Source organism: Anoplolepis gracilipes, chromosome 3 (assembly GCF_047496725.1).
Source record: "Anoplolepis gracilipes chromosome 3, ASM4749672v1, whole genome shotgun sequence".
NCBI classification, from domain to species: domain Eukaryota; kingdom Metazoa; phylum Arthropoda; class Insecta; order Hymenoptera; family Formicidae; genus Anoplolepis; species Anoplolepis gracilipes.
Window position 1 is genome coordinate 4000593 of NC_132972.1, and position 1153433 is coordinate 5154025.

Consider the following 1153433-nt stretch of genomic DNA (forward strand, 5'->3'; position numbering starts at 1 on the left):
ACTGAATCACATATTAAAATCTCAAATAATTGAAAGCTTATACATACACACACCACAGAAAGATTACAGATATTTAGTTTCAATGTAATTATATAAATAATAAGATAATTAAATTCAAAATTTTATTGATATAAAAATTAGTCTGTACTTTATATCTTTAAACAATAAAAAGATGATTTTTATTTATTTGGACATTTATCTGTGCGATTTCTAAACAATTAGTTTAATATATTTGTATTCAAATAACATATTACAAATTTATTATAATTCAAAATTTGTCATATCGTTTTTTGAACTTTTTAAAAGACTATCTAATAGTTTTCACATCATTAGTTTTTATTAATATTAATTCAATAAATTTTAGTTAAATAATATTTGAAAATATAACGAATTATTTTTTAATGAATAAAATTCTGCAAATTTTAAAATAATTGTTCGTAACATTATCATTAGTTTTCAGAAATATTCACTAATTTTCCTCAAGACTTATAGTATTCAATTATATTTTATTATGAAAATTCTGATTTATATTAAAATAGATTCAGTAATTATTTAATTATTTTCATGCATTTTCAATAAATTTATTATAATTTTAACAGAATATTTTCATCAGGAATATAAATTAATAATTTGCCTCAATATGTAATATAATAAACAGAATTAACATTAAGAATATTACATAAATATATATATATTTTTGCAAAAAAAAATAAAAACAAATTTTTTTTGTATAGTAAGATATAAGATAAATTTTTTAATTTAAATTTAATATTTCGACAATTCTTTTTATGTAAACTGTTTCAATAATTTTTTATTTGAAAGATCTTTTACTTATACATATTATCGATGAGTTAAGTTTTCTATTTTCTTTTGCACGATAGTTGAAATATTGTATGGCATTTTTCTTTTGCATTTCCATTTTTACTAGATTACTATAAAATTGTAAAAAAATGGAGAATTGAATCGTTCGCAGCACGCGCGTCGTTCGTTTATTCGATAATCGCGACTAAAGTACGAAGAGCACAGAGCTCTCTTACATTATTCCTCGCTGAAATGATATTTTCATATAGTATTACGACGAAAAAGAAGTAAAGAAGCGCAACATATAGTGTATATATAGAAACACTACATGAGCACTCGTATCTCTTTGTCGCGAGGAAATTTTGCAAATTTTTTTTCAAAGTTATTACTTAAATAGCTATAAAAGATTATTTAAAAAATTCTTTTCTTTTTTTTATGATATACAAATGGCATATATATACATATATATACTACTTATATGCATGTGTACATACATGTATGTGTCCAGGCGGACTAATTGTGATAATCGACCGCCTCGCGAAATGGAGATACCGGTCGCTCCGAGATTGTTTCAATCATTTGTGGAAACGTCGTAAAATCGCAGAAAGACGAAAGAAAGCCGGTGGCTGCCGCCGTTCAAAACGTCGTTCGTGTCTTGGAAGATATTGCTCCTTGTACGCATGTAACGATTAATTCCGCACATTCTGTCGACATGATTGTTTCATCTTGCCTCTCCATAGAAGATATCGTAAATATGTGCTAATCACCTGACAAGTTTGTGGCCACGAAGATGCTCTGAAAGGTATTATTTTTCGTCCTTTATGAATGTTTTAACTGCATTTCATCTTTCGTTTGTCTTTAGAATCCTATCACAAACATTAAAATACTTCTCAAAACCGACTTATCGGGTTGATTAATTTTAATTATATTATTATTTAATTTTTTTACTTCCTTTTTAAGATAAAAATTTAGAAAATAATAATAAAAAAAATTGATAATAAAATAAAAAATTGAATGAAACAAAATAATGTAGTTGAATAAAATTAACTAGTAACAATTGATATCTAAAATATTTTTTTATATAATCAGAAATTATATATAAAACTTGACTTATTAATGAGAATATACAGTGACATAAACTTACGATCGATTACATTTGAATTTTATTTAAAATTATCAAAATCTGTATAATTGATATTACTAACGTAAAGTTACACATATATATACATACATATATATATATATATATATATATATATATATATATGTATGTAATTTTACATTAGTAATATCAAATCGATATGCAATTGTACAATTATATGCTTATAGCAAGTTATGAAAATAATTATAATAACATTAGAACGTTACATTTATTTTAATTAACACCAATTTTACAAATCTTGTAATAATGTCTAGGCATGTTAATTTTAATAATTGATATTGATTATTTTTTAATTTTCCAATTTTGGTCTACTTTGTACTCTTGTATCGTCGAGCCTTTAGTCATATCCGTGGCCATAAACCGCATGTTCCAGAGATCAACATGAATTATAATACGGACCTTGGGCCTATTAGCCTAGGGATACTTGTCCATACTATAAGACTTAACTAAACGATGAGATACTTCATACAGTAAACGTTGTATATTATTTGACGTTAAGAAACATTAGGGGTAACAGCTCCTGTATTTCTCAGACATCGTATTCTTTCTGTGTTTAATTCGACGACATTGTAAACGCGTGATCACCCTGTTAAAAAACCAAGAAAGTTTATTGACTATAAGCGAATAGAATATGTGTATTTCATTTTAATTGTCGTGTGTTGGGAAGGTAGTTTTAATTAGACGAAAAAAATTGAGAATTATCAAATAGGGCAAATATCACTGCGGTTCCAGTGATATTCCAGTTAATACTTCAATTTTTCTGAAATTCCTTGGTTTCGTCTAGATTTTATGTTTCCTACCAATGAAAGAAAATAAATTCGTTTTTTAGCTTGCTTTTTGCATTTTAGGAGAAATGCGTATAAATTCATAATTTTGGAAAAGGAAAGAAAAAAAAAGAAATATAGAAAAATTGTATGTATATATTACACATGTTATAGGAAGTAAAAAAAGTATAGCTGAAAAGATTAACGTAATATCTCATACATTGTTAATTGAAAAAAAGTGATATTTTTAAAATTAATTGAAAAAAGTGATATTTTTTAAAATTAATTAAAAAAAAATGATATTTGTCGGTATTTTTAATATTGAAAAATGTTGCATGGAACATTAATATTGATATAATTTGATTTGATATTTATTAATAATTATTGCCAACGATATTTGTCAATAATTTAAGATATCGATAAATACTGATAACACAATATATGATTTAATTATTATTTTTTTTCTTTTTCGCTGTATCTTCCGTCAAATCAGTATTGTGTAATATAATCATCAGAATACGTGAAAATGACACGTTATTCGCTATTTTTCACCTTCTTTTCCATATTTTTCTCGATTTTTTCTCAACTTCCCTTTTGTTATTATTAATTTGTGAAATTATCATATCCTTCTTGCCAAAAGAAATTGTTCATGTAACATCCTATTTATTGTAAACATGTTGTATCGGTTATGCTAGTATTTGTCACCGGTCACGAAAAAAAGTCTCGAAAAAGCATTGATTTTTTTATATGTATATATATATATATAATTTACAGGTTTACTGCCGCTACTTCTTTTATCTATACTTTGAACAGTGCAGAATCTTGATTTCTACCGATTTTTCATTAATTAATTAAGTTTATTATTAGAATGTAACATTTTAATGAGTAAATGTTAAAAGAATTTAGCAGATTAAATTATCCAAATAAAAAAAGAGATAAAATATGATTATTCTTTAAATAATCTCAAATAACTTTTATTTGAATTTATAAAGCTTTATTTAATATTTAATTACCAAAATATATTAATTTTGAAAATTTAGATTTGAAGAAATACAATTTTGAAAATTAAATAGTTGTAAGTGCAAGAAATACATAAATCTTATAAAATTGGATTTAATCAAAGCTATTTTTTCAAAAAGATCAAGTTAGTCAAAGATTAGGAGGGCAAAAAGAGTGATAATCAGTGTGTATGCATATGTATGTGTGTGTATATATGCGTGTGTATGTATGTTCGTATATACCGTTTAGATATTTTATAAAAAAAAAACGTGCATCGATGTCTGGGAATACAGCAACTGCTTACGGGAGAGCTAAAGCGTTGGATCAGCAAGACTTAGGGCATTATACTACAAAGAGTATTATCATGCCCAACCCTTTAATATTTAAGTGCGAGTGAGAGTCTATCGAGCAAAAGAATGATAGGAAAAAAAGAAATCTAACGAAAAAGAAAAAAAAAGAAAAAAAAAACGCAAAAAACGCGCCTCTCGTTTGTGGGTTCAACTTTGTGTACATATTGTACGAAAAGTTTAATAATAACTATGTTGAAAGTACTAGTCCTGTCTTTGTATAATTCCGTGTTATATATTCGTGCTCATGAAGGCCGCAAGCAGCGTCGCCGCTTCATTTTGTCAAATTATGAGGAAGTGAACAAAAGTTTTTCGCATTTCTTCTCTTCCATTATTTCTCGCATTTACTGGCAATATTGAGTATAAACAGGTACGTCTTAAACGGTAATTGTCTCTTTATAAAAATACGAGAATATTACATTGCTCAATGTTAAAGTGTAACTTTATACAAGCTTAATTTTTTTAAGATCATTTGTACACTAAAAATCTCTGAGTTAATATAATTTTAATTTAACATTGTAATTTTTATAAGCAGAAAAAAGAAATTTTATATAAATTTCTATGTGTAATAGAGCATTTTTAAAAATAATATCTCAAAATTTTGATTTTATTACACTTAAAATATTAATTTTTTTTTTCAAACATTGATTTATTTTAATTGCAAACATAACATTGTGAAAACAATGCAACGTCATGGAATTGTTTTAGGATATGTTGCTTCAGATATACTGTTATTTAGTATATATATGATCATATTAGTCATGATGTTACGTAGTCTTGTTGCATTTAATTAATTAGCTGGTATAACTAGATTAAATTTATTTTTATGCAAATTACGTCTATATTAGCGTAACTTTTTTCGCGTAGTTCTTTCTTCGCATTTTTATAAGAAATATTCATACATATGTATCGCGTATATACACTTTCACTTCCTTTTAATCGAAATGAATGGATCGGCGTGCGTCCCTTGTTGCAATTAAGTATATACCGCAAAGGGCACGAGAAAAGATGCAAACGTTTAACCCAGAAACGACGGTCGAGAAGAGGAGTAAAAAAAGCCGGATTGGCTAGAGAGAGAAAAAGATACTTTTTCAATGAGTGAGTCAAAAAAGTTACCAATTTCTACCTACGTTTAGAGAAGAAGTATGTTTTTATTATCTCGTTTATCTTCGATTATATTCCTTTTGTAATTGAGATTTCAGCACCATTGCGTAAATGTCGTTTCGTCGGGAACCGAGTGTCGCCCTTTCGCCGATATCGAAAACATGTCTTGTCGATAATAATTTTGTGATAAATTGCTTCAATATGGCGCGAATCTTGCTGCCGATACATGCTTAACGTGCTTTTCGTCGCAACTCTTTTTCTACCGCGCAGCCAAGATGAAGCACACTGATAAAAGTCAATTATGCTATTATATACATTATGTTTGATAAAAATTATAATATAATATTTCGCCTCTTTCTGCTTTCGATGAATACAAAATTTCGTACATCTTTCTAAATCAAGCACTTTTCGATGTTTTGTATATATAGATTTAATAGTAGAAACGCGGAGTATACGCGAATCATAAGACTGACAAAGATCGTAGATTTCGGTACGTTGATAAAAAATCGTGTTATTTAACTTGGAATTTTAATCAAATTCTACACGATTTCTTTTTAAGAAACATTTCAATTATCAATTTTTTCGATACGTTGGACTTTACGCATACCAATAAATTCACTCATTACATTATGTAATAACTATTCAAATTCCATTATTATATTACAAAATTTTCGTATATATAATATGATTTACATAATAAGCAGCAGTTTAGATTGATCAAAAAATTATTACAAATTATATTAGAAATAAAAAAATTATAATAAATGAAAACAAACGTAGAGACGAGAAAAGTATATGTAATTCCGCTAGGATAGACAAGCACATAACGTAATTCGACCAATTTGATCGAGGGCTTTCGATTTCAGACGAAACAGACCAAATTTCACGCATGGTGCATGCGCGAACCCCCCTGTATTTTTATGAATAAATAAGATATTTAAAGAAGAAAAAAGAGAGAAGTAAATCTGAAGTCTGTTTGGAGATGCCTTTCATAGGGATTATAAATGTAGATAATATATTATACATAATGAACATAAATACGCTATATTATTATATATAAATATATATATATATATAAATATAGTAAGTAAATAGAATTATTATATATATATATGATGAAAATAATATTATTACGAGTAAATATATATATATATATAAACTGATTAAAGATTAATAAAAAAATAAAACTCGTCCGCCGTTTAATCATATGTATCTCATATCCACTCTCTCCTACATATTGTTCCTTTTATTTCATTTGTAGTGTTGATTTGTACTTGTTTTCTGTATTACAGTCACTTACATACACATATCAGGAATATTACTGACAATGGAGTCAAGTGCGATTTTACACGCATTTTTATTACAGACGTTCTTCATTACATTAACATAACAAAGTCTATACTTTCAAGGTACATGATGATCGTTTTAAAATGATGTCTACCTGTGAGATCTTTAAGGATTATGCGCAGTGTTCAAGCTCCCGCACGGAGCACATTAAGCTAAATTAGTCTTCGTTATTTTATTTTTATCTTGCAAATTGTCTTTATTTGTTCTCTCTCGCGAGCTTGCCGATTATCAGTATCGAGTCGTCGCAAGCGCTTGGACACTTCGATAAGATTAAAGCGATCACAGACAGAGGCATTTCGGAAGAGGAAACGCCGCGAACACCCTGATAATTGATACAAAGGCTAATACTTTTCAGGATTTCTAAGATACCTGTATCGCACATAGGGCGTTCCCGTCGTTGCGATTCCATTTCACGACTCGGAGGCTGCAAATGTAGCGAGTCGAGTTTGTAACGCAAGCTCCGTGTCTCATTTCGTTCTCTCGGGGGTACGCTCGTTATCTAATAATGTAATATATTATTTGTGTAAAACATTGCATAATTCATATATTGCAATAAATGTATTAGATAGGTAGATAATATCTTGCGCGCGTGATGTAAAATACCTAAAAGGGGAGTAGGGGTATAGTAAAATTGTAAAACGTAAACATCTCTCGTAGAAAAGTTTCGTGAAAAAAGAAAACATTTACTCCAAATACAATAAGCAAGAAGCTTGTGGGAATAGAACGTTAAAAGAGAATGATAAAAAGAAATTTTTTTCGTACGCGTTCTCGTATTAAGCTCTGATATTTGCATGACTCTTCGTCCTTATGTTAGTTCGTCTATGATTATCTGTCAGTAAGAAAGCATTTATACTTCTAGTAGACCGTCATGTTATAGTTCTGAAGGCACTCTGTTCAAAAGTTTATTATATTTCTTAAAATAATGGGTCTTCACAAAACCACATGGTGTGACAAGGAGAGTCGTTATAAACATCGACATGACCATTGCACACGCCTCCTTTGATCTATATCACAAAATTCAAAATAGAGTAGTCTCAACTTGACAGCCAGTGTCACAATGCCAATGCCATATTTGTCGGGTCTGTGATCGATTAGGAATTATCGTGAGCTAGCAAAAATCGATGGTCAGAATTCAGGCTTATGATACGCAATGGCCGGTGCATTCCATTAATTATGTCATATCAATATCGTATTATTATATTACACAAACGCTTATTAATTTAGAGGCACATTGCAAGGGTCTCGGTTTTTTTTCCTTTTTATAGTTGCTCCCTACATTAATGAACTTATGACAATTAGCTAATTACGATTATTTAGTACGACAGCGATTTGGCATACAATATTGGAAATTCTGTACAGATTCGGAGAATACAATAGTATTTGAAAATATTACTTTGTACATATATATATTTATATATATATAGAGAAAAGTGCGGTGAGAACAAATGGTGGATATATATATATTTTTTTTTTGAAAAAAGAATATCAATGTATGTATTTCGACATACTTTACGGATAATATTGAGCTTGGAATTTCTTAAAATTAAGCGTAAAAAATGTCATGTGCATAAAAATAATAAGAGAAACCTCTACAGATAGTACAATGATCCGAATGTCCTTACCTAGGTAGGGAACTTTGACTCTATCGCTACATGCTATTTGTACCTCGGCGAAAAAGCCGAATTTACGATTCTGCTACTAAGAACACTGATTGCGCGTCTAGAAGAAAAAAAGAACTGCACGCAGCACACACAGTACCTAAACCAGAAACAGATCATTTACATATTCAGGAAGACCTTAACAGTACTATATATGCTCACGCTTTAATAAACCTGAATTCTACGCACGATTGCAATCAAAGAAGCATTCACTGTACTCAGAGAGTGTACTTTGCCGGAATGTTTGAATTTCTCTCTTTTTCTTTTTTTATTTAATCGTTTGTACACAGCACTGGACTATTTATGATTCGAGTTCATAAATTATTTGAAAGCTCTTAGTCTTTTGAATATTAAAGTCCAGGATGCTGCTCTGAGATATGAATGCTCTATTGGATGTACACAGTAGACAGCAAAAGCGTCTAGACCACAGAATGTTCACATTTGCTCTGGTGCAAAATATTGTTTCTTTTTTCTCGAACTACAAAAATCAGGCTGATGCAATGGCAGATACTATGTATATATATAAAAGTTAGCTTTATAACATGTAAAACCTGATAAAGTTCTTAAAAAATCTAAAGAACATTCCCTGAACAAGAGCAATCACACGACAATTCAGTCCTCTAAGTATCGCATTTCGATCGTAGAACGCATCAAACAATTTTTTGTTCTTTTTTGTTTTCTTATTAAGGGAATCAAAATTCTAGAGTAATATGTATAATCGGCCTGATATATTTTATCGTTCCGTCATAGTACCAGCCTGGGTCCGATTAATCTAGTCATGTGATTCCGTACAGTCTAGACACAGACACTTCTCTCCTGCATCCGTACAAATGAGCCACTAAGTTAGATCACAAAAAGTACGGTGTGGGCGTTAGAGGTGGGATTACTCTTTCGGAATCAGGCACTGCCTGGAACAGCACGGGTGTTCTCTGATCCACTGTTGTGAACTGCATGATACTAGCTACGTTACCGCATCGGTAACAATAATTTGGAGCTGACCACACTGTGACGAGTTTATCATTAAACATGTACCTATAACCTATCAGAGATAAAAAATAACATATTACTTGTATATATTTTTTTATGTTCATAGAAAGTATAATACAATAAATATAATAAACAATAAATATAATAAATATTAAATAAAATATTGGGAGACCAAAAAACATACCTTCTTGAACTAGTTGGTGTGCCCTACAGATGAGTTTAAGATCGTTTACTTCCATGAACATGTAAGTCACTTTACTGCCAAATAACCAACCTGCACCACGCGGGCTTACTGTCCATGTTTCTACATCTTCTGGATCAGACCAGACCAAATCACAGAAAGCACCTATAATGCAATTAAGTAAAAAAATTCAATATTGTTTAATAGAAATAATTTGTTTAGTAATGTAATATTCAGAAAGATGTAGAATATCAAATATTATTTTATATAAATAATTTATTTTTTAATTATATTATTATATACCTTTGTGTGGAATCTCTTGATTCCTTTCAATCGTTCTAATTTGATCTAGTGTTCTAATTGCTGGAGATAATCCACCATGTACACAAAGAACCTGTTCATCAATTAACTGAAACAAAATATTTCATTTAAGTAATATATAGGAAATTGTAAAATTTTGAAAAAAATCTTTTATAGAAATACTTACGGCAGCAACTGTGAGCAAGTCAAATACCCTACAACAGTACTTCCATGCATTAGCATTACCATACTTGTTTTGACATTCATCTATAACAGATAAAAAAAAAAAAAAAAAAAAAACAATAAAATCAGAACTCTCAGTACAAGCAAGCGTAAAAAAATAATAGAATTATTGTGCTTACCGTAAAATCCATAAACATGCGTGATTTGTCTAGATTCATGATTACCACGAAGTAGTGTTATCCTATCGGACCATTTAGCTTTAAGTGTAAGTAGCCGAGTAAACGTTTCTAAACTGTAATAGCCCCGATCGACAAAATCTCCCAGGAATATATAATTTGTATCTGGTACAGGACCACCGTTGCGAAACAGTTCCTCTAAATCATAAAACTGCAACAAGACAAACAACTGTAAGCAACTTGAGGTATGTAAGTGAGCCATGAAAACTATACAGAGAATTATAAAGTTGGAAATAATATATCAGAGAAATGAAAGAGAATAACGATACTGGATACGTTGATATTTCATATAATTCCTAAAGATTTAAATAAAAATCAATTCTATTTATCTGGATGGACAGTGAATGTTCCAATCTTAATCCTTACTCTATACTGTTGTTTTTTGACACTTTCTAATCGTACAGGTGGGTCAGCGTATTTTCGAGAGCTTTATTAACAAGTAAAAGTGTTTTAAAAAATCTGAAAAAATGTAGGCACCTCCTTTGATTCTTCTACATAAAGACTAGAATAATAAATTTGAAAAATAATTTGCTTAAGCATGCTTAATTTTACGATTATTCGTTTTCGAGAAATTGGCGCTATTAAAAAACTCACGGACAACAAAAATAAGCCACCAGTACGGAATAAGGGTTTAGGTTAGGGCATATATTCATTACCTGACCATGGATATCGCCGCATACCGTCACCGGGGTGGACACAGGCTGGATGTTAGACTCCTCCAGCAACAGATCACATACCATGTCACAGAGTTTCTGTCGGCAAAATTGTAAAAATTAACGACGATTATCGTCACATTTGGGGGGGAAAGACAAGGTGAACGACACGGACGTGATCGGGCGAGTAACCTAATCGCGCGACCGAATTAAATCGCACGGGGAAACGAAAATCGACCAGCAGCACGCGTGTTCGCTTTACCTTGAGGTCATACTCGGGCAAGTATTTGCATTCCTTCGCGATCTCTATCCATTTATCGATGTCTGACATTTTGGATTCGCACTGTAAGAAAATACTGATCGCGCCCCCATAGAGCTATATACATCCGTCGTCTGTACGCGCCCAATGCTATAGGAATTCGTACAGGGAGCAGGGAGATGACGGAAGCGCTCGACGGTTAAAAAATCGTGCGGATACTCATCGAAGCTCGATGGCTCTTAACATGAAGACGCGCTTGAAGGTCTGTTCCTGTTAGATGTATTTTTTGCATTTACATTGCGAATAAAGTCTATTCTTTATAGCTGAACCAGCTGCACTAATTTAGAGTTTATCTTTCTTTTTCCAATGTGAAGGGACAGATAAATTCTGAAGCAGCTAGTTCAGCTACAAACAACAAATCTATAATTGCGAATATGACAGAAGGCGTCTGGAATGCTTTCATTTCCGGTTGAAACATTTTCAAAATCGGAAGCATCGTATCTAGATATTCACGCATCATGACTGTTGAATCGACAATTTTATAATAAATAGTTTGACAGCTCTGTCTGCTTTTATTACGATAAAATATCAAGCTAAAAGAACGTGACATAATTTTTTTCATCTTGAATAATATTGTAAAATTTTTTTAAATCCTGTCACTGTATTATTGTTATATATTATTATCGCGCATGCGAAAAATCTGGTTCGACCAATGTATTATTAGAAAGAACAAACTTGTTCCATATAAAAGTACAATACATATAGGAACAAAGCATATATATACAATATGTGACTATATATATAATAGACTTCTATACTCGACCTCGAATCAATCGATACCACACCGTTTCGGGGATGATCCACTTTCTCTATTTATACCTCGCAGAAAAAAAAAAAGCAAAAGGTGAGAAGAGATAATAATTCGATTTTCACTTTCGTCGCGGCAGGGATTTCGCCGCGTGATTTTGAAAATCTCGCGGGCGTCGTGATAGAGGTCTGTTCATTTTACGTGCATCGTGTAAAGATACATAGACATATCTGCTCGAAACGAAATTACAAGCAAGTATATATATATATATATATATATATACATACATACATGCATATATATATTCAGGCGTAGTCGAAAGGAAAAAAAAGAAAAGAGAAAAGGAACGAAAGCTGAAAAGAAGCTTTAGCTCCGAAATGAACAATAGACATATTCATTCGCGTAGAGAAAGCCATCAGCTGATACCGCGGTATCGATTGTCATCCTCTCCTCTTCATCGGAAGTGAACGTCGCTTGTCGAATTTCCGTCGCGCGCGCGCGAACAATACATACGTGGGAGACGCGCGACTGGTAAAAAGGTCAGAGCGTCGACGGACGATATGGATTTTATCTCGTGGCCGCGAAAGTGGGTCACAACAGTGACGGCTTGTGCGCACGCTTCGATTATCGATTGAATTTCTCTCTCTCTCTCTCTCTCTCTTTCTCTCTCTCGGCAGCCGCTGCGAGAGTCAGTCAGTCGTCGTCGCGTTCGACCGTTCCGATCTGTCATTTATGCGCGGCGCCAGTACGAGTACGTACTAGTACGGTGCTGCTACTCGTTTCTGCGGGCGAGCTTTAAAATTCTCCTACTTTACACGCGCGTAAATCGTAAATACGCACGTCGTATCGCGCTAAACGCTTCGTCGTACGCGACGAGAGCGAGAGACCGATGCGAGATCGCGCGATTTGTGTCGCCGCCGCCCTCGCGGGGAAGATGCGGTGAAGTGGGCAAGCAGAAGCAGGCAGGCAGGCAAGCGTGCGCGAGCAGTCTTCGTGGAAATCGGCCATCTTGCTTAGTGTACGGTTAGACCCCGTAACGGACGGCCACTCGCCTCCGTCAGCCACCCTTTCCCAGGGCGGTCGTACGTGTGTGCAGGCAGTGCCGGAGGAGCCAACAGTAGCAGCATCGTCATCGTCATCGGGGCAGCTCTAGGTGGTGGTGTCGCGATCGCAGCGGAATCACAACATAGTTGTGGAGAGGAAAAAAAGAAAGAGTGTGTGTGTATATGTGTCTCGGGGCGCCCTAGCGTGCGTGTACGAGTTAGCAGTGTAATAACGCGGCTTACGCGACTCGGACAGCAGGATGGCGGGCAACACGGGTATGGAACAATTGATCCCGATCGTGAACAAGCTTCAGGATGCGTTCACGCAGCTCGGCGTGCATATGCAGCTCGATCTGCCGCAGATCGCGGTGGTGGGCGGCCAAAGCGCGGGCAAGAGTTCCGTGCTCGAGAACTTCGTCGGCAAGTGAGTATCGCAAAGCTAACGTTGTAACGTATTCCCTCTTTCCCTTCCCTCCCCGCTGACAGTTTCTCTGAGTATCCTCCTCCCTTTGCAGCCTTGATCAATCGAACGAAAATAAATTGCACGAAATCTTTTGTACGACGATAAAAAGATCAAAATAATATCTCTCTCCTTATCTCTTCATTTGGTAGATAAAAATGATCAAACAATCAATCAATCAATGATCGTTGTTTTTTCCCTCCTCCAAGTCTGTCTTCAGTTTCTGCATTTTTTTTTCTTTCTAAATTTTAAATGTATCTATAGTTTTATTTCGAATGTAAAAAAAGTGGAAGAGATAAAAAAAATTCTTTTACTTTGATTTCGTGCTGACGTCGATACGTAAGTCCTAGGCGTGGCGAAACACGCGGGACTTTTCGATTTTTTGACGTTGTCGTCATCGTTCGATTAATATTAAAGTTTAACGATGACGACGACGACGACGACGACGAGGACGAGGACTGTTTGACAGTTGTCGCCTCATGCGTCATTCTCTCCGTGCAAAGCGTGGATGGAACGCGAACGGAGCGAGTGAATTTGCGACGTCAGAACGCCCACAGGACGACCTGTCAAATGTCTTCTCGTTACTGGAGTACTTTAGAAGAGCGTCCGTTCATGCGCAAAACCGGCAAGACGGTTTTACACTCTTATAGTCTCTCGTCATTCACGCTCTACATTATAATGTTCTGATTAAACGAAGAAGTCAAAATTATGTACATACACGTAAAATGTTAATTTTGACAAAACTTATTATTAGTATAAACAATAACAACTAGAAGCAAATAATTTAAAAAACAAGGCTTTTAAAATTTTATTTGTTATATTTAATTTTTTATTTCAAATATCTATATTTAATATTTATTAAATGATTCTTGAGATACTTTTATGAAATTGATTTGTTATCACATTGTTAAATTAAATTGTACATGTATTGTCTTTTTAAAAAATTCGGAAATTAATTTTAATTTATAGTAATAAAGCTAGAAATAAAAAACTTGGAGGAGGAATATATATTACAAATAATTTCTGATAGATAACAATATATACAATAGATTACAAGACAAATACTTATGCATATTTTTATCAGAGAGAATGAAAATATTATGACATTAATGATTAGGATCTGCATTTTAGGTTCATGTATGTTATTTTACATTTTAAAATAATTATAACTAATTGCGACAATCCATTGTTTTTAAACAGCACTTAGCATACATTATATATATTTTCTTGTAAAAAAAAATATGAATGTTAATTATGACCAATTATAACAATGAGTACTTCTCTCCCAGAGACTTCTTGCCCAGAGGTTCTGGCATTGTGACAAGGAGACCACTCATCTTACAGTTGATTAACAGCCCAACTGGTGAGTCGTAATAAATAAGACTGATTATGTCATTTTTCATGTATCTTTTGATATTTAATAAACACAAAAATTATCTTAGATATGTTTGACCATATCCTTGGAATATCTTGTGTGCTGTGTTATTACTTCTAAGGATATACATATGGGAAAATTTAAAAATTATAGTCTTTATGAGCTCATAATATCATCTTGTTAACCTATTGACTCAAATACTTGCGACAAATATTTTTCTTTTAAGTAAGGTAGATGCTTAATGCATTATACACTATATGTTATCCTCCGTTTAACCTTTGTTGAAAAAAGTTTTAATGCACTATATGTGACATATTTATTATATTTTATAAATAAATTTATAAAAAACAATTATTGATTTTTACCATTTTACTATTGCATAAAGTAGAATTAATAAAAGTTGCTCTATCTTTTGAACTTTGTCATTAAATTATCACACTTTCTGTATCATACTTCCGGAGCCTAAAATTAAGATAAGACACACAAGCATCTCCAAACGTAACAAAAATAAAGGATACGAAATATTATGTTATTCTCAATATTTTTTTTATTTATTCTTTTTAGTACATAATAAGAATAAATAATTATAAAAATTAAATTAAATGATTTTTTCTTATATTATAGAACATGCAGAGTTTTTGCATTGCAAAGGTAAGAAGTTTATAGATTTTGACGAAGTGCGAAAAGAAATTGAAGCTGAAACAGACAGAGTGACTGGAAGTAATAAAGGCATCTCTAATATACCTATTAATCTTAGAGTATATTCACCCAATGGTAAGCATAACAAAGAAACATGTTAAATAGAAAAATAATAATTGTTATTTAATGACATATTTTTATTTTTTTACAGTCTTAAATTTAACATTAATTGATTTACCTGGACTTACAAAAGTACCGATCGGAGATCAGCCAGCAGATATAGAGAGCCAAATTAAAGGCATGATATTTCAGTTTATCAAACGTGAAAATTGTCTTATATTGGCAGTTACACCAGCCAACACTGATTTAGCCAATAGCGATGCTCTTAAACTCGCTAAGGAAGTGGATCCACAAGGTATTTAATCAGTATAACAGCGTTGTTACTAATATTTCTTTGAACTGAATATTAATTTAATATACAATTTAAAAACTTCAAGGTGTACGTACAATTGGTGTCATTACTAAATTGGATCTTATGGACGATGGTACTGATGCAAGAGATATTTTGGAAAATAAATTATTACCATTGAGAAGAGGTTATATTGGTGTTGTTAATAGAAGTCAGAAAGATATAGAAGGACGAAAGGATATTAAAAATGCTTTAGCTGCTGAGCGAAAATTCTTCCTCAGGTATGCAAACAGTTATAAAAATAATTTCCAGGAATGATTTTTTTTTTTGACAATACATAACTTATGTTTTATTTTTTAGTCATCCATCTTATCGTCACCTAGCAGACAGGTTGGGTACGCCATATTTGCAGAGAGTTTTGAATCAGCAGTTAACAAATCATATCAGGGATACCTTGCCAGCTCTAAGAGATAGATTACAAAAGCAGCTATTAACGTTAGAAAAGGATGTCGAGCAGTATAAACATTTCAGACCTGATGATCCTGCAATCAAAACGAAGGCTATGTTACAGTAAGTGAATTTAGAATTTTATAGTATGCTTACAATTTACAGTTATTCAATGCTCATCTTCCATTCATAAAATGTGTGTTGTAAAAATCATAGATACACATCTTATAGCAGAATATATCACACATACATCTACATGTTTGTAAAGTTAAAATTCTTTCAATGAATATGTGCATTATATTTCATATTTTCATCACAAAATAACAATTGTACAAATAAAATCATAGTTTTTGTTTCATCTTTTCTTACTCCTTATACTTTCTATTTTGTGGGTAGAGTGTCTTGAAGTTTTAGATCATTTGCCTTTTATTTTTCAGATCAATTCAAATGTATATGTAGGTATCCTTGTTTCCTCTTTTAGTTTCCTCTAACAAAAATAGTGTGTCACACATTTGCATGCAAACTTTTTAATTAATTTTAGTTAATTAAAGAATTACGATTGTTGTGCAAATACTTAGTTTAATAATTAAGAGGCAACTTTGCATTACATTATTCTGCTACAAGAAAATTAACAAATATAAAATTACTAACAAATATATATATATATATATATATATATATATATATATATTTTTAACACATAATATATGTATCTTTCTGGAAAATATACTACATATTTACTTTCAATTTATAAATTTTGACACCTCAATAACAAATATTTCAAATGTGTTTTGTGAATGGTAGATAACATCGAGGCTCTCTACCCATGTAATTAATATTATTTTATGACAGGTTATATTACACAAATTAATAGAAAGATATTTTTAAGGATGATACAGCAACTTCAGTCAGATTTCGAAAGGACTATAGAAGGCTCAGGTTCTGCACAAATTAATACTAATGAACTCAGTGGTGGCGCGAAAATTAACAGACTTTTCCACGAGCGTTTCCCATTCGAAATTGTTAAAATGGAATTTGACGAGAAAGAACTAAGGAGAGAAATTGCTTTTGCCATTAGAAACATACATGGTGAGTTTTTTTTAGTAAGCTTCATCTAATTTTGCATTACAAATTTTACAGATATAAAATTACTAATAAAATTTTAACAATTCAGGTATCAGGGTAGGATTATTCACCCCAGATATGGCTTTTGAGGCAATAGTCAAAAAGCAAATAAATAGACTTAAAGAACCAAGTCTTAAATGTGTAGATTTAGTCGTGCAAGAACTTAGTAATGTTGTACGCATTTGTACAGATAGGGTAAGTTTCAAAATGTAGTAATAAAAATAGTAAAAAATAATATAACAATGTTATATTATTTTGTGTTATATTAAACTCAAATGGTGAAACATGAGTTTCATCAATTATGCATTTTTTATATACCATGGCTGTGTAAAATTACAGATGTCGCGTTATCCTAGACTAAGGGAAGAGACAGAACGTATCATAACGACGCACGTCAGGCAGCGCGAACAAATGTGTAAAGAGCAGTTGATTTTGTTGGTTGATTGCGAGCTCGCATACATGAATACTAATCATGAAGATTTCATCGGATTTGCAAAGTAAGTAATCATTAAACATTTCAATGTTTTTTTATGTGTTATCTTATAGATTTAACTATTATTTTCAGAGATAAAAATAGTCAGAAATTTTTAGTTTACTTAAGTTGGTACATCTAGTTCCTACATGTCATTTTTGTTACACTTATGTGTGCTTGCTGCTATATTTTTTTATTTCTATTAAGTTAATATAGCCACTGAATAGCAAGAGATTTTATGTACAATGTTGTTATAGTATTTAGGCGAACTTGTGTATGTTTTAAAAGACTGCTTTAGTTGAAAAGATTAGCAATATATGAATTCACGTGTATTGCATATTCTAAAAAGTTTTTCACAAAAAGTTTTTAATATTTTGCATATATTATATATAACGTATTTCTATATCTTATTTATATAATATAATAACAGATACTTTTTTAGAAGATACATTTGTTTTTGATAAAGTTTGGAAATGCAGTTGGAAATCCTATATACTGAAAAGTCATTTAATAATTGATGTGTAGTAAAAGTTTGTTTATAATTTTAAAATACATATGTTAAAGTAGTTTTAGACTCGAAGCAGTGAAATAATATAGAGCATGCTTAATGCTTATTAAAGAGTAGAGATAATTATAAAGATAATTTGTTTGTATGAATCTATAAAAAAATCAAGACTTTAACATGGTTGCAAAATATAATAGAAAGACGTACTACACGTGATTATCAAATTTTTTGCTTGCCATTATTTTTTTATTCAAGATATCAGCGCATATACTTTCACAGTCAGTGCATGTCTCGCTAAAAATCAATTCACATAGTAATCTTTGACCACAGCCACATTTTTAATTCATCCTTCTTTTAAAATTAAAAGTCACTTTAGAATTTGATAAGCAATTATTTACCTAGTGTTATTTTTATTCAGTCTACACTCATATGACACTGCTAAAATCATACATAAGTATATGCTAAGCTAATCTCTTCTCCATACATTTGTCTTTACTACATGTTTACCTTAATTTCTATTACTTATCTATTCTATGACTAACACAACTTGACAAAATTTCGTCTTATTTATTCTGCTTATAGATAAAAACTTTTAATTAAGTATTATATTACTTTCAGTGTTATCTCTAAAGTTGAATAGAATTAAAGTTATATATTTAAAATTTACATGAAACAGTTAACTGTTTACAAAAAAATTCTGTTAAACAAAACAATGCTAACCATTTATGTTAAAGAAATAGTTTCATACATTATCAAAAAGAAAGAATTGCATTTGCACATGTTACATTCTTAGCTCAATTGATTTTTATTATTGTGGCTATATAGCGGTATTTTTTTAATATATTCTTTCTTATTTTTATTTTTTATTTAAAAATAATATCTTTAGAAAACATAAATAAAATTGTGAATAATTATGCTAGATATTTATATATATAATGTGTACAGTTTATATTAATAATTTATATAAACATTATAATAGAGGTAAAAATAGGCTTTCTTTACATATAGAATCGATAATGATGTTGCTGAAAATTACATGCATAAATGTCATTGTAAATTTTCTTAATTTTATTTTTATAATATCATTAGGGACAAGGCACATACAAATTCTTATCGAAATAAATATCTTTTCAGTTCTTGTTTTCTTTTATATGTATGTAACATATATATAAAATCTTAATACAAATCATTAAAAAATTGTAATGCCCAATTATATGATATTTAACTTATAATTTGTAACCTTATTTAGATAATGTGTAGCTTTAAGATTATGTGCCTTACTCTAATCAAAATAATATCACCATATATTTTTCTTTTTTCATTATTAACTCTTCTTCGAATTTCACAATTAAAGAAATGATTTAATTATATCGGCAGCGCTGCAGCCAGTAGCCATAATGCAAGGTAAGAATATTATAGTACATTCCAACAAAGATTTACACTACATTTTTATTCTTTTTTTTATTTTCACGCTTTTTTTTCTTATGCTTATTCTTTTTTTAATATCTCGTTGCTGCCATGTTAAGTTGAAATATTAACATACTATAAGCCCTAAATTTTAGTAGTCTTTAGCTTGACATTGTGTTTACCTAATTTGTTTTGAGAATATTAAAACATAAGTATATGATATATATATATATATATATATATATATATATATATATATACATATATATATGTGTGTGTGTGTATTTTTTTATATCCATATGTTTATAATTTTATAATTTAAATTGTTAAATTAATTTTTAAATGCCGTAGTTAATTAGTATTTAAAATAAAAATTTATATAAATTGCTATATAATGCAAAACTAATTTTTAGTTGATTTTCTTTGAAATTTCTTAGAATCATGTTTTTACACGATTTGTTGAAATTTTTTTTGAACTTTAGATTTACGTTCTTTTTTACAATAATTTTGACACAGTCTGACAAGAAATTCTTATACTATAATTTGTAGATGTACTATTGAATTCAGCATATTATTGAAAATTTTGCATAATATTAATATTGTGATGTACTGTTGTGTATATATATTTATTTGAATATCTGTTTTTTATTTTTAATTTTTTTAATATGAATCTGTTATTGTGTGAATTTATTTTTTTCATTCGAAATTGTAACTTGCTTTAAATCCAGTCAAGAGAAGTATTTTTTGTTTTTTGAGTTGCGCATCAGAAAATTAGGATTCTTACAAACAAAATAATTTCTCAACTCATATCTGTATATCATTCACAAAATTGTTAAACTATATTAAACTGTATTTCATACAGCAACATCAAGCCTTAATTTTATAATATATAGTTTTTTGCAATGGATGTAATATGCGCTTCTGCAATTCTTTTGCACCACAGTGTCGAAAATTATTGCAGTGTTGTCTAAGTGATAGCTATACTGCACGTATTTGTGACATGCTAATGATGTTTATGCAATTATACAACAAATATGTGCTTAGAAATTTTTTGAAGCTATATGAAGATATGCATGAAGCAAAAGTGGCAAAACACGTACACAATGATTCTATGATATATTTTATATTAATTCTAAAGTAAAGATTTTTTTCTTGAAATAGTTGTATAAATATACATTAGTTTTTGTAGGTAAAGGCACAAAGTACTGTCCACCTTTATTCTATATATTATTGTTTCTTTATTATAAAATAAAAAAAAATTATCGATTTTAATAGTACAAATATATAATCGAAAGTTTGATAACACATAAGCTATTTTATATTAAGCGAACATTATTTTCTTTATGCGATATATATTTATTTGAAATATGGATGCTAGGATACTTATTCGCTGTTTTCTTTTATTTATTATAACCGACTAATGTAAGATTTGATAGCAATTCTTGCAGTTGGGTATATAAAATTTCTTATCTGGCATTTCATTATACACTGTTATTTATGTTACAGTGCACAGCAATCGTCGGAAAACTCTGTTAAATCTGGACGGCATACATTAGGCAACCAAGTAATTCGCAAAGGCTACATGTGCATACATAATCTTGGTATTATGAAGGGCGGTTCGAGAGATTACTGGTTTGTTTTAACATCAGAGAGTATCTCCTGGTTCAAGGATGAAGAAGTAAATATCAATATCATAATTATGTAATCGGTTAAATTTGATATTTAAAAAATTCTAATATTGTAAACTACAGAAAAGAGAATTATTCATATATTGACATTTAAGAGCGATGTGTAACTCGTGATATTTCTATGTATGAAGGAACGTGAAAAGAAGTACATGCTGCCTTTGGATGGACTGAAACTGCGTGATCTGGAACAAGGTTTTATGTCACGACGTCATTTATTCGCATTATTCAATCCGGAAGGAAGAAACGTATATAAGGACTACAAACAATTGGAGTTGAGTTGCGAAACTCAAGATGATGTTGATTCCTGGAAGGCCTCTTTCCTGAGGGCTGGTGTATATCCTGAAAAATCAACAGAACAAGCGAATGGTGAAGGAGAGGTGAGTTTATTCACTAGAATACATATTATTGATTAGGATACAATTAAATAATATCTGCTTTTATAAAAGATGATTTATCAGTTTATTTATTAAGTCTTTATTTATTAGTCTTACATCAGTTTACTTATTAAAGAGAGATAGAAATGGAAATATTTATTTAAATTAATTTTATGCACAAATTTTCATATTTTGTTAAAAATAATAATATGTTTTATATTTTAATTATATGACAATAGTTTATTATATTATTTATTAGAATCTATTTTAATTTATTTTAGGATAAGCAGAGGGTGAGTTAATAAAAGTATTAGAGATGGAAATTTTGTTTTCGATTTATTAACTGTGTGATGATTTGAATATTGTTGAAAACAATTAACAAAAAGATAATTGCTTTGAAAAAAATAATTTTGACCATTTTTCTTGAACTTTTTAAAATTTTATATATGCCGATAATTTGTTTATAACATTATTTAATATGTGACTATAATATAAAATAATTATATTTTACATAAATATACAATTTTCATTGCTTTTTGAACATTGTTAGTTATATTTGCAATGCTTGTGTAGAAGAGGGGACTGTATCTTTCAGTTTATATCTATAATCTTTTCCAAAATAAAATATTAATAACTTTTTTTATATTGGATGCATAATAGTAATCATGTTCTTTTTGTCTCATATTTGAATCAACTAAAAAGGAAGGATATGAGGTTTGTACAATCGTGTTTTCAAAAATTATATAGCACACGACACTTACATGAGCATTGGACACCTCCAACCAAGCACATTATTGCAGAAAATATTAACAACATTATAAAACAAAACATATTACTTTGCATTTTGATAACATTTTTAGATTGATCAATATTTTTCATTTTAGTGTAATATTTTGGCAGTACTACGAGTGCTACTTTATACATGACTTTAATCGTTGGATATTTGAAAGCAACTTAATCGAAACAAGTTTTTAAACAATTTTATTTTTGTTCTTTTAGGGTGGACAAGAGAGTCAATCATCAATGGATCCTCAATTGGAGCGTCAAGTGGAAACTATCAGGAATTTAGTAGATTCTTACATGAAGATTGTTACAAAAACTACTCGTGATCTGGTTCCAAAGACAATTATGCTTCTCATCATTAATAACGCTAAGGACTTTATTAATGGGGAATTGTTGGCGCATCTTTATGCGAGTGGTGATCAGGTAAAATGTTGATACAATACATTTTGACCTTACATTATAGTTTATTGCAGAATAGTTCTTTCGTTTTAAGAATTTTACAAATTAATCCTTCCTCCATTGATCCTTTCCCCTAGTCAACAAAAAGTGAAATAAATACCTTGAAGATATTTAGTGACCCTGTAATCGTAAGTGTCTTTATCCTTTCCATCCCATTCCTTTATTTTAATTTTAGAAAACCGTGTATAATCGATGTTTTTCATCTTTCAAACAAGTATACATATAGTCTTATGTTTATATATATATATATATATATATATATAAAATATTCTTTTATTTTTATATACCTTTACAGTTATCTGAAAGAAATACTCATGATGTGTAATTACAGTCTTCCATGATGGAAGAATCTCCTGAAGAGGCGCAGAAACGGGAAGAGATGTTACGCATGTATCATGCATGCAAAGAGGCTCTTCGTATCATCGGAGATGTTTCCATGGCCACTGTTTCAACTCCAGTACCACCACCTGTAAAGAACGATTGGCTGGCATCTGGCGAGAATCCAAGGTAACCTTTATGTTATTCCTAACACGGTTTATCGCGCATTTTACTAATTTTTCATTTTTGCATTTTGTACCGTCTGCTTTGCCATACATTTGAACACGGTTGAAACAGTCTTGGGTAAGATTCTTTACATATGTGTGATGTATTTATCTTTATTTTTTCTTAACTAACAATATCATAAAAAACATCACATGCATGCTTTTTTATTATGTCTTATAAAAATATTAAACTAGAAAGAGATTATAAAATGTCGTTAGAATTTAATTAATTTATATTGATATTTTAATTTAATATATTTTACAACTATTTTTATATCTTTACTTAGTGATATCCAAAGATATAGACTCTATGTTACATTTATTCAAAAAGAGTGTGTATGATAATTTATATATATATATATATATAGAGAGAGAGAGAGAGATTTTAACTTTGTTTTTATTCAATTAAAATTTTCTTAAAGGAATTCAAAACGAATAATGCAAAAATTAATTAAAACATACTATACATTTTAGATTATCCCCACCATCTCCTGGTGGTCCAAGACGTGGAGTGACACAGCCACCACCTCTTTCTAGCTCACGAGCACCACCACCAGTACCTGCAGGCGGTCGACCAGCACCAGCCATTCCTAATAGACCTGGCCCGGGTGGACCACCACCAGCTCGAGCTAACCCTGGCCTACCTCCACCTATGATACCATCGTGAGTACACATTATATAATTCGTATAAAACTAATTTAAAATTTTTAATTCTCTAATAATATATATATATATATATATACACACACATATATATATATCACCAAAAAGATTTTAATTAAATCTTATATCGCGATTTTATTATCTTATCACAATTCTAATGCTAAACTATGCACACAACGAATCGCACAATAATATCTTTGTAATATGGTGTTTTGTGTTCGAACTTTTATAATGATGCAATAATGTGACATGAAAATGGTACCATTTTACACAGTTGTGAAATACAATTTGCTTTCTCGAACATCTCTCGCCCGTCTATATTAAACAGTAGCTTGTGTGTCTGGGGCTTGGGTGCTAACTTCACTTTCTATTGCAGGCGCCGACAATAAGTCTTCGCACTAACTCGCCTATTCGCTACTAATCAATACCGTATCCGTATATTGCATTATATATATATATATATCTATCTATATATATATAATCTATATATATATATATAGTCAGTGTATATTTTACACAAAACACTTATTTCCTCATGTTATTGTCTGTCTGCATTACACTACAGAGATTATAAGGTCGATGTTAATTAAGTAGGGGTGTGAAAATTATATGAGGATTATTATTCCAATCGTACAAGTCCCACTTTTACGTTTTCGGAATTTAATTGAGCTTCCAAGTGCCGAACAATTCCTCTAGTACATTTCACCTGCGTTATATGACAATGACGTAATTTTTATTCAGTCCTAATAATTCAATAATAGATTAAGAATATAGAGAAAGAAAATATATATATGTAAAGTAATTCTCTGTTTTTATTCTTTATATAATATTGTGTCTCTATCATTTAGCATTTATATTTCGTTCAAAGTGTAATAATTTTAGTGTATAATTCATGTATATATACATATTATTCTATGTATATTATCTCTCGCACGGAGATCAACACACCCCTAAATTGTAGTTATATTTTAGCGCAATACAGCACATAAAACCTGTGCAATATTAAATATTTCTGAAGGTACAATTTTCTTGTTCGTAGACAATGAAGATATAACATATATAGTCGAGTCACACATGTTTAATTGTAAATTACTTCAAGAAGCTGTATATCATACATGTATATATCGTTGAAAATATTATTAAATAAAGGACTTTGTGTTCTTACGGCAGATAGATAACCGTTTATTTTACTTATACTAACAGCATGACATTTCGATAAAATGTAATTAAATATAAAAAAAATATTGGTTGCGTGTCTTCGGAATTTAAATTAGTTATCTACCAATTATTCCATTGACATATATTTCGTGTAATATTAAAGATTACGATATACATATATCCTATTTCATACGATTTCAAAGCTTCTCTTTTATCACTTAAATGTTTTATATGAAGCATAACACCAATTCGAAACTTGTCAATTACTATTTATGGACGAATATGTCGGTGCCTGCATTATATTTTATCAAAAGAAAAAAAATAGTGGCATATATATAATTGTAAACGTATTTATAAACGGGAACTAAGGTGAATTTAGTCTGACACTTTATAAAAGCTGTCTTTGAATATTGAACGAATATCGTGTTGCTATTATAAAACGTTTTTATAACTACTGTTACAAAACTATATATATCCCTTTTCCTCATTAATGTTACTTTATCTCGCATTTAAAAAAAAACATTCTGCACGCTTTCCTATAGGAAATGCGCATTATAAGTTTAATATTTATAGCAATATAATGTATGAAATTAAAACAAATTGTGTAAGAGTGAGATCTGTAGTCAAAGCTGGGTATCCGTGGTGTGTTTAGTCGAGGGGGTGGTCTACAGCAGAGGATCACGCAAGCTGCGACACAGGCTGCGACGCAGGCCGCCGTGCACGAGCTGATGGATGCGTTCAAGATCAAGTAAATAGATATCCACCATTGAATTTCGAGTTGTATCCCTCTAACGATATAATATATATTTATATATATGAGTATTCATTTAAGTTGTGTGCGCAGTAGATGGTAGACTGTTCAGGGTTGAGAATGAACTAATTCCAGTGTTTCCTCTACTTTAAGTAGATCTTTATTAACGAAATTCCACAGAGAATAATCTACTAATTTGGTCCCTTTACGTCTTTTACACATCTTTCTTTCTGTCTTGCATGATATTTCATAAATTTTATTAACAGTTATGCCTTTGGTATTAAATTTGTGCACACACATGTGTGTACATATTTGTTTATTTGCATATTTGTATAGGAGAAATAATTCTACAATCTGTATATTATAGGATAAATATATATCTATTATAGGAACGAATATACTTATATTTAAGCATTCTACACTTTTATCTAGCAATATTCTATATTACCTTAAATGTTCTTAGAAGATTTAATTATGGTAATTTTCAAAGTCACTAATTGAGCAATAAAAATACGTTTAACGCCTCAGAACAGGAATCAAAGTGTAATGATCAGGAAATGTTACAAAGTAAAATATATACACATATATACATATATGTAAAAAAAGAAGATAAAAATTGAGTCGAATGTGGAGATTAATACAGTTAATTTTATTATTATTTTTCACATCATGTAAAAGTATGGAAGCTTGCACGTAGTCTCGTTAATGAATCTAGAGCAGAATATCATGAATTTCCTTCTAAAACAATGTATTTTGCATCCAGTGAATCTATCCTGGAAAGTCTACCAGAACCCGATAATGTGATCGATAGTAGCTTCATATTGATTGTAAAGAATATTCCCATCGTCGAAGAGCGAGTCTGATATAAATATTGTGGTATGATCATGTTTGAATTGCATCTGATATTTGAATTATGAATATTGAGGGAAATGTCGAACGCGTCGTCGGCGATAATGAGTTAGATGAGAAAATGTCATGCTGTTGGGAAAGTAGCTAAAACTCACACGCAAATATATATCCAGCTTGTTTAAAAGAAAGCTTCTTTGAAAAAAGTACTGTACTACACAGAATCTCATAAAATCTCTCTGTTTCTCTCTATTTCCTATAAACGTTTGTTACTTTTTTTTATATAGCCATTAAAAAAAATATATATATATATGCGCCATATATAAGGAAATTATATAAGAGGAAAGAAAAATATTACGTAATTCTTATGATATATAATCAAGAAAAAAATGTGCTCAGACATAGGATGTGATATAGCGTAGAATGCTTCGAGGATTTTGCATGAAAATCCGGAATCACGAAATTCTCTCTATCTCCCTCCCCCCTCCTTTTGCCTCTCCTCTTTTCTCCCTGTTTTCCTTTTTCCCTTTTTCCTATCCACTTCTGCCTTTATCCCTTATCTCTTTCTCAATAGTTTAAACTAATGGTAACTGCACTTATCGAGAATAATAGTGAACATAATATCACATACAGTGTGTATAATGAGTGTACATCACATTTGATAGGCACATTCAGGAGCGATGTTATATATTTTATATAATTTATAGTTATTTCTCCCGAAGCTCTCTCCCTGATCATGCTTGCGATTTAACTATGTATGTATATAAGATGAATTTTTCGTAAATAAGAATATTTTCGCGTATTCGCAAAGAAACGACGTGCTTCAAAGTTTGTATAGTACACACAGTTCTTGAAAAATTGTCATGTGCGAAAAAAAAGAGCATATTAAACAATATGACACAACATTATAAGCTCATTATATAAAAATTCGCATTATGCTTGGAAATTTTTGCTAAGCTAGATTGTACTATACATGAGGCGACATGTGTACTCAATTTCAAGTATGTTTGCGCAGTGATTCGGAAGAAACTTAAAGGCGTTAATCGAAGTGCAATTAAAAAGAAAAGAAGATATTTTTCGTTACAATATATAGAACGTCGTCTCCTTGAATAGATAATAAATTTAGAAAAACAATGTCGGCAGAAGACTTGTATTCTCCGTGTCATTGCGCTATTCTAACTAACAATCACGAATCTAATAACGATTCAGAAAGAGCAGAAATGTAGTCACAAATAATATACTATTGTAATATGAGACATATTTCTCATTTTAAATTATTAAAAATTATTTTAATATTTAGAAGGCCTAATGAAATTCCTTGCAGCCAACATACATTTATTTCTAATTTATTTTAACTCGTAATAAAAAATAAAATATATTTCTTTAATTATACACATTTTTGGCTATTGTATGTTCAAATTTTCCCATTAACTTTGAAACTTTATCGCTCTTTCTTTGAAGCACGTCGGACTAATCACATCTGGTTTTATGTACTATGGACAAGGATATTATCAGCTCATGGTTTAGACGATTAATAAAGTCTCGAGAGATAATCAATATCACGTGTTGCATTTGACGCAGAAAGAATAAAGAATATTAAAGGAAAAATTTCCGCGTGCAGCCACAAATGGTATGCTGTTGTAATGTTATTGTACAGTATAACTTGTATACAGAGAGACGTGCGTGTATACTGATTCTTTGAAGCAATGTCAGAAATAATCGAACCCGTCGAGGTATTAGAGAATAATAAACCTTTAATGTGGTTATAAAAATATTATTAAAATCATCGCTATATATATATAATATTATATTATAAGATTATATATCTGTAGATTTGTATAGCGATGCATCCATACTCGGTAGACTATGAAAGATATTGTCTTAATTTATAAAGTAGTCATTTTTGTGAGTTGTTAAGACATGACAATGAGACAAGAACAAACATGAGCCTTTTTACAAGCTTTTCGATCGGGCATATCACATGTTGCACCGAATATTATTAACCAAAATATTCAAAGCTCTCTCGATTTAGCCCCATATGAATATTCCACCTTCTGGTAGAATGTATTCTGTCTATATTTTTAAAAGAAAAAAAAAAACAGGCTCTGGATCACACACACTTACATAACAAATACACACATCAAATCCTTGGAAGTTATAGAATCTATATACATGTATATATATATATATATAATATATATATATATATATATAATATATATATATATATATATAATATATATATATATATATATATATATACTATATATATATATATATATAATATATATAAACATATTATCTGTTAGTCTCTAGAATAATATATTTAAAATATAAAAAAAATCTACGTTCTTTGTGTGGCCAGAGCGAGGAGAGAAATGCTTGTTTCACGCGTCCGTGTTTGCACCTGTAGTAATTCTCGTTAAATCGTAATATTGTGAAAATTAATATATTAAATGCATCTGGGGCATGAGACGATTTGGTGGAATATCGACCTCAAGTCTTACAACGAAGAATAACATAATAATTTTGTTTAGCGAACTTATCTAATAAATATAGTTTGAAACATATACATGATCCAATTAAATAGTTTAATAGTTTTCAATACATTTATTTCCCATTGTTTTATTTCAATTGTTTTATTTTACGTTACAATCGTGAAAATGTTAAGGCCTGCCGTTTAATTATAGACAAATTGCGTCGAGTCGGCGAATATGTCAACTTCTATCTATTGTTTACAAAATGGAAGAATGTTACACAACAAAAAAAATACAACACACACGCCTTTTATTCAATGCATTTTATACATATATGCTTCCATTTAAAGCCTTATATGTCCACTATAGTTACGCTTAATCTCATGTAAAGCTAATACCGAGTAAGTATGTAATTCTATTGTACACTACGGGCTGAGAATCTCCAAATCGCCGCGCTTATATAATATTATAAAAAAAAAATATTTAAAAAAAGCAGAGAGCACACAGACGATAATCTTTCAGTCAAATAGTGAATATCATGGGTTTGCTGCCGATGTTTTGATATTCCGGAGGATTTTGGCATAAGAAGACAAGATAATTTTCACATAAAAATCTTTAAGAGAAAGATTGATAAGGTTACATATATGATTTAACAAATTTTTGCTACAACAATTCTTTAATTATTTTCACCAGAATATATAATAATAATTTAAAACTGCGCTAAAGACATATCTTTCCTCTATTTCTATCTATTGTGCCAAAATCCTTTGATTGTACGCGGGCAAAGTATCCTCCAATTAAATAACATTAAGCCCTTGATAAGCAAAACCTCGCGATGGAAACCCATACAGCAAAATCACTATGTACTTCTAACTCCAGATATTGAACAGCATAGTTCTCGTCGATAAATACAAACACTATGTACATCGCCCTTGTTAATTTTTATACCATATATTGATTTTTATAGCGATTTTTATTCAAACCGCTCTAAATCCGACCAAGAAATCAGAATTATATTCTGGAATAAATTTCTCCTTGAGATATTGTTAAAAATTATAATAATATTGGAGGGTTACTTGATTAAGTTCTGCGGTACATCTCCCTAAAGATACGTTGTAATATTGCGCCATGTGCGCGTAAGAGAGGAACACACACTGTTTTACTGCAATATAAATGTGTATATAGGAAGTAACATGTTATAGAATATATCTCTACATGTATATATGTATACATATGCGTACACATACGCGTACATATATATGTATATATACATGCGTACGTACGTGAAAAATAAGATTACAATGAAAAAAACGTTGCCCTTACGAACGATCGAAGACGCATTTCCGTCGAATTTTTATCGCGAAATAATCTGTTAAATAATCTCTTTTCTCATTAAAAATATGCATTTAATATGTCTTCCATATATATATTGAATAATAACATTGAAATGATAAAAATGATAAAACTGAACCTGAACTGAAATTATCAAATTGATCAGAACTGATGAATGTGTTCTCCCCGTACACGGGGATGCGTATTCGCGTTCTGTGTATTTTTTTCAGTAAATATTCAGTAAATTGAACCTCGTATCCGTGTGACTTTTTAATATGCTTTCTCCTTTATATGTATTCAGGATTACGTTGCCGAGGAAATACTATCGATGATTATAATTGTGTTCGTACAAGACCTTGTCAAAATTGACTTTTTATTCATTGAAGGCCATGTAATTTTAATACGCAAAATATTATTTAAATCACAATTGTTTTTGTTTCTAAAAATTTCAGATTATAAATTATTTTGGATTAAATTATTGGCACAAGACAGTAATCTTCCTGAAATTTTTAATATACTTAAAAATTAGAAACATATTTAGAGAATAAATTGAGAAATTGAAAAGAGTATTATTTGCTATTAAAATTATTTTGTTTGTATGAAAAATAAAATATCATTGATCATTAACGACTTAAAAAAAACACATTGATTCTATGAAATAAATCATATTTTATTTTTTCCTTTAAATATCCAGAGCTATTGACGGTATTGAAAATATGACATGTATTTTATTTATACCTTTTTGTTTATTTTAGTCAATTTATCTTTTGTACAAGATGGTAATAATGCAATCGAATGTTTCTTTACTATATTTTTGCATGCGTTTTGTCACTAAAGCTTAAGCATGTTGTGTAAATCACTTATATTTCTTTTTAATCCAAACTATTATTGAAATTTATGCTATTTTAATATTTCATAAATTTATTATATATATACATTATATATTTTTATCTCTTATTTCTCCATTCATATTATTTATAATCTCTTTTAGACTAGATGTGATTAATTCTGTTCAACTTTGTTATACTATAATCTTATTTCAATAAAATTTTAACAATTAATTAGATCAAAAAAAAAAAGAATGATGATATTTCAATGTTCTTAAGTAACAAAGTTTTTACATGTCTAATTTTATTTTCTCTCTTTGACATCTAATTATTAAAAAATTGGCATTATACTATTATTCAGATTACTTTCTCATTATATCATGTATTCTGTTCTTTTTTAATAATAATTAAAATATTAACATTAATTAAAGTATTTTTTATTTAATATTAATTAAAATATTTAAATTTTAGTATATTTTGCTGAAGAGAGATAGAAAATTTATACAATCAGATACTGAATTTTTTAAACTTCTTTGTTTACGTATTGATTTCGTGTATTTTTCCATTCAATGATTGTTTCCCCGCGTGCTTCCGTTTTGAATTTCATGTGCACACATCCAACACTTAATATCTGTCTATGTTGTAGGCGTCCCGTACCCAATATTCCTCCCCGAATTCCCGACAGACCATTCTCCGGCCGACTAAACTGAGCTAGTCCGACAGCAGCGGCATACGAGACAATACCTCGTGTACCTGTGACAATCCAAGACAGCATCAGGAGAGATCTTGTTCGAATGACCGATGACAAGCTACGACGAAAGATGGCAGGAGAAATCCCCCATTTTCGCGATGAAGACAAGAAGTTCTCCTAAAATCAATATTTCGTCCTATGATCTCAACGGCCTCGACATCAAGTTGTTGACGTTTGCCGATAGAGACTAGGATTAGAATCGAAGAGGAACTATTCACGCAGAGAGAAGGAGGAAGCAAGGCTGTGTTATATGAATACTAAAGAAGAAAGAGGGACCAAGAAACGAACTAGAGGCAGAAAAACGGCTCGTCTGTTTCTCGATGGTCAGGACAGCCAGAGGGATCCCATCAGTCACTTCTTCAATCGTTTTCTCTGATAAATACTTTGTTTTCTACCTTTATTTATATACAACTAGGATTCGCGATAGATTATGTTTAATTCTAAGTATTAACACTGCGTGCTCTCGATATGCGCCAGGTATCTTTTTTTTTTTTTTTTTTTTTTTAAGGACAACTTTGTTCGAGATGGCAGTAGAGATCTTACGACAAGAAGGACAATCCAGATGTTCTTATCGATCTTTTTTCTTCAACGATTTAAAAAATTATTTAAAATCACGCTATCAGTATTAAGAATGAGTTTATTAGCTATTAATTATTTATAACGAGAGTAATAATAGTGTGAGTCTAGTTTTTCGAGGAATAAATCGAAGGTGCAGTATTACTGTATAATTTAATTTTGATTAAGAATGATCATGAAATTGCCAAATGAATAATATTAATTTCTGATAGATATTTTTTACAAATATTTCCTCTTTTCAGTCTGCGATATATCTATATTCGATATATCGTATCCTTCTTATCGTAAGTTTTGTGGTGGAAGTATTGTAAAAACGATTCTTTCGCGTATGAGACGAGTATAGGCAACCCAATTACCTCGATTGTGAAAGAGCTAATTAGAACAGAAGGACTAAGTCACGTTTCGCAGGGAAAAAAAACCGGGGAATTTTCTATCGAATACGATATCAGCATTCCAGAGAACGTTGAGATTTTGCAATTGTACAAATTAACGCAAAAATATAAATTATTGTGATCAATGTATTATTGATAAAACATCTTTTATTTTATATAATAATAATGTTATCTCTAGGCATCTTTTGCGACGAACAACAAAGGATATGGCTATCACTGGTACGTAAAAGATAAAAAAAAGTTAATATTTATTTTGAATGATTATAGAGGTTTTTTTTCTTTATCGATGCATGCACAGTTTTATTTTTACGTATCTTTTTATAATTATTTTTGCATATGCATTCTTGCATTGCTTTAATATTAATAAATAATTTTAATAAATTGTACTATATGAAAAATTTGTATTTGTGTGCATATATATATATATATATATATATATATATATATATATCATACATATATGAATAGGTGTATATATAGCATTTTTTCTGTTTAGAGAGTCATATCGATATACGGAATTATTAAAATATTAATTTGTTACGATATTCAAACTCGCCAAATTCACGGTAATATAAAAGTTATCGTAATAAATTATAATGATATTTATTTAATCAAAATTAATATTGTGCCTATTTCATACAATAATTGGAATAGAAATATAACATGGCTGAAGCCAACATGTCAAATATTGAAAATGCTTTTCCAAAATTTCCACTTACTATTCCTTCGCGTTGTTCTCCCAAATTATCCTGTACTGATTATATACGTCCGAAATATATATTTGACATGTCATCACGTCCCTACGGATCTGCCATTCAATTTCAACTTACGTATACTTGTGACAGGTATGTTACACAAACTGATTTCTATACATTTTATATGAAGCGGATTAACCGACGGTTGCATTAAAATTCCAACAATTTTACTTCATACAGAGAGATAATATTTAAAATTAAATTAGACTGTGAGATTACATTATGTGAGATACATAAAATTATTGATTTATCTATCTTTTATAGAGCCACTTATTCGCCTTGCTACTTTCCTGTAATACCACGTTGTCGTCTTCCTGAGAAATCAAAATCAAAGAAAGTAACTTGTTGTTGTCTCAAGTGGTTTGATTGTACTGGAAATCCAGTTCCAAAATTACGATAATTGCGCGTAGCTTTATGAATTAATTTACATCAAGAGTGAATAAACAATCTATTATTATTTTACCTATTATCATTAGAAAGAATGAAAAAGAACAAAGGCAATCCACATAAAACATTTCAAAATAATGATTAACTAAAAGAGTATGAAAAAATTATTTTAAGACTTTGACGAAACCTTGAAAAAATTATTTTATGGGTTATTATAATATCCAGTGGAAAGAAATATGGATAATTTCAGTTTTCTGAAACAAAAGATTGTCGATCGATTAGACAGAACTATTAGATATTTACAAATATATTGGCAAAATGTAACGTAAAATTTACAAGCTCATTATAAATCCAATTTAGTTTTATGTGCTAAAAATTTCTTCTACCTTAATCTATTTTCTGGAAAAGAGAGGAATATGTTTTGTTACAAAGAGGAGAAGCAACCGAGTACTTTGCCTCCGCCTTGTCATCATCGCAAACAGATACCATTTCGTTGTCCAAGCTATGGTTGTTTGCCTCTCAAATCAAGACTAGCCAGACCTAAATATTGTTTTCCAGCTTCATGTCCGCCATTGGTATAAGTAACATAAAGCATTTGTACAGACAAATATTTAATGTGTAAAAAAATTCTCGTTGACACGCAAACGAAACACATAAATCAAAATATGAAGAGAATAATTAATAAAGATAAAATAAATAAGATAGAAAAATAATTTTCTGTTTTACAATTTTAATTATAGCAATGATTTATTTGTGAATGCTTATTTCTGCATTTATTCGAATGACAAAAAAATGCGTTATAAAATTATACAATTATACAACTTTAATAGAATTTTTTTTACAATATTATCTATATTACAATAGATCTAATTTTGTAGATATGCAGACCAAGACCAAAACGCTCGTCACCACCTACTATATGCATTGCTGCACCCTGCCCACAACCATCAGATCCAAAATCATATCGCCCTTCATCAGCGCCAAAAATATTGCCACCCCCTTCTAGCGTTCGATTTTGCATTCGTTATACGAACGAAGGATCAAGGTACTACCCTTGCTACTATTCCAATTTACAAAAATGTCCTAACAGTCTCTGTTAGAATTACTTGTCGCATATTTAATAAGACAGAAAAAAATAAGAATATGATAATAAAACAAACTTTATCATCATAAATTTGTGTTACAATTTTTGTGCCGAGTAACATTTTACTTTACAATTATCACATCTTGATTAAGTATGTTATGACAAAATATTAAATATTTTTAGCATAAATAAAAAAGTTATTCCTTTGATTTATATCATAAATCTATAATGATATAAATATAATAATATAGAAAATAATATGTTGTCCAAAAACTGTTCGGGAAAGTTTTATTCAATTAAAACAAAATTTTAAAAAATATATGAAATTTAATGATGTAAAATTCACAGAATTTATTAAAAAGCAAATCATTTAATCAACTTGTCATTTTGTCAACTTGTAATTTTTGTTTCAATTTATTGGAATATTTATTGGAGTAACATTTCGTTGAGAGAGAACACATATAGTTTGATAAATCGTTTTACACAAACCGTAAGTGTCGTTTAGTAAATCGCTTAACAAGAAATTCTATCGAAATTAGTTTGTATCCAGCGTTAATGAGTTTTACAACTAATACTCCAAGTTTCAAGTTTCACACCGTTCCAATTACGTAAACGTTATTCTCTTATATATACATGAATTAGTTAATGTAACTTCCTACGTTGCGACATAGCAGGCTTAATTTTCCATGACTGTATAATTATTAAAATATTTTTACGATATTTCTTCCACGAAGCATACAGATTGATTTATTTTTATCGTATACTAATAATATTAGGTACAAAATTGTAAGTTAACACTTAAAAAGTTTTACGCACCAGCATTTCGTGCAAACTTTTATCTAACATTTTATGCTAATCTCGATTGATTTTTTAACTTTATAATTCACGTATTTTAATTCTAATGCATTTTGTGGTAGATTAATATAAACAAACATTAATTTTAGTCTTGCAGAAAAAGTCCAATCTAAATTTTTTCATACATACAAATGTAAAATTACTATTTATATTAAAGAAAAAGATTAAAAAATGACTGTACATAATCACTGTATTTAAATCAATATATTTAGAAATTGTACATATACATCTTGAAAACATAACGGTTGCACTTAATATAATACATATTTATAATAAATTTTAAGCGTAAAAAAATTTACCTTAAAATATTTGCATAAATTAAATTATTCATCAGCAAATATTAAACCACCAAAAAAGCATATACTGTAGATGAAAAAAAATTAATTAGTAAGATAATTAACAGTCAATTTAATCGAGAGATCTCAATTTGAAAAATCCATTGAAAGATCAACCGAATGGAGACCTGTCACACAACGAGCTAACGACTGAAAAACGCACAGTACAAATCCAGTACACAAAAAGTGAACAATTCAGATGCATTACAGGCGAACCGCGCATAGCACACGCAAAAGTCCTCTACACAACTCCAATCGGAAATCCTCTTCTGCCGTGTCAGTATCGCGGTGACGGGGGTTGTACAGAACTATATACGGGGTGTACGACGAAGCGTCGCTTACGGGCAATTTGTTTGGCCAGCGTGTGCGCGACCGTTAAGCCGATTAACGCAATCACGCGCGGAGGGCAGATCGGGATCGATGGCGAACATCGTTCGTTTCGTATAATACCCGCATTATCTGTCATTAGGCGCGAGAGTCGGCCAGCGATTTTACATCGGATCCTCGATGGCTCTGTTTTATTCGTTTCTGTCTCGACGACGCGGTCAACATACATTTTACATCTATCGCTGGGTGGACTTTTTTTTCTTTCTCCCTTTCCTTTTTATCACCCTCTACCTTCGAGTTCTACCTAAAAAATTCTGTCAATGCTGAATCCGCGCGGTAGTGTGGACCATGACAGCGCATTACAGACTGAATGGAGTGCTTTTGTGCGGTTCGGATTTCGCAGGCACGCACGTGTGCTTATCGGTTATAAAATGGAAAATGAATGGCCGAGGGGAATCTTGGTCGTTGCGTTATTTTATTTCTTACAACGAGATCCTTTGTCCTCGGGTTTCTCCAATTATTGGCAATCGCGCGCGCGTACGTTTTGACTGCGTCGCGCATAAAATATAATATTTGATTACGAAATTTTGTGTCGCCTAGATTCATGAGATAGTTGCGAGAATCTTCGAAACAAGAAAGGACAAAAATGATTTGCCACGTGATGCGTTCTTTTTTTTATTATAAATTTTATAATTATTCAAAAGTGAAAAGTCTTTATTTGTATTATAACTCGTCAAATTCATCATGTTTTCACAATTTATATCAGTACTGTAAAACAAATGATTAATATTGAATACCGAAATATTTTATTTAAACACAATAATAGATTAAATACATTGTTTTGAATTGTCAGAAGATTAAAGAATACATTCTTTACGATTTGGGAATTTTTTTCGTTATCTAAATTCTCGAACAAAAAAAACGCAATTTTTCTGGCGTTCGTAATAGAACTTCTGGATTGGGTAGAAGCGAAAAAGGCACGTAGATGTACGTCATTGCAACGACGGGGTAAACGATGTTGCGTTGTCAACGAAAGGTAGATAACCATCAGGCGGAAAACCCGGCGGAATCGCATTAACAATAAGTGCATTAAAGTGAGAGTTCTTCGAGCCATGTTAAAGGGGAGATGGAATGAGGGAAGGCCGAAAAGGATATAGGAGAGGATGAGGACGCCGAAAAAGTGCGGGACCCAATTATTCAGCCAAATGGGAAGGATACGTTATTTTCCGGACGAGCCGGTTCCCTCCTGCACGTCCTTGCTATGTCACACAGCATATCCTGTCCCGAAAAAAAGAGCCTTTGAAGTGCGTTAGTTTCCGTGAGTACGCTAACTACGTAAAATGTCAAAGCGTTTAGGCGGGAAAGCGTAGAAACCAAAGTTATCAGATAATAATTAGATCTTTAGTATTCTTGTCCGTTGTAAACCTACTTCTTTTCGCAAGAAATTAAATTTAGGAAAACTATAAACAAACCCATGTACGTGTATTAATAATGCGATAGCCTATAATATTGATAATAATGGTCCAAATATCAGTAATATTAAAAGTAATTTTAAAATTGTAATTTTAGAAAGTTTCTTTTATAATATTACATGTTTATATGTGTAAGATAAATTTTTATATAACAATATATTTTGTTAAAAATATATTTGAAATATTTTATGACTAAGAATTTTGTTTATTTTTTTGTTTGAACGAAAAGTTAATTGTAATTATGAATTTAAATACTAATTATACATGTTTCATTCTAGATATATATATATATATATCTAGGAGGCTTTTCTATAAGTAGAAAAATATTTAAAATCCACATTTTACAAATACCTACAAATTTTACTAATTTTTCAGTGAAATTTTATTTCATAATTAATAGGCTAAAACGGAGAAACAAAAGATAAGATTTTTTGAAAATCTTTGACATATTTTATTGAAATACTTCACTGAAATACTCACTGCATTTCCGTAAAATTTTGTGTTAGTGCTTTATTTAGTAACATTTTCATTGATTTATTTTAAGACAGTAAGGAAATTTTTTAACTTACATAATTTTTAACTTAGACACGATTTTCACAGTAGAATCGAGAAAATTTTGTGAGAAACTCAGTTACATGTGTTCCCTTTAAATACATATGTTCTTGTATGTATGTAAATGAAAGAACTTGCGGTAAAAATACATACGATCAGTAAAGAAAGTTACGTGGACGTTCTTATTCTTCTTGAAATTCAAGTCCATTGAGTGGACAAGCGATGCATGGAGAAACGCGAACAAAATACAAGATAAAAGAATATACGAAAGAAAGATACGAATTTATTTTTGCGGTTTTTTTTTCAATACAATAATATAATACATAATATTTTGACTTTTTAACATAAATGCAATAATTTTTATTATGATTGGTATAATTTTATATAATTTTTTTTTCTTATTTGTTAAAATTTAATGGTTATTTTAATGAAGTTTGTAAATTTAGATTTGTACTTGTAAATCTGAATATAAAGCGCAATACGCATATTTCTTTTAATATATTTGCACAATGTGTTTAAATAAATTATTTAATTTTTTTAGATAGAAAATCTCATGTTTATATGATGTTAAAAGCGGCTTTACAAGAGTGTTTATTAAAATTTTGGATAGTTAGATTTTTAATTACATAAAAAATTAATTAATTAATTAAAATTAATAAACAAAATTAATTTCAACAGTTCCTCTTTGTCGAAATTTACATTATTACTAATAAAGTATTTCAGAGTTATTATAATTTCCGAGTTAATAAGCAGTCAAAATGCGATATTTGATATAAATTTGTCATAAATTATACTTTTTATTTAATCATGCTGTAAAATGATAATATCACATGGATAAGACTTTTTAATAATAAGTGAAACTTTTCACGAAATATTTAATGAGAATATAAATAGCATTAATACAGTCCGTTTATAATTTCACAAAGAAAGATAATCTTGTAAGCATAACTACACATTTCCATAATATTTAATACACATTATATAATTTTTATAAAAATACGGATTACACTTTTAAATAAAGGAGTATTATAGTTTGATCGTCCGTTTTTTTGGAAATTTATAAACAAAAATTATAAACTTAACATATCTGGCGTTTTACATGCATATTTAGGCATATGTTTTAAATAATACTCAAAATTTTTATAAGTAATTTTATTGAAAATTAAAAAAATTTTTAATTGATTGTGCCGTTTTCAAAAATTGTTTTTGTCGATTATATACATTCCGACCATCTAAATCATCTGAAATTTAAAAAAACCAAAGCTCATTTTAATATTTATGAGTGTCGTGTTAAAAATGAATAAGCAAACTGTTTATATATCTTCTTAATTAGGTTATGTAATTGAACATATATATATATATATATACGGAGAAAATATAATAAAAATTACAATATAATTTTTTTAAACCGTGGAACATACTAATATATAAGAGAAAACACATAATATTTTAACCCAATAATATTATGTATATACATATAATATTTTACAAAGAATTATTGTTATTATTTAAATATTTTGGTGCACAAATAAATAATGCATAATCATTAACAAACAATAAAATAGATGCATAATTTAACATTTTTGTAGTAATAAATATTTTATAATGTCGTTATATTTTAGATTTACAATAAATGTGTAAAAGGAAATATATTTTTCAATGTTATTTGTACCGTAAAATTTTCTTTATATATAACGTATTTATAAATAAAATTTATAAATAAAAAACATTAATATATTTATAAATAAAAACATAACTAAAAATAATAAATAAAAATTTTATTTTTAAAAATTTAATAATAATATTTCTGTTTGATATTGAATACTGTTATTTTCAGTGATCAATCACGTTTAATTCGGATATTTTCGAAATTTCGTAATTTTATTCATATAGGAAACTATATGTGTGACTAATTCTTTCTCTTTCTCTCTCTTTCTTTCTTTCTTGAAAAACAGAATTCAAACCATAAGGGATTAAATTGCAGAAGATTATAAGTCCCTAAGACTAAGTTTGTACGTGAAGTAACACCTCTAACGGTATGAATTTCTAAGGCAGCCAGTACTGCACGAAAGCTGAGCATTCAAGCAGATGGCTTCCTTGCGAAACGAGCGAATCTCAAAGGATTAAGTAATTAAAGCTGTAATTAAATTCATTATCCTCCTAATCTTCCCGGTAAAATAATTAAATTTAGCATCTAATTCAGTATAATTTTAAGTATTGAAATAAATATCTGTAAATATTGACACAACATAATACATATAATGTAAGCGATATTTCTAATATTATTTTTTATTCGTTGAATATAATTTTTACAACTATTAAAACAAATATTAATATAATTATAAACTCTTTACATTCACAGTTTCCTTAATAAACGGTCGACAATTTTTGTATCTGTTTAGAACTTAATCCTGGTAAAAGTGAAGCTTTGATCGTATACTGATGTGAATAAGTTGAATAAAAATATGTATAATTATTGCAAAGCAATCACATGTTTTATTCTACTTTTTCACAAATATAAATTAAGTTTATATATTATTTATCCTTCGTTTAATTAATTTCCCAATAGATAAAGAAATATTGAATAAAATTTCGTCGAGAAGCTTGTACATTCGAGACAATTCAGCTTAAAGATACATTTGATACGTTTCGAGAAACACAATTATGCTCTTCGAGCAATGTCCCGAGGCGCCGAGACGCATTTCTTGCGTTGCGAAAGCTCGTCTCCGACGATGTCCCGAGACGATGTAACGTCTTTACGAGAGAAATCGGAGGACGAAGGTAGAGGCGAAAGAATACACCTACCTGTCGATTTTCCGGACGGACGTTCAACAACGAGTTATACTTTGCGCGACGCTTTCGATCCACGTGGGAGTCGCAGAGTGTTCCAGAAATCGACAGAGAAGCTACCAGACTCACTCGCGAAGACTGCCATCCACTTTCGTTGCTTTAGCCACGTTTATCGATGGCAAATCGTTCGTTGATTCGCGTAGTAAGATTTCTGTCGCGAGGCCGGAAGAGAAGCGTCACCTCAGTTGCACACACTGTCGACATTTTACATGGCACATGGAAGAATTTCTACCAAGACGTAAATTAGATCGACAGATTTCGAGCGAGGATGTCTCGCTCGATGTTAGGCGATTCACGTTCGTTGTCGCGAAGCGAGTTGGTGTGAATGAAAAATGTAGCTGTCGAATTTTGCATCGCAATGCTCGTGATTTTAAAAATTTGCGAGCTCATTTTATCAAAGACGAAGTTTCAGTCTCAAATTTTAAGTCAAATAAATGAAAAATTTGAAATTAATTGAAGCCAGAGCAATTGGTGATATAGGGTGCATTAATATAAGATAGAAATTCTTCAACACTACGTCATATTTTATATCTATAATATATTTTTACATTGTGTGTATGTACGTAACATTTATTATAATTAGATTAAATAATTATATAAAATATACATGTGTCACCTGCTTTTAAAACTTAAACAAGTCCTAATTATTATATTTTTCCTTCTCTTTCTTTCTGTTGAAATTAATAGCAATAATATATTAATTTTTCATACATAATTCTTTAAAAATATGTTAATTACAACAATCATTTAGAATTAGCATATATAATTATGCCGTGTTTCACACTATCCAAATGTTTACATCTATGTCGCTCTTGGTATCTTCTCTTTAATAGTATAAAGCAGTGCGGTAGTTACTCAAGTAGATACGCAGTTGGCAAGCAAGTCTCTCATGTGGTTGAGCAAACTGTATTGTCTTGTTCCGTTTCCAAGGCCACGCATGCCGGATAGACAGGGTGGCAAAATGGAATTTAATCGACAATGCGTGAAGATATATTACCTGCAATCTCAATTACGCGGAAAATGCAAATTTAATATATATCGGCTGTCGCAGGTCTTTGTAAATGAGATCCTCCGGAATCCCTCGAGATAGTTGGGATTCTCAGGGAACTACGACAGTATCGAATCACTTAGTAAAAGTAACGCGAATAATGCTGCGTATGTTTTGACATTTCTCATCTGTTTGGACAAATTATTTGATTTTTTATTATTTATTGAAATTATTCATTATTTAATAATATATATATATATGTGTGTAACAAGAATCCCCTTTTTCTTCATAAATTTTTAATCTTGATTGATCTATTTTCTTAAATTAAAAATTCGTAATTTATTAATAATTATCATGAATACATAATTTATCTTGAATTTTCGATTGTCCAAATGTAAATTAAATGTCACGCGATATTATTCCGAGATTAAGCGCGCGTTGTGATTCGCGTTGCAATATGCAAAATCATTCCTTTTTGTAATGCGCATTGGGAATATCAAAGGGCTGATTTTCTTTTCAAATGAAAATTTGTACAACGCTTTATCCGATATGGCGTATCGCCATTTAAGGGACGCTTCATTAAATCCCGGGATCCCTCTCGAGAGTTGACGGACAGCAGAAGGGGTTCCTAGAGGGAAGGAAGGAAGGGAGGACTTTTCAAAGGACAGGTCTCGTTAAGGCGACGCAGCATTATAATGCCTCGCGCTTGTCACTAATGCTGACAGGCACGCGGCTGCTCATCGGCGTATTATATCGCGTTCTCATGACGATATGACGAACGTCATTAGGGTGCCGAGGCTCTTATACTTAATAAACTGCAAATCGCGTTCACGCGCGCGCATGCTTTGGAACTTAAATTAACCGTTCGTAAATTCCTCGATAAATAAGCGATACAAATAAAGCCATTGTATTCAGATAATCAAATTAGAACTAATTACACATGAGTTACGTGTATGATATTTTTTATAAAAAAATTATGGTAATAAATAAAGCCCTACATTTTATATTATTATTATAATTAATACATTTTTAATTTACACTATCGTCATTTCTTTTAAATTTTATATTTCATCTCTCTTGTAAAATGTACAGAATCTTATGCACTATTTTAAGTTTTCGATGGCTCTGCTCATACGTAATATAGGTAATAGTCTAAATATTTCTCACACCATACGAAGCCTATACATATCAGACACGCGATGTGCAACGTCTCAAGCTTGTGCAACAGCCAGCATTATAAAGTAAAGTTTATCTTAGCGCTCTACGACTATGTTGCCTAACAAGTAATTAATTAAAACTGGATACCCGCAACCTGCACAAGCAGATTGCAAATATTTATCAGTAATTAGCTTCAAAGTATTCGTCAGAGGAATTCACCCGTCTCGCTGCCATATTGCGTTCCCTTTCGGAGAGGAGGTATTTGCAACGTAATTAGCCTTGCGAAGTCTCTCAATGCGTTCACCCCTGTAGCATCGTACTCTCCTTGTAGATAGAACAGGTCGAACTCTCATGAAGACGTATAATTTACTCATTTACTATCGTGTTACATAGTACTAAGTAATCAATAATTAATATGCTCACATAAGGTTATAATTGTATTTGTATTACATCAGAGAACAATAAGTAGATCGATCGAAAAGAATGGAACTAGTAATGGAATACAGTTACATATTTATTCTGATGGTTTCTATAACATATCGATGATAAATTATTGTAGGAAGAATATACTCGATAAGAGAGAGAGAGAGAGAGAGAGAGAGAGAGAGTTTTATTTAAATGTATATCTTATGATTAAAACGAAAAAATAATATCGACAATAAATACGCATATTAAATTTTTCCTATATTTAAATAGCAATTAAAAAAATATATAAAGAAAATATATATTTATTTTCTTAAAACACAATATAAAGAAATATATATTTTATCCAAGTTTCAAGTTTCGGTTCACATGTGAGTATAAATTAATCTTAATACATACTAACAAGATAAATAACCGCTAATATGCACGGAGTTCCGAGACAATGCGAGAAATGTAATTAGCGGCAGGAAATCCTTTAGCCTTACGATTTACCAGGGCGAATATGGGCGAATATGGGCAAGAGATCCTGGTTAGTCGACGTTACGAGAGGGACGTTTGGTTCTACGCGAAACCGGCCGGATAAATTGACTCCGTCGAGTTTCGTGGATCCAATTCCGGCAGAGCGGAATCTTGCTGCCGGCCGATTAGGTTTCACTTCCACCGCGATTCCCTTTACACGTAATTTACCCTCGAGCGACCGGCGTCCGCAAAATATACACCTGCTGTGTTCTTCCCGACCCAACAGATTTTTAAGCGAGCCGCGGGCGTCGAATCTCGCGTCGCGCATTTTTATATTATTTTACGGATATAATACTCGGCGATTTCGATGCTCTAAGCGAGCGTGTTAACGTTCGACTGAAGCAACGCGAGTGCTCGTGTATTTGTTATCGTCAAAGCTCAGGCAGTGTGTACGGCAAACTTGAAAGGAGAAAAAATAAAAGCGAATGTATTGGATGCATGCTTTAAAAACATTAAATTTCACTAGGTAGAATGAAAACATTAAACGAAGTGATAAAATAATTTAATGTCAAATTAAATTTATGGCAAATATTTAATGTAGATAATTTAATGTCAATAGTATTATTATATGAAGCAAATAATATCAAGAATCAGATCTTATTAATTTTAACGTTGTACGCATATATAATAAGGCATGAATGATAAGATTATCGTAAACTCAAATGATTATTCTACGCGCGATTTTCAACTCCCCATTTTAAAAAGCAACTTCTACGAAATTTATTCTTCTAATACGTTTCTCACACTCATGCCTTTTGCAGAGCTGTACTTTTAAAAGAAGAAATAGACCTTACGCGAGCATTGATTGAAACTTTTTCCCAGCGACTAACCGCGTCGATAATTCGTTTGTAGTTTTATTCGCAAAGGGACAGATGTACTCGCACGATATTGGGTCTTATTGTTAGCTGAAATTTTATTGTGTATAGAATACAATAAAAGATGCTTTTCAATAAAGAATTCACGCGTATATAAAAAAATCGTAAAGTAAAATATAACGCAAGCATACATATATGTATACTCATATGATGTGCATAAAAAAAGACATCGACGCCCCGGATGTGACTCGATGTTCGCCTCTTCTATAGGCGGCATAAATACCGATCCCTTTTCACGCCTTGTCGTATACGGGATGTTTTAAAGAGGTATATGAGTACTCTTTTGTTCCACGCACTTTAGTTACGCCTTCATGTGCCGACAAACGAAGAAATGCGGAAGTGCAGCTGCATATGAATAGTCGATATTCTCATTCTGTTTTCTTTCTAAAGCGGATTAACACTAGCGTACTTCGTTAGACGCACACACATGTGCGTATTCTTTCTGCTATTATACAGGGTATTGAAAAAAAGGGTACGGTTAAAGGGAAAAGTCTTTCGATTTATTTATAACATGATTAATAAACAGGAGTTAAGTAACCATTCTTGAGATATTTTCATTTTTCTACTTTTATCAAATTGGAGTTAATTTTTATTATAATTTAAGCAAAAAATAACATTAATGTTTTTTGTTTTACCTTATTAGGAAAAGATGCTCAAAGTGATCTTTCATATCTATGCGGACGCAGCATCTTCGTAAAAAGGAATTTCGTGCTCTTTCAAATACACCTGATTTTATCCTTACTGTGACGCAGGTTTTTTGTATGATATTGCATGAAGTATTCATGTGAATATAGGTAAATTAAATTAACAAATAAACTTGCAAATATTTCAAAATCATTTATTATTTGCGCGTCCTATTGTTAAACTTTTTGATTTATTTTAGAATATACTAAATTCTATTAAAATATTTTACCCTTTTTCTCCAACACTCTATATTATATTCATCATTATAATTTAGATAATAAAGCATTAAGTATTTTATATATAATTACAGAGTATATTTTTTATCACGTCTACATTTGTGTATTCATTATTTTTTATCATGCAATTATAAATTGTCTTAAAAATGATAAGTAATTTTTTTAATATTCTCGAAGAAAATACATTTTTTATGCCTTTTATCGTACATATTCGCGCGATCGAGAACTGGAGGAGCGAAGCTCACATTACCAGCTTCATCATAAAACTTCGCAATCCTTGCGATCGAAACGCGATTTGAGAAGTTTAGCGGGGACGTCATTCGTTGCAAAAGGCGTAAGGTCGGGCATAAAAAGGGCCGTCCTATACGCATGAAACGAAGTACCTAGTTATCGAAGTCATTAACAAGCAGCGGGATAAGTTTTATTGTCGCTGATTCTTCTTCGCGTTACATTTCACAGCGCAGTGTTTAGAAGTAATTTCGGCTTATGACGATAACCTGAAATCAGCCATCTTCCTTCTTACTCTAATTTAATGTAGCAAATAGATTACAAAAATAAAAATATTAAAAAGAGTTTTGAAAAAATTAAGATTAAATGAAACCAGTGTTATAATTTATAAGCGAGCAATAAAAAATAAAATCTATCACAGCATTTGTAAAAAGATTGTTGAAAAATAAGAAAAATATTAGTAAGAATTATCTTGAGAGCTTTTTTATTTAATTAAATAATTTCAAAAATATTATTTAAAAAAATTCTTTTAGATTTTCCCTGATTTTATCCCTTGGCTCCTAAGCTGTTATGTTCCTTTCTTCCCTTTCGCCATGTCTTTTCTCATCGTTGTTTCCCTACCTTCCTCTGTCTAACTTCAAACACCCGCGTCTCATCGCACGTGCACACCCGTGGCGTCTCCTCTTGTAGTTTACGCGCGGCTCGTTTATCTTCGAGTAGTTTACCAGTCTTGAGAAAGTTTCAACGGGGGAGGTTCGGGCCGGAGGAGTTTCGCCGTGGACCGCGTAGATAGTTTTGCCTCGAACGGGTTGTATCGGGGATGCGGCTCGCGCGACGCCTCGAATTCTTAAGTCGCACCCCGCGATATATTAGGGTGGTGCGTAAGTTCTATAATTGCCACGCCATAATAACAGAGCCCCGATGTTATTAACACCTGAATATGCTACCTCATAAATCTTGGCAATATGATTCATATTATGAGGTATATATATATATATTTTTTTTTTTTCAAATAATATATACACATACATTTCCTTTTCCTTCAATATTTTAAAATAAAAATCGCACATATTCTGTTACTCGTCATTCAAAAAATTCAGAATATGTTGTTTGAGAGAATTATATTAAATCACTTATAGTATTATAAAAATAATAAGTAATATTATTATTGTTTCTACAAAATATCCTGTACCTTAAAAACTTGTTTTTTTATGAGATGTTTTCGTCTATCATTCGTCGATTATGGCCTTTTCAACACAAATAATTCATTTATATTCTACGGCGGAGCATATGTAATCACGAACATATTCACGATCGCATATTTGCATCTGATTACATGACGAGAGAAACGACTTGATAGATTTCTTTGAGAAGTTCGAACTCCAGACGATCGACCGACCATTTAACCCGCGGTGTGACATTTTCTCTAGCTTCGTCGAATAATCCTGTGGCATGGGTTTCTTCGTCGATAAAAGTGATGCGCTCCTCGTAAAGACTCGATACCGGAGAAAGAGAAGCCTAAATATATCTACTACCACTTTTGAGATGGGAGGGTGACGCTACCCTACCGATACACCAGTGTCGAGTTGCATACACATACATACACACAGACACAAACACACAAACACACATACACACAGCACACATACACACGCATGTACATATGGTACGTAAGTTCCAAGAAGTCGACCACCTTGAGTCAACGGCGCAAACAATCCTCTCATTCTCCGGTATCGCTCGATGCAGTCCCTCGGGAGCTGGTTAGAGACAAAGGCGGAAATAAATCGCAGTCCACAATGGCTTTCCTTGCTCGTTTTCCCCGCACCGTTCTTCGCCACTTACAACAATGCTCTCTCGCCGATGATCACGACGACTCGTTCCTTGGCGTTTGTACATTCGCATTGCGTCCCGGACAACTCGTTGCCAAATGTGTGGAACGATATTATCGATTTGTCGTAATATTCTCAATTTTTTATTATTAGCGCAAATTGAAAGTAATAGAGTTGGTTACATTAATTACATTTTTTCTCTATTTACAACATCAGTGTTATAATTCAAATTAAATAAAAAAATTAATCGAGTTTATTAAATTAATAATAAAAATTTAAATTATAAATTAAAGTTTATATTTGGAAATTAACCCTCAAACTGAACACGTGGGTTTTTCGTGTCCGTGCCATTTTTAATCTATTGTTTTAAAAAAATATTAATAAAAGCTCGAGGTTGGAAACTTATCGAAAAAAAAGTTTGTGTCAAAAGGGACTTATAACTGAAAGGACAATTTAAACAGTTCATTCAGTGCAAAGTGCTGGCGAATCTAAATCTGAAGCGGACACAAAAAAAACATGTTCAGTTTGAGGGTTAATAATAAAATTAATAATAATGAATGTAATAATTTTTAGACTAAATTATGTCTTTCTTTATTAAAATTAAAAAATTTAGTTTAATTTGTACACAGAGATTTTATTAATTTTAAAAATGTTATTAATTTAATTAATACATGTGTATGGTGTAATGGGAGATGGACAATAATCTTTCGTGTCTAAGATTAATGTATTTCTAAAAATAAAATTATTCTATAAATATAATTATGCGTATCAATTAATAAAATAAAATAATTAACTTTATTGTGAATGCTGACAAAATTGCAAAAAATGCTGATACGTCAAATATAGAAGCACGCAATAAAATTATGAAACTATGTGTGCGATTGCAAACACACACACGCACACACGAAATTAGTTTCCAACCTTTCCGTTCATATCACTCGTTCACTGTCATGCGGCGAGAAATACAACTGTAATATAGGTATCGAGACTCGGACTCTGCGACAGTAATATATTACGACGCGGCGCTTTATCGTCATGGATTAGGTTTTCATAGGCAGTAACGTGAAATATCTCAAGCTTCTTTACTGGTGCACGGCCAATACTAAAAGCTCTATTTCTGTAGCAACCAATGGCAGTATTTTCTCTTATAGACTGTCTCTCGACTCTGTTACGCGAAACAATAATTCACGACATTCTACTGCGTCTATCAAGTATAATATTATAGGTATTTATTTGTAACATTTGACTAAGATTTCTATCATATAGTGCAATTATACAGTACAATTTCACATTTATTTTATTTTATATCAATCTAATATGCGTACAAGTAGAAATAATTAATAAGACATTATTGATATGTTTAAATAATAATCACACGTTTCTTTAATTATTGTGTTTTTTTAACAATTTCGGAGTTGATCTTTGTTTTTAAAAAGTCTAGATAATATTGATTTAAATTTTATAACAAACGTTTGTTATTTACTTCCTTAAAACTTAATTTGTCAAATCATCGATATTTAAAAGTATCTTTGTAACTACATATTGTTATAGAAAATCATTTCATCAAATTTTTATTAAAAAAATGTACTTGGTAGACTAGACAGCAAACTAATAATAAGATGATACTTTTGTATCTTGCAAATATAAATAATTTTCAGATTTTTTTCGACGCATTATGCGGTCGGCAAATCAATTTTCGACGCGTCGATGTTCATATTTAGTAGATTCTCACGAGAAATTCGGCGCGAGAGCATTTGGGGGAGCGAGCCGGACCATTACATTGCTGCGTTTTTGTGCATCGTTCGCATTTTCCGCCGGACGTTTTATGAAACGGAAGCCTACCAAATTGCGTGAAACGTCGAAGGGAGATTTACAATTTCACAATCGCACGCCGCGTTGAGAATGAAAATCATTGCGTCCGTCATCGCGGGACGTTGGTGACCCACGCACACGTTAATGTACATACAAACGGGTTGAGGCATTGAATCACCAGGTAAACGCATTACGCATTCGCCAAACAACTCGGTCATCGTAAATTGTATCTCCAGTGGTCGCCCGCTCATAACTTATCTCGGTTCTATTCACGTCGCTTCTCCTAAATGCAAACGGTTTACGGTATTATAGAATCGCAAATTTAGATCGAAAAGATTACCGGATCTTACCAACTGATCATCTCTTGAAGTGACTTTATAATTTTGATTCTGCGCCAACAGCAAAACGACTTCTCTTTCTCGTATATCAGTTTTATTGCTTTTGAAGAGTGATTTCGTCGGTGCAAAGCACGAATGTCTGTGTTCTATAGAAAGTGTAGCATATTTGGAATACCAGTTTTATTTTATTATAGTTCTGGAATCAAATTTATGCTTCTTCATGAAATTCAAAGCACTCTTTTGATAGACAAACGAATAATTTATTATAAAAAAGGGAAATTTAACAGATTTTTTATTTTTAGAAAATCAGAATCAAAAACTTACAGCTAAATGATTAAAATTTAAAAGTCCGTCATTTGGAATAGTGTATTTCAAATTACAATAATATTTTTCACTTTTACGTCATCACTAAAGGCGCCTTTCGCAAAAGAAATACATAGCATTTGGATTATTTGGCTGAAAAATTCCAACAGTTAATTACTCAGAGCATATGTTACATAAAATACGTTACATATATTATATACATTACATTAGCATCATCTTACATATTCTAAATTTAGAAATACACCCTTTTATGTCAAATCCAAATAAAAAAAAATACGTTATAAATCACAAAAATTAGAGGCAATTGTCAAAATTAATCTATACATAATGAACTAATTAATGCATAAACTTTATAAAAATTACTTGGTATTAAAACAATAATAAAAAAGGATTTAAAACTTATCAAAAAATGTTGATTTGAACTTGCACGAACTTGCTAGAGCATAATAAAATATTAACACTGCTGGCGGCATTTTTAGATATTTTCTTATATAAATTTCTATCTAATTCCAATATTTGTTGACAAATGGTACTATGACAACATCAATTTTTCACGGTATTCTAAATTATCAAGAGTATCTCAAATATACTGCACTTCCTATACTATTTTTTTCATTTGAAACATCGGAGATATTTGTTTTTCGAGATATTTGAATAAAATAGATATAACTAAAACAAATTTATATCGTAAATCTAAATTTCATCAAATTCTTAAAAAAGTTGATTAAAAATGGTAATAATAAAAAATAACAGTCAAATAATTTTTACAGCACATTTTATAGCAAATAATTTTTCTTATATAATACATACATATATCAGATGTAAAAATATTATAAAGAAATAAAAGTAAAAAAAATTTTACAACTATGAAAGATCATATTATTTTTATATTTTATATTTCGAAGAAAAAAGAAAGAAGATTGGATATGTTAAAGAAAATTTCTATTTTTTTGTTTTATCGTAAAGAATGAGCAAACCTGTAGCCGAAGGATGGGACAATGTTTAAAATTGATAAATCAAAATGTGTCAGTTCCCTTTACGGCGATGTTCTCGGGCGATATAAGATTTGCTAAATCCGAAGCAGATATTGAGAGATTTATCATATCACTTTTTTATCGTTATCTAAAAGAACATATAGATTTGCTCAGTAATTATGTTATTAGGTTTTTTTTTATAGAAAATCGATGTAATATATTGGTTCGAAAAGACACAATCTTTTTACTCACTTTTATATTTTACCTTATGCATTTATTGCCAGTACATATACCTTACATTATAATTTAATTATTACCGTTTATTTGTAGAGCAGAATTTTCGTTTAAGATTTTGATCGAACAGTGAGGAAAAGAGAGAACATCTCTTCTTAAATTTCCAATAACTTCATCGGCTATCGCTTCCAGTTATTCCGAAACGAGATCGTTCGAATATCGAAGAGGGGGGGGGAGGGAGGGGGAGAGCAACTCTACGGATTCTAACCCGTCAAACCATCTCGTTGTTAGGGACTGTGGCCTTATCTTCCACGAGATATAACCAGCGAGCATTCGACGGGACAATCTCATTACTGGCAGGCCATTATCTGCGAGCCTGTCGGGTAATTTAATATAAACGCACTAATTGGAAAACTCCGTCTTGGACGCGCCTCGAACTACAGTGCGCGTGCTGATACGGTCGAGCAAAATCTGTTGTTAAAGAGCACAACAACAGGAAATATATATCTTCCGAATATTAATTGGATCATCTCTCTTTCTTTCCCTCTCTCTTCCTGTTTTTTTTCTGTCTGTTTTTCTTATTTGTATAACAGTATGTTTAAAATTGAAGAGGCAGACTTGATAAAATTTTACTATACCTTAGAGATATACACACTGCCATGTTTATGTCTGCTATAATATTAGTGATGTAATATAGATTTTTATGTGGAAATACATTTCGTCGATAAAGATAAAATTTATATGAAATTTATTTATATTATTCAATACTCTGAGATTCTTATCATTATCCGTGACGTTGACAAGTCTAACATGAAATAAAACATGACATATAACTGACTGAAATTTATGATATGAAATTACGTAAATAAAAGATAAAAGAAAGAATAAAAGATGTTTCTTTATTTATTTAAAATATCTACATTCAATACCAATCTACATTCGACAATCTACATTAAACATAAAATCATAGCAAATATAAAAAAGCTACGTAATCTCAAACTTTACAGTATATTTTCGTAAATAAAGCGTAAACTACAGTTTGTAAAATGGAAGAGAAATTTTAAGGCATGCTATTATTAAGGCTGATGGCTACTAATTGCTCTCCCAGACGGATGTAATGTTGTGAAGGAGGGTAAAGGTGAAATTTCCTTATAGCTTCTCATACTTATCATTAAATTTCCGATATCCTGATATATTAACGATAGAGTAATATTACACAGTTTGCTGTACGATAATACAAATTGCAAATACTTAAGTAGAGAGTAAGATTTAATTTGTTAAACGCAATATGCAAATTCAGGAAATGATGCTGACCAAACAGGGGAAACCATACGAGGAATGACCATCCGTGACGTTGCCGCGCAATTTTCATCAAACCTCGAGAGCGGTTGTGGAGCTTCAACAAAATGAAACGTAAATATTGGCTGAGCTGCTCCAGTAGGCCAACTTAAAACTCTCTCGCCGGTCCATCCTCGTATTAATAAAGATGAGCGCATACCGTACACCAGGCACATCGTACCAACTTTCTGAAGCTCCAACTTGTGCGAGCCGTTGAAGCGCCAACGACGCAGTGCAGATTTCGAAGTGGCCGTCTTAGCTTTATGCGTTTGACCCGGTTTCGCTTTTATTTTCGTTGAAATAAGGCAGTCGCTATTACGAATTTAATAATGTCAAAATAATTTAATTCTTTGAAACAGGAAAATTTATTTGTTTGTAATATCGTTTGATATAGATGCTTGAATAATGAAAGTTTTTGTATTTATATTATTAATAGTATATATAGAATGTTTCAGGATCATTGCACCATCTAATGACAAATTTTTGAGATCATTTGGAGATGATTTTTCCTCAACAAAAATGTTAAAGCACCAATAATTTCCATTACGGGAATATATATATAATTTATATATATAAATATATATATATATATATATATATACATATATATACATATATAGGGTGTCCCAAAGTCACTACACCAGCTGCTAATGACAAATTCTTGAGATCATTTGGCAATATTTTTTGGAACAATTTTTCCTCAAAGAAAATGTCAAGAAAAATCATCATTTTTGCAAGTTTTCAATTAAAATTCTACTAAAGCAAACTCTATTTGAAATTAACGGAAGAAAGTAGTTTTGGTAATCTTCAAACTCTCCATAAAGTTTAATTTGCGAAAAGCTGCGGAAATTATATATATTATATATTCCCGTAATGGAAATTATTGGTGCTTCAATATTTTTGCTGAGGAAAAATCATTTCCAAATGATCTCAAAAATTTGTCATTAGATGGTGCAATGATCCTGAAACATTCTATATATATTATTAATAATATAAATACAAAAACTTTCATATATATATATATATATATATATATATATATATATATAAAATCAGATCTCTCATATTTATTTTGACAAACAACCTAAATTAAATGATAAAGAAATAGTAATTAAAATTTCAAAAAAATTATATTTAATATTTATAACAATACCGAAATTTAATTATATATAATAATAATTTAATATTTAATAAATTAATTTTTATATATTAAAATTGTAAATTAATATAAATAATTAATATAAATTAAAATCATATAAATTTATATTATATTCTTGTTAAACATTTTCTCATAACTACTCTGTTCGTAGCTATCATCTTATAATCTCAGTGGAAACGTTTCGTAGTCAGGGAAGTCAATTAATTAATGCATGCACAAACCGTCGCGCACGATTTCTGAGCATGGTGACTAAACTCAGCTACTGATTTCTTGAGTACACAGTAAACAGAGATGAGGGAGTAGTTCGGGTTAACCGCTGAGTAATTGCACTTTAACCAAGTTAAATCGTACTCCCGTTATTATCGCGAAGTCGAGATGTTACGCGGCGAGTCTAACCCGATCAAAGTAGTTCGCCGAAGCTCTGTTCAGGATTTCTATAGAATTGATTTCTATAGAGACTTGTAGCGATGTATAACAAAATTATATGTATATCAAGGAACTTATCACTTTATATTGAAAATATATAATCTTCTCAAATAACAAATCATATTTAAATATATATTTTATAACCATTGTTTATTTCTCATTTATTAGATGCATTTATTAGTAATCTGAAAACTTGCATCAAGACAATATATTTTTAAAAATAAATAGATTATTATTTCTTTAAAAGATAAAATATCTCTGAAAAAGCTCAATTAATTCTGAGAAAAATGCAAACTTAAAAAAAGAAGTTTTTCTCAGACAAGATGAAAAATAACAATTATCATTCTGAATGTCGGATAGTTTGGAAATTTTTCCTATTAATCGCAGAAAAAAAAGTTGCAGACGACTTTCAAAAATCTCGTTACGTCAATACGAAGTCGGGGTCTACAGTCTACAGTCTACAGTCGATCTACTTATGTACGGTTTATCAGTTGTTACGCGGCTGTCCGGTATAAACAGTTGCTTTATCGAACGCTTATCGCAGAGTCCATTATAATGCTCCGGCTTATTGCACGCTACGAGAAATACAGTAAGCTTCAACTGATTTGCATAATAGCCTTGTACTGTATCGCCCAGAAAATTCTCTGAATCTAACGATGCATACGATCCAGAGATTACTCGAGAAAATATGCACTCGCGCTACGACCGATTTCATTAAACGGATTTCAATTATCGTAACAATGCTATATGTAACGGAATATCGATATGTGCTTTTTGCAATTGTAAATCGGATGTGAATCGTATCATTTAATTCTCTGAAAAAGGATATTCTACGTAAGATTTCATTTATCGATAACCAACTTTTTAATTCAGAAATAATATACGCTATTTACGAATTATATCTTATACATATACATATACTTAATAGTAATAGAATATTGATGATTCACTTTACTTGATTTAGATAGAGTGCGTACGCGTGCGTATTATCAAATGTAGAATTTGATTACTCTGCAGAAATCGTTGTAATTATTTAAAAACATTGTATACAACGTCAACGATGACAGTGCCAATGTCAGCGTGAAATGTTTACTTCAACCAGGAAATCGGTCATAAAAAGGCGGGATCGGCCATTCGATTCGGTGTTGCGAATGGCTATAACGTCTCCATTTCCGCGCGTTTACATTTAAATCGGCGCATTAGCGACTGCAATTTCATTCCAATTTACAACTTCACAATCCCCGGTACGGATTTGGCGGATGAGTCCTTCACACCCGCGATATATTGGAGCACGCGGCTGTGTATGTGCGTGCACAAAATGAAACGAAGTGTTCGGTGACAAAAGTACGAATTTCCGCCGGTAATTGAGCAACTTCTCGCGTGTATACATTCGTGATATTAATTGTCGGTTTGTCATATTCAACTGAGTATTCTATGAGTAACTATATACGTTCAAAATATTATTTTCGTACGTGTTTGAAAATATATATGTGCTTGAAAATAGATAATTGTCTCACATAATACAATATTATTTTACATGAAGTCAAAATTTTTTTAAATATTAGAAATGCATATGTATAGATAAAAAAAATTAAATATATATATATATATATATATATATATATATATATATATATATATATATATAACAGATGTACATGTTTATTGATTATAGCTGTAATGGTGAGTGAAACGTCGTCTTTTAGTTCGTGAAGGACTTATTGTTGAAAGGTTCGCGAACTTCAACTCTCTCTGAAGATGTTACAGAAGTGAAGATAAGAAAAGTCAGAGAGGAAGAACTGTACATTTTCTATATAATGATTACATAATACAGACAAAGATAGAAAGAAAAAGAAAAGAGAAAGAGAGAGAGAGAGAGGGGGGGGGGGAAGAAGGAGAAAGAAAGAAAGAGAGCAATGGCAAAGTGGAGACACGAATAAAATGCAAATGGTTATTACTTGATCCTTGGACAGACGAATACGAAGTAGACCGAAAGGTACTCTTCGAACGACGGTTTACTATCTATTACCGGACGACGATGGAGAGATGACAGTGCTTGCGCAATTACTCGTCGACTGTTTGACGATCTACTCGAGGGCAGAAAGACGGACAGAGGAGATTGTTTAAAATATTTGTTGAAATGTCCTCCAAAGCGAGTGCACTTCTTTCTCAATTCAAGCAAGACAAATTAGAATTTCGAGTCCATCACATCACAATTCTCGCTACGACATTAATGAATAATTATAAGTGACATTCTATCGATTGCAGATAAAAAGAAAAATTCTTTGTACATTTCTAACAAAGCATATCATTGCGTCATAAATTGTCCGGATACTGCAATATATTAACATATTTTATTATTATATAAATTGCATATATTCTTTAGAAACATTGTTATTAATAAATGGTATCAAATAAATAATAAATCAAGAGAGATAATTGTTGCAACAAATGCACATTATGTAAATAAAAAAATCTTTATAATAGTACAATATTGACAAGACAGAGAAGGAAAAGTTTACATTTCTATTTTCATATGGATGTACAAATATTTTTCTAATGACAATTATTACAACAAACAGGTTAAAATATACAGGGGTTTACTTTTTCAAATTTTAACAAGTATACAAATTTTCTTAGAGATATAAAAACTCACTGTGAAAAAAGACGGGAGATATTTTTCGTAAAGGTATCATATAAAGATAACGAGAAGCGAGAAAGAGTTGGATTAATATCAAGATTTAAGGTGTGAGGTAGATCTTTCTCGTTGCGGCGCTGGCAACAATAATAAGCGTAGCGCACGTGTGCACAAAAGCTCTACAAATATTTGTCGGAGTTTGGTAAGACTCTCGAGACATCTTCCCGTCTTGGAGGAAACGCTGGAGTGTCACAACGGTGCAGTCGCTAGAGACGACACCTTCGTGTTTTCTCTCCGTAAGAAATTCTTATCCCCTTTTTCTTTCTTTCCTATTCGCACTTTTTTTCGAAAAATTCCTTGAAGATATTCACAGCTCGTTATTGTTCTCTCAAAATAAACAATCGTTACATTATAAACTTGTAATTCTCACGTATTATATGTTTTAACTTTTCTCTCTTTAATTAAATATCATATAAAAATATGTTATCTCATTTTGTAGAATATTATTGTAATATATTTAATTATTATGTATTTATTGTATTTTAATTCTTATATGTTATAATAATAGCCACACACATGAAGGTATAAATATACTTTTGTACTTTTTAGTGCAGTAATAGGGTAAACTAGGGTATGATGGCCACAAACTGTAATTTTTTCAATAATTGCTACATAGTGTGCTTTTTTAGTCATTATCAAAGATAATCGATATTTATAGTAGTTTATGTTCATACATTATTATATATAATAAATATACGATATTGTGAATCTTACATCATATTTTTAATTTTTTTGACTACCTGCAAAGTTTTTCATTTGTCCACTAAAAACTGTTATAACGTCGAATAAATTACAGTTAAGCTGTCGTAATCGACGTTAGACATATTATAAAGATATGTAAATTGTTATATGACTTATAATTTTTTTCTCGTTTTCACTATTTTTTTTTATAAATATTATGACCATCTTTCCGTCCCTATGGTCATTTTTTCCTTAAAAGTTGGGTAAGATGGCCAATGCTTATGTTGTACTATTTTGATAATATAAAATTTCTATTAAATATTTTTCTTTTAATTTAGATAATATTACGTAACTTAAGCTTCAGTGAAGATAATATGTCAAACATTACAAAAAAATAAAAATAAAAGTATGTTTTTTCCATTTTAAAAAACTATGACCATCTTACCCGAGTTTACCCTAAGTATTTAAAAAAATTGTAGTGACTAAAATAGGATATACATTGTTATTGTATTTTTATATTTTTTTAAAGATATAATCAGATTTTTCATTTTTTTTAGAGATACAAATATTGTCTCAGTTTAGATATTGTGATATTCATATTTGTGTTATATAATCCTTTGAATATATATTCATATTCTATCTTTTTATATATTTCTCTTAAACAGAGTAAACAGAGTATGCAGGTTTAAGAGCATTGATGATTGAAATTCCTGAACGCAAGCTTGTAGCACGTAACGCAATATGTGGTAAAGAGGTTCGTCGTTTAAACAGATAGTACATAATATACCTGAAAAATGCAATAAACATCACAGAAGATGGGAATATACACGAGTATATAATAGAAGACTTATTAGCAAAATATGTTCGAAAAATCATTATCGTGTGATATAAACTTTGTAAAATTTTCATTTTTCTTTCCATACATCCATTTGACAATAGGTTTCTGTAATATTTTACTAACTTGTGTCAAATGATAGTAATAATTTCTTTGTAATTAAACATTATTCAGTAAAATTATGTTTATGAGTAATTATTACTTTGTAAATTATGAAAGCAATCGCAAACACATTACATGTAAACGGAGATACAATTAGTCACAAAATCTGAATTTCCAATAGTTTTGAAATTGAAAACTATTAACAAACCAATATATGTATGTGTACGTGTTAACGAATATGTACTCTCGATTAAAATAAAAGGGCAATTGAAATAAATATTACTATAAATTCTTTTCTCTTTAGCTGCATAAAAATCTAAAGCGTAGAACCAAATTGCTCCGGCTTTATATGTAAAAACTACGAGAATTACGATATACATGTCGATTATTCGAGCGCTTTTCATGATTTTGGCTTCCAACGAATAAAATTAGTAAAAAATGATGTGTATGAAGCCATCAGTGCAATTAATTTGGAATTACGTTTATGGAATATTTTGTATATTCGTAATTCTCGTGTCTCATCACGCACGATGTATGCGTGCTCGCTATCGACGTTGTTCGATTCACTCTTTCACAACGACACGCTGCTACATAGTCACACAGTTTGTGAACTCGCGCGATTATTTTGCAATCGCTAATGACACGCCGACCGATGATGGCATTACATTAAAATGCATGTATAACCGCGTCCGTAAGCGGCTTACGACACGCGCACATCTCGCTCCACGTCTATATTTAATCGGTGCTTACTACCACATGATCGTGCACCGCCTAATGAAGTCGAAACTGTAAGAGGATCATCGGGTGACCGTACATAGTAAAATTTATGCATCTGCGAAATGTTTTCGGCAGTTTTGACAAAAGACATTGAAATAAATAAAAAAGCTCGACTCGGTTATTATCATGAATTTCTTTTTGTAATTTTAGTATCTCGCATTATGTTGCATTTTTTCACGCGGAAAGTCAATAAAAAGAAAATAAATAATTGCTTGTTATTATTCAATTGTCAACAATATATTCTACATCAAATATCTGATTTTGTAATTAAATTCAGAATATTTATCTATTATCTCAAATTTTTAAAATACTGCAAAATATGTATAACATCAATATTGTACCTACATTGCACATTAATATTTCTATACTGAATTTTCATTAAACTTTAACTTAATTTTCGAATACGATGAACAACGTTTGCACGGTTAAATCGACATAGATTATTAATGACTCATGTAACTCACAGTACAGCTGGATGATACGTGTAACATCAATGCATAATAATAACATTAATAATCACAATAATTATAAGAATTGTAATGGTAATGATAATAACATAATAGAATTATTAATAGTATGATGTTTGCTAGAACATATAATGTGTTTCTACTCAACAGGAGATATTACAATTAAAATCATTTTAATTTATTAATTTATTTATCCTAGAATTTATAAATGTACACGCAATATTGGTAATAGTATTATTATAATTCTGAGTTTAATTACACACTATAGTGTAAAATATATTGCACCTAAACTTATAGAATCGATTGTTATTTTCTAAATTCATCAAAATATTTGCTAGAATGAAATGTAGTGTAAAACAAAGTGAATTTTATTTTTTTTTAAAGACCGTCTTTATTAAATTCTACAATATTTACAATTAATTCTTTATGAGTATATTATAGAAATGGTGTTGCATATGTTGTAAAAACGATAACGTTAAAATCCAAAAGCGCGTTAAGAGACCAAGAACTAATTATTTACCATGCAAAAGCAAAATGTTTTGGTCTTTCACAACTTTATAATGTAATTTTAAAATAAAATTCATGTTTCATAAGTATTTTCAACGAATAAAATTAATATTCTTAATGCTCTGTCTCTTACTTTCATTCCAGTCAGACATTTAATTTTGCGAACCGATAATAAAGATTTCTCGAAATTTACTTTCACGAAAGTGGTGACATTGTATAATGACTTTTGAATGGCGCTATAAAAATCTCCTTTTTATATAAACAGTTTGACAAGCATTTTATTCTCGATGTCCCTTATCGCTTGCACGAGCGAGCGATCCCTCGAGTAGCACGCGATCGAAACTACGCACGCGAAGCTCTTTTCACGGTTGATGAATGAGCAAAACGGAAGGGAGAAACGGGATCTCATGTTGTACTCTAAACGGCCGACCAAGCAACATGATCAGTTGGTTCAGCGCCGAAACGCTTAATAGTTACATTTAGTTAACAGCCTGTAATACTAAATGAACATGTGCCAGCACGATATAAACATCTATGAATTTATCAGAAAATGTGTCAGAGACATTATTATATTAAATACTTCAAATGCATAATCTTGAGATTTTTATCAGTAAATTTTTTTCATCAGAGCTATGGCTGTTTCTAAATTAAAAAAAAATGTAGAAATAAATACATTTATCTATACCTTTGTTAATATAAAACTGATAAACAATTAAAGAGAAGAGGGCTTTGAAATTATCGACGACTTCTGTTACTCTAGCAGATTTCAAATAAAATTGCCATTGATCGAAGACACTCTATATATAATGTATATCTATATAGATAGTCATATAGATAGATGGATACTAGTTGTTGGCCGCTTACTGTGGAACCAACGAATCCGTTCGACGACGAGAGAAGCCGCGAATTTCCCTGGATGGAATACGTACGGTTTCTGGGCATAACGGGGTGCACGTTTAATCCCTTGGAACGAGTCAATTTCGGTGCGCCACGAAGCGAGGGTAAACCTTTCCGCTATACTACGAGGAGAGGTAAACCCTTTCGGATTCGATACGGGATAGAAGGATTCGTCGTGGAATATCGAAAACAGCGATACTGAAAACTATTGTTCCGCTGTAAAAAGGTCGAATCGTGCACTGACAATGAAAATCGAGCAAATCGTGTTTGTAGTTTATTTCCTTCGATTTTAAGCTTCTTTCTTGCCTAAAGATTTTTCAAAATCGAACCTCCGGATTTGATTTACTCGACGATATTGTTACTTTTAATAGATTACTATATAACGGAACAGTCTAAGAAATGCTAACATAAAATAATATTTCTTTGTGGCTGCGGTTCTTTCATGATTAAATTATTTAATTTTTTTATTTTTAATAAAAGAGCCATTACTCTGCAAATATTGAATTAGGATCAAATATTATTCTAATTTGTAGTGAAATATTTTATTTGTCTTAAAAGAGTAGAATATTAAATATATACATAAAATAAATTTGATTTATGTATTTCTATACTTTGTAAGGAAGTATGTTAAATCATAATCTATTTTCATTTGTCTCGTATCTGTAAATATTTTTCTCACAAATTGTTATCCTGTTAGTAAAGACGGATGAATTCATTAATGATTTAAATTTCCCCGTCTGATAAGAAATATCGACATTAAAGGATTGGATTGAAAGGTAATACACGGACACGCTAGACTCTTTCGAATAGGATCCGTCACAAAGTAACACTGATATAAAGAAATCTCATTTTACAGTATTAATGTTACTTGAAATAATGTGGTATCAGAGCCGCAAACGGCCGGGCAAATGTGTGCGCGTGATATTACAGCCGGCAATGTAGCAAGTTTTAATTAAAAACGGAACGAAGACTCTTTTCGCGCACTTTTAATTAATTCGCAACATCAATGGCGGGGAACTTGTTTAATATTGACGGTCGGAGGCACCGACCCGCAATATTGACGTTATCTCGTCACAAGAGATGCTAATTACACGAGAATAATGTAATTGAAGGCCGATCACAGGCGTCGGCTTACATTTACCGGAGCGCATTGATGCGTTGCACTGTTCGAATGCAAACACGTTGATGTCCGACGCGCGTCGAGAGAACATCGGATTTTCATACATCATCCGTGCAAAATCCACTCTCCCCTTTCCCTCTCCTACATCCTCCTCTCGTACATCGCGAAATACAATATAAGAGAAAAAGCGAGTAATTACCCACCGCGGTAGACACGATGCCTCAACCCATCCTATAGTAATTTAATTCATTATCGCATTAACGTGGCTAAAAGTTTCCCGGCCATTACCATTCTACACATAGAATTACATTCACGGGCCGACTGAGAGATTCTCGGAGCAAGATGCTCATTAGGACTGGCTTTATACGCTGCGCAATCTGATGCAGAACTGCCAAGGTCGGATACGTAGCTATCGTGTCAATGATTTTTTGTCTAAAACTTTGGAAGTTTAGAATATTTGCGTCTTTTTTTTTCTATATATACAGTATCGGTTAAAAGTACTGCATTACTCTCAGGAAATACAGAAAACGCAAATGATTAAATTTTCATTTCATATAGCTGTTTCGTTTAAATTCATAAAATTATTAAAATATTAAATAACAGTAATAATTATAAAATATAATTTGGTAATATTTATATATGTTATTAAAGTGTAACGACTTCTCTGCTTCTATAAGAGATGCAATACTTTTGATCGATACATATATATAAAATAGGTATTTATAAAAATTATGATGTGCGTGTAAAATGATAATAATTTCTGTATCATATATAAAATATATAATCATAATTTTATACGCTGTTGATTTACATATAATTACATTTGTATATATTTTTAAATGGGAACACATATAAATCTACATTTACATGATATGAATGCATTAATATCCTTTATTTGCAAATAATGTATTCAATTTTATCTCTGTAAATAGCAACATTATTGCATGTATTACAATTGTAAGAAATCATTTTTTGATCTCATATTTTCATACTCACAATAACTCGACAATCTATCTAAACAAGTATAGGGTTGTGCAGTATTAACTTTTTTCAATCATATTAATCAATAATATTAAGAAAGAGACATCTTAAAGAACAATTCAATTATATTTAATATAATTTTTTTGCAGTTTATCTTCCATAGTCTTCTATATTCACAATTTACAACAGAGAGGGAAAATCCGGATTCGTGGTGCGTATCTATTGCTTGAATAAATTCCATGAATCTTGAGTTACGCGCGCTATTCATAATCATCCCGCATACATTACGCTCAAAATGTTGAGGAACGCCACCGCATTTTGCATTCGCTATCAGCTATGACTCTCGTGGCCATTATACCGCGGCGAGATATGTATGTTCCGCGTATCAATCTTGTTAGATTAATGAAGCCCGTGTTTTCTGGTTTTTCGGTGCAGGCCGTGATCCGCATTGCCGGATCACCGGAGGAAGAGAGTTGTACGCGTATACTGAAACTTTTGCGAGAGAGCCCTCGGGCTCTCCGGAAAAACGAAGCGGAAAAATGGCCCTCGTTGCACTCGCAACCGCCTGATAATTCGATTGTTCGTCGACGGGTCGACGCAGCCGACGACGTTCCTTGCGCAAGCTCGGAGAACGCGCGTAGCGTTCTACGTGCTTGCCGATTCCCTTTGGCGGCCCAAGCGCTGTTAATTATTTCCACGGTGCCTTAAGGCGAATTTACACGGCTCGCTCTTGACGATCATCCCGGATAAATCGACCAAAGTGAATGCGTTGCATGAACGCGTTTTTGTTTAGACTTTTTAAGAGGCAGGGACGTGTATCCTCTCACACAGTTAAAAATATAGGAAGTTTTTAATAAATAATAATAAGTCGTATTAAAATCTACGTTTATAAATTCAAAAAATGACTTATTTTTGTGCTCAGTGATAATAAATGTTAAAAAATGAATTGGTTAATATTCTATATATCTATTGCAATTTTTTTTTAATTTTATTAATTTTTGATAAATTTAACTTAATGCTTAGTTTAATTACAATTATTTTTAATACGTTATATTTTCCGATATATGAAATTTATTATACGGGATTATTCTTTTTGTAAAATTAATGCTGTACGAAAATCTTATTGTTAGAAATATTTATCTGGATGATTATATCTACTGCTGTAAATTTTTATTGGATATTAATATAATTGATAAATCGGATCCTCTTCACACAGTTCTATAATTTCAATGATATGTTTTAATAAAGTTGTGACAATTAATACTAAAAATAAAAAGACTTTTAGTTATTTTTTAGTTTGTGAATGAAAGTTTTTATAGATTAAAATTGTTTTACCGGCAATAGCAGTAACGACGATAAAATGGTGAAAATGTTCTCAGATTGATTAAAAAATGTTTGAATTTTCACAATTTACACTTTCTAAATAACTCCTCAAAAATTTTCTTTCAACAAGTATATATTAAGACTAAATTGACTTTGTGATTAAAATAGAACAATTATTATAAATTTTTTTACAATGAAAACATTCCAAATATCTTCAGAGATTTCTATTTTTTAATTGCGTCGAAAAACTTTTTTTAAAAAATTTTTTAAATCTTTGCGAAAAAGAGTTTCAGAACATTATCAATTATTTAATATAAAAATTTCAAAAATATAATGTCAACTTTACACAAGCGTGATTATGAATTACTTGGCTTGATGTTTCATTACATTTAATGCTACACATTAGTTTAATTTAATTTTCCTTTGCTGTGCCAATCCTATGCGTAATGCGACAATCTAGAAAGAAACAGCGAGTCGTTAATTCAATGTTATTTAACTCGGATTGTCTATGGCTATGCGACTCGGCTCAAGAGTAAACCATGCATATTCGCCTTCGACGTGTACACGTGAATGAGACTCGACGCTCGTTAGTATTTTACGCTACGAGTCCGACTGCATCGGGTCAACTTTTTTCTTTCCACGACTATCCTTCTTCTCTCGGTGCTATCCTGTATGTCGTTAACGCATTCTCTCTTACAGTGCCATGACTACCACCGCCCGGAATAAATCCCGCGCGGGCTCGTCAACGGCGACTTTTTCCGAATTATTCTGCGGAACAGAAGGAACTCGGTGCCCGCCCGCGCTAATCCCGCATAAACCGTCGCGACTTGCGGCGAGGTATTTTTCGCGGGAGCCGCCGCGTAATGCGCGTGACGGCAGATGGAAAATCTGAAAATGCGGCAGCCGGATGAGAGACCGGGATGAGCGTTTGAACGAGACGAGGGGGTGTGCGCGTCGTCCCACGTCGATATTTGAAGGAAAAACGTTGAATAGACAGGTGAGTATTTTATACGCATATGTGAGTTTCGAAATGTATAAAGTTCTTTTTTCTACGTATTGTATATGTGTTCTTTTGACTTTTGAGTCATTTAAAAGCTGCATGGATTGTGAAATACTCTATAATTAAAAGAACTTTATGCAAAAAGGAAATAAAGAATCAATTTAAATTATTTTTACTAATAAATGTTTTAAAAAATTATGTATTTTATGTTTTAAAATTATTCTTAAAAATTTAAAAAGCATTAAGCGTTATGTTTTATAATAAAGTCTAAAAGGCAAAAAATAGCCAATTTGTATTTTCTTTTTATATCAATATAGTTATATTAGTAAACTGTAAAATTTCTTATTAAGATGTTTTATTAGCTAAATTCTAATTGGTTTGTTTAGCAAGTTTAGATTAACATTATCATTACGTAATTTATAATTAAAACATTACCTTTAAAAAAATTTGTAACTTAGAAATCAATTTTTCAGTTTTAAGATACAAAAGTTACTTTTTATATAAAAAGCTACTGAAGCCCAAAGAGAATTATTATTTCACACAAATTATTTGTTAAATTTAAAAATTAAATGCAAAAAATGATGTAAAAGTGATACATTTGGTAATGATATAGTTGTTACGGTATTTTCATACAAGAATATAAATATAATTTAATGAAGCATGTGTTGAAACTTAATTAAATTGTCGTCCAACACTTGTGCACCGGGCGGTGATAGCATTTGCAATTCTTTCTTGATTGACAGATAATACATTTTACATATATCGCGTACACAGCGGTTTGCAGCATCCATTAGCAGATTTTACCGTGGCACTCACCGCCAACGAATTCATTTAACGCTGGAAAATAATCCTTTATAATTCCCTCTCCGCGGAAGCCACCCTAAATGAGAGAACCATTCCGTAAGCTCATGTGCGCCAACGTATTTTAAAATAAGTAATACTGCCAGTGAAATACGTTTGCGCGATTATAATGTGTTAGCACTAATTTGTTTCCGGTCTGTGCTCATCATGACTATCTTATTATATTTTTTAGACATAAAGTTTTGCATTTATTTTTAATCATACACCGTTGACAATTAGAAATTAATTAAAAGACATTTTAATGCGTACGTTCTTAATTTTTAATAACAGATTCGACAAACATGTACAGAATGTTGATATAGTTTTAAATTTAGTTGATTATACATATTTTTAATTCATATAGATGGACCATTTTGAAAAATTAATTCTCAAATAATTTGTCATTCTTAATGTAGTGAATGAAATACAAAACAAGAGAAAATTTCAATTAACACATTGTTAACAATCGATGTTAATCGAACCTTATTTCGATTTATTATATTTTTAAAAGCAATATAAGAAAATTTCAGATCTTACATCTTACCCGCTTTTTCTAAATAATATTTATTCACAATCGTGCAAAGGCCGCGTAAACAAACATAGTAGAATTAAAATATTTCGAAAATCGTAAAGTGCATTAAATACATTTGAGGTAAACGCAAACATGATGGATGACTATAGAAATCTTCCTCCTGAAAGAATTCTGTCTATGCCTGGTAAAGAGGCTGCTGCCGAAAGATTCATGGCCGTGTCAGCTGATAGGTTAAGCAGCCAGATTTTTCATGTAAATTTCTGTGATAAATTATATTCTATTTTTAGGTATTTTGTATATATGTATATGTATACTCAGCATCGTATGTATAGAATTTTATCTCTGCGGTCGTCAGTGTATTATCAATGCTTGTCAAATAAATTTTTGTTACTCGGAACGATAGTGACGGATTTGACGTAGTAGTAACGTCACCCTCGAGAGGTTTCAAATATTCTACTTTGGTCAAACCACCTGAAGCATATTTCCATCTGCGAAGTTCTTGACGGCGTGTAAAAGTTCAATAAAGATTTTGACACGCAAAAAAAAAATTTTCGCTGGATTATATGTTATTGACGCGCAAAAGATGAACTAATCATAAATAGAATTTTTTATCATAATCCGATAAAATAAATGCAGGAATATATAATATATAAATATTTTAAAAATATTTTATTTACTTTAAAAAATTGGAAATACGCCGAAAACATCGTAACTTTTCGTCAAATATTTTAGTAGGAAATTTTTATTTTAATTAATGTAATTGTGTATTTCATATCGCAACAAGTCTGCTCAGGGTAGTTTAGTTTCATAAGCAGATTTTTCCGTACATTCTTAATTAAACGAGAATATTTCGCGTTTACGCAAATGACAGCGTTTCGAAACGAAACAAGAGAATAATTTGCAAATATTTTCTTCCTTCTTTAAATTTATAATTCAGAAATGTGTGTCCGCCATTCCGCCGGCGTCCCCATTACAATCCGTCGGACATTATAATAAAGACAAATCGAGATCCGTAGAAGATGCTTCCATAACGAAATTTTATTCTAAAGGATCGATCTTCCTTAAGGAGAGCATCGACGATGTAAACGAGGTATGACGCGAGAAAAATGAGCACTCTGAAATCAAAGGTCGCAAGAATCATGGAAGCGCTCAATTTATTTTATTTTTCTTAGATGTATATATATATATATATATATATATATATATATTTATTTATGTCATTTTGCTTAGAGTGATATACATATATGTGTCGTTCATAAATTTAACGCATCGTGTTATTAATTTTGAAAAGAATTTTTTTGTCAATAAATGTACATTTCAAATTTCTAATATTATTTCAAGCTTAATATAATATTAATTTCAAGTACAAATTTACTTTCAGAAGAAAGAAAATGTAAAAAAATGCAAAAATATATGTAAGAAAATTGTAAGAAAAATCTGTTAAATACCAAAACTGTCAAAAAAAAATAGATACTTAATTGCATTTATGAAATTGTAATATTTTGCAAAATAAGATGTCTTATTTTGATTTTGTTGCAGCGAAATATAAGAGACAAATTGCAGATTTTTCACAGAGCATCAACCATTTTAACTTCAGAAAAATGCAAAACTAGGATAAATGTTGCAAAATCAGTTTTAACTAATCGTGACAAGAAAAATTTTAAAAGTCATATTACCAGCTGCACCGACTGCAAGCATAAAGAAGACCGTCGCAAAATTAATCTTCAACAATATCAAATCTTGAAAACACTGAAAGACAACACAACAATGCCTAGTACAAACAGATCATTAACCACTAGTCATGTTTGTAATAAAGATGAATTATTTGCTGTCTTGAAACACGCTTTATCACTGGATCATTCGTTATATGACAATATTTATAATCGAAATATGAATACATTGAATAAAAATATAAATCACAAAAGTGTTTCGAGAAGCTGTACATTCCTTCGTGAAAAGAAACTTTCAAAACTTGGATATTCGCAATTCAATCATTTAATAAATCAGATGTTGCATTAAACTGATTTTATTATTATAAAAATATATAAGTATTATTACATACATCTAACAATTTTTCTCTTTTTAATTTATACATATATACCCATATATATTATAATTATATAGAAAATTATTGTGAAGATATTAAGAGAGAAGCGTAATGGAGTCAATCAGGGTAGAATATACTGATAGATTTTCAAGGTATTTGTCCGTAAGCGCTTTACATTTTCGCAGAATATGCTCTAATGACCAGAGGCGCTCGGAGCATAAAGTCCGAGATAGGCTTTGCGAGCAGTTTCTGATTGAATAGTAAACTGAGACTCATACGCTCGCATTAGCGTACAGAGAATAATCCCCCAGACGCAGCTGCCAACGTTTATATAACCGCTCTCCCTTTCAGTCACTATCTGCGTAGCAATATTGCGAGCAGCCAATTACCATGGGGCAACGGACGTCAATTATAACGACTCGCTAGCAACAAGATAGCTAAGTCGAAATGCAAATACAAAAGACAAAGTAGATAAGCCGAATAAGAAGAAAATGTGACATTTGACTGCACATTTTAATTATTTCAAAATATTTTTGCAAAATATTTTGATTACTCAAATATACAATGTATAGAATAGAGTCAGAAACTAATGTAGATAAGATGTAAATCTTAATTAAGTAAGTTAAATAACAAGTGGTCTTATTTAATCAATTACAGTTTAATTATTTATAAAGTATCGAAAGAACCAAATACAAATATAATAGAGCTTGAATTATCCATTATTTCAACAAAATTTAATTTTTTAGATTCAGATTTTTGTTTAAAATCTACATATCCTTATCGTTTATCTCACCGCCTGGAGTTCAAAATACACAGCAACTTTTTTCTTTTATAAGTTTTATGCTGGTTTTTTCTTTTTTTTTGGTAATATTCTTATGATTGTTTCTTTTTTATTCCTACGGCGGAAATTGAATGCTCTGTGGAAGGAAATTGATAAAACGAATCAACGAGACAAAAATTTTGCGAGACGTTGCTGAATGCACAGCGATCACTTTTTGTTTGTGAGGAAAAAAATTATATCAGATGAAAATATTTCGCGCTATTCGAAGAAACATTGATACATATTCTCATGGGATATCGTGAAGTAAAATTGCAATAAATCTGTGCAAAAAAAAAAAAAATGCCAATGCAAAAATTGATAGAAAGATAGAAGCTGAGAAAACGTGTTACAGATAAATTAATAATATAAGAGTGTATTATGTAATTACACTACATGATAATTTAAATATTTGTATAGCGTGAGTATTTAGCTAAAATATACGACTACTTTCATCAGCATAAATTTAGTGTAGAAGCTTATAAATTTGTCAATCATTAATTTTTAAATTAAATTAATTCGTACTGTAATTGTGTCAACATTAAATAATTTTATTATAATTAGTTTATAATTTAATTTTCCGTCAAAGAAAAAACCAATTACAAACTTATCACAAAGCTCTCTGCGGATGAAACCGGTAAAATCTCAATCTGGCTTTGGAACCGACTAAATTTTGGGACACCCACTATAAACGTTTGATATGCTACATGTTTGCTGAAATTATATTTGAAACGTGGTTTATGCAAGTCTTTTCCTATCGTAAAGCGCATGGATTTGCGGCATGTGAATTCAAGCGCAGCGAGCGTGTTTGCAAAAGGGAAAGCTTATATTCGCTTAATTTCAGTCGTATTTGCGTTAATAAAGTTTCGTTATTACGCTGTTCCTGTTTATTCCGTTTTGAAGGGAGTCGAACGCATGCTCGAAGGATAATTCGTCTGGTAATTCCTCGAACGTGCTGCAGGCGATGCATCGCTAGTACGCACACGCATGCCAGCATTATTCCTAATATCCTGCGCTGTCCTTTGACATAATATTTGGAAAATTATATTCCGCACAAATCTCCCGCATGTATAATAATCTCGACAATTTTTTGCAATTCAGACAAAATTAAATTTGAAAATTCCATACATTGCCCCTCCCCTCCCCCCCCCCCCTCTCTCTCTCTCTCTCTCTCTCTCTCTCTCTCTCTCTCTCTCTCTCTCTCTCTCAATCATACTTTTATAAAGGTCTATTTACTGAAAAAACATATTGATTAAAATATTTTAATACTGATAGTCTCGAATTTCATTTTGATGATAACGTTGAAAATCAAATAAAAGATATCGATTTGGGACATGTCAATAATAATTTTTTTCTTTTAAATTGACTATTGAAAATTACTATTTTATCTATTTACGGCCAATGTCATTATATGAAATAAAGCGGTTCTTGATAATCAGTATTTATACCAAACTTGCAAAAATAACTGCAAGCAATGAATTTCTGACGTCATATCTCAGTTTTCCCTGAATATCCATGGAAGTTGTTTCTCAAGGAATAAACTTCCTGGCGAATTTGGTGTACTCCAGGAAAGTTGTTAGCTTCATTTTGCAAGTTAAAGGATCCAGTTACTCATTGTGAGTGTACGTCTAAATTTAATGCAAACGATATTCGCCTTTTCTTAAAACGTATTGCTAACAATGCTTGAATATAACATAAAGTACAAAACGCTACGAATGTTAATACGATAATCATCATGTAATTTATATTATATTTATATTAATATGTATTTGTTATTAACTTCAATAATTATGGGTCATCGAATCAATGACGCATCTATTTCAAAGTAATTTCTTTTTATAAATGTAAAACTTATAATTAAGAACAAAAAAAATTTCATTATCACAGAAAGACATATTTACAGTTGGAGATTATAATATAATAATAACTTATTGCATGTAATAAAAGCAACGTTCAGCATTATAAAATCAAGTATAATCGTATAATCAAATAAAAAAGAATTTTTCTTATACTATTTTGCATGATCTAGCGAAAGTTTCGAATTCTTAATGAAACGAGAGTCTCTGTATTCTCCCCTTTCTTCCCTCCTCGTAATTCCGTCCGAAGAAACGAGTTTCGTTCAAAAGGGTCTCGCCAAACGTTTGCGTCTTCGTACCACTGTGGAAGAACGACTGTTTCACAGAGGTCACTTTAAATCGAGAGCATCTTTTGCCGTTGGCGCTCGCATCCGGCATCGGCTACAGGAATCTCAATAATTTCTCGTCGACTGCGGCGTCGCGACTGGTCGTCGCAGCACGTCTTTGAGCACAGGTTCTTTCGTTCGCGGTCGCCGAAGGGAAGGGAAGCGACTTTGCCCGCAGTGTAAACAACCGGGCGCAATTTCCCGTCGTTTCTTGAAAGGCGTCGGAAAGAAGACTCACGGAGGAAAAACGGACGGCCCCTGTCGCGAAGAAATTCATAGTCGGAGTGGAAATGTCGGTCTCTCCTCTGTTATTTAAAGCCAAGTATCATTCTCTCGCGTAAAGATTTCCTTCCACTCGTTTCTTCCTGCTGAACGAAGATGGAAAATCAATTCTTCATCAGTTCGTTTAACTCTATCAACAAAGATACTCTTCTATAATTCACGCCCTATGATTGATGCGTATTAATTTATATTTATCTATTTAAGAAAAAGTCGTATGTAATTTTAATGTATTTTTTTTATTGATTCCCTCGGACACCTTAAACTAGCAAATTGGATAAAATAAAGCAAGATTAGCCTACAATTAAATATACATATATATGTAATTTAATATTTAATAATATTTAATAACGCAATTATTTTATTGATTAATTTTTAATATATATTGACAAAAGAGTAAATTATCAGATTATCCATTTAATAAAAATTTGGTCACGTTTTATTTTCTTAGAACGATATTTCATTAGTGATTTAGTACCTTGCTTTTTATCGTACATCTAATATACATATTCACTGTCGAATGAGAGGAATCTGCAATTGAACTATCGAGACAATCGCGCGATCGGTGATGTTAATTCATTAAACTCTAATTCGACATTCATTAAATTTTCCGTGTCTCAACTCGCAGTAGTAATTAGCAGTAATTACTAGTACCGAGTACCGAGTCGCGCGGCATCGATCAACACTTAATTAAGTTGAGCAACTCCGCGTAAAAGAGCTTCGGTGGAGAACCGAGCTGCGGAACGACAGCTTTTAACGTCTTCTTGAAAATCTGTGTGCTCAAAATCATCCTCGACCGACCTCGTCTACACCCCGCGATCCACTGCTTCTCCCATCCCCCTCCCCCGTCTCCACTCCGTATCCTCGTGCACGCTCCATAATCTTTCACGGCTAAGACGTGACGAAGAGGGTCCAATATCGCGATAGTAGCGAGGTGTTAGGTCGATTCACGCCCTCATCTTAAGCTTATCGCTCGTTATCCCTACAACTGCCGGCACTTTGCATAATAAAACACTACGTATGCCGAACTGCCGCGGTAATTCCGGTGACCCGAATTATGAGGAACAATGAGATCGCTTCAATTATTCGCTGGCAGGCTCGTTCATCCCTATATCTGCATTTTGTTACGCTCATCTTATTCCGCTCGTATATTTTTTTTTTTTTGACGCCATACTCGAGGAGAGTTTGCGCTACATACATGTATATATACAGGAAATATAACTTTTCGTTCCGTTAGATAAAACGCTTTGCTATTTGGGCTGAATATTATTCGAGGTAATTCCCCCGCAGCCTTTAAGCACCTTACTTGTAAAAGTGTAAGGGGTATCTTAACGATCAGCTGTAAACGTGCTAAGTTGCCAGATATACCGTCAAGAATCATAAGTTAGGTTAAAATTGCTTCTTTTGAAAGTAACTCCTCTTTTGCAGAGAGAGAGAGAGAGAGAGAGAGAGAGAGAGAGAGAGAGAGAGAGAGAGAGAGAGAGAGAGAGAGAGAGAGAGAGAGAGAATAGTTAAATAATCTCTCAGAACAATACTTGAAAATGCGAATGTAATAGCTGTAATAGTAGTGATAATAATAATAATAATAATAATAATAATAATAATAATAATAATATTAGAGAAAGAGAGAGAAAGTTTGTACAAAAGTAGATTTTTGAAAAAAATATTTGGTATAATAAAATATGAATTTAGCCGCTCAGAGGGTCAGATTTTATATAAACTGACCTAAGTATTCATTTTCATATTTAATATTTTTATCTTCTGCGCAAAAGACTGAAATTATTTTAGTTTCCGATGTTATTTATATTTTGCATCATATGCATAATTTTTCCCTCTCTTTCTCTCTCTTCACGTATTCTGTTTTATAATTTTTACTAATAAAGAATGCAAGGATATTTTTGCAAAATACTTATCCCATGTTTGAAATGATACAAATAGATTTGAAATATATAATGCGAATAACTGCATTCTTGCGTTTTAATAATAATTATATGCAGACTGCGCGTGAGTCTCTGAAGCAGTTTATTCGCTGTATACGCGAATAGGGAGAATACGCGTCTCTTCCTCGAAATCATTCGAGCGAGATGAGCACTCTCAGTTATTACAAGTAGAACAATGATCTTAGCCGGATACGACACGGCATACTTAATGGCCCAGGCTGCGAGGTGCAGCGAGACAAGAAAGGGCGGAAAACTCATCTCCTTTTGCCTTTTGCGATAAGCAGCTAAGTCTGAATCCGTATTTGATAGAAGGCATTCATCCGTGAGGGAATTTAAGTGTTATTCGTGAATGAAATCGGTGATAATAACCTTTGTTCGTGATATTGGTCAAAGGGAAAAAAAAGATGGATAGAATTTATTTTGTTCCGGGATTATACAAAGGATAGATTATAAAAATTAAGCAAGTCCGATATGTGATAAGAGAATCAAATATCAAATTTAATAAAAATAGATAATGTAAGAAAAAAACGAAAGACAGAAATTTGGAAACGTATTTTTTATCAATCATTATCTTTTTTTTTTTTTTTTTTTTTTTGACGATATATCATTTTGCATTTTTGTATGGAGATATTTGAAGGAAGAAACAATTGAAACAGATATGTAATAATGCTCATTTTTCTACATTTTTAGAGTTTAATCTTATCTGTTTTTTAAGTGCAGAGTCATGCTTTGTAAATTATGCAAGCTTTAAACTCTTCAACGTATGTGTAAAATAGAAAAATCTCACATTTCTCCCTCGTCTTTCATAAGATCATAGAAGGAGGAAAAAGAGAGAAAGATATGTGCCGGGACAAAAGTAGAATGAAACTTTTCGAATCCGGTCTGAGTTATCTCCGTTCCCCTTATTCTAGAAGGGGAAGAGGGAGAAGACGAGCGTTTCCGTTATTGCTATCCTTCCTTCCGCCAACCTTTTTAATGCATTGAACGGACAACTCAGACGCTTAAATTGCTTCGTTAAATCGGTGAAGGCGCCGTCATAGTTTCTCTTCGTCTTTCCGGTATCCTTTCTCTCTCTCTCTCTCTCTCTCTCTCTCTCTCTCTCTCTCTGCATGTCTGTCCGTCTGTCTGTCTCTTGTCCATCTTTATAGTCGTCAGCGACATCGTCCATGTCGAAGAAGCGTTCGAATAAAGAAAAGCATGAATAATGTAATCCGTATAATATCAGGCGGATAGGAAGGCTTGACATAACCAGATATAACACGAGGGTGCATCCTTGGTGGGTTAATAAACGGGAAAGAGACTTCGCGCGGCAGACATCGGGCATTTTCTCGCTCGGTTGGATTCACGCCAGATGATGACTTCTTTCCTTTTTTTCCTGCATTACACTCGCGACTTTATTGTTGCGAACTAAGCGACTTTTAACATTAGTGTTCTTTTTGTAATTTCGAAATAATCACAGAGGTGACTCAACTTGTATTGCTGCTGGTTCTATTATTTTATATTAAAAGCTGATTACAAAAAATATATTAATATTAATTAACGTCAATTATAACTAACTCCCTTTTTTCCATTTGTTTATATATAATTAATAAAATTATAAAAGAGTAGAATGTGATACTTTCAGTAGATTTATGAATATTTCAGTTCAGTTAAGCAGAATTATTTACGATAAAATTTTTATAACAGGATTGTACGATTGTATTGGAATCATTTAAAAAGCTTTAATTTTTACTCTTTCTCTCTTTATATAAATTCTTTATAGAAAAAAAAATTCAAAATTTTAAAATACTTAGGCAAGCACGTAACACTTACGCAATTAAATCGTAATAGAAAATAATTTTTAAAAATAATTTCTGAAAATTTGGCTCGTTTCTTACGTTTTTGAAATAAAATTTGAAATTATATTTTTAAATTATTTTGCATTTCTTTTAGTCATCTTTTTTCAATTTTGCTCCAACAAATAAGAAATTCTATTTAGCATCAAACTGCATCTCGTCGAGACATTTATCGAGGAGATTTAAGGTTACATTTCTTAAATATTTTTTCACGTGTAAGTATGTCTCGAGTTTTGCATAGCTTGGACTATTTAAACGTCGCCGATAACAGTTGATGCTTGCTGGATATACAACCGACATTAATCCCCCCCACAAAAGGCTGCGACTACGTCAGCGACTCTCGCGTAATCTGCGATTCTCAGCACTTGGCGCCCTTGTCATCGTCCTCGTCCTCGTCCTCGTCCTCGTCCTCGTCCTCGTCCTCGTCCTTGTCCTCGTCGTCGTCGTCGTCGTCGTCGTCGTCGTACTCGTCTCGTCGTCAAGTGTGTACCGTAGCAGAGAACAGTGCCGACCTGCTCTTTGTGTTCTTCACTGCAGACGGGAGAAATTGCTTGCCTCCAATGTCGTTCGAACCTCTTCCCACGCGATGCGGTTTTGCGGTGCTTTCCGCGATGCACATTGAAAGCGATAAATACTACGTTATACATACATTAATCGTCACTACATGCAGTAAAATATTCATGCTTTAATTTTCAATTTGACTTGCTGTGTAGTAATTGCAAAAAATGATATTTGGTTATATTATACATATATATATATATATATATATATATATATATACATTATATTATTATTATATACATTAGTTATATATATTATTTCTATATTATATTAAATTATATATATATATTATATTTGATTATATATGAATGAAATACATTAACGATATACATTTATTAATAAAAAAACGAATAAAATTTAAACAATGTTTATAATGCTATGTGATACAAATATGATTATTTTTTAATAAATGTTAAAAACTGCAACAGCAATTGTAAACAATCCATGCGAATCAAAATGCGGGGAATCAAATTGTATCAAATGATTAATTAGAGACTCTCTATATTTTCTTTCTCTTTATTTTATCTGATAAAATCAATCGTTCTGTTTTTTTGATGATATGCAAAAATTAGAATATTGAGACTTGTAATTATTAAATACAATATACGTTTACTTCAATATGTGTTCCCGTAACTTGTGTCATCATAATGAGGCGTACTTCAATATATCGTTATCGGTCCAATATATCGTTATCCACGGATTATGTCGTGTCGCGCATTATTATTCCGCTACAGTAACGCGGAAATTCCCTTTTCACGGATAAATCATGCGATAAATCGGTCGATAGAGACCGATGATGGCAGGCTCGACAAGTGCGGGCAAGATTACGTTAAACTGCGGGGGTGTGTTATGAACCAAGTAAGACGACTCGCGTGCAATTCGGGACAATTTCGGGTTTAGTGGTTTCTGCTATTTGCACGGGAAATTGCGCCTGCTGATGTCACATCCGTTAACCCTCCGCTCCGCGGAGCGTCCAATTGTTCGGCTCGCAGTTGCCGGTCGATCATGGATATAGCGCGATCAGGGTGTACTCTCACTCGCGACTCGAGCTAGAGAACCGAGGGGAGTTGAGGGGGAGGCGGGGAAGAGAAGAACCAGGGGAACGGGAAAATCTGTTCCCTATCTCTCTCTCTCTCTCTCTCTCTCTCTCTCTCTCTCTCTCTCTCTCTCTCTCTCTCTCTCTCTCTCTCTCGCTCAAACGCTTCCGTAAGGTCAGGCACTTGACATCGTTCCGCGTTGACGGCCCCCTTATCTAAAGAACGAGAGCGCTCTTGTTTTCCTCCTATTTTCTAGACCCTCTCTACGCGGATTCGTTCAGATGTTTTCTGATCGGTCCGTAATTTTAGCAAACAATCTTTCTCTTCCTCTTTCCTCATCTCTTCGTTTCATTCTAGTTATTAGGCAACATACATTGTAACGTAACATGTATACGTTGGAAAAAATTTGATGCATTTTCGTTATACCACGTCTCTGCAGAAGAGGAAAGCTCTTAAATATATGTATTTTCTGCTGGAATTTTATTCAATAAATTTTTCTTTCTCAATCTTTTTCAAACTATGTTAATATTTTTGATCAATAATTGTACGTATAATTCAGCAAAATGTCAGATAAATCTTTTTTTATTTACATTTTATGCGTCATTCTACAGGTCATGTGATAAAAGATTATATCATATACATACACATCGCTGGAATAGATGTATGACTGAATGACGTAACTGATATATGATAACCGGAATGGTCAAGTTTCTCTATACAAAGTATATTTTAAAAAGTATATACAAATATATATACAATATATATAACATATATATTTGCGACAGTAATAAGATCCTTGTCATTTATCATTTTATTCTGACTGAAAATTTATGCTAAGAAAAGCTTAAAATCGGTTTATATTAAGATGCTTGAATAACGTATTAACAACAAGTATTGAACATTGAATTTTTTATTGCATCTAAATCTAATGAAAGTAAAAAAATGCAACGAATCTTCTTTTATATTTGCATTCTCTAGATTTTTTAGGGCGTAACGCGTCGCGTATTTTATATATATATATATATATATATATATATATATATATATATATATATGTGTATATGTATATATGTCATATGTTTTTCTCTCAGGGTAAAACCAATTCAATTAACTCGTCCACTTCGACATCGCGCGCACAGAGGTATCAGAGCGTCCCTTTTCGAAAAGCCGCTTCGTCGTCTTCGTCTTTGCCTCTGACTGGTCTTTGCCGGGGTGCGCTTTGGCGACCAAGTACACGTCGTCACCAAATGGAATAATAAATCACTCTCTTAACGGCGAAATATCGCGTAGACGGTCGAGATTTTATGCAGCCAGTCTGCAGAATGCATATACTCCGATGCATTAATAGCAATCTCGTTGCATTCATATCCAGCTGACTTAATGGGACGTACGAAGAGAAGGAAGGAGGGAGGAGAGGGAGAAGGGCGAGAGGGAGGAGAGTGAGCGAATGGGGGGAATAAAAGCGAGAGGAAGAGCGGAGTACTAAACTATGAGAGAGAGAGAAAGAGAGAGAGAGAGAGAGAGAGAGAGAGAGAGAGAGAGAAAGAGAGAGAGAGAGAGACAGAAAGAGAATGCAACGACAGTGGGTAAAGGGGTAAAGGTACCACAGGAACGAGAGGGACGCGGGGGAGGACAGAAGAGGAGGGAAACGGGGATAGAAAGACAGAGAGGGAGAGAGAGAGAATTCAATTCCACGGTCGATTATGCAGCCAGTCTGCCGGATTACTGCCGGTACGCGTTTCCGTTTTGCGCCGATGAAGGGATTACCTTGCGTGTATACTACATCCGTGCGCGGGTATGCACGGACGCGCGTGCACGTGCACGCGAAACATCGCGTAACATGCGTAGTAATTTATATGACATATATCTATATATACATATATAAATATATATATATATATATATATATATATATATACATATATATGCACTATATATTATATAACGTAAAAAGGCTAGCCTTTCCTCCCCGATGAATGATACTGAATAAAGTGCAGACTAACTGAATAACGGAATCGCGATAATTAAATCGGGATACGATAAAAAAATTTTTCAGTTACACTTAAGCTTGCAAATATTGGAAAAGCTGAGGGAATAGGAAATATAGTTATTCGATAAAATTATTAATAAATTTCTCATCATACTACATGGGAAGAAATATAGATATTGTATATATTTAATAATATATTATATAACATATAATTTAAACATATATAAGTTAAAATTGCGTAATAAAATAATGTTGTTAAAACCATTGATATGAAAAAGCATTGCATATTATGAGAAAAACTTTTGTTACTGTATCTCGTTGAACACGACGTAAATATTACTTGTAAAAATCTAATAAAGAAAATTTATATGAGGTGAAATAATAAGAGAAAGACGCGCTAATACGAAACAGAGAAACAATTCTAGAATGTCAAGGAAAGATCCTGGCGTTTAAAGCGAGTTCTTCTACCGTGAAAATGGTGACCGCGTTCCGGTCGACGCAATATTTCTAGCCGTGGCGAAACCGCGCGAAATATATATTCTCACTAGAACGTTTATTAACGCTTTTTCTACTTGTTAATTCCAAGTAACGAAATTGGAGCGCTCCATTTGCACTGAATCAACGTCACCGCGTTGCGTGGCACCGGTTATCTTTCGCCGCCGAATCAATGGCGTTCGATGCCGATAACTCTCTCGCGACACTCGACCGACAAACGAAACAATAGTCAGGCAAGTTGAAGTCAATTCATTCGCGCTAAACCTAAAGCGTTCTTTTATTTTATCCCGAAATTTCTGCCGGCCAACGCATCTCTCTCTCCGCGAATTTCCCGCGAGAGTAACGGTTAGAACACGCGACAATCAGTCGCCACGATTTACGACATGCAATAAACCTTTCGCCGCAATCGTCTCTTATTATAAGCGCTCTCGTTCCAGCAGTTTGCACGACGTATTGGAAAAAATATATCTACACGTGGTTGAAAAATAGGATTTAAAACCAATGGCATGGAAGGAGAAGAGCTTGGAACATGGCGCGGTTATAAAAGTACAGTTGTATAGATATTAATCTGCGAGATGAGTCACTGATGATTTTGAAATCGTGATGATTATAACAGACTTTTTCATATTTCTCATTCAAAAAAAAAAAAAAAAAAAAAAAAACAAGAAAAAAAGATCTCTACCATATTTCGAATCAATTTCTTCACAGATAAAAAGTATATCTTTACACTTGCTTGCGATTGATACATAAATATATCCATTGTTTTTGAGAAAAATTACTGAAAAATCTGCCATATTGCACTTTTGTGCATTTACTTTAGATGAGTAATCTCTTGAAATTTCTAAACTTTTTTTCTCGACATTCTGTAGATACACTGAAGCGAGCAGTTGCACAACCAGAACGCATCTCTCTTCTTTTTTCTTCCGCCTTGCGTGGCGATAACCGCAAGAGTTATCATTGTTCAACTCGCTAGTGGTTGAAAAAAAAAGAATGTATTTTTGCGGAAGGAGGTCGCAAGGGAGATTCTATCGGTTTTGCCCGAGTACAGCTGCACTCTGTTTGGGCCCCTTTTTTATTTTTCACCATCGATTTCGAGCATCGCTCGTAGCATCGCGCATTCGTTGTTGTAACGTTGCTACACGTGCAATTTAAATGGCAATTAGTAACACGTTACAATACATCCCGATTATTACGCAAACTCTGTTACGCGAATATTTAATTATACATACATTATTACATTATAATTAAATTAAATTAGTATCGTACACGCGATAGCGAGATACCAGAGGTACATGATTCATGTAATATGTTCTGAAGTTAATTAATGCCAGTGTTAGCGACGCTTCCGAGCACATGTATCTTTGTATGATTAAGTAATGTCAAATAATTTCCACTTTCTATGTTACCTCGACTTTTAATTAATTGACCACAGGTACGCAAACTTTATTAGGATTACACATGAGAAAAAGAATTTATTTTCGCTTATGCAGATGAAAATTTATTTAATCCCTTAATTATATAAGTTAACAAATATCTCTTTTTATTTCTTATTCTTCCTCTATTTAATATCTTTCTATCTGGTAATAGATATTTTATTTAATTTTTTTCACGCACGTAATAATAATCATTGACGAATGACTGCAACGATATCTGCAAATTTTTAACTAATATAATTGTAATTATTAATATTTTTACATCGAATAGCAAATATGTAAAGAAATTTAATTGTATTGTTTCCTTATACTTTTAAGTTTCTAAATTTTATTTTATATTTCTCTGGTATGGCATAGCAAAATATCTATTATTTCCTCTCTTTACATCCACATTTATTTTCATTTATTTTATCAGTATTTCGACTGATTAAAGTATGAACAACATTCGAAATATGTTTGATAATACAAATATTTCTGGAGCACAATGCGTACATTCGGTCGAAATAATAAATAAAACTACATAAATGCGTAATAATTAAAACAACAGTAAGCTTTTTGCTAATTACAAAACTAGTAACGTGAACGTATTATGTTAATACTGCTCATATTGTTAAAAGACTAAAAGAGTGATTAAAAGTCTTTATCCATTAAAAGAGATAACAATATTATTTCAAATACTGAAAATATAATATTGCGACATTTTTATGAGAATTTTTAATTAAACAATATTTATAAATGATTTTGATTTCACAAAAGCTTGTAAACTTTGATAAAACAAGATTTTTAAATTATCAACTTTTTTGTTAATTAAATTAATATCGATTTTTATTAACAATTCATAAGCAGTTATTATTTGTTGATAATAATATAGAGATCTAATAGTTCTGTGTATAAAATAAGAGTGTATAAAATAAGAGTTATAATGTAAATTCACATGTAATTATTAAATTTGACAATTCTTAATATGCGGTCGTATAGTCTGAGCATACATTCTGAGCATGAAAGTGTTAATAATTAGATATCCAAATATCATACGAACGAAGATTTCGTTACTCCGCGATTAACAATATATCTCAGCGATTCTCGGCGAATAGAGAGACGGTGCGTTTAATCGGTTGAGTTAATCTCTTCTTGCAAATTAACTCGGAGTAATCGCATCGCGAACGAGAAACGTAAAGACCCTTTTCCATGCGAATTTCAGCGAAGGTAAGGTTATTTGACGATGTTCGCCTATCGTTAACCCTTAAGAGAGCCGCGAGATTTCGTGTTTCAACATTATGATATCCGCCGCGAGCGCTTCCGATATTCTTCCGATTTTCTCATGCGCCCCCGAGGAAGAAAAGACAAAAAATTAAATTGCCGGCGGCAAATGGAATCCGACCGTCGAAACGACGCGCTTTATCGCGTTTCTGGAAATTTATCGTCGTAAAATAGCCCCGATGGATATCTCTATCGGTTATATTGCGGCTGAAAAATCGGCAATTGTTATTATTGGTATGACCGCACTGTTGTCAGACGCTCGCTTTATGCTCGCAATAAAGACCTTTTTGGCAATACATTGCCAATTGTTTCGCGATTTTTATTACATGTACGGCCTTGTTGCTTAAAATATAACAGCAGAAACAAGCAAAAATATTTGATACATTTTTTACATGTATTTTGTTAACATGCAAAAATATAGAGAAATATATACTCAAAAACAGAATAAAATAAAAAAATAAATTTTTAGTCTAAATTTTAATTAAATTTAAATTTAATTTAGAAAGTTAAAAATTTTACATGAGAGTTAAAAATTTTAAATTTTTCGCGAGAGAGATGTTGCAATAATTTTCTATAAACTGAAAAGATATTTAACGATGGAAAGAATAAGACATTCAGTTTATAATAGGGAGAAGAGAATTATAAATTATTAAGAATTAGAAGAAATAATGTACATATAATGTATATATACGACTCGATTAAATGTTTAATAATTGCTTTAAATGATAATCTTTTACATCTTTTAATTATATAATTATCATCTAACAGGGTGATAAGCTTTTTATTATATCTAATTGTTGTAAATATCTCAGTATCAAATAAATGACACCTTTAATGTAATTAGAACAAAATTTTCCGCCAGCAAATATTATTCTTCCCTATAGTGGCCATTTAAACTTAAGAAAAATTCATTGCAGCGAATGGCAAAAACTTGTTTGCAAAGAAGCCTCTTATCTCTAACAAAGTACCTCTGGGAAAACTTAGCCTGCTAGCAGTATTTGAATTTAGTCTCTTTCTCTCTCTCTCTCTCTCTCGTTCTTTCTTTCTGAGAAATACGCAAATTAAAATTAATACAAACTGTCTTTATTGGTAACCTAAGAAGTAAAAATATCCGAGCGTACACAGGAAAATTTTCACGCTATTTCTGGATATTTAGCGTGACAATTATATCTCAAGTTAACTATCACAAAAGAAAATGTTCGACAAAAGTTACATTTTCCCCCTGCTGTATTTCACAAATACTTTCGAAAATTAAATCCCCGAAAGTTGAGATTTAAATATCGAAAATCCAAGTTGAAGTTGCTTTAAGTTTATTCGTTTATTGTTTTTATATAAATTAAAAAAAAAAAATACTACCGTTATGAAAAATAATATTTTATGCGACCGTAGCAACTTTACATTTCATGATAGACAAATAGAAAAAAAGATGCTTTATTTCGAATTAAAAAAAAAGATTTATTTTGTAGAATCATTAATGACACAATATATACAATACATATATGGTTTTCTATTTCTCCGTTCAAATCTCACGTAATAAATATAAGATGTATAAGAAAAAAAAAAAAAAAAAACAAAAGCTCACTATTTTTCTCACAATCAGAAAAAATCCGTGGACTCGTGCAATTAGAAAGTAACAACAATTTTAATTACCTCGTAGCACAGAATACCCACAACGCGGTCGACCGGTAACGAATCTCGCCAAGTTGTTCGTACGAGAGTACGGTGGGGCAGAAAAGCAGGAGTGGGGGGGAGGGGGAAGGGGAAGGGAGGGTTGGTCGCTCGAGCAGATAAAAGTAGCCCCCGTTAATAGCACGAGACAATGTAACGCGGGAGGATAATACCAATTAGGCGGCCAGGACTAGCCAGTCGGCAGCGCCCGGCTAGGATAAGGTTATTTATTTGACAAGTTAATTTATTCGGGATAAAAAGAGCTCAGCCGGCGAGATACTTCGCTGGATGTACGGCCTTAAATTAAAACTCCCTTCCCCCTCCCGCCCCTTTTTTCTCTCCTCCCCCCCACCTTCTCGCCCTCCCTTTCCCCTCCTCCCACTCTCTCAATAGGTTCTCCTGATGCAAGAAACATTGCTCCCGCGTTATCTTGCGCACGCTATGTTTCACGAGTGCGCCCACTTTAAGCCGCGCTCATGACGTACAATCCGGCTGCTGATGGATTAATTTGAATATCCTGAATATACCTTTTCGAGCACATTCGGGGCCGATTCTTGCAAAGGAAACGCCAGCGATATGAGGCCAGCTGTATACGGATTGATGAAACTGTCGATATTCTTGCGATGCATTCTTCGTACATACGGAAAATGCATAAAGTTGTTTATTCTGTACGAAATTATAAATGTAAAGCAGCCTTCTCTATATCAGAGATTGTTCCTTTATGCTATTCATGTTTGTCATGCTTCATTTATCGTTAAAGCAAAATCGCGATATCGTATGTATCGCGGTATCGTATGTACGATTAAAATATTCACACACCACCATTAATCTCTGTCCATTGTTAAGCTTTTCATTACGTATTATAATTAGGCTAACTGGAATATGTTGGGGGGGGGGGACAAAGTGGGAACGTAAACAAGTCGGGTAAATTATGCAATAATTTTAATAGTAGCAACCACAAAGGTATCCGTGTAATATACTAGAAAGACTATTATTATTCTCGTAATATTCTCTATATGTAACCATTATATATTCTAGAAATGCGAATATTACACCAACAGCATCACCTCACCAAACCAATCGCCGAGCATAGTATCGTAAAGTTCAGCGCGCGCGCCGATAATAACATTCCGAGCAAGTATCGTTTACGCGATTCTTGCCTCTCTCTCTCTCTCTCTCTCTCTCTCTCTCTCTCTTTCTTTCTCTATCCTTCACTCGCCGTTCTTTTTGCGTTCATACAGTTCGTTATAATAACGAACCGATAACGAACGTTAGAGGCAGAAACGTGGGAGTGTTTTGCTTCCTTCCTTGGTAGTGAAGGCCTCATAATGAAGCAACTCGAAGAAGCGGGGGAGACGACGACCAGAAGGGGAAAGAGACGGATGGTATTATCGCGGTGAAGTATGAAAGGGGGAAGGGATAGATTTGCATCACGCTCGAAGAAATAGAGACATGTATGTGTCTTGTGAAGCAGGCGACGCAATCCGTCCACCTTCGCACTCGCTCGTCCACGTCAATGTTTTGTCGCTCCATCTGTTCCTCCTGTTGCGTTTCGCGCGATTTATCCCAAAGTGCCGCGGGATAATCGGCTCGTGTGTGAACGTACGCGTGTATATCCGTGCCCGCGAGTGTGTACGCGCGCGGGGGTGGACATGCATCGTCGTCATGAAAGCTCGTATAAACTTTTCAACGACGACTACGCTTCTGTCCGTAGATAAAATGAATCGACCGTGAGACGTGTCAGGAGCTGTCGCCGTAATAAGCTCGACAATATGTGGTCGGTCGCGTCACGCGTGTCGCTAATGAATCCAAAGAGCCGGCAAAGATGTAATCCCGATGAAAGTGTATTTCATCAGTGAATTCAACATCCGAGTGAATTGATTTCGCGACGACGTAACGCCGGCGTCGCGCCGGCGAATGTGCTCTTCGAGAGTTTGGTGCTTATGTTAGTCGCGGCTTCTCTCACGCAGTGCGCGGATGGCTCCAAACAATCTAGTTCGCCCAAGTGTTTTCAAGTGTATAACACGTAATTCCGCCTTGTTTTTAATCAAGTGAACGACGTGCCTACTGCACGCACGTGTGTACCTCGATATTCCGTGTGTGACCGAGTAAAGTGTCAACGTGAATACGACCGACGTCACCTGTTGCTGGCAATTAACGAATGCGTCGTGCTCTGATGCCGGCTTTATGAAAAGCAAACTAGGTTCTTGGTACGAGGTACGAGGTACGTGTGCGACAATTCCGCTCATTGCTTACCGGCTTTTGTTTCTGTTATCATATTGGTGAGTCGTCATAGAAAACTTGAATTTGACGGGCAAACGATCTACATAGTCGAGAAGCACTTTTAATTGAAATAAACCTTGCATTGATTGTGAATTATTATTTTTATTTTTTAAAAGTATTCTTGATAATTGTTTCTGAATAGATTTATCTCGTAGAGGTGAAAGTAAATCTCGAAGAAATCGGAGAAATTTTAAAATTCTAAAATTTCTTGTTATTTTCACGGTAAATAAATATTTTTTTTAACTTATTTTAAATTGTAATATATTTAAATATAGAAGCTAAATATAAAAGAGTATGCGCTCTTCAAGTACTGCACACTGTAACAATAAGAAAAATAAATGAGGAAACATTTTTAATATTAACGCATAATTGTTGTTAATATTTTTACGTTTCAAAGTGCAGTTAACATGATAATAACAAATCAGTAAATGGCTTTTGCACGCAAATAGTCCCAATGCAAGTTGTTATCTAATCAGTTTACGCAAGTCTTCACTCACACTAGCGTCACAGCTCTTATCATGAAAAGAACTACTTCATTCTTATTATTATATAAAGAACATTTTCATATATGATCTTTTTAAAATTTGTGTGTGAAACTTGTAGAAATATTAATCGAAATATTAATATTTCTTTTCCGTGAGATATATAATATAATAATCTTAATAAAGATTATTATATCATTTGCTATCTGAGAAATTAATTTATTAATACAGTTTTTTATATTCATGTAATTATTGTTGCTCTCTGATTAATTGCTCTCGTTTCTCGATATATAGAATCTTTTCAACAATAATACAAAATTATCTCTCTACCGGTGCAATCTTGTTAAACTATCATTTTAGGGTTTCTAAGATTTAACTATTGTCGCAAAGCTGTCAATACCAGCTCCCATCCCATAACTATGTGTACGGATCAATAAATTTCGGTCTTATTGGTATTGCTTGTTTGATGTGTTTGTTACGTTCCTATTCTACGTCGACCTCCGTCGCTACAAATCCCTTGACGGGTACTATTGCCTCCCTAAAAGCATAGCGGTTATATGAGTAATCCAGGGCTGTCTCTTCTTTCACCCTCATCTTCTCTCTCTCTCTCTCTCTCTATCTATCTATCTCTCTGTATCTTCCTCTTTAGCTCATATTCGCTTTCCCTCCTTCTGGTTTCCATCAAAACCTGTCCGATCGATAACTTTGGCCAGCGTCTCGAAGTGACGGGTTTGAAATTGATTCGCGCCGGCAACCAAGCCGATGGAAGTTTCAAGGAAATGCAAATACGCCCTTGAACTCCGCGTCGATACAACCGGGCTTAGGCCACGTAAGCCTCGTTGGAATGGACGCCAGACGGACTTATAGTCTGGCTTACAATTACCTGACCCCGTTTACGTGTCGTAACGTTTCACGTTATTATCTCTTGCCTACTTGATCTCGATGTTGACGTTGACTCGGTTAAAACTTTCTTTGAGGTTGCGGGCAATTCTTCGATCGATAGATCGATGATAAAACGGTTACGCGATGAAAGTTTGAAAGGAAAGACGGCCGTCCTCGAACTCGGTCGGAGACATATTCGACACGAATAACTTCAACTAGTTTATTCACGCATTTATTAAAGACACATACGTCGCAGAGTTACAAACGTGTCGCAGACATGATCGATGCATTTTTGCGATAGTTGTAAAGCACCCCCGGCGTTATTATTCAACACGCGCGCGCGATTTCATGTTGTAATGATATGCTATCTTTTTCAATGACGGCCATGGAAATCGGTTGACGATGATGATCGGGGAAATACCCGTTGAATAGATACTAGATACGGCAGAGCGTGTCAGTAAAACCGATCGATCGACGTTTATGGCCCGAATACACGTCGTTTCTCGTTATTAGTTGTGACAGGCGATCTCGATGCCGGGCGAGAGTTTGCACATAATTCCGCATCATACGTCGCGTGGGTCGGATTTATCGTATGTAACGGACCTTCCATCAGCGTCACTAAACGCGGTGAAAAAGCAAGCAAGAGGAGAGAAGCTCCGTGAAAAAAAAAAGCTTTCCACACTTTAGTGCCTATCTAAACGGAGTAGTAAACCGGACGATAGCCAAGTATGAGCCGTTTTATTTGCCTCCGAGTAGCTTTCTTTGTAGCTGCGAATGTAAATGGAAGCGGATGATAAAGGTGTCTCTTGCGCGTCAATAAGAAACAACCATGACGGTCTTGAGTCCTCCGTTGCACAAGATGAGTTGAGCGTGTGCGTTAGTTGCAAAATTAAACTGAAAGCAAATTCAACAGCTTTAGTTCTACAAAAAGCGTTAACCTGAACCTCGATTTAACTGACTATTCATCCCTAAAAATAATAAAAAAAAAGAAATTAATTTATAATTAAGAATGTGTGCCAATATTGATGAAGCTGATCAAAGTCTTACAAATGTGCGTACGCTTATTTATAAATAATCAAATATAATTTTAAAATTATTTTATTATAATTATTTGTTATTAAAATTATTTTATCACATATCAGTCGATAATTATCTAACATTGATTTATTGCTGTTTGTAAAGTTCAATAAATATGTAATTATGCTTGCAACGAGAGATATTATGAAAAAAAAACAAAATATTTCTTATCTAAATATTTAGCATATTATAGTATATTATATCTTATCTGTGCAAAGAAATAATATATCATTATAGTATACATGGCGACGCTAACATGCATTAGCAGTTCTTGTAATCTCAATTCTCATCATTGTTTAGTTTCTTTAATTAATTCAATTATTCTCATTTGTATTAATTTTTGCAGTCATTACATTAATAGTATTGTTTCAGCACCAACAGGACATTGCTAGAACACCTCGTTCCTACTAACTACTGAGAGACTTAGGACGAATACACACTATAAATCTAAAGTAACTATAAAGCCTCACGCGCTCCACCACTGAGAGAGAGTTAAGTGAACCCGTAAACCCATGAGTCCATGAATCCGTAATCCTATGGTCAGAGTTTATGGTTAGCTTCCACCATATTTACGGCAACCTCTTAAGTGTATTTGTGCAGATTAGAGGCGCATAGTGGCTTTCATAAAGTACGTACGATTAACTATGCTCGGGAGACTGATTTGTGCTATATTTGACATTTACTAGGCAATATCAGTGATCCACATTACATCGTGAATTATACTCTCTTAAATTGAATAAGCGAAAATATCATTGATTAAAGCAATGATGAGATTTCACCGAAAAAGTAACTATTTCATTGAAAATTAACGAGATTTTATTGTTTACAGTGCGATATTTATACACCTAAAATCACTGTTATCAGTGATAATATACTGATTCTGTTTTAAGAGAGTGTTATTCCGATCTAAATCTATATATATATATATATATATATATATATATATATATATATATATATATATATATAGATATATATGTGTGTTTATGGAAAGAAAATATTACGGTGGAACAATATTTCTCTTTGACGGATATCATTAATAACGATATTAAATAAATATTAAATATTAAAATCTACAATTTTATTTAAAAGTTTGAGAATCTCTTTTCTGTACTATATTATTTTCTTTCTTTCCAGTGTATATTAATAATTACATACAATTCTGTCAGAAACACACACACACACACATATACGTGCGTACAAAAAACTGTATGTTAAAATACAAGTTTTATTTTTCACGTGCAAAAAAATCTCGTTAAAACAGTGAGCATATACTTCTTTAATTAAACATCTGAATTAGAAGTTAATGGTCTTGTGCTGTGGTATTACTCTACCATCTCATTTTATTCGGTACAAATACGGTAGCAGCATCCGTAGAACATCTCCGAGCTTGATTTCGCAAATCCCGTTGTTCTAGAGATCAGTTGCATATGCGTTTCATAATTATAGCGCTTGGTACCGACCGCTTGTATAACGCCGTATGCTGAAAGTTTAAAGCAACGACCGACCGATAACGTTCCGTCGGAACTACGTAATCTTATTTGAAGCCGGCGCTCTAATTACAGCGGTTGCTACCTATGCCACGAAAATATGATTCGCCTAGCATCTCGTATTTCCATCTCTCCACGTTATACTTACATATGCTTGTCTAACTATTACTCCAATTATTTTTATCTACTGATTTTTCAGGAGATTTAAAAGTATCTTACAATTAGTCTAAATTCTTCCAGTTTAATAATACGTTTTAAAATGTTATTTATTTACAAATATATCTCTAACGTTAGATCAAAACATGTACACGTAACGTCAATTATCTCATTATATAAAATATGATAAATAGTGTACTTCTATAAAATTCATGTAATAAGCTTTTACGTTATTATAGAGAAATTCAAATATTAATATAAAAACAACTATATACAATAATGTAAATACATCACTTCACTGTTTATAAGTGTTTACAATGTGAGTCTTGGCATTATTCACAGTAATACGTTGTATTTACGTATTATTATACGTATGGTAAACAATCTTCATATTTTGTATAATGCTTTCTCTCTCTTTCAAATTATAAATTTAATAAAAAATACAGACAACTATATATTTAATAAAGTTATTTAATAAGAAGAACAAACAACTATTCAGACAAAAGAGGAAAGAGTGTTTGTTTTCTTTATTGTTTTAATGTTTGCATTTGCTACAAATAAGGTCGATATATAATGCTTGTTTAGTGGCGTGAATGATACTACACGTTATTTATCCGACAGTGAGCGTAGTATAATTATTGCAGTAATGCAACGCGTTCGGGTAATGACTCGCGCGATTTAATGGAATCACTATTATAATCCGATGAGCTGAGGTTCGTTACCATCAAGGAACGGGGGAAAGGGGGAGGAAGAGGGGAACGAAATAGCGACCCTCCCCAGAATAATTTCGCGGATGCGCTCTCGGGAGCGCGGTATCGCTGCATTTCGACGATGCGACGTTCGCCGTCTACATGCGAATCCGTAAATAACTCTGGTTCGAGTGATGAGCTTCGGGAGATCGTGTTGCTTCGAAGGCTTTCCCCTGGAACGTGGTATAAGTCGATGCGCGATGAGCGTTATGAGAGTCATTCGCGGAGACGCGTCCGTTCGCTCGTTCGTTCCTCTTGGCCGCGCTCCAAATCTCTTTGCTCGCTCAAGTGTCTCAATTATTTTCGACCGCTGTTGCTATATCCGTTTTGACAACGGCGACGGATACAATGCGCGAACCTACATCTGTTGTACAACGGTCATGTTCCCAAAATCGTGTGTAGAAATTAATAATAATGACGTTATTACGTATCACCTGTTGTGGAAATATAACCGTTACTAACATTAATCATTTATACAGACGCTCTATGAATAAAACATTATTCTTGCTCATTTGCCTTTTTTTGCTCATTTATCTTTAATGTGAGTTGGGTATATTTATTAATCGGAGTTGAACACTAATTACCTGTAAATTATAACAGTTAAGTATGGACTATTTTACTGTACTTTAATTAAATATATCTCTGTTATATGTTTATTTTTCAATATAATATTATTCCTCATTGCAGAATAAATGTGCTCATTGATATGTATTTTTGTTTTAGAATAAATAAAAAATTAAAATATTATATATGTAAAGTTTAAAAGGCAATGTCTAAAATGCAAACGTAATACGTAAATTCATTATATTTATGGAAAAGACTACGTACTAAGTTCTATTAATAATATATGACATTTTCTATTTGCTGAACAGTTTGCCTCACTATGGCTACTATTATATCTTTAAGCTCTTTTTAAATAATCATTGTTCTTTTAATATTGTAACAAATTAGAGTAAATTCTAAGGCTAATGTTAGTCTTTTGAATTCAATATAATAATTATTTAAGTACCTTAAACCTTATTTAAATACATTAAAATTTAAATACAGATTAATATTTCGCGAAGACATGTCAAATCTGACACTGATCGTCCAATTGTCTAACTGCGCGACGTACCATCCATTTGGTTTCCACGTAATCTTTCAGACCGGGAAGGACGTCAGGTCTCCTTATTTCCGCGCACTCGATTCCGTGGATCGATGAACGTGGAAATGGTATGGCAGCGCGGGACGAACCGCGGGAGTTTCAATACGAGGTAGAAAATGGGCGCGTAATTAATTCAGTGGATACGAATCGATTCCGGTTGGTTCACTATACCCGGTGAACCGCCAAGACGCATAGGAGCTTCCGTGCCGCGGCATTACATCGTGGAATTTCGTATCGCACCGGAAACTTCCGTGCGCTTTTTTATTTTTTTTTTCTTTTTTTTAATTGCGGAAGACGATTTAATCGGCTGAGCCTCGTAACTTATGAATGGCGTTCGTGCCGTCTGTTTCGCGTTCTTACGGCCGAGAGCTTACGAAGAACGCGATGCGTGTATAGCCACGTTGCATCCTTGCCTGCCGCGACCGCTCCCAGCTCCCGGCGTTCGTGCACTTTTAAACACAAAACTGGTCTCAGCTTAAATACCATTTCATTCGCTATCGTAAATATAGGATCGGAGCAGATACATTTTAGTCGGAAAGGTCAGTTAGGTCTTCGTTCTTCTCGTAAAGTAGCGATAACACAATCAGCTGCAACTTATTCGCTGAAAAATTCTTTCATCCTTTGGCGATAAAATATTTGTTAAATATATATTGCGACGATAAGATCAACATTGGTATTTTTGTAGATGCATGATTAATACTTTACGTGTTTAATTTTTAATAGTGAATAAACTCATTTTAAATTTAAATTACTCGGCCGCATAGAATTGATTAAACTAATGTTATGGTAATCATTCTGTATGAAATTTCATTTAATATGATAAAATATATCGATACAAGAATTTGAAAAATATAGTTAGTAATTAAGAAAATAAATATGATATAATTAAATTTAATAATTGTGTGTATAATAAATATTTGAATTAATTTTTATCTAAAAGAATTTTTATTATATATTAAAGTTACATATTTATAGTAAATTTATTTATTCTTTCAATACACGAGTCGACATTTTTATCGATTACAATTTATTGATAATAATTGAATTGGTACATGGACTGAATTCGATTGATTGAGCAAGATATCCCACGATTGTGTATGTTTAATCCGGATATAAATACGAGATTATTCCAGCGATTAGCGCGCTTGGGTGTCGGTAACACCGAGTGATTCGCTGTATGCAGCCGTGTGCTCAACTTGCGTGCATAATTAATGCCGCTCGAGCGCGAATACGTTCTCGTTCGCAACGTGATCAACTTGTCCATATCTAAGGATGATGTTGGAGTGCTTTAAGGAGTAATGGACGAGGCAATGTTCATATTTGACCTCATTGGATCAAATTGCAAAATCGCTACCCGTCGATATCTGTCTATATGCATATAATGTTTTAAAATAATACCAACATTTTTGGATTCGACAAAAACTTTTATATTAAATTGCATATTACTAATATCATTAGACGATATAAAAAAAGAAATTGTTCAATAGTACAATATTTTTTCAGACTTTGATAGAATTTGAACTCAATGATATAATAGAAATATAAATTGTATTGAAGGTATTATAAGTATAGAATGTTTCTATCTGACCACATCATATTTCATTTAGAGTTTTTTAGCTAATATTTAGAAAAAGACTATTTTTTGCAGCATTTTTGCTCTACAACTGTTTAATTTTTAATATTAAATATTAGATTTGTATACCAGATTCGCCTTTAATATAGAATAAAATATCTTTATTTGCTAGCAAATTGGATTCGACGATAACTCTATATGGGTATAACATTGGTTTTAAATGTTTTAATTCGCGTGGCCGAATAGGCCGATAAGGCCGACGTATTGGCCGAGTACGATAAAGAAGTGGATTAACGTCCCCGTTTCTTTATACGATGCTAGAGTTTCGAATGATCACGGGCAACCTAGGATATGTTGGATAACGCGGAGGCTCGACAATATCGTGAGTCACGGTAACGATAACTGCACGGATGCCAGCACGACGAGAGAGCGCCGTATTGAATTGCAATCTTCAGAAATGGCATCTCGGTGCACCCGGTGCGCGTTCCTCTAACAAGATTAGCGAGTTTCAAGCAGATAAGCGCTGCCGTATTCTCCTTTCGCCGCGATTCCTCCTGTAAATCCCGGGTAAAATCAAATGGAGCGTTTTACATTATTCACCGTTCCATGTATAAAAGTGCCCCGTATGCTGCCCCGCGCATGATCTCTTTACTGTGTTCGCGAATATAGAAGTTGAAAATAAATCAGATACAAACAAGCGTTTTTTGCATTCTACTTTGTTTGCGATATATCTTGTCTTCCTCCATCTATTTGTAAAACTTGAAAGCAACATTAATAATAAAATACAATTCTTACACAATTTCTGTGTGATATAGTATTATGTGCAAAACACACATTCCTTGCTATATTTTTTTTAGCCTTAAAGGATATATACTTATATAGTTGGTTGCAATTTTTCTCTGCATTGTGTTTTATTTTTTGAAACGTAATATGTGTCACATGGCAAATTGTGTTTCTGTCTGAAATAATAATTTTAATTATTTTATTCAAAAGATTCTGCATTCTCTTCTTCCCATTTTATCGATTAGAATCATGGATTTTTTAGACTTTATATCGGCAATACGAAAGTATATAAGAAATTGAAACGAAATTTTGCACAATTGTAAAATTTATGACAAAGTAATAATTTTTAAGTTGATAAAAAAATGACGGAAAGAGGTCGCGATATTAATATTCCTAGAAACGCGATTGGTACGATTTAATCTCGACGAAACTAGAACACGGAGACCATATCGATCTTACGCGATCAATGCACATATGTTATGCATTGACGTTGACACGCCGTGTCAATCCATTCGGCGAGCACTTTGATATATCACGATAGATCGTTATTAATTATTAAACTGTCTGTGAGATTGTATGTTCCCATTTTTAGATCTACCACTATTATATTTTTATGCGTAACTAATATATTATTCATTGCGAATATGTGTATGCGCGCGTAAGTGTGTACAAAATTTATTGTAGAAGAAAAAAAATAACAATAATAATAATAATAACAGTAGTAATGATAGTTAAAGAAAAAGGATTACTTATTTGTCAATAAATAATATATATAATAAAAATTAATAGATTAATCTGTGCACAAAAATAATGAAAAATTGTGTTATTCACATAAATCGTGTCTTGTACATTAATCTGGATTGCGATCGCGAATGCAACACATTGTCTACTAATGTACATAACTTGTGGAACTCCGAAGGCTCGCTTCGTAATTAGTTTAGACAGAGGTGTTGGTCGGAGATCGCGTGACGTATTGCGTGCACGTTTTAATTGCTAGGGTGGTTCCAGCATTTAGGCAAGTCTTGATAAGTAGGCGGGACAGAGGGGAGCACACGATAACGAACAGCAGGGGTCCCTTCAATGTGAAACACTCGCTTCAGATATTCCCGCAAGTTACATCGATACACATCAGATGCGTCGAAGACGTTCATGTCAGTGCATAAAGTCCATGCAATTGGCTTATCGATCGAATTCGATGAAATTTGCATGAGCGAATTGATTTATAGATTGCCTCAATAATAGCGTAATCCTTACCAACATCAACCTTGCTTGGCATAAGAAATAGTTGCACGATCCAAATGTATTCTTCTTTATGAGAGAAAAACTATTTTTTAACGTAATTTGGACAGATATATACAGTCAAATATTCATAGTGAATTAAAGTATTTTTTTCTATTTTTTGGATATTTGTTTTTTCATAAAATGTTCTTCTTTTACGCTGCTCTTTCACTATTCATATTTGTAAAAGATTGAGTGTACAACGATATTTTTATTTTGTGCCTATATATATGTATATATGCCATTAAAATGAGTGAAAAAGACTGAAGAGAAATTTTAAGAATATATTATTTGGTCTCAATAATTTTTTTCACAATATGAATATTTGATTCTCTCTCTCTCTCTCTTTCTCTCTCTCTCTCTGTACGTCTTACTAACTCAATTAATATATTATATATGTTTTCTATATGCATTACTACACTTTGGTTAAGAGTAAAGTTTTATAACAAATAATTAATAATAATTGTACGAGAAAGTAGTGATAGAATTCATATTTTTGATTAAAATACAACAATTTTTTAATCTACTTTATTTTATAGTTATTTTTTATTAAAAAATATAATTGTAATTATATAAATTTTGTTGTTATTTTTTAAAAGTAATGCCTATTTTAAAACTTTTAATCTAAAACTTGCTGTTGCATCTGCATATTTGTAGCGATAAGCAACGATTACACAAGTTTTATTATTTACGCGATGCACGAGTATAGGCAGGAGGAGGAAAAATTTATTTTCGTACCTTTCGAGTGACACTACCGACGGCATTGCTCTAGGCTGGATTCCGCCACCTGATTGGCGTTTTTAATTTTCCATTCATCCAGGCGTAGTCGAGTCCGCGGGGCATCCGACGTTTTACGTGCAAATCCCACAGCGCACCCGCACGAGTTGCTCCGATTGCGTAGGTACGCGCTTAATAAAATCCGGGGAAAAATCGTCCACGTTGCAGGTACGCTCTGTCTCATTCGGATTGCCGTCACCGGAAGGCATGTAATTTATTCGACGTTCATATACGAGAAAGTATACGTATCAAAAATATAATTCTTGTACGTAGCGTACGTATAAATAAGAAGTTATTCTTTAAATTTCTCTTTTAAATTTTGTGAATGCGTGTAAGATCAATTATTGAGTATCAACAATCTATAAATAAAATATATGTATGCCAATTAAAAAATTAAATTGTCGACTGATATTTATATTTTTAGAAAGATATTTAAATAATCACGAGCGAAATAGCAGAGATTACGCATATTATATTTAGATGAAAAAGGTTTTCCATTTGTCTCGATGACATAATTTATTTAATTCGTGATATTAAACGTAATTGTAATGGTAACGAATCTATTTTGTTTAAAACGTAACTTTATTTAATATAATTAATTTTATTAATATAATCGATATTTGACATATTTACTAAATTCGTATAAATATAGTTAATACATTCTTTTCTCAAATAATGTAAATATTTTTTCGTACTTTCTAGAATATTGTAAATATGTTTTAATAAGAGAATTTCAAATAAATTTAATTTTATTAAATAATTTTATAATTTTATAATTTCGGCAAAACTATACAGTAAAATAAAATAATTTAATTATAATTAATATATAATGGCATTATTATTTTACAATAATAGCGTTATAAAAAGAGTTATTTGGACTTGGATAAAATGTAACAAAATTTTAATTTATCATTTCACATAAACATCGTCGATTTATATTAATATATTCAAACATGATTATTATATTATATTTACAATAATAATATATGTATATACATTTACGATACTAAGCAATTAGACTTTTTTATTTTATAATGTTATTAAAATTTGACAAGAAGAATTTTCAATGATGGTTAACATGTTTTTATTCTTACATTCTATTTATTATTTACTCACTAAAACAATAATCAATATACTTGATAGCGCTTGACAATTTTATTGTCGTTGCGTTTGAAATCTTTCACTCTAAAGACTAAAGGCTCGAGGTGCGACAAGGAGGAAAATTTGAGTACTCGACGACATGTCTCGCTAATCTCGTTTACGTCACGCAACGTTGCAGACGTCACGGTGGATATCACGACAATGACGTCGTCGACGTCTATAATATGTCGAGAAGGACGTCATTGTTCTCACGTCACTTTCTTCATCTAGGATAGATAACGTGCATGGGAAAGCGATTTTTATACATATACTTTATAACTATATCGTAGAACCTCCGTTTTTTTAGTCGCCGTCATAAAGCTCAAAGGCGTAAATTCCCATAAAGCAGATGTTGTAGAATGTTCCTAGAAAAAGGGAAAGTGCCATCGTTATGTTATCACTTTCTCTATCTATCGTAAGTGTAAAACATCTTCTTTGATCTTCTCATTTAATATATTTCCACCTATGCACGATATCGACTTTAAAAAAAATTATGATCTAAAAAACTAACTTATGTGAACGAAAGAATTAAATTCTATTTAATAAACAATTATATAAATGTCAAAAAAATCCAAAATATTTTTAAATAATTCATCAACATTTTTTATGTATTATTCTTCGACAGATACGTCGCAATATTGAAATCGTCAATTGTTCTCTTTAGTCTGACCTCCAGAATCTCTGATTAAAATACCCGGTAGTATTTTTAATCAACGTCTGTGATTCAATAGCACCCGTGTAAAATGAGTATTTCCAGAGAGAGCGATGCAATTAATTGGCATCGCTTTAAAGCAGTCTCTTGAATGTTTCCGTGAACGACGCTACGGGGATTGTTTTCGTCGTGCATCACGGGATCAACCTCACCTTCGACGCGAGCGCGAGCATCGCGAGCGTCGTACAAGAAGATGAAAATCCCGAGTAAGAGAGGAGTCTCTCGGAGCCCTCGACGTCGGGAATCTCATCGTCTCTCCGTACGGGCGACGACGAGAAATACGTCGTTGCCTAATGCCACGACTTCCACGAAGCGTGGGTAATACGTATTGTGGACCGCAGAGTCGTGTCGTGATTTTCACTGTACAGACGCGCCCGGTGTTCCCGGGGGCGGTCACGTCTTGCGCGAGATTCAATTTGCCGCCAACCTCCGTTTCCCCTTCTGCTCCCCGTTCCGTCCTTTCCCTTCCTTCTCTCTCTCTTTCTCTCTGTTTCCCCGTTCTTGTCGCTGGCAACCACCAGCCACCACCACCACCACCACCCCCGGGATCTCCTGCTTTAACGCCGTCTCTTTCGCCGTTCGCTTCGTGTCCTCTCCTGTTCAACAAATCCTCCCCTGCAAATCGGCGAGGCAGTATAAACGATCGGACGGACGAACGGATTTCTGTTCTGGGCTGGCGTGACGCGGATCCAAGATTTCTATGGGGAAGTCAAAAATTCATCGTTGTTCTCTCACATCCCCAGCGACACGTGGCATCTTGCGCTAGGTCGAGCCTCTTGAGGATCTTCTCCCTCACGTGACCGGCTCCACTCTTGCCCTTTTGTTCGCACGAGAGAGATTTCCCCGTCCGGGGAAAATGAGTTTACGTGCCACGATAATGTTCAACGCGTCGGAAATTACGGTTTAAAATTAGAGAGAGAGAAGGAGAAAAGTAGAAAGAAATTTATACTTTAAATTAATAAAAGAATTTTGTGAGATATCTGAAATACAAATGAAAAATGTATAACTATTTTATATATGCTTATCAAAATATTGGATCGTTAATATCTACATTGTGATTTTTTTCTTTTAATTTTTATTCCGCGAATTGTATGATAGTATAAAGAGTTTTATCATGTAATGCTTTCACATTATTGATTTATGATATTAAATCTATTAAAATGTTTGTTTTGTTCGTCGTATCTATGCCATCAGATTGTGATATGTTTGTTTTTACAAGACGTTGAAGATTATGATTTTATTTCTTTTTATTTCGCGAGCAACGTACCATGAATTCCATACTGGATGAGAAAATTGGATTGCAGTAGCCAACATGTCCTGATCTTCTATGTTCTAAATTGGCAAATACACTTATATTTGTTCGGTATGTGAGATATATCTCTTCTGTGGTTTACTCGCGCAACATCATAAGCGTGATTACTTACAAAAGTAGTAAAAAAATATTGACAGATAAATAGAGATCGTTAATAAAAGTAAACGTCAATCAAATCAATTACATGAGCAGATACATATATTCTAACGAATCGGATGTGCGTTACCTCAAATGCTATATACTGATCACTAGACTATATGGAGTACAGTACATATGAACAGCGCTAATCGATTCTCTAATATGCGTTTTGATTGCTATCAATATTAACAGCGCATGGTTCAAGATCAAAGCTAAATTTATGATTCTGCATATCGATTCAATTCAAACTTGGTCATATAATATTTAGAAAGAAATTTTCACAAACATGAGCAATCTGAATAAATTTCCCTTCTTTGAAACACATACGAAATGTAAAGAGAGTCACAAGTTTTATCAAATTATTCTGTAAATATTATTTTCTACTGTAAACAAACAATTATGTTTTATTTATAAGATATATCAAGTTTCTTTCTCTCTGATGTTAATAAGTAGATACTTGAAATTTTATTTCTCGTAAAGAAAACGATAAATATAGAATAGAAGGAAATTGAGATGGCAGAGGAATGTGTCACGTTGCAGACAAAAGTAGTTGGCAGCGTAAAATTCAATCAACATTTTCAATCTCACTTATGTAATCAGTGGTTTCTTTCAGCCATTCTAAGATGCGACGATGTGTTGGTCTTCTTGCGGGCCGTCGGCTTTAAAACGAGGCAATACCACTAATGGGTTTAAGTACGGTTTCCTCTGAGCTCTGGTCAGTAGCCGCCAGCGAACGTGTTCGATACTCGGGGTGAAAAGACAAAAAAGGAAAATGTGGAAAGGCGAAAGGAAGATGGGGAAGACACGCGCGCATAAAGTAGCGAAAGGAGAAAGTAGAAACCGCCGAAATGGTCAGACGCGGCGCTCGTGCAAGTAGTAACGGTCCGGCTACGCATCAGACACGCGTTATAAGCTCTCACTTTCGAAAGTTTCCCGCTAGTAGCTGCGGTCGACGAGCAAGTGATTACGTTAAAAGCACTTTACACCTATTTTCCCCGCCGACGTTATACTTATGGCGTCGCTGGCGATAAAATACAAAGTAACACGTTAAGCTGAACGCGATCCTCTTCCGCTGATCTTTCCACCGCGATCTTTGTTCTCTGTCTTTACGTTTTTATTCCACTTTTTGGTAAGCATGCTGCAACAGTGAATTTACGATAGTCGGGTATCTTCGTGAATATTTTTATATTACGACATTTGCGTTTTTTTTTCTTGCAATTTGTCTTCTGTATTTTTTGCGACTTGTTAATTTATGCATGTACTGTTTATTATCTTTAATTTTTCAATTTTTAATTTTATTAAAATCGCATGTTTCTTGTTTCTAATTTTGGATTTTATATCTTAAGGACATTCATGATTTGCTCTTCTTTACATATTTTATTCACAGATTATTTTAACGCCTCTGTTTCTTCTTGAGATTATAAAAAATTTATCGACAAAAAATAAAAAAACTAAAAATTTTGATTTAATCCTTTATTCGGATAATTTAGTAGAAGACAAAAATAGCATTAACATGAAAGAATTAAAAAAAAAAAAAAACATTGTATTTATGACACAGCCGTGAAATAATTACGCTTTAATAATGTTCCTTTATACATTGGATTTATTTTACAATTATTTTGCTTACGGCACACAGTTACATTTTTATTCGTCAATGAATCTTGCTCTACATTTGATCTCATTGACTTTTATCTACTCTTTCACTTTCCATCCAATCTTTTTTTGTCTTAGGTGGCCGTTATTGCTCCGGTTTCGGATCTCCTTACGGTAATCAACGAGCTCTTCCGTTGATTTTCCCATTCCCATCGTTTATTCTTCCTTTCACGTCTTACTTTTTGCTGCAGTAGCACAACGTGCGTTCGACTCTTCCTTTTACACGCGTTGATCCGTGGCTGCTCCTTCCTTCTCTTACTTTCCGCCGTATCTCCTCTCCTACCGCCAATCGCTTCCGCTCCCGTAATTTCCTCTCTTCCTTCTCTTCCGTTCTTTCGGCTCTCGAGTTTTTATCGGTGGGTATGAGGTCGGAATGGCCTCTTCTCAGGCCGCGCTCCACCTTTCTCATTTCGTTTCTACGACGTCCCGCGGCGCTCCTTAACAAGGGAATCAACGTCTCTGACTATGCTTCCCCACACACGCGGGCGCGTTTAAATCCACGTGCGGATATATCCGACGTGTCAATTACAGCGTACCCGGCGTGCCTCTTATTAAGGGGGCTGACGTTCGTGACCCGTTTGTAAATTTATAAAGAGATACCGTGCACACACACACACACACAAGTAAGGTATAAAAGACGGCTGAAAGGAGAGAGATGGTGACCCGTAAATGCAGTCTAGAGGTACACGGAAAACTTCGAGATTGTGCGTTGCGTTTGTGCCAGGTAATTTTCGATAAATACGCCTCGGGATTATGTATGACGTGCGAAGAGATTTGATATCGAATGGCGAACCACATAGGTGGAAAAGTTAAAGAGAAATAGAATACACGGAAAAAGATTGGAGACTCAAAAATTGATTTAAAAATGTCTGTAGTATGTTCTTCTTTTTTTGGTTCTTAATTTTCTTCGTTTAATTTCGTCTTTCATTAATTTTGGGTAAAATACCTTTTGGTTAATAATGAATAACATTACCTGTAGGAATATTTCAATATTTTATACCGTTCTCTTGTATCGTCGAGAAATGAAGAATTGATAATTCATGTTGAAACTTATAGGACGAACAAAGAACGTTTCTGAAGATATTAAAATGCGATTACGATTAAACAATTCATGACTTTGCCTCGCTTACATATTTTATAACTATATAATTCACTAATTAATTATTTTTCCAGTCGATTATGCATTTAAACAATGTGATCGAAAAATTAGAAGTTTTTTCATTGCCAGCAAGTTTTTGCTGTTGCTTTCTTATTTTCTGCGTACCTTTTACTTCATCCTTGCCTTATCTGGCCTTCGTTTACCCATCCTTAGCCTTGGCTGGAATTACGGCACGCCACATCGCTGTCGCGTTTCTTCCTTAATAAACGTCGACAGCGATAATGCGCTTCATAGTATGAGGGATATTTAGCGCACTTTGCGTTGTAAGCTCGTTGAACGCGAATATTTGTGACGTCCGACGTTCTGTCTTAGTCCATTGCATGTAATGTTAAGCTCGTAATTGCCGTAAAGTAGACTGTAAAACTTGCCTCTTCCTGGTCTGTCTATTATATGTCCTTAAAATTTTCAAGTTCGCGCTAAGTATAATTTTCCACTTTTATTCTACTTTCATACGGTTCAAAAGTCGTAATCCTCTTTTTGCTTGTTTTATAGCTTCGTCAGAAAGTATATAGAATATGCCAATTAAACGTACACACCTATTAGAGTGCATTGCGACGACCGGTATAAGACAGCAAAACAAAAATAGAACATAAAACTAAGAATTTTTGATTTTCAATTTTAATAATAGATTTTTTGCCCGTTTTAAAATCTATTTCTTTTTATAATTCATAATATATTCCTTAGTTTTTCTTAATTATAATATTTATCATTATTATAAGATTTTTGAATTATTTAAATGATTAAAAATGTAATGCTTGTGACGAAATAAGCAAAATAGACTTCTGTGCAAATATCACTGTGCATGTAAATTTAAGATTTTTCTTTAGAATCTTAATTGTTATTTTCGTTAGAAAAGATATGTAATATTTTATATTAAAAGAGTAAGTATAGCTACGAAATGACAAAATTATCTATCTTTATTTAACTATTTATTTATCTTCTTCTTAGGTACTTAATATTAATCATAAGTTAACATATTTAAATAATTTTGTTTCACTTTTTTTAAAATATATTTAGCCACATTTTGATAAATACTTTTTGCTAAATAAATTTTTATTGAACTTTATTAAAATTAAGATTGGTTTAAATACACTGAGCAACAAAATTAGCGCAACAAAAGTTTTTATCGAAATTTCACTCAACTTCAAATAATCATAACTCCGCGAAACATTGTCTTATCTAAAAGTTTTTTTTTTTATTTTGAAACTTAATGTCTCTACTTTAAGAAGCATTTGTCAGATTTCGAATTTTTTCTTCCCCCCTCTCGCCTTCTTCTCAAAAGTAAGAATATGTTTTGTTTCGGAAAATTTGCACAGCTTGACGCACTCCACGGAGTGAAATGAATTTTTTTTCACAAATATCATGATAATCATATTTCAAATTTCGGCATTATAATTTTTCGGGATTTTGCTTGTCCTTCGTTTTTTCCGAACGAAAACTTTTTTACGATTAATGATCTTCTATTTACGTATTCAGTATCCTTCTTGCATGATCCAGATTTCTTCTGTTGTAGAGAAAGTTGTACTCCACTTGCAACGTTTAAAATAGATTATCGATATTCGCAATATTTCAATTACAATTTTTTTCTTAAATATTGCGATCCTTTTGTATCGCCTTTTGTACCGCGTGACATTCTTTTTATCAACCGTCTACGTTTACGCGATTGAATTTCTACCTCTTCTTCCGAAGAATCATGTCTCCTTGTACTGCCTGTAACATTAATATTTATATAAGTACTCTTTTTTCTACACAAAGCAAAGTTTTTGTTTCATTTTCATACAAAATAACTTCATCACCTTGTTTCACTTCATTTTCGCTTTCTGTCTGAGACTTCATATTGCATTGATAAAGAAACTTTCTTGAAAATTGCTCAATGGATTCGTCTGGCTCATTGGAAATTTCTGAAATATCTTTGTTATCGTCTGCTATAATCTTTGAAAACACAAATTTAGTTTGTGATTTGCTGATCTCCAAAAATGCCGAGCTCAAATCTTTTTTCAGAAAAGGTTCAAAATACTTGTTCAATTTTCTATCTAGAATCGGTGGCTGTTCGCCCATATCTGTAGTCGAGATTAATTTGTAAGGTCTTACACCGGTAGACTCATAAGACAAATATAATACAACATTATAAAATTTGTCAGTATCTATATCTTTCATTTGTGGTATGCATAATTTAATTTCGGTAATTTCTGGATTACGACACATATTAATATTTGTAATCCTAGAGAGAAAGTCCTAAGAATTAAAAAACATTTTTAATTTAATTTCTCAATATATAAAAAAAGTATTTCTATTCTAATTGTTATGATCATCATAACAAATGTAACATTAAAAATAAATTAAATAGAGATTTACTATTATAAAATGTTTAAAAATGTAATTAAAAAATTTAAAAGAGAAAAATCAAATAATTAGTATTTAACAAATAATAATTAATCTTTATGTTAATAGGTTTTTTTCAATTACCCTCAATTCTTCAAACTGCTTAAAACGGCAAAGATGACTATCAACGTGATGCTTACAGCTTTTTAAAAAATGCTTTATATTATTTTTAAATATCGATGATTTATCACCGATAGGATGTTGCGATAATATTTTTTGCACATTGATAGTAGGCAACGCCCACTTTCCTAATTTTCCACGACCGTTTTCGTCTATCAGTATCTCTATTGCGTACAGATCGTTCTTTTGGACATCTTGTTCGGTACTATTGATTTCAAAAATCAATCTCAAATTTTGGTCAAATTCTTGGCATCGGGATCCCGCGAATTGATGAAGTTCATGGCATAATTGCATTTGCATATCCGGTATATAAAATTTTGTGATTTCACTGTTGTGTATCGATGCCATTTTTAACATTTGCAATTGAACGGATTTGGATTTTTCAATTATGGATTCTAGCCGAAAGACATGCGCTTTCAACTTAGCGTTCTCTTTCAACAGTTTTCTTTCAACTTTTTTCTTCTGATTAGATTCTAAATGAACAAAACATTTTAATAAAATTTCTCATTCAAATGACTCAATGCTATATATATGTTATAATTTATTAATACATGAAAACTTTTATTAAAATTATAATACATTTATTAACAGATGAAAACTGTTATTAAAATTATAATACATTTATTAATAGATGAAAACTTTTATTAAAATTATAAGATTCTCGTCAGAATATAAAATTTCGGGTAATTATTCACTTATACGGAACCACCCCCGATTTCAATGTCCTTCACATATGTTATCAAGGTCATCATCCTGAGTAATGTTGTGAAGATTTTTGGCCGCACTCGACATTTATTGAAAAGTTATTAAGACTCCTCAAAGCAATTTCTGTGTAAGTGGAAAAGATATTTAATCGACATTTCTTCATTGTGGCCACACACACACACACACGCGGGGGCCTTCGGCCCCCTCCCCTCCCGCGCCCATCCCGCCGGTAGAAGTGTCCTAGACAGAAGTGCGGAAAAGTACGGTGTGTACTTTGTTGAGAAATAACTGTCAGTTAAGTCGTAATTTACCATCAACAAAGTACGCACCGTACTTGTTTGCGCACTTCATCCCCCCGTGTGTGTGTGTGTGTGTGATATGAAAATATTCCCTCACTCATATTTATATTATTCCATAAGAATAAAAATGAAAATTATTAGTACTATTGTACATGTGTGTAAGAATATTAGTATAATATTTCAAAGTCGCATATCTCAGAAACCAAACGAGACCGCCGCAAAATTCAAAGCATGCATTACTTAGGAGTGTACCCTCTACAACATATATCAAGGTCATTAAAATCGGGGGTGACTCCCTATAAGGAAACATTTACCATTAAATATCTCGGAAAGTATAAGAGACCGCCATTTAAGTTATTAGGAAAAGTTGATCAGTACTTTCCTCTCTATAACATATATCTAGGTCAACATCATCGGCGAGGTGTGACCTTTTCTAGATATTTACTTCGTCTTTTATTACAAATTTTAGATAAATACGTCATATATTTTAAAATTATAACTTTATAACAATAAAAGGAAAAATACCTGTACTGCTGAATTTATCCTTAACGTTCTTCATGTTTATGGAAAATATGATTTTTTTGCTCCTTTCTAATAATATATAAAAAAGTGATATTATTTATTTTTCTTTGCTTAAATTAACTTTGCTTAAATTAAATTTTACATATGTCTAAAACAATTAAACTTTGCAGTGCCTTTTTATTAAAAATTTAAAACTTACTTTTTGAAAAAAAAAAAAACAACTTCGCACACAGTGCAAATAAAACTTTCTAATTTCTAATTACGAAATGTACATAAGATTACAATAAGACAAGTATCTCTCATGATCTCTATATACATAATGTTAAAATCTGGCAACATAACGTATTTATGTATTTGACATTGAGAGAAATGATGTTCGAATAGATGTAAAATCATAAGACGTATATATTACAATAATATTTACAAAGTTTATTTATATTTTTCTATTTTTCTTCTTACAAATCTCTCTCTCTCTCTCTCTCTCTCTCTCTCTCTTTCTCTTTCTCTCTCCCCCCTCTCTCTTTCTCTCTGTTCCTCTAAATTACAATGTAAAACTAATTTTTTTAATGTTATATTATTAAAGCTAAGTTTTGCCTAATTAAAACATTATAAATTGAAAATTAAGATAACATATTTATAAATTATAAAATAATAAAATTATTATTCATATAATATTATTATTTATAAAATACAAAATAATAAAATTTATTAACATATATAAAGTTATATAAAATTATTTTTTGCGTGATGAAATGGGGTTTTTGATTGTTTCGAAATCGGGAATGCTCTCAAAGTATTGCGCATTTTTACTTTGCCGTTTAAAATACATATAATCAACTTTTTGGTGACTTTAATTGTTTGTAATTTTTAATAAAATTATAATTTTTTGTTTTTTTCTTTCTCTCTCAAATTATAATTTATTTTTTACCAAATTACAAATTTTGTTTGAACAAATTTAAAAAAATAATTACAGTTGGATTAGTGATTTCTACGAAAAAGATTTACACAAAAATGAAAAAATGTTTCTATAGAAAACTGTTTGAAAGCGACTTTGACGGCTATTTTCACACCATGTATCTATTAAACTATTATAAAGTCCTATTATATTTAGTTCTATTATATAATCCTCGTAGAGATCGTAATAGATGGACATACATACATAGCTTCAAACTCAATTTTGGCAGGCTGCTGATTCCACAAGTCCCTTCGTTAAGCGAAAAGCCTTTTTGATCGGCGGCAATGGACGGCATTCTACAGCCAGACTTCATCCTCCGATTGTCGAATACTGAATTTCATCGGGTAAAACGTCGTCGATATACATGGCTCGCGTAGCGTGTTGGCGACACGTGTCCCGATAACGGACGCACCGCAAACTCATTACCGAAACGAATCGGTCGATCTGGGTCGTTCGGTTCCCCTAACGACGCTGTTGGCATATAAAGAATTCAGCGTTAATGTATGTTCGAACCCGAAACTGTACGTGCGTACGAAAGCATACGAATTAGAAATATTACGTTTAATTATGTGTGTGTATACTCGACCACGTGGTCGCGATTAATGATGCTAATGCTTCTATCCGTGCACGCGATTTGTTCACAATTGACCCTCGTTTGAAAACGATTAAATGTATTATTGAGCACGTAAATATCGTTTTTCTCCTGGCTATTAATGTTACGAGTTAAAAATAGTCTCTTAACAATCTATTAACTTGAGAATTCTTAAAACACTCGTTTGTTATCTGTAATATCTGTTTATTGCTGAATGTGAATGCCTTGTAATTTTTTTTAAACTTATTCTTCAGAAACAACAGTTGTAAAAGAAATTTCTCTCTTTTTCACTAAAATTTGTTTATTAAAAATTTATATATATATATATACACAAAATGTTCTATTATAATCTTTCACGCAATTATTTTCCATTTACTATTCGTTGTTTGAAAGAAAAAAAAAATATTGTTTTTGAATGATTCGGAAGATAATTGCGTGGGAATATTACAATAATTTCCATTCCGTATATATATATATATATATATATATATATATATATATATAACTCTTTACTATATATTTTAACAAAATAATACTACTTTATGGGAGGTGATTTTTTAAGATTTGTACCAGTTTGGTCAGTTGTTTTATAGTAATCCGATTTAGATAGTCTCAGCCGCGCTCGCATCCATCCCTCGTATTTGGACATTCAAGGGACTTATGGTTCCATTCCGCGAAATCCACTCAAGCGTTGGACTATCAAGGATCTTCGGTTGAATTTATAAGAGGGGAAATTCTTCGATATCCAGAACGCCGACGTAGGACATCGTCGTAGCTCCCCCCATTGTTAAGCGGGACCTCATACATATCGATAAATAAGAGGTCATGGGATTTAGGAGGAGGAGAATTTATTGCAGGCAGTGATTCTTATGGTTAAAGCATGAAAAGACTGACTAACGATTGGCAGGAGAAAAGGCAAAAAAAGTAAAAGAGATATTTTCCGGTGAAAAATAATTGTTACTGTTGACCCCGACCGGACCCCGATCATGGATCTGGCTCGACTTTTAGAAAGCTTTCTTTGAATAATGACATTTATCTCTGATATCACGGATGTGGAGAGAAGACAAAGCATTTTTCACTATAACAAGAAGATTTTTTATTCTTATAAAATACGATATGGGAATATACTTCTACGCTAATAGTCTATATTTTATTTTATTCTTACAGAAAATAACAATTAGTTTAATAAAAAATGTATATTCTTTGTTAAATATAGAACCATCCTTACATTTTCTTTACAAAAATTTAAATATAGATATGAATATATTTAAGCAATTTAATTGAATATTGAAAAAAGTTTCAATAAATTAGTTTGAGAGATAAAGTTATTAAAATATTACTTTAATTAATTTTAAATGAACTTTATTTAAAAGTATAAAAAAAACAACACTAATTTAGAGTTATATTAAGATATTTAATATTAATGATTGAGAGAGAGAGAGAAAGAGAGAGAGAGAGAGAGAGAGAGAGAGAGAGAGAGAGAGAGAGAGAGAGAGAGAGAGAGAGACAGACAGAAGCAATGTTAGCTTACAATTTAACTTTGTAAATTGAAGAAAAAGTCATATCAAATTTCTTGAGGCGCGTATTTTCTTTATTACTTTTCTTTGATGTCTTCTTGAACATATACAATTTGCTTAAATTTTATTATGTATTTGACGAACACTGTGATAATTTAATTATAAATTAATTAGCGAATTGTGTACTTTACATTATAATAAACTATATAAAAAGAATAAAGAAAAAAAACACATTACTAATTAAAGTTGATGATAATTATGTAACGTCATTTCGGAATTAAAATATCGATTTTTTTTTATGTAACCTTATATTCATATTAAAAATATCGATTTTTTTCTTTCTCTCTCTATTTCTCTAGAATAATATTTTATAAAAATCTATTTACTTTTTCTTGGTCTCTTCATTTCTCAGTTCGTTATGCCGTGTAATTTCGTGTTGATAGTGCCTTTCATATGCACCGCTCCAGTTCGGAAAATACGAGAAGAAATCCGTTTGCGAGAAATAACTGCGAATTGCACTGACAGAACCAATCACGATCCCGGATAGTTTCGGCTTTTCTGGTATCGAGAGAAGCCAAAACGATTCGCTCTGCAATAAGAGAACCATCGGTCCACGCTCATAAAATTCGACATGTATGTTGCATGTCCAGACGCGATTGCGTAACCGAAACTCTTTGGTACACACGTAACGCATTTACGATAAGCTTTTTGGGATGCGCTACGCTTTGTGCAGATCCTGTGTTACTTTCTCGCGTATCCGCGGATCGTTATCCACGAGCTCCATCTGGCATGTTCTTCCATCGAAGAGCAAAATCGATGCCCCCGTTTCGGTCATTCATGTTTCACGCACGTATATAATTTTACAGTCAACGTAAAACTTTAACACGGTCTCAAGCGGCAACAGCAAATATATTATATAATATTTGATTAATCGTTCTTCTGACATTTGTTCTTGCCATACATACACATGCCGAGATATTTAATTATACATATTATTAGCTACATGATATAAATGTTTTATTAAAATTAAATTAATTTAATAATATAAGTCTTCATTTCGAAAATGCTGTAAATCCGTTTGAATATATAAATGAATAATACAGATTAATATGGATATCCCAGAATTAATTTTCATTTACGATTTTTATGTATTAAAAAATCGGAAACCTATTCAGATTTCCGAGTCAAAATTTTCTATTTTTAAACTTAACTTTCTTATATTTATGGATTCTAAAGAAATATAATAGGTTCAATTTATATAAAAATTAAACTCCTATACTTTATACTTTATATAGTTAATAAATAAATATTTTTTTACTTAGAGATTTAAAAGAAGAAAACTTTAATTAAATAATTTGGAAAGAGGATAATCTATATATTATATGACTCCTTAAAAGTCAAAATAGATATTAGATTAAAAATTGATATTGGAAGTAACAAAAATTTAATTCGAATTAGTCCAAAAATATATCATTGAATTAAGTAAAATCAATTCTTTTAAAACAGCAGAGCCGTTCTCTATCACCATTTAATTTTAAAAAATCGATCCTTTTTTTAGACAAATAAAAAAGAAGAGTATCTAAAATTACTGAGAGATGTATGTGATCTCGATGATTAATAGGAGGCAACTTTCTTCGAATCGCACGGGGTGCACCTGTTGCTTAAGCGTTGCATCAAGCGAAATAAGGCCGACATCGCAGGTCGATATCTTCTTGCGAGCGAATAACAGCGTTACAAAATTAATTTAATATTAATGATACGTGAAAATATATTTTAATCAACCGTCCTCCCCATATGTTTGGGGCTAGAAAATACACGAAGACGGTCGATGATTTTAGACGGATCGCGTGGGAGAATTGGAGCACGCGCGGCGTTGAAACGTTTTGCGGTTCGTGAAAAGGAAGGATCAGAGTCTAGGCGCATAGAAGCGAAGCGCGGGGAGGTAGGGGATGACACCACACCTCACGAGATGGACTTGCCATTATGCCCAAACTAAAGCTGGGTATTCAGCCATCCGCAAGCTTATTAGTATGCAAGCGAGCTCGTTGCCTTAGGTGGCTTGAAAGCCCCGTGTGTCACATTCACGACGCGTTACCCTAGACGCGCAACATACTGCGCCCTGGCACGATATACTGGCAGCAACATCCTGTATCTTCCCCTCCTCCTTCCCATTCTCCGTCTCCGACTCCGACTCCGACTCAGACTCCCTTACCTTCTCGTGTTCCTTTCAACCGGAGTGACTACTTCGTCTGCTCTCCGCCGTCTCGGAATGCGTCACTGAATGATGCACCGCGCGCCTGAATTATACGCTCTTTCCTTCGACAATTCGAGGCTAATTCCTCTAATTGGCCCGCTCGTATTTGCCCTTTTAGGTACGTTCTCTGGGACAGCTATGACGACGTCATGCGCGGTAGGGTAGCGTAGAAGATAATGCACCCGGTACTTCTCGCGTAAGCTAGTTGCCATGAGTTGGCGTAAATAGCTATCTTCTATTACATTAGCAATGCTATTCACTGCCTAGCTTTGGCGGGAAACATAGTAAACGACGTAATGCTTAATATTATGTAATCTTGTTCTTTTGAACATGCTCTTGCACTTTCTAATTCTGCAATTCTACATTATTTGCATCATATTCTAAATATTTTTCTAATAAGTAAACTAGATAAAAAGTTTTACGACAAATTTCATGAAACGTTATAAAATATAAACTTGTCTGAAAAATTAATTAATAGCAATATAATCTTCTTTATATGAAAAGAGCATCTCTTAAAATTCTAAAAATATGCTTAAAGAAAGTTGCCATTATCCGTAGACGATTGACATTACTAGTAGACAGATCTCCATTTCTGATTCTATTATTAAACACAAAGCCTATCTCTGCGCGACACATGATCCTTGAACAAAATTTTCCACCACGAGGTACGTCTTCCTCGAAGAATACACAAAAGACCATTGTAAACAGAACTAGCGATAAATATCCCTTCAAATTGAATAATGGTCCGCTAGTCTAATTAGAGCCCGCACGCGGTGATCAATGCAACGTTAGACAGCATTGGCTTTGCCAGAATATCTCTGCACAGGCACCTGTCGAAAGATTAGAGTAGAACGTGACTAAAATCTCTAGTGTGTTTCTATACTCATTGCTTTTGATAGGCTAGACTACTAATTAACTGGGTGGCTGTTGCTAAGTGAACGCGACGCTTTTTGGCATGCGATGTCGTGCGGTGTTTCCCGCCTGTTGACACTGACAAAGCGCATCGATAAAATTGCCAACAACAGTTTCACATCAACTATAAAATTTCGATCTTGGTAACATTCCTCGTGGCTTCAAGATTTCAATGATTTTCTTTGTCTTTTCATAATAAAATTTAATGAAATCTACGAGATATTTCTTTACTTTTTTTAATACACAAACTTTTTTATTTTTTTACACAAATTTGGTCTCTCTTTGATCAATTTAAATTCTTTTAGTATGTGTCTGACTTGAAAAAAATTACAGTTTCTTGTTTTAAACTATTAAAAATTTAAGAAAAGAATAAAAAGAGAATTTAAAAAATTAATCTTTATTTAAAGATAAAAGTAAATACAGATATATTTTTTGTGTGATTTTTTAATTGAAAATTAAAACATGTTCTTTTTTAATTAAATAATTAAAAACAATATAAGATTATATTATACTATATTAGACAATTTTTGCTAAAATAAAACAATTTTTCCCAATTACATTTACGTTTATAAGTATTAATTGGAATAGTTAAAAAAATCTATGACAAAAATTTGTGTTATTTATAACGTTCAATTTCCATTTCTCTCTTAACAAATAAAATATCTAAAAAAACTTAAGACAAAAGTAAATATATATTAAGTTTCTTGCTTTTTAATTTAAACTAGTTTAATCCCCATGAGAATTTGTAAAAAGAAATTTTCTATTTTTAAGAGGTATTAAATGATAATAAGATCTAATAATATGTAACATGAAAGACTGACTGAACTGATGATTGTTAACATTTTCTGAATACTCGACTAGAAAAATCAAATATTCGCTTTAAATAACCTTTGATAAAATCTGCCGTGGTCCTTTGCAGCAAAATGATATGTTTATCATGCAAAATCGCGTGTAGCGTTTTCAGCTGCTTTAGTGGTTGAGCATATTTGCCTGCTCGAGGGCAAAGGAAGATTATTTTTAGGTCTTTCGTGCTACTTAGCACCGGATCGAGCTAGCTTCGGTTAACCCTTGCCACGAGTTTTCATCGGTTTTACTTTGTTCAAAATATTACCGTACACGCGCGTGCTCCTTCTTTGACAATTTTTTTATATCATACGGCTCACCATTTCCTCGCTCGGTCGCTTTACAAAAGAAGGCGGATATATTTGCAACATTTCTCATATGCAGTTGATGTCATGAGACACAATTTATGTCACGTAAGATGTAAGCCACAAATATTTGCATACTCGAGAATGTTACGGGTTATTTTTGTTTAATTTTATTCAAAATTCAAAATTGTCCTATAAAAAGTTTACAATAATCTTATTATCATTGACATCTTGTCACAAATCTATTCGTGAAATTTATAGAAATTTCATAAGTTATCGTTAATTATTGATTGAACATAGCAGAATGTAGACATTCTATATGTGAAATAATAGAGGAATAGAAGCGTTTCGTCGCAGAAGAAGATAGAAGATCTAACAAGAAGAAGAGGGACATAAATTATATAATCTGATAAAAAAAATCATACGTAGAAGAATATGATTTCTCTTACAAAAATTTAAAGTGTGACTATAAGATAAAAAATTTATTAAGTATATATTGCATATATTGTATACTTCTGTTTGCATAAATATAATTATATATTTAATCAAATATATAACCTCTTTTTCTAATAGTCTGTATAAATTATAGATATATGCATGTACTATTGTAAAGTCACAAAAATCGTGAAATATGATTATAAAACATCTGTGAGAAGGTGTTTTAGTACGAGAAAGTGTTTTAGATACATAAGATATCGAATTTCCAAAATTCTTCTTGAACATCATACAATAACGTGTAATAATAAGTTGTTAGCTGTATAATAACGAGTGCACGTATAACCCTTATAGAAGCAACGAAACGACGTAACTTTGGTTAATCTCACTTGCTTAGCTAGTACCCTTTCTCATAACAGTTATGATGTACGTTTACCGTTTACCGTCTATGCTTACGGACGTGCAAGCGCGGCGTAATCCGACTAATGTCATTACGGAGCACTACGTAGGATTAAATCGTTGCTGCTGCTCACGAAAGGGGTCACGTCATAAACTTTGCATTTACCGTGTACGACGCTGGACATCTTTTTCCCTCCCCCCATACGTTTTGTGTGGCCAGTGAATGACGTGTTTTCTCGAAACTCACGTTATTTTTTTTTATCGGATGAGAGATGACGTTCCGCGCGAACAAGTTTTGCATCAAATTGATTTTATGGCTCAAATGTTAAAGGCATACGAGATTTATGTTTGAAATTAAGGGGAAAGTTAAGATTAATTATAAAGCATAAATAATAGCTATATATTCTCTGTTACAGCAATTTTTAATATATATATATATATATATATATATATATATATATACAATATAAAAGAATAAGATAAATTTTTGAGAATAAATTTTTTTAAATAGATTTTCTGCTGTCATACAGATAATTTTAACTATATAATTTTGATAATTCAATGATAGTTGTTTGAGCAAACGAGACTTGTGTCAAAAAATTATACGATCCTAGATGGGTTAAACTTACAAAAATTTCAGCAGCTAGTTTGTAACATACAACATTACAAACCAATACAATTTACAAAAACGACGGCAGTAAAGTGCAAGATGATTTACATTAAAAGCGATCGTTAAAGCGTTACCCCGACGTACTCGTACGTTGAACAGATCCTGCGATCACACTAAAACGCATCGGCAATAACGGTGAAACGTATCTAATTGGCTGGAAGATGATCGCCATTTTACCGGGAGAACAGCTTGGACGCGATATACCCCCGTAAAATGTAACTTGCCAAGGGATAAAGTACACGCTTTCCCGCTCGCTTTTTACGACGCGACTAACCGAGAACATGAGATGATACGACAATGACTTCTCGTCAGATGATACCGGATATACATGTAATTTTGACATTTTTACTATCGTACGTACATTCTACGAGTGCTTTTCTAAAATATATAAAGAAAATCTTTTCCCTCTATAATCATTTGTAAACAAAATTTGGAAAAAACTAGAGCTTTGCTTTTTATGAATTTTTATTTAGTAGCAATTATAAGAAAATATTGCGAATTGATTTGCAAATAAATGGATAATTTCAGAAATTTATATGCAGGTGTTTTCGTAATTTCAGTCGGAAATTAGGTCGGGGAGTGAAATGACGTATCAAACGTCGCGTCGGTAGAAAAACTTTGGCCATCTCGCAGTATCCGAGAGGGACAATCGCATCAGGCTAGATCGAAATTGCTCGACCGGCCTGGCCTCTCTATCGTTCGTTTCACTGCCGGTCATAAAATGCAGACGGTGTTTGGTGCACCGGGTGATGCCCGTGTACTACCATAGTACCTCGCGCGCCTCACGCTCTATTCCTAAAATCGTCTCTATCGTTTGCCCACTCACTGAATCACTATTCGAATCTTTCGTATCTATACGAAATGCCGAGCGAACGACGGGAGTCGTTTTTAAAACACCTATACTTTCTCGTAAAACTTCCCCTGCTACAGCCTTTCAAAGAAAATGACTTTATTTGTAACCGCATATATCCATTGTCTTCTTCCTTCCTCTCTTATTAAAGTCCAGATCCAAATATAAAAATAAATACAAATACATTCTGCATGTGCGTATACATATGCAGATTATTAAATTAAAAAAATTAATATCCTTCTTCTAAATAATAAACCAGAGTTTTGCCAATTGATTGTGTTATCCTGAGATGTCGCAACATTTTACAGTTACTTTAACAAAGGTGGATTTTAAATATACGTATATAATTTTGGATACTAATATAATTTTATCTATGCAACTTACAATCTATGGATTCGTGTTTAACAAAATATTAGAAGTAAAAGAGCGGTATAATATAAGCAAAAAAGGTTAAACAAAATTTAATTGTGGATTAAATTTTTTTAATTAAAAGAGATTTTTTTATTTAAAATTTTTATTATTGTCTCAATCAGAAAATCTATCATAATAAAACAATTTAATTTACCATGTATTTCTATTTAAATTATATTTTTATTTTTATTTTCGAATAAAATAATATGAAATTTTGATGTCAATTTTATTTTTCACAAATTTACACAGATATAAGACATGATTTCCGATTTATCGTCTCTCGCGAGCGATAAAAATGAAGTTTAGCCTATTTGCCTTGGTGCATATATCTTTGAGAATTATGATGTAACAGCAGCTACGCGCCGGGAATGTCGGGGACACGTTGCGCCTCTTTATTGCTAAACACCTGAAACCGCACAATATCGGCTGGACGTTACATGTCCCGCAGGCGGCTGTGATCGCGTGTGATGTGGCGAACCATCAGTGCTTTGTTGCCCGCCGATATATTTGCATCGTTGATTTCTCCGATCGGATACACTCGGCCGCGAATAACCACGCCTCTTTGCGCATGTGAAAAGCAGAAAGACAATGCTTTATTTCTGAGACAAACTTGTGTTTTTCATAAGAGCTGTTACATCCAACTAAAGAGTTTTCTCTAGTTTTGACACGATCATGTTAATTTTATCTCTCCGTTTTTCGATATTTTCAAAATTTATCATTTTAATCTTATTCGTCATTTAATAACTTTATTCATCCTTTCGAGATTTCGTTCAAGTTTTTAAAGATTTTTTTATAGGAATTTATAGAGAACTGATCATCGCTTTGACATGGAAAATCTGTCTGACTATTATTATTGAGTATATTAAATATATTTTTTTGTAAATTAAAAAAATTATATATACATACATATGTATATAACTTAAGAAAAAAAAATATATGTATATGTATATATAATTTATGAAATAAAATATGTAAAATAATGTTATATATCATTTTTTACATTTAATTAATTTTAATAATTAATTTTTACATTTAAAAAATGTATTTAATTTTATGATTTTAAGTTTTTATTTAAGTTTTCTTAATATTCTGATAGCTTAATATTCTCATAGTTGTAATAATCTTAACAGCTTTAGTATTCCTAGTATTTCTAATATTCCTAACAGTCCTAGCCTTCTAGTTATTATACCTTACTTGCTGATTAAGCCGATGGGAATCCGCGATCATCCAACATTTGGGAAGTGTGTCCCTAATCGCGTATTTTAATCACGTGCCTTAATCGCGTGTCCTAATCGCGTGACCTAATTGAATGAATTAGTGGCATTTCTGATTACATATTATTGCACGTAAAATAAAATATAAAATACGCGAAATGTTTTCGTATATTTATAAAGCTATCTTTTGTATCTTGCGACGAATTTTGCGCGTTTATTATGGTAATTGTGCGATTTTACAATTGTTTATAAGACGTTAATTTGAATATAACTTTATTTTAACTAAAAAAGTCAAATTATTAATCAAAATTAATTAATTAAAAATTTTTATATAGCATTTTATATGTATCATGATATATAATTTATAATAAAATTAATTCAACATTTATGCCCTTTATTACAGATTACAGATTACATTACAGATAATTTAATTGATTAATAATTTGATTTGATATCAGTTAAAACAAAGTTTAAGAACATTATCTACAAACAAGCTTTAGAATATAGAGTTACAAGATTAGTTATAAGAAATCAGGATAAGAAAAATCGGCGCGTGATACAAGAGTAAATTATCATCACATACCTGTATATCTATAATTGATAAATTTACAAACTCTCTTTTTTATTCAATAAAATCTACAAATTAAACAAATTTATAATCTTTCTTCTTTAAATTAAACTTTAATTTACTTTTACAATAGACACACAAAAAATATATATCAAAAGACCTTATTAAAAGTTATTCATCCTAATTTACTCTAGCTCATCCATTTTGAGGCAACGGATCTGTAATCTATAATACAATTTATAATATATATCTACAATCTTTATAAATTTGTTACGTCAAAATTAAATAAAAGTTTATTTTCCTTACATTGATGTTTAACAATGAAGTTAATATTAAAGCTATGATATCTGTAACATTCAAACATACTGGTATGTTATATAATTATACAATATAATCAAATTATATATATAACAAAATATAATTAATACTTCAAAAAATTATTGTACGTATCAAATTTTATATTCGATGCGTAACTTAGTATATTTTATTATGTTTTATAAGAGAATATTGATTTTTTATAATATATAAATTTAAATTCGCAAATATAAATAATAGGAAGAATATTATTACGCTCAAGCCTGGAAAAATAGACCAAAAAAAGTAAATTAGTACTTTCGCAACTAATACTTTCCCGAGAAATAGGTACTTTAAAGAGGATGTCTTGGATCGAGCGAAGCTTTAGGCCTAAAACAGGACCAGAAAAGTTGCTTTATGTTAGAAAGCCATTCGCATTTTTGGCGGTCCCTTTTCGGTAAAGAAATGTGATTTTTGTTACGCGGAACGGGACCAAGTGAAATCTTCAGAGTTGCAAACAAAAAAAGATTAATGAATAAATGATGATTTAGTCATAAAGATACGAATTTATTCAGAAGTTAATACGAGTTAATATTTTTAATTTATACACATTATTCTATAATATAATTGAGTAAAACAATAGTTATTTTCTAATGCGTATAAATGCATATGTGTTCTTCGCGGGTGTTACACAGAGGTGATATCAATCAGAATTGAAAAGGAAGTTAAAAATTTCAATTCTAGGGTATGTATTCTTACAATATATAATTAAATGATAATAATGATTGTCAAAATTGTATTGTAAAGAATATTGAAAAAAAGATTTAATGATAAGTACTTCTTCAGATACAAGGAATAGGAAAGAGCGACTTTAAGGGAGATTGAAGAAAAGGAAAGAGAAGGGAGAATAAAAATCTTCGGTGGTTGAGGCTTAAAGTAGAATGTTCGGAGAAGGATACTGAGGAATGACTAGGAGAAAAATGGAGGGAGGAAGAAAAAAGGTGATCTGATTTTGTGAATGTTATTTGTTGCTTGCAATTGATTAAATAAATCTAAATTTATTCTACTATAGTGTATCTTAAAAAAAGGATTCGCGACCGCTCTTGCCAAAATCTTACTCTAATTAGTCTAAATCGTTTGGCCGAAATGTTTTCCATTAAAAAATTAATAATATTTAAACACGCAAAGATTAGTAATATTTAAACATTAGTGTTAAGAAAGTTCCTAGTCATAAATTAAAATTCAAAATATAAACATAAAAATACTAACGAAAATTATATTATTAATGGAGTAATAGGGAGGAGGGATAAAAATTTTTGTTGCAGGTTTTTATCTTTTAGTATTTGATTAATTAATCAAAATAATTAATTTTAAAAAATTAATTTTGTATTACATGTAATCAATTCTTTTATTTGTTCTTTAAACAGATATTTAATACTATAAATTACATAATTATCGAAAAAGTTTTTTTTTAGATATAAACTTTTGAAAAATACGATCAATAAAAAATTCTCTATATAATTCTTATATATAAAATATCTAAATGATTATTTTGTAAAATATTTTATAAAATATTAAATTATCTATAAAATTATCTATAAAAATATTAATTAATATAAAAATATTGCATTATGTATTTTAATATTTAATAGATATTTTTAGTATTTTAAAATAAAACTTGGAATATATGTATATTACATGATAGTTTAGAATGTGAATCACTATGGGCGAAATAAAAAATGACGAATATTCATCTCTATCTTGAAAATAATATAAATAATAATCAATTTATAAATTATTTACCGCAAATCATAGTTCTCGGCATTTTTGTAGACCTCTTTTTATCTCTTAATATCTTTTTAAATTTTCTTTCTATAAAAAAATATTTAAAATATTGTTGTGTTTTGTTTTTTCAAATAAAAAATGTATGTAAATAAAACATAACAGCTGGTTATCAAGATCAAAATAAAAAAAATTGTTAAAAATACTAAAAAAAATTTACTTTTTATACGGAAATTATTTTATTAACATTACAACTTTAATTTTTTTAATTTTGAATAATTTAATGAATAACATGTGTAGCATAACGAAATATATAACGCGCGTGTGTAACATGCACTTTGTAATATTTTAGTGACAGAAAAAAATAAAAAACATAGTGGAAGCAATGACAGTTGTAAAAATAGCGACCGTTTGCGTTTTGGAGTTATAAATGTTTAGGTCTTTCTCCGGTCCTCAACGAACAGAGGTAAAACGCAGAGAAAACTAGGTATGGACTTTGCAGTTTGAAAAAGTTTCCGAGGCAAGAAAGAGGTTTCGTTCAGGTTCCGTTAGTAACTTCTAAAGCCAATTTTTTTTCAACTTGCCTCTCCATGTCTGCAGTTACCACGAATTTGCCTGCCCATGAAGCACACCCCATACGAATATCTGGCAACAAAATCGATCTCACAAAAAATGCATTTTTGAATGCAAATAAAATAAACCGTGTGCGTTTTCTCTCTCTTTCATGTCACGAGTTTCATGAGTTTTATTGCAAGTTTGTCAATTCGACAAAAAGAATCTTTGCTTTCCGTATTTTTAAAATTTTATAAAATATTAAAGTAAAAAACATTGTGTGTTTCGATTAAAACGTTCTCTCTTCAGGAATTATTTCTCTTTCATTAATTACATTGGGATCAGCTTCAAATCAATCAATGCCTTAATTAAAGAGGCCACGTACAATCATTTTTTTTCTCTTTAGATAGACAAGAAATTTTCACAATTGCATCCATGGCATATAAATTAACGTACAATCGCGAGACCTGAAAATCCGTCTTTGTCGCGCGCCGCTAAGTCGATTTTCCAGAATTATTGTTTTTCAAAATTAAAAACTCGAGCGCACGCGTTCGATTAATAAATGAATGAATCGTCGTATGTGCGGGGAAATAGATTGTATCTATTACGTGGTAGCGCGTACATAGCTAATTCACTCAATCATATGAGTTTACAGGCAGAAGAGCGCGGATACATGAGTCACGTTCATAAAATCAGTGAATGAGTTTGTCTATTAACTACCTGCCTAATTAAATCATCAATATTTAATTAGAAGAGACACAGTGATTTGAGACAATTTTGTATGCAAATGGAAAATACAGATAGTGATGCGCTTTACATTATTGTATAATCTAATATATATGCAATTCTAAATTTTACTTTGAAAAATTTATATAATAGAATATTTATAATAATTATGATCTAATATTCACATATGTATATACATAAAATATTTTAATATCACATTTAAAATATTTATAAATTTAAATTATTATACTTATATAATAGGTAATAATATATGTATATGTATATATGTATATAAAAATTAGATTTTTATATTTTACAAAAAGTTTATATATGCAAATATGTTTACACAAACTTTTTTGCGTAAAATTTGTAATATTTTTAAATAAAAGTATTTGATTAACTATTTAAATTCAGCTACAATAATAATGTTTTAAAACATTAATTAATTTAAACATATATTTATTTTATAATTTCTTTTTTTTATATGTTTAGTGATCATTTAAAATTGCTTAATGTGTAAAATAAAGTACGCGCGATAAAATTACAGTGCTGGCTCACATATATGCCTTTTTTTTATTTTATTTTATTTGATTTTCAAGACAAGATTGTACGTTTCCTTATTACTGATTTATAATTTCCATTAGAATGTGCGTAAAGTACGCACATATATATACACGGCACACACGTGCCGCGCATTTATATTTTCTTACATTATTTTATTATAATATTTAATAAAACTCAAAATTAAAAAATTTACTGAAAATTCTAACCATATATTGATGCATATAAACATAACATATAATTAGAATTTGACTAAACCAAACATAAACTAAAAGATTTAACTTAAATTATATAAAATTATATAAGGCAATTATTCAAAATAAATTATATTATTATATCTTTTCCATCTTTCAAAAACAAATTTGATATAAAATTATATATATATATATACATCTATTAAATAAAATTGCATAGAATTACTTACTGTTTAATTCGATCTATCAAAGTACTGCAATCTAGCAGTATCAACATTTAGCAATTGTTGAAATGAATGTATTATAATTTTATGTTTATTTTTTAAAAATATATTAAACTCATATTAAACGATTAAAATATTACTGATTTTCTTCACGCTAACATATTCTTTTGATGATAACAGTTCATAAGTAAGTACAGTGAAAGAAACCAGTCGGCATCGCAGAGAAGAAACAATAATATTCGATATATTTGCGTATCCAATTAACATACTCTTTTTTAAGAAAAAAAAGACTCGAGTAATTAATTTTATGAGTAAATGGCAGAATAATAAGTTAAATTCGTAATTATAAATTACCTAAATGTTGCTTCGCCATTTACTTGATGTCTCTTTGTTTTCACACGACACATAAGTATTCGTCACTTCAAAAAGATTACAAATTGTTATTTGCTAATTGTAATAAACATAGAAAATGATAGTGTTTCTCGAAGCATAATCTAATACGACGAAGCTACAACCTTCTTGTTTAAGTTTCACCGCACGAATGACAATAAAATGAGCGCGTCATTAACACGCTATACGTGTACGTATACTCACAAAGGTCAAATACGTTGCGACGATTAATTCTCTCATTTCGTCTTGAAATATTTATTATTTTATATTTTAATTTAATTAAATATATTTTGTCTGTTATATTTCAAGTTAATTTTGATGAATGGACTATATATAAAATCGTCGCATATATAATGTTTATTTGATGAATAAACTGTATCTTATTTTGATCAAAGAATCTATGTAAATTAATTTATAATGTTATTGCTTTAAGCAAACTTTTTATTTAAAAAAAGAAATAAAATTATGAGATATTAATAAATAAAGAATATTTTTTAATATAATGAAATTGAATTACTGCGAATAATATATGGTAAACTATTTTTTTGTTTTGTTTTATTAAACTCACGCAAATTCTTTGCAGAACAAAACTTTAAAATAAAAAGTGTACTAATAATATATTATATAATTTTTATTTTACATATATAACAAAAATTTAAATTTTAAATATAATAGATATTATTTTAAATTTAAAGAGGAAAAGAAATATTTAGAAATTTAACAATTTATCTTAATCAACTATTTGAATTTTTATTAAGATTGATAATTAATTATCAGCTGTTTTTTATTTTTTATATGCAAATGCATTATACAAGGTGGTCGAGTTATATTTTGCCAAATTGACTTGAGTGTCAAAAAATCGATTATGACGACGACAATGTGATAATGACATTTTTTAAAATAAAAGTTTTTTCTACTTTGAAACTCTGCAATATTATATCTGCGCTTATAAAGTACGTAGAGTAAAAATATTTTTGTAATATAATGAAGATTTAATCTATCAATAAAGCCTACTAGAAATTCGACTAGTCCAAATGTTATTAAGATCTAATAATCTAAAACACTTTTATTTACTTAAGATTGTATATAGATATATTTGCTGCTCTTTAAAATTATTATAAAACTGTGTATTTTTTTACTATAATTTAATTGTTTTAAATTTTTATAAGACACACAAAGAATATTTGTAACTCAAAGTGATTAAATTTAATTGAGACTCTTTATTCCTTCTATGTAAAATATTGTTTTATATTCAGCCAATCACATCCATTAATCATTACTTGCTAGTTTGAAATAGCGGAAAATTGCAAAGTGCTACAAGCGGAATACAATGGCCGTGATTTTTTCTTGCCTCCAGCGTATCAATGAAATACATTGAATTAGCTCTTCGTCGAAATAAGATTTCCCAACGGTGGCATCAATGTCCAAGCCACTATTGAGGCCGTGGTGCTCATAACGGGTACGAGGGACTCTCGAGCGGGGTACGGGATGTCCAAGTCGCGGGGAGGAACGTTGGCAATATCCTGTTTTTCCAGGACTACGGAATTAAATATTTGCTGCGGCGAAACAAGAGTTACGTCGCAGTTCGTAGCCATCTCGGGGGGAATCGTTGGATACCCGAGAGCCAACGATACTGTCGCTCACTTCGAGCACCCTCGGGCAAGAAGCAATATACCGAGGAAACATCCGATATCGACGTTTTTTCTGCTACTCCGTGGCGACTTTTGGGGGTAATAATTTCTATGTCTGAGTCCTGAGACCGGATGTGTACCGTGCGTGTAATTTACGACGGTGATGTCGTAGCAGCACGTTGTGCAGCACTTGTTTCAGTTATTTGACCGATAATAGATATAAATAACGGTAATTTATACTTTTAGATATTGTATTTATTATTAAATATAGAAATATAATTTTGTATATTTGTGGATAAAATTATCTAGCATAGAACAATGGAAATTTTAACGTATGGATAAAAACAAATAATATATAAATGCATATTACGAAATTATGTCAAGATATAAAATTTGCATTATGAATCAAATATATATAGTTTTACAATGTATGCAAAATGTAATAATGTAACTAATGAAATTGAAAAACATACACACAGTTCGTGCTCTTTTTAATATTAAAAATTGCAAGAAACTCATTAAAAAGAGAGATTGTTAATACAACTTATTCTTTTCTCGATATATTTAATTCTTTTTATTTCATGGACAAAGTATGTAACCCCTGCTTGAAACGTTATATCTTGGCGATGAAATACAATTATGAAATATCGCGCAATACAAATATGAAATAATTTTTACATCGCTATAATCGAGGAGGATTTTGATCGAGATGTATATTAAAAAGGATTGCTATGTAAAGCGCTCTGGACTGGCGCGTGGTATGAATTATTACATTGTTTTCGCATGAAATCGATGGTGAATATTTGGGGAGTGTGGTGCGCGGCCGTGTAAAAATTCACTGAATTATTGGCTTTTTTGTACAACGAGCGGCGCCGGCGACGGCAGCGTACGATATCCAACAGGACGCTAGCAACGAATTCACTATCGAAATGCACGGCATACTTTCCGCGATTGTTCGGACAATGCAGAAGCCGAATAGGAACGGAGAGATCAAACGTATACTTGATTTCTCCATTAAAATTTTATTCAGCAAGAATTCTAGGCACGCCCGTGCTTTTCGCAATGCTCGTATTGCGTTCTTGCGTTTCTACTTTTTCGGCGCAATTCGGCACAGATGTAAACGCGGCATCTCCGACATAAAAGCACGATGATAATCAAAATATGATATAATTATAAATGTAATTATATAATTATTTGCAATTAATTCACCATTCGTGGTGAATGTTTTTGTTTAAATTAAAAGTTCTTGTCGAATTTGACAAGAGAGGTCTATAAACACTTATTATTTATTAGATATTTTATTTAATATTAATAAAAATAATTTAAAAAATTAAAATAATTTTTAAATACTTTATTTCAATAAAAAGCAATATTTGCACCTTTGTAATTGTGTCTAAAATATATAATAACAAAATAGATAAAATTAATTTTAATTGATTATCTTGCGCTAAATTGTTTTGTAAAAATAAATTTACTAAAAAAGTAAAAAAAGGAATTTTATAAAAGAAAAAAAGAAAGGCTATAGCCGGATGAGTATACTAAAAGAAATATTTTTTATCCAAAAACAATTTAAAAATTTGTTTGTAAAAATTGCTTTTTTAAATAAAAAATATTTCTATATCTTGCAGTGTAATTATAACTATTGTAATTATTATTATTACTATTATAATTATTATTATAATCATTACAAGAAAAATAAATAATTTTCCATCCTATTATCAAAAAATAATAAAAAAAAAGATTTTTATTTTTTTTCACCATGTTGCACCAACTCAAAAAAATTTTTTAAATTTCAGAGTATTGAGACATATAAAATAAATATTCTCTAAAGTTAGATGATTGAAAGGAACATGTTAAAAAGGCCATTTCTTAATTTCAGTCTTTTTTTAAAAATCGAGCTTTTATTCGAGATTAATAAAAAAATATTTTTTTTGTGTCTTTTGTTGATAAAAATCGATATAAGATTATCTCAAATATTCACAAAAAAGAAAAAGGAAAACTAAAAATGACATTTTTCTCGATAACTCAAGAAATAATAAAGTTAAGGAGCTGAAATTTTGCGGAAAATTTTTTTTTACACTGTGGAAAGGGCCATGTATTATTTAAAAATTCGTCTAAATGGGCACTTTTTTAATACTTATCCGACTATAGCTTTTTGGCCTAATCTTGTTTTTAAGTATAATATGTTATTTTTTCGGGCATAAAGGATCATAATATATAGAGTGATTGAATGATGCGTAACATTGTTCACAAGATTAATTTGCTGTTCCAGGCACGTTCTATTAGGGTCTATTCCATATGTGGAGAAATCAAAGAGCAGAATGTTACAAACGTTACGCGCGAAATCGTGTACGTTGGGATACGAAAGCGACGTCAACTTTCGTACGGAAACGCGATGAGTCAATATACGCAAGTCCTCTTTCGCATAGTGGCCGTGATTGAAATCCGCGAAACTATGCGATTCCGACTGTTGTTGGCTGAGCACAGAGTGCTAGAGCCCGTCGCATCATGACTAATTGCAACAAAGCGCTTCGTCGGGCGCATCGACGGGAACGGTGTGGCGGACCTTGCGCACAAAGCTTTTGCTCGGGATCATATGATATCTCATGTAATCGCAGGACCTACGCCGAATTGTGCGCTGACCGACACGAATGATGTTCCTAGTTTTATAAACATTACAAAGGCGTAAATTATATTTTTCGTCGATTGAGTTTCATATTTATTGTTTCACTAATTAACCCTTATTCCGTACCTGATGGATCATTTTTGTGTGATTTTTCTAACAACACGTCAATTTCTCGAAAACAATCATAAAATAATTATATATTTAAGTAAATTATTTTTCAAACTTATTATTTTAGTCTTTATTTAGAATGTTCAAAGAAGGTATATACAGTTTTTCAGATTTTTTAAAATACTTTTACATATTAATAAACTTGTCGAAAATACGCTGACCCACCTGTACAGTTAGAAGGTGTCAAAAATAACAATACGGAATAAGGGTTAATATCATACGTGCGACGAATTTTTTATTTTTTATTTCAAAAGGTAATTTTTTGTAGGTATATACTTTATAATAAAGTTTGAAATAAAAGTTGAAGTTTAATTACGATGATAATCGCGCGTTTATGTGCTAACATATTTCTTGCTTTTACAAGAAAAATTATTATTAAAAATATTACTTGGCATGCACCTCCTTAAAATGAAAATATAAATAAATTCTGTCATATAAATAAAACTATTTTTTTAGGAAACATATAATTATCGATATAAATAAAAATTAAAAAGCATGTACCTTTTAAAACAGTTTATATATACATAAATATATCACAGAAGTTATTAAATTTTGTCCATACTGTAAAATACATGTATGTACAGATAACATATGTACATTTGTTTCTACTTTCGCCTAAGTTTTCAAACACAATACGATTTTCACTGAAAAATATCTCGAAATAATATTCTGTTCGACTCGTCCTTGCTTCTCGTTGTACTTCTTGAATTGTTAAGTTTTAATTAATATTACTTTGCATTGAAATAAAATTAATTGTGTTTCGTCGAATAAATTGTTTAGATTGCAATGAAGTCAGACGACAATACTTTCGTTGGTGCGAACAAAAGTTCGTTTTGTTCTGCATAAACGAATGTCACGCTCCGGCGGAAAACGCGCTTTTATGTCCGCCGAAATGTAAAACCATCCGTGGGACAGGCAGATTTCGCGAACCGCTTTTATTGCGAGCTTTGCTCTCGAAACGACGCTAATTGAAATCGTCGAATTTCGCGCGTTGATGATGTCCGCTTTGATGTGCTGCCTTTATACAAACTGCCAACAATAAATGGAACATTGGGATGAGCGCTAAGCAGAACATGATAATAAAAAACACCAAATCAAAATGAGAAGTTTTGCTCAATATCCAATGTTTTGTGAATATTTCATCAAGAAAAAAATATGTTTTTTTTTTTTTGTAAGTACTGAATGTCTTTGCATTTTATTGAACTTTTTTTGTGATTTGACGCGACATTTTCTTATTTATTATTTCATATCGAACAAACTACAATATTTTTACCGTCTACTGATTCATTTATTTGACATTCAATTTTATTTGTATCATTATTGTATTAACCGTTATCTGTAATGTTGAACTTTTTAATTTATTATATAATTTTATTTATTTTTATTTTATTTATATAATTTTTATTCTTGTTAGGTAATTAAAAACTTGCGCTGAAGAAGGTTTGAAGAATAGACCGAAACAACTCGATATAGTGAACAATATTTACAATAATTTAGTGATTTATTTTTTAAATAAAATCTGCGCTCCTGCTATCGCGCTTCTCATTTATCTTTGTCTCATTTGTGTTTTGATTTTGATTCAAAGAGCCTGTCTTTTATTTTTGTATTTTATCATTCCAAAGCCATTCTGTTATGTAACAATATAAAATGTGTTGTATCAACGAGAAAAATAATAGAATATATGTATTTACTTGTTAAAAATATAAAGTAATTTAAATTTTTTCTATTCATTAAACTTTTTCCTATATGTTCATAGTTTCTCGAATATATATATCAATGAAACTTAATTAAATAATAAAAAATAACAAAAATGTAAAGATCCACTTGTATTAAAGAATTACTGATTTAAGAGCGATTCGTCGTAGCGTATGCACGAGAAATTTAAGGCTCCATAAATGCCATGGCTTTCACCGATGCAACAGGTCGCGAATTCGTCGGTAAGAATCTCTCTAAGTCGTTAAGCTATCATGTTTCAGTTAAATTTATATGCATGCACGATTAGCCGTCAACAGCATAATACAGTTTTCTCTTTATTTTTTTATGCTTTATGTTCTCGTAATTTTTGTATCATAATAATACATATTTTATTAATACTATATTAAAAATTTAATTAAATAGAATTTTGCAAATTATGTGTTTTTATTCAATTTATGTTAATATTTTTCTCTGTGTATGAGAAATAAATTAAATTATTTTATTCTCAATTTGGTAAGAGTAAAACAGTATGTAAACTAGAAGCAGTAAAAAAATTTGTTCAAAAATACTTTAACATATTCTAAAATTCTGAAAAGAAATATACACAAACGTACATTAAAATTTCACGAATGAAAGATTTGTATAATTTATGAGAAATCCAATTACAAAAATTACAATTATACTTCATGGATAAAAAGATGGAACACATTAATTCAATAATATTGTAATTTTCTTGAGTGCAGGTAATTAAATGATATTCTATTTAATTTTAAGTTAGCATTATCCACAAACCATTTTAAATTATTGTTAAAAATATTTTATACAAAAACTTGATATTGAATGTAGGAAGAAATATTATTAAATGTATATATAGAATTATATTGGAGTTTATTAGTTTTCTCATATTTACTTGCAATGTACAAAATTAAACTTGAATTGATTGTAAAACTTTAAATTATTTTAATTATTCATGCTTAAAATTATAAATTATAACATTTTAAATTAAATTATTTCTATAAAAAAGTTCTTTGTTTTAAAAATGCATTTATATCATCAAACATTTAACACATTTCTTACATTAATTTTATATAAGATCTGGACTTGTTGCACAGAATATTACAATTATTTTAGAATTGTTGTCATTGATAAAACTTTGATAACACAATATGACCGAAATGTGTGACTAACAATAGGACAATTTCATCTTCTATTCGTGTCAACTCGTCCGTGGTTAATTTGCGAAAGTCTTGTAGAACGAACGGTATCTCTTCAAACCTGGTCGTAAAACTCACCGCGGCTTCGATAGGGTGCAACAAGTCACGAACTTTATCGTAAGAATGCCACTGCCTCGTTAAACTATTATCCAGCTCCTTAATTCATATGCATGGAAAACGCGAAGCGCCAAGAATTGGAGCAGTTGAAGTGAAGTTGAAATTCATTTAACGCGCATTGCTCCGAGCGAAACGAAGATCGCGCGGAACTCCGGTATATTGCTCTGCATATACTACGGGTGTAAATATTATCGAGCGCTTAAACCCCGAGCGTGGAGTATTATTGCGAAATAGTTTGTGGATAAATTGCGTACGGAATTTGCCGGAATTGTCGAAAAAATAAAAGATGAGGTCAAAACCGTGCGCCGGCGCGATTAACTTTTCATCGTGGTAAACAGTATCCACTCCATTGAACATATTGATCGATTCCGCTGATAAAATGATAGCCTGAAGTGGTTACTTGGCTTCGAAATTGGAATTCTTGAGCAACATGGTTTGAAATTCAAATATTAAACTCAAATATAATTATTTTATAAAAATTTTAATTTTTTTTTCATTTTTTCTCTATACACTTTATTTATTTATTTATTATTTTTCTAGTTTATTTAAATTATTTTCATTAAAGTATTCTCTCTTTTTTTTTCTTTCTCATTTTTGACAAAGAATTGTAGTAAATTTGATATATTTGACTAACTTATTTTATTTAGCCGCAAATTGAATATTCTCTAACCGTTGCTTCAACCATAAACTTAAATTTATTGCTGCCATTTTACATTATCTTACAGTAGATTATTGAAACGTGGCGATGTGGTATAAGGTGGTATAAGCGAAATCGAGATGTCTAGGATTATGGTCTAGGAATATAATACCTCGGTATATTCAACGAGCAACAGGTCATCTGGCTTGGTCAGAAACAGGTTGATAAGTATTCTACGATCTCGTTAAACTATTAAATACTATTTGCATTCGTATGCAAGGTGAAATACGAGGATGTATGTTTGAGCTACGATTGTGGCCGGGAGTAGAATTTCCATTATTTTACGCAAACGTATGGAAGCGTGTCGACGATGGTATATTCTCAGCTTGCAACTGGCTGCGTTACGATACGAAAGTTCTACGTAAAACTCGGCAGCCACGTCGCTTCTTACGTAGACAGCGACAAGGCGGATACCAACTCGTTTGCATTTTACGATATCGAGGTAAGATGGTTGTGCCGAGTGTTATTCGAGACTGAGAAGATGATTTGAAGGATAACGAGGAACGACGTAACGAGGTTGCGAAAATATTGAGAGAAACATTGATCGCGTTTCAATTTTCACGTAAAAAAATATACGTTGGAAAATAAATTGTCGATTATTATATTTGCGACAAAGTATAATATATATGTATAATCTTTATCGCTGTCTTGTATGCAATTGAAATGCAACAAATATATGCACTTTTAAAAATTATAATAAAATTATATTACGAATATAATTATATATCGCGTATAAAAAAAAAAAAATTACATTGAAAAATGTATAGCCTATAATTTGATTAAATAAATTTAGTTCAGATTTCGAAATTTACACTATATATTAAATACATTAAATGCAGCATCAATTAATTAAAAACAGATTTCGTAATAGCTTTTATTATATGCTTCAAACATATGCATGTAAACATTTCTCCCTATTATTGCCCACAATTTAATTGTGTCATATAAAGTGCAGATACAGTCGAGTAGATACTTGAGTTTGGTGTGACCTGGCGAGCTGCTCGCTTTTCGCTCTGATTCATCGTATTCAACTCCGAGGGACACACGATAAAGGTTGCAATCGGACCGGCCATTCGCGCACTAACAAAAGCCGAGGAAAAGAATGACGTAGATTGTTCCAGAACTAGTTACAGTCCTACTGAAACGTCATTCGACGATATGTTCCATATTATTCACAACAATGCACTGGAGAATAAAGCAAACTTCTAATGAGATACCTACATAAATCTCAACTTGTTGCATTCTTCAATGTTCAAAGAATATATCTCATTATAAGGTCAAATTATAGAGCTCTCAAATTCTTTTTCAAGTTATTATGTATTATCTAAAGAACTTTAAAAAACTATAAAAATATAAATATAATAAAAAAATACCATACCATTTTTTAAAGAATATTTAAAATTGAGTGTCATATATTAAATACAATATCATAAATAACAATATAAATTACTTTATAAAGCTATTAAGTTCTAATACAGTAAACTTTTCAATTTAAAAATAATTTTAGGATTTATTTTTCTTTTCGTATTCTATATATTTTCTTGCTAGTCATATAGATTTATTTGCTAAAGCACCGATTGACTAAAAATAATATAAAATTAATATCAAAACATATTACTTTTCAAACTCGTTGCATTAAGTCTATTTTATAATTGTTTGAAACTTCGATTCGAGAAATTTACATATATGTGTGATTGTACTCTGGATTCTGGCGATATCTTTGCTGATGAAACGCTGAGATCATATAGCGTCCGTAATATCTTGCATTCACGACGATGCTCCGCGACGAAGCACATCGAACAAAGATCGCCGAGGTCCTTTCGTCCTTTCAGTAGTCGTCGAGCGCGACGGTGTCGGTGAACAGGGGATGTGAGGGAGTTGATCGCGCGAACGAGGGCGCGAGGATTCGCTTCGTCGACCGCAACTAAAACACGGCCCCGACAGAGAAAGAGAGAGAGAGAGAGAATTCAGCTGCCAACCGGTAATGGGATTCCTCTGTTTCCCGGAACAATGATACGCTACGTCGCGGTATGAATTACGCATAATATAACGCCGGTTGGCTGGTCCGCGGGGGTTGTGTACGGCGCGAGAGCACAGGAAAGGGAGGTTCAGGGTGAGCGCGCACTCCGCGGAATATGAAATTCAAAAATCCCCACAGATTGAAGGGAGAACGTATATCGTATAGTCTGGAGAGGCGACGAGAGTCTCGCGCGCACGAGCTGTCTCTTCCGTTAGCGGCAATCGTCGGCGAAGTGATGCAAATTGTGCCGCTAAAACCAACGATTAGGGTTTCCTTAGAACGCGTTTGAAATTGAGACACTTAAACCGTGCGAAATTGAGGAAGCAGTAAAATTATTTTGTGACGTTAAATAAAACGGAATTACACACACACACAAAAGTAATGCGTGCATTTTAATTTCTAAATATAAAATTTTAATATTTTTAAATCTTTTTTTTTAACTCTTTTAAATTTTACTCTTTTCCTGATAAATTTTACATAAAGTTTGATTTTATGTAGAATTAGAAAAATATACGAGAGTCATTACATAATAGAATTTATGATAAAAATTTAACAAAGATTATACGTATATTAAAAACGATAATATCAAGAGATAGACATAAACTTATTTATAATGCTAAGTCTATAATGTTATTTATACACGTATAGCTAAAAACGAATATAAATTATTAGAAAATGTGTACATACATTGTAATGTGGATTCATTATACAATATTAATCTGAAAAAATTGTTTATACTTTTAGTAATGTGTGAAAGCAATAAATTATTAATAAAAGACCAAAATGCAAGTGTATAAAAATATAATATATACATAATCTTCAAAATTGAAAAAAAAAAAATTGTGTTTTGGTAAGAGGTTTGGACAATGGAAAAACATTATACTCTCACGCTAAATATATGGCCCAATATACTTTGTTATTTAAAATAATAAAAAAAATCTATGAATTAAGAACTTTTAAAATTAATAAAAACAGTGTTGTGGTAATATATTGTTAAAAAATATACAGAATATTTTAGAGAGTAGTTGACTGAAATAAGTGTGTTTTTATTCAGTCTTTTCTCAAGTGACTTCTATTTAATTCTTCTTTTTGCATATCAGTATTTAATCTCTCAAATAAAACAATAATGTTAAGAATATTTAATATTATAAAAGCAAATGTATAATATGATAAAAGCAAATATCTTCAATCGCTTTATTGAAGTAAATATCACTTTTAGTCTTCAATGTATCAAAATTTTCAAAAAATTCAAGAGTCTTGTTAGGTATAATTATATTTAATATAATCGCATAAATAAAATTTGAGAATTACAATTTTTTTCTCGCTCTATCCATCATCCGTAAAAGACAGGTTTGGTTGTTGTACGGTATTCAGAGTTTTGGAATGATGTATTATGATGCTACGGTAAAATATATATGAGCTTTCAAGAAATAATAAACTGCTTAAAACAGACATCCCTTCTCAGCATTGTTTCATTCTCATATATTACTTTCTCCAAATATTTTGATTTTTTTTCGAGGATCTTTCTTTAGCAAAATTTTAACTTTTCAAAAAAAATTCGCACATTTCCTTCTATAAAATATAAATTATAAATTCTTTATTTGAACTAAAGTTTATTTAGTATATTATTCAATATTAAACTAACAATAAGTGACTTCATTACAAGATTTTAAATATTCAGCTTTGTCACGAAATCCTTTCTTGCCCAAATTGTTCTCTCCGCTGAAGTCAATCAAACAAATAACTCATTGCAATATCATAACGTAAAGCTCGTAGCTGAGTCACTTGCTTACATTTAAGCTTTATTTCGAATCATTTGCGATTTAGTAGCCTATAATAAAGTCAGCCGTGCGCGTTCAAGATAATGTGCAGAAGCCAAGATAAGCCGCGTATGTATCGATTCTGGCGTGCGCGTGTGTAACTTTCGGGCTTATAATAAAGCTCGGCCGATTCGTGAGCACGCGTGAGTGCGCGGATAAGATAATAACGCGACGCGAGAGAAAGTCTTCGCACGCATCGACGCGACGGCGGGTTGGGGGGGGAGCCAGCGACCCCCTCGGGAATTTTCCTCTCGATGAACGTACACGTACATATACATATACGTATACGTATACATATACGCGCTTACATACGGGCATCGGAGGTGAGGATCTGTGACACGGAGATAAGTTCGATGGACTGGCAATATTGACCTTTCGACCCTCTGCCGTGTAAACTCCCGCGCGGTTATCAGCGCCTTCTCTCTTATCGAGACCCGCTTTCGTCCTAGAAGCGCGCGCGAAGAGAGCTTTATTATTCCATTGAGTTATTATAATGCTGCGAATTAGCGCTCTTTCGCCTTATTAAATACACACAGAACGATAAAAACAGACCCCTGCATGATAGCGAGAGTGTTGAAAACTCGCTTTCGTTTCTGGGGTGCGACATTGGAAAGTAACTCGCGCGTCACGCGAAATATTTTGTTACACTTTTAATTTGATGGCATCTAAGTTTCGTATCCTTGAAACTTTTATTATGACATAATTTTGTTACAACAATAAATTATCACAACATAATTTTATATACACGGAGAAAATTTTATATTAAAAATTACTATGGTATGTAGTAACTGTGGACCATTAGAATCATTCCAAGTTAAAAGTTGACGTAATTGACGTAATTTTTAAAGTTTTACATAGCATTTTAACTTGGAATGATCCTAATGGTTCACAGTTACATAGTAATTTTTAATATAAAATTTTCTCCGTGTGTACTATATTCTTTCTCTTTGTGTTTTTCTATTCTTAATGATCTAATCTTTGATTATAGTTGAATATTTAATCTTTAATAAATAATTAGAGAGTTATAACATGTACATATATTTCAATGATATTATAATATATATAGTTAGTTAATATATATATATATATATAGTTTAATAAAAAATGTGTAGCGTGGCTTTTAATTTTTGATCGTAAACTCCAGTTTATCATCATTTATTAAATGTGCTAAATTTCTTTATTTGTATATCTAACATTTAGTACAAAGAATTTACAACACTTTATAGTTTATAGATGCAATGTACCGATAGTGTCGAATAAGTACATATATCCGTTTAACTTGCTTTGACGATCCCGAAGCACTCGAGATGCCACACGATCACTAGCGAATCAAGATGATCGACAGAAGGCCCACTTGATATTCATGGACGAATTATAGAGTGACAGGTGGACTGATTGTTAGAAGAGGCTTTCCCGTGGTTGACGATATACTAGATAGTTAAATGCGTTATACGTATACCTTTTTCTCTGTTACAAGAGATGTAATAGCTGTATAAAGACAAAATAAAATATTGCTTTACAAATATTGGAGATTAATAGATTTTGTTGAACTGTAAAGGCGAAATTAAGAAGTAAGACATTATGTATACAAGTTTTAAAATAATTTGTTTACTCAGTAAAGAAAATTAGTTATTCTAGATTTTTAATTTTGCATGCAAAAAAGATAATCTTTATTTCCCCCAAAATATATGTAGAGATTGCTTTTCTCTCACACAATATTTGTTATTAACGATTCAATATTTATTTATATAAACTTTTCGATCAAAAGCAGATGCAATATAAGAATTCTTAAATAATAAATATGCTTATTAGACATAATATAATTTAATAATATAATAGAAAGCTTATATTTATTTTTCATTGAAAATTGAGGTTTTAAATTGACAAAGAAATTTTTTGCCTTAAATTTTTTAAAATATTAAAAAATACTATCTTAAATTATTATTAAAATTGCTTCTTTTATGATATATTCTAAAACTAAAGTAAAAATTTATTTTCTTCGTCAAAACGAATTAAATATTTATTTATGAGAATGTTTCAGCTTTTATAAAGAGAAATATGATTATATAATTATATAGAAAAATTTCTGAATATTAAAGATATATATCAACATGTCGGAGCATTGTATATAACGCGCTTATTGCAGATGCAGTTTGATTTTGTTGATATATTATTGAACTTGAAATCCGATATTTACCAAATAGATTCTCTTGCCAAATATACGCGCTATCTGGATTCCATGGTCGCGTTTTTCATCGCGTTGGAAACCTCTAACCAGCGCGGAGGGCTGTCGGTATCAGCAAATATACGAGCGCGAGTGAAACGTACGTAATTTTTTATGATACATCACGCACCGTTGGTGGATGACAGGCAAAACGAAACTCGTTAGAAATATCGAGTCGCAGACGGTTGTCCAGGTATCGTCGATGAAGTCCGCGCGCGATACATTTTCGTTACACGTTGAAACATTTCCGCCGCGCGATCCAATATTTTTTGTCGAGTTGCCAAATGCTATTACGTTTAATGCTGGAAGTGTTTGCACTTCGATATTGTGTCAAATAATTATTCATTCCGCATTGTATATTAAGTGAAATTTAAATAGTGATATTCTTTTTTCATTTAATCACAGGCAACGCAATTATTACGAAATCAAAAATAAAATAAATAATAAAAGAAATGTATATAAAAATATAAAATATTGATGTATATAAAAATATTTTATTTAACTAAATTTTCCTTTCTCTATGAATGCAATATAAAATCCTTTAATAAATATTTTATATAAAATGCGAATTTTTTACTATACATTAACACACGTGAAAGTATTTTAGAGCCTCTTCCAGACTTGATTTTTAGCAAATTATATTTTCTCTATAGTTCTCAAGAAGTGCCATACTGTACTTTTGGCATAAGAAGAGCGAGGGATAATCATCAATAATTTTTAATAGCGTATGAGAAATATTCTAGAAATTTTTTAATCTCGATGCTTTTTATTTGGTTATTATTTATTTACTTAAAATTTGTATTTTTCATAATTTTATTGCTATGCATGTCTTTGTAAATATAAGTACTACAATCTTGCGTGTGGTTAAAGTTAGCAACTATGTTAATATATGCAATAATATATTAAATTCTTCACACAACACGTAATATTTACCTCTTTAGAAACAATATTTTTCTACGAAGAATCCATGTATAGTCTTTTATTATATACCATTTACATTTCTAGCTTAATCGTCTTCGAAAAATTATCTGTTCAAAGTCTCCAATTTTAGAAATTCTTTCTTCTAAATCCGTATTTTAACACAGGCTTCATATTGTTCAGCCACAAAGAGCTAATCTGTCGAGGCGAGATACACTCTCAGGTTGAATTTCGAGAAAGCTGCGTACGACCCATTTAATATACAAGTGGAATATCGTGCGCCGTGCATGAGCGAAACTACGAACATGGATGGGCACCAACGGCATTATCCTTGGCAATTAGCGAAATTGCATTTGGCGTAGCGTATGTATCGTATATCCCGTCACTGCAAAACGGCCTAAGGGAAGTCTGCGGGCGTTTCTCTGTATTATATCCTCTGTCCCCGTCTCTTCGTCTCCTTCTGTACGATTACTATCCGATATAGGATTTCCCTCTTTCTAACAATCAGCTTGCCTCGCCGCTCGTCCTTCTCTCTCATCTTCTTCTCTCTGACCATCATCGTTTTCAGAGTAAATTGGCTCTTGCGAGATACAGAGCAACAAACGGTTTTCTGGAAAATCCGTCTTAAACTGTTGGATTTGCGAGCGTTCTTGTCCAAATCTTTCAATGACCTCTGGCTCATTAACAAAAGCAGTTTAAATGTATTAAAATTATGATATATATATATACATTTATATTTTTCAATAAATATAATTTAATTAAATATATATGTATATGAGTATCTATATGCAGAAATATGTTAATAATTTCTCCAACGAAATCAATAATTGTGTTAAATTACCATCTATCTTTTATGACTCGCACGATGCCTACTTATTATTAATCCCGAATCGAAATATTTGCTTTTGACGACGTGGGTGTGATATCGCGATGATATCGGAGTTAATGAAGCGCGGAAATTATGGAATTAGTTATATAATTCGCTTAACGACGCGGCAGAATTCCAATCTGCGAGGATGATCGCCCGCGAAGACTTTGTTAAAAGGATAAGAAAATTTTACTGCCGGAATACACATTGGCCCGACCGGCTTCTCTTCGGCGGGAAACTGGAGATCAATGTACCTGGAGCGTTTACAGAATGTGTTTGGGAGTAAACGACCGGGGCGCAAGCGGATAAGATAACCTTCTCGAGATCCGTGCTTGCGAAGTGAATTACCGACCGAACGTTCCCACCCCCTCGGACCCTCTCGCGCGCGATTCGCGCAATGAAATTCTCACGAAAGATTTTCCTGGCCGACGATGTAAATTTAGGATATCGGTAGCGAGGAGTTCCGCCGGTATCTCGAGGCTAAGTGCGGAGCTACGGTAATTTATCGTTTCCCTTGCTCTGCTCTTCCCCCACCGTCTCCTTTTGCCATCTCTCTCTCCCTCTCTCCCTCTCTCTCTCTCTCTCTCTCTCTCTCTCTCTGTCTCTGTCTCTGTCTCTGTCTCTGTCTCTCTGTCTCTCTTTGTATTATTAATCCTGCAAGATATCGAGCGAAACACAGAATCCTTGCAGAATTCTTTACGCGCAAAAGGAATAGTGTCATTAATAATCGGAATTACCTTTTATCTCGGTAAATTGCGGCGCGCGCTTTCCGTCGCACTTCCCCATCAGTTCTTTTTGCCGTTCTTGAAAAATTTCGAGAGGAAAAAAATATGTAGAAAACAATCCGGCATTTTACTTTGTTTGGTAACGTATTTCATAATTGTAAGTTTATTGATGAAATATAAAAGAAATTATAATATTTAACAAACTTTAAAGTAACGTACAAGTATGTGTAATAATAGTACAAAAAATTTGAAACTTTAATATCTTATATATTCTTTTGAAAAAATACTTGAGAAGATTTTTCGAAAATGAGAAGAGAAAAAAATTATATACATATATAAATAAATTTATATAACATATCACGGCGTATAAATTTTAAAAAAAATCACATTATCGTAATCTCCTGTTCGAGACGTCGTGATGATCTTACACGCTGCCGAAAAGATAATGCGATAAAATGGCGCGCTTCATCTATTTTCCAGAGTGCCTTTTATGACGACACAGTAAATCCCGTCGATCTTATTGCGGCGGATTCAGTTCCGACCTCCACCAATAAATTTAACGGGAGTCCAGCGAGCTGGTAGTACAGGGAAGAGAGGAAAATCATGCATACAAAAGGAAAAGAGCGGCAGAAGTGGAGAAAGTCACGAACAAGAGAGACGTTCGCACGTTGCTCACTTTAAGAATACCTTAGCGGCTCAATCCCGGCCTTAGGGTGCGTGGTTCGTCGAGAAAATGGTTCTAAGCGACATTGGAACTGTTTGAAAGAAACAGAAAGACGGACGGGGAGAAGAAGAAGAGAGAGAGAGAGAGAGAGAGAGAGAGAGAGGGAGACAGCTACTCACGGTAGCGATCTTGTCTTCTGACCACGAAGAATTTCAATAACTGCTCTTATTTCTATTACGATCACGGTGAAAATTTCTTGTTACTGCGAAAGCCTTTGACTGTCATTGTGGCGGAAAGAATAAGTATGAAGCGAGACAAGACGGAGCTATAGATGTGGCAGGTGTGACCAGCGATTTTTCGAGGCTAATAATTCTTGATGTCCCTCAACAGAAGCAGACTTTCGCAAAGAAATATTAAAGAAAACATACTCTCTTTTATTCTACGTAATATGAGATGGTCCGTCTAATGTTATTACATGGAATATCTTCAATTTCAGAGAGGAATTTTCTTTCTCCGTGGCTTATATAATAATAATATGTAATTCTTTCTATGTGCAATTTAATGTAAAGTTGCAAAAAGAGTATTGTAAAAGTTGTATAACATAAATTTAAAAAATAGCTGCATTGTATATATTATTAAATTAAAAAATTTTGGAAAATATTTTATTTTAGTGAACAAAATTATTGTGCACTCCTTGACATTTAATTATATTTTATTATATTATAAATATTTCATCATAATACTTCTTCTTTTTTTAATCTTTCTAGGCAATGTTATCAAGTTGCCTAAAGTTTGTAAAATCATTGTCAACGAATTCTCTACGGTGCATCGCTGTTTTTAATATTAAAATTTCTTTCTTCTCTTTTCCGTATTTTAAAAATGGCTTGAGAAATAATGAAAAGTGCCATAATCATACAATAATTTCAATATTTAATTTGCGAAATTATACAGAGACATTTAAAAGTAATGTTGTTTGTATAAGACGTCTTTACTTTGATATTTATATTGCATATCTTAAAATAATTGATTGAGCAATTTGAAATAGAGTTTTTATTAAGAAAAATTTAATTAACGGTTATTTTTTCTTTCTCTTTGTTAAATTTGTACAATTAAATATCTTAATAACTCTGTATTTATTTTATAATGCTATTAATATTTCGCTAGTTGTACTCTTTTATTGTTTGCATCGCAATAATATTTTTTAATACTGTTATTTTCATGTCAAATATTTGGTATTTGCGTTACATATATCAATTTTTTGCTACTCATTTTCGACCTTTTTTTTTAGCGAAATATCAATTCTTGACGAGAGAAATATCAATTCCGTGAAAGGCGAAATATCAATCCTGAACAGGAATGCCAATCCTGTTGCTATCAATAGAGAAAATAACAGAAAATCAATAAAGGATACCAAACGTTCGCGCGCGTACGATGAGTATGACGATTATATATATATATATACATATATTGTGTGTATATCTATGTATATATATATTTGTATATATATATATCCCATTTTGTTACAGATTGTATAGCTATGAATGTACGCTCGAATAAATATTAGATATTTATTTTTTGCAATAAAATTACTTATAACTTACTTTGCAACCAAAAGAGGTGATCTCGATTTCAAAAACTACTTAACACAAGTTACATACTTGATATTTGTTTAAATTCTTATGGGAATTTACCATTATTTACAGTTTTAGATATTAAAGATATTCAAGAAATGATTAGTATATATAAAAATATTTTATCATAATATTTTTGTAATAATTGTCAATGATAGAATTTATGTGGACGGAAATTGAATATGACAGCTGATAGAAATTGTTATGTACGATTCGATTTCAGACACTTCTTGTTTTTGCGCAGAATCTGAGACTAATGCGACAAGACTGACAAATATAAAAAAAAATATATAATTGTCAAATAAACATGTTAGTTGTTTTATAGTTGCCATTATTGTTACATTTCGATTGCATTTATATAAAGCACCGGTTAATTTAGAATATGGAATCTTTTCAAGTGGTACAGGATATTGATTGGACATGGCGGAACATGTATTTTCTTAAATATAACAGACACACGTATACGTATACATACATATGTACATTGCTGTGTATGTGACTCATGCATAAATGACACATATTTCTTAAAAAAGTGGATTCATATTTTCGATACAATGTATTCTTATCGCGCCAACGGCATATGCAAATTACTATTCTTATCGGATTGAATGAGAATAGATTATACGGAATGAAATTAGATTATGCACGCCCGTGGCACGAATAAAAGTGATTTTCTCTCTCAGGCTTCCTTGGTCGATTCCGATACGAGCGCGAAGTTCGCCAGTGATTTGTGCCAATCAAATAGCACGCCAATTTGGCGCATTCAATCCACCGCACGCACGCGCGACTAAACTTTCTCGATGCAACTCGTGCGAACGTGCGAAGAAAGAAAATGCAGCTTGGCAGGCCGTCGTTCGCGCGAGCATCGAAAGATTATCGTGTGAAATTTATTTGAGGGGGCGGTAAATTTGCTGTCAATCTTCGAACCGCTCGCTCTTTTTTACATTACGGAATTTACTTTTTTCGTTAACTGCAGAATGCAAAGCGTGAAAGCGGATTATAAATAATAGGCTATTCCAGAAATGTATCATTTGTAATATTATTTTAAGAATGCAATAGTATGTGTGCTCTCTCTCTCTCTCTCTTTATATATGTAATATGTAATAAAAAAAATTCAAAAAAAATTATTGACAAATTTTTTTTCTCACAAATATCTCACGCGCGACGTTTTTCACGCGTAAATGAAAAAGTTCTTGTCAGTTTATTACTATCATCGAATGAAACGGTGTATATATCGAAGCGTGTCTCAATTTGCAGCATTCACTGTACTATTTCGTTCGTGCTTTTCTAACACGTCTGGGAGAACGTGCGATGAGGTGAGACGTCGATTGCATGCTCGTACAAATGCAACGAAAGATTATCGCGCGAAATTTATTCGATCGGGGCGAGACTGCCGGGCACGAAGCTTTTCTTCGCGCGTTTCCCGTGTATTAGTGTCCATGTACGTATACATGGAAATTCATACACGACGACAAATCAATCGAACCGTAACAACTGTCACACTCTCGCAACGCAGAAAATGCATTATAATGCATTGCGAAACGTGAGCGCGATTTCAATCGACGAGCGCGAATTTATGGCGCATCGAGATCGCATTCTCGGTCGTTCCCTTGGATTGATTTTCGCAAGAACAACAGAGTCAAATCTGCGCAATGGTTAACTTTGCAAATCGAATTACTTTGACGTTTCGCATGAGTCATTACTCGAAATTTTATAGAAGTAAAAAGGAGAGACATGCGAGAAACAGAGAAATACTTTATGAATATTTTATATAAAATATTATTTTATATGTAATAATAATAATATTTATAATAATCCTTTTAAAATATTATTTCTGAAGAGATTATACTAAGGCATTTTATTTTATTAAGATTAAGATACAGAGGTTGTTAGATAAATATAAGCTATATAAATATTCCTCGTTTGGCTTTAAAAATTTTGGAAAAGTTTGTGACAAAAGAACATTAAACCCAAACGAGGAATATTTATATATCTTATATTTATCTAACAATCTCTGTATCTTAATCTTAATAAAACAAAATGCCTTAGTATAAATCTCTCTTCAGAAATAATATATTAAAAGGATTATGTTTAAAAGCTGCGAGAGAATACACTAAGTCCTTTTAATAAATTATAGCTTTTTATGGTTGTAAAACTGTAAAACTTTGCCCTTCAAAGTTCAGTATGTTGCTGCTTTTCGTGTTTCTCAATTATTAACGCTTCTTTAAATCCCGTAAAATCTTAGACGAAAAATATAGTAAATGTGAAAAATTTTACGGACTTTCTTTTTGATCGCACGACCCTTTTTGATGCGTCACGGGACTTTAACAATCCTATATCATCTGATCCAGACATACTCCTCAAAATGCGATTTGATAAACTCGTTGGCGATACTTTTATCGAGACATTGATCGATCATGCGCAATCCAATTCATGATAATCATGCAGAAAATTTTCTTACGAATCTCAAGATGTGTGCAATCACAGGATTTTCTGTATCAGTAATATTATCGATAAATGCATGAGATTCATCGACGAGGATCTATATACGCGCATATATACCTATACATTTTCTTATTTTATGCATCGTTACTTGTATCCTCTGTGTATATGATGTTCCCGTATGTATAACCATGCCATGAAGCATTCTCTTTGAAGTACATGCCTCGATCTCATTTTATGAGAAAACATGTGGCAAGGGATCCGATATTATCGAGGCAATAAGAGTACATCAAGATTGCTCGCGATGTGTGTTCGATGGCATCGTTCCCCGACCGATGAGCGTCGTAATAAGTGTGTAGTAATTTCGAATTTTTTGAATTCTCGAAAAGTCACTTGTTTCCGATATATGCGATCCTGTATTCCTCGTGCAAAGCATGCACGCAATTTACATGCCGTTTTATTTCCGCAATAACTTCTAAGTTGTTATAATTTTTCGTATCATCTCATTTTTAATGAAATTCGCAGAGAGATTTATCTATCTCATTTATAAAACATTAAAAAAACTTTCCTAAATTTCTCACTTATTTGCAATACATCGTCGATTACACATGCGTATCGGTTTCAAATGCAATCTATTTTTACGAACATTTTTAAGAACTTTTTATACTTTTTTTCACAAATACTACAATATACAGATTTTTAAATTTATTTCTTACTTTGATTAACAATAAGATTATTTCTGAAAAACCTAAATTACTCAAAAATTTTTCATCATATACAAAAGCAAGTTCATAATAACAAGAAACATAATGGTCACTAAATGTGTTTTATTTTTTACGTCTTGTTTCCTTTTATGGTTTTTTCCTTTTATTCCATGGACGATAGTAATTGTCATAATAATTTCAGTAATTATCTAGGGCAATATTAGAGTCAATATATACATAACTGTAATGAAAAGCCATGTGCAAATTAGGATTTGTGGTGGATCTATATTGCTAGAATTTCTCATCTGGTTCAAATTACTCGTCGATTACTGGCGAATCGTTCTCCCCTTCCCCTTCAAGGTTAGGGAAAACTTAATTAGCCGACCTTTGTCACATATTGGACGGTAACTCCTTAATTTCAGTTAGTTATTAACCACGATATACGAGACATTATTGTATTATTAATAAGTATTATGAAATAAGTATTATGAACTTGTCTAATCGCGTTTGTGAAAATTTCATCTTTTTTTTTTATATGTAATATAACAAACACGAACAAACGTAACAACTATTTTTAGGTATCTTTCGAAAAATATGACCAAGGTATATAATAAGGGATAAAACTGACTTAAAACAGCCATGTGTACGGCGTGATGGATAAAAGATGGGCGAAAGGAAAAGAACGTAAAAAGCGAGTGGCGGGAAAGAGTCGAGTACAGAGAGAAAAGACGTATCGTTTCTTTTATAGGAGGATAATAGAGCTCACGTGTCAGATCGAGTTATGTCCTATATCCGAGTAGAGTACATTAAATTTTTTTCCTTCATCACCGAGATGGTAGGAATAAATATGAATAAAAAAATCGATAGTGAAATTATTCTATTTCTCTTCCGATATGCAGTACCAATTTATTTATAATCTTTTAATTTGATATATCTCAAATTCTTCTTCTAACAACCTTTTTTAATTTATAAAAAAAAAATAATATGCTTCTATCTTAGGGGTTACGTGACAAAAGTTTCAATAGTGTACAATGTACATAAATATAAATGATAAGACGTTATATTGACATTATATTGAGCAGAGAAGTGCAAGTTTACGTATAGTTAAAAATCTTCAGTGGACGAAAAATGCAACTTTTTGCAACGATGCATTAATTCCAGCCATTTCGCCGAATAAACGAAGCAAGAGCGAAGAAGGGAAGCTTGGCGTTACGTCGTGAAATACACGAGACTTGCCACGACACGGTCAGCGGCCCCTCCTCTCATCCTGTCGCATGCGAGAGAATCGGGCAAAAATAGAACGAGAAGAAAGAAAGTGACGCTCTTTATGCGTGTGCCTAGCCGGTAAACATGCCGCGTACAACTGCATTGCGGAAGCGACGACTTCCGTTTTTCGCGCGGAAGTAATGAATTCCATTTATCACTCTCCGCCGCACGTTTTCCCTCATTTTCGTCCGCTTTATCAGAATCATTATATTTCGCGAGAGATAACGTGTGTAGATAAATCGTGATAAAACATTAAAGTCCGTCGCATTCATCTTCACGATTCGTGGCCGCGCGCAATGTCTTCACGTCGTTAAATCTTTTCGTGTTTCTGCACTGCATTGAACATATCAATCTTTAGTACGAAGCATTGACCAATGCAATTTCATTAAATATATAAATAAAATAAATTTAATTATTTATGTACTAAATTAGCAATTATTAATTATGTTTTTGCAAGATTTTATTGATTATTTCAGTGGAAACTCAGGATGATGATTCTATAATGCAGTAATTGATCTCGATAAATACATATGTATATAGTGAATTAACTATTAACAATTTGATGTGTAAATAATTTCAGGAATTGAGGATACAGCATATTATAATAGTATATATACCTACTATTATAATACATACATATTATTACTGTATTGTAATAATAATACATTACGTGATCTCTATAAGTAAAGTTATTAAATATCTAAATTGTTGATAATATTTAATAAACTAAAATTTTTGATAATTTTTTATATAATAAAAATTCACAGAAATGTAAACAATTCTAAGTGTAATTTAAGTTTATAAATTTTAATATTTATAACATTTTAAATTGTTAACATCAGGAGAAGCAATATGAGACAAGCGCAGGATAAAAGTGCAAATAAAAACTTAGGTTCTTTTAAATTGTACAATCTATTTTTTTTCAGTATAAAAGTACAAACATTTAGAAAATAAGAAGGTTACCTAATATGAGAAAAGTGTAACATTTTCGTTCTTATTTTTAGAACTATTAATTTAAAGAAATTAAGCAATTTAAACAACAATCTGTTCAATTACATACCTATAAATGATTTTGCTAAATTACCCATTTGTTAAATTTATTAAATCTGGAAATCTATGTAGGATAAAATAAAACCTTTCCCATATATTAGACAAAGTTTCTCTATTATTTATAGAGTCGTTTAAAATGTTCATAAAATCAAAGTTTTCGATTCATAATGCTGTTTTCACTGCTGACAAAAGCATATTATTGATTGACAGAATGGTATATCAGGTATAATGGAAATGTCATGCAATTTTAATATTTTTCTGAATTATGATTATGATTCAATGCCACATTTTTGTTTCGTAAATAAAAGAAATATTTTTTCTTATATCAGCAACATGTACCTCTAATAAAATATGCGCTCTGGCAATTCGCTGGTATTCGGTTATTCGACAGATACCTTTCCCTCCGAGTTCGCTATCGTGGCAAACGCAAAACTTCCGACGGCGCGACGTTATTCCCCTCGTATCGAAGCATACATGCCGGTACATATCGAGAATGACACGCCACCCTTGTCTTATTCGGCGGACATTTCTGACGTGTTTCTCGTGAGTTTCGTATCAATGATGGAGCACGGCTGTCAATTTCGCGATAGGAGAGTACCGTGAAGGAATAGCGGTGGCTGCCCTATCGAGTTTCCATTTTCCGGACAGCATGCCTTACAACGTACGCTGTCGATTACTTATTTAGCCGTTATTTCACCCTCTCACTTACCGGCCACCGATGCCGCTGCGTCCTCCGACGGCGTTGGCAACCGACCGACTTTTCCTTCCCTTTGGCAGCTTGAGATGATACTCCTACTCGAATCATGAAATATTTAATGATCTACCTTCTTCGGTTGCTCATGTGTTTTACGCTCTTTCCCCGATCTCTTTCGTCGTTTCTAGCCAGTCTCGTTCAGTCGCACGTGTCATTTTTTGATCGCGTTGCTTTTGCTAAGCTCATTGGCAAACTATATTGTCTTCAATTATCGTTAAAACTTAAAGATCTTGGTTTGATTATAGAATTTGATGGTAGAATTTTCTATCAATCATTCTATTTCAAATTTCCTTCTTCAATACTTTATAGAGATCGAAGTTATAGAGAATAAAATAAATGTAAGAGACTGTTTATTAAAATAATTTTATTGTTACTTTAAAATTGTTATTGACAGCATAAATTAATGAAAATCATATGGAAGTGTGATATTTCTCGGTTAACTATTCGATTAATTCTAATGTGTGCTTACATTGATGTACTGTCGTGAACCTAGTGTGACACGCACACATAGTTCAGTGGTTAATATTAATGCCTCTTCAATTAACGGCATCTATTCCAGATATGTTGTATTCATTGAGCAGCGCTTTGAGTCAACCGATAGTCCCGGGTGTAACCGGAAATTCCGTGTAATATCGCCAAGGGCCACGCATGCCGCTGTAACGTAACCATCCTCAAACGCCACCAATTCGATAACCCAATGAACATATATTGACGATAGGACGCATCTATTGTGCGCAATTCAATCATAACTAATAAGGACAATACAATCCAATGCAAAAGTAAAATTTTAGCTCATGCATATTCAATATAACAATTACGCATGTTGGACGTTTAATCTATTTTGAATATGCCTGCTTTGTAGGTTGACCAATTTTTGAAATATATGACTTTCCTCTTTTATATATATATATATATATAGAGAGAGAGAGAGAGAGAGAGAGAGAGATTTTATAATTTGTTTTTTTACTTTCTAATTATCATATATTACAATATTTTAAACAATTATTGCACGGAATAGAAATAATTAAATATTATCAAAATAATATTAATTTTATTATTTTTTATAAAGAAATGTTGATATGTTTGTAAAAATATATCTAATAAAATATAAAATAATTAAAGGAGAGTTTAAAATATCCGACGACACTTAAGACAACGAATTAAAATAAATCATGGGTCAAATAAATAATCTAGTTGAAGCGACTTACATGGTATAGTGCTACATGCACTTTCACTATATTATAATAGTGTAATTGTAATGTTAAAATTATATTCACAATAGTATAGAAAAGATAAAAATATTTCTAGAATTATAAAGATTAAGATACATATAGATTAAAATAAGTAAATTGTATTTTTAACCATTTTTTATTTTTTGTAATAAATAATGTAATTATATATGGCTACATGTATACACTGTATACATGTATATTTTTTAAAATAAAATATTAATTAAAACATAGTATATTTATCTTATAAATATAAATTAATTTGAATGCAATATAAAAGATTTCGTGACAACAGGACTAGAGAGATTTCCATCGGTTGATGAAGATGTTAAAATTAGACGTTTATTTATCATTTGTAAAATAAGTTTGTTTACCGCTGGAATTTCGTGAAACATAGCTCTATACACTTTCTTGAGCATGACTGTAATTCTTAGGTATAGTAGTGCAAGCTCTATTAGCTTGCAACACATGCGCGTACATTTGGGCAACAAAATCCGTTAGTTCAACATTCCGGGCAGTCACGTGGCGCATTTACGACGTAACTTTCCAGATTAGATCTGGCCTGCTACATACGTCTATATATCTCCACGTGTGAATTCAAGTCGGTAGTCGACGTAGATAGAGGTCGAAGTAAAGTAAAAGGTGTCGCGAAAGGGTAGCGGTGGGTGTAAAGCCGCTTTCAGGCGGAATATTCGGTGGGCAAAGTTTGTCGGCGAAATGAAGTTGGCAAGTTTTTAAATTTCCAACCCCCCCAAGGGTATAGATCTTCGGGTAATCTTGCGCAAATGGCCTCGCAGCCCACAATGTGCTCCGGATCGTCGAATTCACGCTCAGCCGCTCGAAACTTTTATTCGCGCGCATAAAAGCGCGAGTGCGCGAAACGCTGTGATTTTTCTGGCTAATAAAAATATACTCGATTTTGTGAGGCAGAGAGAAATATCGAACATACGCACACTATAGCTAGGTAATACTTTCATGCACTGGCTACTCGCAGAATAAGAATTATTCATCGATCGCGTAATATATAACGGGGAATTATATAACGATATTATGTAACGAAAAATCAACACCGCAAAATGTTGCTTTTCAATCATAGTTATTTTAAAAAAATATCCAATATGAAATTATATGTATATGTACGTTAGTATCATATTAGATACGAATATGCAATAGCAGTTGCGTATGTGACTTTTTCAAAGAGAATTTTCAACTCGTAGGTACTAAATTTTGTTTTAATTAAACACATTATATAGAAAAATAGCACGTTTCATTTAACGTTGTATACAGCATTGTTGATTCCTGCTTTTATAGAGATTATTTACACACATTACAGATAACATTACACATTTTCACTTAAAAAATAAGACTTTTTAATCGAAGGCAATTATAATTACCTGTTGATAGGATAAATAAAATTATTTTTATTTGATAACAAATTTAAATACGTTAATTCGTGTTAATGATTCCATCAGAATATTGGCACAATATTCTCACCGATGTATTATACTAATGGTCAGTATATATTGTACGGTTTACGAATGCAAATGTATTAAAGAGAACCGCAAGGGGGTTTACTTACTCACAGTGAGAACCGCACTCTCCGGATTCATCTCGCACGCCACCGTTGCTACCGTTTGCGTATTTGTTAATAATTCCCGGAAGATAGTTTCATGCAGAGAGGTATATACCTGCGGTAACGCGGACATTCGGACACAGCGCCTCAGGGTTTGTCTCCGTCGTAGCATTAGTCCCTCTCCCTCACCCCTTTCTAGAGGAACGGAAGGGTTTGCGCTTAGTTGCGGCTTAATATGCGCCCTCGTCGCAAGACGCACGTCGCTGCGCTTCGAACTTCGCTTATGCGATGGTGCGGGTGGTTAGTGAACTTAAAGTCAATCTTGAGTTATGCAAACGCTTATGCTTAGTAAAACGCTAGCTGCAGGCGAGATTCCAGTAACTCGCCAAAGAGAGAGAGAGAGAGAGAGAGAGAGAGAGAGAGAGAGAGAGAACTTGGCCTAGTATAGCGCGTTTTCAGTTAAAGGGCTGCGCATGCCAGCGATTTCAACGTAGACTGACCGTTTCAGCCTGATCTAACCCCATAGCTCCGGGGTTATTGATGGATTTACATACTACGAGGGGTCATGAAGAAAGAAACGCATCGAATAGACGGCGTACACGATGGTCTTAATTGGATGGAATTGCGCTCTGGCTGCGGTTCACTTGCTTGTCACGTATTGTGCGCGTGTTACGCCAGCGTGTATCATTGTTACAGCGAACGTTACACGCTTCGCTGTACGTGTAAGCTACGATTTTTATGAGCAAATTGAGAATGCGCCATGGGCAAAATGTTGGAATGAGAATGGAAAAACAAAAGTCTGTTTTTTTTAATATCTATGACAACATTTTGATATATTTTTTTATACATATTGAAACAAATCCTCTGTAAAAAGCGATATTTTTTTTATAAAACATTTTTTTATTAGACTTAATTTCTTGATTTTTATTTATTAGTGATTAAAGTGCAACGAGATATATAAAAACTTGCTTAATATTTTTTTATGTATACTATACGCACAAAAATATAGGGAACACTTTTTATACGTCAAAAAATGGGCTATTTTCAAACTGTTGCAACTCGGTGAAACATCATCGTAGAACAGTTTAAAAAAAAGCATTTTGAAGCTTGAAGTTTCAACTTTAACGCACTATCGATAATTTTTAAAAATTTCTGTATTTTCCTTATTCTATGTTTTAAAAAGGAACACATTGTTTTGTTCCTTCAAATGTATTTTTGAAACTCTACTCCTTGATAAAGAAAATTCTTTCTTATCAAGCTGCAGAGTTTAAAAAATACATAATTTTAAGGAACGAAACAATGTGCCCGTTAAAGTTGAAACTTCAAGCTTTAAAATGCCTTTTTTGAAACTTTTCTACGATGATTTTTCATCGAGTTGCAACAGTTTGAAAATAGCCCATTTTTTTGACGTATAAAAAGTGTTCTCTATATTTTTGTGCGTAGTATTTAGATATCCGATTAAATATATAAATCAAACTAATAATATATATTATAAAAATATGCATTATTATTAAAAATTAAAAAATTATTTAAGATGTTTCTTTCATTGTTGCAGAAAGCAAAAAATAAAAGGTCTTTTATATAAATAAATTTTTGTACTTTTAAATAAAAGAAACAATCGTCATGTAATTGAAAAATAAGAGTTTTTATTCAGAAATTTTGCAATGTAAAATATATTTTTCTTCGGTTATTGATTCCAATCTTTATCACATCGCACGAAGCGCGCGTTATTTTGCAGTAAATGTCGCTATAATTTGTACGATCGGTACATCAAATTGTTCTTTTCCAGACAATTTGTTTAACGTACGAAGAGATTCGGTCGAAAAGTGCAGTACCTCGAAGTGCAGTACCTTTTCACGTGAAGCGATAATTAAATCGACTTTACAACATTTTCTTCAATCTCTCCACTCCCTTTCAATCTCGCTGCCATCGATGTTACGTTACATTACGTTCGCATACGACAAACTCGATCGTAATGAGAGACTTTTATGCCAAGAGACGTCCAACGAAGCACATCTCGTAAATACACGCCTACGTGTTCCTGTTACAACCTTATTTCGCTAAATCAAATTACATGACCGTGAGAGAGTATAGTGATGCAATAAACACATCCTCTATCTTTTCATTCATTAAAGCTGTCGTTTTACGAACTGGCGTCTAACTGTTAAAACCCTTTTCACGTGCCTTATTCATTCTAAGCGTCCTCCACCGATTTTATGCACGAATCCGTCCGCGTGATTTTACGAATCGTGTGAAAGCGGGTCTGTCCTGTCACTTCATGGTAAATTCCGTATTTGGCATTTATTAGAGCGTGCTTTAATAAATGCGAATAATAAATTTAGTTGCGCAAAAAAGACTTAATTATGTAAACAAATATTTCGTGCAAATTTTTAATATAAAGTTTAATAATTTAAAAAAATGTAAAGTATTAAAGTGACTTAAAGGGTAGAGTAATTATGAGAAATAAAATTGAAAAAAAATTGAAACATGTACAAATCGAAAGTTTTGGAAATTAAAGAGATTAAAAATTTTTAAAAATGGAAATTATAGAAAAGTTAATAATTGAATTCAGTCTTTTTCTATTCTTTGAAAACGACGCTAAAAAAAAGAATTTGGCTTATTTCAAAACTTCTCTCTCAAAATGCTTTTTTTCTCTAATATTGAAATTATAAAAGTAATAAAAGTTAGGATATATAATAAATTTTATGTGTCTGAACGTGAAATAGCCTCATAATTTTGTCATATGTTTTACGTTAAATGTAGCTTTAATCTATATTAAGGTCGCAAACAAAGCGGTCACATTAAAAAAAAATAGTAATATTATATTTAATTTTAATTAGATTTAATGCTTAAAAATGAACAATTAGTTCATTTATCTCTCTATATAACTGAATATAGCAAACATTAATAGCTTTGTTAGTAGCTTAGAGATTGTGACTAATAAAATACAAGAAGCTATTAAAATTGTGAGCTATGTATATTCTTCTGGAACTTTTTTTACTTTGGAGATTTTTAATAGACCAATGGAGGTGACAACTCTTACATTTTGAAGCGAAAGTAGCGTCAAATGGAGCATAATTAAAAACATTACATTATAGACAGAGTTCACAAGCTTCAATCGGTTACAATTTTTTTCGTCCTAAAAATCGTTTATAATTATATATAAAAATTAATGATCTAGTTAGAATACAAGTTAGAATACATGTTAGATATCCTTATTTTTCAATAATCAATTATTAATGCAATTACAGTTCCGATTTTCGTTTATTCGAGAAGCGCCAGTTTCGCGACGATTCGTGGTCGATAAACTATCTGTTACCATGGGACACCGAGCAGTAAATATCGTTCGACATTAATGGGTCAAGCCATGTGACAAAATCGGTTCAAGTGATATTTTATATTTTATGTTTTTTTTGTATGTTCTGGTTCTTCATATATATATATATTTTTTTTTTTTGATAGACGGTCCCGACGCGAATTCAAAATTTCTCTCGAGTTGTATATATCCGTTCGCACTGCGGAAAGAAACGTGATAATTCGCATCATCGCCCAGTCGAAAGGCAGAAAAGGCTGTTGTTCGTGACAAGGTATGCTCAACACAAAAAACGTGATTTTAATTGAAATCTTCGACTAAACTTCTCGCGATCATTCATCTTCGTTTTAAAAATCGCGGGTCATACTTGTTAATTGAAAAAGCGTCTTGCATTTCTCGGTTGGATATTGACAATCGGATACATTAATAGCAACAAACATTTAAACATTTTATTCTCTACATAAGAAAATACATCTTATCGTTTTCATGCCTAATTCAGTGACATATTTTAAGAAAAAAAGAACTGGACCGATCAGTTAAAAGTTATTAAATCTAATCCATTTTGAGATTCATAAATTTGACATTGCGCAAAGCACTTTTAGTTTTTCAAAATTAATATTTAATTAGAAAATTAATATTTAATTTGTGAATTAAACTAATTTAATAAATTTCGTAGAATATAATTTAATCCCAAAATCAAATATTATCTAATATTAAACTAATTTTTTTTAATGACCGTAATGATTTTAATTATACAACATATAAAAGTTCATGAAAATAAAAATAAAAATTGTAAATCAGGGCAAATCTTTATTTTAACTCACAAACTAATTAATTTTATAAAACTAAAAATGCCTTGCGCTGTCATATTTATTGAAGCTCGAAATGTATTAATGTGTTACATTTATTAGAAATGTATTAGATTTGTTAATTTTTGACGTAGCTAATCCATTCCTCAATTTTTCTTTAATTATTACTGAAGAACATTTATTATACATTATCATTATATTTGTTAACCCTAGAGTTATATAATTTTCTTACAATAATTTCAACACATATAACTCTATATTTTCCAAACATTAAGAGTTTCTTATATATTAAATTAATATATTTTCCATTAAATTTTATATATTTTGATTAATTATATATTATATATATTTATATATTCTAACACATTATAATTCCAAAGATCAATTAATTTTTATTATACATATAAATATAGAATATTAAAAGCACAGAGTGACGCGTTTCGTTTGCTTCAGTTATTAAAAAAAATTAAAAATGCTTTAAATAAAGTAAAATAATAATGTCAAGATTTAATCGATTTCTCTGGCGATAATTTACAAATTTAGCTATTATACATATATCTACTATTAATAGTTCAAAGACCGAAATACACGTTACAAAGTTACCGTTTCAATAGATTAAATGCGCATTTATCGATTTCGGCATTATGCACAGTTGGCTCGCAAAATGATGCCGATTCCACGCGTCACCGAGCGTTAATCACTTCAACCCGAATAAAATTACGGGTCGTTTTGTGTGGAGCATCCGTGCGTTGAATTGTGCACCACTAATTACCGTTGCGTTCTCGCCGTTGTTATCCAACTATACGCCGGACGAATACGTGCATTTATCTCTCCAGTTTTAGCTTCGCGAGTCTCTTATGAATAATCGCCGGAACAAGATCGCTGAGAATTAGAATATAAAATAAAAAAAGAACCGATTTCCATTAAAAGCACTTACAGATTTCAATCTTAATTGCTCTAGGACGCATATTTTTCAACATTCTAAATAATTTTTTCCTTTGTCTCTGTTTTAGTAACATTGTATAAATAAGTATTAGTTGTTATTGACGTTATATTTATATAATATTCAATTTAAATAAATTCTTAATATTATAGTTTTAATAATTAGCTAGCGCTAATTTGTTGAGAAAAATTTAGTAGTAGTTTTTACGTATTAATATTCTCAACTATATATATTATAAATATATAAAAATATTTAAAATATTTATATTATTTATTCTTCTATGTACGAGTAATTAATTCGTCTGTTATATCCGCGCTGCATTTATATAAATAAATACTTCATATGTATTTGGATCATTTTGGTTAGGTTATGACGATTGGGTATTCACTTCGAGTTGGAATGTTGGCAGCTCAATAATCCCTGCATTTGTGTTATTTCTCTCGTCTAATTAGCGGATCGTTTAAGTCGAGCTTTGCGGCTGCAGTCAACAATGCGTCGTGCGTCTTAAGCTTTTAACGCTTTGCCGCGCGATTCCAATTTGGTGGCGGATTCATCATTTTCGCTGAATGACGTGCCTCGATGAATTTCGTGGCAATCAAGCTAATTCCTCTTTCGTGAATGCAATATTCTAGCTTACAGCGCTAATGAGACCTTTGCAATTTCCAGTTATTTCAGACATATTAGAGTATATCAAAAACATACTTTACTTTATAGAACTTCAGTATTCACCTAACGCATTTTCAATATATTAATGTTTGCTGTTTGTCTACTATAATTCTTCACAATCCATGTTTAAATAGTGTTATTGATATTTTTACTTATGTTAAATATCATAGATATTTTATTTTTTAATATATTAATTATTCCCGTAACTTATCTTTTTGAATAAATCCAAAATATTACATAATAGTTTAATAGCGAGAACATTACATCATATGTATTTTATAAAGACAATAAACATTAAGATTCTTTATTCACGAATTATTTACAATAAAAATTACATTTAAAACAAGATATTAATAAAAGGTTGGAGAAAAATAAATATTTAAGCCTTAAAAAAAAAGATTTAGAAAATTCTAAGATTTGAACAAATAAAAAGAAAAAATTCGATAGATTCTACGGTTCCAATAGTAATTATTTTATATTATGTTATAAATAAAAAGTTCTAGTACTTAAGACGAAGAGATTAAAATCTCTTGAAGAAATGAATACAAGAGAAAATAACCACGCAACATGCAATGTCTCTTTTATCTAAAGAAATGAAAATATCTAATACACTATCGCAAATCATAATTTGTAAAGTTATCAGATAAGATTCTATTAAATAACTTTAAACTATATTTAAACGCTAGATAACGGAAAAATACGAAAAATATTATTTTGATTGTTCAGCGCGTAATACTCGAAATACTCCAAATTAGTTCCAGACTAATTGCATTTGAAATCCGCTTAATTTCGCTCTCTACCTCGAGAGCTTCTCAAGCCAATTGATTTTTATTTTCATCAATCAACCTCGTACCTTCGTCCATCCGTTCTGGTTCACCGCGATCACCGTGAAAGTCGAGTTAGTTTAATTAGTCTAGGAGCCTTGCACAACAGACACTCCAAGAGGTGGGTGGCCATCTAACTTCTAATAGCAAATGAAAGTAATTGCAGTTAACTGTTCTCCGCACTGTCTCTACTTTCGCGTTGTTTCCCATTTTTTATTGTAAAAAATTGCGTTTGTTTCAACGTTAGATTTCACTTTTCAGTTTTTTTTTGTAAATTAAATTAAATTATTAAGGATCGTTTTTGCGATTGAACGTTATTCTTAGTTACAAAAAGAGCCGATGGCGCAAGCGTGGCTAACCATTAATTGCAATACAAAATTCAACCGCTATAACGATTAATGATTCGTTGACGCCGTTCATGTTGCGCTTGATCGACGCGAATTAGCTTCTTCCTAGCGAGCTTGCTATTAAATATTTGCATCAATGGCAAACAACGTTGCGTTAGAGAGGCAAGCTAATACAAAATCGCCAATTCTCAAGAGACCACGAACCAGTCAGTTTACCAGTTTGGTATCGCGATATTAGTAGGACCTCTGAATAATTCATTTGGCGTTACTATGCCATTAGTATCGTGCTACAGAATTTGACGTAGACAGTTAATTTGGCACATAACGACTGAGATATTTAATAGTTTGTGTATTGGGTACGTTATCATTCTGGCTTTCTACTCGTTATCTCTGTTGTGTCAACGCCAGTTGCGTAAACGTAAATAAATATGCAATATGCAAAATGCAGGATAAACGCTGATAAAATTCTAGGCAGTTAACTGCGCTTAACAAAGAACAGTTAAGACCAAAATTCCAAAATAATTATATTTTATAATAGTGACGTTATTAACGGCCATTTCGAAAAACCCAGTATAATTGGACGAGGCAATATTAGCGTAAAACCGTTTCATGCTTCAACTAAAACTAATTTTAGTAGAATGTAACAATAGCTGTTTGAATTGTGCTGTATTGTGATCAAACTGTTATAATCGATTGTAAAAAAAAGCAAATAAAATAAAGTATAAATAAAAATAGAATAAATAAAAAATGGATAACTAACGTAAACCAACTAGAAAAATAACATATAGTAAATTAAATAAGTTAGAAATTACTCACCGTAATTGTGTCTTATCTCTTTTTGTCTTTATTTTATTTAATCATTTATTTATTATAAGCATATATTTATCACGAGCCATTTTAAAAGAAAATAAAACTTGAAATAATCAAAATGTGCACTACACGATGTGTTATCAAAAAGATAGTTTAAAATTCTGTCACGCCGTTAGATAATTCGGCAGATGCTTTCTCCATTGACTTGTTCATAATTCAATACGCGATAATGTCATTCTTTCGCATGACCCTTCAATAGCAGTCTCCATCGTTACGCGCTTACATTTGTAATCCGATAAAAATAATTTCCGAAAAGCACAGTCAGGAGGGAAGATGGAGGCGGTGCTCTCGCGGTATTCTCCGACACATTTCGTTCGCATTCGCTATCAGACACGGCCGATCGATCTGATTGAATCGCGTTTCGGACGTGTCCTTGGTGCGTTTGCGGGAACACGCACAGTGGAGGCAAATGAAATTCCCAGCCTGTCGAAAACAAGTTTTATTTCGTGGCACTTCGGTCCCCGATTGAGGGCGCAGAAGGGCGTTGCGGATTGTTGCGCTAGGCGAGGGATTGTGACCGAGAGATGCGAAGGGAGATGAAGTCGAGAGAAGAGGAGAGGAGAGCCGGTAGCCCCCGCTCAACGATGAGCGACGAGAGTTTCCATTCTTCGGTGAAACTTCTTGGCAACTCGTTTGAACGCCAAGACCAGCCTCTCCACTTTCTTCCGGATCTTATTTTGCTCACCGCCGCCGCCGCCGCCGCCGCCGCCACCGTTCGCGAAACTTTTCCCGATTTCTCGGAGGTGTAACATAATATTTTCGCGGCTGGGCTCGGGGACCGCAAGAACCGCGCGTTGGAATAACGCGGTTATCGAGTTCCGGCATTTTAACGTTATCAAATTCGTTATCGTACTCCTGGCGTTTACGAGATTAGCATCGTCACGCTCCGCTTCGTACATTTCCCTGAGAAGTCGATTAGCGCATTGGCTACTATGTTAGTTAATTATGTGTGCGTATTGCTTCTACGGAACATTTTTATTTTTCACACGAGTGGAAAAGTTACGGGCGTCATGTCATTTTTACTTTAGAGAAATAAGACACATTGTAAGATACTGTCATAGTTAAAACAGTATGGCCTGGCTGTCATAATATTCTGAATGAAAGATATATTATTTTGGACCAAGAAGAGGAAAGTTCTCTGCTAATTTTTCAGCTATTTTCAATGCAGTTACAGTTGAAAGATGCTGTTCGCCGAACGAATTTATCAGCATTTAACGAAATCGTTACGCGATCGGGCTCGTTTAGCCAAGAAGAGGCTCGCCTCGAAATGGCGAAAGTGTGAAAACACGTTGTCGGCGGACTAATTAAATTTCTGCATTATTACGAGGACGGCAGTTTCTGCCACTCGGCGAGTTTTAATCTAGCGGAGTAATATCTTAGGCTACATTAGGTCTTACCCTCCGCGCCGACTGGCAGGGTGGCAGTCGGTTCAACAGGAAGATAGGGAGAGTTAGCAGGAGCGGAGGTGTGGCAGAGGCCCGGCATAAGCCGTCTGCCTGCCGGCTAATCAATGATTCAACTCGCCAATTACAGAGGCGCCTCGAAAAATATCCTCTTCACCCGTTCCCCTGCGCCTCTCTAGCACGCCTGAAATATTCACGAATCTTATTTCTCTTCAATTCTATCCTCTTGGCTTCGCCGTTTTCCTCGTTCTTCGCCTCATCTTTGCGGCCCGTTGTCTTAACCCTGCTTAAACACTGGCTTGGTACCATTCTCGTACATTACGTGCCCGCATTGTAACGATATCAATGTTATTTAATTCATTGGGATTCAATGTACTGGAAAGATAGAGAATATTTTATTTAATTGATTAGAGACAATAATGATCGATTTATTCAGTTTGATTTTATCTGACACTTGTTGTACACAGATTATCGTAGCAAGCTACACTTTTATTATTTCTATAGCGAGTGATATATTTTAGTAAAGATGTAAAATTATAATAAAAACTGCAACGAAAATTATATATTGGATCTTAAAAAATAAATGTGACATATTGTAATTCCGTTATATCGGATTATCAGTGCAACAACATTTATCGAGAACAGAATAACATCTTTCTCGTCGCCGTGAAAATTTACTATTCCTTTATTGTTGCGTATTTATCACGCGTAGTTATCACGAAATTTCATTACGTTTAGGAATGTTAAACTGTTTCGATTACAAGAGTTTATCCGGCACGAAGCGAAGCGGAAAAGCTCGTTTAGAAAAGTTCCGTCGATCCGCGAACGACCGCGTGCCGTCTGCGTCGCTCGCGCTCAAGACTATTCACTGCCATTCCTTCGCGAATTATTCTTTTCGCAATTTAATCAACCGGTTATAAAAGAACTTGGCTTGACCTTACAACTTTATTTTTGCATTTCCACGGTCCGTACCGGTTCACCTCCGTTTTTCCTCCTCGGGCGCTCTAAATTAAATTTCCTTTGCCTCTCCGATGCCCAAGTTTCGCAGGCGAGAGAGGAAGACGGCAGAGGACAACCAAGATCGTAGCTAAGAGGAGAAAAAGATCCGGGAGGAGCGAGTGGAGAGGAAAGCGGAAGTAAGGGGGGAAAGCGGAATGTGGTAGAAGGGTAGAATGATGTAGAACTAAGGTCGGTGGGAGGGGAGAAAGCAAAAATAGAATGTATATAAAAAATACACGGCTGCGCGAGAAGAAAGCGGGATAGCTGCTCTCTCGTGCTTCTCTTGCCCCGGCTCGCCGGCATGAAAAATTCACTAGTTGCCCCGGCTCTTATTGCAATCTTCGTTCGTGGAATTCTCGCGAAATTTAGCCACCTACAACAGGACAGAGGGCGGACCCGACCCTCTTCGATGTATACAAGCCCTTTCTTTCTTCCACCGTGTTTCATCTCAAGAAGACGTCCCTCTCTCCGAGCACAGCAGCATCGGAGACACAGAGACTGGTATGGACTTTTCTCCCCCTTCCCTTGCCTGGAATGATTTTATTAAATTTGCTCTTATCATTCTGCTAGACGGTATCCTATTGGCCGAGACGACGGCGTTGTTACTTGGGAACGGAGCGAGATACGCGGCGTTGTTCCTTTTATCGCACGGAGATCTATGGCAATGATATCGAGCTGAGCACTATGTCTCGTATCAAACAAATCGAACCGCTATATTATATTATACGTTTCATATAAAAGGAGACAACTTATTCAAATTAATATAATACAACAATTTTTATATATAAAGCATTAAAACAATTATTTATAACAAAAAAAAAACTAAAGCTGTTATATGTATAATTCTAATATTTTTAATGTTACAGCTATCATAGAAAAAATATATTTTGCCAATACTCTGCTAAGTAAATCGGAGTTGATTTAAAGAAAGTTACAAGTGAATTATTCGTACAGAATCATTCTTGAGTTTTTAGAGCTAACAGATACGATAAAAATAATTTAGCTCTATTATCAAAGAAAATAATTTCTCGTAACTTTCATTCTCCTGTTAAGAATTTTTTATTCAATTTACAATCTCTTTTCTCTTCTTCGTTTTCTGTTACAGTGCTCAACCGTTTCCATTCACTTACCGTTCGTTCGACCGTTTGTGTTGTCAGTGATAACTGATCGCGCGTATCGGACATGTGATATCTCCTGTCGACGATTTCTTTCGTTCGCGTTCGGGTTCGCGCGTGTCTGACACATCCAGTGAGGCTGATCAGTGAGGCACGTGACTACTGGATTATTCGAGACCGAGGACTGCATTTTCGTTCTCCGCAACGCCAAGGTAAGCACCACCAGGAAATGAGCTCAGGAGAGCGTAGGGTATATTTCGCGCGGGCAATGCGCGTGAAACGACTCGCGGCGTTTCACGGGGTAGGAAAGGGGGTGAAGGAGGGAGGGGGGGGGGGGACGGGAGCGACGCCGCGACGCGACGCGACGACGGATAGTTTGCAAAAACTTGGTTAAGTCGCTTACAAAGAGGCAAAGTGACTGAGTCGGAGTAAAGCGAAACGCCCGCGCTAACTTCGGAGCACTTCGTTATAAAGTTGGGGGAGAGTTGAATAATGTATTTTTATTATTTACCCGAAGCATGCGCCGGCCGGCGGTGATATATCGGATAAAGTCGCTTGTAATTTCCGGCGAACGTTAACTTCCCGCCGAAAGAAATCACACCGGATCACGCCACAACTTTCTTCAACACGGGAATATTTATACGCCCTGTGTTAAAGACGGTTCGTGCCGCACGCGGGACGTGTTTATTTGCTAAGTTTTATGCTGTTGTTTATTAAGGATTATTAACAGTTCGTGCATGTAAAATTAAGGTTCGCACACGTCATGAAAAATTAAACTTGAGCTAATATCATAAAAAAATAATTTCGATATTTCTGGCAGTCTCTCTCTCTCTCTCTTTCTCTCTCTCTCTCTCTCTCTCTCTCTCTCTCAAATACATTCTTCAAATCTGTTAGGAATTTATCGATCTGTATTGGTATGATGGATAACAAATATAGACAAATAGGTAAACATAGGGAGACTTAATCTTGTTCGTCAATATTTGGAAACTTTAAAACATGAGCAACAAACTGTGAGAATATTTAATACATTAATTGTTGCTGTTTACTCTGCGAAGGAAAGTATTAAGCGTAGAATAAAAGAGGCTTCTAAAGTCGCTCGGATATTGTATAAAAGCGCTAAAGTTTTTTAAGGTTTCTTTTTAAGATTTTGTTTTCATATTACGCAAAGCTTTCAGTTGAAGTCATATGGAAATCAATATCGATTAGCAATAATTGTGATAGACGCGGTCAGTATTGTGTTAATTGGAGAAATTCGGTTGCACAGTGAAATATTTTTTTCTTATAAATTTGCAGATCAAAAAGAATTCAAAACTAACGAGATGTTTCTAATTTAATTATAATTTTACAATTTACATTTCAATAATATGTCACGATATATTTAATGAAATAGATTAAAAGAGATATCTTTTAATTTTTTATAAACTATTCATAATAAAGGAATTTGTAATTTTAACAAGAATAAGTGAAATATTGATTCAATAATAAAGTAACACAAATTGTTTATATTTCTTTATTTCTTTATGATATTTTTACAAATTTTAAAATAATATAATAACATTTTTAAATTATACTTTATGAATACTATAGCTTTCGATTTTTATTATAAACGTTTCTATTAATTTTAACAATTTAAATTTGTAAATTATAAAAATGCATCGTATAAATAAATATAGAAATAAATACCTTAAAATTTCAACTTAAATTAATATTATCAATTTTAGAAAATAATAACAATTTTGAATTATTCTTTATGCATATAATTTTGATTTTTATTATAAGCATTTATTAATTTTAACAATTTAAATTTTCAGATTGTAAAAATGTATCATACAATTAAATAATTTAAGATTTTATCTTAATATAAATGAAATTGGAACGAAATTGATATGTAAGTTACTTCACATTCTCTATTTATTCGTATATTGTCACGGAAACAATTTACAGCGTCAAATCTGCAAGTGATTTCGAAAGCTTCCTTTTGCAAGTGTACAAAACGATAATTAATTTACGTATTTTGACGCGGAGATACGTTTCTCACTGCGCTAGCATGAAACGCGCATGAAAGATCGAGAGCAGACGGTGCTCCAGCGTCTTAAGTAGTCGAAGCGGAGAAAGCGCCGCCTGCTCGATAATGCATCATCGTGTTGCACTATTTCACGGGGAAATGCGCCGGCACGTTTGTCGACTGTAAGAAAAAGAGAGAGAGAGAGAGAGAGAGAGAGAGAGAGAGAGAGAGAGAGAGAGAGAGAGAGAGAGAGAGACTGAAACGATTATGAATGCGTTGGCTCACTCGCTCCCTCGCGTGACGTACACGCGAGGCGTAAATCTTGAGGCGTGACTTGTGCGGGATTTAAGAGGCACGCTTGCCGAGTGCGTCGCAGACCGACGCGGAGGGACGAGACCAAGTTATGGTCTCTAATTTATGGCACGCCCGAGCGAGCCACGGAAGTTTCTCTCGCTGGCGAAGGCATTCGGGATTTAAGCCCGATTGCAATTGACGCCCGGGTTCTGCCCCCGCACTTTTGTCCTTCGTTCTCGTAACGACTTTAGTTAGTTATTCGGTCCAAGCCTAGGATACGCGCTCGCCAAGTTAGTTTGTTTTGCTTCGTTGCTCTCGTAGTTGGCAGTTAACGAGCCGCGTGTGTCGGGACAGAGGCGAGAAGATGCCTTGTGTAAACGATTAATGCAACTTGCGCAAGCATTGTAAGAATGTTATTTTTTTCAAAATTATCGAGAAGAAAGATAATTATAAAATACTTATATCAAATAATTTAAAAAATTAAATAATTGAAGAAGCAGAGTCTTAAGATTAATAGTGTGTGACTTCAAATGTCATTATAATGTACATATAGGGTGTAACAAAAAGATTGAGAACAAATAAAATAGCGTACTCATCAGTGAAAAATTTAAGTTTTTCTTATATAAAATTATGTCCGGGCTTTCGTTACAGAGCGTTAAAGTTTTTCGAAAAAGAAATTTTATGTAACTTGAGTTGATGGAGGTCTATTAATCATAAAAAAAAATTTTTAAAAACTCTTCATCTCAATCAGAGGTAGATATGCAATTTGATAGGATTGCTAAGAAAACACGGTTAATATAGTATTGCTGTTTTTGCAAGTTCATGTATAAAATATCTGTCATTTCTTCAATTGAATATTCGTCCATTCATTTCTTCAATTGAATAATCGTCCATTCATTTTTACCAAGTTTTTATTAATATACCAAATTGAAAACCCGAAAGATAAATTTTAGTTATTTTATAGACCTTCATTAATTTACATATAAAATTTCTTTTTAATATCTTGTATGTTGGAAACGAAGAAAAGCATAACTTTATGTAAAAAAACCCTTTTTATTTTTCACTGATAAATGATGTGTTTCATTAGTTTTTCCAATCTTTTTTTACGCTTTGTACTGTCGGGAAAAAAATACCAATTGTATAGGATTCAATTGTTACTGGTCACTCTTCAACATATTCATTATTAATTCGTGACGGAAGGCTCGGACAGATAGAACGCAGCCCCGGGTAATAATGCATGCGCAATTTGGAGATGCAGGTCACTCCGAAAATATTCGGCCTTTGAGGGACACGCCGAGTTTTTCCTCGAGCCGTTTCGCACTTTCGCGTAGCACGTTCACACGCACACGTATATATGTATGCGTATCTATGGCAAACGAAATGGAATTTTAAAAATTGAATCGCCGAGACTCGCGCGCTTTACGTCGGTGTATTACAAAAGCACGGGGGGCAATTTCATTCATATGTAATAAGACGGGCCCATCTGGTACCACGCACATAACGGATGCCTTGTCATCGCTTTTCGGAAAGGCCGAGCTGTTTTCGATATTAAGACACTTTGCGTTATCTATAAACCATTTCCGGCGCGTGTCTCCCACATGCTGTCTTTCTCTCTCTCTCTCTCTCACTCTCCCTCTCTTTCTCCCTTTCATTCTCTTTCGGTATCCGGGTTGAGAACAAGCGCGCTAGATATTCCGTTATAAAGAGGCGACGTAATACCGTACGGCCACCACACCAGGCGCAAAATAGTGCGGGAGGAAAGGAGAAGGGTGAAAAGGATGAGGGAAACGGAAGGGGATTGTTGTGAGGTCTGCAACGAAAATTAGCATTTTTTCCATGCGACCAACCTGCGTAGCTAATATCGCGGATATAAAGAGGCGAGCGAGTGGTGGCTGGAGGGGATTTGCAACGGAAAGGTGGGGGGGGGGCGGGGGCGGAGTGGTCGGGGGAAAAAAAAGGTAGGCAGGCGTATTTGCTGCGGAAAGATTAACGTGTAACGAGCTACCGTGAACAAGCTGACGTTAAAGCTTTTTACATAAACGCACGCTCGGTTTTTGATCGCGCTCACGCTTCGTCGGTGTCCATATAGACGCGGCTCTCTCTCTGTGATCGCTTCATTGTACTTCCTACGATAGTACGCGATTGCAGAAAGAGGGTAGGGGGTATATCGATTTTCGCCGGAAACGACGTCGCGCGCAACGACCGGCCGAACACTCGCGCGTGTTTGCGTCTCGCAATTTGAAAATTGCAAACGCGTCTCTATATATGGAAACGGGGAAATGTAATCAGTTCGCACATTATTTTGCACAAAAGAAAGTTCACGTCCAAAAGTCTTGTTCTAGGAACGATAGAATTTCGAATAAATGCGATTACCTCCAAAGAGAAATGTTTCTCAATTTTTCGTTAGATTTTTACACTTGAATAATTATATATCGATGATATTAATAATTGTAGTAAAGAAAATAATTTTGCAAGTGCTTAATAAAATTAAAATACCAGTATAAAATATTATAAAAGCCCTAGTATAAAGTGTATTAAATATAAAAAAGATAATTTATGCTTTTATATATTTAATGTACTTTTATGTACATACATTTTACGTTTTTAAATTACACTTTATCCTTGTGCATCAGCGGCTTTGAATTTTAATGTATTATTTACCTAGTCATCGACAAACTTTTCATTTATTTTTCAATTTCCACACTTTAAGATAGCTCATCGTCTCGTGTAGCGTATAGAAATCTCTGTGTAGGTTACATCTGTTTTCTTTCATCCCTGGAAATCTCCGGAGCTTTTCCGAGATCTCAATGTATCGCGCTATATTTGAAGCCATCTCTCAAGTATAATGCGCGGAAGTATATGCAAAGCATGAGCGTGCAATTTTCATACTTTTCATATAATAATTATAATAAAATTTTTAAATAATTTTATAAATTTTACTAATCGCTGGAATTTATGGAAATTGAATTTAGGATTCTAATCACATCAATGTTTAAATTTGTATTAATTATTTTCTCCCTTTGAACATATATATATTTTTTTTTCAAAAGAGAACAATTATGACATCTTTAAAATCTTTATTAATCTTTAATGTAAAACTCACAATGTCGATTCGTAACAAAGTTTTCACATTTTCCGTACGAAATTAATAATGAAATAAACAATTGCTCATTTATGTATTATATGGCATTAATTCGCTATCAATCACTGTGCAACAACGAACTTGTATTCCTTAAACGGCGAATAACTGGGCTCATTGTTAGCGGAATCGCCAAAGTAATTCGACACATGCTCAAAATCATGTCAGCGGGCTATTTGTCAGATTAACGTAATTTGCTCTTTAACGCTTGAAACTGGACGGGGTTTCACCTCGCGATATCTCGCGATGGACGGTGAAATATTGACGTAGCTGCGGGGCAATGTATCATGCTCATTTCGCGAAAACCATCTCGTGCGCCGAAATGGCACATGCCGAGTGACGAATTGCAAAACTAGATAAACGCTTCGTGCGACATCGAACGCGCGGACACGCTCCCACGTGAATACGCGGCCGCAACATTTACTATCGGCCGACGTTTAATAATTGATTAATCGGATGATTACGGAATGGATCGAATGATAATGCATTATTTAGGGTAATCAACCTACATTATTGAGTGTCTGGCGAAATGCGGTTAATGCCATACATGTTTCAAAGGTGCGACGTAGATCCACAGTTGGCGCAAAATATGGCCGTACTTCACTCCTGTATGTTAACGGTGCGCTGATTAAGATTTGCATTTACACCTGCTAATGCACTGTAATTTTAATTTTTAAAATGACACTCTAATTCCTTATCATCGTTTACGATTATAATTGTGTATTAGTAGCAGAATAATTCGGGCGCGTAACGAGTCGAAAATTGACGATTTGACGTAATCAAAACATTATAAATATACCTTTATTTATAATTTTGTCATATTTGAGTTTATAATATATGACAAGACATTTGTGACAAATAACGATTATTAAGCAATTTCAAATTTAAAGTCGCTGCTCTGTGCTGCAGTGGTAATAAAGATAAAAGTAATATCTGTTACAATCTCATGCATTTTTTCGCCAGCTTTAATATTCTTTATAGATAGTTTGTACACTCTTTAGAATTTTCACTTTTTTAGAATTTTTATACCTCAGCGTGTAAAAATTATCACCCGCTCGCTCGCCCGACACTGTCGCTTATACTAAAAAATTCCATTTTTGACCGTCGCACAAACTCGGCTCGGTTTAACGCGAAAATTTCGCCGTCGACGCGGGATAAAGTTCGCGACACCTCTTAGTCCCGGCGACCCCCTCAGAGTATCCTGGCGCCGCGGTAAGCCTGTTATTCGGCTACGTGCGATTTAAAAGCGACCGCTGAACCGGATCGCTGTTCGTGGATGCATTGTGCGGGGAATAGGTGTACGTATGGCGTGGGCGTACGTGGATCATACGGTTCCTATTGTCCCGGTCCCTTGTCACTCCGCGGTATATCCCTTGATACCTGTGGGAAGGCACAAATGCTTTCGAAGAACACCTCGATCTATGTAGCCGTCCGCGTGACGCTATACGTGCTCGCGTAGAAGGCGTCCATCAAGCACCCTCCTCGGCAACCTACTTCTGCCAACGGGTTCTCTCCTTTTCATCGGGCTGCTGTGAAGGTTATCGGGAGCATTTACTGCTCCTTCATATATATCGCTTTCATGACGATCGCTGAAAGCCTACGTCACGTTCTGTCATTTTTTCAGAAGAATTTGATATAAAATAAGTTTTTTAAAATGTTAGAAGTTTATTAATGTTAGAAGCTATTTCAAGCGAAAAAATTTGCAAAGCATTGGCCAGATGTTAAGGACGTTGATTTATAGAATGCATCATTTTAGATAAGCTGACATAATAATGAGTGAAGATGTAATGTATAAATCAATTCAAGAGAGCTATTACATAATTTTTTTTATTTATCATCTCTTTTTGTGATGTAATATTTCTGCTGAAAAATTTGATCCATTTTGTGATACTCGATTAAAGTTCATCAAAGAGGATTTTTTAAGTTTCTATATTTAATGTAAAATTACGTAAATTTTAGAGAAAACATTATTTTTAAGAATATAAATTAAAGATATATATATATATATATATATATATAAAATTATATAATAATTTGAAAAAATAAATTTGTAAGCATCAAGTTGATTGGTTAGGTTGATTGGTTTAATTTAATTTATAAAATTTATTTGTCGCTTTTGATATTGTTTGAAAATAATTTTGGCACTATTTTAGAAATAAGTCATATTTTAAACTTTATAACATTTGGCTAGGAACTAGCGCGTTTTTAAAATCGATGTTATCGGCTCTTTCGAACGATCGTTTGTTCGAAACTTGCCGCTTCGCTCGGTCGCCCTTGGGTGTTGCAACCATTTTACGGCAAATCGCGACGATCTTTCACCCTGCCGCTTGTAAAAAATAGCTGGTATAACCTGGACGATATATTATCGGCCAGGTCACACAATTTTAGATTCTCCATTTAAGTGGTAACTCAATTCGATTGCAGCATGAACACTTCATTATTATTATGCAAGAAAAGGATTAACAAGTTTATACACAAAGATTTTTCTTGAGTAAAAAAACACACAATTATTTCATATTTTATAATTATTAATTATTTTTAAAGTAATTTATAATATAATATCTATTCAGAGTGCACTTTTTTTCTTTTCAATTTATCTTCAAGATTGTATTGTTATAATTAGAATATTATGATCGTATATTTATTATAAATATTATTTAGGCCGCATAATAAATTTTTTACAGCTATATATTTACTTGTCATATAAAATATTAAATTTAAATTCTTTGAATTTAGCTATCAAATTAAATCTAATAATAAAATACTTATTTTAAAATTTTTAGATTTTTACATTATTTTTATCTAAGCATTTAGTAATGACATTTGTATTTTTAGTACGTCATAGACGAATGAAAATGATTCAACGAAATTCTCTTTACTAGACAAGAGCTCTACGAATAACAAAGAGCAACAAAAGCTACGAATGAGGTCGCCGAATCACCCTACATTTCAACTCGTCAGAAATTTGAAATATGACCATAAGTCCGTTTCAGTTTTCAATTTCGCAGTCTGGCAGATTTCAACCTTTATGCCAAATTAATTAGCAGAGTTATCTCGACTCGTTTATCAAATTAACTCTTCTCCGAGCGGCGCCTGTGATCAGACTTCTTTCTCTGGTATATATACGCGCGCTATTGTTTCCGCACGACGGTGTATCGATTGGTACATAGCCGCCGATGACGGTCGCGATTCGTATCGGAAAGTGTGATAAAGTCAGCACGCGTGGGCACAGACTTTGTTGTGTGCGAGCGTGATAAATTAGTCGAGCCTTCATAAACATTTCACAGCTGCTGCCGACATCCAGAGTCCACCCCCAAACCCCTTTACCGTCGGTTCCATGTTGCAGTCGCCGAGCCCTTCCATCGTACCTCGTGCATTGTCCTGCGTCGCATCAAACGGGAAGAGGAAGAGGATAGATACCACTCGATACTTTATAGAACGCGGTTCGACTGGCGAATTTTTCCGGTCGGTCCGAGTGGAATCCTCACGGTATGATCAACGGACATGTAATTTTATCGACTAGAAGATTGAAAGCCCGCCCGGAGTAGCAATCGACCATTCCGCTAGAGAACGCATCGTATTTAATGGCTTCGTTTCATAAGGCTTCCTCAAAGAACTCCGTTTCTCTTTGCTACGAAGACGAGCTCGGGGGTTTCCAGATTACGAAGTGACTGTGAATGTCAGCCGTTTCGCGGACTATAACAGTTCATTAAAGCATGGTTGAATGCACTAGGTCCGATTGTATGAAGCGAAGGTTGGAGAGTGAATCGCAACAATCGGCTTAGTTAATTAATTTCTGGATAGCGATCCAATCTATTCTATAACTTCAATTATAAATGAAAAGAAGAGAGAAATTAGTCTAGACTAGCATCAGATTTAACTGATAATAACGTAATCCTTAATTAACTGATTTTGATTATTAATTTTATTTTTGAATTTTATCTTTATAATTATGTATAATGTAGATAAAGAATTAAATTTTAGTTATATATAAAGGTTCATTGAGTTTAGTACAATTAAATTATTACGACTTTAATTTTGTATTTTCGCGATAAAGCTTCAACTACCGAGCAAGTTACATCCTACAAGATAGAAATTATTGACGTAGCATAAAATACAACATATAAAATTAAATACGACATTGCAAGAGTAAGTTCAAAGCCAATTAACGGCGTATCGGTCGAAGGAAATTGCTATGGGAATTAGTTAATCGCGAGTGGAGCGTTTTAAAAACATTTTGATCCCCGAGGTTCCGGAACAGACGACATCAAGATACGCTACTGGCCAGCTGGCTGGGATTAAGTCCGTTTTCCTCGGCTGTTAATGGTGGGAAAAGGATGGAGTTGTGAAAGTAGGTGGGATACGTGAAGGGGGGTTGGAACGGACGAGAGGGGCGAAACGACGAGTAGTTTGGAAAAGAGAAAGAGAAAGACAGATACTTTGTCGTTCGAATTGGAGGCGAAAGTTCTGTTAGAACCGGATCGTAATTCTCGCCGGGCGTCTGCAAAGGGACCAAAGAAAACGGCTAGCTCTCGCAAACGGAAAAGAACGAAAGGCGATGGGGTAACCTGACTCTCCAACACGTTCCACGTAACGAGCTGTAAATCGTGTTTATATGTTCTACAATCTACTTTCTGCGATAGTAATTATGCTGATATGACAAAAACTTACGAGTATAAAGGTAGAGCTGACGGATATTTTTAGTCAGCGTTTCCAATCGTTTCTTGAATTGATTTTTCTATTTTACGGAAACTTTAAATGAGCTAATTATACGACAGCAACGTAAAAAACTTATATATCTTGAATATTTTTAATTTACAAAATTCTTTATATTTCAAATATTCTTATAAAAATATTTAAGAAATTGTCTGTAAAGATATATTTATTTATATCTTTATTTATATATTTAATATAAATATATAAAAATTTTCTGACATATCCAACAATTTTAAAAAATAAATAATCACTTAAATAGATTACTCAAATATTTTCATCCTATCCCTTTTTTCTCCCTTACTCTTAAAAATTAAGTTTAAAAAGGCAGTCAGCTAATTAAGATGTATTATTGGCGTATTTGCTATTTTAGATTGGGAAGGAAGAAAGCGGTTCCTTTATATATATATATATATATATATATATATATATGTATACATCGCTTTATAACAAAGACCAGTGCAAAAGTTGAGCGAACTCACGGTGTAACATCCATGCTTTTTGGCTGCCTTTATTTGAGAGAGAATAATTAGGAAAACGAAAATCGGCGCGATGGGGTATAACGAGGGCAGCCGAAACAATGTTCTTAAACCGCCCTTGTTCCGGACCGGAATTCTGGCCACATCCGCTGCCTGGGTCCGGCATAACGCAGACCTCCGTACACACGCACACACGCTCAAATATGCATGCAGTTCTCGTATCTATGAACCGCCGTCCACATACTAAAATATAATCCGGTAGATTGTAATAGGCACGATATTAAATTTAGTTCGCCCGGAAACTCGGCAGTAAGCACACGGTTCGGGCATTAACTTAAACGCCATTGTTAAGCCGCGTAATTAATTATCGTCGGTTTGCTTATACACATACTTCCGCGTCCAAGCGTCTACTTCACTAATTACGATACAATAATCAGACGTCGTAATCCATCGGAAAAAAAAGATGTGTTTTATTGATAATCTTTTCTCATTTTTTTCAATCAATTTGTACTTGCAATTTTATGAATAAGATCAAATAAAGAAATTGAATCACGTTGTTGATCTAAAATATTGAGATGGAACAACATTTTTCATTCTTTTATTCCTATTTGTAAAAAAAAGTATGCTTTATTAATTTTTTAAGAAAAACCATTTGACAAAAGCTATTTAAATTCATATATCTATTAATATATAATATATAAATTAATTGAAACACTTTTGTTTTAATAAAATCTGACATTATACTTGACAAAGTTTTTCACAGTGGCTTAAAGTGCGAAAAGGACAATTTTTTTTTTTAGATGGAAGGCGAAGGGAAATAGAACGCATTTCTATCTGTAGACTATTTTATCAAATCATTCTGATGACACACCGACGTAGATCGGCAAGTAATTCAGAATTTGTTCGTTCTCGTTTGCTCGCTTCCTTTCGGCGGAGATGTTACTTCCGTTCTCGTCCATCTCATCCGTCTCTCGTCCTTATACCCATCCTGGTGCGAGTCTTATGGTATCAAAGTCGAGCCTCGCAGCTGCTACAGAAGCGAAAACGCTCCTTTCGTGATATTCCGATAAGTTTCTTAAGTACAAGCTCGCGCTTGGCAGGAGGGTCGTTGATGCTTTTAGAAGATTAATTTGTACACTGCTGTTCTTCTTTAGAGCACCGATAAGAATAGGCAATACTTAAAAGTTTTCCGAAAACGTCGTCATTGAAGAAGTTAATGAATTTTTATTTGCTTTGAATGAATTTTCAAGTATCTTCTATATTTTTGAGAATTCTCTCTTTTACTTTCTCGATTTCGATGATCGTCTCCACTTTAATGCTTGATTAAAAACCGTTTAAAAAAATCATACGTATTACACTGATGGTTGTCGAGATCTATAGACTCTTTACGAATACTCTACAGTTACTTCGATGTATGCTTTGACAGGAAATATCCATTGTTGATGTATGGAAAACCATAAAGTGCAAAGTTTAGGTCGTTTTTCTTTGGAAAGTAAAAATTCTTGAGGAATTGCTTTCTGAACTTTCTTTACCGTTGCAATGTACGTGAAATCTCTATTCGAGTAGCAAACATGTAAAATACATATCTTTATTTTATTTTCAAGATAATATTCAAATGTATATAAATTATATATGTACATATATGTATATATATGTAAATTATATGATTAAATAAAAATTATAAATCTTACACCTTATATTATGCATCTGTTACATATGCAAATGTAGTTCCAAAATTTATTATGTACAGTACCGGCCAAAAATATATCACCTTTAGGATTTCTGAGCATAAATTTAATTTAATTTACTTACTTATAAAATTAATTTTTATATATTATTAAAATTAAATTTTTATATTATTTTTTATGAAAAATATTTTATTTAGTTAGTTTTATTTACTATCAAAACATATATTATGATATTATAAATATCCATGTGCACTTTGAATAAAATTATACTCAAAAATACTAAAGGTGATATATTTTTGGCCGGTACTGTATATGTAAGAACTGTATAAGTAAGAAGTTTATTAACAAGTATTTTTTAATGTTTACCCAGTTGTGTCATTATTTTCACATTTTCTTTATTTGTGAGAATTTATGCTCGCGAGAGAATTACAGTGGAGAGAATTACAATGCTTTTACAACGTGTTACTATCCGCGAAGTGACAAGGGACGTGTTTCCACTTTCATGGATTTTGGGTCGCTCTAAGATGTCTCGTAAATGATACCACGGAGGCCAGTAGTACTAACCTGTTCTTGTCCGGCCTCTTTCCAAGTGCCCTAAAGAGACTTAACTTACGCTGATCCACTGAAAGCTATGCTCCCGAAACAGAGTAGTCTCTAACCATAGTTTTAACGACGATTACGTGTTCTTTTGACAGACTATATTGTAGGTTCTCGCACACGGTGCACTATTATACCGCACGTTGTTAATGGCAACAAAATATTGTGTGTGTGTTGTGTGATTATTACATTAACAATGAAATTATTCATGAAAACCTCTTTTATTCAAAAAAAATTATTTTTTTAAAAGTTTCATCTTTAAAAGAAAAAATTTTATGTCCGCAAGCGATACACACTATTGTATATTTATTACATACTATTGTATATGTATATTCAAAATACATACGCTAGACGTATTATAATTAATACATTACATAGAATAGTATATATTTATAAATTTTTATTAGTTTATTAGATTATTAGTATATTAGTAGATTATTTTTATTATTTACGTAAAACATTTCTTTGTTTTTCAAACAACAATGAATTAAAAAAAAAATAATAATTTTATAAAAATATAATTTTCTACTTTTACAAATTGCTTTGTTCTATATTTACTTTAATTGAATTTAATTTAAGATAATGGTTAGTTAATAAGAGAGCGCGTGCATCTGTGCAGTATTATCTAAAATTTGAGCATAATATATATTGTAAGATGTACTAATGGTTTTGAATTTTTTACAGAGTTTCTTAATTCTTTTTGAGTCTGGAAAGCAGCCATCGTTTCTGTTCTAATATATTATTAGTATTTAATCGATCGCCAAAAATTTGAGCTAAGCTTCTTAACGTACAAGATGGATCTGCTTTTAAAGACTTAACTTCAAAACACTGATATATTTTAGTCGTAACATATTTTATCGTATTCTTTGTATTTTATATTGTATAGATGCTAGAAGAAAATAGTAAACTATATTTTTTTATATTTTTCTCTTATTTATATTTCTATTGTTTTGTTTGGTGTATATATTTTCCACTGTTATTATCTTATTTTTATCTTTTATATTTCCTGTAGGTATTTATTTGCTTAAATATAAAGTGAAATAATATAAAGTAAATCCGAGTTAAAACTAAATAAAAATGAAACGAATAGACTTAAAACGTCAAAAGTGATGAATTATTTTTGCGAGATGAGTCTATTTTTTTACATGTTAACGAAGACTCTGTTGCGGAATAGTATCGCGATATCTAATTTTAATACGATCATTAAAATTCATTGGCATGGAATTCGGCGAAGTACAGTTTTCCGCGACCGGAGATTTTGCGAATGACCTAATTCGTGTCGTTTCGACAGTTATTTATGACTTTGGCTCAAGGCAAGAGCAATCGTATGTTAATCGAGCTTATATACTGTATGCTCGCCTACATTATTCGCGTCAATTCTTTTTATAATATGATACGTATATATCTGTTACGATCGATGAATCTTACAAGCTATGAGAGCTTCTCTGATGTGAGAAGACATTAAAAAAAAGAAATTAAATATACACATATATAATATATTCAGAAAATAATATTCTATAACAATTACTAGTAACAATAAATAATTGTCAAAATTTGTAATTGAAGTGTATAATAGTAATTCTCACAAACTTTTTCGAGACATATATATATATATATATATATATATATATATATACACATATCGTTTCCTTATTTTTATATGTATAAACTCATTTCTAGAAACTTTTAATAAAACAACTAAAGTAATCAAATTATTTTGGACAAATGGTATGATAAAAATATCAGAAGTGTTGATCACCAATTTCCATAAAGATATACAATTGTCAAGATTTCTTTATTGACAAACACTAACAGCGCTGGTTTAATATGGACTTTATTATACATGTATTATACGTGTATCATTTAATTAATATATGTATAATATTGTTAATATCGTTTATTTATCAAAGGTGATACATAATGACGTAATCGTGTTTCATTAACACAGATTCTTAAATAAACCTACGTTTAATCGAAAAAATGGTCACCTATGGCTGTCTAAGGGTACCTTGAAATTCGTAGAGCCAAGTCTCGTGCGAGCTACGAATAAAAACGCGGAAAAATATGGGATGGTTTATGACGTAAAAAGTTATTATGTCGCGATGCGGACAAAACTAGTCCCGTATTGCACGAGCATCGCGATCGTAGTAGCGCGGAGGTCACCCGTTCGCTTTAATCTCACTGAAAATCCAATTAAACTACTTTGCGATTGCGGCGCGTCCCAGCAGCGTGCCGGCTTCCGACATGCACGAAATTCGCAACTCGCGCACTGTAACTTGTTTGCCTCGGCTTTTGGTGGCCTATGCGCGTTCTATTACGTCGAAATATACCGCCGCGCGCACGTCCGAACGTCAGGTTCCTCTACAAATTGATACCGGACAACGTTTGTATCCTAACAACGACGTTGACGCTGTCGATATGTCCCGCCGTATGCTGCGGCCTTCGTCAAATCGGTCAATACGGTGCTTGATAAATTGTGCGATAAAAAGCGTCGCAGCTTCGCGTTGATTACTTCTTCGACGTTTTTCAGATAGATACTTCACAAATGCAGTCGTCAATTAAAAACATCTTTGCGCGTCGCTATATATTTAATAAAAAAGAAGGAATAAGATATTTTAATAATTTATTCGGTGTAATTAAAGTCACCTGATTATCATTCATACCTTTCAACATTTTTCACATTTTACACCATTTTTATCGAACAATTTTTAATACGTAATATTTTTGAAATATTTCATCTTACATTTTTAAAAACTCTTTCCGTTATAAAAAAAAAAAATGCATAAAACAATGTTTTAACATAAAATTTGTATTGTTTTTTTTTTTTTTTTTTTTTTATATTAAATATCTAATTTCAAGTTTTGCATTTTGTATGTGTTAAATTTGTCTTCTTTTTCATATCTAGTAATGATGCTATACAAAAACAATATCTCTTGATTATAAATGTAAAGAAAAATAGCTTCTTTTTCATATTAATAAAGTTTTCTATATGTGCAGTTTTATGTAAGAAGAGGTATGTACACATATAATTGTGTACATACCTAGATAAAAACATATATGATATGTTTTGTTTTTATCTTTTTGTCGTTTCATAAGCTCACAACACACACACACACACACACAAGATGTGGATTTATTGCTGTGAAAGGGACAGGGATTATCTCGTCTTGCGAAAACACGTACGGCGATTTCGCTCAACCAAGGAGAACGTACGTAATCCGCGAGAAGCTTCTATTCGATTTCGAACGAGAGCCTGGGGCAAGTCCATCTTGAAATCTCGTCTATATGCGCATCCCTCACGAACACTTTTCTTTGAGGATCTGTTTTTATAATATCGTAAAGTGCGATTCTCTTCCCGTTTTCTCGTTTGCTTTTTCTTCGCGCATTTTTGTTATTCCTAATATTGATTCGTTTCGTTGTAATTATAGGGTGCGAAGAGAAATGTAAAAATTTCACCAGATAGCCGACAGCGAAAAAGGCGAATCGAGAAGAATGGCGTGTCGGAAAAGACGCGGAGTGGCGTAGGAGCTCTCGAAATTTTAAACGTTACCTTGTCTTCTTACGGCCTCTTAAACCGCCAAGTACCGGTTTACTTTGCACCTTCCGGTTCTTTAAAGAAAGCCGGAATACCTTTTTACAAAAGTCACGTGAAAATAGGAGCAGATCAAGAGCAGCAGAGGTTTTGAAGAAAAAGATAGGAACAAAAATATATCCAAGAGATTACTAAAAGATGAAAAACTTATTGCGAAACACCCTTTATCTTCTTAAAAGAAAAATTCTTTTCTTTTATGAAAGACGGACTGTTGCGAAAAAAGTCATTCCACGTACATATATATTCCTTCCTTTATATATATTAGTCAGAATTTAAAAAGATTATCTTACGTTTTTTAAAAAATATTACACATTATACTTTTTGTTAGTTAAAATAATAAATTTGATTTTATTGATTTATCAACAAAGAATTATAAGTTAAACGACGAAGCTTTTTTCATTTTCATATTCGTATCATTTTATGAAAAGACAGAACAATTAAAATCATTGCAAACTTGCAAAATTTTTTTTTATAAACAGTTTAATATAATTTTAAATTTTTATTTTTGATTATACGTGTACATAATTATAACCTCGCCGTATATCAAAACAAATTAGAGCAGTAGAGAGGAAACTTGGTTCATTCTTAACTTTTTGTGCAGCAGGACGATACAAAACTTGTTCGAATTTGTTAATGCCCGATATCATCAATGTATGAAAGTTTAATGTTAGCGAAGCACCGGCGGAGCTTTAGTAATTTTGATATCTTTAGCTCCTTTCCGCTGCGGAGAACCCTCTTGGAAAGCACGCCGGTACCTCTCCAACCATCGGAAATCGTGGATTACTGTCCTCTTTTCGTTGTGTAAGAATACCACGGCGAACTTCCGCCACAGCGAAAGAAAAATAGATCTCGCCGGATACGATCTCCCCCGAGAGATAACTTTTATATTTATCAAAAAAGAACCTCTATGTGTACACGCTACCGTCAGCTGCTCTCTTGTATTTCTAAGAGCACTTTAAAAACCGCGTGACGACATTGCTGTTGATATTGATCCACGTTCTTTCTCCGAATGCTGTACATGAAATTCATACAATTTGAGCATACAACAAATATAAAAATTATCCGACATTATACGTCAGTAGTTTCCTAAAATGTATAGAGTAAACAGAAATTTCATTCTTTATTCCTTAATTGGATGAACATTTTTAAAAAGACATAGTTGATACGTTTCTCTGCCATATTGTACAAAATTGTAGATATTTTTCTTATAACCATAGATTTAATTTATATACAATATAATTCAGATAATTGTATGGTTACAGAAATGTATGAAATTTTTATTTGATCTACAAGACACGCGCAGCTCTTTAATATCGTCTGATTAGTGATGCGCTTTTAGCACTTAAATTCGTTGAGCTATTTACTGCAGCGGAATAGTTTAAGAAAACCGTGAAATTGAATTGTCTCAAGAGCCGCGTTTCCGCGACCACGTTACACGGCGACGGTGCATGAATTTGCGGAGGCATTAGAGTTACACCGCAACAAAGAAAAGTGTACAGTGAAAGAAGACTCGATTATTCGGTCTCACGATCTCTCTTTCTCTCGGGCGTCATCGTTCCGCCCGATTTTTCTCTCCGCCGCTCCGCAGAATGCAAGTGAACGCTGTAAACAACGGCGGGCTATGCATTTGCATATTTGCATTAACAAAACGGATAGTCTGATTTGCATGTTGAGCGCTTTCATCTTTTTTATTTAAACGAGCCTGGGATATATAACTCTCTTAAAACGCGCTTCACACACCCGTCCCTTCGAGTTTCACGCGCTTCGAACAGTGACAAGCTTTATCCTATCGTCACGGTAATTAAAATCTATTAAACATAAAAACAATACGTTATTTTGACGAACAAATAAATATTCATATTTTACTTCAATTGTTCTTTAATTACACTATTTGTGATATATTCCAAGACGGATTTCTGTACAATTTATTCAGAGATTTTTTTAGCCTTGCATTCAGATTATTCGGCCAATTTGTAATTGATTTTGTAAATAGAATTTTATTAAGAAGTTAAACTAAAATTACTCTCCAGCTAACGTCATACTTGAAAATTTTAATTTAATTTTAATTTAAGCTTTATTACCGATATATTATATTTTAAGAGAAAATAGTTTAATTAAATTGCTGTCAAATTAAATTTTCGCAAGAAAAAAATTACTTTTCATATTTAACGTTAAGTATAATAATCCTACTTTGCGAATAGTTATTATAAATTTATTATTGAACACACATATACAGTTTGTATATTATTACCTTTCTAGCTTTTGACTTTTCGTTTATCGATCTGTATTCTGTAATCCAATGTCTTGCGACGTAAATTATCTAACGCTGCGGCGTCTCCACGATCGCTTAAGCACGCTCGAATGCATACGGGAACATTCGCAAGCATGCGATCTCGTAAATCTGTCCATCTCGCATTCGTTGCGAACGTTATGCATCCCGGAAGTTTTCGAGCCCCGTCGTAGCTGCGGGGCTTCGGCTGAATGGACGCATCGATCACGTATTCCGAATGCGCTTCCCTCCTACGACCCTCCCTAGGTGGGCTCTTCCCGCGCCACGACCGATCGCAAATCGATCCATCAACCCCTCGCGAGTCACGAATACTGACGCGAAAGATACTTCGTCGAGCAGCTATTGCTTCCCTCCCCCTCCCTTCCCCCCTCTTGCATCGGCAACCAAAATGGACAGCGCGCGTTACGTGTATAACCCACGTCTGGGTAACTTTTGAAATAGATCGAAAATGCGATCGCGTCGAACTTTCCTCCTTTTACACTGACGCACGAGTAAAATAAATCTGTATTACACAGATGCATAACGAGTTTATTCGTTTGACCCGCGAGAGTATTCGCGTCACGAAATATATAAGTTGCATTGAAATTAGAATAATAAACACGTAGTATAAATGAAAAGTATATATTTTTAAAAATGTGCATTTATACAGCGCATCAATCCTGCGCTTGCTATTTTTATTTTTTTTTTTTTTTTTTTATTAACCAGCTTGAACATTTGATTCTTCTCTTCGTTTTATTTTATTACTTCATTCTCATGAACGGAGTCAACAAACTTTAAGTTATGAAATAATTGATAAATGTGTGGTGAATCTCTCGAGCATGCTTCACATTTTTCACATTCAAATGAAATGAATGCAAGGAAATCTGATTTAAGTTTTTACATATCACATACGTTATGTTCACAACTTTTATTCCGTCGACATTCGATAAAGTTATTTAACATAAACTACACCTCGAAATGCAAAAGTTGGCTAACATTAATAAATTAATTAATCTGTTTTTTTACGAAAGCTTACATGAATGTGAATCACGTAATTTGAAAGATCATTATTTTTTTAGAACAATAGCATTATTTGTAGATTAATTGTAATTTCTGCAATCTTATTCAATTTTTACGAAAATGTTGATGAGAATATTTGATAAAAACACAGATTATTTTTGATTAAAAGTTTGAGGAATAGCAGATTCAAGATATTCAAAGTTTGATCAATAATTATAATAATTAATTGCTATTATTATATAATAATAATTAATGTATGCAAATGATTCTTTTTTTAATTTTATTGTATGTATAATGTGTAGTATTCAGAGTCACTCAGTCTTTAACTTACATTTGTAATTATAATTAAATCATTTGTGTATTGAAAAATTTTTATTAATGAATAAGAACTGATAATTATCCAAAAATTAAAAGATTACACAAAAAAAATGTTTTAAAAAAGCTCATGTAACATAAATAAAAAAATTGTTTTAAATAATATCTAGTGTAAATCAAGATCTAATTATTTAATTATAGTTACATTACGTTTTCTTATTTATATTATTAAAAGATTTTAAAAGTAAGTGTGATGGCTCGGTTCTATCTAAAAAAAACATCCATGTGTGTGCTTATTCTTTCTTATATAAAAAGTTATAATAGTCACTGATTTCTTTCTATCCAAGAAAAGCAACATCTACTTAATAAGCTATTAAAATTTATTTAAAACTTTTATACTAACCTATTAAAACATACACTTTAAGAAATCAATGTGAGTGAATGTGTGAATGTGTGAATATTATTCTTCGAGATCTGAATTGGTAACGCGAATAATCGCGAAATTCGCGAAAATCACATATCACGGGTGAAAACTACGTCTACTAGAATTCAAATGCGTTCTTTCCTCGAGGGTTTTCTGCCGCTAAAACGAACAGCGCTTATGCAGGCATTCTTGGAAACCAACCACATTAATGAAATTGCCAGGGCAAACACTAGCGTAATTCGAAACCGCTGATACAATATTTAATTGAATTCTTAACGCTACGACCGGCAGGTGGTTCCTCGCTTAGTCCGGAAACACGTCGTTCTGCGGGCAACTCTACCGGAGATACGCTAATAATTGCTTACACGCATTATGCGGCTGCGTGCGCTTGCATCACGAAATCCGCAGAAATCCGCTACGTCTGCTTCGCGTGGTAATAGCTCTATAAACATCAACCATTATAAGCTTTTTCTTTTGCGATTTTATGGATAAAACAATGTAAAGATATAGCCGTCTTTCTCTCTCTTTTTCTCAAAAGTACGCAAAACACATCTAATAGATTGAAATAACGAATCACTGGCTAACACCTAAAAATTACAAATCTTTGTACTGAATTCTCATAAAATTAAAAAATAATAAATTTTATATAATTAAGCTCTCTCATATTCTCAAAATTAATAAAAGGCAAATATAATAGGATAATCACACTAGTATCCCCGATAAATTCATATATTATACATTAAATACATAAATAAAGACATATGTTTCGACACATTGATTTTGACCTCAATATTATGGTCGCGTATGTCGAAAATATATGGCACGCAGTGTCACATTTTACATTCAAAAGGCAAACAATTATAATATAAATCTATATCTAATATGTTATAGATTTTGTCATGTAAATTAAAAGGAAGGTATTATTGCTAATTTATGTAACCAATTGAGTAAAAATATTTTCCAATTTGTAGATAACGTCTCTGGTAAAGTATATACATTATTTTATGTCAAGAACGTACAAATAATGTACTAAATTGAAATAAAAAAATAAAATAAGAATAAAGTTAAAAAAATTAATAATTAAATATATTTATTATATTTATCACATTTACCTCTTATCATTTTAAATTTTAATAACTATTCAGATCTAGTTCGTAATAAAGTATATGTTTCAAATAGGCTGTAACATGTCACAAATCATATTATTTCGATTCTATCGATTACTCGAGTCATCTCTTTCCTACTCTTAGTTTTTATAAAACGCAAGAGAGGCAAAAAGCGTAAAAGTAAAAATAAAATACCCGAAAATCATCGAAACGGCGCACAGAAATCTTTTGAGAGATTTCGAGAATAATGATCCGTGCTAAACTTTTCTTCTATTTTCTTTCCGAAGACATCCGACGTGCATCATTATTTACGGCGCTTTTCGGAACGTAAGACGAGCATATACGAAAATTGACGACAGTCGAGCCACGTACTCGCCGAGCACCCTCTTATAGGAGAGACGAGTATATCACGACGATTGACACAAAACGCCAATCTGGTCTCCTACGACAAACAAAGCAACACAGTCGGCATATTTCGCTTTCGTCGCTAATGCTGAAATAACAAACCCACATCACGGGAGACAGTTTGTTTTATCTCGCAGTTCCTTTGAACTGTCGTCCCTCGTTTGTACTTATCGAATCAAACATGCAAGAGAGGGTGGGGCTCAGAGGGCTCTGAAGCGCGGGATTCAAAGGTGCTGCAGAATACGGATTTTCTGGTTAGACTCAGACTTTGCTATAAGAAACCCCTGCTCTATTAAATCGAGCCTCAAGTATTCGAAATCTCGTCTCGGCAGTGCGCAAAAGAATCGTGGATCTGCGTCTCGAGTCGTTCGTAACAAGCGTTACAAAGTTTGTTGATTTCTTTCGCCGTCGTTAAATATTAAGTAGAGATTTCTCAGAGGATTTGACAATCTTAAAATATTTCTTATGTAGTACAACATTAATTATAACGTATATATTTTGCTAATAATAATAATAAGTTATTTTTAAATATGTATATATATATATATAAATATAAATGTTTTCGCGAATATAGAATTTTTTAAATAGATTTCTTAATATAATAAGAATGAGAAATTTAGTAATAGAATTATTATACGTATATATAAAAAACTTTTTAAATTAGAGATTATTATTTGTCGAAAACTATAAAACTTAAATGTAATTTCAAGTTAAATTGACATTTAAATACGAATTAACAGATTTACTGCAGCACGACAAAAAAATAATTCAATTATTTAGTAAAGAGCGAAATCTATTATAATTAATTATATAACTTTTTCGCTAAATTATATTTTTACACTTCTTCGATTTAACACTTAAAGACTGCACTCAAAGCTTACGCTCAAACACTGAATATTTAATGAAATCGTGTCGAGATAAGAGGATTATTACAACGTATAATGTGTGCGGACACGTACGAGAAGGAAGTATCGACGTCACTATAAGCGCTTGTTTAGACTTGCTATATAATCGACAATTTTGCAGCTAAACTTTCAAGATTTATTTAAAGATGTCAGGTACTGGTTCTATAACCGTCAAAAAAGCTGTCAGCGTTATGTCGTTTGCAAAATTAAATTTGCAAACGATGATTCATATTTCAATATCATAAATATAATCCTATTGCGTATTGTGTATTAGCATTTTCTAGTTCTATGCATTTTGCAGTTAACATAAACATATGCATGCGCACTCAGATCAGTTCTCGATAATAAATTTAACAAAAGCTAAATTACAATGGCCAATTGCTCGCGAGTAAAAAAAACTACATCTAAATTTATTTATTTCTTTATATATGAATGTATTTGTACATGTGTGTGTGTGTGTGTGTGTGTGTGTGTGTGTGTGTGTGTGTGTGTGTGTGTGTGTGTGTGTGTGTGTGTGTGTGTGTGTGTGTGTGTGTGTGTGTGTGTGTGTGTGTGTGTGTGTGTGTGTGTGTGTGTGTGTGTGTGTGTGTGTTTGTGTGTGTGTGTGTGTGTGTGTGTGTGTGTGTGTGTGTGTGTGTGTGTGTGTGTGTGTGTGTGTGTGTGTGTGTGTGTGTGTGTGTGTGTGTGTGTGTGTGTGTGTGTGTGTGTGTGTGTGTGTGTGTGTGTGTGTAAAAAAGTGTTTGTATCGTGGAGGCGAGAAAACCCGATTAATAGAACAGTTGCATGCTATCCTCTTTAAAACAGCTATAGAGATATAGTACAACTATTTGTGAAGCCATTATGCACCACAATTTATAATCATAAAAGACACTTTAGTTCCCGCGTGTGGCAATAAATATATAATATATGTTCTTACAATCCGAATACTTTAATATTGGAATTTTTTCATTTTGGGCTTGTACAGAATATTCGATAACACAGCAAGTTTCGTATATATTTTACTTCGTTCGAAATATTTACGATATATACGAGTTGTACAATAGTTTCGGAAATATGTGGTCGCCATTACAACTCTACAATTACGATCAAAGAAGCGACGACCTTGTATATACGGAGGCCATCGAGCGACTTCGAATCGAGAACCCATTGGCGGAAACGGCTTCCGAATTATTAGTTTCTTCTTTTTCTTCTTTAGTTTCTTTCATTTTATCTCGCCGAAACGGCCTCGCGAGCGGTCGTGCAAGAAGCCCTGCAAAAGGACTTGCGGCCTACCTATCGTAGCCTTGATAAACAGCCGACCCTTGCTGCGGCAGAGCCATTATTGGAAAAATTAAGAGGACTATCCATCCTCAAAGGTACACTTCCCCTCGCGCGAAGCTGGACTTCGTCTCACCATTTCCTCTCTCCTTCCTTGCCATCTAACGAATCCAATGACCGCGCTCTAATGCCAGAAGTTCTGCTCGATGGCAAAAGACACGTGAGTCGATTCGCACATGTACATTTGAAGTAAATAATCTGATCACATCGGATTTCTAATGAAAAGTTTATAATTTTGTCCGCGTGATTTTAACACATATGTCATTTGATATCAAAGAAAATAGTGATGCTTTACAATTGAAATGCGACCTAAATCAGAGGATACGAAATCGAGCTCATATGCCTTCAAGAATATAATGAAGGAAAGTTCAAATTCTGGCGGCGACTGGAAAATGCAAAAATCTCTTTCATCTCCGGGCATTTGTAAGAATAAGTCGACGGAAGAGAGTCGAGATAAATCTTCTCGACGGAGTGGAAGTCACGCTTGTCTAATCCCGCAATGCGCGGAGATAATCTCGAGATATTCGTCTCGCGGAATACAGATGAATCCATCGGCACTTTTCACTTATGCTTGCGCGTCGATCCCTCTGTCTAGGTTGGCAGTTTCGCTCTTGAAAAACTCAGGAGGAGGAAACGAGCGTCTCTCGAGCGCGAAATATTCTTCGTTTCCGCGCGCTCGCCTCATTTTTCGCATCTTCCTTCTTCTTTGTTCCGCTCCGCATCTTTTGTCCCATACCTACATTATATCTCGAGCCTCTCGCTGCCCTTTCTCTTCGCGAATTTACACAGCCTTGCCCTTCTCTTACATCGTCATGCATAACCCTTATCCATTTTCTTCACTGTCTCATTTGCATGCCTTAGCTCTTTTTGTCAGCCAGTAGATTCCTTCAATTCCGTCATCTAATTTATCCTGCAGGTTTCGCTCGCATTTTCACAGTTTTTTCAATTTTGCAAACTCACCTGCCGCCGCCGCTAAATTTACGGATTTTTAGATAAGAATATAATAAAATCTACCGTAACCGCGAATGGGAAAATGTCGAGATTAACACATTCTACGCTAATCTCCATGCAACCTTGATTCTCGATGTCCAATTCAGTCCATCGGCAAACAGTCTCTTAATTTTCAAAATCTTGCAATTCTAGCGACGGATATATAGGCAATATAGATACCTCCTTCTAGGATCTATCTTTCTCTGTTAGTGTTCCTTCATCTTTCTTCCCGGACTCGCGCGCACCCGAGCCTTTTCAAGGCACTCTGCATTACCCTTTTCTTCGTCATTCCCGCCTCATTTACATCCCCTGGCTGGCTCTTGACTAGCAAGTCCTCTCAATTCGTTCGTCTGCTTCGTGAGCTTTTGCCGCGCGATCTTCGCTTTGTTCCTTCGCCACCGTTCTACGCGATTCTCCAAGAGAGACGACTTCTTCGCGCTGGCGGCATTATGAAGAGCGAGAGCGGTTATTGAGGCGATCCTGATGTCAAAGGCGGACGTGCTCCCTCGCGCAAGCCCTTTATTAAATTTCTAATAACGGAAATAATTGTTATTGAGATCGAGCCCTGGTGGATGATGTTTGTCTGGACCGGTTCGCAAAGTGGAAAGAGGGCGGCCGGAAGGGTGGACGGAAAATGATCGAAGGCCGGATGGTGGGGAGATGAAGAGCTCGATAATTCCATTTAATGTCTACGTTCTTGTGTTCGACGTCGACCGAGGACCCTTTGGACCCTTGTCCCAACCCCGATGCAGAAACTGAAGTCTCGAAAGCGAAAAGCGGACTCGATTTGTGTCTACGATCTTAAGACGAGCCTCCTCTCAGCCTTCTCTCAGCCTCCTTTCGTGTAATAGCTACGCTAGCGCTATTGTGATGTAGCTAGAGAGCAATGAGGTTTCTCGAAATTATCCTTAACGGACGATTGTACGTATTTCTCTTATTTTTTGTTTCTCTCATTGGACCACAGTATAAATACAATAATATTACCAGTATAAATAATATTAGGTAAATTGCGAATAGATATCTGTGTATGTATCGGATTTCCATACGGAATTACTGCATTAATTACAAAATTCTGTTCGATAAGAGGAGCACAAATATTATCAATAATCTTGCTTACTGAGAAATATTACTGTGGTTGTATTATGATAAAAAGAATAAATAATTTTCCTCTTTTTTTTTTTTTTTTTACTTAAAGCGCATGTACATAAAATATATATTGAATATTCATAAATGTTTTAAATTACAACATGTTGTTAGGTCAATTAAAACAAATCTAAAATTTATCATACGATTTTTCATCTATCAATACTAAATTTTTCATTTATACTCTTGACATTTCCAACAATGCGAGTAATTAGATTTGTGCATAACAAATAAATGAAAATAGCAACTGCATTTTTGCAATCAAATCATATACATTTTTTACTTTATCAATTTAATATTAAATACTTGTGTGCTATGAAAAAACGAAGCATACTAATTTTCCGAAAGAAGTGGCATAAAGCATCAGGCTACATATAATTTAGTTTATAAATTGTTTTCTTTATCAAATTTTATGTATGGGTCATTATAAATTCTTTGTTTAATAATAGAAACGTGGAGCAAACTAGCAGGAAACTGAAAACAAGAATTTCTGAACATAGATCTAACATATTGAACAATAAAAATAACTTGGTCATTACCACTCATAGATTAGATTATAATCATGATTTTGATTGGGAAGGTGTTAAAATTTTAGACAGAGAGAAGTTTTACAATAAAAGATTGACCTCAGAAATTATATTCATTAAAAGACAAACATACAGTATAAATTTGCAAACAGACACAGAATGCCTAAACATCTACATATTTGAACATTATAGATAAATTATCAAAAATATAAATAACCTGAATAACTTTGATTGTTATTGTTTATGAATTTAATGATATTAATGTCGACTCTCTTTCCATTATAATTAGATCAGTTCATCGTTAACATCTCAACATGTCAGACATTTTTTGTTAAACATTCGCAGACAAAATATGTAAGTTAGAGTTTAACACATTGCCTTTAAAAAAAAATTTTAATGGTGAAATTGTGAGTTGATTTTTACTTATTCTAATACTGGGTTTCCAACCTTTAAATTTAATTTGACGAATCAACTTATGCGTTACTTCTTGGCCTACCAACCAGAAGAAGAACGCATCAACTCAGCAATTTCTTTTAATCTAACTTCAAGTCTATTTTTAACCGATTGACTACGAGAACGTTTGACATTTGCCGAAACACTTATATAACTCTTTGCTGTTTTCATGTTTTGACAAATTAATAGACAATTATATTGTTCAGAAACCTTGTCAATTTCTCAATTGTTTTGTACTTTTGCGCTGAAGAAGGTCATAAAGTTGACCGAAACGTACGATTTTATAATAGATTAATTGTTACATAAAATAAATACTTGCGCACTATTAACAGCGTTTTGCTTTACTCGTCAATAATTTAAGTTAATTTAATAATAGAAAATATATATAAGAATAGAATATATAACACCAATAGAATACTCACATTTTACGAAACTAAATATAGAATATATAAATAATGAATTTTTTATAATTATTTTATATTATCCATTCTTTATCATCAATAATCATCTTTTTTATAAATAAATAAATAATGCGTTACATTTGATAAGACCTAATTCACACGCACATATTTCGTTAAAACATATATTTTAATAAAAATGTTCTAAAATATTAAAGTTTTATTATTGAATAATTTTTTTTGTTTCTCTCTCTGAATATATATTATTGACTAACCTTTTTTGTCGGATTCCGCGAATTACTTCAAAATACCATTTACATATATATCAAAAATGTGCAAATTAAATATATGTATGTAGAAAAAATTTATAAAAAATCTATCGAAATAGAAATTTAATATTTCAAAAGTAAAAATCTAAATAAAGTATGCAAAGTTAATAAAAAATCCAAAAGATATGGAAAAGTATATCATACAAAAGATATTATTGCGCATATAATACGAGCTGTATGACTGTGTGATAAAATGGTAAACAATGGCACAAATATCAGTATACCTCCTGCCACTTTAGTGGCACGCTATAGTACGCATTGCCTCTCTAGCGAACATTTCGAATTTACAGTTTGAATGTAACACTTGGCGCGGTGAAAAGACATCACAGGGATTGTGCATCGATTCCGATTGTTGATCGGGAATTGCACGTATGTATGACTCTCTCGCGTTCGATCAATGTCGAAAACGACTCTCCATCGTCTTCGGTAGCGCAAACTCCTTGAAACCGAGCCACTCACACGATTGTCTATCCGGCCCGCAGCGCTGTACCGGCCGATCCGTTTCATTGGCATTGCAGATGGCAAATCGCGCATACAGCGGCATACAGCCAAGTCCGAGATCACAGTAAACATAGATTGCGGCGTGCCATTAGGCGGTTAGAGAGGGATTCCGTGTTGCACCATTCTAATCAACTGACGTCGACGTCGGTTGAGCGTTGGCGTCGCCGCCGCGCCAATCAATTGCACACCCAGAAATCTCCCTGGTGGCACCTCCTCCTCCCCCTGGCCCCCCCTCCCCCTGCACCCCCGTCCCTTCGTTCTTCCCGCCGTACCCCCTTTTCGTACCCCCCTACCACTCGTTCCTCTCATCCCCACCGTCTATCGCCATCGCGCTTGGTCCCGTTCTCTTCACCCGCGGCACTGTTTTACCCCCCAGAGGATTAGCTAATGGTCCGTCCGCTGTTTTATCGGACAGATTCGCATCGCTCCGGGCTGGAGGACGTGAAAACGTCGACATGGAACGAACGGAAAATCCGAGGTAACCAAAAGAGGACCCTGCTCCACCCTGCTGTCGCCTCACCTTTTTTCACGCTTCTCCAGTTTTCGCACGTGCTCTATAGTCTTTACATATCCCACAGAGTGCTTTATAACTCGCGTTTGGCGCGGATCCGAGTATTGGTCTCGCCGTCCTCCGAGGTTGCGGGAAGATGGCATTAAATGGAGAAACGTGTAAATCTGATCAACCACTTGGATTAAGCTTCCATTTCTGATATTACTTTGCTCGCGTCCCAAGTATTTGAAAGCATTGAGGTATTGTGAGATTCAAACTCGATTTTTCGCAATGGATCGATCGATTACATACAAGTTGTTAATTTTATACTCTTGAATTTAAAGTCTTTATTATGATTATTTGTGCAAAAAGAATTATCAAATATATAGAATAATGTTACCTCACTTCCATTATAAGAGAGAAATAAATAAAGGTGTTTTATCCATGATATTAAATATAAGGCGGAACTCAGTAAGAGCAAACTGTCAGTTTTACGTTAATATAATTTGGATTTCCATCGATAATTGTATCAAATTAGAGATAAAACTCAATTTTATATCTCTTTAGTAAATATCAGCGATTTCTTTCAATTTTAAATGGTTCGCATTTGAATCGTACAGTTTCCCATAGTTATGTGCGAATGAGATTTCAGGTGAAACGAATTAGCCGCGAACGCGATCGCAAACGCGATCCTTCGTTGCGCTCTCACTTTGATCTTGTTTCTTTATTTCGGGAAATGCAGCGAGAGAAACCTATAGAGCGGGTAGAGCGAGAAAGGAGGGGGGGGGGGCGAAAGGAGAGGGAGATATTCGCGTGTAGTGTTAGAAACCTGGCGCGAAAGGGGACGACTGAAGACCAAGGGCGAAGTGCCGGGAGTACTAATCGCGTTCCCCGCACGATTTACATTTAATCAAAGGGAAAGCCCATTGGCCGCGCGCGCGCGCGCGCTTCGTGCTATTTGCTTGCCATTGAAATCTCTCTTTCTCCGTCGTCACCCTCCTGCCCGCTCTCATTCTTCCGACATCCCGTCGTCCTGACGCGTCGTGTTCGCGTCGTGGGTGGAATACGTAAAGTCGTCGTCGACGTTGCCTTTTCGCGGCCGATAAAACTCCCCCTCCCTCCCCCTTCCCTCCCCCAGTGCGCATTAAATCTACGCCAAAGAATTTGCCGTCGTGGCGCACGTATCTATTCGTCCACTCGTCGCCTGCTTGTGAATCCGTAAGCATGAAAATGCTACAGATTGCGACTTCAACATCGGTGCGACTTAAACAACTCTACGTTCTACTAGCTGCGCTTAGAATACGTAAACTATTGCTTTATCTAAAATGTTCGGTGAAAAAATTCTTGAGCGTACAATTAGTAGAAACTTGTAAATATACATATGTACGTGTACATGTATGTACATGTATGTATGTATGTATGTATAAATTTTGTTATTTTCTACAAATAAATAACTTGTTACCAAATTGCAAATTTATCTTTGATTCCCTTACAAATTTTTGAACGTATACGGCATTTTAAAAACGTTACAAGAAGAAATTTAGAAATATAATTTACAAAGTATTAAAGAAGTCATATATTATTAAAATGTGTGCATATATTGTACAAAGTTATACTTTTTAGGAAAACAAATTAATACTTTTCCGATTATACTACAATTGAATATTTTTCCTATATATTTAAATCATACTTTCTTGACCATAACTTTTATTAAAATAACATTATTAAAACAAAAAGTCCAAATATGCCGTAAAGTAATTGACATGTGTATCTATTATTGATTGATATGAAAAACGTGAATGATGAATTTATTTAAGCGTATTGAAATCGATATAATCAACGATCTAGAATACAAACAAAAGTTATCTTTCAATTAGACCTTAAATGATCAGTCACGTCGAGACGAGCAGCGAGTAAGCCAAGCACTTTTTTTGCATCTCTTCGTTTTTGTATCAACCGCTGGAAATGACTGATTGACGACATTATGGTTAAGAGATCACGTCAAAAGATCGCGATTAAAATCCAGACGCAGTACTTCAGTAGTACAGAGAAAAGACAGAGAGAGAGAGAGAAGGAAATTTACAAGACTCTATCAAAACTTGGTGTAATCAAGAGGCGAGGAACGAGGCGAGAGTTCGAAAGTGTTTCGCGAAGAACGACAAAATTTGCATTTAAATCGCATTTCGCGTGTCTACGTGGGATCGTCTCGATCGGGGCCGATACGACGACGGCCCCTCGAGTGTCCACTCGATTACTTTTCTCGGTCGGGGAATACAAAAGGGCCGGGGCGCGACGTGGAAGTGACGGTGATAAAAATCTGGTCCGGGGGATGGCGAGGCGCGTCGAGAGGGACAGCATGGCCTCTCGAACAGGCCGTCGCCGTCGTGCTTGAAGGAAGCCGCGCGAGGCGAAGGTGCTTGCTTATTATTCGGACGCCGTTTAATAAATTATCGCCTGTCATTGAGCGAAAGGGTGCTTGGCGTGTTCGGCGCTGAAGCAGGCCAAAGATAAAAGTTCGGCGAATAGTGTGTGAAACGCACTGTCCATATCGCTTACGTTATGCTGGAGATTTTCTCTCTTGAAAATTGGATACACGAAATGCATGAACGTGGTCTCATGAAAGATTAATAGCAGTTACGATACTTTAAAAATGTGATAAGTTCTTGGTTACTACAATTTTGAAACCAAGATATAATTATATATAAATTCTTTTATATAAAAAAAACTAAGTGGTTATGCCAAAGTAAAATCTCTTTAACAAATTAAATAATAAAGTTTTATTTTTGTATAATTTTTTCATTAAATATTATCTTAAAATTTTCATTCGATTCTTGATTATTGAAATTTTTAATATAAAAAATTGAAAAATAAAAAAGGTTTTCAATCATATCAAAGAAAACTCATACGAATTAAATTTTTAGTTTTTCTTACAATGGAGATAATTTAGATGGAAGATTTAATTACAGAAAAGCAAAAATTAACGGATTTAAATAGTTAAAATGTTAAATAAAAAATTAAAATGCTGAAAATGCTAAACAAACTAACTAGTTAAAGGAGCAACTGAGAGTGATGAGATATTAATAGAATGCATACATGTGCACACATGTGTGTGAGAGAATGTTCGTCTATAGAGAGCTACTCTCACCGTCTATCCCAGAGAAACGATATATCGACCCACCTTTGTGTTATTGCCGGGAAATTGAAAAGTTTTCATAGATATCGTAGCTAGGACGTAATGTGACCGTTCTCTCTCTCTCTTTCTCTTTCTGTCATAGTTTTTCACGAAATATTACTTCACGATCCTGATATTTCTCCTTTCGACAACAAGCGGAACGGCTATTTTGTAAATCGCTGTTATCGGACGAATTGCATACTCGGTGTTTCACTTCCTTTTTGCGAGCATACGTATCTTTTTTCGCTCTAGTAATATAATGTTTTATATATTTCAATCATATATTGGATAATTACTGAAACAGATTAGAGAAAGAGATTGTGAAAAGATTGATTTTCTCGGTAAAAAAAATACGCGCGTCATTTGCTCTTAAACTATCGACAAATATAAATTAAATCTTCTTTTTGTGTTCAAAATATTTTAATATACATAAAATTACAAATGCTTATGTATATATCTGCTATAATTTAGCCAATATATAATATTCGATATTCTAAAATTCTAAAAATTAATGTTTCAAATATTTAAAATAATTAGCATTTTTTTACATTTGTTTCCTTTTTGATAAGAACAGAATTTAATTCAATTATTTTTCTTAAAATGTTTTCGTTTTCTCGATTCGAGTAATCAATAAATATTATAAATGTATTCCTTTGATTGATACCTATATCTACTCATTTGTGCTGTCATAATTAGAGCAGTTGAGCGTAAATCGTGGGAGAAGCCAGAACGCCGGAGCTTGGATACTATCCGTCTATCGGAGACATGCATTGTTAGCGAGAGTGACGGCGTCGCGACACCCCCGCGTGTGATCAGTTGCCTCTCGCGGTCCGGAAATTAAATACTCCCTAGAGAACGAAATGGGAGAGAGAGAGAGAGGAAGGGAGGGAGAAGGGCCTGTGACTTCTCTTCGCGTTCCGTGCATCGAATTAGTTGATATCTCGATCGGTCCAGAAATCCAAGATTATCGCAAAAACTTTACGTTTACAAAAGAAACCAATGAAGGAATGACAGAGTGGAGAAAGTTACCCTGTGTAGCGTCTAGAATAGTATCTTGAAAGCATCCTCCTCTTCCAAAAGAAACGCAGGAAACTCCTGTTTTAAGTCGTCTGTAACCAGGGACTTCTTCTGTCCCCTAATTTTTTCATCGTGACGATTTTTGCAATGAACTTGATTGTATTGTACAATATTACTCCACAAATTGTTTGCACGGTTATGAAGGTTCTTAAAACAAAGAAACTATACTGCCATGAGTTCCCTTATGTAATTCTAGTGTTTTCGCACATCAAACGAAAAAATACTCAAAAAATATATAATAGTCTTTCTTGTATAATTTAATTAATAATAAATTATATAATTTTTAAATTTAACCTCTCTTCAAGGATATCGACACATATGTGTACTTTGTATTTTAATTGTATATAAAATTCTTTCACAAATAGTTAATTTTAACGCATACCCATATATGTATACACATACACATTATTTTTTTCAGAAATTTCAAACATTTTTTTTTTCAAGCGCAAGAAACTCCTATCTTAAATCGCCTGTAACCAGGAACTTCTTCTGTCCCCTAGTTTTTTCATCGTGACGATTATTGCAATGAACTTGACTGTATTGTACAATATTACTCCAGAAATTGTTTATTTACACGGTTATGAAGGCTCTTAAAACAAAGAAACTATACTGTCGTGATTTCTCTTATGTAATTCTAGTGTTTTCGCACATCAAACGAAAAAATACTCAAAAAATATATAATAGTCTTTCTTGTATAATTTAAATAATAATAAATTATATAATTTTTAAATTTAACCTCTCTTCAAGGAGATCGATACATATGTGTACTTTGTATTTTAATTGTATATGAAATTCTTTCACAAATAGTTAATTTTAACGCACACCTATATATGTTTGCATACACATTATTTTTTTCAGAAAATTTAATCATTTTTCAATTTCTTTGTTTTATTTAATAATTATAAATATAATTGATTAATATAAGAATAAATATAATTGAAAAAAAGATAAAATAATTTTTCCGATTTTAATAAATTGGTCTCTCAAGAGATTAAAAGGAAAATAAAACACGTACTCTATATAACGTTTACTCTATATAACGCGCGTTATATATAACATATTATTTAAGAACACGTGTATATTATATGCGCGAGTTCTTAATATTATCTTGACGTGGAATAAAAAGTGGAAGAAACGGAATTTTGTTCTTGCATTTTGTAATGTTGACGTCGACGTTATCGATCAATTGAAAATTGCAAAAGTTCTATCGTACATAAGAACGAAGTTCGTCTGCCAAGGCGGGAAACTCTCGGGTTTCCACCTCGCTTCGAGGATTTGGTTTCAAATTTCGCTCGCCTCGTTACTGATCGAAAAGCAGAGCGTCTTAATCGCGATCATCGGATGGCTAAAAACGCATTATCCAAGTTTTCGTATAATCGATCCAGTTTCCAACATCCGCCGCCCGCGAAGCCCGAAAACTTTCTTATGGCTTGAGAAACGCGTGTTCGGTTCAGTTGGAAACACGATAGCTCCAGACATGTTGGATCAGACAGTTCGCTATATAATTCGCCTCAGAACTTGCTTGAATAACAATTTACGACGCTTTCGCAGAGAGCGAAAGTTTCTTCATCAACTCATAAAAGTAAATAATTACTCTTGAAGTAATATTATATATGTACGTAAAATTTTTTGGAGATACGTGATAGCAATCACAATAATATCACGATAATATCTTTGTCCAATTTATTTTTAACGTCTTATTTATAACTGCGATTTCTAATTTTCGCACTATTCGAATGTGATGAGTAATATTGAAACACTATCGAAAGAATTGGAAGTGTGAAAAAACCATTGATTTATCTGTGTGTTAAAGTTAAGCAAGATGATTTATTCTTCAAGTTCTGAAATAGTTAATTTATTTGGGAAATATTTTTCTGTTTAACTTTTATTTTTTTCGCTAAAAAAGTGTTTAATAATTACTTACCTAAAATTATTAAGTCGAACGTGATTTGGCTAACTTTAATGATGTGTTCCTGCTTTCAATATTATCAAACTTAACTATGTATATATGTTCAAGTCTGCTTTTCTTTTTAACTGATTACATAACGTATTAACAATTCTTAAAGAAACACATGCGATCAGAGATATTCGACGCGTGTAATTCAATCGATATAATAAAGGAGAAACGCGAGAAAAAGTGGACGAGGATGATGTCGAAGCCCAACAAATCGGTTGCAGGCCAAATTGAGGCAAGCTAGAAAAATTGCGGAAATTGCTAGAGAGAGAGAGAGAGAAAGAGAGAGAGAGAGAGAGAGAGAGAGAGAGAGAGAGAGAGAGAAAGAGAAAGAGAAGGAGAGGGAATCGCTAGACTTAAATTAATTCGCTCGGACGGACGGAGACGCGGACACGACTTGGGGTTTATATTGGTGCAATTTCTCCTTCCCTGTCTCTGACATTTCTCTCTCCCCTCCCTCTCTCACTCTCCTCTCCCTCTGTCACTCTCTTTCTTCCTCTCGCTTTCGCGAAGTGTTTCTGCGAGGGTTGACTGACAAGGTTTCGCCATTTCCGTGACGCGTCCGGTAACGAACTTCGACCTCCATAACTGACAAAACACTTTGCGCGACTACCGCGAGCTTCGAGCTTCTTCTTCGCGTTTTTTCATTTTTTTTTATTGTTTTGCTAGCCAACTAAATTAGCAATTAATTAAAAATTGAAATTTTTTAGGCAGAGATTTCTGTTTTCAATTAATTAGCGATTTTTGTTCCTTAAAAAATATAGCACAAGTTATCTTTCTGTCTATCTTTTATAGATTTAAATTCTATAAAATAATTATCATAAAAAGTAATCCATGTTGTGAATCATCTAAATCTTAAATACAATTAATACAATAATGTAATTATTAGTTATTAATGATAATTAATAATTACATTAGAAATTAATTATTATATTAAAAATTACTATTAATTATATAATTATATAATTATTAATATTTGCTACAAAGAGAATAAACGAGGTTAATATTATAACTAAATAAATTATAATTAAAATGTGTGAGAAAAGTTCATATGTGATAATTCGATTTATATATGTAAGGTTTGAAAATAAATGATTAAGAGATGTGAGAGAAGAGAGTTTTGTGGTTAGCTCTCATAGAACCAGCCAGACAAGATTCAAATTGGCTGATGCTCTGGTTATCATACCAGCCAGACGTTCAGCGGAGACTTAGTCTCCCTGACTTAACGCCCTGGTCGGCCGAATTCAGCGAACCAACTCTAACACCTGCTCGTCGAGGAAGGCGAAGGCCGCAACGTGAGAGGCTGTAATCTAACCTTGTCAGATGTTATAGCGATTATTGTTAATCCTGAGGTATGTAAGAGGATTGTAGACTTTCGAGCCGGAAAATATTGTAAAAAATAAAATAATGGGTGTATATTATAAAAGCAGAACTTTATGAATATTTTTTATATTTGAAAAATACACGACACGTATGTAAAATTATTTGTGACACGCTCAATTGTAAACTTCACTTTTAATTTAATGTCCTGAAATTTGTTTTCTTTTTCTTTAATCTATTGACATCATCTCCGGAATTCTCAGCATCTTTCCGCGCAAGATAACAACTCGCGGTAATTGTTTTAAAGTTAGTTTGCGGTTTCTATGGTAAGCTACTGCGCACTTGCTATTTAGTGTATATAATTAATTTATACTTGCAACTTCCTTGCGTGTGTAATTATAATTGCGTAATATCAAAGGGAAGGTATATAACGTCCGATGTGTAATACATGCGATGTAATTTAAATCGAATCATAATTCTTGATCAAATTTGCGTCGATAAATTGCCGATATATATATTTTTTTGAATGTGACACGTAAAAATTCACTACTTGAATTTAAATATTATCCAATTAAAAAAAAAAATTCAAATAACTAACACACAAAGTTGAATTGTCACGCAAATCTTTGTGTGAATCACATATTTCTACGGCGAGTCGCAGGCGCAAGTTTCGCAATTTCCATTCGATTATAAAATAGCATGCGTCATCGTAGTTCCGCGGTTTCGTAAAAGGAAATTGTTCCGTCCTTCGTTATAGTACTCCTCGTAGTCACCCGTCGACCGAACTCTTGGGCTGTTTTTTCTCTGGGGCACGACGTCTTTTTAGGCTAAGAGCGGAAACTTTTGGTATAACTTTTCCTAACCGGGTGACGGTAGTTGCGCCGGCAGATAAGACGCTCCTCATAACCGCGTCGGGATTTCACGAGTTGAAAGTTTCTTCCCAAGAGCAAATCCGGCTACGTTCCTCGCCCCGAGGCAACTCGAGTTGCAGTCTCTTAGAACGTCGACACGATCGAGGGCAGATTATTCGATCAAATTATCGCGTCTGTAATTTGCCCTCATGTCGGAGAAATCAGAAAATAACGAATCCATGCGGAAAAAGTGACAATTTTATAAGAGAAATAAAATGAGTTAGTTTTTCATTAAAGGATCAAAAAATAAATGTAATTTTTTTTTTTATAAAAATACTACACAAAGTTCAAAAATTTATAATGGCTAAAGTCAAATTGTATTTTATATGTATGTAATAATATTTGCGAGACAAAGTTACATGTGATATGTTATATAATTTAAAAAATATAATAATAACGGTGCGATTGCAAAGAAAAAGATTTTTTTTTTTTATACAATATATGATTACATAATAAAATAAATGAGAAATATATTATAAGATAATATATTAAGGATTCTCTATTTTCTACATTGTGTATAGACTTTGTACAGAAATTAGAAAATTGGAAAGAAGACTGTATTGTTAGTGCATTACCCTTTAACGAAGCCAAAGTACCGTGAGCGAGCGCAGGCGTTCGACCTAGCTGGCAAACAGGATTGGAAGAGTTGGGATAACGGGCGTATCGTGAAACTCAATATCTTGAGTAACAAGCGTGGATTCAGTTTTCTCTAATGGTAGACGTCAAACGAATGCGGAGTCTCGAACGACACGTTCCAAGATCCGGGGAATTTGTCTTGTCTCGCGAACGCGTGAGAGGAATGACGAGTGTCAATACAAAGTCAACCGGTGGCTCGTGATGATTGAAGATGAATATTTCCGTCCCGTCGCTCTCGACTCATAGAATATTTGTGATTTGCTTCGGCGACGTAATTTATATCCCTTTTCAATTGATTTTTCGAAGCGCGCGCGAGGGAGTCGCGCGAGTATTGATCGCGGAAAATTTAACGTCGCGTAAGAGCCTCGAATGTCATTCTCTCCGTTTCATTTTAAATGGTATCAGGTGCTGTACTTAAATCAACTCCATCTAATTTTACTTATAACCAGGGCATACCGATCCGTCTGTTCAGTCGGGGGATTACTGGAGAGGTACAAACGAAGCTCAATCGTGAAATTAGAGCACGGTCTTTATAAATTGCGCCGTCACGGAATGTGTAACACGAACCAGATATATTCAGGTTACGCGAAAATCAATAATTATACGTACTGATGATCGATGGTGATGATAACGGAAAATCATTACGTAAGGAATGATAAGATATTATGACGAAGCGTTATGATCATTCTCTCGCGTGAACTTCTTTATTAATCTTTCCTTCCGTCATACTCGCGCCTGGCGAGGTAATTTCGTCAGGATGGCTGACAAATATCGGTATTAACCGCCATCTCGTTGGTTGACCATTAAAGGCATCTTCGAATTAAGCGCGTTTACTATCGGATTTCGCTGTTTCATTCTCTTGACGGAGAGTTTTGCCTTGTTTTATTGGACGCCAAGTACATTAAAGGTATATTAAATTACGAACAAGTACGCAATAAAGATTTCATAACTGTTATTCTTGGAAAACTTCCCGCAACATCCTGTCTTTAGCAAAGAGAAAGGACTGTCTCCTCCGCTAAAGAAGTACTTAAAAAACTTTCGACCGCCGCGCCATGCCGTTTAATAAAAATTAATTAGCTCTCTGTGCGCACCGAATGGATATCTATAAACTTTTCGCGATAGATCTACCTTGCTGCGTTTATAATTGTATCAAACTTTCTCTGATAACTCTTTCGTTTATCTCTTTCCTCGAAGTAATTTAAAGTCCATCTTAACCTGTTTTATTCTCAAAATGTATCGAAATATAGAAGTTTCTAGGTAAAAACAACAAAGTAGAGAATATACTCTATATCGATTAAAAACTATAGTTTTGTTGTTTTTTAGTTTTATCGTTCATTGTGGTTAGGTTATCTACTTTAAATCAATAAATCAAATAAAGCTTATTAAACCTATTAATTACTACTAATTAAGTAAATTAGTATATTTAATATTTAAAAAGCAATTATATTTTTTAATATTAAATATTATAGTAATTTAAAAAATATTATTAATATAATGCCTATATAATTTTACGACAAGCAAATTCAGAAGTAGGTATGTCGAAATTGCATAATTACGTAATCGATTCTAAACATTTCTTAAGTGTGGATCATTGCAATACTTATTTGAAAAAAAGAAAAAAATAAAATGATATAAATGAGATTCCACCATTTATCAGAATCACATCTATAAGATTCTTCTTCGCGCAATAGCTCTAGCAAATAAACGAGCTCTACATTTAAGCAATTCTTAGGATTTTTCACAACATATCGCAGCACAAGAGACTCTTTATCATTTCTGACTGCATAGTTTGACTCCTTCATCTTTGAACTTTTTTCTATCTACTTCTTTCCTTTTTTTTTCATCAATTGTCATTCCCGATTCGAGTTTCGTTCTCGTGTTCGTTAACGAGACGCATCAAACCTCCGAATGAACTTACTTCGAGAAATTTTGTCAGTCGTGATTAAGACTCAGAATCGCAAATGCTGAAAGGAGGGGATACGCGATAAGAAAATTTAATTCTTCATTAAGCACCGTCGTAACTTCGCTGGACAGTTAATTGTCGTCCATTCGTAATAATTGGGCGACTGCGACGATAGAAATTGTAACGAGGTGTCCAATGAGAGAACCCATTAAAATCGATCGATGCAATGGAGTCGCTGGATTGAAATAAAATTCATAATTATCAGCTTCCATTCTTCGGACTCATCAATTCACGTTGGTTTCTATCGATTAATCTTAATTGAGTGTACCATGAGTGTGCAGATTATATTTCTTAATATTTCGTATAATTATATTTTTTTCAGTTCGAGCTTTGAATTATGCGGAAAATTTGGATAAAAGCTGTATGTCACAAATATATTATTCTATCAACAAGTGAGCCGCAATACTTTCTTCAGTGAAATTTCGTTTACATTGGATTTGTAGTCTAGTGGCAATAATGTTCTCGCTACAATACATTTCTTTGATACGATTGCTGGTAGATGGTAGAGCGAAAATCCTCGGCCAGAGTGTCAAAGAAAGCTGTTTTTCCAGAAACTTGCGTTTCTCCTACAAGATACCGTGTAAGCTCGTTCCATTAGAAGAGCCAGCGCGAAGCTCGCGACAAACAACGCTGCATTTGTTATCTGTGGGTTTACTGGCTATGCCTCATGTTGGATGCACTGATCCTAATGCGGTAGAACGTCACCGAGGCTTCCGTAATACTGACACAAATAGCGCGACAGGACGTTTGTTCGTTCGCCTCCATTATCGAAAGACTTATCTTTGTTCGCCCGATTGATTCCTCCTACGGTCACGGAAAAGACGATTGCATATCTGCCATTGCGTGTGAGAGCTCTTGCTAGTTGAATCTCCCATTGTCACAAAATTTTCATCCATATTGTTAAAATACGACATGTTTTCCTCGTTATTATTTTTATTTTCGTTTATCGCGCTAGTTTATTTTATTGAGTATGGCACACCATTTCATATACATACACTTTATAATTAATTCCCTTTTTATAATTCTAAAATGTTAAAACAACCAATATCAGTGTATAACTTAGGAATAAAAATATTATTTGTCGATATTTTCCCAATATTGTGAAATTTGTTACTTTGTTTCTTTACTCTGTTTCATTAATCTTTTAACTTGTTATTTATTTGTTATTTTTTTTTCATTGATTATATTAATTTTTTGATAAAATTTCTGATAAAATTAAATAAATAAAATTAGCATTATTTTCTTATTCCTGTTTATTGCCATTTTTTATTCTGTTTTAATATTATTAATTTATGTTAAATTTATATAATTTATATAATTAATTATAACATTTTATTTATTTAGTTTTATTTTCATATAAACAGCAAGATAATATTAATTATTTATTATTATTGGTTATATTATTTTAGTTTCTAGATAATTAATTTAGCAGCAATATTCATTGAGTTATATGTATATACATAATATTTTATCAATTTTTATTTTAAATTTCTCAAATAATAAATTTTTTTAAATAATCTAATAATTCATAGTATATTAGATTAATTTAGTAAATATAAAATATTTTACTTTCTCTTTATAGATATTCTGAGAATTAGAAAGCTATAGTTATTTTTATAATTAACTATATGTATCATATATAGATACTCTATAAGGGTGTCTACTCAAATCTTGTATAAAAAATATTTTTAGTTTTTTCAAGTATTTTTGTTCAAAATTCCAAGTAAAAAAATATTTTCAAAACATTTTAATACAATTTTCCCAGCTTATTCTTTTAATGGGCAGCATTATTTCTTTATTGTTCTATAAATCAAGAATTCTAAAAATAAAGGCAAAACTTTCAACTCTATTAATGGATTTCCACAAAGTGAGACGCCAGTTTTACACATTCAAATAGAATTGCACGAAATATACTAATGCGATAACTGCGACAAAAAATTAATCCGCGAATAATAAATTACCTCAAATGTAATAATTATCTGATTGTTCCCATAAAGTCTGATCCCAAGTGTGCTCATCTTCTCCTAATCCTTCGTTGATGCATTTTCAGAAGCATTCACAAAACACTCTGGCGACATTTTGCACATTTCAGATTTCTATACGTTTATTGATACACATTACGTTTATTGATACACGATATCTATCTCGATATCTTCCATTTACGTGTTGTCGCACGAAATAACAAGATCACCGCGTATAGCGCGTTATACAAAAAATTCGATGTGTTAATAGAATTTTTTCGCGGATTAATAGATATTGTATAATTAAACGAACATTCGTCTTCAATTCGGCACTCCCGACACTCGTTCGCGCGCAATGTTTACTTTAATTGTTTAGTTAATATTAGTTAATATTCTAATAATTTTTAATATTCTAATAATTTTTACACACAGAACTTTTATAAAACTATCATAGTATTTTCAAGTGCTTAAAATTTAATAAGAAATGCTAAAAAAATCGTCAATGAATAAAGCAAGATGCAGTAAACTCAACATTTAACAATCAGTTTATCTCGACTCATTTTTTTTTGTTTGATAATCAGAATTATTTGTCTGTTTAATCTTATCAAGGATTATAGAACTATCAAAAATAAATCCAGAACTCAACAATTAATGAGTTTTTACAAAATGAAATGCCAGTTTCATATACACGGCTGACTGTTTACAAGGTGAAAAGCAAAATTATCAAAAAAAGAATTTTCGAAAAAAATCCTTAAATCCCAATAAAATTTCATGAGGCTTCCCTGATTTTTCTAGATACAAAAAAAATCCCTGAATATTCTCGATTTTCCATGTTTTTCCACAGAGTAGATCTGTTATAATACAAGATATATAAATATTTTATAATACAAGATATACTCATCAGTAATTATTATGTTATATCATGTTCATCTTTAATATTTCGTGTAAAATATCAGATATTTAAATTTATGTGAACTTTATATGAAAGAAATTTATATGATAAAATAGAAACAATGAATGTTAGACTTAAGAGAAATACGTAATTTCTCATCTTGATCGTTTTTTTTTTTATTATTAAAAATATTCATTTAATGTAAAATGTAAACAATTATATAGAGTATTAATTTTAATTGAATATTACTGTCCCATTCTTATCTGTGCAATAGTTTTATCGTTTATATATAATTAATAAAGACATGGGTGTTTGATCACATTACAAAAAAATTTGCAGAATATAAGAAAACTGAGACTTTTAACGCAACGCATTATTACTGAGACAGCGTATTTTTCGAATATTCGAATGTGAGCACGAAAGGTTGCAAGTTACGAAACGACGTTAGTCGTACTGTCGGAAGACGGAGGAAACTACGAATCTGGATGTCGTCTACGCCGGGAAGCAGGAAATCGTATCGTGATCGATAAACCGTTTTACGCGTACCTTCAGCTGAGGAAAAAGGGATGTTGAGACTTCTAGATATAAAATTATTGTCAATGTCATCGTCAGACTTGCAAATCAATTGGCGACTTATTCCATCGTTTTCTTGTTATATAAATTATTTATACTATAAAAAATCCATCCTTTACAGAATTGCTTATAAAACTTTTGCATTAATGCTTGCCAAGAGCATACTCTTAAACTATTTTAATAACGAGTTAATAATGAGGAAATAATATCTAATGTGTCATAAAAAATAATGTTTAGTAACTAAATAAAATTAATCGTCGGCCTCTCTGAGGAAGTAATTAAAAATACAATAGCTGTTAGAAATTCATTAAAAAAATATAAAAATATAAAAATATTCTTAATATGATATCATAATGTGTGTGTCCTGATTTTCTTTTTACATAGAAATTTTATTAAACTTATTTTTTCGTCAATTTTCAAATATTACATTTCAATAAGCTCGCTATCTAAAATAATATATACATATAATATACCAGTATAGAAACACATATTATTTTTAAAAGAAAAGAGTCCAGAGTAAATGCTCGATCGCGAATAAAAGTAGAAAAGTAACAGTGCGATGCTTTTCGCGTCGCGCAATTTCGGCGTAAAATGTAAAAGTGCGAGAATTGGCCCCGCGCGCGCTATAATTTTTCGCAAATATATGCAAATAGTCTCGTGGACGTAGGACAGCCTGTCGAGAGGTTATCGCCGCGGCTGATCTGCCAAGCGACGTCCCCAATTTACGCGAGCCGTGCATACTCGAAGCTCGCCGGTGTGTTTACGGCGAGGAGATTTACCGGCACCCCGGGGGTGAAAACGATCCCGGAACGTTTGTCGGGCACCGGACAAGACGACCCGCTTGCGCTCACCTTCCAACCCTATCCCACTCTAGAAAGTACGATATATGATAGGCGTGTTGTATGGACAATTTAATTCCTCTTTCACCTTCGCCAGAAGCATTGTCTGGTCTTTTAACAGGTTTATATTTTGGAATTTTGGGAAATTTCTAAAATTTAAATAAACATAAAATTAATCACTCACATATCAATAAGTATATAAGGTTAAAATAAATCTAACTTGTATGCGTGATATGGTTTACTACATATAATTGTTATATATAATTATAATACATAATCATATAATTATGTATTATGATTTTATACATTGTGTCAGTAGAGTTTAATTATTTTCTTTTTGTTATAAAGTGGTAGACATATATGTATATATTAATATCATAATAATAAATTAATCTTTCTTTTATATAATATTTTAATCTTTTATATAATATTACAAATCGATTAGTTATGAAATAGATTATATATATATATATTTCCATATTATTTTATTTCTCTGCCGAGTATAGATTGCTTCAAACTTTTTCTCCACTATTTATATATAATAATTTTTAAAAAATTTTTTAAGATTACCAATGCTATTATTTCTGTTATTGCATATAACTTGATGCTCTTTAATGACAATGTTCAACAACGAAGAACATATTAGTTTACTCACAAGTAAAGCTTTTATCTATTGTCTACAACAGATTCTGTATTTACAGACGAATTATTTTTGCTTTTGATATCTTACTACGTATCTTATGTTCGGTGTAATTCTATCACTTCTTCCATTACGCGAACTAATTCTTAATCAATCAATGTAAATTTCTTCCACAAGTGCTGATTCTGCTTTGCATATAAGTAAGGAATTTGTTCAATTCTACTTGGCTATTCAGCCAGCGGCGTTTTCTTCACGAATAATACACGTGCGCGCGCGCGTTTCAGGCACGATCAGATCGTCAAAATCAAAAGGTGACCCCGTCAGGAAATAATCCGCCGTGCAAAAGCAAATTGAAACGTTGGAACGTGCCGCATGTAGATTAGACCAACTGGTTATTCGTGCTTCTCTCCCTTTCGGCCCGCCTGTATCTGGACAGACGCGTCAGGCGGTCAGTCCAACGGCGTACACGCGCGATTTCGTATTGAAGAGACACGTGACATTGAAGACTATGAATAGCGAGGGACGAACCCTTTTGGCGAATCAATAGTCATTCCGCGGTGGTCTCACGGGAGACATGTAGGGTGTCCAAAAAAGAGGTACATGACCAGTAGCATTTAGGTTTGAACGTGCGTACATCGTGAATTTAAAATAATCTTCTAATTGTACGTGTACTAAAGGAAAAATGTAATTTGTTAATGTTATAAATTAAAATTGAAGGCACGGCATTTCCTAAGGCACTGGGTATGTTACATAAATAATCATTAGTATAATTTTTTATCTGGTGGTGTTGATAGATATCTACAGTATAAACTTGTCTTTCATTGTCTTTCTTTAACTATACTTGATCAATACGTAGACTTTTTTTTTAAATAATGCTAAAATTATTTTTTAAATTATTTTTTAATTATTCTTATTATTTTTATAAACAAACACAAAGTATAGAGAATAAGAGAAAGAGATACATACATATATAAACATATTGTACATATACACATATATTTATATAATATGATATATATAATTATAAACGAAATCTATATATAAATAAAATAATGTATATATAATTTTTATTTATCCAACTAATTAATAAAATCCTCTGCCATAATTATATCAATATACATAAACTATATTAATTATAATGTTTACAGACATATTTACGATGTTGTACAGAGAACATTGTAAATATGTAGATGAGTTAAAAATACAGCATAAATATTGCCTAATTAAATATTGAAAGATGTAAGGAAAGTGACATGGTAATTTCTCTCTCTCTCTCTCTCTCTCTCTCTCTCTCTTTTTCTCTTCTCATCGATTAAATAAATTTGATCAGAGCTAACTAAAAGATGGAAATAATGTGTGTCTGCGATGTATTAAAATTCCACATGACAGTTACTTGTTGGAGGGAAAAGACGGAGAGGAGGCCGACGTTCGCGCTCTCCTCCGAGGACATCGATCCTTCATCGCCGGGAGAGACGAGCGCTGAATTTCTTCCGCTATGGAAAATACACCGCCAGCAGATTGGATGCGACGTCGCTCTGCTTTTCTTTTGCCCCGACACACCGCTGTTATATGTACTTACTTAACTCGGTCATTGTCTCTTAAAAAAATATGATTGATCGCGAGCCAACCCCGAGGACGAGGCGGAGCGGTTAGATACACATTTCTCCAAGCTCGACGTTTGCGGATCCTCTTTGTACGTGCGAGAGCACACGCGCGGTTGACTGCATACACACACACACACACACACATACAAATGAGAATGCATTTAAAAAAAAATCAAGTAGACACGCAAAACCGATCGTGCGTAAAGCGTATGTGTTTGTCGTACGACCGGTAGTTTGTCGGTTTCTATTTACTTTCTTTTCCTATCGTCGTAGACGCGATATACACCCTCCCTTTCATTATTTTCGAATATATTTCCACGTTAAAGCTCGCTCTTTCCATTTTCGGCTGTACGTCTTTCCTCGTCGTTATGCATGCAGCCTCATTTTCTGCTTAGCTGAAACCGTCCTAATCGTTTTTTTTTTTTCTTTTTTTTGAGCGCGCGTCAGCCCTTTCACGTTGAATGACGATTGGTTCGAATCGTTCGTTTACACAGCGCAAACCGACCGCGATTCGTTTCGAATCTATCGTACGCGGTAGGAGCTGGCGGATATCGGAGAAACGTGGCCTGAAAAAGGTCCGCAGGAATTGGAAGGGATCGATAAGCATTAATCCACATTCGACCGTTTTTTCGAATCTATTTTTGCATTATATGTACTTATTTCGCTGATACGGTGATCTCTTATTCAATCGTTATATATTATAAGTGTGTGTGTTCAAAATTAAACAAACGAATATCAGAGTTTAATCCAGTTCATATAAAATTCATTTAAATTCAAATCTTGTATTAAACTTCAATTTTTTAAGACTTGTAATAAAATTTAATATCCAAAAATTCAAATCATTATCCGAAATCACTTTTAGCTACATATTTAATATATCGTGATTAGTTTATTGTTTTTTAAAATAGATTTAGATTACATTTTATTTGATAACGTTGATATATACAGAGAAAATATACTAGACGAAAACGTGAAATACTGGCGGTTAAAAAAAAAGGAATGTAATAAAGGAAAAACAATTCGTGTAACGCGCGTGAGCGTTTCCTTTGTCATAGTATCACGCGCCCTTATTTCGTCGCGCAACAAAAGTGGCGTGGCGAGAGGAATATATGGGACAAAGAGACACGTAATGAAATGCGTCCGAGTTCAAGCTTGATGTGCTGCAGAAGCCGACTACAGGGATGGGCGAGACCAGCGTTTCTGTACCTTTGAGCGTGTCCAGTCGCGGAATTCAGCCGTGATTCCGGCGACCTTTGTCTTCGCACATCTGATAAGTACTCTTTACCCTTCGTCTCTTCCATAGAATCTGGTTCTTTCGAGCGAAGTGCTACGGGGACAGACAGAAGTAGATGGATAGGTGAAGCGAAAGATAGGAGGATGAAAGAAGGTTGCGAAGGAATTAATGGTCACGGCGAGAAAGAAACGAACGAGTTTGCCTCGTGAAAAGACACGATCCAGTAATTAACGTCGAGGAAACGACTCTGCCGTCTTTTCACCATCAACCTCGTATCCTATGGACACCCCGCATGGTTCACCCTCGCGCGTACTTCGTACAAGTCCAACCGATTCGTCGTACGTACGACGATGATGGGCATATCGCGCCCGAGCAGGCCGACCCTCGTCGAATCGACGTGACAGAGAGGGCAGCATTTTGCGCGACTTCAATGCTCACGCCGTTCGCCACCAGCCACGCATGACGTGACAACAATGATGAACCGACAGATAAATGTAGATTTCGAGAAAATTGCAAGCTGACAGTTAATTTTCGTCGTTGTCAAATAACAAATTCTCGTTACAAGGCGGTAGAATTATTCTTTTTCAATGTCATGTATAATAACCTTTATTTCGGCAGATCTTCTCTATGAAGAGGAAGAGAGACTTGAGAATCTTTTATAACTTATTTTTTTATAATTGTAAATATAATTATAAACAATGGCTACAATAATTGTTTACTGTTTTCAATTTTATGGCATATCCTGTTGTTGTAAAATTTCTTATATTAACTAAATAAATTTATATGTATGTACGATGAATCTTTTTATATTTATTTCTTTTTATTTTCACAAAGTGTTCTTCTTAATTACTTAGCGCATGTTATAATACTGTATACTTTATTCACTTTAATAACTTCTCACCCCTCTATGAAAATAATGAACAATGAAACAGATGATACCGATAAATTTGTGAAATTCTGCGACAGTGAAATAGAATAATTAATTATTCAACGTTTAATCAGTTTCCACCTCTAAAATGCATTTTTGGGGATGTGTCCCATAAGGTGGATAGTGGTCAGAGTCTGTTAAAATTTGTCCAAAATGTCTTTTTAATTATACATTAACAATTTCTTAATTTGCACATTTGTAAAGCGCAACAAATTTTGTCCAATTTATAATTTTATTAGAATGAGTCATAAATTCTTAGATAAATACCTATCGATAGCTTATTACATATTTACAAAACAGCAATTATTTTTTGAAAAAATTATCATTTGTTTTAAATTTTATACAAAAAGAGATTTTATTGAATAATAAATGCAAGAAATTTTTAAAGCAAAATGTGACTTGTATCATTTCAATATGAAGAGATTTATATTGATATTTAATTTAATTTATCAAAAGTTAATTAAAGCTCGATCAATCTCGAATCTCTTTGCCAACATAATATTGATTCGATCTGTGGCAACATCTCGCGCTAGCTTCTCAGTCAAAGAGCTATATTTCCGTACGCGGTAGATCGGGTGGGAGAAATAGCTGCTTTTTATGGTGCACTCGGCACAGATTCAGAAGTAATTTGCCTCGCGAGCAGTCATTTTGGCCGCTCGCATCCTACGATAAACTACCGTGAATCGCCTTCCGTTGTTCGACATGGAACCTGACTGCAGTTCTCTACGTTTCGCGGTCGTAACTTTACCCGATCTACACAAGGGAGAATCGTACCTTCGTCGTTGGCGTGTGCTTCTTCCAGACAGTAAAAGTCAGTGACGAGGTACGTTACGAGATCGCATCCACGAAAAAAAAAAACCAGTTATCGAATCCGAGTATCTATCTGTGTCTTGCTTTTGAGCGCTCTTTCAATGCCGAATTTCTTCCTCGGCTATTTCGAATAGTTTGCACGTGATGCAAACGATGGAAGTAATTAAAATTAATTATAAGTTTCTAAACTCGAATGCTTATTAAGTTTAAAAATATATGACATTTTCTTTTTATTAAAATACGCATACTTAAAACATGATTTTTACTGCCTACGACATTTTTGTTATATTATTTTTAAGACATATTAATTTTAATGACAACTTTTGTAATTAATTTTATTTGAATAAAAGATATCGAATTTTTAAACTTTAAACAATAGGATATAAAGATATCTTTAGTTTTCGCAAATAACGTTTTTGGGAAAAATACAATTAAAACAAAACTTTATTGTTTGTATAAAATTAAATAAACTTCGACTTTTTTAATTTTTAGTTCAAGATGTATTTATTTGCGAAAATACTTAATATTAAATATAAAAAATTAAATACGGAGATAACAGCTTATTTGTAAAACTTTCTGCAAACATAATTCGATTGGAAGATTAGAATAAAAAAATAATCATCGCGCAATTTTTTACGTTTTCTTTGTAATAACTTCGATTGTCTTTACAACTGTTATAACTAAATACTATGCGGTCCGATTATACGTGGCATCCTAATACGAGAACAGCAAATCCGTCTCATAATCGAGGAGAGAGAACCTTGAAGTACCCCTCGTATACAGCATCAATCGTGGATATCGCATCATCTCCATCTGGCCATAAAATCTACCGTACCTCGTTAGCTACGCTTGTTACGTCCCGCACCCCAAATTTATTCCCGCCGCTTCGCGGACCGAAACGAGCCCGCACCGTGCACGCGCGTAACGTTAACCACCCCTAATTATTACGAACGAGGCTTTACAAGTATCTCAACCTCTACATTTTGTAAAAAAAAAAAAAAAAAAAAAACAAATTTACATACCGTTCTTCGATATATCGTATTAATCTATCTCGAATCGCTTCGTTTCGTATAATTTTAATTGATTTGACTTCGCCTTTTGATTTATACTATATTTTATATTGCATAAATTCAGTAATCAATTTTTATAAAAAGAATTATTTTTTTTTTTTTAATAATTTATATAAAATATGTGAGTGTATTGTACTTATATGCAGTATTAGAAATACTATACAAATTACATTCGTTAATTTGATATCTGCGAAGCATATATTTAACATAATGATATTATCTCGTTGAAAGTGTTAACTTGCGATAATTAAATCTTGGAAAAAATTTTTTCTTAAAATAGTTCATTTATTAAAAAACAAAGTCTTATTGTACATATATATTTGTATTTGTTTTTGCAGAATATTTTGGCAAAAATAATTACGTCTTTTAATTTTTAATTAGTTATAATAAGAAAACTATTAATAAGTTGTGTAAATAACTATTAGTCATTTTTTATTACAAAGTATTATTTTGGATGTCATATAATGTATTCTCTTTATTTAAATAAAATATCTATATACTGCATTTAAAAGAAAGAAAAAACACGCGATATAATAAACATCAAAAGATTAACGTACTCTCGGTGACCTTTAGAACACATTTTTTATATTCTGCAGAAACGACGCACCCGCGTTGACGTTCACATCCTTAATGACCGATTGTAGACCGCCGAGTCGACAAATTGAACCTGAGGCTCATTTGCTTAAAACGTATCGCGGGAATTACTAGCGGCGTAACACCTGCTGCTCCATTATAATAATTATAACCGGGCCGTCGTAATTTATTACGTCGGGTATGTCGCGCCGTTACTTGCGAAACTCTATAGATGTAAGTAATATAACGCGCTCTGGTTGCCAACAAATATGCTGTGACGCAGCGTGTTAGAAGAGCTTTTTACACATTTTTAACACATAGTCAAAATATGAAGTTGAAATTTCTTGTAGACAGACTTTAAATTTAAAAATTTAATTTGTTATAAATTATTGCGTACACACACGTACCCACGTAAATGCTATTTATTAAACAATATTTCCTTTTTCTAAAAAAACATTAAAAAAGAAATATCAAACCGAGTAGATAAATTTTAAATAATGAATTTAATTAGTATTAATAATAAATTATGTATCCAATTTTAATTAACTTATACAGACGCATATACATATATATACATATATGTATAAAATTATACTTTATAATAAAAATTGTAATTAAAAGATATATTTCTGTAGTAATTATCACACATTCAATCGACAATAAATCAGTTATCTGTATGAATTAAACATTTTTGAATATTTATTAAATTGCTAATAATTAATTTATGATTATACATTATAGCATAACAATTAATATTCTACGTATTTTTTTCTAAAATTTCCAGTTTTTTTCTTAAAAAATTACAATAAATGTGAAACAAGATAAATCAAATACCATAGCGATCAAAAAAGATTGAAACACGTAGCGAAAGTCATTAAATGTGCATGCAATTTCAATACGCATACACGTGGATCTATATTTGTCCAATTTTGATAATGCGTTTGGCTAGCCTATCCAATCTGTAGCAGAGGCTGCACAAATGATAAAGTTGCAAGGCCACGCAAGTTCTCCGTTTAAAGCCTGACAAATGCCGCATTCGAATATCGCGTTTCCGGTTACGGCCAACGATCAAATGGCCGCAGCAAAATTCATCGGAGATGATATAGTGAAAAATGGTTTTTTATCTTTTACAATAATTCAATCACGATCTCTCTCTCTCTCTCTCTTCTCTTTTTTCAGATTTCATATTTAATTTAAACCACTTTAAAAGGCTTAGAATATCTACTGACCTAAGCTTTTCTCTGTTCCAGGTTGGTCATCTTTATAATTGCGCTATTGTTGCAATAAGGAAAACCAACTAGAGTTATTAGTCAAGTTACATCAAGTTGCATATAAAAGGTATACTGTTTTGCTTTCACTCATAATTAATAATTTAATTAAAACAGTTAAGAAAATTGCAGCGATTGATATAATATCTAGACAGATAAAGAAACATCGAGTCAGATATAGGATATATTATCTGATTTCCTTTTGAAAATCATTATACTTGAGATCGTGTTCTTGTCATTTGGTTTCCCGTTGCATGGTCGCAATCACACTAATACCGTTAATATGCACGAGACGAGAATTGCAAGCGACACGCGCGCAATTTTGTAGTGAAAATAACAGATGACGGCGTTTGTGCTACGATAAACTTGCGTTTACATAACAAATTTGCCACGCGAGCGTTTATCGGCCGGTAATTACTTTTGTACGCCGGAAATATTTGTATTTGGCACGCGACGTGATGCGGAAATCGCTCGAGCCGCGCGTTTATTAGTACACGCGCACGAAAACAATAAGCGACACACGGGGCGATTTTTACGTTGCATTTTGAAATATCACGTTTCCGCATGGGACGAGCACCTACAGCGTGTGAATTATATTTCTGCGTCGGAAGTTTACATTTCGGATGATCGATACATCCATCGAGCGGGCGGCAGTCCGTCCAGGAAGGGCGGAGGGGAGGGGGGAGGGGCAAAGTGCTGACAAACGAGTATGAAATGGTCCGAAAATGTTTTCGGAGCGGAGCTTGCGCGCGCGCGCGCGCCAGATGGACGTCCCCGCGTTTCGGAAATATTTTCGCAATGTCGATACGAAACGTCCGCGTACAATACGTATCTCTATCAATATATATGTATATATATATATACGACGCGAATGCCACGTGGGAATAGGATCTTCCATTCGCGATCCGCCAAGTATCGCGACAACAGGAGGAACGAAAGCGTTCTGTTCTCGAGCGAGCGTTATCTTATAAAATACATACGGTTTTTGTTTGAAGCGCGCGTATTCTCCGTATACCGTTGACTGCGTATACCGTTACGTAATCGTATGACGGTATGCTCTCTCAGCAAGAGAGCTAAATTTCATATTTTCCAAAACAGACGAATGAACTAAATTCAACTGTCGTCAAATGCAAGATCTAGACACGTGACGTGCGTCACAACTGAGGCATATACTTTAAAAAGGATCCAAGTGCTAAAATGCAAGTTGTGAAAAAAATGCTGCATAATGACTATAAAATAGTAGTAATTAATAGTGTGAAATTTCATGTGTAAATTTATTTTTAATCCTCAGGCACCACTCTGGGTTACGTTAACCCATATCAAAAATTTAAACGTGTGTCATTGATAAACGATTAGGAATTTTGACTCGGAACTTGGGGGAATGAAAGTTTTATATCTCATTTGTAGCGACATATTCTTTTTCCTTACTGTCTGGCGTATCAATTGAAAAAAAATACTTAAAAATAACTTTATTAGATCCCGATATATAAACAAAAAATAATCTTGGTTACTCTAACCCACGAGTAGTATAAAATAGGATAGCCAAAATTCGGAGGTGCCTGAGGGTTAAATTATTGAGTAAATAAATAATAATATAATATATAACATTTCATTATAATTAAGAATAAAGTCAAACAGAACTTATTGTTAGATTACAAAACACTTTGATCTTTTTCCAAGTACATATACTTCAAGAATTAAAATAATATTAGAATATATTGCAATGATTAAAAATATATACTTATTTCCCTCTCTCACTTTCTCGTTTTCTAAAGTAGCCTCATATTTTTTTTATTTTACTTATATATTGTAAACTTTTTAAAATTAGCTTTTTTATAAAAAGTTAATTAGCCTTTTATCAAACGTAATATTTATAAATCAATCTTTCGTAAAAAGTTTTTTACGTAGAAACTATTTATATAGTTTTTTTGAATTTATAAAGAGCGTACATATTTTTTATTTATATTTCTTTGTATTATTATTAATTAAATACTTTGTATTAAAGTATTTTAAAGAAACATGAAAGATATCTATTGAGAATATGCTTCACTATATTATACATTCTATTAAAATATAATTAAAATTAACTAAGAATATTACTTGCCAATTATTCAGTTGCTTGCAAGCTTTGAAACTACAAGTACTCGTATATCATATTTGATGTAAAATATATTTATAATTATCTGAGAAAAAAATAGGTATGGTCATATGTAAATATACATATGTAAAATATAAACAGATCTGATAACATATGTAATTTTATATGGTCATACATAATGACATAATAATATATGAAATTTGAAGTGATATAATCTTATATGACCATATCTTTATACAATCATATTTGGCTAGATTTGATTATATATGAAAACAAATCTAGCCAAATATGATTATATAAAAATAAGATCATATCATGTTAAATTTTAGATATTATATATCAAAGTATATCATGTCAATTTCAGATTTAATTATATATAATCATATAAAATTACACTAGTCCATTTTTCCTCAAATAGCTTTCCATTAATCGCATTTAAGGGATATTGACATAAGATTATTTATTATTTCTAAAGAACATAAATATCTAATATAATTGGCAATTATATCCCTTAAAAAGAATCTTGCAATCTTCTAATGTTAAATTACATTGGTTAAAAATACTCGTACATGTAGGGAGTAAAATTCCATTCGCGAATAAAACTTAAGGGTATTAAGCTCGCTAATAAAAAGTATCGCTTGTAGCTAATTGTTAATCCTCCAAATTTCCGCGCTTTGTTTACGCTTCGAGAGTGTTCTATCGGTACCACTTCTTTTTTAATTTACCAGCCAAAAGAGAGGAAGAGGGTGGAAGTAATTACGCTTCGCGTCCGAAACGATCTGGCAAACGGACGGGCGGAAAAAAACACGAGGAAACGATAGCATTTACGACCGCGTTTATCGGCTACCTTGTTACAAGCTCGTCGCGACGCTGTTTTCTTTTATTACCCTCACTTATATCATCGATTATCGCGGCATATCGAAGAATTGCTGGCACTTGGCGCGAATTCGCATCGTTTTTCAATTCAATGGCATCATTATCATATGCTCCTCCATCTGAAATCTGTGTCAGAGTAGCTCTATACACCACCTCAGAATATCTTTATCGCGGCATGGATAAAAACAAGCTGATTATCGAAAAAAACTTATTAAAGTTATAAATTTTTTATAAGAAATTATCAATTCTGATGCAGTGAGTCAATCTCTCTTGTCAAACGTGACAACGTTAGATTGCTTTTTTAATATTAACATTTCTAATATATAATTGATAAAGATTTGAGTTTTCGTGTGAAAAGTGAAGAGAATCCTCTTTTTTTGTCCTAGTGATACAAATTTTCAATTTGAAGAACCGATCTCAAGAATTTGTTGTCGAGCGACATTCCGCACTGCTGGAGCATCGTGTATATATACACAAATACACGCGTGTGTGTTGGAAGATAGCGAAGGGAAGAAGGGATTGAAGAGACGATAGAATCTCGCACACGTTTAGGGATTCTTTAGTAGAAAGCGTATGTAGAATTCCCCGATGGATTTTACCCAGATCGTACGTTTGCCGGAGAATTTCATAGGTAGCACGTGTCTTTATGGTTTATGCGTCTGGCCTTGCCACGGATGAACCTCGAAGATATAGGATCGACATCGGCCGTGATATTTTATTGTGCCCCGAGCACCCCCGCGATTCGATACCACAATAATAAACTATCGGCAATGCGCGGCTTCATTCCTGATGTCTGTCAAACGATATCGCCGATTGATTTTTTATGGGCGCAACTTTTCCGCTGGGAAGTTTGCGGCTCTCTCTCTCCGATAGCTCTCTATCCGGTAAACTTTGATCCTGACGTCCGCCGGCTTAGCTAGATTTCACTGTCGAATGTTAAATCCGAATGTTGTTTTATTTTTACTTCTCTTTTTTTCTTCGACCACTGATTTGCAGAGCAAGAATAGATATACGTATGCCCATTCGTCCTATTTTTCATCGGTTTTCCTGCATTTTTTTTTTCTTTTTTTTTTTTTACAATATAATATTTTACGAGAGCATATCGAAATAAAATACATCACGAATCACCGCCGTTCTGCTGTGCTAACAATTTTAGTTGAGTAAGCTTGGTTTAATCGTCCACCCTTTGTGGATTACAGTTTCAACTATGATGTAAACTGAAAAAACAGAGTTATTTGTTCAAAGCCAATTTAATAAGTAACATCAGTATGTATAACAATTCATGATAAGCTAAAATAATGTAATTTGATCAAGTTTAGTAGTTAATAATGACAATTAATTTATAATTCAATTGGCAATTGAATTTATAATTTAATGAGCGTCTTGTTTGTGTATTATTTATATCAATTATACTTCTGATTGATTGAATATATGTATTACAATATTCAATCAATTAATAAAAACTAATTAATATCTATATAATATATATAATATATATAAGCTAAAAAATAATATCTCGTATCACAGAAAATTCACGATATAATTCGTTTTCCTATTCAATCAAATTGCTTGCAGTCAAGATACATGATTAGCCTTGTCGCGAAACGATTCAATTCGTTTTTAAACCACGATAGAACGTTTTGGATAGATTGGATAGATCAGTGGGAGGTAACTTAGATGAGAAACTTATATCGCGAACGATAGCAGCAACATTCTGGCCGACTGCCCAATATCTCTGAGTCGTTTTCACTTCGTGATTCCGTTCCAGTTTGTATTGACATCATTTCAAAGCCGGACGGTTAATACGCTCTCGATACTCTCTCTTGTTTCTTGCTTCCGGATGTAGAATTCTAGCCGTCCAAAAAACTTTCTGAATAGAGAGATTTTATACAGAATAAACGGCTTACTCGGCCGCGAAAATATCCGAAAAAACATAATCACCAAAGACGATTGAACGTGGATATTTTAAGAATGTATAATACATGTATGCTGATAAAAATATTTTTTCTGCCTCATCTCTATCTTGACAATATTAATATTTATAATATAAATATTTCTGAAAAACAATTATTAAAAAATATTTCTTAAAAATAATTATATAATATAAAAACAAACAAGTTTTGAAAGATACAAACAAACACATAATAATATGTATACAAAAATAATTCATATATATTTATATGCGTATACACATGTATCATGAGTTTCTTCTTTTTTTATTTACTTAAAAGTTCACTTAAAAATTTATTTGCTTATGGGATATATATTATAAATAATCTTATATAATTTCCAATTCAAATAATTAACAATTATAAATTGTTTAATTATTTGAATTTTAATATTTTGCAAAATAAAAGATAATTTAGTTTACTTGTAAAGACACTTTGAATGTATCTTCTGTCAGCACCTACAAAATAATTAACTCGAATTATCGTAAAACAATTACAATTCTAGATTTTTTAAAATATCGAGTCGATATACGTATAAATAAAAAAAATATATAGTATATATAATTCTTATTACATCCATCTTAATCTACCGTTTAATAATGCAGCCCAGCGTTTCTCTTCATCTCTCTCTGTCAGAGATAATTAACTTCATTAAATAATTCGTGCGCTCAAGCGGGTCATCATATTTCATGCATCTTCGATTCTCGGGATTCAGATGTCAGTCTTTGCGAAGCGAATTACTAAGCGACAAATTCGCGCGGAATTCCCATCGGTCCGCATGGCATGGCTGTAAATTGCGTATCTGGCAGGGAATCAAGGGAGAGTCTTCTAGTCACGCCACATTATTTTCCGCACCCGACGGGGTACAGCGAGGTAACGGCGAACACTAGAAAAGTTTTCCTGGCAACATGACGCGGCCGGCCGTCACTTTGCTTCTCGGACGCGGACACTCTTAATATTATTCATAATTTTGTTTACCACGGTAGAGACACGGCACTACGACAGACAGTTTCCGTCAATTTTTATCGCATGGTGAAAAGCAGTAAGAAATACATCAACGGAAGCGTATCGGTTAAAAGTTTTGATCGCTGGATTGTGAAAGATAATGCAAAATTGTATCTTATCTATTTTTGTTTCTCTCTCTTATATATCTTTTCATTTTTTTAAAAATACTTATTAAAAAGTGACAACTTATATATGTAGGTACACATGAATTAAATCTAAAGATGTAACAAAAAAAATCAAGTTTTGAAATTATAGTTAATATAAATTGCAACTAAATTATAAATTGCACTTACTCTGTGAGATTAATAAGCTTGACAAATAAGTTTAATATACATATATGTTTATAATATATTGGCATAAAGCTATATTAAACGACATCTATTATTTAAACAAAACACCGATAAAATGCATTTGTTTGTTAGAATTCTCTTTATTGTTAGAATATTCTCACATTAGATGATCAATACTATTCAAATATTTCATTAATTAATATCAATTAATTAATATTTTAATTAGTTTAATGATGTAAAATTTGATTGGAACTGGTGACATTTTAACATTTTGATAGGAAATAGACACCGTTGGATTATATGTCTGTATATGCATGCGCATAATTATTTATTATTCATGTATATAAGCACATATATGTGTGTGTGTTGTACGTATATACACTATAATATTTCCAATAATTAAATACATCCTACAAAAAGCAAATTACTTGATGAAAAGAATTAGGAAAATTAGTATGTGTATAAGTATACCTACAATTACGAATAAAAAAAATCCTTTGTCGTGCAACGTGATTCACTCAAACTCGGCTCAGTAAAACGCGACGTTCGCTACGCGAGAATGAATAATATGAAAGAGGTTTTATGGCCGTAATGCCGTAATGAATCTCTACTCTTTCCAAAATATATCGCTGCCAGTTTTGCGTCGCACGTAGCCAGATTGCTACGCCGTGAAAAATATATCTGCACGCGAAATGCAGCGGCAAGACAATTTCGTCTCGAAAAGGGAAACGTTTACCTCTCTGAAATGGTGAATTTTATAGTGCTCAAATTTATCTGGTAAATTTTATTAAATCAACGTTGCCTTTATCGCAACTGGATACGATAACAAACTCTCTTTCGATCCTCGCATCCATTAAATCTCACAGACCAACGCGTCGCCGTCACACACAGTAATTTATTTACTTTATAGCATAACAAATAAAAATAGTACGCATTGAATGTGTCACCGTTGATTTAAAAGATGAAAAAATATTGCTTGTTGTGTGAAAAAAAAATTTTTTCCTTTTTTAAAATTATTTTGATTTAATTCAATTTTTGATGCGTTTTTGCTGTATTAATTTATGAATTTAAATATCAGTAGCAAAATAATGTAATAATTTTTTTTACACGATACAGACTATTTAACGATATTTCAAGTGTTCTAAAGAGGAAGTTTGAGGAAGAAATTAAATAATAAAAAAATTAAATATTTAGATAAAATATTAAATATTTTTTATCGAATTGCTTAAAAAAATTATATATATAATTTGAAAAATATGTAAATAATATTTTTTGTTTAAGTTCGTTTTAAAGGACTATATTTATAAAATTCATAATTATATCTTTTGTTTAAGAATTATATATTTCTTCCACAAACATTTATGTCTGTTATTAAAATCTTGTTAAGATGACAAGACTAGGTCACAAAGTAAATAAATAATATCGTGCCGAAATGGTTGCCAAGATTTTATGATTTCTGAATAGAGACATCACTATTATATTGATAATAGTTAGCAGTCATAAACATAATAACTTATATAAACTCGTATATACTCTTAAAGGAATTCTCCAAGTAATTTCATATGTTTTTGCAACAGAGAGCTACCAACGGCTCTCTTACTCGCTTTCCATGCGATTGTAGTCTAACACTATATTTTGAGCCGCGCAATGTCCATTCGGACGTAACGTTAGGTATGGACGTATAATGGGAACGATACGTTATCCGCGACACGTAACACGAGAACCCGGCTCCGTTACATTATTTATCACTTCGCAGTCATTTGTACGGCTCCGAATATTTTCCGCCGAGCGAATGTTGGCTCCTCCGAGCGTGCCACTCCGAGCCGAACTGATTTAACTTCGTCGAGGGCGTCGCTGCGGCAACATGAAAGTGAATAAGCTTTGGTATTCTCCTGCATATTTGATGGCCGATTATAGTATAAGTCATTCGATTACTTTTCGCTACATCTCTATTATCGTGTAACTAATTCGTGTACTTATTCACGTTAAATAACGCGCGATTGCCACTTACGATATATCGACACAGAAATCAAATCACGACTCTAAGAAATTCGTTTTAAAGTGAAAACAACCGTGACATTTTATATCCACGAGAAGTTGAGGAAAGCAATTATATATGAAGATCATGTAACAATCATAAATGTGATTATCTTATTTGATGATTAGAAATCAATAGCAGATATTACATGTTCTCTCTCAATATTCTGTAGATTCTTTCAATATCTGTAATTTGCAGTACTTAAATCTATGTTAATATTTCTTTTCAAAATGTTAAAACAGTAATTTTTAATTAATCACTAGCAATTGGAGATGAAAAAATTATTATTACATACATTACATACATCCTCACGCGTACAAACTTTTATCTTTTGCTATGCAAATGAAATATATCTTATTATCTACTGAATTTTAAATCAATTTTATTTCAACAGAATTTTATAATATGAAAATTAAATACATCTTATCAATTAATAATTAAAATATAATGCAAAATTCTGTGAATATATTAAAAGACTGAAAGAGAAGAAATTTATCTTATCTCATGATGCTTTTACATAATTTTCCTGTCCAGGAACTTTTTTATGGAAATCTTGTTTACATAATACAATCATCGAAAATTATCAAATTATTGCATGTGCATCTAACTCGAGTATTCAACGCACATACAACTTATCGAAGATCTTCACAACGCGATGATTATCTTCCTGTATAGCGGCAGCCTTTTTCGTAAATTCATGACGAAGCCGGCTCTTTACTATTACTCGTCCCTGCCACCCTCGCAACGCTCGATTCCTTTTAGCCCCTCGGTCACCCGTCTCGAGTTCTTATCGATTTCAGCCGGTATACAAATCCACCTTCAGGTAACATTAGTCACCTCGCGCTTCCACTGACACACAGTGGTGTTCCGGCCGGTGGATCTCGCTGTGTTACATACTAGCGGACTTCGAGAGACGTTGCTGTATAGAATCAACCCTTCTCGCGCTGGTATGCATCTACACTGGCTTTCGACGCCGACCATCTCTCTCGCTCTCGTCGATGCTAACCATGCGTTTGCCATTTTCTCTCTCCCTCTTCCTCTCTCGCTCTTTCTAAGCCTCTCTCGAGTAGACTACACATGTTTGTGCACGTGTGTGTCACGTATTTACGTAGGTTAGGTAGCTGCTCCCTATCTCTCTCTTCCACTCCCGGTGACAGTTACAAACGACGCGTTATCTATAAGGATTGTACGCCGAGAGGGCGAAAATGGGGAGCACCTGCTCGCTCCATATCCGTCCTGGCGCCGACCCTACGAACTCCTTCGTTCCTTACCTCGTCCCTTTTCTCCCTTCCCTGCGATCGTGCGTTTCACGCTGCTCTATAAACTCGTGTCAATGAGAACACAGTCACCTTCAATCCTTTTTCAGGAAGCCATGTTCAAGAAGCACGAAGGCAAAGGACGGTAAGGTAAATAGAGCTGAGCCAGAGAGTGAATTGGCCGAGGGTGGAGAATGAGAGACGAGTCCTGTATACAAATGGGAAGGTGGTCCTGGACCGAAATTAAGTCACCAACCTGGATGGCGCAAGGAAATCTTGACATTTGCAGTATCTAAACCTTTGAGAGGATCTCTCTTTTATATTATACATCAAGATCCTTTGTTTCTATAGTGAAATTATACAAAAGTATCTAAAGTTTTAAAAATATACATAATTCGAGATTTTATCGATAAGCATAATTTTTTGCTACGATTCATTACATATTGCTCTCTCTCTCTCTATAATTTTATTAATTGGAAATAAATATGCTTCTTATTTACATAGCACATTCATAACTATATACGCAAGAATATTTAATAGACAACAATAAAAACTCATGTTTCACTTTTAGAAAATATTCTAAAAAAAAAATTAATTGTAAAATATTTAATTAAAATACTACAGAAAGACAACTCACTAATAATCTCACTCTGATTTTATCAATTATCCGAAAGGAGAAAAAAATATTGCACTAGTGTGATATGCAACAGCGTAAAATAACAAAATATCCTATAATCTTTGAAATGCTATCCGACTTATTATATACATATGTACAGTTTGTACTAACAAATAGATTTCTGATTCTTTTTTACTCGTATGTATAACAGTCGGTCATCATTCTAGCCTGTTTTATAATAATCAGTGTCACTTTATTTGGAAAACGACAGCGCTGTAGCTACTGGCTTATCGGACATTTTGAAATAGTATAAGAGTTGAAATTCCAGTCGTATTACGTAGAAAGTCGGCGCGACGCTCCGTATAAACTTCGCGGGAGCGCGAATTCCCCGATGCTGGTGCAGCCGGGTAAATATAAGCGTGACGCGAATCTTGGCAGCGGCCGCGTTCCCTGTCGTTTTCTCTCCACCCGCACTCTCCATCCATTACTCAAGCCGAACAGGTGTGTGCGTGTGTATTATTGGCACGAGCCATAGCCGTCATCCTCCCTTCTCGTTCTTTTCTGGCGTATCGCGTGCCGCTCGATGCCGCATTCGCTCTTGCACCATCTCGCGCGTCTCTCGGCCGCCGTTTCTCGTCGTCTTCGGTAGGTACCCGTTTTAATTTACCGCACCGAGAGTGCGTCGACACCGGAAAATATTCTCCCGCGACGAGGAGTCGTGAGTCGTATGCTCGGATGACGAATGGCGGAATCGTCGTGGAAGGGCTCGTCAAAGGGGAACTCGACGCGAGGGTCCGCCGGGAAATCGGTCGAGGCTGATGAGACTACGTTTTTTTCCTCCCGCCCTTCCGTCCGCGGTTTCCCTTTGCGACGTGTACGTCGCCCTTTTTCCTGTGTACTCGATCCCCATTCGCTCTTGCTTCAAATTGTCGACCGTGTGCTTAGCGTACGCGGATAAAACGCCGCGATCCGCGTTTGACAGAGCCGGCATCGTCGAATGAAAAAGATAGGAGCGATAAATCATCCGTGAAAATGAACACGACGACGAATTGGATGGATATGATAAAAGAGGCTATATTCTAGCTTTGATTATATTTTGAGTTAAATTGCAAAAATTCTTGTATCTTGAAAATATTTATTAAAAAAATGAAAATTATATTTATTCGTTTAACTTTCATTGTCATAGATATGAATATCGTTAATTTATTAATGTTACAAGTCAATAATGTGCGCGCGTATTACAATATTTTATTATATTATTTTAATTTATTTTTACCACAATAAATACTGTCAGATTTTTCACAGATTTTGCACAAATATTAGAGATATATTTTTCAGTTTTTAACATGTATATGTATATAGGAACATTGTTTGATTATTTTTATATAAAAATCACCTGATACATTACGTTAAAACTAATGCAATATGCAACACTCGTGGTTTTCGCACTCTTCAGTCGCAGCTGAATTTATTTTTTGACAAATTATCGTTTGCAGCGATATGCGCGGTCAAAAAATGTGCGGTAGCAGGCTTTATAGAGCGTAAGCACATGATGATGCGCGGATGGTGATAACGGAATAAATCCTCTTCGCCAATTACGATTTCACGGGCTGAGCTGACAAGCGACACATGGCGCATGATAAGTGCGGAAAACGAGAGTTTGTATTTACACGCGCAAGTCAACCGTCAAATTGAATAGTGTAATGTAATATGTGGTTTACAGTCAGGAACGGTCATTCGAGCTTGCTTGCACTTTTAATAGTTGACTCAATTACAGCACGAAGTGACGTCGTTGATTGCTAGCGTACGCGGCACGACGCGAATTTAATTACATAACATGTGGTTTACGCACCCCCGGGCTCTATTATTTCAAATACAAATAATAATCAGGAATTTTTTTATAAAAAAAAACGGAGTAAATGTCCGGAAATTATTTCATTGTTTACCAATGTGTGTTTTACACGTATATCTTATTGTTTAAAAACCTTTCAGCATCAAATTTTTGTAACGCAATTAAATAATAAAGTGTATCTAATTTAAAGTCTGCCTTTTTAAATGAAATCAGAGATACATTTTTCTTTCTTTCCATTTTTATATACATATTTGGTATGCATCAGAGTTTGAATGTTAAAAGTTGTAATATTTTTCTTTCAAAATATTTCTTCAAAATCTTCTCGTAAATAATTGGCTTCAATTAACATTCTATATCTGAGGAAAAAAAATGTTTAAAAATTCATATTATATTTCCTTCGTTTTCTTTTATAAAGCGGCTACTTTGTATTATTTCTTGCAAAATTGAATATCCACTTGAAGATGGAATTTGCAGTTTCACCGATTTCTTATATGGAAACCTGTAGCTGATGTTGGTAATCACCGTAAAAGTAAAAAACTTTTGCAATTAGTCTAATGTGAATCCAGCCGAAGGAAGTTTCGACTTGACTGAAACAGAAACCCGATCCGGGAATAACAGTCGTCTCTCATTTGGAGGATCATTTCTTTCGGTAGAGATATCCGTGCGCGCACGCGCGAGAAAGAGAGGAAAACCGGCTTCTCTCTATACAGTTATAATGGCCCAGTTGTGGCGCTTTCGAAGTCCACGAGAAAGATAGCTTTCTCGCGGTATACACGCGAAACTTTCACTATTAAATACTAATTCGACCGGCGGATCCCCCGGGTATTGCGCCGCTTCCTCACCGAAACGGGGCCGAGCAAACACGAACGCGCCTTCGCCCATGCTTACCTACACATCTACACGTATCCGGAGTTCCATCGATCTCAGGTACGCGTATACCGACGTCGGTAATTAGTCTCGTAACGTTACTATAATTTGCTAATAGATCGATATGTAGGTTCGATTACATGCGCGAACCCTCAAGATCGCGTCGCTCTCTAACATTCGCGTTACGTCTCGAGATTGAATATCACGATGGACAATAGCAATGGCAAATTATACGATCAACTTATAGAAAATTACATCGTATTTCTTATCGCATAGATTATTGATTAATCATAGCGTACTCTATCTAAACTCCCTACTTCAAAAGAGTTAAAGAAATTTTATAAACTATTTTACAAAATACTTTATATTATAAAATTATTATAAAACACTTTATACGCCTATTATAAATATTTTATTAGAAAATTGATCTTTTGGATTTTAAATGCAGATTATTTTTAAATCGTATCTTTAAATGTACTTTTATTTTAATGATAGATTTTTCTACTTATTAAAAAATGTGAAAACGAAGAAATAAGTTGTCAAATTAAATTTAATTTAACAAAAACTTTAGTAGTTTAAGAGATTTAAATAAAATTTAGTTTTGTTAATTCAGTTAATAATAGAGGAGAAGGATAAAATATACGTGTGTGTATATATTCTATTGTACATTATTCATAATATTATTTATTTTTATGCGAACGCCGGAAACAATATTCAAATTTATCGGATACAATTTATCAATCTCCATCGACGTTAATATTACTTTGTAAGTTGTAAATTAAGATAAACATCCTGCAACAGACTATATTATTTAATTATTCGATTTGATTCGATCCGATCGATTGTAACTACAATGAAGAATAATTTTATATATAATACATTCGCTTGATTTTATATATAAAAATATAAACCGGTATAAACTGAGAATCAGTGTCATGGTATTAAAATTTAATTGACACGATTTAAATAAAAGTTTAGATGTAATCAATTCTTAATTTTTTCAATACAAAACAATGAAATTTATGTTGAAAAGCTTTGATGTAAAAATTCATGGTATTCCCGAATGATCTATTTAGTTGAAAGTTCTTTGAAATCGTAGAGCCGCGAATTGATTAAAAACAGGATAGCAATGTGGGGGCTGCGGTGAAAGGATTTCCATGTAAACACGTATGTAGGGGTTCGCGTTCGTGAAATAATATCACTGTGATTACGAAAGACGAGAACGAGCGGTATACGGTGCCGTTCCATCAAAGTGATTCGTCGCGCACACAACTGTCGCGAATTAGGGTCACTCTTGCACGAGTCCTACGTAGGTCCGCGTCGATAAATATCGACGCCACGTTTGTCCCACATGGTACATGTAGAATAGAGACGCAGCGGAATATAGGGACGGCGAGGAGAAAGGTGTTTGGGTTTGGGGAAATACGAGCCGCGGCAACCCTTCTACTATCGATGCGATGCCTCGATGGGGATTGGTCACGATATATGTGGATCAATATCTTTATTACGATGTCCTGTGCGTGTGTCTCTCGTTCCAGGACGAAATAATGCGATAGTTGTAGAGATAGTTTTGTCCACAAAGCACCGATCGATATGCAATAACCATGTTACTATCTTATTAATGTATCTGTACAATCTTTCTTTTTCACCAATATTTCCGTAACAATCATTTTTTTATATTGGCATGTGCGTTCTATTTGTATGTCACGCGATACGCGCAAAAGAATTTTTATTAATATTCGAAATATTCTGTGTAGTATCATTATCTGTATTAAATTCCATATATAGATATTAAAATTTCGTGTGAAATAAGACAGTCAGGTTCCCGCGAAAGTGTTTTAAAAAATCTTTCATTTCACGACATATGACTGTAAATCATGTAATATAGAATTTTATTACTAGTATATATCATGTTTGCGGAAACAATAAAATTCGATCGAGACGCAAATATAATCTCGTGGCGATGAACTTTGCGCGGCAGAGATCCCTCGTGAAAGCAGGAGTGTAGTCAGTCAGAGATGTGTGTGTGGGCGATCTCGGATATTGAAAATTCAGGGAAAGACGAGCACAGGGAACACGTATGAGAGAAACGGCACATATCCGTGGACAAATATTATTTTCCATTCTGAATGCACACGCTCAAATGCGTCGGGAGCGGCTTAAACGTGCGTCGACGATGCGATCCGCTACGGTTCACTTAATTTCTCATCTCTCTCTTCTTATATATAGAGCGGCGCTGCATTATTCTTCGTCGACATGCAGTCGAGATGTGCAAAACCGATTTACTTTTCTCCCTGACTCCGATGTATGTGTTCGTCGAGAAGAACGCGGTTGCCGCGATTCTCGTATGGTATCCCAGCGCGCGTAAGATCTTCCTTGTCGTAAAATCGGATTATTCCGCTTCGTGATAATCCAACATTGTTTCCGCGGTGAGCCTGTCGTCCGTCGGAAATACGTTTTCGTGATCCTCATTGCATGAAAAATCATATCGCGTTATATGTCGTAAATGGTCATGCAAACAATAGCATAACTTTTGATTGTGCGTGAGTAGCAAGTTTAAGAGAATTTAGTCTTAAATTTAATCTTTAAAAAAAAGAGTTAATTTAATTTAAAAAAAAAAATAAAACTTTAATTAAAAAACATACAAATATTTTTACTCGCGGTATTGATTTTCTAATGACAATGAGGAAAAAATATTCACAATTTTTTTTTTAAAGCAACATACAAAAACCGGAAACAATAAAGTAGTCAAACAATATAGTAATCTAAACAGTTTAAACATTCTAATATTTAAAACTTAAGTGAATGCAGTCAGTGTATTTCTTCAAGATACATTTTTCTTATCTTGTAATATACGTAAATTTATTCCTCTACATAATTATAATTTAAAATAATAGACATTTTATTGATTACATCTCGTTATGAAAATTGCAAGTCGAGAAAATCGGAAGGATAGAAATGTCTTACATGAATCCACATGAAAAAGCTCGCAAAATCGATTGAAATATTCATGACGACACTGACTCGAAAATGTCACAAAGACGTCGCATAAGGTGTGTCTTTCACTATTTTAAGGCACAAGAAAGGCAAAAAGAGACGTGGCGGGGATGACGAGAAGGATCGCTTTCATAAGTGCAGCATAATCGCCTCTCGGTAAGAATATCGGGTTGCAAAAACAACCGGAAGCCTGGGCATTTTCGATTCATCCTACAACGTGACTTCGGCAAAGTTGGATACTTTGTGACCGACTTTCGCGAGAGTTAGACGCGTTGGAGAAAAGGGTTGGCTATTGGGGCGAGCGTTTGGATTAAGGGGAGGGGTGGGGAAGGGTCAGGGGATGGACAGAATATTTCACCGAGGAAAAACGCGAAGAGGAAAGATAGACGCTACGCTGCAACCGTGACGCTTTTGAGGCGTCGAGGTCGAGCGCCCCGTAAAAAATGTTATTAAAATGTGTTTGGAGTTGCCGAGGGGGAAAGACGTTATGAATATTAAGCGGATTCTAGAGAAGCGCGTGATACCGCTATCTATATCGATATATGCGCAGGTTGGCAAGCAACCGCGTATATGCTGCCGCGAGATTGATTTCCCGCAGAAACAAGAGGGATTCGTTCAAGCGCGTCGGGCGCGACAGTGTTCCCTCTTCCGAGCCTTTTAATTTTCTCCATGATAAAAATTATAATCCGTATATATTTATCAAACACTACTTTAAAATATGTTTTCAATTTTTATATCTCGTGCGCGTAATGATATTTTTTACATTCCGACCGTTTAATTAAATAACGTTACATCTAATTACTTTCGTTGAAGCGTTGAATAATCCGGTCCGTATGATGTGTTTTTATGGAATAAAAAAAAAAAAAAAAAAATTCTACAGTTAGAGAAATCTGGTTATATGTATTTATAAAATTTTATTAAAATACGCATGTTATTATAATATAATTTTATGTTCGAATATTTAATTTTTTTCATAACCACAATGAAAATTTCTGTAACCTCTTAATTTTCTAGTGTTAATTACGTTGTGTCCATCGTTCTTTACGTCGAAACAGTGTTTCAATTTTTTAAATTGTCTCTTATCTTTTTGTCTTCTTTATAAGACGATCTGGGTGAATCAGACGGAACAATGACCAAAAAATTGTAAGAAAACGTCACGGCGCTGATCCGTCCGTACTTGATATAGCCTGGCAACATTGTGCAACGATGCGCGAGAAAAAACAAAGAGTTCCGAGGGTTCGTTCTCTCGGTAGCGACGGAAAAGGAAGCCTTTTGTTCCTTTGCCACGACCAGGTTAATTAATGCTACGGGGATAACCCGAACTTCACTGCCGGTCGAAGTCGTCGCTCCAGAAGCCAGCTAATACATCGAGAACAGGATGACTTTCAGCGTACGCCAAGTTTCCGCAGAAACTTCCATTGGTTCACCGCATCCGGGGGATCGTAATTTACAAGAATTATAAACGCAACGGAAAATTTTAAAAGCATAATTATAAGAAAAATATTGTTAACATGATGCAAAAAAGAATAAGAAATGTAAAAGAGTCGTCGAATTCTTTAAAAAAAAATGTATAAAATTTTATTAAAATGCGAGATATATATTTACACATAATTATACGAGAAACTCTAGCTTTTTATTTCTAGAGTAAATGCATGTTTCATTTTACTTAATTAAAGAGAATTGATATATTAATAACGAAATTAATATATCATCAAACAAATGAGCATCAAAATTGGATTATTTAAAAGCAATTAATCGATATATTAATTTATTGCTTTTTGTATGCAAAAGTTATTCACAATTTATACATTATACTATTTCAACAAATAGATAATTCTAATTATTCAAGACAGTTTATTCTTAAATATTTTATATTTGCGTGACAAATTTATTGATTTACTTTGGCCACAGTCTGTACATTTACTAGACGACATACGGTTATAAAATTCATTTATTAAAATTGCAATAATCACGTTTCTATCTATACTAGCAGACGAATCAACTGTCTAATGGGACATAAGACGTACGAAGGAGAGCGGTTGGTTAATCTGCTTATTCTCGCATTTAACCCACGTTCTATGTTAGCTATTTTAGACGTAATTTCTGACTGACATAAATGAGATTGCATTATTAATGTAATTGCCGGCGAGTGTTCGAACTAGCGGCATCTTGCTAAAAACGATTCCAAGCACAGTACAAAGGTTGCTTTCTTACGACCATCGCGACAAAACGATAGCAAACAGAAGTAAAGTAAACATTAATAATGAAGCGAAGTAATGAAGCGGACTCTATAAACGAGAATTCGTAAGCTTTCTAGAAAATCCAATTAGAATGCGAAACACGAGGCTACTGTGGTGTTCTGGCGGACGTTATTACTCGAGTAGCAATGCACTACGCGACAATGCAATTAAAGATTAATACTATTATAGAACCGCATGCTTATCGCGTGAATGCTATTTGAGCATTTCAAACGATTAGATCAATAAAAACAGAATTGAGAACAACAAATTTGAGAATTAACATGTCACGATGATTTGTATTGTATCTCAATTGGACAATTATGTCATAATTATCGAATCTTGGATGGCTCAGAGTCGAAAATACTAATGCTGCAAAGATTTGAGTCAAAGAAATTGTAAAGTTAATGGAATTCGAAAAATATTAATAGAAAAAAAAAATAAGATTTCTCTCATCATAACTATTATCATTGATCTGCATAAGAGATATTTAATTTCTTAATTGATTTGCCGCACAATTTTCTTTGATGCGACTTTCCGCACTTGATCTCTGCAGTTCGTTAGACGAGTCCTAAACGAGCGATCGGTCCTTTTTTTTTCGTCGCAATGAGATCTTTCTGAATTCTACTCATTGTAAAACGGAAACTAAAACTCCCGAGGGCTAATCTCCGCTCTTCGCTGCAAAGTTCTGAAAAGTTTTCACTCTCGAGGCGGCAACTTCACCGTCAGCGGCACGGCTCTTAGAAGGGAGGGAAGGTTAGATAGGTTTGCACGAGGGATGACGCGCGATCGGCTAAATTGCGAAGTGGAAATATGTATTTGCGCTCGCGCGCAAAATCGATACTCGAGAAAATATCGCTTCATTCGGTTACGCATCTCGAAACTCCAGGTTTTCACTGGTTTAGCGCAGCGTTTACCCGCGAGAGTTTGGCAAGTCATAAATAATCTCGCGACTAACGTTATTATTATTTAGTCTCGTGTGCAACAGTCAGTTTTTCAAGTTGGCCTCTGCCAACGCATATTCTCGCTCTTTCATAAGCCATAAATAACGTAACATAATCAAGAGTATTATTTCACTAAACTTTTAAGGCACGATGCGGTCTGTAAATGTTACTGCGTTAATTTATACGACGCCAAAGTATATTTAAAAAATAAATAGACAAACTTATAACTTTTTTTTTGAAATTGCAAAATTACATAATACACTTTTTCTTTTTTTAAATAAGATATCTCTAGGAATAGAACGACAATGTGAAGCACCAGTAGCGAACAGAATTTGAAAATGGAAACGTGACTGCTATAGAACAGATGTTTGAACAAATATTGTTCTGACCATTTTGCTGTCTTACGTTTTTCGTCAATATTGTGAACGTTTATCTGTTGTTTCGTTTTTCTTGTTTTCTATTTTTGTATATTTTGTAACGCATACATATCGATATTTAAATTCGCGACATTTCTCTCTCTCTCTCTCTCTGCACACACACACACACACACACACACACACATATATATATAAAACAAGAAATAATTTAAAATATTATATATATATGTATATATATTATCTTTCATAATTTGTTTGAGGAAAATAAAAAACATTAATATTTAAGAAATGATTAATCTTATAAACAAATATTCTCATAATATTCTGTGCTTATTAATTCTCGAATAATTCTTAATATGTAAATATAAATAAAATATTTACTGCACTAAACTAAGTTATAATAAACACAAAATAATATTCTTATGCGAATTAAAAAAAATTATAAATTACAAATTATGAAATTTATTACTCTTTTCTCTATAAATATCTTGCAAATAATATAGAATAAATATGAATAAACGTGATAAGTGCAATTTACCTTTGTTTGCGGATTTTAACACCTGAGATGCTGCATTGATAAATGATAAAATCAACAATTTTAATGCTTTACGCAGCTGCCAATATCGATAAAATGTCATTTACCACAAGTGTGCGCAGCAAATGTTACACCACATGGATTCACAATACGCACTTGACACATTTTTCAAACTTTACACAAGTGTGCGCGCTACACGACCATTAATGTACGCTTTGTAATATAGTATCCCTGAAAATAATGCAAAAATTGATTACTATTAATTTTCATTATCAGCTTCTATAAGTGTTGTAATTGAATTTCTGCATAAATAGCTCCAAAAATTTTACTCGATTTTCTTTTATGTCACTAATTAGCGACATAAAAGAAAATTATTACAATATTACTGCATAGATTTTTCAGACAATTTTAAGATAACATTAAATTTAAGATATGTGAAAATCTAATAATACAAAAAATTTTTGACAGTTTTTCCGTAATGATTCTGAAATGTCTCAGTCATTAATTTAAACCGTAATTTTATTACTAAAAGTACTGATCTTGGCAAGGGTAAACGTTTGAGTTACCATCATCAGTTTAAAGCTTATCAAACGTATGAAAATTAATTGTTATAAGTCACATTTCTCCTACGACTTGACCGGCGCCTTGGTCGGGTCTCGTCTTGTTTAAGAATCGTTCCTTCTGAAAACAATCATATATTCTCTTTTTCTCAAAAAAAAAAAAAAAAAAAAAAAAAAAAAATGACTTTCGCAAGCTAGGAAAACTCAACATGAAACGAATAATAGATTACCGATATGGAACAGAGGTTATTTATCGTCACGACTTCACTGGCCGCCGATAATAATAAGTCATCGATGGAACTGTTGCCAGCAATAATCTGGACGTGCTAATGTGGTAGTTTGCGGCATTGATCTATTTACGCGAATTTACGATATCTAACAATAAGTCCCGTTATACGCGCAAACTGTTTAATGAATTGATATCACGTGGATTAATTGTACTGCGAATTAATCTTTGAATTATAAAAGCAATAACGATACTAATAAAAACCTGTGACAAAATATTATTTATAAAAGGCAAAAAAGAAACATTATAAAATTAATATTATTAATTAACAATCAATTTTTAATCTTAACATCACATTATTTATAAGAAACAATTAAAATTTGACGGGTTAAAAATTTATTTCTGCCATCTTTTTTTATTTCCGTCCTTAACCGTTAGTGTCGTAGACGAATCGATCGCGTCGCGCTTTTGCTTGAACGACGTCGGCGGTCCTTTTCGGCAGTCAAACCCGGCATCAGTGAAGCTCGACCGCGAACCTCAGAACGCGACTGCTGTTGCTTTGTGCGTTTAAGGAAACGCCGCCTGTTAACGGCGTTGCCACTCCAAAATTGCGGCAAAGGCGACGCCGGATGGAAGACGGGAGGGAAGGAAAACGACCTGGAGAGCGCGAATGCATTAAACTGGGTGAACTTGCGACAGTCGTGACAAATGACCAAGTGGCGGCCTTTCGCGGATGCATATTAATGTCATAATGAAACAGGGATGCACTCGCTCGCGTATCAAATAACTGCGCTTTTTTCGCACAATCTCTACCGATACCGAGTTCACGCCGGCTGTTATTATTACGCGGCTATTCTTAAAGCAGTCGCGCAGAGTCCTGTCCTCCATCGGAGACGCAGTTGCATCTTGTTATAATAATTTCTTGCCCGACTGTCGCGTGGTCGTTACATAACTCGAAACGCAAAGCGACCGGACGTATCTGCGCCACGGAAGTTCTATTTGCGCGGCAGGATGACGAGCAAACTCCTCTATTCGCGGTTGAGAACTGACGAAAAAAAAAACAAGACACGCGTCAGACACTGCTTCGAGTCATCATCGCGACACGTTTAGTAGCGTCAGCGTTTTTCTTATTTAACGACGACAAATGATAGAGCGATAGAGCAAGAGCTAAACAGCGAGCATGCGGTTTCTATCGTGAAAACGGCTGTATGTCGCTTCCCACACTAAACGGCGGTTTCATTTACTTTGCCTCATTTCTCGTGACCCGCTTCCATTTTAACGCAACGGATCTGTGATACAATTTTTATTCTAGTAGATCCATTACCGCAAAAGAACATAAAAGTTTGTCTCACTCACCGGTCGGTGCGCAGCAGCGGAGTTAACTGTCCTGAAACTATGTTGTATCTGCAAAATATTAATACAAAATTTAAATTATAACAGCGTCCAAAAGAATAATTTCAAAAAATTATTATGATACACATTGAATATAAAATTTAATGCTTATAATAATAAGCAAATGGTTAACCAATAGATCAATATATACAATCATATAATTTCTGAACTCATTATTCCTTTTTAAATAGAGTTTTTATAATATATAAAAATGTTTTTTTCTTTAATTATAGTTTATATTATCTTAAATGAATAAATAAAATAAAACATGCGTGAATAGACACGTGCAACAATTAAAAAATATAAAAATAATAAATTATTTACTCCAAGATTGTTCCGCCATTCCCTAATATTTCCTAAGCTTCCTCTCCTTCTCCTTCTTCTCCTTCTTCTCTCAAACTATCAAGATTCGTTACACTCACTCGCGAAAATAATAACGCATTACCGTTGATTATGCAACATCATAACAACAAACGCGCGACGCTTTGCACGATACTCTCGAATTAATTAAGACAAACTATGCCCGTTACGATAAAAACGAATGCGTGATACGTTGTTCGGCACTCTTGAATTTCGAAATCACGAATCAATATTTTATTTCGCAAGATAATCGAGTCAGTAACATTTTAATAAAATATCTCGTTTTATCGATATCGACATTGCGAGCAACGACGTCAATTATAAGTGTAAAAAGAAATATCGATAAAACTGATCTTATCAGCCTTAAAAAACTATAAAAAATCGTTTAGGTACTTAACTTCCCTTTCAGAATAAACTTTTAGGTACTGAGCCCTCCCATCAACGTCAAGGTATACTCATTAGGAAGGTTTCGTTGATGAACAACCAACGATGTAATATAGATATGCTCCAAAAAATGAGTACTACTTGCCAGTCTCATTTTCCAAAATACTCTCTTAATTATAAAATGTATTATGTTGTATTTAATATATTTAAATATATGTATTTTATTATTAAATTAATTTTATTTTTATTTTGAAAATTTTATGTTTCTATTTTTCACAATTAATGACGAATTAATAACAATAATAATAAACTAATTAGAGAATAATTTATATATCATATTAATCGGTATCAATGGTTATTGATATTTATTTTAATGATATTTATTTTAATATTTTTTTCTATATTAATTAAAATATAATTAAAACATGTGCTAATAAAATGTATGTTTGTGTGTATGTAATTAATGTGCTATATATATGTAATTAATAATATACATATATATATATATATATATATATATTAGAGTTCTCTCTTTCTCTGTGTTTCTCTCTCTAATATTATTACAACTATTTAACGCGGTCGAAACTTTATATTTATCATTATTTATTATACTATAACATATATAAAAGAAAGAAATGATATACGACAGTTATAATTGCATTTTGCGTGCCAAAATCGCTTGTGTATATGCGTATCTATACATATTTTAAAGATTTTGGCATAACATATTGCGAGATTTTAGAATCGAGTTTATCAATCTTATTCATTGTCAGATTAATTGAAATCAATAGAGTGTTGATGTTATATAACACAAGTACCGTTAGATTTTTTAATACTGCATTGTACATATATACATATAATTCTTGAAATATTTTAATGATTAATAAAAAAATTGCGGATAATAGAACACTCAACGAATCTAGACAGCCAGTTTGTCATTATTTTTAGATATTTGACATCGAGATATTATTACATCTCTTGTAAAAATATGCTCAGAAAAATATTGCGTATCGCATTTATCTTTAACGCGAAGAAAATTGAAAATAAAAATTTATTAAATATATAGCTTTTTGAATGATTATTATTAATATAGTTTTAAAAATCTACAGAGTTATTTATATTTTATGATTCAAAAGATCATATGTCATATAATATGTCTAGTCAAACGTATATTTGATTTGTTCGACTAATTGTTTAAAATACCTAAATAAGAGCAAATCTAAAAAATTTCTTCAAACAAGAAATATGATAACTATATACGTATAAAAATTACACGAAAAATTACCACATATTAAAATTCATTAAAGAATGTTAAAGAAAAAATATCTGTCGTATATTTCATAATTTCATCTATGTTTAGCAAATGTAAGTGACAGTAAGATGGAATAAGATACAGAATGTCGCAAGTCAAACGATTACTTTCCATCATTATCACGATTCTTCATTAATGACAATTCATTAATTGAGTATCGCCGGGTTTCATCGCGTCGTCGACGTCCACCCTCGCGGTCGCAACGACACCGAATGACGCGGGATCGGTGCGTTTGCCAGTATGACGGAAAGACGTCAGGGGGGCGGAACGGTAACCCGGGTGAGGGTGTAGGCGTCGGTGGCGCCTCTGCGTTCTGGTGGGGCAATATCGGCGGTGGCGGTGGTGGTGGCGGCGGCGGCGGCGGCAGCGGCAGCGGCGGCGGCGGCGGCGGCGGCGGCGACGGCGGCGGTGGGGCGGCGGCGGCGGCGGCGGCGGCGGCGGCGGCGGCGGCGGCGGCGGCGGCGGCGGCGGCGGCGGCGGCGGCGGCGGCGGCGGCGGCGGCGGCGGCGGCGGCGGCGGTGGCGGCGGCGGCGGTGGCGGCGGCGGCGGCGGCGGCGGCAAAGCAGGGACGGACAGGCGCGAGGCGCCGTATCCGCGCCACCTCAGTCGACGTCAAGCCGTCGCGACGACGTGTGCGTATTGTATTCTATACGTCGGTGTCGCGAAGAGCTCGCGAGATTCGCGTGTTCCGCGCGCGGCGTGACTTGTCGAGCGTGTACCACCTGTTCGCGTCGGCGATCGCGAACCCTGGGTCTCCCGCCCAAGAGTGTGCCCTCCCCCCTAGCTCCCCTTTCCCCCGTCGCCACCCTTCGGACAAGTGCCCTCCAAGTGGCTTCGAGACGAGATTGTCCGCGCGCGTGGTTACGAGTATTAAGCCATCAAGTACTCATTGACGCGGTATAATCCTTTTGCGAGAAGCAGGATAGTTCGAATGTTTGAATCGTCTCATTGACAGATAGAAGAAAGAAGGGTATATTCACTGACTTGTGCTGGCTTGTATCCTTCTCTGAGGGATTCTCGTTTAACGGACAACGCTGTCTGAATGATTTAATTGTCAAATCTCTGTTTCGTGTTGATTTGTTTTACTTCTGACCTCAGGGGAAGGATTATATTACAGACGAACCACTCGTGTCGCGATATCGTCCTGTTTGCGCGAATCAACCCCTTGCGAAGGACACGAAGGTGCTCCAATATTCCCGATGATAATCGAGTAATGTATCGATTGATCCGCAAGAGACATAATCATCTTGGAAGATTAAGAGCAGCTGGAATTCCTATCTAAACGTGATCGCATGATGATTTGTAACATACCGATGCGCCATTGATACACAGTGAGAAAACTGGTACCTTGCAAGGAAACTCGCGAAGGAGGCAGTAGTGTTCGTGAAAGGCTCGTTGATTACCGGTGAAAAAAAGCAGCTTTGGATTATGACTATTGGGTACGTAAACTATTCTCGCAATTCTATTCGCCTTATATTTTCCGAAGCACGGTAATGTGGTTGAAGTCGCTCGATTCGATAAGCATAGTTGCGGGACAGCTGTTTCGTTAAACACGCAACGGGAGTAGTGTAAGCGTTTTCGAGTTATTCGGCGTGTCCGCGTTCCCACGTTCCATACCGTCCTGTTAATGCGCGACACGGCTTTTACATCGTGGATTCGCTACGCTCGTCCAACAGTTCCGTACGTGACACGTGACATTTAACAGCATTTAACTCGCACCGTGGCCTAATGTGACTTCAAAGTGACGTACCATACATATTCGCTCAGTCTCGCAGAAATTTGAATCACCTGAATCACTGCACGCGCGCGAGCCACCCATTTCTAAGAATGACTTCAGACTCGGATGAATAAAATAATATATCGATCCTGTTGTCATTTGTCTAGTCTCAGTTTAAGAAAAATTATTAATCTTTAGTTAGTTATCATTAGACTTGCGTATATTTAACTAGACGAGCACCTTTTCATTCACGAAACTATCACGCGTCGCGTGCAAAAGAATCACGAGGGTCGCGTGGCACCAAACCTAACCAATGACGTATTTTGCATCACGCCTTTGTAGAAAATTTAACAAGGTAATAAACGAGACAACGGGGAGAGTTTTCGATTAGCGAAAAATCATTCGTCGTTCATTCGCAGAAATTCGAAATATTTCTTCAACACGCGCGTCGACAGCCCGATCCGCCTTTTCGAAATATTTCTCGCTTGAATATAAATACTTGCGTTTGCTCGATCGAATGAACAAGTCGGCTTATCGATTGTTAGCATACGGTGTCCTTGAGCTCTCGCAAAACATATGGAACGAAAGCGTGTCGCTCTCGACGTGTTACTTTATTTCGTCCTCAAGTGTTGTCATGTATGCAAAGAAGTGTCAATTCTTGTCGAGATACTTTTGTGTCTATTAGTAGCAAATGCTGCGTAATTGTTCGCACAAACGTCTCGTCGTTGACCTTCTCTACTTGCTATTGCCACGCGAACGTTCGATTCTCCAAGTCGAATCGATTGCGTCGTTGGATCGTTCGCCTCGTTATACGCTACATTAGACCTTGTCACGCGCATTACACATTGACAATGTTAGAATTATGAATGCGACGCATTCATGAATCGGGCACGCAACATCGTGACGAACGCACGTCTGTAAGCCGGTTGTTTCGAAACTGGCATAATTTACATTTCGGTAATCTAGTTGCCGCGCGAGCTCTCGTAAATATTAATATAGTTAAAGATGAATTGAGATTAAACTGATTCTCTGTCTCCTCCTCATCTAATCTCTGCAAAGAAATGGAGGAAATAAATTGAATCTCATTTAATTTCAATTAACGATTAGGAGAACGACTTTAGATAAAATATACTCTTTTAATTTACTGATCGTTGTACCCCAAAAAATTTTGAAAAATTAGAAGCGACTATTGCTTACAATCGTAATAAAAATTGTAAGAACTTATTAATGAAAAACATTATTTTGTTTCACAATTACAGATGAAACAATTGCTGTAAATATATATAATTCCAGATATTTAAAAAAATTAATCTATATAAAACAGAAACTTTTTGTGTTCTTACTCGTTGTTTAGAAACTAGGACTATTATTTCGTCGAGTATGATCAAAATGTTTGAAATTTTTTAGTAAATTCTTTGAATGAGAAATAGTATATATCTGTTATGTATATTGAATGTGTTATATGAATTGTAAATATGATATATGTTAGAGTGGTTTAACTCGATGCGTTTTCTTCATTAATAAAAGTTCAATTTTCTTTTTAATAGGTATTTGATAGAGATAAACAGAGAAAGAGAGAGAGAGAGAGAGAGAGAAATTAGCTTTACAAATTTTTAATTCGATATTATATATCTTGATGATCTGAATAGCCATTTGTTTGTTATATTTTTTTTTTTTATAAAGAAAGAGTTGATGGTTTTGTTAAACAAGGTTCTTTGTCGTATCTCTGAGCTTAACACAGTTTCAATTATTTACGACTATCAGAAATCATCGATTCATTTCTTCGCAAAAATAGAGCATTATATATTTTTTGTTAAAATGAAATTTGATTCCAAATTGGTTGCACAAATCTTGCTACATATGTGGAAAACACGGTGGCAAATTCACGTAGCGTGCACACGGGAATTTTCTCGTAACGAGCATGTTCGACCGTAGCAGATGAAGGTGTTACAACGAGCACTTAACGCTACAAGTCGTCACACGTACCGAAAGGGTTAAAGCCGCGAGATGCGATTCGACGTGTTGAGTCTCCTGAAAAAGACCTTGCCGTTGCATTGTAGGTCGACCGACCTTGCGTCTCAATCGTCTCACGGCACGTTGCTTTATCGCGGCACGTGATGCTCGTGCCAAAGTTGCGCCGCAGTCAGTTGCACTCGCCACCCGGTATTGTCTGCGCGTAACACGTTCTACCCGGGAACCTAACCCGGGCCACCTTCTTTCGGTGAGAAACGACGCGACACGACGAGGAAGTGGAGGACCGAATTGCCGTTCGCGCTCCAAATTCTCGCGTTTGCGGCGCGAATCAGGAAAAGGTCCGCATGTAGGGTGAGCTCGGGCCGAAAGAGCTCCGTCAAAGCTACTACGGTTAGGTACCACTTTGTAGACGAAGCACGAACTCGAGAAGGTGAGTATGGGTATGGCGGTATTAGCGAAACGACGGCAAAACAAGTGGCGTCATCCTCGTCTCAGCATGTCTACATTTTCACCCCGTTTTCACAAAATTCTTTCGCGCAAATTCGAATTTTACTCTGCACTTCGAATGAAAAATGATCCGTCATTACTTGTTATTAGTAAATGCAACGTCAGGCTAATTGCTCGAACACAACAAAGAAACGCTTGTGCTAAAGACCAAGGTCTCACCTATTAACATCACGCGTGTTGCGTTATGATACGTGATAATTTCATAACAAAGACGTAATCATAATGCATTTACAGAGAACAAAACGTAACCGAAAACAGAACAGAATAAATGAAAGTTGATATACATATATTGCACATATACTTTCAGCTCAACTGTAGCAAAAAATAATTAAATTTTCCAAGACTAATAATTACTATTTCTTTTCTCACTTTATGTAATGAATCGTATAATTAGTAAAGCAGTAAATGTAATTATTTTCTTCTAGCTATTCTGTTATCGATGTTAACAGGCTGAACAAGTCATACATTTAATACTGTATTATTCATAGATTTATTTAGAGTTACAGTAATTTACTACTCTTGCAAAATTAATGAAAAAAAGCTATGAAACGTCACATCTTATATTATCTTAACAAGAAATATGTAAAAGTATTTTTAATAAATTATGGTAAATTGGACAAATCAGCATCCACAAGTTGAAAGTGACACACATTTTTTTATACTGAATTATGATTGTTAATAAAATAATTCTAAATTGATTGTACTTGCTAATTTATGAACATTGTTTGATTTGTCAAAAATTTCTAAAATTTACATAATATATGTAACATATTCTATACTTTTGTCCAAGAAAAATAAAAAGAGAAAAAGAGAGATTTACATTACAATGATAAATTGTATAGATATTAATCATGCTAAATTTAATTTAGTTGAAAGCTCCGCACATGCTAGACACGTGCTCATAGAAATAATAACGTTCGACACGTTTCTATTTTTAACGCTGTACAGACACAAAATTGATACGATGATAGTATAAACGATAACAGAACTGCGATTGGTATGGAAAGACGGTGGCAAATAAACGCAAATGTGCACAAATTGAGAACGGTAGAGCCGCATTTAAACTGTGATCATCTCATACGAGAGGAAGGTAAACTTGCATTATTGCACGTATGACTGTACCGAATAGGACGGTATAGCTGCGTCAACACGTCATGTTGTTGTAACACATCATAGTGCTGAAATTGAAGTCTCATTTTGATTAGAATTGCGTAATCTTTTTACCCTACTGTTTTTGTTATCCTAAAATAAATATTTATCATTATATATTTATACTAGTTAATGAAAAAAAGGAAATACAATTTATTCGGAAATATTTGAAAATTCACGATCGATTTTTTTCTTAAGATGAGAAAAATTAATATTGAAATAATTGTGTGAAAATATTTTTAGAATTCTTTTTAAATTATCTAGAATTACTCTCTAAAGAAGCGATGAGTCAAATATTTGAATATTCTTTTCGACATATAATATGTTTATATTATATTAATCTTTATTGTTTTTACACTTTTTCGAGAATATTTTATAAATACTTCAAATGCAAATTTTATAATTACAGTAGTAATTGAATCGCAATTACTAATTTATCGAAATGCAAAATTTGAAAAGGGATTATATAGCAATGTAAGTTTGTGAAAATTCTTTCAAACTTTTTACCTTTTTGAATTTTTTGTGACACGACAGTGTGGGTTAAGACATAGTAACGCTCATGATTACTTTCTATTGGCGTAGTCAACAAGGCCGTATCGTGTGAAGGAAATCCTTGCTTAATTACATTAATAACATCGTCGTACCGCGACTATGTTCGGAAATTGAAACTTCTTAGTTCGTGGTGAGCCCAAGTGCCTCCTTCAGCGCCCTTCACACCACCGTGTCGGAGTTCCTCGTGGGAAGAAGCAGGCGGGCGGTGGAGGCGTTAAAGGCGTTCTCTCTAGCACCTCTATAATTAGGCGCTCGAATTTACCGACCTCTCGCTCCTCGAAAGAAAACCCAGAATAAGTTTACATAACGTAAAGTCGCGAAACTATCCCATCATCGCCGTCGTCTTGTTAACGCTCGCAAAGTTTAGACCACGGCCTGGTTAGAGCGTCGTGAAAAGCGATCCGCATTCATCGCTTTTATATAGACGTCTTCAAATTTTTATGGCAGTAAAATGTTCCTTCTCATCTTAAAGTATCTCGATACATTGTTGATGCGGTTGATATTATATTACACGTTGTGTATAAATTTTATCGTTATACGATAGCAATGCGTTATATGTATGTGTTTTTCAATATTAATTTGTAATCAGAATGTACGCATTTGTAAATATATAGAGTCATTTCGTGTTTTTTATCTGACAATGATATATATATATATATATATATATATATATATACATATATACATATATAAGATTTTATGAGAAAGAACGCGGATATAATGCATTAGAGAAGATAAAGAAAACCTTAACATCCGTAAAAGCATTTTATAAAATAGAAAATATTTTTTACATACGGAAAAAATTGTTCTTTTTTTATTATTTACATCGTAATTATTAATCAAGAAATATTTCAAAAATGTATATTAGAATGAAAGATTTTTTTTTTACAATCTATACATTATATAATTATATTTTTAAACTATACATATAATCTCTCTCACCTCTCTAGATTATAACTAATTATCTTTTGAATATAACTCAAATACAATAATATATAATTAGTTTTTGTTATTGCAATAATCATGATTAAATTTATGCTTATAAGCACTAGTAGTGTTTTATTATAACAGCAGTTCTATATGCTGTTAGATCAATGCTGCGAAATAGGTCAAATGCTAATTTAAAGACCATATATATATGTATATATATATATATATATATATATATATATATATATATATATATATATATACATGTTTCAATTGTACGTTTAATCAGTGACTTAAAACCATTCTTATTTAAATCGAGGCAAAATTTGAAAAATCATTTCTACGTCATGAGAATATAATTTTCTTTCTTCCTTTTTTTTTTGATGTAACAAAATATATGTTGTATCTTAATTCGCACTATTTATAATAAGTTAACTGTTATTTGCCCACATTTTTATACTATTTCTATAAAACATTTTCCATGAGAAAGACTGAGAGAAGTAAATGTTAGAAGAAAGAAATTAATTCAAGCTTTACATAATTAAGAGAAATGTAATAATATACATTAGATTAAATAAAGTTAATATTTTTTTACGTTATACATAATCTACTGTTATAATGTATTACTTCACAGCTATGGTTTAGCACGTACTCCCTCTTACTTTATAGCTTCGTGATCGTGTTTCAGATGTTATAGTGTTACTCGCACGCGAGTGTAACGTGACTCGTAAAAACGTGGCAAAACGCATGCGCGTTTGGCGAGAATCCAATTTCGATGTACGAAGCGATCAAATCGAAGATTCGCGAACATAATGCTCGCACATTAGAAATCAAACGGATGTGCGACGCAATCGGTTTGATCGGTACAAAGTGTAAATAGGGCACATGTTGAAAGGACCGCGATTTTTCCATGTATGTGTGTTGTGTACTTTCATTGGCAGCATCTGTGCGCGATCTATTTTTATTCTTTGCATTTGAAAAAACAAGAACGCTATTTAAAAACCAGTTTTTGTATGCTTGCCAATCGCGCCTGTCATTGTGCATATGTGCGTAAGTTTATACTAATAAAATAAGATAAAATTGAATTAAAGTCTGAAGAACGTGAGAGATATTGATATGTACTGCTAAAGAGAGAGATAGATATGTATATATAGAAAGAGAGAAGCCTATGTGAGCTACTCTTTTTTCTCTCTCTATTTTTTTATTAAACTCACTCTCTCTCTCTCTCTCTCTCTCTTTCTCTCTCTCTTTCTCTTTTATAAAGATATTATTAATCGATCGTGAATGTCATTAAATGACATCTATTTAAATATGATTTGTCTAAATTATTCAGCGCGCGAGCAAAAAACATTCGCACTTTTATTTCGCTAAAACGAATTAAACAGTCAAAAGTTGACAATTTTATTAACTGGAACATAACTGCTGCCACTCTTCCCTGGCGGGGAATAAACAACACTTAACCCTCGTTTACAGGACAAATTTAATTTCGAATCACGGTGTCGGACTTATGGTTTCTCGCTGCACCGCGGGTAACTGAAGTTTAATGACATTTTCCATTTTCTGAGAAGACTAAATTCTCACCGAGGCACCGTTAACTCGGTAAAAACTCTGTTTAAGTCTTATTGTTAGTCCAGAACGACGCGAGAGGGGGGGGGAGGGGAGGAGTGCTACTGCGAGGAATTAGTTAATTAGTTTCATCGTGCGCAAACACGCCGCGATTGATGTCTTCATTTTCGAACATTGGATGGAACGGGCAGACACGCGATTGGTTTATTCGGGATTTAAAGCGATTCGTTTTGATTGGAAATAATCCGCGGCGCCGGCGTCCGGCGGCGGCGGCTCATACCGTATTTTCGCGATTCCGACAGTTTTTCAGCCGTTCCTGGTTTAATCTCGGAATTTCGGATAGCCGCAATTTTTGCGAGACAGCCAATCTACTACGTCGCTAGTTGATTACAACGCATTCGCTCGTGCATCGCTCGCCATGCTGGTTTTGCGCTTTTACATGATTCCTATCAGTGCTTGTTGCAAACGTATATGCGGAACGTTACGGAAATTAATTTCCATGTATCCAAACAAACGGCTGATTAAAGGCTCGACTATAAGAATTGCGCGATGAGTCTATTCCTTTAATTAATAAATTTTTAACTAGCAATTAATTGCCGTAATTAATATATAAAAACCATTTATTTGTTTACGGATATAATGAATGGGTGTGTGTGAAACTGGCGTCTCATTTTGTGGAAACTCATTAATTGTTGAGAATTCTACTTTTATTTTTAATAGTTTTAAAGTTCTTGACAGATTAAACAAATAGTTTTGGCCATTAAATTAAAAAAATTACTCGAAACAAATTGACGTCATCAAAGTTCACCTTGCATCTCACTTTGCTCGCCAGAAATTTTTTTAAGTATTTAAGTATTTTTAAGTATTTAAGAATTTCACAATAGTTTTATAAAAACTTTTATGCGTAAAAATGATTAGAGTATTAATTAAACAAATCAAAGGTCATTTTTCAATAGTTTTATCAATTTTAAATAAGAATTCGTGTTATTCTGTCATCATTTTTAATTTCCAGAAAAAATTCTACATATTGTTTAAAATTATTGGAATATTTATTAAACAAATTAAATCGCACGAAACACTGGATGTATAATATAAAATCTCATTCAATAATATCGAAAGCTTTCATTTAAAGTCGATAGTATTATCGAAATACGACTAGTGTCTCATCTCGATATTTAAACGTTTGGCGTCTTGGACGATCTAAATTGTTTAATTAATGTTCTAACAATTACGTATAGAACTTTTTGTAAAACTGTTGTAAAACTCTTAAACGTTTAAAATCTACCAAAAAATGCTAAAAATAGTCGACAAGGACAAAGTGAGACGCAGCGTAAACTTGGCGTCGTAGTTTGTTCCAGTTCGGATCATTTTTTTATTTAATGGTCAAAACTATTTGTTTAATCTATCAAGATTTCTAGAATTATTAAATATGAAACTAGAACAATTAATGCGTTTCTATAAAGTGAGATGCCAGCTTCACACACACCATTTATAGTATTTGGTATGTAGTAAAAAAAATTTTCTAATAAAATTCTAATAAAATGTAATAAAATTTTTAATCTGCAATTTAATAAAATGTAAAAATCAACTCTATTTATTTTATATTTAATGTGTCGGTATATATCAATTATTTATATGCTTATTATGTAAATAACACAAAATAAAAATTGTAGAAAAATATGCAAAAAATACATTTAATTTTTATTATATATTTTTAAAGTAATTTTTACTATATTATTATTTAATAAATAATTTTCAATCGTGTATTTATAAAATATCGATATTTATTATTATTCAATCGTAACTTGTACGATACCTAATCTGAACTCGTCATATAGAAATTAAATATGATACCTAATTAATTATAGATTCACCAGTCGTAGTCTCGCTGTTTTTTTCTCGCCATTAACTCATTCATCTTTCTATCTTTAACTCTCCTTTGATGATAGATGATCAATGATCTATCATACGTGCAACTGAATCAATCAATTGCATACCTAATCACAATTATCATCATTCACAAAAATCGCGATCGCACGATACTTTTTTCGGACACTACCGGAAACTTTGCGATACTTGACACATATTTTATGCACGACAATGTATTGTACATACTTTCGATCGAATATCAATCACTGATATATATTCACGGCACTCGTGTAATTATAATTCGCCGACATTTTTATTCCGTACTTCCGATATTTATGCGCATTGATTTATTCAAGACATTTATTTTCATTATTCACTATCACTCGCGACGCTTAAACTACACACATGTATATTCTAGGATGTATTATACAATACTTTATTGTCGGATATTTATTCTCAGCATTTCCGCAATTCACGTATAACGTCATTCGACTACGAACGTAAAAATGCACTTCATATTCGTGACGCTGTCATAATCATTCAACGATTTGATATTTAGTAGAGACATAGTATGCGAGAAATTTATACGAATAATTAAAATAGATAGAAATAACACTCGACGAAGTTTTAACGAAATATATATCTTGAAATACGCCGTCTAGCACGACAGACGCAATTTGTATATAAGCTCGCGTTCTCTACCCTCAATTTCGAGAATCGTCCGGCGAGATTCCGTGTTTTTGTCCAGAACACTTCGTGATATGCATTAAAAAAAAAAAAAAAAAAACTTTTATGTTGCGTCAAGTCAATCCCAGAAATGAAGTCATCGCGACTCACATAGCGATTGAACCTCGATCCTGATATCATCTTTCGATGTGATACGTTACACCGTGCCCGATATTTTTCTCGCTCGATACTCTCCAAATTCATCTACGCGCTCCATCTAATGGCGGCTATTCGGTGACTAGCGAAAACGCGATTATACCTGTACTACGGGATTCATTCGTCAAGGCGTTCATCGAAGAAGGCAGCTCGATAAGATGTACGTCAAATGCGAGCAAACATTGATTACTATTATTTGCGAAGTTCAATTTCAACGCAATTAAGACAATCACTCGATATTTGCTGCTCGACGCTCTCGAGAAATTCAACTACTCGCTAAGATTATTTTTCGTCGACGCGCTTTTCAAGGATACCAATCATCACGATTTTTCGAAATATCGATCATAAATCACGATCGTGCAGACTAACAGGCGTACTGAGATAATTGCCCGTTGTTCAATTCGGCAATCCCGATACTTGTTCGTCCGCGAAATTTTCTCTTTCCATCGATAAAAAAACGCGAAAAATAAAGGACATTGAACGACACCTTCACCAGCAGTAAACCTCCAGAAACTGTTCTCTGTAGCGCTGTAACACGAGTACAAGAGCATTGTGCTCACTACGGGCAACCGGGGTCGGTTTCTGCGCGGTATGCGCGACTGATGCAACATGCGACTGTGTGTGTGTGTGTGTGTGTGCGCGCGTGTGTAGCGTGTGTCAACAATTCTGGGAGTCGCCGCGATATTTTTTTCCTCGTGATACGCTTCGCGCTGTACGTGTTACTTCTCTGTATTCTTTACTCCAATGAAATAATATAATTGTAATTTCTATCTACACGAAGAAAATGTTATAGTAAAAATTATAATATAATGTAATATTTGCATTCGGAGAATATGTTAACATATATATTATACCAGAAATCACGCGTGATAGTTTTCTTAATATTATATACGAATATTATATATACATGACTATTATATTTTAGAAATATTTCAATGATTCAAATATTTTGATGCACAAATAAATACATAATTATTAACAAACAACAAATAATAATATATAATTTATCATTTTTATAATACATATATATATGCGTAACTAATTTATTATAAACGAGTGGAGATACGAGCATCTTACCCAGGTACTTACTATATCCGACATTTAATTTGTTTAATTAATATTAAAATAATTTTTACGCATAGAATTTTTTGTAGAATTATTATAAAACTCTCAAGCACTTAAAATCTGTAAAAATGCTAAAAGAATTGTCAGGGGACAAAGTAAGACGGAGCGTGAACTTAGTATTTCAATTTGTCCCCTGAGTCGTTTTTTAATTTAAATAATAGTTGGAACTATATCTTTAATCTATTAAGAATCTCTAGAAACTCTATAATTATTAAAAATAAAGCCAAAACAATAATTAATGAATTTTCACGAAATGAGGCACCAGTTTCACACACACATTATTATGTATTCGACGATTTTATTTATTTTAACGGGCGCGATGACGATGAAATATCTGCGAGATACAAATGTGTCGATTATCTGTGTAAACGTTTTAAACAAGATTGCTCTCTTTATAGCTTATGAAATCAAATATGATACGGTATTATAACAGTGAAATATACATGTATCACTTTTGCAGACGTCGGGTCCTTCGTTCGCTATCACTGCAAAATGATATGCAAGGGACAACGCGATACATCCTGCGAAAGAAGAGATGGAAGATCGAGTTCTGTTTCTCATTATTTCATCTTCTTTCTTGCATTATGTCGTCCATTCATTATCACGCGTTAATGATATGAAATATTACTATTAAATATATTATTATTAAATATGTTAATATACAAAATATCTTTGAATAATACAATTGCGTTATAATATACTATTACGTATTAATTAATAGAATTGTTGAAATATTTTTTGTAATGCTATATAATTAGCTTACGGCCAGAACTTTGCGTCCAATGGAGACTAATTATTAATTGCGGCTTTTCCTCTTGGATTTAAATTCGCCATCTATCGCACGTGGCACTTTAACGTTCACCATACCAGGTATTGCAAAAGCTCTCTTTCTCTCTCTCTCTCTTTCTCTCTCTCTTGTGGGCGCGTTCGATAATTATTATGAGCACGCAGCATGGCGCCGACGATACCCTCGCTAGAACGTAATACAATGCGGCTACGTATCCTCGTAAACAATGTCGTGGGCGGAATTCGAGCGCGTAAACGTTTTTATCGCACATAAAGCGAGGCATCTGCCGCACCTTTTCAACAAGAATCTTTAGATTCGTAGCAGCGCTACGCGGGGCCTTTTTTGTTTGCGCGGCCTTATATTCTCAGAAATAATTTATGGATTGGTTATAAGATTTTCTTTTATGTCCTAATATTTGAAATACATATAACATAGAAAGGACGCTGTGTTTGAATTATTATATCGCATCTTTGCTTTTGCATTTCTAAATGGTGTTTTTAAAGTATAATATTATACACGAATAAATATCACAATAAACGTAGTGAGAATAGACATATATTGAATTTTGCATGAAAATTAAAGATGTAAACTGCAGTTTTTTCTTTCTTTCTCTCTGGATTATTTAAAAATAATTGTCCTTTTTTTCCAACTTGATATAAACTGAATTATTCAAAAATAATTGTCTTATTTTTTTAACTTGAGATAAAGTTGCTATGTAATTCGTGTTGAATCGCGTTTTTAAACTCGTGTAATATTGATCTCATGTAGCTCATGTATCTCATTCAAATCTGTATTAACAATCTGTATTAACGTTTCCAATACACTTAAATCTTTGATTATGCTATCAAGTGAACTTGTTGCTGTCTGCTAGAATATTAGGAAATGTGTCATAATTTATAAATTCTAATCATACATCTCAACGTGGATCGTAGTAGTACAATGCAATCATGTTTTATAATTTTTGCTAATTGTATTTACTTAGCTATTCTCCATATTAATTATCAGATATCGTGAATATTATATAATGATAGAAAGGACGTGCGAGACAATAAACGCACACTCAGGCACTCGTGCAATAGAGATTCCGGAAGATCAGTGCCAAGTGCGGAAAGTGCTGAGGCGTGCTGAAAAATGCAACGATGCCTACCACAGGGTGACAAGAAACGAATGCCCCGCTACTGAATGTCTGGTTTCGTACGCGGGCAAACCACTTCCCTTCCCTCCTGCGCGAAAGTGCTTACGTCGTTCGCGACGAAGAAGCGTTCGGCAAGAGATTGCGGAGCGCGCGGTGAGAGAACGTTTTTTTCCTATTTTTTTCTTTTTTTTTTTTTTGTAACTTTTTCGTTCCCTCTCGTTCGCTTCGCTCTCGCACTGGTCTGATTTTTCCTCCCCCTCGTAGAAACCGAAGCCCCAGTTACTCTCTCGCCCTTTGTTTCCCACGCGAAAGCGCTCATTACGTTGTTTCGTGTCGGAAGGCGAAGCCGTGGTTACTAATTTCGCTCCGCAACCCTCTCGACTTTAATTCTCATTCGCAAAAACACAATTCGCGGTAGCGACGTTGCCGATTTAACAGAGAATTTTTTGCCGACAGATCCGCATTGAAAATTTGCTCTCAAATTTTACACATTTTTTTAATGAGATTGACCTTCTTCCAGATCCAAATCTAACGGCTAAATATATTCTGCGAGATGTACACGTTTGCCCATCAGTATCTCGAGTATACTCAAAATTGTTCTATTTTATTTGTCTCTATCAATCTGTATATAATAATATCAATAATGCGTGATCAATTTGACAGATATACTGTCGAGAAAAAACAAGTAAATGAATAAAATATTTTCAGAAATCTAATTTATTTTTTGTAACATTATATGTGCATTTTCGAATAGATTTGCACAAAGTTAACTGAGACGCGGGCAATTATAACTGTAGCATTTTTAAAATAAATCTTTTTTGTTTAAAAAATGCTGCAGTTATCGACTATTACTGCAAGTATATCACATATTTTTCCTGCGTTGGTATTTGATTACACGCGAGCAGTTCTTGCATGAAAATGCTAACGCTGCTTGAGCCGAGGCTTAAGCGGTTCTGCTGCGGTCGCAAAGTCTGCACTTTGCTTTCTCTTTCTGTGGCAGAATATCGCGCAGAAATTCATTATAAGACAGCGTTGAAGCGAAATTTCCGCGATGGCTTGTAATTAAAGTTGCAACAATAGACTTTTGTAGGCCGCGCAAAGTGGAACAGAATTGTTCGACACTAGATAACGGACGCGTATTTGTAGTTTATCGAAAAAAAAAATTTAAATCGTTTTCGCTAATAGTAGGTAATAAAAGGAAGTGGAAAATGGGAGCAAATTGTATGTGCATTTAATAGCGATTCACTGTAAGCTTGTATTTTTAACTTTGCGCTGGCAATAAAAATGATTATATTGATTATAAAATAATTATATAATTATATAATTAGTCGTAAATATTTTATTAATCTTAAGTTTCAATTTTCTCGAATCATTGATGATTCCGCATGCGATTATTTGTGCGCAATATTTTGTCATATCTATCGTTTTCATTAATATTCACACATAGATTCGATTTGATTGTATTTGCACACAATCCTGTTTTTATCATATAAATATTACAATATACAGAGTATTTGTCTTATCACATATGTAGCCGTTTTTTTTCTTGCTTTTCTTAAATTTATCAAATTTAATACATATGATAAAGTATCCTTATATTTTAAATCGATGTTAAAATAGTTTCATCATATTTACCTCTTTTATAAGCGTGTAAATAAATCATTACAATCAATGCAAATTATTTCAAGATTAGAAAAATTTAAAAGTTAATAAAATATAACTGTAATGTATTCTTGAAAGTAGCACTTACATATATCATATTGCAGTGTTATAGTTTCTGAAAATACTCGTATAATGGGAGTTATTGATAACTTTCTCGACTTTGAGTTAAAAAAAAAAAAAATACTGATGTTGGTGTGCATGAAAGTTTGTAGAATCTCAAAAAGACACAATAGCTTCGAAAGTGTGGTGGCTACTTTTTCAAACGATTCTGCATACTGTATCGAGAAAAAAAGTCGCGTTCGCGTTAACCTAATCACCGACGTACGTGCAGCCACGAGATCGCAGTTTCGCATTTGCCACAGACCATTGCTTCTACTCTGAATGCAATGCGGATCCGTTTAAAACCACCGGAACCTGCAATAACATTTCCATTTGACTTTGGAACCAACAAGAAGAAAAAATCATACTTGGGTAAATTGAATTTTGTGTGACTTTTTCTGCAATCTCTATTTAGCGATAACTCTGTGCATTTAGCACAATATAAATTTTTATTACACGAAACCATGAGCTAATTTTGTTTTAACTTCGTATAAGATATATAAGAAAAGAAGTGGTAAAGAAAATGACTGATTAATACATGTCGTAAAAGTTGCAAGCAATTACTTTTCATATACGTTACATTAGTCAAATTAAATTACTAAGAATACATGTGATTATTATAAGCAATTTTTTATATTATACTAATGTGCAGGTCTTCAAATTTTTGTATTTTTCTTAAAATCAAATAAGAAAGAAGAAGAGATAAAAGAAAGATAATAATAAATAAATATTTATTAAAATGTATTAGCAGATCGTATTTAAATGATAATTAGATAATTACTGATTATGTAATAATTTTTACTTAAATATAACACGTTATATTTTTTGCTAATATATTTCAATCTTTTTCTTTACGTAATCATCACTACTGGTCGAATAGGAGAAACGGGAGTATATTTACTGTTACTCTTGATTTTTGATTGTGTCATTAAATAAACGCATATAGCGGAGCGGAATATTGATGCATTTTTTTCAGACGTTATTTTTCTGATCTCTCGTGATTTTTCAATTCTCGCTTGAAATTGTCAGAGTCACAGAGAACGTGTAGGTATGCGTATCATCTTTCCGAGCCGCGTAGCTAATGTGAGAGTGTGTAACAAACAAACGTAACATTGCCTCGTTATAGCTTACAACGGACAACGCGATGCCGTATTTTTCGTTGCGCTTTTTTCGGTAATGTCAACTGCGCGATAAAATAAAATTTATGTATTTTTGAAATATTTTTGGAATGTTATCGAAGTATTTTATTAATGGATAAGTATGCAGAGAAAAACGAGAATCGAAGCAAATTGCATTTATGCTATAAAGCATGAGTGTAGCCAAATCAATTATCTCTGATGTAAAGTAGAGATAAATAAATAATAAAAATATGCAACATATATAAATACAAAGAATGGAGAGAAAAATTGTGAATGTAGATTTTATTTGATATTTTATTCATATTTGTAGAAATTTATTAAAATATAAGAAATTTGCAACAGAGGAAAGAGAAGGTGCATTCGATGTTCCAAAGCAAAAGAGATAAGAAAATTTTTTAATTAGTTATATTTGTGTGAAAATATAAAGTGTAATATCATTATGGATCTTTATACGTATCTATGTATATTTCCGCTTCTGCATTTGCCTTTTTATCAAATTTCCTGTTTACATTTAATTTAATACTTTATCTATGTTATTGTACGAATATAATTATCATAAAGATCATTTTTCATGCTTGGCTTGAAATAATAAGGAAACATTCTTGCGAAGTCATTTGAAATGCAAAACTAAACGCAGAACGTTTGTGCTTCGTATAATTGCTGATCGAAGAATAACTTCCGAATTACGGAATGTTAAAGCGGAAATAGTTGCTCAAATTTACTTTATTGCAATTGCGTATGCATGTTTATATGTGCTGAGCAATGGTCATTTTCATACGCACAGACTATTATGTAGATGTAGAACATCATTTTTTCAACTTCAAATATATTCATATTTTTATAATCTTTACATTTGAGAGATTGCATTTACGTAATATCTAAAAGATATGAAAGAAATGAAAGAAGATTTTTTTTTATCTGTTTATTCTTGCTTTTTAATACGAAGTAGACTTCGTTTTGAATACATTAATTCACGTTGCTCGACATTTTTATCAGAAAGCAAATTGATCAAGCATTGCTTAAAGAATTTCCGCGTGAAGAGTGTGATAACATTTCTAGAACATCATGCACGAAGGTACAACAAGCACATCTTTCTGCAACGCCATATCGAGCGATGTATACAGTTGGTCGTATATAGCGGGCATTCGTAGATATTCAAGTAATAGCGTACGCGCACACGCGGTGGAAGCGGAGCACATTCAGCATTATCTGCCGTATAGTAATAAAATACTCTTTACCCCTTTCCAAGTATGTTACTGTATGCATATATATATATATATATATTATATATATATATATATACGAAGATGCCTGCGCACAATCCAGCGTTACAACTCTCTGCGGGATACGTAGCTCGCCTTGGATATATTCGACATAAACACGAACACGTTCGTGCTCACACTACGTTCAGTCCCGCTCTCTCAATATAATTTCGCTACATTTAACGTAGAAATCTGTTTTAGCCTGAATATCATAAATTACTCGTTGAAAGGTAAAAGGTATTGTAAGAAAATTTACTTTAATTTTATAACTTTTTATCAATTAGAAATCAAGGGCTAATTTTAATTGTTTTGATTTGAAGAGATTTTTAGAATTTATGCTTCAAAAATAACTATGTAATAAGAAAGAAAAGAAAGATGTCTATGAATTTTCTCTTAAAATTAAATATTGATTATTATTTTAGCCACATATGTGTAAAATAAATCTCGTGTCTCGATAAATTTTAATTTTATAAATTAGTTTGGTAATGTATTAACTTAATCTCTTTTAATGATGGTGTATTTTTTGAAAAATAATAAAATTGTAATATTGTGTTAAAACATTAAATTACATATGTGATCCAGCAGGAGCAAAACAAATATTGTTAAACAACAGAGAATTAGTGTCAAAAATTATTTCGGTCTTGCATTAAAGGAACGTATCATTTGTCCACTTTTAAATCATCCTGAATAACTAACTAATTTATAAAATTTAAATGTTGAATATATAGTTTATTCCAGTTTATTCATATTTATTTGCAAAACGATATGCGAATGAGAAATTATGCACTTATTATTAAATTAAACCGAAATAGTGCACTTATTATTAAATTTCAGTTAAAGTTAAGTTAATTATAATTGAATTAATAAATAACAACATATTTCGTCTATAGCGAATAAATTATACTTCCATCGAGAATATACGATTAGCTCGAGGTAATTAATTTTAGCCGCTAATTAATTTACTTATTGATTCTCAGAAAAGTTTCAACTTTAAGAAAAAACCTGGGTCGTTTCTTTTATATATAGATAAGATATCGCTGTCTTTGTCGGACACCCTGTATACGTCATTTTGGTTCGCCAACGTTTTGACACGCCGACGATTAGTATTCCATCTTAGCTAAAAGATGGTTCCTGGGAGATGCGGCCGCCTCGTAAACCCGAAGTACCACATCTCTCTCTCTCTCTCTCTGTCTCTCTTTCTCTCTCTGGCGAATATATGCGTGCTGGTCGATAATTATTGGCAGGTCAGCGAAGCCAAAGTCTGTCTGCGAAAGTTCGTTATACGGTGTGTTTCCTCCCCGTAGGCACTTCCCTGGTGCACAGAGACGCGCGCGTACTCACCGTTAGGCAAGGGCGGACGAGGCTTCGTGTGCCGACGTTAATTATTATTGGCAGTTTCACGAAACGAACTCGCTTCTCGCCCTATCGAGCGTGCACACGCGACGCGACGCGACACGACGGACTCTATATGACGCTTAATTGCATTCGGTCTTGCGGGCTTTGACTAACGAACGATGCGTCCCGAGACGATAATCAAGGTACATGATCTTGTCTGAAGACACGATCTTTTCTACTCTGAGCGTTATTTTTTTCCCCTTTCAAATTGCATGCTCTGAATTTCTCTAAGGGTCGATTATAGAAAGATTAATTGAATTTAAACTGTTGGGCGGGGTAGTAGTATGAGCCGACAATAGAAAGACAAAGGCAATATGCCTAATTATTTTGGCACGCATATGATATTATTGTGAAATAGTCCTTGAGCTACATTGATTTTCTTTTTATGTGATACCATTTGTTGTAAGAGAAACAGAAAGACAATTTTAAGCAGTTATTTTAATCTTGATCTGTGTAGTGTTGTAGCGAAATACTATATTTTTTTAGTCCTATTAAAAGAATGTAATTAATACATTTAAATAATAAAGTTACGTATAATATAATTAATTAATAATATCTCTCTCTATATAATATATTCTCGGACATTAATAGTAATCAACAATGCAAAGTAGTATTAACAACCCATTTTATTTTTGAGACTCTATAAATTGTAAAATTCCCAATATTTATCTTTTTCGTTAATTTCAACATTTACTTGAACATTTCAATATCTTGAAATTAAAAGAACCTTTTAAAACGAGTTATAATATTATGTAATTCAAATAATAAGATAAACATTCTATACATTTTCATATAAAATACGCGTAATTTTTCTAATTTCCATGAAATAATATTAGTTATTTTATTTACAAATTATTGACATAACTCTCAAAGATAGTTCCTTTGATCTCAAACGAATGTAAAAGTCTCAGTACTTAAAGATTGCCAACAGACCATGGAAACAAATATTGTACTTAAAACATTCCGATTGCTGTTCTTCAAATTCTCGATAATTGAGAACGCTGTGAAAAAGTCGATAAAAACAATTAGCGCGATCATTTGTTACGCAAGTTCTAGTCACGGAGTGTATTTTTAGACAATTTTTTCCATCCATGCGCGACGTTAAAGTCAAGCATCGCAAGAGAGAGATCATAAGATTCTCGATAAAACCTGCGAACGATGGTGAACCCCGTCGAGAATGTTTAACGATGCGGTTAGCATAAAAAATAAGTCACTGCGCGAACGATTTTGCTTTTTGACGCGCACATTTTATCAGCTTCAGCCAGAAAAGTCGTGGCGTATATAGATTGTTGCAGCGACGTCGAACTTTTTTTTTAACATCCGCTCTCGTCGAACGCTTCAATAGATCTGAAGTCGATTTTTTTCGACAATTTGACTGCTATTGTTTTTATTCAACATTTTTTTATTTTTCGAATATTTCTGTAATCGTGATTTAGTTTCAAAACTTAATTCTTTTCCTATTTTTTTTTTTGCTCCTAAACTTTAATTTCTAGAAACACCTATACTTTGAATTATTCAAAAGCCATAAATGCCACGAAATCTTTATTGAGGGAAGGTAAATTGGAACACCCCGTACAGTCGTGGGGGTCTCTGAACATTAAATTATACACGCTCGGCGGCGAACGCCCGACCTCTCTTCGCCCTGTTGGTCGTCGTTTATCCCACGTACTTCTGTCGTATATTATGTCTACTGGGCGTATTAACCGAGCGCTACCGTACACCTGTTTACTTTCAGCACGCGGTATTATTTCTATTAACGAGAGCACATCCACGCGCGAGTATTATCTCATTCGCGGACCGACGCGCTCTAGGGAATTATGACCGAGATGAAAATGGGAAAATCGTGAGCCGAAACCGTGCGGTCAAAAAACTTCCACCAGAGTATTCGACTCACTTATCTATGCACACCCTCGAGATTGATTCCCGTTCGGAGGGACCATACTTTTCTCCGCGCAGCTTACTGTCAGATACATATTTTATAATAACATCTAAATCTCTCTCTCTCGTAAGATGCTTTAAATTCACGAATAGAGAGAGAGAGAGAGAGAGAGAGAGAGAGAGAGAGAGAGAGAATTTAAAATAAATAAGGAAGAATTTTAAATATACGTATTACAAGATGAAAAAATTCTTTGCGTATTTATATGCCTTTAGATTTGCAAGTTATTATGCGAATAAATTTGATACAAGTTAACGTATGAGTCAGAGAAAAATAAATAGCAATTATAAAAGCTTTTCTTAGTTTGTTTTTTTAGTTTATTTTTTTGGACAATATTCATAGAATATTATAAACAAATCTAATTTGCAACTAGTAAAGTTTAATAAACTTCTATAGAAAATAAAAATGATAAAATACTATATAAATTAAAAAGTTACTCTCTCTCTCTCTCTCTTTCTCTCTCCTTTAAACCGTACATATTATTCGGATATAAAAAAATATTCTAATATTTACGATCAAATGTATTTACAAATCACTACAAAGGATCATGCAGTTAGAAGTAGATAAGCAAGGACTATTAAAAGATTAAAAAATTTATTCTTAGAGACGTTGCTTTATTTCTCGCGTATTGGAAGACATTTCCGCAAAGTATTTACTATTGCGGTCAGGCGGATGCACGGGTTAAAAGAGAAAAGGGAATTCTCAACGGTAAGAACGGAAAGTTTTTCGGGCACAACGACGTGCTCCGGAAACTCACATCCTCTCCATCGCACGCCCGTGTCCTTCGGGATACGCTACCATCGGTTCGGGATAAACTCGCGGGCATCGAGTTTACTTTGGCGACCGTCAATTCTTCAGACGCTCAGTTTCTAGGACACGAAGGAGTAGATCTCCCCATTACCGTTTTCAGGGCAAACAAACGAAAAGCCGCCTGGTTCGTTACGAGATATCGTCTCTCATCCGTTCGACGATGTCGACGGTTCGACGATAGCGATGTTCTGCGAGATTAACCGGACGAGAAATCGATCGATCGGGTACATGAGAGATGTTTCTTTCTTCGGGCTCTTATCGGCAGAGAACGTAGATACACGTCGAAGATACGTTTGTATATCGCTGAATTTTGTGATAAATTGTTTGAAATAAAATTATTCAAATTATTTGCAATTCGATCGCTTAACTCTGATTACGGTACGTTTAACGATTTATGGGCCAAATTTATAACGTAACTGTAGTAGCAAAAGGGAACAGACAAATTGTGGGAATTAAGTTTTCAGTTAGCATCAGAGTCATGAAAGAAGAAAATTTAACTTTGCGACTTGCGCCATAAAAGTTGAAGAGATGCCAGCTTATGACGTGGAGTGAAATACGCTAATAGTCACTAAAGTTATACTTTTCATAATTTCTTTTAGTTTAACTCTTAAGCGATCTAATGAGGGAAATGAGAGGAATATGATTAATAAAACGCGATTCGATTTCTATCAAATCGTTATTTTTAAAGAGAGTAGAAGATTTCAGAAGATATTAAAGTTGCTTCAAACATTTTGAACGTTGAGTCGAAAACTGGATCCGTATATATGTCGTTTTATGGACATCTGAGTTATATGGGAAAAAAAAGAAAAAACCGTCATTCAATAGAGAGACAAGCAGCGTCGAGGACATTTCGATAATAATCCCTCGATCGAGTGGCAGTAATGACATTCGAGCAACCCGACATTCGCTCGAGTTAAGATTGTCAACCGCGCGGTGGCGGATATTCCGCCGCGCCTCACCCAGTCTTAATCTACTTAAGCCGCTTAATTCACGGGGCGCAGCTACATAAAATATTTACACTGTACAAGTGCGCACACGGCCGCAGGGCTGTTACGCGTGTACGTAAACGCGTCGTGCCGCCACCGCCGCCGCCGCGCAAGGGCGGGAGAGGGGAAGGGGAGCGTCGAGACGAGGGAAGCCTTAGTCAAGAGTTGGTAACTCCGTCGGAGCGATATAACGAACACATGTTGCAACGAGAGTCTACATAATCCGCAACAAGCTGTAGAAGCGCGCGCACTAACGCGAATTGTGCGCGGCTGTGTGTTGGGGATGCATGCGGCCGCGCATAAGGGAGTCCTCGTGCACGTGCCCCCCTCCCTCAGCTCCTTCCTCCCTCATTTCCACGTCGCGTCCTTCCCGTTCGATCGAACACGAAACTAGCTCGTCCATAATTTTAGCCTCGCTTATCATGTAATCTTTTGCATTTGCATTTGTTGAGCAACTACTTTAATATTTTTAATTCGGTTTCATTGCTTTAATGTGCATTGTTTTTAAAAGAGGTATCACTCTTGTTCAAATTTCTTTCTCTCATTTAATGTTTCCAAAATTGTTAAACATGTAAAACAAATTATATATTAAATGCTTATATCATAATAAAATAAATATAATATTGTAAGTCGATAGACATGGTTCCAAGTTGTTGGAATATATTTGTCGAATAGATCATTTACATAGAATTAAAAATTTTCAAAATCGATTAATGATTTTCGTGGTTGTTCTTGTTACATGTACGAATTTTTATAATTTTAATTAAATGAATTTTATGAAAAAAGGAAACTGCTTGATCTATTCTATTTGGACAAAAAAACCTTTGCATAGAGATACGAGTAAATCTCATTTTTGCACATAATAAAACTGAAGTTAAACAGAATGTTGAAACATTCCGCGTCCCGCGGAATCAACGTTGTTATCGCGGCATACCGTGAAAGATATTGCGCGAGGAACAGAAGCGCATTTCCATTTGTGCATGTGAGAATGGAAAGTGCACACGCACGAACGAAGGTGATCGCACGTGACACGCAGCCTAATGCCAGTTATGCGCCACACACGAGTCAGTTGAAACGCGCACGTGGAAACATCTGCCCCAAGAATTGAGTTCGGATGGGGTCTAATAGCTGGAACTTGTTAAAAAAATTGTTTGTGCTTCGTGATTCTGCTATTAAACACGTGGCCTCTTCATAATTCTTTTTTTTGTCTTTCGATTATTAATAAAACCCCAATAAATATATATAAGTAAATATATGTCCCAAAGTGTTTACTCAAAAATGCATGGAAATATTATAATTAGGTATATTTTATTGAACGCATATTTAGAATTAGAGCAAATGTTTTTTTTATAATTTTCAATAATGATATTTAAATTGTTTTGTTTAAATGATATATTTTTCAAAATTTTTATTTCTATGTAATTTATTATATTTTATCTCCGTAATTTATGAAATGCATAGCCGATAAAGAGGCATCAATTTTTCGAAGCTTAAATGAGTAGTCGTGTATGTACAAGATTACAAGATTAATCTCCACTCGAGTCCAGCTAGTAAATCAATTAAAAATGATTTTGTGTCGATGGTCCTCTTTATAGACAATGCAAATATGATATCAATTTATTTACTGAAGTGCTGCTTCACTCAATTTTCTGTCGCGGGCATTACTGTCGTGTCGCTTCCGCGAAAATATATTTTTGACGCATGGTTTTTCACGCCGGTACGATCCGTAAGCGGATGATCAGGCTTTTATGGAATATCGGCCGCCAGTAGCGTGCTTTGTGACGACCCATCGATAGGCGTGACTTTTCAATGCAACGATGCATTGATTTTTCCTGGTTACATAGCACCGAATTGAAACACCGTGGTTCCAGACACACAATCGCTCTAGTAATATCGGCTGCACTGAAATTCACGAAGCTACTACTCGTCTATCGATGTTATCGATAGACTAAGATACGACAGATTTTCGATTTTCAACGAATGTCGCGATATTGCAAAATAATTCACGCAATCACTCTCCGTTTGTTAACTATTCTATATAGTTCAAAATTGTTAAATTAAAATACGTGAGTTTTTTGCAGATACGCAATCACATATTGAAACTGTGCAAAATCTTGTATTCTTGGATTTTCTGTGAATTTATAGTTTTACAAATTTTTTATGTGTTTTTGAGCTTTAAAATTATACCGTATAATCTTGCAAGTCTCAATTGCATCTATGTTTGGATATATTTTGTAATATAAATTATATAGTGAAACATTATTAACTCGACATGAAAAATGAGAAACTGTCTGGCTGTATCATTCAAAAAGCTGTGAAGAATATACAGTGCCACTTCTCTTGGTCGAAATATGTAGGTCGGATTCGGTGTTCCGGAAGCAATGAATGCACTTCTATGAAACTGTCCGGAGGGTTTGGTATGTCGGTACATTTCTTCAGGGGAGGATCGCGCTTTACATGTACATACCGTGACCGGTTACGCGGGACACGACCGATGACATAGAGCGGTCGCAGCAGTCACTCTATCGCGCATGCATGAGACACGATATGAATTGCAAATGTCTAAATGCCATTGGTGGGGTTTATATGTAATATCAGTGCGCTCTCTCTCTCTTTCTCTCTCTCTCTCTCTTTCGTCAAATAGCTTGTTGAACCAGCCGCGAAGACTTCCTTATTTCTCGAAAATTCCATACTTTATCGTGCAGGTTATTTCCGTTGTCAACATCAACACGTTCATAACTTTATGTTAAAATAAAGAAAAGTAATTTTTTGACCGATACAATTTTATAAAGCTTTTTTAGCATATACACTATATTTATCTATTGCAAAAAATAATAGAAATTGTAAATAGATGTGACAATAGAATATTTCTATAATTGTAATTTGAATTAAAATAAGATCTGATTACAGAACTTCACTATATCAATATATAATGATTAATGTCGACTGTATATATATTATATAACTATATGATATTGATTTTTCACTTTTTATATTTGGTAGACGTATTTATAGTATACTTTTTACAAATTAATTTAATTAACAGTTTGCGATTCAAATTAGAGAAGATTACTTTAGATTTAGAATCAATGCTTCGTAAGATGACTTATGGAAGTTTCCATTTTATCGTTAGTGGCTCAATTTACGTGGACTATATTAGATATTTCGTGGAAGATAGTCCACATACGGTTACTCTGACTGTGGATGAGCAAACTAAGCCGACAAGTCTCTTCCGCTTACAGTTTGTCGACTTGTGGTTTCTGACTGTTTGATCCGCTCAAAGAGCTCGAGCACTCGAAAAATTTAGGTCAAGGGACTTAAACTCAGATTATTTTTGAATCAATGTAGCATTATTAAAGAAGTTTATATCACTCGTTTGTTTTAGATAATCGTATGATGTTACAATGCAAATTATAAGAGAAAGCAAAATATCTTCAAATTACGAATATGCTTTTATTCGATTCGCTTTGAGTTCAATTTGCAAATTATAATAAGACTTGATATTCTAGGGGAGAACATAATTCTACATAATTCTACATAATTCCTTGATATCAGCGCACATATCGATTCTCGATGAATAGTGTTCGAAATATGTCTTCTCGAAGCGATCGTTTCCATTCGCTTTTCCATCATCGATATCTTATAATCAACTAGTGTGTCTGCAACACGTTCGAAGATCACGTCGTAGATCGTACAAAAGATTTATAATCCGAGCAATTCGCGCGAGAAATGTCGCAGATCGACGAGAAATTAAGCCCGCTTGCACGGTAAACTGCTGTTCCCCGAGAAACGAATTTCTCGTGCAATTTATTCGAGCATGTCGAAATCGACTCTCTCGCTCGTTGTCCTCGGAGCCACAATGAAGTCCGAATTTTCCAGCGAGATTTCAGCGCGATGTTTTTATGTGCCATTTCTGCATGAACATTCCCTCGGCAAGTACTATTACAAATACATGCTTGAGAAAATAAACGTCGGCAAAATTTTTCGTAAATATTCTTCAACGGTACACATGAGATAAACTAAAAAATTCTAATAATTCAATGTAGTTTAATTTATTAAAGAAAAAGGTATATTAAAGCATTAAATGCGTATGTATTATTTCCATTTTTTCTCACACTTGTATATTAATATAAAAATGAATTATGATTTTATTTATATAGCCGTTTATATACGAAATTTCATCATTTAAAGTTTCTTTCAGTGATAGATTTTTAAATAAAAAATTCTCTTAGCTCTTCGTGTTAAAGTATTATAGCGTGATGTTATACATCCCCTTGAACGAATCTCTTTCGGTGCTCGCGAGTAGAAACCGGAGCTGCCGCGATGTTTCGGTGGCCCGTTTCGTTTCCTTCCTGCATCTCCTAGTTTTATTCCCCGTGCCCATTTCGGGGCACCACATTCCCGTGGAGTTTTACTAGCCGCCGCTTGAAAAACCTCGGCCAACTGCGAGCTCCGCCGTGAGAGCCCGGGTTGCGTTACCGGGCTCTTTCCGCGAGAGTGTCAAAACCCAGGATTTATGACGACTACCTAAATGTCCGACCGAGAAGAAACCCACTTGGACGTGTATCACGTCGACGTATTCGCGGCGCGATTCTTTCACGGTTTGCGCGAAATTTTTATACAGCCTCTCTCTCTCTCTCCCTCCGGCAGGGAGATCGCGCGGATGCGTGAATCTCCACTGACACGCGTAGAATTACGTCGCCATTGTTCGCGCGACAGTACGATTTCCCGTTTCCTCGCGACAGTGTATCAAGTGTGTCGTCATTACGTCGCGTCCGAAATGGAAAACATTTCCCAGCGCGGCGACATTGCAGAGAGAGTTTTGAATATTACGCGCGCAGAGTTCTCTCCGATGCCTGCAAGCTATAAATACGCCAAGCTGTCGTTGCAAAAGTATGCGAGCAGGGGATTGTTGGGTTATTCATTATTTCCTCAGTGATTAAAATTCAACTTCTATTTCTATTGAGGAAAAAGATTGTTGAAAATAATTCTTGAAATAATTATTCTAAGGAAAAGTTAAAAATAAGCTTATAAATTTTATAGCGATGTTGATAAAAATTGTATAAGAAAACTATTTTGACATATAAATTGCATATTTATAGGACTTTAATTGCAAATTGTCGGATTTAAACATATAAAAAAAATATTTAATCGATTTTGTGCATGACTATTAATTATTCATTATTTTCATTGTGATTAAAATTCAATATCTATTGATATTGAAAGAAAAAGATTGTTGTCAAAAGAAAAAACAGTTTTTGAAAATCGTCGTTTCACGTGATTATTTTAAAGGAAAATTAGAACTAAAATTTTACCGTGATGAAAAAAAAAATTGTATAAAAAATTTCGATACATGTAAATTATACATTTGTACTTTTACTGTAGATAGTCAGATTCGAACATATAAGAAAGTGTGTAAATTTAATCGATTTTATGCATAACTGTAATCCATTGAGATAAATTCGATTTATATCGAACGTGACGCTTACGAATGTAACGTGGCTCCTACATCTCGATCCAATGTGAAAACGATCCAATATCCGGTGTTCATAATACGTGAGTATAAAAAAAGCCTTCTATCCTACAAGAAGCAGAAGTAGGTCGTGCGCGGATCAACGTCTGGTTGATTGTTTTCTTATGCATCAGCAGGAAACTGATAGGGAGTTGCGCGAGAGGTAATAAAAAGAAAACCCGGTAAGAGTCCGATTTTATATTATTACACAATACCGTCATGCGCAAATGTCGACGAGAGTTTATTTGCGCACACACGGGCCAGTCGCTGCCGCTATTGAGCTTGCTTGTTTTTCGACCCGGGGCACCGTTTCGTCGACAATAAGTCCGTGAAGAAGTTTGCGCGTTGCGAAAAACGTAGATAGGTAGGTAGATACACACGGTCGTTCAAAAGGTCGCCGATAAAACCGGAAAGCACTCGCGCCTTTTCTTCACCGGCGACAAAGGACACCCAACGCGTCTCGCTCCTGTTTAACGGTAAGGTCGAGAGGAAGAGACGTGAGAATTCTGTCGCGCGTTCGCGTTCAGCTCGTGCTAAAATAATAACCGAGCGGAAGGAATATTCTCACGACGGGAATTTGTATAGCAAAACTCACCGCACCCTGTGTGTAATCATTATACATGATAAAATAAGGGTCTAAGATGTGTGCAACTCAAGTTTTCGCTTCCAAAATATTATTTTTCGATTTTTTGAAATGTATTTTATCGTTCAAAAATATTTTGCAGAATTGCATTATTATATTTTTAATTAAAATATTATTTTTGTATTTTAAATTAACACACATTGAACACACGTTTCTGAATAAAATTTCTTATACATAAAATTATTACTATTGTATTTTATAGTGCTATTATTTTCGATATATAGAACATAGTAAAGTATGTGGCTAGACTTGTATAAAATTATTGTTATCTCCATCTCAAATTTATGATTATGATTTAAATAAATTTTCCTGTCAGAAACGTCAAGTTAATTTCAAATTAAATCTTCCTTACAAATTTACGTAGAAACACATATTAAATATCTTTGCAAAAGTTACAAGTTTATTGCAAACGTGTAACTTTAGAGAAGTTACACGTTTGGTTCTACATTATTTTCTTAAGCAAATGGCATTTTGACAGATTATTGGCAACATCTTTCGTGGGATTTGCGTAAAGTGACATTTCAAAATCTGTATATTTCTCTGGCATTTATCCCTCTATATTGAAACTATTCATAGTCGAGAGTTCTCGATACAAACTAGTATTCAACTGCGCATTTCGTTACGAGATGCAGGAAAGTAAGCGCGAATAATGGTGTTAATCAGACCGACGTTAGCCCGCGGCTTATGTAATCCGCAGTTACGGAGTCACTGATACACCTTTAAAGCGGTAAATCATAACCGGTGGAGTATCGATCGTGAGTCTGCTAGAGCTAACGCAGCCAACTGACATAATTACCGCTGTGAATACACCCGGTACACGGATGAAGATGTCCAAAGAGAATTATGACCAGGGGCTGTCGGCACGCAGTTCGTCGTTTCAATTTACATTTTCGCGATACCACGCCCGCCGGTCACAGGTTCGTATATCTTTCAGCTTCCGTTTAAGATTCGAGATCGTTAATGCGGCGACACTCCCGCTTGGTTGTTTAATTCGAGAGACACCAGAAAGGCAAAAAAGTTACTTACGTTTACGTTAGCAGATAGAGCTGAAAGTTATCATTGCGACATTCTCGAGGAACATGCGACGTCGTTTGTTTATAAAAATCGAAGAACGTGCATTGTAAATGCAAAAGCGCTAATAATTTATTTAATCGAGTGTCAAGTATAAAAAGTATTGACAGATTTATAATTACGTCGAAATAATTAATTAATAACGTTATTAATAAATAACTACGTTCTATATTTGAATAATAAATTTTTTACAGTTTTTTAAATAATATTAGTTTCAATTTTGATTGTTAAAATGTGTTCATATTTTGTTCAAAAGCAAAATAATTTTAAATCAATATCAGATATTATGATACGTTTTAATATCATAATATTTGATATTGATCTAAAATTATCTTGCTTTTGAACAAAACGTAAACATATTTTATCAGTTAAAATTGAAACTAAAAACTATCTAAAAAATTGAAAGATTTATTTAATTTTAATAATTATTTAAAAGTATTTATCGCATTCTGAGTCTTTCACTTTACTGTAAAAAAATTTCAAGTTAATTCTCGAAAGATAAACTCTCTCTCTCTCTCTCTCTCTCTCTCTCTCTCTCTCTCTCTCTCTCTCTCTCTCTCTCTCTCTCTCTCTCTCTCTCTCTCTCTCTCTCTCTATTATAGTGTAATAATAATATATATAATAATAATAGTAACTACCATAACTTTATTATATTATAATAATAAAATAACCATATATATATATATATATATATGTGTGTATATATATATACATACAATGACATTAATAATAAATGTATTAATAATAATAATACTAATAACGGTAATATTACATATATAGTATGAGTCGAAGCGTCAGGACTCGCAAGAATCGAGAAACTGGATACTTGATGCGGAAACTGACCCATGTTGGTCTATTCACCACGAGTTAGATTACGTGAAGCATATTTATGTAACGTTTTGTCGACGATGTTGCGAGAAATGTAATTTCAACGTGGAGTTGTATTCTCGTATGTGGTGTTTTCGTTTTTGCCGCGTCGCATTTACTACATATGCATGACGGCACGAAAGGCGTAATTAGGTCGTGACGTTTATAATTCGATTCAGCGTGACCCGTGCAATCCGCTTTGGAATTGCTCGTTTGCATCTTACTCACGGAAGACCCTCATGGCTCTATTTGTTAAACGTATTTTAACGATAAATATTTGGATAAAAACTGTTTTACACATATTTAGAGATTTGAAAGTTTAAAAAGATCTGAATTTATTAAATGTAAACTATTTCTGCTATTGAAGTGTATAAAGATTTAATACATATAAAATAGATACAGGATTACCGCAAACTCGAATTGGCATTACATGTCATGGCACCGTATAAGAATAACGTCATGTGAAGGAAAACATCAATTAAAGTATTCAAAAAAACTACTTAAAGTTGATATAGCTTTTGCAGGATATAACATTTTACTTAAGATTTAGTCTTTTTAGCTGTACTGAAGACAATTATAATTATTTTGTACGTAGTCTGATTTTATTTTATTATGTTGATCAGTTTATTCAATTTTCAGCTCACGGATTTGGGCTCACTATTATAAAAAAAAATTAATATCAAATTAATAAAAAAAAAGATCATTAAAGTATTTATATATATATATATATATATATATATATATATATATATTTACATACTATATATTTATGTGTGTATGTGAATAACGCAACTATTTGCTATATTTATTATTATATTTATATATATTTCGCTCTTATAATAGCTCAACAGCTGTCAAAAAACGTACTTATAATTTATTCGTGAATTATTTTGACTCGTCTTTGAGCCCCTAGAAACTGCAAGAGTATAATCATATGGTCTGTCCAAGATAAGCATAAATCGGAACATGAGGCGAGATAGAATGGAAATCTTACGACGCTTAGATCAGCTGTAAAATCGGATATCGCGAGAAAGACAAATCTACAGTGTTCGTTTACGGGCCAGCCTCTCGTTGAAATAGTATATCACGCCTTAGTCTGAGGTTAGAACAAATTATGTATCACACGACGACTTTATGATCATAGAAATAAATGATCAGGCTGTGCACTCGAGCGTACGGATTACGTCTCTTCGTGTCCGCGCGAAAATGTATCGCGTGCAATCTATCACACGCGAGGATGATGTCCGCTTATTTTTCCCGATAGCTATGTTTACACGTTACTCCCGGTAGATTAACGTATACGCATACGTCGTGCTGTGTTTCTACTTGCCACTTTTTATCTATAAACCGTTTATACTCCGTCTGTCATATTGAAAGGGATAACGCAATCGATTCGATACGACAGTATATTCTTGTTGAAGTTTACAGTCTTCAAATATTGAATCAATTAATCAATTTTTACAAACTTATTTGAAAAAAAAGATGACCAATTTTGAATACAAAATAATGAATATTTACAGAAAATAACTAAAATAATAATATGTTAAGAAATAATTATTACACGTAATTAAATTCTTTTTCTTTTTTTTTTCTTTAAACAAATATATATTTAATAGTAAAATTGCTTAGAAAAATTTTCTTTTACATATGTAAATTTTTATATGATTTAATAATTTGAGAAAATTTAATTTTTTATATTATAGTTAGTTTAAATAATTAAATTTTGAAATATATTAAAAATATTATATACACATATGTATACACATATATTAAAAGGATTAAATATTTTATATTTAAAAGAATATACCTATAAACAGTTTAGTCTGCAAGCAATAAATAATAAACGAATAATAAATTACCTTATGGTTGCTCAGCTGTTGTCCGACGTTTGTCCCAGTCTTTGTTTTCTCTTTATCTTTTACTACTTCTTCAACCTGCTGCTCACTTATTTCGAAAACACGAAAAATTACGATAACGTACGCACTACCCGGGAAAAAAAGTTGGCCATATATGGATTTTGTCAATATCTGATCATGTCTTACCAAGTATAGTCATATATGATATTATATGATAATTAAATAAAATCATATGATATCATATATGATTTTATTTAAATATCATATTATTAAGTATAACTATATTTGGCAAGATATGCTCATTGTCAGATATTGACAAAATCCATACATGGCCAATTTTATATGGACTTTTTTTTCCCGGGTAATTAAAATATGATACGGGAATGTGACTTTGCACGGCACTGTCAACGTTAAACATGTGCGATTTTATTATATTGTAACGAAAAAAAACCGTGGAAACTGCGTTGTTAAAATAAAAAATTAATATTCGTGCAAACTTTCCAATATGCTGACTAGTGCGCGACAGACTCGCACATGAATTCACATGACAGATTTCAATCATCGCTCGTTAATTAATTTATGATTGCTAAATACTGTCACGCGTCCTTCGATTCTTACTTTAAACGAATATATATCGCGTAAAGTATGCACATCTCTTGACAAAAAGCGATTGCGTCGACAAATTTACGAATCGTGGAAATTAGTTGATTACACGGATCAATAATCGCTGCAATAATTGTAATATGAATATATAATATAATTATAATATATTAATATAATCGTATCGTGATCATATTTCGAGAAATACTGTGACCGTGATGTCACACGTAGTGTCTCGCGTCGCTGCCTACTTGACAGAGTCTCGGCGTACTAATGACAAGGTGACCGCGTGAATAACAGTCCGCTATAACTTCGCATATAATTCGGTGTTCGTTTTGTTTATAGCGAGGTTTACGAGTCGTAAGACGCACAGTGTGTCGTAGCATCTCTCCAAGTACGGTCGACGCGATATTGGTTACAGTTATTATTGTACAATCGCTAATTATTTAACGTGATAGCGTGATTACGATTAGTAATTCTCCTGATTCTCGCGTATTCATGATTCTCCGGATTCACGATCGCTATTCATTACATGATATTTATAACGCTTGATAATAAAGCGTAGATATAAAAATATTCGATTGAAATTTATCGTGCGAAATCCATGTGCGTTTTTATATCACGTTTAGTCAGCAATTCTAGCTAACGTATATTTGAATATTACAACAGATATCGCGGATATTTAACCATAATTTATCTTACATTTATTTACTGATAATACGAAATAGCAAAATTTATTGTAAAGTAAAAGTGTATATTATTTGTTTACAATAGGGATAGGATTAGTAAGTATCGTGTAAATGTAAAATTACGCGATTTTAAAGTATTAAGCGAATTGTAGTATAATTTTTGCGTTGTGGTTTGGCCGCGAAGATAAAGTCGCGAATGATTAATATGAGCAGTGCCGTGTAAAATTCCACGTGTTAGATTCTGCTGATTATTACGCGTGCGTTATCATAATTATCCGTGTTTTCGCGAGTGAGTGTTACGAAGGAGCAGCACGCAGCAAAGAAAGAGCCTTAAAAGACATCAGCGTAACCATAAAGTGAGTAATTTGTTATTGTTTATTACTTGTTGTTTTTTATTATACTTTTTTATTACTTTTATACTCATTACTTGTGTTATTTATTATACTATATTATATTTCTTACTTGTGCGCAATTAATCGTTATTGCCGCAACAGTCACGCACTTTATTACGCACATTATGCTTTATAGTGTAATATAATGTCTATAAAATATTTTGAAGTTTATTAATAATAAGTCGTACAAGAGTTTAATATGTTGCAACTATGGATTATTATTAAATTATCGAAAAAACTGACATCTTCAGTTCTGCAAGTAAATTACTTTGACTTCGATCGCGAAAAGTTGAGAAGAAACGCAAGGCGTCGTATTGATAAATAACGCGCGATAAATGAACCGAGTTGATCGTACGGCGTGCCACGTGTGACCATAAACTATCAACATGCGAAGGGTATTTACCGTTAAAAGGGGGCGTTTGCGGCATGCAGCCTGCCACATAGGGGTGTCTTATCGCGACTATATGGGCGGATTGTGCGGCTCTGTAGATTATCACCTTAGCCATACCACTCGACACTATTATATATGTAGATGATATAATACATACGGCACTGGCGCTTTTCTTTCTTCTTCTTTTTTTTTCTCGCGTTACCTTTAAATGTCGAAGCTTTTGATTGTTCGCTTAAAACTGTATGATATATATATTGAGGCTTACCGAATAATTATCGCAATTGCGTAGGCATTATGCGCGCAATAAAGAATGCAGCGGCTGATTAATGATGCCTATAATATGGCAGTCATAATAGATGGACGATTAATTATCGGGGATATTGCGATTAAATATAAGTAGGGCGATTGGAAATATTCGATCTTAATTATAATAGATTCTTTGGACAATTTGAAGTACTTTTTTAATTAAAATTTTAAAAATTGATTAACAACTCGATACTTATGGAGCTGTACTTTTTTCAAATATAATATAAATTATTTTTAAAAAATCTGTCAACACTTTTTATTTTATAAGAATTTATGCTAAAATGTATAAATAATCACAGAACTATACAGAAATTATTTCGTAACAAATAAAACTCTGAAATTTACAAGTTTCTTATGCTGCAAATAATAATGTTTACTCGCTGCTATTTTATTTTAATGTACATTTTTTGCTTTCAATAAACAGAGCTTTTTAGAACTCGTATGGAATTATAAAATTATTTGTAAAATTAAAATCTGATGAAAAGTTATTTGTAAAGTTAAAACAAATTGAGATGCTACGTCGTTTCAGTTGTTCTCTTTCAGAATAACTGAATTTCTTTGAATTAAAGGCAAGATTTATTTAAATTATTAAGAATTATACGTATAGCATATATATTACATATGCATATATTACATATACATACATTAAAAGTAAAAAGTTAGAACCTTTAATAATTTATTAGTTTTTACACGCACGCACTGAATGATGTATTAGTTTTACACACATATCATTTAATATGAGAAAAGAATTGAGAAATAATTACACATATATTATTTTTTAAAATCAATGTTAATATATTACTTTTCCAATCGCTCGCGCGTGAAAATTATTCAAAATATTTTTCTTTTAGACCGTTGTTATGTTTCAGTTGTAGATACAATTTAACCGCATGTTACAATATTCCAGAAGTTTTTCCTGTAATTGCAAAATACATATATTTTCCAATTGCATTAAAAGATTAAATACCGAACATACATTAAACATAATATGAGAGCGCGATTTCTCTTATATTTTAATATAGTTCATACATTATAAGAGAGGATACTTTATTGATTTAAATTGTCAAGAAAATCTCGACACTTACAAGTTTTGATTAAAATATATTTTAATATAAAGTTGAAAAATTCTCTCATAAATTTTTCTATTAAGAAAAATCCTTTAATAAAAAAATTTAATGGCACGATACGGATATTTTCGTCGCCCTTAAAATCCCTTCTACCTTCTACATCATTATTTATTTTACAACTAAAAATCTTAACGCTGCTTCTACGCATTTTCCAAGAAAAATTACGCTGAAGCATATTACTGGCATTTTCTTCGCATTTTCGATCGTAGACGTACGGTCCAGAGATAAATCCGGATGCGCCGAAGATTAGAAGGGCCGATGGAAAAGGGAGTGGCGTAAATAGGGCGCGCGCGGAGAGGGTGGAAAACGGCGGAGTGGATTGCTATAGAGTTAGCTGGTTAACTCGACGAAACAACGGTACCAAGTTAACGCGCGCGAGAAGTTGGCGTCAGTTGGCACCAACACAGCCCAACGGTAGGAGTCGCGGGGTTGAAGGAGCGGGAGGGAAAAGTGGGTGGCGAACCTAACTATTTCATTGTTTCATAATTGAAGCATTTGCGGTTTCACAGTTATGCATATATCCATTAAAGGGGCCGGAGCACGAAAACGCAACGTCGTCGTCTGCGAAACTCGCCTCGTTATGGCGGCGCAACCGTGGAACCGTCTTTTGAGAAACGATCGTTGAACCGCCAGTTCTCTTACTCGCGCGTATCACCCATCTTCCGATAATTAGACTGTCGAATATCGTGCATGCCTGTTCGCTTGCGCAATTAAGTTATGTAATAAAGAGAATGTTAAGTCTAAGCGTTCCAATATTTCTATATGCTTTGGAGCTGTAATCAGAATAATCGATCCGTATAATTCGATATACATATAATAATTTCCGCCATTTTAGTATTAACGAATAGATTTTGCAAGACAAAATTGGAGATAACTATAGTGATCGATTATTTTTCGATAATTTAATTCGCGTGTCCGGCAACTAGAAGAATAATTAATTTTCTTTCACAATTTTCTACGCTTCTCTTCAATAAATCGAGATAATGTTCGGAAAAGGGAAATGCCGTTACAATGTGAAATTTTTTGTAGCTCGTCTATAAAATTGAACGGCAATTGAATGAAGAGGAACGACGAATTATTTTCTGGCACGTTCTCTCGATGTATGTAAATCAGGTTAACGTCATTGGCCATCCGTACATTTCATATTACATATTGCACTTTCTATTCCCATTAGACTTCCAGATGTACATGTATTCATTTTTAGACAGTCTAATTAAATTATATATAGGTATATACATATATATTTGCACATACTTGTGAAAAAAAGAATCTTTATGATGTAATTTTTAGATATTGTATAACAGAGTTTATTGTTATATTTGTTTAAGACACGTAATACATAAAATTTTTACTTGAGATGAGGCAAATTTGGAAGACAATCTTCTGTTATTATCAGCTTTAATTGTATTTTATCATTTTACTAGTAGCTCTATATATAGTATGAAATTAAATCTACCTTTGTAATTAACACAAGCATCGAAATAATTTGAATTTAATAAAAATTTCACGTGTCTGTGAAACATCAGCAGTATATTTAGATTTAACAAAACATTTGTTAAATATACACAAGTGTAATTGGAATCTACATGTTTTAAATAGTCATGAAAATAATGAAACAAACAGAATCAATATATATGTATAAATAGTCAATTAAAATAATTTAAATTTTTCGTAAAATCCTCACGTTCATTAACACGTGCCGTTCATCGTAGATATTTATCGAATTTTGTGTCGCAATTGATTATGTGTGATTCGTGCGACACATTTTAACCAGAAATTCGCAGCATAGATAACGTAGTGGGATCGAGTTTCGAGTTAATGGTGATTAACTTATAGCCCCTCGTCGTCATTATAGTGCGCCATCGTGCTACCCGTGCCTCGTTTTCAGTCTTTGACAGCGGTTTAATTACGCTCATCGAACTCGTCGAGCGATAAACATTTTTTCAATCCGCTTCCACCGTCACTTTGTCCTTTTGCCGAGTTTTCACAAGCACCCGTGTACACTTCTCTGTTTGCGCGATCGATGCGCAAAGGTCCACGATCGTGACCCTATCGTTGAAAATAGAGCATTGTGGAATTGTGTAAAAATCGCGCGATATCGCTCTTGCGTAAAATATAGGGAAATTAATGCAAAAATCGTATGCACTCATTTGAAAAATCAGTTTCTGCACAAATCATCTATGAAATTTATGTAAAAATTAAATTATTTAAAAAATTAGAAATAATATTTGTTTTTTTATATATATCCAAAAATATTTATACTTTAACATCTGTTTAATTATTCACATAATTTGATTACCAATTCATAATAATATTATCTTTTATGTTTGTATATTCTTTTATAATCTTATATACATATCTATAATATTATATTGTAGATACAGCTCTTCAATTGTAAGACTAAAATATTTTTATATAAATATTAATCTTTATTATATTCAGTGTATATTTTTTATAATAAAAAAATACGAAAAGAAGTATAAAGAAAATGTTATGTTAAAAGAAGTATAAAAGAAATGTTATATGTGTAAAATATTATTATATATTTTTATTATAATCACAGAACAGAAATTTCTGGAAAAGATATTAATATAAAAATGAGTTGCGACATTTATGTTACTACCTATTATTACTATTAAACATTACATGTTTTACATACAGGCAAAGTTTTCGACGAATATTATTTTATGGCAACTTGTAATATTGAAAAAAAAATTTAATATGTTGCAATATGTTAAAATTTTTCTCACATAAAGCAAAAAAATAATAATTATCCTCAATTAATGAATTTAATGTTTACTTTTACTGAGATGTTTGATTCGTTATAATGGATCGTATATACAGAGGTCAAGCCTGTTTTATTTGCTCATTTTAGCACATTGTTTGAACAATAATTATTGCGCTGTCACATACAAACATTGGTTTAAATTTGGTTACATTTGTCATATTTCTTTTAAGACGTACCGGAAGATTCAATAATATTGTCGGTACATATTATCTGTTATATTTTATACTAATCTTGTTTTTAATATGAAAATTTAAAAAAGTAAAGCTAAAACAAAATGCAGCAAAGCAGAAATTTTTATTAATATTAATATTTGCGATCAGAGAATTCACGCACAAAGTCGAATTTATGAAAACAAATATATACATATATATGTGTATATATACATATATGCATAGGTTATTATAAATAAAAATATTATAAACATTTTACTATTACTACAAGTACATTTAATTTTTATAGCTAAATTACAGTTAATTCTATTTTAAAATTTTTTAATTTTTCAATTATTAATCGATTTAATCTTTATTTGTAGACACACATAAAAATATTTATATTTATTTTATGCATACATATATTAATTAATATAAATTTAAAAAATAATATTTAAATAATAAATTAAATAATAAAATAATATAATTTAAATAACAATAATAAGTATTTGTACAAATTTAAAAAGGTAGAATAGAAATGAGGATTATCGCTGATTAAAATTAGTTCCATGTATTTTGGATAAAAGAATTAGTCTTCCTTGAAAAAAATACAATTTAATTTGTCTTTTCGACGTAAATAAATAATCCTCTTACTAATGCAAAGCTGCTTGCGACAACTATGTAATCATAATGTATATAGGACATTTGAGAATTATTGTTTATCTTTAACATTTTGTTCTTAACGTTTTTCAGAAGAAAAAAAAATAAAAATAAAATACATTAAAATTATCATTATTTTATCACCATCACCATTGATTTCGACATATAATTATTTTAGTTGAATTTATTTGTCCAAAAATTAGAAAGAAACTTATAATTATTATATATATATATATATATATATATATATATATAAAGACAAAAGCAAAATATAAATATAAAAAACGAATAGATGTACAAGCAGACTATGCAAACGGAGAAGATTCCTTGGGATAATTAATCGACTAGACGTATCCAACGACGTTGCAAGAAGAGCGACTGCGTCTTTTCCGTTAATGTATATAATCCTAAACTATTCTGAATAGCGTACACCGAAAGCGGTGATGCGGCATGCAAACGTGGAAGCGACGCATTTAGTGAATTAGCGTTCCCTGCCGTCGCAATCACGGTAATGCGCTTGTGCTCTTCGGGCGCGGATAAAGCGATGTGCTCGCGATGCTACGTGGCCGAGACGATCAACAATTAACAAGTCCGCGCTTGCGGGATCCCTTTCGCAGTCCATCCGATCCGCGAACTTCGCGCGCTTGTGGTATAGAAGAGAGGAAGCATTCCGTCATCAATGTTCCGAACATTGCTGGCGCACTAATCTGTTCTTGCAAACTACACAGATTACTGCATATAACAGACGTATTCGTCGAACAGTCTCTTTTTGCAACAAGTAATATTAATTTTATCAATTTTAATTGGATACTAACTTCTTTCTTATGTCTTTATGGATTTTTTTTTTAATATTAAATATCTGATATTAAATAATCAAGTATCTCGACAGAAAAAAAGAGAGATTTTAAAATATTTTTCAAATGTAGTATATTTGAAATTAAAAATTCATAAGCTTCTGTGATTTATTCTTTTATCTGAGGTTTTATTCTCAGTTTCTCGAGAAAATATATTCGCACTCTTTTCTTCTCATAAAATTTTGTATGATTTAAAAGAGATCAGTGAATTTATAAGAATATCTAATTTGTATTATACAGTGAGTTAATTGATAGTGATAGATATGTAAAGTAAGTGAGAGAAATAATCTGTTTAGATGAAATAATTACAAAATTGATTAATTTATAAAAATTTTTGTGACATTATTATTTTAATTTCTTGAAAGAGATCACAATTAAGTTTGAAACATAAAGAATAAAAAGTTATTGTAATGAAATACATATAAAATGAAATAACAAATACAATCAAATGTAATTAAAATCTATTATTGCTCATATAATTTTCTTAATATGTAGTTAAAAGAATTTTCATGTAGCAATTATTTTTTTAAACTGTTCCTATTCGCGATTATTCCAGTTTTATCAGTTTTATCAATTTTCATTGCTTTTATAAATTGATTGTAACGAAATACGATCTTTCGTTAGTAAACATTTCAATACGTTGCGTCGACGTGGCATCTTTCTCCGCGATAAATTACGTGCCTCTTGCCACGGCGTGTAATTTGGTTTCCATTTGATTTTAATTTACAACCGGGACAAGCCTCCGCGCTCCGCTTACAGCGGTGGCAAAATTGAAAACCTATTCTACTTTTCGTCGGAAAAAGGACGTTTCGTATTACGTTCTTTCAGAACCAGACGCCGATCAAATGTTCCGTATATCAAGCCGTACGACACGGAATTTTCTGCAAATTGAAATTATTTCGAAGGCATCGTCATATCATTTGATCTCGCGCGTCATTTAATAAATAATTCTCCAATTCTTTTATAACGCAAAACTCATTAATTTTTTCATTTACTTTTAAACACAAGCGGATCATATAAGTAATTATTTATCATGCGTTATTTCTTCTCCTCGCGTATCCCCTGTATATACTACACATAATCGCGCGACTTCGTAAATTATCGCCGACGACACATGTGCGACGTCCTGCATAAAATTTTATTTATCGGCGCATATTGTCATTCGCAGCCTGCAATTTTATGTAAACGCCCGGTAACGTGTATTCACTGTTATCACTTGTCGCTTCCGTAATCGTTTCGCGCATGTCACATTTATTGGACGAACAGCTGTCTACACGGTACAGCGAGTGCGCGGCGAATTGCGCCAAATAATTTTACTACGCAACACTGTTCGTTCGCTGTGTGTCGCAGAGGCCGGAGTATTTTGCTAGTTTTTTTTTGAAGCCAACTCTTTATCGATCTTACGGTCGATTACCTCGTACGATAGCAGACAAATTATTTTAGCGCGTCGATGCAGTATCACCAATTTCAGAGCAATAATATAATTATCTTTAAAATGAGATACTACTTTATTTACGTTTCTCCTCTTAGAGGTTGTGTTTATAGTGTTTTAAATATTCTTTTTTCAGTCATCATATAGATTGTGCAGCGTTTATCTATCAATATAAAACATTAGAAAATTATTACTTATTAATAATTAATATCTACTATTTTAATATCTTTTACAAACTATTGAAAAATTATTAAAATAAGTGATGATAGTTTAAGAAAAAAAATTTTATGCATGCAATCTTTTCTTATAAGAAGATAAAGAAGTAACATTCGAGATCTTCCAGATATACTGATATGAAAGTTATGAAATATATATAGAATATTCCATAATTTTCCTATCAGTATCTGAGAATATGGAAAGCAAGTCGTTTTTAAGAAAATATGATTATGTTAAACTGACAATATTCTTACGATATTGAGGTTCGAAGAAATCTTTTTTTACCCTAGCTTACAATAATTCCTCGCTGATAAACCAGCGAAGCTTTTTACGCCATGTATGAGTCGTGCAGCGAGCAGAAGGCATTGAAGAATCGTTGCGTAATGCGAGATGTCGTTCCGAGCGGCGGAGTTGAATCCCGAAGGGTTGCATTTCTTGAAGGGTGCGCCGACGAAAAAGCGATTCGCCGACCCTCTCCTCTCTCTCCTCGCTTGAGAAATCTCTGGCTGTCTCGTTAAAACTTTTCCTCAGCACATGTCTCAAGAGCGCTCTCGCCGAAGAAGGTTGCATCCCCGTTTCGGCATCGTTCTTACCTTTACGCGCGGTATACAGCGAGAAGCAGCGGTTTCTAGATATGCCTCACCTGCACGTGACAAGCGCAGTGGGATGACTCCAAGTTTTCGTACCTGCTCGTAGATTCGTTCGAGCAACCTCCGCATCGCAGATACTCAAGCAACTTTGTAAAACCACGCGACAGATTTGCTAGAATCGTTTTGTATTAAATTCTTTTTTTTTTTTTTCGTTTCTCATAACATCGTGAATGAAAAATTTCAGAAATCTACGCAATTTAATTGATCCCAAAAATGACGACGAAAAATATTTAATTTATTTAGATAGATATCTGAAAATTATTTAGCCCGCACTGCGCACAACTGAATAGTTTCGTAATTGAAACATTATATAACTTAATTCAGTAATATAAGATATATGGAAAATAAAATTTCCATTTCTCGACATTTATAGAGATTGACAAAATTGTTCCCATAAAATACAGTGTACTACATCGTTAGTAGATGAATTCTTTATGAATTGAAGTAGATTTCTTTTTATAAAAAATTAAATTTTGTAACTAATTTACTTTTATAATTAAGATTTTGGGCATATCGACTTAATATTCAGATTAAAAATATATTGCAATTTTCTTTCTCCTTTATTTCTTTTAAGATTATTTTATCTTATTTTTTGTAATTATTTGGGATTTGCAATATAAGATATTAATAATATTTGCGCGTTTATTACAATATTATATTAAATATTTTTATATATCTGAGTTTTTAAAATAATTTCTATAATAGAAAGATTGAATTTAGATTTAGATAAGAGTTTATTTCTAATATTTACAGCAACACATATGGCCGGCATTTTGACTATACAACTTTTTGTATTTGCGATCCATAGAATTTGATTGTGTCGTTGGAGTATAAGATATCGAAGAGGCTAACGAAACGGCATTTCCATCTTATATCTATGCGTTATAGCATACTTTTTCGTATCTCGAGATAAGTGAACGCTCTGACCGGACTCTATATTCGTTCGATATAGTTTGCAATCGCTTCCTTTGGGATAAGAACGGCGTGGGTGCCCGTTCAAAGTGGTCGATGTCCGGTACCACTCGATTCAACGGTGACGTTCACACGGGACAAAAGAGGACGGCTTGGCGGCCATAAAAATGGAAATCCACGTATATGGTGTTTTTTTCTTTTTTTTTTTTTCGACGTATCCCGCTCGTGCACGTGCGCGGGCCCTGCCATCTTCGTGCTCGACGTAGCGTATAGGATGGTGTTCTCGTAATCTCCCCATTGTGCAGGCGCTACCACGCGTGTACGCAGATAGGACCGATTCGGGCACTGCAGCCGGCGAACGCGTATCTCCAGGTACAGACATTACCTCGTAAATCTGAACTCGTCTTGTCAAATTTTTCGAAGATCATCGCACAATGACGTAGATCAACGTTAATTCAAAATTAATTAAATTTTTTTTCTTTCTCTATCTGGAACAAGAGAAACCTCGACAATTAAACTGTAATATATCTTATAGTTTTTAAAACATGAAAAAAGCTTCCTTGAAAAAAAAATCTTTTATGTAATTCTTCTTTTCATTATTGTAATAATTTAAACTATTATGATATTTCTGTATCCTCTTTCTTTTTTTTTTTTTTTTTTTTTTTTTAATTAAATAAATAATTATTTTATTAACAAAATACGATATGTACTATATATGTTTACAAATAATATTGTTTTTCTTAAAAATAATTAAATATATAATTATTATATATACTATATACATATATAATATTATAAAATTATATATAAATATTACATACTTAAAAGTAATATTTTCTCTCTTTCTTTTACTTATTAATTAGAAATATTAATAAAAAAATACATTATATTATACATACAGATTTTTGTTAAAAACACGACAAATGTAGATTCATGAGTTGTTTTATAGTTTTATATAACATACGTGAATCTAGCGCACAACAAGGAGCAATCTAGCACATAAACAGTGCGATAGCATTGTAATACTTCTAGGATGAGTAAAACATCAGGTAATATTTCTACCGCTCCGTCAGAACTCAATGCCACTTCCGAAGCGCATCATTGGTCTTTGGCGCTTTTCAGACCGATCCCGGAAAATAGAGCTTCGATAACCTGCACTCCATCTTCTCCGACCCATTTTTATCGCGAGCACATATACGTAGCACACACATTCCCTCTTTCTCCGTTTTCGCGGGATACGGATTTGTGATGCGCGATACATCCACCGATGAAAGCAGCGAGCTTTACATCTAGAATTCGCTCGTGCGCAAGCATATACCTGACTATTTTCCACGAGCAGAAGGAAGAGAGTGCATCGTACTAGATGTAGAGCATGCGAGCGTGTGATAAGTACTCGTGCTTGTGGCAAGATGCGTCGCAGAATGCGGGCAACATGTTTCACTACCCGCTTTCATTGAATCACGGACGCTAAAACCGAAACTAAAAAAAAATACCAGCTCTCTCTCTCTCTCTTTCTCTCCATTTCAAAGTTGATGTATTTAAAAGAAAATTATTTAAAATAAAAATACAGAACTTCTTAAATATTATTTTTAATAAGGAGAACAAAAGGTTGTAGAAAAATAATGAAACTTTATTGATTTGATCGAAAAAATATTTCAAATTAAGTATTTGCAAAACTGATCGCGTAGGATAAACTACGTTATGATTTATTTTTTAATATTGTTTGACATATTATCTTCACTGAAGCTTAAATTACGTAATATTATCGAAATTAAAAGGAAAATATTTAATAGAAATTTTATATTATCAAAATAGTACAAAATAAGCATTGGCTATCTTACCCAACTTTTAAGAAAAAGATTACCATAGGGACGGAAAGATGGCCATAATATTTATAAAAAAATAGTGAAAACGAAAAGAAAAATTATAGGTCATATAACAATTTACATACCTTTATAATATGTCTAACGTCGATTACGCTAGCTTAACTGTAATCTATTCGATGTTTTAACAGTTTTTAGTAAACAAATGAAAAACTTTGCAGGTAGTCAAAGGCCATGATGGCCATAGGCTGTAATTTTTTCAATAATCGCTACATAGTGCGCTTTTTTAGTCATTATCAAAAATAATCAATATTTACAGTAGTTTATGTACATTGTTCGAAATAACGATATTGTGAATCTTATATCATATTTTTACTTTTGATGGCCAATGCTTATGTTGTACTATTTTGATAATATAAAATTTCTATTAAATATTTTCCTTTTAATTTCGATAATATTACGTAATTTAAGCTTCAGTGAAGATAATATATCAAACAATATTAAAAAATAAAAAAATAAAGTATGTTTTTTGCATTTTAAAAAACTATGGCCATCTTACACGAATTTACCCTACTCGAAAAAAAATTCTTTTTCGCGAAAGAAAAACCGAGGAAATTATCGTGCTATTTACGGACCGCGATCAAATTTCCCCATTCAATTTTCGCTGAATGAGAGAGAATCGACCGTGAATTCAACAAGGAATCCGTCGCGCGACACTCTGTATACGCGTGTCGCGCGGCAAACACGTATCTGTGCCGCGCATATGGATCGCATATGCAGGCGCAGATGCACATACGTGCGAGGCACATTCGCACGAGAATCTCGAGTATGCGCGCGGAAGAGACCTCGGCTGCATACACAATGCATAGACATTGTACTTCCCTTCCGGTCTCTATCGCGGGGGCGTCTTATACAACGTGTATTATTGGATTTGTTTGAAACTCTTCAAATTCGCGAATGAAGAAGAACCATCATTCTGACAATGAGGTCGAAACGTGCTGCGATGCTGCCTTCCGGCGTGCGTATCGAATGATGTTGAAGTATATGACCGCGGAGAAGCGCGTTTTAATTATACTGCGTGTATTTAATAAAGAAAATTGGTTACTTAAATATGAATTTCGACATGATGCTCTAGAAGAAGAATCTATTTTATTTTATTTATAATAAATTTATAAACGATAAGTTGTATAGGAAATAAGAAAATCTTCAGAAAGATATTGAAATGCATTGACCTGAAAAATAAAATGTGCTATTGTTATAACTCGCGTCGCTTTTAAAAAAAAATTATCTGTGACCACCGAGCAAAGCAACTGACCGTGAAATATTCACTTTATGCACTTGCGTGTCGTAGTAATAATGAAACAATTAACCGACAGTTCTGGTTGCTCTTTTCCTATAAAAAGTTTGTTACATGAAATATTTTGACGAGTCACGTTGTAATCCTACAAGCGCATATTTTGACAATTTTCAAACACCAACGATAAAATTGTTCATGGAGGCGGCAAACGTTATTTGTGTCAACACTAGAATCGACATATGTGCAATTACCGTAGGGCTTACATGTGCCGGACTGTTTTCATTGTAAACAGTCCGGTATCGGAGTCGATAAAGTTTATCATTTATTGATAAAATATATCTGATGTGAGAGAACGATCGAGTTCTCTCCGTTATATGTCGTTTGTTGACAGTTACGCTGGCATATCAACTGACTATTCTATGTTTCGCAAAGATTTTCAACGATAAAAACAGGATTGATGGCGAGTTTGCAATGTCAGTCCATGTTTCACGTTTTGTTTCCAATATGATTAATGTGCGTTGTAATAATAATGATGACTATAATTTAATTTACGATTATATACATGTAGATTTATCAATCTGTCACATTAGTTATCTCTCATTATTCATTGATTATGATAGTAAAGATGAAAGATATATATCTCAAAATATAATAAATATATTTTTATTACATATTCTTTATTTGACTTGTCCTCAACAAAAATGTTGAGAAAGAGAGAGAGAGAGAGAGAGAGAGAGAGAGAGAGAGAGAGAGAGAGAGAGAGAGAGAGAGAGAAAGAAAGAGAGAAAGACAGATAGTTTCCTATGATTTTTATGTCATTAATGGCTGAAAAAGAAAAAAAGATGGACAATACAAGCTTTATGTACATAATTTCACATTATACGTATCTAATTATCTAATTAATTACAGTATATACTTATTATTGTGTCAGCAATATTTGTATAATGTGTATTATTTACGACTTCAATATATATTCAAAATTGATTTTATATTTTCTGCAAGTCTTTATACAATTAATATCTTTTAATGTATCTAATTATTTAATTTAGTCCAATTTAATGTATTATCTAATTTCTAATCTAATTTACTTTAAATTTATTGGTCATTTTGACTACAAAATTAATAGTATGATGAAAATTCCTCGTGATAGTATAATATTTCATTATATTTTAATAGCGATACAAAATACTCATTCTAATAATGATACAAAGTACAATTTTTGAATTTCAATATGATAAACCATAATTCGATTATGAGTTGCGTATAAATAAATACGCGTAAATGAAATAAGATGACAAGACACTCGGTGTACCGCTGACTAAAATTTGATTTAGTCCTTACTTTTTAAAGTAAATGGTAAGACCTGTTGCACGCATCAAATCAAGCTAGTCTGCTTGATGAAAATCACCGGTTGCTCAATTCACTTTCTTAATTTACTTTATTTCTCGGGTGCTTCTTTATTTGCGTACTTTGTCGTTGTATTGATTTTCGTTCCGTGGAACTTTAGTTGCTCGTAACACAAGATTAAAGTATGAATTGCAGTTTGAAATATACATATATATATATATATATATATATATATATATAAATATATACACGCACACAATTTGTTTGTAATGTGCCATTCAACTTAATGTCTTTTAATTGTAAGCTGGATCCAGCTGAGCAATCTATCAATGTTTTTAAACAATTGGTTTAAGCTCACTCTCCGATATGCAATTATAAAACTATTAATATTTCAAATGCAGAAATTGTTATTGTTAATTTTTACATTAAATTTTTGAGCGAGCGAAAGACAAAGAGAGAGAGAGAGAGAGAGAGAGAGAGAGAGAGAGAGAGAGAGAGAGAGAGAGAGAGAGAGAGAGAGGAGAGAGAATCAATTTCTTTTAATAAAAGATAATAAAATGTCATTTGTTTCAACTTTTTAATTTTTTAATAGCCAGTAAAGCTTGTTTTAAATTAAATAGAAATAATGCTTTCTCGCTTATTTTTTATAGAAATACGACGTTTTTAAGTATTATTCACTTTTTAAATATTTAGATTTTCTCTATTAAATTAAAGAGAAATTTTTTATCTAACAAAAATCAATTCAAGTTTATGTATATGAATATAAAAAATATATATAAAACTTGAATACTTTTAACTTAATGTAGGGAATTAAATATAGATATCACCGATATTTGATCAAAATTAAAACACAACTTTATTTGAGCAGTTGCAACATTCAGACATATACGATTAAGGAATAATCTATACAAGCAATGAGTTGGCCTGGTCTTTATTATAACTTTATTATATGTGGAGTTATGATACAAAGCTCTTTGACATGCAAATTTTTAGAGCAATATAATGTGTACTTTTTCAAGATAATGAAGAATATAAAATGAAAAACATATAAAAAACATAATATCCAGAGAGGAATAGGAATGTAAATTAATACAAAACGTCGCACTAGTAGTATTCCCATTCGCATTTAACTCTCGGAATATTGGGTGCGTACAAAGTGAAATACAGCGACACGAAAATTCCTTTCATTATTACGCCACAAAAATCCGCTAGTTTAAAGCCATTTGCGAGAGCTCTCGCCCAAACTCGGTAGTTAAAAAGTGTTCAAGTTAAAATACGTGCAACAAAGACAAGTTTCGAATAAAAGTCGTTACAAGAAAATCGCGGTAACAATATGACTTAAACTTAAGGGCAAATTAGAAAAGAGGAGACATAGAAAGTTTTCACAGATGGTTATTGTATCGCAGAGATATCTGCTATTTGAAACTCTTCATGCAAACACAAATCGTACTCTCATTACGTGTTACGTTTGTTTCTTGCAATAATTTTCTTTCTTTTTTTTTTGGTAAAATTTAATTTAGCTAATTATACTAAGTAAAATAAAACAAATAACTTTAATAAATTATCCAGCATGTCTATTTTGTAAATTTCACGCGCGCGCTCGTGTTGTGTTTTAGTTTTACCATTAGCTATTATTATTTCACGGTTATTTGTAAAGTATATAATTATACAAATTTCATAGTTTATATGTCATAATTCATAGTTTTTTAAGATGTGGATTTTAATGATATATAAATCTAAATTGACATGTGATTTATTTATTTTGAGAAATTTCAGAAAATTTTTACTTGAAAAGTATACGATTTACAACGTAAATATCTGCATAACATTTCCAATATTGTGTTTGTAAAGCTAAGCTTATATGTAGCAGAATACGAGATGCAACATTATCGCAACGTTATTACGAAAAGATATACATTTTCGCAATTTTTTAATATTGCGACTTTCTCATATATTGTAGAGTAGTATGTGCATAAGTACTATAAAAAAATAAAAACGAGTCAAAGGCAATATTATATCGCGGCAAATTATAAAATATTTAGTACACTGAGCATTTTATAAAAATAAATAAATAAATAATAATTTTTCATAAGGAGAGAAAGAGAGAGAGAGAGAGAGAGAGAGAGAGAGAGAGAGAGAGAGAGAGAGAGAGACAGAGAGAGACAGACTACATGATAAAAACCTGATTCTGTGTGGAACGCTGCTCGTACTTGCGATATTCCTTCTTCGTTGCTTTCAGTCGACTTCACACACGGACTACGCCAGAAAATAGTCGATAAACCTCATTTGTGGATACTCGGGCGCCATAAGGGTTTTTCTCGACTATAGAGTTTTTACTTTCATTTACTCCCGCCACGCGACAACAGATACCGGGTTGGCAGGAGGCAGTAGAAATCGCCAAAGCCTACCTCATCACCAAGCTAAGTGACTTTTGTCATGTCACCGAGTACTTGGCTCAGCCATGGGATAGACGAAGCAGGGGATGAGATCCAAAAGGATCGAGGAGGGTAAAAAGGAGCAAGAAAAGTGGTTTATCAGGGGAAGAGAGACCCTGCCAAGAGTCCCCGAGGGACGAAAGTTTTAAACGTACGCGCGGGGGAGAAGATTAACGCTTGCAGTTTAATGTCCTAGTTTAATGATACGTCACGTGCTCGCTGATGACGTCCATTTAAATAACAGGTCTATTATGATATTCGACGACGGACGCAGCTGGAATTATTTGCGGTCGTGACTGTCCGCTTTAATCTACTTTTTACAATTGTTCCGGCGCATTAATGCCATTTCTTCTAGCTCCGCGGAGAACCTCTAGTTCACGAAGTACCTGCGTTCATTTTTGTCCCACCGGAGATTAAAATTTCGATGAGGGATATGGAAGTACGGCGAGCTGCTAATTAACTGTGTGAAGAATTTTTCTTTTATTAAGCGGCTAGAGTTACGGTAATATAATTAAATGAATGGTATTTCCGACGATTTTGAAATTAAAACTGGATATTACCAATTATATTTTAAAGTTGTAATTTTTGTTATATTGTTTTTTATAACCAATTTTACATTATATGATATACAATATTATTTAATAAATAATTTAAAAATTTCATATTCTCAAAGCTTTAAAAAAATATTATAAAATATTAGGAAAATTTAAATAATTTATATCAAGAATAAGTTTCTTGCTATTAGTATTTAACAAAAAATCAGAAATTAACATTTAACTATATTTTTACCTTTGCACTTGAAAAAATTCTTTATATAAATCACAATGAATAGTTATTGTTGGACAATTTTTAATCAAGGACCATTATATTTATGTAGACTTTATACCAACTGTATCTCAATCGCATTGAACCAACAGACGCATTTGTGCCATTCATCCCTTGTCCTGTTCCCTTGTCTGCATTGTAGGTACCGGAAATAATCATTCTCGAGGGTCGTAGTCGCACTTTTTAATCTGGCTTCGGTCTTTTCGCTTTAACAAATAAAAGGAAAGCAAAGCTCCCGAAGGAAAAAACGACGTAGCCGAGGAAACGGAAAACCAGGCTGCGATTGAGCAATCTCGTGATTGGAAATGTTCGATAGGAGGCCGTGCGTAAGGTTGTGTCCACGTCGATAACGCTTATCCCTGTTTGGGATCAATCCCAGGAGGAATGCTCGTAGCTTTTTTCTTGATTTCAAACTGCCTCCTCTTTCGTCGCGTCCACCGTTCGTTGCAAAAGCTCTATCGCGAAACTGTTGTTCCTTAGCCCGGTTTCGTATCGAACTTAAGTCGATGGACCGTGCAAACCGGCTGCCCCATGAGTGCGGAATTTCCATAATAACTATATTTTGCGATGAGAATGCCGCAAAACTTTCGCGTATTATCGACAATATATCTCGCTTTATGGAATTTAATTTAAAGTATCCGGCATTATATTTTCTCTCCACAAATTTAATAATGTTTAATTTAGTTTTCATTATTAAAGATGCATTTAATTATATACTTTGACAAATCTTGGAAGTGAAATGAATTAACAAATTAATCTTTTTTTTTTGGACGAAAAAAATACATTTTTTTTAATATTTTAATATTTAAATATTTTAGCTAATCTAATATAAAGATTAATAAGTCAGAATTTATTACTGAATAATATTATAATTGAATTAAAAAATATAAAAACCGATATTATTAGGTATAGATATTAAATGTAGACGAATCTATTTTGACGTGAGACCATCTGTTGGCTACATTAATTAATTGATTGAGAGTAAAAGTAATCAATTTATATCATCATGTTTCTTTCTTGAAGTTCAAGATAATGTATAGGGAGATAAATCTCGAAACGCGCGAAATGCTTTTAGCTGATGTCGATCGACTAGTATGACTATTAGGCGTACTTGTTGGTATAATGTATGGCCGAAGCAAACCGGACACGGCAATCCATCAATACAGCGGAGGGCAACCGAGCTTTCATCGCTAATCACTAATTAATTAATTGTGTCATCGGTAATGGGCATTGCCGTGTCATTCGGTAGCTCTCTTGATACAAATATCTCTCGTTTATCAGCGAAAAGTCGATTCGCATCAAAGAGTTATCTGTTATAATATATTTCGATATGTATGTATATCTCTGATTTCTTTTCCTATGAAAAAGATTTGCAAAAAATGTATAACTCTTTTATAACAAATTTATATATATTTCGAAATATAGTTATTATTTTATTACAGAAAAATGCCCACGTCTGAATTTTGAAATATTTATTTATACATTTCAAATAGTACACAGAGTACATAAATGATACATAAATTACCACATCTGTATATTTAACAGCGGTAACGAGAATATAATTGTTTACATAATAGCATTGTGTCATATTGCTGCTATTAATTAACCGCATTATTGTGTAACACATATTCAAAAAGTAACTAATATCGATTGAGAGATACATCGATAAACTGCATCATAATGGCCGCTCATAGCAGATCCAAAACAGTAATCCATCAATACATCCGGAACGAGTATCCATCGTTAATCTCTAATTAGTCAATTAGCTCACGCAATTTTGCTAATAACGAGCACACATCGTCGCCAGTTGGCGAATAGCGCAGTACACCTGCTACATAGTATCCGCAACGACATATCCGATAAACTATAATACTCAGTCTGTGGTATTCCTATTATGTGGCTGCATTCATAATTGGCATTATATCGGTAAAGTTACATTCTATGGAATTTTAGCATTATCTGCATCCTTAAAATAATATCAAACTGAGAAAGAGAGAAATATACGGCATACATTAAGATAATTTATAGCTTATAATTACTATGTATAATCTTATACAACAATTATTTAATATACATAATAATTAAATTGGTCTATCAATTATTATTCTCTGTAATTATATCGGGCATGAAATAGCAAGTATAAATTGTATGATATGTAGATAGCTATATGTTTAATTACTAATTGTAATTTATAGGAATATGCAAAATTATATATTAATAAAGTAACATGGCTTCATCACCACATAATAACTGATCATAATAAAACCGATCATGTAATTTTTTAATATTTATATGATTAATGAAAGACTGATATATTAAAAAGAAATTTTAAAAAATAATGTAACAAATATAATTTATTGTTATTTGTTTTTTTTATGCTTTTCTCTTTACATAATCATTTAAAATTACAAATAATTTAAAAAGTTTTTAATATTTTAATTTTTTGTGGAATATTTCAATTTATTAATACATTCCAATACGTCACTTTTTCTCTCTTCATGTGATAATGTCACATAATTTTTTATTGGATGAATGAAACAATATATATCTATATATAGCATTTTCTTAAGTATTACTGATACTTGAATTGTGTTACACGATTATATTATTTTTGATTATATATTTTTGTTCCCATTACATTGCTTTATCAGTCTTTTTCAAAGTTTAGATGGCTTCTCTATTTTTATGCATTATAGTCTATCTGTATATTCAGTTCTATATAATATTACGTTCGTGCTTCTCGATGAGATTTCGTGTCGCATTTCGAGGTAGAAAATGGAACAGGTTTGAAGAGCAAAAAGCACGCCGCGAGCTGCGAACCGCAGGGGAACATTTCCGACGGGTTGGAAAACGCAACCTGCCTTTGGCAATTCATGGCGGTAATAACATTCTTGTAACTTTTCATCTTCACACTCTGCATCCCGTACTTTTCTCCGACCGTATTTTTATCGGGTGAAGTATCTTTTCCGCCGCGCATTGGAATTCTCTCGCGCACATTCACGGTTATAACTTTTACAGTCGCAAATATGCGATATTCGTGCACGTCGTTTGCCCGTAAATGTGAGCTGCATAACGAGTATTTGTATTTAATGTATTAAACGGCACGCTGGTGGAAAAGATTCGATCGCGGGAATATTTGTAATCGGGTCAGAAATGTATATACTAAATGAGACGCGATGAACGCAATTTTACCCAGCGAGGAAAAATGAATGCACTATTACAGGGCGCATAAAACAAAATATTATAACGCGTGCAGTATTCCAAATAAATATACGGTCATGCAGTTGTAATTTTATCGTCGTTTTAATAAATATCACGTTTTTTGTCGGTTATATTGGCTATTGTTACTACGTTGATTTTACAGGGAGGTCTATTTACATTACATGATTTTTAGATGGTTTCAGACGAAATAATTATTTTTTATTGTTTTTTAACAAATTCTAAATAAATTTTTCGTATATTATTAAATGTATTTTAAACTTTTTAATTTTTTTGATATTTAACATATTAACTTTAAGATAAACTAATACATATAAGTATTATATATAATATTTTTACTAATAATTTACACATTTAGCTATGTACATTATAAATTGATCTTTTTGCTTTTCTGGATTTTGCGCCGAAAAAAATTATATTTTTCGTTAATGGCAATAAATTCATTGATCAAAAGCAGATCATCATCAAACGCTTATTGAACCGTTATATTTTTTTACGACTGTCGGAAAATTTTGTTGGTTAAACTTTACGAGTGACCACTTTTCTCGTTGTCGTGGTGAATAAAAAGAACGTTGTCATCCTCGAGAGATTTGTTGTTCGAGAGCCAGCTGGAAGACGATAACTTGTCCGGATTCACTGGACTTTAGGACACTCTGCGAAAAAGTTCTCGCAAATGGCGCTCATTCACGAATTCTTGCTACTTGAATTTCATTGCTTCTGCACTCGATTCCATCGAATCGAAAAAGCAAGGTGACATCCGTGCCTTGACAATGAAGATCCTAATCAAACTTTCTCTCGCAAATAATTTCTATAAAATAGTATTTATAAAAATAATTATAAAAAATTTACTTCAGAAGAACTGTGTAAGTTTAAACGAAGTATTTTGTGGTTGAGGATTAAAATTAAGAATCGCTGTTCTGTAAATTTTCTCCTAAAGTTCTCCGTAAAGATTCTAATCAGCGCGTGTCTGGTGAAAAATTATTTTGGTTGTACACAATAGCTTCAGATAAATAGATCAGATTATGTATTAGAAGTATGATTCTCTGCTCGCGTGAAGCGTGACTTTCCCGGAATACACCATTCGTGGAGAACCCGCGCGAACTTTGGGATATAATGTTGAGTTAGGCCGTGTAAATAGTAGGAACCGAGCGGGTGCTGGAGAGATCCTTTGAAAGAACAATACCTCTTTGTCGGTTTGGAAGCGAGGCTGTTTCGCCCTGGCAAATAAGTGATGGTTGCATAGCTATGCAATATAACGATACTATCCTACCGTCTGCATTGTTATTTCGGACGAGACTAGATACACACTTGGCGCGTATATACCTGCTTATATCTGGTTGTCGCTTATTTACGCCTAACGTAACTTCAAACCGTCTCTACACTACAATTTATGTGGAAATAATTCTCAATCGATAATTTCGCGATAGTTCTAACTCGCCTTACATCCATTCGTATCATGTAATATCGTTACAATTACAATTGTATTCATATATCGATACTTCTTCTTTTTTGAGACATTCTTAAATTTAATTGTGACATTTTTACATTTTCCACATTTACACATTTCTTTTAAATTTTATTACAATATTTCTTAGTAATTGCTATCATTTTAAATAATTGGTCGCAAATATTATTGTCACATAAAGAATCAGTGAGAGAGAGAGAGAGAGAGAGAAAGAGAGAATCGTTTCAGAAAATATGATTTAAAATTTTTCGTTTGAGTTGTAAAACTTTATTTAACTTTTTGGCGAACAATTGCTTCTGAAACTTGTTTCAGAAGCTTGGGGCGCTAGAATGTAACGGCCATTACTGTAGAAATTTCTATCTCATAAAAGGCTTTCCTCGATGAAAATATTGTATTGTTAAATATTTACTTGCATCTGCTGCATTTATCGGCTTGACAACAATCTCGTTATCAATTCCGCTTTGTAACGTAATTTTGCAGTGAAATACATCAGATATGCGAGCGTGCGTTAATATCAATCGGAACGAATTTTTAATTGCTATATTGAATAATGCCCTGTTGTAACGCGTTTCAATATTTCGCAAACCTTCGGTTGCTGATATTATTCATCGATCTGTTATTATTTACTCGTCAAATGATGCAATAAAGTTATAAAATATGCAAAAATATTCGTTCTGTAGAAATTCCGACCTGAGCGCGCGCGCGCGAGCGCAACCAATCTCAAAATTTATATATTTCTCTGAAATTTCTCAATCATGAAATAATAAACAGGGTCAAGAAGAAAATTATTCAGTAATAATTTTATATACATATATGTATATTAATAATATTTTTATAATTATTACAAATATATTTACATATATTTGATAATTGTATCTCCGTGATAATAAAGTTTAACATATTTTATTTTGACATATTTTGACAAAAATAATATCGTGTATGATATTTAAAAGGTGTTTCTAATTTTATTTGATTGTGTAACATTTTTAGCATAGCATTAGTTGAAGTTGCATTTGAATATTGCCTTTGGAAAGCAATTTTTGCAAAAAAATTTAAATATCTTTGTGTGGATATAACTTTTAAAATTTTTATAAACAATTATTAATATTTTACTTTGCATATACAAAAGAGTAAGCTACTTTGTTCAGAATATTAATTATCACATCTATATATTCTTCTTATATATTTGTGTACAATTCTAACAATTTTTTTATACAAATAAAATGATATATATCTAAATATTACATAAATATGTATTTTATATATACATTCACATATATGAGAAATGCACTAGTACAAAATCGGTAGAATAAATTCGAAAGTTTTTATTATTAATATTGTACATTACGCGATGTGGTTTTCGAACGTTAATCGTAATGGTATTACTTGCTTCGCTTATCAATCAAATGTCATAGCATATGACATATTGTATCGCGCAATAACTACGAACGACACTTTAAGGTTTTAACGCGACGAGGCCATTTGGATTACGGAAGTCTAATTTAAAAGGCGTGTAACGAGCGTCACTCGGTCGAGCGTCGAGGCAATAATGCCATAATTTATGGCAACGGCTACGTACATCCACTAAATATTTCCACGCGTCGCTTTTAGCGGTTTGACGGGCACATTGTCGGGCACTTACTTATGCAATAAATGTCAAATATTTCTCCGTGCCGTTGCACCAACGAATGCATCGTGCTGGCGACAGTCGCTTGACAGTAACGTCTCGAGGGCAGCGGTGTCGTTGTGCAAGTCACTACAGCGGAGCGTCTTATCTAATCTCCAAGAACGCCGGTCGGTGTCTGCTTCATCGCCTCGCTCTGGTAGTGAGAAAATATTGACGAACATTCTTTCGCTTTTAACTTACGCTGTTAGGCACTTTTAAGACGACACTTCCGGTCGCATATTACCTCGGAGACTCGATTTATGTGTACACACGTATATGAGAAAGTGTTAATCAGGTTACATTTATTTTTTGATTTCATTTATTTTTCTGACAGATCGACAAACTTTTACAGTCTTACGTATTTTGTATTTTAATTTATACTTCTTTCTCTAAATTAAGTAAGAAAGAAAAAAAAAAAAAAACAAGGAAATGTCACTTGACGTAATCATCACTCCACGCAGTCGCAAATATTATACGTAAGCTTTGTAATTTCTGAACGAGCAACTTCAACGACATGTGATTAAGATGCGGAATTTATGTCTTTAACAGGTGAACATTCTTTGCAGATGACGACCGACATGGCGACGTCGTAAAATCGACGCGGCTCTCATCCTTCATGGATTATAAGTGATATCGTCGGACTAAAATGACCATCATCGTGGGACTCCGCGCTCCTTAACGCGATTTGTTTATCCAGAAACGTCGTCACAAGTGTCGTCATGACGCGTCTGGATCGCGCATGAACGATCAGGTGCTACTCCAAAAAGGTCACCTCGTCGACGATTCGGGACAAGCTGGTGACGTGTCTAACGTCTGGCGTAGGTGTATTCGAGATCGTAATCACAAAGAAAAGAGAAAAGATAAGCGGACGGTGTGAACGAGAGAACGCGAAGTTCGTGCACGAGCGCGGACTGTCGTAGTCGTCGACGTAGCAGAAAAATACGCAAAGCGTCGTAAAGAAAAAAAAAAAAAAAAAAAAAAAGCGCGAGAGGGATGCGGCCCACGAACGAAGGGTGGGGTCTTTGGATACCGATAAGGCTTATCCGGAGATACGATGGCCGGCAACTGCGCTCGTCGAGTCGTCAGTCGTAGTGCTCAGGTGCCGTCGACGAGATCGTCGCGTCGCTCAGGTCGCAGTGATATCGTGCGTCACGCGTCATCATTCTGCAGCTCCGAAGAAATATCTTGAGAGTAACGTTTGCAGACCACGTGCTTGGTGATATCGCGAGAAGTTTCTAGAAGGTATGGCAGGTCGGAGGAGGAGATCGCGTTTATACGTGTAAAATAGCGACGAGACGAGCGAGATAGCGGGCAATCACTGCCACGAAAGTAACTAATCGCCGTTTCCAGGTCGTCTCGAGTTTATAATTTGACGCTTTAGCACGTTAAGTGGACGACGACAAAAAAGTTGCCACGTACGTTAAGGATGCGGAAAGAAAAAGTGGGAGGAGAAAATGAGAGGAAAGTTAAGGAGAGAGAGAAAGAGGGAGAACCAGAGTAGGCATGAATGTATACGAAATAAAAGGTTTAATATTTAACGGTATATATCAGTTTCGCTCTCCTTCATTTTTTCCTCTTATCTTTTTATTTTTTCTCTTGTTTTTCGTAACAAATGGGGCGTTCCGTCTTCTCTATTTTCTCTATCTTTCCTGCCTGAGCCAACCACTGAACTCTTTGTTCAGTTTTCATCTCATGTGTTAAATTATGTGCGACCTCTTTGACATTTGACAACCGCTGTAGTTCCGGTAATTATAGCCTCATCCTCGCCACGAATTTGCACCTCGACCTCGCGCTTGTATTTTCCCTTGAAACCAACGCAATTCCTGCGCCCTCGTCTTTTTGCCCTCAATGGACCTCCAAATCCGTGGGAGGTTAAAATCCCCTCGCAAGTTCTTACGCCTGTCGCGTCAGCTTCACTTCTCTTTTCTCTTGTGCTGCATATAGTAGCAGAGATTTGCAAGTACCTATTCAATTCTCGCTTGGTTTTACAAGAGCTAGAGGGTCTAGTAAGACCGACGGACATTCACTTTGAATTACTTCAACAGCGGACTCTTTCAAAGTCCGTTTTATTCTATATAATCGCTAGTAACTTTTTTCTTTGATCTTTTAAAGTTGATGATTAATACTGCATAAATGCTCTCATAAGATCCTGCGACTACTAAAAAACTATTTAAAATACTTAATATATAGATTAATTAAAAATTATATATAAATTCCCACTAAAATACATGTCTCATAAATATCTTTTTGTTGTGCTCAATTTTTCGTATCAAATCAGAGATCAATTTTGATTATAAGTCTGTACTCTGTGAAATTAAAGCAGTAAATAGAATTCATGTAATAAAGTTACGAGAAGATTGATCTAGTTATTCTCATCTAAATCCTGAAAAGCCATAAATTACTTTCTCTAAAGCGTATCTTAAATTTGTGATATGAAAGCCTGGGTAAATGTACATCTTATCTAATTTTTGTTTCATTATATGCATTAATAATAAGGTATGTCACTTCTTAAAATTCAATTGGTTAGCCTTAAATAAATATTAATATTAAATATCACAATAACGTTATCAATAGTAATATAAATAACATTATCAGTAATATTATCAAAAATCAAATAATCTATATTTCTAACGTAATTTATATATAATAAAGTTATCCAGTAAGGGTAAATTATGTACATTTTGTCTAATTTTTGTTTCATTATATGCATTAATAACAAGGTATGTCACTTCTTAAAATTCAATTGGTTAGCCTTAAATAAATTTTAATATTAAATATCACAATAACGTTATCAATAGTAATATAAATAATATTATCAGATAACATTATAAATAATATTATCAAAAATCAAATAATCTATATTTCTAACATAATTTATATATAATAAAGTTATCCAGTAAGGTCGAATATTAAATATAACTTATGTACCAAGTAGCTTTACAAACATACATTTGAAGACTTTAAATTTCACGCATCCTTTTCCAAGTTGTACGCTTTGCTTCTACTAAAGTTGAAGACGGTTCGCTTTTAGAGTTCCGTCTATTGCAACGGAAAATCAGCAAATGCTCCCTTCGTGCCAAGCTGGAAACTAATTCGAATTCTTAAGCGACACACACATACACATGAATTCTCTCTGTATCCGCTGAAACTCTCCTTCCATCAGTTTCTTCCTATCGCGCGTATCTCTTCGTCTTTTCGCGTATTTCTAAGACTTGACCCGCTACGAGATGCACGTGAAACAAAGGGAAGTCGTGTACCGGTAACCTGGAACTTGGGGTTAGAGTTAGCTATAAAGCGGAAGAGAGAGAGATAGAAACAGATTACAGAGGACTAAAAAATGAGAGAGAAGCAGAAAAGGAAGAAAGCCGGGGATATCAAACTCCTCTCCCTCGCGCATCGCACATGAGTCGAGAGTTTCTAATTAAACTTAAACTTTTAATTGACTCGTTGTAAAGCAATTTCTCGTAAGAAGCCTCTGCACGCGCTTCCGCTCAGCTGGTTTTCCTCCGTGGTATCGTCCCCTGTTCCCAGCTCGGGATTCGTCTTCGTGCGTTTTCCTTATCTTTGCCACATTTTGCACCTTGCACGGTCGATTTACAATCTCGAACGTCAATCGATGACAATATTATCGAGATAAATGATTGAGAACATATTACACTTTTATAAATAAATAAAAACATTATTACATTTTATCGTAAAGCCAAGTTATTTTTAAGATCTGATTGTTATTTAAATTGGCTGAATCAGACAAGATAAAATTACTTGCGATAATTATACAAAGAAAAATGGACTTTTTCTCTAAATACACTTGGTTATACAACATATTTATTTTTAGCTACATTTGATTTGTATTTATATACAAACTCATTTTCTTTGTACAATTGCAAAAAGATTGTATTCTATTAGATAAATTATTAGCAAAACTTTTGAGATGTATAATATACTTTCGTAAAATTGATCAATACAAATGCATTCAGAAATGGAAAATAATAAATGTAGAAGCAGATATAGAATAGCAGGTATGATTGATAAGCGATGCTTTCAAATTAATTGCTTTGCAATTATTGCAATAATAGATTTATCGTATTATCTCGCGTGTCTTAAATTAAATGCAAATACGGGGATTGAAATCGTTACGACAATTAAATTTAACGACACCCATTTCGAGAATGATAATCGGGCACACAATCAATTTCGCCAATGTAGATGAGATTCTTATCAAACACCGATACTTGTCCACAGGGTTTCGTATTCTACAGCTGAATCGTCTTTCAACGGACCTCCAAAGACGCTTCGCTATCCGATCATCTGGCATTCTGAAGTATACGAAAGAAAAACGAAACGAACGGTCGGATTAATCGCTGTCACGCGTTACTCGAACGAATCGAGACTCTAACGGGACTTACAGTCTTTCGACTGCGCGCTTTCGTGTTTGTCACAGTGTGCTTAAACCACGTGATGAGTGTGTGATTCGCGTACTAAGAATTACGAGTCCGTCATCGAACGCGTACGTAGCTCGTGAACCGAGAGTGTCCTGTGTCGTTTGCCGTTCGTATAAGTAGCCCGTTCGCGCGACATACAGTAGAGTTTGAGGGTTTGACGCCTTCAAACCGCAACTGTACAATAATCCTGTCTTCCTCAAGGATAAACGAGACGGAGCAAAGGAGACATCGACAGCCGGTTGCCAGACGAATCCCAATGAAAATGTTACAATCGCTCAACGCTCTGGCGGGTAAAATCTCGCCAGGCTCTCCCACGGACAGCAACGCCAACAAGGTGCACATGCATAACAACAACAATAACAACAACAACGTGGTGCACCACCATCCCTACTCCAAACAGCAGGCTCAGCCATCTCCATCGCATTCGGCCAACGGCGACCAGAAGGAAAACACGTGAGTTTTTCGTTATTTTTACACCACGCTATGCACATTTATTTTGTAAAAAATTATTTTACAATTTTTGCATTTTTTCCTACATTTTTTTAAGAGAGAGAGAGAGAGAGAGTTAAATATAACTATAATGTGTTTTTATACGCCGACGCATTTTTTAAACCTTAAAGCGAAATATGCAGTTTTGCATGATAAACAGTAATTATTACACTCCAATAGATCGGTTTTTATTTATTTTTTGTTATTTTTCTGCAAGTATTTTTTGACAGCTAAAAATCGAACAGTTATCGTGTATTGTTCTTCGGAAAGCATTCGGAAATCTTTAGTAACAATAACTTTAGACCAAAGACCACAACAATACATACAGTACTTGAGACACGTTATTAATTGCAGTAACACAAAACGCAGTGATGTTTGCTACTGTGAATAATTACTGCCTAACTTGAAAGTAGGTCGGCCATTTTACACTGATAACGGGTTACGAGAATTCCTATATTATACCGGATGAGTAAATCTCGCAGCCCATCGGCAATCTGTTAAAATGTTTTGTTTACATTGCTCGGTTTACATACAGTCCTACACGTTACTATTTCAGGATTAATTAACATATTCAAGAGCTAACAACATCAATTAACGTTAACCATGTATAAACTAGTTCTTGCTCTATCTGCACCAATAGTGTAGTCAAAAGCCACAGCGAAACGTCACCTAGGCACTGCTTTTGTACTCGGTAGTTGTTACTTAACATATTGTGCCTGTGTAAAGGAGATGAAGGAGAGAGAAAGAGAGACAGAGCTATGGTCGCTGATAAATTTAAGATCTACGCTACAGATCTGTACTATAGCTAGATAGTATATATATATATATATATATATATATATATATATATATAAACATACATGATTAATTAACTAAGTCTTTGGAACTTAATCTAAACCTTGGTTTAAAATACTATTACGCGCGCTAAGTTTGTCACAATATAATTCACTCGACGTAGCAATGCTTGCAGAAACGCTTTGTAATGGTAAATCTTAAATTATGTAATAATTAATTAAATTTTTCTTCTCAAGAGATTGAAATAATGATATTTCCGCGACATATATATCAAACGTAGAAATTTGTTTGTCGTTGTTGAGGAAACCTTGTGATATTTTAGATTGACTTTTTAAACTTTTGCCTTTAGAACCGTCTTGATCCGCAAAGACCGGAGAAACGTTTGGAAAATGTAATTTAACGCTTATGCTATGCTATTTGTGGTTTGCTTTTTTTTTATATAATTTCATTGTTCACAGAAGAGAATGAGATATTGCTTGATATAATATGAAGAAAAAAAAATGTCCCGCGAGAGTATTCGATATGTAAAGACTTTCTTCATAACGGAAAATCGAGTGGAATAAAAGAGAAAGCGTATAATATTAGAAGTCTAACAGTAATAATGTCCTGTTTCTTCCATTGGAGTAAAAAATTCCCGGAAATATTTGATTAAAACAACAAGATTTCTTAAAATAAACATCGCACACTGATGCAATTGTATATCGATCATATTTCATCGACTCTTAGTTGAAGAGTGCTCGAAAACGTGTGGCCCGCTTACGTCATCGTAGATAACCCGTAACTTTTTCATAAGCACAGCTTTAAAAAGACTGTTTACGAGAACAAAGAGGCGAGCTCCTAGAACAAGAGCTCACGTTTCTACTCTATGTCCCCTTCTAATGGAAAAAGTATTTATGCGCGGAGAATGTCACGACGCTCTTCATCATCGTAAAGTCTTCCCTTTAGCTTGTGCTCTGGTATTCTTTCAGGAATCATAAAAGAGTATGAGAAAGAAAGAAAAAAGAGAGAAAAGAGTAAAGGTAGAACCAAGAATGCGAGAGAGAGAGAGAGAGAGAGAGAGAGGACGGGAAAGAAAGAAAGAAAGAAAGAGTTTGCGAAGAGAGATTTTTTTCGTCGTCTCGAAAGAGTCGACAGAGGGGTGTTGTCGCAACGGTAAAGGGCGGCTCTACTTCATTATTTTGTTACGTCGCGTGAACGTGTCTCTGTAGAATGGGAAGGCAATGAAGGCCTAAAATAACTCTCTGGCATTCCTCGATGTGCGAGGGCCCAGATCCTCTCCCTCGATCTTCGGTGCGACATTGCGCCATTCTTCGCCACTCTCATCTCTCCGCTCCAAAGTCTTCTTCATCTACCCCCTGCGGAGTGGATGTCGCTGAAATATGTACCCATCTTACGTAAAATGCGCGCGATTCGAAGAGCGGAATTTCTCGTACCAAAGCTCTAGATGTGCCGAGGACCGCTAAAGTTTCAATATAACGCGAATGATCTATAAAATTGAAATATCTAGTTGCACAAATCAAAACGAATATATAAATATTTTCAATTATTTATTCGTTTAGCATTTGGTGAATAGTAAGTTATCGATTGAAAGAGTCGTGGAAAAAAAAAAAAAGAGATTAGATATATTCATTTATCAGACATGTCTTTTTGAGGGGAGAAACGTTCGTAAATAATTCATGTAACGTAGTCAATTTCTTTGTATGACGCAAATAAAAGATAAAATAACGGTTTACATATTATATTTTCTCTCCAATAGCGATAGAGATGCTTTATCCAAGTTTTGTAAAATAAATATATAATGCATTTTACAAAATTTGCCTTTTTTTATATTGCATATTCCATCAAAACGTTATATAAAAGAATATGTGCAAATGATTGAGTAATACGAGCATAATGGATTTTTGCAGAGCGAGATAAATCTTTTTTTTTAATATAATTATCTATAACGTGCTCTGCGCATAAATCTCGTAAAATGGTATCGCTAAATAGAAAGCGTAACATATTGTCACGTATAATACCGGTGACATAAAATAAATGATATATCGACGTGTGCGTGCGCACGGCATACGATGTTTATTTTAATTTTACGCCATGCAAATATCGGCTGATATTGCCACACGTAATGCGTATTATTTATGGCGTTATCTGCGATATATTACCACAATGAGAGCAGTCGCATCATTTAATAAGCGATGTAAACAATATAAATCTTGATAAGCAATATATATGTTACATTTTTCTTTTAAATCGGATAAGACGATTGCAAGTTAAACTGTTACGTAAGTTTACGAGAGCACTAACAGCATACTAGATTCCTTGACAATTGTAGGGTTTAAGTGATATGTGCGGCTCTAGGGAGAAACTCGTTTAACAAAAGGGTCGCTGTGGACCCTAAAGGTCGTACGAGGATCCCTTTATCTAGATTCGAATGCTTTGCCACGCTGGAAACACGTAGAAATTAATTTCTGCTTGTCGACAGGAACGATTTCTATCTACCCGCCTCGGAGAACGATTAGGGTACCCTGCATAGTTTACTCATTGTGAATTACGTAAATATTTGTTGGCCTCGAGCAACGCGAATATAGTGTCCTACGTGCCGCATTTCTCGCATTATCGCGCCGTATCTAGACAAACGCGCTGATAATAATTCTTATCGGGTCTTACGACGCCATATTAGTCTCGTTCTCGCTCAAGAAAACGAATGCTCTCGAGATTTCTCTGTAATTGATATCAGAGATAGGTAATTTTAAGCAATATTTATATCTATTTAATAATTTGTATGTGCCAAATTATCTCATAAGACATTAATTAGTGTGTATCTTTATATAAAATAATAATAAATTTAATATAATAGATTAATATTATAAATAAATTATATATATATATATATATATATATATATATATATATATATATATATATATAATATAGATTATATTATAAGATCAAAAATATTAACACGAGTTGATATTATCTATATAAAGACACTATTATTTAATATGTCATTTAATTAAATTGAATTGAATTGAATTGAATTTTCGATATTATTAATTTGGTACTCATGATTTTCTGATTAATTTCTTTTTAATTATTATAAATTCGCGATATGTCTCTCGCAATACCCTCCCGACTCGTTAGCGACATTCATCGATCATATAGCGATCTGTCACCGCGTACACATTTCACCGCGTGCCATTAATCCGCGGAGCCGCTGCTTGCGGCGTGAGAGCAACATTGCGAGATTGGGAATTATATTATCCGACAGAGAAATTGGAACTCTCTGCAAACAGCATTACCACGTCATCCATCTTCCTATCGGCACCTCTCTACCAACGAACTTGGTCGATAGATCATTTTTCTATCTTCGAGTTGTCGTGTCCGGTCACGTATCCCGGCCGTAGATCCCTCTGCCTTCCATATTCTGCCTTCGTAGGTTTCACGGGTTATTCGAATCGCTCGCATACACTCGCCAGTCGCATTCGCTTTCACGAAAATTAAATCCGTATCGATGAAGCGTCAGACGCAAAGTCCGAAAGACCTCTCTTCCGCGCTTTTACCTCCGGTAAAATCGATCGCGCGTACGCGACAGACATGATTGTCGCTGTCCAAAGCAGACACGAGAAACACTTAAAACCCGCGCAAAGCTGTAACGGTGCAATCCTGTCGGAAAGAAAGATCGGAGAGATTTACGGAAGCCACTGACGGATAAATCAAGACATCGGACACAGAAAGCTCACGGCGATGCTATTGTTAGGCTTCGGTACTTCAGCATCTTTCTCGCGCTGACAAACGTTTTAACAACGAACGCGATCGTTTCTCGGATAGCAGACGTGAGATGAGACAGATAACACACGTCTGAATATCGGAACTTTTTTATTTCTTCGACTTGATAAAATAAACTTACTGATATTGATCGATAGTAAAATAAGATATGTATTTAATAGATTTATTTGTTTCTATTATATTGTATATAAATATGACAACAAATAAGAATATGATTGAAATTGTATCAAGTGTCAATTTTATCAGTTTAGAGTGTAATTTTAAGAATTTTAAGACGTTTTCTAAATATAATGTAAGATTTCATGACATAAATCGCAATTTTGAAAATTAATAAATTCATTATTTGATAATTTTATAATTTATTCTCCGATTTATTTATTCTGAGAAAATTGCGAAGGAATTTCACTAAATCTTTCAAGAGTGGCCCGAATACGCTCCCGGTGAACATAAAAATGAGATACATAAGGAATTGGAGAAGGGAGGGGGGGGGAGGGGGGAGAAGAAAGGTAACTTCGAGCACGCAGTGGTAGCAGTCTGAAAAAGAAAGAACGGTAGGAGAGACATCGTCTGAGAAATCCGACAAATCCAAATACAGAAAATGCTTCTGCCGAGCACGCGCCTATCCGCCACTTCGGGATATACCGGCATCCCTTTTCTTAACCTTCCCTATACGCGCATCCCCGACGAAACCATCCGCCCACCCACCCATCCTTTTGCTTGGACACGTGTGCAGACGCTGTTGGCTTCCCACTCGTGTCGGTGGTTGCGTTCTTCTGCGTAGGCGTAAGCAGTTCCCAAGCATGGCGTCGCCCATGTAGCACGTAGCACGTAGCCGTGATATTGTCACATGCCTCCGGTGCAAAGCTCCAAATTGTATCGTCGTCGCCGTCGCGGTGCATGTGCGACCGACAACGACTTTCCTCCGCGTGTCTGCTCTCACCCTCCTTCTTTCCGGCCTGTACCCCGTCTTCCCATACCACTTACACCGACGACGACAATAATATCCGACACGCTCCAGCTATTCCTTCTCTTTTCGAGCTGACGGCATTGTCTTGTAGTTTTTCTTCTTTTTCTCTCGTCTCTACCGCGCAACGATCCGAACAGCACGTCCGGAAGCATGAGACGTAAGAACGCGATTGGTGAGCTTGAAAATATACGCTTACTGTCTAATAGAATTTTCTTGGAGTGCACTAACTATTTTTCCCCGAATCTTCAATTTAAAATTAATTTCGACGTAATCTGTCATTGGTTCGGATAATTTGTCATAATATAAAAAAAACATGTTATCGATACTTTTTTTTTCTTTTCAAATAATTAAAAGATTGTAAATACTGCTTAGATTTAACGAAATTTGTAATTTAATATTTTAATTGAAATATCATTGAATTATATAATTATAAACTACATAATTAAATTTGCTCAATTATTAAATTATATCTACATAAACGTAATATATTTTTGAAATATATTATATCGGCAAACTGTACGCTCTTTAAATATCTATCTGAATAATTAAATATATGTACGTGTGAGACTAATATTAATGTAATGTTGTTTCATGAGGACACTTTCCAAGGTAAAGGTTGAGCCCGCGTCACCACATTCATGCTCAGTGACAAGCTGTTATCCCTCTTACTCCGCTGCTCGCGCTACATCAATACACTTACCGGATATTCGTTCATCATAATTCAATCCCTCCATCGTATCGCCTTCGGTGCAGTGAACCGATCAAATCCATCACGAAGCAAGGCAAAATTTTATCAACGAATTTACTTAAACGGATAACAGAGCCGTTACTTTGTTCGTTAATCCGCGAGTTTCCGCCGGGCTGGCTCGTCCGCGAAAGCGCTTTTAACATCCGGTAATCTGTCGACGGTAATCTTTTCAACCTCCGGCAGCCGCGTTTTGCAGAAGAGAGAGAGATAGATAGATAGATAGATAGATAGATAGATAGATAGAGAAAGATAGAGAAAGAGAGACAGAGAAAGAGGCATGGAAAATAGGCGCTCGGGATAGTCGTGAGCGCGCGATTTGACGATGCAATTTGTCAGATCTATAAACCAACCGCGAAGTAAGCGTAGCCACTGATGGATGCTTAGGTTGAGGCAATATGACTCGTAACATATTTCTCCAGCCGTGCGTTAACCCGCCGTCGCCATTGCGGCGGCATGAAAGCTGAACTCTGCTCTTTGTTTCCCCTCACCATTCATGTAATACGTACAATTATTTAATTCTCTATTCGCGTCCGTTTATTAACGAGAAATCTATTGAAGAATCATTCGTTCTCTTTAAAGATTCTCGAATGATTCTGACTGGAAAAAGTATGTATAAGCAAAATACAGAAATATTTGTAGAATTTTCAATCTAGAGGTCACGGTAGTAAAAAAGAATATATGGGAAAAAATAAATGGGAGACGATTTATCGGTGGCTCTTTCGGTGTTGCAATATGTCATATTTTTATTATCTATTTCGAACTCACACACGTGATCTCAATCACAACTCGTGTCAGAACATATATATACAACAGCTACATTGGATGTTTTTGGAGCTATGTTTTCGCATGTTACGAGTAAAACGGAACGGCTATATCCGTTACAAATGAATATCAAGGTCGGAAAGGCTAAATGTAAGGAGCAAAAAAACAAGATCGATCGAAGCGACTCTCTCGTGAAAAGTTCACGGTAACGGGTTCGATAATGTAGTTAGGAACTTTCTGTTGAAACTCTTGAGCACGTTTGTTGTTTTTTTTTTTTTTTTTTTTTTTACGTTTTGTATCGAACGCGCGCACTGTTTGCGAGTGTGCTTGCGTTAAAGGAAAAACAAGTACTTTTATTAATTATAGAAGCAAAATTACGACGCGTTCCGCTACAAAGGTTGTTGTGCAATGCTAATTAAATTTTAATTATAAAACTGCCGCGCCTGCTCGTGTCATTGAATTAATATATAACGATGACGCATTGAGGTCGATGCAAAATGTATATTACGTGTGTGTATATACATGCGTGCGCAATATTTAATAGTTTTGTATATTTCTTTGTGTCAACGATATATAAATTATACGGCTAAATGAAATAATCATACGGGAATGGATCAACAGAATCACTCCGCAGCGATGCAATTTATTTGAAAACATCTCCTCTCTCTGTCGTGTAATTTTTATCGTTGTTGAAGGTAAGGGCTGTTGTTCTATTTACGCGATAAATGCGATTTCATTGGCCGCAAACTTGCGAAACGATAAAGTGTAAATTCGCAATAGAATTCGGAATTCGTTGCAGTAGTCGTCCACGCCGATGCGTTGGTTTCGTTTTATTATCAACGTCGCTAGGAATCGCACGAATGTAGTGAAACAGGGACGCGAAGCAGCCAGGCTTGCGAGGGTTGAAAGGAAAAGTTGCTCTCGTCCTAGCGACCCACTTTTCGCGTTTCCCGCCGACAACTCGTCGTCCCGTATTCCCGGCGTTGTTGTTTACAGCGGCAGTCCTTTTGCAAACGAACAAGGAGCTTCTTTGTAAAAGGGTTGTTATAATCGAGCGACACTCACACTCCACTGCGCCGTGGGCGCTTTGTACATATCGCCGGGTATAAAGTATCGATATATCTCCCCGCGCGTCGTCCGAAGGGAAACGGAAATGCCTCTGTGCGAGAGACACAATTAATTACGCATAAATTACAGCCCGATCGCAATGCACAGGTGTGATGGATAATTGCTTCGGAAAAAGTATATCGATGCACATATCTTGAAAGAGCCTGAAGGGATGAAATATATATATATATATATATATATATATATATATATATATATATATATATATATATATGACACATGTATCTTATTTTAGATAGTATCTAAAGTTGAAATATCACGAGAATTTTTTTGATAAAAAATGAATATGTATATTATTTTTGTTTTTCTTTTTTTTTTTAGAACATTATATTGACATATATACGGCTTTGTGAGAGAAATGGAAATATAAAATTGTCTGCGAGAATTTGAATATAACAGATTACTATTTTGATACGATAGAATCCGCCGGATATCTATATTGTATGGGGTCATACACCGACCGGGCACGCGCTTACATATGTATGGAATCCTTGTCGTCGATGGAATTCTGAAGGCGTTGGAGGCGATTCTATTACGGTGGAGAGATGATAAGCGGAGGCGTAGCACGGCGAATTGAGCGTAATGAGATAAGGAGACAATCGATGCTTCCGCGAAGGGAGGCGTTTCATTGTAGATTTCATTGGCGATTTTATTGTCTCGACTCCTTCGGCTCACATCAAGTTTTATCGTACCGGGAAAATACCACCTCTACATCGCCCTCCGCGCACGCGCGCTTTCGTTTCCCTTTGACGATTAGAACTTTACACGCTACGGGAGCTGTATGAATAAAGGATAAGGGCATATGTAACGTATGTACATGTCGAGACGGCGCAACGTACGTGGTTGTACCGTATCGTAAACACGTGCCGACACGTGCTATCGATCTCGTATAAAATTAAAGCGCACGTCTGCAGTTCTCGTAGTCGTAGAGGCACTCGTAAATAATTCTGCGCGCAACTTGAGCCCTTGACCTCCGTAACAATTACCGTGATTTTCTAGAAGAAGAGTGACGGAGAGTCCGCGAGCTTATCTCGCGAGAGTGCGAATCCCGCGCGGACCTGATGACAGAGAGTCACCGTCTGGCAACGGCCGTTCGGTTCTTGCGGTCGCGAGTTCGGCAATCGAGCCGTCTATTAAACCGAGCAGAGAGTGCTTGAACTTGATTCCCAGAACACGCGATTCCGCGCGATCGATCGCGGCTCCGCGGTTCACCCACCTTTTACCTACCCTAGGTATAATACTTGCTCGCACGAAAGGATTCTTATCGTCTATTTCAACGTCTGCGCTTGTACATATATGTGTCACAAAGTGCTCTGCACATAGAAAGTGAAATTAACGGAAAATCAATATGTAATTATTCACACCTTCATTTATGACAAATATCTATTAAATATATATATATATATATATATATATATATATATATATATATATATATATACATAAAATTTTGATACTAAGTTTCATTGTTTCATTCTTTATTTATCTTTCAACATTTGCGGTTAAAAAAATATTTATATTGATTTGGAATAGTTTAAATGTATTGAGTCTGTCCGAGTTTATATATTCTGTGTGATTTATCACATCACGTGTAACACAATTTATTTTTGCATTAAATTATTGAAAGCACGTCCGAGAAGTTTTATTTGAAACGTATATTTCCCAAAATATCATGGGTCGAGTTAAACGAGGTCTGGCGATAATGACTATCCCGTAATTTATCTCGATTAGCGATACGCCCACGCAACACGAGAATGATCGATCGGGTCGCAAGCTTTTCGACCTATCGAGCTATTTGTGTCCTTGTAATGATATAACACATTATTAACGTAATTATGAATAATCGGTTCGTACGAGTAATATTTTCCGATTACATCTTTCCTGTATATTATTAATCCGAATGTATCCCCGGGAAACGGTTACGGTTGATATAATTACAAAGAAATCGATTTATCCGTTATATAAATTATGTATTTATTACATGTATTATTTACATATTTAATTTTTTATTTATTTTCTGTGGAAAACAAGTTACAGCATGATAATTGGAAAAATTCTAGTTTGCAATCCCAGCTCTCACACGCGATAAAATGAAGCAAAGTCTTTCGTGTGTTTTTTTTTCGCTTGAGATAAGCAACTGGCTCTAGAAGAGAAGCACTTCATGGTTTAGTATTTCCTAGAACTTATCCTTTTGTTTTAGATCCGTCTTCCTACAGAAAGCAGCTACACGAAAGTCCACTCCAACCACTTAGCGAAAACTAAGTTACGAAGTAATTTTTCATTTTCCTTAACTGCCAGGTGTCTTACTGTGTATCGGTTGATTCGATGAGAAACGTAGAGGAATGGCTGTAATCCAGTTAGGAAGTATTTCTTGAAGCTGCGCTATTAGATCTCTTCGATTCGCTTCCATCTCACTCGCCTTCATTCTTTACGAAACCATTGTAGTAGATTTCACGATAACTCACAAATACGATGTTCCCACCAATAATAGAACCGAACGAAGATTGATTCAATATATATTATTCCTTTTGTGATATATGTAATATGGACGTCACACAAATTTTAGAGTAGAATGGTTGATAACATTTATAAAAAAATTTATAATTATAAATAAATATCGTACAAACAAATAAAACTCAGTTTGTTCTAATATCAATTATAATTGGATTATTATAAATTGGAAAGTCAATATATTTGTTTTATACATACATTTCAAAAGTTTGCTGAAATTTTCTTTATTAAATTAAATTAAATTAAATTAAATGTAATTATTTAAAAAATGTTATGATTAATAGTAAAGTTTCACGCATTTAAAATTAATTTTTTCCTTCAAAAATTTATCATTTCTTTATGCATATTAAAAAGAGTGATAAAAACGTGATGAGATGTTTGAAATGTGTTATGTCGAGAAATTTAGAGTTCATAATTAAAATAATAAAACAACTATAAAATACATAAACCGCGTACACTGTATACTATATAGAGTCTGAATTTTTAAGCAATGTATAAATTAAATGTATTGATAACTAATTTTTACAAATTCTTTCTTTTAAGAAAATAAGCTAGAAAAATACCTTTAATATTAATTGAAAAATAAGATATTGCTATCAACTTGTACTCCTTAAAATTAATTTATCAAAACTTATAAGTTCATAATCATCAAATTAAATACTTTTTTAATAAAACTTCTCTTTAAATTTTTTATAACTTCAACTTATTATTCCTGTCAATTAGCACTACTCGTATTATTGGCTCTTAATTGTTTTACAATATATTTTGCATTCAATAATATAGGATCGATATCTCTGTGCGATGAAGTGCGATATTCCATGAAATATTATACGTGAACAGTCTGTTCCTAACCGGCGGCGAGTTTCGTGAGTATCGGCGTGAAATTTATTCGATGGGCTAATAACGCGGTTGGGTCGCAGCAGACCGCGGTAGTATCAAATTCAACCTTCGATTTTGCCCTTCCAACCCTCACCGGGTCCCTTCGAATACCTATATATCCACTGACATCGACTCCACCTACGCTCAATCCGGGAACCCGCTCGCATTAGCATGTTATTGGGCGGTTGTTTACTTCGGGTTAATCGTCACCTTTGGCGCCAACGATGCGGCAAGAGGACGAAAGAGGATGAAGTAACAGAGGGTCGTGGCGATTTCATTGACGAGCGATTCTTTCCGAGTCGACGACGATCTAGATTGCTTGACAAAAAAAGTAAATTGTGACTTGACGATCTAATTTTTACGTGCAATCAAAATGGATAAAAAATTTAGAAAAAAATATTTAAATTTATCTTCGCACAATTAGCAATAGTATTAAAGTTATTAAACATCACATAATTTCGTAGATCGTTATAGGAGATATAATTCACATATATGTAGCATCAAGCGGTTATGTTATTAAAAATATTAACCAAAGTAAAAATTTTACTTTATCTAAACAATATCTGTAGGGACATGTAATATAGTACGTGTGATATTTTACAAAAATATTTTATAATTATAATTTTACAGTATCAGAAATAGAAGAAAGTTATCATTAATTGAAGTGATAATTCAAAGTGTCGAACAACATGTAGATTTCAAATATTCTTATTTGATTATTAATAATAAAATTAAGAATAAAATAATAAATAATTAATATTAAGAATAGAATTATTGAGAGTATTTAATACTTAAAAAAAAAAAATGTAAAGAAACGCAGAGATATTGCAAGATAAAATTATTGCAAAAATTGTCACAGTTATGCGCGGCCCCTACATTTTCGTAATTTTTTAAATATATAAACACGTTCCGACAACAACACAGATACATATACACAGGCATGCGTGCATTTCTCTTCTGTCGTAACGTCGCAAATAAATCGTGACTGGATTTAATTCTGTCAGACGGTGTCGCGTGTCTCGTCGGTGTTAAAATCTGCAGATGGCGAGAGGAGAGGTAAGGCTTACTAGCAGGATGGAGAGTTAATTAAACGAATAAATAACGTAACAAAGCCTCGGTGAGGAATCCAGAGACGATGGGTGAGGAAGGATAAGAGAGGATGACACAGGGAAACGGAGAACATGAACGTGAAGCGAGGAACAGAAGCAAGAGAACACGACCGCACTCCTCTTCCTGATCCTCTTTCAGACTCGTCGTTGCAGATATACGCCACATTGTCTGCGCCTTCTATTCTTCCTCACCCTAAACCTGAAAGCACGCGATGTCCTGCGATCCTTCGCCTCTGCCTTTCATCCTGTTTGTCATTATTGCTCGCTATCTCTCCGTCGACGGTTCTCCACGATTCTTTGGCAATGAGCCGATATTTTATTGAGCGTCGTATTACGTGCCGTCGTTTTTCTAGCCGTGCGTTAATTAAAAAACTCCGAGGCTATTTAACGGCCTTTCACACACGACAGAGGTATTTGTCACAACTTTATTTATCGAACTAATTTTTCCAGCTGCTTCGGAATTTGAAAATTTCAAATAAAAAATGTAGAGTAAGAAAACTGATGGAATTTAGTAAAAATCGTGAATTTGTAGTATTTTATGTATTATTTTACATATCTTTTTACGTTACGCTTTTATAAACTTTTCACTTTTTCAAGCGTCATTATCCATATAGAATAGCTATTTGATTTTTCTACTTATTAATTTATGAATTTCCCAACATATTTCTTTTTTTTAATAAATTCTCTTCTTTCTCAGACTTTTGAGCTTAAAACTTAACTAACAAGGTACTTTGTTTCATAAATCTTTGAGTTTATGAATTTTTTACATAGACCCTGTACAGGTCTCATCTTAAAACTAGAAAAGATTTTAAAATATTTTAAATCGGACGAGAACGTCTGCCCTCGCGAAAAAGACTCGTTGACACGCAATTCGAGAAACCGTAAATTAGTCTCTTTGGATACTTCTGGGGTACGGTGGACCTGCTATAAAAATCTGCGATTGCTACCTTAGTCCTCTAATTTTGCCATGCCACGTAGTCGCTTGCTCACGAGACATTGGGAGAATTTCCATAGGCAGATTGAACGCCTTCACGAGCGGCAAACACGCGAATTGGATATGACAGTGCCGTGCAAATCCACTTGTATGGTGAAAATGAAGGAGAAAAAGCCTACCGTTTTACTTGGAAAATGACGGTTCGTGGAAACATCGCAGTGTACTCGCACTATAATATTAAAAAGATCAAATGTCTTGTTATTTGCATGGCTTGCCGTTATAATCATGGAAATAATAGACTAAGCGTCTTAATAAATAATAAGGATAAAAAATTTTAGATAAGTTGATCTATAGCATTAAATTCAATTTAAATTCTTTAACATCATTGCCTATAAATTTATTTATTATTTAACGTATTACATTTAAATTTAATAATATTTTTTTTAATTTAATAATAAAAAGAATTATAATAAGTACAGCAATAATTGAAAAAACTGCGGATAATATTGTATTAACTTTATTTATTAATTATTATCTTTATTTATAATTTATTATCTGTCATGTAATTTAATTAAGATTTTTTTATGTTTCAGGTAAGTCACGCTTTATCTTCCATATTGTTGATTAGATAACGGCATGTAAATATCCTGAAAATGGGTGAGTAAAAATATATAGATTTCTTCATGTAGATTGTTTAAAGTCTCATCAACGACTCAAGGGTTTTAGCAATTATACCATATTTTCCTAAATTTTTTCAACTCTATTACTTTTGCCGTCAAAATGAAAATAGGAGAGAAAGCACGATATTCTCACCCGCGCTTCGTAAATCATTAGTTTTATCAAGCTCATCCACGTACGCGTGCTTCCGTTTTATCTGTTGGACTAACTGGCCATTCGTTAAAAGCGGCACAAAAATTTCGGGAACGATGGGCAGGAAGCACATACGAGGATTGTTTGATTGGAAGGCTATACCGGAAAAATACTGTCATGCCAATTTGGATGACGAGAGCAATCGACTTGATCGCAAACGTCAAATGTTGTCGCAGTACATGACTGTCAAATTAAGTATCGTGCTATTACAATTAGTATATTTGTTTGTGTTCTACCAAAAAAGAAAAAGAATTAAATTTATACAAAATTATTTCATTGTTTTATGTACAAAGTATTCAACATTTTTTAATGAGCTTATTAAATATTATAAGAAATAGATGTTTAAAATTAACAAATAATAATGTAATTCTATTTTTGACTTTTTTGAGGTATATAAATTTCTAAAGCTAAATTTGTTTGAAATATTTTAAAATTTCAAACATTTTATTTCAATATTTTAATATTTTACATTTGATAATATATTCTAAAAATTTTGTTTTACTTTATAATTATAATAAAAAAGAAAAGGGAAAGATTATATTATAATGAAAGTTATTAAAATAATGTTTTAAATAGTAATTTTAAGCATATATATATGAAAAGAATTTATTATGAAAATTTTTTTAAGTTTTGTTTTTAACATCTATAAAATTTTTCTTTATTTATTGTATTTAATATTGTAGCATTTACAGTTTTATTAATTTTCAGTAAACTTTACTTAATCAATATTTAAGATATTTATAAAATATTTTGAGAAAATAAGATTATGATTAAAAAATTTATTATTAAGAAAAAGTCGCTAATCCTTCGAAATGAGTTGATTTTGTGAAAAATGATCATAAATTTTAGAACAAATTTTTTATGTATAAATTATGGACAAATTATATATAAATTATATATCTCAAGAGAGAAAAAAAAATGTAGAATAGTTTTTGTAAAGAATATGTCGTTATATCGAGAACCGACGTTTTTATGGTTCACACAGACTGTCACGATGTGAAAATGAAAAGGAGATTGAGCGGCAGATGGCCGGATCGAATCTCGTTGATAACGAGTAAATCTGTGCCAACGCGCGCCCAGAGAGGGAATAAAATCAAACACACAACACACGAAACGGTCGCGATGAGGATGTAGATGATAGGTAGTGAAAATATACGATCGATTCCATGAGTTCGTGTCTCTCGCGCGTTTCTTATCGTATCACTTAGGTTTTATGTTAACCTGTTTTGAAAAAAAGGTTGCTTCAGCAAACGTTGTGCGGTAAACAATCGTTCGCTATACAAAAATATTTTCATGATTATATGTTATTAGTTTTTATTAATTTTACTTATTTATTGAAGCAATTGCTTTTTATATCGTAACTTTAAAGCTACGTAATAATATTGTTCAGACAAATATTGTATAATATTGACGTATTTATCGTTTAATAATGATAATAGATAAAAGTCAATGTAAACAAATACAATGGTTCACGTAATATATCCGATCTCATCGTGGCGTAGACCTATTAACTTTCTACCAAACTCGTCAATTATAATAGAATGCAGCGTACTGTGAATTATTGCGCTCCATAAACTTTCTCGCAATAATTGGATCTAAAACATTCACCGATGTAATGGCTTTCGTCTAAGTACACATGGCACTTAGGAAGATCGCTGATGACAAGCACTTATATAATTGGCAGTTAAACAATTAAAGTGCCGTTCTTGCGATGATGGAATCGGTCTGAACTTGGGTTATTCGAACAAAGTTGATCGTAGCCTGTTCTTCTTTACACTCCCTACAAATGTCATTAATTGCATAAACTTGTCAATGCTTAGCTTTACATAACATCGATAATCTTGACTACATTTCTGAGCTGGATTATATTTGGTGATCGGGATTTCATTAGGAGTGTATCGCAATCGAATCAGACGATTGAAATGACGATTTGAATGCTTTCTTGATTGACTCGCGCATAGCATATACATGTAATATTACATGACTTGTCGACGTCTTCTAATATCTGTCATATGAGAAAACGAATTACATATATACTATATTTTTGACAAAAATTCTTTCAAATTTTATTATATTATATATAATTGATTGAATATTAACTATATATTGTAATATGTAATCATTTTTCAAATAATTTGATTTGAATTTAAAATTTAATTTTTTCACAGTTCTGCATTGACAAGATATTTAATACTGTAAAATTTATGATAGATAGTTATGTCTTGCTTTACTGCTTTTATAATGAAATTTATTATTTAAATTTTTGGCAAAATAATTTCTGGCGAGAGGAGTTATATTTGATGGTCAATTACAGCCATTCTTTGCATTTGATAATGTAACTGCTTGAGATTCATTAACGTGACAAGATAATGATCTTATGACATTAACGAGCGATTCGCCCTTCATCGTTGCGCCTCCGGGATTGTCGCATTGGAAAAGAGGGTGGACGTGTCTGATGTATAGGGGTTGACAGTTTTGTAACGTCAGGAGGGATTTAATAGTCCAGTCAAGAGGCGCTAACCCCTCTTTCCACTAACGTGTCGAGAATGCAAGATGGGAAAAGGGACGGGGGCCGCGCATAGGCGAGAAGTAAAGTAAAACTTTTATGTTACGTTTTCCCATCCGCGACAGTTCGCGCGTTGTTTTATACCTGTGAAGTGCGCTCTGGTATCGACGTTTTATGATCGGCAATAATACAATCGTGGCGACGGCCCGTGGCAATAACGATGTCTCATTCTCTAAAGCAACGTCATAAAAAAAAATTACTTTGTAACCACAATATTATTTTATGACGATAACATTTGAAAGTATAAACGTGTATTCAAAGCGTTTTTTTGTCTCTAACACAAACAACTCAAAATTTGTATATATTAAAATTTTTTCTGCATTTAATTCAAAAGATTTATTTAACTCTTTTAAAATGTTCATTGTATAAAGAGAATAAAAATATATTAAATAAATTTATAAATTTATCTTAAATTATTGTGGAATATTTTTTACATTTTAATTATATTTTAATGCTTTTGTTTAAAAATTGTACAATTACAAAGCCGTATATTTTTAAACTTTTTGAGATGTAAAAGAATATTGTAATCGAAATATATAATTTGTTTAAATTACATTTTAATCCAAAAACGCTGTTGTACATATAATTGGCAGCTAAAGCGACTTTTAATTTTGAATAACAATCCGTTGATAATTACTTGCCAATGACTACTTCGAGTATGAAATCTAAACTAATTTTAAAATCATCCGATTTTATTAAAACATTCTATCGACGAACAAAAAATATGCAATGTGTAAACTCTAATTAAATAGGTACTGTTGTTTAATAACGTGGGAAATAATACAGGATTTTGCAAGGCTCAGTATGAATGAATAATATGATGTATGTGTTAGCGACACATAATTCATACAGCAACGTTGACATTGCATTGCACGTTTTTATTGGTTTGCTCTTTTTTTTTTTTTTTTTTTTTTTTTTTTATATCGTCGCCGTATTTCATCCCGCGATCGTAGTGTCTGATGGTTCATATAACGCGACTGTAGCGAAAATACAATAAATATTGAATTCAGTATTTCTGTAAACGGTGACAGTAACAGAGAAGTTAGTTATTCTCTTTTTATAGAATATTTGTGTTAAAAGTATTTTTTATCATTATACAAAGATATCTTGTACATTTAGAATGCGCATAAGATATTGAAGTTTTTTATGAGGACGTTTGTAAATTTTTCACTATGAAAGATAATCTTATTTTTATCTCATTTTGTTACTAATTAACTCTAATTGATTTTGATAAAAGTTAAATTGAATCATAAGCGTTTAAGATAGAAAAATGACAATTAATAATGGCTTCCGATAAAATTTTTATTTAACAAAGATCTTCTTCAAACTTATCAAATAATTTCTCATAAAAATATGATATAATAAAAATCGATATTTTATATATTTGAAAGCAAATATAAACTTATCCAATCTTTCACGACTATTCAAAATATTTTCAATATTACTAACTTTTGGAGTTAATATTTTTTCAAGATATGGCAAAATCCAACATAATTTCAAATGTCCATGCAACTGCTTCCTTCGTATTTGCATTTATTTACCCATCAAATATGGGATAGAAACAAGCTTAATGTCACTGCACGATCGGATCGACGTCTTTCACGTGTATTTCCAACCAGAATAAAATCCCAATGAAGTGCCAATAATGGCACACGTAAATTTGTACGGTTACTTTAGCTGGCAAGTAAAGCTACATTTTCCGAAGTTTAAAACAATTAATTAAAAAATAATACAAAATCTTTATGTAAAAAATATTTATTGTTATAATGTTTTATATATAAATATTCTCCTTTTTTAATTACAATACATATTTTATTTTATCAATAATCTTACTTTTTTATATTATATATATTATACACACATATATATTTGCAATTCTATTTTGTTATTACCATATATCCTGGTTTGCTTTTTAAGTTATATTGAGCATTATTAATTTACGTTCGGGAACGATCCTAGAATATTTCGTGAAAATTGCATGGAATTTTCACGAATTTCTGAGTCATCGTTTTAAGAGATTATTGGCGTTCTCTCTTCTTTTCTCTTTTCGTCTTTTTTTCTTCGTTTTTTTTTATATCAACGATAATGTAATCTCCATGTATAACTATTTAGCATAATTTATTGTTTTTTATTTATATTGACTTGAAATATTTCTTATAATTTATTTTGCATAAATTTTTTATAATATTACATTTTTTACAATATTAAATTTTATCTAATTTTATAACTATTATATATATATATATATATATATATATTTTTTATTTTTTACTAACTTTTTTGAAACATAATGTTGACTTGTCGCATTATTGTACATAAGACTTGTACATAAAACAATTTATATCAGTGTGTCTCTCCATTTTTGTGAGAAATTTGAAAAGCAAAGCTGAAGTACATTTAAAATTATGGTGTTTTAACATTTTGCATTTTATATGTAACTTTAAAATTATATGATTATTCTTTATTTTTTCATATTTTTCTATGGTTAACAACATTAAAGATTTGTACTATATTAAATGTTATTTAATATTTTTCAAAATATTAATTAAAATAATTTTAAGATTATAAGTAAGAAAGTATCTTAAAACACACATCTTTTGGAATGTATCTTGCAATATTTATGTGTTTCATTTTGGCTACATTGCAACGGTTTTAATGAAGTCAACACTTTCAGTCAACAATAACTCAGTATTAAGCAAAAAAGCGCGAGAGTGTACGAAATGTACCATATCATGTTTATCATGCAGTTAGCCTCGCTATTTTAGTCAAGAGGCGCCGTGAGTGAGTCATTCGAAACGCGAGAAACGCGTAACGCGACTTGTTGAGGAGTCTGCGTTTCGTCTTCGCTTATTCTCTTCTGCTCTCTTTCTCAGAGAATATGTTTAGATTTTAGAATCTGCGAGATATATCCCTCCTTTTCGTAACATCAGTAGCACTGAGTGTCCAAGTGTCAAATTACCACTTTAATGTGAATGAGATACACTCGAGTCTTTTAAATCACTTTCAGTGTTTACTTTCTGAAAAACTCTTCTAAAGTCAAGTCCCGTATATGCTGCTCTTACATAATGTCAGTTTTATAAAAATAAGTCTGTAGTAATGTGAACGTATGATATAAAGACGTCACATGTACAAACATTTTTTTTTTATTATTTTATATTTCAATTTAAGAAGATATAAAAAAAAACTTTCATTGGCTCAATTTTTAATGAAATAAAATAGATTTTTAATTAATAAAAAAATTTGCAAATATAAAATAAGTAATGCTATAGTGGAATAATTATCTATTTTATAATAAAATGTAACATATTATATTTTTGCTTTTTCGTTCAACATGCACACACACATACACACATACACACATACACACATACACACATACACACACTATAACGTATCAGAATTATTATATTTTCAACATGATTGCAAATAATCGCAACAAAGTATAGCGTAACGCGCATCTCGTAAAATCGAGCTGCATAAAAATCGTTCTTTCACATTTATCGTCCTACGAGCATCGGCAACGTTTTATTCTGCTGGTCGCTTCCTTAATTCGATCGACGATTCTCGTAAACACAATACAGCCGACACCGGAATCGAGGAAAATAGAAATTCCCACGATTTCGATGTTCCCAATGTCGTTCCGCAGAAATGCGTTTACCTCTCTCGTATGGCTACCTTCAATAGAATCTCTTGCAATGCGAGCGCGAATACACTTGCGGTTCGTATGCAAGCCTACAAAAGCACAATATGCAATATTAAATCGAGTGCGACATGCGCTACTTTATAAAAACTGACATTTACTTTTTGTACTAATATAATGATATTTTAGCAGATATTTTGAGCGCAATCAACATTTTTTGTAAACATGTGTCGAATATACTTTTTTACAAATCGATATTAACGTGTCGGTGGAACAAAGCATTTGTATATTTAATAAAAGAATTTGTTTTCACCGGGATATAGTAAGATGAATCTGCAATTATATATATATATATTCTGACAATAAAAAGAAATTTGCTACTATTACATTTTGTAATAGTAATGTATATATAATAGTAATAATATATTAAAAATAATTTGGTAAAAAAGTCTTTTACATGGATATATTAAATGGATGATATTTATAATGAAGGTAATAAAAATTAAGCCGAATATAAAAAAAAAAAAAAAAATATTTATATAGAAATTTTCTCAATAATTTCTATAATTTTTCTCTTTTAAATAGAGATTAATTAAATAGTGATTTTTAGTGCATTTTGCGTGGTTTTGAATCTATACACAATTGTGAAAACCGATGGCAAATGCACAAGAGGAGAAAGTACATATATCTTTTCTATTTTGTTTGTACGAAATATTTGAATAGTCTATGGTGTTTACACGACGTTATTATTTTTCTATGGATTTCATGAGCATGCGCGAGATTTTTTACGGAGGGGGGAAAAAACTGTGCGTGTCGACTGAGCGAGAGGGCGAAATTTGTATTTTCGAAATGTCACGCGATGCTGCTGCAAAATTTGAAATATAAACGCTTCACGGCACTCGCACAATCGTCCTCGAACGAACTGGGCAGTTCGCTTTATCCTTTTTTTATTTCAATGCGTTTTTATCGACGTAGGTACCATTCTATGGAATGGTACCTGCGTCGTTTCTATCGAAATTCTCTCCCTCTTTCTCTCTTTTCTCTCACTCCGCTGCCTCTCTTCTCGTCTCTTTTTTCGGTCGCTCATATACCAAACCAAAATGGGTCGAGAGGACGCAACCGTTGCTATTATAACGCTGCTGCCTCGTCCCAATCACTCATAGTTGAAGTCCGGCCAAGTTTCAATATATTACGCAGCGTCTCAATGAGCTGAAGCAAGTCAGTATGAACTGCCAAGAGAGCGAGAATTGCGCGTCGACTTAATTAAGAATTAATAGTGCTCTCTCTCACTCTCTCTCTCTCTCTCAAAACAAATTAGTACGTTTCCAGCCGCAGTTTCCACCCCGGATGAGCTATTTTTGCTTTTGCGCGACGGATATCCGTGATCATTACGAGTTGACAACGAGATTCGTGTTTTAGCATAAATAAATGATTCTACATCATAGCGCACTTTGTGTAATACATGTTATTTATTGTTTGTAATTCTCTATAGAAATATCTATTATATTTATATGTTGGAGCAAAATTATTTATTAATATATATAATATGTATAAAGCATACATATATTATATTAAAAAGGAAGATGTATTATACGACAAATACGAAAAATTTTTTTCCAATTATTTTTAAAATTATTTCCAAGTTGATTTTGATAAGATCTAAAACTTTTACAAAAAAATATTAAATGCCAAACGCGTACGAATTTTAAAGCAACAATAATCTACAGTCGAATATTTTGGAAAATTAATATAGGTATATTTTATTATTATATTGTGTGGCTGTTGAATAATATATTAATAAATTGACTTTGTTTAATAATAATTTTAAATAAGTTTTTCTCTCATTTTATGGTTGAACTTCACGTCAGAAATAAATAGAAGCTGTCATACGACGTAACTAAAAGCCTTTAAGGCTTTATAATAATTGCAACTCCGTGTTTGTTTGTAGCAGAGAAAAATATTATATTTCTTCTCGATTTTTTTTCACAACAACGACGTACAATAATGTTAGGCGACATAATGAGAGAGGGGTAGCTGCGTATTTTGTAAATTAACTTTCTGTATATATTATTGTGTATATTACTTCTTTGTAAGAAATGAATAATGTAATGAAGCGGCAAAGAGAGAATTATGTTCAGTATTTGCTTTATGAATGAGCTATACCTTTTTATCAGAAACGGACATCTAAGGAAAAGATAAATAAGAAAATACAAAATTATTACGCTTTTTGCTCCAGAATAGATGATTTTTCATTTATTTAGGATAGAATATTTATCAGTTAAACTTGAAATGGCGCAGTGGTATATCCATTCGGACAATCTAATCTGTAATTCGTTAAACAGAAATACAACTTTTCGTGCTCATACATGTCTCAGCTCAAATAGAAATAAAGGATGAGATTGTTTCAATTACTACCGAAACACTAAGACTCCATTTGATTGTATACGACAGTTAATATTCCAAGTTAGAAAACAATTTTACTAGAATTTTAAATTTTACTGATATAATATACATTCTTGTAACAAAAGTTTTATTAAAAGATATTAATCTTGTTTCAATTATCCTTGTTAGATACTTCGATAATTATATTTCCAATTAAATGTCTGAAACGCACTGAAAACTAAAATTTAATCTTCAAGCTTGTTTCTTTTAACAGAATTCTTTTCTACGGTATAAAATGCAATAAAACGTCAATTATCCTGCCACTTATTATATTGATTCTTTCAATTATTATCGAATATATATGTAAATAGATAATCTTTTAATCTCTATATTGAAATTATTATATATATATATTGTTATTATGCATATATCATATATATTATTTTGTTTATTAATATCTTGTTTATATTCATATTTATTTAAATTTATAATGTGGGTAATTCGACAGAAGTACATCACTATTCTTTAAATTATCTGGATAATTGGCATTTTATTATAATTTCTAGATCGATTTCTCTTGAAATTTATCTTAAAAGAAGTCTAGTTAATGTTAATTGCATTATTAAAATTGTTGTTTATATTGTTTTAATTTTATAATAATGCGTAAGTTACGTTTTCTGTTCTTTACATATCCAAGAAACATTATAATAACTTCAAAAACAAATGTTTCAAGCTATCGAAAATGGATTGTTATTGTCTATATTGATGCTTTATTTCTATGCATTTTACAATAAATTGCATCTTTTTCTATTTTACGATCGAAGTAAGAACTGTTGAATTCGGCGCGGACGACATTTAAAGATTTGTTCCGTAAAAACTCGAAGTATAACCCGAAGCTCCCTTATTGCTCGGGTTTTCTCAAAATAGAAGAACTTTTCTTAGATTAGGATGTCGGAAATATCAGAAAGAGATGGAAAATGAGGAGCGGTAACGTTACTTTACGAGATGTAACTCGTTGAGGGTGCGACATGTGACACGTAAGAGCTCAATCTCTTCGCTCTGTCCCTTGCAAAAAAAAGAGGAAACTCAGCCTGTTTCTCCTTCGCCGCACCTTTTTCTTCGGTTGACATTTGACATCTCTTCCAGAGAGGCCGAAACTCCCTGTTGGCGGCGCTTTTTAAAACTGAAAAAGAAAAGCAGCAATTTTTTATTTGCGTAAGGAAATCTTTCGCTCTTTCCGACGATAGATGAATAACCACTGGAAAACTAATGAGTTGCTTTATGAGAAGTAATTTATTGCAGGCGCGACACAACGAGAGGGTTTGATCTCTTCACCACTTTCGAAAGCCGGAAAGTGAGGGCGCGATTTTTCTTTCCCTCCTTCCCCTCCCCTTCTTCGCTCCTCCATTACTTCTCGTTTAATAGGCTAGTTCGCGCTTCGCTCGTTTCATTTTGAGTTGTCTATTGACATAAGTTTCTGGAACTAAGGGCAGGTTTCTCGAACTATAATACTTAGAAGGATTGAATGCATCAACAGAGAAGAAAAACAAAGAGAGAGAACGTTTCTTGATTAGAGAGAGATAATTCCTCTTACGCAAACTTTATTCTACGTATAGGTTCAGAATATTAGATGATAATTAGTAGTAAGATTAAAAAATTCTGATCTTTTATTACAGAGTCTATTGGTAAACACAAATTTGTTTCTCTTTTTTTTGTTAAATAGCTAATTAATATATCTTTTTATGCCATTTACATAGATATGTCAGATATATATGTATATGTAGTTAAATATCCTATAATATAGGAAATATAAATAACAATGTTTGATTACATTAATAAATAATTCAGACATAATACATAATAACAATTATACATCTATTTTTAGAATTATATTTTCTACTATTTTACCTCTATCGTTAATATATATGTATCATCAGAACAAATATTCCTAACAATTCATGCCTGTTGATTCAATTATTTTATGTCTTTTATTCATTTTCTTATTGAAACTCATTGTCAGTGAAGTTATTTCCGTCTCGACGCTATAAAGACATTTATTGTTAGTTAATGTACATATGTTGTAATACTATGAAATGTCCAATAATATACTATATTTTACAACATCTTTTTCTCTATATAAATGTTGACGAAAAAAGAATTGTTTTATTGAAATTCAAAGCATCGACAGACGCTCCATGAAAGAACATTTAAAGGTAAAAGCTAGCTGTATTATATAATACGTTAATGACAAACATATGTATGTATGTTGACAGATATTATTTTTTGCTAAAAGAAATTTTTTTACTTGGCATTGTTTTATTTGAAAAATAAGAAGAAATGTTTTGTGCTATTATATTAAAATATAATTATTTAAATGTTGAATATATGGTTATAATAGGAAAGACACAAAAGAAGAAAGTTATTAAAATTGAATTGAATATTATTATAAAATTTTAATTATCAAAGCTTTAGTATTACAGAATCATCATATTTCAAAAACTTTTATCTCTACATGTTAATTAAAAAATATATATGTATAAAGTATCTTGTTATAAATGGAATCAGTTATTATCATTAATAAACACTTTCAAGTATAGTATCGTAAATAATGAAATCTCACAAAAAGAACTAATTAATGGTGATGGTTGTTTTAATTACTGATATTTCAAAATATGTCTTATTATAACATTATATAACATATTAGATAAATTCATATTATACGTATTTTGGTAAAAAAATATTTGAATTAAGAATAAAAAAGTGCATATAATACTCAGTATTCATTAACATAATTTTAAATTTGAATATAAATTATATAAAATCTTATACACCGCTATAATTAATAAAATATAAAATGGAGAGACCAAGTGTAAATATTTTAAATGAAGATAAGTGAAATTTTATACTTACTAATCTTTGATGAAATTTTGTTTCTGCTTTAATTAGTAATATTATTACTAATTTAATTTAAAAGAATTGAAATATTTTAATAAGTATACTTAAATATGTATTTATTCAGATATTACGTATATTTAAAACGTAAAACAAATCGAATTAAATCGAAATTTCTGAAACTCCATATACCAGTGAATCGATAAACTATAATCAATATTTCATCAAATATTAGTTGTTTTTGGAATTGAATATACGTTATTAAAACTGAATTAACGTTATTCATTAAAGTAATAAATAAATAATAAATTTATGAATTTGAAGCATTTATTTCTTTAACAAAATATATATCTATAAATAACAGATAGCACTACATTTACTCTTTATAAATTTTTGGCGTAGATGCATGATTGCAATATGTCCCACACTAAAAACGATGGGCTTTTCGCAACAAACAGAGAAAAAAATTACATTTTCGAAAAGTCGTGTGCATTCGCGTGATTCTAATTATGTGAACGCTATTTTATTTTGCTATAAATTATTGTCGTTTTCTTTTTGCACATCAGTTATCGTATCTACCAATTTTTATTATATCGGAGACTAACGACTAATTATCGTAAACTTTGTTGCTGACTGAATATTAAAATCTCTTTCTCGTATAAGAGAAACCCGATTTTTTTGAGTACTTTTCAATGCTTGTTCCCTAATAAGGCTTTTTGTAGGAAGAGGTTATTTGAGAGGAATCCGCTTATTCAACAAACCCGACAGAAGCGAAGCCATTTTCATTTGCTGCCTAACAACAATTTTTGGTTTTCTAAAAATAACTAATAATTAAATTTCTCGATTGCAATATATATTATTATATATTAGTAATACATGTGTCTATTTAATTAACATTATTAAGAGTATAATTATTAACAAATAATTATTTCTAAAAAAGATATGCACACGGATATCTGTGCAAATATATTTTAAATTATTGCCGACATTTTCTTCAAATTATCTCTCATGGAAATCGTGGGGTGAGAGGAAAAGAAAATTGTTTCTAGGAACGCACGGAAAAGAGAAAGCGTGAATTTTTACCATATGAATGCACGCATCGAGCGAGCATTCTGATTGATGCCGGCGCACGGGAAAAAGAAGAAAAATTATTTGCACAGCTAGTTTATTGGCATATCCAATTTCCGGATCAACGATGAACCGTGGTCGACGGTCGAAGTATGCTTTCTATCCTCTGCAGGTACACGCGATACGTTTTATGGCGGATATGAGAGAGCCACGATATTCATGCGCTCACTGTTTTCCTATGAATTTTTAAATCGCGCTCTTTTCTATTTGTATAAAGTTAACGTGCGCGCAGAGGCAATTGTTCTAGACGATATTCGCAATTTATGACAGACCATTTTATACCGGGAATATCAGTTACCGCGTAATTCATTTAATTCATTAATTTGTTTTATAATTATTTTTCAGAAACAATCGTATAATTGATTAGTCCACAAGTTGAATTTTCCATATGATTAAATTATATATTTTTATTAATTTTTTGCTAAAAAAAACTGCGAGTTCAAAGAAAATAGTGAAAGCGCTGTCAAAAAAAATAGCTTAATCTTTGGTAAACGAAAAATATCTAAAGAAATCGATATTACAATCATCTTTTCTACAAAGATAATTTTCTTCTTTCAAGTCTCATTTGTAATTTTAATTATTAATATCTTTACAAAACCTTATCTAATTATTATAAATGTAGATTAAAAACTGAAGTATGTACTAGAGATTACATAGAAACTCAATTTTAATTTCAGTTAATAATTTCAGTTATGTATATTCTCGTAGTGTATCTTTTATAAAAGATTTTTAATAGCTTGGATCTCTTAAAATTTGATGTAAGGACAGACTGTACTTTTACACAAAAATAGATTTTCTAAGATAAGTATTATATTTTAATTTCCGTTTACATTCATGAATTAATGTTATCTTATTTTTTATAATTAAATTATTCAAAGCATCCGTTTTTATTACCTTACATCGGAATATTTCTCGTATAATAGGAAACGTTATATCTTTAAGTGGACGGTTTAAGAATATAATGGCTTAATTGTCGGTTACTCGACGGTTAATTTTAGATTAATTCCAAGTCGGCGCAAAAAAGGAAACCGACTAACCAGATGTATCTCCAGGGAGTCTTTTTCAGTGGTGTAGAATAGTATTTCTAGATTTTCACACTTTTCGTCTCAAGAGAGAAATCCCAATGGTACTTTGATGTACATTTCTTTAGAATACGTACGTTTTCCCAGTTATCTGTGTTCTCTCTCTTACTCTCTCTCTCCTTTACACTATAATTACTTGTGTGTTAATGTACTTTTTATTATCATTGTTTTATTCTCTTTATTTCCAGCTAGTCATCAAATGAACAAAGGGAAAAGAATCTTTTTCTATAATTATCAATTTATTATATACAAAATGCTTTATAATTATTAATTGTGTCGCGGTTTTGTACATTGTTTATTAACTAAATTGATCATAAAAATATCAATGACTTTGAAGATTTGTTTATTGTTATTTATATACGCTATATAAAAGTTTAAAAGTTACATAACACTTTACTTTATACATCTCTATTTTCTCTCTTTCTCTTTCTTTCTAATTGTTGCGTATTGTGTGTGTGTGTGTGTGTGATCAATGATTAATTAATGCTGTTAAATTATTTATTGTAATAGCTGGTAACGGTAGTGCTTAAAATAATTATTGTAAAGGAGAAAAATTGCTCTTACAATACGAGCGGGAGAAAAAATTACTCGTACAGGCAGTCTATTGCCAGATTTTCAATTTCCGGATAATCGGACTGCTGCACGTGTTACGACCGATTGTGTATATACAGTACACGTGTGCGCGTGATTCGTTTTACGAAGGATACGGAAACAACGCATTTTCTGCACTCACCTAAAGACAATCTCTCGCGTTTTTTTAATACCGGTTTCTTCCTTCTCAGCATGATTTGTTCGCTGAATTTAACTGAACAAATCTCTCTAACTACAGTAAAGAACTATAATAATATCCGTATAATATAAAAAGTCAAGTTAATAATCAAGGTAACTTAGAAAAAAATGATGCACGAAGGTCAACATTTTTGTTTTACTTAATTAACTTCAAAAATTAGAATACATATGATAAAAAAATATTTAAATCATGACATGTTATATGTATTGTATTCCATATACATATAACATTTGAAGATAGTGACAGACTGTTATACGATTGCATATTATATTTCTAAAATACATATATCATTACTTGCATTATTACATACGAAACTTAATTACGTATATGTCATGATTTTCAACTAACAGTTAAATGAAAAAGCAGAGATTAGGTCGGAAAGTTGCGGCGCATTAAACATTCCTTATCCATTTCAGGGCAAAACTTCCTCGCGCTCGTCTATTGCGGGCATTTGCATTTCGTAACGTGCCACCGCGTTCCGACATTCAAAGTCCTCGTCGGTTATTGCTCCTTAAACGCGAAGCGTAACGGGTAAGATATTTAGCATCGCGTCGCGCGTCCGGACTGGAAACGCGACGGTGGCGAACGTCACGACCGTTCTATCGAATGTATAATTCAAATTTCGTCGTATGAATAATGTGCAATGATGCACCGGGACCGTGGGGCGGGAGAGCGGGAGGGCGGGGAAAGGAAACGTAGGAGGATCTCTGGCCAGTGCCACAAGTGGAGGACAGCTTCGTCCCGCGCTCTCCGACTGTAACGTAATAAATAATAGAGGCGGGGGTGGTTCGTTCCCTTGGTGGCCCCTTCAGGCAACCACCCCACGGTCGCGTCCCGTCGCTGAAATATTCAGTAGTAGTAATGGCCTGGAACTCGTCGCCGTCCACCTGTCGTTCGCGTATCAGACTCGAACGCTTGCTACCCCGATCTCGTGTCTCCTGATTGCTATCGATTTTCCTGCCGCAAGTGCTGCACGATTCTTGCCATTGCTGCGGTAAATTTATCGACGACGGGAATGCGATCGCACAATTGTCGAACATTTGTAGAATTACAGTAGACTATATCTGAAAAGGCAGGAATATATTAAGAAAGATATCGATTTGAAATTTCTCTTACAGTATCGTTAAATATAGTTTGAAACCTCGATAATTATATTATGCAATTTATTTCCAGAATAAAAGCAATAAAAGATAGAAAAAAAATATCGAAATATCGAGAAGTTTGTAACATGAATATTTCACAATATAATTCAATCAATACTAACAAAAAGAAATTAACAAATTTGTATTTGCTTTTGACATATTTCTTCGATTTTCAAAAATTAATGAGAGCATAATATGATGACATCATTAACAAAGGTTGCGGATTAAAATTAATTTTTATCTACTCGAGAGGAAGAAGCTCATTCGAAACAATTCGCTCATAATAACTCGATTAATTAGATATAATCGACTTATCGCGTACGCGAGCCGTCAGAATATTGGATAGTTTGGAAAGAATCATAGATGCATCGGCGAGGGGATGATCGATAATCTAGCTGCGCGCACCTACGTATCGCGGCCGAGTTCATAGCCAAAGTTTCTCGTCGAAATCTCTTCTTTTCGACGGCGAACTTTTGCTACGGTACCCCGCTCCATTCTCGCGAGGTTGGCTCCAGCCGCGAGTTCACCTTTAAATTTCCCGAGCGAAGCAGAGAGTAAGGAAACTCGTGCCGCGGCTCAGTGGCTGCCCAACTTCCTTATGTATACGCGCTTGACGTTGGAGCTTAATCCTGCGACGCCAAGCCCAAAGGGAAGAGGACAATGAGGAAGTTACCGTGTCGACCGTAAAACCCTTGGTCTTCAATCTCCCTATCGAGCCTCGTCTTAAAACGCTTTCGGAATCACGAGATCACGTTCCGTCGAAAAAGCCTCCGCGTTTTGATGAAACCGATTAGCGATAAATGTTGACGGAAGATTTATGTAGTTGTATTTATGCAGTTGACGACTATCGTTGTCGGTTTTCGATTCCGCAGAACCATCGCCGAATTGGACGATGTCTTTCTTTTGGTCCTTAGATGTCGTCGAAGGTATTTCCGTCACGTAAGAGACCCTTTAATCCGCGTTTTCCAATTTTTTCCCTGTCAACTTTACTCTCTCACCGTTCTTCGTAACCATCTACACATTTCCAACCCCCTTTCCCCCTCTCTTCTTCTTCCTACCTACTGCTCTCATTCGATCTCCCTTTTTTATCCTTCAAGCGCATGTCCTCTTGGTAGCTAAGCTGATGGCTCGTGCTTGAGAGAGGATGTAGCTTAGGTAGAACATGGGAGAAGTAAAGAGGCGTAAAGAAGGGAAGCAGACTGGTACCAATCTGCATCCTTTCCGGTATGCGGTAAATCGGAGCATCTTCGATAATAGAAATTCACGGTGTGAAAAGACGCATGTCTGCGTACATATAAGACACGCTCCTTTCCTAAGGCTTTTGATGTGCTCTTTGAATTTATCGGGGATTAAACAATCTCTGCAAAAACGCGCTCCTCCTACGTTTGGATAGAAATGTATTTTGATTAAATAAAAATATTTTAATTAGATAACATCAAGTATAAATATTGAATTGTATAATTAATTTCTTACAATGTAAGAAACTGAAATGGTCGATGTAAAACACATGCTTATTTATTTTAATGTATTTTAATTTTTAAATATTATATTTTTTTCTAAATAATATATATATCTATTTTATTTATATTTTAATTGTTACTATTTCTCTTTATTAATTTATTTGCAATAAATATAGAGAGAAAATATTTTGGAATGGAGTAAAATTCTTAATTCAAAGCGTTAAATTATTTATTTAGGTTGTGAAATTCAACGGAGAACGCATTCTGTCGATAATGACAAAAAGCGTACAAAGCGTTACAGTACATGAAATGTTACTCCGAAGTTGAAATGCACTTTGCTGGTTTAAGGAAATAGTACCCTATGAGAGAACGATGGGTTTCAGTGGAGCTGCCGTGGAAAGAGATTAAAGAATTCCGGAAATAATCTAGCAGAGTTTTTATCGCGAATCCGTGCTCATGAAGCTGCACGATATTGCAGATGTCGTAAAGAAAAATATGTACGTTTCTATGATAAATAGACGAGCAATGACATTACATTGAAACCGGCCCCTCGCCATCCAGAGTTGACAATGATGGAACTGTCACCCTCAACCGCATAGTCCGACCACAAAAGAGAGAGACACGAGACCATAAGATATAGCACGGTCATTACGCCAACATTTTCCAGCCAGATCGATTTATGACCTCCCGCAGCTATTGTTTTGTTCGTTGCGTTAAAATAGTTTTTGTCACGCTGTTGCCTCTGCGATTAAATATAAGAAAGTATATAAGCGTAACAAAGAATCATTCTAATACGATTTACTCATTTTTGCGATGACGATTAATGCTTTTTATTATGCTACTTTACCGTTTTCTTGTACATACATATGTATCTATATACCTATATATAAATAAGTTACAATTTGCCAAAATAAAACACGAGATGCTTTATATATAAATATATATGTAATTAATCCGAAAATATCCAATAGAAAGACATAGAAACATTAAAAAGAATATTAGATCTACATTAAAAGATATGCGAAATTAAAAGTAATGCAAAATTTAGCAGAGGAATTTTTATTATTTATTTATTCCATAGCTTTTAGAAAAAAATTTACACACTTGTATGAGGCAAAAAAAAAAAAACTTTAGACACACAATTTGTTTTTAACTCGACTATTTCGCGTAATTTGTCCGGGTGAATGTAAATCTGGTGAAAAAGGTCCTAGGCGGAGGTGTTGGATATACATTCGCTACTCGTTTAGGTAGCATCGATCGACCGCAGGCGATGTAACCTGCTTCACGTCCGCAGGCTTATGCTTGTGGACGGGAATGGGGTAGTTTCATGCGTGGTCGCGCTTAGTCCGCCCTTATCGGCGTAGCGTGGAGAAGAGCCTCGCGCACGACCGATGATCGAACGAATGGTATCAAAGCGACCGAAGTGCGATTGGACGGTCGCCAGCTGGCCATATAATTGAATATCGCGTTCCCCTCGGCTAGTTGCGGTGTCGGCCGTTGCTGCTTAAGCGTTTCACGTTTACGTGCATAAATCAGGACAATTAGTTGCGCGGTCGTTCCTCACAGTCGCGCTAAAATGTCGCGCTGCATTTACCGCGTTCCAGCTCTGCACGCAGCTAAGAAACTTGTGTTTTGCGTTATGCGTTACCCCTTACGCGTCTTGTAATGAACGAAACGCGCGTAAATTAGTACAATTGATGTCTGACGCGACGATTTATTTCAGCCTTTTTCAGGCCGCTTTAACATCAATGCGATAAATGTCATCGATTTAATTTATATTGTTTAATGTTTTATTATGTGTGAAGTACTATAAATGATAAATGTGTGAGAGATGTGCATGATGTAACTATTGTATTAATTTAATTTTGTTACAAACATTTTTCAGATTTATGTCATTTTAATTAACTGTTACAATTTCCACTCTGATGCTAATACTTTTACTGTATTTACTTTTACTTAGCCATTAAGAGTATTTACGAAGCCCGATTACGGGATTACATTTATAAATTCACCACCTCTCGCAGAAGTTTATTTAATCTTTTCTACAGAATTTTGTGAGAATGAGAGGGGGAGAGAGAGAGAGAGAGAGAGTTTGTGTGCACTGTTACAGCAGCGCTATAAAAAACTAGCTTATTATAAATAATATCTCTTTTTTCAAATTATCTTTAATATTTAGTAAAATATAAAAGCATAATTATTTTAAATAATTTTAAGTTCTTAATTAATTAGAAAATGTTAGATATAAAAGAATGATATTTGTAGAAAAAGTAATTTTATATGGGAAATTGACAGTAAAAGAACTTATAGATACTTATCAGGACTCATTTTTTTAATAAGATATACACTCTTTTTTTAGTGATTTCTAAATATTTCACACAAGTGCATGTAAGATATGTGAGATGTAATCTCTAATTTTGATAAAACCATTCCCTCGCTCCCTGTATTCTCGTAACAATTTACGGCAAATGACAAAATGACTTATTGTCCGAGTTGGGAGAGATGTCGGAACAGTTATTTGACTACCTGTACCAATCTAATCCTCTGCCGCGCTATCTGTCTCTCCTCTCGCTTCGCGCAGTCCCTGTGGGAGTCGGACGAGTTTACACGAGGTATACGTCGAACACGCGTGCGATGTTGATCGTTTGCCAGGACTTGCTAGGAATTATCATCCCTCGGATGTATCATCCCAATGTGCACGGGTATACATACACACCATGGGGTGACCGTATGTGACGCAGGTTTGCTGACGTTACGCGCGAACGAAGATAACATCGGCGGCTGGTTGCGTTCGTTGCTCTCTTATTTGAACGTCTCCCCCATCGCCGGGGAAGAAATTTATGTTCTATTTACCAAGGTTTTATGCGCTGGCTTCTAAGGGCCGTGACGGGGTTCTCGAAAGGTCTACGTTGGTTATATATCACACAATGCCACCATAAGACGCCTGGAAAACACCTTTAGCCTCAGCATTGTGCGCGTTCTACTTTAAAACCCGAGGATGTCGCCTTAATTTTGCAAAATTCTCTTCGCGTACATTCTCATCATGTCTGGCCTTGCTATTTTGATATGATTCTAGCTTGTAATTATATTGATCTCCAACGAGAAAGATCCGCCTTAAAACATTAGATACATTGTTTACTACAGTTTCTACTTTCTCTTATTCTTCTTATTCTTCGTATTCAATTTTATATATTTTGTTTGTTATATATATTTTTCATAGAACAAATTTCTTCAGTTTGTATAAGAAATTTCTTTTTTTTTTTTTTTTTTTTTGTATTATATATCTAAAGTATATTTAAATATTATCTCTGATTGTTATTATATATTTATTCCAAAGCACGTGTGAATAAGTTTCTTAAATCAACCAGATTTGGTACATAATTTAACAATTTCATATTTCTGTCTTAATAACTTTATGACAATAAATTATAGAATATATTACAACAGATTTTAATCGCGCCAAGAATCTCGACAGGCTTTTTCGAGAGGGTCGAAACACTTAAGCAGAGACGTACATTTTCGAGCGCATTTCGATGTAAATTAGATGCCACTGTTGTTTTTTACGTATAAGAAGAGCGCGTTAAATCACATTCAAGCACTGTGGAAATAATTGAATTGTAATTTTGACAATGATGGACATCCTCGCGATACAATTCAGACTTCATAGAAAGATCTGAAACGACGTGAAGTCGCATGCTATTATCGGCCAAATATTTCTGTCGCGAAGCTACCGAGAAATCTCGGCCTGCTTACATAATTAGCTGTAGAGAAGGCGGCTGCTACTGCGATCTGCCAATTTCGAGTGACGGATGACGCCGTGAGCGGCGAAGTAAAATTAGCCTTGCGCATTCGTGTCGACGAGCTTGGTCGGACGAGAAATTTCTTTTTCCATTTTTTTCGCCAAAGACTGGCATTTCCTCCGCGTGATTTTAAATTTCTCTCTAAATTTATTTCTTGTTTTATGATTGTCCAAATCATACATTTGTAATCACATAACAAAATTATTAATATTACATTCTACAACATATCCAATTATAATGTATTATATATATATATATTGTATCTTTTAATAATTCTGTGCAAATTATAATTAGGAATACATGTAATATAATTATACATACATTAACACAGTAATTGTGAGATTAGCATCGTAATGCGAAATTAATTAACGATGCAGCGCTGTAAGCATTTATATTGCGACACGAGAAATACGGATTTTACAACAATAGCGTTTACAGCGATAACGACATTAAAATTGAGGACACGTCGAGCGTGCCGGATTCGCGAAATTTCAATTAATGCGATGTACATTAAATACGACGCTGGGAATTAAATATGGTGCGTGTCGCGCGAATATTGGTCTCTGGTCAGTCGGGAAAATATTGCGCGTCAGTTTCATTCTCGACCGTTCCTGAACCTTCTAAGCGCTGGCGAGCGTTATATATACGTGTCTGCGACACGTGAACGCGGAAACGCGTAGACACACGACGAACGGGACGTAGCTCGGTTGCTACCGACTTTGAAATCGATGGCATCGCTCGTCCTCTCCACCCCTTCGAAAGTCCCATGGTAATCGCGTGGCGTGAGGCACAGTCGTTAGAAGAGCAAGAGCAAGAGAGTGGTATAAGCCGGGCGGCTCCGAAATTAGGGAGCAATTCCCCAATGCTTTCGATTCAACCATGGTGGGTACCTATATTCCTGTCGCGATCCACTCACTTCATATACGCACACATATGCATCGTAACAGCCGAAAATACTAACTTACGGTCGCAGTCTCGAATCGAATGCTAATGAGATGCGCGACAGTATCTCTAAATAGTAGTGGAAGAGAACGGATTTAAATAAATAATGTAATTTCGGAAAATTGTATCGATCAATTTATTAGTGTTCGATTTGCTTGCGGCATCGATTGTAAATGTTAATTATTTTTAGAACACCGAGTTACGAGTTAAATCAAAATGTAATAAATATAATATTCAATACAATTGCGAATGTAGCGTTTCTCTTTAAAAGAATATATTTGAAAAGTACAACTTCAACGAGTGAGGAGTAAAACCTTGTCAAAGATAAACTCATTTAAAGGCAACTCGAGAATAACATTTTGTTATCCGACTTCTCGAAACTTTGCCGAGAGAAAAATATCGATTTCCAATTGGCTCGAGAACTATCGATTCGACGACTATGAAACATTCTACAAATTATTTTACAGTATTTACACGTATAATTATCGACGTGTAAGACGATGGGCAATTTAAATGCTTCAAAAATTGTCTTCACGAACTCTTGTATTAATCGTAACAATTCGCGCATAACATAGATTTTCTCGAAATTGCACCGCCTAATATCGTCGCGAGAAATGCAACGACCGCGTGCATTTCTCCCAAATCTACCCCGCTCGTCCATTCATCCCAGCGCAATTAAGTAGGTGTCAGAAATTGCTTCATTAACAACGATAATGGCAGATAATTTCGCCGCTTCGCGTAATTAACCCGTAATCGCCGAATATTACGTGCATCGCGCTCAGCGCGACGCGACGCGACGTAGCCGCAAAGCACGTAGTGCTCGAGGAGCACCCTTCTGCGATCCGAGAGCTTAGTTACACTCGTCGAAACGACACGACCGCCGCTGCGTTTTCGCATACATTTAGATAGCGATCAGTACAGGCGACTTTTATTGCCGACAATCACGAAAGCCCCCCCTCCCTCCCCCCCCCGTCCCTCTCGCTCGCTGAGTTCAGTACACTCGCGTGGACAGACTCGTCGTGTCCCCGTCCTGTGTTCCTTGACGTATACGTCGCCGACAACAAAGTGAAAAGTTTTGCCATTCCGATCGCGTCACGATTCGCGGCGAGTAGTAATGGCGGCCGGTATAGGGGTTGATCGGAAAATGCTCCGACTACTAACGCGAGCTTAAAAGCGTCGGAGAAATAGTGGAGAGAGGCAACGCGGCGCCGCAGTGCAGCAGTGTTTTAATAATTGAAATAATAGGAGCGACTTTTCGGTGAGGCACGGGATGAAATGGGAGGAACTTGAGGATGGTCGGAGAAGACGATAGGAAGAGGTTAAAAGGCGAGCCCAGGGAAAAGCTCGCCGTTGCAGCCAAAGTAAGGCTCCTTGCGCATCTCTCGACTACCTAAGTGGAAAGTAACGAGCGTCGGTTACGTTAATACCACCGTTAACGTTTGCCTCTCTATGCACGACCACAACGATCCTGAATACATGATATCGCTCGTGCTGCTTTCTTTATGATCTATATCTTTGCGCGGTCAACATGGCGATCTTGTGAACCGTTAAATCGAAATTTGATTGCTTACGACAGAGAGAGAGAGAGAGAGAGAGAGAGAGAGAGAGAGAGAGAGAGAGAGAGAGAGACAGAGATGCACCAGATGCCAATTTAAAACGCCTTATAATTGGTGCGAGTATGTGTGAATATATGGTAACTCGTAAAGACATTTTTTTCTTTCATCTGATTTTCTAAAATATTATCTTTTGTACATAGAAACACGATAAAGATACGAATTAAAGTCCTGAAAATAAAAGTTTCTGTTGAAAGTATAATAAATTGAATACAAGCTTTTGCTTAAACGTAAAAATAAAATAATAAAAATTTACATATTGTAAAAAGATTATTAAACTGTTTATTAAAATTAACGTAACGTATATGCTTGGACTAATTAAGCTCTGATCTACCTAAAGTCTAAAGAATTGTTTTATCAGATCATTACGTATAATTAATTTATACGAAAAAATGTTGCAGGTAAATTTAATAATTGTTAAAACTATTTTGTTTTTATTACATTTACATATTGCGCGCAAATATTTGAGTCTAATTGTTACCTTAACATTTCAGTTTCTGCATTTTAGTTAATACAGTTCATGTGTAAATTTTTTGCTGGGTTTTAGTAACAAAACTCTGGACACGCACAACACAAATGCGGGCATTGTGTTCTCCGCTTTTCACTTGTACTTATCTCAAGAGCTGCATCATCAAAGTGAATAGGGCACGGCATTTTTGTTCCTGCTGTATTTACCTGCAGATAGAGGCATCCCCCCTGAATCCTCTTACTTTCTCGGTAAACTTTAACCGCAACGAGCGGCACTCGCGGCAAATATCGGACGCCGGAAGGTATTAGGCGTTATATCACCCGTTTCGTAAGCTGGAAAAAACTTTATTGCACAGAGCACGCATTAATGAAAGACCACCTAGCCATCCAATAGCCCCATAAGTATCGACGGCTTTACCAGCATCGACATCTTTTTTTTCGAATTCGTAGGACAAAGAAGGTACTAGGTCAGCACACACCGATGCCTACCATTTCTTCGACGGCTCTCCTCTTACGAGAGGAGAGTTCTAACGATGTTGTGGCGCGAAGAAAAGGTGAAATTACCTAGTACCTTCTTTCTCGCCTTTAAATTTGAAGTTATCTTGTTCCTAGATTTTAATACAAATAATAATTTTATTTTCTTTAAATTTAGCTTCTATTCTTAATTTACGAGATTATTATATTTAGCAAAAAGTCTACAGTTGCGTGCTATATGTTGTGAGATCTTTAAATCTTCTTTAAATCTCAAAATCAGATTATTATACAACTGATTTAAAATTTATATTTCATAATTAAATTAAAAAGATCATTTTTCCTTAAAGATATATAAGATAAACAAATAAATATAATATATCATTGTTTTTTACTTTATGTAAAAGTTGTTTCATAATAAACTTCAACGTTCAAATTTAGATTGAATTAAAATTTTAAAAAATTTTTGCCACAACTAATACAACTTTTATTTTTCTTTTTACATAATGTGCGTATTTAAATTCTGTATTTAGAAAAAAATTTTTTTCCAAAAATATATTTACATAGTGACGTTAAGTTAATTAACATTAATACGGTTTGATTTTTTAAATTTAGAATAGCATTTAAATTAAGAATATCATTTTTTATTTATTTTCCTTTATATCGATACGTTTTAAATATGTATGTTTAAAATAGGCCACGTACCAAGTCTGATATTTTAACACCATTTGGTTCTATTGGACCCTTGTCGAGAGGAGATGGAGCGCGTGAGTCTCGCGTATGATATAACCCTCTCGAACACCCTGACAGATTTATATCGTCGCTACGCCGATAAAACCGGACGCAATGATCCGTTTCGTCATGCGAGGATCCGCAGATTTCCTGGGCGGGTGGAGCGCTCGGGAAAAAATTTCGAGAGCTATCGGGCCGCACGTTGACGTATGGATAACTTCGTTACGATCGCCCGATAACTCTTCATACACGCGGCCACCGTGCGTGATACGTCGGGGCGTTAATGGCATATGACAGGATCCGTATGTGTGTGCTCTCCGGAACGATAAGATAACGCCCGTGCATTCGGTTCTTATCGCACGCTGGCCACATCGGATAACGCATCGTGCTCGTTTCTTTCTAAAGCCAGTACCTATCGCGCATCGTGCAATCCTTTTTTTCATCCGTTCAGGGGCGATAGGGTTGTTGTATCATTTAATTTGATCGGTCGAAACTGAAAGAATGTAATTCGATATATAGGATATTGTGCTGATCGCTTTTCATGAGTACAATGTATTTTTTTGTTAAAATTGTTCTTTTTTTAAAATGACTTAAACGTTTTTTTATTTTTTTTTTAACGAGCTACATTAGATGATTGAGCTATTATTAGACAGATTAATCATTTGTTGCTTCCAATTTGTTTGATTTTAATTTGCAACGCAGAAAAGGGCATTTCGATGTTTTCGTAGAATGTATCAAGTTCACAGCTGAGATAAATAATTGCACGCCATTTGCGAAAATGACGGACATCGTTTTACCGACTGACGTTTGTTTTTCATCCGTGTTCTTCTTTGCCATTCGCTTTGAGAGATGTACGACAGAAATGCCGAGCGATATTCGTCAAATGCGAATGCTCTGTTGCACATGTTGGCGCATTTGCAAGATAAATAAACACTGTGCGTTGCTACGAGAGTCAGAATTTTCCTAGTATCTGAAATAGACGTTGCGCAAATATATGCTCGCGCTTGCCCTTTTGATTTTGCTATGTCGCTATGTCGCTCAATTTTATCTATCATGTTGTAGTAAAATACACACAATACAGCAAACTCTAACTAATGATTGATAATGAAATAATTAATGTGAGTATTGTTATTTTTTCTTTTTGTCTTCAATATCCTTTTGGTTTAAATATAACAAACACTTTCTCCCTTTATTATATTATAATACGCAGAGTATATACATATATATTTCGACAATGTTAGTTCTAACTTTATAACATGTTCTATTAACTAAAATAATGAGAAAAGTTTATAACGTATACGGATCTAGAGATGCTTTGTTTCTCAAGTACAAGTTAAGAATATCAAAAAAATAAACGTGACGTTCAGATAATGAAGCGAAATTCAGCATAGGCTTCATAGATCGTAATAATCAATTAAATTTATTTTAGAAAGACACTTTAATAAATATTGTATATAAAATGGCCTTCTTCCAAGTTATGTGCCCTTTGGTATTTTTAATATAAAATAGAGGAATACTTATCATTTAAGAAGAGAAATATTGTAATTAAATAGATAGAATTTAATTAAATGTTCTTCTTTTATCATTATTAAATGTCTGGCTCAAAGTTAAGTCATATTATAAACATTTTGATAATATTCTGAATTTCTCTACGATTTTAAACTAAATATTACGATAACATTATGAAACAATTTATACAATGTATTTTTTTTTTTTTTAAATATTATCAACTTTTAGAACAATTTCGATAAATTTTTCGAATATAAGGTAGAAAATTTCGCCACAATTTAATGGATCTCTCTCCCTTGCTTTTAACTCTACATAACGAAAAGAACATGTAATTTTATAAATAGTAAATATAGGAGAACCGAAATTGCGCACCATTTTTCATTTTTTTTAGATTAAAAAATGTAGATCTCAGGTTAAGAATATTTTTGGATATTTTGTGATATTTCTTATTTTCTAATTACGCTTTAATTATAATTACGCGATAAATCTGTGAATATATGTGTTTATTTTGTTATTATTTATAATGTAATTACTTTTTATATAATATGTACGTGAAAATAGATTAAGCATTATTTATATATATAATATCATATGACAAACAGCGTGAAAATAAAAAGAAATTTTAACCCGCGATTATATTTTAGATTATAATTAAATATAATTCGTTGAAAAATGGAAGCAAAAACGAGAAAAGGGAATTTACACTCCAATTTGAGTGTTACTGCTAGGTAGACGATTGCAATATGGCGGCGAAAGCACACACCGATGCCTACTATTTCTTCGACGGCTCTCCTCTTACGAGAGGAGAGTTCTAACGATGTTGTGGCGCGAAGAAATTCAAGTTGTTTCGAAGGCGCTTTATATAGACGACCGTAGCAGAAATACCGAGCCAAATATGCTTTTAAGAACGCAGCTGGTCTTGCATAGAGAAGGTATTCTTAACTTGCCTTTGTGAAGGTCTGTATCTACCGTCCCTTCTCCCCTATTTACCTTCGTTCCGTACTTTCCTTTCCATCCTCATACTTATCCACGTCCTTCTTTCCTTGCTGCACTACCTCGGCTTTTTCCTTTTTTCCTGATCCAGCGCGACTCGCTTCTCTCGCATCTCACCTCTAGGAAAGATGCATCGCTCGCCGTCAGTACGAAGAGATCGATCAACCGCTTTTTTTTCTTTCCTTGTTTTGCTCGAGTTCGAATACGCTATGGAAAAGAAGCGAATAATCTAGGAGTCTCATCGAGAAACTATAAGTCGTAATTTATGAATTGTAGCGTAGACATTATACAAACGTCAAATTGATTGATCGGAGATAATTGGAAAGTTAGTTGGTGAGTTTCTATCTTATATATTTTTTCGTAGACTGAAAAATTTTTTAATGATCCCGTGAAGATCTTACCGATTTTCATCGTGGCGTTCTACGCAGAAAATATCAATTCTCCTGAGGGAAGAAGAGTTGACGCCCGTAAATTGATCTGCCTCGTTTCCGCGCGGAACAAAGTGCCCACAAAAATCGGTCTTAAACGACGGCGAATTCAGCTGGCGGGAAACGTTATTATGAAAAGTGGTATGTAGGTGGTAGACGGGCTGAGAACGGTTACAACAGAGGGTTGATGACGAGATAGGATAATCGAATAACCGTTGCACCGCGGCACCGTTGCTTTCGCAACGCTTCGCTCACCTCTCTCTACCTGTGTACTCCTATGTGTGTATGTACTTGTACTTGTACTTGCGAGTACGTATTCACACGGAATTCTACACCAATTCCCCGGCGTGTCTTAACTTACGATATTAAGCGTACAGAGCCCGACGACGACACCTTCATCGAGCAGCTCCCTTCTTAATCTACGCGAAAGTGGACCGTTTGCATCGTATGAAATGTTTTGCGTCTCATTGGAATGTAAGTATCGTTGTAATATAGCGCATCCCCTGCGTGCAACTCTGCGAATTTCGCAATATTATACAAATGCAGATATGTTCCTCTCTTTCTGCATATAATTCCAGAATATTTTAAATTTTAATGTAATCTTGTTTCCATTTTTTCTATTTTGTCATTTATCGCTAGATATATGATATAATACGTAAGTAATGAGATTATCTTATGCGGTACGTTACTTCATTTAGAAATGATAGGAAAAATGGATATACAATTCAGATTTCGAAGGAATGTCATTTTTGTCCTTTTTCTGTTCCGCACCGATACTCATATGACTATTTTGTCATACATTTTAAAAAGCAAATTTGCTACATGTTGCGTAATATGTTCTCATATTTAAAAATTAACAAGTTATCTTTAGAAATATTCTTGAAGAGGAATATATAGGTGTATATATTCCTTTTGCCTTACGAAACAATAGTAATGTTTTATTAGAATTATTTTAAGTCACATTGCAAAAATTATTTATCATACATCCAGTTTATTTGTCATCGAATTTTCCACGAACTTATCAACCAATATAAACAATGATAAGATTTGATACCAAAATCTGTCCTTGATCGTGATAGTGAAACTCGGTGCGTTTAAATCTTGATGTCAGTCTATTTGTAATTCGCTAATAAAGTATAAATATTAACACGATGAGTAAGACGTAACGTAAAGATGTAATACGGCAAATTTAGAGAAACGTGATTTAACTTGTTGACATAGATTGTTCTAATTTTAAACAGCTCCGCCGGTCGATCGGAAGCTTATAATTTTTATTCGAAACTCGGCTGCTGTCTCTCTTTTAATAAACGCAGGAGAAATCGATGCGATCGCATATCTAATTAATTAGCACGCGCGTGTCATTAACGTAAATTACACGTTTCGTTTGCCCGGCTGCTGACTCACTCATTATTGAAAGATCGTTAAGTGCTCGATGAATTATCGTGGCGGAAATGTAGCCCGACGAGTGGGCTCTGTGCTGGCGAAAGTGCCACCCTAAATCATTAATGGAATATTCGGTGCCCACTGGTCGACCCTGGTAAATGGCAATTACTGCTTTACGCCTCGTGGTCTGACCTCGAGTAATTTTACTCGCTGGAAATTGGTTGCGATATCAACTAACTATACGGCACACCGTACGCGGCTTGTGACTACGTTTGCTAGACTTCCTATTTGCTAGAAAACATAGTATTCACATAGTGAATCGAAATGGTTTACTATGATCATCATTAGTGTTAACAAAAGTTAGCATTGCTAACAGTTTATGCAAATTTATTTGTTATTAAATCGTTAAATTGATTTCCATAATTTATTTTATAGCTAATAAAATACAACATTTATAATTAATAAATTAAATAGAAAAAATTAAAAATGTAAATTAACAGTCTAACTTACATATGTTATTTACATAAAGTTACACAAAATTTAAAAAAACAAAAATTGAGTTTAAATGTATGGTGGAACCTGTTATTCAAAGTTTGACAGATGACTTAAATCAAGTCTTTTTTGTACAAATGCAAAGGCACATCATTTATAAAGTATTTGCGAATTAACTAATGGCCTTCATGATGCGGCATGGATGATAAATGGCCTCTTTAGTCATGGTTATTCTTTATAAAAATAAAAGTGCGCTGGAATATATCTCGTTTAGTTTGACTGCAATACACGGAGTTGCATCTTTTACTAGGCCGGTATCATGGCTGTGGAATACACTTTTATTGGCAATTTCGTGCGGAATAGTTTGCAAGTCTGAAACGCGAAGAACAGCGAATTCTGCATACCCTCCAGGCAATCGTGTATGCTATCTATTCTTCGTGAATTGCTCTTGTTATTCTTCAATCCAACAAGATGTGATATATTTTTTACTGGTGCAATTAAACGCCCAACTTTTGCGATACTTATTGCCAGTATTATAGTTGCCGCGTATTGGCAATAATCGATCAACTTGTAAGAATTATTAGTATATTATTTTAATGTGAAACACTTTCTAACTGTTGCCTTTAATAGATGTTTCTTTCTTTCTCTCTCTCTCTCTCTCTCTCTCTAATGATTTTTTTAAACATATTATTATTAGTTGTTTGATTTTAAAAATACTTATGAGTGAAAATAGAGACTGCTCCAAAATAGTAAAAAAAATTTAAAAATATGAAATTTACAATTTTTAACACGTTCTTTATTTCTAGCTTTATTTTGCTTATGAAATTGTCAATCACTGTGTCGCGTTGTTGAAAATGACACAGCTATTTCAAATAATTTGAGTGGCAATAGTTTTTTTTAGTTATTCAGCATTGCCGGACAATAAATAATAAGTAAATTGACATTTACTTTATGTTGATTTCTTTTTGTTTTTATTTTTAGTTCACGTTCAACTAAATTAATAGTTGTCACTCGTGATTCATTCACAAAATATTTTCTAAATGAATTTTTTCGTAAAATGTATTACAATACATTCGGAATCTATTTAGCGTTCAAATAACATTGTTTCACTTACCATTTGTAAAATAATTAATAGGTACTAGAGAGTGACTCTTATGGAGAATCTAAAATATCAGATTGCTCGTTAGTTCATTTAGCGGCAGCGCGACTTTATCGAAATCTAAACATGACATTCGCAAGATAATCATCGAGTATTAAATTTCAAACGCTTACATCATTAATGACTATTCCCTGACACGTGACGGCGCGTGTCTATATTTACGTCGCAGCACGCCGGCATGTCGTTTGCTCGCCGAGCTTCGACAATGCGTGTACATGTATATGTATGTGTATGTGCGTGCACGCGCATATGTGTGTATGCGGCTAGTTAATTTTAAATACCAACTCTCTTTCTAGTGATATTTTGCGAAAACATTAACGTTTTCGCAAAATATATGCCATCGAACCTAGAAAGCTTTACAGATTCGAAGCTTGTAACACAAAGGTGTACAGCTTTAAATTGCACATACATAACGTTGAAGATAAAAAAAAAAAAAAAAAACTTTCGATCATTTCATTATTCTCTAACGAACTATAAGTAGAACGGATGTGCCTTTAACGCCATTGCCTTGATGAACATTACTAAATATTTCGTGTTATTATCGCAAAATTGTTGCATGCAAGTTTAAATCGCGCGTGCAAACGCTAAACATGTAAACATGTATTTTATTGAAGAATTTTCCATTTGCGCGAAAATGTCATTTAGTTTGAGTTGATAATGTTTGGCAATTTATTATATCTCGAGCTCGAAGAATCTCAAAATTGTTTTCCATTCGATTTTTCCATCAACTCCGTTAACTTTGCATTTTGCATGGTAATTAATAATAACTGTCATACTTTAATAATCTACCGCGATATTTCATGAAAGATATCAATCAGCCGTTTATCGTGCCTCGCACGTGTTTACACACGTTTGTACACGGATACATTTACAGGCCGTTGAGAAATTTGGACGTTGTGTAGGATGCGTGAAAGGATACGGTCGTGAGACCGTAACAGTTCGAGAGCGGCAAACATGCACGTTCCTACAGGGCATGATACTGCACAATGACCATTCTCCTCGCATTGGCATGGGGCCAGCTAACACAAGGAAACACGTGTTCAAGATTAGCCGGGCACGACAGGTGCCACTACTAGCAAACCTCTGGCCAAGTTTGCGTACATGCGCCCGTTGTGTGTTTCGATCCCCCGCTGGCATCGCGAAAGACCTACGATTCTCGGGAAATTCCTTCCAAGTTCGAATTGCATCGCGCAAATTATCAAGCTTCCAAGAATGTCGAGTCCACCACGATTCCGGGATCTTATCGTGTGCCAACATTTCGGAACGCGTGCATTTTGATTTATTAACCGCGTTCAGCATTATGTGTAAAGCTATCATTCCAATGGAAGCCGATAGACCATTAGCAGGATCCGAATTTCAAATGTCGCTTTTTCAACGAGAATTTATATCATGGCTTAATTACTGAGAGAGTTTCAATAAATAACGATTATGCTGATGAGAAGAGAGATCTTAAAATGAATTATTCAATTCTTTTTTATCTCATTATGCTTAATTAGTTTAGATCTTAATTAGAAAAATATTTAAAAGATATTTTTTTGATAAGTCAATATGATGTCTAGTGAAAAACGTTGCAACAATTTTAAAATATACATATATCGCAAAGACATAATAATAATTTTTTTATATTAAATAATATTTATAATATTATGCGAAAATCTTTTATAATATTCTTTATTTCATCATTATATATGATTTTTTTGTTTGTTTAAGCATGGCTTTTCTAGGTACGTAGGTGTGTTAAATTTATATGTGTGCTATGATAGTAGGTATCTTTTATAGAGATATACTATCTTCCTTTTCAATCTTTAAACACATCAGAGAAAATCGATAAAGATGAACGTATATACGATTTCATAGCGAAGCAAAATTGATAATATCAGGAGTGCAAATTGTCAATAGACAATGGATGTAATGACAGCTGTAACGCGCGGCAATGTCGCTCCCCATTTTCATCAAGTTGTATAACAATTTACCAGAGTTCACGGCCACACCTGTGTCGTGATTGGTTTTGGTGCAAATCGAGATATGTGCATGAAGTTCGATACGCGCGTGACATTTATGTATATCAACTGCGACATGCGTTTCCGTTACGTAATGTTCGCTCTTGGCGAAACGGGAAATGAACTTAACACACACGCATTCAATTGTTTATCATATTATTCAAGTGGTACACGTGTGTCGATAGGAAAATGATTAATTTAAACGCGCAAAAACATCTCATTTGCATGGATTTTAGTAATGCGCCACTTTATGTACATATGTACCATTCATTGTGTCATGAATTAAATTCGACGCGACACTTTATAAAGCTATTACGCTAATTCGATCGCTAATTTCTATATCTGATGTTTCAATATTGTTTTTATATAATATTTATAATTGCATATATATATATATATATATTTATTTATTTATATACTTATTACACACAGTATAAGTAAATTAATAAATAAAAAAATCAATGTTCTATCAATTTTTAAATTAGTGCTGCAATTTTCTGAAAGTATTAAGATAAATGATACTTGCGTAAATATAATAAAAAAAGTGAAGAAGAACGTCGAGTTAGCTCGTTGATGCTTTTTCTGAAAGGACGCGAAAAAAGCAAGAAGTAACATTTTTATTTGTCGGATAACCTAACGCTTATACAGATATGGAATTTTTAAAATAACGAGACAACTACGAGCATTCAATTCGTAATCGTAACTTTGCGTAATACGTCTCTTAAGGACACTGTTTAAGAAGGTAGAAGCAAGGGTCACAGCTGATATCGAAACGGCAGATTTTAACTCTTGTTGATCCTGACAATTAGTCGAGGATAAATTTATGGATCTCCAAATTTGTGAATTTTTCTGCTAATGTAGCCTTGTAAATCGTAAATTTGATTGGGATTTATATGCCGGTAATTTCTTTAAGATTTTTTATCTATGAAATTTACCATCGTCTTACGTATCTTTCTAGATCTGTAACCTAACTGAACTATTTCGACACAACAGACTGTCCATTCAGAGATTAATTCGTACGACACTCTCCTTGCGTTTTCTTCCTTATTTTCTTTGAAAAGAAATTCGAACAATCTTGCGAAAGTTGGCTGCGGAAAAATACTGTATAAATTCTTTCATTATACTTCCACCGCGCGGAACCATCCTAGTTTGTAATTTGCAGAGTCTCGATTGCAACATTCAATAGTCGATGTAAACCTCGAATGGATAGTTTCTTTCTTTTTTTATTTAAAATAGCTATTCTGAGAAATAGACAGATGGTGTTTGGTGACCGAATTGTATTTGTAATGGCTTGTCTGGAGAGTCTCAATATTTCTGCAAGCTCTTCCCGAGCCATTAGTATAAATATTCAATAAAACCTGGAAACGTTTATGTAAATAAATAAATTGTAATATAATAAATTGATATACATATGTCGATCAGAGGGGAACACATATATGTACGTTACTTTATGAATGTGTTATTATTCTTGAAAAAAGACATATCGTTTTCTACGTTTCTGATTGCAAGACGTGGATCATTGAAGGAGAAAGCATCCCAAGTGCATTACGAACTGCATTGCGGAACGTGTATATATGCACAGCAAAGGGAGAGAGGCTTTGTTCATAGATTTTACGTGACGCTTATTACGTAAGGGTAGAGGGAGAACCAACCCCGTGCGCCACAAAGTGGGTAGGAAGACAGATACGTTAGTGTCTCGCTGCAAACTGGTCGCGTTAATTACATCTCCCGTCCCCACTCTCGGGCCTACCTCTATCCATATGCGGTATATATGGTGCCGTGTGCGGACGCCATCGACGTCTTAGAAGCCACTGAAACCGGTCTCACGGTTACGCAGTAATTGGAAACCTCAAGACGTACCGCGACAAGATAGTCCGCGTTGAGCCACCGGCACGCGAATCGAATAGTGAAGCTAACTTACTAGGGAAGTTATCGATATAATTTCGAAGATGGAAAGAATATTATATCAAATACACACTCGCGCTTGATTTCTAATTGATTAATACTCAATAATTAAGTGTGATAAATGTATCTCTCTTCATTGAAAAAATGCATGGTTTATACAATTAATTAACACTAATCAAAATAAAGAGATTGTAAATGTAAGATAGAGAAAGAAATGTAAAGCAATGACCAGAGTTTGCGCCGGTAAAACTCTTTACATCCATCTCAAGATAAATTAACCGCTTCATTAATTTATTCTCTTAATTAAAAAAAAAATCGTAAATATTTTTAAAGAGACCCGGCTCAAACTGCAAATCCTTGGTCCGATCGAATCGGAGTTACTACGCTTTTTAAAACGCAGTTCCATCTCAGAGACTGGCGTTCTCTCGTTTCTCTCTCTCTCTCTCTCTCGTCGAACCGCCCGTTCGATGTTTTACATCCGTTCGTCGGTTACGGGGGTCGCAGGTGGACGGAAGGAGAGCGAATTCGAGTGGCTCGTTCCTTCTTCGCTCAATCGGTCCCCGTATTCCGGTATATATGTATGTACGAACGAACGGTATTTCCACGACCTGATCCGGAGCGCGTTTCCGCGCCCGGGCTCGTGCGGCTAATAAAGGAAGACCCGGGCTGCGGTAATGGCGCCCGGCTCGCGTAATTACCAGTTATGCGTCGATGGTATACGAGCTTGGGAAAGGGGGGTAGAAAGCAAGAGGGGGGAAGAGAGCGTTAACCGACCTATAACGCGGGGTTTAAAGCGGAACGGTAATGTGTCACTGTCGTCGGACCACCGGTATCCGAATGGTTATCGCCGACGTGTGTCGGTATCCGCGATGAAGGAGGACGCACGCGGGGTCATCTCCCGCGAAGGGTTATCCGTGCCGACGGGGTGACAGTTAATAACGGGGGGCCGAAATGTCGTCGGCGACTCGCGGCGACGCGTTTTCGCAATTTCGCAGATCCAGGCATCGCGATACCAACGCGGCCTCGACGTGCCAGAGACTTCTGGATCGCCCGGTACACGAGTGCCGCATCGCGCTGGAATTGTACGTCGGATTAATTAAACGTTTTGGTTACCGGCGCGCGGTCGAGCTCGTTACCTTGTAATGATGCGTCATATAATGAAGATGAGAGAGGAATAGCACGGAGATCAAATTATCACAATAAACGTGAAAAATCAGAGGATCTGTATTTGTCTCTTTTTTTTTTGCCCAAAATAAAAAACATAGGGAGTTTATCAGGAGGATCGGAGCCAATAGCTTTTTTTCCCATTCTTGATGAGAGAAAGAGAACTGATAAAAACGCTCTCCCATCGACTTTGATTCGACGAATCAGCGTTTTTCGGCAGAGATAATTATTCTCGCTCTAATTGAAAAGCCTTCAGGTTATATCTCTCATTAGAAGGTCCCTCCGTGCTCGCGTTACCATTTGGCCCCCATCAATCGCGAATTGATTATCTTTCTTTTCGAGATCGAGACTTGATGACCTGTTGAGATCGGTGAGAGCGCCGAGCATGCCCGTCGTAAATTCGACATTTGAACGAGTAAAATTTTCTCTCCGTTTGTATTCGTAGAATGCGCCGTCGATTTTCCCTCTTACCAGCTCTTACATCCGGTCGGTCGATACTTTGTAGAAGCGTGCTTCTGAAAGGGGGTCATCCTGATAGAGGCAGGAAGGGTGGCGAGCTTCGCGTGTCCTTCTTGATTTATAACTACCGATCGAGCCCGGTTTTCTCTTCCCTTTCGTAATGTTCCACGATTCGCTCCAATGGCGATTCTCATATTTCTGTTTCTACGAAAAGTAATTCGGAACTTGCAAAAATATTTCTCACTCTCTCTGTAAACTTTACGAGCTTTTCACGAAATAAATACTACTTATTAATCACATGCACGTACATATTTGTAAGTTTACATAAAAAAGCAAAATAATTAATTTTATTAATTCTGAAACATTATATAAAATTGTCGTATTCCTTATATAAAATCATAAATATGGATTATTAATAAATATAACATTATAATTTTACATCTATTTTTCTTTTAATTTTTCTTTTCGCAATTTTATGAGAAATTATTTTTTAATATCCGACTGCAAATTTATTTCTCCTTAAAGATTTTTCTTCAACGTTTACGGCAGCGATTATGAAAATCTCTAGAACCCTCTTTTTCATCAACCGTCTGTCATCCACGTCAGAAAATTATTTTCCAGATCTGGGGATTAACTTGTCGCGACTGGGGACGTATCGACCCCTTGTGACCGAGGCCCCCTCGAAGCTGGAAATCCCCGACCATCCTATCAGATCCGAAGTACGTAGTTATGCACGCGAATAAGAAGGGTCGATCGTCTTATCGAGGGGTTTCGAGACGGGGGTGTATTTTATCCCCTTTTGTATTACATGCCTATTGCATTACGATTTTCATCAGAATACCCAACCGGGTTACTGCGCGTTCTCGACGTAATAATGGGAAGACGAAGGGCGTTGTGAGGGTGGGTGAGAGAAGAGTCGGTTGAATTGACGAGTGGGAGAAAGCTATTCTCCTCTAATTGGCATCTTGGTTGGGCTACGTCGAGGCGCCGCATCATATTTTCTCATTAAAAGCGTTTACCCGAATGGAAAGTTCTTTTATACTGTCGAACTGCTTCGAAAGTTCCTACTTCGAACTTCCTAAACAGGCGACTTGCGAAACTTTACAGGGAAGTTGGCGCAAAGTTGCTCGCAGATTTCAATACTAGGCAGCTCTAAATAATATTGTACTTGGCGATGTTGCTTGCATTGAAATTTGTTTATGCAAATGCAACTAATATAATCGAAAGTGTCTATAGCGTTTGTTTTCAAGATAGTGAGGGATATGATTAAATGATTAGGTAACATGATTAGATTCGTTACGAAATCGTCAGATGAAATTGTTTGATACATCGATAAATGCATAGCACGTTATATACGCTTTTATTGTTTTACATTTTCATTTTCATATTTAATTTTTCGTAGGTCGAACAAATTTTTAAGATGACTATTCCATGACAACATTACATTTACAAGGGAATTTGAATTTTTCTCACACGTATAAATTTCTTTCTTGTTACAAAATGCATACTATTAATCTTTAGAACTTTTATAGAAAATAAATTTCATAGTTTTATACAAATATTTTCGACATTATATCGCGCGACAACTGTAGTGTCCATCTCTAAAATATTATCCCAAGAAGTAAGTTATCGCGAAAGATGTAGTTTGATTGAATCGATAGTACGCGTAAACTTCTCGTAAACTAAACTCGATACTTCTGAAAACGATATTGGTATGAATCTGTATTGGAAAAATAGATGAGATTCAGGAAAAGTATTTTAAGAAGTGTTGAACAACTATTCTCTTTTTACGCTAACTTGTCAATATATAGTGTATTCAGAATTTAAAGGTTTTTAAAGATTGTTATCTGACGTAATACATATACTAAAATAGTATTTACAATCTTTCTAAATTTAATTAAGTCGTTAACTTTATAATAAATATTAATTTTAAATAAAATAATAATTTTTAAGAGATATTATCATTATTTTATTCTATTTTTTATTTAAAATAAAAAGCCCTATTTTATACTTGAATTTAGAAAAAATTCGCATCATAAATTTAATTAAATATGTTGCATTGAAATATATTCCATCCCTTTAAAATTGTACGCTGTAAAGCTAATGCGTTTTTGCGGCACGTGGAGATTATTATAAATACTTAATTTAATTTTTTATATAACACATATGGATAAATTTTATAAAAAGAAGACCAGTTTTAATGTTTCACTAGAGACGTACTTCTATGCTTCATTCGAGATACATATAACCGTTTATCAACAAAGACACAGACTTCAAAATGGACGTCGTAGCGAGAGAAAATTGTTAGAACGGCGAAATTACTTCGTCAGTGAGATTTGTAGCTGTCGAGGGAAATTTCGGAAATCACTTTGACATACGAGATGGATAAAGCACAATCAGTTCGTACACGATAAAACACGCCGTAGAATCGGCGTGATCGGTGGTGGTTCTTGAACCCGGCGCCGACTGTCACGTACACTGGTCGCTGAGAACGTATGCACAAGGGCCGCGATGATTTACCCGCAAACTTGGTGGAACATGAGGTGGGGGTGAACGGTTGCGACGGTGGAGAAAATTTACGCGACGTGCTCGCGAGTAGAAAACGACGCGCACAGGGTGCGTATAGTTTCCGCTATCTGTGTAAAGTTTCAGCATCGGCTGTGTGTCTACCCTTTGACATTTGTGCCGAAAATCAACCGAATTTGCCGCCAGCGGAATGACATAATGTTGCACCAAAGCGTGAATGGACCAATTCGACGTTGAGGATACGACAGACAGCTATGGCTTACAGCAATGTCGGAATATGACCATTACCGGCATTCTTACACGCGATGGAATAAAGGGAAAAAAAGAAGAGAGAGAAGAAAAAGGGAGAAAAAAAGTGAAAGAGGGATGTACGCTCGTTGCACGGCGCAACAAGTGTTGCGTGCACTCGTTGTTGCAGTCGCCGCTGCGTCGTCGTTCTCGCTTCTTACGTATTCGTGAAAATTTTTTGCATCCTATCAAAGAGAATTGTTGATTGTTAACATGATCCGCATCAATATACAATAAATAGTTTTTAATTTTTTACTCTTACATTATATTATTCCATCGAGAAATGACTGTGAAGCTTGAGGTATTCAATGCAATATTATACGATACATTGATATATATTTTATAAATTTCTGCACCATCTAATATGTGAACTAGGGTACTTACAACTAATTTTGAGCCTAAGTCGCATTAATCGAAAATTAATTAATGAGCCCTTTTCGAAGCACATCGCAGCGCTAATTAAATAACAGTGAAATGCCCGTATTTGTCGAAAGAGGTCTCAACTTTAATTACCGCGTCAAAGATTTCGCGCGTTCTCGTTACTACCCTGGGATCATCAATATATGTTATGCCGGATACAAATTACTACGCGCCGAGTGTAACGTGCGCGTCGAAAATTTAATAAATTCTCCGATTCGCGCCCGCGCGGAGCTAATTCGATTGCGCGTCGCCGTTCGGATGGAAAATCCGCTATTTCCTTCCGAGTCGTTCCGCGCGCGCGGCATTATTCTCACCGATGCGGTCTCTCTTTTCCGCAGCTTCCCGTGAACGTCGTGGAAATTATCACGGCAAAGTTCTCGTTTCTCGCCCGCCGCTATTAGCGTCCTGGCCGATTACGCAGTCGACTATGCGGTGACGTTAACGTACTGCTAAACCGCGGTGTTAACGCCGTATCAGCCTGTGCATTCGCTCGCAATTACGCGGGCAATCGCTCGCGGAATCACCGCGCGAATTTGGAAGACAGAGACGGAGAGGAGAAGAAAATGAGGGAAACGAGATCGCGAAATTTAATAAACTTTTTCGTCCGCGTCCTGCTAACGCTGGCGTATAATTTTATCGACTCGATTCATCTCCCTTTCTCTCTCGTCTCTCCGTCCCGTCTTTCGAGCACGAGAGGGTTTGAATTTTGATGTTTGCGTGATCCCCGACCGGCTTCAGGCTGCGCTTCGCTGGTCGGTAGATGCATACATGAGAACGTCGATGGAGAATTACCGGTGAACTACTACCTGCGCATGACAGCAGCCTCGGGCCCTGTTCGAACCCGTGGCTATTCAATTCTGGTTCGCTCGGACTCTTGTGCGACTACCTCCACACATTGCACGTCTCCTCCATTGGCTTCCTACCCTTAGTCCACCGCTGGCCAGCTTTATCCTCTCAACTCTCACGCCGTTGCCCACGGCGAGAGAACGAGCATTGTCGATAAATATTCAGAGGTTGCGCGAGCGCTCTGTTGCACGAATTTTTTAATAGTTATCACGGTTGTTGACTATCCCATTGAAATTTAGAATCTTTGATGAAATTTTCGCAAAAGTCGAAAGACCGTTATATCATCTACGATACACATTTTAACGTTTAATTTAATTATAGAAAGAATGTCTTGGAGTTTAGATAAGGCCAAAGATCTATAATGTATAAATGAATATTTTACTATTATTTTTCAGAATATAAATTTTCAAGTTTTATATTAAATTAGAAACTTAATATTTTAGTAGTAGTGCTACTTTATTTTTCATCTTGGGATTTTTCAACTCGGGAACGGAATATTAAAATTTAAGACGAAAAAATTCAATGTAGAGTATCGTAAAAAATTATATTTTGAATTTATGTTTCTATTAAATAGATAGATAGAGAGAGAGAGAGAGTGTGTGTGTGTGTGTTTTAGAAACGTTTTTATATAAAATAAGTATCTTTAAACCTTTTATTTCGATATAATAATTTATAATAAATATTGATGATAAATATAAATATTCTTTTGAAATAATATAAATCGCAAAAAAGTGGTCAAAATAAAAGTCTTTATATATTTAATTTTGGACATTTTAATAATAGTTTAATTAAATATATATATATATATATATATATATATATATATATATATATATATATATATATATATATATTATAAATAAATATACTAAATAACTCGCACATTTTTCGTTTTCTTATGTTACAGAGATACGGTATATTATTACGGTATATTATTAGAATGCATTAAATAACCACATTAGCCACAAGAACATGTAATTGCTCGTTATGAAACTTGAGTGATATTGTTATAATTCGCCTTATGTGTCGCGCACATTATTTACTGATATGCATGAATATTATGCGCGTAATCATACGAGTATGCGATAACGCATATGCCAATTTGCTAACTAACGACGTCGCCGGTCACTCAATGAAGCATAATACTGTCAACAAATTGAATTAATTTCGAACGCACCTCGCAACCTTACATTAATTAAAACGCCTATGGGAGAACATGTTTAATTAACGGAACGTATACGTATAGTTACCGCACAATTTTTTACATCTACTAATGATCAATACGAAATTTCCAGAAGGCTGACCTACTTTATTACGTTCGGACTTTACATCGTAAAAGAGACTTTGAATTGAATTAGAGAACTCGAAGAAAATTTCTTGTCCGGTTGCTTTTTCTCTGAAGACCGACTCTTGAAACATAGCAGCCATTGTGTGTTTCACATAATGAAACCAGACAGGAGACTGATGGATTCCGGCAGACGCTTCGCGAATAGCACCAACACGTGGCAGACGTTAGTGCATTGACGAATGCAAGCGATATTTCTCACATGGGTCATTGCTAAAACGGTACTGCTTGGCTAGGTTTAGAGATATGATTTAGTGCTTGTCTAACAGGCACGTAGGTGACACTCCTTTATCGATCATGTGAAAATATAAAGATTGAATGACGTTTTCTCTCTGTCGGATATCGATCTTCTAAAAATAAGACTGTAGCCTGACTGCAGAGTACTCTGCATTAACTTTGCCATAACTTGCATCAGACCGTGACAAATGGCAAACTCGATGAGCGATTGCGTCGCTACTTCTAGTTGCGCGTATTATATATTTCTATATATTATGATTGAATATGCTATATATTAAAAAGAATCTAATTATACGAAATCTTCAAAACATTTGAAAATAATGCTTCATCATCAGAAACGCTAATAGAATTATATTTAATAATAAACTCTTTTACAATTATAAACAGAGACAAATCTTTCTCCTGGATTTTAAATTCTTTTTATTTAGTTGAAAAAATTAACTTTACGATTTAAATTATTTTAATTTTATATTAATATATATATATATATATATACATATATATTACTAGATACACACTAGATATACTAGAGATACATTTCATATTTTGTGATTACGAGCTTGCCCTCACAACTATCGGATTCTCAAGTTCGCGCGAAGACGTACGTCGTCTAGACTCTGACCTCGATACGAGGTCGCTATTTTACTGCATCCGCGAAAGGAAAAGGTTGCACCGACCTACTACGGCGGAATATAAGGAGCAATGGATTTCCTTGAAGTCGGGGAGGGATGAGGTAACGGTGGCGGGAACCGCGGAAAAGTCTGACGACTTTACACACTGCCGAATCACATATTTCCAATTCAATCTACCTTCGCCTGCCCGGCCGATAGAGGACGATCGAACGAAGAGAAAAAACCATTACTCTTCCTCGGACGAACGAAAAGCGAGGGCGGATGAAGCGAGGGTGGAATGGAGGGAAAGAAGACTGTCTCGCGCTCGCGCGAGGACAAGATGCGAGGAGCAAGTTTGAGAACGAGAAGAAGAGAGGTATGAAAGGGTGGGCGATAGCATTGTCGGGGTGGCCTCGACTACGAAATATCACCGGTTATTCCTGACCCAACCCCACGCGGATTCAGGGGTGCAGCCATCCGCTGATAATCGTGCCGGATATGTCGTAGATCTTGCCGGTAATATTTACGAGCTATTGCTTTCCTCATCCCTCTCTCCTCGTCTTCTCTCTATCTCTCTCTTTCCTCTCTTACCCCAATCTTCTTCTAATGAGAACGTAGGGGAGATATACACGCGTTGCAGGAAATCTGTACTTCCGTCTAAAGGCCAGGCGGAATTCATTCTCGCATGGTATATCGAAAGGGATATCAGAGTGCAACTTACTCGGTCGTCCGAGTTATTTATTAACGGCGGTTGTTGAACTGCTGCTCCGGCGCGTATTGGATTCGGTTTCACTGAGGTTACCCGGAATAGCATATCGTTTTAAACATTTTAGTAGAGAATCTCGTATTGTTGCTTCGGATAATCCGTCGAATCTATTCTTTATTGAACGTATTTGGCTCGCATCCGACAGTCGAGAGATCGATTGTACGTCGAGTTTTCAGCACAGTACATATATATACTTCTTTCTCGCGCGCGAATCGATCATCTTGATTACGTCCCGCGATATAAAAGACTGCTCCCAAAAATACGATCGTGGAATCTGAAATTTATCTTGGGAAGAAATCGGGAAAATAACCGATGGGCGATGGGAGGAGGCAGAAGGGCATCGTCGTTCCGAGCAGTCGTACAAACCGCTCTGAGCGAAATAAAATATCGCCGTGGATGCTATCCATCCCCCGTAAGCCGATCACGGGACATATCTGTAATCGTGTATAGCTAAGACCGCGAGGTTTGCGAGTCGGTTCTTAAGAATCTCTTTCGATTATTGGAACATTTCGTATCTGTCGATTTCTCTCGATTTCTTCGTCATCGATGTCATCGTCATATTGCGTCAGTCCTTCAAAACTTTTTATGTTTTATGTTTTACGTTTTCCTCGAAATTGTTACATTCTTGCAGTAGAACATTATTCGCCACCATAATTCTCGTCAATATATATAAGCATACATTATTATATTTTTTCTATTTTCTTAATATGTCATTCGCTCAAATATTTTTATTATGGAAAATCCCCTTTCCCTTCCCTTTATCGGAAACTTTAAATGAAAATGTACATAATTAAACTGTACATAGTTTTATATTAAATGCGAATTATCTCTATATATGTATTATTATTAAATAAATATTATATTTTTACAAAAAGCTGACGCTGTTATCATGATATAAATCAACAAAATTAATAAATCTAGAAAAATAACATTTATATCATATACATGACTAATTGCAACTATAAAATCCATTGTATAAATTAAAAAAAAAACGATAGTAAAATTTTTAAGTCTTAAAATTATTTTATTAACATTATTTTATATTTGCTTTCAAAAAGAATTTTTATACTTTTCTCATTTCTCAATATTATTATTTAAAACATGACTAACAAGTTCTCATAATTATTCAATAATAATAATAATTATATTGTATATGTTATCTTTAAATATTTAAATTTTGTAACGAAAACTTTATATTATAAATCTTTTTCAAACATTGCGAGGTTTGTAAATCTTATGAATTTTTTATAAATGGAAAATTTGATGTGATGAAATCACATATAATAGTCTCTATCGGTTAAGCGTTGACGAATCGATGACAAGATGTGCAGCGTTTTTAGCACAAATATTTGACTGCTATCTGTTAGATATAAACGGATTTCTTTCGATTATTGAACTATCCCATTATTCTCGATGGCCGCCGATTTCGCTGGTCGCGTCATTTTTCTCCCTCCGTTTTTTTTATTTTACCCATCCTTCTGTGTCGATCGTGTGCGCGCAAGGGATTATATTCGTCGCCGAAACCGCCTCCAATAACCAGCCCCGTTATTCTCTTCCTCTTCGACTTCAATTGGCATCCCGCATCGATGCTTCCGGCCATTTCTTTCCCCAAAATTGCGCACGAACAGGATCAGGCCTTGTTATTGTTCGCTTGTGTTCGTGCTATCCATAGGATGATTAGTAAATAAGTAAGAGCAGATCCTTGTAAATCCCTATATATCTCCATGTCATTTTGTTACACTGATTATATTTATTTCAATTGTGTTTCTTGAAGAACCATAACACAAAACACACACACTTTTTATTATATTAAATTAATAAAGTTGAATAAATTTATTAGATTTTTACAAAATTAAACGATTTATATACAAGATTTGTATAAAAAATCGACAAAATGCATTCTTTAAAAAATATAAAGCCAATTTTTTCCTTGTTTTATATCTTAAACAAAAAACGTAATTGCGGAGTGGCTGAAAATTTTAATGAATAAAATTCCGGATAATAATCTTGTATATAATGTTAGTAACAAAAGAAAATAATATTCCTTACAGTTTCAAGTTAGTTTCACCTAACCTTTCTGTAATAAAATTATAATTTGAAGCGCTTAGTTTCGTCAAGACTTAATATTGAAACTACGAAAGTTACGAGAAGGCGGATAACATTTAACCAAATTTTCATTAGATATTGTGTGTACGAAAAATATTCTCCACAAGTTTTCTTTGTTCACGGATTATATGATTACATGATAAAATTTAACATTAAAAAATATTATTACTGTATATATGATATTTATTGTTTACATAAATATGCACATACGCAGCATGTTTTGCAAAAAGATTGATGCTTTAAAAGTATCTTTGACGAGATAATGGAACGGACGAGGGGAAAGAAACTTTTGTTGAAATTTTAGTTGAAAAGCACGACTGAGCCAACGGCGAGAAGAAATTTTTTTTTTCGCAACGTAAAGCGTGCGTGCCAGTAATTTTCGGGGTAACGGAGTTCCACCGTAATAATTTCGCCGAGAAATTATCCGCTGTCCGACTTGCACCCGCACGGTCTCGTCATCTCACCCCCTTTTTTTTTTCTTTTTTACGTACGTACCTCATTTTACATTCGCACCGTGCTCTATCCGCTCATGTATTTTTTTTTTCTTGCTTTATCTCGATCGTATGTCGCGCACATGTTTTTCGCGTTTTATCATCGTTTTCCGAAATTCTATCCCTTTAAAGTGTTCTACCATGTGTGACCCGGATATTTCATATATATTTCTTTTATCCACTCGTCGAAGACTTTTTTTCTTTTATGACAAATAGGAGAGACATTTTCCGTTAATAGTAATAATACTTTAAATAATTTTCATCATGTATTTTCGATCATGAGTATATATACATATATATATGAAGATTTCTTACAAGTCATATAGACTGTTATATTACACATATTAAAGAGATATTCATTTTTCATAGAAGTAGAGACAGGAAATTTTTTTTCTCTAGTTGCACTTTTTCTACATTTATATTAATATATAATAAAAGTTTCTCTTTTTTTCAAACATGCATATAAATCCTTAATATATTTTAATATTTCTGCAAATGTACTTGTTGTTGTTGACATAAACTTCGATTTCGTCAACATCTGTCGATATTAGTCGTCATATATTGATAGATAATTCTCGATTATTTTCTATAACATTCGAGAAAAAAAATGTCATTGATAATAATCGCATTTCGGCGAGAAATTATTAAGTAATTCGTTAAAATTTTTTTCTCTTAATTATTATTTATTTTTCGCAGATAATTATTATAAAAGAGATTACCCATTTGTGTACCTTAATATTTTCCAGACTTTTTAGAGCGTCGACGCGTTCGCTTTTTTATCTTTCTGCCACCTCTCTGTATTTCTATCGATCTGTCTATATATTTTTCCGCGGCCGACCTCGATCGTATGTCGCGGATGTTTTCTCTCCGTTTTATCCCCAAAATTCTATCGTGTTCGAATCTCCATTGTGATCTCGTTGTTCGGTATACATTTTCCTATATTCCTACCTGTATCTCGCAGCGTCACTTCTTGTTTCTCTCACTCTCCCTCTCTCTCTCTCTCTCTCTCTCTCTCTTTCTCTGTCTCTCTTTCTCTCACGCTTTCGCTTAATATATCTCTCTTCCTCTTTCGCACTCTTTCTATTTTACGCGTTTCTATCTCTGGTTCTGTCTCTCGCATCGGTTGGATTCGACGCATTCTCGTGTAGTTTCGTATAGTTGGCCTCCATGGCAGTAAATAAATAAGTAGGATTAGGCGCGACACGTTTATTCCCGCTTGCGAACTCTAGCTTGCGTACCACCAGCGTGAATTTCCGGCTGGTTTTCACACCGCCACCCGGATTTCGCCTACCCCTCCGGAAAACTCGTGCTAAAAAAGAAAACGCGAAAAATAACAGAGCACCAACCTTCTGCTCTCCCTTTTATTTATAGGATAGCTACGTCACGTTCGGCAGAGTGAATTTAACGCGCTGCACCGATCCGATGCGATTTTGCTTTGTTTTTCAACAGTATAAATTTTATCAAACGCTTATCGTCAGCCCATAAACCGAATAAGCATATATGAGTACATTTTTTAATCCGCGTAAAGAACAAAACTAAAGACAATTTATTGATTAACAAAAATGATTATTTTAATATTTTTATTATAAACTTTCTTTTTTCTTAAAAGTTTATTTTTTCCACACACAAAAATGCAAGACGCAGACTTGCCATTTACTGCCGCTTTGAAATATCGGATTTAGTCTGTGACATCTATGGTGTATTGCTATATTAAATTTGCGTGCCATGCTTACCGGACGATGCGACTACATTTGTGTTTTATTATTCAAAGCGCTCGCATTAATATTCATATATGTTGATAGTTATAGTTACAAGGTACTTCCTGCAAGTTTAGGTCTAACCAGAACAGTCGGGCATAGGACGCAGCCCGCAGAGGTAACGCAAATTCGTGCCGATAATGCCACTTTGCATCAGAGGGTTGCGACCGAGGGAGAGACTAACTAAATTACAGATGCAAATAACAGAGGCTGCTTCTTACCGAGATTTAACGGATCGAATGTGGAAGTTGCTGCGAGCCACTTATTGAGCTATTAATTTGCACGTACAAACAGGTTCAATCTGGTTACCGTTTATTTAAGTCGAGAGCAATCTGTCGTTTAACATTTGGGCGATGTCGATCAATCCAAATTACTTCATCAAAATGTTCGTGCACTTGTATCGACTGCCTCTTTATCCTGTGCTTTTATTTTTCCTTCCAGCCACACAACCTTTTCTCAAATAATGCTTCAAACAATTGCTTGCGCGGATATTTTTTAAACAAAATTTTTTCTGTCCCAATTCTTTGCATTTTTATTGTTTATTTATACATTTAAAAATTGAATATCAAAGTAAAGCTTACGTGTTAATAACTTAATGTGTAATATGGTTATTTTATGTCTCTGCTATGATTTCAGAAGTTGTGTGTGAATGTTACGGTACACGAAACAGTTATGAAAGTGTCTCAGGAAAACTGTGTAAGTACACGTAAAATTAGCATCGCGTGCAAACTCTTATCATTTTATATGTACACAACTTGATTTATATTTTCTTATTAAATATCATGGTGTCCAGGCGATGCGATTAACGAACAACTCGCATTTCTGTGTTGTACAAAATGGTAGAAAAAGAAAAAGAAAAGAAAAAGATTCCACAGCAAAAGTTAAACTTATGTCACTTATATTATCTGCATTCACGACCATTCTGCCTCGTAAAAGTGCTCTCACTCGCAGTAAATCTAAAAGATATGTAACCGTTCATAAAGTCGCGCCTAGATGCTCCCGTTTTATTCGATAAAGTAGTGAGAATTATCATAACTTTTATTCTGTTTAATTCTCCAACATTTCATATGGATATACGAATATATTATATATAATATAATAATAGACGTATAATAAATTATTGATTACACAAATAAGCTTATTTATTAATAATTGTTTATTTTTATGTTGAAAAAAATATTTGATAATATTTTTACAAAGTAATAAAAACTCGAGCATATATTTCAATTTTAATTATATAATATTATACTTGTGTATAAAGCTTATTCATTAAAATTCATGTTTTTATTCACAAGAGTGAGAGATTTGACATTCAGTTTTTTTTTTGTATTATTGTATTAGCCATTACAATCGAAAAATAACAATACTTTAAAAGAGAGAAAGAGAGAGAGAGAGAGAGAGAGAGAGAGAGAGAGAGAATCTGAGCAGTAAAAATATGAAATAAAAGTAATATTTAGATAAAAGCATGAATTAATTGATAGATAATATTTTTCCAACTGATCATTCACTGATGTATCTATTGTACATTGTCAATATGTGCTGTACAGGCTACGTCGTTTGTAAACGTTACGGCGAATCTTATTTGGCCGAGTATCACGGTCTGTCACCTGTTCTTTGTACATTGGCAGGACCGAACGGCAAACATCGATATCAATAAATCGATCGCACCGGATATTCCGTTTCAGGCGTCGTGGCAAAGACGCCTGACTTTAGTGTAGCGCAAACAATCGCGCCCCAACACTAAGGTATCGAAGATCTTCCACGACTCTTCCCATCCTCTATTTCGCCTCTTACCACTACCCCAATCCCGATGTTGTTCCATCCGGAGTTTACTGCACCGAGATAACCCCAGCCGGCGACCTCACCACTCTTATCGAGGACTCGCAATGCGTTATCCGAGCGCGAACCAACGAGTTTGGCGCAACCGTCCGAGAGGTTTGGTTCCATGGTTTTGGCTCTTGCAGAGATATTACTTTGCCCTGACAACCCCAAACCTTCATCGAATCCCAAACCTTCGTCGTGATTCATTTGCAACGTTGAACCTTACACTTGTGTAACTTACTACATTCCGCGGTAACGGAAAGTTTAATGTCTGATAATGTGCGGTATTTATGGCAAATAAAAGTGCGAGTTTTAGAAAAGCTGATAATAATATGTGCTATTATTTAATTGTAGCAACGCTTGCATAATACTTAATACGATAATAGTGTAAATATAACAATCTTATAATATATTATATATATGTATATTTGTAACAAAAGGTGTAGCTGTCGTTTTATATCAAATTTTTGAGTAATGTCAATTTTTTATAAATGTCATTATAATTTTTATAAAATTTAATAGTAGGATGATAAAAATATATCTAAGAAATTAAACTAAAACACGCGACAATTTTTGGAGCAGACTTTCTACCGAAACTAATACTACTCGTCGCTACACGTGTCAGTGATATCATTAACCTTCACCCCGTGAGAGTAATCACTCGGTGTTTCAACCCCTCTGCACCCTTGTTCCATTTGGCTCCGTTCCGCCTTCGCAAATACCAGAAATCGAGTGCCTAACGCGTCTGTCGAGACTTAATCGTCGAGGGTATAATTTTCGTCAGTCGTCCAAAATCGCGGCGGCATTTCGCTCGCGCTATGGTGCGGAACGGAATGGGAATGGCGTACGATTCGTAAACGAAAGCCGTTCCGCGTTAAGGGAATGACGCGACGCGGCGCCACGTCGACGTCGGGGCTCCGCGTGTAATTTCCAGCTGGGAATACGGCACGTGTAAAAAAAAAGAAAATAGTAATAATGGCGTCAGCTTTGTCCCTGTCGACCTTTCCTTCCTCTCTCATTCTTCCACTCCCAGGAGGGTCTCCCGATGTTCGTTATATAGCCTTTTTCCCTGACAGCCACCAATTTCGCGGGACATATAAGTGCGAGGGAGTACACGATTGAACGCACTGATACCAGACGGTAGATTTTATCGTCACGCATGTTTTCGCGCGAAGCACGTTCGTTTCTCGCCACGCAACCCTCTTTCAAAGAAATCTATTGTATTTTACGTCATTTGATCAGCATGATATAAAGCAGATCTGCTTGCGATCAAATGACTATTTTCATTCAATAAAACAATGCTTTGAACAATTGTTCTTGAATCGTTTACATATTAATTATCATATCAAGATAATTTGATTCCTATTAGACAGGGAGAGCATTGAGGATATATATGTATTATCCATTGTTACAGTATTATCCCCTTTGATCATCTAATGTTGACTATGTAAATATGACCAATTATGTAAATATGACCCCTTATTATTATTGTGTATATATACTATGAGAGAGAGAGAGAGAGAGAGAGAGAGAGAGAGAGAGAGAGAGAGAGAGAGAAGATATTCTAAAATGGATCATATTTATATATATATTATTTATATTTCTTATGTATATATTAAGAAAAGAAAAGAGATAGATTATTTTTTCCTTAAGTTTTGAATTAAAACAAATATTGCCATACCATCATTAAATACAGTAAAGCTTTACGAAGTTTTACAGCACACGTGTTTAAAAGCAATCTTACAATACACAATTTCATAATCACAAAAATACAATATTCTATGTGAAACATTTGTGCGTGTATGTGTGTGTATATGTATATGTACACATACAAATATATATTATATTATACAATATACAATATATATATATATATATATATATATAATTTCTTATATAATATATTATATTATATAATATATTTTCTTACATTATAGTCAAACGTACGCAAACTTAAATTAAAATATTTCTTCAACAAAGTAACAGTCTTTCTCTTTTAACAATTAATTACTTAGACATACAGAGTAATCAAATAAGTTCAAATTTTTCTGATTATGATAATAATGAGAATTGATATTATATTCTCGTTGGTGATTTTTTGTATTCTACAGAACCTTATCGCAAAAATTGTCATGTCTGTGACAATCTTCTTCGATATATGTCTCGTCTTTCGCGTAAAGCTTACCGTTTTGCTCTAAACGCTCGTAAGAAGATCCCTGCGCTATAAAATTCGAGGTTTCCACGACGCGGGCCAAAATCCACGCGTTGAGAAATATTTATTTTTGAGCCTTTACATGGTCCCCGGCGAATACGGATTTAACCGAAATCCTTTTACCTTTTGAACGTCTTTGTCACATTGTACTGGATTTACTTTGTTGAAATACTTTGAAAAATGCCGCTAAAACAGCTCGTTATGAAAGCTGCAGCTTTACATTGCCTGACTTCTTTTTCGACGATATATTCTATGAAACTGTTGTAGGAAATTTATATTGCATATTTTCTAATTTTAATTTAATCATTAAGCAATTCATTTCTTTAGAATTGCCAGTCATATTACAAACAATCATTTGATAAATTGAATATAAAAACAAATAATACTTTCTTTTGTCTACATAGAGATATTATAAATATATCTAAAGATTCTTTTTAATCAAACATATAAGAGTAGAAATAATTTTTATAATTTTAGTTTATCTCATTTAAAACAAGAACAATATTTAATGTAAGAATAACATTTAAATTAGCTAGTTTTGAAAATAACAAAACAAAATATTTGTTATCCGTAAAACTCTTATCCGCATAACTGGCATGTTCATATGAAGCATATCACCTCGACACAAATCGCGCTTATCCGCGTGTGACAGCATTGAGAATAGTCGTATCGTACGCCAAAATTTATTGGTGCGATTCGATATCAATCGAGACCACCATTGTGTCTCAATGCAGTGTAACGTCAGCGAGATGTGTCCGCCGAAATTTACGTTCACGATGAGCGCTTGGCGCGTTGTAATAAACGGTGATATTACCAATTTGGAATGGCCGCAATACCACACTGTAATAACGTTAAAATTTCGTACAAATTCTAGATTTTATACGGAAAGAGAGAATAATAGTAACCATTGGATTCTCTGACCGAGCTACATATTATACTAAATGATTTTGTATGTCCTCACACGATTCGCTGTCGATTTTAACACGATAATTTGCTGGGATATAAGGCTTTTATCGCGCAAAAGCGTCTTATCAACGATAAATACATATTTAAGCTACATATTTATTCAATAAAATTTTTATTTTGCTATCTTTGATTTTCCAAAGTTTAGTCAAAGGATATATTTTTCTAAAAATAATAGTTTTCTTTATTTATTAAAATTACCGACGTTTAATTACCGTCGATTAAGAAAATCAATAACACTTATATACTTCATTATAAAATGTATCGATACTAATTATGCAAATAACAAATATTACTTATTAGTGTGTAAAAAAGAATACTGAAGAGTATAACATTTTTAACACAACTAACGCATAAATATTTGATGCCTAATAATTAATAATTGAATAATATTTTATTGTAGGAAATTTTGTTTTCTATGTTAAATGTGTATCCATTAGTTTCTCGTTGACACTTACTACTTTATTCACACTGCAGAGTGGAATGAAATATTATTTCTAAGATAGCGTGATTATTACTCGTTAAATAAAGACGAGTGCAGAGTCATTTGATATTGCTCGAGCCAAGAAAATCGCTGTTCTGAAGTTTCCTCTTGAAAGTTGGCAAGGCACTGGGATTCTGCATATTCTTAATGCTCTTCACGTCTGAAGTTATAATACTAACGTTGCCGCTCGTGCCCCGCCGGATTTCGAACTCCGCAAGACATTTTTGTCATGTCGTGCTTTAGAACATAAAGACACCTTCGAGGGTGGCAGTGAATCGCAATTTTGCACCGAACTCTCCCTTGGCTGGCATCTTATGTGCTTATTTTATATATCTTATGTGCTGCAGAATATGCGCAGATTGTAAATTTCGACGATTTGTTTGACATATATATGTACCAAGTAACCGTTTTATCAATAAATATTTTATCACGTATAACGGCAAATCGAGAAAAATATATTCTCTACGTAACTGTTTTTATTTCTAAAATATTCTATGTATATATATATATATATATATATATATATATATATATATATAAGACTCTTCTTTCTTTAATTTTTTTTTTCTCCGAGCTTTCTGCCTCTTCTTTATTTGATTACAGACGACGTTTCATATCGATCTTTCTTTACAATGATAAAAAACACATTGTCGTTTCTCATCGCTTTATATCACAAGCCTGTGCTATCATCCCTAAATACGAAGAAATACATAAACCATGCGCAACAACAATCCCTTTGAACGGTGCATTATTCACGTAACGCCTCCGCCGCGAGTCAGATCCGGGCGTCTTTGATCTTACTCGCGAAACCATCGTTCTCGTTCCGTAACTTCGTACGACGCGTAATCCAATCCCTTCGCACAATCCATATGTAAAAGGGGAATCTCCTTTGCTCTTCGCCGCGGCGCGTTATCAATATTTTTCGACAACCCTCGAAAGGGCGTCTCGCGTGCGCGGCCCCGAAAGAGCTCGCCCGGAACCCTCGGGGCAACGGGATCCAATTGCCCGTGCGAAACCGCTGCGCCGACGATCCCGCGGAACGAGATCGTGCCGTAGGGATGTTCTCTCCTTCGTACCCTGGGACTCTGGGATTAAACGACATTATCCGAACCCTCCGACTTTCGTCCTGTAAATACGTAATTCTGGTACCGCGCGAAATCCCGCTGTTCCCACAGGTGGTGGCGGTCGTTGCTTCGTTCGCCGTTAAATCTTTTTGGATTAGGGGTAAGTATAGGACGCGCGCGCATAACTAGCTCTCGAATCAGGTGTGCTATCATTCTACTTTATTTGATTTATATCTATATATCGTACGTATGTTGCTTGCTGTGAGAAAGTTCAACCATTTCTGGTGATTTTTAATTTTTTTATAGGATTATGCGATATAAAAATATATCTATGTATGTATAATGGAAGAAAGAGTTTTCTATTTAAGTTATATAATTTGCGTCTTAATTATTAGAATATTTATATTATAAAAATTAAAAATATATAGAGAGCGACAAAAATTTCTATAGCTTTTTATTTCTACCTAAAAATATAATAAAAGTATGACACACATACTCTCTGAAATTCAATCAAAATGTCACTTGCTAAAATAGTAAAATTTCTATTTTAATAAGTGTTTATAACGATTATATATATTTGATAAGATGCAGGTTTTAAAACTAAGAATATTATTCTTCTAGTCAAACTAAGATATATTTCTTTAATAAAATATATTGCTATAAATTTATCTCATATATAATATAATAATAAGATGCATTTTAAAATTAACTAAGAATGACTATTCACTGTTTTTTATTAATAATATATCGATATCATTTAATAGAGCGGTGACAATAAAAATATGACCAACTTTAGCCTTATTTTAGGATTTTTAACAATCTATCAAAGAAATAAAGAAAAATCGATATAAGACCTTAATCAAAACTGTATACCATCACCAAAGGTAAAATGCTAGGTACATTAACAAGTTCTAAAACTATCATACTACCGTACTTACGATGATTCGATGGCCATGCTATTTCGAACACGCGAGTTATGCTTTCGCGCAATATGCCATTACTTATCCGACAATCCTATACGCATTATGAAGCACGCTGAGTAATTGGGAACGCGAGTAACGGTCGAAGCTCAACGCGTATTTCTCATGTTGCATGTCGAATTGCAAACACCTCCGCTCATTGTTCGTAAAATCAGGTAATCAGACGATGCGCACAAAGGGTGACCTAGAAAGGATAGAAGACTGGGTTATTCAAGATGTATATATCCTCTGAATGAATTCTCTTGGCCAGTTTTTAGCGAGAATTAAAACTATGCCCTAATTTGGACGGATTTTCCATCCAAAACGAAAGCGAATTGCTTTGAATTGAGTTTCAAGAGCTAATCTAAGTACATAATAAAACGTTCTTTTGTAACTCATGTCTTTGTTTTACACAACAGTAAGACTTTTACAAAAGAAACTTATGAAACTTTTACTTTCCAAGACTTACACAACAATGGAAAAAATATTCTGTGTTGAAATATAAGTTACAAGAGCGTAATTATTTGAATTTAGGTATAAGTTTTGACAGTTTAATTATTACAATAATTAATGCTAAATGCAAAAGGTCAGAGATAAAGTAATATCACTGTAATTAATAATAAGCTCTAATTAAATTCTTTTTTATGTTAAAGAGCAGCTAATTTTAAGCTCGCACAAGCACGTATATATATATATATATATATATATGCTATGTTATAAAAGACTCTTTTTTTTTTAGACTTTTCTGATGCATATTGAAACAGGAATGTCAAGTATCGTTGGACAGCATAGCGCATATGCGCCTCTTCGTTGACGACTCCTTCGTGATTTATAGCTGTTTCGCGTTAGACGCGCATATGTATTACAGGACTCCCGGTTAATTGGAATTGCGATTATTATAGCACATTCGAGGAAGTGGCTTTACTCATTTCAGTCCCGTCGGAATAACTGCAATGCACCCCTAGAGAGACGCGCGTATAAACAATATTTATAACTACATTTGCTATTTAATAAATTAATATTGATTCGAGAAGATGTAATGTTTGGATAGAAAATAATATTTGTTTAGCATTAATACATCTTTAATACATTCTTAGATTACAACAATTTATAGTATTATAAAATGTATTATAAAATTTCTGTTGTAACTTTCCCATAGCAATTCTATCGAAGAAAAATAATTTTACATGATTAGTTTGCAAAATTATGTAATTTATTTACAATAAATTTAAAAAAAATAGAATCGTATGTTAGAGTGTCCGCTATTTTTTCTAAAACAATTCGAAATAATGCATTAATTACAGTTTGTTGGAACAACGCGTGAGATATTAATCAGTTAATGCATTCTTAGTATGTCAGCGCGAGCATTTGAAGATTAAAAAACCATTATGCCGTATATCAATACTTATTCCTTCAGGCATCGAATGCCATCGAATAAAAGAATCGATATCCTGTTCTTTTGAACATTCCTCTCGCTACTACTTTGCACTTGACGTAACCAGGACAGTAGGAGAAAGTTATTTGCCGGGAAATAACGCGATATGAACGATCGATAGTCTATTGTAATTTCATGTTGTGTTGCGACGCGTGTATCAAAGTAATTCAGGACGGCATGCGTCAGTAACATAAAGCGACATCGTCAATCGGCCGATTAAATTTACATAAGCTCACCAGCAAACATTTGTGTCTGTTGTTTGCCGAATCGATAAAATAATAACAAAGCATATACAGGAGATAACGATCCATGACATTTGCATGTTTTTGCGTAAGGAAAATCGAAATTTCAAAAAGGAATTATTTAAATTTGGTCAATGGTGTGACAAATGTCGATACTCTCAAAACCCTTAATACCTTTTTCATTTTATTCTTAAAATTCCTCCCGACCATCAAATCCTCGTGCAAACTACAAAGATTTCTAAAAAAAAAAAAAAAAAAAGAACAAAGATTTTTCGCTATCTTTATTCTTATATTCGTGATTTATCGTGTCCATACGTGTATGCGACAATCGTCTATGCGTATATCGGCGTACAAAACGTAAAAAAACATAGGCGACCGAAAGCTCGATCGCAAGCTCGATTTGGCTACGGTCTGGAGCGGCGACGGAACGCGCGCGATTATTTACGGCGAGCTTCGCGTGCTTCTCGCCCGATTCCACTGAAACGCGAGCGTACGCGCGCGATAAAACCGCCCTTTCCTTCTCGTAGTATCGACCTACGAAAAGCCTTTGGACGCGAGCGAGGATATTTCCGGCTGGGCCGCATCCGATAAACCGCTAGAATACGTCGACCTGCAGATTAAAAAATTTACCTCCGTATCGCGCGAACGGGCTTGCACGCGCGCGCGCGCGCGCTCGCTCGCGCTCGCGCACCCTTTCCAATCCCCTCCGAGCGTATTAAAATTTCAAACATATTTCACGGTTACCCGGCACAGTGGCGGTGGCGGCGGCAACGGCGGCGGCGGCACTCGCGCAAAAATTTGCGATTATTTATGACGCGGTTTCCGTGCGTCGCAACTTTTTTTTCCCGGCCTTATCGAATACGGATAACTCTTTTCCACGAGCGGGAAACTTTATCGCCGATGTGAATTGCGCTCTTTTCCATACGCGCCTTGGAATCGAAACGTTTTTGGGATCTTCGCCAGAATATATGCAGCTTCTTTCGAGGGAGCAAGAAATACAATCGCTCATAATATTAGATTTTTATCGCGAGCCTTTTTATCGCCTCGTTGAGCGCTATAGTATCACGAGCTTTGCTGTAGCTATTTGCTACGTGCTCCACGTGCTTCCGCTGCTCAATCCGACGTAATGGACCCTCGCACTGAGCATTATCGCCCTTTGAGAATTCTCGCGCGAACGGGCATCGTCACCATATCGAGAAACTCCTTCCGGTGATCTAGACCCGCCCATGAAATATTTTTACATCTCAATTTCTATGAGATTCTTGTCCTTATATTTTATTTTATTTTCCCTTTTAACTTTAAAAATAATATAGAAATTTCAAAAGTATATTTGGAGCAAGATTAGATTCTTGCTCAAATAAATTTGAAATTAATCTTTAAACTGATAAATCAATTTAGATCTTCATTTACTCATACAGAGAAAAGTATTGATTGAATAAGAAGATTAAAGTCTATTAAAAAAGTTTAAATACTTTTTACTTCTCTTAGCTTTTCTCTAGGTTAAATATGCAATTAGAACATGCCAATTGTATAATTTTAAAATTAGTCCCTATCTTAGACTTTATCATAAATTTAATAAATTATAAATAGATAATATTTTTAAAAATCGATTGTGTTAGTTATCGTAAATCATAAATGTGGAGAGGTGATTTGTTTCACACGATTTTCACAGCATGATGAAACTGTCCCCGCAGCAATTTTGAGCTTTGAAAAGCCAGGACTAGAGTTGTTTCCGACATTCGTTTTCGATAACCTGCCGAATACGTCGAACCTTAGATTAAAACATTTCGTGCCATTTGACCGCCCCTTCGCTCGTTCTTGTTGCCTCTTCCAACCGTAGATTAAAACACGAGCTCGATCGGTCTGACTGCACGATCGAAGGTGGTGAAAGAATAATGAAGAGGAAGTGAACATAAAACGGTGGTTGAATTGCAATTGTGTGCATTGTCAACTTGAAAATTTGAATTGAACAAACTTGGCGTCGAAGCGATTCGGCTTCAATAATCGATTAGAACGACAAATTTGTTTGTGGTTTGGTGAACGAAATACGCGCGTACAAAGACTTTACCCTGTATATACACATATGTTTTAATGTCTTTGTCGATTATATTAAGCAAATATATGCTCCGGATTTGATCTCGATATTATTTCAATTAAAAAATAAACTACGATATAAACGAAATACGCTATTGCATTACGATATGCGAGTTAAAAATTTTATTAGAAATGCAAATATATTTTACTTATTTCCATAGATATTAATTTTAATAATTCCGAAAAAAAATATATTTTATAGCACAGTAGTAAAAAAAAGTTATATAAGACTTATTATAAAAATTTATTTCTCTACGTTATTCCACAAGTTCTAAATAGAAGTATAACGGTGCAATCATTCATTTGACACACAAATACATAGACAAATTCAGTAAGAGAGAATTTGGAGATAATTTGAGATAGACATGTTGGATCATGGGATATACGCGAATGTGGGGAATGGAATCCCTTTTGACGAGGTGAGCCCAGTCGAATGCGTGCCATTCGTTGATAACAGCCAGACCATGTTTCGTAAAATCCGAGAGATTCGACTTTCCCATTCTGGCACGCAGACACATTGCAAGAAGGCATTAGCTGCTTAGGGAAAATGACAGATCAATTTGACGGCAATGACTGACGAGGATAAGATTTTGACATTTTTGTTGTGTAAATCGCTCATGTTGACGCTCGAATTAAAGCAAAACAAAATAATAGTACGTTGATAATAATAAAATTATACAATTAAATTTTTATTTATAAAAAGTTATAGATGATAATAATTTATTAGTCGAGAAGGATTACTTACATTATTAATATGGTAAACTAAGGTATGATGGCCATACGGAAAAGATGGCAATAGGCTGTAATTTTTTCAATAATCGCTACATAGGGCGCTTTTTTAGTTATTATCAAAGATAATCGATATTTACAGTAGTTTATATGCATACATTATTCGAAATAACAATATTGTGAATCTTATATCATATTTTTACTTTTGACTACATGCAAAGTTTTTCATGGGTCCACTAAAAAGTGTTATAACGTCGAATAAATTACAGTTAAGCTATCGTAATTGACGTTAGACATATTATAAAGATATGTAAATTGTTATATGACCTATAATTTTTATTTTTGTTTTCACTATTTTTTTATAAATACTATGGCCATCTTTCCGTCCCTATGGTCATCTTTTCCTTAAAAGTTGGGTAAGATGGCCAATGCTTATATTGTATTATTTTGATAATATAAAACTTCTATTAAATATTTTCTTTTTAATTTAGATAATATTATGTAATTTAAGCTTCAGTGAAGATAATATGCTAAACACTATTAAAAAATCACAAAAATGAAAGTATGTTTTTTGCATTTTAAAAAATTATAGCCATCTTACTCGAGTTTACCCTACATATTAAAAACTAAAAAAATAAATAAAAATTAATTTTTAATTTGTTCGAAGATAATTTAAAGATTAAAGTCACGAATTAAGATTGATTGCGTATTTTAAATAAAGTAAATTTTCTAGAGTTTACCCTACATCATAGTAAGTAATTTTTTGTAATCTCTGTAGACTTATTTTAATAAGAAAAATGAAAGAGTTAGTAACAATTCGAAACAACTCAATGTCAAGTCCTTATATATTCTCTTGGTTTCATCTAGTTATATTTTGCGCAAACATGTCAACCCGGTTGTGCCAGCTATAGCACCATCGTTGCAGCTTCAGGATTCCATGAGCGAGTTTCAGCAAGCTTGTCTGCCGGAGGTCTGTCCGCCGGAAAGATAGACATTGCCCGGATGTCTGTGGATCCGGTATCCGGCCTTCCGGTATGTCCGGCTGCCGAGCCTGCCAAAGTGCATTGGTATGCGACGAGGTGGCGCGCGAACGGCCTGCGAAGTGTTGCTTTGGTATGTCGACAGTTTGTACTGCTGCGAGACTGATCTATTTACTTCTCTACATTTACACAAGACTTTCTTCGTCGATAATTCTTGACAGATTTTCCTGCAGCCTCTTAGATTGAAGGATGTATATACGTAGTAGAAGAGATATACATGTGATTGTCGATCACTGGGAGGTCTTTTAAAGAAAGCTAAAATCGATATTAATTCGATATCTATATGTTTTTGAAAATTCTAATTAATTTTTGCAATTGATATTAAGAGTTATTTAAGACACAAAATTAGAACTGTGAATACTGAAAATACTGAAGAGATAAATTCAATCCAGCGGGATGATTGGTTTATAAAATTTTCTATCCGAAGGAATCTACCGTTTCAAAGACTCGAAATATCGTGACAGATTTCTGCGAATCTCGCACATAGATGGTGAGAACGCGCTCGTTAATTCTATCGAAGATACGTACGTAATAAATTTGTCTTAGACAGCGACAGCGCGGTCGGGATATCCGGCACCGTTGTGAGTGAAGACGCGGGAATTCGAGGTAAGGTAGTTCCCGTACGTGTACGGAGTCCGGCATCGGGCTCCGCCGGAGACAGATGGGGTAATTACTGCAAGGTGTGCTGATAGCACACGGCTCTCTACCGTGCCCTCAGCTTGAGACTGAGCTCTCGAAAGCGCCTTCCGTGCGCATTCGAGTCTACCGATCTCTCCTTCGCCGTAAGATGGACCGCGAGGTCTTAAAGGCGACGGCAAATGAGATTTGTATTCGGTGAGTTTCTCTCGGCGTACATTTATTTCGACGAGCGCGACTTCAGCGACGGCAAATCCGAGAAGTCCACGTCGCCAGCGAACGGCTCGTTCGCGAAGTTGATTAAGAATGCGTTCGAGCACGCGGCAATAAAATTGCAAAAAAAAAAAAATAGAGAGCGTAAGATTCTCCGCGAAGGGGACACTTTTAAACGTTTTACCTCCGCCTTTGTTTGCACGGAAATAAAATACGCTCGGCTAAAGATTACCATTTCGCGTCACAGCAGGGGAACACCGGCCACGTGATTGTAATCGCGTCTACGTTTTTGTATTTTTCCTACGAGCGAAACAACCGATTTTTTCAGTCTAGAATTAGTATCTTCTTTAGTCTCTCCCGGTAATTGACGGTAGCCATGAACTTCAGGACGTTTATCCGAGATTTCGTCGTGACAGAGCACGTATTTTCCGCCCGAATCGTCGCCGTTTTTCTCTTTCTTTCGCCATCGCGGCACGTCTCGGAACGTGGAGCTCCCACGAGATGGCGAACACGCGCTACGAATTATTAAGGAGCCTTGCAATTAGCGGCTACTCTGCCAGTTAGTTAATCGCGGTATGCGGTGAGCGCGTCTAGGGACTCGGATCTCTCAACTAGGAGGGAATATATAAGAGGACGTCTATTCGTCTGCCGAAATGCTCAAGCCCGCTAAAGCACGACCGCGTAATCCACTATATTCGAGAAGGCGAAATTAAATTACTTCCGTAAGAAGAGAGATCCTTTTAATCTTGTTATACGATTTCATGGGGGCCATGTAAAAGAAATCAGATCTTTAATTTTCGCTTTCATTGCGTTCTCATAATACGCATAAAAGAGATCTAAACAGTTTTAATTAAGTCTAATTAGATTTTATATCTCATTGAGAGATCCCCCGTTTGTTTAATCATAATATTTTGCTTTTTCATTTCTGCTCGTTTTCTCTTTTCTTTTTTTTTTATAGCTATTTTTTATACTTTAATTGTAGTATTTTATAACGAGTTTATTTATGCAATTGCTTTTTCAAGTCGAAAAAAACTTTTGAGGGGATAAAATCTGTATTATCATTCGTACATGAGGAGATGAACTTGCTCAATATAAATATTCTTATTATAAAAATATATTTTATACATTATAAAACACAGTCAGTTAATCATACACATGTTTAACGCTATATATGCGATATAAAAAAAAATATAAATCTACATTTTTAAAAATTTTTAAACGCTCAGATGTTACCTCTCTCTCTCTCTCTCTCTCTTCTAATATTTTATAGCGATTAATAAATTTTCCTCTGGTGAAAAATTCTCTTTCTCTCTGTTCCGGCTACAATTGAAATGTGGGCGAGAAAATCGCTTCTCCTCTCCTTAGAATTCGTTCATCTTCGCGCATCGATGGCGGATGAAGACGGTGCGATTCCCACGGTGCTGAACCTGGTGGCCGTTCGCGTTCCTCCTCCCCGAACGACATATCGTGACCATACCGGAATCCCTGCACCGTCTCGTCCGCGCGCGCGCGCGCGCTCGTATAACTGCGGAATCCGAAATTTACGATCGGCCCGCCGCCCGGGTAATCGTATTCATAAGTATGCTCGCAAAGAGCTCCAGCCGGATAGCCGGGAGAGTAGGAGGGGCAGGTGTCCCCGATCTCACGGCGGGTGTTGCTTCGTAGAAATGCGACGCGAGACCCGGAACACAGCCGGATCGGTAGCGAGGGTGGGATGGGCAAGGACGCGGGACAACAAAACTATTTGAGGGAAAGAGAAAGGATGAGCGAGAGAGGGAATGAGAAAATGAGGCGAAGCGGAGAGAGAGAGAGAGAGAGAGAGAGAGAGAGAGAAAGGGAACCCCGTTGTTATAACCCGAGAAATACAGGCTGTGCAGTGCGCGACATATACATACATACATACATACAAAGGACGAAAACGAGGGTCTACGCGCGCAGCCCTTGATTACCGCATAAATTAGCCTCTGTTTAGTTGCAAACGGACCGTCGCTATCGTTTGTTAGGAACGAGCGAGCGAGAGACCACGATGAGATACGAATTCGTGTATACTATCGCGTGTTAGATAACGGATCTCTCTTGGAGATAATTAAGATAACTATCTCTGTCAAACACATTCTCGTACATTATGATACTTTTCGTCGCGCGTTTTTTTAAACAATTTGTCGTTTGCCACGATTGCAAAATTATTGCGTAATTATTACGGTTGATATACTTTACTTAAACAATATTATACATATATTTCTTACAAAGCAGTAATTTGTGTCTTTATGAAACACAAATTTAATATAATATTTTATATTTTATAGATTTCATAAAACATTTTATAATTTGGTTTTATGAAAATGACAAATTCTAAATTTTTCTACAGATTTAAACTTTGATCAAAATGTTATATTTGGTTCTTTTAATCACAATAGCTTCATCACAAACGCAATGCCATATTGATTTTAATTTTCAGCTACGATTAATACAAATATCATTACTTTTATATAATTATTATTTCAATAAGTTATAGATTAAAATTTCTCAATATAATATTTGTGTATATTTTATTCCAAGAAAGCAAAAATGTTTACTACTTATATTATTAAATATATTCTTTTAATCATAAACAAATTTATAATACAAAAAAGTATAAATTAAGTAGGAAAACAACAAACGATAATGATAAAGCAGTTGCACATTCTTTCCAAAATATTCGTCTCAGAATATTAGAAAGAGAAAGAAAGAGAAAAAGAGAAATTTGCCTTTATCACAGTAAGCAAAGGTTGAGGGAAAAGATAATCCGATTTTATCGCACGTTTTACACAAATATGGCTTCTCGGTATGACTATCGCGTCGATCAGTGAGCGAACATTGATTCCGAAGCGAAAGCGAAGCTTCCCTGCGAAAATGCAGTTCGTGTAGAAGCCGCGAAAACAATTTCGTCTCTCTATTACGAGGGGCTAGCCAAACGCGCTTGCCAAGTGGTCTCTTTATCATTGCCCTCGCGTATAATATATGCACGCGTGTGGTGTACATGCACACACACGAGAGGGAGAAGTTCGATTGTACTAACCGTACAATCCGCGGACAATGTATCTGGCGACCAGCCAACGTTACCAGCCCAACAAACCTGCCCATTGTCCGAGGTCCGAGCTCTGCCTCCCTATATCAGATTCCTCGGTGTATGAGCGCTTCTACCGGAAGAGTCCCGATCCTGAAATTTCATAGTGACCGGAGGAAATGGAACGAAGAGGGGATAGGGATGAGAGAGAATTGCGGAGCAAGCGATTTATTCGAATCGCTGGTTTATTCGAACCTTCAAGCAGCGACGATCGAAGTTTTCTGCCCATCGACGCTCATCTTTGCCTTGATTCTCGACGATCTCGTATGTCGAGTCCCGGACGAAGGATCCATTGTTCGTTTTAACGGCTTATTCTTTCATCGTTCGTGGATATATTACGGCCGACTTGAAGAGAGCATTGTAAGCTACGTGAGAGGCTATTTCGCAAAGTTTTGTGGTAAATTCAAATAAAGGGAAATATATATTCGATGCTTTGGAGAGAATATATCTCGCACACATATTTGTATAAGCAGTATTTTATTTTGAAATTTTATATTTTCACATTTTTTTTCCACAAAAAATTTGTATAGAATAAGAGGAATATATATTTTTGCAATATATTTTAGGAATACATTTTTGTAATACGTGCTTTTTTATAGAAATATATAATTATTTATTATTATGAAAAGAGAATTATATACACATTCATAAAAATTAAAAGAATAATACTAACTTGTTTCTATACATTCATAATTGTGTCAGATAAAATAAAGTAAAATAGTGTAGCACGGATTTATTTATAACTGTGTTTTAATGCATTGATTAATATAATTCTGCAATGTAGATCATCTCTAAATCACTCTGTATCTATATTCCAATGTTTGATGTTTATGACAATTGTGTTTGTTTTAGATAGTATGCCTTGATTGCTATTGCATAAACAATTGTTATTTGTATTACCACAGAATATCTCCCACATAATTACTCTATGCTAATTCCTTTAGATTCGAATAGAAGGAGAAAAAGAAAGAAAAAGAGAAGAGATCTACAGGCTGAAACAGGCGCGTGGCTTTTTGCGAAACGCTGCGCGGTAGGCATTTTGCGCGGTTAATGGCCTTTCACCGGTCGTAACTTTATTCGGGGGTTTTTGCAGCGTGCACGCGCGCGCACGGGAGGTCCGTTAATTAAAATTTCGTACACGTGAATGCGGCCAATCGAATTCCGTCGATGAATAAGCGGCCGCGAAATTGAGCGGCGATCGCGCCGCGGCATATTTACACGCTCGATACTCTGCCAACGAATCTGTGTTGTGTGTGTGTGTGTGTGTGTGTGTGTGTGTGTGTGTGTGTGTGTGTCGCTTAACTTTATCAATACCGATAGTTTATCTTGCGAAAGATGAGAAATTTTTACCAATATATTGTTCGAATATTTCGATAACATCTATACTTTTTCTTTCTGCAAACATCATATAAATATGTAATAGTATAAACTAAACGCAAATGTTCTAAAATGTTCTAAAAGACAACACACGTTTCCCAATTCATGAGTTTTCAGAAGGTTCAATCGTTACTTTAGGCACAATGTTACTTCAGCTGGACAAAAATATTTTGGGTAAGGACTTTTTGAAACGTTTCATCAATTTCTGTGTTTATCGGCTCATACTCGTCTGTTTGTTCTTATTTAGATTTTTCTAAAAAAAGCCAATTTTAAATTCAATATTTAAATACAAAGAATTGCTAATATAATATGAAAAAACTGATTATAACAGAAAAATAAAATGAGAACAAATTAATACAACACAGATATGAATCTGACATCTTATTTTAAAACCAAATATAATTCATAAAAAATGTGTACTTCTTCTGTTTTATGCTAGCTACATATTTTTGAAAAAATTGCAAGCAAAATAATATAAATAGAGAAATAAATAGTATAGATAAATAAAAATAAACAATGGATATATAAAATACAAACTATGTATATTTCAGACTTTTATTTTTTATTTAGAATCGGATTCCCCAGATTCACAATCGCTACCGCAGAATGGAAAGAAATGAAATTAAGACGAAATTCAATAAATTGCTTTTTATATTTGATCAGAAATATTCGAGAGAATGTAACGAAAGAACGGAAAGAAGTGTGATAAAAAGGAAAGTAATACATTCTTTCTAATATCCCGAATTTTACCGAATACGTTTCATTAAATCTCTCGTTAAACGCACAGCTTTCGATGATGTTGACGTTTTTCAATTATCACGCTCTACCTCTCCCTCCTCCTACAATTTTCATTTACTGCCAAATAGGATCGTAGGTTGAAAATTAACGAGCTGTCACGAAAGAGTTCTTGAACGAAGTTAGCGTGTGTGCTGGTTAGCGTTACGTAGACAAGCCCACCTTGCTACCCATCAGCCATGCGATAGCTTTCGGTGCGTGTCCAGCTCGTCGAATCGATTAAAATCAGGACAGACTGATAAATTAAGATTTGCTTGGCGAACACTTGCGCGATAATCGTCTCGATAATCATTCTTCGCAATCCAGAAATGCGTGAATATCGTTTATTAAGAAACAACTGGATGGCTGTGTCAAAAATTAATAAATAATAATATTGAGGGAATAATATTAGATTTTTGAATATTAATTATAAATTTGATATTGGCAAAATAATTTTAGCCTTTTAAAATATAAAATATAAATTTTTACGTAACTGATGGATCCAATTTCTCCTTAAGCTTGCATATTCCCTAATTTAGTTATTAATTAAGAGTATATAGAAACGTTAATACGAAGTAAATAGTTAAATTATTTAACGTTAATAAAATTAAATTATTTAAGTTTTAGATTTTAGTTAATTTTTTTATTATTTAATATATTTGAATTAATTTTATTATATTTGTGATATATTTTATTATATTTAATAAACATTAATAAAGCATAATTGATCAAGAATCTATTTATAAATTAAGAAGTTTACAAAATATTTGAAAAAAGAAACACTAAATGATGGCATCAATGTCATCGATAATTACAAATCCATATTCCATAAGAATTTTCATCACAGAGAATACAAATTTACATACATATAATGCACGTAGCAATTTTAAATTAAACGACTACACATACTTCAGAATTTTTTAAAACATACATTTTGTTATATAACGTAATTAATTTTAATATTGCCTCGCGCGAGAGTAATTTAATCCGAAAAAAGAGATATACTTCGGCGCTTCAACGCCGAATATTCGTTGTATTTGCGGTTTATTCATTCGCTTTTGCATTTGTAACACATTTGTTTACTTCATAACTCAGCGTGCAAATATTTGTCAGGTTAAAAATTAATCTTAGTAAATTAAATGCTTTTATCTTAATTGTAATGAAAAAATAGCGTTTTAAAATTGCTTCATGAATGTTTGATGGATTATATAATATGTGTAATATGTTTAACATTCAGACAGAAAGAAAAAGAGAAGCTGAGTTTATTAAAAACCTATTTAAAAGTGACATAATATTCGAGTAAATATTTTTTATAAATAATTATTATTTAAATTAGAAAAGCAAATAAATTAAAATAAATAAAAATTTCTATAAATATGACAAGCATATCATTTTGTTTATTGTCTTTAACATTTAATCTGTATTGTATCGACAGCCTGAAATGTAACATTAAATTATTGACTTGTTATTCTTGTTACATTTTTAAATAGCAAGAGACATATATGTATGTAGGAAAGGAAAATTTAACAAGGGTTAACGAATATGTGCCTGTGTGTATGGTTATTAAACGTTGATTCAACTGGTTTTCCACGAAAGCGCGACATTGTAATTACTACATTCGCAAGAGAAATATGCATACGCGATCGATACTACGGGATACACCACGCTCATCTATAATGCATCAGATTTTCTTGAAACAAGAAAGCTGACTCCCACACCATCCCGCCATCCGCCATACTTTCCATCGTTACATCTGGTCCACCATCATAATTCCGTGTTAAAAACTTCTTACAGCTTGTTTGCCAGCCGTCTCTCCCTCGATCCTGCCGTCCTCCAGCAGCGAACATTTCTGTGAGTGCATGTGATTTTTCCAGAAACGAACTTACGAGACAATCTGTCGTTGTATTTGCCTGTGTATTGCGTGTGTATTTTGCGTCGAGAAAGTAGAAGGTCGCGCGAGAGAAGACCCTTCGGAGACAGAGATACGGCTTTATCTTCCATTCCCCCTCGTATAGAGTTTGAAAGTAAGGCGCCGCATCTAGAAGCAGGTGAGCCCGCGTCGTCGCAGCCGACGAATCTTAATTAACTAATTAATTAATTAATTTCGCACGCAGTTATCAGATAGAGCGCCGGCTCGCCCCTGGAAACTACGCAGACACCAGATATATCGGTTTAGTTTCTCGGCACAACTCGAACTCATCTCCACCATCACATCCACACTCCGTGTGCTGTTGTTGTTGTTGTTGTTGCTGCTGTAGATTCTCCCATCTCGGCTCTCTCGTTGTAGGATTACGGAGGAAACTTAGGCCTGCGAGAACAAAGCCACGTCATGACCACATCATTGCTTTTATGTCAAAATAAAGTTCTCACTTTTCATTATCCTTGGCTTGGAAAAGCTTCTTGAAACCAAAGACATCTTTGTGATAGTGTTTGACCAACAGATTATCTTAATTATTGCTCTATTGTAAAGAGAAATTGTTAAAAATTAAAAAACATTTCTATGTACATTGTAAATAAAAACAAGCGAATTGAATGATATAGACGATTGAAAGATGATTAGAACATTGGAAGAAGAATATGGAAATATGAATAAAAAAATTAGAAAATTACAATATTCGAAAAAAAATATTGTTACATATTTTAATAAAAGATTATTTTTCTGTTTTAGGTAAGTTATTTCCATTCCAATCTAACAACTGTCACATGGAAGGATGGATGTGTATGTAAGTCTTACTACATCTACACAATGACAAATTATTTGAGGAATGCAAAAATATTGTTATATTTAAAAAAACACGTTTTTATGGATATTTTTTATACAGTAGTTAATAGAAACATTTGTTTTTGTTAAAATATCGTTAAATTGATTTCATATAATATAACAGTTTTGTATAAGTTAGTAATTATGTTTCTCTAAATTAAATATTAGCTGCATTTTCACATATTTTTCTGCATATCTTTGATAAATATGTCGCACACGATATTTTTCCAAAAAATCTCTTTAATATCTCTCACAATCAGTTTCGCGAGATATTTGACTACTGTATACATCTTTTAGAACTGGATTCAGTATTCAGTTGTAAATTTTCTGCGTAGGCTAATTAACTTTTACTAGATGCACGCACTTTTCTTGCAACCGGGTGTTTTATGAGCTTTACTTTGCACCGTATTATATCGGTGTTGAAAAACGGATTTTATCGCTGGTGTTTATATACAGCCGACTTTGCGGCACGTTACGACTGCACCGGTTTTAAACCTTGAGCTTATAATTTGCAGAAAGTTAACGATAAGCATAACTGTAACATGGAAATATGAACGGAAACATACTTTAAGCAGCCATTAAATTATCGTGTGTTTAATTCCCGAAATAACTGATTGAAAATGTGTTTAAATTTTTGTCAGTTTTTTAATCATATAGAACTCGCTATGTGTTACATATTTTATACACTGATAATTTTTTTGATACATTATTACATATACATATATTATATGCCTGAAAAGACAATTTTAATGAATTATTATTTTGATAGCGATATTTCTACAAATATAAAAAAAAAACATTTAAAAGAAACTCAAGTGTGTGATATATTATTTATTTGTATATATTTTAAAACTTAAAAAATATGGAAATCTGAATTACTATATTCTCAATCGAAACAATAAAGTTACTTATTTAAGCAACTTATTTTAATAAAGATATTAAAATTTAATAATTAAATTGACACAACATGTCATGAATTTTATTTTTTTTAATATTTAAATTCAAAACAAACTTTCGTGTCATTAGTAAATTAATCAAAAATTTTCGACACATCAAAGATATGTTTGCGTTTTTTTGTGACACAAGTAAATATTTTATTATTTTATATAATGTAAAATAGTGAAGAATTATTATTTTACAGATTTTTTTCTGAAAATAATTTTATCTATATACTATATAAGATAGAAAGAGATTTATAAAACTATGTATAATCACGCCCTTGCAAAATGACAATTGATTAATGGATTAATCGATTAAATTCTAATAAAACTTTGAATTTCGAGAAACATTCGTCGGTTTGTACGCGCGTTCAAATACGTTTAGATCTCTACGTTTCTGTCTGTTGAACGCGTACGTATGCCAAGCGAGAGTTTTATTAAATTCCGATGGCGCGCTGTGTGGAATGAGAAAAAATGCTTTGTACCATCCGCGTCTTGACGTCCGCTTTGTGCGAATGTCATAAAATAAAAAATGCTGTGTAAATGCTTTGTAAGTATTGTACGAAAGAATCCATACTTATCTTAAACAAAAATCGATCGGTAAGAAAAATTTTGTGACAGTAAAAAAACTAAGAAAAAACTTGAGAAAAAGAGTAAAATTAATAATATTTATAACATTTTCGAAAATATATAAATATTTGAAATAAGTATGAATAAAGTATGATAAGAGTTTGAGTATTAGATATATATATATATGTTTGTGTGTGTAAACATAGGATTAATTATCAAGTGTCTGAACAAATATTTAAATTAGCACCAGTATAAAAGTAAATTGGCATCAAAAAAGCACTTTTCAAAAACGACTTGTCTTCTTGGCACTGAAATTTTTCTTCGTAAGTATTCGAAACTGAATAAAGCTGATGCGATTTTTTTTTCTCTCGCGGAAATAAGCGCGGAGTCACTCGACGGAGGAAACGACTGTCCGGTAGAACCAACATTTTTGCCGGAGCGTATCCGAGCTTCGGGAGGAAAAGCTCTGTCGGAAACGCGGGCCAGAAATACCGTAATCAAGAACGAACTCGGTCTCGGGCCGGGTGCAGCTATTTCCTCGGCGAAGAAGTAACGGTGCCACTTAGCCGGCTGGCTTTAATGTTTACGCGTCGGAACTTTGGCCGGGTCTCAACTTTTAAATGCCGCCTTCGTTAATGCTTCAACTAAAGCGTTCATAACTTTTCGTCGCACTGCACACCGAATCGCGGGACTGTCCTCTTTCATCGCGATAATGACGGCCGAAAATATTCGCCCGTCTTGAACGCGTCCGTTTTGGATTTTGATTACGCAACCTGTCACGAGGAGGAAAAACTTTTGAGAAAGTTTTAACGCCGTGTTATTTTCAATCTTTCAATTGTGTTGGGCACAATTTACGAGTGGCAAATAAGGAAACTTACAGAATTTTACCGAAATGTCGATAGTAGCGATACATCAAGGTAGGGATAAGTAATAAAAATTAATGACACAAATATATCAGTGAAAACATTTTAGTAAATTTGGAAAATAGATGAATGGATCCTGTTATAAAATATTTTGCAAAAGTACGTTACGCTGAAACATTAAAATAAAATCGATCGCATATCGTACCATGCAATCACTATTTGCTTGCAATTATACTTTCCTTGATACTAAATAATTCTGCAATCTTCGTTCATTGTGGGACCTAATTATCTATATTGCTACAATCTAATTCTATTTTCTAGTACTTTTCTATTTTACAAAAATCTTAAAGTATTTAGAACAGACGAAATAGAGAGCCCATTCTGTTCTAATCCGTTAAGTGAATGATTTATCATTCATGTCGTTTGGATAATCTCGGCGTACCGATGGAACCACTATCGAAATCTAGCTTCGACCACCTCATTGGCATATCCAACTTTCGCAGATGTATTTGATACGAAGCTTCAAGTACTTATCAGAAGCGTCTGAATTGTGGTTCAATCAATTTGCGAGTCGTATCAGCGATGATAACAGGAAGAAAAAAGCGAATGGAATAGAGAATAAATCTTGCGCGGGAATCTAATAGAGTTACTTTAGCGCGTGTCCGCGGATTACGCGAAAATACGTCAAGAGTGACTACAGTAGGTAGGCGCACTGCATTTGCGGTACGTTCCAACGTACACACGTACATACGTACACATACACAAACACGTGGCGGTGAACGGGAAACGACGCGTCGTCGAAAATGCACCGCACGGGGTGCGCCCGTCGCTGAGGGTTTTATCGGCGGATTAGCATTGCTTTACATAGTCTCGAACGGGTTTGCATAGGTTACAGGACGAGAGGAGGAGACCCGACGAGCCCACACAAACCGATTTCATGCCGGAGCAAGATCTTGTAATCTCGCGCCGACAGGTCGGAAGAAAGGATAACGCGAAAGTACGTTGATGAATGAAAAGCGATATAATCCTGGGACTGTCGCAACTTTAGATGCTTTAAATTTAAATAGTAAAGGTAGAAGAAAGAACACGCATATCGAAAGATTTGATTCTTTTATTCATTTTATTTACTAGATATATCTTTTTAAGTATATATCGTTTTTTTTGTTATAAAAAGTAAAATATTGTTTAAATTACAAAATAAAATAGCCAATGTTCAAATATTAAAAGATGTGATGAATTAATCATGCTTCTCTTTCTAATTTACGTCAATTAAGTTTTCTTATCATTACCATATATATATTCCTAATTTATTACTATTTATATTTTTGAATAAAAATATAAGTTAATTTACATTAGTTGTTATAATTGTTATAAAAATATATATGAGCTATAAGGATTACATAAATAATTTTAGAATCCGTTTTTAATATTCAAGAAATAAAAAGTACGAAATTATATATAATAATTTTTATAAAATTTAAACAGATTGTGTATAGCTTTACATTATTTTATTATACGATATAAACAATAATTTATAGAATTTATTTCAATATATGTTTTATAACTTGGAAATATGTTGTTATAACTTAGAATTATTATTAATATAAGAAAATGTTTAAAATCTCTGATTTATGACATTTTTCAAACAAATAACACGCTCGTATAACACGTGAGATGATTCTTTCCCGTTATACGAGAGACATGCTGTCTTCATAGTATCTCGTTGAAGTGCAACAATCCCGGTGCAATTTGTCTCCTTCGCGTAAACGATGATTCATTTTGTCGCTGATGTGACATTTACAGAAAAATCTTACAATCTCGTGGCATGATATGAAGGTCGCAGAAAGGATTACGTTTAGAATCGGTACGAATGTCCCCAAGAGCCAACTGAAATGATATCTTTTAATGTGAATGAAGCTCACAATCCTTTAACTCCTTTTTTTTAAATTATTATTCATATCTAACTATTAGAAATGTCAATTTCTAATTAAGCATTATCGTTAATATTTGTAATCTATACAAGAATACATTATAATTAGTAGTTAATTGTGGTTGGAATTACTGATTAGCAGCTTTGTCCGATTCTTATAAATTTCTTTTCTCTTCTGTGCATATTAATTGGCTCAAAGAGATAACGTCAATTCGTTTAAGTCATTTTGCTAGACGTGCCGTGAGACATTTCAAGACATCTTTTCTTTCGTCACAGAAAAGTTGGCGTTTTCTTAGGAAATACGGTTTTCTGAAATATATTCGCGTGATACAAAGCCGCACTCTTCTTGCTTAGCGTTACCGGCAGACTAATATATATCAGCCATAATGGATATTAATTAGAGTGTATTTTAATAGAGGAACAATTAAGAAAGTGGGTCGCACGACCGGCGTAAGAAGAGGCGAGGCGAGAGTGGCAGCGACCGCGATTTACGTCATGGGGGAAGAGAGCTCGCACGCAAGAGTTTTACACTGTAGGTTCCATTATCTGTCTTCAGCGGCATAATAGGAGTCCCTCTAATTAGAATGTGCCGCGCGGTGCTTTTGTCCTCGAAAAAAAGAGAGAGGAACGAGAGACGAAAAGACGCAACCGGAAGGAAGGAACGACGGAGAGATGGAGAACACTCCCCTTTCTCTCTCTCTCTCTCTCTCTCTCTCTCTCTCGTTGCTCGACCGACCGATTTATCTCTGTTCCATCTTCCTCTCTTGGTTTCCTTCTTTTTCTAAATCATAAAGTTTCTTCAACTCTCCCGCGCGGTGATTCTTCTTCGGCGAGAGTAGTTGAAAAACCGCGCGATGCTCGGCCATTGTGCACCCCGTGAGACGAACTGTTTTGACGTTTGTATAAGTTTTCGGTTCTTGCAACGCGTACATCGTTCTCACCCTCTATAATAAGATACACGGATGTAATTTAACTCGGGGTTCTTCTATAAGAGGACATAAATTTGAAAGTTTCCGCGGCCCAGAAGCCATTTTCGTTCCACCCTACTAATTATGACATGAGATTTATACCAGCGCGACTATTAAGACTTATCCGCACAAATAAGTATGACTTTACACAGAGAATAAATTATTTGATTTATGTGTATCTTGTTCGAGTTTTTACACGCCCAACAAACTGCGATATCTGCAAAATGTCGAGTAGCAACAAATTTTATAAAATTTCTCTTTCGTGATATTTTATTATTCATTTGTTTTTTTTTTTTTTTATTATTACGACTCGTTTTTATTATTACGATTATAACGTAAAGAGCGAATAGAATAATTAATCTTGAAAAATAAATTTTCTTTGAAAAGCATTTTTTTGCAGAAAGAAATTTTAAACTTTTCTATTCTATAACTCTCCGATTCTCTGACTATAATTTTTCAGCTGTTTCTGAATTATTGTAGATTCTTAAGATAATATGTCATTATACTTGTATTTTTTTGTTAAGGAGAAATGATCAGAGAAAGAAAGATGTATTATATTAAACAATTTAAGAAAATCTTTTAAAATATAAAATATTTTACATAATTTTCAATTTTTAGAACAATGAAAATTTTCACATGAAAAAGTATGCTTATACGAGATGAATAAATGTGATAAATTATATAATATCTGAAATTTTTAGAGCGTCTGAAGTTTTTTATTATTAATAAATATTAACAGTAATGATAAATTCTAAATTTAACAGTTTATAATAATAACAAAGTTTACATTGTTCTCAACTAAAATATATCTAATTTAAAGAATGTAGCTTTGAAATCTATTATTAATGATATACAATTGTCACGAAAGCGTTTTTAACAATAGAATCCAACGGAAAATAAGAGTATCGCTATATTTTGCGGGTCCATTCGATGCCATATTATAAGCTTTGGCACGGCGGTCATCTTCCAACATTAAACATTTCTGTCAGACCAAAAGTTTTTGCACCTCGGCTAAAATCCTCTAAGAGACGAAAAAAAAGGTTCATGCGGAAAACAGGAAAGAACAAGACGATGAGATGATTTCACTTGAAGAAGGGAGTGAGCGAGCGAAAACATTTGAATAGAAGTGTCCTCTGGGGTCGTTTTTTCTCGTACTTCCCGGTTTCGACGAAGAAAGTGGCCCGATCTCGAGCCGTCCGGGGGTAAATTAAGACGTAGGGAATTGAAACTTTAATTGCGTGTACTTTGGGACCCTCCGTCCATCTACGATGGAGCGTTTACGGCCGTGATCCAAATCGGGCGAGTCTCCAACAGATAAGATCTGACAACCAAAGAAGCACGCGAAAAATAGCTGAAAGAGACTGTAGGCAGTCCGAAGCGTTCGATTGGATTCAATGAAGAGCGAAGAGACCGATAGAGGAACCAGAGGGGGATGGCGGTGGTGTCCGGACGGGTTTGGAGTGGAATAGAAAGAACGGAGCCAGAATTATGCAGATTCCGAATATCCGATGTAGGTAGTCGGGTATTCTTCTCCGGGCCGGTCCTTTAGCCAATAGACATCTGGGATTTCCTGAATTGAATGTAAATTACCTTTTGCTCCGTTCGCGAAACGGATCTATCGTTAAGCTCCTGCAAATAAGGAGGTATCCACCGTTCTCCGTCGCCCACTCTCACCCTTCTTTTTTTCCCCTCCCACTGTCTTCCCTTTTTTTGCGACAGTAAGAACGCGAATTGCTCGCCGGCGAAGTGAGAAAGGCAGCGGCCGCGTCAACAACAAGGAGAAAGATAGAGAGAGAGAGAGAGAGAGAGAGAAAGAGATCTACTTGCGAGCAGGAAAAACGGAGGAAAAATCCCCCACGACCTCTGCACCAGCAGTTTCCTTCGTCGCATCGAAACGTGCCGACGACCTGCCGGTGGGTAGATGGGCGGCGGGTGGTGTACATTAATTTTCCTACGTTGTGGCAGCGATGGAATCGAATTTGCGCGGCATTGTCCGGTAATCGGATTTACTTAATGCACGAAACGACGCGTGATTAAACGGTCGCGCGTGATACCTGCGAAGCCGCGGCGTAATGACCCGATCGTGCCTAATTGCAAGCGCGACAAGATGCGAAAATATTTTTGTACGCTTGCATATTGTTGATGTGCAGTGATACAAAACAAACAGCAGCAATAATGATCAGGATAAAATAAAGCTATTTTGCGTAATTTTTTTCCTAATCTTTTGTTCGTTGAACCTTAAATATAGATTTTTTGTTTTTCCAGAATCATAATTAATAACACAGGGAGCTGAATGAAAAACGTGTTGAGAAGTTGTCGCAAATGATAAGATTAAATAAAATTTTTGCTACGACGTCAGAATCAGAGTGCATGAAGATTGATTTTTGAAAATGAAAAATCTAAAAGCGACTCTCTATACTGTTTCCACCGTTCGATCGCTCGTGAGTAACGTATGCAAAATCGATCGATCATCGTCGTTGAGAGGAGCAGTCTCGCGCACGCCGCGCGTTTATGCACCGAGCAAATTAATTGGTCTACACCGACCGCTACATATCACTCGCATTTACATAAGCGCGTTCGCGTTCGAGTTCGCGCTCGCGTTTCCTGCGTCAATTTCGTTATTACTTGAGTACTCGGCACGGTTCGCTCGACCCCCGCAATTTCACACCACCCCTTCGAGCCGGACCGGAGCGGCCCTATCGAAAAGACCGGACCAGTTCAGACGGGCGTTAGTAATGTGTGCGAGCGCGATGAAATGCAAACAGGCGCAATATTATTCATTGTTCGTCGGCTTTACACGTACCGGGCTTTGCCGGTGCCTGGGCAGGGCTGAATGCCGCCAGGGACGGATCTATTTGCTCTACGACTCGAAAACGTCCACGGCGTAATTAATCGAATGCATTTTGCCGGCGCATACGTCTGATCCTTTTTTTATTTCACGTCCGTACTTTGTGCGAAATATTCGTATAGTATCCGTTCGTGTAAATATGGAGCGTTCCGGTTCAATCGCGTTCGCTTTCACTGGGTCCTACATATTTGCAACATTTACGAAAGTGCATTGTGCACAATTTTACAATGCATCTCGTCAGTCGTATTGATGTTCTCTCTCATGTGTTGTACAAATAACGAAGTATCTCACGCGTGTTCCAAGAAATATTGAATAACCTTTTATGCTATTATGTGGTTACATATTTAATGTTCAAATATATCTTAAAATACATATTGGTTTTTGTATTCTGAAATCATCTTTATTTTTAACACATTTTGGCTTTCTGTTAATACATGTAAAATTACATATACATATATACATATAAAATTTAGACTTTTTTTTTATTTTATTAAAATTCTTATAAAAAGTGTTTGTAGGATTTATTTAAGAATGATTAAAAATTAGTATATGATAAGATAAAAAATTTGGACTGTAGCGTATCAGAACAAAATATCGGTTGGACTCTAATCTGATTTTAATAAATACGTGTAAAGACAAAATTAATTATTACTATACCAAATATCGATTTTGTGAAAACCTCGTGATTTCGCTTAAGATCCTGTTACATTTGTTTGTACAGCTCTTGTTACATTGTAATTATGCAACAGTTTACCACGGCTCTGTAATAAGCTCGAGTTTGCGTGTCACCGCGCTCAAAATGACTAACCGCTCTGCTTTTACTGCAGGGTAGGAAAATGTATCGAAATGCACCTTGTCCCTTTGCATTGCTTTGCTTTCCGTTTGTTTTACAGACATTTTCTCGCAATAATGCATGCGAGCATCGATGGGGTTCCTAGAAACACTTGAATATTAAAACAGCGCGCCGATCGAATAATGTCGGCACTCAAGGCCTCGATGCATTATTTCGAAGGGCAACAATTGAATTGCACTGTAATTATGTAACCGTCCACCGCAGTCCAATATATAACGAGTTCGCGTGTCGCCGCGCCCGAGAAAACAATTACTATTCTACAATTTCATTCATTATAATAAATCAGTGTCTGTACATTCCAAGAGAATGCACGACGGTGAATAAGCGTGATAAATAATTAGCCGAACGAATTCACTGAAAATATACAATCTGTCTAACTTAATTATGACGCCTGGTGTGAGCGAATAGCGAGTAGAAATACGACACAAATAAAAAAACGCAACTATATTATCCGCGTCTTTTCTGCGTCTCTTTCTTGCTGTATACTGTTTCATTTTTAAATAAGTATATGCAGTAATGCATATATCACATTATGCGCGCACAAGGAGGGCAAACTATACGAGTAGTTTCTTGATTACATTTTATGCCATTATAACTGCACATGTATTTTAATGCTTAATGATGTACTAAGCTTAATTTTTTCGAGAGAAATAGATATGTTATATATTGGGAAAAAAATTAATTATACGGAATAAAATTGTATAATTGTTTAATCCAATAATTGATTTAATAATTATTTAATTATACTAAAAAAATTTACTTTTAATTTATCTATATATTTTTTAATACAACTAAATAATTATTGAATTTAGTAGAACTAAATAATTGTTGACTTTAGTCTGTTTAACCAATTTTTTTTCTTAGTATATGTTACATGTTATTATATTATAGAAAGATAGTATTATAGAAATGTAATGTTACATACATGGAATTGATACTTCGATCATTTTTATTGCCTCTATAATTAATTTGTGTGTTATCGATTTTTTTTTTGTCTTGTTCAATAAATTTTAGCTTTCGTTGGAATATAAGGAAAGAAAATGCTATTCGATGATACACTAAGAAAAGTCGGCACAACTCAATGTTAATAGATCGCGCTTTTCTTTTTCTGGCAAAACGGTATCGCGTCTACAAAAGTTTTCCTCGAGCCAATTTTACGTTCGCCCTTTGGCGACGTAGCTTCCTTTGTAACAAGTTGGCTCGCGACAAGCGCGACGGTGGACAGGAAAATAGTCAACCGGACGAAAAAAACGCGAAAGCGAAAAAAGCGATGAAGGAAGGGAAATACTCGCTATGTAAGGCTGCAATTCTAAATTAGCTTTGCCAGGACAGCTTGTTGTACGAATGAAGGACTTTCGCTAAATTTGCGTGTAAAAACTCTCTTCATTGAATGCAATGTCCTGTTATTCTCAAACCAGTATATTTTTTTTCTTATTTTCCTTTTTTTTATTTTTATTATAAATTGCGCTTTTCATCTGGAATTTTTTCTCTTACCAACAAGGATGTAATCGATTAGAAAGAAAAACGAGAAAAAATATTAATACGCATTGATATTTTTAATAACGCGCGAAAAAATGCAAAGTTATTGTATAAACAATTTTTTCAAATGTTTATGTAAACCGACTTGTTGACTTGCTCGACGTAATTGCCAAAGCATACAGTTTTAATAACAAAAGATATTTTTTCTATCATACATTATATTATTACTATATTATATATATATATATATATATATATATTATTATTATTATTATATGTAGTAATTTAATTAAGAAAATTCTCTGCCACGATCTATTTGTGTGGAAAACCGAGTTCGAGAAGAGCATACACTCCAAACATAACGTCTCATTTTATGTAATGAAAATGTTCTGCCCTTATTCCACTTTCGAGCATCATCGAGAACCTTTCCGAAGAAAAAGTTAAGAAGTCAAGTGCGCCACATAATATCTAAAAATTGAAGCGATGCATGTTGTATTACATATACGGGAGCCAATTCGTCTGAAAGAAGTTGAGCGTCAGGAAAAAAAAAAACCTGCATACTTTGGTCGTCCACTTCCGCCCTTTTGCTCTTTAATCCTCGAAGTTTATTCCCGCACCCTTCAAGTCCACTGCTCTTCTCTCTTTGCATGCTAAAGTATCGAACTACGGAAATTACTCAAGATGAAGAGGAAGTTATGTAAATGACGTCAATACATTTTAGCTATATTTATGTAGATATTAATTATCTTCTAATTATATTCCGGCTAATTATATAAATAATAAGTAATTATTCTTTTTTTAACATGTTTCCTTCCAAAAAATATTTTTATATAAAAATAAATAATTTTCATTATTTATTTTATTATTTATTTGTATTATTTCAAAGATACTTTAAAATATGCTTATACATTTAACATATGTGCAATAGAAATATTCACGTTTAGTGCAGATTATAATATTTATTATAATATAATATTGCCTGCCTTTCGCGGTCTTAAGTTAAATTCTTTTGTTCTTCCTTCTTTATTTTATTTGAATTTTTCTTGTGCTTTCTTTCGCGAAACGTAGGCGTGCTCATTTCCGTTTAAATGCAATTTAAAAAACCTATGTGTATGTAATTTTATTTGTATTGATAAAATTTCTATCTTTATTCTTGGAACCTCGCGAGATGTTACATCTGCGAGAATAATAGTAACAAAATATATGTACGAGAGACATGTACGGAAAATCGTAATTTCGACGACAGTCGCATCGACAGATACCCAGATTCGGTCTATCAAAAATACTTTTTGACAAGACGCGAATAAGGTATTGGAGAGAGATATGTGTGCCTATGGCGTCAAGGTTATTCGGGATGAAATATGACGCGCGACAGTGCCGAACCCGGTGGTGAGAGAGAGATTATGTGTCCCCGTAGAGAAAAACTGACTCTTTCTCTCCACCGGTAAATAAGATCTTCCCGCGTTCTGCCGCTTGCTCTTCAGTCCTTGAATCTAATCCCCGAGACCTCCCTCGCTCGCCACCTCAACCCCCAACCCCATCCGAGAAGCGAGCCCGAGAGACGTCGTTGCTTACTTCGCGAAGGTGGAAAGCGCCTTTTTTGTGCCTCTTAAGCTCGGGCTACGCTTTTCTCGCCTCGGTGCTCCGAATATCAGTTTACGCGCGGAACCTCCTCGAAGCTTCATCCTCTTCCAGCTTTCACCTTTGTAGTGGAATATGGCCACCCACTCGTACCGATCTTTTAGAGAGATTCTTTCACCATGTTTGCGCGCGCGATGGCATATCCGATATCTCTCTCAATAAAAACTGTGAGCATTTCAGTTCCACTTTTGCACGTCCATCGATAAATTACGCTCAAGTGGAGATGCTTGTAATAGTTCGATTTTGTAGGATAATTCGACATTATGATACTTCATTTCTGATTACTAATTATTTTTAAATTCCTTAACGTAACGACACACTAAGTCATATATTCTTCAGATTTTTATTTTAATTATTGATTTTAATAAACCGTCAACCATCTTATTCATAGACACATGTGACACATTTTTCAAACGTTACTTAAAAAAAGTAACTTAAAGAAAGTTGCGAAATTTGCAGATTGACAAATCATATATCATAAGATATATTTTTATTTTAATCTGAGGAAATATGAAATATCATTTGTTTAACTATATAAAATTTTAATCAAAAATCCTGTACTAATTTAATAAATTGTAGGGTTTTTATCTTCTTTTTAAAGAAGATTGCTTTATAAGCATCATTTATCTTTTAACTGCGTAAAAAATCGCTTTTTTAATAGAAATATAAGAAAATAAGATTGTATTTATTAGTAAGTAAAAAAAAAGTTGATTTAATTGATAAAAGATCATATTGAATAAAGGGATAATACGTTGTAAGCGTGATTCGCTTTCTATAATGAATTGAAAAAAAATTATAAGAATTTTAAACCACACACATGTACCGTTGAATAAGAATTTATAATTTATTCTTTTAATATGTAGAATTATAATACTTTTCACTGACTATAAATTCTTGCATCTCTATCTCAGATGCAACTTTTATTATTATAATTATTATTAATTTTATTTTTTAAATTATTATCTAATCTTAAATTTAGTGTGGAACACATTTACATTAAAAAATAAATGTAATAATGATAAAAATCTAAATCTTTGATTTTTAAAATTCAATTTAATTTTTCGATTACACTTTCTTTTCTCACTTATAAAAGAGACATATTAGGACACCCTATATAATACTATATAATACCAGAAACTTATTTACGATGATGAATTTGTATCGTGACCTGGCCGAATGACGCTGTTTAGGACATTTTCGTTTATGTTTACGTGCGCGATCTCTACTTGAGACTAAGCATAATAACATCGCGCTACGACCTTAGTCTTCAGACATATCCAAACTGATCGCAGTTGAACTTGCGCTGCGAGTCGGTGCGCAGACTCTTCAGACGACTCGTGCCTTGATCTTTGTCACGTCTGTTCTTCGTACATTTTCCTCAACATTAATTCTTCAAAGATTATTTGATAATTTCAAATTCCATCTTCAAAATTTAAGTAACTCAGAGTGTGTTTGTGTGTACACGTGTGTCGGGCAATTCAGATCGTGCCACAGTAGCAGATTTCCTTCGGTAAGTAAGCAAAAACGCGAATACCACGTTTGAGTTTCGGCTTATCGAGACTAATAATAATAGTGGATCTATTCGGTTTATCGTAGAATTTTTCTAACGTAATTGTTATACGATCAATATAAATTCTTGATTGTAATATTATTATGTAATATTACTAAATAATTTTCTTTCAATAATCAGAGGACTATTTTTTTAACACATAAAATGAATCGATACATTCGTTTAAATACAATTATAATTGTCACTTAATTTACTAAATTTTTAATAAACTTTTAAGATATTTTATAATAATATGTGAAATGCATGTTCGGTTTACATTTATTTTTTATTCTTCTTTTATTTTATATATATTTTTAATCACTGTTATTCGATATATCTTTACGTTAAAAGTGTATACAAGAAAGAATTCCACGCAACACAATCGATACACTTGAAGGACACTGACTATAAGTTCTATTATTAATGAAGTAAATTTTTTGCTTCGATAATAGTGATCGTATAAGAGTTTTTTTTCCATCAAATCACGATTTCAGTCAATATCGTATCGAGTACGTTTCGTTGGAGTTAATTAAACGTAACAGGACACTTTTCATCTCCGATAAGGTACGCCAGTTAATAAAATTTAAATTTCAAATCTCGTCGTCACGAGTCGGGCCGAGGCGGCAAAACGGGCGTCGAACGGCGGTTATCGGTGCCGTTCGTATAAAATGTTTGGCGAATTTTTTTTTTTTTTTTTTTTTTTGTTATATCGATTGCAGCGCACGTTGTGTAATTCGAGAAGAAACGATCAATGTTCGAGTCCTGCGTGCAGATGCCGAACGCACCGCTGAATGCGACAGAGTCGGCGACTATGCTCGACTATAAGTTGTTCGCTAGTGGAACAATGCAGTTGGACCAAAATAACAATAGCAACATGCCGTCAGACTGGTAAGAGAGAAATCATTCGTATATTTATTAATTTTTGCAATGAAATTATAACGATAATAATAACAGCGTATAATGGGTAAATTAGTAGAAAAAATTAACACTATACACTTGAATTTTTATTTAGAATATTATATGAACCAAGATTTAATTTGTTCAGAACAGAGATTAGCTGTAAGAATTAGCAATGAAAAAATATTGCTTTACTCATTTTACTTTTGATTGAATATTGTGTATGAATAATAATAACAATATATTGGATGAATAGATAAGAACCATATCACACATATATATTTACACATTAAATTATTATTTAATCCTGAAAATTTATTTCGATCAAAACAATAACAAAAATCGTAAAATATATAAATTAATAAGAATGGAAGTTACTGTTTTTCTTCTCTTCATAGCTTGCACACTGATTCTTATTTTATTTTATATTGAGATATAACACAATAACAACGTAAAAATATGTAAAAACATATATGAGCAAAAAATATAAGGAAAGAAAAATATAATGTTTCGTGTATTTGCGTTTTAATTTCCGCTTAATCATAGAATTGGATTAGAATACAAGAGTACAGCAGAAAAATCGATAGGAAAAGGTTGCTATGTATGTATTTTGCTTATTTTTGCGCTCCGATTTTTATTCACTTTAATTTCAATTCAAACTGCTTTTATTTGCCGCTGAGAGTGATTAAGTGCAGCGGATTGTGCGAGCAATTTTCATCATTCCCGAATCGTGACTTGCTTAATCAAAATGTAGCCTTAACCGAATCCAATAATTGGAACGAACGATTGTTCCAGAACTAGCTTATGCGGAAATAAAGACAGTTGTTTACTTCTTTTAGGATAGATGATACATCAGGTGATTATCTGACAAAAAATAGTAATGTGTGGTAGAGTGTGTGTGTGTGTGTATATAATAAGACGTATATATACGTCTTATTTGTTGTTCGGAAACTGTTTTTTATATGCATAACAGAAATGTTTTTCAAGTTAACTTGGTTTTACAAAATTAAATTTAAGCTTTAAAAAATTATTTTTAATTATTTAATTATTTTTAATTAAATAAACAAATTAGTTAAATAATAATAATAAATTTAATATAAACAAATAATAATTTTTTAAATATAAGTAGTCAAAAAAATTAATATATTTTTGTTCTGTAATCAGTTTCTCGCAAAATAAAATATATTTTCTCGTTTTTATATACATATTATAAATAATAAAATTAAAATAAAATATACATTTTATTAAGAAAATGTGTGGGTTATATAGAATAAAGGATTTAATGCAAAAATGGATCAATAAACGAATGAGATAATTAATAATTAATAAGGGAGGCAGTCTCGCTCAAGTTTCTTGCTCTTACCGAGTTCGTTTGAGAGAATCGATTATAAAGGCAACTTTCGCGCTCAGCTTTTTTTCCTTACGCTCAGCTCTTTTTAATTGGTTGTCTGCCCAGCATCGTGCCCCTTTAGCCAATTAGTACATTGCAGAAAATACTACGGTATCTTTTCATCGAGATCTTTTTTTAATGCAAATTTTTAATCGCCACTTTTTCCATTTGCATGAATATTGTGAGCATTTACCTAACTTTTCATTAAAAAATGCATCTTGTTTATATATATATATATATATATATATTATCTACTTTCTTTATTTTTCTATTATTGTTTTAATGCACTAATAACTATTAATTAAATGGAAATGAATTATATTATATATATTAAATAAATATGAAAATATACATACATGTATGCATATAGGCGTGTTAAAATGTCGCCTAGAAAAATAAAATTTTTATTGAAGCAGTTTTTCAAAAAAGTTATATATGATAATTAAAAAAAATATCTAAATATGACTACAAACTTCTGCTCAGTAAATTTTAATAGATGTTATATGTTTCGATAAATCTACAGCTTCTAACATCCAGAATCGCTTGCAAATTAGAAAATAAATAAAAGAATAAAATACGTTAATATCATAATAAATTGCAAAATTAAAATAAAAATTAAGCTATATTAAGCATCGTAAATAATGTATATATTGTTGCACATTATACGTGTGACGTATGGTTAATGCTCATGTCGCCGATATTACAACATATTTTATTCGTATGTATAGAAAAACGAGCAGAGAATGTCGAAACATAAAGAATATAAAAATATACAATGTATATACCTGCATCGCTTACGGTAAAATGTCACATCAAGTTTCGACATTCCGACTTTGAAACAATTATTGCGGAGAATATATTATAATAGCACGACGTTCTTTGTATGCGGCATTTTTTTTAAATCACAGATCGCAGGATGCGATCAACTATACGTGCGTGTCGTTGAATCTCAATGGTTGTGTTGAAATCGTGAAATTGATTGCTGTTGGGTAAAGGAATGATGCTTCTCTCTCATTTTTTAAAAATACTTCACGTCTCGCCAAAGATGAACATATTTTTGAATTTATTCAAATTGTTTCTTTAATGTATGTGTGTGTGTGTGTGTGTGTGTGTGTGTGTATACATGCATGATCATATTATTATGATGTACATAAGTACCTGCATTATTTTAATTTAGTAACATTTATTCGTTTAGATTTTTCATAATTCACAAAAATCGAACAATTATTAATTCTAATTCAAACAATCAATATTCTTATTAATTTATCAATAAAACGTAATAATATTAAAGAATCTCTTCCCGCGTAAAAATGAGAAATTAAATACATTATACGTGATGAAATTTTGTATCGTTATACATATATTATATTTAGCTGAAGTTTCTACGACTAAATTTCTTCAACTTAGCACTGTAAATGTTACATGTGATCGATTAATTAACAAGAAAAATCCTCATTCTTGATTAATCAAACGCTTCCAATTATATAACGAACAGCGATCCTATGTCGCGCAGTAATATTTCACGTCGTGATTTCTTGAAAGAAAATACAATATATCGCGAATATATAAATATAATTAACTTATAATTTCGCTGTAACGAATCCTCTTTTAGCGTAATAATAAAGCGTAAGGTCGCAACGAAAGAGTTAGTGAAAATATATTTTCGAGCCGAAAATTTCCGCCGCGTAGCGGTATGAAATTAGACGGATCGGTGTGACGTCACAAATTTCTTTAACCGTCCGTCATGCACCAGTTCGCGTTCAGTATCCGCGGAATCGAATCGAGTTGCGGTCGCCCCGTGTCGTTTCCGTCGATTTCCTTTTGATCGAATATCGGGAAGAATCGCGTACATCGGGAATGGGTCAGGGTTTAGGAACGGTCCGTACTCTCGAGACAGATTTGTCCGCGCGTATTCGTCGCAATCGGTGGCGATTTACGATCTTCGAACATTCGATCCTGCTCCTTCGTCGTTTCGCCGTCATGTTCCAATACGCCGTGATTCTCCCGCTTATTCCGACGTTATTCCCTCGATCGACGAGCTTCGCGAGCATTTTCCGGCATCTCGAAAGGTATCCGAGTCGACGGATATTCGCGGATATCAAAGAATGCGTCCAAAGATCGGGGATTCATCGAAGACGATTCAGTTTGCGGGAGAGGGCGGAAAGGGGGGAGAGGTGCCTTGCTTGAAATATCGTTTCGTCGCATTTTTACGTTACCGTCGTGGCTTCTATTCGACCGACAACCGTCGCGAATGTTCTCCAGCATCTCGAGGAATACCGGAGTGTCGATGAGTATCGAAGGAAGTTTCGGAAATCGCGGATCATCGGAGACGGGGACTCTGTTGTAAGGAGCGAAAGGGGGAACGTGACGTCATTGCTTGAGATATTCGCGTACAGTCGTAGCGCAAGCATCGCTCTGTTTATTAAACTTGAAATTCCGAAAACGTTACCGAAAAACGCGACGCGGACCGGAAGTGTCGTCAATCAATCTACGGACGTTCAGGCGTGTTAATTATTATTATAATTTCCGCTTGATCGCGACAATATGAATTTTTTTATTTTATTTTCGCGAATGTAATATTTTTGGGTGATCGCGACGTCGGTCGGAAGAGTGTATTTTTTTAACGCGTATTTCGTGCCATTCGCGAAAGTGATCGAGTGTGACCGAGTGTGATCGAAAGTATCGAACGTATTTACGTGTGATTTTCCTCTTCGTATTGTCCATTCGTTTGGAGTCACGTCGCATCGAAGTGCGATAAATAATTATCGTAAAAACAGACAAAACAGTCGAATATGGAATGAAGCAGATATTAAGGAGCAAAAGCAGTTGTAACATTACAGTGGCGGCGCATCGATTATGTACTGTGAGTTTCTTTATTACAGTACGTTACAAATTATTCGGAAAATAATGACTGACTGTTATTTTTTAGGAAAATAATATAACAATATTATATTGCGTTTGTGTATGTGTGATATAGAAATATACACAATTTTTTTTGAGATATTGAAAAGTAAAATTATAAAAATATAAATTTATAAATAAAAGTGAAATTATAAAATGCTAAAATTGAAATTCTTTTGCTAATAATGAATTAAAGTAAATAAAGTAATTTTAAACAAATATAAGAAAATAAAATTAATATTTGAAAATAGACAATTTATGACGCAAATTAAATATATAAAAAATATTGACACAATAAAATAAAAGTTTATTTATCAATATATAATTTTATATAATTTATTAATCAATATATAATATTAATATTAATATTATAATATTAATATACCAAGTTTAATATTTATTTTATGATAAATGATAAAAAGAATGATCAAATTAAATAGAGACAAATTAATTTTGTTCATTATTTTCCGAACAATCAAGTTAACGTTCTATTTTTAATTAAATTTCATCTATGTCTAAAATTTGGTTAATTTTTGCTTTTTTCACGTCTTTCTTGAATTTATATGTAATTAATATGAATATATATATATGTGTATATGTAAAATAAATGGTTTTTAGATTTTATATTAAAAATCAAATTTTATATTAAAAATATTTCTATTTTCTTGTTTTATTTCTTATTTCAAATCTTTTATATTTATTTTACAATATCCATAAATGGATCTCGTTAAAATAATGTAAATTAAATTAATAACAATTCAATTAATTATTTTAACAACAAATTTAATCAGTTACTTGATGTCTAATTTCTTAACTATTTAATTCGGAATAAAATTGACGTAAAATTTATTGCCTAATTTGTAAAAAACAAATATGATTTTGCCAAAAGTATATTTTAATTTTTAATGCTTTATATCTTTTACTGTATAATTCCTATATACATATTTATTTTTGTAATGAACTTTATTAGAATGAAACGCTTATATATAGTCGTATGTAAAATAGATCTTTTTTTAAAGAACGATAAGCAAAGAACATCGATTGTCTTTAAATGTTCTGTTCTTTCTTGTACACCTTTAGTGAAGAAATCATGAGCAAGAGTCGTTAAAGAGTTTCGCATCATCGAGTTTTACTTGACATTTTCTTGTCTATCTGTATTCCGTTCTCGGCTTTCTTCCTCTCCGAAACTCACTTACATTAACAAAGTTGCGACGGTAGCAGACGGTTGCAACGTTAGTCTGTCAAGCCTGCAGGAAGCTATCAGTTTGATTATTTTCCATTTAACATCATGGTGTTGTTTAAAGGAGAGAATGAAATATAGAAAGCAGAATAAAATACAGAGAGAACAAAAGAGAAAAAATACAACAGTGATAAAGAGCTATTTTGTAAATTACTTTAATAACTGGAATTTTGTAAATTATTTTAATGATTGGAATTTAAAAGAAAAGTTGTTTTATTTAAAAGCTGTGAAAATGCAAGAAAGGGATTTTATTATACATATATATTTTGGATTTAAATTTATCGACAGCTTAAATTCATCTTAAAGTGAATAAAATTCATATGAAATGTTAATTTCAATTCTGCTCTTTATCAATGTCTACATTATTTTTTAACATTTCTAAAAATTTCTTATTTTCCGATAAATTTATAATAAAACTATCGTTAAAAATTTATCAAACAAAATGCGAAAATAATCGATGCGAAATTATCGATTTCGTATTAATAACTAAAAAAATTAGCATTTTTAATACCTATGATATAGAGCTATGATGTATAATCTATTGATGATCCATGTAATTCAGCTGTCTTATATTTAATAATTATCCAATATCCGGGTATATATATACACATACGGTGGCTATTCATTATATAATATGCATCGCAAAATTTTACTTTCCATTAATTAGCCCAAGAATGTCGACAACGCGTTTCTATTTGAGACGTAAATATCCGCGCGTTTAATCAGTTAATTATCAAAAACACATCAACAGTTTTTGCTTTCTCTCTCTCTCTCTCTCTCTCTCTCTCTTTCTTTTTCACGGTACGTTAACGAAGTTGTCGTCATCGCAATGAACTTGAGGGTAGACCCACAATATCAGTTTGGTTATCTCCTGTTTAACGCCATTGTGTCGCGGGTAAAGGGTGATAACGAATCAGCGCCTATACGGCAGCGAGGGTGTAAGGGGTGGCGAAGTCGGTGCAGGATCGTTCCGATGGTGGAAGGATCGGGGTGGAGAGGGGAAAAACGGGACAATAGTGCTTGGGGCACTGTGAAGATCCAGTAATTGAATTACACTCCGATAACCGCTTATCGCGAGTCCCCTTTCCCCTCGCGAGCTTGCAGCGGCAAAATAACTTTCGCTTATTGCGCGGCTCGATCGTCCATCCGTTTCTAACAGGGTTGCATCGAGGAAATTTCTGCAACGTTGCACTTCTCTTGGAAATACCAATGAGATAAAATCATAATTAAATTTCCACAAATTTTTTTACAAATATTAATGAAATAATGATGCAAATTGTTAACATTTTAAACTCTTAATCGAAGTATCATTTAAGTGTTTTGCACATTCTGGAAAAAAGCGAAAAAGAGAAATTTAACATAATAAATTATGTCACAATTCGAGAGCAATTTAATTTTGTTATACTTAAAACAAATAAGATGACAAATATTAATAAATTTAATGTAAACATTTCAAAATTGCTTGAGTTTATAATTGCTAAATAAATTTTTTTTTTTAAGTTAAAATATATTTTAGAAATTTTATATTTTGCGTATATTAAATATTTAAGAATAACTCGCTATATATTTTCAATTTTTTAAATAATATATATATATACATTTAATAATTTTTTAAAGAACAGTGAGACACTCTCCACGACTTTTCTTCAATTTCTTTGCTTCTCTTTTCGCTCTACCTTTTTCTTCATCTGGCCGAGCCACTCGCTGGATGGTTCGCAAAATAATTAGTTCGCTTACGAATCCCTTCGGTATATTGGCAGACAGAGGGAGGAAATTAAATTCGTGCCCCTCGTATAATCCACGCTCGTGCCGAATCGACTCGTTCCTTTGATTCCTTTGATTCAGCGGCTCTTCCGCGATTAATTATCGGCGATAAACGCGCGGCCGCGTACTATAACCGTACGGTGTCTTTTGCAACATACGATCGCGTCCTCGCGCACGGAATGTCTAATGAAGCTTTTTGCACCGTTATCTCTCATTGCGATGATGAAATCGTAGAAAGGAATTGCGAAATGGAATTATCAAAAGCTTGTACTTCTACGTAATGAAAATCCACCATTGAGTCCGTGAATAATTTTCCAATAACGTGCGTTTCATATCTTTACAATACATACTCTTACAATTAGTGATAATTTAAAATAAATTATCTAATATATGTATATTCTAAAAATTTCTATAATCGTAATAAAAAAAATGTGTTAAAATTCGTATTAGTCTGTCGTGTATTAGCCACAAGTCGTGAATAATTATATATTTTTTATTAATATTATTAGAAAAATGTAGATACATGTATTTATTTCTTTCCATTTTGAGAAAAAGAAACTAAATTATTTGAAAATGTTCTATAATTTTCTAAATTACAGAAATTACAGTTTATTTACCAAATATAAAAAAACAATGTTTGATAATTATTTATTTAAATTGTTGAGTTATATATATATTCTGTAAGAAACATTTTCAGTCAGCCAAGTTGGAAACAACTTTGTGGCGAATTTACCCTAAGCGTGCATTTGGCCGGAGAGAGTGAAAGAGGGCTAACAAAACGGCTGAGTCGAGAATAATTTCCAGTTATCTTGAACGAGCACGCCGGCATTCCTTAATTCAAGACATTTTTTTTTTTGTTTTGTTTGATCCGCGCGAAGCGTATCAATTACGGGATAATTACTTCGACAGCATCAGAGCGTACCTAACACTAATTGGATGCCCACGCGGTTGCAAAAATATTCAAGCAACCTCTGGAATTAATTTCGCGTGCTCGTGTTACACGTCGGAACAATTAATATCACGATAATGTGATGAGGAATAATAGAGAATGGTCATGTGATTGTGCAGCATATATCCAGCTTGCAGAAGCAACTATGCAATAAAGAATTTATTGCAACGTAGTAGATTATTAACTAACAATATACGTTTAATTGTTAAACTATATTGTTTATAATTATTAAACTATGTAGTTTAATTATTAAATTATATATTTTGAAGAACCTTTTTTAATAGACAATGTATGTAGGTATACAATAATGTCGTAGTTCATTTTTTTGACGATAACTTCTTCGAAGGAATATGAAATTAATATTTTCCTTTATAGATATTAAAGAGTTTAATTACAATATTCGATATTTAATATTGGCAATATAGTAAACGCGAAACTTTTCTTAATCTAATTAAAAAAGTATTGGGAAAATAATATATTTTAGAGTTAAAACGTGTGTTACGTAATATTAAAAACTTCCTAAATTACCAAAAAATTGTACATTTACAATTATTAGTTAAAGTTATTGCTTTGATCTTTTTAGTATTAAAGAATCTTTAAAAATAATTTATACTATACATAATATTATACACAACGAGAAATTGATATTTTAGTGGCACATTCTTAAGATTATTCGCAATCTTAAGACATCATAATTAAAGCCGTAATCAGTTCTGCGCACAAAAACGAATTTTCGAATATGATCGCCAAACTTTCTTGTCGACGTGGATTAAGACGTTCTAAGATGCTTTAATGGCCATCAAAGTTTATCACGAGGAAGCGAACGACATCGTCATACCGAAGTCCTAGGAGAACGACGACTTTTCTTAATTAGGGAAACGGAAACGCGGCGGGAGGTGGCTATTCCACAGTGATTAGATGAAACGAAAACGGCTCAAAGAGAATTACATATGTAAGTTGTCTCTGTCTTGCGTCAGTTTCACTTCTTTGAGACATTCGTCAAAATGTTCGTCAGTGGGTCACCACAGTTATTATCAACTAGATAATCGTTTATAAAATTTCTAAATTATCTTCCTCTCTTAAAGTCCTGTGAGACATTATTATAATATTTAAAAAAAATTATTATTATTAATTTTTTGTCATACATTAAAAAGCATCCAACATTTAGTTTATGTGCTTAATATATAGTATCTATTAGCTCTTTAAAGAGCTTAAGATCTCGTTTATTAAGTTGTGAAAAATTTTAAATAAAGTTTAATATTAAAAAGTTTAATAATTATTATTAATTATGTCGAATCTGTAATCTGTTATATGTGCTATTTCATATTTCAAATTATAATATATTTCAAATTACAATTATAAAAATACATCTTGTGATTAAAAGTTCAAGCTTAAGTTATTTTAATTAACAAAGCAAGCGTGTCTCGTATCGGCGATTAACTAGAGACAGATCGAACGTGCGTGCTCAGAAATTCGGTCCCAATTACAGTTTGGTAATTGATACCGCTAGGCGTATCTACTTCCCAATGATTGCTGAATCTTTGACATGTCCATCGTACATTTCATCGTACTCTCATTTTTTCGGTCCGAGTGAAAAATTATTTTCTCTCTAATTTTATGGTTAATATTATCTACAGTAATGCGTAGAATTGATAACGCTGGAAACTCGAGTAACAGTCAAAACTAATTACTTGATAAGTATAATTAGATAAGAATAATAACATATTTATTGATAATAAAAATGTTCTATTGAACAAGCAACAGACTCGCGCTTTCATCGAAGTACGAAAAGATAAGATTGCTTTAAATTAATTTCTTTCAGTTTAAGAGGAGAATTTTATTTGAATAATATATCATTCAGAATTGAAAAGCTTTGATAATCCTATAAGTAATATAAGTAACCTAACACCGGTAAAATAACTTTGCCCATTGAATATTTAATTATTTAACCGTAAGATGTTTTTCTTAGCTCTTAAAAACCGCATTTTTACTCATTGTTATGTGTCTCAATTACTGCAAGAAAATATTGCATTTCTATTTCATCTTAAATCATTATCTCGATCGTTTTTTCTTTCCCAAAGGACAGAAAAGCGTCTCGTTAAAGAATGTTAAAATGTACTATTACAAATAATAGAATCCATGTTTATTCATCGGTGACTTCATCATTCAGAGAAGTAAACAACCGTTCCATCAAGTATACCGCATAATGTTCTCTTCCTGCCTGTTTCTTCGTTTAGTTTCTTATTCTTATCTTCTTCCTATCATGTTTTTGCCTCGCAATTAGTTCACTGATAAAGCTCAATCGTGCTATCGATTTTCCTCTTTGTGTATCCACGCAATTAATGGAATCTTTAAGGCGGATCATTTGCAAGCTCCAATTTATCGGATTGATTAGACCCGGAAAGGAGTAGCGAGACTGAAGAACGAAAGGCTTGAATATATGTATGTATATGTCTTGTATTTTACGTCTCGTAAAAGCATCGAGATTGTAATGAAATTATCTTGCGAGGAAAATGTTTCTTTTACATGCCCGACATGGCGAGACACGTGAAACGAATTAGACGTATCCACGTGGCGTGGCGTCCGACGTAGGTCGGGACGAGCTACAGACGAGCCGAGTATCTCTCCTTCTCATTGGAGATGTTGTTTGCAAGAGAGCATATCACGTACGTACGTGTCCCTCCGACCGCACTCACGCGGAGCTTTTCCTTGTTTTTCGGTGTCAGAGCGGCTGCCATTGCCGAGAACGAAGGCACCGTGTTGGCGTATATATGAGAGGGTTGAGAAGAGCTATGTGGTGTGCCGGGGCGCGTAAGGGTAGCTTTATGTACAGGCGTAAACGTAGATATAGCGAGTAATTGTACATATGTACGTACGAGAGAAAGTTTAGGTGAAAATATGATGCGTGGTAGGCAGCGTAGAGGAACGTTATATGACGCGCGGAAATATCGCTATAGATGTATAAATGTGCTTGTATGTTTGGGGTGGGCATACAGGTATGGGTGTAAAAGTTATTTTCTCTGCGGATACGTAGCATCTAAAAACTCGAAGTATGCCGGTCTGACGTGAGGATGTTACTATAGACGTTAATAGGTGTGTAAAGTATAGAATATATGTATATGTATATGTACAATACGCGCGACAATAACTTTAAACGTATATGTGAGATACGGTAATACATACATACGTAAGCTTGGACGTGTGCGTGTATCGTATATACACGGATGGTCGAGACGAGGATGGACGTGGCTCGCAAAGTAGAGGTCGAAAAACTTTTGTATGCAGCGCTCGTATCAGTGGACACTACACGTGACTGGCCTAACTGCTCGAGGGTTTGAAACGTGTGCGACCACCCACGTCGTGTTTCCCATCCACCGTTAGAACAGCAAAATCGATAAGCGTTTTCGATTTTTGATGTTGCTGCGCGAGGCCGCGGGTCAATGCTCTTCGTGATTCGCCTGGAAGATTAGTCTTCCCGTGATATCCGTTCGAACTTACCCCATCAACTTTTGCTCAAATTCGTTGGGATAGTAGTTTCATCGACGTTTTTAAACTCGTAACTAGATGATCAAATTTCTCGCGTGTCAGGGTACACAGCTATACAATGATAGCTTCGATCATGTTATATTAGAATGATCGCAAAGGCACAGACTAATTAAGCAATACAGAATTTACATAATATTACAATAGTATTTTATTTAATTTAATATTATATTCATTAACTTTTAAGATTACATATTAAAAAGATTAATTTATTCACGATATTCTGTTATTTCCTTTTCTAGATTAAATTGTAGCGATTTTATTTCAATGGTAAATTAAAGCTCAGGTAAATTAACCCGAATGTAAAGAAAAAGGCAGATAGAGAGTGTGAGAGAGAGAGAGAGAGAGAGAGAGAGAGAGAGAGAGAGAGAGAGAGAGAGAGAGATAGGTAGGAAATAAACGACCGAAATATACATTCGCAATGTTGGAAGAATCGTGACGTTTTACTGTATCGCGTATAGCAGTCCACCGTATTTTTCTTCATTAACGCAAGGCGCCTCTGTAAACTGAAAACAATTATGCAAATTCGACCCTTTCACTTCTCATGCTTCCAACCTACATTCACCCTCATCACCGATGAGACGCTTTAGAATGTGCTCGCATCGCGAACGCACACAGGAGAGTAGCACGACGGTGTAAAAAGGGGTATCGCGTGACAGGTATAAAAAAATGACCGCGCCACTCAAAAGAGAGAGCCCGGCTGTCATTTTCACCGGAGCGTCACGTGCAACGGCCCGTGAAACGGCGAAATTTTCGAAATTCGACCTCGCACCGATTATCCCTCGCCCTTCATCGCGCTATGACGCGCTTCCAGAATCTCTCCAGGGAGAGAGAGAGAGAGAGAGAGAGACAGAGAGAGGATTGCAGTACCGAGAGGCAACCATGGTCGTTCTTGGTTAATTTCCTGCAGCTAATGAAAGAACACACGCGTCCCGCGCACGAAAACACGCAGCAAAACCCGTAGGCGAACACCCTTCCCCGGAATCAAATAACTTTGACAATATCGAAGAGGAAGCGACGCGACGCACGCTGCTTACGCCCTTAGGCGATTTTTCTTAATTATCGGACAAGACGCACGCTGAATTTCAACGACTCTCTTGTACGTTCGATCGATGCACCCGAGAAATTTAATGGTCAATTTGCATTAGAAGCACGTCCGGATCTGTAGATTAGCGTTGTACGAGTCGTGTGTACGCGAAAATAATTTCAAAATAATTAACTATCTAATTTTTTAGTGAAAGAGTTATAATAGTTGCAAGAGAGAAAGAGATTCTAAGAAATGAGACTAAAACGTTGCCTTTTTAAATGCAGGAAGCTGCTATTATTCATGCGCTCGTCGAAAAATCGATAAAAAAGAATCTTTTATCTCTATCGCGTTTGCGTAAATTCTGTATTACGTTTTTCGTCTCTCGGCTAAAGCCTTTCGTGTTTTACGGAATACGGGGATTGATGGTATCTGAGAAAAATTATAAATTGTACATATGTACGCGCGACTTTCTCGCAGCGAGGAATTACGTGTCCCAAGTTTTCGATGGAGTTCGGGAATAGTTAAGGGTCGAAAACGTCGAACCCTCCAATATCGAGGTACATAGCCGGGAGCGATACGAATCTCGATGTAACGGGTAGCGAAATCGCGTTTCCGCGTCGACGAACCAAAATAAACTCCAAAATTATGCGCTCTCGCGATGCAATTCCCCCTCGAAGCCTAATGAAATGACTTCCGGTTGAAAGTTTATAATTAATTATAGATATCGCAGCAACATGATAAGTTGTACATTTTATATTTTATTAAATATAAAATATAAAATATAATTAAAAATATCTTTTTTGTAGATCTTCGCAGATTTGATTTAATAACGAAAAGTTTTTATACTTTTTATTGCTGCTATACTTTTTTTACTGCTGCTCACTTAAAAGTATTATTTTTTGTTTATTAAATCAAATATAAAAAAAACAATATTTTTAAAATTGAAGATATAAAGTAAATATACAGCAAATGCATACCATTTATTGTTGATCAGTTATTTAAATGAAATGATAATAGAAAGATTATTACTTTTGTAGTAAATTTCTTTCATAATTTGTTGTCACGTGTGAAATATCAGCAGCGATACATTCTACAATAATGTATTTTTTTAGTTTATTTAAGTTAATTTTTAACATTTTAAATAGTTTATAGATTAAAATATTCTCATTAATGAATAATGAATGATTCTCATTTATAAATAATGAATTAGAAATTAGAAGATTCTCATTAGAATGAGAATATTTTATTGCAATTATAAGATCGGCTCATTTTTATTTTAAGAAGCAATTTTAGGAATTTATTTTTCTTTTTACACGTATATGAGAGACAGTCAGATGGATGTGAATACATAGTCGCTGTGAGAAAAAGAGAGAGACTAAAATAAACTTATTGGCATTCAATTTTCTTTTACGATAATGGATACCAAAGGTTTTTGAAACTAAAAATTAAATTAAAAAATTGTTCATCTTTACTGTAAAGAGGGTGGATCAAATATATCATTATGATGGATCGTTCGCTCGCAATCGATCGTTGTCGACCTCTTCTATAATATACTTGAAACTTCGCCGTCTGTCTATAGTTTTCAATTACTTATGTCTGCATCGCAAAGTAGCGTTCACAGTCCCCTCGGCTCGGTATTGTCTACTTGTCGCGAATGCAAGTGCTAGCTCTTGCCTGTAAACGAGAAATACACGTTCACAGGCACACACGTTATACACATACTCTTGCAGTCTTAAGAAATTGCTAGAGCTACGAGTGCATCCACGCGGCTCTTTCGTGAGTCAAAGGAAAAAATAGCTGGGTGAGCAAGAATGGCGACTCACGAGAGAAAAAGGAAGAAAAATAAGGGATCGAGGCTACGCGACCTCTCGACGGTGAGAAAAATTTGTAAAATGCAGACGTCAGCCAGTCCTTTTGTGCGACGCGTTCATCCATTTTCGCGGAATTGACGAAAGCGCGTCGTCGCCGTCGTCGTCATTTTCACTTCTTTTCGGCGAGAAACGAGCGGTCTTCTTCGCTACATAAAACTCTTTTTTATTAATGGTTGGAGCGCGCGGACGCGCACGGTGATATTTTCAATGATCGCTCGATCGATTGATCGGAATTCGATACCGCACGTGCATACGATCGAACTCATACGATGCGCGGTATCAGCATTCATTTTGACTTACAACGTTAACGATTCACTTTCAAATTCAATCAACTTTATCTCGGCGGAAATATGCAGATTAAGCATGCAAATTTTATGCCCATTTAAGCGAGTAGAAAGTATCTATTTAGTTAATATTTTTGACTTCAAAATGCGATGTAACATTCATTAACTTTGGCGAGAGTAATACACTATCAATGTTGATTTGAGTAGCAATAGATTAATCGATTTTCGATAATACGATGTTTCCTGCTTAACTTTGAACGAATAATGCATGAAGTGTCTTGTGAAATACAGATACGTAAATGTCGATTGTTGACTTGTTCACAACATAGAGTATAATTCGAGAAAGCTTTGCTTGTTAATAATAGTTTAGCCATATAAATATTGTATTGTAAACCATTACACTACACGTCGTGAGATTAAAATATTTTCATCTCGTAGACATATGTGCAAATAATGTGTGTCCATTACGCATAAAGAAATACACTAACTAATATTTTATTCACTGTTGAAATATATTACATGTTGGTGTTTCCACGGCACACATAAAAATATTCCGCTTATAAAGTACTTAAATGAGACCTTTTCCTTGGCAAGGGCCGTTTCGTCGTACCGTTGATGAGCCCTCGCGGTTATTAAATTCATTTCTCGGCTTGATTAACGTGGGTTCCGGCAAAAACGGCTAAAATATCGGAAGGTTATATAAAAACGGAGCTCCACGTAGTACTCGCGCGCGCGCGCGAGTTGCAGTTAATCCTCTTACCCTGTCCGGCAGTTACGGCGGGGTTGGCGAACGTAGCAGCTAGCTCGTGTGCTATATTACGGACTTACGCCGTTAAATTGATGGCCGTAGTAGCCGACCACCATAACTGGCGGTCGAAAACCCGTGTGTTCGGAATTTACATTGAACAAGTCGTAGGGAGGTTGGACAATTGCTCTCTCAAGTTTTTCAAAGCTAGTCAAGTCGTTGGCGGCCAGCAATCGCACAATTTTTTATTTATTAATTATTAATTTAAACTCTTCTCTTACACTTTACGCGCCACATATCAGCGAGGTGTTTCTCTCGGTTCTCTGAGCAAGCATTTCGCATTTCTGATGAATTTATATGCCGGCGAGCTGTTAATTGACATATTTGGTTAATTAACATTCATGGATCCATTACGTTGCAACACTGACTGAATTAACTATCTCTGACAGGTTCTCTATTATTTTGATTGCTATAGTAGTCTATCTAAAATTGTTATTATTCTTTATATCTTGAGAAATTTTAATATATGTATATAAATAGTAAATAGTGACTTTTCGATATAATAATTATATAGGTATGTTACATTTTTGTTAAATTAAAAAAATTATAAACAAATAATAGATAGTTTTTGTATCTATTCGTGAAAATATTTTGTATAGATAAGGGGGCCGAGATATTTATTATTAGTTTATATAGTTTATATATTTTAACATAACTACAACAAGCGTTTTACTAGGCAAAAACGATATAAAGAAAAACTCACATTTATTATTTCTCTTTTTTTTTGTTAATTTTAAAAATTATATTATTTTAGAGCCTATTGTGATTTATTTTAAAAAGATATTAAGAAAAATAGAAACAAAGGATAGATATATTAATTTTTAGATTAATTTTCTTAAAGTGAAGTATTTTATATGAAAGAAAAATAAATTCTATAAAAATATATATATTAATTTATAATACGAGTGCATTATGTGCCCGGAAGCGTTGCATAAAATTGTGCATTTGTCGAGTCATCGTCAAATTACCTTCGTTTACCACCTCGATCTTATTGTTAGTACGGTCGACAATACCAGTAAGAAAAATGTGCATAGATGCGTGCGTGCGTGCGTGCGTGCGTGTACTTAAGCGCGGGAACGCCGCAGGCGGCGAAGCAATTTCCTGTTACGAACGATTGAGGATAGTAGCGTCAACGATGTATGTATATAAGGTATCTCACCTCTGATGACAAAATAACTTTTATCTATGAGAGAGAGAAAGAGAGAAATGTGATTAATTTGAAAGCAATTTATTAAATAAGAATCAGAAGAGAATGTTAAGAGCATCTTAAGATAACTTTTAAATTTTTAAAAATAAAAAAAGGACGCAAATAATAAGGACAAATAAATAAGTAAAAAAAGTCTTATTTAATTTTAAGTGAATATTTTTACAACTGAAATATTGTTTTGAAAAGTGTCTTTATCAAAGTCTTGAATGTTGTTAATTATTATAACAAATGAAGTGAGATGAAGATATTGATAAGATCCGATTAAATTTTTTAAGTCAAGAAAAGATCCATTTAAATTTCAAGTCAAATAATTCAAAGTGTCGAGACAGTTATGGCACACTCTAGTAAGACACATATACAGTGAAACTTCTTAATAATACGCGATTCGAGACTCTGAACACAATAACGAGATTGCCTTCGCTTCACTTTAAAATCGTGAAATTGAGAACCATAGCGTTCACGAAACTTTTATTTTTCAATACACCGGGAGATAGATTGCCATTGTTACGCGGTTGAACCTTTACCCCTATCCACATTACTTATGTGAGTTTAGCACGTAAGAGAAGAGATTTTGCGCGCTATTTCGACGTGCGTTATTACGAGGTTTCACTGTATACGCACGTGTAGGAATTTTGAACCTCAGGGGTGCAATAACGGCTGCTAGCAAGCGGCACCGTTCAACCTGCCAGCAGATAAAACTCACGAGCAGCGATACATCTTCGACAATTACCACGGCAACGAAGAGGATCCGCCAAGTTTCCTCATAAATCCGTGATATTTTTACGCGCGAAACTTTCCGCGACCTATAATATCTATAAGAGCCGCGCGAAAGCGCAGGACCCTCTGGCCGATTTACGACCCATTCCCGAGCCACCCTTCGTCGTACCCTCTGGTCACCTCATCCTCGCGCGGTTACCTGAAACTTATCCAGGTGGTCAAGTTTCCAAGAGATTCAGCAAACTGTTTCCCAGGGATACTTAATAGCTAACTAACAAAATTGCCATAATTAAAAAGTTTTTATTTTATTTTTTTTTTTTTATTTTGCAAGCCGTCGGTTTTTCCAGCTTTATTTTGGACGACATTCCGATAAAAAAAATATACTCTCTCAAATATTTAGGAATTGCACTTCTTTTAAAATTTTATTAATTTCTCAGAATTGGAATGCAAACGATAAAACGATAAAATTATTTTCTTCCAAGGTTTGTTTTTAAATAAAAAATACGCTATTCTTTAGAAAAAACACACTCGATTGATATTCTCTTCGCAAAATTTCTTTACTCATTTTACTTTTTCCGTACTTTATATAACTTAAAAATAACAAGCTATCGCTGAGAAATTTACTCTTCCTCCTCCATAATTTTTCGCTAGTATATTTCTGGAATTTCTCCTCGCCGAGTTGGATTCTCAACTGTAGGCGCCTATCGTTCTTCATCGCGCCGCTCGTTCGAAAAAAGCGCGGGAGATAACCAGGTTCGCGGATAGCGCGCCCCGTAGTCATTAAAATTCACGAGTAAAACGAAAGTTGGCTGAGTCTGAAGCGGCTTAGCTCTCCGCGTTGGCGTTTTTAGCGTGAGTTTCTAGCGCGGGATAAGGGAGCGAAGCGGATCGGCTCGAGGCTACGGAACGGTGTGAAAGCGGACCGGCGAGGGGGTCGAAGCGGATGGGGCTGATTTCGCCCGAGGCGAATAGAGAGTGAGGTGGATGTATCGTGATTTACGAACAAACTTGCTGAGCACTACGAGCCGTCGGGCGTCTGTTCGATATCAATTTCCTATCCACTTCCCCACCTCACTCTCTTGGCCGTTCCCTTTCTTGTTTCCGCGACCTGTATCGATAAGACAGGTGTAGAAAAAAATATTAAAGTTTTCCTTTCTCATCCAGTCCTTCTTTGTATCGCCCATAGCAACATATTTGCGGAAAAAGTATTGATTTGGTAAAATGTTCCTTTCAGATCTGTTTAAACTCTATCATAAAATATGATGTATGATAATTAAATGATTTCTTTTAAATACAGTCATTTCCGAACATTATCTCAGTTATAGCATTTACATTATATTCTGACTTTATATATTTAAAAATAATTTCATATTTTTAGTTGTAGCATTTTCGTTACATCATGATTTTACATTTATATGTATATCTAGAAATAATTTAATTTAAATGTTTCCAAATTTAGTTTAATAATTTAATAATTTAATTTAAAACTAAACGATATACGTTTAGTCCTACATACGTAAACGTGTGTCATTAAATTTTAATCATATTTTTTATCTAATTTTAAATATTTAATTTTAAATTAAATTATTATATTAAATTATTTTCAGATATAGGTTAAAAGATTTAAAAGATTTAATTATAAATGCATACAGAGATAAAATGTAGAGAAACTAAACGAGACTAGAGAAGCTAAACGACAATGATTTTACGCGCATGACACAGTCTTTTTCGCAATTGCCTCTAAATGTCCTAAACGTAATGCGATGCTTTTACCTCTCTAGAATGTAAAAGGGAAGCGACATGACGGAAACTTTGCAGTGGCCGCTCGTCGACCGTGACTCGACCGAACTGAAGTTACTTAAACCGTTCTTGCGACGGAGGAGGGACAAAGTATAGACAGCCCCCGGGGAAAACTGGCGTTCCTGTTGCTCGTTTGATCGACGGAACTTCTATTAAATCGGGTCGAGAGCTTCGGTGCCTCCGGGAAATTACATAAAATTGAAAGGACGTTGCGTCTTGTCGTACTCGTCGTCCGTCCAACTACGTCAACGACCCTGGACAATCGCGAATAAAAAGGGATTGATCGAGTTCTCCCTTCAATCGGGCCATTCGCGACGACTCCAATCACTTAATGACACCGGTGAGAATCGAATTCCTCTGGCGAAACGTGACCGACCGACCGACCGACCGACCGACCGACCGATAGTCAACGCCGAATCAACGCCACGAATACGCGACACTACCGCGATCCTGATGACGCGATGGAATCCCGTTGATGATTAGCACGTGCCCCAAACATGCGTGTATACATGGCGCAAATGCCCGTGGCTTTAATTAAGGAAACGGCGGCGCACCGATTGAAATCGGTAGTACGCTATTATTAATGAGAAATCGAATAGTATCGCAAAGCTCTGCGTGAGATCGTTTAGCGGGATAAACATCGAATTATTTATAGCCGATTCTTGTTCGTATAATCTAAGATTATATCGTACGTTTAAATGCCCAATTGTTTGCTTATCTATACGGTGATTGTATACAATTTGTATTATTGACACACCACTTTAGTTTATTCTAACATAACTAATAGAAGTGAGTTTTAATCAATTTTCTGTGTAAGTTACTCAACACATTGAGGAGAGTATATTTTTCCTAGTTTTTGTTCTTCAGCTCTCTCTCTCTCTCACGACGATTAAAATCGATCGTATCGCCGTGACTTAAAAGTGCAGAGTAAAGAAGCTAATTAAGAAAGAAAGAGATAATGGTTTTACTGAGTCATGGATTACACCCTCGCACTGTGAAATAATCTTGAAAAGTGACTAGTTATTAAAAATTTTATTTGTGTGACACTTAACGTTCTAACTTAATATAATAATTAATCTTATTTCTCTATGCTTTATATCATTTTATCAAGATTCTAAAAAAATATTTAAATTTACATGTATATGTATATCTTATGAGTCTAAAAAGAAGTTAAATACAAGTTTGCCGTAGACCGTGAAATGTATTCTTCGATATAGTAGTACAAAGCATCAAGAAATTAGAAAACTTTTTATGCTCCTACATTACAGAAAGCAATTATCTTCAAAAATAATTATTGAATTTAATATCTCTGAAAAAGAGCACATTATCTTTCTTTACGACCACGGCATCGTAAAAACCTTCTTTAATCTTTGATCAAACCGAACTCTGTCATTTTCTTTTTACTCGAACATTACGATTGGCAGAGCCGTGCTCCGCCTCTCTCGCTTCTTTGATAAAAGGGTTAATGTCGTTAAATCTGTACGATCGAGTTCCCGCAGGATTATACAACGCGAAAAGGCCGACTTTAATTATGAACGAGTTATTCCCATTAGTAATGACAAAGGATAATAATCTCACCAAACGGTTGCATCGTGTTAGCGGCCGATTACCGTCGCCGATATATAGGGCGAGCCGGTAGATAAACTCGGTTGGAATATCAACGGGCCAGCTTATTTGTATGTAAATGTCGAGCTACCGGCAACTCCGGCCACTACCGTCAGGCTGGCGCACGACAGTAGTCACATCCCATAGAGTGACTCTCGCTCGACTTCGTTTAACGCAATCGCCCGAGTTTACTGTCATTATCGCCCCATTCACTCGGCGCCAATTATCGCGCTAACGATTATTACGTGTAGATTCAACCGAAGAAGATAATACGGAGTTTATGATCGGGCGTGTGAGAAAAATCTTCCGAAACGTGCGATGCTTTCGATACTTCATAAGTGTAAGTGGATTTTTCTTTTGACTGTATACACAACTTTGACAAACATAAGCTGCGTCTCTAATTGGAAACCGCCGGGAATCGACTTATATCCATGGAAGAACGATCGGGGAGCGCCAGAATTGATTATGGAAATTTAATGAACTTATAAAACAATAACACGACTTGCGCGCTCCCTCTTGCAAAAGTATTAATTTAAAGTTACCTCGTACTTATCTCAGTGAAAATGCGAATCATAACTATTTGATGACTTGATTGAATGCTGATATAGTGTTAGCTATTGTAGTATTATACAATAGATTTATAAAAATTTTGCAAATTAATATTACATTAATTAAATATTCATTAATTAGTTGTAAAAAATAATTATATAAAATTGAAAAATAGTAAAAAATAATATTTTAGGAATCTAAATAATAATTTAATGAATATCTGTGGGAATAATCTGTGAATTTTGAAAAAACATTTATATAAAAATTTACAAGATTATATGTGTAGCTAAATAAAATGATATTTTAATTATATTTAAAAATTATTTAATAATGAAATTTTTTACATATAACTGAGAAATATTTGATTGACTCAGTAGTTTTATTTATTTATTTATTTTTTACATGTTACGTTGCAAACTTATTATTACTCTATGTTATAAAAGATTCACGAGAGACCTAAAATTCTCTCGTTTTTCATTTAAATAATAAGAGCTAGAAAAGAATTAGAAAAAGCTCAGCATGAAATATACGCATTCTTTCGTACGATATATTTTCGCGTCACGGTCGATCCCGGATCTGAATTCGATTCACGAGCAAGGCGGAATTCGCGCACCTCGGGGCATCAGGGCGAATTGTGAAAGTTCCGTTAACTTCATCGTGCGGAGTAAGAAATACCAATTTCCAATCTGTGTTTAACTTTTCAACTATCCTCCGTGCGACTGAACGCAGCGAATACTCCGAGACGGGCCGGGGCGGAAGGGAAGGGGTGGGGAGAAGTGCGGTGGCGGTGGACACGAGGGGGATGACGATGGTGGAGTTCACGAGAGAAGCTGCGGAGATTCCACTCCCTATAAAACTTGCACGGACGCGAGCGTCGTATTCTTTTCCCCATCGCGAAGCTACCGCTTGTCTCGAACGTGGGCAGGGTTAAGCAATCATCTAATGCAGTGAGGTCTTACAGGTCGCCATCCCCTATGTGCTACTCGCCACCTCCTCATCCCTCGAACTGGTCGAGATAGCACAATGACTTTGGTCGCAAAGATTCATCATGGCTCAACTGCCTCGCCGAATCGGCAGATTTTACCCTCTTTCGTTCTTTCCAGCAAACTCTTGGATAATAACGAGCGTAAAGCACACAGTTTCACAGCCGTTTTTCAGAGAATCTTTAGTCACGAAAATTTTTTGAACGAATTTATTTTTCTCCCTTGTAACTTCGCTTTACTGTATTTTAATTGTACATAAATTTGTTGGAAAACCATGTCTCGAATGAAATAGTTCTTACTAGAAAAATAATACGGAGAGATGATAAGATCTTATCATAAAAATAGAACATTAATTTTCAAAATCTATCTATTTTAGTATTTGAACTTGCCTGAGCATATATTATATTCATTATTATATTATATTATTATAACTTTTAAAAATACATCTCTCTCTCTCTCTCTCTCTCTCTATTTTTCTTAAATATTATAACTTGAGAATATATAAAGAGGATATATCACACTGTGTGAACGAAATTCTTATTTTATCATATAATATATGTATTATATTAAAACTTGAAAGTGCAGAACGCTGTTATCCAAGTTCGGTACTTTTTATCGGTTAACTTGTTGGAAAGATGCAGTAGGCACGCAACTTCCACGTGATTCAGCGCAGTATCATTAAGACAAGTGCAACGCGCAAGTATAGTTCCTTATTATATCTTTATGGCTGTTCACGTGTCTTACGGGGGATCTCCGTTGTTATTCTCAACGGCAGTTACCTCGTGCCGTGTAAAGCACTCTCGCTCTCTTGTTAGACGAGTTTAAAGTACCGCAGCGTGTAAGGGGAGGAAGTCTGGATCAGGTTGCGGTACTTTGCAAGGACGCAACAAGCTCTTTGCTTTCCTTGATCCCGCGCTGAGTTCACCGATAAAATATTTTGTCGTCTTCATGATCTTACGAGAGAGATTATAAAAACAAGAATTTTCTTGATTAACTCTATATATATATATATATATAATAACTGATAATGAGTAAAATTCTTCATGACTTTAATTATTATTATTAAACTTTATTATTCAAGACTTTACTTTGTGAAATACTTTGAATAACAATTTTTTTTAATTAAAAAAAACATATATTAAATATGTTTGACTAGCTATTTTATAAATTTTTATATAATTTATTTATTTAAAAAATTTATAAAATATATAAAGCTTCTATAATTTTTATAAAAAAAAATTTACTGAAGGACAATAAATTGTAGTAAAGAAGAATTATTTAACTTTTTTTGCTGATTACAGAGAAATTTAGAAAATTTCTAACTTGATTTACAAGAGATACTTGGCGGAATTAAAAGAAAAGTGTTATTATTGGTTTTATTATTAATTATAAATTGTAATAATATAACATAATTTTTTATACAAGAAAGTGTAAGGTTTGAACAATCAAAATTTTATTAAATAATAAAGAAGTGCTTATGGTATTTTCGTAGCATATAATATCGATCGTTATCCACAGTGGAATAAGAAAGAACTAATGGAGAATAGGAAAAGGCGTTGAAAGCGTGTAAAAGTTGATCATGAGGGGTGAACATTTCGTTATAGGGATGAACTGGCGAGCGGGTGCATAAAATGGTCGTAGCTCTTGCGGCAAAGTGAATGTCCACGGCTGGCCGGCCCGATATTTATGTAGTGCCGTGGCGTCCCATGTTTATGGTTTTTGCGTGGACCGTGGCAGGATGCAAAGAGCGTCGTAAAACAGCAACGCGGAACGTTACCGGGGAATAAACGGCCTATAGATACCTGAGCGCATAAATTTGGCCGTGCGACGCGCGCGGATGTATTTTTTTCCGCTTTCTCAAACGTGTTTTCTCAAACGAACTCCGAAGCACTCTGCGGGGCGATCAAAACGGATCGGAGAAAAGGCGCTTCTAAGGAGAGTACGGTAACGATCTAATAACTTTCTTTTATAGTGCGCGATACGATCTTGTTCGTAAAGGTTCACGGAATAACGTGTCATAACGCGTGGATCGATTTTTATGAGCGAGCGAAAACCATAAATCACTAATGAAAGTATTATTCTTTGTCATTGAACTTTTGAGCTTATTTTCTAATCTATTGTCATTGGATACGAGAATAATTTCGAATTTATAGAATAAAATTGAAGCTGCAAAAAATATAAGTTTAGAGCCTGATATCTATCTAATCTCGCGGGAATGTAAATTTGCTGATGTATGGTAAATCGATCGTTTCTCAAATATCACCGTCGACATCTATACACGATAAAATAATTCAAATCCCAAGAGAAAATAATGAGGTACCATCGAAATGCACAAATTGGGGCGTATTCTGCACGCGTGAATGTAAGGGCTATAATTCTATTTTCACCCCAGCAATAATAAATTCAAAATGTTTTACGTCACTCGAGAAAACGTAGGGTAAATGTATTAGGTATCCAGAAGAAATAGTCTTTATTAAGCTATATTATTCTTAAAAATAGATTTATTTATTATTTCAGTATTTCTCTAATGATGATTTTTAAAAAGTGTTTCAGTAAAAAGTTTATATGTGTGATTCAATAATAAAACGTCATAATAATATATCACAATTTTCGGATAGTATCGACGTATCAGGTGGATGCTTACTATTCTTTACGAGATACGGATAATCTCAATGAGATTTCGTTTTCCCGCCATCTTAGGAAAAGTTTACTTGTTTCGCAGCGAGTAGAGTAGAGCTAAAGGCGACACGTTCATCGAACTTAGAGACTTTTCAAGAGAAATGGAGCAAGTTCGATGCAACCCAGATCGTGGATAAAGATACACAGCCACCCGTAATACGAGCGTCGTAGCTCTGCTTTCGGCAGTTAAAGTTTCGCACTTTTCAGAAAACGAGATGCATCAATAGCTTGTGTATATTTTTTTCTTCAAATAAGTAGAAAATCCTTTAAGATAATATATTCTTAATTTCTTTTTTTCTTATCTTTTCCTTCAAAAAATACAATTGCTGATATTTTAAAGTGATAAAGTATAATTACTAAAAGAAAATTATATGTATGATAAATATAAATTAAATAAAATACTATTTTTCCTTTTTATGTTAATATTTGTTAAATAAATTGATTCAATATTTATTATACAGAAACAATGTGTATTATTCAAGAACTGAAAAAAAATAGTTACGGAATAATGTTGCAGATGCACCCTTGCGTTTTGCATCCCGACTTCGTTTCACAAGTTTCTGTACCAGCCTCCTGTCTAAATGGCATTTTTGCTCCGCTGGGAAATCAGGGGTTCGATAAAGCGTGTCTCCTATGCCATCGTTAATTCCATTTGTAGCTATTTGCTTGACTTTCCCCCGACATCGAGGCGATCGCGGGTCTGCATCCGATATGACGCTATCCTCTCGCTTCTCGTATTTTGTATATTTATCGTGCGTGGCTTATCTAACTCTTCTCGTTTTGTAATATTTGATATCTTTGATAGTTAAAGAAATCGTTTCTTTCTTTTAAATAAAGATATAAATATATACAAAAGTATACTCCAAAAAATTTTAGTTTCTATTAAATTTAATGCTTTAATTTGCAAACTTGCATTCTTATTTTCTAGGTTTAAAATGACTATTGAGTTTTCAGATTTATTTTCGCTCGAATTATTTTGTACTCTTGTATGAAGTTTAATTAAAAGAAATCGCATTTATCATCAACATTCATCATAATGTTTCGAAAACTTTAGTTTTGTTCAATCTATTGACATTATCATAAGTCTTCTCCAAGTATTGATCCACATAATACTTTATAATCTCACGGCACATGAAATTTTCTCTTATTTTCTTCTCTTCTTATATTTTATCTTTACAATACCTTTTTTACGAAAGTTTAAAATTACGCAAATCAATAATAAATTGACGATATGAAAAATGAGAAATTATTAATTAATTAAGCGTTAAATTTGTACTAAAATTGAATTTTAGATATGTTAAGCACATTAATTTTCTTTTCATTCTTAATTATATTATTATATTATTAAATTATTCGATTTAATTGCTTAAATATACTTTCTTCTCACAATCTTTTTATTTAAAATAAAATCAAACGTTTGATAATGTTTGGCTTATTATTTTTTATTTTCTTGTAATTATAAGTAACTTTAACATAACTTAACATAACTTTTTTTGAAGAAAACATACGTGTATACATTAAATTATAAATTATATACTATTTTTTGGAATAATTTTGCTACATTGCTTTAAGCTAATTATAATTAGAAATTTGCCTTCCAAAATACAAAATTATTTTCTGTTATGTATTTTAAATGAAAAAAATATATATTCAAAAATATATACCTAACCTTTTGTCATAGATAACAAAATATTTGTCATAATATTTTTTACTTATATATTTTCAATATTGTTTAATGAAAAATAATATTACATACATTACATATACAATAACATTACATATGTTTTAGAATAAATTATATTTTACTGCACTTAATCAATTACAATGTTAATCAATGTGACTTATGTAGCAAAATGTAATCAACGAATAGAATTTCTGTCTCGCTATTTGTTTTTTATTCTCATTAAACTTGATTCGAATAGTCCGAGTAAATATTTACATTTTGATTCCATCAAATATAGAAATTCTCTTGCGAGTCTATTGACATATCGGTTCGAGGAAATTAAAGTGTTAGTCACTTGTAACGATCTGAACTTTAGTGACTTTGTATCAAGATTTTCAGATTATCTCACGTATTATTTTGCCTTTGAAAAATTATTTGCAACTTTTTAAATTAATAATACTAAAACTCTATGATTTTATGAACGATATTCTGATATTTCACGTAGTTAGATTTATCTATTTCCTATTCCATTAATAATATATTTCTGCAATACAATAATACTCGTGTTATATACTTAATAATACTTATAAATAATTGCAATATAATTATCAAAAGAATTAAAAGTAAATAGTCACTTTGTTCGGAATCAGGTTCGACTCGATAAAGAGTTGAAGGCAACGACCGACGTGGTTGCACCGATGAAAAGTTCCACTGAATCGAAATGACATTCAAAGCCGTGGAAAATTTTATTTTTCCATCCGTTATTTTCTTCCTGTAAATTGAGGATCGACTCCTTGAGCAAATTCATTCTTTTGATAAATGCAGCGGAGACTGCGCTCGCGCGGCGATGGTACACCTCGAGAATTCCATTTTCCGCGAGCTCGATAGACGGCGATAACCAAATCCCGCGTAACCAGGAAACGGTGATGTTTTCCGATAGAAAATACAGTATATTTCCAACCCACACCCATTCTGCCATTCACCAGCTTCCTTCCGTTTGCAACAAAGTCCGGCAGGGTAGTGAGACGGGGAAGAGAGATGTGGCGCGCGCAGACGATTAATTATGTCGCCGGCTGTAACTAATCCCGCGAGACAATGCGGTTGAGTCGCATCTTCGCGTCTTTGATAACAATGCGCATTGAATTCGATACCGGGGCGGTTACCCTTCGCTCCTGTTCGGTAACCGGCCTGCGAACAATGCCGCACCACCCGCAGGTCACGAGGCTCTCTCCATCGCTCGCGGAATTTCCTCGATTTCCTTGTTTTGTCGAGCTTCACCGCGAGAGTAATGCGATCGCGAGTTCTTCCGGCGTGTAGCGTTACAGTAGGTTATATCGAGGTGTGGCACTCTAAGTGTCTCCCATGAAATTCGCGTGAAAGTAATAGCAATACCAAGATATCTTCTGCGAAATTTTTCTTCAGAAATTCTTGAAAAAAGCGACAATTTCGTTTCTAAGAAATCGTAAATTATTTCAAGTATTTACTGTTCAAAGTTTTTAGAAAGCGAAATAGTACTTCTTTGTATTTTTTACAATTATGATATTTAATAAAAAACTACATATATGTATAATTTACAAATATGTAGAAATCCTTTTGTGTTTAACTAACAATAAGAAGAAAAAAAACGTGAATTATGAGACATAAAAGATTAATGATAGAGAAAATCTTTCTATTTACTAATATAAACTATTTATACAAAAACTAAAAAAAAAATATTTTATAAAAAATTTGAATAATGCTTTAAAAATTTTCAAAGAAAGAAATGTTAAAAATACTTGCTGATAATTGCAACAGTATTCAACGGTACTGACAATGAGAAAATAAATTTGATAAGCAACGAAAACAATGAATTTACCAGAGATATAACTTTATTATCTTGTAATTTCTCGAGGAAACTAGTTGCATCTCGTTGCTACGTGAGTAAGACCGATTCATTAAGTCCACCCACGAGAATGGACGTCGGAAATTCAACGAAGGACGCGCATTCATTCGGTAATCCAGCGTATGTATCGGCGTACCAGCAAACGCCGCGTTATTACCTCGGCTACGAGGCGTGAGTCTTGCGAGATTGAACGCATAAAGCTAATTAACCAACGATACAACGGCGAGTAATCTGCCGGCAGCACTCTCGCGAGAAATACACGCTCACCTATGTGTACGGGGTATCTGAAAAATATTGCCTCTTTTTTTTTAATGTAATCCTCAACCAATCTAGAGTCGATTTTTCTCCAGGCATAATTTAGTTTTTAAAATCCTATTTCTTTAATTTTCTCTCAACTCTTAACCCTTTAAAATCACAAAATGTAAAAAGTAGCATATATCAAAAAGGCTTATATTACTTTTTTATTTAACTAGAAATAATGTTTCTGCTCTGTATTATAATAATGTCTTTTATAGTTAATCGATCAACCAAGTTTAATATCCAAGCAAACATAATTTATGCAGTAGAAATATTTTTCGTTAATATTTTAATGCCAGGTGAAATATATAAGAAGAATTTTATTATTATAATTACGTATCATATCAATCGAGCATTACATTAAAATACTATTTAGACAAAATCCAGTTAATGTTAGCTAAAAAAGTAAAGTATTTGCACTTTTGAAAATTAATTTATTACATTTCTTACATTTTTAATGGATTATGACTTTTTTTCTTTTTTCTGTTAAAAGCAAAAGTACGGATATGACAGTATTTTTTTGAAAAAAAATTAATTTAATAAAAAAAGGTTTAGATGAAAAACGTGACAATTAGTCTAGTACACTGTGTATATGATGAGAAAAAACAGTATATAGAGAATTGGAAAAATAGTGGGATAGAAAGCAAACACCGAGAGCGGCTCAATTTTATAGCAAGACCGGCGCCAATATTTAACTCGATTTTAAAATCTATTGGAGATCTCTTAAAGCGCGACGACGTGTAATGGATAATATATGGAAAACGAAGATGAATCTCTTTATGTAACGAGGGTAACAATGGTCATAAATCTCACCTCTCACAATTACAAAGTGCTCATCGACTTTGTCATTACTTCTGCCATATTAACAGATGAAAGATTAATTCTAAAATCTTACAAAGAGATATAACTTCCTCTACTAGATATGTATACATGACAGACTTTTACATTAGTTTTAATTACTAATATGTAAGTTTGATAAGCCGAAACTTTGTAAATTTAAATTTCACTCTTAGAAATCTCTCTATAGTTGACAATTTATTTTCCCGAACTTTTATATTTTTTATATTTATTTAAAGTCAGAATTTTTTTATTAAACGTATCGGAAAAATGTAAAAAAAATGAGATTGCACAAAAGTTCTCTTAGATAAAACCAAATATATGTGTTCGGTAAGTCTATCGATGCATTTCGTACGATATAACGTGAATGATTAATCATTATTGCTATCGGGTATTGGAAAAGCAGAGCCGCGATCGTATTTTCGGTATCAACTGACATTTATGTGCCACTTAAATACCAGGAATACCGAAACCCGCAGTTTTGCACTCGCTCGTCCCATGGGTTTCACTCCCTTCTCGGTTAAAGAGTCAAAAATAAATGTGTAGCCTCGCTGAAAATTGTGAACGTACCGTATGTGCGCATGTTAGGTATAAATTATGTGTGGGGTTTTAGCATAGGTATGTGAAACAGTTGCGTGCACAGGGCGTCCGACGATCTTGCGTCGAGATAATTAAAGAGCAAGAGCAAAATGGGGAAGGGAATTAAAACCATCTAAATAACCAGTCCATTCGGCTTATTTGCAGACGTAAAAATTATTTGTTTTTCGCGTACAATAGCAATAACACGTACACACGCGTAAACAAAATATCGAATTACTTATTAAAATGAATTTTCATACAACATTCATGCATATTAATTTTATTCATTGCGTAAAAAAATGTGTATTATTTATAATACACATTTTAACTTAATAATACATATAAAACTACTACGTAATAAAAACAACACTTAATGAAATATAGATGTACATACAAAGAAAAGTTTACGTTGCATCATACGATTATTAAATATAGAAAATGTTAACATTCATGTTTTACACTTTGTTCTTACACATTATCTTGATATTACAAGAATCGTTAAAATATTTCTAAAAAATATCATAAAATATTGTAATAAATATTATGGAAACCATAAATAATGCTCGCTTTTTTTGTAATTATCTTTAACTCTGTAGATCGCTTCATTATCTTTATGTGTAAAATTTATGATAATTGTATCTAGTACATTGTACGTTGCAAATCACTTCTTTATATATGTACACAGTGCAGCTTTCTCAAATCAGTAAAGATCTGAACTAGCGTTTTCTCTTATTGTGAATATTTTCATTACAAATATCGGCCATTATTGAGCACTCATGCGAGATACTTTCCTTGTTTACCGAAGGGTATCGTCGAGATCGAAATACATTGAAGTAGTGGACACACGATGAGTCACGTTAGCATACAACCGCAGTACCGTGTTCTCCATTAGATAGCGTCGTGTTGTCTTAGGCCCGACCTGAATCAGGTTCATAGTAGACTGGAATATGACTCATCGCAGCTGATAGGTGTGCTATTTTGACGAAAAATATAATAATGTTATATAGGAAGGCTTTCATTTTTTCTATAACACGACTACATGTTACTTCACTCAACGCAAATGTGTAAATATCATGTCGTTTATGAACACTAGCGTTTTTCTTTGTATATAAAGTGAGAAATAATGTCTTTCAGTTGAATTGGATAAAAATAAAAAAATTGCCCTTAAATTTATAAAAATTTGTACAATTTGTATTAAATGTTACTAATGTGATAATATTTTGTACAGAGAGATAATAAGCTTTTATTAGACCGATAAAAGAGTAGAATAAAGACGAATGTTTATTTCCTTCTTGATTTCCAAGCTGACTGCCTTGCTCGTTTGCCTTTTACTGTAACAACTCAATTCTGTGTTTTATTACCGTTCTTATTACAAGCAAATTTAGCTAGGGGCTTTTGACTATCTTTTTAACTTTATTGACATCCTCATATTGCAAAATATGGCGTGCTCAGACAAAAAAATTTTATGTGACACTTTCTATTTTTTTACAGCTTCTTTATTTGATCTTTGTTATCAACAATAATTTCTAAAGATTTGGTTTGTAGATTATTGATAAAAAGATTTCAGAAAAATTCTTATAGCCTTATTTAACTTTATTTAAACTAATTTATTGGTCGTTTCCAAACTTGTTTACTTTTAATACGCTACGAGTTTAATTATTATGGTTACTTGTCAAGCGATAGCCAGAGAAGCGACGACGATGATTGAAGTCATGATGAAAGGAAAGGGAAGGAGAAGAAGTCGTCTGGAGGGAAGAGCGAAATTCTAATTCCGGATTAGGGTTTATGCTCGGCAATCTCGCGATGGGCTTCGACATCTACGACGCCAGAGCGCGGCGCGGGGATGGACGAAGTCGTTATCGGAGGTGCTTTCAAATTAAGCGATCCTTGTACGGTAGCCCCCGTCGTGGCTTTACAATCCTACCCGCTCGCGAGCGTCGCAAACGTCGAGTCGATCGACGCCGAGGCGTCGTAATTTCGAAACACGCGAAATTACACAGGCAAAATTATAGCGTCTCCGTCGTCGTTATTTCACGACAAGTCTATTGCTATACACACAACAGGAAAGTCTACGATCATGTTCCCCTTTATTTAATTCAAGAAGATATCAGTCTCTTAGAAAATAATTTAAAAATAGTTGTAAAAATTAGAAAAAAAATTATAAATATTATTTAATTATTAGATTAATTTTTTTATAATATTGTGTTATTATTTATTGTCTTATATTGTTGTAATTTGTCTTGTAATTTATTGTTAGCTACATCACTTGGTAATATGGATATCATTTTCATTCTGTATATCAGCATTTTCTTTTCATTGCACATATACATCCGTGAACAAGACATCTCAATTCGCGAAATAAATGCAATTGCTGTGTTTCAGTGAAAAACAAATAAAAGCACAACTGCTTTTAAATTTTAAATTATATGTAGCGACGCTAGAAAAATTTTATGCATACATTTATGCAGGCAACATTCGATAATATCATCGTAGCCCTACTATATCGCTCGTTATAAAATTAAATCATAGTAATTAATGTTACCACCGAGTGTATCGATCGTTGCCAGAAATATAATTGTTAAAAATAGCATCGCTCTCGTCAAATAGTAGAACAATGTTGTTTGTTGATGGCGTAGTAATAACTTTTTACGATTTCTTTTTCCGTGTGTAAATTATAAAAATGGCTAAATAAAATATTTTTAATTTATTTTCTTATTTTTTAGTTTTTCTTATAATTAGTTCGAAGATATTTTATTTGTTATTTATATCAATTTTTACTATATATTGCAAATATCTTATAAGTTATAAAAATGACTGTACGAAATATCATATCTACATTTTTAATTTTTTTCTTATTTTAAACTTTTCTTAATTTGATATTTTTTTACTTATATCAATTTTTTTAATTCGATAATATTTATTATTCATATCAATTTTTTATTATATATTTTAATAGTTCTTATATTTTAGGTAAATTCTATATACTGTATGATGAAAAGATATTTAAAAAATAATTTAAAAGGAAATAATGCATATAAATATCTGCCATCAGATTATTGTCAGCAGCGGTTTTTTCATGTTATTATACATTCCAGTTTTATCTTATTTCTGTAATAAATATATTTAATTATTATATTAATATACATTTAATAAATATATAATAACATAAATATTAACATAAATATATGACAATTAATATATATTTAATAATTATATTTCTGGATTTTATCATTTTGCATAAAGAAGTTTTTAACTCAAGAATATATAAAAGAGAAAAGCAAGAGAATCGATGGTTGCGTCGCGGTTCTTATTAGAGAGTCTCCGATAAATACGTCTTACGCCATAAATGTAGTTGGCAGACACAGTAAAAAAAGTCGCGGCTTACGCATGCACGTCTGCTCTCGTTTTCTAAGACGAGAATACGTATGTCAGACAGAATTGAGTGAGAATCTGCAGTCGTCGTCAGTGGGCCCGACGTTGCGTAACAGGCCATTACTGCCGGCAACGGTTGCCTCGTTCGCGTCGTGTCTCGAGCACAACGGGCGGCGGGCAATTTGCGATACAATTTAAAGAAGAAGACAGCTCCCGTGTAGGGTCTCCCTCTCCCTGTTTCTTCCGTGTGCCACCCCGCCGGTTTCCTCTCACCAGCGCGCTTTATATTTCGTGCTTGTAATGGCGAAACTTTCCTTTAACGACCCCGCATCCGCTTGAATTATGTACGGCATGCACCACCGACGACATATTTTTTTCTTCTCCATCTACGTGACTGTGCCCGATCGCTCGCCGCCCCCTTTCTTCCCTCTCAGTAATAGTTTGTTGTTTGTAAATGCGTATAGTTGAATATATTCGCATCCGTTACATCGTAACGCGATGATAATCGAACGGAATCGATTTTCAATATACTAACATTGACGTTCAAGTTCGTCTTTGCATTATAAAGATTGCACGATAAAGTATAAGCGAATCGAACAAATTTAATTGCTTTATCTGTTTTTAGTGATATTAAATTTTAAAGAGGAATACAAAGTTGTAAGAAATAATTCTGGCGCGGTGAATATAGTTTTATCTTAAATTCTTGTGTCGATATGATTCTATCGGTAATTGAAAAGAATGGATGTAGTCACTTCTACAGTATCCAATGCGATGCAGGTGGCTATTCATCAATGCAAATCCGCAAGTTCTCCCCATTCATACAAATTCCACGCACACCGTTGCACCATACGCCGTCCATACGGTTAATGGATGCAGCTCCCCTTGGGGTACGAGGTGGCGAGGGCGGGAGCATTGGCGAAGGAAATGCAGGGAGGATGGCTCGTGTGAGCCTTGGAAGGCAGGGGATGACTCCAAACATACGACCCGATAGGGAAATCCAGCATACGTCTGACGCTCAGCCGCGATATCCACTCTCGTCTCTCTATTCTCTGTTGGCGACGTTTCCGAATGTTGTCCCCACTTCCGTGCTTTATCCTTTCCAAACTTTCGCGTTAACTAACAGAAAGATTTCGATTTTCAGATTTGCTACACGAGGTCATACGCGAAACTAATAGACTAAAAGAGTGAAATTGCCTGTCAATAAAACAAGGAATCTGCAATGTTTATAAATATTATAAATGGATTAAATTTAAAAAACAGTAAAATATGCACATTTGTGAGACTTCTTGAACATGTTTATAAAGAAATAAAGTTCTAAATAATTTTAACTCTCTCATAAAAGAGAGATTTTATATGTGATGTTAAAAATTTTATCTACATATATGAAATATATTATATACGTTTTATATACACATTATGGAAAGAAAAAAAATATTATTAATAAATATATTAATAAATAATTAAGAAATAATTCTTTTTCAGATTATCTATATAATGTTATAAATTACAATACAATATTAAACATTTTTATTTTGTTCATTATGTGTTGACACAAATAACTCGTTTGTAATCTTATTGTTAGTTGGAGAATGAGAGGTACAGAAATAAAATATAGTTTTGGATTTACACAATATCCTAAATTTAACATGATATTATATTTTGTTTGAAAATGTTTTTTGACAAGTTTCAAGAAGCTGTCAGGAGCTGTGGCAACTAATCTTGTAAAAATATGCAAAAAGGAAATTAAACTTTTATCTTTGCGCGCGATAAAATGTCAACGTTCGAAGCTCGGTTCGTTTCTGCGGTATTGTATACCGTACCGAGAATAATATCAAGAAGCATGCAATTTGGACACCAGCGCGGACGAGATTTACGATTCACTCTTTGTCACCGACGACACGGGCGCCTTTTACGCGTTTTCGCGGAAGCGACTTTTTAGCGAATTCTTTGGAGGCGAAACTAATCGGGAAAGACTTCCGCGGCGCGGAAACTTTTTTCTCCTACTCCGATTCCGCTTTCCCCACTGCTTTTCCACTTTTGCAGTAGCGAAATGATTATCCGACGTTTCCTCCTTTCAAGCAAGTCCCGCTACGGAGCCGTGCATCCTCCGTCCTTTCTGTACCAGTCTCTCTTTCTCTACCACGTTAGCGTGTCTATCTAGCTATACCGCCACCCTCTTCACCGAGACCCTATCTCCCGCTCGCCATCTTTTCAGCTCTGTACCCAGCGACCTTACACGCCGACTTCCGTGACATCTTTGATCACGAAACACATCTCTAGAGGCACGCTATTCGTGGCAGCCGGCGACCATCTAAGATTTGAATGGGGACTCGGATGCTTTTGATGTGTCCTGCTTACCGGACCGGCCGCTGACCGTCATCTCCCATCCCGGAATCTCTTCTGCCAATTCAATGTCACTTCGGCATATAATCACGCTTCGGAGCACCGGTAGTCTATTAGCCGGGCCGACCTTTACGAGAAATCTTGTGCTTTCCGCTGTCGCCTTTCGTTCGCCTTCGATGCTGCCACTTGGGACTGAGATCGATCGAAAACTTTCCAAGAAATGTTTTCAATTGAAGAGAGATTTAGATATCAAAGACACATCTGAGAAGAACATCAAATGTATATCAGTCGATAACTTCGATGAGGTATGATGAACTGAGTTTTCATCATTAAATATTCTCGTATTCAAATGTGACTAAATAAATCTATCAATATTATTCTCTATATTTCAACTCTCAATAACATTATTTTTTTTCTATTGAAAATGTGGTTATTTATTAAAATTTCTAATTAATGATAAAATCTTAAATCGTTCTCTCTCTCTTTCATTCATTTCTTAAATTTAATTAAATTAATTGTAAATACAATTTTATAACAGTAATTTATATATAACTGTGTCATAACTTGTACATTATTTATTATATTATTGACAACAATACGGTAATATTTTAAAGACAAAAATCTAAATCTCGATACGTACCGCTTGTGTTCCGCAACGGTCCCTGCACTCTCTTATCTCTTATCTCGTGTCTTACTCGTCCGTAAAATTGCACGCGACATTTCAAGACGACGCGACGTCGGGACGTGCGCGACGATACCTCGCCGGTGGTCACGATACTTTTTGGTCCCGTTGCGATTCCGGCGTATGCGACAGCCAAACCAGAATTCTTGTCGGATGGCATCTCGAGGGGATGCACTTTTCCAAACCAACCACTTCTATCTCTTTCGCGCATGTATAACGTTTCTTCCTCTGTCACGCCATTTTCCAGCTATTTTCTATTTTCAATCGACTATTTGCCAGCTCGCGTTTTCCGCTTTTAGCTAAATCAGCTAAAAATCTACATTGTAGAGATTTAATCTAAATGGCATTATATAGATTTTTAATTAATTTGATTCGTGAGTTGTGATTCGTTTAATACGAAAATGTAACGTTTTGTATAATAGATGAATGGCATCCGCATTCACTTCTCGCATTCGCGTCAGTTTGATTCCGAAATTGGTCTAATGTCAGGATCTCGTCCGGTGTCAACAACGAGATAAACGAGATATGATAGTCATAGCGCTAAATGTACAATGCAAATATTGCGGTTAAATGTATATGTCCGACCTGTGACTTGTCAAACTTCTTGTTTTCATTGATAACGTGTTAAAAAATATTAATTAAAGTGCATTTGCAATTTTTCATCCTAATTTTATTATTTTATTATTTTATCATTCTTAACACTTGTATCATTTAAGAATTTATGTTTTTCAAATTGAATTAATTAGAGTTATACGTGTGATATTTTAGTATTATATACAGATTCTTTTGACAAAACTAATGCACTTATGATATAGGATACTACCTTTAAAAAATATGTTTTTATCTCTCATCTATTGGTTTTTCTAATATCAAATACTAATAACAACAATTCTCGACATATTTCAAAATTTATTTTGAACACATAGCAAAGAGAAGCAATCTCTCATCTTTCGATACGTCTTCCGATTCATTACTCAACAGGACCATTACGGCAAAGCGAGAGCTCTCGACGATTTATTGGAACTCTTAACAAAGTTCCGACAGTTAGATGGCTAAGTTACTCGTTAACGTCAAGCGGAAGGGCCGCGGTTTCGCGGGAAGCAGCCTGCGAAAAATCGCAAACAAACTTTGTAAGACGGCCAATCGTCGGACGGCGACTAATCGCTCAAAAGTTATAACGAGAGAGATCCGGCCGTTGGTTATTACGCTGGAAGCGAAGAAAATAGACGAGGAAGCAGAGAGACAGGAAGCCAAAGGAAGGCAGAGAAGTCGGCGCTAGTCGTCACGCGGTCAAGCTTTGCGAATTTTCGCTAACAAAATCAAGTTACTACTCACCGTGAGTGTAACTTGGAGACGTCTGTGAGGAATTCAATAACTCTTCCGACGATTCTAACTTTCGCGCTTTTGTCAGTTCTGTCAGTATTCATGAAAACACCTGTACTTTTCAAGCTCCCTTTTTCAAGTTTCTTTCATTTTGACACAGTGTCTGTTAACTGTATCGTATCAACACATACATAAATATGAAAGAAAAATATTATATAACGGTAATTATTTAAAATATTATTGAATTAAAATAATATATAAAATATTAAATATTAATATTAGCATTATTAATATTAATATTTATATTATTTTATTTTAATAATTTTTTAAGGTGGGAAAAATTAACACATACATATGATTATTAAGTTTCTTATGTAAAATATGTGTAATTAATTCATATATATATATATATATACTTTAGAAATTTAAGAATCTACAATATAACATATTTACATATTTTATCAAATTACAAAGTAGTATTATATCACAGAATAATTGCAACGAAAGGGTGATCCGAACAGATAGAAAGGGAAGGAATATAACGCCTTGGTCGGGGGTCACAGGATCATGGAGTATGATTTCACGGGACAGTGGTTGGGTGAGTGTCATGCCATAGTATGGCAGAGCTATGTGCTTCATGTATCATGTACGATGAGTTAAGGGGGATGAGCACGAGATGTTGCGGGAGGAGAAGGGAGGACTGACTGGAAAGGGAACGGTAATAGGGAAGGGTGCCTCAGCACAATGTGACGGGAAGCATTCGATTCGAAAGCAGATGTCGCTTCTGAAACACGCCTCGTGCCTTGCATATTTATCCGCAAGAAGAACGCAATGTGATCCATGAAGGAGTATAGAAAACGGGGAGGAAGGAGATAAACGATTTTCTGTATGGTCTCTCTGCGAGCAGAGATTGGCGATTTGATTATTCCCGAATTTTTTTTATAATAAAATTTTATATAATATAGCATTTATTTATATATAAATAATATTGTAAAATATTTATCTTGTATAATATAAAGAATATCTAAAAGATAATAGATTTTTTTTACTGCTTAACAAAAGGTGTGAGTATATTCAATGATGTAAACAGTTACGGAACGATTTTGCTTTTTTGTAGCTACGGTCAACTATAAAGTATGTATTGTAGTTAAAGAATAAACGTATATAGTGAAACGCTTAAAAATGAGAGAGAAAGAGAGAGAGAGAGAGAAAGAGAAAGGATGACAAACGCGTTTAGTGTGTCGTATTTAGGGAGTTTGCGTAGACGACTGTGGAAAGAGTGGAACAACGAGTTTATCTGTCCGCGAAAAACTTTGAACTCGGTGCACAGAGAAAATTTTACTCCACTGATGGTTCGTTAGTAATGCCAGTTTTGTACAGATAGAATTGCACTTTGAGAGTGCGGACCCGCACGAGAAATTTTTTTGCCAAGCACAAGCGAAGTGCAGCGAAACGAGTGTGCCAAAGCTTTACTTGTGCTTTACTCGCATCGCTCGCATAATGCTCGCTCTTGCATAAAAGTTAAGTAGTATGAAAATGAATGAATTGTCGCGGATTTAAATAAATGACTTTTATATTACATGGTTCTCGCCACGCAAAAATTCGACGAATGAAACTTTCTACTTTCTCGGCGCTCGTATTCAACATGTTTGTATAAAATATTCATCCTGATCTTATAATCATATAATCATATAGTCGTGCTGGTTAGATTTTATTTGCAATATTATTTGTAATATTATTGTTTACAGAGTTATTTATGATTATTTCTTTCGAGCATCATAATAAGAATTATTAAAAACTAACGTGTGAAATCGAAATAGTTGCTATTATATTATCCTTTAAAATTTACTTTATATTTAAATCACATGCTGTCACTGACTGTTTGCCAATTTGAATTATTATAATATTGTAGGACATATGGAAGCATTATAGATTGTTAGCAATTCTCCATGTTGGCAGATATACTTTGAGGCGTAAATTTTTATTTTTGTCACGTGGTCAAAAAGCTTCTCCTATATCCCATATGAGTACTCTAGGAACGAAAAACTGAAGAGGTTGCAGCGAGTGTGGCAAAACCTAGCACATGGCTCTCTTGCGCATCACTCACGCTTCGTGAAACATATTCACGTCAATCCCAGACGTCATAGTGCGCGCAAGGATCGTCCTGAATTCCCTAGAACTACCCTTCCGAGTGTGATCTGTGTGCAGTTGTGACTGTGCAGCTTCTGTGCCACATTTATATCTGTGCTGCTTTTACCTGCTTACCACATATATTCTCGTACGTACGAATACGCATAATGTTTAAAAAGAAATCGTGTTTGTAATAACTCTTTTGCAATAACTATTTATAACGGTGTATTGATACATTTATTCTTTTCAATGCAAATTATTGTTCCAGTAAACTTTTCGTATTCGAAAATGAATCCATGAATCTGATTGTGAGAAGAGTGAAAAAAAAGAGACAAAAAATAAATATATATATTTGTTTATATGATTTTAATGAATTCACTTCCGTTTTCATGTGTGGGAGCTATTTTATGATATTCAATATAATACTTGGGATGTTTGTATATTTCGATGGAAATATTACTTCGAGAACAGACGAGTTGTTTCTACAATACATATTTTTTCAACACGTTTTGTGATTACAATACAGGCAGATTTCAATATGCATTTTCATGTGCAATGACTCTGAAATATGTATTATTACTATATTTTCAATTTTTTCACAATATAATGCCAAAGTTATCACAGATCTCTGTACGCATAAACGTAGTAATAATATTACTTTCGGTGTAATAATTTAAATTTGTTAGCGCTTGTAAGCCAAAATTATGGACCCTTTTCATCGAATGCAAACGAAGACTACCTTGAAAGCGGGCCATAAACGATGCAGAAACCTGGTTATAGTCATGGAAATCTCACTTGAGAAAGGCTTTCAAATTTTTCTCTAGACCTCTTTTAAACGCCGCAATACTTATGCAAACGTGCTTCGTGAATACGTTAGAAGCAACGGCCACATAAATGAATACTGCATAAAAGAACTCGTAAACAACGCAATCAAAGACCAAAGAATAATCGTTTCTTCTTTAATTTTCATCTGCGAACATAGTTAACGGACAATTTTAAACAATTAATACTTCAACAAAAGGAGCGTTTATTATATTAAAAACCATGTCATAATGCAATATATTTAAATTCTTCGCGAAAAATACTTGAAAATTTTAAGAATACTTCTCGTATAATTTAATTGATAATTGGAAAATATTTTTAATATTACATCAAATTTTTATTTAAAGCAACCTTTTCTTATAATAGTTATATTTGATCGGAATTGAATTGAATATTTCGAGATAAACAGTTTCACTCATAAATTTGCACGAAGAGACGGTACCTTTTACGTGGAGATTTTCTATAATATATTTCATCATTGGAAGATCACAAGATCACAGAAACAGCTATTCAGCCGTTTCTCCCGTGAGTGATATCAGAATCACTGTGAAAAAGCAACGCAAGAAAATTAAACCGAGCGCTAACTCACGAGCCGAGGGAAACCCATTAATTCGAGACGAAAGCGGATCTCGCATACTCGGCTTCTTCTAACTCGTTGCCCGTTAGAAGTTTTTTTTTGTTTTTTTTTCTTTTTTTTCTTTTTTTTTTCCGAAACGTCGCGCGTTTCGTCTTCTACGAGAGGACAGATCTGTCAGCATGTTCGTTAGTGCTGGACTCTTGGCAGGGGGTATAAAGCGAGAACCTTCCCAAATAAATTGAGCGAACGAAGCGAATCCCTGACTGGCCAAATGTCGGAGAAACGAATAAAGAGGATCGACAAAGCGGGCGAAGAGTAATAAACGAGCGGGTTGTATGTGTCGGGGATCTACTTCGGGTCGGCTAGTTTTACAGTTCGTGTGTGTCCGTACGAAAGAGAAGTATTCTCTCGTCAAACAAACAGCTGATAGAGTCTGAGACAAAACAAACAATTAGGCGACGTCTCCCTTAATGGGAGAGATGCACTACCTATTACCAGCCATTTCTCTCTTTAGTACTTTTCGAACAGGAAATCGCGTTGCCTCCTAAATTGTTGACACTCAGTAATGTAACAATTATGATAGTATAACATACGTAAAACGTATACGCAAACATCAAACGTCTTCTTCTTTCTCTACGAAGAAAAAATATTTTATCTAACTTCAACATTTTTAGATGTTATCGTTATCTCTTTTTATTTTGCTTTCTAAATTATTTTTACAATAAAAACCTTGTGGACTTTATGTAATATAAGTATAAAAGCATTATTAATAATCACAAGTATTAATATTCTTTGTTATTTTGGATAAAAGTTATGATTTGGAAAAATATGAGAAACAAGTCGTCGCGAAGTGTCTCCAAAGAGGCATAACTCTGTCGATGGTTGCCATCGTGAAATGCATTGCCTGCAGCAGTCGCGTTTCGTAGTCACCCTCTTGCGCACGTGACTGGATGCAGTTTACCCACTCGACATTTCAAACACTCAAAACTCGAGTTAATCGCCGAAGCGAGAGCGTTTACTCAGAACCGTTCTGCGTAGGGGTGGTTGCGCAGGTTACCAGCGAGATGGAGAGGATCGGTCGATGTGCATTACAAGAGAAAAGATAGGAGAGAGAGAGAAAGAGAGAGAGAGAGAGAGAGGAAGGAGGAAGGGAAAAAGGGGGTGGCAAAGAGAGATGAGAAGAAAAGAAGGGATGCCGAGGGACGTTGAACGACTCGTCGCGAGAAAGGTGAAGAACGTTTTATCAATAGAAAACTACAAGCTCACAATTGTTGTTTTACTAAAGCGTGAATTGGGTCGAGATTTTCTAAGCACTATATGAAAAATATATCGAGATAAGATTAAGATACGCTAATGCACCACAAGATAGAATAAGACAGTCAAGTGGAGGAAATGATTCTTCAAACATTCTCATACATTAATGGCGTCTACGTTTAATGTATTTGAAATGATATGATTAATGAAGAATCACACTTATTTATAAGGAAGCGAAGCTGACTATAAATAATATATAATAACATAGATATATAATTCTCGAAAAATTTATTATCTTTCAAAGATTATTTTAAGGAAGCTACATTTGTAATTTTTTTATGCATTTTAAAATACATTAAAACATAAAAGACATGTAAGAGGAAGAAGAATAACAAGTATTTTCAAATAATTAAATAAATATTTTATCGAGAAAAAAAATACTAATTTTTATCGTCGACATTTTCTACGAATAAAATAGAAAGTAACACTACAATTAAGCATTACATTTACAATATCGAACTAAAATCTATAAAAATACTGACAAGAAATAATGTAGACATAACAATATTGCGCAAAGAGTACTAAGATTTTAAAGTATCGTACAATTTTTAAAATTAATCACGTCAGCTGAACAAATCGCGCGAATATGCCGTGGGCGCGTGTTGAGAGACGGAAAAATAATTAAAATCAATCGGTGAAGCGCAGTGAAAGGGCACGGTATAAGGTGCATGACGGGTAGAAGGAGCGAGAATAAATACCCACCTAACGAGCGCGGAAATTGACGGACCCGTCTGAGGGTGCTTGAGTCCTGGTGCTTTCCCATCGGAAAGTCGGAGGTCGAGCGATACCTTTGTCCCTTGTTAAATTCCAAAGGCAGAACGATATTTTGCCCTCGACGCGCTACCCGCGCTCCTTGCCCTTTCGGTTTCCTTTCGCTATCGCTGATACAAAACTCGTACATTCACGACCGTGTTAAATAATAATAAAAATAAATATAATATTACTGATAAATTTATATTTGACGCCTGTAGTATCTCGAGAGTCGTGGATGTAAAATGCAAAGGATTGATTCATGCGGAATAGATTCTTTTCTCTTATATAAATTGTAGGGCGCGTTTTATTCTTCATTAATCGCGAATTCGGCTAATACAGCGTCTCAATTAGCGGTAATATCCCATACGAGCGAGCGTCCGATCTCTGAACGCTTACGCCAATTAGAACATATTAAGGATGGGAACGTCAGTCTGCAGTCGATCTCAGCCCTTCAGCCGTCCCTCAGGGTCCATTTGCCGCATCCTCGCCCTCTAATTAGTCTATCCGATAAACTGGATTACGTCCGTTCCGCACACATCCTTTATTCTCGGTCGCATTCATTTACACAGAACTGGATCATTGTATTTGGACATGTCCGAGTAAACTTTCATCAGAATTCTTTATCTGAAACTATGACTGTGTGTGGATTTTGTACATGACATTTCATGACAGGTGTAAATTTGAACCGTCTAATATAAATAAAATTTAGAGTTGGTACGATGTAAAAGTTAGATGTAATGAAATATGTAATAAAAGGATGAATTCGTTTATTCAGCATCTTCGAAATATGCTATTTTCAATAATTATTTAAAAAATAGTAAGATTTCTTTTATTTAGCAAAGCTTAATTTTATTGATGCAAATATTAATTTATAGGATATTAATTAGTTTTGCAAAACTCTATATTCGAAGCTTATGGTGATGTAAAACTCATGTGTTTTATAAATATATGTACATATATCATCTCTTCACAAATATACCTAAAACACAAATATTTAATTGCTTAATTATAGTATATTATTATGTCAAACAATATCACGCGAAATCAATGTTAATTTTAAACACATACATAATCTCTCTCTTTCCTTCTTTCTCTCTGTGTTTTGATAAAGTGTAAATTGTATATAACAGACAGCTGTTGACAACATGCGCGCACGCATGAGAGAGAATTAAAAGTATATTCATAAATATATTATTGTGTGAAAATTGTTTTGCCCATGAATATGTAAATTAATTCGGTTAAAATTGGTCGTATGGTGCAGCGTTATATAATGATCTATCAAGAAAAAGTATTACTATACATAATTCTGGTACGGACAAAAAAATTTGTTACAGATTTTATGAATTATAGAAAAAAAAATCTTTCTCGAAAGTATTATACACTATACATATGTTTTAATATCTTTTTTTTAGTATTAAGAATAATTTAACAGAAAATTGTATGCTATTCAAACGCGAGCTATTCAGCTAGTAAATTATTCGAAATATATACATATGTATACATATACATGTAGTATAAATAAAACGGAATTTTTTTTATATTTTCTATATAGATGGAACGAATAATTTAAGAATAAAAAAGTAGAATGTAACGTCGGGGACTGAAAAATATATGCATGGCTCAGGAATTTACGAGCACAAGTTGATGGTTCGTCCACAGAAATGGTGCAGTGCATCTTCCTTTAGACGATTCCGATACACTCGATCTTAGCGAGACAGTTAAACCATTCGTAGCCGGATAGCGTTACAAGGTCGTTCGTAGTGATGTAACGCCGCCAGAGAATTCGGTCCTACGGCCCTTGAAATATCGGCGAAGTTGCGAAAGTAGCGGGCCTCGAGAGCAACGAGGCGAAACTCCCGGAGACCATTGTTCGCCGGAGCCGGTAACTTCGCGGAATCGCCACATACATTACCTGAACGAGTAGCAAAGGACGACGCTTGGTATCTTTAACTTTACGTCTTTTCGCCATTTTTCAGACACCTTAGCGGATGCCAATAACGCCCATCCTCAATCTGTCTGTATCGTGCATTCAATAATGGCCTGATGCTATTGAGACTGTCTTTTTCTTGGAAATATAGATTAGATGGAATTCTAATTACCTTTTATGAAACTGACATAGTGATGTAGATATTAAATTTAAATACTACAACAATACTAAATTCAATATTGCAAACATTATGCACAAAGCAAAGTTAATATCAATTTAATAAATTATGTGACCTTTGTGTTGTTTCTCTTTATAGATTATATTGTTTAGCAAATGTCATATTATAGTCATAATCTGGTAAATTATTGTAAACGGAATTTAATATAAGTATATATAATAAACGATTTATTTCAAATGTTATAACATAAACGTTCGGAAATTTACAATGTAACAAACATATATCATTTTATCGTTTTATTCATAATTATATATTTCAATATGAAGTTAATTATTCTAAACGTTAACTTATGCAATTAATTTTTATTTTTTCCTTCATTACAAAAATATATTTTTCATATACACAGATATATATATATATATAATTTTATCTTTTATAAAAAATATATCATCTTTTATATATTTATAAAAAGTTACATTTTAATTTATATTTTATCAATTTTTAAGGTATTTATTATAATATATATTGTGCGTGTATATATAAGTATTGTATAATAACACTAACATAAAAGCTCTATTTATAATCTTCGTATATTATGATGTTTGGTAAAACATTGTTGTGTACGCGTCGATAAAGAGACGACTATCAAATATCCTTCTTTCGATCAATTCATCGACATCGAGTCAATTAATTAACCGAGAAAAAGAGAGGTCGTTGCCGTGACGGACCCTGTACTCGATATTCATTTACGTTGACGGCTATATTACGTCGAGTGCTCCGCTTGTTTCCCTCTCGTGCTATTAGTGATGTGTAAAGACACGTCTTGACGGTATATTACTTCAGCTAAATTGCACGTCGGGACACAAAGGAAAAAAGCAGGAGAGGGGGGGGGGAAGGTCAATTATGATGACGCGTTACGAGCGATTTGGTCAGCGGAATTGAAGCGATTTTTTTTTTTCACAATGAACGAACTCGAAGAGATAGCTCCTCGAATCGCTTTATCCCGATGTACGTTATATTTAACGTGACTGTTGACTGTGTTATCGAGATCACACTATATTAAGCACTATCTTTTCCGAGCGAATCATCGAAAATGCTGACTTCGAATTGCGATGTGTCTCCCCATTAATTTCTACCAATCCTATACGCATCTTTGGTGTTCGTTTGTAACGATGAATCGTCGACGCGTCGATTATACTGTATGATTAATGATTTGTTGTATAGTCATTTATCTTTCTGAAGATGGTAAATAGCGGTTCTTTGAAAGGAATGTTATGTTTATACATGAATAGTTTCTTACTATATTGCCCTTACTATATTTACTCTGTGAGTTAGTTGTTTGACTTATATAACATTCGTAATATTTCGTAAACTATATACTTTGACTTGAAAGTATTTAATAAAAATATATGATCTTTATATCGTTAAGATTAAGATTTTGGCAAAATTTGAAATTTTATTTCTGTGCACTTGTTGGTGAAATTAACAAAAGTTACTTTTTTAATATTGTTATACTATTAATTTTAAATAATGAAAGAGAGAGAAAAGTTATTTTTGAAAATATTGAAATTTGAATCAAAATGAGAACGAAAGTAACAAAGCTTTAATATATTTTATTATTATTCTCTTTTAATAGTATAAGTAATTTTAAAGTTATTAATTTTTGTTGTTGATTTAAACATTAAACATGGATGAATCTTAGCTGATAAATAAAAAACTAAAGATATATAACCATAAAAAGAAACATATGATGAATACACTTTTTTGATTTTCTATCTTATCGCGTCGAAAAATTCTTTCTTTTTTCCTTTTCTCATTCTCAGGATAGAATATATATCATTTCTTCCTATCTTTGCACCTCATTCACCTTACATAGCTCGACAAGGAAAGAGCAGCATTCCCTATTAAAGATAAGATACCGATCGCGACGTATGTACATCCACCGATACTAATCCGCATGGTGGTCTGATAATTGAGCGAACACCTGGCCGCCGGAAATACGTAACAGCCGTTACTGTCACGGTAACGTCGATGCAGGATTACGAGTTGCTCGTTGTCCTTGCTCGTAACCAAGGGTCAATTTGCGGTATCCACAAATCACACCGGGATCACCGGAAGTATCCGCAGCGACGTGATTTTATAAAGCTACGAAAATACGACCATTTTTTTCGTGAAAACAATTAAAATATCACAACACATATTTTAAAAACAACAATTACTTTAAGTATTTAATATAAAAAAAATAAAATTAAAAATTGTTGTTCAAATATATCTAAAAGATAATATAGAGGACAAATTAATACCTATAAATCTTTTTAAAAAATTATAATTTCTGAAAATAATCGCGCGCGAAATATTATAAATTTTGCAATAGAATATTAATAAAGCATTTAGAATATTTATTCTCTTGAAATTTGCAAGCGCGCTGATTATTTTTGAACACAATTTATTAAATTTGCTTCTACACAGCTTTTAGTCATGGCTGTAACTCCATGACTGAAGAACTCCTATGAGACTAGTTGGATATTAACTGAGGCACTCTAATTTATAGTTCACTGTTGTAAACGAAATGTCGCGCGTGTTTTCATAATTAGTTACCTCGTATAATGAAAATTCAGCATCATTATGAAAATTTATAATTATTTATTGTCCCTGCTCTGTAATGAAACATGTTTTAATTATTAATACGTTCACATGAAGGTCTATCGTCAAGCTTTGCGTTTTATGATTATCGCAACAAGACCGGCTAACTTTCCGACAAACTTTTCGCCTCTGACATCAAACGCTTTATTGAACGATGGCCAATTGATTGATCATTAATTCATTATTTGTCTTATTTGCATCGTTATTAATATTATCACGCTCGTTAATTTTAACGTGTTATTTCAATTACATGTAATCAACGACGAATGCAAGTGTATGTATAGTTCGGTCAGAGCTACGATTATCTTCCGGTATTTTGCGATAAATCTCGATTAATCCAATCGAAGAGCCATCACGTGGATCCTGGCACGTGACCAATTTCGAGGAAGCGAATCGCCAAGATAGACCTTCTCGTTTAGTTAACCTAGTCGCTTCTTTGATTAGTTAACCCACTCTCGTCTTTGTTCGAGAAAAGGGATAGACAAGACGGCGGTAGATGCAGCTCCCTGGAGAGTTCTCTACAATAGTAGACACACCCTCTCTCCTTTGCTCCCTTACTCACCCCAGGATCTCCACTCGCACTTCATGGAACGAGATGAGAGTGGCCGCTCGGCCGGAAAATCGCTTTAAACCGCGCCGACTAATATTAACTTTCTCCTATCGTTTCGCGAAATTCCCAAACTCTTTTTCTCTCTCCATCGCGCCAGCGTCCCAGCTACCGGGATCGCAAAAGCTTTTCCCATTCCCATGGGGGAATGGAAACACCGTTCCGAAATTTCCTTATTTGCCTTATTTTGTACGGCCGGCCAATCCGGCTTTGTGTAAACTTCGTTTTATCCCGCAAACGGTGAATGTTTTTCTCCCTCCTCTTGCCACCCTCCGCGATCGATACGTCAGGGAAATTCTGTAACCAGGAGATAGATCGGCGATACACGAGCTACATCGCGACGAAGCGTCATCGAGGTAGTCACGATATTTCAAGGTCGTATGTAATTAACCACTTGGCGCATACCATCGTGTGATCGATTAGAGAACTTTCGGCTCCGTGAGGCGTATCGCGGACGATGCCTATTAAAGTTCGGTGATTTATAGCGGCGAGGAGCCGCTATAAAAGAGAGGAGCGGAAGACAGAGGAGAATAGAGCCGCAAGTCGTGGCGCATCGGGTCGTTATTTCAACCGGCGAACTTTATGTAAACGATTATACGGTGCAACAAACTGTCACGTCTTTCTCCGTCTCTCTCTTTCTCTCTCTCTCTCTCTCTCTCTCTCTCTCTCTCTCTCTCGTTCTCTTAACAGTATGAAACGGTAATGCTCTTTCCGCTCATATAACCAGCTACATTCTACGATGAGTATAACTCACGCGAGGCGGCTAACCACCCACTAAAGCGTCGCGGCGTGCATCCGCTGTATAAGTGCGAAAAAGCGGAAGCGTCATGCGCTCGAGACGAACCTCTTTACTTTCAGAATTTCGCGGTCGGCGATATAGCTTTAAGCTAAAATTTTTCGATTAATAATCCGACAGTGTGCTCAGAATTTTGGCTTTATATGCAAAACTTATTTGCATATGTGATGCAATATGTATATGCTTCACATTCTTATACTTGCAAATATTCACTGTTATTGTAACACACATTTTATGTATCAAATAAATTAAAAATCTCTTTTCAAAATAAATATATATTATATATATATATATATATATATATATATATATATATATATATATATATATAAAATAAGCGCAAATTATATATATATATATATATATATATATATATATATATATATATATATATACACTAGGTTAACTTAATAATTAAATTGATATCTAAGCAAACTTTCAATTTAAAAAAGAAAGAATTTGTAAAGTTCTATACGTGTTTCTTATCCATTTATTATAACATATTAGCAACTAAATATTTTATTATGTAACAGTAATTTACTACTTTTGTTTGGCAAATGTTAACTGTCAAATCATTAAATTTGCATCCGAGTTTCTAGTCAAGTATATACTTATGTGCTTTGAATTAAAATTAAAATCGGATATTGAAATTTTCTATTTAACCGCTAAAAAAATAACATGGCTGAGCATGTATTTGTGAGTATAATCGCAGAAAGAATATAAATTACAGGACGTAATGTATGTTTTTGCGGAGAGGAAGGAAAACACTGTGACGAGAGATGAAAAATATTGACCCGAGTATCAGATTTTAATCAACCGCGAAGAGTGAAAATATTGGCTGAGGCGGCGTCGCGTATACGATCCTCGCGAGGCACAAAATTAGAAGAAAGTTCCTGGTGCGAGCGGATGATGAATCCGGCTCCAGATGAGGCCGCGTGACGCGATCGAGGGACGCAACAAAGTCTCTTCCCACGGGAAGGACCTCAAACACGCATAATCCGTACGAAATTACTGCGTGGCGGCGAAAAGCTCCGCGTAAGTTTTGAAAGCGGACGAGCCCGTGCACGTTCAAATATGTACTCTAGGGTAGCCAAACACACCCAGTAGTCTTTTACGTGAGCAGCGCGCACATAGCTGTATGTGCTAAAATATCCATGGCGACATACATACGTCGCATACAGTCCGCGCTGCGCAAAATGCAGCGTTAATCCCGCCATTCGGCTGGAGAGCGCGAGCTCTCTGCGAAAAATTCCGTCGAAAAGCGCACGGGCTAAATACACGCACGTACAAAATATGTATACGCATGTGTACAGTTCGTCGTTGCACGAGTCTTTTATATTTTCTTTTAACTTGGACTCCATTTGATTTTATAAATGAATTACCATATGTTATATTATGAAGAGTGTCTTTTCCATGTGTGTTACTTTAACACAAATTTGTATTTGACATATTATTATTGCCAAAAAATTGAAAATAAAAACTTGAAAAGATTTTTAATTTGCTAAAGCTGTGATGACGTTCCATAAAATTTTCGACACTAACGGCAAACTGACTTCAAATTTGTCAGCTTGATATTTAATAACGATAACATACCCTGTACATGAAATAAATCATATTCATAGCGAATACGTCTATAAAATATTCGGCTGAATATTTTTCCATTCTCGATACGCGATAACTTCTAACTCACTTTGTGGCCGTTTGCGGCCATACATCGCCGCAATAAAATCATCCTCTACTTCGCTTTGCACAGATAAAATGCTTAATATTTTAATCGCTCGTTTAACGAGTGCGATGCCCGTGAGAATATTTCGCGCTTTGCAACCCATTCAATCAAAATAGTCGATTGAGTTTTAGGTTGCAAAATATTCGACTGAATAAATCAGCCTGAAAAACAGTTTTATTCAGCGATTTATTCTTTTATAAATGAACATTATTGAGTAAACACATATAATTTTTAGGTACTAAAAACGAAAAAGTTGTAATATTAACTTTTTGTTTCAGAAAATTGTTAAAGATTTAATTTACTCATATATATTTTATAAAATTATTTGCGCGTGTATCGAATATAAATCCTTAATATCATTTAAACAATTTTTGGAATTAACAAATATGAAATATTGTACCGTGAATATTATCTGTAATATTATTTATATCTAGAAAGAGAAGAGTATCGAGAGAGACAAATCACTTGTTGTATTACGAGGCGGCCACGAGATAAATCTGAACTGATAAAGTGCACAGGAGTCTTTGAACTGTTAACGTATTAATAACGGCATGTTGTTTTTCTTCAGGCACGCATGTTTAATACGTTGCACATACCGCATAAACTTCCTTTTCCGTTACAGCATAATGAACAACAACAGCGTGGAGCAGCCGGATCCGGACAACATAAAGATGTTTGTGGGGCAAGTGCCTCACGACATGGACGAGAATGACCTGAGGACGATGTTTGAAGAATATGGTCGAGTGCATCAGATAAATATTCTGCGGGACAAGATCACCGGCAGTCATAGAGGTAAGTGACTGAACAACTTTTCCAACCGCTTGCGATGCATACCAAAGTCGTTTAGATGCAATAAGATTTTGTAGTTAATGAAAAACGCGAGAGAAAGTATGCGAAAGATATGCACATATGTAATTACACTTTCAATATAAGAAGTAATGCATTTACGACGCCAGAGAGAATGATAAAACGTTGAGCATAGACCAAGATTAACTCCAGATGTGTTTGTGATATCAAATAAAAATTTCTCGAAAAATTGAATATATTTTACTCTTCATGTCTGTGTAAAAGGTGTCTACTCTCTGGAAAAACATGGAAAACCGGGAATATTCAGGGATTTCTTTTGCATCTGGAAAAGGTACCAGCATATATCGTGCAATTCTGTTTGAAATGTGTGTGAAACTAGCGTCTCACGTCTCACTTCGTGGAAACTCATTATTGAATTGAGAGTGATGATTTTATTTTTAATAATTCTACAATTCTTGACATATAAATTAAACAAATATATAGTGCTGGCCATTAAAAGAATAGGTCGGGAAAAAATAATGTCTAATGATGAGTGTAAAAATAAAGTCTAATAAGAAATGCTTAAAAAATTGTCATCAGATCAAATGAGACAACGTGAACTTTGCCGTCTCAGTTTGTCCCGTATAAATATATATATATATATATATATATATATATATATATATATATTTTTTTTGTTTATATATTTAATGTCTTAACATAACATTGGATATGAGCACATACGCTTGTAACTTTTAATACAGTAGATAAAAAAATGAAAATTTTATATAAATTATCTTATGAAAGTTATTCAATTTTTTTAGTGCATTTATAATCTAACATTGAAATTTAAGAGGCTCCGTGCTTTTTCTTTTGAATAAAAACATTAGAAAATGCATATAATAAAAGAATTTATTTTAGAGAAAGTTGTATTAAAAATTTTTGAAAATATTCTTTTTATTTAAAATTTTGACCAAAAATACCTGGAAAATCGGAATTTTCAGGGAATTTTTTTACAAGATTTGAGTAGACCCCGTAAACGGACATTTTGTACATTATTATCTTCAATTACTGCTAATTGCGATACGATAATTACGATAAAATATCATAGAATATGCCATAAAGAGATCGTATAGCGTAAAGCAAACGCGTTGTAATATATTAACACTACTCAATTAACGAATAATCGGAATATCATCTAGTTTTTAAAAATGATTCTCGAGGTTAAATTATGCCAATAAGTCCATTGATTGAATTAATTCACTCAAAATCATATTTTCAGCTATTACGATTAAACCGATTCATTAACATTTTCGATTTAATTGAATTTTCAATATACTTGACGTTGTAGTGCTTTGCTATTATTGATGTAGGATCAGGATGTTCTGAAATTAGCCATTACTCTGGATAATTTGATCTTTTTTGAATTTCGATCTACTTGAAAATCGATTAAAGCATAATAATCAAATAGTTCTACATGAATTCAATCACAATTCAATCTTTGTAATAGGTACTGCTTATTAAATCTACAATAATTATGAAAGGCGAACATATAGAAAATAAAAATTTGATAAGTAAATCAAATAAGTAAATTAAATAAATAAATATAAGAAAAAACAAACGTTTAGATACATATGGATATTCTATAACGTGAAATAAATTCATTTTTTTTGTCTCAATTGCAATTAAGAAAAAAATAATTACAAAAAAATTATTTTAATTTTTGGAAAAAATTATTCTGCAAACTTAATGTAAGGCCATGATAATTGAACAGAAATTTAATTTAAGCTAATTTTCTATACATATATCTACATCACGAGTTTTCTATGTATTTGCATCATAAAGAGAATAAAAAAGAGCATATATATATAAATCAATATTAAAATTTAGGTTGATAATTGTTGTTACGAGTCTTTTTTAATACATACAGCAATCGGCAAAAGAGAAAAGGGAGGAGATAGGGAGTGAGAAAGCAATTCTCGTGAGACTTTATGTCCGAATGCAGACGCGCTTGTAACGTAGTTGTCACTAAAATATGCACGTGCTCGCCAGTAACGAGCTTTAACGCTCGCTAAACGTCATCCGCATCGGCGAAAGTTTGCGCAATTACTTTCACTGTACAGATGACTTCAAGTTTGGCCGGTGCAGAAGTCAGGCGTCGCGTGATTACACGATTGTCCGGTACATATATATATATATATATATATATGTCTAGGGATATCGATTTCTACGCGTACGCCGAAACTCACCATGGAAATTGCCAAGCGTAATTACATTCGTATCGCTATAAAACGTACCTTGAAATAGCGAGAGAAGAGAAATTTTGAGAAATATTATATCATCAAATATTATATCGTCATAGCAATGGCAGTAAAACTAGATTAGGGTCATAATAATACGTACAAAAATTTGGTTTTGCGAATAGATATAAAAACAGAAGAGTTATTTTAATTGAAAGATTAAATGGTAACATCATTATCCTTTGTACATATAACGCTCAAAGTTTCTCGCGGTTTTTGAAATAATTTACAATTAATGTATGTATGTAAAGAGAAGAAAAATTTTAATATGATTTTAATCCTGCTTTCTAAAAATATATTTTATTTCTTAAAAAAAAAATATTGTAAAATTATATATACTTCTAAGAATTATTAGAAAATAATTTTCAGAAATTTTTAGTAACTTAAATAAAATGTTCAGCTTTATACGGAAATCGACGAATGCCATACGTATCTAATTTTATAATTCTTAGTGATTTAAACAGATTTTCTTGATGCAACAGGCTTCAGAAATCTCCAACTGATAAGTAGATCTATATGTAAAATGTACGCGATGCACTATCCGGAGTCGGAAGGCGTGAAACGTTGGGATTCTGAGAACTTCCGGAATAATTAATATGGGCGAATTGTAAACGTCATGCGCACCTGCAAAATTGATGGCGGCAGGCAGTACAACTGGGATGAAATTCGTTCCCCATTGTGAAAATTTAACTTGATTACCATGACGTAATGGTGAATTAATGTCCCGCTCGCGGGCCGTTTGTTTAATGCACCGCATTTTAGATTCGAAATCTCTGTCAACGTGAAGTTTCAATTTCACAATAAAATAGGTTAATTATTGTTTTTCAATAAACTTCTAGCTGATAATTGTGATATTGAACGACTTCTTCGTTTTTTTTCTTTCTCTCGCTAAATATTAGCTTTACTTATGATTTCTTAAATAAAAAAAACAGCCAGTTATCAATTTTCCGAAAGTTTATTAGTTTACTGAATGTCAGACATTCTACAGAGTCTCATCTTAAAGTGGCGAGCACTATCGGCTTAAATTATATTACTTAAATAAAAAGCGCACGCCGGAATAATACGCTCGACATAGCCAGCTTGCTCGTCTGATGCTGACTAAACAGCGAAACAGAAGGTAAATTCCACAATACATCGAGGCGCTTTATCTCACCGGTGGAAATAAAATGCGCTGAAATTTCCAGAAATTTTATATTAATTAAGCTGCGGAACCGAGCTTGGAATAAGCTCTACTAAAAATTAACAAAGAGTACCTGTAGCGTATGTTTGATTTACACGAGAATAAATTTAAACTTTAAATTATTCACAGAGGTACCCACGTAATGCCACGTCATGAAAAAAATTTTTCCGACTATTCCATTGGTGATTACGATACTATAATCCATTTTGTTCCCTATGCAAAATCAGATTTAATATCATTTTGTGTTTGACGATAAAATATTTTTAATCAAAGTAAAATACAAAAGGCATAATACACAGCCGTAACATGTAACTAAAAATATTTTTTTTTTCAATCTTGATTAATTATCTACTAGTTATACATAAGTAAAATGATCGACATTTTAATCGCATATTTAACGTTATATATGAATGCTTTTTTTTTTGTCGCATATCAATGTATTTCGTAATTGGGAAAAGGAGTCTCTCTCTCTCTCTCTCTCGAAAAATTTCAGGTTTAAATATAGTTTACAACTATACAGCCATTAAGCAAAACTGTGCTTTAAAAATGCCAGTGAAAGTTCTTTCGAAGTACTTTTTCCCGGCTTGCTTTTACTTACTTCATGCCTACTTTATGGCAACGATCTATCGAGTGGAATAAAAGTGCTTTACGACTAATAGGTAAAGGACTTTTCTGTTTTTAATTTTCTCGTTTGCAAATTATTTTCTCTACATTTACAAATTTGCATTCACACACAAAGTTATTTTACAAAAAATCAGTATAATTAATTTGAATATTATATTAATACTATATGTATAATATTACAAAAAAAATCTAATCATATACATATGTTTACTCTCGAAACATGAGAAAAAGATTGATTGAACGATGGAGTCATCTACTTCTAAATCAATACTACTAAAACGAACAACTCATGGAATGTTCAATTTGATGGGTCAATAAAAGACAGCAAACTCGTAGCAAACTCCTTTCATGCCCGATTAAAACAAGTGCGGAACCGTGTTCGCAATGAAGACCTTCGAGATTGCCATCGTAGCCAATATATCGGAATCCCGAAAGTGTCCGACTGCGCCGCTTCTTGTCGTAAAGTAGTGGAATTCGATACTTCGTTACTTTGTGAGACGCAATACGGGAACGAAAACGACGATAACGACAACGACAGAGGGATTTCTCGGCAAACAGAGAGGAGATGCTGCTGTCGCAGAATTTTCCGCGTGAAATTCCGTTGCCTTCCGCCAGGCGTTCCGAAAAGACGTCGGGAATATTTTAGTTAAATTAACAGAGCTCTCGCGCGCGCGTGGCGATGTTTTCCCTCTGTCGATTGCGAATTTCTCTTCGACAGGCTCCCCGTTGTCCTACTCGTTGTGTGCGTAGATATACAGTATACATTATCGTTGCGAGGCGCGCGTGTCTTTCGCATTTTCGTTCTAAAATTTTTTCGCCCCTCGGGATACTTTGCATGCAAATCGTTCAGAAAGTATTTGTCCTACACAAGGAAACGAATCGATCTCTTCTCTTCTTCCTCCTTTTCTTCGCCCTTTTCGTTCGTTATATTCAGAAATATATCCCGCTATTAATTACGTAGTCCTATTAATCGTCCTTAATTCGTGCCATGTTTACGTCCCTTGCTCTTTCACGTTAAAAACCGAACTTAAACCGCTATAGAAATTGGTTCTACTGTTTGTCCGTCACATTTAACGGCTGAAAAGTTTCGAAAGATTGATATCCTTCTTAAAGATTCGAGTTTATTACCATTTTTCGCGAAAATCAATTTCTTTTGTGTTATATTACTTAATAATAATATTTTGACGTTATTTAGGCGTATTGTCAATTTAAAATGTGCACAATTTATGCTACATTGAAATGTACAATAATTTCTCAATAGTGTGTTATATTATTGATTTTTTTTTACATTTTTTTTATTAATTCCATTTTTTTTGTATTAAAAATATAGAGATTATGTAAACTTTTTATTTTCCGAATTTACATTACTTTTTGATGACGTTAGCATATTCAGAGCAGATAAGAATAATAGATAATTTAAATACTTTAATCTAATTTCGAAGATTAATAAATTCCTTTTAATTTCGTTTAATTCTTACATTGGCAAGAAACATAAATTAGAAGCATTTTCTTTTAAACAATATCGTGATAATCCTTTATTTTCCACCTAACGGTTGTCTCTTTGTCTTTCGATCTTCCGGCTCTCCCAAAGGCTACCAAAATCGTGAAGAACACCAAAGACATCGTAGACCGTGCACTTCAGGATTACAAGAGAAACTTTAAACGAAACTCTGGCGCAGAAGTATCGCAAAGCTGCTTCCTAGTGAGCTTGTGTTCCAACATGTGCAAACCGGATTCAAGGTAGTTCTTGGTTCTTTTCGCAAGAGAGTAGCGGACTTTTCAAAGATAGATAAATTTTTGAAGTCACATAACGACTGATGCTGGCGAGGTGATAACTAAGTATGCCGCATCCTTGGCAAGTCAAAAAAGTTTGAGATAATTGCATATAAATTTCAAAATGTGAAAACAGAGGTGTCATTCTTATTAATTGCACTTTTTTCCAATAAATATAATTATTTTTATTTTAAAAGATGTTTTTAAATCAAGTTTAACTTTGCAACGTGATACGAAATGTCACAAAAATATTTGGCAAATAAAAATTAATAATTTTTACGTGTTATGTATTAATCGTGAAAATAATTCGTTAAATTCCCAAAAGTTTGACATTTGCGAAATCGTCATTACTAACTAATTTTCTCAACTATAAACAGTCTGAAAATCTTTGTTTCTTTCATTACTTTCTCTTATCTAAGTGAACTCATTTTCTGTTCACTTAATTTCATTTTGCAACACATTATGCAAGCACAAATAAATGAGATCTGTTACGAATGATGCAACTTACTCCTTATCCCATTTTTGTACACGAATTCGTGGTACCGAAATTAATTGCGGTGGCGGATCGATGACACCACCGGAAACAACTTTAATTAATTGGCAAACTGCTCCCACGCTAAGAACTGGCACGTGCTTCCAGTCGGCAAACGGCACTTGCTTAGTATTTCCGACGCTCGCTCGTCGATCACTCAGCTTTAATGACGCTTTCTGCCCTTTGTTCACCCTTCGAGCTGAATCCTACTCAGGATTCCATCCATGCTGCAAATGCGTGTAAATACAAAGATGGCTGGTACATCTCGCGCGAATTAATCGTCGTGGCGTGTTTTGCATTTCTAGGATACTCTCACCATTTTTTAACGCTTGAATCAGGCGGATTTACAGCAATTTGTTAATGGGGGGTATGCCGCTTCAGGTAAAATCGTAAAATAGATCACGGTGAAAAATATTTATTTTTTAGTAAAAATATTTATTTAAATTCCATTTTTACGATTAGAAAGATATATTTCACAATTTTATACAGAATTTCAAGTGTTCTTTTATTTATATTTTTAATAATAAAACATTGGTATTTTTTTTTTTTTTTTTTTTTTCAACAAGGGTATAATGACATTTTTGTATCACGTTGCAAAGTTATGTTTTGAAATATGTTTAAAAAGTCAGAAATTTTTTTTTCTCACAATCAGTGCCGAGAATTGGAAATATTCATTTTTATTTTAACTGTTTGTTCTTTAAAGAAAAGTGGAAGTTGTTACACGGGTTTCAAACGTCTTTTCTTCCCTTCCTTTTCTTTCTTCCCCAGAGATCACGAAAATACCAAATACTGGCGGATGATAAAAACACAAAAGGCGGACAAAACGAACTGCTTTAATTTAAAGTTGCGTACAGGATTTGGGACTTTTACTTTTTGAGTTTCCCCCCGACGACGAGGGCATTTCTCCCCACGATCTCGTCGTCGTTGGAATCCTACCGCCGCGAACTCGTTAGGTTTTCGTCGTAGGGAATTACGCGACTTTGACTAAAGCCAGTTAAAGTCTCGTCAGAGTTGCGACTAAACGGCTTCTGATCCCCGTAATCTTGTGGAACTCATGGCATCGGTCGCTATCGGTCGTAGTTTCAAAATTTCATTGATAAACGTCTACGTCGTTAAAAGATAACGTTTCCTGAAATCTTTACAAAGAAAATTGTCTGTCGAATTAGATACTTTATTTCAATTCAACCATTTCAATTGCTATCATACGTATATTATTATACGTATATTTTGCAAGACTTTATATATAATTTAAAAACGGCTAAAGCATTTCTCTTTTGTTAATTTTTATTCATTATGATTAATGTTTTCTCATAATTTACAATATTAAATATTACATTTAAGAAAAAATTTTAAGTGAAATTTTTACATATATTTGAAACAACAATTTAATTTTAAAATACATGTAATAATATTTATGTAATTTTTATGATAATATTAATCATAAAAATTTTTCGTTGACAAAAAAAAAAAAAACTTTTATGTCACATCTTCAAGATGGCCACAATATTTTGAAAATTACATTTGGCAATCTCTACATCAAATATAATGCAATAACAATTTTCTTGTTACGTCACAGTTTCTCAACGCGAGAATTTGTGCCTGGCAATAAACCCGACATGGCGAAAATCCTGGCTCTCGGCCAGGATTATAAGAAACCACGTTGCAAAGTTTAATTTCTCGAATCCTCGTCGAAAGTCTCATTTCTTCTTGTTTTGCGTTCATATATTTTTCTTCTTTTTTACGCCTTCTCGATTTTCGTTACGCTCTTAACCTTCGTTCACCTTCTTCCCTATCATCCGCTATTTCGCTTCTTTTTCCAACTTTCTCCTTTTGTTCTCGAATATAGAGCCGCAGGTACTTCTCGCTTCCCTTGCCATTACGCCGCAGCAAAACTGCCATCGATTGCGCAAATATTTGAGCGCTCCTCCTAGGGTAGACAGGAGAAGAAAGAGAGAGAGAGAGAGAGAGAGAAGAGAGGGAGAAAGAGAGAGGTATAGTTGGAGTGCAATGTAACCGTATTTCGGCTGATTCTGAAAGTAAGCCGGGTAAATTTGCACGGAGCTTATCTAACCACGGCAGGTGTCGACTACCTTCGAGACTTCGAGATATCCAGCTACAGCTAGAATGCCATATAGTTCCGACCATTACGCATGTTTAACGAAGAATCGTGTCATCTTGGCAGCGATTCATTGAAACACTTTCTCGTCGTGTTTAGTTTTCGATTAAATATTTATCTAAAACTTTGATATAAGCAAAATTGGTGGATTATTTTTAATTAGAACCTTATCATACTGAAATGTAAATAATAAGTATAAGATTCAAGCTATATTCAATGTACGCTAAAAAGACAATTTGATTACACGTTGCAGCAATCTATAGATTTCATATACAAGATCCTCTTAGCATTTGCATGCAGATTGCCAATTTCGTCTTGGTATTTGGTACAGTTACCGATGTAATGTCATTGTAGAAATATATAGATACAATTCTTGCAAAACTTTATTATACACGTACATTTCTAAGAATAATAACAATAAATATTTTTAAAAGTTTTATTATTTCGTATTAAGATACTTAAAACTGTTTGCTTTCGTTTAAATTGTCTCTTTATTAAATTGTATGTATGTCTTTAATGAAATAATTACATATATATTTATTTATATTATTATATATTTATTCTGTGTTTATATGTGAAAAACGTATTTTATATATTTTATGAAAAAATTAATTTATTTATATCTGTTTTTTTGTTCCGTGAAGAGACAGAATTTTGGATAGAAAAGTTCATATTATGTAAAATTATTGTGTTTGGACAGCAAAGTTCTGCTCAAGAAATTGTATCGTTTAAAGGGAGAAGAGCTTTATCTTTCAAGATAGTGGAAGCGGAAGAATTTATATATCATTTCAATAATATATCAAAAACATATTATAGTATTTTCTTTATTTTAGTTTTTTGTAGGGAGACTTTTTCCTTTCTCTCACGTAAAGATGCAGGGGACTGTATATATATATAGGCCCTTTTTCTACTTACCGATTCAAATATATTCCGATGAAGATCGTGCTGTGCGCACACGCTACGTTTCGCTCAATACACAAGGAGAACCATTGGATACAATGGCTTGGAACGGATCCCAATATTATCTCCCATTATGACGTACATCGGAATCTTCCGGGCAATAAGACTTCCTTTTGAATTTATGAGAGCGCGCTTGTAACGGCGACCGGCGTAACGGATTGCGCCGATTTATCACACGTTTTTCGCCTGGTCAAGTGCAACCATCTATGTATCAGATATAAATACAAACGTTTCTACAAAAGCAACAGCCCATCCGACAAAATCCAACGTACCCCGAAGCATTGAATCGCGCTCCGTTTATTCTTCCAGGTCGAAGAGACCGCAGATATGTGGCGTATATAGTGACAAATATATGTATTTCTGTCGCTATGCGCCGCACGCCGCCGCCGTCGCGTTTCTTCGATGCTAAGGAATCGCTGAAAATGGTTTTACGTTAGAAATAATGCGCTCGTGAACCAAGTGAGATATATGTAATATTATTTTACTCTTGCAAAGAGAAATGATGATAAAAAAAGCTCACAAAATAAGTTGAAATTTGAAATATTATATAACAATTTATTGTTCTGTAGTTATATAAATATACAGTTTATTCGATAATTGTACAAATAATAATAAATAGATATAAGTTGTTATTTTATAATAAAATTTCTCTACATTTTACTTATACCTTTTTTTTAATTTTGGAAACATTTTATAGTTATTTTTCAAAAAAATTTGTTGTTTCAAAATAATATTTATATATTAAAACTTTTTGTGACACTTTTATTAAATTTATTAAATTATAAACTTTATAATATTATACTGGATTATTTTTATTATTTTTGAAAAAATATTGTCAAATGCTATGACAGACACTACATAGATATAATTAGAATTATAATCGTATACTAAATATTTAAAAATGTATAGAAAATATAAAAATATATAAAAAATTTATAGAGAAGTGTCTTTGAAAGTGGAATTATTTCGATATATCTGATAAAATAACAAGTCAATTTTATTTTCTTGTTATTGATTATTGTAGTCGATAACTTCATTCCAGCATAAGCAATACGCTCTCTCAATACTTTTCACGAGATCTCCTTCTTCGTGAATGGCAACGGTATCGCTTGAATAAAGAAAAAGGCGATATCTTCACGCGAAAATGGGGTTGACCCGATTTCGCGGTAGAAACAGTAGATCAACTCGATCAGCCGCTCTTACGTGCCCCATTCTTTTCTTCAGCCTGAGTCTCGAACGAAAACTATCTGATAAAATAATATCGAGTCAGAGTCTTTTTTCTCTTTTTATCAGGACACAACCTGAACCACAGTGTACCCCCTTGTGACCTCTTACACAACATGTATTTTCAGAATCTTTTATTCAGATACAAATGCTTTAATAAATTTGGAATCATTTTTTAACAGAAAGTTAATAAGAGAAGCCTTATTTTTTTTTCTTGTTAGATTTAAAAATATTTAATATATAACATACTTGCGATTTATTTTGAAATTAACTTGTTCTTAAAATTTAATCTTTTATAAGTATATTTAACTCTCTAAACAAGTTAAGTAAATTAACTAAAATATATTTTCTTCTCGTATCTTAATACTCTTAAGCATAATTATAATTTGCAATGAAAATTACCCTAAAAAAAATTTCAATGAGAGACAACTTTACAACTTCTATTTGATACGTGACACATCCGTGATGAAGGCATTTTTTAGACATATCGTATAACATTCCACAAGCTAAAGAACAAGATAGAAAAACCGTGAGATGAGAAAATAACCATTAGTAGGAGTTGAGTATGTTTGACTGGGTTGCGTCTGCTCAGTAAAAAGTACTCGGGTATTCGCTAACTGAATGTGGGCTTACGGAGAAGCTTGTTGCTGGCAAAAGATTCGTCTTCCAATCTGGTGGCCGTTTCAACGAGACAGAGCGCGCACGGTCGAGCGTGAGAGGACACCGGAAAAAGGAATGGTATAAAGCGCGAAGGTACAGGCGCCAAATACAAGTAGGGCGTTGCTGGGGGGAGAGAGAAAGAGCGGAAGCGGAGTGTGGAAGTGGAGTACGACAAAACCTCAATCCCTTTAATGGAGACAAATCCCCCTCTGCGCGCACCCCCCCCCCCCCCACCGACGCACCGCCAGACAATTTGTAAGAGTATATCCCACCTACCCTGATATTAGTACTTCGCGGCTGGGGGTGGCTCGGGTAGCCAATCATCCAGCGACCTTTCTCACCTTCCTTACTTATCTTTTCTTCTTGCTCTCTCGCTCGCATTTCATTCTTCCTTTCTTCGACTTTTCCTTTATTTTTCTCCTCCTCTTATCATCCTCGCTTTTTTTCTTTAGCTTTCTCTTTTCGTATTTTCTTTCATATTTCTCATTTTACCATCTTCCCTACTGCCTTTTTTTCTTTTTTTATTCGTGTTTCTTTGCATCTTCTCTTTCTAGCCTGTATTCCTCTCATTTCTCTTAAGTAAATTCGACTCTACCTTACGTATCACGCCGTTCAAATTATAAAATTAACGAGTGGCATCCATCACGGGATATAATACAAAACATTAAGCCTCTCCGTGAAACTAAATTTTCGTGGGTCGTTCAATCTTGATTAATATTAAGCCTGTGCGAATATGTGACGCTCTTTGCAATTTCATATTTAACCTACTTGTAAAATTTGATACAATTTTCCAGGAAAGTTTAAATTATTGAGATTAATTTTTATCCTACTATCTCCTTTTAAACTTTCGACCGATTGTATTTCGAGAAACGTTTCTTTTGCATCTCTTTTCACTCTTTATTTCTTTTTGTGGTACAAAAGTTAAACTTTTTTATCAGTGTCACGCGAACAAAAGCGTTTGTCTAGCTTCCATTATCGCGCATCTGAGCAAAACTTCTTCATGTCACAGATATAATTAATCATTCGTGAAAGCACTCGACGCCACAGAACGATACACATATACACGCATACGCTCCAATACACAGACACACACAGATGGACACATGAAAAGCTTTTAATCATTCCAATATATTCCAGTAATCTGACTCATCGCGATAAATCGTTATTAATTGACGCTTCCTCAAAGAAGTCGAATCGCTGAATGCGACAAAAACTTGGATGTCTCTGCGAAAACGGTTCTTTAACATTCTGCACTTTAGAGCAGACATTCATCAAATATCGGTTGGCTTGAATAGTGGCTTCTGAAGATGACTTTAAACACAGTGATGAAGATAATCCTTTAAAGGATCCCTAAAGTAGGTTAGAAGTCCTTTAACGTGACGTAGCTTCGCTACGTGACTGTAAGCGGACTTGATGATTGGTCATCAGACAGGAAGCCGATAGTTAGAATTTGAGTTTGCTGGCATCGTAGATGCGGGTATAACACAGCGTCAACGCAGTTAGATTGGCGTCTGTTACAAGATACATTTTAGTTTTACGACTATTACATAAACATGCTAAATAATTTTTTTTCTTTTTGTCGCGCGATTTTTCTTCGCTGTTTAACACTGTTTAACTTTGTTACAACGCACAAACGCACGTGAATTGGTTTCGAAAAATCTGAAACGAAAAGACCTTTAATTCGAACGATAACATAAATCTAAGCAAAGTGGAGGATACGTTATTAAAAGCGCAAGTTTTATACTTTTTAATCTTGCTACTTTAGCACAATAAGAACAAATCATTGTGACAGGGTGTTTTCATATAACACCAGAAGCTTAGACTAGACGTGGCCCTTGCGGACTACTCAATCATCCCTCTTAATCCCGGACTAAGGTCTAAAGGACTAAAGGTAATCAAGATAAACTACTGTCCTGAGGGAATTTGAACCTCCAGTTGCTGGAGAGGACATCGAAGTAATTAATTCGTATCTTTCGCCTCTTATCGCGTGGTGTCGTCTCTCGAATGAAGTATCCGGTAAAATGATTCTTTGCTCATCGTTGTAAGACGAGATTACGATATAACGACATTTTCAATTAGTAAAGTTCTCCGATCGAATGCATTAACGATTAATTCAGACCGATTGTTTTGTCTAGATGATAATAATTACAACGTCTAAATTAATATTATCAATTTTAATAATTAATTGTTTTGAATGACAATTATAAAGTTTATTCATAAACTTGTAAATTTATAATTTTGAAGAAATATTTGATATTATCATGAAAAATGTATACATGAAATAACTTTTAGAATAAATAAATAATTTTGTTAGAAGATGTATGTTGCGAATGTATTAAAGATTTATAAAGATTACTTTTATGACGAGAATAATAAATCATATATTCATTATTTTGTAGAATTCTTTAAAAATGCTCCATTTACTTTTCTGTCTCTCTACGCTATTACAAAAATATTCGCTAGATAACGAAGTTGTTAAAAATAATATCTTCAAATCATGACGCGTGCGCGCGCGCAAAAAAAAAATATCACGGATACTGAATAAAAACTTTCAAACTAAATGCTTGCTTTGCGCACATTCAATTATTAAATTGCAATAGAATTATTCGGTCTTTCAAATCATTCATTTTTTCGCATTTTTATCACGCTAGATTTTTTTTTTTTTTTTGTCAAAGCTTTATTTCAAGGGCTCGCCACGTTTTTATCAAAGTGCTGTGTGATCGGGGGGGGGGGGGGAGCACTGGAATTATAAGTGGACCGTAAAATTATACGACATTAATGTGACCGATATACGAGATGTGTACACATAAAATTTGCCCCTCGACACGGGATATTTTCTTGCCTTACGAACGTGTACATCGCGCCGGGTAAGCTATTTGCCCATTTCTAACCTGGTAAGAGACGTGATATTTTAAACGTCAACTTTACAGTATTATAGAACATAAATACGTGGGCCGATCATAATCTGCAAGTGTGTTTATAAAAGAATATGCGTCATCTAAACTGGCAAAATTGAATAATACTCAATACAACAAGTTGCACAAGGCATTTTAAAAAACTCTAAATAAGTAAAATAGTTTAAGTTTTTAAATATTTTATGTATATGTATATATATATATAATATTGACATGTTTTCTATTCTGTCAAATTTTTTAAAACTTTACTAATGTAGTGAGAACACTCTGAATTGTTTTCATAAAATGCTATCTTAACAAGAGACAAATTTTAATTTACATGAATATTATTATATATGTTTTACTTCATATACAAACTTGTGTTATCATACATATATATATATATATATATATATATATATATAGAGAGAGAGAGAGAGGGAGGGAGGACAAGAAATATTTTCTTATCTCTTTTATACATTGAAAATACATTTAGTAAATTACGTTCAAATGAATACTTAATTGTTTATCATTAGAAAAGGAAGGCAGAGCTCTGCGTGAAATAATGGTCAAAGAACATTCTAGATCTGCCGGTAACTTTCATTGGCTTGTTGGTGATTGCGTGCCGTAGATTATTCTCAACGGTGCTTAATGCGCTCGTGTCCCACAGAAATTACACCCCGCGTCGAAGTGACCGATGCGCGCGCGGTGGATGCATAAAACCCGGTGCACGGCACGGCATGTTTAAACGCGTCACGAGATATTTTTGTCCGACTGCATTCGAAACAATTGCGTGGTAAAAGTGCACGTCCTAGAATTTATCGCGCGACACCGATATTTATTTGTCGTGCAACGTACGGACTGCGATAAACGGAATATCAACGCGGCTCGACATCGAATATAATAGAATTCTTCATTATTTGTTTCTCGTGTAATTACCATCAAATTATTATATTCCTTTCATTTTTCTCTAATTATATTTTGCGCTTATCTATTTTAATTTATATAGTATTAAAAGATGTATTGAAGAAGAGAATTCTCTTATCGAATTTAATTTTGCTATCGATTTTGTCACGTGTTTCGGTTGCGTTTAGTAAATGCCGATGTACCTAATCGATCTATTCGACAGATTGCGTAGCGCTTCGCCGACACATGATCGCATCGACACGCTCCGCGTGGCCGACAAAGACGGATCCCTTTTAATTTCGCGGTTTGGACTCGTGTCGCAGACGGTCGCAGCCGAGCGCGACGCACCGCAGGAATTCATGGTACGTTAGAAAATCCCCGGTGGGATTACGAGGCTTGACGAAGAAGAACGGCGGTCGGCGAGGGCGAGGGTGAGGGTGAGACAACCGGATGGCCGTGGAGCAAGTGGAAATTCCTGGCGGCGAAGCTAGCCTGCGAGGATATTTATATTCCTGGCACCTATCCCCCTGTAAATCCCTGGCCAGCAATTAGGGCTGTCGGCCTACCAGCAGTCCCGTTTCGTCTTGTCTCACCTCGTCTCGTCTCATCTCGTCTCGTCTCGTCTCGTCTCGTCTCGTCTCATCTCATCTCATCTCATCTCATCTCGTCTCGTATCGTCTCATCTCGTCTCGTCTCATCTCATCTCGTTCCATCTCCAATCGTGCTGTCTTGTCCTACGCGTGTCCCTCGCCGTCCGGCTCCGAGGTACAACTCTGCAAGCTTGTAACTCTCGGTGATCGTTAGCGCGAACTATCGTTACCTGGGGTGGCGGACGGCTGGTTCTACAATCTACCCCTTCTACCGTCGTAATCGTTAACCACCCCTCTCATCGCTGCGAAATACAACCAAATTATCCACTCTCACCCCACCGTACTGTATCGCGGTATAATGTCAGATTCGTCACTCGATTCCTGCTTTCGATAAATCACGACCGTTATGATGCGTGCAACCGCACGTGCGAATAAGCAGTCTTTATTGCGAATTGGTTTTTATTTATGGGTTTTTGAGAAATGCAAAGATAATTGTACACAGGGATAATTGGCGTGCTAAAAGATATAATGGACTAATCGTAAGCTATTGAAAGAATATACATTTATTATACATTTTTCTTACATAATAGTATCAACTGAATTGCTTAAATTTAATTAAATTTTCCAAAATATTTGAGACAATTTACTTTTTGAACGTTACTAAAGGCAAAGTAAATTTACAAATTTTGCATTTGTCCTCGTTTTCTCTTGAACCAACCCACTTCATGTTCCAACATTATGCGGATATGGCTTGGCTACTCATTAACCCCCCTCATTGCCGCAAAATGTTCCCGAGTTACCAGGGTCTCCCCTCGCTACTCCTTCTCGCTACACGCTTCGAGCACGTTGTATGCACTTGCACAAAGTGACGTCAGATTTGTCACGTACGCCGTGACGAGAAGTTCCGGAGAAGTTTTGGCCACGCGCGGTTTATACCACGACCGTAATTTGTTCGCGGACCACGTGTCTTTATGCCCTCAGACGGGTCAACTACCGACTCGTTAAAGCCCCTCACGTGCCCGTAAAATGTTACCTCGATTGTCACCGTCGTCTACGCCGTCCTCGCACGCAACGTAACGACAAAGTCGACACCTGCGCCCGCATTTAAACTTGCCAAGTGTTGAAAACGCAGCGCTTACAACCACGAGGATGAGCCTATGCCAGCCATTGCTATTTTTCAAACTCGCACTATTGTCATTCGCAAATTCGTAAGATTAAATCTAGAACATTCACGAGAGACGACTATATAATTAAAAACTAGAGTCAAAAATAAAAATAATTTTATTTTTATGTTATTACATTGTTTTACCATTATTATCTCATTAATCTTTTATAATAATATAATTAGCTCATTTTCTTTTATCAAATATAACATCTAATTTTATTTAATATAATTTAAAATTTATTATTAATTTATTATTGAATACTTAAAGTGTGTTACTATTCAGAATACTAAGATAATCGTATGCAATTACAAGATAATTCTACTACTGATAGAAGATAAAATACATCGTATTACGGAATAATGAACAAATGATAGGATAGGTATGTCCGAAGTACGAGAATCGCCCATGTCGCTTGTAATAATCCCTCGCGTTAAGTCTTATCTCCCAATGTCTTAACTTTAACGTAGGAGCGAGCCCATGGAATCACGCGACGAGATATCTCGTCTATCCGTTCGTAAAACAAAACGCGATAAAACGAGGAAAGTGGGCGTTATTTAAATTTGTCGGACGCGTTAAAAATATTTACGAAAATAGAAAAGCCAAGAGAAAATAGAGAATCCATTATTTGCCGCGATTCGTCCCCCACGAATTCATATTCGTCAGGGGGGTGGGGAGGGGGGAGGGGGGCAAAGCGAGAAACGAGAGTACGAAGTAGAGCATCGCCAGTTACCTTTCCTCTCTCTCTCTCTCTCTCTCTCTCTCTCTCGCAGCCGATTCCACTTATCCTTTCTAGCGAGAAATTATGCGCGATCCCCGCCGTTATGTCCCTTTAATGGAATTAAAGTGCGCTAAACGGCACGTGAAATCGGTCGGCCTTTATCGTCCTGGAGACGACGTCGCACCGTTTTATCGCGCATCGAAGCGTTAGGGGTTGCATGCGGCTGCTCGCGCGATAAGAAGAGTCGAATACGTGAGTCGGGAAAATCGGCGCCGAAGTGGCTTCGAGAGGCACACGCGGCCGCTCGAGACTCAGTTTGCAGCTTTTTCTTCATCCTCCTTTTTTTGTTAGAATCGCGATCGACGCGCAAGTCGTCGCTTTTCAATGCAGTTGTACCGCGGAAAAATGCAGTAGCCGATCTCCTTTTATGATTATTGAAATTTATTTGGTCGAGAGGTTCTTTCGTCTTTTTCAGACAATAGATATATCGACGACAGATCGTAGTTGAATGTGGAATCGATTTTTCATTTTAAAAAATATGTTCTCTCTCTTTATACAAAAAATATTATCTATATAAAATAGCTATAAATAAATCAATTTTTGCTAAAAACTAGAAAATAATATGATATTTATAAATATCTTATATATAATGTTAATTACGTTAATTAAAAAGATATGAAAGAAGAAGGAATAAATATTTTGTGAAGTTTTTAATAGGCTAAATAGCTTTTTACATATTTTCGAATTTGTTTAAAAAAAAGGCTGTGTTATGATTTTAACAGAAAATAATAATTTCGAATAATTTCCACTCCATAGAATTGTTATTTACATCTATTTACGCCGTCTTGGTAGTGATTTAGTGAATCGTAGTAAAATAAAGCGCGGAAAAATATAAATCTGCCTGGCGTTATCGTGTATATCCTGTGACATCTTCTCGCAAAACTTTTAGTACGGAATTCGGCACAGAAACTACAAAATACAAAATTAAAACGTCCCTGTTGCTGCTACCAGATCGTCCGTCGGAGTCTCGTAAAGATCTCCAATCGCGTTCTTCTATTACACGCATATTTCGAGAACTTATGATCCGAGAAAATCTGCAAGAAGTTTGAACTTGGCGAACGCGGCTATAAATTCAAGCAAGTATCTCCTCATCTATTACTTCAAGACGATACTTTAAAAAGTCACGAAGCTACCCGTTATCTCTCGAGTGGCGCGTTTTCTCGCTCAGTTTTCAATTCCGAGACTACATAAAGATTTCGCTGAGTCTCGTATTCTAGCCAATGCAAGAACGTGGATCACGAACTTTGGAGAACCGAGACTGTTGCATGAAATAAAACAGGGAGAAACATAGTGCATTTATTTCTCAAGCTTGTTTGTTCAAATTCTTAATTTTTTTTTTTTATGTTTAATAGTTATTTAATTATATTCGAGTAAGAAATATAATAAAAAAATAACTTTTGCAACATTAAAAAAAATGTTAAATGAAATATTATATAAATAGTACATATGATAATAAGATTATCGGAAAACATAATTATCAAAAATAAAATACAAATTGATACTTTAATACTGTTCTTCGACTCTCTCAATGACTTCTCTATGAGTTGTTATCCCTCTTTTGTGTCGTTTCCCTATGCGCCCTTTTGTCAACCAAATGGTTGAAGTTAACAGCACTTATGTCGGGGATACATGCTACTTGCCAAACGGTACGCTTGTTTATTTACGGGGCTGCTTAAGAGCAATTTGTTTTCTCTTGAAAAGGGCTGGCCTATCTCTCGTATAGGGAACGTCTCATAAATCACGATATAAATCAATTGTGTTCTACAAAGCCTCTGCGAAACACTGAAATTTATGGTGGTTTTGGTAATTCGAACGCCGTATTTCCATTATATCTCCGATGTCATTAAAATTGTCGTTGCGGATTAATTAAAGATATATTTTTACAAAAAAATTTTTATATACAATTTATTTATTATTTTAATTTTAAATACTTATTTATCTAAAACTAAAACTTTTTATATAATTTTTTTTACATAAAAAAGCTTTTAATTCTAAAGTATCTTACTATTCACTGAATTTTAAATAAATGTCACTTAAAAATAGAATTTTTGTATTTAAGACATAATTTGAAAAAATGTAATACAGAAAAATTTATATAAAATAAAAAAATAGCGTCAAAATTTTATCGGGAATTATTTTTAAAAATGGGTATGTAAAAGTTCATGTCCTATGTATCTTATACCATCACGCACAACCTGACATTATTGTGTACGTGATTGGTAATTGCCTCACGTATCTAGATGAAACAAAAATAATTGTCGTTGTAGCACGAAAATGATTTATCTCTCTCGCTCCGTTGTTGCATTAGTGTCGTTCAACGTATCTGATAGCGTGTCGGTTGTTACACAGCATTACGTTAACTGGGAATGGTTCGATTAGCAATGTAGATCGCGAATGATCGTCTCTGCAATTTCCGCAGATGATATGGTTGGTTGGACAAATCATAATTGTTCACGAGAGAATGAAAATACGCGTGTCATAATAACATATCACAGCTTACCAAGCGTGAATTATATTCTCGCGAATTATGATAATAAACACTTGAAAATCTGCGATTATTATGATTAAAAAGACCCATACATTTTCTTGAAATATATACCGATGAAAAAAAATAAAAATTAATAAACTTAATCATAAACAAAAAATTATCTTCTTTTATTTCCTTCCATGTAGTATTATGCTTGTCTCATTTATTATGCATTCAATCCATTAATTTTATTCAGTATACTTCTAATTTTATATTTCTTGTCAAAACCAAGACTTGTTTAAAAACTGTGAACATATATAGTGAGCTTAATATAATAGTGAAAAAAACTGCGTTTTTTAATTAATATATGTATTTATATTCCTTTTTACGTAAGGAAATGTATTTAAGAATATACGCGAAGCTAGTTGCACACAATTATTTTCTTTTGATATTATTATCGCGGTAAAAATCTATTATGTATGTGTAGATTGGAAATAGAAATTATTATATACATTTTCGATGTACAATAATTTAATCAAACGAAAATTTTTAATTTTCTTTAACAAACTATTAAGTTAACTAAATAAATTTTTTAATGATATCACGCAAATCTTTAAAAAATCAAAAAGATATGAATCTCAACTTTTGTTTACGTTGACTAATCGGTAAATTACTGCAGAGTATTCATTCACGTTTAAGTTGAATGAAATTAATATGGCACATTGCTGGAATGACGTTTCACTACTGTTGGGCGCATCGAATGCATAGAGCGAGCATTCGACCAATAACGTTTATGTCGTCACTTTGATTTTAGCCAGTGATGCAATCAATTCATCAATTATAATCCTAATCATAATCTACCGTGTATTATTTCTTCGATACTAAAAGTGAAACTCGTTATTGTATACCATACAATGGCGTCAAAGCAGTGCTTGTAAAGAGAAATTCTCGCTCTAAAGCAACGTCACATCTGTTAACAAAGGCACAATTTGGTCAGCAAATGAAATAAACCTGTAAATAAAGTCGTGCAAAATAGCTTTGTAATACAGATGATGGCTCATTCTCGCACATTGAGAAATTCTATGCATACGCGAACGTACGAGCAAGAAATGCGCAGCAATAATAGTAGCCGCTTATTTTCGCGCGAATACGTAATGTTTTATTTTTATTTTTCATAAGATTTGGATGCTGCAATTTTTTACTTATTACTTATCATAATTCATTTAGAAAAAATATGCTTAGAAGCATATGTTGAATATCAATATTGAAATAAATCAAAGATCTATTCTCAAGTTTTTTTTTAAATATAATAAAAATTTTTTATAAGTTATGATAAAATATCTTTACTTTTTCAAAAAGTGCTTTAGAAATGTATTTCAATTATTGGACTTTTTTTATGTATGTATTTTAGATATCTTCTTTCGTTACATCGTATATATATATATATATATATATATATATACAATATTTCAGATCTGATTAGTTAACTGTTAATCGGTTTGAAATCCTTGTACGGGAAACAAGCGTATGAAACGACCGTATTGTCACGAGCTATGCGCAAGGAGCATTGAGAATAACTCGAACGAAGGGTCGAAACGAGAAGGGTTGGATGAGTGGAAATAGCTTGTTGCATTCAGACGAGGATAAACCTTAGCTGGCTCCATCGTGTTTACTTTGTAGAACGGCTCGCTGGTATTCGGCTTTATAGCTATCCTCCTGTCGGTATTGCAAAGTCATAGCTATCCTCCTGTCGGCACTGGTTTGACCGTTTGTAACCAACCCTCCCGCCGGCGCTTTTATTCCGTCAGTGTCCGGGTGAATTGTATCGTGAAATATGTAAAGAGAAGCGCAAGGTGGAAAGGTTCATTTCACTCAGCGAAAATGGAGACGGCAGGTTTCCCTTTCTTTTTCTTAAAAGATCTTCAATTTAAGTGATCTGATCCTGCCTTTGGGCCCACTATATAATACAAGAAATTCGTTCTCCATTTTTCTGCTCTTTTTAATCCGCAAGCATTTTTCGAAAGCTTTAATAATAAAATAAAATCATCTTAATGTAGCACACATGTAATTTTATATTTACGAATTTTATATTTACAAATTAATTTTGCATTTCAAAGAAAGATAGAAATTAAAAATTAAAGTATTTATAAACCACACATGATTGCGTTTCGGTACTTTTTGTTTTCTAGAAATAGTTATTTATCATGAGAGAAGAATTTAAATTCTCTCTCTCTCTCTCTCTCTCTCTCTCTCTCTCTCAATATATCATCAATATCTCATATAGTTTTGAAATAGTATCGTGAATGAATAAAATGTTGCTTATTTTACTAATGTGAATTGGCCTTAATATCAATCTGTCGCATAAATGCACTTCGTCAGATACACGTTGTGCTTTATCGATGCAGTCGAGTCAGTCGACTAAACAATGAACGTCAAGTTTCGCTTCTCGTTTCATCATCGAAAAGCCATTGTCTGCCATTCACGTATCGTTGAAGACGAAGCAAACAAGATGGTCGACTTGTAGTCTCCCTCCGTTTCAAGATCGTATCCACGACTACATCGTCGCACTGCGAATACCAGACGAGTGATTTCAAACTCTCGTGATGTACGAACGGAATCTCGAACTACGTTACTTCGGCGCTCTTTGTAGCAAACTCGAAGGTGCACTAAGATCACAGAAACGACTCGGCACTTCGCGAGGCGGAAAAGTAAGTTGTTTGAAATCAAGTCGAGATCTTTTCTCCCTCCTTTCTTCTTTGTAGTCTCTCAGTTGATTTACCGGCTGCCAAAAAGTTCACAAAAAAATTCTAAGAGATTAATAAAAAATTAGCAAAAAGGTCGGAACAAAGATTAGAGAAAGATAATTTGTCTTCTTGTAAATCTCTCTCTCTCTCTCTCTCTCTCTCTCTCTCTCTCTATCATTACTTTGTTTCGAATCGTCAGTTATCCAAGATTGTCAATTAAAGATTCAATACATATTTTTTTATTAAAATGCAACCTATTGTAAGAGAAAAAAAATATAAAATAATTTTAATTTATTGCATTTATTCTTATAAATTATAATTACTCTTCTTCTATATTATATATACGTACAAATTTATACTACAGTTATTTAATAAGACTTATAAAATATCAATTTGTTATTTTTTATACATTTCTAATATAGTTCCAAGTCGTGATCATTCGCTGTGTAAAAAAATATTATATTTTATTGTGAAAAAGAAAAGTATCATTTATTCTATTAATATTGAAATTTCGATTAACGATAGACAAAATTGCGGGGACTACGAGCGTTGTGGGAGAATCGAGAGGATAGTGTTGCTTGTCGACTTATTAAATTTACCGTGCCACAAATTCCAGTTTCGAGGAGACGGTAGATTTTGGGTCCGCAGCCGGCCCGCGTAACACCGGCTGCAGACTCTCTTCTCTCTTCGCGGTAGACGGAGTATAATGTACAACTTCGGGACCGCCAAATTCCCTCCTAAATACCCCGCCTAACTAGCTTACTGGCTGCAGTCGGAACAGGAGTGCTGCCAGCGGTGCCAGGGGCTGCTCGCTTTTCTCGGGCTTACCCGCGCACACGTGTACCACACCACGCGAGTTCCTAGGATCTGATATTACTTGGCGAATATCTCGTAAATACAAGTACCGATGTCACGTTGCCGGGCGTTTCCAGAATGCCAGTTTCAATCACCGATTAAGTTTGCCTATTCGCGGAAAATTATTGTTGTAGAAGTCGGTTAATGCCTTTAATCTTTAACATTTCTTGGCATGATCGCAAAGGAGGTTCAAAGCCTCGCAAATAACTTGTTCTCAAAAGTATTGAAGACGCAATACTGAACTAAACACGAATATAAATACAATCCTTTTGAATTTGTTTATTCACTGAAATAATGTTTTTTTGATATTGTCCATTTAGACGAAAAGAAGAAAAGAACAGGAAATTAAATTTTTATTTACTATTCTCTGTTCATGAACTGTAAAAAGAAGAAACATTCTCTTACTTTTATTCTCACTAAAAAATGAACGTAAATAGAAATATATTTTATAGATCTTGCGTAGAAATAATACAATAAATATTTAAAAAATAAATTTAAGTAAATTAGGGAGAACTAAAAAAGAGAATAGCATTTTGATGTTCAATAATATTAAGGTGATTCTACATTATAATAGGTATGCGCCAATCTCGTTAAAAAGTGTAACGAAAGAAAATCTTGAGCATATATGCTTAGAGTATATTTTTGCTCTAAACTATTTAAGTTTTTGAGCCGTTAATGCACCAAGTCCTACGTTCCTGCGTAATAAGGTCACTCATCGTCTTTTGCAAAGTTTGCCGTTATGTTTTCACAAATATCCTCGTTATCTTAACGATTCTTGTAGGTCTTGAATTTTTAGTTGGATGTAATGTCTTGAAAAATAAAAGTGTACTCTTACTTTGTCAAGAAACTTTCTTGTAAAACAAGTTTATCTTAAGATTTCAGCTTCTTTTTCATTTTATTCATACATAAATTAAAATATAATTATAATAAAGAATTAAGATTATACACGGGATATAATTCTAAAATGCTGAGTGCGTTCTATGTCCGTCAATTGTCATCATTCTTTTTTCAAAAGAACGTCTTTATCAGTTACACTTTTCCAATCTCAATTTCTGTCTTCCTGTCGAGACGACGCAGAAAATGTCCTCGAAGAGATACAGCAATAAGGGTTCTGCAGATGAAGGGATTCCAAGTGACCGAAACCTCGTGCAGTTCATACCATCTTAACGAACTTCGAACCGCTCTTAAAATGAAAGGGTGATGTGGTAAGGACAGAGGTAAAGGCGAAAGGTTGATCGGACGGAGAACGAAAGGGAGAATTACTTGACGTGGAGGCTACGAGACAGCTTGAATACGGATAGAAGACAGGGAAGACAGGGGAAAGGATGCGAGAAAGAGGAAAGACGGCCTGCCATCCGACCGAGGACCAGAGAATAGAGAGACAATACAGTCAGCAGCAGACGCGGCAAATTGCCCGTTAATAATCCGCATGAAGGCGGGTTGGGGGCAGAGAACGGGAGGGGCGGGAGGGGAGGGGGTAGAAGCGAGGAACTGGTTGCACAACCCCGTCTTTCTCGTTTTCGTTGGATGAAGGGCGCCGGATGAAATATTCCACTCTGATCCGATGTAATTGCGACGTCGTGCTTGAAAATTCTCCCAGGCCTGCCCTGCCTCCTTTCCCCTATCGCTATCATCACAACTGGTGTTAGTCTTTCTTGTTTTCTCTCTTTCTCTTTCTCTCTTTAGTATGCTGCTTCCATATTTTACTTCGATTTCTTCAAATGCGGTTTTGTATGAATTATTTTATAAACCGTGCATTTTTTCCAACTCACAAATTTTAAATGAGAAACGGAGGAAAATGTGAGCGCTTTATAATGTATAGAATTATAGAAATTATGATACTGCATTTGAAAGAAAAGAAAGAGAGAGAGAGAGAGAGAGAGAGAGAGAGAGAAAGAAAAAGAAATGAAACTTTATTTTTAATTTTATATCAATCTGTGTTAACAAAGATTTAACTCAAAATCTAATTATTGGGATATTTAACGTTTGAATATTGCAGCAACTGATAATTGTTAATTAATTTTGGTTAGAGAAAATGTTTTAAATCAATTAGAATTCAAAAGAAGTTGGGCAATGTCTGAGTTATCCTGCACATGTGTATCAGATCAAGGGGTAAGCCAGGCTAGGATGGCGGTGGCGTGCTTATCACGCTACGTCGGTTGCGGTCCTGAACGGATTAGATCTCATTCCTGTTTGGTTCCTAGGCGAATTAACCCTCCAGTAATCGATGAATATCTGAGGAGAATGGTAATTACGTATGAAACATCTTGCAGTGCTTTTGGTGCAGGACATTTAAATTACATATTGTTGTACGATAAGGAACTATTTCTGAATAAATGTAGCACATGTGCACTAAAAATGGTTCACATTATTGGTAGAAGCAATTAAGTTTTTTTTAAAAATAATGTATTATATTAAACAATATATATTAATAATTTACAACCATTATCTTTCCAAATAATTAAACGTAATCTTTCAAAAGTTTACAGGATAATATGAATTTTTATTAGCAACAAACACTTTTAATATAAATCAATTTTAATTTAAAATTTGATTTAGATAACTTTTATTTTAATAGGTACTTTATCGAGTAATAATGTTTAATTATTAAGAGAAGTAAAATAAAAAACCCATTAAGAAAGATAATACAATCAGCGAATAAACTTAGAAAATATTCTAAAGTATAGATTAAAACTCAAATTCATAACTCAAGTTACAAAAGTTGTATTTTCGTCTATCGAAATTTGCTCATGATCCGCCGATCATGTAACATTATTACGTAGGAATTAATTTACAATAGTAATCAGATACTAATAATCTAATGTGAAATGATGATTCAAATGTGCATCTCGGCGTGAATTCGGTTTTGCACGCGACGCATGTACATTACACCCATCATAACATTAATTACTCAAACGAATCTTCGAAATTAATTACATCGTTGTTAATTTCTTTATCGTTGAAATTATCAAATTAATTATTGTCAGACACTATATGTTGAATTTAATTTTCATATTTTTCCAAGCTTTTTCATTATTTTTAATCAATTATCATGCTCGCATCTACGTTTATTATAAAATTAATAATAAGACATCTGATATATACATGTTACTTCTTCAAGATCATTATATCGTACATTTAGACATATAAATTTTTTAAATAAAGGTGAATAAAAAATTAATTTTTAAAACATTGACATATATTTTATAAGACTTTTTTTTAATTATAATTGTTAAATTAACAAAAATTTATTTTTATACTTTATTCTTCTTTTTGCATAAAAGAATTAGACAACAACATGTCAATTATGCTCATAAAATACAAATAATTAAACTAATTACTTCAAATTTTAAAATTAATAAATTAAAAATGGAGTAAATTAATAACTTCTGCAACAATTTTTTGAATATGGTAGATAAGTTAGAGTTCAAAAAATAACACACGAAAAGTTTGGTGTGCAAAATAATTAAATTTTGTAGAAAAATTTAAAAAAATTTTATTTTGATTTAATTACCTAATCTTAAATAGTGTCGAAACGACGAGTAATTACGTAATCTTAAATAGTTTGTCGAAACCACGACAAAGGCCAAACATAAATGTTCTGTTAAACGGACAAACTATAATTCTTGATTCTAAGCACAGTATGCAGACACGTAATTAAACTTTCTTACAATTAGTTGCACCGCGTTATCTCGGCAAAGTTACATAAAAGTTCCTACGTTAGAAAGGAGAAGCGACAGAGTGACATCGATCGCTTTGAAAGATCAAGGTGAAACGAAACAGGAAAAAGGACCCTAGCCTTTGTGAAAGATGACATAAGGTTGTCGGCGAGAACTTTTTGGAGCGTATGTATCCAAGGATATCTTCTGAGGTTCATAATGGCAATATTAAAGTGGAAAGGTTGAGCTTTGTAAGAAATGCGAAGAGAAAGAGACGATAGATTAGCAATGACTTTTATTGAACTTTGTTGTAAATAGATATGTGGTGATAGCTAAATCTTATATAATAATGTGTCATAAAAAAACTGTATCAAATTATCTCATATTACACACAAACATACACGGAGAAAATTTTATATTAAAAATTATTATGGTATATAGTAACTGGACCATTAGCAACATTTCAAGTTAAAATGCTATGTAAAACTGTAAAAACTGACGTAATACAAATCGAATCAAATATGCGACTAATATTATAATATAATCTTAGAATTATTTATAAAACTTTGTGTTATTTAATCTATTATATTACGTTCTTTTTATCTTGAAGATAATTGATAAACATTTAATTATTCATTAAAACAATTACGAATGACTTGTACAAGAGATAACTGCCTAATGCCAAGTTTGTTCTCGAGAACGAGCAATATAAATGTAATAAAAGTAATAGTACACGCACAGTAAGTACGGTCCATTTCAAAACTTTTCTGACATTTATTTCCTGAACATTTGTGCGCACGTGCTATTTGTCGCTTTCTAACTTCTCCCATAACACGCATCGCCGGCTCATTGTCGAGATACTTTTCGCAATATAAATTGGCACGGTGTTTTTGTCGGTTTCCTTCCTTTCCGAAAGAGACGAGCGTAAAAATTCGACGCCGAAGCGCGTACTTCTGGAGAATTTGAAAAATTTTCGTAATCTCGTTAGAAAGGCGGAGCTCTCTTGCCATCGCGTATGCCGGAGAGAGATTCGAGCCGGGGCAACTTTTCTTAACTCGTGTCCCAGAGTAACTGCCAGTGGCCAACTAAAAACTTGTTCCGCGGAATTACCTTGTAAGTCGGCTCGCCGTATCTAGCAAGCTCCGGTTCGGTACCGAAAGCATTTTTCCGTCGTATCTCGTTTCCGGGACGCAGACGACGAGCTCTCGGTGAAGCATTGTCGAAATCTCGCGATGTATGTATGTCGCATTCCCGATCGAACGGACCCTGACGGACAATTTACGAGATAACGGTGCTTGGATGGCACGGGTGGACTGTAAAGTTGCTTCTATCGGTTTTCGGATCGCTCTCATAGAACCGAAAACCTTACATATGTCTCTCTCTCTCTCTCTCTCTCTCTCTCTCTCTCTCTCTCTCTCTCTCTCTCTCTCTCTCTCTCGCTCTCTCTCGCTCTCTCTCTCTCTTTCGTTCTTTACTTTATCCAAAATTTAAAATCAGATGCGAAAAGAACTCGCGTGTTCCTATAATTGATCGTCGTTCTCTGAGATGAAACTCTAGATTTAAGCCCGCACGTCATAATTGAACGTCTAATTACGCTGGCTAAATTAATGGCGCGCTTTATAATTTTGATCGAGCGATTAAATGTATTCCGGCAGATTGGATAAGTATCTTTTGTGGATACAGTAAATGTCCGATTAATGAGAAAGTTGATTAATATTGAAACGTTTAGCATTTATTTATTATAATTTAAGCGGTTTAATTTAGTTTTTATAATATTTTATATAATTTATAAAAATAATAGTAATTAAAAATTGAAAATAAACATTTGGGAGAAAGAAAATTGACTTGAGCTTAAATAAACGATAGAAATTTTTCATTTGAGTTTAAAAGACTTAAATTGTAGAAGTTTTATTTGTAATCCTATATATTTAAAACAATGTTACAAATAACATTTCAATTAAGTTATTTCAAAGATCCACTTTAAACTCATTAAAAAACTGTCAAAATTGTGAGATTGAAGGTAGACTAGTCTAAGGAATCTTTAGAAATTCGTTGAATATTACGAAACCGTTAACATCAGCAATGGCACAAGTTTCGCGAATTTCAATATCGATGGAGTAAATTTTGCCAAGTTACGTTGTTAACACAAAGTTCGTCGCTATTACATGACGTCGCATGCAGATCTATATTCCAGACACTTCGTAGAGGCTCGTACTAAATGACGCGAGAAATTTCCTATCGAAACAGTTGGATGATATGCACGGAATAATCATCAGTAAAGATGACAGCAAAAAGTCAAATGAATAATGAGAACACACAAGAATGGGCTCTTAAGTGCATTTCCTGCATTCGTCACATTAAAGTGAGAAATGTGACAAGGCGTGCTGACAGTCGCATATAAATGTATGCGCATATAAGTATACGTACATATAATACACAGCTCGTTGAACGTTTAATCAAGTTTGCCGTGGAATGAAGGATCCACCGCACCACTATTTTTCCTCCCTCTCGATTTGCTACTCTCGTCGTAGCCTGAGTGTCATCCCTTACTTCGCATACTCTTCTCTTCAATTTTTTTAGATTGTATTTTTATGCTTATGAAATCCAAATTTACATCTTCCATGCATATATATATATATATGTTTGAGTTGTTGCTGTCATCTTATATAGTATATATATATATGCTAGTATATATTTTCAGAGTGTCAATTTATATACATATTTTAATGTCATTTCGTTTTATTATTAGATTTAATATATGTATATCACAATTTACTCATGTTACTATCATCATATATTATCATCAGTACTCTCGACGATTCTAATATTTCAAAAATAAGCAATGTAGAAATTAATATGTAACTTAAGCTCTTTATCATTAAAAAAAAAAATTAAATTGTATTTAGAAAAATGTAGATTTGGACATTTGGATATGTATACAATATTGTATTTCTAACCACAAGAAAGTGAAAAAATTGATTGGACATGTAAATTTCAGAATCTATACGTACCCACGAAATAATGAGGATTAGCGTATATATAAGCATAATCCATCCTTAATCTAATCTAATATATCTGACATCTCTGTCTCGAAAATTCGCTATTTTCACCATTCTTTGCATCTCGTTCGTTCACCTTTCATCCTTTCAGTCATTCTCTTACTTATCCATTTTACGCAACGTCTCCTCGTTTCGACAAAGGAATGAATCCTCATATCCTATCTCTCTTGCTTTCGTTGGAGGACATTAATATCGTCATTGTTCACGGTCTTCGTCTCTTCTCTTCATAGATTCAGAGATTGTCTTCGCTTGCCTGCCCCAGTCGTGCCCTTTTTAGCACAAGAGTAGAAATGAATTTTCCTCTCTATTATTCCTTGTTTTCTCTTCACGGCCGTTTTCCGTCTGTCTATTGCTCTGTAATGTGCTCTCTTTCTCTTTGCGAGCCATCCATCTGTCGTTGTTTTCACGCATTTTGTTTGCCGTTCGCTGCATTTCCGCTTTATTACAAGGATTCTGCTCTGTAACTTTTTTTTGCATAATACTTTGTATCTCTTCTCAGTCTCACTTTTCAGTCAGCTTTATTATATCGGTTAAGCTAGTCACTTTTTAAGCAACTTCCTTTCCTAACTTATGTAAAATTTATATATATATATATTGCAAAAAACTTAATAAATTAAAAGCTACGATGGAGAGAGAAACAATATAACTTATTAAAATATTTAAATTAATGCACAAATGAGGTACTTTTTCTACGCTTGGTACTTTTTAGATGCCTGGAACTGTTCGTCCCTATCATTTTCATAAAATACTGTCACTTCTCTTGTAATCTTTTAATCTCTATAGGATCTTGCTTCGTTTTTACATTAGAACTGGAAAAAATCGTTTTTCGTTAAACTGCCAAAATGCGATAAATAAAACAGAAATTGTCGAATAGTAATACGCTATAAAATATTAAATAACATACCTGATAACAATTTTCAATATCCTGACAAAAGCTCAATAATTGTCACAATAAAGGACACTTTTTCCGATTGAAATAGCACATACTCAATGAATAAGTCTGATGAATTTTACGCCACTATTTAAAATTTTATCCGCGCATTTGGTGCCCCACACATTTCTATATGTACTAAAATCTGAACGAGATGAAGAATATTTTTCACAAGAGCATTGCAATCTGTATGATACTTATTATAAATGAAACTTATATTTTGCCTGAGCCGACAATGAGAGTGATATTGCAAATAGTATTAAATGTTATATCCATATAAGTAATTAAGTACTAAATGACAAAATGTATATTTATGTGGAAATATTTAGGGACCTCCTCGTAAAATATAACATTTAATGTGATAAATTATTTTACAAAATTAAAATTATATATAATTTAATAAGTATACAATAATACGATGAGTCTTTAATTAAAACATATGGTGAAATAATTTTGCAAATTTTTGTTATAAATTCATGTAGTATAACCATTTCAATATAAAGTCAAGGATTAAACATATATGTCTATTTAATAAATCTACAACAATTTACTACACTATTATTTTACGAAATAATGTAATCGTTAATTTATACAAAAATGTAAATTTTATTTAATATCGAGATAATTCCATATCCAACGTGGGGTGGCACTAAATTAAATAATATATTAACATGCGTATATAATTACTAGCGATATAATATTTTTATGGTAAAAGCTCAAATATGTTTCTATCTCTCCACCCGTATATGAAATAATAACAACGCATTTCGAAATCAATTTATTAATTACTATTCATCTTTGTTACCAAGCTCGTATTGTCCTATCAATATAATTATTTCAATATAACACAGCCATGCATATGATATAAATGACATACAGTCGTGTATGATATAAATTAGTACAAATCTACATGATGTGTAAATTGCAGGTTATTTAAATATGCACTGCAGAAAGGCAAGTAATTTAAAACAAATGTTCACTCACATGAATTCCATCGATATCCAATTATCATTTGCCAATCATACCGCTGAAAATCTCGGATGTGTCCTAATTAATTGACAGGTTAAACATTAAATTTGCTCGAGAAAATTAAAATATAAATTCGCTTCTTATGTACATACATATTTGCATGTATTACTTTAACGATTATTTATAACATAAAGTATATGAAATTAGAGTAACGTACAATTGTAATATATTAGTAAATTTATATCTTTAAATGTACATATATGCGTGTATATGTATGGGAAATAACATTTCCACTCTCTAATTTTTTAATAATATAATTTCTGGCTTGTACATCCTATAGTTTTATATTATATTGTTAAATAAAAGAATATTATTTTTATATACATACTCGATTTCAATTCATACATTTTCAAATTTCTGCGAAAAAATATTTAAATATATGAACTTTTCATCTTTACAGTAAAAAGAACAGCAGTTTATTGCCGCATTCGATAAATAACGATAAATCAATTTAACACACACGCACATATTTGTACTCGTTCAAAATGATGCAATATCAGTAAGATGATGCCGCAATTCGAAATCCAAATTTCCAGCACCCTCGTGCACATCGAATCTGTTTCCCATTTTTCTGATCAACCGGCATCGAAAACGCGGCTGTAATACGAGCTCCTACATTCCATCGCGCTTCTCCGGCATCGAGTTTTTCCCGGTGGGTTAAAAGCGAGTCTCTTCGAATAAAGCTTTCGAATAGCTTCGAGCCAAAGGCTGTGAGAAATACATTGTATGCACATACGTATGCACATGCGAATTCGTGCACAAGAGGGAGTACGCATATAAATCGGGAACGCACGCGTCTCATCATGTCTCGCACACACTTGCGTGAACATTTGTATGTGTAAATAAAGATACAAAAGTATGAGGGAATTGTTGTGAATCTCCTACAAAACTCGTGACATGAGGATAGCGAAAAGAGATTACATTTCCAACGTGTAATGCACAGAATGAGAAACCTAACTTTACCGCGTCTGAAATTTCTTTCCAGCCCGTACCCCGTACGAGAGATACAAAATGGAATGCTGCATATATATATATATATATATATATATATATATATATATCTTGTACCGGCTGGTTTCGTAAGGTTTGCGTCACGCTATCATAGAAAGGGTATTCTTTGACAAATATGAAGCATACCTTTTCTTGAAGAAAATTTAAATCAAAGCATTATTTTAATATTAAATTGAAAATTTCTGAAAGATAGTCAATTTTAGAGAAATATTTCAGTAGCGTAAGAGAAAAAAAATTGCGAAGTGAATTCCATACAAAGCGGATTATAAAACAATTTTTTCTATCTGGACATGCGATGACGTCAACGCTTTTAATTATGAAATATGTACGTAGTGCATATATATAGCGTTACGAACAAAAGTCATCAATGTTTGCCAACGCAAAAACTATGGAAATTGATTCGATTCGGTATTCGACATCTATATGAGCCACACTATCGTATGTAAAAAAAAAAAAAAAAATATAGAACTTGAATTAAAAGTTATGTCGATGAAAGGACAGACAGCGATTATTAAACGACGAGAAAATCGGGTGACGAAGGGAGCCGAATCGGAACTTCACGTTTATCGGTGAATCAGCAAAATTCGCAAGGGAAGAACAAAGCGATCTGTGACTTTAACAATGGAAACGATGCTTCCAAGAGAGAAGAACGTAGCAATAAAATTTATCACACAGTGCTTTTTGCGATTCAAGCGTTTTACGCGCTTCAAATGACTTGAAATGCATAAAAGAAGATTAAGTTTTATCTTTCCATGAGTTTTGAAAAATCTGCTTATCAATGTCAACAATTCTCCTAGCCTTTCATTATGCTTATATATATTACTTAATAAATTTATATAAAATTATTGCAGTTGTTGTCAGATCATTCTGATATGAAATACACAAAATTGTAAATAAGCTGTGTTTAGGTATCTTTAATTCTTTAATTCGTTCATTCATTTTTGATTAATGCAATTATAAAGACACAGATAAAATTCTTTGAAGCAATTAATTATTCTTGTTCTAGTAGTTTCATATACTTTTTATCATATAGTTATCTTATCAATATAATATTAATTCGTTTATTTTTTATTAATGAAATTATAAAGCCATACATAAAATTCTTTAAAACAATTAATTATTCTCGTTATAAAAGTCTTATATGCTTTAATCATATAGTTATCTTATCAATACAATTTTTAAACCTTTTGTCTTGAATAATCTTTCGCATTTAATAATCATATGATTTTTTACATTTAAAATCTACTATATATACTTTACGCTTATTAAACTTACTGTATTCATACAAATGATTATTCGTGAGGTCATCAAAGATCCGTAATCCGTAATATCTCGTTAAAAGAGAAAAATCGTTTTCTCTTTTCCATCTATCGAAAGCAAGAAACCAAAGTCACGTTCGTCAACCGCAGCGAGTTGATTGCTCTTCCCTTTGTACGCTCGGCCCAGTTTTCTCCCTTTGTGCCTTTCTACTAGTCTCGCGACGCATCCTTCCGTCATCCTTCTTCCATCCTTTCTGAGCACAAAATTCTTTCTCCATCTTTTGCTCGAGATCTCTCCGGTCCACCCTCGACATTACCGTGTCTTTACTGTTTTTTGCCTCTTCAGGCTCGTTATTCTCTGCGGCTACGAAAAAAACGGCAGTTTTGCTTTGTCGACGCTCCGGGAACGCGATGCCGGCACTTTCGCCGACTCATGCGCTTGATTCTGTCTCGAATGATCTACTAGTGCTTATCTTTTGTCTGTATTCTTTGCAATATCTTTTCTATTATTGTGAAATGTGATAATTTATAAAAATTAGACGTACACAAGATAAATATATTTTATACGATATATTCTTTGTTATATATCTATGAAATAAAAAGGCTAAAAATATTTAATTAGATTTTCTTGTATTTTAATTATTATTCAGTTACTGTTTATAATTATTATTAGTGTTTTTATATTTTGTAATAAAGTTATTTACACACATCTCATGTATCATAAAGAAATAAACGTGACTATTTGTTTTTATAACGTATTAAAAAAAAGAATAAAAAATAGATTTTATGAAATGCAACGCATCGGAAAACCCCAATAAAGGTCTGCGACTTTTACATAGTATTTATTCGTTTAATCGTGATCCTTCCTCCGGAAATAAGCTTTTTTTAAGGGTGAAATGAAACAGTCACGCTGCATGTGCAGCTAACAAATTCGCAAGGTGGCTCGCTCCCTCCGTTTTTCCGCTTGGTCACCCTCGCCCGTTCTCACCCCTGCTTTTCGGTCGGCACACTTGGGGGTGTTACTGCAAACACCCGGAGCACTCGAGCCGTCTAGTCGTGTAATCCGATATCTTTTTGCTTACTTACGTCCGACGTCGGGAATGGGTAAGTGCTGTTTATCGCTGGGATGCCTGAGCTAATAGAACCATTTTTCAATGGAACTTTGAAATTAATGACATTTTGATTAGTATATATGTTTGTTGTAGAATACCAGAAATTATTTATTTATTTTTTTTTTTATACCATAAAGATGCTATGTACGTTATGAAAGTTATTTTATCGTAACAATGCAATATTATTCTACATTATCAAGAAAGTAATATATGGGAAATAAAAAATTAAAATTTATATCTATATATACATATATATATAAACAAAAATAAAAATTATTTTCAACTTTTTCTACGTGTATGAATTTTTTTATTACGTAAATGGAAATTATAATTTTCTTCCTATACATCTCTAAAATGTGAAAATATAAAGAAGAAAATACAAAGAAAAGGTAAACGTAAATACATGGAGTTATAAATCTTTCGTTGAATAAGGGAATAAAATTTTTAAATCATTTATAATAAATAAACTGCATATAATGAATGATTGCATTATACTCGTATATTTTCATAAATTGCCCTTGCTACATTTCAAAAATTTGATAGAGCTATAATAAAATTACTATTATAAGAATAACTTAAATTATTTTATCTGTCAAAAATGATATACTAGGCATAAAGTATTTTATTATTATCTAACATTATCGTAGTTATATTACTATTTATTGGCTTTAATAACTGTTAATAAATTATATAATATATACTTTTATCACACGTCATATTCGCTTGTCATTGTAACATTGAACAAAATATAAAACATATTATTTGTATTTTTTTAAATGTCAGATCGCGTAAACATACCATTGAAATCAAGTCATTCATAATATTCAAATAATTCTCGAAAGGTGTGAAGGAAAAAAATCGATTCACTGCCTCTACAGATTCCACGGGTTGACAAAAAACAAGATTGAGGAAAAAAGGAGGCTAGGAACGGAACGGATTTGATTCTTGAGAAGAGGAATGCTTTGGGCATATTTTTATTACCGAAATGCAAAAAAATCGTAGAGTTCGTGCATACAGGTTTACGATTTATAACTGTTCTCTTTTTTTTCTTTCCCTCTACTTTTCTGCCTCAGTCTTTCTTTAGAACGAAATAAACGTTATTCTTTTTTAAATTTCTTCGCTTTTGTTAACATCGACGAGCATTCGCGCCTTTTCTGTCCATCTTTATTATATTCTATTTTCACGCGACAACTTTCAACCTCGTTTTTCTCTTTCTCGCTTCGTCTCACACGATCGTTTAAAATTACAGAGTGCTATGTGACGTCTGTAATATTCATCAAGAAATTACATTGCTTATAAAAAATCACATTATGCGATATGAAAATTTTAATCTTCTCAAGTCAGAATTATTTCAAAATACTGTATATGTATACGTAATAATTATTTAAAAATCACGTTATTAAAAATTAGATAAACGTTAAAAAATCACACATGTAAAAATAATGTGCATTAAATAACATATTAGTGTTCGATAAATATTGAAGTAATTATATGTATATATATATATATATATATATATATATATATATATATATATATATATATATAATGTAAATCTTAAACATAATCTTGAAAATTTGATTAGATGGAATATATACTGAATGTTATGAATTACTTAAATCTCAGCCGAACTTTCGCAATGCAAGGTTGCACTACTAAATTATCCACACTTACTATTTCCAGCGTATAATAAATTTTGTCCATTCATCGTTCTAATTAAACTGGCATAAGAAAGTTGCGCTTAAGGATATAAATGCGCATGGAGAAACGCTATTTAACAAAATGTATAACCTTATTACATCTCATAATAATCATAAATTATTAAACACATTGCGTAATATAATGAAAAATACTTAGGCGAAGGAAAGATTGCATTTATAGTAAGAAAGATTATACGATCTGATTCTCTATTTGAGAAATGCAATTTTCATAACTTAACTATGCAATTGCAACAGAATACTTATTGATTTTATTTGTTTTCTTGTTTGATTATTTCTTTTGTACATATGAAGTTATTTTAAAATCTTTTCTGCTTTAAAGTATAAAGTTATTTTTATTTTCACAATTTTTCCTCGTCTACCGGTATCTGCAATTTGTCCAACTCTCAGAGAAACCAACGATAAACGTCTTTCTGGCCTGAATCAATGCTGCTAGACGCTGGAATGGAAAGCAAAGCGCGCTCTTGTCTTCGGTTTGCTTTTTCTACCAGCTTTTCTCAAGGCGACTTTCCGATGCCAGTGTAGCATGATGCAGCTTGCTTGAAGCAGAAAATGTAAGAAAACGTCGAAACACCACAAAAGCAGAAGACGCGAGGAAGTGGGCTACGAATTTCGTCGATAGAAAACGCGCCCTTAACGTCGTTCTATCGAGACGGTAGCACGCTCAAACGGCAACAGGACTTTGGCAAGCAATTATCCCAAAGCTTTGCGGTGAAAGCTTTGTGAGCGTAAATCGCTTACAGCGTAACATGCAATGTTATCGTATACTTATTTCATTGATGCTGTTCCTATACATATACTCCTATATCTATTGATATGTGCGCTCGCCCTTCCCCTCTCTCTCTCTCTCTCTCTGTATCAGGGCTTTAAAGTAATATATGTATCAAACATTTTAAAATTCAATTACAAATATTTTTCAAAATTTGAAAAAACTTTTATTACTAAATATATTTTTAAAAAAGTTTTAAATAGTTAAGTTTTGATAAACTGAATAATTTATTTTTTATTAACTATCTAATATTGAAGTATTGATTATGATATAATTAAAAAAGAAGTTTGTGTAACATTAAAAATTATAAAAACTATTTGATGAAGATAAATTTATTTAATATCAATAGGTAAAAAACTTTAAAAAATTCTTTTTTATGAATATTAAATATTGTTATACAAAAGTAAATATTAAAAATATTTGTTGTAATAAAATATTTTCAGTTAATGAAATATTTTTGTGAAAAATAATAAATTTTTTCTTTTTAATATTTTTAACAATTTTAGTTTTAAAACAAATGTTTTTAAAAGTTGCTACCAAAAAAGATCAATTTAAATGAACATATGTTCATCAAAAACGTTCATAGGATATATTGGTTAAGATGTCCAATATGTTAAAAAACAAAATCTGATTTAAGTTTATTTATCCTCCAGAGTGTGAACATAAACTGGATTTAAAATATATATTTATAAGACGTCTAATGTTACATCTGAATATATATTTCTTAATAAATAAATATACACGACATTTTTATGTTTATACATTCATTTTTAGCATATTTATTTAATATTGTTTGCCTAGTCTCTGTGCTCAGAAGAAGACATAAGTATAAAATCATACGAATATATTAAAAATATATTAAAAATACAGTATAGATATAGATATTTAAGTCATAAACAAGTCATAATCTTAGTTACATTGTGTGTGATTAACATTGACTCAAATGTTTCTCAATCCACATATATGTCATTGTTAACATTGTTATTAATAATATTATTAACATTTATATCGAATCAACGACAGTGCACTTTGTGTAATTTATATACTAAACTATATTATGCCTCCAACTCAATTTTGTTGTATTAATGTTTTGCATGCTCCGTAATACAGCTATGGTGCACCATAAACGCAGTATCCTGTATTCATTCGCAGATTAATTACGCTGTTTGTGAGATACAAAGGCTATATGCTATGTATAGACTCACGTGCATATAGATACAAATACAATGCAATTATGCCTCTATATAACGCTTTTAAATGATTGATTCAACAGATTAGGATTTTTATGTCAGTTCTATTTTATTTTTTTCAACGTTTAAATTTATGAAAAATGAAATCAAATCTGTTAATTTATTTTAGATCTATAATTCTAAATATATATATATATATATTAATATATAATTTAGCGAAATATACTTTCTCTCTTTATTCTTATGATTTATTGACTTAGAAATGTACACATCTTACAAGAAATCTAAAATAAAATATATATAGCGACTATCTTAATCTTGTTGAATAGGAAACATAAATCTATTAAATGAATGCAGCAACAGTTTCATCGATAACTACCTTTATTCAATCAAATCAAATTACTATCTTTCGCTAAAGTCTGTTTCAATATGGAATGGACCAAATATAATTAACAGCGTATTGAATTTCTTCAGAGTACATCTACCCATATCTACCTATCTCATGGTATATATATATATATATATACACACAATGTTGGTCGTTGAAGGAAAAACTCGACAACATGTTAAAAATGTTCTTAACGAACGCCGTTATTGCACTTTACTATTGCAATACTGAAACATTCTTGCACCAGTAGACACGCTCGTACGTTTCCCGATGCCGTACAGCGGTAATGGCTTTACCTCCGGCCGGCGAGCCTCATCGGATTCCTATCGGATTTCTTTTCAGCCACCTTAATCGGATAACGAACGATACACGTTCTGGTAACTCTAATAATTGGTGCTTATCCGTCGTCTGGCTGACCTCTTCCGATGCCGACCAATTGCACACCCGGAAACAGCATCGCCAGCTTCCTTTTTTCTCGCATTAAATTACAAGAGTACAATTATCATCCTAAGAATGAGAATGTAGTGCAAAAAATAGAAAATGATACTAATATGAAAGCTGATTCTATTAACTTTAATTACGCTTCTCTTGCTACAAAAATAATATGTGCGTCATTAAATGGTAATCGGGCATACGAAAAAATTTATAAAGCAAAAGAATTAATTTTTAGAGAAAGTTTTCTTATAATTATGTTGTACAACATCACATTATATTAATATGTCATTTTGATAATATGTTATTACTTCTATTTTCTGTACGATAGTATTTTTATTTGATTTTATATAAATCGAAATATGACAATGTATTATAAGTAATATGATTAAAGAAAGACTTATGAGTTAAAAAATGTTCCGTTAGTATAAAAACAAACAACGGACATAAAAAGAAATTATTAAAAAAAAATTAACTCTCAATGGAACAATTATCGATATCTTCTTGATACTCATAATTATATTTTGGCACTTATTAATGTACTTTCCGTCTTTTTTGTACGATCAAAAATTTTTTAAATATCGCCATTTTTTAAGAAAGGTTCTCAAGATTTCAAAAAGTTCTTCTAAATTTATCTTTTATGAAATATGTTTTTTTAGTTACAACTACATGTCATGTTAAATTAACTCAAATCTCTACCATTTGTTCAACAACATACGGTTTACCATCTAATATATTTTTTTCGAGAATCGTTTAAGCAAAAACAGATTTGAAATGGAATAGATTCATTGATCATTCGCAACGTGACCAAAATTCGCGAGCGCGCGCGCGCGCGCGCCTCATAAACCCACCCGCATACACGAGGTACATTCAGAGAGCATAATCGAGATATCTATCCTAGTGATAGACGAGCCAGATAGGAGTCGCGACGTGAGTCAAGTGACAGGTGGGATAACAAATGTCTGCGTCGAGACATCCAGCCTGTATCTAAGCTTTGTCTCTGTCCGTGCAATCTCTAAGTGATAATTATTGCTTGGAGGGCGTGCGTGTATAGGTACGTGATTCAGATGTATCTAATCGTATAGCGTATGTGGGATATGTGGATTGTGAAACCATGTGTATGATTCGACTATTTATTGATTGCAAAATTTGACAATCAAAGCAATATTGCAGAAATAAATTGTTTATTTTGAAAATAAATGAAGTTTTGATCACGTTGAGAAAAATATATAAATTTTTGCTGAAAATCTCGCAATGTAATGTGTGTATATGTATGTTTTTATATCAAAATCTGGATTATACTATTTTCAAAATAAATTGCTGAAATAGCAATATGTATTGCCAATATATTAGAAGCGATGGTATTTTTTTAAATAATTTAGATTAAGATTTTCTTATGTTCAACCTTTTTTTTAACATTTTGTGATTTTTAATTTTAGGATGACATGAATACAGTATTAAATTCTCTAAAAATATTAAATACTTCATGATTTATTACATTTAACTTTTTCTTTTTATTTCTAATATATCAAATATATGCAAAGACAATGCAATATGTGAAATTTTCGCTAAAATAATATGACAGTATCTTGTAGACAATATTGACAGTAGATCGGTTTTATAAATGATGTATTTAAAATGCCGCTCTTGTTAAAACGTAACCGAAATGATACGACCTCAAGAAAGTATTGTAAAACTTGTAAACGTGGTCGTGAAGATGAACGAACTGCATCATTTATTTACGCACGACATCGCAGACAGGACACCTGTTTCTCGGCTCTCCCCCACGGCGTTGACGGAGACTGATTCGTTTATTATACCGTAGATGGTTCATATGTTACCTCCCGACGGCGAACGTAATAATAAGCAGGACGTAATATGCAGATGTATTATTTTGCATTGTTCTGACGCGCATCAAATCGGACATTTATATTCAAAATAAAGGAGAAGAAGACACATGAACAGATTTTATATTGTAATGAATGACGTAAATGAATACATATTTGATTATGGTGCCTTCGAAGTCGGTGAGAGTCTTATTGATCACCATGAATATAAATTTGCCAAGAAAAAATGCACGAAATTTTATATTTTATTAAAGCACATGTAAATGTATTAACAATCTTATTCTTTCTTGATCATTTTATAATTCATTCTACCTATTATTATTGCTATAGCATGAGTATATTTTCATACGATGTCATTGGACACTCTATATATTATTTTCAGCATACATTAAATTGCTTCACATAACTAAAGTATTATTTTTTATTGCTTGATATTAAAAATACTAAAATTATCAAAATTTTATTTCCCGTGAATATAATCAAGATAATAAAATAGAACAGATGTAACTTATCTGAATTTGAATATTTCCATTTTCTAATTTACAGAGAGATATTTAATTTATGTGATATGTGTACTGGATTTTTATATCAAATATTAAATTGAAATTTATTTCTTTAAAATGAAACTTACTTCTCGCATTTATGAATTTTTAAATTCACTCACGTTACATTAAATATCATGTTACGAACATTTATAATTAGAATTCTAAAGCAGTTCTTTTATCTCAACTTTTAGAAAAGCTTCAAACTTCTATCTTATATCCTTAAATCCTGTGCCTTCATCTTCAATTCTATAAATTTTTTATTCCATAAGTTCTTTGATTCATTACATTTGAGGAATCCTATTGTGACCTACTTTTAAGATTATATTAGAACATAATTTTATCATCGCGGACATTCTAATATTTTAACTTTAAATTAAGACACTTTTTATAAAATCGAAATCCAGAGCATCTATATATATATATATAATATAAAATTTATTATATATGTACATATATATGTATGTATATATTATGTATTTTCTACATATATATCGAACAATGAGGATTTAAAAAATTTTTATAATAAATCAAATAGTTATAAAATAATTCTCAAAGCTTGTCAAATAATTAAGAATAACACTTGTTGGTTATTTTATATAAACCGAAATTATTTAATAGAGTCTCTTCATTAAATTAATTATTTTTCTACTGCGACCTTTAAACAAATATTTATTGATATAATTAATTTTCATTTTTGTTTTTCTTCTTTTATTTTATCCACTCTGCGTCGTTTAGACACGATTAACGAGCAATTATCCCAGACATCTTAACACGTTGCGTCCCTGCTTTCGGAGGACGAACGGGACACCTGCTTCCTGGTCCCTTCTGGCGTTGACGTCGACAGATCCGTTTATTATACTATACACTTGATCATCACGGTCCCGCCAGCCGTCCACCTTAACATCTACCCGCACTACTTACCCGCAGAATCCTTGTAGCAGGATCCGAAGCGAAACGGCGTGTGCGTATACGCGTGTCCGCACGCGCGTGCGAATTAATATCGTCGAGATTAGTGGGAGCGCCGACTAACTAACTGGCTGCTAGCAATTTGGATTATTCGCTCCGCTCGACCGCCTGTTCGTCGTTGTGGGGAATCTCGCTATTAATCTCCCCTGCGGCCCAGAAATCGAAATGCACACTGATATTAGGAAGCACACCGAGAAGATTTTCTGGGATCAATTTGCACTGTATCTCTGTATTCTGTGATCTATGTATCTTATGTACCATCTCGGCCCCTTTTCTTCTAAAAATCATTATTCTAGTCGCGATATTTCGAATGTTGGCGACATGACAGTGCGATTGAATCTAGTTCCAGCTTCCTAATACTAGCATGAATGCTGTTTCCAAATCGAAAGTAAATATCTAGATAGTGGTTACAACACCCGTATTCTTTTTCCGCAAAGTCTAAGCTTTACGAACATTAAGCTTTAAGAATATTCTGCTGCTTATCTCTCGATACTTACAACGGCTTTCAAACTGACCGATTCAATTAAGTTGAAATCCTGAAGATGCTTTAATTTTATTGCACAACAACCTGTTCTTTTTTTATTTAAACATATATAATTATTAAAGATTAAGAAGGTAAAAGATAATTGCAAATCCGTACATTAATTTCAATTCAATTCTATTTCAATTATTGTCTTTATTATAGAGAATGACATGAAAAATCCATGTACATTCCATTAAATCTCAGAGAATCTAGGCTTAAACCAACTAGAGTAGTATATATGGCAAACAACGATAAAAGCTCCTGATAAAGGCCAGGGAAAAATTGTGACCGCTATATTTTCTGCAACTCAGGCTAGTCGCTAAATTAAACTCTCAAATGTCTGCACCGTCGCTAGCCAATTTTTCAGCACTCGCTACATCGTACCAGCTTCCACTTTATCCCGGATATGTTTTGTAATATGAGCGTCCGTGAAAACGATCGTACAGGAGTTTATCAAATCGATTCTTAATTGAGCAGTACCAAGCGTTATCGATTTCGGGCAATCGCGAACTTATTCGAACGGCGAAACAATTGATCGGTTATATTTATCGCAATAAGTTTAGCGACAAATAGGAATCTTATCAGCGTATGCTAGCTCTCTCAAGTACGGCGAAGCGCACGAATAAACATGAGCACAAGCTACTGTGCGAGGAAACAGAGTGGAAAACGGCCGGAGCGGATCTTTGCGAAGGATATTATCCTGGGAGAAAACCATCTTTTACGCGGCCGGAATATCAATGGCGAACAGATAAAAGTATATATCGCGATACTACCCGGCCGAAACGTATTGAGAATTTACGCGGAATTTACATACGTATATTCATAATATATTAGGGTGCTTTTAAATTAAATTACTATGTTAACGTTTGATGAAATATTACAAATAATCACAGGTATTTATTTTCTCTTTTATCAATATTTTTCATTCAAAGAATTTATTATATAAATATAAATGTACATAGTTATTGGATAAGCTTATAATTTTGTATAACGGATGCTTGTATTTTATTAAATATATATATAGGTTTTTCAGCTTCAATGGTTAAAAAACATGATCTTTATATGAAAAAAAAAGATTTTTTACGCTCTATTAACGTAACAAACATAATTTTATCATTATTAATAGAATGCACATATTAAGAATAAATAAATGATAATATTCACATCTAAAGCACCGTCTGTTATCGATAATTTTTATATTAGAAAAAACTCAACGATTAAAAGCATTGTTTGATCAAACTTTTTCACGATTGTATGCTTTATTATTTTTACGGCAAATTGAATTAATGAATAAAATGTTTATGAATTAAAAAACATTAGTTGGATAAATATTACAACTTCAAATTCCGATATTATTTGACATTATATATGTAGACGAGAAACTTCAGAGTACACCTTGTATATGCATATATACACCCGCATGTTTGGATATGTATCTCCGCATGTTGCGGCGCGTATGTAATCTCACGGCAAAAAGAGCCTCGCGTTTCTCGAGCAGGTCGGATACACAAAAAGTCTCGCGGGAGTTGTGTCCTCTACACGTACGACTCCGCAAATCCCACGTGACGCACCTGATTGCCTCGATTCGCCCGATTTTGCACCATCAGAGCGCAACTGGCACATGGCTAACGAGGCGAGATGTAATTTGTGAAATATATTGCATATTTATTATCGTTTATTTAAGAAACTGCAATCAACTTACATGTTATTATACTTCTTACAAAGATATGGTAACAAATAATCATGTGCATAATTGTTACGTAAAATTTAGATAATGCATGAGAGTGAAATATCTCTTAAATCCAAAAAATCTAAAAAATGCACTCTCGTCATGTGATTAAAAACGGAAAGATAATTTATGAAAATAATGAAGATATTAAAAATATCTTAAAAATAACTAAAATTATTTTCAGAACAATATCTCAAAGTCAGATGATAGTTACACAACAAGAAAATAATTTTCCGCATACGGCGTTTACAGCATCCACACTCGTCGTAAAGCTGTAGCTTTATCAGCATGATTATTAACTCAGTCGGGAAGTTGCTAGGAAACTTTTCTGAACTTCTTGCTCGTTATTCTATTTTCCCGATTTACTTCTGCTTAACTCAAGTTTGCATGAGCGCGTGGAGATATTCGTATCCGTTTTAGATTTTCCGCGCGCATCGTTCGAGAATACCCGATATTTTCGTCGCAAGTTTTGCAATTTTTGGTTGCTCGCGGTTGCACTTGCAGGATTGCCGAGAAATTGCAGATCTCGGATTTGTCGCGATGATCTCCGTTCTTGTTCGCCGCGTCTTTTTACGTAGCTGCATCGTTTCCGCTATTGAGACGTTCTCTCAGATAGTTTTCACGATCGACAATACAAGTCACAATGCGGTAACAAGAACTAGATTCTCTCGAAATCTCGACTCTTAAGTTGAATACCGCAAATCGATCGTGACAAAACTATCTTTTCAGCGCGGAAATCGGAAGACCAATACGCAATAGACGAGAAACTTTTTTTCTTTCGAATGCGAAATTGCGTAAGTGATTGCAATAAAGTATACGTTTTGTTCTTCTCAAATTTTGCGAATGAAATATTTGATAAGCGAAAATGATTGTCGGCCAAGTCGATGTTTCTTGTTTGAATTTTTACGATGATTAAAATCATTTTGATTAACAAAACAGTGAGTCTAAGTAACAATAATCAACTGTAAATAATGCTTATGATTTATTTTATTTATAAAAGATTTTATTTACTTTATAATCACGTTGCAACAAATATATGTAATTTAAAAATCTGCATTATATCTTAAAAAATTATTATTGAGTCTAAATAAAAAATTCGCACAACAAACACAATTGATAGACGTAAAGTGATAGATATAAAGTAGATAAAGGTCTATCGAGACACAAAACAGTTATGTGACGTATTTCACAAATATTGACCAACCGTGAAAAACATTTTGAAAGCAATATCTCTGTTTGATCTTGCAAATCAAATCTGACAATATTTCTTGTGCAGAAAATACAATTCAAGAAAAAGAGAGAGAGAGAGAGAGAGAGAGAGAGAGAGAGAGAGAGAGAGAAATTCTTTGAATCGAAAGGTTCGTATCGCAAAGGACTTTCCACCTTCAACTCAAATTCGACCGTCAAATTCGAACACAGCTGCAGTTGATTGCGATCGAGCCGGGTTCCTTAGAGACTCGGCTTTGTTCTCTCGGTCTAATCACAGAATTTACGTTGCTTGATCGGTCAAAGGTAGTGCTACGGCTTGAGGTGCATACTCGACCGCACCCACACCTGAGCCCAACGGAATACCGGGGTATCTGCTGTTTGCACCTCGCAGCGACGCCCCCTTGATATCGAAGGTCATTCTGTAGTTACAACCACGAGATAACCGCGGATATAATTCAGTCTTATCTTTGTTCGTTAAATCTAATTTATACGCATGTTGGCGGAGACTCTCGAGTGAATTGCGGAGAACGATGTCTTGACTATTTCATTTGATACGCGTGCAATACGAAAGATATCTTTGCTTAAATTAAAGCTGCAGACCAAAGCATACACATCATTTTTCCGTATACAGATAAAACTCAAGCAGTATATTATTTATTATGTATGTTTTGTGTGATAAACTATACACACTCTAAAGGTAAATTAAAAATGTTTTGAAAATTTGCCAAGTTTTGTTTGAATGCATTGTTAAGTTACAAAATATTTCTCCATTAAAATTCCGTCTATTTCCTCTATTTACAATGGTGTTTACAATATTTTATCTCGAGAACATTTGCTGTAAATTGGAAAACAAATCAGTGCAATTCTGCGCCCTCTTTACATGTATTCTATATACTTGGAGAATTCATGAGATCCAATTACACAGCTTCAATCCTTTGAAAATTATGTAACGAATGCAAGCGCAAGCAAAAATATTTAAAGCTGCTCGTATTTGGCCGGAGTGCGGATAAATACCACGCATAATGCGAGTAGAGATGTTCCATTACCAATCAACACGATTTTAACTTTATTTTCAAGCGTGATAGATATATGAGCCAGAATACTTTGCGTATTACAAACCACGCATTCTATCGATGAAATTCATTTCTGTGCCGTAACTATGACGGAAAAGTTTTATCTAAAAACAACGCGATATTCAACGTCAAATTTTCACGCAATCATTTCTCGGTTGGTTACATTAGAATTTATTGAATATTATGAATTACTGTCACGCACACAAAGGAATGTTAATTAAAATTAATTGAAAGATAATTAACAAGTTATTGATTCAAGTTTGCATACATATGATTGATCCCGACTCTGCAAAGCTTTTAAAAATCCTCAAAGAGGTAATTCAATTAAACAATAAAATATAGTACAAGATTGAGATTAATACGAAATAAGGAAATAATAATTATGAGATTTTTCTGAATAATTTTATTAAGTGATAATTCAAAATTCCTACCATTTTGGCTATTTATAAATATATACGTATATATGTATATATGTATCTAAAATATTTAGATACATATATAGTATTGTTCCGTCACTTTTATCTACAGATTCGATTTAAAACATACATTTTCTTGACAAAATTCGTATCATTATTTTTCTGCAATTGATTAATTGTACTTGGCAATTAGTCTTAATTTATTTAAATAATAATCTGCAATATCTGGAAAGTTTTTTTTTTCACATATCTCTCTAACAAAAGACTCCTCTAAATGCGGAGAAATACTTTGCTCGATAAGTTTTCTTCTTCTAACGTGGAAATTTATGTCCTTCGAAGTTCCACGAAATTAACTACCACTGTCTGTGCATTTCCACGGAGCTAGAGAGAATCCGATGGCTATTCCGATTTATCCGCCACCGCCATGGTCGACCATCAGACACAGCTGAACACGGCGACGTAATTGACCGATTCAGCGCTTCGTCCGGCGTTCTCTTCTTACGCGCGATGCGAAATACCCGGCTTCGAAAGAAGACAGGAAGATACCATCGTTGGCGGTATCATCGGACGATCTCGTGTTCCGCATTTTCACCAGGAGCTAGAGAGAATCGAGCTCGTCCCGCGGCTGCGACAAAAAATTCCGCCAGCGGTCGTACTATTAATGAGAACTCAAGTTTGCTGTAATTGGAGATACTTCCAGCTGCGACGATCACCGACGATTTCAGAGGAAGGGATATTGATTCGGATCGCGTGAAGCGAAACTAGTTGGCGTGGAAAGGCACGCGGGATTTCTAACGAAGATCGGCATTAGCTCGCATCCATGTCCGCGGTAGATTTCCCCGTGGACGTTAATCACGCATCGAGGTACTAGTTGCGAGCTCATGGGATAGCGCATCGTTCCCAATTGTCTACCGTTCGGTCAATTTATCGATTGATTACTTGGCGTGTCCGCTTTTCGCGCCTTCTCTTTTTGCTAACCATTAAAAGAGATATTATTGCTTTTTGTGTGTAATAATTTTTTATTAAAAATTTTAATTGCGAAATTTAATTTGCCCGAGATAGAGCACCGTCAGCTTTCAACAACGATCGCTAGATTATTTGGAGGAATTTCTTTTACGCACATAATGCATCCTGCAGTCTTTTTCGGCGCCCTTTGGAGTTTTGGAGAAATACGTATAAAGCATGCGACGCATAATTTACACCTCGAACGACGAGCGTTTCACGCGTCGCGTATCGTACGGCCATAATCCGCAGTCCAATTAACGATAATTACGACCTGAATTGGGAATTCCTAATGGTAGATATCCCCGTCCGTTTGTTCATATACACCGTGATTTTTGCAGACGGCGTAATTCGAGGCGTAATTCAAATTAAATTCGCTCTCTTCGTTTATAGATGACGACTAGTTCATTTAAGTAATTAGAAGGATCTTGTCGCTATCCTCTTCTTTTCCCCTCACTATTTCTTAGAATTTTTTCTCAGCCGCAATTACGAAAAACGGATATTTTCTCATATGAAATTCGAGCTAATTTTCCGCTTCGACATTATTCGCCCGCGACTATTTCGAGTTATCTTCATCGTTAGGGAAAATAAATCGATTTGGAGCATTGGTTTACAAACTATATCTCTTGTTAACAATGCTAAATTTGCTAACAATGATCGTTTCAATGCTACGAATTATTCTCTCCTAATCACGTGTATTACGTGATTGGAATTAAACAAGCTATTCTCGCAATTATTTTCTGTGCGATATATTTTTATTTAAGAATTACTTTTTTTATAAAACTTCTTCTAATAATATAAATAAAAAATAATATTACGGATAAATATATTTTAAATATGATATATCCTCTCTTCAAATTCAATATATTAATATAAATCGATTTAACAGCGTCACTTTCTTTGGCTATGTCTCTTGTGTAGAATGACCTACGAAACTGTTACTCTGGCAAAAACATGCCGTCCAAACTAGTTCAGGAAATTACACCGGTTCGCGACACGACACAGTCGTGCAAACTATCGCCATTCGGACCGTGTTGCAGAGATGCTCTTGGGAATACTCGAGAACACTATCGCGCACAGCTTAATAATTTACTTATTAATTATTAATCTCAATTTGTCTACAACGCGCGTGTGGAGCAATTACGACAATTATATTGTATCTCGTTTGCATTGAATTGAACAAGTTACCAAAGTTATTTTGTTCCTTCTCACAAACACACATACAATGTTATAGTATTTTCTTTCGTGTTTGCTTTGCGACAATATTGATGTATCTTCTTTTTTATCTAGTATCGTTATCATTACTATAGTCAGTGCAAATTAAATCAAAATTTTTTAATAGTTTTAAACTAAAAATAAGGTACATTTTTTTATAGTTTTTGACGAAATCTGTTAATTTTTAATCGTAAAAGTATTTTTTATGTTAATAAAAGTAAGCTAAGAAATTAAATAATTAAATTTATATGCAAAAATCTGAAAAAAGGTGGAAATTGACGTTAGTATCTGGACGAATTAGATCATTTATAAACACGAGCATTACAACAGCTTGCTCGTCGGGTGGCGAAAGGATGCGTGAGAGCAGTTTGCAGGCAGTGATTTAAAGGTTTATCGAGCGATGATGCTTTAAGATTACTTACTCGCTGGAACATAATTTCCCGGCTCCCGGCTGCGTCTTCATGCCGTAATTTACGGAAACTTGCTGGCAATATGTTGGGAATGTGTCGCTTGTCTTGGTAAAGCATGCACGTGAGAAAATTTACTTTATTTAGAATACGCGACAATCAATCTTAATTCGTGACTCTAATCTTTAAATTATCTTCAAACAAATTAAAAATTAATTTTCATTTATTTTTTTAGCTTTTAATATGTAGGGTAAACTCGAGTAAGATGGCCATAGTTTTTTAAAATGCAAAAAACATACTTTTATTTTTGTTATTTTTTAATAGCCTTTGGCATATTATCTTCACTGAAGCTTAAATTACGTAATATTATCGAAATTGAAAGGAAAATATTTAATAGAAATTTTATATTATCGAAATAGTACAACGTAAGCATTGACCATCTTATCCAACTTTTAAGGAAAAGATGACCATAGGGACGGAAAGATGGCCATAGTATTTATAAAAAAATAGTGAAAACGAAAATAAAAATTATAGGTATAACAATTTACATATCATATAACAATTTACATATTTTCAAAATATGTCCAACGTCGATTACGATAGCTTAACTGCAATTTATTCGACGTTATAACAGTTTTTATGGAAACTTTGCAGGTAGTCAAAAGTAAAAATATGATATAAGATTCACAATATCGTTATTTCGAACAATGTATGCACATAAACTACTGTAAATATCGATTAATTTTGATAATGACTAAAAAAGCGCCCTATGTAGCGATTATTGAAAAAATTACAGCCTATCGCCATCTTTTCCGTATGGCCATCATATCCTAGTTTACCCTAGTTTACCCTATTGTTAACTCACATTAAAGAAGCAAATATACGAAATGTTTAAAAAATATTAGATATGTATTTATTAATCTATCTGTGCTTATATTCTTATCTTTTCTTCGTAATTTCTTTGTAAAATTATCTCGTTGTTAATAATCTCTCTATTAATGAACCTTTCCTGTGCGTGTAATCTCAAATTACATAGGGATGAAAACGAAATGTTATACGCAACCTATGCCTCGAGCGAACTTCTTTTTGATTAGGTAAACTTAATACGTTGGTCCTAACATTCCGGACCTTTTGCTACGTATCGGGTTGCACGATTCGCAATTATGTATTCATCGCGATACCATGCGTTATTCAGTGCGATATTGAATATCGCGTTGCCAAACAAAACATTGCGGAATATCGGGATTTCCTCGAGTAATTGGAAGGCTTGTTACCGAAACTATTACCGCGATCGCATTATAATTACACTCTCTGTGCTCAGCGCTGCGTTACAGGTTTATCATAATTTCCTATACACCGTAAATAGGAAACCTGTTAATTGAACCTGACCGTTATTAACTTGCGGTACTACTAACTCCACGTTCACGACACCTTAATTATCTGTTGTTTACTTAGCACAAAGAGAGTCCTGGGGTATATATTATATTTGGAAAATCTCACAGTAGTAACGAAATTCAACTTGCTATAATGATGAAAAATGATGTAAAAGTCTCTATATATATATATTTGATTTATAGATTTCTATATTCAGATTTATTCATATTTTATAATTTCATATTTTATAATTCTATATTTTCATATTCATATATTCATATTCATATTTTCATTTTCATATAATTAATTTTTATTTTACATATTTTATTTTATATTATAGCTCTTAATTTCAGAGAATTCTTCATAGACTCTAAATCTCATTTATTGTATTCAACAAATTATTGATACTACAATATTTCTTTCGTAATATTGAGGAAGAATAGAAATCTTGAGTAATATATCATGCTAATCGAAAAAAGGACAGGACTCGTCGGTGATAGAACAGCGTATCGAACTTTTGGCAACTTGTAACTATTGACCGGCTAAAGCTTGGATAGCGTCCAGCCTCGACAACCGGAGAAGACTCTTGATGAGGTCCCCGAGAACCGACTTCACTCTTTCCCCTCCGATCGTCTCTCCTATATCGAACCTGTCATCAGCGGTGCGAACTTCGCGGTCATTCATAGAGTTTCATGTCTATCATAGAGTTTCTTGTTGGTAGCTACGTCAGTTATAATAACTCGCATTGTAAAACTTTTCATTCACTTACTGCCAGAAAATAGCAATGCGATTTAATAACTTTTGTATTATATCTTTTTCTTTTGCAGAATATGAAATTTTATCAGTTGAATCACAGTAGACAATAGTTTTGGCAAATTAGTTCGCCAATAACCAAAGCAAATTTTCTGCTATGAAATAAACTGCCCGACAAAAAGTTATAAATAGTAATAATCCACGAAATAATATTTCGTTAATATGGGGGAGGGGAGAATGATTTTATTATTTCTGACACTAGTAACATAGTTTTAAAAAAAACTAATCTAAATAACTAATCTATTCTTCAAATAATTAATATTAATTTTTAATTTTACGTTAATTTTTTTGTTACAGGATGTTGCTTCGTAACTTTTTATACCAGAAAAGCAGCTCTGGCAGCGCAGAATGCTCTTCATAACGTCAAAACCTTTAGTGGGGTAAGTGAATTATTTATCTCAAGTCGTTCTCAAGTTCGATTGTGCGATACACATATGCATATATATAGTTGCTACAAAAATACAAAAGTAGAAGTGATTTTTTAAAACTAGTAATATACATATATAAAAAGATATGTATATACATATACACATTTTTTTTAATTATTAATATTTTAACTAATAAAAATTCATATTACAAGTAAACAAAAAATTAAAGCATACGATTACCTTTAAAACTGACAGCTTGAAATGTAGCCATATGATATTGTACAGACATTGCGAGTTATGGCTTCAAGGTGATTATCTTTCGAACAGAGCCCAAGTTTAGTCATCTCTGAATCACAAATCACGACAATTCCTGTATTAGCGTCGCTGTCGATAGAAATGTTTGGATTGCTTCAGCATATGCCGAGTACTGAATCAATTGCCAAACGCATCCGTTTAGCCGAATAATGAATGTTTACGCAGATAATTATCCAAGTGACGATGATTGACCGAATAATGAATATTAATACGGTTGATCGCTCGAATAAATTATTCAACTCAACATGATAGCCCAACGAATCTTCGAATAATTATCGATATATACGAACCTTCTGCTGTAAACGACGTCTATTTATTGATCAAAACTGTCTTCTAAAAAGGAAGCAATCGATTCCTTTTTTAATCGATAAAATAATATAATCACTTTTATACTGTTTAGAATTCTTTTTAATTAAGAGATGTTAAGGCTCGTAATTTTTAATTACATAATGAATGCAAAATTATATTTTCAATATTAAAATTTATAATCGTCATTTTTTTTTTCTCTTCAGTCTTTATTGATTTTACAGACAATAAAAACAACAAAGTAGAATTGAAAAAGAAATTGATAAAAGAAATTAAAATATAGATATATGTAAGAATGCATTATTTTTGTACTTTTAAATAATCGTCATTATTGTTGTTATAATATGAGATAAGATTTATTAATATTGCAAAATTTATAAGAATGAAGGTAGGAAATTTAAAATAATTAAAGTATATGTATATATGTATGTACATTTATCAATTTTAAAATAAATGCTGGTGCTTAACACAGCAGTCGGGGATTAAAAAGGAAAATACTCGTATATACAAGAGAATCGCGTGACGTATATACAAATGAAGAGAATTAAACAATCTTCTTGTCAACGCTAATTGATTTAATTGGAGCAGGGATTAGAGAAAATTTCAAATGACGCACTTTTAAGCATCTCTTTCTCTCCCTCTTTCATTCTTTCTGTCTTTTTCTCTTGAATATCCGAAGCCGGGATTCCATTATGAAGCTCTCGATCCTCTTTTCGATTCGAGATAACGCCGTCCTCGTCCGTCTGGAAAAATATTCCGTCGGAAAAGCGGCTTTCCTTTCTTTCAGGTTTGGCGTCCCGTCGATTACAGGCGGTCGGGCCCTGAAGATATCGTTGGAAGTGAGCTCGTACGATAATTACAGTTTCCCTGGAAACTTTCGAGATACGCAATTACGAGACGTCATTACGAGTATTTAACCAAGCAGGCTCGGCTATTCCGCCCTTCTTCCCTCCTCCCTCTTCTCGCTCTGTACCTGCCTTTCATACGCGCGCGCTTATACCTAAATTTACGAGAATAATTATTATCGATCGAAAGCAAAAGGGCGTGTTGAACGGGCGACGATTCCTATAAAGCCGCGTGCGGATTGCCAACAACGCTCGATATTAAATGTGGCTGAACCACACAGTAAATTGCATCAATTACATAATATAATTGTTTCATTATATTAAATTTCTCTGAAAATCTTCTTTTTATTAGTGATACAATTTAATAATGTACGCTGATCTTTTAAATATGTACTCTTTTAAATTAATAGAAGTAATGTATTATAATTGATAAGCAATGGTTTCAGTTAAAAATACAACACTGAAATCTCATTAATAATGAAAAAAAAAGAATTAGTTAATGATAATTGATAATTTAAAAAAAAATAAAACAAAGAAAATGTAAACGTTTTTCTTGTTTACTTATTAATCTTCGATGAAATTTTGTCACTGTTTTAATCAGTGACTTGTTTACTAAATTAGCTTAAAGAAATTTTACAAATTATACAATTCTGTCTTTCCATTAATTTAGTATCAAGTTGCATTAATTGTAAATAGCGTCATATGTATACATATCAAGTGTAGTACGAGTTGTGCAACTTAATATTCAATAACGTGAATGCCCTTCTGTCAATTATTATAACTCCGAGATATTTATGAAATAAAAATATCAAATATTAATTAAAAATAAATTATACCCTATTTCTTTATTAAATATGAGAATAATAGGGTGCTACAATTCAAGAATTAATACATTTAAAATTTTGAGTGTCTTGAAATTTCAAATATTACACTCGCTCTTTATATGTGGATTAATCTTACAAATAATTTAAAGTCATGCCCTATTGTAAGCTGCTTTGTTCGAGAAAAGAAACCTTCATTGACCCATCGGGTAGCGTGAAACAACGAGCTTTTCTTGCGTATCATGCGGCGGCAGCATCTTCTTGGCACCGTTTCAGACACCTTTTCACACTCAAGCATAGCGGTAAGCAGTACAGTAGTTGTAAATGCACTACCATGGCATTTAAATTGCCAAGAAACTGGCAATACATTTCCACTACATATAAAAATGTTTTTACGCAATTAATAAATCTTTATCGCTTTTTATAGGAAAACTAATTGGATTGGTATATTTAATTGTTACTAAATCTTTTCCATTATTTTGATCTAACATTAGCAATATATGCGGCTGTATATGATATATAATATATGATTAACATACATAGTCATTGTTAAATTTAAATCTGTCATATTTATTTGTTGGAATTTAAATTTTATTATTAATTTTATATCTCTTAAAAAATACACTTAAACCAAAATAATAATTTTTAAAAAATTGTGCTATGATTGCAGAGATGTTTTTATGTCCTATTTTATCATGTTTTAAAATATTTACAAAATTTATATATATATATATATATATATATATATATATATTTCGAAACTAATGGGAAGAATACAAAATAAACAAGTTAAACTATGAATGTTTGTTTATTTTTGTTTCTGAGAGAATCTTTTGACTCTTGTAATTAAATAGATCGCACAATGAAAGCACGTGATATGATTTCAGTTTGCTGCTTTCCTACATCTCGATTTACTGAAATTCATTGTTTGATGCGTCACGCGAATAAAGGGATTCCATTTCGTTGTTTGAATTTAATTGCTAACATGATTCACCTCTGTGTAACACGATTCATAGCGAAATAGTTATCTTAAAAAGATCGCTTAATTTAAAATAAAAAAGCAAAATAAGAAAAAAAATGCTTATAATAAACTTTAAGACATTTAAAAAATGGTATTGCAAATCTGTTTTCTATTATATGTTTAATATTATTTATTTATTTAATGTTTCATACATCGAAATTCACCACTCTAACAAAAGTAAAAAGCAAGAAGCTTCACTAAATTTCCCTTGCTTTCAAAAAACGTCGCGCGCCATGGAAAAGCCAAACCGGCTTATGCCGGTTGTTAATTAAAGGGGTTAAATAGTCAGAAGTCGAGCAGCTGCTCTTTAAGAAAGAGCGTGCAATGGATAATGCTCGATCGGGAATGGAGTGATAGAAAAGAAACCTAGAACACAAGACTTTTCTCTGATTCTGGAGAAACGGAAGAACATTGACAAGGAAATGAAGCGTTCTTGAGCGGCGTATAAAAAAAAAAGACAGAAAGAGAAAGAGAGAGGCACAGAAGGAAAATAGAAAGGACAGAAAGAAAAAGGAAGGGCAAGGATGAATTGCAGAACGACGTTTTCGCAATGAAAAGGGTTGACTGAGTATAAGTGGGTAGCTGAAAGGAGCAAGAGTCGAAAGAGAAACGAGAAAGAGGCGGCTGAGAGCGAGGAGGACGCAAAGGGGGTTGCAAACTCCGAGACGGGAATAAGGAGGTAAAGAGAGAAGCTGGTATGGGAAAAAGGGGGTAGATAGGGAGCGAACAGAGGACGGCTTGTGCATTTGAAGGAGTTTAGCTTTTCTCGTATCAGATTTCGTTTCCACGAGTGGCGTCGAGTTGAGAGGTCTGTGTTGGCTCGGAGAAATGACTCGAGAGCCCGAAACATTTGCCTCCCCTCCTTCCCTCCCCCCCTTTCTCTCTCTCTCTCTCTCCCTCTCTCTATCTCTATCTATCTATCTATCTATCTATCTATATATATATATATCCTGTTATCGTTGACTTCTTTAGCCGCCCTCTCGCAACCACCTTATTCTGTGTACGGCTTTGTATCAGTGCCGAATATACCAGCGTTTCAACATAGTCCTTATTCTGTGGCCAACGGTAGATTTATTTTGTGCGAAAACTAGCGAAAGAGATTCTTCTCTGTGTTTCCTACACGATTCGCGCAGGTCATGTTCTAGTTTTGCGACAGTTTGAGGTACGATAATTTTCCGATTTAGATTTAAATCAGACAAGTGAATTCTTAGATCCTTTTAAAATATAGTTCTTCAATGCTATTCTCATCAGCAAATATTCTTAAAATAAATATGATTCTTAAATGTATTCTCACACATATTTATTTTGCATTTATTACTTATATAATTATCTATTTATAGCAGCAAGAAAAAATTAATCAAAATATATATTTAATTACATATATTGTAACACATATTATTATGTTATATTAATATTAATGTATATTGCTTGAAATGGAATAATTAATTATATCTATTTTATTATTTCTTTTAAAAAATATGAGATAATATGAGTTAACAAAAAATATGTCATTAGTTTCCTTTTCTTTACAAAAGAATATTTTAACAATAATATTTAACATTAAAAATCATTGAATTAATAAAATGTTGAAAAATGTAACAATCAATTGTTGTTCGATATAATCTGTCAGGAACATCATGTGTGTAATTGAAGTGTAAGTGCTCAAAATAATGTTTGAAAAAAAATTTATCCCATCTTGTTTGATGTAAAAGTCCTTGTCCATTTTCGTCTATTTCAACATCCGTATTTCAACTTGTCAAAATTCGTTAAAAAAAACTTCACGTGTGACTTTTATTGCCGGCGAGAGATTTGTACGTGTAAATCGATGTCGAACGAGAAAAAAAAAAAGATATTTACTTCTATAATCGAAATAACGGAGTATCCTGCGGCGATTTTGCGGTAAGGAACAGGGAGGAGAGCGTCTGGCTCGTAGCCGCGAAATTGGTGGAAAACCGTGGCGAATTTACAAGCGTGCATACCGCGCTCGCAACAATGCGTAATATTATTAAAGCGTTGCGGGACGAGAGATATTGGAGCGTTAGTAGGCAAGATCCAAATGGAAAATGAAACCATTATACGGCGAACATTTTGGCGCGATCGATGGATGTGTGAAAATGTTACAGAAAATTCCTCGATAATATGCTAGCTAGCTTTTGGAAAATCTGTGTAAGACTGTACAATGCAAATAACGAGTTGAGAATAGAATAGGAAGATGTTTCACTTTATACGAAGAGTTTTTTTTATATGAAAAGTATTTTAATTACATATTTAAATAAAAATTATTTTTGTTTAAATGTTTAACATTTCTTTAATATTTAATTAATGTATGTTTAATTAATATTTAATTAATGTATAATTAATATTTAATTAATGTACATATGTAATATTTGGATCTTTATTTAATTTAGATAAAATCATTACCGTACGATATATTGACATAAGATTATAATTCTGAAATGTTTTTTGTGAAAAATTAATAAAATAAAGAAATTCGCTGTCACCGCAAGTATAGCACAAGTGCTACATTTTTTAAACATGATATATTAATATAAAAATATACCATCAAAGGATACGATAATGTCTACACGTACCAGTGAAAAACTGTTTATGTATTATTGTAGAAAGAAAAATCGATAGTAGAAACGTAAGTTAACCTTTTTTTCTTTCTTATTCGACTAGTCTCGTGACCGTAGAGAGTTTTAAAATATTTAGGCTAACTTTGAAGTCAGTTGACTGAATATTAATGATCAATATTTATGGTATCTACTGAATGTTTCTAAATTCTAAAATTCAAAATATATCGATTATATTGAATTTAAAAGAAAGGACTAAGAGACAGGAGGACAAAAGGAAAAGCAAGAGAGAAATTCGATAAACCATTATGATACATTCGATAATAATTCACGTTAATAATATGGTCTGTTCGCTCGATCGCACATATGCAGATATATAAATGATGCGTGCACAGCTATATTGTCACGATAACACGATGAGTCACGCCATGACACTTTCCGTGAAATAACGATAATCAATGCAGCCTTTGCGCGAATATCACGGTGACTTGGCTTATTTCACAACACGCTGTCACTTTCGACAAGACAATCTTCGAATACCGATATCGTGTACCGTATATTATATATGTCATTCAAATCAGAATTTAAAGCGGATAGCCATATTCATAGTAAATTAAACCGAGAAATTAGCATTAAGAAATCGCATCAATCTCTTAAAAATTTTCTTCTGCTTTGTCAAATATTATTAAAAATAGACAAATAATATCATTTATCATTATTTATCAGTAATATCATACAATAGATTGATTTTTAAAAAATTATTCAATATATATTTTGCATATTATTTTTCTTTTATTTGTATAACGAAAAAAAGTAAAGGAAACTGATAATTTTATAATCCATTTGCGAGAATTTGGGTCCAAATCTGTCTTTTTACAAAATTTTACTTCATTTAATTCATTACAATATAAAGTGATGCAACAACTCTTACAATTAGATACATTTTGCTGGTACAAGTGAAATATTCGTAATAACTATAATGATATATGAAACATATATACTTTTTTCGTTGCATATGTAACACAGATAATATTAAAGATATTTGCTTATAAAAAAGTTTTTTTTCTACATTTTTTGTATATATAATATAACATATAAACAGCATAAAATTTTGATCGTCATTATATTGGAAGTACAATTTTCAAGTCAAGTAAACATTACATACTTTATATTCTGCAGCTAAAAAGCTACAACGGTCAGATAACGAAAAATATAATTTCACGCTCATTATTAACGAATATTAAGTATAAATTATCATCCAATTTGCATGAATAAATAGCGACAATTTAATCTGCAGTTTTTGATTTATTGACATATGGATTTCATCAGGCATATGATTTAATGAAGCGCGACTACCAAGCTATTAAATCTGATGTTTGCTGTATGCAATCGATATATTTCAATTAAAATGACATGATTTTGTCGCCGACGGTACAAAAAAGACAGTTTTAAATATTGGCGAATGCCCAGCGAGTAGCCAAAAATAAATCACTGTTGATTGTAAAGCGACAAAGACGTTCAAATTAAACCGTTCTGTTTTTTTACTGGATGTTTTTTAAAGAGAAGAAAAATAAGAAAGACGATAACACGAACTGAAGAAGGCTTGACCCATATTTCCGTTGTAAATAACGCAAACAATTTACCTGTCAGTTCCTCAATCAGTGCATTTATCATACATTGCTATATCAAGAAATCGATTTTTATAGACTCTAGTCTTATATTTGCCAGAAAAACTATATATTTATATTAAAAAACATACAAATATTTACATAAGTTTTGTTTTGATCAAACAGTGAACTGACTTTCAATTAAAAACATGTTTCGCGTAGGAAAATGAAACTATTAAGAGAATTGAAGTTATTGAAAATTTTCTTTCACGTCATTTATTGCTAAGAAAATTGGATTATAATTCACGAATAAATTGTAAAATTGTCGGGATTGTAGAATCTGCAATTAAACGCCATACTTCAAAAGGCTGAATTCTTATGTTATTTGTTGCAAAAACCGTGATACATTTTGCGTAAGTTTAATTAATTAAAAAACAAGATGAGAAATCTTTCACGCATGACATAAATCCAGGATAGTCGATTCGTCCCGTTCGATAATTCAGAAAAGGACGTGAAAATTGAATCGTAAAATGTACTGAGCGTCAGAACGAAGATACGTGGGATGTGTACATAAACGCGAGACGAGCAAAGTTCGTAAACCGAATAATTAACTCCACTCCTTCTTCTCCTCTTTCTCTTTTTATCCGTCCGTCGCGTTTCGGTTGCATGTTAGGCAGAAAGTACGAAAGTTATGGTGGGATCCAAGCGTATATAATTTGTCGCCAATTAAACGATTTCTATCTCATACTTTCTCTCTCGCTCTTCCTCCCGGCGCGGCGCGGCGTCTTCCTACGAGGCCGAATGCGATTGTTGGCTCAGAAAAACGGAGTCATCGACCGTCTGATGCGGGCGCGAAGAACCGGAAGCGCTTCCACTTCGCAGAGGTGAACGTCGTAATCGCATAACGACATCGTATGATTCTCCGGGGCGCTAACGAACACCCTCTCTATACCCACCTCCTCGACCTGCCATTACCCTGTGCGCTGCAGTAACAAAAAATAATGGACGTCATTATCGGTCCGAGATAATGGTCGCGGATGAAAAGGAGAAAGAGGAGGAGAGACGAAACGACGATCAGCGGATGGATGTGAGGAAAAAGGAAAATGTTGATCGGCGAAAACGCACCATGCCAACGACAATCATGCCCCTTCTGGGATCGTTTTCGATTTTTTTGTCAGACTGCATTCGAGCATGTCGTGAAATTCTCAATTAACATTGCAAGTTAAGCGCAGAAAAGAATTGCATTGATTTTCGGAATTTTACACACATTAATAGACAGGATTATTTTATCCGTTAAATGCATAATGCCTAAAGAGTTACGAATTTTTGGAGGAAATTCTTAAGAAACAAAAAGTATGTATTATATCAAAAGTATTTAATGTGCTTATTTATGATATACCACACATATTAATAAAAAAATATTCACATTCTAATTATAATTGCATAGCGTTTGTATTTTTTACATTAATTAGATTAATTCCAATAGTTTATTAAATTTGCAAAGATACCACAAGCAAAGATGTGACAAAAATTTAAATTTCTTTATTTAAAGTTTAATTATCTGTTTATTTGATTTTATACGCAAAATTCGCAATAAAGTACGCAGCTTCCGACAAAACTTAATGATGTTTTCCATTCATGCAAGTTTGAAAATTTGATATATATACATATGTAATATATTGCAATTTATATTGTCCAGTAACAATTTATGTATATCAAATAACTTGCATTTTTTTGCTTTCAATATCTGTACCGGGAAAAATAAAGAGAAAAAATTATTTAAGAGTTAGTTGTTGATATTTATCATGGAAACTGACAACGAATTGCCCAACGTTCCGACGGAATTGCAAGACGTCGTAGCATGAAGTTTCACGGGTTGGCCGACAGACAGACTCTAACGAGTGCGGAAAAAAAAGAAAAACACGCGGAAAGCAGCGGAAGAAGAAACGCGGAAGAATTCGATTTGCGTCGCGATGTTGCACGAGCAGCAACAGCTATAGCTCGATTATCGTTGCGAAAACGTCACACGGCCGCGCGCGTGCGGCCGCGGGCTAAATTGCATCCCATTTCTCAGCAACTTTTTCAATTTGTCGCGACTCGGGCAACTAATTACTGGCCGAAATGACTTTCGCCTCACCGCGAACGGTAGCTTTAGTGTCCACGACAACGACGGCGTCGCGGCGCACCGGGAGTTTTCGAATACGCGATCGCCAATCTCGGCGTGACGTATTGCATGATGCGACCACGTGCGAGTGGCATGTTTGATGCAAAATCAATGAGGAAACAAGAAAAGAGACAAAAGAGAGAAAATCGCGAAGCGACAGTTTGTTCGAATCAGATTTGGTGACACGAGCCATGAGCAAATTAAAAACGAAAAATTTTAATCCTAACCGTGAGAAGATAATACTTTCAAATGCCGTACTTTAATCAACAAAGTCTTTATGTACAATATTGATATGCATGCTTTCTTGAGAATTAACTTCTTGCAATATTCTTGCTTTATTCAGAACTTTATTCTGAAGCTCGTAGAAAATTTTAATCGCTTGTTCAAATTGAGAAGAAATGTGTGTCGAAATAAGAAAAAATGTGATATATATTTTCTGAAAATGAAAAATGAAGGACGTTTTAATTGACATAATTTTATTTAGTAATTTTTAAGAAAACACGTAGTGTACTTGTTTATCGTCTTTTAGTATTTGACTTTCCCTTCAGATTAGTATTCCAAGTACTGAGACTTGAACCAACGTATACTCATTGGAAAAGTTTCAGAGATTAGAAAGATCGATGTTGAAATATATTCTGAACATGTTTCAAAAAAACAAGCATTAAGCGCCGATCAATTTGCCTTATCGTTACAAAACATTCTCTTAATTATAAAATAAATCATAAAAAATAATGTATTGTAAAATTATAAAATATATCAGCAGATATACATAATACGTGTGAATGCCGAATATTTTGTTTAATTAATTATTCATAATTAATAAATGACATAGACAGCTTATTATTTATAATACATTTAGGGCATTATTTGATCATTATTTGATTGTTTTCATCAGAATGTATAATATATTTGAATAATATATTGGAATAAATTTGGAGAAATATATATACGAATTGTTAAGAAAATAATTACCGCTTGTAATTGCGTAACAGAACGGCAATTTATAATTCCCATTTTCCGTTATTTCTATAACGTATATGTATTGTTTAACTTTGTCAGACTATTCGTGATTTAAGAATTAATATTATTATTGATATTCATGATTCAATTAAAATTAAAATCATAGAACTACGTAATTTTTTAACTTTTGGTGTCATAATGGCATCAAAATAAAATTTATTATAAGAAATCAAAATGTAAACAAAAAGTATCTTTTTTTCAAGATAAATAGAAGATTTATCTTAGCGTAGTTTAATGGTCAAATATCCCGTTTACTTTGCAATTTTCTAAAAGTATCACTATAGTCGCTATAAGAAATTGAAATGCGAGAGAAATGATCCACTATAATGCGCGAGATATTTCAGTGACTCGAGAAATGGCGCCCTGTATGAGCATTAACTCAAGGCTCTCGATATCGATGCCAAAAGTTGACACTTTTATCCGTTCGGCCGTCCGTTCCGGTATCGCCATTGATAAATCGCGAGGAGCAAAAATTCCGTCCCATTTCCTCAAGATGATTTTTCATCGTGAGAGATTTGTTGTGCCTGGCATGAGATGAACGCCCTGTTCTGTCGCGCCGCGTCTTCACGCCAAGCTGGACCGCGAGATTTCTTCGCGCAAATAGAAAGAAGAGAACCGGAGCACTCTCCCGCTAGGCTTTACATCGTATAATCTCGGGCTGAGTGACGCGATGACAGCAAGTACCAGATAAATTTGCTGGAAAGAAATTGGAAGAAAAGAAGGAAACCGTAAAAAAGAGAAAAGTACACATGTGTCTCTGCGTATGAGAATGAACTGGAAATGCGGATAAACCTGAGATACTTTAGAAAAAAAGAATTCATGCGCGCGTAAATCTTCTCTACTAAAATTAATTTTCCGAAAAGTGTTAAAGTACATTGTAAATTTATTTCGTTTAAAAAAAATTGTTTTATTAGATCTGTTTAATGATAATTAATAGGCTTTAAAGGTATTTTTTAAAAATGACTAGAGATACAATTATTTCCAAATGACATTTTTGAACTAATAAAGTTATATATACTCTAGAAAAATTTTCGATTTATTTTCACATTATCATTGCAATTAGTAGTAGAATTAGTATTAGAATTAATATACAGTTTTTTTGGAATTGAAATGGAAATTGTGTTGTATACGCGAAACCAAATCCCAGGCCAATTATAGAATTCAACAATTATTTGGGTCGATTGTGAACTATAATCCAATACGATTACTGAATATTATTGAACATTTCAGATAATTACATTAGTAATTTGTGGCCTATTGTAGCGACATAAATAATAATTGCAATAATAATAATCAATAATTTATATCGTTATTCATTTGTTAACAATTCAAACATACTTGATTATTAATTGTTGTTTTTACAATACATTTTTATTTTCTTCGGAAGTAGCGATAATTGCTTTCTTTGCCAGATACACAACTAAACATAATTTCATAGAAGATACTAGGTGTTCTCGATCGATTTCTTGGTTCGCAACTAGGTCAGGTCTTCCCTGTAGTGCTCGTGTTACGCATATGTAGTAACACAATACAAGTAAAAACATGCTAATATAATTAGATATCTACAGTAAAACGAGTAATTTAATTGTAACCTATTATATATCGATAATTTTCAAATTTTATGAACAAAAAATTGCGAAATATGAAAAGTAATCCTCGAATTTGCTATTTAATAAAGTTATAATTGAATATTTTTGATTCAACAATACAGACTTAAATTATAAAGTTATTTAACATTAAAATAAAAGAATACTATAGCGAAATATGTGAAAAGGAATAAAACAAATAAAAGGTGACTTATACGGAGTGACTTTTATTCGTTTTGAGCAAGCATCTTAATTCGCCAGTTTTCACCAGCGCCTTCGCTGGTAAAAACTTTTTCTATACTCGTTTTTTATTTGCTAGTATCTAAAATTTTAAAGTCGTAGCGTCTAATGGTCGCTGTGACAAAGTTGAACCTGTCCAACTTTACCACTCTCGTCAAGCGAATAACTAAACGACTTTAGCACCAGCGTCAAAAAAGATTCCGTGTTAAGACGATAGCGAATAAATCAACGGGCGAATGGCGAATAATTCGGCATATTGCACATGCGCCAGATGGCCGGCTGATTCTCCAGACTGGTCGTCCATAAAAACATTCCTAAAAAATTCTTGCAAGACGCTGGCGACAAGCATCAAAGGTCATTTCGTGTAAAATTTCCTTCGTACAACATATTGTTCTAATTTTTAATTGATTTCTCAAAACATTAATCGAATTTAATATTAAAAAGGGAAGCTTATTAATCAGGATATCTAAACTTGAAAATTGGAGTAATAGAAAGAAAAACACCATTACCATCAGTTCCATTATTATATAATATTATATAAATTACTGTTGTTAATGTCGTTGTTGTTTCAAATATAATAACATTCGTAAATTAAATACAAAACTACAATGAATTACAAAAATTAATCATATATAACTAGACATTTATATTTGCTATCTCACGTTGAGTTTCTCGGACAGAAATCTATGATGACCGCGTAATTCGCGTAAGTCGAGGCAAATCGAAAGCATAGAACGTCCGTATGGAAGTATACTGCAACTCTCCGCGATGACAAATGAAACGCTTAAGTCGGATGCAAATGGAAATATACGGGGGATGAAATCGCTTCAGGAGAGGAATTACTTTCGCGCTTATTCGGCGGAAAGGGAAAAAGGAGAGAGAGAGAGAGAGAGAGAGAGAGAGAGAGAGAGAGAGAGAGAGAGAGAGGGAGGGGGAAGAAGAGAGGAAGAGAGGAAAAGAGAGAGGAGTATCTGCGAGCACGATTCCCGCAAAAATGTGATTTCGAAACAATTAGTCATACGACGATCCACGAATAACCGATTTGTCTCGCGACGAACCCACAGTCGCGATATTTGTGCATGTGTGTGTGTGCGTGCGTGGGTGTACGTTCCCACCTGCTCGTCGTAACCCCACAATCCAATTCTCGGGGGATATTATAACGCGGTATATTATCCCGACTCGCCTCGTGAATATCTCTGCCGACCACGAAGACCGATTCCGCTCAGAACGATACGAAATAAAGAAATAGTGATCTCTCGTGTACGTGTATGTGACACGGTGGAGAGACAAATCTTTCTTCCTACCTGCCAGTCGCCCGCGGACCAAGCCACCTCCGTCCGCGACAGGAAACTTTCAATTTCCGCATACATCGCCCTTGGACAGCATCGAGTACGCGCGATACAACGTCAGTTTTATTGAGCGCTCTTCCTTGAGCCTGCAGCCAATCGATTTTTATTTTCTGAAAATCACTCCATCACTCATAACTTTTCGATCTACACATGAATGTTTGCTTTGTATATTTTTATGCACTCTTCTTTATTACACTCTAAATTTTACTTAATTATAATGTAACTTATCTGGATGAATCATTAGTATAATCGGACTAGACTACAAGAAAAAAAGAAAGAAAAAAAATATGTATTTTTTTAAGATAAATATGAAGTACGTTATAGTACTACCTAATGTTGTAGTATATTACGTATATATATACATGCATATTTTGCATGCATCGTGTATAATATGTGATACGATATGCGTCAAATCGGAAACGTATATTGAATAAAACGTCTGTTTGACAAAACGTTCAGTCGGCAAATGTCTTTCTATTCGACAAAAATTTTCAACAAAACATGCGCCGAGAAAAGCATTTTCAACGAAATATCTCGTAAAGCAATGCTATTACTGTTCTACATTTATAAGCAGCAACACTATACGGATCGTGTTTACTTGCTATTCATATATATGTATATATATATATATATATATATATATATATATATATATACGATTTAGATATATATGCGATCTATACATATATATAACTGGTTTATTCTTGATGAGGCTGCATGTATCGATTATACATACAGTCTAAAAATGATGAGGATTATTACAAACGAGCTCTCAGATTCCAAATCCATGCGATAATTGGAATGAATTCATACCGCTTATTCGGCATAAAATACCCATAACAACTAATCAACTATTAATAGGATGACCTAGTTGCTCAAAATATTACAAGAGAGAATATTGACTGTATAAATCTATCAAGCATATAAAAATTTTATTTTTCTGCTTATCTCAAAGTTATCTTTGGATAATTTGATACTGGAATATTTATACAGATTTGTGAAAATAATTTTCTGCGTAATTTTAGACTTTTTTGACAGGAATCTTTATTTGATTTTAATAGTTTATAAATCTGAAGATCTGATTTTACTTAACACAAGGATTTTTTATTTTAATTAAACAAACTATGAATTTCATTTATGTGAGTATTAAAAATTATTAAATATTATCACATATATTATTATTATTATTATTATTAATATTAATAATTAATATTATCAAAATTAAACAATAACATAAAAACTGTACGTGTTGGAAAAAACCGGATTTCATATTTCAAGTAAAAAAATATGTTTTTATTAAAAGCTCCAAATTTTCTTAAACCTATGTTATCTTAATTCGTGACAACTCGTAATTAAATTATTAGGAATCGAAAATTACCAATCAACTTTTTGATCAAACTAAGAATGATGAACGCAATCTAAGAGATGTAATAATTTATGTTTAGATCTTTGGCTATTCTAAATTGCCGGTTATAATAATTTTTGCAGCAGTATGTTGTATAAAATAAAATCAAGCATCATAGCTTTTAACATCGCAAAATTTTTGCTACCATCTTCGACGGCTTTACTCCATTTACAACTCTATTACGCTCCTCGCATCTCGTCTGACAGTCGAAATTCTTCGATCGATGGAAAAAAAAAAAGGGAAAAAAATGGAGAAAGCAGGGACATATCGCGCGTGTCGTCGTAAAGATATTTCGTGGACAGTGAAAAAGCGTACGCTTAGAAGATCGGGATGTGCGAAAGAAAAGCGCGAGGGGTTGATCCGCCGGAATGGGACACCAGAGGGATGACCCGTTGGCGCTCGGGGACATACAGGCAGAGGGCGTGTTGCCAACTGCACTTTCGCAGCGGCGTTCTTCAAATCGATTCCCATTTCCCTGAGAAATGCGACACGCTGACGGAAACGCCCGCCCATGCCGGATAGAAACGCGAAATGGAAATTGATAGCGCGAGCGAGAAACGAGCCGGCGCTCGTTTCTGCGAAAGTCATCGCGAGGGTAATCAATTGCAATTGTATTCCGCGAGCGCAAGCTCGCGAGTTTCTTGTATTTTTCTGCAAGAGTCGTACGAATGACGTAATGTACATAGCATACGACGGAATCAAATTTGCCCACAGCATATGATACCTAGTTTCAAATTTGAATTTATAGTAAATAATATACACATATTGTACATATATGCGTTTATGAAGAAAAAGAGAGAAAGATAAATAAAGATGTAAATATAGAAAGCATATGAAAATTACTGTGTAGAGACAATAGACCTATAAATAATGAATAACGAATATAAAGTCAAATTTTAATATGTAATAATTTTGTGTGTGTAAGTAATAAATTTTAAATTTATTTAATAATAAATTTTTCCAAGTTTGTATGTGTATACCGCTCTTCAGCAGCAAATCAAAGACGCTAGTCTAACGTTTAATTCGCCTTTTCTTTTTAGCATCTTTGAAACTCTAAAAATTTGCATTGTATAATTTTTTGAAGTGTATATCAATTTTAACAAGTACTGTAATAGGCAATTGAAACTATAGAAGAAGACATTGTCTCTTATGCATAATTACGTATGCTCTTGTATATAACATGATTGCAGAAAATATAGTTATTGAATTTTTGGACTTCTCCTTTTACTAAATTATATAGGAAATAAAAGAAGATGCTCTTATTCATTAAATGATTGTCTTTATAGAAAAAGGAGAGAGAGAGAGAGAGAGAGAGAGAGAGAGAGAGAGAGAGAGAAAGAGAGAGACCTTTGCATAAATAAAGAACAGATTTTTCTCTAATTTTAATATAAAATATTTAACATTATTCGATTATTGCCATTAATTCTTACATTGTTATATTATACTCGTATTATACTAACAAGCCAATATGAAGAATATAATAGAAACATATTACATTTATAAAATATTATTAAAATATTCAAATATAAGTGCTTGCTAATTTGTTAGGAAACATTAAAAAATTATACATCATATCGTGCTTTTATTCTACATTTTCAAAAAAGAGATAATAATCATATCAATCAATATTACATCTGATTCTTAATTTATAAAAGTCAGTTGATCTAATAAGAAGAGCATTACAGTGCACATATGTACGTACATATGATAAAATGATTTAAATATATGCAAAATCACGTGTCGAGGGCAAAGAGAAAAATGGTTCGTTTAATGTTTTCACCGACACATTTCTTCGTCAAATAATCATATCTAGATCACTGACGAAAACCGGTCGATCGTACAATGCTGAAATCTGTATCAAGTAAACAAACGTCAGTCACGCATAAATGATCGCGTGTCGCTCGTGCGCGCAACACGCGCGCACACCCACGTGTATCAATCACGCCTAGTTTACCGAATGCCAGCTTGCCAAGTAATTTAATCACTTTTAGTGCCCCATTGGTATTCCGGAAAATCCGGGCAATCGACTCTGCAACGGACTCCAATCGTTGGACGTTAAATTATAGCTCATAACCATTGCGCGGGCAGATTGGTATTCTGGCCGAAAATCAGAAACAGCAAAATTTTTGCTTTTTTATTTTGCTGGAATCAACAATCAGCGCCAGAATCATATTCGTAAACAAAAGTCATGCTGCATATGAATCTGAAATATCGTTCAGCATTGTTTTTCTTTTAAGAGCCACGATTTTTTAAGTTTTATCATAGATGGTATTTAGTGAGAAGATTTTAATTTCTTTTTAATTGTGCTCATTATTCTTGCAAAACATTTTATACAAATTATTAAAAGTACATACCTGCAGTGCTTCATATCATTTTATTATATAAATGTGAAATATACAGAAATGATTCTAATTTTTGTTTAATTTATAATCTGCTATTTATATATTATTATATACATATATATATATATATATATATATATATATATATATATATATATATATGTACTGAAAACTTAACATAGGTTAGTATTACGAATATCGAAATGCTGTTTAAAGGAAACAATTTTTGTGAAGTTTTTTTTACGTATAAATATCTGTACAAGTGTGATTTTTGCTATAAAAACAATAACCGATATTTCAAATGAAACAATTATTGACGCACTACGTGAATAGACTAGCTATTGTAGTTGCACGAATTTGTTAACAAGTTTCCGTGTAAAACCAGAATGGAAAATCCACTGCAACGAATTCGATTGCACGTGTCACTCATCGCACGTTAAATTATGGCTCGTAACTACGTTTCACATTTTCTGGGAAAAGTGGAGACTATAATTTTTTTATTTCCCTCACAAAAGACATAAAGCTTTTATTATACCTACAATTTTCTGAGATACCTTTCTTCGAGCGTCTATAGGTATCAAGATTTACGCGACGTGTGTCGCAATAGAGCTTTGTTCAAAGATATTTGTTACTGGTGATCGTGCCAGTTTTGTAGATAACTTGCCACGCGAAATCATAAGTATAGAAAAATCTAACTAAATTATAAATTATTATTAGAAACAAAAGTGAAGTAACGTAAGTAAAAATTATGCAAAGAACGTTTCAATTTCAAAACGTAGTTTTTACTTCCATTTATTTTAAAAGAAAATAAAAATTGAGCTCCACAAAAAAGTCTTATGTGAAGATTAATCAATAATTACCAGACTGCGCTTCATTTAACATGCGAGTAAACTTGGACCTCCATTCTGTAAGTCCCCGAGGTAAAACGCATTTATATTCGAATATATCATCCGCAGGTATCGTTTAATTTCCGTCTGTTCAATACGAGGGAGCGAGTAAAGCCACGAAATCGAGTATGTACTACGAATCGATTCGTCCAACTTACAAACCGCTCGACAAAACGCGTGCATTCGCTAATTTTTCATGAAAAGACATCAGGCTTTCCGGACGGGCGACTCGACGAAAGCCGGCGACACGGACGACGGAAATGAAGACGAGAGATCGTACGTCGGATAAGTCGCGAAAACTCTCGAAAACTCACGGCCACAGCAATAGCTGAAAGAGCTTCCCTCCCCGAAGGAAGCCGTGCAACGGAAATTGAATGACGACGCGTCGTTTACAACTCGCACCGGAAACTGTCGGCGTTCGTCCGGGGTTTCCGGTCGTGATAACGATGACGCCGTCATCGTGTTGCGATAAAAATTTATGCATTCTCTGCGACTGGCAATGAAATACGTCTGAACGATAACGACGCATCAAAACGTGATAATGTATCGTATTGATACGTATTGGATCGCTCATAAATTATACTCCGAAAGTCACTTAAGACATCGTTTCAAATTTGATGATCAATAACTGTAAATTATTATTAAATTAATAATGGAGATGAGAATCAAGAAGTATCAAAATTGATGATTGTTAGTAAATAGCCGAACGATATTACTTCTTTTATGTACGCGCGTGCGTGTGCGTGTACGTGTGCGTGTGCGTATATATGTGCGTATATAAATATATAAATATATATATAAATTAATATTATTGATCAGTTAACAGTTTTAATTTGAAACTCAATGTAGTTATAATCTAGTTGATGGTAATGTTTGTCAGACGATTTGATTGATTATTCAGTAGATATTTAAATAACTGTTTATGCCAAATGAAGTTTGGCAAATATTTAAATAAATTTACTTCGCAAATGCATATTTATATTTCGCAATAATTCGTGCGCTACATATGATTTATGTCGTGCATTTTGGCTGAAAATCGTTTCTGTTATTTGTTATACAATGGAGAATTTATTTCGTACCGTATATAACACACGATGCTGCGAAGAGTTAAAAAGCTCACTTTTTGTGAAATGTCTGAATTGATGATCTATAATCTATATTGATGTTTATCTACATTTCTCCGGCAGGTTACATTACCAAACAACCATTACTCATAAATTTGATAGGCATGTTTGCAGCTATTATAGCGTTCACCAACATTTTATTCTTTTTTTATCCCGACATACCGCACCGCCGATTCTCTCGTATTTCATTTCTCCCTTCATTGAGAACATTGGTTTTATCCTGTCAGCTTGCTGATCCCCGGTCAAAAAATAATCTGTTACTTGTTATGGAAAATTAATGATATATCATACTGCATTCTAATGTATAATAAAGAATTAGTTCTTGCCTTTTTAAGGAACTTGAATTAATTTTTAAATATTATAAAATATTTTTTTTAGCAGGTTAAATTTTATCAAACAAAGCTATAAATTTAACAGATATTTTCGCTAACCGAAACATTTATATGGAATCAATAGAATTGATTCTTTCTATATTTCATGTCATCCCTTATTGGGAACTTCTTTTACATCGATATGATATATTGTAATAAAAAATAAATTAAAATTTTAGTGAAACAGTTTTATAAATGATTATCATAATTTTATTGCGACAGACAGAGTTATCCAACATATCCATATATTCGAAAAACATTATTATTATTACAGAGATTCAATGTAAAATTGATTGTTTTTATTTGAGAATAACTCAATGTGCACTTTTGTGTATTATTATCTCATTCATTCATAACATTGCTTATTATTACATATAATCAATGATGACATATATATATATATATTTGCTTAAATCTGTTTGCTTATAATAAAAAAAAGGTTATATCATATCTCTTAATATCTTAGAAATTTAGCATATTTTATTGTAAAAAATTAACTAAATTTTTTTGCAAAATAATTGTATCGATGATTATACATTTTGGTTAACTTAAAGTATGTTAATTTTCTATGGGTATTTCCTTCTAGAGATAGAACCGCGGTTGAAAATACAAAGAATCGAATGAACTGCGGTTGAAGATAAACGTTCATGAAATGTCATTGATGAAATCGGCCTTCAGAGACAGAATTACCAAACGCGGTCATAAATTTGATGAGCATGTTTGCTCCCATCGCGCAAAATCGACCAGAAATTGATCTTTTCTCATTCCAGGCTGCCACGCCACCGGCGCTCTCGTATTTCATGTTTCCCTTCATTGAGAACATCGGTTTCGTCGTGTCGCGGCGCCCACCCTTTTCGCCGAGCGTTGGTTCGCGCGGATGCACGTGGCGGCCGCATTTTTTTCTCTTCTCGCTCCGTCGCTAAAATCCATGCAGATTTTTCACGAGGCCCTCTTCACCGCGCGCGCGCACTCGCGCTCGCGCGTCCGCCACCCGCCGGGGAAAAAAAAAGCACCTCTCCAGACCAGCCACTCTTTCCCCGCCGCCCTCTCATCGCGCCCTTTTTTCATTCTGTCGACGCTGCCCGACGTGGCGGTACGTGAAACGAATTTATAACTGGCGATACGACGGCCGAACCCTTGAGTCGAATACGTCGATTTTAATACCCGCGCATCTACCCCTACGCCGCGCATCCAAACCATCCCGCCTACGCGCCCTTGTCACTTTCGAGGCAACCCCTCGAATGTCAAAGCGCACCCTGGCCGATCGGCTTTTACCGTGTGGATATTGAATTTATACCGCACGGTCGAGAGAACTAGTGAGAAATATGCGGGCAGGGATGAACAAAAGCGAATTTTTCTTGGCGATCGGGTAGCGCCGCCATTGCCAGTAGTATTCTAAACTGACAATTTTGTATTTTGCAGTATCTATACATATATGTATATATATGTGACTCTTCGTGCGTTAAGTAGATAAAAAAATATGGATTTATCGTATTCCCTTGAATACGATCCCCTCATATTGCTATTTGCAATCTATCAAATATCAAGAGTATATTTGTACAATAACACATAAAACAAATAACACATTCGGGTTTTATATAGAAGCGAATTTTCTAAAAAATGTAACAAATACGCAAATGCATGTGCATTTTCAGGAAATTGTTAATGAAACAAATAACTATATATTTTAACTATTTTCCAATTATTAAAGCATTGTTTTGAAATTTTTTCAAACTCTATATCATATCAAGCATATATAATAGCATATATATAATTAGAATGTATATAAAAATATGTATAATATTTGTAAATATTTTTGGAATTAATTTTTTTTGGAGAGAATTGATATGCTTGTGTTAAAAGTTCTGCAAGCGATGAATGGTTCGCTACATTGTTGAAACAATACTCGATTTATTTTATAGAGCACAGACAGCAGCTATAAATAAATATGAAATATAAAACCCGCACCTGTGCGCACATACTTCAGATTCAATAAAATATTTGTATCAATTAATAATTTTAAAACAAATAATTTTTGACAATAATATAAAATGTTAGAAATAACTATAATTCATATATACGTTCGCGCATGCGAACTGCGTCCTATAAATGATAAAGATTTACAAAAAAAGTAAATTAGTTATCACCTAATGTGAAAAGAATTAGTAATATTTAATTTTTATCTTTTAAATTCTGATTTTTGTTTAATATTCAACAATAGATAATATAAAATAATAATTTAAAAGTTATACATCATGTGTATGTACGCAATACGTACATAAAAATAAATATTATGAAATCTGATTTAAAAAAATTATATTTTCTAGTAGAATTAAAAAAAAAGTGAAAATAAAGAAATGTATAAAAAAATTACTAGAAGACTACTTAAATAACTCTTGATACATGCATTCTACTTTTAGAATCATCTCAAGTATCTCTGCAAATATCATATAAACTCGTTGTTCGTACAAATATCATGAAAGCTATTTCCACCCTCGTACTAAAAACAAGCCGTGGAGATTAAAAGTCGCAAAAGTTCGAGTCAGCAGGCGGCGAAAGTGCAAACTGCCACTTTTGTAGTTTCGTCGACGATTAAAGTACAGGAAAGAAATCGATATCAAGAAGGTGGTTAAAATTTATGCGAACCAAAGTAAAGGTAGACACTAAAGAGGAAAAAAAAAAGAAATAGAAAGCACGTTTTTTTAAGCATGACAACGCAAAAAAGTGAGAGTGGGAGGGACACAACTTTAAACATTTTTTTTAAACTTAAAAAAATTAGGCCACACCATCTTCCATTTCGCATACTACGTTAAGGACTATCATGATAATAGTTTCAAGATTAAAAGTCATAAAACCAGAGTTAGTAGGCGTCACGTGATGCATGGGACCACACTGGCAAGAAAGCGGAAATGCTCCTTTTGCAGTCTGGACGTAACCTGGAGAATAAAGGAGAATAAAGGAACTTCAGCATATCCTGAAAATGAACGAAACGCGTGAATACATAAGCAGCGTTGTAACTTTGAAGCCAAGTCCCTTTTCCTTCACTTGAGGGACACATGTCAAATCTATCTCTTCAAATAATTATTTAAGAACGATGTACAGCGGCATATGAATTTTTTTATGTTACTTGTAGTAAAAAAACTTTTACATCTAGTAAAAGCTTTTTATTAGATGAAAAAATTTTTTTTTTGTTATGTTAGTTGCCGTTAAGAAATTGATATTTTAGAATCAATTCATAGCAATTCATAATTTAATTTTACAAGATCGGTTAAAAATAATTTTATATTACTTACTATAAGTAAGTGAAAAAATTCTTATTGATATATGGATTAAAACTTATCAACATAAGAGATCTCCGACTTAGAAAGTGAAAAAAAATTTCTAGAGAAAAAAACTTGCATTTTTTTTCAAATGGGGATGAACGCCAGGAACAATTCACAAGTGTAACTCCAACTTGTGCTGTCGGCTCCTTCTTTTGCGCGAAAACTGCGCAGAACTTTATTTCTTGGGAAGAGTCTAGATTAAAAAATCGAGAATTGCAGCCCGTCAGGAGGAGATTGCACGTTTGGAAGGCCGAAAGCCGATTACGCTTCACCTATTCTAGATATTTTATTATTCCAAGAAAATGCTGGGGGAACATTTAGACCCGAGGGATCTCATTTAATTTCTCTTCGCCAGATATCGCGGTATCGTTCCGCGCTTTCCCAGATTTCTTCTCAACATTTTCGTGTTACAGAAACTCGCGCACTTACCGAATTACTCTGTAAAAATCTCTGCCCGAGAAGACGGAGTCTTTATTTTATTTCTCGCCTGGGAGTCGAACCATCCGTCGACTTTAAACGGGATTGCTGTGCACGAAATTACCGAATCGGCCTCAATATAAAGGTACGATGCACAGAAGGCACTAAACCGAAACACGCCACGCGCTTAGCATAGATATGAATTTCATGTTGCTCTCACAGTGCGATACGAGAGATTCTTTTGCGTTCGAAGTATCGAGGAGATTCGCAAATAGAATATCTTCAATTCTCTTGCCACGAGATATCGTGTAGCCCTCAACGAGATGCATCTCCTTATCCTCAGACACAAAATTCTTTTTACGCTATATTTTTCAAATATCCTGACATCGCAAACTATTTTTCTTTTTATATTCTTACAATTCATAAATGTGACTCGTTTTGTACTTCATCAAAATTTATATATAATTTTTGATCAAAGTTAACCGTCACTTATATTATCTAGCAAAATATAATAATCCACGTAATATAATCTCAACTGAATTTGGTTAACTAAATTAAATGACGTATTTCTATCTTATTTGACAGTTTGGCAGAATTTTTAAAAAATCTGCTGTATATATGTTGTGTAAAGAATTATCTGTATGTTATATAACAATATAAGCTTACAAATATAATAGATTGTTCCAATAAATGTGGCTTTAATTGATTTAGATTATTTGACTTACAATTAGTCGATTTGTTTTTAGCGAAAAAATCATAATTTTTTGCAAATTATCAATTTTTCTATCGTATTTTGTAACTACCTAAACCTCAAATTGAAATTAAGATAAATTCTACTTGAAATTAACTAAAGAATGTAATGTTAAACTTTTGACGTGCGCGCGCTACGAAGTTTAATTTATGAAAAGCTTTTCTTTTTCAGTTAAGTTTTTAAAACTCGAAAATTATTGATGCCTTGACTTTTTCATTAAAAATTTTCGCTTGCCATGAATTGATTAAAGAAATTACTATTAAAAAGATATCCAGTGAAATATTTGGAATATCTATATAAACTATAAACATACATTAATAACACATCGATTATTTATTTGTTTATTATTTTCTTGTTAAAAAAGATGAATAGTTTATAAATTTTTCTATGTAAATATTTTATTTTCAAAACGTATGAATTTCTAAAATGTTATTAATTCGAAGAAAACTGACGCTTAGCTTCTTTTGTATATCATCCATTTATTCGTCGGGCTAAAACATTTATGAAGATTCAAAGATAGTTTGCGGACGATAGTTGTGCGACTAGTAATTTTCTGTGCGAGCCTTTCGCTCGTTGATTTAAGAGGCCGACTAGTGTAGGCATCTTTCCAAGCAACATAGTCAAGTGATCCAGCGCTCTGTTTACGAGCGTATAAAATATTCTTGATCTATTGAATCATTTAATTTATGTTGCCAGATCGTGCCTTGGATTAATGAGAAATTTTATAACACGACATATCTTCTTGGGCAAATCATACAAATAATGTGTTCGTCATGTGGTTGTTACATTGCAATTCGTGAACAACCATAAAAGTTAAATCGGCGTTATATGTTTTCAATTTTTCTAGGAATTTTATGCGTATGTGAAATTTAGAAAATAATATGTGCATTGTTATTTCGTTAAAAAATATACACATATAAATACATATGTACATATTCTATGTATATATATATATATATATATATATATATATATATATTTATATTTATAATTATTTATATTTATTATTTAATAATTAATTATGTATTTATACATATGTAATATGTATAAATACATAATTAATTATTAAATATATGTATAATATGTATAAATACATAAATACATGATTATCAAATCGATCAATAATAGGTATACTTTGCTAATAATAAGTTTTACTTTATGAGCCTTGTACATATATGTGCGCCTCTTCATATGAAAAACAAATGGATAGACAGATATGTATTTCAAGATTAAAGTCGCATATACAAATCTGTCTTTTTATTCATCAATTTCGAAGTAATTGATCCATGAAATTTATGAAACTGTAGTAATACATAATATTCTTATCAATCTAAATTTTCAATGTTTTTTAATATAATAAATATAATTGTAAAAATAAAAATAAAAATCAAATTATAAAATATTCTAAAATAGAATATTTTATAATTCATTCATCAATAAAATATTCTAAAATAAAATATTTTATTGATCAATCTATTATTTGATATAATGTTTACAAACCATATTACTTCGAAATTATATAAAACGAAAACTAATTTTCCATTAACTCCTGATATGAGATGCAAATGGAGATTTATATTGTACAAGTTGATTTATAAAATACAAATATATCCAGATTATATATTTCAAGCAGTGTCCGATATAATTAATATTTCAAAAAGAAATTATTGCACGCAATTGAGTTTTTTTGTAGTTTTTTAAACAGATATTTAATAAAAAAATATAATTTCCGAAAATTTTTTTTATATTAATATTAATATTAACTTTTATAAAATTTTTATTAGAATTAAAAATTTTATTCTTGTATAAATTATTTAAATAATAAAAAATTTTAAACATTGTTGAAATATAGTAAAAATATATTTATATAAAACATTAATTATTATAAATATATTAAATATTTTAAGTATTTTATAATAAAATAGACAATATTTTATATGAATTATACAATAATAATGTAAAACGTGATCTATATTATTGTGGAAATACACAAACATATATTTAATTTCCCAAAAGACTAACAAATAATAGATTAAATAAGTTATAAATTGTTCACTTCATGGTCTGTCGTTGCCTGATATCTTTTTGGGCTTCCTCTTTTTCTCTTGTTCATCTTTTGCTACCTCTCTGTGGTACTCACACAGCACTTAATTAATTACGATCGTACGAATAATTATTAGCAATATGATAATCACGCAGTACTCTTTTATACGGCACTATATACGTATGTGACACGTATTTTATTATGTTACGCCAGGAGAATAAATGCGAAATTACGATCCGTTTGGCTGTAGACAATTACATGGCCAATTTCATACGCCATTCTTCGCGGCAATGCTACTTTATTGCTAACGAATATTGTATACTCATATCGTAGGAATATTTGTGTGATAATATAAATGAATAAATTATAATTAAAGATAAAATAACTGCGAAATAAAATATTTGAAAGTATAATTAAGTTTTCCAACTGTTCGCACGACAAATTTTGATCGAATAAATCTCGCGAAGAATATCTTTTGACAACAATGTACAAACGCCGAATTTAAGTAATATGTAATTGATAAATTTTAAAATATATGATTAGTAATGCACGACTTTTTTATTTATATACTAATTAAATATTTTGTAACGTTGCTCGAAACCGATTATACTATACCTTTTATTAATAACTGAAAACATGAAAATGATATCAACTTTACCACGCTATACTATGCGAATTTAGTTTAAACGCAATAAACAGTTAGAAAATATGTGATTTGAAATTTAATATTGCTAATATGATGTATAAATTCTAAAATATTTGTACTATTAATAAACAATTATAGAAATCGTGTTTTTTCATTACTTGAGTTAAATTAGCAGTCGTCGTGTACGCAATAATTTTATGTGTATTTTTATCGTGGAAATTAATCAATTACACGAACCGAAGAAATAATCATTAATTGGAATCATCGAGGGAAATAATCACGTTTGGAAAGGTAGTGTGTCACAATATACGGATCGGTTCGCACTGTTATCTGCTCGCTCGAGTCTCGCTATGCGAATGACAGCATGGTGATCTTGTGTATATTATAGCGTGCTATACGCCGCAAGAGACGAACGACACGTGCCACAGTTTATTTATTGTCATTATGAAATATTAAACACGATATAAAATAAATATGGAATATTCTGTTTCTTGAATTTCGAATCCATTATTAATAAACGATTGATTAGTATATTAAATCAATTATATGTATATAATTGATTAATATACGAGTGACAAATGTATTGACACGCTTTTTGTTATTTTAATTGCTCGATCCTGTGATTTGTAATATATCATTGCGTACTTTCAATCCGAAAATGATCAGCAAATTACATTTAAATTGGCAAAAACTTCAAAATATGATGCAAGATATATTCAAAGTATTAAAGAAATATTTATTACTCTATATGTTGGGATAAAATAATAAATAATGTATGATTCATATTCTGTTTTTATTCTTATTTCGAATAAATAATTACGCGAAATATTACCTTGGATAAATAATCATCACCGCAATATGCTTACAAGTTGTTTGTTACGGGAATTAAGTAATTGTGCAGATATTAATAATCGTTATCATTGTAATCGAGAATGATTATGACGTTTGCGTCTTTCGATTTTTATCTCGATCATATTTCGAAATAGTAATACGACGATATAACAGCGGAGCACCTTGTGTGGCTATTTTCTCATGCTTTAAATTTTTCATAGATTTAGATTGTTATGTAATTTGCTAATCATTTTCGGATTGAAACCGTGTAATAATAATACACAGCGAATCGCAAGATCAACTGATTAAAACGATAAAAAGTCGTATGATATATATATATCAAATTATTAATAATTAATTCCAATTTCAAGGAACAAAATAAACCTTACGTAATATTTATTTTATATTATGTTAAATATTTCGTAGCGACAACAAAACTGCCGCTAGTGTCATACGTTTCTTGCGACGTACAGAGCACGCTGTTACGTATACACAAAGGTCACCGGGCTGTCATTCGCGTGGCGAGACTCGAGTGACAAGCACGCAGCAGCGCGAGCCGCTTCGTATATCATCGCATTATCTTTCGAAACGCAATCGCTCTCTGTGATTATTCCAATTACTGATTATCGGTTTTGGGAATTGATTCATTTTCATGTGTTAAGCGACACATAAGATTGTCTCATATACGTGATCGATTTATAAGCTATTTAATTCCAAAGTAACGAAAAAACATGATGTACATATTTAATTGTTTATTAACATGTATATATGTATTATACATATATATTTGCAATATTAAACTCCGATTACATATTTCCTAGTAATTTATTGCATCTTAACTTTACTCGCAATATAACGCGGTATCAGAGTGAAAATATCATTTTCGTGTTTTTTAGTCATTAATAAAGCAGGTACGGGTTAGATTGGTTTCGCTCAAACGATATCACGATGCGTTTAATTAGTAAGCATAGCTATTAATTCTATAATTTAGTTTTTATCAACCGCGTTTCACAAATTCGTTTGTACATCATTGTACGGAGCTTGTACATATTTTACAAAATTTATTTGATCGAAATTTATCATGCGAACAACCGGCAAAATAACGACATATTTTTGAATATTACATTCTGCAGTTATTTATTTTTAATTTTATTTATATTTTATTTAAGTTTAAAAAGAGTATAAAAATTACCTTAAAATGTGAATGTATACTATTCGTTAACAATTGAGGTAGCATTGTCGCAACGAGTGGTGTGTGAATTTGTTCGTGCAATTTTCGAGTGCCCAACGGTAGTTTCGTGCAACGCATAGTTTTCGCATTGTTTTTCAGTCGCAATATAATAAAGTGCATGTCGTGAGCAATTAACATCGAGAGTGTCATGTAAAAGTGCTGCGCGATGGTTGTATTTTGATAATAATAATGCGTGTACGGTCGTAATTAATCGAGTGATTATCATATGAGTGTCATAAAAGAATAGCATGGATGAACAAGATAAATAAAAGAGAAAGAGGAAGCCTAATCAGCATCAAACGATGATAGAACAATTAAGGGGTGAGCAATTTATAAATTATTTAATTTATTATTTGTTAGTCTTATACAATTACACAATTAATTGTTCGTGTATCTCCTCAACAGTGATCTATTTCATATTATTGTATAAAATGCATCTGAAATATTCTATATTTTATTTTAAATATATAAAATATTTATATATGTATATATAATATTTTATACATATTTTATATATATATATATATAATATTATATATACATATATATACATAATATTATATAAATATTTATACATATGAAATATTATACAAAAATATTTATAATAATTAATATTTTTTATATAAATATAAAATTTTGTAACATTGTTTAAAAGACTTATTATTACAATTTAATAAGAGAATTAAGATAAAAAAAATTTCCGGGCAATTATGTAACTTTTTATTAAATATCTACTTAATGAAAACGGATAAAAAATTTCTTTGCGTGCAATAATTATCTTTTTCAAATATTTATTGTTTTGGACACTGTTTTATATATATGATTTCGATATATTTGTATTTTACAGATTAACCTTGTGTACAACAATTCCACCGCGCATCGTACGAGGTGAGTATTAAATTATTTTTTATTTTATATAATTTTGAAGTAATATGGAAATTATTGTGAAAACTGTATCAATAATAACACATGCGGCAATATTTTATATTAGTCTATTGTATATAATTTATCTTGATAAATATATATAGGTACATTTATTCATACATTCTAAAATTATGTAGTTATATTAAAAGAAAATTAAGAAGTTACGTTGAAATAAAAATATTATAGATAACTATACTTGAGAAAATTTATTGTCTCGAAACTTAATTGGGCTAAAACATATTATATGTATAATTTTAAGATCGGAATATGTCCACGTATAAGCGTATAAAATTATATGAAAAGTTTTAGAGAGCATTTTTAGTTTACTTTATATTTCTTTCTCAGATTACATATTTCTTTTATGCACGCATGTTACAAATATGTAAAAAAAAGAAGGGTTAAAAATTAAAATAGAATTTTATATATATATATATATATATATATATTGTTATGTATCAGTTATTTTTATATTATATTTCATAGAGATCCATTCATGTTTATTATTAACCATATTTATTATTGACTTTATATTACTTGAAATAAAGTAAAATATGACGTCCAAAATCTTTTGCATCATAGGACAAAAAATTATCTACATACATTATATATTACAAAAAAAGAGAAAGAATTAGTTTATTACACACACACACACACACACACACACACGCGCGCGCATATACATATGTATATGTATATTTTTTAAATACATATAAATGTTATTATATTTCGATATCTCAGTCATAAAAAGTAAAAGGGATTTTCAATGAATATGGAATACTCAAAGTATCGAACCTATTGTACAATTCTGTATTGCGATACCTCGTATCGGGAAAGTATACTGTCTTACTTTATAGTGAATCTGGCGCATCCAGATTGCATCACCGTTGTGGTATATGGGTCGTTAGTCGATGCGCATAATCTTCGATCGCAATCGTAGTTGGTAGTCCGATTATACCTAGGTTGGAATATCGATCCTACCGGTCGATATGGATATCGAATTTGAATCTCCAAATGATCCTTCCTGTCGCAGACGGTTGCAAGATAGAACCAGGAGCACAATTGCGAGGAACCCAGTTTCGAGAATGAATAGCAAATGACTGTTTGAATTGCTACCGAACATGATGCTCTCGAAGGGAAATCTTAATCTTTTCACTACTAAAACTAATCATAAGCGCGACCGATGGATTAGATTGTAATTTATCGACATGTCATCGTTAATCGACTAAACATGAGTGATCGCATTATTATAATATCTAAGAATGTGATTAATATTGTATAATAAAAATGATATGATTAATATGAAAAATAGGGAATGTAATTTTTTTAGATATTGTTACCCAGCTTATTCTAATAAGACATTTAATTGCAGTAAAATGATTTTTGCATCTTTGTGTGTGTGTGTGTGTGTGTGTGTGTGTGTGTGTGTGTGTGTATGATTTTATACATTATTTACATGTGTATATTTCTTGATTTCAATCCACATTTTTTTTAAATTTTTTGATATGAATAATGATTTATTTTAAATTTTTTTATATACCCTTGCATAGATCTCGCTTCTGTGAATCTTTGATTATATATAATTATCGATGATTTAATACATACAGATTAGTGCTGCAGATCTTCAATATTATGAATGAATCGATAAATCTATAAATTCTCTCTTTCACGGACATCTTATCGCATTAGATCTTTAGTTTTTTATTAGAATACACATATATAAGATATATAAATTGGCTAATGATATTTGTATCATAAAAAATATACAATCTAAAAGACTATGTAAATATTAATATTTTTTATTAATATTTCTGAGAAACATATCATACTTTACATTGATTACTTTTTTACATAGCATCATTCATCCATAGATGTTATGATATATGATGACGTAATTGCTCGTGTTTAGTCGACTAATGATAATATGTCGACGGACTGCAATTTTTATTTCTTCCGGGTTCGTCTCTCGCGAGAGATGCCGTGACTCATTCGTTATGACTGGCAGAGAGCTCGTTGAAGAACTCTCGAATATTTCGATCGAATCTTCTCATCAACAGAGTTTGTTGATGGCGTTAAATTTAACGAGCGTAGCAATTAAATTAAAAACAACGAGTTTAAAAATGAGCCAGATCGTGACTTGTTCATCGTTCACGCTAAAGTATAGACTGTTCAATATAACTCCAGTGTCATAAAAACCGATGGCTTATTCCTCCGACATGTAATAACCATCACCATAATAAACGAAAATGTCAGATCTACCATTTTCCTCGGGAGGGAGACTCCATCACAACGTAGCTATAAATGTTATCCCTTCTCCTTTCTTTATCATTATTTCTTTTTTCCTCTGTGTGCATTTATTTTGCTATGACGCGATAATGCATCATCTTGGCTATAAAGAAAGACAACTTTACGATACCATTTCATTTTTATTTGCAAAGAATAATCACCTCACTAATTTTTTATGAGTCTTCGTAGAACTAGTTGAAATTATTAAGTAATGTCCAATTTATAACAAAAAATACAATAATAAATTTAAATAATTTAAGAGAAAGAGAACAAGAGTAAAGATAAAATGCATATTTATACTAACATATTTATATTAACAATGTAAACTATTAATATAATAATTAACGAATGCAATAAATATACTAGGACACAATGAACAAAGCATTTGAAATTTATCGATTATTGTACCATACTATTACATTGAACTGCAACTAAAAAAAAAAAAAAGTTTAACTAACCGCATTTTTTATCGGAAAATCCCTATGAGCGCTATTGAAACAATCTGAGGGGGTATTTTAAACGTATACAGAAAAAATATGAAAGCCCGCGCACGTGTTCAGCTACGATAACATTTATTTACTCGAAAATCGCTTACAAGTTGCGCGCACTCTGTTTCAATCGCATAATTGCTAAAACATCAGTTGCAATAAATTTTATCTCGCGGCGAAATCCGCACAATTAAATTTGGCGTAAATCGATTTTATTGCAACGAACGATAGGTAATCGCATATGTAGCACGTATACACACTACACTAACTATACGCTTCTTATCTGTTCATGAAGATCGCGTGTGTTTGTTCGCGAAAACGCGGCCGATGTCATAGATTCATTGCACAGAAAATCTCGTTGCGCACGTTCGAACGAACAGATACGCCGAAATGATTTCCATATTCACACAAGCGGTTGATCATACAATGCAGCTACTTTACCACAGACACGTTTCCCTCTCATAAATATCGTTTATCAAAGAGATATCGCGCGTTTCAATGACCTTCCGATATATGTAGCACGATATCGTTATAATGAACACTCTATTATCGCGATAATGATATACTTGCCCTATCCCAGAAGCAGGTATTAGTATTTTAATGAACTGTGCTTTTCAAGTGTTGCCCAATATATATTCCTTTTCATTTTCAACGTTCAATATTTTCACTCAAGAGTCAAATTAAAATTAATCCAAAGTCTATTTCATATTGAATTTGCTTAAAAAGCTGAAGTATTCTCTATACAATAATAATATTTGAAATGTATTAGAAATATGAATAGAAATATCCCTGAGAAAAGATATTCTACATAAATCGGTACAATAGATATCACGATTCGATGATGATTTTATATAAGTTAAATAAAAACTATTCTTCTGATTAATAAATTTAGGATAAATCTTTTTTTAATTAATATGTGCATATAAATAATTTGTGTACATAAATATTTTTATATAATTAGTAAAAAATATAACTACTAAAAATACAAAAATTTTTGCAATTTAACTTTATATAAATGTGCAACAAAATCTTATTTAATTAATATCAAGTAAATTTTAATAAAAGATCAATTGATGTGATTAAATATTTGCATATTTAATGTTGAAAATTAACAAATATATCTCCAAGAAAAAACATAACATGAAAAATGTAATTAAAAGAAAATCGATTCCATACTGCTTAAACATTCAGTAGATAAAAAAAAAATAAATTTCTTTCTTATAGTGCAAATTCGGAAATATCATACTGCATAAATATAGATGCATATTTGTATCGACAATACGGCGTTCTGTAAGATAGGAAATTCTGGCTTTATATCGCACTTGATTTTCGGTCTCGCGCGCGTGAAATAGGAAAGAATCCTTAGAATAAAATCGGGCGCAATCGCCTCTATGTAAGTACGAGAACGAACTGCAAGTCGTGGAAAACGGCTTCCCGTTCTTGCATTTTTCAAAAAGCGCGAAACGAACTTTACATCCGAACTCGCTCTCTAACGTCGACGATATCGGCAGTCTTATCAATAATAAATGTCACTTTTATTACGCCCGGATGCTTTCGAAGCGCCGATGATAAGGTCAGACCAGAGTGCAGAAATGTAGACTATATCGTTGACTCTTTTATTTTCAGATGCGCCATCCGATCCAGATGAAGCCGGCCGACAGCGAGAATCGGAACGGTGAGTGAAAATTTTAATTATTTCGGCGGAACATTATCGCGAATAGTATCGTAAGACGTTGGAGTCTTGCTGACAATAAAGATGATAATATCAAATTCACTTATTAAGAAAGTATGGCTTTCTTCACGAGACAATTTTGAAGTTTTTCTATATACTCGAAGCAAGTGATTGACGTATAATAATAACTTATTCAAATATTTCCTCATTAATCAGTCCATGAAAACAGAATACATATTGATGCGTTACGTAGAGGACAAATCTTATTAAATTTCAATGAGAGGTATTTAATTTGATCCAAGTTTTATTAGAAGCTCACTAACTCAAATTTTCGTTTGGTTACATTTAATAATAATTTTAATAAGAAATACAAAACCTTTCATAAAACGTCTAGTATATAATAAGATGCGCCAAGCAATATACTTCTCTTTTAATGGTTGCTCGATCATTTTGAAGTTCTGGCACGGTTAAGAAAGGAATTCTGAGCAAAGTGGCATGACGGTATAACAAGCGAAAGAGAAGACAATAATACCGGTCGCGAAGGTAAACTTAACTCTCTCCGCGTCACAACCTTGACGGAAAATGCAGCTCAAAGCACGTTCATTAAATGCTAATTAATTGGCCGAATTGAGGGGCTTGTTGAGATTGCGTAGTCAAAGAAGACATAATCCAGCTGCGAAGTACTAATTAATAAGTGATAAACCGTTAAGATCAGAAGAATCAGCAGACGATTAGCAGAAACGAACGAATTTTATCAATGATACATATATATATATATATATATATATATATATATATATATATATATATATATAATGACAGAATGATGAAAAATTAATTCGCGAATTCTTTCTTTTTATCTTCTCTCTTTTTAAATGTCCTTGTGTGATATTTTCATCGGCGAATTTATTTGTTCGGCGTTACATTGTAAATATACTTTGGCATAAATTAGAGACATTATGAAAACTCCAGATGTTCTAAATTTGTATAGATATTCACAATGATTTTATTCTGATATAAAAGTGCAAATTACTAAACAGATTAACAATGATTTTTCTTTTAAAACTTAATTATATTATAGAATTTATCAAATATCTTTTTGTGTTCTACGTTTAAATCTGATTATTTAAAATTTAAAGTAAATTATAATTTAATACGGGTCATTATCATTAATGTTCATCAAGTGTATATATTGTGAAAAATTACAGGAAGAGGATAATAAAATCATTCTTCTCGATAAATGCACACATGATGATTCCTGTAGCAGATTTTACTTGGAAATACTCTAATTTCTTCCATCACGTACTGATCGGGAAGGGAGCGTGTAAAAATTTGAAAACATCGAAAAGCATATCAAATGGCACCGCGCGAATACCAGCAGAAGAGTCAACGGACGCGGCAAAACGCGCGATTTTTTTACGGATAACTGCACCGCGTTAGCAATAAAAATCCAACTACCGGCTGGACGGGGGTGTAACGTAGAACGTATATAAAACCAGGCACGTCGGTGGAACGACGCAAAACGAATGCTAATGAAATATTAACGACACCCGTCACGTGCTGCGCTCGGCTGGACCGCTCGCTGTTTCTCTTTTCTCTCCCTCTTTTTCTCTGTTTCTCTCTCTTTCCCTTTCGTTCGCTCACTCTCCCTTCGCTTTTTTTTTTACTCTCATGCCGTTTTTCTTTCTTTTTTTCTTCTCTCCCTTTTTTTATTTCGTGCCGTATAAGAACCTTCATGAGGGAGAAGAGGAAGGGAGGGAGGAGGACGCTCGTACGCGGGGTGGTTTTTACATCGGGATGCAACGCCGTTTCGGGCGTCGTAGCCGGCGCTGTGTGCAAATGACGTGCCAAATTGTAATCACGCCAAGATTCAAGCGGCTTTACACCTCGCGTTTAGCCGAAACCTGATTCTGACACTTTGTTTGTTACGGTCGGGCTTGCGCAGTTGCGCGCGAACAAGATCCTAGATCAAGTAACCACGTTACATGGACCGACGCTCGATCCTGTTTACCAGCAGTTAGGCATTAAATAGAAGTTACTTCGTTGGTTAACCATTCAATCGCGACAGCTTCACAGTTAACTAACTTTAATTTTTCAATCGAGTTAGCGAAGATAATTCTGAATTGCGAAAGTGAATGCGCGAAAAAGAACTGAGTCAATAAAAGTAAAAGAAAGAACTTATATACAATTTTTGAAAACTTCTTAGGGATCAAAAAAGTTTTCCCGCGGTAATCCAAGAGAAGAGCTCTAAAATATTTAAAGTTTTTTGTTGAATAAAATGCCGGTAAAAAGCAGTGGTATAAAATTTTGCCTAAAATAATGTATAATAGATAAGCACTCTTCTATTTATCGATTCAATTTCAATTTATTACTAATTCATTAGAATTACATTTTCTTCCAGTGAAAATCATGTATAGCGAGATAGTTCTATCGAAAAAAAGTAATTTATGAATTCAGACTGTCGACAATGAAACACTGAAAGATTGGCTTTAGATAAAAAAAAAAAAAATATTTTAATATATTTTTACTGCGCTAATATAATTTTTATTTATATTATGACTGTGTCATAATTGGAGACTATAAAATTTAATATAAATTTATTCGTGTAATCAACTGTAAAAATCTTATCTAAACTATTAGTTACATTTTTATTAAAAATTTTTAAATTAGAATAGAATATAATAGCACTGTCGTTTGTGTGTAAATTAAATATTTAAAACAGATATAACGATTGTAAGGATTAAAACTGCATATTAAATAAACGTAACAATAAAAAATGTACAACTGTATAATATTCGGAATGCTATGGTACCTAAAAATATAATGCAAAGTAAAGATAAAAAATGAAAAATTTAGTGTGATTATATGTCACAATAATAGCCAACAAATTAACGCTGTTATATTCACACTTTTCACAAACTAAATTTAAAAAAAGATATTTTCTCAAAATAGCTTATCAAAATAGTAAGATGTAATTCTTATAGTTATTTCTTAAAATTGTATATCTTATCTCGATTCCCACTGATAAACAGCGGAAGCTCATTTTATTTATGGCGTAAGCAAAGCAGACTAGGGCACGAGTGCATAATATTCGTGGTTGTATATAAAAATGAATAGACACGACGTGGTGTAACCGAAACCGAGATCAGGCTATTCGTAACCGCGCACACGTGCAATACGGAAAAGGATTTTTCGATATGGGATGCGGGACGTGCGCACGGCGGCCGCCATGAATAGTGCCGTTGTGGCTACATGCAAATCCTAGTAAAACGGGAAAATAGTAAACAAGAAGAGAAAAAGAGAAAGAGAGAGTTATCCGGTATCAGGGTATTATAGTTGCTTTGTCGTTAGACGAATCTCGTAAATACCGCGCCGCATCTGACGCAGTTCGAATTTGGATAAAGCAACTCCAAACTCATGCATAAAGCGCGAGATTAGTCGAATATGGAACTTACTTTCTTGCGCGATATGCAGATATGATGTTCATATATGTATACAAGTGCATTGGCAGCTCTATATAACTGCATTTTATCGTGGATTGTTATTATGACACTTATTGTTAATGTTGGAAAAGTTAGTAATCGATATTTGTCGTTCAATTTGAATTTATGGATAACTTTTAACAGAAAAAATGTAACGAATTGAATAATAGTTATTATTAAAAATGTTTTAATAATTTATATTTGTAAAATTAATTTATGCACATAATATGTAAATGTCTCTTTGCTTTTCCTATGTCAAATTTTCAATCGTATTTAGTCTCAAAGTAGATAATTATAAACAAAACTTAGATATTTGGAGATTTAATTTAGTATATGAATTATTCAGGCTCTGATTCCGTTGAAATTTTCAAGTGAATTAATAATCTAATAATTATAATAATCAATGATTCTTACTTGATAACCTTTTTTTTCTTTTTTTTTACTTAATCGACAAAATTTGTCGAACAAAATATTGTAGCAAGAAAAGTTTTACTCGAAATATTATAGGCGAAGCTTTTTTCCCCATCATTCATTTTATGACTATGTAACAATCTAAAAAACCTACTGAACCTTATTTTTCATTCTATAATTACTCTCGTCAATGACGTAGCAATGGATGAACGATTTTAGCAGCATTTCCGACAGGATGCACGCCGATCAAGGGACCCCTGTCAAGCACGACAGCCCAACGAAAAGAAGAGCGAAGAGAGTGAAAGCTTTATTTATATCCGTGACATTCTGTTTATTTTGGCTGACAGACCGGTGGCTCGCTCCGGGCTCTAACTGGTAACGCGTTCTAACTGTCTTCCCTTCGAGTTCCATTCTATCCTGACATTACTTTGGTCCGATTATGTCACGTCTTAACGGTTGTGAGACAGACTAGCAGTTAAATTAATTGTCGATTTCTCGGTGAAAACAATTATTGCGTGTTAACAATTGATGTACACATACATAGTTTAGTATCATTTTTAATTTTTCTATATCCTGATTGACACTCCATGTCAGTCATTATTTTTCCGATAAGTGATTTGATCATTGTTGAAATTGAGTGGAATTCGAGCCGACATTTTTTTATTGCCCAGATGATGGATGTAACACACATTGTTGAGCTTTGTACGGTTATCTAACTGAAAACCTTTTTGATGTTATTCATTACTTCGTTTCATGTATCCAATACGATTCGTTCGTCGATAACTCTATTTTTGCACACGAGTGTAGGCATATATTAATCAGTAAAGTTACATTTTTTATGAAGCAAAGATTGTCGAGGACTCTTTGAGAAAATAACAGTTTCCCAATCAAATTTCACATTATATCGTAGTAATGAAATTTATGTCATTGTCACACGTGCAACTTACTGATTCATAGGTATTATTCACGATCCATAAATATTGAATATTATATGAATCGTCTTTCACACACCTACGCGAGCTGAATTGTTCGTTATATAACAAATTATAGGAAATATTGTTGCTACGAGCAATCTTTTCAAGGATGCCAATTACATCATGTGATTTTATAATTAAATAAAATTACTCATAAACAATTATATCATATGACTTCATAATTGAAAAAAAATTACTCGTAAACAACTGCAATTATATCATGTGACTTCATAATTTAAAAAAATTACTCGTAAACAATATTATCAATTGATTTGCATCTCACGAGGAAATTTAAAAGATCTGCAATAATGAAGATGATATAAAATGAAAATATGCAATAAATGTAATAAATTTGACAGCAAAATACTTTAATGCGATTTCGCTGTTTTATTTGACCGACTTCGACGAACTCTAACGTTCGATCGTAGCAATCGGAAGGATATAAATTATGAGCGGCTGGTTTCACGAAGTAACTAGTGCATGCGAACATTGCTCGATTCCGAGGATTTCCGGTTTCTACGATCCGGGGAAAATAGTGACACGGAGCAAAGGCAAAGAGAGCGGTTAAGTTTTGCACCGCAACCATCGGTGATAAGCTCTCTATCTTATCGAACAGAAGCTCGGTGAGTCAGCGATAACAATTCGCAAGCAAGACACGTACCTGCCATAATCGTACATCGCCTTTCGTCTCAGTCGAATACCTTATCTATTGTTTATCGCGTCTACACACAAAAACCCAGTAAGGCAAAACGGATGCGGCGCGACGTTTTGCATTTGCAGCAGCGGCGGTTCTCGATGGCGGGAATCATATTAGCATGCGAAATACGCGAACCGCTCGTGCACTTTGGCCGTTCGCAGAATTTTCGCTTCGTCACTACACTTGTAAGCAGTGAATACTTTTTTTTTTTTTTTTTTTTAATTTTACGGAATACTTCAGGAATAAAACAAATTATGCATACTTGATATGCAAATCACACGTCAATTATCGAATATATTCGACATGACGATGCTGGAAAATTGTCCAAGTCTTACTATTTATTAGCACATTTAATAAATTATTTTATAGAATATAACACGATTAATCAAAGTTATATAAAAAATACAAAATGAATATGTAAAATATAAAACTTGTAATAGCTTTGTTTTAAAACGGTACTAACAATTTTCAGTTAATCATCTTTTTTTTAACGCTACTTTTATAATCGCGTCAGAAATAATACGTTTGTTATTTTTACAATATCAAATTATTGACGCACATTAAAGAGCAGGCTCATTTTTTTTTTTTTTTTTTTTTTGCGATTCAGAATAATACGAAATATCATGTATTACTACGTCAAACACGTGTGCAACAATTTTCGAACGCAGGACGCTTCGTAGCAAACGAACACGGGAATTTTCCTGTCGACATCGAGAGTACTCTCGGCGATGGCATCAATATTACATACAGGAGCAAACCGCATTTCGGTCACTGAGTGGTAGCAGTCTTCTCAAGCCGACCCTTTTCGCGATGGTTTGTTTTCCCTCGACGAAAAGCCGATGGAGCGTGCGCGGTGCGCGCAGGCTTGAGAATCTTATCGGCGCGTGCCACGTAACACCGCCAGACGTGAGCAATATTTTTAAGCCTATCGAGATAACGCCTTTAGAAGTGCACAACGAACTGATTCTCTTGAACGGCTGCTTTTAAACATGGCCGCGTCCTCGAACGTGTTCCTATGCTCACGCACTACATGCGGCCGATAAACATCCGGTGAATCGACGTTTCTACTTGCAAAGGAGCGATTGTTGCAACATGTATCAAAGGAGAACTGGATCGAGCTTACAACAGGCTTTGTTCTCCCTTGTCGCTGAAACTTCTCGCGATATCGATCCCAAGTGAAGGCACAACGTCATAGCTTTTAATAGGTTTTTAACACAAAACATTCTCTCTCTCTCTCTCTCTCTCTCTCTCTCTTTCTAGCATTTTTATATAATAATTAGGAATGCTTATTAAAAATGATATCTTTTTATGTTGAATATAACGACATTGATCAAAATATCCTAGAATTTTATATGTAGAATAAAGAAAGGTAAAAAATATTCTGAAAATTAGAATATTCATTACTCTATAATCGAATTTAGATATATGATTATATTGAATGTAGCATGATGTAACATGCTGTTAGGCAAATTAAACTCAGAATGATGTAATAGTAATTAATTTTATATTAAATGCAAACACAGAAATATATGGTACAGCGTAATGTCAATATCGGTCAATGTGATATTTCATACTCAAATATATAACTAATTTATAATTAAATATTCATGGAAATAAAAATGTAAAGATGTACGAAATAGCTTAATATCATCATATTAAACAATATACATATATTTTGTATTTAACTGAGTTATGTAATAAATTTATAATTAAATATTGGTACAAAAGCAAAATTTTGTTCTGAAAAAAGCTTTTACGAATAACTTTCGATATATATGCTGTGAGAGATTGTTATAATAAAACTAATAGTACGTATGACTCGTTTTGATGATTTTTTGCTGGAAATATAAAGATAACTTTTCGACATATATTTGCTTGCTATATAATTTGTGTAATTTTCTTTCCTCACACAAATAAAATTATATGTATCAAATTTTATAGTGGAGAGATGTATATTCAAAAAACTAACAAGTTCTCTCGTATTCACATTTATGGCACTGTGGATGGACTTTTTACCAAAAAACTATCGTCGGATGTACCATTAATAATGGTTTCATTATATTTCGCTACTTAAAAAGTGAATAATATAAATGATGATTGGTCTGAATTTTTTGGTCTGAAATTATTGAGAATAAACTCAAACATTATTTATAATTTTAATTCATAAAATATATATTAAAAATATATAAATAAAACCTAGTATATTTCACGGTTTTTAATATGTATATTATTATATGAAGAAAAAAATATTTTTATATGTATAATATAATGCATACTATATATATATATATATATATATATATATATATATATATATATATCACAATATATGTGATATAATAATATTTTTATATTAACATTTCAGATTTCTATGTTAAAAGCATTGTGCCAGTTTTTACGAGAAAAATATAAAAATTTCTATTCAACTTGACATATAAAAGATTAATTTACTTTATAATAGAAAATAGAAAGGATTACTATCTATAGCTACTCGTGCGATAAAATATGGCTCCTTTATAATTGCCATTGTTTTGCCTTTGGATTCGTTCATTGATCGCTAGGGAACGATGTAACAATTAGCGTAGCATAGCTGAAAATAGAATTTCTCTGGTGAAATATTCCCTCATTGTTTGGCTGTTGCTTTTCGAGGTTCTTTGGACAGTTTTATCAGTTGCCTCGACCGCTTTGAAGTTTCCTGAACGCTTCGGTAGAGCAGCACGCATAGTGGCCGTTGATCTGGCGCTAACGAGACTCTATTTGGATATTTGAATATGCATAAAGCGAATGCACGAAATGCTGGAAAGTAGATCACGAGGATCACCGAGTAAATAGAATCCACTTCGGCAAGCTCGAGTCACGACTTGGAATCGAAGTTTGTGCGCGGTGTGGCATACTTCGCGAGATTAGTAAGCACGTATCTAAAAGTTAAGTATTTAGGATGTACTCGAGCGTGATTAAACTTGAAATATTTAAGTTTAATGTACACACTGTAATCATACAGTCGGCAAAATATTCTGCAAGAAGCATTTGCACTTGTATTAAGTAAACTTGCAATTTCTTATTAGCTAATTTTACTTCCAATTTGTTTTTATTAAATGGTATCCTAGAAAAATTGAGTTATAATAAACAATAGTTTCACACTTTTTGTTTGTACATTTTAATATATTGATTTTATATATATATATATATATATATATATATAGAGTGAATGTTTTCACTAGAACGTAATTTTAAGTTTATGTCAGTATTTTAAAGAATTATGTATATGTATAAAGCAGTTGATCAAATTTTTAATATATTCAACGAGATGAATTTAAGAGTTTATTCTAATTTGTAAATTAAATTAATTCTAATTTGTGAGTTTATTCTATATTTGTAAATTAAAAAATTACAATGCTTCTTTTTCATGTTCAAGAAATGTCAATCTTGAATTTGTTGAAAAAAATCTACGGCTTAAAAAAAGCGTTGGATATAATAAAAATATATATTCGGGCTACCTCGTATATAAATTTCAAATGCTAAACGCTAAATGTTCTAATGCTATATATTGTAACGATAAATTTAGCGAGTTGTGTCTTTCGAGATAATACGCGTCAATGCATTTGGCGATGCGAGTGCACATCGGGAGCCTGGTTGAATCCGTATAACCGGGCTAATCCAACCGAGCGATTAAAAGCGGCGGTTGTATGCAGTGGCGTGACCTATTGCGGACCGACAATGCGTGTCCCCGCATTTATGATTCGGATATGCGTTTGGCATTCGTTCCGCGCGCGCGGAGAAATATTTTCGCGTTGCCGTAACACGTCGCGCGCACTGTCGTAATGACTCGACTCGCCGGCAAAACTCGCGCGAAAATGGAGAGCGTGAATTCGAAGCCTGAATATTCTCTCGGTGCCGATAAAAACCAACCACGGTTTATCACGGCACGGCGATTTTTTTCTGCTATTTCTGACTGTCCGAGCATAGATTATTTTTGTTACGCGCCCCGAACGCTGTAGTGAACGAGATGTCAACTCTGTCATCGGAGAGCATACTTCGAAGTAAATGTTTTTAACAAATGCAAAACATATTGAAAATATTTTTGAAATACTCTTTTCAACAGGATTATATATCTTAAACGCATATTTGCTTTTTTAATGTCTTTTTTTTTTTTATTATGTATATACGTAAATATGTCAAACTCTATATACTTTTAATAAGTAATAACTGTGACACATACACATATGTTGTTTCAAAAATATCGTTTTTCTATGATAGAGTTGCTGCGCTTGAAAAAAGATATCTAAACTTCTGGGGTTATTCATAAACACCGACTGCTTACTTTCAATAGAAGCGTAATAGAAACACGTGTATACGGCGAAGCAAATGTGCAATTTGATTCGATAAAAGCTACAAGATAAACAATCATACAACTCTACTGTCAGTTGTTTCCGACAAATGCGCATATAGCGAGAAGAAACATGTTTCATTAAAATGCATTTGGCATTCGTTCGAGACAAAATACTGAGAAGACATGTGGAAACATTCCTAATTGTAGGATTTAAGAGACAAGAACTGTGAAATAGACGAGATTACTGATCAAGTTAAGAAAAGTCACAAGTAAACGAAAATACAATACACGAAAAAAAATGTCTGCTTGTATTAGGAAAACGATATTAAATTGTTGTACTCATATATCTGTCTTAAATGAAGAATATATTGTTTGCATTTATGTGTAGATTCTATGAGTTACACACAATTCAATCATCTACGAATCCAGAAGCCAAAAATTTGGAAAAATTAAAATTCCAAAGAATTAAAAATTTATTGTGTTAATCTGCTTGTGTTAATTTAGCCTTTTTTATTGAATTATTGCAATATTTTATGTGGTAAATTCATATTCTACTCAAAGATATCAGGCGTCAAGAGACCAGAGATTGAGGTTTGCGTGCTCACTGTAAATGTAAATGACACGTATTCGCAAAAGAAGCATGTCTGTGCTTGCTTTACAAGTGACTATGTACTGCATAAGAAAAACAGATGCCTCGAGAATAGGGAGAAACTGTGCAGGTCGATTGGAACCGGGCCAAACACTTATATATCGCCGCGTCTACCAACACCCACTCCTCCCCGACACTCGCGTTATATTACATCCTGCGCGTTTAACGCCCGCTGCATAATAAAATCATCTCTCATCGAGACACTAAATATCGCTAACCACGAGACTCATGTTCGCCGTCCAACGAATGACAAACACGCTACACTTTACGAACAAATCATACCATCTTTCTTGAAGTTTTAAAGATATGAATTCAACTATCAAAATCTGTACAAAATGAAGAATCATCCGTAAATTAATAACATTCTTTCTTTTTTACGTAAAAAATTATCGATAAGTAAATATTTATCATTGAAATTAAAAGTATGTATCCTGTAGAACACATATTTACATATTATATTTATCTCGTTACAATTAGTCTCTATCGAAAAAGTGAGAAACAATGATTCTTTGTATGAATCAATGTATCAGAGTTCAAATTATTTAAAGATGTATGTGTGTTGTATTAGAGTTAAAATTCGCATATTATGATGAGTTAACTTAATATTTGAGTGTCTGAATCTTCAAAGATCCATAGAAAGATATCAAGAAATAAATTATTGCAAGATTAGAAAATTCAGAGATTCAGTAGATTTAAAAAATCGTTTGTTGAAAACAGAAATTTTCATTATAAACATACAATTTTTTATTACAAGATGAAAAGATCTTCAAAGATTGATGAATTCAAAGCCGTAGCTATCAAATCTTGTAAATAGTTTTACAGAATTTTATTGCAAGCATTTTTGTCTGATAAAATTTATATATTTTTATTCAAAGGAATGCTTTTGATAATCATGAATTATTCGTATATATAAAATTTATTTTGCATAATAATTTTCATCGGTACACAATAAATGCATGCAACTCAACTTTATTTCTCGTAACCGATCGCAATCCCCTTTTGACTAAAGTATTAACTGATTTTATAATACTTGACGAATTTATATTCTCTCGACAATGATCGACAATTTAAATAGTAAATATTGACTGCACATAATATTACTATCTCCGATAATACGTATATTAAAATTATTTATTTCAGCAAAGCTGGCATTTATTACGATAACACTTTAACTACTAACACTTATCTGAAATGTAGTATTAGAAAAACAATATAAATTTTATCAATAATTTATAATGCCTGTGATAAAATTCTATATTACATATTTATAAGATTTGTATTCATCATAATACGCGAATTTTAGAAATATCAACTCTCATATCACATGCATACATTTTAAGTAATTTGAACTCTATTGTTATTTTCAATAATATTGATTTTGCAATATTGGCATATCAAAAAAAAAAGATTGAAAGTGCTTTCTTTATTTGACCTATAAAGTTTGCATATATTATCACATCCAACTGCAATGCACACTAAAGACACATAAAATAAATATTATATAAAATTTTTAGTTTTATGTATATACTATCAATATTATGACAACAGAATCAGTCACTAGCATAAAATAATTTTTATGCGGTTTTGACTTTGGCATTCGAAGTCATTACTAGAGAAGCATTCTATTATATAGTGACTCATAAAATAAATCTCTATTTCTTTTGAAATTTACAATCTTTAAATCTTTGAATTTAGATAGCTACGGCTTTGAATTCATCAATCTTTGAAGATCTTTTCATCTCGTAATAAAAAATTGTATGTTTATAATGAAAATTTCTGTTTTCAACAATCGATTTTTTAAATCTACTGAATCTTTGAATTTTTTCTAATCTTGCAATAATTTATTTCTTGATATCTTTCTATGGATCTTTGAAGATTCAGACACTCAAATATTTAAGTTAACAAATCTTTTTATTTATAAATATAAGATTCGTTTATGCAATTTCTTAATTACTTTAAATCTTTTAACGTAACATAAGATCTTTGTCGGGGGCCTAGAGAAACACAACGTAATCTATTCTTTAGAATAGCCACCTCAACGTTTCCCTTGAGCTCCCCTTAACGACCTTTCGAAGATCGACGGTGGCATGAAACTTGCTGGAAGCCGTAATCTTCCTTTATCGAGCGACCGTAAATCCGGGCACGTAATGACGATCTCGATTCCGGGATTTCGTTAACCGATGAGAGCGCTAGAGATGGGAGGGGGGGGGGGACTAATGAAGCAGGTGTTACCACGAGAAAATAGCGGTGCGAATAACGCGGCAGGAATTCCGGTAACCCAACACTCGTCTACGGCTCTGTTTATCGCGGCTCGACGATTGTGAAACGCTGCCAAGTACAAAGCGTAGAAGGAACTACATTCGTTACCGTGACGCGTAAGGCTGCGGTTGTGGATTACATCACCATCTTACGTCCTCTTTGATCTAGTGTAAATTTTCAAATTGCGCATGAAATTACAACGATTATGCAATAGCAAACACATCCGTTTGATTGAAACAAGAAATGGAAGAAAACCTGATTGAGAATTTCTGATGAAAATGGTTATATAAACATATAGAGAAACAGCAAGACTCACTTAAAAAATATTTCCTATCAATAAGAGAGAGAGGGGGAACTAAAATAATAAGTTATAAGAAGTGCATAATTAGGACCAGGAATCATATTTTCTTTATAATCGTACTAATTAACGTCAGAGACGTTTCGCACGTGCGCTGATCATAATTGAAGCTCAAAGCAATATGTATCCATTCGACTGAAATGGTCTCCAGTCGGACATGCGACCTATTTGCAAGAAATTAATCGCCAACGTTAATATTCATGTCATCGTATCCCAATGGTATCATTTACATCGCGACCGGCATGGAATTGGTTTAATGTGAAACGAGGTAGAAAGTATACATAGAGACGTATATTAGATATGGTATTTGCCATTACTATTGACTCTGACGTGTGTGTAAACACAAATCGTTGATATTTCAGGGGGGCGACAGCGGGAATTAGATGCAGCAATTGCATTGACCAATACTGTTTGTGTAAAACATCGACATTTCACATCGATTGCCGTACTCACGATATTTGTATCTCTACTTTTGATGTGCCATTTAGAGAGGACAAAATAAGGTTTTCTTATAAAGAAATATAATGTGCGATATAAAGTCTTAGAAAGTCAGAAGTATAATATTTGCATATTATATATGCAAATATATAATATGAACATAATTGAAGATGTGACAATTTTAGATTATTGTAATATAATGTCTATTTAAATAATTGCTAATGATAATATATAACGGTAAAATTTTAATATATATATATGATTGATTAATCTTATTATTGAATATATATTTTTCATCAAGAATGTGCAAACTATTTTGAAAAGTTTATATACGTCATTAATTTGCAAATTATATGTATAATATAGATGTATGCGGATTTAAAAACATATATCTTTAATTTATATTCTTGAGATCACGTTTTATCAAGGTTATTTCTTTGTCAAATATTTCTTTGTTGAATTTAGAAATGCATGTATATATCTATTAAAAAATATATCTGTTATAGAAAGCATTATAAATATTAAAATTTGTAAGCTAGCATAGTACATTAAATAAATTTTGCGACTTATTTTCACAGTTTCGAAAAAGTTATATCTATAATATACACAATGCAATAAACTTATGAGGTTTGATAGAAAAATTATTTTATAATTCTCTCAAAATCACATTTTCTTTTGCTTCCTTCAGAAACCTATTATCTAATTCCATACTATTCTCTTCAGTATTTTGATTATTGATTAACCAATTATATCATGTTATCTATAGCTTTTTATATATTAAAAACACAATATGGTTTTATTTATCAACAATATCTTTCTTCATTCGCTAATTAGTTCACATGAATAATGAATACATATATACAGGGTGACCTTTAATTGGTGAAAAATCTGTTAATGGCAGATTCTTAAAATCATTTAAAGTCGATTTTTCCTCAATGAAAATATCGAGACGTCATCATTTTTTGCAAGTTTTCTTTTTCTATCATTACATGTCTTTGTAATTAAGCCTTAAATTAAAATTCTATTAGAGTAAACTCTATCTGAAATTAACTGAAGAATATAGTTTTGATAATTTTTTAACTTCGCGAAAAGGTTGGTTTGCGAAAAGCGCTTTTTTTCAATCACTTATAACTCGGAAATTATTGATGTCTCGACATTTTCGCTGAGGAAAAATCGTCTCCCAATAATCTCAAGAATCTGCCATTCGCAGGTTTGTCACAAATTACAGGACACCCTGTATATGTATACCTACCTCTTTTAATAATTCAAATAATATAACATAGATTCAGGGTTTAGCTTTAATTATATATTATTTCTTTGTTAAGAACAAATACTAGAAATACTAGAAATTTAAAAAATCCGACTTTTTATTATTCCTTTAACAATTTCCTTGCGAAAAGAGAGAGTTAATTCCACGATATATGAAATTGGAATATGAATGAACGTTCAATTTTTCTTGGGGCGGTCTCACGTATGTACATACACGTACATACATATTCGTCTACAACAACGCGGTAGTCGAGATCGATGAAATCGCAGGAAGTTAGCGTCAGAAATTCAAAGGAGATTTCTTCAAATGTCGGCGGGCAAACGCGGCTACTTGCATACGCGCCGATGCACGCGAGGATTCTCATCGATTATATGTGCCAGGTTAACGACGACGAGCACGACGACCACGACGGCGACGTATATGCGGGCGCGTATAAATAATGCATCATCGTGTCGTTCGAAGGAGACAGCCCACAAATATCCATGAAACGTCGATGGCAGCGATGACCTCGTGGCACTCGTGGATCGTAGTTATCGTTCAACGCTCGTTCTTTCTAGAAGTATAATTTATGTAAAACAATGTAAGACAAGATCACCATTTTTATCATTTTGATCACAACGCGAGCGCAAAAGATATTTTCAATGGACTAAAATTTCAAGATTGTACATTGTTTTTCAGTTAAAGTTAAATAAATGACACGATACAATTGATTAATCAGTAATCAAAACAATAATATGGAATTAAGCTACAAGAAATAAGCTTCTGTAAAAGTAAAGTAAAAAAAGTTTAAATTTGAAAATAATTTATAAAAATATTTTTTTTTAATTTAAGTAAATAATTTTTCTTAATTGTTTGTAAAATAAATTCATTAAGGTAATATTAGTTATTAATCTACGTATCTTTAGCATTTAATTTATAAATAACAGTTTATATTGAACACTATAAAACTTTTACGTAAATTTGGAATGAAAAAAAGATGAACAAATTTATTTATATTTATGATAAATATTAACGGTGCTTAATATATTACATTATATTACAGTATATTTCACCGTTAGGAATATCTCCATAAATCTTGCATTTATTTCCATATTTATTTATTTAACTATGTTTAATTAATTAATTTATTTTATTTATTATATTTTATTGTATAATTACTCTTATTTTAAGTACTAATTTGAAAGGAGCCGATTTTAAATTCTGTTTGTTTTGAATTTAAATGGGAATGTTGTAAAATGATAAACACATTATTTCTCCTCCAAATTTAATTGTTATTTATCATTTTTATTGATACAGTTATTTGCGTATTATATATATATTAGTAATTATAAATTGATAAATTAATTTTGATTTGCGTTATTTCTGCGATGGCTTGTGAACTTAATACACATACAAATCTGATTAAAAAATGTACATTTTTAGCCATGGATTTACATATTTCCCACATTGAATGAAAAGTTGGTAAAAAAATTCGATTGAATTCTGAATTGAAGATACATGAAAAATATAAAGATATTAAAATATGTATATATAATTCGGTTTATCAATTTTTTATTTTAACGTGATTTATTTTAACGCGAAATATGTAAATCCATGGCTAAAAATGCATGTTTTCGAGGGAGATTTGCACGTGTATTAAGTTTATGAACCACCGCAGAAATAGCGCAAATCGAAACTAATTTACGGAACATCGTGACGCCTAAAAACAGGCTTGCGCTCCATTATTTGATTTATTGATGTTTTCGCATAAAACCGAGAAACAACGCGGCGCCTGGCCGCAGTGTTTGGCCAATTGTTTATATTGAACGCACACCACATACATGTTCGCTTTGTTAGCAAATAACGCGGTAACGATGACGTATATCTGGCACGAACAATTCAACACGCTTTAAGATTTACGTTACGCAAAACGAGACGCGAAGTCGTATTTTAATATAAATTATCAATGAAACATCTGAGGGAAAATAATAACCAATTCTAAATTGATGATTTTTATTTTTCCGTATATGCTAAATGCGCGAACAACCCTGGTAAATATTTGATAAAAGCCGGTCTGCGGATTTTTGGCTTTGGTTGCGAACTCCAAGTCTGAGCAACAGACGGTGAGAAACTATTTATCGCGCAGAGCGAGGCGGGAATTTAGGTTTTCCACCAGTTTCGGCAAAAGTTCTCCGATGAGTTCGACGACGGCGCCAACTTCCTCCGGCAACAAAGCGACTACCCGGCCGTCACGGGCAACAAATAAACACCCCGGGGGATTACTCGCGATAATCGACGGTGTTCGTGAGTAATCGAAGTTTGCGACTGTTGGACCCTGAAGCGTTCTCGCGAGTAAGAGTGATTAGACACAGCGTAACATTCTCGTTGTATCTCGTTAGCGTTAGAACTCGTTGTGTTTAATCCGATTAGGATTTTCCTGCGATCGTTGGCTTTTTAAGCCACCAAAATTTAATTATGATTATTTGCTATTATTAGTCAAATTATACAGGACAGCCTATATAAAGTGTGATAAGTAGTTTTCTCCGAAATGATTAAGGATAGCGAGAAAATTCTTTTTGCATTTTTATGATTTATTAGCGTCTTTTAAATGACAAACAAGGTATCGTCGCCATCTCTTAAAAAAAGTTACAAAAAATAAAACTTTATTTTTTTTTTTTTTTATATCAATCGATTCCTCGCAAGATTTTGCGTAAAAAGTTACAAAGGTATGATGAAAAAATGTAATAGTTTACGAGATATTTTATATTTTAATTCAACATAATTTTATATAAAAGTATAAAATATCGTAAAATATTCATTTTTTTATTATCTTATCTCAATACTTAAATGAGAGAAATCAATTGATATGAAGAAAATACATAATTATTTTTAAGAAAAAATATATAACTGCTCATTATAAATTTATATTTTTTCTTAAAAACAATTATGTATTTTCTTTACATCAATTGATTCCTCTCATTTAAGTATTGAGATAAGATAATAAAAAAATGAATATTTTACGATATTTTATACTTATATATAAAATTATGTTGAATTAAAATATTGATTTTTCTTCTCATTATTCTGTGCTTAAAAAAATTAAAATTAAATTTTTAGTCGTCATACTCATCAAATTGTACGCAAAATCTTACAAAGGATCTATTTATATAAAAAAAAAAACAAAATAGGGTGATTCCGCTAAAAAAAAGGTTTCATTTTTTTATATAGTTTTTATTTTGTATCATCTTGCATACTGTTTTAAAATACATTTTACTGGCCATCTCAAATTTTTAATTTATATTATTTTCAAACTCACATCTCAACTTACGCTTTTGACTTTCTCTCAAACATTGCGTGCATCGTGCGCTCTGACGATCGTGTTAACAATTTGTGTCGAACAATCCAAGTTGTCGCGTCAAGGACTTTGACGAATTACACGAGGTCCGTGAACGAATCGTGCAGTTCAATCGATGGCGAATTGCAACTGATCGGACGTGACTGTGGTCGTTCTATGCGCGTGTCACGTCGACGCATCCTCCTCGCGAGCGGACGAATCGCCAGCACGTGCTTGCGGCAGAGTATCGTAAGCGCACTTTCGGCGATCCCGGTCACGAACCCGTCGTTTTCGCCATCGGGTGAGATCTCGCATTTCCGGCTGGCTCACACAATTTCCATCACACATACACACACACACACACACACACACACACACACACACACACACACACACACGTACGTACGTATGCGCCGCAAACGTCGCGCTTCGACGACTATTGTTTCACGAGTCGCGACTCTACGCGATTGTCCGCAGCTCGTTACGATGCATTACGACGGAATGCCGTAAATTTGCGGTTGGCTTTGCCGAGATCGAATTATTGTTCGTTTCGGAGACAAGAATGATTTCGAAGGTCGCGGAAGTGGATTCACTCTTTTTCAATCGAATTTTCAATTTTCGATATTGTTTAAAAAATGCTGCAATTTATTTAATACTGCTGTCACAATTTTTATTTTATATCTTGATTAACTTATATAAAGCTTAAAAAATGACATTTTTTACGGATTATTAAATAATGATACATTAGAGAGAAACGTTGAAATTCAATTTATATGTTTTACAAAAAATAACGAGAATTAAAAGTTCAAGCGCTAGAACAGTGAATCGAATAAACAAGCAATCGCAAAATTAGATTGATGCCAATTAAATCTTTCCTCTCTGCGATTTTTATATCGCGTAATTTCGCACTCGTTGCACCGAAAATAGTTACGTGCAAGTCGCGTTGCAATCAGTTGAGCCCTTTGCTCGTCATTCATGAAGATTGCGTGCTGCTTCGGAAGCGAATGAAACGGTGCATGAATTATGACAAAGAGAGAGAGAGAGAGAGAGAGAGAGAAAGTGAGAGGGGGAGGGAGATAAACTGAGTTCGCTGAATCATCATGGATGGATACCCGAATGAAACACACAAAGCGGATATCCGGCGGGTTCCAAGGAGATTCCGAGTTATCAAGCGAGTATATTATAATGTTATCAAATGGCTATTTCGACTGGATGCTAAATCGAATACAAATCTAATGACGAAATCCAATGATCTAAATTGACCTTCGATCAATGATTCTAAACTGATACTAGATACAGAGATAAAACGAGTATTGAACTGATAACATTCAAATAAATATAAATAAATTATTAAAATATCATTTAATAAAAAAAAAAAAAAAAAGTAATCCAAGTATCAAAAATAATAATTAATTATCAAAGAAACAAATAGAAAATTTTTACCGAGCAAATACCAGACAAACATCAAACAGACGCAGACCCTGTATTAAATTTAATATTACACGAGAATATTAATTGAACACCAACTGGCCATCATTTTCGTCTCTACACGTAAGTTGATTAGACGGACAGTAGTCTGACAAGTCTGACAAAGAAACGTACATTAGAGCGAAAGAGAGAAAGGAACGTGCAGTCTCGAAGTCGATGCCAGGCGCGTGGGAGGTAGAGAGACGCCAGGGGATCGGCAACGAAGCGTGAGTGACTGTACTCAAACGTGCACACAAACTCACGCGAGCGATACACGTATACATGCATAAGGAGGTGGAATGAGCTAGAATGAAAACACCACAAGGAACACCGAGGGGTATCCGCGGCGGTGACTAGGTAGGAGTCACGAGTGCACGCCGCGGTGAAGAGAGACGAGAGACGAGAGACGAGCGGGCAACGGGTGGCAGCGCGAGAGACGAGACGAGGTGAGGTGAGGCGAGGCGAGGCGAGGCGAGGCGAGGCGAAGCGGGACGAGGCGGGACGAGGCGAGCCTCGAGAGTCAGCAGCGCCGGTTCTCTCACTTGTTGAGCGTCGCCGCGAGTCGGTGAGTCGACGACGACGAGCGGAATCCAACGGGTCTGCCGACGGGGACGACGCGCGATCGCTCGGCGTTGCAAAAGTTGTTGGCGCGTTGCAAAAGTCCTCTCGTAGCGAGAGCGCGCGCGCGCGCGCGCGCGTGAAAGTCACGAGGGTCGCGGAAGTCATCGTCGGAGGGTTGACACGGGTTGACGCGGCGAGTCGATACGCGTAGAGGGTGGTGCGTGCTGGTGGTGGGGACCGTACACACGCGGTACGGCCACGTGTGGCGACGCGCGCATCACGGTGGAAGCGAAAAGGCGACGGTATGCAACAGTGCGGTATTATTGCATTATTAATAATAAACGAGAGTTACGCGAGAGAGAGAACGAGAGAGAGCCTTCCGGCGAAGGCGACGCAGCTATTTTTGAGTGGTTGCGAGAGAATTTCTGCCGACCGCGCGCAACTGTCGGCGAACGCGTGCCCATCGTGATACCGAAGGACTAAGTATAATATTCGTATAATATCGTAGAGTGATGAGTTAAAGCAGTGTGACATGAAGACGACGTTGTAAAGTCTTGAAAGTTATCGAACTACTCCAAGTATCGATCAGAGTATATATATCTTGTTGCTGTTTATATCTTCTCCGTCCATAACTCTACTATCGTCACTTCCAGTCCTGGAAGTTATTCTTATTGTCACATGTTAGAATTGCACGCAGCGCACGTTGAGTAAAGTCACTCGTTCTGTCAAGAATCGTCATATCAAAGTGATCGGTTAAGGTGAATAAATGTGAAGTTCTGATTAGGTTGAATCACGAGCGCCGAACAAAGTCACTTCGGCAAGCTCGTCGTCGCTGTGTCGTCTGTAATAGCGTTTACCATTGTTATGCACGGTTATTGTTATCGCGATTGTCGTGTATATCAGGATTGCATAACTGCCGGATGACAGTTGATTACATAATGATTCATTGGTGACCGGTGGCGCAGAAGGAGCGGTTGCTGAAGACAGACGCGAAAAGATTATATGAGCACGTGCTATGCAAGGGTATCGTCACGGGTGACATCTCGGTCTCGTGTCGATGTCGTCCGGATTAATTCGAGCCCCTTGATTTCAATATCGGCAAATGTAACATGTTTTTACGTCCTTCGTGTCGTAAAAATAAATCTTGTTATTACATGGACTAATTGTATGAAGGAAAAAAGACGCGAGCAGAAAAACTTGATGACCATGGATACGGCTCTAGCTTCATAATACAATCCGGTTGGAAAACAGAGGTGAAATAGAGACGTCAAAGAGGACAACGAGAACAACGACGGAAGTAACACACCATGGCAATGAAAAGCCAGAGACACCGGCACAACACCGGTACCAGCATCGGTTCCCCCAAAGCTCATTATCCCGCTATCAGCCAGGCTTACTGGGCGCCCCAACCGCAAACCGCACCTTATTCCATCCCAGGTACTACTAGCTTATCAATCTTGGATAACACGCAAAACGATTGTTCATCGAGATTCGTTGCGTGAAAGTTGTTCGAAGTATATTCGAAGGCCGTATATGTTTATCGGAGTTAAGCGGAGTCAAAGATCGATACTCGCATCTCTTATTTTTAATTAAACGTATTTATTCGATTTTCCACCTGTGATAATATTTTTATGATTTGCATATTAAGCAAATTATAAATATCTCAGGTCACGCATATATTTTTGGCTATTATGTTCAAATATTAATTCGAATTAACTGAGACTGTTTGTTTACGCTGAAGTGATACGATGTGTATCGGATTTTAAAAATAGATGGACAGCTTAATACAATATAAAGTAACAACGAATTTAAGTATAATTTTAAAGTAATTATAATAAAAATTTGTTTTTATGGTATAGAATATTTATTTTGATCTTTAAAATGAAAATATTTAACCTTATTTATATTGAAATTATAAACCTTATTTATATTTTTATTATATTAAGTATAACTGACTCAAATGTAGATAAAAGAATTTTAGCAACTTGCTACTGTCATAAAATGACAGTATCAAGTTGTTAAAATAAACGCAGTTCTATTTCTCGCGTAGACAATGATTCATTCTATGTTTAACTGACAGAAGTATATGCGTCAGTTTCGCTGTAACGTTACAAAAGAAATGTATTCAATATGTTCTTAAAGTTTTATAAATAACATTTTTATTTTCTTGAGAAAGATTGATGCGTTAAAGCAAATAGATACTTGATCTTACAATCATTATTAATTTCTATAATGAAAAGATTTAATCAATAAATATTATTATGTATACAAATATTATTAAGTATAAAGAATAATCTACTACAAAAAAAAAGTTCTACATCTGCTATAATTAATATTACGATTTATCCAAAACTTATTTAAATTTATTGAGTATTTAAATGATACTAAAGTTAACTGGTGCTCAAATGTAAAATATTAAACTTACGTAATTGGAAGATAACCTAATTATATATAAACTGGAGCGTTTTGTGTACCTGAGAGCCCGTGCCAAGATTCCTGAACACGTGTTTCGGATTCTTTTAGAAGTTAATCGACACAAGTTAATCTACAATTTATAATTTACGTGACTGTAATCGTTAAGGTCACTCATCTAATTTCTGGAAACCATCTTATGTAAAAAAAAGACTGAAATAGATATATATATATATATATATATATATATATATATAAATTGGAAATCATCGTAAAAATAAAGATGCTATAAAACATTAGCAAAACTTCTTTCGTCATATATTTTTATGCAAATTACATTTATCAAAACATTATTTTATATTAACAGGAAAATAGCAAAAAACGTGTTTATCTCCTTGCATAATATATTTAACTTTTTCTGAAATGGAAAATATCCATTGAAAATGGAAGTGGAACTTTGTATGACACTTGGAAGAAAGGAAGGACTCGTTCAGTGATCGAGATAGCATTATATCGCTTTGACTATCTAACTTGCATTCTTGACTATCTAACTTGTGTATTTGTTTGTCTGCTTCTCTGAAAGTATATTATTATCATAAATTAATTAATATGCAGCATATTGATTTTTAAATTGTTCAAGTATTTTATGAAATACAAATATATAAATGTTATATTCTTTCTTCATCTACAATAACTTATTCCAAGAATTTTATCCACATAAAATATAAAATATAAAAATTAAATTTACAAAGAATATTATTATTAATTTTGACCTAAATGCTACAATATTTTTGTGAATGCATTGTCTATATGAGAGTATCAAATTCAATTTAATTAAAATATAAATGCCGTTTTGATTGAAAGAACATACTTCAAGAAATTTTAATCAAATCTAATTAAAGATGTTGCATCTTGGATTTATTTCAATGCTATCAATACTTCGATACTATATTTATCATGACAAACTTATAAATAAATATGTTTACCATGATAACATCTCGCGCGAAATTTATACATACTTAATTACTTGTAACACGAACCGTATGGCCAGTCGCAGAGTACAATAATAGCTATCTCGAGTTGTTTTTCTCTTCGATAATGATTATCTACCAAATGTGACGATAAGATTCTAGTTGTTTGTATAGCGATGTAATTTCGTCGATATAATAATCGCTCGCGCGATTACAAAGCTATCGATCTATCAGTTCGGAAACTGATAAATAACTTGTAAGATGACACCGGCTCGTCGAAGTCGGTGACGTTATGAATAGTCAGAAGCGGTTCGCGAACGGTTGAGGAGAATGAATAAGTATGTACGTACGTACGTACCTGCATAAATATACATGACCGCGTTGCGTATACCGCTTGAGCCATCACTATTAATAAAATAAAGGTATCCCAACTGTGTGTCGGACGCGTACGTGTCACTGCGCTGCCAGTCAATATCCGCGCACGTCTCACCGAAATGATTTGAAGGGATCCTCTCGTGTCGACTATTTTCGGCCGATCATAACTGGCAACGTGTCCATCGTTAATGCTTGAACCCTTTAGTATATTTTTTCTTTTCGATATAAATCAGTACTGTCTAATTCAGGGATATAATTAACAAAAAATTTTATTAGTTTGTTTATTATATTTTTCACTCTGTACTTTCTTATAATAAATTGTTTTATCATTGTCCTCTTTTTAGATATCGTTTAATAAATGAATGAGATGTAGAATTTGTACTGATAATTATAATCGGCAAAATAATTTTTAAATTTTCATGCAAAAGTCGCTAAAATATATCTATCCTTATTGGACGACTGATTTATTTAACTAAGAACTCTGTTTAACGTTAAATAATAAGTTAAATTATTCGAATAACAACTCTTCAAAATGTCTTAAAAATACAAACGTCGATCAGTGATTAGTAACAAATGAAAAGTTATGATGAAAAAATTTTTTTTACTTTTTTTTCCTAAACAATATTATTAGATAAAATGACAAGAATATTAACAGAAGAATCAGCAACAATAGTATGGATTTGCAAAGAGCGAAAGTACGTTTATAACAGTCATTGCAAAATATTGCTGCATTACCGATTACGTTGTGACTGAGAAACGAGGTTATTCATTCCGTAGATTTCACGCACATAATACGATCAGAAGGTTGCATTCATCAGATTTGATCGATTGCATGCACATGCTCGATGCATACGTTTAATATGATTATCGAAATAATGCGCATTATTTCAGCTTTAAGCTATTGAATGTACTATTCTAAGATTTGGCATAAAAACCAATATCTATACTGAAAAAAAAAATAGTGTTGAATCAACAACATTATTAATCAAATTAATACGCCACGTATTGATTTGATTAATAATGTTGTTGAATTAATAAAATAAATTTCAACTATAATGATGTTGATTCAATATTATTTTTTTTTTTTTAGTGTAATAAATATCCGATTAAAAACTTATCGAAATAACTTTTAAACTTTATAATAATAATAGTAATAATAGTTAAATTTTATAGCGTAATAATATCTTTAATAATACTTCATCATCTAACATCAGATTACATTTTATTTCTTTTTTTTTTTTGTATTATTAGTCGATACTTAATTAAGTTGGAACATTATACGTACATATTATCTACTCCTCTGACAAGTTTATGTAAAAATAAGTTTCGTAATAAGAAGCATTATATATTTCATTATTAATTTTCTCAAGCATTCAATCATCCGTTTTGCTGATCCATCTGTTTCCAAGCCGCAGTATTACTCTTGTTTGTTTCAATACGAGGATATTAATTTACCATTGTATTGACAAGAGTGTGACAAAGGTTTTTATAAGAAAATATGTAATTGATTTTCCACAAGATTAGTCGGGCGTTTCCAGGATTATGGCAACGATTCATAAATCACGCGTAATGATTTTAGCGTCGAGCGTAGCGTGCACCGTATTAGAGGCATTTTATTCTTGCAGTTTCCGTTACTCGCTGTAGTTTTTAAGACACGTGGGCGTTCTCGTCAGACGCATTTGCTCGACAATAGATTTTGCACGAACAGAAGCGCTTTACGACTTCCTCGACGATGGAGATAATTTACGGTGATTTGTCAACGCGTTATTCGTGCGCTATCGTCCGAGGAATTTACGTTGTTTTTACATGCATCGCGATATACAAGCGCGAAAAGTAGCACGTAAAAATTTAATCATTTACCTTTTACAAAGTGGGTCGTATAAGCTACACATTATTTTTTTTTTTTTCAATGTTTCGCATGAAAGATTGACATTCTGTATAATTTCCATTTGCGAAACGTTCTCATTACTATTCTTGATGACGGAATATTATTACGCACGCAATATACGCATTAAGAGTTGTACAAAACACTTTTTCAATATATCAAATTTTCTTCTTAAAAATCAAAAGTTGCTTTTGCCGACAATTAACACAACCTTTGTAATGCTTTGCTTTTGTAATGTAGATTATAATGTGCCTTACAATCTCTCGAGATATAATATTTCACTTTGTTGATTTTCAAGTCGAAGAATAGCATTGTCCTAGTTCTTAGACATTGATATTACGTGTTGCAAGCATCCTTGAAACAGTAGCAAATTATAATAATGTCCCGTAATACCGCTTAGTCAGTCAAAGGACTATGGAGATTGAAATCGCGTGAAGTTGTACAAGGTGAAATGAAATACAATATCTCACAACTCAATAACTATTATACAATAATGAATCCTCGAACATGTAAATCTGGCATTTTTTGTTTGTGAAAAAAATGTTTATGAATATGCGCGTGGCGTATTGTAAAAAAGTGATATTACGTAATAAAAGACAGATCCAAACGCAATCGGAAATGAGATATTGAAAAAAGTACTAAGTTATATGTTTAAAAGGCTACTTCAATTACAGCCCTCTCGTAAATTTATTAAACCACTTTAATGCACTTTTGTCTTAAATATTATATTTTACTTTCGTGAGAGAGATCCCGTTGAAATGGAAGCGAACAATCAGAAGTGCTCGCAGTAAAGTAGCTTTGCCATGCATGAGACAGCTGTAGGAAGTCAAATGTAATTTCGTTATCGGCTATCGATCGGAAATAAAAAGATGTAGAGCAGGATTTCAGCTATTTGTTCGACAATTTGTTCACGCGAATTTATCGCTATCGATGTATCAAACGACGGTGATTTTTCACGATCTTGCCTTTGCACGTATGCTTATAATCCAATGCGAGTGGATAATTTGCATGGTTACAATTGCATCAGTTCGCATCGAGTTAATGACTGTCAGATTTTTTTTGTGCATCGACTAAATATGCCTTCGGCTGTTTCCTCGTAGACGAGGTCGCGAAAGGAAGGATCGCTGCTGCGCATAAGTATTCTTATCGCGTGTCCGTTACATGTCCGCAAGGTAAAAGTATTTAACGTGTTTCGCAAGGTGCTAATCAAGTATGCGCCGGGCATATCCGTTATCCAAATACGCTGGTCATGTGACGACGTGACTTTTCCAAACAATTTGCTGTTGCTTTGAACATGCTTTATTCGTCGAGTGTCATTTTGTCATTTTGAATCTCTGATTGACACTCGAGAGAGTTTCTTTGATATTTACCATCGTGTCATCTTTTGGCATCGTCTGGCCAAATGTTGAAACGAATTCAAAAATTGCATCACTATGGTATCCGTTATGATCTATCTTTAAAATTATGAAAACAAGAGGGAACATTAACATAGAAATGTGTTAGTAGCTAGTATTTTCAGTAGAAGAGAGAAAGAGAGAGAGAGAGAAATGAATTTTTTCGTCAGAAAAATAATTAGCATTATAAACGAGATTGTAGGTTAACTAATGAACTATACTTGTACACGCAGATTTTAAGCAATATCAAACTTTGATATACGCTAATGACGTAAATGGTGAATTTGCTATGGATAAATCAGTCCCCCTTTTGTTCCTTCATCAATATCGCGGACACTTCATCTACGTAAGCATACTCGTCTTACAATAACGAATGCCACGTTGAAAAATGATAGGGTTGTGTACGCCAACGCAAACGATATCAGGTTGCAGCAACGTGAGTAGCTTCAACTAATAAAACTCAATAGGTATGACTTTGTCGTGCGGCTCTTTCGACGAGAAAGTTATCACTAAGATGATACAAAAAAAATAATCAAAATGCAGCGCAAAATTCAAAAACATCTAATAATTATCAAGAGACCACACGTTGAAAGAGCTCGCTAATCAGTAAAAAATTTCTCTATTGTCAAATATTTGATAAAGAAAGATTTGTATATTACATTTGTATTACATTTATGATAAAGTTTATAGACAAAAAATGGTGTACAGTTCTAAGACAGTTTGTATACATTTTCACGATGGTTCGAACTTTTGGGAGATGTTCATCAAGTGCAAACTGGAACACCAGAAATGTCGTGGCTCGATTCGAAGTAATCGATAACAGGTGTCGTAGAAGCGAGGCGGAAAGCGCGGATGAAAATCGCGTGGAATTCCGAGGGAGGAGGGAATACAATAACGAACACACTTTCAAACATCCTTGACTTCCTTATATGCAGGCACGCGGGAAGTTACGTAATAAAACTCGCCAAGTCACGGCAAAGCAGGTAAGGATACAGCAAGAAAATGAGAGAGAAGACCGCCGTATATCAGAATCCTTTGTCAGTGTATCTATCGCGTCAGATTGTCCTGCGAAATTAGAAATCGTCCTTTGAGGAATCATCCGAGAGCCTTTCAACGAGGCTTTTGCCGGAATAAAATGGAAAAAGCGCGCATTTAGTCGTACGAAGTAGCATCTATAAATTTCGCAAAGTATCATATACAGATCTGACATCTCAACAGCATAGAATCTAATAATGGTTATTTTAGATTATTTTTCACCTGTCTTCTTTCCGTGAAAAATTTCATTACAGTTTATTATATATCGCAATTTTTTTCTAAAAATTTTTGATATTAAATATTAAATGCAAGATTGAAATTCTGTCAAAGAAAATACGTAAAATATTAATTAAACAACAACTAAAAATTAATTTTTGTTACCTAATACTTACAATTAAATTGTTAGATATTTTTCCAATATTATTTTATTTTTAATTACTCATATCATGAAAATTATTAAATATTGTAAATCACAAGACCAACAACCAATATTTTAACTTTTATTTAGTATTTTGCATTAAAATATCGATGCATCTAACATATTTTGTAGAACTGGTTAAACAGGTTACCATGTGAATAATGCAAAAACAAAAGACAATACATTTAAAACAGTCTCACGATTACTAACACATACCCACATAAGCTTAATATATTTTGCTAAATATATCAATATCGACTGAACAACTAGATAAGGTGCATTGTATAACCTTCTACGTAATGTATAGTCTAGTATAAAAAGTGCGCCAACTATTCCTCAACCATATTAATGGTTACTGCACTTTTGGTTAAAATATTGCAGTTCTTAATAAATTATTTGCGAATTAGAAAACAGAAAGCAGTAAATTTTAATACTGAATTTATTATTAAGATATATGATTGTTGATAAAATATTTCAAGATTCGCTATATCTTTTAATTTACTTGTTGATTAGTTTGATTTATCACAATTTATTAAAAATTGTATATTTCACTTTTAACCGAGACTGTGGGTATGAGATGTCAAACTAGTTATGTAAATAAGCTCGTAAAAGTCCAAGTAATATGAATGTATAACGTTAGGTTATGAAAGAAATTTCAGAATAATATATAACTTTTATTGCGTTAAAATGCACATATTGCTACAATTTTTACAAATTGCATCATCAATGTATGTATATGCATACTTATATAAATTGTAAACAATCTTTTTTATATACAAAACAATATTTTTTTTAGAAAAGAGAATATACAAAAGAGAAAGAGAAAAATAGAGAGAAATTGAAAAATAGATTTTCAAAGCTTATTTAGAAACAATGGGATTTTGTTTCATTCATTATAAATAATTTTTATCATAAATATTGATACAAAAAAAATCTTAACATATTTAATAATTATAATTAATATTTAATAATGCAAATTTAATATTGAATCCCTTCAAATGCATTAGGAATAACTAAAGTAATTGTTAAAAAATTTGCTTGGTTTCTCTGCTGCGTAATTAAAATTTGTTTTCACTAAACGAATTATATTACCGACTAGAATGTTCTTCGGGAAATCGTATGACCTTGCAGTTGAGGCAAGCATATAAACGCCAATGTCCAAAGGACAGTGAATCGCATTATTATAGAGAGTCGACTTTTATGACGCGCATGATGACTCGCTTATGTCTTTCCTTATGATTGCAACGATGAGGAGTTAAGTATAGTTAGGTGACGTATACGTTTCTATATATATATATATATATATACAATATATGTGTGTGTTAATGGGTTGCGCAAGCGGGACGAGTCGCTAAGGTTTCACGTCGATGCTTGACAAACTGCACGTTTCTAATGCACTTGACTGCATTAGCAGGCAATGGTGGTGGCGCGATATTTCTTTCGGCGTGACTCTGTTTACAGATTACGTTCCTGCTTAATATGTTCACCACGTTCTGTTCAAGGCGATCAGAGAAATTAGTCAATAGAGACGTTGGTTTAATACAATGCTATGTAAATGTCACCGCTATCATTTGCAGTAAGCCCGATGATTATCATGATCTGCATACAACTTTTACTAAGTTCAATTCCAGTTATCTAATAAAAAATCTTGTGAAAAAAGGCTCTATGCAAATCTAATAGATTACGCATAACAAAAAACTAGGGAAAATTCCTTAAAATTTTAAACTATATTTATCGCGATAAAAAAAAAATAATCAAAAATCTAGTAGGTTTTTCTTTTCTATTAAAAAATCTATAGTTGACGTATATATATATATATATATATATATATATATATATATATATATATATATATATATATATATCAACAATGAAAATAAGACTCTAAATATTACAAAGTAATATAAGTGATAATCAAATAGACAAGTAAGAGCTAACGCAGCTCGAAAGCGTGAAATAAAATAAATAAAGATATCCAATTAAAGATTTATTTAATTGATTTAATTAATTTAATTTATACACGTTTCGATTCTCCTTCAGGCCTTCTTCTGTAAAATAATGCTAATACCGTTGAAAAAAACATTAATTAAAGACATATCCCAAAACTTGTATTAATATCTTTTTTAATTGTATTATATTTTACTGAAGAAGGGCAGGAGAGGAACCAAAACGTATAAATCAAATTAATTAAATAAATCTTTAATTAAATATCTTTATACATTTAACACTATAACAACATCAATAATATTGATAAAGTCGCTTATGGCTATTGTCTTACACGTTATCTCTAGCTAAATGTACATCGCTCCTTGAAATTCATGTCGTAGAGGATGTTGTAGAGGAAGTTGCATCACGTCGGTTATAATACATTTCAAGACCTATTATATACAAAACACCGTATATACTCTTCTTTGGAGATGTTAAAAAATTAATTTTTCCGTGCGCGGTAAGGCAAGACATCGTTTCGTTTCGCATCGTATCCTCTCTACAGCAGCGCGACGTCGTTTTCTATTCCGCGAAATACGGTGCCCTCGAGCGTTTCTCTCAAAAGCGCAACTTTAAGAACTCAGGAAAGTTAAGGTTCTGTGCGATGCGAAACGACATCGCGTCAGTGTGTCAGTGGACCGGCAACGAAACGAGTTTCTTACCCGGCATTTACACATAACCGTAAGGTACGATGCCCTTCGCCGTCACGGTTTGGCGTACTTTCGATCTCTGCAATCTTCTCTTCATCGATGATCTACATTTGAGAATGTTGGTGAAAATTTACACGATGTTAAAGAAAATTTTACATACAAAATCATACATGCATGCACGCGCATGAATAAAATTTTATTTTTTGTGCGAAATTTTCAAAAACAATAAACAGAATATATGTATGTACGCGCGGTCTTCAATAATTACATGATTGAAAAAATATTATTTTAATTCAAAATAAGCATGTATCTTGAGAATTATAACTAAAAATATAACGTCGATTATATGAGTGGTAAATTTATATTTTGAGAAATTTTTATTTCAATCGCTATGTAAATCGGAATAGGATGCACATCTATCATTTGTATCTGTCACTTTAAAGCTTGCACGATTTGAGAGTTGATATATAGCGACAGGCAAAATCTATAATAAATAAAAAAATTAACGACAACGAGAATAATACCGGTCGACCAAGAGCCGAAGTAAATGCTAAAAATTATGACGACCGATTTTGCGGATTTGCCGATTACGTTCCGCCGAGAAATGAATTGGCAGAAGGCACTTTCTGTTGTTCTATGATTTGCAAGCGACCTAGTCTCAGCTGATTTAGAAGTGGTCGTTGGCCCTAACACAAATCTCCGCATCTTCGTTTGGCTGACGTACGATTTTACGGCTATATTTGATTGACGTATTCTGTGATTTATCTCGTAAAACTAGACAAGTTAATGTTTAAGCAAATGACAATTGATGTTTAAGTAAATGACAAGTATGAATTCTGCTATGTTAAAAAAAAATGTGACAATCTTTTGACAAAAATAACGCTAAATATATATTTATAACAAATACTGAACATCTAATTTTCTCTCTCTCTCTCTCTCTCTCTCTTCTCTCTCTCTCTCTCTCTCTCTCTCTCTCTCTCTCTCTCTCTCTCTCTCTCTCTCTCTCTCTCTGTTGTTTCATATTTTCTAGATTTATTTTCACAGTTTTAATCAATTTCTCATTCAAATCTCAACATATGGTTGTGAACGGTCTCTCCGTGCTATTTTTATTTCAATATATCTGGCTATATATTTTATAGTGAAATCCGATTGTAATATATCAAATTTGCTTCAAAAAACTATTTGAAAGTAGTGTTGTTTTGTGACATGGAGAAAATATATATATCTCTTATTCAAAGAGAACTATTCTGTAGTATATTCAAAATTTACCATAATTAATTAAAAATAATGTTAAATATCTCTTGGTAAATATAAGATTATTAATGGTTTTTTTAAAACTTATATTAAAAGAAATTTTAAGTAATTATACTTTAATAATTATATCTTATGGTTTTAATTAATAATTATTATTGTTAATTCTGTGAAATCTTATATGTCGAATGATCCGCAGAGATTGTCATGTAATAATCGAAACAATGATTTCGGTCGCACGATGTAATGGAGAGAAGTTTTGCTTGTGACACTTCTTTGCATATTAATTTACATACATATGTGTTCCGCTTTCACTCGCATCGCCAGTTGTGTCGTCCCTGAAAAATGGTGTAATTCGTTACGCTTGGTGAATTTCTGCTCGACTAAATCGTTGAAAAAAAAATAGAACGCTTCACAGACACTTCACGCTTTTCTGCAATTTTAAACTACCACAAATAATAACTTAATTTCTCCATTTCTATATGATAAGTTACTTCGCGTTATATCTATGTATCTTGTCAAGTTTAATACTTTTTCGCATTGACGTTATGGGTTCATTTATTGCTGGCTTATTTTGAAGAACATAGTTTCTAGATTGCACTATATACATTCTATATATTTTTCGCCTTTCCTACTAAAAAAAATATTTTTCTAAAGACATTCAAGAATTTACAATATAAAAATGTGCGAAGAATATATTGTTAAAAGAAAGAAATAAACCTTATATATTTTTTTTATAAAGAAAGTATCTGCGCTCACGCATAATATTCGTTAAAACATTTTAAAAATCTATCTAAATAAATCATTTTCTTTTACATATGTGATAATGCACTCTACTTATATATTATAAATTAAATATATTAATTTAACTGAATAATAAAAATAATATGCCGGTAGATAAAAAGTTATAAAAGTTTATGTAATATTTTTTTTATAACAACGAACAGATTCATTAGTTTCATATTAAATCCTATTTAGGATTTTATATCTTTATTTAACAGCACAACCCTAAATGTAGTCTTCTAAAATTTATATATGCATTATAGTTTTAAAACAAAAACCAAATACATAACATAATTGTAAATGTATAATCTAAATATTTTATATCAATGGTGTAATGTGTAATCAATGACACATTTCCCGCACAAGAAAAAAGAGAGCAACGGCTCTGTAAGAAGAAAAGAAAAAAGATAATTCTCCCTACAGCACTTGTATATAGTGCTTGTTTTCGCGGTCAGTGCAGTCTGCAGGCTCCAGAAATTTATCAATGGAGACCGTTATTATACGCGCGTAAGAGAGAAAGAAAAAGAGACGTGTACGAGCGCGTTGGTAGAAAATGAAGGCCATGACAAGTCAGTTGGAGACTGGTACAAAATGACGTGCCAAATTTATTTAAATAACTGTGTTATTCTATATCGTTATCGATGTTCTTTACAAACATAACAAAAATATTAAATCACTTACAACAAATAATTTTGTGCAGACAATATTGTGAATAGATTCGATTATGTTTTAGATCTGTATCAAACATTTAAATATACCATATGAAATTTACTTTAATTTTAAACTAGTTTTTTGTAGTATATAAATAAATTATTTTGACATTGCTTTTCATTAAATTTTTACTTTCAATGACAAATATATTCTTTGCACTACATTCAGTACTAAATGTAATTGTCTTATTTTAACCTCATGTATATTGCAGATGATTTCTACATAAATATAGTTTTGCTTTTATCTTAATTTGGAGTATCAAAAAATATTTTAAAATGATGTCAAGAGATTCCTTTCATAATTTCAGAATTTAACAATAGTAAGTATAATAAGAGTTCTTTGCAAAGAATAATCGCACGCATTCTAAATTTATATAATTTTTGTGTAAAAATTATAATTTATCATTACATACAGTGTCACAGTTATTTTTATATTATAATCTGTAACATAGTATATAAAAATATCTGAAAATTGAAACGGTATTTTTCTTGACATATACTAAGTTCGCGATATATATTTTTAACTCTTTAAATGGGTCATCGTTGATAAAGACGTGCAAAATATAGAAATATCATTTAACAGTGATAATAGTTTATGAACTTGTTTGAATCAAGCATGTTGCCGTCTTCATTTTTTTATGATCTTTCTTATACATATATTTAAATATAAATTATGCAACTATATTTAATATAATATAATTACAATATATTAGTAAATATCGTCCGTTTTTAGAATTAAATATATGATGCAAATACAAAAAATAATATTTAAAACATAAGTATTTACGTTTTTGTACAAAATTAAAATACGTGAAATTAAAGTCAAACTAATTCTCATTTAATGCAATTCTCGGAGACTCTTTTTACTTCTCCCTCTCGCTTTCTGTTTCGTAATTACGTTCGTAGGCACGTAGTAACTACTAATTAGAAATTACGTGAGAGCTTCGCGCGGATGTTGATTTGATCGATGCAATAACGAATGCTCGGCATTTCGATTCGACCGCCAGCATTTCACGATCATGGTCGCGTAAAACGCGAGATGACTCGCTCGTTTGCAAACACGCAGCACGCGCAAATTGCACGCAAATTAGCAGTCCCAGTTTACCCTATTACCTGACTAAATCACGATGGCGTATAATTGAAAATGGGTGAAGGCTGAATTAACGTCAAGATGTTAACTACATTTGCATGATCGTGACGGAAAAAAGATCTTTGAGAATATCGGCATCTCGCACGCTTTGCTAACAACGTAGCGTCACTTTCGTTATGTAAGTAATTCTTCTGCCAACTAACGGAAGGAAATCTTAGCTAACACGACGTTGGCTATCTTGAACAATACGCATCGCTTTTCCTTGCGTCCTCCTTATTCATGTCGGTGTGAAATTCCGGGATACTTCGCGTATTATCACGCGCGGTTTGTCCAGAATTGTATTCGAGAGCATTCTAAAGACCATTTGCGCACCGACGTGAATTAACGCTAATCTGAAATTAATTAATTCTTCCTCTCATTGTCAGTCTATATCATACGCAAGATTACGGTACATGAAACGAAAAATCAGGACTAAACTCGGTGAAAGATGGACCAATATTTTTAAATATATTTCAAAATAATATTCACTGTACACATGAAATCTTCAAGAAAATCTTACTCTATCTTTTGAGGGCCATAATTTATTATTTATGCACTTTGTCAGAGGCGTTTAATAAAAATAAAGTCTTCGAATTTTTACATTATTAAATATACATATTAATACAGAATCAACGGACGATTTTTCGAACACCCATCGAGAATAATGCTACTGTAAAGCGACGCTCTGGAACGCAATCCAGTTAATTTATGTGTTATATGCGGGATTATGCATTCCGAATATAACTGAGCGCAGTAATCATGAATCGTTGTTTCGCGGAAGGCAATCATTCCGTTCTATCTATTCGAGCTACTATAACGTGCGTGTCTTTTTCGTCTGACGATTTTAGAATTCGCGGTGAATTGCATTCAACTGCGAAGCACGAGGCGCACGAGGCACACGAGACTGAAGCGTATCCTTGAACATTCGTTCGTAATGTTGCTTTCAACCTGTGCAAAACAATGCCCTGTAGGTATTTACGTAACACTACGTGAAACCTAGATTCGATTTCGGAAGACGATAATTCGCGAAATAATTATAAAAATACTATACCCAAATACCTGATCAACTCTTGATCTAAAAAGATTCATTATGTTTAATAACTTTTTTAAATATTATGTAAAAGAGATCGTACAAAACAATTTTGAAATATTAATATTTTAAATGTTATTAAATTATTTCTAATAAAAAATTAAATTATTTCCAAAACATGTCATCTCTCATATATCTTTTTTTTCAACTAATATTTTCAATTATGTGTAATTTTCATGTAACTTGACCTTCTATGAGTATCAGCTTATAATAATGCTGATATAAATAGAATTTTTATATGTCATTCGAAATGTTACGTAAAAATATATATGTGTATTTATAGTATAAATATAAATTTATGTATAAATTATATACGTATATTTATGATAAATTTTATACATATATATGAAATTTTTTTTTCTTCGTCATAAAGTCTTTCCTTTTAGTGGAGCAATAAATATAGGTCAAAAATATTTAAATATTAAACGACTCAAAGCACAAAGAAATATGTTCAAAAAACATGACGTATTTTTCTGTATCTATCTGTGTAATGCACCAGGGAAACATGTTTGAAGTCACGACGAAATCGTATCCTTCAAAGGTACATTGAGTTTTAATGATCAGTGAACGAAACGAAGTATGATCGCGGTATGTAAACGATATTCTGAAGTAATTTTAGTCGTCGAGAATAAAATTGATAGCTTTATCGATATAGAAAATACAAGAATTTTGTGCCACATATCTCCGTAATCTCCAAAGAAATATTTGAGATACTCAGTATCATAAATAAACGTGATTACAAATCAAGATTTTATTTAATGTAAGCTTTTCACTCGATTTAATTAAATATATGAAAAGAAAACAATCGCTCCCATATTATTTTTTAGGTCATACTTTAGCAACAAGTCTAGTCGAGAAAAAAAACGCAATTTCCCCTTTTTTTAACCGAAACAAAGATAAAAATTTAATTAATTCAAGTATCGAATCTATTGTAAGCAAACTTGCAAAAAGTACTAACAAAGTGATTATTATATAAAAGAACACAATGAAAATCATCTTCAATCTAACAATTAGTTTACTATTATATGTATAATTACAGTTATTATCGAAATTACTCATGCTTACTCTGTCAGCAATTTAAAAAAGTAATCTTAGAAAAATAAAGAAATATATAATCCTATCAAAAACTTTTTTACGTTTCTTAAATATTTTTTAAATTCGGTTATATGTGAAAATTTACATGTAAATGGCAAAACTAAACGGCAAGAATATCGAGATAATTTCTCAAACGATAAAGTATCAATGGATGAATCAACACGATACGTTTCGACGTTAAAAAGAAGAAGCAGCGCGCACAAAAGGAACAGATCATATCTGGAGCGAGAGCTTTCCCCTTCCAAATGAAGCCAGAGGTTTCACTTGAGGGAATCCCGACGAACCGTTCGAATCGAAACGAGCTGGCGAACAGACGAGCTTTTCCCTCCCATCCTATACAATGAGGCGAACGGTTTCGCAGAAACTGTCGGCCATCCGGTTGCGTAAAGGGGGATTGCGATTGCTCTTCGGTCAGACTCTCCGCTTGTTGCCGAGGTATGCCCTATACGATGGTACCGTACGATGGCACGGCCGCGTTCCGTTGTGCATTGCTGTACAAACAGTTATGTACGAGCGCAACGAGACAAGGCTACCTGTAGCAACTCACCGTCTCGTGACACTTTGACAGTGGCACGGGTTTAAATTCAAGTACACTAGTCACATGCTCCTCAATATTTAACCACATTCGAAGAATTGTAAAAAAAAAGATAAAAATAAAAATTTCTTAATAAAATATATTTTTCCTGTAAGTAATCTGTTATATATACTTTACATATATTTTTTCTGTATATTATATATTTATATATACTTATATATAAAATATTTTTATGTATATTTTATATATTTTAATATATTTTTCAAATCTTTCTTTATATCTAATTTATTATGAATTTAATGTGAATAAGAATTTATTTAAATTCAATTATTTAATTTAATTTCAATATATTATTGAAATTACTATAAAAATATATATAATTGAATTAATCAAATTTTGCTAAATATTTACGTTTCATTATATTATTTCTGTCACAATTTTATTGATACATGATATTTTATTATCCGCGAATATAATGTACAATATACGCACGTATATATAATTTTACATATATGATATGCATACTTTTATTTCTATTTACTCAATTTAATTTAATACAGACAATTTTCAGCGCGAAACATTTTAAACTAAGAGTCTCAACAGACATATAAATGCGCCACTGTGCATACACATACCTAGTGTCGCCAAGCCGTTATCTGGTGACTGCAATATAGGCGCGTATCTCGTCGTCCGTCGTCATTGCGAAAGCAACTTTACGCGACTTATTTTCAACACGCTCATTTGCGCCGCATGTGTTCGCCCGCCCGCGAGGAATATTGGCGTTGAAACTCCGCGTCGAATAGAAATGCGCTGTGTGAATTCATACGTTTGTCGTTGCCTGTGTCGTTACGACGCATTACATTCTCGCTTTATGTAAGAATTTAACTGCACACCTAACGCAATATCGCGGAACGTACATATACCTACCATTAATTAATTGCCATCATGACTATTTCTCCATCATAGTTAAAAAAAAATTAATTCTTACATACAATTTATTAATATAATATTCTTTCTCCTCTCGTATGACCTTCTATAATTTTCTTGCAAATTAGAAGCTATCAATTTATATATTATACACGTATGTATGTATATCTTTGTTACTTATTACATTTTGATTTCACATCTAAATTTGCAAATAATGTAGTCAAGTATGTTATAAACAAAAGTATCTTACAAATACGATTCTTTAAATAATTATTTATAATTAATATAGAATATAATTGCAAATGTCTATTTTAATGATGTTTGTACGGATAAAAACATATTTAAGAAACAAATATGATTTATTATAAGTCATCGATGTTACGTGTGTGTCGGTCAAAGTCGCAGTAAACATATAATAAAAGATTGCATAACAATTGGATTCTGTATTTGAATCCTTCTTCTCAAACAGTGAATTGCGTTTTTATCGCTGATAATTTATAACAAGATGATTATGAGAAAAGTCATGCAGCAAAATACTCTTTTATTCGAATAATTATATTAATATGGTTATAATTAAATTTTAGTATTATTTACATTTCGTAACAAACGTTAAAAATGTAATTAAAAATATATCTAGCCAACGAAAAGATAATATGTTTTATATTTTTCACGAATAAACGTTTTATAATTACGATTTTAAAAAATCGAAAAAAATAAAGACAATGTAAATAGAAAATGTATATAATAAAGGTATAGGTTTCGACACGGTTCACACACGATACTCGATAATGGCGACACGTCGATGAGTCTATTGCAGTAACCGAGAGGAGAGAGTCATTCTAGCTAAGCGTGTCAAGTAATTACGCGATTATCGGGACTACCGATGATTACCGAACAATTGAAGCGGTCGAGCTCTTATTCACAATTCGCAATTTCATGATATGAAAGTTGCGAAACAGAGTAAAAAGGTAGGTTTGAAAGGGATACACCATAAAATTGGAGGTGTTTTCGCGACAATTTCATTCTCCGAAGAACGTATCTGTTGACCCGCGCTTTACATATTCATATGGGTTTTGCATAGCAACATGCATATGATAAGTAAGCACAGGCGAGGATTAATGTCCACTGTGTGTTTGCATGATCCTTCAAATGTAATAATAGTTAAAGAAATTTTTCACTAAAAATTATTATTTGTCATAAAACATCGGCATGTCAGTTTGAAAAGAATCTAAAGAACATTATTTTTAATTCAAGAAAATAAATTTTTATTGTTTTATAATGCAAATGTACATTTCAGCTATTATTTGTAATAAATCTTTTATTATGATAATCTTTTCTACTTGTTTTCGATACAAAACAATTCACTAATTTTTAGAAATAAATGTCTTGTATTTGATTACAGAGATAATCTATACAGAATTTATTTTAAGAATATAATTTTTTTATTAATTTAATGAAGTAATTGTGTAGTTAATAGTGTATCATTGAGAATTTAAATCTTAATTATAAAATTGAAAAGAATTCAAATACTATTATTTATCTTACACTACAATAATTAAATATTAATTTAAAATTAATGAAATATATTTTTTCTATATTTTAATTGTTCAAGCATTAATAATGAGATTAGATTTTTAGTTGTCTATACAGTGATGCTTTTCACATAAAGAATAAACAACGATGTAAATATTAATTATTATGCAAATCTTTGCTACACTATCGAGAGAGAGATTGTAGTATCGAACTTCTTCAATTTCAACTTCTACAATTATTTTTCCATATTATCATATAAATATATAAAATATTATTATGATATAAAATATTTAATTTCTGTAAGGGAATAAATAAAAAAGATCAAGTCATGCTTATCATAAACTCAGATGATTCTCATTAAACTTTGTAATAAATGAATGACATTTATAAACTGAAATTAAATTTACGATTTCAGGAATATCAAATTCATAATAGGAAAATTAAGTTTATGACGAGAAAATAACATCATTTTCATACTTGACATACTTTATGGATTTGATATATGTATAAATAAATGTATATATATATATTCGTTGCTTTCAAAAAATTCTTATATTCTCTTACGATCAATATAAACTAGCTGTGCACTTTAACACAAACATATTTTGAAATGCAAATAAAGTGTTTAATATTTCATAAAAAGTCTGACCAGGATAAAACAATATAATATACTAGGTCAACGTATACAATTGGTATATCATGAAAGTTGGTAAAAGAAGTCGATGTAGGTCAAAAGAAATTTTTTAGTATCCGAGAATTCGTCTTTGTATATTGAGACCCTTGAAAGTAGTTGATTTTGTATGCGAAGAACGTTTCGGGATTTCGTCAGATAAAAAGGAACTGGCAAATATATACGCCGACATTTTTACGAGTAAAAATATGCTTCGAAGAGGAAGTGAAATATTAGTCACGCAGTATTATCAAATATTACGTAACGTTTAAAGAAGATTTAGATATAACTTGAAAAATATATATAATTTTGCACAATAGTTTGAACAAATAATAATAATAATACACACAAACATATTTTTAATGCATTTTAAAGCATTAAAAAACAATATAATAATTTGAAACTTTATAATGTTTAATTTAACATCTCTGTATATAAAATATATTTTAAATTCATAATTAGAAAAAAGTTAGCACTTTTTTAAATCCACTTTTTTAATTGCAAACATAACGTAATATGTTGCAAATGACATTGAAAAGATTGATTTTTCTGTCAAGAAGATACAGTCTCGTTTAATAAAAAATGGTGAACAAATATATCTCTGAGAAAGAAAATAAGTATAAAGAAGCGGTAAGCAAGGAAACAAATCGTAGAAAAGAGGATTGTCAAGAAGAGGAAGTCTCCTCCGATGAAAGGACGTGTAAGAGAACGAGAATGACATAATGGACATAGCTTCGACTGCACTGGAACTAACCGGAAGCGACATGAGACACCGGATCCCATACAAATGCCCAATTAATGTACCTCGCTTGCAGTCCACCGGGAATATAAACGCGACACCGGTGAACTTCATCCACTATTCGGACATGTATGAGACATCATTCGTATCCTTCGTATACGTCCTTAACGATGGTAATGCTTAGCGCTCGCAGTCGCGATCCACGATTTATGGCGTCATTTGTTCTCACTGGCGGTTGTGCGATCGTGAGGAAGATATTTGGTGGTCACGAGGGTGACAAGGGTTTCCACGAAATGTATGTTGTAGGGGATTCACAGGATAGGGATTTAGTTCCTTTGAAGTTTCGTGAAACGTTTATTCTAAAAAGATCAATTTTGCTTGCTCACTTTTGTAAGAAATTTTTTTTACTTTTCTACGTCATTATAACAAGTTAAATATAATCACATCACTATTACATAATATTTGCATAAACAGCTTTATATTAGACAAATAAGTTATTTATTTCTAAATTAAATTAAATTTTCGAATAAATATATTGTGTTTTAATTTTTAATCCAAATTTTCTTTATAAAACTTTGTATCACTCTCTTAAAATGAGCTCAAAGCAGGGATCAAGATTAAATATACTCATGTTGCAATAAATGCGCCATGAAATAGAATGCAAACTTCAGTGAAATAATGTCACGCATGGTTGAAATGGAAAATAATACTCTGTTTTCCTAAACAATTTAAACGAGAATGAAAATAGAGTTATGCAGGCCTCAGTTATGCACGTTCTAAGGCAGTGTCGTTCGCAGGTGTCTTCTCTAACTGGCTCGTTTATCACTGTCTACATATTAATCACTATGACAGGATTGGTTTGTATTTTCGTTGGACCGTAAATCTGCATCAGTGCACTATGATTACCGTCTGTCAGTCCATAAAACAGGACAATAATTGTCTCCTTCGTATTCATAAATGTAATTTACCATCTTATTATTACAACTGTCGGAACGCTTTACTAATCGGGATTCTAAGGTATTTATCTTTGATGTCATTTCCTAGGATTTTTATCAGGTGGTTTATCAATGACTACATAATTGTAAATAAAGTATGAGATGCACACCGACTGCCAGATTGGCTACGAAATGTATGAATTTTTTTCAATTTTTTGCTTAAAAATTTATATATATATTTATTCCACATATATGTGTAATATATTAAAATTTTATTCATAGATTCTGGATTTTTTATGTTGTTATTTCTAAAATACACACTAAATATAATTTTTATAAATTTCTCTTCATCTACACATTTTTATATTTATGACTTAAAGTTTTATAGATGTCAGTTCTTAAATGTTTGATTCTACAAATCTTTCTATGAACAAAGTGCACGTATATATTTATTATCAACGAGTGTGGTAATTGAATTAATGCAGTTAATTCTCACATTCTTTAAAAAAAGGCATGGCCTAAAAAAACGGAGCACTAAGAGCGAAAAGATATTTCTATGCAGCTGCACGATAAATAAATACCAGCAGCGATACAAATCTAATCGTCTTTAGCACCGTCGGTGGTAAGAAGCCAATTTTAATTATTATTAATAATCAGTATTCATAGAGCGGGAAACGGTTACAGAGTTGAAAAAAATGTTTTTTAATTAAAACTCACATCTCGCAAACTTCTTTTTCCTTGTGAATATCTTCAGACACAGCCGTAAAAAGTCATCATAAAAGATAGCTTCGAGACACGTTTCGCAGATATTCCAACAAGTTTTAATATTGCGTGAACATTTTGAATTTAAACCGATTGTCAGTGATAATGAAAAAGTTCTTAAAGATATATTCCGATAATTTTCTGATTTTTATTAATTTTCATGTTTTAAATTTGTACTTATAACTTTCGTAACTTTAAAAGCTTAGTAGTTGCGAGTCGCGTGTAGAAACTGAGTTTTGGTCCAAGTTTTAGCTTCTAAATTCATATTGTTCCATTTTTTTATTTACTGTAGTAACATTTATTTATGCATTAGGTAATTTTATCGTATCCATTACACATCACAGATATAGTTAAATCGAATTTAATATGCAAAAAATTCTATTGCAAAATTGAAAATAATTTCGAGTTCAAGAATAGTTGCATGTATGTGTGTGTGTGGAGGGAGAGGAGGGGGGAGGGGGGAGGGAATTGTTTGAGATGATTCCGTTTTCGCTTTTGCAACTTTTCTCGACTTCGACATTTTACTTGGTCGAAGGCTCTTCAATGAGATAACGAACTAACTTGGAAATCGAGCTCTGGAATCAAAGAGCTGCGTATCGGAACAAAGACTCTTTGAAAAGGTGCATCGAAATGTCTCCCAATGAAATTCTGGTTAACTCTCTTGCTACTACGCATTTGCATGCACGATTCTAATCTCACGCTGGTTTCTTTTTTTTTTCTCCTCTGACCTGTAAGTGTGTTGGTTTATTCAAAGTGTCTTGCGCTCGAGCGTACGAAAAAAGTGAAATCAAATAAAAAAACGACTCCGAGGAGAGCTACTGATTGCGTATCCGAATACGAGGATTGATTCGAAATACGTAGCTCGGAGATTTATTGAAAAACTTATCACGTTCGCAGGCTGCGATTTAATTGCACAGGTTGTGAACAGAAGGAGATCGAATTGAGCAGAAGCGACCGCATTGGCCACCAGTTGGCCACGAGCATTTTGTTTGTGAAAGCTAAACATCTATTTGTATCGAATAAACGCTTTAAGGAAAGTGCAAATTACTATCAACACCTACTAACCTCATGAAATGCAATCGAAAATTAGTTTTCAACACGCCAATGGTTAATGGAAGTTAATTATTTTAATATTAATTTTCTAATACACTTTGATAGTCCCGTTTACTTTATATGACTAGCGAATGATACTCTTATTACACATGTATATATTTATAAAGATATTAACATATTTTTATGTTCTTTTTTTCGAGATTTTTTAGTAGATTATTTTGCACGAATATCATAAAAATTTATTATTTAAATATTTTTATTACACGTGAAAATTTGTCAACTAAAGTTAATTTAAAATTGAAAATTAAATAATGCAATAAATAGTCAATCTTTTACATAAAAATCATACATAGGCACAGTATCTGTCAAAGTTCTAATCAACAGTTCTAATATCGAAACCACTAGAGGAAGAGCTGTATCGCACTTGCCATTTGTAGTGTGACTTTTGTATTTTGTTATTCGTTTACTATGCAGACCGACCTTATAAAGCTCGATCGATAGAGTATGCGCAATACTTTGATGCACGTATCCTGCGACGACGTGCCGTAGACGTCCTAACGGAATATTCGGTGCGATGCAAACATTCCGGCAGGCGCGATCTGCATCTCATATCCGACTGCATGATCCGACGCTGCGTCGTATCTAGTTTGCACGTGAATTACATTACAAATGCAGTTACAGAGGTCAGTGCCTCTGTATGTGCTCTTGTTTTATTTCCGCGTTAATAGCCTGGCGTTCAAATGTGATTATAATGAGCTCAATGTTCCGACTGCTATGGCACAATGTAAAGGAGATATTATCTATTATTAGCTCTATATAATATATATGTATATAATGAACAGAATATAGATTGTGATTAATGTTTAATTTAATGATTGAATATTGCAAGAGGTAATTAATTTAATAATTGAATATTGCGAAAGATAATGGTTTCAATATGGATAAAATATTACAATATTATTTTTATTTGGAAAATTTTTTCAGATATAAACGCGTATTAAATTAGAAAAATATTATCAACATCTTATTGTAAAAGTAATCAGATTTTTTTAATTCTATCTTATTATACAGTTGTACACAAATGATAATAAGCAATGTAAATATAATAACAGAAAAGTAAGTAATTGTAAAAATTATTTTGTCCATTAGTTACTTTTTTCTTATTGTATTTACACTGAAAAAAAAATTTTTTAAATGAAGAATAAAAAATCTCACAACAAATCTTTTGCAAGATTTAGAAGTAATTTACAAATAACAAACTTAATTTGTTCTAAATTATCTTGATTTCGACAGAATAGCTGTGAGATAATTGTATAAAAAATATTCTGCGCCTTTATCTGTCTATCCAAAGATCTATCTTTCTTTTCCTTCCGTAATCTATTTAACTAATAATTCAATTTTCTTTTTTCTATCAATCTATATTATTCTCATATGTGAATTAAATCGACGAAATCAAGACGATTCGCGTCCACCCTCCTTATTTCCTGACCGACCATGACTCCACCTCTAATCGATCCCCGGGGTACTCGATACGTTGGCCTCTGTATGCGGATAATACTCGTCCCGCTCGGTCGCAACGGACGGAAAATTTCGGTCCGTTTAGAAGGAAGAGGGAAGGGCACAAACCAGCACCTTCGGTATTTAATAAACATTCCGTGAAGGCCGCAGTTTCGCTGGAACGCAAGGGGAGCGGGAGAGGGAGGAGAATTTGTCTTCCGCCCTCAGCCAGCTGCCTTTTTACACCGTATTTTCCTCGCGAAGGTAAAAGGGCGCGCGGGCTTAAAATTTTCATTCGATTTCAGCGGGAAATCCGATCCGTCGCCGACAACCGCGGGTATCCGGTCGCTAGGGGTTGCAAAATTAATTAAATCGTTAACTGCGGACGAGTTTGCCGTAGTCTGGACCGATATATCTAGCGCTCTTTTTTGTCTTTTCCGCTCTTATCCGCGGCACAAATCAACTCTGCGTAAAACTCCCTTGATCCTCGAATCTATGTTTTTTTTTATTTGTTTATTTATTTATTTTTAATGAAACGCGATTCGTTAAACGCAAAGATTCACAAATGCAAAGAGTTAGCTAGATCATTTTCACGAAGAGTTTTCATCTAGATAGGTAGATTAAACTGAATGGGAGGCAAATTATATGAGCTAAGGATCACTTTTAATTTATATTTGTTTGAAAATTGTATGACTCTAAATATATTATTGAAAAGGCATGAAATTATCGAGAGTAGAGCCATCGAACATTTCGAGATAATGTTTTGAAACAACATATTTTACATATAATCAGCGTCCTTTATTATATTTTATTACGAAACGAACATTACGAAAATGTTTCACGGTGTTATTTATCAACAACATGGGCCGTAATTATTTGCACATAAAGCGTATGGATGATTTCCGGAAACACGATCACACGCAATCGTACCGTATGAATTCGATATCAACTTCTATGGACACATTGCGCGTACTATAAATCGACGTATGCTCGATTTCAATTCGTGCTATGGCTGCGCATAGCTTGAAACATAGCATCGTGTTCCTTTGATATCGCACGAATTGGATTGCAACATTTGACAACGAACCACGATTTTCACATATTAAAGCTCGTCGTGTTTAGCTCCCTTGTTGGCCAGCGAGTTTGTACAGCTCGGTATCAATATATTAATTCGCATTATTAATGCTCTGAAATATTGATCATTAATATAACGCGAGTCTCTATCTAGTATCTAATACTCGTGATCTAATATTCTCGTGGTATATTTATTTGAAGCGAATACGTGGAAATGATGGTACAAACGCAAGCTTAATTTTCGTCACGTAAAAACTGTTTACATTACAGATAAATCTCGTGCAAAGCTAGATGTTATTATCGCATATCGATTTGATAAATGTTCGGTAAATATCAAATTACGAAGCTCCAATTACACGTACGCAGAACCATTAATTACAGCATATAAATCCATTAATTTGTAATTTAAGTGTGAGCAAATCTTCTCGTGTAATAAGATGTGAAGATCTTGATTGAAAAATTTGATATAATAGAATCTTTATTTTTAAAATTATAAATAAAATTTGTGTCGTTCTAAAATTTTATGCAAGAGAGAATTTTGCTCTTTCGATCGAGCAATGTTCTTGCTACGCGCACAGAAGTAACCGCGATGCATTAACACGGAGAAGATTCACTGGAGAATTGAACACGCATGACAGGGATGAGAGAAAACGGGGATAAACTCGAGAGATACATCCGAGTATTTTGCCTAGCCTATACCCTGCAACGCCGAATTTACATAAGCGGCTTTCCTCCAGGTAGAGCTTTTCTCCCGATCCTAAACAAATATTGACCAGGTCGCTTCCTCCAATGTGGTCAGTACTATAGGTCCATAGCTTGACCACCGTCTGCGCATTATCCGTAAACGCTTATTAAACGGTAGGCGAGATGGGAAATCATGATGTCACTTGTGATCTCTGTTAGAGACGACAAAGTTTAGGACCAAGTTCATAAACGTCGTATCATCGTAACGCTCATTCTTCTGATTAATTACTTGCAGCCGAGAATATTAAATGACGATTGTTAACCTTTAACTGCAGAACATTTGTTTAATCGATTTTTGTCGCAGAATATTTCATTTTAATGGTGATTGAGTGGCTCATTTATAAAAATTTTGTAATGAATTGATGACTGACAAATGCAGATAATAAGAGAAAACAATAGTGAGATGCTAAATTTTATATGCGCATAAATTCTGCAACAAAGAATTTATTTGTTTGTACTGGATTATTTCAATCGCTTTTTTTTGACATATTTCTAATACACATGAAATATAAAAAGCCAAATGTTATTTTAGATTAACTAACAACTCCGGATTGTTGTAATAAACTTAAGAATCCAATTAAGAAAGATCATATTGTTTAAATTATTCCCCCGATTTGAAAAAAGATCTATAAGATTGATTAATTCTATTATAAATATCTATTTACACATCTATAAGAAATACAGTAAGAATGAGCAACACATTTAATTTAGCCACAACACATTATTTATAAAAATATTGTAATGAACTGATGACTGACAAATGCAAATGATAAGAGAAAACAATAGTGAGATGCTAAATTTTATATGCGCATAAATTCTGTTACAAGAATTTATTCGTTTGTACTCAAACATTTCAATCGCTTTTTTTTACATATTTCTACTACACGTGAAATATAAAAAGCCGAATATTATTTTGAATTAACTAATAAGTCCGGGTTGTTGTAATAAACTTAAGAATCCAATTAAGAAAGATCACATTGTTTGAATTATTCCCCCCGATTTGAAAAAAAATCTATAAGATCGATTAATTCTATTATAAATATCTATTTACACATCTATAAAAAATGCAGTAAGAATGAGCAACACATTTAATTTAGCCACAACGCAATTCCACGAAGATCGTATCATATGTCCTTGATAATAATAACTCAATACATCTTAGTCATTCAATTATATGATTAGTCAGTTAGGCACGTCTCTCTGATTAATTATATACGTACACATCAAGATGAATAATTGCATATTATCCTTAAGATGATCGTTATGCGATGCATTATCAAACCATTAAAATACACGTACAAACAAAATACACCTATTATTCTTCTCACATATACAATATAAAAATGATATCATTTAAAACGATCATTAAAAATGTTTTGTTTTATTATTACAGAGCGCAAGCTATTCGTCGGCATGTTATCGAAAAAATTCACGGAGAACGACGTTAGGAACATGTTCAGCGCTTACGGAATGATCGAAGAATGTTCGGTGCTGAGGGACAGTACCGGAAAGAGTAAAGCCTGTGCCTTCGTTACCTTCGCTAGTAAGCAGTATGCGATCAATGCCATTAAAGCTCTGCATCATTCCCAGACAATGGAGGTGAGTATAATAAAAATTATAGAACGTGAAAGTAATACATAATGTTTATAATACCTTTACAGCTGATTTTAAATATTAAAATTAAAATTATACAAAAAGTGAATCGCAGTTATTAATGTTAGAGCAATTAAAATTAATGTGTTAAGTAATTCATATGTTTAATTTTAAATTAATAAAAAGCTATAAATTCTAAACACAATTGTGACTATTAACTTGTTAAAAAATTAAAGTTACTAATTTTGAGATTATAAATTTTTTAATTGAAAGATTTTTTTGTGTGTAACACAACTTTGGTATTCAGGTCAATACATATTAATAATTCACAAACAGCAATTTTATTATGGTGCAACTCGATTAATGATTAAATGGAAAATAATATTATCTACTATTTTACATAATCCTCTTATCTGTAGATTTATTCATTTTAAAATTATTATAATAACAAATTAATAAGATATATTAACAATCAAAAAAGTATGTATAAAAATTATTCAACTTTTAAAAGATTACATAATCTACTATATTTGTTTTTTTGCTCTTTTAAAATATGATTCGCTGATGTATTATCTGATTATGATTTTATTCTCATATCTATATTAACCTTCGTCTACATATTTTATAATTAATTAACGAATAATAAAGCAGAATTTTGATTACCTGTTGAGACGAATATTCATATTCCAATGCGAATGTGTAATCTACTATCACGTTTACGTTGTAAAAAAACAATTAGGTCGCGAAGATGGTGTCGATTTTTTAAGCGAAAACGGTGTCGTAAAGAAATTGATAGATGACGACACAAAATGAGTCGTTGAATCTTCGCGGCTCGTTTCTTTTCATGGCGATTCAACCGAGCCGACGGATGTATTGGCTCGATGCCACTGTCACTCGACGAAACATCCGCGTGCATCTACAACTCGGCTAGTCACCTCGATGATATACCAATTTAACTCGTGGTAACTAAAATCGAGCAAGAAAAGACAAACTGGCCGACACCTTGGCGATTTGAAGCACGCCAGGACTTTTCCGTCTCCTACTCTCTCGTTCACTATACTTCTCAGCCTAAGCTTCCGCAAATATTAGAGTAGATAGGGACAGATAAATATTAATTGTTGTTGGATCTCCATTTGGCATTACTTAAAAATAATAATAAAATTGCAAAATATTGAATTATGTGTTAGAGATATGATAATTAAATTATGAAAATGTGAAAATTAATAGATTGTAAAATGATCTGTAATTTTCCCAAAAACCTCAACAATATATAATACATCTCTTTCTTTGAAAAATTCTAAAATAAAAATAATTATTTTTTTTCTCTATTAATCGTGTTTACTTCTTATATCAAGATTTTTTTTACTTTTATTTTTATCTTCTCTTTACATATTATCACCAAAATTTTATTCCATTCAGTTACGTTAACCGTTATACAATTTTGTTTCGGTAATATAAGATGTGATGGATTTAAACATTTAAATCATCAGCAATCATCTCACGAAATATAGCTAATGTGTTCTGTAGAATGAATTATTCGTCTTGGCGACAGTTACTACGCCTATGTAATGTACTATTTCGAATGTAAAAGGGAGCCGTGCCAAGACATGCGGGCACGAGGGCAATTTCACTTTAATATCACGAATATTTCCGGCTACAAGTTCCTCGAACTTGCTCGTTTCTCCCTACTAACGTAACCAGCACGCCGATTTTGCATCTCCGATTGCACGCGTATTGTATATGGTACATCGACCTCGCGCTTCGCGTGTATCATCCCCAATATCAAACGTAAGAGTACCTCTTTCCCCCAATGTAACGGTCGATCAACAAATTCGTTCTCACGCCAATGTTGAACTTGGACTTGAACCAATAATGCATCGGGCGGAGGGATTCAGGTGTAAAACGACACTTGGAAGTATTATAGAAGTTTGAAGTTAATGAGAAGAGTATCGAACTATGGTAGAGAAACTTTTTCAATAATTTACGAAAGCAAGACGTAAAATATATCATTGAAAACGTTGGCACAATTTTCGACATATGAATATTTCTTAAATTAAAAACAGAGAGTAGAAAAGAAATATATATGTGTTTTTATATTTAAATCACAGAATTTGCTCTAATTTTAAGATATTCAGCTATTAATACGAAGAAAATTTAATGCATTTAATTATTTTAAAAATTACAAAAAAAACTTATTATAAAATTGATGTCTGGAACGTTTGTTGTTGTGTGTATTTTATATTACAGAAAAGTTCGATGAGAAAATATATTTGTATAAGCAATAAAAAATAAATATTTGAAACTGTATACGAGGTTTATAGATTATTAATTTTTTAATAAATATGTCGAAATATCAAATTAATATTCATAAATCAATATTAATTACAATAATAAATTAATTTCACATTTGTTGCATTTTGAATTTATTATTACGCTACATGAATATTGCACAATTTTCAGGGTTGTTCGTCGCCGTTAGTCGTAAAATTCGCCGACACGCAAAAGGAAAAGGATCAAAAAAGGATGCAGCAACTCCAGTCGAATCTCTGGAATATCGCGGGAGTCAACATCGCGCCGCATTACCTAACCGTACGTGTGCTTAATATTTTATAATAAAAGCTCTTTGGCCGGTATCAAAGATTCCATTTGCATCGAGAACGAGAATACCCTTCATGGTTCTATCGTTTGAGCGCCTTACACTCGTATGCATTATCTAACCTTTGAGACTTTCTACAGGGCGACCTCAATTTTGTTATGCAAAATATATGAAAAAAAGGGAAATGAGACTTTTTCGAAGAATATAGTCTGTATTCTTCGAACGCGCACAATGCAGTTCAACGCGACTACCTGTACCAAAGCCTTTGTTTTTATTAAACGTTTCGTAAGATTTGCATAAAACTTTACAAGAAAAAGCATATTTCCTGACGAATTTGCAATCGATCTATTCCTGGCGAAAATTTGCCGATAAACCGGATTAAGAATCTATTATAAAGATATTTCAAATTATTTTAAATTATCTGAAAAATTTATATTGATCGTAGTTGGATGATGAAAATTTTATTTCTGCTCGCAGAATGACGCTCATACCTTGGCGCCTGCATCGTTGCAACTGCTGCAACAATTGCAGGCGACAACGAGCGCCGCGACTCCGGTCGCTGCAAACGCGGGTGCGGCGAATGCATTGTCGAATGTACAACATCAGTTGCTGTTACAACAACACCTTGGCCTTGGAGCGGCAACCCCCGCGCATGCAGCACCCCCCGCTGTACCTAGTCCGGCGGAAATCAACCCTGCGAATCTGCAAAGTTTGGCCACCCTCGCGTCTCTGAGCAATACCGCTGGTGAGTATGGTCAGTGTCGATTGGTTATCTATTTTTTTATTTTCTCCTATTCGCGTTTATTATCCTCTGTCGCTCTTATAATAATAAAATCTTTTCGAGATAACCGTATTCCGATTATTATTAAATTATAAAAAAAGGATAATCAATGTTCTTGCTTCTATTGCACTGACATTGTTCTAATCATTTTCAAATTTGTATTTAATTTTATTTAAAAACGTATTAATATAGGTGTGCGTGTGTGTGTGTGTGTGGTGTTTGTGTAGACAGAATGCACAAATATATTGAAATTGAAAAAGTTACCATATCGTAAACAAATTTGATATCAATTTAACAAACCTTTTTGTTATTTTTTATTATCAGATTGCAAGTAAAATTGTATACACTGATAGTTAAAAAAATTAGTGATATAGTTATCATTTTTATTTTTTTCCGCGTTTTTTTTTTTTTTAGATGTATTGTACCTATATGTTTTCTAATCAATTATGCATAGTCCTATAATACGTTTAAAATGAATGTTATCCACCCAATTTATTTATTCGCATTTGACATTGTACAAGTTGTATCAGCTGTTTCATGTTTCCAATATTAATTGATGTAAGATTCTTAAACTCATCTCTCTGCTTCAAATATACATGTTTAACTCATGGCGTTACTTTTTGACCTCACTTTGTACTAGTCTTCGCCAATACATATAAGATATATTTCCTATTTTTGCGAACGAGTTAAAAACGTAAATCTTGCTGGCAAATTCAAATATACGTATGTGTAATTCCTCTCGGGAGATGTAAATCCGCTTTTGCTTAAAAATGTGTCAGGCGCACCATTATTCCGACGCTATAGAAGCGCTATAGAATACGATAGATCTGCTTTTGTCAGAGAAATCAGATTTTATCCGTTTCTTCTCTGAAATTATTCTTTCACGCATTTTATATATTCTTCCATTATATATCAGTGTCAGAATAAATTAGATTATTTCACGCTTACGTCTGCCAATTTCCATCGATCGAGTCACATGAATCGTATCTTTCCGAAAATTATAACGAAATGTCCTGAACGTTTAGCTTGCTTCGCAATAATAAATTTCTACGTTTTATGGGATCGGGAAGGATGCCAGAACAATGATGCCAGAACCGCGCGTCTATCATTAACTTTATTCTGAGATGTGTGTTTACTGTTCATCGTTGCAGAACGTATGATCATTCGATGATGTTCCGTAGTCACGCAATAAGTTCACGCAATAAATGTACACAAATCATGTTCGAAACGACGTGTTGCCTACTTTCAATGTGCAGTCAAGCTTAAAATTTCGATTATAATCCTGAATTTAATTTAATTTAATAGCGACAATTGATATGTTCCTAAATATGAAATTTCCGGCACACTGTTGAATTTTTTTGAACGCAGACAAAACTTAATTTAATTTCTTATTATGTCAACCAATAAAAGATGTAGTTATATTAAGGTAAACTCGGGTAAGATGGCCATAGTTTTTTAAAATGCAAAAAACATACTTTTTATTTTTGTTATTTTTTAATAGCGTTTGGCATATTATCTCCACTGAAGCGTAAATTACGTAATATTATCGAAATTAAAAGGAAAATATTTAATAGAAATTTTATATTATCAAAATAGTACAACATAAGCATTGGCCATCTTACCCAACTTTTAAGAAAAAGATGACCATAGGGACGGAAAACAAAAATAAAAATTATAGGTCATATAACAATTTACATATCTTTATAATATGTCTAACGTCGATTACGATAACTTAACTGCAATTTATTCGACGTTATAACAGTTTTTAGTGAACAAATGAAAAACTTTGCAGGTAGTTAAAAGTAAAAATATGATATAAGATTTACAATATCGTTATTTCGAATAATGTATGCACATAAACTACTGTAAATATCGATTATCTTTGATAATGACTAAAAAAGCGCCCTATGTAGCGATTATTGAAAAAATTACAGCCTATGGCCATCATACCCTAGTTTACCCTATTTAAAAATTATTAAATTTTCTCACGAATTTAGATAATTAAAAGAAAAATATAAATATTACAAATCGCCAGTGGTTTTTAAAAAAGATAATTAAAGTTGAGACTCTCTATAATAAATTCTGATACTTTACGTTGCAGCGAACGCGGGCGTATCTCCGATGAGTATGCAGAACCTCGTTACTCTGGCAGCTATGACCGGCGGAAACGGCAACCTCCAGGTGTCGCCAAACAGTGAGTAGAGAATATTTCGCGAGGTGTATAATCGGAGAACACATTATCGTATATTAACGTGCAGCTGTAAGTTCCGTGCGAAACTGTCCGGTGCTCCGAATTACATGCGTAACTTCGGACCATGCGTTATACATACTCGTTTCTCCCATCAATTGTACAAACCATCCATATGCTTATGCATCACGTATGTTACTCGCGCTACTAGACGGTAAATTCGCTTGAGCATAGTCGGACTTTAATGATCGCATGCGTTGTTGAAGTTTCAGGCAAACGGGTGAACTGTCCACGCTTTTGTAGGTATTGCATGGATAAAGTGAGTCGAAGTCGCGCTGCGATATTACGGTGACAGTAATAATGCGACGGTGTGTCTATACTTGTCCTCGAAAAGTGTATTAACAGACTTTAATTGTAATACGACGTACAATGGTGTCCAGATGTTCCAAGACGTAACAGCACAGTTTTAAACAATGCATGCTAGAAGTCAGTCGAGAGAAATGAAAAATATTCTCTTTGCGAATATATATGTTTGATTTCAACATTTTATTATTTTTATTTGTATATCGTATTATCTTAATTGTATTAAAAATATTAAGTTTCGAAATTATAATATTTATTGGATATACGCAAATTACCTGAATTAAATTGATTCAATAATGTAATAGCCACATAATAGTTTTATGAAGCATTTTGCATATATATAATAAAATTATCATTCTAATACAATAACTTATGTCACGCCATTTTAAATCCCGGCTGACTTCTGAAATTTGTATGGTGTTTGTATCTCATGATGTAATATATTAGACTTAATCACCAAATTTAAAGTGAGCATATAAAACATTGCAATGTATAAGCATACATTTGATTGAAATGGAATTTTACAAATTAATTTAGATTAGATACAATATTTAATATCTAATATTTAATCTCTAAAATAATTTATAAAATTACTTGCATAAATATACATACATATATATATATATATATATATATATATATATATATATATATAATTATTATAAAGATTATTATTTGTATTATTATGCATAGTGAAATAATTGAACTCATTATAATTGTTTCTTTTAAATGAATTCGATGATTGAGTCTGAGTTAAAATAAAATTATTAATCGTGAAATAATTAAATTGTCACAAAAAATGATATATACTAATTGTACGTAAATCATCAAAATTTTTAGTAATTTATTTAGTAACTTTTTTATATTGTGTGTTTGTGGAGCTATGTAAATGTATAAAATTTGCAGGTAAGATGTATATTTTTATAGTTAATTGGTAATTATTCCTTTACCAATTATCCATATCAGCAAAACAAACTAACGCACCTTTATTATTGTACTTTACGTGTCTACGATACGACGTTTCTCGTATGATTTATGTTAAATCAACAGAAAAGTAAGTCAAGTATGCAGGTTGCATTATTGCGTTTTTTTAGACGTAAAATGTTACGTAAATACTAATCGCATAAAAATGACTTTTCTAATTATAATGAACAGTCGAATTAATTATTCAGCGGATCGTGATATTGCAAAATAAAGAATGTGATTTTATAGCTATTCTTGAAATTATTTTAACTAAATTATTTTAATTCTATTTACAATAAAATTTATTTTTTATACGTGAAATAAAAATTCTCCATAATACATTTTTTAATAAAATAATATATTAGAATAAAAATAAAAAGCTTAATATTAGAAAAAGGGAAAGTAAAATTTTTTATATTAAATTATATAATAAACACTGTAAAAAATATAATTATTGATAAGTCATTTAAGAATTTTATCATTAATTGTATAAATTACAATTTCATAAATATTTTTTACAAAGTAATATTTTTTTTTTCAATTAGCAGATGTTGAATAATTGATCTCTGAAAGACTTACGTGATATAATAGCGTGAAAAAAAAGACAAATATATTTTATGAACATTCTAAGTTAGCCTCGCAAATTTGACTCATCATATATTAATTTGATGATACGAGTGAATGCGTACTGTTGACTCTGTAATTTCCCAGTCGCAATTAAAAACATAATATTGACAGCATTACCCGGAAAATCCCGCCAAAGCTTCATTGCGCGAGAATATACCATATATATATACATATATTACTGACTCTGTGCTTGTTAATATCGCAAACGTGTTTTGTGTTTCAGCATTAAGCGGCCTGGCAAATTCGACAGCAGGTATGTCGCTATGTACGTGTCGCATTGCCTGGTACAGTATTAACAATTACTAAATTAATTTCGATCATGCAAAAGGGGCCTTAATCCTGTTGACGGTCTGATTTCCCCATTTCGCTTATTTAATAGTCTGCGTGCACGCGTGTGCACGCACTTCCCCTCTTCTCTTTTCCCAAGTTCCCTCACATTTCTCCACCTACATTTCAATTTTCATAATGAATCCAAGTACTCCTTTACGCGATTTTATACACTGTATATTAAGAGATTATTTCTCGAATTCGAGATATCAAATCGACTATTTCAATATAATCAACTATTCGATTAAAAACAATCAATTATGTAATTAATAATTATAATTACGATCGAGAATTAAAAAATTTTTCTTAGGTATTGATAATCAGTTTTACCAAATATATCTAATAATCATCGATTTTTATCTGCTAAAAGTTTTTGATGGTAACGTAGTAAATGAAGTGAATTTAATCCTATTAGAGAATCTTAAATTTTTATAATAATGTTTAATTTTGCATAAAATTAAATAAAAATTAATTGACATATATAGTTGTCATAAAATTTTACAACAAATTTACATAAAAATATATTAAATTATATATAATTATGAAAAAGCGGGAATTATATTTGTCGTCTAATTAAATGACGCTTATACATTATATATTATTTATGCTATTATGTAAGCTCGTATATAATGGGGTTAAATCGGAATGTTTTATTATTTTTGGTATCATACGAAACATGTGATATAACAAATGATTACAACCGTATTTTACTTTTTTTATATAAATATACATTGTAATCTTAACGCTGCGTATTTTTTTTTCCGTGCGTAGCTGCTCTTCTGGGAAAAACCGGAAATACAGGTGAGACATTTCATTTAGGAAAAAAAATTGTCTGGGTGATTTTTATCGCACCTCAATATTATATATCTTCCTCTCGAATCCTTATCTCGTTATCTCTCTTCTGTTCGTGTATATTTTTTATTATTGTTTCTTGTATATTTTGTATAACGCAAAATTGATAATTATTGTTGATCGCAGATTTAATTAATCAAACGGGTCTCCCCTGTTACCGACGCTATTTTACGTCTACGTTTTGTATAAATGTTATTTTGTTTAGTCAATTGTAAAAACCAAACCATTTTAAAAATATCGGATATTCTTGCTCACTTGGTTTAATTTCAAAACATTGAAACAATTTTCGTTTAAATTGTAATTGAAATTGAAAATTTATAGATTTTTATGAATTAGAAATTTAATAAAATATTTAATAAATTTAATAAAAATAAGTAATAAAACCATATACGTTGATAATTGATATATGTTAATTAAGTTTAAATTAACCTTGTTTTTAATAGAATTTGAATTCAAGTCGGAAAAATATTTAACGTGAAACATAATAAAAATTAAATAATAAAAATGAAAAAAATATAATATTCAATCAAAATCACTGAAAAAAACTTAATTGCAAGTTAAGCAAAGAATTTTGTAAGTTAAAAGGTTATAGCAGTAGTTTTTTGACACTGTGTATGTATATTTTATACATATATTTTATTCACGATATGAATAATAGAAGAGCCAATTAGTGAGTGATTTGTACTGAGCGTTGATTTGTTGTAAAAACTTTCTCAGACGATGAATTAATGCATTAATTGGCGAGACCCGGTTGGCGCTTTTAGGAATTTAAATATTTTTATTTTTATCAATCGTAAAATTTGTTGTTTTAACAATGTGTATATATCGAACTGAATACTTGTGTGTGTATATTTGAAATGTATTAAAGGAATATAGGAATGAGTCTCGCACAAACGCTTATCGCAATTAACGGGTGCACGATTTTTCGTAATAAAAATTTAATTTGCATTGATGTTTATGCATAATGAAGAAAAAAAGTAGGATTTTTCGTAATATGCTTATATTCATTTGCAATTAATCCGCAAAATATTTTTACCATATATAATGTTATATATAGAAATATTATGGTTGCGTATTATTTATATATATATTTATATGTATATACATATATATATGTAGAAATGTATTTTATATATCTTATTTTTAAATTACTATTGTTATTACTATTGTATATTGTGACGTAACAAAATGTAACAAAATTTTTTTATTAATATCGAAAAGAAGGATATTTTAGACTCTAACATTTTAAAAATATTTAAAAATATTGAGTAAATTTCTATGAAACACAATATTTTATATTCCATATTACAACTTTTGTAATTTATTCTTATTTACGCACAGCTTAAATTTTTTTATACATTCCTTTAATCTTAAATATATAATCTTCAAAAAGACATGTATTTTCAGCACTATTTGTGACTATTTCAATTATAATTAATATATAATGTGTGTCATTATATTATATATTATAATATTATGTGTATATAGTGTATGTCAATTTCGAATTATAAACTCTGATTAGTTTAACGGTTATAAAAAAAGCAGAAAAAATAAGTTATAAATTTTTTTTAATTGTCACTATCTAATAACTATCTAGTAGTTAACTATTTGATAAAACTCGTTTATCATATAAGTTGCTTTTTGCCTCTAATGGTGATAACAAAGTCGGAGCCATAGCGATTGATGTTTCACGACATCGGAGCATGTGAGGCATGCCGCAAAATTAATTAGGCTTGGGTATCGTCGAAATTTGTACTTGAAGATTAATAAAAATAAACGTGATCATAATGTTTGTCTTCAAGGGTCTACCGGAGGCAGTCTTAGTCCTGTAACATCTCTCACGCTCAATTCTTTAACGGGGACGCCATTGAACGGGCTTCAAGACTCGCTGAGCAACGCTTATTCCAGTTTGCAACAATATGCAGGTAATTTGATTCATTATTTGATTCATTAAGCCACTTTCAATATATACAAAAGAAATCGCAATCAAGACTGTCTCTTTGTATCCACATAAACGCACAAAAAATACTACTTTCTAATGAACTGTGCGTATTAAAGCTCTCATTGGAAAAACGACGGTGACGGTGGAAAAGAAAGAGTTGCATAGTGAGTAATAATGAGTAGACTGCTTGAATTTATATCTTTGTGAATTGTCTATGATGTCAAGTCATTCATATGGTTGACTTTCGAGTTAATATATTTTTGTGCGCCATATGATATATGTATGATTAACTGCTACTAGAATCTAGAACACAATAGGAAATTTGAAAGACATTATTAATATTATAAAAAATTATATGGAAAAAATATATTGATTATTGGTTTTTTTTATCTACATATACAATAATATATAAGAATAATTATCTTTTTATTAAATAAAAATCTTATTTCTGTTTAATATTTATCTTTATTGATGTCGCGCATATAATTAGCTATCTAATTTTAAATCCACAACGTTTTATGAAATTAATACAAATGTGAGATATTAAAATTGATCGATAAAGCTGCAGTTAAAGGAATTAGCCATCGGGATACCTTGTAGCACAGAAATATGGAAGTGAACCAAATGAATGTTTGAGAAAAAAAAAACGACCAATTGGTTCGCATGTACTTATTAGATAATCCACGTATCCTAGCGTATAAGATATATTTGTAAAAAAATGAAAATATACGTTACAATACCATTATTGCAAATATTTAAGAGCTTATCAAATTTCATTATACCTATCTTCTCAGAATATCATAATCAACTTATGATTTAATTTCATAATCGTATAAATATGTATATTTTATTTTATTCTTCATTGTCGTATATGTTTATTTGCTCACGTCACTTTTTAGAATAAATTTGAATCTATTATGTCTTAATCAGTTGAATCTTTCTCCATCTTTATGTGTTTCTGTAAGCTGGGATGTGTGCATTGCGCCAATGCGTAGATTTATATTGATAATCTAGCTGTTTTTATCGAAAAGTAGCGTAAGTCACACTTTGAGAATTATTTACAATTATAATATTGAAACAAAATATTAATTTATATAGTGTATTGATACAAAAAGTATAATTAAAAATGTGTTTTTTTTTTTTCGATGAAATTTTTAAAATTCGATTTATGTCACTTCGAAAAAAAAAAATAACACGAGCACATAATTAACAATGCGTTCGGATTTCAGGGTTTCCCGCGTTTACGGCAGCTGCGGCCGCTGCGGCGGCGGCAACGCAGAAGACGAAGTTCACTAACACAGACAAGCAGATTGAGGGTCCTGAAGGTTGCAACCTCTTTATCTACCACCTGCCGCAGGAATTTAGCGACACGGATCTCATCTCCACTTTCTTGCCCTTCGGCAACGTCATATCCGCCAAAGTTTTCATAGATAAGCACACGCACATGAGCAAATGCTTCGGTAAGTTGAATTAATATAGTTGAATAATGGAAGAAATAAGACACGAGTATTTAAAATTATAAAGATAGCTTTGAACTAAAGTAATTTATGATTTTCAATTCCGACTTAGCGCGCTCCAGAATAAAAAATAATATTGAATTTATATAACTCGGATTTTTTATCCATACGAAAAGAAACGGAATAGAAATTAATTCTGCGAATCGCACGAGGCAACACGGACGAGTGGAATGTATAAATTCTGCATTATACAACATTGTTTCAGGTTTCGTATCGTATGATAATGCGGCGAGCGCGCAAGTGGCGATCCAAACAATGCACGGTTTCCAGATTGGCATGAAGCGGCTGAAGGTCCAGTTAAAACGGTCCAAGGACGCCTCTAAGCCGTACTAGCCGACGTCACAGAGCGTTCGTAGGTAGATACCAAGGACTTCTCGGACATCTCGGCTCGACGGCGTCCTTAATCGGGACGACGCTCGCGCGTTTAACTTATAACCGCGATTAATTAATCACTATTACTCCGCAGCGAAGTATCGCGTTTAACGATAGGTCTAGGTAGACAAGCAAAAAAATATTAGGTGATAGGATTCCACGATGTTCTCTAGTCAAGCAGTATTTTTCACGAAGGTAGCGAGCTAACGGGCTACGACGATCGAGCGTCCTCGGACGCCGAAGAAGAAACGTCGCCGTGCGACACCTTCGTCGTCCTATCGAAACGAGGCTGTGATAATCCAGAAGACTCTCTTGTTCATCGGACTTGACTTTTCTTCCGAGGTTCAGGAACGTAATTTATCTTTTTAATGTGTCGCTTGTGCGAACTGTCCCGCCGAATTGTCTTCTCTCTCTTCTACCTACCGGTCCGCCCATGTGTGAATTTTGAGTATATTTTTACTCCAACAATCTGTCTATTCTGTTTACGTCCGTCGCGATCGTATATATCATAGTTACATCTGTTAATCCTTTTAGTGCCGAATTAAATACAGAAATCCTACTTTCTTCGATAATCCATTCCAGTAATTTTACGGGATATAGAATAGGATTAATGAATACAGTAAGTTAATATTAATTAACATATTATTATTTCGAGCAACTTATTTCTTATAATGACTGATTTCAGACACTATGACCGGTATTCCTACACAACAAATCTAATGAATTCAATGAAATATAATTAATCAATGACAATGCGCAATCTATTTAGGAGTTAAATGGGCCATTTATATCGAAAGTGACTTTGCATGTTGAGTTTTAAAAGACATTGCATATGCTGAGAGTATATTTTATATTTAATATATATTCTCATCAAACGCGCAAGACAATTTGCATGCAAGAGTTATGAAGACTACTTCATTCCACTTTCATAAAAGATAAAGAAATTTGCATGTAAAGGCTTTATGATGTGATCGTTTATAATGGATATAATCCATTTTAAATAACTCTATTAATTTGATTCTCTTTTGTCTTTATTATAAATATAAATATGGTAGCTTTCAAAATAAATGGCTCTAATATATAATAATTCGAAAAAGATTTTTGCACGCGAGATGACGAAAAGCTTTTCGAGTTACATAGGAACAGACTTTGGTAGTGCATATTTAGCGTTAAACATGCTCATTCACTTTTGAATTCAGTTTATTTACGAAGTACGTTACGAGAAACGTTTAATATGAAGACAAATATTTTTATAAATGTACGGTGAAAATTGAATATCCATTTTTATCGCTAAATACACGACAATATACAGGTCTTTCAAATCGTCATATTCGCCCGTATTTATCGCACGGTGTCGAAAACATGGTCGTCTCTTCGAATCTCGAAGATGCAAACCTGGCGGCACGTTTCCCGGGTGACGCAATCAAACAACATCTCGTTGCAAAAGGCTGCCAGTAAAGCTTTCTGTGCTAACTTACTGTTGCACAAAGTGAAATTACGTACATGAAGTTCACTAACAACGTAGCTTCCCCCCCCCCCTCCCCAGGAGAGTAAGAGTAGTTCGCTTTGAATTTTCACGCAGCGTTTCACGAGTCGTACCTTGTAACCATTTGACGATTTGACTTTTCTCTCTGTTTTTTTCTTCCTGTATTTTTGTAATTTATCTCTTTCTATCTCTCTTTTTGTCTCTCTCTCTCTATCTAGCTCTCTATATCAATAACCATGTAGTTTAAGTCAGCAGTTGAGCCGGCATTATACGAGCGATACACACAAGGATCTACCTCACTCATTATAATTGTATCAACAGCTATTATATCGCGTGTACCCTTCGTTCAATGTTCGAGGCGCACAGAATTGGATACGTTCTCACGTGATAATAATATCACTAAGTTTTTTATGGTTATAATCACGCTACGACGCTTTATTAGTTAGTAGTACTAACATTGCCATGTGATTTTTTTTGGGGGAGGGGGGAGGGGGGAAGTGTACAGCCGATCGTTAAAAGCGGTGGATAAGCCAATCGTTTCCGAAAATAACCGTAATTTATGTTCAAAAAGAATATTCTACTTGTCCTTGTTTTATCATTGTCGTATTTTCCGCTTGAGATAATCGAGGACAACTTTCAACTATGAAACTATTATTGGACATGTTACGTGTAATTTGAACTACTATTGCAGTTATTTGCGTGTTATCTAAATCCGGAAACCGTCGGCGAATTTCACCGATCGTGTTGCATTAGCAACGAGTTTCCATCGATGCGCTGCTAAACACTTTGTTTCTTTTTCCTTGTGACTGTCTATCAAGCTGAACAAAGTGGACGCTCGTTGCTCATGTGTAAAAAGAACGACTCGGCAAACTATCCGAGTACACGATGCACGGTGTCGGTTTGGAGACTCCGCAAAAGTCAAGTTTAATTTTTTGATGTAATACTTTGATGGTCGAAATCATTCTGTATGTTGTGTATGCAATTTTTTTATCAGACAACTTTGGAGATATTGTTTTATTAGAATATTAATATATGCAATAAGACAAAATCTCGAACAAAATTTACCTAACTTTTATTTTTATATATAAAAAACACTGCCAATATAAAAAAATAGTAGAATTATATATGTAATATTTAATTTTCTGATAACATATTCATTGATTTTTGAAAGTCCATTTTCGTAAAAAATTGATCACATCGCGGCATGCTACATACAAATGTATCATGTTGCGGCAAACAATCGTGATGATCGATTCAAGATTGATTGTCTGTAAAAAATTGAGTACAGTAGATCTCGCGGAGTCACCTAAAAAACCTATCATCGCGCGCGTTTGCCCGGAGATAAATCTTTATATCTGGTGTGTGGTGGTGACTAACCTGTCCGTGTGTTTGTTTGTGTGCCAGCAGGTGGCCTGTGACGTTGTGACCGTGTACTCTCGATCGGAGTCGCCGTGCCATGTCAGTCTCAGTCAGTCAAATCGGTAACGATCGTTTGCTCGATCGGTCGATTGATCAGTCACGATTCCCCGGTCAGTCTCTCGATCAGTCTATCTGTGTCTGTCGGTGCCTGTATAAAGAACAACACCCGCTCAAACGCGCTCTCACTTTCGTCGTAAGATCCTCTGCCCGATCAACCTCTTCTCTCTTCTCATCTCATCCCCACGACCTTTCGCGTGCTTATACCACCTGTCCACAAAGGCGCAACGTCGCTCATATTTTGCGATCACGTCGAAAGTTGCGCCTCGTACCTTCTCGATCGCGGCTGCACATGCGAAACGTCGGACTCGCAGGAGAATTCACGATGCTGGACATACGAAAAATCACAAGCGAGAAATTATGCAGAGGAAACACGACGAAGAGAGCCAAGAAAGTGGAACGGAAAATGGAGGATACCAACGACCGAGCTGGGTTCCTCGAACGAAGCTAACGCACCATGTTAATTGTCTGTCCACAACCCTCCCTGTATATATATATATATATACAGATATATAAATATATTATACATATATGTACATACACATATATGTGTACGTGTGTATGATATGTGCGTGTATACGTATGTGTGTGTCGAGAACGCGACGAGAATTCTCGTGGCTGACTAGCGGTAAACGCGCGGCGTTTCTCTTCATCTTACGATGAAAGGGGTTAAAAGGATGAGCCGCGACACGAGCTGTGCAAGGAAATTTCTTATACATAACTATACATATACATACATGTTCATAAATCGGATTATCGACTGAGAACTATTTTTATCGGCTCTATTGTCGAGATCGCTGTCAGCGCTTTTCACAGCGTCTGTTTATATGATATATAAATATACATACACACACACACATATATGCGTCACGGCAAATTGGGCGTGATAATAGGCGAGATAATGTATGTGTATGGACAAACGCGAGAGAGACGGAGGCTGGAAAAGGAAACGCGAAAGGACAAACAATGATCGTGCGGGACCGATGCGCGTGCGATTTCTTAGGTTTTAAATCGTGCAAATATACCAAAAAAGAAACGGATACAAAGAAACAAACAAAAACCGGTAGGTAGCGAAGAAATGAATGTAAGAAACATTTTGTAGTAATGACTTTTGTGATAAGATTGTATCGTATAGGGGACCGGATTTGGGGCCGATGGTCTCGAAATGAAGCTGGGCCGGATCGCTCAGAAGTAACACATCAGGCGTCACACGTTAATGCGCGCATTCAATTTTATGCCGCCACTGGAAAAACGCTTCGCGAACGTAGTAAAAGTACACGAGATGCGAGAAATTTTTAACGAATTTTAACGTCGGACGAGTTTCCCGACCGCGCACTTGCATCGCCTTCTTCGTCGGGTTCACAAGTTGCACACTTTGCAATTCTTATGCAGTCTTAGCTCTTCGCAAAAAAAGCTGGATACGGGACCGATCCTGTGGACAAGCTGCTTAGATCGACTCGAGTTAAAAATCTCCACAATACGATATACAGAATGCGGAATGAAAGAGTATTACAGTGTACTAAAGAGTTGTATTGTATAATTGTGAAACAATTTCGCATTCAAAAAGAATAAATTTACTCGAGTAGGATTGCATCAGCGCGTAAGATACTTTGAAACAATTCATTCGTGACGCCGAATATAAAATTTGCTTCTTGGAAGTATGAAGAAAAATTATTTTGGGTTTTGAGGGATCAAAATTCTGTCGATCATGACCGGTTTATAAGGACCTCGAATAATTATAAATTAACAATGCTTTTTATGTGTGAGATTCATCTTTGCATTGTTTCTAAGATAATTGATGCGATCGTAAATTCTTATTAAATCGAGAAAAAAAAACAAATGTATCGATGCTTATTGTCGCGAATAATACAGCTGACTTTGAATCAAGCAAAATAGATATTTGGACATTTTACTTTTAAATTGCAGATAAGATGCAAGGGATGAAATTGCAAGTGTCGCGTGAATGTTTTCGAAATCACGTAATGGAATGATTATTATAAATGTTTTCAGCTCGAGATGATCAACGCGAAAATCGATTGCATGACGAAGCTGTGCGATAATTGTATTCGAACAAATCAAAACCGTCGTGCAAGGATATACACAGGGTTAGTGACTAAAAATAAGTAATTGTAAGTGCTCTAGTCTGAATGTATGAACGCCTTCGTGAATGTTAATTTAATATGAAAATGTGAAACCTCTCTTAGAATCGATCGCATAAGTGAATCATCGTTATTTAATAGGAAATCATCATATTGTAGAATCTAAATTAATACAAAATAATATCTCTTTTTTTCATATAATTCCAAATTTGGAAATTATTATTCTCAGTTTATTTAAATTTTATTACGAAAAATGGCACACATATATAATATATACATATAAATGAAGTTTTTTTTTTGCATAAAAAATATATATGTATATATCTTTTTAAAACTGTTCTTTTAACAGATTTAGTATAATATCAAATTATAAAAATTTTCAGCCCTTGAAGATGCATACTAATTAATTAATATTCAAAGGTATTATTGAGATGATAACATTCACGAGATGCTAGGTACTTAATTACATTACACAACAACACACATTCCAAACAACAGAAATGTCCAAAAAATATCTAAAAATCATCTATAAAAAAAAACATGATTTTTATCATACTTTTTAATCTTTGCCTTTTGCAAAGAGAAACATTGTCGTTTGAACTTTTTTATTTTTTATGAGTTATAAACCTTAATGTCAATTGAAACAATGCTCTTATCTTAAATCGTTTCCTATGTTTCCCGCAATCGTCAGAATTGAAAACCATCAAAACCGCTTTTATTAGGATTTTGCTTACTATACTATTTAATCGACGGAATCTTGCGTAGCTTCTTTTCGACGTTTCTAGAGACATATCCATACTATCTTGTTTGTGTCAAATAATCTTTTTTAATTATTATTATCCGTACTTCAAGTTTTGACAAAATACATGTCCTTCTAAATCATATTCTTCTAAGCATTTTTTTTTTTTTTTTCGTTTTTTCTCACGTAACCTTGTTCATATTGAGCAAAGCAAATCTTGCGTGCATTCAATTATTGGATGATAATATAACTTTTGTTTCTTTTTTAAAGTAATGATTGTATTCAATTATTCTGCTATATTTTTACATTTTTTTGAAATATAAGTAAAACAATCAATGTTTCTGGCTTGAGAGTTAAAATTTAAAAAATAGCATTTATTGTTTTAGTTATAAACAAGTTCAAATCATAGAATTTATTTTCATTTAAAATAATGAAAATTAACGCTTATTGTGACGTAACTACAGAAAAGTTTATATTGTTCATATTGAATGGCCCAATAACGAGTTTAAATAAAACAATGAGTTTCTCTTCGGAATATATTTAGACAACAAAAAATAAATTGACTATTGCGTTACTAGTAATTGTCATTCACGATTAAATGTACGTGGTCTTGTTTTGTTATCAACATTAACATGCACACGCGTGTGTCAGACCAAATAAACGGAGCAATCGGCGTTATTGCAGAGAAAATTATGCGTATAAATGATTTTTATCCGATATTTGCGATTGTCTTAAACATGCAGATAACACATTGTACTCCGTACGAAAACCAAAGATGTGTCTATTAATTAATTGATGTACTTACGCAACCTTGACGGCTAATTTCAACTAGTGTTGAGTGTCCACGTACGAACCAAAACTGTCTGTAAAATATTTATTTTGCAGATTTTGTAAAATTATTTAATGAAACTAACATCAACCAACAAAAGAAAAGTTGAAACATTCAAAATTATATTTTTCACATGCCTATACAAATAACAATCATATAAATAAATTTGATAAAGAATTTTAAAAATAAATAATTTTATTCAAGTCAAAACTTTGCGTGGATAGTCAACATTCTCTGATCTACATACGTTAAATCAATTAATTAACAATAGGAAACGAGCACGCGTACACAATGTACACATTAGTCTTGTGCGTACATACAAATAGAGCCTAGTCACAAATATCGTTAACGAATGAAAAATCGCTTTTATGTTCATATCATTTTCATTAACGTCCTCCAGGATGTGCATTGACGCTATTGTTAATGCTCCACGTTTATTATGGCTATTATTAGTACTATATATTTACAATTATTATTATATACTATATTCATTTTTGCTAGTTATACTTCTGTTGCTCTACGTTGATTAATATTATTATTAGAATTATTATTATTCCTGTATGATTATATTATTATTTTATTATTAGTATTATATGTTAATATTACTATAGTATATTTTTCTGTCAATGATGGTAATATCCCATTGTTGACTTTATTATTACTATTATATGACCATTATTTCTATTAGTTTTTCATGTATTATTACGAGCTCTTTGCGGGATAGCAATCGCAATTATCTGTTACTGTTGCCAATATTGATCGCTCGCTCATTTAGTGCCGCATTGACAGACAGTTTAGGATCAGAATCAGGTCATCCGGGTACTCTTATATCTGTTCTTACAGGACACTATTGTGTGTACAAATTATTTCATTCGTTATTAAAATGAGTCGCGTACCTGCGCGATTAGTAAATGGTCAAATCAGGATCACTTATTGAGACGGTTTCGTTTCTAAATAATGTATACATATATGTTATAGTAACACGGGATAATGTATTTTAATAATTCATTTATTATGTTTCTTTTTATATTATTAAAAAATTGGATATAAATTGCTGGATGCAAATGGAATAATGCAATGAAGCAGAGGAAAGAAACATATTTTCAAGATGTTTTTCCCAGCATTCGTTAAAATAATCTCCAACATTTTTAAATGTTGTAACAAAATTTATAAAATACAATTTCTTTATTATAAATATATTATTATAAATAAGTCGTATATTAATAATATAAGAACCGATCAATTCGATGATCCTGTTCGATCAATGGCACGTTTCAATGGCACGGCCGTTATTTAAATTACTATTTTTACAACCGTAATATAAATTTATTAAACATATATTTTTATTTCTAAATGTTTGAATTATTATCTCGTAAGACTATTGTTATACCGTTGAGTATATTGTCTTTGCGTCGTTAATAATTTGTCATGCTTCTTTATTTTTCTTTTCTTATATGCTAGAAATCTAATTTGTTTCTTTTTTTAAATTTGTTTAATTTGTTTGCCGCGTTTCTCTCCTGGCATATAAATGTATGTCTTTTTTTTTTTATTAAAAGATGGGATATATCTCGATCGGAGTTATCGAAACAGTAAGTCGTGTACAATTTCATGTAAACTAATTCTTAATCACAGCATAGTGAGTGCCGGTATTTTTATAGAGAGACACACACACACACATTATTAAAATCATATTTCAGTTTTATAGAAAAAAAATAATAAAATTGAAACTACAACTATTGTGACTAAAATGATAAGCTAATTAAATTAAAATTTGAAATTTAAAATAATAACAAATATTAAAATAGTATATGCCAATACGGCACATCAAAGTTTCATCAATGTCAAATATCCTCATATTTGCTTCCAGCACTCAACTCTGTCGCTTTACATAATCAGAAAAGAAAAGAGAGTGGTATTTAGTGTACTTAAACAATTACAAGAAGTACTTATGCGAATGCAAAAAAATTTATCCAAGCACGAATTTAAGAGCGATTTCATAAATTTATAAGCTATAATTATTATATAAGTTATGCGACAGAAAGGTATTTTTGCAAGTAAATATTCTTTTTATTATTAAAGTGTATTGATTGAAAATGAAAATTATCGAAATGTGCTCCGAAAGGCGCGATTAATCCCATTCTTTTAATTAGATTTATTTAATTCTCGATAATCAGAGAACAATCCTGTGAACAGAGAATAGAGACTTATTGTTGCGGTATCCCACGCATTGCGACAGCTTTTTATGTGCGCGCGTATGTACGTGTCGCACTTATGTTCGGGCATTAAATGTACTTTTTGTGTATGTATCTCTGTAAACGTACGCAGATGTATACATATGATGTGAGTGTCTGCGTACGCAATAGTATTCACCTTCTGTCGTCACGTGTAACGCTCCGCATTTACTTGTAATTATCAATCTTTTGTTCTTTCTTTTTTCTGTTCTTTCTTTTTTGTTTAATCGCTGACCATCTTTTCGTTTCATATGGCCGGCGACGAAATCGCGAGATCGCGTCGATATATATATCGTTGAGTATACTTATATATTTTTTTTCTGTTTCGCTTGGTCTGTGCAGAGCGCGATCAGCATGTGGCGTATGTTAAAAATAACAATACATATATTTATTTTGTTGTTTTAATTTTTTTTCTTCGCTTTACTATACCACTCCTATGATCCTGACTCGTTAATTGCTGTATTTAATCACTGATTTAGCGGAATCTATAGAAAAATGTTGCAAAGTATCAAGTATTTTTCTTTATTACATTTTATATACATTCTCGTTTTAATTATTTGAAGTAGAATTCCTTTTTGTAGTTACACGCAAAAAATTAGATTCTTAATAAATTTTAATATTCATTCATTAATGAAAAATAAATTGCTAAAAAATTTATTTGAATATGACGTCAATATATTTTTATATACGATAGTGTCATAATAATGATATTGATTGCAGTTTGAAATACAAAGGCTTTTGTAGATTCATAATAAACACGTGACATTTAAATAGTTAATTTATCATAAATAAATAATGTTTTTTCACGTGTGTTTTTTATTGTATATAACTGCATGTGTATCGCGTGCTCTAAAAAATGCAATTAATACAATTATACTAATGATATAATTATAACAGATTGTACGGGGATAACTACGTTTTTTATACCTATAATTTTATACTTATAATTTTGCTTATTTTATACAATAATTTGCTAATTCTGTACAAGTTTTGCTTCTCAATATTCATAGAATTACACGCTTATTTTACAAATATGTTTTATGTCGAAAAATGAGAAATTTAAAAAAATATGAATTTATATAATTATTTTAATTTTTCGTAAATTAATGTGACTTTAAGAAGATATTATATTCAGCTCCTTCTGCCAATTTCGCGAAATCGGAAAAATAAATATAACTCAGAGTACCTATCATCAATTCAATATCAATTAATGAAATATATAAAGTCTTTAAAAAGACGATAATATATTTTATAAGTATTTTGTTTAAATTTCCATTCAAATGTACACTTCCATAAATAGCTCATATACTGTAGCTAATTTTAATATTTTCTCTCAAAATAGTTACTTATATCAAGTTGACTTGATTTTTATTCAACTGTAAACTAAATTCAAACAATAGAAACTGTTGCTTTTCTAGCAGTAAAATTTGTCAAAATATTCTTGCACTATGTTACGCAATTGTAATTTTATTGTATCTTGTCGTGTCGATATATACGACTCAAAATTGAATATATGCATGATTCATAAATAAGAAAACGAAAAGTAAAATTGCGCGTCTAAGTAACTGATTAGGGCCTTTTGGAATCTATCTAAATATATTTCTTTGATTTAACAATATGATATTAAAAATATTTTCTCGTTTATGAGGAGATATGTACTGATAATGTCGTTTTTTTATCACAATCTTGTCACTTTTATACATTTTTTAAAAATAAATAGATGAAATTATATAACTTTACGCAAACTAAAAAGATGATAAAATAAAAATTCGTATTTTTTTGAAAAAGAAATTTTCTTAACTTCTCTCGTAACTTTTAAATTAAGTATAAAATTATAATTTTCAATTTAGTTATAATTAATATGTTATTAATTAAAATAACCTATATATATAATATCTATTACGTATATGTTCCTAAAACGCGCTCACGTTAAAAGTAAAACATTATTTGAAATTGAAATCTAATTTGAATCAAACACTTATCACACTTTCGCGTATTGGAAACTTGACATAAGAAAACTTACATATTTTTATAAAATTATTTTATGTTAAAAAATATTATACACGATATACGTATTCCACAAAGTATACTAACAACATTAAAGATGTAATTGTTGATGAGAACATTTGTAAAGTACAAAAGGAATATGAAAAGAAGTTTTTGTAAATAATTACATATTTAAAAAAATATATATTATATATGAAACTTTTCTTGAGATTTTTTTTGGTACTAACAAGTTTTTCAACAATTGTGTCAAGCTTTCGATTACACAATTATGCACAAGTTGCGATTTTTTTCGGCGTTTACGCTAAAATATTGTTTTATAGTTGTATAGAATCCAGACATATGTACACGCGTAAGAATCATTCGACGAACTAGCATGTAAACTGTATATACATAGGTCATATCTAATTCGTAAGGATATTTTTTGTATGCAGTAAAAATGAGTGAATTATTATATCGTTATATGATCGATTTTGCGATGATCTCTGCAGAGGATAACGTGTGTTCACAGTGGCGCAAAGAGAGATCAATGTTTGAATCTAATTTCAATAAGCTTGTCGAATCTATTATAATGCATCAATATTTGTTAAATATTAATTGCAATCGCGTAGAAAGTCAGAAGATGAAATTATGAAGTATCTTTTTTTATTATATTCTTTTTATTTAATCAATAGAATCGTTATATGATAAAGATATGAAAGAATTAAAAAAATTGCCTTTTAAATAGTGATAAAATATTAGTTTAATTAAATGATATTATTATTTAAAAATGGAAGTACGTGAGATTAAACTATTATTGCTCTTATAATAAGTATGTGAGACAACAAAACGGTTAGTTAATAATTGATCAGAGCTTATTGTGCCTAAAAAAAAACACTAAAGAAAATTTTAATTTTAATTTAATTAATATTTAAAATTTAAATTAATATTATATAATTAATAATTCAAAAATGCTGAGGGACTAAATTCTTATATAGATTTTCTTAAAGGCAAAAATAAATTAGACATTATTTAATGAAAAGAATCTTTTATACAACTATAAACTCAGATTATTATAAATTTTCTCATTAACAAATTTTCTGATCAATTTCTCTAGTCAATTTTCTTTTAAAAAACTAATTTGGATATTAATATTTATTGACTTAAATTGACGAAAGACAAAAAAATGTTTATGAATTTAAATAACAAAATGAATAAAATAACAAAATATTATGTTATATGTATTACTTTATTTTACGTAAACTTTTCCTCATAAACAAAATAGAAGCTTAAAAAATAACAAAAGTTAAAGAAAATTTTTTTTTAAAAGGAAATATTGCAACTTTCTTATTCAACAAGATCATTTCGAATGTGTATCGATAAACCAAGTGGAACGAACTTGTGAATGACTGCCGAGTTTGTTACTCTTATCATGTAAATATCAGTCATAATGTTGCATGTTTAACTTGTAGAGACGAGTTCATGTAACTACTGTAAATAGCAACATTTAACGGACTATGATGCGTGTTTCCGCTTCTAACGGAACTCCGCCACTGTGTACACGCGTCAGCGATTATTCCAGTGGATGTATGGAGGCTTACGTGATATAGGGTTGGAAGTCTATGCACAGTCTACATATAGAATATCTAAAGCGTCACGCAAATTATAGCTACTTATACTCCATTTAGTGCTAAATGTGGCTATATAATTCCCAGCCTGTAATAACATTAAATATGATATTCAGATCCGACGAATAAAACTTGGAAATATATTGCCATATTTAGCGGAAAATATGACAATTATTATCTAATGTTATTTTAGTGATTGTTATTATTTTAGTGATAAAGTAGTAAGATAAATTAGATTGTTCTATTATTGATTCGGAGTTTATATTTTTAAAATATTAAAAAAAAAATATTATTAAAAATATATCCATTAAATAATTAATTAATTTTTTTGAATTTTTTCTACCAACAAATCTTTTTATCAAAAATTTTTAGGATAATTCCATTTGATTACTTTGCAAGACATCTTATGTATATTGTATGTGTAGACTATATTGCACATGTGCATTGTTGATACAATCATAACTCGAAAAATATTTCAATAATATCGACTATTAACTTTTTTCATTGCTTGCATTAATTTTCTTTTCGAAAAACAAGTATTTTAAGCTACAATAATTTTTTGAGTTTTGCATTGACAGTGCTACATGTAGATTTTCAACATTAATGTGTGCTATTGAACTATGCAATGCTGTAGAAAGAGAAATCACAAAGTTACTCGTTAATATTCTTTTTGTATCTCAAAGTGTATATTTAAACGGTTTTTTGAATCTCGCAAATCACATTCATCGACAGAGAAGAAACACAATAATAACGAAGCTTATTATCGATGGCCGTTGATTAATTGTTAATTGCATAATTCGCTTTTAATGAATTTGTAGCTAATTTAGGTATCTAAAGAATTACATTTAGTCAGCGGATAAATGCGCGTCTGCAATTAAAAATTTCTCAGACGACCAAGATAAAGGACAACCATCTCTGAAATGTATGTCGCTCTCAATGTTCGATCCCGACGATGAGGGCTTTTTCTAGACCGCAAGTGAACAAAACTCGTGCACGTAACGAATGCACATACATATCCATGATATGCTATAAAGAATGTGGGACACAACTAATTTGGAATATATGTGGTAACTAGTTGTACTAATTAATTGACACGTGAAATAATTGTTTCTTTTTTTTCCAATTATTAAAAATATTGACTGAGAAAGAATATAAAAGTCACGCACTTGAATCTAACTTACTATTTTTTAAATATAATATTCTAAATTCAATGTGTTATGTTGATTAAGTTACACATTTTATAATGTTTCAATTTAAAAAAAATTATTTATATTCAAAATATATGTATATGTACTTAAAAACCTCATTTCTTTAAACTTTGAATATGAGCTGTCGTCGCTCTTTTATCTTTTATTATCTTAAATATAATTTCATTCCCCATATCGCTCGCATCTAGAACAGACCCTGCTATTATTCATATATAAATATTCTCGTAAAAGAAGTCAGCTATGTAAACCCGATTGACTCGAAGGAAAACGAATCACACCATTTAAATGAAAGTTGTTAAAATATCTTTATTTCAAATAAGTTGCAATATTTTAAACAATTGATTAAAAAATCTTTTGCGTTTTCAAATTTATGCATTCATATAAAGTTATTAAATTATTTTTATTTATAATAAAATCTAATAAAACAAATTTGATTGTTATTGTTGTATTAAAATAAATATTAATTTTGCTCTAATTTATCGAAATATATTCGCACAAATGTAACTATCGCCGAATGTGCACGTTATTGAATGAACGTTAAGTTCGGCAAAAATTTGCCTAAACGATGCAGCCTAATCGAGAAAATTACTCTTATATTAGTATCGGAAGTGTGAGCAAGTTAATTCTACTCAGATAAGAATAAATCTGCGTACACAGATTTTTCTTTCTATCTCAAGGCGCTTATTTTGACTGCGAGATTGTTAAAAGCGTTAGAAAATAAATTTCTAGATTAGCTTAATCTCGCTGACACGGGTGATAATAAAAGATTGCACACATATGTAATATATAACAGCGTCGGATTTATGGTATACGTCCAATCTTTATTTTTAATAGAAAGTGTGTGGTTACTTTATAATCATAGTATTAAAATTTGCAATAATTACGTTATGAGTAATAAGCACGAGTTTATATTAAATGCAGCACATTTTTAACATAGCTTAAATATGACATCAATGCATTGGATTTCAACATTTTCTAATTAATATAATCACAAAATAATAGTACAAGCGTAATATAATCTTTACAATTAATTTAATGAAAATGAATTTATAAACGGTGAATTTACAAAAACATTTTACAAAACTAAAGGAAATATTGATTTAATGAAAGATAGATACACTTTTTCTAATTGGAGATAAAATTAATTATATAATTTTTTACAAATGAGAAATTTACAATAAAATCAAATTTCTGTGTGTTTAAACTACACATGTAATTTAAAATTCAGATTTAATATATCCTGGAAACTTCAAATATTTATATATTTATTTTCTTTAAGATAGTCTGTGTACTTCATACGTCCATAAATCCGTCGCTGAGCTTTAATAGGAGTAGCATTCGTATGCGATTGAAAGAAAGTTGATCGTTTGTGGAAAAGTCGCAGAATTTTAAAACATAGCCAATTATGCAAAAATACAAATATACAGAAAAAGCAAGCTCTCTGTTTCTAGTATCCAAAAAATGTACGATGATAATTGAAAATGCTATTTATTTTTGTTCTTAAATATATAGTAGTAAAAGAGAGAATTGTTGCTTTAATTGTCAAATAATGTATATACATATAGTAATATATTTATGATATAAATAATATATCGTAAACATGTTTGTGGATATTTTAAGTAAGATTTAATTTTTTATTAAATTTAGGACAAATTCAGATTGATATATGTTTTTAAAACTCATTTCATTATATATAACTTTTTTTCTTTAACAACACAAAATCTTTTCCTTCTCCTTTTTATTATTTTTGATAAGACTTCCACTGACGATCAAGATTAAAGATTATTGATGACTGTTCATTTTTTATAAGAAATACTTTAGGATAAATACAGTATGAGTGAAATGAATCATATAATGAAGATTGGATATCTTTGATGTATTGTCACGATGTTTTACAAAATTCTGTGTAATCGTTGTAACGACGGCGGTGACGATCGCGCACGATCGAGCAACTCGTATCGACATAGTAATTAACACGATTTCTAGGATAGCATAACGTTTATCGAGCAAGCTACGAGTCACGGTGTTTAAGTATAGCGACCTTTTAGATTTTATATATCGCGTGTATGAGAATATGCAGACAAGCGCGTGCGATAGCGAAATGTCGCGTGTAAATGCGTGTGAGCGCGCGTGTCACAGAATTTAGGTTCGGCAAGTTAATAAATCGTATTTTCGAAATAAATCTTTTACAGATTCACTTACCTTTTCAACTTTACTACTTTTATCAATTTTTCTTCATAAATATAAGAAAAGATAGTTAAATTTTTTTTAAAAATGGTATTAGCATGCATATTTTTATTTTTGCAAAAAATTTAAAGCGTTCTTTTTTTTTATATATTATTATAAGTATCAAACGTAAAATCCACACATTTAATATTAACAGTAAACAGTAAATAATGTCATAATAAAAATATGTAAAAAAAAACATACCGTTTAAATAACTACCAAGTTTTTTAAAATATTATTTTTAAAATATTTTAAAATGTTATTTTTAAAATATTTTAAAATGTTATTTTTAAAATATTTTTTACTAAATTTATAACTGATAAATAAAAATAACTCATTTATTGCAAGTACAGGATTTTACTCTTTCATTATAAGGTCCATTTTAAAGGCAGTAAATAATTTTATTTTATAAAAATGAAATATAAAATTTTATATATATATATATATATATATATATACATAATTATATATATAATTAATATATTATTAATAATAGATATTAATAACAGATATTTTCGGCCACTGTATCTTTTTTCTTATTTTTGTATCATATTGTATATATTGTGTATATATAGATTTGATGGACTATATTGTACATACAGTAGGTATGTACATACATATTTTTTTTCAAATATATAATCAATGCAATTTAAGCAGGAAAATATATTTTTATAAATACATTTAAGCAATTTAGTAATTATTTTTAAATTATTTTTTTCAACCTATATTTTTATAAATAATATTTATAGGAGCGAATCAAATTATTTTAATAAAAAACGCTCTGTAATATTTAATAATTATTTACAAGAGTAAAATATCCGATTATAAAAATATTGATAAGTCTATATATACATGTATTTGCGTGAAAATATACATATACATAAAATAATACCACTGTATATTGCACACATACCTGTACGTATATACATGCCTGATGATGATCGTAAAATACAATTGCATTTCTGCTGCATTCGGCAAGGAAATAACTTGCGATTCTGGTCGATTCTCCGCACAAGACTGATACAAAAATCACGATATTAAAATGTATAAAACAGCGATTGTAAACGATTACCGTGTCGAAATTCAACATCTTATAACAAACACTCGCGATAACACTTTTCGCGCGCTAAATTCACTCGTAATAATACTTTTCGCGAGTTAAATTTACCTGCTGTAACACTTTTGCCAACTGGATTCACTTTTTAGAAGAACAGATGCAAATGATACAAAACGATTTAATTGCGATTTTGCAATCTGTCGCGATACATTTCATAATTAATCGGAAAACGAAATCCGTCGAGGCGCGCTCCGCGATTCAAAATATCTTAACTGATCAGTCATGGACTACAGAACTTATCTAGATGGACTAGACGCACATACGGAACGTACATATGACTAGTAACGGAAAAGAAACTAGATTGAAGGCTAACCAATCAGAATGACTTTCCTAGAGGAATGGAACAAATTATTGTCCCGTAGCAGCATGCGCAGATATTTTGACCAATCACTGCATCTGATATATTTCTGTGCATTATACAGAGAGTTATCACGAGTTTCAATGAGGATTGTGCTTTATGCTCTTTCTTTAGGACCGGAGTCGAAAGCCGTAATATGAAATAAATATTTTGTTTATTGCATTTTCTAAAATTTTCTCTTACGTCAAAACTTGAATATACGTAAAATAATAGATTTTCAATTTTTGTGGGAGGAAAAAAGAGAGGAAGGATAGACGAACAGAAACCTTTCCTTTCTGAAGAGAGGGGAGAGAGAACAAAGAAAATAAATGCAAAAAGTGCAACTACAAAACAGAAATTCTGTAATTCCTAACCTCTATCATAGTGCTGTCAATCAAATATATATATATATATATATATAATACATACACTGCAATATGACAGTTAACTTGTATGTTGAAATTTTTTAACTTACATACGTGTAGTATTTTATTAATAATATAATATGGCTCAAGCGTATGATAACTATTACAACGATTACCATAAAAATGCTGAATTACAACTAAATCTAAAATATAAAAAAAAGTATCAAAAACTCAAAAGGATTGTAAAGAATACTGTTTTCGTAAGTCTTAATATATAAATAATATTTATATGTGCAATTTTGCTTAGGAGATATTTATAACATTGTATTTTATTCATAAATTATTAATAACAAATATTATTTAAATTTTAATACAGGAAAATGCAGCTCTATGCGATCAAGTTGCTCATATGCAAGAAAATCTTATGGTCGTTAAAGAAGAGAGACTGTTCCTTCTACGCAAACTATGTCAACATCAAGGGGAAATGGAATCAAACTCTATGTTAGCACGTTCTCAGTCAAATAATATAAATTCACCATCATTTAATCCAGAATGCGCTACTCCAAAAAAAGCAGTAAAAAAAAAGACTCCCACTGACGCATCAGGTACTTGTCACACATTCTCAGTTAAATATATAAAAATAAGTTTGGAAAATTGATTTAATATATTTCAAGATTTTATTAATCTACATAAGAAATATTTATAACATATTAATACTAAATATAATTTACATTTTTTGTTACAGAATCAAAGAATAAAACCAAAAGATATAACAAAACTGCCAGAAGAGTAGTGCAATTGATTCCATTAGATGTACATGGAAGGCCAATATTTCCCATAGCCTTAGGAGATCTCACAATATATTCTCTTGGTGATGTGGTATCAGATAGAATTGCATATCATACAGAAGATCTTATATTTCCAGTAGGCTATTGTAGTACAAGAGTGTATGCCAATTTAAGAGATCCAAGAACAAAGAGTTTATATACTTGCAAAATACTAGATGGAGGACCAAAACCTAGGTATAGGAATAAGAAAATAATATAAAAAAAATCATTAGTCTCAGGAGAATACATACAGATATACAAATACATATAATTTTATAGATTTGAAATAGTATCTGATAATGACTTGGATCAACCATTGGTTGGATGTAGTCCTGACGAGTGTCATTCGAAGCTCTTAACAGCAATTTCTCCAGTGCTTTGTTCGATAACACCAAAGGGCGCAGATTTCTTTGGAATTTCTCATCCCACTATACAGAACCTAATACAAAGTTCTCCAGGAACGCGCAAATTAGCCATGTACAAACAACAACGTTTTGAAGTATGTATATGTAGTATTTTAAGACTGTTATATTTAGTTATGAACAAGATTCAAATTAGGAAAAAGAAATTATCTACTAAAAATATAAATCATTTCTCGCTGCCAGAATAATTTAAATTACATCTGTCAAAATATTTTTATCAAATTTATTAAGTGAAATATTAACTTTAAATGAATCTGCAAAACATTATATACTTAATATACTTAAGATATATTTTAAATCTTTAAATTTAAAATGTTATTAAGTATATAATAAGTATATTTAATAAGTATAATATTGTAGGTAAGCAAAAATCACGTTATTGAACAAGCTACAAGTCCAGTAACAGAAATGGAAACTGAGCCAGGACTTGGTTTTGCAGCATTACACAGGCATTATTCTTTAAATTCTTATAGAATAAAGGAAGAACCTTCAGATCATGATCTACTAGCACTTCAAGACCTTCTTGTGTAATTATTAATATCATAAATCTAACATACATATGATTAAATATAATTTAGAATTAATAAAATTTTTCATATCTCCATAAAATATATTTATAAACAGAAAGATTTATTGAACCTCTATTATTATAACTTATTAGTTTTTACTTTAAGATACTTTTTAACAGTTTTTATGTTTTGGGAATATATAATTATATTACATTTAAAAAATTTGTCAATAATAGTTCTAATATTTATTTGAGCTGATGTATATAAAATGATCCATTTTTATGACAAATATAATATATATATATATATATAATCATTGGAGCATTTCCCTACTACATATATGAATTGGAATATTATGTATTATACATTACTAGCAGTGATATTCGTCTTAATTTAATGAACCCATCTTCGGACGAATTATCCTTCAAGTAAATGATATGTATGGCACACAATACATTTTTAATCGAACTCACCAAATTAGTTAAAATATTTCTATCGAGACTTGTGTATACATATACAATCGATTGTCCATATCGTGATATTAAGATAAAATATTCTTATTAACAAAACTTTTCTTTAATTTTATTTTATAATACATGTGCATAATAAAAATGTTATTGTATGTTCCAGCTTTTATTTTGTTGTTACAACAATATGATTATATAGTTATACAGCAAATGCAAATGCTAGAACAGTGTTAACTGTTCATTATTCTTTACAAGTATATAGTTAATTCACAAAACTGACAATATCATAACACATCACTATATGTACAATCGACAAAAATTTAAAATAATATATAGTGCACAAAACATATTATTTAGGATTATTTTAATATTTAAAATAATATTTTAACTGTTCCATGTCAACATTTTTCTTCATGACTAAAATGGATATATGTATATATAAATTGTCACATAGCATATTATTTTTATAACATATGTTTATAATACGCTTATAGCGCAACGCCGATCAGAGATCACAAATCGATATTGAAAAATGACTAGCTATTGCATAAAAAGCTCAAAATATATAAATTCTCATAAAAATTGAGAATATATAACTTCAGGTTTGTATATATTATGTATCAGAGTGATATCATTAAATATAAAATCACATATATATATAAATAAGCTATGTGCGTTGTTAAATATGCATAAATAAATATTTGTACTGATTGGCCCTGCATTCCAATTTAAAATATGATCGAATATTTTTTTTCAAATATTGATAAAAAAAAGAATATAAAACTTAAGATTTTACCTTAATTTTATTCAAGAAAAAAATATTTTTTTCTGAGAAATTTGTAAGCAAGATTTAAATAATAAAAATAATATTAATATTATCTCCTGCAATAATAAGTAATACGTACAAATATTGTTTAAATATTAATTTATATAATTATTATTTTTGCATGAAATTTGTTGTAACACATTGGTAAATTGTATGCACACAAATGGCATAAGTTAGGCATTTTCTCGTCTTTCTTTTTCATTGTCACCGTCTATTGGCTCGTCCAATAGTTTTATTAAATAATGTGTTTGCAATTGCGATTACTGGTGAAAATAACTTCAGCTGACAATCACTAAAAAACAGTCATTTATATCATGTTAAACTTTCAAAATGGATGAAATATTGCAAATATCAAAATATATATTTTATAATCTAAAGATATACCATGCTCCAGTTACAGGTTCCGCTTCGTTTCCACTTATAATAAATAGTGGAAATAAAATAGAAAAAACACAGCCACTGAAAATAAAATATTTTATAAATATATAAAAAGAGTTTTTGGAGACAAATTATTGCAATTTTTTTCAACAAATTAATTGTATAAATATAAAACCTATTTTTACGATAAAAATTAAAATTTGTTTTTAATGAAAAAGAAAAATTATTAATAAATTTTGATATGAATAATGTATTCGAAATTTGTCAAAATGTTAGATTTTTAAAAAAGTTTAAACACAAGACAGTCTGTTTTAATAAATATTAATCTAATAATTATTAATAGACTTTTAATATAATAAATATTTATGAACATTTCGTTTTAATATAATAAATATTAATAGACATATTAGATTTATCTTCTTATAAAGACAAAAGAAATTATTATATCATACCTTGTAACATATGAGCTGGGCAGTTGAGTAAGTACCGCTAATGGCAAACCAAAGCCTAAAAAGTATGGCCAGTTGCCTTCAATAAAAGTCAATCGTTTATGCAACTCCCAACCCATATTGAACCATTTGTATTCGAAGGCATAGAGAGCATATAAAAGGCACATATGAACAAGGGCAAGTATATCTCCTAATAATGGTAATGGAACTTTGGACACCAACATTCCTTGTCCCAAAAACAATGCTTGAACTAATACACTGAAAAGTGTATCAGCTATCAATCTGCTCACGCTTGACAGAAGCAATGGTCTCCCTTGTCTGTATCTGTAAGCGCTATCTGCTATGTCCTATATAGTTTATAAATACACTATATTTATACTGTGTTACATATTTAATATTTTTTATAAACAATAAAATCATTTATATTTTGCAAAAAAATTATACCTGAAACCATAAACTATTAACTATCTTGCTGAGCAAAAATAATGGTAACACCCATATTGTGCCAAATGTCAAAGATAAAAATGGCTGGATCCATGACCATACAATAAGGGCCATACCAGGAGAATGGCCGAATATAATAGTCAGTAAATACTTGACAAATGGTAGAAGTCCGTATTCAAATATTGCTATACTAGCCCAAAACACTCCACCATTTAATGCACAGCATTGAATGGTTCTCCTCATTACCATAGATCTTCTAAAATCATACACAGATTAATAAATTGCTATAAAAAAATTGCCACATTTATTCTTTGCAAACATGAAATAAGAATAAAGATACCGTTGCTCATTATTGTGCTTGAAAGTATTTTGCACAGCTAAGTCTCTTTTTCTGAGTTCTATTCTAGTAGAAGAGTTCATGACTAACTTCTCATTGATTTGCTTATCCATGTAAAAGAGTACAACAGCTCCTCTCCAACTGTCCACAAATCCTCGACATATTGCATATATTATCCCCTGAAAATACAAAACTTGTAACAAATAATATTTGAAATATATATCTATGTAGTGTTACATATAAGAGACTAAAATGCTATCTATATAAATACAGTATCCCTATAAATATATATATACATTATTATACATTGTGATTAAAATTGTCAGATATATCTATATATAGAATTGTCAGAATATTAATATACAGAAACTCTTTCTGGTATCATCTATAGTATTTTAATATCATTCTCTTATTCCAAAGCAACTGAAAAAGAAAATGTTATTTTGATCATATGCATAATGACATTCTCATTCTCAGTCATGTATGCATAATCAAGTAATAAATAAGAAATAACACAAATAAAAAACACAAAGTAAAAATCTAAAAATATAGAGATTTGACATACACACTATATTTATAAATTCTGTAAATTTATAAAATAAACTTGCATTGATAATTTTACTAAACATAGTTTTTTAAAACTAAATATATAATTATTATATCAATTATTAATATATTTTCAATTTTGAACGCTAAATATCTTAATAAATAAAATTATAATAAATAATATAAATTAAGAAACTTATTGAAATTAAGCAAAAAATTATACTATTTAGTAAATTTCATTTAAATTTGATTAAAGCAAAAAAATTGTATTATTCAATAAATTTCAAATAAGATTCTTTAATAAAATTTTATTTTTTAAAGTTTTAACTTATCAAAAACAATAAAAGTTGAAAATCACAAATAAATTTAAATGTTAAAAAGACTACTGTTCTTAAAGACTCAAAAGCTAAAAAAATATTTTTACAATTATACATTTTTTATATCCTATATATTTACATCCTCCCTATTATTTAAAATAAAATATATATCTATATACACTTTAAAAAAAAAGAAAGACAAACATGTAAAGAGTGTAGCACATGTAAAATATAATTAAAATAAGCAAATCTATTATCAGTACAATAAATAAAGTAGTCCAATTCCTATACAATTATTACGTGCATATTCTTTTACATTTCTGATTGGATTTTTTTCGACAAAATAACATTAAAATCGAAGCATGTATTGAGAGGTGATATCAATTGTTCGCAAGGCTCTTTAACAAAGAACGCAATGATTAAGAATGCACCGAGTTCGTGCGAAATGCAGAAATGCACATAGAAGATTCACGAGGTTAAAGTCTACTCACTGTCACGCTATCCATGATGTGATAATGCTTGACTGGACGTAGCTCAATTTATTCTCGGAAAACAAACAGTACACTAAACGCAGTCATTTTTGGCACGACGAGGAAGAGTTACGTGCCGCGATACTGTTACGATGTCGATAAACGACGGAAACTCACTACGAAAACAAGTTCGCGAAGAATTTTTTGCACTGTCGCGACAAGTACCCGAATGTCAAGCATCCATCGTTAAATGAACGACGCAAACAATTCGTACCATCCAATAAAGACGAGGATTCCGTTGTTCGGGGATCCATTTCCCCTCAACCCTCGCGTCACCAACTGATTTCAGAGAACGAGTCAGCTAAAAAGTAAATATATGAAAGAATCAGCTGATCACAGCAGGTTGCTTGAAGGTATATACTGTTTAAAACGGCCTTATAGAAATTAGCATAACATAAAAAAAGAGCTCACTGCACGATACTTAAGTAAATTACAAATTATTACAGTAATATATTATAATATTTCAATATTATTACAGTAAAATGCATTGCAGTAAATTACTTGAAAATAATTGCTGTGACTATTGTAGGTAAGTAAATCTGTGCACTGTCGGTAAAAAAACAGTAATATATATATATATATATTATATATTATTGATACAATAAAACATTTATTTTGTTATTGAGACAGCTACATAAGAGTCTATAGATATCTATATTTCCAATAATAATAAAAAATAAAAGCAGAAGTTAAAATATTCGTATAATTTAAATAACTCGCCGCGTATAAAACTATATATATAAATATTCATATTTTAGAACGGACAGAACTATGGCCAAATCTAGTTTTTATTATAGGGCCACGACAAAACGACCTATTGGTTCATATCCGTGCTAAATCCATAATTGTGGATTATACCAAAATATTATGAGTTTAGTAATAAATTTTATTACATATTATTTTAACACTACGCGTAATTTTTTTCATTTTAATACATATATCTTAGATATAGGATCTAAGTATATATATCCTAACAGCACACACATGTTCAAAAGATGTTTTTAAGAAATCCATAGAATGTAAAACATATATTTTAATATATCCTCTGTGGATCTCTTATAAATATCTTTTGAACATGTGTGCTGATAGGATATATATGTATATATATATATATATATGTACTATATTAAAGAAATTATTAAAATTATATGTTATATGTAATATATATACATTTTTATTATATAAAATAGAGAAATCTTCTAAAATACAAAATTAATTATTGTATCTTGGAAGAGACATTTTTATTTTTCATAAATAATAATCGTTAATACCATTGACATACAAATTTTCGTTATAATATTATTTGTTCATTATAATAAATGTAATAAGAAAATAGAATTGTTGTACAGTTCATACATAGCAAAAGTCATAAGAGATTGCTTTAATTTAAAGAACTTTATAATAATTCGTAATCGCGTTTCACGTACGCTTTGATAAAGCGTGTTATAAATGCATTGAATAATATCATTTTGATTAAGGAATTTTACATATTTTAGAATCACTTGTACATATTTTAACGCATCAAATTTTATCCTATAGTAATGCGTATTTGTTAGCGCACAAGAGAAAGAAAGAAAGAACATACTCTCATTCCTTCTCCTTGACGTCACGCGTTGCGGAGTCAAGAGAGGGGAGACCGCCGCGTACGTGACAGCTGACAGTTGACAGCTGACAGCCATGAGCTATTCATTCCTAGTCCGGCGGGCGTAGTGTGCGCACGTGTTATTATTCCGGCGCCGGCACGTGCGTCTGACATTTGGTCACCTTGAGGTTGAGCGCGCTGTAAAAATGTTTCTCGAGACAATAATACATACAATAACAGTACGCAATAAATTTGAAAGTGTTAAAATACGTCTAAAACGATTCCGAAATACATAAATAAAATAATAAAACATATAGCATATTCTTGGCGATATGACACACACGGCGGTGTTGCATTATTTGTTAATCACAACACATGTATTAAAAATTAAAATGAAAAAAGATTATGTGCAGCTAAAATAATATGTAATAAAATATATTAATATATTAATATAATATATAATGAAATATATTAATAAACCTATAATATTTCCATATACTTTCCAAATTGACAATTATGGATTTAGCACGGATATGAACCAACTGGTTGTTTTACTATGCACCGATAAATAAATCTGATTATTTAGTTCTGCCCGCTCTAAAATAAATCCAGTTGGCGTTACCGTACTACAAGGAACGTATCAGTATATATCTATGCGCACAACGATATTTTCACGATACGCATGTGAGATGCGAGGTCACGTGTGAAGGGCAAAGTGGGAGAACTGTGCAAGACTGCGTACGATACGTATACGTTCTGATACGCACGATATTTTTTTTATTAGCAGTTTATATACACATATTTTGGGGTGGTGTATTTACGCGGATGGAAATCGAAAAAGAATAATTTATATCTTACACAACCGTATAGTAGTGTACACCTATTTCTGAAAAAAAGACTCGCGAACGCGAGAGGAGAGCATTGTGTCACGAAAGAAAGAATTCAAGTTGCTTCGATTTATTTAATATGACGTCGGTGGACTCGGGAGTGGAAACCGGGAACGACTCGAATGACAGCTCGAGCGTTCAACACGAGAGCCAGCAACAGCAAGTCGCCGGCCAGGTCACTAGCAATAGTATGATGGCCATCAGTCCCGTCAACTATAATGATAAATTCCATTCGGCTTTGCACTATATGCACAGTCCGGTCCCGGTAATCGTCGACGGCGTCCTCATCACACCAGATATCGACAATGATAAAATAGCAATGAAAAATGACAAAGCTATGGTAAACAGCTGTTTGTAAACATGAAATTCGAAAAAACTACGAGCTAATTCTTCTTCCAACTAATGTCAGAATAATTACTTCTTTATTCAAATGTAAATTGAAAATAGATAGAGTTGACAAAATAACGTTCAGGAAAAATTTACAATCTTGGCAATATAAATATTAAGATCTTTTTCCAGCTTTCTGCTAAATGCTAAACTGCTTTAATAAGCAATTAGTACAAATAAATAATATAATTAAGAATATAGTAAGCAATTATAAATATAGAAAAGTATTAATGTATTATTAATAAAAAGTATTAATGTTATTTTAGTGGGATGAAAAAATGAAAATGTCAAAAACATGTGGAAAAGATGAAAATGAAACTGATACAATATTTAAATATAGTAAGTGTTTTTACAATTTTTATCAGATTATTTGAGAGAAAAATATTCTTATTTGAAAGTGTTTTATTTTGTATGATAGTAATATCATGTTTAAAATATTTTTTTATACTCATTTATATATATTTTTTTATACTCTTCTTTATATACCTTTATTCTTTTATTTTAACCCTTATTCTGTATTGGTGGGTCATTTTTGTCCATGATTTTCTAACGTCAATTTCTCGAAAACAAATAATCATAAAATAATATATTTAAGTAAATTATTTTTCAAATTTATTATTTTAGTCTTTATTTAGAATGTTCAACGAAAGTATATACATTTTTTCAGATGTTTTAAAACACTTTTACATATTAATAAACTTATCGAAAATAAGCTGACCCACCTGTACAGTTAGAAGGTGCCAAAAATAACAATACGGAGTAAGGGTTAATTAAAGATTAATTCATATATAATTCCTTGTGATAAAAGATGTATTAAAAATATTTATATTAAATTTTACTATGCAATAATCATTTTAATCTCCAGGATCGGTTTATCGTGCAAAGACAAAACCACATACTTCGTACAAAAATTCTCAATATTTGAAAGATTGGCAGATTCATCATGTTGGACGAAAGATGCGATTGGCTGCTACTGTAAATAATACCATGTTAATGAGCATGCTCTTACAGTCTGGCGTATCGCCTAACAATTCTGACAATGACGGACGAACACCTCTTCATCATGCAGCTTGCAGGTAATTTGTATATTTAAATGATCACAAACATTTCTCTATACATCTTATGAACTGATCTTTAGCAATTGTGTTCTTGTCCATAATTTAATATAATATAAAAATGTAATATAGTTAAATTAATATAATTTAATTTAAACTTTTGGACATAGCTTTAAGTTTATAAATGTCATTGTAAAGGATATATATAGAATAAAATTAGAACATAAAAAGAGTTTCATATTTTAGAGTTTTATTAAGTTGTTTTTAAAGAGTAAGGTTTTTTTTATTATTAATCAGGCTAAAAGTAAAATTTTTTGTGAGACAATCTATTCATAAAGTAACTAATATGTATGTAATACAAAATTAATTTATTATTGTGCGTCACAGTAATACAATAGAACAAGGTTTATGTTTCCTGTTATAGGGGTTATACAAGGATGGTCCAGTTATTATTGGAACATGGTGCAGATCCAAATCAACGTGATTGCATAGGCAATACTCCATTGCACTTAGCTGCGGTTAATAGCAAGATATCAGTAGTAACACTACTTTTAACAGCTGGTACTAATGTTCTTGCATTAGATAAATATGGCTACAATCCGTTGCAATTAGCGAGAGCAAAATTGAGGATATTACGGAATTATAATAATAAAGATATGGATAAGGTCAAGCAGGAGATACATGATATAGTTAATATGTTATTGGCATATTTGTTGAAGCAAAAAAATATGCAAGAGCAGGTAGAAACATTGAGTAATTTCTGCTCGCGGCTCTCTTTAACCAATACCTCGGATCAGGTTCAGGATGATGTGAAAGATTTATTGGCCAATATAGACTCTCTTAGTATAACTGGTTAATTTCTTCTAGTAGAATATGAATATTGTAATGCAACACACACACTTCGTAAATTGAGTAGCTTTCCTAAAATTTTTGATAAGAATATATAGTTTTCGGAAGTTTATGTGTGTGTGTGTGTGTGTGTGTGTGTCTGTCTGTGTGTGAGATGAGTATGTGTATATATGTATGTGTGTGTGTGCGCGCGCGCGCGTGTGTGTAAATTTTATATTCACACAATATACATAATATTTATATTATACATATATATATATGTATACATATATATACTTAATTATATATGATATAATATATATTTTATTATAAATTATATATTATATTATATATATACTTAAAATATATATTATATAATATATATTTTAAGTGTATATATATATACATTATACTTCTCAAGAGTGTTAAATATAATTTTTCTTCCTAATTGTTTCATGTTGATAGATATTTTTTTGCTTTTGCAAATATGCTTATTATGCTAAATTACTACACTTGTGAAGAAATTAACAGATCTAGAAATGAACAGGTATGATGTTCATGCAATACAAAGTAAATAGATAAGACTATATGTCGATTATGTAAGATAGTTGGCCAAATATTATTGTGTAATAAATTTTTAAGACATGATTATCTACAATCACAAATTAACACATTTACTTGGATTCAATATAATCAAAGAATCACTGAATTTCCCATCCTGTATCTACACTGATTTTAATAATTAATTTGTAAAAATATTTCGAAATAAGTTTTTCTTATAATAAAATTTCAAGTAAAGACTAGAAATTGTATAGGATTGTTCTGCTTAAAATGTCAGATCATTGATTTATAGCCAATGGATATGTTATATCTAGTTAAAAGTGTGAATATAAAATAAATCTCTTATTAGCGAAAACCAGAAAATAATAAGCAATTTCCCATTAATGTATCTTGCATTTTATCATCACGAACTTGAAAATAATTTTTATAATAACGCTATCAGTGCTGTATAATCTATTTAATAATTATATATATAGTTTTATTATATATAAAAATTAAATAAAATTTTCTTTGTATTAAAATTTTGTATTTCTTTTTTTTCTTTTATAAATAAAACTACCAATAATTATCTCTTTGAATTTTTAATTTTAGCTTGCTAATATTTAGAAAAAAAATTTCTAATTGTTACATATTTGAGATTTGATATTTTGATAGCAATATCTTGCAAATATATATATATATATATATATATATATATGATAAGATGAAAAAGAAAATATAGATATAAAGTACATATATAGTAGGTAAAGTAAATATTTTTTATATAATTGTGTCTAATATATACATATATATGTGTGTGTGAATCAATTTTTTCCCAAAAAGAAGATTGCAAATTCACAAGCACAAGGGCCCTATTCGCCCTTGATACTTCATTCCTCTCCATGCTATATAGTGCTGCCACTAGTGAGCAATGCGCAGAATCAATTATAGCGTGCATTCAAACTTGAGATAGGCTTGCGAGGGTATAAGGGAATCGCATCGTGGGTGGTCCGGCGAGCGGGAACCGGGAACGTGTGTGGTCCGGGTCCTGCTGATTCGTGATTCGTGAGCGCTTTGAGTGCAGACGCTGTCGTGGCGAGACTGTAGAAGATGCGAGACGCTCCGGCCAAACGAATTCAAGACCTTGTCCTGTGGTTAACCGAAAACGTGTAAAGAACAACGGCCTCGACTCGTGAACGCTACGATCACAAAAGTACGCACATCTCTCCCACTCCGTTTTATTGTTTATTTCTCACACGCGCTCCACGTGACGACTATCTTTTTTTGAAAATTATTTATTACTATCGATTAAATTATCGTGGAACAATTTCGCGTAAATATTTGCAGAAAAATAAAATCTCTTGTCTTTTTAAAAAAAATATACATTTTGCACATCATGCTCCTTTTTCTTAAATTTTATTTTTATTGATCCTTGGACGAAAATATAGTTATTTTCTACTCTCGCAGATGATATTTTTGCTGACTCTCTGTTGCTTGCTGGTTCACGGATTGTCGTCGGGGCTGGAAAATGAACTTGACAGCAATGGTGGAAATAATACATGGAAGGATATGGATCTGAGTCCTCGGCATAGAATAAAAGATTCCAGTTATCTGCTCGATAGATATCCTATAGGAGAATTGCCACTGGATGACTCGACTTGTCGAAGATTTGCCAAATGTGTTCCGCTACATAAAAGTACCTGCATGGGTACGAAATTACCTTACTCCTTTACAACATTGGATCTTATACCAGAGCGTGTGACTCAAGACATTATTGAGGTAGATAAGATTATTATTTATATATTCTTTGCATTAGTAATATTTTCCTATTCTTTCCTTCAATAAAGCGCATGGTATGATCTTTAAAGAACCCGCATGCAAGTTAGAAACTTAGCGTTGTGAAGCATTCTATGGAATAAACCTGCTTCTTGCATCTGTAAATCTGGAAGTTTAAATATCAAGATTTATACTTGAAATTATCTCAGGTATTTCCTCTTTTACTGTACATACAAACTTATCTTCTTATAATGGAGTAGAGCATTCAAGGTTAATATATTGTAATTAAAGATCTGGATATACTTTTACTTTTAGTTTATATATACTTTATATATTATTTTTAATTTATAATACTTAATATATTAAACACCAATGTTATTATTAATAACACATTGGTGTTTAATATATTTAGTATTGTATTATATGTTACTTGTATAATCAAAACCTTTTATATTTTTATGTACATTTTTCTGTTTTCAGGAAAGGTTGCACTTGTTACAAGCTTTGAAACATGTTCCAAAGTGTTGGGCTGTTGTTCAACCATTTTTGTGCTCGATATTCATGCCAAAATGTGTCAATAATACAGTTGACCTGCCATCTCAAGAAATGTGTAAAATGGTATTAGGACCCTGTAGAATGTTGATTAATCACACAATATGGCCGAATTTCGCAAAATGCGACAATACAGAATTGTTTCCGCGATTATGCAAAAATGACATTAGAGAATTGAAATTTAATATCACGGGTAAATGTTTGAAACCTCTTGTGCCTACTGACAATGCCCTTTCGATTTTTGATGGGGTGGAAGGCTGTGGAACGGAATGTTACGATCCATTATACACATCTGATGAACACAATCAAATACATTCATTTATCATATGGGCTGCAAGTATCTGTTGCAGCTTCAACTTATTCACTGTTGTAAGTATACTATAATATATTTATATCTATAATATATGCCTCAACATATATACACATATATATAATTAACATTATATTCCAGGTAACATTTTTGATAGATTGGAGAAGTGCAAATAAGTATCCAGCTTTAGTGATATTTTATATTAATGGTTGTTTTCTCGTTTCTTGCATCGGCTGGTTAGTCCAATTTACTCCCAGTGGCAGAGAGGTAATTATATGTCGCAAAGATGGAACATTAAGGATGAGAGAACCGAGGTACGTTTTACAAATACTTTAGTAACGAGTTTTATGCCTCGAGATATGGTTTTGTAAAACACATATATATTTACAGCGGGGAGAACTTGTCTTGCGTCGTAGTCTTTGTTCTTGTATATTATTTCCTAATAGCCGCTATGGTATGGTTTGTCATATTAACGTACGCTTGGCATATGAGTTTTCGAGCACTTGGCACGATACAAGATCGAATAAATAAGAAAAGTGCTTATTTTCATTTAATTGCCTGGTGCGTACCACTCGTTTTGACAGTCGCGATCATGGCGTTAGGCCGAATTGATGGCAACAGCATGACGGGAATATGTTTCGTGGGTTACGCCGATCATGCGGCGAAGAGTTTTGTACTAGGTCCAGTGTTAATTGCTGTCCTAGTAGGAGGATATTTTCTTTGTAGAGGTAAGTGTTATTTCTTATTATGTATATTTGTATAATATATAAGATAGTAAAATACGTAAACATATTAAAAGTTTTCACACTTTTTTCTTTATGCTCTCTGTATTAAAATAAATTGTGAGTGTAATAATTTGATATTCTTTATAATGTATCAAAAAATTATCTGTTGTTTCTATAATATTACGTTTACTTTAGGCCTCTATACACTTATACGCTTAAAGATAAGCAGTCAAGAAATTATATCCGAAAGAGCAAGTTCAAAAATCAAACAAACCATTGTCAGGATGGGGCTCTTTTCTATAGCTACTCTTGCAGCAGTTGTTGTAACTTTTTATTGTCAAATTTATGAGATTCAACACTCTTGGGAATGGCGACAAAGCTTCAGAAATTATATGATGTAAGGATCACTGAAAAGTGATAGTCATAGATGCATGTTTCATCATATGTATTATGTATTATGTGAATATTCTATTATGTTTATTTAAAGATGCGCGATAACGACGATGTATGCAGACGTGTCCGACTGCAAAATAGACATGAGGCCTAGCACAGGTAAACTGCAATTACATTTGCTTGCATTATTTTCCACTGGCATTCTCATGTCCTCGTGGGTTTGGACTAGTTCGACGGTTGATACGTGGTGCAGATTTTTGAGGAGGTAAATTTCGACACAACGTTAAGTACTTATCGTGTCAACTTACTGTTGCTGTCATCAATGCGACTCTGAATAGTATGTGTTTTCTTTTCGTTTGCAGAATCTTTAATCGCGAGTCCGAAGATCCTCCTATGAGACTGAGCAAGCATAAGGTTATCGCACATTTATTTGCGAAGCGTAAAACGTTTAATAAGGTTGGCCGCCTATCTATAAGTTTTCACAACACTCATGATGATCCAGTCGGATTGAATTTCGATCTCAACTCTGCGGCATCGCAAGACTTTAGTACGACTTGGGCAGCTGCTCTGCCTAAATTAGTGACGCGAAGAGGTGCACTCGTCGGCACTGCAGGATCTGTGTCCAGTAATAGACGAAATTCAGCTGATTCTGAAATCAGTTATAATTTTCGATGCGTTTCTATGGAATCCAGACGAAACTCATTGGATTCGCAGATATCCGTGCAGATTGCACAAGTGAAGACCACGCGGAAGGTCGCAAGTCGGTCGCGCGGCCGCCGTGGAAAGAACAGAAGAGACTTCGGGAAATCTCGATCGAGCAAAATCGATCCGCTTTCTAGGAGGGGTAGCACTACTTCCCAGGATAGTCAACTGATGACTCAAATACCTATGGTATTTCCAATCCAAATGCCCAACATGGGTAGAAGACTGGGAAATGCCGGGCTAGATGAGCGACCTTTGGGTTTGAAAGTCATCGACACCAAAGAAACGGGCATGTTGTTGCCCTTTTTGTTGCGAGGACAGAGTGGCAGTGATGAAAATCTAAGCAGTGAAGAAAAGAGACAAGATATGGCTGATAAAGATGTCGACATAGAAACGGGTAACATGGAGAAGGAGGATGAGCAAGATAGCGATAGCGAGGATAGTCAGCTGGAAGAAGTAAAGATGCTAGACCCAGAGGAAGTGCACGAGCGTAGTAAGAATAAAAATAGCAATAAGAATTGTAAGACTTACGAAGATGATCGGAGAAACCGCGAAGGTAGTCATAGGAGCAAATACGTCCTGCAAGACGAAGCTATCTTGAAGCATTTGCTTCAAGAAACCGGCGATATCAAGATGAAAAACGAAAACGAGAAGAAAGAATTGTATAGGAAAACTGTGATGGACAACATGGATTCTAGTCACACTTCGTGTTATCCAGAATTAACGAGATTAATACAAAATGACGGGCCTACTAACGCTAGAGAGATGGCGACGCAGACAGACATACCATTGCCGCTCGATATATTGGAAATGGAGGCGTTAAAGCAAAGTATTGATGAAATAATCAATAGCAGACATTCTAAAGGGACTCAAATATCGCCGCAATTAAAAAAAGGTAAGAATACTGTGACATAAGACTGAGATGGCTATCTTTTCTTTTTTAAAAGTGTATATTAAGGAATGTGCATATAATATAAGGTATGTGTTAAATAGTGAATTGTTTTTATTTAAGTGAATATTGCATTACTACACACATTCGGACTATTTATGTACTATTTTCGCATTTTTTCTTATCACTCTTGCAATTGTTATGGTATTTTTTTAACAAGAGTGAGATTATGTGATGATTTTTGACGATTGTCTTTACTGTTGTAAATTTTATATATATATATATATATATATATATATATATATAAATTATATATATATATATAAGATATGTGTGTATACATATTCATATATATATATATGTATATATGTATATGTGTACATATACATATACATATATGGGGAAAGCGAAAAAAACAATCGAAAAAAATATATAGGTATAATAAAGCATAGATATTTTTCTACGTTTTATTATTGCTAAAATAGTAATCAAATTTTAGTACGATCGACAACTCGCACATCGCGCAAGTGTTTTAAAATAATATAATTTAATCTATAATACTAAAATTTCTAAAATGTAACATGTCATAAACATTATTTTCCCGCAAAAATGAAAAACTATGGTAATTCTAATATTGTGTATATTCAAACGTTTATATAATAATGTGTATATCGAACGCTCTATGATAGTAAGATATTCTTTGTTTATACGTATATTTTTTTAACAAGTAACTATAAATAAAATGCATTTTGTATAAGTCTCATTTTATATTATTCTATTATATTATTTAATTTACTATGTACAAATTATGACGCTAATTTGAAAACAGAAAATCTATTTCTCGATATAATTATATAATCTAAAATTAACGTTCACAGGACACATAATAAACACTCTCTTCACAATATTAATTTTAATATTAATAACAATTTTAATATTAATAACAATTAAATATTACTTGTCATTTACTTTTGCAGTCACATTTTTCACAGTTGCGGAAAAGTAGCATTCAGTGGATTATTTTTTGCTAATACGGAAATTTAGAAATCGCATTCTGCTAAATATTTATAAGAAATATTTCTATTGAAACTTGCTAATTATAAGTTGTATTTTCTTTTATATTACTTTTCATATATATTTATAATTCTTATTGATATAAATATATTTACGAATATGAAATATGTGTGTGTGTGTGTGTGTGTGTGGGGGTATGCTGTGTGTGTGTGTGTGTGTGTGTGTGTGTGTGTGTGTGTGTGTGTGTGTGTGTGTGTGTGTGTGTGTGTGTGTGTGTGTGTGTGTGTGTGTGTGTGTGTGTGTGTGTGTGTGTGTGTGTGTGTGTGTGTGTGTGTGTGTGTGTGTGTAAGTGTGTCAACGTGTATGTGTGTATGTACATGTCGCACCTTTTTTAAATTTAGTTTTACTTTCTATTCTTATATTTCCTTAAGTATGTTTCTATCTAAAGCACGCTATTACTGTATATAATACGTAATTCTAAAATTCATATTGCTTTCTTCCAATGTGTCAAAATTATTAAATTACTACTTTAAATATATTTTACTTTTCCGTCTTTTCGAGTAGAACACAAAATTTGGAATAAGGTATTATTATCATTTACATTTTTATTCTTTATTATAAGATATCCAATCACAGAGAACTCTGTGGACAATGCATACGTTTAACAACTAGCACGCGTGAATAATGTTCTGATTTAAATAACACTACATTTTGGCACAAAGAAATTAATATCAAGAAAGACTCATCCACTGAACTTATTTAATAAAATTTCTAAAAAAATATATCGACTCAATATCAGTATTTAGGCCATATATCATTAAATATGTCGCTGAATTAAACCAATAATCATATATGTATATTGTATATACATATTTACGTTAATATATCGAAAAGTTGAATCTCTTCGCTCCATAAATTAATACTAGGTCTCGTCGAGGCACTTTTCTCACTTATAACAAGAAAATGTCTTCGACGATGTTACCTTTGGATGTGACCGGTATATTATGACAGACAGACAGACAGAGATAGAGAGAGATATAGATTTAAGATTCCTCTTGTATCCGTTTCTCAGGCGTTTCTACGTTTTCAAATCCGGTTCCGTGCTCTCCGCTACGTATTTTTTTCCTACACTCGATCACAAATATATCCGGACTTTAGATCGGGCAAGTTTATGTTGCGTTGTACGCGCTATATCGTATACATTATATGCATATATTATACACACAATATTTTCCGTGCACCACATTAACTTTATTTGGTAGAGAAACATAATAATATAATAGATCGCTCGTTCTACGAAAGTACAAAAATAAGTATTGTCGTGGGGACTGGGAAATATTGATATGAGAGATGCGTGTATCGTCTTGATTTGAATGGCTCACGCGAAAAAAAAAAAAAAAAAAAAACATCCCTGTAAGAAATTAGTCTCCCTTGTCCGTGATCACACATAGAAATGCATTGCATCTTGCACATGCGTTCGCTCACTTATACGCATATGTTATTTCCACCGTGCCGGGTTAACGCGTGATCCTCATCCGTTACACCCTAAATAAATGCGCGCTATACGCATGCACATACACAACGCTAAGATTCTAGATAACACATTTAATATTGGTAGAAATAAATATAATATATAACGTGCATGCTGCAACGGAGGTGTAGAAAAAAAAGTTTCATTCTGGTTTATTCACCACCACCGCAGACGGCAGGCAAGAACGCGAATGCGGTTCATCACCCGGTTAGGATTACCCGCTTGGGCGAGGCTACTTGGATTTAGCATAAGATTTTTTATGCTTAGTGTGTTCGTTACCCCAGACGATGTTGTTCAGCGTCTCCCCGGCGATGTATAGAATTATGCAAAACGTTAACAGCACCGCGAAGAACAGAATCTGCAGGGGCTGTGTTAATACATCCATCACGGGATACACCCAGATCCCACTTTTGTAATAAATTACATGTATCCTGAAAGATAACCAAACCCATACAGATTACATGGATATTTAATTTTTCGAGACTTTTAAAAATATTGTATATAATTCTAAAAATTTGATAAATATAACGATGCGACATTCTTTGTGTATAGAATGTCTATATAAATAGAAAGGACAAAACGAAATGTTGTTAAACAAAGAAATACATATTTTTTTAACGAGAAATACAATAATACCGGTCTACTTCCTGAAAAAACATGGAATATTCAAGGATTTCTTTTATATCTAGAAAAATTTTATTGGAATTTTACTAGAATTCAAGAAATTTTTTCGAAAATTCTTTTTTTGATAATTTTACTTTTCACCTTGTAAACAGTTAGCCTTGTATGTAAAACTGGCGTCTTATTTTGTAGAAACTCATTAATTGTTGAGTTTTGGCTTTATTTTTGATAGTTCTAGAGTTCTTAATAAGAGTAAACATATACACACAAATAATTCTATTAAACAAAAAAAATGGCTTGAGACAAACTGATTGTGAGATGTCAAGTTCACTGCATCTTGCTTTGTGTTTTAATTATATAAATTAGATCGCTCGATAGACAAGATATTAGACGTAAATGAAATTCATGTTATATCAGCGTTTCGATATTTAATTTTTTTAGTAAATATTCTAGTAATTTTTACGCATATCTAGAACTTTGTTTATAAAGTATAAGTGATTGCAGAACGACATAAAAAATAACACGAAATCTCATTTAAAGTCGATAGAACATCAAATATGACCAACGTCTCATTTCACACTCATTGTCAGTATTTATAATATGTTTGGTGTCTCTTAATCTAATTTGTTTAATAAATATATTGTAATAATTTTTATGTATAGAACTCTCTCTAGAAAAGTAATTATAGACTGACATAAAATCCCATTAAAGTCGATAGAATTATTGAAATAAAATCAATGTCTCATCTTGATATTTATACATTTGACATTTCGGGTGATCTATTTTAATAAATAATGTAGTTTGTTTAATAAATATTCTAGTAATTTTAATATATAGAACTCTCTCTCTCTCTCTCTCTCTCTCTCTCTCTCTCTCTTTTGAAAGTAATTGCAGAGTAATGAAGAATAACACATCTCATCAATCGATAGAATTATCGAAATATGACCAGCGTGTAATTTGACAATTTAATTTCTTTAATTAATTATTCTAGTCATTTTTACACATACAACTTTTTATATAAATATTGTGAAACTCTCCTAAGCACTAAAGTATGATAAGAAATTAAAAATCGTCGGTAGATAAAGTGAGATAACGTGAACTTGGCGGCTCAGTTTGTCGTTTGTCCCATATAAAATAAATATATACATGTATGTATATTTTTTTGCTTTTTGTAACTTTTAAAGTTAAAGAAATAAAAATTTTAAATAAATGAAAAATTATTTTATGAAAGTTATTCAGGTTTTTTCAGTACATTTATAAATTTAACATTGAAACTTAAGAGACTCTATGTTTTTTTCCTTCGTATGAATCAAAAACATTAGAAAATACATGTAATAAAAAAATCTATTTTAGAAAAAGTTGTATTAAAAAATTTTAAAAATATTCTTTTTACTTGGAATTTTGAACAAAAATATCTGGAAAATCAAGGAATCTTTTTACAAGATTTAAATAGACACCCTATAGATAATACTCTGTATATTTCCTCCAATTTGTTTCCTGATGATTACGTATACAGTTATTAAAGTTAAACGTAAAAAAATGTTATTGCAACATACTTGTTTACGCGTAACACGTTATTAAAGACCGGATATGCAGATCCGTTTCACTTACCATACTAAGTATACGAGCATGAAGCTCACAAGTATTCCGAGGCCACGAGACCGCTTAGGGTATTGTCGTGGTGCGATGATCATTTCGAACACAGTCGTCACCATAATCATCGTGTGCATTAAATGATTCAACCACCATGGAAAATATGGGTCCAATGCTTTCGGTAATACTAATTCACGGTCCACGAACATTAATATCCAGAAGGTCACGCCAACGAACTGCAAGACATGATATAGACACTACGTTTTGTCGAAATATTATTTCGATAAACAATAAACACTCAATAATAAATTGTATTCATATAAAATCAAGCATATATATAGAGTAAATTATCTGTTTATCGTACGAATCTTTAAATGCAAGATAAATGTACATAATTAACTATATTTATATAGAAAAGGGAAGGAAAAATTATTCCATTCCATTTAAAAAATGTTACAAAATTTTAAACATTTTTCCACTCCTACTAAAATAATTAAATTAATGCAATTTTTATTAAAAAAGTATTTTTTTAATTTAAAAAATATCTACAAGTCACAACTTACAATTATGCGTTTTTGTTGAGATATTAGAGCATATGCATATGTTCGTAAGATTATACTTATTTGAAAAGGAAGTATTTTTGGGAAAACTATATTAACACTAGAAATACCGAGCCGTTTTTCTGACCATTTCTATTTTTATCTTTTACATAAAAAATGGGGTAATTAATTTAAAAAATAGAAACGGTCAGAAATGACCGCTCGGTATTTCTAGTGTTAAATAACAAAAGTAATATATTTATATATATCTGAATTACGATCATGATAGATATACTAACAAATAGATTTATTAATAGGTTTTAAAGATGATATTTTTTTTCTTTTTTATTGAAATTATATTATTTTCTGTTTTCGAGTTTTAATGTAAATGCAACATTGTCGAAAAAATTTAAAAAAAAAGATTAACTTTTTTACTTACCATGGCGACGGGGAATCCGAGACATGCATGGAAGTAATCCTTCAACTTTCGTGCGAAAGGTGGTTTCTTGGGGTTTACGGTATTCGTACCGTAGAAATCGTTCAAGAGACATATTAAGAAGAATACGGCTTGTAAAATCTAGAACATAATTGACATTTCAAACTGCTCCAATTAATGAGTCAATAAATATTTTTAATAATATTTTTAACGATCCCTGCACACAGTATGGCTAGGGTCGTGTATAAAAATATCATTTGAAGCTAATTATGTGGTCCAATTAATATTATCAGGGGGCGACTATATAGCGATACTGTCGTCATTAAGATCGATTTGTATGCGTTAATAAACCAAGCTAAAAATTAGCAAGTAATTGGGCACACACAAGAGTTAAACAAATGTCTGAAAGAGTTGAACATGTGCGAACAATTTTCATTTTTATTTTTTTCTGATTTGAAAAGATCGTACTTGAAATAAGCAGAATATATATAAATGAATGACGAAAATTATTTGCTCAGTCTCAAGAATATGTAAACTGTTAAACGTATATTTTACTTTCTTTTCACTTTATCACTTAGTATATAATTTGCATAATTTAACATGAACATATTTGTCATTCAATGAATTATTTAAATAAATATATTTCACACATACTATAATTAACTGATGTTTTATTATACGTATTGTTAATATGAACGTATTGTACATGATTGTTTTTACATTTCTCTTCGCTTTAGATAATTTATATTTTTTTAATTTTTAATATATGTTTATAATAGATATTAATTCTTTTATATATTAACTATCTTGCAAATATCATATCAGTGATAATAGGATATAAAAACCACGAGCTTTATTATTTCATCGTGGACGAGTTTTTTCCAAGCGTTTAGACATCTGGCATTGATATCTCGAATTGATTATTGATCTGAAGACTTATTTTACGCTGTCTGTTCAAATCTATCACGTGTCAGTCACACAAATACATGATGTACGTCGCATGCAGTTCCATCAAGTGAGGCTTTAACTCGTTGACAGCACAAGAGGAAGCGACCTCATTATCTGCGCTGTCCTTGATAGCAATTAAACTACTTGTCTTAATTACAATTTAATGAAATTGAAGTTCTTTGAAAGTAAAAAGCAAAAACGTTTTTTTTTTAATTATTTTAATGTCTTATTTGAATGAAATGAAATTTTATTGCATATTTATTATAGTAATTGCAAACTGAGCATATAAGACTCATTAATCTAAAAATCTTAGATTCGACGATGCGGAAATTGCTTTTCTCATTTTGTTAAGTGAAAAGATTAATTGGAGTTAAAGCGCATTTGAGCGTAATTATCGATCGATTGACGTTGCACATAAGCAGTCTTGTGTGACGCGTGGCTCTTGTTGACTGCAAAATATCAAGTGGTGCTTAAACAATTGAATTTTGCTCTTTACGAGCGGGACGATAGCGGCAATTTAAGCGTGAAATGGTCGAGAGTACGTTATCTCGCGCGGCGACAAAATGCTTGAACGTAATGTCTCGTCGAATGTAGAGCCACGCTTTTGGCTCAACAAAACAAATTGAGTGGAACAATAGCTGCTCATTTACTTTCCCAACAATATATTTTTAAAATTTTCGAAATGTGTTATATTGATTAAAAAATGTATAACTCTAATCTATTTGTATTAAGTATACGTTTATTCATTTATTCAAATCTAATAATCTCTAAAAATTTCGATTTCAATTATAATTATTTTTTAATATTTTTTCTTCTAGACTGCACAGAAACTTTTTTAAAATGCAACAAGTGAGATTTGCACGCTTTTTTCTAAGAATAACGGGATAAAATTTTTTGTTAAGAAAAAATTATAGAATAATAGACTTATATTTTGAAATAGAAACTCTTCTATAATTGCCGATTTCACTAATAATCATAGATGAGTATATCCGTTTTCTTCGTTGTTCGACTTGAAGAATATTATATCACCGTTATTTGTGATTTTTATGATCATATCAACTATACTAGATGGATGTCTGTTTTCACTATTGCATAACATGGCAATAAGGATACATTGCACGTGGTTACTGGATATATGATCGCGGAGAATCAGTTCTTGAGAGGAATAGTAGAGTTTCTTATAATCGTATGTTTTCGCATGACAGATGCAGAAAGTAATCTTTTTTTTTTTTGAAAAAATATGACAAATGAACCAAAAATTTAATTTAAGACAAAAAAAGAAAATGATAAATAATGATCAAGTTGTCGCTGAAATCTGTATATATATATAATATTTTCTAGAATTATAATACGTTATTTTTATATTAAATGTATTATGTAAGATATATAAAATAAATAACTATAAATAAATATAAATATACACGATCTGGAGTAAAATAAAATTTAAAAACTAAACGATGAAAGAATAAAATCTCGTTGCAATGAAATCTCGTTACAACAAACTTGATCAGATTTTAAATTAAATTCGGATTATTGCGTCGAGATCTCGTTACATATATCGATACATATATCGCGATTGAATCCTATCAACAATCCTAATAACAATTTCATGAAAATTCCATTACAGGGAACATCTCTTTCTCTGGGCAATCGTCACAACGAAATTTCATTGTCTGTAGCAACGAAAAGATCGATGCAAGAAATAAATGCAAAAACACATTTATATCCGCGTGTATGGATGTGTGTATGTGTGTATTTTTGCATATATATATATATATATATATATATATATATATATCGACACCAAAAGGTAACTTCATCAATCAAAACGGCACACTCATTGTCAACTTGTAACTTGTAACATCGATACTAACCGCATCCCAGAACGTTAGAAACTTGAACTTCCCACCGAAGGCGCCGTGCACCCTTGTAACATTGTACGGCACAATCGTATACGTGTAATCGTAAAAAACCGCGAAAGCGAACTGCAGGAAAGTAACCGCATGGAATCCGATTGCTAGGCCCTCTCGCATCTCACGGCTGTTCGCGAGTAGTCTGAAACGTGTAATTATGGCTCTTTGGACGGTAGTCGACGATATCATTAATCGTCAAGCAAGAGGAGGAAGCAGATAGAAATGTCAGCGCGTACATATATTTTTTTTTGTGAAATCATTCCATTTCATAATAATGTTAGACTCATTGGGATTAAAACTTTCATATCCATATAATAAGCTGTAAAGAATCTTTCACGTCTGATAGCAATAAGGAAAGATCGATATAATACGCATATTCGATAATAATTAAAAGATAGATTTATATGTAAATATATGATGTAATAAAGAGACATATATTTGTAAATGCAAAGTGAATTTATCACGTATATTAATAATATTTTTTATCACACACTTTTACTAATATAAACTTACGAACACTTTTGAAAATTTTTTATAACTTATGGTGTTATTTTTATTTAATATTAACTACAACTTGTTATAGAATTAAAATACTTGACAGTTGCACTATCATGTTTAATAATTTCAATACAACTTTTTTGCATGGTAAAGCTGCACTTTATGATATCATTCAGTGAATGTCTGTTTAATAGAGGAAACTAGGTTAGTAAGTTTGTAGACGAATGCTTCGTTATATAATCAGAACAAGATAAATAAACTGTAACAACTTAACTTTTTATGTTTTATGTAAATACTAAACACGTTTATAATATTACGCAGAGTGTTAAAGATAATCATCTTGTTATTGGTTTTAAATTGAACAAAAATACAAATGTACCATTATTTTTAAATAATCAGATTTTTGAAATAATATGTTGAATAAACGTCTGTCTAGACGTAGACTGTATTTGCAAATTTTTGCTCTCTCAACCGCATTTTACATTACTGTGACCAAAATGTCAGCCATAATATTGCAGCAATTCCTTGACGTATATTTAAGTCCTCCAGAGAGTTGTTTTATTTTAACACATCTCCTTGTGTTTTAGAAAATTAATATAAATCAAGAAATTGCTGTAATAATGAAAAATGCAGTTGAGAAAGTAACAATTTGGACAATTATATATTAAACATAGTATTTCGAATCTGATTATGTAAAAATTTAAAATCGGAATAAATAACCATCGTAGGTAATGAGTTAATCATATGTTCGTAAGTATATGTTAGCTGTATGTTCAATATGCGATCTTGCTTTGTATTCTCTTTTACTTTCTGAAATATCCACGTACAAATCAGAAATTGAAAAAAAAATTTAATAAAGGAAGGAAATTTTAATTAGTTTTTATATTCTACTTCTCACATTTATTGCACAATCCTTTCTTGCTTGTACTAGTTTTAATTTCAGAATTTTTATACTTTTTGTAAAAGTTATCTAAGTCGGTATCGAGGTCGATGGACGCGATTTGTCATTTAATTCAATTATCGTAGAAACTTTTTACAATGATCGAAAGCGAATGTTAAGCTTATAAAAGTGATGAATATGTAAAGGAAAGATAATTCGGAGAGATGGAAGGAAAGTTTCAGTTGATAATTTCCCAACACGTGCGTACATTATGCAAGTGAATGTATATAGCCGTGTTACATAATTTATACGTAACTAAATACCTGGCTCTAAAAAAAGACTCAACATGCATAAACAGATTTTAATTTGTTTTCCATTCGGTGATTCAGAACGGAATTGTTTTTCTTTACATTTATTACTATTCTATACATGTTATGTATGTATACAATTTATGGCATAACTAAACAAGTTAAATTGCGACCTTTCTTTCACGGTTACAAAAAAGAGTGAATCATCAAAAAAAAGATGATAGAGAGAATATTGTAACCATCTGTGATTTAAATAAGAGTCGATTTATACCGCAGATAATATGATTCGATTTGGAGGGATTAAGTAAAGGTGAAATTTGGAATATATCAATTAATTCAGAAAGCTAACAACTGCGGCTTTCGTTTGTAATGTATCAAACGCGATTTCTCCCTTTCTCCCTTTCTCATTTAATTTTCTCATTTATTTCGCATAATTTACATAATTGAATGATATCCACAGTGAATTTCTTTTTCCCAATCTGATTTTTGCACGTGTTTCAATAGACAATTTCGTTTAAGTAAGATTTTAAACTAGACAAAAATATCAATATTGAAATTATTATATTACATTTATATTACATAAATAAATAATTGGTATTCTTTTGTATGAACCTTTCTTTTTTATAAGAAAACATATTTTTTTTTCATTTGATTTCTATCTTATATTCTTTTTCATGGAGAAAAGATAAGTGAAAAGTTTTGCGTTTATTTTTGATACACGAAGAAGCGGGAATAAAACATTGTATCACGTGGAAATTAAAATGTAAAACAATACCTTGGACGAAAACCAAGAAGCATTCGCATTTTATCTTTTGCTTAAATGTTGCTATTAATCATATTACGCAATGTAAAAGCACTTTGAGCAAGCGCAAAGTATATTACGAGAGACGAGCATTAACCTTAATTCCGCGAAACTTTTTGACGGATCGTAATTATATTAAAAAAAAAAAAGGATATATTTATGTAATATTTAACAATCAAATAAGTTTATACATGAAAACAGTGTATGATTATTGGAAATATATCAAAAATTAAAAGCGAGAGAAAAAAGGAGAGTATAATTTAAAGGAAATGTATAACAGGTATTAAAATTTAAATGTCAGTATATCAAATTATAAAGATAAAAAAAGAAAAATAGCTCGAAATCCTGTGAAACTCGTCCAAATTAAATTCTTGCGCATATTAACTGAAATCTCATTTACAAGCAGTTTTACGCAGTACGCAAAGTCTTTGATAAATTCAACTCACACTAATCTAATATTCGCCATATATTTTTACTGGGTCATCGGGGCTCACCTATTTGTAGTTTTTCTTTTAACCGTGCTGCCGAAGCATGAAGTTAATAGAGCATTTCCCTTTCACAAATTTAACATGGAATGTGGAGCACTTAAAAGAAATATTAGGTGACCCGTTGCTAGCTATTAAGTTACATAATTCACTTTGCGCGATAGAGCGATTTTTTAGTTCACGGATCGCGAATCTGGAGCAATACGATTACCCTCTCGAGAACGGCATTTACTCTGTGATCGTCGATACATTGTTATCCGATACTTGTTTTATTTCTGTTATACCTTTGTGGATGCGCGTGCTGTCGATCAAAAGTTGTCAACTTGTGGTGTTGTTGTCTATCAGAGAGTCGTATATCAGTATACAAAGCATGTTGCAAATAATTGCGAATAAATTGTAGGAACAGCAGAACAACATAAAAGAGTACAAAAAAATATTTTAAATAAACGGAAAAAATTCTCATCCATGTGATAAGAAAGAAATATTACGATTATATAAGTAAAATACAAATAATAGTGAAGAAATAATTAAATAGTTAATTACATTTACAAAAATAATATAACAAGTATGAAAAATATAAATGTACGAATGTCATTTTTAACCATTGCATTATTTTTTATTTTTAATCTACATTTGCATAAAAGTATGTTAATGAGAAGATTAGTGTTTCGCGTTACATATGCAAAGAATACTATTTAAGTCATTTAGTCATTTATCTCTTTCCATAAAGACGAAAAAATGTAAACTATTACATTTTTATTTTTTATTATTACGATAACATTGAACTCTATCCCTGCAGACGTCAACAACACGAATTTGAAAAATTAATCGTCGAAAGATAATTTGCAAACGTTGCGAACATTGACTGCGATTTTTTATTCTTTCAGATATATAATAACCATTATATAACTATTAAAAATCATATATATTTTTTATTCTTTTTTTCGTTTTAATTAACTAAAAAAATATATCTTTATTTTTATTTAATTTCTTTTTCTAGCATAAGAACTAAAGATTTATGAAATTCACGTCAAATACATTTTGACGATATATACGATAATTTATTATTTTCGATATATCCCTCCATGATGTAATGAATGTGATGTTGAATTTTCTTCCTCTTTTTCTACATATAATCACTTGAGTAATACATTACATTTCTTACAAACGATTAAATAAATTGCTTCCATAACTGCTTTCTTTGAAATAATATATTGCAACGAAATTAAATGCTGGAATATGAAATAAGAAAGAAATCGCTACGTAAAGTAATTTTACAATTGAATCGCATTTTATATAATGAAATAAAACACAGTAGAAAGAGGAACGGAACTTTCAAACGTTTTTCCCTTCCGTTCTTCCCGCCGGTGAAGATTACGAACTCAGGTAAACTTTATACGAGATAAATATCCGTCGTATTTTGTCCGGCTCACCTGTTCCGAGGGATAAAAAGGAGTTTCGCGCGCTACACGTCACGTGTCATACTACGTCCGACTACGTCGCATCGTAGTGCGAGCGGCGAGCGGCCGAAAGTCCCGGCTCCCGGCGACACCCGCCCACGCGCTGCTACGACTTCGCGACACCACGCCGGAGTGTTGGGTGCTTGAGAATCGAGCGGGTGAATTCGGACGCGGCGTGTCCGCGAATACATAACCTCCACCTCATCATCATCATCCTCTCGACCGGAAGTCGCAACGTGGCTCAATTTCCCATATACCGTCAAGTACGAAAAAAATTGTTCCTCGTCGTGCCGCGAATGAGAAAGAACGTGGAGATTATTCTTGCGCGTAGACGATGCACTGCCGGAATCTGAAACTGAATTCATCACGCGAGTATTGTTGTACAACACTTTGCCTGTCGTGTACGCGTGAAGGAAAAACGACCGAATTTTCTGCATTTATCGTCGTCCATCGACATAACCGCGAGAAAGAGAAAGAAAGAAAGAGAGAGAGAGAGAGAGAGAAAGAGAGCCCTATTTTTAATCGGCTTACGGCCGTCTCGACGACCTCGGGATGCCGATCGATCTACCCTTACTTGGTGCGGAAAACGCGCGCTTCGATTCTTAAAGCGGCCGATACGTAGCTGTCTTTCTATTTTTTTTTTTTTCCTTTTCGGAGCGTAAGATTCTGTCAGGTTTCACGTGGTCGCACAAAAACACTCCTTGAAGCACTCGTGTCGGCGGTTCGCGACTTACTGACGGATAATGGAGTAAAACGGCGGGAGAGAGAAGGGAGAAAAGACCGCAGCATGCGTGCGTTTGGCACTAGTTCATGCGACCGCGTTCAGGAGAAAATGATGGAAGGGAGAACATCCCCAGTGATGGACTCAGTTGTCTCTAGTACCCTACACCGGTCGCCTTTTACGGGGCTGGAGTCTATCTTAAGCACTACTTGTGCTCCAAGTAAACTCAATTAAAAATAGCGCAGCTTTTTATCGAAAGAGATATTAATGTCATAAATTGAAATAAAAAGCAGCCCAATTATATAGGCTCTATGTCGATCAAATATTGATTTTGTCCGTCTCCACTGTTATTTACAGACCTTAAGCGGATGTCTCCTTCGAATGCAGGCGTGTCTTTTCAATCTACAATTACAATTTATTGGAATTTTACAATTTTTTCCCTTTTTCAAAATGGTTATTATATTTTTTCTGTCTCTCTTTTAAATATGAAAAATAAAATGTGAAAAATTTACTCGTCGCAAAATCTAATATTTGTATATTCTGTTATTCTGAGAGACTTAGAAGGGGAGAAACAGAAAGAGAAAGAGAGAGATATTAATTTATCATTCTGGGCAAAGTCTACATCTCGACTTTCCATAGAGTCTTGAAATTGCACAAAATTACTAACATAATCATGAAGAATATGTCCATCTATCACTAATAATAAATTTGAGATACTCACAATGCAATCTCGTCGACTTAATGTCAAATCATAATTTCAGCGATATTTTAGCACTAATGTGCTAATGTGTTTTAAGAACTAAGAAAAATTATTTTTTTTTCATCAATAATAGCTAATTCTAATTTATTACAACTAAACTACATATTGTCAACATCGTATCATGTTTACACTAATTTATCAATATTGCTTAGATAAGTTTAATTTATAATTTATTTAAATATATAAATCTGTCATTTGAAGACATGTGATGATGATTTGTGATTCGTTGGTTAAGTGATAACAAGTAATTCAATATGCGCAGCGTGTTTACAAAAAAATGTATCCGTTTATCAATTATTTATTAAAAATTGAAAAATAACAGAATATTCCGTATACATCTACATACTACGTGTTAAATGTTTCGTGACGTCAAGGACGTGTCATACGTTCTTGTGGCTATAGCATGCTCATCTTGTTGTTGTCATTCGGGAAGTTCAAGTAAGAGACACAACGTACGTATTATTATCTCTTGAGACACGATCTCAAGAAGTACTAGCAAAAAATATTCTAATTTATTCTTTAAATAATTATTACAATATTTGTTATTAATTTCCAATAATTATCACGTATTAACCAGCTATTAATTCGATTCGCGCAGTATCACAAGATATAATTGTCAAGGTTACTCTCCAATTTCTCGATCATTAATAAAGCATCGCGTATGAAAAATGCATTGATTTTTGACCAGATTGAATAACCGGTCTGATGATGTATTTTATGTCATTTATATAATCATCTCTTTTATTTCACTTGTTAACTGGTTAGTAAATATTGTGTTTATACAGGATAATTTAGATCACCGTGCCAAATGTTTTTCTCAAAAATGGAACGTTACAAAAATTTACAAAAAAAAATTTCAGTGAAAAGCATCAAAAGTATTTATTGATGATTTCAGTTTTCGAGATAAATCAGAAGCTATCAACTGGAATCAACTTTGAAATTTCAACGTGGGTCGAGCGGGTAATCGTTAAATAAAAGTTTGAAAAAGAAACAATTTTCAATAAAGCATAATTTAATTATCCATTATAGATTTCGAATCTAAAAAAATGTCTATAATTATTTTTTTATGTCTATAAATGTAATATAAATAAAATATATTTTTTATTTTACAATATTGTATATTACAATTCTGTCGTTGTACATCATATCGGTCAAAAGTAAATTATTTTTTGTAATCTCCAGGCAATAGATTTCTAAAAATTGTTACAAGCTTTATATACATTCTTCATATACATTCCCATATACTCGTCTGCGCGTGTACGTATGTCACGAGCAGAACTCGAAGATGATCGATTCAAGAATTAATTAAACAACATTTGGTAGAATTGATATGGGAGCCTATTCAGAATCGTTTGAACTCAATTTCCATTGCAAACCCTAATCGATCAATTTGAGTAGAAATTGACCTCTAACCTTGCTAGATAAAACTCTTGTATATTTTTACAGATAAGATTTTCGCAACTCGGGGAAAAAAATGCTCTTCAACCAAATTTAAAATAAGTTTTTGAAATTAAGTGATCTATTTCAAGAAGTTTAAGGAAATATGTCTTAATACATTTAGTTCTAATTAAAAATTATCAATTTACATATGTAATACTTTATAATATTGAATATTTAATTTATGTATACATATATAGCAAAATCATATATTTAATATATTTTTTTTATAAAATATATTAAATATATGATTTTGCTATATATGTATACATAAATTAAATATTCAATATTATAAAGTATTACATATGTAAATTGATAATTTTTAATTAGAACTAAATGTATTAAGACATATTTCCTTAAACTTCTTGAAATAGATCACTTAATTTCAAAAACTTATTTTAAATTTGGTTGAAGAGCATTTTTTATTTATATATTTAAATATATAAATATATAATATATATTTAAAAAACAGTTAAATATTGAATAAGATATAATTTGTTAAAAAAACATTGAAAATAAAAACTAAGACTGCTGCGTGTGAACGATTACTGCAACGTGAATATTATTTATAAACTATCTATTGTTATTGCAAATCTTTTTGCTCTTCTTTGTTTTAAATTACGAATATTAAATACAAGAATAATTGCAAATATTATATGTATATGTTCTGATAGATTTTTGAATGATGACATTTATTTTTTTATTATTATGTTCAAAATTATATAAGATACATAGACATAATTATTATAACAGAAGGACGGAAAATATAATAATACTTCTATATGTTAATACTTCTCTAGAATTCTTTTAATATATTAGTACTTCTCTAGAATTATTTCAATATATTAGTACTTCTCTAGAATTATGTTTCTTTATATTTTATATTTTATACATATTTTTTTATTCATAAGAGAGGAAGAGAGTTAACCTTTTACAATTAAAAAAAGATGTATGACTTACCACATCCCATATCGTTAAGTACTTTAATTGACCAGGGTCGAATTTTTCGAATTTTTGTTTGACCATAGGAAAGTGTAATATGTTTAAGGCATAGTATAGAGTGAAACTATAAATCACTAGACTGACCCAGTGGACCAGGGTATTTAAAACGTGCGTCATCTTGATAAAAATCTGTCAAATTCAATAATTACACAGAATTAGTAGAATATAGTAGTAATAGCGATGATGTTATCATTACAATGTATACATATCGGTAGCGTGTATTAACAAAGAGCTATCTACCCGGGAAGAAAAAGTTCATATAAAATTGGCCATATATGGATTTTGTCAATATCTGAGCATATCTTGCAAAATATAGTTATATATGATAATATGATAATTAAATAAAATCATATATGATATTATATGATTTTATTTAATTATCATATAATATCATATATGACTATAGCCCGGGTATGCTATGTATATATAATTAAAAACAAAGATACAATGTTTCTCAGATTAATTTCGATAACAATAGTATATCAATATCGTCGCGTGCGCCGTATGTCTTTACTCTTGAAAAGTTTAGCTAAATCTCATATTAAAATGTTTAATTTTTAATTATATATATATATATATATATCACATGACTATACATACGGTAAATTATCTGTACATAACTGAAAGCTTCATAATATTATTATATATATTATTTTACAACATATATACATCGACATAATAAGATGATATAAACAAAAATAATTTTCTGTTATATTGTTTATGAAAAAAGATGTTTACGAAAAGAATAAAAACTAATCATTTAAATAATATATTTTTCCGAGTCATGCAATTAAATGTAACTTTATGTTTGATTAATCTTTAATACTCATAATTGATCATCATATTTTATACGCGGTTCACGTTGACTTCAGCATAGGCTCAGCGTGGATATAGCTTAGAATGCAAATTTTTCAACGCTTACGATGTCATGTTGAAATATATCATATATGTATAATATTCATATATAGTTAATACGTAGGTTGTAAATTAATATCAATAAAAATCAGATAAAATAAATTATGTTAATTTATTTTTGTCAAAATTATGTATATTTATACAAGAGGTTTATTTATTATTATGACATTATAATAATAATTTATTAGCTAATAGATATCTATATTTTTAATAGATTGGAATTCAAGTTTGACGTATTTTTTATTTGGTATATATTTAAGACTTCTGTATCTTGGCCACATTGTGTATAAAGTAATTAAATTAATTAGACTGTACGAATATGTTTTGTATGATTAAAGGATTACCGTAAAATATGTATTTTTTTAATGAATAGTTATAGAAATAGTCTTTATTCTCGCAATATTAAATTTTAATGCAAAATTTATTCATTTAAATATGAGATTAATATTTAAATTTTTTACGTAATTAAGCATTGAAAAAAATTTGGATTGAAGCAATAATTGATTATAAATGAAGATGTTTTAATAATAAAAATATTTACGCACTTGCACGAATAAATCATTATATTTAAATGCAGAAACTGATCTCATGTGTATAATTCTGTGTTTATAACTTGTTCGCACTAACAAAATATTATTGTGTTCGTGTAATCTATTCGCAAGGAGAAAGAAAAATAACTTTTGCTACTTTAATTCTACTTAATACACTATATAGATATTAGATTTTAAAAATAATTTTAACTTTAAATTTTTATTTATATGTGTTGTAAAATAAATTATTTTTATTATTTATATACATTCGGGAATAATTAATTATAAAAAATATCTTCAACTTAAAATTTAATATAAAAATATTACATTAATGTTATCTCAAAATTAGAAATTATAAAAAGTAGGCAAAATTATTATATTTTTAATTATATAACACTTTATGGTACGTTTTTCATGCAAAATGATGATCGAATTCTTCTTCTTAAAGTAATTAATGTAACTTGCACAATATCTTTTTACACTTTCTATTATTATCTGCCTAGGTAATTTCTTCAACAATTTTTTTTTCATCATACATTTTTTTCATGATAAAATTAATATTTAATATATCTGCTACATTGAGAGACATTTTTTCAGATAATTCTATATTAAACACAACATATTTAAACGTTAGGAAAAAACAATTTATATACAATTTTTTCCACAATTTACGGCGTATAGCGAAGATATAATTTGCAAACTTTGATGAGTCATGACACGTAAATAACACGCACTTGTCGCAAGGATTCTGTATTATTTTCATAACGTTTTATGATAATAGGAAAATAACATGCTCTCTGGAGTATAATTATAATTAGATATCAGCGAAATATGATTCGTCGTTTATTATTCTTATTATGATTTATTATTTATTTTATAAGAAAATATATGCTAAAAGCAAATATGCTAATAACAACATTCCTTTTATAAAAAAATATGCTAATAACAAATCACTTTATTTCTACTGTATCTCTTATCGCAAAATTTTATATAAATATAATAAATATAATATTAATTATATAAAGTTATCTTAAAATTTATGTTTGTTAGAACTAAAAGTTATCTTAAAAGTTATGTTTGTTAAAAACTAAAATACTTTTTATATTATTTTTCATCTATATTTTCTCATGTTATAGTTCCAGCCTGTCCGATAGATCAAGCAATATGATAAAATTATAGCAATATATTGAATAGAATAATCAATGTCTTTATAATCTTTGATATTAAAAATTTTATATCAAAAAGATTATTATATAGATATATATTATATATATGAAAAAGAATACAAATATATACACAAATATATGTATGCACAAATATATAAATATAATTATACATAAATATATAAATATAATTTTGTATTGAAATGAGAAAATAAAAATGAAAACCTTTATTGGTTTGTTGTTAAACATAATCTAATTTATAATACCTTCGTTACTTTGCCGTTGATGATTATTGTCAAATCACGTAATGACCGGGAGGAACGTCATCAACATCCGTCCTGATCACAATCCAACACCGACTGTTCGTATTCAACTGATATACTGGCACATATTAAAAATTCGATACTGTAGACTCGACGTGGCAAAATATGTATCTATATATATACATATATTTATCAAGATGACCTCGCATATTAACGTAATGTCTGAACGTGATTTATTTATATGAATTGAGACATGGGTCGCGCGAGATATGTCGATTACAACGTCTCACGATGAGCACGATGGTTTTATCGGCACAGCAATGATGATGACGATGACGTCGCGATTGACAATACGCGAGTGTGTGGTCGTTGCAACTATAGCGCCTACCATTGCCATACTAACGAACGTGTATCAAGGCTAACGAGAATCATCTTGTTTCTATTGTACGTTTTAAGGTGGAAGAAGCACAGCGTGCATTGATGAGAGAACTCGAAAGGCGAGCTCAAGTGTGTACTAGAAACTTTCGAAAAGAGCTGTCAATGTTACTGGGCTACTGGGAAGGAAATGTGTGTTAAGAATGATTTATAGATATATGATATATAGAATACTATCAATTTTGAACAATTTTTAAGTTTCTGTAAAAATAAAAATAAACAATTAGAGAAAAGGAAAAGAAAAAAAATAAAGAACTTTGAAAATTTAGCTGATTTGAGAATACATTGTATGAAATAATAAAAGTAAAATAAAAAAGTATAATTTAATATTGTAAAATATAATCTGAATATTTTTGCAAATCAATATTTTTTTTTTTTCAAAAACAACTTAGACTGCAGTCATAACAACTGTAGCGATATGATGTAATAAAATTATGTATTTTTAAAATCTCTGACATATGATATAAAGGGTCAGGATTATCATAGATTATATGATTTTCGTTGCTTTTGCTCCCGGATACAACAGATAATTTTTTTATCAAAAAGCATTCGCATAAACTCTGTGTGTGTGTGTGTGTGTGTGTGTGTGTGTGTGTGTGTGTGTGAAATTTTTTTAATGCATAAAAACTAGCATAATATATACATATAAAATAATTTTTTTGTGTATCATAGCATAATATTATATATATATACATACAAAAATAATTTTTTTGTGTATGACAGACATAATTATTTATCTTTTTCTATAAAGATTATATATATTGTAATGCAAATTATTTATTACGTTACAAATGTATTTTATATTCATTGTCAAACATATATATTGTTACATATTGCTATATGTATATAAAATTATATATATATATATATATATATATATATATAAATTAATTATAGAATAGGTACAACAAAATATTTCGTTTTTTGATCAACAAAAAGGCTTTACTAAATATGTTAAAGGTTTTTAAATATATTTTTAAGAGCATATATAGCTAAATAAATTGAAAAAAAATATATTATTTATATCTCTTTTCGATGTGATTGATATGTGAGATAGTTAGACGATTTCAAAGAATCTTAAATATAGATATAAAATATTAATGGCCTACAAAATATCAAATAGAAATAATATAAATATATGCCATAATTTTTTTACTTAAAATTTAAATTTTTAGCAACTTTCTTATATGTTTCTATCACTCTATTATTTTCTGAAATAATTAATAATTAATATTTTATAAATACGAATACATGTACAAGTCCTTTTTCAATTTTTTCTTGATTAAATCGAACATTTCTTTGATTAAATCAAACATTTCTTTGATTAAATCAAACATTTTCTGTTTTGTAGTATATTATAAACTAATATTATTGTTTTAATTTTTTTATATTGTATATTACATATAGAGATATGTAATGTATGCAAAACTGGGAATTATAGATGATAAAACAGAGTAATGTTAAGTTGAAAAAGATTATATCTTTAGTCGATAATATATTTAGTCGATAATAGCACTCTTTAATTATCTTAATATTTTATTGACTATTTCCTCAAAAGATAGGAAAGCACATTAAGCAAATCTTTCATTTTTGATAAACAACGATATACATATGAATTTTGTAAATAAAAAAAGATTTAACTTTACAAAATTTTCCATAAAAAATTAGTAAAGCAAATCTTACACCCGTATTCTTTTATTATTATACCTATCTTGAACATTTCAATATTTTACAACATTATTCAAAAATAATGATCAATATATATTAACAATTTTTATATAAAATTCAATGTATTAAAATTAAAAAAATAAGTTTTACAAAAAAATTTAGATATATGTGTACAATTATAAAAATTTTAGTCAATCATAAATGAAATAGGATATATATAAAATTAGATAACTAAAATTAAATTTATTTATAATTATCTAAAATATAGTACAAAGATTTTTTTAAATTTATAAAATATTTTTTAACTATACACATATATTTCTTTAATTATAATATATATATTTGAACAAAACTATTATTTTTATATTGTTAGAGTAAATCAAATTTTTAATTGCTAATACTTGTCATTTTATTTTTGAGTAATATTTCACATATTAAAATACCAAAAATAGTAACTACGAGCATACAATTTGCTTTACTAATCTTTTATAAGAAATTTTAATAAGAAAGTTAAACTTAAATGCGATTTATTAAAATTACAAAAATAATATAGTATTACAAAAAAATTTAGATAATCTTTTTTTATACACAGAATTCATATGCGTATAATTGTTCAACCGGAAATTTGTTCTTCTTTATAAGTACCAAGTGTTTCAATATATCAGCTGATTTATCTTTTCTATGATTGTCTTTCTATCTTCTCGAAAATTTATTAACCAGATATTATCCAGAGAAAAATGCGAACACAATATAAATTTAAACAAGATTATCATTTTTCTTTTTGTATAACTGTACAATATAATGTGGTAAATCAACATGCGTATATATATATATATATATATATATATATGTGTGTGTGTGTATAGATCTCGTGATTCACGTTGACGCAAAAATGTCGGTAATGTGTCGGCCGTACGACGTAATAGTCTTTCACCGATTCGCCGAGGATGATTATATTTTACTCGGCTATTTCGCCTCGCCGTTCGCCAATCTAGTCACGGCCCTGGATAGACGGTCAGTTCGTCGCCGTTTTCATCGAGCGGCGCCTACGTCCGTCGGTGCCGACTGGCCGTGTGCCGTGTGTCACGTCTTTCGCCGTGTTCGCCATATTTCGAATCGTCAGTTTCGCGCCGGACGTTTCGAGCGGCGTTCGATTCTTCGCGTTTGACGCTAAGCGTGTGTTTAACGATAAATCGGCTCGCGCACAAAATCCCTGCCCTGAACGGCGATGCGTCGTTGATAATCGCCGAAAATCAATTCCCATCGGTCGATGGTGCCCCGATTTTTTTTTGAACCATAGCTATTCCGCGTAGACTCATCGTTATTTGTGGTTCTCGCGATTCTCTAAGCCCGTTCGTGGAATACAAGGTAAGATCTTTTTTGTCTTGTAGCGTTGAATTTTACAAGATTGAATTTTGCAATAATATTTTTATTGTGATTCATGCAATTCTAATGATTCTTTTGTGTATACTTTTTTAAATAAATGCGCATAAATTTTTGCTCGATAAAAGAGCGTATAAGATACCGCACTATATTCTCGCAAATATCTTTATAATTCCTCAAGGCTTTTTCAGACTCATTTAGAGTTATTTAGAGTCATTTATTTTAAATGAAAGTTATAGAATACAATTTTTTACTCTATTTATTCTGCTGATTAGCATTTAATATCCAAGGAATTGGAGTACCAGTGCGCATGAAACACTCTTTATATAATAACGCGATGTAAAATTCATTTTTACTCTCTAATGTGCATGATTGCGAGTTAGAATTAAACAAGATTAGTGAAAGTGTTCGCCGCAAAGACGTTTGCCTATATATAGTTATAAGAATGTTACTTAATAACGCATTGACACTTGCGTAAGATTTACAACTATGAGGACAACGCATCTATTATCATATCTTTGTCATAAATAATTGCGTACAACGTGTATATACGAATCCGTAAAGAGATATTCATATCTTTTTTCTAGATGGTTTTTTCTCCCTTTTTAGACTTTTTCTTTCAATAACACTCGCGTAAAAGTGGCTAGAAATTCCTAAATGAAAAAAAAAAAAGATAAAACAAGCAGACACGATGCCATATGTATAATGTAACGTGAAAATCGATCGGCGATGAGTAATAATAAATATCACGAGTTTATCGGCGTTAATTCATGACGGCCGCGAACTATTTGTAGTTTCTTACGGATGATAATCTGGTTTGTCTATAAAACAAGGCATAGTTGTTTAACATCGATAACCTTGAACATTTCGCAGAAGTATTTGAAGTTTAAGAAGAAGAAAAATATCTCTGAGCATTCGATTCGCACAGACGATATTATTTATATCGTTTGATTAATTTACATCATATAAATAATAAATATATATCTAATTCTGTTTTAAAACTTTTTGTTAAAAATGCTACATTAATTCTTTATTTTAATATCTATATTTTAAAAGTCTTTATTTTAAAATTTTATTATTTTATTACTTTTTCTTATGAATATTACAATTATTTTTGTGATATATCGAAACACATTTCTCCAACTTTTTATAATTTAATAAGATTTTTTTATATATATTTAATATCTTTCAATTATATATTTGCTGATATTTTAATAATATTCATAATATTTTATATGTATTTTGTTCGATAAATGTGATTAATGAGTCGCATAGATCGGTAGAATATTTTATGTATATCTCAATTATTAGACTTTTTATGGATGAATATTACGATAGATTTTCACTGTATATGTTGAGGAAACGGGTGGAGATTATGTCCCTCTTATTGCTGCCATACATCGCATTTTCTACCGTTACATTACGCAACTTCTTCCTCGACGTAACGTATATGTATGTATATATATGTATACGTACTCTTGCATCGTCAGGAGTCGCACAAACGAAAGCGCGTTTCAAACAATACTGTAAGTATGCGCAAGAGAAGAAAAATGTTTATGCGAGATTGTTTTCTTACAAAATTATATTGCTGAAATTGCAGAGGATAGCAATTGCTTGTCTTACCTATATTTTACGTAACAAATGTTTCTATTGTATATTTTAAAACAGTTTATATATATCATCGAGAAGATCGCTGCGTTTTCAGTACTAGAAAATTGTGTTGTACCAGAAAAGAATAGATTCAATCGACATATTTCATTAGATTATTTTTGCAGCGTTGGAAAAAACATCATTCGGATAAACCGATAAAGGAAAGCATGCAAATAGCAAAAAACTGGAATTTTTTAGTCTTGTTATTTTCAGTGCTTTATTTAAGGTCTTTTTTGTGTCAAATAATTTTCAATTTCCTAAAACTATCTTTTTGATGTAAATTGTACGTCCAGAATTTCCAAAGCGATTATAAAGACAAAGTCATTATTTTGATGAAAGTAGACTAAACTCTAAATCCCTTATTTTGTGAAGATAATAGCTGTATTTTGTAAATAAATAGATCTTAAATTTATACTTGTTATATTTTCAAATCATTAAAATAATAATTTTAGAAGTTTATTATTTATTGTCTAATTTTTAATTCACAGTATGCTTAGACTTTTGTCAAGTACTACATATATCTCTAATTTACTCAATGTTATGCTTAATGTTATATAATTATTACATTATTATATGCATACACAAATAACATTAATCTTTTAAGAAAACAGTCTAATGATATAGAGAAAAAATTTTGCAACTGATGGACTCGCATACGTTTGACTCATACATAAGATTGACATACGCTTGAATCATACATATTAATAAGTACTGGGAGACATCGCGTGTGCGAGATAAATGTTAATGAGGAAGTTCTATTCTTGCAACCAACTAAAAATTAAATTTTTTGTCATACTTTTAATTCTATACCTATTTGACAATTTTTTTTGTTTAAAAAAAAAACTAGAAATAAAAGAGGATGACATTTAATATTTTGTCAGATGTTGTGTATGCGTACGCATTAATATTTGTAAAAATTTCTACAAAATATAAATTATAGCGCAATCGTTTATTTGTCAAACGCGCTAAAAGTCAAAGTCCGTTTATCTCGATAACGCGAAACGGGTATAGATTTGCATAAATTTTCGCAACATTTGTTCACTTTTTACATCATTTTTAACATCATCTGTTCCGCGGCCGTTCTTTATTCGCGTAACTTAGTTTGTTACGACATATATAAAAGAATGCGCGCATCGTACACTTGCGAAAAGTCGCATCAAGCTTTTGTGTTTTTAGAACTACTTACCGAGGCGCCATGCTTCCGCGCTGCCATTGTTTGATGATAAAAAAACCGGATGATAGACATCTGATAATTTTCTACATATGTTGTGGATTGATCAGGCATTGTTAATGACAAATTGTTGCGCGAATATCGTCCAAATATTTTATGCATAATACGAAGTAAATTTGGAATAAAATTTATCTATATATATTTTTCATTATTTATATTTTATGTTTAAAATAATTTTAAATAATTATATATGAGATTTTCGAGTTAGTTTTACGCGTCTATTCATATTATCTATATTTTATCTATTACTTATTTGTATAGGAATTTGTATAAAAATTTTGGATAGAGTAAGTTTTTATAACAAAAGATTGACCTCAGAGATGATATTCATAAAAAGACAAATAAACAGCATAAATTTACAAACAAATACAGAATATTTAAACTCTACATATCTAAAGATTATAGATGAATTGTCGAAAATCTAAACAGCTTGAAAGACTTTCTTTGTTATTATTCATAATTTTAAAGAAATAACTGTCGACTTTTTTACCATTATCACAAGATCAGTCCATCGTTAAACATTTTTATATAGTTAAGAAATTTTGGAACAATTATGTAAGTTACAATTTAACACATTCGCTTCTAAAATTTTTTTTTATTAACTAGTGAAATTGTGAGTTGATTTTTAATTATTGCAATACAAGTTTCCAACCTATTATTTTTATTTTTAATTTAACGAGTCAACCTATGTGTCACTTCTTGGCCTACTAAAAAAAAAAAAGGAAGAACACATCAACTCAACAATTTATCTTATTAACGATATCTTCATGTTTGATTTTAACCGTTTGACTAAATAATGATGTTTAACTTTGCCTAAAGTTTCATATAACTATTTACTTGCGTCATTTAATGATAAGTTAATGTACAGTTATATGGCTTTAAAAAAACCCGTGTTTTCTTCTCATCTGCTTTTGTACTTTTGCGCTGAAGAAGGTCATAAAATTGACCGAAACGTACGTTAGGATAGTAGATTAAATTGTTACTTATTGTTAGAATAAAATTTTTGCGCACTAATTACAGCGTTTGCTCTTACTCGCCATTTTTCTAACTTAATTTTATATTTGTATAAGAATTTGAATAAAATTATTTTCATAAAATACGACACTAATATTATTTGAACATAGAGTATGTCAATCTATGCGAGGCATTAGTTGCAAAATCTTGACTTTTTTCCGTGTTATTAGGTTGCCTTGTTACGAATGTTGTATATATAATTATACAAACGAAGAATAACATTAACGCTAAACTAATTAGAGATAAATGAGAAGCGACGATGATAGAAACTTGTTTTAAAAATATGTTCACAGATACATTCTACTTAAAAAAAAGCATGTATCTGTTATTATATTTTGTCATAATTTCTAAAGAAAGCTCATTAAATTTTTTTTCTAAATATCTATCTATTATAAGAATAATATGGTAAGAAAATCACGGTCGTAGAGAAAGTTTGCCGACTTTGCAACCGCAAAGATTAAATTTATCGAGAACTCGAGACACTATTCGCGTGCCGAGATGCGTAATCGGATATGAACGCTTGCATACATACATCACCGCGACGGACGCTTGACGTTCCACTCGATTGATAATCGGATCCTCGCGCAATGGGATATCTCATGGTGGTGAATGATTTTTCGCGGTACAATTTTTCGGACGCGTAGGATTACAATAGCGAGTGCAACGCGAGGAGAACATGCGGTGAGTCAGCGACGAGTTAGTAACCGGCTTCACGTGCGCTCTCCTCTCTCTTCGCTATCTCTCTCTTTCTTGTTCAGCGAACTCTTTCTTTCTTTCTTTCTTTCTTTTTTTTTTTTTTTTTTTTTGCCTTTCTCGTACCGTAATCTGCCAGTGATTTCCCTCGATCCTTATCTCTTCATGTTTCGCTCTGACACTTTCCAACGAATCCGCGGATTCGAGTAACTTCTCTCGTTGCGGTTTCTTTGCACACGCAGGTGCGTCCTATCACCTCTTATGTTCACCATTGCAACGTGTTCCTGATTAGGAGCGACAGAGAATCAAACAGGGGGAATCTCCCTATCCGGGATTATATAGCGGTCTCGCGTAAGTATAGTGTATCGTATGTTCTTTTTTTTTTTACGTCGATGTATTTTACATTTACGTCGTCCACTTTTCATCACATCCAATCCTTTTTTATCTCTTTGCTGTTGTAATTAAATTTGATTTTTCGTCGATTTTAATTCGCGTGGTAAATTTACACTATTATCAATAAGGTAATAGGTTATCGGTTCGACAAACTTTAGAGATAGAAATAGATGTAATGAGCCTTAAATACAATATAGGTTCGTATTATCTTATAAGCTAATATTATTTCATATTACAGAGATATGTAAAATATAAGAAATTAATGAGTGTCTATAATAATAGTATAACAACATGGTACGCCAGAAATAATTTTAAGATGAATAGTTTATTCACTTATGACATATATACTTATGAATATCATTCTTTTTCTGTCTCTTTTATTCTAAAACTCATTCTGAATCATCTTCAAAATATAATATCGACTGCTTAATTTTATAATTCATCTTAAAATATTAACGATTTGCATCGTGTTTTCGGACTAACTTTTTTTCGCATCAATAACGAAACTTAAACAGATTATTTCTTAAAATAATATGTATGGAAAATCAATCTTCTACTTTAATATTCTACTTTTCAAAAGTATATAAAAGTTTTACATTTTATTTTTTAAATGAGGGAAGTGGATTTTTTTCCGTATTCAATTTTTTTTGCTTACAATGTCTCAATAGTATGTCCTGAGTTTCTCGAAATAATCAACTCAATTGTGCCGACGAGTTAGCAACTGAGAAAGTATAAGGGATCGCAAATCGATCGCTCGACTGTTGCAAGGTCGTGCGAAACTTTCGCGAAATAATTACTCGAACCGGTCGAAAGAACCGCTCGCGCAACATGCGCTTCTTACAAGGACGGTTCCCCATGAATCATTCTTGTTGGATTCGCATGAAAGAAGCAAAATGAGAAATGAAAGTTTTAGCGAACGCAATTGAGCCGCCCTTTATTTTTATCATGATTTACAAATCGCGATTATGCGCATTATTTATTCAATGGGAGTGGCTTTTAACAAGATAAGCCACTTTGCAAATCAATCATCGAATGTTATACATATACGTGCGCTTTATACGCTCTGTGCCCGAATACGTGATTCACAGCATTGCTTTTCTTATCAAACATCTTTCTTTTTATGTGTCACTTATATATGTATAATCTATTTTTATATGTCATTTTTCGCAATTTTGTATCACTAATAATTAAAAATAAAATTATTTATTATATCTAACAAAAAATGTATTTAAATAAGTATGATTTTCTGTGCATGTCTCTTTTCAAGAAGAATAAACTGCATTTTTCATTTTATGATACTCTTAATTTTTCTACTCGAATTTTTATTTTCTATTATCTAAACTTGTTCGAAAAGCTCTGAAAGAAACTGAACTAAATTCAAAATTCAAATTTGTCATTTTCCCAAAATGTGTATACATATGTATATATATAATTTATATTTACAAAAAAGTATAGCGAGATAACATAGTAAAATTGGCCTTAAAGATAATCTAACATAGTTGCTATCTAAAAGTACTTATATATGTATATTATTTATCACATAGTCAATTTTTAAACCAACTCGAATTTTGAAACCAACAGAAATATTTTAAATGTATGTAAATATTACTGTATTAGCATACTAAACATTTGAGAAAAATATTATATAATATTCCCTGAAAAATATATAATATTATATATAATTATAATAATTCTTTGAATGATTTATTTATGGAGATTTTTTTAATATATTTATCTGTAACCGTGAAATATAAAATACTTTAGTTTTATAAACTCACCTTCGTAACATCCTAACGGGCAGATGTCGGAAGCTGACACGTTGCATAAAACATTTATTCATTTTAAGTTACTCTCAGATGACCACTACGTTAGATTATCTTCGGGGACAATTTTATCATACTTATCTCACTATACTTTTTTTACAAAAGTTTTTATTAACTTTTTAATAAATGGCAATAATTATGCTTTTATATGTTTGTCTTTCCAAAGTTATAATAGTTATATAAAAATAATTATGAACTTATAATAATAATAAATATAATATTCTGTATAAAATGGTCAATATTTCTTTAGTAAAAATTTGTAATTAATTGTAGAAAAATATGATTCAAGATATCTTAAACATGAATTCTACAGATATGTTAACAACAATAATTTAACAAAAATGTTTAAATTATCTTTACTTGTTTGAAATTCTCTCACACACAAAAGCGGTATAATATAATATATACTCTATTATATAATCACGTATAATAATTTCGAAAATACACATAAATCGATCTGTTCAAGAAAAATATCATTCTACATTTTTTTTATATTAGAATAAAAATGTGTATAACAAAAAATATCTTATTCATTCCAATGTTTCAGATTATTGACGCATATATGTAAAAAGAAATCGCAAAATGTCCGAGTACTGCGAATATATGTGGTGTGATCCCGCACGTGGTCACAGTAGCGTCGCCTTGGCACGTAGCATTTATGAGGAGGGGGGCAAGTTCGATAAGCGTGACAAGAAACTAGCTATTAAAACTGTCAGAGCCATACTTCGACAGATGCCAGATGTAGGTAGGTAAAAAAAAAAATCGAACAGTGTAACTACCAAAATCGGATTATCGGATCTTGTATATGCGCAAAAAGTTATAGATAAGATATAGATAAGATATTAGAAACAAAAATGTTTATTATAATTTAGTATCTATTATAATTAAACGTTATATTTGTAGTTTGACGGGAAAATCTAACTTTGATTTTTCACATTTGAAAAAAGTTAATTTCTTATCCAGTTTCTACTATTTTCTTTTAAAATACAAATTTATTAATTTACTTTATTTAATGAAAATTTTTGGACAAATATATAAATTATAACTAACGTAAAATAATCATATAAAATATGAATTAAATAATATTGAAAATAAATAAAAGAGATACATGTGCATATATATATACAGTAAGGAAAAAATTGATTAATTTTATTAGAAATTACCGGAAATATGTGCAGCTTCTATGGTTGCTTGAACAACGGTTAATAATTCTTTATATAATTGAAAAAATAAATTAAGAAAAAGAGAGTCAGTCATTAACGATCAAGTGCAAAGAATATTATAATGTTTCACGCGTACTTTCCGGGTAATATCCGCATTCGGATTGCTTTCGGTCGTGCGTTTTTGTGGATGGCATTATAATGACGATCGGTTCTTCCTCTGCTGTCTTTAGACCTGGAGCTTTGCACGGACGAATATATTACGCGCTTCCTGCTGGCACGGAAGTATCGTACCGAGCAAGCGGCGGCGTTAATAGCCGCTTATCAGGCGCAAATAACACATCGCCAGGATATCTTCGGCAACCTCACCGCTCGAGATCCCGCTTTGCAACGTGCGCTTCGCGCGGGCATACCAGGTGTTTTGCCCGCACGAGATAGGTATGGATCTGTGTGTATCATTTATAATAAGATAGCGTTTTTTAAGCGGATTAAAGAATAACGAGGAATAACTCATGATTTACAACACCGTTACATTTATTCTTATACATATTTTTTGCTATATACAATTGATACTAATGCGTAATTAATACAGCTTCATCCTGCATATACATTTTTTGTGTAATGTATTCTTTTCAACGATATACGCTCGATTAATGATCTATAATTGAGGTTTAAGATAATATACACGGGAGAAACAAAATTCTATTTTTTTAAATTATTATTATAATTATATGGATATAAAAATATATGTTTATTTGATATTTGATATTTTTCATTTATCTTCTTTATATATTATTTTTTATTTTACTATGAATCGATGTAGGAGAGGCAGATGCGTGCTGATTATTTTAGCATCGCAATGGGATCCCATAGCTGTGCCCGCATTGTCCGTTCAACGAGCTATGTTCTTAGTTCTGGAAATACTAATTCAGGATCCTCGAAATCAGGTGCAAGTCACTTATCGTCACTAATAATTGATTATTATTCCACGACTTTCACAAAATTGATTATATAACTAACCATTTGTTTTTATCGCTAATTAAAAACTTGCGGCTTTTATGGTTTATTAAATATTTATGTTGTGCATTAAAAGCTATAAAAATATTTTTTTATACTTTATTTATAGCGAAAGAATATACAAACCATACATACATATACTGAGAACTATAAAATGTATTCTATAACATATATATTAATATAAAATTAAATTATAATATAAAAATTTTAATATTACAATATAAAAAAATAATATATATATATATATATATAAATATGTATGTATGTGTGAATCGAGTTTTTAAAGCTTAATGGTATTCTATATTCAACAAAATGTTTTTGAGACTGTAGTTAGTGTTTTATTCAGCTGAGTCTCTACGCCCAGTCTAGACTAAATGTTTATTTCCAGCTGGAATCATCTCATGCCTGCTAAACGATCTAACGATGACTTGTACTTTTTTCCAGCAATCTGGTTTTGTCGTTGTGGTGGACTGGAGCGAATTCTCGTTACGGCAGGGTAGCGCGCTGGGCGCAGCAGCTTTGCGAAACCTAATAGCTGCTCTACGTGGGCGATTTCCTGCCCGATTCAAAGCGATACACTTCCTCTCGGCGCCCCTGTATGTCCAAGCGACTCTGGCTGTGGTGAAGCCATTTCTGGATGAGAAGACACGAAATAAGGTGAGACATGTGCGCGATAGATGCGATTCACGGCATCACAAACACGAATAAATTTCCAAGATAGATCATTGTGCGTAATTAAAATATATTTTACGAAGTAACAATTGTTGAATTAAAATTGTATAGATATAATTTCATGTTTTAATAGTATCTATCGTAACAAAAAAAATTGATCACCACAATTGCGTACAGTAACTTTGATGATTTTCATTATTCACAATTGTTATCTCATCTATAGGATATATTTAGAATATAATAAAAATTAATCTTTATTGCTTACGTTAATGTACAACGTAATCTGAAACAGACGTCGTAAAATAAAAGTCTCTGTAAAAATCGATTCGCGGATGTGTAAGACACGTTATATAAATTATCATTGCTCAGGCGCATCAGATAACTGTCAAGCGCGAAAAGCCGTTAACGCTCACCTTTTTATTTGTAGATCTATCTGCACGGCAACAATCTCAGCACGCTCCACAAGCACCTGCCAACGGACATCTTGCCGGCGGAGCTCGGTGGAACGGGACCAGCCTTCAACCCGGGATTATGGGCCGAGCCGGTCATCCACTTGGCGATGAAAGAGGCCGAGCTCGCCGCCAAAAAGGGAAAAGAGCAGCTCGCCGACCAGAGTACGCGCGTACAAAAACCGACCAACGAGTCGAAAACCGCAAACGGAAATCATCTGAGGAGCGACTGCTCGACCGTCTCGACGAACGTGGATAAAATATTCTTGAACAATCCCGTGAAGCTTTCTCCCGAAAAGACGCATATGGATGTAGAACTAAATGTGATAAATAAGCGATCGGAAGAACAAAGAGAAACGACAAATCTTGCGATGAAAAATGACGAGGATAATGCTAAGGAACGATTGATACTCGAACGAGACAGTAACGGGAACGAGAAACATAATTCCGATGACAGGGCGGATCAGTTCAGGGATGACCTGCCGTTTCTTGATGCGGAGGTCAACTTGAACGAGTTCGAAGTGATTCCCAGCAGATCGGACAGCGAGAGCAGCAAAGATAATTCATTAGATAATAGATTAGAAGGAAAGGCTCTTATTATTACTGCCAATACTGAGGCACCGTCGGAAAAAACGAATCTCATAACGTAACGCTGATCTCCTATATATCCAGGTATTGGTTAATTACTAATAGGAATCTATTTTCTCCTTTTTTTTATAAACAATATGAATCTGTAGATAACGGTCTCGAATAATCTCGGGGTAGCGTAATTATATCTATAAGCAACGGATTTCCTTACAGACTATTTCCTAGACTGTATAATTTGATGCGATACTTTTCTAGTTCCATTTTACTGGAACATAAAATCAATATATACAATTTTTATACTGATTTTGACACATTCTAAAAATGAGTATTAAAAGCGTGCTGTGAAAATTTCTCCTACTTTCATGCATCTTTATATAAAACTTCCTTTAGTTTATATTTAAAAATATTAAACATAAAATAAAATTTAAAATATATAAAATAAAACATTTTTTTAGTTCAAATATATAATAAAAAGATAGAAAAGGAATCTAATATATTCAGCTTCCAATTTACTATAATTCATTCGTTAAACATGTTTAATTACGACAATTGTTGAAACTGTGGAATCTGTTTTACAAATCACATAAAAATAATAAACAATTTAATTAATATCAGAAGAGTTACATGAAAACAATAGCATTTCATCTCAATTATTTCTACGTATTTTAAGATATAAAAATAAGGTAAAATATGTGTTTCGAAAATTGATTACTTTTTTGATAAACACTTTTGATAACTTGATTGAAAAGTGGATGAGAATTGAATGTGATTTTATAAATTACACGCATGTCATACATATTTATTTACAAGTGCAATTCCATTGACATTGTACTTGAAATTTAGCAGGAAGATGAATTATTTTTGATATGATGTTATCTATATTTTTTAAAGGGATTTCATACAGAGAGATACTTTACATAGCATATTTATGAATTAAAATACAATTTTCTTTTAGCTTATAAAACTCGAGCTATTTTAAAACTATTAAAACTTGTCCTTCCAATTACTGCGTCCCATTAATAAATTTTTTCAATGTTTACATTATATATATATTTGATATATATATATATATATATATATATATATATATATATATACATATATATATATATGTATACGTGTGTGTATGTTGTGTGCAGTGTATTCCACACACACAATAAAGTATTTATTGGAAGAGTTGCGATTAATTCCTTTTTTTATTATTTAGCATGTTCCATTAATTATCAATTGATTTAAACAAATTTAATTGAAATCTTTCGACGATTAGTTTGAGAAAAATTAATCAGAGACCGTTCGATTAACTATTGATATAAATGAAATTAATCGAAGAATCGATTGTTTGATTAACGATATCACCGAAATCAATTGAAGGTCGTTCGATTGACAACTAATATGAGCGAATTCAATCGAAAGTTTGATTGACAATTGATATGAGTATTTCAATTCACTTAAATCATTATAATTCAATTAAAAATTATTTGATGGAATTAAGCAATTCAATCGAAGACAATTGATTAATAATTAATTTTAGTAAATTTAATAAAAATTCATTTGATTAATGATTAAATCCAGCAAATTGAATATGAATCTTTTCAATTGAATGTTATAAATAAACGTAATTGGAGATTTAAAAATTGTAGAAAATTGGGAAATATTTTATGATTTTCGCCTTTTTATAATATTTTCACGTGGCCATCTGCCATTCTAAATTTGATAGTGAGGCTGAAGGAAATCTCAGATTATGTTTACTTAAATCAATCACTAATTGAAGAAATTCGCATTTAAATTTGCTAAATTTAATCATGAATCAAATAATTTTTGATTAAATTTGTTTAAATCGATTATCAATAGTTATCGTATAGTGTTTGATTAAATTTGCTCGGTTCAATCGTCAATAGATATATATATCTATTTATTTATTTATTTATGGAAATATATATATTAATAAAATAGTTTATTGATCAACACATATATATCAGAATAATGTTGGAAAAGAAGGAATCAATGGATATAAGACAAGAATATAATTGTAAAATGAAATAATAGAATAAAAATTTATTTTTTGATAGATAAAATATATATGTATAAATTTTCAACATCAATGCACATTTTAAATAATACTGAACGCATCTTATCATCACATAATACCAAAAGCACCCTGCTATCATCTGAGTTTACATATATCACGTATGAAAATAGAAAATTCTATATAGAAATCTATGAGGTATATATAAATATACTGCAATTTTACATATATATATATATATATAATTACGAATATTATATTATATACAATTATTTTGTCATATTCAGTTTGAGAGTAGTTTCAGGTTTTTTCTCTTTTCATGTAAGAGTGCACATACGTGATGGCATTCCAATTTTATGTCAAATCAGATAATACTATCTCAATATTAGTACAATTGGCTACATCAACATTGATCACAACATTAATCGTTATATTATACCATGGAATCTTATCAACAATTGGTCACAAGATTGAGAAAGATATATTCTCATATTTAGAGTTATTATAATACAAATATTTTGTTGGAACTTCATAAATGCAGTAGTAATATTGTATCGAGTACTCTGCAGCATGAAACTTACAGAATATCAAGTAATGTAACAAATTATATATTTCATATTAAATGCATGTTTTATATATATATATATATATATATATATATATATATATATATATTATATATAACATATATATTATATATATTATATATTATGTAATAATCTTCGTATATAATCTTCATATAGTTTGTACTTTATCTTGATAATATGATCGCATATATATATGAAAAACTTTGATATAAATAGTATAATACTTTGCAAGAGAAAGATGGCAGGGTTCAGTAAGATCAGGCGTTATGTGTATGCCATTCATTCATTAAATTATTGTCTATGATAGCAATGATGTTAAGCTACTATTGTCGGAGGTATCCAACCTCCGAAACCTCGTTCCAATTCTTCTGCAATGGCAAGCGTCAAACGATCTTGATGAAGTCCCGCTACGACCTATACGATTAGAAAAATATATTATTTAAAATCCGATTTCTTTTTATAATTTTATGTAAGAATATCATGCAGAGGCATCATGCAACACGCACTTGTATACCAATGGGAAGCCCTTGTTTATTTAAGCCTAACGGACAAGTCGTAGCCGGTAGGCCTAATACATTAATTATTGCAGTATAAGAAAAATTAAACGGTTTGAACATCGGTTCATGATGCATTGGAGCTGCAGTTGGATGGGTTGGATATAAGAATACACCATCTTCCCCCAAAATATCCTGAAAAAAACATGAAAAGTGTTCGTAAATAACATTTAATAACATTTAAAAAATTTATCTTGATATATAAATTTCTTTCCAAGGCTTTAATCATACCTTAAATTCTTGACGGAGATCTTTACTTTGTTGCATAAGTCGAACGTATTTCTCACTCCCATGTTTTATGCCAAATTGTTCGAATATGGCAGTGAGAAGAGCGATTAAAGTGTGATCGCTCGTGCAAAGCAGCCACTTAATTAATTCCCAGTAAATATTAATGTGGCCATTTCTATTGGCTAGCTCGTATGAAAAGTCCTTGTCATCTTTAGCTGTCATATTTGCCAACCAGAGAGCTATACTCTTTTTAAATTTCTTTACGTTCAGTTTCGTAGCCTTAATCTTATGTGCTTTCTCAAAATAGTTCAATGTTTTTCTCAGTTTTTCCTTTATTTCTGGATCCACGGGAGAAATTAGATATTGACCGCCGTCGTCCTCCATATAATAGATCTAAATTCGTAACATCGTTTCATGCTTATTATACGATAAACTTATTAACCTTGCTTTCCAACTGCAAAGGCATGCATGTATAAACTAACATTAGGTTAAAGAGAAGTTAACTGTCTTTTATGAAATGTTAAATCAATTTGCCTTGATTTGTGAGATGTCCACTTTTTGATCCAGCTTCAATAGGCCGACATTCTTGTTTGCTAGTATCTTAAGAGTTAATGTAATATCTTGCGCGTATCTACACATTGGTCCAATGGCAAGTAATTGATCTTGGTCATCACTGTGTGCACTAGGATACTGACCATCATTCGAGACTATTCCTGTAATAAAAATTTCACATTTTCGCGAGGAATCGATGATAAGAAACATGCGCGTTAGTTAAGTTCTCAATTTTCCTCACCCTTAGATGGCTTATGGCCAAAAATTCCATTGAAGAATGCCGGCATACGAATAGAACCGCCAATATCCGAGCCAATTCCAATCGGTGATCCGGCTGCTGCTTGTATGCAGCCTTCGCCACCCGAAGAACCGCCTACAATGTGTCTAAAAATAAATTACAATAAAATAAAAAGATATAAGAGAATAAAAAAATCTTGTCATAATGTCTGTCATACACTTAAATTCAAATTAAGATATTGAAGATATTATATTTTATCGTGTTATCTATTAACATTAACATATAATATATTGAGCATATTATATTTTATCGTGTTATCTATTAACATTAACATATAATATATTGAGCATTAAATTACAAATGCAATAATTATATTTTATACCATCAGTCGTTTATATCTTCTACATTTTGTATTTCATAAAATTGATTTATTTGAGTGTATCTTTTCGATAATTAAAATTCCGATAAATAATTATATTTTCAATGAATATTGTAATACTCTATATTATGCTGAAAATATTATATATTATACCTCGTATTGTAAGGATTCTTGGTGGTACCAAACAGACAGTTAGTGCTCTCCCACCACATTGCCAACTCTGAGACATTTGTCAATGCCAGAGGTATAGCTCCAGCTGATCTCATTAATTTTATCACTTCTGCATCTCTATCAGCGACAGTGTTCTTTCGCATAACTAGACCAGCCGTTTGTTGCATATTCGCCACTCCGATACAGTCCTGCAATATAATAGAAAGGTATTTTTCTTTTTCTTATTGTTAGATTATAATTGCATAATTTTATGATATTAACATAGATGGTATGGATGAAAAGTAAAAACCTAATCGGTATTATTAATCTATCTTATATCTGTTATATTTATTAATTAATGAAATTGAAAATTGATGAGAATCTATTAACTAATGAAATTGAAAATTGATGAGAAGCTATTAACTAATAAAATTGAAAAAAATAGAAAGGTTACCTTGGTAGTAAAAGGTACACCAAACAATGGTTTTTCTTTGGCTAACACATCTGCGGACGGAGCGTCCTGAGATTTTAACAATTCGTCGCATTTTCTCGCTTCTTCAAGAGCTTCTGTAAAACGTTCCGCAACCGTACAATTGAGTATCGGTTGAATTTCTTTTATTCTTTCGATATACGAAGAAATTACCTCTTCCGAAGTTAACTGTGAATAATAACCAGTTAATAATAAACAGTTATGTGAGTCAGCTTACAATTATCGATATAAGCAGATGTATCGTACAAATAAATGATATTACACATTCCACACATTTTTATTATTTTATTGTTACGAGAAACAAAGAGAAAAGAGAGAAAGAAAGGAGGTAGATCTCAAATTGTTTTACAGATGAAAAATAATTAACGAAACAAGAAGATAGAAAAAAATATCTCTATAAGAAGTGTTATATAATTTGTAATTTATTATATTAATATTTAATTTAAACATTATATTAGTCATATATATATATATATATATAGTGTAAAAATACAACTTTACTTTGTCATTAGACAATTCGAAATAGATTACAAAATCGATGAACGATGATTAGCTTAGAACCGAAGGGTTAGTCACTAACAGTTATAATGTACAAAAATTACCCTTTGATACGGATTACTCTTAAATTATACCTCGGATTACTTAAGATTATCTAATAGTATCTCAAATTAAAAATAAATTTTGAAAAAGAAATTTTACTTTAAATTATTTTAACGATAAAGATTATTTAGATTTACCAAAAATAACCTTGGATTACCCAAAATTTTGCTGGGATTGCCGCAGAATTACCTAGCCCTTGTACAAAAATTACCTCAGTGACCAACCCCTCGCTTAGAACTTATCAGAAATAAACTGTCAAAACTTATTAAACATTCAAGAGATTCGACAAAAAAAGTAATAAAAAATACTTACCTGTCTGTTTCGAATTTTGAATGCTAAAGTAGTCGCGCTGTGCAGGAGAGTTAAATCTTTAATAGGTGGTTGAGACTCTGCCGGCCCACTGATGTAAGCAACTAACAGTAATATTCCTCTCACAGTCAGTTCCAGGAGGCGATGAAATACGTTCAGAAGTTTTCTAATTTGCATCTTGTCACTTTTGCTCTTTAACTGATGTTCATCTGTTAAAAAAAAAACCAAGTTTAAGTTCTGTTTCTCATTATTCTAATGCATTCATATTGAGGACTCATCTCAGTATGTACATACTGAGCACATTACATACTTATTGTTAGAGACATCTTTTTTTTAGACGCATTAGATACAAGTTAGTCGAAATATACTCTAATTTTAATTAAAATGTAGTTTAACTACATTTTTTAAAAGCGGTTTAACTGAATTTTCTAAAAGCAATTTTTAAATGTGTTTTAAAAAAGTAACTCATAAAATGCATTTAAAGATTTTAAAAAGCAATTTGTCTATTTTAAAAATTATTTTTTCGTTAAATTTAATTTAAAAAATATAATAGTAAGATTTATTATAAATTAAAAAAGCTTTGTTAGTAATAAAATTTACCGTTATGCATTTGGGTCGAAAGTATCTTGACACGTAATATGTGAGCATATTTGATAACTTATCGTAGCATAATATAAAATTTTTATCGTACTCGTTTCTATTTTATTTCTATGCATCTATACATATTACGCATTCGCGTATAAATTACATAATATCACTCATGTTGTCTACATTAGAAAAACAAAATGTTTTTTTTTTTTTAATTTTCCCTCCCTTAATGAATTTATTATTAAATAAGCACTTTGTATTCAATCATAAATATGATATAAAAAAGAAAATAAAAGTTATAAGAAATTATGAAAAAATATAATGTTATAATATCTTATAAGTTTTTTATATTTTATTTTCTAGTTATATATTTTTTATATTTTATATATATAGTACATATTATGTTAAAGAAAAATAATTTAAATTCTTTAATGCCTTCTTTTTTATTATAAAAAATATCAAAAATGAATTTTGGATCAAAGTGCAAAGTTGATCGATTTAGCAGAACTTCGTTAAATTAGGTCTATAATTCCGTAATAAGAAACAATACAATGCTTGATAAATTGCACAATTTATCATGCGCGATTGCGTCTTCTCGTCACACTTTACAACAATGATTTAACCGATATGGCGATAAATATAAAAAAGTATAATCAGTATAATAAATATGTGACGAGACACAAATCTCGCACAATCAGCGCAAGAAAAATCGCATTAATATTCCTAGCCAGACCGATCCGAGAACGAGAATTCTACGATATACGCTTACGCACTTGTCGTAGTGAACATTAATGATGTAATCGGGAAATTACGTATCAAGGTTGACAGAACAATATACTTGAGTTTAAAGTTTAAACAGCTTTATAAATATAACAAAATTAATAGGATGACCGTCTGTATTTTGCATTTGCAGTTAATTTTTCGCACATATTATGTCTGCACAATCGTTAAAGTTTTAGCGATACAACATTGTTACATTTAATCATTTCACTTAACATTGAAAGATAAAGTTTCGAAGATCCAGTTTTTTAAAATACAAATTTAACATTTTAGTAGAAAATTGATAAAGAGTTCAAATTAGACTAAAAATTTGACATAATTTTGCTTGTCAGTGCAAAATTACAATAAATAATTAATTAATTCTTTTTAAGAGATTAAACGAATTGATTACTTTTAATATATCATTCTTATGTATGCTATAATTTAATATATCAATTTAATATTTTACATATCATAAATTATATAACAAATTAGACCAGAATATATTTAATTTACAAATTTATTATTAATATGATCAAAATATGTTTAATTTTATATAAAGTTATATATATATATATATATATATATATTTATTTATTTATTATTATTATTATTTATATTATTATATATTATTATTATATATTTATATATATATTTTTTTTTCATATTTTAGGATAAAATTAAACGACAAATTAGATTTATTTTTTGATAGAAAATTTTCCGGTAGTGACGTCATCTAAATTATGTTTGTAAATTGTACGTCGCTCGCTATATCTGGTTGATCGTTATACATGTTATACGTGTATGTACTTTAAACACCGACAGTGCTCGACATGAAATGCTTCTCGTCGGTACAAGGTTATTTTGTGCAATCACTCGAGATAGATGATTAAAGTAGTACCACGTACACGAACAAAGATAATACAATTGAAATGTAGCAGTGTTAGGACAAGTGGAAGCAGAAAATTCAGTACAGTCGGACCTCTTATCCTACGACCCTCTTATGCTACAAAACCTCTTATCTTACGACAAAAATCCTCTCATGCTACGACCGCGAAAGGGGAATTATACCCCCACTCTCAAATTTTTGTCGTAGGATCAGAGGTTTAAGGGGAAGATTCCGGACCGAAAATGTTGTAGGATAAGAGGTCCGACTATAATATCCTATTTAAAGTAAACACGAGTCGAACGATGAGATCAGAGCATCTCGACGAATCTGTATTATTATAATCGATAGAATTGTCTTCTGGGAAAATATGTATACACATGTATTAATTCATCACCATTACAAACCGTGTGTTATACTGTCAATTAAGTCATTATATAATAATATAAACATCCTGTTGCTCACGAATTTCGCGATTGCAAGTTTGAGATTCGTACAAAAAAGTCATTTTAATATTTTTACAATTGACAGAGACTTATTTATGTCAAGTTTGTTTAACGACACATTCTATTCAGAAATATATGAATTATTAATACTTGATTATACCATGATGTAAGAATTCTATAGACTCTTACATATAACGAGCAAAATAAAACGTATGCTATATAAACATGACAATCTTTCTTTATAAATGATCATTTCTTTATTATTATAATTATGTAATCAACATGTGCATAAATTATATTCGATTAATAATTATTAATGAATTACATTTCTCTTTCGTGTTCATGTAGAAACTGTAATGCGTGAACAGAGAGAAAGAACGCTGTGCAGTGAATCAATAATTAGCCGGAATTAATTAATAGAGGTTATCGAATGCGCGAGGGTCGAGAAAGGTTAAATTACCGGGAAAAAAAATGCGAAAGAGACAATGTTGCGTGCGCGTAGAAAAAACACTTAGAAGCTACGCGTATATTTCACGCGTTCGATGTTAATACGACGATAACATTTTTTTTTTACTTGTAAATAATCAATTCTAAGAAATGTGTCTATTATATCGCGACATGCTGACGAGTTAACTGACTTCATGAATTTAACTGACCGGAAAAGCTATCTAATTCATAGCCATATGTTAGTTCATCATTGACATTCACCTAATTTAGAACTGGCTTTCTCTCTTTCTCTTGTGTAACTCTCGGGAATTGTCACGGGACTGTCAAATGCGTCATTTATCTGTTTCTTATTCTCTTTTCAGGGGATAATTATTATAAAAAAAAATTAGACGAATTAGCTACGCCAAAAATTAATAATAATCATAATAATAAATCTAATACATTTCAGGATTCATGAATTTGATAAGATTTGCCTTGCAGAATATATAAAATACTTAAAATCGTAAATACTATATCAAACTAATTTTTTTATAGTGACCGTATCACTATACAATACAAAAATTCATGGAAATAAAAATTTTAATTCTACAGGGCATAAATGTTTTCAACTTACAAATTTAATTATTAATTTTATATTTTAAAAGACTAAAAAAATGTTTTGTGCAATGTCAAACTCATGAATCTTGAAATAGGTTTATCAACTTTTCTTCTATTAAATTTATTAACTTTTGACGTAACTTTTAACTCCATTCAATTCCATCCTCCTTAAGAGACTCCATGAATCGAAAGCCAACTATCTCGGCCGATGATGTTGTTATTTATAATTCGGGGCCTTTCGCGTGACACACTCGCGGTACTCACGAGATGACTATCTCCTCCTAGTTCCGAGATATCAGCGTACGATAAACCATTCACTGATGCATCGATCCTCGAAGGAATCTCACTGTGTCCACAATGATCTCTCCCTTTTACAACAGGCAGGAATAAGCCACCTTCCTCGTGGATTTATTCCGGCCGGGCGAATACGAGAGCCGACGAGAACTCACCGATAAGGCGAATAATTCGAAGAACCAGGAGTCATCGACGGAATGATGTTTACACGATCCCGTTGCAATCCGCTCTATATCTGTCTTCCTCGGGCGCGTCGTTTGTCGAAACGCGGTGCCGGCTTTTTATTTTTGACCACCAAACGTCGACTGCCGTCGCGATCAGAACTCGCTTCTTTCAAGGAGCGACGAGCACACTGACATCGACGAGCAGCCACCAGCCACCAGCTATCCACCCACTGTTCACTGTGTGTGTATATATATATATATATATATACGCGTTCATGAATGTGCACACTGTCACTGTAGACGCCGCGCGATTACTCCCGATCTTGAGCTCGGCTCTTTCCGAGTTGTTCCGAGCTGTCACGAGTCCAGCGCCGTGAATATAGGTACGAGAACGAGACGAGCGGACGTGATCACAGGAGCGGTCTTGAAAGTGTTCCAAACCCAGGCCGCAGGCTTATCTGGAGTGAGTATGTATATATTATACATGCGCAAAAAAATAATTCGATTACGATTCATATATCAACAACAGATCTTTTTAATGAAAATAAATAATGGTTGCATATCATCAACATGTTAGACATTTCTTTTTTATAAAATTTTTGCAATTATAAATGTATATTAATCATCATGTCATAACAAGATTTGTTTACAAAAAACAAATTTTTCAAAACAGAAAAAAATAGATTGTCAAAAATCGGCGAGATGTACATATTGCGATGTCAATTTGATATAAGATACGGCCTTATTGCCTGACGTTTCACCAGTTGGCGGGACGGAACACGGAACATTCGGACGGGACGTTCTAACCTCTCGTCTCTTTAAAACGTGGCTGCGATTGTCGATCCCCAACGATTATTCGAGGTCGTTTAAGCTCTTCCGGCGAGGCGCACGCGTGTATTCGTACGAGTGTAAACTATCGTGATATTCGGCACGTGCTCTCTCGCGCGTTGGATCGTCCTCTATCACGACACGATTGACACGCAAATATTGCCCGGCGGCTGAACAAGATAACCTAATTTGCGACAGTTATTTCGCTTATCGTATGCAAGTATGTCGAAAATAGTTGAAATATGAGCGTAATTTTAGTAAGTTGACGGACTTTCGATCCCGAAGATAATTCGTTTGTTTGCGGCAACGAAAATCATAATGTAAAATTGGCGCGAGAAATATATGCCTATAAACACACGAAGAGTTAAACTCGCGACATTTCAGCTATGTAATATTTATTTTTGATATATATATATATAATTTTTGGCACATAACCGAAAATCGATTTCCGACAATAAAAAGCTACTTATTGCGCGCACATTCATGACAGATAAATAAGATTATGTAATAGCTGCAACGTGCATATTTTATCTTATCTTAACAAGCATGCATATATCACAAAACATTCTCATTATATTATGACAAAGCATTATTTTGTATATATGTGTGTGATGCATATTTTATTTATTTGTTGCTAAGTATAATTACTTTGTATTATAAATATTTATGTGCTAGAAACTTACGTAATTAAACCTACTTTGAAAAATTAATTTTACTATAGACAAAATTTGTTTGATTGCTTATGAAAATATAAGTAGGTAACGCCTTCTTAACGTCGAGGTAAATTAGATGCGCCTTTATAAATCGTCTATTGAGAAGTCTATAAATGTAACAATAGAGAATGGAATCAATATTATACATGCAATATGAATATAATATTTTATCATTATTTTAAATATTATAGAATTATTTTTTTTTTATTTAAAATTTAACGTTTTATCTTGCAATATAAGTAAGACATAAAACGTACTTCTATCTCGAGTGATATTTCGTCTAAGGCCAAAATATTTAAGAGGAGTCAGGTTGCACATATTTCATTGATGTATAGCAGACCGAATATCTCTCATTGCAACCAATTACCTCCTAATCACTCGACAAAAAGTGTTTAACGCTCTGCGTAATTTTATTACTCTACTCTTTTGTCAGCAAGAATGTCGTCAGGATCTTTTGTAAGTTATGGACGAAAACGAGACCAAGTCAAATTTTAATAAGGCTAATTTTAATTTTAATTTATGCTAAAGCATTTCTTACACATTATTCGATTCTTTTATCTTAATACATAGCATATTGATATTGTTTTCTTTTAATTTTTTTTTATATAAGAAAATTAAATGTTTTATTTTTAATTTAACAATTTTTACATTTTAAAAATTTAATTAAAAAATTTTTGCATCTTTAATTTTTCTTAAATAAAATTACATAGTTAAGATTTAAATAAATGTATTTTAATTTATATTATATATTTAATTTTATTACATTTATTAGACTCTTTCTCTCTCTCATTTAACTTTTATTAAATCTTTTTATCATCGAAAATAGCATAGCAGTTATATATAACCATAAATTTTTTTAATTATTGGTCACGGAAAAATTATCAAGAATATTAATTTTAATCTTCTTTAAAAAAAACATGTAATGAGTAAAAATAAAACAAAATTAAAGCCAAGACATTGTTTAATAGGAAATGTTATTTATTAAAATATTTTTTATGTAGAAATTTATATTTGATTCAAGGTCACTATTTTTAATTCATTATCGCTAATTCATTATGTATCTAATTTTCTTGTGCATCTATAACACAGATTAAATGGAGTAAAAACAAAATCAATAAAATGTCTTTATAATTTTATTGAACACTAGAATCAATTGGAGTTTCTTTTACTCTTTCGCTCATTAAAATCGTAATCATGCACATCAATGCACATCGTTATTATAAAAGTACGCTTGTAAGTTACATTTATCGAGATAAAATTACAATTGCACAGAGAAACTGTACGAAGAAAGCGAATCGAAAGCGAATGTCGTGTCTTGATGTGTTTCGCTTTCTAAATTTCAAAGCACTTAATATATAACAACAATGATAAGCACATTTTGCTTATCGATTTTAATACATTTTTAATAAATTTTTCAGAAGATAGGTACATTTATCACACTCGTGAAAAACAACTTATATGATATATTATATAAAAAATAAAAGTTATACTAAAATTAATATGTTAATATAATAATATTGTGAGACAATGATATGATTAAAAATTAAGATTTTATTATTTGATTTTATTTATTTATATTTGATGTAAATATTTGTCTTGATAAATTATTTCACGTTCTTAACGATACGAATGAAATACAATGAATAATTGCTTTTTTAAATTGTGTTTTAATTACGAAAAGTAAATTTTGATATTTTTAAACGGTTCTCTCTTTTAGATTATTAATCTGATGTAAATTAATAATAATAATTATATATCATTTTTTAAAATAAAAATAATTGTATTTTAGAAATGATATTATTTACTATTTTATATGTTACTTTTGACATGTGTGACAGATTTCTACCAACAATAGAGCTAAGCCATGCGGTCTTTGGAATGTACACATCTGACGAAGCATAATACTTTTATCTTTTTGTACTTCTTGTATTAAAAAGAAAAAAAAAACTAATGGAATCGACAAAGAAGAACGCTTCTTCGGGAATTCAATCGAGAGAGCAGAATGGAAAAAGTAAATGTCAGAATTGCAGTACTAGTGATATTCAAGAAAAAATGAAGAAAGTGGATGTAAAAACATCTTCACCTACCAGTTTATTAGCCAAAAACTCTATAATGTTACCTACTGGAGTCATTAGACCCGAGCGAGTGAAAGCAAAAACGGAAACAATACCATCGTCCGGATCTGCTACCGGTAAGAATGTCCAATCTTTTTTATAAATATTGATTTTTCCAGTTAATTAAAATTGGAGAAATAGTAGGTCATATTTTTATCTCATTTTGTTGAAAAATCTTTATAAAAGCGTGAGAAAAAAATATAAAATATAATATAAAAAGATATAAAATGCGTACTTTTTATCATAATGCGCTTATGGTTTTATAAAAAATAAAATTTTATACTCGTGTATTTTAATATAAAAAATTCTATAAAACGAAACCAGTGTACAAGGGAGAAAAAATGTAATTATTTTTATCCATTTTCTTTCATGACTTATGCGCCACCGTCCATGAGAACATGCGAGCCTTATTATTTCATTCAAACAATACGTGTTCCATTGTTGAATCGGAATTGGATGGTCAATAGTCTTCCGACTGTCTTACTGACTTCCCTGCCGTTGATCTTGGTACGCGGAACGCGGAGAAGCGCGCTCCGAGACTGGAAAGAGATCCTGCGTGTTGAGCTGAGCGTCGTCCATCGCTACTATATTGATCTACCTGTCTCAGGGTTATATTCGGCCGCGTGTTTCAGCGCAGTACCCTCCGGTCCTTCACCACGAGATCACCACGGGATCTCGTTTCTCGTCGCTCGATTCGAATTCACTCGTGGATTTTCGTCTCTCGTTTTCATAATCATCGCAGTTAACCGTTGCTTCTCCCGCTAATGTAGATGACATTAAGCCATTCCTTTTCGGGATACACCGTATATTAAGTGAGCACCGCGCGCGTCATCTCGCCACGATGCATAATAAATGGTCCTCCTCGCATCTTTATTATTAGTAGGTTGGATCGATGGTGACCTAAACCACACAAGCGGTTGAAACCATTTTCTGCTATAACTGCACTTGGTCGAAACTATTTATTTCGAGTAGCAGTATTGTGAAATAGCGTAGGACGTTCACTTCAAGTTCACTTCTCCATTACAAATTTCATCGATACAGATTTTATAACAATCAAATGTATCTCTTTGAACTAGCTCTATTAACTTAATAATTGTTTGATTTTTCAGGATGTTGTACAGTGCTTGTTAATTATAACTCAAAATGAAAGTCTTGCACTTTATTTAAAATTTCCTAAAAAAATAAATAAACAAAATTTTATAATGTATTGCATAAATAAATTTCCTTAACATTATGCCATACACACACATATATATTTTTACAACCGAAACACTGATACTATAAATTTATCAAAGAATATATCACGCCAAAAAAAGAACAATAAATATAATAATATAAATAATATTTAGAAAAATAAGGGAATATATCAATAAATTAAAAAAATAAAGTGCAATTAAAAGCAGCATTATAGTATCTTGAAAATGGTTAGGTTAATTAAAGAAGAATATAAACTATCAGATATCAGACAGGTGTTAAATTATCGGCATATCAAATATTATTGGATTAAAAATTTACGATCGATGATGTGGCAAACGATATTTGCGAATTCGTGAGCGGTCTGTTTGAAGTTAAATTCGCATGGTATTTCCGCCTCATAAATTAACTAAACGTTTGTAATTACATACACTTTAATTAGTTAGTTGATTTTAATTGTTATGTAGTAGCCAATTGAAACATCGATAGTTTCCAAGTTACAAACAATTGAAAAGGGCCTTTTGCAAGTTATACTTTGTAGAGTTAAAAAGTTAACGAAACTACACTTTCCCAGGTAATTTCAGATGAAATTTATTTTAATAGAATTTCAATATTACCAATATATATATTATATAATGGAAAAAATTGGAAAAATATCGAAAAAGATCATTTTGCAGTTTCCGATTTTTTCATTATATATATATATATATATATATATATATATATATATATGTGTGTGTGTGTGTGTGTGTATGTATATGTGTATATAATGTTAAAAAGTTAATAAAACTACACTTCAGTAAATTTGAGATGAAATTTATTTTAATAGAATTGTAATACCATTACAAAAAAATGTATATATATATAAACTTTATTTGAAATTAACTGAAAAGCGTAGTTTTTTTAACTTTGTAACTCCACAAAGTATAATATAAATTACAAAAAGCTTTTTAATTGTTTGTAAAAAAATGTAAATATATTTATATTTATAGCTTCTACTAATGTGCACATATGACCTCGATATTTACCTGACATTATTACATATTACATCTAACGTTCGATACTAATAATACGATTCGTTTGTCGTTTCCTTCAAGGACAGTTATTCTGTTTATTTTTTCTATTCTTTTTCGTATGCGTCAAGAAAATTTAATCCTCAAATCGCACATTCAGGCAACATTGAAAAATTGAAACAATCTGAGAATTTTTTGTGGCTTTCACCTGCTTTTTTTACGAAGTAACTATGAAAATGATCATGTCTCCGCGACTTTTATCGTGCCCATGAAAAAATGCCACGATGTTGCGGCGCTTCTTTGGTTTCCGCCGCGGATGGCAATGGCTCTCCGCAGAGTCTTGGTCTGCAGATTCAGGATGGTTAGTAATTAGTGTAATTACCAATTAATTCATTTTCGCGATCACGTTTACGTGCACATGCTCATCATTGTGGCTAAATGGCGCCTTTATGCTCTCAAGCACTAATTTATATAATAGATAGACGATGTCTATTGCGCGTGTACAGAAGGTCGAAAGAACACTCTTTGAAACATTAAAAATACGATAAAAAAAGTTTATAAAGACAATATTTACAGTATCAGTTAAAAAAGTTACAATTCAAACTAACAATAAGAGTTTATAAAATAGAATTGAAGTAATAAAAGTAGAATTTTAATTTACATAATAATATTAATTAATTGTAAATTAAATAGAAAAATTAAATGAATTTTAATGGCATTAAGAGTTTGAAATATAAGCGTATATTATTTCACTTGTACACTTCTTAAAAAGATTTATTTAATCTAATGCACAATTTAGAGCAAATATAATAAATGATTAATTTTGACTTTATTCTATTTTATTTTATTTTATTTTATTTACAGGAAACCCACGAAATAAGACAGCCTTAGCACCGGGGCATAGTCTGATGGATTGGATTCGTCTGGGTAACTCAGGAGTCGACTTAACTGGAGTCGGTGGTGTACCACGGATCGTAACATTATCTGAGCTTGCTAATCATAATAAGCAAACCGACGCTTGGATCGCGATACGTGGTTCGTTTATTTTTCTACTTTCTACTGTCTCATTACGAAAAGAATCTCTTTTTTCATCGGCAACTATCTGTAAACACGTTTAACACGTTACTAAAAAAAATTGTAAAAAAATTGTAGCGTTAAGTTGCATAATTACTTATATGATAATTAAAATTTATGTAATCGTAATTAAATTTTTATTATTTATTGACTTATGTACACATAACTCGAGACAATTTTGATGTCATTAAGAATTTAAAACAATTTAAACATTGAGATTTCTGATTTTGACCTTTGATTTCATTTGCAGGAGTAGTATTCAATGTTACACGTTATATGGATTTCCATCCGGGAGGAGTCGACGAATTGATGAGGGGCGTTGGGAAGGACGCTACAAAGTTATTTGAAAACGTAAGATCCTTTACTCGCCATCGTATCATTTTATTGTATTGCTAGGTCATCTCGCTAAGTGGTAATTATTTTTATGTACCCGTAGATCGTTAATTCCAGGTTCACGCTTGGGTGAATTATCAGAGCATTCTGCAAAAATGCGTCGTAGGCAGATTAAGCCGCGGTGCTTCTTCCACGTCGAGCACTTCTTCCATAACGGAAAACTCGGTTTCGAGCACGAACAACCGTTCGTCCGTGACGTTAGGTCTAAGCAAAAGTTCCACTGGTGAGTTGCATCGTGTAGTTTTCTAGGTCATCTATATTTAGAGAAACATTGCTGAATTGGTAGATCGTATTGGTTTATTACATTTATTGTCTTCGTATATATTTGTGCGCACATGTCCTCAAAGTTAATTGAATGACTCTCTTTTGCTATAAAAATTGATAAACATTAAAATTATATTATTTTTCAAAATACGATCAATTATGACAGATTATTTTAAATTGTTTCACTTACATATAAGTATTGAAGTGCTTTGTTCAAATGCCTCTCTATTGGATTTATTATATTATTATATGCTATTATATACATATTTACATTCATTTTGTAAGACAATTATTCTAATGAAACATTTATTGTTTTAGCACAAAAAACAGTTGAAGAAAATTCTTCAGATTCATTTAATGTAAATATGAATTGGCGGCAAACATCTAACTCTATTACGCTTTTTTATCAATCTATACGCGACTTCCCTGGAGTATGTTATCAATTGGAAAGGTTAAGTGATTCAAAGCTCACCTTTAAGCTTGTTTTTGAAAAACATATTATTATCGATGAGCTCGAATTAAATGCAGACGTGGAATGGCCGCCAATGTGTAAAAAAGATTTCGATATAATGCAGGTAAATTATATAATCAATTCATATAAAAACAAAACATTACTATTTATTTCTAACGCACGTCCCGTAAGTTTATAACTTAAATATTGCAGGTAGATTTTACATTCATAAAGAAGATTAAAGATATTTGGAAATCTCAGGGAGATCATACGTTATCGCGAGAATCAATCACGAATAAACGCACGTATAGAGAGTACGAAGTACTCAGTAATACACCCCTTTGTAAACTAGTTAATTTATTAGTTTTGCGTGCGACACATTTTTTAGAACTAATTCCCATTGGTAGACACATAGAAGTTAAAATGAATGTAATGGGTAAGTACCTAATAATATAGATATTTCAATGTTTTCTGTTTATATATATTTATAAAAATATTGTCAAAAATATACTGATATATTCTGCTATATTTGTCAGGAATGGAAATATCAAGGTCATATACGCCTGTCCCACCGTGCCTTCATCCTGATGATATGGCGCCAAATTACAAGCCAGATTGTATTTGTTTAATGATAAAGCGATATCCAAATGGCGCACTCAGTCCGTCCATTACCAAATTACAACCTGGCCAAACCCTTACAATGAGCAATGGTTTAGGTGCCTTTATAACCGAATCTTTCGATCGGTATCCTATTATTCATATGCTGGCAGGTGGAACGGGTTTAACCGTAATGTTAGGAATAATTCAGCGAGCATTAGCAAGACGCAGCGTGTAAGTATAAGTATATATATTTTTGATTTTTCTAAGACTGCTTATAAATTTTAATTTCTTTTATTTTTGGATTTCTAAAAAAATATTGAATAACAAAATAGTGAAAAACATGATATTAATTGTATTGATAGTATAGACAAGTATTTAATAATATTTAATCCAATTATATAATATTTTTTGTTTCTATATGCTTATTCCTAATTGATCTAACACTTTTCCAGAACATTAATCAATCTTCTAAACTTTAATAAGAACGAAGACAATATGTTTTATGTGGCACAACTTGACAAAGTGTCTACAGAGAAAAAGTAAGTATGTGCACAGAAAAAAATATGGGTGTATGCTTCAAATTTTGATAAAAAGAAACTATATATTTGTGTAAACATTGTTTTGCTAATTATGTTTAATTATTTATAAAAAAATAAAAGATCAAACTAAATGTAATTTCTAATATTTGGTATCTTTTTTAATTAGATTTAAAGTTACGCATATCCTTTCACAAGCAGGAGATAAATGGGAGGGTAAACGTGGTACTGTATCAGATAAATTGTTGAAGGAATTGATTGGTGAATGTTCATCAGAAGGATGTGTATTTACATGTGGACCAAAAGGATTTATGCTGTCTGCAAAAAAGTATGTCTGAAATTTTTTACATATTAAATTTATAAAATGACAAAAAAAATTGTTTTATCATTATTCTTATTAAATTTACATAAATAAGTATCAACTTTTATTATAAAAAAAATATAATTTCTGTATGTAACTTTTCTTAATTACTGATGAATATTAATTGTTATTTTCAATGCTTTATTAATTGATTTCCTTGATTATTAATATATTATATTATGTTTTAGGTGTATTGAGAAACTAGGTTGGAAAGCTGATCAAACATATGAATTCGACGATTAATCGTCTGCATTGAAAGTATACATGCCAAATATGTGTTTTCTCTTTTTCCAGACAGCCTTTTTAGAAAGCCTAATAAAAGATAATACTCGTACCTGTTGAATCATATTTAATTAAATGATAGTACAGATGTTTTGGGGACAACTGTGTAGACTGTAACTAATGTGTCTATAATACACCTAACCAATGTGTATTTTTCTGGAATAATGAAAATTTCTATGCACTTTTACTCCCGTTTCCGCCCATAACAATACATTCTTAGCGAAAGATTGTAATACACACACTGTCTGTAAAGTAGATTTACATGTAATTTTGCAATTGTATGGCAATCAATAGAGATAAACTGTTATGTGTCTTTAGATAAGAGATCAAAGATCTCTTTTATATAATTTTATTATGATTTATTAAATCATTGTTTTATATCTGTTGCAGAAAAAACGTTTCATTGAAACGATAGTGATAACGCCTTATTAAAATTAATGTTTAACAAGAAATCAAATAATACTTTTGAATTTTTTAATTCAGTTTTTTTGAATTATACGTGTCATATTATTTGCATATAAAAAACGCAATTTCGAAATATGTGTTGCATATTAATATATGACATGGTTGTTATTTATGTCCCAGTATGACTGATGGCTTGGGATTTCTTCATGCCAATTAATATATAATATTAAAGGTACTAATTTCAATTTTATATAGTACATTAACTGTTAAATTACAACCATATTAGACAACGTTTTATGAAGGTTTTTAAACGCTCATAATATAATGCACACTTAAATAAGCAGTCAAAAATATAATGATGGTAATTTTATATGGAATTTGTTCTTTAATTGTACACGATATTTTGCATATTTTTTTTTTTTTACAGAACCAAGTGTGTGATTTTTAATTCATACATGTTATTTATTATTAATACGTATTATTAATAAGTTTTATTTGTGTAAATAATTAAAAGAAATAATTATATATTCTTTGAAAAAAGATAATACGTAAAAATGCTGTGCATTTATATAGATATATATATTCATATACATAAGTATATATGCCAATTAATTGGAATATTAATATTAATTGAGAATAAATGGATATTGAATGATTGCTCCAAAATCGTTCGTATTTTCTTAAACTATGAATATGCCATTATATTATACGCTATATTTATATTATATTAAGCTATATCTTGAAAAAAAAAAAACAAGATTTTCTTTTGCAATTACAATTTTAGTTATTTTTAGCTAATTATAACTCAAATATAATTTGATATTAGAAATAATAATAAAAGTTCATATTTCTATTATTCCCAATTAAATAACAATTTTACTGTTTTTTAAATTCAGTTTGCATTTTGATATCATTTTTTATTTTATTTGCAGATGTATATACGCCTTCGTGTTTTGCTCTTGACGTAAATGCTTTTATCTCTGTACAGTCGAAAAACTTCGTGACACACGACGACTAAAATTCTCATATTTTTCTTCCTCGCCTTCTGCATGTTCTTCGTCTACAGAGAGAGAGCTACAAAAATCGAGGAAATATACAGAGCTCTTGCCTCTGCTAAATTTCTTAGGCTGAAAAACTGCCAGCAGGAGTATCTCGAGAGTGCATCGTGGATATAGTGAAGATGTAAATTTTCACCTTCAATCTCTCCGAGATGCCCCGCCACCCCCTATAATGTACACTGGGATATTTATCTAGGCAACCCAGAAGAAGACGAAGAAGAAGAAGCGAGAGAGCGTAATAACATCCTCCCTCCGCCCACCCTTCCCGTCACTCATCACCAGCGAGCGGTTAACACAAAAGGGGCCCCGCCGACCGCTCGACCGATAAGAGAACTTCCATAATGCAAAACTTTGTCGAGGCCGGCTTAATTTTCCGGCGTCGTATATACAGAAGTGCCTATTGATCGCGGCAAGTTCTTCCTCGCGAGATATGACGTAACTACATCACACAGGCGGACAGTAAGATGAATGTCTTTCGATGTCGGCGACGGCGAAGAAAATTATGTCACACAGGCGGCGCGACGCCTGTTGGATCTAAATCGCTCGATCGTGTTACCCCTTTCTCCTATGTGTATGTACGTGTGTGCGTGTATCCTTTTTCCCGCCTCTCCACGGATAGTCACCTAGCATGCGGCAAATTGCGCAAAAAGCTTGGGAGCATTTTAAGTAGGATCGCAGCCGCTTCAATACTTAACGACTTGGACCTGGATACGTGATCGTTCACTCGTTACGCTATTTCGACACGGGTGAAATCAGTGATTTATGAGTATTTAATAATACACTTTTCGATTTATACGTGGAATCATCGGACCTTTTTTTTTTCAACAAAGTAGGACACGTCGTATTACGAGAACTTTGTCGTGTTAATGATACGCTATCTCTCCCAAGTCCAGCTGACGAAAAAAAAAAAAAAAAATATCTCCTCTAAGAACGTGTCCACGGTACAATCTCATTCTCGGGAACGTGCGGTATTATATTTGAAAACCGATATACCGCGTAGTCTGAACCGATATTGAAAATTAAAATTCTATACACCTATACAGAGGAAACGACTTTACCTCATATCTCACGCCTATCTCTACCGTCAAAATAGTTTGTCGACACAATGTTGGCGTATAACGTGTGAAACACGCGTTCCTGTGGAGAAGATAAAGTGTGACCAACGATATTCAATTTCGTAGTTTTCCCGGAAAATCTAAAGCGTAGATACTCAAATTTTCTCTAAATCACATCACTCATATCTATCAAGATATAACAACAAATCAAATTGATTTTTTTTAAATTGGTATACATGTATCATATAAAGAGAGATTTTTCTAAATAATCTAAAAATAAAGTAAAAAAGTCAGCAACAATTCTGTATAAGATTTTTCTTTATATAAAAAGCGTAACAGATTTTATATACATAATTTGTCAATTAATTATATTCTTACATATTTTTTAAGCACTAGAATCTATCTTTTATAATCAGTAAGTTGATTTTGCTAAAAAAAAGTAATCACAGGTTTTTAATTACAGCAAAATAAATTTAATTACAAAAGAAATAAAATGACATTTATAGAACGAAATTACATTAGCTACATATTTTGGAGCGAACTGCCGAATATATTATACACGATGATCAAATAACGCATCGTGTTGCAAAAAAGAGAGTGGCATTATTCCATAGTCTGCAGAATCGATCGCGCCTCCGCTATTTTGACACGATCGAGGTAGAATTGCGTACGGTAAGTACACAAGGCAAAAAAGTTGTTTCGTATCACGAGTGTGGTTACGTATATATTATACTTTGCCGATGAAAGGGAGTTAGTCACATAGCAAGATACGAAGTTCGGTAGCTGTTTGAGTGTCGGAAAATGCAACAGTTCCTTTTATCAGTATACTCGACAAAAAAATAAGAATTTACAAGAAAAGCTCTAAGTAGCCAAAGTAAAAAGTTATCGAGAAAAGTTGACAAGCTAGAGATACATTATGCAATTTAATCGTGCTGTTTAATTCATAGTTCTTTTAAAATGGGGAAAAAAAGGAAAGAAGAATTATACTGCGCGAAGCATGTGTATGTAATGAAGTACCTGTCTACTTTCTACTAGGATGATGTCATCACTTTTCGTACATGATATCGGTATCGAAATTGCTATTTGCAGATGGATCCGTGAGAAGCATAAATTTATCGTTCCTCAGAATATAAATCGGCAGCTGGATTGACACTCGTGGAGTGAATGCAAGAAAGTGCACTTGCGTTTCTCTGAATTTTTACCAAGGAAAGAGTCGAATAAAAAGTATCGTTTCGTAACAGCTACTTTAATGGCTTATAATTTGTTCCGTTAATATTGAAAATAAATTTTACAATGCACTACATAGATATCGGGGGAAGAAAAACGAATGGAGAACGATTACAATTAAAATGAGCGTTAAATTTTACCATTATTCTGAAAAAAATCCTCATGAATATAAAACTTGGACAGAGTCTATTTTCAAATTCTAATTTGGAAGAAAAGTAGTTTTGCATAAATTGATGAAGTAATTTAGTCATTATTAGACAGATAGAAAGACGGATGGCACGATAGTGAATGGAATTGCGGAATAGATGAATCCTATTTTAAGTTAAAAAGTCTCCTAACTCTCTCTCTCTTTCAGACACACACACACACACACACACACACTTCTACTTATTTCAACTTATAAGGACCTCTTGAACCAACGTCGATAATCTCTAATCCAATTTTCCTTTTCCGTCTATATCATAGATAGGATCATAGTTTAGAAAGGGATAGCGAAATTGTTAAGCCAGGTTGTGAACTAATTCCTACTGTTGGTGTGCTATTCGGTCTAACTCCAATGTGCCCTGGGGAATAGTTAGTGTTATACCTAATAATCGTACTTCCTTTGAGACGCGAGTTTTCAAACTTGCTCCAATTCCTCCTTCAAATCCAATTTCCTCGACTTTATATAACTATAATATATTCATCCTTTATAATTTAATAGATAGGAAGACATGCGTGCGATGTAGATTATGCATCACGCATTCTGAGATAAGTGCTATCGATGTTTAAATAATTATCGAATCAATGATAAATATCTAAAGAAAATCGATGTTACACTTTTATATCGTAGTACATTAATAAAAAAAAAAAATATCGCGCGCAGTAATTAATGACAATCAATATGTGTAACGTATTGTGTGCATTAAAAAAGTATAGATAGATAAAAAAAATTAAAGTTCAAATCAAAGTAATTATTTTTACATATTTTTATGATATTTTGAACGCGATATATTTCATATTCGATACTAGCTTTAAATATCACGAGTACATCATCCACATGCCATTATCAAGGTGTCATCGAAATAATGAATATTAAAAACGGAGTATCGTATTTCTCAATAATGTTAGAATATTATAAATTTTCTAATCGTGCGGAGAGAAGAGAGAGAGAGAGAGAGAGAGAGAGAGAAATTATAGCCAATCTACATATATACACTAAAATTGCAGAACATGACACGCGGGAAAGAGGATATGGAAGTGGAAGGATGCGGAGCAATGGAAAGAGGATGCAGTGATGGTGGTAGAGGAGGAGAAGAAGAGAGGTTCCACCACACACACACACACACACACACACACACACACACACACACACGAACCGAGGGGTGGAAAGAGCCTGAAAGAGAGTCTCGCGCCGAGGGACGGCAGAGGGTGCGGATGTACCGCGGGGGCAGGCAGAATAGGGATGCTGCGAGAGAGCACAGAGAGAGGTGTTTCAGTCGCGCGACGGCTCTCGCCCCGGCCAGTCGATACAGCTGATCGTTACGCGTCAGTGGGAGCAGCGGGAAATCACCGTGACACGAATCGCGCTTCTGCCGCGCAATTTTTCCCGCGGCCTCGACTTTGTAGTAGTAGCATCCGTTCTCGCTCTCGCGTTTCTGTCTCTCTCTCTCTCTCTCTCTCTCTCGCGCGCGCTCTCCCTGTCTCCCTCCTTCTGCCTTCTTTCCTCTCGAGTAAAAGCAAGGCCAAACAGTCTCGCGCGCCAACCACCTGTGTCGTGTCGTCGTCGCCAATATCATCGTTATCGCATCCTGGCGTACTGGTAGACAGCGAGATGCCGGGAGATCCGTTCGCACGTCGTCAACGGATGGCGCGCGTCTCGTAAACGCGCGCAATCCGTGGCATTCGGGACGCGGGACGCGGCCGCTCCGCGCGGAAAAACGCGGCCGCGTAAGCTCGTCGTGAGAAGTAATTCCGGAGTCAAGGTCGTCCAGTGCAGTCTCTCTGTTTCTTTCCCTCTTGCTCTCCCTTCGCGCGACAGTTGGAGGGCGTTGGAAATTCGACGGAGCTGTGTCAAGTACGCGAAATCGCGGATCATCGCAGATTATCGAGGGGAGGATCTTCTCGATGGAGGTAAGGGAATTATTTTCTGCGTGTGTGTGTGTGTGTGTGTGTGTTGTATACTGAAAAAAATGTCACGAGCGCAGAGGTTTCTCTTTTGTATTTTTTTTTTTTTTTTATTTTTTTTTATTTGCTTCTTTCGATTGCCGCGAAGCATGTTGATTTTGCGTGCAACAGGGAGATTGATCTCGAACAAGAGAGTTCTCCCGCGGCGATTTGCCTAACAAATGGCGTTTTTTTACGTGATGATTCAGTGTAAAAGTTCGAGTTTCAGTCGAAATTATATAACTTTGAAAAGAACCGCAAATGTGCACGCTGACCGCTAATGCGAGTTTACATTAAAGTAAGAGTTGAATGTAACAGCTTTCAATTTTAACAATGCCACAATCTCTAATTAATTATTACTTGTATGTATGTACATACATACGCATAATACTATGTTCAATACGTTCGTGTTGATTGCACTTTAATTTAACATGCGCAAGACTGTTATTAATTAATTGTAAATTATATATTTTTGACTTGATGCGTTTTTAAAATTTGATATCGGAATACTTTTTCGGGAATATACGCAGGAATTTAAATTGTTCGACAATAGTATTTGAAAACCCGATAATATATACGTATGACAGATTGTATCCTATATATTCGAAAAAAAATGTGAAAAATTATTTTCTTTTTCTCATATTATTATCACGACAACATCGTCTCGCAATAACATTTTTATGAAATAAAAATTTTTCTTGAACAATTTTATCAGAGCAATTGTGTTTAATTGCGACTTACAATTAACACTGCATATATATCATTTTTATTGGTAATAAGCGAAATAATTATTAATCATTTATTTGGATGATATAATTTAATTTACTAATGTCACCCTTTTATAATCGATTATTTCGTAGCAACAAAACTCTATCGAAATATTTGTATAATTCTTTTTTATATGTCAATGTTATCAATGTTACAATCAATGTCACTCGTTCAGGACAGAGTCTAAAAGCAATCGTGTTTATGATTCATATTCAACTTCGCGATTAACGTTTGAGTTAATGTTTGACGGCTTTTTGATTGATGTGCCCAATTTGGGTAGCTTGTGAAATTTTAATTGAAGTGTGTATGAGACCAATTATTTTTGAAAAGTATTTCGTTTTTCACGAATATTGGCTGGTATTGGCTCATGCAATGTCCATTTATCACACATGTCTTTTAAAGCAAACATGTGTGTCTCGCGCTAAGCTCGTATTCCAATATAAAATAATAATTAATATATAAAGGGGCATATATTAATATATAAAGGACATTTATTTTAATAATGGTACAATTTTATTTTCTTTTGATTATCTCCGTACGAAGCTTTAACATTGAATAATTTTCAAGAAAAAGGCTCCTTAAAAAAAGCATTAGTTTTTTTTAATCTGCTTTATTAAACAATTATATTTATTTACATTTTAAAAATATTATTTTTTATTTTTTTTTTTTTTTATAATTACAAATTGTATTAATTAGTAATTTACAAAGGTCAGATATATAACTTTACATTATTTTAGCTATTTCGCCAATTCATAACTCACGGTATTACAGCATAAAATACTTGACAAATCAATACTTTGGTCAAACATTCCTGCGACGGTTAATATCAAGTTTTATGGTTCAGGATTATATCAAAATATCATTCTAATAAATTTACGATAAAATACATACGTGATGGAAGAAAATTTTTAAATCGATTTCTTGCACAGCTTTCTCAAAAACTGTCTGTTGAATTTCTCTCAAAAACATCGAGATTGTTATATCGATATGTGTACGTAGTAATTGCTTTCGTTGCGCGCGTTGTGGATCTTTTTCCTCCGCCAAGCAATTGATCAACGTAACGCTCGTATCTCGTGCAAAAAGCAAAAGAGGGAAAGGCAAGGGATCGTAACATTCGTAACATATCGCGTGGAATTCTCTTCTCAGAAAATGTCTGGCGCGCTTATCGCAGCGATTTGTGTGCATAATCAATTTGCACGAACGGATTGACGAGAGCTCGATAAAGCGCGACGGTGTTTGATCGCATGTAGGTAGGAAGGTAGGTAGATGGAGGATTGGTTGAAAAGCCTCACACAAATGCCACCCTACGCGAAACCTCACTACCTAAGTGTGTATACCAATCCTATTCCCTATACGCGTGCAAAGGGTACGGTGCGTGCTTACATTGCACACTCGGCGCGTTGCGCGTATGGCAAATGCTTCAAAGCATCCGCGCCCACGCCACGGTAGGTGCCCAAACAGACAAATACATTTTCATGGAATGCAAAATATGGAGCGACGGTTACTGCCGCATGAATTAGTGAACACAGTCTCCATCTCCATGCGCATATTTCACCGGTCTGATAGCGAAATTCCTTCCTCGCTGTCTGACAACCATAACTCATGGTTCACGGTTAAACGTAACCTTAACCCCTCCCAGCCTCCCTACTGTTCGCGAAATCACAGTATAATATTGAAACGTTTCTACGTGATATTTGAAAATGTTAGTATTAGGTATCTCTGATCGGACTTGACTTGGAATTTGTTATATAATGTGAAACAAAAGTAGCAATTTTACTAAAATTTCTTATTAATTTTTATTTTCATGGTTGAAACACACAAATTTAATTAAATTTGTTGAATAATAAGATACGATACATTTAAATTCTGTAAAAATTTAAATTCTGTAAAACGATACATAGTCATATGAGATACATTTTTCATAAAAATGTTCATCTTCCTCAAAAAATTTTAATCAATTCGAAATATAGAACTTTTTTCGGTCTCTTTTTCTCTTCTCTCTTATTTCGAACAGTAAAGCCAGTTAATCTATAAACCAAGTTTATTTACAAAATAAATCCTCCATTGTTATTTTTACAAAAGTAAATTTCGACATTATAAGAGAGAAGATCTTGTACAATATCCCTTGCAGTATTTGGCTGTTATATTTATCTATCAGGGATGGTGGAGGATCGTTTTCTCTTGAATGTCTCATGTGTATGATTTGTAGCGGTTTTTCTGCAAACACATGTGTATTCAATTACAAATCTGATAATACATGTTTAGCCGATAAAAAAAATTTATCGGTTATACATATTACACAAAACTGGGATTAGCAGATTTATTTGTTTTGCATCCGCATATGCTCAAAATATCTTTCTTTTTCCTTTCGATTACATTCAAGTTACAACTTCGAAATTTTTATATATAAAGTCGCTAAGTCGCTTAGTTTTTTATTTTGGAAACATGTAAGGCGTCAAATATTTTTGATTTTTAAAAATAAAGTTACTATTTTTATGAATAAATACAATCTCGAATAAAAATATAGAATGTTTTTCAAAAATTATTATTATTATTATTTAAAAGTTGAAAGATACAATATAAATTTTTTTATTTTATAATGTAATATATAAAAAGTTGCACTATGTTATTTGTTGCTATTATCGTTATTTTTTATATTGCAAAATAAGAATTTATTCAGCTTTTAACTTACAAAAGCTGTTGAGCGTTTCAAATCAGTTTTTGATTTATCTTACCTTATAATTTATTAAAGATACAACTTTGTCCAAGAAGACAAAGTGTCTCTCAACTCAAATACATAGTGTTTACAAACAGAATTATATCTTTCTCTCTCAAAATATAAAGAAAATGTATTTAAATAAAAGCATGTACCTATGAAAAAAAGTATTATTTATTATAATTAATTAATTGAAATATCAAAAAGAAATATGTGCGCGATTATATATTTATTATTAGATATTATAGATATTAATATAATTTTTGTGATGGCAATATACTTACCGTTCTATAAAATATTAGGGTAAGGTGAAATATCAGAAATAACACCGTTATATTATGAGACTGTAATAAAAACGATAATATTCTCGTTATTAATCTTTCAAAGATCGAGAAATGGAAAGAGAGACCGGGAGAAAAGGACCTGCTATAAAATTGCGTTAAAATTATTACCTGCACAACAGCATGATACAATATAATTAGCGTGTCAACTAAAATGCGCATACGAAGGTGTAACCCATCATGTAATGTAATTATATACTTGAAATACTCCTTTTTAACTTTCCAAAAACATAAACTGGAACAATACTTTTTTTTTTTTTCTTTTTTTTTTTCAAAAATACGAGCTACAAACTACTGATTTTAATTACTGCTGGTTTCATTATACTACATATCTCACTGATAAACCGCGCACATCGTCCGCAAGAATTTCCACGACAGCGTTTATGGCTCGTATATTTTATTATCTGTAATTTTTCTCGTGTCACACGTGCGACTGTTAAATGGTTGACCGAGTTTTACGTTCGACGAGCACACTCTGTGAACATAATCAAAGGTAAAGTAACGAATACGCGGGCTCAAGTAGACTGGAAATCTATTATTGTTGCAGCAAGATGATTTTCGATTCGCTTCTCGTTTCAAAACATAGTGGCTTATTGAAAATAATTATTTCCTCCGATATCGTGAATGGTATTCGCTTCATTAATGTAACAACGGGATGCGTTACGCTAATTACGAGAAAATTTCATAAACACAAAAAACCAACAACAAAATCGTCGAGATAATTAACACGAGAGGATCTTACTCTCCTGTTATATCAAAACAGCTTTTGCGCATTGATTTCAATGTAGCAATTTTACGGTTTCAATGTATCGTTGGTTCGCTCAATAAATACTGTAAACCCGCGGCAGAGTCTTGCGGTTCACCGAATCGATTCATTAAGGGATAATCCGACGACGGACTCTGCTTAATCGACTGTGCTTAAACAATGCACCTTCTCCGCGCTTTGCTATCATGCTATAAATAAACAAGCACTTTCTGGCCGAAATTTTCCCTTAAACCCGTTACCATTTTCACGCGAAACGGCGTATTTAGGCCGATGTAATACATAATCTCTGTGTATGTGTGTGTGTGTTTTCTTCGCATATTTAGCACCAAATATGGTTGCCCGATTCGCTAAACCTTCGTTTACATTCGGCAGAATACGCAATCGTGTTCGGTATTAAATCCGAGATAGGAATACGAGCTGAAAACCTCATATACATCATGTATATACTGTATACGTGTGCGTGTGTGTGTATGTGTGCTAGTTTCTATATAACGTAATATCTCTCTTCTGTATAACGTAACAAAATAATATTTAACGCACATATTAAATGTATAATGATGATCCAATCGATAGAAAGTACGATATAATTGATGCTAAATATTTTCTCTAGAGTCTATTCATTTCGCAAAGGAAAACATTTTTTCCAAATTATAAAAGTACAAACACTTGTAAACTTTTGCATTTTTGAAAACTTTGATAAAAACAGCTAGCAAGTTGCATGCAATTGGATACGCATTCTAATTGTATACTATGCGTTGTAATAACTGCACAAGGAAAAACACATGAGAGAAAAATACATTTTTAATATTATTAAAAAAAAAACAGCATTAAACTATTTTGGACTATTTTGGATTCCGTCTGCAATTCCTATTTTGGACTATTGGATTCCGTTTGAAATTCTAAGATAAACGTTATTTTAATTAAACAGCTTCTTTTATTGATCACATCAATATCTGTGCTTCGTCGGGAACGCGATTCGCGACAATGAAAATTTCGCTGTTTTAAAAGACCCGATAAATTATTTTTATATTGGCCTATATTTTAATTGCACGTTTGTCCAAGTTTTCAATTTAAAATTCAGTTCAAATGTTAATATTTTATATTAATGTAATATATTTTATATACAGAGCGCTTTGCAGAGAAATTACAGACTTATTGATGAAATTAAAACATGAAACGTTTTATTATTTTTATTAAGCTTTTTTTTATTTTTAATATTGAACATTTTGCTAACAAAGAGCTTTGCGCAAAAATTGCAATTCTCTTTTTTGGGAACATAGATTAAAAATTAGTTGTCATATTATTTTCTCATCTTCATTTTTAACATATCTTTTATACACTGAAAAAATATTTTTTCAAGTTGAATATAACTACTATTTAAACATATAAAAAAATTAGATTAGTCGATAAGTACATTTCTGGAAATTGCAATCATCGTTGCACAATAGTTGCAGAAATGTATTTCGCATAAGCAAAACCTTTAATCTTTGTGTACAAAGCAAACGCTCGGCTTGAAATACGGACTTCATCGAGTATGGAAAAACGATTGAATTTTTATTCTATCGCGTGTTTCACAGAACGGCGTTGGGACGCAGCATATTTTTGCCTCTGTTCATTTACGGGAACCGTGCCAACCGATGAACTGCAATGAATACGATGAATTATTAGCCGGTGCGTCTCTCTTTTCTCGCGCAAACGCGAAGCGTAAGATTCGATGAAATCATTTTTTTTTACGTATTTGCCACACTCAATGAACGTCTTTTACATCCAGTTAATTTGTCGTTAAATCCTTTTTGACCGATTAAATCATTATTTTTACAAAAGAAAATGATATATTGTGTGTAACACATATCGTTATACATATGCCATAACTCATACAAATGATACTCGCATGGCATACGTTAAATTCGCAGGCACTTCGTTAATAAATACAAATGGCAAGGCTTTAGCACGTCGTAGCTGCCGCATATGAACCGCTTTGTCTGCCAGATTATGATCATAAATGGTTCCATTGTAATATGCATATCATGAGAGAAGGGCAATTCTAGTACGTTTAAATCTTTAATAATTCCCGTTACATCTATCATCAGAGCTTATTTACTATCAAATGAATTATTTGTAAAGTTCTTCTCGTATTAATCATAAAAGATCAAATGGAAACGTAATCATTAAACTTCATAAACGCGGTTAGGCAAGATCAACACATTTACGAGCAATGTCATATTTGAATGATATATGCGACCAAGCCGGTTTGCGGTTTCGCTTCTCATCATATACCACTGTCGTATATCAGGGTAACCAGAGATTTATATCCATGCTTCACACGTACAAGGTATATAGGGTGATCATTTTTCTTATCGAAAATTCATTAACCATAATTTTTTCCACAATTGAATTAAAATTTTAAGTAAAGTCTGCTTAAAATTAAATAACATGTTCCATTACCTACGAATAACTTTGCAAACCATGAAACGGAAGTTACAAAAAGATTTTAATTTTGAATCACATATTAGTTGACTTAAAGAATCTCATTATATACAATATATATATATATATATATATGTATACATACACAGGGTGTCCGGTAATAATCGCCTCACCTCTCTAGGGCTGATAGAGCAAGTTAAACTGAACATAAAAGTCCTCTATCGTTTTGCGATTTTTGCAATAATTATTAAAATATTAATTAAAAACGCTCAGCATATGCCGAATGCTATATACGGCGCGCGCTCATACGCTGAGCATTTTTAATTAATATTTTATATAATTATTGCGAAAATGGCAAAATGGTAGAGGACTTTTATGTTCAGTTTGACCTGCTCTATCTGCCCTAGGCATATATTTTGAAATTTGATGCATCGAATATTGCAGTTTATTATTAAGAATTTTTTTTCGATATTGTTTCGCTTTTAATTTATTACTAGCCATCATACTCGCGAACGTGTTAACTCGATCATGCCGTCACCGCAGCAGGATCCGTGTCTCCGCCATCCGGCTGGCGCTTGTCTGTGCACCACCGAATAAATTTCCGTCACCGCCGTGCTCTGGTGATTCATTTCTGGCCGGCGCGACGCGGCGGGAGAAAGGGTCGGCTTCTTGTCGGCCGGGTAAAAGCGCGCATCTCGTACACGCGAAAAACGCGCGACGGACGCCTAGCTCGTGGCAAACTAGGAACTTAGCCATTGAAATATCGTCGTCGAGAAGATGTTCATGGGGAGAAGGAGTGTGTAAGGGCAATTAGTTACTGCCATAAATTACCATTACGCGCGCGCGCGCCGAGCGGCGTCGGGCTTTTCACTAGCCGGCCCGATCCTTTTTATTCATCGTCCTCCTGACTCCTGATATCGGGTTAATGAAACGATGCATTGCGAGCCATTGCAATCGATTTTAGTTAGACGCGACGGGTGTCACATCGCGCGCAAATAATCGTCTGATAGCGCGTACCACGAAGAAGGAAAGCGCTCCGGGAAAGGACAGAGCTGGAGGCAATTAAGCTAGAAATAATATTTCAGACTCTCTTTAGAATAATTTTCCTTTCCAATAACACATTTAGAACCAGGAGGAACAGAATTCAATCTTTTTTTTTTCCAGATGTAAATCAACTTGATCAATAATTCTAACATCGGAATTGAATATAACATTATTCCACTCATTGATTTGTGTGAATATATATCATTTAATATAAATTAGGTTTTATTATTAAAAAACGTATGTGTATATTACAAATCAATCTAAAATGATGTATACAGTTTCGATATTAGAATTATTGTTTAAACTTGAAATTTATAATATCTATTGATTTTACTATTGCTGATATATTATACATATCAATTATATTGTTAGTATACTCAATATGTATTTTGATTTAATACAAATTGTTATTTATTTTGTAGAACAAAGATAAATCTAACATTTAAAAGCTTGTTTGTTCTGTTATCTAAATCGTTATTAATTTAGCGTAAATATTTGCAAACCGATGGCTACTATTATAAATCGTTAGTTAACTGCTCCTGTCGGGGTGTATGGTCGTTTCGACGTGTCAGTATTTCGGGATAGTGTCATACCGGAAGCACTCGTTAATGGACCGGCTGGAGGAAGCGCGGAGATACGCAATGTCGACCGACGTGCAGGTATATTACCGGGATTTTTCCGGTGACAATATTGAGGGTGGAAATGCGAGCTATTGTCCCCTGGGTTCATATGAATCTAAACTTGTTCGCGAATTGTGTTATATACACATAAATCTCCCGTGCACGAATGTGCATACACGCGGTGTCGAAAAGTATTAAAACGTGTGGAAATGTCTCGGTCGCTGAAATAAAAATGAGAACCTTTATGTTACTGCCTACACTATTTTTCACCGTCCAAATATACATAATACTTTGACTTTTCTAACTTTTGTTTCTATTACTTGTTGTATTTCGTTACGCCAGCATATTTTATATATATATATATATATATATATATATATATATATATATATATATAATTTTCTATTATTAAAATTATTTTCTCACAATTATATTTAACATTTGCATTTTGAATCAATTTTCTTTATGAAAGTAAAATTGTATATTAATTTATCTTTATATTTGCATATTTTTACAATTTAAATAGCTTCATTATATTAGTTATAATTACGTTATGTTAATATATGTATGAATAACAGATAACAAAAAGAATTTTAAGGAAGAATCAACTTTTAACTTAACGAAAAAAGAATTTCACATTAATTATCAAACATCTCGTTATATATTTTTTATTATTAGCCCGATTTCTCGATCGATTCGCTCGACACGAAATTATAAGGAAATTTCAATCGTTATAATAAGGAACGTATGTTCAAGCTAACATGAGCAAATCGTACCAAAGAGTTATTCGCGCTCGCGGTTGCCGAATTTGACCGTACATTTCATTAATGAGACGGGACAGGCGGGGAACGATTAAGGTTTGTAACCTGTGGTTAAGCCTCGGTGGTATCTCGGTTCACATGCGAACGTCGACTCTGCGCGAACAGACACATACACACACACACACACACACACAACACGTATTCCATTGGCGCGAGAATCACCGAAAATGGAAGCGAATTATCGAATTTTCAGGATATTGGCAGCCGGAGCGACATCGCATCGTCTCGATGTTATATACAGGATGTAATATACAGAGCGGTACAGGACGGAAAATGCAAGCGTGAGTGGCATAACGTTTGTCTCCGAAGGATGTGGTGGATATCATTTTAACAAAAATCTAATTTAAATGTGCGCTCAAACTTTTTGACATCAAATATTCTTAATAAAAAGCCCTTTTAAAATAATGGCTCTCTGGTAAAAGATGCTTCAGAATATACTATTATGTTTATCTTAATATTAATGTAGTGAGACCTAAACTAACTGAAAACCTTTAGTTATACATGGAATATTTAACGTTTGAAACTTTGTAATTGCGAATTTTTTTTTTATTAGAATATTTCATCTTTCTCAGAAAGTTAAGGGGAAAAGAGCCCGTAAATATCATTTAGTAATATATTCTTATTTAGAAAATATGCAGATCATTTACAACTTTGATAATTGAAAATTATTGAATCGCGGCTATGTAGAGAGGAAGGTTAATTCTTTAGGATTAACGCTTGAGCTTTATTGGATCATTGTAATTTGCATCCGGGCACATTCTACCGTTCATTCATTCATTTGTGAAATCCGAATTGCTGTGCGTTGGCTTTGCGTAGATTTCATAAAATCGCGTTCCGCAAGACACGCGATACACAGTTGCATTATTCAAAATTCAAAACAATCATCGAGCAACCACGTTATCAAGTTTTCTAGCGGTATCAAATGTTTTTCCACACAACCAAATCCACAAAGCCGCCAAATCACTCGCCCCTACCCTCGACGAATTTAAATTGTTCTGCACTTTGATAAATATTTCTGGCATATTTGCTTCGCAAATCGCGGAACGAAGCTTTTTTGCGGAAAACTGACCGCGGTAAATGTCACGCTGCGAGACAAAACAAACGTGATCTCGTCGTAACAGTATGTACATACACGCAATGTCGCGCATGTGTTGAACAAATCTGTTGTGTGTTTAATACCTCGTATCTCGTTGAAAAAACCAGCGTGATTATTTTCAAATTTTGCGATTACCAGATATCTCGATAAATACTTTGGTTCGTGACTCTACATACCGATCTATTTTTTCTATATTTTATACGGAAGCTTCATCAAATGAAGCAAGCAACAAGCAAATTTTTCTGATATTTGCATGTTGCTTGAAATGAAAAAAAAAAAATAAATTTTCAACAATCAAGATCCACGCATAAAGAGTGGTGGAAAAAGAAAGGCTAACAAAAATTAAAATAATCTTTCCTTCTAAACTCATATTTCAACTCTCTGACGACAAATGTCACGGTAAATATATATACATAAATATAAAACAGTACGTTTTGTTTACGAGTGAAAACTTGGTGGTGACATTACTTTACGGTGCAGAGGAAACGGTTTTTCGTTACACAGAAGAAGCATCTGTTGTTTACTTTATAAAAAAGCATTACATGTTGCTTAATATAGACTGGAAAAGTAAAATTAATTAAAAACTTCTTTTTTGTAAAAAGATAAATATCTTTGGGATATAAAATAATTTTTTAATTAATTTTAAAATATATTTTCTTTTTAAGAGATGATATTTATAGTGATGTTATAATACTTTTCTAGGAAGGGGCGACAAAAAATTACATATTTATCGCATGTTTTACATCGCGCACACATATCGCGCGTACGCTACAGTGTTAAAACTGATAACACAGAGATATATCGACCTGAACGAGCCGCGCGAACGATGTTTTCCTACGCGGAAGCACGGGGCGTTCGGGTCAAACTGGAATCGCAACAACCAATTTCCTGGCGTGTCGTCGCATGCAAGTGCAACGTAATGGCGCGGGTATCATGGTCGAGTTCTTGTTCACGAGCACGATCGAATCTCATCGGGTGGAACAATGTAAAAAGGGGATTGAAAACGGCGAAGGGAACAGCCGCGGGAAAGAGCGACGTTTATACTCCTGTAGAACGACTCCGGCGCACAAACAAGAAATACTTTCTCACTCTCGACACAGGTACATACACAAGCGCGCACACACACACACACACACACACACACACACACACACGTATACACAAGACTTTGAAGATTAATTTTCCAAATGCATGGTCATTCACGTGTTCCCACAAGGCGAACCAATTCGATATCATTTGCTTCGTGCGACCCGAGCTCGGTGGTGAATGCGATTGCGGTCCTCTATACTGTAAATAGAATTGAAATTTGTCTGTATGTCGAATCCTTAATTGTAATCTTAATTAATGGAAAGAAATGTGATTACCATATTAATAGAATTATTTAGATGAGACGGTTGTTGAAACATTAATAAGTAGTGCACATAACGCATATCATTTTTTTATCGGTTGGTATAATCTTAAATCAATTTAATTATTATTTTAGGATCTAAAGTATATATCTTTTTTAATGATTTATATGGTGTCCTTCGCTCTCTATTATTTTTTTAGTAATGTAATACTTCGTTGATTTTTTACGTGTATATAGATCATTTTTATTCAAGTATACGTTAAATGTTTGAAAGGACAAATATATATTTTGCGATAAAGCATCTATTACTCACACGAGTTTCGAGCAGCGCAATTAATGATTTCTAATGGTGATTGACAAATGGTTAATAGTGCACCATATTCTTTTTCTCTCTTGCAAGTTGTACGAGGATGGTTTTTCAAGCTGAGCTTAATGGATGCTAGATAAATTCAGGCTAACTTCGCAGAACGAATAAAATCAGCGAGCTCTCTTGGTCCTCCTGTGGTTAGGTTTCTTAGTTTCCTACCGTCCGCTTTTTTCGCGGAGTTCCCGAGTGCAAGCTTTTAAAGATCTTCAACACTGACGGTTTCAACTCCGCTTCACCTAAATCTTTACTCCATCGACTGGAAAGGTATTCTCTCTCTCTCTCTCTCTCTCTCTCTCTCTCTCTCTCTCTCTTTTTGCCACGAAGCTGATGAATGGAAGAGATGACTGCGCGCGAGAGTTCATTAACGTTGCATATGCGTTGATTGACCGTTAAACAATTATTCGACATGTGTAGATTAAATTGTGTGTGTCAAATTGAAAATGATTAAGAGAAAATACTATAATATACTAATAATCTACTACAGTATATCTTTGTAATAATAGTCGGATATATAGTATATCTACTATAATAATAATTGGATATTAACGTGACATGTAAAAGATAAACTTGTTTTTTAAAACATTCAATATACAACATAACTGCATTATTTCTGACGCTTGATGTTAATTTATTTAATGTCACACAAAATTACACAATTCAAACTTTACAAACGGCAATTTTTTTTTATAATTGACATAATCAACAACAGTCTATTACTTTCTCACGTGATCTCGATAAATTTGCGGACTATTAAGAGCGCGTATTTTATTTCTCATATCTTCTCATGCATCGATCTGCCATCGAGTTGCGTATATAAAGAAGGATTTAATATCGTGAAAGCTTCGGTTAACCGGCGTTATCAAGCCGAAGACGTAAAGACCCTTGAGAAATTCGCGCACATGTTCCTGAACGCGCAATGTTAGACATCAATGTGAATGTATCTCTCAAGATGCTTTAATTTGCTCAGATCTCATCGTTCCTTCTTATAATCCCTATGGATTTCAATGACGGCGTGTCTGCGAATCGCGGCAATTACGGAGGAAAAAGGCTAGAATCGAGAGAATGAGCATTGTCTAACGATGCTTTTTCAACACGCTAACTAGATCTTTTATCAGGCGAATCGATGCGATGGACAGTTATATATTATACAAGAGTCTAGACGTGCTGTAAAAAAAAAAAGTTCAAAAAAAGACCCGTTGCTTGCATAATTGATCTCCGATCACTCATTAGTCTTTTGTCGGATTTAGATTGAGAATTATTGTCTTTGAGAAATTCAAACATCTCGAAAATAAAAATGCTTTGAAAGGCATCTTATGCTTTCGAAACGTGCCTTTAAAGATTTGTTAAACTCTTTTGTTGTTTGAGTTTTCTTTCTTAATTGAAAAGAACACCTTTTGAATGTATATTTTAATAGAAGAATTGTGCACTATACAAGAGAGAATTTTAAAAGCTAGATATACAATTACTATAGATATGATCGTGAATGGAATAATATTTTTGAACTTTCATTTTATGCCGCGTAGCGGCAATAGTTTATTCTGTAAATACCTTGGTAAATACATATATGTCACGTGTATTCTATACTCATACTATTTATTTATAAAGAAATATACCATTCGAGTGATAAATGTTTGATCACGTTACGAATGCATTCATTTAAATAATCGTACAGAATTTCAAAGAGTGCGCAAAGTTCAACAAGACAACACGATCAGCGATGATAATAATAAAATCGTACAAAATCAGTTTGGATGACATCATCGCGGACATTTATTGCGCGCAACAAGTAGAGATAACAGACCAAACTATATGCGGTGTTTAAATAAATTGAGATTAACGTGTATATGTGCATACGTATACAATGCGAAGCGGAACGCGCGTTGTATCAAAAGCTGCGAAGAGTCGAAATGCAATTGATATTGTGATTGCAATTTGACGCGAATTAATAAACGCATAGCTTTCGAATCAAATAGCTGGGAAAGAGCAATGAATGTATTAATTGAGAAAGGTGACGAAGAAATTTGCCCATAGGCAATATCTATGCATGTGCCTGACGTATTTAATGTACCTGGCTGCGATGTCTTCCCTCCTCGACTCGCCTCCTCTCCATCTCGCTTCGCCTTCATCGGGAATTCTGACGCCCCCATTCCCGTGACTGGGGATCGCGACAATTAGGCGAGAATCGTCGAGAACAGCCTGCCTCGAAATTAATCCGCCGGGAGAATAACGTCCCTTCGCCATTTTGGTACCCGCGGCGATGAGCTCTTCGACATCGAGTCGCACCGGTGCGGTGCGCTACGATGTGCAGGAGAATTGCCAAGTACATACACGATACGCGTTACACTTTTTTCTCTGCATATTGAGTTTCCAGAAATTATGCAAAAGATAATTAAGATTATTTTTAAATTATAAACAATTGAAAAAAAAACATGAAAAAGGTTTTCAAGTGTATACAAAAATACATGAGAACACCTCGTGTTTCAGCAGAATTTCAAATTGATCATTCCAACGAGATATTTGCTGTATAATAGAATTAATATATAATGACATAAAAAAATGATTCCTCAAATTTTGCCCGACAATCTGCGAATAAAAGAAAATGATGGTAATTTCAAAGAAAGAGGGAGAAAAAAAAGAAGATTATTTGATAAATATTTAATTTATAATCGTTAATGTCTAAGAGCAAGATAAATCAGATAAAAAACAATTTACGGGGCTGTCTCAAAACGCATCGAAGATGGATAGACTCGGAAGTGAGGTGGCCGTTTCGTTCTCGGGAAGAATTATTATGCAGATTGCATAGATATCGCGCTTACTTTCCAACCGTGTCGCTATCGTGCGCAAGGGAAGTAATTAATAATTAACTGTCCGAAAACAAAAGATTTTAGGCCCCGGACGTCGTGGCTGACCTTTGAATCGTGCGTGCGAGAACAAAGAGCTCTTCCAGTGTACGCTCATAATTCAATCCCCGTATTGTCTGTGCGACATCGCGTTCCTCGACGGGTGTCGTCTTTCGCCATTAAGCAGAATAGCCGGACAATGGACGCGATTCGCTATTAACCCTTTCGGCCCCAAGAGAGAGAGAGAGAAAGCGAGAATTCGACGTCGAAAAGCTCGTGCTCGTGGTATACCGTAACTCTCTCTGACCGGGCACTCTTGCACGGTCGATGCATTTAACACCAGTCGCACATAATGCACTCCAAGTAATTTAATTTGTTGCATTTCCTCGGAGATTAAATCGTAGTATGTGTATATTTCGTTTAAACATTTCTTGCTCACTCTAACGCGACCGCCTCTTTTAATATACAATATCCTGCAATTGATATGGAAAATTGCTTCTTCATATGTGATCTTATTTGAATTTAAAATACATGCGGCGTATCCCATTCTTGTTCGCGTAATTTATTCGGGAAAGAATGGAATAAAGAGCATAGATATATATGCAGTGGTAAATATGTACGCGAATATATATTTCTTGAATGAAGCTTATACTCGGATTGCGACGCGCTAATAAAACTACGATGAAACGGCGATTATATTTTTCTCACGTTCGTTAAGTATCGAGATTTGATACGAAAGCTGTTTTAATTATCACCGCTGCTAAGAACTTAAACGTTGCTCTCACCGATCCGTTATAAATGGCGAGGCGAGCTTTATTAAAGAAGTTTTAATTAATTATAGGATTATTTAAATCCGTCCAAACATCAAAGATACAGTTTTCTTTCATGATCTCTGTCAATGAAATGTTTATTTTTCGCTGAAACTTTACGAGAACTCGGATATTATTATCAGTAATGTACATATAATGAGCACAGGGCATAATAAGACTGTTAATGAATAATCTTTTAATGAGCTTTGTTCTGTTTAAACAGTAATGCCTCTTTCGCACGGTGCGATTTTTCACGTATGCGATAATATACGTGATTTACTGCGTATTGTCCTGCGCCTACATTGCGTGAAGATGAATTGGGCGCGAGCTGCAGATTCTCTACTTCATATGGAGCGAAATATGAAGTTAGTTTAGCGGATATAATCGATAGTTTGTGCAGTGCTGCTTAAAAATTTTTTAAAAATGGACTCTGCGCAGGAAAAGTTTAGGAGCACTTGCTCTTCTGTTGAGTTTAAAAAATTATTATATTTTCAAAAAGATCACATGATATTTTTAAAAATTATCACCCGGACAAATTAAGTTAATTGCTTATGTTAAACATGCGGAGAAAATAGTACACGTTCTATCATAAAACTGTCAACGCTACACGTAACACTAATCGCAGCAAGCAATGTTTTTCGCTGCCTGCATGACTTCATTTGATTAAAAGATCTATTTTAGGTATTCAGATCTTTTCATCAAATGAATCTGATCGAGAATCTGACTCTTCACGGTCGAAGTTTACTATCAAAGTCGTCGAATTAGTCGACAAATTGAGAACTCATGTTGCCCAATGGATGGAAATTTCGGGTACAGACCAAACTTAAACGTGCTTCCGAAACTATGTGATTTAAATAATATTGCATGAGAAATAGAGGAAGGATTGATTGAGCGCTAATATAATATATTACTACTCATTTTGTCTTCCTTTCTTCTTCTTCTTCCTCCCTCTCTTCTTGAAGCATGATGATAATAATAAAATAAAATAATATAAAGTAATATAATAAAAATTTTATTTTATACATATTATACATTAAACTATGTATGTATAAAATTTATTTTCATATACATATGTATGTTATTTTTGATAATATTAATATATATTATGTATATTAATATACATTACAAAATGCCAATTTCTAAAAATATTTTTGTTATATTATTTTTATATCATTCTCTCTTTTCTTGTAAAAGATTTTTTTTTAATCATATACAGCCTTCGTCGTTTTTTTACATTGAAAAAGTTACAGATTTACATAACATTTACATAACGTTTATGCGAAGATTTGCTTCAATTTTTTTCCATTAGCAAAGAGAATACTTTCCAAGTAGGCAAAAATAAAAAGTAAAAAAAGAAAAGAAATGAGAGAAATGATTATAATAAAATTGAGTTAATGTGATGAAAAAATAAATATTTAAATTACCAATGAGTGAATGCCGATCTTTACTAAAGCACACACATTAATAGGAAAAATTGATTGATAATTTAATTCTACTATTTTATTTTTATTTTATGTTTCAAAATATATACCTAAAAAAGATGGAAAGGAGTTATATTTATAAGAATAAGCTTCTTAGTGATAGCAATAATGTCATATGCATAATATTGCAGCATTATATTATTTAGTGTTTAATCATTAGTTTAGTGTGCAATTTAAATCCAATCCAATTATATCCAATGGTTATTTGAATTATTAAATTAACATTTGTCATGTATATATTAGGATTTATTTCATGAATAGTCACGTATAGTCATTACTGCCCGCTCTCGCCCCTTTTATTTTCTCATAAAAGAAAAATTTGTCTAAGACATTTTCCGTTTCATCCTCTTTCGGCTCTGCTAACAGTTTAACCAGACATTCATATGTCACTGGAGAGTTCTTTCTACAGTACCATTCCTATATACACGATATTATAATTTATACATGAAATTTCATATACATATATTTTTTTTTCTTTTATATAGTATAAAAAATTAGTTATTTTTTTTACATTCTGTTTTTACATTTATATAAAAATATATTGTATATTAAAATACAGAGAATTGATAAATGAATTAATAGATTTCGAAATATATTATCGTTGCACTTTCTGATTGATTTTAATGAATTTTGATATTTATCTTCGTACTGTCACTCATTTATAAGCATTTGCGCAAAAAATATGACATTCTTTTAAAAGGTAATATGTTAATTTTAATATTAAACATTGAATTAAAAATACAGAACACAAGAAATAACAAAATTAATAGAATAATCATAGTCGTTTGAAAGAAGAGTCCACAAAGCACTTCAGCAATCACAAGACTTTACAAGTTATTAGCTCTTTATATAAGTTATCCTTGTTAATGAATAATTTGACAGCGTGCTAAGAGGTGATCTCTTGAAGATGACTACAGTATAATATTAAGTTTGATACTTCAATACAGAGATAAAACATAAAGGTACGCAATATTGTCTCCCTTTTTAAAATACTCGTCTTGAGAATCAATAATGGAGAGATTTAGTTCATTTATATGCTTCGGTTGATTGCTATGTAGACTTATCTTTCAAACAGTTAGGATTGTTTTATTAATTTGTTTGTTGTGGCCTGTATTCTTATTGTTGGTAAAATATTAAAGTTAACATATTACTTTTTGAAAGAGTGTTATTATTTTCTGCGCAAATAACTGACAGTGCAAAAATAAATATTAAAATCGATGAGAAAGTATCAACAATATATAACATATTATAAGCACGAAAACCATAAATTCTTTTATTAATTCTATTTTAATATGCGATATACTCTTATATATAAGTATGTAAAAATAACTTGCCTTTTTATATTACAAAGAAGTGAATGTTTATAAAGTGTCATATTTCGTAAGTGGGGTTAGTAAATGTAATGTATTGATATTAAGAGAAGTGTATTAATTTAATATTAAATCTATTAAATTGTTAAACTGTATATTATTGATTGGTTGATAATATCGAACAAATTTTATTAAGTTTTGCATGCGATGATAGATGCAAAGATGTAGACAGTATGATAAAAATTATTTGTAATAAGTAAATATTTTACAAGTTTACTAAAAATATTATTTATGAAATTATAATAGTTATTATAGTAAAATAGTAATTTATATTTGCCTCAACATGCATTTTTATCATTTTTATTATTTGAAAGTATAGCATACAGCACACGCTTCACTGAACTGTCAAAAAACTGTCAACAAATTGAATTAATATTCATGCGTTTTCATTACTTTTTTTATTATGATTAGAATTTATAGTTATTACATGTGTTACATAATACACTCAAATAATCACGGGACTGTATTGAAATTAAAACCAGAATGTAATTTCTATCTGCCCTTTATTTACGATACAATTTCTATCTATTTGTTTGACAATGCGATGTAACTGCTCTTTCGAATGCGTTTACAATGATGCTAGTCTAGGTACTTACGCAATTCGTATTGTCTCTTATTACTTAATGAATTGACAGACCTTCTTTACGACGCGTCGTGCCATTTTTCTTTATTTATAACGACGATTAGCTTCTGAAATCCAAGCTGAAGCAGAATTATACCATCACGTGATCAAGCAATGAAACGGGAACGCGCGACTAATACTAAAAAACATTGTCCTCTGCTTTGCAGAACCATTTACAATTCATCCAACTTTTATAATCCTACCAATATGCGCTTGATATAGTAGCTGTATGCACGGGACTTAGTAATGACAGCTGAAAAATGGATTTTACTTGTGCATGACGAACGCAAGCGCGTGACGAAAGATACGCCTATCCGAGCTGAGTTTGCAAATCACGATACCATCTCCCTTTTAACGGTCCATCAACAAATATCGACAGCTATTTTTTACGCCAGGTCGCCACCACAGAGATTGGCATAACGGCGTTTTAGTGTAGCACGTTTAAAAGCCGCAAAATGGTACCACGGATCGGTTTCGCCTGATATATAACATGTTATGTACTTTGGTTCGTAGAAACTGACAATTTTTTACCATATAAATTTTTCGAACGGCATTCTATATATAGTTATGCATAAGCTTAAAATTACTTAAAAATAAACCCGAAAAATAAACTCTTAAACTTTTTATTTACATAATTGAATAATTGATTCTAATAAAGAGGGAAAATAGTTGCGCGCATGTTTGTTCTAAAACAAATATTTTATACACATTCTCCAACTTTGGAACTGCAGTGAAAATACCGTGTTGCAGGGCAGACGGTCCATTTCTTCTCGTGTGCTGTCTCCAGCATGTTAGTCTGCTAGAGTTGCCACTCTACTAATGGTCCGCTATCTTTGTCTTAATTCTTCGAGCTATGGCAATGCTGGTAGACAAATGGCATTGTGCGCATAGTTGCGAGGAAAAAAACTTACATGGTCATTTGGATTACAAGAAAGGTATTAGCACACTGGTTAGAGAGAACTGGTGTGGTAGCACAGTATACCGATACGTCGTAAAGTTCCATTTGAATAATTAAATATGCTGATTTATTTTTTCATAAAAATTGAGAATATAATTCTGCGACAATTAATTTAATTTTGGCAATTTCTCACCCACGTGCTCGTTATATTAAATTCATTTTTTGAAAATAAATTAAATTTTAGTATCGTGAAACCATTAATACAATTTTTAATCGCTGCAAAAAATTACCGCACGATTAAAATTAAACTTGGAGGACTTTCTAATTTTGGATCTAATAACGTATCGCGTCATTGAGAGCGTTTATCGATTAATGTATAATAAAACTTGAGGATGCTCTCTCTCCCCCATCTGTTGGCATTGCTATGCATCTTGGATTTACACGTTTCCGGCTTCGTAACGATATAATTAGCAAGAAGTACCAATTAGTATCCACGTTAAACATGATACAGGCACGCGATCTAACATCTTGTTTACGGACGAATGATCGAATGTTCGGTACACAAGTAGAAATTCGCAGCCCGTTCGAGCGTGCACGAGCATTAATGGAATATAATCTGTGGAAAGTATCGCATCGTTCACACATATCTCTATTTGCGTTGGCGAACAATCATGATTTATGATCCGCGAACTGATTATCTTTTGCCGAACGCTTTTGCCGCATAAAAAACTCTTTATTATGCTCGCTGAAAGAGAAATAGAGAGATTTCAAAGCTTATCGAGAAATTTATGTGCCACGTGTTCTAGATTTGTAGTACTTTATTTCAGTCTCAAATTCGCGAATATATCTAACAGTAGGTTTTTTGTATGTATAATTTATAATATTATTGTATATAATGTAATTTTGCGAGTTAAATTTTATATTAATTGTCGAGCAAATATTGCGTGGAACGAAAGTAAGAGTCTGTTAATTACATTTCCGGCGTCTAGGGAAGAAGAAAATAAGAGAATATTCCATAACATAGTTATAAATTAAAACAACAAAAGATGTAGAAGATTGTTTTTTCCTTTTTACTATTTACATTTTTATTCGCACCACCTTATATCTTTCGAATTATCAAATTGGATTATATATTACGTACTCTTTTGCGGACAGAACCTTTAAATTGCTCAATTACCGCAGGTACTTCATAACACCCGCAATAATAATTGAATTAAATAGCACTCGCGCAAAAATGGAAATGCGGAATCGACCTTATTTTTTGCTACGCGCGCAAAGAGTCGAGCGTCCGAGATTTCGACAGGTAACCGAAAAAAAATGCAGAGGTTCTTTTTTTTTTTTTTTTTTTTTTTTTTAAATTCCCTTTGCCAGTATCGATCGAGCCTAATTAATCGGCTCAGCACGCGCACTGTGCATGCGAACACGACGAGAGCACGTCCACGAATCACGCGTTGAGACTCTTGGTGCATTAGCATCGCTGCAATTAGCTCGTTTCGTAATCCTCCGATGTTCAGTGACGCTTGCGATCTTTCGTTCTGATTTAGCTATTGATTTAAGAGGTTAATCATTCTCTCGGTCATGGATGTGTCGATTTGAATACTGCTTAGACGCACTCGATCAATATGTTGGTCGTTTTAATATTTTTGTAATTATCATATACAATTTATTTCGGCGAATAATATAATTTATACTCTACACTAAAGTAAATGTACCACGCAGTAATGAGATAATTTAATACTTAAAACACTCTTCTTTCTGCTAGTATATGCAAAGCAATTGCAAATTATGTGAAAATGAGTGAACGCGCCAAGTATAGCAATTTTGAATAAATAAACTTTAAGAGGTAAAATTTCATGTTGCCAATTCGTTTATACATATACATGTCATTTTTCTTTTTTTTTTTTTTTTTTTTTTTAAGTTTGTAATTAAACTCATGTTTGCATGATATTATTTAGTTACAAAATTTGTCTAACTTCCACGTTCCAAAACAAGTAATCTAAAACTGCATAAATATACGTTGAAAGGAATGGAATCTCGAAGGGATAAAACGTCTCGTTAGTTTTTCGAAAAACACAAGAGAGTTAATTACTTCTTTTTACATCGGTACTTAATAAGTTCAAGAGAACTCGGATGCATCGAGAGATCGTAAAATCGAACGGTAATGTGCGACGAACGACTTATTATCGGATTAATTCGGCCTGCTAGTCTCTTTGGTGCCTACTGTCCGGAGTTTCCTTACTTTTCCGATCTATCGTTGGATAAGACGGAAGTTGGCAACGATGGGATGGAAATCGAATTAAAAAAGGGGATGGGAAATTTGTGAGAGCGATTAGATGTGTTTGTGTGTCCGTGTGTTTGTGTCAGTGGATTCGATTCGATCTGCTTCGCTCGCTCGACTGTGTTCATTGCCTTTTGAAAACTGACTTCCGCTTACAATTGCTTTAAGGATTTGTTAATGAGATTTCGAGCTAACGACGAACAGAGCATACTAACTTGATCTTATTATAAGGATTAATAATCTATCGGTTTATTTGACCTAATTCGATTCGACTTTTCCTTTATTTAAACGTTTTTTTAAATTCAGGGAAATATCGAGCAATCTTATCGTGTTTATTGTTTAAAATGGATATAAACTAAAAATAACCAATTTCATTTGAAAATTTTATATCATGATATGGAACCAATTTGAAATATTAATTAAATTTTATGTTACGCAAAAGAGTTAAATATTTAATCTCCCTTTTTGGAGATGAAAGTTTTGTACACAACCTGTTTATTTACGGAAAAATAAATTTATTTAAAATCTATATAAAATTAAATTTGTAAACACGTAGCTCACCACGTAATATAATCTGTTATACATAAACGAATTTTAAAGAAGCACTATTCTCAAACTTTGTTTGTATTTCGTTGAAATTGCATGAAAATGAAATTCTAGTTTTTTTTTCTACTAAAGCAAACTTTGCATGCGTATCAACAAAGGACTGTTTTTTGTTTTTTCGACCGAACTCTCTCGATAATTCAGCCGCATTCAGTTGCGCGCGAAGAGCGAAGGGCAATCGGATTAATTCCGAGTCGTCGACCGCCCACACAAGCCTCTACTTTTTCTTTCGTTTCCCGTGGCCACGAATAGACAGGATAACGAATAGCACGAACGACGACTGAAGACAAATAGCGACTTGTTTGTTCATTACGTATGCTGGGAAATCTTCAGTCAATGATCTAACTGAATTCCTACATTTCGAATAAATGCTTCCGACAATCCATCCATGCACTTAAATTGCACATAACGTCAGTTGAAAATTATTTATGAAACTCGATATTTTTGTCAAACAAAAAACATTTTTGTGTAACAATTCTTTTATATATGTATATTATTTGGTTTGTATAATAATTTATGTATTATTTTATATTTTATATACATATATCAATTATTATTTAAAACATATATTGCATATATTGTATATTACACATATACATGTAAAGAAGTGGGGGAGCGGGAGAATTGTATATCATTAGAAATTTTGCAAAACCGATAAGCTGGTAGGAGAGTGCCTTATATAAAAGTTTTTAAATATATAAGTACCTACATAAATAATTAATAAAAGTGATTATTTAAAAAAAATTTTTTTCTAGAATTTTGCAAAAATAATTTTTATTTTAATAAAAAGGAACGTTAATAAACGTGACACTGCGTTAATTACAAAGGCTAATCGGAGCTTTAAAAGAATAGACAAACCTTTGATAAAGAGAGATAAATGTTTTGTCGACACATATGTATGTAAAATGGGAAATCTCGGAATATAACATTTATCTTAAATTATTTCGCGTCGAGAAGTTGTTTGTGCGCTACATTATTATCACCAACGTTGTACGAAATAAAAAGATGATTCGAATTAACTAGCCCAATTAGAGTGGCAATTAATTACGTTGTCGCTGTATACATTTGTAAAGTTGTTAAACTCGTTAATTTTGAAATTGTAGCGAATAAGTGTCGGCAATGTTACCGTATTTAAATCAAGACCTTTTATTTTGTTACACAACTTTCTACCGCACGTATTATTTCTTTTTTTCATGTCCAAAGTCATGTGATATTACAAAACTCATTAAACTATTTACTATTGTTTTGTTGTAAAGTCATATAAATCTGTCTTTCTAGTAATTTAAAACAAAAAGACTTTATTTCAGCTAGCTTTATTAAATTAGTTTTAATGTTTGCAAGAAAAGCTTCCTATTTATTTTTAAATTGCAACTTTATTTACTGATTAATCTCGATAGATTTACTTTTAATATAATTGAAAATTTTTCGAGTTTGTAATGTAATTAAAAATTTCATTTAACATTAAACATATTTGAAGTTTGAAGAAGCTGAAATCCTCTCGGCAATTTTATAATCTTTCAAAACAAAGTTTTTAATCTTAATATCTTAGTAATATTTGTATATACTTAACAAGTATTTTAATCTATCAACTTATACTCCATACTGTTGGTTTTAATACATTCTAACCGTACAGATGGGATAGTATATTTTCGATAATTTTGTTAATATGTAAAAGTGTTTTTAAAAAATCCGAAAAAATTTATCATTTATCATTTTTGATCCTTCTAAATATAAAGACTAGAGAAATAAATTTGAAAAATAATTCCCTTAAATATTGTTTCATGATTATTATATTTAGTTTCGAAAAATTACGGACAAAAATAACCACCAGTACAGAATAAAGCATAAAAAAAAAGAAAAAATATCTTGTAGTAAATTTATAATGAGTTTTATATAATTATACATATACTAATTTCTAAAAAAGAAACGAAAGTTTTATCGTAAATCTCAAATATTTGTGTATAAAAATTTGATGTGTAACGCAATTACAAACCATGCGGAAAGAAAAATAAATTTCTCCCAAGAAGCATACAGAAAACCGATAAGCCAGCCATAATAACGACAGGATCGACACGTGCATCTCATCCTTTCCGTCATCCCCGATCCATCTGAATCCATCGCGCCGCGTCGAGGACTTTATCAATTTTTCCATGATATACATCCATCGATAAGCTCACCGTCCTTATATTCACATCGAAATGTCTCGCAGTTTGTTTCGACGAAACGTATAACAAACATTTGAAACGATCTAACGGAGAATCGTGATCACGTTATATTTGTAACAAAATGTGATCTCAGTTTAATTAAATTTTTAAAATTGACAATTTTGAAAGGTATAAATTCGGCGAGAGATTGCCAAACGAGATATGATTTCGGTGCAATCGTTTCACACTTTTGTTCCTCGCGGCACATCTAGTCAATGTACGTAGGTATATTTAACAGCTGTTACACGCGCGGTTCTCGTATTATTCGAGATCCCAAAATATACCATCGTGACGTTTACATTCGTCGAGTAAAATCCGACCTACCACGATCGTCCAGGTGTGTGTTTTTCGTGACTTTTGGGACATCCTGTACAGAAAGGAACGTAGGAGAGAAGAGGGGTTTCACGGGATGAAATCAATAATACGCCTCCATTCAAAGCCGCCATCGATGTCCTTATGGTCGTGAATATACGGTGAATGCACCGGATCGTATACTGTTCGCCTCGTTTAACGTCTTAATTACCTGTGTTTCGAGGGACACTTGCAATCTCGAAGACGCGTCTGTGTGATTAGCAACACAGCGCAGTGATAGGTACTCTCGCCCGAGGGGGGTACACGAACGCTACCGAATACTTGAGAAGCATGTACATCAATCTTCCGCGAGCCATTCCCGTCCGATGCAACACGCGCTGCAACATCAGTATCAGTTTTCTTGAGGGAGGTATCAGTTCGCCGGCAGCATCATAAAATCGAAAATACCTTCCCTCTCTCCAGCGAAATATTGAGCAGGGATCTCTATATGGTTGTTATTCCGTTATCGATTATATGGGTTATTGGAGGAAGCGGTGGGAGAGTAATTAGGACGATGGTGAATAAATTTGTCATTGCAATATTCTCGCCAGTAATATAATTAACGATCGTTATGTGAAAAATGGTAAATTAATCAAATGGTAAATATTGACTTCGATATGTTCAGTCGCATGAAGAAATAATTAAAAAGTAATAATTCAATTATTAAAAATGATATTTATCTGTAGTTCGCAATTATTGTAATCGAGAATATATTTTTTATTGCAATTTTTAAACGTTGTAAATTTTTGTTTATCATTTTCTTTTTTTTTTTTTTTTTTTTTTTGTTACATTTGTATCATATTTACTTTGGTACAAAAAAATAAAAAGTAATAACCTGATTATTGAGAATGATATTTACTTATTCACCATAGCTGCAATTAAATCTATATTATTGCACATTTTCTGTTATCCACTTTTTTTATACTTTATGCGTATCATATTTATTTTGATATTTACATTTGCGTAAAAGAAAAAAAATAATTGAACAGTATATATAATAATTCGATTATTGAGGGTGATATTTATCTTTTGCAATTACTGCGAACTAAATCTCTGTATTTCATCGCAGTTTGCTGTTAGCCGTATACTTTTGTATTTGCCGTATTTCATGCGCTTGTCACATTATACTGCAGAAACAGTTTTAGATGAAGATAAGTATTTATTCATGCAGATCAGCGTCGGCGCAAGACTTCTTTCAATTTCCGCGCAAAGCTCGCCGCAATTTTAATAGTTTCCAAGTACATGTCGGTTTCTTTTGCACAAGCAACTGTACTCGGGGCGAGAGGAGAGACTTCGCTTGGAATTTGCAAGTCGATATCGGCTGGTAGAGTTTGCGGTTTATTCCCGAGCGCATGACTCGCGCTCCACCAATCCGATGAAGATGAATAGAATATGCGCGCGTATCGGCAATTAGAATCTACATCTTAACCACATTGAGAAAGAGGGAGAGAGAAAGAGAGAAAGCATTTGCGATAGATATGGGTCATGGAGTTTTATCGATTGGAAACGCTCTGAAAAAGATGGGGATCCGGAACACGACGCGCGTTCCCGTTCGAATATCAATTTCCCAGATATGCACATTTGTTTAAACGTTTTTTTTTTTTTTTTTTTTTTTTTGCGTGGAAACAAAAGCAATACGCGCGGCAGTCAAAACAAATCTCGACGCGAGGATTGGTTTGAATTAATAATCAATTATGGTTATGATTTACTTATGCGTTGTCATGCGAATGTGGCAGTTATTAAAACCATAAGCATCGACCACGTATGTAGAAGATGTAAATTACAGATTAACATAAATATATAAATGCCAGCGTATTCTAACTAATTAACAAAAAAACAATATTTTACATTAGTATGTATATATGTTAGAATATTTTGTATAGTTTGTTTTTTTTTCCCAAAAAATGTATGAGCGTTTTTACCTAATTTATTACTGTAGATATGCGTAATTATTTGTACTAAACTACAAATTTATTTTTACAAGGACATCATAAATGTACATATATATATAAAAATTAAAATTTCTGCATTTTATTAGATTAGAGATATGTAATTGCAATCACACAGCTTTTGTATAAAAAATTTATTCTTTTCTTTATTTTATTATATTTTGAATTTATTCGTTAAATCGACAGGCTGATCGCCAAACAAATAATTAATCTGTAAAGTTGTGAGCAATCAATCGGAAAACATACGATCGCTCGCGTATATATTTAACCGCATGTGGCATATATTTAATCGCAATCGCGAGCGACGGGATATTCATAATGCAGCGACCAGCGACAAATGTGTCGAATCGAGCGGTGATCTGTGATAAATAGATAGCTCGTGATTCAATAGCTATTTTATTCTGACCGGTCAATAATACATTTCGGCATCAGTTACCCTTGTGAACATATAGGAATAGTCACGATATGATTCAATGAAACGGCGCTCATATAGTCGGTTCAAATGTTCAATATTTAACGAAACAAGTTGACCCAGGTTACAAGCTTTTTTTTTTCTCATGGAATAATCACAAGCACAGTTTAGATTGATCATAAATCTTAAAAATTTTTCTAAATCTATGGCTTTATTTTGTATCAAGATATTTTCAATTTTCTAATCTGTTATGCAAAAAAAAATATTAGAAAGATTTACCGAAAAGCTTATATTTGTTCATTTATTGGAGTGAGGATCATCATAAAGAAAAATACCAAATGAATTGATTAATCTGATATATATTTTGTAGAACTAAGTACTATAATTTATTGTTGCTAAATATTTTGTAATTGTGTACTAGGATTACGATTACGAGATATCTTGTAATTAATATGAACAGATACGGAGTAGGTTGAATCAGAAAGAGCTCCCACACGTTTTGTGGTTAACAGCATTCACATTTTAACTGTTTCACCTGACAAGGTGTCAGTTTCACATTGCGGTCATGTCGGACCAGCTTGATGCATACGTTTTGTCCCAATTACGGAAGCGGCTCGTTTAACAATGGTATCTTATTTCAAACGTTACCTTCTCAACACCGATTTTGTTGTCAATTGATCCAAATTTACTTAATTTGTCACGTAAGCATATCTTTCGTGACAAATATTTAATAAAATATTTTGTCTTTGTTGCATATGTAGGACAAGTTTTTTTAACTTAATCTGAAATTATTTGTTTGCTGACATAAATAAAAAATTTTTTGGTTTATTATGACAGATTAGGTTGTCACTGTTTTATCATATGCAGCAGAATATATTATAATTAATATGTATTACTGAAAATCTTTTATAAAAGAAAGTTTTTGTTATTTTCTGTTAACTTTAGTTTATGTCAATTTTGTCACTGTGATATTAATTAATCCGTACAAATCTAAAACGGTAATTAATTATTTTAATTGGAATAATTAATGGTGTTGTATCAAATCAATGTAATAGAAGTAATTAATAGCGAAATATCAACTCAATTTACATAACATAATACTGCTTAAAAATATAATATTTATTAAATAAAATCTGTTCATATTTGTAGTTATATGATTATTTAACAAATATAAAATATCTTAATTAATAACTTTTCTGCTCGCAATATATGATATATTTCGGTTAATATATTATAATACAAAATAACGAGTAATATAAAATATTACTTTAATTAATAACTTACATAAAATTAGTTATGAGACATTAATTAAAGTTAACTGAGGTTTTATAAATTCTCTCCAACTAACTTCGTCTCTAGAGAAGGTATAAGAGAATCACTTAATTCTTGATTAATCTTAACGTTTATGAGAAATGAACTATGTAAGGATATCTTGTTATGATTGAGACAGGCGTCATCATACATCCCAGAATAATTCGTGGAGCGCATTTGTTTGCGAAATAAGGACGGTTTTGGCACCATCTCAACTGTCATCCGAGAAAGCTCAGTTGGTATTTCCCGTTCCAAGTTGCTCGACAGAGGCTCGAGAGTTGACGATATCTTTTGCTTGCACACCCATACACCCCGCGGGCAGGAATGTTTTCATAGAAAATTAGAGAGGCAGGAGAAGGCGAGAGATGACGGGCTCGTGACGGCGATGGTTACACGATCATCCACCGTGGTCGCGCGGGGGAGTGCTCGGGGGTGGATTCAATCTAGTGGGATTATCCCGCGGCTCGGTCTCTATCGTCCACTGTCATCCCTTGCGCACCCCTGCCACGGATCTTCCAACGGCCTGGTTTTCTGAGCCAGACCGGAATTTCCTGTATGTCAACACGCATCTTTTCGTCGCGCCCGGCCACAGAGTGTCTTCTTAATCCTTCGCGCGTCGATATAGAGTGATATTAAATATTCTATTTTTGGAATATTTCAACTGTCTAATATATGTTTCTTTTAAATTTTTAATATTTCATTTTAATTATATATTTTTTATGTGGACACTTCGCCAATTTGTACAGATATTAGATAATAATTTCCATCAGTAATGCCATGATATTTAATTATCGTTTGTGACACTTGTATAGGTTTTTAAACTGTTTTTGTATTATATTTGTATATAAAAAGATTGTGTAATATTACTTTTTTTAACCAAAAATTTTTCAAAGTTTCACTTTTTAAGTTAGCATTGTTAATAATTTTAATCTTTTAGCGGTATCAATGTTGATATTTTCCCTTGAAACCATATTTATCTTTCAACGTTGTTCGAAAGAGATGGAGGTCGCGAGGTTACGTTTGTATAATCAATATACACTGTGGCCATTACACGCATGGAAGAACTTGGCAAAAGCAGTAAGGCAATGTAAGCATAGACCGTACGCAATAAAGCGATTGCGCGTATCCAGTTAATTTCGTATCTGTATGCATAAATGATAATTATATGGCGCCGCTTTATTTGTGTAGAAACAGACTTGTTTTACGATATGCTTTTGCGCGTGCTCGCTAATTACAATGTTATTCGATATTAGCTCACTAACATATGAAAACCCAAAACATATTTACCGAGGATATACTCTTCTCTTTCGGCGATGAACTTATAAATGCGCCATAATTAGAACTCAGTTAATATTATTACACTATACAAATGTATCCCAGTAATTATAATGACTCGAGCATAACGAAATGAGCGCTTTCCATTTGTTATATATTCAGCTCATATGCGCAATGCATGTAACAAAATATACACAATTATTTATCTTTTTAAATTTGATTATTATTTTTTTTTTTTTTTCATAAGACTCTACGCTTGATATTAATCTTGCTAGATAATTTAACTTTAAAACATGTACACAGTTTTTTCTCATATATATGCATTGTAAGTTTAATTGCGAGGGATAATTAAACATGTAGCGATACGTGGTATATTTGCGATAAAAATAATAAAGGAGCGAAAAAAAACACTGTTAATTTCACTAAAAATATATTAAAAGTTTAAACTATTTATATATCCGGTAACAGAATTCTAGCTATTTCAAGTTATTTATTTAAATGAATCCCGAGTTATCTCGTCAACTGAATTTGACTTGTGTTTAAAACTGCGGAGAAGACGAGAGAAGATTATATAAATATTCCCTTCCAGAAAGATTAAATACTCATCAAAATTATTTCTTTAGGTTACACTTCTTGGCCTTTTAAAGTTACGCTGGATTACATGGGATTGAAAAATACTTTGGAATTACATCGTCAAATATTACAGTTTTTTTAATCAAAGATTATCAAGGCTATTTGAGCCAATCAAGCGAGGTTTTTTTTTTGTGAGGGATAAAATATACACATTGTCGGCACGATGTCGTGTATTTCTGGAGTTTCATCCGTTTAGCTGAGCCGATTAAAAAGCGCTTTGTGAAAGGATTTATGACCGCGGTATTCTTAGGATCGTTGCGAAAATTCTCCTCTTTCCCAACGCGATGCTCGTCGTCGATATGAGAGCTAAAATATACGCCGGAGCAACGAATACAAATCTGCTTGTTTTTAACGTTTGTGTTATTCTTATTTTGTGAGACTTGACTATATGTGTACATATATATATATGGTTATGATATCAAGCTTGCAACAGAGTAAAGCGAAGGATCAACGGCAAACACGATGATGGACATAAATCTTGCGAGATAAAAATTGCAGAAGATCCAATGATACATAGTCTAATTCTAAACAAATAACAGGATTTATTATTTACCATATTTGTTTCGGTATATCTGAATGTGGTTAGTCAAAAATATCACAACTACACAATTTTCATAAAAGAGTAAAAATCATTCTTGTAAGAATTATAGTTCGTTTTTTTTTTTATTTAAGAAGATTTATAATTTTGAAGCATTATTTTTACAGTACTGTACATATATATATATATATATATATGTATAAATAAGATAGAAAGCAACAAAAGGTAAATAAATTTTATATTGATAACTTCTGTACTTACAAGGCATAGATAAATAGAATATTTGTAAAAATTTAATAGATATAATAACAATGCCATGTATCAAAGAGATCATTTATAATTAGCCAGATCACTGTATAACACTATTTTCATCATAGAATATACATATATCCTATGAATATTTCAGAATGCCAGAAGCGATACAAGCCTGTAGTGGTAATGCATAAATATCAATATAGTTAGATTGAAATGCACCTAGAGTTATTACGTGAAATTGAAAGATCACACACGAATGATTTTAATCCTATTAACCACTTTTAATCCTATTCCGATTAAAAATTCTTTGTAGTAAATTATATACTTTTAAGGAGAATATGATTATCAAAATCATATAGTGTACATATAAATGTCAGAAAATTTTATCAGTCTAAGAATGTTAATTCTACCTTTGAGTCTTAAATTCAATTTTTAATTATAATAGATTTTTAATTATTGATTTTAATTGATAAATATTTGAAGAGAGATATTTATGTCATGTAATTTAGAAAATAATATAAAAGATATTAAAAAAAAATGTAGGCCGCATAATTTTAAATCGAAAAAGAATTTTTGCTAAAAGTGCAAGATTCATTGTTGGTTAAAATTACGAAACGGTCAGAAATTAATTGAATTCGATCGACGAAATGGAATGTGTTTTCGGCGTATATGCCAATAACTCGAAGCAACATAACTTGCGTGTATGTGTCCGATATGCATCCGATATCAATTTTATCCTCATCGACTCTCTTCTCGAACGAGTACATACATAAAACATTCATCCTATAAATCTTCACCTATAAATCCAACGAATTTTATTTGCATTGCATATATTTGATGCATATATTTGATTTTATATATTTGATTTTATATTCGATGCATATATTTCATGTTATATTTAATCAGAATGCTAGCTTCCTGGAAAAACATGGAAAACCTAGATTTTTGAGGGATTTCTTTTATACCTAGAAAAATCAGGGAATTCTCTCATGGAATTTTATTAAATTTTTAAAAAATTCTCTTTGATAACTTTGCTTTTATATTGTAAACAAGTCAAGTGAATTAAGCATTTAAATATAAATAGATATATATATATATATATATCTATGTCTGTTTATATATTTAATACCTTACATATTGAATATGCAGTACATATTTTTTATTGTAATTTTTAGTGATAAAAAAATGAAAATTTTACAAAAAGCATTTATTTTTTTACGAAAACTATTCAGTTTTTTCAACATTTGCAAATCTAGCACTTGCAATTTAAGTGGCTCTGTATTTTTGTTTCCTATGAATAAAAAATATTAAAAAATGTGTATAATGAAAAAACTTATGTTTTTAGGAAATTATATTGAAAATCTTTAAAATATTTTTTTTATCTAGAATTTTGAACAAAAATATCTTGAAGATTAAAGAACTTTCAAGGAATTTTTGTTACAAAATTTAAGTAGACATTCTGTTAATATTTTATCTTTTATTAATCGATTATTTTTGAATATGTAATATAATTTATAAAATTTTATGATCTCCAACTGTATAATAATACAAAGACTGTTACATTTTGCTTGAATAATTCTACATTGAAATTCATATTTCATAATTTTGTTCGAAATAAATTACTAGTTAATTGAAAGCAATGATAACAAAGGAGTTTTAACATATTATAACCAAATGTATCGTTTTAAGAAATGAAATTTTCACCAATTACATTTAAAATTATGATTTTTCTGATATATATCGTATATTATATCGACATATCTTCCTATTGAAGCGTTGTTCGAAATTATATGTGCATCTGATTACAATAGAGAGAACAAATTTAAGCAATTTATGCGTGGACACGTATACAATATAATTATTAAATAATTAAAATTACAAATCAACACACGTTTTCTTTTCTTTGCTTACAGACCAAAATGGAAAATATTTTCCTAATTTTGAGCACAACGTCAAACGATCGTCTTCACAATTCGCCGAGACTCGTCTAACGTTACCCAGCCCGGAGGCGGAACTCAAGCTGAATTTGACAGTAAGCAAGAAGGATGTAATTTACCTTTCGCCGATCCTCGCTGAAACGGGGGTAACGTGACGTGAATAAAGGTACATCGAGCGAGAATAGAAGCGATCGTTGACATCGGCGATGTCGGAAGCGTAAAACGCGGCGCGTCTATTCGCCTTGAAGATGCTGGTGGACGACTGCGGAAACGGAATGGGGTGGACTGCAGCTAGCGTGCGCGGGGGATGGTCCACCCCGGGAGGATGTAGAAATTCAGCCATGAGCTTCGGCGGCAGCGTGCCGTCCTTGCACCCAACCGGTTCGATAAGATCGTTGCGCTCGCAACATTCTATGGTGAGCACATACATAAAAGGCCTGGTTCCGTTTGTTATCGTGATTGTAACGCGTTCGCAATTAATCTCTAATTCATTTACTCTCCAATCTTTAATTAATCTAATGAGATTCTCATATAATTATTAATTAAAGTCAGTCAAAGATATTTTTATTTTATTTTTGAGAAATAAAATTAAAATTAAAAATTATTAAAATTGGAATAGATGTGTGTGTGTTTGGAGAGAATTTTTATAACATTTTTTAAATTAATATTAATATTTTTGTGTACGCGAGTGTTATAATTTTTGGAGAATTTTACTATATACAATATATAGATTCGTATTTTAATTAAATTTAATTGAAATATTGATATTTTATTTATTCAAAATGAGACGCAGTTGCACATTTTGTGTACAAGTATCAAAAATGATACATTTAAATTTCAAACAATTTTTGAAAAAAAATATGTGAATTTTTAGTTTAATTTTTCTAAATTTTTTCACATGCACGATACTGATAGATTACATTAATACTTTAATTATACATTAATAGTGATAAATAATCTCTCTCTGGTTTTATTACATCCTATCGCGTGCATCAGCGCAAAACAATATTTCATGATAATAATAATAATAATAAATATACATGGATGAGTGCAAGTTCTACATGAATTCCTCGACATCGTGTTTTCTCTCTCTCTCTCTCTCTCTCTCTCTCTCTCTCTCTCTCTCCTTCTCTCAAGCTCTTTGAAAATTTATCTTGCTTGCAGGCTCCCGAGACACCGCGAAGATGCATACATTGTCATCCGGTACATGTTCCCAGCACCCCCAATAATTACATGCAACATCCCATGCAGTATTATACGCCGACTCATTGTATGGAGGGTCAAAATGGCACGTATACACCGCATCGTGGAAGTTCGTATCATGGCGGTGAGTTTACTTTTCAGTTAATAATTAAGCGGTTTTTCATAGGTACCTACTGTGAATTGAATACAGATTTCCATACTCCTGTTATACAAGATTTTATTATTAACGTCTATTCTTTTTACCTGCATAATTTAATGTTAAAATATTTTGGATATTATGTATATTATTATTATTATGTAAATTATTATTATACATTTATTAATTTAAATTTAATATAACAAGATTATTTCGTTTATTAAACGTTTATTAACTTGTGTGCGCACTGATATTTTAATATTTAATTAAATTTACTCTAAATAAACTAAATTTAAGTTAGGTTAATTTAAGTTAATCTCAATTAATACAACAATATCTCCAATAATTTATAATAATTTCTGCTTGTGCCTAGTTTTTGCAAAAATCGATATAATTGCTGACGGCAGAGATTATTGCGCAATTCTTTTAGAGAATTTTCTTATAAAATATTTTCGAACATGTACTTTGTAGATACACACGTATACGCGTATATTGGACGTCGTTCTTGTAGGACGTATCGATAACTTTAGAATTTTTAGCAAAAATTGTTGTTCAGTTATCACTTCTTTTGTGTCTACACAAAAGCAAAAACCAAAAGAAATAGGACAACATGAAAAGGTTATATGATGAGAGATACGGTAGAATAAAAATCAATTCCACTTAACGGTGCCAAAGAGATACCTGGGAATTCCGAGCTTGATATATCGTCGAAAACAGTGTCTATCAAAAATGTAGGTCGGACCGTTGGTTTTCAATCTCGACCGACAGAGGCGAATCTGAGTGGCGTGCTCGTACTTTGCCTTATTTCTTTTGTTCGAAAGAATCAACAATCTTGCGTCTATGAGCGGCAAAAAAAAGTTCAATATTCCTTTGTTTATCGATTAATGTAGGAATATATAAAATACCGAAAATGCGCACACGACTTTATTTCAATTTTTCGTGGATATAATATAAATGAAATGCAAGGTGGAAAATAACGAAAGATTCGTTGATTGTCGTTTCATTACAAGACATTTCGTACGCAAATAACGATGACGAAATAAAAAGATTTTTATAGCATAATAGAAAGCAGAAATAGGGTAAACTCGAGTAAGATGGCCATAGTTCTTTTAAAATGCAAAAAACATACTTTTATTTTGTTATTTTTTTAATAGTGCTTGGCATATTATCTTCCCTGCAGCTTAAATTACGTAATATTATCGAAATTGAAAGGAAAATATTTAATAGAAATTTTATATCATCAAAATACAACTACAACATAAGCATTGGCCATCTTGCCCAACTTTTAAGGAAAAGATGACCATAGGGACGGAAAGATGGCCATAATATTTATAAAAAAAATAGTGAAAACGAAAAGAAAAATTATAGGTCATATAACAATTTACATATCTTTATAATATGTCTAACGTCGATTCCACTAACTTAACTGTAATTTATTCGACCTTATAACAGTTTTTAGTGGATAAGTGAAAAACTTTGCAAGTAGAGTTAAAAGTAAAAATATGATATAAGATTCACAATATCGTTATCTCGAATAATGTATGCACATAAACTACCGTAAATATCGATTATCTTTGATAATGACTAAAAAAGCGCCCTATGTAGCAATTATTGAAAAAATTACAGCCTATGGCCATTATACACCCTAGTTTTATCCTATATATCCGCGAGATGGAAAATATCCCATTCACATTCAATTACGTAGCCGCGCGCATTCCAGGGTCCTTTTATATCCGAGCCTCTTACGCATTTATGCATTTATCGCACATTTTCGATGTTCTCCGCAGTAGGATTTTAGACATTTCGTTTGAATCGCGAAAATGTGGCTGTGATTCCACTAAGGATGCGGCACGTTCACATTTCTTGAGAACGTGCCGTACCTTTTACGGCATCGCGAGGGCATCCTCCTAACTCGTCCCACGGCAATTTCGCTTTCTCAACACCCGGGGCCATCCCCGACAATTTCTGTGTCTCACATTATTTTCCGCAAAATACCTCGTGTCGCTCGTCCATCCCTTTTCACTTCTCATTGCGTTAGAAACGCGCGTGTCTCACACTCGTATTCTCCTTTCGTCCCTTATTTTCATTATGTGCCCTGCTAATTAAGAATATTTCGTTCTCGCTGCTAATTTTCCCTTCTAAAAGCGCACACGCGACGCCTCTTGTTGTTAGCGTCGACGTCGACGACGACGACGACGACGACGACGACGACGACGACCATGACGACGATGATAATGTGGCGCCATACAAATAATCCTCTCTAAATGGTTTTACGCGCTGAACGTTAATAAGCAACAGAGTTCGCGTAGAAACTTATCCACTTACGGACATGTTAGTTGGGATTGAATTGCATTGCAGTTTAACTCGCGCGCTGACATAGCGGTATACGATAATTTACTGATGTGAAACTGCCATATAACACAAAGGAAACCAGCGAATAAATGAAAAAAAAAAAACTATCAAATATATATAAATGAGCTGTATTCGCAATTCCAGTTTTAATCGTGTGGATTCAACAAAGCGATAAAATTAATAATACGCGTATACCAACATATATTTTACAAAAAAAAAAAAAAAATATAATGAAAGAAAGTTTATTATACGTATAAAGAGTCGCTAAGGAATAAATTTGTGAAAGGACGCCATTTTTTTAATTTTAAATTCTATAGAAATATTTATTATTTTTTTTGTAGGTTTTAATTAAAGTGGACAAAAGCATTAATTAAACGGTGATTAAAATTACTCGATAAGATTAATTATTAGACTCTCTTACAAATTTAAATACGATTCAATACACGTTGAAATTTAATTTCCGCCAAGATGCATGGGGATATGAAACCCCATGAGTATTTAATATTTAATGCGGCTAATGGAAAAGTTTATACTGGTTGGGACGTGATCAATAGCGATTCCACACACAGAATCTCATAATTCAGTTGAATATTTTTTCCCGATACAAAAAAAAAGGGGGGAAAAAAATAATATAGCGATCTGACGTTGAGAATCTTTTTATTTCACGAGGTGGAACAAGGGGCCTACGCCGCTTTTCTATTTCGCGATCATCAACCCTTCCTTTCCTTTCCTGACCTGCCCTTTGCGTCCGACGTTACCTTTTCAACCACCTTCGCCCTTTCAAAAGTGCATTTACCTAACCCTTGCCTTCACTTCCTACCTTCGTGCAGTTTCTTTCAACTCGTTTCTTACCCATCTTGCGCCCTGTCTCATGCAAACGATGTTGCCAACCGCAGGGACCGTCGCCGCCGCAAGCGTCTAACAACGGTCGCATTGTGTGGAAGAAAATTCAATGTGAAAAGTATTGTCTCGAGGTATTAAACGTTTCAATTCAACTCCCTGCTCGCACGATGGCGGTAATATTTAATAAGGACCACCCGGGGTTTTCTCGAACAAATTTTATTTCAAGAATTATTACAGGAAGTCGTTCCTCTCTTAATCAATCTCACGGAAAAAATTGCTGAATAATTCCGTTTCATGATTAATTTACGATTTCTTTCAGACACTCGTCTACGCTACATAGACGGGGACGAGACTATAGGTAATACGAACTGGGTTCTCGGCGATTTACGGAGTCTGCATCTCTGCGTACCTGCACTTCGTCGTTCAGGTAAGTAAAAAAAAATTATACATACATATAATCTCCTTTTTTTTATAAGTATGTATATATTCGAATATTTATATTAATAATTAATGATTATCAACTATATTATCCATTTTTGTGCATTTTTTCTGTAATATTACATGAATAAAAAATATTGAAATAATACGATCATTAAATAAAACTAACTATTTAACTAATTATTATACTAACTATTATTAGTTAGTTGGCTAAAAAGTAATATCGGATTTTTGCAAATAGATGACGTTTTTATGTTTTTTAATAAAAATACTATTTTTAAGCTATAAAATAAATAAAACAAGTGGTTTAAAAAAAACATTACGTTTGGTTAGGAAATTTTTTTTAACTGACCTTGTTTTTGAGTGACGAGAAGATGTATTTTCGAGCAATTATATTTTTTTTTATGTTTTCGCAAAAGAAAAAATGCGATACAAATCGTAATAGGAATTTTTTGTCATTGGGACGTTTTTTTTTCCTTTTGCAGAAATGAAAAAACATTGCTTAAAATCTTTTTGTCACTCATGTTCAAAACAAAAGTAATTAAAAAGAAATTTAACCAATTGTAATGACTTTTTCAAACCACGCATTAAAATGTCAGCTTTTAGAATATGTATATTTTTTTAGCTTAGGAATAGTGTATTTTTATATTGAAAAACATAATCCCATCTAATGCAGAAATTCGACATTACTTTTTGACTAATTTAACATATTATATAAATTATATATAAACAATACAATCTAAATATTAATTATTAATTAATTACACTCTAGTTATTAATAAATTACACGCAACAAATTTAACTATAATCTAGGATTTTTATATCAAAACTCTATCTTACTCCAAGTTTATCATTCGTTTTTGCTCTCCTATATCGAAAAATACCTATATGCAAAATATTAAATTCGTTTTTGTCGCGAAATATTCTATTATCGATGATACTTCGAAACGCGATTTATCTCTGAATTATAAAGAGAATATCCTTTTTGTTTCAGGCATAGATGTTGCCGGTATGCGAACGCATTTCTATCCGGAGGGCGGTTGGGGCTGGTTGGTCTGCGCCGCCGGTTTCCTCGCCCTGTTGCTCACCACTGGGATGCAGCTCGCATTTGGATTTCTCTACCTTTATGCCGTACGGCATCTCGGTGAGGTCTACCTGATGGACATAGGTATGTTAAGTATTATACGTATATATTTTAAGTTCTAATTAGATCAATTTGTTCTTTCAACATTCATAAAAATTGTATTAATAACATTTCGAAATTGTATTTTTTTACAATGGAGAATTCGTTGGCTAAAGAAAATATTAGCTGTTTCAATTGCGAGATATGGAATGAAATATGGTATTTTTGTTCAATTGTCGAGATAAAATCTTCTCTTAAATGTATCGTTATAAATCTTCGTAGGATTATATAATAAACAATATTATACAACTAACATAGCAAGATATATATTTTTTAAATAATTTCTAATTGAAAACGAGAAGAAAATATTTAAATATGTCATATAAACCACTATATTCTACTATATGCTCGCAGTGAGAAATAATGGCGAATTTTTCCGCAAATATTTTTCCTCAACATCACTATTTGTAAAAAAAAAAAAAAAAACTGTTATTTGTCGAAACGATTAGATCTGTAGATTCAACTCCATTTCCGTGTACACTCTTCCGTGAAAAACGTAACGTTTTCCGGTGCTGCGGACGATTCTGCTCTCGCACTCATTAATATTCCACCTTCTCGTCGGGTTGCTTTACATACGCGCGTATATCGCGTAACGCGAAGCGCGGTTAGTGTTTTCTGCTGGATGCACATTGCCTTCGGGTAGTTTTCGAACTTGAACGTGTTTATTAAAGTTCTATTTCTTAGAATAGCGACAGCGCGCATTTTACGGCGGGTGAAAGCAACAAATTACGACGTGACTCGCGTAATTCACAGCACCGTGTTGTTTTTCCAACAGGTAATGTTGGAGAAAAAAAAACTTTGTAACGTTTCACTTTTCGAGTAATTTCACGTCGACGTATTTTCCGGACAAAAGTTAATTCGAAGCATTTGTCTTCCGTCTTCAACGTCACAAATTGGATTTCAAACGAAACTTTTATTCAGACGAGGACTACGAGTGATTAATTGGAAATTAAATAATCCTATTACACTTGTTTGTACTTTTAACATTTCATTTCATTATTAAGATTATTTCATGTTAAACATTATTGCGCTTTTTGCGCCTTTCGCAAACGTTCGAACATTATAGTATCCGTTATACGGATGATTAAGCAATGAAAATTGCAAAAACAATTCGTCAAAAGAGCAATTCATTACGGAAAATGAATATTTACCTAATTGCAAGTTGATACAATTTGCATGCCTTGCCGAAACAATACATTTCAATTTATATTCATATGTTATCATCATACACTGTACACGACACATCATGCATCGGACGAAATTTAATTCTGCTTATTCATAATGTATTTTTGAGTTATCCTACATTTTTCGATTTACGTCAGATGAAATTTTATTACTGCTTTTTATCATATCGACATTTTCACTGTGCTAACGTTCGAGCTTCTATGAATTTATATATTTATCACGGTATATAAATCTGCCTTTTAAAAATCTACAATTCGTCAATCATAATTCAATCGATGCGTTATCGACCACAAAAAGATCGTACTGATAATGCGAATCGATTCGTGATATAAAATTCAAAATTTACTTCGTAAAAGATTTATTTTCACAGAATTCAATAAAATTGAGTAGCTTATAAATTAGTCGCTTATTATTAAGCAAAAAAGCTCACAAATTTTTAGACTGCAACAAAATGTTATTAGAATCTTATTAATAGCGTAATAATTTCAATATAAATCGTCAGATATTTTATCTCTTCTTCGGTTTCTTACTAAATGGCTAGCAATGATTTTATTTATGTTTACTACATTAATATACATATATGTATGTGCACAGATACATCTTGACACAAATTCATTTTAAAAATTGCATAAAACAATTTATTGCAATTTGGTACCATAATACCAATTTTATACCATAATATCAGTTTTATACCAACGTCTTATTTTTCAAAAAATCGCATTATCTTGGGTATACAGTATATATAACTAAGTCTGTTTACTGTTTACATCTACTTTACGATTTTATCGGACGATGTATTTTAAAGCATATCAAAATATTTTTGAAGTCATCAGAATAAACTGTACTAACAAAAAATAATTTTACATTTTATTTAAATAATATATACATAGATAATATTATATAATACATTTTGATATGATACAATATGATAAAGAATATATATATATATATAGATTATATAATTACATTAATTTCTCTCTCTCTCTCTCTCTCTCTCTCTCTCTCTCTCTCTCTCTCTCATTCTCAGAATGTTGAAAAATTTCTTCTCTATATCATTAATATAGTCTACACAGAATTGTATTATATAAAGTTTCTTTTTATTCTCTGCCTGGGTTATTTTCATCCTTCATTATGCATTTTCTTGCTTGTAATCCTATTCTATTTTATATACGTAATAGCTAAGGTATCGTAATATATCGAAACCTAAATAGAAGAAATAGATCTTGTTTATTAAATTTTCACGCAACCTGAAATAAGCAAACCTCATTTATCTTGTAGCCAAAACGAGGAGTTAACCTTGTTATTGCGACTTATTTTCCTAACCAGTGGAGTGTTAAGGAGCGTTTAATTTCTACGTTATTCGATTAAAGGTTAAACGGCAAACTGTACCGCGAGCACGATCGACAGGATGAGGTATGCACGTATATATACCGTAGATATAAGATAAAAGTGAAAGGTCTTTCCCCTTGACATGACATTTTCCCGACCTTAAAGTGATTAAAGTAAAGAGTTTTATATATCGATCGTGTGCTTGGAAAGGTGAGCTTCCTCTTCCTGATTTTTAAACTGGATAAAGAGAGCCTATCTATGTTCCAAAGCGAATAAATTATACGAAGTACATAAATAGAGAAAGAGAGTGCTATATACAACAAGAGTTGTATATAGTGTAAGAGTGTTGCATTATTAATTATTTACGCAAAGTTAACTTTACCTTAGTTATTAGTTATATATAAAACTAATATTATTTTTACGAGAAGATATTAAATTGCTACGATTAAAGATGAATGGATAATATACGTGCATTAACTTAAAGTTATAATTTAATTTTTTACAAACTTTATATAGACATACCTATAAGATTATAAGATAAAATATAGACAAGATAAGGTGTATGAATTATAAAAATAACAAATAAAGGTCATTACGCAAAGTATAGAATAATCAATCAAGAAAATTGACGTAATAGCATATACAATGTCTTTATTTAAATTATCCCTTTCACATCAAATGTCGTCACATCTTTGATGTAAAAATAGATTATTAGATACACTTTATCTTGTTAATAATAAAATACTATTAACATATAATGCTCGTGATATATAGAGAGAGATATTGAATATATTTCCTTTTCTGTGAATGAATAAATATTCATGAATATATTTTATTATTTCTCTTCGCGTTTCTCGAAAAAGTACAAATTTGACTTTTCACTAAAGAGAACGTATAACGTTCTCGTTGAAGGGAATATTTGAAAAGAAAATATCGGAAGAGAAAATACCGTTTGGCAAAACGACTTAAATTTTATTTATCCGAAGTCGCGTCGATCGCTTACATTTTCACACAATGCGCGCAAGAATCGAACTATATGACGCTACATATAGATGAAATCGTGGGACAAAACTTGTCAAACTTAGCACTCAATTTCGATGACATCAAGAGGCAAAAGTTTCCTATCGCGAGAACAAGATCGGCCCGTTTCCAGAGATCCGGAGAACTCGATTCCGGATTTCATTCTTTCATATTTTTCGAGGAACGGGAAAATCTCTTACACGATTCGATGCGAAACGCAATAAAGCGAGAGTAGAGTTCGTGGTGAAGAATCCCAGCGTCAATATCTTCCGGGTCCCGTGTTCGGTATTCGAAGTGACACGTCGTTTCGCCAAATCCGCTTAAGCCTCATCAATAAATCGATACATCACCTGACGACATGAAAAATATTTTAACTTTCCATCCTCCTTTCCTTCCCTTCATCACATGTCGTCTTATTAAATACCCTCCTGTGTATTGACAATTCCTCGATATTTGTCGGCGTTCAATAACGTCACCGGGGTATATAATGACAATGGGTATTGATCGCTCCTTGGAGCTCCTTTAGGCGATGTTCTCAGGGACACCAGAGTCCTGACGGTCCTGACTAAAGCCAGCTCCGAGCATACGTACGTATCTGTTCCCGTATATGTTTGTACGATACGGCCATGGCGTGTTATTTGTCGATCGACCTCGCGCGTTTCCCGTACTCCTCAACTATCCGGAAATCGAAGGGAATCTCCGGCTTGGGTGTCCGGGGATATCTTGGATGGTATATTTCAACTTATATTGCCGATACAGGCTGCTGTCCGCGAATCTTACGTCCCTCGAGCTTTTCACCAAAGTACGATTAACGTGGCACGCGCTAGCGTCCCATCGTCTGTGTGTGTGTGTGTGTGTGTGTGTGTGTGTGTGTGTGTGTGATTTCGTCCTTTCGTTTTGATTCCTTACATAAAACAACAGGCCATTCGATGAATCGGATTCGCTAAAAGCGCTTCCTTTCGAATAGATCCGAATAAGACAAAAGTCGAACGGAGTCCTTTGGAAAAAATCCGACCGTATTTAGGTGTATTTATTTCCCGACACTTGTGTCTGACACACAAAAGCATAGATGTATATAATAAACTCCGATAAATTTTTCACAGACATCGCTTTGTTTAGTGAAACAGTTATTTAATGAAGCTGAACAATAATGAAGAGACTAGCAAAAAATCTTTCGATATGCATGAATTAATTTTTTTTTTTTTAACTGTTGTTCTTTAATGAGTATTTCTCACGCATACGTCAATTATTTGGAATCTAGGAAATGCCGAAAGACTCGATAATCTGAATACATCCTTGCATTAATTAATTCGGATTATGGACTTTGCATACTGTATCTATGTAAGCCAGCGTGGAAAAGGGATATTACGAGCGTAGTGAGATCTTCCTGGTTTCACCGATCCACCTCGAGGCAGATAACGTCCGTTAAGTCTTTAATGGCCTCTTGTCAACGTTTTCATTGACGCTCAAATATCTTGTGACTCAAATGAGAGTGCTAATAAAATTGATGAAGTGATCCATCAATCAGTTTTCATCAAGAATTTTATCTCTTAGAATATTATTTCACTAATAATGCTGTTACTTTTTTTTTGAGCCTATTAAAAATTTTAAATCCAGTAGAAAAACTTTACGAGGTAGATTATATAACGCGTATTAATATAGATCTGTTATATAGAATTATTTTCCTCTTACTAGTTGCATTATTGGAAAAATAACATTATCGTTCTTTTCATCTATGTTTTCTGCTTTCTTCAGCGCACTTTCTCTCTTTTCTTTTTCTTTTCATTACTAGCTACTAAAACAAGGAGCACCTAAAAGAAACATGCTTTATTGCATTACTTGACAAATAGATGTCAGTTTTTCTAATGTTTTTCATTGAAATAGAAAGCACAGCTAACTTTATTAGCTGCTCGTATAATTCTTTTCTGTGTATTTTATGTATCAAATTTTTAACCATTTAATAATTTTAATTTTTAATTATACACTGTATGAGAAAAGCTAGGATCATCATATCTTTAGTACGATAATTTTTTGCAAATATTCAGAATGAAAAAAAATTAAATAACATAAATATATTTTTAAGTATGTAGATTTTATCATAGAAAATAAAATGACATTGAAAGTTAAGACTTTTGGCTGCGATATGGTATTAGATTTGACATGAGATGAGATAGAAGATTGACATGAATAGTTGAAGGTACTTATGCAGAGGATCGATCAAAGTTTCGTATCTTACGTGTTATATCGTTACCACACATCACACCAGTTTAGGATTAACGCTGCAGTCACGATATCGGACTTTGTGTCGATTTACTTGCTCTCTTGAACGACAATGTCAAGCTTCCTCAGAACTAGCGATATACAGCATCGCGTTTAGGAGTGGAAAATTGCTCATCTCCTGTTTGGAAGCGAGTTTCGCCAACAACATCGTTGCCAAGTAAGAGAGAGCATCGAAATGAGATAGAATAAAAAGAGAGAGAGAGAGAGAGAGAGACAAAGAGAAAGAGACAGAGAGAAAGAGATATATACCGAGGACGAAAATGGAAGCGAGAGAATGGGAATGGACAGAAATTTTCGGATTATCAGCAAAGTTACTTCATTATCGCCGCAATAAACGCATAATAAATGAACGAGTCAGAAAGAGCGTTTCAAAGAGCGATTTTAATTTAATGCATAGATTTATTTTTTTGAAATATAAAAATAATTCTTTTTTCTCTGCATAATGAATTTATTCTGTACGTCATAATAAGTATATACATATTTATTATTATTTATTATTATTATATATTTATTATCATTATTGTGTGAATAATGAAGAAATTATATTTTATATACGGTATATTAAGTCTTTTCTTTAAAATAGTTGTTTATGTAAATTTAAATTTGCATTCTGTTTATTTTCTGTCAAAAAATTCATCTTATCTTAATCACATGGCAATTTCATCTCGTGACATAGAATATAATTTATTATGCAACCTAATAACGCACTTTATCACTTCAACGTCAGGGTTGTTAACGGGATGTTTCATGATAAACGTGAATAATTCAAGCTCTCGTTGCACCGCGATGATTTAATAAAGCTATCCTTATTTTATGATTTTGTCAAATACCTATTGTTGGAGAATGTTGAGGAAGAGGATCTTTCTAATCTCTTGCATAACGTACAATTTGCAGGCAGCACTAAAATTTGTAATTACAAAAATCTACATCCATACATATATATATATATATATATATATATATATATATATATATGTATATATAACCTTACGCAAACATTTCAATGCTTAAAATAATGTACAAAACTTAAAATTATATAATAAATATATATATCGACAAGTGAGAGAAGAGAATTTATTTAGTCAAGAATTTATTCCATGGATAAAAAAATATTTTAGCATAAAATACTTTATACATGTATTTATATACAGGGTGTATTGTAATTACCAGATATCCTTTTAATAGGCGGATTCTTTGATCAATTTGAAGACAATTTTTCCTCAGCGAAAATGTCAAGATAGGTCATCATTTTTTGCAAACTTTTAATTTTGTTATTACCTATATATTTTTATAACTACGTTTTAAATTAAAATTTTATTAAAGTAAAAATTAATTGAAGAATGTAATTATGTTACTCTTTCAACTCCACAAAGTTTATAGTTCACGAAAAGCCCTTCTTTTTCAATCGTTTATAACTCGAAAATTATTAATGCCTCAACATTTTTTCTCAGGAAAAATCATCTCTAAATCAGTCAGAGAATCCCTACATAAGATATTTGGTATTTACGATACACTCCGCATATAAAAATAATTTAAAAACAAAGAAAAAATTTTTGTTTGTTGGAGAAATATTTGCACATTTATACCTTCAATTATGTCGAGAAATACAATGAGAGTGTACGATGGCTTGTTTTTGGCACTTTACGCTTGTTTTCGTTAGAAGAGAATCGTCCTTAGTTGTCGAGATCGATATGGACAAACGATCCCAAGGGAAACCGGGGAGGGAGGAGGGTGATATGATAGGTACGAGATATCCATGTCGGGGAAAATGTATGCGGTTCGACTAAGCGACGAGAGAGAGGGAGAAAATGAGAGTTGCAGTGTTACTTTCTCAGTGTCGAGATCTGTTCTTCTCGGCATCCTACCGATTGGAGTGCAACGGGGTCGGTATATAAGCTGGAAAAGACGGCCGAAGCTTCGGGGATTTCTTCTTCCTGCGTGATATATTGGATGCATCGCGTCGCGTTGAGACACGTGGAAAGCCACGTTGCTCTTGGGATGTGTCCTCCCAACCTTAGGAGATAGACCCAGTTTCGCAAAAGTTATACTTTTCCGTTCCTTCCCTTTCCAAATTGATGGCTCGAATCGGAAAAGCGATAGTGGAGATGCTTGTAGTAAAGAATCTCTCGGATCATCAGTGTCCGCACTGTCGACCAAAGTATTGACAATACTTCAGTAATTAGCGTCAAACTGATGTCCGTCATAAGGCCAGATATGAACGATGTACACGTGTTGTCAATATCTTCAGTTCACGCCGAATTATCACGATAGAGCTTTAAATTGCTGTTTAATATTGGTCTACGGAGAATAGCCATCTGAGCATGACAGCTACTCATTGTCTCTACGCGAAAATTTGCAAATAATAATTCGCTGAGATTATATGGAGGAATTAATCGATCCGGGTTATTGTTACGTTTTTAAATTAAAATATATTAGAAAAGTTATTTTATATAATGCTTCAACTGAATTTTTTAATTCCATTTTAATCGTTAAAACCATGACATTTTAATTTTCGACGATTAAATCCGGCTTGTTAATAAATATAAAAAATATCATCAATGAGAATATTGCTTAAAATTAATTTGCTATAATTAACTTAGTAGTTTTAAATATTTATAATTTATTAGAAATATTGATCTTTTACTTTGATAATAAAACAAAAATTCTTTAACTGTCCACTGTTAATGTCCAAAATTGGAAGATTCAAAATTTATGGACTATGGAAGACCTTTTATATTTATTTAATCATTTTATTTATCATTTTATTTATAAATTTAAATATCTCCTTCATTTTATTTAAAACTCTTTATTTGACAAGAAACTCTGACGTATATCTCTAGGTGTCTACAAGGCTGTTATCACCGACATATTGAAAATAAATATCGACCACTGAAAAGCCGCTTATTTTAGTAAACTGGGTAACTAGTCCTTCTTTTCTCCTTTTCTGCTACTCCTTTTTCTTTTGCTTTTACAACATTTGTTATTATATTGTATATTTTCGGGCCAAAAATTAAAAAATTATTATACTCTACGAGTGTTTATTTACAAAATTTTGACAAAATTTTAATTTTTCTTGATTTTCTGTCGCTCGCTCGCTGTCTCTCTCTTTCTCTCTCTCTCTCTCTCTCTCTCTCTCTACCTCTCTTGTGAAAATATCATTTTTAATTTACACATAAACTCTCTTCTACGCTTCTTTCTCCTATTATTTCCAATTATTGTTTGTGTTTTAGTCTAACTTTTACACACACGTACACGACCTATTACTTCAGACGTAAATTATACACTGTTTTGCTTTTATTTTAACTCCTACTTTTAATTTAAGTTGCCTTTTATTACATTTTTAAAAGCGAAATTTAATATTAACGAATCACGTTAATGCGGTTTAGCTTTACTTTTTAACTACATTTTTATTACAACGTCTTGAAGAAATATACGGCGAAGTTTAAATGAGAGAAATAGATTTCTTTCTCTCGGAATCTTTGCAAATGATTATGCGTCGGCAACTGAACGGATATGTTTTAAATCATTTAGATTTGAGAGAAAATGTACAACACATAATGTGCCACAATTGCATTTATGTTCAAAGTTTAGCGTTGTTGCTTTTGATTTGATTAACTGAACTAGCGTTAAGTAGCATTACGTGTACGCGGGGGTGGCATGATCGATGTGGGCGTCATACTTCTTATTTTACGGAACCGTGAACGTGAAATTTATCACGCCGGTTTCTTTAATAAAAATATCCCTATCTTTCATTTACCGTAAATCAGACGTGCCCATCCATTAATAATTCATAAGATAACTATTTTTGTTTAGTTATATTTCTGATATTTTTTGTTACAGACTATAGTGTAGAATATGTAGAATATAGTTATATAGTCACAATTACACCCGAAGTAATTATAACGCATATTTTATTAAAATAAATATCTTTATCTACTTTAATTACTCTTAATATTCTTTATCATATTGTAGAAAATAATATTGCCACTTAATTATAATACATATCTTATTATCACATATCAAATTATAATGCTTAAGCAATGGAATGATTTAATTTGAATTTACAATTGCATTATTTTGAATTAAAATGGATGGGGTAGCAGAAAACCAATGAAGTGAAAGTCGAACAAATTATATTTTATTGATACTTTCATTAACAGTTTATTGATACTTTTAATTAAAACATATTTTGAATAATAACTTTCTATAAAATTCAAATTCTTTAGTCTTAATAAAGATTTCATTAAAGAAAATTAATCTTTAAGATACAACGTTGCAAATTAAATAGAGATTTGAGAAAACGTGTCAAATCAAATTTTCATTAAAAACTAACTTCACTTCCTCTATCATGGTTTTAGTAGAGAGTTCTGATCATATATATATATATATATATATATTTCAAATATTCGAGGCACTTCGCTAGGGGTTTCTCTGTTTGAAAATTTCCTTTCTAACAATTGTTTTCTGATAGAGAACACTCAAATTGATTTGCAAGGACAATTGAAACATGGACGGGAAGTTTGCAATAAGAGCAACAGTAAACTTGATAAAAAGAGACTGTAGCAATATCTTTATGATATTACGGAGAAGTACAAAGATCTAATACAACATTGTAGCGAAACTCTTAATGCAGTGATTTTTTTATCAGCCCATTATATGATCGTAATATAAATGTAACTCCTCTGAAGCAGAAATTTTCATTGAGCAACTTTTTGACTAAATCTTTTTTTTTTTCTTACAATTAGTGATAATTTAATTGCTCGCTGCCATTTTTGCCAATTTCCAATATCTTGCTGATTTACGAAGCTTGAATTACTTGAATTAAAATGCAGGAAACTAAAATTAAAATATTGTTGAAATATAAAACAAAGAATAAGATTTTATTTATTTATGTTTCTTCTTTGTAAGTTTTTTTTTTCTAATCTCTTTAGATTACAAGAGAGAAATTCTAAACTCTTTGACGTAGACAAAAAGGAAAGCTTCTGCGGCTTTATACTTGTAATAACCTTCTAAATATTTTTCTTACCTTTTGGATTGCCGACAATTACTTACACAGAGATAACTGTAATTGCTCATTGAGACAGCAACAATCGCCGCTGGCAGTCGAGCGGAAGCAATTGCGGAAAGTGTAATTCGTGGTTTCCTTTGAAATGTGCAGAGAGAAATGATGTAGCGCGTTAGACCAGCCTTTTATCGACGCCAAAATACATGGCGAAGCTTATACTCGGGATAGCTAGAGCGTAGCTAAAATATTCTTCGGGGATAAAAGCGACGTGGAGGATATGCAAGACGAGCGCGCTCTCGCAAGGAGAGAAGGAAAGACAGAGAGAGAGAGAGAGAGAGAGAGAGAGAGAGAGAGGGAGAGAAAGAGAAATGTCATTGAGCGTTACAAGGAAAATACGTAATGACGGACGAGCATCAAGAAACAAGCACGAACAAAGACTTTGCGCGCCATCGTCCATCCGAGTTCTTTGTCGCTACCGTATGTCAAGAACCGCCGCGAATGGATCTTTTATCCGCCGGGAATGTATTTAAAGTGTAATGTCATTGACGTGTTGCGTCCCACTTTGAAAAATTATCCCGCCTCGTCTAGCGACACGTTCTCGTACATCATCACGGTGATGTAATAGAAAACATAAACTCTCGTATTATATTGTCTTTCACTTGTAGTTTATAGTAGAAATTTTCCGAAAAATAATGAAAGAGAGACATGATGTTTTTGCTTCAAAGAAAATAGAAATGTTGGAAGTATTTTATTAGTGTTTTTTTCTGGTATAATAGAGTATCTTTTTTTTTATATTACAACTTGTATTTTTTTTTACAGTTACCTATATATTAATGAAATTTGGCTCTGTTTATAAATTTTCGTTATCTCGAAAATTACAATGTATGTCGTTTGTACACAAAGATAAAATTAATAATCGTATATCTGGAAATGTAAAAAAAAAAAAAAAAAAAAAAAAAAGAAAGCGAGTATCTCGTGAATAAATTTAATCTGACAATAAGCTTGAAAACGCATTGCGAATTCAATCCGTAAAATTCTGAAGCGAGGGTTCATCGCGCCACTTGGTTGCGCTTGTGCAAATAGCGCTAAAAGCATCCAGACTCATAAATTATTCGCACAAGAACGTCACCGAAGTCGCTACCTGTTGAAGCTTTGGCGCACCAATATCCAGGTTTCTCCGAGAGCTTTTTTAAGTCGCAGTGAAGGTGGATAATGCATATTCATTTTGAACCTATCGTACTGTTTCTCCATTTATCAGTTTTATCTTTAATACCGTTCAGCGGATTACAAGCTTAGCTCAAAGATTAAAGGCTAAATTGCATAAATTTCACGCGGCGTAAAAATTTAAGAAGACTATCGATGTCTCTTACACTTGAAATGTTTCCAATTCAATCCAGAAATATAATGATAAATGTAAGTTAATAAAAATCAATGGAATGTAATATAAATTAATTGTTTAATTACGCTAATGAAAAATATTATTACAAGTCTACTTTCAAAAGGGAAAAATCTGTTCTTTCTGGGACTCTCTGTATATGCATATATTCTGCCTCGCTATTTGATACGCGTTATGTACAACGTTGATGTTCTCTTGATTTATGCGGAAATGTGTGTGTACGTGATTCTCGCAGAAACATGAAAAAAAGACGTAAACAAAATACCAAGCCAAGCAACGTGTACTTCGCGTGCTTCCCTTGTTGTGCATATAATTATACGCGTGAATCCACCGCGTGGCAAGTAGCAATTTTCGTAACACGGTTTTTTGACGGTGTGGTGACGTAACGTTTGCCTGGCTCTTTCGTTTTGAACGTAAATATCGCGCCTTGAGTCATATTCCACGTTGCATCGTTTTCCTAGTCCTTTCCTATGTATACATACATATATACATACATATACATATATACTGCCAAGGGATACATTTACATCTCTAGCAAAGTTGACGCGCTCATTTGCAAATGTATAGGATCTATCCAAAAACGTATTTATGTAGTCGTAATAGCTTGTTTTTTTTTTTTTTTTTTTTTTTTTTTGTCGCAATTTGTGACTATAACAATTTCTCGTAAAAATCGTAACTTTTTAAAACACAATCTAACGGATTAATATATATATATATATATATATAAATATATAAAATAACGTAGAATATATATTATTCCTATATATCGATCGTTATGCAAATAAAAATTTAGTTTAACGCTCAAGTCAATTAGATCGAGAATATACATCGATGGTTCTTATGCAATTTCTAAAGAGGTATAAGCACAACTGGCAGCATCTTCTTTCTCAATTAATTATGCTGACCTTTTTCTCGCCAGGAATTCAATTTTATGCTTAATTAGCCAGCCACTTTACATTATAATTGGAACATTCGGATTAAGTTTGAAACTTGTAAATGAGAAACCCTAACAAATTTGTTTCTTATTTAATCTCCGTAAAATATTTTCATTTTAATATATACATAACCTTTAACAATAATATAATCTCTTATTATTAATTGCTGTTTAATTGTGACAAGTTGCTAAATTATAGCTTTTTTAGTATAAACGCGATGGTGTAAAAATTTTTTACTATATATTCAGAATATTTAACAATATCGTTTTATAACTAATTTAAATTATTTTATTTGCTATTTTATTTACGATTTGAAATATTATTATTTATAAATGTCATTAATTTTTTGTAAATAACACATTTAAATTAAGTTTTGATTGATCATATTTTTCTATGCATTTTTCCGAAACTTCTCGTTTTGAATTATTCACACCTCTCTCAAAACATTTGCTGAACACTCAAAATTTCTAGACCGATAAGCAAACGGACAAGATAGACGGACAGACAGATAAGTTGACAGAATCGAACGAACAGACAGGGGCTTAACTTCCGCACCGTATAAATGCATTTCATGTTCGATTATTCATATCTGCCGCATTCGAGATCGAAGATACGATTATGCGAGACGTTTGCGAGTCTCGCTACGGTTTTGCGAAGTTGGCACGGTATGTATTTATAAAGAGAAAGAGAGAAGTGTTCTGTCAAGTATGTAAAGGGATAAAAAGTGATGCTTTTACGGGATTACAAGAGACGTACATACGTCGATACGATTGACGTAGTCCCGTCCAATTTTAGCATTACTAAAGAGAGAGAGAGAGAGAGAGAGAGAGAGAGAGAGAGAGAAAGAGAGAGACAGGGAAAGGCCAGCTATATTGCGCTTTGATACGATGCCATTAAATCGGTAGACATTTACATTTCGCGATGTCTTCTCGCGTCTCCAGCGCGCGTTAGTCATCTCCTTCAGATATCAGAATTTTTATCATCGCATGCAGCTGCGCGACAGGGTGTAAAATTTTTACATAAATCTGTGCGTTCGTCTCCGAGTTACGATTAGGAACCCTATAAATTGCCTTACGCTCTCTTCTCGCTACGTTTCCTCATCTTTTTAACTGTGTAAATATGCAAATGTGCGCAAATATATTAAATGTGTACGTAAATATGTACGCGATTCGTTTCGTCTTTTTTTTTTAATTGTTTACACAAATAAAAAAATTTGTTTTTTTTTCTTACTTCTTACCTGCTCTTTTCCCAAGCAAAGAATTCGGATTATTATCGCGATGTCCATGCAAACAGCAATTTAATGTTCGTCAAAGAAAATCAGCGTAGCTCATGTTACTAAGATTTCCATCGTAATTGCGAAATCTGAGCGTTCCTTTGGGAGTAATTACGAGAGTCGCGCGATAATTTAAATCCGTGCAGCGATGACTTTGTCGAAAACATGGTACTCCAGAGAGCGTGGAAGAAGAAGAGAAACTTTGTGCGTTCTTCTCCTCATATATCACGTTGTCGCATGATAACAAGATACAAATAACCAAAGTTGAATAACAATTGTTGTAGATCGCGCTATACATAACAATCCAATTCTTGGTTTAAATATACATATATATTTCGGGCAACGATCTTTTCATCGGGCGAGAAATCTTTTCTCACAATTAACTCACCTGACACATTTGTAGGGGCGAGCAAAATTTTTATCTTCTCAGGAAACATATAGAAGATTAAAGAAATCTTTCTTGAAGTAATTTTATAATTTTTCAAACGCACGGTAAGAAATATTTTCGAAAATATTTGCACCTTCGAAATTTTCTTTCACTGAACGAATTCCGTATAGGGTGGTTTCGAGTGTAATAAAAATAAACGCGAATATTGGTAGAAATGTGAAAAATTATTCTCGTTCATCCTGAGAGATAGAGAAGGAAAGACAGAGAGAGATATATACCTATAAATAGAGAGAAAGAGAGAGAGAGAGAGAGAGAGAGAGAGAGAGAGAGAAAGCCATCAGAGTTTCGTCGAAATTCAAGAGAGGAACGGATTTCTCGTTAGTGAATTCGACGCGAATCAATCAGCAAACGAGCTCACCACTGCGCTGGTCCAGTGTTGTTGGTCCAGAGAAAGAGGGACGAGGGGGGTGGAAAGAGGGACAGAGAGTGAATAAAACAGTCGTCGCTTTTGTGGAAGCAGTTGTATAATTGGGGACCGCGAGGACCCCCTCTCTCCCTTTCACACCTTCCCTCGATTTTGATCGCAGTCGCGCTCTAATGATTGTCCAAAGTGACTATCGGATAAACGTTTCAGTGTGGGCGGGGGCGTTGAGCGCCGCGGTTTCCCGCGGTTCAGCTCCGCTGGTCGTCGGCGCGTGTCGTCGTGGCAATACAAGGCTTACGGCGGTGATCGGTGGCCTCGTGCTGGCTCTGGCATCACTCTTCACCTCGTTCGCCCTCCAGATGCATCAAGTGCTCCTTAGGTGCGTAACGGCGCCAACGATATAGTTATTGATTGCTCGAGAGATGCTTGAGAATTATCGATAGATAAACCTAAGTAAATCTCTTATTATTAACTCTTACTCCATACTATATTATCTTTGCCACTCTCAAACCGACCTAGTACACTCAAAAAAATGATCTTGCAAATTTTCTAGGTGTAAAAAATTAATTGAGACAGATAAATTATTAGCAAATACTGTGATACTGCATATATTTTTTGCACTTAATCAATTTAAATGACAAGGAGGAAATTTATATCTGTACTATTAATGTAATTTAGACAGAAAATTTGTCTGCGATGCCTATCTTTAGAGCCTATTGTCAAGGACAATTAGATTTGTGATTAATATTTGGCAATGGGATCTAAATTTCCTAGAGGTATTGCTAGAATATTGCTGCTAGAAATTCTATACGTGACAAACAATATTCTAACAGATACAAAAAGTAGCGATAAATTTTAATTGAGACACCTAGAAATCTATCTACATTAGCAAAATATTTTTTTGAGTGTAGGCGAACGCGTTTGTGAAATGAGTGAAGATGTTTTAAAAAATTTGAAAAAATTTATATATTCTTTGATCCTTCTGATAAAGATACTAAAATAATAAATTATGAAATTAATGAAAAATAATTTGCTTAAATATAGTGTCATACGACTATTCGTTTTCGAGGAATTGATAACGTTAGAAATGATCCACCAGTGTATGGAGTAAGGGTTAATTTTACATACACACGTGAAAGATAAATATCAGATATTAAGCACAATTTGCGTGTGTATGTCATTGAAAATTTGTTTTTACAATGAAAATGTGAATGATTATTACATCTTCATCAATTTTTTGGTTACAATCCCTTTATCATTAGTTTGAAAAGAAAGGAATGTATTTTGCAAAAAACCCATATTGTTACACGCAGCTTTTTCGTTGAAATATAAAAGCGAAATTCGCGTGTATCATTGAAGCTATTTTTACAGCAAAAGCGAGTAATTGCGTAATCTTTATTATTTTTTTTTTAATTGTTTCAAAATTCATGAATTTTGAGAAAAAAAGAATATTGTATATTCTACAAAATCCCTATATTGTTACGCAGTAAATTTTAGTCAAAATATTACCTGTGAATGAACTATTAATCATTATATGTAGAGCAATACAAAAAGCTACATTTTTGCGGTAATAGTTAGTTATTGAATTCACAGGCTTTCAAAGTTAACATTTAATAACGCCCCATTTTTCATTCAGAAAAATTAGGTTAAATAAAAATAAAAGAAAAAAAGATAGCCCAAGTTCCTTCCAAGTTTCTTTGAAATGTCAGCAATACAGTGTGTATAGAACCGCGTTTCTTTCCGATAAAAATCGTCCCATACAACTTATCCTCTCGCGCAAAATGTGTGTATGTGTGTGTATATAAAGTTATACGATTTACTTTTACAAAATGCAACAGCTATGGACTAGTACTGGGTACGGGTGCCGGCCTCGTGAGGGAAACCGCCGGTCTGGTATTGGGCAATTACTTCAGAAAACGACGGGAGTTTGTGGAGATGGTGGTGCAAGCCGGCACCGGCGTGGGAATAGCTCTTTTCAGTGTCTTCTACAAGGAAGCCGTCGGGTGAGTTGTTATAATACATGTTATCATGGGTTCAACGCGCCGGAATATATTATACATTGAGCAGTAAATATCCTAGGGATATCGCGCGTCCGACATTCTGCTCAAGCTGAGCGGGAAAGATCCGATTGACCTTCAATCGTGTTATTTCTTCACACGTGTGGGCACGCATGCGATGCACAATGAACATCGTTAAACTAACAATGTCACAAAAAATTATAAAGTCCTCGACATTATTCGCGTTTGAAGGATTTATTGCCGTAACTATTATTGTCAATAAGTCACAGTCATTGCACACAATCATCTTTAATTCATGTCGTTAAATACTTATCCATTTTATGAAAAACGTAATGAGAAAATAAATTAGATATATACATAATATGAAATAATATAAATAATGCTTTCTTTATATATAAAATAAATTTTATATGTATGTTTTATTGTTTTCTTGAAATGATATTTCATATATGTTTGATATATTTTGCATCTCTTAACATACAATTCAATTTTTAATTAAACTTAAATAACACAATATTTATCTTCACTTTTAATATTCTAATTGAAAAATTATTTTTGCAAAACACTTTTTTAAAATAATCATAACATATATATTTTACAATTGTAAACAAAATTTAATCTGCACGTTGGATTAACAAATTAAATTAAAACAAGAATAAGTAAGAATAAAAATAAATTAAATAAGACAACGTGAATGTATATAATTTTGATATTGTAATTAAATTGTACATATTGTATCATTTAATTTTAATAAAAAAATTCAACTACTAAAGTATAGAAAAATGCATTAAATATTTTTATAAATTTTACAAATAATTTTGCGTTATTGAAAATTTAATTTAGACCTAATTATCAATATTTAATATCAAAATATTTACAAAAGATATAACACACGATAGTTTATGACTGACAATGAGACGAGTAAATCTGGAAGATCTCGAAGTGAAAGCTAAACCGTCTACATATACGTATATATATGTTCATACAATAGATAAACTGTAACTTTCCGAGGAGAAACGTGTATTTGAAAACGATCATTGAAGAGCATTTCGCTGGTGGTAGTAACAATATTTACTCGTCGAGCAACAACGACTCCCAAAACAAATTGCGCACGTCGAGAAGTCGGACGGCGGCGTATAACATACAGACAGAACGAACTGTTTTCAATGCGTACCACCCTTTTATCGTAGGTTTTCGCGCGACTGCGTGTCCTCGCAGCACCGCAACGTATATACGTCCGTATATGGTTCGCGGTGCGACAGTTTCCGCCGGACAAAAACAGCGAACAGATTCGACGTGGAATAATTGAACATTCTATTCGGATTCAACGCTCTATTTTCCCTTTTGGCCTCGCTCTCTTTTTTATTTATATCTTTCACCGACGTCAGAACAATTTGTTTGACAGTTGTCACGGCCGTTTGTATCGTTGATTCGCGAATCACTCAGTCGCGATTGTGTTTTTCAGCAATCTTTTCTCAATTATAACTTCTTTTTATGTGTATCTTTATTTTCAAACGTTTGGCATAGACTCTACATAAAAAGCAATCTATATTTTTAATAAAATCTATGAAAGATTATTTCTTATATGTATTTAATTTCTTTTAATCTTAATCTGTTACATGGTTTACATTAGAATCTTATTTAAGTTACAAGTTAAAATTGATGGAAGAACAAAGTTTCGTTATCTAGTTTTCAAAAGAAAGCCTCTATTATTATTCTTGAAACTTTTAATATTTCACACTAAATAGTTGCGAAAGAAAAAAAGAAAAAAGGAAGAGAGAGAGAGAGAGAGAGAGAGAGAGAGAGAGAGAGAGAGAGAGAGAGAGAGAGAGACAGGTTTCGGTATTAAAACAATGTCCGTTTAAATTTATTTTCTCCAATGTTTATGTATAATTAAACATCAAACAATTTTACGACGTTTTGTACAAAATACGGGTGATTATTTATCGCTCAACATAAAAGAATAATGTTTATTTTATAGGACTATCATGGGAATTGAATATATTTAACGTGTTGTTTGAGTCTTCTGTTAACACGGCAAAATATTTACTATATTTTAATCTTGGTACATGCAAACCTGCATGTAGATAAACACCAGATCGTTGCACATGCGGGTTATTAAACTTAATTGCCGTTGCTATGCGGCAGTTTCTGTTAGGTACAAAAGCATAGTCCAATTAGAGGATCGGCCTCTTCTGGACCGACGAGCATAATATCGTTGAGTTAGCGAAGTAACCCGTTAAGTCGATATGGCTTACTCAATAACCCGCTAAGTTAGCTAAGGTTTCTCTAATACAGAGTCAATGATACCGTACCAGGTTATATACATGTTGCAATCTAAGAATGTGCAAAAGTTTTGAAATAATCGTAGTGGTATGTCTGGTAGAAAGTTGTAAGGAAAAATGAAAAAAGGAAAGCAATAATGAAATATGCATACAATATACAACAAGAAGTCGGTAAAAAGAAATACTTTTTCTTTTCATATCATATTTTCTTATGATGTTATATCACATTTTTTTTTACTTTTTATTCACACAATGCATCAAATTTAAAAGTTGTACGGAGTTTTAAGGTAGTGGAATGATGTATTGATCTTAAAAATTAAATTCAAAAGTTTTTTCCGACAGGGAATAAAACATTTAAATGTGAATAGATTATAATTTATGTTTTCGCACAATTTCCCTTTAAGCAGAAACTTTTTATTTTTGATAGTCTGCTCGTTTATTAATGGATTAATGTTATTCTAACGGATAATGTTAGTCACGGATAATCCCCGTGTTTTATTTTGCGTGGGAATCACCGCAATGCGGATACAGTTTACCAGATGCTACGAATTTCTTCTATGATTATGGTGGTGATATCAGATTTGTTCTTTTAAGTGGCATCTCTTCCTACATTCCGCGTTCTTCTTTTTCGTTCTTTTTCTTTCCAAAAGAGTAAACGGTACTTCTTTTCAAACTTGAAAAGTGCAGCCGAAGAGAAAATACCTATTAAAGTACATTAAAAGATTATTTTTCACGATCCTTGTTTACTATTCATTAATTAGATTTATCGAATTACATTAATATGACGAGAATATTAATAATTGCATATTACTATAAATGAGTTAAATATAAATAAATGCGAAACATATTGTATATTATTCATTACCCACACATTTTATGCGTTTATGTAATTTATTATGTTCACACATTAAACTATAATTGATACGATAATTAGTTAAATAATATGCTAATTTTGTAAGGAGAAAAAGAGAGAAAAGAGATAGAAATAGAGAAGAAAAGGGATGAACTAATTTAAAGTATATGTTCACGTTTATCGTTAAGTAAAATTTATTGCCTGTGCAATATTGAAATTGAATATCTTGTGCTCGAAATACACTAGGTATTTATAACGTTAACATAAAAATCTCGTGAGCGCCATATTTTCACACTACAATTTACCGGAGAGGGTACGGGATGTGGGAAATTTTTTATTTTTTATTTTGCTATTATACAGCGTACGTACACGATGCACGATTGGACGCAATATGCGCTCCGCGTGTACAAAAAAAAAAATATATATATATATATATATATATATATATATATATATATATAATTCTGTGGTAACGACAAACCCGTGGGCGTCAAAACGCGCCCACCAATTGCGTACGTGCTACGAATCGGCTTTTTGCCGGATAATTTTCTCTCTCTCTCTCTCTCTCTCTCTCTCTCTCTCTCTCTCTCTCTCTCTCTTTCTCGCATAAACGTATATTAGCCACGCGCTATGCGTTATCGAACCATCATCTAATCTCTGACCTGGGCGCATACGCGATAAACATTTAATACGAGTTCCATAGGGATTCGATAGGGAGCGAATGAGGAAAGGTATATGTCGCATAGGTCGGGGAAAATAAATTCAACCGCTCGCGGAGATAACACGGTCGTGTCTGTGATAAAAACGTACGGGATGTGTACTATGAATAGTCATGAGCCGGGTCTCATTATCCTCATGCCGAGGGATTAAAACGCAACTTTTGCTCCCTACTGATACGTTGAATACATTCCGAGGAACTCGAGGTCTTATTTCTTATTTTATAATTTCTTTATGTGCGTATTTGCCAACATTCTCTCCTCGCGCGTAAATAAGCGAATTTAAAAATTGTTACAGCGTCTCTCGCGCGTATTTTTTTTTCTCTTCTTAAAAAAGAAACTTTAAAGATACAGTGGTAGCTGTTGAAAAGTATGTATTCTTTAATAATTAGGTCTTGCGAGAATTTACTCTATAATTATATGGACTGGAAGTTTAATTGTTTTTTTTTTTTTTTTCAAACTGGTTAATAATCTCTCTTTGAGTTAAACGCCGCGACTTTTCTTTTTTTAATCTTCCTTTCCTTCTTGAGTTCAACTTTATAATTTGCCAATCGACGATTCATGTTCTATTGTTTTATGTTCTTTATACGTTTTAAGTAATGTTTTAAAACAGTCAATTTGCTTATAAGTTTTCATCTCGGCTGTACAGAACTTTTTGCTTTATTTGACTAAATATTGAAATGAAAATGAGATTTTCTCACGAAATGTTCAAATTATGTTGTGAAAATATTAAAGATAGTTTGTAAAGGATTAAAACTGAAACAAGTTTAATATTTTCTTGTTGAGAATTTTACGAAAACTAAAAAAAACGCAGAAAAATAAATGTTTCTCTTAAGTTAAACGTAACATCTTTTGATGATGCATTTATATAATACTCGTAAATTTCGCATAACTGCTTGTACAACAAAACAGTGTGGAAACATTGCGTTTCATAAATCGTATCGCTGTATCAGCGTCAAGCGAAAGCCACTCTATTACACAACTTTTATTACAAATTGCGGAAGTTGCGCGCGCGCTCGAATAATAATGCATAATATTTAAGCTTTAAAAAATCTAAACTTTATCGTTCTTATCTTCTCCAACTAATTACGGAATTTTTTTTGTAAAGTTACTCCTTCGTAACATTGTCTTTTTTAGATGCGTAAGAGTTCTTCAGTTTTATAACGACATAATGACGAATTAAGCACTCGCTCCTTACATTATGATGTAATCTATTATAACTTAAACTATTATTTTATAGCGTTCGACATCTTTACATCACGCATTAAATACGCATAACAAATATATTAATGTTCATTATCGTTACTATAATTAAAAAAAAAAAAGATTATTAATTTATCACAATATTAAAATGCATGCATTGTTATTTTTACATTATATTGAATAAATATTTACATACTTTTTTGCTAATATTTTTCGAGATAATTTGCGAATGAGGATAAATATAAATACAACTAACTGCGACGAAGAAACGTGCCGAGAAGCGAGGAAAATTTTCTCTCAGAAATGCAAATGCAGTAGCTTTAGCTACGATACGAAACGTAACTAGGGAATGTACGAAGCGCACGAACTCGAATGCGGCACGTAAGAAGTGCCTGCTCAGCTGTATGATTCAAGACGATCTCCGGATAGCGCGTACAGTCATATAATCGTGTCTCCGTTCTTCCCAGGAAGCTGGGCTGGCGGCTAGGACTTCAATCGGTAACGGGTGCACTCTCGTTAGCCTTCTTTCTGGGGCTGATATACCGGAGCGCCTCGCTGTACCACCCGCAACGTCGGGCCATATTGCATCTGAAGAATCAACGTAGCAAGCTCAAGGAGAAGAAATCCGCGACCAAGGTGCCGAAGCAGCCGCTGGTCGATCTGAGCCCTCTGGGATCGCGTCCTGTGAGGATGCTCATGCTGGCCGCCGGCGCCGCCGGTTTCGGACTTTACACTCCCGCCTTCTATATCGTAAGTGCACTCTGTCTAAGTGTGATTGAGAGGCAAGGATCTCCTTCCTTTTTCGACGACGAGAGAATACCGATGGTCATCGTAAAATCACGTAGAAATCTCGTGTAGTAAAAATCACGAAAACTTTCCTCGCGTCATTTATTTATTTTCACGATGGTTTTAAGTAAAAAAAATAATATTCATCCGCGAAATTCATTGGTCTGATAACGAAAGAATTTGATAACATGCGGTATTTTTATTAAAGGATTAACGACACAGATTTTCCTCAACACCGCGCGTGTGTTATTTCGAAGAGGGTAATTAAGTAAAGGGGGTATCGATAGTCAAAGTGTAGAATACTCATGGCCGATCAAAGAGGTATTTTATGCAAACCAAACGAGCGTCGAGTTTCCCAATCTCGCGATCTCTCCCCGAAGCTAATCTCAAGAGTTGGACGAGCCAATTTCGATAATCGATATTAGATGCGCGTCATTACCGGCGGCATTGTAGCGGTGTTATCGAAACAAATTCGATATAGCATGTTTTCTCAGCGCGACCCTTTAATGAGAAACATCGCTTACAGGCTCTGCAAGGCTACCAAGACGGGTTGGAGGCCAGCGCTCTGGTACTGTTGCAGACCTGTCTAGGGCTGGCGGCGGCACTCGGATGCGCGGCCTGGGGGGTGGTCACCGCCAGGCCTTCCGCTCAGTGCCTAGTGTCCAGGCAATATCTCTGCCAAGCGGCTCTCATCGGGGTCGGTCAGTAAACTCTAGACTCTGTAATCATTTTCGTTTACACACCAACGGGTTTAACCGCGAATCAAGAGCTGCAGTTCGCTAAACGTTTGATCACCGCCGCTGTAGATTTACCGTGAGATCTCGAAACGTATCTTTTTAAATTATCGGAATAATTATCCTTTTTTTGTAACTCTTTAGCATCTTTATGCTTAATTTTTCTGAGCGTACTATATGTGTCTCAACTATAGATTCTATACTTTGATTTTTTTTCTAAACAAAATTGGAGAAAGACAAAAAGATTCTAAAATTATTTGCGTATTTAAATATTATAAATATCTTTGCTATGAAATTATCGAAATAATCTTTTTTCTATAACTCTTTAGCATATTTATGCTTAATTTTTCTGAGCATACTATACATGTCTCAACTATAGATTCTATACTTTGATTTTTTTTCTAAACAAAATTTCAAAAAGAAAAAAAAAGATTCTAAAATTGTTTGCGTATTTAAATATTATAAATAAATCTTTGCTACGAAATCTTAAATTATATAAATTTCTTTAAAAATTTTTATTTTTATTTACTTATTTACTTAAAAATTGTTCGCGTTTACTGATAAGAAAATATTGATTTTTGCCGACGAATCCGTGAGAAATCCTTTTTATAGGGGAAGAATAGGCGGTAAAAAATACGAGCTAAAATATAATGCTGCATAAATTTTGCACGCAAATAGGTGGAAATTTAGATTCGAGAAACTCCGTCTCCCTTACTTTCAAGGGTTATCGATTCGAATTACGTTTCCTCTTTGCTTAAAGCTGTAGCTCAAGTAGCTCTTGGTAGCGTACAAGGTTATCACGGACTCGTACTGGCCTCCGGGCTTTACGGCGCCTCACTCGGCGGCGCGCTTTACTCTCTCAAGATGTTGGCCCTGGAAAGGCTGCGAGCGAGACATTTCGCCAGATCGTGGGCTCTGGTACAAGCCGCGGAAGCTCTGCCGATTCTTCTCGGAGTTCCTCTCACAGGTATGCAAAAATTACGGGATCAGTTGTCGAAAAGGCACGTTTTGAGTTTTCCTTCCTTATTTGAAAATCGCTGTGACTATCACTTTGCGTACAAATCGCAAGCTAGGATCCTTCTTCGGGAGACGCAATCTTTCCATCTTATATGTTCCATTTAAAAATTCGCAAAATAAATTTGAAGAAAAGCCATTTTGAAAAAGGAGATTATATACTACTTTTATGTGTATTTATAAATTATTCGTATATATTCATACAAATTATAAATATTGTAACGATGTAAAGGAAAAGAGGCATTACACATTTCTTACCGTAGCATAAAGATTCGTTGTAACCTCCATTTATTTTATAAAATGTACTTTCTTTAAATGCAAATTCTTCAAAGACCTGCAATAGTATTAGAGCTTTAAAGCACTTAGGTGGACGAAATCCGCTCCGCTTGCTCGCTAAATCCGTCTCTACTAATAGTCTTACGGTCCTTGTGTATGAATTTAATGCCCAGCATCCTTAATAATAATAATGTACGGGGGTCGCAAAATACTGTTCGTTTACCCGTGTCGCTGAGAGAATATTCAAGGAAACATGACAACTGTCACGCATATTTAAGCGCTAGTACAACTGCAAATTTTGGTCACTTTGAACAGCTTAATGTAGTCGCTGGAATTGTATTACTTTTGTTATATTACAGGATATTTTGAAAGCCTCTGAAATGTAAGACCTAAAAACGTAGAAAATTAAATTTGAGTATGAGAGAAAAGGAAATTTTATAATCTATTTACAAGTTAATTGAAATATAACAAGCGTTTTTGTCAATTAGTATCTCATTACGTCAATTATTATCAACATTATTATCTCCGCTTATATATGATATTCAAAACAATTATGATAACGAATAATTGGCATTACTAGTCAAAGATATCATATTATAATATATCAATAGATATTGATATAATATCGATAAATATTAATATACAATCTATCGATATTATATTATTTATCGATTTGAAGAATTCAGAGAAATAAAATGTGATAAGTCTATAATTTATCAAATTTATTTTCAAAAATTTGTTCAAGATTTTATAATAAAAAATTGTAGAGTCTTATCACGTTTCTCTTATCTTTCCATCTAATTGTTATTTACAAGAATAGATTAATTCCAAAAAGTAACATTATATGACATAATAATCTTCAGCATCCAATACAATTATCGTATAAAAAAGCGAGGACGTTGAAAGATCACAATGACATTTCGCACAAATTCCCCTCGGGACTGGAAAATTATCAAGAGCATTCTTTTTCCCCTACTCGATCCAGTGTAAAAAGAAAAAAAAAAAAAAAAAAAAGGGTCCACGCTTTCGTAAAACATCCCTCGTGCCGTATATAAGAACAGTTCTCTCACTGTCAGCATCCCTAATCATCTCGCCCCCCCCCCCCGTTTCCGGGGCGCGAAAATAAATGACGACGAATTTAATCGCACTCCCGTTCTCTCCCCCTCCCCTACTCTCCGCCCCCGCAGGTTACATGAACGCGAACAGCCCGCGGGTGGGCTACTACGCGTGCACGTTGAGTTCCTTGTGCGGCGCGGCGTTGCTCTTCCTGGTCGGCTGGGGACGGCAGCCGGCGTCGCCGCTGCTGCCGGGGCCGCGGTTCTCGAGCCTCGGTGACGTGCCGCCGCCGCTGCCGTGCGCGTGCCCGCCGCCGCCGCGGCCCCGGCTGCCCAAGTCGCAGTCCCTGCACGTGCCGCTGGACGTCGAGGACGGCATGCGCGAGCGGGAATACGTCGAGCGGATGCACGAGCCCGACCACTACTGTCATCCGCAATTCCACGCGCCGCTGCGGCCCAGCAAGAGCGTCCCGGAGGGCCTCGGCCATCAGGACCCGTATCGGATGCGGCCGCGACGTCACCGCGACATCACCGTCATAGAACAGATTACCACCAGCGTGTAGAAGCAAAGTGATCGATCATCGTTTCGCGATATATAATATTAGCTTAATGGAAAATCCGACAATGTTTGTTTTTGGATGAGCCTAGAAATACGAGCTCTTTCGAGTTTGTTGCGTTTACTACAGTAGCGATATCGTGTTCTGTTATTGAGATCTAAATTCTATCGCCAATTTTTTTTTTTTTTTTCCAAGCGACCGTTTTATCGATCTCGGAATTGTACAGAAATGCTGCCGAAAGCTTCCAGAAAAGTTTTCCTTGTCTTTTTGAAAGTTTAGGAGGGAATAATATATTGCATTTTTTTTTTTTTTTTTTTTTATAACTTACGTTCCTTTCATTTTGTGCCATTGTTATGCCGTTTTTTAACTTGCTTTTTTTCATCCTTTACATCGTGTCGCATAAATGTTACTTATCGAACAATTTGGGATTGGTCTTGAGAAAAAAAAAGATTTTTAGCGTAAACAGAAAGTAAAATAATAGCTATGAAAAAAAAGAAATAATTGCATTCTCGCGCATTGAATACTTATGCGATCGTGAAATCAAGAAAGAATGCTAATTGAAGCTCTCTAGAGATACATCCCTACAGTCTTTTCCTACTAATTGCTAAGATAAGATCGATATTAAATTGAATTAACACTTAAATAAAGTTTGTATTAGTTGATATATTATAAATAGATGAAAAAATTGAATGTATTACGCGCGTTAGGAAAATATTTATTCGTGTTAATACGCTCTAGTTTGAATATTACTGCCAGGGAAGTAATTCTGTCCGCCGAGACTAAACGTACGTTTAACAACAGGATACAGGACGGCAGGGCGGATGCAAACGGAAATTATGGCTTTCAATTAAGTGCTTTAAACAATTTCGACGAAATATTATTTTCATTATTCCTGAAAAAAAAGATTGAACATAGGAAAAAAATGATAATTATAGTATAATTAATTTGCGAAGGAAGTAGAGAGTCAAGGGAGAGCAAAAAAACCGGCCTCTTTTAATTTATAAATATACCGAGTTTGATCTAAAATTATAATAATTCTGCGTTTATTAGTGTCTACTTTGTTGTCCGATTAGCTGATGCGAAATAATTAGCGCGAATATTATCGACGGACCGATATCTTCCCTATACAGAATTTCGTGCGAGAAATATGGTAGTTACATATATATATATATATATATATATATATATATATATATATATATATATGTGTGTGTGTGTAATATATATGTAACATATATAAATTAAGCGATCAAAAGCATACACTCGTCGTTAAATTTCCCATAGATGAAAATATATGTATAACGCGCGGAGCTGGTCTCCGGAAGCATCGCTGTAGAAATCGTTAAATATTAATAAGGATAGTAATACACGTCACATACATACACATACATACACACACACACACTCGCGCGCGCGGACGTTTAAACGCAAACGGTTCCGAGATCAAACTTACGCAAAAGGACCCTGAGAAAAGATATCTATCTCGCAAAGTTGTCAATTTTTTAATTTCTTTCAATTAAACAATTGGATTCGCAATCGCGCTAAATACATTTATATTCCCGTCAAGGTATTTTTATCGCTTTATTCGAAATTAAGAGATACATCTCGAGCAGCCGTGCTTCTTATTCCATGTATCCAAGTCAAGTATAGAGGTGGTTTTTTACGAAGCGTAAACTGTATTATCGCGAAGTATCGGCTCTATTCCTATCAGCCTGTAAGACTAATTATAATCTCGACTCACATTAATCACGATAACGTAATTAGTACCTGAATATTAAGTGCTCTAGGTACCTAATGCAGTGAGCAACGACGATGTCACTCACTTCGTTATTTAATTATTTCTATTTTCTCATATGACGTACTTTGCTACACTACACTACTATATCGAAACGAAACATTATGCACGATGCAAATCCGTTTTCCTTACGCAGTTGATGAAAATCGATAAAACGTAGAAAGTATCGCAACAGTGCTTGCGGAGATTATAAGAAAGTAGTAAGTAAAATGTAGGTAGGTTATTTAGATTTCTGTAGTTGAATTTGTCACGTTTTCCGATACAGTGTAATATCGGAGATATCGCATCTACTGGCAACGACAGTTGTAAATTTTATATATATATATATATATATATATATATATATATATAGAGAGAGAGAGAGAGAGAGAGAGAGAGAGAGAGAGAGAGTTCGAGCGAATTATTATTAAGGAATTCTACATACATATACATGGAATTTCCTGCACAATTTAATAAAATTAATACGGTAACGCCGTATTGATTTAATCTCTGAAAAGTGGAACAATCTTCGATACATAAGATGAACAATTTTTAATTTGTACATTCTCTTGCTCGAAAAATATCAAAGAGTCAATCAGAATATGTCCTTTAGCGTTTTTTTTTTACCTGTACAATCACATAAAAAATTGTGATTTTTTTATAAGCTAAATTATATAAATAAATCACTCTTAGAAAGTTAAAGCAGAAGCGCACATACGGGGTAAAAATTAAGTTTCAGTAATAATTTGTGCAATTCATTTACTAATTAAATGAACGAGAAATCAAGTCTCTTTCGACCATTTCATAAATAGCTATAAATTTGTATTACGTGTAAAATTGTATTACACTACTACATATACTGATCTTTATCCAATCTAAAATAATATTGTGCTAATAAAGATAATATACGTTATTAATATACATATTTCGTACGGGCTCCTTAATTGGCCCCGTAGAATTTGTTAGAATTTCCAAATATGTGCTTTTGCGTTGAAGCAAAAAACACTGGTTTTATATAAATTACGTGTAATTATCGGCGAATATCGAGCGGCGAATTTGTTAGATCGTAAAAGTTGTAGTTTATAATGTTGCAGAGTCTTAGTCACGTTAAAAAAGAATTATTTCTTTGAATCAGTATATTTAAGGATCAAACGTATAAATGTCACCAATCTTAACGTTCGTTATGAAGAACTTTTTTAATATATATACATATAAATATATAAATATATATATATATATATATATATATATATATATATATATATATACATATTGACTTTTGATGTGATGAATTGTTTGTATACTGCCAATTTTTATAGGATATAATCGAATATTCAATGGTTCAATGCACACAATGAAGAACTTGCATGAGTAATTTTACGAATCCGCCAAAGACGAGATTAATGTTTCATGTTGGGAATCATTATATATACATTTATAAATAATAAGATATTTTCTCGCAACTAGAGAATTTTTCGCAATCACTGAATCGGGATTGTTAACGAATTTACATTAGACAAATAGCTCACCTCGGACTGTAAACAATCTCGGTAGAGACTATGGATTCGTTTAATCTTCATATAAGACTTTGCGATTATCTAAAGTTCTCATTTTTCTATTAATTTTATTTCCTTAGTATTAGTTTATCTCTCTCTGTTGCAGTTAATGAAGCATTACATTATCTTGATTGATAATAGATTTTATAAACGCAAGATGGAGTTGAATTTTTCGACCTTTTCATGTGTAAATGTTATATATATTTTTACGTAACTAAATGCATTTATAAAGAATTAATAAATTGAATTCAAGAAATTTAAAACGATAAAAAATACATTTTTGAATTTGTTATTATTAAAATGAATGAATTCATTATCAGATCGGATTTTCATTATCAAATCAGATTTTCGGATATAGTGTCAAATTGCGGATTTAATTATTCATCTTTATAAAAAATAAATTGCACGCGTAATATGTTATTCAGAGTGTTCGTTTTTTATTATTGCCGTTAGTATTGCATCACACATGCAACAATGATACATATACGTATGCTCGAATTTGATTGCTATTTATTCCATTTTAGTTATTAATAAATTTTACCATTCTCTTATTGTCATTAAGTATTATAATTTTCAATATATAATTTTTAAAATTTAATTGTGCGCGTATATATGTAAAATATAAATGTACAAAGGGTTAAACGCGTGCCTCGCAATGTTGTATGGCATTTAAAATTCTTTTAAATATTATACTCGAATCGTTTAATAACAATATTAAATACTTGTAGCGAGTCTTTCTAGTTAGACCGAAATCCGAGCTTGAAGGTATTTGCACAATCACGAAATTGCGTTTATAACGAAAATATCTCAATTCGGAATATAATCCACACGTTGGAGGAATCTCTGCGATAATCACATTTAATGTTATATAATGTTATGCTTGTCGTCAATCGATTTTTAGAAATCGCGTAACTCCGTTGCCTTGTAAATATACCTAAGCAAGGTTTTCCCTATTGCAACCCATGTTGAACATTTTGTAAAGTTTTATAAATAGTTCTACGTAGTTAAACAGCTGGACCAATAAAGTATATATCCGATTGTATGTGTTACCATTATTTCCGTTCTCGGTTATCCTACTGATAGTTATAATATCCAAATCTTTTATATTATATACATATATATATCACAGATGTATAATATAGTATTATAATTATTAATCAATAATTAAAATAGAAGTTTTTTTTAACATACAAATAATACAATAATAATGCAATTAATATATATTTCAAATACTATTTTTGCCGCTGGGCTCAGAAATTATTATATATTTGTTATTTTTTATGTATTAAATCATAAATCATGTTTGTGACATGATTTTATATAACTACATACCATACACATGCACGCAAAGATAAGTTGATTAAAAGTTACATAAAGTCAATGCGAATAAAAATAAGAAATACAATGTATATTTTAAATAATCCATTATTTATTGAAATTATAAGTATTTATTCCATCACAAGAATTATACTATGCGATTTCACATTATCGCGATAAAGAGCCATCCTCTTTCCGAAAACAATATATAAGATAGTGTATGAGGAAAAACTCGATACATTGGTAAAAAACGTCTGAGAATATCCACGTCGAGAGGAATATAATGCATGAGATCCTTTAATAATTAATATAACCATCGACCATTTTTATCCTATAGTGTGAGATATGAATATACTGCCTAGTTTCGGAACTTGCAAATACTTGAGATGACGGTAGAGCTCGGAGTCATCTCTCTCTCCGTTATATCACAAGAAAAAATTCGACTCCGAATATAGCGTGCTGGCGAGTGGAATTCTGCGTGTTTTATTCCATAGACACATTCGTTGTATTTTCAGATCAAAAGAGAGACAATACAATGTAAAATAATACAGTTGTCACATCGATCATCGATATCCTACAGAAATCACTAAACATAACTAAAAACTAAAAAATTTAATTTAACATTTCTTGATACGTTACAATTTGCAGGCACGTACTTTTCATAGTACTGAATATAATCGTGAACAGAAGAAACTGAGAAAAAAAAGAGATTCGCATAAAAAATTTATAGACATTCAAAAACAGACAGGTATCTGCGATCTCTGTATCTAATTGCGAGTGGACCCTTGTTTTGGGGTTGTACTTGTTGCTACATAACAATATTAATTCGATTCGTTAATTGCATAACAATGTAATATCTTTAAATTTGCTCATTAATTACATTACATTTAAATACATTTACAAGTGTGGCTCCACGTACGAACTCCTCCATTCTTGTTGCCGATTAATAAATTTACAATAAAGTATAACACTCGTCTCTTGCAAATTTCTATCACTGCGAGAGGAGAATGTCTTCCACCATGAAATACATAAAATTCTAAATATACTAATATTATTCTCCCTCTATATTGTGTTGGCATTTTTGTAAATATAAATAAAAAAATAGGTGGTTTTATTTTTTTTTTTCAAATTAAAATATTCTTGAGATTTCTTATATGAGATTTAATTTAATTCAACACACGTAATAATCAGGGCTCATAAATTGGTTCAAATTTAATCAATTTTCACTTCTATATACAATATAATCGTGGAATCTTCTATATTTAATTTTGCGTGATAGATTTAGCAAAAAAAAAAGTCAAATTGATTCTAAAAATAATTTCATTAATGTTTAATTATTAATGAGAAACATTTTTGTCAATTCTTCCTATTGTTTAATATAGAGATCTATATGTATGTGCGTGAATATGTGCGTGAATATGTGCGTACGTCCTATATAGTGGCCAGAAATAAACTATAATATAATCTATACGTGAAAAATCAATTGCAAAGTATCAATTGCATTTGTACCAATTATTAGATACTATTATGTGATAATAATTTAAGTGATTAAAAAATCTAAAGTATATAAAATCGAAAACGTTAATATTTTAAAAATTAGTTTTAACGTGAAACAATGTTCATTTACAAGCCCTGATTACAAATACAATGTAGAATAATAGAAGAAGAAAAAACCAAGATCTTCAAATAAGATACTTGATGAAAATATTTTCTTCATCTCTGAGTATTGTTCTGATATAATTGAGTATAGGGATTGAAATCAGTATTTTATTCAACTGAATTTAAACTCCAATTCTCCATAAATTAGCAAAGTTTGATCCCTATGTTATTCGTGACAATGGAAATGCGACAATTGGTGTAGCGTTGCACTTTAGTACGAGAAACTAAATTCAATAGAAAATTATACCGGTTTCAATCCTTGCTTAAACAAGACAATTGTAAGTTCCGTAATATCTTGTTACACATCACATATAATATTACATATCGTGTAACAATATGTTACACATATATGCATATATATGTAACGCACTATTGCATATGCATTATGCATAATAATATGGCGTTTGTGCAAATAATCGAACACTTACATTGGACTATTGTACAGATATACGTATGTATATAGAATTAAGATACGCGGAAAGTATAAGAACATTCATTGTTCGTACTTTTTTTCTCTGCTCCCTTCCTCACGTTATACCGAAATATAACCGAAATTGTTCTATTAGACGTGTTTAATTCAATAGGCTTTCGCTGCTAGGCCGTGGTTTAGTAACCAGACTATGTAAGGCTCGTATTCCGCTCTCCGTTAAATCCGGAGGCCCGAACAGAAAATCTCGTCGAGCACTCGGGTTCGACAACAGGTCCCGCATGCTCTTGGTCGTAAGCACCCAAGAGTGTAATGAGGTTTGCGTTAAATTTACTTTCCTAGCCAGTGTCCCGGTAATGTGCACGTCGTCAATCCAGAAATACGGCTCTTTCTGGGCTTCGCGATACAGTATAAATACACTATCGGGAGAGTATAAGATCGCCCATCCGGCACAATACGCGGGATAAAGTCTACCGGGATACTCCTGAGGAGAGACGCGCCACTTTGAGCGCCAGGATCTCTTCACTGTGGAAGCTGCCAGAAGATCACAGAGAATCAGACGTCTTGCACCCCACGGCGAGAGGCCACGTGTTAGAAAGTCGAGCATGGCCGGTAAATGAACAAAAACGTCATCGTCTAATTTAAGTACATATTTGGCACCTAAAACAATGTCAAAGTTATGTATAATATTTTCGTAAACATATTGTATACATTAAAATAATCGATGATCTATTATCTACGTATGAATGAAGATTAGAGGAACATGATGTTATATTTAAAGAATTGGGTATTTTTTTAAGAGCAAGATAAGATAGTGTGTAAACAAATCGACAATTATCTCGATTATTGTTATTTTATAAATTCTGATACACAAATTTGAGATAATCGATAAATATCTGATGTCTATATCAAATATTAGTGAGACACGTTAACGTGTGACAAATTAAATAAAAATATAATTAAAATAAGGATATGAAACTTGAATATCATCTTACTTGGACAGTAATAAGTAGCCCACTTTAATCCCATAACGTGCTTATAGGTCATGTTTCTATAGGCATCAAGAAAGTTTCCCTGTATTAAGTCTTGATATTTCTTGTTCTCCTCTTCGAGTCTGGATTGATACTCCTCCGAGTATCCTACGAGAAACAATAAAGTCACGTCTGGCGCTTGTTGACCCCAAGTCTCTCGCACGACGTGCCTCTTTGGGAAATTCCCCGGCGCCGAGTGAACCAACATTAGCAGCAACGGTTGCGTGCGATTGCAGGGATTGTGGTTCATGGTGAATCTGAAGTCCGTGATATTGATCAGCGTGGATTTATCATCGGACGGAAGTTCGTTTATCGAGTAGGGCTGCGCGGAGGGCGTGACGTTTCCGGGAAATATAAGGATATATCCTGGCGCGGCCGCACCGCCGCTGAAGTAAGGGATCGGTGATCCTGAACCATCGATGTGAATCCAGAACGAGAAGCATCCAGTTAGTGCCAGAACGACCACGAAGATGAGGGTGCATGGCGACGTACCGGAGGCATGGAGCCGTCGCTTATCCAGCATACTAATAAGCCCCTTTCATCATACACGTCGGATTCTTGCTGAAAAAAATAGACGACAAACTCGATTAGTCGCGGATTTCAAAATTCGCATTTGATTATTACGATCTTGCCCGTATTAATTATTTTTTTATTATTCATTTTATTAGACTACGTTAATCTTATAAGATGCATTTTATATTACGTATAAATAATAATTTTACGAATTTATATCTTATATAGGTATGAAAGAAAGTTGATTTTGTAAAACAGCTGTAAATATTTATATGCAATATTTCAAAACTTGTGATAAAAAACTATAGTCGGAAAAAATTATGAAGAAGCGAGTGATAAACAGCTTTTTATTGTATGCAGCACTTTATAAATCTGGTAAATTGTAAGCTATGTTTAAATGATCTGCCTGCCCATGAGTCACGCGTATAAGTTCACATGCTCATTGATTCTAGATTAAAAAAATTGTGTTTTTATCCACTCATGCCGTATAATGTTATATGTACATATATCATGATGTATTAAAAAAATACTGATTACAAATTAGAGTTATACACACAATTTTTTAATTAACACTTCCTTTCTTCGATGCCTCATATTTTTTATCGATTTGAATCATAAATGAAATAAAGTTGCAAATACAAACTATATTTATTTATACAATACATATTATATTAAACTACATATTATTTTAAATTATGTATACATTTATAATTTATTTATTCATGATTCAAGCCGATAACAAATATCAAGCATCGAAAAAAGAAAGAGTTCAATTAAAAAATTTTTTACAACAAGTAACACGAGGAAATATGTTGCGTATATTAATTTCTCGCGTGTTCAAGGAGAAAGTAAGTTTTGAAAGTTTTATAAACAATAATAATCTTGCTCGCTCGTAACTCAAGCGAAGTAAGAAGTTGAAAGTATTAAGCGATGCCGTTTGTAAGAAATTTCCCACACGAATCAATGACAGGCCAACCGCGCGTACCAGATATAACATATGACAAGCTATTGACATCGAGATAAAATTCTAGATTGAAAATGATTCTATCTCGACGATTCCATCCAATAAAAAAATTCCATTGCAATATAAAAAAAAAAAACTTTGAGAGGCATTTTCTTATCGCTACTAAAGGAGCAAAGCTAACGATCAAAAGCTGTGATTACATAGAACGCGTAATACCAGCGCTCATAGACAATTGGATACATCTAATCACTATTTACACACTACTTACGGCAGATAACGATATGACAATTGTAGATACGCTTGTAAGACTTATTAAATACCACAGTAAAAATAAATGGTAAAAATAAATGACAATAAAACGAAATAAAACCAAAGCTTTTATGATCATTACATTTCAATTACATTTAATTTCACAAGAGAATTAAAATTAATTAAGAAACTATAGAGAGAAAATCTACTTTCTGTCTGTGATAATAAAATATTTTTACTATTTTTCACTCTCGAATAATAAAATATTTCGTAAAATTATTATACGTGATAAAATAAATTAGAATTTTTTGGATGATATCGCCAGCGATGAAGTAATTCAAGAGATGCAATGAGTTATGCGACCAAACTGGCATAACTTAGCTTTTATTCAGTTAAACAAGCTTATCAATACAACGATTTATATCGAGAATTGTCGTTATAAATCGTTGTATTGATAAGCTTGTTTAACTGAATAATAGCTAAGCTATGCTAGTTTGGTCGCATAACTCATTGCATCTCCTATATTACGTGAGTCAAAAATTCCAATTGCTTATAAAAGTTACAATATTTATGTGTAAGATCTAAAAACATTTTAGCGATAATATTGCTTGATAGCTGCCGCATATGCAACACAAGCTTAAAATTAAAACTCCATCGCATAAATACTGTAGTGTACACTAATATAATACATGAAACCTCTATATTGTTTAAAAGAAGCACAAAAAAATCTCGATTTGTCCGACAAAACTGATATACTTTTCATCACTGATATATTTCTAAATTACATGCAAGTTAAATGAAGCTTAATAATTAAATTGTAAAATCTATTATTCAAAAAGAACTACAAAGAAATTCTTGTACGATATTCTTAAAATTATACAGATAATTCCAATACGAAAACCAATAAAAATATCTTTCTTTTTAACACACTCGACATGGCAGTATCTGAATTTACTACAGAAAACTAATTCTATGCGCAAATAGACGATAAATCTCAGTTACGGATTTTCTGTTAGCTCTTGTGATTTGTCTAATGTAAATATAGATAGAAATATTCTGCCACTCATTTTAAGCCGATAATACTATCGAGAAATGACAACATTATCTAGAGAATTCAAGATAACATTATTATCTGAAATTTAAAATAAGGATAGATAGTTATTATATCACATCAAAAATTTATTATTTTATTCGACTACACGAAAGAAATTATGTATATTTATTTTTATACAGCCTTGTTGATCATTTGTTGGTTTTTTCTTATTTTTCAAAAGAAAAAAAAGATATACACTTTGATGACATGTAAAGTGGCTTTAAATACATTTAATACTTCAAAAATTAACGCAGAGAATCACAGGAATATATTATATTAGTTGAGAAATCATAATTTGTTAATTATTTTCATAACAGCTTGACGATAAGCACACGGCTGTGAGTTGTGACAAGACGTAACGTGCTTCATGTTACCACTATAATTACCAAGAACGCAAGATGGGAGGGGAGGGAGGGGGCGAACAACTTGTGCTATATATTTTTAAGTCATACGTCAAGGTCACGAGAAGTTCACGAACGAATAGCGACGGTTGGTTAGCATGTAATGAATTCGTTCTTTAATATTGGCTGTAGACTGATATCTATAACATTAGTGATGTGTTTTTAAAAAAATAATGGATTTAGTTTTTAAAGTTTAACGATCGAAGCCGGTCTTCACTTATTAATACATCAGTCTCAAATTAATAAACGCACGTCATTTGTGTAACAATCAATAAATTATACTAAAATTATATTAAAATGTATTCTAAAGTTTCTAACACGCTCCATCTCACATATGCAAAGTTAAAATGAAATAACAAGACGGAATGTATGTAAAATATTAACATCCGAGATACGTAGATAATATCGGTCAATACCTGCGTTTGCTGCATTCTTATATTTATTAAACAAGATTCTCAGCCTCGAATAAGGAATACATGAGAAGAACCTTGTGTTTAATGATATCGCGTTGTACAACGTAGACTACAATGAAAACATAATATTAAGATATAATATTATAGATAATTATTTTCTCGCGCTTATGATAAAGCATAGATATTTTTATAGTTATTTTTTTATTGCAAGATTAGTGTGATCTCTTTTTTAGAATATACAAGGAATAAAAATTTGATTATATCTCTTCAAAATATGACAAATGTGTACACTGAAAAAAAATTTATTTAATCTAAAAAAATATTTAGTTTAATACATTGAAATAAGTATTTATTTAAATTAAGCAAAAACATATTTGAATCAATAAAATATATTACTGAATAGTAAAATAGACAATATATTTTACTAATTCAAATATATTTTTACTTAATTTAAATAAATACTTGTTTAAACGTATTGAACTAAATGTTTTTGTAAATTAAGTAAATTTTTGTCAGTGTATATTAAATACGATGAAGCAAATTAAATGTCTGTCCAAAGATGATCTCATTTTTTTATTATGTAATGATTCTGTTTACTTCGATAAAGAGAACGATAAAACGATAACAAAAACTAAATTTGATGTAGATTTATTTTATATTTACATAATAAAACTTATACGTCAATTTCTTTGACATATTTTGTTCACGATCCAATTTTCACAAAAATCTTCATTACTAATGATTTATATTCAGAAAGTACTGAATTATAAAAATATCACATTCGTAATCAACCATAACCGTAATAACGTGATTTTGAAATGATTTCGTCTTCCTGCTTCGATATTATGTACAAAATTAATCAGGAAATAATTAAGCAATATCTTTAATTAATTGAAAATTACGTTACGTTATTCACGAATCAGTAAAATCAGTTTGTTCTTTAATATTTTATAGAAGACGATAATCTTTCGCGTAGTCTAGTAATTCAAATGTTTCAATGCAAAATAATTGAAGAAACAAGTGCTAATTTTCGTGCCCTATCATTACAATTGTGTGAATACACATGTGTCGTGATCAAGTGCCGTTGCAATTTTCGTAGGTTTAAAATTTAATCACGAATTGAGAATCGAGTGTATAGTATCAAAATCGCCAAAGGATTTTACAGTAATACAGCTATTCGCATCGTCATAGTACACGGAATGCTGTGCATACAGTGGTCGATTGCTTTGATCCTTGAATCATTGGTTCCCGAGGTTGACATTATCGATCCGAGAGTTCATCATGTACTGACGCATGTTAGACCAATATTAACACTTGAAAATCGAACTGAAGGATTGTTATGAAATATCATCGCAAAAAATGAATGTAAAACAATATTCTATAAAAGTTCGCGAGTGTAAAAATCGTAAAAATAATTCATAAAAATAAAACAACTTTTTTTATATCTTCTAAACTGTATATTAACTCTTAGCTTCAGATAATGAAATCGCTATGTGATTAGCGTCCGAAAATATTATTTTGTATCCAAACTATTTTAACAAATATTTTTTTCGATGAAAAATATCTTGTTTTTATGTGACTTTATTTTATTTTCTCTGGTTACGTATTCTGGAGAGATCAGAATAAAAAAATCAAAATTTTTGACCGTAAGCAACACATAAAAAAAAAAAATTAACTTGCACTAAATCGATGTTACCTTAAACAATAAAAAACAAATATTGAAAGGATTAAAAGATTTTGCAACAACATATAATGAATAAATGGCACTAATGAGTTTTCTAAACTAAACCTCCGGAAAACTTGTTTTTTAAATTTATTTTATACATTATTACTTTGCATTTACGGTTTGCAATGCACATGTTATTTTTTCGAGAATTGTTAAACGCAGCGCAAATACATATAAAATACATATTGCAAATAGTTTTACCTCTATTTTTTATTGTATATGCTTGAGCTGAATGTAACATCCACGAAGACTAAAGAGGGAGCAGAGAAGCATTTGCGCGTAAATTGTGCGTGTAAAGACCGAATCGACGATGTGCGATCATTCGCGGCACCCTTTAAGACGCGTACTTAGGTTGCCGACCCTCATCAGTAGTACGCTACGTCGAGTCGAGAAGAATTGTTACGGGATGTTCCACGCACGCGCGAGAAAAAAAAAAAAGAAATCGACTAACGACGAGTTTGCCACACTCTCAACGACTGAAACTGGGTGATGACGCACATCCTTCATCTCTTAGGTCCAACACACGTCGCCAAACAACGTGGCACCAGACCGGCGCCTGTCAGGGACGACTATGGAAGAAAGTATCCGGAAAGGAGTATCCTACTCAAGTTATGAAAAAAGAAAAAAAAAAAAAAAAAAAAAAAAACAACTTCTCCTCGGTATAAAAATGCGTATTTATGCGAATAAATTTTGTTTGTTTTTCCGGAGGAATATTATTCGTTTTGATAAAGTATCAAATAAGAAGAAAAAATATAGGTATACGACCAAAAAAATTTTGAATTATGTAACTTTGTCGTTTCAAGAGAGACGCCGCGGAACGCACTTCTTGTACATTTTATACTTTATACGTATGAGAGCGTTGAGAGACAATTATTTTTAAATGATAATTATGTAACTATTGATAATTACTTATTTCTAAATGAAATAATGTCGCGGGTGCTTTTGCGAGCAATTAAAGACCTGACGATAAATTTTATTAGTTTCTATATAAATACGTCCTTGACTGTACCATAAATAAAGAAGACCTTGAAGAAACGTATAGCATGTATAAGAACAAGACGTAAATCACTGACAAAAATATCTGTATGCTAATTGACAGAAAATTGCACAATTTAGGATAATCAAAATTGCCAAAAAGAAGTTTTTAAACAAGCGCGCTCTTTAATAAAATATTTTATTTATCTCAACAGAATATATTAATTAATATAATTGTCGAAGAATATATCATATTTTTTTCTTTTTAATTTTTTTCCATATGAACAAACATTGATCAAAACACACTGACGGATAGTTATTATCTACCTGTACCAAAATAATTGAAATGATTTATTCTTCGACCAGTCGTGTAACAAAAGCCTCAATATCACGCAAGAACACTCCCGTCAATATTTCATTTTGTGTTACATGTAAAAGGCTTTCAGCACATTTACAACAAGGTACAGTAAAAGCGTACCCTTCAAAAGACAGTTATTTAGAACACGCAAAATTAAATGGAATTTTCGCATGACGACGATCTTTGAAAAATTAAATTTTTGATAGGAAAGAGAGCTTGGAACAAGAATCGTCTGACCGTATCCATGATTTATTCATCGGTTTTCTCAAAGTTTTCATGTCGTGCATTACAAAAGTCCATCGAAAACATTCTTCCTCTGACGAGTCAGTTGACACATGAAAAGGATTGAACGGATGATTTAATTTTTCCTTAACGTGCCTTTTAAATTGAATTCCAAAATTCTTTATTTTATGAAATTATGATTACTATTATGGTTATTTACAAACGCGATTCAAAATTTGTTTTCATATTTTATTCCATTTTTATTCAATGTACAAATTCAATATATTGTGAAAAAATATTGTACAATCAAAAATTATATTTTACTTTTTATTAATTTTTTGAAATATTATTAATAACGAAATATTTTCAAGATAAACCAAGAGCAACCCAACCTTAATGTTGTAATGTAGTAAATTTTACTTTCTAATTTCTTATTAATCGTATTCCGAGGAAAAGAATTTTATCATCGCACGCAATTGCTGAGTAGAAAAACGTGTCTTATTAAAATTAAAATAAGATTGTTATGAAAATAACAAAGCGTTTGCAAAATATTGCAATCCTTAAATATGCGCTGCGTTTAATTCTCGAAAAAATAATGTGATTAAATATTTCAATATTTATATTTGTATATATAATATATATAATATATATTTGTATATATATATATATATATATATATATATATATATATATATATATATATACATTAATATAATTATTTTAGTAAGATTGCTTTCCCAAGAAGCGCGCGAAAAGCTGACGTTAAATTTATTAGAATGCGTGTTCCGGGAACAACATTTGTGCGGATTTCTCTGTGCGACACTATATATAAAATAAACTTTCTGTGTGCTTGTTTGTTATGACATCTCGAGCGAAAAGGGTAAAAAAGCTAGTGCCGTAACTAGATGAGCGTGTATATATTCAACGTTTCGGAAACAATTCTTGGTCGAACAATTCAGGATGCCGGGCGTGTACTATTATCGATCCTCGAGTTATCTAATAACTACCTTCTTCAATAACTATCTCGCAATTTACGCAAAACATTAGCTTCTGACCTTGCGTAACACACAGGTATCGGCGTAAAACGATGTTGCGTTATGCATTTTCTCATTAGGCACACAAGGTCCCTCTTTCTTGTTTCTATTTAGCGCGACATTTTAGCACCAAACATAGATACCGATTCTTAATTCTTTTATTTATTCAGTGAGAAAATTGCTTTCATCAATGCAACAAATTTCAACTGCAAGAAAAAAAAACTAAAACTTTTTAAATTTCTATGTTCCATATTTACTAAAAAAAAAAAAAATTTTTTTTTTCGATTGAAAATCGATCTGAGTATTTTATATATTTGAGTTTTATACATGCATATTTATAAAATGTATGTATAAAATTCCCAGTTAAAACAATATATATATATATATATATATATATATATATATATATATATATATGAAATAACATTCTTGAAACAAAATTGAAATGGAGATATTTTTATGTTATCATATTTGTAGATGTACTAAAAAAAAGAAAAGAAAGCATAAGTGCTTTTTAATAATACTGAATAATGAGATATAAATATTTGTTAGAATATTAATAGAAATAAACCCTTATTCTATACTGATGGGTTATTTCCGTGATTTTTCTAACAGCGTCAATTCCTCAAAAACGAATAATCGTAGAACAATATATTTAAGCATATTTTTTATATTTATATTATTCTAGTATTTAGAAGAATCAACGAAGGTATACAAATTTTTCAGACTTCTTAAAACTTTCACCTATTAATAAACTTATCAAAAATACGTTTAACCACGGTTAAAAGGTAAATAAAAACAGTAGAATAGAGTGAGGGTTAATTAAGATTTCTTATTTTGTGAATAGAATTTTAATTAGTTCAACTCTGATAAACTTAATCGACAATTAATTAAACTGACAGATGTGCCGTTACGCACATAATGAAACTTTGAATTTCAAATATAATTCGTTATTTCTAATCTTATCTTTTTCTTCATCTATCAATTAAAACGAAAAGATAATAATATTATATCATATTAACAAAATACTCCAGATAAATGATAAGTTGATTAAATAATTGGAGTTTTATCGTATATTGATCTCAATTTTTTATCGAAGCAAAATGATAAAAAAGAAAAACAAAACTTTAAAATAACAAACAGAATTTTCGTTTAATCGAAAAAAAAAAATAAACATTTTTATATTAGTCAAAAGTTTCCTGCCGGAAACACCCAGATCGGCTTTCGCCCGAAACAAAATTGTTTTTGAGTTTGCTCGAAGCGAATCTCCGCCCCAATTTCGAAACAGGAGCGTCTGTAATTTTTTACGTTTCATTTGAATACTCTGCATACATGCCTTAGAGTATGAGTGCATTCAAAGAAAAACGCACACGAAAAGAGATGTCGCTTCGCGAAAATGCAGTCTCCAAATTCCCATGATCCTCCAAAAAAAAAAAGAAAAGAAAAGAAAAGAAAAAACGGAGACACGACAGAGGAAAGCGCAAGTATTCTCGATGAAATTTCTCTCGATTTTCTCGACGTCTACGCGAACGAATCTCGACAATTTTCGCGCGTCCGGCAATCTAGGACGCGTCGGATGGGGAAAAAATTATAGACGCGGTATGACCGCGTTACACCATATGCGGTAATTTAGAGAAAAGCCGATTAAGTGCGGTACTTACAAGTCGCATGTGGTGAGAAACTCCGAGAGCTCGCTAACACCCGCTGCGACTGCAGAAACCGCGCCACGCACATTCGGAACCGTCCCGGTTTAACCGCGGAAAACACACTCGTCGCTCTTCGAGCGACGCGACACGAGCTCGCCGACAGTTTGAGGTTATACACCAGAGAGGGTGTAAGTCGGGATCGGAGTGAGAGAGGGAGAGTGGGAGAGAAAGCGAACGTGAGAAAGAGAGAGACGGCGACTGAGAAGGAGGGATGGAGGGGGGGGGGAGAGAGAGAGAGAAAAAGAGGGAGTATTTTCTTGCGGAATCACCCGGTTGTGCACGCACATCGAACGCGAGGAAAAAAAACCACGCGGTATCCTGTCATCGTTCATGCATGCACGTGTGTATATGCGTATATGTATATGTATATGTATGCGAATACGCATGTATACGCGTCCGTATTTACGTATGCAAGAGCGGCCGGAAAAGAAAAAAGAAAAAACCTGCCGCACTCACGTTCGACTGGACTACATACTCAGAAGTGCGTTTTCTTTTTTTTCCTGACACCCCTCATCTTCCTTCCACGGTGCGGCGCGCGTTCCTCCTTAGTCGCGACCGTGCCACTCGAGTTGACGCGACCGTAGTAGACGTCACTACACACTACACCCGGCATGCGCGGCAAAAGGTCCGCTATAGACTACATATATAGACGGCAATCGACGAGACGAAAGAGCCGGCGGCGAAATCGTGAGAAAGGGGAAGAATGACAACGATGGACACGAAACGCCACCCAAGTCCATCGCCATTTTCCGGAAGCTTCTAGCAATCTCCATCATTTTTTATCTATCGATATAATACGCTCCTCCGATAAGTCCGCTTGATTTTACTAAAATTATATATTCTTGCGCGCGCGATATTTTTCTGGGAAATTAATTTCTTCATATTGTAGACCATGCGTTGTACACTAAATGAGCACGTGTTTTGCTCGTTCTGAATGAATTAACGATGAATTAAAATATATAAAAATCAAATAAACTATGCGTGTTCAAGAAAACTTAAATATATTACGTGATCGTGTTTTTTGAACTGTAATAATTGCTCAATTTTAAATTAAGAAAAAAAACAAACGATTGACACTTGTGTGAGATTCAATAATCACTTTTATCTCCGAGATAAGCGTAATTTTCATTCGTACTTAATAATCTTAAACTATGTACATATAATTATTAAAATATAATAAAATTTATTAAAATAAATTTATTTATATATTTATTAAGATGTGATAAAATTTATTGGAATGATAGAAAATAGTCTCGATGTATCCCTTTTCACAGTTGAAGAATATTTGATTTTCGACCAGAGACTGATTTCGAAATTCCCGCCAAACGCTTGGCCCGCCAAGCGCGACTCGTGCATGAATTGAATACACGCGAGAGGAACTCGGGCTAACTCGAGCGTCCATGGTGTCCCGGACCGCCGCTCCTACGGGACGCGCGAACCACAAGGCGCATGCCCCGGGCGGTTTATTATCTTCTTTCTGTTCAAGTGCCATTTCGTTGCATGCAGTGCAGTCTATAAAACAGAATGCGTTCCCCGCGGGTCTCGAGTTTCCTATCACTTATCGTCATTCGTAGCGTATAAACATAACAGCACGCGGTCATTAGCTCGATTCATATTGTGTTTACGTATCCGTTCTGACACATGGGAGCGCGGCCGGAACGCGGCTAAAATCGCGTCCGCTACACCATCCACGGCGATCGTAAAAGACGGGCCCGGATATCCGTTCGTGGCGTCCCCCAGGCGTCTTCTAGAATATCCGATCGGGATCTCGTCGACGAGTGGCCGCGCAAAAATGTCATCCAGCTACGCGGACGGGTTATCGCCGTACGAAAACAAAGGAGTGTTGGGACTGGAGGAGGTGAGAAGAAAAAAAGAAGAAAATACTCGGCGGGATCGAATCTTTTTTTTTTTTTTCTTTTTGACAGGACGCGTGTACGACGTTTGATTTGTCATCGCGATCGAGCGAGACTTTATTTTATGCTTCGAGTGATGCTTTATTTTTTTTTTTTTTTTTTTTTTTTTTTTTTTTTTTTTTTTTTTCATTTCTCTTTTCCTCTCTACTCTTATTGTCCTTGATTGCAGAGATACGACAGCGTTGAGACTCTTCGGCTGAAATGCGGCCTCCTGGCCGAATGGATACAGGGCGCCCGTCACGTCGTGGTGCACACCGGCGCCGGTATCAGCACCGCTGCGGGTATCCCGGATTTTCGGTGACTATCGTCTGCCGATTTTTTCTGAGATTTGACTTTTGATAGTTCCTGCCCCTTGCCCCCTCCCTTTCCATCTGAATTCACTTGTGTCATCCCCTCTTCTACTGAAGATAGCATTTGACACTTTGTATAACAGGTGTGATACATGAAGAATCTTGCAGCATGAAAGTCAAGTATGACATGAAAGCATAACAATGCTAAACTGTTGGGTTATAATAATGTATTTTTATGAAAAAGAATCTCTTCGCACCATTGTCACGATATATTTTTAAAATGTATGTACATATATTTTTAGAGTTTCTCTAAACCGCAAATAATTTTGTAGCTCTTATATTGAAACTCAAATATGAGAGATGTAAATAACCAAACTTAATAATTATTTATAAATTCAGGGACAGATTAAGAAAAAATTTAATAATTAAAATGCAATATAAAACACATATTGTGTTGATCTATTTTGAGCACAATCTTTTTTTATATTAGGGGTACAAATGGTGTGTGGACATTGGAACAAAAAGGTTTAAAGCCTTCGATGAACATTTCCTTTGATGAAGCAATTCCTACAAAGACACATATGGCATTGAAAAAATTGATAGAAGCCAGTGAGTGTTGATCATCGAAGAGAGCTATAAAAGTTTTAAGAGTTTTACAATTCTCTATATTCAGTATTTATATGTTTGGTACAAGATTTTTTTTTTTTTTAGAAAGAGTAAAATTTATCATAAGTCAGAATATTGATGGTTTACATCTTCGATCAGGAATATCAAGGCAATATTTAGCAGAACTGCATGGAAATATGTTTACAGAACAGTGTGATAAATGTGGCAGGTTTGTATATAAATATATGATTAAAAAAAGATTATATATATGTAATTGCATGCTTGCTTAATTTTGTAGGAGAAATGTGTGTAAGCTAGTAATTATAAAATAATAGAAAGACGGATTAATTACAATAATAAAATATATCGGTTTTATTATAATAAGAATACTGAAAGAATTCTCAAATTACTTCGCAGACAATTTATTCGTAATTTTGCAACCAAAAGTGTGGGAAAAAAGTCTTTAGATACTGTATGCAGATCAGAGCAGATAGGCGGTCGTCCGTGCCGCGGCCGAATGCACGATACTATTCTCGATTGGGAGCATAATTTACCAGACAGTGATTTGACATTATCTGATTTACATTCCAGGTAAACGATAATATTTTGCATCAACATTTAACAACTAGTTTAAATATGCTTATAATTAAATAAAACATGCTTAAAATTATTATGTGTATACAAACTTTGTTATTATTATTTTATATGGATATATATTATCAAAAATTATAAATTATAAATATAGCATGATTTTAATGTGGCTTTTATGGAATATCTCAGGAATGAATATCTATGGAATATTTTTGTAATAAAAATTCTGGCGAATACTTTTTTTTAATATCATTATCTATCAATATTACATATAATTTAGAAGCTCGCGCTTTTTTTAGCGTTGCCGATTTAAGCATATGCTTGGGAACAACGTTACAAATTATTCCAAGCGGTAATCTACCTTTGTACACGAAAAAATACGGAGGCCGTCTTGTTATATGCAACTTACAACCAACAAAGCATGTAAGATTATGATACTCAACTTTTATAAAAAACTTATAAAGCACGCTTTTGTTAAAGTACAACTAAAATAAACTGTGATTACAGGATAAAAAGGCTGACTTAATTATTAATGGCAACGTTGATGAAATAATGATCGCAGTCATGAAAAAGTTGGGATTGGAAATTCCAGAACATGAAAGCAGTATGGATCCGACACGAAATTCCGATACAACGGCTAAAGAAATGGACTGGACAATTCCGACCAGCAGAGTAAAAGAGATGAATGTGCTGTACAAAAAGGTGTGTAAGCCAATGCGAAGAAAACGAAAAACGTTTATGTACGAAAGAGAAAGAACAGATCCTATAAAGGAGACTAAATCCAGAAAGCAAGCATTTAAGCAAGAAATCAAATCAAACGATAATATAACTACATCGAATGAAGTATGTAAAACCGAAAATGAGCACGTGGTTAAAAATCCTCTTAAGGTGGAAGAGACCGTGGAAGATGTTGAAACATATAGATATTCGATGGAAGATACAACGGAGCATAACACTGATTTAAAAATGAACGAAACGGTGTAGCAAGTTTTAACGGATCGATAATTTCCCATTCTACTATTTCGATTATTCTCAGTGTACGCTACAGTTACTTATGAGTGCATATCGAATCATTCATTGTACGTGAAATATCCAAAAGTGGAATAGGTTTGCCAACATTCAATAGACATTTGAAACATATTTATTGCACATTTAACGTTAAATATGGTGTTTAATAAGTTTCTTTTTTTCTTCTCAATTTTTTAAAGTTTTTGTTTATATATATATATATATATATAAGATAAATTAAGATAATATTTAAAATAAAATTAAAATATTTAAATTAAAATAAAATATTTAATATATTTAAAATAAAATTATAACTGCATTATTTTTGTTGTTTAAACATATTTAAATGTTGATATCAGAACTTGCATTCAAGAAGCAATAACATTTTTACAATCTGTTAAAAATAATTTAATTTATATAATTTTGCGAGTGTGTCCTGATCATAAACGTAAATTCATTTAATGTTAAATGTGCAATGAAAATGTAAGCTCATAATTTTGTTTACAGAACATGTCATTTATAAGAAAATATTCCAATAATTGTATATATTCTTAGTATCGTGTTGTGTTTGTGCTGCATCTGCTTCTTACAACTCGCCTATATATTGACGCATATGCATATATTAGATATGTATTACGGCGAGAGATTCGACGTGAATTAGTTAGATCTCTCGACGAGCAACGTGTTCCAGATTTCTCGTGCATAATATGATACTTTTTCCACTATAGATTATTAATAAGATAATTGGATAAAAGAGATCTTCCTATAACATGTTTCTCCAGTAAGAACTTCCGTAAGCTTTTTTTTTTTAATTGAGAATAGATTTGAAGTAGTTGCCGAACGTAATAATAAAAATATTTCAGATATATATGAGCTGCTTAGTAAGCGAATAATTTATGCTCATTAATCATCAAAAATAATGTGTATGTGTGTGTCTCAGCTATATTTTTACATTATTTGCTAAAGAACTAGAAATCTTCATATATAATCTATTTCTTTTTAGCTTTTTATTTCATTAATTTTCAGCGATATATTATCACGATATATATCAAATAATATATATCTTCATTAAAATAATTTTGAACGGATTAAGTGGTTAAAAGAAAGTGCAAATTCGTTAAAAATAAGAAAACCCTTTTTAATAAACTGACATTACGCATAAGTGATTAAATGTTAATTAAAATCTGTTTCTTTTGACGATATACTTTGTATGACTTTCCTAAATATTGCTTGCATGTGAATACACACAGACATATTATACCAGTGTCCGTGTGCGTTTAATCGTCCTTGATATTCAGATATATGTTCGCCTTACAAAAATTGACAACGCACACGAGACCGATTTACCGAATGCGCGTCATAGCGTTATGTTATACCGCGCGTGTTTATGTGAGTAAGGTAAAAAATATAGCACTATATTGCTACAAGCTGATGTTAGATTAACTGGTAAATTCAGATGTTGAATTTTTAACAGAGCGCCTTTTTCCATATAGTGTTGAAGGGAATGTTGAAAGTAAAAGTTTTAACGATATCTCGCAGTTAGTACGCTAAACGATTTTCGCGTGTAGATGCAACGTATAGACTGCATTCCGTGATAGAATGCAACATAGTGAATCATGTAATATTTATATTGTACATAGTGATGTTTTGCTTCACTCTCATCGTAATACATGACTTTATTTAAGTAATCATTATTACTCGCCAGATATAATATTCGAAATAAAAAATACATCTATGAAAAAGATTAATGTGTGTACGATTTATTTTTCAATTATATATATCTTCTCTCTCTTTCCCTTCATTCATTCATAAAAATCAAATGCGTAATTTTTAATATTAATTTTTAACATTTTTAGACTCGACAAGAAAAAATTAATAATGTAAAAATGATGAGTTATGTTGTAAAACATTTAATACTAAAAGATTAATAACAATTATTTTTTTTGTAACATAATAAAAGAAGATTCATATTTATGGTACAGATATGCGAACTTTATAATTAAAAATTGTCCTCTAAATATTGAATTGAGAATGTTTCTAGATTTGAATGAATTGTATGCGTATAATCATAAAATACAATATGACTGAAAAAAACTGATGACGATATCTCGATAACAAAATTGATAAATATTATTAAATTATTATAATTATAATTATATAATTATTTAGAATATACATATATTTAATTATACTCGAATTTGGAAAGTACACGAAAATATTATAAGTTTACTAATATATTACATTATATATATTATTTCAGTTATACGAAATCTTTTTTCATTTTAATATATTTTTTAGATAATAATAGATATGTGTAGTATTAGAAGCATATATAAAAATTATTTTATGTATATATATATATATATATATATATATATATACATATACAAAATATTAAAATATACATGTATAATGTATATAATATAAATTTACATATTTATAATAAATTTAATAATTTATTTTTCATTCGTCGAGTAAGATTTTGCGTGCAATAAAGAGGGTATTTCAGTAATTTAATGAATAAATGTATTATTTCATTAAAACGAGGGACTCTGATCGAAACGGAACCAGAATTGTTAATCGTTTTTTAGTTCGTAATCATTTTTTTAGTCGGACCAAAACTGTAATTCTGAATTTATGATACTATAATCAAATTGTTAAATTATTTTCCGTTACGATTCTTTTTTGGTTCTTGCAATTTATTTCTATAAATATTTTTATTAATAAAGACTAATAGAACTCTTAACTCCAAATTAATAAAAACAGAAAAAGAAAGGTTTAAAGAGCTAAGTAATATAATAAGAGCAGAGAAAAACATAATAAAATACAAACTTTTTATGAAAAAAAAACAAATTTATTCAATATAGATATTTCAGTCCGTTTTTAAACCAAAATCTTCCAACAGAAAAAGAGATGTTTATAAATATAACGCAACGCGATCTTATATTATTATATTAATTATATTACAAATATATTCCACAAAATTTAATACAAATTTAACATAAATTTAATGGAAAATATAATTTGAAAAATACAAACTAATTTATTATGAAAATATCCAAAATGCGTCCAATATAAAATTTATTAGAAAAACTTTTAGATCAAACGTAACTGATAGTCTGTCGTGACCAAAAGAATTATTACTAAACGTATCTATTCTTTCTCAGTTAAAAGAATCTAGAATTTCAATGGAATTTTGTGTTATTGCACGTGTTCTTTTCAATTTTGTGTAATTTTGCAGCAGGTTTTTTTACAAAGGATATACAATAAATATATTATATGTATATAATATAATATGAATAATAAATAAACAAACGTTGTATATAATATAATATGCAATATATACATATAATATACATATAATAATATCTAATATTATATACATATATATTTTGCAATAAATACCATGTTATACATGTAATTCGACTTAAATATATCATATATTATAATATCTTAAAAGGGTCATATTCAGTCAGGAAGCCGAAAAAAATATGATTTTTGGGTATTTTTTTCTAAAAAACTGTAAGTCTTAAACAAAAAAAGTTTTTATATTTAAAGAGAGTATATATTTTTACAAATTTCACATAATTTTTTTATTAAAAAATATTAATAAATAAAAAAGATATAACAATAGTTCTTTCGGAGGTCCTTTTGAAAAACTTGTTTTACGGTGACCATTGCTGCTCGGATCTGAATCATCCGAAATAAAAAATTCACAAAGATTTATTTAATATATTAAATTATTTAGTTCTTGAACGAATAACAGTTTTTCGAAATATTGATTTGGGACAAAATAGGGATATCTAAAGTTGAACTTCCGATTTTCGATGAAAAAATCGCTGGTTTTTCGTCAATTAAAAAAAAACTATACATAAAAAAATCCTTTGTTCAAGGACTAGTCTTTTATATCTAAAATAAGCCTGTAAAATTTGAAACAAATTGATGCAGTAGTTTTCGAGCTATCTTGGTCACTGATTTTTAAAATGCGGTTTTGAGAAAAACACGTTTAAAGTTTTAAAACAGGCTTACACTTAAATAAAATATTCATATTTTACTTACATATAATCATTTCAGGGCCGTATAATAAATTTTCGGAAGAAGTTGTAGCCTCTAAAACATCAATTTGATGCTACCGACGAAGCATTCTTCTTCCCTGCGTACAATTGCTGCGCTATACTTGCTTTTAACGATCGAGCTCGGATCATACTTTGAGTGTTTGTAATTCCGTCAATTTTATTCGGATTAACTCGAAACTTACAGGGAATATTCTCCAGATGTTATACTTATAGAAAATGTCAAAACCCAAAATTTTTTTTTCAAAATTCCTGACTGAACATGAACCCTTAATAATATCTTAATATATATATATATATATATATATATATTAAATGCATAATATTATATACATAATATAATAAACACAATGTTATACATACATGCGATTTAAATGTATTTTATACAATATCGTATATGATACAATCTTAATAATATAATATAATATAATCTTGTACAATATAATACACAATAAATAAAATGTTATAATATAATGCAACTTTAATTTATCTTATACAATAAAGTTACATTTTTTTACGTTTTTCATAATTAAATTTATTTATTTAATTATATTTTATTATATATATAAATTTAATTTTTACTTAATAATTTTTTTATAATTGATTTTTCTATCTTTTTTATGCACAATTTGTATTTAATTGATTTTTTATTTTCTTAAAAAATATTACATATTTATATTTTTTTCCCTCAAAATGAATTTAATGTTATTTATTTAATTTCATAACTTTACATTTTATTTTATTAAATTTTATTTCTTTTTCTTTTTTAATGTCCTAATAGCCCTAACAGATCTAGTAAACCTCACTCTATTTGCTATGCAAAAACTCGTGATAAAGCGATCTAAGAAGTCTTAATCTCTTGGGAATTGACAGGTATATCTTTCACGTATTTCGGCCAGTATTGACTATGTACTTTTCACGTCAATTCGACCTACCTTTATTGCTCCTGGCCAGTTGGACTTACCTTTGTTGCTCCTGGCTCCCATTTTAACTCGATTTCTACAAGCCAAGGATCGAAGAAGACTATTCTTCTTCTGCTACCGGCATTAATAATTATCGCCGGCAAATAAGACGACTTTTATTTGTTTAGAATCGTTTAGAATCGATATTACGACTGTACGATGATCATTTTTTAGACACGTCGTTCAGTCATAAAATACAAATAATCATATATAAAATATAGTTAAATATAATATCATGCATACACAGAAAAAAAAGTAAGTGTCAAAACTTATATACTCATATGAACGCGTTCATTGTTTCACATATACGCAACAATTTATAATCTTCTAAGAAGAATTGAAAAATCTTAAATTTCAACAATATTATAATCTTATTTCAATACTACAATTGTCATTTCAAGAATAAAATAATTATTTTAATTCTAAAAAAATGATAATTTTTTATTTGAACATGTGTTATTTTCTATCCATTTTTTCCTCTCCATTCAAGAAAATTATTCTTAAATAACAAGAATATATTTTTTTTGAACTATATAAAATGTCTTCATCTAAGCAAATTTTCTTTATTTAATGCAATATAATCTCATTTCAAGATTTACATTTTGAAACTAAAGATTTTGTCAAAGTAAGAATATTCTTTTGTTCCGTGTATAAACTACAAACCCTCAGTGGGCGGATTAAAATCTGTATCTTTAAAATTGTTTCATAAAACTCATATATTTATATGAAATATATTTAAATTATTTCATGTATATATTGTACATCTTGCATATTATTGCAATAAATATCATGTATATTAAAAATATTTTTTCTTTCCATTATATATATTATATGTAATAAAAGTTAAAAAATAATGAATTAAAAACTTAATATAAAATTTTATCTTAAGAATATAGTAAAAGAATAAAAAAAAATTTTTCTATGATTTAAAATTGACCCAGAAACCACCATGCACGCGGCTATACCGCCAAGGGTTAAAGCAACGAATTTATCTACAATCTAATCTTCAACTCCATCAATCTACATCTACAAGTCTCTACATAAATAAATTCGTTGCTTTGAAATAAAATAAAATAAGTTTTTTCTCACTCACCGACATTGATGCGCAACAACGAAGTTGTCGATATTGAAGTTGCGTTGTCTGCAACATACAAATATAAAATCCAAATTATAGCAGCGTTTAAACTAATTAATATTCAAGAATATTATGTACTCATCAAATTTTATATTTGATTCGTATAATAATAAGCAGATATATAAATATCGAATAACATAAAAAATGAAAAAAAGAACTATTTTTTTTTTAATAGAAACTTTTATAAGATTTATGTAAAAGTCTTTATTTCTGAGTTTCTCTTGTTTAAATCATTAAAATAAATAAACCAAATTAATTCAGATATGTGATTTATAATAATTAATATACAAATAATATTTACCCTAGGGTTGCTCCGCTGATGCAGAATGCCTCTCCTAGGCCTCGTTCTCCTCTCAGATTGTCAGGGTTGTCAGGATTTATTGTTTTACACGCGCAATATACTTTGTTTAATTTGTTTAAACCGCACAAAAGTAAAATCGCGCAATATTTTAAACCGTGCAAAAATAAAAACGCGCGACAGTTTAACAGCACTCCCGCATTTTTACGCGCGATACTTTGACGGCATTCCCGAATTTCGGAACGATCGAAAATCCCATTTCATCACGCGCTAGAATCATACTTGGAGTCGACAAATCGGGCACGACCAAACTCCGAGCAAGAGTTAAGTCCGAACCGGAAGAAGACGAAAGATTGAGGGAATCGATCGCAAATGGGGTTCGCTCGATTCTCGTTCATGCAGGTCCGCATCTCAGGCCGACTCAAACTCATTAGGCATGATTTCGGATGAGCATATGTGTCTATCATACAGACAGTCCACATGATACGTCCGTCATAGGGCTGGTAGACGGATCAAGAGGAACACCTATTTCATGAATGTTCAACAATCTGAACATTTATCAAATGGATCAAACCTCTTTACCAAGCGTAAATCATGACCTAAATCTTCCAGTAGACGTCCTCAATGCGATACATATTGCTGATAGACGGTACAAAAAAAGGGACCCATCAACGATTTATTCCAACAATCGACCGACCTGTAATCGATTAGGACCGAAACCCGTTATTGAAGCAGACCGTGTTCTCAACAACCGATTATCGAGCGTTAGCTCAATATTAACCGCGTGTTCATTGTATCTTTCTATACATGAACCTACGTCTTCCTACGCGGCCAGTATTCACCTCAGCCGCGACATTGAGACGTGTAAACGTTGTTGCCCAGTAAAAAATGACGATTGAAAAAACGCCAAATAAACGCTGATAAACGACATCGATTCGACATCTTCTTCAATCAATCAATTTTCACTGTAAAGCAACGCTAAGAGAATCCCATTTAATCGGCGTCAAATACGATACCCACAACAATTATATTTCTTAATTGAAATCAAAATTATATGAACGAAAACACGACCGCAATCGCGATTACGAGACAAAGCCGAGACGAATGTGAACAATAGCGTGCTATATGTCACTGAGGGCAAATACTGTATTATTATTTTATTTATTGTACGTATTTCAGAATTTAGACGTCTTTTAACACGTTAAATTTTATCGCGTAATTTTATCGTATGTATTATTGTTGCAAGAAATGTTTACGGCGTGCTCGACCTCGAGATGACCGAACGCGAGACGCACGTGTCGGCGCCGGCGCTGGAATAAAAACACGTGCGCACACTGTCATTTCGCCCGCCGGACTCGGAATGAATGACTCGCGGCTGTCACGGATCACGTACGCGGCTGGCTCCCCTCTCCTACTACACAATGCATGACGTCAAAGAGAAAGGAGAGTATGCTCTTTCTCTTTCTCTCTCTCTCCCTCTCCCTCTTTCTTTCTCTTTGCATTAAAAGTAATAAATATGCATTATACTATGTGATAAAATTTGATGCGTTAAAATATACACATCAAGTGATTCTATTATATATATAATAAAATGCATGTAAAATTCTCTAATAAAAATTATATTATTAGATACTTTCAACGCGCTTTGAAGTGTGTACGTGAAATGATTACGAAATATAATGCGTAAAATAGTTCAACTAAAGCAATTTTATGACTTGCAGTGACGAATTGTACAACGATTCTATTTTCTTGTTACACACACAGACTGAGGGAAATGTTCTTTTAAATCAAGCAAATGTATTTTCTTGAAATCTTTGCTTTTCATAAAAGGAGTTATTTATTTTATTTAAATGAAAGTATATAATTTTAAGTAAATTTGTACATTATATTGAGTATATTATTTTCTTTCTATATATTTTCTACGTTTAAATACTTTTATAAAATATATAATATTATTTATTAATTAAAGTATATTGTTTTTTTAAATTAAAAAATTAAAGTTTTTTAACTAAAAAATGCATTTTAATAAATACTTTATAAAATTAAAATATAAAAATGATGTATATTTTATAAGTCAATGTATACTTACTTACAAAAATAAAAGAAATAATTTTTTAATTTTTTTAATACTTACTCAAGTAAATAGACGTTTTGAATACAAGTAAATACATCATTAGGACCTATCAAATAAAGTCTTCTTGAATAAAGTAAAATTTTTTTGTTTTAAGATAGTTTTTCTGTCAGTGCATTTATTATTATAATGAACAGGCATATAACGAAAATTATGTCAATGGTGTTAACAATTATTTATAAAAAATAGAAATCTTCTAAGATACAATTAATTGTACGTATATTTATATCTTAGGGATTTATTGTATTAAATAATATTCCTTATATGCGCGTATATGCATAATAATTTTGTAAAAAAATTTTAACAATAATAAAAATACACACACACACACATATATATATATATATATATATATTTTTATACATTACACATAAAATAATTTTAATAATTTCTTTAATAGTACATACTCTATTTTATTATTCATAACATGTAAAAATGAAAAAAAGATAAATATATTAAAATAAAAATTATATTAAAATAAAAAAAGATTACGCTCAACTAAAATAATATGTAACGAAATATATTGACAAATCCATAATATTTCCGTGTACTTTTCAAGTTCACAATTATAGATTTAGTACGGACATGAACCAACCAATTGCTCTATCGGTTGGTCTTACCATGGCATCGAAAAATAGATTTGACCATGTAGTTCCGTCCGCTCTAAAATGGATCCAGTTGGCGCTAGCGTACTGCAAGGAAAAAACCGTCGCATGAAAAACCGCGGCAAGACCCCTTTCAGGCTTCTTTCTGATCACAATTTGGAGATAAAAATTGAAACTAGAATAATCATTATTTAAATATAAAATTCTCATATATATTTTTAAGTTTTACTCCAATTTCAATTTTTATCTTAAAATTCTCACAATATACATAGCTAGTGAGTATAGTTAAATATGTTTTCTACAAAATATTTTAGAACGAATCGTTGAGAGAAACGTGTTTGAACGTGTCTCATAGGTTTTTTTTTTATAGCTTTTTTTATTTCTCGTTCTTAAAACTATTTTTTTCCAATAGTTAAAACATATGTGACCGTACTAACAATAAGATTAGCCCCCCTGCCTTCTCCTGCTGTAAACACCTGACTTGAAAGACGCTTTATAACTACTCTTCGGGGCTTTCCCTTTGTAGCAGTCACAGCTCGCAGCAGTAGTGAGCGGACAATCGCTGCATCTATATCTACGTACCTATAAGTAAGCGTGGTGTTTTGTTGTGGAAGTAGTGCGCATATCCAGTGATTTGATCCAGCTAAACATTTTGTTATCGTCTCAATTCAATCGATTTTTATAAAAGCAAGGAATTCGGAGATTAAAAGCATCGAAAACATACAGAATCCAGCATGGAAAATAAAGACAGTAGTGTCTCAACAGGTATCTTATTATTATAGATAGCGTTATATATCACATATGGAGATATAATTTTTTTACGTGATTATTATCTTTAATTATAAATCATGAAATATGATATGTATGTATTTTTACATTTTTACAAATCACGAAAGATCGGTGATTTTAAGGTGCCAACAAATTTCAATGCATGTTTTTGTGTTTATACGTGTCTAACCGCATACAAAAACGTGTATGAAAAATTATCTAAAAAATATTACTTAATATCTAAACATTAGATATGTTTTGCGTATGCATCTTTTGTAGCCATAGCAAGTCTTAGGTAGCAAAGTAGTCAGACCTAGTTTCATTTAGACCTCAAAATTTTGCTACCTGATCTTTGTAATGTGGACAGAAAGTAACGTTTTTTTTTTTTTTTTTGTTATTACATGTTAAAATTTTTCTCGCACATCAACTACGTGTCCACCACATGTCATTAAACATAAAAATTTTAATTTATCGAATGCATTTTGTCGAAACAAAATGTGAGAAACATAATTCTTTTGTGATATGAGAAAAGGAAAATCGAAAATTTATTTTTTAGAAGACGCATTCTCTGTCAATTTCGCAGAAAAAAAATGTAATTTTAATATTCTTATATCGATTTAGCTTCGTATTTACGAATATTTCCTCGATTTTAATGTTGCAATGGACAGTTTCGTTTTATCGAATGTCGCAATCGTTGAGGCTACGGCAATGCTTTTTTATCCGCGGGATTGAAAGATTTAGCGCCTGTCGGCCAACATCAAACGATGATGATACAATAACGCCGACTGGTGATGACGCGTACATCATATATAACTTGGTCTCTCATGTATTTCCAGTTATCGTGAATTGCGCATGATAAACTTTTTCTATATACGATTGATTTTTCATTTCACATTGATTCCTTTAAGAGCATTAATTAATTAAGTAAATTGATTTCGTCATCGATAAGTTATGCATAATGCGTCACAATGATAAATTGCTCATATATTATAATTAATAGAAATATAAATTTATATAATTCACGTGTTATGGTGTACAAAGTACCTATTTATATCATACGAATTAATATATATAACTTAAGTTATTAATTTTGATTATACATGTCAATTATTGATTGTCTGTCTTGTATCAGATTGTAAGTGTAATAATCTTGAGAATTGAATTGAATTATCTACTTGGAACTCGATGCATTATCAAATACGATAGAGTTATATTATTCCTTTCTGATCGCAACTTTGACGACTTAAAAAAATCAAATCGTCTATATTGAACGACATTTAAGGCGTAATCTATTTTTTAAAAATTACAATACAATAAATATTAATTTAATTATGTTTGCCTTTACATATATCCTTATTTATATAATATATATATATATATATATATATAATGTAATTTAAACTTAATAATATATAAAAATTCTTCAGTGCACGCGCGCAGCATCTGAATAAATCGAATTGCTAACGGATATGTGTCGCTTATACAGCTTAATCTAATCTCTAAGAATCGTATATATCAATTTACAAACTGACTCGCATTTCTTCTTTGTATGGTATCAGATATACTTCTTTAGACTTTTTTACTTGTCAGTCTCGCGTTATTCTTCTCTTAGTCAGCGTATTTGTTATATGTGTCTATAAATTTTTAAAATATTTTTACTGATATAGTATAGACTTTATAACTTAATCTTATAACATATTTGTCATATCTAATAATAAGTCTATCGATTTTCTTTTAGATGTTTTTCTTAAGATTCTTAAGATTTTTGCTGGTATCTTATATCAATATGTACAGTATATATAAACATATGTAGAAAAAAAATGTAGGGAGACAAAAATGTACTTAAGAGAAAAAATAAAGATTATAAAATTAATGAAAGGAAAAACAAACTTCAAGATTATATTGTTAGATGTATAAAATCAAATATAATTATATCAATTTAATATAAATATGATTAAATATAATACTGCATGAATATGTATATGTACTATATATACATATTCATAGCAGTATTATATTTAATCATATTTATATTAAATTGATATAATTATATTTGATTTTATACATCTAACAATATAATCTTGAAGTTTATTTTTCCTTTCATTAATTTTATAATCTTTACTTTTTTCTCTTACATTTTTTGCCTCTCTACATTTTTTTCTTTAGTCGTAGTATAAAATAGTGTATTTCAAAACTTTTATAAAATGTTGATATTCTATAATAAAATTTAACATTGGATCATCTTTTTTGTTATCAATATGTATATTATTATTAAATAATTTGATCAGTTTTGTGTTAAAATTCTTCTTTGTGGAATGTTATAAAATTTTTTTAAGATTAAAAAGTTTCGTCGATTAAAATTTATATAATTATATTATAATTTTTTTATATCGTTATAAAATCGTTTTTGTGTTATTCTCTCTTATTATTATTACAATTTTACTAATACAAATAATATTAACTTTGCAGAACATGAAACCCAATATACCGCCGGATTCTTAAAAAATGGCATAGTACGAGGTATTGCATACCAACTAAAACTATTAACATGGGTCAGCTGGAAGATGATATCCAAGAAAGATGCAAGTAAATGGTGGTTGGGTTCGGAAGTAGTCGAGGCTCGAGGATTTCACGATCTAGTTTTGAAATATGTTAATAACACCGTAGACGAAAAAGGAAAAACCTCTGGTAAAAAATACTTGTATCGTTTCGTGCAAATCAAACATATGGCATGTCTGACAGGAGGCATGAAGATCTCTATTTCTCATCTATTATCCCAGGAAAGGGATGGATTTTATCGTCAATACAGTCTTATTTACTTGTTCAAATCTTACATGCAAATGATCACAAAATTTGAGAACATAACACCGGAGCAAATCGTGGACATAACGGTCTTCACAAACAGAAACATTAATACCTCGCTGGAATTTTTAGTACCGGTAGACAAGGATGAAATTTTTGGCTTCAAAGAAAAGGGCAAACACTATCGCTTTAATTTAGACGTACTTCGACAAGCACCACATAATCCAATAGTACAGTGCCTGCAAGCATTCTCGCGTAGAGAAGACGCGCATGTATGGAACTTCTTGAGCAAATTAGTATTCGCGGTGGGTCAACCCTCCGAACCCGAATTAGAAAGACTTATTGTCAAAGATATGGGCAAAGTTTACAATACGCCGCAGATATTCTATAACGATCTGTTTAAGAACATAACAGAGTGGTTTCTCGTTATCGAGAAAGGCAGTGCGCCATATCTCACTGAAGAAGACATAAAAAAAAAATTAAAAAAGATGGAAGAGATGCTGTTAGCTGAAAAAAGGACACCTGTCGATTCAATCTCTCTCTCAAACTTGTCATTAACATAAAATTATATATATAAAAATTGTATTTCTCTCTTCGTAAACTTTTGTATTCCTTTATGCAAATGTACGATAAAGTTTCTTTTATTTTTCATTTACAAGAGAGAAAGATGAGAGAGTGTGTATGAGGCACGAGAGTATATAATTTTTTATATTTTTAAATTTTATGTTTTATGTTTTTTTTATAATGTTCTCTTATGCGTCCAATTTAAGATTCTTAGCTCTTTTTTATTCCGAAAAAATTACTACTCGATAAAAAATAAAATAAGAATGACGTTTATATTATATTTATTCATTATCTCTATATCTAATATTTATCTATTTTTATGATATAAAAATATATACATATACGATATTGTATATCGTATATGTATTAATCAATAGCATTTTTGGAAATCCAAATGATGATTATAAAAATAGATATACAATATACGATATCATGAATAAAGTATTTTTTATTACTAGATATTAGATTGAGTTAACATTATTTCCATTCTTGCCAATGTAATATTTTGGAGAGAAGATAGTTTAAAAATTTTTTTATTTCACGCATATAATTAAATTTATTTGAAAGAACTAGAAAATATATTGTCTAATATAAATTGCATTATTAGTTTTTAAAAACTTCTTAGAAATATTTTTATAAATTTTCTAGGGTTCAATTAAATTTGGCTTTAGAGCTAAATCATAAACTAAGTTACAGAATATTTATTCCAAGATTTTATGTGTCAAGAAAGAAATTTTAGATTTAAGCTATGAATTATCTAATTTTTTAATAAGACAACGGTTCAGATAAAAATAAATGATGATTATGCATATCGTTTAATTGCATACCGTTTATTTATTATTATTCTAGGTTTAAATTAGAGAATACAATTTATCCATGTACACGTGTGCTACAATAATTATTTGATACCTTAGAGCTTTCGTAATAATCAAGGAAAGTCACACTCGAAAAAGATTTAAATGGATTCGTTCGCTTCGATAAATATAGCTTTCCTTCGTTCGCCTACAGCATACCTATAAAGGCCTTAATTAATATTATTCGGCGCGTGTGATGTGTTTATCGCAAGATATTTCTAAATTCAATCCTTTTGTACATATATAAAAAATTTAGCTTTTTTTATAAACACTACAAAAAAGACGGTATTTTATAAAAAGGCTGGATTTTTTAAATGCAAGGATTGAACTTTCAAACATCTTGCGACAGAGACATCATAAAGACAATGCGCCACGAGATCAAGAACGATGTTGACAGATAATTATTCTCAACCTCGATTTTGAATCTGGCTAAAATCGCATATAGCCATGTGTACATACAATCGTCTTTGCTATGAAACAATACGTCTAAGAATATGATGAAGGAAGAGGAAAGGAGGTTAAATCAAAAAGAAAATGTGATGTAAATAGAGACATAGAGAGAGAGAGAGAGAGAGATAAGGTTGTGTAAAGGCATAAAAGAATAATGAAGTAGAATGGATAAAGATAAAAGATGAAGGAATAGGAAATACAAATCGTTCTCCTTTGGCCTAGTTAAATCCGCCATCTACCTCTCGATCGCTCTAATATAATCCAACTATCTATGTTAATAATGAAATTAATAATTTGGTATAATGGTTATCCGCAAAGGGATAATCGAACTATCTATATACATTAAAATTCTTAAGATTAATCGCACGCGATTACAATATTTAAATGATTTAATATAGTGATAAACTTCGCTATATTGCTTGCACATTTCCACGTTTCGTTTATTCGTGTGAAAATTGCATTTCTCGCTCATTTTCCACAGGAAGGAAAAAAAAATTGACACAATATGTAGATATACAAGATATCAAGATCCGCAATCTTTGAATGAACGAACGAGCTTCTTTACCATTAATATACGTAAAATCACTTTCATTTTTTTTAAATATATGAAATGTAGCCGGAAACGTTTCCGCAGAATGTTCGAATCGGAACGCAATATTCGTCGACGAACATATTCGTTGAATGCATTATAATAATGCTTACGTGTATTATATATCAGTTAAATTCGCACTTAAATCTACATTATTTTTCTCACTCTTTTGTAGAAACACATGACTAACAATAAATAAAACTATAGTGCATATGGCGCTAGCTTAACTTTCATTGCGTGAACAATGAATTCTTTGGATTTAAATGCAGTTTTCATCTTTCGATGTTGCAGAATACTCGTAAATTTTAATTATTTTTTTTTTTTTTTATAGAAAAGTCTAGATGTATTCTTTTCCTTTTTTTTTTTTTGATAAATATTCTGTCACAAATAACTATCATAAATGAGAAAGTTAAAAATTTGTGTTTGTATCTTGCGACTTACTGCCTAACACTGCGTGAACAAAAAATCAAACACACGTGTTATCTGCCGATTTCTATGATCCACATTTTCTAATGTGCTTATACTAACAATAAGTAATGACATTGCTGATGAATTATTACTTTTCACAGATCTTTTCACGTTCGCGAAATCATGATACTAACCCCGCTAAAAATGCGATGTATAGTCATATAATTATATCGCAAAAATCCTAAGTATATATATGATCAAAATATATGATTCATATATATGCATAAAGGTATGCGAAGTCACAAATGACGCGTTTCTCATAAGGAAAATGAAGACTCGAGGCGTTACGAAGGAACTTTTGAAGCGTGGGTTGCTGCATGGTTATGCGCCGGTAAGAGAGCAACCATGTATGTATTATAACGTCTTGTCTTAATCATCTCTATCGATGATTAAGCGACATGACTGTAAAATGAATAAAGCATGCAGCGCAGGTACTTTTCAAAGGCAAAGAAAACGTGCGTTAATGGTGACAAATAATATACTTTCCTGCGAGAAATTAACTATGTCTTGTATGTAACAAAAAAGAAAATAAGTGAATTTCTCAAAATAAATCGAAAGGAATTTGTTTTAATGAAATAAAAAAATCTTTAAAATCGAACAATTTTTAAAATTAATTAGATTGAGTTTAAAATTAATCTCTTAATATTTTAATACAGTTTACACGATAGTATTTGTGTGTATAGTATTATTTTATATATTTTATATATTTTATATGAAATTACAAACTTGTATAAATATATAGAATTACATATACATATATATATATATATATTATATAATTCTATATTTTACCTTATAAAACTTTTTTAAATCAAATTTTATTTTTAATTTTACATATAAGAATTTAAATAAATAGAAATAAGTTATAATTGTCTAAAATGGATTCCCATCAATTCATTTAATTCACCTATTTATTGCAAGATAAGTACGACGCTTGTTGATAATATGACTTCATTATAAATTATAAAATTTCATTTTATAGAGCGCATAATCATATTCCAGCTACTCTTTTTTTTCTCTCTCTCTCTCCCTCTCTCTCTCTCTTTCTCTTTCATCAGAATTTTATTTCGGCAGAAAAATTCTCCGAAATACTACGGTGTTTTATACAAACACGTGCGACAAATTGATAAGGAATGTAAGGCACGATCGTGAACCTTAGACGGAGGATTGAAGAAAATTCTGACAATTAATCTAAAGATATCTTCTATGCTCACGAACAGTAGAAGAAAACGATGTGCGATCAGACAATGATATTTTTCAAGTGATCTTATCGCAAGTAAAGTTCAGTTCTCTTTAACACATCAGACATGTTATATATATTTATCATCACTCTGATTTAGTGTACTAGTTAACATCTCCAGTGCTAATTAAATACAGATTACTCGACATTTAATTACTACATATTTAATTTATATATTTTTTTAAATGCGCGGCTTACGTGTGTCCGATCGCATCCTGCTTTCTTCCATACGCGTTCAACATGTCTATCACTCGCTATGATTGACACCCAACAACTTGGCCGCGTCGTCCGCCGAGCTCAGAAGAACCTTATCGAGCAAACCTTTCTCACGTATTCCTAGCAGATTAGAGATCAAGTCATTGTCGCCGCTTTCGCTGGGCACCTCCGCGGGAGGTGGCGGGGAAGAAGCGGACGCGGTGTTCTGGGAGCTGTCGTTTGCCATTCTGCCAGTGAGAGTAGCCATGTTGTCGTAGTGATTGTAACGCATAAGCGCACAGGGTGCCGCGTCTGCTGTAGCGACTGCCGCAACGGTCGGCAGAGAGATTCTGTCCTGGGTACGGGGCCTGCTGGTGTTCGTAGAGATCGGCGAATGTTGCTGACTTCTAGGTGTTATTGTCGGCGGCTGCGCAGGCGAGTTATCCTCGTCACCACTGTTACCTATGTACATAGCGGAATCCACAGACTCGTGCTTTTTACGGTGGCGCAGCATACTATGCTTTAGCGTGAACTTCCTGGTGCAAATGTCGCATTCGAAGGGCCTTTCACCCGTGTGGGTCCTCATGTGACGTCGAAGATCTTCCGCAGACCAAAATCGTCTCATGCAGAAAGCACATATAACCTGGGGAAATAAAACATTAATTAAATTTCTTAAAATCCAAGCTGATTAATGTTTGTAAATTTTAATTAGTATTGCTCGACGATTAAACTTAAGAATTTTTTAAAAAAATTGATCAGTTTGCTTTCCGAAAAATGATCGTCAACTGATATAAATATAATTTTGCAGACAATACAAATTAATTTGAACAAATTAGAACAAAACGAATATTGACTAAATATATTCTTATTTTTTTCCAATTGTAATTGTCTTTTTTGAAGAGAGTCAAATGTTGAAGAAATTATTTCTTGTACCTTTCTATTGCTATAATCGGGAAAGCGACCTCTCTTTTCTTCGCCATCACTATGATGTTGCTGTGCCATCTGATCTTCACTCGCGTCTATGTTCATAGATGCCATATCGAGGGCACCTTTGGCCTTCAGCATATCATACGAGCGCTTATGATGCATTTTGATGTGATCCAAATTATCTTGACGTTCGGAAAAGCCGCTGTCGCACAAGTAACATTTGAAAGGAGCATCGCTGGGACCAGGCGATGATCTTGGCGATTTACGCGATCTAGTCATCTCATTCATCGACGTAAGAGAAGTCGTATTAGAATTCGTCTTCGCGGTTGCGTTAGCGGAGTTCTCCATGTTCTCGGACGCGCTCGACGACCGACTCTCGTAATCACTTTGATCGTTTTGCGTGTTGGAGCACTGCGGTGGACTGTTCTGCTGATCGCTGGACTCCGACCGGGATGTAGTCTTACGATGCTTGGTCGATCGGTGCTTCTTCAGATTGCCTAATGTAGAAAAGGTCGAACTTGGGCACTGATTGCACTTGTATGGTCTCTCGGGCACGTTTCTCATGGAGAACGTGTTGTTACTGCTACTGCTGCTGCTGCTGGCAACCACCTGAACGTCCGGCGAAGAGGAGTTTCTGACACGGCGCATCTTATTCGCCTTCGCCTTGTGTTTCCTCAACAAGTGACGATCGCAGTTGGATTTTGTGGTGAAATAATGCGAGCAGTGCGTGCACTGAAATGGCTTCTGACCAGTGTGAGTAAGGATATGTCGTCTCAACGAAGAGCTCCAGGGAAACTGACGCGGACAATAAGGGCATGGGACTCGATTCGGTGCCATCGAGTACGCAGACTTCTTCTTCTTCTTCTTTTTCTTATTCGGCAAAGAATCATTTCCGGAATGTAAAGAATTCATAGAGTCAGACTTTTCACTGCCAGAATTGTTGCCACTAGTCGAGGCTACAGGGCCTTCCTCGTCACTCAAGTACTGCGGTTTGAATTGTTGATACTGCTGAGACGCGTTGTCCAATAATTTCGAGACACTTGCGAGATCGGCAGCTCCGTCCTCGAGTTTGCCTTGTTCTTTCCCGGTCGATTCCGTTTTAATCGTCTCTTCGGTGATCGACTTGTTTTCAGTCGCAGATTCTTCCACGTTAGTCTTATCTACGCCATTTCGCGCAGTTTGTTCACCGTGAGATTCTTGCGAGGTCTCTTCCGCGGGATCAATCACCTCCTTTTTTATTACGACATCTTTAACGCTTTCGTTGCTCTCTAACTGATCTCTCAGCAAACTTGTGCTAAATTCGTGCTGACCATGCGGCTCTTGTGCATCCCTGTCGCCTGATTCCTCATCTATTACCATTTCGTCATCTGAATCATTATCATCCATTTTATCGGCTTTTAATTGTTGCGCTAGAATGGCATATTTTACTTGATCTGATATGGGATGCGTATTATAGTCCGATGTAACCATTGGCGAATCAACGTTTGGGAGGATATTCGAATATGATTGCGTTACTTGTGAGGTCGACGGACCGGGATTCTGCATCATAGTCGGATGATTCGCGGGTGGTCTGCCTCTGGTTGAATGTCCGCCGCGAGGTCTTTGGCTCCAATATTGAGGATGCTGTTGCTTAATGTGTCGTTCCATGTTGCTTCGCAATGTGAATCTTGCCGTGCAGTGCTCGCAACCGAACGGTCTCTCGGTGCGGTATCTGCGCTGTTTCTGCTTAGGAATTAGCACGCCGTTTTTGAGTACCATCTTCACAGGATCGTTCGACGAAATGCTATCCGTTTTCTCGCGGCTCGGTACGGCCTGGCTGACTATCTGCGCGTTTATCAGGTTTGCGTAGGTGTTGTGTTCGCTCGAGGTTTGCGGGGTATCCCGTGCCTGCGCATACGCCGCGTAACTGGTGCTGGGCAACGACGGATCTACCGGGAGGGTACTGCCACCGGTCAACTGCAAACCCCTGACTAGCTCCTTCTGCAGTCTATTTTTCTCAGTCAATTCCTGACTGAACATGTGAGGATTAAGGAAATACGGCGATATCATGGAGGCGCCAAGATTACGATAGATAGTGCTCGCATAAAAGTTCTCCAGAGACGTAGTCGGCGAACTCTCGCGTGCTCTGTTCAGCAGAGCTTGAGTCAGCAACAATGCCGGATTCGCGGCGTACAATTCTTCTTGATTGTTCTTATAATGTTTCTCTTCCTGAGAATTTTCGTTCCCCCTCTTTTGTTTCCTGCTCAGATCCAAAACAACGTCCATAGATAGGTCCAATGGAGCATCCTCCCCCGAACTCAACACGGAACTTGTCGTGGACTTGGTCAGATTCATCGGACTAGCTTGAATTCTTTGGTGTGTATCTGTTTTGGTATCGCTGACTAGAGACACGCTGCCATCCGATGATCTTGACTCGATGTCCTCGTCGATCTTTGAATAATTAGATTTCACGATCAGATCATGAGACATATTTGATTCCTCGCCGCTTCTCTTCACGAGATTCAGAGCCTGTATCTTTGTTGGTCTGTGGAACATGTCTGGCTTCTCAAAGTGATTTATCAGCATCTCAGCGCAAACGTTCGAAGGTCCCGGGTTACAATCCATCGATACAGGCGGATAATGTATTTGTTGTTGAGAGACTTCTTCACGTTCGTTCGGATAGATGAGCGTCTTTCGCACGTCGTCCCTGATACCTCTAGGCGAACTTCTCTCGACATTCTCATTCGTCGAGTCCTCGCTCGGATGATAAATCAGCGCATTCTTAACATCCTCCTTGCTGATCATTCCATGACGATTCTTTACATGCCTCTCGCAATTCGCCTTGGTGGTAAACGCATAATTACAGAGGGAACATTCGAAAGGTCGGTCACCGTTATGCGATCTCAGATGCTTCAATAGGGCCCCTTTGTCGGTACTCGTGAAAGGACACATATTACACGGATATGGCATTCCCGGTTCCACGTTCATATGCGCGCGATTGTGCCCCTTGAGTGCTCGCAAATTGGGGAACACGGATGTGCACAATCTGCAGGGAAACTCGCCCTTCAACTTCATCTTCCGGAACTCCGCAGTGAAGGCATCCTGCGCTTCTTCCTCGTTATATTCGGACGAACAGGTACCCGAGGAACCTGAAGAGCCTATATTCGGATTAAACTTGATATTGTTCTCGGGTGTGCTGGTGTCCGATCGCGGGAAGGTTGGCAGCCCGTTCAAACTGACGGACAAGATGCTCGGAATATCCGCTAGATCTTTCATTTCCTTTGGCTCCTTGATTTCTTCTTTCGGCTCCTTAGGTTCCCTGGATTCTTTTGCCTCACGCGCCAGGGATTTGTTCTGCAGATCTAGCACGGCGAAAAAGAGCTCGCGCGTCGTTTTCGGATCGTCGGGCTCCGGAGACGGAGCGTCCATTTCCGTTTCAAGATTGTTGTTGGTATTGTTATCATTGTTATTATTGTTGTCGTTGTTATTTCTCTTGTTCTTGTATGGACCCTTGCATTCTTTTTCGTGATCGAGCTGTGCCTGTCTGCACGGAAACGCGTGCAGGCATTTCATGCATTGGAACCTGTTGACTTCGCCGGAGGCTGGCCGGTGCATCTCCTGCTCGCACATTCGTCGAGCGATCTTTGCGAACTTTACCGACGAAAAGTCTATGAACGTGAGATCGCTGAAACCATCTACAGTGTTACGACGGCTGTTGTTGCCGCTGGCGTTCTTCTTGTAATGGCTCATAGAACGATGGAGATTCAATTGCCGATGATTCTTGAAGGACATGTTGCAGATCTCGCAGGTGGCCAGAGATTCCGGATGCACGCGTTCCATGTGAGCTTCTAGCATCGCGCCGCTCACAAAGTCTTTGCTGCAGATCAAACAACCGAACGTCATCTGCTGTTCCCCGTCTGGCTGGCATCTAATCATCATTCTGGTATTATTCATGAGGGTTTTGTGCCTCTTCTGGTCTTCCGTGTCGCTGGCGTCGTCTTGCAAGCATTTACGCTTGTTCGCGCGATGACTGCCGGGTGACGACGTTTGTTGCCGATCGTCGATCAAGGTCGGCGAGTTGCGCCTGGCTAACTCATTGTTGTTGTACTCGCTTTGATTCGTCGTCGCCGGTCTCTCCGAGCCGCTGCTGCCTTCGGAGTCCGTGCAACTGTTCGGCGACGCCACCCGGTGGGTGCACCTCACGTGACGGTTCATATTGCCGTTCGTCGTGAATGACATGTCGCAATATTTGCATTTAAACGGCCGTTCGCCCGAGTGTACCAGCACGTGCCGATCCAACGAACTCGCCGAGCTCAGCACCTTGTTGCAAACCCCGCAGCTGTAGTCCTCTTCGCCGCTGCAGTCGGTGCTGCGAGGTGAGTTATGGCCGCGCAGATGATTCGTCAGTTCGTGGGAACTGGAAAATACCGATGGACACATCGGGCATGGATGGGCGCCGTTCTCCGACAGCTCGACCTATTTTTTGGAAAAAAGCGTGCGATATTAAAACATGTATCTCACGAATAAAAAAAAAAAAAAAAAAAAAGACGCGAGTTGCGCTGTTAAAAATATTTTTATTTGCGTCATCTGTCTCTAACAAGAACGTTAAAAATTTCTAATTATCTTATTGTTATGTTTTTAATTTTTATAAAATTAGTGTTATTAAAACTTTTAACTTATTGACATGATATTACAATTTTTACTAATTTTATACTTTTATTTTTAAAATTAGTGTTAATTAATTATTATTTATATTAAATGTTTTATCTAAATAAATATGTCAAAATATACATATAGATACTTACGCTTGATGATGGTGATGCAGCATCAATTTGTGTTTCGTTTTCTTGCTCTTGATCGGTTACATTCTCGGATTCAATCGCTGCATAAAAAACATAAAAAGCAATTAAATAAAATATATAACCTGTGAGATATGTTTAATATAATTAAGTATACGACGATTAATATAGATGAAAAGATCAAATGCGCGTTTTAATGCGAGTCGCGCTAACGAAATCGAGCTTTACATTTCTTACGAAATGTCTTATTAAATCATTTCGCAGACAGAGACCAATCTCGGGAAGACCGGGAAAACCCGCAGAACGAACGCGATCGTTCTGGACCACAATCTGCTGACGAAACAGGAAAACCGGAGCATCGGATATAACGAAATAGAAAGCAACGGGGATTTGTAAATTGAAATTTTAACATAAAAGAGAGAGAATATTTAAATTATTTTATAAAATGTAATTATCTATCTCTGAATATTCATTGCGGTTAGTTTTAATCGGCTGCTGTGGCTTTATAATCATTATCTCTATTTTGATTTATTTTCTTCTTTTTCTAAAAAAGAAAGAACGCTTAGTTTACCTCCATTTACACAAATGAAAATTCTGAAAAACATGTAGCTAGAACACAGTAAATGTATAGTAGAATCGTGAGCTTTTCTTATTATCTACAATCATCAGAATAATCTAGATCATCTAAAGATTTATGACGTGCTTACGTATAATAGCGTCTAATCAGTGGTATCATACAGTTTCATTTTTTTACAAAATTACTGAAGAATCTTTGCTCGACGAAAAAGCAACGATTCAGTTGGTCTTCACGCAATCATTACGACATAATTCAAATCTCGTTATAACGGCGTAACAATGTAGAATACGCCGAGAATATATATCGTACACATTGCGATGCGCGCTGTTCTTAAAGCCTAGTCTACAATGGACGCAACATGCAAGTCGCAAGCCGCAAGAAATCATGCAGAAATAACAGTTAAATTTAGAGAAGAATAATCAAATTAGATTGATTAATTTCTTGCGGCTTGCGACTTGCGTTTTGCATTTCCGTCCATTGTAAATTCGGCTTAAAACAGCGGATAAACAGGAGCCGCACACCGGATCTCGCCGGTGTGTTGCGTCTCTCCGGAGACCTTACCGGGTATATAAAGAACTGTGTCAGCGCGACACAAGACAGGACACAAATCTGACCGAGTATTCCGGAAGCTGATACCCCGAACCGCAAATAAGGCCGGGACAATAACATTTATCAACGTCTTCGCCTGACGTTCTGACCGCAATCGACCGTCTATTCTATTTACACACGCTTTTGGAGGACGTAGTTAGCATCTTGAGAAAATCAGCGATTAGGTTTACACCGTTAAAGAATGGAGCTGCAGAGGAACTTTTAATCGTTTTAATATTTATCGATTCGAGAATCGATGCTGTTTAAGCTCTCGAAAGATTATAGTCAGAATCTTTTAAATGTGAGAAACCATGATTAATAATATATATTCGGTATTTGTTTAAGAAAGGATGATCGAAAATAGTTATTTTGGTCTCTTTAAAACGCATTTTGATCATTTTTTTTTTCCATAGAGTTAGACAAATAAAATTGATATCATCATATTCAGCAATTTTAAAACTGTAAGAAGATGGATAAGTTGTATTACATTTCTCTGACAAAAATCAATCTATTTTGCCCATCGTCCTTTGAAATTTATTTAATTTTTCTGCAAGCTATAATCCTGCTTGTATAACGTATAATAAAATGAAAAATAAAAATAAGAATGTGTATGAAAAGAGACACTGGATTCAGGGATCCACTTTTGTGCTAAAAGCTACATTCCATCTTTATTATTTATTGAAAGTTGAACAAAGAGCACATTTATATTGATAAAAGTATGCTTTCTGCAGCCATTATATTTCATATTTAAGATTATTATATTTAATATTTCATATTATTAGAAAAGATAGAAAAATATTCTATTTAAATGTCAAGCAAGAATAAATTTTAAAATTCTAATTTAAGATTATAGATTCTTTAAATGATGCATGTAATACTTCTAAGATTAAAATAGTTGCTTTAAAAAAAGACTATTCTAGAGAAAATTACACACACTTTTGTTATTGATGCAAGATGAGATAAAGCAACCAGAATATAACAGAACAGCTCACCTTGCGATGTGTTAGATAGTCGCCTTTATATAAATTTTCTTATCAATAGGATTACACTTGGAGATACTATTTCGAGAACAATACTTTACGAAGATGTATCTTAAAAGCAATGACTCATACGTTTCCTTTCCATGGATTTCCAGAACAAAGCAACATTATGAGAATATCTTACGAGTCATATCAACTCGATATCGTGTGTCTCAGTATTAATCAATTGCGTCTTGAAGGTTTCTTATCACGATTTCGATGAAATTAGAATCTGTTTTCCATCTAATGGATAACGAGAAGCAAATTTCCACTTGCGAGATTTGATAAAATGACATAACATTGTTGAAAAAATAATCTCACTTTTTATCTCTTCTTAACGAATTTCTGCGAAATTTATTTGATGTATTGTAACAACTGTAATCGCGAGATTATGGTAAGGAAAATCAGACGATTTGCAATAAACATATCAAAAGAGACAGTTCAGAAAAATTAAATAAATTTTACAAGATTTCGACAAAACTTCGATAAGATAAGCAAGATTTTTATTCGTCTATCTTCTCAAAATCTATATAGATTCGAATCCATTATAAATTAAAGTTATTACTTAAAATCTTGACATTTATATACTATCCATGTTTTATATCGTTAGAATTTTTTAATTAATAAATAAATATATAAATTAAAAAAATAAAAAGTATACATATATAATAAAATTGAGTCAAGGAGAGATCTTTGAAAGCAACTCAAGAATTTCTGAAAAATAGAAATATTGGTTTTTCAACACCTATATATATTGCAAAAATGCTTTCCCTTTATTCTCCGTTAGATAATAAAGTTTAATGGAGTGCTTGTTATCAAATTAATAACTTGCAAAGTATGTGTATGTAATCTCATGCAATAGACGATAGACGGATGCCAGCGTTAAACATAATAACTGACACCTTTAATAGTCGAAGGACATGTAATACGGCTTTACATTCTCTTTCCGGAAATCTCGCATTAGATTCGCCGATATTTATGGGCATCTTACGATAATATACATATATTAATTGTCATGTAATAAAGAAACAGTATAGTTTACCGTAAGAAATTAAGATAAAACAATATAATATCTCAAATTGAGATCTTTTTGCAATTCGATGTTATTATTATAATATTATAATCACACTGTAATTAATTAAAAAACGTAATTTATCTTGTATGAGATAGGGTAAATGAGTTCCCAAAATATCACATTACACAGCTCGCCGATTAAATTATTACACAGTGGTCGTCATGCGGTCCTAAACGAACCTGTTCGCCGAGCGCCTATGTATATAAATGTACCTGTCAGCAGGTGAGCTTTATTCATGCGCGTAAATCATGCGCGCGCGCACGCCCTGGTCAAGTGTGGAGAAACGAGTCTGATCAAGTTCGTCTGCGGTTTAACGCGTGCCTGATTATTAAAATAACTCTTAACCCCTCGCGAACAATCCTAACTGCTTCTAATTGAGTATTGTATTTTGATGTCAAAAATAAAATTATTATTACTATTTTTATCATATTGTATAAATGAAATAATTCATTAATTTTTGTATAAATTAAAATTTGAAAGTAGCTACTTAAAATGAATTGTAAACTTTTTTAATTAATCACGTTTTTATAATATTTCAATCGTGTCTGATTTTGCAATATCAACAACGAGAGATCAAAATGTAACAAGTTCTAATATAATTTTTTTGCATTTATCTACAGTAAGATATGTCAGAACGTACTGTCAGAACGTGTAAGTAAAAAATCGCTCAATATGCTTGATGCATCGATGACGAGAAATGCGAGGCAAAGAAAAATAGAAATCGTTTCGTGGTTCACGGAACGTCGTAACGATTAGTCTCCGGTCGCACTGCGATCGTTAGAAATGGAAAGCACCGTGAGGGAAGATTTCCAATTGCGACGATTAAGAATCTATACCAAATTTCACTCGAGACGATCAATACGACAGACTCGAGAGAAACTGATAAACAAATATCTAGTGTATTGTTATAATTACATAGTACAGATAACAAAGCTAAAAATTATAAAATTTAATCAATTTAGTATAAATATAAAATTAACATCTTAAATTTTCAGCGAAATTTTTAGTTTTCTTTTTATAATTTTTCACTTGAATTTTTCTTAATAATCAAATCTCTTTTATATTTTATAAACGCATCATTACTCTCCTCTCTAACATTATATCGAACATCTTACAATGACGATAATAATATAAACATCTTTATAACCGATTTATATAACAAAGATACAAACATAAAGAAGAATTTTCCGCGCGAAGATGAGATCAAACGATGGGATTAAATGCGTTTTAGATTATACAATAACATGTAGATAATATCGTCTCGCACGTGGATTTGAGCTCGAAAGATATGTGACGTAAGAAGAAATAAATAATTATGTCGTGAACTGCAAACACTTGATTACAAATAAATAAATACAAAAAAATTGACTTTAGGTTATTAAAATTCCATAAAACTATTTTTGATCTAGTGCATGCATGTACATAATGTACATATATATGTTCCTATACGTACCATATAATATGTAATTTATTATACACATATATATATATATATATATATATATATATATATATATATATATATATTATACTTTGATGTAAAATTAGAACATATGAAAGTATATTTTACGTTATTAATAGACACTGTGCATATTTAAACTATTATATATAAATATCTGTCTGTAAGAAAATCCATCTTCCGTTATGGAAGATCAGCGGGGACTGCAGGGTAAAATGGACGAATTTGTCGAGAGGAACCAATGCGGGAAGGGCGACTCTCGTAATCGCACGGTTTCAAGGGAATCGAGAGCGAACGAGCTGGAGGACCACATAGAGAACGCCACGCCTATATCTGCATTGCACCCTCGCCCGGGGACCTCGTCGGGGGAGCCTTGAGGGAAAAAGGGAGCAGTGTCGTGTCAGCACAAGGGCGTACATGCGCATTTCCGTTCGCTCGCCCCGATGCCACCTACGAATCGTAGGATGCTGCGCTGAAGCAGCCATGGTGGGGCAGACGACGACCCGGTGCCGTGCCGCGACGCGATTGGTCGCCGCCTTTCATCTCTCCCGGAGCCTTTTTTTATCTTTTTCTCCCTCCCCCCGACCCCCCCTCTCTCTTCCTCCGCCGCGCTGCTCCCCCTCCAACGCACCCTACCAACGTTCCCCTCTCGAGCCGTTCGACCATCGCCGTCTCGTCCGTTCCTTTTATCTCGCTCGCGTTCTCCTCTCCTCTCCTCGCTTATCTCGCCCCTTTATCTCGCGCGAGCTTGGATATATACCCTCTGTTCCTTCTTTCTTACATCTCGCTCGCTAGCTCTCCCCCCAATTCTTTCTCTCTCCGTTACCCTTTTCTCTCACTCTCTCTCTCTCTCTCTCTCTCTTTCTCTCTCTTTCTCTCTCTCTCGCCGCCGACATCCGTCCGTCGCTACCGTCGACGATCACGCTACGCGTTTTTCTCTCCTCTTCGTCTTCCTTCCTGCCCGTAGCCGCAGACTCACGCTCACGTCTCGTCCTTTTTTTCCTTTCTTTCTTCTCTTTCATCGTTTTTTCCCCTCCCCTGCTCTTCTCTCCTCTCCCACCTCATTTTTCGTAACCCTGCTATCTCATACTCGGTTCCCTTTTCCTCCCTCGTTGCCCTTCTTTCTTTCCCTTTCGATGTCGGCGCCTCTTTCCCTCCTCGTTTCACCACCCTCCCCTCCTTCCGTCCGGTTCTCCCTCATCATCCCCGCTTCTTCCACGCTCGGATACACCCACGCACCACGTAAGAGAAACAAAGATGGCGGTATGTTTCGAGAGTCGTCTCTCTGACAACCTTGGATTTACCCATCCGTAACGCATCGGAGCACCCCTTTTCGTATCCGTGGATGACTATTCTAATTTGCACAAAATCCCCCTCTCCTTCTCTCTTGGTCTCCTCCGCTCTATCCTCTCGTCTGATTATCTTGTTTTCTTATCGATTGCATTGACGATACGTGTAATCAATTCAGACGCGCGTTTAAAAAAAAATGATTATAACTACTCGAAGAATAAGAAATTTGAGTCTTTCTTCTCATAAAGAATAGAGATAATAGAGATGATAGAATGTTTGTTTCGAAAGCTAGTATTTCCATAATCCATAACATTCCATTTAAATTCCTTATGTTTTGTGAAATTTGGGTCACGATTTCTTTTATATAAAGAATTCAGTCGAATTAAATTAATGTCACACTTAAATAATTACTACCCATTTTGATAGTAATTTTTTATACAATAGCTATTAATAGTTTTAACATTCTTTCGCGCTGATGTAAATCAATAACTTAAATTTTTAAAAATTTGTTTTTCGGAATAAATTAGATGAGTAGATAAATTCTTAAAAATACAATTAAATTTTTGGCATAAAATTATATAAAATTATTTTTAATAAATGTATCCTTGATTCTGATAGGGTAAGAAAATCTTTCAAACAAGATTTGCTCGCTATATTGTTTTCTATTCTAAATTCGAGATCCTATCGCAAAGATAAGACTCAGAAAAGTGAAAAGAATCGAAATGGTAAGAACGGATATCTTTTTCTTTTTTTTAATCAAGACTTTTTTTCCAATTTATTTTTTGATTTATTACGACAGATATTTTTAGCAAAGTTTCTATCCTCAGAACTACTTTCACGTTTTTATTTTGAAATTCATGAATTGCGCAGCTTCCGTAACTTAACTTATCCTAATCTGAGATAGTGCCGAAATTTAAAAAACGATTTAAATTTCGATTAAATTTTCTTAAATTCTTTCAGAAATTTAGATTCGTTCAAATCCTTTCTTAAATTTATAATTTTATTATAATTATTATAATAATATATAATTTGCAGACTAACATTTAAACGATTGCTATTGGACATTCAAATTTTTATTTATATATCAGAATATTAAGATAAAGATAGAAAAATTTGTTTAAAACAAAGAAATATTTTATATTAATCAAAATAAAATCGAGATTCTTATATCGTCTGTCAACGGAGACCAGGGATGCGACTCGACGATTTGTCAAGACGCGCGATATATAGACAGAAAGAAATTGTTCGTCGCGGCTCATTAATTTCACGACCGTAAGAGGGTGACTAGAGTTGGCGAGGTACCCCGCTGGAGGATGCCCCGCAAAGTACCAATCGTATACGTGGCCCAACCGAGTGTTTCCGCATGTACCTAGACGCGGTTGTCATACCGACCTACCTACCTACGGTCGCATCTATACATTCGCTGTAATAACGCCTATATAAATCCTAGACCGACCTTATGACGCCTCGGGGGGAGGCGGGAGACGGGAGGCGAAAGAAGGACGGAAAAGCTATGATAAGTGCGAACGGCGGACGTCTGATCTTTAGCCGCGAGTTGATATCGATCATGTATCTTATATCAAAGTTTTCGGTAAAAGATTAGTTTAGTTGTATAAAAAATATATATTCTATGATTTTGTGATATCGCGCGAGGAAAATGGATCGAATGAAATTTTGATGTATAAACTCGAGATATCATTAAAATAGTAAATGTCATTTAAATAGTAAGCTATCATTTCATTAATATTGAATCCTCGTAGCAATTCAATAATATATTATTAATATATTATACTAAATATCTACAAAAATAATTAGTTTTAATTTTATTGTTAGATCTGAATTTTACAAAATAATCAACATTAACCAATTCAGTGGTTTATTTCTTGATTTCGATCAAATCTTAAGAATTAAAAGATTATTAAGAATATTAAGAATAAAAAGAAATATCACATAAATCTTTTTTCAGAACTCGGACTATTTTTCGTTACCTTCGACAAGTATGATAAATAGTATAATCCTTACGACATAAATAGTATAATTTTTACAACGCATTTTCAAGAAAAATCCATCAACTGGCACTCTGTATTTTCCACACAAAGTAAGACCGATTACTCGCCGATTATTCGCCTATCGTTTTCCATTTTCCATGTTACATTCATCGAATATCATTTCATAATACGCGAAATCGATATTAAGAGCCAAGTTTGATTGAGACATCTCTCGGTTTGTAACACGTGCATTTTTTACAAACAGCTTAATCAAGAATTTTGTCTGACAATAAATGGTGCCGTATAAATTAAAATAATTATTTTCTAATATTACAGAAAAGATATTTAAAAACAAAATGTTTAAAAATCTTTTAAATAGATATATGCGTATCGACTAATTATAAGATATACTTGGTCCTCAATAAAAAAAAATTAAATACAAAGATATATAAAAAAGTCACATGTTTTTATTACTTTAAAATCTTTTTACTATTATAGCAAAAATAATTAAATTTTTTTATTAATAAATGATTTGAAAAAAATAATATAATATGCATTAGGGATGATTTATTTTAATGATTGATTTATGCAAGTTGATATCGAGATATTTGTTTACACTGCAACTTTTGAGTTGTCGCGAGAAGCTTTCCGAGAGTTTTAACAACGCATGCACTTTCTTGTCAATATAAACATCGCTAATTAATCTATCTCGTTACCGAAGGGCGCCCCTTTGCTGGGGTAAAAAAGGGAGCGGTTGACTTTCTGTGCACCACACCCTAATTCAGACTTCATGGAGCCGTTCATATAACCATCCTCGTGCTCTCTCTATCAGAAAGAAATTTTTTTTTCGGATAACATCCACACATTCACGTACACATATAGAATATAATTTAATTAGTGCATTTGATTTTAATTCGAATATAGTGCATTTTTACTGAACACATATATTGTATATAAAATATTGAACAATATAAAGATCAAATGCAAAGAAATTAAATCTTAATATATTTATAAAATAAATTCTAATTAGTTTTTAATTCTCGATTAATTGACATTATTAATTTTCCATATCGCTCTTAAGAAAGATTTTAAAAAACTGTCTAGAGACGTGATTACAAAATTGTTTTCGTTAAACTTTCATATAATATCGTTGAAAAAAAAAACAATTATTAATTATTCTTTAAAGTATTAAATTTTAGAGAAAGTAATACATGCGTGTTGCGGAATTTCAAACATCCAATATTATCCACGTCATTATATTATAACAATCATTCGAGATTAAAAGCAAAGATTTCTTTTCTTCTTTATTACGCTTAGCACTTATTCTACATGTATTGTATAAATATTATTAAAAAGAAACAGTTATATATATATATACATATAATAGAAGTATGTAAAGGAAACTTGAAAATAAATTATTCTTTTCACAGACGCAATATTTTTTATCTTTAAATTACATCTCCCTCTTTCTTTCTCGCGCAGCTTCTTTCCTGTAGCGGAAGCTTAAATATATTACTTTTCAAGTCATATAAATCCGTTATATCGCGTGTTCAAAGTTGCACCGTAAATATTTTTCATATCTCTAATGCAAAATTATGTTAAATCAATCTGGAAAATATTTGCTTTTGACAGTATTTTGGAAACAAAGATATCGGATTTTCACAAAACTGTTCGATGACTATAAAGGTCTTTATCTATTTAGATATAGGTTATCGTTCATTTCTCCTCCAAATACAAGGTAACTATACAAGATAACTTATAAAGAGATTAAAATTTCGACGCGTCACCATCGCGACGTGTAGATCCGTCGCACCCTCTGACATTTATGAGTTACCCCTTTCTGCCTTTCGTCAAGAACATCGATGAGACATACATATGTTACTAACGAGAAATTATTCCGAGAAAAAGGAAATAATTCGATATTGACCGTTAATTTTTAACGATTCGGAGAAATGATTTTTAAGCAGGATTTCGTAATAAAATACTCGTGTGACATTTTTCAACATCGTTTCTCAATATTTTTTATTTTTCAGAAAAAAAGTATAGCTCAATATCAGTCATGAATTTATCGAAATGTAGCATATTGTAAAAATGTAATAATGTGTAATGAGACGTTACATCTGATCATCACTTAAATCTAACAGCCTAAAGGCGAACTAAACGGACGCAAAAATTTGCTGCAAAGATTGACTACAGATTTGATGATTGAAACCATTCACGCGCTCACCTCGAATTGCGTCATCAATACAATTGATCTAATCTCGTTATCTCGTTGAGCTTCGTTCGCGGAATCTTTTAACTTAGCACGTTCTCTAATACTGCTATGAGAACAGGTGAGTCGCTCATACGCGCGATTTGTATGTTTAAGTATTGTAAAATTTCATGTGACAACATAGCATACAAAACGCGAATACACACGTGTGCGTGAGATGTACGTTATATCTTTGGGCGAAATAAATTCCAAAAAATGAATATCGAGAAGAAAAATTGTTGGCATTCGTGAAAGAAGGAACGAATTTATCAGCAAAATCACACCCATAGCGAGATTCTTTATGAAAGGAAAAAAAAAATTACGTGGCGAGACGATACAATGCATCACAAAAAACCGTAGTAAATAACTGTAGTAAACACGGCTGAATAGAGATCGATACGCGAGAGATCGAGGTTGACTATTTAGGTAGCAGAGTACCATTTCTTGGAATTTTAAACAGACATACCTTTCTTTGAATATTCCATGATGCAGACGAGTTCGCTCCTAGCCAAGGTACCGCGCCGTCGAAAGGGCAACTCCAAACTCCAGCATCCGAATGAATTGATTTACACTTTAACACCCGTCTATAAAGAAATGAGAGTATGCCAGATCCGACACACACCTCTCTATCGCGAACACTTTGACGTTATCCCCCCCACCCCCAAGTCCGGGAAACTCGATTGATCCAGAGATGCACCTTCGGAGAATGCGAACCGCTACTTGTGCTTCGACAGAGAAAATCCAACGAGACGCTCGTAAAAGCACATCTCCGAGAGCTCTCACGGCGATCTCACTCTTTCTCCTTTTCCGCTCCTCTCGCGTATTATATAGAAATGTTTAATCAATCGAATCTCGTTGCAAGGTGCGGATGCAAGTTCACCTCGACTTTTCGATTCCGTCGTCGTCACCGCTCGGCGTACAGCAGCACACTGAGGAGCGCGCGTAACAAGTCGTGGCGTTCGCTTCGTGGTACTCGGAGCGTCTGAGCGCACGACGCCCGGTGATCCCGAAACGAGAGGGACCCCGATCCTCTCGAGGCTCGAGGGAGCGAAGAGAAGCGTGGCGGGGGCGACCGACCACACGGCGACGCTCAAAGCGGCAGAGTAGGAGAGCAGAGTGGAGGAGGGTGGGCGGGGGATGCGATCCTCTCTGTCGAATGCGCGTGGTGGGGTGGAGAGGTAGAGGCGAGAAGAGAGGACCCCGAGAGATCCATGGGAGAACGGGTCACGACGGGCCGACTCGCGGCGCAGTAATGCCTCTGACAGTTTCTCTCAGCCTGTGTGCGCTGCTACCTCATCATCCCTTCCTCCGATTGGTCCGACGTCCGACCCCGCGCGCGCGCGCGCGCACGCTCTCCGTCTCGCTCACCCGCACCGTCTCTCCTCTCCCAGGCTCGCCCGGCGATCATCCCCCCCCTACTCGCCTGTATCCCCTGGCTCTCTTTTGCCCGCACTTCTTCCGCGCGCTCCCCCCCGAACCCCGACGTTCGTCCGACACATCTACGTGGATACATGGGCGTCCAAATGGAAATGTTCTCTCCGACGCGCGCGGTAGATTCTTACGGCTCCTTTTTTTTTTACTTTCCCTCGAGAAATATTTGCGCCCTTGACCTTACGTTGCGCATCTCTTTCTTATTTTTCCATCGCATTTTTTTTCTTATTCTCCCTAGAGCGATGTGCGCGAATATTCATAGCACATGAATAGTTATACGGAATCATCTCAAGGATGCAGAGTTACACTGTGTGTTTGAAAAGGAATTAAAAAAGTTTTGATCAAATAGATTAGTATAATGAGATGACGAATTAGATGATACGATCTAATTGACGGAGAAAAGCAACGCGCATTAATTTTATAGATGAATTGGTATTTAAAGAATGTCAATGTGAAAAATAATAGCTTTAAATACGAATCTGAAAGGCAAATTGTTATCATTGAGATATATTGACACTATATTATGTCTTAGCTTATTATACAACTATGATAGATACTTCGGAATAAAGATATGAATTCTGCATCCACGATTAATTTCGCAATTAAAAATTGCTGAAATATTCGACTGGATTATTTTACAATTGTTTTAACAAGCTATCTCTTTCAATGCTTCGTTGAATGATTTTTATTACTTATTATCTCATTAAGGTTCATGTTTTGCATCCATTGCATGTTTTACGTTCTCTGCTTTTTATAGCGTGCAAACCATAATTATTAACTGCCATAAAAGTTACGTCATCAACAATACTTTAGAATGTTATTTCTTTATCTTAAGGTAAGAGAAAGAGATTCTATCGTTAGAAAATATTTATATTTCCTTCTCTGTGAGTCTTTCTAATGAGTTTAAAAGAAAAATCTCAGATATGCGACTTCATCATACGTTCTTTCACGCATTATATGCGTGCACACACATGTTCGAGTATATGCTTTTTATCGGAGAAAGCTGATGTATTTATTTATTTTATATATAGCTGTAATATACGCACAGTGTATAAATAAAAATATCGTTTTTGATTTTCAAAAAAAACCAACTGAAAGATATAGTTTCTCGAATACAGCTTATTCTACAATAGAAGAACTTTAGAAATAAAACAATTCACAACAATGTGTGTATACATAAAAATAAAATTTTTTTTCTCCGTTAATGACGTATGACAGTTGGTAAAAAAAATTAATAGTCACCTTCCGCATAATTACATCCGATTATTTTATCATCTACCATTGAAGACACGCAACATCTTCGAAAGACTGTCGGCCGAGTCGCGCAAGATCCTACGATTTGTTAAAAGTATATTCATCTCCTTTTCTTCTCCCCGCAAGACGTGTATTCTCAACGGACCGTTGTTGAGAAAATAACCGACTGTCTCATTGCCCCTTCTTGCAGACGCCCATGTACAAGTACGTTTTCCACCGGAGCAAACCTTCTCGCCCTTCTCCTCGCTCGCAACGATCTCCGTTCTGGCTCCTCTTCCCCTACTCGTTCTCTTTCGTGCTTCCCTCTCTCATTTTCTCTCTCTCTCTCTCTCTCTCTCTCTCTCTCTCTCTCTCTCTTTCTCGCAGAGAGGCGCCGACGTACATACTACACGAGTGACGGTTCAAGCCGAGTCGGCGCCTAATGCATGTGCACCAACACTAGCACACGACCACCCCCGTCGACGGATCGTCTCTTTACCATCTACGTGCTCCGCGTCTGATGACGATGCGCGATGCTTCCCTCCTGGAAACGATGGGCGAGCCCCGCATCGATTCATCGATCTCTCACCTGATTTAGTCTTCCTATCTCTAAAAACCAGGTTACCTTCTCTTACCTCTCTCTCTCTCTCTCTCTCTTTCTCTCTCTCTCTCTCTCTCTCTCTCTGTGTCTCTCCCCGCGCTATTATTTTTATTATTATCAAGAAGTGGATGAAATTATTTTGGAGCAGTATTGTATAATCGTGTGCGGTAAGAATTGTCAGGAATATCAGGCAGAGAAAGCAATTGAAGAAATAAAAAGCCTTCTTTTCATTACCAATATACGAATGCGAACCGGAAAGGATCTGCGATGACACGTCAAACGTTATTCAAATCGGCAAGACTGTTCGTGGCAGTTCTACACGATAAGAAGCAAGGTCGACGTCATTGGATGGATGACCACGAGCGTTAAAGTTTCATAGATAATGTACGCTCAAACTTGCGAGTTTTACCAAGACATAATAGAGACAATGGTTAAGCGATGTGCCATTTACAATTCTGATAAATTCAAAAGAAAAGGACGGCATGTTTCATTTGTCAAAAGCATAATTCGATAGAGAAAAAGGGAGAAATAAACGTTTCGTTCAAACAGCAAACACACGCATATCTTATCGAATAAAATATATTCAAAAATAATCGAATAAGAAAAAAATAATAAAAAAATTAACAATAATAATAATAATAATAATAATAATAAATAGAATTTTTTAAATATCATAATAGCCTTAGTCTGCTTCGTAACAAATTCAGATTAAGCGCGTCATTATCCAAATTATTAACTCACCTTAATATTATCTTTTTAAAATTTTTTATTTTTTTTAATTATCTGATTTCGTGATCACAATAAAGCACTAGAATATATACCTTACGAGACCTGAACTTGATAATCTCTCAAATACGTTTGTTTGAAACTATTCTTCAAATAAACAAGATAATGCCCAAGGTGACTATCTATTATTATAAATTTTATAAACACTACAAAAATAAAAAGAAAATAATCGCTTATGCTAATTTTTGATACCTGAAGCTTCAGGTTCTAATCTGTGAGTAGACCATGACTGACCAGATAATGGGACCAAAACGGAGCCCTTTTTCATTTTTGTACTGGAAAAGTTATGTACAGACTAGATAAAAAAAAAACGATGAAACGTAGTTTGACCGCCTTTTGATGATGAACTTTTTCAAGAGACGATGTACCCTAATACCTTCAAGTATGTTATCGAAAGGAAGAATTGAAATATAAATTTGCGTGTCTGTATCTATTTCGTCTATAATTATATAAAGCAAGCGTTAGTGCTTAAAGCGCAGCTTCTTCTATTGAAAAATACAATTTAACTACAGAGTAAATCATTGTACAAAAACTATATAAAAGAAAAATATCCTTAGCTGTTAAAAACATCAATGAAAATTTTTGAAACTGGAATAAAAATTGAAATTCAAAATTTGCGATACTTTTAATAGCTTAAAAGATAAATGACAAAAATGTTTCTTGACTTCCTCTTTCCTCTCTCTCTCTTTCTCTTTCTTTCTTTCTCAGCTCCTTTTTTTACATGAGAAATATATAGAAAACCTATAAAGATGATTCAAAGCGATGTGTGTTTTATATTTTTTAGTTTTATTATATTCATCAGTTATTATATGTCATTGAGAGACAAAAGACATTTGCCATATACTTTATTCGAATAATATAGTTGCGGGGATGACTTTGAAAATATGAAAATTGCCATATTTTTTTCTGTATTTTACATACATCAAGCAAAAATCAAAATATTTTTAAGTGAAAAATTTTATTCAAAGATGTTGAATAAAAATATCTTACAATTAGATCACAAAACATAAAATTCATTGGCCTAAACCAAAAATTAAACAATTAAAAGAACAATAATGCCTGATTTTTGATGCTCGACTCACAAAATTATACTTTACATTCGAACTTAAAATTTGAAAAATATAAAGAATAGAGGTCAGTCAGGACAACAGATGTCAAGGTCAAGGTCATTGGGGCTGCCTCCTCTAAACGTCAGTTTTACCCAAAAGTATATCAAAATAGGACAAGCATGTAGATAAAATGATAAAAAGATTTTAAAAAACGTAATTGTTCTACTCAGTAGAAAAATCAAAATATAAAAAAAATATACTTAAGTGCTATATGGCAACTTTCATATTTTCCAAATAATTTTTTTCGTGACATTTTCTCTTATAAAAGTTCTTCAATTTTGTTTTTCAATTTTAGTGTTTTATCATAAACAGTTTTTCTTTTTTTTTTATAGATTTTTCTACTAACAAGTTGAATATATATTTTTCCTTTATCCTTTTTCCATTTTATAACACTTTACGTCGAACATATCAGATATTATTGCTTTTCATGTATTTAATTTTTTTGTTTAGACCAATGGATTTATGTATACATAATAGATGCATACATAATTAAATTAAATAATAAGTATATTTGCACAACGTCTTTTATAATGCTGTATGCAATTTTATAATAAATGTGCGTGTGTAGTCATACATATCTAAATATTATGCATTAAATCGAAAACAAGATTTAAAAAAGCATATTTTTCACACTTTAGGAAGGCAATAACTTTAATGAGTTTCTCATTCTAAAATAAATATTTGTTTCTAAATATGTATCCGTACTGGATGAATTCCTTTTATCTCGTAAGAAAGCTAAGTCACAGACAAAGCATAATAATTAAATTCATTATAAGCCTATAAATCTATTATAATTCTAAACTCACTATATCTCTAAATCCAAATTGATTATTTATTACTAATCTCTGAGCTCATTAAATTTTTAAGATATATATTGTATGTACAATGAAAAAATTCTTTAATGATTAGTTAATGATTATTTTGATCATTACTTTGTCTGTGATCGTATGTAATTTGATAATATCTAGTTATTATATATTTTAACTAATTTAAAGTAATTTTATTTTCAAGAAAACTTCAAGTCGCAATTAAAATGTCTGTTAAGGTAACATCTATCTAATATTAACTAGAAAACACACGGCATTATTAGTCGTTTATAATATTGAAACTCAGTTTTTTTGCTCTTTTAATTTTTTTTTTCAATTACAGATAACATAAAATTAATAATTTAACTCTTCCTCTTTCTCTCTTTCTTTATTTTAAATAATCCCTTGTCTCTTCAGTGTTTATTTTCGTTACTAATTTATTATTATTAACTCTTATTCCGTATTGTTATTTTTGGCACCTTCTAACTGTACAGTGGGTCAGCGTATTTTCGATAAATTTATTAATATGTAAAAGTGTTTTTAAAAATCTGAAAAAATGTATATACCTTCTTTGAACATTCTAAATAAAGACTAAAATAATAAATTTGAAAAATAATTTATTTAAATATATTATTTTATGATTATTTGTTTTCGAGAAATTGACGTTGTTAGAAAAATCACAGACAAAAATGATCCATCAGTACGGAATAAGGGTTAATCCATGCCTTTCGGCTTTGGATGATTTCTGGTTACAATTGTTCAGTTTGTTTGTGTCTGTTTTGTGTAATTTTTTTTTGTATAAAATATTAGTGTACTATATAGTCTATAAGCTAAAGATTGTGAAGATTATGAAGATTATAAAGATTACAATTACGGTAAGCAAACTAAGAAAGATAAAAATACATAATAATAATAATATCATATAAATTAATAATATATAATATAATATTATTATTATCATATAATATTATTATTATTATTATTTATATGATATTATTATGTATTTTTATCTCAAATAATATTATCATATAATATTGTACTTGTTTTCGTTATTTAAATAGCTATTTATTTTTTATAAGAATAGAATGTATGTATGTTTGTGTCTAATAATCATAAAATTAAAATAGGATCCGAAAATGATATAAGATCAGAGAAAAATATGTTGTTTCTCAATTTTTTAGAAATTATAGAAATCAAGAACTATTTCCGGAATTGAAGGACTAATTATCTAGAAATTTCTAGTATCTCTGTAGTCTATAAGAATGATTCTGTTAATCTATAAGAATTATAGTGAAAATATGACGCTGCTTAAAAGAATGAGAGTAAGGTATAATCGGAGACAAAGTATGTTTAATGATTAAATTAATTACCTTAACTAATCGTTAAAGAATTTTCTCATGAGACGTACAATATTATATATTGTATTTCAAAAATATAATTAGTTCGGAGATTTATCACGCACTGTAATGAGTTTAACTATCGCTTTCTTTGTGAGTCAGTCTTCCTTACTCTTATGTGAGACATAAGGAAATCATCTGGTTCATTATCATTAAAAAACCAATATTTATTTTAAAATGAGAAACTCATTAAAGTAAGATCTTTCTTTAGTCTGGAAAATATGCTTTCTTAATCTCGTGTTCGATGTGATGCGTGATATAAAGATAAATACACACACATAAGCCTCACGTAGCCATATAATATTTTTCAAAGCTATTGGAAATGTCATAAAAGCAACATTTGCAGTTAATTGAAAAAAACTAGTTTTGAAAAATAAAATCTCACGAATGAAATCTCAAAGAATTTTATCGAAATGCGCGTGATTGAGGCTTATCGGTTGCGCGTGAAGACCCGATGTTTTTTCCATCAGCGGGTCCTTGAAACAGAGAGAGAGAAAGAGAGCGAGAGATGCGTAAGGTGCGCGACGGTGATGCTGCAACGTCAATAGCTTCTCCGTTCTGTAAAATTCTGGAGTTCCCGATAAGAAACGATTAGATCGCTCTTGTTTGCCCGAGTCCTCGCCCATGTTTGTACAGTGATGTCATCCGATGATGGTCCATCCGGTACGGATTAGGTCAAAGTCTCGCGCGTCTGATAAAAATCATATACCAACGATCGTTTTCGTCTGCGCCGCGTTACGATGTATATCTGTCAATACACAGAAACAGCGCCGATAAAACACGGCACAGGTAATTAGTGGTCCATCTGGTCCAGATTAGATTACGATCGCTATTACAGCGACGCGGTTTTTGATCAACTCACACGCGCTCATACGATAACAAAAGACATCGCGGAAGAAGCAGCACGCTTTCTATAATTTATTCTTTATTTTTTTTACGTCATCGATTTAATGACACAAGTTTACCTATAATTGTTCAGTATTTGAAATGACGAATCTTTGTCTTGTCTCCAATCATTCAAATTTTTGGTTACATTAAAAATTTACTCTTAATGATACTTGCTCACGTGAAATGAACATTATTTTCATATCATATATGTATATATATTTTAAATAATTAAAACATATTATAAAATAGCTCGAGTATTTATATGCCGAGAAAAATAATATATTTCACAACACTTACATCCGAAAGAAATGAACATAATAGTTACAGATTGGCAGGAGACATAGATAGATACTTTTCTCAGTCGGTGGATGCAGAATTTTCGTACTATTTACTATGGCTAAAAAAATAGAAGAAATTGTAAAAGAGATAAAATCATTAAAGAAAACAGATCCTTTAGAATTTTTCTAAAGAATATATAAAAGAAGTTTCACAAAGAAATATGATTTTTTTTCGAAGCTATATAACATAACATATGGATGTTGCTATCTGTACTTAAAACAGCTAATAGATTAGATTGGTAGCACCGCGGAATCCAGGAAAGACACTGAGAAATACAATAATACTATCTTTGTAATGTAATGGTATTTGTGCATATACAGACAAACATCCATACATCGAATGAGAGGTCAGTTCTTAACGTTAGTGATAATGGAATTTGCTTTTCAGTCGACCCTCTAAAATGGATAACTCTAAAATGGAGAACAAAAAAAAAATGAAGCTAAAGCTGAAGATGAAAATCGATATGTATAAAGAAGCGTCTTGTCCGTACAAAAGCTAAGAAATATTCTTTAATTCACTTCTAGATAATGTTGTATCTCACTTGCAATCGCTCGAAAGGGATAGTCACATTTTTCCTATCAGATTCAATGAATCACGGGACTTCCCGCAAGCTACAAAAATTAAATCTTTTGATTGCAACATTGTTTATCGCATGTACTCAATTATTTTAACATTATTTATAATTAGCATAATTTGTAGCATCGATTATTTTTATTTATCAAACTTAATAATCAATGTTTTTATCCGTAAAGCAAGAAATAGCGGGATGTCATTACAGTCGAGAGAAATAGATTTTTTTACACAAAAATCATTTTTTAAATCACAATAAATTTTCTCGTAATTATTATAGAATAGAATAGAATCCAGATTCGCAATCAGATTACCGTAAATTATTTTAAAATTAATGTAAATTAGATTTCAGAATAATTTATAGTAAATCATAAATAATTTAAAATTTCTTTAAATATATATATATTGCATATGTGATGTAAACATATGTTACATATACGCAATAAATATTTAAAAAAAATAAAATTGATATCTCTCGCTGTATATTATATTTCGATTTATTCACATCATATCTTATCTGAAGAAATCTATCATTTAACCTTCGGAGATAACTGACACGCTTAAAAAGATCTCACGGCAACGAAAACAGCCTCTCTTACGAAATCTTCGCGTTGTCACGTTATAGAAACTTCAAGTTTACCTTCCACGGACCGGAAAAAAGCAACACCGTCGCGGCACATATGGTGTGAAAACGACGCGGCGAGAGATGACGGTTCACATGTACAATACAATATGTACGGCCCTCTCTCGATTCTCCTGAAAATTCGATCAAGCAGATGCCATCGAGGAAGAAGAGAGAAAGAGAAAGAGGGCGAAAGAATGAGACAGGTATTTATTCATTCGACTTTTTTTCTTGCTCAACTTAACGCGAGACACGCTGGTACGAGAGACCCACTTAGGTCGCACATATCTGAGCGCACGCATACACATACACGAGCGTGTTCACGCACGCACGCACGCACGCACGCACGTACTTGTGCCCTCACGTAGATATACGCGCGGATAAAGGTGTACGAGGAGAGGAAGCTACGAAAGTTGCATACGAAAGGGACTCAGCTAATCCACGTGGACAGTCGCAAACGTATCAGTTCGCTTCGAATGTAGGTTATCCGTTAGAGTATGACCAGCAATTGGAAGTACTGTTTTAAAAAGATTGAGACAGTGCGGGAAAGAATTAATGTCGTCTCACTAGAATGTTACGTATGTTTTTCTGTCTAACGCTCAACGCTGCAGCGATCAAAAATTTTGTATATCATAATATATAATAAAAGGCGACTTTATATGCAGCATCTGTGACTTTGATACGCAGTATCAACAATCCTTTGGTGTTCAACACCAAAAAGAGGTGACGTTGTTTATCTCTTAATGTTTACGGTTGATTCAATACTTGTTCATTGCTTTCTCCATTGAAATTTTATTCCAATTTATTAACACAAAAATAACGGTACGTCTAGTCAGAATAAAAGTAATCACAGTGATACAATTATCTGACTGTTATTGTATTTTGTAAATTATTTATTGATTTTTCGTCGCGACAGAAAGAAAAAGAGAGAGAAAGAAAGAAACCGTATTAGATATAAAAAAAACAGAGGTAGATGATAGAAATATATATTACTATTCCAATAAGTGTACTCTTTAAATGAGTTGCAACAAAAACTGATAAAACATTTGGAACATTGTAATATATTTACATACGAGTTTCATATTTCCTTTAACATATTGAGAAGGAAATTTCAAAATACGTTTGCATAAATTATAAAAATAATTATCATCGTAAATGGCGAACTTGTAGAGATAATTTAATACATTTTGAAGCAAATAAAATACAGAACCGTTTCACGCAGCAAAATTCAAATCATTTTAACGATTAGTTTAAGATTACTTTCAATCTTTCATCCAATGCCTTTTTACATTTCCTACGCAATTTATTACTTGCTAAATGAATAATAATAAACGAATGTTTTTACAAAAAAATCGGAAAGAGATTGACAACTTATCTATTTTAAATTTATGAAAAGTTCTATTAAGCTTTATTCCTTTGTTTAAAAAAATATCGTAAAAGTGCTGATCTATGATATATCTGCGATATTATTATAATAGTACATTTTTATAATACTAATTAAAGTTAAATAATACTAAATCAAGTTGAAAAATATTTTTAAAATGTATAAATAATATTTCATACATCATATAACTCTACAAGGATTCTTAAATAAGTACAAATATTTTAAGGCAACATTCCTTGACTTATTTTGTAAAATGAAGAAAATATTTTACGAATGTACGTCTTAAAATGCTTTCAAAATTCAAGGTGTCAAATTTGAGAAAAAATGAAAATTTCAATGTTTTATCGGTAATCTGGCAAATGATTCTTAATATCACATGTGCGTATACTAAATATGAATAAATATTTCTAAACGTTTTCTTAAAATTTCGAAATTTTTATTTTTAAAGGAAACTCTTTAAGTACTCTTTTGTACTTATTTAGAAATCACCTTGTAGAACGTATAATAGAGACTCTGTCTCTTGTAAACGTACATATTTCTTAAAATTCGCACGTGCTTTTTAAAGTATTGAATCAGATTAATCATCTAAAAAAACTAGTCTCTTACATCACACAAATGACCGACACTCGGGAAAAGATGATGCAATTATTTATCGCGTTCCACGTACAGTTGGCAGTTAAATAAATTGTTTTGTACATGGCGAATCTCGCTCGTGGTTCATTATCAAGTTAACTCGGATTCATAAGTGGCTAACTCCGATGACGGGTCGAATCTGCTGTGTACACCTTCGTATATATGTACGTATGTGGATGCGTCACTACAAATGCGAAACAGATGTCTGCACGACTTGTGTAAATATAGATACCTGTCTAGCCTAACTCCACGACAGCTAGAACCTTCGATTCTCCCAGCACCATTATATGCTCATCAACGACCTTCCATGGGGCATATGTATCATTAATGCACGTCATACACGCAAGGAGCACGCGCTCGCCATCTCAGTCTCGTTCTCGCCGGCATAGTGATTACCGTTAAATCGTTAAATTCTACGCTTTATCATAGTGCGCTCGCTTACTCGGGGGTTATTATCGATTTTCTGGTAGCTTATCGTTGCAGGTTTAACCTACTGGTGACAAACGATAATGAATGCATATATCGTCAAGATTAAGTCGCCGCTCGTATTATGTCGGAAATGTCAAACTCGGAGAGACATGTAAAGCACAAACGTATACGTTTGACGTGTTGACAATTAATCGATAATAATTTAAAAATCCATCTTTTTCACGAGCAAAGCTAAGCTTAAGCGAGCCCACCTGTAACGATCGGAATCGCGTGTACGTTGCATTGGTTAATGACATTATCGTTAAATCAGTAAAATTGCGAGCGGCAATGTAACGTGTTTGTCACACGTATAAATGTCACTAGTCTCGCAGCCGAGACAGGCAACGCGTTCCGGAAATCTGTAAGCGCAACGTAACGCGATGACTAATACAGTTTTGATAAAATGCGAATGAAAATCTCGCTGTACACTGATTGAAAGAACGAACTTTTCGGTGCTCGCAATTGTATGCACGATATATATATATATATATATATATATATATATATATATATGTATACGCGTGTATATATAAGTCTGTTTCACGCGGATACATGTATTCGCGCGTGTACGCCATGCGAACAATATATGTGCAATTATACGTCATGTGTCGTGTCGCGTGTCTAATAATGCCGTGGCAATTACGAGTCGCGGAAATTTCGCTGACAACAAACCGCCGGTTTGTTGCTCAACTTATTTTAACGAATTCTCACTGGACGAAATGAACTTTCTCGCATGACTCGTTCTCATACCTGTTTGCTTTACATTAAACTTGTAGCAAACATACATGATTCCTTTATTAATTCTTTACCATAGAGCGATAAAATGCACATTACTTGAGAGCTGTGACGTCGAGAGAAAAAAATTTTAATATCAAAAATAAAAGTTAACATTGTTTTTGTAAAATATTTTGTGTCAGTTCTGAGAAAGAATCTTTTATATTAAAATATATATACATGAGTATATTAATATATTATATAAAAATATAAATTTTCTAAGAAAGAGAAATTATCATTAAATGACAATTTGTTAGATAAGAATTTATATAATCGAGATATAAATCGACTCTTTGAAAGGGGAAGCAATCTTTAAAGCATGATTTTTCTCTAAACGACATCGAAGGAAAACTTGTATATTCCGACGTGCATTCGATGACAAGATATAACGACCTTGCAGTATGAATGATGCCGTGGAAACCTCTATGGTGACGAACAGCGCGCGAGAAACCTTAGAGGAGCAACGGTGGAGAGGCAGCGGACCACCTGTCCGAAATACTTCCGTCACGAACTTGCGGTGTCGCCGATAGAGAAAAGATCAATGAAATCAGAAATGAGATCGCGATAATTGCTTCCCGTTCGCGCCGGAAGTACAGAAAGCACAATGACACGTTCTTCAAGGAATATCCCAACAGAATAACGTTATCTCCTAAATAACGGTTTTTTTTTCAAGGGAGAAAGTAATATTGGAAAAAAGATAAAATCCAACACAAAGAGGTCATACATCTTTATGTTTTCATAATTTTATAGCATTTTTATTCAAGCAAGAATTTCTCTCTTATTCAAATTTTTTGTCCGTTTTTAAAGGTCCATTTGTATAAATGTATCTTTACACTATTAGCTGTAAATATTTATTATGAATTTTTAGCATATGTCTAAAAACTGAATCATTTTCAGTCTCCTTTCTCAAAAGAAAGCAGTTTTTTTTCTCAATAGAATAAGCTTTTCTTACAAGCATAAAAATAATAATATAGCGAGGCAAAAAATGATGGAATTTTTCAATATTTTCGACAGAAACTGAAACCTTTCTTACAAAAAAAAGACCTTTTGTGAATTCAATGGGATGATGATTGTAGCTAAAAAGAAAACAGTTGCAGACCATGAGAGATTTTTATTATTTGTTTAAAGAGGGTTGTAAAAGTTGGAAACTTTTTTTGAAATTACTTTCTACACGGTAAAAAATTTTGTGTTCAATTTAACACACTTCTCGTGTCCCAATTTAGCCACTCTAATTTTAATGTTAATTTAACAGAAGGCAAATATGTAAACAAATAACACAAATAATGTGTAAAAAAAATTAACACAAAAATGTGAATTAGTGTAAGATTTACTTGTTAATTGTGTTGTTTTAACTCTTAGAAACGATGAATATTAACTCAATGCAAAAAAATTAAAATAATAACATAACGACAGTATGTTATATTAACATAAGAGTGTGTTAAAAATTTAATACAAAAATTTCTATAGAAGAAAATTCCAACAAAAATACAAAATATTTTTTACCGCGTACATTAATATCATAACTACAACTTACTGAAATGTTTTATTAAAGATATACCTAAAAATATATATATTCAGACATCAAGTAAACTGCGCATTGCTTCGAATTTAAGATGAAAAAAATTTGATCTCGAGATCGTGGATGCATATTCACGAAGAGAGGAACGAACTTAGGCGGACCGAAGACTACTGTCGTTCATTCGTAGTGTCGGCACGTCTCGTTGCGGATGAATGAGACTTCGGAAACACGGAGAGCATAAAAAGCTTGTGTTGCTTGTGGAGACGCGATCTGTAATCTGCTCCTCATCTACGCACACTCGCTTACACATGTGTGCATTTATGTAATGAAACGTTCACAGACGGAGGGCGGTTCGTTGGCTGCTGGACGATTAACCCGTACTGTCATACACAAGGTATTATAAAAAATAATAGTAATACGCTCTGTGTTTTCAAAAACCTTAGTGTTTATCTTTCGCAGTAATATTTTGTTGGCATTTTTTATAAATCAATTAGACAATTAAATCGTCTGACGATAAGACTTTATCATTTTCCAGAGATTTAAAAATGTGTTTATCAAAGATTAAAAAATATTGTAATGTATAATATATATATATATATATATATATATATATATATATATATATATGTATATATATTGAGAATTTTTTTGCAGCTAAACATAAATATATAAATATACATATATGTATGTGCAAAATATATGATATAAATTCAATAATTTTAGACGTAATATAAAGCGCATCGTAAAGAAATGCAACAATAGCAAATTCATCAATGGAAATATGAAAATGAGTTGCAATTATACAAGGCGATATGATTTTATGTACATTCGGTATACAATTTGCATACGTAACATATGTATGCACACGGTTGGCCATGTGTGTATGTGCTTGTGTATCCGCTGTTGTGTGCACGACAGTGTCGACTCTCGACGTCGCGTTACATTACGTTGGGAGGCTGCATCACACGTGGGAGACAGGTAGCTCGCTTCCGGTCGGCGGGGATCATTATACGAAATGCACGAAAGAGAGAACCAGAGAGCCGCGTGATATATCTCGATATTCTCTACGTTCCAGACGTCGCATACCACATGCCATTTGTCTTATCGTTATAAATGACGATTTAATATTTGATTTTTTTTAATTAATAATTAATCAACAGCTTGTTTCACAAGAACGTTAAAAGACTGAATAAAGTTTGGAAGAAAACGCACACTTCTTATTTATACAAACCGTTTTGGAATATAATAATTCGTTATATTATATTGCGACGATAGAAGCGATTAAAACATAAGAAAATAGGCTAAAAATTTCAATTAAAGACATATTTTGAGAAAATTTCTTACGTAACGATCAGTCGAGATTCTAATTCCAAAATTACAGCTAATATATTTATAAAATATATGTCCTCAGAAATATATAAAATTGTCTGATCTCTCTTGCACCTATTAAGAGTATGTGACCTTTTTTTAGGCATTCAAGGTTAATGTTTCATAGCTTGATTTTTTTCTCCGAAGCATTAAAAGTATGTCAAGTATGTGTACCTGTGCGACATCGTATCGACTTTCGAGACTTTTTCTGGTCTCGTCGGGAAGCTGCATCACACGTGGGAGACAGGTAGTTCGCTTCCGGTCGGCAGAGACCATTGTACCCGTTGGCAGAGGCCCGTTTGTGCGCACAGACGGGCGCACCGAGTTATAGTATGTACTGCGAAAGAGATCGTATATAGGACAGAGAGAATGGTACAGAACGTATGGGAAAAGAGACAGAAACAAAATACTTCTATTGTATATCCATACGACCGCGTCGGCTCTATGGCAACAATGTCTCCTCGACTCTCCGTTTTTTTCTTTTTTTTTTTTTTTTTACAAATATGTGAATATGCAAGAGGATGATACCTCTCGACGATGTACAAATGTTATATACGATACCATAAACGATACATTTTTGCTGCTAGATTAAAATGTGTGTTAAAATATGAGAGTGATAATTTCTTTTCAGAATAATTTAATTTCCTTTTGCGGCGATCAGTGTAATTATCTTCTTTTAATTCTTTCCGCATACATTTACGTATATTAGCTCTGTCTTAAATTAGCGAAAATTAGTTCTCATCTGACGGAAATAAATCTCTTTTAATCTATCTTTATAGATTTTTCAACAGCAATAAATACAAATAAAGATGAGATAAATCTCATCTCTTCAATGATAATATTTTTTTTATTTCAGATTCAGATGGACCGAAATCTGACAATTGAGCAATTGACATTCAAACGAATCGCTATGAAAGCCTCAGGATCTTTATTACCGCAGAAACGCTTAAAAAATCATGATTTATTGCCGAACAATTTATGCTATTTATTTTAAAAAAATCTCATTTGTACCGTTTATATGGAACAAATTGTCCACAATGATTATAAATAGGCTCAAAATAAAATTTTCAAGTGAAGATTAATGAGTGTGGAAAATTCAGAGATCAAATAATATTATTACCGTAAAATCGAAAAAAATCTTTCAAAATTTAAAACAATCACATATATAAATAAATCTTTTTATATCACAAATCTACAGAATAAGAGAACATTCTTCAATTTTCTCAAATGATAATCGTAGGGTGTAAAATATTTTATATACATTCTTTCCTTTGCATTAAGCACCTGACTAAATTATATTAATGGGATCTATAATGATAATGTAATTTTCTCGTCATGCTATATTGATAATAAAATTTATATACAGTCTTTCGCGTTGAAGATTTGCGTACGAATTTTTTCCGCGCGATTATATTTAGCTGATCTTAAAGGACTAGGTATCGAAAAATTCCCTCGTACAATTTCTGCTCACTACTCTCTCAGTTTCTCCTCATGCCGGCTGTTTGCACATCTGTAATCCACTTGTTTCTGATGAGCGTTTTATTTACGAGTTTCTCATATGATCGAGCGAACGAAAATCATACGCTCGATCACGAGCAAAAAAATTGCACCTTAATGGGAAACGGCAATCTCGCGATTAAATTCATCCCGCGCGATTATCTCCTTATCTCGCTTCGTTTGCAGGAATATTTTGACACTCGTCATCGCTTCATCGTTACAAATAGCCTACGCTCTCGACGTAGAGATACGCCGTCGAAGAGATACGTGCGCGCGTATGTGTGAGAAAGTTTGTCGAACGGATGACAAAGGCGTGTTCTTTCGCCGCGAGAAGATAATGCGACGTTCGTGTACACAGGTGCCGAGAGGAGGCCACGCAGATGCTGCGTCTAATCGTAAGAGCCCACGGCCGGACGTATTGTACGTTCTGGAGAGCGTGTTATCGCATCGCGGTTAGCCCAGTTTAATTGATGAACAACTGGAGAAGTTTCACACTTGGGTTATCTTTTTTTGTTTTTGGGGCTCAATATTAGACAATAGCTTTTCGATAAACACAAATATAGAACGCGTCGTCATTAATTCTATTGACTTTGACGGTCGCATGATACATTTTTTTTTCAACTCGTGTGTTAATGACTTTGTAGGGAAATACGCGAGATTTCTAGTCTTTTAGCTTTTTTATTATGAAAAAAAACAAAGAATTATTTTTAAAAAATAATATAATTTCTATATACAATATATCTCCCTCCTTACTATAATCTTCTTTAGAAACTGTCAATAGAGAGAGAAAAAACGTCGGAAGATGCGATTTCAGGTAGACGGTATCTCTTGATTCGGACGGCTGTCGGGAAAATATCTCGATGTTTAGAGAGGAGCTGGAAAAGATACAGCTCCCTCGGTAATTCGATGATGAGGCCGCGCGATGGTTTCCTGCGCGCGCGCTGGCTGCCGTCAATTATTCGGAGTCCACTTTTGGACTATAGCATGACTAAGAGCAGTGCTGCCTCGTCGCTCGTGCAGCAGACCGCGAAGATGTAATAATTCTTTGTGCTCATGCGAGCTGCTCCTCGCCGCTCGCATGATGATGCTTCAGGGCGGGGGGTGGAAGGAGGGGCGGGGGCCACTTCTTGCGAGATGTGTGTGTTCACGGTACGCCGATTTTCCGCTCACGCCCGGAGATTCTGCTCCGCAGAGGTATGATTCTCCGCTTCCTTCTGTCGTTAGATCGCGCAACCGTACCGCGAATCAATTCCCGGCCTCTTTACTCGCGTCAAGGATGCAACGTGCTCGATGATTTCTGACAAAATCGAGATCGCAAACATTGCGAGAGAACTCTTGACATATTTAAAAAATATACAGACTGTATATATATATATATATATATATATATATATATATATATATAATGTATAGTACATTTGTAGCTTGAAAACTGCTATGATACACGGATGGATGCTTTAGAGAGTCCTTCCAGTCTTATAAACAGCGGAAATCCAGCAAGAAAGATGATTGTCAGTTGGTGATGTTCGACCGCGATTGTATCGAAGATATGATCTTAATCCAAAGAAAATAGCTCGCTTTAATGAGTTATTATACATCTGCGAGATAATAAGGTGATACACAGACGTGCAATGAATAAATAACTACGTGAGATGGAGAAAACAATGAAGCTTGAATTCAAGTTGGTAAAATTACTATCGCGTACAACACTGGGTGTTATCTTTACCATACCGCGAATACTTTTTTTTTAATTTTTACGATCAACAATACATTTCATTCACAAAAATCCAATTCTGAAAGTCATACAAGTTTAAAAGCAAAATATAAAATATAATAATTAATACGTAGTGAATGTGTGGGAGGAATCGCAGAGGCTCCACGTTTGTCTCTTTTTTTTCTATGTATTCTCAAACAAAGTTATTAATATTACAACACGTGTACGTAATATTTTATCTCGCAAAGTGTGTAACCTTGGCAACACTATGCTGAGTGGATAAAAATGAGATTTCATAAGATATACGAAATGCTAAAACTCGTTTAATTACGATTACGGCGATCTTCTCTCACGGTCAGAGATTCTGTTCTTTGCTTCCCCTTCTCATTAACTGAGTGCTCGTAACTTTTTTATAATATTACGGTATACCAGCAGCTCCTTCTATATCTCGAGATAAAATAAAACATGCGGAAGGAAACACAAGTCTTTCTCTTTTTTAATTTGAGCATAATGAATTAGAGCATCCGCACATTCGACGCTTTAATCTCGTAATTGACCAATAATTAAGTAAAACATCAAATGTAAACTTTAAATTTGTGTGATACAAAATGATTTATAAAAATTTATCAATGAAATTAAACTATTATCATCAAATTATTCGAAATAAAATTGTATTATATAACTTTGAATAATAAAAAAAATTAATTTCTTTTTTTAGAAAAAAGGTAAAGAAAACGATACTACATTCTTCACTTTCATATAAAAAGCTTACATTTCTGAACTATTTCTTTAAAGGGTAATTAACGTAGGAGGTGATTCGTCAAATTAGCCTGACAAAATAGTGACATGCGTGAGATGAGTGGAAAGAAAAAGATGTTTTTTTTTGTCGCGTCGATTATAACGCTAATTATCGTCTTAATCGTGCGAATCTATTTCATCCCGGCTATTTTGCGTTGTTAGCCTACGCGCGATCGCGTAGCCCGATAATGCAACACTAACACACAGTTGCCTTCGGAAAGCACATTTTGCACGCGAGGCTTCTGTCATCTTCGTGTCCGCGAATTCTGTCTGCCTTACTCGAGCGTACCGCTGTCATTACCGTAACGTTACACTCATTTCTGTTACTTATTATCGCAAATGTGTCTTGTCGTATAAATTCGCGAGACATGTTCTATTACAGTAATAGAGTAGCTGCGTGCACGCATACACATTACAGCGACGGATACGCCAAATTCCTTCATCTTGCGAATCCTGAGATACATTTTACGCGTCTCTTGTAACGAAACTAATTTTCTTTATTGCTCTTACTATTATTTTCCTACCGTTTCTTTTATTTCTCGTCCTAAAAAGATGGGAATTACCTTCATCGCTCGATTCAGCTTATCTGTATCTTCGGAAACTTTGGCATATATACAGCATTAGATAATAAAGATAATGTTCTAGAGTAGAAAGCGGGTAATCGTTGACATTGTCCGCTATTACTTGGTCATTTCGCCTAATATATAAACATCCAAGATACTTAAAAAATCAGATCACAGAGAATGTATTTAGGAATCAAATTTTATATCGCGTTCAATGATATATCGTGAAATGATTGGTTCACACCTCTTCCGAAATCTGTCGGAGAAAGTTAATTTGACTCTCAAATGAATGTTTTAATATTTCTACAATTTTTCTTCTACCAAAAAAAAAAAAAAAAAAAAAAAGAAACTCACGCAATAAGTAAATGAGATCAGAATAAATGCATCGCTTTGCGTTTCGTCATCTTCGAACAATTTCGACACGCAAGTATATACGTATATACGTTCCTTAATTGTTGTTACTTTCTTCGGATTAGGAAATCATCGTAACTGATGCATTCCTGCCGACGATTTTGAGAATTCGCCCGACGTCTCTCATAGCGATTCGCGACCTCAAGGCGAGGAATTCGTTCGAATGCAAAATTCGAACGTTTCGCCATCGGTTGCAGTGAACTCCTCCCCCGGCGATTCGATTCTCGTGGCGCGAGTTCCGTTCTCTTTCCGCATTGTCACACGAGACACACGGCTTTGCGCAATTTTGAAATACTTTCCTTGGTAACGAGCACAAACAACGACAAATTCATATGGCGTACACACCCACGTGATGCATCGAATGCGCGCGCGTACACGATGCGCTTATGGGCGAGTGAAGAAAGTGCTCGTTTGCGTTGACTCGCTCGGAAATCTGAAACCGATGCGGACAACGCGCGACGGATGATTTCGCAATCTCGGGGAGAGGGAAAGAAACGTCTCGCTTCTCGTCGGGCGATTTAACGACTGTAGAAATTTTAAAAATGAAAATACCGAACGATGCAAAATATTGTGCCGAGAAGATATTTTTTTTTTTTCCCTTTATTTTGAGCACACGGAAAGAACGATGTAATTGTATGCGTTGCAATCGTCAGCTTTTAGAGATGAAAGAGAAATAGTTGGTGTTCGCAAATCGCGAAAAAATATGAGAAACATGATACATCACAAAAGTGTGAGGAATTTTCGCTTACGTTATTTGTCATATTTCATTTTTCTATTTTTTTTTTTTTTTTTCTATTATATATTTTCTTACAATTTTCGGGAAATATTTTAGGTCAAGTTTTCTTTTTAGGAAATAGTAAGAATACATATATGTCACATTCAGATTTTCTTTCTTTCTCTTTCTATCTATTATCGTTAAGATATATTATTTTACGATAATGCGTGTGTATGCGTAATGTAATCGCGATTTGTAAAATTTATATTCTAAGCGATCTTTCTATAGATAATGCAAAAGAGAGAGAGAGAGAGAGAGAGAGAGTATGCGTTTTGAGATTTATAATTGAAAGAGATTGCGGTCGTGCTCTTTGCGCGCGATAGCTCGGCTGGAAACCAGAAACCGATACACCAGAAAGCAGGCACGCGCGTGAATGTGACATGCGTGTGTCGATGCACGGGATCGCGCGCTCTCATCGATTTTTTTTTTCCCGCACTGCCCGCGACACACGACGTCGCATAAGCGAATTCCACCGAAGACCGCGACTTCCGGACCTTCGGAGCATCCCGAAGCCGAAAGACGAGGCGAAGCCGCAGATTGCGCAAGATCCACGTCATTTGATCTCAACGTCATGAGATGTACAGCGAAACAATACACTTGAAGCGTCACACATCCACCGATCTCGGATACGGTATCGCTGCGCTGGCAACAGGAAGCCCGCCCGTGATCTTTCAATGTTGCCATCTTTCAGGAAACAGAATAGTCTGAATAGTAACCGAAATACGATGTAGATATAATACGCGTAATACCTGTGTTATGACGTGTACGTTATACTTTACGTTCGTAGAATGACATATGCGTATCGTTAGACAAAGAAGCATTTAGTCATCACTTTTTAAGAAATTTTTAAAAAACATTTTAAGAATCAATACCAAAGCAACATTGTGTGTAAATATAATTATGATAACATGCAACAATCTCGAAAGTTTATTAACGTGCTGATATAACAATAATAATATTATTATTAATTAAAATAATAACAATAATCAATAATATAAAATTCTTTTGTATAAAAAGATAATTATATATGTATATATATATACACACACACACACACACACACATACATAGGTACTAAACACGTGCTGTTAAATTCTTATCTCGACTAATCGGCACCTGCAAAGTAATGCAATTATCTGCTACATTTCAGTGCCATTACCATCGATCGTCGACATAAAATTTCCGATATGCACGTCCATACTAATCTGTCGCGTAATGCGTGTCACATGCCACTAGAAAGCAACGGTGCCAGGGGCTTGACGTATTGATGTTTTGTTATGCGCGGAGCGTCATTTCCTTCTTCTGCTATAAGCCTCTTCTTCGGAAGAGACGTATTGGTCGCAGAGCATTGCCGCACCCTAAATCTCGTCATCTCATCCATTTCAGTAGAAAAATGTGCCGTTTTTATTTTTCGTGATGATCTGAGTGAAATTCTTCAGATTTTTATGGAAAGAGAAAGCCTTTCGCATTTTTTAAAAAGGCTATTTGTATGGATATAAAATATACATCTTTTTAGTAGTAGAATTCTAAATAAACGACGAGATAAAATAAGGCTACATTTGTACAATTCTAGTATTTCATCCAAACAATTCTTTTTTTTTTTTTTTTTTTTGTAACTTGTGAAACTGGTCAGAACAAACTTTAAACTTGTTATAAATTCTCATCACACTTATTTCCTGAAAAGGAGAGTCGTATAATAAGGGCGTTTCTGATTCCTACAGGATTTTCAACAAACAATTTTTTGTGTTTTATAATGATTAGAAGTATTAAAAATAATTATTAAATGAGAAAAAAACTCCATTAAGTCAAAATTATAATTATAATAGTATAGACATAATAATCCCTCGATCGGAATATCTGGATTCGTGTCCAGATTCATTTTCCAAAAAAATATATCTCGAGATTTGAAACCATCCCAAAAAAAAGTTTGTCTCAAAGGAGATAGATTTACATTGTTCCTTATATCTGGGATTATATCAGGGACAATGTAAACAGTTTGTTTAGTGCTAAATACAAACAAATTCAAATTTGAAGCAGAAACCATGAATGTTCCATTCGCTTTATGTGCATTAGAGAAAAGATAAGTAATTTTTTTTTAAATATTGTTCTTTTCGTTATTTTAATCATATTTTCTAAAGAAAAATATAATAAAAATGTTCAAAAAATGAATATGCTCCGCCAGTCTTGCGCATGTGTCTTTTTTACACTGTAATTTATAATTACACCATTTTTTACAATTATCTTTTTCATATATATATATATATATATATATATATATATATATATATATATATATATATATATATTCTCCAACTATATTCCGTTTTCACTTTTGCACAGAATAAATACGATTTAAAGGTTAAAAAATATTTATTTCTTAAAAAACACAATTTTTCATACCTGAAAATATCCTATCTTTAATCAAATAATTTTTTAATAAACATGTTTTTAGGACCACAGACATGTAGTATTTTTTTCGTAAACTTTGAAGTTTAAACTAAAAATCCCTGAAAGCCTTTTTGTTTAAAATTATTTTTTCATAGTGTTATTAATTTTTATGTAAAACATAAGCTTTTCCAGATTTCAATCTAAAAAGTGATAAAAATATGATATTTAAAAATATGTTTTCTTTAACTTTATATTACATAAAATCTTAGTTTAATGATTTTTCTAATAATTCTATCTTTCCTAACGTTTATCCAATACAAAAAAAATGTTTCTTGAAAATCCTATGACGGCGAAAAAACGATCTTATTGACCTCCTTTTAAAGTAGTAACCTCTAAATTTAACAAATCATCTGCGTGCACAAAAGTACGTCCTTTTTTTTCTTTACTAAATATTTATGTTCATAATATCAATCGCATTGTTACGAGATTACTCTTTAATAAACTTTTAATTGACGCGAGCGATTCATGAAAAAGACGATGACAACATATTGCGCGATCCATTGCGTAATACTCGTAAAACGCTAAGAGGAGAAAAGTTACAATGCCCCGAGCGAGGTTGCATCGATAGATTGTTATGCGTTGGGCGTCATTTCCTTCTTCTGATTGTGAACTCTGTCGAGAAGAGGAACGCTAGAGAAACGTCGACAAAAGGAACCGCACGGAAGCAAGAACAAATAGCATTTAACGGATGAGAGTGGAAGTGTATATATAGTAAACAATAAATGGGAAAAGAGTATTCGCGGAACTATTTTTCGTGTATGAATAGTCTCTATAACCTCTGTTGTTGCTTTATCTACATCTTTTGTCAACCTTAAAAGTCTAGTAAATTTTTATATATGATATATTCCGCTGATTTATATACGATTAATTAAATAACATTTGTGTGTGTTTGACTAAAAATTATTCATATATAGAAAATAATAAGATATATTTTTCGCTTTTTTATTTACAACTTTTTAAATTTCAATATTAAATAAAACTTGGTAAAATTAACTTTTAAAGTTTTGACAAAATAAAATACATTTAAAGTCAAATAAAGACATCTTACATTACTTCTATTATATTAAAAGCTAAAAATTCGATATTTATTTTCAATGCAAAAGTTATTTTTTTAATATCGAAAAAAAAAAAAAAAAAAAAAAAAACTAAAATAGATTAAATGTTGACAAATTTCCGGATTTTCCTGTAACACGTCACCGGGATAAGTACAATTGAGAACGACGTATCAGTTTGTTATGCGCGATACGTCATTTCCTTCTTCTCGACTACGGGGATTGAAGAAGTCGAGGAAGAGGAAGCCGAGGAACGAGAAACAAGGCACGAGGAGCCACGAACCAGACGGACAGGAAGTGGTAGAAAATTATAAAGTGGTCAAACGGCACGTGTGTTGAACGTCGCGCAATGTTGATTTCGTCGACGAAGCCACGCCGATTCCGAGCAAACTGGCTTGACAGAGAGACATGGTCCATTGAAAAATGAGAAAGCAGATAAAAGATCGCGGCAATAAAAAAGTCTCGGCTACTTCACTTTCCCTTCTTTGTATCTTTACTTTCAGTATCTTTATTCCTTACGAAAGATCCCGCTTTGTTAGAGATTCTCTCTCGGATATATTATCTACATACGACATGGCTATATACTCTCACTACTAAAAGACGGCATCTCCGGGTTTGAGATAAAATTCCATTGCTTGTTGTTTTCGAAAATACTTACACAGTGTACATGGTTTCTTTTTCTGTCATGTCACATCGTTTTTTGTTCAGTTTTCTTTCTTATTATAGGTATATATCAATTTTTATTTTTTTAGTTTTATTTTTTATTATTATTTTCATTTTTTAATAACATTAATATTCTCATGTAAATTTTTTAAATTTTATTTATATTTTGTTATGCTTTATTAAGTATGATTAAAAATTTTTATATTAATTTCTCTATGTTATTAAAGATTTTTTGGTCCATCTGATAAAAATATGTGCGGTACAAATAAATGATTCAATTATTAGAAAGAATGGCAAATGTGAATGTGTCTTTTACAATGAGAAAAAGGATGATTCTTCGATAAATCGCGAGGTTATTATTGTTCGACATGATAAGATTCGTCTTTATCATCCGCAGCATCATCTGGATAACGTAGTAAATAAATCACGTGGTTTTTGAAGATTACCACATCCTGTGTACTTATCTTCAAATTTTTATTTTATCAGATTTTCATTTCTTTTAATACTTAAAAAATTATCTCAATGGTAAATAATACAAGATATTATTTTATGTAATATATATTGTGTGCAAACTTACGCTGAATTATATATAATAATATCGAAATAATATTAAATATTTAATTTAATTTTTCTAATACAAAAAAAAAAAAAAAAAATAAATTATTAGTCATTCAAATTGATTAGATATTCGATTAGATTGATAATGTACGTAAGATAAGTTTCACGTACAACGAGATATATTAATTCGGCGAGGTGAAAGGTCTCGTTGAAAATGTTCCATTCCCAGCATACGTGCGTTAGTAAACGCTATTAACTCGTTATCATCTCTGTACAATTCCTGCGAGAAAAAAAATGGCATAGAAGTAAAGGGGGGGGGGGAGGGGGCTGGGGAATATACGACGAGCGAAAGCTCAAGTCCGGATTAATAAAATTACGACGTTTAATTATGGAATTACGTAGTTTCCCGCCTGTATTCGCGAGCGTTTCGCGCAGAAGCACGCTGGATATATTCGGCGGGTTCGTTGAGTTTCTTAAAAACTCGCTCTCTTACGTTTTCTCGGTCGACGCTGACCTTTGAGAGGTAGGTATGACGAGCCCGGCTAATTTGTTCGTAGCGAGCTGTGTCATACCGGCGATATCGTGCAGCATGTTCTTTTTCACGCTTGTTTACGCAAGTACTATCGCGCGACGAGTCTGTGTGTGCGCGTGTCGTAAGAGTGCTCGCGCACGCATTATCGCGTAAGTTACCTGTTCCCCAGATCCGATGTCAAATCTTTGGGCGTGGGATAATTGCTCAGGCACTGTCATACAAATACATACGCAAGGTCGATTTGACATAATCGATATTAATCCTTACTCCGTATTGTTATTTTCGGCACCTTCTAACTGTACAGGTGGATCAGCGTATTTTCGATAAGTTTATTAATATGTAAAAGTGTTTTAAAAAAATCTGAAAAAAATGTATATACCTTCTTTGAACATTCTAAATAAAGACTAAAATAATAAATTTGAAAAATAATTTACTTAAATATATTATTTTATGATTATTTGTTTTCGAGAAATTGACGTTGTTAGAAAAATCACAGACAAAAATGATTCATCAGTACGGAATAAGGGTTAAGTTAGTTTAAAGGCAATTTTATATTTATTATTATACATACATATGTGCATATGCGTGTGTATATATAGAGAGGGTGTCCGGTAATTACCGCCCCACCTTTCTAGGGCAGCTAGAGCAGGTCAAACTGAACATAAAAATCCTGTACCATTTTGCGATTTGCCCAATAATTATTAAAATATTAATTAAAAACGCTCAGCGAACGATTTTATATATATATATATATATATATATATATATATATATATAATGGTACAGGTATAATGGACTTTTATGTTCAGTTGGACCTGCTCTAGCTGCCCTAAAAAGGTGGTGTGGGACGGTAATTACCGGACACCCTGTATATAAAATAACAAAAAATCGAGATATAATTTGTATATATATAATGTCACGAATTAAGATTGTTTCATAGAAGTTTCATATTATAAGAGAACTTTCTAATAATATAAATGCTATATTTAGATTAAGTATCATTTATTCTCTTTCTTTCAAGAATTGAGATACTTCTTTTTCAAGAAAGATGGAAATTTTTGTCATTAGCTATAAAAAAACGTATATAAAGAGAAATTAATAATCTTATAATTCGCTATTTAACTTTAATTGAGTCGTTTGTGCTCAATTATTCTGTTGAAAGTGATAAAAATTGTTTTAGCTGTAAAACGAATAGATCTAATGGGAGATTAAATATATAATGGTTTTGTCACTTCGTTAAGTCTGGTAAAACTAATTGTACGTCACGAAATGTCGATAACCGAATATATTAGTTCAATGCATGATGTGCTAAGAATCTTTCTTAGAGAACGTAATCATTCAAATATCATACGTTCATTAATTGTTCTTGCGAATTTACGAATTCACATAATAAATTATTAGAATTCGCACTAATTTTATTAATTAATTAAGTAATAATTGGATAAAAATTAACTACTATTTATATTAAAAAACTTATAAAGTCGTCTATAAATAAAAAAAATATTACTGTATTAATTCTTACTACTTATGATAACATTTTTATCTTTATATAAAATCCTTTTACGATGGTTCAAAAGTAATTATTTATATTTCTTTAAAAAGTTTCTAAAATATATATCAATTGATATGTAAACAATTTGATGTACAGAGTAAGTGAGACATTTCTCGTTAAACTATAGTTATAGTTGTGGAGCAATTAATCGGAAAGCCAGCGATATGAAGCATCATGCTGGACATTATGGGAATCAAAGGCGTTGCCTTTCAATGCGCGTAATTACGAGTCGAGCAGTGAGAATCTATGTAAAACGCGCTGCAGCGGCGAGAGTGAAATGAGCGGCCAGAGATAAATCAGCGGCGCGTTTTCTTTTCCTTACCGGAAGGGGGAAGTCATATTCTAAAAAGCAGCACGTACCTGGTTCGCGATCGCGGCGTGTACCTCAATTCACTTATAAATAGATACATCTAGATTGAAGTGGATCGCTTCCTTCTCTGATTAGAAAGAGAAAGAGAGATTCGCGGAATTAAAACAGAAGCTCTCTGCATGAGAGCGTTATGTTATTTCGCAATATATCGTACCTACAACAATTTATTCTCATATATATCATATCAATAAAACATACTGGAAAAAAAATTTTGAGAAAGTTAAGTCGCTTGTATTGTGCATATTTTTCAGTTTTTAATATTAATAATATTATTACAAAGAAAAAGAAATAACTAAATAAATAATATATTTATAGAGATATGACTACCACTATTTTCTCATAAATTTCAAAGCTTGTTGAAAATTGTATCTATATAATTTTAATTATTACTAATTAAATATAAAATAAAGTATATTAATGCTGAAAGGATTGAGAAAAGATTTTTACGATGATTTTCATTCTTGACGATATAATGATGTAAGTAAAAGAAAAAAAAAAAAAAGTTTTGCACGGCATCTCTTTCACTCAATCATTTCGGACTTCATCATTGCCTTATCGGTCAATCACGAAGCGTGCCTTCGTTACCCGACGAATTCAAGTCATAAATAAAAGCGCTTCCTCATCATTTTCGAGACTTTCCTAGTTCCTCTCCGATGAGCCACCCTGCGTGATGCTCTTACGTATACCCGTCTCTACGTGTGTACCAATCCGCGCGCACCGACACGCTTTTGCTACCTACGAGCACACACAAACACACACACACACATACTATGTATGAGCAGGCGTGGATTAGATCGGTACCAAAGAAAGAGCGAAAGTCATTATCCATCGATGTAGATTTTAATATGGGTTAGTAGAAACGCTTCAAAAACAGGAGCGCAAAATTATAAAACAAATAGAAAATTGTCATAAAAGCAATATGTGTATATTTTAACGTATTTTATTATAATTTATTGTTTTAGAAATAAATAAATATCGTTCTAGATAAAAATATTTGCAATATTTCTAAATGATTATCTTTCATCTCTAAAATTTGTCATTTATTCTACAATAATAATTAGACAAATAATGCAAGAAATACGTATGAGAGTCTATATACTCTTACATCAGTCATTGCATTATTATTGAATAATTTTTAATATCCTTTAATAATTTAGCTTTCTTTCTGTCTGTCTGTCTCTCTCTCTCTCTCTCTCTCTCTCGAGTCTGCGAACATCTATACAAATATGCAAAGTTGCGGGTCTTAAGAAGCATCACATTCGCTTTCTCGAATAAACGCTAGTAAAAAAAAAGTATGTATATATTGTAACGGATCGCTCGACATATCGCGAGAGCGACCGCGCGCGGGAAAAGACTAAATTAAATACAGGATATCCCGGTAATATAAAACGCTGCCTTTTGTACGTACATAATTGGCACTGGATGTTCTCTCTCGAAAATTTCATCGACTTAGCAAATTATTCCAACGCCAAAAATCAACTCGGGCTGCTAGTGAATTAAGGCAGTTTTAAAATTAATAGGAATCTTTATCTCTTTCTCTCAATTAACCTGAATTCTGAAATATATATTTTCCTTAATAGAGCAAATTAACATTACAACTTGAAACTGTTGCTGTATCCTCCGCGTGTCAATTTGATGGTGTACTTGATTTCTTCCTTGTGTGAGACAGACCGTATACATGTACGTATGTCTTTCTACTTCTCCTCCTCCTCTCCTCCTGCAGGTATCCGCTCTACGAGTACGCTTGCTCGCGCGTGCGTTCGCGTATATACGAGTATCTCGGCTGGCTGGTCGCCGGTTTCTCTCGCGCTAATTAGCAAAAGTTTGCTGTGCAATAAACGCGTCTAGTTTTACGTAATCCCGGACTGGACACTCGCGCACAATCCTCATTAATGGCGTATCCAATCTGTCCTACCGCATCAAGATTGCTGAAATAATCTCACCGGAGACTTTCCTCGACTTTCCTCATCCATGAATGGATCCATTTTATGTTGCTTTGATGTAATTGTTATGTAAGGCAGAATATATATTTAGCAGCGGATTATTATTACTTGAGACATTTTTTAACGATGTACTTTGAATGTCAAGATAAATTTTTATTTAATCCAGATTATCTTCCTAATCATCTTTCTTAACGCGTTTATAATATTATCATTTAATATTATATTATCTGGCAATTAAAATAGCTATTAAATTTATAAAACATTCCATTTCATCTTTTTTTCAATATTTTTGTCCGTTGAATTAATTTGTTGTTTTAATTTCAAAAAGGTATTGATGAAATAATCATTCCATAGACCTTCAAATTCGAAACTGTTTTTATCAAGTTTTGCATTAACTCTCACTAAAAGAGAAATACATTTAAATTCGAGTCTTAGTGAGTACGTTTATGAAAAGATTTCATTGTATACATATAGCTATTCTGTTTGTACACTTTGCTCACAATGATATACCGAGAACGCGTACTGATCATATCCGCAAGCATCGAATAGAGCCCAGCCTCTCTCTTCCTGGATCGATTCGCCATGGTGCCGTGGCCAAGAGTAGTGCTTTTATTTCCCGGAAAATTTCCCCGTACGTTCACCAACTATTTCTGCACGAACAATTTCGTAATGCTCGCTTTGATGTTTCGATCAGTGATGCATCAGCGCGAGAGAGAGAAAGGGGTTAAATCTTTAAGTTATTTCTTTTAATCTTTTTAAAATTCGAAATACTAAAAAGGAAAAAAGAGAAAAATACAAAATTTCAGAGAAATCAAGAATATTAAGTTGCTATGAGGTTTTAGCATAAACTAATAAAAATATAAAAATTAACAAATGCATTTAATGTTCTGTGAATTTGATTATATAATTCAGAAATTGTTGAATCGATAACTTGTAAATAATAGTATTTATTTTAATGATATATCTTTTTATATAATATAATATTCTTTAAAATTCACTGCAATTTTAACATGTAATTTAGCACTGTGATTTGATTACATCGAGATAAAAAAAGAAAAAATAAATATAACAGTAAAAAATAAAAGGCGTGAACAAGAGTAAAGTTAAAAGAGCCTGGTCAATTATTGGTTAATAAAAGAATTCGTGTGTAACGACAATTAGATATTACTTGTTAGAAACTATCACTATCATTTACAAAGCTTGAGTTTTATCTTTTTTTCCAACGATAATCTTCTGGCTAAAAATGACTGTTCCGTTAATCCTATTGTCCATATCGCGCTAGATTTCTTACGAAAGAATGCATGGATGCTCTCTGCTCATTCTTTATGAAAGAAACTAGATCTACGAGTCTTACTACACTCTACTCTCACAAAAACCATAAAAGTCTGAGCGGTCAAAAATCTTAATTATGTATCACATTATCTGTACTGAAAAATCCAGTTTGGGACAAATGGAATTTGGCTATGAAGAAAGTCTACAGAAAGTCTCATCTGATCTTCATGACACGTCAAAATGCTTTTATACGTGACTATTTCTTTAGAAAGAGAGAGATAGCGAAAGCTCTTATATATATACACATCATCTTTTTATCATTTTATATAATAGAAAAAACAAACACAAGAACTATATATCTTTTAACACGACCCTCTAAATCTGATAAAAGAAAAGAAAAAAATTCCGTATAACAATTCAGGTACATAAAAAAATAAGCAGTTTAGTTAAATAAAACTTAAAATGTAAGGAAAATGATCAAATTTTTATGTACCTAAATCGTTACATAATTCCTCGAATATTCCTCGTTTTTTTATCAGATTTAGAGATGTCAAAAGAGATACCTACAGCTCTTATGTTTGTCTTTTCTATTATATAAAATGACAAAAATATGAAAAATAAGAATCTTCAGGTAAAAGATGCAATAAGATCCTGATTCATTAAAAAAGGATTTAAAACTCTTATATTTAAAGAATTTAAGTCTAAAAATATGAAAGAGATAATACATATTATATTATTAGTATTTCACATATATATAAAAAGCTTTTCTTTCTTTTTTTCTCAGAACTCTATATTCGATAAATTTCACCGAAAGCAATATGCTTTCAAGTTGCATTTTGTTGCGTAATTGTACATATTTTGAATTTGTATGCACATTATTATTTAAATTTTTGTTATCTTTATTCCTTATTTATGCTCATAAATTTAATATTTCCTTCTAATAAATTTCCATAATATTTGACTTGTTTAAGTGCGCTTAGAACTGTATCTTTTTATTAAGTGAAATTGAAACATTTGAATTATCAAACAAAACTGAATAATCAAGAAATTAAAGTTAAATAATTTTAATAAAGTTTTATTTAAAAACAGAATATACATTCAATTCTTTTCAGATAGATTAAGAGAAAAACAAGTTTTTTTTCTAAAAAAATTTTCAGAAAATATTGCAAGAATACTTTTCTAAAGATTTATGTTATAGGGTTTACTCGCAATTGACGAGTACATATATATACATATATATAAAATTTAACATATATGTAAAATTATTACATGTATATGTCAAATAAATAATTAAGTAAAAGATTAAACCACTGTATCTGTTCATCTCATATATAACTTTATAACTCATAGAGTACTCCGTTACATCCTTACACATACATATTTACTCTCTCGTGCTTCAGTGGTTGCACGAGAAGCCTAGTTGTTTTGAAGAAACGCGACTCGAATATGAAGATAAGGAAATGATCTCTCAAATCTAGTGAAACAATCATTCTAGAAAGTCTTCTCGATTAAAAGATCTAAAAATTGTTGTTAAAGCTAAGAGGAACAAAAAATTATCTTCCCAAACTGCATTCAATATGCAAATGTTATTAAATATTTAGCTAAAAAATTACTTGTATTTATTTTTTATATTATACTTATTGACACGATGTATATATCTCAAATTATCAATTTTATAGACACATAATTATTTCTGCATTTAACTGAATAATTAAATAATGTTCCAGAATTTTTTTCATTATAAGTTTTCATTATAACTGCTTGATATTAAATTGCTTTAATTAATTTCAATAAGTTATGACCATTAAATCTTAGAATTGGATCGTTCCACCGAACAAGAAGATTGAATCTTCCGACAAAATATGAAATATGCCAGATTAAATTAACATATCTACTTTGAAAAGTATGTTATTTAACAATCAAATTAAATTCGCATTAAAAGCCGGATGGTAGTGCGTCGGTTATTTATGTTATTTAAATTCAGCCTCGATCAAAAATCGTAAGTCGAAAGGTAATAGAATCGCGAAACAGCAGCTGATTTTTTCAGATATATAATATTTTCCGATATATAATATTTTCAAATCAATCTTTTTTTCACGAGCGATATCACAAATCGGTATACGTGGTCACAGGCCGTGTCAGCGTCTAACGGGGCAATCGTGCAGAAACGGTAGATGGGAGCGAGGAACGCAAGAGACGAGCGAAGAGGAAGAAGAAGAAGAAGAAGAAGAGGAGAGGACAAATAGGAAAGCGGAGGATGAGAAACGCACGGAGGAACGACTGGCTCAGAATCAGGCGGTGCATCGTTAATGCAGATTGCCTGATTGTGAGTTTCATTCGATGAATCATGTGCTTTCCGGAGTGCGTGTCCGCACGCATATCGAGACACGCGCAGTATTGTGGGGTACCCGATGAATCATCGCGAAATTTTCTAGCGCACGACTCCGCCGAAATATATCGTTCACTAAATATTAGATTATTCGGAAACTTCGAAGAAGCGAGATTTTTATCAAAGATGATGTTTATATATTTTTAGATTTTAAATTTATCTTTATTCGATAATATTCGAATTGTTTTTTTTTCGATAAATTTTAATAATTTTTTCGGCAGTTCAAAAATTTCGTTTTAAAAATCCTCTTTACTTTTTATTAAAAATCCATTGTCTTATTATATCTATAGTTGTATCTAATTTAAATACTATTTAAGAGTTAATTAAAATAGATAAAGTCATATAAATCATAAATATGATATCATTAATTTTAATTAGTTACGAAAATAGAATACATAAGGTATCTCGAACAATGCTTTGTCTCTATTAATGATGTATTATTCCGAAAATAAATCCTAAATACAAGCTCTGATAAAAATTATTTGTTTTCATAAAACACTATAAATCTTCAAAGATAGATATTTGATTGATTTATATCTGTTTATATCAATATTTTCAATATATTTCTCACAATGCAATGAGTAACCGTTTATTAATTTATCAGCGTACGATGAAAGCAATATTAATTTTCCAAGCATAATACAATATAATATAATTTCCATATATTACCAAGCACCATAAGCGGACAAACATGCGTGTCGCATATAAAAAGAATCATGCGCTATTCATACTCACTCATTTTTCCCGCCGTTTGTTCCACATCATTCGACCTCTGTTCCCGCAGTTGGGCCATCGTCACCAGCCTCGAACCTGCAATCGATCGAATTAAGATCAATGCCGTTGCAAGGAGGGATGAGATTGCGAAGAGAGATGATAAGCGCGAATTTCGAATGACGCGGTCCTTGCTGACGAAAGCTCGAAACGATCGCGAGGGATTCCTCTCTCGGACGCGCGATCGTTTCACCGTTACGTCGTACGTGAGCGCTTTGCACATTCCTGGACCGTGTCCAGAAACGATCTGAATTCCAAGTACCAGCTACCATAATCGGAGATTCAAAGTGCTCGGACGGCCGTTGGTCTAGAATTTCGAGTCGCATCATAATAGAAGAACCCTCGCGACCGGAGGCGCGGAGTCTCAGATCCAGAGAATCAGATCCACCCTTCATCAGGTGTCGCTCTAGTTATCGACCAATGGCAGCCCCGATCCTACCCTTAAATCTGGGCCAACTCTTTTTAATACCAAGACCACATCCCCTTTCTTCATCTTCGATGCGAACGTCGTTATCGTTTATTAACGTACAAACTGTACGGATAAACTCGGAGGAACAAATATGAAAAATGAATGCCAAAGATCACGACCCTTTTACGCAGATGGATTGTTTATTAGCGGTGATACGATCTCAATGTGCGTAGAATATAACCAAAAATAATTATATTCTAATTGTAATTATATTAATAAAAATAATTATATAATTAATAATAATTTTATTATTGTTGAGAAATAATTATAATATTAACACATAATATATATAGTGATTTATAATACGATATTTAATTATATCTTAAACTATTACAACTACGCAAATGAAATGCTTCGAATCTTAAATACAAGAAGAGAATAAATAAGAAATAAAAACTAATATCTTTCAATTCCCTGTCTGTCTTCCGAGTTAAAATTCTAGTCGTTTTCGTAGCTTGCATATGATATCTCGAAGAATATATTATTAAGAAAATTTGGAGAGATAGCAAAATTACACATAATTGCATCGCGTTAAGGCTGGCAAATAAATAAATAAAAGTGGAATAAGCTACTAACGAGACGGTTAATGGGGCCAACGGAAGACGCGATTATCGGAGAGCGGACTCCTCCTCCACTTACGTTTGTTTCTGCATTATCGTTTGAACAACGCGGCTCATTAACAATACTGTGCGACTCACAAGACGACGCAATATCACAAAAGTTCAGCAATAATATTACCTCGAGAAATTCTATTTAAGTAGAATATTATTTTTCCTTTAAATCTATATATAATTCAAAGAGGTCGTTAATATATTGCATCCTCGAAAGATGCACGACGATCTTAGACACGAGATATTTTCTCACCATTGAAAAAATATCTGCAGAAAAAATTTTTTCTTAGTAAATTTTATCATTGAGTCTCTCTGAATACGCTGGAAAATAAATTTCAATAATAATGTACAGCTACAATATGTTATTAATTAACGATTAATAACACAGCCAATTAATAGCCGATTGTGCATGTAATTTTGCTATTACGAGAAATCTATATTTTCTTTTGCTGCTTATATCTTGAAACAAGAGAAGCCTAGTCATAGATTGTATCGAGCAGCACCGTCATCCTTCACATTATTATCATCGCAACGATAAGCGCAGTCAACCATTACTTACGCGGCAATTATACAACTGAAAGTCATTGTGTTTCTCTGCATGTAAAATAGTGCGCGCTGAATTCTAGATCATGACTTATGTATCCCGGACTGACAGCGGGAATACTTCGAATCATTACACATGCAAGTTTGAGAAATGCCGAAAATAATCATCGCAAACAAAGTTCTTTCGAGAAATACAAATAATTATGTTACGTTGTATATACTTGTATATAATTATATTACTTTGTATATAATTATATTACTGTTGTATATAAAATTTTATCGAGATTTTATAAAAAAATCTCATTTTATTGACTGCTCTAATATATGACGATATTACGATCTTAAAAAGGCATAAAAATTTGTTTTCGTAGAAATTTATTTTTTTGCTCGAAAATAAAGTTAAAATTTTAAAAATTTATCTGCTGTAAATAATAAAGAAAATATTAATCGATTTATTATTAATCTCTTTACAATTTTTCTCATGCTATTGTTTAAAATAATTTTTGCTTTTTTCCTAATGCAAAATATTTTTCGTTTAAGAGTGCTGTGCTGACAGCGGCAGCCTGCGAATTACCATAAATGACATCTAACCATTGATACTTTTCGTCTTATCGCCCAGAATGATAAAAAGGCATCGTGTTACCTCGATGACGATGAGCGCAACTTCATTAGTAAGTAAAGTCGTCGAAGAAGCGCAAAGGTGCCCGCTATGTCAATCTTCTACGTAAATTGTTTCAAATCTTCCACGAATACATAATTCATGATAAGCTCATCAAAAGTCGGTATCGCTCGTAGAAAACGCAATTTATACCGGTATGTATTTAAAAAAATTAACCATTTTTTCTATTACTTTTTTTATAAATAATATAAAATGATAATAATAATATAATAATTTGTTGAGTGAATAAAAATATATTCCAACATACCAAAAGTGAGCAAATAGAAATTTCATATATATAATAGATATAAAGAACAATCAATTTTTCTCCTTTCAGCAAGTAAATGTTATTTTTTGAATCGTACAAGATTTTTATTAAACATTATTTGTTAGAACGAGAATTACATAAAATTAATTAATTTTTTGTTATTTAGTAAGAATACAGGATAGAACATTTTTTTGTTTAATATGTGTCGCGTGAAGAACTGAGAGACCCAATAGAGCAACAATAACCAGAAGACAAATGACGATGCATGTAGCAATATATCACATTGATGTAACGCAATTGAAACCAGACGAAGGCTGGACCACTGACGGAGATCTTAAACTGGTAGGGATATCCTTACTTTCATTGGTCAGCATTACGAGGCCAATAGAGAGCAAGAACGTTACGCTTGCGCAGCCTCCTGCAGTGTGTTCGCTAATTCTTTCATCTCGTTGTAGAGACAAATTTGTAAGCTAAACCCTACTCCAGATAAATCTTACTCTATACTAATATATTAGACTTCAATAAATCTCTTAGAATTTAACAATAGAATCCTAAGATCGTGTGTATGTGTATGTGTATGTGTGTGTGTGTATGAAAAGACAAATTTGGATTATTATAGAATGTATATATAAGATGGTGCCTGCTGTAGCACACAATCATAATTTTACATGAACATTCCTTCCCATAATAATAAAATCTTCAAAAGCATGTTCTTATAAAAATTCATATACGTATATAATATATAAAATGTAATTTTGAGTTCAATTTTTTTGAACACTATCAGTTATAATTAGACAAGATTTGATAATATCATAAAATATAGTAGTATATTTTAAGAGTAATTTTTTTGCCTCTAGTTTTTTTAGTTTCTTAATTCCTATATTCAAATTTTTTCATCCATATCAAAACTTGTCCGAATCGGCATGCATTATATTAAAAATCCTTCTCAAATCAGAAGAAAAATTTTTACATTATATTTTATTTACTGAAGCATGTATATAGAAACACATGGCAGAACAAAAAAAACTTTAAATATAGGTATTATTGATGAATTAATTTTTGAATGAATAATTTCACATAAAAGAAAAGATCGATATTTTTTGTATTAACAATTATTCTTCTAGAATTCCAACGAGCAGAAATTTTACATCTTTTTTCTTAAGCCACACAAGCCTATTATTATTATGTCAAATTCTACCTGTGTGCGCTTTGATCTCGACGGAAACAACTCAAAGCACATTCCTTGCATCGGACAGGCGGAAATTGTCTTCATTTTTTCCTTCTTTCTCTCAATTCAACCGTACACACGTCCGGTTGAGGTCGATGAAGACATTCGACCGCGACTTACTTTCAGACATGGACAATTTTAACTACACCACGAAATAAAAACTGTGTTTGAGAAAAAAACTTTTTTTTATTATCTTACTATATCTTTACCAATAATCACGAGTTTAAATTAATTTATTGACATTTTCACGAATATTTTATTCATTTAGATCTTAAAAATAGATACAAGATCCCCTGTCTCAATTTATTGAAATTTGTAATATTTATCTTCCAGCAATTAGAAATCTTTTATTAATTGACTGTAAACATGATTAAAATACGTAAAATTGAAAATTAATACTATTTTTTATTTTTATCTGGTTACAAAGTCCAATTGATCTTTCCGCGACAAGATCAAATCTGATGCCTATATCCAAAAGTTTCAAGTTATTAATCATTTAAAAAAAAAAAAAATAAAACTTTTTTAAAATCGACCTCCCTTGTTTTCCAAACCTTTCGTATTTTTTTTGTACAAACAAGTTGCACATATTGAAATCTTTAAAAGACACTATTTAAATCGTACATATCTTTAATATTTCTTAATTATATAATTTCGTTCCTTTTTTAACGTTCTATGCGAAAATTAAACGCACATCGAACGCGTATGGTACTGGCCGTGATTCAACTTGGACCGGTTTACCCTCGTGACCAGGGTGAATCAAGGTTACAGACGAGGGAAGGTCCGGTGGGTTCAAAGGTCGTATACCTGCACGTTCCTACGGGATCGCGTAAATACCCGCGCTTGTGCCCGCGTTTGCGTCTACCTGTTCGTTACGTACGAGGGTTACGTGGAAAACCTGATTCCCGCGGGATCAGTTTGAACCTCGCGAATTAAAGGGATTGTGGACAAGAGCGGTCTTCAGGTTCGCAGGTCAGAACGGGCATCCGGACGGAATCGGGGCAACAGCCGTGAGGGTCACGCAGGTACATAACCCTTTCGTGGGTCCACCTAAAAGCCCTTACTCTAGGCGAACCCTGCGCCGGCTGGGCACGACGCGAGGAAAGCTCAACGATAAAATATGACGCACGTGTCTTTTGGCGACATCGTGTCGCGGTGTTCCGTTGAGATCTGCCAGGCGATTGGTGTATTTAAACATTTTACACCACTCCTCGGCTGCGAACCAAGTCCGTTACGACGATCCTAGGGCCACCTAATTTTTCACATCCATATGTAAACACTAATATACGTATATATATATAAAAAAAAAACTTGCTCTTATATACTTTATAATTATCATTTTTATAATAAACTTATTCAATTGGTAAATAATTAAGATAAAATATAAATATACATTTTAAGCGATATTTAAACTTTTTGAAAATACTGTATAAATGAAGATGTACTTTGAAGAAACCTAAATGGATCGTTTAAGAAAAAAGGTTTTAGTTAAAAACGATTTAAGAAAAATGTTTTAGTCTAAAGACTTTTGCCTAAAGATATTTAAATTGTAAATATTATACATATATAAATATTTCGATCACTTTCGATTAACAGACCACTTTCAATGCTTATTTAACTCTAAACTTTCGATATCATACATTTCATTCAAGAATGTAAATTTTTACAAATCGCATAATGATTTCGGACTGTACTCAATAAAAAATATAAAACGTAGATATAAATAAAATAACAGTGAGTCATTAGTCTTCTAAAGTTAAAATGTGTTCAAAAACTTTCCATATAGTTTTCCCAACATAAGAGACAATGTATTATTAGCAGACTGTACATCCTTGGAAACTTCGTAAAATATATTAGATAAATTAATTATATTTGATTTATTTAAAATAAATATCGGTTTTAATTTGTAAAAATTAATACAGGCTAAAAAGATTTAATTTACAGCTTAACTTGAAAAAAATATTTGTGGAAAGAGAAAAGGTAGTTTATAATAATTGCAATTTTTTGTTACATTAGCTTTTCAATTTTCTTAAATAAATGTATTATATTGAGAAATTAAGACGCAGTCGGCGCCATCGATGAAAGCCTCATAAATATCTTTGCAAAAGATAAAAAAGACCTCCATGAGCACGCGTATATCGTTATATAACGGTAGCGCGAGTGTCTTTTATCGAGCTAGCCGTTTTACGAGAGAAATAAAAATAGTGACAGCAATTTTACGTTCTTATGAGAGCGCTTTTAACGACCTATAGAGATACGCGTAACTTGCGTATTATCCGGGAAAAAACCTACAACGATACGCGAAGATACATTTACACTATATTTGTATCGTTATTTAGCATTAACACTTGTCATTGTTTAATTCTTCCTTTTTTATAAAAACATCTAAAATGTTATGTATCAGATCAAAATAATTATACACTAAAATTGTTACATATCAATATTCTACTTTTAATGGCTTCTGATAATTTACTGATTCTATCATTAAATGATACGAATAAATGCAACTTTAAGTTTCTTCTTATTGTGTTTAAGTTTATTTCCCATCGCGATAACATTGAATTTCGATAAACAAAAGTGATATCGCGGTTCCAATTTTCTCAAGGACAAGAGAATCCGACAATCTCTCTGACGTGCTGGTATGTCATGTTGACGCATCTATGAATACTATTTAGCTGCAGTTATTTTCCTAGATAAAAAAAAATGAAGTCTACAAACTTTATATGTAAAAGCAATACTAGAGAAATTAAAATAAAATTTTAAAAACTTTTAGACAATATGATGCATAGGTATGCAATTGTAATGAAACATGTGCATACCGATGGCTTGGAAATGTGTGAAGAATGATAATATATTACAAATGTGCAACTGTTTCTTGATTTTGATAAATATCTCGTAAATATGATTCTTTTTAATTCATAATGAAATTTTACTCTTATATATATTTTATATATATATATATATATATATACAACTTTTTGTAAAAAATTAAATTTTTCAACGTAATACGTGATTCGAGCGTCCATGACAAACTTATTCAATATGTCAATGTTACTCTAGATGTTAGTGTTCGTAAATATCCTAGACGTTATTCTGTACTATTCTTTTCCATACCAGTCTCAGATAAAAAAATATTTCGTAGTCTTCGCTGACCCAACCGTTTTGTTGGTCTCTAAGAAAAGTGGTGGGGTTTTACATGCGCAATGCTCTAGTTAATGTCAAGTTTGACCAACGGAAATTTATCGGACGGGATATTTCAACGGTCGCAGTCTCACCATGCAAACATCGAGTAATTTGCATGATTCAGGTATCATCGTTTGTAATCTATTCTATTTGACGCAAAATTACTCTCTTCACATTTTTAAGACATTTATATTTTTGTGTAAGTATGGTTGTGTGTGTGAAATTAAAATTATTATATTATCTATATATAATATTCATTTTTTCTAAATTGTTTAATTAATATTTAAAGAAAATATGCTAATATCTTTTCACTATTTTCGATCTAAATTAATTCACGCTTTCGCAAAAATTCTATTTCATGGATATTATTAATAAAAAAATTTTTTTCAGGTCAATAACGATGCTTAAAACAAGTTTCTTCTTTTCTACCTTTTAATAGCTTTTGGTCTAACTAAACGATATACGCGGTTAGTCAACTATGATGGGGGAGAAAGGGGGGAAGGAACGATCGTCCGTTGCTCCAGTTAACGAAACCGTACCGGACAGTAAGGAATATCAATATCGAGCGTCGTCCAGGTGTAAGGACACCTTAGCGCATCCCTCAACGGCCGACACGGCCGACCACGTCCGGGAATCTATTAGAGCATAGTTTTTCCCAGACCGCCATCACGCGTCCGCTGGCCGTTCGTTAGACATATCGAACTGGACATGAAGAAGGTCACTTATGCCTAACGGATTTTTTCGACCTGATTTAAAAAGGTTTGTCTTCTCTCTCTTTCTTTCTCTCCCTCCCTCTCTTTCGCCGCGGCGGACATTGTCCAGGTAAATTTTTGTTACTGCATCGCAAACGGAAAAAATCTCTTTTCAGGTAGCCAGCGTTCATGGGAATCACGAAAGTTGACCATTCGACGGGGTCACTCAACGATCTTGGAATTAGAATATCGCAACCCTTTCGGGAATCCTCTCTCAAAGATTCCTCTCTCATGAATGAGGATTTCATTTACCTGTGTGATTCTCCCGCTCCGGGAGATGATGACTGTCTCAGATCCCAAAGATAAAAGCGTGTGAAATTGCAAGAACGATGAGCTTGCTGGACCGAGAAGTTAAATACCTATTCGTAAAATAGGCTTCTGTGTGTTAAATTTTTCGGCTTATGTTAAAGAACATATGTTAAAAAATGCTACTATACCACAGATCTGATATACATAAAATCTGACTTTCATAGAGAACTAACGGTAAAATAATACACCTGCCTCCAAGTATCCTCCAGATATGTTTCTACAGTGCGAAACAATTAGATGTAAAGACTAGTATTACGAATAACCCATGGACCGGTCCATACATATGTCCATGGTATTATGAAAGTATTTCTTGGGTTTTATTGTATTTCATTAGGAAAAAAAGTCGATCTTTCGACTCATATTGTACGAGACGATTATTTATTATAGATTTATTTTAATTTCAATTTAATTAATTTTTTAATGGTCGAAGAAACTTTACATCTACTTTATGATAACTTTCATACATATTTCTGAACCAATAAAAAATGTTTAAAATATATTTATATATAATATTTTTATAATACCTATATATAAATTTTATATGTGTATAAATTTTTTAGTTGAAGCAATATAAAATATATTTTTAAAAAATACTAGTATTATGTAAAGTGTGGCCACCCTTTCGTAGAATTAACAGTAAAATAACTTGCAGTAAATATACCTGCCCAAAGTGTTCCCAGATGTTCTTATGATGCAAAACGTTATAGTGAAGACTATTGTTAAGAATAACTTGTTAGATGGTCCATACATATTGTTTACGATGGATACTATGGGAGTATCTCTTGGGTCTTATTGTACCTCATCAGCGTGAGAAAAACTTTGAATCAGTCTTTCCATTTATATCTTATACGAAATGTATTTGAAGGGCGCATAAAAATAATATTACTGATTTTTTTTAAACGCCTGTAGAGTTTTTTTTAGAAAAATCTTTCAACAAATAAAATTGCTCTACTTTGTTTTTTATTTAAACTATTTGTTTTAATTATTTTATTAATATTCTTTTATGTTTCAAAATTAGAGACTCGCGAACATACAAATGATATCAAATGCTTAAGTACTGTGTCTATATTATCAGAAATATTTAGTTATCACTATTCTCAAACTATACTTAATTTCATAATTTTATAAGACTTAATAGGTTAATTCTTATTTACCATTAGAGTAAAAAATGTTTTTCTTGGAATAACATTATGGTGCACTATATTGCACATAAACATGTTATCACCAAAGTACAGCATCGCAATGTTTACGCGTTTCATTGCTAGTCATTGAAACAAAGCTAAACGTCGTCGTTGGTCTGTTTAAGCTTCCAGAACCACTGATACGTTCCGATTAACATAAATTTGCAGACCGAACGTCCGGTGTGCTGCCCTGTGACGCGCAGGCTATCTGCGTGGTAACAAACTGTTTTGCATATGCTTGATCCTTAAATACTGCATGTTGACATAAATGCGTGATCTCCGTCTCTGCGCGCGCGTGCGCGCATGTGTGTGTGTGTGTGTGTGCATATGTGTATTTATAATGTAAAGGAAAAATATAATTCACGGTATTATCTAGAGATTAAGAAAACCGATATGCGCTACGCATGTAAATCATAGAATTTTTTTTATTCCGATTGACTTAAAAGTTTATGTGCGTTAAAATTCTAAACACGCATATTAAATTTTAGTTGTACTTTTGTTATAAAATAAATTTTATGCATCCGGCATTTATAAAGGTAATATTTAAAGTCGATTTTAGACAATCTATAAGGAAAACGATAACTATAATTCGCAAATAAAATTCAAAATAGAATTCTATTTGTAATTTTATGTATATGGTGCAAAGGCCATGACACAGAAAAAACGTAAGCAAAGACGTAAATAGTGAGCAAATCAATATTTTTGACTTACTTATTACTTACGTCATCTGTGAGAATAATTGATTGTACATAATTAGTCGACTTTTTTACAATTTTCTATATATTTTTTTTTTATATAGATCTTAATATAGAAAATATTTAAAAAAGTGTAAAATACACACATTAAAATATAAAAACATATATATATGTATACGTATGTGTATGTCACTTATATACGTTATTTCTACTTGCAATTACTATAATTATCGTATTACACGTATATATTTGTATCAACAAGATAGTAAGAAAAAAAATATATCAATAAAGTTTGAAAATTTTCGCGATACAACCACCTTGAAAGCGAATATTGCAGACATTGACGTTCACGTGCGGCTATAATCAGAGCAACGTAGAGAGCATCCTGGACGACCCCGAAGATCAATGAATGATCGAGCTCGCGACGATTAATATTCATGCGGATTCATGAGGTAGGGGCAGAGAGGAAAAGCGTCGAGTCCTGATTAGCCACGAGTATCGGGCAGCTATTCGCGTGAATGTAACGATGATGTTGCGACGTGCGCACCGAACGGAGTCAGAGGTCATTGCAAACAATCCCACGTGTGGGAAAGGCCGAGTCAAACTCCGCAACGAGAAACGACAGTGTCGCGCAAAAAAGGAATACAGATATAACGAGGGATCGACCCGAGAGGTGATGAACGTGTCTCTTTGACTCACGAAAGAGTGGTAGAGAGACCGGAAGTCGAAGTTTTCGCGTGCCCACCGAGACCACGTGTTCCACTTTGGTCAGCCGCGAAATCATTTCGTTACTGCTCCGTTTGAACGTAATCACGAGCAGCCCGACGTCAGGAAGCAACTCGTAACGGTGGTTGACGATATGCTAACTTTATTTGCGTCGCGTCGCGTCGAGATCGCGATACTTGAGCGTTTCAAGTAATTGCGTGAATGGTAATGAGAAGTAAAACGTAACGGAAGAGTAAGGGAGATCAATTGGAAAATTCAAGATAGAGAGCTTTTAACGACACGTTATGTATATATAAAGTAATTAGAATAATTGCTTATACTTTTCTCTCTGTCCTCTATAGTATACAAAAGATAAAATGTAAATAATTGTATTAACTGTGCTCCAATTATAATTGTATTATACAAATCTCTCATTACAATAAAAAAAAAATAAAATATTAACATAAAAAATATAAAAAAATATAGTAAATAGGGTTTCTATATTTTTTCTACTTTTTGCAAGTCTGTAAAAACGCGAGACAATTTTATTCGCATAAAACTCATTTAATTAGATTCAACGTAAACAAGATATAATTTATTCGCAGCTCGATCTCAACGGACGCGCTTAAGAAAGGCGTATATCGAAAAGCGCGTAAACGTTTCTACCGATATTTATTATCAGTGCGGGAAGACAAAAAGCAATTTTTACAGTCTAACGGTGTGTGATGCGTGAGAAGTTATCTTCCTACAATTTCTCGCACGAGCTCACGTTTCGGATATAATGGCAGTAGTCGCGATTTCAGATAAAAATTGTCACGCGAGATTTTCATGTCGCTACTTCGATCATGGATTTCCGCATGTGCCACTTCAACAGCAGCGTCTGCAAAAAAATATTCATGTTTACTATCTTATGTTACTGTCACAAGTTTTAGAAGATTGTTCTGGTCATAAAATTTTATTGGCAATTTTTCAATTATAAATTTTCTCCAAAAAGTTAATAATCTAGCTTTGATAGACGGAGAGAAAGAGAACGAAAGAAAAATAATTTCCTTCCATTGAATTAAAAAAAAATTATCTCGTAATCTCTAATCTATTTATATGACAAAAAATAGTTATGTGAAGTTTTTTATGTAAGATAATCTCTCGTAACCGTGGAATTTTTCATTATAAGCGGAGAAAACTTTCCTCACGCGAATCAGTAGCTCGCAGTACAACATTTCAACAATACTATATGTAAGTTTATTACAGCGATTATGATCAGGTTTATTATCGAGGAAAAGTCGGCTGATTCGTGAAAGAATACGTAATGCTAAAAAACTTTGTGCACATATGTAACTTTTATCATTCCATTAACATTCTAGTAAACGTACTAGATTTTTTTTTGTATCAGTCTAAAAACTGCTTCAAAAAACTAAATCCATAAAAGCTAAACTGAGAAAAAAATTGCACAAAAATTTGTACAGTTGGTTGATCCAATGGTCGATTCAACAATTATAATTAACTGTACTAAAAAAATTTAATTTTAATTTATACCTTTTTTTATTGCAATTAAATAATTGTTGAATTTAGCGAAACTTAATAATTGTTGACAAATTGAGTCCGTACGACCAATTTTTTTTCTCACAATCGTTGTATAACACACATGACATTGCGAATGTAAAGATACAAGTACGAGTAGGAGAAAAATCTCGTCTGATAGAGCCGTCTCTCCTTCTTTCAACGGGATAGTCGTGGTTAAAGCAGGTGTCCCCGACAAGCGTGGGAGACTTTCGAGCGTCTCCCAACCCATTACTGTAACGAACGCCAAAGGGTCGTCATGGCGACGCTTAGAGAAACACACACGTGGGGTGTAGCAGCTCGCTCACCTTTTTTATTCCCTTCGTTCCTCACCTTCGCCATCCCTCTTTTTACCCTTCGAGCGGCCCTCTTCGCAGCTTTTCCCCTCTTCCCACCTACCCGTATCTCTTTCTTTTTTTACTCTTTTTCTCCTCTCCCTCTCTTTCTCTTTCCCCATCTCGTTTCTCCCCCTTTTCGGTATCCTCGTCCTTCGACCTCTTTCGTTATGAGCCGAAAATAGCGAAAAATAAGTAAAACGTACGCGGGCTACCTCAAACGAAAGCGCTATTGTAGAGTTGTAGAGGCGAAGAGGCGTCCGCGTACGTTTGTGAATTAAAGCCCCCGAATGAGCCAGCGGCGTTACCATGACGGCCGGGCCGGTTGCCATCGCGATACTGGCCACAACATAAAATCACTTTGACGATTTGTTTGGGGCCATTGATGCGCCACACATGCGGGAATCAATTTTATCCCGTGATATTGCCGGTTGTTGTACGGCGTACGGCACCAACCTTCTCTTCCTCACTCTTTCGAGTTGCCACCCTTTTCGCGTCACCACGATGAATCGTCCCCCGGACAGCTAATATCCTCGGAAAGCCCTCTCTTGCTCTCTCATTATTTCTTTCCTCGAATTGTGTCCTCGATGGACGGCTGGAAATGGCCACGTTGCGTTATTCTAATTTCTTTTAGCGATCCGCGCCAGGTCGCTCATACATGTTAATGGATCGAACACGATGAAAGAACTTAATGATGTTCTTGCGCGAGTTTGATATATTCACCTATTTTATTTATCTCATATGACTAATTGTAAGTAGAGTAATCTTATAATGCGGTCAAAGTAAAGCACTCCGATCGCGATTAATCACGAATATTTCTAATTATTATTAATTTTTTTTTATCGTTATTAATGTGCAATTTTAGAGTCAAGGATGCTCTTATAGGATACAATAAGAATAAAGATATCATAATTTTTATACAAGATATTGAATAGTCTTATTATCCTGTCATAGTTTATTGATTTCTACCCCTTGTCATTGCGTGTATCATTATTATGTCGAGAGTTCTTGACCAACTAGTGCTTTCTTTTAATGATAGATATTATGCGATTAACTATGGAAAAATGTTTAAGGATATTATATTTATATGTGGATCTCTTTTAGTATAATCTCTGAAAATTGGTAAGTATTAAAATAAATATCTACTCCATTTATAAATCTATAACACACAAGTAAAAAAAAATTCATTTTTATTATTTAAACATCTTTTAATGTTTAGAAACACTTATATATATTTTTTTTTTTTAATAATTTGGAACAACCAAAGAGTAATGAATTTTTGTAAACAAAAGTATTGAACTTTTTTATGTATGTATATACTAGACATATCTTTTCCAAGCAGAACACAATCTGCCTCTCTAATTCTAGAATATCAATGTAATAATATAGTTTATTTGCAAATTTGGACGATTGAATGATTTTGTCCACGCGATAAGTTCTTATCAGCTACGTCGTACTCTTGTATTATTACGTACTCAGCCTTATGTATATATGTCTGCGTTAAGTGGAATGTGATCTCAAGTTCAAGCTCACACGCCACGAATAGTCGACTTTGTTCGCATAGCTCATCTAAAGTGTTTTGCTGCTTCATCACGCTATAACGCAATTAAAACCGATAATCGCATCCTTATCTATACAATCGTGTAGTCGTCGCTTTCGGCGTTGAATTAGATTATTAATCGAATCATTAAATTTAAATAGCTATTAATATGCGTATAACGATATAAACTACATTGTTAATGAATCGATATTTTCAGAATCCATCTCTTTCAATATCATTTTCTTATATAAAACGAAGAAAATATGCGTAAAAATTTAGACATACAGAATATTGATAAAGAGATCATCATGCTATTCAAGTCATTTTCTCTTCATTGTTCTTTCCAAAATATGAAAAGAATTTATATTAAAAAGAAATATATGTGTATGTATGTGTATGCACGTATGTATATATGAATGCATAAAAATTATGCAAACAATCATGGAAATCATTAGAAAATGCTTCGTCATGTCGATAGAAATTTACATTTACAGTGAAAACAAATTGTCAAGTATTAAAAGTATTATCATAACAGATGTAATAACGACTTACTCGCAACATACATCATACATCTTTTCTTGCTTCTTGTCCGAGACTCATACTTTCGATTGTAACGCGATTCGCGCAAGAGGAGGCGTTTACTTGCCTTTCCAAGTCGTATATACGGAATATCGGTACGCGACACCTACAGATAGACGGACGGACGCACACGTCAACGGGAGAAGGCAAAGACGGTTACGTGATCCGCGATTGTTATGTAAATATCGCTACTCGCTTACGCGCAGGGACGCAAAGCGCGCGTCTGCATTTTTTCCATTCTATCTTTTTTCTTTCTTTCTTTCTATCATTTTTATACCTTGGACTCGTAGAAATCAAATACTATCGATGACGTGCAATTAAAAATTGGATAATAAATATAAAAATATATTAATTATATTTTAATTCTTTTTAAATTATTATATAAAAAAATATGTATATATTTATTTATTAAATATATTATATTTTCTAAATTGCTGCGATATAATTTTGTTATATATGTAATATACAGTGCAGGTGTATATTACATGCTTTTTTACTGATTGAAAACTGGTAAAATATATTAATAAAAAAAATAGTATAATAATAAAAATCTTTGCTGTAACAGACATAAATGAATTGCGTATTCTTCTTTTAGATATTTTGTAAAATATCTATACTAACATCAATTAAATTTATACATAAATTCTATAGTATTTAATTAATTGCTATGAAAGCTTCTGTATTTCACGTGGAAACTTAAAATTTATAATTCAATCATAATTACGATATACAAAATTATCGATGCACCAAATATACGAAAACGCTTTATTCTTTCATCAAAACACTATTAAAGTGCGTCTTCGCAATATCAAGTACAACGGTTATTGTATTGTCGGCCTTATTTTATTCGATCAAAGCGCACTGCTGCGACGACGCAATGCGAATTATCCATATGCGAAATTCGAGTTGCGGTTGCAACAGTTGCGCGCGCGCGCTGGATCCATGCACCGCGAGATTTTCGCAATATGTATGCATGTAGTGCCACGATATATTATGACCGATGAGCGGCGCCCTTACCATCTCTTATTGGCCACGCCGATCGTTAACTAAGGCGCATCCAGCCTTAGCTCTCCGCGCTTTCACTCCGCATATGCCACGTGATCTTGGTTTTCCTTTTTCACCGGGTAGAGGAAACCGGCGCGTCTCTCTCCCTCTCTCTCTCTCTCTCTCTCTCTCTCTCTCTCTCTCTCTCTCTCTCTATCTATCTATCTTTTTTTTCTGTCTGTCTCGAGAGAGCACGAGGAATCGCGCTACTGCCAATGCTCGCGCTACGCACACCGGCTATTGTGTTGCCTCCAGGAGGCATTTCGCCATGTTTACACCGTGCGGCCACCTGCTCGCCGGTTACGGCCAAATTGCCTCGTACGATTCGGGAATCTCCGTTTAATGACGCGCCAGTTATAGTTTTTCTGCGCAAGTCTCTCCGAGGAAAGCGAAAGGCACGTGAGAATGAGAGTGTTTTTTTTTTAGAACGACGGGAAGTTGGACGGAAAAAAGCTTGAAAAATAAAAATAATATCAATTGCCTTTGGTTAAAATTTATTAATTAATAATCTAAAAATTATCTTATATGGGGCATAAAAAGCAATTGGTATGAATATTTGATAGGAAATAACGATACTGTTCGGAAAAAAAGACTATAGACGAGTATCGCTATAGATAACATATACCCAATAATTTCCAAGTTACACAATAATTTCGAAATCAAGAGCACGATATCGCGACACACATAACCGCACGGGAAATGGACGCTTTTTACGGGGAAAAAAAAAAAAAAAGAAATACGTATCGTATCCGAGAAAGGAGAGTCTCGCCTGTCGTACGCATAATCGTCACAGGGAAAACAGGGGCGGGCGCCGATAAGAGCGCTCATGCTTATGTCGTTTGACGACTTTGCGCGGCGGAGGTGTAGGAGGAGTAAAAAAGACGCTCGCTCCCGATAGCGATAAACGTATCGGCTATTCGTTCCCTTTTTCCTTTTGTCCCCAAGTCTCGCGAGTGACTTCTCCATACGTTGCATAATGCATAATGGCTTTCCACGTAGCTCCGATACTCTGTTTTGATTCTCTCATGGAAAGTTTTCTAGGAAACGAAACCGCGTACTAATCCTTTCACCGGTCACGCCCGGATATTGTTGTCAGCTAATCAAAATCGGGAGCAACGTTCTCCAGAGAGAAATATTCGAATCTGAATATTTTGCTTATTCGCACGTGTCTTTTCTTATATTCACATATATTTTATATACAACCATTGACAAAATTATTAGGCACCCTTAAATTTTCTGTATTTCTTATTTTGTTAACAACTTTTTTAAAGCACAGAACAAGGAAAATACAAAAATTTTTTAATGTACTGATAACGCATTAAAGTTGCTATCGATAATTTAAAAAATTTTTATATTTTCCTTGTGCTTTAAAAAAGAACATTGTTTCGTTCCTTAAAATTTTATTGTATTTTTGACACTCTGCAACTCGGTAAAAAAATTTCTCTCGAAAAATTTAAATCAAGTACCGTAAACTACAACATTTTGCCAGCAAATTGTTTCTTTTTAAACTTTCTTACAATTTTTTTTAGCCGAGATACATAATTTTAAAACTAAATCTGTATTTTTCAAACATGTTGTCGATATTGGGCGAAAAATTATCGCAAACGAAAAATTAAAAAAACATTTTTTAAAGCTTGAAATTTTAGCTTTAAAGTGCTATCGATAGTTTTTAAAAATTTTTTAATCTTTTTAGTATTTATATACTATTAACAAAATAAGAAATATGGAAAATTTAAGGGTGCTAATAATTTTGTCAATATCTGTGTATATATATATATATATATATATATATATATATATATATATATGTATATACAGCACACACACACACACACACACACACATATATATATATATACACAAGTGTATTTAATTTAATTGCTCTGGATAGCTTCATTTCGAGAAATTCGTTTGTAATCTGTAATTTTCTACAAAACGATAAGACATCATAGAGATGGAAATTTCTTATTTAACAATAATTTATCACTCTGTGTGAGAAAAAATATCGTACTGACAGTTTAAAAAAAATTCCACTCGTAAACTTCGCGGTACAAAATATAAACTGCCTTGTTTCGTTAATTTCACATGCTTTGCTTCAACGTAAACCGTAACAGCACGATCAACGCGGCAGATAAGCACATACGCGGAAAGAACAGAGCTGATATAGAGAGGTAGAATATTTTTGCGATTACCAAACTTTGCATTCTTTACGTTCGAACGCGCGCGTTCTCTCCAGCTGTGTGCACATTGTTAATTTCTCCCAGTGAAAATTAGATTTGATAAGAAAGATTACAACGTTTATATATTTTTCAAATGATGTTTCTAACGAGGACGCGTCAAAGATATTTTTATTACACAATTTTCTTTTTGCGAAATAATGACATGTGTAGCTTTTTTCGAGAGACAGAATTTTATTAAAAAATTTTAAAGCTTGAAAATCATATTTTTTTATTTTATTTTGTTTAGCTTTTTTATATTGCAACTTATACATGTTTTATTTTACATAATCGTTTTAATGCGATATAATTGGTATCTAAAGATTTTATTCTATTCTATCTTCTCTCTGAATATCATAGTAAGTTGCAAATTTCAAAGATTCCGATGTAAGAGTTAAATTTACAGCTGCCATCATTGCACCTGTAGTTCTCCCTCGTTAGAAAGTCCAAGGTTGAAAAGTTCATTGGCCGGACAGTATTCTATCCCTCCAATGAGACATAAGGATTAAAGAAAAATTCTTTGCCTTTATTAAGGGATCGAGAACCGTAAGGCATTGCTGAAATTTTGTACAATACATTACAGAAAATTTCACTGAATGGTGTAGGCTAAATGACTGGTTTTTTATTTATATCCCTTTCTCGTTTCCTTTTTCACAGCAAGGGTACTTTCGGAAGCCCTTGACAAGGACTGCCCTCTCTCACTCACCTTCATCTCTCTCATAGCACGCTTATGGAGGGATGGAGTACTATTCCTCGGCCAATGAACTGTTCCAACTGGAGTGCCTAACCTGAGAGAGAACTACAGGTGCAAAGGTGACCGCTTAAAAAAAAAAAACTTATATACATATATGAATTAAAAATTTTTAAATTGCAAATCACGAAAAATATTAAAAAATAAGATAAGATGGAATATGATATGTGAAATTTGTATTCAATATCGCATTAAATCGTATATTTACATGCGATTCTCAAAATAAAAAATATAAATTATTACAATATAAAATAGAATACTGAATAAACAAAAGCAAACAAGAGAAAATAGTAATAAATGCATAATAAAAATTTTAGATCATACAATAAAAAAAAAATTAGAAAATATTGTTGAGCCTAATAATATTAAACAAATTATGTTATATCGTATTCTGTACAATAGGTACAAGCTGCATCATTCCTCTGAAACAAATAATTAGTCTAATCATTAGTCTGTCTATAATTCTGCGTACAACATTTTCGCAATACATATACATATCGTTTCAGAATCATTCCCCTCATCCATCCGATGTGCAATGCATAATTAGAAAAAAAGAAAAAAAAACATCCGCATACGTAGGTAAATAGGTATCTCTCGCGTGAGCGAACAGCAGCCAGCCGGAGAAAAAGAGGGAGACTATACAGATACACCAGCAGCAGAGTCGATCGATATATGCCGTGACCAGACGCGGGCGTTCTGCACGTCGCGTCGCGACGCATCGGGCGGGATCGGGTCGGTTTTTCTAGGAAACGTTCATCCGCCGCGGGATCGACGACCGTTACGCGAAGATGCCGATTAAAACCGGGAGAGAGAACGGAGAGAAAGAAAGAGAGAAAGAGAGAGAGAGAGAGCGAGAATGGTAACGCAAGGCAATGTAAATGCGGATGCGGTCGGCGCGTGCGCCTGCAGTAGGGCACGGCAAGACGACAGCTGTTTCAGTCCTCAGGCAACATCAGCGTTGCACCTGCCCGCTTGCCTGCCTGCCTGCTTGCTTGCTTGCCTGCCTGCCTGCCTGCCAGCTCTCGCTCGCCTGCTTGCTTGCTTGCTTGCTTGCTTGCTTACTTGCTTGCTTGCCTGCCCGCTAAATCCACCTATCTCCTCCACCTATGTGCGTCCACGCGAGTCTCGTGCGAGCATCTAACGCGCACGCGAGTCCTTCGGCTACCTTAAATCCGCGGTAAGGACCACACGAGAGAGAAAACGGGAAACGTAGAGATTTACGTCAATGATTGACTTTCTGACACTTGACGCTCGATCCCGCGATTAACGGCGCGTCGAAGATTCCGGATGCTTCTAATAATACCATAGCGATCTATTTTGAATATTAAAGTTTACCTCGACATTTTCACACTCACGAAATTTTCTTTAGGCAAATATTTTTTTAATATTTTTATTTATATTATTAGTCTCTTTTAAGAGAGAAAGAGAAAGAGAGAGAGTGATTTCGATTTCGTATACAATGCTCCCCCAGTTTTTTTATGTTACACTCAAAGAAACACCGCGATATCGGAACAACGCGTGCGTATCATTAACATCGAGCTCCAAAGTGCATAATATAAACGTCGGCACCCGCATAAGCGGTCATCGCACGCATTCAGGAGCCTCCATGCTGGTGTGCGAACGAAACGCCCGAAATTAAACAGTAACGGGATTTAAAAGCCGATACCCTTGTTGAGACGAGCGTTACGCCAATCATTTTCTCTCGTAAATTTATAGAGATTCATATATCATATAGTTATCCGATAATAATAAAAAAAAAAAATAGAAAAAGTAATAAAAAAAATTAAATACGTCAAACACAATCGATCTTTATTTTTTTTCATAATTTTTTATTTGAAAAGAAAATATTATGCATCAATATATAGATGATAAAAAATGTAAATAATAGTAACTTGAAAATAATATATTAACATTATTATTTTGCTGCAAAAAGTTCTATTGCAATTATTTTTTACAATGTATTTTCAATTAAAATTACTCCGCGTAAAAATACGTCTGGTGTGAAAAATTAATGAAGATAAGTAATCGTATCTCAAAACGAGTCATATCGATGCAACTCTTGACAGTCCTCAGTTTATCACTGCGCGCAAAACGCAAATCACGCTGCTCCTATCTTAACTCACGAGAGATGTCAGCGGCCCGTGAGCCGCACTGCAGGATACGCGTGATCATTTTGCAAATTCGCCAGATGTAAAGCTGCGACGGTCGTGACCCGATATCTTGGTTTGTATAGCAGGTCGGCTAGCAGCCGCGACTTGGAAAAAGATCGTTGTCACGCCAGGCCTACTTCGCGACAGTAACGGAAGTCTCTTGACCAATCAATCCCTCGATTCTTGGTCAAGGGGTCAAGAACTGAAGAAAAAATTTATTCATTATCGTCTGATAATTAAAACTTATGAATCTTTTAAACAGACTTTTAATATTATATTTAATCCAGCCTATAAATATTCTGTCGTCTAAAAAGGAACAAAGTTGTAAATTATTGAAAAATATATTTTAATTAAAAAATTATCCCTATTGGATGTTTAATAAATTTATTTTATTAGATTTAATGACATTTAGTCGACTAGATTTAATTTTCTACATCAAAATTGTGTTTTCGCCTTTTTCTTACAGTTGATATGAAGTGAAAAACCGTCGACGTGAAAATTCCAACTAATCGACAAAGAAAAACAGGAATTTTTACGGATCCGGAGATGATTATTGCAGGTTAATAGAGAATGAATATCGATATGCAGCAATACGCGGTTAGTCACTTGTAAAAAAGTAATATTACAGTTATTCCTAAACGGTGTTGTTGCTGGTACTCACGCGTATAATATGAGATGTCCCATATACATAATATAAAATAATACCTGCTTTCGATACCGACGATAAAAATAATATCGATGGAAGCATGCAAAATCTTAGGTTAGATAGAATGTTTAAATCGATTTACGGGTTACAGGTCATGCGTAACAAATATGATTTAAAGTTAAAGTTTTTTTCAGACAATATATTCGCGTAAAAAGAATAATGTACATCTAAATTTTTTTGTAAATTTAAAGAATTTAATAAAATAAGTTTTTCATTGATCTCATAAGTATGTGTATGTAATGTGAGTAAAACAAAAATAAAAAGTAGACATTATAGAACGTCAATTAAATGAAATTTTAGGACAAAAAAGAAACCAAAGATCATATTTAAGATGATTTTCCAAGAAAGAAAAAGCAAACATAAATTTAAACAGAAATATAATATTAAAATCCCGAATATATATCTCTTAGAAAATTTTTTCATTTAAAAATTGGAAAAAAAATCATACAATCATATTAATGCATAAAAGTAATAAATAAACTTACACAAGACGACATCAGATATTGCAGTAATATTAGATAATTAATTCTAGGTCACATAGGCAACGAATGATGGATGTGAAGAAATAATTTCGGATTTCGCACGTCTAATTATGATCGAGTATTGTTAACGAGAGAAGAAAATATTCATAACACATAATATTTTAATTTGCATTAATAATTTAATTTTTATTGACAAAATAAAAGAAAAAGCGTATACTTGGAGAAATACAAATCTTTGTTATAAAATTTTCGTGTTATTGAAACTAAAAAAAAAAAAATAAAATATATTATAATTCCTATGTATACTTGTTCGCGCGCACACTGCTACCACGCAATGTGTACATCTCAAACATTCTCGTGCATTCTCTCATCAACAAACATTCATTGTTTAAATAAGATAATATTTTTGCAAATAAACTACAAAAAATGGGGAATTTCTGGGATACTTCTGTCCAGCCATTTAAAGTATTTTTAAAAATACCGGCAGAGAGATCTTAATGTCAACGAACGAGTTAAAATCAGGAGGAGGAGATTAAGTAAGGGCATAGGTTAAGGAAGAGCGAAAAGTTTGCCGTGGCACCTGGGCCTAGAGACGGACAAGCGAATTCACGTTGTCCGATCCAAGGCGATCAAGTTTTCGCACCTACGTGCCACGTCACAGTCGGCGATCTCCCCTCGATCGCGTAGAAGTTAAAAAGTTCCCGCGCGCTTTCTCTGTCTCTTTCTCTCTCTCTCTCTCTCTCTCCCATCTCCGTCTCGCTAGCCGATCGACTTCGCTCCGCGAAGGGTCCTCGGTGGCGTATAGTGCCACGCACCCTGACATTATCTCCCGGTTTATTATATAGGTACCTGGTGGCACGCGCCATGCGCTCCGGCCCCGGTAACAGCTGCTCCTGCGCCCGAAGACCGGAGGTGGATGAATAAAGTGAGAGGCACACCTTGCTGCAGGCGCGTGCCGGCAGCTTTCAAGATGTGAATACCGCGAGATCCTCCGTCTGTCTGGGCCGTTGCTCTCACCCTTTTATCTCCGGGAATCGGAGACGATGGCGAAACGACGCGAGGCCGCCGTCGTGTGTGTACATTTGACGCGACATCGATCGCCACGGCTAATTGCTGCGTCAATCGATCCATCAGACGCGTGACAATAGCATTGTTTTAAGAAGAAAAAATGTAAAGGCACATTATCTTTTTTAAAAGATAATTTATAATTTTTTTTCTGTCTTGTGAGGCCAGCTCAACGTTCGAAAATCTTACTGTTTAAGGGGTAGATCTGATTCTACAGTTTCAAATTCCAAATCTTGTAAGTTGTAAATTATACATTTAAGAAAATGGAATAAAAAATACAAGCATGAATAAAAAAAGCGAATAAGTACATGTCTTGTTTGCGTAACTTCTGGTGAATAATCGATCGGATCAACAGCATTATCATTCGAGATAACCGTCGTCCGTGCATCTGCGACCGTGTACCATCTTGCAGATGCGGAATGCGCGTGTAAAGAGTTAAGAGCGTTCTTGTTACGACGCGTGCTGTTCATCTTGGAGCATGTAAGGCGGCACCTGCTACCCGAGATAACAATGCGCAGCCGGATCAGACTACATCTGTATCTTTTTATTGTCATTTGAAATGATGACCTTTAAAATATGTCGCCAAGTTGATATCGTGCATTTTTTATCGTTAAATCTCACAATAAACTTTTTCTAAGAGGAATGCATTACAAAGGACGCACTGCAATCATGTTTTAAACGGATATCGATGTGTTATTTATAGATTATAATGAGTTAAGTACAAGTTTATTAAATATAATGATATTTCTGAATAACTTGACAATAATATAAACCGATTCAATAAATAATAGATATATTAGAGTCGCGAAAGGAAAAAAAACCCTAAATATATATAAATTTATAATATTTACATATTTTATTAATAAGCTTAATAAATTTATTAATAAACTTATACATTAAGAAAAAAAAAATTGTTTTATCGATAAAAATTAAATAAACGCTATCCATTTTTTTCTCACGGGTCAAACTTGTAGCTATTTTTAAAAATATTGAAATTACTTGTTGACGTTCTTACGCGAAAGATACAATGTGTAAACCGCTTACAGCCGTCTTCAGTAACGAAAGAGTTAATGAAAGAAGAGATAAGTATCAACAGCGCGTCCTTCATCCGTTTTCTTCTCCGAAATACGTGTTTTTATTCTCATATCGATGTATATGTGCATGTGAGTCAGTATTCACAGATATCACCTGCTGCGGTCGATAATATATAATGTAGTAAACTATCGCGAAGACAAAGCGTCGTCTTGAGACGAAAGAGTGTCATTATTCTCCCTTTTATATTAAAGAAATATTGTAATTTATTCCCTATATAATATCGAGATATAAATTATACACGTCATTAAAACATTCCAGCTATAATTATTTGTCAAAAAATTATTCTAGTAAATTTAATGTGTCGAGTGATTTTTTATATGAGCTAGAATTATTAATTATACTGTAACCACACGTTCACGTATTTTACCTGCGTAGAAATTTTTAATGTTTCACAAAGTATATACATCAGCTATTTTTTTAAACGTTTTTTTCTCGTTTGTTCGCATCTTCGTCGAGAGCGGATGGTTCCGACAATAAGCTGGTGATCGAAGGCAGCTGGACCTTCTTCGAGTCATCTGCTTCTGTAGCTCGCGATGCGATAACTATCCCCCTACCCGCGTCAGCTACATTAATGGATATTTATTATCGTCATCGAAGGTGGCTACTCAAAAGGCAGCTGACTCCGAGAGAGAGAGAGAGATCGAAAGGATCAGTAAATGACGTAATCAAAAATTGTGATAACCATAAACTGTATTGATCGCAACTTCATATTTCGTCTTTTGCTTGTATACTGCCTACTCTCCACTTTTACGTTCTATTTTTCGCGATTTAATGATAAACAATTATTATAATCATATTAAATTAGAATTTTTTTTTAATGTTAATTATGTATGTATTCATGTGTTCTTTTAAGAAACAATTTTATATTTATACATAATTTATTATATTTGTTTATTAATTAAAAGTACAAAGTTCCCCCAACAAATAGCGTTATAAAAAAATTTTTTTGATAATATTTAAAAAAAATTAAAATTAAAAATTAAATATTATTCAATAATAATAAAATAAATTATTATGCTACCGCATATTTTATTTGCATGTGTAACTGATTTGTCTATTTTGAAAACAATAATAGTGACATAATAATCCATTAACGGAAATTAATATGTTGATGGTAACTGCATGTTATCATATTTGATGTGCCTATCTATATCATTTGGGAGAGAGGGCTCTTCCCTTTATCATCACGTGTGTAAGTCTGTCTAAAATATGTCTCGACATAAAAGTAGATTTCACTCGTATGAGCTATTAAAACTGAGTATGAGAAGAACATACAAGGGGATGAAAGATGAGTTTCAGAAATGGCTCTAGACTTGTTAGAACCCGTGGCCAAAATATCTAGATTAGATTGCAACGTTAAATGTTATGCATTCGCAAAGATCAGATAAAAAAATATTGAATTCTTGCGTGTTCAAGTTTCTTAAATGTGTATAATTTTTATCAAAATTAGTCTCTCTTTAATGATATATAAATTTCAATTTAACGAAAGCTTTTTTTATAAAGATTATATATAAAAAGTAGAGCATCATATTAAAATCAAACGCGAGAAAATAAAAATCTCTCAAGCTGTGATAATTTTAAAACCGTCGCACGCACGATCGCGATTTTTGCATACGTAAGTTCTCAGACACCTCTTTTTTCCACTTAGTTCGCCTTTTAATAGAGCCGCCTCTGATGACGGGATTATGTCAGCCGGAAAGGCGGGCGGGAGATGTTGTTCTCTCCTAATATTGGTGTCCCGTGATCAGATAGGAAATTGCATAGGGATGTTTAACGAGGGGGAAGAAAGACCGAGGCTAAATGCCACGCTCCTAAATGTCAAGGCAGCATCCCTCCAACATTGACGGGTACCACTTAACACGGGTGCTAACCCACGTTGCGGGCTACTGAATGTGCACTGCGTCACGTTACTTTGTCACGGTACAAAGTCATTTTTATCCCCCGTGGGATGAACAGACAGGAGGGTAGGATCATGCGGATAGGTGTGTCCTGTGTGCGCATCGTGAAAATTTGACTCATCATCGATTTCGTTACAGTTTATCAGATATAATCATGTAATATACATCTGCTATGTTTTAATATAAAAACATTAAAATATAAATCAATTTCAAGAGAAATTTAATTTACTACAATTTTCATTTAATAATTTAATAATATATAATTTTAATTTAATAATTTAATTTACTAAAAAATTGTAAAAAATAAAACTTTTTTCCTCAAAACAAAAAACAAAAAAAAAATAAGACCCCTTTCTCTCTCTCTTCAAAATTATTCTTAAAATAATAATTTATTCTTATGAATACATAATTAGATAATAGATTTAATTTTTAAAAATAAAATATTGTTCAAAATCATAATATTATTAAAAATAACTATATTTTTATTATTACATCTGTTTGCATTATACTAGAACTACAATTTGTTACAATACCGTTTTCATAATATACGAGACGGATCGCCGTTCCACGTGCAATTGTAAAGACTCGCGAACATGCCATTTAATGCGGACGGTGGTGCCGGTATCGGGTTGAAGTATCGAAAGGAGCGTGTATCTATTAGCGCGCAAACGTGTCGCGCGTGGTCGATAACGGGAGAGAGGCCTCCGGCCCCGCCCCGCCCCCCCCCCGCCCTCGTCCCCCGTCGCGGGCCGCGCGCGCGGGATGTTCATCGGACACCGTATATCCTGTTATCCGGCCCCGCTGCAGAATAGCAACGTGCATCGCGCGAAAAAAACCATAACAACGCGCGCATTGTGATCCCGGTGCAACACCGACACGCGGCAACATCTCGTTTCACCGCGCGTCGCGTTACGACGCCTTCGACGGATGCGGAGATCTTCTTCAGTCTCCGATTCGATACATGTAGGTAGATAAGCGATCCTATCTCCCTGCAAACTAATTCCTTTATCAATCAAGGGTTTCCTGTGTCTCGTTCGAAGAATATAATCTCACGCGTATGCGTATAAATTGTCTGACGACACGAGATATAACACACACACACACACACACACATATATATATATATATATATATATATATATGTTTATTAAAAATAATCTGTAAAATAGTTATACTTTGTTAAGAATATTTTATTAACAGTCTTAAAGGAATTAAATAAAACTTGTGGTTTTCGCAAACCTATATCAAATTAAAATTATATAACCATTTAAATTCGTTTGACTTTAATAAAATAATCTTGTGTATTTATGTACAATACGTATTACAATGAAACAAATTTACTCACGATTTTTCTCGATATGAGTAACAGATGCTAGGTCTTAATATATATATATATATAAGCCTATCATTACTCATAAAATTATAAAAATAATTAAGACTGTTAATAAAATATTTTTATCAAAATATAAGATAACTATTTTGCAGATTATTTTTAGTAAACATTATTTTTAAATAAAAATATAATAATAAAAAATACATACACTATATTATTAAACATTATGTCAATTTCCGTTATTGAACCGAAGTTTGCGGATGACATCTCATATTTTTCACATCTTTAATCTGAAGAGAGATCTGGAATTTTAAAGTGGAATTGATACCGCAATGTGACTTTGCGTCCGTCGGTATGCAAAACTGTACGGACTGAAGTATTACTGATGAGTCAGACAACAACGTGGAATGTCGCTAATGAGTCGCTCTTAAAAGAAAACGCAAGACGTGCACCATAACGTTGAACCTTATATTCTGAATAAATTCATTTTCGGAATAATATATAATCGAAAAAATATAATCAATTTATATATAATTTTTCCAAATACATATACATATATATTTTTATTTTTTTTAAGATGTACAATATTTTGTCCGTAAGTTTCAAGCTGTATTTGATTAAATGCTCGGTATATTATTACAAATCTATTATTACAAAAACTCTAATTATATTTTATATTACATTAGTCTGATATTATCGCACATGATGTACGTTAAAAGAATTAAAAAGTGTGAAAATACGGTTAATTGCAATAATTTAACACTGATATAAAATAAAGTTGAGAAAGAAATTTAAGTTCACGCGCTACACGGTTGAATAAAGTTTCATTTATCCTCTGGTGTTACATTAATGTTAGAAAGGGGAATATTTATGACGGTGAAAAACGCGCACGGACACAAGATTTATATGCGAAGTACTATTGCTATGAGAGCCGTCCCAATTAAAATCACGAATCCTAGAGGATAAAGAACTGGCGAATTTTTTCACGATAGTCTCTCTTTCTTTCTCTCAAGATCTCGAGGCGGTCCCCGAAGCTCGGATAAACGTTGTGTAAGATATCCGTAATCATAATACAGCGGTACCTTGAATTCGCGTGTTCGTAACTCGTGGGAACTGGTGTAGTATCTTTCAAGAGCGTGGGTTAGCAGTATTAGTGTTTACTCAGAAGGCAGAACAATGCACAGGACTGTCGGCGTCCGTTCCGCATTGTTGGCTACGAGATCATCAGCATCGGTTGCAACCTATACGAGAGAAATCAGCTTGGTTACCTCCGAATTATCTCGCGACCTCGATAATTGTTTCCGTGCGATAACGCATCGTAATGCCGATAATGATCGACATTACGAAATTAAAAGTATATCTGCTGTTGGTCGCATTAAGACGAGATAAATATCTTCTATTCTTCGAAGCTGAAATTCGAGATAACTAACACAATGACAACTACAATCTCGTAATGACAAAAATTAAGAAATATTTTATTACCGCTTACGATTAATCAAGTATAATACATGAATGTTACGTAATAAATAAATGACTAAATTATATATAATAAAAAAAGAAATTTATATTCTTAATACATGATAAAGCTTCATCTTTATAGAAATTTAAAATCCATGTTTTAATTTCATCTGAATTTTTTTACTTCATGTTAATTTTAAAATATTATTCCGAGCGATCGCAATCACCGAATTAAAATATATACGCGAAAAAGATTTCGCAATTACTTATTGTTTCAATCTTTATGCAATTAAATTTTCATACTGAAAGAAAGTGAGACATTAAAAAATAAAATTAATTAATTAATTTAGCAGATAAGTTTGATATTTATCCTTCTCATTAAGCTGTTGTTGCTCTTTTATAAAATATTCCTTAGAGTGAAAAACTGCTTAGCCGTTGTAAAATTACGTCTCGATTTTTGCGCTAACATCCAAAGGACGCTCGTCGCGCAAACTTACGCAACACTATCATCCTCTCGGTCGCGAACATCTCGAGATTCATCATCGTACGATCCACAACGTCGCAGTATTTCTCGTATTCCTATTACGCAAATGCCAATTCGTTCCCTCCCCTCGCGTAACCTCGATTCTCGTGCACATCTCTCCTCTCTCGGCGCGGGGAACAATGGCGCCATTACGGGCGTCGTCATCGTACTCACGAGTTTCTCAGCACGCCAGTCGCTTGGTGTTACCGCGATTTTCACGAAAGCTGCACGTACAATGGCTTCGTGTTCCGCTCGTCTTCTCAACAGACGTTGTTTGAGACGCGCACTATCGATTAATCGACAAACGATAACACGTTATCCATTACGGATAGCTTTCTCTCTCAGTCTGTCTCTACGCTTTACATTCTATATATTTAAAGCGAATAAATTTAATATTATTTCGATAAGACATCTGTGTTACTATTTATACCATTAATCAAGAATACATTTTTTGTCTAGCATTATTCTAAAGAATTATATATGATTGTATCATTTTTTATGAATATCATCTTATATGCAATGCACGTCAGAGATATAAAGATAGATATGCTGATTAAATTTTTAAAATAATATCAATATTTTTCTTTCTTTCTCTCTAAAAATATATATATATATATATATATATATATATATATATATATATATATATATATATATATATATTGTTAAAATTTGTACGTCTACTTAAACATTCTGTTTTTAATATTTCATAGTGAGTCTTGAAAAGTTCATCCAAAACGTGCCTTCTTCTCCAGAATGCGTTAGCAAACTATAACGAGGACCGTTTGTATTCCACGGAAGACACTCCGCGGAGCAGAGCCACCGAGGTCCCCGGTTATTGATCGGTGCTTAGCTTGCTAGCCGGCTGATTTTACTCCGGCCGGAGGAGGACCATACTGAACACACGTGTGTGTGTATTTGTGTGGGACAACGTACGGATACTGTTAGCCTACATGGCTGTCGGAGCGCACACATAGCGGTATACGCACGTACGTGAACTCAAACACGGACGAACGCCCGTCGACGCCGACGGTCGCGTTCCCCGCACACACGTATATTCGAGGTGCACACGTGCGAGGTCGAACTGCCGCCGCGGAGGGCTCCAACTTCGGGCCGGAGGATCCGATGTAGGTGCTTTCGTAGCCAGGCAACCCGGGCGCTCGTTCCACAGTCGCGTAACCACACCCTCGATTCACCAATTTATTATTCATCTAATGACTGTTCACGAGCGCGCGCACGGGCTTTCCTCCCCACGCGCGTGCATTCCTCCTCTCGCGCGGTACGACTTCTTTTTTAAGCCCAGAGGCTATGAATTGTGATGTCTCAGAGGAATACAATCGCAAGTGTGAAAAAGTAGTTTTTAATGTTGAACAATAAGCTCTATTCAATTATTAAGTATTGGAAAAATATTTCGTTCTTCTGGCAGAATTGTTGACATTAGATTTTCACATATAAAAAATTCCACGTTTTTTAAAGATATTTTTAAATATTAAAACTATTTATAAAAAAAAAAAAAAAATATATATGTAGCAAATTTACCGAGCATAATGCAATGTGTTCTGTGATATAAAATCATAATTATATATTTAATATGAAAATTATAAATTAAGGAAAAAATTAGCATTAAAAATTTAAGCCTTTTTTATGGACTTTAATACTTTATATTAAATGTATATACATTATGTATATATATATATATATATATATATATATATATATATATGTATATCGTTTTAGAATTATAAAGATTATAAAGATAATGCAACTGCAAACAGTGTCACATCCTTCTTACGTGGAACATGACTGAGAACGAAAAAAAAAAAAAAAGAACCAGAAGCGATCGATAATCCATGACACCTGAGACATCGCAAACGCGATGACATTACGATTCTGTCGCATCCCTGACCGAAAGCTTAGCTTCAAAGCTTGTAAAATGATGAGAAAGAGAGAGTAAGAAAGAGAACAAAGCAGATTATCGTGATGACTTCTCTGCGCTTGGCAATCGAATTCGACACGAACCTTTTTCCTCCCCATGGGCGCGTTTCGTGGTCGTAACAACGGCCGATCATCCATCCACCCCCACGTCCGCGTCCATCGTCGTCGACCATCACCCGGGATGGGGACGGCGCCAAGGTACGAATGCGAGAACTTACGGGGAAGCCCTAATGATCGAGCGCTTCTTCCTCGAACCCCAGGAATCTGATTCGATCGAATGAAAGAGACAAGGAGAGAAAGAGAGAAAGGGTGAGAGAGGGTGGCCGAGGACGAGGGCGCCGGGGAGGAAGCAGGGCTCTCCGGCTGGATGGGCGGGTAATGGTCGGATGGGTGGTCGGTCTGTAGGCTAAAGTCAGATCTCCAAGGTTTCATAGGTGTGTTGGGCACAAACAGTTGCCAGGTAACCAGCTAGGGAGGCGACCGGTCAATACCTCGGGCTCTCGACGCTCGGGCTCACCTCTGCATGAGCTAAAACGTCACCGGCGGCGGAGAGAGAGTTGCTCTCTCCACCTGTCTCACCCTTCTACCCGCGCGCACGTTCAACCTACCCTGGGTTGGCTTCGCCCTCGGACGTGCACAGCAAAGCACACCACAGCAGCAGCAGCAGCAGCACCACCGTCACCGTCGCCGCCACCGCCGCCACCGCGTCCCCCACTATCGACCATCAGACCGCCACCGTCACCGTCACCACCGCAACCTCCGCGTCTGATAACGACGGTGGTTCTGTCCGCCTCGTCGTTTCCACGTTTCCCGATAACTGCCGGACCTTAACTATTAACGTAGGGGAAGTTATTCTCTCCCTTCCGTTGTGACCGATAACGTTCATAGAAAGTAACAAGCCAGCTGACGTTTCATGAACGCGAGCGCGTATCATCTGTTTGAAAATAATAATGGTTTTTTAAAAAATTTTCAACAATATATATAGACAAGAAAGATACATATATATCAAAAAATTCCATTTCTACCCGTGTGGATAAAATTTATTTACATGATTCATCCGATGAATGGAATCAACATTTATATTTTACAAGATATTCTCGTATTGTACAAGAAGAAAAATCAAACAAATATTTTTTTTCTATGTCGTGTAAAAGCATCTGACAGTCTGATAAATGATATTCCGACACGTAAAAAATAGGAGCAACGTTATTTTTCCTTCTAAGAAAGGAAGTTTCCGATTGGTAGGCGCGCAATGTTTTTCAGCATGTGATAGCGTGTTATTAAAAAGATCCGAATCTAAATATTTGACTAACAAGAAAAGGTATGGAAATGTCCCGCTCCGATTTTAATGCGCTTTGAATATGTTGTAGTCTAGGTCAAAACAGGAGACACGTATTTTTTTATACATGCTGTTTCGGCCGTTATAAGAGGGTGAAACACCCACCCTTTTGAGAAAAATCGGTTTTTATATTTCTGAGCAAATAAACGTCGAAATGGTAAGAGATATAAAAAAAAGTTTCGAATAAAAGTTTTATGATTTTTAATGTACTTTAAAACTGTATAATCAGATTTTTCGAAAATGTCATTTTTCGAAATCCCCCCTTTAATTTTTAACAATCTGATTATGCAGCTTTAAAGTACATCTCCTATTTTGACCTAGACTACAACATATTTAAAGCGAATTAAAATCGGAAGAGGACATTTCCATTTACCTTTTCCTTGTAAATTCAACGTTAATGTAGAATAATATCAAGGTCACATGTAGATTTTTCATAATATGTGAACGTGAGAGTATAAGCAGATTCACCATGTGATGAACATTTGACTAAGCATTCATGAATAGTGTATATATATACTAAACGATATACATATGACGAACACACGCGCAGATAACTAATGGGTATTCATGATAATTGATCACTGATAGTACTGTGTAAATATCAAATATACATCTCCAGAAAGGAAGAGACAATATTTCGGGGAAGTTATAATTTTTTGCTCGGAGAAAGAATGATTCAACGTAAAATTCCGTTAAAAACTTCGACTTGCATGAGATGACGTAATTTTATCGTTTTCTATTTTCAGTCGAGCTTTCGCGAATGCGCGAACTAACAATAAGTCGTGCAGATATGTGTGTATATATGTGCGTACGATTCTTGGCGTCGTCGGACCGTCGCCGTTAAACCTTTCACCCTCGTTTCTCGGAATAACATCAACCAATCATTCAACAGCCTCAATTTCGAAATTATACATTCGAACATATCTATGCATATTTTTTTACGTTTATTAAGGTAGAGATTAGAATTTTAAAAACTGATAAATTATGTTTTTGTAGAGATATGACAGACAAATGACAAAGATAAATATCTTTCAAAATTCGAACTTTTCATTATTTTTTTATGTATAATTGAAAGATAAGAATCGAGTACAATAGCAGCGATTATTTAGCACAAAACAATGTAATAGTTTTTTTGCATCCACGTTATATATGTGTATAGACGTAACTATGTTCCTGTTAATATATGCATTGCCTGTATACCGCATGCATACGTAAATTCTTGTCGTAACTTCGGCCATAAACCTATGCGATGGCCTACTTCCAAATTTTACGGTTGCCAAACCTTTGGTCTATAACAAACTCATTTTTTATCAAAGAATCTCTCGAAAAAATATATTGTCTTTTTAATAAATTTAAATCTCGGAATTTATTAAAAAAATAATTAATAATTCCATATGTAAAGTTGCTGTGCTATTATTACAATAAGAAAGGTTTTTTTTAATCTTTTTTATTTTATACAAAGCTCAAAATATATCATACGTTTGAACCCCAAGACGAACATGTCACGTTGATATATATTGTCAAGAAATAAATATCTAATGATGCAGTCACACGTCGTTTTTAGTTATCATAATTAATTTTAATATTTAGATTTTATCGTCATTCGTTGTTTTTCATTGTCCGTTACTTTGAATATACTGTATTATATCTTTCACATACGTCAGTACATTGCGTGTTCAGCCGCCGAGCTAACTCGTTACTTGTCCGTTCGCTTCTCGGAATCACAACCACAAGATACCCTGCGCGAGGAAGCCCCTGGGACGCTCAAAGGGGTGTTCTCGTTCTCCTCGTGATATCAAACGCTGACGATTTTATATTTATATATTTTTTTATTTTTACAGATTATATTTGTGTAAGATAGAAAAAGACTGACTTTATAGAAATAAATGTAATAAACTATAGAATTCTAGAGCAATATTGCAGTGTTATTTTATATATCAGATGAAAATCCTCATTTATACTCTCAACTTGTCGTTTTTGAATTTTATAAATCACAAATATAGTGATAAGTATAGCTTACTTAATTTATAAAAACTTCATCATTTATATGTGTTAAATATGTATACATAATTCTATGTAAAACTTTTTATAAAATAAAAAATAATATACATATAGAAGCAGTGTATTATTCTTTTTTCTTAAAACACATGAAATAATTAATCTTAAAACTGAAATTAAATTTAGATTTATCTAAATACAGAGTGTCCATTTTAATTTATTACTTTTTTATTTTTGCAGGATAAAATCTAATAAAAAATATGTTCAGACGAAAGTTGTTTGATTTGAAGAGGGACATAAGATGGTATTGATTTGATCTTGGATAATCGTTTAAAGATAATATGAAGATCATTTTTAATTATTAAATGAACCCTCCTTTTCCTTGCATATTCTTATAGATTATTTTGAGAGCTTTTCGAAACACTATAATAAAGTATTTTTTATTAACTACTTTTCGAATTATAAGGCTAAAAAATTACGGTATTTTGAGTAAAGAAAGCAAATAGTTGTCTTAAAGAAAAAATATGTATATATTATATGTAAGTATTAAAGTAAAATTCTCGAAACTGTTTTACAAGATTTTGTATTTTGTGTCAAAATACTATAACTTTTGAGCCTCATAACTTGAAAAATACCGAAAAATACTAAATAAAAAAATACTTTATTATAATGTTTTTAAAAGTTCTTGAAGATATAAAAATAAGCAATAAAAACCATGAAACTCCATTTAAGAAATTGATAATGACTTCATGTGATCTTCAAATAATTATCCAAGATCAAATCATCTTATATCCCTCTTCAAACCAAACAATTTTTCTCTAAACATATTTTTAATTAAACTTTACGACTAGAGACTAGAAAAAACTTTACTAAGCATTTTCTAAAAGTTTTTCACCAACATTTAAAAAAAAAGGTTTTTTCTTTCCTTTAATATAAATGATCTTTTCTAAAAGTTTCTCACCAACATTTAAAAAAAAAAAGGTTTTTTCTTTTCTTTAATATAAATGATCTTTTGTGTTGCTTTCAATAATTTCTCTTTTTGAATTTATATAAAAAAAACTTTTCCCTTTTCTTCATAAATAAATTATCTTTTGTGATACTTTCAACAATTTTCTTTTGAATAATTCTTTTTATTCTGGACCAACATTCATGTAGGTTGGGTCTTTCCTTTTCTTTGAATAATAAGTCTGTTCTTTATTACTAAACTGGCAGGCACTATACTATTAAATTAGTTCAGAAGTATCTTTCTCCTTCCAATATGGAAGGGAAAAGATATGCTCTGAATTACTGTAGCTTTAGTGTAGCCAATTCAGCAATAAAGAACAGATGTTATTGTTATTTGCTTTAATTGTTGAAATTTAGTTATTAACTTAGTTATTTAAAATTGTTAAAATTTGTTTAAAATTTTCACATCACTTCAATCTAAATTATTTATATATAATATTACAATTTGCACACAGATAATTCTCGAATTAGCAAAACTTTAGACAGAAGTTATATGTAACTTCATACAATCATTTGTATATATATTTATCATTTTGTATATTATATATTGTATATTATATAATCGTAGATTCTGATCGTCCTACAATAGAATCCCTTTTGTATAGACGCTACAGAATTGATATTTACATGTGCGTTTTATTTGTCAAAGACATTTTAATATAACAATATGGCGATAATCACAGAGAATATAAAAATCTAAAATCTAAAAATATATATAATAATTAAATAATATAAAATAATTATAATAAAAATAATATTATAATAAATATCATAGTAAATATAATAAATATAATAATATATAAGATAAAATAATTATATATAAAAATTAAATTTCACGATAACCTATCACTATAAAATTTTTTTAGTATAGTTATATTAAATTTTCTCTAAGATTTCTGAAGTTTAGTTAATCTCCTTTGTTATAGAGATTGTAGACGATTATAACTTGTACAATATTAAATCACAATGCTTTACGTTACATAATTTAAATTATGCGCTAGAAACATATTGCCTATTTTGCAAACAAAACAATTAATATGTCCACATAATAATAATGGATTACAAGTGACTCATTAGGTAATTATGTGCACTCGGACGCTGAATACACCTTTCTAATCTCATTGACTATCTTTTAATGGTAAGATATCGCGGCTGACGGTTGTTACGCGAAGGTAACGTGATTGTTAAGATGTGGAAAACGCGTCCATCGGAGTAGAAATAATGACAATTTTCTCTGTGACATAATCGAGGAGCCAGCAATTTTGAAAGCGACACTTCTCCCTCAAGCGACACTTCCTCATAGTGAACATTATTATTGCAACAGTTACAGAAAAAGATCAATGCTTTATTATTGAAAAAAATTTTTAGAAATAGGACATGTTAAAAGAGATCATATATAAAATTGCCTATCTTAGAAAAACATTTCTTGATATATAATAATGTTATTTAATCTTTGTATTATATATACAAAAATATAATAACATTAATGTAACACCACGTTTAATATTTATCACTATTAATATAGTATGGAGATTTAAATTAATAAAGATTTTTGAATTTCGAGTGACAACAACATAAAATGACGCGAATTGTATTTTGCTTTCCATGTAAGAATGTAAATAATGGCATAATTTGAAAAAAAAATCAGTACTTAAAACGGAAATGAGAAATTGACTTAATAGGCTATTTACAAGCAAACCTTTCCCGCGATCGTTAGACGCCTTTCGATTCATAGGATTGATATTTTTGTGTTAAAGATTGTAATAATTTGCTCTAACGAGCTGACTTTATTGCTCAATCAACTCAAGAATTCTTCTGTACAGTTATTTAAATTCAAGCATCTTATGATCCAACAATGTCTCATATATATTTCTATACCGTTATTTGAAATATATTTTGTCCAAATAATGTATTATTTTTTAAATATAACCAGCAAAGCACGAAAATTATCTCAAAAGAAAATAAGAAAAAAGTTTTTTTTAATATACTATATACGTTAATTTTGTTCTTTTGCAAAATGACAAGGCAACAATAATGCATTTTACAGGTACAATTGCTTCACTTCGGTCAAAAATTTTAGTACTTTACACGGATCCCCTCGACTACTTTACAACAGCGGCAGGTTATGTACCCGCGGGCGAGTCGATTCTTCTCTTTCTGCTCTGCGTACATCCGCACCTCGAGTTTATTCCTCACCTGCACTCACCTGTCTTCCGCTCACTTTCCTTACCCTACGTGGACAGCGCTCTACTTTTGTTGCGTTTAAACGATGCGACTCGCACAGTGCCATATATACGCGAGTTTTCACATCGTTTTCGGTCAGAAATACCGCTCGGATACAGTCCCATTAAAAGATTCCTTCCTATCAATTCTCCTCCGCGTTCCCTATCTCACATCCCGCCTAACATTTTAGTTAAAATAAAAATAGATATTTTTGTTTATCAAAGTGACATAAAATTATAACAGTGTTGTGCATAGAGGCGTGATACTTCGAACCTCGGACGTGAAGATTTTTGTAGGAGGAAAAATGGTATCCAATTTCTCTTTACTATTTCTCTCTTTTTCCCTCACATTCGAAATTCAAATCAAATCAAATTTTATCAGTTTAATGAATGCCTACCTGACTCCGTTGTGGAGATCGTTGAACCCAAGGAGGCGCTGACAGGACAGAGAATCTCCCCCCCCCCCCTCCCACATCACAAAAGAGTGCCGAATATACAGGGTGCCCAAACAAAGCTATATATATATGTATCAGTAGCAAAGCTACATTCTTGAGGAAAATTCAAGTGAAGGTTTAATTTAACATCTTCAATGCTAATATATAAGTATAAGAATTTGTTAGTGAACTAAAATTTTAAATTATTAATAAAAAAATTCCCGTATTATGAGAATTTTCGACGAGGTCACGATACAAAGATTTTTTTTTTAGTTTTAAAAATATATTTCTACAGATGACACAATGACTTGTATTGAGAATATTTTTAAATATTCTCTGTGCGCAGTGAGAGAGCAGCGTGGAACATTCTACATAGTCCTTGCATTTACAAGTTTTCTGCGATACACCCATGCTCGGCCGCTAATGAGGGAAATTGATCAAGATGAAGTTTCTCACGCATCCGGGAGCTTTTCTTGTAACTCATCCTCCGCTTCGCATTTCTCATTACATCCAACGGCAATGTGCCGGGCGTGTCGGCGTCGCACGCACATAAGTATACCTATACTCTTTTACGGTCGCTCGTGTCGACGATATTTTTATCGCACCGAAACCGTTCATTTGTAGACACAGACAGTATAACAGAATAACGAAAACGAAAGAATGATTATCAATCCCCGATTTTGTATATATTAATTCCAGCAACTTTTACATATATTTGCTAATTAAAAGTGCGATTTGAGAATGTGATATGCAAAATAAAATAAAGAAAGATTTTTAGCACTTTAAAAGGATCCAAGAGTTTGAAATAATCTAAATTAAAGATATTTTCCAAAATTTAGAGTCATTCTGCACCTGAAGCATTAATGCATATGATGTTCCTCATCTTGCAAACGTTTCGAGCCGTTTATCTGATACGTCGAATGTCACGTTCGCTTACGAATGAAGTAACCAAGATTCAACGGTTCTGATTTGTCAACTAAATTTCGCGCAATGTGATCTGCTACATTTGCTTTACCGCATTGTAATTATAATCCGAGAAGGCTTCCTCGAATTCGTATAGAATGTCATTTGCTTCTCGAGAAATGAATCTCGCGGATGAAGTGTTGGCAAAACATAACAACTGATTTTTCTGTATTTGTCATATATTTACATTCTGTGTATTAATCCATTACTGTAAAATTATTAATAAAATTATTAATAAAAAAATATTCACGAGAGATATTATTTTAAACATACAATCGGCTGACTTTCAAAACAATATTATTTTCAAGTGCACTTTGAAAATGTAACCTACAGTTTTTAATTTAATGCTGCATTTTGATATAATTTGAGAAATTAAAAGAAAAAAAAATTCGCACATGTGTATCTATGTATTTACAAGATATCTGAAATATTTCTGGGCTTTTGATTACAATGTAAGCAATTCTTGTGATATTTATAACTTCACAAAAAAATGCTTAGGTCGCAAACACCTGCAATTTCATAATAAGGTTAAAAACAAGCTATTTAGAAGATAGCATTTTCTTCTGAAACCGGATCTAGATTGTTTTTAAGCCAATAATGACTAATTTATAATATACATTTTTTTATAATATATAATTTTTTAATATTGACAAAGAAATATTCATCAAATGTGTATACAACTTGATTATTTTTATTTAAGAAAGTATATAAAAAAGAGAATGATATAATATCAATATATAGTAAAAATTATTTTTAATCATATTTGTCAGTTTCTATCTTTTCGAATCATGTTGTTCAAATAATCTCCAGTTAAGTTCTTAAATTATAAATTAAATTTAGAATATATATACATCATTAAAAGAAAGAGATACGGTTAAAGAATCCATTAAATAGAAGCTAATAGCACGACCTAAGTATAAAGCATTGACGCTAGTCATGAAATTAACATACATGCATATATATTCATTGTTACATGCATATATATTCGATCGTTTAAAAACCCGATAAAAGATCGAATGAATGCATAATAAGGGAGAATGACCCTTGATTTACTGATCTTTCACCTATCCCAGCCAGGTGTAAATTATTCATTAGGCTCTTCTAAAATTAATCGGTGGATTCATCGGGATGTTGATTCTACCGTCCTTTTCGTTCAAGAGACGCAAGTTAAAACACAAGTTGTGTATAATAGTGTTATAAAAAGCAGGAAGATTTGTGTCACACGTTTTATCGCGTAATCTCATACAAGGTTGCAGAGACGAATCCTAGAGCCTCGACAATTTGGCAACGACTTCTTTTTGCCGAGGAGACAGTGAGACCGTACGCACATGCGTACGCAGATGCGTACATCGCGTCCAGATGTATCCGTGTACGTCGTGATACGCGCGCATTACGTGCATACACGCGCACGCCGTGTGTGGGTCCACCTGAGTGAGCAGACGAGTGAGTGAGCACGGAGGAGAAGGTGTCTCACATGGGTGCCTCTGTTCCCTGCAACACGAGTCCCACAGATGGGGGAGACATCCGGGCAGCTGACGTTCAAATGAAACTGACTGACTGACTTCGGCTTAACCGACTCCACATCCTCCTTCGATTAAGGAGAACTACGTCCGGAGAGCCTGGAGAACGCCCAACACTGGGGGATTTGCGCGCCATCAAATTATTTCGTCGATATGCTCGGACTAGAGCCGCTCTCCGCCTTAAGTATTCTCGACTATTCGCCGTGATTATGGGATGTGTATCGTGGGAAGAAGAATGTTTTATGATCTTTTTTTTTTTCTTTGTTCGAGGCCCTTTCGTGTATTCTGAGATTCTGAGTCATACACTTCGTTAATTTGTCAAAGCGCGCGTATCAAAGATTAATTTCATCTGTGTAACTACGAATCGATTAGATAATCGCGTTAAATTGCTTGCGTCCTGAGCTCTTTATTAATCTTTTAAAGCACGATATTATGATATTAAGTTACATTTTTAATCCGTTCTTAATTTCTTGACTATTTTATTTCATATAATAAACGCGGTGGATAGCAATATGCAATAGAGTTATCTCTTTTATGTTATTTTTTTTTTTATTATAAATGTTGATAAGAGAATCAATTAGAAATTAATATTATAAATTTTAGGTTCATATTTGTAAATTTTTTCCATATATATATTTTGTGACAGATATTTAACTTTATATCTTTCAAGTTACACACACACACACACACACACACACGCACGCACAAGTTTCTTACATATTTTTTAAAGATCAAAACTCAATTCGAGCAGTCGTGAGCATATGTGATAATCGAGTTGCTGAATAACGAAAGATCATCTTGCATCTATATTTTCCCTGACACTGGAAATCCGAGCGAATGTTTGTAATATGAACGATGCTCCACAGTTCCACAAGGCACTTGTGCGCTTGCTAGCGTTTGATTAGAGACAAAATACAATATATGCCGAATCTAAAATTTATTAAATTAAAATAAAATTTGAAAGAGAGACTGCGCATATATCCATGCGATTTTTATTAACATGTTCAGCTTATAATTCAGTAGCTGACGATGAGTTATCACTTATACTCTTATACACAAATATTTGACATATTATGTAGCCTCTTTTCATTATAGCTCTTATGCCGTATTGTTTTAAATTTTGTATGTCTTTATACAAATAAAACATTTTGTATGTACATCCAGATATATCGCGCAAGAAGTACACATGTATAATTTCCTCAACGCAAATTAATTGCAAAATTTTATCGAGAAAATCAATAATTCTCTACGATTATCTCAATCTACCCAGTTGCTAAACTTGTAATCAAAACGTCTTATCGTAATAACACCCTTGTTAAGTGAAGTTTTATTGCCATGTAATAAGTTGCAATTAGTAATACGGCCGGCACGAAAAATTACTCGGGTTAAGCTTTCTCGCGTCGTGAAAACGCGCTAGTGTAGGGTTTATCCGCTAAAATTGCGTGGCATATACAGCCGCATGCGAGCACGCAATACCGCGCTTTCAGGGAATCTACTTACCAAAAGGAAGATATCAATGAGACACACGAGTTACACTATGTATCGTCTTAGTATCGCGCGCATGATCGTGTAATTCGTGTAAAATGATATGCGCGAGTTGAACGACTTGTAACCCTAAGCGCCGATCGAAAGCCATTCGTCTCATTACGCATCAGATTTTGCTTATATAGTACGTCCATGAATCGCATTCGCGAATAATTGCGTCTCGAATAAAAGCCGATAAGAACACGGGAATGTCACGTCGCGGAGAATCTGCACGTCAAGTATGTATCTCTTTGAAAAAAAGTCTTCGTCTTGTCATAATTTATATATATATATATATATATAGCTTTCCTCCTTTGCTCTTTTTATTTATGGCAAATAAATTAATAAAATTAAATATCTAATACCATATGTATGAGAAAATGTATAAATATATGTGAAAATAAAATTTTAATATTAATCTTACTTATTCTTATTCAACATTTATCTTCGTTTCTAGAAAAGACCGGCAATCGTAAGTAATTTTCAAAGATTCTCTCTTGTCCCTATCCGAAGGAACAGTCGTCGCTCGAGCAGGATACCATAGGGCACGACACGGCCAGAGATGGTGCGCGCCATTTGTACGAGGGGAGGACAGAGGAAGTAGAGAAAAAAAGAGAGATAGTGTACCCCAGGGACGGGGAGTAGTCCGCCGAAAGAGTGAAAGAGAGAGAGAAAGAGAGAGAAAGAGAGAGAATGAGGGAGATGTAGAGCAAGAAGGGAAAGGAGATAGTGAGGGGTCAGGTAGAGAGGGAGAGCTCTGTGAGACTCGCGTGAGGGCGAGCGGGATCGAGAGAGCGAGCAAGAGACAAAAGGGAGGGAACGGATAAGAGGAAGCGTGGGCACTCAGGTGTGACTCTCCCGCGGGTTCTCCTGTGCCTCTCCTTGCCAGCAGCAACAGATACGCGGACCTTGGTCTCTCCCCGCGCGCGTCCGGAAGTGCTCTTTATCTCTGTCGGGTCTGTCCCCTTCGCCCGTACGTACGTACACGCGCGCGCACATTCGTCTCTACTTTCCGCACGCACACGCGCGTGCATGACACACATGTAGTAACGTATAACGTAACTGACAAAATTGCTGAACCACTCTCGTTCCTCGTTTTCTCGTGAGATCTTTAACTATCTCCCCCTCGTTTTTAATGAATTTTCCGTAATTATGTTTGATCATTGTTTCACTTCATTTTTTAATTCCCCAAAGAAACCGTTTTAATTTGTGCCAGAACCTTCTAATAATTTTACAAATATAATTATTAATGTTAATTTTCGGAATTTAATCACATTTTTCTTTGCAATACACTTAACTTCTTTGCATTCACTTTCTCTCTTTATTCTTGTTTGTTAAATTAAAAGTAGCACAGAAAAAAATCTGTTTATATTTTTATTATAAACTTTATATCTTAAAAATTATCTAACTTTTGATAAAATAATGTAACGTAATGTAATTCGCGTGATGTAACAAAATTTACAAATATATATAATAAGGATATACATATATGACTACACAGATTATGGTTTTAAAAGATAACAAGATAATTCAGTCCTTCGTGTTTTAAATATTTAACAAATAATTGTTAGATATAATAGCAAAAGTTTTAAAATGTTTTATAATAACAATTTAAAATAACAATTTGATATAAAAATCTTTCCGTTAGATTCTATTAATATCTTTAAGCGAATAAAAAACGTATATATAAAAATATATATAAAAATTGTATATATATAAAATTTTTAAATTTCTGTGCTTAAGACTCTGTGTGTTCTTACTCTACATTATCCAAAAAATTATGAGTATTTTGCGTCTCCTAGTGATATCAGACAAACAACGCGTCACCCTTTACTTCGTATCCCGGACATCGACTCAACGAAATTTCCTGGTGTACGCGGACAATCGACGCGACGGTTAACAGCAGGTGTGCATATGTATCAATATACCGACATATTGTACGGTGTGCATGATATAGATGTCTATATCTAATCATAAACAACTTTGCGATATTTAAAAAAAGAAAAAATAGAAATTACCCATCAAAACTAATTACAAAAAATTTTTTTTCAAAATTTATAAATATTGAATTCACATATGTGTATTCTTTTAAAAATAGATAAGTATTCGGAAAAATTATTAAATATTTAATATTCTTGAATTTCCTTTCGAAAATGTAATGATAAATTAAAGAAACATTTTAAATAACCATATAAACAATGTACAATATAATTATACAGAAAGAGAGAAAAGAGAAGAGAAAGTAAGAATTAATTTTACATTTAAAAAATTATATTTATAAAAATACCCGTGAAAATGTAAAGTTAATGAGATAAAAAAAAGAAACAAAGATCTAATAAATAGGTAAATGTAGAAAAAGCAGGGATAATATAATCATGATCCAACGAGAGGGAACGTAATGGTAATATTCATGCAGTTTTGAGAAACTTCCGCTCGTTTCGTTTCATGTGCAAACAATAAAGTATGTCTGTAGGAGAGAGATTGTATCAATTTTGTTTATGGATCTCTTTAGCAAAGCATATGACGAAAAAAAAAAAACGTATCACGAGAGCGAAATAAATGGTACGGCGGAATAGTTGCTTCTCCGGTCAGTCTTAATCGGATGAAGAGATCAACATGCTGGACAAGCTTCCCGGCTTTGCTAGCCTCTAGTCATGTAACGTACAATAACGCATAATACAAAGTTCCTAGCCTACCTTATTTAATTGTTTATAATCATAATTACTCGCACGTGGAGGAAGTTGAGCGCTAATAAAAATTTATCTAACAATAAGATCTTAAATTTAGGATCACAACTAAACAAGTTTTTTTTCTCGGATTCTTTAACTCTCTTTACGATATCTTTATACTCTTTACGATATCATATAATCTTACAATGATTTATGATAAACAATTTTGTGAATATATTTTCTTAAATAATTAATACAAATCACAAAAAGAATAAAATTCACAAGTTACATTTGTAAAATCTTTGTAATACAGGAAAAGAAATAAAACAGAGGATATGATTATTACATTGCATATATAACAACGATGCTAATAACTCGAGTTAATATTTAATTTGATGAAAATTTTCTATAAAATAATGAAATATATGTCAGTAGTTATTCTCCTATATTTAGTTTCTAAAAAAGGTGACGTAGAAATGATTGGTATAACGTATGGTGATATATAATTCTTTGCATCCATAATACATCTCTCTCTCTCTCTCGCTTTCTCTGCACATAATATTAAAATAAAGTAAACTGTTAAATCGTTAAATTCCTTCTCAGTAAGCCACGATTATATCTCCAGCGTTACCATGACCGGGGAACCATGAGGGGCGGATCGCGCGCGCAAGAGACGAGGGGACTAAAATAATTACGGGAAACGGAGGTTTAGAGAGCACCGAAGAGGAAAGGAAGAGAGAAGAGACGCGAGAAGAATGAGGGAGACAGAGGAGAGACGAGAAGAGATGTCGGAGAGAAGCAATGCTAATTCCCGACTTGGAGAGTGAGTCGGGAGCCTCCGAGAGGTTTCTCACCTTCTACGGTTTCCCTCCTCCAACCGACGCGAGGGCCACTCGCTCGTCGCTCGTCGGGGATGACTCTACTTTGTACAACGTCGACTAATCCGTCGAGTTCCACTCAAATGTGATCAATTAATTTTTTAATATAATTTTATCTATCTCAATCGTTTATTTAAAAAAAAGTAGCATTAACATTGAATGGTTTAGTAACGTTACATATTTTTTTGGGAAAAAAGAGAAATTATTTATAAAATTTAAAAACTATATATAAATAATAAATATAAGATACAAGAATGTATGTGTACACACATACACACACACACACACACACACACACACGCACGCACGCACACACACACATATATATATATATATATATATATATATATATATATATATATATCTGTGTATTAATTTAATTAACAAAAATTAAATAAAATAAAATGTTTATTACTCAATTAATAACGAGATAAAAATATGCAATATTATAAAATTATAATTTTAATATTATGCGTCTCCAATATTTACATGTTAATCTATAAATCTATAAGTATAGATTATCAATTAATTACACATTTGTATTTAATTTAATATAAATAAATGTGAGTTATAATTTTAATAGCATTTGTTTTCAAAGTTTGCTTAATCCATCAATAGAATGATTTATAATTTTTATCATGGATTAATTATATAATAATGTAGGTATTTTCACGTATAATCAAACAAATATATACACGTGCGTGTACCGGTGAATACTCATCAAGATCGTAGAAATCATGTGACACCTAGCGGATATCACATAAAACGTGCAATACTTAGATGATAACTAAAATATTATGAAAATTTTCAAAGTAAGTTTTTGCATAATTTTTATAAATTGATTTTTCAAAAATCCTTCCTAGCTATGCCTATATTATTTTGTTTAGGAAAAATCTTAACACACACGCATATAAAAATCTTTAATATTTATGATGATTTATAAACTGATAAGACAAATAACTCTATCAAATATCATTAAATTTAAAGAAAGGAGAGAAAGGGAGAGAGAATACATTTATAATTTTCTTAAATTTCTCTCGTTATAAAAAAATAAATAAAATAAATATCTTTATTCAAAAACGTTTCTTTAGTTTCTTCAAAAAGTTTTAGTTTACATATTATTGAACTAAATTAATTACCATCAAAGAAAGTTGATGTGTAAATATTATATATTATATATAAAAAGGATTTAAACCGCACAATCTAAAAAGATTAATATAATAATCGAAAATCTGTTTTTTTTCAGGTTTGTCATTTAACGAACAGTTACGATCGCAATGCGAGAAATGCTACATTCATCTATCCTGACGAAGCAGAACGACCGTTACATCGTAAAGCTCATCGCACACAGATTTACATAAGTGCATAAACACAAGGTATATATAAGTGTCTTACGACTAATGAAACACTCAAAATAAATTCTGCGCAACGATATATCGAGCTTATGTTGAGCGTTTCATTGGACAAGACGCTTATGTGCTACTATTATGTCAATTTGTGCGCGACAGTCTTAAGTTCTGTCAGCCAACTTCTCTTCTGCATCGATGATCAAAGAGAGAAAACCACGCTTGAGCGTCTCTAATATGCCCCATTCGCGATCGTTCGGAAAGTTGTTGCGTATTTCTCGATAAAAGCACTTCCCGAACACTCGAGTGAAATGTACTCATTTAGAACGGATTGCACCAGTCGTCAATTAGCGCTAATCGCGGTTAATTTTCCTTATATGCATGTAATGCGTATAACTAGGTCCATGATCTAGCTGAGAAATAGTTAAGTCAGAGAGTGACTAAAGTTGAAAGATAACAAATCTATAAATATTAAATCTAGATTTTAAACCTTAATTTCTGAGTCATCTGCTTCTTTAATGTAGCTTTATAATTTTCTCATGTTATATTCATAAAAAATAAAATGTTTCGATACCAATAGAACAAGATTATATTATGTATCTATAAATGTGTATATCAAAATAATTATAATTAATATAATTTATCATAGAGTGTAAATAATACACATTATCTTCATCCCTATATATTCTACAGAATAGAAAGATGTCGATATCGCGCAGAAACGATTTATCTCGAAATAATTATCTTGAAATCTTTCGAAATTGTAGCAGATGATTTGACGGATCATAGTTTACAGATGCTGTCCATCTGTAATTGACGGAAATTATCGATACTGTAATGTTCGGGTACTAGCCGGAAGTAAAATCCACATGTATCATGCATCGCAAAACGTCGAAGAGAAGGGGAAAGGAGACAAGGGACGACTTTATACTTTCTTAGCAAGCGACTCAATAAATTGATCACGTAAAAGAAACGTATATATACGCAACGGTTTTTTGCATATTCATGTACAGGCATTAGTTTAAACGAACGCAATGGCAATCTTTAAATTGACCCATTTTATATATCAGCATCACGTTAGAAGATACGAAAGATATATTTCCTTCGATTATCATGAAAAACTTCGTTTATCAAAACAACAAATATTATTGAAATAAATCTTATATGTTCATTTCCTCTCGACTAATTAAAACAATTAAATTTAAAAAAATGTATTGAGGATGTCACTTTCTCATTACGTGTCGTAAACTGTGTTTACTTAAGTCGATTATCATGAATCAACTTTTCTACGAAAATGACCTCTATTGCTAGAATTGTATAGTTAGGCTAACGTCATGAATTCAAAAAGTCATGAATATAAAAAGTTTTTTAATCATATTAAAATAAAATGCTTATATGTTAATAATTTTTTTTTAAATTATACATGGCACACGCAATTGCATAATTTTGTTCCAGAAAAAATATTTCTTATCACATATGTCTATTCCGAATAATCGATTCAATACGTATACTCTTTCTCTCTCCTTTCCTTTTTCAGGCTAAAAATAATTCTGGACCTATTACACGAAGCATTTTCTTCGCTACTGTCGCGAGCGACGATCTCCCTTTCCTTCAGTAAAATGAGAAAGCTCAATAAAGTACTGGGTGGCGATCACGATCTCACCGCATCTAAAATCACCCGGCGGTCCTCGTGATTGTATTAATTCACTTGACAGAATACAGAATACGGGACGCAGGGTGTATACAGATGCCCCGTGGGTTCGCGCGTGGATGTATTGTCTTCTCGGCTCCTTTCTCGCATTAGCATAAGAATTCAGCGTGTGCCTGATGCGCCTATCAATCGGCCCCCTCAGTGAATCAAGACTTAAATCTTGCACCATGATCAACCGACAGTCCGAATGTCGAAACGTCGTCATCATCGATCGAGAAATCTGAAACGCGTTGACCCGTAAAACTGACTTTAGGCCCAAATAATCCGGACATTTTAGAAATAAAACAGCCAACGTAACATTGTAATGAAGATGAACTATTAAAGTTTCACAAGGGCACACATTATGTGATAAAAATATTAATACTAAACGACATAAATTATATGTTTAATATCAATGACATATAAACAGGCCAAGAGAATTTAATGGAGAACAATAAACAATAAATAATTAAATTTTTTCTAACTTTTGAGATTCTTGCATATTTTTACTTCTTTTTTTAAAACAAACGTCTCATAGTATATCTCATAGTATATCAATATATTAATATAACAAAAATGAACAAATCTGTCATAATATTGAAAAAATCTATAATTTTAAATATATCTTGTAAAAGCATAGATTAAAAGAGATATAAACCGAAGACCAAGTCTTTCGAAACACGATATGATAATTCAAACCTTTTAAAACACCCACATGTGTAGCATGTTTTACCTAAATTTGTGCGTGCTTAAGAGTCGAGAAGACTGAATCGTTTCGGCGCGAATGTGCGGCTTAAAGTCGAAGTGAGGAACGAAAGGATCGACGATCCAGTGATGGCTCCAAGTCCCAAGAACAGAAATTGTTACGTGCTCGCTCCGGCAGCGTGATCCGAATGCTCATGCGAGCGGCGATCGGCCGCGGTCATCCAGAGCCGAGAGGAGAGACTCACGAGAGTCCCGTAGCGTTACTCAAGCGCGGAGAAGCTTTCTTCGATGGACGACACACACGCATATGTATACGTATGTGTGTATAGTACCGTAGCTGCGCGATGAATAAACGAAGAGAAATCCCGATAAAATAATATTACATATTTTTTATCGCAAGCCTACGTGTTAATAATATAATATAATAATATAATAGAAAATTATAAATATAAAAAATATGACAAAAAAGAAATATATATATATATATATATATATATATATATATATATATATACATATGTAAAAAGTATCCAGAAAAAAGTTATTTATCGCTTACTCTCATTTTCATTTGAAAAATTATTTATTCATTAAAATAAAATTATTTTATTTAAAATTTCGTCGAGGTATCATGATCCTACTTTATAGATTTTAAAGATATTTTGTCAAATTTTATTTTGACGAAAATTTTAAAATCGAGAAAAAGAAGAAGTGGGCGCAAAAGTGCTAGCCACATCGCTGCGCACGTCAAAAGGCGATTGTCCGTCCACGCGGAAGCAGAGAGCTCACGGCTCTGCATCTATCCCTCGATCGCCTCTCACTCGCAGGACACGTACTCGTCGTGTCCCCGTACACGTCCTCGCGTGTCGTAGGCTGTGCGTGTACGCACCACGGTATGTATCACCGCGCCGATACGCGCGCGTATAGATACGCATTGTCCGCTTAGGCTTGCGATGCCGAAACGGCCAACCGGGATGTCAGACGAGAATCTGCGCGACTGTGGTATCGAGGGCAGCTCTCGCGAAGAATTTAAAGAGCAAATCGATCGTAATCTTCTAGGCACGCCCTAAGTCTTCCCGAACGCGCCCATTTTCAATTGCGATTTCTTAAAATTTATCCTTGAACTATTTTGAGAAAGAAAAAGAGAGAGAAATATTATAAGTAAAATAAGTGAGATATTATGATCGATAAGATTGGAACGCGATTAAAAAGATTATGTAATTCATCCTTTCACGAGATTCTGATTTCAATTTAAATAGTAAAGGTATTTTTTCCGAACGTTGTCTCTTTTCAATTTTATTTAGAAAAAAGAATATTAATATTTTATAATCAAAAATCAAAATTAATGAAAAGATATCAAGATAAATTATTTCTGAAAAATATTACGTACTTTCATTATTGGAGTGATACTTATAATTCTTTTGCCTATCCTTATTTATTTAGAAGATCTAAAGTATAACAATACAAGAAAAGAATCTATATTCCAGACAAATCTTCAACTTTACAATTTCTTTTTCTTTTTTCTATTATTTTAGTATTTAACTTTCTTATATCTTTCCGAGATACATATATCTTTTATAGCAAATGAAAAAATACAGTATTTTTCCCTATATCGTAAATGAAGAATCAAATAAATTATATCGATCATCAATCATCAATCATCGCTTTATTATGTGCTCGATTTGACATTAATCACTTCGTTGACATAGCAATAATGCGAACAAGATTTAATCTCTCTAATGCGAATTCGAATAGTTTCGATAAACAATGTTTTGATAAACGAAGTTTCATCACACGAATGAGCTCAGCATTATCTATCGTAGAGCGTTATTCACACTAAAATTCGACAGTGTCCTCTCGCATAATGTCTGGGTATTTAATGCGTTCTACTCACCAAACAGGTAGACGCTTTTATGAATGCGACTGGCATTGTCTGGATGAGACCGCCGAATATGGATGGTAGCCGAAGATGATCAGGAGGGATGAGACTGCTTAACAAATAAGGACGTGACGTAGCAGCGGCTTGACCTATAAGGCAAACGGATTTGCTGTTAATAGTCAATATGCATTAGACAAACAATGAGCGGATCTTTGGGCCGCACACGATGCCAATCGTCTCTCCTCTGCAATGACGTTACAGAGATTTTGAGAAGTTACAGTTATATTTATAAGAATATTATTAAAGACTGTACATTAAACTGTATGCATAAAAACCAATTATATGTTTTATCTTATAAATATCATGTTAAATATCGAATATCAAAACTAAATATCAATGAAATATTTAAAAAAAATTATTTAAAAAAAGTGCAATAAATGTGATAAAATCATGAAGAGAAAATGAAGAGAATAATCTTCAAATATCTATACGTAATTTATACATGTATATATAAATAATATATATGAAAATACATATATAATTATAAATTTTACTTATTCGATATATTTTTCTTTGCATAAACAAGAAAAAAAAGATAATCTAATATTTCAGATAATCGCATAATATAATAGATTAAGAAAAAATATATATATATATATACTTGGAAAGGACAAAAAATAAAAGTACTCAAGTTCGCTCTGAAGTTGAATAATTATCACATGCTCCGTCTTTTATTCGCGTCATTAAATTTTTAGACAAATTATGGATGACATGTATATAGAATAATATATAACCAATTATAGCCAATGTTAAGCGATAAATGAAATAATAAAGTAAGAAAATTTTTGAAAAAAATTTGACGGAGAAAATTTAAATTGATCATGATTCTCGATTTGGAAACTTCAAGTACAGATACAAAAATGAAGGCTAGTGATCATAACATAAAAAATTCCAAGGTATATGCATTGATCTTCCATCGATTTGAATTAAAGCAAGTCTTGTTAATTAATCTTCTTAATTCAGATGCGTGTACCATTATTTTTCCGAGACTTTTTATATTTCTATAATTGCTCTCTGTCTCTTTCGCTAGACTTTGATTATTATTACAGAATAAAAAAATTAATTTATGCACCTTTGAAACTTCTTGAACAATTGATTGATCGACCCGATTACTTACTATTTTGATTCATCTATATTTATTTTTTGTATTTGTTCCAGACTAAGACATTATATTTGGGCATAATGTGTTTTGCAACTAACTGTTTGAGCTCAATCATTTTGGAAGTTGGTTCATATGGCTCATTCCGTCCTATTTCGAAAGCCGCTGTCTTTAATAATTTATTACGACGAAATTACAGTAACTAAGCTCACTAGTCTCATATGATTAAACGACGGAGATATAAGATATTGAAAAATTATTTCTTTAATATAGATTTGAGAATTAAGATAATGATAGCAGACATGCTTGCGGCATTGGTATCAACAATAATGCTAATAATTGGCGATATATATGGAATCCCGTATCTTTATTTACCATGGCTTATCAATACTATCAAAGGAATAGCATTTTATGAAGGACTAGCTCTTTTCAACTTAGCATACAACGTGTTACCTAATGCAAGCATACCAGCAGGGCTGTTCATATTTATAACATTGCTTTTATACGGTAAATATACTGAAAAATGTGCAATTGAGATGAAAAAGTTTTTTTTGTTGATAAATATAACAGAGTTATTTAATTCAAATTTATAGTAATAATCTGTAATATATCGAAGAATTTTTGTTTTTTGAGAATATAAATTTTATTATCTATTCAAGCATCTTTATATATATATATAACATAGGCAAGAAATATATGTAAAATATCATATTCTTAAATATTTGCATTTATTGTAGTATAAATTTTATTACCTTGCTAAATTTAAAAAAAAATTTACTAATTTAAACTTGCAATAAATTATTAAATCGACTATTAATTATAATTGACTTTTACCTTTTTAGTGGAAGAACTATGTATCTGGAAAGATGTTTTAGTGAATTTTAAACGTTGCTGGACAAATTATAATAAAAATAATTTGAATACAAAATCGGCAAAAAAGGTGAATAAAGAATTACGCAATGAAAAAAAAGAAAATCTTAATATATCTTCAGAAAAATTGAAAGATCATCAAGAAGTCATAAAAGTTGTAAAAGACAATTTATCGATTAAAAATCGTCGTAGCAAAAACCTGTTTACAGAAGTGACTGGGTAAATCAATAAATTGACGTATCATAAATCAATATATATGACATATTAATTTCGGTATATTATATATTTAATTAATTCCAACCATCATAATAATAGAATAATAAATAGTTGATGTAAAACCGAATGAAAAGTGTATAGACGGCTAGAGAATTATAGAATATTTTTTTGTATAATACTGTATACAATTAGATTTATATAGAGCTAAATTATTCAGCTAAATATGTTTGCTTAGACTTAAATTTGATTTAAAATTTAAATAATAAAAATCACATCGAGACTATGCACACATGCGTGCATTTAGAAAGAGAGAGAGAGAGAGAGAGAGAGAGAGAGAGAGAGAGAGAAAGGAGAGAGAAAGCGAGAAGCGGGAAGACCGAAAGAGAAGAACGAGAAAGAGAGAGAAGGAGGAAGGAAGACAGAATATATGAAATGTAATTTGCTACGTACGCATAAATTTTTATGACGCTATAAATTGCTCACATTTTCTCGCCATTTTCTTTCGAAACGATTAAAGTATGCAAGAAATAATGTAATATCGAACTTTAATATGGCGTGAAACAGCACACACAACGACCTCTGTTTACTTATATATTGTACTATATGTATGTATACATATATGTGTATGTATATGTAGTTGCATACGCATACGATAAGAATAATATTTCAAAGAGATAAAATGATTACGTACCAATTAATAGTTGCGATGATGGTTCGTCCAATGATTCGTTGACACTCTCTATACCCGATATTCGATTCGCGATGATACGGTCGGCGTCAAAATGGTCAAGACACCACCATTCTTTCAATGATTCCAGGAATGCAACCAATGATATATTCAATAAGGGAATTTGTTTCGCTCGTAAAATGACAAGTTGCCGAGACGTGTAGAGACGCGCGCACATTCTCATATTGAATATTATTTTGCGAACTCTTGAGATCGTTGGAAGATTAAGTATCGCGACAAAAAGATCGTCCGTTTCTTTCTCGCCGAAGCCGGGGAGATAAAGCGCGAAGCAACGTAAACACAACACTGACCGATAATAACGCGCAGATCAATCAATGACGAACAGAGATATCGATTGACGCGTTACGACCAGCCCGACATCGATTTCCGATATTTATCAACGCGTACGATCCATTTTTTCACGCGATCGTAAGACACGACACAAACGCACCTCGCCACTCGGAATACAACGTCCGCGCATGCGCGTACCGCACTTTCTGGTTCCGCCGTCGATTAATAATCCGTTTAACGATCAACCGTGATAGTATGTCCGAAAACAGTTGCGTAGGCGTATCGAGGACGAGAATGCGATGTCTTCTCGCAGGCACGATTAATTTTTAATACATATAAGATGCGAAAAGAGTGGGAAAGTGTCGTTTTATTATTTTGAACTCGGCACGTGAGGCGCGTAACAAGGCGCATGCGCACTTAAATTTTAACACCATAGAATAGAAAAAAATATATAAAGGCTATAGAGTGTGAAACATTAGCGTCAGATACGCGTCATAAATACCGACCGTTGTTATCTTTGGGATAACTTTGCGTCACAGGATTGGTCAATATCCAGTCTCAATACAGCCTGAATATAAACTTTCTCATCATTCAGTTATTTTTCCTATGGTATTTGTAGCGGTTTTCTTGATCATAAGTACATCATTTATAGGTTATTTTGTTGTGTGAGAACTCTTTCAAAACTCTATTTCTTCAAATAATATTATATAAACGTATCTTGGCAAATTTGTAAAAATATTTAGTGCATTTCAATTGATTTCTTTGTGACTCTATAATATTTTGAAATATAATGCTATTATTTTACTAACGATTGTTGATGATATAATAAGATTCTTTACTAGTATTGTGATGTATATTCTTTTATATGAAAATATTTTTGGTTATTTTATGATTCTTTAAATATTAATTTCTTATATTTAATTACATAGTAAGTAATCTACTTGTATATTTTGTATTCCATAATCTTTCTAATATATTCTATTTGTTCAATTATAATATTTAACTAATTATATTTATTTCAGGAGATAATAATATTTTACTGAAATTTAGTTAAATATATTGAAAAAAGGATGGATGACTTAAGTATGTATAGATTAGATGGGACTGATGGAAATCAAGTAGGGGGCCTAGTCATTCGTAAGAAAACTTCAGATCATACTTTTAAGAAGCCTTCTCTGTTGGGCCTTGAGAAGCTTGCGGAGCAAAAAAGGAGAGAACATTCACAGGAACCTACTAGCTCAAAGTCTAATAAATCTGAAGGAAAGGATAGGAGATATCGATCTTACGAAGAAGAAACTCCTACTCATACTGGTGGTGTCAATACTGAAGCACAACAGAGATTAGAGTCACGGCTCAAGCATCAAAGATTAAATGCAGATGATAGAGGCTCTAGAAATTCGTACAGAAGTCGCGAGAGAGACAGAGACAGAGATAGAAGAAGAGACAGAGAAAGTCGAGGCAGAGATAGTACGAGGCAAACGCCTCGATTTAAAGATGAACCCCAGACACCCAAGTTCCGAATGAAAGATCCTACTTACAAGAGTAATTGGGACGATGACGAAGACGAAGAACCGCGACGATCGAGCTGGGATCATCCGACACCAAATATTTATAGTAACAAAGATGGTCGCGAGAGCATCAGAAGCGAATTTACTCCCTCCTACAAGTACAATTCTTGGAATAAAGAGTTTAAAAATTCTGGTGCCACTCCAATGGTGGATGGAGAAGAAAAGGAATTATGGGAGGAGGAACAACAAAGACTGGATAGAGAATGGTATGGATTGGATGATGGAGAGAATAATGCTTTTGCCAACGTGTCCGAGGAATACACACGAAAAAAGGAAATGGAACTGGAGGCCAGGAGGCAGAAGCGCCTTTCTGCGCAACAACGACAGATAAATAAGGATAATGAATTGTGGGAACGTAACCGTATGTTAACGTCGGGAGTTGTAAGCTCGTTGGATCACGACGACGATCCCGATGACGAGGGTGAGGCGAGAGTTCACTTGCTGGTCCATAATGTGGTTCCGCCATTTCTGGACGGTCGCATTGTATTCACAAAACAACCAGAACCGGTTGTACCTGTGCGCGATCCCACTTCTGACATGGCCTTGGTTGCGAGGAAAGGGTCAGCACTGGTTAAGGCGTATCGTGAACAGAAGGAAAGACGTAGAGCACAGAAAAAGCATTGGGAATTAGCTGGAACACACATTGGCAACATTATGGGTGTACATGATCGGCGTAAGGATGATAAAGAGCATGCGGGACAAGAAACGGATTTTAAAGCCGGACAAAAATACGCACGACATATAGGAGCAGGAGAGGTAACGGGAGAAGCTAAGCACAGATCCATTCAGCATCAAAGAAGAAGTCTCCCCGTATTTGCAGTACGCCAAGAATTGCTGAATGTTATCAGAGAGAACAGCGTTGTTATAATAGTCGGTGAAACAGGTAGCGGTAAGACGACTCAATTGACGCAGTATCTTCACGAAGACGGCTACAGTCGTTATGGCATAATTGGTTGTACTCAACCTCGAAGAGTTGCTGCTATGTCTGTTGCGAAAAGAGTGTCTGATGAAATGGCCACTGCTCTAGGCGACAAGGTCGGATATGCGATACGTTTTGAAGATTGTACTTCGAAGGATGTAAGTAATCAGTAGTAATATACATTTCTTCTAAAATGTAAAATAACTGATAATATATAATTGATCTTATTTTTGCAGACGATCATTAAATATATGACTGACGGTATTCTACTGAGAGAAAGTTTGAGAGAAGGCGATTTGGACCGTTACAGTGTTGTCATAATGGACGAAGCTCATGAACGATCACTTTCAACCGACGTATTATTTGGTCTTCTTAGAGAGGTATCGCGCGCGTTCAAGTGTTTTTATCTTATTTTATCTAAATATTTTCTTCTCCAAAAACAATCTTTTTAACTTTAAAAAAAAATTTAACTTACAGGTTGTCGCTAGACGGCATGATCTTAAATTAATCGTAACATCTGCAACGATGGATTGCAGCAAGTTCTCCGCTTTCTTCGGTAACGCGGCAACGTTTCAAATACCTGGACGTACATTTCCTGTCGAGGTGCTGCATGCGAAGAATCCGGTCGAGGATTACGTAGATGCGGCTGTAAAGCAAGTCATGCAGATTCATCTGCAGCCTAAGAGCGGAGACGTACTGGTCTTCATGCCTGGCCAAGAGGACATTGAAGTCACTTGCGAAGTTCTGAAGGACCGTTTAGCCGAGATCGAATCAGCACCGCCTCTCTCCATACTACCTATTTATTCCCAATTACCATCGGATCTACAAGCAAAGATCTTTCAACGATCTGAGGGTGGTCTTCGTAAATGCGTCGTGGCAACTAATATAGCAGAAACATCGCTAACAGTCGATGGAATCGTTTTTGTTGTCGATTCTGGATACTGTAAACTGAAGGTATACAATCCTCGAATAGGTATGGACGCTCTGCAGGTATACCCTGTGTCTAGAGCTAACGCTGACCAACGGCAAGGAAGAGCTGGTCGTACCGGTCCTGGTCAGTGTTATAGATTATACACACGGAGACAATATTTGGACGAGTTATTATTAACTGGCGTTCCCGAAATTCAACGTACAAATTTAGCTAATACGGTGCTCCTACTAAAGTCATTGGGAGTACAGGACTTATTGGCGTTTCATTTCATGGATCCGCCGCCGCAAGATAATATATTAAACTCATTGTATCAGTTGTGGATTTTGGGCGCGCTCGATCACACTGGACGCCTGACCGCTCTCGGCCGGCAAATGGCCGAGTTTCCTTTGGATCCACCGCAATGCCAGATGCTCATAGTCGCCTCTCAACTCAACTGCACCGCAGATATTCTCATTATCGTTTCTATGCTGTCAGTTCCATCAATTTTCTATCGACCCAAGGGACGCGAAGAAGATTCAGATTCGGCGCGTGAAAAGTTCCAAGTACCAGAATCAGATCATCTGACATATTTAAACGTATACAATCAATGGAAGGCAAACGGTTATTCGACTTCCTGGTGTAACGATCATTTTATACACGCGAAGGCGATGCGTAAAGTGCGAGAGGTACGATCGCAACTCGAAGAGATTCTGAAACAACAAAAGATGGACGTCGTCAGTTGCGGTACTGACTGGGATATCGTGCGGAAATGCATCTGTTCCGCTTATTTTCATCAAGCAGCGCGCTTGAAGGGCATCGGCGAATATGTCAACTGTCGTACCGGGATGCCGTGCCATCTTCATCCCACCTCTGCGCTATTCGGCATGGGTTTCACGCCCGATTACGTCGTATACCATGAGCTCGTGATGACCGCTAAGGAATACATGCAATGCGTCACCGCGGTAGATGGTCACTGGCTGGCTGAGTTGGGTCCCATGTTCTTCAGTGTGAAGGAGACTGGTCGGAGCGGTCGCGCGAAACGAAAACAAGCGATGCAACACCTACATGAAATGGAGCATCAAATGAAGGAAGCCGAAGAAGAGATGAAGGCACGCGCTCAAGAGCAACTCGAACGTGAACAAGCGTCGGTCCGTAAAAAGGAAATATTAACGCCTGGCATTAGGGAACCGGGTACCCCCGCTCCCTATCGCAACACTCCCGGAAGATTAGGATTGTAATCAGTTTTTAAGTAATTAAAGTCATGGAAAAAAAAACGGTAACATAATTTTAAGTAATTAAAATCATGGAAAAAAACGGCAACAATTTATCACTGTGGCGCGCTTTTTTAGCATGTAGCATCAGTGAATTCTTAATCTTAATCTATTCTTTATTAGATTTACATGGTTTTCTTGCAACGCAAAAACCACATATCTATAATGTATGATTACATTCCTATTCTAACAATATATTTCCCGATTAAATACAGAATGAATAAATATACATGTGTGACAATTAAAGAATTTTTTTAAATATGATTATTGTACAAAATATTATAAAATATTAAAGTTAAATGTGATGTATAAGATTTTTTTGTAAATAAAACTATTTTTATTGTAATATCGACAAAATATTAAAAACTCATAACTAGATACATTTTGTTGTATAACTATTTATTGCAATGAAGTAATTAGAAAGCATTGATAAAGCCAATCCTTGATAGTTAGTCATGTGCATTTCAATATACATATATAAATATACAAATATCCATTCTAACTGAAATAATTAGACATAAATAAAATAAATACAAAATTTTCTGCAACCATACTAGTAATTGCAAAAAAAATTTGTCATTTACTAATTATGATTCTACCAGATTGTTTGAATTATTATTAACTTATTATTTCTAAATAATTTATTAACATACATTAGCAAAAAAAATTCTGTGTGGATGCAATTTATAAAAAAATATATAATTAAATTTACAAGCATTATTTTTAAAAAATATAAAATGCCCAATATTGAACCATAAACAAATAGGCTTTCTATAAAAAAATATAGAGAAAATTATTTTATTTTAATAAAGAAATACCATATAACTAAAGATAACATAAGTCATATTTTAAACTTCCGTTCTTTAAATATAAGAATTCTACTTTGAAAGTGTTATACTCTTTGTTTCAGTTTATACATAAGCACACCTGTTATTTTGAAGGACTTGAGGAATATCGTTGTATGAGCTGATTCAACGGCCATGTATTGAAATAATTGCGCAATGCTTTTTACACACAAATAAAGATAGGTTTAGAGATATTTTAATCAACATTAAACCAATCAGTCATTATTTATAATTGATGGAGACTAAGAATTATGTACAGAACTCTCGAGTCATTTTTGAAAATTATGAAATAGACGGATACTGTTCTTTGTACAAATATTGTCAAATAGTTTCAGCTCTTTAAATTACTTAAAAGCCTTAATATAGGCTGAGTGCGAGATTTGAGAGATCTGCAACTTTGCCTGAGACTTGCTTGTCCACGTTTCATAATGGTGACACATACATCATCTTCCTCATCCAAATCCGTGTGTAATTCGTACTTTTCAAATTCTGTTAGGATTGTATCTAAATTTTCAACTCGTTCAGAAAGTAATACAGCCACTTCTCTCCAAACCTACAACACAATAAATAATCATTATAAAAATTAATCATACTCTATTTTTATAAATACATTATTTACATATCAATATAATTAATAATTGCCATATTTAATTCTATGTGTAAAAGCTGTTACGAGAGTATCAATAATATGCTTCAATATTAAAAACTAAAAAAATTTTCTATAAATAAGGAAATATAATTACCTTAGTCTCATTAGTCTCATTTATCATGTTCGATTCGATTTTCTTATTGCATTTTTTCTTATTTTTCTTTTGCGAAGTACGTGGTTCCGATTGTATCGCACATACACTACATATAGCGCTAATGATCGCTAAAGATTCGCTGCAGGTTGAGGCTCTGAGTAAGAAATTTTTAAAAGATACTGGTGTATCTCGCTCGGGAATGGGTAATGTCTGTAAGCAAAGAGACGTTCGCAGCATTTGTATGCAATCAAAGTCCGGACAAGGAGATTGAGAAAGTGAATTTGCAAGGCACGCTATAGTCCTTAATTGCTCAGAATAATGTGCTTCACGTAATCTTTCTACAGCATCTAGCGGAACCAATATTTTGCATGGTCTGTTTCGTTTTCCGTCCGTATCAAATTTTTGTAATATTTTCGGAATAAGTTCTTCATCCAATTCTTTAAGTTCGGCAGATATTTGAGAAAGAAAAATTGAAGAAGAGTTTGCACTCGCTGCCAAAATACGTAACATGGCATTTCTTGCTGCAAGTAACCTTAACATGCATATACGTGTTTCCTCTTGCATTCTTGGATCTTCTTCGCTCTCATTAAATGGCTCCCACTCACGAACAACCTATTTAATGTCATAATTTAAAATTTATCACTGGTCAAATTTAAGTCTTATATTTCTTTGAATTATATCACGTCTTTCAGATATATTTACCTCCAAGTCACGATTATCTCGTAAGGATGCCCATCTAATTGTATCGAGATGAGGTTGTATATGCATACTATTCAAAGTAGAAATCAAAGAGGCAGTACTGTCGCACCAACATAAATCAAGCAGCATCTTGTCTACAGTTGTCATAGCAAAGTGAAACGAATTATCTAATCTTTCTCTCAACTCAACAAATTCTTGAATTTTTATAAAACTTCCATATTTGTATGCAAACGTTAAATGATCTGCACTCTAAAAAACAATCCATGAATTAGATTTAAATATATTCTCACGTCCATTGTTTCTTAAATCTATTTTACTTGAAAACACATACATCCTTATAATTGGCTATGAAAAATTTCGCTGTATGATCAAGAGTTGTTGAGGCCAGAGGCAAGTTACCGAGAGGCGCGAGAAGAGGCGCATAGAGATGACCCAGTGAATCTAGTTGAAGGTGCTTTACATCAAGTAATGCAAAAGTATGATCAGCCGCGACCACTAGACCAGCCTCCAAGTAAATACGCACGAGCAAAATTTTGATGTGAAAATTTACAGGACTCGATAGAAGACCGTGTTCCAATAACGACATTGCCCTGTAAATCCATCGTTTTAAAAATGTGCATGTTTTCAAAATATTATTAGCAATTCCTTACTAATATCAAAATTAGCTTTGTATTATCAATATACAAAAATATATTATTACTTATAAAGAAAAGATGAATCGTTAGTGTCAATCCATAACTGATGCAGCAAATGTGTAGCTAATAGAATGTATGGATCCGCCGGACAAAAATCAGTTGGCAATCTATCTTGCACTGGACATAATTCAATGCCTTTTTCATACAAATCACACAATCGCTTCACTAATTGTTCTTGTTTACTTCTGTCCACTAAAGGAGGATGATGAAAGCCGCAAATACGCCGCAATTGCTCGAAGTGAATATGCCTTTGCATCTGCTGTACAGTAGTTGGAAACTCATCTGATGTAATGCCAATGTCTTTTTCAATCTACAAAATTGTAAATAGTATTACATTAAGCAATTTCAAATTTTAGTTAATACTGTTGAAATAAGAAATGCACTTGATGTACTTGATTTTAATATTTGTGATGTCGTATATAAATATATTAAAATTAAAATTTTTTTCTCTCTAATTACACATACAAAGATTAATTTTAAAAATCCAAGTTTTACTCTCCTTACCTTTTCAAATAATTCACACTTCGTTTTGGATGTAAGCAAATTTAAATATAATCGCAAATCACCAACTACACAGCCTTTTTCTCCAAATTGAGCGAAATATTGACGCATAAAGTCTACAGATTGCAAACTACACTGCAGATCTTCACTAATATGAGCACGTTTTAATAAATCTAAACGAGCCAAATATGGTGCACGAATTCTCTTTTCAGATGTATTAATAATATTGTTAAGAAAGTCCTGGCATTCTGTCGGTTGTTGAAACTTTAAGGCCGCCGAAAGATAATTCTGATAAAATGCCCAATTGTCCATGCTACATAATAAATATTACAATTTTATGTAAACATTGAGATTAATATATTATCAAGATATATAAAACTACTGTAGACACTATAGATATTATAAATATATAAAACAGTGTATGAAAAAAAGAGAATTGCAATTAGATTTTACTTACTTGTCTTTAATAAGTTCGCAATATGCATTAACAGCTTCGGGAAAGCGTTCTAGTTTTAATAAAATTGCAGCTTTCTGTTGCGGTACATATGAAAGATGCGAAGCTAAAGGACTAGACAATACATTCAATATTTCTTCATTTTTGTCTTGTAATTCCAAAATCATTAAATAAAGTTGTACTTCTTGTTCCGCTTCCATTTTTCCTTCCCTTACTAATTTTAGCACCTGTACGCAAAACAAAAATATTAATCACCTTCACACTGCCTCTATTTATAAATTAATAAATTAATAAACTGTAATTAGACACAATATGCAGTTACAATTACAACAACAACATAATAATCAATGAACAAACCATTCTTTCTGCCAATGGTAAAATAACTCCTTTTGCTAACTTTTGATCAGCGTGAATGGCTTGCATCACTGTACTCATAACAGCCCAGAAATAGTATGGATTCTTAGGTTTCATTTTGTACAAGGTAAGAGCAGTTTGCTGTTGCTTTTTATAATCACCAAGACGAACGTATGACATAAAAAGATGTGTTAAAAGCTCTTCATTATTTGGATTTGCTTTTGCAGCAGCTTCATAAACCTCGCTAATTTTGTCAGCTATAAATTCAATACAAAAATATATGAAACAACAAAGATAATTATATAACTCTCACATTCAAACTGAATAAGCAAGCTAAGAATCTTACGCTGATGTATTTCCCTGTAACAGATAGTCATTGCCTGTAGGGTAGAGTCCTCACATGGTACCTCAGACCTTACTTCATCCATGATAACTTGGCACTCATTTTCCTTGCCTAGCCGCAACAGGGCCAAAGCCTTGAGTACTTTGGCACATTGATTAGTCGGGTGTTTTTTGAGCACCTTGTCCGCTTCTTGGAGTGCCTTCTTATTGTTGCCATTATCCAGCCAATCTGAAACCCAAAGAAAGGTTGTACTCTGTGACGTTATATAACCTCGTCATCCTTGATTCCGAGGATACAACCGGACAGTTCGACGAGAATAAACGTGACGAATATCAGAGCCGATCTCGACGTCGATAAAATTATATACGTACCGTAAATCGGTCGCAAACGACGTTCGTTCACCGTGTTGTCCACATGGGTCTTAGACGCCATGATACTTTTTATGGTAACATAAAATCAACAAACCGGAGACACGAACAATCCTCGATTTTCTCGATTCATCTTCAACGAGATTAAAGGCCGATTTGAATTATTCAGACATCTTTATCAATATTTCTGTACCAAATCGGCTTTAACGCAGAAACCGCTCGCACTATCGCGTAAAAGGACTTTTATTTTCGTATTTTAAGAAAGCATGAGTGTGTAAAAAAGACCGGCAATATACACTACAGGTCTGTTCTTTGTAGCTGCATCATGTTGTATTTTTTGTTCACGAAATGAAATATGTATAATGACGTAAGACGCGCGTCGGAGAGAAAAGGGGAAAGATGAATATTACAGGCAGGGTATAAACCGCAAACTTTATTTAGACAAAAATTTTCTTTAGAGGATCTCTAAAAAATTAAAGGTTCTCTATTTTTTAATGATCTCTAAAAATAACATGTACAAAATGCCCTCTATTTGACATTAAGCTAGTGTGAAACTATGCACTCGCAAGATCGAGGATTAACGAATTGAAATTTCACTAATCATAACGAAAGAAACTAAAATTTCTTTGTCCTGATTGGTCAATCTTCAACCTTCAATTAGAGGATGAAGAAATCTTTAATATGGACTTATGAATTAAGCATTACACGAGACTGATCAGTCGGAACGCGATGAAATCTTTACTTCCTTTTTTAGCTCTGATTGGTCAAGTTCCATGTAATTTCAATTTGATATGAATCTGCCAAATTGATGGAAATGCGACATTTTAGATTTTAGCCTGCATTCGTAATCTAACCTAACCTAACCCGATCTGCATGCGACTCGAGTTACATTTCACGCGCGCAAATTCAGCCTTGTTTGATATAATACAATAATACAACGTATTTCAGGCTCTAAAAGTTAAGCTTGCAAATTCGTAATCGCAATCATGTGGAATGAAAGCTCCACGAATTTTGGAGGCGGATTTCTGGATGAAAGCACGCAAGGAGGAACAACTGGGAAAAAGAGCTCGCAAAGTAATGACAGGAGCATCGTTCCTGTAACGATTAAACATATCACATCCGCATCAGGAGATTTGCAGATTGCTGGCAAAAGTGTAAATACTCTGACATTTGTCGGAATCGTACGTAATATTGAACAGGATACGACAAAAATCTCTTTCAGTATCCAGGATGACACAGGTACTTTGTGTAAATAAATTATTTAAATTTTAATGACAATATATGTATGTGTGTATATATATAAAAAATTGCTAAAAGTTTAAATTGATATTTTGACTTGAATAAATTCATTTAAAATCTTTGAAACTTGTATACTTGGATATAATTATTTATTTAAATATTCTGAACTTATTATTATACTAGTTGATAAACTTACTTTGATTTTTATGTTAAATAGGTACTGTCACAGCTGTCATGTGGTTAGAAGCAGATAAGAATCCTTCAGAAAATATTTGCACACAAGTTAATACATATGTGCGAGTTTATGGTTTATTACGCAATCAAAATAATCAACAACATGTACTAATTCTGCGTATGCATCCTGTCGAAGATTTAAATGAACTGACATGCCACTTTATGGAAGTTATGTATTTTATATTAAAGGCTAAAAAACCTGAAGAAGCTGAATCCACTTTGACTCATACAACGACTGGTTTTGATAATACAATGAGTGGTATGTCAACTGAACAAGTGACAGTACTCGAAATTGTTCGATCAGCAAATGATTCAGAATGTGGTATTGAAAAACGTGATATTCTGACACGAGTGCCAAAACATGTTATACCTCGCATAGATGAAATATTAGATTTTCTTCTCTGCGAAGGGCACATTTACACAACTAGTTCAGAGGATTTCTTTAAAGCTACATAAATGCGCATTATAAATTAAAAATAATCTTATTTAAATTTATATCTAATGTAAGCTATTTTAAGTTTACTACACATACATTTGTTATAAGTTTTTTTCTCTTTAAGTAAGAATAAGGAATTAAAAATATACTTTTTTTTCATTTCACAACAACAAATTAATAAAATATAAATGATAATTTTGTGTTAAGCACATAAATGTATACTCTAAGTTAAAATATTTTTAATGTTATAAATAATAAAATATTTTTCAAAATATATATCTAAAAGAATATCTCTTTGTAGTTAATTAATTTTAATATATAGTTTAGAAATCTATCTTTCCTTAGTTCGAAATTTCATAATAAATTAGAATTATATTACTAATTTGTATTTTATTTTTATATAATTCTTTACATATTTCGATTTTTGTAATAATCACATTCTTGTCATAATTTTTTTAATGACTCGTACATCCAATAAGAGTTTGTTTCCTAGTTATTTCCAGGAAATAAATTCTCCTATTGGATACATTTAAAAATTACTAGAGAAAATGTCTCGACCTCTTGACGATTTTGGCGCGCAATGAATCACGAAGCAGAGTCTCTCATCTTATCCAAACTTGCTATTCATGTCTGTCGTTTGAAACTTTGTAATTTGTAACATTGTTTATAAACATATGCAGTGTTTCGCGCGGTCTATTGATATTTTTGCAAAACAAATGTTGCAAGTTGTAACAATTATAATTTTGTCGTATTTTCTCATACGTCGTTAAATATCTTTCTGAGTTTTTTTTTCATGTGTATCTGTATAATTTGCTACTATGAATGACTCGAACGATGTTCTGACAAGCATATATGACACCTTGATACACTTGCGATATCCACATATCACTAACGCAGAGTCAAAAGACTTGGAAGCAACAATTCTTAATGGTGAAAATCGCATTTGTTTACTTTCTTGGCTTCTGACGGAGAAATCACCGTCAATCAACGCACATTTAGAAAAACTGAAGGATGTTGCTTTGGAAGGTATCCTTATCTTTCTCTTAATTGTAATTTGATGGGATATATATTTTCAACACAAGTCTAGAATATTTCTAATTATTATTTTATAATAAATATTTATGTACACTATAATATTAAAAGCATTTATAATTATGATATAATTAAATATAATCAATGTACATTTAGAAAAACTGAAGGATGTTGCCTTGGAAAGTATTCTTATCTTTTTCTTAATTGTAATTTGATGGTGTATAAATTTTGAACACAGGTCTAAAATATTTCTAATTATTATTTTATAATAAATATTTATATATACTATAATATTAAAAGCATATGTACGAAATAATTAAAACAGCATATATCTTTTTAGATCAGTTGTTTGAATATTACTCTCAGATTGGAATCTGTAACAACAAGGATATATTACTGGTTTGTTTATAAAAAATAATATATTTTATAAGATGTTGATTAATTATTATTACTTATATATTAAGAACATATTTAATTTTATGTTAGGGTAAATGTTCCTTGAAGGAACAGCTACCAACTTTAAGACTATTATTAAACTTTATGAAAGAAATACATATGAATATACCTGTGAATATAAATGAGACAGAAAGAACATTTGTGGATGTTATTAAGGTATGTTAATATTGAATAAATATGTTCACAAATTTACTTGATATATTTGTAATAAATATGTATATATTTTTTTTTGTTTAGCTGTATATTGATGATGTCAATCAAATATCTCCTCTTTCTGTCAAACCAAAAGTGAGTTATACTGAAAGTATTAAATATTTTGAAGAAAGTGAAACAGAAACGTTGAGTAGTGATTGTAGAGATATTAAGACTAACTTGGCTGAAGATTCATATGTAGAGGTATGAGAGAAAAAAGACTATTAATGAAATTATAAATAATTAATGTGTAAATTATTATTTTATAAATATTATTATAGACTGATGACAGACTCAATGATGAAAAGAACATACTGTTTGAGAAGGAAAAAGAAAAGTTCATAGAAGCATTTCAGACAATTTCATCATGGCCAGTACAAACCAGAAATTTAGACAAAGATATTTCTGATTCCATTTGTTCGGATATTAAAAGTATATGCTCTGATTTTCATACTTTAAAAAAGGTAAGGGAATTTTTATTATTCATTGTTACATTACATAATATAATATTAATAAATATCCAAGTATAAAATCCAATTATATTTGTGTGCAGGTGTTGCAAGCAAAAGACGAAATATGTAAAATAAAGAATTTAGCAGGATTACCGAAGACTACTACACCTTTAAACAAAGTTATAGAAGATATAGTTATTTCTAATGAAGAACTTGAAAATTGGAATATGACAAACAATATTAACTAATTTTGTATTTATATTTATACATAGTTCTAATTATAATCATCAAGCATAATTTATATGATGTAATCTAAATATTTATAAATATATAAAAGAAAAACTTATTTTTGAAATTCATTTTGAGCATCTCATATGCATTATAAGAGTTATTATAGTATAAAAAGGGAAATTATTGATAGTAAGATTAAAATAAAACAATTGTTTTTAAATTATATATTTATATTTGTCAATACATATCTCAGTAGTTGACAATTTAAGATCTTGGTCGTTCTTTTTTTTCTTTGTAAAGAGCTAATAGAGAAACATTTGCGACCTTCACTACTTTGAATCGTACTCCAGGAATATCACCAACAGCATGACCCTTCCGACCGAAACCTGCCACTAGAACTTCGTCATTCTCCTCAATGTTATTGAGACAACCGTCCCTTGGTACAAAAGCTGTGATCTTTTTTCCATTCTTGATCAGCTGTACTCTGACACACTTACGAATAGCAGAATTTGGCTGTTTAGCTTCTACTCCTCTGTAAAAAAAAAATAAAATATCAATAAATTACATTCTAAATACAAATTTTATATATAATTGTATGAGCTGTACATACACTTTTTCTAAAACAATTCCTTTAGCATGGGAGGCACCGCCAAAAGGATTAGCCTTCCATCTAGTTCCCAAATGTGCCTTTTTGTAGTCCTTGTCATTCCATCGCTGCTCACGTCTGTGATTCACGTGCTTGCGTGCCGTACGAAGACCTCTCGGTTTACCTACAATGAAAAGTAACCTGAATGGTTATGTTCTGTACGCATAACTTTCCTTGATATGAACAAATGTTTTTTGTAGATAAAAATGTTAAAAATATCTCTATATTCAAATATAATATAAAAATATATTAATGTTCATAATAATCAATATTTTAATATTTCTGACAGTACACATCAGTATCAGTGCATTTAGAAGACACGCGACAACGATCGAATCGCGAGAAAAATATATACGACAAATGTATTTATAAACACGAATAGCAAAGAAAATATATTGAAAGAAATATATTGAAAAAAATTCGTCGAAATTGACGTTTTTATAATCGTTTCTCCAAAAATATCATAATATTAGAGAAAAATCTCTCTAACATACCCATGCTTGCTGTGCTTTACAACCGGAAAGAATCAATCGTCCATGAGCAAAGATGCAAATCGTAATGGTGGATGCAGCTACATCATATCCGTTTGCACAGAATACGAGAATTTGCAATTTAGGGACTTTAACTAAGAGTATGCATTGAAGAACTTTTCTATCCTGCAGCCAATCAACACTCTAGAAAAATTTGTTGTGCGACAAATGTAAAGCCGTGATTACACTATAGCTTGCGGGTTCGGTTGAGGTTAGGATTACTGTTGAACATTGGGAACCAACCAATCACAGCAAAGATTGCTTTGCGTAAATCTGATACGAGCTTTACGACCAATATAGAACCGACTTGTGTCTACTTAAAGTCTTGTGTCTACGATGATAAAACTCGGTCCGAGAAATGTGTAGCTAATATTTAAAAAAATATAAAAATTATTTTTTATTACGCCAAAATTAATGTCAAAAAATCTATTTTTCAAAATAAGAAAAATATCTCTGAAATAAGTACATTTCATGCAGTCATTATTATCACTGGTGGTTTGAGAAGATGCTATTAGCGTAAAAAGTCACTTTATCTTTGTTACTTACAGAAAGTTAATAATAAGGACAACTCAGACTAATGTCTTTTTAAACGCAGCCTACATAAAGCCTACATAAATTATTTACAATAAGTCGTTGGTCGCTTGTCATAAGAAATTTAACCAATCATATTCAAGTATTCTTCTTTAAATTCAACTGTGATTGGTTAAATTTTTTACGACCAACGACTCGTTGTGGACGAGCCTTAACATGCTTGCGCAAACGCACCGCGCATTTTACATAATCATGATATATAGTATAAAACATGCGCAGTAGACGATTGCGCAAACGGTATTATCGATATTGATAGAACTAAGGTCTATCCACAGACAATCTTCTAGAAGTTGACCAATCATATGTCTTTATCAAACAATAGACCAATCATATATCTGTATCGAAAAGTTGACCAATCATATATTTGCATCATAAAAGTGACCAATCATATGTTTATATTGAAAAGATAACCAATCATATATCTGATGTGAAGAAACGCCATATTGCAGGTCATCAAATTATGCATATCATTGTAATCATATGCAAGTCCGTTTGAACAAGTCTTTACGATTTTTTGTTGCTTTTGTGTTTCTTGCCCTCTCTCTTTGATGAACTACTCATATTACATCCGATCCGAAGCTACTTTTGTTCTCGACGTATAACATACCATTCTGTGGAATCAAATTTCCCTATTGATTGACCAATAAAATTATTCACACATTGGTAATATTTATTTCGCATACTTTTTAGTCTTGTACGGATAAGTACCGTTTGGTCTGTTATCGTTCGTGGTCTTTTATCTCTCCTTTATTGTGTCATTTGTAAGGTGGCTATTGAACCTAGATATATCAAATATTTTCAGTTAACTTTGTACAAATTCATTAAAGTGCGGGCTTTTAGACACTTGTTCCAACTTTTTTATTCATATTTTTTTAGTGAGTCCATCGACAAGATTAAATCATTGTGAGTAAGATAAAATTTACTACCTCTCTGTTTTCCGAGAATTCAGCGCTTAAGCATCTCTTAAAGTTACTGTTTCCAAGAAACTAAAGATGTTAGATTCGCATTTTATTTTTAAGACAACATATTTTTTGTGAATTTATATTATGACATTGTTATCAACACATTGATTTCAATTGACATTGATTTCAAATATATTTTCCTAATAACGAAGACATATCGCGAAATGTGAACTATATCTACGCAAACTGTAAATGGACATACTGTGAAATCGCAATACTATTCGCGCCCAGTGTTATTTCTGATATAAATTATATTCCAATTTTAATATGTTATTATTCGACAGGAGATCGTTTGAGATAGTTTGGGATTGGGTTACATGAATAATTGGCGGTAACGGCTGATTTGATACTAATTTGAAACGAAATCATGGATAAAACAGTGATTATTTGTCTCTCTTCCGACGATGAGACAGATTCACAAAAGGTTTAGTAGAACTCTAATAAATTCTAGCTATGTTTATTTTATATACTTTTAAAATAAATAAAAATAACACTATATTTAATCGAAAAAGAAAAAAATATATGATAATAAAGTAGAACCTTAAAATTTCTTATTTATATATTATTATATATAATTATTATTTATATATTTTATGTTATTATTAATATATTATTATTATTGATCTAAAATTTATTTATGTAGGAAAATAAGAAGACTAAATTAGAGAATACTGCCCTTTCTTATGGAAAGATAGAAACTTTATCTAGCGACGATGAGAAAGTAGAAGGAAATAATCTGAAACGAAAAATAAATACAGAAGACAAAACTCAAAATAATGTCGAAAAGAAGAAAAAATTGAACACAGATCGAGATACATCGACGACAATTAAAGTTATATTTCAGCCTGAATTATATCATAAATCTGACCATATTGTGCAACCAAAGGACCAAGAAATAATAATTGAAAAGCCAAAATTGGTCGTGAAAGAGAAGAAAAAGATATCATATATTGCATATGACGTCTTTCCGTTATTTATAAGTTTATGTCTTCAAAGAAGTAAAGATAAAGATAGGAAAGATATGGAAAAAATTGTTAATAAATTAAAAAGACGTTATGAAGAGTTGGATATGGAATACAGAAGTTCAGAATATTTTGTCTCATTTTTAAATGAAAAGCGTGCAGCTATTATGAATAATGACAAAAAGATATATGTTTATATAGAAGAAGTAATGAATGAGATGAAAAGACAGTCCAACAAAAAGAAGTCCCATGTATTGCCATCTAATGAAACCTATGATGCAGTTCCCTCTACTTCATATGCGGCAAATAATGTATCAGTTAATAATGCAGCAAAATTAAATTATGACAATGATAACGAAGAAAATACAAATCCTCGAATAAGAAATAAAATTAAGTTAATATTACAAGCTATGACAAAATGTGAGGGAATAATTAAAATGCTGGAAGAAGCAGAAGTTGATCTTGATCAAGATAATAGTACTTATATAAAAGTTGAAAGATATAAACAAAGGATGGTAGAATTATATAATAAATATTGCGAATTAACAGGAGAAAATGCTGATGCAGGACGTGTATATTTGCGTCCCAAGCATATAAGCGCAACTCGGATTGTTGCTGTTGATCAAGCAATAACAAATTTCATTAATTCAAAAATCGCTCGACGATCAAATCAAATGAAAAAGACAGAAGCTCTTACAGATGATGTGATATTCCCCGATTACAGAGACATCTTAGAATGTGTTAGTCGATGTAATGATAGAAAAAATTTAGGCTTGGACAGAAGAAAACAAGAACAAATGGGTAAGATATGTATCAATTTTGATATTAGCATTTATGTGTATATGTTTAATATTATGTGTGTATAAAATAGATATTGTTATATTAAATGCACATTTAATTGTCATATTTATATATTTGTTATATTGCAGCAAAAAAAGCTTTCCTAGAATTAGGAGAACTTTTACAACGTACAAGACGTAACGATTATTGGGACACTTTTTCTTTGTATCTTGAAAACACAGGAGAAGACCCAGCTCTAAAAGATAAAGATTTAGCAAAGAAATTAATTGACAATCGCACTGAAGGCGAAAAAAGATTAGCTGCTGTATTTGAAAAATATTCAAAAAAACAAGAAGAAATAAAGGAACAAAATGATACTGAAATAACTTCAGAGGAAGAGGAAGAAGAAGCTGAAGAAGAAGAAAGAATTGTGGATGATAAGAACAAGGATAATTTATCTGTAGCTAGTTTAAGTGAAGTGGACAGTGATGAGGAAGATATAAATGAAAAAGTTAAAGAAAACAGATTACTTGAAAAAAATGATATAAATAATATAAATACAATAAATATACGAAAGAGTACAGATAAAGTTATGTTAAATGTTAAAAGAACTATATCAAATACATTGCAACAGAAAGATAAAAAGGATAGTATAAAACCTTCGGTGAAAGAGAACATAATAATATCTAAGAATAATAACCAGACAACTAGCAAGAAAACAGTACATAAAGTATGCAATAACAATACTGTTGCAAATAACATTGTGAATATAGATGCAGAAACATTAAAGGATTCATTACCGACATGTTCTACAGCAGACTCCACAACTAATAGGATTGAAGGTTTGTGAATTTAAAACTTTCACACAAAGGGTGAGAGAAATTATATACATGTATTTTACGTGTATGTTGTAGAAGCTCTACCTGAGGTGATAACAGATGGTATGTCCAAAGTGATAACAAATCCTGTAATAGAGATGGTAACAGAGGATGCAGCAGATATGACACCTGGAATAGTAGCAGAGCCAATAACGGAAGAGGTCACAGAGATGATGATTACAAGTGAAACAGAGGATGCGACAGATGAACTTGTAACCAAAAATCAACAGGAAGAAGAAAAGAAGCCTCTACTGCGAGTGCGATCATTTGCGAAACCTCCCATGACTTGGGAGGTAGATAGTCGACAGAAAGTTAAGATCGCTCAAGAAAATGCATCAAAAGTACCCCAACTCAAAGAGATAGTTGATCTAACTACTGAAACGATCAATAAACCATCACTGGTAACCAAAGAAGCCATCAATAAACCATCGTTGGTAATCAATGAAATGCTCAATAAACCATCACTGGTAACTAATAAGGTAACTCCCATTACCAAGTGTACCATACAACTTGGAAACAAAGTACTTCCTTTGGTGAAAAGTCAAAGACTGCTCGTATCGTCAAATAGAAATGTAATCAATGTTCAAAATATTACAAATAATTATCTAAAGGTAAATACGCAAACTGGACAAATCATAGCACCTGTGCGTGACATTTGTGTCCGGCTACCATCTACTCAAGCAACTACTGCTCGACAAAATCAACCACAAAATTCTATCACTGTGAGGAATGAAGTACCCTTTAGAGGAAACGAGACGATATTACGAATTATTCAACAAGGTAAGCCGATCGTAATAAAAAAATCGGCGGTACAATCCGTTCCGAAACAAACAAATGTGTACTTGCCGAAGACAAAACCTAAATGACTCGAACCTATAAAAAGGGCTGTCTTTCTAGATCATTGTTATACGAAAACCAATATCAGCTGATTAATACTTAGATGTTAATTATTTCTATTATAGAAACCATATATGATTTATAAGCCAAATATATTGATACATAATGAATACATATTTATAAATCTTAATAAATTTTGTTAGTAAATTTCAGATTGTATTTTATATATTCAACAAAGCGCCTTATAATAAACATTTTAGTTTTATATTCTTCTAAAGAACATTCTCATCGGGTTGAAGACACTTTAATATCAATTTAGCGAGGTGATAATTTGGATCCAAAAGATTCTCCACTATTTCGAAGTGGTCGACATTGTTTCGAAGTAACAAGTACTCCACGTTATCCACTGCAGAAATAATTTTCTGAAACAGTAATATAATTTGAACTTTTATATATGATTTCTTATAATGATTTTCGATGTACGATTATTTAGTTATTATTTAGTTTAATACCTGGGCGTATTCGCGTGATTCACTCACAAATACAGGAGAATCACATTCTCCTACAGTCACGATGACTTTCAAACCACTGATATGACATTCTTTTGTTTCATCAAGGGTAGACAAACTCCACTTTTCAATTTCTTCGCTGAAATGTCAAGAAAAATGTAACGTATCTATGATGTATTAAATATTTCGTAGAGATAATATCAAGTGCTTACTCGGTGAGTTGAAGGGCTATCGCAAAACTGGTGTTAACTAGAGGCTTTATATTATAAATTCCACCTATTAATACGATTCCCTTTAACAGTGCAAAATATCCTTGCTCTATCATGCGGTTGATCCAATCATCATCATGTAACAGAGTTGCAGCCAAATGCGCTCCGGCACTATGTCCAGCGATGCATACGTGTCTAATATAATATACATATATATAAATATTTGAATTTTATAGTGGGACTTTAAAAAATAAATTCTTTATATATATGTATATATATATATTTTTTTTTAATAAATACATATTTATATTAGATTTATATTTAAAAAAAAATATATATATATATATATATTTATTTTTTTTTTTTTTTTAATAAATACATATTTATATTAGATTTATATTTAAAAAAAAAAATATATATATATATTTTAAATATAAATCTAATATAATTATGTAATTAAAATTGAGAGCAACATACTTGGAACCTGAATCGACTGCATATTTTAATATTTGTGTGACTGCTGATTTTATCTGCGCTACTATATCTCCAAGTTTGACTGAAATATAAGAAAATATAATCAATTATATCGCTTTAATATAAATAATCTTTTAATTTGTATCTAAAATCTATATCTAATACATAATTATAATTTGTGAATCTCTGTAACACTTTCATGTATTCTTTGGATCCAAATTTTTTAAACTATACAAATTATTTTTATGAAACTGATTAATTTTATGTGTAGCTGCTGCAAAAGTCTTATACAATATGGTCTAATAAATAATTGAGATTAAAGAAAAAATAACAAAATTTAATATATTTTTTATTATCTTACCATTTGGACACAAATCATATCCAACTGTGATTACTTTGATTTTGTTTTCAACAAACAAGGGTACAGAGAATCCAGTAAGATCTTTGCTGAATTCCTGCCAATATCCACCATGGATAAAGATAAATATTGGTGCATCTAAAATATGTAATTATCTTTTTAATATCTATATTACGATTAAATGTGAATGTAAAGTATTAATATTAAAAAGTAACACAAATTTAACAGTTTACAAAGATTTGGGAATATTAATATTTCCGTCAACAATTTATTTTGACAGTTGCATACTTATTTTAAAAAAATTAAATTGAATTAAATTAAACAATTATTATTTGTTTTATGTAAATATATAAATATTTATCATATTTATGTTTTGAAAGGATAAATGATTTATAGATCATATATCATCTAGTTATAGGTACAATATATAAATACAATTTGCAAGAGAAAAACTTTATTCTGACTTAGAAAATGAATTCCATTTTTGTGAATTGGAAACAGATTTTCTTTTCGTCTAAATGAAATAATCAATCTTGAAGCATCAATTCTAGTAAGTTTATTTTTTTTATTTTTTTGCTTATTTTCTCATGGTTTCAAGTAATGTCATCTATTATATAGAATTGTTGTTACATACCTTCAGGTAAATCGGTGCCATATATATCGTACTTTGTACGTTCTGTAGGGCCATACGGAACATTAAGTTCGCATTTTATAGTTTTCTGAACTTTTTCCGTAACTATAATAATAAATAAAATATAAGTTCCTTTAATAATAAAATGATTACTGGATAAATTTCTGTGACCACACGCAGTGTAATTGCAAAATTTTAATAAAGTTATTAATGCGATTAATGATTGACTCATTAAATTGCAGCAAAAGGAAGCTTAATATGAAACTGCTATTACTTTTTACGCAGAATGCAAAGAATTGCTGACACATTTCTTCAGATCCATATCGTTTACTCCATTCACTCGGGGTGTACAGTCGTTCCTGCTCCTAAAAAAAAAAAAGAGAAAAATATTACGCCATGTCATTTCGATGCTTTTCAGCAAGAATCACGTGAATCAGTCTCGACAAGACTACATACAGACGTAGCCATCTCCATCAACAGCTTGCTGACACTTCAGAGGTATCATGGGTTGTTATTCACGGCGAAGCTCGTTAGAAACTGCTTTAGAAATACTATTGCACGCTGCTGCATGCACTTTCCTGGCTTGGTGTGTCACTGTATATTTCGATCTCAAGTACACTCCGTTGCGTAAGTAGAGGAGGTTTTTTATAATAAAACAACATGGTATCAACATATCAGTTTCTGTGTGCGTGGATTGTTATGCAACATTAATTAGTTTCTTTTTTTACGAGAATATCTATATCTTATCGTAGAATATAAGTTTAAGTTTTATATTCGTGAAATATAGATCTCTGCAAAATTGTTGTTTCTTTTTTAAGAAAAAGCAGATGGTTTTTTTTATATTTTCAATATTTTATTACATAAAAGTATGTAAAAAAGATTTGTAAATTAAAATTACGAAGTTTGTTGTCGTATTAGATACACATGATAAATCGTGCCGCTATCAGAAGAGACAAATTTATCACTATATACTTGTACGTTTTAAGATAATTCATTTTTTTTTAGATATCAGGCTACATCCAACTTTCAATGAAGTCAACAAAATCACAATTAAAACTCATTACATTTTCTCAAATAAATTTTTAATTTTTGCAGAAATATTTCTATATTTTTCAGAATTGTTATATACATATATATGTTTCTTTTAGAAATTTACGTGAAAAAGTACGATAGACTGAAACTTATTTCAGTCATAAATAAGGTCATATACGTATAAATACGACGTACGTGCATATTTTTTGTTAACAAGTATTTAAATTATTCACCGACTCGATAACGAGAAAGAATTCTATATCGTTATCTTTACGTTGAGTAAAATATAAAATAAAATTAACCGACGAGTGAAATCTTGCAATGTTATGATTATATAAATGATTTTTACATATATTAATATTTGTCAAAACAATTAATTTTTTAAGGTTTTTTAATACGATTTATAATATTCTCAAACATTTACTTTTATTATTCGATCGCGTTTTAAAATTACTCTATATTATGTAGCTTTGTCGATTTTATAAAATTTCAGACTTTTTGCATTTTAGCAAAAGCAACCTTTACATTCGATAAAGTCATTTCACAATCATTATATTCTCGTTATTTGCGACGAAACTGTATTATTGATTACAATTAATCATGAAAAGGTATACCTTATAATTCAATGTTAAACGTATCCGCTTGTTGATTGCAAAAGAGTTACGTCAGAATTCTACGATTGAAGTTCTATTATATGTACATCAAATCTCGCTTTACATGGCGTACATACATTATGCGATATATCATAGGTTCGCTTTATTATGTTTGTCCTTAGTGTCACGAGTAAATAGACACAAGAACTTTGCACATGGTATGCACATGTTTGACACACAGGTGTACTTTAATGTACATTTAAGTCAACATTCTAAATAAATCTCTTACGATGAAATGTGCACGCATAATTTTAATAAAACTTTTTGTATATATATATATATATATTTTGATAATCACTGCGCGATATGATAAAATAGATTACAGTTATCATTTATAAAGCAATTCTTAGTCTTGTAATGTATCTTGTGTAAAATTCAAAGATAAGAACTTTGTAACACAGTAGAAATGTAGAAAATTTTCTATTAATTAAATTATTACTTTTATTATTTTATTCTACACATAGTATTTCTTTCTTTCTCTCGTATATCATATATTATGACTCGTATAGCGTCAATAATTCATACGACCAAATCATTATTCGTACATTGAAATTTGCTTGACAGTGTTATACTATTACACATATAATGTGCAGAACGAAATAATGAATGAGAGAGCGAGACGTATTTTATCGTAGTCACCGGAATGCTAATAAATTTTCCTAAATACATATGTTATTCTCTCGTTTATCGGATCGTCGTATGAAGACGCGTACACATCTCATTGTGCGAAGGTAACGAGAGAGGACTACAAGAGAGGGACCACCGGATTGCGGAGGTGGAAAACCAGAAAGACCGGTCCTTTCTCCTTTCTTTCTTTCTCTCATCTCTTAGCCTTCTCCCCGTCTTACTCTCGTTCCCCTCGACCGAGAAAAAGATAGAGTGAAGCTACAGGTACCCATGCCAGCTGATGTATAGAGAATCGTGCCACGTCGACGCCTACCCGCAGACCACAGGTAAGAGAAACCCATTCGTGCGCAGTCAAAAATTCTTGAGCTGATTCATAGGAATGCTTACCCGGCTACCAGTTTGTATTGCATTGCCAAAATTCCATTTGAAATTTATCGATCTGAAATAACAGTCGTTTTTTAAGGTACCAAATGGCTCATTTAGGTGTTTAAAAAGGCGAATTTTAAAATTCCCGAAAATATAATTAACAATATATATACAATACATTATTACAAGAAAAAATTGCTATAAAAGAATAAATTTTAATGAGCATATTTTATGTATAAAATATAAGATTGTATAATTTTTTGAAGATATTTCTCTCTCTCTCTCTCTCTCTCTCTCTCTCTCTCTCTCTCTCTCTCTCTCTCTTGTGTAAATATAAAATGTATAGAAAAATAAATGTTGCTAAAACTGTAAATTTTTAAATTTCTGTAGAATTTAGTACTTTACGATGTATATTGAGTCTCAAGATAAAAATGTCCTATAAAACTGTGTTAGCGTAACGAAGGTAGCGTGGGATAACGTAATTAACAAGAGTTCGTGATGACTTCATCTGGCCGAGGTAACGCTTCTTTCTCAAGATGAATACAACTTCTGATATGTGAAATACCAAGAGGATCGCCGACCTCGAATTTCGAAAGCGTGCCGCAACCAAAATAATCGTAAATTAATTAGATTATTATTATTATAAAGTTACACACATGTGGGAACAATTCAGTTTCCTTTTTGAGAGGAACTTAACTACAGGAAATGGAATTAAAATTGTAAAGGAAGTATGTGTCATATCAATAATGATAATCTTATAAACTAAAAATTATAATTGCAATCAAATATGTATAATAGTTCTGTCGATATATTTGACTATGAAATCAAATGAAAAATTATACAACATTCAACGAAGCACATCAAGTCTAAAAATATTATATATCCTTCCTCATTATCCCTTCAAACAATTTTTAAGAAAAAAAATTTTAAGATCTGTGTTTGAAAATTTTTAATATAATAATGTGACATTTTATCTCTGACATGTATAATTCTGTTCTTTTCATTTATTTCCGAATCGAGATTTAATCGAAACATAAGTCCAAAAATGCATTTCTCATTAATTAATATAGACTAGAACATTACATACACGATAACAGCCGGATTTTCCTATATAGATGGTCCTTCTTGGCTTACACGCATCTTTACATTATCGTTTCTCGCGTGCAGAATAAGAATAAACGGTGATGGGTTAATTTATTTGACCCATCAGTGAATATTCTCGACGGCAATTAATGCTGAATATAACGTCGAATAAGTCAGAATAAGTATTTTTTACACGCATTACATCTATAACACAATCAAGATAGCGGCAAAAGCATACATGATAAGACGTACAAAACAAAAACATGCAGCTTTAACTCGGTCTACTTATAGTGTGAAAAACAATAATTTTAACAAAAATAATTTTATAATATAAATATATTATAATAAATAATATAGTTACATTATACACACACACGAAATTATTTAAATTATATGTCAAAAAATATATCAATCAATATTTGAAAAATTAATTACGCGTAATATGTAATACATATTAAATATAAAATACATAATTAAACTATTTGAATTTTAAATTTTGTGAGAATTTTCAGTTTAAAAAATCGGTAAATGCATATTGAAATATCACTTCTTTTATATTTATCGCGAAATATTTCCTACTTTTTTCTTATCTGGAAATAAGCTATTTTTTAAATATTCTAATATTTGTAATAATTAAATATATATAAAATATTTGTAATAATTAAATGATTGGTAAACGAACAGATATTTTATTCTTTCAAGAATAAAAGATATTTTATTTTTACTGTTATTTATAAAAAATTTGTATTTTCTATATACTAATAAAAATTATAAATTTTTATTAAAATTTCTTACATTTATATAATTTAAAAAAAAATTTATACGATCCTGCCAGGATTCGAACCTGGAATCTTCTGATCCGTAGTCAGACGCGTTATCCGTTGCGCCACAGGACCGTCCTTGAATGTACGTTTTTTAGGTTAAATAATAGGTTAAATATTTCATATTAATAATTTCCATAATTGTGTAAACCAAAATAATTTTCTTTAATTTATCAAATTTAATAATTTCAGATTATTCAATACATATTCTCTTGGATTTTGTCTGCATTAAAGTTCGTTACATGTTCTATATTCTATTGTATATAAAATTATAATTCTTTTAACATATATTTATTAAATTGTTCGAAGAAATGGTAATTCTTTCGCTTTTTAAGTATCTGAAATTTTACCTGAAACACAAATATAATTTTTTTACAAACAAGTAACTAATAATTTTTTAAATTATATAAATACTTTTTAATTATATAATCCTAGCAGAATCATGTAAATTTTTTTAAAAATTTAAATTATATAAATGTAACAAATTAATAAAAATTAATAATTTTTATTAGTATATTATTTAGTATATAGAAAACACAATTTTTATAAATATTAGAAAAATAAAATATCTTTTATTCTTGAAAGAATGTTTGAAAAATATCTGCAAATATAATTTTTTTAATTATATATTAGAAGAGAGTATAAAAATAGCGTTTAAATTAATATTATTGTTTTTAAGTTAATATATAAATAATATATCAAATCTTTGTTGAATGTCATGTCCGAGTCACAAACATGTGCAGAATTACATGTAGTGATTTATTTATTGCATGTAATACTGTGATAATATGTACATATTTAACAATAAATGTATATTATATAATATTATGAGCTTAAGATTATAATCTTCAGATTAGTATGATTTTTATCTTTTTAATCTTGTTTCTCATATATCAATATAAGAACAGCTATAATTCCCAGATTGTATGATACAAAGTGTGATTTACCTTATCTACTTTTTTCGCGATCAACTGATGTCATTATTTTATCAGTGCTGAGTTGTAACTATATACAATTGTATGTGTGAATCAGTTCGCATTACGTATCGCATAAAGAGCAAATATAAAAACTTCTTCAACGAAAGCTATAGATTTTTATAAGAGAAATGTTAGATAAGAAATGTATAATATAATATGTGTATAAAAAATGATAAATGTGCATAAGAATAAATCACAACATACAAATCTAATAAACAATCGTACGTAAATATTGCATACACATTTCGATATGTTCCAGATTCAAAATATTTTTCCGTTTTTTTTTTTAAATAAAATGTGCAATAGATTTATTATCATTGTAAGGTAATTAAAAACTGCTGTTATAATTGACAGAGAAAAAATAAAATAAATAACATATGTATGTATGTGTATATATATATATATATATATATATGAGTGATTTATATATATATATATATATATATATATAAATCACTCATGCAGTTAAAGCAATTAAAACATCACGAAACATTTGTTATTTTCAATACGATAGATACGAATGGAATATATATTTTTTTCGGCATATATTATAGATAAATAAAGCAATTATTAATCGCATGCGTCGAAAAATCGAACTGAACCGGTTTTGAGTCCTTGCATTTTTTTGTGACTTCTTCTTAAAGGCCTCCCTAGGATTAAAGATCCTCTTTTCCGCGATGCAGCTCGCTGATTCATCCGAACCGGTGTCCGGAGCCTGGTGCCTAAAGTCCTACCTGAACGAAAGAAAACGAGATGGTCCAACGTGCTGTTCTACGAGATGACTCAAACAGCTGGCTATATTGCTTCAATGATGCTTTCCCGACGAAATACGATAGGACTGCTTAATAAGATAGCGTTATCCTGCTGACGTTACTCGTGAACGACGATATATGAACACGATGTGTCTCGCGTAGAGGTATCTTTATCTGTCTTCGATAGCCTAAGCGGTATGCTGTTATATGTATATATAGATTTAGCGAGAATAATTAATCAGCGTAGGAAGAGGATTCATTAGAATAGCTCTATATTTAGAGCACGCGTGTCCAGTGATCATAAATGATTTACGATTCGGTGCACGGGATGAATGAAATTAGCAATTTATGCGCAATTACATAACAATTATTATATTACAACTTTATATAAATGTATGTTTGTATATTATTAGAAATATTATATTCCACTTAAGTATTTATTATTAATTATTTATTTTTATTAATATTAATAATATTAATTATATAATAAATAATAATTTATATTAATAAATAATAACATTATTATTTATTAATATTGATTAATTTATTAATACTATTATTTATTAATTGCTAATGAGCCAAGAGTTTGTAATTAAAAATTATATATTGGTCAATGATATAAAATATTTGCATACAGATACTTTTTTATCTGTAAATATTGTGGAACTTTTTGAAACAGGTATCTCAATATGTATCCAGATTCTGGTTTTACTTTTGTTTTTCTTTTTTTCTCGTTTCCTTTTTTCTTTTTTCTTGAAAGTTCTTTGTAAGAGAAAAGACTTTTTCTCTTACAAAGAGAGAAAAAGAAAAACAAAAGTAAAACTTTTACTGTGAATAACAGACTTTCCGAATTTCTCGAATGTCCAGATGATAAACGGTTGTTTATCTCGATGTATATATTTATCATCTCTAGTGCGCAATAATTATGCATTATTATTATCATTATCATGCTTAGCAAATAGCTATATATTTTATGTCGCATTGTAAAAGCGCTGCATTTTTCTGGTTAAATGTCAAACGGCGTGAGAGTTTTGCGGTGAGCTACGTTTAAATAAGAGAGATATTATCAATTGAATCATGTGAATGTTTTGTCACGCAATGTTGCGCGCGTAAAAAAAAAAGTGTAGCGGCACAATTTTTCGCCCATTTTCATTCATAGATTACGTCAGATTTCAGGACGTAACAAATCTTATGCCACTGACCCACAGAAGGAAATATTAAAACAATCTACCTATTACGCTTTAGCGCGTAACAAGATATGATACGACAAACTTGCGATTATATCCCTGCTTATTTTCTTTAACCTTCCCTATTATTCTATTCAAAGCATATATTTGATATATATCATTGACAAATTTAAATATCTAAATTTTTTCTTGACTATATTTTAATTAAATTTTAATAAAACGTAGTTTTTATATTTTTTTAAGATTAAGATATTTTACGCGAGAGTCTATGTAAAATAATAATATAAAAAGATATTAAAAAATCAACTTGTTTAAGAAACTGGTTTTGATGACATTTATATTATTAATGTATGTATTGAATAATATATCTCTCATGTTTCTTTCTCTCTATATAATATATATATAGAAAAATCTAGTTTTTCATAACGAATATTCATCGATATTGATGCATTTCTCTCTCTCTCTTTGTTGTATCTAAAATAAATAAATTAATTCCTGAGAAAGAGAGAGAAATAATCTTTTATAAATTATAATTGTTTATCCAGAATAAACCGGGAAAACGTTTTAATCATGATTAGCGCTAATCAACTGGATGCAAACGGACCAAAGTGTTTCGAGAATCCCACGCTCCTGCAGCGTCAGTAGCCAGTAGCCAGCCAGTGCCAGTCGCCATGGTAACAACCATGCCGCCGTCGCGCTGAAGCGAGAGTGTCCGAGGTCCGCCGAAGTTTGCCGAGGCCTGAGATCGAGAAACCGAGAGCCGAGAGCCGAGCCGAGAGCGAGCGAACGACAGTGATGTCAGATTCGGAGTTTGGGGGGTTTGGTTACACACGCGCAAGGGTGACGCGTACGTGTGCTGCGCAGTAAGCTTTGCGCAACGCACGTACGCGTCGCGTTTGTGTGTGTGCGCGCTACCAAACCCCACGTCTGGCATCACTGCCGAGCGAGTACCGTCGACAGAATAGAGCACATTGACGGGATTACTTTGTGAAAGAGGAGAGACGAGGACGGACACATAGCGTTAGGAGAGTGAGCAGGAGAGTATATAGTCGGTATTGTGTAGGTGGGGATGAGCCGTCCCTGCTGCCTGCCGCGCCGAAGCCGAAGCCACGAACAGTTCTCGGCCCCATACCGGCCTGTGTAAGGCAGAAGACGGGAGAGAGAGAGAATCGCGTAGTGTACGAACGAGAGGGGACGAGAGTCAGAGGGGGAAAGCTAGAGAAGGCGAAATAGAGACAGTCCGAGAGAGAGAGAGAGAGAGAGCGAGCGAGACGGGGGAAAAGGGAGCAGCTCGTAGCTCGTGGAACGTCGTGTCCTCGCGTGCTTGTGTCGCGTCTCGAGTCTCGAGTCTCGAGCGCAGCCATTACGACAGAACCGCTTGTAACACGCAGTGACGCGATCACGCGACGGTAGCGTATCCCTTGTTGCGCGCGTGAACATCGCTGCCGTCACGTATACGGGCGTATAGCAGAGCGCACGTGTACGAGTCCGAGTAAATTGACGCCGCCGCCGCTGCTGCTGCCGCTGCCGCTGCCGCTGCCGCTGCCGCCTTCGAGGGGTTGGCGAGTGTGAAAGGAGGAAGCACGGAAGCTGCCGAGCGCGCACGACGAGTCGCGTTGTGTGGAAGCTCGAAGCACGAAGCACGAAGGGACCGTATTCGAAAACGAATTCGGTTTGTGACCGAACCGCTGGTTGATCGGATTCAGAGGATACGTGCGTGCGTCGCGTGTCCGCGTGTGTGTGTGTGGTGCGTCGCACGAAAAAAAATCTAAGGAATTAAGATAAGAAGAGAATAACAAACAGTCGTCATCATGTTTGACGTATTTGGTTCCGTGAAAGGGCTACTGAAGCTCGATTCTGTGTGCATCGATAACAATGTGTTTCGATTGCATTACAAGGCTACCGTCATCGGACTGATTATCTTCTCTTTGCTGGTGACCTCTCGGCAATACATCGGCGATCCAATCGACTGCATCGTCGACGAAATACCGCTGCACGTGATGGACACCTACTGCTGGATCTACTCGACCTTTACGATCCCGGACCGAACCGGCATTGTCGGCAAGGACCTGGTGCAACCGGGAGTCGCTTCGCACGTCGAGGGCGAGGATGAGATAAAATATCACAAGTATTATCAGTGGGTCTGCTTCACGCTTTTCTTCCAAGCGATTCTCTTCTACATACCACGCTACCTGTGGAAGACATGGGAAGGCGGTAGAATCAAGATGCTGGTGCTGGATCTCAATTGCCCGGTGGTGAGCGAAGATTGTAAAAGCGACCGGCGTAAACTGCTGGTCGAATACTTCACCTCGAATCTGCACTCGCAGAACTTCTACGCCTACCGCTTCTTTCTGTGCGAGCTATTGAATTTTGTCAACGTGCTCGGCCAGATTTTTTTCATAGATTTTTTCCTGGACGGCGAATTCACCACTTACGGCTCCGACGTCTTGAAATTCACCGAAATGGAACCCGAAGAACGTATGGATCCCATGTCTCGGGTATTCCCAAAGGTGACCAAGTGCACATTCCACAAATATGGTGCGTCCGGCACGGTGCAGAAGTTCGACGGTCTTTGCGTGCTACCACTCAACATCGTCAATGAGAAGATCTACGTATTTCTCTGGTTTTGGTTCATCATTCTATCGATCTTGAGTGGCCTCAGTCTTCTTTATCGCTTTGCGGTGATAGCCGGCCCGAAGCTCCGGATGGTGCTATTGCGAGCTCGCTCGCGTTTGTCGCCGCAGGACCAGATCAAAACCATCAGCGACAAGTGCCAGATAGGAGACTGGTTCGTTCTCTATCAGCTGGGCAAGAACATCGATCCTCTGATCTACAAGCAGCTTATCGCCGACCTCGCGATTAAGCTCCAGGGGAAGGAGAACGTGTAACACACGCCGAACGATTGGGAAGAATCTCCTCGAGATCCAGAGAAGTTCTCCGGAGGATTCCTCGTCTCCTCTCCAGAGCGACGCTCTTGTTCTACAGTGAGAGGAAGCGAACGGTAGGACCGTCTCTAAATTAGAGACAGAGAGAGCCATACCGCGGACAAGTATTAGGAAGACGAGGATTGGAGAAATTGGCGTCTTAGGTTGAATTGCACCGACGGTTTGATCAAGCGATTAGATTAATAGTAATTCGCTCTATCTCTTTTTATGTAGTATATTTTATACACTATAATATATAATAGATAGAAAAAGAAGAGGGGGAGATCTCGAGTTAATTGGATTTTAGTTTTACTTCAATTAATTCTTACAATTAGCTTTTCGAATTAGCAAAGATTAAGGATATTAAGGACATCATTAATTATTTTCGATCACGTGAGACGTTATCGATTAATAATTTACGTAGCCTTCGCGTTTATACGTTAGTAAAGAAGTGAGATTTAGTCAGTCGAGATTAACAATTGGGATTAATAAAGTTATTACACTTTCTCAATCGTAGTTAGATAAATGATAACTGATTTTATTATTAGTGTAGAGTTAAGTCGCTTTCTTTGCCTTTGTTTTAAATTTTTCGAAAATTAGAAAAAAAGAATTTAATATTTGCGTCGGTGCAATTGGACCTCGGTATTAATTTTCTTTTTTTCCTTTTCTCTTAGCCAAGTTTTTTTTTTTTATATCTCGCCATTCCTCTTTTGCACGAGTACACGATTCCATTCCAGGTAGTAGACTTACAGCCGAGACAAAGCGTGCTGTTCGCCCGTCTCTTCGCCTCTCCTCCTCGTCTTCGCGTCGAACTCACCTCGTCTTCGAATCCTTTCACATCGCAAAGTTTCCCATCGATTTTACATCCGCCATTCCACTTATTTCTACGTTTATCCGTTTCCTTAATTTTATTCCGTTCTTAGATTTTCTCGAACAAGATTTTGACTCCAATGTACTTTTATTGTCTAATGTTTATTAATTAAATTTTCATATATATATATACATTTTTTTGCAATATACATGATAATGATGAGTATCGGAAATTTTGAATTCTTTATAATAAATGTCTTCTTTTTTTGAAAAAATCTGAATCAGTTGTAAAGAATAAAGATTATTCTTTTTTATTTTTATAAATTTCAAGCATTCGACGCACTTTGCATAAAACGCACGTTTTTTTTGCGGATATTCTTACAAGGCAAATTGAATGATAATTTTGGCCATAACGCGAAAACAAAGTTTATTATTTATTATTTAAAAAATTGCGCTGCCCAGTTGATTTGTTCAGCAGTTTAATTTATACTTTCGTATTAAGTCAAAATTAATTATTTAAAAAAAAAATGTCAAATTAATAGCGAAATGAAAAAGAAATTAATAGAAAAATTAACGAAAAGAGTTACCAGTTTATTGCTCTGCGCGAGTTTTTATTCACACTTTGCGGCAAAGTGTACATAACGTTGTAATAAAGTTTGCGAATATAAAGCTTCTAATAACGCAAACGTCCTATGGTCATGTACGTAAGCAGAATAAAAATCCTGGTCTTCCGCGAAGCGCTTCACCGCCTTCTGCGCGCATTCATTCCTCGCTTGCATTCCTACAAGTCTCGAAGCGAACGTCTTGTTCGTGATGGAACGACCTGCCTTGTAAGAATAATACGAGCGAATAGACGAGAAAATCTAAGAAGGAAACCGACGCCGACACCGAGGAATTTCATTGTCCTTTTTTCACAAAACATTTTGGGCGTTACGTCGCGTCGAAATTAGCCTAAAGCTGTCTTTTGACAAAAACGAGAAGAAAGAGAAAAAAAAGAGAGAAAAAGCACCTGTGAAAGAGCTTAAAAGAGCGCGAGGTCCTTCCGGCACTCTCGGAAACCTTCGTTCGTTAAACTTGGATCGTGTGATAAAGCGGGGGATGGTTTGTTATCTCTTAGTTCTATTCTCTCACTTTATTTGCTTTGTTTATTTCTTTTTTGTTTCTTGTCGAAAGATAGATGTATCTCGAGTTTGACAGAAATTATTTACTGACGAATATCATTTAAGACGGATATATTAGACAGAGAGATTCACATTTGTATCTGTGAAAAGTAAAAGATATCTATTACTCGTTTGTATCTCTCTCACACTTCATATTATGGCTGCGTTCTGATATTCACCACCAGCACTGAAAGTCTAAAGTTTACGTTGCGTACACTATATAGATTTTCAGTACTAGTTATGAATATCAGAACGCAGCTTATATAGTTTTATAATTTCTATAATATTCAATATATAGTTGTTTCGATCGCTGTTTCACGCAAGAGAATCGCACATGCCATCCCTCGGAAACCTTAACTTTTGGTTTCTTTATGCAACTACTAATTACTTTGATCTTTCTTATATTTTGTAAGCATATTTTAGGAGTATATATGTATATTGTAGGTATATATAGTAGAGAGAAAAAAATTCATTTGTACATGTATATGAGCATAGAGAAAACGAGAGAATGAGAAAGAAAAGGGAGGAGGGAATGAGAGGAGGGAGAATCGTGCGTGTATGTGTGTGTGTAAGTGTAGATATTAACGCGCGTCTTCCTCGTATTTTATCATTCCACGCCTTAATAAAAGACATAAGCACAATTACTATATAAACTGCGTTGTAATTAGATTACAATTTTTGCGTTGTATCTTGCGTCAATTCTTTCTTCTTTTTCTCTATAATATAAAAATATATATATATATATATATATATATATATATATATATATATATATATACATATATATTCCTTTAAAATTAAAAATTATATATATTTTTATATTATAAAAACTTTTAATATAAAATTAATGTATCGAGGGACCAAGTGTTGTAAGAGATATGCAATTTTCTTCGTGAATTCTCTTTTATAATTACAATTTTATGACGTAAAAATAAAGTATTGACCAAGCTGGAACGCTTTAAACAAGCATTCCTAAAAAAATATCTCGTCTTTTTTATAAGACTGGGATATCACGAGGCTGTGTTCCAAAATTCACTGCCCCAGTACTGGAATATATCTATATAGTTCACGTTACGTGTATTCTAGAATTTTGGGACACAGCCTGAGAATCAGCGATAGTAATACTGTAATACTATGACGACGCTCTAATACGATGTTGTCACAGATATCTAGGCGTAAAAAAAATTCAAATTATTATATTTAAATAATGATATAATGTCATGAATGATAACACAATTGTTGTTGGTCTATTCGTCCTACGATATTGCGTTTGAGGTGATAACTTCAATATTTCATACAGAAATAAATAATAAGGAGCGCTATTTTTTACCGTTCGTATATTTTATACATATCTTTTACGCGGAATGTATATTCGATACTGTTTTAATATCCCGTTGACAAGTATGCGTGTTGCGTGGAATACCTAATATCGTATTCCGATCCGCGGGTACGTTGACTCGCTTGTATTACTCGAAGATAGAAGCCGAAATAACTTTATATGGTACCGTTGTCGGCGATACTTTTCGTTTTGTAAGGAATCCTATGTGCAAATGTCGAAGTTGATAGCTCGCTGATTTCACGCGAAAAGCAATTGTCAAAGTTTTATCAAGATAGCAATATCGAGATAACATGATTATAAAGGGCTTATAACGTTTACGATATGATACTAATGTTCAAATTGTACGACACTAAAAGCTCACGATCTATTTGCTACAGAAAACCGATATTATCGGTCTAATATAATTTGTGTCTTCTTATCTTAATCTTGTATAGATGCAATTGTATACGAAAAATGACATCACAGTTTTTCGTATCTTTTTATCAGACAGTATAATAAAAGTTTAATAAAGATTTCTTAAAGAAAAAAAAAGGAAAAAAAGAAATTTCCAAATGTACAATTTAAGGAAAAAAAAAATCCGAAGATTTTTCTATTTTCTATAGAAACCGTCAATCTGATATTTACGTGTCAGCGTGAATATAAATGTTACACAGTACGCAATACAAATATTTCGATGTCTCTTTCATGGCATTGTAACGCGACCTCAGTCCCGGTTCAAACGCGTTAAACGCCTGCCTTTCACGGTAAACATGTGTGAAGCATACGAATGGATAGTTGTAGCGCTACGGAGTTATATTAAAGAGAGGAAAAGACAAAAAAAAAAAAACGCGCGTGACGTGATTTATATATTATTACTCGTTTCTCCGCCATCTAGAACATTCCCTCTTTGAGAGAGATCTATGCTCAAAGTAAGACTGCCAAGTAATCGAAACACGTCGCCGAGATTTTGTATCACTTTTAAATGTACAATCAAAGCTTCTTATTCGCGGGGAAATTCCATGAAATGGAATTTTTTCTAAAGAATTCACAAAGATAATAAAATAAAATAAAATTGACATTTTGACCGCGAATAGTCTCTGGTCGTGAATAAAAAGAGTGCTTACTCCGCGACTACTGAAAACATCGCGAATACAAAGAGAACGTGAATAGTGAAATCATAAATAAAAGGAGCTTTGACTGTAGAGTTATTATTACACAACATCGTTATCCGCTATTATATATTGCGTTACTTTACTCGATTTGTTAATCTTTCGATTGAAGAACGTTAGACTCTTTTTGCATAATATTATTATATATTTCTCTCCCCCTTTATCAGAATGGGCGTTTTCTTCTTTGTCCCTTTATGTTTGCAATTTTTTTCTTTTTTTTGCGACAATAATAATTGTCTTGATCAATGTTTGCATTCCTACGATTTATTTCCTAGGAAAATAACCGCGCGAGGCCTAATAATAAGTGCCTAGTTAGCGTTAAGTATAAAATTAATCGACATTCCAGTAAAACGTTGTTTCTGAAACGATCCACTTTTTACTGTATCTGTTTTCGCTCTGCGAGATTTATTTACAGATATTTCAAAAATAAAGACTTTCAATTTAACAAAACTTTTAAATTCTAAAAGAAATCGATTGTATAGTTTGTGAAACGGTGCCATCATTATCGAACTTGATAAAAGATATTGAAAATTAAATTGAAATTAAAATAGAAATAAACAATGTTTGTCAATTTGTGTGTGAAACCGCAGTTGCACACAATCAAGTAAAGAGGGATATTTTGTCCGATATTTTCTAATCGAAAAATATAAATTGTTATATACCACGCCTAGATAATTATATACCGTATAATTGATCGCCAAAAGTGCCTATATCCTGCCAAGCGTAGATGAGAACTTTTGCTTCCTTTCGCTCGCGATTTTATGATACAGCGCTTTCTGCGGTAGGTGCAACATTACACATCGGTATTGTATTATGACATACATGCATTACTCTGCCCGATTTCCATTTCCATCTGGAAGAGAGAAAGAGAGAGAGAGAGAGAAGGAAAGAAGGAGCGCCCAAGTACGTGTTTTCGCACCTACTGCACAATGATAAGACAATAAAAAGATACGTATAAATATATATATATATAGTATAAATATATAGGAGAGAGAGGGTCTCTGTGGAGAAAGATACACGAAGTATATATATTATATATGAATATAGTATAGTATATACATATCTTGAAACATGTCGATTTGCAGAGTAATCTAATAGATAATATAGGCGCATTGCCTTCTTATACTTAAAAATTTCTTTTTCTTTTCTGTAGTTAGATATTTACAAGAATAATTAAAAGTAGGAAAGAAAATCTATCTATCTTTCTATATCTGCGATATAATGATAAAGGCTTAAGAAAAGCCTGTAGCCCTGACATGCGTTTAAATTCATGTGAGAAAATATATTTATCCTTATGCGTGTTTGTACACGTTAAACAACGATTAGATTTTTTTATTCGTAATTAAGGGTTATAATTCCAATCAGTTTCTTACTTTCAACACTAAAATAGAAGCGAGAAAAAATTACACTCCACGCCAGTCGTTTAATAAAAATGCAGTACGTGCGTCATTTTCGTGCGTGTATGCGTGGTATCAGAATCTGATTTCGAAATTATTTCTGCCTGGGGGGCTCTAATCGCTCGCGATTAAGAATAAAGTATTAAGGTCGAGAACGAGAGAAACCCCCTCCCCCCACACTCGAGGGACGAAGGACAATGTACATCGCCGCATAGGAAATTTATACATTCTTATACATATATGTAGCTTTCACTTATTATATATTATCGTCTTCGCTCTTCGAGCCGCGCGTGATATCTGTAATGTGCGGCCAGAACACTGCCCTTCTAAGAAATGAATGTTATATATACAAACAAACATACATACATACATACACATATATGTATGTATATATATTTTAGTATGAAATGTTTTCTTGTGAAATTAAACTAATAAACATCAACGATTATAAGCAACGATCAGTTTGTTGACATTTGTTGTTTTGACATTTTTCGGTGACCTCGTTTCCCTCTTCTAACAAGTTGATCGACACGCGAGTTTAGTAGGTCAAATAAATAAGGACGTAGGTGTAAAAGAAAAATTCGTTTATAAAATGCACTATTCGATTTCATTTTTTTTAATTATATAAAGATATAGTTTTCTAAATTTTCCCAACTTTGTAAGAGTAGATTTTTTTGGAAATTTCTAGAGTAGCTGTTACTTTAAAAAAAGATAGAAAAAATTCATTATTTATTATAAGTTTTTAATATTTAAGATTAAAATAGAGATAAGTAGAAGTAAGTTTAATATTCAACAATTTCAAAATAATACAAAAATGAATTTAGTGACATGCGTTTTTACTTTTATTATATTTTTAAAATTATGTAATATACATGTACACGACAAAAATGTTTCATTCATTAAATTGTAAAAAATACATAGAATAATCTTGAAATTATCTAAATAAAATTCAAATAGAGTAATAGAAATGATTGATAGTTTTTTTTTTCGCTATAACTAGAATCGCCGAGAAAAACGATCCAGCAGAGAACAACTGTGAACAACGAGCAATAATTAAAATGCGAACGATAAGACAGTCATAAAAATCAAGGACCCTGCTGAAAGCCACGCATCTTTTCCGATTGGTTTTTCCTAATATTAGAAACGACTTGTCGAGGCCTCTAAAATTAGATCATAAACTGCGCAAAGCGTCACAGATGCTTATGATTCTTGCCTACCTACACAGCAGCCGATTTCATTACGCATCGGCGTCACGAACGCATAAGTGCGGACACGTAACGAGAGGAGGGCTTCTGCACGTGCGTGTGCTCACCGCGATTAACTATAACCGGAGACCGGAGTGCACATCGCGCGTTCGAGGTCCAAGCAATTGTACACAAATCGCTCCCTCCATCGCAATCATCAGGTACGTTATTGCACTTGAACCGCATTAGCGAACTAAATTCTCCCGCGCGTACAAAATTGCCCATCATTATCCGCAGGGGGAAATTATCGTGAGCTTGAAACATTCCGCCGAGGAATTTCGGTGCAAAAATCGAGGCGTCAATAGGTATTAGCGAATATTATCTCTCTCTGAACGGATTTTTATTTATTTTATTTAATTACCTCTCGCTAATTGCCACTTACGCGATACTCGTTAAACTGTTGCTTAACGGTTCAGTCGCGTTTGTTCTAAGACTAATTTCAAACTTTTTCCTTAAACTTATCTCTAATACTTATATTTTATATCATTCTGTGTGTAATAAAAACAAGCGTTATCGTTATAATTATTTCGTCTAAGAGAAAAAAATAAATTTAGCATCTTTTAATAAAAATCCATTGTAATTACTTGTTTTAAAAAAATTGAGTTTAGTTTATTTATTAGATAAAAATTTTATAATTAAATTTACAGGAAAATATTGTTAATTAAATTACAATTACAGACAATTTTTTAAATGAGGATAATTTTTGTTCTATCTACTAATATATATAAAAGTTATTTCAAAAGCTTTCATAACGTGGAATGCAAAGTACAATCACTAGTAATTCATTTGGCCTCACCTAATGAATTCCCGTAAGACAGCGAATTGCTTCTAAATTACAGGTAAGTGCCGACAGGAACGGTCGTCACACATTCCTGAATAGGAAGCTGGTGGTCTCTGAAACAAACGTATATATATCAGTTTATTTTTCTACACAAAATATACAACTTAAAAAAAACGTGAATATAAATATTTCTGTACAGATGAATTTATTCTGCATCATTATTCTGCATGAATTTTTTAAATTGTGTGCGATTAAAACAGTAACATAAATTATAAGAATGTAAATGAGCGAATAAAATTTTTGCAACTCTTTTTTTTTGAAACATAATTATCTTTATCATTATCTATGAGAAATCAATATAATGATTCTCGGTGAAAGTTTTTCCTAGATATTTAAAGATTATTATTATTAATAAGTTGCTTAACAAATTCAATATTTTTGAAATTATTTTCGACGATAGTTTATCAAATTGATTTTATTATTTTGCACTATGTTTCAACTTTACGTATAGAAGAAAAAGCGCTCTTGATTTTGAAGATTTCGTGTCAGCGAAAAAATTCATTTTTGTGCACGTGTATATTAGAAAAAAATTATTTGAAATATATAAAAAAATAATATATATGTAATACAAGATAGTAGAATAAACATGTACAAATAAAAAAAATGTATGCAACTGATTTGCATCCAACGGCCTAAATTCTATCGATTTCCGTATTAAATCCGTCCCTGGATTTCGAATCAGTGCCGCGTCTAGATGAAATACCGGCCGAGCCAGGATGCCGAGGTTCCCGGTGTTGGTCGAGTGTACGTGCGGTACGCAACGTAAGACACTCTCAACGTGGACGGGCGAGGACAGACCCTTTCTTTCGAGGACTCGTTCGCTCTGCCGGCGGCTCGACTCGCCGGGGCCAATGGCCGGTCAAAGTCCCACCTTCGACGTTTGCCAGTTTTTGCTCCCCCCTCGTCCTTCTCGGGCACCTCTTCGCCTGGTGTAGCGGTCTCACCCTCTTGGCATCGACTTCCATACAGCTCGCCGTGATCCGAACTTCTTATGTTCGGTGGCCTCATCAAGGAAGAAGTCTCGTCAAATCAACGACGACGAGAACACCATTCGAGAATTTACGGTTCGGAGTAAATTCTGGTCGATTAGAATTCATATAAATGCTGAAGACGACAGTTATCTATCTCTATGAATCTTTTTTCAAGATCTAAAATTAAATTTGATGACAATATTTTTTTTCCGAAATGATGACATTTTATTGATGACAATTTTAACTCCTATATCTTTTATTTGATATGTGGTCTGTATTTCAAAATCAATATTTGACATTCTTGAAATGATCGATGAATCATTTATTTTATTATACAATGACCATTAGAAACAGGTCTGGGAACAACAGAAATTCCAGCTGGCTTCCGAGAGCGGCTATGAGTGAGCCTCGGATTAGCAACTGACACCTTGCATAAGCGTAGGAATATGTAATGCGTTCAACGAGCACGTACGAGCTCAGGTTGCCTTTGTATACTCGCGTATCGTATCGTAAGTAAGTATCGTATCGTTCCTATGATTCGTTCGATAATAACTGGATTTGTAATTGGAGCTTGTTATGCGCCGGGGAACTAGATAATGTGTTCGCCGAGAATTAACTAAAGTGATCTTGCAATTTCAGTTTTAATTGATGGTCATGGTATACTATGATATAATGTTACACACGGACCATTCATCAACGGAGATGTAAAAATTCGCGAGAAAAATACTTTTTTTTTGTGCAGAAAAATGAATTATTCTCAACTGATGACTACCTTGTACCAGTTAGTCTATTAATATATGGTTCATCCATAACATTACAATGTACCATAATATATATATGTACAAGATGATAATTTAAAAATAAAATGTAAAAATTACTTTGAAAATTAATATTTAAAATAGGCATTAAAACGTCAAATACATCAAATAGCCATTACTTTGATCAAGTTGTTTAAAGTTAATTTATTCTATTATTTCTACCCAGTTTTTCCCTGTTTCTCTACGTCGTTTACTCACGTTCTACTACTTTATGCGAGAGTATGTTAATTTATTGTGCAACGAGAGATTTTTGCTTAAAGTTTCAAATACTATACAATTCTCCAATCGTGTTGCATATATTTATAAAGCTACGTAAAATTGTTTCCTAAAGTTACATAATTATTCAAATTGTAAATAAAACTGCGTCGTTCTGTTCATTAGATAATGATGCGATTAATATTTTATTTCAAGCATAAGTGTTCTTAGTTCTTGGAATTTCAAGTTCTCTATTATCATAGAGAGCCTTCATGTTTCCCCGTCAAGATGAGCAAACTTATCCAATTCTGAAAATACTGTTTGTTCAGAGTCAGTCATGTTACACGTGCAATGTAATGCGGCCGCTCCAGCGCTTTATTAGTCTGATCTAGTCGTTATCGTCGGATTACTGTCTGCTCGCGTTTTAGTATGCTTAGTACGGGACAATTCGTCATAGATGAACATTTTCTTCGAGATAAATCGAAAACAGTCCGGCACGCCTGGAATCACACTGTGTGTAATGAGCGTGTTATTGTATATGACACACGGCTTTCTAATTTATTGGATGTCATCATTGTATGTGAATGCCTTTTCATAGCACTAACATAAGTAAACACGAGTAAACGATATTGTATAAATGCCGTATAAATTCGCATAAAGGTTGGTTTATTACGTTTATTAATTTTTTATATATATATATAATAACACTAATTCTATTATTCTCTAATCTAATCTATTGTTCTGTAATTTTATGCTCTGTAATCTAATCTGTTATTATGTACAAGGTGTTCATTTGACAACTTTCTATCCCGTTTATTTTGTGACCGATTAATTGTTTGAAAATGTTTTGGGCAAAAAACACTTTTGTCCTTTTTTGACTTTGAGAAGGCCGTAAAGATGGTTTGACCTTGAATATAGTTACCAAGGTTATGTAAAGGTCAACTTTTTAAGTGAAATCCATATATATATATATATATATATATATATATATATATATATGCAGGGTGTCCTGACAAAGGTGGGTAATCTCTCGTAGGCATGCAGAGCAGATAAAAATAACCCCATAAATTCCTACATTTTTTTCTATAATGCATTTCTACCGAGATATTTATCTCTAAAGTTTAAATTTGAGAATAATTTTTTTTAAATAACTTTTATATTACTTTGTAAATCTTAATAATGTATAAGAACTTTTTTTATTAAGTGAAGATCTTTAAAATAGTGTGATAGATTTTTTGATATCATCTCGGAGAACCAGAATTGAATCACCTGTAAGTCTTTTAACTTACGAAACTTTAAAGCCAGTGGGTTTTTTTATTTTTAAATTGTGTCTTTAGACTCTTCACATCTTTCTCTAATAAAAAGGTATTCTTGTTTTATTTCGTTAAAACTAACTGTTTTCAAGGAAGACGCATTTGATCGATAAAAAGTAAACCTTTATTCGTAATAATTGAATAATAATTTTCAAAATAATACAAAATTACATTGTGTATTAAAGAGAGAACAATTACTGAAAAAAAATTATTTATCACTGTGAACAAATAAGTAATGATTCTGGGATATTATGGCGAGTGCAGCAGTTATTAATTCGTCGTGCACGGGAATGCGTTAAAGTCGGTGGAAATCATTTCAAACATTTTTTTTTAATTTGGCTAAATTCGCTTTCTTTTAAATAAATTTTATCACACAATGTAATTTTGTATTATTTTGAAAATTATTACAATATCTATATTTACACAGTGTACAAATTTATCACACTATTTTAAAGATCTACAATTAATAATAAAAAAAGTTCTTATTAAGATTAAGATTAAGATAACATTATTAAGATCTACAAAGTAATATAAAAGTTATTTAAGAAAAATGATTCTCAAATTTAAACTTTAGAGACAAATATCTCGGTAAAAATGCATTATAGAAAAAAATTTTATGCTTATGGGGTTATTTTTACCTGCTTTTTTTTACATACCCATGAGAGATTGCCCACCTTTAGCAGGACACTCTGTATATATATATATATATATATATATATATATAATTTCCTATTTTGATTTTAAATAATTTTATATAAAATTAAATATTATATATACTTTGTGTTTTATTGTACTTATTATTTTTATTGTGCTTTATATGAAGTAGATTAAATAATTTTATCAAGAAAGATATAGTTAAGTTAATTAAACAATACCAAGTATTTCTGATAAAAGCTGATGTTACCTGTGATGCTGTTGTCATTGCTTGCTTATGATATATGAGGGATTGGATTTGATCTGTTATCTGTTTGTAAGCATTTGACGTTCTGGAAACTTCAAAATGAAAAAATATACTTAATTTTTAATGAAGATTATTCTGTACTAATAATCCATATAAAATATACAAAAATATTTCTACATATAAATATTTTTACATATAAATAAAATCTTTATGCCTTGACTAACAAAATCTATATATTTCACGTATAGACACGCATTTTAAATAAACTAAAAATTTAATTATGTTTCATATAATCAAGTTTAAAAAAAATTACGACGAAAATAATATCGCGATATAAAAAATTAGATTTTTATAATATAATTATTTTTATGCCGTTATATATCATATACAATATAAGTTTTAGTCACAGCATTCTGACAAATTTTAACTACTATTTATCAGATTTATGACATGCACAGACTTTTATACATATATTCTTATATTAGACTTCTATCAATATACATATATTAGAAATCTGATAATGTAAGTATTTGTCGTATGTACTTTTTCAACATGAATAAATGTTATTTAATAAAGTAATATGACTTGAGACTTTCACATATTTTTGTCATTTATACTACTTTCTTCGCGTCGTTTTCTGTAAAGAATTTTCTTGCGACGATAGACGACGCAATATACTTATGGATCATAGGTCGCCGTTTCATAAGAATCATCCACACACTCCCTGCTAAAATGTTACCATCAAAACCGTGAATCAGTATATTACTGACTTATTTATTACTATCTCTCTTTCTCTCTCTCTCTTTGTTAACTTGCCCTGTGACTTGTGATTATGCCTTCACGTCATTTAATTCCTGCTATCTGCTCTTATCTGAACGAATGAAATGTCTTGACAATAATAATGGCCTGCTCTCGATAATACAGAGTTTTGTGGAGCGTCCAGGGTGCTACGTAATCGTCTTTCCTGATAACGGCCGTGAGATTTTACTGCTTTAGAGTTTTCAGTACGTTCTCGATCGGTACTCTATCTAGAATATAAAGTGCAGCTCACGTATTTATAAATCGGGACCGGAATTCTGGATTTTTCGGCAGCCACGAAGTGTTCGTGCAAAAGTGACGTTTGTTGCGGCACGACGTAAATAAGTACGAGTTTCTGCTATAATTACTCGAGACACAAACGAGACAACATTAATTTTATTTGCAGAAGACTCGTGGAAAATTACAAGCATGGCCAATACTGTGTTCGCTGCTTTCTCAGTACTTAAGGACCACGTTAAATTCAAAGTCAATCAAAATGCGGTAGCCATTGACAATATCGGTAATAGATCCTTCGGTTCCGATTTTTTCGTTGAGTAATTAAATAATTATGCACAATTGCAGATACTTAATTGTTGCGCTTTTCGCTACATGACTTATCATGACTTTTATACGCGTTGTGTTTATTTTGTAAAAATTATACATTTCATATTAAATTTGAGAGAAATGAAAGGGATGTGTGTCTCTGATTAGTTTTCAGACTACACTATAGGATTACATTTTTGTTGCTTCTCGTTGCGTCGATTTTGGTCAGCTCCAGACAATTCATCGGAGAACATATAAGGTATATTTTTTTTTGCGTGAAATTATAAAATTTTATATATATATAATATTGCTCAGTCCTGGAATAAAATCTTGTTGTTTCAAAAAGATGTATCACCGATACTGCTGTACCATCTCATGTTATCGAGACGTTCTGTTTTTTCATGTCCACGTACACTGTGGTAAGTCTAAAGATTTGATATCTTTGTAAAAAAGAATAATGTAATACTATGCAGGATCTCGTTTATAGTAATTCTTTGTTAATTATAAACTAAAGATACCTTAGATAAATTTTTAAATTGTATTTATACACGAATTTCATAAAAGTTAACATTTTACAATATAATTTTAAAATATTATTTCAAATATACATATTTTTTAATACTATAGTTACAAAGGTATAGTTAAAAAACGAACATTTATGTTTCTATAAAAAATATTTAATACATATATATTTTTCCACGTGTTGTGGAACTGAGAATCCAAACAAAGTTGTCATTTTAGGAATAATCGTGAAATAACGTCATCTATAAGAATAAACATTACTTTGCATAGACGTTGCCCGTTATCAATCAATTTATTCTCCAGGTAAAGCATTTGAATGCTACTGCAGTGCTGCAAGGTGAATTACCACATCCTGGCGTTGGGCCAGTGGCTAAACACGATCCCGTCATACGTCACGCTTATTATCAATGGGTGCCTTTTGTCCTGTTTTTTCAAGCGCTTCTCTTCTACTTGCCGCATTACGTATGGCGAAAAATGGAAGGTCGAACATGCATATATATGAGTACTAGTTGACGTATCACACGACGTTTACAACCGCGTTTATCTCAAGCAGTTAATCATCATTAATTTTTCCTTGTCGTTGTAATCTAATCATTGAACACTTGCATACAGTATCCGACTTATTGTTAGATTGTATTATTTGCAAAATAACTTATCATTTTATAATATCACATTAATAATACCTCAAAATTAATCAGTCGATAATAATCGAAAGCTGATATTACAAGATTTGAAGCCGCATACCTTTTATTACAAAAAATCCACAGACATTTCAACAGATTGAATTTCAGGTAATCGGTTAAATATGTTAGTTTCGGGGTTGCACATGGCATCTTTAGCATTGAACGAAACGGAGGTTAAGGTAAATGATAAGGTCAAGGTACCTTCGAAAAAGGACCGCGACGACAAGATACAGGAGATTCGCATGGGCTTTATAAATCGCTTGCACTTGAATCGTCCGTGGGCATACGGACTGACTTTTTGCGAGATTCTGAATTTTACAAACGTGATCATGCAAATTTACTTAACCGATTGGTTCCTCGGAGGAGCTTTTCTAGACCTGGGTCAGTCGGTTTCTGAGCCGATATCTAAAGATAAAATGGATCCACTCGACATAGTTTTCCCGAAGGTACAATTTCACTTATATATAATTTTTTTATATTTTATATATATTATAACAATAATCAAATACTGTAATGATTATCTCTGATTGATGTTAATACGATATCAATTATAGCATATTGTTAAATTGAAATATTAATGACCGTCGTGTTTGCAGTATTCGATGCTGCAGTAATAGATTCAAATTATAATTTCTGATTAATCAATATTTTGTACACTATTTGATAAAGATTTTGAAATTCGATAGTTATAAAATTTTTATTTTTAATTATTTTATTAATTTAAAGTTTTAACAACTTTAATTATATAATTATAGATTTTAATCATATTTACAGCCCAATTATCTCATTGAGAACGAAATATATTCATATACATATATGATCATATTCTTTTTAGGTAACTAAATGTATTTTTCATAAATACGGCCCTTCTGGTACCATACAAAAGCATGACGCGCTGTGTGTGATGGCACTGAACATCGTTAACGAGAAGATATATACAGTCCTTTGGTTCTGGTTCGTCATACTGGCGGTAATAACCGGTTTGGGATTGGTTTGGAGAATGCTGACCATGATCCTTCACGCCAGGTTGCTAAACTTTGTCTCTGAATATTTTTTCCGTTGTCAGAGTGGCTTTAGAAAACGTCGTCACGGAATTCGTTCCATTATCTAGACCTTTAGGAATTCTCAGTTGAAGTCTTATCTTACTAGCCGAATAGAAAAAACCTTGGGAAAAATTTTATAACTTGTCAGAAACTGTAATCAATTTTCACCATTTTGAATTTATTGTACGGGTAAAAAATTCTGTTCAGATAAAATCCTATTTAAATAGGAGTTGACTAGCCAGAGAATATATAGATAATTTTATTTTTTAATAAAAGCTTGTTAAAAGAATATATTTTCTAATAGAAAAAATAGCTACAAACTAGTTGAGCCAAAACGAATCAGTAAATGATAATTACTTTACGTCTAGTAAAAACGTACTTTGGTTATTATTTAACTAATAATTAATCAAGAATTAGATAAGCTAATCAATAAATAATAGCCATGTTCAGCTTAAACATGTACAATATTCTGGTTATTATTTCCTGGTTGTTAATAGTTTTTGATTAATTAAAAATTAGTTAAAAAATAATCAAAACAAACTAATTGAATTTCTATACAAACTAATAATATTTTTTAAACACGATATGATTAGAAATTAATAATTAATTAAAAATTAATTAAAAATTTGACACTTGAAATTAGGGTAATTAAAAATTTAATAGTTAAAATTAAGTTAATTAAAAATTTGATAACCAAATATTTCAATAATAATTCGAAAATGATGATGTTTAAGTTTTTTTTCAACGTCACGTGTTGTTCCTTTGCAAAAGAGAATGATTGTCCCTATTCTATAATTTTATTATATTTTTCTTAAGCAATCGATTTTCTTGATTCATTGTAGAATATTTGTCCATTCTATTTGTCTTATTCAGAAAAAAATCCATTCTCAATTTTATCTATTAAAATATATAATAATATGCAACTTTAATAACATATTGATGATTGTATTTAACGGAAGCAATTTATAGTAATATTTCATAATAATTTATAATAACATAAAATTAAATGTAAGATTATTACATTATAATATAATGGGGTGTGTATGTTTGTAAAGCTCATGAATCTCAATGTTAGGTAAATTTAAGATTTATACATATCTAAAAATAGCGCAAAAAATGACACCGCAAAGGATATAAAAAGATTAACATTGATTTGAAGTTAACACGAATAATGTACCGCGATAAGCGCTCTTTATACAAATGATGATGAATATAATGACATCATCACGATTCTTTTTCCTTGCAGAAGCACGTCATTCAACAAATTAGTGTTTTCCATGGCCTGTCCTGGGAAATACAATCCATGGAACGTACTTAAAGTCACTCACGAGTATTACTTCGGCGATTGGCTATTTCTCTACTATATCGCCAAAAATTTAGACAATTACGTTTTCAAGGAGCTTCTTCAGAGACTGGCGGAGGATTTAGAAAACAGACGGCATGCGCGTTACAAAATCTTGCCCCTAGAGGTTGAGGAAGAATTATTGAAGAAGAAATGGGATGATACTCCCATAAATTAACAACATGAATATAAATTGATCGTTAAATACTCGTTTCTAAGCAGTCTCGCAATACGAAAGTTAAAACGTTAGATCAGAGAGCGAGCGAGAGAGAGAGAGAAAGAGAGAGAGAGAGAGAGAGAGAGAGAGAGAGAGTTGTAATCTTTTTATAATCCATATTATTTAAAAAATTTTTTTTAAGCAGCAACTCAAGCTATAATACATAATTGACAAATCACAGAATTCGCACATGGAAATATTGACAGGAAGCCAATACGTATTAGAATAGTTATACAATTATTGAATAAATAGGCTGGAAAGGCGATTATATATTGCATGAAGATTTTCATATAAAGTTTGCATCATAATTACTTTTGATAGCTAGCTATCTCGCGTTAAATTATATGCAAACTTTATTAAGCAGAGAGTAAAAAGAGATATATCTATTTTTTTTTTTTTTTTTACGTAATTGAGTGTGTGCATTCGCGTGAGTATTATAATACTGCCAAACGAAAAATTGTCTTTTTATACGTAAATAAACGTACTTTAGCGCGATTTACTACACAATTGCACGTTAATGCATCTTGCGTGCATCATATTTGTAGCCGTGCGCGCGCCACATGCATGACATAAACGCATAACCGATCATCTTTTAACTATCTCGTACGGTGGACGTGCGTGCGTACGTTGCTTATGTTCGTGTACATTGTGTACACGTGTGTGCAAGCTGGTACATGTATACACAATAAATACGCCCGTACGTTATACCAACCCGATAAATGACTCGACAATAGTTTGCATCGTTAAGTCGTTAAAGCCTTTGATTGGAATTGTACCGTGGCCTACTATCGAGCATAGTCGTGTTCGATGAGGTTTAGATTTTATAGCATTCGTTGAAACTGTTTGAACATTTACTTCATACAATATTAACTTTCAATAATAATTATAATGTAACGTAAAAAAAAATCATTTTCGCGTTAGAATCATTTGTAGGTAAATAGTTTAGCTAACAGTTTTAAATCTTTTTTAAAAATAGTTTTTTATATTTAAATAATTTTTTTATAATATAGACATTTATACAATATATGTAGTGATGCTATATCAATAAATATTCATTTCAATATTTGTATATGAAAACAGAAGTCTCTAGTATTTATAATAATGACAACGAATACCAGTCACGAAATATGATATTTTATCCAACGAGAAACGAGGGTCTCTAAATGAGATTTTTTTTAGTTCTTGTTACAATGAGCTTTTGTTTCCATGCATATCTCGGAGAAACCCGATAGTCCAGCCGACGAGCCAGAATCGTCGTCTGCCGGAACTACGTTCATTATATCCTCTCGGTCGGGAAATGACGAAAGCGACAAGAGTGGAAAAAAAAATAAAAACCTTGTAGTTGAGATGCACTTGGACTCTAGACTGCAGTTAAACCGATCAAATCGCCAACCGTCGCTTATTTCACTTATTCTCACGTTCAAACTCAACGAACTTAATTGATAGACACGATATCTGCTCATTTATGACGAACTTTTCGGAAACAATGAGTAACTTTCTGTAACAAGATATATATATGTACACCTGACAAGGTGTAGAACTCATGCTTTTGAGGTGATTGCAAATGAGAATAGAGATAAGCAAAGTCAACGCTACCGGCAATATAGATTAACGACACTTTTTCTTACCTTCAGTTTTCTTTCTTTGAATTATTGTATTGTCAAGTTTTTTAGAATTTTTTTTTGTAACGCGTTTCAAGATAAAGGTTTTGTCTAAAGTCTAATTAATCTGAGGAAAAGTACTAATGCAGATGTTGACATCCGGTTCCTAAAGATAATGAATTTTTCCCAGACTTTTTCATACGAAAAGCTGAACAAAAACATATTAAACTTGTTTTTTTTTCATATTTGTAATAATCCAAATATAATTAAAAATATTTATATAACATTTAAAAAATTTAACGAATATATTGATTTGAAAGTTTCAATAAAAAAATAAAACAATATTATCTATTTCATTTTTTTTCTCATTTAATTATATGGTTTTAAGTAACCATTTCCGAGAGACAAACAGCTTTACTCCCCGATAGTTACTGCCGACCATTCTGTATAGAATAATGCAAATTTTATGGCGTCACGCATTTGTTTGAACTTGAGAAACACGTGCACTATTCGTGTATATTATAACTTAAGTCTTCGTGGTAACGTATTGAATATCCCGGACGGTTATTCAAGTCTGGTGCGCGATAATTATACTTGGAAAAGGGAAGAAAAATGAGAAATGAAGGGAAGAAAGGCAAAGAAAGGATCGAGAAATCTGGAAACCAGCTGTGCGTTTTCGGAATATTCGCTCGGCTGCAGCATCCTGTTCCATGTTCATTAATCAGACACGACATTTCTTTGTTCTATAACAAATTGAATTTATTTTTAACTCGCCTCTCGCAAAACAATAATATGATATAAACGTGACAATTTGTTAGGTGTTCCATAAGATATTTCAAAATTTTTTATAATTTTATTTTCTCCCAACCAAAAAATTTTATTTTTTACATTTATTAATATTAAATAAAATATACGTCTATTGCTGCGTATGTCTTATTTCTCCCTAATTCTTTTTTATCCGTTAAAACCATCACGCACAATAATGATTAATGCCTATATAGATAGATAAAATGATAATTTATGTAACCAGAGTCACTGTTTCTACATTATTAGTGTGACTCTTAATGACACTGGGCGACTCACCGATGATGCTACGTCCGCGCATATATTGCATATATTTATGCCAAAGATGTGCGGGAGTCGAATGTCAAACGCGTGAACGCAATGCAAAGTACGGCTCGTTTTTCGTCAGCTCGATTATACTAATACGATCCACCGGATCTTCGTGAGAAAATTCAGATGCGTCCGCGCGATACATCGCAACAACGCGTATGAGATATTCGCATGCCATATAAGCAAAGCAAATTAACTTCACGTAAAAAAGATAAAATCTAAAGTTTAGACGATGAATGTTGGTACAAAAGCGTAGAATGATACTGCATATAATGTATATTGCATATTCGTACCGGCGCATCGTATGTCTGGACGATGCTTTCGTTCATCTCATATAAATGTGTACCCAGAGATACATCAGATGGATTCTTTAAAAAGTTTGTCATTCAATGATAATATCACACATTATGATAATTTTACACTCAAAAAAATATTTTGCTAATGTAGATAGATTTCTAGATGTTTCAATTAAAATTTATCGATACTTTTTGTTACTGTCTGTTAGAATATTGTTTTGTCACGTATAGAATTGCTAGCAGCAATATTCTAGCAATACCTAGAAAATTTAGATCCTATTGTCAAATATTAATCACAAATGTAATTGTCCTTGACAATAGGCCTTAAAGATAGATATCGCAGACAAATTTGCAGTCTAAATTACACTAATAGTACAGATATAAATTCTGTCTCTGTCATTTAAATTGATTAAGTGCAAAATATATGCAGTATCACAGTACTTGCTAATAATTTCTCTGTTTCAGTTAATTTTTTACACCTAGAAAATTTTTGTTCACGTTGCAAGATCATTTTTTTGAGTGTCATATTACATTTACCTTGAAAAAAATATATGATAATTTTTAAAAAATGTATATTTGAAGCGGACGTTTCAATTTATTAAATTTAGGAAAGAAAAGTAGTGCGAGTTTAATATTTAATACCATATGATATACGATACACATTCACATTTTTTCTCACCGTACACTGCATACATATAGAGTATATACAACGAACATTAAACGTTGCTATATACGAGCAACAGGTTGCTCTTAATCTATCTAGGACGCCAGATGTATACTTCGTATATGTCTCTTCTAGATATTTAGCTAGACGTAACACCGTATTTTATAACATTCTCAATCGATTGTGTATGTTATATAACACAGATTTAGAGTTAAAATATTATATTTCTATATTTGTTACCAACTTTTTGGATGCACAGTAAAAAATAAAATGTCCCAGAGAGTCCACTCTTAAGTTAAAATAACTTTTACTTTTAATAAAATTGATATATAATTGATGTTATTATGTTATTAATAACATCAATTATATATCAATTTTACTAAAAGTAAAAGTTATTTTAACTTAAAATTTAGAGTGGACTCTCTGGGACATCTACTTTTTACTGTGTGCTAATAAAATTGTTGTCAAGATTTGTCAAAAGTAGATAGATTTATCTCATATAAATGTGTATTCGAAGATATAAAATGGATTTTTGGAAAAGTTTGTAATTCAATGATAATACTGCACATTATGATAATTTTAATGTTACATAATTTATCAACGACATAAATGAGTAAAAAGGACTCCAAAAGATTGACATTTAGAGATAGGAGCGGAAATGGCTTTTCCTCTTAATGACTATCTTCCTTTCTTTAAAAGTTTTTGGACTAGAGATTATTTTCAAACGTTATAAGGGCAAGCAGACGTTGCTACACATCTGGCATGCATTCGTTACAATTGACACGATTGAGTCGCAAGCGGCTCTCAACTTCACCGACTTTGTCTAGCAAACCGGTCCGATGGCTTTTGCGTAATCTACGTTTGAGAGATCGAAATGGGCAGTTCACGTGTGCGAGACGAATTACGTGATCGAATTGTTTCGTCAAGCAACGGAACGAAATAAAATTAAAAAAATGCAGAATGGAAGTGAAAGATTTAGATTGAAATTAAAAAGAATTTACAATTAGCCATCCCAAAAATAGCGAGAATAATATTTTTATTTGTTACGAAATGGGAATTAAGTTTTTATCTAATCGTTTGCTAAACTGATTATTAAGCAATTTCCATATACAGAAAATAAAAAATTCAATTAAATTAGAATTTTACACGATAAAGAGGCATAATGTTGCTTTTTCAGCTCAAAATTTGTATTTTTTTTTTATTATTAAAAATAATTTTTTCGTACTAGAAAAATATTATTTTCAAAAATTATTGTTAAAAAATATAATTTTCCAAAAATGGATTTAAGCGGTAAATTTCTAAAAATTCACATTGTTTAAGAATTGATTTTTCTGTAAATTAATTGCCAATATACACGATGTTATTGTGTAAAATTATCTATTGGATTAAATTATGTAACAATACTTGATTCATATGTGTAATTCACCAATTGAAATTGTGTTCTTAACACGCATTACGATGAAATAATAACAATTACACATTCATCATCACATATATCCACGCGAACAATGCAATGATCAATAATACACTCGACAAGAACAACTGACACACAAAGAGCGACAGCCATGATGAGAATCAATCGGCTGAGTTGTAATTTTTAAAGGCTTTTAAGTCACGTGAAAGAGAATGAGCATACAACATTGTGCATGCATTGGTGATTTCAATAGTGGCGGCTTCTAAATCGAATTATATGAAAATTTCGGAGAGAGTGCTATTTTTCGACTTGACTTTTTATCATAAATTATTTATCGATAGCATATTAATTAGAATATTAATTAAGATAATACAAAGATTTTAATTACATTTAAAAAGATAACGTCATTCAAAAATGCTTATCGATTATCGATATTCGGACATATGAGAACAAGAAATTGATATAATTACTAAAGAAATAAATTAATGTAGAAATATTTAATATTGTAATCGATTTGTGGTGAATATTATATGAGATTAATAAGAATGTGCTTCTTGTTCGAATCAGCGACTGCTTTTCAAGAAATTTTTAATACTTATTTATTTTCAATGAATAAGTTGATGCAAGAAAAAAAATGTCATAATTAATGATACATAGGTAAAGATAATAGTAGCTCGTGCAATATTCACGTTGCATAAGATGCACACAACGTTACATCTCGTTGCGTCATCTTTCAACCGTCTGGTCCATCGAACGCGCTACTACGGAGACGATGAAAAACGGATGTGCACACAAAGTATTCGCGGATGTGCAGATTATTACCAACATCTACTGACATCCGCGAATTCGCATGAATGAAACTGAATCCATAGTAATTCTCATACTTCGGATGCGTTTACGTAAATGAGTCATCGGCGAAGCTCGCATGTTGAATTTTCATTTACACGAGTGCGTTACTCATCATCGACTGCGTGATACCAACGAATTATAGTGATCGTGGGATAATACGGTCGATTAAAGTCTTATTATATAGAAAAATATATAATAGAGGCCTCATAAGAGAAAAATGTGATACACTATAACTTTTGCGTTCTGTGCGAAAAATCCACGCGTATTTTTGTCTCTTGACATTTAAAATAATCGCGTATAGATGATAATGTAAAAATCGAAAAAGTCACATTAATCACATTTATAAATTATATTATTTAAATGTGCGTATGTATTAATTCACGAATGGTCGGACCACTTGTTATTTCAGCTTGTTGATTCAACTTATTTGGTTTACCTTCTTTTATTTACTTTCTTGCAAACAGAGATGAGAGATATATTAACTTGCAAATATTTCAATAAATTTTTATAATTTTTCAACGTTATCCATCACATTTATACACAGAATATTCGTGTAACATTTGTTTTTCTTGAATGCTTCTAAAAAGAAACAAAGAGGAGAACGAGAACCGTCGATTTTCGTTTTCGAGTTATCTATAATGAGATACAAATGTAAGACGAACGAAACTCAAAAGGATAAGATAGAAAACTGGTTGGTGTCTGTGTGTATAAATCTTTCTGGAAAATTCCAAGAATACCAAGAAGGTTTGTCGTTACAAGGACAAACTTTCGATGTTTTTCTGTTGAAGGACTTACATACTACACAAGTTTTTCAATAAGTCTTCATCTACTTGTAAAAATGTAGGGAGGACTTGAAGCAAGGTAAATTATTACATTACAGTCACTGTAAAAATTAATATTTCACTTTGAAAAAATACACAATACATTAAATCTGAGATTAATTTTGTTCAAAAATATACAATGGTTATTTAAAAAATTTTTTTATCTTACTCGAAATATATGGCTTGACTTTCAATACAACAAATGTAATGGTTAACCGATAAATAACATTTTTTTATTCTAAAGAATACACCATAAAGTTTTATGTCTTTGAGTTTCATTTTATGACACAGTTTGTTTTGGAAAAGTCAGTAGGAACAAAAACGATAATTTCTGACCTGCAACAAGCCTGGTTCGCAATATTCGGGGCTTTACGAGACAATTCGCTCTTCCATAAACGTTTCAAAATGTTAAAAAAAAAAAAAAAAATTCGTTACTTTGTTACGACAACTCAAAAGAGCTGGGAATTTTTAACATTTTTATATATATATATTTCCTTGTACAAGAGAAATAATGTAAAGTTTGTTAATTAAAGGAATAAAGTTCTGTGCGCGTTTGCGTAGATTAATATTCATATTTTTTGCAGTTTTCTTGAAAACTCTTATGTGAAACGGCAAATACAGAACTAATGTGTTTTATCGCTAGAAATACGTCAGGAATTTTTTCAACTTCTAAAGGTAAGACAAACATCGCAGCTGACTATGAGTATTATATTCATAAATGTATTTGCATTTCAGCAGTTCGAAGTTCGAATATTCCATTCTATACTGTCGTATATTTCTTTGTACAGCTATCATCAATCTCTCGCATTCTATTGTGACTTTCTTCGTTAATGTTTTCATGCGTCGTTGACAAATACAAAAGGTATGCTGCCGATAGCAAGCCGCGAATGATTGAAATAATTTGCTTCCATGAAATGTTAAATTATGTAACTGGCGACTGCAACGAGTTTCTAGATTAAATACGAATGAAGTCTGATGAAATCTTACACAACGAGATGTAAGATGTTAAATTATTATATAAAATAGTCATATATATATATATATATATTTTTTTTTTATATATATTATCTTTTGACTTACATCTTATTCTTAGGGTAAACTCGGGTAAGATGGCCAAAGTTTTTTAAAATGCAAAAAACATGTACTTTTATTTTTGTTATTTTTTAATAGCGTTTGGGATATTATCTTCACTGAAGCTTAAATTACGTAATATTATCGAAATTAAAAGGAAAATATTTAATAAAAATTTTATATTATCAAAATAGTACAACATAAACAATGGCCATCTTACCCAACTTTTAAGGAAAAGATGACCATAGTGACCGAAAGATGGCCATGGTATTTATAAAAAAATAGTGAAAACGAAAATAAAAATTATAGGTCATATAACAATTTACATATCTTTATATTATGTCTAACGTCGATAGATTAACTGTAATTTAATTTAATTTATTCGACGTTATAACACAGTTTTTAGTGAACAAATAAAAAACTTTGTAGGTAGTCAAAACTAAAAATATGATAAAAGATTCACAATATCGTTCAAATAATGTATGCACATAAACTACTGTAATATCGATTACACTACTGTAAATATCGATTATTTTTGATAATGACTAAAAAAGCGCACTATGTAGCGATTATTGAAAAAATTACAGCCTATGGCCATCATACCCTAGTTTACCCTAGATGTGTGCAAGAAGTTTATATTTGAAAAAGAATTTAACGAAGTGTGCGCATCTTTCGAGTAATAAAAAAATGTCCATCGTATGCATTTTGTAATATTACACCATATTAATTCGCCACTCACCAAATGTTAGCATAGCTAACATTTGACATATATATATATATATATATACGCAATACGCGTGTCTCAAAATACACGTGAGTCAAAGGACCAGACCGCAAAATCTCTCGTGTCTCGACTCTCCCTCGGGCACCGGGCGGCGCGAGGGGCGTTCGGGGCTATTCATCCCCAAATACGTATATACTGGCATAAGACGGGGTCGTCCCCTATTTCCGAACCGAATGCCGCTGTGAAAAGGACGATCATGGTAACGGTTCGTAACGTTGGATGGACGAGACGCGCACGTGGCAGATACTATAGTGCGTGGCACGCATTATAGCGTACAAATCGAGAGGCGCGCGTCAGCCCCCTCCGAGGATACCGTATTCCCCATCCTCGGGCCCATCTCCCTCTCCCCCTTTACCCCCTTTTCGTATGTACGTCGGCCGCTCTAGTCTCCCTTGATACATTCGCCGAGAATTCCCTTCTCCGCTGCCGTCCCCTCCACCCTCCCCCCTCTTGACGACACAACAAACAATCGCGACTTCTCGTCAGTTGCCGCTCAAGATATTGCCACGTACGTATGTATGTACGCACGCATACACGCGCGTGTCTATACTCGATGCCGCGGTTGTCTCACGGTATTTTCTGTGAGAAAAAATTTATTCTTCCGCGAGGAGAGAGAGAGAGAGAGAGAGAGAGAGAGAGAGAGAGAGAGAGAGGGAGGGAGAGAGGGAGAGAACAGATAGACCGAGAGAGCCTCGTCGCCTCGTCGCTGCACAATTTTGTTTCGCGTTGCGCGTGCATGGAAACGAAAGTGAGGAGGGGGATTTTGTTGAGAAGGGGGATGGGGGAAGAGTAAGAGAGAGAGATGGAGACAGAGGGGGGTCGGCACGATTGACAGTTGGTAGTTAGTGTCGCTTCCTCGATACGCGACGGCGGTGCGCGGGCCACGTTGCGTTTACTCTCCTCCTGGTACGATTCTCCGAAGATCCGAAGGGAATACAGGGGGAACGGAAGAGTGGAAAAAAGAGAGGATGGGAGGGGAGGAATTAACGTCCTCGAGAAGGGAACGCGTTCGTCTACGAACTCGCCGGCCTTAACTTATAAAGTTTACCTTAACGCGCGTTCCGCGACCGCGAATGGGAAGGATCGCTTGAGAAATCGAGGATAATCATCGATCCAGATCGCTCTCGAGCGAGATTCGTCGTGTTTATTTACACGTGAGCTCACATGTGTTAGCAGAATTTATTATTATACATTATACTGAGGGAAACTGTTCGATAGGATTATCTTAAAGAGAATACAACAAAATTATGCGAGAAAATTCTTTGTAAAAAAATTAATAAATATTTAAAATAACATATCTAAAAGAGAGAAGAGAGAGGATACCCTAAAAGAAAAAGCGGAAGCGAGGGGATAAGAAAAGGTTTATAAAGAGACGGAAGCAACTACGGGAAGAGCGACAAAAAACGCGCGCTGTCCCCCTTCCATTTCCTCCCCCGCGTCGGCGTGTTTTTATCACTCGCTCGCTAAAATGATTCACGCGAGTTCGTGAACTAAAAGCCGCCGATCTCTTCGGCTTCGGGCAGGAGGAACTGGAACACGTCGAGGACTCGTCGGCAACTCGTCCAGCGTGGTTCGGTGACCTATCTCGCACGCAGAGCCGAGGGGAAGGCAGGACCCCCGGCGGGGATACAGAGGGTTACGGAGAGACAGAGAGGCAGTAAAAGAAGGGCAGGGTAGGAGGGAGAGAAAAAACGAGAAAGAAAGAAAGAGAGAGAGAGAGAGAGACAGAGAGCGAGACAAAGAGAGGGGGCAACAGACGGAGGGAAACGAAGCGGCAGGGGCAGGGGCAGGGGCAGAGCACCGGAGAAGGCGAGACGGGAGACGGAGGAGGAAAAAGGAGGGAAGGGCACAGAAGGCTCGCCGCGTGGACAACCGTGCACGCTCGTGTCTCTCTCTCGTTTCGTTTTGCTGCTTTCGTTCGCGCGAGAACGTGGTGGATGAGCTACGCTCGTTAGTGCCGGTTGATGGTACGTCTTCGTGATCGTCGTTGAAATTTCTACGCAACGGGAAGGGGACAGGTGACTTTTCGGATCGTCTATTCGCCACCAACCGAATCGCACGTGGGTGCTCGCGCTCGCGGTAGATAGTATAGTAGTAGTGGTGAGTGGCTGTGTTGACAGCACGCGGTCATCTTCGTCTTCGAGATTGGCGAGTTTTCCGCCGATTTAACGTCGTCCTGGTGGCAACGATAACAAGATACCGACGCGATCATGTATAAGCTACTAGGAGATTTGAGCCGTTATTTCAAACGGCAAGATATTATTACGGATTCTATGGTGTTTCGGCTGCACAATCACTTCACCACGGTGATGTTGTTCACGTGCTCGATATTGCTCACGGCCACCCAGTACGTGGGTAACCCGATCTCTTGCATCGTCCAGGGTCTGCCTACGCACGCCATCAACACTTATTGCTGGATAACTTCCACCTTCACTATGCCGGATGCGTTCAATCGACAGGTGCGTGTGTGATTTTCGATTGTGTACCTATCTACCGATCCCGTCCCTGATCCCTGATCCCTGATCCTCGCGGGATCGTCTTTCTGCCTTTCTTTTTGACAACCTTCTCGTTAAACTGATACGAATCACTACCGGTTTCGTGAACTTTTCCATTAATTATGACTGAAAACGCGCTTAAAATTATCTCTGCATTAACAATTAATTAATATGTCAAGGTAAACAACGTTAAAAAAAGACTACTATTTATAGAATTGTTGAGAATACTTAATTCAATTAGGAAGTATTTTTCGAAAATTCATATTTCACTCGAAATTTATTCTATTTATAATACATTTTTATGTGCAATCTGATACATAAATCTTTGAACTTTACATTTTTTAAGTTAAATATTTTACTTATGTATTTTGTCTTATATAGTTTTTTTTAAAAATCGAATATTTTATCAATAAAAATATAAATACGCTATTTTTGATAAAAAATTCTTGATAAGAAAAGTAATTAATAGATATTTAAATAATAGATTAATAGATTTTTATAGATATTTAAATTACTATGGATCAGAGCATCGATTAAAGATAAAACTATTTAAATTTTAGATGAATCAAATTTGCTGTTATTATAACAGTGTATATTATATATTATACTGAGGCAACATCCGTACAGCTCAACTGCAAACTGTTGCCCCCTACTTTTCTATTTACTGAACGTTATAAATTAGAAAGAAATTCTCATAATCATTGTCTATGTGTGACTTGATTTTTAATTATTTAATATTTAAGCGAATGCACTTAATTTATTTTGCAAATATTGTATCTACAATAGATGAATAAAATGATTTATGACCATTACGTAACTCCTTATCATTCATATCATATTTTAAATGACGTAATCGTCTTTATTTTTAATTCACCGACATTTTGTAAAAAATTACATATGCGAAATTATCGTGTATGGAGAAGTCAAACATGCTGATTTTATTATCGAGCGACAATCTATTTGAATTAAATGTTTGAACAAGCAACTGATCTTTATAGTAGCTTTGCAGAAAAAGCTTGTAACTGTTAAGTACATTTAAAATTATCATATCGATTTAATCTTTTTCATGTGAAAATACCTAATTACCTGCAAAGGCTCGGTTTCACAACTTACTTCAAATAGAATTTAACTATCTTCGTCTCTCGTCAGTTTCTACCAACTTATTTCCTTTCTTTTTCTAAGGAAGTCCATAAAAGGGAAAAGAAAAATGACTTGACCGGAGTTAGTCGCAACAGGTTTTTTCAAATAAAAAAAAAAAAAAAAAAAAAAGAGAAAAAAAATGAAATAAAAAAAGTTACTTCGATTAAAATATGTTGTAAAACCGGGCCTAAATAGACGTATTGCAGTTTTAGCCTACTCCGATTGTATCAGCTTGCATGCGATATTACTTTTGATATGTGATACCACGTTTCGCTGTCATAGAAGTTTATTTGTCACGTTTACAGTTTTCATCCAACAAGTCTTAGCAGCAGGTAATGTAATCAGCATTTGATTTCCGTACGCGACAAACTTGGATATATAATTTCCTACGTATATATCTTTTACGCGTAAATTTTTTTACGTAAAAAATGACATTTATATAATCCATGTGTCGACAAATAATCATAGCATCGAAGGTTGTTATTATTGGTAATTTTACGGCTACCGCTACATCAATCATTTAAATTTTATGATTGAAATAAAGTATGGAAATATTTTTCCTCGAAATATTTGAAAAATATGCAAAGGACTAAGTGACGGAGAAATGCCATGATGATCACGACTAACGACGAAATAATTTATCCAAGATGTACGTACAATGTGGCCAACGGTTAATTTTAATATGAAATATGTATGAACAATTGAATTAAAAAACATATACACGTTCTTATATATTAATGATAGAGAGAAAAATCGATGGAAAGTCTGCAAAACCATTAAGACTGTTAAAATTATTATTATTAAAATATACAAACATTAAAAATCATGTCCTACAAAAACATTAGGCGATAAATATCTAACTGTAATCTTTATAATTCTACCACTAATTATACTTGGAAATTTTTGACCCTCTTTGTATTTATAGATGTGTAGGTCGCGGTTACTTCGTTCAAGCCGGAAAAAAAGGGCGATAAAAATTAACATATTGATTGATCGCGTGAATTTCTCTCGATTAACTTTGCAAAAAACAATGATTTCCGGTTACTACGGTCAATGAATGCAAACTTTAATAAATATATTTATCACTTTTTTTTGAGAAAAATATATATTGGCGATATAATTTCTTTAAAATCGATGAAAATTAAACATACATGCATTCATAAGGTTAAATTCCAAGTTGTTCTTTAAGATAGAAGAATATTTTATATCCTGAATTATAAAATTGCAAATCTTAACTCTTGGAGACAAAGAAAAAAATATCATATGTAGTAGAGTAGATAAATGATATCTCAATTAAAATGCAGCGTACTCTTGCGATATTCTAGTATCCAAGAGGAAAATAAATCTGAATGAATATATAATTTGTTAACAAGCAACTATCAACTTGGCAAATAAGAACCAGACGCGGATGTTAATACGTAAATTAATTTCTTGGAAATTAATTTTTTTCGCCTACGTTTCTTTAAAGGGGGCGGGAGGTAAAGAGGGATTTATAGAATTCTCAAAAATGAGAATCTATTTCTTGGTAAATACACCAAGTAAAATTTGTGCACGTTTCCATTTTCGCGGAAAAAATTAATTAATTTCTGGCTCTTATTCGTTAAGTTGATAGTTACTTGTTTGTAAATATTAAGAGCCTTATATTCGTAATATATAATTTGCTATTTTTAACATTACGCTTTACAAATCATAGTACATAATATCGCGCATTATTCATCTTAAAAAAAAAACGTGAGTTTTTTCCTCATTTGAGATTAATTATTAATTTATTTATGCAGCTACGCGTTGCAATATGCGAAAATATTGTTGCAACGATATGTACAAATTAGAGCTTTTTTCATCTTATCAATATCCAAGGAATGGTATTCCATTGCGATGGTGTCATCGTTATCATCCTTCTAAAGTATCGCGCATCCGCAGGTTGGTGTGGAGGTCGCCCATCCGGGAATAGCCAACGACTTCGGAGATCACGAGGCAAGGAAATACTACACGTACTATCAGTGGGTCTGTTTTGTGCTGTTTTTCCAGGTAAGCATATCCCTTTATCGGCAATCTACTACACGTGCGACGTGACATGTACGTCGAGTCGCGCGCGCCAGACAAGAAAGAGTCCTCCCCCTCCCCCCCCTCCTCGAGTCCTCTTCTCTTTGTGTTCATATGTCTGTCTTTCCGCTGATCCGTGCTTATCTCTTTTATCTGACGGCCGACTGCAGCCCACGTGGACCTCTCAAGCGTGGGAGGTCCTTCACGATACTCGTTGATAAAAATATATATAGTAGCTTAAATTGATTATGTCACTTTATTGATTCTTAAAGTGACTATATTAAAAATCAGTCTATCATTCGCCGATCATTTTTAAACGGAACATATATTAATAGAATTTTTTACTTCGAGTTTAAAGATTAATATTTATATAATTAAATGTGTAAAAGAAATCAAAACAGATTTTAATCATTTGTTAAGAAAAAACCGACAATACATTTAACGTAAAGTAGAATAAAATGTTGTACATATATCCTGCATATTGTGATTTTATGGAGACTTTGATTTGATCAGTATTATTATTATTCATATTATTTAAAGCGATTGATATTTTCTTCTCCCCCTCCAATGTGCAATATTTATCCTTTTATTAATTAGGCAGTTTTATGCTATTTACCACAATGGCTATGGGGCTTGTGGGAAGGCGGTCTGATGAACGCGCTGGTCATGGGAATGAATCACGGCATGGATACCGAGGAGAATCTCACGAAGAAGAAAAGCGCTCTCATGGATTATTTAATGCAGCACATCAGGGTAAGAATAAATATAAGTCGGGCATATAATTTATACGAAACAAAACGAATTTCGGCTTGGCAGATAAGATGTTTAAAAAAATAGCCACGTACGAAAAAAAGGAAGATGCAAAAATTGGTACTTGGATAACGCGTATCTTGATGTTCTCGGTGGTTTCTCTTTACCGTTCTTGGTGGTCGTTGATAACTAGCTGGTTTACCTTTCAACAACATCACACGTGTCTGTTATCATTTAACTTATCGCCTCTGTCTAGAATGTTTTCAAAACATCCTCCGAGATTGAAATTAAACCGCGGATAATTATTGAATATAAATTTATTATTTGAAAAAAGACATTACACATCATCTTTATCGTCTATAAAATATAAGAATTAATTTTGTAATATTTTACATATAAATGTAAATATAGGTTTTATATGTAAATATAAGATAACTAGTAAAAGATCTGTATCGATAGATTAAATATAATCTTTATTTTTGGTACGTGAAACAGACTTAAGCTATTGCTAGTCATATGCAGCATACTATATATTTATTTGATAAATAGATTATGCGAAATGTCGCGGTGCCGTTTAGGCAGAATGTTAAACGGAGAGGTTGAACATGTAACGAGAGAGGGAGACGACTGCGTTAAGTCCAATTCCTCCTCATTGAGTTCAATTTGCCTTAATTCAACGACGAATTGCTGCTTACAGAGTCACACCACGTACGTGTATCGGTACTTTTTCTGTGAATTTCTGTGCCTCGTCAACATATTCGCTCAGCTCTATCTGATGAATCGATTCTTCGACGGTGAGTTCTGGAGCTACGGTCTGCGAGTGCTACAGTTCTCGGACACGCCACAGGAGGAACGTGTTGATCCCATGGTCTATGTGTTCCCACGTGTCACCAAATGCATCTTCCACAAGTATGGTGCCTCGGGCACGATACAGCAGCACGATTCCCTCTGTATACTGCCGCAAAACATCGTCAACGAGAAGACGTACATCTTCATCTGGTTCTGGTTCTTCCTCATGGGCATCATGCTACTCGGTCTCTTGATCTACAGAGCGATGATCTTCTTCGCGCCAACGATACGACCGAGACTGCTGCATCTGTCGACGAGACTGCTACCCATCGAGACCTGCCAAAGTGTCAGCAAGAAGGTCGACCTTGGTGATTGGTGGATACTCTATATCCTCTCGGCCAACATGGATTCCCTTCTTTACAAGGAGTTCCTTATGGAGTTCACGAAAAAGATGGCTAACACCAATTCGAAGGCTATGGTGTAAACGCGTATTCTATAGTTTGCGCTCGCGCATTGATGTATAGTATGAGAGAATTACTTAGCTTAAAATCGATAAATACGGACTGATGTTCGCACCTCGCGACGCGCTCTTTTTCTGATCGCGCGTCCCAGCAAGTATCTTCGCGCTATTGCGCTAGTATTTACATAAAGATATTTGTATACGTTATTGTAAGTACACTAGATAGCTCTATATTATGGATACGCAAAAGGGTATCAAAATTGAAAAAATGGATTTTATTTTTATTTCTGTACAAGTAATTCAGGATTGCCTTCTATAGATAAAAAATATCACTCAGTTATATAACTACATCATCATTATTTTTCTTCATCATTCGTTTGTTCAAAAAAGTGGAAGGATATTCTGCGTTATCTTGTATATAATTAATCTTTTCCAAGCGATCATTTTTCAACATTTTAGACACGTATATCTCATCTTTTTCGCATTCAGCGAAACATTTTTTATCACGCACATCTATATTTTGCTCAAACGCGAATTATTTAATTAGTATATGTACAATACGCAAGTTGCTTGGGAAAGATTAACGCAATAAGATTATACTCAGTTTCGAATGAGATTTTTAGTGAAATAGTTTTACCTAGGATATTTTAGTACGTAAAGCTAAATATAAAATGGAACACAACGATCCATTCGAAGAAGAGTATTATTTTGAAAAATAATTCTAATGCAATATTTTGACGAATGAACAACGTACGTGGAAGATTTAGTTCAATATTGTAGCACCCGTCATGTATATAATATAATAGGCAGATAAAGGGTGGTTTCACTTGAAATATTCTTTTATTGTTAAAAGCAGAATAAAGAAGGAAAAAGAAAATCATTTCAGAAATATTATGTGATTTATAATTAATTTTTCTTTACTTTTAAACAGGATTATCACTTGTTTATTGTATTACATTTTTTTCCTTTATATATATGAGTTAAGATATTAAATTTTATGATTTGAAATAAATTCCTTCGTTTTGACGTATGAGTATTAATCTTAAAAAATAACTTTTAGGATTTTCTTTTATAAACGCATCTGAGAACCATGGCTATTTTGCTTCATAAACAATTAATTGAGAAACATTGTGTAAAAATTATACAGTTATACTATTCTCATTCGTCGGTTACTCAAAGCGTAACGACTCTTACTTCATTCCCAAAGTTGTATTCGAGATTTTGGTTCGTCGATCATGATGACCTTGAAAGAAGTACAGCGTGTAATTTAACTGTTAACATCGGATTAAATGATTTCCGTTACTTGTTTGCATAAAACGACCGATGAATTTGCACTTTATCGTGACGTGCATGTTACGAACTTCTCGTATTCTTAGCAAACGTTTATTCATTCGATAGTTTGTTTATCAGTGATATACGCATCACTGTTGTTCCCTATATGTCAATTAAGGGAGAAGAGGCTACATTAGAAAATTATAATTTGGCGCATACGAATATTTGTTATTATGATACGTCCTCAACTTTAATTTTAGCATCGTTTAGCATCGACTTTATCCACTTTGGCATCTATTTTTCCATAAGCTCTTTAAATCGTTTTTATAATTTATTTTTATGTAAAGATACATTTTTTGTGATCTCTGGATTATATAGAATGTGTGGAAAGTTGCAATAAATATAACTAAAATAATTTTGTAATATTAAGAAAAATTGACAGCTTGTCGTAGAATTTTGTACGTTCCGTCATCGAAATTAAGGTCGAGGATTTTAGTGTATTATATATACATAGAAAATATATCCGATATTATACAACATATCTCTATTTAAAGCGTATCTCTTTTTTTGTAATTGACAAAGAACGAATTATTCTCGCATTAAGCCATATCTAGACGTATTCACACGTGCGTGCGGTCGTACAATACTTTCGCTGTCAGCCGATTGCGTCATCTTGGACCGCAAGAAAACCGCGAGACGGCCTAGCACGACTAGTAATGGTCACTGTACGAAGATCGCGGTAACCAAAAGTATGTCTCGTGCGTAAAAAAGTATTTTTTTATTTTAATAAATTCAGAATTCACCCATCGGTCACACTTATATGTGCATATTTTGTACCTATTAGCTTATATAAGATGTGATAAATAGTGGTAACACGCTCGAGAGACTAAAAAAGAGTAGAAGTCATTGAGAAAAACAAGAAACTTTATTGCCTCTCGAACGTCGGTGCACTTTGTGCAAGATTCTTTTGCCTATTTGTGTTCCACGGACAACACGTGTTGTCGAGATAAGACTTCCACTTAGAATCGTGGATTTCGTCCCCGAATAATAAATAATTTTTTAAAACATATATTATATAAGCCTGATTGTATCTACACGAGTAAAAATGTGTAAAGATTAAATTTCGTTCAAATTGAACATCAGAGTTTGTTTTTTCTGTTTCCGGCTATATACGTGCGACAATGCGGAGATTTCAACGCCACGCTTGTCGATACGCGACACGGTTAAGGCTCATTCACACTGATATCTAGATCGCACACACTAAAGGTTTATAAAATAATTTCACAATATGATGATTACCGAAATAATTTGAAATACATTTTTGCAACACATCTTCCTTTGCGAAGCAGAAAATGAAATTTGACTCACAATACTAATGCAAATTTTTAACTGATATAAATCTGCTTATTGCATCATGTTGTGAAATGCAGGAATAGATATATTAAACTACAATAAGTTTCCATAAAATTAACAAATATTACATTGGAAAGTTTATTAATAATAATTTATGACACATTTACCTATTAAAATCTAATTAAATCTATTTAGTAAAATTATAGTTATTTTCTTTAATTGATTGATATTCACTAAATTTGAATTTAATGAATAAATTATGAAAGTACACCAGTTTTTAATTCATATATAAAATTGCTATAACAAGTTTAATAAAAAATGAAATATATATATGCTACTAGTAAAAGACAATAAAATTGTCAACAATTGTCAAAAGATATGGAGTTGTTGTTGCTGCATCTTGCCATATATATATATATATGCATTATACAATTTCATTTGACATAAAAAAAAAAAAAACTTTAAAACGTTTCTAGCATTTGCGATTTAGATAGGTGTCGCACAACCGCATTCAGACGATTAGATGACGCACTTTCCAGGTTTGCCTGCGAATAAATTAAACCTCAAGCAGCTGATAAGTTACGTATACACAGTATACGTATCACACAGACAGACTATAACTGTACGACTAGAACTTTTCTAAAAATAAAAAAAAAGACAGAGTTATATAAAAATCTGAAGAAAAGTTACACGGAAAAAAAATTTCGTAAATTAGTTGTAAATATCAAATTTTTAATGTATTTTTTAATAAATTAAATCATAATTTAAATATATATTTCTTAAGTAAGTTTAGTGTGTTTTTCTTTCAAGTGAAAGTATTGTCAAAATAAAATGATATAAAAAAAACGGAGTTCAATCGAAAAAATATTGTTCGAATGAGCTTCTCTTCTCTAAAAATAAAATATCTCGCGAAAGAGAGAATACGCGCTGTAGATATTTGATCGACATGTTTTACGTATCTTTCACAGAGATCCAATCGGCTTGACTTCATCATTTGACACGTTGTAATTCCAGCGCATCTGGTATAACAATTCACGCACGTTTATAATTAGTCGCGTGACAGACGAGTGACATTGTTTACATACGGTACAGATGGTTTACACATGAACGATTGACGTAAGAATTACTCGCACGACACGATCATGATATATTATACGTGTATCACGTAAAAAACAAAATAATCCAATCTTTCACTGCATAGCAATGATGGCTATGATGTTCTTGATGTTTTTTGTAATTATCAGTACTTAATTAACAAATTGTAGGAAACGAAAATGCGCGAGTACGGAGTTCTAAAATTAACTCTACTGCAAATTATAGTTGATGGACGTATGCGGCAAAATCGACGACAAAATCAAATAATGTGCTAAAAATATACAATTTTAAACAAAATCGAACAAAGCGAAATTAAATGCAGATATTTTCTCAATTTACAAAATTGGAGATAAATTTAATTTAGAGGCTCTATACAACGTTTTTCAATTACGTTAATATTTCTAAATATAGTTAAGTAAATTCCATTTTATTTTCTAAAATATATAGATTATGCATTATATTAAAAATAAACAATTATATATATCTTTAATGCTAAAACAAGATTATTTTTTATCATAATTTTTTGCAATTTTTTATACATATTTAATAATTCAATTTTATGTTATTAAATCTATTTGTGATAATGTTGTAAAAAATTCCTTTTACTACATTTTATATCTACAATAAATTTAGAAAATAAGGTAAGCAATATATATATTATATAATATATATTTAATATAAAAACATGTAATTCTATAAGAAAATTAGATGGCTTTGTTATAGGCGCCCTCTGCTCAACATCTATTAAATGCTCGATATCTGCGTCGGTACATGCTGTTCGATTAAAATTACCGACTATTTGATGGCACAATATCAAGAGAGAACGCAATACATTTAAAAAATAATGTATAAAAAATCTGAGAAATTTAATTAAACGTTCTACTATATGATCAAAATTAAAGATTAAAATACATGTTTTTTTATAAGAACAAATTAAATATGTTTTTCTCTCTCTCAAATAGAAATAAAATTTTTCATACTGTGTGTCATGCTATATTTTATAGAATAAATATAAAAATAATTATCTTTTTTATTAAGTAAAGGTGAAATAATGAACATGACGAGATATTTTTCAACGTTATAATATAACGATATCGTTCAGTCGTGAATAAATGAGCGTTTTTAGCCGCATAAGAGAAGCAATAAATGAATTAATTTACGAGCCAGCTGACGCATGGTCGCTGTTGCTACATTTTTTTGCGCCAGATAATTTTATAATTCAATTAATTAGTCGTTCATGATTTAAAACGACAGTCTCTACCAGTTATTAGAATATCGGATAAGCTACAGTTTGTAGCAATGTCTTGATCAATTTGTTATTTATTCCTTAATAATATCCCATGATATTCTCAATGTTATTCACACGAGCAAAAAAAAAAAAAAAAAAAAATAGATACGAAATATTCGGTAGGTTGGATTACAGCGCGTTAGTTTGATACGGCGCAAGAGATATCGGCTATTAATTTAATTAATTGTAGTCAGGCGCGTAATTGACACATCGATCCGATCGCACGATTCGCACGCAGAGCTCACTTTTGACGATGCGAGAAATGTAAAACGAAGGTTGGGTTACAGTTCAAAATGTGAACCCCGATGCGAGACAATTTTGCTTCGCTCGCGTGATTGAGCTCCCCCTTCAAGTCATGCGTGTTGTATTGCAAAATATACTCTGTAATATATAAAATGCTATGATAATTATAGCGTGTTCTTAGGAATGAAATACGTAAAGTTATTTTGTAATAAGTAGTAAACGCAGACTCTCACATGATTATTTTATTTTTTACACAACCGCGTAAATTCAGAGTTATTATATATATATATATATATATACGATTGAACTGCGAGAGGAGAAGAAAAACTCCCAAGTTATAATCGTCGAATTATTTCCATGCAATGTTTTAATCTAATAATGCATCGTTATTACAATCTTATTATTATGATATGTTTTAATATAGGGTAAACTAGGGTATGATAGCCATACGGAAAAGATGGCCGTAGGCTGTAATTTTTTCAATAATTGCTACATAGGGCGCTTTTTTAATCATTATCAAAGTTAATCGATATTTACAGTAGTTTATGTGCATTGTTCGAAATAACGATATTGTGAATCTTATATCATATTTTTACTTTTGACTACCTGCAAAGTTTTTAATTTGTCCACTAAAAACTGTTACAACGTCGAATAAATTTCAGTTAAGCTATCGTAATCGACGTTAGACATATTATAAAGATATGTAAACTGTTATATGACCTATAATTTTTATTTTCGTTTTCACTATTTTTTCATAAATATTATGGCCATTTTTGCGCCACGATGGTCATCTTTTCCTTAAAAGTTGGGTAAGATGGCCAATGCTTATGTTGTACTATTTTGATAATATAAAATTTCAATTAAATATTTTCCTTTTAATTTCGATAATATTACGTAATTTAAGCTTCAGTGAAGATAATATGTCAAACGCTATTAAAAAATAACAAAAATAAAAGTATGTTTTTTGCATTTTAAAAAAAAACTATGGCCATCTTACCCGAGTTTACCCTAATAATGCTGCGTCAATCTTATTGTTACGATTATTTTGGGCGTTTTCAGAAGCCGCATATTCGTTTGATGCGTGAAGGAAAGAAGGGAAAAAAAAAGAAGATAAGACGTCTATTAAAGTTAATCGACGTCGTAGTTAATCGGTCTTAAATTAGGGATGTATACCTCATGGATACACGCTACGTAGCGGCGGCGGTGGCGGCGGCGACGAGTCTCATCGTCTCTCTCTCCGACGAGATGAACGCGCTCCCGGCGCGCGTACACTCGCGCGCTCGGTTCGGCGTTTCTATTCCTGGAGCGGGCCGACTCCTCGTCTCCGGCTCCCAAGCCGGAGGTGCCATGCCCCGGCTACGAGCGGCGGGAGCGAGGCCAGTGCGTGCGAGTCCGTCCGCGCGGTTTCGAGCGTGTGCGCGGAAGTCGGTTGTCGGAGATGTGCGTACGCGACGTGCGACGGAATCGAGAGCGTGGACGACGACAGGACGCCGACGACGACGACGACGCCGCCGCCTCCGCCTCCGCCTCCGACGCTGCGGCCGTAACAACGGCCGGCCGTCGACGCGATTATTCTTCGCGACTGATCTCGGACAGATCCCGTCCGTCGCTTCCGGTTCTCCGACTCGTGGCCGCGCGCGTCGCGATCGTCATCTCGCGCGATTGATCTCACCGAATCCGGGAATTCCGGGACGGATCGGAATGTCGTATCGTTGTTGTCGTACGTCACGATCGTCCGCGGCGTCGCGACGCACCGCGAAGCACCTCCGGAAGCGGAAATTGCCAGGCTAAGATCACCGTGGGATAGGATCGACGAATGTGACGAGCATCGATCGATCGACCTCTCCGATCTTCCTCTCTGTTTCCTCCTCTCTTGTCGATTTCTATTGTCACTGGAAAACGTAGGTCCCCCCCCCCTACCCTTTGTATGTCGTTGAAATTTGCTCGCGCGAAACTTTATAACTTTAATTACGGAGATAAACTTTGTTCAGAGGATTTTATACCGCAACGTATTTCGCGGTAAACGTTAATGTCACGTCATATCGCGGGTATAGTGGAATAATAATGTAAGTTTAGGATGAAACTATCTCGCTCAACGCTAGTTTCTAGTTTACATGATACTGGACACGTGACATTTTACTGTATTAAAAATTATCATTGATATTTGAAAAATCTCCTATTATTGAAAAAAATTAGTGTAATTCCGACGCTTTAAATTTCGATGCCGCATACACACAAAAATAAATGTATTTACATTTTGTAACAAGGCATTTTTTCCTCATTTGCAAGGTCGAGAAATGCGAACTCCTTTTTGTACACGGAAAAAAAAATCATAAAAATTATAAATTATATTTAATTTCGCTGCGATTACTGCCTCGGATATTTTCGGACGACTCTTGTTCGTGATGATGCATTGCTCGTGAACGCGTGTGGCGAGAGTGACTCGACAAGTGTGGTCTCATCTCGCTCAGATTCGTATGTTTGAAGTATCGGTCAAAAAGCCCCGGTTCTCTCTCTCTTTCTCTCTCGTTTGGAGATTCCAGTGTTTGGATTATCAGTTTCCCTTCGTGAAAAATCGTGGGGAAATAATTTAAGAGAGAAACCACGCGCGCAAAAGTATATTCATTTTTTTATTTTTGCATTGATTGTTTATTAAAGTTTATGATGTATCGAATAAATCTCGCTCTTTTATGACGACTGAACGCGCAGAAGACGAATGCGGATAGAGATTAGAGACACGCCATTATTTGTGCTCTGCTGTTTTTGCTATTTTGCAGAGGCGTAGCAAAGTGAGGCAATAGAGAGAAAAGTTATTATATTAGTTTTATTTTTATTCAGTTAACGCAAGTTATACACATGACAGTTAATATTTCGTCATTATAGAGATCTGAAATCATTGATGGAATGTTATTATGTAAACAATTTTGTATTTATTTCAATATTTAGAAAAATAGATTTAAAAAATTAATTTTGAAAAGAGAAAAATCAATTTCCAACACTAAAGCTCTCTCGTTACAGAAAGATTCAGATGTAATAATTTAATACAATTTATAATCCATTCAGATAAAGAATAATCCTCTTCTTCCCCGAATAATATATATAATTAAATAAATCTTTTTATTAGAATATATATAAAATAAGATTTTTATCATGAAAAGATATACATATATATATATATATATATATATATATAATAAGTTTCTAGAATCATTATTAATTTCAGAAAATATTCGTTTTATATATAGTTTTATAAAAAGTATAAATGCATCGTGAATTTATAATTTATTTCCATGTTGCTGTACCGATAGTGTACGGGCATTGTATCTACCGAAATTTTCGAAGAATAAGGAGAAACCATTTCCATATGAATGATAGAACAAGGCAGAATAAAGAGTTCACCGCGATCCTTCGTAGCGTACGGACGTCTTAAGCTCTCATGTCAGTCGAATCTTCGGTTTCTCATATAGTTCGTTGAATTACATCCGATTTAAAGTGCGTTTGTGTTTTTAATTGCTAGTAAGTTTCCTCTTTCTCCTATCAATCGCGGTTAATTAATTCATCTTGTACAATAAAAAAAATTGTTCACTTCCTTTTCTTTTCGTATATGTATTTCTGACAATATTATATAATATTAAACATATTTCGATAACAAAAGGGGTTGTGCGTTACGTCAAAATAAAAGATAATACGGAACAAAATATGCGGATAAAGTATGTCTTTATTTCCTCTTTCGAAACGTTGATCTCGGCCTTCGTGTTAATTTGCATGATTTTAAACGTGTCATGAATTCCATTCGTAATTGCAGATATTTTGATTCGCACGTGATAGAGCAAGCACGTGACGACGGACCCGGACGATGGCGATCTAATCTCTTAATCGAAATAACGCCGTCTATGCTTTATTTAAACCATGCGCCAAATACGTTTACTACAAGCGCCAGTTAATTCACAAATCTCGGTTACGAGATCGTGAACGTTCTCTCTATATCGGTCTCCTCGCGATTGTCTGAGTATCACCTATTAACGGTGATGTATCACTTCCGTTGCTCTTCGCGTTTCTTCATTAATAAATATTCCAAGTGCCGTTACAACATATGTAATCTAGCATGAGTTATGCAGTTCAAGAGTAGTAAGAATTTTCAAGTACCTCAGAGAGTACCTTGGCTTGTATTTTTGTACTTGTAAAAGTGGACATTTTAGTTATTAAATTTAGACAATGTCACGTATAATTATCGATTCTCGCAAGAAAAAATTTATATTCGAATGACTTCTTCTTATAACAATTTAATTTATTATATTTTATTATTATTAATTGAATACCTAAAAAAATTTTATTATATACATTTCACATCTAACTCCCAACTTAAATATGCATTATTTTAATTTAATTTCAATTTAATTATTTTTATTCCGTCAGTTATATTCATTCCGTTTAATTAGTTTTATTCTGCACACAAATTTTCATATTACCTCTAAATAAAATTATATAAGATTACACACCTGTAATATAATGCATATACTATTTTATATCCCAGCTATTAAATTATTTTAATAATGTATTCATTAATATGAATAAAATATTTTAGTATAATGTATTCATTAATATTCTCTTTAGAATATATTATTTTTTAGTTGAGTGCCTCATGGATATTTTATATTTTTCTGCAAAAGCTTCTTCGAATATCACGATGAATAAAATCTGGCGAACGATGCCGGTAAGTTCCGAAGGACTATGCACGATTACCAACGGTACTTTCCAAGGTATGCCTGCAATGGCATTTTAAAGGTACATGGCTAAAAAAGCCGGAACGGCATATCCATATTTAATTCCACTATAAAGAACTCAGATGATAAACATTCTGAATGAGCTTGTAGAGACAAGAAGGTACAGAGGGCACACATTAAGATTCGATTTGCACTGCGGGGATACTCGTGTAGACGTTTCACTCGCACTTGGCTTTTGCAATCGGATTAAATATTCGCGAAAACATTTTTTGACGAAAGTATATAAATGTCACGCGTCGAAGTCGAGTTCTCAGACAATTAATAGTTGATTCGCACAATCTTTTAATGAACACTTGTCTGATAACTTTCGTCCAACGATTAGCAGCCACTTATTTAATAGTATAATCACATCATAATTTTGCATTTTTTTTACATCTCATTTTTGATAGATATCAAGTTGTAACTACAAATGTTTAGCCATCTGAGATAGATGCAGTTTAAAAATCGTAAACATAGATTCACAATAATATTTAATTTTTAAATTGAGCTCTTTCTCCAAAATCGAAATGATATCGCTTCCATAGTATGAATCCATTTTAAAAATAATAAGCACACGTGGGAGAAATAAAGGGAGATAAAGTGCACAGATAAAATATTATAGTAAAAATTACAACATTTTTTTTGTATAATCGTGAAACATATAAGAAACTTAATATATAAGAAAAATTACAATAGTTTTATTCAATATATTATAATATACGTAATATATTTTACAAAAAGTATTGTAATTGTTCAAATATTTTGATGCACAAACAAATATACATATAATTGTTGATTAAAATTATTTACAGAATCTTTTTAAGTTGATTCACATATTAGGAAGATGGATATCTCTCTCTCTCTCTCTCTCTCTCTCTCACGAATGAATAACAATTTGACAGATACAATATTTTTGTTTCATTTTTAAATATTATTTTAACAAATATAAATAAATACGTAATCTTTTTTTATTTCCTTATTTTTTCTATTTTTCTCTGGATTTTTTTGGAATAAATGTACATCGCCAATGACGTCCGAGTAGAAAGAGACTCATCGCGAGGAATATTCAGAACAAATATTAGAATAAATGCATATAATTTTAATAGTAATAAGTATATCTTAATTCGTTGTACATATTTCAGCTTTATAATAAATGTAAAAGAGAATGTATTTTTCATATAATTTATACTTACAAATTTTCTCCGTTCAAGCGCACTTTTATCTCGCTCTCTCTTTCTTCATTTTGCCCTCAGGTATTTCCGAGCTTATACTCGCTTCTTCGCCACCGCCGCCAGGCGATTTCGCGTGTAGTAGCAAAGTGCAGTCGCATGCGGTAAACGCTAAAATAGAATAGCGTGCACGCCTCAAAACAGAGAATTACAGGTCTCCTAATTTTCTTGTGTTTAGTCCGAGTTCATTTTCGGGGCGGCCGCGCCCGCTTTGTAACGAGATGTACGAGTGGCTCGTATCGAGGCAGATATGGCCTTTGAAGTGGCCGGTGCGTTAATTGCCGCGGAGTTTTCGATCGTTTCGCTTTTCGAGCCCGCCGGCTCGTGGCATTAATGGGATTCGGGGGAGAGAAGAGGAGAAAAAAAAAAAAATTACGAGAGGACCCGTCTCGCGCGCGCGCGCACACGCGCAAGGGGTCGGTTATAAATAAAGCAAGGGCCCCCTCGAGCACATTTCGCTCGAGACTTCGCAATCCTCGTGCTCGTTGTGTATCCGCTGGTACCACTTGTCTCACTTATCATCCGCGCGATACTCCCTATCGCTCAGCCGCATCTGGAAAAAGTTTCTCCCGACATTCGCGTCGTATTTACGCGCCGCGCGTCCGATGCTCATCTACGCGAAGTCAAATAAGAAAGGCGAGACTGCCGGATATCCGTTTTGGAGACGACGCTAATATTCAAGATTTTAACGTCTTATCTGCGTTTAGCCATCGCTGCGCGAGATTAGCAGGAAACTGATAGTTAATTGGCAGATGTGAAAAATATATTGCATTGATATCGGATTTTCATCTATCTGAATCTAGTAACTAAACGCGGATATAATTAATAATTGTTGATTAAAATTATTTACAGGATCTTTTTCAGTTGATTCACATATTAGGAGGATAGATATCACGAATGAATAACAGTTTGACAGATACAATATTTTTGTTTCACTTTTAAATATTATTTTAACAAAAATATGAATAGATACGCATAATCTTTTTTTTATTTCCTTATTTTCTTCTATTTTTTTCTATATTTTTCTGGAATAGATGTATATCGCCAATGACATGCGAGTAGAGAGAGAGAGAGAGAGAGAGAGAGAGAGAGAGAGAGAGAGAGAGAGAGAGAGAGAGAGAGAGAGAGAGAGAGACACATCGCGAGAAATATTCAGAATATACATTCGCCTTTGAAAAGTTTTCTTAATGTAGCATAGATGGTTTCTCGATGTTTTGAACCATTTGATAATTTTGGCACGTCCAACGTTTCTCATTTCTATTCCACACACAGTCGTCCCGTTAAAACATCGATAAAACGTCCACGCGAGCAAGCGCGGAAACAAGTGTAAAATGTTTTATTTTCCCAAAAATGTTTCAACTCTAAAATGGTTACAACGAGCGCATCTTATCTTGGCACAGACCCAATGCAACACAACTTTACCGAGTCGAAGAAAACCCTTATACTTTCGTAACATCGAACAAAGAAACTCCTCTGGAGGCGTTGAATGCATATAACGATATACATATGTATATATCTCTTTCTCTCTCTCTCTCTCTCTCTCTCTCTTTGCCAAGGAAATTACTTAAATTCTCACTACAGTATAAAGAATAGTTTCCGAGTTTAGCGTCGCCTCGAGGAGCATACGCGATAATTTCACCGGTTAACGAGCGCGGATTTGTAAGAGGACAATATTTTATCATAAAATTAATCGACGACCTGCTTGATCTTGAAATTAATCGCAAACAAATCGCGAGAATTCACGTACGCGCGAAAATTTGTTCGTAAATTTGTCAAACAGAATTAATCCGATTTTTACTTGGTGAACGGATAATCGGATTTCTTTCACGACCAAGAGAAATCCGATCAAATCTAATGAATCCAATTGACTCGTATATTGCGGAAAGAATACGAATTGATCTTTTTTACGAATATTAATTAACAAGATTTTCATTTTCTCCGAAAGCAGATAAGTGTACTATATTTAAAAATACATAGAATTTTTTTTTTTATAAGAGAAAGAAAGGAAATTTGATAAATATATATAAATAATAGAGAAAATTTTTTTAATCCAGAAAAGTTCTGCCCTTCATGACACACACTCTTTTTATAATAACTGATTTAAGACTAGATTTCCGGTCAGAAGACGCATATCAACGCGATGAGTTGCGAGCGGATATTTTCGTGCGCTTTCTCCGAAATTTTCCAAGATGTGTCACTATTCGTACTCTCTTTGCTTCATGAAAGTTCGACGGTTCCGAATCGGACGATGACAGCGTCAGATTTTCGATACCTAACACTAATCATTTCGTGTTCCTTTTTCTTGGCACTCTTGAGAATAAAAAAAGAAAAAAAAAAAAGGTGAAGAATTTACGGTGACTTTATTGCGACATCAAACGTAAGACGAAACATGCAAGGTCCCGAGAACGAGACGTATCGTAAAGATTTTTCTCCTCTCTCTTTCATGGACACTTTCCGAGAATATCGCAGTGAAATTTCGGTAAACCGCGAAGGACTCTTGTCATTTAATGGCACGTAATTTTGTGTGATATTGTAATTTTACATATTTGAAAGGCAGCGGAATCATAAAGTTGGACTTATACTTTTCTTTACACAGAAAAAAAGAAGTTTGGTTTCAAAATGTAAATCTTGAAATGAGATTAAATTGCGTTAAGCAAAGAAAATTTCCTTGAATGAAGACATTTTATGTAGTTCGACCAAGAAAAATATATTCTTGTTATTTAAGAATAATTTTCTTTAATGGAGAGGAAAAAATGTTGGATAGAAAATAACACATGTTCAAATCGAAGATTATAATTTTCTTAGAATTAAAATAATTATTTTATTCTTGAAATGACAATTGTAATATTGAAATAAGATTATAATATTGTTGAAATTTAAGATTTTTAAATTTTTCTAAGAAGATTATCAATTGTTGCGTATATATGAAACAATGAACGCGTTCATATGAGTATATAAATTTTGATTTGACACTTACTTTTTTTCTGTGTAGAATACCAAAGAGAGATCAAGAGATAAAGTATTTTAGGAGCTCACATTTCGCTCGACCTATTCCTCGAATCGACAGCTCGCGGTAATATGCGAGATCGACAAATTTACTCATGTCAACGTGGACGATGATGTCGAATGTTGAATATTCGTGTATTGAAATAGTCGAGATTAGAAACTACGACACGACCGTGCGATAAAAATAAAAGAAGAATGCGCGGGAGGACTCGTGCCATAAAATACGACGGATTATTCGAAGGGTCCCGTCAACGCCGGTCACGCACGATTCGGCGATCGAGGGATTGTTTGTGCAAATTTATTTCCAAGAAGATACGATGGAATAAACGCGAAGGAAGAAGAGACACTCTCACGGGACAATTGTACCACATTTCTTTCTGGAAGTGTAAAGCTAACTTTTTCAGAAAATTAAATGCCAAAGATGAACAATAGTCACTGCTTAAGAAGACAGTATTTGTAACAATAAGGATGAGACGCAAAGTATCACATAAGTTAGATAATAGTGATTCATATACTTTTTGATCGACCAAAGATTTTACCAAAGAAATATGTAGCTAATAATATACACCAAAGAGTGATCGCCAAAGCAATAATGCATACAAAATATATATCCTAGTTATATCTTTCTTTTTGTCGATCAAAAAAAATATTCTCCACATGAATCAAAAATGATCGCAAGGACTATGATCAGAGAAAATGAAACAAGTGATATAGTGAAATAAATTTTTTCTTTGGACACGCTATAGAGATTGGGAAATGTGGACAGGAGAATGCATGCGTTTAGCGATTTTTAACGAACATTTGTGCGCGTTTTCGCGATCTCTGTTTAGAATTTCGGATTCGAGTGTCGCGTTCGAAAGTGAAAAAAGTGAACGAAAAACTGGAATTTCAACCCGGTTAAGCAATTTGAAAACCGGAAACGGTGGAAGGTATCGAAGAACGAGGATATGACGTAGAGGGACGCGTAGTCCTGGAGACATTATACTGGGAGATCGCCGTTGCTCGACGTAGCCTGATCTCTTCGTCCTTGGTATCGTTCGGTACCAAGATGCTCGACATATTTCGCAGTCTCAAGAGCCTTATAAAAATCTCGCATATTCATATCGACAGCGCCGTCTTTCGCCTGCATTACAGTCTGACTGTGATCCTGCTGATAGCGTTCTCCCTCATCGTCACCACCCGCCAGTACGTCGGCAATCCCATCGATTGCATACACAGCAAGGATCTGCCAGAGGACGTCTTGAACACTTACTGCTGGATACACAGCACGTACACTATAACCGCAGCGTATCGGAAGAAAGAAGGTTCGGAAGTGCCCTTTCCCGGCATCGACAATTCCAAATCGTATTCCGAAAGCGAGAGGAAGGAGTACAGATACTATCAGTGGGTCTGTTTTATGCTGTTCCTCCAGGTAATATATTTTATTCTCAGGTAACATTTTATTTTCTTCGTTTACCATCCATTCGCTTGCGATTCGGCGAATCTGGCATGAATTATGCTCCAAGGATTTATGCGCGTGAATCGAGAAAATCTTGTGTAAAAAAAAAAAAACAACAACAAAAAATAAAAATATACGATACTGTCGACGCTTAAAGTTTCCGATAACTTTTTTATAGTTTAATAACGAACTGAGGAATTATAGAAATCTAAAAACATTATTTATTGTCTACTTTTTGAAATCAAAATTTTACAAAATATTAAAAAATTTATTGTTCGATTCGCTAGACTTTCATAGTCTTTTAATATATGACCTATTGTGGCCATTTTTGTAAGCACGAATATTAAAAAATGGTTTGCACACAGAAGAATGGCTGCTCTATAATATATTTAATACAAAAATCTTTTCCAAAAATTTTTATATGCATGTTTTTTTTTTTATAATGTCAAATATAACTGTTTCTGATACCCAAGCTCGTTTCTTGAATACACGTCTGTCGATTAGATAAGCAAAACATCAAGCACCCACGTTTAACGTCAAATGTGCGGTTCGCATACGGGGCCATAAAATGGCACCGGTGGTGCTTTTAGCACTGCACTCATAAGCGCTTCCCTCCTCGTTCGTCAATCGTTCGTTTCGCTCAGCTCGAGCGACCTGCAACGTTATTATTTGCCACGGCTTACCATCCAGTCCATTGCCAAGAAAGAAACCTTAAGTATAATAATGCACTAACTGTGTCATTGTGAGGGTCGTTGGTGACTTGTCGCCTTGACGCGTTCGATTAAAGATATTCCGTCCTTATCTTTTTAGCCCCGCTTAGAAAGCTAAACCGTACGACGGCTCGCACGGACGATCGATTTATTATCTGGAAACTAATGAGCTTTAGTGTGACAATGAGTCGTACGTACATGAGAACGCATACAAGGTATTTCTAAGCGTGTGCAAAAATTTGGGATTAGATATTTGTCTTGTAATTAAAAACTGGAAATGCCTTTCCCTCCATTCCTTTAGCAAGCGATTTAAAATAATTCTTGCTATTAACGAGATTGTCGAGTCAAGGAAACTGAAAAGGATTTTGATTAATTTTTATTTATTGTATAATTTATTTTATTTAATATTTCTGATTTAATATTTTTTTTATAATTTATAACTCACGAACTCTCTTTCCAGATCCTTCTTTTCCAGAACATAAATGAAAGCTTGAGGCAATTCTTTGGGTGATTTCTTAAAGAAAATTTTATATACATCAATGTCCTAAATGACATAGTTTTCAAGATATAGCGTGTTAAAATATAAAAAATATTAAGTTGAGGCAGCGCCACTGCTTCACCCTCGGTCTTCAGAATTGAATTCCTTGAATTTTTCTCTGGGGGTTATTCTAAGTATTTAATATTTAGTTTACACTGCTATTAAAAATATTGAAGATTAAGGAATCGCAGATAATTACATCGTACGTGAAATAATTTGTAATACACCAGGTACTCTTAAACGTATTCGCAAATAAATGAGAACAAATTCATACATCATGGAAGTGATCATTTCCAACAATTTCTATAAATTTGTTTATATCAAAATATATTTTTTTAAATCTTAAACACTTCTCTCCTGTAATTTGAAATCTATGCTGTTTATTACATTAGTACACAGAGAGAAAAATTTCTTTCGATTTAATAAAATTTATGCTTGAAATAGTCGAAAAAAGCTATTCATTTCAAGAAACTAATAAGATTATTGGATTTTTAAAAAAACATGTATCATATAATATTGTTTAATTCAACGAAATAATACTTTTTTCAGTCAATAAAAATAATGTTTCATAATGTTGTTTGAATGAAATAAATAAATCCAAACAAATTATTCAAACAAATCCTTCTCTCTGTGTATGTATGAATTTTCCTTTACAACGCGCAAATTACTTATTGTTAGAAAAAATGTGTTTCGATATCGCCGCGATAATATGTCATCGCTCCGAGCTATAAATATTTTTTCAACGCAAAATCGAGCATTTAACACTTGCCGATGATTCTGTTTCGCGATGAAAGCAACGTAAGAGCATGTTATAGGCAAAGTTCGGACGAAACGGATTAATGGCGTGGCGCGCACCTGAAATAGCTGTCCATAGTATTTTTCCTTGTGTTCTCTCTCGCGTTTCTTTCATGCTACTCGCATTGATGTCTCAAAATAAACTCAGTCCGACGACAGCCTACAAAACGTAAATTCTCTCGTATAACGAAGGTTCTCTTTCTATTTCCTCGACTCCCTTCGCGTTTACCGTATGTTTTTTCATCCGGCGTCTCAAAGCAAACTGTATAGTTTAACAGCGGATAGTCGGCGTTTTTTTCACTGATGTGTATTCCTCCTTCTCCGATATAGCCCCGCCAACACTTCTATAATTATCGTTGAGCTAATTTCGCCGTCGGACAATGATTTTCGTCCAACTTGTATATATTTCTTTACCACATTTTGTCATTCTCGTAACATTATTGATTTCAATTCTTCAGTAATCAAGCTTTCATTTATGTTAAGAAAGATATGAAGAAAGAGTTCGTGAGTTATAGATTATAAATAACATAAATTATGAAAAAATATATCAGAAATATTAAATAAAATAAATTATACAACAAATAAAAAATTACAGATATATAAAAAAAAAAAAAAAAAAGAATCAATCAAAAGCCTTTTCAGTTTCCTCGACTTGACAATTTCATTGATAGGGAGAATTATTTTAAATCGCTTTGCTAAAGGAGTTTCGATGGAAAGGCATTTCCACTTTTTAATTACAACACAAATATCTAATCGCAAATTTGTCGCCTTTTTATCGCTTTTCACTTTTCCGCTATTTTCGGGCAGACGATGACAAGCGTAATTTCACAAGTGCACATTTCGGTTCATCGGAGTGTGCTTTTACACGTGATAATGGTGCGTTTAATTTCGTAGCCCGGAATACGCGTGCTCGTAACACGCGCGATTAAGTATATTTTCGATGATGGCGATCGTCGAACCGCCTTGCACTTCCCGTCGACGATGCAATTAAAGCGATGAGTTTTACAAGAATCCGTTGCTTTCGTTTATCCGATAATGTAACCGTCAACCGTCGCGTCATGTAACAAAATAAGGAAGAAAAAAAGAATTTAAGGAAATAAATTATAATCGTTTATTATATCTCACTTCTCTCGTGGATTTTAGAGATGAAAATAGATTTCTTCTCTTCAATACGTTATCGCGAAGATTTAATGATGCGTACGTAAAGTTTACATAGTACGACTCAAATATTTTACAACCTACGATATTATATAAAACAATATTTACGTTTTGGTAAGAGCGCTAATATAACGTATTAAGATTCATTCATTTTTCTTTGATTTTGCAAATCGTTGCCAGTATGATATATTATCGCGTTAATATATTACGTCATAATTTTATTACGCACAACTTTGAATCTTTTCTTGAGTATAATCCATCTTTGAATTCAAATTTTGTTACGTATGTTAAACTTTATTAGCCTAGTGTAAACTTTGAAATACAGCGAAGTGCTATTTATTGTTATAAATTGAAAATCTGCGCGCGCAAATATTTGTACGCACCATAGATATCAGATCGCGGATAATATACTTTAATGTTTCGTCGATCAGCCTCTGGCCGACCATGCTGACCCGACTCGATGCAGGCACTTGCAAGATAATATAAGTTATGTGTTTAGTATCGAGGTCAAGGGATGCCTCTCAAGTCCAGTCAGTCTTCTGACAGCTTGTATCCGAGTCTCACGTGCGTGTTTCTTTCTCGATTCTATTTATCGTCTTTAATTTTTCTTTCATAAGCGTCTATATTTTGTTTTCAAGTTTTTAAAATGTTATTCCATGTTTACAATAAAGTGAATAAGATTATGCATTACATTAATTATAATGATAGTAAAAAAAACAATCAATCGAATGTGTATGTGTGTGAGAAATATATATAGTAACTTTAAGTTATTAAACAAAATTAATAAATAGTGTTTATTCCACGTGTATTTTTGTGTAACGTACATTGTGTTTATAAGGGATCTATTTGCGATTCATAAAGAATCTTTAAGAAAAAAAGTCGCGAAAATAATTGCACCTACTTTTGTTTCGTCGATACAATTGTATGATAAAACTGAAGAGAAAAGAGTAAATTAAAATACTTTACAAATAAAACTCTTTATAAAAGAGGTATAATATTAGCAGATCGAAAAGATGGCAAAAAATAAAAAAAAAGATTTCGAAAAGAAATAACCAAAGGCGTTTTGCTTCTCTAGCAAAACAACAAAAAGTCAATCAACGATATCGTGTGACTTTTATGTGCTTATTAAATGTATACAATGTACACTTTTGTCTTCAGCCTAATCTCAAAACTCGCACGCAGGGCGCGAAGTGAACTACACGGGTGGTCCACTTTTATGACTATAATTGTGCTCTTACAACGATTCATTCGTTATTCATTTCCGGCAATTTAGCTAAAACAATAATCGCGCGATCTAGTTTTAGCTTAATAGTAAAATGAAACGAAAGTGCGGATGAATCAATTCGCAAGTAAGATTAAACGCATCTTGCCAAGAGAAAGAGAGAGTCGAATAAATCTGTGTATAAAAGAGAGCTATATACTTTCACTCAGATATTGTGCTTCAAGTACCCCCCTCTCCCCCCCCCACCAAAAAAAACCCAAAAATTCCAGAAGTGATTTTAACATCGTGATCGGAGTGCAATTCGTCTTTCGATATCAAATCAGAATATTCCGTGAAAACAAATTCATCTCCTTCTCGGTGGAAAACCTACAGAGCAGGAATCGCGAAAGAGGAAGCCCATCGAGTTTATTTCAAAAACTCATCCTCGGGTCTCTCTCTCTACCCGATCATTGAATATGCCATTGATGCTGAAAATGCTCGATCTATTCGGCGCGATTCGATCGCTCTTCAAGGTGCACAGAATCGCCGAGGACTCCATGATATTTCGGCTGCATTATCGCGCCACCGTGGCCGTGCTGTTGGCTGGTTGTCTCACCCTCGCCTGCAAAAGTCTCTCCGGCTCGCCGATACATTGCGAAGCGAGCGGCTCCGTGGACAAGGTCGTGCTGGAGACCTTCTGCTGGCTTCACACCACCTATAGCATGGTGCGCGCGTTCAACTTAAGTCTGGGCCAGGCCGTGCCTTATCCCGGAGTATCGAACAGCAAGGGCGAGGGGGTGCACGGCCATGCGCCCCACCCGCTGGTCAAGCAACACAAATACTATCAGTGGGTTATCTTCCTCTTGCTACTGCAAGTAAGAAACGATGGTCTACCTCTGCTTCTCTCTCTCTCTCTCTCTCTCTCTCTCTCTCTCTCTCTCTCTCTCTCTCTCTCTCTCTCTCTTTCTCTTTCTTTTTATCTCGTCTTTTTCTTTTGTGTTGCGTCTATCGATTTTTTTATCTCCTTTTTTTATCGCATCTTATTTAATTATAATCAACTTTATTTTAGATTAGATTAATATATTGTTGCTTTATTTATTTTTATGTATAAAATATTACTTTTTTGATATTAATTAGAATCAGAGCGCAATTCGTAAAAAAAAAAAAAAAAAAAAAAACGTTAAAATTATTTAAAATTAATAACGCGAAAGATTGTGCCGAGAAATGCTCGAAGCGTTTGTATCTAAATTAAGATAGTCCAGAAATTGCGAGTCCCATAGACTCAAATCGCAGAGGAATATACGATCGGCGGCGAATGTGTGTATTCGTTTATCCGTGATTGATAATCCTTGTTCATAACGTCAATTCATAAATACAGGTTACAGATATATTTCTGCCTTTAAAATGCGTACGTACCTTCGATGCTATCTTCGATCGTACCTCCGCCTCCCATACCTCAAGAATTACTCGTCTTCGCGCACGTACAATATCGCTCTTTTCCTCGACTCCTCTATTTATGCGTTCGAGGCTCGTACAACTCTCTCGTTCTTTGATTAATCGCGCATCCGCCTTTTATTTTGCGATTGATTATTGCCCATCTGGATATATTTTCTAGACTCAGAAAGCTTGACATAAAACATCTATAATATTGCTAATATCTAAAGTTACGATACGGCTATCTTCATTAAATAAAAAAAACTATAAAGTTTAATAAAATTGAAAATATATATATATATATATATATATATATATATATATATATATATATATATATATATATATATATATATATATAAGATATATAAGAAGCGGAAAATTATTTTTTAATTTGAAAAACTTTATATATATATATATTAACGATCTATAAATTTGAATTTCTACGAGAGCATTAGGTACAAAATGCATGTAAAGAAAGTTTTTTAGAATTTTTCCAAGTAATTATTATTTTCAATAATAGATGAGTATATCCAATGCAAAATATAAGGAACAAAGTATTTATATTTGACAGTATCGAAAGAAAAATTAGTTGCTTTACATTACGCGCTTATTTTTAAGCACGTTAGAAGTAGCTATACGTAACACTTCTTTGTTCGCTTCGTCCTCCTTTCCTCGGAGGCTTGTAACTCTTTCGCCTTGTTTAGCTAAATTTACTCGGGGCTAACGTGACACATGGGCCGCTTGCATCGGTCGAGAATCATGTGGCGAAGCATGTATACGATTCTTTCCTCTCAGAAATGGATATTACTCACGTAATATATAATATAATTATAGTAAGCGATTTCGCTGGATTACCACATATCTCATAAATTTCTTCAGTTTTGCCTTATTATTATGAGTTATTGCGACTGAATAATAGAGCTGAGTATGTGCTGTTAAGCTTTCAGCAATTGTAAAGGACGACTTTGAAAGATAAGTCTTAATGAACCTTTCTATTATATTTTGCAAGGCTATTAAAAAACATGAATTATATTTTAGAATACGCTCACAGATTTAGATTTAATTTACTTAGCTTTTCTACGATATAAAAATGATATTTTGTAAAAATTCAAATGTAGAATTTAAGAGTCGACTTAATAATTTTTAAAGATTTAATAAACTTTTAGAATATATTTAATAGACTTTAATATATTATTTTCATTTAATACATGTATGTTATTTAAAGAATAAATATCACATCTATATCTCTCATTCTCTTTCTCTCATCAATGTATTTAAATTTATTTACATATCTGAAGAAGTTTTTAAATTTGCGAGTTTGAATACATATTGAAAGACAAATACAATTGCCCTTTCAGCGGAGCAGAAAATGTGTCCATTCTCGATTCTGGTCGCTGAGAGAAGAGAGGCGAAGAGAAAAACAAATCTATTTTAGGTCACACATTTTCCTTTTCTCTTTATACGCAGACGTTACCTCGCGATAATGCTAAAAGCTGTGAATCGTCGTACAATCGGTTTGACATGTGCGTTTGTTTTACGTTTCTTCGTAATCTTGTCAAGAGCGAGGTCAGACCACCCATTCTGAATACCTACTGCTGTCGTTCTTGTGTAAATCATGCATGTTGAAGTTATTAAACGAATTATGTCGTATATTTTTTATATATGCATATAGTTATTTTATCTGTGATTTTGAATTTTTTAGCACTTGTTAGTAGTCATTATTTTTTTCGCATATAATTATCTTTAAATATAATTGTTGTAATGCGCGCGCGCGCATAAACACACATCTATTATTTACAATATTAAAAAAAATTATTGCAATAATTGGTTTAAACAGTCAAATGATAAAATATGAATTTTCTGTATATTTTATGTAATAATTTCATTTAAAATTCTTATTGAATTTATTTAAAATAATTTCATTGAAAAATCTTATTGAATCTTCTTGATGAATTAAATATAAAACGTGGAATTGAAAATTTTCACGTTAATATGACGAAAAATTATATCATTTTACATATGACATTTAAAAATAAACTATCCTCACAATGAAATTATATCATGTATACATTAGTTTCCATAATAATATTATAACATGTACTCGTATTCCCTGTAATAAAATTATGTCATGTATATACATTAGCTGTCAAGTTAAAACATGTTAAATATGTTGTTTCTCAGAAACAATGTAATTCGTGGTTATAAAGTGTATATTTCAGAAACTCTATTAAAGCTTCGACACGGTTTGAGCACGTATTTCGTCTACTTTCATTAACAATCATCCCGAGTCTATGTCACCTTCCATAAATTGTAATTTAGTAAGAATTTTCTGAATAGTCGCCAACACGTCGCAAGAGGTAACGCGTGCACGTATCTATATTCGATGTACTCCGGTAAGCACAACCCGTGGTCTCTGGCGATAAGCCAGAGAGAGCTTTATATACCGTGAGAAAGGGTTTACCCCCACGTCATGATCTCGATAAGTGCATTGACATCGTTTCGGGAATTCTAATATGAGATAAGATTGCTCCGATTTTAATTAATTCGGATTTAATATCCCTTTTCAAGTTTCTTGGCTCAATATCTTTTTTTCTTTCCCGTGTTTCCGGGACAGAGCTTAAAATATTATTGAATGAGAACAGAGATTGTAGTAGAATAAAATATTATGGTAATTACATATTATGATAAAACCTTGACGAGATAGAATTTAATTTTAATCCCTGGCGAACAGTTCGTATATGTCATATAATCCAACAATATCAAGAATGTCAAGAAAAGATGTAACGCAGCAAAATGAAGTTACTGTAGTAATTAAAATAACTATAAATTAAATCTTGTTTTTAATTCGTTGGACTGCAATTACGCCATGAGTAATGGCGTCCAATTTCATAAAAAGTAAATAATCTTGATAAACAATATTTTCCATCTTTCGAAAGGAGGTAGTTCTGTTGATTTTTTTTCCATTAAAAGTTCATAAATTAGAGAAGGAATTTTTTCTTTTTTCAAGCATTGTTTTAATCAGCAATTATCGGCGCGAGGCACAATAATGATAACTCGTTTCGCGCGCTCTTTCGCATCGATTATGTATTATATATAAGTAGGTCCGCCTCCCCCAGATCTCTTTCTTTCTCTCTCCCTCTCTTTTTCTCTGTAATATATCAGCTATTGGCCGATTCGCCGGTATATTTATTCACTCGGCACTTTGCTCGCAGGCGATCCTCTTTTATACTCCGCGTTGGCTCTGGAAGGGATGGGAGGGTGGTAAGATTCATGCCCTTATGATGGATCTCGACATCGGGCTATGCTCCGAGGTAGAGAAAAAGCAAAAGAAGAAGATGCTGCTCGATTACCTTTGGGAGAACCTGCGCTTTCACAATTGGTGGGCTTACAGGTACTACCTATGCGAGGTCCTCGCGCTGCTGAATGTGATCGGTGAGTAGTTCGCTCTTCTTTTTTCGGTTCACCGTGTGTCCTCGGTCGATGTTTGCGTTTCTCGATCGACAACGTATGTTTGGTCATGATGTCGTAACTCGAACGCATTCCGGATTTTGCGAGTTCCATTAGGCAGTAAATATATATATATATATATATATATACTTTTTTTTACCGCACATCTTTCGTTTACGATACAATAAATATATGCATTGAAAAATATATTTAAAATATTATGTCGCGAAACACATATGTACGTAGCTGGAATTACGTTTGTTACTTTTTTCACTATATAAAATATTAAAATATAAATTTAAAATTAAAACTTTTAAAATAATATTGTATATTTTTTTCTTTCGCTTTGCTGCAGATTTCAAAGAAACCAAAGCGAGTCGCAATTATAATTGTTAAATGTATGTTAAATTTTCTAACAAACGATAAAAACTCTGTAATACAGCTTAAAGAGGAGAGGTCATTATTCATATGGTTACGTTTCTGAGAAATATGTCATATAAAAAATCCTTTTAAAATCCGGTACATATTATATACATGTGAATACATTTATTTTTATTACTTTACTATTTTACTACTTTACTTATCTTTTATACACATAATAATATTTCAAAAAATAAAATAATAATATTTCTTCTTTTCTGTTTCTTCAGTTCTGCTTTCGAACTATATTATACAAACTAAAATTGAACTCGAGAAATATTTATACGTTTATACCAATTTTGAGCAACACTTATCTACTTAAGCTTTAAATCTTATAATTATACCGTTATCTAAAAGCGATAGAAAAATTAAATTTCTGTAGACGTCAAAAGCATCTAAATATATCATAAATTTATTATCTTGTTATTGAGTCTAGATATATATGTATATTTAATATTATTTAAAAAAACAGACCACGATGGTTCAGAAATGCACAAAGAGAGTATCGAGTTTCTATTGGTTCACGAGAATATTGGAATGATTTTATAATTGACTATCGATCAATACGGATTCGTCGATCGATGATCAATAGGGAATAAAACGACGTAATCATTTTAGGCATACCAGAATTCAATAAACATAGGCTTTATACTAATTTGTTTGCGTTAGTTTCACAAACATAGATACATGTACGCGTCGAGAAAAAGGCAGACGCCCGTGTAATGAGCGACGAATGAATGAATCCGATTCACGGTAAAAGTTGGCAGCGATACAGCTGGCCAACTGCTTGCAAGCTTGACCGCTTGATTGACTATGCGATGGCTCGTCAATTTTATGCACAGTCTATTATGTTCTCGGATCAAACAGCGACACGATTGTAATCAATTTAAACGAATATGAACGTTTGATATCTCTCTCGATCATATGTGTGAACCAATAAAGTACAAAAATTACGAAAAAATTGTATTAAAATATAGAAGCATCAATGCACATTTTACCTATACCATAGTAAAAATATATTTGAGATAAAATTATTCGTACATGTATGATATATTTTAAAGGGATTTTTATACGATACATTTTTCTCAGAAATTTGACATATATAGGTAAGGAATTCTTTTCTTTTAGTTGTACGTAAAAAGTAAATCTGAGATTATATGAATCCATCCTTTTTAAGAAACAAATACGAAATATTCTAAATTATGAATATAATATTTAATTATCCTGAATTTCGAAATCATTGAGCTTTATTTACATATATATTAAGATTTATAATATTTGTTTCAATAATATTAGTAAAATAAATTTCTTGCAATTTTAATATTGATATAAAAGCATCAATGCATATTTTATCCATATTATAGTAAAAACATATTTGAGAGAAAATTATTCGTACATGTATATCTTAAAGGAATTTCTATACGATACATTTTTCTCAGAAATTTGACCTATACCATATAAATAAGAAATTCTTCTCTTTTAGTTGAAAAAGAAAAATGAAGGAGATTCTTTTAATTGCTTGCAAATTTTTATATACCATAAGTAATTTGTGTGTTTTATGAGCATCTTTGCGCTTCAGGAGAAAGAGGCACAAGTGATGACGTAAAATTGTAAAGCAACGAGCACATTGTCGCAGGTCAGATGTTTCTGATGAATCGCTTCTTTGACGGCGCCTTTTTGACCTTCGGTATCGATGTACTCAAATTCCTCGAATCCGATCAAGAAGACCGAGTGGACCCGATGATTTACGTCTTTCCACGTATGACCAAATGCACTTTCTACAAGTATGGTGTCAGCGGCGAAGTCGAAAGGCACGATGCCGTTTGCATACTGCCTTTGAACGTCGTGAACGAGAAGATCTATGTTTTCCTCTGGTTCTGGTTCCTTTTCCTCGGCGTGCTCAGTTTCTTTACGGTTTTATATAGGGTCAGTATGATTATCTTATTTTGTAAATAATATAGTAGTGTGTAAAAAAATACAATTATTCGAACACGTCATATTTAATGAAACAGCGTTCTTTAAATGCAATAATATATAGGATGAGTCAATGGATGATTTTCACACAAAATGAAATATAACTTAAATATTTATTTTTTGTCAGATTACAATAGGATATAGAATGCTATTTGAGCATATTACTTGATTCTTTATTTTTTTTAATTTAAAAAATTTTTCATATTTATCTTACATTGCCTTAGTCTATCATACAGATTCGCATGTGTTAACACCATATTGTATAACTGCAATTTTTTCCTGTATAGTGAGTTTATTAATATACAGAAAAAAATTACTTATAAATTAGTTATATCAGATTGATATAGTATCAACAGCGATGTAAACCTGTATGATTATTCGTCCCATATTACATGTAAATAGATATTATTAAAAGTACACAAACAAATAGTTTATTAATTTATTGCTTACAATTAAGTGCTTCCAAATAATAATTCTCAATATAATAATAACGCATAAAACATAAACATAAATTATAATATATTGATTATTTTGATTATATAGAGTAGAACAATGTAGGATAAATGCGGAGGATGTTTGATGAAATGTGAAAAAATTTTTTGTTTAATTTTCAAAAATAAATAAGATCAAGTAATGTATATACTCAAATGGCATTCCATATTTTATTGTTGCACAAGAAACAAATATTTCATTTTAAAATCGTCAGGTTTCACTCTACATAAATATTTTTACAATAATATTTCTTTAAAAAATAATAAAATATATTAAAAAAAAAAAATAAGGCTCTTCTTTATCCTCTTTATCAATATAATCATATTTGTCGCAGATCCTAATAATATTTTCACCGCGCACGAGGGTCTACCTGTTGCGAATGAGATTTCGTTTGGTACGGAGAGACGCTGTGGAGACGATAGTACGTCGCAGCAAGGTAGGCGATTGGTTTCTCCTCTACATGCTAGGCGAGAATTTGGACACCGTGATATACAGAGATGTGATGCACGATTTGGCCAACAAGCTCGCTTCGAGGCATCATCATGGCGTAGCAGGAGTGAAGGGCGAGCTGCAAGAAGCCTGATCGAGGTGAGCGCCTTTCCTTGTTCTCTTTCGCGTGGGTGTCCGTTGAATAACTTGCTCTTTATGACACTGGCATTCAGATACGTATTGAATTCCTAAGCGAAGAATCTCGTCGGCGCGTATCGCCGATCGCCTACGTGATATATGCGCGTCAGATATCTCGTGTGCGTATCGTCGACACATTAAACGGATTTACTTCCATTAAACTGATATCAAACAGCAACGTTGTGACGTGATATACGCGCCAAATATATATATATATATATATATATATATATATATATATATATATATAACCGGCCTCGGAAAGAAATGTTAATTTTACGCAGGAAATATAAATGTATCGTATTTGATATATGACGATACTTTGCGGAAAAAAATATTTAAATGTGTCTCTTCTCTACAATTATGTGGCTCTTTGGATCTCTCGAGAAATCGGATTTAAAATAAAACTAATATATTTACTTCACGTAAAGAGGTAATTTCAAACGTGAAGAAATTTCGAAAAAAAAATAGAGTTACTTTTATACGTTTCTTTTAAAAATCAATATATTTTCTGTGTCGTTCAAGATAAGTGTATAAATTTCACTCGAGGTAATTTTCTCTTGAAATCATCAGCAGCATTATTCATGCATTACTTAACAATGCGCAAGCAAGTCTCAAACGATTTGCACAACCGCTCGTAAAAGAAGGATACGCATCCAGTATACGTACTATAGGTATACGCACATATATACGCACAGGCTCACGCACACAGTATCACTTGTCATAACTGAAGAGTCAAAGAGAAAGAGAGAGAAAGATAAAAAGAAAGAGACGCATGTCCCGATACGCGACGCGTCTATAGATCAATCGGGCATGTCCGATGCAATCGATGCATTCGCTTTAGCGTACCATGAGTCGGATGATTATTGTTGCAGGTTGCCTCGGAGGGTCGGCACGTTCGATTCGCCGTCGTCGTCGTCGCAATCCTATCCTCCTCGATCATTTGCATCGCGCAGTCCACGACTCATCCGACGGAAACGCAGGGTGCGCGATCGCAACCAGAGTCTGAAAGAACGACGGACCGAGGGGCCTTCTTCGAGGATCCGCGGCGGTCGATCCAGTCTCGCGAAGATGTCTCGCGCCTATCCTCTCCGCCGGCTGTTGCTCATCGAACTCGAAGCGATGCGACAGCGATAGCGCCGGATGTCGGAGATGCCGTCTCTTTCCTCTTTCTCCCTTTTACTCCCTCTTTATCATCTTCGTGTACGCACGAAGATGATAACGACTCGCGGTGAGAGGGAAACAACGCGCCAAGTCACTCTCTCGGGCATTAAATATTCGAGAAGTAATAGTTTCGGCGAGCTCAGATTTCAAAATGATCTCTACGTTTAAAGCAGAGCCCTCAGCAGGAATATGAGATACCGTAGTTGTGTGTGTGTGTGTGTATTTTTTGTCGACTCCTCGAAATTAAACTATTCGCCGCATACATACATGCATGCATTACGGTTTAAGATAATACGCGCATTCCAATGGTGTCAACATGAACCGTACAAACCATATAAAAGTCATCGGAAATTTTTTTTGTTACACAAACTTTTTTTGTTGAAAAAAAGAGCAAAAATCACACACGTCGTAGAGTTTCTCCATACGCAGCATATTCCCTATACTCCGATCTCATACTCCCGCTTTTTCCCTTCCATCAGTGAACAATGAAAAATGCGACGACCACGTCGTGTTACAGCGCATTTCGCCGCGTCTTGTAACACGGGGAACTGAACTCGTCGAAATTATACCGGTTTCAATCCCCTGGTCGCTCTCGGGCGGATTCAGCCACGAACGAAAAGACAGAGACGCAGTAACGAGCGATGCAACGGAGCGACAGAAAGGACCAAAACTATTCTGCTGTGCGTTATCCCTGGAGATAGCGATATATACTCGTTAAAAGACACTTGGAAAAAAAATGGCGACGCAGATACGTCGCAGCCGGTCGAGCCGGAGATCTTTATGCCTTCGTATTACTCTCGCCAGAAGAATTGCGAAAGAGTATATTGGATATTGAAAGTATCGTCAGACGGGATTATTTGATTTTTGCGTAGATAAAATTTTCTACCTCTATTAAAGAATGATCTCAGAAATCGTCTAGAAATTAGAAATTAATAATGAGTAAAATTAAAGTCTCTTCGTAAATCTTTAAATACACAATCTAGTCTCTTATCTCTTTTTCTTTATTATTTCCTTTATTACAATATGATGATATTTCTTGCAAAGCAGAGCAAAATAAATCCTGTGTGACGATATATCCTTGCAACTTGTTGTAAGACCGCAGAGCGTTCGGAATACTAAATAGAATACTGCGTATAATATTTGTCTTGAAAAACGACTATTTTAACACTTTGATTGTGTTAACTATGTTTTGTAAGTATAAATACTGGATAAGAAAGCGCTGAAAAGAGCGGAAATAAAGATTAATTAAAGATTATTGTATTATCGTCGCGATATTCGGACGATATTGAGTTTATTGCGATGATTTATTTCGATGGAAAGTTTAGTTTTATCTTTGAAGGATTCTTGTATTCGATCTATGCGCGATTATGCAAGAATGTAATATAATCTAGTCATCATATTTTACGCCTGCATAACTATCGATCGCGAATTTATTTGTTGATATGGACACACTGCCACCGATCGATACGATCGATTTTGCTGTATCTGTCTTCGTTCTATTTAAATGAAGATGGCGGAAAAAATATAAATTACCTTGAAACTTTAAGGGTTGTTCATTTTGTCGATAGTGATTAAAACTATGGATAATACTTTAAGTTATCATATTAAGAATTTTTTCTCTTGATGCCTGCAATATATAATATTTTTTGACAATAATGTTGGATTAAGTAAATATTTTAACAGTACGTCAAAATCTAATAATAGCTTAATTATGTATTATTCTTTTTATAATGAATACTTTACTTATAATAATTTTTTACTCAAACGGAAGAAAAAAAATCTTTTTTATTTTGTTCGCTTATTAATTTCTATTTAAATGAGCATTTCATTTCTTTAAACTTTTTTTATCTGTCGTAATTTTCCAAATTATTAAATTAACCAGAGTGTGTATTATGCTTAATAAATGGGAAACGTTTTCATTATTACAACGAGAGAAAGCCATAATCTGTATTACGTCTTTCTCATTTCAGCTTGCAATTTTATAAATAAATTATCATTGCCGTTTCGTTAAATTCGTATTTAGTAGTATTATCCGATGTCTGCGGTATAAACTTGTGTGAAATTTTCTGCTCGTTATTTTCAGAGCGTGGTTTGCTCTGCCAAAGCAGCAATTAACATCCATTTACTTTACACGCCGGATTAAGGATAATATCACTACGTATTGTAACATAAACACGCCGCGCAATCAGGTAAGTGAAAACTCATTTATCGAATAATTTATCTCCATTCGTACAGACGCACGTAGATTAGACTTACGCGATTAATCTGCGCGGTAATTTGCGCGAGCACAAAACGTGAGCTTGATAACGATTTCCGAGGAACTCTTTGAATATTTCGAGCGCGTTCAAAAGCGCACGTACATCGTGCCTGAATCGCGCTGGGATGCACCGATGGTGCTCGTTGCCATATTCGGAAATGCGATGGCCAAAGAGAGGACCAACCGGTCCATTACCCTCCTCTCTCAACGAGAGTTTGCTCCGGACATTGAGCGAAATTGCCCGGCCAATTTCGGACTCAAAACTACATACTACATCTTTCCATATCAAATCTTTCGAATAAAAATTAGTTTTTTTTTTATTCTTTTTATTATCGCTCTTAGATTCAAAATGCCAACATTGTGATTTGTGTCTTCCTTTTTTTAAAAATAATATCCGTATTCTCTACTTATTGTTTTGCTAAAAAATTGAAAATTGTCCCGCTTATTTTCTATAATAATGATAGAAATCGTGTAATAAAAGAAAAGGTTTAATAAGCCAATCGAGAGTTCGGAATTCGAATCTAAAATTATCTCTTTCAATTTGACGTCGATCTGTTATAGAAATTAAGTGATGTTAGATTGTGAAAAATACATATGACGTCAAAGCTGCGATTAAAGTCGCATGTTTGTAATGCAGATTATAAATGAGATCTATATATATATATATATATATATATATATATATATATATATATATTTTCTTTATTTCCTCTCCATCAGACAGAGTTCGAATCACTTTCACAATTGGTCCAAGGACGTCATGTACGAAAGTGAAAGGTCATTGCGTGATTCGGGCTTTAAACCTGACGCAATGATGTAACTTGCATCAAGGCGACAAGTATAGACGCGGTAAGGTAAGAAGTAATCAACATTACGGGAAAAGCAAATGAAATTCCGTGCGTGCGACGAGCTTGCACGCGCATATTACACGCACGCTTGTACATACACCATGACGCGAATACAGTCGGGTAAAAACGCATGGAGGAATACACTAGGTGTCGCGGATCATATTTCCCTCGTATAGTAGTGGATTGTGAAAGTCGTCACTTTGCGGGATTTCTCGTGGGATTCGAAAGTAGCGACAAATTGCGATGGGAAAAAAAAACCTAGCGATCCAGCGACACGCACACATTGACATGTCTCTCTCACGGTGTGTTTGGCACTTTAGATTACGTAATGTTTCGAGCAGCGACGCCCGTCATCGGGAGGGCTTTTTAAAGAGGACGAGTCACGCTGCATAATCATTATTACGTTATGCAAGGATGATCGTGCGTATCCTGAATGATATGTCGAGCTGCGTTGGAAGAGAATTTACTAGCTTCGATTGCGCAGGAAATCGCCAGCGAACAGGATTATATTAATCTATACTGTGCTTTAATACATATGATGTGATACGTAAATTAACTAACAACTCAGGATATTGCGCGAAAAGTGACCGTATCCTTTATAGATCGCGATTCAGAAAATAAATAACTGACATTTATGAGAATAAATTAAGATATGAAATAAATAGAGAATTTTTGTGTGCGAAGCTATCAGTGTGCGTGTACGTGTCTGAGATATGAGTTAGATATTCGAAGCCACAATTATAAGTTAGAAATCGAAAGATTCACGCGATTTTGATCTTTAAGTTAACAAGTGAAAGCAATTTATATCGGATTAATCACACTATATACAGGACACGCTCTTACAAACATCTTAACTACCATCATCGCGAATAAATTATATTCGCTTGGCTAGCTGGTTGCGAGATGCTATAATTTTGCATATCACGATATATGAAACTCCAAACTCTTGCAGCATCTAAATCGATGCGTCTGTCGCATCTATTTGCATTCGCAAACTATTAAATTTTAATCGCCGATAATCCTAAACAAAATTATAAAATAATAAATTCCTTCGCCTTTCTTTAAACAAGTACGTGGCAGCGAAGCTATCATTGAGCGAGAAATTGACGCGCGATAAAATCATTCCCCGTCGCAGTTCGAATCTCGGAAGACTGGAGAAACTTGTCGGGCAGAACTTGGCGCCATCAATGGACGGACGATTCTCGCGGCCGTCCACGAGCCGGGCGTAAAAGCATCGGGGGAACCCCATCCCTACGCCCGTCGCCGATAGTGCATTTTCGCTGACGAAGTTTCGAGTGGTCTTTCCGGTTTGCAACGCGACCAAAACGGCCTGACGGTTGGTGTTCATTTCTTTCTTGCCCCCTTTCATCTTTCTCCTCTACCTCCCTCTCTCGCTTCTCGTTCAACCCACCCCCTCCTCGCGTTTGTCGTCCTTTCTTCTCTCTATATCGCGGACTTTTCCGTGTCCGGTTACGCGTCGGGCCGTAAATGGCGAGCAGAAAGCCTTGGGCCTACGCCCCCGCTTCTCTCATCTTCTCTTTCTTTCCCTTTCTTTCCTCTGTCGCGGATCATCGCGGTCCTTATCACCGACATCTCTCGAAAATCATCTCGCGAAAATTTTCGTCTACCATCTGTCTTTCGCTTTTCCCAGTTGACCGATCTGTCGTTTACCGGCAAACAATTTTGAAAGATGAGAGAGAAAACGCTAAAGGGAGCGGCCAATCAGGCGATCGCAATTTTTTAAATAAAACCTAGAAAGATTGCAGCAGAATGTTTAAGAAAAAAAAAACGGAATAATTATGTTGAATTCATGGTCTCTTTATGAGATCATTGTTTTATCCTTTCGGATGTCGGAAAATAGTATATTATATTCATATACTTAAGAAATCATTATAGGAGACACGAAAGAAATAACATTATTTCATTTATATATTCATGTTGCATAATACGAGATTCCGACGTAATGTTAAATTAGCTGTTTACAGTTTGTAACACTTCTAAAGTAGTTACCTTGAACAGAAATACGATGCGATTGAAGGAAGAACGTAAGAATGTCGCACCTCTTATATCCTTATAGACTTATACACGCTCTTTAACGCCAAAGGCGAGATTATCGTCGCCCGTCAACTCCGGAGATAAGTGAGGAAGATCTTCTCATTGTGGAAAATTATCCGAGACGAACGTCATTTAATAGAACCGCGTCGGGATAAAATTCGCGAAGGATATTGCAAATTGTGAAAGAACGTCCCTCGGAAATGACGGTGGTGGCGGTCGCTGGAGCCCGTGAAAATAAAGCGGAAAGAGAGAATACGCTACTCTTGTTCGTGGTGAAATAATCGTTCGGCGAAAAGGAATAGCGGTTCTAAGCTTGCTGGATGTTGGAAGACGCGCTCGCGTCCCGTACGTCGCCCGGGGACATTTAAATCCACCTCTCGAGTAACGGACGTCGGTCAAGAAGTTTCTATCTTTCTTTCTCTATTGTCAAAAGTACTCTTTTAAATGCCTTTAAATATATCGCAAAATGCTCGTCTCTCTTCGAGAAATTATTTTGACGCAGGTGTGCCATTTTCAAAGCTCATTTGTCTTTAATTAACGATTGATTTGTTTCGTTTTTGATATACTAAATAAATAAATACCTCTTTAACATAATATAATAAATTATAATTTTTAATATAAACAGAAACGCGTGTATATACATGCATATATACGTATGTATATCAAGTGTCTTGAAAAATATTAAAATATTCCAGACATTAAGTTTTAATTTGACATTAACTATGAAGCAAAAGGCGGCATGTGCTATTTCTCGAAAATTTGCATAATAAAATTTATGATTACTTTGACAAATCTATCTTTCTTTCTCTAGTGTCAAAAGTACTCTTTTAAATGTCTCTCAATATATCGCAAAATGCTCGTCTCTCTTCGAGAAATTATTTTGACGCAGGTGTGCCATTTTCAAAGCTCATTTGTCTTTAATTAACGATTGATTTGTTTCGTTTTTGATGCACTAAATAAATAAATACCTCTTTAACATAATATAATAAATTATAATTTAATATAAACAGAAACGCGTGTATATACATGCATATATACATATGTATATCAAGTGTCTTGAAAAATATTAAAATATTCCAGACATTAAGTTTTAATTTGACATTAACTATGAAGCAAAAGGCGGCATATGCTATTCCTCGAAAATTCGCATAATAAAATTTATGATTACTTTGACAAATCTATCTTTCTTTCTCTAGTGTCAAAAGTACTCTTTTAAATGTCTCTCAATATATCGCAAAATGCTCGTCTCTCTTCGAGAAATTATTTTGACGCAGGTGTGCCATTTTCAAAGCTCATTTGTCTTTAATTAACGATTGATTTGTTTCGTTTTTGATGCACTGAATAAATAAATACCTCTTTAACATAATATAATAAATTATAATTTAATATAAACAGAAACGCGTGTATATACATGCATATATACATATGTATATCAAGTGTCTTGAAAAATATTAAAATATTCCAGACATTAAGTTTTAATTTGACATTAACTATGAAGCAAAAGGCGGCATATGCTATTCCTCGAAAATTCGCATAATAAAATTTATGATTACTTTGACAAATCTATCTTTCTTTCTCTAGTGTCAAAAGTACTCTTTTAAATGTCTCTCAATATATCGCAAAATGCTCGTCTCTCTTCGAGAAATTATTTTGACGCAGGTGTGCCATTTTCAAAGCTCATTTGTCTTTAATTAACGATTGATTTGTTTCGTTTTTGATACACTAAATAAATAAATACCTCTTTAACATAATATAATAAATTATAATTTAATATAAACAGAAACGCGTGTATATACATGCATATATACATATGTATATCAAGTGTCTTGAAAAATATTAAAATATTCCAGACATTAAGTTTTAATTTGACATTAACTATGAAGCAAAAGGCGGCATGTGCTATTCCTCGAAAATTCGCATAATAAAATTTATGATTACTTTGACAAATCTATCTTTCTTTCTCTAGTGTCAAAAGTACTCTTTTAAATGTCTCTCAATATATCGCAAAATGCTCGTCTCTCTTCGAGAAATTATTTTGACGCAGGTGTGCCATTTTCAAAGCTCATTTGTCTTTAATTAACGATTGATTTGTTTCGTTTTTGATGCACTAAATAAATAAATACCTCTTTAACATAATATAATAAATTATAATTTAATATAAACAGAATCGCGTGTATATACATGCATATATACATATGTATATCAAGTGTCTTGAAAAATATTAAAATATTCCAGACATTAAGTTTTAATTTGACATTAACTATGGAGCAAAAGGCGGCATGCGCTATTCCTCGAAAATTCGCGTAATAAAATTTATGATTAATTTGACAAGTCTCCCCGTGAGAAAGAGAGTCCGCCCTTAAACAAACGACAAATTACAAAGATTTTACAGGGATGAAAAAGGAAGACTGCCCATTCGGTTGCCTAATGCCCTATCATCACACCTGTCCGCAAGAATCGTCCCGCGGATGCCTTGTTGACCGTAGAAAAAGGATGTTTCGCCTCCCACGGGTTTGTCCCGAGAGGGCGAGTCTCCCGGATGCTCGTCGGACGGTACCGCGCCATGACGCGCGAATAGGTGGGTGGCCGAATAGGTGTATGGGAGATATGGTGTATGCGAGTCGCAGGTAGGTAGATAGGTATAAGGACGAACGCGCGTAAGCGTAAGGTTCGGCCGCGACGCAATCGCGACGCGAGTGGGAGAGGAAAAAGGTGGCGGGGTTCAGTTTGCGCCGAGGCCGCCGACGGGGGGCTCCGTCGTCGCAGGTGAAACGCTCTCTCAGGAGAATGTACTCAGTCGTGGTCGCGCGATCGCACTAGACGATATTTACCTGCCTGTGATTCCCGGGCAGGAGTGTATCGGCCGCACGCAGCTCCCCCGAGAGCCGCCGTCCCCCTCGGCCCCCCTCCCCTTCTCCGCACGCAACACGGCAACGAGGTAGGACAGAACACGCGTGTTTTACTACCGGACACGCTGGACGAATATCCGCGATACGGAGTTTCATCATCAAACGCAAACGTCACCAAGTTTCTCTCTAGAGGAAGTATAGCAAGTTCTATAAATAGAAAGATTCACACCAATGGCTCCACTCGTGCGGATTTCCTCCAGCTGTGACCGGTGAACTTTGTATACGCGCAGTTTGATGCAGCGAAGAAGAAAGAGAGAGAGAGAGAGAGAGAGAGAGAGAGAGAGAGAGAGAGAGAGAGAGAGAGAGAGACAGAGAGAGACAAACAGAGAGAGAAAGAGGGAGAGACAGAGCAGGATAGGTTGCATACGATGAAGATTCCTCGACGGAAAGGAATTTCGATCGAGTCATTTCGCGATTCGACTTATGGCTACTGCCAGCTGATTTCTTTCAAGGCGATCGTTTTTCGTGCTCACTTTTACATTCGTCTGTCGCGTCTAATGGTGATCTCAACGCTGACAGCATCGAGACGAATCGAGGTCGGGCGAGAGTCTCGACGCGGCGGAGACTTGCCTAGGAGAATTCGACGCGAGGTCGTCGACTGTCAGCGAAGAAAGATGCGCTCATTAACTCCGGATGGGGAAGAGAGGCCCCTGCGGGGGCAGGCCCGGTAGCAATTTTGTGAGCGTGAGTAAGTCGCGCTCGCGCGCGCCTCGGTGCCCCGCGAACCATAGGCGTTCCCTGCTCACGTACAAGACTCGTTGACCTTCGCGCCTGCCGACGTTGCAGGAGTACACGAAGAGAGCAAACGACGATCCGACTGAGAGTCTCCATTGCGCCAATTTTGGTAACTCGTGTCAAAAACGATGGTCGTTAAAACGTAAGTCCGGAAGTAAAAGAAACACACACACACATACAGACGCACACCCTAATGTGTGCGGGACTTTGATTTTTCTTTTCAAAATCATGCGTGAGTTTTCAAAGGATGATTTATGTTCCGGCCAATATGACGCGGAGACAAAAACACGATGGAGCTAATCCGTTAAATTGACCATCTACTTTTATAGATGAAAAATATAATGAGTATCTTATACTCTCTCTCTCTCTCTCTCTCTCTCTTTTCTCTCTCTCTCTCTCTCTCTCTCTCTCTCTCTTTCTTTCTCTCCTTTCTCTTTTGCGAGTAGTATTGAAACTTTATTGTAGCAAGTGTATCGACCTTTCGGCGAATTACTGTTGTAACGGATTCGAGATATTAATTCTTTTGATCAAAACTTTGATCTGGACAGCAAGAAATCAGAATATCGCGAATGGTATCTAATTTATGCATGCAACAACGAATGCAAGTATACGATGCAAATATTTCTGCCTACTTTTAATACCAAATAATCTGTACTAGTCTGAACTGATAAGATGGACGACAATTTTAATTTTATATTCACGAAACGACTAAAATGCCGTGTAATATAAAAAACATTCAGTTTTATAAATAATCATGTATCTGTCGAGATCATCTTTTTAGACAGTTGAATATAAATTCTAAAAAATGGACCTCGGACTTTGTCCATGTAAAAATAAAAACGCGGATAAAAAAAGTAATAAAATATATTTAAAACAAATAATGCGCTTGACAAGCGGCACGATTAATGGGTTAATAAGCTGGTATCGATGGTTTGCTTGAAAATATCGTATAAGTAGAGATTCCCTGATCTCTGAGATCATAAAACGTAAATCACGGAGCGTTCGATGGCGATGGATCTTTTTCGAGAATTCTCGCTGACTGTTCTCTCTTATTTGAATGTCAATATTGTCAGTTTAGCAACTGGTCAATGGATTATATAATCAACGTTTGTACTCTTAAACGTGCAGTCGATGTCTCACATCGTATGCAAGTTTTGACGTATACTTGGTGATGAATGAATCAAGCATCAGTGTCATAATTCAGACGCGATGATCCAAGCACGGTTCTATAGAAAAGCAAAAGCATTCGATCGACGTTTGAAAGTTCAAGCGACGCACATTGCGGCTAGGTGAAAAGACTCGAAAGTCATCGTATATCAGTATGGTAGTCTGAAAGCTGCCTGTGCGAAGAAAGTTTTCAATACGCATACTACCGTGGCGTCAATAATTTCCGCGAGTTAATATCTTCGTCTTCTCGCATTGAAAACAGCAATATTTGTTTTCAACCTCAAATTTTTTTAATTGCCATTGCGATATTATTTCAGGTTTTTTCCGCACATTTATAAAATTATATCGATTCGTCGCTAACGTTATTTTTCGTTTCGTAGATAGAGATGTCTATCTAGATAGTCTATAAAAGAGCTATGAGTCATGGCTGCGAAATTATTATTATGCTATCTATTTTTATGTTCCTTTCTTTCAATATTGGTGGAACCCGAATAATTAATTTTATTTTCTTTTCCATATGTTTGGCTGCACTTTAATTGATGTTTTACCGAATTAACTTTTCCTTAAATTACGTTTTAAGTAAAGTGAGCTTTTTCAGTAACTTTGATCACAGCTGTTGATAAAAGTATAATTTTTCTCAAATTAAGCAGATATTAAACAAAATAATAATAATTAAATCAGTTTCTTATCGAAAAAAAAAACCTCGGATTTTACAGAAGGACGTTTTATTTGTTTTTTTTAATGCTACTTTTATATATTAAACATTTTTTTAGACACATCTAAAAATCATTTCGCAGCTCAAAATTTTCAGGAAATTATTGTATATTAAAAAAAAAAATAAAAAATATTTCTTCAATATTTTAGTCACTTTCAAACGCATTCTCGTCCTCAAGATAGATTTGTAGGATATTTGATAAAAAAAGTTTGAAAAATATCGCCCTACGCCACTGACATCCGTTGCTACACCTCCTCACACGCGAGAGATGCGCTCGTACCCGACGAGCGCGTGTCTCTCAGAACGGGATACGCACCGCTACGCATCCGAGGGAACGCGCGCGCGTCATTCGACAACGCCGTATCGATTTTCGAATTAATCGCTCGAGAAAATTTTGCGACGACAAAGGTGTTAAATGAGTATGAGACTGATACGTTTATGCGATCCATCGGCGAGAAACTCGTTTCATCACGCGTTCTCATCTTTATTCAAAAACCGTTTTAGCATTTTATTAGAATACTCCGATCGTCTCGTTTCCACGATTCTGCATTATTCTATATCTCGATCGAGATCACTATACGATTTGTAATGCGGTGCGCGCGCAAAGTTTACGATAGCAAAATCGCGTAGGTCGACACGTGGGAAATTGTTTTCATTGCCGACAATGGGATTCTTCTTGCATTCTCTTCAACAGGGGGATTTTAAGTATAGCAACCACGTTACTATTTTACGCCATTTTACGACCACCATTGATACATAAAGTCTCATTCTAAGTCAAATCCGATAGAATAAGATTCTGCTTGTATACAAGATGTCCTAGGGTCCTTACATTTCCTTTTTTTTATATATGAGTATAGGAATTCTCTTGCATTAAATCATCTCTAAAGAAAAATTTCAAGATGTCTACTAATGATTTACGGACTATAAACGATTCAGAATTTATGAACTTTTACGAAGAATAAATTTATGAAGCATTACGAAATAATTTTCAGACAACTGTAAAATAAAATTTTATTTCTTGCTTAAAATTTTCCCTTCAATTAAATTTTTCATTTTATAAAATTTTCTGAATTGAAATAGTGATTTAAAATTTTCGTATATTTAATTAAGAAACATCTTTAATCTTCAGATATCTTTGAAACAGTCGAGAAGACGTGTCTTCTAAATGTTTGTACGCTTGTGTCGTGTATATTCGTTATAATTAAAAAATTTATTTAAAATAAATAGATATATATCGATCGAAAGAAGCTGAAACATGAAAGGAAATAGGAGTCCCTCCGGACATTTTGCATAAATTAGAAGAATCTCCAGAGTGCGAATGTTTAGCGTAACAATTTGCGTAGGCAGGGTAGTCGACGTGCGATTTCGCAGCTTCGGCTTTTCGGCCCGCAAAACGACGAAAAATTGCACGCGGTGTCGACGACGGCGGCGGTGGTACCGCCTCCTCGAAAACCGGTCCTGGGACCGTCGCCGCCGCCGTTGCTCGTTGTCGATTTCGCCTGGTGAACACGCGATCGCCATTTTGAATCCGGCGAGGATGACGTCACTGATACAGGGCACGGTCGCTTTATTCACTGCCGCTTACGCGTCTCGCATAGGTGCGGATGTACGCGCGTTCTTTACCATGGAAATCGTATTGGGAAATCAACTAAATAATCAAGTAACTCGCGATATTAGATTTTAATACAACCCTAAGTTTGTATGCGCGTGTATTAATTTTCAGAAAGTTACAATACACCATTTACTTATTTTATAATTTTTATAATAATTATTTGTTCTCGCTCTCTCTTCCTGTCTCTCTCTTTAAATATATATAGTACAAAACATAATCTTTAATATAAATAAATCTTTAAAATAAATCTTTGTTTTTGTGTATTTATACTAATTTTAATAAAAAAAAATAATTTTTTATATGGCATCTTATGATATTATATTTTTAAATATATATTTATTCTATTTATTTTCTTCTTTATATTAATAACTTCAATAATTAGATGTAAAACCTAATAGAATTGAATAAGCGAGATTTTATCATTTTATTAACATGCCAAAACAAACTATTACATTAATGATCGCGATATTTATATGTAAATACTTATATTTTTTGTATGATCTACGCTGATAATCAACTTAAAAAATATGTATTAACGATAATTTTTTTGGTACTTTATTTTTTTGAAAGAGAAATTGAATTAATTGCACTGATCGATACTTATTAGGAAATTGCTCTTCGCTGTCGTTGAATTTCGAAATACTTAAATAATCAATATTGAGAATGGAACCTCGCTCTTTGAATATTTAAAAATAGTTGAATACGTAAGTTCATGTTATGAATAAATATTGTAAAGTTAAATATTTATAATCCGTTTTAGTTTGTCAATTTTGAAGCAATATGTATGTTTGTGTATGGATTTATAAGATATATTTATTTCTAACATTCTTTTATTAATTTAAATTAATTTTAATTTGGTCTTTAAATATAATAATAATTATAGACATAAATGGTAAGCAATTTATAAGAAGAATAATGCGGAATATTTTATTGCTCCACCTGATATCATTACAAATCCATCACCTTATATAAATTTAAAATAAAAAATAATTTAGCACTCACCAATAAGATGCGCAACAGCGGAGTTATGTTACGTTGACCTGTATAAACATAAATATTTTCAAATTAAAGCAGATAAAGCTAATAAATAATTAATAGGTATCTAAAAAAAGAATTACTATACGCAATTGAAAAATTCTTTAGTCATTCTTTTTAACAGGATTTCAAAAAAATGATATAATTTCTAATAAAAATATTTTTTATAAATATATAAATTTTTATGAAATATATTTACAATTTTTAATTCTTACATAAATAATCTAAATAATTTTATAAATCTTAAATAACGGTAAAATTTTTTATCTTTTTATATATAATAAATTATATCCATTTATATAAATATCTATATTATTTATATAAAATCTATATCCAAATATCTATATAAAATATTAATTATTAAAAATATTTTATTAAAATTTGAAAAATAAAATGAAAAATTCTATGTTCATTATATTATACAATAGTGTAAAATGGATCATTATTCTAAATATGGATAAACTAATTAATTCACAGAATTAACAAATAACCAATTAAATAAGAATTATAAATTACTCACGTTACGGTTGCTCCGCTATTTCCTGATACCTCCCCGGGCTTATTCTTTCTCTCTTGCTCATCCTTTGTTGCCTCTTCATAGTATTAAATACTCACTCACGAAAATACGGTTAATTACGATCGCGTTCGCCCTAGAATATGATCGAGCGACATTTTGGCTGATACTCTAATGATATTAATTATAGAATACTTTATATATATTGGGCACTTTATTATATTACGACATACCGGAAAATATTGCTATATAATAACGCTAGCATGATGTTACGATCTGCTTATTCGATATTTGAGGATTACGTTAATTTCATCTGTCAATTTCTGTTTTTGATTTTACCACGCAATACTACGCAAATCGAGTTAATGGCTAATTAAAACGCGATAACAACAGGAATTAATTAATCGCACGAATTGATAATTGCTAATTGTAATAATTGTATGAATAATCGTGTTTGTGGTATTAAAAATTGTCGCAATATACAATTTCGAGAGATAATACGGAGCGTCTCATGTCGCTACCTTTTCGCTCGAGTCACGCAACATAAATGACACGTCGATCGTACGACCGTGCATTGTACATATAAACAATATCAATATACACGGACATATACGTCGCAAAAGATAGTAATACACGAATCGAGTGATTAAAGTATCAAAATGTCATCAATTGATAATTTTACGTCTAATTGATAACCATATATAATCATATAAAAATTGTGATACATCTATAATTCTATCTATAGTCTATCGATAATTATGAAAATTCAAACGACATGGAATATTTTATAAATCTGTTTCATAATACAATATGTTGAATCTTTCGCGATGATAAGGTATTTCAATTGACATTGAGAACTGAGAGTGTACGGCGCTTGTTATTGCGACTCTTACTCGAGCACGATAGCGACGCTCCGCGTATCACCGTATTATCCTTCGTAATGTGATCACTGATCAAAGTGATGTGAGACACATATCGACGCGACCTTGGCCTTCACATATTTGGCGGTATGTCGGAGTGGGGGGAAGACGGTATGGCGTGGTGGGGTAACGAAAAACATTGAGAGGGAGAAAAAATGCGTAAGGATCGCTCCATAGAGAAAAGGATTGTTGTTATTCGATCAATGTTCGCACGTTAAACAAGGTGTGTTATATGTATATTGTTCATTGATAAAATTCTTATATCAATCTTCGCGATATTAATTCCATCCAATCTTCTCATAAAGTTATCCTTACACTATTTTTCTTTAATTAAAAGATTATTATAATTAACGATCATTAATCTTCGGGATTTAATAATTCTCGCTATTATCGCGTTATAATCAGCCATTATTAACTCGATCTGCGTAGTATCGCGCGATATCAGGATAAAATTGGTAGGTATATTATTTCTGAATTTCTTGCTTATTAATAAAGCAGTATCGCGTATATAATGGATCGATTACGAGCCGAAGAACAATGAATTAATAAATATAATCGTTTTTAATTACATACAGATATTTTAATATACTTGTCAATCGCATAGTAAAATATCATGTTTATATATCGGTAAAGTGTTGAAAATGTGTATTTTACGTGATTGAAATCTATGACGCGAGTCACTGACACTATCGCAATAAAACAAGGATATATTTTCGTACACTACATTCTGCGAATATTTATCTTTAATTTCCGAGTGTCGAATAAAACGTAATTTTGAGCTAGCGTAATTTAATTTTCATGATATTCTCCAATATGTGTAAAGTACGCAATTAACGTTGAAAGAGTGCTATTCAAAATAGCGTACGTTTGTATTCTAATAATTAGCTCGATTGTAATTAACCGTATTTTCGCGAATGAATGTTCAATGCCATGAAAAGGAGCAAAAGACGAGAAAGAGAGAAAGAGAAGATTTAAAAAGACGACATCGAGCGACGGCAAAGCAATCTCGTGAAGTGAATAAGTAATATATTTGTTTTTTAAATTTATTATTTGTTATTTGCTTAAAATTAAAATGTTTAATTATTAATTATTAATTATCTGCGCGATCCACTTACGTTATGTAATATAAAAATGTTCTAGATTTTATTTTAACATGTTTAAAATACTTGAGCAAAATATTAAAGTATTTATAATTATTATTTAATTTTTTATATATATATTTATATAAATAAATATAAATACGTATAAATATATTTGGTGAAATATTTCAATATTAAGATGTAAATTAATTAAATTATTTATATAAGAATGATATATATTTATCATTTAGTTTTAGTTTATATATAAATAAATTAGATCATATATAAAAAAATTTATTTATATGTAAAAGCAAAAGGAAAATATTGTTAATTAATATATTGCAAAATATATAATGTCAAATTTTTCGTAAAAATTTTGATACTACAATATTTTTCAGTTTTCCTGTTGTTTATTTGACTCAAGTTTTAGGTTTCAAGGTTCTTTGTTCCTAATCTTATCGCTTTGCACGTATTCATAGCTATTTCTGCAGGCCTGCTTAGTGTTAATAAATTTTAAATTTTCGCATCAAGATATACTGCAAACTTTAACCAAATGATTTCCAATGCTTATGAATTAAGTATTTACAATGACATTCTTAACCACTAAGACGGATAATTGTTATCATTTGCACATAGTAACGACATATAAGTATCGTGATACATTCTAACAGTACGTTATATGCAACACGCATTAAATTATATGGAAAAGTTACAGCGCAAAAATTGCGATAAAAAATATTTTGCTTTTTTTATGATTATATGAATCTTATCGACAATATTTCATAATTTCGTTATTTTAAATTAACGTTTCGTTTAGTTGTGTCGTATAATCTAAATAATATAATTTATATAATTAAAAATAAACTAAAATTATAAGATAAAAAAATTATAAGATAAAGAAATAATAGGCATGTAAGAGTTATTTTAATAAACTTATTTGAATGCAAAAGAAAATATACTTACTTATATAATTATGAACTTACATCATTATATACAAATAGTATACATAAGAATTATATATTAAATTTTAAAAAATAAAAACGAACATTTTAGTCCTATTTTTGGATCTTTATCAGCGCAAGCATATAGTATAATTAGCATTATCAAAGAATATATTTAAATTATTAAGTCTATTATTAAAACAAGGCGGGAAGACCTTGGTTTGATACACTCCAACAGTTATAAATATGTACACATTGTTGAGACTTTCTTTATATGTAAAGATCTGCAAATATAAGTGCTCCTCATTATAGTTTTCTTTGGGCAAGAAGTCTGTTACGCACGTTAACGATCTCAATTAAAATCGTGTAGATATAAAGATGTAAGTAACAACGATTTTAGTATAATATAGCAACGTGAAAGTTCTTGACTATGTAAGCGAGCTGTACACATTATTTTTACTCTCACGTTATTATATTAAAATCGTTGTTACTTACATCTTTAAATCTACACGATTTTAATTGAGATCGTTAACATGTGTAATCTCTTGGCCAAAAACTAATGAGGAGCACTTATATTTGCGTAGATCTTTATATAAAAAGATAAAGATATATCAACGGATTCATATTCATAACTGTTAGTGCGTATTAAACCAGAGGTCTTTCCGCCTTGCTTTAATATAATTAACTTAATAATTTAAATATATTCTTTAATATATTCTTGAATGCTAATTATACTGTATGCTTGCGCTGATGAAGGTTAAAAAATGAGATCAAAATGTTTGCTCCTATCTTTTTTTTAACAAAATTTAATATAATTATATTCTTTTGTTTTATCAATAATGTAAATTCTTGATTATATGAATTTTGTTTTGTACTCAAATAAGTTTATTAAGATTGCTTTTATGTGTTATTATTTCATTTATTTTTTATATCTAAAAAACTATTCTGTTTATTTAAAATTATAAGGTTCTACATTAGATTTATATTGGATGCTTTTCATTTAGTGACACAAGTCGGCACAAAAGTTAATCTATCTTTGGTGTCACTGGATGCTGAAAAAAGACAGAATGATGCTTGTCAACTTGTGTCGCTAAATGGGAAGCACTCATTAATCTTGTTGAAATGAAATATATTTTTACTTATTATCTGAATCTCATTTGTTATATTTAATAACTTATTTATAAATGTATGTGTTTGGAAAATTACTTTTTTGGCAAAAGTAAAATTATATATTTCAGTTTTCAGTCTTAACCGCTTCTTCTCCATTTTCTTTAAATTATTATTTTTCTCTCAATTATATCTAATTAAATTTTTTATATAAAAATTAATAGAAATGGATATATGAATATTTTTTATTATATATTATATTTGTATCTATTCTTCATTTTATTAATTATTCCTTATTAGAAAATAAAATTTATTAGATTTATTAACATTTATTATTCTGTTAAACAAATTGCATAGCGAACTCGTTTGGTAAACTGAAATAATAAGAAAAATTCAATTTTGATCTACCTTCGTCTCAAATATGCAAGTCAGTCAAAAATGATTATGGATTGTTTGAAACCGGCTCGACTTCTAGCTCGAAATCTTTCGACTTGTATGTATGTATAACCAGCGATCGTAAAAATGCATTAGTATTCTTTTTGTAGCAATTCCGTAACGTGCTTTGCACCATTCACTTTGAGTTAAAACACACTTTCGTAATAGCAAAAGTCCGATCGTTATAATCCACGGCTGTAGCGAGACAGTTCGCAGCTGTCCCTGGCACTCTGATATTTCGATTTTTTCTTGTTTAATCCCGTTTGTATATCCGTTTCTTTGACGTGTGGCAAGGCGCGAAACAAGATTTGCATCGATGCGAGTGTTACATGGCGATTGTTGAGATTATATGGGTGTATATATTTTACATATATATATATATATATATATATATAATTAATATTAGAATTTTAATATATTTAAATATTAATATTAATTATTAATATATTTACTATTAATATTTAATATTAGATTTATATTATATATAACAGTATATATAAAAAAAAAATATATATATACACATAAAAATATATGATATATAAAATATGTAATAAAATGCATAGAAGAAATCGCGTATTATTATACATATATCGTGGAATATAGTTTTATAAATGAAATTTCTGTTTTACATCGCAAGTAGAAAGAGCCGCAGCTGCGTCGTGCAACGATTCTGGAAAAAGGAAACTGTAATTTACTCGCTCAGTATAATCCATGACGTTTTTCTTATCGTGTTTCCTTAATCCGATTGACCTACTCCGTCCTTCATTTTTCGCACCAGACAGTGCATTTTCTCAACAATGATATTTTATCGTTTTTGTATTGATCTATCTATCATTTACATAATACTTTATTGAACTGATTCATGCGTTCAATTTTTATTTTTTACCAAGTTTCTATTTTAAACCAACTTTTTAAATCTTTTTGTCCTGAACATGAAAATCGTGTAAGATTGATATAAATCCGCTTTAGTAACAACAAGTAATGATTTATTCACAGAAATATTTCATCGTTCATAATAACATGATATACGTTAAAATCTTTCCTGAAAAACTGCCACAATTTTTAATTTTTGATATTTTAAATGAGGGATTAAACAACAGACATTTATCATCCATTTACTGCTTTCAATCCGATATACGGGCAAATGTTTATCCTCTTTTGGAAATAAAAAGATTCGAGCTTTCTACCATCGGAGTAATAATTTTCCATTTCAAGTTAATCATCCTCCTCATATTTCTGGCCAAACAAATATTAGGAAAAATCGAGTTTTGAAAGCCAATATCACAAAGCAACTAATCAAGGAGATATATACTTTACGTATAATAAATGGAAGGGAGGCTACGATAATCCTCGTTTTTCTTTTCGATCCTTTAATCTTGAATCCGCCGGTTACGTATATCTTTTGCTTTTCGTGCGTCCAGCGATGCACGTCGAGGAGCGCAATTCTCGCGCTCGCTGTCTCGTGCACGTGTGTGCGGCGGCGGCTTGCAAGGATACACGCACGTGCGCGCGCACGCGTATCCGTGCGCGACGACGACGGTGGCGGCCGCGGCCAGTGAAAGTCGAGACTTCGCGCTCGGCTTTGCGCAACGAGATCGCAACGTTGTCTCCTTCGGATACTGGTTCGACTTTAAAGGCTCGATCGCAGGAAGGCATCGAGACATTTGGCGTGACTGGGCGTTCACGTCATACTTCCCTTCTAGGAAGCGCGAACGATTGAAGAAGTCATTAGAGTTAGCGAACTTAGAATTTGACTTTGACGAAAAATAAGTTGATACGTTACGTTTTTAAGGAAATTTTTACAGAATTTTCCGTAGATTTTTATTAGCTTTCTAATTAACATTAATTTAAAAGTTAAAAAAAATATAAAAATTAATTTGGTAGTAAAGTTAAAAAAAGTAAAAAATGTTAAAAAATCACATTACAGATATTCCAGAAATTGCTTTAATTTTAAGTTATGAATATATTACTTTACACACGAATATTACGATCGTAGGTCTTATTTTCCGTTTAATACTTTTCTTAACAGTTTTATTTATTTATTTTTATTTTTCAGGCGTGTTATTTTCTTCCACATTTTAGTGAGTCTTTCTGTCAGGAGAAATATTTATAAACTCTCGAGACATGAATAACTTACGTGGATTTTACTAACTTCCGAATCTTAACGAGAGCTGTCTCTGTTTAATTTTTTTAATTTATATTTTATAATATGTATTCTCTATTATCGATGGACATTAGTACGTCACAATGGTTCTTCTCGAAATATTATATATTAAAATTTCATAAAAAAGAAAAATTACGACACAGTAGCAAAACGTTGAAACAATAGATACGTATCTTCTTTGTTGTTTTCTCAGTGCTTTGTTTCTCTTAAATTATTGTTTGGCATAATTAATAAGTACTTGTCTGCCGTGATATATGAATCCTTCCATTTACTATCTTCGAAAAAATCATCGCAAGCAAGGATAGCGAATCTGTCATTCTTTCCTTTTATTTCTACGTGCCATCCATTTTTATAATACAATGTATCCGACATGATAAAACATGCAACACATCTTTCCTTCCTATTCCTTATGGAATTGTCGTCGCCAATGATACTTTTATATAATAGTTCCGCGAAAAATATAAGTCATCCATTGCTATATCACCGACATCCGTGAGTAATCTCGCCTGCGACGTGTTTACAAGCATACGAGAAAAGTTTTGTCATCGTTTCCTAGCAGAAATAAACTCGACGAGAGACACGTAAACCTTTAAATATTTAAATAGATCGGGGAATTATTTTAAGAGGAAAATCGCGCGCGAAGAGACGCGGATGATTAGTACGCATGCGTGATTTATTCCGGTGTGAGTTATCGAGATGATCATTCTTAGTATTTCTTCACGCTATGTTTTTAAAAGCCTTTAATGACTTTTTCTTGTAATAATTTTTATAACAAACTGCCACGTATATGTTTTTAATTAAAAATATCTCGTTGAGAAAAAGTTTAAAAATTATTTTTTACTCTTGAAAAATGCACACGTGTTATTTCGAAGCATATATTTTAGTAATACTTTACACTCGACGCGATCGATCTGAGAAAATCTTCTTCATATTTCTCTGCATATTCTTTACATATATAATATATTTATCTCTTCAGATGAAAAATATGAAAAACATTTATGAAGTTAAAAAGAATCTCTATTACATATTTTTATCTTTACTAATGTGTTCAAAGTTTATCTTCGCTCAAACACATTTTTCCCTCCTACTTTGCATAATTGTGTTTTGCTTGAATAAGAACCGTGAAAAAAAAATCTATCTCGGTTAAATTTTCTCGAACGCAACCATGTATTCTATAAACATATTTTTCCTTCACAATATCAGTTGTATATATGTATAGAAATGTTTTTAAAATTTATCTTTGTATTTACTTAAATACTAACCTAAAGCTTTATTTATTTCGTTTCACGTTGTATTAAACTAAATTTAAACGATCAAATTTCCTGGCAACAGCAAAATGTCTCTCTACGAGAAAGAAATGTTCAACTTTCTCTTGAGTACGAAGCAATTTTCTTAAAAATCTAAAATTCTTTCTGCTTTGTACGTGCAGTATCGTAAGATTTAAAATTAGATATTTCTTTTGCATACGAAAGACTTCAATTTTACATATGTAACTAAAAATGCAAATTAAAGTAAATTTAATCAAAATTATAAGAAAGTAATTTTAAGAAATAATCTCTCATTTATTCGCACCAATCTATGAAACTTAATCCTTCTCGACATGTATTTAGATCATCATTGAAAGTCAATTATTAATATCTCGAGAAAGTCACGATTGCTGAAGCATCCTATACACATATCATTCGTTTTATATTCCACCAAGGCGATACAATGTAGAATCGCGTTGGCGATAAAATCGCGTGGGACATCTCTCGACCTGACCATCATCGAAAGCCTTCGCGAATTCTTTCGCTGACGATCCTCATTATCCTCCTCGTCGCGAAGCGCGAACACGTCCGCACGGATTGTATGTACACATGTGAAAGTACGTATTTGAACACACATGTATCTACGTGAAGTCTCATAATCGGTACGACATTCACGTGCCATCGTCCAAAAGGAATATCGGTGAGTGCAATGCGATTTGACTTTAAGAAAATTATCGGTCGGATAGTTGTGTCAATAAATACGCAGGTGTGTTTGTGTATGTATATGTGTGTGTGTGTGTGTGTATTTGTATGACAGGAAGCGGCCAAGGTTGGCGACGCATCATCGTACTGTGTCATGGAAGAATCAATTACGTCGAGTGTATATCTCTGCCAGAGAAAAATGTGCCGCAGGACGATGCAGAAGAGTTATATTAAATCTGGTTGATGTTGTAATTTTGAGAGTTTGCAATATCTTCTGTCATCATTCCTAGAATGCGCATTTTTTCGCAAACAAAGCCAATGTTATTTTTTTTTTTTTTTTTTTTTTTTTTTGCGTTGAAGAAATGGCAAAAAGTAAAATCTGGCTAATATTTGTTGAGGCTCTTCATAAATCATTTGGGATACCTTTTTAATCTCACGCTTCATCTACCATCCCAATGGGAGTCTCGCCTTCTTGCCTTTACACTCGAGTATCATAGAGGCGCACATTCTCAGATGCAATTATGGAGTACAGCCTAATAAAAGCCCTCTCCTGAGGCTATAAAGAATTCCAGAGTGCACATTAGAAACGCAGAATATAGTAACTATAAGAGGTGTTAATTATGTATTTCTGGTAATAACATGTTTCGGTAGAAAAAAAAGGCATCTCTTTAATTACTCCGAATATAAGGAAGTTACTAAAGCACGCTACATAACGATCCGGTTCGATGCTCTCGGATCGACTAATCCTCGTCGGTAGAAGTTCCTGTTAGTCTTTGTGATTTATAGATCGTGCCAGCTCATTTCTATAGAATAACAGTTTAAGCTGAATTATTAGTGACATTCCAACATCGGACTGACAACCATTAAAGTGCCTCAAAACAAAGCATATTGGATATAATACAGATATAAATATATGACTGGTATTACTGTATTTTTTATCAAAAAATAAGCATCTTTTATTGCATAAAGTTATTTATTTTCTGACGAATATTACGTATTCTGGTCTCCTTATGTCTATTTTTTATACATGATATATATCAGTACTGTGATATATAATACTAGTCTATATTTATAGGGAACACTTTGTAGAGAGATCTCGATGTCTCTCTCCCTATTTTGTTTCCCATTGATATACAAGGCAACCACAAATATTTACACACTTGTGTGTCACGCAGGAGCGTGCCGCGGATTTGTAACCACCGTGTATTATTAGCCGTCAATCGCGGTTGTGCACGCGTCTTGTCGCGATGTCCGCATATTTCACGCTCCGCCGAGATAACTTTCACTAAAGTAATTCCCGTCATGTTACTTTGGTATTTCAGAACAGTGCGCCATGCGTCATCAATCTTAAAGAAACGAGGAACGAGGAACGAGGACCCGGGACGAGGAATCTGCGATCGGTAAGCGGCTAAAGCATCAACGGTACGTATGTCAGGATAATCCTGATTAAACAACTTTAATTTAAAAAATTATTTAGTTGTCTTTTAGGTTTTTTTTTATTCTCGATTTTGTCTAATAATTTCGACTTTTTCAAGCGTAAATTACCACGTACAAGAACTTTCCAAGATCAATCCTCGTATAATTATAAAAACAAATAAAATCAATCTCAATTATTTCCAGGAGCAATACTCGATCTTAAGAGTAAATTCCGTTGAGAACAAAACTCCTCAACAAGAAAAAAAAACAGTGCAAAATAAAGTTGAAATGTATTTGAAAATTATTTCAATACAAACAAATTTTCGCCTTTCTTAGTTCATTTGCAATATTACTGAGCTCTTTTCTAATGTTACTCTGATTATATAAAAATAATAAATAGAAGAAAATAGAGAAAAATTGAGAGTTAATATCACGAGATAAATGATTAGAACGATCGAATTTTCAAGACATTCGCGATATATCATCGACACTTAGGATTAGAAAATTGGAAAATTCGCAAGTTTCGGGGATAAACAACAATACTCGGCGCAGCCGAGTCAGTATAACCGGGCACTCTGTTATACCGCGAGCGCATATTATCGCGGTGCGGTCTAACGGTGCAGCCGGTCCGGCAACGCGAGTGCAACGAAGCGTGTCCGAGACTCTCCTTCATTCGCGGTCCTGCATCACAGACTTGTCGGCAGTCATCGTTAGAGAGAGGGATGACCGCGAAATATTCCCTTCGATTTCTCGCGCGTTTTCCTCGCTCGTATCCGCAGCGAAATGACAAATTCAGCTATAACAGACATGATTCATCTTATGCGCGTTAAAAAGGAATTTGCGTTATTTAATCACGCGTATGCAAAGGACGACTTTATACGCGGACGATTTCCGCTGAGAAATAAATTTAATAAACGCGAGTGAATTTTCGCGCGCTAACTCCGATAATATCATTTAATTCTACTCGCGATATATGATGGAGAGAGTGAATCAGGAGTGAATCATAAAATATAGATACAAATTTTAGACAAAATGACAGAGAGATTTGCACAATATATAAAATATTGTTTTATACTGTTTTTCTCAAAAATTTTCTCTGCCAACAAATATTTTAATTTAATTTTCATATTTAATGTTCGTCAAATATTGACAGTTATAAAGCATGAAGCTTATATTTTTTCTTTTTTTAATCTGATCCCAACAAAAAAATATTTTGATCATTAACATTATTCTTCACACATTGCGAAATTATGTAATACGACATTATAGTAAACAAACTAGGGAGCTATTATTGTCTTTCTAAATCTACGGTTTTACGAAGCGTTGAAGGATAGTTGCTGCTGAAAAACTTGTTACGGTTCTTTTTTTTTTCTTTTTTTCTTTGCCGGACACGGTAGCCGGTTGCACGAGGAAGTCGAGATTGCGCCAGCGGAAGGCCGGATATCAATCGCATCTTTTTTAATGGCCTCGCTGCTGAGCGGATAATGGCTATTCCAAAGGTATCTCAACATCTCTCAGTGACGCGAGAGGATTGAGACTGATGGATGAGCACGGTACAATCGCAATAAAGTCTCGCACATTGCATCGAAATGTAAGCGAATCGATCGCTGCGGAAAGGGCATGACTCGACTTTTCTACGAAAATAAGTTCTATCAGAAGGATACCGTTAGAGTATACAACCTCGACAATCCACGCAGAAAAGCTTCGAACGCTTAGGATAAGGCTCCTCTCTCTATTCGCAGTTCCATTTATTCATAACGGCGAACAATCATGCAAAACTGTTTTTTAGACTTGAAAAATATATTTAATGAAACGTGCCTTTCAATCAATAATCAAAAGATTTTTGTCTAGATTAAAAAAAAAAATAAAAATACAAGTTACTTGTCTTTATATATTTGTTAAACTTAACGAATATTAAATATAAAAGTCAAATTATATTTATAATTTATTTGCCAGAGAAAATTTTGAAGGAAAACAATATAAAACAGTATTTTATAATCTTTCTGTTATTTTTATTTTATCTTTAAAAGTACAGAAATAGAAGATTTGTATCTCTATCTTGTGATTCATTCTTGTACTCACTCTCTCCATCATATCGCGCGAGTATAATTAATGATATTATCGAAGCTTGATAAGTAGGGTTGTTATTTTCAATTTCGAGATACCGCCAAAGACAAACGTTCGAAGAGGACGAGAATAATTAAGGACTATAAAATTATTTGCGTAATAGGCGACTTAAAGTATAGCGCGAGTACCTTGTATCTTAGCAGCCGCGGGAGACTGGGAGAAGTGTAATATTACCGAAGGGACTGTAATATGATTTAGCACTCAAGCTGTATAGAGTCGCGCGTTAAGGCATTTTTATTTCGATTCAGCTCCTCGTACGCGATATGCTAATGCGACTGTAAGACGATACGGATTGATAATATCACGGTATAACATCGTCAATTAAATCGTACTTCTTTATTTCCTATTAACTGTTCTTTTTTTCAATGTGTACATCAATTAAATAATTAAGTAACCGCGTGCAATTCGTTGTGGCGCATGTTCGGAGAAAGGAACGCAGGAAGTAGGAAATAGTTACAATTGCTATGAGATTTCTCACGCGTTACTTTCTGCATTTGCAATCAAAAACTTCTGCTGGCTTCTCTCTGGATAAGCACGAAGCTGTAAAATTTTTTATGTTTTCCCCGTAATTTTTTTAATGAGTTTTAACAAACCGTTCAAGGATCCGCCATTTTGCAATTTTACGGGACGATTCTCGCGTTATAGTTTATACAATGTGGCAGAATCTTTAGTAACAAATTTTAATAAATACAAAATTATTTTTTTATGTGTAATATTAAGTAGACCATTATTTACTCATGTGAATATTGAGTCTTTAATATTAAATATCTTTGCCGGGATATACATATTATTTTGAAATGTCTTAAAAATATTTATTTATTTATTTGAATAAAATATAAATGTTTTGTATTTAATACGAATGTATGTGAAGAATATTTTTTTATATTTATATTTAAATTATATATATATATATATACAAAAAAAATTAAATTTTCGCTGACGATAAATTAATCAATTACTTAACGTCGATAAAAGAAACAATGAATCTGAAACAGTCCATATCTCTTGTTATTTTTGCATAATTTACTGCAGCTCATCACACGTGTCTCGAAACACACGTTCTACTAATCGCTTCCGATGTGATTTATATATATTGCGTCACACGCGCAATTAATATAACTATTTCTAGCCCATGTGCGATGTTTGGCACTAATAAATAGCCCATCATATCCGTCACTCCAGTCGATTACTCTTGAATTATGCACTCACCGCGCATTTAGGTCCGCGATAGTTTTTTAGAAGTAGGGACGACCATCGATATAAATATTGCTATCCAAATCTATTTTTACTCTTAACGATTGATGGCCGCTTCGATATTTAGGTTGGCGTTTTGCGTATCTACAGCTTTTTCTCAAATACGTGCTTTATTATTTGTTATTTATTTATATTTTCCTATACGCTTATGTGTGTCTTTCTTATTTTTATTTTCACATCACGTCAAAATCAACGATCTTAAAACTTACTTATAATTCTAAAAGTAGTTTGATGCTATCAGATACTATCTCTGTTTCTTTTTTCGAATAACAGAAATATATTTCAACTATATATGGACGAGTAAGATATTCATTGACGAATTTTCTTTTTTATATCTTCGCTCGATGCAGTAAATGTTTTAGTACTCGCAGCGCGAGACGATGCGACGAGGATGATGTCCGCGAGATTCTCACGCGCTACTAAATACACAGCGGGACGAATAATAACCAATGGCGGACAATTTGCTAGACGTCGTTCAGTTTTTAACAAACGGAATCGCGAATTCGCCGACAACAACGATAACAGTCGAGTAATCCACGCGTTTGCATGCGAGTGTATTTTAACCAGGCGTATTTTTACCGTCGTCTGACGTTTTTACTACGACGCGCTATCGTGCATACCGGCGTATGATCGTGCATGGACGAAACGCACAGCGAGATATTTTTATAGATACAACTAGTAATGTCTATAATTTGTACGTTTACTCGAATGCAATTACCGGCGGTAAAAGTAACAGTACCTTGAAGTGGGCTCTTTCGAGGCCGCGGCAGCTATAATCGTTTCGCGCATATCGTTACACTTGCAATACGTCAGCTTGGTTTTTGTAATTTATTAGGGACGAGCTCCCCCATGTTATGCAGGAAGAATTATGAGTATTATACCGCTGGGCGGCGATTGATCGTCCATAACTTGCAGAATGTGTTTATAACTTTGTTTATAGTAACTGAATTTTCACGTGACATTTCTGATGCGGATGTTACATCGGTACGACAAACATCGGAGATAACAATCGTTTTACATCTCGCGACGGATAACGGCTTTCTCTGCTCTAGTTGAGTAGGAAAGGACTAACTCGAGAAGGGCCGTACTACTTGAGATATTATACAAGGTATAACTAAAAATCGCTAGTATTATTCTCTCTGCTACGGATTCTTTGATCAATCTTTAAGTTAAAATTAAATCTTTAAATTAATTTTAAATTAATCATTACTTAATAAAAATGTCATTGAAAATCTAAATCACAATTTTTAATTTCTTGAAAATAAATATCTATATAATTCAAGCCTCTCTTGAATTAGCATATGAAAACAAAATGGAGGTTTTAAATTAAATGAAGAACTTTTGCAACTGAATTATTATTAATTCTACTACTAATATTTATGTTTGGTAAAAAGTTTTGGTACGCCCTATACAAAAGGAACGCGATGCGTTACGATGGATAAACCACACACGTATCTATCTGTAAATCGAGTGATACGTATATAAACAATGACGTAACTGAAATATACAAAAGAAAACTTACGTTCTCTGGAAGTCGCTCGTGGGAATGTGGACAGTCGTGTCGCTTCCTCGTGCTTCTCGAATGATACCTGAGAACATGATGATTCCTTATAGTACATGTCATACATGCAGTATCGCATTTATCATTAAAGTTTATTATAGTGTGCATTAGGGTATAATAGCGTGTATTAAAAACTGTGAACAAAATTTTCGTCACGGTATTTTCTGCAACTCTTCATAAAATATGATAAGATTACAATCAAATAATGACTAAAATTGATGTTTTTTCAGTAATCTTTTTACGGTTTAATAAATAGTCATTAATTTAAAATAATATTATCATATTTTATGAAGTATATTTTAGCTTACTATAAAATTATTAAACATAAAAATAAAATTATTAAAAATATTATAGTAATACGCATATATCATACAAATTCAATTTTCATGTATATCAATAAGGATATTCAATAAATAATAAAAAGATTATTATTATAAAAGTGTGAATTTCTTAATGTTGTTACAAGTTTTTCTAATATAAAATTCTTTTTTGTTTGATTAAAGTTTTTGCAATTAGTTATGTCCTCGCTAATATCTTGTAATTTCCTGAAGGATCATCGTTATATTTCTCATCGTAGATGTTGCCAAAATTGATGATCCTGCTCTGGACGGCAATTCCAATTGCGTTGTCTCAGAGCAATTATGCGTCGCAAGGCAACAGCATCGAATATCAACCGGGACTGCCGCCGAGCACGGTTCTCGACGGCAAAGTCACCAAACTGGACGATATCTCGCCGATTATATTTCTGAATCGAACTAAGGCCTACCTAAACTGTGGTCAGGGTAGCATGGAAGTCGAGCTCAAATTCGAGGAACCGTTCTACGGAGTGGCTTACGCAGACTTTGATCGTAACAGCGCCTGCATATTCAAAGGACGAGGCGCGACCACCGCTAAATTGGAACTACCTCTGAAGGGTATGTCTCCGTATTATTATGTGTTTGACATTTACTTGCAGTAAACAACATGCCATTTTTTTATTTCGCAAAAGCGTAACATTCTGTCATTCTCAGAAACAAATTGTTTATAAAAAATGTATAATAATATTGTAACTATCATAAAATCTAATTCTTATCGTATCAAACAATATATTTTTATTCACGAAGAAATAAAAGCCGAGCGAAATTGATGCCATTTTATAAAATATTTTGGTGACTATGGGTCCTTTTTCAAAAAATATCTACTTTTAATTCAAATCAGATAGTCTATTCAATTCTTGTAAAAAATCCCCTGAAAATTCCCAGATTTTCCAGATATTTTTGTTCAAAATTCCAAGAAAAAAGAATATTTTCAAAACTTTTTAATACAATTTTCTCTAAAATAAATTTTTTTATTACATACATTTTCTAATGTTTTTCATTCTTTCAATGTTAAATTTATAAATGCACTAAAAAAAAACTGAATAATTGAATAAGATAATTTTTCATTTCTTTATCTTTAAAAATTACAAAGAGTATTTCATATTCAATATTATGTTAAGACATTAAGAATATAAATAAATATATTTATATAAGACAAACTGATTGTGAGACGCCAAGTTTACGTTGTCCCACTTCATCTGCCGACGATTTTTCAAGCATTTCTTATCAGACTTTAAGGTGTTTCACGATATTTATATAAAAAGTTCCATGCATAAAAATTATTAGAATATTTATTAAACAAATTTCAAAATAGATCGCCCGAAATGCTAAACGTATAAATATCGAGATGAGACATTGGTCTTATATTTCAATATTTTATCGATTTTAATGAGATTTTATGTTAGTCTATAATCACATTTAATTTTCAAAGAAAGTTCTATGTATAAAAATTAATACAATATATTTATTATACTTTATTATTAAATTAGATTAGGAGACATCAAACATACGAGTACTGATTGTGAAATGAGACGCTGGTAATATTTTGAACGTTTTATCGACTTTAAATGAAATTTCGTGTTATTCTTTGTGTTTTACAATTTCATATACAGCTGACTGTTTATTAGATAAAAAGCAAAATTATTAAAAAAAGAATTTTTAAAAAAATTCCCTAAATTCCAATAAAATTCCATGAGACTTCCCTTTTTCCCCAGATACAAAAGAAATCCCTAAATATTCCCGGTTTTTCATGTTTTTCCAAGAAGTAGACATCCTGTCAAATATAATTATACAATTATAACTTGTTGCGTTTAGAAAATATTTTTCTACCTCAAATTAAATTTAATTTTTTATTGTACGAAAATAATTTGCATTTCAGGATGCGGTACAAAGCAAGATCCTTTACGTGTGTTTACCAATAATGTGGTTGTTCGTTTTCATCCCGGTTTAGAAATGGACGGAGATGAGGTTATCACTATAGTCTGTAGATATCCCCCACCCGTAGCGCCGGCACCTCCAAAACCTCCAGAGAGCATGTAAGAGAGAAAGAAAGAATTCTTTATTAAAATATCGGGAAAAATATATTTATCAGTTGTGTTTGCAAAAATCGGTAGGATTTGTTGGATTATTTTCTCATTTTCATATTGAGGTTTTTAATTTATTAAATGATTATTGTATTTAAATTATGAAACAATTATATTTGCACATTATTTTTCTGTTAATTTTAGAAATTTTAAATCATATTTTTTTTTCTTAAAGTAATTAAAATAATTTATTTAAGATTTTCATTCTCGAAATAATAAATGTCATTATTGAATATTCTCGGATGTCCTTTTTTTCCCCCCAAAAAAAAACCATCGATTATTGTATCGTTACGCCATTAAATTCCGTGACTGTTTAATTACCGTGCATTACAAACAGTAATTGAATATACGCAACGTACATTATTAACATTTGAACAAAGGAAAATTTAAAGAAACGAATATCACGAGAGATACTCGCACTTTTGCTATTTAAATTTTACGCTATTTAATTATGTTAATTTGACAATTAAGCATCTGCGATAGATGATTCATTTGATATCGCTGTGTTTGTCGAACGAATAAGGAACAATGTTTTGTATTCAGAACGTATCGTGTACACGCCTTCATTTCTCATAGTTTAATTATACTCGAGGACACAGCTTCAAGATATCGCACCGTTAACTGTAGCACTAGCACGACATCATTGTTACTTGCAGCGTCTCTTCTTCCGTTTCCGGGACACTTGCTGCTTCGCTCTAATTTGATTTCCGTTCTTAGATTGGCCACGTTGACACCCGCGCCGGTCACCGAACCGCCGCTGAAAGGCTTCCAGATCCTGCTGATTATCTGCGCGATCCTGTTCCTCTCGTTGCTCCTGCTGGGTCTCGGATGTTCCTACATGTGCCTGAAACGCCGAAACGTCCGCGTGATCCATCGACATCCGTTCGAGAGCGGCACCGGCTCCGAGATAACGAAGCTTTCCGGCTCGACCTTGAGCAACATCACCATGTTCGAGGGTCTGAAGATACCTCGTGCACATGCCCTTCTTCATGCGACCGCCGTGTCCACTTCCGGTAGTGAGGCGAATCTGGTGATCGATCATTCGGACACGTTACCGAGTGATTATCCGAGCGAGAGTCACTCCGAGGTGAGTTCCGATAATAATTGTTTGCGAAGGCGGATGATTGAATATTCAGCTTATTAAGCAAATATGAAGAGCATCTCTCGTGTATCTCATATCATATTAATATCGTATTAATATCGAGTAATATAATCACAATCTGTAGACACACAGAATACAAGTTTCTGTGTGTCATGAATCTTAATTTATCCAATTTAAAAATTATTAAAATTGTCTAACTAATTTTTGATATTTCGATATTTAATATACAATTTTATTACATACATCATGAAATGCCGCTAACCCCAACAATAGTTGGATACTCTAAATATGCATTAATTGAGAATTTTAATGAAGAACTTGAAGAATATTTCCTAAATGTTCTTTTCTAATAGTCAGAAAAAATGCTAAGTAATAAATGCGCAATTAATTTACATTAATCGGTTCTGTTTCGTGTTGTTACAGGTGGACGAGGAACGTTCGCTACCTGTATCATCCGCCGGATCTTACGACAACAAAGCATTCGTGGATCATCGCGAGATCCAACATCAACGCCAGATGGAAATGCGTACTTCGAGTTCCTTGTATTCCGAGACAGTGGCTGCCGAAGTGGAAACCTCCTCGATGACAGCCGCGAATGCGTCCAGAGTTATGATACCACGTCACCCCGTAGCTGTTCCGCTCGAACCCAAGTTCGACGTACAAATGAGAGTGAAGAGAGCACCGCCGCCGCCGAGCCCGTTGCCGTCAGAGTCGGACGTGGCAAGCATCGCCCTCGAGAGAAATCTAACGACCATCCTGGAGAGAGAGGAAAGCACACCCTACCGAATGACGACCTTCTCCTACGTTCCCGAACTTCACGGACCACCGGGTGGTGCGTCGTCTGTTTCTACCATCTCTCGACAACAGACACCTCCGGTCTACTCGAGAATTTTGCGTAAGCAGGCGGAGAGGGAGACTACCGTGATTCAGGAGAAACTTGCATCGCCGATGAGCGAGCAACATGAGATTCGCCGACCGAGATCCCTCACCTCCCTGAACACCGAGCTTACCGAAACTCGCTCGCTGACCGAGGTAACGGATGCATCTCACGCCAAGTATCGAGTGGCGAGCATCCTGGCGCCCACTCCGCCGCCACCGCCTTCCATCGCGCCAACCACGTCCACTGCTACAACTCATACCGCCGTTCAGCATCGCGAGCACCGTCTGTTACGCGAGGAGATGACAGAGCCGCTGGTTGAGCCGCAGATGGTCGCGTCCCGTCGTCCGGAAATTACGACCCATGAAGTGGATGATGTGTTTCTGCGCACTGTCACGGAGAAAAAGACGATCGAGGATGTGGAACGTCACTCTCGCCAGGTGACCGAATATCGCGCCAGACCGCAACCGCCGCCAGATCTCAAGTGGGACGTCACCATCAGAAACTATCCGACGCAGGACATGCCACCTCCGCCACCGGAATGGGAGAACTTCTCCGATGTCAGCTCAGCTTCTAATTTAACCATCACAAACGAGCCATCGAACGCCGGCGTGGACGACGAGCCAGACGTCAGCATCGAGCCGACATACACCACGCGCGCCGAGATTCCCTGCAGGCCGCCTCCACCAGCCTCCCGTCGTTCCCTCGACGACGCCGACGCCGATTGGTACACTAGACTGGCGCGCGTCCTAGAGCCGCGTTACGCTACCGAATTGACGGACGAGGAGCGCGCCAAGTGGCGCGAGATCATCACGACGGAGAGCACGCTACGCACTTTGCTGACCGAGGCGGTGGTCAAGGAGGATTACGAGCTGATACGTAAAGATGCGAGATATATTAATCTGTTCCCACCGGCGAAATGGGATGTGATTATCCGTATTCTGAGCCCGCCGTCGACACACACCGGCTCAACCTCGTCTTCCAGCCATGGCAAAAATCACGGACAAAGATACAAACGGTCAAAATCATCGGAGTGGGACACCAGGTCCAGACGATCCTCTCTTCCTACTTTATATGAGTATGAAAGCGACGGCGGTAGCTCGGCGCGTACCTTAGGTACTCAGAGTCATCATCTACAGACATCGCAATCCGCCACGACCATGATCAGCGGACAGGGTCGCCCGCGTCGATTAGGCGGTTCTATTCGTTCGCGAGGCGCCGGCGCCGGCGCTGGCAGCGAGGCCGATCTGAGATCGATGTCTGAGATAACGGTCCGTGACTTTGCCCGGATGGATCGGGATGATCTGACCAGCTTGAGTTCCTTTGAGGGCGCGGACTCTCTCGTCAGATCACTCAGCCAACCAAGCTTGGCCAGGTCAGGCTCGGAATTCACCGAACACTGGGGTATGCCTTCCGGCAGTCTGCCGCCGTGGGCAACCGCGGAGGATGGCACCAGCTCCGTGGAGACGACACCAAGAGCGATCAGACGGGGCGACAGATTGGAGGTTCTCGCCTCCTTCGACGAGCACAGACGAGGCCCGTCTGTCACGAGATCCAGTCGATATACCGAGAGGGAACTTAGCGTGCGCGTGACGGAAAATCAGAGGGCCTCGGACTGGTTTAACGACAATAATTCCGAGCCGGAGATGCAAATATGAGCGGCCTCGAAACTTGTATATCATGTACCGCATTTCTCGATCTGCACCTCGAACTTTTAGATACAGAGGCGATATTATTTAATCTTGACGGAATTAGATCTAAAAGATTTATTAGAAATGACTAGGCAATGACGTTTATATTTTACAAAATCGAGAAGCTTAAGATGATTATTTTGTCATTTTTTAACAGTGAATTTCTTTCATACTGTCACTTTTATAATAAAACACGACTAACCTATTAATTTAATTAAAATTTATTTCTCACGTATTGTTGAATTAATTAAAGAAAAAAATATTTCTTAAATATTCATAATTATATTTTTTTAAAAATTAACATTTTTAAATTCTGAATAGAATCGAGAGCTTTCGAGAATACTAGCAGAGAAGATTGTAAACTTCTCAATATCGCTTAAATATACTGAAGAGTACTGCAAAAAGTTGAGCAACACAAACTATAGAAAGAGATTTATTAAAGGATCAGTAGAAATTGTATTTTTCAGTCTTTCGCAACTATTCCATATATCCACAGATTCGCATGCTTTTTATTCTGTTGCAAATCACGATACGATGGATTATGATTTATACGAGCTCATATTTTTCTCACGGGCACTTTTCGGTCGGTGACTCCACGTGGCTCGCGCATTACGAGTTGATACCGCCGCTGTTTGTTTCACTCTCAAGCGGAGACTTCCTGTATGATGGATATCTTGCCAGAAATGACAATGCACACGGACGGACAGCGAGATAGAAAATAACGTTTCGTGGAGTAAAATTCATTTATTTGTAGCGGCCAGTTCGTTATTTCTTTATCACGTCGGTTTATATCGTTGTCCTAGTTTTTCCTACAACTCATAGCCATTCACTGCCTAGATTCATTGTCCATCGTGCCCGATATCTCGCTCATAACTTGCTCAAACTTTGAATCAATTTCGCGACCGCCTCCCGAATCGTTCCTTCGATATCGAGATCGCCCGATTTCAGAAACTTGCTCAATCGCCAGTCTCTTCACACGTCACTCGTAATTTATAGATGTGTAGATCATACGCGGGTTGCTTATCTCGCCACGAGTGGGTCTGCAGATTCTGGCGAGAACATTATCAGAGTAATCGTACACAATTTGCAGGAATTAAACCATTAAAGCCTAGACTGGCAATGAACATTTTTTATCGCTACCTGCGTTAATCAACATTAATGACATATCGCGCCATTTTGCGCATTTTGTAAATGACAGAAGATATTGTCGGAAATATTTGTTGAAATATAAAATATGAGTTTCAATAATCTCACACACTCGAATATGATATTTAAAAGCTTAAATGGATTAATTAGCAAATGTGTCAATTTCAATCGCGACAGGGGAAATAACGCGAGGAAAAAAAAATGGCAAAAAATGTGTGTGAAAAAATAATAAATAATATAACGTAATCGCATGAGAGGACCTAACGTCTGCGTGCGACGCAGCTTGTCCTCAGCTTCCTAACGTCCGATAGATCGCGAAGATCGATCTCTCCCTCTTTCTCTCTCTCTCTCTCTTTCTCTCTCTCTCTCTCTCTCTCCCTCTCTTTTTCTTTCTCGGAGATCGCAAGGAATCGCACATAGCTCGCGATTAAAACATTCCCGTTTGCGATACAACTGCGATAATAGTCTACTTAAGTAGGTAACGAAACACACGGTGCTGGGTTATATGCTTCACAAACGATAGTTAAACTTCTCTCTCCAATATCATTTATCTAATCCCTTCCGCAAAGTCTCCTATCCGATTTAATGTACTGTCGTCGGAATACCTGGGCTCGGCCGAGATACATATCGACCGACACGGTATATTCGCGCGTAGATAGATATATTTGTAATTATACAGCGTACCCTCTTTTATGACTAACGTATAGTCACACGTATTAAATTTATGCGTAACTCTATCTACAGTCATTAGAGTTTACGAAGTCTTCCAAATCCTTGAGCTACGAAATGGAAATTCGGCAAGTTTGCAAATTGCATTAATATATCAGGACGCGATTATTATTCTCATAGTGGTACGTAATTGCTCCGGAATCTCTACGTTGTTTTGACAATGGCCGACAATTCGAAACATTTTGCTTTCAAAAGATAATATTACGTTTCGCTTTGTTTGCGTATGATTAAAATTATTGAATGTCAAAATTGCGCGAGCAAAGCACATTGAGATAACGCAAAAGTGATTTCTAGAACAATATCAAACAATTGCATCAGCGAATTTTCAGTTGCAATATGCAATGGCGAAATGTAATAGCACGTAAAATAAATCTGTATCTGTACATAATATAGTGTCTTAAAATATTTAGAATTTTCGAAAAATGCATCATGTCTGAATATTTTCGCGCAATTGCTATTATATATATACGTATATATATATCGGCAGTTAATGTACTTTGTATTTTAATTTGTAACGTTATATCTAACGGTACTACTCTCCCCCCCCCCCCCCAATGGCAAAGCGATTACAATACTGCTCTCAATTCATACACAATTCAATATAATTGATGCGCCGAATAAGAAGCTCGTAGAATTTGTAATTCGATAGTTTAAGTCCGAATCGATTGTTTACAAGATATATCCGTCCAAGGAGCTTAAAATCGATGTCGTATTTAAACAGCTAATTCGCTGTAAATTTTGTAAAACATGATGCATAGAAAGCAGTAATTGTGGTCACTTTCTTTACAAGTGACTGTAAATCAAAATCAATAATAAAGTTATGCATTATATCTTAAACATCGAAACGAACATCACGTGCTAAGCGCACATGTGGATCGATGAATAAAGCATAAAGTGCCCCAGCGCACGAAAGGAATATTAATCGCGAAAAATGGGATAATAAATCATATTGAAAAATTACATAACAAGTGTTATCAACGTCCGAGTTTTTATCTCGACGTCACGTCGGTTACATCGTCCTTTCAGAGTATCTTCCGACAAAGACCTGCTGTCGCGAGAAAAATTCAATGTCGAAGAAAGGGAGGAGAAAAATGCTTCCGATAAGAGAAATTAATGAAACGCTTGTATTTAACTTATGGGATTAATGTGGAATAAAAGTGACATGACGGAACATGACACGTGGCATTAGAAAAAACTAAGGATGAAATAGTGCGCTATATTAGTGTAGAATTAACATAACGGATAATTCTTATATAGGAACGGCTTACGTTTTTCTATCAAATTTTTGTAACAGATGCGAATTGCGTGTGAATTGGTCGTTTCCTCGAGTCGAAAGTACGCATGCAATATTCGTAAGGGTATCGCGCGAGTGAAATGGGTGCTACTGGAATGTATATAACGGGACGAGGGACTAAAGTAAAGGAAAACAGGGGAAACCGAGGCTGGTAAAATGGTTGAAACAAATGGCTAATACGTTCGCTGTCTTGACGGTATTGTTTCGATACAAACGGCAAATATATCTATATATAAGTTTGAACTAGACTTCCCTAAATTGTAACTGCTAACAAATGCTGACAGCGCACGAGTCGTAAGGTCTGAGTGCGTTATCAATAAATCATGTAACCCTCGTAGCTTTGTATTACTTCGTGGAAGATTAATTTGCACGGCTCGACGTTGTCGAAGTATGATAAAATAGCGCGCAAGTTCAACAGCAATCGCCAATAAATGGAAAATGTAATATGATCTTCGAGTAAGGTCGGAGAGAACATGGCTATTAATAAAATTGGTTACTAAAAGCAGCTTGTACTGTTCTCCTTATTACCGAATAAACTTTATGATAACTTTAATGGGAAAATCTTATTCTAGCGTATCACATTATCCGTACAGAGAACATTAGTTTGTTTACGAAGGAGATTACTGCTTCGGAATATTATCAAGGAAATACCTTTCTCCCGATGTTTGATCATTTTATTTATGTCATATTAAGTAAGCATACTCAGCTAAATTATCCGTAAAGTAAACGTAAAATAACGAGATGACTAAAATTTTAATTTCAATTCAGACGATTAAAACATGTGATACTAAAGAAAAAAAAAGAAATGTGGATTATTAGATTAAACTTGAATCCATTGAAATCTATTTGCCGAGGATATATACCAACCTAATATACTGCTGAATAATTTATTATTTCATCAGAGAAAAAAAAAAAGAAGATAAGGAATAGCATTTGACAAGATGCCGATACGAAAAGCACAAGCGTCTCTCGTGATAATTAGATTGCATCTCCTGCGAGAACTCACCCAGTCTTCTCGCCCGGAACAATCGGCGGAGTGAAGGAAGGAATGTGTCTAAATTAATTACGAGCTCGAGAAAGAATTCTCCGCAAAGCGGAGGATCTATCGAGATCGACGGCAGCCTCAGGCGATCATGGCGAATGATACGAATGATACCGAGGTCGCGTTGATGGGAAATGCAGAAAGAAAGAGAAAGAGAAAGAGAAAGAGAGAGGGAGCGGGAGAGGGAGAAAGAATGAAAGAGAAGGGAACGACGGAGCGCACATATACGAGGGTGCCTCTATAATTGCTTCGCGAAGTCCTTTTGATCGATCCCTCGATGGAAAAAGGCGCGTCCACCCCGATTCTCGCTCCCCCTCGCTTCAAGATATATGCGGTTGTTTTTCCGAAAATACAAAGTTGCGGTCCGTCCGAGCGAGCGCCACACATAGATACATGTGTACTTTGCTTCTTCGACCATGCGGGGCGGATCGACGCATGCGTTTTTCCCGCGCACCCTTCGCGGAATTATCTTGGCCGTGAATCGAGCAGTCTTCCACGGCCGTTCCCGAGCTTGCTCGCGATCCGCGGGGGCGCTCCTTGAATTGAGGGAGGATCGCGCGCGTCTCGAGCCGCGAATTTTGTGAAAAATCGCGATTACGTAATATGTTATATACGTAATAACGTGATACGTAATTCTCTCGGTAATGGGTTGACTCGACGAGGAGAATTGCACATCCGGTGCGCGGCACGTGCGGCTTAGAGGTAAGCGAGAATAATGCAACGCACGTGAGATCCCTCGAGTTAAATGTCATTACTCCGACAAAGGTGAATCCCCATGTTAATGACGTAGATGCTAATTATCGTTCAATTTATCGAAAATTCCGATTTATTATTTATTGCAAAATGTTGACGATGCAAGAGTAATTTGAACTCGTCGCGCATATCGCGTTATATCCAGACTAATTATCATTGTTAAGATATGACAATAGATTATCGTTCTCTCGTCGCGTCGCAAACTAGTTAGGTTCATTCAATGTACTTTGTTGCGAAATGTTTTACTCGCGCGACAACTCGTGCCACGTCTGAACTAGAAGGGTGAAATAGGTGCACATGCATATTATTAATTACGAGTTAGACGAGGTATATTTTATATAAAGGAACTCCCTCTCTCTCTCTCTCTCTCTCTCTTTCTCGACTTTCGCAGCAACGTGTAATTGTATTCAAAATTACCTCGTAATTTTCGTTATTAAAATTTTCATGCGGAATGTAAAACAATCTTAATGAATATTATTTGAATTGAATGATATTTATTTCGAGATTTGATTGAATACATTTTTACACATTGGCAATTTATTTCTACACGATTGTGTTTTCAAAGAGGCGTACCAGCCTGGAACGAAGTGTCGATCACAATCAGGCTGCGGCTAACCGCGATTATCTTTATAACGTATAAATGAAGCGTGCAAAAAGTAAGTTTAACGATCGATAGAGGCCTAAGGCGAACGTCTATCTAGTCGTGATCTAGCGGCGTGTGTGACGTGTAATGCATAAAAAATTTTAATAACGATTGAAATCCTTGATAAACTTACATTAATGAAAAATTAAATGAAAAATTTCATTTAATTTTCATTTATCGGAACAAAAGTTCGCAAATGGCCAATTAATTTCCATGTATAACGCTCTAAATGAAACCTTCGCACAATAATTCGAAGTTTAATTATTAACATTCAACGTTGAATAGTATAAAACCGTACAAAAAAAACGACGAGGACATTTTCTTGTAGAAGTAGTTCACATTCGAATATTTATCACGTCTACAATCATTATTTTATGAGACTTAAGATCACGCGAGGAGAATTTCTTTAGAGCTTTCTTATAGCGCTTTAATATGCGTAACGAATTACCTGTGTATATGTTTTACGGAAGAATAAATAGCGAAAAATAAAATACGCTTTCTTGACGCAAACTTGCGTTGAGCTCTGGAAGAATTCCTATGATGCGTGAGCTCGTGCATAGCTGACGCGCAGTAAGGGCTCGTGCACGGTTACTCGTTTAAGTTTAAAGGGTAGGTAATCGTTTACGCACGGGTAACTTGGCGATGCATAGACACTATTTGTACGCTCGAGAGAGACGCGGAAGAGTAAGCGAATAATTTTCCAAGTTACATTTGCAGTTTGCATCCGTAACGTCTCTCGCAGCTTTCTTTGATTATGCGAATCTGAGATGTCTCAAAACTGACTGGGAAGAACTTTGCGACTTGCGAGAAGAATGTCAATCTTAACTTTGTTAATTTGTTCTTTTATTTAAAATGATATTGACATTTATCACGTTGACAGAAATAATGCAACATACAATAAACGTTTTCTTTCAGCCCGAACAATTTTCACGGAATAATTCTAATGTTAATATTGGCTAAAAGGTGATGTGTTTTTTTTTTTTTTTTTTTTTTTTTTTTTTACAATGGACGACGTTTTTGTATTTTCAATAAAAAGCATTGTTCCTAAGCTATAAAGGATATACATATTTTGAAAATTGATACTTTACCGCGTAATTAAAAAAAAAATCATTACGTTTGATTAAACTTGGTCGACATGATTTTATTTTGAAAATGAGTGACAAGAAGTATTTTCAAATAATTATGCTTTTTTATTTCCACAAAGAAAAAATCGCGGTAAAAAGTCTTTTTTATTATTTGTATCATGGTTTTTCATTTGCAAAATAAAAAAGCATAATTGCTTGAAAATACCTTCTCGTTACTCATTTTCAAAATAAGGTGAATTTAAGAAAATTTTTAATCAAACGTAAACGATTTTTTTCTAATTACGCTTTAAAGTGTCTGCTTTCAGAATATGTACATATTTCAGAATATGTCTATATTTTATATCAATTCTTGTATTGAAATACATCATGTATTGCAAAGAAATGACATTACTTTTTGGCCAACCTAATATTTGTTAGAAGAGAAACAACGCAATGCAAAATTCTCTTTTTCAATTTCAGTAGAATTTCAATAAAACAGAATCTCTACGTAATATTAATATTCATCAACATGAAATGGAAAAGTGCGATGCGTGACAACTATTTTCTTTTAGATTCAACAATTCCGACAGATATTGACTCGTCTAATTCCACCAGAATCCATCAGAAAGAAAAAGAAATGCAGCGCAGCAGTCTTAATAATTTCAACGATATAGCTTTTACAGCCAAACTTTATCGTTTGCTATGAAAGAGAGAAAAGTAGCGACGCAAGGGAGAGCCTCTGACAATAATCGCGACACGAAGTGGTCAGACATATTCGCAGCAGCCACTCTCGGTCCATCGTTGGCTCGACAAAGCGCAGGCGATAGAGTTTAGTTGCCGCGCGCTCACGCGCGAATAGCCGATACCGGGAAGGGAAGAGACGAGAGAGGGTGTCCTCAGAAGAGAAGATAGCGTTTACGGTGAGGGATGACGACGGCAAATACGTGGGGTGTCGAGGAACGATGGTGGGGCTGGACGATGAGCAGCATACCGGCAACGGACGGCGCGAGTTATGATGGCGAACGTTGCCGATGGATGGTGGGGTTGAAAAGTAGCGCGGCCATTTACGATCATACAGAATAAAACCGTCGTGCCCGCATTTGTGATCAGTCGGACCGACGACGACAAGGAGCGGTTGCTTCGGAGGACCAGAAGAGCCCCAGACAGGATGATCGCTCTTGACGAGACGCCGAGAAGCGTCGTTCGCGACCGCGAGAACCGAGGCAAACAGTATCTTTCTTCGCGACGAACGAAGACAAAATTCGATTAACGAACTGTGATCTCCCTTGACGAGAGTTCCGGTATAGCTACTTTTCCGCGAAACAAAAGAACACCATCGTTGTTAGGCGACAGAGCGAAGAAGAAACTCCTATAACTGAGAGGGATCCCTGTTTATCCCGTAAACGTTTGTTGGAAAAGTTTGAGCTGAAATGCTGCCACCATCGCTGGAGCGGAGAGCCGAAGATTTTCGCGGCGGAAAACTAGGTCTGGCGAAGATAAACTTCCTCGCGGCGGGAGATTACGCCAGTTGAATGGAGAACGATGGTGTTGTGAGAAAAGGAAAAGAAGAAAGGAAAGGAAACAGCTATTCGCAACGACGCAAAAGTTTTCGCTGATCGTGAACCCAAGAGACGACTTACGGAGAGGTATATAAATCTCCAAATCTCCAGTCTACGAGTACCTGTCTATTTTGTCGAAAATTATGACGTGTAATAAGAATCACGTAACCGAATCGTGAGCAACATCGCGAACAAACAGAGTGTTGTCGAAAAATGAGTTCCTTGCGGAGGACAATCAATCAGCCGGCGAGGGAGGGCACGTCCATGAGAAGGCACGCGCTCTCCGGACCCACCACGAAGAGCATGAAGAACGTTGCCAACACGAACGCGGTGCCGGCTTCGCCGTTGCGATACAGGACCAAGTACGAACTGCGAAGCATCAGTTTGGAGGGCAACAAGGTGCTACCATGGACCACCAGGTGAGAATTTCAATTTTCTACCTGACAGACCCTTGCGTTGGAGGCGCGTCTCTTTTACTTTTGCTTACACAATATTTGTAGAATACTCTTGCAAAAAAATTGCTTTCTCTTATTTCTAGTCATTTCGCTGCTTTTGTAATCCATCATTGACGAATAATTTTATTATTAACGCAAATATTTTCTCGCAATTGAAAGAAGATATAATATAATATAAGAATATAAAATATTAATAAAATTCTCTCTCAAATATATATATATATATATATATATTAATTAATATAATAAATAATATATAATAATATAGAAATGTATGCATTATATAAAATACTATAAATAAATATAAATAAAATATAATTTAAAAACTTATTTTATTGTGCGGGAAAATAAATTGTGTTAGTCCCTTATATAAACTTATATACATTATTCATGAGAGTATAAAAGAGCTTATGGCGCGAGAGCCTAAAAGAATAAGAAACTTGAAACTTTTAGTTTTAATTCTAACAACTGATGCACTTGATCCAATCGTTATTATATAACGTGAGCTCGCGAAGCATGTGTTTCGTACAATACACGTTCTTCAATAGAATCAATTTGATATGTTCTACTTCGAGATATGCCCGACACTAGAAACAGATATCTTGGGAATTTAATGATTGTGAGATTAGGGCATTAAAGACGGTTCGAAGCCACGAGCAAACCAATCAATCCGAGTATAAAGCCGAACAATCGCAGTCCCCGCAATTGGTTTACCGCAACTGCTGTCGCTTGCTGATATTGATTAATGAAAAACAAGGTTTCGATCGCTTTCGCGAGCGATATAATAAATCCGCTTAATTATTTACAGATAAAACAGATTGTGAGTTTTCCAACCGGGAATAATGAATTATTAAACATCAAAATTATACGTTGCAATTAAACATGGAAATTATTATTTCGTTTGAGCATGTTAAACTTTTACTGCATATTTTGTTATATTATATTTTTGCTAATATAATTTTTTGCATTAAAAAAAAGCCCTGCTTCTATATTTATGAGTAAATTAAATTAATAGTATATAAGTTGCGTCGCTGACATTCTTGCCAGCTGTTATCTGACAAGACCGTGTCATTGTATAAATTCCTTCACCATGCAATTATATCATTTATTTAATTATTCATATGCTTGATTGAAAATTATCGTGATGCGACTGAGAATTAACAAAATATTCGAATGACGTACATTATAGGTACATATATATTTTCAAAAGTATTCCGATCCAAATGCAGTCGCGATATAAACATTGCATTTCCTCGATTAATTTTTTTCTCACACACGTGTTGTACATGCCTGAAATTTCGCTTGAAAATTTCCAACAAGCAAATACATACAATTTTACATAGTCGCTATCTTATTAAAAATCTAACGTTGACGTCCTACATTTTTAAGACTATATGCTCGATTATTCGCGACGCCAAGTTTACACTCGACTATTTATATCGTCGATTATTCGGTATAATAACAGTGACGCTTGACGACAAACAATGCCCTTCGGAGAAACTCGATTTACTGTCGGCGAAACTTTTAATTGGCGGAGATTCGAGCACGTGACTTTAGAGCTCGATTAGCTTTGCGTAATCCCGATTGATGAATATCGAGTGGAAATGGTGATCTACTTAATTAAGAGAACGAAAGTTAACTGATCGCGCGGGCGACACCGACGCAATCGAATAATAAAACCGAGATAATCGACGTGGCAAAGCGAACGCGCGGATTGCTCTTTAATTCTCCGGACGAAACGACGCACGTAAATCACGTAATGTAACCGTATTACACGGTTACGAGTATACGCGCTCATAATGTCGTGATTTACGAGCGGCCGGTTTGAAAATGATTCGAAGAAAAGTTACGTCTTACATTCAGAGATTCAAATGATGCGCAGAATGGATTTTTTTGCCGGATAGGATATCTTATCGAAACGACAGACGATCAAAAGATAAGGGCAAGACTTTCTCTCAGAATTCACCCTATTGTTTCTGATCAATTTACAAGAGATAGAGAGAGAGAGAGAGAGAGAAAGAAAGAGAGAAAGAGAGAGAGAGAGGGAGAGACTGCTATAATGTCGGCATTTCCGTCATTGATTTTTAATACCCCGGCTACCAGTGGTATTAATTAGTTCCTCTTAAGGGAGCTGAATTAATTTCGTGACGGAACATTTCCGTGGTTTAATCGAGCGACGTGGCATCGTCGACTGTTGCATGCTTGTTAAATATACTACGTATATCTTGCAAATAGAAGAGAAGGAAATGAAGGTGAAGGATAATGTAAAGTGTTGTAGTTTTCGTGGAGAAAATAGATATCCCGGAATCAAATAGCAATTTAGGAATAATGGAAAAACATTTAGTTTCACTCGCGTAACGAGGAGCGAAGTAGTACGTAACGAAATATCGTTAACAAGCTTTGTTATTAAGCACTGATGAATGTTCGCATTATTATACGTTAATTAGTCATAATTTATAATTTACGTTTTATGATTCATATTTATCCAATTGCACCCTGTATGTATTATTATAATTAGGTATCGTGAAAATTCTCTCTCTTTTTCTTTCTCTCTCTCTCTCTCTCTCTCTCTCTTTCTCTCTCCCTCTTTCTCTCGTTATTTTCCAGCAGACCTTATTACTACATTCGAGTAGAGTGTTACACACACGATTGTATCATACTTGAATCGTTGAAAATTTAATTGCTTTATTCACCAACGAAGCGTTCAAGCGAAACACCACCTTCTTTATGATCCACTTTGTTCTCCTCTTGCGGAGGATAATGAGATTAACCCTCCTTGCAAAGACGCGTAAACTACCGAAAGTATATACGTTTCGCTATGAAGCGTTTTCTCCTTTCTGGCATCGAGTCAATAATATAATCTCGACGAAAAGAATTTCCCGCGAGTGCTAATTTCTAACAATCATGTGTACACGGACACGTACTAAAATCTCATTAAAATTCCATCAACATCTACTTTTACGTGTTCCTTGGTCGACACTTTTAAAACCTTTGAAAATATTCTTTTATATATTATATATTCTTATGTAGAGAAATATTTCTCTTTCTCTTTTCTTTCTTTTAAGAAACGAATGCCCATTCTTTGAATTCTATTATCTTAAAAGCGTTATTTAAAGCCATTTAAATTGAATTAAAATTAACTTTTAATAGAACAGAAATATAATACTTATTATTATTATTATTATTATTATAAAAAAAAATCTTGCGGAGTATCTACAGGACTATACTCGCGATATCATCGCTCGAGTGTGAAACATTAATCGAAGATTGCTGGTCTAAGATAATTAATATTAGTTTAACGATTACTAATATTAATACTGGAGGAAAATCAACACAGTAACGACAACAACAATATCCCGTCGAGTAATGGCATCGCGATATCGGATTTTGGTGCCTCGCTCTTTATAATTAACCCTTTTGCTATTGGACTGGGCCGGGTGTCCGTTGCCGCTCTTTTGTGTCAAGCCGATCAATCTCGATCATGCTTGACCGAGCGGAAGTCGACCGCGGCATCTCCGATGATGAACGTAGGGGTATCGGGGCGAGACGGAAATGTGGAGCATATAAGGGAGAGGTGAGAGATGCCATAGTAAGAGACGGCGAGAGAAAAAGAGAGAGGATAGGGTGAGATGAGAATAGGGGAAAATCCGCGAGGAAAAACGGTATTACACGGTTAACCAGGTACAGAGAGATAAAGAGATAGAGATAGAAAGAGAGAGAGAGAGAGAGAGAGAGAGAGAGAGAGAGAGAGAGAGAAAGTTGACGCGAACCGAGAGAGTTAACCGGGAGATGTTATAGTCGCGAAAGAACTCCAACGTTTTCGACGTTCTCGAATGAATATATCGTTGAGTTACGTCACCGCACTGCTGGCCTGCATTCGAAAGCACGCTATATCGATTTTGTTGATGCATAACGAGACTTTTGTAGGTATGATATGTAAGTAAAGACGCAAAGACGATGTTCGTCTTGATCGGGACTATGGTTTCATGCTGGTCCTTTAGTCCTTTTAGTACTTTAGTGGTTACTTTGATAACTTTTCGGGTCGTCGACCCCTCTTTTCCGATAGACTCTTGAGACGAAGAAGATAGGTATAACACTCATATACATCGGAATTTGTCACGCTCATTACGGGGCTATGAATAGATTTTAGGTAAGCATACCAGACATACGCGACGTATATTTAAAGTATGCAAACGTTTCGCGGATGTAGAACAGATACAAAAATACACGGTACTGGTGTATGATAAAGGTAAATGATAGATAAACATAAATATAGTAAATGATAAATAAAATATAAATATAAAAAGTAATTTTTCTGAGAAAAATACTAGAATTATTCACGTGTTGTCAAGAAAATTTAATAATCAAATTCAGCTTCCTTTTTCTTTCGAAAATGAATTACAAAGAATATAAAAGCAAATTTTTTTATTTTATCTTTTTCATAATCTTATCATAGAATATTACAAGCTAATTTATATGTTTGTCCTAAATTTTTTTCTTGTCTAAAATTTGCATTGTACTAACGTCAATTTCCCCCCAAAAAACGTGTTAATTTTCTCGATGAAAATGTTAATTCTCGATGATATAATAATTCCCCTTTTTTTATCACTCTCAGCCGCCAAAGAGGGAAGCGCAATTACCATTTTCGCGATAATAACGTTGAAAGCTCGACCGGTCTCTGCGACGGTGCGTGTATAATACACGTTAATGCGTACGCGCGGCTACCTCATGACTTTCGATTAATAATATATGCATGTATACGCTAATTACCTTTATACGCAAAAGGAAAACTGCTAGTACAGTCATGTCTTATACTTGGTAAAAGCGTATGCTCCGTATACTTATATTCCATGCTTTTTCTCAGTTTCACAAAAGACACTAGAATATACTGATAGATGACATAACATAGCAGTATACATGTTTGCGCAAAGCTACAAAACTACGACGATATGTCACAAGGACTGCTGTTTCTTTTCTTTGTGGAATAAAGTTTCGCGTATGTTTTTCATTTGTCAGCATGATTAAGATGGACGTATATAAAGGTCCTTTGTTACTGTTGTCTGTCGTCCTGTCCACAAAGTCTCTCCATCCCCAGCATTTTTCAATTTGAAGATATTCGACTATCATCTAGATTCTAGATACTCATTAAAAACAGTATGCTACGAAAACTGCAAATTCCTGTTATTATTAGAACACTATAATTACATCTTAGAATTCGAATCATTTTTTAAATAAATTATTTAATTGAAGAAAACAGCGTAGATTGTGCGAGGTGGACTACAACATCGTCAAAGATGACGAGAAAAAGAATTGCGACATAAATTGCTAATAGTTTCAAAGTCGGACGAGGCTTTCCGCGTCTATTTTTACGCGCGTTATCCACGAGACTGCATTGGTCAACGCTGTTATCATCGTAAACTGGCCACGCACGTCCGAGCGAGTGTCCTCTTTTCACGTGCACGTATCTCCGTAATTTTATACGTTTTTTTAATTTATTTAATCAACGATATATATTTAAATTCTTTTCTTTGCATATAATAGACGACTTGTAAAACATAAATGAATGGAATATAATTGATAAGAAATTGCAAAATCAAAACAATTTTTAATTTATATCGATTATTAAGAACCAATTTATATATGTTTTATTATTCTTATTATTATCCAAAAGTAAAGTATCATTTTAATCCAGTCGATTCTATATTATTTGTGATATATTACTTTTTTTTGTAAAAAATTGTGCAATATACATATATTACGAGTGCTCCCTCTTCACCATTTTTAAGGAAATCTACCGACCATATCAGCATTTTCATGGAAATTGCTTAAATCTCTCGATGATATCGACACTTTCGTGGAAATCGGTTAAGTCTATTGACAATATTATATATTTACGATAGCTTTTACGATAGCTACAAATTTGAGGACAAATTTTAATGCCATTTCAATGATTTATTAATAATCCTATCACATTTGGATAAAACGTATACTATATTATAATCTATATTTTTCTCTGGTCTCTCTTTGTGTTTTAATTTAATTAAGAGATAATACATATTATTTTCATTTAAAGGTTTATTTTATTGAAATTTACGCATCCGCGCGTGTTTCAAGCATAATAAACGTGAACAAGCTTAATAAAAAAATTATGCATATTACTCTCATATTTTTTCAAAAAATTATTCGCATATGTAGTTTTAAAAATGTTATAATGACTATAATAAAACATATTGTGCGTGCATATGTAATCCTTTGTATAATTACAAGAAATTATTTTCTCCATTACCAAGTTGGAAGTAATTCAGTTGTTTTCTATTAAAATTTAATTGATTGGAATAATGTGTATTATTTTTTCTAATTAGGAATAATGTGTATTAAAAAAAAATGTATGTATCAGAAAAAAAAGAAAATATAATTTGTTTAGTTACTAACACACTATCACGTTTTTTTCTTGTTTTGTTACATGCTTTTGAAGCCTAGTTCGTTGTTAAAATAAAATCCTTTATTCATGTTATACTTAAGCTCTTTTACATTTTCGAAACTTTCAGTGGAAAAATCCAACGCACAGTCAAAATTGCATGCAAGTACATGCAACAGGATGAGCCTAAAATCGTAAATAGCTCTCGCTATTTTAATGAAAACGATTGCTATCGTAATCAACAACATTTCCTCCTACTTTGCCTTTGATCTAAAGAGGTCTCTCGCTTTTAATTATCACAGTTTGAAAAACACTCTTTGAACATAGACTACAAACGCAAAGCTGTTTTACAGCCTTTTCATATTTGGAGTACACAAAAGAGTTATTATTTACTCTATTTTTCCTTTGTTTATAGCGTTGTATAGATAGTGCAATTATAATTTTAAGTTTCTTTGTTTTTTTTAATAATACAATACAATGCAATAATATAACTGCTTATCTCTGTGCCTCATGCTCTTAATTTTTTTGTATATTAAAATACGCGGTGCACGCATCCGTCGAACGCGATTTTATCAAATGCATCAATAAGTTTTACGTTTCGCACGTGGATCTGCACATTTGTTATCACCGTCGCGCGAGATGAAATCAACCACCTTCGTCGTCGATAAGAAACTGTTGGCTAGAGCCAACTGTAGGCTTATCGAGAGTCGATAAAATGCCAACAATACACCGGAGATTTGACTTGCGCGTGGCTCAAAAGCTCCGGATTAAACTATATGTGAAAAAAAACAGACACGGAGCATCGATATGTCCTATTAACAGTCCTGATCATTAAGGCAATTAATCAAGGCATAATATATTTGATAATTACAATTTTTATATATATTGATTTTGTTATATATTTCAATTTTTATATTTATATTGATTTTTTTTATATATTTCAAATTTTATATTTATATTGATTATTGATACAAAAATATTTTTTTTTAATTTTTAATTTTTAATTTTTAATTATTTTACAAATTAATCTGAAAATGTTTTCTTAGTATCTGTTGTATGATTGTGTGTGTATGATAAAAATATTCTTGTGTTTTGCCACATGTGTTACAACCTAGTTTTGCTTTTCTCCATAAAACTGCAAGTATACGATATATTGCTACTAAAAGTCGGGTCAAGGGGTAAGAATCGTAAAAAGAATCTATTGCGGTATCATAATTCTATTATGCATCACTTCATCAACGTATCGTTCGCATTGCATGAAGTAAGAAGAAAATTGACATGAAAATATATATTATTGACTTTATATTTCCTTAATTATATATACACATTTTTTTCCAACGATATAAATCTTGTCTTCTCTATAACACTTTAATCGGCAATGAGTTACTCGAGAATATTCTTGTTATTAAGAAAAATATATGTATATATATAAATTAAGATTATTAATTATATAATATAAAAAGATTACTTTTATACATATTGTGTGTGAAACAAAAAATCTATTACGGAATATTATCAGTCAATAAAATTGTGAATTTGATCGAATTCTTCAAGGAAATATTTCTCTATTCAAATTTTTAATATAGTTGGTTAGGTGAAATTTATAGAAAACATTTTTTAGTTGAAAAAATTCAACCAGAATTTATGGTCACTACTCTCATAAAATGAGACTTTTCATACATCATACTAACGTATACAAAACACACGTAAAATATTATACGTACATTTTGTAATGTTTGATATAAAATGTGTGTTTCTAAAATAAAAAAGTAGAAAAAGTAATATTTATATATAATTAAATTAAAAAACAAATCTCCTCCTATCTGCTTAAATCTTCGCAAGAACTGAATTCAAGCTACCGTTTAATTTACTACTTTAAATTAAGCCCGTCAAACTCGTGCTTAGAGAGAATAAGATTTTCATAGAATTAAGCACAAGGTCGGACTGCTTTTAAATTTATCAGAGAACAAGTACTCTTCCAGTTTAACAACAATTATCAAACAACACAACTATATATATATATACCAAGCTCTGCGTAAGTTTTTTAACGTAAAAATCCAATTTTAATTCTCCGATTATTTGCATCTCGCGAGAACTTGCTAGAGGGTGGTGCAGACAATCTGATTAACGTCGAGTCGTGCTAATTCGGCGACCTGATACGCACCTAATCACGTTCTAATCTCTCGTTCGGGTGCCGAAATTTGCGAAGACAGGGTTGGAGGAGGGTGGGGAACAAAATCGCCGGGACAGCGATGGAGATTGAAGGAGCGCCTCGGTGTCGGCGGGAATACGGGTCGCCGTACCGATGTTATCGCCAAAACCCTGGTGGTGAAGCGTCGATATACATTATAGCGACGACACATGTGTACATGTACGTCACGGTACACACCGTGTAGGACCTCGTACGCGTACGTACGTGTAAGAACAAATAGATAAATGAACGGGAAGAGAGGCGGAGGCAGAGGGAGAGGCGACTGTGACGGTAACGGTGGAAGAGGAGGCGAGAGGAGGAGGAAGAGGAGGAGGAGGTGGTGGAAGACGACAAACAGAAAGAGACAGGGGGAGGAAGAGACGAAGGAGGACACGGGGACCGACGAACTCGTCGACGCGGCGCCAGTCGTCGAGTCGCCATGTCACCGCGAGCAACTCGCCTCTCTTTCGCGGGGGCTGCTGCTACCGCTCTGCGGGTCGGGTCGTAAAGTTCGCCACGAATTCGCATCGGTGGGGCAAGGACGGCGGAAGGGCGGCCAGTAGGGGTTGCGGACCCAAGACGCGAGGGAGCACGATCAGTGCCGTCGAGTTTCGCGAGCGGTGTCCTTCGCGCCTCGCGCCAACAGTCAAGAGGACAGACAATCCATTGTCACTCTCTTCTCTCAGTGTGTTATTAGATATCCTACAGACAAAATTCACGACTTCAAGATGTGACGTAGGCTACGATTCTACTCATTTTCCGATGATGAATGTATGCTATAATTGTTACACGAAAGTTGATCAACGATGTACACTTGACACGATCCTCTTTTGAAGCATGATCTAATTGAATTTGCATGATTTTTTTTTTTCTAATGATTAGATGCAAAGCGTAATTTCAGTGTACTATTATTCTATCGAGAAATCGGTAACATTTTCCAATGAGAATTGTGAAGGATATATGTATCATTTATTGATGATATCGATGAAGATAAATTATTAACGGTGATTGACGATTATTGCATACGCAATAATATCATTTTATGCGGTTGAATCTTTTTATTCAGATTTATTTTATGATTGCAAGCTTAAAACTTTTTGCTAAAAAAATTCAAAGCATAGTTTTTAAAGGAAATTAAATATAAAAAGAATAATGCATTTAAAAATGTAATTAAATGATGATTTATATCATGGTTTTTTAATGGCGTCATAAGAATCCATCGTAATATTATTCTAAAAAAGATACTATTAAGATAAAATGTTTTTTAAAAAGAGCCAAAGTTTATATCTCTTTTAGTCTGATGAGGGAGGAAAGTTAAGCTTATAGAAGGAGTTGATGTTGGTGAAGAGTATCAAGACCTGAATAGCGGAGTTGTTTTCGAAGAAGTTCTGACCTGTTTTGAGACTTACGAAACGTTTCGCTTGATCCTTTCAAATCCCAGAACGAATAGGACTGATCTTTCAGTCGAGAATGTAATGTATAACGAAGGCATTTTATTCTCAAATATCACGTAAATCTAATACGATATGACAGAGGTTTTCGTAAAATTTTACGTCGAAATTGTGAGTTTATATAAAAATAAAGTTTAATATTTCTGGCATAGAATTTATGTGGGAAACGGCATAAAACTTTTCATAAACAAACATATCTCGCAATCTGATTGACTCGAATAAAATTTTTCAATTTTTCAATGCAAGCAATATATATATTAAATAACCGAAAACATTTTCGTTTATTCGCAAGAAAAATTGCGCTTCGATGCAACATATCGATATTGTATACTGAATATTTCACATGAGCGAATTTGTGACTTGACATTTGTCCACAAAGTTTACTGAATATAATATCATGAAACTCGCATATCAGCGCGTAATATATATATATATGTATATATATATATACACATACATACACACACACACCACACACTCATACACATACATAAGTTATCTAATTTTAGTTTTGACAGTCAAATATCTGGAAATCACGTTTTAAAAAAAAATATTTCGGACGAAAATGATTTGGAAGGAGGAAAAAAGTAGAAATATTAATTTAATCTTGAATGTGTATGTGCCAAGGCTATAATGAAGGTCACCCTAGTTTTTTTTAAATGAAACCATTATAATGTTTTTATACATGTAAATTGATTCTTCGCAATATTCTGTAAAAAATTATAAAGGTATAATGACCAAAAATTGAGTTACGAGATAGTTTATATTTAATTTAATTTTATCTTAATATTTTTATGTATGTACAAAATAATGAGAAGAATCAGTTAAAGAAAATACATTGTTTTTAGAAGGAAAAAGTATGAATTTGTAACGAACGGTATCATATTATTTTCTTTACCCAAGGTTAAAATAATATCCCTATCTTTTTTTCTCCCCTTCATGCTAAACTATTTTCGTCTAAAACATTTTTTTCTAAAACCCAGTGATTTCCATATATTTGATCAAAAATAAAATGGAACACTCTGTATATATATATATATATATATATACATACAAAATATACAATTGTGTATGTACACACATACACACAAACACAAACACACACACACACACACACACACAGCAATATATTTCGCATGTTTTGGTTATCGAATTACACCGTATCAGTTCGACGGTATCCGTTGTCCTTCAGCCCGAGTTTCTCAGCTACGATCAAAAGAGCAAGTAAAATCGATGATCAGTAGCATAATGTTTTTCCTGCGATATCACCAACATCTCGAATCAGTCGGATAACAAACGTCCAATGTCAGCCGCAAACTACCCATTTGGCGATAGAGCCACAAAACTGACAAAGGGAGATCGATGCCACTGTTTGCCGAAGGTAGGACACGAGACCTGTGAATATGTACGGACGGTATCTTTGACGTGTCATTTATCGTGGGGGGATGGGGGGGGCGGGAGAGAACTTCTGGTATCTCGGATATTGGACGGTAAGGTCATCCCGATAGTATCGATGTCTTCGACTTTCCGATAAAGTAACTACGAGATGAACGACCGCATCGAATCATTCATTCAATTCAGCGATCCATTTGTCGGATCTATTCATTTGCGATATTTTTAGCGCAACGATTTCAATTCGTTACTTTGTTATTTCGTTTTTTAGCGCGAGTGTTCTATATCGTTTCACATTGTTTAACGCCAGTTTGAGCTATTTAAAAATGCTGATCTCTCTCTTTCTCTCCCTGATATTGTTCATTATCTCAATAACTTTGCTCTGATTTTTAAATCTGATACCTGGAGCTTTAGATTTCGATTTTTATTGAGATTATAATTGAATTAAAATTAGGAATTTAGAGTTATTTAATTTGTATCTTTAATTTGTAATTGGAATTTTAAATAGAAATTGCACGATACGCAATCTTTTACTATTGTTCGCTATAGAGAATTTCCGAGCCAAGAATAGGCTGTAAGAATATCATTATCTTAGGAATCGATATTCTTGATGTCTTGGGACTATCCGCGCTTGGTCTGCATTTGCTCATGCGAGATATTCTATATTAGCAACCCACATTAATCGTTGCAATAAAAATACACCCGTACTTATCTCGGTTCTTTTTATCAAAATATTATTCAAAAAATATTTTTCTAAATAACATCAGTTGAATTTAATTTTTTGAAGTAAATATTAAATTTTTTCACCTCTCTTTAAAGAGAAATATGAAGAATCTTCAACCAAACTGACGAAACAGGTAGAAAAGTACGCAGTTTTTTTCAGCATTATCGTTTAATTTTTGAAAAGTCACTCCCTGTCACGTTTACTAAGCTTTCGATATCGCGAAACATACATTACAACATACAATTATCTACCATGACTCAATTATTATTAACTATACTACATTTGCGATAGTAATATGAATTGCGATATATCACTTATCGTAAAATGCATTTCTAAATGTAACTATAGTTACGTTATTGCGTAATATTTAATTTAAAGGATCGCAGAAGCGAAGCATATAAATGTACAAATAAAACGCGTTTTATTTCTCTCGTTCCGCACACATGAACGATCCGTTATTCAACCCATAGCTCGACGCCAATTTCGACTCGGGTCAAGAGAGAGAATTCAGATTACCATACGGTGCAAGTGATCTTGTCTATATAATCAGTATTCCTCGGATAAGACGCTGTTAGAGATATAACGCATTGGCGCGTAACGGGATCTAAAGACAACAGCACGAGTCAGAGATTCGTCGAACAATCTCACGACACCTGTAGTTCCTTTCAACCTCACCGTTGCGGCAATTTTACAACGTGTTCGGCCTGCGAAAGTCGCACAGTGATGCGGGTGCCAACGTCCGTCATTATCGCCCGAGTTCAACGACATCATAATAACGATGATGGTGATGATGATGGTGATGTTATCAGAAGAGAAACGCGCCGAGTCTGTCGTCTAGCGATATGCGTTGCCCGCGATGACAAAACTGCGTTGTGCGTAGTCATATAGTTAAATTGTACGTAATACGAGACATACATCGCCTATCAAAGAGGTCAGTGAAAATGCTATGCTTGGACATGAAGCTCGTTTCGCGGTTACGAGGGACTGCGTCCTCTGGTACTAATACATCACCGACGCATCCGGCGACGAGTACAGCCTCGCTGTCTTCCAGTTCTACGGAGAAGAATAAGTCTCGCAAGGCGAGACGTGAGAGCGGCGAAGTCGCCGTGTCTATTACAACCAGCGACAGCGAAGAGGAATTGTTGCGACCTGGTTCAAGTGTCCAGGAGATGATTCGCAGAAACAGATCTAGATCGGTGTGTGTGACGACGATCCTGCCATCCTCGCAGCTCAGGCAGCTGCATCGACGCGCCAGTCATGTGTACGTGACCTCTGATCTTATCAGATTAACTTTGAAGTCAACTGCCGAATCAAATAACAAGTTATTGACTCGTCAATTGTCGATTATGCGCTTTTTTTTTTTTTTTTTTTTTTCGAAAAGGCTGAGCAAATAACGCTCGCAATTATTGCTCATCTTTTTATTTGTCACACGGATATATTCATATCTCGTATCTACTATCTCACCCCTTTTCAATTATTTTTATTTGTAAGAGGAATGCACGATACTTTACTGTTTGATTTAATACTTGACTTGTTGATTGATCTTTCTTTATTTTCCTCGCGCGGTAACCCGATAAAACTTTGCAGACTTGAATCGACGAACGAGAAGTACTGTTGAAAAAAGATGACGACCGCGTACGAATCCTTTCAATCTTGAACAAAAATCATTCCCTATGTCTCCTGTCCGTGTAACGGCCTCTCCCAGTTGCCCGGCCAATTCGACCTCGATGTAGCTTCTCGTTAACCCAGATATTCATGTCGTGAAAAATGAGAAGCGCGAGAGAGGGGTTGAGTCGACGAACGGAGGGTGCCGTCACATTACGCTACATTCACACTACGGTAGAGACGCGATCCGCTCACCGGGGGATGATCGTATTCGATCGGAGTACATTTAGCGAGTCAATGATAATTATACTGCCAATAGCAGAACTTTACTACTTAATCTCCTGTGCAAAAAAAGAATATTGGAAAACGCAATGGCAGGCTATTTCACAATCGTCTCACTTTTAATTTTAATAATATTATAGATTATTTGCCGAATGTAAAGTGGAATTTTTCTTAGAAATAATTTCGAACAAGATCGTTCTTTGTGTCATAATTTTTTAATATATTTAACATTAAACGTCTCGTAGTAATTATAAATTAAAAATGAAAATTAAAATTTTTAGGAAATAAAATCTTTTGATTTTAAGCAAGCAAGAAAGATTTTTATTTCTTAGAGAAGATTAATACTTAATTAAAGCTCTTTGTTTTCAAATCTTTGTGACTCAAATTTCTTATTTGTGTTCCAGTTTCTTAGTTGAAAGAAAATAGATTTTAAATTGAAATCAAAGAATTTTATTAGGGAAATTAAAGACGAAGTAATTCTGGGAGTAGAGAGATTCATTTACAATGTTGATGGAAAAACAATTGCAGAAAAGAACAAATTGTTCAAGCAACATTTCTGGGACTTTTTGAATCTATTCACAAGACACTGTGTTACTTTCGAATAGCAAATAACACGTTGCAGATAAAACGGAAGTATACTGAGCTCGGTAGAAAAGTGTACGTGTTCTTGGCCAAGAATTCCGTTCACCGCGACGTGTTACTTCTCCTAGCATAAATGATTTTACAAGAGTGTATATATAAACGAAAGAAAAAGCTATGTAAAAAATTAATGTAAAGCAACACTCTAGTGCAAATTAAAAGCACATAGAAAATAAACCGCATTTGCGGCTCGTACGCCTCCAACGAATGTATGAATAGGTCTTTAAACACAATTTTCGTGAAAAGTCTGCAAGATAGAGAATTTTATCTTCATAGCGTGCAGACTCATTTTACATCTAAAAACGTGAAAACTCGTCTTTCAGATCCACCACAGATGCGGTAGCGAGACGAGGAGTCCTATCGAGACGATGTTACGGCAGTGTCGAAATGGTAAGAAAATATATGAAAAAGAGCGGACACATCTAGGTAAGAGTCTCGCTCTACTTGTCGCATGAGGGTCTTAAGTAGTGCTTGTGACGCCATAATGCTAATCGGTATGATAAAAGCATACGGGTGTCCTATAATAATCCGCGACACGTCCATAAGCCGATTATATTGTCTCCTTCTATCTCTGGTTGTTTATCTATTGATTTGCTTATCACAGTTCGCCGAAGTTGCACTGTGCTTCACTGACAGTTACTGTATGACGTTACAATATTTGATGAATTTTTCTATTAAAAAATAGAAAAGAGAAAATATCTTTAAATAATATATATCATAATTCTTGCAAATTAATACGTCAAATACACTTTTATCAAACGTATGAGATACCTTTAATTAATTTATGAGCAAAATCATAATATGAAAAAATATCAAAAATGAATTATATTATTTTATATTAATATTAAATTGGTAAAATCTTCTCCTTTCCCTTTGCAGAAGATTTAATTTAATTTTCTAATTATTTCAAATAATATTTATTTTAATTTTCGCTTTATTCTCTTTTAAAATCACATAACCAATTTCAATTCCATTCCAATATTTTTAATCAGAGATGGAAAATTTCTAAATTTTTTAACGACACGTTTATAGTAAATACTTTATAATGAAATTTGGTCATAAGCTCAATTGTGTGAAAATAATATATTGATTTTTTTTTTCAAAGAATCAAAGATTATTTATAAAAAAAATTTACATATAGTAAGTTTGAAAAATCCAATTAAGTTTATTATCTTTGCTTTCAATCACACGTTTCGAGATCCCGGATTTACAGTTTGCAAACTCAAAACTGGAGCATGTTGACTAGCATCAGTATTTGCTAATCGCGACACTTGAAAATGTATTTTCAGTTGCCGCAGATCGAGCAAGACGGCGCCGACAATGGCAGAAGATTTCGAGTGGAGAACGGGGACTCCCCTGGGGAAAAAGAAGAGGTAAGGAAGTCTAATGGTCAAACGATCAACTTGTTCGGATCTTTTTCTTTCATCTCTTAAGATTCGTCCCGTTTCGTGGTGAACGTAATTGCTGGCTCTCACCCTATTTTTAGTCTTTCATTCCCACCATTCCTCAAAATGACGTATGTAACGAGAAACGAATTTTACTTCGACAGATGTTCGGTTCGCCGAGTACGCCGATATTAGAAAACCCGGAGTACCAAACGCGTTGGTACTTCAAATACTTTCTGGGCAAACGTAAGTTATTAATATGTCGATACATTATCGACGTGTCAATTAATATACGTATAGATGTATTTTATTTGAAATATTTCTATCTACACATAAATTTTATTTTCTGCCCCAATTTTTGAAATCCGATTTTCTTTCTATGAATAATTACATAATATTGTGGTAACACGATGGAAAATTCCGTTAGAAGTCCACTTATGCAAATGGAGTTAGTTATGCTTTTTATTCGCTCGACCGAGCTAATCACCGTTGCGTTTAATAAAAATTTATGCGTACAGTGGAACTGCCTTCTGCATTTCTCGAATAACTGTCAGTTGTTGCAAAAACTGCCGAAAAAATTACATGACCCTATTTATAAACAGCTAAAAGTGCTAAATAATAGTAGTATATGAATGCTGATTGCGCTTTTATCTGTGCACAGTGCATCAAAATTACATCGCCTCCGATCAAGAGAGAAATCCTCTCTTTCTCTCGGTAGTCACGAGCGAAGTCGGTGATCAATGTGTACCGCACTACAGAGTTATTTTATGGAGGCGAACTGTAAGTAGATAATATATTATTTAGTAAGAAAAAACGAGATTCCTGACATATTTCTCTCTCTCTCTCTCTTGAGACGAATTTATGGAATTTTTTATGTCATTAAATCTCTTCTTTTTTACGTTAGCACGAACGCAGAAAATCTCATCACATTAAGTGTTAACTTTAATCTTTTTTTCTTAAAAAAATGTTACGACTCGTTTCTACTAAATGAATTAACATACAATATTTATCTTTTTTTTTAACATGTAAATTTACTTCTTACTTGGTATATGAATAAAAAAATAGATCTTAAATTATAATCTATTTTTATTGCAATATATACTGATCTCGATTAATGTGTACTTTTATTAAGAGTTGTAAAATTATTAATTGGTATATGTGGATACAAAATCAATCATTAAATATTGATCAATTGAAAAATGTTTTCGTGTAGGGCGCGCAGAAAATATCGTTACCATATTCGGCGAACAAGACAATGACTATCAGACAAATTCTCAGGTAACTATTATGTCTCTGTCTTAAATTGTAAAAAATTAGTCTACTAACTTTGATCTTTTCAGTAACTTTTTTGGTCTGGAGAAACTCGATAAGGTGCCACGAGAAGTTTTCACGCCTGAACTTCAAAAGGTACATTTACAAGCGTTTAATGCCAATTTCACGCTCGACAAATAACATCATCAAAGAGACACGAAATAATTCAATGATGCCTGTTGCAGGATCTGTTACTGCTGGAGGAACAAGAAGGCTCGGTGAACTTCAAGTTTGGCGTAATTTACGCGAGAGAAGGTCAGACCACCGACGACGAGATGTTGTCTAACGGTAAGACCATCAGGAGTGTCGACAAGAACAAAAGACAGTCGAGTGGGATGGGAAATTAAGTGATAATAGATAGCGCTATCGATTCCTCCCCCCCCCGCTGAGAAACGTTTCTCATTGCTCGTAGAAAGAGGTAGTCCGGGTTTCGAGACCTTCCTGGAGATCCTGGGTGAGCGAATACGGCTCAAAGGCTGGGACAAATACAGGGGTGGCTTGGATGTGAAAGGTACGTTGATAATATGGATATTGACAGTGCAAACTCGGGATCTGCAATCAGAAGAGGTTTGCAATTTATCTCCTCTTCCTCTCTCTCTCTCTTTCTCTCTTGTCTCTCAGATTGTTATACTGACAGAATTCGAATATTTTTTATTCCTTTTTCCGACTCCTTCGATTATATATAACATAACGCGCGCGGTAAAATATAATAATATTGAATATAAAATATAATATTAAATATTAACATATTTTTAAATATATTGTCTATTAAATCTTTTAGATCTTTTATTCAGTTTTTATTAGAATTTCTTTGATGTGATTTCTTTCGGTATTTACGATATTCTATAGTCATAAATTTAAATCTCTTTTCTTATTTCCATGACTTTTATCGTTTCTTAGGAGATATGACCGGCAAGGAAAGTTACTACACGGTTTATGCAGGTCACGAAGTTATGTATCACGTTAGCACAATGTTACCATATTCAAAAGACAATCCACAGCAGTTAGAGAGGAAAAGACACATTGGCAACGATATCGTTAACATCATCTACACGGATGACCCGTCAGCCGTAGATACATTCAATCCGAACTGCATAAGAAGCCAATTTACCCGTGAGTTGAGAAAAATATCACATGTAAGGTCAGATAAGATCACGTTACAATATATCAATCGAACCTTGCCTATTGTCATTACATAAAGAGCACACGGGCTGTACAATTGACACTGAAATATCATACACAGCAGTGATTCTCATCCTTTTTTCTTTATTTTGCACGCCTACAGATTTTATTTACATTTCACTGAACTTTAAGCAATATATTCACTTCATGCATTTGACATTTCCACTTATATGTAATCATTAAAAATATTCACTCACTTATATTTTTCGTTCTTTTTTGAAACTGAAGCAAAAAACCAATAAATATGCGTTTATAGAAAAAATCTGACATAGAATTATATGAAATAAGATGAAAAAGCTCACTCGTTGCCCATCAATTCATTTCCTATTACATAGATGTATTTGCCGTGGTGACAACTGAGGCAGACGGCAAGGGGTGGCGGGTTGCTATTTTCTGCGACGAGAACGTACCCCTATTCGGCCCGAGTCTACCCTGCCCGCCGGTATTCCAGGACCCGTATAATCTTCGAGAATTTCTTCTCGTTAAATTGATCAACGGCGAGAAGGCTACATTCGATACCCCAACATTCTCCAGAAAAAGGGAGAGAACTCTCGACGCCCTATTGCGAGATATGTACCAGGAACACTCACAGGAGAGCAAGAGCAACGTAAGTCACTTTGCGAAACTGCCATTTACTCGCCACTACTTATATTTCTTCCACGTTCCATTAATTTTTTGATTATTTATAATACTACTAAAGTGTAATATAATTTGATTGTACGTATAGTATTTATAATTGATTTTTAATTTATATTGACTTTTTCATTAATATTAATAAATTTAATTTTAAACAAGTACATTAATATTATAAAAAAAGTATATTAATATTATTAATATTAATAGTAATATTCTTTTTTTATAATATTAATATACTTGTTAAAATTAAGTATATTTAATATTAATGAAAAAGTCAATATACTAATATAATTAAAAATCAATATTTAAAAATTAATATTATTAATATTAATATTACAGTACAATAATCAATAAAATATTTTTCCGGAAAAGGCAGGAAATACTTAGTAGTAGTCTTGAGGAAAGCTTGATGTATCATGAAGTTTAAAGATCGATTCGGCACAATTCTGTATAATAGAGCATGCTAAATCGGCGAGCACTCTCAGACGTCGTCGAAGCACCAGGTCGACGCCGGGAGGAGACACGTGCCGTCGAAATGGTACGAGTCGGACAAGCCCTGAAACTGGAAGCTATTATGCGCGGTCTCGCGCCTACCTCTCTCGCCACCGTCGGTCCCCTGAAGCCCCGACCATGGGAGCCGAGATGCATTTATCCAGATTTTCCCTATGACGTCGTTTGCGGTGATGTCTGGTTGGAAAACAGATTGATCCTCGCCTCGGAGAACGGAACGTTTCTCATCGAAGGTATATACTTGGCGTAATGCAAACCTAAAGAGCACGGTCGAGTAATCGAACGCTTTATTTAAATAAAGTTCAAGCTTAAAATATAATATAATATTTGAAGCAAATTAAAAGTTACAGTTAATATAGTCGAAGGAAATAACATTTTCGAATATATATATATAAAGTTTAGCATCGATTGCTTTTTGAATTTCCAGACGGACTCTCGCACAGATTGATCTTTGACGAGTCGGTGCAGATCAAGCAGCTGGACGTGGTCGAGCAGCACGGGATACTCTTGTTCCGTGCCAGCGACAAGGGTAAGGAAAACAGTGTGTACGTTTTCCGGTTACGCGAGTTCGAGAGCGACGCGTCCGCGAGATGCGCCGAGTTATTCAACGATCGCGACAACGAGGAAACGCAAGAGAAGGAGGAGAACGACGTCGGGGACGACGAGGACGGTGAGGACGACGAGGATGACTGTGATGAGAACGACGCCGAAGAATGCGACAATTTCAGCCGTGCCACCATCCGGTTTCCGGTGACGCGTTCGCGGGCGCGCGGGCGCGTTCGCGCCCCGGCTGTCAGAAGCCGGGCTCATATCAAGGAGAGGAAACTACGACGTACGCGAGGATGTCACTTGTACAGCATTACCAGACCCGGAGGCTCACACTTACGCATGGTAAAGTATTGTTTCAAGTTTTGTATTTGTTCGTCTCATATTTGTAACGGTCCGAGGTTGGCAAAATTCCACATTTTTTAGATAAAATTCAAACAATTTGACAAGTCAGTGATAAAACCCAATATTTTTCCAAAAGAAAATCTGACAAAAACTAGTCTTTTCTATTAAAAATATTAAAATAAATAAAGAGAACCTTTTTATCAATATTTTCGTCAATTGAGAGAGTTTTTCTAATTTCAAATTGTATCTAAAATAAAATAAAATCTGTGTAATAAATTAAAAATCAACGTAGCAAATAAACTGGTTTTTTGTTACAAGATGAAAAATAAACGCAAATCAGATCTAGATTGGTAAATATTTTTCATTCTATTACTATCATTATATTTTTTTTCATTAAACTAAAAATTAAATGTAAAATTTTTTTAGTTACATTTATGTCACTAAAGTTTTTGTTTTAAAAATGTGTTTCACATATTAATTTAAATTAAAAAAGACTTTATTATTATACTTTTTGTTTTTTTTTTTTAACTACAATGATTTATTAATTAAATTAAATATTAATTAAAGCAAAAATATCTTTTTGCATAAGGTTATATAAATATATTTTCTAGTGTTACGTATTAATTATTTTTATATTTTATCAAGTTATTCCATTGGATAAAATACGTGACAGTAAAAATAGACATTTATCATGGTTTTTTTCCACTCATTGGACTTTTGCGGCCAATTCTAGTAACGGTCGATGAATGAAGTTAGAGAACGAGTCGAGCAAACGTTTCTGAAAACGAAAAAGAATTTTCTCATTCGTCAACAATTATCGTAGATATATTGCGTATTTCATCCAATTTTAAAATTTCCAACAAAAGTAATACCTGTATTACACATCACCGATCGGGATGAGAGATTAATTAAAAATCTGTCAAAACGTCGGCAACGCGGCTTATTAAATTTCTTTCCTTTTTTTGTGCGCAACATTTAATTATAAATATCGTCTTTCTGTCTTTTATTATAGTATTATATTAAAGTTAAATAATTATCTTGACGTAAGAAAAGTGCGCAATATGTAATATGAGTGCGAAACAGTGCGTAGTCGTTGGCCGCCGACTGATGGTCCTTCAGTGGAAGCACAACGCGGCCTGGACTATCTGGTGCTCGTCAGCCGATACCGACACCGTTGATGGTTTCTTGCCATTAAAAGAATTTACCGCAAGCGAGACACCCACGTTGGTGACAATGATCGAGAGCACCGATCCGACTAACGAGTGGACCTTGTGCTGCGGCGCCCGCCATCACTTTGAATTGATTTCCGCGAGCGGAGTTTCGAGGGTCGTTCATATGGAGGCAACTCCTAAACCGCATTTGGTGGCAGCGTTGGATCTTCGCGAAGACGAGGAGCCGGAACTCTTACTTTGTTACAACAGTAAGTCCTTTTATTTTAATTTAATTTGATTTAATTCTTCATTTAATTTTTCTTATATTTTCTTATCTCTGAGAATATATGTATATCGATAATTCGTAACTTGTTCAAGTTTACATTACCTTTATATTTCAAGATATATCAGGAGATCTTTTTAAAAGCATGTATTTTTTTAATTAAATTCTGAAACGCTTTAATTTAAAGACTATTTTTGAGAGTACTTTGCAGAGTTATTTAATATTTTTTTTTTTTAGATACATGTCACTTTCAAAAATTGATGGAAGAGAACGCTGCACCGACCGAGTTTGATTTCAATTGGAATTCGGTGCCGATAACCGTAGGTGCGACAATTTAAATATTCAGTCATTATATCTACACATATAATTTTTCATTATTAAAATACGTATATTAATGTAATATGGATGTTGTTCTTTACGACAGCATGTGCCTTTCCATACGTGATCGCCTTCACTAGTGACACGATGGAGATTCGACTGATAATTAACGGCAATTTGGTTCACACGATCGCTATGCCAAATATCAGCTTGATTACTTCGAAGCGGGATATATTCTTTGCGACCACGGCTCCGGAATTCTTTCCAGGAAAATGCGAACGAATTCGATTGGACTCGAAACCTCTCGAGAAGGATGAGATGCCGTGTAGTCCACCGCCCACCGCGCAATCATCATCCTCTCGATCGACTCTCCAAAGTACGTGACCTTACTCGACTTTTTCTGCCTCCGTCGAAATCCCCCTCCCTCCTCCATTCCTCGATTCGATCGATCATTACTCCAAATGTTTAATGAACGCATTAAGGTCATCAGCTCTTGCCAACCGATAAATTTTCCTTTCATAGATAGCCAGGGCGATTGGAAACCGATAAGAATCTATCGAATACCCCTGCAAACGCTGTCGAGAAACACAGGGTCCAACTGCAGTCAACGGAGATGTCCGAGTCCCGCGGAACCGGAGATCGTCTCCGCACCGCCCACCACGGACCGCACCTTCCTCAACGTTGAACCTCACCGTGCGTTCAGCAGATCCTGCAGCAGCAGTCCTACACCTACACCGACCACGAATTTGCCGTCGTCATGTAGCAAATAGGTCGCTGTAATTGTTGGCGCTCGCCAATTGATTACGCTATAGCCTCGCGATCGTTTCGCAGGAGATTGATCGTAAAAAAAAGAAAAAGAAAAAAAAGCTCGACCGTACGTACCTGACTTCTCGTCCTCTTCTCGTTCACGAGAGAGAACATACGGAAATATTTGTCATTGTTACAACATTGTTGGCGCGTCGCGCTGCATATATATATCTTGAATGTAAGTGCGATCGCACAAATTATTTGAGTAGATTTTATGACGAGGATACGTTAAAATACCTATGTTAAAAATTGTTATTTCTCTTTGTTTCTTAAGAATGTTTGTTTCAATATTTTATTTTAATGTTGTTAATTTTTACTATCTATTTCGTTTTTGCTTTATTACAATACGCGTTATGTGTGGCATTTATTTATTTAAATCTTATATTTCTAATATGCAGAAGAAACTAAATTAGAATTGAAATTTAAAAAAAAAAAAGCAATTGAAAATATTTAGATACTAAACTAATCCTCTTTTTAATTTAAAGTTTTTTTTTGTTTAAATATAAATAATGTAAAATATGTTTTTTTTTTCAAATACCAATTTCGTTTAATAAATTAAGCTAATTTTACTTCGTGTCGTCCATAATTAGGAGGTTTAATGAGGTCGTGAAAACGACGATACTTTGACATCTGTCATTTCTGGATTTTTTTCAAGTGAGTATCGTATACCATAGTTCCTCATTGTTTCACAAAATCAATTTTAAGCAGTAGGATATAGGCTACCGTTGTAATAGTCGAAAATGTTTCTGACGCACGACACTGTGAAACGAACTTAACATGCACTTAAAATACGCATGAAAAGGGCATTTTTTTATATGCGCGTTAGCTCGATGAATCATACATTTCTTCGAACGTAAAGGAGATACGCGAAGAATGTTCGATCGGAATAGTGATCGTATACGTTGATCGATTCCCGAAGATCGGGATCGTCATGTTGCGTTTCTCTCCACATCTGTGTGGATTTATTTTCATTAAATGCAAACTATTACATTCCGATATGCAAATGAGTGTCGATGTTTACGCGTCGTGTGTATATAATACTAAATAACAAATAATATATATATATATATATATATATATATGTAACTGTTGCATTTCCACCGAAAGTGATAAAACAGTATTTTTTCAATACTTATCTCGCGCCTTTCTTTCTATGATCATGTTGCTTCGATCTAGAACCGTGTATACAAAATAATACAATATTTCTCTAAATCGATAAATCCATCCAATTGTTTTACGTAGGTATATTTTATAAAAATGTATGTTGATATTATTATCTATTGTATATCAGTTTGTTGAATCATTGCTTCTTAAGATATAAATTTCACAGAATTCGCGCGTTTATTGTTAGACTCGATAACGATAATATAAGTAATTTACTTCAAAAAGTATATATATCGTCATGTTGTATTTCTGTCGAATTCCACGATAACGTAAATTTATAAAGAAGTTAAAATGAATTAAATTTACAAGAAACAGAAACTTGAGCCTGATTTTTTATCCTCGAAATATAGAGAATAAAATTATTTTTTTAACCGATATATCAGATAAATGTTTCCTCGAGATAAATTAAATTAAAAGAATATTTTATCAATTAGCCTTTTATAAATAGTGTGTGCAGCAAAATTCTGTTAATGTTGCCATTCAATTTTAAAAGATTCAACATTGAATGAACCATCGCGAATATTTTTCTTCATTGACAAAGTTGATGAACGCGAATCGAGAAGCCGATCGTGGCTAAAGAGAGCAGGCTGTTACGACGACCTCGGTCAGACTCGAGCGTTGAACCGAGATGTGATTTTCGTCTGTGTGACACGGGGATCTGCTAGCTGTGGAGATACTCGTTCGAAATCCAAATCTATAATCTCTATCGACTTTTTTTTTTACATCACCTCGGGCGTTTTTCGATAAAGTAACAGACTCGAGATAATCGAAATATAAGTGTTGACTCTAACGCTAATTGCGATTAACGGAATCTTTCATCTTCAAACGTCCGAGATTTTCAAAGTACGATAAATATATAAGTGAGCTATCATACGGAAAATATACCGTAATTTGTAATAAACGCTATAAATGTTTAACGCGAAACAGAGTTTGCAATAGTTTCATCTCGGAATTATCATTTATCGTAATCGTGATTCGATACAAAGATATTAGAGTTTATCAAGAACGTGAGACGCGCTATCGCGCGCTACCTTTTTATTTTTTATTTTTTTTAACCGTGACTTTAAGCGCGACTGTTATTACGCGGATACGTAATCCAACATTCCGGGGCAGGGGCTCTGCAACCATCCAGCCTCCATATCGGCTCGTCGGCCGTCGCGTCGCGTCGCGTCTCGTTTCGTCGAAGTCGGAGCGATCTGCGGAGGTGTCGGCATCGCGCGACGGTGTACTGTACCAACGACGTACGGTCACCGTAAAATGGATAGAGAGAGAGAGAGAGAGAGAGAGAGAAAAGGAGAGCGAGCGTATTCATGAAAGAGCGACGAGAAAGACAGAGAGAAAGAGACAAGGATAGCGAAGCAGGTACGAGGGCCCCGCGCGCACACACACACACACACACACACACACACACACACGAAAGACTTGTTCGGCGAGAGCGAGACGAAAGGAGGGAGTGGCGGAGAGAGAGAGAGAGGAGGGGAAAAAAGAAAGAGAGAGAGAGACAGTCGAGCGCGAACTCGTGGTGTGCGGAGGTGCCAGTGCCACCAGCCACCAACCAGAGTAGCAGCGGAGACGGAGAACGGAGAGTCGGAGGTTGCCCGTGCCTGTGGCTACCCGTGACCGCCCGTGGCTCATTGTAACCCACCGTCCCGCTGTTGTAACGTGACGCGAAAGGTGCGTGTTGCGCGCGCCCCGGGTTCGTTCGCCCGCCGCTCGTTATTACCTCTCTCGGTACCTCTACCCGAGACCCGAGTCCGGCCGACACGACACGGCGCGTCATCCACCGGGAGCAACAGCGCGAGGTGCTCTGCCTCTACCGCCGTCTCTCTTTCTAGTTTCTTTTCTCTCTCTCTCTCTCTCTCTCTCTCTCTCTCTCTCTCTCCTCGCTCTCTTCGTTCCTTTTCTCACCTCCTCTCTCACTCTGTCTCCTTCTCCCTCGTACACGCGAGTGTGATCGGTATAGTGCGACCAGTGCGACGTGATACGTTCTCGCTCGCGGATCGCCCCTCGCTTGTGCTCGCGCGATAGAATAGGTGCCTCGGTGCCGTCATCGTGAAAAAAGACTGTCAGGAGTGCCTTATATTACTTCCTCCGCAAGCTGGGTTTTACACGATACGACACGTTCGACGTCACCGTCATCGGTCGAGAGATCCCGAGCGGAGACAGACGGAGAGAAAGAGAGAGAGAGAGAGAAAGAGAAAGAGAAAGAGCGCCGCGGCGCGCTCGAGGACGAGGTAAGAGATTGCCTGTGTGTCTCCGGAAAGAGCGGGCGGTAACATGCATTAAAAGTCCATTCGCCGTGCAAGTCCGAGAGTACGGAGGTTATGTTTCTCGATGACCCCTCGACTCTCCTCCTCCGTTCCCCCTACCCTCTCGCGGTCGCCTTCTCCCCCTGTTCTGTCCCTCCCTCTCCCGTTCCCTCCATCTATCCTTCTCTCGGCGTCCTTCTCGCTCTCTTCCCTTCTCCTCCCTGCTTGCGCGTACTTTTGTTCCCCCTTTCTGTCCCCCCCCCCGCCTCTCCCCCAGCCCCTTCTCTCTCTTTTGCGTTCTTTTTCGCGTCGACGTCGTCGTCGAAGCAAAACGCGAACGCGATCCAAAGTTTCGTAGATGCCGATATCGAAACGAACACCTGGTAGCGATTTTCATCCGTCTGCCTCGAGACATTCGGTTTACGTTCTTTCCTTTCTCTTTCTCTCTCCCTCCCTCCGTCTCTCTCTCTCTCTCTTTCTCTCTCTCTTTCTCTCCACACGCGTCTTTCTCTTCCACGAGCGAGACTTTCATTACGTGGAGAGACGCGTACTTACTCTAGAACTCGTGTCTAACGTGTGTCTCGCGTGTTTTACGCCGTTTCCTATCCTCTCTTGCGACAGTCAGTTTCCTAAGTCCTCGATCTAGGGTTTCGCGAACTGTCAGCTGTCAGCCGCCACCATAGTCCGTGCCACCTGTCCGAAACTCAACGCACGCGCGTGCATATGTGCTATCTCTCTTTCTCTCTCTCTCTCTTTCCATATTACACGCTTCCCTTCTCCGTTTCTTGTTCGGTCGTCGGGCGTTAAACCGCAGCACGATTTTACGAGCAATTCTTCGCCAAAGTTCTTAGCTGAACGCGTGATTTCCCTTCGAGAAAGGCGCATAGAGTAGATCCGACAACGATCAGCCATCATCGGGAGCGTGCTTGCTCCCGGAGTAGGAAAAAGGCTTGTTGATATTTCGGCGCGCAGGCCTTCTGACAGCGCGACCGGCCTTGAGCCCCCCCTTTCCTCTCTCTCCCCTCGTATCTTCCCTTCTCTCCACCGCGCACGCTTCTCCACCGTATGTGTCTCTACACAAGCGCACTGCGTGATACTCTATGCACCAGTGACGCTCAAACGCATGACGTTTCTGTTTCATTAAGCTCTCTCGGAACTTGTCAAATTTAATGTATTAGCTATTTTTTTTTCCTACAGTGTTAGCGATTTTACACTTTTGTTTCAGCTGAGGCTTTTGTATATCGCTTATTTTTTATGAATCTATTTTTGTATACACTGATTATATAGGATGTTATACATTTTGTAAACTCTAGGCATATATATTTACATTTATGCATCATATAGCGGAAAATAATTATAAATACGTACAACGTATAGAAATGATATTCAGATATAAGGATGTTGTACTGCAGAGAGTTGGAACGTCTTGTATAAAAATAACTAAATGAGCAATAAAGTGTATTTAAACTTATGTAAAACTATATATCTTGAATAAAATTTTCCTCGAACAGGAACGTTTGGAACGTAACCTTAGTACGTTTTCGTGATACAGTTTGATTATCAAAACACGTTTAAATAACATTTAAAATCTGAATATATTAGGCATAAGAATTTAGTGTCTTGAAACGTTGAAAGTATTTGATTAATTTCATACATTACGCCGATACATTATATTAAAAGAGCACAAGTATTTTAAAAAGGTCACGGTATTCTCCCATCATTTCGCTATGAAAGAAAAAATCGTCAGTACAATTTGCATTTATACTGGGAAATGTCTCGCATATACATAAAACTTTAATTAAAGATAACACGCGAACGTTTACGATCCACCGGACAGATTTATGGATTAAGAGGACCTCGGCGGTGAGGCAACCACTGTTCCTTACAAACCGTGAGAGTCTCGCTCTTTTACCTCTCTTTCTCGCCAGAGCCAGAGCCAGAGCCAGAGATCCCGATCCCGATCTCGTCTCATCGCGACGCGTCTCGTTCGAGGCTCTCGGGCCTCGGGCTTCGGGGGCCCTCCTCTCTCTCCTTTCTCTCGCAGCGCGCGCGCGAACGTAAAATCACCGTCGAATCGCGTCGAGCGGGCGTTTCTCAAGGTAGGAGAGTAAGTGACCGAGAGCGCAGGAAATCGTGAGCGCGTTAGGAGCGCGGCTCGGAGGCGATTAAAGGAGCCGCGAAAGAAGGAGGGAACTGAGATGAAGCGCGGAACGAGAAGGCGAGAAAATCGCCCGGACGGAGAGAGAATGGTACACGGGGACGCGAATGTGCGAACGGGCGTTAGCCTGTAGCGGTATTATATATATATATATATATATATATATATATATATATATATATATACATACGCGATTGCGACAATGGTATCGGTAACCGCGGGTCGCGACTTGTAAGACGAGACGACCTGACCCGACCCGACCCGCCTCGACGCTGTCCTCTCTCGTCTCGGATGAGGCCCGAGATCGAGCGCTCCACCTTGACGCGACTCCACCTACGAGCGATAGAATACTCGCGCCTTTCGCTTCGCCGCTGTATTCTGGTATACAGGGTGTTCTAGAATTATTCGGTCGCAGAGACCGGATAATTTAACGCATCTGTAAACGTTATTTATCAGGAAGGTTTTTGACAGTCGAATTGTTTTCTCCGCGAAATTCTTCCCCGAAATGTTCTTAATTATCTCTCTCACGCGAAAAATCTCTAAAAATAATAATTAGTCCGAATCATTAAATTTTTTTTCCAATTCTGTTTATTCACGACGATGTTCTAGAATTATCTGGTCGCCGAGATCGGATAATTTAACGCATCTGTAAACGTTATTTGTCAGGAAGGTTTTTGACAGTCGAATTTTTTTCTCCGCGAAATTCTTCCCCGGAATGTCCTTAATTTTCTCACGCGAAAAATCTCTAAAAATAATAATTAGTCCGAATCATTAAATTTTTTTTCCAATTCTGTTTATTCACGACGATGTTCTAGAATTATCCGGTCGCTGAGATCGGATAATTTAACGCATCTGTAAACGTTATTTATCAGGAAGGTTTTTGACAGTCGAATTGTTTTCTCCGCGAAATTCTCCGAAATATCTTTAATTATCTCTCTCACGCGAAAAATCTCTAAAAATAATAATTAATCCGAATCATTAAATTTTTTTTCCAATTCTGTTTATTCACAACGATGTTCTAGAATCATCCGGTCGCCGAGATCGAATAATTTAGCGCATCTGTAAACGTTATTTGTCAGGAAGGTTTTTGACAGTCGAATTGTTTTCTCCGCGAAATTCTCCGAAATATCTTTAATTATCTCTCTCACGCGAAAAATCTCTAAAAATAATAATTAATCCGAATCATTAAATTTTTTTTCCAATTCTGTTTATTCACGACGATGTTCTAAAATTATCCTGTCGCCGAGATCGAATAATTTAGCGCATCTGTAAATGTTATTTGTCAGGAAGGTTTTTGACAGTTGAATTTTTTTCTCCGCGAAATTCTTCCCCGGAATGTCCTTAATTCTCTCACGCGAAAAATCTCTAAAAATAATAATTAGTCCGAATCATTAAATTTTTTTTCCAATTCTGTTTATTCACGACGATGTATATAAGTCGGACCCTTGTCAAGCTATGTGCGTCGAAAAGCGCGATGACTCGCTCTAACGTCCTTCGACGGAAAAAAGAATACCGTCGATTAGATTAAGTATTGCAACGTATGTCTCTTGTGTCTATGCGCGTGTATTACATGCGACACATGTATATAAAATGTCGGATTTGCGCTGCGGTATTTCGTCGGCGCGAGTGAAACGGCGAAAGTCCACGCATTGCACCCTCCGTGTTTGACCGCTGCTTTTTTTTTTTTCTCGTACTCGTCAGAATGATACGAAAGGTCACGGAACGCTTAGAAGAACTTTCTCTACGTTTGGTAGTCGTTAGACATACACTCGCGTGCCAAGCAATACTATATTTACTTCGCCGCGTGCGCAACGCGTTCTCTCCTTTTCCGAACTACGATTTACGCAAAGAATCGATTCGATCCGCTTATCCATGCGGACAAAATATTTTGCGACATTCAGAGAGAGAGAGAGAGAGAGAGAGAAAGAGAGAGACTTTTAAAGATCTTTATTAAATTTGGGACAAACGAATTTCTTGAAAAATTTAAAATTAATCTTTCCGACAATTATAAAGATGTCTATTATTGAAATTGGCAAGTGTTGTGGTGAATAAGTTTTACAAGGAAATAGAAAGTTTGTATCTTTTTGATCAAGATACTAAAAAATAAAAATAAGCAATTATAACACACATCGATATAATTTTTGTTAAAGAGAAATAACTCTTTCAAAAAATTATTTTATTTTTATGGCGTATGAAATACCTTTTATATAATTCATTGTATACAGAGAATGACGTAAATATTGATTCATTTCGATATTGGCAACCGTTGCGATCATTATAACTAATAAGTATAACTTACAATATTACATTTTTCCAGGTAAAAATAAATTATCTAAATTACGTAGTAGTTTATAAGACTAAAGACTTACATAAGGAATAACATTCGTTACACCTGACGTAAAAAGAAATCGGGAATACTCGCATAGCTGTACGTCCGGGTTCCTGCAACAAAAAAATCACCTGTGCGTTAATTTAATAAATTAACTCTTTGATCGCTGTAGATTGGTAACGCACATTATCTAACGTTACATTGTTTAAAAAATATCATCATCTAGAAAATGCAATCAATATTATAATAATCGCAAAGCTATCATATTATTGCCATGAATAATAATATCGTATAATTAGTAATAAATATAAATAGTAATATAATTTTATAGCTATAGTTTTGAACTCTAGATCATTTTTGGGTTATTTTATATACATATTATTTTTAATATATAAAACAATTCAAACACTATTCGTTAACATTAAAGTCCGGTTACAATAAAGTTGCGACAAATACTGATAAAAGTTAGATTATTTAGGCATATATATGCCTCTTTCGAAAGTGTTTTTTCCTAAATATGTAAAAAGATAGAAAGGTTACTCGGTTAACCTTAAATTAGCATTAATTCGCAATCGGTGTAAAAGTTATTCCGACATTTGCGGGAATAATTCTTTAATAATTTATAACCGTCTTCCGTTGACCCCCAGAGTTACGTGGATGACGTGGGGGACGTCTATGACGCAGTATCATATATCGTATTCTAGTATACTCGTTTCTTCATTCGTTTGCTACCGTGCGAGTAAAAGTTGATGGTACACTCAAAAAAATGATCTTGCAACTTGAACAAAAATTTTCTAGATGTAAAAAATTACCTGCAGCAGATAAATTATTAGCAAATACCGTGATACTGCATATATTTTGCGCTTAATCAATTTAAATGACAAAGACAGAATTTATATCTGAAAATTTGTCTGCGATGCCTATCTTTAGACCTATTGTCAAGGACAATTGTATTTATGTGATTAATATTTGGCAATGGGATTTAAATTTTCTAGAGGTATTGCTAGAATATTGCTGCTAGAAATTCTATATGTGACAAACAATATTCTAACAGATACAGAAAGTAGCGATAGATTTTAATTGAAACATCTAGAAATCTATCTACATTAGCAAAATATTTTTTTGACTGTAGTGATGGCGACGAGTCTATCCGTACGAGTCTAAGCGTGTCTCTCCAGGTAATCGCTACTCCAGATTGCGCAAGCACCTTGGGCACGATTCTTATCGTGTCGGCTGCAGTGTGTACACACTGCACGCGTGTATACGTGCACGCATTCATACGCCCATCACGTATCCGCGGTCGACGTGTAGCCAGCGTGCCGGATACGTACACGTATAAACATCAGAATCTTTATACGCTCGATAAATCTATGTGACACGGAGATATAGAGACACTTCTGTACGTGTACGTGTATCTGTATATGACGAGGGAAAAAAAAAAAAATACCGTGAATGTACGAAGGGCGATGAAGAAAGAGGAACAAAGTATGTGCTGTAGAAATTCCCTCGATCCTTGGAAACAACGCGGATAAGCCTACTTATGAATATTGATGAATCTTTCTCGAACCGCGCCTCGATCGCTTGTTTCTATCCGCGAGGACGATCATCTTCCCTTTGATCTGTTTATCGACGTTTATCTCGCTATTTTTAGACAATCACAAGGTTATCAGCTGATTATTCTTCATCTCTCTTGTTCCTTTTTTCCAACAATCGGTTTTTTAATCGGATTGTGTTATGCGAACAATATATTTAATCTTTTCAGTCACATGTACATAATTCATTTTAATTCACGTTTTATGTAATTCAATTAATATCCTGCATTTGCAAGCAGAATCACGCAATGATAATGTCAATTACGTAAAGGTGATTCATCAAATTGATTCGCAATTGGAAAAAAAAAAAGGACGTAGAAAAGAATCGATTACACGTGAACCGTTTCTATGAAATATTCCGACAGGTTATTTGAAAATTCTGAGAAAACCGTGTTAAACGGTCGCGCGCGCTTGCCTCTGGTCTCGAGTGTACTTTCTTGTAATCAGCTCCGCGGTTTTACACGTTTTAATGAATTTACGCTTGAACGCGAGCGACCTTATTCCCTCGCGACGTGTGTCCGAAGGAGGTAATATTAGACGAATGACGCGAGACAATCCGCCGGTATATCGCGACCGTAAAGCATGGGTCTTCCCACGCGTGTTCATACCCTCGCTTGGAAAATGCTTTGAGCCAAGGCTCTCGTCCGGAATCACCTTAGCGGGTTGTATACGGCCAACACGTACATACGTACGTTCTTCTGAACGTAGCGCGTTCCTCTCTTGTTCTTCAAAGGTCGACGGTTACAAAACGCGGCGGCGAAACGAGACGGCTGGATATACGTCGATGGAGAATATCACGACATGGCGCGAGACGAGGCGGTGTGGAATTTTTCTTTTACCTCCGTCTACCGTCTGTCCGCGTACGCGAGAAAAAGGGAGAGAAATTGTATCCCCCCCCTCTCTTTCTCTCTCTCTCTCTCTCTCTCTCTCTCTCTCTCTCTCTCTCTCTCTCTCTCCTGCTGCTGCTGTAGAGTTGCACCGATGGATACCGGTTTTGGAATTGCATTGCTTCGATCTAGGAACGCGTGACGTTCCTAGTTCCTCGCAATCGCTTGCATTACCGCATTTTCGAATTGAATAAACCGAATATGCTACGTCGCGTTTGTGGAAAATTAATTACGCCGTATACTAGGAATTAGCAGGATATTTGGGATATTGCCAAAAGAATACCATCAAGAATGTTGAATTGCTACCAAGTATTTCTAGGCGACCGATTATTTTTAAGAAATGTCCTTCAACTTTGTCAACTGACTGCAGTGCTCTTTATTTTGTGTTCTTTCTTTCTTTAAATATCAAAACATATTATTTAATAATAATATTAGTAAGAAGTAAAGATATTTTTGCTTCTTTTAGTGCGATTAATAAATTTTAATTTATAGTTTACAATTGATAATAATTTTTATCTACGTACAAAATAATATCTTTTTGCTGCGTTAATTTCTGATAATGATAGTTTGCCGGATATTAATAAATGGAAAAAGTTGCTGCACAGCTCTCTTGATTGACAATGTTTCTTATGCTACTGCATTTGTACGCTCCAATTGTTGTGCGATCTGCCCGTTCTCCGTTGCATGACATTCTTTTGGTAACGGAGGCTGGAATATAGCCAACAATCTAATGCGAGACGATGTGGCAATTTGATCTGACTGTATCTATATCTTAATCACAACCGCATGCAAATAATTTCTATTTTTAGATATGGGAACTAACTTCAAGAATTTTATCAATGCCTATTAATCTGAGCTATTCACAATTTTAATTGTATTATCAATTATCATTTATAGTTGTAATTATGTATCTTAAGGATTTGTAAAAATGTAGGTTCATTTCAATGTTCTTCTTTTGATTGAGAATAAATTTAATATCGGGATTTTTCTACATTTGTGGCATTAGCGTTGCATGATTCTATTTATAATTTTAGTATATTAATTGCGCTGAATTAGATTGATATTGAGTTATGTCATACAGCTGAAAAGGTCGATATGTGAACTTTTACATTTTGAACATAATTTAATTACTTTATAAATAAATTACGCACGGAATTTAATTCTTACTGCTATGTAGTAGAAAGTTATTTTTGAAAAGTACACGAAGAAGAATTCTTGCTTACGAAAAGTTATTACCGTTGAATTAATTTTATTCAAAAATGTTTCTTCGTCTTATGTGTATCATTCAAAATTGTATTAATCGATATCAATCCTGTTCTGAAGTATCTGTATATCGTTTACATATACTTTACACTTAAGGGATCTTTAAAAATCATGAGATTGGAATGAATTTTTTGTTTTTGAAACATTTTCCGAATAATTATCCAACCTAAGCGTGTGTCTCGCAAATCACTTTACGCAAATATTGCCCGTTTGTTTAGAGGACTTTCGTCAAATACCCGGATACCCGGCTATCGATTACCACCGGTTCCAGCGAACGTACGTTGGTCGATGTCGCCGCTGGACCGCGTCGCGGCGAAAAGGAAACGCACGCATAGTCGGGCGGTAGCCGCGCGACTGTGAACCGGTTTTCGCGATGGTAAAAAAAAAAAAAAAAAAAAAAAAAGAACGCCCCTCCGCCGGCAATAATAATTTTAATCGACACCCAGACCAGATCCCGCGCTGACTGGTCGGGGTGGCTCCGCCAGTCCCTCTCACATGCATGCTTTCGCGCGTGCATTCGCGAGATGTCGAAGATATGCGCTTGCGGAGACCGACCGAGCCCTGTTTGACAAGACACACACACGTGTGCATACGCATACACACACACATACACACACACACACACATTCTATTCCGGGTGAAAGGAAAACGCGCGCGCCTACTACCTTCGGCTTCGCAGACAGAAGGAGAAGGATTCCGCGCGCGGGGTGCGAGGGCCGGTGGGACAAGGATCGCCGCGGGGGACACGCGGAGTTTTCGCGGAATACCGCTACGGTTCGAGCACGTAAATGACCAAGCGAGTGCTAAATAGCGATCTAACAATGATTTAAAACGACTAGCGCGCTGAATCGTGATTTTCCGGAGTCTTCGTAACGTGCAGCCGCGAAGAGGCAGATCGCCAGTATCTTTGCCGAAATCTTGTGAAATGCCCTGTCAAAATCATGCTACTAAACATCCAGTACTCTTTTCGCGTTTATAATGACTTAAGAAGATTCAAATACGCATCTTGTGAGATAAATTAGAGAATTTATAAAGGAAATTTTTATGTTAATCCAATTAAGACTAACAACAATATCGTAGAAATATTCACTCAAAAAAATGATCTAAAAATTTTCTAGGTGTAAAAAATTAACTGAAATAGATAAATTATTAACAAATACTGTGATACTGCATATATTTTGCACTTAATCAATTTAAATTACAGAGACAGAATTTATATCTGAAAATTTGTCTGCGATGCCTATCTTTAGACCTATTGTCAAGGACAATTGTATTTGTGTGATTAATATTTGGCAATGGGATCTAAATTTTCTAGAGGTATTGCTAGAATATATTGCTGCTAGAAATTCTACGTGACAAACAATATTCTAACAGATACAAAAAGTAGCGATAAATTTGAATTGAGATATCTAGAAATCTATCTACATTAGCAAAATATTTTTTTGAGTGTTAAAGAAATGATTTTCAATAATTAGAAAATATTTTTTCTAATATGAGCTCTCTTGAAAGTATGTTACGAATTTATGTATTTTGCAATGAATATACTAAAAAAGATCTGCGGAAGATACGGATCACCGGAGTAGACATCGGTTATCGCATTAAGACTCCGAGAAATAGAGCGGCGGGAACGCTATGCAAGTTATAAGGAAAAGCGATCCAGTTCGAGATACCGTTTTATTTCAATGCCCAACGCACTCGTGCCAGGTTCGCACGATCGGTTGTCTTTCGCGTTTGCATTTAAATGAGAAATTAATTAGTGGAGATTGCTCGCGTTTGATCGACGTAATGGATAAACGCTATCGAAAAAATGTATCTCTTGCGCGTAGAATGTATCTATTAAACTTAACATTCTTCATTTTCCCATGCTCTCTCTTTTATAATTCTTCCGATACTTATTCATATTTAAAAAGCATTGTTATATCATTTTATAATATTAACATATATTTTATAAATAATTTGTATAAACCAAAAAATTTCTCCATATTTATTTTTCCAATTTTTATTTAAATTATTATATATAAGTAAGTGTACTTTTTAAAACGATTAACGCGTTAATAAAATATGTATTGCATATACATCACGATGTTGTATATGGCATAATACACATACGTTTATGATGACAGTGAAATATGGTTGACGCCCACTTTCATAACACTAAACCTTCGGAGTTTGATATCACACGCTATTATTGTTTTGTCTCATTGTATTATAAAATTTCAGAGTATATGTAGGCGTCAATCTCGGTATCTGACATATGAAATATGTCCGAATTCTTCAAACATCTTTGAAATTTAATTCTTAAAATTAAAAAAAATATATATTTTTTTTTACATGTCATTTTATATAAATAATAAAAATCATGAAAAATCTTTCTAGCGAAAGTATATGCATTGTTATGTTCTTGTTATATTATATACACAATCCAGATTTTTTTTTAATGTTACAGTTAGTGTAATATCCATCTAATATCTTGGAAGAAGAGAGAGAGAGAGAGAGAGAGAGAGAGAGAGAGAGAGAGAGAGAGAGAGAGAGAGAGAGAGAGAGAGAGTTAAGACTGAAAGAAAAAAATATCGACCGCGTTCTACGACCAACCGCAAAAATTGCTCGATAGTCCGAGGACTAAGGCGCGCCGGCAATCACGATTCCGTCGACTGTTGCACGCGAACGTTACACTTGGCCGGTGTGTTTCCTCATCAGGGACGAGGAAACGTCTAACGTGTAACGCACATACACACACACACATACACACGCGCACGCACGTGGAGAGAGACGAACGCAGCGCGTCTTTCACGGTCATTCCGTCCGTGGGGCTGTCGATCGGGGACTCTGTTCTCGTGCGACCCGCTTAAAATAGTGCCGGCGTACAGACTCCGTAGGTCGTCGATCCCTCTTCCGCATCACCTGCCATACCGCCTGCTGCAGCTCGTGTCAAGATACGAGGAAGCCAGAGCGGGACGAGTGCATCGCGCGCAACCACTGTCGCATCGCATCGCATCGCATCGCGTTGCGTTGCGTTGCGAGACACCCGCCCTGCTGCCGATGTCAAGAAACGGCACCGATCGAACGGTCATTGACTAAAGCCTTCGACGGTAAATAACCTTTTATGCCCGTTGCCACACAAAGACGCCGCGCGTTACTACGAGAGAATGGCGCCGTTGTAGAAAAGGGTCAACAATATATAGTTCGACGATAAATGAAACACGAATATCAGCAAAGATTGGATGCATTTTTACACGTGTGTAAATATCGTGCGATTTTTCTACACATTATTTAGAACAAAGTATGCAATAAGAAAAAAATAAGAGAGATGTTTTATATTTTATTTTTAAAATATCTGATAAATTTATAACTTGTTATTTATTATTGCAATTGAATCAATTACCGCTGATAGCTTAAATTAATTTCAGACTACAAAGTTATCGTCTGTCTCTGCGTATCGATAAATTGTGTCTCGCAAGTCGTAATCATTAATTTATGGCAATTAATTGTTATCAATAATTAGCAGTCACGATATTTTACGGTTAACCGTTTGGTATATTCCGAAAGTCACATTAGAGAGAGATACTTTGTTTTCGAAAAGCATTGTATTTTTGTCGGCGTGATATCTTTCTCGGTAGTACGGCACTTATCGTTTGATAAAGCCCGATCTCATGTTATCGTGGTACGGAGGACGCTGCTTTGTTCGCGCGCGAGAGCCTGCTATGTCAGTCAAAACGGATATCATACGGACGAGTAAAATGAGGAGATCCCGCTGACACAACTTGCACATTTTATAATGCGCTTGCTGAGCTGATTCGTTGCAAAGAGAGGATAAGGTGCAACGCAGTAAGGGCAGAAAATCGGCTTATGAAAAATGTATACGTGGGAGTTGACCAACCGGATTTCGGTAACTACATTTTACGCTGTGTTGTTGCTCTCTAATACCGTGACTCATTTTTCTTTTTTTTTTTTTTTTTTATTAAGACTATATATTTATATATTAAATCTATGTACGTGAATCAGAAAAATATCACGTGCAAAATAATTGCGTAAAATATATATTATAAATTACTCTTAATAAATTTATATTTTTGAGTAAAAAAAAAAAAAAAAAAAAAAAAATTCCACCGAAATACATGTAATCTTTCCACCACCGAGTTGATGGACAAACAAAAACATACGTCTTAACAGTGGCGATTACGATGTTACGTACCGCTATACGTTACATCGTCTCACGCGTACTTGTCTTTCCCTATTATCCCGGTAACGAACGGTAACAAACAAGCCTAACGATAGAGTAACGCGTAAAGGGCACAGAAGACATGGAGGTGGGCCCTCTCCGGCTCGGCCTACCTGTCGAAGCAGCGGCCGGCCCGGCAGCGTTTTTTTCTCGGCTCTCTCGGCGAGCCGACGCTTCCTCCGACCGTCCTTACGCGATGTCACTGACCCGAGTCCGTATCTCGACAAGAATAAGAAGGAGCGGGAGAAAGAGACGCCGAGTAGAAGGAGAGAAAGAAGGAGGAAGAAGAAGAAGAAAAAGAGAAGGAGGAGATGGCACGAGAGATTCCATCGTCGTAGTCATCGTTTGTCGTCACCCACGGCTAACCGCCGCCGTCGCCTGGTCGCTTGGCCCGACTATACGATCGCGGCGACGACGACGACGACGACGACGTTTCTCGGAGAGGAACGCAATAGCGTTACACCGGTACGATGCAACGATATAGCGCGGGGCCGCGGTCGTCGGTCCGTCCGACTCGCCTCGGCGCGACCGCGACGATCCTCGGAGTAGGGAGAGAAGACCTTGAGCCGCGTCACGTGACCCCGAAGGTGCATAGGAGCCGGGTAGGGCGGTCGCGGAGGGCCTTGAACTTACCGCCGACGTTGTCGAAGCCGGCGTCGTAACTATCGCGCGCGCCACGCTCGCCTTCTCGAGTAGAGAGACCACTATATGCTCCGGACTCCGGGGAAGAGAGACGCACACAGACGAGCACGTCGCGTTGCGGCGACGACATCGCGCGTATGCGTATATATATATATATATGCGTGTATGTGGACATCGTATCGCGAGATTATAATCGCTTCTTTTCGTGTGTTCCGCTTCGTAAGAGAAAAGACGAAAGAGTAAGGAAAGGAGAGATTTTCTCTATTGAGGTGTCTACTCTTTGGAAAAACTTGAATTTATTTTGTACCTTGGAAAATAAAAAAATCAAGCAAGTCTCAGGAAATTTTATCGAGACTCGAGGAAGTTTTTTTTTAAATTCTCTCTGATAATCTTACTCATGTTATAGTCACTCTGCCAGGTCGTGAATTATATATATTTAAAAAGTATATTATAAATATATATATATATATATATATATATATATATATCTTTCTGTATTGAATATGTGATAAATATTTTTTATTGTAATTTTTAGTAATAAAATGAAAAGATATGAAATGTAAAAATATCTTATGAAAGCTATTCGGTTTTTTCTTCAATATATATTTGAAAATCTCTTGCTTGAAATTTAAAAAAACGTTAGAAAACACATACAATAAAAAAAAACTCATTTTGGAAAAAAATTAATCGAAAAAATCTTTAAAACAGTTTCTGAAATTTTGAAGAAAAATCAAAAATCAAAGAATTTTTTTCGAAGAAATTTGAGTCGACACCTCTGTGCTCCAGTGTGCGTCGCCCGCACTCCCTGGGCTGTGTACGTCCGTTTCCGAAAACGTAGGCCGGCTCTGTGCGTGCACGCGGTATGCGACCTGCCTGCACTCATGCCCGCGAGGGGCTACCTGCGTGTCCGCCTGCGAGCAGGGGCGCGGGTGCTACGGGACGACATCCCGAGCGCGCGGCGAGGAGATCGTAACACCGGTCCCCGATATGCTCGACCGCCGTCGCTCCGCTCGGCCTCGCCCGACCTCCTCGTCTCCGCTCGTAACTAACGTTGTTAACGCTACTCCCCTACGCGCACTACGTGAGGAACGTTTCGTGTTCTCGAAATTTCGCGATAACTAGTTCAACGTGAGATTCGCACGGATGCGACGAGCGAGGAGAGTACGGTTACTGCGTTGTAGTCGTTCAGTTATTGCATACGAGCGAGATACGTGTCTGCGGTAGCAGCTCGCTGTCACATGTATAAAATATAATAGAAAATTATAAAACGATGCACCACGTATTTCTTTAACGTATATTGTACCTTTTGTGTGATGGAAACGAAAAGAGATATAAGAGTTATCTTAAGAGATTAAAGGAAAGTTAATGGTGCACATCGGTGGAGGAAAATTTTGAAGATGACGCGTCATTCTTAAGCTATTCACATGCTTACAAAAGGCGCAAGTATAATTTTGTTATTTTTCAAAGCTAGTGTCTTTTCTATGTAATATACAAAAATTGCATTCAACAACTATATATATATATATATATATATATATATCTTTTTTTCAAATTAATTTCAAACACATTTTTAATAAATCTAGAATTTCATCAAAACTTTGGCAAAATATTAAACATTTGACGAATTGACAAACCAAAACAGAAAATAATTAAATATTCAAGGAAAAATCGACTTTTGATTATCAAGTTCTGGTTGTTATTATTAATAAGTAAATAGTAGAAAGCACAAAGTCGCGCAGCGATGAGAACTGGATTATTTCTTTCGAGGACGCATCAACGATTTTCTCGTTAAGTGTAAATGCACGCGGTTCTCAGTATGTCATATACATGAGTCGTAAAATATTTTAATTATCCGCCCGGTTATACGCTTCAGAGCGTGCTAGATGAATGATTTTGCAATACGCTCATGAAGCTTGAAAGGGAACCGATAGCAAACTTGATTGATTCAAATAATATTTCCTATTTCAATAATTATGTTCCATGCGTATAATTATGTTGTATGTGCATTCATGTTAATCTCTATTTTTTCTTTCTTTTTTTTTTTTTTTTTTTTTTTTTTTGACAATGACAATTCGCTTTTTCCGTCTGATGCAACCATCTGTCGTGTGATCGGTCGCTAGCATGCTTCGCACCGTGTGCGGGCGTGAGTGAACGCGTGCGTTTCCGCGCGAAGGTCGTTCGGCGGTTCTGCGGGACCGGAAGTGGGCCGGCCTTGCGGCACGGCCATCGACGTAACCTTGCAAAAGAGAGAAGGAGAGAGAGAGAGAAAGAGAGAGAAACTGTGTGTCAGCGCTCGCGAGACGGCTTCTAATCGCGCAGCTAGATTTTTTCGGACGAATAATTTCGTGCGCGAGAGAAGATATATATACTGTTAGTCATTCTCGAGCCTAAGGAGCCAAAATAACGTGCTACTTTCTAGCAAAACCGCATGGTATTGCATAAACTGCGGTTTAGAAAGTACATTCTGCGGATTTTGTAATTAGATTTTGAATTAAATTTTCACTACAATATATATATTTCAATTATATAAATTTTACAACTTAAAAAAAAAGGACAAAATTTGAAAACGAACAATCGTCTTTTCACAATCAAATATCACGTGAGATTAATAAAATATTAATTTTATTTCTAACGAATTCACGCGCGTGATTGAATGCACTAATAAATGCGTTCTCAATTAATTCTCTGTATCATTTTCAATATATCAATTGAATGTAGAAAACTAATTGAGTGCACTATATAAGTGCCTTCAATTAAATTTGCCATTTTTCGAGTTATCTGTAACATTATTTCAAATTCTTCATACATACTTATATCCAATGTGTAAGAGAGATAGAGAGAAGAGAAAGAAAGAGAAAAAAGATAATAAATTGGTAAAAAGTTATAATATACATTATAAATGATTAAAAAAAAGAGATATTATATATAAAATATTTTTCTCTTTTTCAGACACATAAGGAACGTGAAACGATCGACATTGCGTGCACATCTGACTATAACTCTCGATAATTCAGAGACGCGACAATAAGAGGTTGTGCCGTAAGGATGCTGTACGCTTTCGCGGAGATCGAGAGGCCGCGAGTCGTATCACAAGCTGCTTGCAGCAGCGTAATCAGCTGAGAATGTCGGAGCAAAACGGGCCCAGCGAGGGCCCCGGACCAGGGCCCGGTTCGGATTCAGGCTGGTGGGCGTCCACACAGACCTGGAAATCGTCGTCATCGTCGTCGGCGACGGCGGCGACGACCTCATCGTCATCTTCCAATTCAGCGGGTTCCGCGTCCGTCTCGGTTTCCTGCGCCACGTCCAGCTCGTCTCCGACGAGCTCCTCCACCTCGACCAACACGTCCGCGACCTGTTGCCCCCTGTCTTGCATCGGCGTATCGATGAGTCCGAGCCGTTCCACGGAGACGGGGAAAAACGTGTCCGTTACTACTATTAACGTACCGCCCAATCAAGAGATGCACGATGGTAACGACTTTGATTCTCTAAAGAATTTATTTAATATGATCATTATGGAAGTAGATCCTATTAAATGATGTCAAATTTCTCATGTAAAATATTTTTGGTACATTATAACGAAAAAAGTAATATTCGCAAATTTTACTAATATGTAATAATATGATTTTTCTTTTTTTTCTTTTCTTTTTTTTTTTTTTTTTTTTTAGGTAAAGGAGTGTGTAAATATCTCGGAGGACAGAACGGCGTGACCGTGTCGGTGGTATCGACCTCGATGCTGGGATGCGGAAACGCCGTCCCGACGAGTGGAATCTGCACGAATACGGGACCGCATAGTATCGGCATCGGAATCGGCGGTATCCTCGCCGCGAACGCGGCCGACATCGACGATCCCGAAGACAGCGATGGCGAGATCAGCAAAATTGACTTCAGAGGCGTCAATCTGCGCTCGAAGAAGAAACGCGAGGTATCGGGTAACCAGAATGGTGATAAAATCGGCGATGGAGATGCAAATGGCGATGGCGCAGGATGCTGCGACGATAATTCGCAACAGCAACCCGAGAGACCAATGTCGTGGGAGGGAGAACTATCGGATCAAGAAATGTCTTCCAATACAATTACTAATCAGGTTGGATTTATCGGATGTGATATTCTGAAGTCGTCGACGAAAAGATTTCAAGGATATATCGAGACATTTTGATACGTTTGCCAAAATTTCTGTAGAAGAAATAGAATTATTTCCTCGCGAAGAGGATGAAGTCATTGTTTGTTGAATCGGATATACACGGAAAGACACGCCTAACATGTACTAAAATAATTTTTATTTTACAATCTATATGAAATGACTAATAAGACCATAAACTCTAACATAGAGATGTGAATATTTTGATCTTAATTATAGATGAAATTATTTAAAATATATAAAATTAAAATACACAATTTTTAATAATGTAATTAATTATTATTGGCTATTAGGACCATAATGAGGAAACGTCCATGGAGGGAGTTCAGGTGTGCAGTACGAGTCCTGGACCCATGGAACAGAAATTTCCAATCAAGTCAGAGCCAGATTTTCGATCCAGTCCAGCTTTCACAATAGGATCCTTTCACGACGCCGGACTACCCATGACACATAATCAACAACTGCAACAGCAGCAGCAGCAACAACAACGTGGTATCGAAAATCTCGAGCAGACTCAACAAAGCGACCTACCGCTTCTCGTGGGCAAGCTTCTCGGCGGATACAACAATTCTACGCCTAATCATAGCCCTATCCTCAATCCGCGACATCATCTAACCAAGCATAGTCATACTAGATCACAGGTGAGTTAATAGTAGGCAATGTAATGTCGTATTAACATCAACCTGTCCCGCCGTAGTGTATTTATTACATATTGACATTTTCTAATTCTTGTAGGTGCCGTCACCAGATTCTGCCATTCATTCCGCATACAGCGTCTTTAGTTCACCTACGCAAAGTCCTCATGCGGCACGACATTCCGCCCTAGGTGCGGGCAGTCCGATACCGTCCTCGTCGTTATCTCTCTCTCGGCATAGCTTCAATAACTCGACCTCCTCGTTATCCCTATCGCTGTCGCATTCGCTTTCGAGGAACAATTCAGACGCTTCTAGTAGCTGTTACAGCTACGGCTCGCTTAGTCCACCTACGCATTCACCCGTCCAGCAGCCAAGACATCCGCATTCGCACTCGCAACATCACCAGCATCAAGTGGCGCAAGGTAGTCCGTTGCATCTTCCGGCAGCCTCGTCCGCTGTCGCTGCGCATCATTACTCATCTTCTTCCGTGCCAGGCTCGGAACTGTCGTCGGACGGCCATCCGGTCGCGGAAGATCAGGAAGACTGTAGAATACCGTCGGCGCCGTCGGGTATTTCCACTAGACAGCAACTAATAAATAGTCCTTGTCCGATTTGCGGTGACAAGATAAGCGGATTTCATTACGGTATCTTCTCGTGCGAGTCATGCAAGGGATTCTTCAAGCGCACCGTCCAGAATCGCAAGAACTATGTGTGCCTTAGAGGCGCAGGCTGTCCGGTCACCGTAGCAACGAGGAAGAAATGTCCGGCCTGCCGCTTCGAAAAGTGCCTCAACATGGGTATGAAACTTGAGGCGATCAGAGAAGATCGTACGAGAGGCGGTAGAAGCACCTATCAATGCACCTATACTCTACCGGCGAATCTTGTCGGTAGTCCCGCCGGTAGTATGGCCGGCAACGAAAAACTGACGGTGGCGGGCAATTGCAGCCCAGCACCGACCGGAAGCGAGCACCATTACTCAGTCAGATATCACTCGAATCATTCTCACAAGATGCAAGTGCCGCAACTCTTGCAAGACATTATGGATGTGGAGCATCTCTGGCATTATAACGACAATGATCGGATAAGTGGGGGAATATCTGGGAATGCGAGGAACATCTCTGTAAGCGGTGACAGCAATATGCTGCTCGGTGGATTCGGAAGTGGCCCATTGGCACCTGGCGGAACGGCGACTGTTATTGGCGCCGGAAATAACGGAGGCGCGGTGGAATGTTCGTCGAGCGATTCGAGTAACGTCGATACTAATAACAGAAGAGGAGAGTCGGGTAGCCCCGCCGGCTCGACTTCTACAGGGGCGCCCGATCAACATTCCACGAACGGCAATACCGTGAATAATGGCAATTCTCAAATCGCCAGTAATTCCAATAATGGCAATCCGACGCAACATCCAGACTTTTTGTCTAACCTGTGCAACATCGCAGATCATCGACTCTATAAAATCGTCAAGTGGTGCAAGAGTCTGCCGTTATTCAAGAATATCTCGATCGACGATCAAATCTGTTTGTTGATCAACTCTTGGTGCGAATTACTACTCTTCTCCTGCTGTTTTCGCAGCATGAACAGTCCTGGTGAAATCAGAGTGTCTCTCGGCAAGTCGATCACTCTAGAACAAGCTAAAGAACTTGGTTTAGCGACTTGCATCGAGAGGATGCTCGCTTTTACCAATAATCTGCGAAGGCTGAGAGTAGATCAATATGAATATGTTGCAATGAAGGTAATTATCCTTCCTCTCATTATTAAAGATCCTCATTTTCACTGCATATTTATTACTTAATACAACTGTCATTTACTTCTTTACATTGAATTATTCTTATATTCTTATATTAATATATTTTTATATCAAATAACTCAAATAGTTGCACTAGATATAGATTAATAAAGGTAAAAATACAATTCAATCTGTACAATCCAATTGATTCTTTATTTATATATATATATATATCGATACTAAAAACGATATTTTGTTTTTCTCACAAAAATAAATAGGTGATCGTGCTATTAACGTCCGACATAAGCGAATTAAAGGAACCTGAAAAGGTCAGAGCTTCTCAGGAAAAAGCTCTTCACGCGTTACAGCAATACACAATTGCGAAATATCCAGAAATGCCTGCCAAATTCGGTGAACTATTATTGAGAATTCCAGATCTACAAAGAACGTGTCAAGCAGGAAAAGAATTGCTCAGTGCAAAACGCGCCGAGGGAGAAGGCAGCTCTTTTAATCTTTTAATGGAATTGTTGAGAGGAGATCACTGAATTATCAACACAGTATAAACCAAGCCGTAAGTTTAATGATAAGCGAACTAAAATATGCAAGTTATGACAAGAAAATATATATATATAGTTGCCTTATATAAGTAATTGTTGTAGTTTAATTAATCGCATATATAAAATTGTACAATTAAATCTCTATTTTCAGATTCCACGCTTATAGGGTCCATAAGCTTAGGGAATCGGATATAATAGATAAAAGTATAAGAAAGATTAGAGAAACGGCAGATGTAAGATCTTTAGTGACATTAGTACTTGGTGAGGGGATTGCATTCTTCGTAATTAGGTCACATTATTCTAATAAAGATGAGAGGAACTTTCTATTTTACACCGGAATGCTTCCATGCAGGTCGTGCATATTCGTGTTCTTCTATCGAAACAAATGAATTTCGAAGCGGCCTACGGTACACTGGATATTCAGCGTACATGTAGATGCTAATGAGACTGAAAGTATAATTGACACGGAGACACGCAGAGCATTTACTTTTACAATGATAAGCGTTGTATAAATATGTGAGATGGTATCAAATGGCATTAAAATGCTAAATTCTATTAGAGATGGGTGTTACCTATTCGAGCGCGAACTCTTTATAATAAGAACCGCGAAATCTATAAACAAAGTTGACCTCTGTAATTAACGGTTATAATAGAACACAACACCAGTATTGCGTATTGTTCTGCGCTTACTTAAGAACAGAGCATAGCCATGCCTTATATATCCCGGTTATGAAAGTGTACTTAAAAAACTCAACACATCAGTCGACCAATTATCTACTTATAGAGCAATTAATCATGGAATAATTAGTTAATAATGCTTAGTGTATATACAGAATGTCCAGTAATAATCGTATCTCTTCTCGTGTGCAGGTAGAACGGATTAAATTTTATTTTCATTAAACTGAATGAACGGGTTAAATTGATCTAATGAGTTCAATTTTTTAACTAATTTCTCATTGTTACGAAAATCACACAAAACGCTAGAGGACTTTTCTCAGTTCAATTTAACTCGTTCTACTTGCACACGAGAGGTAGTACTGTTATTACCAAGCACTCTGCATATATATATATATATATATATATATATATATATATATATATATTTTGTATATTGGCCATGGAATACATGGTTCTTATCAATCACACAAAATACATTTTTTATTCTCTTTATATATTTTAACAGCTTGCCAAGAGAAAAACAAAACCAGTTGGTATAACTATCAGAGAAGTTTGTGAAAGGTGATGTCAAGCTCGAATACATATAGCTGCTATCTTTTCTATAAATTGTTTTTCTTTTATTTATTTTTTAAATTTTTTAAAGAAAGAAATTAGTTAATATTGGTTTTTTTTTTATTTTATTTTGTGTAGAAAAAATTTTATTTTTATTATCAAATATATATTTATATATCGTTTTGCATGATCATATACAATATAATTGTAGAAAGATATTGGATTTCGTTTCATTCAATATATTGGCAATATTTATCGAGAATTTATCTAAATTTTTTATTAGTGCCAATGGCGAAGAATATTTATTATGATTGTAAAATATAAAATTAAAAAAAATTAATATATATAAATTATTATTTTATTGTTATGATATGAGATGATATTTTTTCAAATAATATGATACAGGCTATCGATGCTGATATTTTAAAAAAAGTATGATTTGAAATTTATATATACACTACTTGTGCATACATATATATACATATATATATATAAAAATAAAAGGATGATTAGTCAACCATCAATAAATTTTTATATGTCTGTAAACTTTGCTAAATCTGTGTTTGCAATACAATAATTTTTAAATATAATTTGAAACATGTGACATAAATGTTTGTGCTATAGCAGAAAAAAATAGGTGTATTGATTATAAACTAGTACAATTCATTTATTAACAATCGATGAATGAGAATGTTTATTTTGAAAGAAAAGTATTATATAAATGTTGCTTGGAAAGATGCAGCTATAAGCTTGCGTGCGAAACAAATAAATTGATCTCTGTTTGTTGGTACTTTAATGAGACTGTCTCATATGTATATCTATACATATTGCATACATATACCTATTTTTTTTCTTTTTTTATTACAATTGTTTAGTCTTTTTATTTGGTGTCTATGTTCTATGAAAAACACAAGGGACATCTTTTAAAACACTTAAAAATGCTACTGCTTTGCGCAATACTTAATGTAAAGATAATTTTATATAAGAACCGTCTTCCCACATCTCTTTTAATAGAAAGTGACTTATCAACCTCCTCTCAATGCGCACACATATCATTCATGTAACATCTTTTGAACAATCTTTTTTTTTTAATTCAAAAGTTCATTGTAAACATTTGTAACATCGCTGATAATAATCTATACATTTCATCAGAGATACACACATATACACAATAGCGATAATAAAACAAAAAAAGTTAGCCAGTATTTGGATGATTTGCTGAACGATATTGCGAATATTGAATTACTCTTAATAGAAATTGCGAGAAGCAGATACTAAGTTTGATTATATAGAAACGCAACGAAAGTAACGCTGTAAATATAAAGAGAAAGAATCATATTTTGTCGTGATGAGTGTGATGTGTGTGTAGAATACATGATGAAAAAGGGAAGCGGGGAAAAAAAGAGATAGCGAGAGAGAATGCGAGAATGATAGTATACTTGTAACAAATATGATAATATACTTGTAATAAAGCATATAAAAGTCGACTTAAGCGTAATAGTATGAAAGTAGGATTACAAGAAGATAAATATTTGCCTGTTAAAAAATGACTATTCTATGTTTATGTTTGATAAAAGCTATTTCTACATACTTTAATGAGATACTTCTACTGTAGCTCAGTGATAATTGTCCTTATTTGTGTGTGTATGTGTGTACGTGTGTACGCGTGCGATGAAAGAATTTGCTTAACTTTTTCGTGTGCGAGAATATAATTAGCTGTAGAAACATTTTATAATCAACAAAATTCTCAGTCTATCTTTTCTATAATCATAAAGAAAAAAAAAAACAAAAACTACTCATGAAGATATAGTCTTCCGTTTCCGGTAATATAATATCATCGCGAGAGTAACGATACTTGCATTATAATATTAGAAAAAAATTTAACAAAAAAAAAAAAAAAAACTTTTTTGCCAATCATGACAATATTCGGAGGAAGCTGTACAAAACGAATCGGATTATGCGATATTCGAAGAGCTTAAATACGACAGACTGCAATGACAATTATATGAAAAAGAAAAATATATATATAAATATATAAATACATATACAGTTGTAAGAGAAAAAGAGCGAAAGAAAGAAAGAGAGGTTGCAAGTATAACGACGAGGAAAACATCGGGCCAAACAGCAGTGTAATATTAAACAGACTGTATCCTAGAAATAATATTGCGGATACTCGTCACATATAGTATTTCTTATTGATATATATATATATATATATATATATATATATATATATATATATATGTATATATATATATATATATATATATAAATATAAATATAAATATTAAATATACAGCGCAAGAAATTTTATATAGGAAATGAAAGATATCGACAGAGTTTTATCCATCTATCATCAACTAGTTCCACAGTCCTTGCGTGAAAATTGCAAATTTTTTTAAATTGTAAAATATTGTAAAAACTATTCAACAAGGCCGAGCGTTCGCACATATAATATAAATTATATATACGTTGGACATGCGCGCACGAGATGATCTCAATTCCGCGATTACATATGTGAAAATGCGTTCGGAATTAAAATGATTTTAGACACTAAATGACCTAGTTGAGCCGCAAGTAAAAAGACAGAGAGACGCCTCCGATATACGCTGAGAATATTTCGTTGTCGACGATAGAGAAATAATTATTCATACAAAAAAACACGGTTAGAAAGTAGTTTTATACATACATGCAACACACACACACACACATACACACACACACGCACACACACTGAAAAGTATCGGTACGAAATAAAAGAAAAACTTTTTACAAAATATATATGTTCGTATATTTATTTACTTTCGCACGGAGAGATTGATATATGATCTTATAAATTTTCTCCCTTCTACTTCACTTATTTCGTTTCTCTTTTATGTTTCTATGATTATTTCAAGCAATATATATGAGAGAAATATAAAAAATGTAAAAAGATTCACATCGAATTGAGAGAGAATAAGCAAATATGTGAAAATTCGAAAATATTGTTAATAATAATAATTCAGATGCAGATAATAGCGACGCAGAATTAATTATAAAATAAAATACGTACATTTGGTCGATTATCGTGCATCAATTCCACTTTCTCGTTACGGGACGATGATAGCGGGAAGAGAATTCCGGGCAGTCGCAAACGGACACGGAGTCGACCGAAACCGCGATGCGCCACATTATCCACGTGCGCGTTTAATCTCTTACGAGGAACATCCGACACTGACCGCGAGAGATAATTTTTCACACGCGAGCTTCACTTTTGAACGAATTAAAAATCGCGAGAAACACGGAGCGATTCGCGGCGCGTTCCACGATTGACCATGATTCGAGATGAATTGCGATTATCGAAGTATGCATCTCGATCGATCCTAGAATAAGGGCTGCCAACCGACAGAATTGCTAATTACCTTTCGTTTTACATATGCATATGCAATAACACCGACGAGACAAATATCTCGTCGGTGGCAATAAAAATTAATAAAAATAATTCTACTATTAATAATATTTTATTATTGATAAAATAATATTAGTAAAATGCAGATATATTACTTGAAAGATTAATTTGGTCGGCCAGAGTTTGGTCAAACTGGTTCTTGTAAATTCAAAAAATTTTAGCATATTTAGTAGAAATATGTGTAATATACATTATATATTTGTGTGTGTTAGAAATAATATGAACAAATTTTTCAGCGGCTATCTTGGACAGAGCGTGAGGTAGTCAAAAGGTATTTCAATTAATTTCGAGACAAACATATAAGCACATGACAAAGAGATCAACCAATCACGTGTTTAATATGCGGAACGCAGTAATTTTGTATTAGACACGTGATTGGTCAATATTTTCTCTATATATTTAACAACTATACAATCTGTGAGATTTTTCACTCTTGGTTTCGGCTTGTGCTTGTAATCGTAAAGTCAATGCAGGATGCAGGCAATGTAATTGCAATGTAAAACGTGCTGAGCACATAATTATTCAATCATTTTACCGGTATCATAACAGTGACACGTGGTGTAACGCGTACGTCATGGGAAGCACGGACACCACAACGAAATTGCTGAACGATAATCACGAAATCGAGGAGTACGGGACGAACTTGAAAATTCTACCCTGCAACAACCAGGTGAAAGAGTTGCAAACCATTTTACGGGATAAGTAAGTGACACTCTTGTTGTATTTTCCGATTAGCAAATATGTATATATTAAATTGTAATCAGAAGCAAATATATCTAAATTTTGTTTTTCAATTCTCTTTTGCAGTTTCTTGTTACCAGAAAAGCATATTGTAGATACTTGTCAAATTTAATTGAATACTTTTAAGTATATACATTTGGATATATACATATAATTAAATGCTAAATTCTGCAAATTATTAGAAATGATAGCTAGTCGCTTATTAATAGATCTCATTTTATAGGAATACCACAAGGAGCGATTTCAAGTTTTATGCTGATCGTTTGGTAAGATATATTTGATTTTAGAATATTATACATAATGTTGAAAGCACCCACTATAGTTAGATTTTAAATAATTTAAATATGTATGTGCATGTATGTATAAAAATATATATATGTGTGATATAATCAGATATAAAATATACATTGTGCTTAAAGTCTTTTTTTTTTAACATTTTACTATATAAGATTCAGAGATCACCAGTTTAAATCAATAATTATTTAAGATATTAAGAAACAAAATATATTGATTGCTCTTGGTGGTTTTTTTTTTATAGATCTATGTTATTTTATGACAAAAATATTATCTTTTTTGAATATTTTAGATCAGACTAGTTATTGAAGAGAGTTTGAACCAATTGCCTTTTACAAAATGTGTGGTAACAACTCCAACTGGTGCCAAATATAAAGGTTTAAAATATCAGAAGGGAAATTGTGGTGTATCTATAGTAAGAAGTGGAGAGGCTATGGAACAGGTATTATAAAATTAATGCTAAACATATTATATATCTAAAGGCTATCTTTGTGTTAGAATAAACTATTGAACTATCATGGAATAAATGTTTTTTGTAGGGTTTAAGAGATTGTTGTCGTAGTATCAGAATTGGTAAGATATTGGTAGAAAGTGATGCAGACACTCATGAAGCTAGAGTAGTTTATGCTAAATTCCCAGATGATATATCTGAAAGAAAAGTCTTATTGATGTATCCAATAATGAGTAAGTGTCGAAAAATATTTATATTATAATAATTAAAAGTGTATGTGACACTCTAAAAAATATTTAGAACATATTTTTTTATGCACATATAGGTACAGGAAATACTGTTATAAAAGCTATAGCTGTACTGAAAGAGCATAATGTGCTTGAAGAAAATATTATTCTATCAAATTTATTCTGTACACCAATCGCAGCCAAATCTCTAGTCACTGCCTTTCCTAAGGTAACTGTTCTTGTATATTTCCATTTGCATAATAATGTCTAATTGAAAATTTAGCTCTAATACATATATTTCACTTTAATAAATTATTATATTTTTCTGCAGATGAAGATTTTAACATCAGAGATCCATACTGTTGCACCAAATCATTTTGGACAAAAATACTTTGGTACGGATTAATTATATTTCACTACTGCATAATACACTAAGAGAAATATGCATAATAAAATCGAGAGAAAATCAGTTAAGAATGATTATATGCTACAAAAATAATATTAAATTTTAACATTATTTGTTATATGATATTTAACAGTGATATGTAACAATGAAACATTTAAAAAAAGCATTTTTTTGCAATTTCTAAATACATATTTAAAGATTTAGCTAGAGATTATGCAATTTAAAACATTTTTTATCATAAATAAATTTTTGGTGTTGTTAATTTTGAATTACAATGATTAAAATTAAAAAGATTAAAAATTTATTTATGATGACATTAAAGTTATATATATATATATATATATATATATATATATATATATATATATATATATATTAACATATGTCATATGAATAACTGAGTTACATGATTTGTGAAATTTATGAAAACACTTGTCATAGAAATAGAATGCAGACAGCAATTTAATATAAATAATTCAAATTTTGTTATAAACCTATTTTTTGAGGGTTTTAAATCTAGTAGCTGTAAATATTCTTTTGATTTTCTCTATGTATGATAAGACTGTAAGTAATACATTTGTTTTAAATGTACTTAGAATCAATTGAAAATACCGAAGTGAAATAATTGATATTTTTACAATAACGTCTCTTTTACCAGACAACAATTTTTTGTCAAATTTTTCTAATCTCTTGTGTTTTATAGTAGACATTATAGAGAACTATTATGAATTTTATATGTGCCATACTTCATACAAAATATTTGCATAAATTATCTTGCTTTAAGATAAATTGAGTATCATATGCGATAATATCAGTTCAGATATTGCATATATATATATATATACAAACACATACATACATACGTATATACACATTTCTTAAATAGAAATTCATGAGGAATCACCGTCCTACTAAAAAGTAAACAATTTAATAGATAAATAATTAAGAGCTTGACATTACACTAAATTGTTATATTCAAGATTGTTTTATTTTTTATTATTTTATAAAAAATGTTTCATTGAATTTAAGAAAACGAGAATCTTAACTGACATTAAACTTGTAAGTATGGTACTTAAGTAATGTCAGGTTTTCTGTATGTATAATATATGACGTGTGCGTTATTTGTATAGAAGTATATAGAAAGAAAAAAGGTTAAAATTATTATTATCTATTACAGCATATGTTAATTAAAATATATACACAATGTTCTTAAGTTATTTATCTTTTTCTTTTTTTTTCTTTTTTTATCTGATTTAGTTTTTATAATATTACATTTACATGTGTATTAGCATACATATATAAATTTCATATGAAATAAAATCAATATGCACTAGTGAATTTTTAGTCATATAATATATATAAAGCATAATTTTATTAAATTTTCAACAATGCATATTAATTGAATATTTGTTCTAAAGTATTCAATTAAAAATTAAAGAAAAGTTGAATTAAAATAATATTAAAAATTTATTTCTTATAATTTGACTCAATTGTTGTCGGAAAAGTAAATACCTCACTATATGTTATATAGTATCTTGAAATAATACATTGTACGTATTATTTTTGTTACATATATCTTACAAAAATCTTTTTTTGTAAGAAATTAATCCAGTTAGATAATATAAATGTCTACAGAAAAGCATAATATGAAATGTGATGAAATGCATTAAAATGTGTCAGAATGCATTAAAACAATTCTGAAAATACAATGTTATAATAATTTAATAATTATACTTCTGTATATTTTTGAAACTTATAAAAAGAAACACTATATACATGTGAAAAGGGATAAAGAGATTTATGGTCTGAAATGCTTATATTGATAAATTATAAAAATTAAATAATTTTGTTTCATTCTTAATTATTGCATTTTATACGTAATTTTTAATGGAATATTTGTATACATTGATACTTATAATTATATACATGTTCTTACAATTAGTACATTGTAGTCGAAAGGGGTACAAATGTTATTTATAATAGTTTAATGTAGACAAAATATAATACATTTGTTCAATGTGAAGAGAATTAAATAGTATAGTGCATTATGTAATTTATTTATTTACTTGATGCCATATAAGTATTTTGATGCGATTAGGAAGAAATAGTCTTAATTGTTAATGTCAGTTAAGAACAAAGAAATGGTATATGCACAACAGTACATATACATTAAAAACTATTCTATGTACAATATGTAGAATAAGGTCAAAATACAATTTATAACTCAATAATTGAAACTTGAAGAAAAAAGCATCATATAGAACTTTATAAATCTTTGATATCAACAAAAAAACACATAGGTATACCCATTGAATGGACTATGCAGCTTTTACATACAAGTTTTAAAAAAGAAATATAAAGATAATATAATTTATAATTTTTAATAAGTAATAATTATTACATGTTTAATTAAAAGCTAAAAAATTTCAGTTGCAATATTTTAAAGAAAAGAATATCTTTAGTCAAAAAAATCCGTTCAAAAGAATTTATTCTTAAAAAGATCTAGATTGTCTATAAAGCTTTCTTATTAAACTATTTGCCTTATAACGTGCCTATGAAAAAGCTGCATTCAATAATCACAGTAATATCTTAGTAAGACCAACAATTTATGTAATGTAAATTCCTGTTATTTGAGATGAGAAGCATTATATCCCCACTACTTAAATTATAAGTTTATTTACATTGTTTACGATCTTTTTCACGTATCAACAATAAATTTGTTTAATAAATATATTGTACCAATATTGATAAATATACATATGTATATGTGCACATCAATTATTAATTACTTAATACATCAAATAATATAAGTGAAATAAAGGCAACTTTATGAAACTACGTTTTTTTATATATTTTTATATAAATTACAGTTTTATATAAATTACAATTATTTTATTTAAATAAATTTACATAATAAAATATTTTTATATTTTTTATTAATAAAATTTTGTTAGTAAAATATTTTTAAATTATATTTTTAAATACCAATTTTTAGATGAAAGATAACTTATATATCTAGTATAATCATGTTTTATCATATATTCATTATCATAATGATATGACATAATTATTTAATTAAATGATGTAATTCTGCATTAATTACATAATTATTATTAAATTTTTTTGTTGTATACGTTTTTTAATCTTTTCAATTACAATTAAAAAATTTATTTTAGTTTTATTATTAGTAATAAAAATTTCCACAAAAAACTTAACTGTACATTCGTGAAAAAACTTATTCATAAAAAATTGTTTAATATATCGAGAATATTCTGAATATTTTTAGATGATTAATATATATACATATAAACATATATATATATATTGCTATTGTAAAAAAGAATATAAGTAAATATATTGGTCGATAATATATTTTATTAGAATATTAATAAGAATATATAATAATTAATTCAAAGATTTGTGTAATCAAATGTTGCCAAATTTTCTCATAAAGAATTCTTTTCAAACGTAAACACTTTTATATATGCCAAACGTAATATTATAAAAAAGACATTGATAATTATTGCTTTCAGGCTGTACTCGTGTCGTAGTGGAGACACCAAGTATACAAGAGAAAGATAATTGAGGAATTATATCTAGTATTGTTGAATCTCAATTGAATTAATCAAAATTAGTAAATTTTTAAAAATATAAATTCTGTAAAAAATAAAAAAGAAATGTATATTGCAACTTTTCTAGATTAATCTCAGACTATATAGATATTATATAATTTTAATTAAAAAAAGCGTAAAGAATATTTTTAGATATTTTATGTCAAGAAAAAATATATTTTGTGTATGTTTTTATACTGCTTAAAAATATTTATATAAGTCTGTTATAGAATAACATGCATATTCGAATATCATATCGATGTACTTACCATGTTTTACAATGAAAAATAGAACTAATCAAATTCTCCAAAGCTCTATTTAGATAATATAATATTTGTTGTTTTGTGATATATGATTAGAAATAGATTTCTAAGGGCATATAAATGGAATTTTAAGCTTGAATTGTTGTATTTATTAGTAAATTCTTGTATGCATTGTAACAATGATCGCTGTGATCCATATATATATATATATATATATATATATATATATATATATATATATACACATATGTAATGTATAATGAATATTATTTTTATAAATTGGTTATATCTACTGATTATATATATATTTATCTTTCTCTCTAATGCAATGTTAAAATTTATTTTAACATTAATATATTGAATCTTTATTGTTACTGCTTCCCCATCTTTGTAATAAGAAAGACATGTTGTTAACAAGGAATACAAGCTTTGTCATTATTTTTCTCCTTTGATTGCAATAAATTATATATGCATATTAATCATAAATTTAATGTATCGTGTTGAAGAATAAAATTATAATAGCAAAAAAAATAATGTTTTATCTCATTTATTTTTTAACAAAGCAATTTATAGCAAATGTAGGAAGCTAAATGTGTTATGACAATGATATTATTTGAATGATATATAAAAGTAATAAGATTTACACAAGATCTTTTTTAACGCCAGAAGAAAATGTGTTATTAAAGCAATAAGAGAAATCATTTATATAGGCCTCTCAATTGTTACAATTGCTGCATTATCATGTACTGCTATTTTAGAACAGACTATTTTTGAAAAACTTTTTTAAAATTATCTCACATATTATTTGTGCCAAATAAATAAAAGATTTCTTACATATTAGGAATTTATTGTATTTTTTCCCAATAGTAGTAGTTGTAAGAATTTTTTTCTTTTTTTTGTGAAAATGCTTATATATTATATATTACAATATAACTTATAAACATCTCAAATATTCAATTCTTCTGTGTTTTAAAATAGAGCTCTTTTTAAATATCGAAAAGTTAATAATCACAATTGATTAAAATCAAAGATTTTGATAGCGAAATTACATTATGTTGAATAATAAGTATGAGTCATGTGCACATGTATCGATGAAATTATGTCATGCTATGAATCATATGTAGTATATTCTGTCATATATACGTATAAGTAGTATGAATAAAAATTTATACAATAAAAATAGATATTTATAATTGAGCTATAAAGATCTAGAAATCTCTTCTCTTTTGTTCTTTTTTTCTAAAAACTATATAATTCTCTCTAATATATATGTAATACATAATAAGTTGAAGAAAAATTAATGATTTTTTACAGCATATTTGGAAAGACAATTTTTATCTTAACGCATGAAATATTCAAATAACAAGTCAAAAATTATCTTTAATACTGTACATGTTTGAGATTTTTTTTTTAAATATCATAATATAAATATCAAAATTTTTTCATGTGTATAACATTCAATTATATTTTTAGATATAAAAAAATCCGATTTATAATAGAAATATATCTATATATATATATATATATTTTTTTTTTATATATTTCAAATGATATTGTATATACGCATCTGTTGCTATATCCTACATGTTTTCTTACACGTTTTGCACTCTGCAATAATAATCAAAAAGTTGCATACTTAATAAGAAAAAAAAACGTAAAAAAATCTATATTCTTTAATTTCATTGTCGAGAGTGCTGTAATATTGAGTGCAGTGCAGTGTGTGTGAAACAATGCAAAATAATAAACAATAAAGGTGAAAACGTGTTATAAGACACCAATATGAAAGAATTGTTTCAATCACCTAATCAAACCTGTTGGAAAACAGACATTGGTGTGTGAAGATGCGTTTGATCTAAAATACAAAGTATATTCTATAAAAGTATGTCCTCTATGCGTGTCACTTGTACTGTTCATTCAGCAGACTTTCCACAATACAGAATATTATCTTGGCAGTACCTTCATTCAGCCTTAGTAATGTAATAAACGTAGCTTTGCAAAATACGCTTGGGTGGAAAAGGAAGGATGTATGGAATATATTCCAACTTTACATAGGTATATATATATCTCTCTCGTATCTATTCTTCTTTCTCTTGGTCGTCGGATTTTTCCTCATTTTTATCTCCATTATCTTCGGCATGTTCACCCTCGTCACTAGTGATTTTTGCCGCGCTATCTACTTCAGTCGGTTTAGAATCATCTAAGGCTTTATTCTCGCTGTCTAGAGTTGTTCTTTCTGGTAAACTAAAGAAAATAATATTATAAATTTTGTTAATGTTTAATATATTCTTACATTATAATAATCTGTTTATTAAATCAGTTACCTGTCGGAGAGAACTATATCTGCTTCTTTATCCGCGGAAGGCTGAAAGAAATAAATGTGTTAGACATGTAGAAAGTAATATAATAATAAAATAAAGTAATAAAATATAAATTTAGTAGTAAAATTATAAGGCTGGTGAATACAGAAAAAGAGAGAAAAATAGGTAAGAGAAAGTTTTCTCTTATGTGTGTGTGTGTGTGTGTGTGTGTGTGTGTGTGTGTGTGTGTGTGTGTGTGTGTGTGTGTGTGTGTGTGTGTGTGTGTGTGTGAGTGAGTGTGAGAGAGAGAGAGAGAGACAGAGAGAGAGACAAATTAAAATAATTATACAGTTAATAATGCTTTATTATTATAAAACTACAAAATACAGCATTTATTAATGTATACCATTATACATGTTAGTTTCTTTTGAAAGGTATGTAAATAGGAAGTATAAAAATATAATGTATCAACATGTATGTGTCCTACATGTGTCAAATATTAAATACATGACTAATTACTAGAAATAGCAATTAGTCATGTATTTATTGTTTGACATATGTAGGACACATACATGTTGACAAACTATTTTTTTATACTTACTATTTATATGCTAAAAAATAGCAATTAGTCATGTATTTATTATTTGGTAATCTATAGTTTGACAGTTTCAAATTTTTCCTGTGTCAAAGTATATATATATTTTTTGACATAGAAAAAATTCGGAACTGTCAATATATGATAATTGAAAAACAAACTAACAAAGTTCTTATAAGCTAACAAAGGACTAATATTACCTCTCGACTTGAAGTATTTCCATTCTCTTGAATTCCATCGTTTTGAGATTTTGAATCAAGAGTGATTTCTGCAGTGCTGATTGCCGGCGTCACTTTCAAAAACTTTTCCAATTCATCCAATTCGTTTGCTAAATCAAAGTCTTCATAATCCTGCAAAATTTAATTACTACTTATATGTATTGTATTAGAAATACGATATCTCATTTAGATCATAATCTTTGCTGTTATATGTGTACAACATGCTTGTAGAATTAATTGAAAATATTTGAAAATAAGATTAAAATATAAATAGTGAAAGAGAAATGGTAATTACTCCACAATAATCATCCTCGTTAAATAGTTGCGGTGGCAATGGATACTTGTTGGTTCTTGCATTACTATTAGTTTGCATGAATTCTTTCTCTAGTTCCTTGCCAGGCTCTGTTATATCAATAATCTCGTATTCCACATTTTTACTATCTAGAATCATCGTCACACGTTGTTGTCTTTTCTTCACCTATAACGTATTTATTACATGATTAAAAACTTTAGACTTTCACTAATTTGTAATGCATATATTCAATTACATGAATTTATTACAATCAATTGTAAATATCATAACTTGCAATCTACATTTATGTACATAATTTATTCAGAAAAATAAAAATTAGTGCTAAGTATCAATTTTAGTTCCAGTTTTTTTTTTATATTAATGATGAAATTTATACAACAGTATATATGTTGTTATAAAATATTAATTTCTGATTAACAATAATAATCGCTATAATGATAATTAATACTATCAACAAATACTTGCGACATTTAAAAATTAAAAATAAAAAAATATGATCACGCGCATAAATCATTTTGTCATATAATGTAACAGCTAGCACTATCAACTTAAAACATATACATAACAAATTCGACCCGGATTGTTGATCCGACTTTTTATTTGAAATAAATAGACCCCGACGAGGCCCGCGATGATCAGCTGTTAATAAAGTTTGCATGACACGAGCGTGTGCGTCTGTTGTCGAGCGCCAAAGGAATTTATTAAAAAACGCAATACACGGGCATATCGTGTATCCCAAATGACAGTCCTCCGATTATTACGCGCTCCGAAGCCGCGAGAGCGTGTCGTTCGCACTGTAACCTGATACAGCGACGACGACAGCGACGACGACAGCGACGACGACGACGACGATCTGGTGCGCGCAATGTCAAGTCAGGTCAGGGTGAAGGCGCCGCAGCATCCCGATGTATCGAGTATCGCGCGATCGTCATCGCCGAGAACCGAAACTCACTTCCTTGTTGCCGCTGATACCCGATATGTAGATCTTCACGACCATCGTTGGCTGTACCACCGGCTGGCTGGCTGGCTGCCTAGGATACGACGACGTACACACTCTCTCGCTGCGCTCCGATCCGATCCGATCCGATCCACGACCGGACGTACGGAAGTACAGGAACACGACGGACACAACTCAGACGTAGCCGACCACCAACAACCAGTCACTCCTGATACCTAGACGTTATTAGCTGATTATACTGGCTTACACGCTGACGCGTAACACACTGATTTAACGAGCGAGAGACGGGCCGGCCTAAGTCCGGGCTCTCCGTTGCCTGCCTAGCCTGGTGCCTGGTGCTACTGCTACTGCTACGTCATTCAGTGGGGCCGGTTCTCTCTCTTTCTCTCTACCGCCGCGCCCCAGGGATGAATAACACGGTTTCCTTATGTTGCGACATAATATGTTTATATAGATAGTATTTTGAAATAATGAAAAGATAAGTCATTCTTTAGAAACATATAAATTGAGTATAGATAAATAATAGAGAGAGGTTTGACAATTTGTTTATTATTTAAAAATTTATACTTGTGATATTTTTTTATATACGTTATTCCTATAGACAATTTCATCGATAATTTATTATACTGACTAGCAGTTTGAATGAAATTAAATTAACGAGAAATATTTATTTCCATATGTTTGTAAACATGCATTTCTATAATCTGATAAAATTTGTAATTTCTTATCATTTAATTTTTTATTATCTAGTATACCTTTATTATATAAAAAAACTGTATATATAAAATCTTTTCTTATATTAATTTAAAAATTATTTAAAAACATGATTTTTATACACGATACGTATTTATAACAAAAAATAATTTATGTAATTTATTTGATGAAAATATCTTTGTACTAAATAAAATATTTTATTACAAGAGAAGATTATATTATATACAATAATTTTATTACGTATTTAATTTTTTATACAATATATGTGCTTTAATTATATTTTTAATAGTCGGATATTAAATTGAAAAATATTCTATTAATTAGTCTGAGTTGTTAAGCTTTTCCCGCGCTCATTTGAATTGGACGATGTTGCGAATCATTTCTTTCCGGCGCGTACGACACTTCCGGTTATATGACACTCCGACACAGTATATACAGCGTCGTTCTATCTTTGTTTAACTTTTAATGAGTAACAAAGACAGAACGACACTGTTAGCGCTAATAGTGTCTCCCCGAACGCGCCCTAGATGGCGGACAGGAGTCGTGGTGGGGATACAATTTAACGGGCATACAATTTTCTCTGTCGCTCTCGAGCTCTTTCCGGTTCTTTACGAAGGTGTTATTCGTCTATTTAAAATGGTAAGATATTTTATCAAACTTTTTGTAAGAAATCTTAACGAAATATACCCAATATTAATTGCTAAACCTAAGAGATTGTTTTCGAGAAACTTTTGACAATTATATTTCATCGTAGAATATTAACTTTCACATGATCGTACAAGATATAACCTTAAAGCGAGGTTATGTTTTGGAGACAGTTTTTTGCATCGAGCGTTAATATTGTCAGAATTATGTACAGCAGATATTTTATAATTGTTTGAATTTTTTAACAGGCCAAACGCACGAAGAAGGTCGGAATCACCGGTAAATATGGCACTCGTTACGGTGCCTCCCTTAGGAAAATGGTGAAAAAAATGGAAATCACACAACACAGCAAGTACACTTGCTCTTTTTGCGGCAAAGTAATTTTTACACTTTATTAATGTTATAAAATGTCTGGAAAAAAATACAATTTTAAATCATCTTTCTGTGATATTTTTTTATATTAAGATTTTATTAAGAAATGCATTTTATAAATTATCATGAATCTTTTATATTATCTGGTGATTTACAAAAAGTAAGTAATGTATGAAAGAAATTAAGCCATATTGTTTTCTGTTTTTGGACAGGAAGCAATGAAACGCAGCGTTGTAGGAATCTGGTCATGCAAACGATGTAAGAGGACAGTCGCTGGTGGTGCATGGGTATATTCTACTACAGCTGCTGCTTCAGTAAGATCAGCAGTGCGCCGATTACGTGAAGTAAAAGAACAGTAAATATATCTAATAAATATCTTTTTATCAATATCTACTGTGAATTTTTTATTTAAATCAAACCTGTTATTTTTAATATCAATTGGTATATATTTATACAATAACGAATTTACATTATCATATATTTCATTAAAGTGACCATTTTTTTATATTAGGTTTGTGCCGACTGTACAAAAAAACAATTTTGCTTATTGCATTATTTTTTATTAATTCATTGTTTATGAATAGAAATTGTTTAATACAAAAAAGTAGTTTTTTACATTTAAAAAAATGGTTTTAAACATGAATACTAATTATAATAAACTATTGCATTTATTGAACGGGAATTATAAGTATTGAAATAACTATATCAATGATTTTTTCACATACATAACGAAACTAATTATTTATTCTAACAAGATATTATATCAATCATTATATGCTTATTTTATAAAGTTTTATAGAATACTTATATGGTATCAGTTTAACAATTATAAACAAATTAATTTTAAGAGCTTATCTCTTTTTTTAGCCAATGTTATAATTATATTCTAAAAAAAAAGAAACAAGAGTTGTATTTAAATATAAATGTATACATTAATTTTTACAAATTTTACCTATTTTAAGAATGTTTTAAAAATCATACTACTAATATCATAGTATATATATATATATATATATTATTTAAACTCAATAAAATATACAAGTAATTTTATTGTCTTCAAAAGATTACGCTTATGCAGTTCATACTATTATAATAATCGAAATTTCATATCATAATTATTTGAACTGTGAAGCTAAAGACATCGTTATATTCGTTGAGCAAATGATTAAAATAGAAATCGTTCATTAGCATTATTTTATTCATTAATATAGTAGCATTCTTTGTAAAGCAAAATCAACTAGCCTTTAAGAAATAACGTATTTGCAAGAAGGTACTATTGACTACCATTTTTCTCGATCACGAACGGATATTTTATAGATCATCTATAAAGTGGACTATAACATCACTTATTTTAACATATAAGTCTCAATTTGTGTTTTATACAAAAATAAATACCACAGTCTTAGAAGACAAATGTCAAGCTATTAACGTTGCACCATCACCATAACATTCTTTTAGACATTACATAAGAATAATAAATGTATTTGTCATTCAATCGCAGTTACAAAGGAAGATTTTGTAAAATCGTATTAGAAGTAATTTCACAAGAACACAAAACTTTTTAAATACTTTTCTTAAAAAATTGTAAATTTTATGAATTTTTTACATCGAGCCAAAAATATAATTTCTATAATTGTTGAAAAGATAAAAAAAAAAGACATTTTATCATAAAATATGATGTCAAAGAGGATTTGGTTTAATTAATTTCTGTATGATACGTTTATAAAATTATAGACACTTCATGTCTATAAAAATTATTTATCTTAAAATTTCATTTTTTACCGCATATCTATTTTTGGATTAAACATCATCTAAGGAAATAAATCATTCGCAAATGGTGTGTGTGCGCTATCTGTTTATATCCCGGAAAAAATATTCGCTTGTTATCGTTAATCATGGAAGACACTCTGAAAAATATTGAAAAATTGCATTACTTCTCTGTAATGAATGACAATCAATAATGCATTTAACTAAAATCTGATGGAAGGATTCTCTATACATATTGCCATAAAATCTGAATAAGTACATTCTTTGCGCGAAACGACGCGTAACAATTAAATTATACGAACGAGATGCAACGAGGAGGAACTATTAGAGAATATAAAAAGATCCAGTGCTCTTTCCTAGTTATTAAATGGATTGTACAATAACTTCTATATTATTATCGGTAGTATAATCACATCGATTTCACTAGCATTCGAGCATTCATTCCGTCATTGTTTCACGATGCATTTCTAGGATATTCACTATTTCATTATTGCGCACTGGTCAATCAATCATCCGTCATTGCACTCATCCGAAATTATCAAATATGTCTCTCTTCTGTATTAACAATTATTTTATTTATAACAGTGTCTGATATGCTTTCTTCTCTACTGCTTTTCTTAATCAGGAAAGAAGAAAAAGAGTTCACTTTGTTCATCGTTTAGTTCACACTCGTGTCTACACGCCGTCAAAGAAGTTTGTTTTATTTTGTCACTCTTATGTGTATTGAACAAGTCGTACCTCTTAAGGATTGTGCCATACACGAATGGCAGTAAATTCTCGGTACTGTTTTATCAATAATGAATAGATTCTGTAGAATCGAATTAATTAACTACAATCTTGCCTGCAACACGATCCGATTCCACATGCACTGTCAATTCCATTTGATGCACAGATTTAAACCATGATTAGGCGTGATATTGAACTTGTTTCTTCAGCCACTTGTAATACTTCATTCTACGCGCGCATGGTTCTTCGCGCTAAGTTCACATCTTCTCAGTTACCATTTATTAAATATATTAACAAATATTGCGTATAGAACTGGCGTTTAGAGTCGATTCGTATTAGCTAGCTTGCCATTTGAATTTGCTACGCATAATCCATTTTTGACCGATATTATTGACATCGCACTGCGCCAAGACGGGTTGCGATGCGTCGCCCGAATGAGGTTTCGACAAGCAATGACCTGTATTTGTATGTCTAATCATTTTGGTCTACAAAAGAAACGACATATATCAGCAACAATATTATTAATTCAAAACTAATAGTTTCAGGTATGTTTCTCTTCTGTTCTTTTTTTTGACTGTTTCTTACCTCATCATTGTAAACCCATGCTTGGTTACCACCCATGCCATGACATCTCACAATCTTCACAGGACCTTGTGGACTAGCTGCATCAAGGCACATATCGTCGGACATTATCTGTTGCCGCTTGGTATAGGCAAATACCTGGGTAACATAGTTTTCATTAGAGATTAATATTTTAAGTAGAAACAATATGTTGATTTCCACTAGATAGTATTCGAAATATTTCAGTTCACCAAAGACAACAAAACACAAACCTGATTACCACCTAATCCATGACAATAACTAATTCCGACATTCTCCCCAGTCCTCCTACCCATAGTATCTAAACAAGTTTGCGTTTCAACGTTTTTCACGTCACCGAGGTAGTAATAATCTAGCGGCATTGGCGATTCCGGATATATGTTTTCCAAATACCATCTGAAGCTCTTGCATTTTAACCGTTCTCTGAGTTTTACTCGTTCGGAGACATCGCCGACGTCCACATTTCGAGCTCCTACAAAAGAATAACTTTCTGTAACACTATAATAACTTGCAATCGGAGAAACTACACATATTTTTACATATTATGCACATATGATAAATTCAAATCGAAAATAAAATTTGTCGCAGAATTTTGTGCTAAAATAAAGATATTTATTATATGATACATTAATACTCCTAAAGAAATATTTGTGCAATTATGCAGCGTTTTTTTTTTCTGGGGAATCTGAAAGGTGTAAAGAGGTTTATAAAGTAGCATATAGATATCTATACATATGTAACAACTGTTTTATATATGTGTAAAACACAGAGAGCGTGCAGAGAGAGACAAAGATGTATTGTGCTTCATCAAAATTGTTCTGTGTGAGTAACTTTAGAAATATTTTTTCTAATCGTAAAACCATATCCACCATATGTGGAACTTTTAATGCCATGCGTAACTCACATTTTGCTCCAAGTATAACACCTTTAAATCATTTACATGGCTCGTTCGTTTATCGTACCTCTGTTATTATCCGACGCCTTATAAAATAGTACACATTTTAGAGTTGAACATAACAGCAATGATGTTTCAAAATTAAATGTTAACGGGTATCTGATAGAAAAAGAGACAGCGAATACCCGCAGGGTGAGAATTAATAATGGAAAATAATAAGGAGACATGCACACCTCACGAGTTGTGGAAACATGCGGCGTATCGTAAAGCAATCAATGCATAAGAACAGTAAACAGGGATGCTCTTAGCGATAGATTTTTTTTTTTAGTACGCCAAGATGTGTTAGTGCTACCTGGATTAATGTTGTAATAGAAGTACTTCCATTGGTCCAACCAAACTTCCGCGAGCCGCGCATTGTTGTGGTTGACTATCTTGCTGGTACCGCCCGGGAAGGTATACGGGGTTGATTTACGGAATACGTGCCCGACGTGCGAGCATGTCGCAATTTCCAATGTCCCACCACACATCCATATCTAACCAACTCAATTCTGTTAGTGTGTTAGCGATCACAATGATAGGTAACACGATAAGAGAAATAAAAAAAGAAAAAACAACATGTATCGCAAATGTATATCATATTCTGTGACTTATGGCTGGTGGATTGGCAACTCTCTTCTTGCGACCTATGTATACCTATAACGTAGCTTGACAAGAAGATTCCATTAAAAGCAAGCGCAATTCTCGATCGGTTAGTCGGCTGGATGGATGAGTGGTTAAGACTACACCAGCATTTGTATCGAGAGACACAGAAACAAAATATCTCTGAAATGTTCACGTTTAGTGAATGTCCATGTTTAGTACTTGCGGCTATCTTTATTAATTTCACATCGTAGAAATTATAGTACTTATTGCTTAGTCGGTTAAGGAGACAAATGTGAGAGTGGTGTGAAATATCTTGACGATAATCACATAAACTTCTATTCAGGATAATTTTTATAGTTAGAGACCTTTTAACTTTAGTTTAGAGATATTAGCGACATAACGTATACAACTACTGATGTTATATATATGAAATATTAGTAAATACACACATACATAAATCATAATGTGCATAACACATATAGAGAAGATGGTTAACTAATTTATGATATATCTTTGTGTATATGTATATATATATATATAGAGAGAGAACTATAATGTGTTAAAAACTATTTTATAAAAATATATATCAACACAAGACTGCTATATTAATTATTAGTCAAATGGAGAGAAACAACTTGTTAAGAAAACAATGCATTCAAAAACAACTGCAAGTCACATAGCTGTATACGAATTGTAATATTTCAATGTATATAAACGGTTTGTATCAGATACCCGTCAAATATATGTGTGATATAGTTTCACTTGATAAATACTGCAATTTTAAAAGATGCTTTATCAAATAACATCGTTGCTAAGCGCTACATGAACATCAGCTGTATAGAAATTTCAAAATATGATGGAAAACTCCTTCTTTCATTCCTTTGATTCTTGAGAATAGATTTTTTTCATATCTTGATAGAAATTACAGCGGATAAGTGTTAAGATGTATTAAGTAATTTTGCAAAATTCTCGTATCACAGCATATTTAGACCCTGATATCGATGGCATCATTTAGCGCAATTCTAGAAACAATAACATTGCAGAAATTAATTAAACGATACACTTGATTATCTAACCTGGATTCATGGCATAGTAAAAATCTCTCCACTCATCCATCCAGACCTCGGCCACCCTGGCCGCATTGTGCAGGACTATCTTGCTGACACCGCCAGGGAATGTATATGGACTCTTGTCCCGGAATACATGTCCCACATGAGAGCATGAGCTGATTTCTAATGTTCCACCACATTGCCACACCTATAATGTACTTACAATTTTACAAATGACACTAGAAATTTACGCGAAAATACCCTTTAAAACTTGGCCTTTTCATTTAAAAAACACACTTATATTATACAGTTATATAATATATTTATAACAGAAAATGGAAGTGTGAATTATTATCAATAAATATTAAAAATAATTCATTTCTCGTAAAATCTCGAATTCATCTCTCGTAAATTCTACCAATTAATTTTCATATAAAATATATGCAATTATTGTATTAAAACGCGAAAAATCACCAACTTGGATTATATATTAATTAATTAAATATATGAATGAAATAAATAACCTTACAATTAGATTAATTTATTCATTATATCCTCATCGATTTAAATCCATGAATGTTATATAAAATTTACGTGGATTATTCGCGTCAAATCGATAGTCTTTCTTATCAAAAGTCATTTCGCAAAAACTTACCCGGAAGCTCATTTCAAGATTTTCACCGCCCCAGATGTCCATGCCTTCGTCATACGCACCCAACTCGTAAAAGTATTCTTTATCAATAGAAAACAATCCGCCAGCCATAGTTGGTGTTCGTAGCGGTGCCGTCCTGTCGCCATTTCTTCTGTCCATCTCTCTCTGTGCGACTCTATACCTTATTGAACAAAAATTAGGGTAGCGTTAAAATTTGTATAAAAATTACAATGCTACACACGCGTAAGATGTCACACTGATGATATACAATTTGAGAGATTATTTTTGTTTCAATTGAAATTAATTAATTACATTCAATTTAATTAAACGGTAGTATATTATGTGTGTGTATTCGCGGTGAATATGGATATGGTAATAAATTCGTAAACCCGACAGTTTGCAATTGTATATAAATGGAACAGAGAGAAAGAGAAAAGCTCTTGATTACATTTCAGGTCATTATATATATATATATATATATATATATATATATAATATTATATATAGAATATGTATAATTAAATTACAACGTATTTTAAAATTTAATGAAAACAAAATTTTACGAATTTACGAACGTGACAAGTGAAAAAATAGAGAATTCATGACTCTATAATCTAATAAACTTATAAACATATGTAGATGTATATATCAACATCGATCAATAAATTTGATATTTTGCACAACTTTATAACTATGTATTAATAAATCTAGTTATTCATTGCATGCAAAATATGTAGATTTTCACATTTGCAACTCAAATTTTCTTCGCTTATTTAAAGAAGCAAAAGATTAAACTGGTTTGATTAAAATTAGAACATTAGAATGTTATTATTAGAATTCAAAATAATGCTACAATACCATCTAAAGTTTAGTTTCCAATTGAAACCACCCCATGTCATGTCGCTGGCTGGGATGTATTCGAAGGTGTCATCGCTGATGACGTCTATGATTGGGCAGACAACAGTATGCCTATCGTTGGCGATTCTTGAGAGTAGCGGCTCCAACCAACCCTCGGTACACTCACAGTGCGCATCTAGAAACGTGATTACTTGTCCCTTGACGTGTTTCGCTCCTAGAAGCCTCGCTCTTATCAGGCCCGACCTCTTTTCGGTACGATACACATATGTAGGAACAGGGAGCGTGGTTATATAGTCTTCCAGGTCTTGCTTTAGATGTTCTAGAAAGTAAAGTTTTATTCGTCGTGTCACTTTAAGATTCAAGGTTTGAAAGACATATTTGAGATCCTTCTATTTGATATTTATTGATATTCGATATTGATTTAAATTTCCTTCCATTACTTATTACGAAACATAATTTGATTGACAATTCCAAATCAATATTACAAAAGTAACGTTCTCATAAGCATATCATATATTTATATTTAAAGACGATAAAAAACGTACCGCGCTCACTCGCGTCGTCCACGAGGATGATTTCTTTCAACAGCGATCTGGGAGACCTGTTTATAACGGACCAAACTGTCCTCAGCAAAGTGGTCCACGCTTCATTGTGGAAAACTATCACGATACTCGTGTGGGGAAGATATTTGGGATATTTCTTATTCTTACAACCCTCGAGTCTGATGTCTTTCAAGGATCGGTTCAAGGAGATCATGTCGCTGGCCATCAGATTGAACTGATTCAGCTTGAACAGCTCCTGCTGCTTGGCCTCGTTCTCCGGCGCGATGTGCACCGCCGCTCCCATCTCGCCGGGGCTGCCCTTACTCTCCTTGACGACCTTCGCCGGCCGCCATAAATGCAACTTGCTCTGCGGATACTGCCTCTTGGTGCCTGCCTCGTGTTTCAGCGATTGCGCCTCCCCAATCGGGATCTTCGGATGTATCTGGGACGGCTCCTCGGATTGAAGCGCGGACTGTTGCTTGTTATCTGGACAGTTCCATCCGGACCCTCCGATGCAGTCCGAATAGAACATGAGCACCATAACGTCGACCAGGAACCATACCAGCGACGTCAGCAGTATCACTTGACATGTGTGAATGCGAATCTTGAAGCGAAACATCTTTCAACGACGGCAGTCCTCCGCTTGTACCACGAGCTGCTCATCACCCAGTCTCCGCGCGACCAAACTCGCGATTTAGATCTTTGGACGAGACTTGAAATTGAGATATCTTCGCGACACCGAATACAACGAAGCCTCGTAGAATTACATGACTTTTCAGCGCTGCAACAGAGAAAGAGAAGCTAGCTTTATTACCGGAGATTTGGTTATACTTCGACGTGCGGCTGCAAAAATGTGCAGGGACATCCCGACTTGATATCGGAAGGTTGCCGGGGAAATAAAACCAGAATTCTTTTGGCAGATCGATCCGTCCCTTCAACTTTATACGCTTATCACGATTCTATCTACGGATATAAAACTTGAATTTTTCCTTCCTCTACATTAATAAATGTAGAGGTATTACTAGAATATTGCTGCTAGAAATTCTATACGTGACAAACAATATTCCAACAGATACAAAAAGTAGCGATAAATTTTAATTGAGACATTTAGAAATCTATCTACATTAGCAAAATATTTTTTTGAGTGTTATGAATTGAAGTTCGAAGTAAAAAAAGACTTAACAAAGATTATAATATAACGCAATTTTACGTAAATAATTATTTATTTATTATATAGAACAATTAAAAACGGCTCATATATTATGTTATGCATAATAATTTACGGCACTATTTGTCTTAAAAATGACATAAAACTTTAAAACAGTTATAAAAACTAGTGTTAGAATTATCATTAATAACAATATATGTAGATTACTCTTTTCAAATTTGTTTTACGCTATTTTTTAATTTCGATTGTCACATACGTTGTGACACCACGAGACTGGAAATACGAGCGGCTCGCGCAAGCGAAAATTGCATACGTCAGCTAAAAAGGTAATCGGAGTAGCTTGCAACACTTCAGCATCTAATTCGTATGAGAGACACACATCGATCGTGAAGGAGAATGCAATTTTAATGCATTCCGAACGTTCTATTCTATTTCTCTCGATGAACTATGCTGGAGACACAAGACAAGTTTCATACACAAACTAGTCTCTCCCTACAAATAGAAGGCAATATAATAACACGCGATTTGCATACGCACTCATTTCTGCGCGGGTGTATAATGCTTGTCCGCGTGAATCAGATAATAGTTGCATAGCACACGATAAATTCATCCGTGTACACGTAAGTAAGGTACGATTTTATCGTATTTATGTCGCCTGTAAATCGCTATCTACTGTCTCCCCCTGTCGCTTCAATTGCAATGCCGGTAGCTTGCAATTTTATGCGCAAAAAAAAAGTCTAATTGCTGAATTATCGGAAATGATGATATATATATATATATATACAATATATAATTGCACGAGTGCGCGAGGTGTGGCATTTATTAATTTTTTCACGTCGTAACGAAAGACGAAAACACCACGTTTTATTTGCGTGTCTCTCGATAAAAGATCAACTCGAATTAGGATAATCACCGGAGTTACCGTAACATTTTTAATTGCTATAATATCCTTGAAAAACGCGACAATAATTTTCAACGTTATATTTATGAGTGCTGCGATAATATTTTCGACGTTTCTGTATACAGCATTTTTTTTGCGAAAAAAGAAAAAAAAATTTATATAACCTTTGTTTCAACTTTTATTTGTGCATTGTGGTACCTCTGGTACCGCGCAGTACCACCAGTTGCGATCGATGTTGATACCAAGCCGGTGTGACTGACGAAAAAAAATGATCGTAATAGCATAGCGTTTCGAAGACGCGACGGAAATACAAATCCGCAGGTAATTATCCCACGTAGTCGAAACCGCTCGGCCTGGGAAATTATATCGCGATGGAGCACTCGCTGCTGCCTCGATGGTACTAATTAATTAGCGACTGCTAAATAATTCACTTTCATCACGATAACGAGCGGGAAATGGGAGTAATAATGTTGGATGGCTATGCGCGACCCAAAGAACAACGGACGACATTCCCCTGATATTGTGTCGCGTGAACTTTCTATTGTGAAAAAAAGCGGCTGATGGCAGTTTCTCGATGCGGTTGTGCATTTTACAAGAAATTCAAAAAATAAAGAGAAACTATCGCAGAATATATATAAAATTTAAAAAGTGTCATATTTACTTGTGAATTAAAAAGATGATTAAAAAATTGTGCATGTAAAAATTGACTGCGTATCAGATATTTCATAATTTGCAAATAATATGGCAAATATTTTAAAATTCTAATCTATTCTTATTATAAACGTGTAATGCAAGATAATACTAGCTAATCAAATATTAATTAAAAAGGCAGTACTTAAAGGTAATAAAACTTGCTACCAGATGTTATTACAGTTCTGAATGTCATTTATTGATATGGTAGAAAACACGATATGGAAACTAATATCGTTACAATGATACCATTGTAAAGTATTGGTACAATATAAATGGAGTATACTGTCGATAGAATAAAATCTATCAAATTTTGTAACGAATTATTCGAGCGATATTCGAAAAAACCACAAAATGTAGAACGATTATTCAGGACCATCGAATTTCATACTTGAAAATTTTTTACTTTGTAACGAGAGAATAGAAAGAGGGAGAAAATAACAGTTATAAATAATGTTGTAATATTTGAATAATATTCTTTGTTTAACTTTTATTTTTCCATCTCTACTTTTCTTACAGGGGTCATTATAGAAAGAGAAAGAATTTTATATTCCCAAGAAGGAAATGATAAAGATCTCTTTGTAGTGGTATCTCTTTGTAGAAATGTTTTATAGTTAACAATAGAAGCCCCATAGTATTCGCGGTTTACGCACGTGGTAAATGACCATGATAACTTTCATCCGTCATTGTAATCGTCAACCGATAATGGTGGTACTATTAGTAAAATTGCATGTGCTACGTTATTGATAAATCAATATACCGCAGCACGTTAACATTGTTAAGATGGATTACTTCATAACGCTGTATCGTAAAAGTCTGGTGATTAAATGATGAATTATTTGCAATCAAACCGAGTGTCAATTAATCCATAATATTTCTATCGTTTCAATACGACATTCGTTAAAATAGCGTCTTATAAAATATAAATGTTTGTAAAAATAGGTAATTTTAAATATGATTTAGTCTCTTGATTTCATTACATCAGTTTTTTATTATTCTGAGTCAAAGATAAAATTCCTAAAGTGCTTTATCGTACTAATCTTAATTTGCAAATTAAATCGAATTTATCGAGAAAAGGAAATAAGACCGATAACTTATATTTATTCTGCGACTCTTATATATTTAAATCTATTCTTAAAAGGGCAGCGTTTAATTATTTAATTATTTGAATATTTTGGTTCAATAATAACAAAGATGAAGTAACAATAATGTTTCATTTAATATTTCATTTATTATTAAAGTATTTTATTACCATGAAATTATTATTATTAGCAACTCATTTTGAAATTGTAGATTTCATTTATAGAATTCTGACTCTACCGTTAAGTTTACACAGAGATGAGTATTTTTAAAATAAAATATACATTTGTAATAAAACCTCTTTACGACGCTTTCCACCACGTAATCAGATTTGAGTTCCATCGACTCTACTTCAATGGAAAATCATTGTAACCAAAGTGCTTGGAAGTCCATCGATATTACATTGACGCAATGCGACGTCAGATAATGTCATTAAGGAAGTCTTCCCGCACACAATAGACAGCTATGGAAGCTAAGCTTGTTAAATGCCATAAAAACTCTAAGCCCTACAATAGTTCAGGCTGTGCAATAACTTCTTTGAAATTTGAAGAGTCAAATGTGCACTTTAATTGATTACATTCCGAATTATATTTGCATTCTAGTATCAATTATTTTTCAAAAAAAAAGAAAAAAAAAGATGAGTTTACTTTTCATAATATTAACGTTAAAATATAAATAAAATCTACCGTGATAATTATAATTGCAAATACAACTATAATTGCAATATATAATTGAATAAGTTTTACGTTTTATTTTATAAAGCCGTATCTCGTGGCGATCATTACGTTATTACGAATATATATTGTATAATGTATACGTACGAAATTAATCGAGTGCAATAAAACTGACAACGTTTATCATACTAGGAAAGCACCGGCAATTTATTATCGGATCTTATTTCGTCTACTGCGAGCTCTTCTTGCTTGAAGTCTCTAATTAGCAATAACTTTAATGTTAGGTATTTTTCAAATTTTAAAAATTTGCAAAATTTAGTTTGATACCATATGAGACAATATATTTACTTTAATTTTCGTCTGACAACACAAGTGAGTAATTAGTGTCTTAAACGTTAAAATGTCTCGCGGGATCAATCTAAGCCCTTAACGGAGAAAATTAACTGTGCCAACCACATGGGAGAACTGGAAGGGTTAAACTCAGTATTAATGTAATACGCGCTGTAATCTAAAATTATGGAACTTGCAATCGTATATAATGCACACGGATTGTATGTCACATATCTAGTTTAAAAAGGCGCATCTCATATATATATATATATATAATAACAGATAAATAACTAAGGAGAAATATTTCATAAAATAATAAAATATTTCATAAAATATAATTATTGAAAAATTGCATTCGATTGTATTCAAGACAAAAACTTCATTATTATATAAAATCGGTAAAATGCAAGGTGCTCCAAGAAACTTTAATATCTTTTTAATAATATAGATTTTCTGATCGATTGGAGTTAATTGAATTTTATAAATGTTTTTTGTTGAAATTATTTTTGCTCTCTAATTTTTCTTGTATCTTTGTAATTAAATTTCAAATTAAAATTCTATTAAAGTAAATTCTACTGGAAATTAAGAATGCAGTTTCATTAATCTTTTAATTCTACAAAGTTTACTTTTGCAAAATGCAAGTTTTTTTAAAATATATTTTTTATTGAAAGTTATTAATATTTCAATATTTTCGCTAAGGAAAAATCCAAACGAGCCAGATGATATGCTATTAAAAGTATATCCGGTAGTTTTAGGATACCTTGTATTTTTAATGTTTGCGAATATGTCAGTTGAAATTCAATTACTTTCTTTTGAAAGCTTTTTCCTCTTCGAACGGACGTGACGTGAAATGATTGCTATGCACATTCCAGTCGAAGAGGGCTCCATTAAAAACCGGTTTTATAAATGCTTCGAAGCAGCTTTGCGCAAGCTATTTAATCGTATATTGTAAAGTAGATATAAAAATGAGTATCGTATTGTTATACGTGTCGCGAACTAGACTACGAACGTAAACTGCAACGCGATCGTTCGCTAGAGCAGTTGAACTTTATCAATGTCTTATATCACCTGCTTAATTATAGGTAATAATTTTCTCGAAGTTAATACAATAATTACCTTCGTGTTATCATTCTGGTATATATATATATATATAAAATAACCCGGACAAATTATAAAACGAGGCATTTGTAGTTTTTATTCAAAACTTTTATAATATTAAAAAAAATTTTCTCACATATGAGAAATAAAATTATAAAATTGCAAATCAAAAGAAATGAAAAATTATATTGTTGTAATATAGAACATGTATGTATATAAATCGTTATATAATTTTCACTAATTAACTTTTAATATTTTACGCTACAGAACTGAAATTTATACATGTAATTTTATATTTTGCAGTAAAATATGTATAAAACTTCTACTACATCGATAACATATTAAATTTCCCTTAAATTCATAATACATACGCTTGCACTTTAGCAAATGAGAGTGCATTATCAATATCGCGGTTAACGAACACTAGCGGTATGATGTGATAAAAATAGATCGAATATTTCATACAATATAATGAGCAGACTGAATTTAAAAGGCGTGACGTCACGGACTAATTTAAACAGACAACTCTATAGTGATTATAAACGTGATAGGGTGTTTCATCAATACTTACACGCGCAATAAAATCTCCCTGAACCATGCAAATCAATTCAATATTGATCTCGCTCGATGTTAAAGATAGACCTTTCGGTTTCAGCAGCTTTATATCACGATATATATTTTTAGGATGTTTATAAATGATATTATGTGCGATTAACTGAGAGAGTGCCACGTAGTATCTCGTCTTCCAAGTTATTTCTCTCAATAATCAAAATAGATTTTTTTTATACTTAATTTTCTAAATTAATGGCTATGGTCTTTTTTAAATTAATTCCTTAGCTTTCGATTAAATATAACACAATCAATCTAATTTATCATTTTTAGATCGTATCTCGTAGAAAGCGCAGGTTTCCTCCTCAAATAGCTAATTTCATCACAAAGTGACATAATGCAGAGTAATTAAGAGATTACTATAATATGCCGTATATATAATTGGACTAGGTTAAATACATGCAGGTTTCGAATTTGAGAGAGAATGCACAATGCGCTTTGCTGTGTTTAGAATTATTCCAGAGCGGGCAGACAATACGCAACGGGCGATGTACAATGAAGATCGTGGTATCGCATGGATACCGTTATTACACGCCGTTTTATACGGGTCACAAACCGGCATAAAGTTTTCCGAGTAATGGAGAGCGGATTAACAGAGAGCAACACGCACACGCGTGCCATTCACGCACTGCCGGTATACATATCTCGCGCAGCACACGTCCTGCAAATGTTAACTCTCGTTATGCATGCCGCGATTGTTTATCTTTCACAAGCCACGAGCCAATTTACAATTAATTAATAACGTGATTGATTAAACTTTTTGATCCTGCCATTTGTACGCCGGATATAGATGTATCGCGATAACAATAGCCGCGCAAAGTGTGTGTGTTTTACATGTAAATTTGAATAGCTCATAGTATATTTAAAGATAAGACGATTCTCGATATAATGTTCTTTATTAGATAAGATATATATCGTTATTTTATAAATTATAAATTCATGCGCGTCCCACTGAATAAAATGTCCATTAAATTCAGTTAAATTTTCGACGACATAATTTTCTTCCTCCTCCCAAAAATTTATCCCGATCCCATTAGTTTCTAAACGACCGACACACGTATCACGTGTGGGAAAGAAATACAATATAATAGGATTTTTACAATTTCGATAGTGTTTTTTACGATGTACTTATTTTCATGTAACCTGATTTCCCTTCAGGTTTCTTGTTACGCGGCTCGTTTGTAAGAAGTGCTTATCATTCGCGAGCAAAGTAATAAATGTCATATAACATGATCGTTCAAACGTCCATAAAGATCGACACGACTTTTTATATTTAATCTCTTTTAAAACTCTTTGAACTCCAATACAGATTTGATCGGTGAAGTTTGTTAAATTTCAAATTTTCATTTTGTTTCTATATAAAGTTGAATTGTATATAAGATATGCATACAAGTTTTTTTTTTTTTAAATATCTTTGCATTTTATAATCATACAGGTACAAATGTCACGAAAGGTCACAGAAAAGTTTTATAACCAACGTCCTTGCATATCGGTCGGCTTCGTCCAAGTGTTGAGTCTATCTCAGCTAATCGGTCCGTTCTATAGCAAAAACCTTTCACTCGTTTCGTGAATCACTACCGAAGCGCGCCGCTAATTAAGTATCGTTTGTATCCCGCGTGAGAGAGAAGCAGTGACGTAAATCAGCGAATACCGAAGATCACGTAGTATCATCCATCAAGAATAGCATCTGTCGGGAAAGTGCAGCGTGTGATGTAGCAAACGTGTGATTGCGCTAATATTTCGCCATCCTCGCGATGATGTAGAGTACAAATAAAATTAAAAAAAAAAAAAAAAATATATATATATATATATATAATCTTTTTTTTATCAAAAATTTTATTAAAATCCTTATCCGCCGCACCGTGCTCTTCGATCAAAATTAATTAATCCGAGCATCGAGTTAAAGCGCACGTGGAATTAATCGAAAGGCAAGAGTTGAACACCTTGCACGGAAGTTGCGTACAATTAATTGGCCGTCAAAGTATAATACATCTTTGTTATTTCTACGGACGATTTAAACCGGGAGGATGAAATGAGCGAGAGGATCGATATCTGAGCGAACCTTCGGCTCAAGCCGACGTACAATCGGACAATTCTTATTCGAACGCGTATCAAATCTCTTCGGAGATAAAAGCAAGCGGAATGGAGGAGAAAGAAAATGTGTCCGCGTTGATTCTTAACGACGGCATTCAGTCTGCGCATTAACACGGATGGACCGCTTCCACAATCGTGGAAGCGCGCGCAATAATAATCTCTCGGATATCTCCCCACGCTTTCCAAACTCCAAACGTGAGAACGTGGTCCCCAGGAGGCATCGTTATCGCAATCCTCCCTTCCCCCCTCGTGCAAGCATCCTGACGGGCATCCGCGTGTTCTGTGACGAATCGTTCTCGACACGGTGTTACAAAACGGCGCGGCCTTGAGGCTAGAGTTTCTCCGAAAGACCGATCGGTGCCCCGATGCAGGTTCCCCATGCAGGAGGCTCCACGAGACGGATAACGGACAGACAGGTGCGCCGCATTCCGTTAAACGGCACTTCGGCTACGCCGATGACGAGGATGACGACACGACGACGACGACGACGACGGAGTCTACCTGTCTTGCTAGAGCGAGACAGTCTCGTTCCGTTTTTCATGCGAAACGAGAATCGAGAAAAGGGAGAGGGAGGGAGAGAGAGAGAGAGAGAGAGAGAGAGAGAGAGAGACGCAAATATACGTGCGGGAATGTCACGAACGAATTTGCGACATTTGTATGCCCGGACAGCGCCTCCGATTTTACGCGATTGAACGAACAATGGACGCCGAAATGCCGCTTTCACTCAGGTATCGAGAGGTATTCAATAAAATACGCCATGGCGCTTTACCATGCTTTAACTTACGGTACTCTTCAAGAATTCTTTCCGAACTTTTAAAGCCGAGAAGATTAAGTTTCGAATTTTCTTTCTGTGATGTTCGCACAAGTTCGTAAAAAAGAAGAAGAAGAAAAAAAAGAGTTCAACTGCTATTATACCAAACTCTTCGATTGTTGACTGGAAATGGGAATGAAAGGGAATTATTAGTGCCGGGAATAAGTACAATGGCGTTCATTTGCATATTACGAAGAAAGCGAGCGGCACGAAAGGATACGCAGATATGAAAAATTTTCACGTCGGTTACGTCATTGTATATGTTCCGCTCACAATTAGCATTATTCAAATTCACTGATGTGTGAAAAGTGTTATTATTGGCCAACTCGATTTACGTAGAGGCAACCTTAATTTTCTTGACTTTTCCGCGGGACAAAATCGAATCTATTTTTAAAAAACGTGGAATGTAAAAAAAAAAAAAAAAATGCTTTCTAAAATCGATTCAATAAGCTATACTTAAATAATAAAAATGATAAAAGTATTAGAAAAAAAATCTATTTTGTGATCCACGCTAAAAATCGCATGTAAAACGAACACCGTTCTCGACGTTTTTTTTTTTTTTTTTTAAATAAACGATTCGCCTAACTAAGTCACGTCTTCTGTTTTGCTCAACTTGATTTTTAGCTCATGATACAGCGTGGGATGAAGACCCCAGCAGAGCTGACCTGGTTTTGATAGATCGATCTCGACTCGACGTATCTCACGAATATACCTAAATTATTATCTTAATATTAAATTCTTGTATTGTTTATGAATTCATCGCAAACAGGCAAATATATTTTCCGCAGGTATATCAATTGCAGAATAAAATTGGGAAACAATAAAATAGGAATAGAATTTCATGCTAGGCATGGATAGAAGAAAAAGAAGTATTATTCGCAAACTTTCTATGCTTAGGACACAAAAGGATCAGAGAATAGATTGAGGTTGAACTTCATCTACAGAACTGCTGAGCCACATGGTTCTAAATGGTATAAGTTAGTAAGGTAGTTCTAAGCAGTAGCCCGAAGGCTTTTAGATCAAACGTGTTAGATGAATGAAACGTGGAACCGGACGAGGACGTTTAGTAACGAATGTAGAGCAAGAATAATGTACAGTGTATTAGATGTGTATGCGTAAACAACAGACGTACATACGTACACGTGTGAGTCTGTCTTTCACCATATGTCACAGACAATTCTTAAGACATGAACTAATAAATTCATAGTCCGTGCGAACGCATAAATATTACCTAAAGAAAATACACTTTGCAAACTTTTAAATAGAGATATATTGATATTAATTAATTCTCTTCGTAAATTTAAAAATGTTACAAGCATTGTTTTCTATTTTTCGCTGCACATCTTAATCCGATGGAATAATCCAGTAAATTCTCACGAAATAAAACACACAAATTTTTTTTAAATAAGCATTAACATATATCCATATATATAGGTGAAATGCTTTCAATTGTAAATTTTAAGTTATAAACCTCATTTTCTGTAGGAAATATAGGAAAGAAAGATAAAATAGGAAACAAGATAAAATAGCAAAGGAAGATAAAACAAATTTCTTACATATTTTCCCTTAGTATGACTATCTGTGCGGGAAATTTTTGTGGTCTACGTATATATACATACATAATACATTTTTTTAAATTGAATTTTTAAAATATGTACGTATATGTATATATGTATATATACGTAAAAAATTTTTTAGAACCATGTGGATTAACTTTAACGGTTTTTTTAATTCTTCTCTATTCTTTTTAGCAGATTTTTCACAAGGTTCCTAGTCGGCGCAAAGAAAACGCGGTACGTGGGATTTATGTACACCTATGTATATATTAAATCTCGAGAATTAAATTTTTCATCTTTGAAGTCCAGGTTACGAACTTCAACCACATTTTCTCCATCCCCTCTATTTTGCTCTATCTTTTTTCGCAGAGTATTTTTCGCAGGGCGTGCCCCGAGTAGCGGAATAAAAAAAATGCACGAAATTTACACATGTGTAAGTATCTACATGTTTTTAAAAGAGAGAAAAATTGAAAAAAGTTTGAATTTTTTAAAATTTTGGAATTTCTCTCTCTCTCTCTCTCTGTCTCTGTCTCAAGATAATCAGCCTGAAGATGAACAACGCTCGCTCCCCGTTCAACATACGCTCGCACGCGGCACCTACATACTTGGGACCGTTAAGCCACGAGGCTGCATGCTTCTATCCGAAGGCCTCGTGCCTGCTCGTTCGTCCGTATCTCTTCTCAGAAAGATATCATTTGTAAAAGAATAAGGACCGTCGGATCCCTTTACATCTATTAATATCGAGTTGATTGTAGAACTTTCCGTTCCCCATCGCGATTAATGCAATTCACGCCAAGCGAAAATTACCGCGTTCGCTATCCGCTAACGATCTAGCGGCAAATCCGCACGCATACGGATATGTGCTTGCGCGAGCGAAGCGAGGACGACGGGAGGAGAGCGATACGTAAGACGGAAAAGAGGCCCCCTCGTTCGCGCGTTTCGACGCGCTAAACGTGGCAGAGGCGCTTCCACGAATCTTTTTTTTTTTCTCCACAGAGATAATACTTAAGAATGATGACCACTCACGTTTCGCGTGCGATTGACTTGAGTATTTTCCTGATAAGGAACCGCAAAGTAGCGCACCGACGAGGATCCCTCGAGGAGACTCAGCAAGGTGTTTGGATCGCTCTTCCTCTAGAAATGAACTGTCCCGATGGTCCAGATCATCGCTCCAGAGACCACGTATCACCACTTCCAACACAGCTGTACGTTAATTACGCCGGCGCGATAAGAGACGGATTCCCGGTAAATGACACTGCACGCGCGAGTGAAGGTGGATTTCGGAATCGCGACAAGATAGGGCCGATCGTTACGCGACTCGGATGTTCGCCAGCTCGGTTCTCTTCGCGGCCGACGAGATCCGAGAGGCCGAGATGGGCGATCGGTGCAAGAACGGAACGGCGTTGGAATCCCGCGATAAAATGTGTACAATGTGCACGTCGTAGCGAGAGAAGGGGAGAGAGAGAGAGACACGACGCTCCGCTCGTCGAGCGAGTAACGACTCGGTCGATTCGTCCCGTCGATACGCACCTTCCTTGTCTCGACGGTTATCCGATTAATGCAGGAGGAAGCTCGCAGGCGTACATGGTTGTCCGTCGTCGCACTCTAAGCTCGTAGCGTAGGATACGCCTGACATCGCGCGACGCGGCGCGGAGCGAAACGAGTGCAATGAGCGGCGCGCCGAGGTTAGGGCGGTTCGCCGAGTGACAGGACGACACCTGTTTGACGTGCGCGGCAACGCCGAGCGGTATCGAGAGTCGGGCAACGCGCGATCGACACTCGAGATTTATCGACGCGTTTTTTGCAATCTTGCTTTTTTTTATTTTTTTCTTCTTTTATGTTTTATCTTTCATTCAACATTGAATGACAAGAGTTGTTTTTTTTTTTTTTTTTTTTCAAATCAGTTTCAACAACTTGTACATGTTTATTTTAGATAAATGTTATTTTATATTATATATATATATATATATATATATATATATATATATATATATAATTATATTAATACAATTTATATTAAATGTTATATTTAAAACTATTGCCTTTAATTTGTTCTTTATCTAAAATAAAATAAATAAATATATATATAAAAATAAATTACAATAGTTTTTTTCTATATATTATATATATTATTTTCTTATGACAGCAAAATGTAATACGCTTTTCGACTTTATGTCAACTTAAATAAAATTTCTTGAGATGTTTGATCACGGTATAATATGAGTTTGTATCCTATTTATAGAATATTCTGTAGATATAATATTTTTTGCAATGTTTAAATTTTTTTCAATCTTTGCAGCGATTTGAAATTTTACTCGACATAACCATTAAATCGACTTGAGTATATAGAAATATACATATATTTATCTATACCAGCCAACACAAATGTCAAGGCTGATCGTGAAACATCGTCTCGAGGTATATAATTGAGGAAACTAACACTTATATATGTGCGTCGATTTCTTTTTTCTAGCTTTGAAAAACCGTACGCGTTCCGCAGGTTGACGCGGATCGCTCGCCAGATGGCGGCGGCAGTCGGCCGCTATATTGATCAGTTGGGATTTTGCGAGGAGACGCGCGCGTTGATAAGATCTCGCGTATTTTTCGATCGCGCACGCAATATACCTACCTCCGCGCGACGTGTGTGCGTGACATTTGTCGCGCGCGGCAAGTAAGCTCGGCTCGCGTGACGTGTGAATTTCGGTCGCAAGGCTCCCCGCTTTAGCGGCAGCGGTAGCGTCGTCGTCGTCCTCGTCGTCGCCGCCGCGTAAACCCTCCCTCGCCCATGACGTCACTCGCGAATTACACAAGCGTCATCGCTCACAATCGGTCTGTTGTGGAAAATTTTGTCGCGGGATCCATGGTGGCGAGGTGCGCCGCTCCTTGAACAGACGACCGGCGAATCTATCGAGTGTCGATTTACGCGGCAACGAAGCTCCACGCGATCAAAGTGAGTGGCATCGTTCGTTCTCTTCTGTCTTTCTCTCTCTCTCTCTCTCGCTCTCGCTCTTGCTCTTGCTCTCGCTCTCTCTCTTTTTTTCCTCTCAGCACGTCGTCATCATAATTATCAACATTATTTTTAATTCACGTCATCGTATCGTAAGCTAGATCCGCGCGAAGAGACTGTAATAAGAGATTTTTTTACCGTGTTGTTTAACGATAATGTCGTTTGCCTCGAATGTTGAACGACATCGACGTCGACGGCGTCGGCGAAGCTTACGATACATATACTTATTTCTCAACGGTGCGACATGTCGTCTTGTGTGACATTTCGCACCTGTCTGCGTTGCTTTCGCAACAGAGGGAATGGATAGGTCATATATTTACGGGACACTTATTTTTATATCGATTGTTTCTTAGTTTAGATTTTTTCCTATCCTTATCGTAGTTGCGTCATTAAAATAAAAAAAAAAAAAAAAAAAATTGCTTACGATCATGTGAAATTTTTCCTCCTTCGTAATAAACTTATTTGCATAATAATTTGTAATTTATATTCTACAGGAGAGGTTTTAAATTTTATTTTATTTAATATATAGTTTTAATGCAAGATAACATATGTTGAGTGAAATTTAGAGAGAATTTTTCTATGTAAAACATTAGTTTATTTGTGACAAGTATTTCATCATCACTGTTTGTGATATTTATAAATTTTAAATTAAATTATTACTAGACAGTTTAAACTATAAAGCTATAATGTTAACCACATTTTTTGTTTATGTTACAGTTGAACTTTACAAAAGAGATTCTTATTCTGTCGTGATGTCTATGCAACAGTATTGTTTGCGCTGGAACAATCATCAACCGAATTTTATCTCGGTTTTCTCCAATTTATTAAATAACGAGACTTTAGTAGACGTTACTCTTGCTGCAGAAGGCAGGCAAATTCAGGCGCACAAAGTTGTACTGTCAGCATGCAGTACATACTTTCAGTCACTGTTTACAGTGAATCCTTGTCAGCATCCTATCGTTATACTTAAGGACATCAAATTTTCGGACCTCAAGATTATGGTAGATTTTATGTACTATGGAGAAGTAAACATATCTCAAGATCAATTGCCATCTATTATAAAGGTAAAAAAAATATTTTAATTATTAGTAATCATACAAAATCTGCTTATATCATATTTTATGGAAAACACTTGATAAACAATACACTATTTATTTAACAGACGGCAGAAAACTTAAAGATAAAAGGACTTGCAGAAATGCATACAGCGTCATTAACTAAATGGCCAAGTGGAAGTAGCGAAACTGGTGGAGCAGATCGTGGCGAATCCTGCTCACCCAGCCCATCTCCATTATCTCCTTCTTTTCGTAGAAAAAGATTACGGAAGTCTTCTACTGGCTCAACATCTGGATCTGGCGACAGGCCGGAAGAAATCAATGAAATAACACTAGTGGCTACTAACATTGTAAAACCTGAACCCTTAATTGCATCGCAAGAAAGTGGAGAGAATATAAGGCGACCGGTAAATACTAGCACAGAATCTCAAGGCAGTATTGATGAAGATCAAATATCAATTGTAAGTAAATATGACATGTTCATATTTTATATAATATTTAACTGAATAATGTAAAACATTTAATTTTATAAAAGTTAAAAGTTCTTGTAATTTTTAAACAATTTAAATTATAAATTTGAGGTAATATGTGACGTTCCTTCATTTTAGATGAGTAATATGGAAACTAGTTCTACCAATACACCAGCCCAGAGTGATGGTTCTATTCAAGACGTGAGTCAACAGTCAACAGGAGGAAACATTGCGCAAAGTTCTGTCTCTTCGCAACCACCCACTCATCAAGGTAAGATGTACTGTACCTTAGTTTATTAGAAATCTCCATCCAATACCTTTATAGCGTAATAAAATATAAATCATATATTTTAATATATGCACAAATAATATAAAGGACATATATATAATGGGTATATATATATATTAGAAATTAATGTATAAAGTCCAGAAATGTGAATATTTTTACTACTTTTTTTTCTTTTATGCTGCATGCATAATTTTGAACATAGTTATGAATTGAAATTGTTCATTTCTCTTGCATACAGATAGATATTATTTAGATATGTTTCTCTTTTTAACATACATATATGCTTTTCTGTATTTTCTTATTTTCATATAAAATTATAATTTATTTATATTTAGCATGTGCTGCTTATTTTATCAATGATAAAGATAATTTTGGAAAAAATTTTTTTCTAAAAATTATATGAGAAAATAATATAAAAATGAGAATATATATAAGAGAACTAATATATGACAGAAGAACTATAATTTTTATATAATTTAATATTCAGTATTTTATATGTATATATGTGATATTATTATATACTTCAAATGATGAGAATGAAAAAAGCATTCTTAGCATTCTTACTATCTTTTTTTCAGAGATACATAATAATTTTTAGATTTTTGATTATTTTAATTTTTTCTTAATTGAATTAAAAGAAAAACTATATGGAAATACATATCTAGAGTATGTACATATCTTATCTTGAACTTGGTTATTTAAAAAACATTTAGGTTTTTGCATTGTTGTAAAAGAAGTGAGGTAAAGTTTTTAATAGATTGATTGATCTAAGGTTTATACTCGAGATAATCGTGTGTATAGAACTGATATGAAAATAATATGAAAAGTTGAAGACAATTTTTAATTTGACAGAACGTGTTACGCGCGAGCAGTTAACTGTAGGTTTAATAATATGGTTTTTCTTATTAAATTGTGCATTGTAAATCTATGCATAACGATCCGACAGTTCGACAAATTGCATGACACCTCCCCTTTCGGCAAATATATTCGATAATTGTTATTTGAATTATGCATATACTGACTGTGGTGGGTATTTAAATTGCATGTCGATAAGCGAAGTTTACACACATTATATTATGCTGGCACAGATGCGTTTAAATGTATTGCACAAGGAGAATCAACAGACGTTTGACATGAAAATAGAGCGAAATTTCAGGAATTAAAACTTATATAATAATAATAACAATAATAATAATAATAATGCGAATGTGCAAAAAGAAAAAGATTCTTTCTCTCTCATTCATGAAAGAAGATCATCATGGTACACAGATACATAGCACACAATATGTTATTTTTCCGGAGAAGGACAATATACCGAGTTTTTACATTAATGGAGTGTGTATGTGTGCCACTATACTCTGCCTTATAAATGTAACAAATTCCGTACATGTATTTCAGTATTTCAAACAATGATGTGCTTAAAAATGTATCTGTGCCATGCCGCAACTCCATATTTAATACGCTCATATATATATATCGTTTTTTTTTCCACAAGATTTTATTTTTAATATCTATCATCTTTTGCTTACTTAGAACTTAGTATCGTTTTTTCTATATATCATAGAACAAACTATTTTTTTAATTAGATTATATTTATTATGTATGCCTTGTTTTATATGAACAGATATGCTGATATATTATACATTATTCTTCTCTCATAGTTTAAATTTAAGTTACGTTATTAATGGCATAATATAATCATGTAAAAATTGCATCTATAATTGATTTTTATGTAATATACAGGTGAAATAAATTTTTTGATGGGGATATACATAAAAATTATTTATAACAAAATTGAACGACTTTTAAAATTCTTATGTCAAAATAATAAATCCAAGTATAGATCGGAATCGGATATTTTCTCGCTCACTCTTTACAATCGTAATATTTCGTAATATTTCGTAATATTGTGCGATCATATTACTCTCACTCTTTGCCATTTACTTTAATCGTAAATACGCAAAGTATCAGCGGATTGATAATTCCTGTGCTCTGACCAAAGATCAATCGGTCTGTTCTACAGGATTACAATGGACTATTATGGAGCACACATATCATCCGACACGTTTCGCTCTGTCCTCGTGTCAAACGAATCTGTCGATCCAAGCGTCGTCGGCATTCACGACGCCCGAAATAACAGCATCCTCAACCATCAGCGATCAGTACTCTGGTACCAGCACGACTGGTTCCAGTTGCGCCCTGACGAACTATCCAAACTCCTCCCACGGGACGTTGCAGCACGCGTCGTCGTCGTCGGGCGGCGGCCCCTCGCCATCGGCGCAGTGCCCGAGTAACTGTCAGAGCCCGTGCGCCAGCCCGCAGACTGCGATTAAGAGGAAACGATCGACTAATCCGCAGGCAGATGAGAACTTTATACGCGCGTTGGACGCCGTACGTTACGGTGGCATAGGGTTTTGCAAGGCGGCGAGGATGTTTGGCGTGAACAACCGAACGCTCTGGCTCGAGTACAAGAAGCGTGGCTACCCGAACAATCGGCCAAGTCTCAAGTCTCGCGTTAAGCAAGAAGTCAACTCCTCGCCGCCGCCACCGCCGCCGTCGCAGCCCCCTCCGGCACAACCCATGAATTCATCGCAGAGCCCAACGCCCATGGGCCCACCCACGACTCCGCACAGCACGCACAACACGCATAGCACGCACACCATGCTGACCAGCCACAGTCCCCACACGATGCTCAGCGGTTACATTGACAGGCATACGGACTATGCGCTACCGAGCACCACGATGCCGATCAATCTGCACGGCGTCAATTACAACGCCATGTGAAACGAATCCTACCCGGAAAGTCACTTGTATAGACGACCTTGAGAAGTATTACGTTCTTCCCTCCTTTATTCCTCTTTTCTCCCCTTTATCCCGCTCCCTGTAAACAATTGATCCTATCTACCAAGATTTTTGTGTTAGTGAAAGTTTCGCGAGTTCGAGAGTTGGAAATAAGACGGAATGCTTTTTAGTATTCACATTTTTTTTCGTCTACGCACCCACAAATTTTTGAGTATTCGAGTCTCAAAGTCGACATATGCATATAAGTCAGTATATTTTATATACATACTTGTATAGGACACATGACAAATGTCCTCTGTACTTTCTCCTAGTTATAGACGATTTCAAATATTCGACTTTTGTTTCCTTATCGAAAATTTCGTGAATTATCACTAGCCCCGTATTTTTTTAATCTCATAATATTTATGAAATGAACAAATGAATTGAAAACTTTCTAACTTTTAAATAACTTTGTATCTATTTCTCTATATTTTTGTCTTTTTCTTTTCTTCAATCAAATCTTTGCTAAAAAAGAATCAAAGTTTATTGAATCATCTGTAATGTAAGAGGAAACTGCGCGACCTTTCAGAAAATTTATTGTTTATATAATATTCAATTATTTAAATTAAATATATTTTATATACATACTTGTGTAGGACACATGACAAATGTCCTCTGTACTTTCTTCTAGTTATAGACGATTTCAAATATTTAACTTTTGTTTTCTTATCGAAAATTTCGTGAATCATTACTAGTCCCGTATTTTTTTAATCTCATAACATTTATGAAATGAACAAAGAATTGAAAACTTTCTAACTTTTAACTTTGTATCTATTTCTCTATATTTTTGTCTTTTTCTTTTCTTCAATCAAATCTTTGCTAAAAAAGAATCAGATTAAGTTTATTGAATCATCTGTAATGTAAGAGGAAACTGCGCGATCTTTCAGAAAATGTATTATTTATATTAATACTCAATTATTTAAATTAAATTTTTTTCTTTATTTTTGTAAAATATATATTTCTTAATTATATATATCTTTATATTTATTTTTTTAAAAATCTTTTTGAACTTTTTGATACGCGCTTTATAATCCAAACTGTAATTTTTACAATGTGATAAATGAACAGATTTACAGACGAACACGATCGCACTTGTCAGTTACTTCTCATATTTACAGATTATCGATTTTTAGTTTTCGTCATTAGAATTATTATTGCTGAAGATTTTAATATCATCTAGAATTGGGGCATCATCTAGAATTCGTTCATGCTCCAAATGAAATGTTGCTGAAACTAATAATGAAACTACAATAATTGTACGAGATTGTACAAAGCGTATGATTAGAAATTGCGTTATCTGTATTTGCACACGTGTGTTAGTATATTGTACGAGACTAACATTATGCACACATACGGAGATAATCTATCAATACATGTATTACAATTAATTGTTACTATGTTGAACAAATATATGAGAGAGAATCGTCGTAGACTCTCTTTTTAGAGATATATTTTCCTCTTACATACACATGGATTTTGTTTAACTTTTTATAATTTTATGATATATATAATATTATATATATATATATACAGGAAATTAAGATATATATATATTTGTTGCATATTATAATATGTATTATTTTGCTACATTATATTAGTTTTTATTTTTTTTCAAGTATCTGCACATATATTTTTACCCATTTTGCTTTTATTCAATACCGAAAAATTATTTTAACAAAAACGTACGTTGAATAATAATGTAAGCAAATGCAATTATTTGATATATTAAATATTCCATATATTAAGTTAATCTAAACTTTGTGAAACTAGTTTCTGTTGTTTTGAAATGTAAATTTAATGTGAAATAATGTGAAATTCAGCTTTAGAAAGCGTAATGTAATTGAATGAATATATGTATACATTTACATTATTTCACTGACATTTGTATTTCTGTTATGTTTAATTATAATAAGGAATTTATTAGTCTAGTTCTCTAGTGAAATATTATATGTGATAGATATACGAGATAGATTTTTTAACATTAAACTTGTGTAAAATAAAACTAGAACATAAAAAAATGGAATATATATATATATATATATGCATATGAATTTAATGCAAACTAATATTTCTAATTTTGTTTGCGAAAATTATTTGTCGTTTTATTTATTTGCACTATTTGTTGTGTATAAGTAATAATTAAATTAATCGCGGAACAGTAAAGAGTAATGCATGTATTGAATACAAAAAAATGTGAACGCTCAAAATAATCGAAAGATATTTTGATTGTACTTTTACTTTTGCGGTTCTGTAAACTCAAGATTCTTTTGTCACAACGGAATGAAGATAGAGCAACTTTTTACGAGACGATCGTAGAAATATACACTTGAGTGGTTTAAAGTTAGAAATTAGTCTCTAGTAAAATAGCCGTTAATTGCACTGTTAAGAAGCATTTATATACCCCTTATATAAACAATTAAAAAATAATTCTGAAAGAATAAAAATTATTCTAACAGTTTGCAACAAGAATGAGATTTCCATTTATTTGTTTCAATATTTCTCAACCTTCTTTTCTTCATTAATCGTGTGTGTTAATAATAAATGTTTCTTTTTTTTACAAAGATACCTGTACAACTAAAGAAGAAGCAATTATATGTCAATCACAGAATAATTATATAACGTTTTTCTTATTTATATACATTATATTTTTTTGGAATTATTGAACAATTGTATTTATTATTATTATTATTGTAAATACTATTTTTTGTATATTGATGTATATATATAACTAATATGTATCTATCTGACTAAGAGATTTCCAAGACTTCTCTAATAATTCTTCGATAAAAATTATTAATCCGTTGTATAATATATAAAAAAGCTAAAATTATTTAATGGAATTAGCTGATAATAATGTATCGATTCTTTTATTAAAGTCTATTTATTTATTATTATAGTTCTTCATTGCAAGACACAAGCAGTAACGAAAAGGACACGGCTACTGATTAGACAACCGCGAGTGAAGAAGGAGCCGAGTCACCTGTCACCGGATGGCGAAGCGAGCTCCTCGCCTCACATTGTCTCGACCTCTGTTCATCTTGCCACGTCGACACTGAATCTACCCCAGACGTCGAGGAGTTTCGAGGAATCGCGTATATCACCACCGCCGCACACCATGCTGGTCAATCAGCCGAATTTGCTGACGGTGACGACGACGTCGTCTAACTTGTTGACGGTACCCCAGCCGTCCTACCTGACCAAACAACACTCACATCCGTTGCTATCCAGTCAGCAACCGAGCACATCCGGGACTTACTGGATACATCGACAGCATTCGCATCCGGAATTGCCCGGCAGGACCACGAGTCCTTCGATAGTGATCGAGCCGGCGCCCATCCTCAAGACGGAAGAAGAGGGAGTCGAGGAGACTTCGACTCCGACTACTTCCTCTGAGCTGGGAACTGGCAGCGGTGGTGCTTCCACTGGATTGAGGGTGAAGACGACGGAGTTGCGGCGGACTTCTTCATCGCCACAGGTAGATATTCCAGATTAATCCTAACGAGATAAATATTTCCACGAAGAAATATCTCAAACTAATTCTGACTTGATAGCCTAACAGCACACATGTTCAAAAGATGTTTATAAGAAATCCATAGAATCCATATGTTAAAATACATATTTTAATATCCTGTGAATCTTTTATAAACATCTTTTGAACATGTGTGCTGAGAGGGTATATGCAGTTTAATTTTATGATAGACCAAAAGTACGTTCTAAAAATTGGATATAAAACTGTGATACTATTTTTCATGAATTTATTATAAAGATCTATTTTTACATTAGTAGACTGCAATTAATTCTCTCTTATTTCTTTTTATCTGCGCTCAATTTATTATCTATTTTTAAATTATAGAGTCTGTATGCACATCAGATGATTTAAGTAAACGTAATTTAATATATTTACTTTTTAGACGAGCTGTAGCAGCAGAGAGTCTCGTGAAAATACGGGGGATCAACGATTAGGTCACTGTCCGGTGTTACGTCAGGGTCCTGCTTTAGGTTGCAATCATTGTTGGAACACGATAGATGATCATGGCAGAATACTCCGTAGGAAGACCAAGTATCACTGTCCCGAATGTCAGATTAATTTGTGCATCGTACCCTGCTTCCAAGAGTATCACGAGCAGCGGCGCGAATTGATTTCCAAATTGAAACCCTTACCAAAAACTAGCTCCGTTTAACTCTTTATTCCTATTTATTATGTACTCCTAAGGTACGTAGAGTACAATGTACCTTGTTTTATAAGTAATCGGATTACCTATCGGATTATGTGTTAAGCACGCGCTTTAAATGTGTGAAGATTTTTGAGATATGAAGTAACGAGTCCATCATCAACGTGTAACATGTGACGTTACCAATTCATCCTGTATCACGATTGATGTGAATCATGAAACTTGTATCATAGTACGAAGACTTTTCATGACTTCATATATTTTCGTAATATATTTACAGCGTCTATAATTGTTGAAGTAGATGAAATTATTGCAGAACGCGATTATACTATTGATCATGGCATTGCATGTCTATAGTTGTGGATATCGAATTTTTGTTTTTTTCTTATTATATTATGCCTTTTAGCAACATCATTATTTTTAGTCTAGTTTTATTTTTTTAACATGTATAATTTATGTTTTTATCAAGCCCTTTCCACCATCATGAATTTAATATTAGAAAGAATTACTTTCAACATAAGACACAAAAAGTTTATTTTTCAAACAATTGTATATAGTTTGCGACAAAAGAAACATGTGTCGAAATTGGACGTAAAACCAAATTTATTATTTTGGATTATATGTAAATAATCATTTTATATCAGTTTTCTTCATTATTATTAATTTTATATAATATATTATACATAAAATAATTATTATATATAAAATATATATATATATATATATATATATATATATATGTAATTATTATATATATTGTATATGTATTTTTTTAATTTAATTTTCTTGTATCATAGTTATGTTTCCATTATATGTAGCGAATTGCACTAGTGCGCATTAATGTATATTAAAGGTTGTATATATGTATATAAGTTGACAAAATGTATAATGTAAAAATATAAATGGAACGGAGATAAACAACGAACGAATATAACAAATGCAAAATAAAATTTATTTAAAATCTACTTGATATATTGTTTTATGTAAATATAATTAAATCCATAATAAAAATATTATGTTCACATTTGCTCTGATATCAGGTCAGAATATTAAAAAATTATATAAAGTATCATTGAAAGTGAGATCATAGCGATCCTCTGTATTTGAAAAAGATTTTATAAAACCTGCGCAGTGGCAAATAAGAACGCAGTAATTTAATTTTTTAATTAATACTTATATTAATAAAAATATGCTCTAATTATCATGCCTCGGTTCTTATTCACCGCTTTTTTTAATTTAATAATTGTTATTACTTGAGTTTATTGTTGACATATTTTCATATCATTATATATTTGTCATAACGTAAAAATTTTTAGTAATGTTGCTAATGCGCACTGATGCAATTGACAATTTTTTTTTATATAAAATGTTTCCTAACATAACGGGACATATAATTTCATTCAGTGCACAAATATAAAAAGACTTTATATGATAATATTTGTCTTGTTTATAAAGATTTCATTTATTTCTATATGTCCAGGTTTGCTAAAAAATATCTCTTCGAGTTTAAATAAAAACCCATAAACATATTATCATGTTACATATTATATATATGTTAACTTTTTTCGAAATATTATTAATATAGGATGATTGACATTAAATTTCGGAAGACAAAAATGACGGTGATTCGGAAAAATAAAAAAAGACAAGAAGGAGATAGTTTATACAAGTTATAATTTTTATTTTTCTGAAATTATTCTCCCATATATTTGGAAACACACTGTATGCAAATATTTAATTTTACATGTATTATTCATACATGAATTGTATTTAATGTTATTTTCAAAATTTTTCCATCTTCCTATCGATCATTCACGTTCTATATTGCACGATCTCAAAATAAGATCTTTTCATATTATATGTCTATCTCTTTTTCTCTTTCTTTCTCTCTTTCTCTCTCCTATACGAATGCATCGAGATAATAATTTTCCTCGACGGTGATATGCAAACTCTAATTTTGGAGACCGTGAATTGCGAGACGAAATTGCACAAAAATAGAGAAAGGACCGGCTGGAGTGCGTGTCGACCACTAAAACGAGAGCTTTAACACACGTGCAACGATCGAATTCGAGATGTACTCTTATAAATCACTTCCTACCATTCGCAGTTCTCCCCTATTGCTACCTGTAACGGCGCCCTACTGTTAATGCATCCGCGTAAATTTGTCACCGTTCGCTCCGCGATCAATCGAACGCGCGCGTCTATTATTTTAGTATGCGAATTTTAGAATAAAAAAAAAAGAATAAGACAAGAACGAGGGTCAGGCTATATATATATTACTCCAGTTCTCTTCTTTCTGATGTATTAAGAAAAATAAAAGTTTTCTCTCAAATCAAAATTGTGATACGACTGTTATATTGTAAAATAATAGCACACATGATGCCATTACTTGGATTTACAAATAACTATATTATATAAAATATAAAAAAAGATTTCAGATAAAAAAAAAATATATATATATATATATATATATATATATATATATATATATATATATATATATATTCGTAAATAAATAAAGACTTTATTGCAATAATATTTTTCTGGAAATTTAACGGTTTTGTGATGAGCATGTATACAACTATTCCTCAAATTAAATTTTAAGTCGAAAATGACAGAAGAAAAAACACGAAAAACATTTTCTATATATATTTTATTACATTTTTTTTACTAAAAAAATTTTTCTTCTGTATTTTTTACGATTAACAAGCAAGTAAGAATATTCTATCTTTTTGAATAGGATTTTTCTTCATTATTAAGAAAACAATTTTGATTGCAACAGGAATTTTTATGAAACATTTCTATCAAGTTTCAAGTATATTAATATTTTTCTTTTACTCGAGCCAATTTTCGCCTGAAATTCACGTACTATTTGTCTCCTCCAAAACTTTGAGCATTTTTTATGTGTGTCTCGTGCATTTATCGCGGAAAAGCGTCGACACATGTCGCGAACAGCAGGACAGTATAGTCCGAAGAAATGACCGAAGATTTTCTTCACCCTAGAGAAAAGTCGTAGTGATGGATTAGGCTGGATTCTCGTTTCGGCTGTTTCGATAAATCACGATTTGTGAGACGGACAGGCGAGGATTTTTGCCGCGATCTGCGTTTTCCTCGAACATTTCCTCTCGGACGGCACGTTCGCACACTTTGTATATGTAAAGTGTTAAAAAAAAGAAAGATGTAGAATATGCGCAATATATTTTTCTCGGCATTACAGATGTATCACATACGTCAGCGTTGCGTGCGTGTATGCGTGTGTGTATGTATCAATTAAACATATTTTATGTAAAAAATCTAGCCTGTGAGATTCATATAAATAAAAATAAAATAATGTGAGATATCATCTCAATCCGTGATATGCTTGCAATATTATATATTTTACACCTGTCACATATTGATATGTTCTTCTCTCAGACGTCTCTTAAAATTCTATTGAAGACGTTCAACAAATTTTTAATTCTAGCCGATTGAAATGTTATCTGTAAACAAATCGTTATAAATCACATTTATGTAGTAAAATTGTTATTTTTATTATCCAATTCGAGACTGTACAAAATTCACGACACATTGAAATATTATACTTTCTCTGCACGTTTCAAAATACGTGATTCTAGAGGCGAAGCGAAAGAGATCACGAATTACTGCGACGACGAAAAGAGCCGCTACAGACTTTTCTTTCCTCCGCGTTTTTCGCGAAGAATCTTCGAACACATTACTCGTTACTCGCAATAAATCCTCGCGAGGGGGTCGACTTTTTCTTCAAGTAGACCGCCGTCCGCAGGATATGGGGTCAGCCTGCGTTTCTTCCGCGCGCAAGCTGACGCCTCCACCATCGTCGTCCACCCCTCGGTCGCATAACGCGCAACGGAGGAGCCGTCATCTTGGATCACCCCACGAAAGCCACGGCGATATTGTACGCGCAGCCGGTGCCCCGTCGACAGCTGGACCCCTCGCGTCCGGGGATCGCTCTCTCTCTCTCTCGTCGACGGAAACGAAAAGTCATCCAGAACGCGTACCGCGCCGGATTAATCGCCAACAACCCCCGATACGTTTATGGCAGGTCAATCTCGTTAGGACAAAAGCGCATTACGCAGCCGCGATTCGCGGCAAAGTCAACAGGGATACGCTTACTGTGGTGTGCAATTAATGTTTTTTCAACGCGTCAGCAAAACGCATCGATAGTGGACGTTGGATTTTTGTCATTATTATGTCGATTATTTATTAGGTGTTTCATAAAGCACGTGCTCTCGAACAAATTAAGAAATAAAGAAGAGTAATAATTTTTAAAGTTAGTGGTTTTTGATTAATATCAGTTGATATTGCGGCTACAATTCAAATTACGATTCTACCTATTGTATGGTTTTTAATTTATATTATTTGTAGTTTTATATGTATTGCAACTTTTATACAAAAAAGAATGATAAATCGTCAATTGAAAAATTATGCTTTCAAGATAAATAGAATTTAAATTGAGGAGAAATGATGTTTTAGTGCAATAAAGCATCATACATTATAATTAAAAGTTATGCTCAAATAAAAGTGAAAGCTTACGGATCATTAGGACATTATTACAGTACAAATTACATGAAAAATTCACTCCCTTTTACAATATTTTTTGACATTATTTAAATAAATTTCAGAGAATATTTTTTTATTCAAACCAGCTGTCTACGAGTCACAAAAAAGTATAACAAATATTAATATATTAAATTAATGACATTATTATCATTATTAATACTCGTACATTATTTTTATTTAATGTTAATTCTTATAAAGAAATTAATATTTCTTAAAAACAAATACCAAAAATAATAAGGATTATAGCTTGAAACGTTGTCACAATATTTTTTGCAAAATTGAAGAGAAATTGAGATACTTAATATTACAAAAAAATTATACATTTGTGTTTTATTATTTGTTAACAATTATTTTTTTGGCCAAAATATTTGATAATTACAATACTTCTTTATAAAATGTAACACATATATAATGTTATTGAATAAAAATATCACGATGATTTCTCTTATATGTTAATATGTTTTATGCGATTAAAAAAATTATATTGTAATTTTTACTATTTTAATATTTCGTATAAAAAATAAAAATGTCGTTATATCAAACTGCACAATTTTCATGAATCGATATTAGAGTATTAAAATGAAAACTATTTATGAATTGAAAATATTTTGTTTTTTTCACTACATATTTTATCATAACTATTAAATATAATAAATATGATAGAAAATATGTCACAAGATAATTGATTACATAAAAAATAGATCAAAAGACAAATAAAGAAAATAAAAAATAATATTCAACTAAATTTATGACAAAATAGTCTATTTACTGAAAAAAATAGAATAAAATTATTTGACAATAATACTTCAAACTATCAACAAGTGTTTATTCAAAAGAGTTATCCAAAACTTTAAGTCTTTACCCGGGTTCGACAATTGCTTATAATATTTTCTTATTATCCAGTTGATGTTTGGATTTGAGTAATTTATATACGAATCGAAAAGTTTCTCGTGTACGATAGTTAAGAGGATTGCACGGAAATTACTTAATGTCTTTTTAAGTCATATTTAATTCTCCCTGTTCCCTGTGCATAATCGCATTATACTAGCATAGGGTCCGTACTTTACTCACCCTTTTTCTCGTCCCTGTACATCGTTTTGTTCCTTTATGTACAGACAGAGGCCCGAAACTTGTAGTGATATCGCATTGTGAAGCAATGCACCGTAGAATGAGGAGCAATGTGCAATTTCAAAAGCGTCGGACAAAAACAAACATCGTACGATATTTGATTTGTCATGCAAAGGTAATCTCTGTAACAAGATAAAAATTAAATATTATTTTTTACTAGAAAATGAGATGCCATTCGACAATAAAAGACAAATAAAAGAAATATCTGGAATTATTAATAATCTGTTAAAGTTATAAACGCGTCTATTTGAAAGTATAAATTACAAGATAAGAAAAATATAAAGAGAGAGGCGTGTAACAATTATATTAATAATAGCAATTAGCAGGTGGATTTGCAAGCTGAAAGATGTTTTGCGATGGCGTCACAAAGAAATATTATTTCCTACAAAGGATTCCTCATTTACAAAAGAATACAAAAGAGAATACAAAATGTCTATTCTTCTTCGTAAAAGCTTTTTACTTGACAAATGTGGAAAGGACTTTATAAAACGTACATGGCAAGACATATCGTAAATGTAGATATCATATAAATATATATCTATAGATATGTTATCATATGTAATTATACTGCAAATAATTTTGATATTTCAATGTTTGATTCTTTTAAAACATTTTAATGCATTAAAATAATTGTGTGTGCACTTTTATAAATAACATAATAAAAATAATTTACTTAATGATTTACTTAATAAATTTAAAGAATAATTTTAAATAAATTTCGAAGAATCTTTTTTATTCAAACCAGCTGTCTACGAGTTACACAATAAAGTATAAGAAATATTAATAATATTAAATTAATGACATTATTATCATTATTAATACTCATCGTATATTATTTTTATTTAATGTTAATTCTTATAAAAAAAATTAATATTTCTTAAAAACAAATACCAAAAATAACAAGGAATATAGCTTGAAACGCACAACTTGTCGCATACACAATGCAAGAAGGATAGAAAGTCTTTAATAATTCCACCAAGGAAAAAAACATATACCACAACTAAAATTTTCTAAATATGGCTAAAAAGAGGAGGAAACAAATCTTGGGATATGAAGGAGTATAGCTAAGGTAGAAGCGCGAGGATAAAACCATGAATAAATGTTATCCGTGATAAAGGACACTTAATTTACGCGAAACATTAACATTGAATGAACTTTATCTGTA

The 1153433-nt window shown here is 33.1% G+C and overlaps 36 protein-coding genes, 3 long non-coding RNA genes and 1 other non-coding gene across 112 annotated transcripts; 27 read left to right on the forward strand and 13 right to left on the reverse strand.

Moving 5' to 3' along the window:
• Window positions 1-7326: 7326 nt before the first annotated feature.
• Ppv (Protein phosphatase V) lies at window positions 7327-11144 on the reverse strand. The gene is made up of 7 exons (XM_072887906.1): window positions 10985-11144; window positions 10726-10821; window positions 10013-10220; window positions 9838-9917; window positions 9654-9759; window positions 9354-9515; window positions 7327-9221 (listed from the first exon to the last, which is right to left on the reverse strand). Exons 1-7 carry the CDS (start codon window positions 11051-11053, stop codon window positions 9031-9033), a joined length of 912 nt encoding a protein of 303 aa, XP_072744007.1. The 5' UTR covers window positions 11054-11144; the 3' UTR covers window positions 7327-9030.
• A 1335-nt stretch (window positions 11145-12479) lies between these two features.
• On the forward strand, window positions 12480-33419 carry Shi (dynamin-1 shibire). Of its 9 annotated transcripts, none has more exons than XM_072887498.1 (18): window positions 12480-13256; window positions 14582-14655; window positions 15292-15441; window positions 15518-15721; window positions 15804-15996; window positions 16076-16285; window positions 17052-17251; window positions 17337-17482; window positions 17627-17784; window positions 19642-19668; window positions 21178-21349; window positions 21491-21736; window positions 22436-22447; window positions 22733-22939; window positions 23307-23482; window positions 24055-24180; window positions 25991-26086; window positions 32218-33419. In XM_072887498.1, the coding sequence occupies exons 1-18, from the start codon at window positions 13093-13095 to the stop codon at window positions 32279-32281; spliced, it is 2625 nt and encodes an 874-aa protein (XP_072743599.1). In that variant the 5' UTR covers window positions 12480-13092; the 3' UTR covers window positions 32282-33419. The 9 variants fall into 9 exon arrangements, 8 of the variants coding, with proteins under 8 accessions (XP_072743599.1, XP_072743595.1, XP_072743600.1 ...); XM_072887494.1 differs by having other exon boundaries at window positions 12483-13256; window positions 23992-24180; XM_072887499.1 differs by lacking the exon at window positions 25991-26086 and having other exon boundaries at window positions 12484-13256; window positions 23992-24180.
• Window positions 33420-87220: 53801 nt separating this feature from the next.
• Window positions 87221-615965, forward strand: LOC140664251 (CUGBP Elav-like family member 1-A). Of its 20 annotated transcripts, none has more exons than XM_072889205.1 (16): window positions 87221-87980; window positions 164536-164757; window positions 300481-301156; window positions 304157-304809; window positions 456155-456324; window positions 510061-510143; window positions 544672-544720; window positions 593973-594178; window positions 596633-596761; window positions 597246-597522; window positions 599651-599743; window positions 601914-601955; window positions 602789-602818; window positions 604672-604794; window positions 606041-606271; window positions 606534-615965. In XM_072889205.1, the coding sequence occupies exons 4-16, from the start codon at window positions 304613-304615 to the stop codon at window positions 606659-606661; spliced, it is 1758 nt and encodes a 585-aa protein (XP_072745306.1). In that variant the 5' UTR covers window positions 87221-87980; window positions 164536-164757; window positions 300481-301156; window positions 304157-304612; the 3' UTR covers window positions 606662-615965. The 20 variants fall into 20 exon arrangements, with proteins under 20 accessions (XP_072745306.1, XP_072745312.1, XP_072745311.1 ...); XM_072889211.1 differs by lacking the exons at window positions 87221-87980; window positions 164536-164757 and adding an exon at window positions 241829-242679 and having other exon boundaries at window positions 606534-606684; window positions 609594-615965; XM_072889210.1 differs by lacking the exons at window positions 87221-87980; window positions 164536-164757 and adding an exon at window positions 241829-242679 and having other exon boundaries at window positions 606534-606680; window positions 609591-615965.
• Window positions 105632-237231, reverse strand: LOC140664254 (uncharacterized). Of its 5 annotated transcripts, XM_072889230.1 has the most exons (7): window positions 110087-110212; window positions 109732-109998; window positions 108576-108641; window positions 107666-107874; window positions 107011-107519; window positions 106341-106779; window positions 105632-106254 (listed from the first exon to the last, which is right to left on the reverse strand). In XM_072889230.1, exons 5-7 carry the CDS (start codon window positions 107401-107403, stop codon window positions 106118-106120), a joined length of 969 nt encoding a protein of 322 aa, XP_072745331.1. In that variant the 5' UTR covers window positions 107404-107519; window positions 107666-107874; window positions 108576-108641; window positions 109732-109998; window positions 110087-110212; the 3' UTR covers window positions 105632-106117. The 5 variants fall into 5 exon arrangements, with proteins under 5 accessions (XP_072745331.1, XP_072745329.1, XP_072745328.1 ...); XM_072889228.1 differs by lacking the exons at window positions 107666-107874; window positions 110087-110212 and adding an exon at window positions 237010-237231; XM_072889227.1 differs by lacking the exon at window positions 107666-107874.
• Window positions 456331-481991, forward strand: LOC140664258 (uncharacterized). Its single transcript, XR_012046422.1, has 2 exons — window positions 456331-462162; window positions 466113-481991. It is a non-coding gene; the product is annotated as an uncharacterized lncRNA (long non-coding RNA).
• Window positions 615966-624203: 8238 nt separating the features above from the next.
• Window positions 624204-626384, forward strand: LOC140664256 (transforming growth factor beta regulator 1). Its single transcript, XM_072889234.1, has 5 exons — window positions 624204-624684; window positions 624801-625029; window positions 625170-625446; window positions 625531-625750; window positions 626034-626384. Exons 1-5 carry the CDS (start codon window positions 624565-624567, stop codon window positions 626202-626204), a joined length of 1017 nt encoding a protein of 338 aa, XP_072745335.1. The 5' UTR covers window positions 624204-624564; the 3' UTR covers window positions 626205-626384.
• Window positions 626385-626404: 20 nt separating this feature from the next.
• On the reverse strand, window positions 626405-630979 carry Tank (EI24 domain-containing protein tank). Of its 3 annotated transcripts, none has more exons than XM_072889232.1 (7): window positions 630953-630979; window positions 630691-630777; window positions 629087-629262; window positions 628747-628999; window positions 628306-628649; window positions 627860-627934; window positions 626405-627767 (listed from the first exon to the last, which is right to left on the reverse strand). In XM_072889232.1, the coding sequence occupies exons 1-7, from the start codon at window positions 630962-630964 to the stop codon at window positions 627680-627682; spliced, it is 1035 nt and encodes a 344-aa protein (XP_072745333.1). In that variant the 5' UTR covers window positions 630965-630979; the 3' UTR covers window positions 626405-627679. The 3 variants fall into 3 exon arrangements, with proteins under 3 accessions (XP_072745333.1, XP_072745332.1, XP_072745334.1); XM_072889231.1 differs by having other exon boundaries at window positions 628747-629002; XM_072889233.1 differs by lacking the exons at window positions 630691-630777; window positions 630953-630979 and adding an exon at window positions 630438-630576 and having other exon boundaries at window positions 628747-629002.
• Window positions 630696-635884, forward strand: LOC140664257 (ankyrin repeat domain-containing protein 54). Its single transcript, XM_072889236.1, has 6 exons — window positions 630696-630829; window positions 630955-631005; window positions 632645-633285; window positions 633599-633671; window positions 634198-634408; window positions 634812-635884. The coding sequence occupies exons 3-6, from the start codon at window positions 633025-633027 to the stop codon at window positions 635242-635244; spliced, it is 978 nt and encodes a 325-aa protein (XP_072745337.1). The 5' UTR covers window positions 630696-630829; window positions 630955-631005; window positions 632645-633024; the 3' UTR covers window positions 635245-635884.
• A 718-nt stretch (window positions 635885-636602) lies between these two features.
• On the forward strand, window positions 636603-641359 carry Smo (smoothened, frizzled class receptor). 4 transcript variants are annotated; one of them, XM_072888411.1, is made up of 8 exons: window positions 636603-636968; window positions 637223-637534; window positions 638012-638452; window positions 638535-638707; window positions 638784-639121; window positions 639314-639515; window positions 639606-639776; window positions 639850-641359. In XM_072888411.1, the coding sequence occupies exons 2-8, from the start codon at window positions 637223-637225 to the stop codon at window positions 641126-641128; spliced, it is 2916 nt and encodes a 971-aa protein (XP_072744512.1). In that variant the 5' UTR covers window positions 636603-636968; the 3' UTR covers window positions 641129-641359. The 4 variants fall into 4 exon arrangements, with proteins under 4 accessions (XP_072744512.1, XP_072744513.1, XP_072744515.1 ...); XM_072888412.1 differs by having other exon boundaries at window positions 636606-636968; window positions 639874-641358; XM_072888414.1 differs by lacking the exon at window positions 636603-636968 and adding an exon at window positions 637624-637740 and having other exon boundaries at window positions 637393-637534.
• Window positions 641360-642000: 641 nt separating this feature from the next.
• LOC140663567 (androgen-induced gene 1 protein) lies at window positions 642001-661305 on the reverse strand. 3 transcript variants are annotated; one of them, XM_072887809.1, is made up of 6 exons: window positions 660925-661305; window positions 658009-658179; window positions 646840-646977; window positions 645880-646097; window positions 643927-644078; window positions 642001-643241 (listed from the first exon to the last, which is right to left on the reverse strand). In XM_072887809.1, exons 2-6 carry the CDS (start codon window positions 658165-658167, stop codon window positions 643195-643197), a joined length of 714 nt encoding a protein of 237 aa, XP_072743910.1. In that variant the 5' UTR covers window positions 658168-658179; window positions 660925-661305; the 3' UTR covers window positions 642001-643194. The 3 variants fall into 3 exon arrangements, with proteins under 3 accessions (XP_072743910.1, XP_072743912.1, XP_072743911.1); XM_072887811.1 differs by lacking the exons at window positions 658009-658179; window positions 660925-661305 and adding exons at window positions 649659-649839; window positions 654705-655061; XM_072887810.1 differs by lacking the exons at window positions 658009-658179; window positions 660925-661305 and adding exons at window positions 649659-649839; window positions 654662-655055 and having other exon boundaries at window positions 642001-644078.
• Window positions 661306-664054: 2749 nt separating this feature from the next.
• LOC140664046 (clavesin-2) lies at window positions 664055-675468 on the forward strand. Of its 4 annotated transcripts, none has more exons than XM_072888755.1 (7): window positions 664055-664392; window positions 669238-669346; window positions 671759-671956; window positions 672605-672809; window positions 673195-673318; window positions 673833-674045; window positions 674488-675468. In XM_072888755.1, the coding sequence occupies exons 3-7, from the start codon at window positions 671794-671796 to the stop codon at window positions 675157-675159; spliced, it is 1377 nt and encodes a 458-aa protein (XP_072744856.1). In that variant the 5' UTR covers window positions 664055-664392; window positions 669238-669346; window positions 671759-671793; the 3' UTR covers window positions 675160-675468. The 4 variants fall into 4 exon arrangements, with proteins under 4 accessions (XP_072744856.1, XP_072744858.1, XP_072744859.1 ...); XM_072888758.1 differs by lacking the exon at window positions 664055-664392 and adding an exon at window positions 667913-668983; XM_072888757.1 differs by lacking the exon at window positions 669238-669346.
• Window positions 675469-677137: 1669 nt separating this feature from the next.
• Window positions 677138-685524, reverse strand: LOC140664045 (fatty-acid amide hydrolase 2). Of its 2 annotated transcripts, none has more exons than XM_072888752.1 (9): window positions 685383-685524; window positions 681214-681419; window positions 680266-680469; window positions 679815-680020; window positions 679286-679428; window positions 679027-679205; window positions 678496-678885; window positions 678217-678399; window positions 677138-678124 (listed from the first exon to the last, which is right to left on the reverse strand). In XM_072888752.1, the coding sequence occupies exons 2-9, from the start codon at window positions 681385-681387 to the stop codon at window positions 678026-678028; spliced, it is 1578 nt and encodes a 525-aa protein (XP_072744853.1). In that variant the 5' UTR covers window positions 681388-681419; window positions 685383-685524; the 3' UTR covers window positions 677138-678025. The 2 variants fall into 2 exon arrangements, with proteins under 2 accessions (XP_072744853.1, XP_072744854.1); XM_072888753.1 differs by lacking the exon at window positions 685383-685524 and adding an exon at window positions 685198-685323.
• A 194-nt stretch (window positions 685525-685718) lies between these two features.
• On the forward strand, window positions 685719-695666 carry LOC140664044 (cytochrome b5 reductase 4). Of its 4 annotated transcripts, none has more exons than XM_072888749.1 (11): window positions 685719-685854; window positions 688771-689123; window positions 692118-692288; window positions 692578-692678; window positions 692778-692943; window positions 693303-693559; window positions 693649-693871; window positions 693972-694266; window positions 694488-694574; window positions 694741-694899; window positions 695121-695666. In XM_072888749.1, exons 2-11 carry the CDS (start codon window positions 688883-688885, stop codon window positions 695173-695175), a joined length of 1755 nt encoding a protein of 584 aa, XP_072744850.1. In that variant the 5' UTR covers window positions 685719-685854; window positions 688771-688882; the 3' UTR covers window positions 695176-695666. The 4 variants fall into 4 exon arrangements, with proteins under 4 accessions (XP_072744850.1, XP_072744851.1, XP_072744849.1 ...); XM_072888750.1 differs by having other exon boundaries at window positions 685763-685858; XM_072888748.1 differs by lacking the exon at window positions 685719-685854 and adding an exon at window positions 686301-686439.
• A 147-nt stretch (window positions 695667-695813) lies between these two features.
• LOC140664043 (monocarboxylate transporter 4) lies at window positions 695814-772443 on the forward strand. Of its 2 annotated transcripts, XM_072888745.1 has the most exons (13): window positions 695814-696214; window positions 696552-698404; window positions 700169-701071; window positions 735161-735600; window positions 736349-736511; window positions 740038-740145; window positions 741151-741324; window positions 756785-756953; window positions 758413-758577; window positions 764117-764399; window positions 764962-765136; window positions 765930-766136; window positions 767647-772443. In XM_072888745.1, the coding sequence occupies exons 4-13, from the start codon at window positions 735433-735435 to the stop codon at window positions 768075-768077; spliced, it is 2043 nt and encodes a 680-aa protein (XP_072744846.1). In that variant the 5' UTR covers window positions 695814-696214; window positions 696552-698404; window positions 700169-701071; window positions 735161-735432; the 3' UTR covers window positions 768078-772443. The 2 variants fall into 2 exon arrangements, with proteins under 2 accessions (XP_072744846.1, XP_072744845.1); XM_072888744.1 differs by lacking the exons at window positions 695814-696214; window positions 696552-698404 and having other exon boundaries at window positions 699846-701071.
• Window positions 772444-772808: 365 nt separating this feature from the next.
• Window positions 772809-796865, reverse strand: LOC140664048 (beta-1,3-galactosyltransferase 5). 7 transcript variants are annotated; one of them, XM_072888763.1, is made up of 4 exons: window positions 796369-796865; window positions 796026-796073; window positions 775800-776396; window positions 772809-775464 (listed from the first exon to the last, which is right to left on the reverse strand). In XM_072888763.1, the coding sequence occupies exons 3-4, from the start codon at window positions 776356-776358 to the stop codon at window positions 774950-774952; spliced, it is 1074 nt and encodes a 357-aa protein (XP_072744864.1). In that variant the 5' UTR covers window positions 776359-776396; window positions 796026-796073; window positions 796369-796865; the 3' UTR covers window positions 772809-774949. The 7 variants fall into 7 exon arrangements, with proteins under 7 accessions (XP_072744864.1, XP_072744869.1, XP_072744865.1 ...); XM_072888768.1 differs by lacking the exons at window positions 796026-796073; window positions 796369-796865 and adding an exon at window positions 785965-786189 and having other exon boundaries at window positions 775800-776392; XM_072888764.1 differs by lacking the exons at window positions 796026-796073; window positions 796369-796865 and adding an exon at window positions 785946-786189.
• Window positions 786877-791639, forward strand: Sirt6 (sirtuin 6). 2 transcript variants are annotated; one of them, XM_072888759.1, is made up of 7 exons: window positions 786877-787347; window positions 787572-787699; window positions 788183-788301; window positions 788404-788527; window positions 788716-788889; window positions 789189-789312; window positions 789397-791639. In XM_072888759.1, exons 1-7 carry the CDS (start codon window positions 787282-787284, stop codon window positions 789871-789873), a joined length of 1212 nt encoding a protein of 403 aa, XP_072744860.1. In that variant the 5' UTR covers window positions 786877-787281; the 3' UTR covers window positions 789874-791639. The 2 variants fall into 2 exon arrangements, with proteins under 2 accessions (XP_072744860.1, XP_072744861.1); XM_072888760.1 differs by having other exon boundaries at window positions 787328-787347; window positions 787572-787974.
• Window positions 796866-799589: 2724 nt separating the features above from the next.
• On the forward strand, window positions 799590-803500 carry LOC140663381 (uncharacterized). The gene is made up of 2 exons (XM_072887482.1): window positions 799590-799866; window positions 802339-803500. The coding sequence occupies exons 1-2, from the start codon at window positions 799836-799838 to the stop codon at window positions 803232-803234; spliced, it is 927 nt and encodes a 308-aa protein (XP_072743583.1). The 5' UTR covers window positions 799590-799835; the 3' UTR covers window positions 803235-803500.
• Window positions 803501-804049: 549 nt separating this feature from the next.
• Window positions 804050-913098, reverse strand: LOC140663380 (uncharacterized). Its single transcript, XM_072887481.1, has 6 exons — window positions 912591-913098; window positions 909670-909803; window positions 858184-858258; window positions 812743-812819; window positions 807965-812413; window positions 804050-807674 (listed from the first exon to the last, which is right to left on the reverse strand). The coding sequence occupies exons 3-6, from the start codon at window positions 858239-858241 to the stop codon at window positions 807084-807086; spliced, it is 5175 nt and encodes a 1724-aa protein (XP_072743582.1). The 5' UTR covers window positions 858242-858258; window positions 909670-909803; window positions 912591-913098; the 3' UTR covers window positions 804050-807083.
• On the forward strand, window positions 860480-862871 carry LOC140664108 (uncharacterized). Of its 2 annotated transcripts, none has more exons than XR_012046398.1 (3): window positions 860480-860655; window positions 860984-861806; window positions 861893-862871. It is a non-coding gene; the product is annotated as an uncharacterized lncRNA (long non-coding RNA). The 2 variants fall into 2 exon arrangements; XR_012046399.1 differs by having other exon boundaries at window positions 860490-860655; window positions 860984-861233; window positions 861893-862868.
• On the forward strand, window positions 865276-866658 carry LOC140664109 (uncharacterized). Its single transcript, XR_012046400.1, has 3 exons — window positions 865276-865375; window positions 865616-865935; window positions 866045-866658. It is a non-coding gene; the product is annotated as an uncharacterized lncRNA (long non-coding RNA).
• A 409-nt stretch (window positions 913099-913507) lies between the features above and the next one.
• L(1)g0007 (ATP-dependent RNA helicase l(1)G0007) lies at window positions 913508-917737 on the forward strand. 2 transcript variants are annotated; one of them, XM_072887874.1, is made up of 4 exons: window positions 913508-913526; window positions 913940-915562; window positions 915641-915784; window positions 915882-917737. In XM_072887874.1, the coding sequence occupies exons 2-4, from the start codon at window positions 913988-913990 to the stop codon at window positions 917550-917552; spliced, it is 3390 nt and encodes a 1129-aa protein (XP_072743975.1). In that variant the 5' UTR covers window positions 913508-913526; window positions 913940-913987; the 3' UTR covers window positions 917553-917737. The 2 variants fall into 2 exon arrangements, with proteins under 2 accessions (XP_072743975.1, XP_072743974.1); XM_072887873.1 differs by lacking the exon at window positions 913508-913526 and adding an exon at window positions 913556-913845.
• Window positions 917738-918236: 499 nt separating this feature from the next.
• Psidin (phagocyte signaling impaired) lies at window positions 918237-923077 on the reverse strand. Its single transcript, XM_072887875.1, has 10 exons — window positions 922591-923077; window positions 922223-922447; window positions 921880-922133; window positions 921526-921749; window positions 921072-921381; window positions 920573-920877; window positions 920204-920462; window positions 919876-920121; window positions 919174-919785; window positions 918237-918983 (listed from the first exon to the last, which is right to left on the reverse strand). The coding sequence occupies exons 1-10, from the start codon at window positions 922649-922651 to the stop codon at window positions 918762-918764; spliced, it is 2718 nt and encodes a 905-aa protein (XP_072743976.1). The 5' UTR covers window positions 922652-923077; the 3' UTR covers window positions 918237-918761.
• A 354-nt stretch (window positions 923078-923431) lies between these two features.
• LOC140663757 (replication protein A 32 kDa subunit-B) lies at window positions 923432-924688 on the forward strand. The gene is made up of 2 exons (XM_072888201.1): window positions 923432-923826; window positions 924044-924688. The coding sequence occupies exons 1-2, from the start codon at window positions 923574-923576 to the stop codon at window positions 924514-924516; spliced, it is 726 nt and encodes a 241-aa protein (XP_072744302.1). The 5' UTR covers window positions 923432-923573; the 3' UTR covers window positions 924517-924688.
• Window positions 924689-925106: 418 nt separating this feature from the next.
• Window positions 925107-926916, forward strand: LOC140663438 (uncharacterized). Its single transcript, XM_072887606.1, has 6 exons — window positions 925107-925522; window positions 925869-925927; window positions 926015-926140; window positions 926222-926380; window positions 926458-926640; window positions 926730-926916. Exons 1-6 carry the CDS (start codon window positions 925315-925317, stop codon window positions 926874-926876), a joined length of 882 nt encoding a protein of 293 aa, XP_072743707.1. The 5' UTR covers window positions 925107-925314; the 3' UTR covers window positions 926877-926916.
• Window positions 926917-927068: 152 nt separating this feature from the next.
• On the reverse strand, window positions 927069-928154 carry Rps23 (ribosomal protein S23). The gene is made up of 3 exons (XM_072887610.1): window positions 928000-928154; window positions 927470-927629; window positions 927069-927391 (listed from the first exon to the last, which is right to left on the reverse strand). The coding sequence occupies exons 1-3, from the start codon at window positions 928001-928003 to the stop codon at window positions 927124-927126; spliced, it is 432 nt and encodes a 143-aa protein (XP_072743711.1). The 5' UTR covers window positions 928004-928154; the 3' UTR covers window positions 927069-927123.
• A 993-nt stretch (window positions 928155-929147) lies between these two features.
• On the forward strand, window positions 929148-933253 carry Daxx (Daxx-like protein). Of its 3 annotated transcripts, XM_072887597.1 has the most exons (6): window positions 929308-929529; window positions 929873-930012; window positions 930232-931351; window positions 931480-932172; window positions 932245-932687; window positions 932820-933253. In XM_072887597.1, the coding sequence occupies exons 2-6, from the start codon at window positions 929956-929958 to the stop codon at window positions 933072-933074; spliced, it is 2568 nt and encodes an 855-aa protein (XP_072743698.1). In that variant the 5' UTR covers window positions 929308-929529; window positions 929873-929955; the 3' UTR covers window positions 933075-933253. The 3 variants fall into 3 exon arrangements, with proteins under 3 accessions (XP_072743697.1, XP_072743698.1, XP_072743696.1); XM_072887596.1 differs by lacking the exon at window positions 929308-929529 and adding an exon at window positions 929148-929289 and having other exon boundaries at window positions 932245-933253; XM_072887595.1 differs by having other exon boundaries at window positions 929309-929529; window positions 932245-933253.
• Window positions 933246-935834, reverse strand: Kfase (kynurenine formamidase). The gene is made up of 8 exons (XM_072887605.1): window positions 935683-935834; window positions 935501-935591; window positions 935230-935331; window positions 934599-934733; window positions 934241-934319; window positions 933767-933958; window positions 933558-933693; window positions 933246-933467 (listed from the first exon to the last, which is right to left on the reverse strand). Exons 1-8 carry the CDS (start codon window positions 935698-935700, stop codon window positions 933318-933320), a joined length of 903 nt encoding a protein of 300 aa, XP_072743706.1. The 5' UTR covers window positions 935701-935834; the 3' UTR covers window positions 933246-933317.
• Window positions 935835-939810: 3976 nt separating this feature from the next.
• Window positions 939811-939883, reverse strand: Trnar-acg (transfer RNA arginine (anticodon ACG)). Its single transcript has one exon. It is a non-coding gene; the product is annotated as a tRNA-Arg (tRNA).
• Window positions 939884-943627: 3744 nt separating this feature from the next.
• On the forward strand, window positions 943628-951953 carry Inx2 (innexin 2). Its single transcript, XM_072887604.1, has one exon. The coding sequence runs from the start codon at window positions 944536-944538 to the stop codon at window positions 945610-945612; it is 1077 nt and encodes a 358-aa protein (XP_072743705.1). The 5' UTR covers window positions 943628-944535; the 3' UTR covers window positions 945613-951953.
• Window positions 951954-955930: 3977 nt separating this feature from the next.
• On the forward strand, window positions 955931-964015 carry Inx7 (innexin 7). 3 transcript variants are annotated; one of them, XM_072887598.1, is made up of 9 exons: window positions 955931-956084; window positions 958710-958928; window positions 958990-959103; window positions 959295-959385; window positions 959473-959545; window positions 959952-960129; window positions 960440-960777; window positions 961167-961357; window positions 962621-964015. In XM_072887598.1, the coding sequence occupies exons 3-9, from the start codon at window positions 959013-959015 to the stop codon at window positions 962892-962894; spliced, it is 1236 nt and encodes a 411-aa protein (XP_072743699.1). In that variant the 5' UTR covers window positions 955931-956084; window positions 958710-958928; window positions 958990-959012; the 3' UTR covers window positions 962895-964015. The 3 variants fall into 3 exon arrangements, with proteins under 3 accessions (XP_072743699.1, XP_072743700.1, XP_072743701.1); XM_072887599.1 differs by lacking the exon at window positions 955931-956084 and having other exon boundaries at window positions 958685-958928; XM_072887600.1 differs by lacking the exon at window positions 955931-956084 and having other exon boundaries at window positions 958710-958920.
• Window positions 964016-973319: 9304 nt separating this feature from the next.
• Ogre (optic ganglion reduced) lies at window positions 973320-981553 on the forward strand. The gene is made up of 4 exons (XM_072887938.1): window positions 973320-974005; window positions 977102-977209; window positions 977822-977977; window positions 978672-981553. The coding sequence occupies exons 1-4, from the start codon at window positions 973757-973759 to the stop codon at window positions 979245-979247; spliced, it is 1089 nt and encodes a 362-aa protein (XP_072744039.1). The 5' UTR covers window positions 973320-973756; the 3' UTR covers window positions 979248-981553.
• Window positions 981554-985848: 4295 nt separating this feature from the next.
• Shakb (Innexin family member shaking B) lies at window positions 985849-1010492 on the forward strand. Of its 2 annotated transcripts, XM_072887603.1 has the most exons (6): window positions 985849-986375; window positions 993459-994883; window positions 1003962-1004181; window positions 1006253-1006542; window positions 1007417-1007670; window positions 1008585-1010396. In XM_072887603.1, the coding sequence occupies exons 2-5, from the start codon at window positions 994521-994523 to the stop codon at window positions 1007663-1007665; spliced, it is 1122 nt and encodes a 373-aa protein (XP_072743704.1). In that variant the 5' UTR covers window positions 985849-986375; window positions 993459-994520; the 3' UTR covers window positions 1007666-1007670; window positions 1008585-1010396. The 2 variants fall into 2 exon arrangements, with proteins under 2 accessions (XP_072743704.1, XP_072743703.1); XM_072887602.1 differs by lacking the exons at window positions 985849-986375; window positions 993459-994883 and adding an exon at window positions 999614-1000187 and having other exon boundaries at window positions 1008585-1010492.
• Window positions 1010493-1016815: 6323 nt separating this feature from the next.
• On the forward strand, window positions 1016816-1047457 carry Pot (zona pellucida domain protein papillote). 3 transcript variants are annotated; one of them, XM_072887594.1, is made up of 7 exons: window positions 1016816-1016971; window positions 1032638-1032737; window positions 1037053-1037220; window positions 1038251-1038587; window positions 1039909-1040065; window positions 1040831-1041200; window positions 1041639-1047457. In XM_072887594.1, the coding sequence occupies exons 4-7, from the start codon at window positions 1038251-1038253 to the stop codon at window positions 1043748-1043750; spliced, it is 2976 nt and encodes a 991-aa protein (XP_072743695.1). In that variant the 5' UTR covers window positions 1016816-1016971; window positions 1032638-1032737; window positions 1037053-1037220; the 3' UTR covers window positions 1043751-1047457. The 3 variants fall into 3 exon arrangements, with proteins under 3 accessions (XP_072743695.1, XP_072743693.1, XP_072743694.1); XM_072887592.1 differs by lacking the exon at window positions 1037053-1037220; XM_072887593.1 differs by lacking the exons at window positions 1016816-1016971; window positions 1037053-1037220 and adding an exon at window positions 1031195-1031313.
• Window positions 1047458-1048515: 1058 nt separating this feature from the next.
• LOC140663430 (GTPase-activating Rap/Ran-GAP domain-like protein 3) lies at window positions 1048516-1077121 on the forward strand. Of its 6 annotated transcripts, none has more exons than XM_072887587.1 (18): window positions 1048516-1048696; window positions 1051027-1052432; window positions 1067494-1067560; window positions 1068460-1068543; window positions 1068720-1068801; window positions 1069217-1069335; window positions 1069769-1069833; window positions 1069896-1069962; window positions 1070052-1070154; window positions 1070279-1070377; window positions 1070767-1070979; window positions 1071384-1071655; window positions 1072142-1072427; window positions 1072622-1073085; window positions 1074169-1074505; window positions 1074757-1074843; window positions 1074944-1075213; window positions 1075360-1077121. In XM_072887587.1, the coding sequence occupies exons 2-18, from the start codon at window positions 1052227-1052229 to the stop codon at window positions 1075605-1075607; spliced, it is 3069 nt and encodes a 1022-aa protein (XP_072743688.1). In that variant the 5' UTR covers window positions 1048516-1048696; window positions 1051027-1052226; the 3' UTR covers window positions 1075608-1077121. The 6 variants fall into 6 exon arrangements, with proteins under 6 accessions (XP_072743688.1, XP_072743684.1, XP_072743686.1 ...); XM_072887583.1 differs by lacking the exons at window positions 1048516-1048696; window positions 1051027-1052432 and adding exons at window positions 1061708-1061848; window positions 1065115-1065905; XM_072887585.1 differs by lacking the exons at window positions 1048516-1048696; window positions 1051027-1052432 and adding exons at window positions 1061715-1061848; window positions 1065023-1065905.
• A 1182-nt stretch (window positions 1077122-1078303) lies between these two features.
• On the forward strand, window positions 1078304-1103212 carry Hr39 (uncharacterized). 2 transcript variants are annotated; one of them, XM_072887589.1, is made up of 7 exons: window positions 1078304-1079042; window positions 1095097-1095615; window positions 1095813-1096231; window positions 1096579-1096926; window positions 1097021-1098652; window positions 1098925-1099217; window positions 1099355-1103212. In XM_072887589.1, the coding sequence occupies exons 2-6, from the start codon at window positions 1095270-1095272 to the stop codon at window positions 1099189-1099191; spliced, it is 3012 nt and encodes a 1003-aa protein (XP_072743690.1). In that variant the 5' UTR covers window positions 1078304-1079042; window positions 1095097-1095269; the 3' UTR covers window positions 1099192-1099217; window positions 1099355-1103212. The 2 variants fall into 2 exon arrangements, with proteins under 2 accessions (XP_072743690.1, XP_072743691.1); XM_072887590.1 differs by having other exon boundaries at window positions 1078304-1078482.
• Window positions 1103213-1104293: 1081 nt separating this feature from the next.
• Kri (uracil phosphoribosyltransferase krishah) lies at window positions 1104294-1109768 on the forward strand. Its single transcript, XM_072887607.1, has 7 exons — window positions 1104294-1104583; window positions 1104846-1104888; window positions 1105209-1105358; window positions 1105456-1105600; window positions 1105693-1105823; window positions 1105926-1105989; window positions 1109534-1109768. The coding sequence occupies exons 1-7, from the start codon at window positions 1104456-1104458 to the stop codon at window positions 1109584-1109586; spliced, it is 714 nt and encodes a 237-aa protein (XP_072743708.1). The 5' UTR covers window positions 1104294-1104455; the 3' UTR covers window positions 1109587-1109768.
• Window positions 1109769-1110000: 232 nt separating this feature from the next.
• LOC140663440 (SH3 domain-binding glutamic acid-rich protein homolog) lies at window positions 1110001-1114622 on the reverse strand. Its single transcript, XM_072887608.1, has 5 exons — window positions 1114250-1114622; window positions 1113280-1113462; window positions 1112967-1113116; window positions 1112196-1112236; window positions 1110001-1112115 (listed from the first exon to the last, which is right to left on the reverse strand). The coding sequence occupies exons 1-5, from the start codon at window positions 1114292-1114294 to the stop codon at window positions 1111950-1111952; spliced, it is 585 nt and encodes a 194-aa protein (XP_072743709.1). The 5' UTR covers window positions 1114295-1114622; the 3' UTR covers window positions 1110001-1111949.
• Window positions 1114623-1115413: 791 nt separating this feature from the next.
• On the forward strand, window positions 1115414-1116375 carry Rpl37a (ribosomal protein L37A). Its single transcript, XM_072888205.1, has 3 exons — window positions 1115414-1115608; window positions 1115863-1115991; window positions 1116199-1116375. The coding sequence occupies exons 1-3, from the start codon at window positions 1115435-1115437 to the stop codon at window positions 1116343-1116345; spliced, it is 450 nt and encodes a 149-aa protein (XP_072744306.1). The 5' UTR covers window positions 1115414-1115434; the 3' UTR covers window positions 1116346-1116375.
• A 1361-nt stretch (window positions 1116376-1117736) lies between these two features.
• On the reverse strand, window positions 1117737-1136572 carry Pgant5 (polypeptide N-acetylgalactosaminyltransferase 5). Of its 3 annotated transcripts, none has more exons than XM_072887807.1 (8): window positions 1135755-1136572; window positions 1123721-1124498; window positions 1123176-1123494; window positions 1122321-1122498; window positions 1120327-1120507; window positions 1119313-1119551; window positions 1119065-1119199; window positions 1117737-1118964 (listed from the first exon to the last, which is right to left on the reverse strand). In XM_072887807.1, exons 2-8 carry the CDS (start codon window positions 1124334-1124336, stop codon window positions 1118815-1118817), a joined length of 1818 nt encoding a protein of 605 aa, XP_072743908.1. In that variant the 5' UTR covers window positions 1124337-1124498; window positions 1135755-1136572; the 3' UTR covers window positions 1117737-1118814. The 3 variants fall into 3 exon arrangements, with proteins under 3 accessions (XP_072743908.1, XP_072743907.1, XP_072743906.1); XM_072887806.1 differs by lacking the exon at window positions 1120327-1120507 and adding an exon at window positions 1121693-1121873 and having other exon boundaries at window positions 1136259-1136568; XM_072887805.1 differs by lacking the exon at window positions 1120327-1120507 and adding an exon at window positions 1121693-1121873 and having other exon boundaries at window positions 1135755-1136568.
• A 468-nt stretch (window positions 1136573-1137040) lies between these two features.
• Window positions 1137041-1146652, forward strand: Btbvii (BTB-protein-VII). Of its 3 annotated transcripts, none has more exons than XM_072887642.1 (6): window positions 1137041-1137678; window positions 1138453-1138799; window positions 1138898-1139251; window positions 1139399-1139531; window positions 1145288-1145865; window positions 1146302-1146652. In XM_072887642.1, the coding sequence occupies exons 2-6, from the start codon at window positions 1138488-1138490 to the stop codon at window positions 1146569-1146571; spliced, it is 1647 nt and encodes a 548-aa protein (XP_072743743.1). In that variant the 5' UTR covers window positions 1137041-1137678; window positions 1138453-1138487; the 3' UTR covers window positions 1146572-1146652. The 3 variants fall into 3 exon arrangements, with proteins under 3 accessions (XP_072743743.1, XP_072743741.1, XP_072743742.1); XM_072887640.1 differs by lacking the exon at window positions 1137041-1137678 and adding an exon at window positions 1137734-1138042; XM_072887641.1 differs by lacking the exons at window positions 1137041-1137678; window positions 1145288-1145865; window positions 1146302-1146652 and adding exons at window positions 1137741-1138042; window positions 1141573-1143558.
• Window positions 1146653-1153433: the final 6781 nt, after the last annotated feature.

What these genes read in the sequence shown, in the direction of transcription:
- Ppv (XM_072887906.1), bottom strand. Translation starts at nt 11,053, where the DNA reads ATGTCAGACATCGATAAATGGATAGAGATCGCGAAGGAATGCAAATAC. An exon ending in TCAAGAGATTCCACACAAAG is followed by an intron (nt 9,516 to 9,653) that starts GTATATAATAAT and finishes ATTGCATTATAG; the next exon opens with GTGCTTTCTGTGATTTGGTC. An exon ending in ACACCAACTAGTTCAAGAAG is followed by an intron (nt 9,222 to 9,353) that starts GTATGTTTTTTG and finishes TATCTCTGATAG; the next exon opens with GTTATAGGTACATGTTTAAT.
- Shi (XM_072887494.1), top strand. Translation starts at nt 13,093, where the DNA reads ATGGCGGGCAACACGGGTATGGAACAATTGATCCCGATCGTGAACAAG. An exon ending in TAAGGAAGTGGATCCACAAG is followed by an intron (nt 15,722 to 15,803) that starts GTATTTAATCAG and finishes AAAAACTTCAAG; the next exon opens with GTGTACGTACAATTGGTGTC. An exon ending in TTTATGCGAGTGGTGATCAG is followed by an intron (nt 22,940 to 23,306) that starts GTAAAATGTTGA and finishes GTGTAATTACAG; the next exon opens with TCTTCCATGATGGAAGAATC.
- LOC140664254 (XM_072889228.1), bottom strand. Translation starts at nt 108,609, where the DNA reads ATGAAGAACGTTAAGGATAAATTCAGCAGTACAG. An exon ending in GGATAAATTCAGCAGTACAG is followed by an intron (nt 107,520 to 108,575) that starts GTATTTTTCCTT and finishes TTGTTCATTTAG; the next exon opens with AATCTAATCAGAAGAAAAAA. An exon ending in AGCAGTTTGAAGAATTGAGG is followed by an intron (nt 106,780 to 107,010) that starts GTAATTGAAAAA and finishes TTTAATTCTTAG; the next exon opens with GACTTTCTCTCTAGGATTAC.
- LOC140664251 (XM_072889205.1), top strand. Translation starts at nt 304,613, where the DNA reads ATGAAAATGTTACAATCGCTCAACGCTCTGGCGGGTAAAATCTCGCCA. An exon ending in GGGAAAAACCGGAAATACAG is followed by an intron (nt 602,819 to 604,671) that starts GTGAGACATTTC and finishes TTTGTCTTCAAG; the next exon opens with GGTCTACCGGAGGCAGTCTT. An exon ending in GCACATGAGCAAATGCTTCG is followed by an intron (nt 606,272 to 606,533) that starts GTAAGTTGAATT and finishes ACATTGTTTCAG; the next exon opens with GTTTCGTATCGTATGATAAT.
- LOC140664256 (XM_072889234.1), top strand. Translation starts at nt 624,565, where the DNA reads ATGGCTCAAGCGTATGATAACTATTACAACGATTACCATAAAAATGCT. An exon ending in GATGGAGGACCAAAACCTAG is followed by an intron (nt 625,447 to 625,530) that starts GTATAGGAATAA and finishes ATAATTTTATAG; the next exon opens with ATTTGAAATAGTATCTGATA. An exon ending in ACAAACAACAACGTTTTGAA is followed by an intron (nt 625,751 to 626,033) that starts GTATGTATATGT and finishes ATAATATTGTAG; the next exon opens with GTAAGCAAAAATCACGTTAT.
- Tank (XM_072889231.1), bottom strand. An exon ending in AAGCACAATAATGAGCAACG is followed by an intron (nt 629,003 to 629,086) that starts GTATCTTTATTC and finishes GTATGATTTTAG; the next exon opens with AAGATCTATGGTAATGAGGA. An exon ending in GAACCTGTAACTGGAGCATG is followed by an intron (nt 627,768 to 627,859) that starts GTATATCTTTAG and finishes ACTGTTTTTTAG; the next exon opens with TGATTGTCAGCTGAAGTTAT.
- LOC140664257 (XM_072889236.1), top strand. Translation starts at nt 633,025, where the DNA reads ATGACGTCGGTGGACTCGGGAGTGGAAACCGGGAACGACTCGAATGAC. An exon ending in TGAAAAATGACAAAGCTATG is followed by an intron (nt 633,286 to 633,598) that starts GTAAACAGCTGT and finishes ATGTTATTTTAG; the next exon opens with TGGGATGAAAAAATGAAAAT. An exon ending in TGATACAATATTTAAATATA is followed by an intron (nt 633,672 to 634,197) that starts GTAAGTGTTTTT and finishes TTTAATCTCCAG; the next exon opens with GATCGGTTTATCGTGCAAAG.
- Smo (XM_072888411.1), top strand. Translation starts at nt 637,223, where the DNA reads ATGATATTTTTGCTGACTCTCTGTTGCTTGCTGGTTCACGGATTGTCG. An exon ending in GCTTCAACTTATTCACTGTT is followed by an intron (nt 638,453 to 638,534) that starts GTAAGTATACTA and finishes ATTATATTCCAG; the next exon opens with GTAACATTTTTGATAGATTG. An exon ending in TTAAGGATGAGAGAACCGAG is followed by an intron (nt 638,708 to 638,783) that starts GTACGTTTTACA and finishes ATATATTTACAG; the next exon opens with CGGGGAGAACTTGTCTTGCG.
- LOC140663567 (XM_072887809.1), bottom strand. Translation starts at nt 658,167, where the DNA reads ATGACGCACGTTTTAAATACCCTGGTCCACTGGGTCAGTCTAGTGATT. An exon ending in ACTTAACGATATGGGATGTG is followed by an intron (nt 646,978 to 658,008) that starts GTAAGTCATACA and finishes ATTATGTTCTAG; the next exon opens with ATTTTACAAGCCGTATTCTT. An exon ending in ATGCTCGTATACTTAGTATG is followed by an intron (nt 644,079 to 645,879) that starts GTAAGTGAAACG and finishes GTTATCTTTCAG; the next exon opens with GATACATGTAATTTATTACA.
- LOC140664046 (XM_072888755.1), top strand. Translation starts at nt 671,794, where the DNA reads ATGTCCGAGTACTGCGAATATATGTGGTGTGATCCCGCACGTGGTCAC. An exon ending in GTTTTGCCCGCACGAGATAG is followed by an intron (nt 672,810 to 673,194) that starts GTATGGATCTGT and finishes GAATCGATGTAG; the next exon opens with GAGAGGCAGATGCGTGCTGA. An exon ending in ATGAGAAGACACGAAATAAG is followed by an intron (nt 674,046 to 674,487) that starts GTGAGACATGTG and finishes TTTTATTTGTAG; the next exon opens with ATCTATCTGCACGGCAACAA.
- LOC140664045 (XM_072888752.1), bottom strand. Translation starts at nt 681,387, where the DNA reads ATGCAAATTAGAAAACTTCTGAACGTATTTCATCGCCTCCTGGAACTG. An exon ending in AAGAATCCTTACAATACGAG is followed by an intron (nt 679,429 to 679,814) that starts GTATAATATATA and finishes ATTTATTTTTAG; the next exon opens with ACACATTGTAGGCGGTTCTT. An exon ending in TGGCCATAAGCCATCTAAGG is followed by an intron (nt 679,206 to 679,285) that starts GTGAGGAAAATT and finishes TTTTTATTACAG; the next exon opens with GAATAGTCTCGAATGATGGT.
- LOC140664044 (XM_072888749.1), top strand. Translation starts at nt 688,883, where the DNA reads ATGGAATCGACAAAGAAGAACGCTTCTTCGGGAATTCAATCGAGAGAG. An exon ending in TCTAAGCAAAAGTTCCACTG is followed by an intron (nt 692,944 to 693,302) that starts GTGAGTTGCATC and finishes TTATTGTTTTAG; the next exon opens with CACAAAAAACAGTTGAAGAA. An exon ending in AAGATTTCGATATAATGCAG is followed by an intron (nt 693,560 to 693,648) that starts GTAAATTATATA and finishes TAAATATTGCAG; the next exon opens with GTAGATTTTACATTCATAAA.
- LOC140664043 (XM_072888745.1), top strand. Translation starts at nt 735,433, where the DNA reads ATGCTGGTGGACGACTGCGGAAACGGAATGGGGTGGACTGCAGCTAGC. An exon ending in TGCGCTCGCAACATTCTATG is followed by an intron (nt 735,601 to 736,348) that starts GTGAGCACATAC and finishes TCTTGCTTGCAG; the next exon opens with GCTCCCGAGACACCGCGAAG. An exon ending in ACCTGCACTTCGTCGTTCAG is followed by an intron (nt 740,146 to 741,150) that starts GTAAGTAAAAAA and finishes TTTTTGTTTCAG; the next exon opens with GCATAGATGTTGCCGGTATG.
- LOC140664048 (XM_072888763.1), bottom strand. Translation starts at nt 776,358, where the DNA reads ATGCTGGATAAGCGACGGCTCCATGCCTCCGGTACGTCGCCATGCACC. An exon ending in GGCTACTTATTACTGTCCAA is followed by an intron (nt 775,465 to 775,799) that starts GTAAGATGATAT and finishes ACATTGTTTTAG; the next exon opens with GTGCCAAATATGTACTTAAA.
- Sirt6 (XM_072888759.1), top strand. Translation starts at nt 787,282, where the DNA reads ATGTCATCCAGCTACGCGGACGGGTTATCGCCGTACGAAAACAAAGGA. An exon ending in GAAAAAATTGATAGAAGCCA is followed by an intron (nt 788,302 to 788,403) that starts GTGAGTGTTGAT and finishes TTTTTTTTTTAG; the next exon opens with AAAGAGTAAAATTTATCATA. An exon ending in TTATCTGATTTACATTCCAG is followed by an intron (nt 788,890 to 789,188) that starts GTAAACGATAAT and finishes CGCTTTTTTTAG; the next exon opens with CGTTGCCGATTTAAGCATAT.
- LOC140663381 (XM_072887482.1), top strand. Translation starts at nt 799,836, where the DNA reads ATGGAAAATAAAGACAGTAGTGTCTCAACAG. An exon ending in AGACAGTAGTGTCTCAACAG is followed by an intron (nt 799,867 to 802,338) that starts GTATCTTATTAT and finishes TTAACTTTGCAG; the next exon opens with AACATGAAACCCAATATACC.
- LOC140663380 (XM_072887481.1), bottom strand. Translation starts at nt 858,241, where the DNA reads ATGGCCCAACTGCGGGAACAGAGGTCGAATGATGTGGAACAAACGGCG. An exon ending in CTGCATCACCATCATCAAGC is followed by an intron (nt 812,414 to 812,742) that starts GTAAGTATCTAT and finishes TCCAAAAAATAG; the next exon opens with GTCGAGCTGTCGGAGAACGG. An exon ending in CCGATTATAGCAATAGAAAG is followed by an intron (nt 807,675 to 807,964) that starts GTACAAGAAATA and finishes TTATTTCCCCAG; the next exon opens with GTTATATGTGCTTTCTGCAT.
- Psidin (XM_072887875.1), bottom strand. Translation starts at nt 922,651, where the DNA reads ATGGCGTCTAAGACCCATGTGGACAACACGGTGAACGAACGTCGTTTG. An exon ending in AGTGTGAATTATTTGAAAAG is followed by an intron (nt 920,878 to 921,071) that starts GTAAGGAGAGTA and finishes ACAATTTTGTAG; the next exon opens with ATTGAAAAAGACATTGGCAT. An exon ending in TCATAGCCAATTATAAGGAT is followed by an intron (nt 920,122 to 920,203) that starts GTATGTGTTTTC and finishes ATTGTTTTTTAG; the next exon opens with AGTGCAGATCATTTAACGTT.
- LOC140663757 (XM_072888201.1), top strand. Translation starts at nt 923,574, where the DNA reads ATGTGGAATGAAAGCTCCACGAATTTTGGAGGCGGATTTCTGGATGAA. An exon ending in CAGTATCCAGGATGACACAG is followed by an intron (nt 923,827 to 924,043) that starts GTACTTTGTGTA and finishes TATGTTAAATAG; the next exon opens with GTACTGTCACAGCTGTCATG.
- LOC140663438 (XM_072887606.1), top strand. Translation starts at nt 925,315, where the DNA reads ATGAATGACTCGAACGATGTTCTGACAAGCATATATGACACCTTGATA. An exon ending in GAAGGATGTTGCTTTGGAAG is followed by an intron (nt 925,523 to 925,868) that starts GTATCCTTATCT and finishes ATATCTTTTTAG; the next exon opens with ATCAGTTGTTTGAATATTAC. An exon ending in ACAACAAGGATATATTACTG is followed by an intron (nt 925,928 to 926,014) that starts GTTTGTTTATAA and finishes ATTTTATGTTAG; the next exon opens with GGTAAATGTTCCTTGAAGGA.
- Rps23 (XM_072887610.1), bottom strand. An exon ending in GGAATTGTTTTAGAAAAAGT is followed by an intron (nt 927,392 to 927,469) that starts GTATGTACAGCT and finishes TTTTTTTTACAG; the next exon opens with AGGAGTAGAAGCTAAACAGC.
- Daxx (XM_072887596.1), top strand. Translation starts at nt 929,956, where the DNA reads ATGGATAAAACAGTGATTATTTGTCTCTCTTCCGACGATGAGACAGAT. An exon ending in AAGAAAACAAGAACAAATGG is followed by an intron (nt 931,352 to 931,479) that starts GTAAGATATGTA and finishes GTTATATTGCAG; the next exon opens with CAAAAAAAGCTTTCCTAGAA. An exon ending in CACAACTAATAGGATTGAAG is followed by an intron (nt 932,173 to 932,244) that starts GTTTGTGAATTT and finishes TGTATGTTGTAG; the next exon opens with AAGCTCTACCTGAGGTGATA.
- Kfase (XM_072887605.1), bottom strand. An exon ending in ATATGATTTGTGTCCAAATG is followed by an intron (nt 934,320 to 934,598) that starts GTAAGATAATAA and finishes CTTATATTTCAG; the next exon opens with TCAAACTTGGAGATATAGTA. An exon ending in ATAGCCCTTCAACTCACCGA is followed by an intron (nt 933,694 to 933,766) that starts GTAAGCACTTGA and finishes TTGACATTTCAG; the next exon opens with CGAAGAAATTGAAAAGTGGA.
- Inx2 (XM_072887604.1), top strand. Translation starts at nt 944,536, where the DNA reads ATGTTTGACGTATTTGGTTCCGTGAAAGGGCTACTGAAGCTCGATTCT.
- Inx7 (XM_072887598.1), top strand. Translation starts at nt 959,013, where the DNA reads ATGGCCAATACTGTGTTCGCTGCTTTCTCAGTACTTAAGGACCACGTT. An exon ending in TTCATCGGAGAACATATAAG is followed by an intron (nt 959,386 to 959,472) that starts GTATATTTTTTT and finishes TGTTTCAAAAAG; the next exon opens with ATGTATCACCGATACTGCTG. An exon ending in CGTATGGCGAAAAATGGAAG is followed by an intron (nt 960,130 to 960,439) that starts GTCGAACATGCA and finishes ATTGAATTTCAG; the next exon opens with GTAATCGGTTAAATATGTTA.
- Ogre (XM_072887938.1), top strand. Translation starts at nt 973,757, where the DNA reads ATGTATAAGCTACTAGGAGATTTGAGCCGTTATTTCAAACGGCAAGAT. An exon ending in GTTTTGTGCTGTTTTTCCAG is followed by an intron (nt 977,210 to 977,821) that starts GTAAGCATATCC and finishes TTTATTAATTAG; the next exon opens with GCAGTTTTATGCTATTTACC. An exon ending in ATTTAATGCAGCACATCAGG is followed by an intron (nt 977,978 to 978,671) that starts GTAAGAATAAAT and finishes TGCTGCTTACAG; the next exon opens with AGTCACACCACGTACGTGTA.
- Shakb (XM_072887602.1), top strand. Translation starts at nt 999,789, where the DNA reads ATGCCATTGATGCTGAAAATGCTCGATCTATTCGGCGCGATTCGATCG. An exon ending in TCTTCCTCTTGCTACTGCAA is followed by an intron (nt 1,000,188 to 1,003,961) that starts GTAAGAAACGAT and finishes CTTTGCTCGCAG; the next exon opens with GCGATCCTCTTTTATACTCC. An exon ending in CGCGCTGCTGAATGTGATCG is followed by an intron (nt 1,004,182 to 1,006,252) that starts GTGAGTAGTTCG and finishes ACATTGTCGCAG; the next exon opens with GTCAGATGTTTCTGATGAAT.
- Pot (XM_072887594.1), top strand. Translation starts at nt 1,038,251, where the DNA reads ATGTTGCCAAAATTGATGATCCTGCTCTGGACGGCAATTCCAATTGCG. An exon ending in ATTGGAACTACCTCTGAAGG is followed by an intron (nt 1,038,588 to 1,039,908) that starts GTATGTCTCCGT and finishes TTTGCATTTCAG; the next exon opens with GATGCGGTACAAAGCAAGAT. An exon ending in CCAAAACCTCCAGAGAGCAT is followed by an intron (nt 1,040,066 to 1,040,830) that starts GTAAGAGAGAAA and finishes TTCCGTTCTTAG; the next exon opens with ATTGGCCACGTTGACACCCG.
- LOC140663430 (XM_072887583.1), top strand. Translation starts at nt 1,065,586, where the DNA reads ATGCTATGCTTGGACATGAAGCTCGTTTCGCGGTTACGAGGGACTGCG. An exon ending in GTTACGGCAGTGTCGAAATG is followed by an intron (nt 1,067,561 to 1,068,459) that starts GTAAGAAAATAT and finishes ATGTATTTTCAG; the next exon opens with TTGCCGCAGATCGAGCAAGA. An exon ending in ACTATCAGACAAATTCTCAG is followed by an intron (nt 1,069,834 to 1,069,895) that starts GTAACTATTATG and finishes TGATCTTTTCAG; the next exon opens with TAACTTTTTTGGTCTGGAGA.
- Hr39 (XM_072887589.1), top strand. Translation starts at nt 1,095,270, where the DNA reads ATGTCGGAGCAAAACGGGCCCAGCGAGGGCCCCGGACCAGGGCCCGGT. An exon ending in ATAGTCATACTAGATCACAG is followed by an intron (nt 1,096,927 to 1,097,020) that starts GTGAGTTAATAG and finishes TAATTCTTGTAG; the next exon opens with GTGCCGTCACCAGATTCTGC. An exon ending in ATGAATATGTTGCAATGAAG is followed by an intron (nt 1,098,653 to 1,098,924) that starts GTAATTATCCTT and finishes AAAAATAAATAG; the next exon opens with GTGATCGTGCTATTAACGTC.
- Kri (XM_072887607.1), top strand. Translation starts at nt 1,104,456, where the DNA reads ATGGGAAGCACGGACACCACAACGAAATTGCTGAACGATAATCACGAA. An exon ending in CAAACCATTTTACGGGATAA is followed by an intron (nt 1,104,584 to 1,104,845) that starts GTAAGTGACACT and finishes CTCATTTTATAG; the next exon opens with GAATACCACAAGGAGCGATT. An exon ending in ATTGATGTATCCAATAATGA is followed by an intron (nt 1,105,601 to 1,105,692) that starts GTAAGTGTCGAA and finishes ATGCACATATAG; the next exon opens with GTACAGGAAATACTGTTATA.
- LOC140663440 (XM_072887608.1), bottom strand. Translation starts at nt 1,114,294, where the DNA reads ATGGTCGTGAAGATCTACATATCGGGTATCAGCGGCAACAAGGAA. An exon ending in GTATCAGCGGCAACAAGGAA is followed by an intron (nt 1,113,463 to 1,114,249) that starts GTGAGTTTCGGT and finishes AATACGTTATAG; the next exon opens with GTGAAGAAAAGACAACAACG. An exon ending in ACGAGGATGATTATTGTGGA is followed by an intron (nt 1,113,117 to 1,113,279) that starts GTAATTACCATT and finishes TAAATTTTGCAG; the next exon opens with GATTATGAAGACTTTGATTT.
- Rpl37a (XM_072888205.1), top strand. Translation starts at nt 1,115,435, where the DNA reads ATGAGTAACAAAGACAGAACGACACTGTTAGCGCTAATAGTGTCTCCC. An exon ending in TTATTCGTCTATTTAAAATG is followed by an intron (nt 1,115,609 to 1,115,862) that starts GTAAGATATTTT and finishes ATTTTTTAACAG; the next exon opens with GCCAAACGCACGAAGAAGGT. An exon ending in CTTGCTCTTTTTGCGGCAAA is followed by an intron (nt 1,115,992 to 1,116,198) that starts GTAATTTTTACA and finishes GTTTTTGGACAG; the next exon opens with GAAGCAATGAAACGCAGCGT.
- Pgant5 (XM_072887807.1), bottom strand. Translation starts at nt 1,124,336, where the DNA reads ATGTTTCGCTTCAAGATTCGCATTCACACATGTCAAGTGATACTGCTG. An exon ending in TGGAAACTAAACTTTAGATG is followed by an intron (nt 1,122,499 to 1,123,175) that starts GTATTGTAGCAT and finishes TTGTTCAATAAG; the next exon opens with GTATAGAGTCGCACAGAGAG. An exon ending in ATGGATTAGGTGGTAATCAG is followed by an intron (nt 1,119,200 to 1,119,312) that starts GTTTGTGTTTTG and finishes TATGTTACCCAG; the next exon opens with GTATTTGCCTATACCAAGCG.
- Btbvii (XM_072887640.1), top strand. Translation starts at nt 1,137,907, where the DNA reads ATGTTGAACGACATCGACGTCGACGGCGTCGGCGAAGCTTACGATACA. An exon ending in ATGAAGATCAAATATCAATT is followed by an intron (nt 1,139,252 to 1,139,398) that starts GTAAGTAAATAT and finishes CCTTCATTTTAG; the next exon opens with ATGAGTAATATGGAAACTAG. An exon ending in GCAACCACCCACTCATCAAG is followed by an intron (nt 1,139,532 to 1,145,287) that starts GTAAGATGTACT and finishes TTATTATTATAG; the next exon opens with TTCTTCATTGCAAGACACAA.